General features: G+C 42.1%; 6 protein-coding genes and 8 long non-coding RNA genes across 30 annotated transcripts; 8 read left to right on the top strand and 6 right to left on the bottom strand.

Moving 5' to 3' along the window:
- Positions 1-29,437: 29,437 nt before the first annotated feature.
- Positions 29,438-60,702, bottom strand: LOC142826532 (uncharacterized). Its single transcript, XR_012900728.1, has 4 exons — positions 60,635-60,702; positions 59,942-60,025; positions 34,310-34,388; positions 29,438-29,857 (listed from the first exon to the last, which is right to left on the bottom strand). It is a non-coding gene; the product is annotated as an uncharacterized LOC142826532 (long non-coding RNA).
- A 154,641-nt stretch (positions 60,703-215,343) lies between these two features.
- Positions 215,344-227,653, bottom strand: LOC142829363 (uncharacterized). 4 transcript variants are annotated; one of them, XR_012903749.1, is made up of 3 exons: positions 227,516-227,653; positions 225,014-227,134; positions 215,344-222,514 (listed from the first exon to the last, which is right to left on the bottom strand). It is a non-coding gene; the product is annotated as an uncharacterized LOC142829363 (long non-coding RNA). The 4 variants fall into 4 exon arrangements; XR_012903751.1 differs by having other exon boundaries at positions 215,344-222,492; XR_012903748.1 differs by having other exon boundaries at positions 215,344-225,099; positions 225,757-227,134.
- Positions 227,654-227,952: 299 nt separating this feature from the next.
- KCND2 (potassium voltage-gated channel subfamily D member 2) lies at positions 227,953-623,901 on the top strand. 2 transcript variants are annotated; one of them, XM_006122641.4, is made up of 8 exons: positions 227,953-228,089; positions 229,728-230,907; positions 594,976-595,138; positions 607,958-608,053; positions 609,585-609,680; positions 611,227-611,286; positions 617,419-617,666; positions 623,724-623,901. In XM_006122641.4, the coding sequence occupies exons 2-8, from the start codon at positions 229,793-229,795 to the stop codon at positions 623,899-623,901; spliced, it is 1,956 nt and encodes a 651-aa protein (XP_006122703.4). In that variant the 5' UTR covers positions 227,953-228,089; positions 229,728-229,792. The 2 variants fall into 2 exon arrangements, with proteins under 2 accessions (XP_006122703.4, XP_025040176.2); XM_025184391.2 differs by lacking the exon at positions 611,227-611,286.
- On the top strand, positions 279,833-374,599 carry LOC142829364 (uncharacterized). Of its 2 annotated transcripts, XR_012903752.1 has the most exons (5): positions 279,833-280,056; positions 280,673-280,759; positions 365,985-366,133; positions 373,014-373,130; positions 373,481-374,599. It is a non-coding gene; the product is annotated as an uncharacterized LOC142829364 (long non-coding RNA). The 2 variants fall into 2 exon arrangements; XR_012903753.1 differs by lacking the exon at positions 373,014-373,130 and having other exon boundaries at positions 279,839-280,056.
- Positions 575,107-606,207, bottom strand: LOC142829369 (uncharacterized). Its single transcript, XR_012903756.1, has 3 exons — positions 605,199-606,207; positions 604,199-604,366; positions 575,107-576,559 (listed from the first exon to the last, which is right to left on the bottom strand). It is a non-coding gene; the product is annotated as an uncharacterized LOC142829369 (long non-coding RNA).
- Positions 623,902-635,099: 11,198 nt separating the features above from the next.
- TSPAN12 (tetraspanin 12) lies at positions 635,100-707,200 on the bottom strand. Of its 3 annotated transcripts, none has more exons than XM_075929020.1 (9): positions 706,956-707,200; positions 706,234-706,370; positions 685,856-685,938; positions 685,052-685,187; positions 659,439-659,513; positions 654,238-654,345; positions 647,454-647,597; positions 636,330-636,635; positions 635,100-636,207 (listed from the first exon to the last, which is right to left on the bottom strand). In XM_075929020.1, exons 2-8 carry the CDS (start codon positions 706,297-706,299, stop codon positions 636,330-636,332), a joined length of 918 nt encoding a protein of 305 aa, XP_075785135.1. In that variant the 5' UTR covers positions 706,300-706,370; positions 706,956-707,200; the 3' UTR covers positions 635,100-636,207. The 3 variants fall into 3 exon arrangements, with proteins under 3 accessions (XP_075785135.1, XP_075785143.1, XP_075785154.1); XM_075929039.1 differs by lacking the exons at positions 635,100-636,207; positions 636,330-636,635 and adding exons at positions 641,835-643,332; positions 644,493-644,642; XM_075929028.1 differs by lacking the exon at positions 647,454-647,597 and having other exon boundaries at positions 635,100-636,635.
- LOC142829366 (uncharacterized) lies at positions 645,429-685,108 on the top strand. The gene is made up of 5 exons (XR_012903754.1): positions 645,429-645,503; positions 646,556-646,652; positions 667,014-667,159; positions 684,157-684,220; positions 685,040-685,108. It is a non-coding gene; the product is annotated as an uncharacterized LOC142829366 (long non-coding RNA).
- On the top strand, positions 706,378-730,221 carry LOC142829367 (uncharacterized). Its single transcript, XR_012903755.1, has 2 exons — positions 706,378-706,592; positions 729,961-730,221. It is a non-coding gene; the product is annotated as an uncharacterized LOC142829367 (long non-coding RNA).
- Positions 730,222-781,837: 51,616 nt separating this feature from the next.
- On the top strand, positions 781,838-818,795 carry ING3 (inhibitor of growth family member 3). Of its 4 annotated transcripts, none has more exons than XM_006122560.4 (12): positions 781,838-781,997; positions 782,133-782,204; positions 786,391-786,491; positions 790,072-790,137; positions 791,429-791,525; positions 792,542-792,613; positions 794,073-794,192; positions 804,029-804,186; positions 805,209-805,399; positions 807,405-807,597; positions 816,007-816,045; positions 817,865-818,795. In XM_006122560.4, the coding sequence occupies exons 1-12, from the start codon at positions 781,970-781,972 to the stop codon at positions 817,979-817,981; spliced, it is 1,254 nt and encodes a 417-aa protein (XP_006122622.1). In that variant the 5' UTR covers positions 781,838-781,969; the 3' UTR covers positions 817,982-818,795. The 4 variants fall into 4 exon arrangements, with proteins under 4 accessions (XP_006122622.1, XP_006122623.1, XP_006122624.2 ...); XM_006122561.4 differs by having other exon boundaries at positions 781,909-781,997; positions 782,133-782,197; XM_006122562.4 differs by lacking the exons at positions 781,838-781,997; positions 782,133-782,204 and adding an exon at positions 782,238-782,613.
- Positions 818,796-839,290: 20,495 nt separating this feature from the next.
- Positions 839,291-1,054,006, top strand: CPED1 (cadherin like and PC-esterase domain containing 1). 6 transcript variants are annotated; one of them, XM_075928905.1, is made up of 23 exons: positions 839,291-839,449; positions 839,876-840,357; positions 857,703-857,889; positions 889,280-889,386; positions 892,493-892,568; positions 914,782-914,947; positions 919,702-919,840; positions 937,126-937,268; positions 938,920-938,992; positions 947,016-947,183; positions 950,280-950,384; positions 951,152-951,321; positions 955,853-955,920; positions 957,639-957,683; positions 960,307-960,493; positions 962,864-963,032; positions 1,010,819-1,010,936; positions 1,025,543-1,025,679; positions 1,038,438-1,038,658; positions 1,038,910-1,039,011; positions 1,039,221-1,039,308; positions 1,039,881-1,040,027; positions 1,049,584-1,054,006. In XM_075928905.1, exons 2-23 carry the CDS (start codon positions 840,100-840,102, stop codon positions 1,049,860-1,049,862), a joined length of 3,153 nt encoding a protein of 1,050 aa, XP_075785020.1. In that variant the 5' UTR covers positions 839,291-839,449; positions 839,876-840,099; the 3' UTR covers positions 1,049,863-1,054,006. The 6 variants fall into 6 exon arrangements, 5 of the variants coding, with proteins under 5 accessions (XP_075785020.1, XP_075785044.1, XP_075785040.1 ...); XM_075928929.1 differs by lacking the exon at positions 1,049,584-1,054,006 and adding an exon at positions 1,043,621-1,049,574; XM_075928915.1 differs by lacking the exon at positions 839,291-839,449 and adding an exon at positions 839,504-839,792.
- LOC142829357 (uncharacterized) lies at positions 1,012,814-1,019,244 on the bottom strand. Its single transcript, XR_012903744.1, has 3 exons — positions 1,019,147-1,019,244; positions 1,016,266-1,016,311; positions 1,012,814-1,013,157 (listed from the first exon to the last, which is right to left on the bottom strand). It is a non-coding gene; the product is annotated as an uncharacterized LOC142829357 (long non-coding RNA).
- Positions 1,054,007-1,059,263: 5,257 nt separating the features above from the next.
- On the top strand, positions 1,059,264-1,069,356 carry LOC102452562 (uncharacterized). Its single transcript, XR_332045.4, has 3 exons — positions 1,059,264-1,060,246; positions 1,060,636-1,060,739; positions 1,064,531-1,069,356. It is a non-coding gene; the product is annotated as an uncharacterized LOC102452562 (long non-coding RNA).
- A 15,846-nt stretch (positions 1,069,357-1,085,202) lies between these two features.
- WNT16 (Wnt family member 16) lies at positions 1,085,203-1,099,348 on the top strand. Its single transcript, XM_006122566.4, has 4 exons — positions 1,085,203-1,086,811; positions 1,086,923-1,087,167; positions 1,091,000-1,091,286; positions 1,096,930-1,099,348. Exons 1-4 carry the CDS (start codon positions 1,086,717-1,086,719, stop codon positions 1,097,392-1,097,394), a joined length of 1,092 nt encoding a protein of 363 aa, XP_006122628.2. The 5' UTR covers positions 1,085,203-1,086,716; the 3' UTR covers positions 1,097,395-1,099,348.
- A 13,121-nt stretch (positions 1,099,349-1,112,469) lies between these two features.
- FAM3C (FAM3 metabolism regulating signaling molecule C) lies at positions 1,112,470-1,153,085 on the bottom strand. 2 transcript variants are annotated; one of them, XM_006122567.4, is made up of 10 exons: positions 1,152,893-1,153,085; positions 1,135,664-1,135,725; positions 1,132,975-1,133,079; positions 1,130,959-1,130,988; positions 1,128,979-1,129,102; positions 1,124,117-1,124,175; positions 1,117,934-1,117,984; positions 1,117,183-1,117,267; positions 1,116,589-1,116,715; positions 1,112,470-1,114,288 (listed from the first exon to the last, which is right to left on the bottom strand). In XM_006122567.4, exons 2-10 carry the CDS (start codon positions 1,135,674-1,135,676, stop codon positions 1,114,199-1,114,201), a joined length of 684 nt encoding a protein of 227 aa, XP_006122629.1. In that variant the 5' UTR covers positions 1,135,677-1,135,725; positions 1,152,893-1,153,085; the 3' UTR covers positions 1,112,470-1,114,198. The 2 variants fall into 2 exon arrangements, with proteins under 2 accessions (XP_006122629.1, XP_006122630.1); XM_006122568.4 differs by lacking the exon at positions 1,152,893-1,153,085 and adding an exon at positions 1,152,406-1,152,835.
- Between the last annotated feature and the right edge of the window lie 348 nt (positions 1,153,086-1,153,433).

Raw genomic sequence — 1,153,433 nt, 5'->3', positions numbered from 1 at the left:
CTTTTCCGGAAAGGGATGCCAATGTAGACACAGTGAATAGGGGTCTGCCATATCAGTGCTCTAACCACTGAGCAATGGGATAGTCAGATGCGGGGCTTCCTCCTGTTCTAGTTTGGATAAATAACCAGAGCAGTGGGAGTGGACTTTGCTTTTTCTCCCAGGAGAGTGTACTAGCCAGTAGGATACAAAGTCATTCTCATATTTTGGGTCTCTCTCTGGCCACATGACTGAAGTATCAGAAGCTATTCCGCTATATAGGAGTGGAATGTCATAGTACAAAAGTTCATAGTGTAACTTAAGTTACTGGGAGGTTTCAGAGTGTAAGAAAAGCTTTTTATGATTGGGTTCTGTGGTAGTTTGGCAGATCTCAGCTCTAGTTCTTAGCCGGTTTGGATTGGGAGGAATACAGCAAGCCCCTCTCAAGCCCCTCTTCCTTTTCTCTAAACCCTTTCACTAACATTTTACAACATGAATACCTGTGCTTTGCCTGCCATCCTACCTGCCTTTTTTGGGAGTTAAACTTACCCCATCAGTGACTAATTAGTTGCTTTCCAGGTGATTGGCTTGAGGTCAGGGATCACGTGTTTGCTTCTTGGTCACCTGGTCCTTGGATAAAAGGCCAACAAGCAATTGAAGTAGGAGTGAGGTCCTGTGTCTTTTTATCTCTCTGATGGGAAGGACTACGCATATGTACATGATTATAGAAGGAGGGCACACTGGACCCTAATGTTCAAAGATCTTTTTATAACACAAGAGTATGTGGGACTTTTGTCCTTTGTTGATGTTTCACAAATGCTGCAGTTGGTCAATGTCTGAGTTTTCTTCCAGCAGTGAGGGTTGCCTACTTACCTATCCCTAATTATCTCAGGCACTGAAGCTAATCCTTGTAACAAACCTTTAACGGAAGGAGATTTTTGAACAAATAATAAACATACTGATCCCTCCAGCGGCAAATGCAAAAATCAAATAAAACATACTTAAAGAGTTGTGGGCTCAGTGTGTACCTTGGTGCTTAGGGACACCCATATCACAAGTGGGAACCTGAGGGTTTGGTCCCCTCCCTATTCTAAATTTTCTTTAATTACTTAGTCAAACTAGAATAACTTCAACAGGAGCATCAGAGAGGCAAATATTCCATTGATTGGTGATTAGCACACTCCCTTTTTTTCTCTCAAGTCTTAGGATTTGAAAGGGGGTCTCCTTTCTCCCTGCCTGGTAGAGAGTGAAATTGTGCTCAGGTCTTCCATGATGCCATGTGAATGTTTTAACCATTGGACAAAAAGTTATAAGGTAGACACGCACACTAATTTCTCCTCTAGACAGCTTTTGAGTGGGACCTGATCTGTAGGTAGCCTACTATATTGGGCCCTGCACATGGGATAACTGGCCAAAGATCTATCTTCCCCTGGTTTATCAAGTGCTCTACAGCTTAGCTGGTGGATAGATATTGGATACCTAGGGTGAGGCAGCAGACCATGTGTTCAGAGACAGCAATTTATGCACCTAGGGAATTTTTACCTTGAAAATTTAAGTGCTAAGTGAGTTTATGCCTGTAGTGTTTGATGGGAGTTTTGTAAATCTAAATCTATATCTAGAGCTGGAGCTGGCATCAGCTGAATGTAGGGAGGAAAGGCATCTAAGTAACTTTTGAATCTTGGTTTCTGTGATTATGGGCAAAGAGAAAATGGTTTTACTAGCAAAAAAAAATCCTATATTTTATGCAGAATGCAATGTCTTAAGCTATTCACCCACTGATAGTTCTCAGGGCCTGCTCCCTTAATTTCTTCCAGTGCCTCCTAGAAAGAAATAATCAAACTTATGCTTTTATTAGAACTGATGAGAAGAATAGATCCCTCCATAAATTTAAATTAATCATGTCTTTAATTTTTTGCCTATATGCTTCCATGTTAGGTTGTTATGAAATCCCACATTTCCTTTATGAAGCATCTCTTTCTTTGCTATAGATCTTTTTTAGCCTGACTGCTCTTTGGCACCAGATAGTAATTTATAATACCTAATTTACAACACCTATTGAAAATGAGGCTCACGCTCTTCATAACTGTTTCCATGCCTCTTCATCAGATTTTCTCTCTGCATCGCTTTCCTATATCATCATGAAAGGCAGTTCTTCTGTATTAAATCTTTTCAAAGCTTTTATATGTACCCACATACAAGCATAAAGGAACAGTATCTGCAGCAATGTATTTTTTTCTTCATTATGGGAAGATCTCCATTTACAACCTAGTTGTTTTTGCTTTGGCTGACATTTTTTTTACATTGTAAAATAATGAGTATATTCCAAATCTCAGAAACTATATTTTCACCTTAATCTGTTCCCCAATCCAAATTGCATTCTGAATGTATCATGGAAAGTTAGAAGCACCTTCTTATTTTCCAGACTACAAATTTCCTTTTCAAAAACCTAAGATCAAAAGCCCCCTTTTTATATATTGGTGAAAGAAAAAAATAGTTTCTTTAAGGTGAAATCCTATATTTTTACACTGACCTTATTAGTTGAGTGATGATATAAGGAGACCAGCTTGAATCTTGGCTGTTCTTTATCGTTAAAAGTCAGTGCTCCTCATGATTATTCTATGCCCAACCATAAATTACCTTAAAAGATAGTCTTGTTAATATGAAAATATACCAAGCAAATCAAGAGCACCTAATTCAGCTGGCCTTTAAAGAGTTTTAGCCTGAGATTCAAAGCTATTCTAGTCTACATAGATTTTTATATAGCATCTACCACCACCATAGTATTGCCTTCCAGCAATGCATTAAGCAACATGACTACACATTTGTCACATGTTTGTTCTTTCATCCACTCCCCAGAGAGAGAGAGAGAGATGTACACAGTGGAGTGTCTCCTTTGGTGCGCTGGCTGTACTATAATTACAGAATAGCATGTATATTAAAAACCAAAAGACAAAGAAAAGCTGCTTAGAAGATTTGCCAGCCCCAATCTCCTAAACATATTTGAAACTTTCATCCTTAATACATTATTTAGGCTTCTTGCCTTCCTGTATATATTTAGAAATTGTATTCTGCAGACCTTGTTAAAATAAGTTTTGCATGGTGAGGAAGGAATATCATTTTGATCATTGTTTCCACCTCTTTTCATGGATCAGGTACCTTACTCTAACTATTTAGGTTGGACCATCAGAAGCCTGTCACTCATAATCAGTTTTTGTTCTGTTCATTTTAAAAAGGTTAGACTGGGTCATGTGAAGATAATACTTGCTGTCATGTTTGGATAAAAATGAAGATGAAAATGTTGATGACAAACACATTTAAACAATGAGCACATATAAACAACAAGCCAATGAAATTGTTTTTTATGGGAGAGGATAGGCCAACTTAGTAAAGTGCAAAGGTCGTAATAGTGGATCCTGATTTGACAAACAAAAATCTGTGCAAATCTATGTTGATTATTGCAGAATATCAGAGATGGATTTAAAGAAATGGGATTTGCATATGCATTAAAAGCTCTCCAAACATCAGGGAGGTTTGGATGAAATCTGCTTCAGAATCATGTCTCACAGTTCTGTCCTCTGAATATTCTTTGTAGAGGCATAAATATACAACTGCAGTCATCATCGGTGCAGAATAGATTCTGATGAACAATTTGCTGATTTCCAAATTCATACCTACTTTTCTTGATTCCCACAAATATCAGATCTTGAGTCCAGTTTGGAACAATATTATCTACAGATATGCAAATAAATCATCTAGCCAGATTCAAAGATATTACCCTTGATCAACACCTGACTAGCTGATGTTTTAATCACTTTTGAGGCAGTCAATTTTTATAGTATGGGAATGAAACAAAAAATAGTGAGTTTAGGTTTAATTTTATTTAAAATCACTCTCTGGAAATGAACTACCTTTCTAGCTTAATCAGATAGCTCTGGTCGGAACTAGTGAGTTATTTCAGAATAATGCCCCCTTATTTTGAAATAACAAGCAAAGTGCCCACACTACGCAACCGGTTATTTTGAAATAATGGGCTGGTTATTTCAAAATCTGCACTCTTGCTTTCTTGAGGGAATAATGCTGATTTCAAAATAGTTATTTTGAAATAGCATTAGTGTGGATGACCTGATGCTGCTAATTTGAAATAATTGACCTCCTGAGGCCTCTTGCAGCTGCACTTGTGGCTGTTCTGGCCCTACCTGCCTGCTCTACTACACCCCTTCTCTTGAGGAGCTTAAAATAGCAGGATGCTAGGGAAGGGCTTGTGGCACGTGGCCATCTTGTCAAGCCTTGTGCCACACAGCCTCAGCAGATGGAGCCATGGCAGCCCCTAGTGCTTCCTCTGAACTCCCCACAGCTGCCAGCACTCCTGCAGCACCATTGGCTGCCACTGGCTAGGGACGCAGGAGAGCACCAGCCTGGACTGGTGCAGAGATCCTGGATCTCATCAAGATCTGGGGCAAGGAGACCAACCTCCACACCAAAAAGTGCAATGCAGATGAGTACAGCCTGATGGCCGCCATCCTGGTTGACAAAGGCCACACCTAGATGAAACGAAAAGGTCTGGATGAAAATCAAGAAGCCCTGGCAGGCCCACAACAAGGCCAAGAAACAGAATGGATGCTGTGGGGTGGCACCTCATATGTGATGCTACTATAAGGATCTTGATGCTATCCTGGAAGAGGGACTGGTCACCTCCTCCTACTCATCATTGTCCAGTCCAGCCAGGACACACCTGGCAACAGCAGTGCCGGACCGAGCCATATTTGCACCCCAGGCAGCAGGCGCACGGTGCATGCACGGCCCCGCCCAGGCACGCAGTGCCCCTTATCACTTCAATCAGGCACCCACCATAGGTTGATGCTCCAGGCAGCTGTCCAGCTAACTCCCTCCTTAATCTGGCCCTGGGCAACAGCCTCTATGAGGGTGGGATTGCAAAGGATGATAAGGAGAAGAAGGAGAAAGAGGACGAGGAGGCCGGCCAGGCAAGCATGTCTGCAGGCCAGGACCTGCTCCTCAACCTGAAGTTCTATAACTTTCCCTACACACATGTGGAGGCAGGAAACAGGCTGTGAGGGGTTGTGTGCTCCTCACTTGGCCTACTCTGTGTGAGGGTCACACAACAGCCAGCGCATGTGTATGTACATGGAGCACCAGTCTGGAGCACTCAGCCCCAGGACACTCACACAAGAACACCTTGCTCCTTCTCACAAGGTTCCTGGAGAGGCCTGCCTTACTCCCGACTCCATGGTGGGACACCTTCCTATGACAAGCCACCACTAAGGAGTCTGGAACCACACAGCAGTGCTGCACACATCACAGGCTCATGCCTGCACTCAGGCAGCATCCATTCCCAGTCAAGCACAGCAATGCAGAGGAGATTGATTCCATGCATGGGAACCTGCTGAGGGGAAGAAGTGGAGGGGAACCCAGTAGCATTCTGCAGCAGGCAGGTATAGACGTTCTCTCTCTGTGGGGTGCTGCCAGCACTGGACCTGGGCAGTGTGAGAAACGGAAGGAAGCTGAGCTGCCCCATACCCATCTCCCACCCAGAGGCTCCTGGCCTGGCCAGCACCTTCCCTTGCCTGACTGTCCCTGGGTCATGGTATAGCAATGCTCTCCTGGAACACCCATGCCCCTCAGGAAAGTGCCTGCTATCAAGGCAACATATGGCCTTGCTCAAAGGACATCACCATTGTTTGAACCAAGACCTTTGGTTCAGTTCAGACATTAGGGTTAGGCTTTATATACAGTGTCTCCTGGGATGACTGCCTTGTAACTTTTCTTCACAGCTGAGCTAGCTGCATGTGTGGTGTGTTCACCACTTCCCACACCATCTTCCTGACTCTCTAGGATCTGTAGGAGGAAAGGCATCTAGGAACACCTGATGTGTGAGCAGATGCCCTAGCTCCAGTCCCTCATCCAGGGGCTTGATGAGGAATGCCAGGAGCCTGCAGTTGACCAGGAGGAGCGCTGGACTGACTGAGAGCAACAGAAGGCCACCAACACAAGGCCATGGGCTCCTCGGTGATGGAGCACACGGCTTCATTCATGGAGCAGGCAATCCCCCCCCCCCCCCCCGCTCCTGTGGCTTCTTCTCCTAGCAACCCCAGGGGCTGCCAGGGCCTCAGAATGTAGGGCAGTGGGACCTTGAGAGCAGCCAAAGCCACCTGAGCTGTCCAAGGCAGGCACCACACCCAGCCCCAGCCCTGAGACCCCTTCCCCCCGCCCCATTCCAGGTTTTTTACCCAGTCCCTCCCCTAATGTATATCCCCCAAGTTAACTGTCTTGTTTTTTGTTTTAAGGTTTTTTATATACTCTGCAGGGGTGGGGGAAAGGTGCAAAGGGAGTGGAGAGTAAGGGAAGGGTGGGGAAATAAAGGCACACTGGAGGAATGCAGGGGTCCCTAGTGGAGAGGCACAGGAGATAGTTTCGCAGCTGGCCTTGGCTGAAACTCTTCCTCAAGGCCTCTCAGACTCTTGAGGTGCTCATCAAATGGCACTGGTGTCTGACCGCTTGTATGCCTTGGTCAACCATTCAGCCTTTGTCCTCTACCCTGACAGAAAAGTCTCCCCCTTGCTTTCACATAGGTTTTGGAGCACACAGCAAGCTTCTACCATGAAGATAGGTGAGGAGACTCCGGAACCTTCCCTTTAAGTGGTTCAACACATACTCCACCACCATGTGGCACCTGCTCAGCCTGGTGCTGAAGTGTTCTTTGGTGGGGTCCATGCTGCCCGTTTAGGGTTTCATAAGCCAGGGGAGCAAGGGATAGGCTGCGTTGCCCAGGATGCAAATAGGCATTTTCATGTCTCCGACTCTGATGGTGTGGTCGGGCTAAAAAGTGCCAGTGTGCATCTTTCAGAATAGGCAGGAGTTCCGGAAGATGCAGGTATCGTGCGCCTTCCCCGACCAGCCAACACTGATGTTGTTGAAGTGTTCCCTGTGGTCCACAAGGACCTGCAGCAACATCAAGTAGTATTCCTTCCTGTCATGTAGTCCAAGGCATGGCAATCATGGGCCAGGATGGGGATGTGAGTGCTATCTATCCCCGCCCCCTGGGGAAGCCTATGGCAGTAAGGCCATCAATGATGCTGTCAACTTTCCCCAGAGTGATAACCCTCTATAGCAGCATGTGGTTTATGGCCTTGGCTAATTGCAGGAGCATGGCCCCACCTGTGGATTTCTCCACTCCAAACTGGCTCCAAATGGAGCAGTAGCTGTCCTGTGTGGTGAGCTTCCAGAGGGTGATGGTGACGTGGTTCTGCACAGGTATGGCGGATTGCAGTAGGGTGTTCTGTCATCTGAGGGCAGGGGTGAACCACTCTCAGAGCTCCAGAAAGGTGGCCTTTCACATGGAGATGTTCTGGAGCCACCAGTGGTCATCCCATCACTGCAGGGCAATGTAATCTCCCTCCGCCAGAAAACTCATTCAACGGTGTCCAGAGAATTAAGGAGCATTTGCAGCAGCAGGAGCACCAAGACCTGGGTGAAGAGGTCCTCCGGTTCGGATTGTTTCTGGTCCTGCTGGAGCAGCACATGGGTAGTCTAGACGAACTGTGCCATGAAGCACAGCACAAGGCCGGTGAGCTTGGCACTGCTTTGCAGCAGCTCCGGTTCCATATTGAAAGTGCTGTGGTGTCCACAAGGCCAACCAGAGCACACACAGCATCTGTTTGGTGTCCTGTGAGAGGGGAGGCAGTGGAGGAGTGGAGTGTAAGCTGCAGCCATAGAGAGGAGCCCCCAAAAGCACGTGTCACAGCTTGCTTGACCAAGCAACCACAGGAAGTCTCCGCCTCCCTGGTGCCCTCCTTGGAGTGCTTCTGGGGGCTCTAAATCTGAGGCAGGCTCCAATCAGTGGGGATGCGCTATTTCAAAATAATTCTGACTAATTTCGATGCTTCCCCCCAGCGGGGACACGCTAGCTCGATTTTGTTTTTTCGGGAGTTATTATTTCGATGTTACTTATTTCAAAATTATTTCCTAGTACAGACATGCACATAGCGTTCTGATGATAAGTATGTACAAGAATAACATGCTATAATTTAACTTATTTGTGGTATATATATTAACAGAAGAAACAACACATCTCACTAGGCTATTTGGCAAAGACACCCTAGTTTAATCTTGCAGCATACTTTTTTGTAATTTCTGTTCCATTGTATTCCTGTATAGGGAAACATCCATTATAAACTTTCTCAAACAGCTCCCAACTATTCTCCATGTAATGTCTATGTCTCATCTGAGGTTTCCAAAAAGCAATTTATAGTTGATTAAATCAAAGCCATAGATAAATAGAGAAAAGGACTATATACAAAAACAGACACAAATTTTTCCTTTCATGACCTTATATGTCAGAAGGATGTGTCTATACTCCCAGAATTCTTTGCACTCCATGCTCCAGCCACTCTCTTGAAATTGGCAAGGGTGGTTTTAGGTACATTAGGAAAGAAATGGTGATGCTGGACATGGGGTAGAAGAAAACATAATTTGTGAAAAGGAAAATAAGAAAGATTGGTAATGGTATAGGACAGTGGTCCCCAACCTTTTGAGGTTGTCAGGCGCCAGGGGGCGTGGCCGTTTGCCCACCGGGCGCCAGGGAGAGGGGACACTTGCGCGCCCGGGGGCAGGCCCCCCCCTTGCCGCGCGCCCGGGGGCGGGGCCCCCTCCAAGGGCCGCGCGCCCGGGGCCGGCGCTCCCCCCCTCCCGCCGAGTGCCGCGCGCCCAGGACCGGCGCTCCCCCCCGCCAAGCGCGCTCCCCCGCAAGCGCCCGTGCGCCATGTACCCGGGGCCAGGCCAGCCCCGAGCACCTGGCGGGCGCATTGAAATGCCCCCGCGGGCGCCATGGCGCCCGCGGGCACCGTGTTGGGGACCACGGGTATAGGACAACTACAGAATGGAGATTACATTACAAATATGTAAAAAAAATCAAGGCTGCATATTAAAATGCTGATTTGAAATCTAATATTTTTCTTTTGATAGGAATATTGCCAACTTACTATAGGCTGAAAATGTAAATTTCTGTAATTAAAAAATTCAAAAGCTAATATGAGTAAGAAAAAAAACACATTTTCATAGATCTACACAATCAGATTGCTGTGCTATGACTCCACAGTCAGAAGAATTGGGCTAATGTGTGACAATCCAAAAATGAGGCTGCAAAATAATGAAAATAAGTTGTCCTGCCCCCAAAATAAAGGTGAATAGTGAAGTGGGTTTTTGTTCACTGTAAATTTGTAGTTTTAGGAATCTGAGTTGCTAGAAAAGTAGGCAAGGACACTTAAAATATTTGCACTTCATATTCCTGTATTCTGCGACCCTCCACACTATCCCTCTGTGGCATAACTTTTATCTTCCACAGCCCAAACTCTAATTCTGTTGAATTGCTTTCTCTGGAACCAGTCAATCCATGTCTTGCTTATTGCAACTTGCTCAGCCTTTCTTACAACGTACAGTATATACAATGTACAGTATATGTGCAATCCTACTTTAGCTACTGCAGAATCACTCTTCTAATTTTAACGTCTATGCCTCCATACAGCTTTTCAATCTCCTCTTTTCCTGTACTCACATGGTTTTTCCACTTTTCTAATGTTGGCATTCTGTCAGTCCCTTAGGGTATGTCTACACTAGCTCGTTAGTTTGAGGTAGGTAGGCAAATGAGGGCAACTCCTCGTGAAACAGAGGTTCGAATTAGGATCAAGGAGTAACAGTAGTTCGAATTAGGATCTCTAATTTGAACTACCTACTCTATGCCACGTGTAGCCCTAGGCACGGAATTTGGACTAAGGGGGATTTAAAAATGGCGGCACCCAGGAACATGCAAATGAAGCCCAGGATATTTAAATCCCGGGCTTCATTTGAATCTCTGGTTGCCCTCATTTGCCTACCTACCTCGAACTAACGAGCTAGTGTAGACATACCCTCACAGATTAGGATAAAGTGAAGTAAAGCTTCTGCTGAAACCACACTCACTAGCCTGCATAGTCTTCCCATTCACTTCTACCTTATCAGTTCCCCAGAATATTTTAAAATGTAGTTTAAAACTCCCTTCACTCATTCTCCTTATATACAGGGCTGCCCCAGCAAGCTACACCTTGACTGGCTCTTTAAAGCTTCTCCTGGATTGGCCAGGGCTCCGCACAGGCTCCTTACTGCCTGTTTTAACCCCTTCTGGCCAGTGCGGGGCAGTCGCTGCAACACACTAAGCAGTAATATTTTCAAATATTTAATAAAAATATCAGTGATTATCTGAAGCCACTTAAATGGATTAAATTCACACCCCTTTCTAGTAAAGTAAGGGCTTTTTGAAATTATTTTCCAATTGGAGTTTTAAAGATATTCAACTGATTAATTTCCTTAACTTTATCAACATATCAAAAGTCTAACAATATAGCTAAAAGCTATCCTGCGATATCATCAGATACTGTCTAAATTAGTTACAGCAAATTAAAAGAACCAGATACATTCTAGTGCTGCTGATTCAAAGACTTGAATTTACATTTAGTTATAAAGAAGATCTACAGTCTTTAGTGGTAAATAATGAGGACCCCACATTACAGTAATTGCACTGCATATTTGTTGTATATACCCTGGATGGCCTGTTTGTACAGAAATGTGGTTGTTTTTAATTATCAGGATAACATATTTTTCTTCTCACAATACTGAGCCACTACTGTTCATCTTATTTTCATTACACACACTATTTTTTACAGTCCTGTGGTTATTAAAGGTGCATTTTTATTCATTAGGAAAATTGTAGAATCCCAAAGATCTCATCCATTTTATTTTGAATCAATAGCACTACCAGGACAATTAAAGGAAGGTAAAATTAATTATAATAAACTTATTTTGCACATATAAAACTGAAGGAGCTAAATCCTGAAGTTCTTATTTTAGTCAAACTCCCTTTGATTTCTTTGAGACATTTGCTTGAATAAAAACTGAGTCCAGATCTCAACAAGACAGATACCACATAAAGTTTCAAGTTTAAATTTTAGTTTCTGATTCCCAGAGGTCTTTCCAAGCCCTCCGAAATTATTGGAAGTTTTGTCATTGATATTCAGGCATTTCCTCTGTGTTGATGTCCACCAATTCATTTTGGGGTAGCTTTTATCCCCATTTTTCTAACCACTCTGTGGTCTTGGTTCAGCAAAGCATCTAAGGGTATGTCTACACTACAGCGCTAATTCGAACTAACTTAGTTAATTCGAACTAAGCTAATTCGAACTAACAGATCCAGACTAAAAAACTAGTTCGAATTAGCGTTTTGCTAATTCGAACTACCATGTCCACATTAAGTGGACCCTGAACCGGGCTTAAGGATGGCCGGAAGCAGTGCCGGCAGGGCATCAGATGAGGACTTAGAGCGTGGAGCTGCTGCCTCAGGCTAGCCGAGAGCTGTGCTTAAAGGGACCCGACCCCAACCCCGGACAGACAGTTCTCAGGGGTGCCCCGCTTGCAAAGCAGTCCTGTCTTGGAGTGCCCTGAGTGCCCACACTCAGCACATCACAGCACTTGGCCATCAGCCCGGCTGCACTTGCCACAGGCTGCCATCTGGGGAGACGGGGCAATTGAGGGCTGCAGGAGAGCTTCCACCCCCAGAAGCCTGCAGAGCCAGCCCTATCCTCTCCATCAGGGGCTCGTACCCCATTCCTCCCTCATCTCCTTCCACTTACTCTTCCCTAGCCCCCCTTCCTGATGTAAAAAATAAAGAAAACGTGTGGTCAAAAATAGAATCTCTCTTTATTGAACAAAACTCGGGGAGACTGGGAAAAGGAGGTGGGAGAGGGGAAGAGAGAGGGTGGGAGACGGAAGGGCAACTAAAATGATCAGAGGTTTGGAACAGGTCCCATATGAAGAGAGGCTAAAGAGACTGGGACTTTTCAGTTTAGAAAAGAGAAGACTGAGGGGGGATAGGCTAGAGGTCTATAAAAGCATGAGTGGGGCGGAGAGGGTGCATCAAGAAAAGTTCTTCATTAGTTACCATAATAGAAGGACTAGAGGACACCAAAGGAAAGGAATGGGTAACAGGCTTCAAACTAGTAACGGAAAGTTGCTCTTTACAAAGCAAAGAGTCAACCTGTGGAACTCCTTGCTGCAGGAGGCTGTGAAGGCTAGAAATAGAACAGTGTTTAAAGAGAAGGGAGATCAAGTCATGGAGGTTGGGTCCATGGAGTGGTATTAGCCAAGGGGTAGGAGTGGTGTCCCTGCCCAAAGTTTGTGGAAGGCTGGAGAGGGATGGCACGAGACAAATGGCTTGGTCACTGTCTTCGGTCCATCCCCTCCAGGGTCCCTAGGATTGGCCGCTGTCGGCAGACAGGCTACTGGCCATTGTAAGCTCAGGGCTCAGGGTCGGGGGTCTCAGTGGACCACCTTGATTTTCATGCACACCTGCTCCTGGGTGGCCAGGCTGGCAGCTCTCCTGCTTTAGACGGCCACTTTCCTGTGCCTAGTGCGTAGGTCATGGACAACGTCCACGATGTCCGCACTAGACCAGGCGGATGCCCGCGGCTTGCGGTCCCGGGCAAGCTCGCGGGAGCCACCAGCCTGGTCCCGGGAAGAGGGGGAGGGCTGGGAGGCATTGGGTGGCTGTCTCGAGCCGTGCCAGGTGCAGGGTCTGCTGGCTGGGTGCTGGCAGGATTGCACCTGGCACGGGCACCGTAGCCAGTCCGTGCCCCTTTAAGGGCTCCGGGGCCGGGAGGGGGGCAGAAGAGTTTCCCTGGTGGTGCCCAGAGTGGCCACCAGGGAAAGCTGGGGAGGGCTAGCCTCCCACGAGTTCGAATTAAGGGGCTACACACTCCTTAATTCGAACTAGTAAGTTCAAACTAGGCTTAGTCCTCATAGAATGACGTTTACCTAGTTCGAACTAAGCGCTCTGCTAGTTCGAATTAAGTTCGAATTAAGAACTAGCGGAGCGCTAGTGTAGCGCCTATCAAAGTTAATTAGAACTAACGTCCGTTAGTTCGAATTAACTTAGTAGTGTAGACATACCCTCAGGCTTCCTTTCTCCACAGCTCCTTTGGGGTCAACCCTTCTTCTAGCACTTATTGTCCCTCCTGGATTTTCTTGTCCCTTCCCCTCTTTTCCCTACAAGTAACTGAAGTCTCTGTCCCTAAAGCCTAATTCAGTTACAAATGTCCTGGCTTTATAATCCAGCCTACTCTTGCAGTTCTGAGCCTGTTGTTCTGTTAAACCTGGCTTTCCCTCCAGTATCAGCCAAATACACTAATTACCACCTTACATCAACATTAACCCCTTCAGGACCATTATACGTATCACAGCCCATCCCAGATGGGAAAGATGATTTAATGTTTTTATCCCTATCGCCTTGCCAATGCTGGACTATGCACTGCATTACCTTTGCTAGAGTGTGGCCAGTCTAATTTTAAAGTCTGGGCCATTGGGGTTTCCACCACTACTCTTGGACATTGCATATTTACTGTTGCTGTTGAGAAATGTGTGCATAGTATAGCCTTACATAATATGACTTATGAATTACAACTGAGCAGTCACACTATTCCCCCAGCCTGACAAAGTGAATCTCTGCCAGTTTGAATTATTTTTCCAGTCCCTGCAAAGTGTCCTTGGGTAAAGAGAAGCTTTTTCTCCATAGCAACAGAAAAAAATTGCCAAGCTAAGAAATTAACAGACATTTGAAAGAAACTGTAAATCATATATCATACAAGCCTTGTTATCTGGCACTTGAATATCCAGAAAACTCTGTTAATTGGCATCTCCCTGCAGATGGCAATACAGTTCCCCATTCAGATAACCAGAAAAATTCTGGTAGCCATCCAGCACCATTTTCCAGGGCTTGCGGAAGTCATTTTTGCAAACTTGGGGCAGTAAAGACTGGTCTTGTCCTGCCTTTGAGTACAGACCTGCCTCCAGTCCTGCCTCTGAGTACAGTACAGTACTATGGCTAGCAGGACACCAACAACAGGCAAAGGACAGAAAAGAAAATAGGTTGCGCTCACCATAAAATTAAAGCTAATTAGATACTTGAAACAGAAGAAAACAGGAACTAATTGATGTAAGAGTTTGGTGTTGGCTCATTGACAATCAACAACATTAGGCAGAGAAGGCAGAACTGATGAAATTTGGGTCAAGTGCCGAAATGAGCCGAGCAAGTGAGAAACACCGTACTTTGCACAAACCAAAATTGGAGTAATTAGCTATGAATGGTTTTCCTTGAAGTGTTCTGAGGGAGCCCCAGTTACTGACCCAGTGTTGATGGAAAAGGCCAAGGACCTTTATCAACAGATGGAAATAACTGAGACCTGTATTTTTTCTGATGGTTGGTTCGCATGCTTTAAGATACAACATGGTATCAGAAAACTTGATGTCTCTGGAGAGAAACAGTCTGCTGGTCATGAGGCCACAACGAAACATTGTGGCTATGTCTAGACTGGAATGATTTTCCGGAAATGCTTTTAACAGAAAAGTTTTCCGTTAAAAGCATTTTCAGAACAGAGCGTCTAGATTGGCACGGACGCTTTTCCGCAAAAGCCCCATTTTCGCGATCGGGCCTTTTTTGTGGAAAACAAATCTGAGCTGTCTACACTGGCCCTTTTGAGCAAAAGTTTTGCGCAAAAGGACATTTGCCCGAAAGGGAGCAGCATAGTATTTCTGCAAGAACACTGACAATCTTACATGAGATCGTCAGTGCTTTTGTGGAAATTCAAGCTGCCAGTGTAGACAACTGGCAAGTTTTTCCGAAAAAGTGGCTGATTTTCTGGAAAAACTGGCCAGTCTAGACACAGCCTATGTGTTTTTGAAGAAATTGATTCGGGATTGTTGGGGGGTGTTTACCCCCTTAGAATTGGGACTGCCTCAGCAGTTACTGTCCCCATGAGTTGGCCCCTCCTTCAGGTCTCTATGGCCCTCTATGAGGGTTTCTATGGCCCCTGAGCCCCGACTCCAAAAGTATTTGTCCCTTTATTAGAGCATATACGGACCATGAGGCCCAACTCCAAAGTATGTGTCCCTCTATTAGGCGCCTAGGTGTGTCTCCCAGCCTCTCGCCCTCTGTCTCCAGGACCTGTTCCCAGGCTCGGCTTAGTGTCGGGTCCTCTCTCTGGTCCAGCAAGAAATCCCCACCGGCGACCAGCCACTCTGTTGCTTGCTCTCCCATAGGCTGCTCCAGGGGCCTTGGTTGGCTATAAGTTCCCCTGCATCTGGCTCTGGCTCCTTATCGAGTCCTTGGGAGTTCCCCTGAGCCACCATGACCCGTTTTCCTGTCTCTGGTAGCTCGGGGGAACTGCATCTGGGCTGTCTTCCTGTCTCTGGTGGCTCCTCGTGTGCCCAGTCCATGAGCAACCTGCTGAAGCCCTGCCAATCTCTTCCCAATATCATAGGATACGCCAGTCGGGGGGACAATCCCACCCGACAGACCCTTTCCTTGTAAGAGTCCACTAGCCATACTCAAGCCATCGGATATGACCATGTATCCCCATGCATGCACTGCAACACAATTGGGTGCCCTGCTGGCTCGGGATTTGCCATAAGGCTGGCCTGCACCAAGGTTTGGCTATACCCTTAGTCTATTAAAGTTGTGGCTGGGGTTCCTTCCACCTGTATCTCAGTCACAACTTTGGCCTGCCCACTTCCCTGAGCACAGTGGCCCATGGTCAATACCTTTCCATATCCACATTCCATCACTGCCCATGGCTGCCACCACCAATCCTGCTGGGCTTGCCACACCTCTGCCAGCTTCCGGACCAGCTGCCACTGTTGCTCTGGTTGTTGAGCCGCCGCCTGCAGCATCATCACGCTTAGCTGGTGGCGCTGCTCCTGCTGGCTCTCAGCCAACCATTGGAAGAATTCTGCAGGCTCCATCCCACCCTCCTTAAAATACATTAGCCCCCTAGGTTCAGGGGGTAATTTGTACTCACATACTCCACCAAGTTGTTGGAAGGTGTTTCCCCCTTAGTGTTGGGACTGCCTCAATAGTTACTGTCTCCATGAGTTGGCCCCTCCATCAGGTCTCTATGGCCCTCTATGAGAATCTCTACAGCCCCTGAGGCCTGACTCCAAAAGTACATGTCCCTCTATTAGGGAATATACAGCCCTTGAGGCCTAGTTGCTGGGATGCCTTTCCTGGCCAGGGGGTGATTCGTCCAGGGAAGGAAAAAGAGTGGTAGGGGGACCTGGGCCCTCCCTCTCCACCGGGTCCCAGCCCAAGACCCTATAGGCAGAGACGATTGCTCCTGCCTGTTTGATGGTGATTCCTGCCGCTACACGCCGAGCCCCTTGGTTAGCCCTTTGCCCTGGGCTGCTTCGTACCACACCCTGGCTTCCCTGTGGTCACTTGGCTGAGGCTGGCGCTGGAGTTGTGGATGCTTCTCCCCCAAGCAGTAGTGCCTGCTGGCATTGCTCCTGGGATGGCTGTGGGCTGTGGCTCCGGCTGTGGTGGTGGCTGTGGCTACTGGCAGCATCAGCTGTTGCAGGGATACTGAGGTAGCTGTGGACAGACCTCCTTTTTCCCCCGCTGCCTCCCCTAACCACAGGGCTCCCTCCGCTTTTATGCTCTGGCTCCACTGGAAGCATGCCCAGCAGGGCTGGATAGACGGGGCCTTCTCAGCCAGCTGGGCCTGGGCTACTCTGCCCTCCAGTGTGGGGCTTCTCTGCCCTGTTACAGGGATCATGGCATAACCTCAGAGAAACTCTACAATGCTGGTGAAATGGGACTCTTTTGGCATTGCCTGCCATCTTCAACCTTTGCTGGTGCCGGTGAGGTTGGTGCATCCGGAATCAAGTGGAACAAAGATTGCATCACTCATGTGTGTAAACACTGCTGGCACACACAAAATCAAGTCGCTAGTGGTATCAAAACTCAAGCTGCCAAGACTATTCAAGGGTTTTGTCCATTTGCCAGTGGAGTACAAGGCCCAACTTAATGTATGGCTGGAAAAGGACATATTTTTATTGGTGCTACCATATCTTCTTTTCAGCTATGAAAGACCACCTGAAAGATCTTGGAGTGCCAGAAGGCCCAAAGGTTATTTTGGTTTTAGATAACTCTCATGCTCACCTTCTGAAGCAGAGCTCATGTCTGGAAATATTTTCATGGTCTTCCTGACTAAAAAGGTTACCTCACTTAGCCAATGGATCAGGGAATTATGCAAAATCTAAAAGTCATCTACAGAAGGGATTTTATGAGGAAGCTGCTCAACTTTGAAGGGATAATCCAAGACTTTCAGTCACGGTGCAGTATCAAGAATGCAGTCTTCACTGTGGCATGTATCTGGTTTGCTGTCAAGCCTACAACTTTAAAGAGAGCATGGAGAAAATTTTGGGTGGAAGTGACATTTGTGGAGCGGTCCTCTGATGAAGAAGAATTTCAAGGTTTCATCAAAAGACCAAAAAGGAGAGCATTACAGAAGACACTTGATGTCCTCCAAAATGGTGACCTCACAAATCCAATCACTAAACTGAAGGATAATGAAGTCGAAGATTGGATAAATGTTGATCAAAGCCTAGATGTTACAAAAACCCTGACAGACTCTGAAATTACAGAAATAGTGGTCCACCCAGAAAGAAGTACGTGTACCACAGATGACATAGATTCAAAGAAAGACCATTCTGAAGATACCAAAGTTTCTTGGGTTACTGCCGCACAGTGTCTGGAAACTGGTGAAGTTTGCCAAAGAGCAGCTTTCTAATTCTGCTCAGGAAGGCATGCAGCAGCACATTTTCCTGAACAATTTCCTGAAGAAAAAGCACCTGACTTGCAGGCAGGCAGACATCTGCAAGATGCTTTAAAAAGCTTCTGCAGATTGTGCCACTGTCCAGCACCATCAATACCAACAGCAGAAGATGCTGATATTAATGTCTCTAAGGAGTAGAGGAGCAGTAAATTAAAATACTGGATACAGTAATACTGTATTGTTAAAAGTTCTAGTGTAAAGTATGGTTATTTAACTTCATTCATTTTTACATTCAGTTAAAATGTCAGTATTGTTCAGTATGCAGTAATAGTGTTAACATTTTAGTGTATATAGTAATACACTAATCTTAAAAGTTGTTTTGTTAACTGTGGTTATTTTATTTCTTAAACATTTTTTCATTCAAAAAAGCTTGATTAACCGGTGCATTTACTTAACCGGCAATACCCATTCCCCATGAATGCTGGATAACAAAGTTTGTACTGAATTAAAATGAAGATCTAAGCATTAAGATTTTAAGTTATGCACTGGGTTCATAACTCAGCTGTCCCTTGCTCACATTCATAGAGTTAAACTTGTTACCAAGTTTGGGATCAGAAGGAAATCTTCCTCCAATACATATTAGCGAGGATATTTTGGCATTATTTTGCCTTCTCTGAAGCACTGAGTAGGGGTTATCTGTTAACATCAGTTATGAACCTCCAATAGCACCAATTTCTGTAAATTGCAAGGACTGCACATCATCAGACTGTGGTGCTTCATGACTCCTTCTTATGTCTCCAAGGGTACATCTACACAGTAGCACGTACCTCAAAATAAGCTATGCAATTTGAGCTATGTAAATTGTGTTGCTTATTTCAAAATATCTGATTTCAATATTGAAATAAATCATTACTCCGGCATCTTCCTTAATCCTCGTGCAATGAGGATTACAGGAAGCTGGAATAAGAAGCCAGATATTTCAAATGTATTTTGAAATAATGGGTTTCTTGTGTAGACCGTGTATTTAGAGATAATGGAGGTTATCCCGAATTAGCACTGCTGTATAGATGTACCCCAAGTGTCATAGTAATTCTGTTCCCCTGTTTTCCTGCTGTCAGTGAAATTAAATTCTCTGCAGTAAGAGAGAATAGATCCTTGGCTCTTTTAATATTACCCTCTTCTAAAAAATGTGGGAATTTGGTAGCAGTAAAAACTGCCTTATGCTATGGAAAAATCCTTCAGAGCAAGGAGAGACGAGATAGCAGTTTCTCTGGATGCAAGGCTTAGCAAAATTAAAGATCAAATGAGCTTCATGGGGCCAGACTTTCTTTTCTATGGTTTGAGAGGTTTTACATTCTTTAAATTTCTCTTGTCACACTGTATGTTAACCACAAACTCTTAAACTGATCCTTTGGACTCGGTTTGTTCCAACTGCTGCCATATGCAGAGGGAGGGACAACATAAAATGAAAGGAATTATTTCACAGCCCCACTAAGAGCTTTTTAATTGTAAGTGGGTACATACAACATTTTCCTTTTTAAAAATGATCATTTTTGCTTAGGATTATAATTACTTTGTTCCCAATTTTGCTCATTAAGTCTCTGCTCTTCTTATGAGCTGAACCTCTCTTGGCATCCCATGTTCCTTCATCTTCCATTGATAGGAATAGGATTTTTCAGCAGGTTCAGCATCTCAAAGGATTGAATCCTATATTTTCCTGCACTTTCCTCAGGATTATCAGACGGTGCCAACTTCATTAACTAGATGTCAATTTTGTCTGGGAGAAACGGAGTAAAAATGGATCCACAAAGTTAAATGAAGTGGTTTGCCTTTGAAAGGACTGAACAGGTCTGGGCAAAATGTTTAGATGCAGATGAGCTACGTTAGCAAAGGACCCTGAGTAGATCCGTTGAATCCTTTGAATAAAGGGTAATCTTTTGAATAAAGCAGAAGAGGAGAAGAAAGGTCTAGGCCACCATTTCATTCACCTGATACTTAGTTCAATGGGGATCCGAACTAGCCTCTGGCAACGAGGGCTCATTCTGCCAGCCAGGGATCAGTGGAATATATGGGGCTTGTATTCTGTTATCTCTGGTGCCTGGCCACACCGCCAATGCACTCAAGGCATGAGCAAATGAAGTAGAATGTGATATATTCACTTTACATCATTCATGGATTCCCTCTAACTCAGGGGACCCTTACTTGCCCTGTTATGCCAGCTCTCTGTCCTCTTGGTACTGCTGTCCTCTTCTGTTTATCAGTTGCTTGGCTCTGAATCCAGTGCACTATGGGCCTGGCCTATACTACATGGGAAGGTTGAAGTAAGATATGCAACTCCAGCTATGTAAATTATGTAGCTGGAGTCAATATATGTTAAATCTCTATCCACCATCCACACAATGGGAGGTCTGCTCCTGTTGGCTTCCCTTACTTCTTGCAAGGAGTAGGAGTACCGGTGGCAACCGGGGTGCTCTTTGAGTTCAATCTAACAGGGGTATGCTACACTCACTAAATTGAACCCTGGAAGAACAACCATGACAGTGTTAATCTTCCATGTAGTGTAGACGTGTCCTATGAAAGTAACAGATTAAGAGACCATTCCTGCTCCCATTGTTTCCCCATTGAAAGCAGCACGATGAGCCCTAGAGAAAGAGAACATAAATAAAAGTGATGGAGAATGGCTGAGAATACAGTCCCAGTGTACTGCTCTCTAGACTGTTTCAGGGCCATTTTCATTACAGAAATATTTGCATGTTGACAGTTTGCATGTATGTTTGTCAGATGGCTCCATTTATAATATACTACCACGTTTTCTCAACTCAAGCAAATATCAGGACAAGGCATATAAGGAAGAAATTTATTCTGTTACAAGGAGATTTCTCAAAATACAGACTATTGGATAGATTAACTCTCTGTAAATGGATCAAAGAAAGCTCCGGGTTTACTCTGTCAATCCTGCACTGTTACGTTTGTGAAATATTTTATATTATAAACAGCTGGATTTATCAAGAAGGCTTCACAATATAGTTATGATATATTAAAAGAGCTTTGGGAATTTTCTTATATGCCAGCCATTGGGTATGATAGCCATCTATCTTTCATTAACAAGAAGGAAATATGCTATTCTAGCCAAATTAATGATTTCCACACACAAATTTCATACATGCACGCCTAATCTCTTTTCCATATGCATTTCCATGATAATCCTCAAAATATGTGATGGAATAATGCGAAGCCATGGCAAGGTTCAGTGCCTGATGCTATTTCACATTATCAGTGGAAAAATTAGTTCTGATTAAAAGATCATAGAATCATAGAACTGGAAGAGACCTCAGAAGGTCATCAAGTCCAGCCCCCTGCTCTAGGCAGGACCAATTCCAACTAAATCAACCCGGTGAGGGCTTTGTCAAACCGAGACTTAAACACCTCTAGGGATGGAGACTCCACTACTTCCCTAGGTAACCCATTCCAGTGCTTCACCACCCTCCTAGTGAAATAGTTTTTCCTAATATCCAACCTGGACCTCTCCCACCATCATTTCAACAGCAATGGTAAAAATAAACAAGTACAAAAAGAGGGCTTTCTCTCTGTCTCTCCCGAGCTCCAGTATTTGTTCCTATCTTAAGTGTATGCAAAAAAATGAGCTTACCTGATAACTGTGTTTAATAGAAGCTTAGCAAGGTTGTGCTCCCTCTCCTATTAAAAATGAGGAATAAAAAAGCCAGTGATTTCAATGGTGCAGGTTTGGATGCTTATTCTATACATACTACTTCATTCTCCATTTTTGTTTTGAGTGTTCTGCTTCGGTTGAGTCCTTTCAAATTTGCTCACATGTTTATTTGGTCATGGAGCAAAATCCTGGCTCCACTGAAGTCATTAGGAATTTTGCCGTTGACTCCAATAAGTCCAAGATTTCACCCATGATTCACATTCTTTCTTCCCATTTTAGCAACACAGCTGTGCTGTGTATTAATTCTCAGTTGGTCTTTTCATGATATATACACATACCAATTTTATGGACATTAGCTTTCCCCTTTTAAAATACAATGAGCAGAAAACGATGGAGGTAGGTTTGCCTCCCCCCTCCCCCCCCATTGTGAACTGCTTTTCAAAATGGAGCAAATTGAATTTTTCGTTGTTCTTCTGTTTCTCAATAGAATTAAAAAATCCTATAGAACATAACTCACATTCCAGCCTCTCCGGCTTCTTTTCACTTTTTAGTTCATTATTTATAACTCCCAAAAGTGTCTTTTGGGAACTCAGTCCTTCCTTCCTCCTTTTGTTATTCCTGTTCCAGTCTCTCCCTCTGCCTATTTAACTTTCTCTCAATATATTGGTAGCTCAGTAATTGCATAGTAACAGAACAGTTCCTTTGTATATGTACTGCTATTAACAATGTCAAACTTTCACATATGTGTACAGAGTCTCTCGCTCTCTCCCTTTTCCCTCCCCCTTCTGCTGCACTAGCTGAGGTAGCAGAGCTGTTACTTTATATAAATGGAAAATTTTGAAGAATGGAGGCTTAGTATGGACAAGCATTCAAAGGTTTAGGGGTGAAATCCTGAACCCACTGAAATAATGGCAAAATGCCTATGAACTTCACTTCAGATTCTCATACAAAACTTATCCAGATATTTTAAGACCCCCACCATATTCTTCTGTGACAAACTCCCACTGCCTTCCACTCAGTGACTTTCTCACTAGGCCTTTCATGACTCTTACAAGTGACTGCTCTGTTATTTTAATTAACTCCATCAAGGCCATATCCATCAGCAGTCATCTTTAAGACACAGGCAGGAGGTCTTCCAACCACAGCACCCTACTGTGGTGACTACTAAACAGAGGTAGCAATCTGGGGTGCAGTTTGTACATTGGCTGATCTGTTCCTGATCACACCACAAAAAACATAATTACAATTAGTGCCACTGCTTTCTTGGCAAAGAATCCCAGAATCAAATTGGTTGGGAGACTAAACTTCTCTCTGGAGGTTACAGTTTGAGGCTGATGGCTCAGTGTATTTAGCCTACACTGACTCATGTTGTACTATTCCTGTTCTGTGAGCAATAAATAGTGTTGGTTTTCAATAACTCACTCTTTCAAAACATTAAACATTGAGAGATTTTAAAAATATTTTTAAAGAAAAACCTTTCAGAGCAAGATTTTGATGCAAAAACCTCATTCTTAATTAATTGCATTGCATCAGCTTTGATACTGAGTGCAAAAAATTTAAATTAGATGCTAGTTTGGAAGCTTTAATTTTAACATTTATTTTAATGAAGCCCATTAGGGTCGCAATTCAAATAAATCATTATGAGTTAACCTACCAAACAAATTATGGGAATTGCATGTTTCAATCAACAAGCGATACCAGTTAAACTTTGTAGAGCACTAATTACAATACATATCTGTCATATCATTGACTTCAGTATATCCATTTAAGAACCTTTTAGGCCATATCTACACTAGGAGATTATTGCAGATTTACTAAATTCTACTTTTGGGCACCTGATTTTACAAATTCGAAGTTCTGTGTCCTCACTATGGGGAAGACTAGACTTTAGTCCGAGACAGGCTCCATTAATGTGGATGCACTACCTTGGACTCTCAGCCCCAGGAAGCATTCTGGAGAGCTGTGGGAGGCTTTCTAGAGGCTAATTAGTTCAAATTAGCAGCAGCAGAGCACCCACAATAATGTTATTTCAGACTTTCAAGTTTGGGAATAGAATTATTTCTCATGAAAAGCAGGAGTATAGAATTAGAATTCCATGGCCCCATATCCTGGAATATTGGGCTCGGTAGTGTGGATACATCTGCTTACAAATTTCATCAGGGAGGGGGTGGTAATTCAGACTGAGGTCCTAGTGTAGACCAGGCCTAAGTGAACTATACTGTTTGCTTTTTAGCTAAACCCTGGACTAGATTTACTGCATTTTAATATTTTGTCAGTGATTTCTATGTTGTTTTACTGACTTGTTTTTTCCCCTCACAGTAAGAGGTGAATTAAGAGAGCAGAAGTCACCAGGTGGGTTCTTGATTCAAATTTTAATTATTATTTAATTATTTTAATTATTTCAAATGTACCCATAACATCTGAACACATGATAACACTACATCACTTACATGTAGCTCTTTTTACTGTAAAAAAATCCCAGTAGGAAAATTACTTGATTATAACTCTATATTTATAAATCATTTCTCCCTTATTTAATCTCTTTAATACTTCTACCTTGCTGTTTATTTTCTTTTATTCAATTTAGATATAGGGATTATCACAACCACTGTCAGACATGAAATTGTGGACTCTGTATCAATGATGGATGGACCACGTACAGCTGTGCTTCAAAAGTGATACAAATTCTGCAGATGAGTAAACTGAAACATCACCAGTTCAGGTAGTACAAGCACTACATATGAATTTACTGCTGCAATACCAAAGTATAAGGACAGATTACAGAGTGTCAAAGGAAGAAAGAACAACAGATGAGGCAATATTCTTCTTCTCAAAATTGTTTGAAATAGACATTAGGATAATGAACCCAATAAATTACTTTTCTTAGAGTGATATGAACAAATATGAAGTGAATATAACTTGTCTGTGGGATAAATGTATGAATTTAGAAATAGAACCAAGTGGCTATCAAATCTCTCACCTAAGTTTTTTACTCTCAGAGTTATGGACCCATTTGCAAATCTGAATGAAAAAACTTGCTGTGTATGTTTTGTATGGATTTTATTGTGAATTAATAAACAAGCAAATTTAAAATTACAAACTGCTCAGTAGGGCTAATTACTTATACACTGTTACTCAACTGTGAATTAGATAATATAATTATCAAGTCAAGGTGCTAATTGGATTTGAGTCAATACATCAATAAATTAACAATGATATTAAATTGAGTCAACACATGATCAAGTTCTTTTAGGTCTTGGCACATTTATGGATGTGACTGATTGTAATTTTCTCTTGCTCACAGATATACCTCTATCATCCTCTAAACAGTTCTAAAAACACACTAGGGGCTTCCCAGCAACTGATCCTTTCCCTTCATCAACAAGGAATTGAGGAATCAGCCATTTGAGGCTTATCTGGAGGTCTTGCTCTCAGCAGCAAAGCCAACAGATAGAGCTGGTTTTAATCAGATAACGTATAAGCCACTGAAAATCTTTCTTTTCATTTGAAGGACTTCTGTTAATTGATTCCCAGTGATGATGCTAAATCATGTATCATGCAGAAGAATGTTCTTAAAAACTTTCAAATGGTTGGCTTCTGTGGATCATTTTCAGGATGTCCAACATATAATATTCTAGGGTGATAGTGCAATCAATGGAACTCCTTTTCAAGCATTGCCACAATAGCTAGCATGTTTTTCAGAAGTCAGAAAATTCTCATGAATAGATAAAATGGGGAAAGAATTTCTAGCACCTCAAACAGGAGACTTGGGCTATGCAAGGGAGATCTGTAGATGGTAAAATTTAGACTCAAGGTGGGGAGGTGAGTAAGTTCAAAGGTGAGTAAGTGTGAATTGTTTTTTCTGTCCATAGAGCATTTGTATCTGGTTGATTTTTAAATCTTGGCATTCCTCTTCATGATGAGGCAAGTTTTCAAAACTGGTCATCCATGCACATGAACAAGTGCAACTTGGTTGTACTGAAATCAAGAACGCAGCTTTCTCAAAATTCTTTAAATAGACTATTACAGACTAAGACATTAGGCTCAATTTATGTAAAAGCTTGAATTTATAAGTCTCAGAGGTCTAGTCATGTTAGTCTGTAACTTTAAAAATAACAAGTAATCCTGTGGCACCTTAGAGACTAACAAATATATATGTATATTGATATTTAAATCCTGGCATTCCTTTTTATGAGAGGTAAGTTATATGTATAGAGAGAGACAGAGACAGACAGACAGACAGACAATCATGAGTTTTTGTGGGCAAAACCCACTTCCTCCATTCAGGCTCATCTGAGGAAGGCTATGTCTATGCTATGCATCCAGGGAATGCTTCCGCTTTTTTGGAACAGTTTTCAAAAAAGCGAGCGTGTTCTTTCGGAAGCTCTGTATTCCTCATTTTATGAGGAAAATGTCAGAAAAGCCTCTTCCGGGGAAAAAAGTGGAAAAAGGTACGCGAATTGCAAACCGCAATTTGCGTATCTTTTTCCGGAAAAAGATGCAGTGGAGACATAGCCAAAGTGGGTTTTGCCCACAAAAGTTCATGATTCTCTCTCTCTCTCTCTGACTGTGTCTAGACTGGCCAGTTTTTCCCGGGAAATCAGCAGCTTTTCCGGAAAAACTTGCCAGTTGTCTACACTGGCCGCTTGAATTTCCGCAAAAGCACTGACTTCCTACTGTAAGAAATCAGTGCTTTTTGCGGAAATACTATGCTGCTCCCGTTTGGGCAAAAGTCCCTTTTGCGCAAAACTTTTGCGCAAAAGGGCCAGTGTAGACAGCTGAGATTTGTTTTGCGCAAAAAAGCCCAAATCACGAAAATGGTGAATGGGGCTTTTTTGCGCAAAAGCACGTCTAGATTGGCCACGGACGCTTTTCCGCAAAAAGTGCTTTTGCGGAAAAGCGTCCGTGCCAATCTAGACGCTCTTTTCCGAAAATGCTTTTAACGGAAAACATTTCCATTGAAAGCATTCCCAGAAAATCATGCCAGTCTAGATGTAGCCCCAGTGTGTGTGTGTGTGTGTGTGTGTGTGTGTGTGTGTGTGTGTGTGTGTGTGTATATATATATATATGTATTTGTTAGTTTCTAAGATGCCACAGGTCTACTCATTGTTCTTGAATTTATAGTTCAATGCTGCTGACCTAATGTTGCAATCCTTGCTCACTCAGAAGTCCCATGGACTTCAGTGGCATATTTGCTTTAGTAGAACATATAAAACAAGGCTATATATTTACTATAACGTTTCTGAACTGGAGATGCTTTTAAATAAGTTATTTAATCTCCCCAATATAGATTGTACTGTTAACTGAGAAAATCCCAATTAACCTTTTCTACACTTCAAAACATACATGTGCTTTCAAAAAACGTTATGCAAGTTGATTTTTTCTCTCCACTAAAATTCCAGGGTAGTGACACTTATTCATGTACAAAGAAATAATGCTGTTAGCTAATGCTAAGCATGTGAAATTAGATTGCAATAGTGATTTTTAAAATTACTCAAGGAAACACAGGACAGAATAAAATACACTAATGCCACAGTAACCTGATTAAAATAATTCTGTATGCAGAATGCGTATTTTTCTGGAATTCTCTATGGCTCTTCTTTTGCCCATAAACAAAGTTCCAAAATGAAGTGAGGTCAAGGGAGAGAGAGACTGTTAGCTTTAATGCAGAGAGTACAATATGTAGAATCATAACAATGTACAGCTCAATGGGCCCTCAACAACTCATTTAGTCCATCTCTCTTCACTAAGGTATAATTAAGTATACCTACAGCATCCCAGAGAGGTGTTTATCTAACCTGCTCTTAAAAACCTCCAATGACAGGGATTCTACAACATCCCAAGGTAACCTGCTCCACTGCTGACCTATTCTTTCTAACAGCTAAACTTTACTAATAGCTGACAAACCTCCCTTGCTGCAAACTGAGCTGATTACTTCTTGTTCTACCCTCATGGAGAAAAATTGATCAATTAACATAATCAGATCCCTCTTCCCCACACTCAGTCTTCTTTTCTCAAGAGTAAACATATCGGCTACATCTAGAGTGGCACGATTTTCTGGAAATGCTTTTAACGGAAAACTTTTCTGTTAAAAGCATTTTTGGAACAGAGCGTTTAGATTAGCACGGACGCTTTTCCACAAAAGCACTTTTTGTGGAAAAGTGTCCGTGCCAATCTAGACGTGCTTTTCTGCAAAAAAGCCCCGAACGCCATTTTTGCGATCGGGGCTTTTTTGCGCAGAACACATCTCAGCTGTCTACACTGGCCCTTTTGCGCAAAAGTTTTGCGCAAAAGTACTTTTGCCCGAATGGGAGCTGCATAGTATTTCTGCAAGAACACTGACAATCTTATATGAGATCGTCAGTGCTTTTGCGGAAATTCAAGTGGCCAGTGTAGACAGCTGGCAAGTTTTTCCAGAAAAGCGGCTGATTTTACGGAAAAAACTGGCCAGTCTAGACACAGCCATCCAGTTCCTTCAACCTTTCGTCCTAGGTCATGTTTTCTAAACTTATTATTTTTGTTGCTCTCCACTAGACTCTCCCTAGTTTGTTCACATCTTTCCTGAAGCATGGTACCCTGTACTCCAGCTGAGACCTCACCAATGCCAAGCAAAGTAGAATAATTATATTCCATCTGACATTCTTGTTAATACATTCCAAAATGACACCTGATTTTTTCAAAACAACACTATACTAACTCTTCTGTGATCCCCTATGGACCACATATCTTTTTTCAGCAGTACTACTCCTAGCCAGTTATTCCCAATTTTTTTTCCTTCCTAAATGGACTCTTTGCACTAGAGTTTATTAAATTTCATCTTATTGATTTCAGACAAATTTATCTATCATTTTTGGTCCTAGTCCTACCAGTTAGACAGTGAACTACTGATAACTACACTTCGGCTGTGTCTACACTGGGCCACTTATTCCGGAAAATCAGCCGCTTTTCCGGAATAAGCTGCGAGCTGTCTACACTGGCCCTTGAATTTCCGGAAAAGCAACAACGCTCTACTGTACAAAATCAGCCGCTATTCCGGAAAAACTATTCTGCTCCCGCTCGGGCATAAGTCCTTATTCTGGAACACTGTTCCGGAAAAGGGCCAGTGTAGACAACCAAGTAGTCTTTTCCGGAAAAAAGCCCCAATCGCGAAAATGGTGATCGGGGCTGTTTTCCGAAAAAGCGCGTCTACATTGGCCACAGACGCTTTTCCGGAAAAAGGGCTTTTCCGGAAAAGCAGCCTGCCAATGTAGACGCTCCTTTTCCGGAAAAACTGAAAACGGAATAGTATTCCATTTTAAGCATTTCCAGAAATTCATGCCAGTGTAGACACAGCCTTCGGGTATGGTTTTTCTACCAGTTGTATACCCACCTTATATTTATTTTCTCTAGTTTGCTTAAAAAGTGTCATGTGGGACTGTATCAAAAGCTTTATAAAAGTCCAGGTATATCATGTCTACTATTTTTCTGCTAATCATTAGGCCAGTTATCCTGTCAAACATGAATATTAGACTAATTTGGCATAACTCGTTCTTATTTAAATTGCCTGTTAATCATTTATTTTGAGTGTCATTCTGAGTATCAAAGCTAGTCTGATTGGTTTATAAAACTGCTCGTTCTCATTTTTGAAGATAGGTGTGACATATGCCCTTTACTGTCCCTTGGGACCTCCCCCATCCTCCATAAGTTCTTAAATATGACTGCTAATACTTCAGAGATAGTTCTGACTTTTAAAATGAATGTGAAGAAATATTCATTAATCTGTTCTTTTCTATTCTAACTGTATAGCCTTACCGCTTGTTAATATTAATTGTATTAAGCGTCTGCTCACAATTAACCTTCTAATTAACCTTCTAATGTATTAGAACATCTTCTTATTGTCTTTATTTCCCTTCCTAAGCCTTTCTCATTTTGTCTGGACATGCTTATGCTATTCTTTTATAATCATCCTTACAATTTGTCCTGGTTTCCTACCTCTTGTATAACTTCCTTTTGATTTTCAACTCATTAAAGATTGCCTGATGTAGCCAGACTGGTCCCTTACTGTTCTTCCTTTCTTTCCTCCGCTTCAGGATAGCTTGCTGTTCTACCTTTAATATTGTCAATTATTAAAGGATTTTATTAAGTAAAAAAAGCAAGATTTAAGTCGTTGTAAGTGATAGCACACAGCACAAGGTAAGTTTATAAGCAAAATACACCAGCTAAGTTTAGCACACCTACAAACTGGTTACACTGAATATCTCAACCTCAATTATTCTGATAAGCTTCTTTCACAAACTGGACAGTCTCCCAGTCTGGGCTTCATCCTTTCCCCTGTTCAGTCTTAGATGTTTCCAGAAGTCATCTTGGGTGGTAAGCATGAGTGTGCTAACATCTGGTGGCAGTCCCAGTTGTTTGGTTTCTTACCTTTATATAGATTTTGCCAAAGGCAGCAATCCTTTGTGATCAGTTTAAATTTTTTTCTCATTTTCAGTAGAAAAGTACAATGTCCAAGATGGCTCCCAGCATCAGATGACCTAAATACATATTCTTGTGGGGACTCTGAGCCCCTTTCACTGGCTGGTTACTAGGAAAAACAAACATGTTTACAGGTGATTGCCCTTATGATTGAACCACCAAGTCTCTGAAATGCACTTAATGGCCCACACTTAACATGTCTACATAAGTAACTCCGGTTAATACTTCATATTTCTAACTTCAAATACAGGAATAATATATGCACACACATAGAATATCCACATTAAGTAAATTATAATTTTTCAAATGACACTTTATGTGATGGCGGGGATATCCTTTTCTGAACATTCTAGCCATTCAGTCAACTAAAGTCTTTTCATAGAGGTTAACTCTTTACCCTAATTAGGGTCAACCTATCTCTAATTGCCTTTCCTGTAACCATAGACAGTGGGTCCTCTAGAGAGTCCTCAGGAATGCTAATGAAGCAGGAAGTGAGAGGCCAGGAGAGCCAATGGAAACAAAGTGTGGGCTTTTGAATTGAAATCAGTGGCTCTCCTGTTCCTGCTGTTGTGTAAGCAGAGCAGTCCCTAGAAGGACCACTGTGGAGTTAGGGAGCAAGGCATGGAGAATCCAGTGACATACATGCCTAAGGATGGACTAAATCTTGAAATCACAGATATGTGAGTAGAACAAGAAGGACTTTCCTGTGATGAGCACATGTAATTTCTCTCTTATACTGTAACTGTTAGTACTTTTCAAACTGAGTGCCATAGCGGGAGGGGAATGGGGGCGGTGACATACATGGTCCTGCCCCCTGGATGTGTATGTCACCGCCCCGCCCCCTTCACCTCTCTCCATGGCGGCTCAGCTGAGTGTTGCGCGCTTAGCCGGGCTGCCGCGGGGGAGGACAGGTGGGGCAGTGATATACATGGCCAGGGGGCGGGGCTCTCTATGTCACCCCCCCCCACCGTGGCCTGGCTGAGGGGCACACCACTCAGTGCCACAGCGGGAGGAGGAAGGGGAGGGGAAGTGATATACACGGCCCCGCTCCCTGACCGTGTACATCACCGCCCCCTCCCCTTCCTGTCCCACCGGGCACACCTGAGTGGCGCTCAGCTGGGTCTTGGCAGGGGAGCAAGAAGCAGCAAGCGGCCCATGGCTGCACCCTCCCCCCACGCCAGGTCTGTTTCCCGCCCCCCTCCTCCCGTCCAGCCCCACGGCCACCGATCCCCTTCCCACCCCCTCTTCCTGCTGGCCAGCTCCACAGCCCCCCAGACACTCCCCTGCCAGAGCTGCTTCCCTCCCATCCTCCCCTACAGCCCCCAACGCCCCCCAGCTCTGCTTCGCAACCCCCTTCTGGCCAGCCCTGCCCCCTTCCCCTCCCTGCATGGCACCCTGCCCCGCCCCCGTTCCCTGCCCTCCCCCTCTGTGGTGCACTGCGCTGCTCCCAGCTGAGCGCCGCTCCTGCCAGGCCCCGGCGGGGGAGCAAGTGGTGGCAAGCAGCCCTTTGGGGTTCGCACTCCCCACGCGTGTGGAGCGCGGACCCCAAAAGGCCGCTTGCCACCCTGGGCCCAGCTGACCACCGCTCCCGCAGGGCCCACCTGAGTGGCTCTCAGGCCGGGCCCTGGCGGGGGAGCAAGCGGCAGCAAGCAGTAAATGAGGTTTACTGGATCTTTCGAAAAATCCTGCTGTTTTTGAAAGATCTGCGTCTAGATGGTGGTTTTACTTTCAAAATGGCACTTGTTCGAAAGAGCGCCATGACGCAATTATGCAAATGAAGCACAGGATATTTAAATCCCTGCTTCATTTGCATTTTCGAAGTGCCTCATTTACAACCCTCTGTCGACAGAGGGATGTAAACTAGACACAGCCAAACTGGATCTGTCAAAACTCTTTGCTTCTGTCTATAACTGAAATTATTTTTGCACTCTAGGGCTATGTCCAGACTACATCCCTTTTTCGTAAAAGGGATGTAAGTTAGACATATCGCAATTGCTAATGAAGCAGGGATTTAAATGGAATGTAGTCTAGACATAGCCTAGATGTAAGCTCTAATTGTTCTCAAAGAATTGTACATCTGTTTGGGGGTCTTGTCAGATCTTTTGGATATATTCAAATTCTTAGTTCATTAAGTTTAATTGCAGTGAAACTTTTACTAAAACAAGCGGTTGACATGTACTTTTTTGTAGTGAAACCCTATTTTATTTTCTGTATCTTTTATACTCTCTGAGCTAATGGAATTTAAAGATTGCACTTGTATCTATATCAGTATGATGAATTATATCTTTAGTGCATCTCAGTCCATTAAACACCTTGTGCTTTAGAATATCTTCTCAACTTAAACACTTTACACCTTTTTGATCATTTGCATTTCCAGACCTCTGTTCAGTAGAAGTACAGAGACTTCTAGTTCCTCTGTTTCAAACTCTGCAAAGTGCTATCTAGCTTGTCACAGTATTTCACTGTGGCTGTGTCAAACTGGTTCATTTTATACCCATTTGTGTGTGAAATTTGCTTATTTTTTATTTTTTATTTTAATGTTGAGTGGTCACTAAGCCCTGGTCTAAAGAATGGAGTTATTTTGAAACAACCACCCATATTTGGAAGTAATAAGCAGAGTGTTCCACACTACCAAGCCTCAGCGGGGTAGCCGTGTTAGTCTGAATCTGCAAAAGCGGCGAGGAGTTCTGTAGCACCTTAGGGTATGTCTACACTACCACCCTAGTTCAAACTAGGGTGGTTAATGTAGGCAACCGAAGTTGCAAATGAAGCCCGGGATTTGAATTTCCTGGGCTTCATTTGCATCTTGCCGGGCGCCGCCATTTTTAAAGCCCCGCTAGTTCGGACTCCGTGCCCGCGGCTACACGCGGCACGGAGTAGGTAGTTCGGATTAGGCTTCCTATTCCGAACTACCGTTGCTCCTCGTGGAACTAAAGGACACCAAATGAAATGAATGGGTAGCAGGCTTCAACTAATAACAGAAAGTTTTTCTTCACAAAGCAAATAGTCAACCTTTGGAGCTCCTTGCTGCAGGAGGCTGTGATGGCTAGAACTATAAAAGTGTTTAAAGAGAAGTGAGATAAAGTCATAGAGGTTGGGTCCATGGAGTGGTATTAGCCAGGGGGTAGAAATGGTGTCCCTGGCCTCTGTTTTGGAAGGCTGGAGATGGATGGCACGAGACAAATGGCTTGGTCATTGTCTTCGGTCCATCCCCTCCAGGGTTCCTAGTGTTGGCCGCTGTCGGCAGACAGACTACTGGGACCTTTGGTCTGACCCAGTATGGCCATTCTAAGCTCAGGGCTCAGAGCTTAGGGTCGGGGGTCTCAGTGGACCACCTTGATTTTCATGCAAACCTGCTGGGTGGCCAGGCTGGCAGCTATCCTGCCCTAGACGGCCACTTTCCTGTGCCTAGTGCGGAGGTCGTGGATGAGGTCCACGATGTCTGCACTAGACCAGGCGGGCGCCCACCTCTTGCAGACCTGGGCAGGCTCCCAAGAGCTACCAGCCTGGTCCCGGGAAGAGGCGGAGGGCTGGGTGGCAGCGGGTGGCTGGCTCGAGCCGTGCCAGGTACAGGGTCTGCTGGCTGGATGCTGGCAGGCTTGCACCTGGCACGGGCACCGTAGCCAGCCCGTGCCCCTTTAAGGGCTCCGGGGCTGGGAGGGGGGCAGAAGAGTTTCCCTGGTGTTGGCCAGAGTGGCCACCAGGGAAAGCTGGGGAGGGCTAGCCTCCCACTAGTTTGAATTAAGTGGCTACACAGCCCTTTATTCGAACTAGTTAATTCGAACTAGGCGTTAGTCCTCGTGGAATGAGGTTTACCTAGTTCGAATTAAGTGCTCCGCTAGTTCGAATTAAGTTTAAACTAGCGGTTTGCATGTGTAACGCCTATCCTGCAACGCCTTGCATGTGTAACGTCTGTTAGTTCGAATTAACTTTGTAGTGTAGACATACCCTCACAGAACCCACATCCCATACCCCCTCTCACATCCCAACCCCTACCCCAGTCTTGAGCCTTCTTCTGTACCTAAACTCCTTCCCAGAGCCCGCACTCCAAACCCCTCAGCTCCATCTCTTAAGTCAACATCCTCTCTTGCACCCCAAATCCCCCATCCCTGACACCATCCTACAGCCTGGAATCCCAGCTGGAATCCTCACCTCAACTCTCTATCCACCCTGGAGAAAATAAGTAAGTGCATGAGGATGGGAGGAGAGCAAGTGACAGAGGGAGGAGGGATGGACTGAGCAGGAGTGGAGACTTGGAGAAGAAGCAGGGAAGGGGCAGGTCAGGGATTGAACAAGGTGTTCAATTTTTTTGCAATCAGAAAGCCAGCAACCATAAGCTGTCAGGGTGCATCTACACAGCATCCTAAGCTTGAAATAAGAGACGCAATTTGCGCTATACAAATTGCATATCTTATTTTAAAACTATTTCGGAACTATTTTTATTTAAAACTATTTCGGAAACTATTAGTTTGAAATTTGCCATGCCAAATTACACAGCGCCAAATTTCGAAATAACACTCTATTTCGAGCCATCCCTTAACCCTCCAGAAATGATGCTTACCGGCATGGTGAAATAGTCGCATGAAATCAGACCCAATGTGTTGTCTTGCCATGACTTCAGAGGTACTCAGAAACTACAACTATGTATAAGAGAAAATGGATCAGATTAACTAAAATTCAGTTAGCTAGATAGTGTTATAGGAGTATTAGTATTTGTCTCACATTTCTTCTGCCAACCTTAGCTGCCACAATGGAACACAAAACAGATTCTATATTATTTCTATCTTATTGAGGTCTCATATTTATTTACATAGGTACTAAAATACCATCCTCATGATGAGAAGAGGCAACAGTATATGGTAACATTTAATTAGCATGCTGCTTACCCTTCAAACTTTTCCATTTACTGTAATGCATTTATAGTACATTGTCTTTCAGAAAAGTTAATGGTGCTTCATAATTCAGTTCAACTAAAAGCAATATCAAATACAAACATTTTGCATTTTTAAAATTCTAGTTTCCTAACCTACTGTGGTAAATTGGTTCAAAAACTGTGAGTTGTAAGAAATCACATCCTTTATATCTATGACAGTCCAGTAAATCTGCAGACTGACATTAAATACGCTGTCAACTATATTTAATATACTTTCCATTCACTATTTATAAGACCTGGGAGGGTTCATCTATGTTAGTGAACATATGATGCTGTGGTGAGATGTATTTATGATAACATTTACTATGTAGTAATGTAACCCTTCTATCACAGTCCAGTTTTCTTATAGCTGCTGACAATGATAAGTTGTGCTGTCTTTCATTGAGAGATTACGTATGGGGAACACATTCTATGGGCTTGACCAATGTACTACTGTAAGTTGAGGTGAGAGGCAGGTTAAGGTACTATGTCTACCCAACCTGTAATAACAGAGATGTAGATGCTGTTGTGATCCTTATTTATACTATTCCCACAAGTACTAAGCCTGTAAGTACCACATCCCTTTATTCAGATAACTGTTTTTATAGGATGTATGTTCTTGCTTCCAGAAGTGACACCTCTGTAGTTGGATGGCCCCCATTACTGTAGCATCTGAGTGCTTAATAATTTTTGCTGTATTTATCCTCACAACACTTCTGTGAGATAAGAGAGTGCTATTTTCCCTGTTTTACAGAGAGGCATTGAGACAGAGTGAAGCTAAGAGACTTGCCGATGGCCACCCAGGGCTTCTTCAGAAGGGAAGAGACTTAAATCCAGTATTCCCAAATCCTAAAATAATGCCCAAACTACTGGACCACCCTTGTTCTCTAAGAAGCAAGCACATAATAGATCCCTACTGTAGCTTGATCAGTGGAACTAGCTTCAGAGGGCCCATTTTCCCTAGAACTATTATTAAAAGGTCACCAGGGTGATTTAAGCTGGCTTCAACTCAGCCATTTGGACAGAGCATTTCCCAGGGTTTAATAAAGTTTCACTTTTTCAGGTTAACCCACATTCAGCATCCCTATTTATGAATGCAACAAGGTGGCAGTGTCTGAGCAGCAAATTCTCTGGAATGCAGAAGCCGATAATGGAGCCATGGAACTCAGTCTGGAGCCCTGGGTATTGTAGACACAAGCTTAGCCCAGGGACAAACTGACTGAAAGGAGGCAAGTGAGCTGTACAAAGACTTGCCCATACAGGTGGACAAGAGCAGCTGGAAAGCAAAGCTATTATTTTACCTTGCTGATGAAGAAGGAAGAGAGCTGCAGCATTCTGATGTTCACCACTGCGACAAGCCTTACAGAAGTACTAGGAGCTCTGGGGCATATGGTTCTCCAAAGCACAATGAGACTATGGAGAGATACTGTTTTTTTCATTACAGATTAATCCAAAGGGAGGTTCCCAATGTTAAAAGTCTACACACTATCTGGTACATGCAGTGTGCAGTGGCAGTCAAAAAAGCAAATAGAATGTTAGGAGTCACTAAAAAAGGGATAGAGAATAAGACAAAAAATACCTTAGGGTATGTCTACACTACAAAGTTAATTCGAACTAACGGATGTTAGTTCGAACATTGATAGGCGCTACACTAGCGCTCCGCTAGTTCGAACTTAATTCAAACTAGTGGAGCGCTTAATTCGAACTAGGTAAACCTCATTCTACGAGGACTAAGCCTAGTTCTAATTAGCTAGTTCGAATTAAGGGCTGTGTAGCCACTTAATTCGAACTAGTGGGAGGCTAACCCTTCCCAGCTTGCCTTGGGGGCCACTCTGGCCAAAACCAGGGAACCTCTACTGCCCCCCTCCCGGCCCCGGAGCCCTTAAAGGGCCACGGGCTGGCTACAAAGTTTGTGCCAGTTGCAAGGCTGCCAGCACCCAGCCAGCAGACCCTGCAACTGCCACGCCATGAGCCAGCCACCTGATGCCACCCAGCCCTCCCCCTCTTCCCGGGACGAACCTGGCGGCTCCCAGGAGCCTGCCCGGGGCCGAAAGAGGAAGGCGCCCACTTGGTCTAGTGCGGAGATCGTGGACCTCACCGACGTTTGGAGGGAAGCCTCCAATGTCCACGATCTCTGCACTAGCCACAGGAACGTGGCTGTCTACGGCCGCATGGCTGCCAGCCTGGCCGCCAGAGGCCACCAGCGGACCCGGGAGCAGGTCCGCTGCAAAATAAAGGACCTGCGGCAGTCCTACTCCTGGGCCTGCCTGCCAGGGGCCGAGCCAGAGGCCTGCCCCCACTTTCAGGCTCTGGACCACATCCTGGGGGCTCACGCCGTCCATGCCCCCCGGGTGGTCATCAACCCTGGGGCAGAGGGACCTTTCCTGGACACCGAGGAGGAGGAGCCGGACGCCGCCGCGAACCAGGAGCCTGCCCAGGACCCAGGACCCCCGAGGAACCCCACAGACAACATCTCCTGTGTCGTCCGAGGCCGGGGAGGCCTCCACCTGTGAGTACCATCATGCTCCCCTTATTTGTACGGAGGCGTGGGGGGGAGAGGGAGCCCAGGGACCGTGCGCCTGGGCCTTGCCCACCATGGAGCAGCAGCTGGGTGTCATGCAGGGGCCTTGGCCTTGCAGAGGGGGGCTGGGTTTCATCCACCTTGTCCCCAGGGAGAACTGACCGCTGCTCTTGTTTCACCACAGCCGCAGCACCTGGGACTGCAGGGCGCACCACCCCACCTGCAACAGCCACCCGCTCCCGGGCCAGCTGACATGCCAGAAACCAGGAGGACTACCAGCGGCGGCACCTCTGGTTCATGGAGCAGCTGCTCTGCAACTAGGAGCACTGGGTCCGGGAGGACCTTCGGCTGCGCCAGCAGAGTGTGGATGCGCCGGAGGAGCAGGGCCGTGCCCTCAGAGGCCACCTCCAGACCCTGGTGGACTGGTTCCTGCCTCCTCCTACTCCGGCTCCTGCGGCTGCTACAGCTCTCGCTCCTCTTCCCACCCCTGCTGCCCCTGATCCCTCTGCTGCCCCTGCTTCCTCTCCTGCTTCCTCCGCACCCCCCGTCCCTCCTGCCCCACCCTCCACACCCGCTCCCCCCAGAGGTCCATGCACCCGCAGTGTTGCGAGATGGGAGAGCCAGCCGGACCCCCAAGCCTGAGCTTTCCCTTCCCTTCCTCCCCTTCCACCCCCTTCCTGCATGCATCTGACGAAGTGGGTCTTTGCCTACGAAAGCTTATGATCCTACACTGCAGTTAGTCTATAAGGTGCCACAGGACTCCTTGCCGCCTTTAAATCCTCATCATTCTTAAGCTCAAAGATTACAAATCTATATAGTATTTCCAGGAAACAGATGAAAGGAAATGACAACCCTGCATCCAAAAGAAAGTATCCTTTCCTTCAAATACTGAAAAGGGGAAAAAAGCATACCACTATCTTTTTTTCCCCTATCCTGTCCTCACAGCACTATGATAACAAGGAACATGCATTTTGAAAGAATGATCTAAAAAGACTTCAAGTGGGGTATATTATACCAAACATGCTAATTTCTGTGTAATTCATTCTACTGCATTTCTAATGGTCTCCTGTTTTGAAAAGCTACAAAATTGAAAACAAGATAAATGCTGATGGCTTCCTTAGAAATATAGGCATGGAAGCCAAACATATGCTTACTATTGAAATCAGATTTCATTTTTAGCCATTATAATTTATGACGATAGGGCCAAATTTTTACCATGTTTACCCTAGAGCACGTGAAAGTGGATTATGTTTTACTTTCACAATTTTCTTTAATACTCCTAGAATCATGATTTAGAAATCAACTTTTGAAATGTTCAGTTGGCTAATGTGCTGCAGCATTTATTAGAATAGTTAGCTGCAGTATTACCCAGCGTAATGGGCATGATGGCATTGGCCTGAGTAGATTTTTTGGCTTCTAACACCAGCCCTACTTTTGAAAGAAAGTATATTGGAAATGATGAAATTGCTATAAATTTTATAAACCAGACTTGTGTCTATGCTAATAAAAACCATGAGGAAATCCGGACATCAGTTCAAAATCAGGCCACTATATGTAACTTGGACATCTGGTCATTTCCTATGGAACTTATAGAGAAGGTGCCCGCATACAGGAAATGTGTTTGATATGTCCACTGACTTTTACATAGTAGTACAAAATATATACTATACAGGTACAGTAATCTGACATCAACTTGCCTTTTGAATGAATCACTAGATTTTTTTTCACTCCTTGTTCCGTCTTTAACTTTCACCTAATCAGCCCATCAGTGAAGAGGTAACCAATCCCTAATTTTCAAGGTTGTGTGTGCATTAGGGAATAGATTATTACTGATATGTGATTTACAAAGTAACTGCACTATTACATTTTAAGTCATGATTTTGTAAAGATTTTGAGAATACCTTGAGTATGAGATGTGCAGTCAGACTGCATTCATTTGTATAATACAATGTGATACGGATTTTTCAGAAGGCTTGTTGTCTCTTCCTAGCCTTTCTTCTTGATTTCTTATAACAACAATTGCTGAAGGTCTGAACATGATAGATATATTCCTGGTTTGGAAGTCTTACAACACATTTTTATTGTCATTTAATGTTTCTAATAATCACTTGAATGCAGCAGTGATTCTCAACCAAGGGTACACATGTGCCAAAGTCATTGTAGAGGTTTTTCAGGGGATACATCAACTCATCAACATATTTGCCTTGTTTTAAAACAGGCTGCATAAAAAGCACTAGTGAAGTCAGTACAAACTAAAATTTCATAGAAACAATGACTTGTTTATACTGTTCTATATAATATACACTGAAACTAAAATACAATATTTATATTCCAATTTATTTATTTTATAATGATATGGTAAGAATCAGTAAGTAAACCATTTTTAGTTATAGTGTGTTGTGACAATTTTGCATTATGTCTGATTTTGTGAGCAAGTGTTTTTTTTTTCAACTTGGGGGTACACAAGACAAATCAGATTGCTGGAAAAGTTGAGAACCACTGGCGTGTACAGGTTTTAGCTGTGGCTGCCCAATGATGTGTGTAGGTGATGGATGAGTGTTTTCTTGTACATATCCATATAAAATTAGGAACTCTGTTTTGCTTTGTGAATACCATTTTGTGTCTATACTGCTCTGTATCTTCACTGTTGCCTTTTTTCTTGCTGAAATTCCAATGGACTAACTATGCAGAACAATCAAGTTTTGTTACCTCACACTCCCATTCAGGAAAATGAGTTAGCTGCTGCCTAGATGAAGCAATTATCCATCTGTGGGCTTGTAACCAAGTAACAGAGCATGTGATGAGGGACTTGAAGCCACTGAGGAGTGTCAACTGACAGTGGTACTGGAACTTTATAAGAGAAGGGTTTTTTACTGTTTTTTTTAGAGAAGATAAGGTTGAGTGAAAGAAGGATACTGAGAAGTGCTAGATTAATGAATGAGCTCATGGGACTCATACCCAGGAGACCCAACCAGTTTAGAGGCCTATACAGGAGTACCATAATATCTTAAGAATATAAGAATGTCCATACTTGGTGAGACCAACAGTCCATCTAGTCCAGTATCCTGTCTTCCAACAGTGGCCAAAGCTAGGTGCCCCAGAGGGAATGAACAGAAGACATAATAATCAAGCTCATTCCCTGTTTCTGGCAAACACAGGGTAGGGACATCAACCCTGTCCATCCTGATTCATAGCTACATCTGGAACTATCATCCGTGAATTTGTCTAGTCCTTTTTTAAACCGTTATAGTCCTGGTCTTCACAATATCCTCTGGCAAATTGTTCCATGGGTTGACTGCATTGTGAGAAGAAATACTTCCTTCTGTTTGTTTTAAACTTTCTGCCTACCAATTTCATTTGGTAACCTCATAGTCCTTGTATTATGAGGAGTAAATAGCATGTTTTTATTTACTTTCTCCACACCAGTTATGATTAGTCATCTCTTTTCTGAGCTGAAAAGGCCCAGTTTTATTAATCTCTCTTTATACAGAAGCCACTCCACACTGCTAATAATTTTTGTTGCCCTTTTCTGAACCTTTACCAGTATATCTTTTCTGAGATGGGGCAACTACATGCTATTCAACATATTCACAAATGATCCAACATCTCTTTTTTGAATTGTAATACAGGCAGTCCCCGACTTACGCGGATCCGACTTAGTCGGATCCGCACTTACGAATGGGGCTTTCTCGCCTCGGAGCTCACGGGCGGCGGGTCGCCACCTGTGTCCTCCGGGGTGAGAAAAGCTTCTCCCGGTCTCCCTGGTCTGCTGGGGGGGATCCAGCAAAGTCGCTGGACCCCCCAGCAGACCGGGGACACCCGAGCAAAGCCGCCCAGGCGGCGGGAGTCCCGCTGCCTGGGCGGCTTTGCTCCTGTCCCCCTGGTCTGCTGGGGGGGGCCAGCAAAGCTGCTGTACCCCCCCCCCCCAGCAGACCAGGGACACCCGAGCAAAGCCGCCCAGGTGGCGGGAGTCCCGCTGCCTGGGCGGCTTTGCTCCTGTCCCTCTGGTCTGCTGGGGGGGTCCAGCAAAGCCACTGGACCCCCCCAGCAGACCAGGGACACCCGAGCAAAGCCGCCGCCTGGGCGGCTTTGCTCCTGGGCAAACAAGCAAAGCCGCCCAGGCGGCGGCTTTGCTCAGGTGTCCCTGGTCTGCTGGGGGGGTCCAGCGGCTTTGCTGGACCCCCCTAGCAGACCAGGGGGACAGGAGCAAAGCTGCGGAGCACGCCTGCAGCGGGACAGCCCGGGCGCGCCCGGGCTGTCCCGCTGCAGGCGTGCTCCAAGGCTTTGTTCCCCGTCTCCCTGCAGACCAGGGAGACGGAGAGCAAAGCCTCTGAGCATGCCCGCAGGGGGACAGCCCAAGCGTGCCCGGGCTGTCCCGCTGTGGGTGTGCTCCACGGCTTTGCTTCTGTCCCCCTGGTCTGCTGGGGGGGGGGGGTGCAGCTAATGCCCCCCCCCCAGCAGACCAGGCTTTTCTTGCCTACCCCTGGGGTAGAGCAGCTGGGGGCTGCCGGGTTGGTCCCGCAGTGCCGCTCCGGACCAACCCGGCAGCACCCCAGCTGCTCTGCCCCAGGCGTCCTGATTCAGCCGCTGCTGGTCAGTTTCAGCAGCGGCTGAATCAGGACGCCTGGGGCAGAGCAGCTGGGGTGCTGCTGGGTTGCTCCAGTAGCTCCGAGGAGCCGCGCTACTGGAGCAACCCAGCAGCACCCCAGCTGCTCTGCCCCAGGCGTCCCCAAGTCAGCCGCTGCTGAAACTGACCAACGGCTGACTACAGGAAGCCCGAGGCAGAGTTGCTCTGCCCCAGGCTACCTGGAATCAGCTGCTGATCAGTTTCAGCAGCAACTGACTTGGGGACGCCTGGGTTTCTTAAGTTGAATCTGTATGTAAGTCGGAACTGGCGTCCAGATTCAGCTGCGGTTGAAACTGATCAGTTTCAGCAGCGGCTGACGCCAGTTCCGACTTACATACAGATTCAACTTAAGAACAAACCTACAGTCCCTATCTTGTACGTAACCCGGGGACTGCCTGTAGTTACTTTAGAATCCATCATTTTATATGTAGAGTTGGGATTAAGTTTTCCAATGTGCTTTTATCAACATTAAATTTTATCTTCCATTTTTTTGCCAGTTACCTAGTTCTAAATGATCCTTTTGTAGCTCTTCACTGTTTGCCTGGGATTTAACTATCTTGAGTAGTATTGTATCATCTGCACTTTTGCCACCTCACTCTATACCCCTTTTTGCAGATCATTTATGAATATGTTGAATAGCATTGGTCCCAGTACAGACCTTTTTGGGGATACCACTATTTGCTTCTCTGTATTCAGAAAACTAATCATTTATTCCTACCATTTTTCCTATCTTTTTACCAGTTACCACAACCACAGATAAATTTGTCTTACTTGCAAAAGTTTTACACAGAGAAAGCTCATAAAGTTTGCTCTCTTTATCAGTGTAAGAGAGATGTGCACAGCTATTGTTCCCTCCCCATGTAACAGTTATTCACTATGGCTACGTCTACACTGGCATGATTTTCCGGAAATGCTTTTAACGGAAAAGTTTTCCGTTAAAAGCATTTTTGGAAAAACGTGTCTAGATTGGCAGGATGCTTTTCCGCAAAAGCACTTTTTGCGGAAAAGTGTCTGCGGCAAATCTAGACCCGCTTTTCCGCAAAAAAGCCCCGATCGCCATTTTCGCGATCGGCGCTTTTTTGCGGAAAACAAATCTCTGCTGTTTACACTGGCCCTTTCGGAAAAAGACTTTTGCCCGAGCGGGAGCAGCATAGTATTTCCGCAAAAGCACTGACAATCTTACATGAGATCGTCAGTGCTTTTGCATAAATTCAAGCGGCCAGTGTAGACAGCTGGCAAGTTTTTCTGGAAAAGCAACTACTTTTCCGGAAAAAGTGGCCAGTCTAGACATAGCCTATGGGTATGATAATAAACAGAAGTGATTTTCTTAAGTACAAAATTTAAATGATTGCAAGGAAAATCAGACAGATCAAATGATGTTACTAAGCAAAAAACAAAACAAATCACATCATACCAGCTAAGTGTAGTACACTACGAGAACATGTTGCAATTTATATTTCTCCTTCGAGTTCTCATTTTAGCTGCAGTTCTTCAAAAATAGAGCTGATCTTTTTCTTTGACTTGAGCCCAACAATGCTCCTTCACCTCTCTTATGACAGCTCTTTTTTCCAGGTGTTCTTGTGCATTCTTTTAAGGTGGGGAGGCAGATTCAAAAGCCAGCTGAAGACCCTAATTTTTTTCTCCCTATTCCTTAAAGTTAATTTCCCAGGGGCAGGGGGAGATCCTTTTTTCAGTTCACCTCCCTCCTTGGAAGAGTACAAAATTCAAGGTATATTCCACCACCATTGTCTTTGTAGGCCCAACCACAATCCAGGCTTTCTGGACAAACAAGACCTCATAGATCATTATCTTGAGAACTGGTCCGTTGAGTTCCTTTAGTGCCACCAATGGCTTTCATTAGAAGACCTAGATTAATGAGCAGGTTTTCACATTGTGTTTCTAACTTCACATACAAGAATGATACATGCACACAAATGGAGTATACACATTTAGCAGATTTTTAACAAGAGGTTACATGCAACATTTTTCATAACGCATATTCAAGTTATGCTTATTCATATCCAAAAAGATATTCCCATAAAAATATGGGGACATAGTGTCAAAGTATCTTTAAACAATTTCTATACAGCTTGCAGGGATTTCACTTTTGGCGTTGTACCTTTTAATATCTGTTTAACTAACCTCCTCATTTTTGTGCAGTTTCCCCTTTCTGAAATTAAATGCTGTAGCGTTTTTCGGCGCAGGTGTTTTGCCCACCACAGGGATGTTAAATTCAATTACATTATGGTCACTGTTACCAAGTGGTCCAGCTATATGCTCTTGGACCAGATCCTGTACTCCACTTAGGGCTTAATCAATTGCCTCTCCTGTTGTGGGTTCCAAGATTAGCTGCTCCAAGAAGCAGTCATTTAAGGTATCAAGAAATGTTTTCTGTGCATCCTGTGCTGAGGTGATATGTACCCAATAGGGATAGTTGAAATCACCCATTATTTTTGAGTTTTCCAATCTCCTGGAGCATTTCACAATCACTATCATTATCCTGGTCAGGTAGTCAGTAATATATCCTTACAGCTACAGTCTTATTATTTGAGCATGAAATTACTATCCATAGAGATTCTATGTTATAGTTTGGTTCATTTAAGATTTTACTTAATTTGATTCTATGTTTTCTTTCAAATATAGTGTGACTCCCCCACCATCACGACATTCTTTCCATGTTGTATCCTGGTATTACTGTGTCCCATTGATTATCCTTATTCTGCCAAATTTCTGTGATGCCTATTATATCAATATCCTCATTTAACAGAAGGCACCCTACTAACTGTTTAGACTTCTAGCACTGGTATAGAAGCACTTTAAAAATTTGTCACTTTTTATCTGTCTGCCACTACATGATGTTATTGAATTGGGACTCTTTCATTAGAATGTTACTGATCAGATTTTATTTGTATTTTTTCATCTTCTCCTCCCAACTAGGACATAGAGAATCTTCAGTAATAGACCTTCCCCTTAGGGATGTCTCTGTCCATTCCGTGTACTCTTCCACACCTGTTGGCTTCCCTCCAGCCATTAGTTTAAAAACTGTTCTATGACTTTTTAATTTTAAGTGCCATCACTTGGGTTCCATTTTGGCTTAGGTGGAGCCCATGCTTCCTGCATAAGCTCCCTCTTTCCCAAAAGTTCCCCAAGTTCCTAATAAATCTAAATCATTCCTTCCTACAACATCATATCATCCACACATTAACACCCTGCAGTCCTGCCTATCTAATTGGTCCTGTGCATGAAACTGAAAGCATCTCAGAGAATGGTACCATGGAGGTCCTGGACTTCAATCTCTTACCTAGTGGCCTAAATTTGGCCTTCAGGACTTCTCTTCTATCTTTTTCTATGTCATTGGTACCTATATGTACCAGCAGCTCTTCCCCAGCACTACATGTAAATCTCTCTATGTGTCTTGAGAGAGCCACAACTTTCACATCAGGCAAGCCAGTCACCATACCAATCTCACGGTCATCACAAACTGAGATATTTATGATTCTAACATTTGAATCCTCCACAACTATTACCTGTCTCTTCCTAATAACTGGATTTCCCTGCCCAAGAGAGGTATCCTCAGGTCTAGAGGACACCACAGCATCATCTGGAAGAAGGGTTCCATTTGTGGGAAGAGTTCTGCAGCAATGGGGGCTAAGGCTCACCTCAGCCCTCACTCACTGGGTAGAAACTGGAGCCAATAGCAGGGAGTGTGCTTTACAGTGGTCCTTCTCACAAGGTTCCTGAAGAGGCCTGTCTTACTCTGGCCTCCGTGGTGGGACACCTTCCTATGACAAGCCACTACTATGGAGTCTGGAGTCTTGGAAGCACACAGCAGTGCCACACACAACCCAGTGTCATGCCTGCACTCGGGCAGCATGCACACATCAAGCACAGTGAGACTGATCTTGTGCATGGGGGAAGGATGAGAAGGGGACCCCAGTAGCACTCTCCAGCAAGTGGCCTCTGCTGCTCACACACATTTCCCTCAATAGGTCCCCCATCTCCAGCAGGCAGGGATAGAAGTTCTCTCTCTGTAGGATGTCGCCAGTACTGGACCCGGCGTGTGTGGAGCATGGAAAGAAGCCTAGTTGCCCCGTCGCCTCCCCTGCCTGTAGGCTCCTGGTCTGGCCAGCACCTTACCAGGCCTGCTTGTCCCCAGGCCATGGGTGTAGCGAGGCTCCCCTGGGACATCTGTGCCCCTGCAGGAAAGTGCACGCTGTCAAGGTAACATATGGCCTTACTCGAAGCACATCACCATCGTCTGAACCAAGACCATCAGTGTCAGCTCAGAGATTAGGGCTAGGCTTCATATACAATGTTTCCTGGGATGACTGCCCTTGTAACTTTTCTTCACAGCTGGACCACCTGCAAGCATGGCATATCTACCACCTCCCACATCATCTTCCAGATGCCATGGGACACCCGGGAAGACCTCATGAGGGAGCAGATGGCCTACCTCTAGTCCCTCATCTGGAGGCTCAATGAGGAGTGCTGAGAGCAGGCCACTGACCAGGAAGAGCACCAGGCTGACTGGGAGCAGAGGAAGGCTGCCTGGGACCAGGTGGAATGCCAGCATGAAGCCATGTGCTCCTTCCTCACCTTAGTCATGGAGCTCATGGCCTTGTGCATGGAGCAGGCCACCACCTCCTTGCCTCCTATGGCTTCCCCTTTTAACTCCCAACTCTGATGGTGTATTTGGGGGAAAAAGTACCGGCGTGCATCTTTTGGAAGAGACATAAATTCCAGACGATGTGGGCATCATGTGCGTTCCCCAGCTGATGTTAATGTTGATGAAGTGTCCCTTGTGATCTAGAAGGACTGCAGCACCGTGGAGAAGTACCCCTTCCTCTTTATGTATTTCAAGGCATGGTGGTCAGCTACTGGCATGGGGATGTGGTTACTGGCTATGCCCACTCCCCACAATTGGAGGAGCTCATGGCAGCAAATCTATTGATGATGTTGTTGACATTCCCCAGAGTGATGACCATGACTGTAGATTTCCCCATGCTAACTGGCTCCAGATGGAGAGGTACCTGTCTGGCGTGGTGAGCTTCCACAGGGCAATGGCGACGCTCTTCTATATGGGTATGGTGGTTAACAATAGGGTGTTCTGTCACCTGAGGGCAGGTGCAAGCCAGTCAGGGTATATCTACACTACCCTCCTAATTCGAACTAGGAGGGTAATATAGGCATACCGCACTTGCAAATGAAACCTGGGATTTGAATTTCCCGAGCTTCATTTGCATAAGCTGGGCGCTGCCATTTTTAAATTCCGGCTAGTTCGAACCCCGTGCCGTGCGGCTACACGCAGCACGGAGTAGCTAGTTCGGATTAGGCTTCCACATGGGGGCAGGGTGTTGGCGGGGAATGGCGCGGTGAGGGGTGAACCCTCCGCCATTTCGCAGGCAGGTGGGGAAAGCCCCGCACAGCTGCAGATGACAGGCCGGCTGCGGCTGCAAGCAGCAGCGGCGGACTTGGGGAAGTGACGGGGCAAAGCAGCTGGGGTGCTGCCAGGTTGGCCCCGCAGCGCCGCTCAGGTGAGGGTGCTGCCGGACCAACCCAGCAGAACCCCAGCTGCTCTGCCCCACTGCTTCCCCAAGTCTGCTGCTGCTGCTTGCAGCCCTAGCTGGCTTGCAGCAGGCGGCTGCGCGGGGCTTCCCCTGCCTCCCTGCAAAATGGTGGAGGGTTCGCCCCTTGCCGTGCAGTTTCCCACCGACCCCGACCCCCTGGCCAGACACAGTGCTATCCCAGCAGACCCGTCACAGAGGTATAATCCCCTTCCCATCTCCTCTCCTTCCCTTTCCTGGCCCGTGAGCGTGTGTGGGGCTCACAGGAGCTCCAATTGTCTGGCTGCCTGGAGCACTTCCGGGTTCCAATTGGTGCTGGACTATCAGGAGTGTCGGACCACTGGATGCTGGACAATTGGAGTTTTGCTGTATTTGAAATAATTCTGACAAATGTCAATCCTTTCCCATAGTGGGGAAATGCTATTTTAATTTTATTATTTCCAGGTGTTCTTACTTTGATTTTAGACATTTCAAAATTATTTTCTAGTGTAGACAGGCACTTAGAGTGCTGAGAAAACTGAAGTAGAATATTGTGCTTAGGTGTTTGTTTCTTTCTATAGATCTACATATCTCTTCTTCTTGGCTTTGTTCTATGAATAATGTGCGATTTGTTTAGAAATTTCTTTTGAGAGTCTATGTGACAGTGCTCTCACACAAAATACCCACCATAATCCTCATCTTTCCTTCCCCCAAAACATGAGCATATTTCTTCTCTTACCAATATTCTGTTAATTTCATACTCTCCTCCAACCTATATCCCAGAGAGCATCCATGCATGTAAGTACTGTCATTGTCGTTGACCTTTTTATTAGTGTGAATTTAAACCTTTATTAATATATTTTATGAATTTTAGCGAAACAGATTTACCCCCATGTTTTGAAGTTCATCATTCCAGTTTTCATTGACACGGGTGGCTTCTATAAGATGTACCTCCCCTTTAAAACAATTGGAGTCACTGATTTATGGTTGCAGCTTTGTATATAATCTCATTGCAGTGTGTCATGTTTTTACATATCAGCTAGTAGCTTCAATGGCAAATATTAAAAACAACATTTCTTTAAACTAGCAGTACATCTGGCTATGCTTATTCTTTAACATCTTGCTGGATAACTAGATCATAATTTCCCTCTGGGTATAAAATAAGTGCACCCTGTGTAGGCACTGGCTGAACTGGTTAATCATCCTACCTACCGCTTATATATGACTCCTAATTCAGAAGACATTAATCTCTGTTTTTAATATCCAAAAAGTTACAGCACACATTCTTCTGCATTGGATACAAGACCAAGACACATGAGAACCTGAAGGAAGGTGGAGAGTAATGAAACTGAAGTGGTGATTGTCACCAGAGAGATATAAATGCCACTTGCAAATGAAGGTGTCCAACAAAATGGAATTATTTGGTATTAGGGGGATGCTTCCTCCTCAGTGTTTGCCATGTGTGTTTGGGTGTGTGTGTTTACGTGTTGAAGGTGACTGTGTGGATGTGCCTATGTTTAGTTAAAGATATGCAGTGGTGAATGCTGAGTGTAGGGGGCAGGTGCCCCCATCTGGTCCAAAGACAGATGTCTAGTGCCCTTACGGCATGTCTACACTGGGAAGTAGGGCTTTGGGAGGGCCTCCTCCCCCTCTGGATCAGTGAACGGCCACTTCGCCCCACTACATGCCCGCTCAATTTCTCTGGGGAATCAACTGCTCTGGATTTTGGCTTTAGGTCAGTCCACAGCCACAGACAGCAGGCCCATGTCTGGGTTCAGCAAGGGGCAGCACACAAAACAGTCGAGAATTAGAATTCCAGCCTATATCTAGACTGCAGGCTTTTTGCACAAGAAGGTTTTTGCAGAAGAGATGTTCTGCAAAAACTTCTTGCACAAGAGAGCGTCCACACCGCAAAAGTACATGAAAAAAGCGATGTGCTTTTGTGCAAGACAGCATCCAGAACACCAAGGCACCTGTGCTTTTTTCGATAGGGTTTTTTTGCGCAGAAAGAGACAGTTCCCCATCCACACACAACTTTTTGCACAAGAGCTCTTGTGCAAAAAGGAGGTGTTCCTCATAGAAAGAGGAATAACTCTTGCACAAAAACCCCTCCATTCTGTTGATTTACTTGCGCAGAACCACGCTTGAGGTGTGGACACTCTGCAAGTTTTTGCTCAAAAACTCCTGGTTTTGTACAAAAGCTCTGCAGTCTAGATGTAGCCCCAGAGGCCCAGGTGGGGCAACAATAAACAAATAGTTCTCTGGCCCAAGCCTTGGTTCAAGGCGCAGTAGCCAAAAACAGTCCTTAGGACTCGGCCCTGGTTCATGTCAAGGCAGGAAATAAACTGCTCTCAGCAGCAGTCACTAGGCCTAGTTTCAGGGTGGGGGCAGTAAATAAATAGTCACAAATCCAAATTGCAGCAACCACAGTTGAGTCTCCTAGCTCATGCTGGGGGACGTCCAACAAATGCAGGCTGTTGTTTGGGAACAGTCGAGGGGAGAGGCTGACACACAGGAGTGGAGTAGCTGGGGGGGGACGCAGGCCCACTCACTCCACTGTATCCCAGCTCAGGGACCTAACAGCAGCAGAGCAGTGTAGGCCTGCTGTGCTCTCCAGGGCTGGAACTTCTGGCCAGGTTATCAGTTTCTGCAGGCCATAGTCCAACTGGGGGCCTGCCAGTCCTCAGCTTCCCTGCAGGTCCAGCTTCCAGCTTGGGATTGCATGGGAGGCCTCTGATTCCTCTGATGGCTGAGGGCTAAGTGGCTTTTCAGGCTGGTCTTTTATAGTCCTAGCTCTGCCTCCTGGCTTCTGGTCAGGTGGTGTGCTGGGGCCAGGCTCTGGGAGGAGCTCCTCCCACTGAGTCAATGGGCAGCCACTTCACCCTGCTACACTCCCCTTAGTTTGAAATAACAAGGCAAGCAACCACACTACCAAGCCTGTTATTTTGAAATAACAATTCCTGCTTGTGAAGAGGAATAAGCTTACCTCAAAATAGTTATTTTGGGAGTTATAATTTCGAAATAACTTATTTTCAAATAACCTGGTAATATAGATATAGCCTTAGGCTGCGTCTAGACTGGCAAGTGCTTTTGCGGAAAAACTTGCCAGCTGTCTACACTGGTCGCTTGAATTTCTGCAAGAACACTGATGATCTCATGTAAGATTGTCAGTGTTCTTGCAGAAATGCTATGCTGCTCCCGTTAGGTATGCTTTTGCGCAAGAGGGCCAGTGTAGACAACGCGGTATTGTTTTGCGCAAAAAAGGCGATCGGGGCTTTCTTGTGCAAAACCGCATCTAGATTGGCATGGACACTTTTCCGCATAAAGTGCTTTTGCAGAAAAGCATCCGTGCCAATCTAGACACTCTTTTCCGCAAAAGCTTTTAACGGAAAAACTTTTCCGTTAAAAGCATTTGCAAAAATCATGCCAGTCTAGACGTAGCCTTAGAGGAACGGAGGTTGGGTCACATCCTCTCTCCTATCAACCTTTTAAAGCAACTCCTTGCTTAGCACCCTGGGAAAGACAAATCCCATTCTCAGGCATCTAACACCACATGCATTGTAGAGGGAACCTAAGTGCCTAATTTGGGATTACGGATTCCGCTAGGCAGCAGAGCAGCTAAATATCAAACAAAGTTTCTTTTTATGGATTTAATGGTCCTAAAAGGTGTCAAATTAACAGCACTGGTATCAGAATTCTTTGTTTATGCCCCATGGGTATAACAAACAGCAGTGTCCACCTAAGATCAGTGTGCCTTATCTCTTTTCTGAGTTGATCATTGGTTGTTATCTTGACATAAAGCCCATTTAAATAAAAGAGGAACTTCCCACTGAGTTCAGAGGACTTTGATTCTAGCCCTAGAACTCAGAGTCTCCATGCAAGAAAATTCTTGGCTTCAGTCAATAGAATGGTGGAGGTTTTTCAGTGCGGACACTGGATGAAAATTATAAGAGTAAGAAGAAAAAAAGTTAGATGCTGTATCTCCCTATCACACAAATACTAACATTGAAAACCATGAAAATGTAGAGTATGACTGTGATGGGGTGAGGTCACAGAAGACTCCTTGGGGGAAATTCCTGTGGTGGGGACAAGGCCACTGCCACGCTCCTTTTTGCTCTCTGGGGCTTCTCACCACCCTGTCCTACTAAGGCAGCTCCCTGATCTCCCCGGGCCAAGGCACAGAGCTGAGAATCATTCCTCACTCCCCCCGCCCTGAGGAGCAGTACAGACACGGAGCCTCTTCAGGTCCAAAAGGAATGTAGTTTGAGGCCCAGCCTCCTGGGATACCACTCCCCAAATGGGATCAACCCCCACAATGAATTATTTAGGTAAACCTCCTTTAACAATGAAAGAGGGAATGTACACACTGGTTGCCCCTCCCCCAAGGTAACAATTATTTACACTGGGTTTGATAGAAAATAAAAGTGATTTTATTAAGTACAAGCTAACTAACACTGAAACCTCAGTACTCAAATTCATTACAAACTCACCCTAGAACTGTCTCTTTTCCAGCAAATCCTTCCAAACCAGGGCTGTCCTTTACCCTGGGGTCTTTGGTTCCTTCCCTTCAGTGTGCCAGGCAAAGACAAAAGACTTCTACTTTCCTATTGTTTTTAAAGTTTCCCTTATTGTATGGGAAGTCACCTGGCCCGTCCCTACCAACCACTGCTAAGACTTAAGGACAAAAGTCTATTTGAATGTTTGCCCAGACACTGAGGCCTCCGTTGATGACTTTCATTCACTCATTTAAAACCCATAGGCTACATCTACACTGCAGGCTTTTTGTGAAAGAAAAGCTGTGAAGGTTTACAGGATCGGTCAGCAAAGGCTTCCCCAGCTGACAGATCCGTGTCTAGACTGCCCCGCTGTGCCAGATCAGCTGATTGTCAGCACAGTGCGGCGGCCATGTTTATTTTAATGAAGCCGGGATTACTTAAATCCCTGCTTCTTTGCCTATGCTGGGTAAACTAGTTTACATGGCTCCATCGATGGAGCCATGTAGTCTAGACATACCCACAGTGTCTACATGGTAAATTCATGCATGGCAAGCCAAGGTATGTCTCTGTAGCACACCATCTCTGTTACGGTGCAGTGGAAGTCCTGAAGAGCACAGCAATAAGCTAATCTGCAGATTTCTCCTGCCTTCCTCATCCTTCTGGTCTGTATAAAGTAAATGCTGGTCTTGCCCATATAGTTCAACAGAGTACGTGCTACACTGTTTTTTCTAAATCACCATTTCGGTTGCTCAGAAATAAAGATGAAATGACAACAGTGTTTTCAGAAAGACTAATCAGCTCCAATAGTTTGCAGTCAGCATGAACTTCTCTCAGACCAAAGAGGACATAGCGAACAAATTGTCCTGCTTGCATTTAAGGCAGAATTTGATTCGAGACAGCCTTTCTGCAGCTTCCAGTAATTCTTCATTGATTATAATGTTTTTTGCTTTTCCTGTTGATAGGATTGGAAAGTTAGAAGACAAATACTAATAGAAGTAAACATGAAAATTATATGTACAGGTGCTATACAGTTTGTGTTTATTTTCAACTGATTTAGTACCTTGATGAGCACTGGGCTGGGCTCCAAAGCAGCCAATGTACATATCACAGTTGAATATAAGCTTTCACCTAAGTTTCTAGTCTTGATAATATTCCAAGAGAGAAACTAATTTGAAAAAGCTATCCTGTAGCAGCACATTGATTGAACAAAGTCCTTTTCCTTCCCTAGGCTGCTCAGTGGGATGTAGCATTCCAGTAAGACTCCCCAGAGAGAGACTGGCAGACAGCAAGATAAAAGTGGGACTGTCTCTATTAATCAGAAGCATGTCAAAACCAAAAGCTAGTTCCAAAATCCATTGAAGATACTGGAAAAACTTCCATTAGCTTCAATGGACTTTGGATCAGGCACCAAATATTTGCAGAGAAACATGACTAAAAGCTAATTGTGGGCGTAATTCTACTCTTGGGGGTAAATGAGGAATAGTTCAACTGAAGTCAACTGTTATATTGGATGTTAATATCCTGATCAAGCCTGGTATGTTAATTTTACTAGAAAAATTAAAAAGGAACTAATGACTCACCTAGAAATGTGGTAAATGATAATTATTCATTAAAAATTGATTTGAATTATATCAGTTGGCCAGTTTTAATCTATTTAATATTTGCTATATTGATTTTATAGTGCTAATGTTTTAAAATCAGAATGGCATACACTACTAAGTCAACATACTTCTATCAGCTAAATTTGTGATCTCATCTCAGAATGCAACATTGGGTATGTTTGGCCTATTTTACATTAAACCACATTGATTGGAATTCATTTTATTTTCATCCTTTAATTCTTTATTTACAACATCCCACATCAGCAAATCCACTAATTTGCTTCTGACCAATGTCAGCTAACCATCCTGAAATTAACCAGGTCAGCACTTTTACTCGTTTAAAATAAGGCAAAAATTTGTCTTCAATCCTGTAGAACTTCCTTAGTTCAATACTTATTCAAAGTTAGCACTGATGCTCCATAGGGTTTCTTGGTCAAATATGTCATAACTCTTGTATGTAAGTTATCCAGACCAATGGAATTTTTGTGGGGTTGTATGTGTGTACTTTAAAGTTTCAGTTCAGCAGATGATAATTCTAATACATCGGGTGCATCTAGACTGGCAAGATTTTTGCGCAAAAGTGTCCGCTTTTGTGCAAAAAACTTGCCAGCTGTCTACACTGGCTGCTTGAATTTGCGCAAGAACGCTGACGTTCCAATGTAAGAATTCAGTGCTTCTTGCACAAATACTTTGACGCGCCCACTCAGGGATAAACCCTCTTGCACAAGAATACTTGCGCAAGAGGGCCAGTGTAAACAAACACCTTAATTTTTTGCGCAAGAAAGCCCGATAGCTAAAATGGCCATCGGAGCTTTCTTGCGCAAAAGCGCTTCTATACTGAGCACAGATGCTTTTGTGCAAAAGCACTTTTTGTGCAAAAGCATCCGTGCCAATCTAGATGCTCTTTCGCAAAATCATGCCAGTCTAGACGCAGCCAGAATGTATACCATACGTATGTATCATCTAGCATGATTCCAAATACAGGAAATAAATATTTATGTCTGTTTTCTGAATCACTGTAAATGTTACCATTTGCATCTAGTAAATAGACTAATATTTGGGGGAGTGTCTAGGATGGATATTAGGAAAAACCTATTTCACTAGGAGGATCGTGAAGTACTGGAATGGGTTACCTAGGGAGGTAGTGGAATCTCCATCCCTAGAAGTTTTTAAGTCTCAGCTTGATAAAGCCCTGGCTGGGTTGATTTATTTGGAATTGGTCTTGCTTTGGGAAAGGGGCTGGACTTGATGACCTCCTGAGGTCTCTTCCAGCTCTATGATTCTATCACAATATTGTAGGTAATACTTTGGTTTAAAACACTAGTTATTATATCCTTAATCTATTGAACACAGATTTTTTAAATTTTAGTTTTCTTTATCAATTGTGTGCATTTTTCTAATTTATATCTGTAGGCATCAACATCCACATTTCCTACTTTCTACATAATGGTAATTTTTATTTTTATTGCTGTTTTTACGTTATATTTTAGCTAGGTTTTAAAAATAAAACCAGAGGCAGTCTTTTTGGCAAGTGAATAATTTAGACTTGAGCATTTAGCAAACTGCTCTTAAACTCTGAATATTTGTCCTCACTTTTATGTTTCAATGTTTGTCATAATCAATTTTACTTCAGTTCAATTATTAATTTAACAATCAACCTCAAGGAAAATTGCTCTTCCCTATTCTCCACACAAAAAAAGGGACAGATTTCCCAACTACGCAATGAAAGACAACGTCAAAATCTAACAGATAGTTTAACTTACATCAACACTGCCTGAACCTGAGTCTGTTCATAAGCATGAGGAATTTCCATTGAAATTTCATATGTACAAATAACACTGAATTTGTTGCCCAGAGAATACTAAACTGCTTTGTATTACACTGGTTTTTAACATTCGTTAAGGGCATGTCTGCACTGGGGAGTTATTCTGAAATAACTCCCCTTATTTCAAAATAACAAGGCGAACATGCACACTACCTAGCCTGTTGTTTCAAAACAATAGGCTTGTTATTTTGAAATAGTAACTTCTGCTTGTGAAGAGGAATAAGCTTGTTTTGAAATAGTTATTTCAGGAGTTATTATTTTTAAGTAACATTTTTATATAACCTGGTAGTATATACATAGCCTCAGATCAGGATGGTGCAATTTATATTCTTGCATGACATTATGATACCAATGTACTAGATCCTGTGTGCAGCGTCTGTGTTTTTATACAGATTCCAAAAAGATTCTTTTAAATGTTTATAAAGTCAACATTAGATTAACTGAAAGCTTAGTCAAACCATAAACCAATATATAACAAACCTTGTAGCTCTTTGAAGCTCTAAATTCCATCATTGTCAAACCCCAAACCAAAACAACCTCCCAATGTGGTTTTACATGTACGCTTGAAGAATTTTGGCATTACATAGCAAAATACAATTTATGTTCAGACTCAAAGATAGAAGTAATGTGTCTCAAAGACTGTGATAAGTGTAAATATTGGCTCAAATTGATCTCTTCAGTCTTCCAAAGATGACTTTCATAGAATCATACAATACCAGAACTGGAAGGGACCTTGAGAGGTCATCAAGTCCAGTCTCCTGCTCTCAGGGCAGGACCAAATACCATCTAGATCATCCCTGAAAGATGTTTATCTAACCTACTCTTAAACATCTCGGCTGAGTCTACACTTACATCCAGAAAAGGGATGCAGATGAGACAAGTCGGAATTGCAAATTCCGCGGGGGATTTAAATATCCCCCGCTTCATTTGTATAAACATGGCTGCCGCTTTTTTCTGGCTCAGGGCTTTGCCGGAGAAAAGCGCCGGTCTAGACGGGATCTTTCAGAAAATAAAGCCTTTTCTGAAAGATCCCTTATTCCCTTTATTTTCCAAAAGATTCCGTCTAGACTGGCGCTTTTCTCCGGCAAAGCCCCGAGCCGGAAAAAAGCAGCAGCCATGTTTATACAAATGAAGCGGGGGATATTTAAATCCCTCCTTCATTTTCAATTCCGACTTGTCTCATCTGCATCCCTCTTCCGGAAAAGGGGGGCAGTGTAGACACAGCCCTCCAGTATTGGAGATTCCACAACCTCCCTAGGCAATTTATTCCAGTGTTTAACCAGTCCGACAGTTAGGAAGTTTTTCCTAATGCCCAAGCTAAACTTCCCTTACTACAATTTAGCCAATTTAACTTTGAACCAATGAGCCCAATTTTCAGTTACACTAAGGACCTTCTGATAACCCCCCTTCTCCAGGGAGCACAAAGCTATTCCTGTGTGAGTCCCAGGAATAGAGAAACTTGGAATCAGTGCCACTGTGTTTTAAAAGGCTTGGATAGTGTAGTCTGTAACAAGGTAGCAGCTCTGTTTGATCCTCTGTCCCTAAAACTCAAATATGAAAGTGGTCTTAAATCTGATTATCTGTTATGGGAAACTGGTGATAACATAATATAAACCTGCTCTCTCCAGCTGTGACAGAAAAATAAGTTGACTGTCGAGACAATGCTTGATACTGTTAATGAAACTAGACAATATATACAAGACAGTCAAAAATAGAGAAGAAATATATAGTTTCTTTCAAATAGCTTTCCAGATTCTCTGCGAATAAATATGTATAAAGACCACTCTCAAACTTTTGTAATTGTACCAATCAACTAGGAATGTAGAGATAATATCCAAAGTAACAAAATATGTTTTGAAGTGGGAGAGCTAAACAAAACACAAAAGGTGGATATCACTAGGTATCTTTGGTCAAAGACAACACCAGAAAATGACTTGAAAAATGAGGCAATTAGGTTTTATATAAGAAGAATAAACTGCTAGACAATGAGATCCTGGTACCTGCTCAGAAGAGCCAAAAATAAATTAGGTCCATACATACAGTGTGTAGGAAAGAACATATTTTACTGAAATGAAAAATGAGCAGAATAATTCTTGTTGCAAGCTGTGTAGAAAGGAGAGCATCAAGTTGTCAAGTACCCAGTAATTTCTTTCTAAAAATTACTAATATTTACAGTTTAAAGCAGCAGGAGTTGGTAGAGTCAAACGTTAAAAATTATATACATCTTAATTAGGGATGTGATAATGTAAACACATAAATGGTTAACCAGTGAGCCTGGGCTCCTTGGTTAACCTTCATGATTACACACAACCGCCCCCAACCTCCTAGTTCTGCATGGAGGGAGGGGGCATTGAAGGGAGCAGGAGGAGACTTAGGTGGAGTTATTTCCATGCCCTAAAGGATACTGTGATTAAAGACAAGCAAAATAATCATGGTTATTAACTATAACTATTATAATTTAAGGACAGAAAAAACAAACAAGCAAATAGCTACTTCAGTTACAAACGTGTTTCTCTGTGAAGAGCTTTTAACAGAGACTGCACCTCTGAGAGTTGTCCTACTCTTGGAGGGCAAATAAGAGTAATATAATTAATGTCAATCAACATAGCCTGTTTTAGTATATTCTACATAAGTGCTTTGTTTTAAATGTGCAAAGGTGAGCTGAGTTGCTGAAGAGGCCGTTGGCATTGACAGAGAGACAGAGTGCAGGCAGCCACACTCAGCAAATGGGTGCACTCATGGGAGGTGAATGTGACCCCATTGTAGGGCTCTACCAAATTCATGGTCATGAAAAATGCATCCCAGACTGTGAAGTCTGGTCCTTTGTGTGCTTTTCCCCTATTAATTAAATGAAAATGCTAAGTATTCAATCCACATTTCACAGAGAGACGGATACTACTCAAAGGGGGGGGGGGGGGCTGACCAAAAAGGGAGTTGCAGGAGGGTCACGGTTTTGCCATGTTTGCTTCTGTTCTGCCTTCAGAGCTGGGCAGCTGGAGAGCAGTCAGTGACTGTTGGCTGGGTGTCCAGCTCTGAAGGCTGGGTCCTGCCATTAGCAGTGCAGAAGCAGGGGTGCCAATACTATACCATACTATCCTTCTGCACTGTTGACAGCTGCAGCTCTGCCTTCAACAGTTCATCCCAGACTGTGAAATCTGGTCATTTGTGCAAGGGCTGAGGTACTGTAACCCCATACAGTAATCTTGCAACCCTTTCAACTCCTTTTGGGGTCAGAACTTCTACAATTACAACACTGGGAAATTTCTGATTTAAATAGCAAAAATCAGGAAATGTATTATTTAAAAAATTCTATGACCTGTAAATTGACCAAAATGGGTTATAGATTTGATAGGACCCTAGTGATTTTGAGTTTCTTGCCCAAGACTGATCCATGATTTTTACTACAAATACCTGTGATTAAACCATAGCACTACATATAATTAATACCTTAAACTCCATTGGATTTCAGTATCCTGTTACACTCAAAACAAATCAAATTAATTCCTTGGCTTTGCTTTTTGCAATTTTTTTCTTTCCTATCACGCAAAAGCTTCAGTGGTGCCATGTTGCTGTTTGGTTGCAGAAGGCAGCTGGCATAAAGAAGAATGCTGTGAGTCCCTGCTGAAATTGAGAGATGGCCACAGAGCTTTGCTGTTTGCTTTCCCAATTCAAAGCGAGTTATGCTTTTCTATTCCCATGATCTCCCTGCAGGAGGAAGAGACACCTCTTCCTTGGGCTCTGCTGGATATAAGATCAGGTGCCATCACCTTTGCATTGGCTCAACCTCCCTGGAAGACTGTACTTTCATGAAATAAAAATACTAAGTAGACAATCTGCCAATTTGTATGTAGCAGGGTTCTAATTACCTCTGTCCTTGTGGTACAAATCTTCCCAGAACCTCTTTAGAGTTTTAACTTTCTTCTATTGAGACTGTTTTCTGAGGGCCCTTTAGTTCAATCATGGTTTATAATAAGAGTTGGAACTATGTTTCAGGTGTGTCCAAACACTCTTATTTCCCATTTAAAGGTTTTTCAGCTTACAATATAGTCTTTTTATACTGTATTAATGCTTATAGAAAGGTTTTAAACTAGAAACAACATTGAAGAAGTTATTGTCCTTTCTCCTTACCAATCCTTGGAGAGATGACTCTTTTCTTTCTGGGTGTGGTAAGAAGTTCCTTAAGCCTTGCTCAATATCTAATAATTTCTTACTTAATATAAATAATTTTATAATAAAAATCTCACATTAATAACCAGTCATATCATCAAATAAATTAGCACATAAAATGTCTTACTAGTCAAATAATGGAGGTAACAGTTATTATATGATGTTTGCATTTAGATATAGAATATTTGCAAATATCCATTGCAAAAGATACATGTACCATGATAAACATGAAAAAACGTGTTTGTTCTTTAAATGCTTAAATGGAAACATTGGGTTAGATGTAACACTCCCCAACTGTACATGCCTTCCTTAAGGTTAAATGAATTAAGGCTTTTTCGAGTGACTACAAAATAAATCATTTTCAGTAAGAACAGTCTTACAGTCCTTTGTGTGAGTTTGAATTGGTTCTTTCTTTACAAAGGAGGAAGTAAAAAAGCCCAGCTTTATGACTTAGGCCAAGTCTACACTGGCAAAGAAATAGTGTAGATCGAGTCAACATACCGTAAGTTGAAATTCTGCAGCATCTGCATCGCGGGAGGTCCACGGGAGAAAGTCTGCCATTGACTTCCCTTACTCCTCAAAACCCTATGGAGTAATGAGGTTGATGGGAGCACTGTCAGCAGTCAATTTAGCAGGACTTTAGTAGACCCTCTACACCCAACTCAGAAGATCAATGTCCAAAGCATCACTCTCTGAATAAGTATAGATGAGGCCACAGTTTAGGATATATTAACAGAAGCAATAAATAGTTATTCCTTTTTTTTTTAAATGCTGCCACTTAACAATTGCATTTACAGCACACAATTAAAAACATCTAGCAAGTGTGTTTTACAAATATCACAATAATATATATACACCTTTCAAAACATAGCACAAAAGAAAATAGTATAAAATGTTAAAGCAAAACAGAAGTTATAAACCTGCTTTTAAGAGTCTTTGTAAATACCATTAAGGATAATGAGCATAGTATTACCTTCTTCAACATTTTGGGAAGCTGACAGAAAGCACAAGTCTCCAGGAATTTCCTTCATTAATTTGACATTTCATATAAAAAGCAATTAAAATAAGCATTTCAACTAGTTTATTCACCAAGCATCAGGATTATGAATAGAATTGTAAGTATATCTCAAAAAATCAATAAAAGCAAAAGCCAATTTGTAATAATATAAGAATAAATGATACTAGTTTTATTACCCAGTTTTTCATCTGTACTGAGGTCTACCCAGTAGAGGTGTATCAAGTTATGTGCCACATTCCAGGACTCAGCAATGAGCTATCAGGTTCCCCAGATTAAAGTTAGAAGCGCTAGCCTTACCATTTGTTATGTAAATGCTTATCACATTTCCTGATTTACTGTTCCCTGATTTAACAAGCATTTTGTAAAAAAGATAGTTAAACTCATTACCTGAAAAACACTAGTTTTATTTGGCATATGGGAAGTATGGGATAAACCACCTTCTTTGTGAAAGCTGTATGTAATAAACAAAACATCTCACTAGTCACCTGCCCCTCAGTTTAATTAGTAAACACCTTGTGTCAATTAGTTGCACAAGAAAACACTTGGAACTGAACTGCCTCTCATTTATGCTGGAATAAATTAAGTGTTATCCAACTGAAGTCAGTGGAGCTATATCCTTGTAAAACAAGTATAAAGAAAATTTGCCCCCCATAATAATGCAATCAGATGGAATATTAAATTGAAAGGGTGCAGTCTTAATTGCTGATGAACCTTGAAAGGCCTTAGGCCCAGATCCACAAAGTTATTTAATTGTCTAAGTCTCAACTTTAGGCACCTGAGTCCCATTTTTGTTTCCAGTGAAAGCCTCAACATTCTGTTGGTTCTTAAGTTTTCAAAGTAAAAGTTCCCTAGACACCTATGTTTCAGTCTCTAGACATGCGCACTGCTGCCTTTCTCTAGTAATCTGGACTCCTAACTCCTCCCTAGGGCTTCTGGGGTTAGGGGCTAGAGGGGCGAGAGGTAGCCATTTCATTTGTGAGGATATTTTTGGCAATTTTTGAATTTTATGTAGATGTCCAAAACCAGAGGGCTTGGAGTTGTGGCTTTCTCTTTGTCTATTGCATTTTCATTAGAGTAGCATATATTGTTTCTAAGAGCACCTTGTTAAAGTTCACTAGGGGTCCTTTCGTGCACATAAGTGGAGATGACACAGATCAATTCATGTGTAGTGTGTTATCGTGGTTTGCAAATCTCGCCTGCATACTTTGCTGTGTAGATGAGCTGTTTTCTAGTGTTTTTGCATAAATACCTATTTCAATTTTTTTATGGGGGTTTCATTTGTATTTTTTGGCTAGAAGTAAAAATAGAAGCCCTATTCCAGCCTAAGCCTCACAAACTTGGAAAGGTAGGAGTTCGGCTGCCTAAACTCCATGTGGGACCCATTCCAATACATGTACTCAGGTACAACTCCCTCCTCTCTGCCAGAGAGAGAGAAAGCATTCAAACAGGGGTTATCCCACCTCTCAGGTAGGTGCCCTCACCTCTACAGAGTCAGTCTCTATCTTGTCCAGTGACTGTTCCACTGTGGAAAATTGAATAATTATTGGGGCAGATTGATTCTGTAATCCACTAGCTAAGGCACACACCTGGGAGGTGGGAAACCTCACATTCAGTCCTCCAATCACTCTTTCATTATTTTACCTATAGCCCCTCTCCTGGGTGTGACTTAAGACTGCTCCTTGGTTGCTGGTACTGCAAATAGCTTTTCCCATTTTTTCACACAGGTTAGATACTAGAAGTATCAAACCCAGTACACAAGAAATATCAAAGTACATCAACACAAACTCCAGCAAAGAATTAACACCCTAAAGTAATCATTTAACAAAGGGGGACTTTACTGGGATCTGGGAAAGGAAGGGGTAGGGTTAACTAATATGTTCAATATTAGCAAACCAATGCACTCTACACTTCCCAATATTCTCAGTTCTTCCCAGCCCCCAGCTCACTTCATGGCACTTTCCCAGGCAGGGGGTATGGTAAGGGTGAGCCCTGAGATGAGAGCTGCAACACTGTGAATGTTGGATGGTTTAAACAAAAAAGCATCTTCACTCCTGTCCTGGGTTGAGCAGAATCCCCTCCTGGCTCCTACCAGACTTGCTAGCTCCTTAGCCTGGACTCCAGTGGAGGTCTCAGATGGGCTTTTAGGATCCAGCAGCAGGTCAAATCTTTGTCACTCTGACTCCGGTCTCTACAAGTCTGGCACTGCACTAGACATCACAGCATTTAAAAAACTCCTCTAACGGAAAGTGGGAGTTAAGTCAATCAGACTCCCTGAGCTGTTCTGTTTCTCCTACAACTTCATTACTCAAAGTTCAGAACTGAAGCTAAACCTTGTTTCTTTGGGAGAAGACAGACTGACAGTGTCTGTCTGCTTTGTACATTGGACAAACGTCTCAGAAACTTCGCCAAAGAATCAATGCACACAAAACAGATATCAGACAGTTTCACAAAGAAAAAACAGTGTCATGCCATTTCAACCAGAAAGGGCATTGTCTCAATGACTTGATTACCTGCATCCTGCTTCAAAGACATTTTAACACAAGACTTGAAATAGAACCCTCTGAACTGTCATTCATGCTTAGATTTGACACTTTACGCCTGTGTCTCAACAAAGATGCTAATTACCTTACCCATTACAAAGATAGCTTCCCCAATTATCACCTCTAATATCATTAGCTCACAGACATTAACCACCCTCTTTTGTCGCCTCTCTGTTCAGAAATTTGCTTTGTCCTTTTTATATGTGTTCACTTTTTTTGATTGTATCCTTTGGTATATATAGTCATGCCAATTTTCTTCCACAATTTGATCTGAGGAAGTGGGTCTGGCCCATGAAAGCTCATCATCTAATAAACCATCTTGTTAGTCTTTAAAGTGCTACATGTCTTTTGTTTCAGCTGTCTCAACGACAGCGAGCGGCTGAGTAACTCTCGCTCATCATTGACCTAGAAAGTTGTCCATATCACCTCATACAGAAGCCTCCTTATTGGCCTCTCCAGAAGTTTCCAGTGCACTCTGTTCCCAACCCTAACTCCAACTCCAAGCATGTCGGGAAATGGTTTCAGAGTACTCGGGTACTTTGTCATAATCCATGGTGTAGGACCACCTATAGCCTCAGGTCAGAATTCCAGGACCTGGCATACTCCCAAGTGCAGGTTACTCATTAAAAGTGGAACAGCTTCCTCAGGAGATATCAAGGGACTCCATATAAGACTATCCGGTATCCCAATGAAGAAAGCATTCTCCTGAGACATGGGAGATCGTGTTCAAATCCTTTCTCTCTCCTATGCCAGGGAGGAGAAAATCGAACCTGGGTATCCCACACTACAGATATTATGGGGCTAAAAGTTATACTGTGGGCTTCATCAGCACCATCAGCTTTTGTGGATTGCATTTTTAGGCACCTGTCTCTCTCTGTTAATTCTGTAGGCAGCCTAGGTTAACAAATAATCCTCATTTATCTGCAAAAAACATTTATTATGGATCACAGTGTTGTTCCTGTGATTTGCTAGGTGCTTAAAAGTTAGGTACTATGATCAACTTTACAACTCCAAATCCTTTTGTGAATCCCACCCTATCATCTTGAAAAAAATAGTGGGATTCTCAAAAAAAAGTTTAGACCCTCCCCAACAGAAGTTGGTCCAATAAAAGATATTACCTCACCCACTTTGTATCTCTAAGGAAAAAGATATTGAGTCAACAGAAATGGATGATTCTAGTGACCTACAGAGTATCTAAGCAGAATTTAAGCACACCAACAGAGTGGATCTCGGATGTTTCTATGCACTGATTACACAGATTGAAGGACTAGAACAAGAACAATTTTGCAAATAAATCAGTATAGTTAAAATAAAATGCATAATTTAATTATAAATGCAATTGTTATACTTAGGTTTAACTAGGTGTAAAAAGTAGACAAACTACAGTGAATTTATTACGGACTGTATTGTTTCCACTGAAATTTATCTGCAATATCTAATGTTTGTCTAAAATGCTTATCACTGTGGCACAATTGTATTGCATTTCTGAGAATTTAGTGATTGTAATATTATGTTTGAACTGATTATGGGGGGTCTGTATAGAGGGTTAGAATATAAAGATGTGAACTTCAATAAATCAGTCTTTCAAAGAATATGAAAGTTAAAGGAAACCAGCAGGTATTCAATAATATATGTGAAATCAAAAATAAAAATTGGGAAACACCTTGAAGGCAACCAACAAAATTAGTCAGTAATCACAAGCAAAACAAAAGAGAAAAGTATCACAAAATCTTCTGGGGCTAAATAGGAAGATAAATAATACCACATAGAAAAGGCACTTAAATAATAGAAACAAAGTGAGAAGAAAATAGATTAGAGGAAGATTGTAACAAGCAAAGAAGATACAGAAAAACAATATGAATTGAACTATAAAAAAATGAAAAAATCCAGCAGTTTCTAGAAAATAGATCAAATATACCCATTAGAGCCACAAGTAAAAGCAATCATAGGGCCAATTAAAATGATGATGGTTTATAGTAGCACCTAGAGACCTAATTCAGGAATTAGAGCTCCATTATGCTAGACACCTTACAGATGTAAAATAGAAAGACAGTGCTTGACTCAAAAAATGTATCTTCTTCATTTACATCAAGATGCAACAAAATAAAAGAAATAGTAGTGGGAAAATAAAGGATGAGCATAACTGAAATGAACATATTTTGCATGGCAAATAGTAGACACAGAGGCTATGTCTAGACTATAGAGTTTTTTTAAAAAGTAGCCTTTTTTCAAAAAAACTTCACCTGCATCTAAATTGCCTCCATGTTCTTTTGAAATTAAATCGAAAGAACGTGGCAGTTTTTTCGACAGCGATAAACCTCATTTTATGAGGAAGAATGTCTTTTTTCAAAAGAACTCTTTTGAAAAAAAAGCATTCTTGACTGCAAACACGGCTTTTTCGAAAGAAGGTATCCATATAGCTTGGGTGCTCTCTTTCAAAAAAGCGGATCGCTTTTTTCAAAAAGTTGTGGCTGTCTAGATGATCTCTTTCAAAAGAAGCGTGTAGTCTAGACATACCCAGAATGTCTCCTGCCTAGTAGTGGTGAACTGGGTAGTTTCAAAGGCATTACGGGAGAGGTGAGATTTAGCTAAAGAATATAAAAATAGCTGAGTTGTTAAATAGTTATTATCAGCCATATCCTGAAGGCTTTCCTTTGATATCATGGGAATTTGCCCAGAGAACTGCGCTGCAAAGCCCAGAAGGAAGTGGAGAGATGCCACACGTTCTGCACTATCTAGTGGCATTCTTTGGTTTGCTGGGACACTTCTTGCTGGGATATGCAAGGAAACCCAGGACAAGACAGTTGCAGACTACAGCTACACAAGCTAGTAGAAAGTCTTGTTACCTCATTTCTGTACCTAGTTTCTTTCCATTCATAATAAAGTACTTACCTTGATACTGGTTGGCTCATCAGTAAGGTGCTTCATGTGCAGCCTACATGTGTAGGTAGGTAAGACATAGGAATATGTTAAGGCAGTGACACACAGAGGCTACAAGTCTCAAGGACTGTAAGATACTAGCTTATCAAGACATAAGGCACCAAAAGCCTTACCATAAGCCACTAATCAGGAGTAACACTAGTTCATAAAATATCTCAAGATAGAATGCTGTAATAAACTACTGATAACCACAAGAGGCCAGCTGATATCAGTGTTAGCTATTTTAAGCTAAGAACATCAACAGATGTCCAACCACAAGAATGGTAACTCACTGATTATATGCTACAGAATGTGAAAGTCAGAGCCCAAGACTGCCTTTCAAAATATGTTTGTCTCCAGAAGTATTTCACTGTACATTGGACCAGTTGTGACAGTGTCTAGCTGGTGTGAAAGTGTACACTGGTACACTTGCCATTGAACATCAGGAATGACTGAAGAGAGTACTGGAAATTGTGGGAGCTAATAACCAAATGTCAACGTCAAAGAACAGAAATAATGTGCTTGGGACAGAGACTAATCTCCGAGGGTATGTCTACACTACCCCGCTAGTTGGAACTAGAGGGGTAATGTAGGCATACCGCACTTGAAAATGAAGCCCGGGATTTGAATTTCCCAGGCTTCACTTGCATAAACTGGGCGCCGCCATTTTAAAATCCCTGCTCGTTCGAACCCCGTGCTGCGCGGCTACACGAGGAGTAACGGTAGTTCGGACTAGGAAACCTAGTCCGAACTACCTAGTTCGTGCCGTGTGTAGACGCGCGGCACGGGGTTCGAACGAGCAGGGATTTAAAAATGGCGGCACCCAGTTTATGCAAATGAAGCCCGGGAAATTCAAATCCCAGGCTTCATTTGCAAGTGCAGTATGACTACATTACCCTCCTAGTTCGAACTAGGAGGGTAGTGTAGACATAACCCCAAGGGAATCTTGCTCGGTGTGATGAAGATTCAAGTAATATTGGATATGCTGAAACCTGAAGATAAAAAGAGAATTCAAAGGCTGCTAGGAATGTTGAATTATGTCAGCAAATTCATGCCTAACTGTGTTTCCACAACTGACCCAAGACATCTCCTCTGCAGCACCATAAAAGGGGCATGGAAACCATAACATAAAAGACAGGTCAGTGATTTAAGGCACATTCTGATATCATAAGAATATAAGAACATAAGAGCGGCCATACTGGGTCAGACCAATGGTCCATCTAGCCCAGTATCCTGTCTGTCAACAGTGGCCAATACCAGATGCCCCAGAGGGAGGGATCACAACAGGTAATCCTCATCTGATCCCTCCCCCTGTCATCCACCTCCTGAGAAACAGAAGCTAGGGATACCATTCCTAACCATGCTGGCTAATAGCCATTGATGGACCTAACTTCTATGAATCTATTTAGCTCTTTTTTGAACTCTGTTAAAGTTCTAGCCTTCACCATATCCTCTGGCAAGGAGTTCCAGAAGTTGTTTGTGCTGAGTGAAGAAAAACTTCCTTTTGTTTGTTTTAAACCAGCTACCTATTAATTTCATTTGGTGACCTCTAGTTCTTATATTGTGGGAATAAGTAAATAACTTTTCCTTATTCATCTTTTCCATACCAGTCATGATTTTATAGACCTCTATCATATCCCCCCTTTGTCTCCTCTTTTCGAAGCTGAAAAGTCCAAGTCTTTTTAATTTCCCTTCCTATGGGACCTGTGCCAAACCCCTAATCATTTTTGTTGCTCTTTTCTGAACCTTTTCTAATATCAATGTATCTTTTTTGAGATGAGGCAACCACATCTGTATGCAGTATTCAAGATGTGGGCATACCATTTTATATAAAGGCAATATTGTATTTTCAGATTTATTCTCTATCTCTTTTTTAATGACTCCTAATATTCTATTTGCTTTTTTTGATTGCCGCTGCACATTGAGGGTACGTCTAGACTACATGGATCCGTCGATAGAGCCATGTAGATTTGTTTGTTCGGCAAAGGGAAATGAAGCCATGATTTAAATAATTGCGGCTTCATTTAAATTTAAATGGCTGCCGCGCTGAGCTGACAAACAGCTGATCGGGTGTTTGTCAGCTCAGCGCGCTAGTCTAGACGATCCCCGGTCAACATGAAAGCCCTTTATCGACCTCCCCGGTAAATCTCATCCTACAAGGCATAACGGCTAGGTCGATAAAGGGCTTTCAGGTCAGCGCGGGAGCGTCCAGACTAGCGTGCTGAGCCGACAAACAGCTGATCAGCTGTTTGTCGGCTCAGCGCGGCAGCCATTTAAATTTAAATGAAGCCGCGATTATTTAAATCGCAGCTTCATTTCCCTTTGCCAATCAGCCTAATCTACATGGCTCCATTATTTTAGGTATTTTAGACACAGGTATTTTAGACACACCCTGAGTGGATGTTTTCAGAGAACTATCCACAATGACTCTAAGATCTCTCTCTTGAGTAATTGTAATTAAATTAGTCCCCATCATATTGTGTGTATAGTTGGGATTATTTTTTCTAATGTGCATTACTTTACATTTATCAACATTAAACTTCATTTGCCATTTTGTTGCCCAATCACTTAGTTTGGTGAAATCTTTTTGAAGCTCTTCACAGTCTGCTTTGGTCTTAACTGTATTGAGCAGTTTGGTATCATCTGCAAATTTTGCCACCTCACTGTTTACCCCTTTCTCTAGATCATTTATAAATAAGTTGAATAGGATGAGTCCCAGGACAGACCCTTGGAGGACCCCACTAGTTACCTCTCTCCACTCGGAAAACTTACCTTTACAGAAACCATGTTGACTTTCCCCCAACAAATTATATTCATCCATGTGTCTGACAATTTTATTCTGTACTGTAGTTTCAACTAATTTACCCGGTACTGACGTTAGACTTACTGGTCTGTAATTGCCAGGATCACCTCTAGAGCCCTTTTTCAATATTGTTGTCATGTTAGCTATCTTCCAATCATTAGGTAAGGAAGCTGATAAAAAGGATAGGCTACAAACCACAATTAATAGTTCCACAATTTCCCATTTGAGTTATTTTAGAACTCTTGAGTGAATGCCAGCTGATCTCGGTGACCTGTTACTGTTAAGTTTATCAATTTGTTCCAAAACCTCCTCTAATGACATCTGGGACACTTCCTCAGATTTGTCACCTAAAAAGAATGGTTCATATTTGGGAATCTCCCCAATATCCTCAGCTGTGAAGACTGATGCAAAGAATTCATTTAGCTTCTCTGCTATGACTTTATCATCTTTGAGTGCTCCTTTAGCATCTCGAGCATACAAGGTGCCACTGGATCTTTAGCCAGCTTCCTGCTTCTGATGTACTTAACAAATAGTTTGCTATTTCCTTTTGAGTTTTTGGCTAGCTGTTATTCAAACTCCTTTTTGGCTTTTCTTATTATATTTTTACACTTAATTTGACAAAGTTTAGGGTCCTTTTTGTTTTCCTCACTAGGATCTGACTTCTACTTTTTGAAAGATAACTTTTTATCCATCACTGCCCCCCAGCCCTCCCACTCTTCCTGGGACCAGGCTGGCAGCTCCCAGGAGCTTGCCCGGGACCGGAAGAGGCGGGCAACTGCCTAGTCTAGTGTGGACATCGTGGACCTCGTCCACGACCTCCGCACTAGGCACAGGAAAGTGGCCGTCTAGGGCAAGAGAGCTGCCAGCCTGGCCGCCCAGGAGCAGGTGTGCATGAAAATCAAGGTGGTCCAATGAGACCCCCGACCCTGAGCCCCGAGCTTACAATGTCCGTACTGGGTCAGACCAAAGGTCCATCTAGCCCAGCAGCCTGTCTGCCGACAGTGGCCAACCCTAGGAACCCTGGAGGGGATGGACCGAAGACAGTGACCAAGCCATTTGTCTCATGCCATCCCTCTCCAGCCTTCCACAAACTTTGGGCAGGGACACCACTCCTACCCCGTGGCTAATACCACTCCATGGACCCAACCTCCATCACTTTATCTCACTTCTCTTTAAACTCTGTTCTAGTTCTAGCCTTCACAGCCTCCTGCAGCAAGGAGTTCCACAGGTTGACTCTTTGCTTTGTGAAGAAGAACTTTCTGTTACTAGTTTGAAGCCTGTTACCCATTCCTTCCCTTTGGTGTCCTCTAGTCCTTATATTATGGGAACTAATGAAGAACTTTTCTTGATGCACCCTCTCCACCCCACTCATGCTTTTATAGACCTCTATCCTATCCCCCCTCAGTCTCCTCTTTTCTAAACTGAAAAGTCCCAGTCTCTTTAAACTTTCTTCATATAGGACCTGTTCCAAACCTCTGATCATTGTAGTTGCCCTCCCCTCTCTCACCCTCTCTCGTCCCCTCTCCCACCTCCTTTTCCCAGTCTCCCCCAGTTTTGTTCAATAAAAAGAGATTTTATTTTTGACCACACGTTTTCTTTATTTTGTACATCAGAAATGGGGGCTAGGGAAGAGTAAGTGGAAGGAGGTGAGGGAGGAATGGGGTACGAGCCCCCGATGGGGAGGACTGGGCTGGCTCTGTGGGCTTCTGGGGGTGGAAGCTCTCCTGCAGCCCCCCAATTACCCCCTCTCCCCAGATGGCAGCCTGCGGCAAGTGCAGCCGGGCTGATGGCCGAGTGCTGTGATGTGCCCAGTGTGGGCACTCAGGGCACTCCAAGCCAGGACTGCTTTGCAAGCGGGGCACCCCTGAGAACTGTCTGTCCGGGGTGGGGGTCGGGTCTCTTTAAGCACAGCCCTCGGCTAGCCTGAGGCAGCAGCTCCACGCTCTAAGTCCTCATCTGATGCCCTGCCGGCACTGCTTCTGGCCATCCTTAACTCCGGTTCAGGGTCCACTTAATGTGGACATGCTAGTTCGAATTAGCAAAACACTAATTTGAACTAGTTTTTTAGTCTGGATGTGTTAGTTCGAATTAGCGCTGTAGTGTAGACATACCCTTTCTCATTTGTGGGTAGTTCCTCTTCCTGAAATTAAATACCATAGCTTTGGGGTTGCAATATTTTGACTCTTTAAAAGGCAACAAACTTTCCACAGATTCCTTGAAAGGAGGATGGTGAGCTGTACTATTATAGAGTCATGGAACTGACTGGTTGCTACTTTCATATGTATCTAGGGCCGTGGTCTCCAACAGGTCAATCGCGAGCTACTGGTCGATCTCGAGGCCTCGACCAGTCACTCGCGATGCGTCCTGTCCGCCCCGCCCCCATTTCCCTCCCACCCCCCAGAAACTCCACTACTTACCTCAAGAGAAAACGAGGGTAGTGTCGGCTTCAGAAGTCCCGCAGCTTAGCGCCACTTCCGGCAATTCCAGAAGTGCGCTAGCTGCTCTGCCGGCCCCCTACACCGCACAGGAGGGGTGAGTTAACCCCGGGGAAGGCGCACGCAGAGGCTTTCCTGCATGGGGGGAGGTGCTGGCCCTGGGGAAAGCGCATGCGTGCGGGGCTTCCCTGCACGGGTGGGATGGCACATGTGTGGGGCTTCCCTGCTTGGGGGGAGTGCTGGCCCCGGGGCAGGCACGCGCTGGTTTCCCTGGGGAGGGGGGGGAATGCTGGGAGGAGGGAGATGCAGGGGACTCTCTGCCTCCACTGGCACCCCACTCCCCAGCCCACTCCCGAGCCACAGAACACTGTCCCCACTCCCCTGTCCCCAGCTACAGAACTCTGTCCCCATTCTCCTCCCCACTCTCCTGTCCCCAGCTACAGAACGCTGTCCCCACTCTCCTGTCCCCACTCCCCTGTTGCCAGCTACAGAACGCTGTCCCCACTCCCCTGTCCTCAATTACAGAATGCTGTCCCCACTCCCGTCCCCACTCCCCTGTCCCCAGCTACAGGCTACAGAACGCTGTCCCCACTCTCCTGTCCCCACTCCCCTGTCCCCAGCTACAGAACGCTGTCCCCACTCCCTTGGCCCCACTCTCCTGTCCCCAGCTACAGAACTCTGTCCCCACTCCCCTCCCCACTCCCCTGTCCCCAGCTACAGAATGCTGTCCCCACTCCCCTGTCCCCACTCCCCTGTCGCCAGCTACAGAACGCTGTCCCCACTCCCCTGTCCTCAACTACAGAATGCTGTCCCCACTCCCTCGGCCCCTCTCCCCTGTCCCCAGCTACAGAATGCTGTCCCCACTCCTCTGGCCCCAGCCACAGAACTCGGTCCCCATTCCTGTTCCCACTCCCTGAACTCTGTCCCCACTCTCCTGTCCCCAGCTACAGAACTCTGTCCCTATTCCCGTCCCCACTCCCCGAACTCAGTCCCCACTGGCACTCTGTCCCCTGCTGCAGAACCCTGTCCTCTGCCCTCCCAGCACCCTGTTTCCTCTCCCTTGCCCCCAGCCACAGAACTCTGTCCCCACAAAATGTATAATTATAAATGCTTCATTTTAGATTTAAATAGCATGAATAAAAACCAGACCATTTATTTCATTACTGTAAACATGTGATTTTAATCGTATGTATCTCATAATTTAAAAATAAACTGTTTATCAGAGTGTGTAAGTAAGGGCTGGGGATAGCAAGTGATGGACAGGAGGAGAATAGAGAGGGCAGGGCTTCAAGGAAGGGATGGGGCTTCAAGGAAGGGGTGGGGCTTCAAGGAAGGGGCGGGGCGTTAGATCTTCGCCTGTTCTGAGATTTAAAAAGTGATCTTGGGTGTAAAAAGGCCACTGATCTAGGGCTATGAGAGCTGCAGGAAAAGATGTGAGATGGGGTGGAGTAGGAGCAAGAAGAGACAGGATGCCTTAGGGAAAGGGGTGGATTGTGGTCAGGGCCTGGTCAGAGTTGAGGGAGCACCCCTTTAGCAGATTAGAAAGGCATCACTTTTGTCCTGTGCCTTGCACTCTCCTTAGGGACTGCCCTGACTACAAAGAAAATGTAAATGCAGACACACATCCTCCAACTATAGAAGCAAGTATTGTTCTGGCACTGTGGGTGTTCCTTTCCTCCTGTGGATTCTTAAATCTGATTTCCTGGCTTCTTCAGTTGTGTGTGTTTGGGGGGGGGGGAGGTGTTAGGGAATTAATATGAAATACCTTACAATATAAATCATATTTTCTTCTCTCTTATTACCTCAGGATGTAACAGAAACTGGTTATATAAAGATTAGATGCACTTACTATATTCAAAGTTGCAGGACCAGATAACAATGTATATGAAAAATAATATAAGTGAGTATGGAAAGAGTGAAGTTTACAGTTTTGCTCTATATTGTTTTATAATGTAATTTGCTAAAGAATATTTTAGTAAGAGAAAGATAGTAGTAGAAAGATAAAAATATTGAAACAGAAATAAACTAATTATTAATTTGCAATACAGAGACAGCATATTTAGTCTTTGAGGAACCTAAATACCTTGTAGATCTCTGCCATTCTATATGGTGGACACCAGAGTAGAAGTGGTATGCTTCAAAAGGGATGTTGGAGAAAAAATTGAATCAGTCCAACTCAGACCTCTGAGAGGATGGGGTAAAGAGTAAATGATAACTTGCATAGTAAAATCAATCCAGAATTATTCCACACATTACTCTATGAATCACTTATGGTACAAGTGGGTTCTCTATCCAGGGTCACTGGAAAATACCATATCTTTTAAGAAAAATCTTACACAATCTTTATTTTCTATGCAGTGTAGACAACATCCTAGATTTTAAGTTTAAGACCCACCCACAGAAAACTTCATGGAACTGAATGCATGAACTTTTGAGGGATGGGAAGCTACCCTATCCCTATTTTAATCTGTGTTCCCAGGGAGCACATATTTCACATCTCATGTAGTGATCAAGAAAGATCAAGTTAGTATACCTCTTCATACACAAGAATTCAACCAATGAATATGGGGCTAAATGCAGGATTAGTGGGAGCAGGTGCAAATCTATTCAAAGTCAACAGAGCTTCACAAACCTATATCAGGTCTCAATATACTATATACATGATTAACAGGCTTGTACTATATCCAGTAGAGGTAGGTGGAGAAAACTGATCTAGACACCTTTAAATAAATAATAGAGATATGAGATATACCTGCAGGAAGATTCCAGTGTGGAATAGACTTGCTAAACTAGATTTATAAATGTCAGGTAAAAGAGAAACTAAGCTAAGCAAAATTAGGTTGCTTGCAGAACTGAGTGAAATTTGCGTTTGTTATAGAAACGTTTTAAATATGGTATAGGAGAGCAGCAACTGATAGCACCTTCAAGTTCAAAGACTGTCACCATATTCATTATTAAACCTGTATTTTAAAATTCTTTAATGTTTCTGCGGCTTCAGACTTCATCAGGTTGAAATGTAGCCTGTCAGCAGAGAAGCCTAAAATACCTATATTTAACTGTAGGTCACTTTTGATTTAGAAATTGGTAAAACACTAAATTCTTGGGATTTCAGGAACTTATTTGACTATGTCTAGACCAAAAGCATCTCAGTTTTGAAAGCTGAAATTTAATAATCTTCCATTATTTCTTTTAAACTGTTCAGATAATTAAGAAGTTTATATAATGACTCCAAACAATCAATGAAATTACTTTGCATAACACTTTTCCGTGCATTATTTCTATGTTAAAACCTTTATAGGCCAAGTATTTATTCCTATCTCTTCTGTTTCCATTTCTTGGGTGTTCCTAATGGCCTGGGTCTAAAAATAAATGTCATGACGACATAAGACAAGACCTGGGCCGTGTCCAGACTCAGGGGTTTTTTCGGGAAAAGTAGCCTTTTCCCGAAAAAACTTCCCCTGCGTCCAGACTCAAGCTGCGTTCTTTCGAAATTAAATCGAAAGAACGCGGCTTTTCTTTCGATGGCGGTAAACCTCATTTCACGAGGAAGAACGCCTTCTTTCGAAAATTCCTCTTTCGAAAGAAGGCGTTCTTCAATGTAAATAGGGCTTCTTCGAAAGAGAGCATCCAGACTCACTGGATGCTTTCTTTCGAAAAAGCAAGCCGCTTTTTCGAAAGTTCAACGTGCAGTCTAGACGCTCTCTTTCGAAAGAGGCTTGCAGTCTAGACATAGCCCTGGGTTGGAATATGGCCATTGTGCAACAGGCCCATATAGAGAGTGGTGGGGAACTCCCTTACCATACAGCTATGTCTATACTGCCCCCTCTTGCACAAAAAAATGCAAATGAGGCAAAGCATGGAATATCACTGTGCCTCGTTTGCATAATTAATTAGGCTCTGTTTTTACACAAGAGGCTTTTGCTCATAAAGGAGCCATCTACATGGCTCCTTTTTGCGTAAAACCCCCCTCCTGAGCAAGAACTGTTCTTCCTGAAAAAAAGGAAGCCATCTACACGGCTCCTTTCTGTGCAAAAGCCTCTTGTGCAAAAAAAGAGCCTCATTAAGTATGCAAATGCAGTGCAGCGATATGCCACGCTTTGCCTCATTTGCATAATTTTTTTCACAAGAGGGGGCAGTGTAGACATAGCTGCCAAGGAGCACTGAAGAGATTTTTCCTCGGAAGCACAATCTCTCCCAGAGCTTTTCCTTCTGCATAGTTTCATACATTTCAATGCCAGAAGGAACTACTGCAAATATCTAGTTCATAGGTACTCAAACTGTGGGGTGTCCCAACAGGGGACAAAATGTATCTGGGGGGCATGAGAGGAAAATGTACTGCACACAGTTTACTCACAGCAATGAATAACTAGCAAAACTGATTCCTCTGGACATATCAGGATTTCACACAATGCTGTGCATTTAATCTAAATGACACTATGTACATTGATGGCTTTCTGATAAGACTGAATAGCATTATATAAGGGTATGTCTACACTACAAAGTTAATTCGAACTAACGGATGTTAGTTCGAATTAACTTTCATAGGCGCTACACTAGCGCTCCGCTAGTTCGAACTTAATTCGAACTAGCGGAGCGCTTAGTTCAAACTAGGTAAACCCCATTCTACGAGGACTAAGCATAGTTCGAACTTACTAGTTTGAATTAAGGGCTGTGTAGCCCCTTAATTCGAACTAGTGGGAGGCTAGCGCTCCCCAGCTTTCCCTGGTGGCCACTCTGCCCAACACCAGGGAAACTCGTATGCCCCCCTCCTGGCCCCGGAGCCCTTAAAGGGGCACGGGCTGGCTACGGTGCCCGTGCCAGGTGCAAGCCTGCCAGCAACCAGCCAGCAGACCCTTCACCTGGCACACCATGAGCCAGCCACCCGATGCCCCCCAGCCCTCTGCCTCTTTCCGGGACCACGCTGGCGGCTCTCGGGAGCCTGGCCAGGACCGCAAGAGACGGGCACCCGCCTGGTCTACTGCAGACATCGTGGACCTCGTCCACGAACTCCGCACTAGGCACAGGAAAGTGGCCGTCTAGGGCAGGAGAGCTGCCAGCCTCGCCATCCAGGAGCAGGTTTGCATGAAAATCATTTCTGTTACTAGTTTGAAGCCTGCTACCCATTCCTTTCCTTTGGAGTCCTCTAGTCCTTCTATTATGGGAACAAACGGAGAACTTTTCTTTATGCACCCTCTCCACACCACTCTTGCTTTTATAGACCTCTATCATATCCCCCCTCCATCTCCTCTTCTCTAAGCTGAAAAGTCTCAGTCTCTTTAGCCTCTCTTCATATGGGACCTGTTCCAAACCCCTGATCATTTTAGTTGCCCTCCCCTCTCCCAGCCTCTCTCTTTCCCTCTCCCACCTCTTTTTCCCAGTCTCCCCCAGTTTTGTTCAATAAAGAAAGATTCTATTTCTGAACACACGTGTCCTTTATTTTGTACATCAGGAAGGGGGGCTAGGGAAGGGTAAGTGGAAGGAGGTGAGGGAGGAATGGGGTACGCGCCCCCGATGGGGAGGACTGGGCTGGCTCTGCGGGCTTCTCGGGGTGGAAGCTCTCCTGCAGCCTCCCAATTGCCCCCTCCCCCGGATGGCAGCCTGTGGCAAGTGCAGCCGGGGTGATGGCCGAGTGCTGTGATGTTCCGCTTGTGGGCACTCAGGGCACTTCAAGCCAGGACTGCTTTGCAAGCGGGGAACCCTGAGAACTGTCTGTCCGGGGTGGGGGTCGGGTTTCTTTAAGCACAGCCATTGGCTAGCCTGAGACAGCAGCTCCATGCTCTAAGTCCTCATCTGATGCCCTGCTGGCACTGCTTCCGGCCATCCTTAACCTCTGTTCGGGGTCCACTCTGTGTGGACATGCTAGTTCGAATTAGCAAAACGCTAATTCGAACTAGTTTTTAAGTCTAGCTGCGCTAATTCGAATTAGCTTAGTTCAAATTAACTAATTCGAACTAAGTTAGTTCTAATTAGCGCTGTAGTGTAGACATACCCTAATAGAGTTGCTGTCTATATATTAATTCCTTTGCTACAACAGGGTCCACACATTTAATTGTAAGCATCCACCACAACTGCAGTTTTGCTTTTGCTCTTAGTACAATGGACCATTGGCTTGGTCATGCCAAAATAAAAAAGGGGAGGAGGGTTGGAAAAAGAACTTGAAACTGATTCAAACAAAGCCCCACTGTTGCATCTAATGGTGTATGTATTTGTGTGTCAGGGGAGAGGAGGCATAAATACTACAGACACAAATAAGGGGGAGGGCAAACAAAAATGTCTGAAAATCACTGATCTAATCCAACTGTTACAGCAGAGGACACAGAACTTCCCCAAAATAATTCCCAGAGAAGATCTTTTATAGAATCAGCCAATGTTTTTTAACTGTCAGCAAATCCACCATGACCCTCAGTAAATTTTTCCAATGTTTAAATACTCTGACCTTTAAAAATGTATGCCTTATTTCCAGTCTATATATACAGGCAGTCCCCTACATTCGAACGGGGCTTTTTTCGCAGCGGAGGATGCGGGCAGCGGGACTGCGGTGCATCTGGGTGGTCCCACCGCCCGTGTCCTCCGCGGCGAGAAAAGCCGCTCCGCGTCTCCCTGGTCTGCTGGGGGGGGGGGGGGGCGCAGCTAGGTGCGGCCGAGGTGCGGCGCTGCAGGGACCTACCCAGCAGCACCCCAGCTTCTCTCTCCCAGGCGTCCAGATTCAGCCGCTGTTGAAACTGATCAGCAGCTGATTCCAGGAAGCCCGGGGCAGAGCAGCTCTGCCTCGGGCTTCCTGTAGTCAGCCGCTGGTCAGTTTCAACAGCGGCTGAATCTGGGCGCCAGTTCTGACTTACATACAAATTCAACTTAAGAACAAACCTACAGTCCCTATCTTGTACATAATCCGGGGACTGCCTGTATTTATATAGTTTAACATGGATGCAATAACATGCGTACATAGGCACGGCTGACTGCAGAAGACTTAGGACAGATGTATCCACTGTTCCACAAATCCACCAATTATTCTACTTCATTGAAAGGAAGCCAGAGATGCTACTCCAGCTCTGAAGAAAGAATAGAAGCTATAGAGTTGATTTGCTGCTATTCCATGGTATGTGAGGAAATGTTTCTTTGTCTACAGATCTTGAGAAATTCTCTAGTATAGTTTCCTCACTCTTTATACACTAAGCAGGATTTTGGCCAAGGGAATAGTAATATATCACCTCATCTGCCCTTCCTAATCTTTGTATTGGCTTCCATTCCTCTTCCATATACTGTTCCACATCCCCTCCTTGCTTTCAGAGGATTTTATAACTCTGCCTATGTCCTCATTTCCTTCTAAATTCATTCGTACTGCCTATGTGCTGCCCAACCACCTATGCTGCTTTAAGTGCTCTTTATCTCCTTCATGTACATCCAACCATATGCCTTCATGCTGGATAGACTCCTAATTAATTTACGCCAGGCTCCATTGGTCTGCTTTTTTAAAATACCTTCTGAAATCCACCTGTGCTATAAATGCTCCAGCTACAGAGAGCACATGCTCTGTTGGATAGATTCAGAAAGCTGCGCTGTTATGTGGTATATGGGGCTAACAGCCAAGGTCTTAGCCAAGAGACTCCTATTGTTTGAAAACCTTGACTGCACAGATACTTTTTTGTCAATGTCATTCAACCAAATATGGGTCTCTGTGGACCAGATTGGGGAACAATAAGGAGGCCCCACACAGTCTACAGACATTTCTAGGAATTAATTAAAACACATGGAAACATTTTTTTTTCTCTTAAGTTTTCTGCCCAGAACCAGAAGTATCAGAACAATTACCATGAGAAAAAGTTGTTCTCGTGGTACAGTATTTCCACCGGGGACCTGAAGCAAAAGTGCCGAAACTTCTCTTTTGGGGACTTATAGTCCAATGTGGAAGGCTCTAGAAGTTTAAATAACTTTATCCAGATATTCAGAGTGCTTGGTGACCAACTGTGATGATTTTGAATGGCATTTGAGAAATGAATCTGTATTTCTGAGCAATGGTATTAATGACAATTTCAAGGAGCTTCAAACATAAAAATTCCAATTCAAAAGTTCCATATCAAACCTGCTTAGTGGAAGTGACTTCAAAATGTATTTGAGCATCTTTTCATCCATGTTGGCAATTGCCTTACTGGTGCCATTTTACTTTTGGATTATGAGATATTTTAATAGTGCTTGTAATGCTGCAAAATCATATTGACTCTTATTTCACTACCGAAGTTGTAATTTTCTGCCATTATTCAGTGGTTCAATTAGATCTCCATTATACATAATAACTGTATCTATGCACCTGAGAAACATCAGGGAAACTAAGCGTAGATACCATATTCTTTGATAGTTGCTTTCCAATTTACTGATTGTTGAGCAGGGTTTAGTCTAACACTTAGCTTTGTGGAATTATATTCAGCAAGTGAAGGGAAATTGAGTCTGTTATGCTTGGTGAATCCGGGAGAAGCAGCAGCAATCAGACATGTTTTAATTTGACATAAAATAGAAAGACACTGTTATAGTTCTCAAAATAAAACAAAAATAATAATGAGCCAAATGCAGAAGATTTGCCCATGTAAGAGCTATATGCAGCAGAAAGACCTGCATGAGCTGGCCAGGCACTAGTGGACATATCATGCAGAGGCATTCTGCACTAATCAGCAAGGGTATGTCTACACTACCCTCCTAGTTCGAACTAGGAGGGTAATGTATGCATACCGCACTTGCTAATGAAGCCCGGGATTTGAATTTCCCGGGCTTCATTAGCATAAGCGGGGAGCCGCCATTTTTAAATCCCCGCTGCTTCGAACCCCGTGTAGCGCGGCTACACGGGGCTCGAACTAGGTAGTTCGGACTAGGGTGCCTATTCCGAACTACCGGTACTCCTCGTTTCACGAGGAGTAACGGTAGTTCGGACTAGGACCCTAGTCCGAACTACCTAGTTCGAGCCCCGTGTAGCCGCGCTACACGGGGTTCGAAGCAGCGGGGATTTAAAAATGGCGGCTCCCCGCTTATGCTAATGAAGCCCGGGAAATTCAAATCCCGGGCTTCATTAGCAAGTGCGGTATGCATACATTACCCCGCTAGTTCGAACTAGCGGGGTAGTGTAGACATACCCCAAGTTATTAAAGGGTGGGGAATGAGGAATTTTCTGATGGACACATTTCATGTCAAAGAGGAGCATGCATAACATCAGCTATACCTAGTACACTGAATGCAATAGCTGGTTATGAACCATCCCAGGCAGGAGAGTGTCAGTGGGAGGTCTTGGTGGCCCTCCTTCCCTGCTCAGACTTAGGCCTGGAGAGTGCCAGCAGGAGGCCTGAACATCCCCAGGCAATGCTGGGTAAGTCTTCTTTTAAGTAAATAATACAATTAACCTGTTTTTTAAAAAAATGCTCTGGATTCACTCCCTCTCTTATTTTATATTATCCCTGCTGCCACCTGCCCAGTTTATGCAAATGAAGCCCGGGAAATTCAAATCCCGGGCTTCATTTGCAAGTGCGGTATGCCTACATTACCCCGCTAGTTCGAACTAGGAGGGTAGTGTAGACATACCCTTACTGAGCTAGGATTGCTCTCATTTACTTCATCTTTGTGTGTCTCATTTTAGATTCCCCTGATGCTGAATTCTAAATAAAAGCTTTTTTCTGTCCCCGGTATGAAAAAAGCACTAAGTGAAAAATGGTGTCTATTAAAATAACTGCTACATTTAAAATGATGTTTTGTTCTCCCTTGATATATTTTTGAAGCTTTGGTTTTAAAGTACTACCTACAGTAAAATAATTTAATGTAATAATTTTTGTCATGAGACAAAGATTCTATTATCTTAATCCTTTGAGAAAAAATTCAGAGAAGGTGAGATGAATTTGAAAGAATTTCCACTCCAAAAGTGTGAATTTCTTTTCTCTTCCCTATTTTTCATTGAAATCTTAAACTTTTCAGAATTTTCCAACCAGCTCTATGGTTCATCTCTGGAATCTTGCATTCAGGTGAATAGATCTGACAGTGTGCGGTGTATCCCAAATTCACTTTAGATCTTTCAAGATAAAACCTGTCAGGTGAGAAAGGAAATAATCAAAATGGAGTCTTACCCCTAGGTCAATGAGCCGGTGAATTTCTGGAACCCTAGGGAGTTCCATTGTATTCATAATCCTTCACGCAATGAATTGCAGTACCAAATGTAGGGTAGTGAGTTGATTGTGACAGTGGTGATAGGGTGTCATGAATTCCATAATTTTGCTATTTTTAAGAAGAAACATAGCTCACTGAGGATTAGTCTGGGTCATGGTCTGTGGGGAAGAATACATATCAGCTCTCTCATATCTGCCTTCATCTATGGTTGCTTGACTGAGCCGGGAGCACTGGGAGAGTGGTAGAAAGTGTAGTAACCTGCATGGAACTTTAGGGAAAAGACTAGATTTTTACAACATCCCCTAGCAATGAGCCCAAAAGGAGAATCATGCATTGTGTGAAGCACTCATTTTTGTTTGTTTGTTTTAAAAGTGCTGCCTACTATTTCATTCTCGAGTTATGTGAAGGAGTAAATTATATTTCCTTATTCACTTTTACCAAACCTGTCAAGATTGCACAGGCCTCTCTGATATCTTGTATTAGTCAACTCTTTTTCAAGCTGAAAAGTCCCAGTCTTCATTAACCTGTCCTCATACAGAAACTATTCCATACCCATAATCATTTTGGTCTCCATTTTCTATTCTCTTCCCACTTTGTTGAGATGGGGCGACCACATCTGTATGAAATATTCAAGATGTGGGTATACCAAGGATTTATATAAAGACAATACGATATTTTATGTCTTGTTATCCATCCCCTTCTTAGTGATTCATTATAATATGAGCTCTTTTTGACTGCCTCTGCATACTGAGTAGATGTTTTCAGCCCACCACAATTTTTGCATTCCTGTGTATATAACATCCCTACAAACAATTCTGATAAACTTAGATATATTCTTGGGCTGTTCAAATGTATTATCAAGGATGCTCCTGTCTTCTGGTCCAGCCCCAGGAGGCATGTCATTGAGATTTCTTTTTTATTCTTTAAGCTCTGCAATTCCCCCAGTTCAATCCTTGCTGTGTCAATGAGAATGGTGGCTGTTGCACTTTCTCTCTAAACAACCAGATACATGTGGGCTTTCTAGACATGAAAAAAGACCAACAATATTCTCCAATTGTTTAATTGTAACCACTAATTGATTTGCCTTAATTAGATTATGGATTCTTCCAGACAGTGTCTGTCTTAGAATCAAAGAATCACAGGGTTATAAGGAACTGGAAAGGTCCTCTAGTCAAGTGTTTCTCAACCATTTTTTAGAAAGTAAAAAATGTCCCTTTTATAATTCCCTTTAAATAAAATTATAAGTACCCCCAATACCTACAGTTTTCAGACACACACATTTTTTTCTACCATTGCAACACATTTGTTTAAACAACTTAATTGTACCCAGGCAGGCAATGAAATTTTTGGGTGTAAAAAGTACAAAAATAATAAAGCACTGTAAAAATTAAAACAAAAATTCAGTTTTCTCCAAATGTCAGTTGTGTTGACCTACCCCCCAGATTTCTCTCAAGCACCTTTAAGGATACTCATACCACTGGTTGAGAAATGCTAGTCTAACCCCTGTCGAGGTTCAGAATTTCTTGTAACTGTAGTAAACCTGTGTGTGAGGCCTGAGGCCTAGCTAAAAGTGATCATGACTTTGCTAATATAAAGTAAAGTTAAATTGTGAACAATAGGCAGGCCCTACTTGCTGTATGTGGTGGGAACAGGGCTGATATTTCAGAAACATTCACACCTAAGAGGTATTAGGCATAGGCCATTAATGCATACCAGAACACCTCGTTAGAGGACATCTTCGTACCAACACACTTCCCCCAGATAACAAGAACATACTGACCCAGTTCTGGGATAGAGTATAGGATGACAGCATGATGGATAGTGATGTTTGATTAAACCAACATGTACAAAGTAATGGGTGGCACCCAAAGACGTCAAAGGGCGGCATCCTGATACAGCAGAACTGATGTGTAACTTGTTTGTATCTGTGTATAAAGATGTATCCCAGGGTATGTCTACACTACCCCGCTAGTTCGAACTAGCGGGGTAATGTAGGCATACCGCACTTGCAAATGAAGCCCGGGATTTGAATTTCCCGGGCTTCATTTGCATAAGCCGGCCGGCACCATTTTTAAATGCCGGCTTGTTCGAACCCCGTGCCGCGCGGCTACACGCGACACGGGCTAGATAGTTCGAACTAGCAAGCCATTCCGCACTATCTGTACACCTCGTTCTCTTATTTGGTTTTATGGTCCTTGGGAGTTCTCTCAGAGTCTGCTGAGGGCTATCTGCACAGAGTCAGGGCACCACACAGGGGGAGTAGCCAAATGGTTATCAACACTGGAAAGAACAAGATATCTATCAGGACACCACACTGATGACTTCTAAGACAGTGGTTTTCAAACTAGGGTACCTCCACCATCTAAGTCAGTGGTTTTCAAACTATGGGTCATGACTCAGTGCTGGGTCGCATAATGCCAGGCACTAGGTCCTCTTGCAGTAGGATGACTTAGTGGGGATGATAAGGCAGGCCTCCTGCCTCAGCTGGCACTGTAGACCACAATGCATCCTAGAAATGGCCAGCAGCAGGTCTGGCTCCTATGTTGGAGGGTCTGTGCCTGAAGGTGAGAGCAGCAGGCACAATTGCTTCTATGCCTACTCCTGGGAGCCAGACCTGACGCTGACCTCTTTGGGGCACAGCTGGGTACATGGTGCCAGAAGAGGCAGGAAGCCTGCCTTAGCACCCCCACTGCACCACTGATCAGGAGCCCAACCACAAGCACCCTACCTCCAATCTTAGCCCCCCAATCCAGACCACCCTTCTGCACCCCAGATCCCGTCATTCCTGGCCCCTCCACACTCCAGATCCCAAAAGATGCAATTATGTTGGGTTGTGAGCATCTCTAGTCAAAAGACACAATTAAGTTGGGTTGTGAGCATCAGCAATTTTCTTCACCAGGGTCATGAAAAAAAAAGTTTGAAAATCATGGATCTAAGACACATGGCTACGCATGCTTGTAACGCGTCGGGCTCCCCCTCAGGCTATCATCATCCAATTTGCCTTCCCCTAGCCAACCCAATAACACCTGTGTTCCCACCACCGTCAGTCAAGACCTGGATGGACCTGTGGTTACCCATAAGGGTTCCAACCATTCGCCCAGGGTTCGGGCCAGCGCCCCACTGCTGGACACCGAGACTCCTCCCAGGGGTGCCTCCAGTCACGGGGCTTTCCCCCCGCCACTCACCCATTCGGCCCTTGCTCCACTCTCTGCCCAACCAACCTCCTTTGAGCTGGCCATCCAGCCCTTTTGAATCTCCTGCCGGTTCACTTCCTGTCGAGGGGTGATGATGTCACCCCGCATCTCGTCCTGGTTGGCTCCCTCCCGAGGCCGCCTCGCTCCACCTCCCCTCTGCCCCAGAGCCTCCGACCCCCCCTTAGGGTGATCGGGCACTTCAGCATCCCTCTGCCCATCCGCCACTGCAGTGGGGATGAATCCCCACTGCCCCCCACAAACGGGCGGAGTGCGGGGAGGTGGGGTCTCTGCGTCTGTGGAGCCCCACGCCCCATCACAATGCTCCATTTGCAAACCTCCAGTGATGTTGCTACCACAACTTCCCTAAGCAGTTTCTTCTATTCCCTTAATGGCTTTTATTTTTACTCCCTTTAGACAACACCTAGCACAATGAGCCACTAATACTTTGGGGGGACCTACAGCTTACTCCAGTATATTTCATTAATAAAAATTATTTCAGAAGCTCAAATGAGCTAAACAGCTAGGGAGAGCTTTTCTCCTATAGTCCCATGCTGCAGAATTTCTGCCAGAGAGGCAGTCTGAGTCTGCATTAGACTTATACACAAATGCACACAAGCAATATTTAATAATGCTGAGGAAATAAACAAAGTATATTTAGAATTTAACTTCCATTCTTCAAATCAAACATTTATAGAATCCGTATTTAAAAGAATTTGTGAAAAAAGTATCTGCTTTCTGAAATTAGTCACAATCAGCAAGTCACTGAATTTTAAAAATAGCCTAAAATGTAATTTAACCTCTAATAGTATGATGTGCTAATGAAAGTTCATCAGCTTAACTGATATTCAATGAAGGCAAGAAATACTGTTACAGTAAATGTAATAAAAGACTAATTTAGCTAAAATATACCTTTTAAGACATAATTAGAAAATGGATATGCCATGTTGAAGGCACTTAGACAGCTCCTAACAACATTTTACCTATTTACAGAACATAAATTACAGCACATGCTAAAATGATGAATTTGGACTTTAGGGGGAAGGTTGAATAAATAATTAGTAAATGTTAAAAATAAACACTTTTAAAATATGGGCAAACTCCCAATAAAGATACCTTCCACAGATAGAACAAAAAGTTGTGAAAAAAAGTACAACTGCAACATTTGCAAAATGATGATCAAATCTAACAAAAAATAGCTAATAAGTATTCAAACAATAGCAAGATTTGCATAATTTAATGATTTTCAAAATCAGGCCTGAGTGAAATTTATCCCTGTTCATTTTTTTTTTGATAGTGCTATTGTTGCAATGGATAGCTCAGTGGTTTGAGCATTGTCTTGCTAAATCTAGGGTTATGAGCCTAATCCTTGAGAGGGACATTTAGGGATATGGGGCAAATCTACCAGGGATGGTATTTGGTCTTGCCATGAGGATAGGGGATTGGACTCAGTGACTTCCCTTCTAGTTCTATGAGATAGGTGCATTTCCATATATAATATAAAGTAAATATTGGGAAAATCTTCATTACAAAATTGATTTGTCTAACCCTAGCTTGGGTGTAGTAGAGGAACAGTTGTGAGAGGCAATAGAGCCAAAAAGCCTCAAAACATTTCATTCTGACACTTTAAGTGAAACATTTTGACCTTTTTTTGTTTGAACAACATTACTTGAATTTTCTTTTTCAGAAAGTAAAAAAGTTTTTAAATGGTCATGATTGAAGCTAAATTTGTCAGTACTGTGAAAACAAATTGTTTTATTTTTCCCTAAGCTATTTTGTTGACTTTTTATTTGCCAGAAATGTTCATTTTTGCTCTGATCCAAAACTTTGTGTTTTGTTTGTTTACTTATTGAAATTGCCAACAAATTGAAAAAAATCCATTTTACCCCTCACTCTATTTTTTACTTACATTAGCAATACAGGTCAGTTCCAGAATTAAATCTGCAGGTAAACACCAGGAACCCAGTAGGTAACTTTTTTTTTTAATGAGAAAATGTCAACGTTTGGTTTTATTCATATCTACCACTAATTTCTTAGAATTTTATGAATTGCTGAAAAGTGTATAGGGAGCAGGGAGAGGAAATTGCTTATTGTTTTGCTAAAAGTTCTAAATTCAAAGTCTCAAAAATGCCTTACACCCCACTATAGTAAATGTTTGACTCTAGTTTAGTATAATTGTGATGCTGTTTTCCAAGCATTTCAATCTTCTAGTTAGTTTTTAATTTATTAAATATATGTTGCTTTGAAATTCATCTTCTCATTACAGCTGGCTGGCTCTAAAAATGATGTGGTAATAGACAAATGATGTGGTAATAGAAAAAACTGCTTTCCTATTATTAAGAATTTACCACATTTGCATTCCAAACTTTCCTTACAATAAGTAAGTGCTAAAAACAGTATGCGAGGTCAAAAATTTCTCTTGTATTCAGCAACATCAAAAAGTTACAGAATCTTCCTCTGAGAAATTAGTGTGGACTAGTAAGGATAAGGTATGTTTGTATAAACAATTGGATGTTTGGGGAAGAAATCTCAAGTAACAGACACCAAAGTAGCAAACTGTAATATTTTTATTTAAACAAGTACTCTTTATAGTAGCAATATTTTTTTGTTTTGTTTTTACTATTCTCTACATTTTACAGACAAAGAAACTGAGGCAAAAAGAGATTATGGGTTCAATGCACATCTATTGTAAATCCATTGTAGTCAGTTGATTTATAGTATGGAGTACTTTTTTTTTCTGAGTGAGCGAAAGTAGCTTTCTTGAATCTCAAAAGTTCTTTAAACCACAAGGTCATCTTATCTGCCACTGCAGAGTTTTTCCAATCCCTTTTATATTTCTGTTCTTTTATTCTATAAGAAGCTGCTGACCTGTGACTTTCAGGAATGCATCATGGACAACCATTCCAAAAATATATAAAAAAGCCATTACTTCAGTCACCTAACCACCAAAAAATGACATGAGCTTTTTTTCAGACACTAAAACTACTCACTGATTAATTGCAGAAAAATATTGTACTTCTGTTAAGGCTTTTTAACTAATTAACATTGTTATTCTCTTGTAGAAATGTTTTTATATTATAAAAATAGTAGCAACTCTATAGTTGTAGGCTGAATTGAAAACTGCACTAAATGTTATAATCACTCTGTTTCATACTGATGCTTGAATTGGGTGAAATATCTCAGGCTATGTCTACACTGCATGATTCTTTTGAGAGAGGATTGCAAATGCAGCTGAGCGAAATTGCAAATGAAGCACGGATTTGAATTTCTTGTGCTTCATTTGCATAATCGTGTCTGGCAGCTATTTCAAAATACCCTATTTAGAGATAAAAACCACTGTGTAGTCATGGTTATTTTGAAATAAACCCCTTCTTTCAAAATAACCGTTAAAACCTCATTTTTTAGGAGTAAGGGTTATTTCGAAAGAAGGGGTTTATTTTAAAATAACCATGTATACACAGAGTTTTTTATCTCGAAATAGGGTATTTCGAAATAGAGGTTGGACGTGATTATGCAAATGAAGCACAGAAAATTCAAATCCGCGCTTCATTTGCAATTTCGCTTGGCTGCATTTGCATTCCTCCCTCGAAAGAGGAATGCAGTGTAGACATACCCTCAGAGGGCAATCACTTTTTCGAAGTATTTATTTCAGTAAAATGTTTGCTAACTTTTGTGGAGGATATTTTTTGAAATGCTCTGTTTTAGAGACTCTGCCCTGTGTCTTTTACATTTCTTTGGATTCTTCCAGCTAAACAACCATAATTCTCACAAATGCCAAACTGCAAAAGCATACATACATTCTAATAACATCATGGTCAGAGATCATTACCAGTTAAACACTATGCATGGATGGTGGGGAGAGGGATTTATCCTTTTGCCAGTGTTTGGACTGGTACAAGGACGGAGTGAAGGTGGTTTGCATTTCCTCTATTTGGAATCTGCATTGGTTTTGAGTTTGGAGAGCCCAGTGTATCTGTACTAAGCCAGCTCCACCAGGGGGAGCCTTCTAATGCTGTTGCCTTGGATTAGTGGCAAGGAAACCATATCTCTGTGTCAAGGAATCAGTGCATTCAGAGATCCCCAATGTAATGAGCCTTGCTGGAGATTTTGATGTGGTGATACCTGAGCATAAAGGCAATGAATTTCCCATTGGCACAGATTCCTGCCCATCCCCTGATTTCCTCACCCGTTCAAAGTGCCCCAACTAGAGCTTTACCACAGCCGTCTGCCTTCCTTGATTCACTCCTCTCCTTCTCTCCAATAGGGTCATTTATTGCCTCCTTCCCCTTCCCACAAATTAAAGTAGTAGAATGTATACATATTATTCATTTAAGTATAAAATAGGCACATAATTATGTTGATTGATAAAAAATAAGTTCATGCAGAACTACTTGCTCAGGAAACCATATTACAATTTGAAACGTTGCACCGTGACACCTCAGAGAAAGAATTTGTGTATATGTTCAAGTTCCACCTTGACTGTCTATATAAAAGGTCTTTGAAAAGCCTCGGCTGTGAGTAGAGTGAAAGAAATGTGTGTGACGGTTGTAGATGGGCAAGAGGAAATTATGGACATTCTTGACATTTCTTTTGGTGTCAACACTGAGAGAAAGAGAGGAAACTTGACTGTTGCATCACCTCTCCATTTAACTGATTTATGATGGAAGATCAGATGAAGTAGTTACATAATTACAGTTTCTATTTCCTGTGGGTCATTCTTCTTCTTGTAAGAATGCATTGTGGTTTAGCAGAATAGTGGTAGTTCTCCATTCCAGCTGCATCTGTCTGTTTCTTTTAGAAAAATACTTTAGTAGGTTCTGTATAACACACCCTAAAACATTAGGGAAAGTGTTAGTATAATCAGCAGGAATCCATATTAAAACTCAGGCTACGTCTACACTGAACAGTTATTTCAGAATAAGTTATTCCAGAATAGTTATTCCGAAATAGCTTATTTCGAAATAGCACGTCTACACTGTAGGGAAGCCTCAAAATTAGTCCAAGGCAGGCTCCCCTAATGTAGACATGCTATCCCAATTTAGAGCCCCAGGAGGAATTTAGAGGCCCTAGTGAGGGGTTATTTCGAAATAGCAGAAGTGGAGCATCTACATACACCTTATTTCAAAATAGCTATTTTGGAATAGGCATTATTCTTTGTAGAATCAGGTTAACAGAAGTCAGGATTAGCTGTCTGTTATTTCAAAATTATTTCAAAATAACGGACTTACTGTGTAGACGCTTGCATAGTTATAGTTAAAATAACTTTGCTGTGTAGACACACCCTCAGTACTTCTACACTTAGAAGTAGAAATGAAAGTGGTTCCAATGTTTTATTTTCATAATTTTTCAAATACAAATATTTTATACCTCAAATAATGAATTAGAGAGAAAAAGCTTATATGAATAGCTTATATGAATTAGAGAAAAAAAATGAAGAGCTAGTGGGAGGATAGAGGGGAGGATAGATATGTTATTTACCACTGCCCATATCTCAAAAACTAGGAGTTTCTCAATGAAATACAAAAGTATGGAATTACTTCTTCATACTACATACAGTCAATTTGTGTGGATCATTGGTCTTACCCTGTATAGTCATTCTTATGTTATTGTGCCAAATGTAGGGCAAATTATTTGTGAATAGAATAAAAGAAGTAAATACTATTAGTAAAATATATGAGGCTAGGGTAGCAAAAAACAATTCTTTCAGGAAACTGGCAAACTGGTGAACAATATTGAAAGAAAATTTAAAGAAAGTACTGTTAGTAAAATATATAGGGTAACACAAGAAGATTCCTCTTGCAAGAAATTGGCAAATGGGTTAATAATATTCTACCCCAGGCTTAAACATACACCTAATTCCACTTTGAAACTGCTTTCTAGAGGGAATGTGCATACTGTAGCAAGATAAGGTAACCTTAATCTTGTTAGTCAATCTTTTAAAAATGAAAATAAGTTTACTTATTCTGAGCTGTTTCTAGCTCTTTGTATGGATACAAAGCACCAGTAGAATCATTGCCAGTAACTTGTTTTCCCGGTACACTTATCAGCATTGTGCTAACTTTTGCCACCCTACAAAAACTTAATAAATGCATTGCTACTAAATAAAGGTTAAAAATAAACACCAGTAATTTTAGCTATCAACATTTGAACCTATGGGTCTCATCATAAGTATGTGCTTTGTTCCTTTTGCTGGGATTGCCTACCGTGCAAGTACTAATTTACCGAAGATTCAATCTGGCTGAAAAATAAGAACAAAAAAAGAGCATTTCTGTAGGAAATATTGACACAGCAAGACACCAAATAAAAAATCTATTTTCTTTTGAGTGCTGAGTAATGCACATTCACAATAGTTTATATCTTGGTTCAAAATAACATTCAAGTCCAATCCAGAAAAGAGAGAACAATAGATTTGTTTGGTGCTTAGACTACAACAATAAAAATAGACTCAGCATATCATATATAAACACTAAAGTGCATAAAAGAAAAACTGTTTGATAATATGCAACTTATAGAGTTAAAACAAAGGTATTCATAATGTGCTTTGAGCTATTTGCCATAACCCAATATTCCCTGACTTGGCAGACTGTTCTCTAGCTTGATGAGATGTGTAATAAGGCAGTTGTCTATAGTTAGGCTATGAGGCCCCACCTGGGATTTGCACTGCCCCATGTGAAGGAACATATGTTTGGGGGTACAGATTGACTTCCATGTGTAGGGCTGGTTTGTTTGATGGAGAGAGGGCTTTCAAGATGGACAACAGAGTATTGGAGTATTGGAGACCAATAGTGCTGTTAGAGTACATCTACACTGCGGAGCTATTTTGGGATACCGGAAGTTTCCCCAAATAGCTGTTCCACATCTACTGAAGCAGCCCATTATTTCAAAATAGATTTTGAAATAATGGACAGCTTATTCCAAAATCCCAGTAATCATAAAAGCTGGCCACTTTTGTTCCACGAGGGTTAAGAGGAATTTTGGAATAGTGAGTTATTCCAAAATTTGGCACTGTGTAGACAGAACTAAATTACAAAATAAGTTATTTTGTGCTAAGGGTGCTGTGTAGATGCACTCTTGGGGTGTGTCTAGACTACATGGCTCTGTCAATGGACCTATGTAGATGAGTGTACTTGGCAAAGGGAAATGAAGCGGCAATTTAAATAATTGCCACTTCATTTACATCAAAATGGCCATGGCGCTGTGCCAATCAGCTGTTTGTCAGCACAGCGCGGTAGTCTAGACGGGGATCAGCTGACCGCAGAACCCTTTGTCATCAGAGCCTGTAAGCCTCATCGATGGAGCCATGTAGTCTAGACACACCCTTGGAAGCCTCCTGAGAGTTTGGTCGCCTAAATGGTGTTTGGTGCACTAAGTGCTTCAAAAGGGCAGGAAGAATTGAGTAGCCAAGTTATTCCTATCATAGTTGAAAAGGCATTGCATTTATAACTAGGCATCAATTCGTGAAGTCATCAGTCGGTGCTAGGTGGTATTTTTATCAGTAAAACAGCATCTCATATGTACCGAAAGTTCATAATCCTTTATAACTTCACAGTTGGCACTAGTTTAGCATTGGCCTTATGTACATGCATTAATGAATACCAGTTTAATGTAAAGGTTTAGCATCTTTTTTTGGAACACACTAATATAAAATAGTAGGATGATTCTTTAAACTCATTCTCATATACCACCTGTAATTCTGAGCCAGTGATTTAGATATAAATATAAATATAGATATAAGTGCCCATCGTGGAGAAAGTCATACAACAGTGTGTTTTAGTGGTAAATAGCATGCTTTCATATAGTTAGCAAATGATAATTCAAAGTAGATAAGAATATAGAACAGAGAATAAAACTCATTCCTTGAGTGATTGTCTGTTCAATGCTATAGCACAGATGGGCTAGAAAAGGGAAGATTTTTCTGCCTTCCACAACCCTGTAAAGAAATCACAGTTCTGAATGATCCAACATTTGTTTACCAAATGAGAAATATATCAGTATATGAACCCACTCCTGCTCCTACTAAAGTCAAGAGGAGCAAGATCAGCTCTTAAAAGAAAATATTTTTAAAATATTTACAATATTGCAATCCCAAGCTGTCAAAAATCATAACTCAGGCTCCAAATTAACACAAGGCTTTTTTTTAAATAATAAATTGTGAGTGCTTTTGATTTGCCTTTTGATTTTGGAGCCTATCAGATGGTCACCTTTTCAATCTTTTGCCCACAACCAAGAGGCTAGAAACTCACTTTCATTGTGAATTTAAGAAGGATGATAGTCATAAAAGATATGCTATCCCAAGAACAGTACGGGGGAGCATTGTAGCTCATGGACTTCACTAATCCTGATAGTTTGGGCTATAATAATATACTGCTAATCGATGCACCTGCTGGAATGTTAGAAGGAAGGAGCCAACAGCTCTGCCAATTCTTCATTCCTCCTCACCCACACCCTGTCTACCTATTTGAGATCAGGGGAAATAAGACCCAACGCTATGTCTACACTGGAAGATGTAAATTCCAGCTGGAGTAAACAGACCTGTGCTAGCTCTGATGGAGCTAGTATGCTAAAAATAGAAGTGTAGCCATAGTAGTCTGAGCAGTAGGAAAGGCTATAAGGCACCTGGGCACATAGCCAGGTGCCAAATGTGATCACCCTTGAATAACAAGTCTGTCCCAGCACTCACATAGCCATGGCTAGACTTATATTAGAAATCTAGCTTAATCAAAACTAGTACATGTATATTTGCTCAAATTGGAGTAAATATACATGTACATATTACAGATTCAGTATACAAATGCCTCACAATCCAGGTACCAGTGCAGAGAAACAAAGATGGCTTCGTCTGGGCATTGAGCCAATATAACTCTGTGGGACAAATTCAATGGGAAAAGAGTTAGAAAACAATACCTACAGCTCTCTTATATTTTCCCAAACACTGAGCAGAGGGCAAAATTGTCTCTACCATCATCCATATAGGAGAAGAAATACTGTTGGACAAATCAGGAAAAAAAAAGTACTGGCTTTTTGCTGTAGAGAAACTTTATACTACAATTAACTGATGTAACAACTCATTCCGTTTTTCTTTAAAATAATGTAATAAATAATTGAAGCAATGGCTGCAACTCCATCCCCTGAAAGTGTTTTTTCCCCCACATCATAAGACTTTATACAGAACTGCTAGTGAAGAATTGTCAGATTGTGAAATTAGCCTTTGAAATGTGTTTTACAATGAATGATTTGCCAAACTCTGTTAAAGGTTATAACTTTCCAAGTTTGGGGACTCACAAAATCCACACGGTTCTAAAAACAATTCCAAATGTCTCTAACCACTTGGAACTTTTTTATGGCTTCTGGAAAAATATGAGTTCAAAACTTGACTTTGATAATAAATTAAAATAATGCTGGTGGTCCCAAACTGGTTCTTTTCACATTTGTCCACATCAGAAACCCCCTGTGGAATTTGACATGATTTAATGTTACCTCCTCAGATGTCTAGCAAGGGAATTGCAAGGCAGAGTTGAAGTGTGGGGTGAGTTTTGCTGGGGAAGCCTAAATAGCACCTTTGTGCTCTACTGCAACATCCATAATAATAAATATTTCTTTGCACTTATATAGCACCTTGCATCCAAGGATCACAGATTTCGGAAATTGGGTAAGTTTTACTCAGTGCTACCAGTCTTTTTACAAGCCTTGGATTCACACACCATTTGTTAGAAAGGAATTATTTAGAAGAGAATATATGTGTTTCACTAAATAGATGAGTTTACACGATAGCATGAAATATTAACCACAGCTTGAGATCTCTCAGCTCACTAACTCACACATATAGTGCTTTTACTGATGTTTATTGCTTTATTTTCTACCAAAAGACTTACACAATGTTGTCAAAGCCAGTGCTGGCTGCTGTCAACTGTGTGTGTGGGGTTGGGGGAAGACGCAACCCACGTGCTGGCTTCTCCTTGGGGTGGCCTTGGTTGGGAGGGACATGCAGGTTTCTCTCCAGGGTGGGGTGGCATGGCATGGCATGGTGGGCCTTAGCGTGCAGCTGCTCTCTGGGGGTAGCCTAGGATGGAGGGGACTGTGCTGCAAGCCAGCAGCTGTTCCCCAGAACTGTGGTCATTCATGAATATGATTATCTCTATCTCACCCCTCCCTTTCTGATGGATGTGAAACAATCACATTCCACACACATCCCATTGTCCTGGCACAACCAAACCCTGACCTTGCTTTAAGGTATAAGAGAAAGCTACATACTAAATTTGGTGGTCCTAGCTCTTACCATTTAGGAGGAGTTCTTGAACAAACAGACTCACAAACAGATGGATGGACACACAGATGAACAGACAGAAGAACAGACAGATGTCTCTGAAAACACATCTGCACAGCAGGGCAAAACTTGAATTAAGCTACATAACTTCAGCTTCATCAATTGCGTAGCTGAAGTCAAAATAGTTTAATTCAGCTTTTGGTACTGTCTACACAGAAGGAAGTTGAAAGAAGAACACTCTTCCTTCGACTTCCCTTACTCCTCATAAAATGAGGGTTACAGGAGTTAGAGTAAGATGTGTTCGAACTCACCATTGTTTCAAAATAATAGCTTTCTGGGTAGAAACAGTCTTTATTATTTCAGAATGATGTCAGTTATTCTGAAATAACGCTGCTGTGTTGACATACCCTAATGCATTGCTATTCCCTAGTGGATTTCAGTGCTGTTCTCCTGAATGCCAGAGTCCTGTGCCTATTACAGTAGCACCTGAGAGTTCCAAACACCTCGGGAATGGAGATATGTTCATAACTCTTAAATGTTTGCAACTCTGAAAAAAAAATATGGTTCTTTCAAAAGTTTGTAAATGAACATTGACTTAAGGCAATATTGAAATGTACTATGCAGAAGAAAATTATGGTTAACCACCCCAATTTAAATTAAACAAGCACAGAAACATTTTCTTTACTATGTCAAATCTTTTTTTAAAACTTGTCCCTTAATATTTTGGTAATTTACGGTTAATACAGTACTATATATTATTTGCTGCCTCTCTTTCTTTGTTTTTTTTTCTTTTTGGCTTATGCCTGAATGCATTCTTCCATTTCTAACTGAGGAGTATGGTTCACCAGTTAGTTCGTAAGTCTGGTGCTCATAATTCTAAGGTTTTAATTTATGTCTTTTTTTCTGTGGTTATAGATGCCCATTTTTTTACTTTTTCTCCTTCCATACTGCTATCCCAATCCTTCCGTTTCTGAAGCATACCCTGTCTTTTAGTCCCTGATTTCAGCATCTCACCCTGGGCTGCAAACACAGCTCCCTGTCTCTGTGTTCTTAATTTCAAACACATAGACCACCTCTTCATCTGTACATCCCCACTGCAAAACCATTGTGTCTCCTGGACTTCTCTATATTATTAATGCTTTCATTCTGTAACATGTCTTCCCTTTTCTAACAGAACTCGATCATTAAAGAACTGGTTCTGGTGGAAAGTTTCAGGCATATACTGCTCCCCCAAAATGAAATTGTGTGGATACACATGCCTCTGCTATTTTTAGAAAGAACTAATCCAAAATTATCAATATAATTATAGTAATGGTTCCCGCCCCATACCTTATGAAATTGGCCTATGAATATAAATATGCATAGTTCAAAGATGTTTTAGACAAAATGACTCATCTAAACTATCAGTTTTAAAGTTACAATCTGCAATCTGGATCTGAACATCTTATTTGGGTGTGTGTATTATTATTGTATGTAAATTTAGAAATATGAGGCATGAGATTGTTTATGTTTTCAAATGTGCAACTGTGAGCCATCAGTGGGGATCCTCCCCCTCCAAAGCTTTAATGACTAGGTGAGCAACTTCACAACTTGAGAATAGCCTTGTTTTTTCTTTAAGCGTAAGCAGTGGTTGGTCCTAGGAAAACATGTGACCATACTACCTAGTAGTGGGATACCAGTTTGACCAGAACAACTAGAAGTCCTGTTGCACCTTGTAGACTAACAGATATATTGGAGCATAAGCTTTCTTGGGCAAAAACCCACTTCATCAGTTCGACCAGGTAATTTTCCATGAAAGGTGGAGATAGAGAACAAAAGATTACCACCCAGGAAGAATCTACAAAAACAATGGGAAGCTACCTGTCCCTTTGTCTTCGGTTGGACTGGGGAAGACCTGGCACACTAAGAGTATGTCTACACAGCAACATTATTTGGAAATAACCTAGTGTTATTTCAAAATAACTTAGTCCCCGTCAACACAGCAGGAAGTTATTTTGAAACACTGTCGAAGTACTATCGAGCTGGAGAACTTCTTATTCCAACTCCTGTAACCTTCATTGTACGAGGAGTAAGGGAAGTCAGAGGAAGAGTGGTCAATTTTGAAATAAATGCTGTATAGACACTTCCAATTTCGAAATAAGCTATTTCGATATAAGCTACCCAATTGATGTAGCTTAATTGGCATAGCTTATTTTGAATTAATCATAGAATCATAGAACACTAGAACTAGAAGGGACCTTGAACAGTCATCAAGTCCAGTACCCTGTCCTCATGGCAGGACCCAATAAGCCCTGCTGTGTAGATGCACCAAATACAAAGAAACAAAGAAAAGTGGAGACCTAGTCAGAGTCAATGATCATTGACTTGAAGACGTGTTTGAAATAAGGACAAGGTTTTTAGGATAAGGAACTGCTTGTAATAAGTTTTTACTGAATTATAACTATGCATTTACTTTTCATTTTAATTCTGTAATTTAATTTGGTCTGTCCATTGTCACTTGCAAACCACTTACATTCTACTGTATGTACTTCATAAAGTCAATGTTGTTTACTCTCAAGCCCAGTGTAAATAATTGTTACCTGGGGGAGCAATCAGTATTCATATTATCTCTTTCTTAAATAAAGAGGGTAATCATCCTCATGAGCTTTCTTTGTGTAAAACTTTTACACACAGAAAGATGGGACTTCGATCTGAGGTTGGTTTCTGGGGTTCTGTGACCTCGAATAGGATTCTCCCAGAGCTCAGCTGGTTCAATGTCTGCATTGCTCTTCGGGGGGCAGTTACCCTGACTTGGTGCCTTGTCTGGGGGAGACCTGAGAATCTGGCCCAGCAGGACAGGGTGGTGGGGAGTCCCAGAGAGCAAGAAGGCAAGTGTCAGTGGAATAATCAGCATGCCAGGAAATAGCCCCAAAGGATCATTTATAACCACACCCCATCATAATTATAAGCAACAGGAATAAGGTAGTTAAGTTCTCTGCCATAAATTTCCTATGTAACCTTGTGAAAATCATTTAACTTCTATGTGTCTTAGTAACATGGGATTAATACTTAATAATACTTATTTTTTCTACCCATTAACATCTGCCTTGCACATGTAGATTGTAAACTCTTTAAGGAAGACACTGTCTCTTGCTGTCTATATTCACAGTACCTGTCAAAATGGGGTCCTGATTTCAGTTGGTACTCCTAGTATAGCAGTGTTACTAAAACTAATAATTGCTAAAAATTACAAAACTTTTAAAAAACAGAAAAATTGATAGAAAATAGAGAAAAATCTAGGATGCTACATAGCTGGTTGCTAATACAGGTTTTCAGACCAGGAGAGGAATCTTCCTGATGTGATAAAATTGATCATTTTTATTGGAAAGAATGGCTACTAAATAGAGTTATGTGTCCTCAAATGTCCTTTTATAAGTTGAACTCCAGCTTACAGCGACAATATACTGAAACGGATTGGACTAAACTGAATAGGAAAAAAAATAAGCATTCAGCCCAGGAATACTATATAATCACTTCTTAGTCAAGAACTCCTGAGGAATTCTCCTTGCCTCAGAGAGAGCAGCTTCTCTAATGAGCCACCTCTTCATGTCTGTGGAAAATGTGGAAATCTTGTGACTACTGATGCAATTAATTACTTCTTTCATTAATGAAGAAATCATCAAATCCCAGCCATTTTCTGTAAAATACCGCTTCCTCACAACCACCTTCATCTTCCCATCATGTATTATATTTTATTATTTAAAAGCATCAGATTTGTTCCACTGTACCAGAATGAAACTGAAATGGATAGAATCATTTAATTCTTCCCCTCACTGATGTTTTCAGCAAAAGAACAAATGAAATCCAGTAGAGAAGTAGCAGTTTCCTAAATGAATGGCAATGTGAGAATCACTGAACGCTTCTTCCATCAGAGAAATCACTCTTCCACACAGCAGAAAACATCTTTGAAGGATTAGAACTCCTTGTTAATGAATTTTCCAGTTCAATGTTTTATGCCCCATACAGAAAGAAGACAGCTAATATGATTATATGCATGCACATCCTAGAGATGAAGCATGGCTAACAGGAATTGCTTTCATAAAGCTGCAATTGGAAGCTTTCTGTGAAGATAGCTCTGATATGAATGTGCTGAAATTCTGACATGGTACTGTGGAAAACTGTTTTCATTCATAATTCAAACATGGAGACAACAAATTATTAAGAAATCAATGCAATTGTTTAGAAAGGATTTTTATGTATTATACATAGTCCCAACCTTGAACTACATGAATAAAAATACAGGGTTAGGGACATTTCATTTCTTCCAGCATGAATCCAGTTTAGCTGATACTTGACTGCTACAAAACTGCAAGTACATTTTCTCATTTTAAATATTGATAAAATTCCATATGGGGGAGAGAACTAAAACTGAAATATTAGGAAGCACACAACATAATATGCTTTATAGTAACAGTGCAACTTGTAAGAGGCAACATTCCATTTTAATACACTACCACACTTTCAATACCACAAGGTGGGCTGAGGTGCTTTTGGCTTCTGATGAAATTCACACACATACCTTACTATTTATTGAATGCCAGATATTTGTTTGCTACATTTGTCCATCCCTCATTGACTGAAATGAGGTACCAAAGGGGAAAAGTAGGGCACTGTCTATTTAACTATGGCATTAATAAATAATCCATCACTAATAAGTCTAAATATTAACATGATTGCCAGAGATTACTTTTACCCTGAGATTCATAAAAGGGTAGATACTTTAAAATGTACCCAAATGCAACCATTGTATGGAATTGTCTTCCTATTTGCTGAAGTAAGATACCTTCAAGTTCTCTACTCGTTATTCACCTTCACCATCCACCCATTCAAAGTGCATAGGCTGAACACTCTGCTATGGTGTCTAGAGACAGAGTCATAGGCACTGGCTTTGTGGATACTCTTGTAACTGCCACCAGGCAGATTGAACCTGGGATCGCTGAAGTGGAGTGTAGGAGCCTCTACCCTCTGAGTTAAACATCAGCTGGCTCCTAGCCCATGCTGTAGAGGTCGCTCGATCTTAACTGTTTCTGTGGTCTAGGTACCACTTGCATGCTCAGTAACCACACTAGGGGTGTGCCTAGACTACATGGCTCCGTCGACGGAGCCATGTAGATCAGTTTACTAGACATAGAAAAATAAAGCGGTGATTTAAATAATCGCCGCTTCATTTACATCAAAATGGCTGCCGCACTGTGCCGATCAGCTGATTGTCAGGACAGTGCGGTAGTTTAGACGGGGATCAGCCAAACCCAGAACCTTTGTCGTCAGATCCTTTATGCCTCGTGAAACACAGCTTACAGGATCTGACAACAAAGGGTTCTGGGATCGGCTGATCCCCGTCTAGACTACCGCGCTGTGCTGACAATCAGCTGATCGGCACAGCGCGGCGGTCATTTTGATGTAAATGAAGTGGTGATTATTTAAATCGCCGCTTCATTTTGCTATGTCTAGTAAACTCATCTACATGGCTCTGTCGACAAAGCCATGTAGTCTAGACACATCCTAAGTGTGCGGGTTACACTCTGTGACTGGAACACTCATGGAGAAAAATTAATAGGTGCTGAGCACTCACCAGCAGCCAAGCTCCTCTCCACACTGCTCACATGCCTGTGGCCCTGCAGACTGTTTCCCAACCTGCACCACCCACCCAATGCTTCTGGAGTGAACAGCTGATTCGTGGCATTCAGTAAACTCCAGGAGGGATGGGAGGGGTAGGTATGGGGCATGCTCAAGGGAAGAGTCAGGAAAGAAGCAGGGTAGGAAGAGGTGGAGTAGGAACAGGGGTTTGGGGAGGAGTGTGGTCAAGGTTTGGACAGGGGAAGGGTAGAGTAGGGAAGGAGCCTGGGCTTTGTCTACTGTAATACACCCCACTTAGAACTTCATTTGATGTCCATCTAGGAACTGCAGTTAATGCAGAATACAGATGCCCATCTTCTGAAGGGGGTGAATTACCATGAATACATGTGTCTAAATCTATGAACTGGCTTCTTGATCATTTCATGTTGGAGTTGTAGGTGCTCGTGGTGAAATATCCATTTATGAATAGTCTGGGACTCAGGCAGGTGAGAACTACTGAGATATATTTTCTGACAGGCATTAGGGCTATGTCTAGACTGCAAGCCTCTTTCGAAAGAGGCTCTTTCGAAAGATACTTTCGAAAGAGCCTCTTTCGAAAGAGAGCGTCTAGACTGCACGTTGAACTTTCGAAAAAGCGGCTTGCTTTTTCGAAAGAAAGCATCCAGTGAGTCTGGTTGCTCTCTTTCGAAGAAGCCCTATTTACATTGAAGAACGCCTTCTTTCGAAAGAGGAACTTTCGAAAGAAGGCGTTCTTCCTCGTGAAATGAGGTTTACCGCCATCGAAAGAAAAGCCGCGTTCTTTCGATTTAATTTCGAAAGAACGCGGCTTGAGTCTGGACGCAGGGGAAGTTTTTTCGGAAAAAGGCTACTTTTCCCGAAAAAACCCCTGAGTCTGGACACAGCCTAGGTGAACACTTTGGGCCAAATGGGCCAAACAACTGTGCCCCCAGAGCTTTCATGACACTGAGTTTTCTCATTGTAACCTCCTGTTTCTGGAATTCACTCCCCTTGGTAATCCATAAGACTAGGTCTAGACTACGCTGAAGTGTCGAAAGGGGATCTGCAAATTCTGTGAGAATTTGCATATCTTCTTCTGATCTCACTTTCAAAAGCTCCACTATTTCGAAAAGGGAACCCCCCCCCCTTTTTTTGAAAAGCCACGTAAACCTCATTTTTCAGGAAAAGCGGATTTTCGAAAAAGGGGGGCGGGTTCAAAAGTGAGATCAAAGGAAGAAGAGATCCCATGGAATTTGCATATCTCCTTTTGACACGTCAGCGTAATCTAGATGAGGCCTAAGAGTCCAAATGTAACACTCTTGTGGAAACAATACAAAGCTCATTTGTTTTGTTAAGTTTGAAATTAACTATTTGGTCATTGATTTAATCATTGCAGTGGAATTAGATGACTTCCTTGCAATGGGTGCTATAAAAAATAGTAAACAAAAATACATTACTATGTGTCTTGCACATGATCTAGGGTATGGCATGAACAGACTGTTTGGTATAAATTAGCAACTGACAGCTGTCTACTTAAAGTCTATTTTGAAGCCGTCTTGGGCGTTTAATGATTTTTCTGGCTTACAGATTATTTCATTGCACCTCCTCAAGGGAGTGTGCTGACAGTATGCCGCACACCAAAAAAACTTCAATCACTGCTGACAGGAAAAATATAGGAAGGCTGCTCATTGTATCTCTTCAGAAATATTATGCACTTGAAATTTCTAAATGACATAATTTAATTTAAACTTTCATAGTGTTTTCAAAAGTGTATTTAATATTAGTTGAATAGGGAAAGAAATAAGATCTGTGACAACATTTCCAAAAGCACCAAAATGTACTTAAATGTGTTTAAAATGGAGACTTGAGCTCCTATGTATATGAGGTGCTTCTGAAATTGGACACCCTCCCCCGCCGCCCCTCCCCGTAGACACTGAAAAATTGAAGTCAGAAGATATCAGACATGAACTGTAAATGAAATCATGCTGGTTTAGCATGGCAAAATGACTTAGAAGCTACCTTTTATGGAGTCTAATTCTCGTGTCTCAAAACTCCATTTGGTGCAGTAGGAGTAAAAATTGAGCAGAGCCAGTTTAGTAGAGCCTGGGACAGCTACAGTGCTATCAGGAAGCCATGCAGAAGTATTCCCATGTAACACTGTGGACAGTAGATACTACAGGAAGTACAGCCCAAAAGACCCAGTGTGATGATACTTCGTGGAACGAGGTGTACCAGTAGTTCAGAATAGGAAGCCTAATCCGAACTACCTAGTTCGTGTCGCATGTAGCCGCGGGCACAGAGTCTGACCTAGCGGACATTTAAAAATGGCGGCGCCCTGCAACATACAAATGAAACCCAGGATATTCAAATCCCAGGCTTCATTTGCAACTCCGGTTGCCTACATTAACCACCCTAATTCGAACTAGGGTGGTAGTGTAGACATACTCTTACAGAAAAAAACAACAAATGGTCTGGTAGCACTTTATAAGCTAACAGCTTTCTGAATGATATCCTTCCTACCTTAGCAATCTATCTACTGACTTTAATTTTTATCTGCTCAGATTTAGCATCCTTTCTCCAGATACTTTAAGAAAAGAGAGCATCTTTCTCTCCCCCACCCCCTTCTCCTATTTATTTCGAGTTTTCATTTCCCCTACTCATAACTCCGGTCATCTGAAGAAGTGGGCTGTGCCCACAAAAGCTCATAATACCAGCTACATGTTTTGTTAGTCTATAAAGTGCTACTAGACCATTTGTTGTTTTGATCCCAGGTTGATTTTGACCTTGATTCCTCAGCTCTCCGGTCCCTAAGTCTGAACCTTACTGTTGCGATTCTTCCAACCAGCTGTTTAGAAACTACTGCCCCCGACATGCAGTCCTCAACACTGCAGCCATTTTTAGACCAGAGTGTGTACGTCCTGGTCCCTTACAGTAGGTTCCATTAGCTGATCACAGTGTGGTAATGGAAAGAATCAGCACAGCCCACAGAACTTATGCCACTTGAAAATAGTCCTTTGGGACTTTATACCTGTTGAGGTGGGTTGGTGTGAGGAATAAGTTACCCAGGGTGGTTGCGGAATCTCCATCTCTGGAGATATTTAAGAGCAGGTTAGACAGACATCTATCAGGAATGGTCTAAACAGTACTGGGTCCTGCCATGAGGGCAGGAGACTGGACTCAATGACCTCTTGAAGTCCCTTCCAGTTCTAGTGTTCTATGATTCTATGATTGTGCCTCCACCAATCCCTGACATGCCATTCCTTGCCCCAGGATATCAGTGAAGCTGGCTATATGACAGCATGGGGTTCCTTCCACCAGGAAAATTCTCTGTAGAGACCTGCGCCGATTCAAAATTTATACCCACTGAGCAGCAGGGCTGTAAAGGGAACTTCAATGAAAAAAGCAGCAGCATGTTGAGCTGCCACTTGCAGAAACCAGAGCCCAGCATGGGCAGCTCTTTCATTGTGGCTCTACCTCCCCAACCCCGCTCAATGAGGTGGACATCAGTTTCACTGGCAGCTATCCCTGGTCCTGTTAGTGTGTGAAAGAAGCTCACATGTTCCTGGACAGAAGTCACTTTCACATAGTGGTCTGTATCTTATGTCCGAGAGCATGTGAGTTGCTGGTTGAACCATTTCAGCCAGAAACTAGCCAATTTGAACCACCTGAGCAGTGCAAAAGTTCTGAGCATTGAACAAAAATTGGTCCTATGTGTATGATTTTGAATCAAATCAGTTAATGCAGCCAGCAGCTCAGAAAATGGAGCACTGGAAAAGGATAAGGCAGCAATGTACAATAAATGCCAAAGCTTTCTATCTAAACTTACCAGTTGAAAATAAGCATAGCTTATCACCAGGTGATGTCTGACTGAGATATTACTGTTTTATAGCCCTTCAAAACTCTTTTCTTATAGGGAACTTGGTCAACATAAAGCCTTCAGTAGAATGCTGGTGATATGGGTTCCAGTCCCAGCTCTGTTACTGTCCTGCTGAATACCCTTGAATAAGACACTTCACTTCTGTTTCCCTATCTGCAAAATGGCTATAATTATAGCTATAATGATAGTTGCTTTCTTTGTAGAGTACTTTGAGCTCTGTGGATAAAAAACACTATATAAGAACCAGGTGGTTACTAACGGCAAAAAGTCAGCTAAAAATTTCTCTTAGGTTTTCTATACATTTTTTCCCCCAAATAGCCTTACTCTACCAGAAGGTTTTAGAAATATCCTTCAAGATAAAACACTTTACATATATGTATAGTCTTCAGTCCCTAAGAAGACTGTAATATTTGGATTAAAGGGAACAGAGACTTACTGAGGTTAATGATCTTGCTCTCTATCAGCTGAAGGACATTAGTGCTACTGCTATACACTCATTCAAAGAGCCCCTTGGGCTACAGGTTAGAAGTTGTAACTTCTGAGGGCTAATGAGTGTCTACAGCCATTCATCTCTGCCACCTCTCCTTTCTGTAAGTAGGAGGCAGTTCTGAGATGGGGCAATCCAACCCCACACTAGCCAAAGGGAGAGCAAACTGGCCTGCCTAGCCTACAGTGCTGGGCATGCTCCAACTGTGGTCCAGGTATGAAGGCCAGGGAGACAGCTCAGTCAGGACAGCCTTCCAGAGGGGAAGGAGCTCCTGCCCGAGCACAGGCGCAGCTGCCATGCTACTGCCACCTGAGCCAGAGCCGCAGGCCCAGCCAACACCGCAGCTACAGATACCACAGGGTATGTCTACACTACCACCCTAGTTCGAACTAGGGTGGTAATGTAGGCAACCGGAGTTGCAAATGAAGCCCGGGATTTGAATTTCCCAGGCTTCATTTGCATAAAGCCGGGCGCCGCCATTTTTAAATGTCCGCTAGTGCGGACTAGGAAGCACAGAGTCCGCACTAGCAGACATTTAAAAATGGCGGCGCCCAGCTTTATGCAAATGAAGCCCGGGAAATTCAAATCCCGGGCTTCATTTGCAACTCTTGTTGCCAACTTTACCACCCTAGTTCGAACTAAGGTGGTAGTGTAGACATACCCCCAGCTGCCACGGCACCCATGGCTTGCAGACACCCTAACCGCCCAGGGCCGGATTAAGGGAAGGACTAGCCAGGCAGCTGCCCGGGGCGCCAACCTATGGGGGGCACCTAAAGGCAGCTGTAAGGGGCACTGCGCACCCAGCCACGTGGCGCCCCTTAGAACTGCAATCAGGCACCGCGCGCCCGGGGCTGGTGGCCGTGCAGCGCCCCTTAGAGCTGCCATCAGGCACCGCACACCTTGGGCCGGGGGCTGCTCCGCACCTGATGGCAGCTCTAAGGGGCGCTGTGTGGCTCCTGGCCCCAGGCGCACGGTGTCTGATGGCAACTCTAAGGGGCGCTGTGTGCTGCGGGGGCTGGGACATGCATGCGCCATGCGCCTGGGGGTGGAGCCGTGCATGTGTTGTGCACCCGCTCCCCGGGGCACAGGAATGGCTTGAGCCAGCCCTGTAACCACCATCACCACACCAACTGCCACCGTGCCAACGGCCAACCCCAAACCCGACACCACCATTGCACCAGACACCATGCCCGCCAGCGCCGCTGCTGCTCCTGCCAATGCTACTGCCACAGCCAGACCTGCATATACAGGTGGGACCTACCGCCGGACAGGGAAATGGGGTAGGAAGTAGCCCAGGGCGGGGAGCAGAAACAGCCCCCAGTGGGCTCGGCACGTTTTGGGGAGAACTCCCACCACTGATAGGAACCTGAGCTGGGGCCCGGTGGAGAGGGAGGGCCCGGGCCCCCCTACCTCTTCATCCCAGATTCCAGACTAGGAGCAGACGCTGTAAGACTCGGCCTCTGGGCCTGTGTGAGAGAGCCTCAACCTCCAGGCTGGACTGCGTGGGGATAGACACCCCGCCACAAGTTCATAGAGCATATATTATGTTATGTGTGGAACACTCTTGCATCTCCTGAAGTTTGAGGTGCACCTCAGCCTTCTCCTACTCTTTTGGAGGCCCCCTCCAGGCTCCAATAATCCTCAGCATTTCATAATTTCAGAAGCTAGAAAAAGGTGAATGCAAGGAAGCAAGAAGGGGGAAAAATCAATGCTGAAAGGCTACAATGAAATATTATGGGGGAAGCAAGTGATAATTTCCCAGTTTTAGATACCTGTGAATAAAAATCCCATCAAGACTGCTCAGAGAACGTCAGACTTCCATTCCATGTAATACCTCCTCTCTGGTTTCTTTTATTTTATTTCTGTCTTGCAGATTTGAGCTGTACTATTGCACAATTACATTATTCTGCTTGAGATTCTACAGAAAGTGTGGCTTTCAGGAAATACGTATGTAAGCTGTAATGGGGTAATGTAGGCATACCGCACTTGCAAATGAAGCCCGGGATTTGAATTTCCCGGGCTTCATTTGCATAAGTGGGGAGCCGCCATTTTTAAAACCCCACTGGTTCGAACCCCATGCAGCGCGGCTACATGGGGCTCGAACTAGGTAGTTCGAACTAGGATTCCTATTTCGGTACCGGTAGTTCGGAATAGGAATCCTAATTCGAACTACCTAGTTCGAGCCCTGTGTAGCCGCGCTGCACGGGGTTCGAACCAGCGGGGTTTTAAAAATGGCGGCTCCCCGCTTATGCAAATGAAGCCCGGGAAATTCAAATCCCGGGCTTCATTTGCAAGTGCGGTATGCCTACATTACCCTCCTAGTTCGAACTAGGAGGGTAGTGTAGACATACCCTAAGTCTTTACTTCTTTGTACCTTTCATTGTGTGTTTAAACAAAACAATAAAAAAAATCACAAAAACTCTACACTAATTTTGTGTACCCAATATAATACATCTAGGGCCTGATTCTAGAGCAGGGGTCAGAGGAGTAGAGCAGGGGTCGACAACCTACAGTGCACATACTATAAGTGACCCATGAGCCAATTTTCAGTGGCACGTGCAGCAGGAGCTCAGCCCCGCCCATCTTCCCCTGTGCAGCCGCTAGAGCCCTTCCTCTTCCCTTGCAGCATATTAGGCTGTGGTGGGAAGAGGCAGCGCTATGGCTGAGGCTCCTCAGCAGTGCCTCCGAGGCCAGTCTAGGACCAGCCTGGAACCGTGTGGCCACAGTAGTGGTGCACCCAGCCTCCAGGGATAGCTAAAAGACTTGTGGCCATGGTAGTGGTGCATTCAGCCTCCAGGGCTGTCTCAGGACTGCATGCCTGTGGAAGTTGCTGCAAGGGGGCATGAAGCCAGGTAAGCATCTCCCCTCACACCCAAACCCCACACCCTAGTCCCCCTCACTCACTCCCCTCCCTCCACTAAGACCCTCCTCACACCAAGATCCTCCCCCAACCAAGACCCTGCACCTCTTCTTCCCCCCAGCATGCAGATCCAGAAATAGAAATGAATAAGTTAAATCTTGGCACCCCACTTCTAAAAGTTTGTTGTCCCCTGCTGTAGAGCAAACTCACTCTTTCTCTTTGTCTAAGTACCACTACATAGAACAGTCCATCAGACCCAGAAGGTGTGTGGGTTACATGTGTACCAATGATAGAATTTACTCCTGCAAAGGCTGTCTTTGCTCAATTCGTGTATGCAAAGAAAGTTTGCATGTGTAAAGTCTGTTTGCACACACAAGTGACTTTGTGAAGAACTGAATGTAGATAACATATCATATAAATGATCCGTATAAATAGAGGAAACGGGCCCATTTTAAATTCACTTATATAGTGGTTTATACCAGAGTAATTCTACTGACTTCAGTAGTTTTAGTTCAGATTTATGCCAGTTTAACACAAAATGATCAAGTGCAATGTTTTTCTAACATATGGCTGAAAGCGCTCTGGTCTTCTTTAATTCTGATCTTCATTTCAATAAGTGGACCTGAATGGTAAGTAGGTGGGACTATTACAGAGAAAGTGGAATTATTCATTTTACAAAATGACACTTGTAACCAGTAAAAACCAAAAATCTATAAAGTACAATATCCTCAGCCTAGGTGCACAGCTCTCATTGTTTACATCTACATGATGTGATAAAAAAATATTTGCAGCAGCAATTCTCAGAGCCTGGGTCAACTGATTTTGGCTTGTGGGGTTCACATTACAGAATTAAAATACAAGTATAAATGTTCTTACTTGGGCAGAAGCTCAGACTCTGAGACTCATCAGTAATGGCTACAATGCTATTTTTATCCCTAAAGCATGATCCTGAGTCAGTTGATCCAGGCTCTGGTGCTTGCTGCCACAATTTTTTCTTTTTTTTTCTTTTCAGTGTAGACATATCTTAAAAAATAATAGCTGTTGTGCACACTAATTGAGTACTGGACAGACCTGCTACATCAGTGTGAGGAAAAATAGAAAGTAATGGCAGATGACATTAAACAAATGCATAGGAGTAAATTTTCTAAGTTGTGAATGGGAGGAAGGCACACATAGTTGTTATTAATGGACTTTTCACAGATAATTCCTACACACTGTTTTTTGAAATTGTACCCCTGAGAAACAGTATTAAATAGTTTAAAACTGACATTTGATATCTTCAGAAATAGTAATAAATGCATTATTAATTCCAGGGTCAGATTTTGTTATTTGTTATGTTTTACAAATCCAGATTATCATATTCTCACCTTTTGGTTTGACCTGTCATTGTAATATTTATATCATTTGAATTTTGCAATTTGTTTAATATTAACTGTTCTGTCCTTTTTCTCTTGTACACTGCTTTTTGTCAGGTTTTAGCTTTACATATATAACAGGGAACAGAAACGTGAAATAGGGAAATGAAATGGGAGTTATTAAGGGATTCCATGTGAAAGGATGCACAACATGGATGAAATAAGACCTTTTTTGGTGCCTGTACCCCAAATTTGAGCTGGATCCAAGCAATGTTTTCGGAGTTTCAAAAAATTATGATCAACTTCTATTATGTACTGCTTCCATATTTTTAATGTCTCTACTCTTCTGGGTTTTTGCATGGTTTAGAACAGAAATCTTGAAATATTTTGCTTGTCGGGAAGCAGATAACACTCAAAGCTTCTGAAGTAACTTGCTGTTTTAAGATTTCCAGCCCAATTTTGCAGACTGAAAGTATGCACTGTTAAGAAAAGCTCTGGACAAACAGCTAAACTGAGCTTGAACTCTAAACCCTTGGAAGGTCTATGCCTGAGAGAAGCTCAGAGATGTCCCTTGATAAAATTCTAACACCATACAGAAAAGAAGTTAGGGTGAGTCCCATGTGTCTGAGGGTACATCTTCAATGCACTACATAAATATATTTAAAAATAAGTGTGTTTTTAACTTCAGTTAGCTAACTCAGGTTGAATAGCAGAGAAGACATTGCAGCTTGCCTATTAACTCAGCAGCTCTAGTTCAACCCCAGCTCCCAGGTAGGTTTTAAGTGGAAAGTTGAATGGCTGTGTCTTTGCTGATATTTTAACCTGATTAAGAATGTTAAATATCGGTTGATTTACTACTCGACTAGTTAATTGGCACTTCCACATTCCTTTTTTGAAATGCACAAGAGCTCCCAGTGGGGCTCGTGTACATTTCAAAGGAGGAATGCAGAACTCCGCGTGCAGCCGGGGGCCAGCAGGAAATCCCTCTGACTCTGGGCTGCACATGGGCAAGCCAGCTTTGAAATATACATGATTCCCCAGAGGGGGCTCTTGTGAATTTCAAAGCAGAAGCACACTCATGGAGCCCAGGATCAGCAGGGACTCAGAGTCCCCTGCTGACCCCAGGCTCCATGCTGCGCTGCCGCTTTGAAATGCCACGCGGAGCCTGGGATTAGTTGGGTAGTCCAGCTGACCACAGGCTCCATGCAGTGCTGCCATTTTAAAACACTGTGGCGGCATTTCAAAGGGGCAGTGCTGCACAGCTGAGCCAGAGATCATGTCTGCACAGCAGGGCTAAATTTGAAATAAACTATGCAACATGAGCTATGCTAATTGTGTAGCTTAAGTTGAAATAGCTCATTTCAAATTTGGGCATGTCTACACAGCACTTATTTTGAAATAGAACACTCTTCTTCTGACTTCCCTAACTCCTCATTCAATGAGGGTTACAGAAGTTGGAGTAAGAAGCCCGTTATTTCAAATTTATTTCAAAATAATAGACTTGCTGTGTAGACGCACAATTTGTTATTTCAGAATAACGTCAGTGTTCACTGCTGTGTAGACATGCTATTAGGGACCAAACACATTCCTGGTTAGCCTTGGAACTGAATGCTCTTGAAGGTGTCCTCCCCTCCACTGCTTGCTTCAGTTGTTCAAGCAGAACTTGACCAGACTGTATGATCTATTGAGTCCAATCAGTGGAGAAAACATAAGCAAGGAAAGGAAAGCATGTCTAATACCACCACTGAAACTCTGCCCTAAAGTTTAGTCTACTGTTCTTTTCAAAATAGCTGTGTATTGCTAAGAATATTTGCTACTCTATCAATCAATACTGCTATAGGAAAATGTTATTTTTCACAATTGCTTACATGGAAAACTATTGGCATCCTGCAGTGACTGAAGATCACTGGAACAGTCTATTATGTTTTTCCATCAACAGTTGACCTTAGACACAACTGAAAGAAAACAGACTGTCTTGCTTGACAGATAATCTGGGATGATTATTGCTTATGTAGAGCATTGGATATTATGCAATACATGATCTTATATAAAGATGCTGCTTATTTCTTTTATGAGTCACACATCATTAATTTGGTAGAGGGTTGCATGAAATAAGTTATAGTTTTATTCCCCTTCTTTGCTGTGTAGATCTGCTAGTGAATGTTGATTAGACAATGACTGTTCCATCTCTAATTAGTCAGTTAGTATAAAACACCAGATCTACTATTTTCAACATAGGTTAGTCTGATTGCCAACTGGCATTTATGGCTAGCTACAGAAGGAAGCTATTTTGACTTGATTCCATGTCTTAGAAGGTTTAAAAATTTCTTAAATACTTAAAACGTCTAAATTCAGGGATTTCTCATGAACCAGAAAAAATTGTCAGTTGGATTTTCATGGAAATATGACAATTTTATTTTAGAAATACTAGCAAATGTACCCTGTGTTGCTCAGGTCTTTAACTGATGTTGACTCCTTTAAAAAGATAAATGAAAAATGTACATGCTTTATTTCAATGATTGCATTATTTAAGATGAAGAAAAATTGCCAGGTGTATGGTATTCACCCAGACAGTCTGGTATTTGCAGGCTCCGTCTGGTAAAAAAAAAAAATGTAAAATGTCCGGTATTTTCTGTTTCCCTCGAATGGAAGCCCGGTGGGGACAATTTTCCCCTGCTGCATCTCGTGGGGGCGGGGAAGTGAGGAGCGCAGCAGAGTCATAGTGAAGGGGGGCAGGAGGGGACACTTGCCGGGTGCCACGCTAGGAGGATACTGGGCTGGGATGGGAGTGGAGTACATGCTGCTTTGGCTCACATGACCAGCAGAGACCCGGGAGCTGGCCAAATGATGCCTCTGTATACACACTGTGAGCAGAGACAGCCGGGCCAGGCAGCAGAAGCAGCCACCTTAAAACTCAGATTAACTTACCCGGCCATCCCGTTCCTCCCATGCCTGTCTCTGTGGGGAGGGAAAGGGGAGTGTTGATTGGGGCACAGCGCTCCCAGCGCTGGGGATGCCTGGCTCAGGGGGATGAGTGAGTGCACTGGGATGGAGGGGTCCTAGGAGGGACTGGCTCTGTGGGAGGGTGAATGCAGTGGAATGTGGGAACTGGGGGGGTATGGCTCAGGGGTGGGTGCATTGGGGGTTAGTGTATGGCCCCAAACTGGAGAGAGTGGTACAACTTTTGCTTAACAACTTTGGTTTCCCCCCTTTTTTTTCTCAACAGAATTTTTCCCCAGTGGTTTTTTTTGCGGGGGTGGGGAGGAGGGCGGTGTTCAGTATTTTTTGTTAAACCATCTGGCAACCCTAAAAATGAGCATTGGAGCTAGAGGTTGGGAGTAAGGAGAGACAGGGGGTGGGTGTCTTAGGGCACAAGGTTGGGAGTTGTGGGTGAATCCAGGCAGGGGGTGGAGGGCTCAGAGCACGGGGAAGGAGGTGAGGGTGCAGAAGTCAAGGCAGGTGGGAGGTACCGGTCTCAGGACAGGGGGCTCACGACAGGGAGCTGGGAGATGGGTGAGGGGGCTTTTCAGGGCTTAGGTGGTGAGGGTGATACTGCTCCAGTGCTTCCCTGCCAGTGTCTCCTCCCAAGAGGCTGGGGCTGTGCTCCCTGCACGGTGACTTCTCCAGGGAGGGGGATAGGATCCAGGTCTGCATTCTTGTTGGGTGGGGGGTTGGGACTCTACAGTTTGATCCTGGCTTCCAGCTGCCTTCCCGGTCTGCAGCCCCTTGGTCTGCAGCCTGTGGGTGGGGAGGCTTGTTGCTTTGGGCAGTGTCCTGCAGCCGGTTCAGGGAGGGCATAACTCTGCAGCTGAGCTGGGTCGAGCAGTGCTTCAGGGGCTGCCCCCAGCTTCCATTGGCCTCCTCCATCCTGCTGCCTGTTTCAGGGACAATTAGGGGGGGGGGGGCTGGTCAGGCTCTACAGGACACCCCTCATCATCAGGGCCTCCCTGCAGGCTGTCTAAGGAGTAGGCGCTGGGGGTGATCTCGGGCTCCAGTGGCCCCCCTGCAGCCTGCAGGCTGTTGTGGTGAAGGCAAGGTTCTGGGAACTTCTCTCCCTATAATACCCCCCCTCCAGTTTCAGGCTGTTACGGGAGCCAGGCTCCAGGGACTGTCCAGGGACACCAGCAGCTCCTACTCCCCACAGCCTGTAGGCTCTCTGGGGGAGGGGGAGTTCTGGAGGCTGACCCCCCTCCAGTAGGCTCCCCATGGCCTGCAAGCTGTCTGGGATGGAGACAAGGCTCCAGGGGACTACCTCCTTCTCTAGGGCCCCCTCAGCAGCCTGAAGGCTTTCCATGACGGATGGGGGGCAGACTCCAGGTTAGGGGTAGGGGATTCCTTACCAGTCTTGTGGCAAGCAAGATGGTGGAGCCCCAGCCCTGTTGGCCATTTTCTTTGTGCTGCAGCTGCCCCCAGAAGCCACTCTCAGTATGTCTACACTGCCACCCTAGTTTGAACTAGGGTGGCTAATGTCGGCATTCGAAGTTGCAAATGAAGCCCGGGATTTAAATATCCCGGGCTTCATTTGCATCTTGCTGGGCGTCGCCATTTTTAAATCCCCCTTAGTGTGGACTCCGTGCCAGCGGCTACACGTGGCACGGAGTAGGTAGTTCGAATTAGGATCTCTAATTCGAACTACCGGTACACCTCGTTCCACGAGGAGTAATGGTAGTTCGAATTGGAGAGCTTAATTCGAACTACCTACTCTGTGCCACGTGTAGCCGCTGGCATGGAGTCCACACTAAGGGGGATTTAAAAATGGTGGCACCCAGCAAGATGCAAATGAAGCCCGGGATATTTAAATCCCGGGCTTCATTTGCAACTTCGAATGCCTACATTAGCCACCCTAGTTCAAACTAGGGTGGCAGGGTAGACATACCCTCAGTATCATGTCCCTCCTCTATGTCCCTCCTTTCTATTCCTCCTATAGCACCTTAGAGTATGTCTATACTACCCCGCTAGTTGGAATGAGGAGTAACGGTAGTTCGAACTAGGAAGCCTAGTTCGAACTACCTAGTTCGTGCCCCGTGTAGCTGCGCTGCATGGGGTTCGAACCAGCGGGGTTTTAAAAATGGCGGCTCCCCGCTTATGCAAATGAAGCCCGGGAAATTCAAATCCCGGGCTTCATTTGCAAGTGTGGTATGCCTACATTACCCTCCTAGTTCGAACTAGCGTGGTAGTGTAGACATACCCTAAGAGACTAAGAAAAATATATATAGTATCAACAGCTTTCATGGGCAAAACCTACTTCTTCAGTTTCCAGCTTCCAACTCATATTTTTGTTAACCTGTAAGGTGCCACAGGACTACTTCTTGTTTTTAAGTTACAGACTAACTTGTCTACTCTTCTGAGACTTTTTAACATGTTATGAAAAACATGGTACTTCCCATTTTCCAGACACCTAACCTTGGATTAAGTTAGAGCAGCGGTTCCCAAACTTTTTCAGATGGGGACCCATTTTTACAATTCAGGAAGACTTGGTGACCCAGGGCAATTCAAAAAAATGTGTGAATGGCTCCTTAAGAGCCACTGGGGGAGACACCTGGCAATCCTTTTGAAATGTAATGGCAAACCATTTTTGGGTCCAAACCCATAGGTTGGGAAACCCTGAGTGAGAGTAAGATGAATCTGCATAATGAATTTGGTGATCGCAGCTCTTACAGTTCAGGAGGAGTTCATGAATAAATGGACTCACAGATGCACAGATTGACAGACTCACAAACAGACAGACACACTCTAAAATATACAGAGAGAGATGGTGTCAGATCTGCTGCAGGTGTAAAACTGTGTAGCACAATTGATTTAAATGGAACTACATCAACCTGGTCCAGTGCCTTTATGTGGTACTAGGACTACTAGGGTTTATTGTTCAGTTAGATTTTCTTCCCGTTTATAGTGTAACACTATATAGCTCTGGGTCTAAAAACATAGAAAGTAGTAGTACCAACAATTGATTAGGGAAGGGAAATAAAAAGTTATGATGAAGATATTGTTTCTTTTCATTCTGTGAAAGTTCATAAGGCCTGGTTGCTACCTTCACTCCTCCAAACAGCATGCAATACAGTAATCTTCATTTATTGTTGTGCCTTATTGTTGTGCCTTTTGGGTGACTATTATTATATAATCCATATTTGTTTGCCCCCTTTGGATATTTTTTTCCTGACTCTGAAGCTAAGCAAGAAGTTAAAAAAATCTATCCTGACCCTGCTGTCAAACATTCCCTGAACTTTTCAGAAGGTTCTGCTTTAGCCCTCTTCATTGCTCATGCTGCCCTGACTTCTGGTTATGCTGCCCTATGTGTTATTGGTTCTTCTTTACTACTTAGCTTTTTATTTGGGGAGAAACAGACGGAAACAATAATTCTGTTCTTCCCTTTTGAATATACAATTCAATAATAGTTGGCCAATGCCACATATTGTGTTAATTTCTCATTAAGAATATAGTTGTAAAATCAAAACAAACAAACAAAACCTAGACTGTAATTAAGCATTAGTGAGCAGAAAGGAGGGTTACACAGGGGAAAGTAGAGAGTAAGGTGATGGTCTTGGGATGATTCGATTTTAATGTTTTCCATTGTCTCTAACGAACAAGTCCCTTTGCTATAAGATAAATCAGATAAATCAGTGTCCAGATTAGATTTTTTTATATACTGCATTATCAAACTGTTGTTGAATAAATCCATAAATGTGTTCTTCACTGTCTCACAGTACTTTTCCTATAGCGTACCAAGCTTTATAATGTTTGCAATGTGACACACTTTTGTTACTGAATTGTATTCATTTTTCATGTACTTTTGAGTCAATCACTGAAGATGGTGATAGATATTTGCCTACCTCTGTTAACTGATCTGAATTATTTTTGCCTACTAGGATGCACAGTGACTTTAAAAAAAATTATCTGCTGCAGAGTGCTTGGTTATAATACAGACACATATGCTTGTTATCATCACTCTTTATCTATCTTATGTTTATGGACATGTTTTCCTTATGTCCCCACTGCCTCCATTCACTTTTTCCAGAATGTATTTGTCCTTTTGATATCACTCCCAGCGTATTAAATGTTGCTGCATTTATTAGGATTCAGCAGTGCATACATGCATTTCTCATTGTGAAGTGTTTTATTATATTACTGCACCAATTAATTTTAGATGAGCATGATAAATGGCAACATATTGGCACTGTTAAGGTTAATGGCCCAATGATTTACATGTAAAGACACATTTAAAGTCAAAATGATTGTATTAATTGTTTCATTGGACAACACAAACTTTGAATATATTGTTCAGAAATGCTTTACAGAGATATCATTGCTATTATATTACTTGGGATATAGTGGTTGAGCTGGTAACATGGCAAAATTAAGTACTTCCATGTAAGGCCACCCTGTATCTTCTGGTGCAGCTATTTCTATGGTCAGCCATTAAAGGCCAACAGTGAAGAGAAAATTACCTCAAACAGCAAATAGTAGAGCAATAACCAAGCAATCTTTTCAATTAACTGCAGGTAATAGCCCGTATGCTTACAGTCACTTCTCCATGGAGATCAATAGAGTTGCACCCATTTCCACCAGAACTCAATTTTGCCAAATTCGGTCCATAGACTCATAGAATCATAGAGCTGGAAGAGACCTCAGGAGGTCATCAAGTCCAGCTCCCTGCCCAAGGCAGGACCAATCCTAACTAAATCAACCCAGCCAGGGCCCTGTCAAGCAGAGACTTAAAAACCTCAAGGGATGGAGATTCTACCACCTCCCTAGGGAACCCATTCCAGTACTTCTCCACCCTGGTTCCATATTAATAATAAAAAAGATTTGCAAATGATCTTGCTTAGTGTTTTCCACGTAGTCTAGAAGAAAATTGACTGACAAGACTAAAGCAAGGTAAGAAGTCTTGGGGCTGAGTCTACACTGGCATGATTGTGCACAAATACTTTTAACGGAAGAATTTTTCCTTTAAAAGTATTTGCACAAGAGAGCATCTATACTGGCATGTGCCTTTGAGCAAAAGATTTGCTTTTGCGCAAAAGCATCCGTGCCAGTGTAGACACTCTCTTGAGCAAGAAAGCTCTGATGGCCCTTTTAGCCACTCTTGGGGGCAGCGCCACGCTCCCGGGGCCCAGGGCGCACAAAAGGATCAGGTCAACCCCGGTAGCAGCATTGGACTCTGTGTTGTGCATCTGGTGGCTCCTCTCATCTTTGCTTTTCAGCCTCCAGCTTCCAGTCAGGGCTCCTCAGCAGGCCAGAGGGTGCAGAGGTTGCATAAGCTTCAGGTTTATGGTACAACAGGGTGAGCAATGTCCATTGCCATCTGCACAGGAGCAGTTTGGCAGGGTAGTTTGGGATGGTTACCACAGGTAGGCAGGTTGTAGCCTTTACATTAACTATGTTAGGGTGTCCGTTATTCATTGTTTCCATTACCCAATTAAGTAGGGCCACTTAGCAAAACAGTTCTCTAAGTCAGTGTCTCTCAACCTTTCCAGACTATTGTACCCCTTTCAAGAGTCTGATTCATCTAACCTAAACCCAAATTTGACCTCATTTTAAAACTGCTTGCTTACAAAATCAGTCATAAAAATACAAAGCAAAACTGTTTACACTTGCTTTCTGTTTTTAGCCATATAATTACATAAAAATCAATTGGAGTATAAATATTCTACTTACATTTTAGTGGAACGGATGTAGAGCAGTATAAACAAGTCATTATGTGAATGAAATTTTAGTTTGCATGGGCTTCATTAGCCCATATTATGTAGCCTGTTGTAAAACTAGGCAAATATCTAGATGAGCTGATGTACACTCCTGAAAGACCTCTGCATGCCTAAAGGGTACACAAATCCCTGGTTGAGAACCACTGCCTTCAGTGGCAAACTAGCGGCGGGGGCATGATATACAAACATGCAGCCAGTCTATTCCTTTTTCTTTTATCAGTGCAATTTATTTAATTTGCTTGTTTATAATTATGGATCCATGAGAACTAATGGGTTTGATACTGCTTTTATTCAAGTTAAAGAATTATTTCACATATGCCATATAGAGCAGGATCAAGCTTAATGGACTTACCCCATCTTGGAAATAAAGGAAGCAGGCTCAGATCCAGTTTATTCGGTCTGCGCACAGATAGATGAATAGACAGATATATACCCCATTGTACTGGCATGTACAGCACCCTCTGATTTTATTGTGAAGGATGCCACATGAGCAAATGTTGCTGCTATCTATTAGCAAAATACAGTCTCTGAGGTCAATGACAGTCAGACACAGCAGCTAAAATGTAACACACTCCATTTTTCCATAATCTAATATTTTGATAACAGAACCACAAACTGAAATAAAAAAAGACTAGGAAACATTCCTCCTGTCAGCAACATATGTTCCTTTTACATTAACTGAAAGCTTTTGCAAATGTGAGAGCAGAAGCATATGTAGAAATGGCTGAATTTAGAAGTTGGGGTAAAAGTGTTTTGCTAAGAATAAAGTTGCCAAAGTGTATACATGAAATGTTGAAAATTGCAGATTAAATTGGTGCACTTTAGTTTTCAGGATCACAGAGGAAATGCAAAGCAGAGTCAAGCTGAGCATTTGGGTTTTACTGTGCTACAACAGCACCCTGCTCTGTCTGTAGTCACCAATGCCAGCATCATTACAAGTGGAGAAAATCCTAAAATTGCAGATACATATAAACCTCTTCAGATACTCCTTTCACGTGCATTGAGTTAAATGAATTAATGATTATATTGAACCATGGCTCTTAACATCCGCCAAGGAAAATACTGTATGAAAGGACCCAGTTTTTTATTAAGGTGATGGTTTAATAATTACTGGAAATTACTTGCATTTCATTAGGCATGCTGAAATTTTATTCATATGCATTGTGGAAAAGCCTGAGAGGGACATTTCTTCATTCACAGAACACCACAAATAAATTCACCAGGACAAGGAGAGGAGACAATGATCTTGCTTAGTGTTTTCCAGGTTAAAATAAAGAATGACAATTATTGCATATAAGATGCCTTTTAAAGAAGAAAGAAGAGAGAAAAAAGACAAAAAGCTGTAAAGGCAAGGCAAGTTCTGACATTGTGGAAGTAAGAGCAAGGATTTTAATTGGGAATGAAAGCTACAGTGAGATTGATTGAATGTATCTATAAATAAATACAGTTAAGGAAAGGAAAATGTCGAGCTTGTGAAAGTTTAAAACCAAAAAGGGACAAGCTAAAGTAAATGATTAGATAGTATCTAATGCTCTCCCTTCCATTCTTAGACTTCTCTTTTCCTTTCTGCTATTTAGTTAGTCTTAAAATTAGGGTGCACTTTGCATATACAGTAGAACCTCAGAGGTGAGACTACCTCTGAAATGGAAGTTGATAATTCTGAAATGATCATAACTCTGATAACAATATTGTGATTGCTCTTTCAAAAATTTGCAACTGAATAGTGACTTGGGCTATGTCTAGACTGCTTTGCTTTTCCAGGATACCTCCAGTGTCCTGGAAAAGCAACATTGCATGCAAGGAATGTGTCCCCTTTTTCGAAAAAAAAATTCAAAAAAGTGGACACACTCTTTCACTACCCCTGTAAACGTCGTTCTATGAGGAGTAAGGGATGTGTTGAAAAAGCACTATTTTCTGAAATTTGGTGCCATGTAGAAAGTTAATCAGAAAAAGAAATGCAATGTGTATACCACAAATTGTATTTCTTTTTCTATTTTAACATTACAGTGTTCATATAACTTATAAAGCCTTAATATAACTTTGAAACTTTACTATGCATTAAAACTTTAAAATGCTATTTTTAATCATCTTAATTTAAATGAAATGAGCACAGAAACTTTGTCAACGCTTTTTTTTTTTTTAATTCCCTTTAGTTTTTTAGTAGTATAAATTTAACACCGTATTGGACTGTATTTGTTGTTGTTGTGTTTTTTCTTCTTTCTTTGCTGCTACCTGATTGCTAGCTTCCAGTTCAAATTGAGATGTGTGGTTGACTAGTCAGTTCATAAGCTGAGGTTCTCTTGTACATCCACAAATTCAACTGCTTCACTTCTGGCTTTTCATACTTTTTTTGATTCTGAACAAAAAAATGGCTGAGAAATCTCCTGAGAAAAGGCTTTTTCATGATGTTTCCAGAATTCAGGCTTTCAAATACTTCAACCACAGCATTTCTAGTGTTATTCCACAATTTATTATTTCAGTCCCAACTGGAAACTCCTCACAGACATGGATACCCCCTTGGATAATCAGGCATTTAAGGTTCCAAAAAGATAAACTACACATCTATTACTCAGGTTGAATAGAACTTTATTGCACAAGTGCTCTTACTGGTTTCAAGGAGACTATTGTACTTTAAGGGACAGTATCAGTATTTTATCCTTATTTCTGATATTATATAAGGGGACTTTCACTAAACAGAGAGGGCAAAATTCTTCCCCCATTAAATTTTCATTGACTTTAGTGAAGCAAAGATTCAGTGCATCAGGAGTCTATCCTCACCAGTGTCTATTCTGGTCATTCTAGAAAAACCCATAACGTAGAATTGTATATTAAAACTCATGTCAATACATACATGCATGTCACTTTTTTCTATTCACAATGTTAAAAATATTGCTCAGTCAGCCCACAGAAAGTCATTGCCAGTGAATATGTTTTGTCTTTGTAAGCTTAGTGAGATGAACATCCTGGGTTTCTTGTTCATTACATAAATTGAAAAACTATTATATTTCATCTCTTTTTACTAGCTGCAATGAATCATTCAATCTGAAATAATATAGAGTGCATGCAGCTCCTATCACCTGTTTGTTTATTCCAAATATTTCTAGGGTTAATTTTAGAAATCAAGAACAAAACTCAGATGAGACACCAGCATCAACAGCTTGCGGCTTTCATGAGCATCTGTCATCTTCCCTTTGAAAGGTATATTCAACCTCCCCAAATTTTTTCTGTTCAAAGACAGAACCATGTTTTTTTAACTCCCCCATTCAAACACATCACATAAATAAGATCTTTAAATAGCCTTGGGTCTTAATAGAGTTGAGTGAAAAGTACTTTTCTAGTGCAGGAGGTGGGTTGGGCACATTAGCTTATCCATTGTTTTCCTGGGTATTTAGGCAATACAGTGAGGGTTAGGCAGAGGTGACACATGGAAGGGCAAGTGGGAACATATTTCCTCTCCTTCCCCCCGGTTGCCTATGCTGTGGCCCAGCTCCCTCCCTGTGGGGCAACTGGCTGAGCTGGTGTGCTGTAAGCTGCACCAGGCAGGGAGAGGCAGAGGCAGAAATCCACAGCTTTAGCTCTTCTGGGAGAGGCAGGAGAATCAGTTGGGAGCTGCAAAGAGGGTCCAGTGCGGACCGCTCCTGAGGGGAGCGCACTGGAGAGGTCATGATGTGAGCTGTTCGGGAGTTTCCTCCCCCCTACTATCAACAGGCACCAGATTATATTTGACAGTTTGTCTCTGGTATCAGAGGGGTAGCCGTGTTAGTCTGAATCTGCAAAAGCGACGAGGAGTCCTGTGGCACCTTATAGACTAACTGAAGTGTAGGAGCATAAGCTTTCGTGGGCAAAGACCCACTTCGTCAGATGCAGCCACACCGATTTGCATCTGACGAAGTGGGTCTTTGCCCACGAAAGCTTATGCTCCTACACTTCAGTTAGTCTATAAGGTGCCACAGGACTCCTCGTCGCTTTTGTCTCTGGGTGTTTCTTATCAAAGCTCTTTATGTCCATATGGTTTAGGGGCAGCTGCAGGGGTTAGATGGAGCTATTTATTGTTTGCAGTTTTATTGTATCCATGTTGACCCCAGGATATGAGTGTGAAATAGTTTAGGTAATATCTTTATTGGATCAATTTCTGTGGATGGAGGGAACAGGCTTTTGAGCTTTATGGAGTTCCTTCTTAGGTTTGGAAAAGATATTACAGAATTCACAGCTAAATACGAGGTGGGGCAGATTGTTTACACATGTTTTAGGACTTCACTTACTGTCCTTTGCCCTATGACTGGAGGGTAATTAATACCTTCACGGTCATAGGACAAAGAAGGGTTAAAAGACAGCAGGGTGTTTTACAAATTGTTGTAATTAGCCACCAGATCACTGTCTGTTAAGTACATGGTTTTAGGTGTCCAGAAGAGTTGTGAATTTAAGTTCCCAGGCTCATCTTTTAAAAAATGTGTACATTTTTTATGATGAGCACTGCAAAGTCAGATATGGAGTGATTGCTTTACAAAAAGTGTTCACCCATGGGTGACAAGGTGTTTTTATCTTTTATCATTTTTTTTCTCAGTTCATTCAGAAGGGTGGCAATTGTCTGGTTCACCAAAATAGTCATTGGGCCATTTGTTGGACTGGGTGAGGTGCATAACATGTTGTGATAGGCCTGTGTAGGATGCATGGATCTTGAAAGATGTATTGAAGGAGATAGTGATAATTGTAACCAAGGATATGTCTGCAAGTTTTAGCTTCTGTTATTTTGGCTGGGCTTGGTACCACTTTGAGTTGGTGTGTCTTGGTCTGTGGGGAACTTGCTTCTGTTGAAGATCTTGGTGAAGCTAAGGAGTTATTTGAAGACCAGTTGTGGAGGGTTGGGAATGATTTATTTCAGGATATGATCCCCATCAAGTATGGATTGTAATTGTTTCATAATGCCCTGTTTGGTTTACAGAGTGCTGTGGTAGGCAACTATTAAGGACATGCAGGCATTAATTTATGTGTTGAAGAAGTTTCTCTAGGGTTACTTAAATAGCCCATTCCATGATGCAACCTACTTCTCTGAAGAAGTGCCATTGTTTGGTGAGGGGAGTGTTAAGTTGTACATCCTGGACTTTCTCGATGGAGCATATTCTGTGTAAATCAGCAGTTAACAGATTTCTTGGTGTGTCTTGGGTGGTTACTCAAATTGTGAATTTAGGTATAGTGATTCATGAGTTTCCTGCACATATGTCATTAGAGTTCCATTTGTGAAGCTGGTCATGGTGTCCAGGTAGATGCTGCTAATGCAGGAGTGTTCTAGAGAGTTTGAGGCATGGATGGTGGCAGTTTAAGTTGAGGTGGAAATCGACGAGGGAGTCTCTCAGAGGATGAAAATATTATCAATGTCTCTCAGGTATATAATAGGTTTTGTGCATTTTTCCAGAATGTCTTCCTCAAGATGATCCATGAAGATGTTGATATAATGGAAAAATATCCCAGTACACATCCATTCCATGATTTGGACGAAGTCTTTGTTGTTAAATATAGAGTTATTATGGATGTGGATGAAATGGATGAATTTAACAATTTGTGCAGGGTGGGTGTATATCTGAGCATTGTCTGTTGTCTTGTAGATATTTGAGACAGGCAGAAATGCTGGACTTATGAGAATTGTTGCAAGTAATTGGAAGTGATATCAATGATGGCAAGGGTGGTGTTCTGAGGGAGATTGTTAAAGTTGCAGAAGGAAATCTGTTGTGGTCTGGAGGAAACTCCATGTGCTGCGTAGTCTGAGGATGGATTCTCTAAGTCTTGCTATTCCTGCAAAAAGGGTGTGATGGATACTATGATGGGTTTGCCTGGGTTCCCTCCTCTGTGCGTCTTGGGAACCACGTAGAACGTCCACAGATGGATTTGTGTCAGATGAGGTTATCGAGATTCTCTTGGAGATGTTTGGGGAACAATTTACTAATACCCTAAAGCCCTGTGAGAAGTCTGCTGGTTTGATCATAGCTTGGTAGTTGAATTTCAGGGACTATATAGCTACCTTTTCTGTATTGAAGAAATTGTGGTGGATATAATTTTTGTTAAGGATTTCACAGTGTATTTTTTCCTCGTGAAGCTTGGGGAAATTAGGTTTTGAAGCAGGGTGTGATGAAGACTGTCTGAATAGTGAGAGTGGATTTAAGTGGTTTAATTTGATTTTTGTGATTACTGTAAATGTTACATTTTGTAAAGGACTCCTAAATGTATGCTTTTATTATCTGTGGTTTATAAATCTAAAGGAACTCCCTCTTTTGATTGTCAGCCGTGTATCAAATTGCTTGCCTACCATCATGAAACTATACATCTGAATAAAATCTGAGATTTTCTTTATAAAGATGAAATGAATATTCCATTTCTGTTGCATGCTCATTCTTCACCAGGATTGAGAAACTATTAGACAGTTCTCTAGAAAGAAAGTAGATGTAAGCTTGAATTATGGGGAAATTTGGATACTGACTGAAGCTCAGGATCCCTAGATAGAAAGTTCTTTGGTACCTTCATAAATCCCTCATATCCACTTTTTTTAACATACACTTTTTATCACCTTTGCTGTAAATATCAACTTTACAATTTTTATTCACAAGTTATACAGTGTCATATACAAAATGTCAGTGGTAAAATTACACTATATGAATGTAGATTAAGTTGCTTGATGGAATATCAACCCCTTGCAGAATGAAGTTCAGCAAAACTTTAACTTCTGAAAATGATCATCTACTTTCTTTTTCTTAATGATATAAAAGAAAATACAGTGGTGGTGATCTAAGGAACAGATAGAGAAAAGGGCATAGAAGCAAGGACCGCAGACAAGTCCCATTAAACTGTTCCTGTTACCCAACAGGTGCCAAGTGCCCCTAAATCTCTTGTGGTATAAGACCCTGCTATTGTCGATGCAACCCCTATGATTCTTTATAAAAAAGCCTGAATCGTGAAACACTTAGGCTACATCTGCACTGGCAGCTTCTTGCGCAAGAAGCTCCCAGTGCAGATGTAGCCTCTGTGTTTGGCATATAGATTACTTCTAGGAGATGTCCTCTTGGACTCATTGAATGACCTACTGCAGTAAGCACTATTCCCAGTAGTAGTAGATATTTGCACACTCAGTCCATACATTTATCCCTTCAATATATGACTCAGAGCTTTATAGGTTCTCAGGACTGACATCCTCTAGCAAGTTGGCCTGAGTAGTCACCACAGGGCCAGACACATGATGACTAGTATAAGTGTCACAACCTAAATTTAATTTAGCATAATATTTTTGGATCTCTCAATTCACACTTGTTCCTCTAAAACAGATTTTAAAAAGCTTTGATTTTTTTTCTGTCTTAATCATAAAGTTCGTGTGCAGAATAAAGAAATGTGTTCCATAGCACACAGCATATTGTGTGAAAGTTCTGTACAATACAATCTGTTCTCTGTGTAGTGGCTGCTATAATCTTTCATATCAGATGCTGTCGAAAATAAAATAGATAATATTGCATTTCACAAAACATCTTCTCCAAAGTACACAAAGAATGAGCAGCTAAAGTTAATGTAAATGAGCTTTGGAGAAGCAACACTTCCTGACTGTGATATGAAGAAATCAGTGTTTTGATACTTTTCTTTTTTGCCTTGAAGTCTGAAATTCAGGGCATGAGAGCTCAACCACACCAAAGTAGCATTAACAAAGGAGAGCTATACATTTGAGTGAATGAACAGAAATGCATAAAAACAACATTGCACAAGAAAATCAGGTCCAAGTATAGGTGAAATTTTAAATTATTTTAGACAAGGTGGGAAAGCAGACAGGATAGCAGTGTAACTGGAGTATAATATGCATGATTTACTTGTTATGGGGTCAGGTCCCTGCCAGCAGAGTTTTCCACTGGCAGCAACTGAGAAATAAATAGTAGCTGAAAGAATATGTGACCTGGAAAATGCAGAGGCCTATAGAAATTAAAAAATCATCTTTGATAAAGGTAAACAAGCAATGATTTAATGTCCTACTAACAGGTCTCAGCAATGGACTCTGTAGCATCCTTTTGTATTTTAACTTGTGATTATGGATCTGTATTGTGTGTTGATTAAAAACAGTAACAGAGCTGAAATTTCCCTGGACATTCTGGTTAAAAAAGTCTTTCTACTTCTAGGGGCAATACATTTTTTTAGGCTATGTCTACACTACAGAGTGTTTTTTCGAAAAAACGGCCATTTTTCGAAAAAAAATTAATTACGTCCACACTGCAATCATATTATTTCAAAAGAAAATCAAAAGAACAGAAGGGTTTTTTCCCGACAGTGGTAATCCTCTTTCTATGAGGAAGAAGCCTTTTTCCAAAAGAGCTCTTCTGGAAAAAGGTGTGTGTGGATGAGGGGACTGAGGGGTGAACCACGCCACCCGAGCCAGCCACCAGGAGACCCAAAAGCATGCCAGGGTCCATGAAGACCTGATGCAGCAGCATGTCATCTTCCTGTGCAACATGCAGCAGACCCTGGCACAGAAGATTCGGGAGGATGCAGGGTGGTGGAACCACGTGTGGAACCAGCTCGTGCAGTGGTGCAATAGCATGTGTACCATCATGCATGACATGATGACACACCCGGCTGCTGTTGCTGCTCCTGCCTACCACCCTCCTGCCCCCCCACTATGCCCATTCCTCCTCCTCCTTCCCCCTAAGCAATGCCCATGCTCCCTCCCCCTTAACCTTTGCCAAACCTGAACCCACTCCAGCCTCCTCTCCTGCCCACCTCCCTGTGGTCCCAGGACCCACCCAACCTCCACTCTGACAATGTCCCCACACCTGAGAGGGCACCACACTGCTCCAACCCCCCTTCAAATCCAAACAGGTGTAATTATTCTGAGGTCAGGGAAGGGGCGAAGGGAGGGGTAGTGGTGGTGGGGGGGTAGTGAAGCAAGCTAGAGACCCCTAGTGGGGAAGTTCTGAGGAGAGTTACTGGAGTCCTTGAGAGAAACTCTCCGTTGGGGCCTCCCGGATGTGCACCTCAGCCTGATGGGCCTGGGGGATGGCAGGTGTCTGCTGCTGTTCAAAGGGTCTCTCCTCGCGGCCGGCCCATGCTCCCCACCCCGGGAGGAAAGTCTCCCCCTTTCTCTCCACAATGTTGTAGAGGACAAAACATGCTGATACCACCTCAGGGATGTTGTGCTCCCCCACATCCAGGCCGGTCAGGAGGCACCTGAAACACGCCTTGAAGTGCCCGAAGGCACACTCCACCTGAATCCTGGCCCAGTTGAGGTGGGCATTAAATTGGTCCCTGCTGGGGTCCAAGTGACCAGTATAAGTCTTCATCAGCCATGGCATGAGGAAGTAGGCCGTGTCCTCCATGATACATAGTGGGATCTGCACGTCCCCAACCGCAAAGTCACGGTGAGGGAAGAATGTGCCGGGCTCCAGCTTCCCACGGAGGCTGGAGTTTCTGAAAATGAGGGCCTGCCCAACCACCTGACAAAAATGTCTGTGAACTGTTCACGGTGGTCAACCACAGCATGCAGCACCATTGAGAAGTAGCCCTTGCAGTTGATATACTGGGCCACTCAATGTTGCGGTGTGCAGATCTGGGTTCCATCAATCACTCCACAATGGTTTAGGAACCCCAGGGCAGCAAATCTAGCCATGATGGGGTCCAGGTCTCCCAGGCAGATGACCATACACAGCCGGATGGAGTTGATGGCCCTCCCAACCTGCAGAAGGAGACAAACACACACACAAAACAGAGAATGAGAGAGGGAGTGCCTGAGCCCTTGGGAGGTGCCCGCCCCCCTTTTCTCCCCGAGCCACCCCCCATGAGGCTGCCCCCCCAGAAGCAGGGCTGTGTGAGGACGGGATGGCACAAACCCCTGTAGACAGGGCTTCCCCCAACACCCACTACATGCCCTCCCTTCCCAACCCCCCTTCCCCAAAGGTCCCCCTTTTCTGGGACTCTCACCACCCCATGCAGGGACTGCAGCCCCAGAGTGCCTTATCTCCATAAGAAGGGCCCTGATGGTGGACTTCCCCATGCCAAACTGGTTGCTCACTGACCGCGAGATTCCAGATGGCGATTGTGACCCACTTCTCCAGGGGGATGGTGAGCCACAGGTGGGTGTGGCATCATCGGAGGGCAGGGGTGATCTAGGCACACAGCTCCAAAAAGGTGGCCTTTCATATGCAGAAATTTTGGAGCCACTGGTGGTCATCCCTCTGCTCCATGACCAGCCAGTCCCACCAGAACAAACAGGTGTCCAGCCTCCAGAAATGCCTCTACACGCTGGCTGTGTCTACATTGGCACCCTTTTCTGGAAAAGGGATGCTAATGAGACAAGTCGGAATTGCAAATGTCGCAGGGGATTTAAATATCCCCCGCGGCATTTGCATGAACATGGCTGTCGCTTTTTTCCTGCTCAGGGTTTTGCCGGAGAAAAGCGCCAGTCTAGACGGGATCTTGCGGAAAATAAGCCCTTTTCCGGAAGATCCCTTATTCCTCTTAAAATCAGAAATAAGGGATCTTCCGAAAAAGGCTTTATTTTCCGAAAGATCCCGTCTAGACTGGCGCTTTTCTCCGGCAAAGCCCTGAGCCGGAAAAAAGTGGCAGCCATGTTCATGCAAATGCCGCGGGGGATATTTAAATCCCCCACGGCATGTGCAATTCCAACTTGTCTCATTAGCATCCCTTTTCCGGAAAAGGGTGCCAATGTAGACACAGCCCGTGGATTGTGGTTGCAAGGGTGTTGCTCCCACACACACAGGGAGAGGGTCCCAAGAATGAACTGTGAGTCGAGCTCATGCAGGGCCTGGAAGGCAGCCTGCACAAAGTGGCCAGCACCAGGTGCCCCAGAGGGGATGGACTGAAGACAATGATCAAACAATTTGTCCCTTGCCATCCTTCTCCAGCCTCTGACAAACAGAGGCCAGGGACACCATTTCTATCCCCTGGCTAATAGCCTTTTATGGACCTAACCTCCATGAAATTATCTAGCTTCTCTTTAAACTCTATTATAGTCCTAGCCTTCACAGTCTCCTCTGGCAAGGAGTTCCACAGGTTGACTACGCGCTGTGTAAGACGAACTTTCTTTTATTAGTTTTAAACCTGTTACCCATTAATTTCATTTGGTGTCCTCTAGTTCTTCTATTGTGGGAACTAATAAATAACTTTTCTTTATTCACCCACTTATGATTTTATATACCTCTATCATATCCCTCCTTAGTCTCCTCTTTTCTAAACTGAAAAGTCCCAGTTGCTTTAACCTCTCTTCATATGGTACCCATTCCAAACCCCTAATCATTTTAGTTGCCCTTTTCTGAACCCTTTCTAAGTCCAAAATATCTTTTTTGAGGTGAGGAGACCACATCTGTACACAGTACTCAAGATGTGGGCGTACCATAGTGTTATACAGGGGCAGTAAGATATTCAGGGTCTTATTTTCCATCCCTTTCTTAATAATAGCTAACATCCTATTTGCCTTTTTGACCCCACTGCACACTGGGTGGAAGTTGTCAGAGAACTATCCACAATAACTCCAAGATCTCTTTCCTGATTTGTCGTAGCCAAATTAGCCCCCATCATACTATACATATAGTTGGGGTTATTTTTTCCAGCGTGCATTACTTTACACTTATCCACATTAAATTTCATTTGCCATTTTGTTGCCCAATCATTCAGTTTGGTGAGATCTCTTTGAAGTTCTTCACAGTCTGCTTCTATCTTGACTATCTTAAACAGTTTAGTATCATCCGCAAACTTTACCACCTCACTGCTTACCCGTTTCTCCAGATCTTTTATGAATAAGTGGCCACTGTTGGCAGACAGGCTACTGGGATAGATTGACCTTTAGTCTGACCCAGTAAGGCCATTCTTATGTTCTTATGCTAGAAATTGCAGCCTAGCTATGTGGAGCCATTGCATGCCCAGAGGCAGCTCCAGCTCCATGGCCCAAAGACAAAAGCTGTGGCGTCCAAAAAAGGGCAACCACAAAACGCACTGCAAGAGCTTTGCTGTCCCTCGAAGAGGTATCAAGCACTCAGCAGAAGCAGAGAAACAGTTGTCCGGGGGGGTTCCTTTAAGCACGTCTCAGCTAGGCTCCGGCACCAGCACTCGGAACCAACGGATGACCTAAAGCCCTGCCTCACCTGGTTCCGGGTGGCCTTATCTGTGAGATAGTGTCCAATCAGTCTGGATGCTATCTTTCAAAAAACCAGATTGCTTTTTCGATGCGCTTGGCCTGTGTAGACACTCTTTCAGAAGAAGGGTTTTTTTAAGATCTCTTCTGGAAAAACTTCTTCCGAAAGAAGCCTGCAGTCTAGATGTAGCTTTAGACATTTAACAAAACATAAGACACATCACAAACCTGCCCATCTAGGTTCCCAGGTTAGGTACTATGTTCCTAATCCTTAAACAGCATATTTATTTTGAAAAACACTAGAAATAGGCTAAATCAGAGCAATCACCCTCCTAGCTGTCTGGGCCAGATTCCCTCACCAAGCTCATTGGCTAGTTTCTAAACTTCCAAGAGTCTCTTCTAAGCTAGGCCAACAGCTGGTACGATATTTGTTGGGTTAATTGACAGGGGAAGCAGGATTATCAAAGGTAAAGTAAACCCACTTGTTAACACCTACTGGCTCTTTGAAGTAGCTACGATTCTCTTCCCGTGCCCACATTGGAGCAGGATGTTGCCAGTAAAGGGCATCCTTACAGAGAAGTCACTGCAACATGAGGAAGCCCACATAGAATTTCTTACATATTCTTGGGTCAGAGAAGAGACTCACTTCACATAAGACATGCAGAACTCTCCTCCCTCATCCCGCCCCCCCCCCCTCCCACCCAAATGCTTCAGTTACCTGACATATCTTCAGAGGCACAGATCATCTCTGTGGAGACCCCTATGACTTTGCATTGTTCCTTGGCTCCCACTGGCTCCCTGTTAGGATGATTAATAGAGGCAACCTCAACAGTCAGTGAGTGGGCCTGGAGTCCCTCTAACTGTAGAGGAAGGAGAAAGCAAATGCTAACCTTGTGAACTTTATTAGCACCAACCTACCCATTACAATTCCATGAGAATGCAAGGGTTATCTCTGCAGCATTCCTGCAGCTTGTCTCTCCTCTGCCTTCCCTCTCCCAGTGCTTAATGTCTTGGGGCTTCTGATGAGTCACGAGAAGTGAGGGTAGGATGCTACGGACATGACCCTTTCTTTTAGTCCTATACTTAGAAGCTACTTTCTTGGTTTTCTTTTTTCATTTAAAAAACACACTGAGTTTTTATTAAAGCTGCCTGAATTTTAATTGCAAATGAATTCTCTGAATTTTTTTCTTATTTCTTCAAAAAACAATCCTGCATTCTGCAAAAGTGTATGGGTTTTTTTTTCGTATCATAAATAGTCACTATGTAACTTTGTAGCATTTGGACAAATATGTTTCAGTTCTTGGGTTACTTATCAGTGTACCACCCTGAGCATTTATTATTTAATCCATCTAATTGGTCACATAAATCATGTTGTGGTATTTCTGCTCCTTAATAACATGAGAAAAAAATTTAAAACAGGAGGATAATAAACAGTAAATAGTAAAAAGGGACTAGCAAATAGGAACAGTTTTAATTTGTATGAAGAATAGTTATTTCCCAGGTATATTAAAAACTATTTGTGTGAATATTCATCAGTAGCAAAAAACAAAAAAAAAAAGGCAGTATGAACATGGTTGAAGTAAACAGCCATTTTGAAGTCAAGGAAATGTTTGCAAACATTTATTTTTCTTTCTTTTTTTGCCAAGATTTGACCAGCTCAGTTTTATTGAAGTGTGTTTTAGGAGAGACTTGTGTTTTTAGAAGAAGGAGTAAAGACATAAAGCCCACAGTAAAAGCTAATCAAAAGCTCTGTATAACAAATCAAGGATATTTAGCCAGATTTTTAATCATCTAAGTGTTTAAGCATGAATTCCCTCAAGAGCATTCAGAGTAAAAGGCCTCTCTGAAAATCATGTCTAGAGGCGTTAAGGGCTCTAAGTCTAAAAATGTTTATTTAGATGTTCTAATTACCCCGTTTATGAAAACTTTAGTGTAATCTGTCCCAAACCAGCTTCTAGGTCAGTTGTGAAGCATTACGAAAACTTTCACAGTCATCTTCAGATGATGAGAACAAGTTCTGGGCTACTGTTTGGTTTTGATTTTCTTTCACTTCCTTGATAATCATGCTCATTCAAGAGGCAAGCATAGTAGCTCCACTAAAGCAGCTTTCCCTACTATGCAATGGCCTGTGCTCTACATCAGGGCTGTGTCTACATTGGCACCCCTTTCCGGAAAAGGGATGCTAATGAGACCAGTCGAAATTGCAAATGCCGCGGGGGATTTAAATATCCCCCGCGGCATTTGCATGAACATGGCTGCCGCCTTTTTCCGGCTCGGGATTTTGCCGGAGAAAAGCGCCAGTCTAGACGGGATCTTGCGGAAAATAAGCCGTTTTCCGGAAGATCCCTTATTTCTTATTCCTTATAAGGGATCTTCCGGAAAAGGGCTTATTTTCCGCAAGATCCCGTCTAGACTGGCGCTTTTCTCCGGCAAAACCCTGAGCAGGAAAAAAGCGACAGCCATGTTCATGCAAATGCCGCGGGGGATATTTAAATCCCCCGCGGAATTTGCAATTCCGACTTGTCTCATTAGCATCCCTTTTCCGGAAAGGGGTGCCAATGTAGACACAGCCCAGTGGTTTTCACAGTATGGATCATGATCCAGTACTGGGTTGTGGAATGTCAGGCACAGGGTCTCATTGCTGCAGAAGGATCAGGGTGCTAAGGCAGGTAAGTACCTGCCTGTTCTGTACCACACTCTGCACTTTGCCCTAGAAGCAGCTGGCAGCAGACCCAACCCCTAGGTTGTGGTAGGCAGGGAGAGCACATGGGGCTCCCTGAACTGCCCCTGCTCTGAGCACTTGCTTCACACTCCTATTGGCTGGGAACCCACTGCTGGCTGTTTCTGGGATACAGCATGGGCTGCAGTGCCAGGACTTAGCACCCTTGCTGCACCACTGACTGGGAACAGCTGGGCTACGTCTAGACTGGCATGATTTTCCGGAAATGCTTTTAACAAAGGATGCACATACACATAAAAGACAGAGAGCGGATTTCACATTGGATGCACATAGTTTCCAGCAGATTTGGATCGGCTACAGATACATATTTTTATATCTGCACAGAGCTCTACAGCGAAGACTGGGCAGTTTTCACTGATTTCTGAGAGACATGAGAGACAACTCACCTTTAGCTTGCAGAGTAGAAGTATGATCAAAAGAAATAACAGATACAGATGTGCAATCAGCATTAGGTTTCTTACATGCCTATTGTGTATTTCATGAAGTTTATCATTAGTCATAGGTGGTAGGCGTGACTTTTTATTGTCAGTGTTCTAGTAGCTAAACATCACAATCTAGTCCTGAACCAGAATGCCCAATTCAAGGGTACGTCTAGACTACATGCCTCTGTCGCCAGAGGCATGTAGATTAGGCTACCAGACATAGGAAAATGAAGCGGCGATTTAAATAATCGCCGCTTCATTTAAATTTACATGGATGCTGCGCTGTGCCGATCAGCTGTTTGTCAGCACAGCACAGTAGTCTGGACATGCGGGGGTCGACATCAAAGGCATTTGTCGACCTCCCAGGTAAACCTCGTCCCAGGAGGCATACCTGGGAGGTCGACAAATGCCTTTGATGTCAACTCCCGCGCGTCCAGACTATCGTGCTGTGCTGACAAACAGCTGATTGGCACAGCGCGGCAGCCATGTAAATTTAAATGAAGCGGCGATTATTTAAATCGATGCTTCATTTTCCTATGTCTGGTAGCCTAATCTACATGCCTCTGGCGACAGAGGCATGTAGTATAGACGTACCCCAAGTGTCTTCTTTCATTTTCCGTAAAATGAACACAGTGCCAAGGGTAAACAATGAGTTATGTTTAAAATGTTTGCAATGAAATAGGTGGGACTCCTCATAAGAATAAGGGTTGCAGGATACAAACACATTTTCAAATGAGTCCTATGGTATTTCTTTGGTAAATTTTAGATCACTTGATTACCTGTTCTGTTCATTCCTTTTGAAGCCAGTTTTCATTCCCACAAATGCACATTTTTCAGGTGCAATTTCAGAGAATTTGGCCCAATTATATTAGCCTAAAACTACATAGTCTTAGTTTCTAAGCAAACTATTTCAAAGCAAACTGCTTCACATACTAACCAGAGACACAATAGCTTTTACTGGACCAACATCGATCCTAAGACCAGCACAGCTAGAGCAACACTGCATACACACAGTAATTTAGATTCTAAAAAGCTAAGTAAGTTATATGACAACTTTTATTTTTCTGGTCCTGCTGTGCTAACCACATTAATTTTAATAAACTCACTTTTTAAAAAGGGGCCTAATAAAACTTTTAGCAAAGTATATTACTGTAAACTAGAGCCAGCATATAAGAGTCAGAGACAGTAGGCTCCCATGGTCTTACTTGCATTTAAGTCATCTCCTTAAAATTTGTAGGAAAATGTGCTAATATGCAACTTCTGTATTGTACACTGAGCTTGTGAGACCATATGCTGCAAATCTGAATACCTGTGGTGACTGGGAGCTTAGGCTATGAACGTCAAGGTTCTTGCAAAGCCATCCTTTTTCTCTAAAACTCTGGGAAAGGAGTAGTCTGCAAGTTGGAGGTCAGTGGATCTTTAATTACATGACTCTAATCTTATACATTGCCTTTCAATTGATGATATGGCACCCAGAGCATAGGAGTATTTTTAGGATTTTATTAATTGAAAGAAATAAAATTGAGAAAATGAAAAAGAGGTTGTAGACAAAAAAGAAAATCTGAGAATTATTCTTCAGGTATGTGTGGAAAGAAAAGACTTATAAGAACTATTGGCCCAGTGCTCAGTGCTCTTACTTTCGATAGGACTATTATTCTGAGTAATGTTTTCAAGATAAGGCTTAATAACGTCACCTATTCTGTAGACTTATGTTACTGTGGTACATGTTGTATTTCAAAACACTGTAAAGTGCGTCACTCCTGCATTGGTTTATAGTAATGAAATCTGTTTTAACCATTTCATCTAAAGACACATGGCTTTAACGTATTATGATATAACAATGTGCTATTATTTCATTTATGACATTTTATTGTGCTGTTGAAAATATACTAGCCTGAAAAAAACCCCTCAGTTATTTCTTTTTATCTCTACTGGAAGTCTGCATAAACATCAAAGGGCCTCTATTTGCCCCTGAGCCTGTACTGAAATAGTCTTCAAGAGCTGTTGCCTTGCAGCATGCAGTTAAGTTCCAGAGATACCACTTAAAACATCCTGACTTCAAGCTGGTGGAATATACAGTAAAAGCTACGGTACGCTGCACTTTACCATCCAGAAAGATTTATAAATGGGCATTTCTGATCTTCAGTAAGGTCTGGTTGGCAGAGGGCCAGCAGAAAAAAAGTGGTAACATGTCTCTGCTGATTGTAGATGGAGAAATGGTCACAAAGGGTCTGTGCCCCCCCACCTCACCCCCACAGCTCCCATTGGCTGGGAATCATGGCCAATAGGAGCTGTGGCTGTGGTGCCTTCAGGTGGAGGTAGCATGCAGAGCCCCTGGTTGTGCCCCCACCTAGAAGCAGCAAGGATATATCACCACTTGCATGTCCCAACCTCTACCCCAAAACCCCTCTTGCTCCCAAACTCCCTCCCAGAGTCCATGCCATTCATCTCTTTCCAAATCCAATCCTCAGTCCTGACCCTCTTTCTCCACTTCTTTCCCTCTGAGTTAACAGGAATTTTTGACTTACCAGCATCCCCATTCCCCTAGCATGTCATATAACAAAGTTTGTAAGTATTCGCTTTATTGAGTAAAGCCCTTCCTTAGGGCCCTACTTAGTTGTCTTGAAGTGTGTGTTACTGAACACAGGAAGATTTGCACATCTATTAGTAATTTGAATATTTACAGATCTGGCTTGCCTCTATGCATATATGAACTGTTAACTGTGTTGCCACTGTTGAAAGAGTTACTTTTACAAATGCCACCCATGCAATAATTGGCCATAGAACAATTGGCTAATAACAGGTTAATATCCACAATAAAAACAAACACACTTTGAAATGACACTGCAATAAGCTTCGTTTAATTCTCATTGTTTATGCTTATGAGAAATGTATCCATGCCAGTTAGCCATTTCACAGTTCTCCATTATGACACATGCTAAACAGGCCACCTAGCCTTCTCTTTTGGGAAATGACCTGGATTCATCTAATTTTGATAATCTTCCATTGGGATTAGAGCAGTGTTTCTTAAACTTTTTAAGACCGAGGAACATTTTTTTATGGGGAACACCAAGGATTTTTGTTGAGAAAAAAAAACCCCTCTGTTTACTATGCCCCTGACTCTCGGGATAAAGATGGACACATGACCAGAAGTAAAAGTAACCCCCTCTAAGAACTTTCCCCACCATCCTCCTACCCATAGGGGATGAGTTTGGCCCCGTCTGAACCATTGTTCATTATCTTCACTTGGCCCCCTGGCATTTGTCTCTCCTCCACCCTGTCCCTTGATGTCTTCCCCATAGTTCTCTCCAAGCCCCTCCCCCACATTTGCTTTCCAGTTTGCGGGGCTGGAGTCTGTGGTCAGACCCCAGAAGTCCCTGCAGCTCTGGCCCCAGATGCTTCCAAGGCAGGACCGCTTGCTGGGCCTGGAGCTGGGCTGCCCGTGGTGCTGTTAGTGCTGCATTCCAGTCCCCACACCAGTTTTGTCTCCCATTAGGAAGGGGGCGGGGAGGAGAAAGCCCCCACCCTCCCAGATCTGGCTTGCGGAGCGCAGCAGAGCGAGCGGGTCTGTGAACTGCCACACCCCCAGTGGAGTGGGAAGAGGTGGGGGGGAAAAGGGATGTGCACAGAGTGCACCGGCAGAGCCCGAATGTATCCCGCTCTGCAGTACTCCAGCCAATCTATTCGCGGTCTCTGCCAGGACTCTGGTGGCAGCTCCCAGGAGCAGTTCACGGGCTCCAACCAGCGCCCCTCCCCCTCTGTCAGTGGCGGTGGCTGCCCGTGGATGAAGGAGGCCAGGCTGGCGGTGCATGGCAGAGGCAGTCCTGCAGTGGGATGGAAGGGCTACTCAGTGGGAGGGAAGGGCCACACAGTGGGGGGAGGGGCTTTCCAGACAGCGGTGTGTGCTGGAAGTGAGCTCGGAGCTGTGGACACTGTTCGCCATTGGCAGTGGCCCTGGCTGCCCGCGTAAAGCACCAAGGGAACCACTTACATGCTGGGTGGAAGCGGGGAGTTGCCGCTGTGCTGTGCTAGTGCTGCGTGTCTTTAAATCCATGACTATCCTGGAAAAAAAGGGACATATGGTCACCATATCTCCATGGCACACCTCTGTGCCATGGAACGCAGTTTAAGAAATGCTGGATTAGAGACTCTCGTTCTTCTCTGGAATACCAGCCCATGGAGTTGAGTGACTATGACTTTGATAGTCCACAGAATGGACATGGAACCTGAGATGGAATAAGTCAGCACTTCTTGTACAGTTGAACTGGTTTTCTGTTTTTATTAGATCATCCAAACATGAGTTTGGAGTGGGGGGAGGGGTTGTAAGATAATAATATTTAGCCTTTAGACAGCACTTTTTACCTGTGGATCAAAAAATACTTGACAAAGGAGGGCAACATCATTATCACCATTTTACAGATGGGGAAACTGAAGCAGAAAACAGTGGTGCAATTTGCCTAAGTTCTTCTAGAAGGCAGAATATCAGAGCCAGAAATAGAACAAAGGTTTCCTGAGTCTTTGGCCAGTCCTGGTTCCACTAGGGCACACTGCCTCCCGTAGCCAATACAGAACTAGTATATGCATTGTAAAACTTGGGATCAGTAAAACTTGGGATAAGAATTAAGACGGGAGATTTTGAATTTTTTGTACCCAATTGGTATTCAAAATAAAGAACTCTATAATAATGGGGGATGTTAATTACCCCCCATATTGACTGGATACATGTCACCTCAGGAAGAGAAGCGGAGATAAAATTTCTCAATGGCTTAAATGACTGCTTCTTGGAGCAGCTCGTGCAGGAACCCACAAGGGGAGAGGCAATTCTCGATTTAGTCCTGAGTGGAGTGCAGGATCAGGTCCAGGATATAACCATTACCGGACCGCTTGGGAATAGTGACCATAATATAATAACATTCAACATTCCTGTGGTGGGAAGAACACCTCAGCAATCCAGCACCCTGGCATTTAATTTCAAAAAGGGGAATTACACAAAAATGAGGAGGTTAGTTAAACAGAAATTAAAAGGCACAGTAACTAGAGCCAAATCCCTCAAAGCTGCATGGAAACTTTTTAAAGACACCATAATAGAGGCCCAACTTAAATGTATACCCCAAATTAAAAAACATAGCAAGAGACCTAAAAAAGAGTCACTGTGGCTTAACCACGATGTAAAAGAAGCAGTGAGGGACAAAAAGGTATCTTTTAAGAAGTGGAAGTCCAATCCTAGTGAGATAAATAGAAAGGAACATAAACACTGTCAAATCAAGTGTAAAAATGTAATAAAAAAAGCAAAAAAAGATTTTGAGGAACAGCTAGCCAAAAACTCAAAAAGAAATAACAAAATGTTTTTTAAGTACATTAGAAGCAGGAAGCCTGCTAAAAAACCTGTGGGTCCCCTAGATGATCGAGCTATAAAAGGAGCAATCAAGGACGATAAAGCCATTGTGGAGAAACTAAATGATTTCTTTGCTTCAGTCTTCACGGCTGAGGACGTTGGGGAGATTCCTGAATCTGCACCGTCCTTTTTGGGTGATGAATCTGAGGAACTGTCCCGGATTGAAGTGTCATTAGAGGAGGTTTTGGAACAAATAGAAAAACTTAATGTTAACAAATCTCCAGGACCGGATGGCATTCATCCAAGGGTTCTAAAAGAACTAAAATGGGAAATTGCTGAGCTATTATCTGTGGTTTGTAACCTATCCTTTAAATCGGCTTCCGTAGCTGATGACTGGAAGGTAGCCAACATGACACCAATATTTAAAAAGGGCTCTAGAGGCGATCCTGGCAATTACAGACCGGTAAGTCTAACTTCAGTACCGGGCAAATTAGTCGAAACAATAGTGAAGAATAAAATTGTGAAGCATGTAGAAGAACATAATTTATTGGACAAAAGTCAACATGGTTTCTGTAAAGGGTAATCCTGTCTTACTAATCTGTTAGAGTTCTTTGCAGGGGTTAACAAACATGCGGTCAAGGGGGATCCAGTAGATATAGTATACTTGGATTTTCAGAAAGCCTTTGACAAGGTTCCTCACCAAAGGCTCTTGTGTAAATTACATGGCCATGGGATAAGAGGGAAGGTCCTTTCTTGGATTGAGAACTGGTTAAAAGACAGGAAACAAAGGGTAGGAATAAATGGTAAATTTTCAGATTGGAGAGGGGTAACTAGTGGTGTACCCCAAGGGTCAGTCCTGGGACCAATCCTTTTCAACTTATTCATAAATGATTTCGTGGAATATCGCTGAGCCTCATTTGCATACCTAATGAGCCACCATTTTTTTCAGAAGAGGCTCTTGCATAAGAAAAACCCTCTTGCGCAATGCCGTTCTTCCTGTCACGTAATAGGTGTAACGGCATTGCGCAAAAGGGTTTTTCTTATGCAAGAGCCTCTTCTGAAAAAATGGTGGCTCATTAGGTATGCAAATGAGGCTCGGCGATATTCCATGCTTAGCCTCATTTGCATATTACTCGCACAAGAAGCCGCGAGTGTGTACATAGGCCTAGAGTTTTCTTGTTGCAGTCAATTCTTTGCAGCATATTAAATGCTGTATAACTGTGCTTTTCCAGTGTTTGTACAGATGCATATTTAGCAACAGATGCGTATTTTTTATCTTTCAAATGATTGTTAAACTATAGCACAATTGCAAGAGGCCTGATCAAAACAGAGCTTGTATCTACAAAGGAAGAGAGATCAATGGTGAAATTTTCAAAGCCTTGTAAGATATTTCCATTGTATTATCCCCATTACAATTAATTTTAATTAAATAATATTAATAGGAATTAAGTATCCAAATCCCTTAAGAGTGATAGAGAGGTAGCCATGTTAGTCTGGTGTAGCTGAAACAAAATACAGGACTATGTAGCACTTTAAAGACTAACAAGATGGTTTATTAGATGATGAGCTTTCGTGGGCCAGACCCACTTCCTCAGATCAAATAGTGGAAGAAAATAGTCACAACCATATATACCAAAGGATACAATTTAAAAAAATGAACACACATGAAAAGGACAAATCACATTACAGAACAGAAGGGGGATTGGGGGGGGGGGGGGAAGGAAGGTGAATGCCAGTGAGTTAATGATATTAGAGGTGGGGAAGAGGAAATGTCTGTGAGTTAATAGAATTAGAGGTGATAATTGGGGAAGCTATCTTTGTAATGTGTAAGATAGCCGGGGTCTTTGTTAAGTCCGGTGCGGAGAGTGTCGAATTTTAGCATGAATGCCAGTTCAGAGGATTCCCTTTCAAGTGCAGATTTGAATGTCTTCTGAAGTAGGATGCATGTTAGCAGGTCATTGAGACTGTGTCCTTTCTGGTTGAAATGACAAGCAACTGTTTTTTCTTTGTGATCCTGTCTAATGTCTGTTTTGTGGGCATTGATTCTTTGGCGAAGTGTCTGAGACGTTTGTCCAATGTACGGACACTTTCGGCACATGATAGCATAGATTATATTTCTGGAGGCGCAGGAATATGTATTCTTGATCTTGTAACTCACTTGGTTAGGCCCAATAATGGTGTCAGCAGAGTGAATATGTGGACAAAGCTGGCAGCGAGGTTTGTTGCAAGGGAAAGTACCAGGGTTGGTATTAGTGTGGTATGTCCTGTGGTTGTTGGTAAGAATCATCTTGAGATTAGGTGGTTGTCTATAGGAGACTATGGGTCTGTCTCCCAGAGCTTCTTGGAGTTTAGTGTCCTGTTCCAGTATAGGCTGTAATCTATTGATAATGTGTTGGACAGGTATAAGTTGGGAGCTGTAGGTAATGACAAGTGGTGTTCTATTGTTGGTTTTCTTGGGTCTGTCTTGTAGTAGATGGTTTCTAGGTATTCGTTTGGCTCTTTCAATTTGCTTTTTTATTTCTCCAGGTGGGTAGTTGAGGTTTATAAATGCTTGGTAGAGATCCTGAAGTTTCTGGTCTCTGTCTGTGGGATTAGAGCAGATGCGGTTGTATCGAAGGGCTTGGCTATAGATGATGGATCGTATGGTGTGTGCTGGATGGGAGCTGGAAGCATGTAGGTAACTGTATGAGTCAGTGGGTTTTCTGTAGAGGGTGGTGTCTAATTTTCCATTGTTGATTTGTACTGTGGTGTCCAGGAAATGGATCTCTCGTGTGGAATGGTTCAGGCTGAGGTTAATGGTGGGGTGTAGGTTGTTGAAATCTCTGTGGAACGTCTCCAGTGTTTCTTGGCCATGCATCCAGATCATAAAGATGTCATCGATGTAGCGTAAGTAGAGAAGGGGTAAAAGGGGACGGGAGTTGAGGAAACGTTGTTCTAGGTCAGCCATAAAGATATTAGCATACTGTGGGGCCATGTGTGTACCCATGGCTGTGCCGCTGATCTGGAGGTATAAATTGTTCTCAAACTGGAAATAATTGTGGGTGAGAACGAAGTTACATAGGCCTGCTACCAGGTTGGCAGTGGTGTCCTCTGGGATAGTGTTTCTAATAGCTTGTAATCCGTCTTCATGTGGGATGTTGGTGTATAGTGCTTCTACATCCATGGTGGCAAGGATGGTGTTATTGATACAAATCCCTTAAGTAGCTTTGAAAATTGTACACTATATGTAAACAAAGAAAATCAATTTCTGCATAAAGGGCTCACGTTATTTCCCCATAGTTTGCATACAATTAATTCTAAAGATTGCAGCTACAAACAGTAAGTGGGCAAGAAAAAGATGTTGGTATCATCTTGGACAGTTATCTGAAAACATCCACTCAGTGTGCAGTGGCAATCAAAAAGCCAATAATGTTGGGACTCCTTTTATGTCTTATTGTCTCTCCCTTTCCTAGTTATACTACCTCTATATAAATCCTTGCTACACCCACATCTTGAACACTGTGTACACATCTGGTCACCCCATGTCATGCAGCTCAGCTGGGCTGTGGGGGAGCCAGCACTTGGCTCAGCTGGGCTGGGGGAGCAGGGAGGAGAGGAGGCAGGAAGCCAATCCTGTGTTCCATCTGGGCTGCAGGGAGTGGGGGAGCCAGGAAGCCTGGAGGGGCAGCAGGGCAGAGCATGGGGCCAGCAGCAGGGGTCTCCAGAAGTGACCTCCCCTGGTCCAGAAAAATCCTTCATCCAGGACCAGTTAGGGTATGTCTACATTACCACCCTAGTTTGAACTAGGGTGGTAGTGTAGACAAACCCTGAGGTACTGAGGGTGCCAAACTAGGGAGGTCCAACCTGCACATGCTTTGAAGTGTCCCTAGCCTCTGTCTGCCAGAGGCTGGTAATGGGCAACAGGTGAGGAATCATTTGATGATTATCTGTTCTATTCATTCCTTCTGAAGCATCTGGCATTGGGCACTGCAGAAGACAGGGCTAGATGAACAATTGATCTGAGCTAGTATGGCCATTCTTGTGTTCAATACACAAGTTTTCATAATAGTATTTTATTTTCTATACTTTGTAATGATGGACAGTAAATTAAGCTAGTTAACAAGATTAAGGGTGGATTTTAAGACCTACTTTAATGTATGTAAAATATGTTTTGTAGACTATACTTCTCAGAATAGCTTTTCCAAACATTCAAAGGCTACGTCTACACTGGCCCCTTTTCCGGAAAGGGCATGTAAATTTCACTAGTCGTCGTAGGAAAATCCGTGGGGGATTTAAATATGCCCCGCGGCATTTAAATAAAAATGTCCGCCGCTTTTTTCCAGCTTTTAAAAAAGCCGGAAAAGAGCGTCTAGACTGGCCCCGATCCTCCTTCAAAGTAGGAATAAGACCCTCCGGAAAAGGGCACTTTTTCCGGAGGATCGGGGCCAGTCTAGACACTCTTTTCCGGCTTTTTTAAAAGCCGGAAAAAAGCGGCGGACATTTTTATTTAAATGCCGCGGGGGATATTTAAATCCCCCGCGGATTTCCCTACGACGACTAGTGAAATTTACATGCCCCTTCCGGAAAAGGGGCCAGTGTAGACGTAGCCATTAGGTTAAAAGAAAATAATTATTTTTCCTCCTTTTTTTAAAATTAGCCAGCAAGCACTTTAAGAATAGATTTCAGTTGTGGAATTTGCTGCCCTAATATAACTATATCTTTCCTTTGAATGAACTATCTTTGTGCCTGTTTGTATTTTCATTGCACTGTGAATGAAGAGAATAGGGCACCAGTCTCAAAGCCTAAATGAAAAATCAATGAGACATAGGCTCCTAAATCATTTTGGCACTGTAACAACTTTATCCCTGGTGTTTCTGGAAATTTCAACACTCTTCTACCCCCCCCCCCCCCAAAAAAAGTTTACATCTTATGTATTCTGTGATATTACTAATGTGGCATACTGCATTGACCTTTCCACTATGATATATTGATTAGCTAGGCTTTTTGTTCCTCTGAGAGTTTACTGTCTTCATGGTCTATGAGCAAAAGGGCAAGATGATCAGTCAATCAAGTTCCCAAATCTTAGTGGTATTAGTTCCTAGTAAAATGTCAGTAGCAGATTAACTGCATTTGGCATTCATTTTCTGAAAACAAAATATTTGTATGGAATATAAATGAGATATTCTAGTTCAGTTAAAGATTTCTTTAAAATCTTTATTCTTTGTTTGCCATTTGCTCTCATTCCATCAGTGCTTCTGCAGACTCCTCATCTTGCATTTTTGCTAGTGATTCAAGATTTCATCCTATGATCCTTACTTGCAATATTCCAATGCTAAATAAGGGAGACTCTATTATCACACCTCTTCAGCAGCAGCCCTGGTTCACAACACTTTTCAAGTAGTAATAGCTGCTTCTATCATCTTGTAAATTGTAATGTCTCTCAGTCCATAAAGAAGTGTTTCACAAAGGTGCACTGATTCAAAGGCCTTTGATTTTCTGTGAATAAGTCTTTTTTAGCTAGACCTCCTTCAAATATTAATAATGCAAAAAGAGAGAGAATATAAACATCTTGAGCTTTACTTTATTCTCTGAATCTGTACTTCTTAGTGTTTTAAATGGCGAGTATCCACTTTGCTGCCATTGGAGCTAATAATCATTATATATTCAAGACCTCTTTCTCTTGTGCCTCTGTGCTTAGTTCCTGTTTTACTTGTCATCCTCATCAATGAGCTCTGTGAGATGGTAAACACATTAATAATATCCAGTTCTATCAGTAACGTTTTCAAAGCTCCTACTGACTTTCAATTACTTAGCTACCTAAGTCACTCAGGCACTTTTGAAAATGTTACCCTAAGTCTAACTTGAAGTCAATGGGATTTAGACTCATAGGTGCTTAAAATCCATCCTTTTCTATTCTATAAAGGTTTTAATACCATGCTTATCACCGTAGTAGCTCAATGCCCAGTACTAATGCATTAAGTGACATGACTATCACTTGATAAAGAAAGAAACAACCTCTTGCCAGGAGAAATGTGTGTAGTGGAGTGTCTTGTTATGGTAGGTGGTAGTTGTTGCTTTCCAATATACATGTTTCTCTATACATGTTTATGTCAGAGAAGGCAAATGAAAGAATTATGCTTTGCACTTGGAGCAGAAGGTGGTGAAGTTTGTTCTGGTCCTCACTACCTGGGGAGTTGATTTCACTCTTGGACTGGTCCCTATGAAAGTTCTGTCTCCCACACAAATGAGCTTTAACCTTGTAGAGTTCCACTGTGTCAGAGACATGAAGCTGTCTATCATTTAGAAAAGCTGGAACATAAATGAATAAGTGCCCATATAGAAGATTACAGGATATGGGCGAAATTTATATTAAGAAATAATATTAGAAATGGGCCTTGTAACACTACCAGTTATGGTTGGCAAATGCTTCCCATTATAAGATCCTGTTCTCACTTGCTTATAAGTTGCTTAAACTGCAGCAAGGGATGTTTAGGCTGGACATGGAGGTTTAGGCGGTTAAACACTGGAATAAATTGTCTACTGAGGTTGTGGAATCTCCATCTCTAGAGATATTTAAGAGTAGGTTAGATAAACATCTATCAGGGATGGTCTAGACAGTGCTAGGTCCTGCTGTGAGGGCAGGGGACTGAACTCAATGACCTCTGAAGGTCCCTTCCAGTTCTAGTGTTCTCTGATTCTCTAATGTTGCCAACTTTTGGGGTTAATTTTTTCCATGACAGATGTCTTTCACAGACTGAATTATTTTGGAAAAGTTCATTTCCCAAGAATGAGGTTAAGAAAAAATAAGTTGTTTCACATTTAAAAAAATTCTGATGACCTTTTCTTTGAGAAGTTCTAGTACTTCCATGTTTCAAACATGACTCAAAATTTGCAGGAGGTTGGCCTTTTATTCATGGACATACCTTTCACTGGTCTCATGCAGATCTGCTCAATTTTGGCAAGTTATGACTTTGAAAAGTCTGACATTGCACATGCTCTGCAGCAATTTCTTAAAATTTAGCAACTAACATCTCCATTTTTTTCAGTTTGCTTTAATAAAAACTTGTGAAATTACATACAAAAACATGAATGTAACCTGATATTACAGTTACAAAGACAAGGGCTGGAAAACTAGGAAATGGCAGAATTACATCTGCCTGTGCAATTTTAATTTGGCCATCTTGCGCATATGCATTTTGATGTATTCTTTAACTACATGATCAGAAATGTTTTTCATAGAAGGCATCTCAATTTTTTTCCCAAAAAGGCTGAACTGCGCTCACTGAATGACTGAATACTTATTTCTGTCCTAATCATTTCATGTGTGGGGCCCCTGTATTATGTAGTGCACATCATCCAAGTCCTGCACTGTCTACGTAATTATTAATATATTCAGGGTTTTTATAACTCTAATTGCTGTAGTGCAAATGAAACTGAAGCAAAGGGAGATTAAGATAAAAACTGTTGCGCGTCCACTAATTTTTGTCTCTAGTTAAAAAAAAATGCAACTTGATTTTCACAGTACTTGGCATTTTCTTAGTATTGTATATTTTCACACTACTACTCCCACTGATTTCAGCTGCAGCTGAGAGTGTTCAACACTTCAGCTAATCTGGACCCAGTACCTCAAAGTAGGCATCCAGAAAACAAGAAACATACAGTCACTGTTTTCCTGTAATCTGAGCACTTGAGAGGCTGCCCAGGAGAGATTCAGCCTCTCAAGTGATTAGCAGAGTGCCCAATGCTCCCAGTTCTGGTGGTGCACATCCACACATGCCTTGGTGAACATATCAAAATTTATTACACACAGGGATGGAAAAACATTGTGGGAACACTGCACACAATAGTGACTAAGTGTTAAGTTTGTTTTAAGTGACCTGTCCAGTCTTAGACAGGATTTATGTGACAGAAGGAGGGATCAAATTCAATTCTGTGACAATATTCTTAACTACCTTTTCTCTTCCTACAATCTTCATTCATTAGATGTCTTCTAACTTCTGCAGCAAATGAGGCAGAGGTCCTACAAACAACCATATTCATTATTTATCCACACTGCATCATTCCTAGAGCACCATTAATGTCGTGAATTGAGAAGGGCAGTGTTCCTGTGTGAAAAATGTGTGATCATGTAACTAGAGATATTGCACAGACATCCCTGATTTTGGTATTTCCTATTTTTGATTATTTGACTTGGCAATCTTAACATTCTTTTAACACAGGATTTAACACATTCTCCTCCTCAATGTCCACACCCCCCACCTCATCCTCCACACCCTCTTCCCCATCCCCCAGGGGACACCGAAGCCCCCTCCACCGTTGTGCTGGGAGGCGGTTGGCCTGGCGAGACCCCCACCCCTGAGCCCTGAGCTTCCCCTCCCCCTTATTCCCCCTGCTTCCTCCTTCTAGCTCCCTCCTCCCAGTTTTCTCCCTCCCCTCTCCCACCCTCTTTCCTGCCCTCTCCCGCCTCCTTTCCTCCATCTCCCCAGAGTTTCATTCCCCCTCCCCAGTTGTGTTAAATAAATCCAGTTTCTATTTTTTAAAATATGTGTCTTTTATTTGACATCAGGAAGGGGGGGGCTAGGGAAGGGTAAGTGGAAGGATGAGAGGGAGGAATGGGGCACAGAAGACCGGTGTGGCTCTGAGGGCTCCTCGGGGTGGACGCTCTCCTGCAGGGCCTCCTGGATCCTGACAGCCCCTCGATGGTCCTCCCAGATGGCAGCCTGCAGACAAGGCAGCCAGGCTGCTGGCAACGTGTCCACAAGATACAGCAAAGTCCCCGGGGGCAGGTCTGGTTCCATGTTGCAGAGTGCCGTGGTGCCCCGAGTGAGGGCAAGCAGAGCACTCCGAGACACAAATGCTTTGCTGTCCCTCAGCGAGGTAGACCAGCAAGCAGAGAAACCTGAGAACTGTCTGTCCGGGATAGGAGGTCGGGTTCCTTTAAGCACAGACCTCAACTAGCCTGAGGCTGCAGCCCCACACACTAAGTCCAACTCTGTTGCCCTTTTGGCACTGGTTTCTGCCAGCCTTACCTTCAATTCAGGATCCACTCAACGTGGATGCGTTATTTCGAATTAGAAAAACGCTCTTTCGAATTAGTTTTTGGGTCTAGATGCATTATTTTGAATTAATTAATTCGAAATAAGTTCATTCAAAATAACGCGGTAGTGTAGACATACCCTTTGTGACAAAAGCCATGCACATACTACACCGTACATCACTTATTCAGAATAAGGTTGATAGTCAAGGAACCTGGATGAAGATTCTGATGTGCTGGTTGAGGAACCCTCTTCCTCTGAGTATATAAAATAGGTGATTACAATTCTAAATAGCCCTTCTTTTTGCCACTTCTCTTCTGTACACACTTGATATGAAAGCTTTTCCATTGCAAGGAAAGTTCATGTCTTTTATGATACCAACTCTCTAGTACAAGAAGTCACATTTTTCCAGTAACATGCAATAAAAAGTCTTTCAGCTACCAATAAAAAAGAAAATAATTGTATTCTGTTTAAAATGTCAATCCTTTACTGCAGCATTAAGTAAGCAGGTCAAAAGATATCTAAAAATCTGGCATTTTGACATACAAAGAGTCTCTTTAATAATTTCCTCCCAAACCCATCAAATTCCTGAACACCACTATTGATGCAGAATCTAAAATAATGAAAGAATTACACATCAATTCTGAAGGTGATAAATAAATTAATGAATGCTTCTTAATCCTTACCTCCCCTGTGTATATCTGAATCTTCCTGGTTAAAGTCTATAAGTGGCAGGCCTTCTTGACATGCGACTGTGGACATGGAGGCTGCTGTCTTTCTACATTTTGCAGACTCTGATCAGATGCATGATAGTCGTTGTTACATTTCAAATTACAATGACAATGTGTAGAGTAAGGGCTAGAAATTTGACATCCCTCTCCTCTATTATTTTGACATGAAGCAGGACCAGCTCAGTGATCACAGTATGGCATATAACAATGAGCATATTTCCCCCCTGCATATCTGGAAGTTCTGCAAGATCTCTGAGGGCATGTCTACACTAGGAAATTATTTTGAAATAACTAAATTAAAAATAACTCCCAAAATAATTGTTTTGAAATAAGCTTATTCCCAGAGAAGAGCAGTGGTACAGATTTCAAAATAAGTGGTCCCTTATTTTGTAATAACAGGCGTTGTAGTATGGACGGTAGGCTTATTATTTCAAAAGAAGGGGGGTTATTTTGAACTAACTCCCTAGTATAGACCTGAGCTGAGGTAGAATGTCCCACTATACACACCACCTCAATACAGAACTTTGCCTTGAGGCTTGACTTCTTGATGTTTTAGTCTACACTACAGTGGTGCAAATTCTAGTGCACACTAATGTATTGCACACTAAGGCTGTGTCTACACTGGCATGAATTTCTGGAACTGCTTAAAACGGAATACTATTCCGTTTTCAGTTTTTCCGGAAAAGGAGCGTCTACATTGGCAGGCTGCTTTTCCAGAAAAGCCCTTTTCCCGGAAAAGCGTCTGTGGCCAATGTAGACGCGCTTTTCCAGAAAAGACTACTGGGCTGTCTACACTGGCCCTATTCCGGAACAGTGTTCCAGAATAAGGACTTATGCCCGAGCGGGAGCAGAATAGTTTTTCCGGAATAGCGGCTGATTTTGTACAGTAGAGCATCGTTGCTTTTCCAGAAATTCAAGGGCCAGTGTAGACAGCTCGCAGCTTATTCCAGAAAAGCGGCTGATTTTCTGGAATAAGTGGCCCAGTGTAGACACAGCCTAACTGGTCAGTGTAGACTCTGCTGGCACACCCAGGAAGGATCTTAGAGCATATTAATGTAGTGCTGTTTGAAATGGCACCCTTTTTTTCTACCTGTTCAGTGCACAGCACAATGGGGTCCCAGTCCCTACTGGGGCATTTGGGTGCTGCTACAATATAAATATAATAATAGTAATCAGGAAGCATCAAAACCAAAAGCATAATGTGCAACTGTCTGAATGAATAAAAGATGTGTTTATACCTTACTCATGGGGGGGGAGGGTTGTTGTTTTTCATTGTTTAACTTCACTTAAAAATGTTCATTGATTTAAATCAATCTGATTACTGTATTAACACAGCCACCCAACAGCCTATGATCTCCTGCAATGCAAAAGGGTGATCTGTTTCGCTATTAGCAGGTATACCTTACTGAGAAAGTATCAGTTTGTTACAAATATTCTAATAAAGACAATGTTGACATACATTGAATAAATTGGCAGTAGTACTTCAATCTCTATACTTATTTTATATATGCATGTAATTGTACATCATTAAAATGACTTTTTATATTTCTGTCTGCGATGCTTTTATATGAAATGCTTATACAAAGCAAACAAGAGAGAAAAGATGATGACCAATTGAGAAGAATGTGCCTCTAAAACATAATTTCTTTCAGGCTTGCTCCAGGATGGTAAATATGGGAGTTTTATATAAAGCACACATACTCACACATACGCAGCTATGAGTGTACAGAAAGTTGATATAAAGAGAACCAGCTACTGACAGATAAAAATATATGAGATAGGTCATGAGAGTCTTGTACCAATAAAAGTATCGTTGCCATTGCAAATGACTTCTGGATTACACAGGTTATTCCTAATAATTTGCTGCTGGGCTACACCAACAACAAACTGATGCCAGCCACAATGGACAAATTTATTTATCATGATCAGACAGGAGAAGATGCAGTCATAGCTCTGCCCATTTCCTGCCTCTCCCTACACACTGGACCTATCTCCCAATTCATCTATTCAGAGGCATCAGGGAGGTTCTTTTCCAATGGTGTGGGTATGTGGTCAAAACTATAATCTAGCCCACTGTTACTAATTAAAAAATCAACACATGTGAAATTACTCCCTCCCCTTCAACCCCCCATTTGCAGTGTTGTCAACTCTTGTGATTTGATCGTAATTATTACAATTTGGGGTGTTTTTCTTAAATGCCCAACTTCTGGAGTCAGGATATTACATGAAAATCTCAGTTTTCATTTTAAGTAAAAAGAAAGTTTCTAACTCTCAAGTTTGTGGAGAAAAGCTTTAATTTGTTATTCAAACAGACTCTAAACACACAGACACAGCAGGCAAAGTAAAAGACCCCCAAATGTATTACTTTCTAAAATCTCAAGGTGAAGTGATTTGGCCAAGGTCACATAGCAAGTGAATGGTGGAGCTGGGAAATGGAAACCAATCTTTTCTAATCTCTCACCATGACAAGGATTATATTTTCTTGCATGTCTGCAAAGAGCCTACTTCAATCTAAATTCTAACAGCAAGTAAACAAATGCTCAGCCATCTCATACAGTATAAATGTGAGAAGGTAAATGCTCAGAAAATGGTATACAACATATAAAATGCAAATGCCATACATAATATCCTATGTGCAGAATTAAAGTGTTGAGCTCTTCTCTTGTCCTTTCCTTTTATTATTGGCTGCTATTGCTGGAGCAACTAAGCCATAAATTTGTTCTAAATCTCATCTAAACTTTGCAGTACAGCTAGAAATGAAGTGCTGAGATAGCTGGCATCTTTCTAAATGAGAATAAAAGTACACCTTTGAAACAGCATGTTTTATCAGGCCCACCTGTATTGTACAAATGCTGGCCTTAGGTAGTAAAGAATGTGCATCTTTCAGCCTTCTTCCATCATTAATTTCCCCTGACTCTATCTGCTCCCACTCTTGCATCTGGGCATTTAAAAAAAATGAAGGAAACCTGCATATACAGTTTGATTTCCTTATACAAAATGAGCAGACTCCTCTTCCCATTGTTCACTATTGTCAGTCTTCCTTCCTTTCTTCTTTGGCCATTATCTTTATTAGTTTTATTATTTGTCTAATTATAGCCATCGCTGATAGTGCTGGCTGTTATTACAGTTGCCTGACACTTGCTATTAGAAGCTCCTATTTTCAGTTGCTTATATCTTCACTGGCCTTTACCCATTTAGGCTGAATTTTTATATAGTGAGTGTCTGCCTCGGGATGCTTTTCTTTTTTTTTTTTTTTTTTTAATTTCAGTCAACATGGTTCAATACTTTAAAAAATGGGGGGAAAATATATTGTGGAGGGGAAAATTGTGGAGACCTTTGATTTTAACAGTTCAAGTGACACGCATGTTTGGAGTAGGACTTGAAAATACGGCTGAGAAATATCATCTTTCTATCTTTGCCACACTTATGAAAATGCACCAAAAGTTGGCCAAGTTATCAGCCTTTGGAAAATTATTCTTCATCTCATTTGAAAATTTGATTTTAGCAGCTAAAATCTCCAAAGACTGCATCCTCACTAAGCTAGCTTGGGCCTTACACATGTCCTACAGATGTCCAGACTGTGAATAAACCATCACCCAGAGCAGTTATAATAATGGTTCTACTGTAAGTATTCTGACAGCAAAGACAATCCAGGTACATACATGCCAAATTCTGCTCATTGTTAAATCAAGTGGCCTTTCTGATATTGACTTCAGTGGGAGTATGATTGCACTCTCAAACTGCAGTTTCTCAGCAATTGGGGGTCTGCTTACTCTAGACACTGGCTTTTATTATAGGGCAGGAGTGGCCAATCATTTTTGAATGGGGGCTCACTTCAAAAAATGTTTGAAGTGGTCGCAGGTCACTCCTGAAGGGGCGGAGCCTTGGATAGAAGGGTCAGAGTCTTGGGAGTTTTGGGTGGAAGGGGCAGAGCCTTTTCATCACAGGAGTTGAAAGGGCTCATGCCTCCTCCATGGCTCCCAGGCATCACATTAGTGGAGGACAGGAGCTATAAGACCTTTCAGTTCCTGCTATTTAAAAGGGCTTGCTGCTCCCAGTCTCTTTTCCAGGGATGCTAGAGTGTTCTCTCCAAGATTTTCCATTCTTGGGTGGATTAAATTTACTTTTGGGCAGGTTGAAATTTTTATGTGCAACATAAATACTGAGGTAGTGCGTGGATGTGCACCCACCAGTACAAACAAAAACCCTAGATATAAATATATATTTTAAATACTCCATAGATGTGGAAGAAAATCTATTAAAACAAGGGATAATTAACAAGGAGCAATGCTTATGATTATTTAATATGACATCAAATTTAAAGAAAATTAACACTACCAATGGCAGAAGAAGTGGACTGTGCCCAGGAAAGGTCATGATACTATTTATATATTTTTGTTAGTCTTTAAGATGCTACAGGACCATTGTTGTTGTTTTTAGTTACAGACTAACAGGGCTATCCCCTCTGAGACTTTGGAGTATGTGTACGTGTATCCTCATCCTTTCTAACAGACAGATGCATGTTTCAAAGAGCTTGCAAATAAGATTTTATCCTACAAAACAGCATCACTTGCAGGCCTGTATCTTATCCAGGTTTTTACATGTGGCTGGTTGCAGGCAATGAAGCAAAGTTCCTCCCTCCCCTTCAGCAGCAGCTTCAGCATGATCTCGGTCACGTGATCCTCCTGTGGGTACAGATCCTCCTAAGGGGCGAGGAAGGGAGGGAGAGGACTGCAGTAGAGGCTGGAGCCAATACAGGAGGCAGCTGCTGCTGCTGCTTCTGCTCCTCCACCAGGAGGAAGCATGTGTCTGCCACCCCCCCTTCCTCAACCTAAGCTGGGTGCCTGCGCAGGGAGCTCTAAACCTCTGTTGGGGCTTAGAAAAGGGCTAGGTGTCCCCGCCAGTGCACATCTTACAGGAGCCTTGAGCTAGAGCCCTTTCAACTGCTTCTACTTAAAGGGCTCATGAGAGTCTAAACAGAAACAGTTCAATGAGCTTACCCCTCCCCCTGCTAGCATTGCCTAGGAGCCAGAGACATGCGAGCCCTTTAAACGGAAGCAGTTAAAAGGACTCACGGGGCTCAAGCTCCCAAGCAACACACTAGGGGGCAGACCCTGGAACAGCCACGCGGACAGAATCTGGCCCTCTGAGAGGCTTTTACCCATCCCTGTGATAGGGTCATGATAATTTTAGGGTCAGAGATCATTTTAATCATTAACACATAAATCCACTCCACACTCCTAGCATGTGGGATGTTTGTGTGCACTTTTGAAAAGAAAGTAAAGAAGAATACAACTTGATGGTTTTCTATAAGTGTTTGCACTTATCCTTATTGGGGATTATAAACCTGATAGAGCTCTCATTGAAGTTAATCTCTGATCAGAGAACCCATCCTCTCTTACTATGCCTTTTCCCTCCAGAATACAAAGTAAGATCCTCCTCTGCTCTTTCTACCAATGCAACTGTCTATTTTCCTCTTCCACTTTTTCATCCGTCGCACATCAGTATAACCCGCTGGTGATCTGGAGAGACTATGCCAGGAAATTTGAATTGAAGGAGTGATCATATATTGAAGAAAACACTGTTTTGTGTGATAATAAGGGATGTGAGTGAACAGATAAAGCTATTTCTACCAATTTATGACTATAATTGTGCTGATCAGGACATTTAACAAAATGTCAACATTTGCAATGGTCATAACTACAGTGGGTTGTATCACAACCTATTTTATTTTTCTTTTCAAGACCAGCAAAGGTATAATCATCATTACCCTATTATCATTATAATCACCCTATTGAGAATTATGTGGACTATCAGAGTAAATTCCTACTTTTAAACTTTAGAAGCTTTTGAAGAGGGCTTTCATTTTCTTTAAAGTACAGTTAGTATTTCTTGAAATGAGAAAAGGGTATTTTTCTATCCACTCAACTAGAAACAACTGACTAAAAGTAAATATTTAGACAAAGAGTAATACAGAACATTTCCACAAAAAGGGAGAATTTTAAAGACAATTATGAGGGCATGAAAATTGCAGAGTTTCATTCCCAAATCATTTTGCATCCATAAATATTGTGGTGTGTTTTTTTTCTAATTTGGCACTTTTTTATTAAACCATAAATGGTATTTCAGATGATCACTGCTCTTTTTCTTTGTAATGTGAATAATCCACATAAAAAGGAAATAGGCTGAGTATTTAGACATATTTTCCTCTTCCTTTTAATTCTAATCCATTTTATGACTGCAATGCTATTCCTAGTCATTTCTATTATAATGAAGTTGAAAGTAATCATTGCAAACTATGGGAAACTTCTTTCAAATGCATTTTTAGCAGAAACTTGATTTATGTAAAAAATCGAATGGGAGGAGTAATTATCTTCTTACGGATGTATGTTTCAAGATCCTCAGAACTTTAAAAGCAAATAATCAATAACGATTCAACCCAAGGCATTCTCAGCTGAATACCAGCTGATACAACAGTTTCTAACAATAGCACAAGTGAAAATTGTTGATTTAAAGAAATCCAGATTGGTTCTGATTAGTATTTGTCTCTTATTTCTAATTCATAGACATTTCCTGGTAATATGTGATCAAAATTTGAAGACTTGCTAAATCTCAAAAGTCTGCCTGAAATATTATACAGTTTATCTAATAAAAGGTATTGACAGAAAGATTGCAATGTGCCTCATGATTAGATCTATACAGCTTGCATCTAGACCTCTTCCTTATTCTGAGCTGTAAGTTTCTCCCTAGAGTAGTCTCCTAGTTTCAGAACCATAACTATAAATAATATATTTGAAAACTTCGAAAGTTATGTTTGTTTTAATATTCTGCTGATAAGAAGTCATTATACTACTATGACATACAGTGTACTCTGAATAACTTTGTTTTTGTAGTTTTGGTTGTTGCTATAGAAACAAATGCAGACTGCCTACTGCTTTACTATAACACAATTAGGAGTATTATGGAGTCTTTAATTGTATTCCATAGAAACAACCACAATCAGAGAGAAGATATCTGTCTAGGGTGACTATTGTTTTGTTTTGATATGGCAGTTTTGACGTAATGCTGCAGGAAACCCTTCCTAATGATTTATGTAATTAACTGTTTCTCTGTCCTTTAATCTACCCTTTCCTCCCACCACACACACACACACAAAATCCATATGCTGAATGTCTGCTCTACATTTAGTATATTCAAAGAAAGAAAGAACTCCAGCTCAAGAACAGAGGAAGGACTGCAGCCCAGCTGAATATCTCCAGCAGAAAGGGGAATGTGGAAGGGTTGTTCCAGGAACAAATCATATGAAGCTCAGCACTTTGTTATGACTTTAGTTCAGTCTCAGCCCAGACAGAATTACTTTTAGTTTTAGGGGATGGAGTTACCAATTGGAGTGATGACCATGGATTATCAGTGACCCTAATGCAGATCCTGCATTACTGTGGCACGAGAATGTGAAGAACCATCATCTGGACAGTGTTGAAGTTGAATGAGGAGAGTTGAATGATCTGGATGGCTGCCATATGTAGCAACTTGCTATGGATGGTACATATAGGAGTGCATTCTCACAGCTATAATATGGCTCACTCAGGGTACGTCTAGACTACAGGCTTCTGTCGACAGAAGTTTTGTCAACGGGTACTGTCGACAAAACTTCTGTAGACAAAGAGCGTCTAGACTACATTGAGTTCTGTCGACAAAGCTAGCTGCTTTGTTGACATGGTAGTGTAGACGCAAAGGACAGTTTACATTCAATAACACCTTCTGTCGACAGAAGGTGTTATGCCTCGTAAAATAAGGTTTACCAGCGTCGACAAAACTGCTGAGTTCTGTCGACGTTATGTCGACAGAACTCAGCGGTAGTGTAGACGCAGGTATAGTTTTGTCGACAAAAGTCCACTTTTGTCAACAAAACTCTGTAGTCTAGACACACCCTCAGAGTTTTCTAGATAATCATCATGACCTTCTGTCATCCTCTGCAGACATACATAGCAACAGTGAATTGACACATATCTCACACAATAGGAGCACAGAAAGCAAGCTCATATGCTATTAGTTATGTAGTTAGTAGCATAGACCACTCATATGCTAACAACAGATGTGACAAGTGATCTTCATGTTCACAGTACTGCGGTCTTCATGTAAACAGCTTATGAGGATGGTGTTCATTACTGAAGTTTGTGGCATGATTTTAGATTCCATATAGGAACAATAAAGAACTAAATGGATACTTAGGAAGCTTGCAGTATATAGTATGCAAATAAAAACATTTAACTTGGCTTTTTCCACTGGAATGGCTATATAAATTCATTTCTGTGCATTTATTGTTAAGAGAAAATAAAACCCAGAAGTGAAACTATGAGAGTTGTTAGCATGAAAACAAATAAAAACACAAAGAGATGATTGTGTTGAGAATTTTACACCAGCGTTAGTAGGTAGTTAGGTTGGACGATAGGTAGGTAATTAGGAAAACAACCTGGGCAACTTGGATAAATGCCATTGTTTTACTTTACATCAGCATTAGTTGTCCGCTTTACCTGAAATATCAGTGCATGCCCCTCGGTGGCATGGAGTGGGCAGGGAAAAGGATGAGGGGGAAAAGCCAGAGGGGAAGGGGAATGGGAGGACTTGGGAAGGAGCAGATGCAGAGGGTAGGTGCCAGATCACTCAGTGGCGGCAACCAGGCAGTCGATGGTAGCAGTTTATGCTGAACACATGGTCTCATTCTGCTGGACAGCTGCTGTCAGATGGTGCACAGTAGCTCCTGGTCAGCACGGTGCTCCTCCAAGTCTGTTTCCTGTCCCTGCTACTCCCACTCATGACACCACAGTTACGGAATGTTTTCCTGCTCCAGATCCACACAGGGTCATCTGAGTGGGCGGCCCTCACAGGGTCAGGAGAATGGTGCATGAGGTATTGAATGCACTCTGCTCACAGCTGAACCAGCTCTGAAGAGCAGAAAGAAGGGCAGTTATCCCAGCAGTCACTGTGCATGAAGCCTAGCCCTCATCTCCTGAGCTGACACTTAAAGGTCTCGGTTCAGATGATAGTCATGTGCTTCAAGCAAGACCATCTGAGGTCTAGACAAAGGACATTTTCCTGCAGGGGCATGGATGTCCTGGGGAGCCTTGATACCTCCACTTCCTGTGGACTAGCAGCCATGAGAAGGTGCTCACCAGGCCAGGAGCCTGTGGGCAGGAGGGTGGGATGGGGTGACTCACCTTCCCTATGAGCCATGCACATGCCGGGTCCAACACTGGCAGCATTCTGTAGAGAGAGAACTTCTATCCCTGCCTGCTAGAGGAGGGGGGGGAGGATGTTAGGGGAGGTGTGTGTGAACATCAGACACAATTTGCTTGGGAGGGTGTTATTGGGGTCCCCTCCACTTCCTTCCTCCTGGCAGGTTCCCATGCAGGGGCTCATCATCTAGCTCGCCACACTTGACAGGGAATGAATGCTGACCTGAGAGTGTGGGCCCAACCATGTGCTGTGTGCTGCACTGCTGTGTGTGTCCATGACCCCAGCCTCCTTAGAAGGTGTCCCACCACAGAGTCTGGAGTAAAGTAGGCCTGTGCAGGAACCTTGTGAGAAGGAGTGACAGGTTCCTATGTGACAGCGTCATGGGGCTCTCTGCTCTGGACTGGTGCTCCACGTGCACCCACATCAGAATGTTGTGTGAGGAGAAGGCCAAGCAAGGAGTGTGCAACCCCAACTGCCACCTCCTCCTGCGTGTAGATAGGGAAAGGTAGAGGAGTCCCCTAATGTGACTTACCCAGCTTCATTTGAACACTGGGAGTCATCTTGGGACGGGGATACTGGCTTCAGGGAAATGATGACCTCTTGGCTGGTGGGCATCATATCCTGGCTGGCCTGCTACTCCTCCTCCACAGCCCCATCCCTCCTGGAGGCTGACGATGGGTGTCTCCAGGCCGGAATCAATGACAAGGTGTAGGGGAAAGGACCAACCCCCCTCCTCCATATGTGATCCCCTCCCAGGATGAGATCCAGCTGCTCATGAAAGTCTGGTGTGGAGATCCTGGAAGTTAGCCTCCTCTCCTCACACCTCTGTGAGATTCTGGATCTCCACAACAGTCCTAGAAGGGGATCTCTTCCACTCCTGTCCAGGGGCTTCAGAGCTGGCTGCCGGTATGCTTGCAGCCGTGGGGGAGTTGGAGGAAGTGCTGGGGTCACTGATTGCAGCAGGGAAAAGTAGTGCAGGGTCATGCTACATGGCATGCTGTGAGCAGGGACTGCATTGTGCCACAAGCCCTTTCTCTTCTGCCTGCACCTTTAAAGGCTGCAGGAGAAGGGAAGCTATAGAGTTCTGAGGTGTAGACAGAGTGGCCACCAGGGCAACTGTGAGAATCCCCGGAGGCTAATTATTTCAATATATGCAGAATTGCACCATCCACAAACATTCTATTTCAAAATTGCTATTTTGAAATAGGAGTTATTCCTCATGAAATGAGGGTTTATTATTTTGAAATAAGAAGCCAGTTATTTTGAAATACTTTCAAATAACGGGCTTGCTGTGTGGATGCTCGCCTTGTTATTTCAAAATATCCCTGTAGACATGCCTCTTTAACATATTAATCACCAAGGTAACAAGAGACCCCACTTTATACTGGTTAGCCTATGTAAATGGTTTTACTAAGAATGGCTTTTGTAGTTTCCTTTTATAACTAATGAATTGGTATCACCATCCTGCCAAAGTATTTACACATAAGAAATATAAGATTGTAAAGTCTAACAACAAAATACATATGCATAAAATGAGTGGCTATAAGCACTGAGTCTTGAATCCCAGAAGAAAGACCTATATAATAGCATCTTCATATCTGAAAGATGCATGGTATGGTCTCCTGAGCTTGGGGCTACATTCTGCAGCTGTTTACAGTTCACTGTTTTTGTTCCAAAGGAGAGTAAATGGTTTAGCTCTGTGCACACTGCATTTCTGGCAAATGAGCTAGTCTTGGGCACTGAATTATGTCACTTATCCCCAAAATTCACATTTATTATCACTTATGCTCCCTTTGATAGATTTGGTAATAACTTGATCTCTTTGGGTCACTACACAACATAATCCAGAAGAGAGAAATTGGATCCAGTAGAAAGAGCAATACACAATTAATTTCCCCAAGACAGGGATAAGCATATAACATCTGTTGGATAAAAATGAACCATGAATCAGTTATGAATATTCAGGACAAATGAATATAATCAATGTATTCCATTTTTCCTCTCATCTCCCGATTTTATTTAGTTTCTGTTGTCTCATCAGAGGGGCTAAAGAGGTGGAATAATTCCAGTCAAACCCAAAAAGGATCAGTACTGCACAATTTGCATTAGTGATGTGAACTGAGGACTGGTATATTGAAGCATGAGAGACCCAGAATGAAATATATACCTATCCTCACCTTAGATTTAAACTGTTTGATGTTTCCTTTCTTTCAGATGTTTCAGTCAGCATTTCTGACCAGTATCAGAAGTTAAATCAACTCTCAGCAATTCTGATCAGCTATTTAACTCCCAGCACAGGCCCGAACAATTTAATGAAGAACAAAAGAGTAATGAGGGTGTTATGCACCCCCTGCTGCCGCCACTGCATGGTGGGGCCCTGAACCTGATGCACAGCTTAGCCCAAACCTCAGAGGAGCAGGAGAAGGGGGAGCTTGTACCACATCTTCTCCCTCCCTCTCTAGTTTGGGGCAAGCCCCTGCACTCACTAACCCCCTGGCAGAGATGGAGGAAGGTCGGGCTGGGAATGAAGAGGCAGGGAGGAGGCTCCAGCTGGCAGTGACAGGCAGAGGAGGAGTAGGCAATCCAAGGGATGACAGGGGGAGTAGAGAGGGACTAAACTGGTGCCCCCCAGTGTGGCACCTGGGGGCATCTGCCCCACCTCCCACCCCTTACTACACCAGTGATGAAGAAACATTAAAAGAAAAAAGTGGGGTATGTGAAAGGCACAAAGTTTGGGGATTTTTAAAAACCTGAGGCACTGAATTCTTTGGTTCTTATGGTATCAGAATACTGTCTTCACTAATCAAACATATTCCCACACTTAGATTGCAATATACAGAAGTTAATCTTATTATAATGGCAGGAAACACTGTGCCTTTAGCTTGCAAGTAGTTAATAAAAGTTTTAAACCACTTGCAATTCATGGGAGTTCATAAAGTTCATGTTCTTCAATTTTCGACTGGGATTTGGGTTCAAATGAAGCAATAAACTCAGAAGGAAAACTCACCAAAGAAATAAAGTAATTTTGTCTGGTTTGAGGTTGATCTGAAACCATAACAAAGTGCTGACATTCGTATGATTTCTTCCTGGAACAACTGAGCTTCTCCCTTCCATATCCCCCTTTCTGCTGGAGATATATGACTGGGCTGCAATCCTTCCTCTGCTCTTGAGTTGGAATAACTTGTGTGGCTTTGAGAGCAGAGTGAAGCTAGAAGGAAGGGACAGAGCGATAAGACATTGTAGAGAATAGTGTGCATTCATCTTCTCCTTTGGGAGCCTTGCAACCAACTTTCTTTTCCTTTTCCTTTTCCTTTTCCTTTTCCTTTTCCTTTTCCTTTTCCTTTTCCTTTTCCTTTTTCTCCCAAAGAGGAAAACTATTTTTTTCAAAGAATGTACCTTGGAAGATTATGGAATAATGGGCAATTTGGGATGGACAGGACCAAATATTAGGAAAAAATTGAGAACAGGTGAACCATGAACCAAGCTGAGTAGGGAGACTATGGAATCATCATCAATGACTGTATTTAAGACCAGACCCAACAGTTTATCAAAGTTATTTCTGAAAAGATACCAAAATCAATGTTTCTATGTTTCAGAGGGATGCCCATGTTAGTCTGTTTGAGCAAAAACAGCAAGTGCCACAGGATTCCTAAATGTTTTCATGATGAAAGAGGAGTCAGTATGGGCACATTAACACTACACAGAAGATTAATGTTTCCGCAATCAATCTTCTGGGGTTCAATTTAGTGGATGTAGTATAGGCGCCCCCATTGGTGTCAGTACTCCTACTCCTCGTAAAGAGTAAGAGAAGCCTCTGTCATCTCCAACTAATAAATCCTGATCTTTAAAATTAAAATGTTCCCCAACAGGCTGTCAGGAACACCATCCCCGATGACACCATTGCACACCTGGTTACAGAACTCTGTGACTTTGTCCTCACCCACAACTATTTCCAATTTGGAGACAATTTATATCTTCAAGTCAGTGGCACAGTCATGGGCAGTCGCATGGCCCCTCAATATGTCAACATCTTTATGGCTGACTTTAAACAATATTTCAGTTCTTGCTCCTAGCACCCTTACTCTACTTACACTACATTAATGACATCTTCATTATATGGACCTATGGGAAAGTGATCCTTGAAGAATTTCAACAACTTCCACCCCACCATCATCTGCCTGGACCAGTCCACAAAACAGATCCACTTACTTGACACTATAGTACAATTACATAACGGACACATTTCCAACATCTTATATTGGAAACCTACCAACCGTTACATTTACCTTCGTGCCTCTAACTTCCATCTAAGACACATTGCTCAATCAATTGTTTACATCCAGACCCTAAGACACAACCAGATTTGCTCCAGTTCCACAGACAGAGACAAACACCTACAGGATTTATATAAAGCATTCTTAAAACTGAAATGCCCACCCGGAGATATGAAAAAAACAGATCAAGAGAGCCAGAAGAGTCCCCAGACATGAGTTATTTCAAGAAAGGCCAAGAAAAGAAAACAACATCATACTACTTGTCATCATCCACAGCCCACAACTTAAACCCCTCCAACACATTATCAGTAATCTACAACCCATCCTGGAAAATGAACCCTCACTCACACAGGCCTTGAGTGACAAGCCAGTCCTCGCTTACAGACAATCATCCAGGAATCTACCCCTGTAATCAACCCCAGTGCCAACTCTGTCCACATATCTGTATAAGTGATATCATCATATGACCTAACCACGTCAGCCACCATATCAGAGGCTCACTTAATATCCACTAATGTGATCTATGTCATCAAATGCCAGCAATGCCCCTCTGCCATGTACATTGGCCAACTCTACTCTGACACCAAACATACCATCTCTGAATTCACGTTTCCCACTTCTATCTTCCCTGACACTAAGTATCCTGACTGTATATGCAAGTGGGCTGAACACTCTTTAATATTCAGACAAATCCAACCATTGTGGCTCCATCCTATCCTTAATCATGACAATTTACTTGCCTTGCCAGTATCTTTTTCTTGAGTGGAAACCAAGAAGTTGAAAGTAAATACATAGAAATCATGAGGAAAAAAAGGAGGAAACTATGAGCTGGATTTCCAACTCTGTAATACCACAGTGATTCCAAGTTACACTGGTGTGAAAATAGTGTAATCTTTTTTCCTTAATATATTTTCAGTATCCTCAATGTTATTAATAGTAACACCAATAAATATAATCATCATACTCATACGATAATATATTATTTTAACCTTACAGTGTCCCTTTAAAATTTTGTAGCAAAAAATATGCTCCTGAGCACAGAGTTTTTATGCCAGTTTTCAGCCTGGAGCAAAGTTTTAATGCTGAGTTATAAACTCCTAAAAACAGAGAATTAAAATGAAAATGCTGACAAGACCCTTAACTACTGTGGCACAAATGACAGCACTGTAATAAGTAGTCTAGTGCATTTTGCTATACCAGTAAATATGCACATGATAAATTTTGTCATTCTAATATGCTAAACTAATATAATAAATATGCTAATATAACATATTACAATACACTTTTCTGATATTGGAAATGCATATACTAATTTAATTCACTATGCAATATTCCAGATAACCAGAAATAAAAAAGAATATCACTAATATCTATATACTTGCCTTCATATAACAGATTGTATATCACAGCAGCTATATTCTTTTCACTTCGGGGTGTTATTTTATTAAAACTATGCTCTTTTTTTTTTTTTTTTTACAATTATAGTACAGAAACAAATGTCAGAACCACATTTGCAGCAATAATTTATTATTTTAAAACATTGTTAAGACTTGCTCTTGATCACATTGAAACTTTAGAACATAACAGATGTGATCTGGGTGTCTTTTGCAAGCAATTAAATACAAAACCAAAATTAATAGTACTTTACAATTGTTGCCTAACTAAACCAAGAAGAAATTGTTCTGATTTATCAGGACTGATAAAAATTCATTTAAAGGCAGATCAGATAGCAGGCATTGTCTACAATGTAAAATAAGGTTTCCTAAAGCTGTGATATGAATTAAAGGGTCACAAATTAAAATTATAAGATACTACACCTCAAAGGGTTTGATCTCATTTAATTTAAGATTCAGAACTAAAGCCAACCTATGATTGTATTCTGACATATGGCTTAGCATAAAGAAGTCATCATGACCTCGGGCAGAATGCCTGTTCCAGTAATTCAGGACCTTAATTTTTTACTTGAAGATGGTTGCTTTTCTTTCTACCATAACCCCACATCCCAAAAATGTTCTGGTTTATCTAAGAAATGTTGGTACTTATTGCTTATCTCTTAGGATAGATTAAGGCTTAACAGTGATGATACAGATTAAGTGTATTTTGTGCTCCTGAAAGCATAGACATTGAAAACCCTGTTAATGAAAGTAATTCAGTTTAGGTTCCTGGACAGCTGTTTAAAAATACTATTCAATTATAATTGCTGAACAAAGATTTTGGCTTTCCCTTTTTAACCACTTTCTTATTTAAGTGCATAAAAGGTATGTAATCCATGATATATTTCATATCATTACACTCAATGTTTTAATTTGTAGTATGATGACTAGTATTTTTAAATGGAAAACTCTGGATTGTCAAAGCACATCTACCCTACAGCATTATTTTGAAATAACGTTACTTTGAAATAACAAGGTGATAATCCACACATTATTTTAAAATGAGGCTTCTTATTCCAGAATAATAAACCCTCATTTCACAAGGAATAATGCCTATTTTGAAATTGCTATTTTGAAATAGCAGTAGTGTAGACACTTCACTGCTGCTATTTCACAATAGCTCCTCCCCAAGGCCATTCAAAATAATTACTCCCCAATGCCGCCTGGGGTTCTAAATCAAGGTAACCCATCCACATTAGGGGAGCCCGTCTTGGACTAATTTTGAGGCTTTCCTGTAGTGTGGACATGGTATTTTGAAATAGTTATTTTGGGAGTTATTATTATTGACAAACTAGAGAAGCACTCCACTTAGGAAGAAACAATCAGCTTCACACGTACAGCTTTTTTCACAACAGTGTCACACTGTTGACTCATATTTAGCTTGTGGTCCACTATGACCCTTACGTCCCTTTCTGCAGTACTCCTTCCTAGGCAATCACTTCCCATTCTGTATGTGTGAAGCTGATTGTTCCTTCCTAAGTGGAGTACAGGCAGTCCCCGGGTTACGTACAAGATAGGGACTGTAGGTTTGTTCTTAAGTTGAATCTGTATGTAAGTCGGAACTGGCGTCCAGATTCAGACACTGCTGAAACTGACTGCCAGTTCTGACTTACATACAGAATCAACTTAAGAACCCCAGGCGTCCCCAAGTCAGCTGCTGCTGAAACTGATCAGCAGCTGATTCCAGGAAGCCCGGGGCAGAGCAACTCTGCCTGGGGCTTCCTGTAGTCAGCGCTGGTCAGTTTCAGCAGAAGCTGACTTGGGGACACCTGGGGCAGAGCAGCTGGGGTGCTGCTGGGTTGCTCCAGTAACCCGCTCCTGGGTGCTACTGGACCAACCAAGCAGCACCCCATCTGCTCTGCCCCAGGCGTCCTGATTCAGCCGCTGCTGAAACTGACCAGCAGCGGCTGAATCAGGACCTGGGGCAGAGCAGCTGGGGTGCTGCCGGGTTGGTCCAGTAGTGCCCAGAGCGGGCGCTGCAGGACCAATCGGCAGCGCCCCAGCCTCAGAGGCGCGGGACCCCCCCGCGGCTGCGGCTTCAGTCCGGGAGCCTGTGGTCTGCTGGGGACGGTCCCCAGCAGACCACAGGCACCCGGATTGAAGCGGCAGCAGCGGCGGTTCCCCGCGCCTCTGAGGCTTTGCTCTGGCAAAGCCTCAGAAGCGCGGGAACCCGCCCGGTGCCCCTGGTCTGCTGGAGACGGTCTCCAGCAGACCAGGGGCACCGGAGCAGCTTACCAACGGGGCTTTCTCGCCCCGTTTGTAAGTGCGGATCCGACATAAGTCGGATCCGCGTAAGTCGGGGACTGCCTGTACTTTGCATTTCTCCTGATTAAACTTCATCCTATTTACTTCAGACCATTTGTCTAGATCATTTTGAATTTGTCTAGATCATTTTGAATTTTGACCCTATCCTCCAAAGCACTTGCAACCCCTCCCAGCTTGGTATCACCTGCAAATTTAATAATCATACTCTCTATCCATTATCTAAATCGTTGATGAAAATATTGAACAGAACTGGTCCCAAAACAGACCCCCTCTTGTTATGCCATTCCAGCATGATTGTGAACCGTTAACTACTCTCTGAGAATGGTTAACTAGCCAGCTTTGCACCCACCTTATAGTAGCCCCATCTAGATTGTATTTCCCTAGTTTATTGATAAGAAGGTTATGCAAGAGAGTATCAAATGCCTTACTAAAGTCTAGGTATACCACTATTCTCCCTATTTCTCCCTTATCCTCAAGGCTTGATATCCTATCAAAGAAAGCTATCAGATTGGTTTCATAGACACTTTCCTTGGCACACGTTATATAAGATTTGTTGCAAATATGTAACAGTGGTTGAAACAGTGATCTATATGGTCATATTTTAATCAGATAATGTTACATAGGCACTCTGATTTTTCCTGAATGGAAGAGTGGGACTGCTTTCCAACATCTTTTGGTCCTTGAAAAGAACTAGGAGCAAAAAGCAACTTTATTAGAATGGGATTGTAACTGACTAGCTCCATCATGGCTTGTATAAGATACTTGGTCAGAATACATCATAATATCTGTGGTTATCCTTGTCCCATCTGCTACAAGTGTCAGTGACAACAGAAGGAAATGTAGATGTACCAAGTCTAGCAGTATCTGAAGTAGCAGAATCAGAAGAATTATCTTGAGCAGAATATTGAAGCAGTCTTTGCCACCTATTTAACATGAATCCAAGAATTTAGTGCAGCATGATTCCTCTGTGGAAGAAGATTATATAGATAGAGATATAGATATGGCTTGCTAAGAATTTTGCTGTTTGAGAGATTGTATGATTAGGGGGCAGGTAAGAGAAGACAGAGCTTTTCACCTTTAGATGATTGCTTTGAATCCAAGTAGATTGGTCATAATTTAGTCAATACCATTTGTCAGTTTTTCATTAGCTTATTTGAAATTGCTTCCTAGTACTGGTCTCAGTTAGGTATCTGAAGGACAAATGTCCATGTCAAGAATTCCTCAGGCTAGGTGACGTCCTTATTCACTGATTGAACACAGACAAGAAGGACTGAGTTGGCATGGAAACAGAACTATGCTTCTCCAGGTCACAAATAAGGCACATAGCTTGGACAGGAGGAGGAAACTTATATTACCACTGCCATTCTGCACATAATCTGTGGATTATAAGGGATTTCCCATTCTCTGGGGCTGTGTCTACATTGGCATGATATTGTGCAAATACTCTTTAATGCAAGAGTTCTTGCGTTAAAGTATTTGTGCAAGAGAGCGTTTACACTGGCATGTGCCTTTGCGCAAGAGATGTGCTTTTGCACAAGAGCATCCATGCCAGTGTAGACGCTCTCTTGCGCAGGAAAGCTCTGATGGCCATTTTAGCCATCGGGCTTTCTTGTGCAAGAAATTCATGTTGCCTATCTACACTGGCCTTTTGCACAAGAACAGTTGCGGCAAGAGGGCTTATTCCTGAGCAGAAGCATCATAGTTCTTGCGCAAGAAGCACTGATTTCACATATTAGAACATCAGTGTTCTTGTGCAAGAACTCCCTGCCAGTGTAGACAGGCAGCATGTTTTTGCACAAAAGCAGCTGCTTTGGCACAAGATCATGCCAATGTAGGCACAGCCTGGAAGTAAATCCAGCACTTTTTATACTTACTAAATTTATTTTTAAAAGCGATTGTTCTTTTGTGGGACTAGAAAGTTAATCTTTATTCTAGAATTTTAAATCCTCACTGAAACACACTATTCCTCAAGCATTTCACAAATACTGCCCTCTTTTGTAAAGCTATCATTTAGGAAGAATAATGCATTGTCTTTATACTGTATACCGACAGAATATTTATTTGTATATAAATATTTTGAAGCATTTAAACCCACAGTAAAATTAGCTGTGATGCGAACATGGTCTGGGGACAAATATGCAATTGTTACATTGACTTCTTATGCACATCTAATCCTTTGCTCCATCAATCATGTCTCATTTGTGGTTTTGATTTTTTTGTTGCTGGATGCATGGGCTACAGTAAAATACAACAATTTCTAGAAAAGGTAATATTTTAAAATGAGAAGGCTATACACAAGCCTATAATCAACCAATCAATAAATATGTTTCTTGCATTTCCTTGAGATTTCAACACAAAATTGTAGTGAAAGCAAAGGACAAATCCATTTCCTTCCCGCCAATCAATAGCTAATCTTGCTAAGAAGAGCAAACAGTGACCTGGCACCTATATGTCTGAGTGATATGCTTACTTTCACAAAACCACTATGATGAGAATGTTCATATGCTTGAGTATAACATAGTAGGAACCAAAGTATGTGGGAGAATTTATTTCAGTTAGATCTGAGAGCCTGCAATCAGCTGCCACCAAGAAACATGTAAATAGCATAATCATCTTATATTTAGAGAAGCTTAAAATACAGTGAAAGAAATATATGCCAGAGGAAAATTATGAGTGAGCTGAAAGCAGCTGCCAGGTGTGAGTGGAAAAGAAAGAAATGAATGAGTGTAATTTCTTCCTTAAACAGGCTCTAAGTTGGTGCATGTATATGATTAATCATTTTCACTGTAAACCAAATAAGAATGCTAGTTGCAAAGGAATAAACAGAAGAGGCTATTTCTAGTTCAGAATAATGAGTCTGAGTAACCATTCCCTTTTATTAATTTGCGCCTTATAAAACTACTTATAACCTGGTAGTGAAGCTCAAAACTACCACAATTCCTCACTCGCTTTTTATTAATCTCAAATGCTGTAGAAATGCTATTTCATTAGAACAAGAATACTTTACTTCCCAGGCATATATTTTTACACTGTGTGTTCTTATTACAAGTGTGGTTGTGCTCGAAAAGGTACTTCAAATAGCAAATGAGGTCAAAGCCTAGTGTAACAGCCTCAAAATATGAGAGGTAGAAATTCAAGACATTCCAAACCCAGAGGTTGATTCTCCTCCAAATCCACTTTTGAATATAAATTGCAACCAAAATACAATAGAAGATTGCCAATCAGTCATGCAAAATCTAGGGACAATTAAAAATAAATAGCTTTCACCTTAGTTCAGGAGCTAGCAATCCAGTTCAGTCTCAAACTCAGCTAGCCCACTTCCCCAAATAAAAGCTTTCCCAAAGAATATTTGTTCACAATTCAGTTTCCTGAAGTAACTGGGAATTGTCATTCATTTTCAACAGACTGAGATGTGCTCATAAATTCATTGAGCTTCATTATATCCACTCGGCAGTTCAAGTGTTTTTGACAAATTAAATAAGAGTGGGGATTTTTATCCTTTCTGTCACACCAATTTTCCATGTCATTTCACAATATACCCCATAATACTCTATGTATATTTGCCACTGAAAAAAAGATACTAAAATGTAAATAAATCCCTAATGTGCATAAAGGGATGTGCTGACCAGTGAGCTTTCATAGCATTCTGAAACTAAACTTTTCAGTCAGATGTATGTCAATAAAAAGAGTCACTTTGGATAAATTATGCTTTGGGGACCAGTAGTTTGTGGAGTACAAGAAGTATATAATCAGGACTTTGATGTTGCAAACAAATTGCCCTGCTTGATATTTAGATCATATTCATATTAGGTGAAATTTATCAGTGATGTGCCAGTTAAATCCCACATAGGAACTGCAACATTATTTTTTTCTTGTTTTCACTTGTTTAGGTGATAAAAAGGAATCCTCCTCTCATCTCCCTTGCTGAATTTCAGAATGGAGTTTTTTAGTTCGGAAACTGCCTTTGTGTTATTTGACACCTTTAATATTCTCCTCTGGATAAGCATCTTTCTGACGGGTATGCCCACAAGGATCATTTTTGTGAGCATCTTTTTTGTACGAGAGTCACAGTGCTCCAAAACCAAATCACTGAGGAGTGGACTGGAGATATAAAATCATGTCAGAGTAAGGGGCAAAGCATAGAGTCACATTCTCTTTTTATTTCTTCCCATGTGCAGGCTCCAGCATACCAGACAAAGGTCCACCTAACTCCTTCCACTACTTATCTATTTGCTGTTCAACTTCACAGAGTCATAGGGTACGTCTAGACTACAGGGTTTTGTCGACAGAAGTTTTGTCGACAGTATCTGTCGACAAAACTTCTGTCGACAAAGAGCGTCTAGACACATTCAGTTCTGTCGACAAAGCAGCTTGCTTTGTCGACAAAACCCTGTAGTCTAGACACAACCCTACATGCAATAACACCTTCTGTCGACAGGACTCTGTCGACAGAAGGTGTTATGCCTCGTAAAATGAGGTTTACCAGCGTCGACAAAACTGCTGAGTTCTGTCGACGTTATGTCGACAGAACTCAGTGGTAGAGTAGACACAGGTATAGTTTTGTCGACAAAAGTCCACTTTTGTCGACAAAACTCTGTAGTCTAGACACACCCATAGAAGCATAAGGCTCAAAGGGAACTCAGGAAGTCATTGAGTCCAGCCCTTCTGCTGAAGCAGGACCTAGTAAATGTAGATCACCCATCTTTAAATCTTATTTTTGAAGTATATTTGCCTTATTCTGCTCTTTCCTTTCAATCATAAAGTCTATAATTTCATGATCACTTTAATCCAAATGACCTTACACTTTCAGATTCACACCCCATTCCTTCCTTTTGGTCAGAATGAAGTTTAAAATGGCTGCCCCCTTGGTTAATTCCTCCAATTCCTAAAACAAAAATAATTTTTCTCAATACATCATCAGAACTGACTGGAAATTGTGTGGGGGAAATGAGCTTACTGGAAACTAGGAAGAAGAGAGAAGTTCACTAGCAGCTGTTTCCCTCTAATCTAATCTGCTAAATTGGATTGGTTGCATAAAGGGGACTCTTATGCCCAGTTATGCAGTATATGCAGTAGGTCTCGTGAATGAGATGAGAAAATAATAAAAGCATGTGTTGCTTGGAATGTGATCTGAGTTTAAATGAGTGTTTACTTTTCCTTATGCACAGAAATCAAATATGAAAACCTTTTTTGTTTCCCCATCAGCTAGTCAGATGAGTCTTTTGCAGCTAGAAGTGGCATGGGACATTATCCAATAAAACATGAGCAGTCTTTTCTTTCCTACATGAAAGTAGCAATATTATGAGCCAAAAAAAATATAAAATCATCACAGGAAACATGGGCACACTTATCCTCTTTCCAATGTGTCCCATCCTAGCTTTTTTGGGAAGTCCTTATCTAAAGCCTATTGCAATCAATAAAATTGAATTCAGTAGTCACTGGATTGGGCCCCTATTGAGAATGACACAATTCAGTCTTAGAGATGTTCAAAGTACCAATTCTATCTGTTATAAAATTTCTAAATAGTCTTTTCTTCATTTTTATCTAAATTTCCCATATTTCTTCTGTGTAGGAGGGGTTCACAATTAAAACCTGGGGGAAGAGGGAGAGTTTTTTGAAAACTGGTTTTGATTTTAACAAGAAAATCTCCCCTGGCTTTTGGTAAATAAATACAATCAGATTTTGGTATTTCTTGAAAATCAAAGTCCAACATTTTGAACCAAAATTGACCCTCCAGAAAAGTTGCCTTTTAGTTCTGATTTTCCTTCAAAAAAGCTAATCAACATGAATTTTTTCCAGAGAAAATTACTTTTTCACTATAATTATTTTTTTTAATTATTTTTCAATGACATTCTTGGACTCTTTCTGTTCAGGCGTCTGAATATGTAAGACCATCAGTTATTACCAATTTGAGAAATCTACAGATGCTGTATTTTAACTGATGTTGATATTTGGTAGGTTATTCAGTCTTTCTCAGAGTACAGTACTCTAGACCAGTGAGAGTTGATTGATTACAAATCTGATATAAGTGCAGAGAATTAATTATAAATATTTGAATGAATATTATTATGCCATCAGAAATATACCATGTGCTAGTCCCATTTGCTTCATGGATAGGTGTCAGAAGAAATTAGCTTCTCTTCAGGATTCTCATAGATATTATTCATAGATAACTGCTTTATACAATAAAGGTCACAGACAATTGGATGTATTAATTTATATTGGACTAATTACAAAAAAGGTAATAAGGTAGGCAAACTTTCTAAAGGCACAGATTCTCATTATCAGTTTAGTGAAATGATTCACATAGAACAACTGACATAGTGGTGAGATGTTGACTGAGATCTTATAATTTAATTAAGAGACAGACCGTGATTGAAGCAAGATTTTTTTTTAAAAGGTGTAGGTCTGAACCTCTTCCTTAATTATTCTATTTAATTTACCATGACAAAACAATGAATCTCAAAAGCTGGCCTATTCTATCATTTCTACAAATTACTCCAGTGAAAGGTATCATCTAGAAATATCTGTGATGCCAGAATACCAGAAACAAGGATAAAGAATGTAGCTTTTATAACAGCTGGTCCTGGTCTTGCTGAATGTTGCAAATATGCAGCTGTAGAAGAACCAATGAGAGAAAGATATAAAGGGAGTACCAGTTCATCAGAACAAAGACTATAGCTCAAATCAGACTGCATGAAATCATAAAGTAGTAGTAATGTTATTTATACATCAGAAACAGAGACATCATATCAGATGGCACTGATATAATCACAACAACAACAAAAGAAATCTGAAAGGAGAAAAGAGAGCAAGCACACAACAAAAATAGTGTTCAGCTAGAGAATAGGAGATCAATATCTCCTTGCAAGACAGAGTGACAGAAAAGCAGTGGAAGAGGTAACAAGGTACCAAGTTACAACTGGAATCTATGTACAGCACACAACATGGAGCATAGGAAACTCCAGAAAACATGGAGGTTGCTCAGAAAAATGAGAAACAACCCATGTGGAACTGTTGTCATCAAATGATGATGCCATATTCCTATGGGAAATATCCTTCACAATAAAGAAAACAGATTGGTACATAGAGATTAATCTAAACAGACAAAATCTTAAATTTAAAGATGACATTGGCTCAACAGTTGATGCAGTTCAAAAACAAACAAAAAGAGATCCAAGCAGGGAAAGCTGAAAAGACTTGACAAGATTCTATGTGGGCTCAGCTATATTATGTTGGACTTTTGTGTCCAGTTCCTATGGAATGTGAAGGAGAAAACCATGTTTAAACAAACAGAATGCATAACACAAAGACAGATAGCAACTCACTAGGTTTTGTAATGGTGCATAGCAGAGAAGCTTGTTTGTGTAACCAGCCAGACATGACCACTCCACATACCCCCTTCCCTAGGTTCTGGCTCTCTCATTATAATTTATATTAGGCTTCCTGTTATGTTAAAAGTAGCTTCCTGTTATGTTAAACCTGATAAGGCCAGGTTTTGCTTAGAAACTACACTGCTTATCTACATCCAGGCTTATGAATTTATATAGAGTGAAGAAGTGTGAATGAGAAACACCCAATCAAAAGGCAGTTCAACATCTGTAACCTTCAAGACAAGAAAGGACCCTAAAAAGTATATAAATTAACTAATGAGCGGCGAGAAAAAGATCTCCTCTTGGAAAGGATATAAAAGCATGTCAAATTTGGGATTGAATCAAATCAGCACTCCCATGGATTGGAAGGGACTTCAGGGACTTCAGGGATTGTTGTGGCCTCCCAAGCTGACACCTGGCCATCTCCAGCTGCCTGTGAAATCGGAAGTAATCTATGTCACACCTACACCCTGCCTCCAAACTGCCAGCATGAATGTGATGTGTGTGTGAGAGAGTATTATCAGACCCTTTAGAATCAGTATTAATTAAAAAGCTTCAGCACTGTTCTAGCTCACCCTTTGTTTGGGTTTTTCCCTTGGCTGGTCCAAAGACAGGTAACATTAATTTAGTGTATTGGCCGAGAAACAAAGGGTCAATTGGAACCTGAGCAGTGTTCTGACAGCGGGTGATGTTCCTATTTTCAAATGCCACATGGATAGACTAGTGAGCCCAGGTAATGTCAGGAGCCCTTTATTTTCTGGCTGTCCTAGTGGGTTGGTCAATGTACCCAGGTAATGCCAGACACAAGAGGGGATAGGATAAACACCATGTCCCTGTTTGGAAAAGGTAAGGATGGATGGGAAGAGACAGAAAAGAGGGAAGGGGGTTCCGTGAATCGCCCCTCATCCTTTCTGGCATGGCTGCAGAATTTAGGTACAGATCCCTGAAGTCGCAGGGAGATCTTGTGGAGTAAGAAATGAAATGTCATTTAGATCCCTGTGAATGGTAACAGTTTGGCATGATAACGGTTTGAGCTAGTAAAAGAGACATTTTTGAAGGATGAGCAAGTTAGCTAAGGAAAAAAGAGTAAAAAAGTTAACTGCAGAGTGAAGGCAATTGAGCAGTTAAAATGTAAAAATACTAAAAGGAAAGGTGTTATTGGGAAAAAAAAATCTTGGTTTCTTTGCAGCTTTTCAGAGGGAAAAATTGGCCCCTTTTCCAAAGGAATGTCTGTAAATAATCCAGGCAAAGAGACAATCTGATTTAAACATTTGACTATGGACACTTCAGTTAAATTTGCTAAAAGCACATAAGGAGTTTCTATTAAAACTTAACTGCCCAAGTGTATAAAGGAAATGCAATCCATGTACATCTGTGTAAAAATAATTAGTGTAAGACATGTTAAGTAAAAGAGAATCTATGTATGAATGCATCTTTATGTGTGCATATATACATATATATGTTGTGTAAATATGTTACGTTTTTAAAGACCTAACTAGCACTCCTATTTTGTAGATTTGTGAATCTCTGATTTACAGGCTACAGATTAATTAATTTTGTTTTGGTTTTAATAATTCTATTTCATTCGAAGTTGCAAAACTGACAAGACATCTTTTGCCAGACACAGGTAATCAGTGCAGATTGGTGTTTGGTATTTAGCATTTAACCCATAAGAATCCATTCCAATAAATCAGCTCCAGTGCTGCTTGAGTTGACCCTTTGTCTGGGTTATTTCTTCGTTGAATCCAAAACAGGTAACAGTTTCACTGATGACAAAAAAAAAAAAAAAAACCTGTAGTAGAGTTAAAGCCACAAGTAGAAAGCTGATGTTTGGGAATACAAAATAAGCAAGTACCATTAGCAATTCCTTTTATTCATACAGCACTATGTTGGGGAAAATTCGAAGAACTAAAAAGAATGAATACATTGAGGTCATTTTCTGTATAAAGGGATCCAGCAATAGATGGGTCAGAATAGTAAAATCCTCATTTGCATATACTTCACAGTACATAATAGCAGAGTATTCAGAGAAAGAAACATACCCTGCAGTTGACCAGACACTAATTTTGTTATCAGAAACCAAGATATTTTTAAAGCTAGAAAAATCAGGAGTGTTCTGGCAAACTTCTCTTGCAGTATTCATCCCGATAGTTGGAAGGTACTATATTAATTGGTTCTTATTTACCATGTTTTCAGCATTTCCACATTTTTTAAATCAAATTTCTCAGATCATTTGGGCTTCTTTACAATATAGCTATGTGTAGAATCCTGCAGATAAAAATTGGTATTTGTATCAGTATATGCAAAAATGATCCATGGATCTTGACCTCTGCGAATGTGGGTATCCTTGGATAGAAAGTGGATATTCACAGATTTGCAGGAGTCTAGATACCAAATTGTTCTCCACACTTGTATCTGTAAAAGTGAGTAACGGATACCCATGGATTTGCCGGCTTGAGCTATGTGGGAACCAGGAGGAACCAAGAGTTCACTTAATAGATAATTATGAGCAACACAAGAATGCTCCCAGCAGACCATGCTCATTCTCAAAGGGAAATATCAGTATGGGAAGCAGCAGGTAAAATCTGTGGCACATTTAATTAATAATCATGGATTCAGCTGGATCCAGACAAACAGTAGGCATTATTTACACTATTGTAATTATAAACCATTTGCAATGTAAGAAAACTCATAAGAATTACAAATCACTTTAGGAAAATTTTACCCAATATATCAAAGCTTAAAAAATATTGAGAAGTGTTCTTTGTGGTTGTTATATTTGTATGTTGAGGAATCCAAAACAAATCACACAGAATAACTGGCATCTCCATCTGCTTTGGCACAATATAAAATTCACTCTCCAGCAACTGTGGCAAACGCACAACTTTAGATAATTTACAAGCAGTGGCAGTTAGAGGCAATCTAGAGGTCTTGTTACTTTTGTTCATGATGCTTCATAGAAGCACACCAGCACTACACTCATGATAAAGGAAGCTTTAGCCATCCAGATCTGTTAATGATATACCATATATCTTTTCAGACTGGATTTTACAAGAAATACAGATCACAAGTCCTTAAGTGACAGTGGATTCACAAGCACTAGCTGACTTCTACTCAATATACTGAAGTTCTGACTGCAGTATCTTTCTTTCAAAATTGAAGTTTCAATTTTTTTCTTTCAAAATTGGATACATCCCAGGGAAGGGATGTGCAGCAGCAGACCCTGTTATGAAGAGCATCAGTTAAACAGCTACTTGATGGAAGATGAAAGGACATTGGAACCTTGATCTATATCCACTTTGTGAAAGGAGTAATTCCAGCAGCAGTCGTCTGATGCCAGTAAATTAGACCTACACAACTAAGGCAATGACTACACTGGAGCTATTACAGCATCACAGCTTCACTGTTGCTGCTGAGCCACCATAAACTCTTTTTTATGTAGCTGCTCTAAACCAAAGGCAAAGAGTTCTTCAGTCATCTTAAGTACTCCCGCCCCTGAGGAACACAGTGCTTAAATCTGCATAATCAATACACTTACAAAGTCTGCGGATGATACCACAGTGAGAGGAGCTGCAAGTGCTTTGGAGAATAGGATTAACATTCAAAATGATCTGGGCAAACTGGAGAAATGGTGTGAAGTAAATAGGTTGAAATTCAATATGGCCAAATGCATAGTACTCCACTTAGGCAAAAACCCTCAATAGTACACATAGAAAATAGGAAATTACTGCCCAGGAAGGAGTACTGCATAAAGGGATCTGGAGGCCAGAGTGGCTGAAAAGCTAAGCATGGGTCAAGAGTGTAGTACTGTTGCAAAAAATAAAAAACCCAAACACAACCATCATTCTGAGATGTATTGGCAGGAGTGTTGTTAGCAGGACATGCGAAGTAACTCTTCCACTCTATTCCATGCTGATAAGGCCTCAACTGGAGTACTGAGTCCAGTTCTGGATGGCAGTTTTCAGGAAAAATATGGACAAATTGGAAAAAGTCCAGAGAATAACAAAAATGATGGTCTAGAAAACATGATCTATGAGAGAAGATGGAAAAAATGGGTTTGTTTAGTCTGGAGAAGAGAAGTCAGAGAGGGAACATAACACTTTCAAGTACATAAAAGGCTGTTACAAGAAGGAGGGAGAAAAAATAGTTCTTCTTACCTCTGATGATAGGACAAGAAGCAATGGATTTAAAATGCAGTAGGAGAGGTCTAGATTAAATGTTAGGAAAAACTTCCTGTCAGGGAAATTAAGCAGTGGAATAAATTGTCCAAGGAAGCTGTGGAATTTCCATCACTGGAAATTTATAAAGGCAGATTAGGCAAACATTATCAGGGTTAGTCTAGATAATACTTTGTCATGAGTACAGGAGACTGGACTAACACTTGATGACCTCTAAAGGTCACTTCCACTGCTAAAATGCTACAATTCTATAATAATAAGGATTATGGGCCGGCTAGAGTAAATACATTTAGACTAGTCTAGAGCTGTGAAGTATGTCATATGAAGAACTCAGTAATGTTATCTGACAAATATTGGCTGTGAGTAACAAAGTAATTGTTTTCTTTTGGAATGGGCTTATGGTTATTTCTCCGTATATATTTAGCTGGTAATACTTACAGAGAGTTCATCTGTACAAGCTATACAACATTGAAAAAGCAATATTTACAAAACACAGTATTCGTCAAATCTTTATTTCTAGTAATGGTTTTCAAGTGATAGCATCAATGTTTATGTCCACGGGACATGATTTCGATTTTAAGTATCATACTAGAAATTTACATTGTCTCCCCAGTTAGTCCTTTGCACAGAGAAGTGTGGAGAAGGTTTTCAGAAATACCAACACAGTATGGAAGACCAATAATCTCTCATAAAAATCTTTGGACCAGATTTTCAGTTGATGCAAGTTGGCATAACTCCTTGGACTATATGTCTGGCCCTTAATTTTTACAATAAAGAGACTATTTCTATTGAAGGCCCTAGTTTAAATAGTTTTGAAAGGAATATATTTGTGTTGAAAAATTAAATCTTAAAATTTTTGCTTTGCTGATTTGTGTCCTTATATAAAAAGAGATTAGGTTTAAAGAAAGGAGATATGGAACTAAGTGAAAATTATGAAGGTCTCAATCCTCTAGTTGTCAGAGAGGATCAAAAATACCATAAAGCAGATTTTACTAAAGTCTTGGGGGAATTTCTGGCTCATGGAGCTTTATTCCTAGAAGAAGGGTGCCTACTTCAATGACAGAAACAAAGGCTATGTCTACACTACAGAGAAAACCCGCTACATGGAGCCAAATTTTGGAAAAACCTCCTCTTTCGACACATCCCTTCTTCCTTGTAAAACAAGGAAGAGCATGTCTGCTTTTTTGATTTTTTTTTTTGAAAAAGCAGATGCATTCCATAGCTTTCCTAGGATACCTCTGGTATCCCAGAAAAGTGCTGTAGTGTAGACATAGCCAAAATGACAGGAGATAAAGGTAGAGATATAGGCCAAGCTATATAGAGCTTTGAGTGGCATAACAAAAAAACCTACTTTATAAGCAGGGTAATGCAGAAAAAGTAATTATTTTATTCTCTTTTTAATACTTTCATGGTTAATAATAGCAATATTGACCTGTGTGTCAGAGATTTCTTGGCAATTAATGGTGGGTGAAGTTAAGAGCCCTCAGCTTTGCCCTTGGCCCTCAAAAGCAATGGCTAGACATTAACTGCCAGGAAATGCCTGACCCCAAAGTCCATTTATTACTTAATTAGTATCTTTACATTTTCTGAAATTATAAGTATATTAAATAACAAGTAGATCACGGTCTGTTTGCTGGCTCTTGGTGCTCTGCAGCTAATCACTGATCCTCTTTGCTTATTTTCTTTTTTGTTCTTTTTCATAATAATACTGGGATTGAAAACTTTTGGTTTATTCTGTCTCTTTTCATGGCAGCCCTATTTCATTGTAAATGCAGATTGGCAGCTCTGCAAGAAAAAGTGCCCAAAGGAAGAGGGGACTTCCAAAGAATGGTTCCTGGTGCAAAAAGGGGGCAGCCATGGATCTAGAACAGAAAAGCACAAACCGTCTTTTGATGTGTAACTTTGTTAGCTATGCAGCAGTTTGCACATGAACAGAACCCTACAAGGCATGAGTAGTAAATCAAAGGGAGGGACAGAAGTAGGGGTGGAAGTTTTCCTGCTAATCATATCTGTCCTGGAAGAGAGTTGAGGAGACTATTCTGGTTGCAATAGCCTCTGTGGATCTGCTCCGCAATCTGGAGATGATTCCTTCCCTTTTTCATGAACACACATTTTCCCAGAGCCTAATTTGTTTATTCGAGTCATGAGCTGAGTTCAAGAGTTGGTTTTTGTGGGAAGTAAATGAGCCTATGTATACATTAGTACTTTTGTTGGTAAAACTTTTATCAGGATGTGAAAAAAACACACCTCTGACTATCAAAACTTTTACCAACAGACACACCATTGTGGACTGTGCTACACCAGCAGAAGATGGTCTCTCGCCAATATAGCTACTACCCTTGTTGAAAGTGGTTTAATTACACTGACAAGAGAGCTCTCTCCTGCTAGCATGGAGATACTACATAAGGATATGTCTACACTACAGTGTTAATTCGAGTTAACTTAATTAGAAATAGTTCATTCGAATTAAGCTCATTCGAATTAACGCATCTACACACAAAACTTATTTCAAAATAGCGTTTTGCTATTTCGAAATAGTGCGTCCACACTGAGTGGATCCTGAACCGAAGTTAAGGCTGGCCGGAACCAGTACCGGCAGGGCATCAGGTTAGAACTTAGTCTGTGGGGCTGCTGCCTGAGGCTAACTGAGCTCTGTGCTTAAAGAGACCCTACCCCCACCCCGGACAGACAATTCACAGGGTTTCCCACTTGCTTGTCTACCTCAATGAGGAACAGCAAAGCAGTCCTGTCTTGGAGTGCCCTGAGTGCCCACACTTGGGACACCACAGCACTCGGCTACATGGAGCCAGAGCTGCCCCTGGGCACACCGGTGCATCTCATGGATGCGTTGCCATCAGCCCGGCTGCACTTGCTGCAGGCTGCCATCTGGGGGCTGTCAGGATCCAGGAGGCCCTGTGGGAGAGCGTCCACCCCGGTCCTCCCCACTGGGGCTCGTGCCCCATTCCTCCCTCACGTCCTTCAACTTACCCCTCCCTAGCCCCCCTTCCTGATGCCAAACAAAAGACACATATGTTCAAAAATAGAAACTGGGTTTATTGAACAAAACGGGAGGGATGAACCTCTGGGGAGACTGGGAAAAGGAGGTGGAAGAGGGGAAGAGAGAGGGTGGGAGAGGGGAGGGGGAAACCTGGGAGGAGGGAGCTGGAAGGGGGAAGCAAGGGGAAGAAGCGGGAGGGGAAGTTCAGGACCCAGGGCTGGGGGTCTCGCCAGGCCAACTTGATTTTCATGCAAACCTGCTCCTGGGTTTGCATGTAGCCTTTCGTGGCCAGGCTGGCAGCTATCCTACCAGAGATGGCCACATTCCTCCACATAGTGTGGAGATCATGGATGTTGGGGGGAATCTCCCCAAACCAGAATAAGATCCATGCTCTCTACCCTGGACCAGGAAGGTGCCCGCCTTCTCCAGCCCATGTCAGGCTCCTGGGAGCTGGCAGACTGCTCCTGGGGAGCGGTGGAGGACTGGCTGCCAGTGGCTTGCTGGATCATGTTTTGGGGCCCCTAGTTCAGGGGCCCCAGTGGACACTGCTGGCTCTGGGCTGGCAGGCTTGGAGCTGGCACAGGCACTGTGGCCAGGGTCTACTGCTTTAATGGCTCCGGGGCTGGAGGAGAGGAGAGGAAGTTTTCTTGGTTGTGCCCAAAGTGGCCATCAGGGCTCCCTGGGATGGGCTGGAGGCCCCCTATTTTGAATGATGTGTCTGCACAGCACTTTATTCAAAATAGCTATTTCGAATTTGGCATTTCTCCTCATAGAATGAGGTTTACCAAATTTGAATTAAGCGCTCTGCTATTTTGAATTAAATTCGAAATAGCGGTTTGCATGTATAGACTCTATTAAAGTTCATTCGAAATAATGGCTGTTATTAAGAAACTGCAGGATCTCATAACAATGGAAACATATTCAGACTGGAGAAAAAGAGGTAAATTTCACCTCAGCTCTGGTCTACACTAAGGAGTTATTTAGAAATAGGGAGTTATTTTGAAATAACTCCCCTTATTTCAAAATAACATGCAGAACATCTATGCTACCAAGCCCGTTATTTCAAAATAATGGCTGGTTATTTCAGAATAATAACTCCTGCTTTCCATGAGGAATAACACTAATCTCTAAATAGCTATTTCAAAATAGTGGTAGTGTGGATGCTCTACTCCTGCTATTTTGAAATACATCCCAGAGTTCTTCAAAGTAATTACTCCCAATACTTCCTGGGGCTCTAAGTCAAGGTGGCATGTCCACATCAAGGGTAAGTCTAAACTATATTCCTCTTTTGACACAGGGATGTAAATTAGACACTTCAAAGTTGCAAATGAAGCCGGGATTTGAATTTCCCATGCTTCATTTGCATAATCATATCATGGCGCTCTTTCGAAAATGCGCTATTTTGAAAGTGAAACCACAGTATAGATGCAGTTGTTTAGAAAATAGAAAGAAGACTTTTTCAAAAGATCCTGTAAACCTCAGTTTCACTTTTGAAACCTTGGTTTCACTTTCGAAATAGTGCTTTTTCAAAAGAGCGCCAGGATGCGATTATGGAAATGAAGTGCGGGAAATTCAAATCCCAGCTTCATTTGCAATTTCAGAGTGTCTAATTTACATCCTTCTGTCAAAAGAGGGATGTAGTCTAGACACACCTTAAGGGAGCCTGCTTCGGACTATTTTCAAGGCTTCCCTGTAGTGTGGACATGCTATTTCAAAATAGTTATTTCAGAAGTTATTATTTTGAAATAATTTCCTAGTGTAAACACCCCCTTATCTCACTGTAGTTCCTGGAATATCAATGTACTTGGTATAGATTTACACTAACGTGTATGGGAGCAGAATTAGGCCCAAAACCTTAAATGAAATTTTTACTTGTACTAAAGCATAAAATAAACTTTAAAAATACAACTGTCTTACTGACATTATGAAATTGTGTGGTAGAGGCCATTTCTAAACCTGACTCTGAGCATACTTGTAATGTATCTCTTATTCTTGCTTGTAAAAAACTCTAAAAACATGCCACATATTTGGGGAGGGCTCCAAGAGCCAGGCATTTGGGGGGTTAGTTCCCAGCTAGGATAAAGAAGTTGTTCAGGGAAACGCTGACAAGCTGGGAGCTAATTAAGTGCAACTAAATATATTTAGACTTGGCACTTAAAAGAGGGATGTTATTTTCACAGAGGAGAAAGGCAAAGGAGATAATGCTGACCAAAATGCTGCTTATTACATAGGAACTACCATGAATGGCTTGTCATTGTTAGGTTTGTTGAGATAAGTGTTTGTCAAACTGCAGGAATGAGCATAGCTGGAGATTCTTGTGTGTTTGTGATCAATTGGAACAAAACTAGAACTTCTGCAATATGCCCCTGGCTGTGGAATAAGCTCAAACCGAGCATCCTAGTAAATTTTTCTTCATTCTTATTCTGCTCCTGGTACAGTTTCTGAATGTAGAAGGGACCAGGAACAAAAGGAGCTGATCTTGAAAGCCTCTTCAGGGAACAGAATGTTCTTAGCACCATACTGTGCTTTTTTTGCTTCCTTTCCTTTCCCTCTCTCCGTGTTCTTATCTGAGACCTTAGTACTTTGTGTTCATGGAATGGATGGTATATTGCTGCCTGCCTCAGCCAGGAGCCTGGGCAATACACTGTGTGATGATCTGCCCTGATCAATGGGTCAGAGCCCAGCCTGCTAAGTAACTGCTTACTGTATGTGATGTGGTGAGGTAGAGCGGCCTTCCTTCAAGCCTGATGTGAGGGGCAACCACACAGCCACTACAGGTACACACTAAAATAACATACACTAAGCTGACTCTGACATTTTGACTATAAATTATAGCCAACACTTGGAAAAATAAAACAGGTTTTTTCCTATCACACTTTAAGTTCAATGCAAATACATTTATCCAACCATATATATATATTTAAGAGTGAACATCTTTTCTTCTAAATTGTCATTGTCTCTTGTCCACCACCAATGACAAAGTGCTCTTCGCTTATTTATAACGAAGGCTTTCTAGTGATTTCCTTTCCAGTGACTAGATTACATCTGTCTCCACTGTATCTGGACGTTGATTAAATTAGTTAATAAAATGTTTTCTTCTATTTTACTTTGTGAGGTAATAAAGTAGTAGTAATAAGAAGAAGTTGGCTTGTCCTGCCAAACTGATATCATAAGTGATTGAGGTCCAGAGACATTTAAGAGTCAATCACGGTATGAAGTTTAATCACAGTATGAAGTTTAGCAAAGTCTTACATAGCCAGCTAACTCTATGCACATGAGTAATCTCATTACATTCAATAAGTACTCTGTTGGTTATGTGTTTTCATGCTCAGGATCATAGTGTGTCATTCATTAGAACTTTTAAGTCTAGTGACTTAGCTCCACTGAGTATATAGATTTTACCCGCTGTTCATTTTAGACCTGCAATGAAAAAAATCATACAACTGACTCATTAAAAATATCAAACTGTTTCAAGTGGAGAGCCAATAGCACTGCTGAACCTTAATATTCAACCTGACATTACTGTGCTATGAACTATCACAATCTAAATGTTTACTTGCTGATCTTTTTGTATAAATAGAGCTTGAGATGTCAGAGCCTGAAGACTCATATCTACTCTTCTTCAAATCAGTGGCAAATCACACATTCAATTCAACAGGAATCTAAGCAGACCGGAAGAGAAGAAAGGAGGAACTACAAATATCTAACAGGCAGGGCCACATTATGACTTTTGTGGGCCCTAACCACTTTTTCCTTCATGGGCCCCTTCCTCCATAAAAAAAAATATTCAAAATTATTTTTGATATAACTTTAAATACTTCAACATTTTATTCTTTTTCTGGTTTAGGCAAAATTTAATAGATTTTCGTGGGTCCTAAAAGTTTCATTTTTTTCTGATGTGAGAAAAAAATTAAAACATTTTCTTCGACTCTAAAAGTTCATTTTTTTTCTTCTGATTGTAAAAGAAATTAAAACATTTTTGTGGGCCCCGAAAAGTATCGTGGGCCCTAGGCACTGTGCCTACTGTGCCTAATGGATAAGTCGGCCCTGCTAACAGGGCTCGTTGGCCACTTCACATCAGTAAGAGCTCTGAAGATTGGGATAACACTTTTATTCTTCACATGCAAGATACAAACAGAAACTGGGGCAGCAACAACCAAGCCATTGAACTGAGAATTGTTGTACAGACATTCTCTGCTCCTGACTAGTAGCCAGCGGGTGGTATGGAGCCTATTGTTGCCGCTCACTCTATCCTCCCCACCCCTTCTGGATCTTTACTAGCCACCAGAGCAGCAGGTTACTGTTTGCTATCAGTAAAAAAGATGAAACCAGAGAATTTACCCATGTTGGCCTGGCAAGTTTATTGAGAAGGAATTATACCAAACTACACATTCACTTAAACAAGCCTCTTTTCTTACAAACTTAAACAGACAGTTCCTTTGCTGGCCCCACACAGTGCCTGTCTGGCAAATAGGGAAGGTGTTTACCAATCCATAGACAATTCTTCTTCTCCTTGTCTGTTTCCCTCTCATCTGGCTTTGGTCTGTTCCACCAGAGTAAGGCTGTGGATGCCTTGAAAGATCACTGGTTCACAGTCCTATAATCCCCACTGAGCGTCACTGGCTTCTTCAGGTGTTCAGACTAATCCCCACCACCAAGCAAACTAATATATTTGATTCTCTAGTTTTATACTACCTGTTTTACCCAGAGGAGTCACAGCCTTAAAAGCAAGCCCATGGGTGAACTAATACTAATTTTTACCTAATTAGTATTTTTGGAAGGGGCTAGGAGTGGTGGTATCCAAAATCACCCCATTTTTATTCACTCGTCAACCATTCACTCTCATCTTTGTGTGACCTTCTGCTGTTAGATTATGATGATCAAGTCATCTTGTGCTCTGTGCTGGAACTTCATTTACATTATATTTATTTTTGCATTGGCCCATATTGACTGACCAATAAGTCCAGTATTGATTGTACATGCAATCCAGTTCACAATCTTTGTCAGTGTGACTCACCAGAAGTTTACTTTAGTTCACTTCTGTTCAGAGAAGCCCTGGTCTCATAGCCCTTTGTTATTCAATCACGTTTAAGTCATGTCAAGTCACATTCTCAACTCTTCATTATAATCACTCCAATTTGGCACCATTCCAACAACTATCATTCAGAGTGAATCATTCATTCAGTGAATGCAGCCTCTTTTTTCCCCATTTATGAACAGTCCATGAACAAGTGTAAGGTTGCTATAAATTTCCAATGTATAATTATTTTCAAATATTTTCTTTGAATGAATCTTGATTTGAATGAACTTCATGAGCAGTTTGCTGTCCATATTGAACAGTCAAAAATATAAGCTATTTGGGGCAGGGATCATTTCATTATATGTAAAGCACCTAGCATAATGGGACCTCAGTTCCTGAATTTCTTGCCATAGTACAAATAAATAAACAAGTGATTAATAAAATGAATCAACACTTCCAACGTCCCAATCTGCAAACATTTCTACCAATGTAGCTTTATTGGTTTTAATTAGATTATTCATGTGCATAAGATATAAGCAGGTGTGTAAGTGATAGCAAGGTCACGGCCTAAGTATATGATGAGAAAACAGATGGATATAATGTTAGGAGGAGTAAAAGGTTACAGCAAGACTATTTTAATGAGTATAACAAGCATCAATCACACTTAAGTAATTTTCCTCTTCTCTGCCTGAATGATCATAAATCTTAGAACCAGGTGTCAAGTGTCATTGCTCAAATGCACAAATCCAAAATATGATTTTTACAAATATAATACTGTCGGAATTTATTTTTCAACAACTTGTCAGAAAATTCATTCAACAAAATATTCTTAGAAAGGGAACAAAAAAAAAAAAAAAAAAAAAAAGGAGACCATCACCATAGTGAATTCATTGTTTTATCTGGCTGAATGTTTTCAGATCTTTTTTCCCCATAGGTATCTGTCCAGCTCTACTGAGCCACAAAAGAACAGGACCAAGTAATTATTTTCCTGAGCATTAGAGACAGAAATTTGAATTAACATTTTGTTAATCCTGCAATCTTTTCAGGTGGGAGGGGGAAAGGAACAAAGATGAGATTTTTTTAACGGTGGATTTTCAGAAATTCATATAGCTAGAAAAATAAATAATACTTATATGGTTTTGTAATTTCTAAACAATAAAGCAATAATAATTAATGCAAATAAAGATAATTAATTATGGATATATGTTTAAACAATAATTTTTGGATTCTGTTTTCTTGAGATTCATGATTACATTACAGTTTCTGTCAGTACAAAGCTATTGTTCAGCCCTTAAAAATAAAGACATAATAAGGTCACACTGAGCTCAGTAGCAGCACATTATAAAAGAGATACACTGTCAAACATTTATGGTAATAGTATGCATACTGTTGTTTAGGCAATGAGGCTCAGTAATAGCAACACCAAAAGGTTCCAACTAAGAGCTTCATGTTTCATCTCATCACTGAGGCATGGCTGTTTGTTTCAGCTTCAGACTATATCTGCATACTGATTTGCATAGCAACTCACAAGCCTAAATAGAATGAGCAATGTGTCTGATTGCTAGTTCATCCTTCAGGTAACCAGTATGAACACCATTAGGTGACATTTCATGTTACTGCTAAAATGGAGTTTGCATGCCCGATTAGGTAAGTTAGGTGAGGATTTTGATTTTACAGTTATAGTTCTTTATTAAATAGCTCCTTTCTGATGTGCTTTGCAGTTACATCTTTTCTTATGACAGGACGTGACAGCTTTTTCCAAGATAGGATATTCTACAGTTTATGATGGGGTGAGCACTAATTTTTGATGGGGGGCTACTCAAAGATATTGCTAAGTGGTCAAGAGCTGCACTTTTCTACGGAGGGAGTCTGGGATGGAGGTTGGATGCAGAAGGGAGCTTGAGGAAGGGGACTGGGGTGGAGGAGAGGGTGTGGGGTCTAAGAGGGAGTTTGGGTGAAGTAGGGGGTTAAGATCTGGGTCAGGGACTTGGGGGGACAGGATCTGGGAGGGGGGGTAGTGGAGAGGATTTTCAGCTGAGGGAGTCTGTAGAAGGAAGTGCAGGGTCTGGGACAGAGTTGTGACCAGTGTTCCCTTCAGTCAGTTGGAGCCCTGAGCCTCTGACTGGGCAGGGCTGATTAATCATCTGTGAAGCTGTGCTGTCCCGTAGCTTAGAGGGAACACTGGTTTTGACCAAGGGCAGGGGGTGCAGAGAGTTTTGGTGGTGATCTAGGGTAGGAGGGGGTAGTGACCTGAGGCCTGGAGTTGGGATGCAGAAATGGGGTGGGATGCCAGAGAATAGGCTCTGGCCAGGAGGTGCTTACCTAAGTGGCTCCTGACCAGCAGCCCTGCAGGACCCTGAGGCAGGCTTCCTGCCTGCTGCAGTCTCAGGCTGCTCAAAACAGCTGGCTGCTCCATGTGACTCCATGTGTCCAGAAACTAGCCAATAGGAACTGAGAGATTTTGCTGGGGGACAGGAGCAGTGAGCAGTCTCTCCTCTTTCCCCCAGTCCCAGCACCCAGAGCATCACTATAGGGAGCAGTCAGTCACTTAAAGTGGAATGGGGCTGCTCTGTGCCTGAGGGTCCCAGCAGGCCAGATCCAGTGGCTTGGCAGGCCCATTCTGGCTTACATGTCTTGCCCGCCCCTGGTTTATGATGATGTTGCCTCCTGGCACTACAAAACAGAAGGGAAAGGTTTCAGAGACATTTTTTTCTTTAAGGTTTCCAGAAACTGTGGGAAACAATATTCCCCCAGTTAACTGTATTAACATACATGCTAAGGTTGGAAAGGGAACAATTTTAATGAGAAACTAGGACTGGATTTATTAGAAACCAACTGTGAACGATATGATACAGCTACAAATCAAAGGAAGGGCAGGCTTCCACAATTCTGGGGGCAACAAGTAAAATATTCTTGAACCATCCCCCCTAATATTTAACAGACGAATTTTCATTAAAAGGGCCAGTTACAGAAAGCTCAGTGACTGCAGGTTAACAAATGTCTTCCTATGACCCAAGACCTCAACCATGCTCCCCACCCACTAATGTCTTTACCTCCTACAAGTCTTGCTGGGAACATTCAATTGACCTTATGACTCACGCTATGAGACTTGGTAAGCCAAATTTCCAATCAAGACAAAAATAATCACCTTTTCCTGGATCTGCCACTGAAGGTTCCTGGGTTTGATATTTCATGGACGTCTTGGTCATATTTGAACCAAATTCAAACTAACTATGGCAGATGCAGAACTGTAATTGCACCAATAGAAAATCAAGGATTCCCTTGCATGTGAATGTAGCTCCTCACTGCAGAGTTCTCAATGGCCCATCACGACCCACTGAACAATTTTTAAATGTGAAAGAGGTGTCATTGCAATAAATTCTGCCATTCCTGATGTAGCCATCTGGCTTGATCAAAATCAGTTGAAATGGTAGTTGCTGCTCTAAACCAACCATATAAAAGATTAAAAGAGCCAGCTCCACAGTACACCAATTAAGTTAACCTTATAACAGACCTGGCTTCCTTCTCTGTGCCCCTTTTCTCCCAGGACATTCTCTTTCTCCACTCAGTTTCTGCTTCCCTCCATCAACATCAACTTACTCCTCTGTTCCCTTACACTGTCTCTCTCTTACCCAATTGCTCAAAACCCATTCTCCTCCTTTTTCCTCTATAGGTCCCTCTATTTTCCTAATTACCCATGAATTAGTGGCATGTGGTTGATTTTTTCAGAAGGCCTGTGTTATGGATGCTGTCTAGCAGTGGGGCAGGGTACAGAAAAACAACCATTGGCTGGAAATATTGGTTGTCACCAGCATTCTTTACTCTTGCTGCTTCTCCAAGTACCGAAGGAATCATCATGCCAGACAACCTCTCCTTCAGCTGCTGAACCCCAGCTGGCCTGGATGGCTGCACCTAGTCAGTTCCTCAAACAAGTGTCCCCCTTTTATTTGCAAGGAAAGACCACATTGCCAGCTCACCAGTGGAGGGGTCTCAATTGTAGGCAGCCACCTGGTGGTCAAAAGTGAGTTTGTATGTAGCACCTTAGAACACTCAACTAGCGTTGTACAAATGACCAATTTTTCAGTTTGGTGGCTGAAATAAATCATAGGCAAGAAGATTGTTTGCAGTTGACCTGAAAAAATTGAATATGTTGGCAAACCAAAATAAAGTTAACTAAAATACCTCCCAATCCTTTTTTGAGTCAAATGAAACAATTAGCTCAATCTGAAACTAAATGTTTCATGTTCTTTTTAAGGTTTTTAATCTCTTTTTATAAAATTTGAAAGGCATTTACATTTGAAAACTATAATTTTTAATATAAAAAAATCAAAATAATTCAAAAAAGCTGGAAGTAAACATTTTGGGGTTTTATGTTGTTGTTTTTTCAGACCCAAACAATAATTTCATGACTTTGACACAAATTCACAAAATACAAATATGTATTTTCAGAAAAAAAAGAGTCATCTGAAAAATGTCACCCATTCCCACTCTGGCTTCCCTTGCAATTGACAGTTCACTGAGGGGGACCTCCAAAAGATCAGGACACAAGGGGGTCTAAAAGTTGGATAGCAGAGCTCCATTATGACAAATTAAATCAGGAAACCACACAATCACTTTCGAGAACATGCAGCCTATCCACTTCGGAATTTCTGATCTTGTAAATTGCTCCTAGGCATTTTGTTCTGAGTTAAAACATAGAAGAATATCTTTGATGGGTTTTTAAGTCCTGCTGATACATTCACAACACCTAATCACCAATTTGGTCTTTTTGCTACTTTAGCAAGAGCATTGTTTTCTGCTATTTTCAATGGAGCGCAAATTTAACATAACTTTTTCAGTTTTGTTTTGTGCATTAGATTTGCTGTTGATTTCATTAATGTCAGCACAATTCACAAATGAGTTTTAGATTACTTGGGCTCCCTTTGCTGACTTAATTTGCAGTAGCAAAGCAAAAAGAATTGTAAGCTTTTCATAAACCTTATCACTTTTGGTTTGTTTTTCCTTTATTGTTGAGAGAATAATAGCTTTAAAAACAAATACAAACCTAGAGTTATATATGCTTCTTTTATAATTTCAATGCAACATGTCACTGGATTTTGTGCACTTCAAATACAGCAAACAATATATTTCCCTATTATAACAATATTATATATATATATATATAGAGAGAGAGAGAGAGAGAACTGTGCCCCCATTTATAATTTTTAATATGACAATATACTGTAGATATAATCCATCAATGCAATATACTCAAACAAGCAACATATTGCTATTTTGAAGTAGGAATTAAAGTATTTCATAGAATAAAATTCACGTGTCACACTTGGTCTTTTTAGCTGTTTCATGTTGCCTACTTTTGCCTCCCTCCCTGTCTCCATTGACAAGCCTGCTGAAAAGGATTGGACTAGGAGAGGGAAATAATTTTTGATGTGGAGACACTCTAAGATTTTGGTAAGTGGTCAAAGACTGCACTATTCTATGGAGTGAGTACGGAGTCTGGGATGGAGGTTGGGTGCAGAAGCTTGAGGCAAGGGACCAGTATGCAGGAAAGGGTATGGGGTCTGAAAGGGAGGGGCGTGTGATCTGAGCAGAGACTTGGGATGTAGGGTCTAGGAGAGGTATGGGTGTAGGGAGAGGATACTGGCCTGGAGGAGGTGTGTAGGAAAGGGTGTAGAGTCCAAGAGGGAGTTGTTACTTGAGGTAGGGGGGAACAGGGAAATGCCAGAAGTAGGTTCTGACTGGCAGGTGCTTACCTAAGTGGCTTCCAGCCAGCAGCTCTGCAGGACTCAGAGGTAGGCTCCCTGGCTATTGCAGTCCCAGGCTCATCAAAATGGATGGTTGCACCATATGGCTATCTGCTACAGGAGCCAAGGAAATGGGGATACTTTGTGTGCTGACCTCCCCCACCCTTCCCAGCAAAACCTTCTAGCTCTTATTGGCTAGAAACCGGCCAACAGGAGCTGAGAGAGGCAGTGTATAAATCCTCCCCACTTCCTCTGGTACCTGGAGCAGAGCCCCAGGGAGCAGCCAGTCGCTTAAAATGTCATGGGGCTGCTCTGTGCCTCAGGATCCCAGCAGGCTGGATCCAGTGGCTTGATGGGATGGATCCAGCCTGTAGGCCATATTGTGCCCGCCCCTGTATTAAGCAGTTTAAAAGGGTGTAAGACAGTTGAAACTTGCCTTTTCCAAAGTGGATCAAGTCATGGTGCACAAAATGAATTATTTTATTAATTAAAAATTTGTATTAATTTACATGAGCTACATTTTTCTTTTGAAAAACAAATTTCTTTTCAATTAAATTATAAATGACAATTTATGCTAAGGCCTAAAAATATGGAAATTTATTTAAATAATTTAATTTTAAAAAATTAAGCAGTGCATATTTACTACTTAAGCTTTAAAGAAAGTCAAACTACTGAAATACTGGAAGTCACTGGCTAAGCACCTGGAACCAGAGTTTGTTTAATTGTTAAACCTTAAAGGTTTAGGACTCTTTTCAGATATGGGGAGAATATTTCCTTTTCAGTTTCTTTAGCTAATTCAGCTCAATGACTAAGGGTACGTCTACACTAGACCCCTAGTTCAATCTAAGGAGGCTAATGAGGGTGACCAAATTGCTAATGAGGTACAGGATTTAAATATCCCGTGCTTCACTAGCATGTTCCCGGGCAGTCGCCATTTTAGAAATTGACTAGCCCGAAGTAACTGCCCGCATCTACACACGGCAGTGAAATGGGATTCCAAATTAAAGCCCTTAATTTGAATTAGCTGGTAAACCTATTCCAGGAGGAATACAGCTAATTCGATTTAGATCTTTAATTTGGAATCCCGTTTCACTGCCGCATGTAGACACGGACAGTTACTTGGGGCTAGTCAATTTCTAAAATGGCGACCCCCATAAACATGCTAATGAAGCACGGGATATTTAAACCCCGTGCTTCATTAGCAATTTTGGTCACCCTCATTAGATTGAACTAGGGGGCTAGTGTAGACGTACCCTAATTCATCTTTCATATATAAATAAAAAGTAGGAATTGAGATGAGGAGATGAGGTTCTAAAATCTTGAAAAATGTGGGCCAAATCTTCAATGGTATTTAGCTTCCTTATTTTAATTGAGACCTTTGCTTAATAATCAGTTTTAAATTAAAAACATGTTTTGATATACTTATTTTTCTTATGTAAACTGTGTGTTTAAGGTATTTTTATTTAACCAATATAAATTTTAAAATGTTGTTTTTGTGCATTTAATCAAATTCCAATTTCCATCCAAATGCAGCTTAACACAAATCATGAGTAAAACGAAAATATCATTCATCATTTTCAGAAAATTTAAAAATCTGAGTGAATATGTATTTATCACAAATGATTCTTTATATAAATATTATCAATTCAACAAAAATAGGAAGAGTAAATTGAAAGGCAGCGTAACTTAGCTGATTCAGCGTAGGGGTAGGTTCTTGATTCTAGTCATAGATATACTCCTGACTCAATGGGAGGTCTTTGATAAGCCTTTCAGGGCATGTCTACACAGCAGGGCTAATGCTGGAATAAGATACGCAACTTGAGCTATGTCAATTGTGTAGCTTAAGTCGAAATAGCTTATTTCAGCTTTTGGTGCTGTGTACACAGCAGGAACTCTTCCTCCAACTTCTCTTACTCTTCATAAAATGAAGGTTACAGGAATTGGAGTAACAAGTCCTCCAGCTTGACATTATTTTGACATCATGTCAAAATAACTGCATGTAGTGTAGATGCGGATTATATTATTTTGGAATAACATTAATTATTCTGAAATAACACTGCTGTGTAGATGTACCCACAGCTTCTTTGGGCCTGATTCTGTTCTCCCCATACTGGGTAATACTTTACAAACAATTTCCGTGTAAAGTTAGAAGAATCTGGCCCAAATTGTATAAGTCTCCGTTGATCAAATAAAACATAGCAAGACACACTGTAAAGATTACATTTTTCATACTTGCTATGTCTTATTGTCACTAATAATGTTATTCAGATATACTGTTGGTTTCACAATACTGTCTCAGATATCATATTTTTCACTGAACAATAACATAATCCAATCGTTGATATTCAATATAGCATGTGGGTAAAGATGTTTAACTTACAAAGACATTTTACACTTGACTATGCAAATCGAGCTTCAAAGTATCCAAGGTTAGAAACTGGGCCCTTGCTAGGACAATAGGAATATGGTGAAAAGAAGTAACAATTACAGAAGTATACTCAATATTAACCAACCTTACATTATTATATTTATTATTTATGTCATAGTAGGCCTTAAGTGGCTAGTCAGGATCATGCCACAGTGTAGAAGTCACTCTAAAACAGTGGTCTCCAACCTTTTTACACCCTAGATCACTTTTTAAGTCTCAGAACAGGCGAAGATCTACCGCCCCGCCCCTTCCTCAAAGCCATGCCCTCTCTATTCTCCTGTCCATCACTTGCTATCCCCAGCCCTTATACACTCTGTTAAACAGTTTATTTTTAAATTATGCAATATATAAAATTAAAATCACATGTTTATAGTTATGAAATAAATGGTCTGTTTTTAATTCATGCTATTTAAATGTCAAATGAAGCATTTACAATTATACATTTTGTTCTCTGCTATTTTGTAAATCTAAAATCAAGTATTGATAATTATATATTTTTTCTTCCAATAACAAAGTCTCAGTGTGACACCTGTTACTGAACAGTATCTGCCAGTGTCTTGAAGTCTGGGTTGTAGTCTGAGATTGCTAGTCATATACAGTCCATTAGATGGGCATCTGTGATCCTGCGCTCAGCCTGGGAAGCTTGCTCCAGCACAGCTGGAGATAGACGCAGCCTCCCTGGGCTGAGTGCAGGGCAGCCGGGCTGGAGGGAAGAGAAGTGGCTGCCCGGCCAGCAGGCCATGGCGCTCAGCCAGGGTGCACCAAGCTCCACGTGGGCAGGTGCAGAGGAGAAGCTGCCAATCAGCTGGAGCGCGGGGCAGCTGCTTTCAGCTGAAAGTCACAGTCAGCTTGCTGGGGTGTTTCAGCCCTCCCAACCTCCCAGCTCCCACCATTCCTTGCAGCTACTCATCTGTGTTGTTGCTCGGTGAGTAGCTGCTCCTCAAATGAGGAAATCTAATGTAAATGTACTGCGCAGGCGTGCAGTTCTGAGAGGGCTCAAGAGCTACTCTTAGAGCCCCTGAGATCTACCGGTAGATCGCGATCTACTGTTTTGTGACCACGGCTCTAAAAACACAGAGAGAGACCAGAGCTATGAGTTGGGATGTTAGTTATGAACAGGGCTTGACAAATCAGTGTATCTACTTGCCCATAGTGAGTAGATTCCAGCTGGTCGCCCCGTTCACCAGTAGAGCGCGCACGCGCAATGCGTGTCTGGCGCATGCACAGTGCAGGGCTGTCGAGTGGATTTCTCCACGGTTTGTCAAGCCCTGGTTATAAAATATCATGCAATAGTGTGGAAGTATTTTGAATTATTTTATTTGTGAGGTTATTGGCTTTTCAGCTATCTATAAAAGTCAAAAAGTACAAGCAATGTAAAAAACAAAGTGAAACAAAACAGAGCTGCATAATTGCATGAGTGACTGCACTTTGGCAGTCTTCCTATGTAAAAATGTATTTGCATTCATATTTAAAAAGATATCAATAGAAAACATTTACATTTCTTTCTTTTGTGATTGTGTGAAAAAAATCATAAATAATTTTCCTTCTTCTTGTAATGCTTAAATGTTGGAGAACCAGGTAGCATAATCTCTTATAATTCAAAGATAAACATTGGATTTGTGTTGTTTTCTGAATGAATTCATGGATCTAAACAAATATTGCATAATTTGGACTTTTCATATTTGAGAAAACAAATAATATGGGGTTATAAGAGTTCAAACGATATAAAAAGATATTTTATTTGAATTCATACTGTTGAAAGTCAAAGTGTATTCTGTATTACAGTGCTACCTTTTTATTATTTACTGATTAACAATGAAGACCATTACATAAAAGATTTTTTTAGTAGAAAAAATGATTCTTTAAGGAAACATTTAACATTTATCAGTTTTCTGAATGGACTAAACTTTTCTCTCATACTATAGATTAAATCCTAGAAACAGTTCACTTCAGTGGACTTACTCAGGGTATGTCTACACAGCAAAGTTATTTCGAAATAAGAGCCGTTATTTCGGAATAACTTTACTAGCGTCTACACAACCAAACCGCTATTTCAACATTAATTTGAAATAGTGGAGCGCTTATTTTGAATTTGGTAAACCTCATTCCATAAGGAATAATGCCAAATTTGAAATAGCTATTTCAAAATAAGTGCTGTGTAGACACTTATTTCAAAATAGGGGGCCTCCAGCCCTTCCCAGGGAGCCCTGGTGGCCACTACAGCCTCAACCAAGAACACTCCTCTCCCTATCCCCTCCCCAGAGCCCTTAAAGGGGTTGACTCTGGCCACAGTGCCTGTGCCAGCTCCAAGCCTGCCAGCCCAGAGCCAGCAGTCACTGCCCCGACCCAGTGGCCCCAAAACATGATACAGCAAGCCACTGGCAGCCAGCACTTCACCGCTCCCCAGGCCCAGTCTGACAGCTCCCAGGAGCCTGCCAGGGCCTGGAGAAAGCGGGTGCCTTCTTGGTCCAGGGTGGAGATCATAGACCTTAGTCAGGTTTGGGAGGGATGCGCCCAATGTCCATGATTTCTGCACTAGATGGAGGAACGTGGCCGTCTATCGCAAGATAGCTGCCAGCCTGTCCACCAAAGGCCACATGCAAAGCCAGGAGCAGGTTTGCATGAAAATCAAGTTGGTCCGGTGAGACCCCCAACCCTGAGCTTCCCCTCCCCCTTCTTCCCCTTGCTTTCCCCCTTACAGCTCCCTCCTCCCAGGTTTCCCCCTCCCCTCTCCCACCCTCTCTCTCTTCCCCTCTCCTGCCTCTTTTCCCCAGTCTCACCAGAGTTTTATTTCCCCCCTCCCAGTTTTGTTAAATAAAGAGAGTTTGTGTTCATGAAAATACATGTATTTTATTTGACATCAGGAAGGGGGGATTAGGGAGGGGTAAGTGAATGGATGTGAGGGAGAAATGAGGCACAAGCCTTCAGTGGGGCAGTCCAGGGTGGGTCCTAGTGCTCCTCAAGGTGGAAGCTCTCCCGCAGGGCCTCCTCGATACTAACAGCTCCCCAATGGACCTCCCGGATAGCAGCCTGCAGAAAGTGCAGCCAGGCTCACAGCAAAGCATCCATGAGAAGCACCAGAGTGCCCAGGGACAGCTCTGGCTCCATGTTGCAGAGTGCTCTAGTGTCATGAGTGAGGGCAACCAGAGCACACAGAGACAAATTGCTTTGCTGTCCCCCATCGAGGTAGGCAAGCAAGCAAGCAGGGAAATCTGAAAACCAGCTGTCCGATGGCAGGGGGGGGGGGGGTGAAAGGGTGTCCCTTTAAGCACAGGCCTCAGATAGCCTCAGGCAGCAGCCCACAAGGTAACTCCTGACCTGATGCCCTGCCGGACCTGGTTCTGACTGGCCTTAAACGCGATTCAGAATCCACTCAGTGTAGATGCATTATTTCGAAATAGCAAAAAGCTATTTCAAAATGCATTATGTGTGTAGACATGTTATTTCAAAATAAATGTAGTATAGTGTAGACATATCCTGACTGATTTCCTTACTTCAATGTAATTGAGGGCATATCTATACTGGGGAGTTATTTTGAAATAACTCCTCTTATTTCAAAATAATAAGGTGACCATTCACACTACCAAGCCTGTTATTTTGAAATAATAACTCTTGCTTGTGAAGAGGAATAAGCTTATTTTGAAATAATTATTTCGGGAGTTATTATTTCAAAATAACTTGGTAGTCTAGACATAGATTACTACACTATCAATTTTTGCCAGAAGAAGCAATGCAAATGAAGCACTGATTAGCATATTGTTGTGCTTCATTTGCATAATCTCTTCTGGTCCGTTTCTGCACAAGTAGTTTTTGCGCAAAATCTTTTTGTGCAAGATCATTATCCCTCTATGATCTTGTGCAAAAAGGGGTTTTTGCGCAAAAAGGAAATGCCCTCACTGCTTGTTTTTGAGCAAAAAACCTTTGCACAAAACCGGCTTGGAATAGGTTATGCAAATGAAGCATGACAATATGCTAATCAGTGCTTCATTTGCATTGCGTCTTCCGGCAAAAGCCATAGTGTAGACAAGGCCTAAAAGTGAACATGGCCTGTAACTGTAACATCTCTGCTTGTTGATACTTTCCTGCTTAAACAAAATACAGAAAGTTATGCCTATTCATTTTCAAATGTTTCATTTTTGCCAAACTTATTCCTGTAAGATTGGTAAAATTAGATTTATATGCAACTAATACATGTATAGAAATGTATCTATAAGTATCGCTTTCTAGGGTTGCCTTTTTTATTGTTCTACTTGTTCATTTGCATTTTTGCTTTTGTGACATGTGTTTTCAGTTCATATAAAAATTTAGTGATGAAAGATATTAATTCAGTGCCTTGGAGTCAATAAATCTTTCTATTGAAAAGCTATTTGCCCGTATGTGATTGAATACTGACTTAGAATTTTGAAACTAGGCAATACATAAGGAAATATACAACTCATACTACTGCTAAAGTAAATGGTGATAATCAGCTTAGGGATTTAATTAATAAGGACTCTATCAGTCAAGGCATTGAACATCCTCAGATCTCATTATCTTCAATGGGAGTTGAAAGTGCTCAGAGAGGCCACTGATGTTCATCATAATCTCAAGGGAAACCAGTTCCTGCAGAAGGGAAGAAGAAATGATGGAGGTAACCAGGTACCAGAGCCTAAAGAAAGATAAGAATGATATACAGAGGACTGTAAGGGTATATCTACACATCACTGTAACTCAAAATAAGATATGTAATTTGAGCTATGCAAATTGCATATCTTATTTCAATGCTGTTTAGAAACAGCTTATTTCATCATTTGGCACACTCTACAGAGTGCCAAATTTTGAAATAAATCGCCCTACAAAATATGCAACCAATGGGACACTAATTTTTATGTTAGGTAGATCAGGTTGGTCATGTGACAAGGGGAATCCATGGGCATTTTTGGAATTGATACTACTGATTCTTTATGTAGAATTTTGGCCAATTATGTTATATTTACCTCCAATTTAATATAATTACTGTGTTAGATATATTGTGTGTGTTTGTGTTATTCCTGGGGAGTATCCAACAATCTGACAAGTGGGGTTACCCTGTGGTTACACTTTTTCTTCCCAGCTGTCCTTGTGCTCCTTCCAAGGAGCAGTGAGGGAGTGCAGGAACCACCAAAAAATGTTTGGGAAGAAAATAAGGAAGGTATCCCCTGATGAGCTGGCAATGGGATCCAGAAGAACCCAGGCTTGTCCATCAAAACACAAAAAGAGATAGACACCAAAAGAGGAAAACAGGAGAATGGAATAGCTACATAGAAATGAAAAAAAAATGAGGAAGGATGAGGCTAGGCCATTATGCAGTGTAGATGGTGAGGAAATCAAATAATCCAGTTATGGCCCAAAATGACTGACTGGAACGTGTGAATAAAGTACAGCTAGTGGAAATGAATATCTAAAAATTGAAATTACCACCTCAGAGACAGAAGAAAAACTAAGAGCTTAGGCTATGTCTACACTATGAGTTTTGCCAGAAGAAGTAATGCAAATGAAATGTGTATTAGCATTTTCTTGTGCTTCATTTGCATACCTCTCTTCTAATTTGTTTTTACGCTGGGGGGGGGGGGGGGGGTTGCGCAAAAACAAGCAGTTTGGACATTTCCTTTTTGTGCAAAAACCCCTTTTTGTGCAAAATCAGAATACCTCCTTTTTTGAGGCATAAGGATCTTACGCAAAAAGGGGTTTTTTCGTAGAAAGGAAATGTAAACACTGCTTGTTTTTGCACAAAACTCCCTAGCACAAAAACGGATTAGAACAGAGTATGCAAATGAAGCACAAGAAAATGCTAATCCGCACTTCATTTGCATTGCCTCTTTTGGCAAAACTCATAGTGTAGACGTAGTCTTAATGTGCTCAAACTGGGGGGACCAGATAATTTCCATCCCAGAATACTGAAAAAACTGGGACATGAGATTACTAGTCCAGTAGCAAACATTTGTAATAAATTATTAATTTGGGTGAGGTAAAGTGGAGAATAGCTAAAACCATACCTATATTTAAGAAAAGAAGAACAAAAGTGTTCTGGGCGCAAAAGTGCTGCAGATTTGTTAGTCTGACCACAATAGCATGCAAGACTTTAGGACAAATTATGAAGGCAAGAATAATTAAATTAATGAAAGTACACAAAGGGGTTGTAATGTAACATGGGTTTACCAAAGGTAGAACATTCTAGACTGAACTTATTTCCATCTCTGAGAAAATAACTGTTGTATTTGTTTTTGTGGTTGTTGTTGTTTTGTTTTTATTTAAGGGCAGTGCAGTGGATCCGGTGCACTAAGATTTCAGTAAAGCATTTGACATGGTACCACATGGGAAATTATTAGTTAAATTAGAGAGGATAGGGATCAATAAAAACATTGCAAGGTGGATAAGGAACTGGTTAAAGGAGAGAAAGTAATGGATTATGCTGAAAGGTAAATTATTGGACTACAGAAAGGTTAGTAGTGAAGTTCCTCAAGGGTTGGCTTGGGGACCACTTTTATTAAATATTTGAATTCACAACTTTGACACACGAAGTAGGAGTGTGTTAATGAAATTTGCTGATGATGCAAAGTTGGGAAGCATTATCAATACAGAGGAGGACTGGAATATTGTACAAGAAGATCTGGATGGCCATGAAGATGCAAGTGCAAGATGGTATAATAATAACAACTTCTACTACAAGCTGGGGGCTCATCAGCTGGAATCAACAGAAGAAGAGAGAGATCTGGGTGTATGGATCTATTACAGCTGTGGTTTCCAACCTTTTTGATACCAGGGACCAAAAAACCCATTCACAGACTGTTGGCAGACCGGTAACATTTTATTGGATATTTATGCAAATGGTGAATATACAAAAATGCTAATAAAATTTTGCCAGTCCACCACTCCAAAATCTCAGACCCCAGAATCCTCAGTGCCAGCCGTAACTCTCAAGCCCCCCACCCCTCCACTACCCCCCAGCGTCAGCCACTGACCCGAGTCCCTTGCACCCAAGCCCCCTCCCCCCATGCCAGCCTCCCACCCTCACAGCATCCCAGCGTGAACCCCCATCCCAACTGCCTCATTGCCAGCCCCCAACCCCTTAGTGTCTGGGAGGAATTCTACCCCTATCTGGCACTGGTTGGCTGAAAGGGGGGACGGGACGCATCTTTCCCAAAACCTGCCATGAGAGCAATGTAGCCCAGCCCCGACCCCTGGAGCTGCTGAGGCCTGGCAGCTGGGAACTGCTGAATTACAGGATGACTATCAGCAACCAATGTGATGTGGCTGTGAAAAAGCATATGAAATCCTAGGATGTATCAGGAGAGGCATTTCTAATAAAGAGAGAGAAATATTAATGCCATTATACAAGGCATTCATAAGACCTCGTTTGCCTTATTATCTACGGTTCTGATCATCCATGTTCCAGAAAGATTACTTCAAACTAGAAGAGATCCAATGAGAGCTACTAGGACAATTGGGGAATAGAGGGTGTCGGAGCTTTTTCCCACTCTGACAGTCCAAGTGCAGAAGATGGGGGCCCACAAGAGACCTTAAATACCTTACATCTGTAGGCTCTGTTTACAAAAACTCCCGAGGCACAGATTCACTGTTTTTTGGGGGAGTAGCTGCCAGCACCAAGTGAAATAAAAGAAAACCCCTATCATCTTGAACCCAGGAAGGAAGCACTTGGACTTCTTGCATAGGGGTACCCCCAACCCATTTACCATAAGAGAGCTTGAAAAAACAAAGAGAAAACAAACAGGTTTCTGGTACCTGACCTCTTAGTCTTAGGTATGCATACATACAAACAGACCTGTTTCTTTCCAGGACACAAGGATCAAATCAGTAACTGGCAGGAATCAGGAAAAGATTTCCCTGCACCCCCAATGTATTCTGGGACTTCCTTTTTAGTTTTATTTATTTGAAGCATCAGGAACAGCCATGGCTGGAGATTGTACATTAGGCAGTGTGGGCCAGGAATCTAAGAAAGCCCCAAGTATTCTCACTCATAGGTGCTTGGCCGGCTAATTCTTGAGCACATACTCAGGGATCAAGTGATCACTAAGTGTGTAACGGAGAAGGAAATTTTCCCCTCATAGGAAATTGGCAGTGACCTTGCAGCAAGTTTGTCTTCTTCTGCAGAGTATGGACGTGAACTGCTTGCCAGAAGTATCAATATATCTCAGTGAATTGTTTCTCTACCATTTCAGGGTGCACCTAGGTCACTCATATTCTCTATATTTGGCACCTAATAGGCTAGTCTCCTGTGGGTTGTTAATTTCAGATGTTGGGTTCAGTGTGCAGGTGCTGGGTGGCACTGGTGGCCTATGATTTATGGGAGGTCAGACTAGATGATCTAGTGGTCTTTTCTGGCTTTAAATTCTATGAATTTATGAAAATGGTTTTGCCACAGGACCCTTCACATAGCAGCACCTGCAGGAGCAGGAGTCCCTTGACTGGTTCCTTTAAAGATGCATGTTAGCTCCTGTTGGGGACACCCAGATAAAGGTAATAATGCCCTGACCTAATCCATTACACCTTATACTGTACATTTATTTCTTGAAGTCCTGAAGTAGGACAGGAGACAGTGTGACAGTGAGCTTCTCCTTGCTTTACTCCCCACAACTCTGAGAGCTGCACAGATGAACACTGAACAGGTGTGCAGAGGTCACCAACAAGACACGAGAGGAAGACTTTTGTCATCCATGTATAGGTGTCACACAGAACAAACTGCCTCTAAATGTGTCAAAGTATGGTGAGCCAAGCAGACATGAAAAATTTGACACTGTTACACTGTCTTTTACCATTATTTATGTTTTTGGGACTTAAACCTCTCCCATATAGAGAAAATTCCACTAAAATTAACAGATATTTAACCACGTAGAATTTCAAGATCAAACTCATTGAAACAGCCTGTTTTTGAATACGCAATTCAAGTTAGTTGCAGAGAAATAGAGAGAGTAAGGACTACATAGTGACCTGAATCAGAGACACAACTCATACTGATCCTAAATCCTTGAATTAGATTTTTTTAATTGATCCGTATTTACACAGGTGTCTCTCTTGGCTGATCTTTCATTCCTCTGGTTTCTATTGTTTATATTTGGATTAAGTTGAGCACAAGCTCAGGAGTTGTCAAATTTCCAGACCATAACTGCTGTAATCTCAAGGTCGTTTTGTGTTTCATTGTGGAACTGTTCTTTCAAGTGACAAAGTAATGCTGCATGCACATTGAGAAGGAAAATAATACACCTGACATTGTGATATCTTTGTTCCTTACTTTAAGAAAGCAATGATTCAGTGAGATATTTTCTTTGCCATTGTGCTTTATTGGCAGTGTTGATAAGGGAAAAAACATCTATTTAATTGGTAAGCAAAGCTTTAATCTCTTTGAGGTGAATCTAATTCTGAAGTTAATTGTGAAACAGTATATAAAGAAGAAAGCCTAACACTTGTAACCTTAGACTAATGAGGAAGATGCTGTCCTGCCTGAGGGCTGAACAAAATAAACAGGAACAGAACTAGTGGAACACAGAGAGAGAATAGAAATCAAGTCAGCTGCATTGTGTGACAGAGATTAGGCAACAACTCTAACAAAACCTACTGATATGGGTGCGGACTCTAAGCTTGGGAGAAACCTGGGGCTTGATGATCTGTTTGTTGTAAGGATGCCTGGCTTGAAACCAGATTAAAAAGAGATGGTATTTTGTTAATATGTATTGGCTCCTCCTTACTCCTGAGCTGTTAAACTGATATCTATTGCTGTCCCATTTGGGGAAACATATAGGCTACGTCTAGACTGGCCCCTTCTCCGGAAGAGGCATGCAAAGCAGGCAAGTCAGAATAGGGAAATCCGCGGGGGATTTAAATATCCCCCGCGGGATTTAAATAAACATGGCCGCCACTTTTTTTCCGGCTTGGGGAAAAGCCGGAAAAGAGCGTCTAGACTGGCGCAATCCTCCGGAATAAAGCCCTTTTCTGGAGGATCTCTTGCAAGTAGGAATAAGAGATCCTCCGCAAAAGGGCTTTATTCCGGAGGATCACGCCAGTCTAGACGCTCTTTTCCGGCTTTTCCCCAAGCCGGAAAAAAAGCGGCGGCCATGTTTATTTAAATCCCGCGGGGGATATTTAAATCCCCCGCGGATTTCCCTATTCTGACTTGCCTGCTTTGCATGCCTCTTCTGGAGAAGGGGCCAGTCTAGACGTAGCCATATGCTACAGACTCCTTTTTGCAGTATGTAGACTACCTGTACTGTGCTCCCACCTCCGGCAAAGATATAGATAGCGTAGAGGGTGAGGCTCTGCTTATTATAGTAAAGTCAAGTCAGTTGTGAACCTTGTGGGTGTGGACCCAACTACATAGCCTACAGGGCTCTCTACTCACCCAAGCAGGGATGCCCTGTCTACACTTTTATTTTTAGCTGTGGAGTGTCACACTCCCTCCCCACTGCTGGAGTCTTTCCCCACTGCAGGGAAAGGTGCAACTACTGGGGAAAGCTTCTGGAAATGTATTCACTGCAAGAGTCTTTCCCTATGATGGGGAACAACAGTCAGCTCCCTACTGCTGGAGACTTTCCTTGCCACAGGAAAAGCCTCTGGCAGGGAGGATGCGCAAAAAGGGGAAAGCCTCTGGTGACTCCCTGATGCTGAGCCCTTCACTGTTGTATGTAGCTATACACCACAGTGTGGACACAGCCTGCTTTTCACTGTGTCATGTAGCTACACATATCTTAAACACAGCCACAACAAGTGTAGACATGGTCTTGAGGAAATTAAGGTGGGACATCTCTGCAGTGCTGCGAAGGGGGTACAGGGACTATCCACACTTTTACAGCAATAATTTCATTCATGGCTATAGACTGTCCTCAGGATAGTTTATAAGTTGGACATCCTCCACTGAAAATTGCCCTTGAGGTAAAGTATTGTTTATCAGAATGTGACAGAAGATTTGTACTGCCATTTCTGAACCATGGGGCAGGAACTACTCTTAGAGTTGTTGGAAAAGTTCCCTCCACAGACAGTTCTCCAGTTTTCCACAGGGATACAAAAAGTACCAACTCCATGTCTTCACCTTCCATCTGTGGCCCACATGAATGATTTGTTAGGACATGGACTAAAGATGCTGTCATAATCAGGAGTGCTGACCAGCACCCGGTGACTAAGGGGTTAACTAATGCCTCCTGGAGCTAGCCAGGTATTGGGCGGTTAGGCAATAACAATGCAGGTAGGAATTTCAAACTGGAAGAGTGGGGTTATTCTCTCTTCTGGGTTTAAGATGCAGAGCTGTTTCTTCCAAGACTGAGGGAGATAGGAGACACCTCTCTCCAAGAACCGACTTATTAAAATGTGTAAGTAGGGAAAAGTTTTCCTTGAATGGGGATTTGGAAATAATGTCTGAGCTGTTAACTGTGTTTTTTTTCTTTGTAAATAAGTTTTAGCCTAGGGGGTTTCCCTGAGTATCTATCATCAATTGGTGGCTCTTCCCATCTAGCCACTTTAGTAAGCTTGCAACTGTAGTTTTATTTTGATAATAAAAGTTTGTTTTCTTTTGTTGTGTATTAGTTGATTGTTGTGTGACTAGTTACAAGGGCAGAGTCCAGTGTGGTCTGTGAATTCCCTCTGTGTTTCCCAAATCCAGGAAAAGTGGAGGTTGAGGGAAAGGGAGAATTTTACCTTAGAGAGGAGATTTCCCAAGGATGTCTTCCCTGGTATTCTTGGAATTACTTGGGTGGTGGCAGCGGATTCCCCCAAATCTGGGTATTAGGATTTTGGAGGGAAGTTTTTTCTTACCAGAGCCTGTAGAGGCAAGGTTTTGGAGTGCTCTTGCAGGTCCCCACGTCTGCATTCATTGAGCCAGAGTGGGGAATAATCTTGACAGATGCCATTTGCATTATTGAATCTACTAACTATAACCAGTTAAATATTCTTACATGCCACTAGATGGTATTGTTTCTCTCTCTCTCACACACACACACACACACACACACACAGAAAGAGAGAGAGAGAGAGCTCTTCTATATAAAACTCCAGTAACAAATGAAGAGATTAAGAACAGCAAGATGAGATGGATCAGGGAACATACAAAAATTTGGTGGACTACTCAAGTAGTAATTAATTCTCTTTGGATCCCCTCAACAGATGGATCTTAGCATCCAGAATGGAACCAAGTAGTAGAGCGGCTCAAAAAGGAGCCACACTGAAAGAAAGTGTTATTTGGGCAAGAAGTCACACAGCATTCTCAGGACAGAGAGGCTATCATTTGAAACCTGCAGCTGCTGAATCCCATAGAGATATGGCTAAGTGATAGAGGTTTGAATTGAGCTTGCAAATTACTCAGTTGCACTAAAGGATGGATCTAAATGCACTACAGAGTGAAGATGAAAAACTTTGTGCAATAAAAGAAAATTGTTTGAAGTCATACCTTTGGGATTTTGGAACTGATAATTAAATTGGCCTAAAAATCAGCCCAATAATTCCAGAAGTATAGCATGAAAGGCCCTATTCAAAAATAAACAAACAAAAAGGAAATCTTCCTAAATCTCAAATGGATATAAACAAAATCAGCATAAGACTTATTATAATTAGTGCTTCTGATTACTGGTGAAAACCAATAAAAAGCAATATAAACAGTTGTGAAGGCAGATAAAGTTTGCAGCGGTCAGGAGACACTCAATCGTCATGGATTCCATGCCATTGGACCCAGGCCTTCTATCTGTCAGCAATCACATGGTGGCTGCAGTATAACAGTTCCCCCACAGGCGTCTTCCTATGTACAATGCTCTCCTAAGCTTAAGCCCTACAGCGACTGGCGAATGGCAACAGGAGCAGGATTGTGAAATTCAGAAGCTTTTAGGCATGGACCAGAATGTAGGTGGTAGATGTGTGTATCAGTCATTCCGTTTTGAGGACCGAGGTGATAGAACAGTCCAGCATCTGCATCCATGACTGAGCAGCCTTATTTAGGATCTGCTCTGCTTACCCCATATGGGTAGCGGGCTAGAAAAGGTGCACTGAACATAGTCCACCTCGACCTCCCTGACTGGATAACAGTGTCCAGTGGGTTCGCCACTGCAGTCAAAATCAAAGGTTAAATTTTGAAAAATGGAATATTCAGACTTCAATTGACAGTGGACAACCTGAAAGATGCATGGCAATTATTGCCTGTGAGCTCCAACAATTTAACATCGACACAGCTGCTCTGGCAGAAATGCATAGACCAAAAGAAGCACAGCTAAGAGAAGAAGGTGGAGAGTACACCTTTTTTCTAGAAAGGAACCCCAAAGGAAGAAAAACAAATCCATGGAGTAGCATTTGCCATCAAGAACAAACTGACAAAGATCCTATTTGAAGACCCTGTTGGCATCAATGAGCATCTCATGACTCTCCCCTTGAACCTTGCCAAAAATCAACAGGGAACTGTCATGAGTGCTTACGCACCAATTTTAGATGCTGAAGATGACACGAAGGAGTTTTACACCCAATACACAGTCTTGAAAGACAACCCCAAAGAATACAAGATTATTCTTTTGGGAGATTTCAATACCAGGGTCAGAATTGACGCAAACCTCTGGCAGACCACCATTGGAAAAGGAGTTGGCAATAGCAACTCCAATGGAGTGCTCCTCCGTATGAAAAGCATGGAAAATGAGCTTGTCATCATGAACACTCTCTTCCGCCAGAAGAACAAATTTAAGACCTCATGGCAACATCCTTGATCGAAGCACTGGCACCTTATAGATGTTACCGTCTGCTCTTGGGATACGAGCGATGTCCCTCTCGCACGTGCAATGACTAGCTCTGATGATTGCGAGGCCGATCACTACCTCACCCAATCTGGATTGTCACCAAACAAAGAACTCAGAAGAAACTGGTCCAATGAAAGATCAACATGCAAGACTTGAAGGACCCAACCATATGAAGTTACTTCCAGATAGCGCTCCAAACGAAGCTGCCAACAGTACCCCCTGAAGACATGGAAGATCACTGGTGTCAATTGAAAAATGCCATCATTGGAGCTTGTGGAGAAATGACTGGCTACCAGTCCAGGAAGCATCAGAACTGGTTTGATGAGAATGATGTGGAAATTGAATGTCTTATTAAGGTAAAAAGGAAAGCCTTCAGGTCCTGGCAAAGCGACATCAATTGCACAACAAAGAAAGAAGCGTATGCCAAGGCCAAGGCAGAAGTCCAATGCACAACAAGGACTCTGAAAAATCAATGGTGGACCGAGAAAGCACAAGAGCTCCAGCATCTCGCAAATATCAACAATATGAGACGTTTCCCCCATGCCGGCAAACCTGTTTATGGACTGAGAAACCATGGAATTAATCCCCTGAGATCAAAGGAGATCAAGGGTACCCAACCCTTGAAAAACAATGAAGCCATTGCTTTTCACTGAAGGGTGCACTTTTATGAGCTCCTGAACAACCCCTCCTCCATAGATCCAGAATCCCTTGACCGAATCCCTCAGCAACGGCCTAGGGATGATCTTACAATACTTCCTACCCTGAATGAGGTCCAAACTGCCATCAAAGCAATGAAGAGCAGCAAGGCAAATGGATTAGTCAGAATCCCCACTGAAGTCTTCAAAGAAGGTGGGCCAGAGCTCCACAAACAACTCCATTTCCTGATTCTGAAGATCTGGAATAGGGAGCAGATACTGTGAGAATTCAGAGACACATTGATTGTCAGTCTTTTCAAAAAGGCTGACAAATTGGACTGTGGAAACTATTGTGGCATCTCCATCCTGGCAATGGGAGGGAAAATCTTAGCTCGAATCATTGCTAATCAACTACTGCCACTCTCAGAAGAAATTCTTCCAGAGTCCCAGTATGGCTTCCGATGATTTTAAGGAATAGTGGACGTATTTGTCAATGCTCAGCAACTGCAAGAAAAATGTCACAAACAAAATCAAGCCTTATACATGAGTTTCATCGACCTGACCAAGGTGTTCAATTCAGTCAGCTGTAGTGCCCTGTGGACCATCGTCTCAAAGATCAGTTGTCCCAAAAAATTCATCAGCATCCTGGGACTGCTTCATGACAACATGACTGCCACAGTGCTGAATAACAATGGATCATCTGGAGATCAAAATGGGAGTCAAACAAGACTGTGTCATTGCTCCAGCACTGTTCTGCATCTTCATCACCATTACCCTCCATCTCATTGATGGCAAGCTCCCAGATGGTGTGAAGATTGAAAAGCTTCCCATTCATTCTGTAGACAATCTCAGGAGACTGAAGGTCAAAAGCAAGACCTCCATAACTTCGATCATGGAACTCCTGTGCGCGGATGACAATATGGTTGCTGCTCTTTCCCCCATAGCTCTTCAGACCATCTTAAGCACTTTCGCTAAAGTGTATGAGAATCTCAGCCTCACACTGAACATCAAAAAAACCAAGGTGCTCCATCAACCCTTGCTGACGGGACAATCTCATGTTCCATCTATTAAAGTCAATGGAGAATTGCTGTAAGACATGGAGTATTTCCCATGCCCTGGAAGTCATCACTTCACCAAAGTCGACATTGACTCAGAAATCCAGCAACGCCTGAGCTGCACAAGCTCTGCTTTTGCCCGCCAGAGATGAAGAGTTTTTGAGAACCAGGACATCAGTGTCAAGACAAAGCTCCTTGTGTACTGCACAGTGATTCTTCAAACACTGCTGTACGCATATGAAACCTGGACAACATATAAGCATCACCTGAAGGCACTTGAACGATATAGTGCTGCCTCAGGAGAATCCTAAAAATCCCTTAGGAGGACGGGCACACAAACACTAGCATCCTGGAAGAGTCGAACATGACCAGCATTAAAGCTATTATCATCTACCAACAACTTCGCTGGACTGGTCACATGGTCTGGATGCCTGATCAGTGCCTCCCACAAACAGATTCTGTTTCCAGAGCTGAAGGAAGGATGGAGAAGTGCTGGGGACCAGAGGAAGTGATTTAAGGACATGTTGAAAGCAAACATGAAAAAGTGCGACATCGGTGTCGACACTTGGCAGAACCTTGCCCAGGACCATCCCCTGTGGAGAGTGGTAATCCATGAAGAGGTGGCACAATTTGAGAGGTCCCACCATAGCACAGATGAGAAGAGGCAGAGAAGGAGAAAAGAGCAGTAAAAACTGCCCCGCATCCCTCCACCAGCACTTGCCCCCTCCAAGACACGCAGTTCCAGAATTGGGCTGGTCAGCCATGAACTGATCTGCAAATAGGAGGGTGACAGGAAGACATCCTACTCATTATCGAGTGACCGCCAAGACTCCTAATACAAAAATTAATTAATTCACAAGAAATTGGTGTTTATCTAAAAATACACCAATTTTTACTCGGTTTGTGCTGAATTTGCCCCTTGTCTATGAAGTTTGTTTACCTAGGTAATCTCCCTAATCCATGGCTTGTATTTAACATTATTTTATGCTGGGTATTTATATATGCTACAATTATTGAGTGGAAGCAAATTCTTAAATTTCTATTGGCCACTCCATAGCCAGAAAGGTTTGTACATCCCTCTAGGATTTAAAAAAAATATATTGTATTACAGATTATGAATGCAATTTTTTTAAAAAATACTTACCATGTAAAAGTCCCAGAAGAATCGGTCTCTGGTAATCAGTATTTCATTACAGAAGACAGAAAAGGAAGGAAGGTACCAGTGTTCGAGTACTGTAGGCTTACAATATGCATTGTGTCAGGAAAAACGCTTAACACACGTAAACCTGAAAAATTCGTAAGGTATTGCTAGTGCTATAATCGATTCATTAATTAATAAAACCATGAGAAGATTTAAATGGGAAAAGAGAGATGAGCTGCCAGTGGTATGTGAATTTACAGAAACTTTGGCTCAATTCATTGTAAGCCTTTCCCAAGCATATGGGCCAATAGGTTTACTTGTTTAGAAGGGTATGTCTACACTAGCCCCTTAGTTCAAACTAGGGAGGCTAATGTAGGCATTTGAAGTTGCAAATCAAGCCCGGGATTTAAATATCCTGCACTTAATTTGCATCTTCCTGGCCGGTCGCCATTTTTGAAATTTACAAGTCCAGACTAACTGCCCGTGTCTACACATGGCAGGGACCCGGTATTTCGAATTAAAGCCCTAAATCATACTACCTATTATTCTTCCTGCAAGGAGGTTTACAAGTCTGGACTAACTGCCCACATCTACATGCAGCAGGGACCCGGTGTTTTGAATTAAAGCCCTAAATTGAACTACCTGTTGTTCCTCCTGCAAGGAGGTTTAACAGGTAGTTCGATTTAGGGGGTTTAATTCAAAATACCAGGTCTCTGCTGCATGTAGACGTGGGCAGTTAGTCCGTACTTGTAAATTTCAAAAATGGCAACCGGCCGGGAAGATGAAAATCAAGCATGGAATATTTAAATCCCAGGTTTGATTTGCAACTTCGAATGCCTACATTTGCCTCCCTAGTTCGAACTAGGGGGCTAGTGTAGACATATCCTAAGATAGTGCCAAAAGCAACTTAGCTGTACTATAAACATCGGCCAGAATTATTTGACTAAGACCTGACCCACAATAAAGGAATTTGTGAGGCATGTACAACTTTCAGTTACTATTGATAAGACGTGGTCGACAAGACAGACTCGAACGTCCATGTCAGAAGACACGTCAGCCACGCACAGGCAATTTAAAGGTGCACAGAACATTTAAAAGGGACATAGGGGTGAGGGAAAGGGGTTCTTCACCCTATGTGACATTGCCCCTATGTGACACCTCCCATATTGTTTCCCCTTAGAGGGAGAGAGAAAAAAACTCTTTATATAGAAAAAAAAAAGCCTTTTCCCATCACTCCCCATAACGTTCTACTGACTGCATCTTATTTCTTCATCTCTTTTCTCTCTCAGATGGAGAGATTTTTAAAGGTCACAGGCTGCCCTTAATTAGAATCAAGTGTCCATAATTAACCTGAGGTAACCTCTTTCAGTTCTTAGGGAAAAAGGGCTTTAATCCTAATGTACCTTCCTTCAGCCATCCTTTCAGGTCTGTCAAATCTGACTCTGTCTCTCTATGTACATCACGTTTTCTGTAATTTAGGAGTCAAAGCAAAGGTTCTCTTTGAAAGCAAAATCACAAAAGAATTTTCTAAATTTGGAGAAGCAATGTGTACTTTGCTGAATCAAGAGCAACAAGATACAGAATTAAACTGCTATTTGTTTTTAGAAGATCTTGTATGATGATAGCATTCTTCCATGGCCAGAAATATTTCATTTTTTGATACTTGAGAACACTTCTACTACAGTGTGGTATATAGCACAAATAATTGATCCATTTTGAAATATACATTTTTCTCAGAACTTTTCAAACTATAATTTCCTGTCTGATCAGTTCTCGAGACATGAAAAATACCAGCACAATGCGCTGAATACTATTCAGAAGGAATTCTGAACAGCAGCCATTTAAGCATTCATAATTTCTGGAAAGCAACAGAGATGTAGTGGCCTGAGTTGACTCTCTCTCTATTGCTTTACCTGTGCCCAGTGCAAATGCTTTGCAAGCATTTTAAATACCATTGTGAATGAAAGCAAGGAGCATGCTACTATTACTGAAGATGTATTCAATGCTTTATTATAGCAAAAGTTAATTATTTCACTTTTTATTTTTGATATGTATGTGACAGATACTTTTATGTGGTACTGAAAACTCAGCAATTTTCTCTCTTCTGTCAGTGGAAACTACATTCTCCACATAAACTTCCACTTTCCTTTAAGATGGAAATTACATTCTTTTCCATCACATTAATATACCAATATAGTTTAAAAAAGCACATTTATGAAGGAATGTAATCTCCTTAGATAAGTGCATTCCTGTAACATTATTTGGTAATTAATATTAGTGCCATTTTTATGACAAACGTGTCATCAAAAATGTTTAGCTAAACCCAGGGTAAGGTACACTAAAATGAAATGCACTACATATTAGATGTGATACTCAACAAAAAGACACAGATCTTACACTACATGTTAGTTTAAGCCACACTGAAGACATCCTTTGGGGCTGTAAAAGAGAGACTGGAATGGGGGTCTTTTTTAAAAACAAAAGATCTATTTGTTTGTTTTTGGTTTTGCAGCCCATAAAAAAGCACCAGACTGTCATCAATTTCAGGGTTATGAGGCCTGACAGCTGCAGTCAGCAAAGTCATCCTTGTCCTGGCAGCTGATCAGGTAAGTGCAGGGACAGATGAGAGTTTTGTGGGGCCCAGAGCGCGGGGCCTATTGAAGCACGGGGCCCAGGGCAGCCACCCCGCTTGCCCTGTTCTATATCCGCTGCTAGGTAAGTGGGCCACCACTTAGGTTTGGGTGACAGCAGGAGTAGAGGGGTCCTGGGCCCTATCTGCTTCATTAGGGCTATGTCTAGACTATGGATTTTTTTCCGGGATACCGGAGGTCTGCTGTGTCCAGAGAATGTGTCCAGAGAACGCGTCTGCTCTTCTGCTTTGTTTTTTTTTTTTTTGAGGAAAAACAGATGTGCTCTTTCAGAAGCCCTGTCTTCTTCCTCCCATGAGGAAGAAGGGCTAGTCCAAAAGAGGGATTTTTTTCCAAAATTTGGCCCTGTGTAGATGGGCCAAATTTTAGAAAATCCTCTTCCAAAAAATTTGTGCACATTTTGTGTACATTTTTCTGATAAAGCCCCTTAGTATAGACATAGCGGCTACGTCTACACTGGCCCCTTTTCCGGAAGGGGCATGTAAATTTCACTAGTCGTCGTAGGGAAATCCGCGGGGGATTTAAATATCCCCCGCGGCATTTAAATAAAAATGTCCGCCGCTTTTTTCCGGCTTTTAAAAAAGCCGGAAAAGAGCGTCTAGACTGGCCCCGATCCTCCGGAAAAAGTGCCCTTTTCCGGAGGCTCTTATTCCTACTTCGAAGTAGGAATAAGAGCCTCCGGAAAAGGGCACTTTTTCCGGAGGATCGGGGCCAGTCTAGACGCTCTTTTCCGGCTTTTTTAAAAGCCGGAAAAAAGCGGCGGACATTTTTATTTAAATGCCGCGGGGGATATTTAAATCCCCCGCGGATTTCCCTACGACGACTAGTGAAATTTACATGCCCCTTCCGGAAAAGGGGCCAGTGTAGACGTAGCCAGCCTGAGTCCTATCCCACGACTCTAGAAATGGCAGCAGCTGGGCTGTAATGGAAAGATGCTGGTTTTGAGCAGGACAATAGCTAGTCCCCTCAAGCCACTTACTACCATGTGTCTTGCAGCTGCCATCGAAGCACTGTCAGGATCCCTGGGCTTCTTGGCACACGAGGTTCCTAGTGACTCTGATCCCTCTCAGGCACACATGCACACACACAAACACTCTCTCTCTGGGTTTCAGAATTTCTGGTTTCCATCGTCAGTAGTTCCAGCTGCTCCCAAGCTGCAGCCAGTAAGAAGAATCCTCGTTCTGCAGCAATCAGCACAGACTGAGCTTGGCTACCCCCTTTTATCCCAGTGGTGCACTTAGATCATGCCCTGAAGGGACATGGGGGTGTGGCTTGCTCAGCCCACAGCACAGAATTAACATTCCCCATCCAGTGCAAGGTGCACATACCCTGTTACACACAATCTTTATTCTTTGCCTTAAGGGAGGCATGTCCAAAGTCCAGCCCGTGGGCCAGTTGCGGCCCGTGTTCTGCTTTAATACAGCCCCCCAGGTAATTTGGCAATATCTATCTTTTATGGCCCCCAACGAATCCATATGTATTGAGATGAATACATTGTAAAATCTCAGTTAATGTCAGTTGGTCTAAATCAGTTATAAATATATTTGGACACAACATGTATACTTGGTGTTATGTTCCTGTTCATATTTTTTTAACTTAAAAGTTGACAGACAACCTTTATTACCAATAATATGTAATGTACTTTACAATGTTCCTGACATATATTTCAGCTTCCTGGATTTTTTTTTCATCTGGCCTTCAGAGATGAAAGGCAGAGTGATTTAACACCTGTTTAGATTTGTCATCCATGTGACGAAATGAAAAGTATGCCGTTTGCAATAAACTTTGCATAAAATAGTTAATTTGCATTTAATTTTAATGGTTCAAAGAATGTCAGGCAAAATGGTCGGCCCTCACTTCATCAAATCTAGCCCTCTTTGAAAAAAGTTTGGACACCCCTGCCTTAAGGAAATAAAGAAATACACAATTTAATCTCTGTGAGGGTTCTAGTCAGGTTAGCCATTAAAAAGGTGGAAAAGGGACCCTGGGTATGAGAAACCATCTTGAACAAAGACTGTGTCTTGCTAAGTGTTCGATTTTTAAATACTGTATATGTTTTCATTTTGATTTGCTTATAATTGTCTCTGCCTTTCTTTTACTTGGCATCACTTAATTGATGCTCTTTTGCTAATAACTTATTTTTCCTGTACATTGTAGAGAAATATCTTAGAGGAGCTATGGGGCTGGAGGTCACTGATCGTTAGATACCAGGCAATGTTGAGGCCAGGAGATCCTTGAGAAATTTGCTGGTGAGGAAGAGAGACTGCTGTGGCAGGGAGATGATTCAATCTAATTACCAATAAAACCCATTCTTGTTGAGCCAGGTTCACATCTGTGGGTATCCCCAGCATGCTATACAAGGCTATGAAAATGGATTTCAAACCAACTTCATACCTTTTTTATGAGATTACAAAATGTGGTTGATAAAAGTAATAGTGATAACATAATATATGGTAGATGTCTGTAAGGCATTTGAGTTAGTATCATACTAAATTTTGATTAAAAAACTAGAGTGATTTGAAATTAACACAGCACACATTAAATGGATTAAAAACTGGCTAACTGATAGGTCTCAAAACTTAACTATAAACCAGGAATCATCACTAAGTGGGGTCTCAAAGAGATCAGTTGTTGGCCATATACTATTTAAGGTTTTTGTCAAATGACCAGGAAGAAAACTTAAAATCATCAGTAGATGATCTGTAGATTATATACATGGAAGAGTGGCAGATAATGAGTTAGGCATGTTACAGATTCAAAGAAATCTATATAGCTTTGTAAAATGGCAGCAAGAAATCAATATGGCTATGTCTACAGTAGTGGCTTCTTGCATGAGAAATATGCAAGTGAGGCTAAAAGTAGAATATCTCTGAGCCTTATTTGCATTCCTAATGAGCTGCCATTTTTTGGAAAAGAGGCTCTTGCTCCCGAAGAAGCTGTCTACACTGCCCCTTCTTGTGCAAGAAAAGCCCTCTTGCGCAATGCCATTATTCCTGAAAATAATCAGCATAGCGGCATTGCGCAAGAGGGTTTTTCTTGCACAAGAAGGGGCAGTGTAGATAGTTCCTTCTGGTGCAAGAGCTTCTTTTACAAAAATGGCAGCTCATTAGGTATGCAAATGAGGCTCGGCGATATTCCACGCTTAGCTTCATTTGCATATTTCTTGCGCAAGAAGCCGCAAGTGTAGACATAGCCTATGTGTTTTAATATGGGTTCTGTTTAATATATTCATAAATATATGAATCAAAGCACTTGATAGTGGCAGCAAAATCCCCCAAATCTGGATTTTAGGATTTTTGGGGGAAGTTTTTGTAACCAGTGCCCTTAGAAGCAAGGTTTTGGAGCTCTCTTTCAGGTCCCCAACTTCTGCATTCATAGTTCCAGAGTGGGGAACAGCCTTGACACTGGATGACCGGGCAACAAAATGGCCGATTAAATTCAAGTTGATAAATGCAAAGTACTGCACAGAATCCCAACTATAAATACAAAATGATGTGTTCTAAGTTAGCTGTTGCCACTCAAGAAAGCTACTGGACTTATTGTTGCTAGTTCTCTGAAAACATCTGTGCTGTGTGCAATTGCGGTCAAAAAAGACAAGGACAATAAAAATGATTAGTGTTATGTAATAGCTTCTGTATACGGAGAGATTTAAAAGACTGGGAATTGTAGTTTAGAAAAGAGACTGAGGAGATATAATAGAGGTCTATAAAATAAAAAATGGCAAATTAAGTCAATAAGGAAGTGTTATTTACCCCAACATATAACAAGAACCAGGTCTTACCCAATGAAATTAATAGGCAGCAGGTTTAAAAGAAACACAAGGAAGTACTTCACACAACACACAGAGAACCTGTGGAATTTATGCCAAGTGATGTTGTGAAGGCCAAAGTATAACTGGGCTAAAAAATAGACAAGTTCCTGGAGGATAGTTCAATCAATGTCTATTAGCCAAGATGGCCAGGGATGCAACCCAATGCTCTGGGAATTCCTAAACCTCCAACTGTCAGAAGCCAGGATTGAAAAGGGGTGTGAGTTATGCAACAACTGCCCGGTTCTTATCTTCTGAAGCATCTCGTAGTAGTCACTGTTGGGTGATCAGGCTAGATGAATCATTGGTCTGATCCAGTGTGGCTAGTATCATGTTCTTGTGAAAAAGGCTTGGAGGTTGTAGTGGATAATCAGCTGAATGTGAGCTCAAGGACTGACAATGTAGCCAAAAAAGCAAATGTGATCCTGGGATGTATAAACCAGGAAATATCAAGCAATAGAGCAATTACTTCACCACTGGTGTAACCACTGTTGGGATACTATGTCCATTTCTCCTGTCCACTACCAGTAAGCATCCTTCAATCTAGAGAGACCATGGATATGTGCACCTGAGAGGTAAAGAATTTACTCAGTTGGTTTTATGGAAGCCATGAATGTGGCTGAAAAGATGCATCGGTGATGGTCTCTTACATGTGGGTCTGATGCATTTTAAAGTTGGTGTTTTGACCTTTTGGGCTCTGCTTATAGCAAGCTCTTTTCTCCTCTGATAAGCTGTTATGCTTCCTCTCAAAACTCTGCAGACCTTTGTTAAGCTCTTGTTTCCAAAGGCTGTTGTACTGAGATTGAGCTTCCTAGTTCTCCATTTCTTTGAGGTCTTGCTTCCACATATACTTGAAATGCAATTTTGGGCAACCTTTGGGTCTTTTTCCAGAAGCTGATTTGCTGTAGTAGATGTCCTTTGAGGCGTGCCTATCATTCATTCAGCACACATGGCCAAGACAGAAGAGGTGTCTCTGAGTAGTACAGGTTGATCCCCATTATGAATCAGGAAAGCCTTGGAATCTGAGCTATACTACTGGACAGTGTAGTACATGATTTCATGAAAGGACTGAATCATACTTAAGACCATAAATGGACATCCAATTTTTTCTAGAAGTACAAATAGTCTGCTTCTACTGACAGGATCAGAAGTAGAGCTCTTGATTAATCACACATAACTTACACAATTAAAAAATTAATTCTGAATTTAAAATTGTGATTAATTAGTTTTAATCACACTGTTAAACAATAACAGAATACCAGCAGAAATTTATTAAATAATGTGCATTTTTGTAAAGGAAAATTATGCCTCACCAATCTACTAGAATTCTTTGAGAGGGTCAACAAGCATGTGGATCAGGGGAATCCAGTGGATATAACGTACTTAGACTTTCAGAAGGCCTTTGACGAGGTCTCTGATCAAAGATTCTTAAGCAAAGTAAGCTGTCATGAGAAAACAGGGAAGGTCCTCTCATAGATAGGTAACTGGTTAAAAAAAATAGGAAACAAAGGGTAGGAAAATAGGAGAGGTAAATAGTAGTGTCTCTAAGGTTAAAGGCAGTAGTGAAGATAGTAGGGTAGACACATGGAAGCCCTGGAAGAACACACCCAGTCACACAGTGAGCAATAAGCTGGACACCACCCAGCACAGGTGCAACACTTTCCAGTGAGGCTCGTATGTACTTAGGTGGCCATTGATTGTTCTGTACTGAAGTCAGGAATTGCTGTCAGTGGGCCTGGATATGTTTGAGGTCCATACAATCATGACTGGTGTGGAGAAAGTAAATAAGGAAGTTCTATTTGCTCCTAATAGTACAAAAACTAGGAGTCACTCAAAATTAATGAACAAAAAGTATGTTTATATATATGTCTGAATTTTATTCTTTAGTTTCAACAAGTCTGCCTGGTACTCAAGTCAGGCTTACCAGCCTCTAAATGCCACAGTCACTGCCAGGGCCCTTTTTAAAAATTGGCATTACATTAGCTATCTTCCAGTCGTTTATTATAGAAGTTGATTTGAGTTACTTCAGAAATTGTATGTGAATGCCATCTGCTCCTAGTGACTTATAACTATTTAATTTATCAGTTTGTTCCAAAACCTCAGTGTGGGACAGTCTCTCCGATTTGTCACCTAAAAAGAATGGTACAGGTTTGGGACTTTCCCTCAGTTCCTCAGCAAAGAAAGCATTTAGTTTCTCTGTAATCGCCTTATCATCCCTGAGTGCTTCTTTACTATCTCAATCGTCCAATAGCCCTACTGGTTGTTTAGCAGGCTTCCTGCTTCTGATGTACTTAAAAATGTTTTGAGTCTTTGGACAGCAGATCTTTTTTTGTCCTTGCTAATGATATTTTTACATTTCCCTTGCCAGAGTTTCTGCTCATTTCATTTTCCTCATTAGGATTTAACCTCCACTTTTTAATGGATGCCTTTTAACCTGTAGCTTACAAACCGTTATTTGCTTTATTTCAGACTATCAAAATGATATTTGCTTTAGTTAAGTAATAGTTTATTATTTTATCCTTATTTTCCTTTTTATAGATTTTAAATATGCTGGTAATTCAAGGGGTTTACAGAATTCAGGTTCTGTAAGATGGCTGATGGCAAAAGACATAAGTGGTGAAATATATGCCCTGTTTGTGTAATTTTCCATAAAGGGGTGAAGCAAGAATTTGCGGTCAGCACATGTTTATTTTTTGAATCCTACCCAGAATTTATGGCATAAATCTGCTAACCTGACAGTTATGAACATTTCAATCTCTTTGTGCAATAGCAACAGATGGAGACTTATAGACCGCAGCTTCCCGCGCTTTCTTTGTGGTATAAGAACATAAGAACGGCCGTACTGGGTCAGACCAAAGGTCCATCTAGCCCAGTATCCTGTCTACCGACAGTGGCCAGCACCAGGTGCCCCAGAGAGGGTGGACCGAAGACAACGATCAAGCGATTTTGTCTCCTGCCATCCCTCTCCAGCCTCTGACAGACAGAGGCCAAGGACACCATTTTATCCCCTGGCTAATAGCCTTTTATGGACCTAACCTCCATGAAATTATCTAGCTTCTCTTTAGACTCTATTATAGTCCTAGCCTTCACAGCCTCCTCTGGCAACGAGTTCCATAGGTTGACTACACGCAGTGTGAAAAAGAACTTTCTTTTATTAGTTTTAAACCTGCTCCCCATTATAGGGGCAGCATCCAAGAAAGATCAGTCACCCATAATAAATATTCATAAGATTACCCAAAGATCTCTTCCAATCAATGACGGTACCATCAGAAATCTTGGGGTATTAGGCCCAGTTATGGAAAAGGGGTGGTATATCTAGAACACTTTGGCACCAAAAGGGGAATTTAGGCCTAGTGATTCAGGGGATCTGGGCTACGAAATCAGCGCACAGCTGAGAAGCAGTCCGCCTTGAGATGTTTTCTTATAAGGTCAGAGAAACTAAGAACTTAGATCTATTTTCTCCCTCTTGTAACAGCTTTCTTCCTTCCTTTAATCTTGCTTAAGCCTGCTTTTAGGAATCTTACTAACACTTGCTCCCAGGTCTTCCAGGGGAAGGGAAGCCACTCTTCTCCATCCAGCCTTGGGATCCTTGTGTGTATAGGAATTGTTATTACTCTTTGTAGATAAGTTTTAAGTTGACTGTGCTAATGACATCTGGGGAAGGAATTCACGTGATCTGTGTTCTTACTATTGTTTTTGCTGTGGTGATCATAATCATTATCCCATTATCAATAAAGCTGTTTTCTATTTCATTCTCGGAGTTAAGGTGTGATTGCTGTCCATCACCTGTTGACCCTCAAGAGAGAGAGCTTTGTGGTTCCACTGAACTGGGTCCACTGAACCTGGGATAGAGGACGAACTTAGATCTTTTCCTGATCAGATTGGTGAGTCTTAGCCATCCACATTTTACTAAACTCATTCCCAGGCTACAAGCCTCTGACTGTTTCTTTTACTTTGTTATGTAGCCACTGTGGCACTTTTTTGGTTTTCTTTTTATGATTTTTTAAAATTTGGGTTATACAGATAAATGAACAACATGTGTTTGAGGCTTAAGAACGCTTTCACTTCAGATCTGATGAAATGCAAAGAAGTTACCAATATGAAATGTCTAAAGATAGAACTCTCCACCCAAAGTTTTAGAAACTAAAGTGCCTTCCAAAATCCGAGAGACGCGATGTGTGGCATGCTTTCATAAGTCTTAAAAAAGCAACGCTGTGATGTGGAAAATTATAGAATCAAACCCACCAACACAGAAAATCAATCTTCTGTGGATAGCATCTGATTCAAATGATGAAAATGAAAATCTGTCATGTCAGTTCATACTGCTCTGGATCATTGAGCAGAACCTGTCATGAACATGGACCGAGGTCCTCTAAAATGGTGACTGAAGCATGAATGAATATTTGCATCTTTAAAGGCATCTAGAATTCAAATATCTTGCAACTCTGGCTACAAGAGTCCCATGCAAATGCTTTTCAGGTGACATTGTAAATAACACATGGGCAATAGAATCTCCAATAAGTTCAACTTTCATGATAAAGAGATTGCACTATAGTAATTGTAAGGGGAAAATGGAAAAATACTATTTCTTTTGTTTTTCAGAGTACAAGTATTTGTAATAAAAATAAATATAAAGTGAGCACTGTACACTTCATAATCTGCATTGCAATTGAAATCAATGTATTTGAAAATGTAAAAAACAACAAAATATTTAAATCAAATGGTATTCTGTTATTTAACAATGATTAATTGTGAAATTAATCATGATTTTTTTAATAACTTGATAGCTCTTGAGATAAATGAAGCCTATGTAAATGGCTTTTTTTTACATTCTTTGTATTACTCTTGTAGTTGTGTCAGTGAGAAGATCATGTTGATAGTGCACCTTTTTGCTCTGAAACCACTCTTTGTTTCAGGATAGATTCTGTCTGCAAGGGTCTGAAATCTGTTCAGGAAAACTCGGGCAATGTGGCTGCTGTCCACAATTCAGGTATTATGCTGATGTAAGAGAACAATCTGTACTAACAGTCACTTCTCTGCTGGGATCTGTGCATCAGGAACTAATCACAGAACAAGAGTTAAATGGCTCACATAAGCCAAGTTCAATAAATAAGAGGGTCAGAGTGAGAGACAAAGGCCAGAGACCAGAGATAGTACCAAACTAGAATTAGGAAGCAGCAGCAGAGTCAGAGAACAGAAATAATACCAGGCCAGAATCAGGAGGAAAAAGTCAGGATCAGAGTCAGGATGGGATCAAAAGACCAGGTGAAATCTGGGGTCACAACAGCCAAAGTCTGAGGTTTCCCAGACAACTTTCTGGGCCAACTCCTTAGGTTAGACAGAGCAGTTGGCAAATCAGAGAGTAACAGGGTACTGTCATTCCGTCTCACTTGGGTGGCACTTACTGAGGCAGCTACTTTCCACAGTGGTTCCTGGCTGGGGCTCTGCATGGTCTCCTAATGGCATTGTGGGAACATCAGACTCTGTAGACTCCGGTTTTAGTCCATAGACCCTTGCAGCTGATAAACGGAATAAAGTTTGGAGAAGAAACATGAGAAGGATTAAAAGATTAGAAAACCGGTTTTATAGTGAGAGACTCAAGGAGCTTAATCTGCATAGTTTAAAAAGAGAAGGTTAAATAGTGACTTAATTACAGTATATATGCATCTACACGGGGAAAAAATATTTAATAATGGTCTCTCTGATCTAGCAGGGAAAGTTATAAACACAGTCCAACAGTTAGAAGTTGAAGCTAGACATATTCAGTCTGCAAGGAGGCATTTTTTAACAGTCAGGGTATTTAACCATTGTAACAATTTACCATCGGTTATGATAGATTCTCCATCACGGACCATATTTAAATCACTATTGGATGTTTTTAAAATATATGTTGTAGGAAATTATAACTTTTGGGGGAAGTTCTGTAGCCTATGATAAACTGCAGGTCACATTTTATTATTATAATAGTCCCTTCTGGCTTTGGAGTTTATGAAACTTAATGGCATGCTTGCCCTTCAGGGGATCAGACCCTCCAGTCTTTACAAAAATGAGCCTAATGTATCATTTTAAAGATATGATGTCAAGTAAATAATGTGTGTTTAAAATTAGAACTCTCTCATATATCATTGTATACAGTAGGTTAAGTTTAAAATTTGCTTTTACCTTTTCACTGGTAGGTAAAATATTATTAGTTCCAACTGACATTTCCTTTGCAATTAAGTGTAATATTTATTCTGGTTTTCAAAAAGATCTAGAGCCTATGATACATAACAAACATTATAGAAAACTGATTAAATAAGTATTTTTTAGTTGAGAAAGCTGCAGGAAAATATTTGGGACTAAATGATGTCTTCTCATGGAAAAACATAAAGACAATCTTTGAAGTTATCCTCAGTAAATTTTCCTTCAGATTACTCCATCCATAGACAAATGGGGATTTTCCTTCCTCCTTGTTCAGAAACAGTTCCCTGGAACCTACAGATTCTCCAGGTTCATCTGTACCTCCGAGGCTTCTGGTTCACTCCACTGTCCTGCACAGGGAAAGGGATGTTTCTATATCAGGGAAAGAGAGCATAGCTCTATTTAAAATTAATTGTGGCTGTATTCAAGTATTCTTCTTGAGGAATTAGTGGTGAAACAGTGCATGTAGTGGATTTTTCCTTATCCATGCCATGCCTTCTCACCACACACCAACCCCTGATTTCACAGAAAGCCATTTACAAGATCCAGGGATAGTGCTGAAAAGTCAGTCATTCTTTTTTCCATATGGAAAGTAAGAAATCTATGCATATAGATTATCTTTCCCACACAGATCTCTGGGGAGTGACCTGTGTGCTGTTTAATAATTTTCTGTTATTGCCCCCCCCCCCCATATACAAATGATAGTCCAATCCAAAATATTTTGCTGATCTTGCTGTCTAGGCCACAGACTAAAGACAAACTAGATTTTAATAAGGTCATAACATTGCAGATTGTGCTGATTATATAACCATAATTATCTGTATTAATCACAGTTGCCAACTTCCATTTTTCTGGGTGGGTGCTCCATGCTAAGATCTTGCTCTGCTCTTTTCCCCAAAGCCCTACTCAGGCTCAGCCTCTTTCTGCCCCTGCTCTGCCTCCTCCCTGGAGTCCCAACCCTTGTTTTGCCTCTTCCCACCAGAGTGCTTCCAGCCCACTGCCAAACAGCTGGTGTGTGTGAATAGTGGCTATTTTTTTCCAGTAGAGTTAGTATCTATGATATTAAATAGTAAATTTTAATCCTTTTCCCAAAACTTGATTTATGTGCTTTACTTCAAGTCAGATAGTTTCAATGCCCTCACATAAAGGAGAGTCACAGTCATGAAGTGGGTGGTTAGAACTCATTGAGACTAAATAGGTCTAGCTGCCCAATCAATGGAACAGATTAGAAGGGCATTCTCTGGATAGACCCTAATGAATGCACCTGCTCACTGGGGGGAAGGGAGGGAGACCACAAAAAACACAGACCCAGATGAAAGGACTCTCTTTATCACAGACAAGCAAAGGAGAAGAACAGTAGTAGGTCATACTGTGAATAGTGATTAAGGTGGCTACTGAAACTCTGGGCTTTCTAGGGCTATGTCTACACTGCAATGCTATTTAGGGATACTGGAGTATCCTGAAATAACTAACGCACATCATCACAACAAGCCCATTATTTCAGGCTGGCTCTTCCAACATCCCTGTAAACATCATTCCATGAAGTGTAAGGGACCTAAAGAATCAGTAGTATCAATTCCAAAAATGCCCATGGATTCCCCTTGTCACATGACCAACCTGATCTACCTAACATAAAAATTAGTGTCCCATTGGTTGCATATTTTGTAGGGCAATTTATTTCAAAATGTAGATCGTGCCAAATTATGAAATAAGCTATTTTGAAATAAGATCAAAATAAGATACTCAATTTGCATAGCTCAAATTGCATATCTTATTTCGAACTATGGTGCAGTGAAGAAGTAGGCTAGGAGAATGTAAGTCAGATCACTTCAGTTTCTGTAATTTAGGATGAAAACACATGTAATGTAGCTTGAAATGAAGAGTCACATTAGATGAGGCTGCTTTCTGTATAGGTTTTTAAAAATATATATCCTTTGATTATATAACATTTAATCCAAATGCTAAATAAAAATCCTTTTTATTAAAGAAAGCTATTGGTCTGTCTCATCTGTCACAAGATCCTGAAGGAGAAAAATGCAGGTACCTTGCAGGGTGATAAATAGTTGGTATACACCGGGCATTATGCAAATCCTTGTGTAAGACTGTAAGAATCACAAGACTCCATTTCAAGGTAAGCCACACCTTAAGGCGTGCCAGAGAGATCAGAAAGGAGGTACTGGTGCTGCTAGCCCCATAATCTTATCACAAGAAATCCAACAATATAGATTTAAATCATTCCATTACTGAAATCATAATATTGAAAGTTAAGGATGGAGTATTATCTTAATACCAAATTATTAATACAGAGACTATATGATTCTGTGTACCAGACAAAGTTTATGGTTTCAAAACTCTAAATATATCAAGAATGCATTACAGAAAATGAACAAGGAAATGCAATAACTCTTTGGCATTGTAGGCTTTAATTTGCTTAATCCATACAGACCTCTTGGCACCTCATAGGAGAATTCTGAAAAACTGTTTAGAAGCAATTTATTTTATATTATATTGTTATAGTCTCCAACATCATTTTCTTCCATCATTTCAATTATTGGTGATTTTCTGTTTCTTTAGTGCTTCTCCTGCTTCATTCTTATTTGAAGTTATAATCCTCTATCACATCATGCCAATTTCCCAGTAGCTGATAGTGATAATACAGAGGATTTTGACTTCAGGAAACACACTGATTATATACTTATATGAAATTAGTCTTCCAAAAATGTGTGGGATTAATTATATTGGAGACTGAAAATTCTCTGTGCACAGAACAGGTAGAACACAAATTTGTTGTTCAAACTTCTCTAGAAATGCATCTCAGTAATATTTTAATATATTTTATACTGGAATGAGAAAGGAGTATAATGTGCTTACCTGCATAATCCTGACCTTCTCTTCTGAAGGTACTATGTTTGAAAGGTACCACTGTTTCTGTAATTTGGACACCTATTTCATAGGAACTAGACATAAAACATTTAACATAGAGTTCTCTGAAAGACATTACTTTCAATCACTTTTGACCTCAAACTTAGAACTTAAAAAGTGGAAGTTCAAGATGTAATTATCTAAATATTGTGACCTATGCTGTCTTCCAATTTAGCAGCTTTTAATAGATTTCTTGTTTCATATTTAAAGCAATGTCAAAATTTCAGTGAGGTCTTTATGGGAACCTATCCTCATTTATGCAAGTGGGGAAGCTCAGGAGAATGAGTTCTGACTGCACAATTTAATTCTGTAAAAATGAATAGATAGATAGATAGATAGATAGATAGATAGATAGATAGATAGATAGATAGATAGATAGATAGATAGATAGATAGATAGATAGATAGATAGATAGATAGATAGATAGAAATCCAAAGCAAAAATACACGTAAAGATTACAAAAAAGAGATAATCACTTTATAGGCAAAGGCTGTTCACAAAAAAAGGGGGGTTAGAAGGAGAGCTTACTATCATATGTCTCACTGCTGAACTAATGAAAACATCAATCAGATGTTTTGTTAGTGGTCATACTATCTTTTGACATCACTACGTCAGAGACCAGCCCTTTCATTTAGCATTTGGAAATGGTATCCCTGATATTTAAAGCCCCTTACATATTTATTTTTACCAACCTGTTGGAAACTGGAGAGCAAGTCTCTTTATAAGAATAATCAATAACATTATGTAAGAACATCCATACTGGGTCAGACCAAAGGTCAATCCGTCTTCCAACAATGGCCAATGCCAGGTGCTCCAGAAGGAATAAACAAAACTGGTAATCATCAAATAAATCTATTCGGTGTCACTCATTCCCATTTTCTGGCAAACGGAGGAGTAGGGACTAAATTCCTTCCCCTTACTACCTTTTTATAATTAATATGGTGTTAAAGCATTGTCTTATAGATACTTAAAATGACAGCCAATCTAAAAAGCAAAATATAAAGATTCTTAAAGCTTTCTCCAATAATAAAAGTCATTTTTTTAGAAAAAATAGCACTTTACTTATGCTTACATGTTTCCAACAATATAAAAATGGAGGAATAATATTGTGAGCATTTAGATTTGAATCATAACACTTCTAATAAAATAATGCAAGGGCTCCATTTCCTTTAACGTTATTTTAGTATGCTTGATTATGCCCCGATCCAAAGTTCTCCTAATTCAGAAATTGGATGGATTGTATTCTTCATTATCTTTACCTCTTTAATTTATATAGATAACTCACTTTTTAGAAAAATCTCATTGGAAGTACAGATGTTTTTTCTTGCTAGAGCACTGTCACTCAATAGAAATCCACCAAAAATATAGTTGTGTGTGTTAAAAGTCAACCCTACTATTTTAATAACATCCAAGTCCACTTAAAAGTACAGTTTTAGACTTTGCTATACTTCCTAGTTTTCAATGATTTGCCAGATGCAGTGATTTGTCTCTTCTTATAAGTCAGACTTCTAAGATTGAGTCCAGAGATACAAGGATGAAAGAATTTGCTAAAACTGCAAAAAACTGAAGGAAGAAAATTACTATAGGATAGATTTGTAGTTCTCTATGTTATTACTATGTCAAATCAAACATTAGTGAAGCAGAGAGAGCTTTTTGCAAGTTCAGTGAAAAAGACTGATTGTTTTCAGTATTTTAACAATTTCATTTTGCTTACCAGATACTAGTAAAACAGCATTTTAAAACTGGGGATTTATATCACTAACCTCTGTACTTTTTACTCATCTAGGCAGAATTTGCCTAAATTTACAATCTATTTTTTTAAATACACCCTTAAACATTACTGTAGATATTACCAAATAAAAATCTGATGCATTTTATAATCACTACACAATTCTTTACCCAATTTCTCTTTCTTTCTTTCTTTCTTTCTTTCTTTAATTTTGGTTCTACTTCGATCTTCTAAAAGGAACAATTAGTTGGGCTCAGGCAGATTGCTTCTCTCCCTCGATCTCTGCAAAAGGACAGTTTTAGGAGAGCTGAGGAATTAACTTCTTGTCATCCACACGCCACCTAGTGATGGGAAAAGGAGGGATTGTTTTAAAAGGGAACAGAAAGGACAGAAGGATGAAAATGCTCAGAGCACCCGTCCCACCCGACCGCCTTTCTTGAAGGCTGGAAAAGCAATTTGGAGAAGGGATGCGATGGGAACTAGAAAGAGGAAGGACGCTGCAATTAAAAAGTCTCGCAATACTTCATTTCCAGCTTGACATTTGATTTTTTGCCTTTTTACTTTAAGCAACTCATTTTCCCCCTTTGTTACAGAGAACTAGCACTTCACAGAGATCTCCCTAATCGCTTCTTCGAAGCCGTATCCAGAGCCTGACCTCCGCCCTCGGCAGCGGGCAACTAACCACGCCGCCAAGGACTGAGCACACGGACACGCACACACACCCGCGTCCCCGCCGGCACCGCAATCCGGCGTGTAGCGGTTTGCAATTCTCTTTGTTCCTCCCGCGGATCGATGTCACCTCTCCCGGCTGCTTCCTTCGGGGGCATTTGTAGGAGCGGAAAGGAGAAGAAGCCGCCTGGAACATAAGAACCTGACGCCGCAGCTCCTGTCCCCGCGCGGCGAGGCATGGCCCACCCACTGGAGGGGCAGGAGAGAGAAGCCCCGCGGTGCCCTCTGTCTCCCCAGCGCCTCTTCCCCACCCAGTTCGCGTCCATCTGCAGCCCCGCAGCAGCCCGGCGGCATGGGCAGCGGCACGACTCCCTCCTGACAGGGGCCAGCCCGCCGCCCGCTCTGCTCCTCGCCACAGCCGCGCTGCATTAACTTGCCGGGCGTGATTACGTTGCTTCCTCCCCCCCAGCCTGGAACTTGTTGCTGGCGGCGGCTGCGGAGGGGGAAACCCGGCTAACACTGGCCCCTTGGCTCAGGACTCGGGCTCAGGCGCTGCAGTCTCCCCGCCAAGGCCCGCGGAGGCAAAAAGTCTCCATGCAAGTGAGCGCTCTGGACGGACTTTGCCAGGTACGTGCCGCGGGAGGGAGGAGAGAGCCGAGCCGAGGCGAGCCTGGGCGGGGGTCCCTGCCTCTTGTCCCCAAACTGTACCTGCCAGGGCAAACAGGGAGGCTCCCTCCTCCTCGGCTCCCCCTATCTAAGCCCTCCCTGGTCCCTTCTCTGCCACGAGCCCCCGCCCCTAATCCCACACCAGGCTCACGGACCCCTTCCCTAGCACCCCTGCACTGTGGAGACCCCCTAATAGCCCTGCCTAGAAAGGGGCCTTATAACCCCACCCCACCCCTCCCTGACACTGCCTCGTCCTTCTCCCTGCCCCCCCCCCCCGCCCTGTGGAGACCCTCTCCCTAATGCCCCTGCTTCCCTAGGCTCAGCAAGGGGACCCATAACCCCACCCCTCCGTGACCCTTCTCTTCCTGCCTGGCACCCCCTGTATTAGTGTGGAGTCGCCTCGTGTTTCCCTGCGCTCAGCATGGATCCCCATAACCCCATCCCTACCTGGCCCCCTGCAGTGTGCAGACCCCCTAATCCTCTATCCCCACCAGACCTCCCTTCACTCCAGGCGCCACAAGCCATTCCTCCCCTCCCAGCCCCGCGGACACTGATGCTCCCTCACGACTCTCCCATCCCGACACAGCCCCCCACTTTCCTCAAACTTCTCTTGCCCCAGCCCCCCATTCACTAGCTGGCTCCTCCCGCCCACCCCAGCAGCCCCTGGTTGCTGCAATCCCCTCACACACACACACCATCCCCGTCTGTTTCCTTGTGCCTGGACACTCTGCCCCCCCCCCCCCCCCCCCCCCGGCTCTGCGCTGCTCTCCTCCCGGCTCTGAACCCCGCCCCCTCCCGGCATCAGCTCCCGAGTCCCGCTTTCCCCCAGCCAGGAGGCAGCCGCCCCCTCCGTCGGGGTTTCCCCCGCGCGTCACTATCTACTCCAGCGTGTTTTCTTCGAGGAAAACTTGCCGGGAAGTTTAATGTTGCCGCCCTGAGCTCGTGCCCCAGGCCGCGGGCTCCTCTGCCCCTTCTCGGGGGCCGCAGTCCCGGGCCAGCCATGCGGGAGTCAGGAGGGAATCTCACAAGTCGTCTCGCTGGGGCTCTGAATAGGGAGGGGGCGGCCGCCTGCGCCTGCCCACTCCCCTTCCAGCCCGGCCACTTGGCGTTGTGCAGGGCGAGAGGGGCTGTGGAGAGATTCTGCGCTAGCCCCCGGCAGGGATCTGCGCTGCCGCTACCAGCGCCTCTCTGCTGCGCCCATCCCGCCAGAGGCAGCTGCCTGGCTCACTGTGGTAGGAACAGGTGGGAGGAGAGTCAGGGTGGGCGCACATCGCTAGGGCAGAAAGATATTTCTTTCGCTCCAAGCGCCTGGCCCTAGCTGGCTGCTGGAGCACAGCCTTCCCAGGCAGCCGCTTGTGTTTGTATGCAACAGACAGACCTTTTCTCCATAGGAACCAGCTGGTAAGGAGGATGAGGTTTTTTTGAACACTAGTACACCATGACTTTGCCTGTACCCTGGTTTCTTATGTCAAGCTACTGGGAGAGGAAAGGGAGGAGACAAGAAGGCATGTCTTTTAAATAATACTAATTAATGCACAATAATGTTTGCTAAATTTGATAATTGAATATTTTTATTCATTTTTAAAAATTATATTTTAGTGGCCAAGCTGAAATTGCTCTGAAGTGATTCCTTAGCAACAGCTGCAGCAGTAGCAGGTTGGACCATGGCAGCAGGAGTAGCAGCTTGGTTGCCATTTGCACGGGCTGCAGCCATAGGATGGATGCCAGTGGCCACGAATCCCATGCCGGCTGCTCCCCGGCAGGAGAGAAAGCGAAGCCAGGACTCCCTTATTGTGCTGAATGTCAGTGGTACCCAGTTCCAGACGTGGCAGGACACTTTGGAGCGTTATCCTGATACACTGCTGGGCAGCTCAGAGCGAGACTTCTTCTACCACCCAGAGACACAGCAGTACTTTTTTGATCGGGATCCTGACATCTTCCGTCACATCCTCAACTTCTATCGTACAGGGAAGCTGCACTACCCTCGACAAGAATGTATATCTGCTTATGATGAGGAGCTGGCCTTCTTTGGCATAATCCCTGAGATCATTGGTGACTGCTGCTATGAGGAGTATAAGGATCGCCGGCGTGAGAATACTGAGCGCCTTCAGGATGATGCAGATCAGGATCGTGCGGCTGAGTGTTCCCTGCCCTCCATGACAACACGGGAGAGAATGTGGCGGGCCTTTGAAAATCCACATACAAGTACGCTTGCACTGGTCTTCTACTATGTCACTGGCTTCTTCATTGCTATCTCTGTCATTGCCAATGTGGTGGAGACAGTACCCTGTGGGGTAAACCCTGGTCGCATCAAGGAACTGCCCTGTGGAGAGCGCTATGCTGTGGCTTTCTTCTGCCTGGATACTGCCTGTGTCATGATCTTCACTGTTGAGTATCTTCTGCGTCTTGTGGCAGCCCCCAACCGCTACAAGTTTGTACGCAGTGTTATGAGCATTATTGATGTAGTGGCCATCATGCCCTATTACATTGGTCTGGTGATGACAGATAATGAGGATGTTAGTGGGGCCTTTGTGACACTGCGTGTCTTCCGTGTCTTCCGGATCTTTAAGTTTTCCCGCCACTCACAGGGGCTGCGCATCCTAGGGTACACACTGAAAAGCTGTGCCTCGGAGTTGGGCTTTCTCCTCTTCTCATTAACCATGGCCATCATCATCTTCGCCACGGTCATGTTCTATGCAGAGAAAGGTTCATCGGCCAGCAAGTTCACCAGCATACCTGCTGCTTTTTGGTACACCATTGTCACTATGACAACATTGGGGTAAGTGCAGATTTGCTTTGGCCATGACCAACATTTTAACAAATTTGCTTCACAAATAAGAAATTAGAAAAAGTGGGAGTGTCAATATTTTTATGGAAACTTCATAGACATGAGTGGGTTCTTTATACGTTCTATTTTAAATATAGGTAGGTATAAAAGTGTTACCATTATTTTTTTGTTTTCAAAATTATATGCAGTTTCTTTACTGTTAGCTTTTGCAATTGGGACAGTAGGAGTATTTCTTTTGTAGTCTCCATGAGGTGTCAGTGAGTCTTTAATAATGTCATCTAATGCCTAGGAGAATCCTTTACAATATTGCAAATGTAGCAGTAATTAATAAAAAAGGTCAGCTGTAAAGTTTTAATCTTACCATGTAGCTCTGCCATTTTGTTTGAACCAAAGTGATATATAGAAATTGATTTGGATAGTGCAAAGTCATTTGTATTGCAAAAGCATAAGTACAACTTTAAACTTCACAAAGACCAATCTCTAACCCCATTAAGTCACTGGAAAAATTTCCTTTGATTTGATTGGGGTCAGGATTTGGCCAAAAATGAATGACTTGTGTCAGCTACATACATTTATGAAAACCTCTATGAAGCTGACTGAGAAAGTATGACTAATGTGTGACAGATTTAATTCCAGTGTATGTGTTAAAAGTTGTTCTCGTTATAAAGTTCCTGATAATATGGAATTAAAATATACCATAGGTGACATTTAAGATCCAATGAGTTTTAGTAGTTAGCTAAGAAATTTCGGGACATCGATATCCTGATAAAATGATACTGATGTCACTATGGCTGCATATTCTCTAAAGAAAGTTGTGGAAATATATTTCTCTGTAATGCTAAAAGGTTGGTTAATTTGAGGAGGCAATTTGTCATTCTATTCTTAGTCGTGATGTATAGTATCTTGTAATAACTATTATATCGAATCTGAATAGGAGTTTGTTCATTTTAAATTCTAGTTCTTTTATGACTGCATATTAAAAGACAAAACTTTTTACTGTCGCTAGGACCATCATTTCATTAATCAAACATCACATCTAGTTTACATTGTCTGGGTTTATGAAACTTGCATTTTTTTAACTTTATCTAAATTAATGTATAATGAAATAGTTGATTTACTTCCTATAATCAAAATCTAGATTGGAAAATGATGTACAAAACTTTAAAAGAAGATAAAAGGGCTGTATTCTGCCATCAGTTTTTATACAGGGCTTTTACGTTTTGCACAATGGAGGAAATGATGATAAACACTGTAAGGTGGAAATATTTCATGTGTCTTCTGGTAAAGCTGTATAATGCCAAATATGTGTTACAAGCTGTCATTGGTGACAAATTAAGGTTTTGTTATATATAGTAACTTTTTATGCTATTACCATACAGTATTAATGATTACCTAAGTTATAGTAATTTCAGCAAAATCGGTCATGATCAGTTAACAACACTGAGAACATTTGCCACTGGAGAGGAAATAACAAAATCAGGAGCTGATGTGTATTGTTTTTAATAATGGATATCTCTCTTCCATAATTAAGGTAGATAGTATTTGTAGGCTGGACTTGTCCAAGGTACTGAACAGTTTATAGTGGTTAAATACTTTCATTCCACATTGTAATCGTCTATGGTTCTGATATAGGAAATTGATTGATTGGCATTGGTAGCAAAAAAAAATAAAAAGGGCATTATGTTATGGTTCCAGATCTTAAAATTATTTGAAACTATAGGTAAAATTGTTTGACGCACCTGAGTGATTTAGGAATCAAAGTCTTACTGGAAATCAGTGTTATTTCAGAGCCTGTCATTTTTGAAAATGTCACTTAGGTTCCTAAGTCACTTAGGACTAGATCTTTACATGGATTTAGATGCCTGAGGATGCAGGTAGAAATGTAGTAGGATTTTTCAAAGGGTACTTAAGTCCTTTTGGTTTCAAGAGGTCACTTAAAAGGTGCTTTGACAATCTGTAAAGAGACATTCTGGTGACAGACTTATAAATTAGAGGAAATAATTCTCATGTGTAAACTCCATGACCAGTAACAAGACCTGTGCATGCTATGTGCTACTGAAATGCAAAAGTTTCATAGACCACTGTTGCACGGAATTTATGTCCCAAATATACATGTATAGGGGCTAGATTCTGTTTAGGCACTTAAATCCCAGAATCAGTCCCCACTGGGATTTACATAATCCTCACTCAGTCACTGCTGAATTCCATAGGTACCTAAACTCTGTGTAGTAAAAGTTCCATAGACATCTGTATTTCTGCCTTTGAGTGTGTATATATATTGAAGTGCCATGCTTACACCTTGTGCAATGTACAATGTGGGGGAAATTACACATTCCTCTGCCTAACTTGCCTGCAGATCCAAATCAAGTAAACATGCCCTAGCCTCACTTATCAGACTGGGCTCCAGTAGGCAAGCTTAGACACCATGGCAGGTGGGGGAGTGCCATGGGGTTTAGCCCCGTGATAAGGTACTCACCTGGGAGACTTCTGGTTCATCTTCCCTCCACATGCGGGGCTGAGAAGATTTGAATAGGGATCTGCTCTCTCTCAGATGGGCTAATCTAATGTGGGTTCTCTCAGAGTACATCACAGAATGGACACCCACAGCGGGCCAGAGCCAACTGAATCTGGTTCGTTGGGCTCAGTCTGTGGGGCTGATTAATTTCAGTGTACACTTCTGTGCTTGGGCTGGATCCTCGGCTTCAGATCCCACTACCTTGCAGGGTTCTAGCCTGAAGTCTACACTGAAGCCATCTCCAAGTTTTTAATTACAGATTAGACATACCCTTAGTCTCTATTGTTGAAACTGGTCAACTGTGGAGCAATCACTGAAAAAGTCATTGGAGCAAGAGCCTGTATCCTGGGTCTTCCACATGATTGACTCTATAGCCCAGTGGTTAGATTATTCTCATGCTTGCTTTTTTTCCCCTCACTCTGGCTTAATGGTGCTCTCATTATTTATTTCCTCCTCTCTTCTCCCTCCTACCTGCCAGCATCTTGAAAAAATAGAATAGATGCATAAATCCAAGAGAAAGTTGACAGCTGAGAATACCAAGCAGAGGGAAGTACTTCCCTGCAGACTGGTCATAAGCGTCTATCTTTGAGAGAAAGAAGGCTTAGCATGCACCTCAGGTTGGTACCTCCCACCAGGCTAGTTTAGGTAGGAAGCCTCCTAGCATGATGGCTTGTGTGAATCTCCTTCTGAGGTGTGTCTCTCCATTCATTGTATAGGGAGTAGAGCTGCTGAACTCAGGCTTTGCGAATTCCAGTGATTTTTCTAGGTGCGTAAAGGTTAGGCATGGTGATAATTATGCATTATCTGCATATCTATGTTCCTTCATGAATCTAGCCCTTATGCCATGTGGAGACAGCTGCATAGTCATCCTGAATTTGGCCATTAACATTTACAATAACACATAATTCTGGAGAAGTTTTAAGCAGTATGTTAACTGAATAATGTTGTCCTTTTAATAATATCTTGTTAGCTACGTAAAGATTGTGATTAAATGTTAAATAGTGATGAATAACTTCATTAGCATTAAACTTCAGAATTCTTATTAGTTTCATGGAGTAAGTGGGAAAAGGGAAAAATTACAAGGGGGGGGGGAAGTAAAGGTCAATGAAAGTTGACTGTTGTTATTACTAGTAACTTGGATTAGGGATCAGATCCTGTCATCTTTACTTAGGCTATGCCCTTATTAATTTAAATTAAAGTTTGTATGAATAAGGACTGCAGATGCTGGCCATTACTGAACCTAGTTCTTCACCTCAGAACAAAAATTATATTTTAGGTGATCATTGTGCCCAACAAATGAAATTTTATAAAATTGTATGAAAGATGATACAAAATGATAAACTCACTTTGAGTTTAGAAGACGATATTGTTTTTAGCATCTGTGAGATAGCAAGGGTATAGAATGGCAACCTTACTAACTTGGGGATTTATCTTGGAAGCAGAGCTGTATTTCTCAGTTCTGCATGATTGCTAAGCAATTAAAGTGTCTTTTTAAAACATTGATTACATTTTCCTTTGTAGAATGCCAGTGACTTCAATTATTGCTACAGTTTTTAAACTGCAAGTACATCACAATTATTAACTGTCCTCATCTCCAAATACCAAAGTGGAAAGGGTTGTACATGAGGCCCCAAAGAAAAATGAAAGGAGAAATGTGGCTTTAGGAGTACAGCATAGACTATGAGAAATTTCAAAAACAGGATTTTAGTTTTTAACTATATTACTGCTCCCTGGCTCTCTAAACCATGGAGGACATTCTCACACTTTGCGCCTGCCTCTTTCTGTTTGTTTCTTCTGAATCGGTTTTATTTATAGGAAGAGGTTACAAATGAGAGAGGGGAGAGGAAACAAGCACAGATAAAACATAAAGAAGCAATAGAGAAGGGGGAGGGAAGTACAAGCTGACAATAAGCAGAGCCCTGCAAGGATACAAAATTTGTATCTGCATCTTCAAAAATGTTCCATGGATATCTGTATTCACATCCATGAATATAAAGTAGTTATCTGCAAATTAGGAGGGTTTAATCCAAAATTTGTACCGCATCTGTATCCACCAAAATGAGCTGTGGATATCCATAGATGTCCATAGATTTGTGGACTCTGACAATAAGGATCAGAGAAGCTTGTCGCCAGAAGCAAAAGGAGGCACAAAACACAAGCAACGGCAGGATAGGAATGTAGATGGAGGCAGAGCAAGTATGCAGGTCAACTGAAACTGTGGCTGACAGACTTACATGGGTGCTTATCAGACACCCACAATTATAGCGACTGCATTTTGCAACTTTCTGCTGCAATTCCCTAACTTGATGGTTTTCTTCCTGACACTGGTATAGCCAACAAATGAGCTGTGGAAGCATAGGCCATGTTTTGGTGGAATGGGATGCGTTTGTAGACCATACAACAGTATTTGTATAAATATATATCTGCTGATATATATTGTGCATTAAATAAAGAATGCATTAAAAAACCACTGACTCCAGTATATGAAATAATACCTTTATATTTATAGGCCTAACATTGTATTGTTTTGTCAGATTATATAATACATCTATAGGTGAAATACAGACTTTATGGAGAGTTATTTAAAAGTAAGCAAATTAATTTTTGCATTCATAATGTAAACTAGATGTATTGAAAAAAGAAAGCATCAAGCAGTTCCATTAATTAATTATTAATTATAGTAGCATTCATGTGCCAAGCATCTTACAACAGATAGACTGTAAGTTCACCAGGGCAGGGATTCTATGCAAACTGCGTATCTTTTTCTGATTTACTTTCAAAAGAAGCTTTTTCTGAAATTTGGTGCATCTACATGGTACCACATTTTGGGGGAAAAAGTGCTTTTTCAACACATCCCTTATTCCTTGTAGAATGAGGTTAACAGGGATGGCAAAAGAACGTATCCGCTTTTTCAAACATTATTTACATGGCATTGCTTTTCTGGGATATCTCCAGTATCCCAAAAAAGCAGTGTAGTCTAGACGTAGCCCAATAGATGACATAATGATGTAACATGAGAGAACTACAAATAACAGATCAGGAAATAGGATAATGGCTCTACTGCTTTCCTGCTCTTGGTACTTCAGTTCTCGCTTTCTATCATTTACCCCCCATTCCTTTCAGGTCTTTGAAGTACACTTCTTTTAGTTCTTCCCTTTTTTCCCCCTCCCAATACTGTTATCTATAGTTCAAAAATTCTGTAAGTCAAGAATAACAATACTTGGGTTCAAGCTGAGGAGGTGGCAAAAACAAAATAATATGCCAGCACCCTGTAGATGCAGAACAAACCCCACTGACATTAGATTTATCGTATGAAAGTCCTCAGCTAGAAATGTGAATATGAAATATATGAAGTGTTTGACTTAAGTGGTAAAAATCCAGAAAGTTCAGATTGAATGGTTCATGTCAGTTAACTCCAACCATTGTGAACTCTGCACCCCTGCCCAGCAAGACATGTTCACAATGGAAAAGCTGAAAATAATATAAATATAGCAGTAGAGATATTACTCCCAAATAGGAAGCTGCTTGGAAAAGGAAATTAAATATTGAATATGGAAATGTGAAAAAGTTGAATATTTATCTAAAATTATGTTGATATACAAAACATCTCAAACACAAGAAAAGACCCTCAATTTACTGTAGTTATTTTCTAGAATAAACAGTTGAAACTGTGAAAGTTTATTGGTCTGTTTCTCATCTTACTGAAATTTTACTCCAGTATAATTTCCTGATTTCTGTGGTGTTGCTTCTAATTTACACCAATGTAATTGAAAGAAAAACTGGATTTTGTAAATCATAAACTGACACTATTTTTAAAAAAAGGCATATAAAATACAAACCCAGAGACAGTTTAAATTCAGGTGCAGATTCAAGTTTCATCAGCTATCTGACAGCAAAGTTGACACAATGCTAGAAATGATCTTGTATGTTTCTGTGCCTATCATTATGAGGCAGTGAATGAGAACACTGATTTTTATTTAAGACATAGTCTGTAAAACAATTTTCCTCCACATCTCATGAAGTGATGGAAATATTTTTAAATCCATACAGTGTGCATTAGAATGATAGCTCTATGTTCTGTTACATTTATCTGAAACAGTAATAATTACCATACTTGGACTATCACCTGTAACACATTACTGGTCAAATTCTATCCCTGGATCCAAAGTACATGGGCTAACTAAGAGTTTTTGATTCTAATATATAAATGAGACTCTCCTATAATCCAAATCATCTTGTTTTTAGATACATTCATGTAATATCAAAGTGTATGGCTTTTGATATAAAACGAGGATTTTTACCACAGTGCATCAAGAAGTTGAACTCCCCCCCCCCCCCCCCCCCCAAAAAAAAAACTGGCTTAAATAAGGGTCAGCTAAGGTGACAAATGTTGTGTACATATGTCTGCTGACCTAATGTTAAAATAAAAAAATTAGCGCATATAAAATTTTGTGGCGTTTAGAACATTCCCTGAAAAACTGTAGCTCCATTTTATCAATAATAATAATAACAAATATTAAGTAATGAAGTGTCTTGATGCTGAGATAATTTAGAGTCTTCAAATGTAAAACTTGCTAAAGGAAAACCATATTTTTTTCTTCACACCAACACTACAGCATTTCAAGTGACAAGAAGCATTTTATAGCAGAGATCCCCAGATCTCTGGAAGGGAATACCTTAATGCCGTAAATATCCAGGTCTAAAGTTCATCAGTACCTTACAACTAAGTAATCAAATATCAAGAGTAATTAACACATTCTATTTCTAAAGGCTATATTTTACTGTGCACTTGTAAGAGATCATAAAAGCCAAGTTCTCTCTGTGAGACCATTAAAAATCCTGTGGCAACTTTCATTAGTGCAATGGATTGCTCTGAGGTGCTTGCTAAAACGTTTCCTTACTTGCATTGCTGTGTAGCATACTATACATTGGTTGGCTACAAAGCTTTGTTCTTGAGGTGTGAGAACTTCAAGGGTGCTGTGTGCATGCACTTAATTTGAACCTGATCCTGCACCACTGAAGTAAATGGGCAATTTTTCATTGTCTTTAATGAGAGAAGGATCTAGGCCACTGTGAAGATGGAAGATGCCGTAAAAATATTAGTATGAATATCATCTCATATTTATGTAATTTATAATATATAAGGCCCACATATAGGTGAGTAGTCCCTGGTTCTGAGTGGATTCCCACTGGAGTCAGTGAAGCAGTGTGTGAGCACAGAAATCCTCCTACATGGATCAGATTTCAAGATCAGAGTTCTGTGAGCCAGATTTTAAAGGTACTTCGGTACCTAAAGATGAAGGGAGACAATTGGGAGTTTTCAAAAGTTCCCAATTCTTTTCATTTCAATGGCAACGTGTGTCTAGGAAGCTAGCTGCATTGAAGTGTCTGAATGCTTTCAAAAATCTTACCCTTCATGCCTAAGGTTAAGCATCTAAACCCATACTTAAGTACCTAAATAAATGGCCTGATTTTCAGAGGTACTGAGCATGGTATTGTCAACCCTCCTGAACTGGGTATGAATCTCCTAGTGGCTATTGAAACCTATCCATAAGATTTTAATAGGGTGCTAATTGGCACTGTAACAGACTAAGGCTCCCTACCTCCCCTGGCTCTGCGCAGCTCCCAAAAGCGACCAGCATGTCCCTCTGACTTTTAGGCACAGAGATGGCCAGGGGGTCTTTGAACATTGCCCCTGCCCTGAGCCCCATCTCCACAGCTGTCATTGGCCTGGAACTGCAGCCCAGGGGAGCAGGTGATAGTGCTGCCCCTAGACAGGGGCAGCACACAGGATATCGTGGCCTCTCAACTTAAGAGCAATATATGCTGGTCTCTTCTTGAAACTAGGGATACAAATGGTTAACCAGTTAACTGGTAAGCATCATGAATTAACTGGAGGCCTGGATTAGAACAGCTCCCTGCCCCCCCATGGTGCCGCGTGGTGGGCCTTGACTGACCAGAGCAGACTGAAGCACAATGAATCCTGCTGGGCTACAGTATAGGGATTGCTTGAGCCTGGCTGGAGCATCCTCCATGCACAGAAGGCTTGGCCTGCCTGGATCAGCCTGTTGCACTGGGTTGGGGAGAGGGGGGGCACTTCAGCCCAGCCAAAGCAGCCTCCGCCAACGGTTAACTGGTGAAACATAACATTTGACTACTGTAGTTAATTGATTACAGGTTAATTTGACTAGTTAATGGATTACAGGTTATTTTATATCCCTACTGGGAAATGTCTGAGGTAAGGGCTGCCTGGCTGAAGCCTGCACCCCATGCCCCTCCCTCACACTAACACTCGCCCCAGCCCTAAGACACATCCTGCAACTGGACATCTCATTCCTGGCCCTACCCTAGAGACCACACTTGCAGCTGGAGCTCTCACTCTCTCCTGCACCCTGACTCCCTGCCCCTGCCTAGACCTGCCTCCTGTACCCAAACTCCCTCCCAGAGTCCACCCCATACATCCTCCTGCACTCCATCTCCCTACCCCCAGGATTAGCCCAGAGTTCCCTCCCACATTCTAAACCCCTCAATTGTACCCTGAGCCCAGAGCTTGCACTCCGTCCTGCAACCCAACTCTCTGCTGCAGAATGGTGACAGAGAATGAGGGTGGGGGAAAGAGAATGATGGGGACAGGGAGTGAATGCAGCAGGGTTGTAGCTTCAGGGAAGGGGCAGAGCAAGATGTTGGGGTTTACGCAATTAGTCAGATGGCAACCCTAAAGTTCCAGTTTCTGATATAGAAGAAAAAAATGGGATTTATGGGTGATCAGCATTTGTAAAAAAAATAATATTTCTTATGTTACTGTCACAATAGGAAAGCAGATAAGTATATGTGTGTGTTTAAGGAAAGGGAGACAGATAGTTTAACAGTTAACTCTCACCAAGTTATTTCCCCTCTTTTCTAAAGTGCTTAAGGCAAAATCTTCTCTTTGGTTTTCAATGTTACTGTTATTTCTGTAAGTGATAATGTATCTGGAAGAGAATTGTAAGAAATATTAATTTTGTTATTCGGGTTTTACAAATGTCTTGTTTTTTGTTGTTCAACTAATTAAAATGTTTTCTGGTAACTAATTGCAAAGTTAGGGGGACGAGTCTCAAGGATTCCCAATTTTGGTTGGATGTATTCCTGGAGATTTCATCACTTGACATAATCTTTAATTAAAGATTAATCTTTTGTGTTTAGAAACTCCAGACCAATCCTTAAGTGCTGGCAACCCTAGTCTCAACACATCCTAATTGTGCCAGCCTATAACATTAGCTAATAATTTACCCACTACAGGTTGAACCTCTCTAGTTTGACATGCTTAGAACCTGACCTGTGCTAAATCAGAGAATTTGCCAAACCACAGGAGGTCAACATTGTCTAGCAGTATTACCAATAATTCCCTTGCTTACTGGGCACTTAAAAGATATTTAGAGGTAAATTAGAGCTAAATAACAACACAGAACACAGAGCCAGGACTGGTGGCTATAAACAAACTTTATGGGATGGTGGGAAACTTGGCTACACCCATTATAAGTAGACCTCTGGCTAACTAAAATCTTACCAGACCATGGATGTTGCTGGACCAGAGAGTGCCAGATTAGAGAGGTTCAACCTGTGCTATCTTTTCCCCTTAATCTTTATCCAATTAGCTTCCTTCAGTAAGCCAAATCTGAGTTTCTTAATAAGACCAAGTGAGAGTATGTCTACACTGCACGGCTATTTCGGGGTACCTGAGATATCCCAAAATAGCTACCCCGCGTCTACACAAGGTGCTCATTATTTCAAAATATTTTTTTGAAATAATGGGCACATTATTTTGGCATATTGGTAACCCTCATTCCACAAAGGTTAAGGAATACCTTAAAAAAGCATGTTATTTCAAAATTTGGCACTGTGTAGTCGTGCCAAATTTCAGAACAAGCTATATTGAAGTAGATTCCAAATAAGATACACAAGCTGCATGTCTTATTTAGTGTTTAGGGTGCTGTGTAGATGCACCCTGAGATGTAGAAATGACACTTGAGATTTATTTTTGCCAATCTATTTTCCCTAAAAGAAGGAATCTTATTATCATATTTGAAACTAGTTTCCATTTCTGTAATCTGTATCTCTACTATTTGTAACTGGTTAACAATTTATTGACCTTCCTTATCTGTTATGGACAGCAACTATTGCACTGTGGTTGTCTATTTAGGAATAAAGTGGATGGAAGGATTACATGGTGGATTACAGTGGCCACAGTTGTGCTTCTAACTTCTTCTGGTCCCCATAGTGATCAGACAGGCTGAAGATGGGGCTATACTTTCTTTGTGTTTTATAAAGTCTGATTTTAAATTGAGATGAAAAATAAGAGGTTTAAAATGAATCTCTTTGTATTGAAGGTACAGAAAAATTGAGAAATCCCTGTGTGCTTTCAGATAAGTTCCCTTGTTAATTTACACAGTGTTGTTCTACATTAATTTCAGTTTTTATAAGCTTTTTGGAGTGGATTTGACTAGATTGATTATTCGTTTACATAACTAAATTTGATTTAAGACAAAGTTAGTAGAAGTGAGTACAAAGTAGAGTAGCCAAGCAGATGTTTTTATATATATATATATATATATATATATACACACACCAGATGGTAGATACACAAGTTAGGGAGTTTTAAATAATTCAGATAATGAAATCAAACAAGTCATGTTATAATATTTTTAGATACATTGCAGTGAACTAATTCTTATGTCTTAACTAAATTCTCCATTGCAGTTGTTTAAGCTGTAATGAATAACAATCAATTGTTCTCTCTTACTTTTGGATAGTAAACCTCACAAATACAAACAATGTATAGACGGAAAATTAAGAATAAACGGGTTTACAAATAGACTTATTTGTTAAGACTAGATTTTTCATTACCTAACACAGGAACATGAAGTCTTAGAGGAATAGCCATGTTACTCTGTAACATTTAAAAAAAATGAGTATTCCTGTGCACCTTAGAGACTAACAAAAAACATATATAGAGGTTGAACCTCCCAAGTCCGGGACACTCTGGTCCAGGAACATCCATGGTCTGGCAAAGTTGCAGATGTTGCTGGACCAAAGAGACCCAGGAGTGGGAGTCAGCGTGGAGAACTTAGGGTCTGCAGAATCTCGTCTGGGCCAGCAATGGCTGGGTAGGGGAACCCTAGTGTCAGTGGGGATAGGTGGCATCAGGGAGCCCCTGCCCCAGCTGGGGATCATCCAGTGTCAGTGGGGTCATGTGGGCAGAGAGGCCCTAGCAGTGGGGTTAGGTGGCAGCTAGGGACTGGTACCGGGGCTGGTCTAGTGGCCCTGGCTGGGGAACCCCAATAAACCCCCATTGGCTGTGGGCCTGGACTGCCACAGCAGAACTGCTGGCAGAGGGGTGGCCTAGGGCTGGGGCTGGGGAACCTCAAGGAACCCCCAGAGGTAGCAGGGTTGGGGGTGGATGGGCAGTGGTGGCCCGGCAGCCCCAGCTGGGAACTCCCAAAGGCAGCAGGGCTGGTGGTGGCTGGGCAGCTCTGCCTGGGGAACCCCTGGCACAGTGGGCAGGAAGCAAGGTAAGAAGCCTCAACCTTGGGAGCCCCAGAGAGAAGAGTTGGCAGTGGGGCAGCCAGCAGTGGAACTCTGACCTTACCTCATTCAGCAAACTCCCTGGTCGGGATGACTCAACTCCCTAGGGTGCTGGATAAGGGTGGTCCAACCTGTAGTATCACGAGCCTTTGTCAACAAAACCCACTTCATCAGGTTATGCCTATGAAAGCTCATAATACTATATTTTTGATAGTCTCTAAAGTGCCACAGGACTACTTCTTGTACCTGACAATTAAGTAAAGGCAGAAAATGCCCTTGATGTGTGTTGATAATGGAAGCAGCAAAAATGCCAATAAGATGTCGGCTTATGTCAAAGGGGGCATAACTCTAGAGACAGGATGTTATCAATAAAGCTTTCAGTACTAATATTACACTCATGCTGAAGTACAATTCCCCAGCTTTGGCTACTACATTTGAAGAAAAGTATAGTCAACTAATAGAAGATTATGGCATACTATGGAGTACTGGATAGGACACAAAATAAATTAATTTGAGAGCTTTTTATATGAAGAGAGAGGAAGCACCTCCTTATGATTACAAGCTTCCACAACTTCAGTTTCTTGTCTGACAAGTGGTTTTCTGCTTAATGGCCACTCTGAAAAGATCCTCTTTCACTGAAGTCCAGACACAGCAAAAAGGCTTCCAAACAAGTCCTTCCCTTTGGTTGCAAAAATACAGTCTCACGATCCTTAGGTAGTATATTAGGACCATAGGAGAGACCATGCCTGTCCTCTGCCTTGGACTTCTGTCTGAGGACCATAAAAAGTGAGGTAGCTATTGACTCCAAGTTCAACCACCCTTGATTCATTTTTACACAATGTCCTCCTTCTATGTTTGTGTAAGGGGACTGTTACTCCTTACTAAAACTCTGTGGGAGTTTTTTGGTTTGCCAGCTCCCAGCTTCAGAAGGGGAAGGGTTCATGAGACTGACAGACCCCAGAGACAATGGAAAGCAGTCAACACTTCAGCTCAGTCTGACTGACAGGTTGGACAGGCCACTGAGGAAGGGGACGGGCCAGGCCCCATCCTCCCTGTAAGCTGGGATTGTTCTGGCTCTCTCTGAGCAAACAGAGCTGAGACACAGCCCAAGGAGTGCAAGCTGTATGCAGAAGTCGTCCTGCAAAAACAGAGAGCTGAAAGAGTGGTGCAAGCTGTGTGAAGAAGTCCTGCAGCGACAGAACCAGACACAGACAGCCCAAGGAGTGCAAGCTGTGTGGAGAGAGAGTCTTGCAACAGCAGAGCCAGGCATACACATCTCAAGGAGTGCAGACCCTGTGTTGAGCAGCAGACTGGCAGTGCTCAGAGCCAAAAGGAACAGAGAAGCAACACAAGGAGCTGGAACTGGCCAAGCAGCACAGCCTGCAGCTGGATGTGGTGAGCACCTGGGACCAGCAAAGTGTGGGGAAAGGCTCTGGACTGGGAGAGGGGTCTGGCCACTTCGAGCTTGAGACTGTGTGGTCACTGCCAGAGCTAGCATGTCCAGCCTGTAGCCCCCCCCCTGCAGCATATCCAGGGCCTCTAAGAAAGAGACTGTGGACTGTCCTTACACTCTGCAGGCTGCTGTTTTGATGTCCCTGTGCTACAGAGCAGGGCTGTGTGTTCTCATTTAACCATTCTCATTTTTTCTTATTCTTTTCTCTTTAACCAGTTGATGTTTAATAAATTGTATTTACTTTGAACCTTATGAAGTGATCACTGGGCCAAGAAGGCCTGCAGTGTAAAGAGAGCACCTCGGAGTGGGGACACCCTAACTCCTGCCCCCAGTGACTACAAGGTCAGGGGTTTAGCCCCAGGAAACCTGGGCCCAGCCTTGTTGGGGTTTCAAGGGCTCTGCTACTCAGGAGAGGGGAGGGGGAGCCCTCAGGATCAGGGAGGCCGTGGGGTAAAGGAAGTGGGAGCGGGGACTCAGATTCTTTCGCTGGTCCATCTCACCAGGGTGGTATAGAAACCAGGAAAGTTCCCCACAATAGCGGGACCATTTCCCCGCTTACATTTGCCTGCTCTTTAGCCCTTTCTCTGTGAATACACACAGAAGACCCAGTTAAAATCAGTTTTCAGGCTTATGGGTGTGTTTTTTTTTTTTTTTTTTTTTTTTTTTGAAGAAAACCACAAACCTTTAGAAGACAACTATAAATAAAATGTGTTGAAACTTTTTATGGGGGTGTGGGGGGGGGGAGGGGAGAAGGAATTCTTAGCAGTTCCACTGAGTAAGCAAATGGAGACCCTATGGCAACAACTCTAAAAGAAACATGAATTCTTCTCATTTCATATCACTGGGAAGCCTGCTGATTATTTAAATGTCAACATTGTAGCTTTTTAACCACTGGCTATTTTTGAAGAATCACCAAACTAATGTTCTTATCCAACTCTCCAAACTTACCTTCCACAACAGTAGTGCCACTGGTTTTGAATCTAAACCTGATTCCCAGATCTCCATCTTCTACTATTCAGTTGTGCATCACTAATACAAAATTATGCAACAGACTAGAAATTTATAGACAGAATAAAATTGAATTTAGTATTAGATGAGATTACACCATACACTGTACTGATGGCATTATTTGTTTTCATACTTCATTCAATAGAAACATACCATTTTAACATTTACTTAAAACTGCTGCAGAAATTCCAATCTGCAGCACTGGAGAACTGCAGAATCCTGAGTTCCTTGCCAAAGAACTGAAGATAAGTTCACTGCAGAGTACATGAAGCTTTGCTGATGTTTTTCTCTTCTGATTTGCCTGCTTCTCTACAAAGTATGTGATCCTCCCTGGTAGGTGAACTTTTGTAATTTGATTTGAGTCCTGTTATTGATGAAAGCCTGTTATTACAGGTTGGACCTGCCTGTTTTGTACTGAACGAGAGAATTTGCTGGATCAATGGAGTCTCCTGCCCCAAGCCAGCTGGCCTCCTGCCTCTGGCCCCCTTTACTCCCTCCCCAGCTGGGCTGTCTGTTGTGCTGCTGCTGCCTCCCTTCTCCCTCCCCTGGATCTGGGCTGCCATGGATGTTTTGGGTTCTCTGGCCCCAGCAGTGACCTCGCGCTGCTGCAGACGGCCAGGTTTCCCCAGCCACTTCTCTGGCCCCTAACCCAGTGCTGCTGTGGGCAGCCAAGGTTCCCTGGACCTGCCGCAGGCTACTGGGATTCTAGGGCTCTGACCCCAGCACTGCTGTTGGGCTCCTCCAGCCCCGCTGATCCCAGCTGGGGTAGGGCTGCTAGCCTTCCTGCCAGACCACAGATGTTGCCAGACCAGAGAGTGCCAGATTTCAGAGGTGCAACCTGTATTCCTTGGAAAAGTTGAAACATCCTCTCCATGTTTTGCTTCTTTAGACAAAGAATTAGAATCTAATCCAAACATTGCCAGCTGACATAGTTTTACCATAATTCTGTTTTTGATAGGTCACCTGAAATTACCATGTTTCCCTCAAAATGCCTCTCTTTCTTTTTGTTGGACTTCATCAGTTGAAAATATATTTGTGTCTGTTTGCTCTGTTTGTTAAATGGTATTTTATTTTTCCATCTCTTACTTCAAAGAACTGGAAGAATACTTCCTTTAACTTTTGTTAGTTTACCCTTTTGGCTAAAGGGTAGGAATGAAATTTGAAATATCTCTTCCTTTGGTGAATGTGGAAAATGGCTAGTTCATGACCTCTGGGAAAATACCGTAGAATTTCAGAGTTACAAACATGAGAGTTACAAACTGACCAATCAGGCAGCAACAAAAGACCAAAACAAACAAACAAATCCCAAATACAGTGCAGCACTGGGATAAACATAAACTACTAAAAACAAAGGGAAAGCATTATTTTTCTTTTTTACCTAGTAATGTTTCAATGCTGTGTTAAAACAATGTTTAGCTCTAAGCTATTGAAAGAACAATGGTAACATTTTGTTCAAAGTTACAAACAATGTCCATTTCTGAGTTTGTAACTCTGAGGTTCTATAGTACTGGGAGCCTGCATGAACTTTGACACACACACACACACACACACACACACACACACACACACACACACACACACACACACACAAAAGAGATAGTAACAATATCAACATATATCACTCTTGCTGCTTTTTCGATTCATATTGTTAAAACCCTGTCAAACAAAAGTTCATGATAGCATCTACATTTTTTGTTAGTTTCTAAGGGCTCATTTAGACTACGCGGAACAGTCAAAAGAGTAGCTCATTTTTTGAGGAAGAGCGGCTTTTCAACAAAGGGGGGTGGGGTTCGCCAAAAAAGCCGCCTCTAAACTACTTTCACTTTCGAAAGCTCTGCTTTCCAAAGTGCAATTGAAAGAAGATATGCAAATTCCCACAGAATTTGCATAACCTCTTTCTACTGTTCCATGTAGTCTAGATGAGCCAAGTGCTGCAAGACTATTTATTATTATTGTTTTTTCAGTTAGGGTATGTCTACACTAGCTCAGTAGTTCAAGCTAGGTAGGCAAATGAGGGCAACCGGAGTTGCAAATGAAGCCTGGGATTTAAATATCTCGGGCTTCATTTGCATCTTCCCGGGCACTGCCATTTTTAAGTCCCCCTTTGTCCGAACTCCATGCCCGCAGCTACACACGGCACAAAGTAGGTAGTTCAAATTAGGATCTCTAATTCGAACTACCGTTACTCCTTGTGGAAAACTCGTGGAAAGTATTTGCACAAATCATGCCAGTCTAGACAAAGCCCACATGAATAGAAGGACTGTGTAGATACTTTCTGAGTTTGGAGGGATATTTTTAGCACTTGTGTTATACTTACCAAAACGAAGTGTGTGTGTGTGTGTGTGTGTGTGTGTGTGTGTGTGTGTGTGTGTGTGTGTGTGTGTGTGTTGGGGAGGGGGGGTAGTTGGAACCATGTAACGTTGCCACAGAAAAATTATTTTAGATAACCACTTTGTTAGAATCAAATAAAGAAAAACAGTGCTGTAAATCTGAACTGCCTGTTTTACAAGCAAACAACCTGCTAGTGACAGATTGATATGATGTGGAAGAGAAATATATCAAGAGGTTTGGGGGAAAAAAGGTTCTGCTTTCTAGATTTCCTGCTGGCCAAGGAGCTGTTTTAAATTAGCAGCTAGGATTTCGTCCAAGCTTAACCTCTTATGTATGTGTTTCATCAAAAACTCTATGAATTTACATGCATGTCAATAGTAGACCTGGTCAGGAATTTTAGACAGAATGTTTTTTCATTGGAAAATAAATGCCTGCCGAATGAAATCCTATTTGTTCACAAGAAATAAGCAATTTCAAAGAATTCCTTATTTTGAAAAGTTTGACAAATTTCAACTCTTTCTAAAATGTTGTATTGTAACTTTTGGAAAATGAAAGTATTAATTTTTTTGATTGAAATGACTTGTTGTAGTAAAAAGATTTTATAGTAAAACAATGTAATAAACAAAATATCAAAACCAAACAATTCATTTGAGCTAATTCAAACTTTTTTGAGTTTTGGTTTGTGAATATTTTTTGAAATGTTGACTTTGGTCATGGTATGGGACAAAAGCAAATTTTGAAATCTTGAAAATTCTCACAAAATGGGAAAACCACTTTCTGCTCAACTCTAGACAATAGAGAGCGTCTCACTGACATCCGTGGGGTTTGGCTCAAATCCAAACTGAGGAAACAGACAATCTAAAATAAACATGTTTTATAAGTCTGTGAACAAAATTGTTTTTGAAGAACTCATAACTTCAGTGAAAAGGGTTTCTATTATCTATTGTATCATAGATTAGAGGAATTAAGAATGATGTTAGGTCTTCAGAAATCTGACAAGTGCATCAGGAAAATCTTGGTGAAAAAATTGCTTTTAATTATAGCTTTAATTTGTGCATATAGTTTGCAAAAATTATCTGGCTATACTGGTATGCTTGTGAGCCTTAATCTGCAAGGTGCTGAGAATCTGTGGGGTTCTGAGCATCCACAACTCATTGGGTTTTCAGTGGGAGTTGAAGACATTCAGTGTCTCCTGGTAGTCCTCTGGAGTCTTTGCAGAACCGAATACTATCGCCTTGATCCAACGTCCCTTGAAGTAAGCCAGAGTTTTTCCTGGGCCTCCATTGCGCTTTGCTATATGAATATGGCTGTAGGGTAGTAACTAGTACAAAAATGAAGCCCAAGAATATTTAAATCAAACTCCTCAAAATAGCTGTAGTGTCATGATCTCTATTGATAATATGGACTTTGTCAATTTAGGTGACAGCATCATTCACAGATTTAACACTGAGGGCAACCAACAAAGCTCTATTATTTCTGGTGAAGCATAGATTCATCATCAGTAGAAAACACTGATAATTGATTCCAATTCACAATACTGTCTCTGGGAATTATGAAGAAGAGGTGGTTCATTGTGGCCAGTAAATACAGTCTCTCCTCTGGTAGTTTTCATCATACATGGGACTCTTTGAGGCAATATCACACAAACTGAATACTAGATGGGAAGCTTATTCAGACTTCATAACTGCATGAAAATGCTGGATTGAGGAAGAGAAAAATATCAAAATCAATCCTTCCCTAAGCTTTTAGAAGTCTAGTTAACTCACAACTTTCATGGATTCTTGAAAGGACATCATAAGTTAACAATATCAGACAACATCACAGCCATTAGCATGGTCTGTACAATTTTTTTTTTAACTGTTGTGACAGTGTCAGTTGGGTATGATTTTTTTTTTTAAACCAAAATAGTTATACTGTTACAACACCTGCGTGAAAGCAGTTATATCAATATAAAGATGACTTGTACTGGTATAGTTTATTTTCCTTCCCATATGGGATTAGGTATAAAGCATTTTTATACTGACAAGTAATTGTACCACTTTAAATATACCAGTATACTGTACTTTTATGTGTAGGCAGGCCTATAGGTTATATACAAAGATACATTTTCTTAACAATAGTTTCACAAGTAGCAAATCTGCCAACAGACTATCCATATTGTAGCATCTATGAAAGAGTTAATCTATACTTCTTATTTTCCTTTTTTTCAATGCCAAGGATACAGAAATGTGCATGCACCCTCCCCCTCCCCCCCCCCCACACACATATGCAGATACATTTTCTTTCATCATTCTTCCTGAATTACACACTTTAGAAAGAAAAGATGTGGTATTGTGTATATTCTAGGAAAGTATGACAGATTTACCCTCAAATGAAAGCAGGATACTTTAAATCCATATTTACTTGTATTTCTTCAAATTTTTTTTAGTTTAAAGATCTGAGTCCAGCCTGGATACAAATGTAATGCAGCTTAATTATTGCTAACTATTCCTTATTTTCCATTTTAAAATGTCTTGCATAAGATTATTTCTTCTAACCATAATGCTGATCAACAAGACAAAAGGCCTCTCTGCTAAGGAAGATATCATCTGCTGAGGAGGTTGCCTGAGAACTTGAGTAGTCATACATGTGTTCATTGATACTCACAGGACATTATGCATTAGATCTACAATAGTACATCTACTGAAGGAGAAAGGCACTCCCTGCAGTGATCTCTCTAATTTTTTTGTGATGTTAGTGTAAGATTATTTATTCTACTGAAAGAATACTAAGTGAAAAAACATACACAGGAGTCAAATTACCTATTACTTGCATTTAAAAAATAAAGAGTACAAGTGAACTGATATAGTAGGAAGTGAAATTATATAGAGATAAAAATATTCCAAAGGATCCTGTAAGCCTAATAAATGAATCAAGAGGACCTATATAATTTAAAGATAAGACATCATACAGTGAACAAGATAACATATTATGGTGAAAAACTGCACACAACTTCAAAATGAGTGATACTTACTGCAAGTGAGAAACATTCATGTGAATTTGGTTATCTTTCTCCCTTTCTAATTTTACAAATAAATCCATGCTAATTACTTGTGACTGTCTTAATTTTTTGGCAGAAAAAATGTGAAAAGAGTAAAGAAGTCAATTTCAACCATTATTTATGAGTCTGATAGTCACTGCAATCATGGATTTAAAAGTTGCCATTCTTTTACAAAGGACTTTCGCTAACCAGTAAGAGAGTCTACAGAACTGGAATGTATCTACAGATTCGACACTGTTACTCTCGGTCTAAACAAATTGGTTTGGGGCATTACAAACCCAATTTATCCTGACAATAACATCAGTATTTCCACGCAAAAACTATGTACGGGACACCTCCAACTTGCTTAATTAGCCTCATTAACATGGGTCCTACAATTGACAGGTACTTCTGTGTGTCTCTTGGTTTCTGTGATTGCCACTCCAATTCATCTGATGAAGTGAGTGTTGCCCATGAAAGCTCATGATTCTTTATGGCAACGTCTATACTGCTGGTTTTGCTGGCAGCAAGTATGCAAATGAGGTATGGATTAGCATATTGTCACTCATCATTTGCATAATTTATGCACACCATTTTTGCGCACAGGGTTTTTGCAAGGGGGAAAAAGGTAGTGTAGATGGGGTTTTTTTGCACAAAAACACCATTTTGTGCAAGATCCTTATGCTTCTCATGGGAAAATGAGGTTTTTGTGCAAAAAAAAGTCCACACTTTTTTCCTGCAAAACTGGCATGCATAAATTATGCAAATGAAGTTAGAGGATAGTCTAATCCACTCCTAATTTGCATACTCACTGGTGGCAAAACCAACAGTGTAGACAAAGCCTATATGTTTTGGCTAGTCTGCAAGGTGCCACGGGACCACTCATTGTTGTTTAGTCTGAGGCAAAGTCCACTGGAATCAATGGAAAGAGTCATTTACTGGTTTTGGATTAGGCTTCTAGTTTTAATTTAGAATACAAACTAAAATTATGTCATTAGTTCATGGCTTTGAAAGAAACCATTCTAATGGAAATGTGGGGTGTTGTGTTTTTTTACAAAAGTCAAATTTTGAACTGCCTTCCTTATCATAGAAGAAGGCAACCTGCTTGAGATTGATTGGTAGACATGTTAATCAGAGAAAATAAAAAGAGCTAAGAATCTTTCTTTTGATCAATATTAAGTGCATTAAGGAAAGCTTTATCTGGTTTATGTAATCCACTTCAAAACATATGTCTTGTCCATCAGATCAGAACATATCAATGTTTAAAAAATGCAATTACTTTTCAGGATTGAGGCAAGCTCTAATAGTTTGATGCTGTGCAGGTTTATGAGACTAGATACCATGACGATTTCATAGGCCATCTCATTAACAAATTGCAGCTCTTCAGCATACATTGCTTTACTTATTTATTGAAGAGATAATAGGAAATAACTGGTTTCTTTGTGAAGTCATAAATAATATGACAGACTGATATTAAGTGCACTGAAATGTGACAGAAAAGCTAAAAACTTGTCAGGTTTAGCATTTTACAGTGCCAGTTCTTTTTCACCAGTATATGAAAAACAAACGGATATGTTCTGGCTGTTTTTGTGAGAAATTATCAATTTAGTGTAGTATCTACTGAAATATGGATGTCTTAAACCATTAATTAAACTCAGTCTTGGTACATATTTTGTTAAATTTTAACCAAAAGGGATTTTTTTCTTCTGCTCTTTGCCATACACAGAAACTTTTTGTCTACATTTATACTCTTTTATATGTTCACTCTGTAATTATTCATTTTCAGTGTAAGTTTTCCCTCTCTCACTCACTCACTCACTCCTCATCATGTTATTTCAGTGTCTTACGAATTTAGTTAAAATTTATCTTTTTTTTTTCTTTTTTATTCAGGAAAGCCAAAGGTGGCTGTTCTGAGGATTTTTTTACTGAAATCTCTTGTGAGTTTCACAATGTTGGGCTATTTTCTAAGAGAGCACTGTATCTCATGATCACAAGTCTTATCCTTCTAGCTGGGTAACAGATCCATTTTTCCTGATAATGTAGATATCTTGGAGATCATGATCACAAATGAAGTACTTGGCTGTCAGGTTGCGTGGGTCAGTCCTATTCAGACATTGAAAATCATGACTGAAACCTAGATTTGATTTTGGATTCTGTGCTTAAAGTAGAGCTCCAGAATTATGCATTGTATTCAGGTTTTATATACTACTATTATCACCGTGGCGTCTGTCTGCTTGATTTGTTGGCATACTGCTAAACATGGAGCCAATTATTTACTTCCTGAAGGGGAGTTTTGTGAGGACTGGCAACTTCAGCCCTAACTAAAGAATGGTATCCTGGTCGCAAATGTGTTTTCTGTGGTTATGCAATTGTGAATTCAGTGTTCACTTTTGTTACAGTTTTTATAGTAACCACTACCAAAGTAGCTAAGGACTAGGGTCCTGGTTTTACTTTTATTATTTGTATTGAAGTAGTTCCAAGCATTAGATGACAAGCCTATTGCTGAACCAACTTACATCAGTTTTATAGCAATGTACAGCCATTGATCTCAGTAGCCACTTGCTTTATACCAATACTAGAATAGAAAAAGGCCTCATGTTGTGATTTTAAGTGCTATCGGCAAGGAGTCATTCCTGATTTTTTTTTTTAAAGTTATTGGGTGTGGGTACAGGGGTCCCAATTATTTCTCTATATACATTAAAAAAAATGTTCCTGTGAGATGACAGTGACATCATCACATCATCTGTGTCCCCGCCTCCACATGCATTCTCAGTTGCACGGCCTCCCCTTTTACTGGTGCTCCAGGGAGGTGGGAGCCACACGGCCTCCTACCTCCCCCACTCCCTCCAATGCTCTGGGGAGGTGGGAGCCACATGCCCCCCCCTCCACAGTGGACCCCCACCTCCTCCCTTGCCAGCATAGCTTTATGCCTGAATGGGGTTGTCATTCTGAGCATGGGGCACTGAGAAAGTTGTCCTGAGCCCCCGACCTACCTTCTCCGGGCCATGGACTGTCACCAGAGCCTTCTCCTGGTGTGACTGCATGCAGGGCCAGGGACTTGTGGCACAGACTCTGGGGCCACAAATGAGAGAGCGGGGGTGTGCCGGGGAGTTGAGCGAGGAGAATGCATGTGCATGGATGGAGAAGGTGGTGGGGAGTCCAGGAGGGTGTGCGCAGTGTTTCTGCCTGAGACAAGAGGTGAGTCCCTGAGATAGGTGAGGAACCAGGGGAAGCTGGGGCGGGGGCTGACAGGACTGGGGACACTGGGCATTCAATGGGCATTGTGCACAGGGACATGGGAAGGGGAAGAATTGAAGGAATATGAGGCAGGGAGGGGGCTCTGGGATTAGAAGGGGACATGGGGAGACACTTAGGAATGTCAGGAGAATGATAGAGGTCTGTTAGTCTGTACCTCATCTCTCTCTCGCTATAAAACCAGGTTTCCTGTGGGATGACAGAGTAATGTCATCTGTGTCCCATCACCCACTTCTGCCTCCATCCTCAGCTGCATGGCTTCCTCCCCCTCCCCAGTGCTCTGGGGAAGTGGAAGCTGTGCGGCCTCATCCTATCCCCTTCCCACATGCACCCCCCTATTGTCTCTGCCGGTGAAATAGGGATGGGGGTGCATGATCTGCGTGGGAAGTGCATTGCAGGAATGGTGAGGGTGCAACGTCTGGGTGAGAGATAGGGTGCAGGAGAAGGCTGGTGTAGGGTGTGGGCCAAGGGGAGGGTGCAGGAGCAGGCTGGTGGCTAGGGAAGGGGGTGGTTGGTGCATGTAGCAGCCAGAGGGGGATTGGCAAGTTCCTGCACCCTCCCTTGCTCCTGCACCTCTCCCCTAGCCAGACACTTTCCTTCTCCCTGCTCCTGCAGTCTCCATTGTTCCTTCACTCTCTCTCCTGGCTACAAAGCCAACCCCCAACCTGCTCCTGCACCCTATCTCCCACCCAGACCTCACACCCTCACCCCTCCTGCACCCCATCTCCTGCCCAGATTCTGTACCCCCATCCCTATTGCACTCACTGGTAGCCCTGTCCCACACACAAAATCCACTTACCTTGGAACCTCAGTCCTCCTTCCCCCAACCATGGGGATGGAACACCAGAGGAGTGAGATGTTTCAGTTGGGGGCCACATCAGTGAGGTTTGGGGGGCTTAGATGGGGCTTATTTTCTTCACTTGTGTGGTCCCCAATTGACTTTTCTGTGGGTCAGTGCCCTCCCCTTCCCCTCCTCCCGGCCAAAAAAAGGTTCCCCACCCAGCCAAAGATGAAGACCATGTTGAAACCTTTTTTGTTGGACATAATGTTTTACTTTATTTAAAATGAAGCCTGGCCAACAAGGCTCCAGTCAGGGCCTATTCCCCATCTGGCCTCGGTGTCCTGTTCCTGGTCCCGATTCTGGGGCAGGTCCCACAGGCCAGCGCCCATCTGGCCACAGGAAGGGCTGGTTGTGGTCCTTTCCTGCTGTGGCAGAGGTAGGTGAGGAGGCCATGATCCAGCTGCAGTGGACAGGGGGGATGGTGAATGTAATGAGCAGGGGCACAGCCCCCCTAGATCAACACTATTCACTTTTTACTATAGTTAAAGTATGTGTCAAACATCACATTGTTTGTGATGCTGCTTACTTTGTAATTTAAAATTTCTGTTAGGATCTAATCTTGCAACCCTGACTCAAATAGTTTGTCTACTGATGATCAGAATTTTGGCCGTGTCAGAAATGTAGGGCTTTGTTTAGGCAAAACAGCAAATAGCTTCTTATTATTGTGGGTTACAGTTCAGAATTCCAGTGTTATAGATTGTATTGATGTCAGAAAAAATTGTATGAATGCCTTCCTTGTTGGATCCTAGAGATGTGTAACTCATGAAACAACCCCATTGAGCAAAAGTGTTTGTTTAAATTCTTGGCGTGCTAAAAGACTATTCACAAACATTAGCTGATTTTTTTTTTGTTTGAGGAAAATGAGCAGTCTCGCTTCTGAAAGGTTTTTCATCTGAAAATACAAACTAAATAAAAGTACCATCTAAAATCTGTAGGTATAAAAGAGGAGCAGAAATGATGTATATTATTTAAACATATTTTATAACTATCAAACTTCTAAAGAAGAAAACAATGCCTGTAGTTAGGCTTCAAAATCCTTTATTGAAGCACCTAAGGGTGTGACTACACTGCACCATTGTTTCAAGATAACTAGCATTATTTCGAAATAACAATGCAAGCATCTACTCAGCCATTCCATTATTTTGAAATAATTTCAAAATAACAGACTGCTTGTTCTGAAATCTGTAAACCTCATTCTATGAGGCATAATGCCTATTCCAAAATGGCTGTTTTGCAATAAGGTGTGTGTAGATGCTCCACTATTGCTATTTTGAAATAGCCCCTCATCAGGGCCATTCTAAGTTACTCCTCCCCAATGCCTCAGAGTCCAAATTGAGACAGCACATTTACATTAGGGAAGCCTGCCTCGGGCTAATTTTGAGGCTTCTTTGAAGTGTAGACGTGCTATTTCAGAATAACTATTCCGGAATAACTTATTTTGAAATAGCGTATGTCCACACTGCACACTTAAGTGACCTCATTTTCAAAAATGCTAAGCACCAAGCAACTCCCATTAAAGCCTACCTTTGAAAAAGCTGGCCAAGCTAAAAGTGACTACTTATTGTACTAGTTTGTAGTAAGAAAACTGCATCATTTCCTAGGTGGTTCTGCTTTTTTCTTGAAACAAATCACGAAGAACTGGGGTTCACAGGATGCAATCCTGGACTAAGTACACTAAATCAAGGGAATGAATTTGAAAGCTGAAGTTTCACTGTCAATCAATCCTAAATGTGTCAAGCCACTGGACAACTCATTACTTTTGTGAAAAACAAATTGTGGATACCTTTTTCATCCATTTCAGGGGGGTCTCGAAAATACCTGGATGAAATTAAAGAATTTCAATCTAACTTGTGGTTACCATGTCAACGGGCACGATATCAGGAATGTAGAGAGAGGTTCCATTTGTTTTCATTCATAGGCATGTACAGCTTGTCATTCTTTTCTTGGTTGTAAGCTTCATTGTTTTGAAGCGAAGAGGTAGTAGCATAGCTTCTTGGATAGCTCTGTTGTTCTCCTTTTAACTTTTTCCTGCCTGTGTCTCGTGCACTGGTTCTTTAGATGACATGCATGAGAAGAGTCAATATTTCAAAGTAGAGCTCCGTTGTGCCTTGTAGTCCCAGTCCTAAATTTGGGGGGCTATAGAGCTATGCTGTCTGTGTAGAATACCTCTTGGAGCTCTGAAAGTGAAGAAGCAACACAGTGACTGCTACCATACTTATATAAGATACAGTTCTGAACCTCTAAAACAGGGCTGGTCCCAGACCAAATTGCGCTCCTCTCCATTTTGTTAAAATTTTGAATACCTTGTTTTATTGCATTTGTAGTCCATTTCACAACTTTGATGTGTAATTTGCAAACATGATTTATTCCTATAAGACAATAAATTTGCATGCTAGGCTCTGTAAATGTGTAATTATTTATGGCATACACAAAAATATATATAAAAAATTTCTCTAAGCTTATTAAATTAATGAGATGTAGGAATATCAAGAAATTCAAGCTGCACGAACAGCGGGTGGACCAGTATTAAATAGTGCTATAGTAGGTAACAGCCTAAACCCTAGTCCTTTAGTTCAAAAGATTGTTCTTCTTGCTTTTACCTTTTTGAATTGAAGAACAGCATCAGAGAGATTCAAAAACTAGCCAGTGGCATTTTCAAGCTGGATAATATGAAGCAATTTCATTCTCTCATTGACTATCATTGAATTAGACATAGAGGTCTTTATTATTGATGTCTGAACATTTCCTGTATGTCAGCATCCAGTGAAGACACACACAATTATTCAAGAGTGCTTTCCTGTCCACTGGCTGCATAAGGTCATATAAGACCCTCCAGGTTTTGTTGTGGTGCTTGTTTTGTCAAAAGTTTTCTGTCATGGACACTTAAGCAGTGTCTACTAGCAAGCAAAAAAAATCCCTCTTGAAATTTTTTTCTGAGCTTACCATCATCTCTGCCCTTGTAACCAAACTATTTATTCTGATGAATACACGTTTCCTTGAAGACAGGTTTAACTCCTAAGTTTTCAGCCATTTCTTTGTTTCTTCAAATCCATTGTGTAGGCCACAAGAAGATCAAGGCAGCTCCTCCTCAAAGTAATAGTAGTTACAATGTCCATTACCTGAGTTTGTAATGCCTTGTTTATAACATTTACTTGGAACAGATACACTGAGCCAAACCACAGTTGAGATCAGAAATTTGAAGTCAGTGTTCTTGTTCGCCAGGCTTTTTGGACCTTTTGTCAGATGCCAACTCAGCTTTACTCAACTGCCCCAATTCCATTAGGGCATCTTAAATGTCATTCGGTGCTTTGGGTGTGTCTACACAGCAGGGCTTAACTTGAAATAAGCTACTCAAATTGAGCTATGTTAATTGCGTAGTTTATTTTGAAATTGAAATTGGAAGCATCTACACAACACTTATTTCAAAATCGAGCATTCCTCTGACTTCCCTTACTCCTTGTACTATGAGGGTTACAGGAGTCAGAGTAATTTCAAAATAATGTTGCTGTGTAGACATAGCCTCACTGGCCTTATGCTGCCAATGCAGCATTCCTAATGAGTGTCACTTAACAGTTCTCTACTGGCAGTCCCCGGGTTATGTACAAGATAGGGACTGTAGGTTTGTTCTTAAGTTGAATCTGTATGTAAGTCGGAACTGGCATCAGCCGCTGCTGAAACTGATCAGTTTCAACCGCGGCTGAATCTGGATGCCAGTTCTGACTTACAAACAGATTCAACTTAAGAACCCCAGGCGTCCCCAAGTCAGCTGCTGCTGAAACTGATCAGCGGCTGATTCCAGGAAGCCTGGCGGCGGCTTTGCTCGGGTGTCCCTGGTCTGCTGGGGAGACCCGGAGAAGCTTTTCTCGCCCCGGAGGACACGGGTGGCGACCCGCTGCCCGTGAGCTCCGGGGCGAGAAAAGCCCCGTTTGTAAGTGCGGATCCGACATAAGTTGGATCCGCATAAGTCGGGGACTGCCTGTAGTTAGATTTTTAACATTGTTCATGAGGATCTTCCACTTGATAGTAGATGCTAAAAAAAGCAAGATGTATATCCTTCGAAGTACTCTGAAAAGAGATACTTAATCTAAAGGAAATGGCATTGCAACTTACACCACCACCTTGAGGGAAGGGCAACTAAAAAGCATGAAGAAAGTACTTGGATTCAGTGCAAGGATTTTTGCCTGGATGCCACTGTTTCTTCCCTTTATGTTTGGACTATTGTCATAGCTTTGCCTGCAGCAGTCCTGAAGTTTTATTCTCATTCAGAACATTCATAGTCAGCTATCTTAGGCCTATTGCAGTAGAGTTATCCAGGGACCAGAAACCAATAAAGTATTCCTTTACTTAGATACAATCATCCTCATAGTCAACAAGTCTTACTATAAATTACCTCTTTTCACTGTGACTATCAGGATAGCAGTCCACTGATATGGCATATTATTTTTTTTCTGTGCCCCATCAATATGTTATCAAGCACCTTCTTTGCCCTAATGTCAATCAATTCATTTTTAATGGCTGCAGTAATGGTCCATAGCTTTTTTTTGAACTACTCAATGTCTGTTATCATGCATGACATCATTTCATTTCCAAAAAGAACTGTACCAAACGGGAAAGATTTTTGGAATGTTCAGTGAATAAATTATCTGACGCACCCTCGAAAGCCAAATTATTTTTTGCAAGGTAATTGAGATCAGATGCTCAACCATGTTCCTCCAATGCTGGGTTGCTACATTCATGACACATTGGTTTTCTGCATCTGTGCATTTATTCAACTTGAGCTTGGACTCGCCCTTTGTCCACCTGGATTAGGCTAAAAAGGGCCAGGTGACTTTTCATGCTGCTTCAGAATATCAGCTCTGCTAATGCCAGTAATTGTACCCAGTAATTGTCAAATATTTTGCAACAAAAATAGAACACTTTATCAGTTGACTTTGGGTACGCTAACCAACACCTATTTAGTTTCTCACCATTCTTAAGCACATTTTCACTTTGAGAAATGTTTCTCTGATCGTTAACTGGAAACATCATATCCTTGATTTTTGTCCAGCCCATTCAAAATTGTACAATAAATACAGACAGAGTTTAGGATCACCAGCTATAAAGCAGGACCCAATGTATCAATTTGTGGTTTGCAGTTTTTCTCACTGCTGTTTCTGTCATCATGCAAGGCTTTAGTTCTTTGTCATTTCTCTCCTATTCATGTAAACCAGATTTTTCTTTGTCATTATTCTCTTTTTCATGTGAGCTACATTCCTTATCTTCAGGTAAATCTAATTCTTTTATAATAGGTGTCCATTAGTTACATTGCACTCCTCGATTTGGTCTGTACTGAGACAATTCTACTGACTTAGGTATGGTCTACAACAGGTATGTTGTTCTGTTTCAGATATTTTCCTTTCAAATTTGTCCCTTGCTGCAAACTAGATCTCCGTTGAGCTTTTCATTTCCTATACTGATCTCCTGAAGGCTTTTTCAGGGATTTCTTTTGTTTTCTATATTAGATAGAACATAGACCTATGTTCCACAGTCTTAAAAAGTCACCTAACATTATATGTTAAGAATGACAAAAGAAATAAAAGTATTTATTATATATTGTTACATAGATAGGAGTTCAATAGATACCTGTGGCATCTCATTAAATATACCCTTTTATTATTTGCTACTTTCTCTTCAAGTCTTAAAACACAAGTACACTTTCACAATGATATTGTAAAACAAGATTCACAATATAGCAGTTGGTCTCTCACTTCACTTCGTTCTTATACCTTGCTGATTGCTGATACTCTGCCTGTTATAAACATGCAAGAGCATGGCTGACAACATTCTAGGAGGTTCAAGGAATACGTAGGCCTCAGATTATCTAGAAGAGTCTATGAGATTCTACAAAGGTCCAGAACACTCTAGAAAGTTAATGAAAAACAAAACCATATACAGGCAGTCCCCGACTTACGCGGATCCGACTTATGTTGGATCTGCACTTAAGAACGGGGCGAGAAAAGCTTCTCCCGGTCTCCCAGGTCTGCTGGAGGGGGGTCCAGCAAAGCCGCTGGACCCCCCCCCAGCAGACCAGGGACACCCGAGCAAAGCCGCCGCCCAGGCGTGCTTGAGCTGTCCCCCTGCGGGCGTGCTCCATGGCTTTGCTCTCCATCTCCCTGGTCTGCATGGAGACAGGGAGCAAAGCCTTGGAGCATGCCCGCAGCGGGACAGCCCAAGCGCGCCCGGGCTGTCTCGCTGCGGGCGTGCTCCGCGGCTTTGCTCTCCGTCTCCCTGGTCTGACCAGCAGACCAGGAAGATGGGGAACAAAGCCTCGGAGCATGCCAGCAGTGGGACAGCCGCGGTGCGCCTGGACTGTCCCGCTGCCCGCGTGCTCTGCGGCTTTGCTCCGGGTCTCCCAGGTCAGCAGACCAGGGAGACGGAGCAAAGCCGTGGAGGACTTGCGCGGTCCTGCCACCCCCGTCTCCCTGGTCTGCTGGGGGGGGGGGGTGCAGCTAGTGCCCCCCCCAGCAGACCAGGCTTTTCTTGCCTACCCCTGGGGTAGAGCAGCTGGGGGCTGCCGGGTTGGTCCCGCAGTGCCGCTCCGGACCAACCGGGCAGCACCCCAGCTGCTCTGCCCCAGGCGTCCCCAAGTCAGCCGCTGCTGACACTGACCAGTGGCTGACTACAGGAAGCCCGAGGCAGAGTTGCTCTGCCCCAGGCTTCCTGGAATCAGCCACTGATCAGTTTCAGCAGCAGCTGACTTGGGGACGCCTGGGTTTCTTAAGTTGAATCTGTATGTCAGAACTGGCATCCAGATTCAACCATGGTTGAAACTGATCAGTTTCAGCAGCGGCTGACGCCAGTTCCGACTTGCATACAGATTCAACTTAAGAACAAACCTACAGTCCCTATCTTGTACCTAACCTGGGGACTGCCTGTATGGAATACCTGAAACATTTTACTTCAAACTTTCTATTTGCTCTTTTTTTGTTGTAGCTATAAGTTGTTTCTAACTTTCCCTTACTGCACTGAGCTTGGGTTCAACCTGGCTCTTTTAGGGTTATTGTGCCCTTTCTTTCCTCAGCATTGAGCACTTACATAAGCACCAGGTAGGATATCTGGCATAAAATGATTGCAACTCATCTCAATTTCCATAACTATTTTACATTTCTCAGTAATCACAGAATCTGAGGAGTTTTCCAGAGCTACTGAGGTCAACATTTCAGACTACTTCTGCTTGTAATATTGGCAAAATAAATAACTCAGTATTATGTCTTAGAAAATAGGTAGAAGACGTTCTCAAGAGTTTGTAGGGTATCTGTTGAGTGTTGTTCTGAAATAGGTAGCTTTTTAAAGAGTTGTCAGTAAGTTACATCCTTGAATTCATTACATTCTATTGTAAATTACATTATCAAGGATGCTTTGTAGAACGTATGTCTGATGCTTGATATACTCAGTACCTTCCTTTTGAAACTCCATAGGAGATCTCTGAGACATTTCTAACTTTAAACATAGTATTTCTATCATCAGTGAATTCTTAGAGCTGCATATGTGCTGGGGTCCTTCTTTGGTGTTTCAACAAGATAAGGTGATAGTTAAAATTACTTCCTCCCCCACAAGTAGCCTGTGGTGGAATAAAGCTCTCTACTACTTTAATAGACATTCAGGAATATAATGTTCAAGAAAAAACATCCTAACATTTTTGTAAAGGTTAAGCTATTTTTACTGTACATAACATTGAATATCTGTTAAAATGCAGTGTAAATGTTTTAATTATCTAAATTAGTAGATATACTTTTCGTATTACCCCCTTTTGCTCATTTCTCTGTCTTTTGAGATAGCAATAATAAGACTCAGATAGCAGAAAGTTATATTAGATTAAACCAATTTACATTAACTCTCCTCTAAGCAGCTATATTTTGAGTAAAAGGTGATAAGATTTTAATATGGGGGAAGAGAAACATATCTTACAGTTGTTTAGAATGTTTTCATTTTATGGAAGTCCTCAAATATATTTAGTGATTCAAAACAAGTGGTAGACTTCTTTAATTTGGCATACATAGCATACAAAAACACAAACTCTTTTTAAAAATTAATTGCTTGCATTCTGCCTTTATGGGGGATTGATTGTAAACCTGTAGATATTAATATTTAAAACTGTTAAATTAACATTTCCTAAGAGTTATAGTATCTTTCAGAATAAGACTGGGGAAGAGTTAATGTCTAACATGAGAACAAGGATATCTGGACTCTTTTGACCCTCTGTGCTAAGGAAACAAATACACAGCTCTGTTCTTCAAACCTTTCTTCACAAGGCCAGATTTTGATATCCTTACCCATGCTGAGTAATGCTCATTGAAATTTAAAAGTAAGGTCCTACTTTATGTAAAGGTTCTGGCTCATGACTAGTCTTATCTCTGTTGTAAGTAAATTGGCTGTTCACATAAGACTTTGCTGGATCAAGTCCTGTATTTATCTTTTGCTTGGGTGGCTGAGTTAATTTCCATAAGACTTTTTCCATGACTAAGGGTCACTCATGTGGATGATAAAGGTTTGGGTTACCAGGATAAGGCCCAAAAGATACTATTTGAATAGTATCTTCTTTACATTGAGTCTATTTTTTTTCCATTCAACGTTAGCACAAAGCCCAATATTTTTTCTAGATACAAAGCTTGTTCATAGTTTTTAGCCAACTTTTGGTGCTACCTAATCCAAAGTTAATCAAAAACTCTCCAAGTTCTGATCCAAAGTCTATTCAGGTGATGGAAAAACTCCTGTTGACTTTAATGAGTGATGTATCACTCCTTTATCCTTAGTGATATTTTTGCTGTATTAGCTACATCAAAATTACGTCTTCAACCATTAGTTGTAATTAGAATTGGACAAAATATATTTTAAGAATGTGTAATATCTGGGCATTTTTACATTTCATTGTGAATTCAGAATTACCCTGATGTTTATAACCTTGTCATAATAAATGTGTCTATTTTCCAGCAGTTATTTTTGTGAAACATTCACAATTTGCTATTCCTCAGTTTTGCAGCCAATTTACTGCTTTCGTGACATTTTATAAAAATAAGACATTAAAGACAGTATTAAATTAATGCAATATAGTTGCAGAAAAGTTCAGAAGTGAGAGGGGAAGACTGAGAAACTTCACAAAGGAGGTTAAACACCTCGGAGTAGGCAAGGAAGAGGAGATGTCTAAGGAGACTTAATTTCCATTTGATTGCTGAACACCCTGAAGTGATACAGCAGACTACTGGGCCTTTTTCCTCAAGAACATAACTGATTAGGGAAGAGTAAAGGAGCACTGCGTGGAAGGATGTTGCAGTCATGTTGGTATGGTAAATGTCAGCAGATGGTGCTATTGCCCATAGTCTTCCAAGTACTTTTTCTTCATTGGAAAGCAAATGTTCAGTCTTGGGAACACATACTGTGTCATTGTTAGTTTTGGGTTATGTTTGGATTGTAGAGTAGCTAGAGCTAAGTGAGCAGCAAGAGAGTTTGTTCTCTGTCTTTCTGTTTCATTAGAGACCATCCTTGAGACGCAGGAATGGGTCATTTGTGTTGGGCTAAGATTCCTAAAACAAAGAATCTGCCATGCTATTTTATTTTCTCTGTTTTAAAAGGTGACTATCCCTTCTGATAACAGCATTGTCCCTCTGCTGAGTGACAGATGTCATAACAGGATCCTGGGTGTCAGAAGAATCAATTGTAATGTTTGTAAAAGTAGCCAGAAAGTGGCCTCAGAATTGCATCAGTTTTAAAGTCCAGATCACTACGATATATTAAAAATAAAAATCTAAAATTCTCTCATACATGCCATCCTCTGGCACACGATGCCTGGAGCATCGTCCCTTGAACACTTTTTCACATGCTGACTTATTTGTAGATAATATGACTTTCACAGGCACTGTCAGTCAAGCTCATGATGTGAAATCTTTTATAGTAATTAGAAATAGTATTGCCAAAACTGGTCTTAAATACAAAAAGAAATGTGACAAATGTCATACTTGTACTGTAAGAGTAAATTTGATATGGTATGATTAGAATATACTTCAAATCCATTGGAATTTGTTTATTTCTGTCATTCATTTACAATAACTGTCAGAATTTTGCATCTAAATTTTACCCATATCTGTAGGTATGTACACGTTAATAAATTCTATGGGAAAGAACAGAGCTGTTTCACAATGATTTCTGTCAATTTTAGGTTCTGTGACTATGTATGTTTTAGTGCTTCATTAACCCTTATATTTATAATTCATTATAGGGATTGGTAGTCTTTATAGCTATGTAACACATTACAGCATACTGTGCTAAAATGTAATTATATCCCTCTTGGGTGAATATTTTTATACTCTCTAGTTTCATTATCTTTTAGCAGTATACATACTACATTTTGTACTGATTTTAAAGAACATTTTGCTGTAATTAAAAATAACAATATACTGTGTTCTATCATAGCTTCAAGTTAAAAGGTATACAGAATGTAAAGATTGGTTAAGAGGAAGTAAAAATGAAACAAATTGTCATTCCAAATAAATTTATGTGAAAATGTGATTGATTTCTAAGATTACAAAACATGTTTTTCAAAATTAAATTGTCTTCAGAAGGTAATGCTATTGTAAAAGTGTGATCTAATATAGTATACAATAATTGTATGATTGTAAAGCCAATGATTTTTATAAGTTCAGAAAGAGTTTTAAAAAATTAAGCCATTAGTTTAACACACTTTGGCATGTTGCTTTATCTTAATATTGTTGACACATCTGACAAAGAAAAATAAAACAACTTTTGGGGACTTGGTTAAACCAATATAATTTCTAACAGGTAGCAGTGTTTTATTTAGTGCCACATTATAGAGCTTCTAATTAGTATATCTCAAGCTTCAGTATAATAAAAAGCATAGTTTTAACTGTAAAATAATTAGAATGTTACATTAAAATATAATATGCAAAACTTAAATTTTTATTTAAAATCAATATGTATTTATGCCCTCCCTCAGGTCCCTTTACACACCCAGAGCAATGTAGATGGGCTTTAGTATAACCAAAAATCAAACCCATTAGTAAATAAAAAGTTATAATATTGAGAGAATCTTAGGAATTATCCATGTGCAACTGAACATATCTAAACTACAGTACTAATTTTTCAGTGCATAGTGGTTCCATGTAAGCAGTGTTTTTTGGAAAATGTTCAAAGCTGTGAAACATTCTTTCTATTCCTTGAATATCAGTGACATTTGATTGCATTGGCATATGACATTTTTAGATTTTGAACATTGCTGATGAAGGATTCCTCACATGGTATTACTTCAGGCTTCCTGATTAGCTGAACCTAAGTGCTTAGGAGATCATCATATTCAAACATGCATAGCCTTCTAATGACTATTTTGGCAGCAAGAGTGACCATGGTTGACATTGCACCAGGCATTGCATAGGCTATTACAACAACAACAATAATAATAATAATAATAATAATCAATAATAATGGGGATTTCAAATATCCTTATATTTGATTGGGTACTGTCGCCTAAAGACTGGATGGGGAGAGAAAATTTCTTGACACCTTAAATGGCTACTTCTTGGAGCAGCAGGACGTGGAACTCACAAGAAGTGAGGAAATTCTTGCTTTAGTTGTAAGTGTAGCACAGGATCTGATCCAAGAAGTGAATATAGCTGGACTATATACATAACATAATAGTGACAAATATATAATTAAATTTAACATGTCTGTAGCAGGAAGAACACCACAGTAGCACATTATCATTTAATTTCAGAAGGGGCAACTACACAAAACGGGGAGGTTAGTTAAACAGATATTAAAAGGTACAGTGTTAAAAGTAAAATTCCTGCAAGCTGCATGGAAAAATTTTCAAGACAGCATAATAGAGGTTCAACTTAAATGTATGCCGTTCCCTTACTATAGGAGCCTCTAACTTTTACTGGGAGAATCCTTTGTGATGCAATCTAGCCCTAGAGACTACAACACCTGTGAGTCCTCTTTTTTTCCTTTTTTGGGAAAAAGGAGGGAAATGGTGGCTCTTCCACTCAGGGAAAGAGAGAGTTAGGGGAGGCTCCATTTTGGAAAGAGGAGCCAGGCTGCTGGTGGGGAGCCTTTTCAGGCCAAGAGCTGTTGTATTGAAGCTAGAGCCTGTTACTGAGAGCTTGCTGGGCTTGGATCTAACAGGCTGCTTCGGGGCTGTTGGTGATAGTCCCTGGAGGGGAGAGACCCTGGCTATGCCTGTGGCTGAGAATGGCCTATACCACCCTGCATGGAAGGTAACTGTGTGTAACTGTGGCTCTTTGGGAAAGTGCTGCCTGGGATAGAGTACAGAAGACAACCTGGCTCTGGGTCCAAAGAGAGCCAGAGTTATCTGCCCAGTGAATCAGAGCTGCTGGCATTTAGTGGGGCCTGCTCCAGTGGCAGAGGGATTTTGCAGCTGGCTTCCTGCTCGGACTGGCACACACAACCTGCACAGAGCTGTCTCCACTCCAGCTGCAGATCTTCAAGCATGCCCATGCAAGCCAGTGAATCCAGAGGAGTGAACACTCTGGGATGGGATAAACTGTGGCAGTATAAATGCCAGTTAGATACATTTCCTTTATTTCTGTGTACTTTGCTAATTGATTTTATTCAGTTTTAGTCTGTTAAAACTGTTTCTTTAAGTTGTTAAGTAAAGGTGTGTTAATTCTAATTTAATCAATTATATGCATATGATTTATAATTGTTGTTTGGGCATTAGATCCAAATTATTACTGGAATAATTTTATTCCTGGAGCTCCCAAGGCACACCATTAAGTGTGTACAGAGCCAGACAGGTGGAGGCACTGCCCTGGTATATTCCTTTAGGAGCAAGGGACTGAAGCAAGGGGATGGATAGGGAATCCCTAACTATACAATATCACCACTGGGGTACTCAGGATCTCCTTTTACGTTAAAAACATCAGGCACCCAAGCACACAGGTGAATATGGCCTGCTCCTGAGTAACCCAGGGAGGAAAGATGAGTTTACATGTATATTTCAAATTTAAAAAACATAAAAATAAAACAAAAAAACCCACTGTGGCTAAACCATGAAGTAAAAGAAGCAGTGAGAGGCAAAAAAGGCATCCTTTAAAAAGTGGAAGTTAAACCCTGTAAAATAAACTCTGGCAAATTAAGTGTAAAAATATAATTAAATGGCCAAAAAAGATTTTGAAGGCTAGTTAGCCAAAGACTCAAAAACTAATAGCAATTTTTGTAAAGTACATAGGTAGGAAACCTGCTAACATCGAGTAGGGCAGTGGACAATCAAGATGCTAAAGGACCAATCAAGCATGATAAGGTCATTGAACAGAAGCTAAATGATTTATTTGCATTGGTATTCACATCTGAGGATATGAGGAAGATTCCCAAATTCAAATGAGAAAATACAGAACTACTAACTGGTCTATAACACATAAATCAGCTTCTGTATCAAATGACTGGAAGATAGCTTATGTGATGCCAATTTTTAAAAAGAGGTCCAGAGGTGATTGCGGCAATTAAAATCTAGTAAACCTGATTTCAGTATCATACAAACTGGTTGAAACTATAGTAAATAACAATATTATCAGACACATAGATTAATTAACATGATCTTTTTTTTGTGAAGAGTCAACATGATTTTTGTAAAGGGAAACCATGCTTCATCAATCTGCTAGAATGCTTTGAGGAGATCGAGAATGTGCACAAGGGGGAATCCGGTGCATATACTGTACTTAGATTTTCAGAAAGTCATTTACCAGGTCCCTCTCCAAAAGCTCTTAAGTGGAGTAAGTTGTTATGGAATAAGAAGGATGGTCCTCTCATTGATTGATAACTGGTTAAAAGATAGGAAGCGAAGGATAGAAGTAAATGGTCATTTTTTGGAATGAAGAAATGTAATTAGTGGTGTCCAGTGGGAGTCTGCTCGGAGACCAGTCTTTTTCAACATATTCATAAATGATCAGGAAGAAGGGTTAAACAGTGAGGTGGCAAAAATTGCATATTGAGAACACTATCTCCGCTACACACAAAAAGTTGGGGTCTAAATTAGTTGTTGCAATTCATGAAATGGATCTTGGAGTCATTGTGGACAGTTCTCTGAAAACATTCACTCAATGTGCATTGGCAGGCAAAAATGCAAACAATATTGGGAATCATTAAGAAAGAGATTGTAGTGAGTCATCATGGCCTCTCGCTGACTCTGAGGAGGAAACTCCCACAAAAAACCCTTGGTGGGCAGTGCCAGAGTCATCCAGCCCCACCCACAGGAAACAGGAAGTGAGAGCTAGGGGTATAAGAAGGGAAGCTCCCAGCTCAGTCAGGGTCCAGCTGCCAAGCAGGGCAGGCGCTCTTTCCCAGCCTCTGTGTAGAAAGCCCCCCCCCCCCCCCCCCAACGGTGAATGACAGGGTTGGGCTGCCACCAGGCCCTGAGCCCAGGCTGCTGCTGGACCTAGATCCCAGGATACACTGGTGGAAGCTGCCACCCAGGCCCACCGATCTGCCAGGACCCTCAGGACTTGCATGACACCCCGCTGAGTGGGCCGGACTGCCTGGACCCTTGCCTACCCTGGATCCTGAGCTGATGGACACCCTACCAACATCCCCATTCCTAGCTGATGAGGACTGACAACCAACCCAGGTAGGACCCCAGGGGGAGCAGGGAAGTGACTCTGGGACAGCTGAAGAAATGGAGGTCTGGTGGGCAGCGTGCTGCGGGTTGGACCCCCGCTGACCCACTGACCCGGATGGTACTTCATGGCCTGGAGCCCCACCGGTCCAGTGGCTGCTGCATTGCCACTTTTAGGGTCCTGGGCTGGGACACGGTGGAGTAGGGAGGGCTTGCGTCCCCCCTGCCATCCCTTCCCAAGGGTGGCAGGTTTCCCCCTGTACGGCAAAAACCCCTGCATTTGTTGACTCTCTGCCAGTGAGTAGTACTGACCCCTGGTTCAGCCTGCAAACAGGCCTGTACCAACGAACCACCCTCCTGTTTCTGTGTGTGGTTGCCCCCTTACCCTGACTCTGGACCTGGACTCAAATACTATTGTGCAGCCCTGTGATGGACCGGGCCGGGTCTGGGCACAGTTGAGGGTGTCCGCTCAGGGCGAATTTCTCAAATTTGGGTCTCCTTACAGCCCCTCGACTGGAGACCTTTCCAAACAGGTCACAAACCAGTCAGAGTGCTTCAGCTGCCTGCCTGAAGCCTCACGAGCAAAACCCCTCCGACACCCCAGCAATACCTGTGCTCCAGATGGCCCCTGACCTCTTACACAGGTGAGGGATCTTAAACCCAATCTCACCTACCCCGAACAAGTTCTGTCTGGTTCCAAGAAACCAGAGACCTATCCCAGGCCAATTTACTCTCTGGATCTTACCCACAAATCACGTTGAGCCAATCCTTTAGAATCTACAATTTAAAGGTTTATTACTACAAGAAAGAAAAGCATGAGAGTAAGGTTGTTAAAGTATCATACATTACATGCATCGAATCTCCCAGTTCTCAATGCAGGCTCTAGCAGAGATGTTATAGCTGCTGGCTTAAAAGTCCTTGATGAACATCCTATGGCAGGATGGGTCCACAGTTCTTCCCGGTTCGTGATTCCCTGCGAGGCCGCAACTGGGGTCAGAAGCAGATCTGAAGACCAACATGGAGTCTGCCACATGGCATACTTATACCCCCTTCTGGCTTCTTCCAAGCTGGAGGGAGTCACATGACCAGTGGCCAGGTGTGTCTTTGGCCTTCAGAGGACCATTGTTCCCTGGAGCTTCGCTCATTAGCATGTCCATAGGCAAACATTCCTAGCCCATTATTCGAGCACATTCAGAGAGACTTCCAGTCTCCATACAGAGTACAAATTCCTAACTACACACACAGACATTATACAGATATATGAAGAGCAGATACAGAATCAGAAGAAAGTAAGCTTTTGTCTGACCCCTCACATGGCCCCCTTTGTACCACTTTTGGGGCGAACATCCCCCCATGGGTGCAGCAGTGACCCGGCTGCTCCCCTCACAATCCAATAATGTGACAAGCCCCTAAGACAACTATATAAGCAATTATTTGTATTTTTGCTCTGTCCCAGGGCCTGGGTTCCCAAACTGTGGGGTAGCCTGCCAGAACCTTGTTGTTGTGTACTGCCTGGCCCTGAACCAGCGGGCCTTTAAAACTGCTAATTAGCAGCTGCCCAGCCATTAAGGCTCTGGACTTGGGGCTTGCCATGAGTCAGCGTGGCCTCTCGCTGCCTCAAACAGTTACAGAGATTGATAATAAGACAGAAAATATCATATCGCATCTATAGAAATCAATAGTATGACCACCTCATGGACACTGCATGCAGATGTGTTTGCCCCATCTGAAATAAGATATAGTGGAATTGTAAAGGTTCAGAAAAGAGCAACAAAAATGATTAGAGATATGAAATGGCTTCTGTATGAGGAGAGATTAATAAGTCTGTGATGTTTTTTTCAGCTTGGAAAAGAGATGACTGAGGGGGGGATATAATTGAGGTCTATAAATTCTGTTTAGAGAAAATAGATAAGGAACTACTATTAACTCATTGTCATGACACAAGAACTAGAGGTCACCAAATAAAATTGATAGGTGGTAGGATAAAACAAATAAAAGGAAGTATTTCTTCATAGAATTCATAACTAATCTGGGGAACTCTTTGCCAGAGGTAATTGTAAAGATTTAGACTATAGCAGGGTTCAAAAAGGTAATACAGGTTGAAACCCTCCTAGCCAGGATTCTCTGGTCCAGCAACATCTGTGGTCCAGGAGGATCACGGATGTTCCAGAACTAGAGAGTCCTGGTGAAGAGCTAGTACTGGGAGCCCTGTAGGCTGGCATGGGCTGTGGGAACTCAATATGCACCAGCAGGGTGCACCAGCAGGGCAGTGGGAGTCCCATGTGATAGTGGTCAGTGGGAGTTGGGTGCGCGCAGGGTTGCTTGGTGCAGGATTGCCCGGGCCAACAGCTGGAGCCAGGTGCTGCAGCGAGAGTCCAGTGTGGCAGCAAGAACTGGGGGCCAGTGAGAGGGGAAGCTGTCTAGGAGGCTGGTGCTCAGGCCAGGGCTGGAGGGAGCAGGTGGCAGGGGGCCCAGAAATTACTTATCCTGGTCCAGCAAAATCCCTCATCCGGGACTGGTCAAGTACCAAAGGTGCCAGACCAGGGAGGTCCAACCTGCAGATAAATTCACTGATGATAGGTCCGTCAGTGGCTTCTAGTCAGGATGGGTGGGGATGGCTTCCCTAGTCTCTGTTTGTCAGAATCTGGGAATGAATAACAGGCATTGTATCTCTTGATGATTACCTGTTCTGTTCAGTCTCTCTGGAACAGGCACTGGCCATTGTCAGAAGACAAGATACTGGGCTAGATGGATCTTTGGTCTGACCCAGTATGGCCATTCTTATATGAAGTTCCTGGATCTGGCTCAATCCTGCAAATCCAGGAATTTAGGGAAGTCCTTCAGTAGACCCAACATAGGTTCAATGTATGCATATTAATAAAGACTTTGAGATCATTCTGTGTTGTTTCCTGGAAATGTGGACAAAATGTATGCACAATTGAAGGAAGGCCAGATCTTTGAGAGAGAATGACATTTTGAAGAAAGATAAACCACTTTATATAGGTATTTGGCAGTGACACTGCATACAGAATTCCTCTAAAGCCACTCCAACTCTACCTATGAGACAACAAGTTTCTGATCCTTATAGCAATAGAGGCACCATACAGGTCTGACAGATACTGAATATTGTCTAAGACCAAAGACATGTGCAAGATATGGATTTCATGCAGAAAGTGGCAAGACTTATCAAAAACAGCAACCATTTTGCTGCAACGACTTGAACTCTGCTTGCAATATAGGTGGATAAACGCTTCACAGTACAAAAGCTTCAGAGGAGTAGCCAAGTTAGTCTGTACCAGGAAAAGCTTAATAAAACAACAATTAGTCTAGTAGCACCTTAAAGACTAACAAAACACACAGATGGTATCATGAGCTTTTGTGGGCACAACCCACTTCTTCAGGGATGACAGGAGTATTAGAAGTCCAGATCCAAGAATAAATAAGGGTGGTGAGGGGCAGGGAAGGAGAGGAAAAAAATAGAGATATAGTGAGTAGAGTGTTCAATTACAAGAGGCTGATAAGAACAATTAGCTCCTCCATTGTTTGCTTGGTTGGTTAAGTCATAGGATGTGGAAGGTGGTGTGCGAGCCAGCCGATGTCTCTGTTTAAACCATTCGCATAAGAATTAAACTTGTGAATGAAGTTAAGTTCCAATCCTGCTCTGTGTATTTGGCTTGTGGAATTGGCCTGAAACAAAATGGTGACTTGGAGATCTATTAATGAGTGTCCAGGCAGATTAAAGTGTTTTCCAACTGGTTTGTGTGTTGCCTTTTGGAATATCTGATTTGTGTCCATTAATTCTTTCCCGTAGAGACTGTCCAGTTTGGACAATATACATGGCCATGGGGCACTGCTGGCATTTGATGGCCTAGATCACATTAGTGGATGTGCAGTTAAATGAGACCCTGATGTAGTGGTTGATATTGTTGGGACCAGTAATGAAATGGCTTGTGTAGATATGTGGACAGAGTTGGCATTGGGGCTGATTGCAGGGGTTGGTTCCTGGATGATTATGATGGAGGTGTGTTGCGTGGTTACTGGAAAGAATTTGTTTGAAGTTAGGGGGTTGTCTGTAGGCAAGGATTGCCCTGTTCCCCAAGGCCTATGAGAGTGAGGAGTCATTTTCCAGGATAGGTTATAGATTGTTGATAATGCATTGGAGGGGTTTAAGTTATGGGCTGTAAGTGAAGACGAGCGAAATTCTGTTTTCCCTTTTGGGCCTGCTGTGAAGGGACCCTGTCCTAGCAGTTGAAGACTCGGGTTTTTAATAGGGCTCACAGACCACACAGTACCACGGCCACCGGCTGACAAGGATTTCCAGGTTTGTGCATCTTGAGTAGCAGATAGAAAACTCCTGGTCGGGGATTAGGGTGGGTGTTAGTGTAAATTTGGTCCTGAGTAGCATGAGGGAGCTTCATGAGCAGTTTTGAGGGTTTTTTTTTTTTTAGCATTCTTCAGCTGGATCACAGGAGAGAGGCTTTTTGTTGGTGAGTTGTCTGGTCGCCTCCTGCTCATAACCTGTTCTGTTCATGACTGCAGTGCTCCCTTTGTCAGCCTCTTTGATGATGTTAAAGCGACGAGGAGTCCTGTGGCACCTTATAGACTAACTGAAGTGTAGGAGCATAAGCTTTCGTGGGCAAAGACCCACTTCGTCAGATGCATCTGACGAAGTGGGTCTTTGCCCACGAAAGCTTATGCTCCTACACTTCAGTTAGTCTATAAGGTGCCATAGGACTCCTCGTCGCTTTTGCAGATTCAGACTAACACGGCTACCCCTCTGATATTTGATGATGTTGTTAGAATTGTTTTTGAGGCTGTGTATAGCATTTTGTTTTGCATAATTGAGGTTATATGTTCTATGATGTTGTTTGCTGACAATGTCAGCCCAAGTACATTTGCAGAAGCCATCAATGTAGAAGTCCAGGCTCTCGTTACAACTCTTAGTAGGGGTCCACCTAGCAGACTTCCTCTTGTGGATTGGTGGGGGGGAGCAGCAAGGTCAGTGTGTTGTACATTGGTGTGTTGGAAATAGTCCTTTAGGTGGAGGTGGCAAAAATAGGCTTCCAGATCTTCACAGAACTGAATCATATTCGTAGCAGTGGTAGGGCAGAAGGAGAGTCCTCAAGATAGGATAGCTTCTGGACTAAGTGTGTGGTTGCATAGGTTGACAGTTTTGCTAGGTTAGTTGAAAGTATTGGGAATGAAAGATCCTGAGGCATGTAGGAGTTTGGATAAGTTTATTATTCTTTTTCTTCTTAAGGAAAATAAAATGATCCTTGTAGGTGGTTTGTTGAATTTTAATAAGGTCTGGAGAAGATGAAGTGTGTGTGGAAGCTTGGTTTTTTTTATGACAGTTTCTAATATTGAGAGCTCTTCCTTGATTTTCTTCTGTTTTTTGTATAGAATACTGATAAGATGGGTCCTGAGTTTCTTTGCGAGAATGTGGCGTAATCTCTGACTGTAGTCTTTGGGATACATAGATTGCAGTGGGTTTTTTACCCTCAGTCCCTTAGGTATGATGTTCATCTGTTTGAACTTGGAAAGGAAGATGATGTCCACTGTACTTGAATCCTACATTGCAGGATCTTGTGGCCCAGCTTTGTCATTTTCGACTTTGGTCTTTTGCCATAAGATGTGCAGTGCCATTCTGAGGATTCAGCTGAAATGGTCTGTGCATTAAAGTGTGTCTTTCCCTTTTCAGAGTCTGCTACATTCTGTTTTCAAGCAGATACAGTTTTAGGTTTGAGTTAGTGGAAATTTAATTCACAGGTTCAATAAACCTTCCTGAAAGTTGAGACCAAGTGTAGTTAGGAAGTTGAGGAAGTAGTTCCCAAAACAATTCATTTCCTGTTTCAGAGTCTTTAATGGACACGAATTTTCTGAGACACTTTTAGACAAAATCATGAAATATGTATTGAATAATCTCCTCTCTACCATCAGGGAGAGACCCACTACTCTGTCCCCATCAAGGAGCTGCTGCTGTCACTGTGGGAGAAGTACCCCCCTCCACACCAGTCAGCTCCATGTCAGAATCCTGAGCCACTGGCTGGGCAGGGCTCATTAAGTAGCTTCAGAGCTGTGCTGCCATGTAGCTTAGAGGAAACACTGGGGATCACCACTTTTCATTGCCATATAGATGACCATTCTGTTTTCACATACCTGCTCACTAAACACTTTCCAAAGTCTGCAAAAACTTTGTCCTGGCATTGGCCACTGTCAGAAGACAGGAGACTGGGCTAGATGGACCTTTGGCCTCACCCAGTATGGCCGTTCTTATGTTCTCACATACAGGATCTGACCCCCATTCTGGGACACCAACGTCATCCTATGCTCTCTTGCTAGACCATCATTCAATCCAGTGACATGTTCCCACTTTTGCTTCTCAACAAAAACAGTCTTTCTTGTAGATATCACTTCTGCCCAGTGGGTTATCAAAATTGGGATCCTTGGGGCATATCCCTTTACACACTTTTTTTTCGTAAAGATGATGTTACATTGCATCCACATCCCAACATTTTGTCAAGCTTTCTATAATCTTTTCATCTGTCTTTCCACCTATTCAGTTTCCTTGCTTATTCCCGAAGACTCACATTAACCAATGGGAGGCAGCAATTCATATATTGGACATCAGCCCTCCTCCCCTCTGCTTTGGATCTGACATATTAGTAGTTCAGCAGAGAAGGAACTGAAGAGCCACTGGATTGCATGGTGCTATATATACATCCTGTTTGTGGCACAAGAGAGAGGAGGGGAGCTTGTGTCTTCCGATGGACTCTTCTGATGAACATCCCTAATCCCAAATTCAGGGGCACTGATGCACTGACACTGCAACACCAATAGCGACACACGTCCTGAAGAACCTCAGGATGTGTAACCTCTTTCAATGCAAAAGAGACAAGTGCAGTAAAATAATTTTATAGTTTCCTTTCATTTGATCAAACTTCTTCAGTTTTAAAGTTCTCTGAAACTGTTTTAATCTTTTACTATATAGAGAAAATAGGTTATGGAAAGAAATAGGAACTTCTCATATGCCAAATATAGGTTACATACTGAAATGTGCCCAGAGCTAAACACATAGCTATAAGTAGTAGTTTATATTACTACTTTGAAGTTAAGAGTAGTGGGTATGTAAAGCACCTCTGGACCTGCTTAGCACTTATAAGCTTAATCAGACACTCTTAAGCAACTACAAAAGAGTGGATTGGATCTTCAGTTTACTGTATATAATTTAAAATATATGGATTGAGATATAACTATTTGCACTCAAAGTCTAAAATAAATAAACCATCTGAAAAACTGGGTTAATTCAAAATTTTATGAAAGTTTTTAGAGACTCTTGAATTTAAAAGTAGGGCTCCAAATATTTGCAACTAGTAATTGAATTAGCAACTTCAATGTTCAATATATGAGGTATTCTCTTGAATTTATAATTGTGTGGTTATGAGCTGAAAACTGGTTCAGGAGAGAGGATTTTTATGTTCTATGTTAAAGCTGCTTTGGCAGAAGCACAACTTGTACTGCAGCGTTACATAGAATGAATGATTTCAGCATGGACTATCTAGTTCATAAGTATATAATAAAGGTTACTTAAACAGACTAAGAAATTGAGAGCGAAAGCCAAGAAAGTTTTATTTTGAATTAAGGTAATGTGTGAAGAGGGTATTGCAGGTCTCAGTTATGATTACATCTGGCTGTTATATTATACTTCATAATTGGTTTTCTAAAACAGAAGTTAGAAACTTGTGTTTTGGATAGATTAATAAATAACACAATCAAAGCCATGAGTCTTATGACAAGCAGTTCTTTCACTTGGTAGATAAAATGCTAAGGCATGTATGAAATGCAGAAACATTAGGAATTGTAAAAAATGAAGGCTTGATGTAACATTGTTATTTATAACAGATTTGCTGTTTGCAGAAGACCCAATTCATGTAGTTTTTGGATAAGAGTGAGCACTTAATTGATAGTTCAGAGTTTTGCCTCAGCAAGGACTCCAGATAAATCCTAAATGCTTTGTAGGTTCTCTTAGGCTACATCTACACTGCAAGTTTTTGCACTAAAGCCTGCAGAGCATCTGCACCTGAAATGTACTTTTGTGCAAGCAAATCGGCAGTAAGGCGACAGAACAGAGGGTTTTTTCCGGTGTAGGTAAACCTCCTTTTATAAGGCATGACTCCTTTTTGTGCTTCAGCTATTGTGAAAAAAGGCATGCTTGGACACTCCACATGGGGTTTCTTGAGCAAATAGAGCCTAACCGAAAAAGCACAGGTGCTCTGATGGCCATTCTGCGAATGGCCATCAGAGCTTTCTTACGTGGGAGCATCCATGCAGTGTGGATGCTCTCTTACACAAAAGAGGTGTGGATGTGCTTTTGCCCAGGAAGTTTTTGTGCAAGAACTCTTCTGCAAAAGACTTCTTACACAAAAACCTTGTTGTGTAGATGTAGCCTTACATTTTGTGTAAACTAGATTTAAGTAGGTTTAGCTTAAGTAGATTGAAGGAGGTTTAAAGTAAAATAAAATGAGTTTCCACATAACATTTATACACTTAAACTAAATTGGTTTAATTGAACTGGTACAAATGTGTGTGTACTCTTAGTAGGCTTTTAAAGGTACAGAGGGCAGTTTAAGCACTCAGGCAATGGCAGTTGTTCATTGTGCCAATGAAAATCTTCTCCTACTGGCCTAAAGATGTCTGATGGGAGTTTGAAGTGATAAAAGCTAAGGGTGTCAAATTGCTCAAGTTAAGCCACCAGTACTAATGAAAAGAAAATATCTTTCTAAACCATCATTCATAGGGGATAACTTTACAACAAAATGGGAGGACACTATATGTAGGCCTGAACAAACCAGACAATCCTTATTAATTTTTTTTTTTACTTGAACAAAACATCTCTGAATACACATTTTTATGAGCAGGGAAGTCAGAAACGAGTCAAGAGAAAGGGTAATATGTAGCAAATTCAGAACAAAGGACTTTTTCTTTTCCCCAGATTAGACATGTTGAGCAAAACTTGATCCTACAGCCTGAAAATTACAATTCCGATTGAATGAAATTAATTCTTTCAAGTCGAAGTAGATGCATAATCATAAAGAAACAGAGTGAGGAAAAATAGATTATTATTTTATGAAGCAATAGTGAAATACCAATTAATGTTATATGAATAAAGATATGAAACAGAGTTGCTAATGCATGACAAACTGTGAAAAAGGTTTCACTATTCTGCATGAATAGTTCCAGGATTCTGGCTGGATTTATGCAAATGAGTAAACAGTTTGCTTTCTTCTAAACCCATTGAAGTTGATGGCAAAATTCCATTGATTTCCGTGAAAGAAGGCCTAGGGCCAATATCTGTTCCACTTGGGAGAGACTGATAATGGGACCTCTGTCTATCTTAACTGAAGGACTAATCCAATGTGGAAGTACTAGCAGGAATGGTAGACCCTTCTGATTGTTTCCTATAGAGTAGAGGCAATTAAATCTGCTGTCTCTAGGACAGACCTTATTTTAATTAGTGATTTTGATTTTTATCTCAGTTATGCATTTTCCTAATTCACAAATGTTTGGCCCCTCCTCTCAAGCCCTAGCCACATCCCAAGTTTCATTCCAACTGCCACAGCTCAGTTCCCAGTACAATCTTCTTAGTCACTTCTTTTCAGTCAAAAAGGAGCTCTTTGCAGAGCTGTGCTCTAGATTTTTTTTTCAGTGGTTTCCTCAGGCCTTAGGAGGACTCAGACTTATATTAGTTGGGGTATAAAGTTTTATGCCTTGGGCAGATATTTTGGAAATCATCCTATTTGGAGTCATGTAGGCAAGGCCTGGATAGTGGATTTGGTATTGCCCTGATAAAAACTATTTGCTTAAGATTGGGTTTGAGGCTCTGAACAGAGCCAAAGAATAGGATAAAAGCTGTCTGCTATTGATTTCTTACTGAGATCATCTCTCACTACTCACTAGGAATGATAAGCTCACAAAAGTCCCAGCTTGCTGCCAGAAGATAATTGGAATTCAGTCCTTCTAAAAAAAAGGCTTAACTTAACTCTTAACAGCAGCTACAGATGAAATGTGATCTCTTCTTGGTAAAGAATTGTATTCAAGACCCAAAGTAGGAAATTATAAAATTATTATATTCCCCTCCCTAGTGATCTGATCTTGCTATTCCTCTTCAGGCAAACTTCAGAAGACAATTACACAATAACTGTTTTCTGATGTGGTAATCAGTTCAAGGCAAGAGGGAGAATATTGTCTGCAGTGTGAGCCATTAAAATTAACATGTGACTTCATTCTGGATGCTAGAGATCTTCAACAGAGAGACATTGACACAGTTTGTTTGTCTTTAATCACGTGGCATCCTTGCACTTTGTTTCATATAGTAGTATAGCTGTTCATGCATAGCTGCAGTGCAACAAAAGAGTGGAGGAGTGGTACTGTTACTTCTCTGATGAAATTAGATAGTTCCTGCTTTCCAATGGCCTAAAGCTACAGTTTTTAAAAGATACTGTTTTGTGGATGATACACGGTTCATTAAAGATTTAACTGGGTAAGTGGCTTTTCCAAGCACACATGCAGTTATTCTTCCTCTTTTGCTGCCTTTTAATGAATGTACTCATCTGTACTGAATAACCTTTTAAATGTAGTATCATTAATTAAGGTTTCATTGCTTTGTTAGAGAACAGTTCAGAAAGGGGAGGTGTTTGTTTTTTGGGGGTGTTTTGTGTGTGTGTGTGTGTGTGTGTGTGTGTGTGTGTGTGTGTGTGTGTGTGTGTGTTCATTGACATCTGGTCAAACAAAGCAAAGTGGAACCTTCTGACATTACCTTTCCACGGATCTGAAAGGAACGGCTGTTTCACACAATAGGCCCCATCATGTATTTCTGCAACTTACTATTCTGGATTGTCTCAAAATAAATAGCCTGTAGTGATTAATTATCATCTTAAAAATAAACTGTAATTATAGTGTGTGAGTCATATTCAATGTTGTTGTTATACTGCTGACTGTAATTCACCTGTGTGTATATGTTCTCTTTCTCTGTTACATTCTAAACCAAACTTATCTCCCTTGACTGTGGGTTACCTTGCTAGCAAAGTGGACACATTTAAGAATGTGTACTTTATGAACTCCATCACTCTGAATCGTCATCTCTCTATATATATTAGTGGCATCTGTCTGAGAGTCCATCTGTCTGCAAGTCTATTTGTTCAAGATCTCCTCCTGTATGATAACATCTAGGACCACCAAATTTGGTATGTAGCATCCTCTTATCCTAACTTAAAGCAAGGTCAGGGTTTGGTTGTGCCATAACACAGAAAAGGAGAGTGCGGATCAGAGGGATGTGATACTGCACAGTCAACACCGAGGGCAGGGAGCGCAGGGGACAGCTGTATTACTGAGTGACCACTGGGGACAAATTCACCAGGAAGAGAGTGGCCAAGGGAGACAGGGCTTGCCATGCTGCTAGCTATAGGCCCAAATAAGTGACCCCCACATGGCAAAGCCTTCACCCCTGGCCCTCGCCCCCCAGTACCACACCGGGGGATGCAATCCACTGGCCCCAATGCTTACCCCCCCCCGGAGCACCACCAGGGCCACGCAGTGCAGCCCCACCTCCCAGGACCCATAGGAAATGCACACACTCTGGCACCGCCGGGCTGCCCAGCATGGCCACACTGGCAGGCCTCTGCAATCTCCCCTTCCCACCCTCAAGTATGTTAAGTAAAGGTGAATTGACTAGTTGAGTAGTCTAAGGAATTTCCATCAATTATTCAACTAGTCGATAGGCACTTCTGCATTCCTCCTTTGAAATGTACAACTCCACATGCAGCTGGGGAAGTCCCACTGACTCCAGGCTGCACATGGTGTGCTAGCTTTGAAATGTACAAGAGTGCCCAGAGGGGGCTCTTGTGTATTTCAAAGTGGCAATGAAGCATGGAGCCCAGGTTCAGTGGGGGACTCTGAGTCCCGGCTGATCCCAGGTTTCACTGAAATGCCATGCGGAGTGGAGCCAGGGATCAGCTGGGGAGTCCACCGCTGACTCTGGAGCCATTGGAGAGAGGTCTCCGTTGCCTCATCCTGCCCTGAGCTGTAACCCCATCCCCAGGCCATTCCCCACCCCCAAGCCAACCTCTCATCCCAGCACTGGGCTGCCTCGCCACCCCAGGTAAGTCTTCTAGTTTCCTAGATAGAAGCCTTGTTATACCTAGGGATGTTAGATATCATTTAATTTAATAATCACGTTGCCACAACGAGTGTTAAGAATTACATGATTATTCAATGGTCCTGGAGAGTGGGGCCAGCAGCCTCTGTATCAGAAGCAGCAGCCTCTGTCCATGGGTGTCTCAAGCCTCCCACAGACAGAAGCTACTCCGCCATCCCTCAGAGCAGCCTCTGTTCACGGCGAGCCCATACCTACCACAGACAGAGGCGGCTCTGGCAACCCACCTGCCCCACTCCCGCTGCCTCTGTGGGAGGCAGCTGGCTCTGCACAGCTGGCATGCATGAAGAGCCAGCTTAAAAGACAGGTCCTGCATGTCTCTTCTCCCACCTACCCCTTCTCCCTCTTCCTCTTCTCCCCCCACACTGCTGCTTCTAGAGAGGCTTGAAAACCAGCTTCCCTCACCCTCCATCCTGCTAGCAGCAGCACGGAGGGAGGGGCAGGTGACTCCACAGGATCCAGTGTTTGAGGGGAGCCAATTAAAAGCCAGCTCCACACAGGCCTCCCTCCCACTGCTGCCTCTAATACAGAGACAGCAAGGGGTGGTAGCATGTGTAGTCATTTGGATTAACCAATAAGCCCATGCTTATTGGTTAATCAGTTAATCGACTATACAGTAACATCCCTAGGTATACCATGGCGAATCTGCCAATAAGCTGAAAAACGTGTTCTTATGTGTTTTCTGTACTACTGTTTTTAATAAAGGGTTCTGTAATCTACCATATATGAAATAGTATGCTATTCAGATTTGGAATACTTCAGGGTCGTTGGGAACTCGGAGGTAAGTGTTTTTGTCTCAAGTTGTAAGGACTTCTTTGTGTAAGAAGTGTACTCTGCATGCTTTTGTCACCTAGCATATGCCTGAATATTCAGCAGCTGATACTATAACCCTGTTTCTGTGTGATATCAGGCAATTTCAGGAGTGGCAGTCATGATAAGATGTTCAGAAAAGACCAGGAGCTAGATCCTGCCATATAGTAAAACTGTTGTGTCCAATTATACTTTTTATGTAAATACACTAAATTTTATTAAAGTTGAAAAATACATTGCACTATAAAATGCAGAAATCATATACCTATTTTTACCTATGATTACTTCTGTAATCTCAGAACTTTCTCATTGAACAACATGGCTATATTTTAAGTAAACAATACATCTCCGTTTAGTCATATTGATACTGATCAGAGTAAATTAAATAAGGAAATATTAACACCTATTCTAAGGCAAATTATTTGTAGATAAAAATGTATTTCTCTATTTAGAAATTACTTTGATGTCAGTTACTAAAGGTCTGGATAGTTTTTATCAGTAAAAATAATCAGTTATAATTAACCAGATGTAACAAAGCAAAATCTCCTGCAGGTTAACAAAAGGTCAGTCAAAAAGTTGGACAAATACAAGTCTTAAACTACAATCAAAAGACCACAAAACTCAGGCTCTGGTCTTGAAAACAGTTTTGCACAGATTTAGCTTTTTGCACAAGTGTTCCTGTGAAGTCAATGGCAAGTTCCGCTGAAGTCCTATATAGTTGTGTGCATAAAGTTAATCATGGCTTGCAGAATTGTAGCTTTGGGCTCTTGCAAATCACAGAAGAGTACAGGTTGCAGAGGTGCTGGCCTTGCACTGACAACTATGGCTAGCTGTTAGAATACAACTCTATGGATGATTTATGCCTGGTTTAGTGCATTCCAATATTTGTTTCTGCTCTTTTTGTTAATGTTAATTAGTGGTTTGGTTTCTGACGTTACTTTATTCATTTTGTTAAATGTTACTGTACTTTCAATATTCAGTCAGTGAATTAATTTTGTATAAATTCTATATTAGGTTAAATATTTGAGCAGCCATAATTTTATTATGAACTCTGTTTATCTGCAGATATATCAGTTATTAGATAAATACCAATCTATTATTGTGTAAATAAAAATAACACTGTCAAAAATTAAGCAAATAGGATGAGGAAATTACAGCTAAGTCATTTTATAAATGATTTCTTTCATAATTAAATTCCCTGACTATTCTTCTTTATCAACCTAGACATTTGACTATAGTTTTCTTATGACAACAAATGGAGCCTGTGGAGGTATGATTTTTAAATGACATACTTTCTCAAAATAAAGAGAGCTTGCTAGTCCATAGGCCATTTCTGTCTGTGTTTTGAATTTCCATTAGCTTGCATCTGGTGCAGTCATTTACAGCTGTGTAAAGTAATTGCAAATTTGGTGTACAGTATTACCAATCTTCTTTACTCACAATGGTTATAGTGTTTAATGTCCACGTTTCCCTCATAAATTTTAAGGGACCACAACAATCAGCTTCTCTGATCTCTTGTGTAGAATTTCACTCATTTTCTAACCATTCCTAGTTATCAGTGTATCACACTGATACACTGTGGCAGACACATCAGTGCAAACTATGCTGATATGATATAAATTGTAGTAGTCTATTTTGAGGCATCTTTCCTTGTAATGTAATTCAACAGCATACATGTTTGTTGATTCCGGTGGAATAACTCTCCCTTTTTCTGCTGTAGGAGACTAGAAGTCTTAGTGACTGGTACAAAAACAAAAACAAAAAAAAGCAAAAATGCATAAACCATAAAAATCAGCAGCCAATACTGAACGAACAGGTGACATCAGGGAAAAGTAATTCACAGATCTGCTGTCAGCAATTCTGGGCAGAACAGTCATTGGCTCCCATGCATGCACGAGCCGTGCCTGCACAGATATGGTGATGTTTGGATGGTACTGCATCTGTGCTGGCTGGTGCCCCATGAGCTGCCAGCACAGCTAAGGGCTTCCTCATGCCTGCCAGTAGACCTGCAAACTGTATGATCACGCAAACCCAAAGACCCTTGCCTTGCCCTTTCTCTAAGTCCATGCCCCCGTTCACTCCATCCCCTGTCCCTATGTCACTCACTCTCTCCCATCCTCAGTTTCATCATCTTGGACAGGAGGTTGGAGTGGGAGTGGGTGTTGGAGGCAGGCTCTGGGAGGGCGTTTGGGTGAAGGAAGGGTTTGGGCTCTGGGAGAGAAATTGGGTTCATGGTGCAGGCTCTAGACTGGGATGGGAGTTGGGGTGCAGAAATTGGTTTTGGGCAGCACTTACTTTGGCAGGTTCTCAAAAGTGACAGGCACATCCCTCTGCCAACATCTCCTAGGTTGGGAATATGGGAATGGGAGGGTCTCTGCAGTGTTGCCCAGAGGTACTACTCCTGCAACTCATGTTAGTTTAAGTGGGTATTTTTACTAGGATAGAAATACTTTCAACAATAGAAAAATTGATTCTAGAGTACTTTATTAGTGTGATGTATTCAGCAATGTGCTATGACCCAATGACTATTAATTGTCATCATAAAAGACTATGGTTTGCCACTATGAATGACAGTGATTAGTCCTCCTCTTCCTCTCTCCATTTTGTGAATCTATTCCTGCATTCCATTGCTTTTCTCACAATGATTGAAAACTTACATGATTTATTTTGGTTGAAAAAAAGATGTTTGGTTTTGACATTACCAAAACTTTGAGACTTTTGTGTTCAGTTGATGCTATTTGACAAACTCAGCACAAATTTGTGAATGGTTTTGGTCAACCTGAAACTGCGTTTTTCAGCAAATATACTATTATTCCAAAAAATTCTCACACAGCTGCTAGTTTGACATGTTTGTGTTTAAGTCTCAACTTAAAATTTGTGTTAACGTTTTTCTCTACAGGAAATCATTTATTTGAATTATTCTTATGTTATGGTTGTGTTCTTTCCATCTGCTACATAGTGTGTATCTAAATTGGCTTGATTTCAGTTTTCAAAGTCCAAAATTAGAAGCAAAACCATTTGTGATACAGTGCTTCATAAGCTTATTTTCCATGATGATATCTCCTCTGAAACAGACATTTCCTGACATTATTTGCTGCTTGTTTCTAATGGGATATCTGGACTGGCGGTAATGATAGATCATCACTTTCCTTTGACTAACAAGTAATGTGCATTTTATTCTAGCTGCTCAAACTCAGAAATAATTTATGTACTTATACACAATTTAGTTATATGGTGAGATAGTGTTATGAACCAGTTTCTATGCTGATATTAATTTTTGCATGTGAAGTTGTTTGGACTTAGTTTTCAAAGGTTTTTGTGGAAAGCTGGAATCAAATTTCAAGATTCATAAAAGAAAGACTTACACTGGATGAAACCCTGGCCCCACTGAAATCAATGTGAGTTTTGCACTATTCAGGCTAGGACTTCATCCACTGTGTGTAAATATTCATGATCATTAACATTTTATTTATATAGTTGTCTATGGGGGTGGGAGGAATCCTCTCTTTCAGCTAAGCAGTAAAAAGTAAAGTTTCATAGATATGAAGTTGAGCAATTGAATACTTAAAGGAATTGAAACACCAGTGGGCTACGTCTAGACTGGCATGATTTTCCCAAAATGCTTTTAATGGAAAAGTTTTCCATTAAAAGCATTTTCGGAACAGAGCGTCTAGATTGGCACTGACGCTTTTCCGCAGAAGCACTTTTGCGGAAAAACGTCCGTGCCAATCTAGACGCGCTTTTCCGCAAAAAAGCCCCTATTGCCATTTTCGCGATCGGGGCTTTTTTGCGGAAAACAAATCTGGGCTGTCTACACTGGCCCTTTTGTGCAAAAGTTTTGTGCAAAAGGACTTTTGCCTGAATGGGAGCAGCATAGTATTTCTGCAAAAACGCTGACAATCTTACATGAGATTCAGTGCTTTTGCGGAAATTCAAGTGGCCAGTGTAGACAGCTGGCAAGTTTTTCCGGAAAAACTGGCCAGTCTAGACACAGCCCAGTGGTAATTTTATTGTGAAATAGCACTTTCAGATCAATTAAAAAATGTGGTGCTCTCACAGCTTCCATTACACATTTCATGGCTACCATCTTGGATCTATGTATTTCTGTCCATAAGTTTTATACTACACTGGTCATATGCTCTGACTTTTACAGCCACACAGTAATAGGCAATCCTTGCTTCAAAGAGTTTATAGTCAAAATATAAAAGATAGACAAATGGTAGGAAGTCAGGAATATTAACTCCCCATTGTAGAATGAGGAACAGAGGTTCAGAGAGATTAAGTGGCTTGCCTAAGTTCACACAGAATTTGTGGCATAGCTGTGAATTAAACCCAGTCTTATAAACTACATTCCAGTTCCTACCATCTTTTGTGTCATAGATGTAACTAATCCCAAAAGGAGTTTTCTTTGAGCCTTTGGAAAGTTTTACGAATACAAATGTTGATCACATGATATTTCATGTTTTTACAATATGTTTGAACAATTTGTTCTTCTTAGTTTAATTATAAAGAACACACCTCAGAACAATTTTCATAAGAAGCATGCAAAAAATGGAGACTGATTTGGTTTTTGCTTTCATGGAAAAAGGAAATAAAAATGAGTCTGTGCAACTGTTCCTAACCACAGAACTCAGAGTGTCTATGTAAGGGGACTGTTACCCCTTACTAAAACTCTGTGGGAGTTTTTTGGTTTGCCAGCTCCCAGCTTCAGAAGGGGAAGGGTTCATGAGACTGACAGACCCCAGAGACAATGGAAAGCAGCCAACACTCCAGCTCAGCCTGATTGACAGGTTGGACAGGTCAGTGAGGAAGGGGAGAGGCCAGGCCCCGTTCTCCCTGTGAGCTGGGATTGTTCTGGCTCTCTCTGAGCAAACAGAGAGCTGAGACAGCCCAAGGAGTACAGACTGTGTGCAGAAGAAGTCCTGCAAAAACAGGGAGCTGAGAGACAGCCCAAGCAGTGCTAGCTGTGTGCTGAGGGGCAGTTTTTGCAGCAGCTGAGCCAGACACACACAGCTCAAGGAGCGCAGACCCTGTGTTGAGCAGCAGACTGGCAGTGCTCAGAGAGCCAAAAGGAACAGAGAAGCACCCAAGAAGCTAGAGACTGGCCAAGCAATACCCTGCAGCTGGATGTGGTGAGCAGCTGGGAACTGCAAAGTGTGGGGAGAGGCTCTGGACTGGGAGAGGGGTCTGGCCACTTAGAGCTTGAGGCTGTGTGGTCACTGTCAGAGCAAGCGTGTCCAGCCTGCAGCCCCCCCTGCAGCACATCCAAGGCCTCTAAGGGGCCTCTAAGGAAGAGACTGTGGACTGTCCTTACACTCTGCAGGCTGCTGTTTTGATGTCCCTGTGCTACAGAGCAGGGCTGTATGTTCTCATTTAACCATTCTCATTTTTTCTTATTCTTTTCTCTTTAATCAGTTGATGTTTAATAAATTGTATTTGCTTTGAACCTTATAAAGTGATCATTGGGCCATGAAGGCCTGCAGTGTAAAGAGAGCACCTCGGAGTGGGGACACCCTATCTTCTGCCCCTAGTGACTACAAGGTCAGGGATTAAGCCCCAGGAAACCTGGGCCCAGCCTTGTTGGGGTTTCGAGGGCTCTGGTACTCAGGAGAGTGGAGGGGGAGCCCTCAGGATCAGGGAGGCCGTGGGATAAAGGAAGTGGGAGCGGGGACTCAGATCCTTTTCCTGGTCCATTTCACCGGGGTGATATAGAAGCCAGGAAAGTTCCCCACAATAGCGGGACCATTCCCCCGCTTACATCTATCCTAGTACATGTAGATATTAGTGATTGAGGAAGCCTGATAAACTCAATCCTGGAGTAAGTTCAAGAATTTTTCCCTCCAATCACTGCAATCTATGAAATCCAGCAAGAATATCATGTTGAGCTGCTCAAAATAACTAATTGCTGAACAAGGGCCAGATTTTACATGTTCAGAACCTCCCACAAACTTCTATTTGGCCTCAATTCCTTGACTTCAGTAGACATTGAGAATGATCAATTTTGCATTACTGATCCTTAAAAGGGGCTATGTGAACCTTCTCTGGGTCTTTTGCCAACATTTCCCTAATTTCAGTGCACCAATTTTCACAGAGAGATATTTTTATCTTTGCTAATATTTGCCAGTATTGGACAGTATGCTTCTGCAAACCTTACAGTAAGTAGCACGCACTTACACAAGAAATATCACTGAAGTCAAAGGAGAAACTCACATGAGTATGTGCTATGCAACATGAGCAAGGATTGCAAATAAGACATGCTTTTAAAAAAAAAACTTCCATCTTTTCAACTGAAGCATAAAACACTTTTTCTGTGGAAATTTTAACTCGTCAAAATTGATAAATGAAATACAAGTTGAACCTTTCTAGTCTGTCACTCTCTGCTCTAGACACACATGTGGTTTGCCATAATTTTAGTTAGATGAATGTCCACTTATCATGAGCGTGACCAAGTTTCCCGTCATCCCATAAAGTTTGTTTATAGCCAAAGGGAAATTTGTCCCAAAATAGTTAAATTTGAGGATTGATTGAATTTTACTCCTCTGAAAAAGGCACATGAATAAACTGTGTGGAAGGTCTGTAATCATGTTGTTCTGTTAATAACAGACAGATAATTTAGGCATTCTGACTCCCCTTCATTATGTATTTTCTTACTCTGCTAAGTGTGCTAAGTCTGCTAAGTGTGTGTGCACGCATGTATTCTGTTATAAAATACATTCTTCTGAAGGAAAATTTTGAAACCGCAATGACAATCTTTTCTTACTAAAGTACACTTGCCCTTTCTTCCTCTCCCCATTGTTTGTAGATTATCTTTAGTATGACTCTATTCACTTCTCTGAGCCTTGAACAGCTGTGTTCTTCTTGCAAGAATATCTGTTTTTTTTCCTTTTTTATCACGTTTGGTGCAGCTCTGAGTAGGAGGTGTAGTCTATTTTTCACAGTTTGTTTTGAAATGCACATCTTGTTTTTTGTCATCTTTGAAATTCCCATGCATGCTTATCTGTAGATAAAAGAAATCTGTTCATTTAAACAATAAGACATGAAATGCAGTGTATTTCTGGGTGATAATTGCATGCTTTGTAGGGTATTGAAAGGCAAGAGACAAAAGGCCAATAAACTAATAACCCGAAAGTGAAATCATATACTAGAAATACATTTCCTGTGGTGTCTAATGGCCACTATGAAGTAATAAGGATATATTTCATTCAGATTGTTTATAGAGATTTACTTTCTGCAATTCCCATAAGAACTGAGTGAATGGTAATGTTAATAATAATTCATAACTACAATCCAAATAATTCTGTCTTTGGGCTCTTCTCTTACTCTATAGCATAGTCCTCCTCTGGAGATTTCAGCCATTGGTGACCCGCTACTGTTATATCTGTACAAACCATAAGGGTAGACAGAGAAATCCCAATAAAGTTGTCATTTGCATCAGTACATTTTACCCTGTCTTGAAATAGGGGTAAGTTGCACCAGGCTAAATTGTATCTTCTGATGACCTTCTGTATAAACACTATGGCTACGTCTACACTGGCCCCTAATTCCGGAAAAGTCATGCAAAGCAGGTAAGTCAGAATAGGGAAATCCGCAGGGGATATTTAAATATCCCCGCGGATTTAAATAAACCTGTCCGCCGCTTTTTTTCCGGCTTAGGGAAAAGCCAGAAAAAAGCGTCTAGACTGGCGCGATCCTCCGGAATAAAGCCCTTTTCCGGAGGATCTCTTATTCCTACCTGAAGGAATAAGACGTAGCCTATAACTTCGCTAGTTTCTGCCACCCACCTGGCTCAAGGGGGAAGCTGGCCTCTCAGGCCGGTGTACTTTCCATCCCTCGGCAGAGAATCAGGAGAAGTGAGACAAGTTCCAGGCCCTCAATGACCATCAAGCCCAGAATGCCTTTGTTTGATCCTGCAGACAGCTCATTTGAGAGATCAATCATAGGTCCCACTTCCACCTTGTGGGGGAAAAAGAGGAATGCCAAAAACCATGTCATGTGCCTTCTGGAATGTGATTCTTAAGGATCTGATGGAGATGCACAGAAAGTCTCCACCCTTCTGTTCTAGTCTCTTCTTCACAGATTTGACTAAGGTCCTGGGGTATGAATTCCTCACTATCAGGCTAACTGTGAAGTTCTACCATGGATTTCAGGATATCAGGAGCCCAGACCTTACAACCATTTCTTATGAGTGCTTGAGAAGTGAGGTGTTCTGCAAGTAGGCCATGCTTGCCCTTCTCCCTTAAAAGGGGGGCTTCTGTAACTTCAGGAAATTGAGCCTAGTTAGCAGTGAAAGTCAATGTTAGAAGCAACTGAAAATAGGGTCTTTTAATGGGAAAGGTCTATCAAAATGAATAATAGGTAGGACTACTAGCCCTGCATATAATGCTGTATGTAATCAACTCTGTGTAGTTTTCATTGAAGTCTGTAGGAACTGAACCCATTTATACACAATATGAATTAGGTCCCCAAAGTTAAAGCAGTAATTAACACCTTTTCCACTCAGCCCCAAGAAAATATCCTACAAAATAATGCTGACTGTGACAGAATAAAATAAAAGCAAAGATATTCAGAGTTAAGAGTAAAAATGTGCTGTTACATTAAAAGAGTGCCTAAGCCACAAAAATAATTGAAATTCATGTCACAGAACAGTTCCTTGTATCTATGAAGCCATGAATAATCCAGCAAATAAGCGTAAAAACCCCAGCAGGATTCAGTGCTCTATACCATGAAAACTCGTGCTTTAGTTGACCACATACTGTTTTGCATCTAAACACTACAAAGTGCATTAGAAAAACAACTTATATGGGATCTCCTCTTTCTTCTGACACACAGTATTTGACACATTTCACTTTCAGTGGAAATGAACTTGCCTTTATTGCTTTCTATGGAAACAATAACATTCTTAGACGTACATTTTTCTATTCTCGCTATTCACCAGGAAATCTAAGTTTGTCTACCAGTTAATGGAAGAAATTTAGGGGAGGGCTATATCCACTCCTCCCCTAAAGTTATTAGTGTCCATTTGAAAATGAAGGTGGAGATGACAGAATAAGCCTTTTATGCGTACCTTGGGGAAGGGTGAGAGGCTTATTTTCCCCTCTGCATCTGTTTAAATTTCTGTTGTTTTGGATCCCAGAAAGCTAAGCAACTCCCACAGGTTTCAGTCTGCAAATGCAGGCCAGGCAATAGCTGTAAATTATCAAATAAATTAAAATTGACCTTTTTACAAGTATTTTTCTTAAATTGAGTCTCTCTCTTAGTCCATTTATGTTTGATTGTCTTCTCTTGCACTATTATTTTTTTCTTACTAAATGTGATAGAAGGCATTCAGGATTTATGCACTGGATTCCTCCCTACTGTGTTTTACACCTGCTACCTATAACTTCACTGGCAGAAGCAATTCTACCAAAGCTGGACTAATTTACACTTTATTTTGTATTTTGTTATTTTTTTCAGTGAAGGACCCAGATTGCTGTGAGCAGTTGACATCCATAAACATGTTTAATTACCATAGTGTTAAATTCTCCCTTTTTATTTAATAGCTAAATTTAGAATGATCAAAAATTACCAAAATGTTTCCTTCAGGAAGCTTTCAGTAATTTCGGTAACTCATGTACAACACTTTTTAAGTACAAAAAAAATCTGCAATTTGAATATGTTTCACCATGTCCAGAGACTGCCAAGAAAAAGACACAAGTATAATCAAGGAAAAGGACTTTGTTCAAAATACAGAAGCTAATTTTGTTGGTGGAAATTTTTTGAGAAATGTATACTATGCATTCCAATTTAATATTGAGATTATGGCAATGGTTAACTTTTCAATTTTGCTTTTTCCAATAATTTAGAAAAGGTTAAAGAAAAATACAACTTTTTGTTTAGGGATTTATACTGGAGTTTATTTGCTTCATTTGTATGATATTGAAGATAAATAATTACATATAAAGATCATATATATAGTAGCCCAATGTCTGAGACTCTGTAATGCTGAAATGCTGGCTGTTCCCTCTGGGTGGCGCTGTTGCCTGAGTCACGTCCTTTGCCTCCCACCGTGGCGCTCAGCTGACTTCTGCGCTGCTCAGCCAGGCTGCCTTGGGGGAGCCCAAATGGATGCTTGTGCTGCTTGCTCCCCCACGGCGGCCCGGCTGAGCAGCGCAGAAGTCAGCTGAGTGCCACGGCGGGAGGTAAAGGGGGTAGGGTGGTGACACGTGGTGTGACAGCAGCTTCAGGCCCCACCCCCTGGCCATGAACGTTACTGCCCCGCCCCCTTTTGCCTCCCACAGTGCCGCTCAGCTGACTTCTGCGCTGCTTAGCTGGGCCACCGCGTGGGAGCAAGTGGTGCAAGCGACCGTTTGGGCTCCACGCTCCCCAGGCAGCACTGGGAGCATGGAGCCCAAACCGCTGTTTGGGCTCCACGGTCACCCGAGTGAGAGGCAGGAGGGGGAGGAGAAGAGAGAGACAGACAGAGAAAAAGGCAGGAGGCAGAGGAGAGCTGAGGGAGAGAGGGGGGGAGAGGCAGGAGGAGAGAGAGAGAGAGCGAGCCATGGAGCAAGAGACCGGAGGCTCAGGAGAGAAGACCAATGTGGAGAAGAGACCTGAAAATCCCATCTTATGACGAGCTAATTGGCTAGTATATATTTATTTGCTATTTGTTGATTAACATAATTTAGACTCTCATCGTGTGAACAGCACCATGCTAGAAGACTCATGCCTTATAAGCCTGCTTACATGGAACATACTGCAAGATTGGGATCATGGGGTAGAAATAGTTTAATTTGTGGAAAACCATTTAAGATATAAATGAATGGCTCTCAAATTGCTTCTAAATATTCTTCAGCAATTTTAGCATGTCTTAAGTTTAAGTTTTAAATTCAATTAATGTTTCTAAGATTGAAATTACTTTGTTCTGTTTCTTGAAGACCAAAATTGCTAACCGTTGTAAAAATTTAATTTACCTTCTTTCCCCCAAAATCTGATGAGAAATCTTTTCTATTTCCATAAATCAAAACCCTTGTTGAGAATGAGACTATTCTCCAAGTCAAGGGATGTGGACATTTAGTGCTATTGTTCTATTTATTCCATGGAGATTTAAAATGTTCATCCTACTGGCTGAGCTATTGAAACAGATTAAGGAAGGAGTGACAAAAGGGTTAGGACAGGTTATTATAGCAGCCATCTAATTTTATGACCACAGATTCTAGTGGAGCTTTACATTTATAGTGTAGATTGGAAAGAAGAGAAACATTAGTTAAATTTCTGGAGAGGTTATAGAGAACACAATTTAAACAACACAAGAAGACTTTTAATGCCAAGCAATTAGTAAAAATAACAGTAAGTGGAATATGCTTTAATGAGTTTATTGATGAGGAAAGAGCTGTAACCCAGAGGAGAGAGGGCTATGATTAAGCAATAAGATGACAAAATGTGTCATTGTGCTAATTAATATATTCCTCCGATGCAAAGTGAGGCATTGGCAATGCAGAGTTCCCAACTCATCCAAAGTACCATTAATCAGTTTGACTGAGATCACTCCTGGCATTTTTAAATCAAGGGATAATATTTGTTACTCTTTAAAAAAAATTCTAAAGTAATAACTGGTTCCAAGAGAAGGTTTTGTAAATTTTAAATGCTTTGCAAGAATAATTAGTTTAAATGCTTTATATGATACAATTAATTGTTTTAAAGGATCTTGTTCTATCCCCGGCTTATGGTTATGATTTTTTTTCAGTTTAGACACATCTTCTAGTCCACCTAGACTTCCGTGTGGTATCTGTTATGTTAAATTAATTTATATAGGTGAGGTAATATATTTTATTGGACCAACTTCTGTTGGTGAAAAAGATAAGCTTGCACTTCTTTTCACAGACCCCTGATCTACACTAGGGGATAAGTTAGAATTAAGATAAACAACTTCAGCTACGTTGAGAAGCTTATGTCAAAGTATCTTAACTCGAATTTTAGCTCTGTCCACACTGAGGGAAGTCGAAGGGGCTACACTCTTCCTTTGACTTCCCTTGCTCCTCTTAGAAGCAGCAAACCTGGGTGCATCCTCTTGGTTTGAATTAGCATGTCTTTACTAGACTCACTAATTTGAACCCTTGAAGATTGCCTGCGGCTGCTTTGAACTTATCTGTAGTATAGACATGGCCCAAGAGAGATTGTTTCAGTAAAAGGTATTAACTCACCCACTTTGTCTATCTAATATCTTGTAACCTACATGACTACAACTATGCTGCAAACAAAAACATTTATGCTGACAAAATTCAACAAGGATTTTTACTTGGTTTATTTCAAACAGAAATCAAGCAATTGATAAGTCTATGGGAGTTTAGCTAGGTGTGATCTCTAATTTCCACGGGGGTGGGGAAGCTGTACTTTATCTGCCTCACAGGGTAAGGCTGAAGTGTGTTTATAAAGCACTTTGGGAATTCTTCTCTCCTTAAAGTTTTGTTTCTGAAATAAAAAATTGTGCCTCTAATTTATGAATATCCGGTCATCTGATGACTCTGCTTTTCTGGTACAAAACACCTTTTTAGGGCTAGAATCAGGCACATGATTACAATTGCCAATTTCCCATTGTTATACATGCACAACCTTAAATTACAGCTGGTAGAAAATTTTTCCACTAAAAATTTCTGCCAGAAAATATTGTTATAATCAGAATTAGTATTTTGCATGAGATATACGTTCAATGTGCTTTCTAGTAATTGTATATTTTACATTTTAATAATATTTCGGTGCCCATGCATGAAGGCCTTCCCCCAGCTATGCCCCAGGGGAGCTAGGAATATTCGGGAAGATTTTTTTTAATCAATGTGGCCATTTTTGTGTTTCTAGTAAAACTACACAATTGAACTATTCAATTAGGCTTAAAATCACCTTTGTCTTATCGATGGTTCTGTGTCTGATGCTGCTTCTGCAGCAGCTACAATTGCCAGGTGTTGGAGCTTTCTGGGTACAATTATGCTGCAGTTAGACATGCTAGGTGACTTGTGTTTGTGGGACTTGGGCTAAGGTTCTATTTAATTGTGATGTAGATGTTCAGATCATGCTACAGCTTGAGCTCTGGGACCCTTCCACTTTGTAAGTCCCAGCTCAAGCCCAAATATCTACACTGGAATTTACAACCCATCGGCCTACGTAAGTGTGGGAATCAGTAGTGTGGGGGTACTGCAGGACCCCAGACTTCATGAGGTGTCCCAGCTGCTGACCTGTGCCTGGCACTCCTCTATCAGCTCCACATGAGAGACTCCACTTTTGGACCTTCTGCCACCCCCAGCTGTGGCCCTAACTTCAATCCCCTTAGCCTGTCTGTCTCCTTCCCTTCCAGATACATGGCCTCCCTCCCAGCCTCTGTGCCTGGGGCAGGGAGGAAGGCACAGACATGGATAAGGGGGGCATGTGGTAAAAAGTTTGGAGACTGTTTAGCTGACTTTCAGCATCCACATTTTAAAAAACATTCCAGGACACTGTTAGCTGGAGTCCCACAACCTTGAGTCAGCTGGCATGGGCCAGCCACAGGTTTGTAGTTGCAATGTAGATATACTCTCTACACTCTCTGGTAAAATTGGGCAGTCTGGGAGCAATGTTACTGTTCCCCTGCCCAAAGAGCAGTGTTCCCTCTAATTTTTTATGTGCGCCAATATGGAGATGATGTGTGATACATAGCATCCATATTGGTGCACATCACAAAACTCATTTGGCACATAGATTGTGTGTGGTGGGGGTCAGCAGAGGGGGCTTGGGGCTCAGGGCTCGGGTGGGTGGTGCAGGTTTTAGGGTACAGGAGGGGGCTCAGGTCTGGAAAGTAAGGGGGAGTGAGTGCTCTGATGGGGGTGCAAACACTAGAGTGCAGCTGAGGGAAGAAGGATTTGGAGGGGATGCAGGCTGCTCCAGGGACAGAGAACTACCCTGCAACTGTCTCACCCCAGCAACTCTGGGCCAGGTGAAAATTGCCTCTTCATAGCCATAGCAGCTCCAGCAGGTCCTGACTCGGGAGGAGTGCCACTCCATGGCCCTGGTATGTCTGAGCTAGGCTGGGCTGAGGCCAAGAGAGGGCCGCCTCTCCACTCCACCATAGCAAGTCTGGGGCATCTCTGTGCTGGGGCTGGCAGGCTAAGACACCACTCCCCCAGCCATGGCTACTCTGTATTGGAGCTTCTGGGCTGAGGTGCCTTTCTCCTGTCTGTGGCAGCTCTGCACTGTGGGTGCTTCTTCCTGCTGTAGCTGGTCTGCGGCTTGGGAAGAGGCTCTTGCACGGGGCTTAATAGGCTGCGCAGCTTTGAAGGAACTTAGCTGAGAAGATGTGAGGTGTGTGTATGTGTTTATACAAATATATATGAATAATATCTCCAAGCAGCTACTTGATATGGATGTTAATCAGGCTGAAACTTTATTATATAGAGGTCTAGGAGTAACTGAAAGATAAAATGTACAGGCAAATCCATGTTTCTTCAAATCATTACCTGGGGCTCCACATGTCCCCTCCTCCTTTAATTTCCATTCAGGTCTCCAGCCAACCCATGGATTGGACCGTACCATCCACCACCCTTGTAGGAGGGTTAAGGTGGGTTATGAGAACAGAGGGTAGGGGGGTTGGTGGGTTGGCTCCCCTCCATACCAATCAGAGGAATTCCCAAACTTCCTCTCCTGTTCTGTTCTTTTATCCAGTAGTTTCTTTTAAGTGCTTTACCAGGCCATTTATATGGTCCCTGGATGTTTTCTCCTATGGCAAACCTGCACTGGACACTCACCCAGCCTTACAAAGTAAGTGTGATATGTGGGCTACCACCTTTTTTCTTATCGGATAGTGTCCATCCTGACACTCATTCTGGGGAAGGCAAAAAACTTCACTCCACCAAAGCAAATCTGATGGAGCAGGAAAACTCCTTCCCAGCCCCTTTAAAAAAGAGTGACTAGCATGATGCCCACAGCATGTCCTAACTCAATCTGATGTTCCCCTCCACTAAAGGAAAGAGAGTAGGTGCTGGCTTTTCTTGCTGTGGGAAACAAAAAGCTTCCCATTCCCACGGCTTTTACCTTTTCAGACCTTGCATTCCTAAGGCAGCTGGAAAGTTGCCTACCATCTATTTCTTTGCAGCAGGTTCTGACCTCATTTTCCTCCCTCCGTTCCAGGCCATAAAGCAGAGCTGTCTTTCTGTGGTAAGCCCAGGCAACCACTCCCCCACTTAATTGTGGTGCAGTCACTTGCATCCAGTTTACCAAACAGTCCAGATCTCTCTGAATTAATGACCTGAACTGTTCATTATTTACCATTCTCACCTATTTTGTGTCATCTGCAAACTTTATCAGTGGTGATTTTATGTTTTCTTCGAGGACATCAATAAAAATGCTAAATAGTTTAGAACCAAGATCCCCACTGGAAACAGGTGTGCTAGATGATGATTCCCTGTCTACAGTTACATTTGAGACCTATCTCTTAGTCAGTTTTCAATCCATTTAATATATGCCATGTTCATTTTATATAGTTCTAGTTTTTTAATTGAAATGTCGTGCTGTACCAAGTCAAACACCTTAGAGAAGTTTTAATATATTATCACTATTACCTTTATTAAACAAATTTGCAATCTCATCAAATGAAGATATCAAGTCAGTTTGACAGCATCTGTTTTCCATTAACACATGGTGCTTTGCATTAATTACCATTAATTCTTTGTTAATTGATTTCCATATCAACTGCACCATTATTTTTCCTAGGATTGATGTCAGGCTGACAAGCCTATGATTAGGTCACTCCATTTATCCTTTTTAAAATTGACACAATTTTAGCTTTCTTCCAAACTTCTGCAACTTCCCCACTGCTCCAAGACTTATTGAAAATCAATGTCAATGGTCCAGCAAGTTCCTCAGCCAGCTTATTTAAATTTCCTGGATGCAAGTTATCTGGACTTACTGTTTTAAAAATGTCTGCTTTTAGCACCTTCTCTTTAACATCCCCCAGAAATGCAAGTGGAATGGAAAAAAAAGTTATAATCATCATATGATGAGACTTATTGAATATCATCTATATTTTCCCTAATTACAGCTCAGAAATATTTATTGAATAATGTCTTTTCTACATTATTACTGATAATTCTCTCCTTTCCAGTGAGTAATGAACCAATACCATTATCAGGATTATATTTGGTTATAATACATTTTTAAAAACCCTTCTATATTTTCCTTAATTTTTCTGGCTGTAGATTTACCCTGATTTCCTTGGCTTCCCTTATCAATTTTCTATCATTCCCAACTTCTGAATTATACTAATTGTTAAACATACTCATAAATGATCTGGAAAAGGGGATAAACAGTGATGTGGCAAATTTGCAGATAATACAAAATTATTCTAGATGGTTAAGCCCAAAGCACACTATAAAGAGTTAAAGGAGCTCACAACATTGGGTGACTGAGCAACAAAAAGATAGATTAAATGCAGGGTTGATACATTACTTTTCATTTGTTAAAAAACATAATCCCAACTATGCATACAAAATAATGGATCTAAATTAGCTGTTACCACTCAAGAAAAAAGATATCAGTGTACAGCAGTCAAAAAATTTACAGAATGTAAGGGTTCATTTACACTGCACCGTTATTTTGAAATAACTTGCTTTATTTTGAAATAATAATGCAAGCATCTACACAGCCATTCCATTATTTTGAAATAATTTCAAAATAACGGACGACTTATTCCAAAATCTGTAAACATCATTATACAAAGAGTAATAATACCTATTCCGAAATAGCTATTTCAAAATAAGGCATGTTTAGACGCTCCATTGCTGCTATTTCAAAATAGCCACCAGGGCCATTCTAAGTTATTCTTCTCCAGTGCCTCCTGGGGCTCTAAATTGAGATAGCACATCTAAATTAAGGAAGCCTGCCTCGGACTAATTTTGAGGCTTCCCTGAAGTGTAGACATGCTATTTTGAAATAAGATGTTTTGGAATAACTATTCCAGAATAGCTTATTTTGAAATAAGTGTGCAGTGTAGACATACCCTTAGGAGCCATTAAGAAAGAGAGAGAGAGAATATCATAATGCTTCTATGTAAATCTCTGGTACGCCCACATCTTGACTACTACATGCAGATCTTGTTGCCCCTCCCCCCTGGAAAAGGTACAGAAAGGGGCAACATCAATTATTAGAAGTATGGGACAGCTTTCCATATGAGGAGAGATTAAAAATACTGGGACTTTTCAACATGAAAAAGGGACAAATAAGAGGATATGATGACTCTCTGGAAAAAATTAATTAGGAAATGTTCTTTACTCCTTCACATATCACAAGAGTCATTTTACTCAATGAAATTCAGAAGGTTTAAAACAAAACAAGGGAAGTACTTTTTCCACACTACTCACAGTGAAGTTGTGGAACTTTTTGCCAGGAAATGTTGTGACTGCGAAAACTGTAATGAAATTCAATAAAAAACTAGATCTACCCAATTATAGTAGGAGAGACTGGGAGCAATTCAGTGAGATTCTGGCAGAGCTAGCAAACATACAACCAGCAAATCTAATTCACTCTGCTATAGATCCTGTTTGACTAGGGGTTAGTGAATTTGATGACCCTTGAGAGCGAACATCAAACCAAAGGACTCAAAACAAGCCCTCCTCCCAAAGCTAAGATCCATAATGCCACACAGATATCCTCACCTCTAAGACACCAACTTTTTTCAAGAATAATAAGTAGATCTCATCCTCTCCCAATCGTATGTCCAATTAGCCATGATAAATGAGAGCAACAATAGCTCTAGTTCAAATTACATGAAGAATGGCTTTATTTCATTAAGTGAGCAAGGCAAACCTTGGGAACTAGGGCACAACTGTTACTCTCCAAAATATATAGACTGGAAATACTCTGCTTGGCCCATGAGGTTCCCCTCCACAGGACATCTGGGGAAAGAAAAAAACACTTTGATCATCTTGTGGACCACTCTTACTGGCCTGGGATGTTCTGGGGTATTGCAAACTATTACACTTTCTGTCCAGACTGCCAGCTGTCAGGAGCTAAGTGTGTCAAACAGGCACCTCTTGCCCCTCTGTCCCTAGTAGAAATCACTACTTGTGTCACCATAGACACTTAACACTATTGCCTCCATTAGTATTTGCTGTTTGGGCTTTTCCATATTATTCCACATTGCGTGGAAATGATATAGTAAATATAAAGCTTTAACTGGGTCAGCCATCTATACCATGTCAGTGCAGTAGTAAAGTTAGTGATCAAATATGGCCTTTGTGCCAAACTAACTACTACATATCTGGGATGCTTTGTGTACTTTATATGTAGGTGAACACATCCACGTCCAGCCACAAAGCCTGGGAGACATTGGAGTATGTGATAGGAGGTAGGCATATACACCCACTTGTGGACAAGGTACAGATAAGTGCAGTGGTCAGACAAGTGCAATATGGCTTTTGTAACATTGAAGGGGGCATAATGCCATCATATGGTGCTCTTTAATCCAGATTTCTCAAAATAATTTATACACCAGACACATTGGATATAGGACTTGAGTCAGTGCTCTCCCAGACCTTTGAGTGAAAGGCGTGCCCCATATTCTGTTGAAGCTGAAAGCTGTTCCTGTGTGAAAAAAGCAATAGAATGATAGAAAGGAAGCCCTAGTCATTGACATCTTGTGTTACTAGATGCTGGTGAATCTCTTTTTGCTCTCTGATGTATGTGAAATGAAGGATGCAATTGCAGGATCATGCATGGGCAGCTGGCTCTCCAGCCTTACCAATTTACTTGTGACACATTGGGTTGGCAGTGCTCATGCTCAAGCTTGTTTCTTTTTGTGGAATATGAATACTGGCCTAGAAAAAAGGATGGACCCATTGTGAGGAGCAATACCCTTGTGTCATTTTTATGGGGATGGGATATAAAGACTCTGCACAGACAGGCAAGGTGCCAGAGAAGTTCTGGCAGCAAGGCTAGCCCCACTCCTCCAGCTGTCAGTCATGCTTCACAGTGAGAGAAATGCTGTCTGTGGGGATGAAGAGGAGCCCAATTGCTCTAAGCTGGAGTAACTCCTGAAGACATAGATAGAACCCCTATCCAGGAGACTTTCACTCTAGCCCTGAGGAGAATACAGCAGGTTCCACGGGTAAGATGGACAAGCTGAGCCCAACTCAGTGGTCCACCCAGAACAGTTTCCCCAAAACGTGCTATGTTGGTGCTGGATCGCTAGCAGTTCTGTAGACTTGGCACTCTCCTCCTCTTCTCCACTCTGAAAATTGAAAATGTCATAAACCTTATTCACTCTGACATGTAGATACAATTTTCTAAGCATATTCCTCATCTTCACACTGTGCACCAACTCTCATTTTAGGAATTTACCAGTTCTTTGCTTTTTAATACAATGAATCAGAATAGTACTATAGATAGAAACTGTTCCAGAAATTTTGTTTCCAATTTCTCTGACAGGTGCCTTCATTTTCTCTCCCATTTATCCTGTAAAAAACAACAACACAACATAACCACTAAACTTAGCTCTGTCAAATATCCCAAGATCAGAGAGATATGCTGTGTGCAAGAATTGGAGCTGCTGTCAAAGATCTTTTAACTAATTCACTGTCTCCAAAAAATTGAATCTTCTTATTTCTCATTTTTTAAAGATGCTGTTAGCTGACTAGGCATTAAATTCTTCATTATAAAGTTTTATTTCAGGACACAGTGTTTGGTTTCAGTCATTCTGGTCTTTCCCTCTAGGGCGTCCTTAAATTCACTAGATCATGATGGTGTATGTTATTTTTAGTGGCATATTGGGAAGTCCTATTGGAATTGTCAAGTTATTAGCCAGTATTCCTTTGGGCATTTACGGGAGTGCTCATAACTTTTCTTGCCTGCATGTCTAATGTGTTATTCACATTCCAAATGTACTTTTACTTATTTGCTTGACAATTTTTTCTTCTCTGCCTGCAATCTTCCATTCTCTTACTCTTGTTCATTTCTCCAATTCTACTGAATGGTCACAAGGGAGGCAGCAGCTATGTTGAGGATAGCACTGGAAAACATATCAATAGTCACATTTCCCCACTAATCAAGAGGAGGAAACACCCAAAGAAAACAATAACATGACTTCTTGTTCTCACACTGCCCTATATTGAAGCATCTCAACATTCCTGTTCACAGTATACACACAAGAATTTTAATGTGAATGATATCACCTTCAGGATTGCTTCCAAGGGCAATTATAAATGCCATGGTTCTCTTCAATTCCCTGCGGTACAGGTAGGATTAGAACAACATAATTTCCAAAAGCAAAACCTTTAGGATGATTCAGTGTGAGTCCTTCTGAGGTCAACTGGCAAACATAATTTCTTAGTTGTAACACAGCATAAAAACCTTTTCAACATTTGGAAAAAATTAATCCAAGAAATTTCTTACTGGAGCTAGTTAAAGCTCAAGTGTAATAGAAAGATTATTGGAAGTTTAACTACAACTATAGGAATGTCAGTAGAGCTACACCACTGTAAATCTGCTTTAAGTGAGAGGAGAATCAGGCCCAAATGCTGGCCAAAGTTTAATAATTCCAGATTTTGCACTCTAGGGATTTCCTTTTACATGAATAGAAAAGAAGACCCTATTATTTCCTTTTGTAAGTATTCTGCGGATGGAATTTGTATGTATTTCTTTCATCTACCTGAACATCATTTACCCACCTAATCACTTAACTCAAATACTTTAAAAGTTGAAGTAATTTTTACATGAACTCAGTATTTTCATATTCACATCTTGTGTATAGTCATTTTGCTGTTGTTTGATTCTAGCTAACAAATGAAAGGCAGCACAAGAAAACATTTTCTTAAGCATTAAGGCTGATGTTTTCAAGGCTTTGTGGGGGATTTGGATGCCAGGTTACCATTAGAAATTAATGGGAATTGGGTATTCATATCCTCCTGAAGGTTTTGGAAATTCCACCCTCCACGCTGAGATTAAGGAACTCTGCATGGATTAAGACTAGTTTACATTTGTCATTTCAAAGATCAAATGATGTTTTAACTTTCCTACTGAGTTAAAGGAAAACAGGCCATAAAGTAAGATCTTGAGAGCTAAGAATAACAGGATTTTGTCAATTTAATGTTTGACATTTCCTTTTTTCACTGGGTTCCTCGTAGCGTCTTCAGCCCTTTGGTGTCTTTTAATAAGATTTTTTTCAACACTAAAACACATCCTAAGATTTTGCCTAGATTATAACAAAGATTTGGTTACGTTCTCTCAGGAAATCTTATTTACAACATTGGTTCAAAATTAGTGGAAAGGTTTGCTTATATGCCCTTTCACCAAGGGGAAAATATCTAAGGATGTATTGAGTTGTACATAATGCAGTGCTGTGGATGTTAGTTTTTGGTTCAATTTTATTTCTCATCTTTGTTAATGATCTGGAACATCAGGCTAATGATACTTGCCAGTGAGACTGTATTTGTGGTGTTGCAAACACCCGTGAGGATAAACATACAGTAGAAGTTTACTAATTCCCACTGTGTTAATGTTGATATGCAGTAATTCTCACAAAAGAGCCTACAGTTTCACCTCATTTCATATCTAGACTACCTGGCTCTATCGACAGAGCCATGTAGATTTGTTTACTCAGCAAAGGGAAATGAAGCAGTGATTTAAATAATCGCCACTTCATTTAAATTAAAATGGTTGCTGCGCCAATCAGCTGTTTGGCGGCACAGCGCTGTAGTCTGGATGCTCCGCGGTCGACATCAAAGGCATTCGTCGACCTCCCTGGTAAACCTTATCCCACGAGGCATAACAGGGAGGTCAATGCTTTTGATGTCGACCGTGGAGTGTCCAGACTACAGTGCTGTGCCACCAAACAGCTGATTGGCACAGCGCAGCAGCCATTTTAATTTAAATGAAGCAGTGATTATTTAAATAACCGCTTCATTTCCCTTTGCCTACAACCCTAATCTACATGGCTCCATCAATGGAGCCATGTAGTCTAGACGTGCCCTGTGGGTGCTGGGTTGCCACTGCCTCTCATTTGAAATGGTTTTCTTCATAAATAGGGTTTGCGATTTGGTTCAATTGCACTCAGAACCCTCACTATACATTTTTTTCAAGTGCTCCTGGCTCACATTTCAGCAATATTTAGACATAGCTGGACTAGCTTTAATCTAGCTAGACTCGGTATGGGAGCAGTAAAACTATGGTAGCACAGGCTTCAGTGTAAGCTAGCTTCGCTAGCAATTGGATAACATTCTCTGTGTAGCTTAAACACTTGTCTCACTCACTAACATTTGTTGCTTCATCCATCTTGTGTCTCTACTCTCCTAGGACCAACATGGCTACAACAGTGCTGCAAACACACTGTAATAAATTTATACATGTGTTTTCATGGTTTTCTACTTATTTCACTATAAGTAAGCACTAGTATTTGATCAAAAAGTGCATTTTTTTGCACAGCTTTAATTCTAAATATTTCTTGGAGGCGGAAAATTACAATTTGTAAAACAGGCAAATTAGACTTTGACATTTGACTTAAGATGAACAGCACTTACAACATTTCTGAATTGAAACACTAATTTGGCTTTCTACAGTAGGTTTCCACTTTATGACCCTTGGTCCCACAATGGAGTCCATTGCATTTGCAAGTTACGATATTTTGACAAAGAGCAGTCCTGTGGCACCTGAGCCCTGGTCTACAATAGCGAGTTATTTTAGAAATAAACCCCCTTATTTCAAAATAATAAGTGGAGCATCCACACTACCATACCCATTATTTTGAAGTCACGGACTGGTTATTTCAAAATCTGTATTCCTGTTTTCTAGGGGAATAAGATTATTTCAAAATAGTTATTGCAGGAGTTATTTTTTAAAATTTAATTATTTCAAAATAATTTCCTAGTGTAGACATGCCCATGGAAACTAACAATTATATCATGAGCTTTTGTGGGTAACTGCATCAAATGAGTTAGTGGAAATCACAGAAACCAGGGTATAACAGCAAAATCAGTTATGTCAATTGTAGGACCAGTGTTAATGAAGCTAATTGAGTCAGGATGGATGTATGCCATTCATAACTTTAAATGTGTAAATGCAAATATCAAAGATGGGAGAAATTCCTTTTGTATCGTGTTAACCGGTTAATATTTTTATTCGAGTCCAAATTGATAGTGCTGAACTTCTAAATGAATTTTCACATAACATTTTGATTTGACACACAATTTTCTGGAACCAATTGTGTTATAAGTCTGAGGACTACCTGTATTTTGAAATAAAAATGATAGTTCCTTTGATCCAAGAACATTGGAAAAAATAATCCCAACTATACATACAAAATAATGGGGACTAATTTAGCTATTACCACTCGAGAGAGATCTTGGAGTCATTGTGATTAGTTCTCTGAAAACAGCCACTCAATGTGAAGCAGCAGTCAAAAAAAAGCCATCAGAATGTTTGGAATTATTAAAAAAGGGATCGAGAATATGACAGAAAACTGCCTCTATATAAATCCATGGTACACCCACATTTTGAATACTGCATGCTGTGGTCACCTCCTCTCAAAAAAGATATCTTGGCATTGGAAAAGGTTGGGAAAAGGGTAACAAAAATGATTAGGTGTTTAGAGCAGGTGCTATATGATGAGAGATTAAAAAGACTGGGACTTTTGACCTTAGTCTCTTCTTTTCTAAAGGGGGGATATGATAGAGATCTGTAATACCATGACAGGGGTGGTGAAAGTGGATAAGGAAAAGTTATTTACTTGTTACCATAACATAAGAATGAGGGGTTACCAAATGAAATTAATAGGTAGCAAAAGGAAGTAATTCTTTATGCAGTGCACAGTCAGCCTGTGGGACTCCTTGCCAGAATATGTTGTGAAGACCAGGACTTTAAAGGGTTTCAAAAAATAACTGGATAAATTGTAGCCAGGATTGGTAGGAATGGTGTCCCTAGACTTTGTTTGTCAGAGGCTGGAAATGGGTCAGAAGAGAGGGATCTCTTGATGATTACCTATTCTGTTTACTCCCACTTGTGGCATCTGGCATGTATCTACTGTTGGAAGACAGGATACTGGGCTAGATGGACCTTTCGTCTGACCCAGTGTGGCCGTTCTTATGATGCCATAGTTTGGATGCACCAAGAACTTGAGGAAATTAAGCCAATTCAAGATCTTCCTTTTGTTTCCTAGTGAGCAAGTCAAAGTTGAAGAGATAGTAGCCTTCTAAAAGTTGTATCGCATCTAGGTATAGCATCTAGCATCTAGAAGCACTTTGATATCTTTGCTTGCCTTATTAGCTCAATATTTGTGAGAAGCTAAACATTCTGGCTGTATAGTCTACTGAGCTACCAAAACACATTTTGTAACTCACCTATAAACCACAAAACATTATTGGTGCAGCCTTTATGAAATGTGAAAGTCAGAACTTTCATTGTGAGTTTTGAGATTTCGTGGGCAAAACCCACTTCTTCAGATGACTGGAGTATAATAAGTCCAGATCCACGAATAAATAAGGGAAGGAGAGGGGGGGATGTGCAGTTATGCAGATTATTTATGTATTTATTTAAATATTTTTACCCCGCCTTTCTATTTAAAATATTCAAGGTGGCTTACAAGAACAAACAAAAAAAATACAAATATATATAAAAATTTAAAAAATGAGAATTTAAAATATGAGACCTCAGAGGGACATAACCAGATAAAAACATATAGGCTACGTCTACATTGGCAAGATTTTGTGCAAATACTCTTTAACACAAGAGTTTTTGCGTTAGAGTATTTGCGCAAGAGATCATCTACACTGGCATGTATCTTTGCACAAGAGCATCCATGCCAGTGTAGATGCTCTCTTGTGCAAGAAAGCTCCACCATTTTAACCATCTACACTGGCCTCTTGCGCAAGAACCGTTGCGCAAGAGGGCTTATTCCTGAGTGGGAGCGTCATAGTTCTTATGCAAGAACCACTGATTTCACACATTAGAACGTGAGTGTTCTTTCACAAGAACTCTCCGCCATTGTAGACAGGCAGCAAGTTTTTGTGCAAAAGCACTACTTTTGCGCAAAATCATGCCAATGTAGACAGAGCCATAGAGAGGAGGAACACACACATAAAGACTCAAACATTAATAAAAGCACGAGTAAAAAGGGTGGCTTTAGCCTGATGCTGAAACAACGCTAGCGTTGGCGCCATGCGAATATCCCGAGGAAGAGAATTCCACAGCCTGGGAGCAAAAGCTGAGAATGCCCTGTTCCACGTAGATGTTAATCTTATCTCCACAAGTGGGGGAACACGAAGCAAAGCCTCCCCAGCTGACCTCAATTCCCGGGCAGGTTCATATGGGAGAAAACAGTCCTTCAGATAACCTGAACCCAACTCATTTAAGGCTTTATAGCTCATAACTAAAACCTTAGATTGTGCCTGGAAACATACCAGAAGCCAATAAAGCTGCCGAAGCACTGACATAATATGCTCCGTATAACTAGTGTTAGTTAAAACTCGAACAGCCGCATTCTGGACCAGTTGAAGTTTCCGAAGGCTCTTTAAAGGCAGCCCCATATAAATTGCATTACAGTAATCCAGTCAGGATGTAACAAGAGCATGGATCACTGTGGCCAATTCATGTTTGTTCAGTAAGGGTCACAGCTGGTGGATCAAACGAAGTTGCCCAAAGGCACTCCTGGCCACTGAAGAAATCTGTTTTTCAAATGTTAAAAAAGGGTCCAGGAGGACTCCCAAGCTGAGTTCCTATTCTTTTAGGGGGAGAGTAACCCGATCTAGAACCGGTGCCATGCCACATTCACGAACAGATGTCCATGTCTATTATGATAGACATGTGTTGCATGGGATCAGAGAGAGGTCTGTAAAATGTGGTGTTAGAGAGTTGTCTAGTTGCCTCCTGGAGATTTCTCTCCTCTCATCCCACTTCAGAATACCGAAAGAAACTACACTGTCTCCTTAAGGAACTTCCTAGCTCTACTCGGGACCAAATTCACACAGAAACAGCCTCTGAATCCCAACCAGGATTGTTCTATTTGCTTCCCAAAATCCATAAACCTGGACAGCCCGGACGTCCCATCATTTCGGGTATTGGCACACTCACTACTGAATTATCCAGCTATGTAGACTCACTCCTCAAACCGTATGTAACCAACACTTCCAACTATCTCTGGAGAGATACCACTGACTTCCTGAGAAAACTACAAAACATCGATAACCTCTCTGGTAACACCATCCTTGCCACCATGGATATAGAAGCTCTCTACACCAATACTCTACATGAAGATGGATTATGAGCAATTAGAAACACTATCCCAGAGGATACCACAGCCAATCTGGTAGCAGACCTATGTAACTTTGTTCTTACCCACAATTATTTCCAATTTGGGGATAACTTATACCTTCCGATCAGCAGCACAGCCTTGGGTATCCGCATGGCCCCACAGTGTACTTACAAAGTTTCCTCAGATCCCATTCCCTTTTAACTCTCCTTTACTTACGCTACATCGATGACATCTTTATGATCTGGACCCATAGCCAAGAAACACTGGACGCATTCCACAGAGACTTTAACAACCTACACCCCACCATCAATCTCCGCCTGGACCATTCAACACGAGAGATCTGTTTCCTGGACACCACAGTACAAATCACTATTGGAAAATTAAATACCACTCTCTACAGAAAACCCACTGACTGCTACACTTACCTATATGCCTCCAGCTTCCATCCAGGACACACCATATGATCCATCATCTATAGTCAAGCCCTTAGGTACAACCACATCTGCCCTAATCCCACTGACAGACTGGAAACGTCAAGCTCTCTACTAAGCATTTGTAAATCTCAATTACCCACCGGGGGAAATAAAAAAACAAATTGAAAGAGCCAGACGAATACCCAGAAACCATCTACTTCAAGACAGGCCCAAGAAAACCAACAATAGAACACCACTTGTCATCACCTATAGCCCCCAACTTAAACCTCTCCAACGCATTATCAATAACCTACAATCTGTCCTGGAACAGGATTCTGAGAGGCTCTGGGGGACAGACCCATAGTCTCCTATAGACAACCGCCTAACCTCAGGAGGAGTCTTACCAATAACCACAGGACATACCACTTAAATACCATCCCTGGAACTTTCCCTTGCAACAAACCCCGTTGCCAACTTTGTCCACGTATTTACTCGGGTGACTCCATAACTGGACCTAACAATGTCAGTTATATGATCAAGAACATATATTCCTGTTCATCCAGAAATATAATTTATGCCATCATGTGCCAATAGTGTCCTTAGGCTCTGTGTATTGGACAGACTTCTCAGACACTTTGCCAAAGAATTAATGCCCACAAATCAGACATCAGACATCTTCACACGGAAAAAACAGTTGCTTTTCATTTCAACCTACCTAGACATAATCTTAACTACTTTACTACATGCATCTTACTTCAAAGAGACTTTAATACCAGGTTACAGAGGGAAACTTCAGAACTTTCTTTCATGCTTAAATTTGACACTTTACGAATGGGCCTTAACAAAGATGCTAATTACCTTAACCATTACAAAGATAGCTTCCCCATTTATCACCCCTGATTAGCCATTCAGTGACTCACAAATAGCTATTTCCTCTCTCCCTCTCCCTCACCCCACCTTCTGTACTAAATCTGATTTGTCAGTTTAATAATGTGTTCAGTTTTTTCATTGTATTCCTTTGGTGTATATATAATCATGCTAATTCTCTTCCAGAATATGATCTGAGGAAGTGAGTCTGGCTCACAAAAGCTCATCACCTATTAAACCATCTTGTTAGTCTTTAAAGTGCTACATAGTTTTTCCCTCTGAACATTGTGAGTTTTGTCATTTCTGCATCTGCCTTCTCATACCTCTTAGCCTTCTTTCTGTCATTATTCTTTCCTTCATTCTCTGTTAGGGTATGTCTAGACTACAAGAGAGCATCTAGACAGCAACCAGTATTTTTGAAAAAGAGAGCCACTTTTTCGAAAGAGAACACCCAGGCAGTCCGGGTGTTCTCTTTTAAAAAAGCACTGTTTGCATTCAATAACGCCTTTTTTTGAAAGAGCACTTTCAAAAAAAGGTATTATTCCTTGAAAAATGAGGTTTTCTGCAGTCAAAAAAACTGCCACCTTCTTTCGACTTAATTTCAAAAGAACGTGGCAGCAGTCTAGACGCATGTGAAGTTTTTTTTAAAAAAAGGCCAATTAAAAAAAAAAACCCTGTAGTGTAGGGTTTTTTTTCTCTCTCCCTAGCATAGCCTTTTGGCTGAGATCAAGAGTATTCTCTTGTTTCTTCCCCCTCTCTCTCCTGTCTCTGCTCTTGTCATTGTGGGAACTACCTAGAATTTTTACAAAAATTACTATTTTCATAAATTAGTACAGCTCCCATAAAATATGTCATAGATATGGGAAACATTAATAAAACAAATAATAAAGGACCAGATCTCTTGCCCACGCTGTGGGATACTTTTCTCTGCCAGCAGGTGCATCAAAATCTGTGAGAGCAGGTCTGGGCCCTTATGCTATCATTTTTAAACATTTACTATGCATGTAAAAGGTGCAATTTCAGTAGGTTATTAAGCTGCTAAATCAAAACCAGTTTTGAATAAGGTAGACTTTACTGTCAAATTTAAACTTTTTGTCCCCGGCCGTTTCAGTCCTAGCACTGTTAAAATCATAAGAGGTTTTTTTTTTTTTCAATGGGAAATGTTTGTTACAATTGAACTAACAACATTGAATTCTGTTCAGTTTTTCTAAAGAAGGGCAGTTTAAATGGGGCCTGATTCTGCTCTTCTTTGCACTTTCTATGAGTATATACTCTGTATTCCATCCTATACAAAACGTTACTGTGACCGCACTAGGCTAGAAGGGGTTAACATCTCTCGGTGGACAGAGAAAGCCCCACACTTCTGTACATACTGAATATTCTCCAGGTGCTGGGTCAGAATAAAATGTAGCAGCTCAGCTCAGTCTGAGAGGGACGCTGGTGAGGAAAGTAGTGTGGTGGGACCCCCCCCCCCCTCTGAGAACCAGCTGCAGACCCTCCCAGCAAGAGCTGGGGTGCCAGAGGACCTCATTAAATTTCTACACCTGAGGGGGCAACAGGAAGGAACCTGGAAATCCTGAGACTTCCTGGACTGACACATCACCAACTATGGTAGGAAATGACCCAGGGTGGTGAGGTCCATATGTTTTGGTAGTATTCCACACTGAGCCCGTATTAAAAAGCTCTGTCTCTGCCAGCCACTTCATTATACAGGTTGAACCTCTGTGGTCCGTGACATTCTGGTATGGTAACATCCTGCTGGACCACAGATGTCGCTGGGCCAGAGAGCCCCAGCCACAGAGGTTGCAAGAAGCTAGGAGCTCAACCAGGTAGGCAGCCTGGAGGGCCAGTGACTTGGGGGCAGGAAGCCCAGCCAACAGCTGGAGCATGACTTGCTGGGGAACCCTGCCAGCCAAGAGGGGAGCCTCACCCGTCTGGCAGGGTAGCCTCTGCAGCCAGGGGCATGGAGGCACTATTGGCTGGGCTCTGTTGGCTCGGGGTGCGGATCCACAGCCCACCGGGTACAGGTAAGTCCCATGTGGCCAGGGGCGTGGAGGTGCTGCCAGCCTGGGACAGGGAAGCCCCTGCAGCCCAGGACATGGAGCCCTTGTCTGCTGAGAGCACAGCCTACTGCCGTACAGAGATAGGGAGTCCCACAGGCTGGTGTGGGGTGGCAGCCAGGAGTGGAGCACCAAAAATGGCTGGGGGCAGCACACTTCTCAGTCCGATGGGTAGGAGGGGCACCCCAGGAAAGCCCGAGGCTTGACCTCCCCTTGTCTGGCAAGCTCCCTCCTTTGGGACCACTCAGACCCTGTGGGTGCCAGGCCAGGGAGGGCCAGCCTGTACTTCTGTACTGACTCTGGCTAGTAGGCCGTACCACCTTGTAGTGAAGGGTTGTTGTACTGACTCTGGCTATTAAGCCATGCTGCCCTGGAGCAATGAGGCAAGTGATTTCACCTTAGGCCTTGGCTGTGGAGGTTGTGAGGCCTCCCTGGAGGCCACACTCTAGAGTTAACCCCAGTGTCCATGCATCATCCCCCCACCCACTCCCATCATGCCCATACAGGAGTAGGTATGTGTGAATTCAAGCTCCAAGTCTGGAAAAGTTAATTTTGAAGGGTGAAAGTTTTAGATTTTACTGTGTGAAAAAGGTTGGTGGAAACTTTATGATGTTTTAACTAATGGTGGGAGAAGCTACTGCTGCTTGTCTAAAAGTTACAGCCAGAGCCTCAGATGATATACATTAAAATAGCTCCTTCCCAACCCACAGGTTTACACAACCAAAGCATCTAGGCCATTATCTGTTAAGATATAATGTTTTAAGATTGTATATAGTTTCAGAAATTTGAAGATAAAGTATCAGCTGTGTAGTTTTAACAAAGATAACAAATAACCACTACCCTGTGAAAGACACTATCAAGCTGATATGCCAAACCAAACTATAATGAACCATTTAGAAATTACATTGAATGAACAGCATGTGCCAGACAATACAAATGAAAGCAACCCAATGCATTTTCACCTTGACATAATGCAGCAAGAGAAAGAAAACAAAGTTAATCTCAAAATGAGTTCAACATAAAGTACCAATTAATCAAATGTAACATCTAATTTGCTTTTGGTTTCACACATCCAGTTTCTTCCTCAGTTTTTAAAATGTTCAAATCTAAAAAGTGGGTTAAGGAGAAGATATCCCAATGGTTAGAGCCTTGCACAGATACAAATTTCGTAGCCACATCTCCATCCATATCTGCAAAAATGAGCCACAGAGGTCCACAGTCACATGTGATGGTGAAGATACCCGTGTACATAAAGTGGATATCCACGTATTTGCAGGGTTCTAGATACAAAATTTATATCCACATCTGCACCCATATCCACAAAAAAGATCTCCTGATGTCTGCATCTATATCCGCAGACACGGATACCCGTGGATATAAAGCAGATATCCGTGGATTTGCAGTGCTCTACCGATGGTAGCTAAAGATCTCCTTTTCTATTCTCTCCCCTTCCTATTCTCTCAAGTCAGCCAGGGTTGGTAACCTCACCACACATTTCGTCTCCTCTCCCAACTCAGTGCCTCCCTACATCCCCTTTCCTTGGATTCAGGTGCTCTCTGATCCTCTCCACTTTTCTCATTTAGATTTCTTTGTCAAGATTCACTTCTTTCATCTACTCTGAGAAGTGAGGGATATGGTAAATATGGCAATTGCACCATCAAGATATTCACGTGCCCTATAGAATAATCACAAGTCTAATTACTGTTATCCTCTTCTGTCCTTTTGCTATGGCCTCATGTTATATTTAGATTCAAAACTCTTTGAAGCAGATACTATGAATAAAATGTTCAGAAGTGAGTAAGTGATTTTGGATCCTAAATTCCATTTTTCAAAAGTGAATTAGACTAAGACCCTCAAAGATATTTAAGTGCCTAACTCACACTGAAATTAATATGATTTAGGTTCATAAATACCTATGGCCCTTAGAATCTCATTTATTTTCAATGAAATTTCAGCTCTGAAGTGCCTGCATAATTTTTTGAAAAAGGGATTTTGATGCCTAAGTCATTTAGGAACTTTTGAAACTTTACCAGATATTTCTACTTGATTTGTGAAGTCCCTAACACAGATTTGGATACTCAAAGAATCGTAACACTGAGCTCAATCACAAGCCACCAAGGCTGGGAGATGTAGGGCAGAATGTACAACCATCTGCCAGATCCTCTGCTCTGCAGCTACTTGATACAGGGAGCATAGCTATATTGCAGCAGCCCAGTAGCTGCTCTAAAATTACACGCCAGGGCTGATTTAGCTCCCAACTAGTGCAGAATTGGAGAAGTAGAAATGTGGTGTACGGCTGCTTTTCCTCACCCTCACTTCACAGGGCACCGGGGTAAAAATAGCAGAAGTGAGGAACATTACTGATAATCTACTCCCACAAAGCTGATTGTGATGAAATATTTTAGACACTCCTCCCCATCCATGGTTTTACATGTACAATTGCTGCTGGTGGACTAGCAAATTGGAATTCTTTAGAAGCCCAGAAGTGTGCATACAAATGCAGGAAATGGAGAGTTGTAGTATTCTGAGAGTGCAAGATAGTTAAGGCCAAAGCAGACTGTGAAGAACTTCAAAAAGGTCTCACCAAACTAAGTGACTGGGCGACACAACGGCAAATGAAATTTAATGTGGATAAATGTAAAGTAATACACATTGGAAAGAATAATCCCAGCTATACATACAATATGTTGGGGGGCTAATTTAGCTACAACTTATCAGGAAAGAGATCTTGAAGTCATCGTGGATAGTTCTCTGAAGACATCCACGCAGTGTGCAGCAGCAGTCAAAAAAGCAAACAATGTTAGGAATCCTTTAAAAAAGGGATAGAGAATTAGACGGAGAATATCTTATTTCCCTTATCTAAATCCATGGTATGCTCACATCTTGAATACTGCATACAGATGTGATCTCATCTCAAAAAAGATATACTGGCATTAGAAAAGTTCAACTAAAATGATTAGGCGGTTGGAACAGGTCCCATATGAAGGGATTTAAAAGAGTAGGACTTTTCAGCTCAGAAAAGAGGAGACTAAGGGGGGATATGATAGAGGTAAATAAAATCATGACTGGTATGAAGAAAATGAATAAGGAAAAGTTATATACTTGTTCCCATAATATAAGAACTAGGGGCCACCATATTAAATTAATGGACAACAGGTTTAAAACATATAAAAGGAAGTTCTTCTTCACACAGCGCACAGTCAATTTGTGGAACTCCTTGCCTGAAGAGGTTGTGAAGACTGGGACTATAACAGGGTTTAAAAAAGAGCTAGATAAATTCATGGAGGTTAAGCCTATCAATGGCTATTAGCCAGGATGGGTAAGGAATGGTGTCCCTAGCCTCTGTTTGTCAGAGAGTGGAGATAGAGATTGCTTGATCATTACCTGTTCGGTTCACTCCCTCTGGGGCCCCTAGCATTGGCTACTGTGGGCAGATAGGATACTGGACTAAATGGATGTTTGGTCTGACTCAGTATGGCCGTTCTTATGAGATGAGTAGAACGAGTATGCTGCCATGCTCTGGCATCATTACAGTACAGGCACATAGTTCACAGGCTTAGTGCAAAATCTCAGAATAAGTAACATCAGTTTTCTGTAATCTCTTTATATTTAATTTTTATATCTGAATTCACCAAAGCCCTCAATTTAAAATGTATTTGCTGCATAATTTCCAGACTTGTTACCAGAGTATCACAGAATACAGGGAACTTGCTGCAGAATTTATTTTCAGCTGACCACCAAGTCATAGGCACTGTTTAAAAGTGCAAGCCACTGCTATGTGAACCAAAGAAAGAGGACTTTCTTCGTTAATATTGTATCCTTATGTAACCACCTGTAGGCAAATCTGAATCTGGGACCTCTAGAGCTTAGTGTAGGAGCCTAGACTGCTCCAGCTATAAAGCCAGCTGGCTCTCAGCTTAGGCTGTAGAGCTCACTCATTCTTATCTCTCGCAGGTAAGTGGTCTGAGTGCCACTGTAAGGGATAATGAACCACACCCAATAGGCCTAAGTGGGTTACACTTAGATGACTCTCCTTACTGGGAACCTATGAAAAATTCTGAGCATAGTTTATAAAAGATATTTGTCTCCAAGTCAGGGAACAGTATGTTCCCTTTTGTTTAAAAAAAAAAAATTGTTGATCTTCATGTAATATTAATTATAATAATAATTTGTCTGTAAAAATGCTCTATCCTGGAGTCCTCAGAGTACTGTGCAAATATAAGGTTAGGACAAAAATGTTGTTAAGAAACCAATAAAAATGCCAAACAAACTGGCCATTACAGATGAAGGGCACAACCAAAAATGACATGCTTTTAGCTAACCGTCTCTTTACTACAAAATCTGTGGTTACACTGCTTGATGGGCCTGCTTAAACTTTTATAGATCTTTCACAAAAAGCCATAACATCTTCTGAAAGGAAATCTAAATTCTCAGGCTCTACCTGACCCAGAAAGTTTAGGTGAGGGGTTTTTTTTTTCTTATTAAAGATAATCTGAGTATAAATAAATTATGAGTTTGGAAGCAATTACCCATGAACTCCCATCAGGTAAGACATCACTTTGGGGTTATTTTAACTATCTTAAATCAAAAGTAAGTAAAATGTTCTTGTGACTTGTGCTGCTGTTCTCCTCTACTTGAGGAATCTTGTTTTCAATGATGTTTACATAAATCTCTAGGTTTAACTTAGGCTAATAGATGATCAACTTAAGTTTCTGGTTTACTTTTGCTCACATGTACTATGTCTGATTTCTTATTTAGTCTTCAACTGTGGCCTGAACTGATTATGAATATTTCTCCTTGAGGCTGAACTTCAGCGTTCATTTTGCTTATTTGGGTTCATATTTTTTCCTGTTACTATTCTGCATTTCTAATTAACCCATTGTATGTGGCTGCGTCCTTTGGGGAAAAGGTGGATAAGGCAATGGGATGGGTTGCATTCCAGTCTTTGCTATACACTTTTTGCATTATTTTAGGCAAATCTTTCAATAGTAAAATTTTCAAAAGTGACTTAGTTATTTATGAACCATTTTCAAAATGATCTTTAGCACTTAGGGCGAGATATGTACAGGTATTTAGGAACCTAAAGAAAGAAATGTGTACTTTTCAAAAGCGCCTACATGCATAACTCCCCTGCTTTTGAAAATCCCATGAGTTGTGGCAAGAAGGTAACTATATTAATGTTTCTAAGACCTTCTGTTCTGATGGGAGCCATATGGTGTTCAACTAAAGGCAAACATGTAGCTTGGCTAAAGTCTTATTGAACTGCTTTGCTTTTATTTTGCAGCAGCATCACAATATAATTAACAGAATGTAGTTTCTCAGAGTTTATTTAAGGTAAATTTTTGTTTCAAGTTTAGAAAAAAAGGGTAAAAACTTTCCACGGTCATTACTTATAAACATGCAGCTAGCTCTACATACCTAGAGATTCCTCTGAAGTATTAAATAAATTACTAGTCTGATACAATTTTTCAGAAGAATTAGGATGTTTTTACTAACTCTGTCTTATAAACTATCTCACCAAAGAGGTGGAATTTATCAGGTGGTGGTCTTTTAACTTCCTAAATGTATGTACATACCTTCATACTTTGTAATTCAGATTACTCACATTTTTGTAAATTTGGCTGATTTCAAAGCATTATGGCCACTGATAAATCTTTAAAGATCGAACAATTATTAATAGAGGATTCATTATTGTACATTTAAACAATAGTAATAATATGTCTTGGTAATGCTACGAGACCAACCTGGCAGCACCCCAGCTGCTCTGCTCCCGGCTTCCCCAATTCAGCTGCTGGTCAGTTTCAGCAGCAGCTGAATGGGGGAAGCCTGTCCGGCTGCCCCAGCACTTCTGGGTTCCTGATGGTGCCAGACCATCAGGAGTCCCGGAGCATTGGATGCCGGACTAATGGAGTTTTACTGTATATTGATGAAAGAAATGCATCATATTCATTGCATTAAAATAAGACACATGTCCTTTTGAAATATTGTATTTTTGTGGGTTAGAGTTTCCCATGACATATATTTCATATTAAGAAATTCAATTTCAGTTAGATACCGGTATTTTTTCAAAATTATTTCCCAATAAATTGTTCTGTGGTACTTGGCAATGTTACAATGGTTTTGAGTGGATCTTTGCTTCTTTTTTAAAAAAAAGAATGTACAATTCTAGTGCTATTCTGTTTTGTATAGATTCTTATACTACCTTCATGATCAAATTATCTTGAGCTTCTAAGTAGCACATTAAATAATGTGACTAACAGCCCATACATGGTTTGTTTTGTTCCTCATGTTTTTCCCAGGAAAAGAATTGTGTATGTTTTAAAGTGTTATCTGTGGCAGTGGGTAGTAGGTATGCATTAGTATGTATTTATGTCAGAGAAGGTAGAATGACGAAATGTGACTTGCATCTGGAGTGGAAAGTAGTGTAATTTGTGATTTTTTTTTTTTTTAAGTTTCTTGAGGAGTATGGGTTCTTTCGAAAAAGGGTTTTTTTCCCTCAAAGAACCACATCTAAATTGCGGTTTCACTTTCGAAATACCCTTTTTTGAAACCGTGATCGGTCGTGAATATGCAAATAAAGCATGGGATATTTAAATCCATGCTTCATTTGCACTTTTGATCTGCCTAATTAACATACGTCTTTCAAAAGAGGGATGTAGTCTAGTTGAGCCCTCAGACCAGTCATCAAAAAAGTTGGCTTCTGTATGATAAGGCTTCTCTCTGGTTAAAAAGGTTCTTTTTGTCTGAGAAACTATACCACAGTCCTCATCCCAGGTTAATTTACATCTTCTGTTTTTTAACTTTTGATAAGTAACAACAAACTCATAGCAGAGAATGAACAACTAAAGGAAGACAAAAACTTTGCAAATGCTGTTAATAACTTTCCCCACCCTTTATTGTATATGCTTACTAAACATAGGTAGCTAGCTAGTAAATAACAATGGTATCTGCATTGGTCTGAGTTATATCAAAGAAGGGTGAAAAGGATAATGAAATAGATACCCAACACAGGATGTGGCCTAAATATTGTGAGAGACCCTCCTCACTACCTTCATTTTCTATGAGAAATTATAAAATATTGATTTTCATCTCATGAAGTATAAAGAATGTAAATACTGAACAGTTTCATTCATATGACAGTACACCTATATGATTTAGACTATGACCTTAAAATAAGCCATCAGGCTATATGTAATTTACAAAATACCCAGTGTGCCTAGGTACATATGTCAGCTGTGTGTGTAAATCCTGAGTGCACCTGTGCATGGTTCTGGATTTCTGTGTGTCTGGAAATCAGGTCCTCCTGCATAGCTATTTACAATATGCAAGAGAATCATGTTTCTTTCAGCAAGAACATGCAAATTAGATTAAGGATTTACAATATCCTTTTAGTAGTCAGCATAATACTATGTTGAAACCATGTTGTGATCTAATATCAAAATAGAATGATAAACAAAACAAAAACACATAAATCATGCAAAGATCATAATTTTCAACTGACTAAATGAAGCAATATTTATTTTTAACATATTTAGTAGATCTAAAATCAGATTTCCCTTCCTGTTCACAACAGTTCAGTTCATAGTAAAACAAAGAACACAGCAAACTCCTAAACAGATTAATTAGACAATGTCTCCTTGTCACTCTCAAGATCAAATCAAGTTTCAACCTTCCTTCCCTAGCAACCTTGCAATAAATTCCATATCCCCCAAAATGGAAATTACATTTTTTTCATGTAGCTTTTTATCAAAGTCCTTTTGATTCGTCTTTTATAAATCTACATAGTAATACATATTTCCAAGATCTATTCAACTTGAGCATTAATCTCAAACTCCTAGGGCCTATTTCTCTGTTGCTCTGCACTTTCAGTGGTTATTTGCATTGCTGCAACGTGGATATAAAATGCTAGTACTCTCATTTGGTGTTGAACAGGGATTTCTTCTTTTTCCTTCTGTCTTAAAATCCTTGTTTTGTACTTCTCAAAAATGATGGGGATTTAATCTTGAGTGTTGGATTTAATCTTTTTTTTTTTTTTTTTTTTAAATCAAAGGACTCTAAAGCTCTGTGGACTGGAAATGTAAGCAACTAGTTGACTATCCGATAAGCAAATACTTATCGGGTAGTTGAGTAGTGACTCAACTAGTCTCTTCCCTCCCCCTTGCCACCACGATCAGGGGGAGAGGGGGGAGCAGGAGCCAGTGCTGGGAGGATCCGGTAAAGCCAATTTCCCCAGAACCATCTCTGTGGCAGGCAGGGGAAGCAGAGGCAGAGCAGAGAAACAGCGCACCAGTTCCTACTGTGGGTGCTTCTGGTTTTGAAATGTACAAGAGCCCCGTGGGCTTAAAGAAGCAGGGATTCAAGTAGTCCCACTCGTTGCTCTTGTTTCTCCGCCTCTCCCTCCCCCCCCCCCCTTACTGCCTCTGAGAGGCAGCAGGGAGGGAGATAGGGGATGCGAAGCAGCCCCTGTCTGCAGGAGTGGTAGCGGGGAGTCGGGGGTGTCTGCCACAAATGGGCTGCTGGACCCAGAGGCTCTTACTATATTTAAAATGCAGAGCTGCAGCATGGGTGGCTCCAGAGCCAGCACGAGCCAGGACTGCTCAGTCCCAGCTTGAGTCAGCTCCTGGAGATACCCCCGCTGCAGTTCAGCAGAGAGGTGCTTATCAACTAATTGTATAGTTGATACAAATTGTATCGACTATACAATTGGCTAAATAATTGGATTTTAACATCCTTAGTGTAGACTTCTTTCTCTAATTACATGAGAGAACATCCATAAGCTTTGTAGAAGAGCAAAGGATGAAATGCAGTATCCTTACTGGAAATTCTAACATGAAAAGTAAGAACTTTAAGTCTGGTGTGAAATGATACTTCAAGTGCAATGGCTTCATATCAAAGGTTTTGGACTTGACAAAACAATTTACTAGTACATGTAGCTTTAAGATTTCTCTCTGGAGCCCATAAAATGTCAGTACTATTTATAATCTTTAAATTTCATCCCTCTCAAAAATCTAGTTCTTTTAGACCCTATCCCTCTCTTTCTCTCTCTTGATCACTCACATACTCCAAACAGGTAACTGGGGTTGAATATGGAACATAGTAATTGTTCAGCCTGATTCCTAGACAAAGTGGTGCTGTGATCCTGGAAAATACCACAGAATTAATGCTGAACTAATCAAAAATTAACTTGCCCTACAGACCTGGTGAGCCCTACTAAAGGGCACTGATGAATGTAAGGAAGTACACTAGGAAACACCTGCTCCCTAACTTAGGACTCAGATATGCAGTCTGTGTAAGGAGGAACCAGAAGATTTGAAGGATGGTCATTCAGAGTCTGATATTTGTGGGTTTCCAATTTGTTTCATCTATGGATACTTGGTTTCCAGATGGTGTTTTGATCCCCTATACTGCCCTTTCCATATGGCTGCCCATCCTGTGGAGAAAGGAGATAAAACAGTGCCACAACAGTTCTTCACAAGTCAAAAATTTCTTCTCACAGAGCTCATTGTGTTGCTGTAGCTGACTGATGTTAGTTGACTTGTATTTTGATAAACGTGAACTTTTTAATAACTCAGGAATATTTAAAGGATTTTTAGAGACTGAGAGGGTGATATAATCATAGTTATAATATTATATTTCTCTGTAGTAAATTGCTCATGTCTTCCACTTTAATCTGTGCAGAAAATGTATATGCCAGTTTAAATGAACAGCTCATTTGTAGCTATGAATAAAATAAAGATGAAATAAATGGCCAGTAAATCGTAAAAGTCACTTAAATAAAGTAAGACAAACTTCTTACATGCAAAATGTTTTGTTTCAGTAATATTCATTGAGTTTAGTACAATAGGGAGAACTGTTCTACCTGAGTTAAACTCAAGTCAAGCTTGTTTCATGTTCGTGTTCTATGCAGTGATTCAGATTGTGGACATAGCAGAATATTCAAGACTACTATGCACTGAAATCCTGTTGAAGTCATTGACAATACTGTATAGTATCCATCGAAGAATGTGGTCAGAAAGAATGAAAGTATTAATCTGAATGAAAATACAGAAAATGGAAGTTAACTCAAGAATTAGCTAATATAACTCGCAGATTCTACACTTTTTACAAACCCCACCCCCCACTCCGCAGGGTATACATGTACGCCTCTTATACAAGCTGATTTTTACTCAAATTAAAAGAAAAGACCAACACAATACTGCATGTTGGCTATATCTCTGTGCAAGAATCCACTTCACCAGGTTTTCTTCTAGTTTTGGCCACTTGGCTTTCTTTCCTCGGTGAGGATTTAATTTCTCCATCTCCGCTTCTTCTTTTCTCCACTCCCGAAAAGACTTTTCGATGACGGAAAATTTTCTCCCCGCTGCTCTATTGACATTTTCTTTTGCATATGTCAGAACAGATAGTTTAAGATCAGATGTATATGATTTGCGCTTAGGCATCCTTACAAATACTTTGTTATAAACTGAAGAGGTTTTAAAACGGTGTGGTTCGTAGGGCTTATATACCGGTAATAGGGTAATACTTATTGCTCAGCGGCCTTAGCTGCGGTTCATTACCAGTTCATTACCCGTGGATTATATACATCTGCGGGTAATCTATGATTTTTTTTTACACATGAAAGAAAAACTGCGGGTAATACATGAGTGTGTGTTATACAGGGACGTGGGTTATATATGCTAATTAATGGTATTTTTTATTAAATCTATCCTGGTAGTAGAATTGTGATATTAAACCTGGTGCTGCTGTGCAGAAGAATATGATATAGAAGCAATATCACAATTTCCTTTCCCGTGGTACAAAAATCCCTTCTACTCACTTTGATATTTACAAACACATTTTTCTGAAGCTGGCAAATCCATGCTACTCCTGCATCTTGAATACTGCATTCACGTATGGTCACCTCATCTCAAAAAAAAAAAAAAGGGAATTGGAAAAAGTTCAGAAAAGGGCAGCAAATATGATTAGGGGTGTATGAAACAGATTCCATATGAGGCAAAATTAATAAGACTGGGACTTTTCAGCTTGGAAAAGAGATGACTAAGGGGAAATATGATAGGGATGTATAAAATCACAAGTGGTATGCAGAAAATAAATAAGGAGAAGTTAATTACTCCTTCCTATAGCACAAGAACTAGGGATTACCAAATGAAGTTAATAGGCAGCAGGTTCAAAACAAATAAAAGGAAGTATTTCTTCAGACAACATACAGTCAACTTGTGGTCTTCCCTTCCAGAGGATGTTGTGAATGCCAAGACTTTAACAAGGGTTTAAGAAGAATTAGATATATTCATGGAGGATAAGTCCATCAATAGCTGGATAGGGATGGTGCCCCTACCCTGTTTGTCAGGACTGGGAATGGGCAACAAGGTGTGAATTACTTGAAGATTACCTGTTCTGTTCATTTCCCCTGGGACACCACACACTAGCCACAGTTGAAAGACAGGATACTGGGCTACATGGCACTTTAGTCTGACCTAGTATGGCCATTCTTATGTTCTTAGGATTGGGCCGAAGAATAGTCCAGTAAATAAAATACTTTCTATTTGGTCCTTTACCCATTTATAAATGTAAATGTTAAACTAGTTACAACAATTAACATAAAATACTTCAACAAAAATAGGTTCTTTATTTTTTTTAAAAAAAGCTAAAATATTAAACAGTAAACCAGTGATGTGAAACAACTAGCTGATGCTTTTCTCTTGCCTGCTTTCCACATACCAGTTTTTCTGAATGCAAACATTTCTGTTGAAACATAATTTTTATCCCTAATGGCTGCAGGAATAGCTTTCTAAAAGTGACTCAGTATAGCCCTATTTGAGAGAACCTGAAATTACAACTTAAAGAAGCGGATGAACTGACCTATTCATCTCAATGGAAAAAATCTCAGTCTGACATCTAACAACGACAAAAAAGCCTTGATTTTTAAAAAAAATAGATAAGATGTTTTTTCTATTCTATTTTGGTCCATAGTACTAGAGAAGACTTTCTTTTTACTGAGAGATTAAAATGAATTATTTGCATAAGCAGTGGCATTGCTAGAAAGTACTTTCTAGTCTGGGATCTGCCTTCAACAGTTGTGAGTAAAAATACGTAAAAGAGTAACGCAGTATTCAATGCTTGTTTATACTGGAAATAGTTAGTTAGGGTCAGCTTCTGATACATTTACTAACACTGACTAATCCTTAAACTATCCTTACGGAAATCAATGTAACCATTTTGAAAAGTGGAAATTATTAGCTGTGGGCCAGAATGTGATCCATTCTGTCCCCGAGTTAATTACAGGCAGTCCCCGAGTTACGTGGATCCGACTTATGTCGGATCCGCAGTTACGAACGGGGTTTGCTGCCCATCTCCCTGGTCTGCTGGAGACCAGCAGACCAGGGAGACGGGAAGCAAAGCCTCTAAGAACGCCGGCAGCGGGACAGCCGCGGCGCGTCTGGGCTGTCCGCTGCCCACGTGCTCCGCGGCTTTCCTCCATGTCTCCCCAGACCAGGGAGACGGGGAGCAAAGCTGGGGAGCATGCGGGCAGCGGACAGCCCAGACACGCCGCGGCTGTCCTGCTGCCGGCGTGCTCCGCGGCTTTGCTACCCGTATTCCCTGGTCTGCTGGTCTCCATAGACCAGCAGACCAGGGAGACACGGAGCAAAGCCGTGGAGGACCCGGGCGGCGGGACCGCAGTGCGTCTCAGTCCCCCGCCCGCGTCTCCCTGGTCTTCTGGGGGGGGGGCGCAGCTAGTATGACCCCCCCCCCCCGCCAGCAGTCCAGGCTTTTCTCGGGATGCCTGTGGTAGAGCAGCTGGGGTGCTGCCGGTTGGTCCCACAGCGCCGCTCTGGGCGCTACTGGACCAACCCGGCAGCACCCCAGCTGCTCTGCCCCAGGCATCCTGATTCAGCCGCTGCTGGTCAGTTTCAGCAGCAGCTGAATCAGGGTGCCTGGGGCAGAGTAGCTGGGGTGCTGGTGGATTGGTCCAGTAGCGCCGAGGAGCGGCGCTACTGGAGCAACCCAGCAGCACCCCAGCTGCTCTGCCCCAGGCTTCCCCAAGTCAGCCGCTGCTGAAACTGATCAGCGCTGACTACAGGAAGCCCGAGGCAGAGTTGCTCTGCCCCGGGCTTCCTGGAATCAGCTGCTGATCAGTTTCAGCAGCAGCTGACTTGGGGACTCCTGGGGTTCTTAAGTTGAATCTGTATGTAAGTCGGAACTGGCGTCCAGATTCAGCCTGTTGAAACTGATCAGAGGCTGATTCCAGGAAGCCCGGGGCAGGGCAACTCTGCCTCGGGCTTCCTGTAGTCAGCCGCTGGTCAGTTTCAGCAGCGGCTGAATCTGGATGCCAGTTCCGACTTACATACGGATTCAACTTAAGAACAAACCTACAGTCCCTATCTTGTACGTAACCCGGGGACTGCCTGTACTTTTGACATGTTTCAGTGTATCCCAAATTTGAGCTAATCGCTTTCTAAATAGTTTGCAACTGGCTTCATGAGGCAGATATTATTTTCATTTGTGTCAGAAGATAGTTTATATACATTTGTTTTATGTCTCACTAAAACTTGAAATTAACAATATGTGAAAGAGAGTCCAAAAATCTATTATTCTTTGAGGCAAAAACCGAAATCTTCCCTTTTTAAAGGAAAAAATTAACACAGTTACTGGTACAGTATAGGTTTCATTTAAAATCTAATTAGCATCATATCATTTGTCCATCTCTCAATTTAATGTTTGCAAAATATACAGAAATATAATTCTGGCTTTAACTTTAGTTTAAATAGCGTAAATTATTTTTCTCTCGTGAATTATTTTCCATATTTATTTAAAAGTTTTCAAATGTAAAAAGAAAACAATTCAAGAAGAGATTGTTTCATAATGTTTGTATATGTTTCCTATATGCTTATGAAGGGCAGAGGTAGTCAGAATTGACCTTTGCTGGTTCTCCTAATAGCAAATATAAGTTTGAAGAAACTATCTGTTTAAAAAGGTAATTACTTTTGGAAACTCTGGTTAAAGAGCTGGTATCAATAAATGCTAATAAAAATAGTGACAACTGAAAGATTCATAAACATAAGAAATATATTAAAGTAATATATTGTGCACTTTGCAATAATTAAGATTCACTGATGTAGATTAGATAGTACAGGTCAAACCCCTCTACTTTGGCAGCCTCAGGACCTGACCAGTACGAAACCACAGAATTTGTTGAACCATGGGAGTTTAATATTGTCTAGCAGTAGCATTACCTACATTTCCACTGTTACACTGGCTGTAAACAAAATTTATGGGACTGCAGGAAATTTGGCCACACCCATGATAAGTGGACATCTGGTTAACTAAAATCATGCCAGACTGTGGATGTTGCCAGATCAGAGAGTGCTGGACTAGAGAGGTTCAACCTGTAATTCTGTTCTATCTTGGAATTAATTTGGTCTTCATCAGCCTAGTATCTCAGCACTTCACAAGCATTCCTTGATTTTATATTCACAACACAAAATGTTTTACTTCCTTTTTACAGTTGGGGACTGAGGCATACAGTACTTTAAGTGTCTTGGCCGAGCTCATACAACAAGTTTTAAGTTATCTGGTAATTAAATCCAAAAGCTCTTCATCCTGTTCCAATACCCTAGCTTGCAGAATATCTTTTGTAAGATGTTAATATTTATAGAACAGAAATACGAATCCTAATGTCTTATTCTTTATTGGCCAAAATTAGGTGAGATGTATTGGCATAAGAGAGAAATATGCACACTTAAGCAACTGGCAACTCTTCTCTCCAACCTTATCAATGCCAGCTGCTTGAAGTGTATGTCTTCAGTGGTTCATGCAGTAGAACAGGAATGACTATGTCTATGGAAAATGAGCCCTTTGGGATATTAAGATTAAGGTGGGTTGTCTATAGGTACTTCCTCTTACTCTGTGCTTTATTTGGATCTGTGCCAGTGAACAAGCAAACTTGGGCTGTGTCTAGACTGCAGGCGTCTTTTGGAAGAAGCTTTTCTGGAAGAGATCTTCGGAAAAACATCTTCTGAAAAAGAGCATCCAGACTGCCAAAGTGCATCGAAAAAGCGATCCGCTTTTAAACTCTGATTACTATGGATGGCATGGCCACCAGGGCACCTGTGCTTTTTCCTCTTTCCTCTTCTTTCGAAAGAACTCCCTCTTCCCCATCCACACATGCCTTTTTCCAAAAGAGCTCTTTCGGAAAAAGGATTCTTCCTTGTAGTATGAGGATTACCAATGTCAGAAAAACCTCTCTGTTCTTTCAATTTTCTTTTGAAAGAATGTAATTGCAGTGTGGACATAACTCAAGTTTTTTTAAAAAAAAACAGCTGTTTTTCCAAAAAATCTCTGTAATGTAGACATACTCTTGGAGTGCCTAGTGACCAGGCAAGGATTTTTTCATCTTGTATGGAGAATTGTGCAAGTGACAAGCTATACCTGTTGGCCCTTATACACCTGCTGAACTAAGTACCTCCTGACTTTGCAGGTTGATGCAGGATCAGCCAATTATTGTAAGTATATGCCCCTTCTTGGGACTACCAAAATGAATTTTTGACAAATGCACACATGAACTTCATTAAAACCTCCTTTATTCATGTCTCAATCTTCTGATTCTTGTCTCTGTTACACTGATGTAAATTGAAATTCATTTCATTGATGTCATTGGCTACGTACTGATGTAAAACTGAAGAAAATCAGACCCATATTTTTATGTATTTTATCAGTGAAAATTCACTAGCATTTTCTCACAATGTACAGGTGATTTCTTACAGAGATACAGATATTACAAGTCAGTCTTTCATTAAAATTATAGGCTCTAGCAATAGCAGTCTTCACTGCATTATGATCCACACCCAGTACATGAGCATCTTCTCGTACTTTTGGTGATTTTGACATTGTCAGTTGGGTTATTCATGTGAATAAGGTGAGATAGCTCTGATGTTAAATTGATTAGTTTGCACCTCCAAAATAATTAGTTCCTTGTGTTCCTTTCCTAAAGACAATTGATGTTATATTCCAAACAGCCACACAGTTCTTAGTCACCTCCAAGGTACTGTCCAAAGTAAATTCAACTAGAGAATGTTTGTATTCCTGCACTATACCAAAATACGTTAAGAAAATATACTCTTAGAAGAAGAAAAAAAAGAGCAAACATCTAAAGTACACCCAAGAGCAGTAATGAATGTTTTTACTATTGCCTCTGTTATTCAAATCTTTTTGTTCTACTGCTTAATAGTAGTTCAGATTATTATCTGCTCAGACCAAATTCCTGTGTAGCCAGTAGTGGGCTGGGCATAATACAAATACTTGGATAGACAGTTGGACTTAATATGTTAGGGCCACACTTCTGCTGGCTTTTTACTTCTGAAATTAAAACATGGTGAACGCCAATATACAGCTGTGCATTTATTCTGTGAAGGAGACTTGGACACTGGGTACTTACAGAGGATAGCTATACTGGTTGTACCTTCCTGGGCCAGCACCTTCATGACCTGGCTGTTCCCAAACCAAGAAATCTGCTGGACCTAGAGTGGTCAGTGCCAGCCCCTCTGCTGTCGCTGGCTGTGGGATTCCTCTATGGCAGCAGCAGAGGGGCCAGCATTGACCAAGAGGGGACTGGGAAGGGGGTGCTCAGGGAAAGAGCCAAGATGGATGTGGAGCCCCATGGCTGGGGGCAAGAGTTCAGGCCCACAGAAGTGCGCCGAGACCTGTGACCACTGGGCTGCACAACTGTTCCCTGCCACTGACCATGGGGCCACCCTACCTCTTCTGCTAAGCACCCTCGCCCCCCCCCCCATTCCTGCTTTTCTCCTCCCACCCCGAGCACGAGCACTTCAAATGAACTATTTGCAGCACTAAGAAAGCTCTGGGAGGGCAGAAGTGGAGTTGGTGAGTGTGGGCTCCAGCTTTTCCTTATGAGTGCTCCTGCCTGGGAGCCTCCATAGAGAGACTGGACCACAGATGTTGCTGAATTATGGAAGTCTGGACTATAGAGGTCCAACCAATATTAGTAACAAAGATTAATTCACTACTATGGCTGCTTGAAATAGTTTTGCTGGATTGGTATGACAGAGGAGACTGAAAACTGTATTACAAAGTGTAATTCTACAGGAAAGGCAACTATATTGAGGCAGCTTTTGTGGTAAATGGTACGATGAGGTCACCTAAAGATACATAAAGCAAGCTTTAAATGTAGACATTATTCTGTAATAATGTAACAGTTACTGATTTACAGTTTCTCAAAAATTACAGTAAGAATCAAATTAAGTCTGTCTCTTAAATTACTGAGGCTTAATAAGATAAGAAATCTCAAAATGAGGTCATCTTTACTGGGAATGGTAATACCTGTACATTAAAAGAGAAGGTCACTTTTATGTAATGATAATCACATAAATCCCTCAAATATGACTGTTACAGTAAGTAAGGCACTTTATGGATCTTAGCATTTTAGGAGCATTCATTCTTATATGACCTTTATTTGTATTAGTATTAAAACTAAAAATCCATTAAAACATGTGACCATAAAAAGGTCATATTTTAGTCTGAGATATTGGATTAGAAGATTTATTTTCATCATATATTGCATATCCTAAAAATCATTGCAAAATAAGCCTGGTAGAATACTTACCTTGTGATATTGAATCTGATAAGTCTCATAAATAGACTTCCTAGATTTAGTTTTGAAGTAAATTATCATTCCATTTATTCATGTTTTCACATCTAAATTACCCTAAAAGGAAGATAACCAACATGATGGCTCCATAAAATCTGTTAGTGAACAGATAAACTTTACCTCGCGATTAATTTACTCATTTTCCCCCCATCGTATGTTGAAAAAGGCTGGTTATTCTCTTTAAACTGTAACACATATTATGCCACATGAGCATAATGTACATAATTCCACAAACCATTCTAAAAAGACCTTCAATTCTTGTGGAGATATTTCTGTGGATTTTTATGATGGACGCTATTATGAGACCAGCAGGAAATCATAACAGTGTTTTGTAGAATGATTACAGAATACTTTTCCCCAAGATTACTTCTGTGACATGGCTAACGCAACTACAGATGTTTTCAGTTGCACTGTAAAACAGGGTGGGGAACTTCACGCTCGATGTTCTGATTCACCTCTCAGCTTGCCTGGATCCAGCCCCCAAGGCTCAGAATGGGGAGCCCACTCCGGTGCTCCAGCCCCTCTGCCACATTACTTCAGGGCTGGAGCATACAAAATCTACTAGCCTGACCCCTTCCTAGGTTCTGGTGTGCAAGGAGAATGTGGGGAGTGTCTTTCTCCTTCTCAGTCAGGGGCTTCTCACTTGTGTGTGACTCCCCGACTGATTTTTCTGTGTCTCAGAGGCCTCTGACCCAAAAAAGTTTCCTTACCCCTGCTGTAAGAAAAAGGGAAGAGATGGAACAGATTTTGAATCAAGACATTTGTTGAAAATTACAAAAGTTTTCTTTGGGTAGTGGCTCCAAAGTTTTTTTACAAAGAAAATCCTAGGAACATCATGAAATATTTTGACAACAGGTGTGGGTTTTTTTCTAATCTTTTATGAAATAATGTAAAACACATTCCTACACATTTGTCTAATTTGATACAAGAGTCCAGTATAGCATGTTTTTGTATTGTATCTTTCATTAAAAAGGATCATAAAATTCTTGACAACTAATTAGTCTGTCAGATTCATCTCAGAAATGTTTCTGAATGGGTCAATGTCTTATTAGTCATAAATATGCAGTTAAAGTAGTAAAGAAAGTAAGAACCATTGTTGATTATTATTTTTAGTGCTCAGATGTGTGCTAGACAGCAAATAAAAACTGATTCTCAGTTGGTGAAAATCACAGGGTTGCCAATTTTTAAACAGGTGACAACCAAACCCCCTACCCTACCTCTGTCCCTCAAAGCCCATCCCTGCCCCACCTCTTCCCCTAAGACATGCCCCTGCTCTGCCTTTTCTCCCAACCCAAGCTCCACCTCCTGAGGCCCTGCCCTGCTTGTTCTTTTCTTCCCCTTTCCACTTGTCATTTACTTCTGTGCACCTTCCTACCTACTTCCTAGTTCCTTCCCCCACCGGCTCCCTGTGCTCCAGAGCGGCAGTCTGACATGGATCCTACATGCCTGCCTACAAGATGAGAATAGGAGGCAGTCCAGCTGAGCAGTGTCTGGCATTGATTGTTAACTTGGTGCTTCCCTGCAAACCTACAGTAATTGGACTTTTGGTATACGGTGAGTAGATCTGATTGAACAATGTCAAGTCCTTTTTTTGACTGGACATTTCAGCCAAACACTGCACACCTGGCAACTGTAGGAAATCAACCCAACAATGTTAAAGCAAATGTTGCTATGATAATTTTACTCCTGATGAAAATCTGGCCCTAAAGTCCAGCCCCAAAGAGCTGGCAGTATGTAACTGACAGGATGGAACAAATGAGGTTTATAAATGTATCAAAACAGATAGGAAATAAAGGATTACAATAAGCAGGTGACACAGTTTAAATAGCATGATGCAAACCTGGGGTGGGGAACCTAATGCGCGCTGCCCTCTGACTGATTTTTCTGTGGGCCAATGGCCCTGACTCTAAATGGTTTCTCATCCCTGATATAAACCCATTTTGGTGACTTTGCTATTGTTTTGTTTTATTTTATTTTATTTTTTTAGTTTAATTTGATATTGCATAGCTGTGGGGGGGAGGGATCAGACATGGTGAGGCTGGATTTCAAACATTGTGTTTGATATTTCTAGATGCTTTAATCTAATTTCCAGCAGGCATTTCTATTGTCTATGAGTCTTAGGAGCTCTTGTTTCTGACTGGATTAATTTGTTTTTGTTTGTGTGTCTGTTTCTTCTGTTGTTCTCTCTCCTTCCATTTTTCTTTCCTGTCACGATGTCATCTTCAATTGATACCTCTTCTACCTACCCTTCATCATATTCTGGGCTAACCAGCAAGTGTCAGACAGAGCAGAGAGGATTGTTCAAATGTGGAATCCAGAAGCAGTATGAGGTATGGAGCAAAGTAATTACTGAAGGAGCATTTCAGTAGCTGAATATTTGTAGTGCCTTTTGCTAGTCATCGGTCTATAATGCATCCGCTTTCTCCTCTGTTTTCAGCAAGATATTGTTTTTTTATTTAGTGTTATACCCAGACCTCCATGTCTCCTTTCCTATATCAGCTATCACTATTTCCAATCTCTTTATCTATACACTACACCCAGGCTTTAAACTGGGTGGCTTTTTCCTCCTTTGCATGCAGAGTAGAATCAGGAGGGCTAAAGGTCATGGACTTCTGACTTTGTAATTCACCCAAATCTTAAACTTGGATTGCATTATTTTACTAATTTATTGTAATGCTAGTGGCTATTGATTTCCTCCTTCCACACAACTTTATCCTACATTGCAACTTGCTGAGCTGCCCAGCCTTATTCTTCTTGTCCATTATGCATGATACCCTCCCCCTTAACGTCTTCTCTCACTCATCCATTTTAAGTCATAATTTTCATAGACTTTAAGTCCAGAAGAGACCATTGTGATTATCTAGTCTGACCTCTTGCTCATTATTGGACACAGAACCTCATGCATCTCCTCCTGCAATTGGCCCATAAACTCTGGCTAAGTTACTGAAGTTCATACATCATGATTAAAGATTTCAAGTTACAGAGAATTCACCATTTACTCTAATTTAAAGCAGCAAGTGATTCAGGCCTCTTGCTGCAGAGGAAGGTGAAAAACCTGCCAACCTGACCCAAGGAAATATTCCTTTCCAACCCCAAATGTGGTGATCAGTTGAACTCTGACCATGTTGGCAAGAACCACGAGATAGATATCTGTGAAATAATTCTTTATGATAACTACTCAGAGCCCGCCTCCTCTAGTGCCCCAGCTCTGGCTGCTGGAGATTTTTGCTTTTAGCACTGGCAGATGGGCCACATGCCATTATAGGCCATCTCATCATACTATTCCCATCATAAATACAGTCTTGAAACTACTCCAAAACTTCACTTCTCTGATGGTAAGAAACTTTTGTCTAATTTCAAGCCTAACCCTGTGATGGCAGTTTATATCAATTTGTTCTTACATCATCATTGTCACTTGTCTTTAATAACTCGTCTCCCTTCTGATTTTATTTATAGAGAGCAATCCTATCTTCCTTCAGCCTTATTTTCATTAGGCTAAACAGGTCAAGGTCCTTGAGTCTCCTCTTGTAAGGTTGGTTTTCCATTCCGCTGATCATCCTAGTAGCCTTTCTCTGCACCTGTTCCAGTTTGAATTAATCTTTCTTAAGGATGGGAGACCAGAATTGCTCACAGTATTCCTGATGAGGTCTTACCAATGCCTTGTATGGTGGCAATAACACTTCTCTATGACTACTGGAAATACATTGCCTGATACATTCAAAGATTGCAATAGCCTTTTTCCCAGTTGTATTACATTGGTAACTCGTAATCATCCTTGTGATCAGCCAGTATTTCCAAATCTTCCTACTCCTCTATTGTTTCCAACAGATACACCCACGGATTATAGCAAAAATGTTTGTTGTTAGTCCATAAGTGCATATTGCATTATTGAATGTCCTGCTATTTTTATTACTCTAGCTTTAAAGGTCATTAAGATCTTCTTGCATGATATTCTGATCCTCTTCCATATTGGCAATACTTCCCAACTTTGTGTCATCCACTAATTTTATTAGCACACTTCCACTTTTTGTGCCAAAGTCATGAATGGAAATGTTAAATAAGATCATTCCCAAGATGTACTACTGTGGAACTCCACTAGTAAACTCCCTCAATCCTGATAATTTAATTTGCAGTATAACCCAGTATAGTCTCCCCATAGTTCCTTATTCACATTTCAATTCTTATATTAATCTCCATCTCTAATTTAATAATTTCCCATCTGCAACTATATCAAATGCCTTCTTGAAATCAAGATAAATCATGTTACTGCATTTCCTTTCTCTTTAAGAAAAAAAAATCTATCTTCTCAAAGAAAGAGATCAAGTTGGTCTGGCATGGTTTACCTTTTGTAAAACCATATTGTATTTTATCCCAATTCTTCCTGGATATCAGTAGAGATTTCTGCTTAAAATTTACTGTAATTTTTTGTTTGGTAGTTTCAGAAATAGATTGGGTCACTTTTTTCATAGTAGACGTGATATAGAAAACAAAAGAAATTAATGGGTTTTATATTTCGACGGCAGTTACTAAGAGGCTATAGAAAATTCATTAATTTTTCTGCTTTCAGAATGATAATGGTCATTATTAAGCAAAAGAGGAAAACGTATGATTTTTAGTTAAAATGTAACTTCCCAAAACTGATAAATATTATTTCATCATAAAACCTCTTAGCAGTAATTAACAGTAACAATGATTTGACTGGCAGAAATGGGTTCCAAACCATTTTTTCCAGTGAATGCCCATTCTGGGAAGCTAAAACTGCTTTTGACAATCAATGCTCACCTTGAGAATATGCCATAAAAAGTCCCATTGGATAAAAGTATTTTAATGTAAAAATACTCTGCATTGAAATATGTGGAAAGTTCTTCACAGAGCATTACACAACATGGGAACCCTAGTTATTTTTTGTTTTGATGTAAACAAAAATAAAGGAGTATTGAAGTGGATCTATAGATAGTGAGCACATGTGGTGAAGTAATTCTGAACCAAAAGGTGGATGAAAGAACTAAAAGGTGGCTCTGTAGTGGCTCATGGCCTCTGCTGCTTCCTCTTAAAATGCTCACTGCCTGCTCAATCTCTCTGGCTTCTCTTTTCAAGTCCCCCTGCATACTACCTGTTCTCCAAGACTTTCCTCCAGTCTCCCTGTAATTTATTTCTTCCCCTCCTCCCCACATGCTCATCATCTCTCATTCCTAGTTTCCCTTCCCTCCACTTCAGTAAAGTAGCTTTTCTCCTTTTATTTTGAGAAGAGCCCAGTTATCTTTTTTTTTTTAATCCTTCCAATGTGTTGGAAGATGAAATGGAGTCTTTCCCCAACTGTAGCAGCCAGGTTAAAAAAGCATCCTCATGGACCACCCCTTTGGTCTCAAGTAGCGCTCCAGGACAACCCCTCAGTGTCCATCTACACTGCAGCCAGTGATTGCTGCATTTTGCAGACAACACCCACAGAAGGATGCTCAAAGAGAGGAAATAGCCTCAAATTTTCCCTTGAATGGTTTCTCCAAAGTGTTTTTCATAAGGGACATCAGGCTTTGCTCTCATAATAGAACCAGTGCCTGTCCATTCCCACTCCCAGACTTCCTGGATCCCCTCATTTTTGGAGCAGTCTGCCCCGGCAATGAACTTTACACTTCTCCAGCCATTACTGCTCTAAGGAAACAACTGTTCTTAGTGAATTTAGGGTTTATTGACTAGCATTTTCCAAACATTCATCTGCTAATGTATATGAAAATGATAATCCTATTATATAGGTGAGGATATTCAAGCAGATAGGATAAGTGATTTGATTAAAGTGATACATGAAGGCAAGGTGAGGGCCAGGATTCAGATGTAGGAACCTTTATTTCTCAGTCCTATCTTACATCTTCTAATGTTCAAAAGATGATTAATGTTAGGAGCTGTTATATTTTTCACTTATTATGGCCAAAAGCCCCATTCATTGCTTAGGACAGAATTCTGCTCAGGTGCTGGTAGCCTGGCAGTGGCTGGCAGGGAGATTATAGGTATTCTGGTGGAATCACTGGTAGCTCGATGTTTTGTGGTGTTGCCTGCTTCCAATAGACAAAGATTTTTTTTTGGGGGGGGGGGTTCCTGCTTGCCTTATCATCATCTTTGGAATAGACTGTCTGGATACAATTGTACAGCAAAAAATCAGCATAGACTTCCTATAGTTCTTTGTGTGGTGCCATGGAAAGAGCCAAATTCTGTGCTCACTTAAATCAGTGTACATTTCAAGTCTGTTGGATTAAATTAGTTAGTGTCTTAGTGTGACTGACAATAAGGACAGAATTTCAGTTCAATTAATTCCGAAATTTAGGCTCATTTTGACAGCCTGATTGATCATGGTAATATACTGTAGACAAAGTGAATTTCATACCTGCAGTCATTCTCAGTGTATGTCCAGTTCAACACTATAAGGCAGAGAGACAGCAAATATATTGAATAACAAAATGTGTCTCAGATTAATGAGTGTAGTTGTAGTTATGTTTCAGTATATTGGAATATTATTCAGTAATTTTCAAAGCATTCTGTAATATTTTGCTGGTGGGTTTTGTTGTTTGTTAGACATGCTCCCTGATTTGACTTGATCTTTTCCTTATAGTATGCTGAATGCAATTGGTATGCTACAGCTGAAGCATGACCTTGACTTCTCATGTGCTTTGATTCAGCCAGCAAAGATCTCCTAGTGCTTGAGCTTTTGTTAGTCATTTCAGCATTATGTTCATTTCAAACAGATTTAATTTGGTGGTTTAGAAAGTCACAATCTATTTTAATGGTCTGCAATTCAGTTTTGTCAGACGGGGACAGTTGGCAATTAGCCCTCATTCAGGTGTGCAGTTCCAGGAGTTGAGAAGATGTGTGCAAGAAATCTCCATGCCCCTGACATAAAAGCTATAGCCCATCTGCTCTTCATTAGCCCTCTCCCATGGGAGCAGCTGTAGCTCAGCCTCCCCATGCACCAGGTTGCACTACTGGCTGGGTACCATTTAGGAAATAAAGTGGCACTCTATGAAAAGTTATGGCAACAGAGTGCCTGGGAGCTCTTGGTGGCATTCTGCTTCTCTAAAGCAGAACATGCCCCAGGGCTTCCCCTTGCGAGGGTACACTTCTGCACTTCCCTACACAAAGGACTGTGCTGTACAGACACAATTAAGCCCACAGTGAATATTTGTGTTTTATGATTCATTCACGTTCATGTATTGTTCGCCCTGTATTTTTAGCTGTTTCTTATCATTATCATTCAGCATGCTGGAGAGAATTAATTTTTAAAAGGGCATCTGTGTGTGAACATGGACTGAATATCCAGCCAGACCATCTTAAGGACCTAGCCAGATGTTGATCCTGGTTTGATCTGAAGGGAATCTACATTCCTTTGGGACTTGCCAAGATGATGATAACTTTATCTGTTTTCTCAATGTTTTCTTCTCTACTTACTACCACTAAAAGCAACCTAATGTGCACATGCAGGCAACATCCTGGTTTGTCTTGCTTGGAGGTTTTGAGGGGGTGAGAGTACTGGGAGCCTCGTTCCTCTTTGCAGAACACCTGTGTAGGAATAGGGCAAGATGGTCTCTAGTTAGGGATGACATTTAGGCTTTTAGGGGAGCAACTTTAACCTTGATTCCAGAAAATAATAAGGCACCTAAAAACTCTTGGTTTTTTTTTTTTTCAGATGGTAACTTAGAAATTACAGTGCTCCTGTCAAGTATCTAATTCCTATAGAAAGAAAGAAAAAGAGCGAGAGAGAAAAATACACAGACACACAAACACCAATTAAAGCCATATTTAATTTTATATGTAAGTATAGAACAATCAGGAGAAAATACAGAGACATTTCCATTCCCCATGTAGGTTCAGAACTGTTCAGTTGTGTGCTGTCATTAAACATTCATGGCCTTATTGAGCTCAGTCACTTGTGGGGAGAAGCCTGTGTTTTGAGAATGGGTGGAGTCCATTTATATCCCCATACAGGATAATGTCCCATATTAGGAGCAGATGCACAGATATTGAGGGACCTGTTGCTCTTGGAGAGAATTCTGGATTTGAAAGTGACAGGACCCAAGATCGGATCTCAGACAAGACCAAGCAATGATGGTGAAAGTTACAGGCTGGGAGCACTTGGCGTACAGAGATTTCTTATGCTCGTGTCAGAAGTGAGATCTGAACAACTGATTCTGAGTGTGAGCTTTGTCTGCCTAGGCAAGTGTATAATGAATTGGCTAGTGCACCCTGCATTTTTGTAGTTCCCCTGACTGTCCTGGACCCTATACTGCTAATAAAGATTAAGCGTGTCTGCTTTTTCAAAAATTTTTCCACAAAAGCAGATGCGTTGCGGTGTTGCTTTTCTGGGATACCTCTAGACCTAGCCTTTGCTTTAGAGACATCAATTTTGCCTCTCTTTCTCATCCTGAATTTGACATATGCCTAAGATTACACTTCCTTGATAACCACTCTGACCATCTGGTGCTGGAATCTTCTGTCTCCTGTCTCCCCACATTCACACAATCCTCACTTAATAAAAGGACAGTTAATCTCAGAGGAAAAAAAATCTCTTACAAAGGAACAGGCAGGATTTCTTACAGACTGAACAAATTTAAAAAATAATTTTAAACAATTTCTTAATAACTTAGAATACCTAATGCAAAGTATATTTTAATACTTAGCAGCTGCTATACAACAAAGCTTATAAAACAAAATCTACATAACTACATAAAACAAAGCTATAAAATGAAGCCTAAATAATTACTACTGTGTGTCAGGCCTACAGCTGTGGAACTGTCCGAACACAGCAGTACCTCTTGGAGTTACTCCTTTGCCATTCCGGTGCCCACTGAGCTGTTCAATTCAGCAAAAAGGCTATTACAGAATAGAATAGGGTCAAATAAAAGCTGGCCACTGTAATTTGAAATCCATGTGTAACCGGGACCATAAATTTATCAACATTTTTTAAAAACTCAAGTATTCAGACCCACACAGCTGAGTGCATGTGAGTGCCAGGGGGCGCTCACTCCTATGTGGGGCTCTAGGATGCCCTTGCCATGCAGTTATGTCAGGTTCAAATGCTTGTCACCAATCAAGGGACAGAATTCAGATCTGTGTGCAGCAAAAGTCCCAAAATGATACTGAGCCTATGAGTAGCCTGAGCATTTCCCGGTGGGGGTGTGTCAGCGCTATGTTAGGCCAGGCCTCTCAAGAGGTACATCTGTGCAGCTCAGTATGTTAGCTTCTCAGTGGAGAAACTGACCAAGGAGGAGTCAGATTCTGTTAAAATTCCACACACCTGGCTGTGACACTGTATGGAATTTGGGGATGTGTTAGGATACTCTGAATATAGAATGGCAATGAGTTATGCCAGGTAAGATATCTGCAGAAATGCTATACTCTGCCAAGTATGATGATCTCATTTATATGATTGTATCACCTTTTGGGTTATACATATATATGTATATGTGTATTATACAACTTGTGCTATGCTGCTGGGTGACACCCACAGACAATTTGGCATCAGCACTGCCTAGGCTGCTTCACATCCCATCAAGAGCCATCAGCTGCAATTGATCCATTGTGGTTCAGCCAGATGGACAGAATTCTAAGGCTTTCAGGCCATGTACTCGGCAGCTTGTGTTTGGGACAAAAGAACTATAAGCCACATGGCAAAAGGAATATGAAAGAGGTAGCTGCATCTTCTCCATCATGTCTTCATTCCTTCTTACCTCTAGAGTAGTGTTCTCTCTAATTTTCCCACCCCTGAGCACAATTAACTTTATGTGCACCAGTATGAAAGTGAAGTTCAATACATCATCTTCATATTGGTAGACATAACAAAATTAATGTGGTGGGAGTAGGGAAAAGGGGCTCTGAGTGTGGGAGGAGGCTCAAGCCTGAAACCGAGAGTTGAGGTGCAGGGATGGAAGGGCTCTGGCTGGGGTTGAGGTTTGGGGTGGGGATGAGGCTCTCTGGGTTGGAATAGAAGGTTGGGGGTGTGAGCTAGGGATGAGGGGTTTGGGCTGCAGAAGGAGGCTCCAGTCTGAGGCTGAGGGATTTGGAACACAGAAGGGGGCTGTGGGTTAAGGCACGGGAGGACGGGAGAAGGGCTCTGGGGTGGGCCTAGGTATCAGGTATTTGGGATGCAAGAGAGGGCTCCAGGTTTCAGAGCCAGGGGGTTCGTGTGCAGGAGGGCTATAGGCTCTGTGCTGGAGGCTGGAGTGCAGGAGGGGGAAAGGCTCTGGACTGGTGGTGTAGGCTTTATGGTAAACCCAGGAATGAAGGGTTTGGGGCACAGGAATTGGGGTGTAGGAGGTTATAGAGGTTGAGGGTGGGGCAGGGGGTAGGAGCTTGGGTTTATCTGGGGGACACTAAGCCCTGCCTGTCCTGGGGCACCACACTATACCCCAGAAGTGGCCAGCGGGTCCAGCTCCTGAGGCATGGGTGGGGGGGATGAGGTGCTGCAAATGCTGCTCTCTGCCACAGGGCAAAAGGTACGTGTGGCTCTCCAAGGAACCAAACCGACTGAGCTGGCTGCTTCCCTGTCGGCCCCAACACATAGCTGCCCTGGCAGTTTGCTGAGAAAGGGGCCATCTCCTCTAGCTGTGACTGCTCTGTGCTGGAGCTGGCGGGAAGAGGCACCTCCCTCCTGCATGTGGCACCTTAGGGAATTAGGGAGAGGTGTATCTCTCTACTGCACCCCTGAATCCCTGCACAGGACTTAATGAAAAGCTGTGCAGCTGCATGGCTGGCAACACTGGTCTCATCTCACGGACTCCACTGGGAGCACTTGATGCTCATTTGCTCTGCTGGATCAGGACCTTTAGGAGTAAGAGTAAGAAATACAGCTCCAGGTGGGTGCTGTGCTCACTCTTCTCTGTCACAGTGTGTCTCATGACAGTGAGGCTAAAATGTTCTTCAACTTTTGTGTAAACTGAAGTAATAATGTAATTCAGCCTCATGACAAATACTTAAAAATCAGCACCATCGCAACCATTTTGCATCACAAAATGGATTGATTTATATATTAAATGTGAGTTGTTTACAAACAACCATATCCATCAGCACTGTAACACTCATTCACACTACACTGTAGCAGCAGCAGTGATTTTTGAGCTTTAAAAATTAGCTTAAAAGTTGCTATGTCACATCATTAGTGTCAAATTATCACTAACATCATTTATTTTAATGAATATGTACTGTAAAGATAGCAAGAGTGAGAAAACAGTGAACATTGAGATTAATAAAAGGATTTAAAAATCCACAGAGAAGAAGAAAGGATTATCCAGGTAAGTCATAAATGTACACTGACTTAGCTTTACATCTACAATGTGGACCTGCTAGCAAGAGACTGGATTCAGTCCTTTGTGGCATTTAGCACAGCTGGTACAAAGGAGCTGGTTGCAGCTCCCGGATCCTGGTGTCAGGAGGGGACTGTCTGCTTCATAGGGGTTGCCAGCATGCAGAGTTTTAGTCACACCCTCCTGTGCTTTGGTTCCATCTCTAACATAATTCCTTGGTTTGCTATTAGGAGGGAATTTCCAGCTGGCTATTTCAAGCCAGCTAATTGGCTCCTCTGCACCTCATTAGCCATACAAAGAGGCCATAGTGGGCCTCAGGATCCAGCTCTTTATCCTTCTCTAGAAGGACTTTACTTGTAAATTGGAGCTGTGAGAATAACTGGTAGGGAGGGGAGTAGGGGTTTCCTGGCAGGTCCAAAAAGATTGGAAAAAATTCACTTCATGTTGAATTAAATGTTTTGTTTAACCACAAAAGAAACATTTTGTTGAGTTTTTTATCTTTTTGAACCCTTGTAAATAAAAGCAAAGCAAGTTTGGGAAAAGGGGCAATTTTACAAGGAAACAATGCCTTGCTCTGAACTACAGAATTACCTTGGTACAATTTCATTTCTCATGGGTGTGAATAATCCCCTTCCTGAGTGACATAGCCATACTGACCTAAGCAACAGCATATACAATGCTGTGTTTGTGAGAGAGCTTCTCTCACCAAGATAGCTACCACTTCTCAGAGAGATGGATTAACAGAAGCCAATGGTGAGTTCTCTCCCATCAGCTTAGATTGTCTTCATTAAAGCAGGATGGCTGCACAGCTGCACTGATGCAGCGTTTTAAGTGTAGACCTGCTCTTAGATGCTAACGTCCAACTTTTAGGAATCTTTCACAAAGCAAAGAAGTGCATGTGCCCCACCATGAGTGCAGCAGTTAGGGCATTACCAGGGATGAGGAAGACCTAAATTTAAATCTCTGCATAGGAACAGAGACTTGAATCCTTGTCTCCTTCTAAATTATGCACGCTAGCCATCAGGCTTTATGGGGGTGATATGACTGAGGGGGATTTACACTCTGTCTCTTCTGTTGCCGTTGTTCCACTTTGTATAAATAATTAAATATTTATTGGAGCAGGGACTGGGACCCAGATGTCCCCTCTCTCAGGTGTGTGCTCTAATCATCAGGCAATAGAATCATTCCCTCATTTTCTGGCCCAACAAACAACAATTATACAAAGTACACCAACTTCAACAGAAGACGTTCTGTCCCAAATGCAGCCAGTTCCCTGGTGATTGGGACATGCACTGGGAGGATTTGAGTTTAAGTGCATGTTCTAGAGCAAGGAGACAAACCTGGGTCTCCCACATCATAGATAAGTGTGCTGGTTATTGGTCTTGGGTGCTGCGCTATGTCAGTCTTCTTAATTTTTTGAACCTTCTTGTGACTCTAGCCTGAAATATCAAAACAGTTTATTCTGAAAATATCAAAGTAAATTTGGACATTTGAATTTTTGAATGAAACAATTAGTCAAAAGTGACATACATTTGCAAAATATTTTAGTTGACTCAAAACTGCATATTTGTGTCCACAGAATGTTTCAGCTGAAACAATTTGCCCACCTGTGTTGTAAATATCATGCTCACTAGTAATATTGCATACATTTTTAAATAACTTAGGAAAAAAGAAACTTAGATATTGACTATTATTCCAATAGTTTAGAAAATTCCCTATGTCCGGCAGAGCTAATACCACATGCCAAACAGTTAATCAAAAATGCCCTGGAGCAGCAAAACTGCTTTTTTATGTACTGTTCTACTCAGAGTTCTGGTGTCACCCAACTGTATGAGATTGGACCCTCTAGTTGAGTCTTTGACAGAGTCTCCAAATGCTGTAGGGAACAGACTGGTTTTGCTCCATCTTTTCAGAGGTGAAAATTTTGATTTATGTCTCTTCAGAAAAAAGCTTTTGCAGGAATTGCCCCAAAATAGCTGAAGACCTTTGTCATAAAATATACAAATTTGTGAGAAAATTGTATCAAACCTAAAAGAAAAAGCTTAAAGTTGTATCTGACATAAGCCTGGGCAATCAGCTTACCTAGAGAAAGTAAAACATTTGTTTCAGTATAAATGCACAAAATAAAAGTATCCAGACAGAATCTTCCTCATGCTGTCAAAGTTGCTGCCTTTTAGCAGCTTTGCAGGCAGACAGTAATTTATCTCTGTGTCAAGACTTACACATGCTCATGCACTCTGTAATCTTCTCCAGCCCCCACTCTTCTCTTTCTCTCTTCCTATTTATACCTCTGAGAGTCTTTGAAGTAAAAGGTCTCATCTTTCATTATATCAGGCATGAATGCATCATCTATATTTAGCATCCTGAAAAAGCTATTTGCACAAGTGTGTCTAAGAACAATGGGATTTTGTTATCTGTTCAAGTTTCATCTAATATTATATGACACTATGTTTACCATAGTAAATTTGGAATCCTCTGTTTCTTGTCAATTTCCAGGTGAATTTCATAAAGTTCTTTGGATTTATAGAGGTGTTAAATAATCATAGATATCCTGATTAGATAAGGTGTTTTTGTATACCATAGGACTTATTGTCCATAGCATTGTGCTTTGTGTAATCCTTTGCACATGTGCACAGTGGTTGTAAAATGCTACTAGATCAGCATACACATGGGTTAATGTGATTACACCACGTTCAGTGGTGAATCAGACCCTAATGGTTCACATCCTTTCAATTGGGGGTTTCTTAAGTGCTGAATGTGCGGGACTGGGAGATGGGTTGGAAATGGGGGGGAATACGGCCTATAATGGCAAGGAGAAAGGAGGGTCCGGGCACAACAGGGAGGCAAGATCAAATCAGTATCTTAGATGCCTATATACAAATGCGAGAAGTATGGGTAATAAGCAGGAAGAACTGGAATTGCTAACCAATAAATACAACTATGATATCATTGGTATTACAGAAACCTGGTGGGATGGGACGCATGATTGGAATATTGGTATGGAAGGGTACGGCTTGCTCAGGAAGGACAGACAGGGAAAAAAGGGAGGAGGGGTTGCCTTGTATATTAAAAATGTACACACTTGGACTGAAGTGGAGATGAACGTAGGAGATAGCTGTGTAGAGAGTCTCTGGGTTATGCTAAAAGGGGTAAAAAACAAGGGTGATATCATGCTAGGAGTCTACTACAGGCCACCTAGCCAGGTGGAAGAGGTGGATGAGGCCTTTTTTAAACAATTAACAAAACTATCCAAAGCCCAAGATTTGGTGGTGATGGGGGACTTCAACTATCCAGACATATGTTGGGAAACTAACACAGCGAGGCACAGGCTATCCAATAAGTTTCTGGACTGCATTGGAGACAACTTTCTGTTTCAGAAGGTTGAAAAAGCTACCAGAGGAGAAGCTGTTCTGGATTTGGTTTTAACAAATAGGGAGGAACTAGTTGAGAACTTGAAAGTGGAAGACAGTATAGGGGACAGTGATCACAAAATAATAGAGTTCATGATCTTAAGGAAAGGTAGAAGGGAGACCAGCACAATTGAGGTTATGGATTTCAGGAAGGCAGATTTTGATAAGCTCAGAGAACTTGTAGGTAAGGTCCCATGGGAAGCAAGACTAAAGGGAAAAACAACTGAGGAGAGTTGGAAGTATTTCAAAGGGACGTTGTTAAGGGCCCAAAAGCAAACAATTCCGCTGTGTAGGAAAGATAGAAAATATGGCAAAGGACCAGCTTGGCTTAACAAGGAGATCTTGCATGATCTCAAAATAAAAAAGGAGTCATATAAAAAATGGAAACTAGGACAACTAACAAAGGATGAATATAGGCAAGCAACACGGGAATGCAGGGGCAAGATTAGAAAGGCAAAGGCACAAAATGAGATCAAACTAGCTACAGGCATAAAGGGAAACAAGAAGACCTTTTATAAATACATTAAAAGGAAGAGGAAGACCAAGGACAGGGTAGGCCCACTGCTTAGCGAGGAGGGAGAAGCAGTAACAGGAAACTTGGAAATGGCGGAGATGCTCAATGACTTCTTTGTTTCGGTCTTCACCGAGAAGTCTGGAGGTGTGCCTAACGTAGTGAATACAAGCAGAGAGAGGGTAAGTTTAGAAGATAGGATACACAAAGAACAAGTTAAAAATCACTTAGGAAAGTTAGATGTCAGCAAGTCACCAGGTCCTGATGAAATGCATCCCAGGATACTCAAGGAGCTGATAGAGGAGGTATCTGAGCCTTTAGCTATGATCTTTGAAAAATCATGGCAGACAGGGGAGATTCCAGAAGACTGGAAAAGGGCAAATATTGTGCCCATCTATAAAAAGGGGAATAAGAACAACCCAGGAAACTACAGACCGGTCAGTTTAACGTCTGTCCCAGGGAAGATAATGGAGCAGGTAATTAAGGAAATCCTATGCAAACACTTGGAAGGTAATAAAGTGATAGGGAATAGCCAGCATGGGTTTGTGAAGAACAAGTCATGCCAAACTAATCTGATAGCTTTCTTTGATAAGATAACGAGCCTTGTGGATAAGGGAGAAGCGGTGGATGTCATATACCTAGACTTTAGTAAGGCATTTGATACGGTCTCGCATGATATCCTTATTGATAAACTAGGCAAATATAACTTCGATAGGGCCACGATAAGGTGGGTGCATAATTGGCTGGATAACCGTAGTCAGAGAGTTGTTGTTAATGGTTCTAAATCCTGCTGGAAAGGGATAACAAGTGGAGTTCCTCAAGGGTCTGTTTTGGGATCCGTACTGTTCAATATCTTCATCAATGATGTAGATATTGGGATAGAGAGTACGCTTATTAAGTTTGCAGATGATACCAAACTGGGTGGGGTTGCAACTTCTTTGGAGGATAGGGACATAATTCAAAATGACCTTAGCAAGTTAGAGAAATGGTCAGAGGTAAACAGGATGAGGTTTAATAAAGAGAAATGCAAAGTGCTCCACTTAGGAAGGAACAATCAGTTCCATACATACAAGATGGGAAGCGACTGTCTAGGAAGGAGCATGGCGGAAAGGGATCTAGGGGTCATAGTGGACCACAAGTTGAATATGAGCCAACAGTGTGATGCTGTTGCAAAAAAAGCAAATATGATTCTAGGTTGTATCAACAGGTGTGTTGTAAGCAAAACTCGTGAAGTCATTCTGCCGCTCTACTCTGCACTAGTTAGGCCTCAGCTGGAGTACTGTGTCCAGTTCTGGGCGCCACATTTCAAGAAAGATGTGGAGAAATTGGAAAGGGTACAGAGAAGAGCGACAAGAATGATTAAAGGTTTAGAGAACATGACCTATGAAGCCAGGCTTCATGAACTGGGCTTGTTTAGTTTGGAAAAAAGAAGATTAAGGGGGGACATGATAGCGGTTTTCAAATATCTAAAAGGGTGTCACAAGGAGGAAGGCGAAAATTTGTTCCTCTTGGTTTCTGAGGACAGGACAAGGAGTAATGGGCTTAAAGTGCAGCAGGGGAGGTTTAGATTGGACATTAGGAAAAAATTCCTAACTGTCAGGGTGGTCAAATATTGGAATAAATTGCCAAGGGAGGTGGTGGAATCTCCATCTCTGGAGATATTTAAGAACAGGTTAGATAGACATCTGTCAGGGATGGTGTAGACGGAGCTTGATCCTGCCTTGAGGGCGGGGGGCTGGACTCGATGACCTCTTGAGGTCCCTTCCAGTCCTATTATTCTATGATTAACTTTTTTTTAACAGAATCCAGGCTAAACTCATTGATATCCATGGAGAGGCCAATGTTTTATTTTTAGGTATTAGGTAGAGATCATTCAGTCATGGTTAAAAATGACAATGACCATGTTTTTGTTTTTCTAATAATTCTATATTTCTCATCACTACAGGAAGTAAGACATATCCAGTAGGATTCTTAATAAACAACACTCAAATCTATAGAAATCTGTTCTCTTAATACTCAAAGGGGTCCAAGAGTAATTTCTATTTCCATTGAAGGGCAATACATTGGTAAATCAACTTCACAGTGCTAGGTGAATAGTTAATTCAGAAAAAATCCGTATCAGCAGTTTAGATATCATAGTGCATTCCTCTCTTAGGCATAATCCTGTAAAGACAATGAGAGACTGGCATACATATGATTTAATAAAACTGAGATTCAAAGCGCATTAAAACCAAACCCTTATTAATGCCCTCAAAAGTAAACCCTTTGTAACTGACTGCATTTTCAGCTGATGCAAATCAGTATAGTTTTATTGACTTTAATGTAGTTGTGTTGATTTGTACTAGCTGAAAATCAGATGGTTATTGTCTGATGAGTCTGAATCAAATGTTACCATATTGAGAATTTGCTTCTAAGCGTGGAACCTACACTGGAAACCAGCAAATAAAACTAAAGAGTAACTATGGAATATTTCAAAAAAATAAAATAATATTACTTATTCTATAGGTGTTAATAGGTTTGAATACTTCATCTTCAAATATCAGGAAGTCAGCAAAGATGTCAAACAGCATCAGAGATTTATCCAAAGAAGTCCTGAGGTAAATAGTGTGTCCTGTACTTCTTAAACAGGTTATAAATACTATCTGTACTTACCCAATGGAAAACAATTACTTAAACTACTAAATCAGTGTGCCAATTTAAATGTAAAACATTTTTAAATGGCCTGATATGATTTTAAATAATTCTTACACAAGAGGCTTTTCTTAAACTAATACATGAATATTATGCTAACATTATTCCATGGATACTAAGTGTCTCAGACTAGAAAATTCAGAATCATTGCTTTCCTGTTGACAACAGTGTAGCGATTGTGCAGATACTCTGAAAATACAATAACTAAAATAGTTTGTTATAATATTTTTCAGATAGCCACTGAATAGCTGAAACAGTTGAATAACTGTACAATATTAGTACTGATGACAAGAGACAGCAGCGGCACTGAAAATAAATTCTGGAATTTTTCTGCTTGTCTACCAAGGCTGTTTTGTGTTTTGTTCTATGACAGTTTAACTGAAAGTGCTATGGTGTCGGCTGTAGCAACGTCGTCACTTAGTGTACCTCTTAGAGGGAAGTGAGATATTCAAAAATTTACTAACAGTGGCATGATCAACATGACACTGTAATGAAACTTCAGAGACTGATATTGATATAATATATCAGACCAGAAACAATCATTAGTGCTGAAGCTCTTACTGATGTATATAATTTTTTCTAAACCTTCAAACATTTCAAATAGAATATAGCAAGGTGCTTTGTTCCTCTAAGGACTGCTAGTATAACAAGGCAATCTTTTGATTTAAGCCTTTACAAGTCTGGCTAGAATGGCTTGCAGAAGAAAGCACATTGGTTAAATAATTCAAAGTACTATAGTAGGAAATATGTGATCCCCATTCTCATAATGCTATTTCAAATGAACCCAGATAGAGCAGAGAGTGGATAGAAGTGCTGGATCATTTAAGATCTAATCTTGTGAAGTTCTGAGTGGAGGTGCTGAGCACCTCCAGATCTTCTCTCAGGAATGAGCGTTTACTTTCCAAATACAGAGTTTTATAGCATTGTTTTGTTCAGGAGTGTCATATTGTATTTTTTGGCTAATATGGGTTTAGGCACAAACCTTCTGGTAGGCAACTTTCAGAATATAGGCCTTTAAATACATTTATACTTTATACAGAAAAAAGCTATAGGAACAAATATTAAGGTTGCATAATTAAGAATTCAAAAGTTACGAAATGCCAGAAGTGTGGTTGCATGTGCACCATTAATTCAGCCCTTTATGCTTATGAATTTTGATATAGTCTTATTATGTGATCACACCCCATTTTCCCAGGACTGTTGCCCCATTCAGTAAATGGACAGTAAGTCACTACTTCGTTGTGTCCTCATCAATGAATGTGTGGCCCAAGGCCTTATTTACTGTTTAAAACCTTCTCTGAGGACAAATCATTCTTTCTCTCATTGGGTTTCCATGGCATTCACCATTATAGTATTTGAGGGCATCACAAAACATTATCTTCAAAACAAAATTTAAAGGTAAAGTGTTGATTTTACTGAACAAGAATTGAGGCACAGTGACTCAAATCTCCACTAATTTTTATACCAAATTTGAGACACGTAAGTTATGATTTTTCAGTGTACTTTGCATTATGTAGTACTTTTGATATTCAAAGAATGTAGTGTGAGGAGAAGTATTTTCCAGTGGGTAGGACATTTGCCTCAAATTTAAGAGACCCAGGTTCAATTCCTTACTGTCTTCCAGACTGCTTGTGTCACCGTAGACCTGAATGCACAACTTGAATTAGATGTTGTGATGTTGGACATTCCTGTGCCTGGCTTTTAGGTGCCTAGAAAATCACTGAGATTCACAAGCCTGAGTTAGGTTCTTAAACTCCTACACAATGAATACGGAGGGCAGGGAGACATCTATGCTAGCCAGAGGAAGATGCCAATGACAGCGCTGGATTCTAATCCCCGTCATCTTTCCGATACAAGCACCTAAGTATGAACTGGAGGAAGCATCTGTGCTTTAGTTACTTAGATGAAGACAATCTTTTGGCATTAGGCACCTATGCTACACAAGAATCTAGTGGGAAGGAGGACGACCTGTCATATTTTTAGCACAGTAGTTAGGCTACTTGAGATGTAGGACACCCACACACAGTCAATTCCCCATCCTCTTTCAAGTCTTGCTTCCACCTGAAGGGAAGAAGGGATTTGAACCGCGATCCACAACTCTCAAGTGAGTTCTCTAACTATTGGGCTATAGGATGCTCTGATGAGGAGGATCCCTCCTTCTCTCCTGTTGAAACTGTTGCACTCTGAATAAATAAGTAGAGTCACTGGCAGAAAGGGACAGTGTCCTGATTCTCTCACTTCCCAGGTGAGTCCCTTACTAGAATGGCTGCTGTTGTGGCGTTTGGGACAAGCTGCTTGGGGATGCCAGTGCAGCTTTCCTCAGAGGCAGTCCCAGGTGCGCAGGGCTGCCCACTGCCTGCGGAAGTCATAGAGGTCCTGACAGTTTTGGGATCAGTGACTTCTGTGCCATATTTGCAATCGCAGTTATAAAGAATGGTGATGTTCAGGAGCGGTTATTAAAGGATCTGTGCACAGTGGATTCCCAAACTCTATAGGGGCAGTCAGTGTTCTTCTCAATGCAGGAATGGAACTAGGGATGTTAAATATTGGTTAATTGAATAGTTGAGTAACCTCACAAATTCTTATCTGTTACTTGACTAGTCTGTAGTCCCTGGGGGTGGGCTCGACAGCTAGTGAGGAGCCAGCCTGCCGCTGAGGAGTCCCCTGTCACTCGCGCTGCTGCCTCTGTATCAGAGGCAGCAGCCCAGGAAGCCAGATGGGAGCTGATCCAAAAGGGGAGCCAGTTTAAAAACCAGCTCCTTTCACAGACTAGCTGCCTGTCACCCCACACTGAAGCCTCTGATACCGGAACTGAGCCAGGCTGCCAGCCTGTCTGGCTCCTAATACACTTTAAATGCAAAGCCACAGTGGGGGTAGGTCCCCGACCCAGCACGAGCCAAGACTGAGCCAGGCTGCTGGCTAGCCTACTAGAAAAACTTTACTGGCAAGGAGGTAGAAAATGCGTGTAGTCCATAGCATTAACTTATTTGCATATCGATTAATCAACTACACTATTACATCCCTTCAAGGGACTAGTGAGTGGTACCAGTGGAGAATGGCTATGCAACTATTCCTTATAATCCCCAAATAAAAATGTGAGCAATTTCTCAGGTTTAGATTTTGTTTTCTCCTCTGCAGACATGTTGAAAGTGCAGAGAAAAATGGATAGGCTTCTGAAATGATTGCCTTAAGCATTCACTGTTAGAATGTGTGTCATTGGGGAATTTGTATTCTTTGTAGCTTTTTATGAGAATGCAGTGTTGATTTCTACCTCATGTAAATTGTGAACACTAACCAAACTACTTTTCCTATCAGACTTTTGCACTTCACATAAAAATGTGTCTTCCTTGTTCCAATCTGTTGTAGAGTGGATAAGGTGGAGCAGAGACATGGCTTTGCCTTCTGCCAGCAGACATTTTGAGGTGGAGAACAGAGTTCGGGGATGGGGAAGCAAAACAGCTGAGAGCAGGATAGGAAAATAGGTAAATGTGCATGTGCTTTCCACAGTACGATCCTGAAAAAGTCAGGAATAGGAACTTTAGGGAGCAACTGGAGCAAGTGCCATTTTGGGAAGATGTATGGGGCAGGAGGTGAATAGCAGCATGACCAAGTTGGGAATGCAAGAGACAGGAACCTCAGAAATGCCTTTAACTCATAGGACAGAAGTTAGCATGGCAGTGTAGAGTAATAATCATGCAATAAAACTTAAATAGCAAATTGTTTTAAATTTACTGAGGTTCCTTCCATATTTGGTTGCCTGGGAATTAGGATTGGTTGCTACAGTGCATGATTCAGGCTCATCCTCCACCTGGCTGGCATCAGGGCTCCGAGTTCTGAACATCCTGAGAGATGTCTTGACGGTCTACCTGCTCATGTCTCAATGGGTCATCCTTGGTGGGGAAGGTTTCCAGCAGGCTCACAAGCTTCCTGGTTTGGTTGGCTATGTAGTTATGTAAATTCCAGTCCCACACCTCAAAAAAATAGTAGATTACATAGAATCATAGGACTGGAAGAGACCTCAGGAGATCATAGAGTCCAACCCCTTGCCCAAAGCAGGATTAACGCTAACTAAATCATCCTAATGAAATCCTCCCCCACCTCTTCCCTTATTTATTCTTGAATCTGGACTTCTAATACTCTGGTCATCTGAAGAAGTGGGTTGTGCCCCCAAAAGCTCATGATACCATCTACATGTTTTGCTAGTGTTTAAGGTGCTACTAGACTATTTGTTGTTTTTTAAGTTTTTCCTGTTACAGACTAACTTGGCTACCCTGCTAAGCTTTTAAATCATCCCATCCAGGGCTTTGCAAGCTGGGACTTAAAAATCTCTAGGGATAGTGATTCCACCACCTCCATAGGTAACTCATTCCAATGTTTCACCACTTTCCTCGTAAAGTAGGATATTTTTCCTAATATCCAACCTGGACCTCCCCCAGATAGGGAGGATATTTTCCCTGATCTCCCTCATTTTAATGTAAGTACACATGAGCTGTTTTCTCTTTGATGCTGTTCAGCATGCCGGCTGTGGCCCCTCATGGGCATCTTTCTAGCAATAAAGTTTTAATTGTGGTACAGGCTGAATCTACCAAGTCCGGGATACTATGGCCCAGCATAGGGATGTTACATTTAGGTTATTTTAGTAATCAAGTAGTCCATAAAATTTTTATTGACTATTCAATTGTTTGATGGGGGAAGGCAACCCCAACCAAACCCCACTGCAGCTCTGCAATTTAAAAGGCAGTAGGAGCTGGCAGTTAGTCTAGACATAGCCCAACTGAAAACAGGGCTAGTAGAAAGTGACAGGCAATACTAACTATTAGTAGCACCAGTAATACTTTCTCAGGCTTATGTAAAGCAGTGTGATACATACATACATACATTTGATTAATATAAATGATTGTTAATTGCTTTTGTATTTGATAAATGTTTTAGTCTGAATTAATAAAATTGCTATATGTTTTGATTTTTCAATCTATAATCTTGTGTACTCTGAATTACTAGGAGCCTTAATTTAGAAACTTGTTTCTCTAAATGGATCTCACTTGACTTTTAATGGCTCTTTTGACCCTTCAGCAATGGTGAGTTGTTAATTTTGTAGGTCAAACTGCAGTGGATGAGGTAGTGAATATTTTAAGTGTCAGTAGTAGAAGGAGTAAAGGAAACATTATAGGAATATTACAATTATTTTAGTCTTTAGACTTTATTAAAAAATGCACATGTTCATAAGTTTGAAAAATCAAGGTTACCATTGTTTTAAAGATAGACCAGGCATACCAAAATGTAAAGTAATTTAAATCAGACAGATATTATGGAAAACTGTTGTAGTTTTTCACTGCATCTCCAGTTAGTACTTATTTTATGGCTCTATAAGGTTCTTCTTTTAATCCTAAATTTAATTTAACCAATTTTTAAAATCTAGCTGCATTGCAGCTATATAGAACAGCTTAGACTCATCTGACTTCATCAGGCAGTTATCAAAAATACTCATCTTTGCTTGACTATTTTGTCTTCTGAAGATAGGATCATGACAGATATGAAATGTAGAATGGAACTGGAGTATACAATACATTTTCACAGAAACATTTTAGATATCAGAAAACAATCTCCCAAGGAAACACTGTATGACAGAAAGAATATAAATTGCATTGAACTTTTATTGCATTTTGTCATGGCTTTTTAGTTATTGGCTAGCAATCCACAGGACACTGATCAATTTATTTGTATTCATTTTTCAATTACGTGTTTATTCTTGTGTAACTTTATCTTCTAAAATATAAAAATATTAGGCTAAGTCTTATTTGTATCCCAGGCAGATCTTCCCTTAATCAGAGAAAGAGGAAAGCCAAAAGCCCCATTAAATCCACTTTGAATGATATGAGTATAATTAACTTTGGAAGTGTTCAGATTTAACAGAGATGGATGTTAGTATAAAGCCCTAATTCATATATATACCCTGCCGAACTTGTGTTTGCAAAAGTTTCCTGAGAAAGGTTGAGTAAATACTTAAAGATCTAGCCCTGTGGCTGGTGGTTCATAGGGCAGAATCCTGACCTTATTGAGATCAATGGGAATTTTGCATAGATTGCAAAGGAATCAGAATTTCACCTATGGATTTTAAGGTAAGCACCATTATGATACTCAAGTTTGAGATCCCCTCTAACATGTGCCAGAACATTTCCTCCAGTATTTCTTTCATCAAGCTCACATCTGGAGGTTGACCTAGAACACATATGGTAGCTGAAAATAATACTTTATTTACTATTTGTATTTTTATTTTGTTAGTTTGGGACAAGGGGGTATATAGGTTAATTAGAAGAACTGATAGAAGATACAGTTAGTTAATTTTCTCCTATTACTTCCTCAGTATAAAATTTTAGTTTTTTATATTAGTGATGTCAAAGTGGTTATTTTTAGAAGGAACATCTTCAAAATTTTAAGATTTCCATTGCATATATTTAGAATTTATCCAGTCCAAATTTCCTTTGATGATCAGTAATTCTAGAGATTGATCCTGATTTTAAGGCAGGAACTAGCTGGTACATAAATTTCCCTTGTTATTTACCAAACAATTCCCTGTCTTTGACCAGCTCTATTCCCATTTATGACAATTAATGTCAGTGACAATGGCAGGAATTAGAGAATATATTCTGAGAGGAGTCTTCCTATGTCTGAACGGAAGGAGTATGGAATGGTCTCTTTCTGACTGAATATTAGTTTGCCTCAGAAGAAATATAAAGAAGCCAGAGCTTTAAGCAGGTTCTTCTTGGCTGAGCTTTAATATGGAGCTATTAATGTAAGAAGAAAAGAAGCCAGAGGGACAAAAGATTGCTTTAAACTAATAGCCCACAAAAATGGTGATTAAAGAAGACCAAGTTTCTAGCTATTTGAGAGACTTCCTTTATCTTTCCTCCTCGTTCCCAAAGCAGAAGTATTTATGTAATACACTATTCAAGGCTTCTCTGCTTTGGGAGTGCATGGACGAGCAATTCAGTTTTGCACACCATACCAGTTAAAACACTCGCAGCTGCTCTACATCAGCATTCCTGCTATTGCTACCTCACAGTAGAGCTGAATGAGATGTAACAACTGTGGATGGGAAATTACAATTATATTGTATACAATATCTTAATGATTAAGGGACTATGGATAAGAAAAAAGAAAATATTTACCAGCTGAGGTAATAAACAAATCAATAGAAAAATAATAGAAAAAGAAAACTGTACAATAAAAAAGGAAAGAGAAAGGAAGAATACCATGAACACAACAGCAGCAAGGCAAAATGGACAGACAGTGGAGAGGGTCATGGTTGTGTTAAGGCTTGTCAAAAGAAGATTTGATTGAAAGTGGAGGTGTCCGTCCCCCAGTCAATTGCAAGGAGGTATCCAAAAGGAAGAGGTTATGAACACAGGCCTGAACTGATATTTTGTTTTGTTTAAAGGAAGAGCTAAATCATCAATGTTTATATAGCATGTAAAATTCATATGAGGCAGGCTGGATGCCATCTGTCACAACCAGCTTTCCTCAAGATGACTGAAATAGATGTTGGCAGACTCCTGGTTAAAAATATCTGTTTAAATATTCACAAGAACTGCATCTGTAGTGTCACAGTCATCACTTTGGTTTAGATTTTTTTAATCTAGACAATAGAAATTTATCGGTAGATCTTAAGAAGGTTTGTGGCATAATAATAAATGATTCTGTTTTATTCTTGGAAACTGATTTATTATGTTCCAAATCATTCCTAGAACAATTTTCTTTTCCTGAACATGCAGTACATTAATCTAATAGACTAAAGTCCTGTTTCTTTCTCTCTATACTGAATCTGATGATGGGATTATAATTCTCTTCTGTTTCCAGGAGAAACAAAACTTTCAATAAAAAGTGGTTGTTACAGGAAACCTCCTCACCCATTATTCAGAGAAACAGAAAAAAAAAGTATACAAAAACAGTACAATGTGTTATATAAATTATACAGAAAAAATATATGGTAAAACAGGACAGTGGACTGATTCTCACAAATTTTTTTAAAAAATCATGGACACCTACAACAAACATAATTGTTGTAAGCTTCATGGATTCTGGATGTACAAATTGAAAAGGTAGCAGTTATATTACTATAATTATGTATGTAGCAAAGTCTCATTCTTTAACAAACCAACCATCAGAATTGCTTGTTTGCTCACTAAGTCTGTGAATGAGCAGATGTGAATGCTCACAGGTTCACTTATGTATTGCATCAGTTGTTTCTGGTCACTTTTGGCTCAATCCTGCACCACTAATCTCACTGCACTTGCACTTGATTTCAATAAGAGCAGAAAGCAACTAGTTACAATGAAGAAGAGTCAGTTTATTTTATAATATAAATACGTTAAACATCAGCCAATCCATAACCCACATATATTGCAGTGTGCTGGTGCCTTACATACCAACAAAAGTATTATGGTATTAATTTTACTATTTAATCCACCAAAAAGTATGTGCCATGACACCGATCCTAATACAATGGACTATAAGATTTTCACTGATAATAGTAATCACAGGACAAGTTGTGCAGTGTTTAATTTAAAACTGTGTATCTCAAAAAAAGAAAAGGTATTGGCAGTAGGTAATAGAAAAATTTCAAATAAATATGAAGTCACATATTGTTTTTCTCAAACTGTTTGAGTAAATCTGAGCTTACTACACTGTGTTAAACATTACAAATGTATCTTAGGGCCTTAGGGCTATTCGCCTCTTAATAAAGTTCCCCCTCGGTCATCCTGGTAATTTGATTTCCTGATCTATTTTTTAAAATTTACCTTTATACATAGTGGTTTTTTGAAACAGCCTCTCATATTGTGACTATGAGAGCAACAGTAGCATTTGTAGGAGCCCTGTGAGCAAATAGGAGAAAGTGATTACAGTGAGCCCTCGCTACTTCGCGGTTCGACCATCGCGGATTCACGACTTCGCGGACTTTTTTCATTACGTATGTTCTGTACATTAAAGGGTGGTTTGTTAACAGTACTACGTAAAGGGAGGGTTTTAAAAGTCTGAATATACATGTTAAATAAATACATAAATATGGTGTCCCTACTTCGCGGATTTTCAGCTATCGCGGTCGGGTTTGGAACCTATCTACCGCGATAAACGAGGGTTCACTGTATTCCCTTCTATTCAGCACTGGTAAGGCCACATCTGGAGTTTTGCTTCCAATTTTGGGAGCTCCCCCCACTACAGAAAAGAAGAGGACAAACTGAAGAGAGTCCAGCGGTGGACAATGAAACAAGAAGCAATGGTCTCAGGTTGCAGTGGAGAAGGTTTAGGTTAGATATTAGGAAAAACTACTTTCTTCGAGTGATGTTCCCAGGGGTGCTCCACTCTGGTGCTGATGCATCCTCAGACCGGCAACCAGAGATTTTTCTAGCAGTACCCTGCCACGGCGCACATGCACAGTAGTGTCTCCTCATGCCATTGGTGTTCGTTAGACACGCACATTGTGTGGCTCCTCAGTTCCTTCTCTACCGTCTTTGGCAGCAGATGGAGCTCCCCTTGCTCATCCTTTCTTCACCTGAAACAACATTAAAATCCATTAAATCTCCCCAGTTTTTCCACAGATCCAAGTTTTTTACTACTACCCTTCCCATTAATTAAAAACCTGGTTCTTTGCCATTCCTGATCGATATGCCAGGTTTCTCAGGCTTTAAGTGTTGTGACTCCTGGGCTGATGGCATCCTTAGGACACTTGGTCCTCTCACAGGAGCCGCCACACTGCTTCTTCTACAGTGGCTAGGAGATCACCACATTCTCCTCAGCCTACAACCAGGGTTTGTCTACATTGCAGAGTTTTTCTGGAAAAACTACACTTACATTCACTCCGCAGTTGTGTTCTTTAAACAGAACTGTCCCTCTTCAGGAACCCCTCTCACAGGTCCTTATGCAACAGGCAGTCCAACACCTCCTGCAAATAGGAGAGATATAGCCAGTGCCATCGGCTTCCCAGGGAAGGCACTTCTATTCAAAGTATTTCTTAACAGAGAAGAATACCAGAAGATGGAGGCCCATTTTAGACCTAAAGAAACTCAGCAAGTATGTAACGTACACAAGGTTCAAGATGGTGATACCACCCACAATTATACCTGCATTGAATTACGGGGATTGGCTCTCGGCCCTTCAGGATGCGTATTTCCACATAACAGTCCATCCTGCACACAGATGCTTTTACATTTTATAGTGGGTAACCAGCACTATAAGTACCGCATTCTCCCATTTGGCCTTTTGACAACTCCCAGCGGTTGTGGGTTTTTGTTTTTTTTTAAAGACCCTTGCAGTAGTAATGGCAGCCACTGTTGGCAAACAGGATACTTGGCTCAGTCTGACTCAGTATGACTGTTCTTATGAAACTCAGGACATGGTCAACATAACCATTTCTCTCTTACTCGGCCTCAGGTTTCTCACAGACTATGAAAAATCCACACTCCAGCCTACACAAACTATGGAATTTATAAGAGGACACCTCGATTCAACATTAACTACGGCAATGTTGCCCAGACACAGATTTGAGGCAATCCAAGGCCTAACAAAATGCCTCAAAATTCTTGGTCATATGGTGGCAACCATGTATGTGGTCAAACTCGGCAGTCTGCATATGAGGTGCTTACAAGCATATCTATACCCCCTCTAGAGACTCGTGCCCCAAAATCGTCACCATGCCACCAAGTGTCCTCAGTTCCCTACATTGGTGGACACAGCCTCACAATATGTTACAGGGGGTGCCCTTTCAGCAACCTGCTCCCACTGTTACACTAATGACAGATGAATCTCTCATGGGATGGGGACCCCATACAGTGCAAGGCAAGTGATCTTACAATGAACAAATGCTCCACATCAACCTGATCAATTTGAGGGTGGTCCGTTATGCATGCCGTCACTTCCTCTCCTACATAGCGCACACAACGGTCACTATCATGACAGACAATACGTTGTGTGTCTACTACATCAATTGGCAGGGCGAAGCCCCGTCCACCTCCTTCTATTTAGAAGCATTTAGACTATGAAACTGGTAAATGACAACCATGTCATCTCCATTGCCATGTACCTCCCAGGGACACTCAACGTGACAGTGGACAACCTCAGCTGCATTTTCTCCAACCACCATGATCAATCAAATCCAGATGAAACTACCTTTGTTTGCGGAGGCAAACAGTATGTGGTAGGAATACATGCTAGGCCTTCTCTGCTTGTGTCATTCAAGGAGGTTCTAGCCGCGTTAGTTACTTTGCTGGTAGAAACTGACATGGTGTTTTTTAAGAAGGACAAGGTGCTCACTATTTAAAAGAAGCATTATTTCAGTCTCTGGACATCTTTTGATACTGATACTGAATAGTCTATTGACCAGTTTCTTCTCTTCACTTCTGGTTAAGTTTGTTCAGGACAATCCTTTCAGTATGTTGAGGTCTCAGTCTTCCTTGAACATCCTCATTGGGGTTCCAACTTGGGTATGTAACATACACACTTTTATCATGGATAGATTATCTCCTCTTGGTGTTGTATAAAGATCTATGTTGATTTCAGTATTAAAAGCTCTATCATCTGCCTAAATACAGATCATGGTATGTTATAGGTTCACATGCAGACTCTAAAGTGTATAGACAGCATTGCCTTCAGCTCCCTTCCTCTGACATTCTTTTAATGCAGAAGAATAACAGAATTTCATTATTTTATTAGCAGATCAGAAGATTCTGTCATATATAACAAAGATATATATACCTTTTAGAAAGAATATTTTTTCAGTGTAACAAAGGGAATGTATCAGGGTAAGAAACCAGATCTTCAAACCACCAGTTCTCCTCCCTTGCAACTCATCTTATGTAATGGATATAAAAAATTGATGTTTTTCAGTAGACGATATCCCAGGTGTATCCCATTGTCAGTTGATGCACAGCTATGAAGGCATCACAAGACCCTAGCTGTCCAATCAGAATGTGGTCATACAGAAAGCAAATATCTACTGAGGACTAGAGCTCAAGAAAGATGGGCTGAATTTGAACATTCATAACTACAATACCCAATCATGTCTTTACAAACAAGATGTGCATTAATTCTGATTCTATAAATACCATGGGAAACTGTATTACTCATTTTTAATTAACTGAACCAAAACTCCAAATATAGGCTTCTGTAGGCATGTTGCTAAAATGAACAAATAGTCATACTTCTATAATTCTGAGCCAGCTTACTAAATGGCTAATGACAAATTCTAATAAACTAAAGCTGTTAAGCATTAGCTATTCACTTTTTCCATAAAAATTATAGCCACCATTTGCCAACACATCACACACTACCAGAAACCTAAATAGCATTAGAGACCTGTAATTTCCAGCAACTATAATCTGCTACACACCACTAACCATACCACACTGTAGTGTAATCCTGACACATTGCCAGATCTCTTTAGCACTCAACAATACTTTATCTTCAGCTCATAACTCAGTGTACCACCATCAGGATGCCATAATGGACCTCATTGTGTGAAAAAGGCTTTAGCACAGCTGTCAAATGATGCAGCTGGCACTCATGTTGTGACACTCTACCTTATAAAAGCAGTAATACACACAAGAGGGAAAATGGAATCAGCTGACCAGATCAGTGTAGAAAAATGAACCTCTACAATTGTCCACAATGATAACTTTGTATCAAATTAACATAAAACAGTTCAATCTGTTTTTTGGAAGCTGAAAATTCAATAAAACATGTCATATGTAAAACCAGCATACATTTCTCAAGACAAATATTGTCCTGACTTCTACCTGAGTAGTACTACTGAGTTCCATGTGTAAAATTAATGCCGATAGATGTGTCAGTCTCCCCTAAAGAGTCTGGGTTATGGTTGTACCTCCTTTCACACTAACAGCACAATAGGTCCTGTGGAAAGGAGGGTGCATGCTGCACCTCTTCAAAGTGTTGCAGTGATTTCAATGTAGCCCCTGCAGCCTCAAAAGCTTGTTCTGGGCCTGTTGGACAAAATGGTAGTGGGTTCTTAAGATCTCTTCATGGGAGTTGGGACAGAAGGGGGTGGAGGAAGAAGTATCACCTGACTAGGTGGACAGGCTAGTGGAATTCAGGTAAAAAACTGGCCCCAGTACACTCATGGGAATGTATTTCAATCATGTCCTTCCAATCTGAGCTCCCTCTTATACATAGATTAGCAGCCTCCACCCCAAGGATGAGCACAGGATTGTATTCTTTGGCCTTGTTTCACATATGTACACCCTGTTCTATTTCAAGGTGAGGTGGGATTTCAATTTCCAGCCATTCAATTGTTATATTTTTTATTGGTAGATTGAATAGCTTATTGCCAAGTATTTGTTTCCAGCATAGGTACTTAAAACTGATCGTCACTCCTTAACTTTCTCTTTGTTAAGATAAATGTATTGTGCTTCATGAGTCTATGACTATAAGGAATGCTTTCTAATCCTTTAATCTTTTCTGTGGCTCTTCTCTGAATTCTTTCCAAGTTATTAGCATGTTTCTTGAATTGTGGATGCCGAATGGGATTCAGTATTCCAGCAGCAATAGCACCAAATAGAGAGGTAAATAAACCTTTGCACTTCTACTTGAGCCTGCTGATACTTATGCGTCCAAGATCACATTAGCTCTTCTAGCCACTGTGTCTCACTTAGACCTTATGTTCAATTGATCCCCAAATCTTTTTCAGAGTCACTGCCTTCCAAGATAGATTCACCATTTTTTAAGAATTGCCTGATCTTTGTGCCTAGATCAGTATTTCCCAATTGGTGTTCCATGGAACACTGGGGTTCCGCAAAGCGAAAGTAAGGGTTCCGTGAGAACCGGGCAGAGACAGAGACAAATTGCAGCAGGACTTGGACTTGGCAGTGTTTTGTTTGGGGTTTTTTGGGGTTTTTTTTGTTTGTTTGTTTTTTTCCCCCCTTGCTCAACAAACTGCTGCAGGCCAAGGAACTCTAGGGTTCCTTGAAAATTCTTTCAAGCTGAAAAGGGTTCTGTGGCCAAACAAAATTGGGAAACACTGGCCTAGATGTATATGCTTATATTTAACTGTATTAAAATTGTTTGCTTGTGCCCAGCCTACCAAGATATTCAAATTGCTCTGTCACTGTTCTATCCTCTGTTATTTACCACTCCCTCAATTTTTGTGTCATCTGCAATTATATTATGTTTTCTTCTGAGTCATGAACAAAAATGTAGGATCCTAGAAACACACATCCATGAAGTTTCACTGGATACATTTACTTTTTGAGACCTACCAGTCATTTTTAAATCATTTAATGATGTGCTGTATTCAGGGGCGGATATAGGGCAGGGCGAGCAGGGTGGCTGCCCCGGGACCCGTGCTTCAAGAAGCCCCGCACATGCGCTGTGGCGGCAGCGTGCATGCACCGTGGCAAAGGGGGGCCCCGTGAAATGGTGCTGTCCTGGGCCCCAGGAAATGGTCATCTGCCCCTGTCTGTATTAATCAAAATATCATGCTATGCCCAAGTCCAGGACAGGGTTTGCCAAGAGTTTACATTAACACCTATCCTAGCACTGTCCCTTTTGCTACGATTTTGGGAGTGTGAGTAGGGTGGTCAATTTTGGTTGGGGGGGTATTCCTGGAGATATAATCACATGACATAATAGTAAATTAAAGATTATAATTCCTGGAGATTCCAGGTCAATCCTGGAAGGCTAGAAATACAATGTATATGAGTAGGAAGAAATGTGTTTATTAAAGAGTCATGAAAAGGATCATTTTGAGGGCAGAAGTGGTCTACACAAAGCTCAACTCCAGATTTCTACACCAATTGCCTTCTGATTTGGTCCCTGCACTTAAAAGCCTATGGGAAACTGTTTCTGTGTCATATCTGGTGGCATGAAATCACATTGTTGGGTAGGGCAGGATAGTTGCTACTAGGCAGAGGGAGCAGATCTCTGACAACAGGAGCACACCTAGCTCTCCCCTATTGAGAAGGAAGCCCCAGCTTCTCAAAGGTGATTAGCAGTGTTTAATTTGGAACAAAAAAGGTCCTGGGGGCTCTAACTAGAAAGCAGTGGCTTCTAGCCAGGTACCCTGCTTTGAAGGCAGTGCCACTGCCAGCAGCAGTACAGAAGTAAGGGTGGCATGGTATGAGTTATTGCCACTCTTCTGTGCTGCTGCTGGCAACAGCGCTGCCTCCAGTGCTGGGTAGCCAGAGCGTGGTGACTGCTGGCCAGGAACCCACAGATGCTGGGGCTATGAACTGCTGAGCCTAGAGGTGAGAGGGCTCAGGCCCAGGAAGCAATGGCACAAATTAAGGACTGATGATTGAGAACCTAAAATGGAGGTCAGGTGCCTAAGTACCTTTGAAGATCTGGGCTGCAGTACTCCTGGAATTAACACTCAAGCTGACTAGCAAAGGTCTTTGAAAATAAATAGCATGAATGAAAGCAAAGTCAAAGATAGACAAATTCTGACTAGAATAAGATGCAGATTTTTAACAGGGAGAGCAATTATCTGAATATGGAAGATTCTTCATCAAATGAAATCTTTAAATAAAGACTGTCTTTCTAAAAGATATACTTTAAGCCACAAGAAACTATGAGTTCAATGCAAGAATCACTTAGAGAAATTCTATAGTCTGCCTTATAAAGGAGGTCAAACTAACTGATCATAATGGTCCCTTTTGGCCTTAAAACAGATAAAACAATGAACAAGATCTAAAAAATATAGTTAGGCTGTGGTATGAGTTGCTAATGTAGCATACCTGAGAGCAGAATTTCATCAGATTTCTTCTCAGATCTATGTGGGTATGTCTACACAGCAAAGTTATTTCAAAATAACAGCCCTTATTTCTAAATGACTTTCCTAGCATCTACACAGCAAAACTGCTATTTCGAAATAAATTCGAAATAGCAGAGCGCTTATTTAGAATTTGGTAAACCTCATTCTACGAGGAATAACGCCAAATTCAAAATAGCTATTTCGAAATAAGTGCTGTGTAGACACCTATTTCGAAATAAGGGTGCCCTGGTGGCCACTCCAGCCTCAACCAAAAACACTTCTCTCCCTCCCCCCATCCTTGGAGCCTTTAAAGGGGTAGACTCTGGCCACAGTGCCTGTATCAGCTCCAACCCTGCCAGCCCAGAGCCAGCAGCCCCTGACCCAGTGGCCCCAAAAACATGAGCCAGCAAGCCACTGGCAGCCAGCCCTCCACCACTCCAAGGAGCAGTCTGCCAGCGCCCAGGAGCCTGCCAGGGCCCGGAGAAGGCACCTTCCTGGTCCAGGGTAGAGATCATGGACTTTATTCAGCTTTGGGGGGGATGCCCCCAACGTCCATGATCTTTGCACTAGACAGAGGAACGTGGCCGTCTATTGCAGGATAGCTGCTAGCCTGGCCACCAAAGGCCACATGCAAACCCAGGAGCAGGTTTGAATGACAATCAAGTTGGTCCAGTAAGACCCCCAACTCTGAACCCTGATCTTCCCTTCCCTCTTCTTTCCCTTGCTTCCCCCTTCCAGTTCCCTCCTCCCAGGTTTCCCCTTCCCCTCTTCCACCCTCGCTTCTCCCCTCTCCCACCTAGTTTCTCCAGTCTCATCAGAGTTTCATTACCTGCCCCCACCCGAGTTTTGTTAAATAAAGAGAGTTTGTGTTCATAAAAATACGTGTATTTTATTTGACATCAGGAGGGGGTGTTAGGGAGGGGCAAGTGGAAGGATATGAGAGAGGAATGAGGCACAAGCCCCTAGGGGGGCAGACCAGAGAGGCTCTGAGTGCTCCTCAGGGTGGAAGCTCTCCCACAGGGCCTCCTGGATACTGACAGCCCCCCGATGGACCTCCCAGATGGCAGCCTGCAGAAAGTGCAGCCAGTCTCGCAGCAACGCGTCCAAGAGAAGCACCAGAGTGCCCAGGGGCAGCTCTGACTCCATGTTGCAGAGCGCTGTGGTGTCCCGAATGATGGCAACCAGAGAACGCAGAGACAAAATGCTTCGCTGTCCCTCACTGAGGTAGACAAGCAAGCAGGGAAACCTGAGAACTGGCTGCCTGGGGGTGGGGTCCCTTTAAGCACAGACCTCAGATAGCCTCATGTAGCAGCCCCATAAAGTAAGTCCTGACCTGGTGCCCTTCTGGAACTGGTTCTGGCCAGCCTTTAATGCAATTCAGAGTCCACTCAGTGTGGACGTGCTATTTCAAAATAGCCAAATGCTATTTCAAAATGCATTTTGTGTGTAGACACTTTATTTTGAAATAAGTTATTTCGAAATAAGCTATTTCGAAATAACACTGTAATGTAGACACCCTATGTGACATTCTCCAGCGTAATCTTGTAATACTGAAATATTATAACACACATAGGTTAGACTCAGCTACATTTTCTTAATGCAACTCCAGAAAAGCTTTGATTTTTGGTAACTATGTCTGGCTGTTAAATATTACTTCAGGCTATTTAAATTAGACAACATGAAACATCTTTCTACCATTATATTCTCTCACACAGTTGCAGTGGTTGCATTATTTGAGAATGTGTTGATTTGTAATATTGAATATTTGATACACACATTTCAGCTTATCATCTGTATTAGTCTGTCAGAACAATAATTTAAATATGAATTACAGAATATCAGTAAAACAAAATTATTTTCCCCATGTTTTTTTATCTTATTTTTTTAATATTATGGCTATTCATATTTTTATTCATAAAATATGAATAACAATAACCATGATCCACAGCCGACTGAATTCACCTCTTATAGGATTGGGCCCATATGAACATATGTTTTATTGCATGTTATCTTTGTAAAGTTAGATCTGGTTTCCTTAGAATGGTGCCTTCAGAATACTTTACCACTCTTTGACAGACCATAGTTGTTATTTCCAAAATCCTTACCAGCTCTACCATATGTAAAGGACAGACATTGCCTAGGGTAGCTAAATAATAGTGAGGGCATTTTTTTCATAATTAAAATGTGTTGGTGACTGCAGCGTGTTGAAAGATGCAATTTTCAATTTGCTTTGAGTGTTAAAAGCTTTATTGGAATTGTCCATGTACTTGTGGGTCACTATTCTGATTGACTTCTACCTGTTTGGAATAAGTATATAAAAATTCATTCTTATGCTGGCTGTGTTCAATGAAATATACTTTATAGTTTTCATGTTGGTATGTTTTGAAACATGTTGGGTCAATTTGATTCTAGGTCCTGTTCTGATTTAGTGGAAAATGATAAAGTTTTGTAAGAAAAGATTTTTTTTTCTCCTTGAATTTGACCCCATTCTGCAGTCTCCTTCATTCTAGCTGAGAACTGAATTCAGAGCTCACCTGTGCTGCTCTTTAATTATCCAGAGAAGTTGCTGCTGAGCACTGCAAGAACTTCCTTTGTCAGCCCCAAGGATGAAGCATACTTCCTTAGCTGAGTTACATGAGTTGGTTGCCCCAAGAGGACGATATTGAGAATGGGAATAAAAATTCAGTCTCCTGCAAAACACTGCCAAGTGAGTAGAAGCAATTTAATCCCATAAAAAAGGATTTAATTAAGAACCACATATTTCATTATTAATTAATGCTGTGGGAAAAGTGTTAACTTGACCAAAATAAACATAGTTTTGTCCCAGAATTAAAACATTTCAGACTAAAGTGATTAAGATTATCAATACAATTTGAGATTACAAATTACTTCCTTAGACATGTTTGTATTTGCTTAATATTTTCCAGGCAATTAAAATACTAGTAAAAAATTCACAGATAGATGACTGTTGCCTAGATATACTGAGAGACCAATTTGGGGGAGAGGGGTACAGGAGTGTGAACATACTGGGTAATGAAAGATTAGTATATTGAGATGGCTGAAAAACTGTCAGAATTAATGGTAGATTGATTGGCATTTGATTAATTGTAGTTAGAGTATGTGCGCTTCATTAAAGAGAAAATTTACACTGCAGGTGTGGGTAATTTAGTTTTTCTTCAGTAATGAGGGGAAGCAGAGCATTCTAGTTTGTTGTGGGGCTGAGTTTAAGGATGTATTTACTATTTGTGTAACTTTCTATCTTGAAAATGTCTATATATGGTTGCTGGGACTTTTTAGGTGTATTTTATTATTAGAAGTGAGATCTGTGAAATATGAGTTCTGAGACCTCTTCATGACTCTGCCAAGTTACTTGCTGTGTAATGTTGGAAAAATGGACAAGGATTAGATTCTGATACTACTACTCACATTTAATAGCAATTTATCCTATTCTATTTTATTCTATTCTTAATAGTCTTATAAGCGCTCATCACTTTAGTACTAGTGCCTGAGTACCTTCCAAAAGAACAGTGAGGCTCTAGCGAATACTTTGCCCCGTGGATGTTTGGTGAAGGCATGGGTGGGGGATGCAAGCCCCCAATCCCATGTGGAGCCCTGCCCATTCTGAGGCCTTGCCTCTTTCCCACCGCCATGGGGAGTCAGGGCAGCATGCCATGCATGTGCTTCCCCTCCCAACCACGGAGAGGGAGGAAGGCAGAGGGTGTGTGACATGGCCCCAGCCTCCCCAGCTCTGGAGGAGGTTGGAGGATGTGTGACCTGGCCCCAGCCCTGGAGGAGGGCATGCCACATGCCTGGTTTACCCCTGCCTCTCCAGCCCAAGAGCACAGGGAGGGTGGACTCTGAGGGCAGCAACACTCCACTCCAGAATGCCTGCTGCAGGTATTCTGGGAGTGGAGTATGGGCAGGGCTATGCCTGGCAGTTTGGGAAGGCAGAATCTTCCCCCACCTTACATACCAGATGCCCATGCTGCACCTCCCTGGCTTGCAGCTGTAATAACAAAACATAACAAAAATGAATATGTAGTTTCCATGGCTTCCTTCATCATCACCCCCACTATAAAAATTGTTTCAACACCTTGGTTGAGGGCCTTTGTGCATTCGCACTTAAGGAACATGGAACTTTTGATATGGCTACAAAGCAGCTTTGAAATATTTTGTCCTTTAGGGACATGGGAGATGTACAAGGATCATGTCATCTGCTTATGTTATTGAAAGATGTGCCTGCTCAAGCTGCCTCACTTCTCAGGCAAGATCTTTCATTAATCTAGTGTTTTTTCATTAGCACTTAGTTTTGGCATAGTAGTATAAGATAGGTTAGTCAAGTGCAGATAGACTATTGTTGTCTTGGGTGCTTGCTGCCCCTGGCTGGGACTGTTTTGGGCTCAGCTCTGTAGAGGTTTAAAGAAGGGCACTTTGTGGCCAATAATAATACTGAAGAATATTTGCAAAATATTTCAGTTATGTTGCTTTAGCATTTTCTGATTTGACAGAATCTATACATTTCACTGGAATGTGTTGAGTTTGTCAAAACTTTCAGCAAAAATCAGGTAAGCAGTCAGACTGGGTCTACTGCCAGCCTAGCAATCTCCCCAGGCTGCACAGCTCCCTAGCATTCTGCCTGGTGGGTTGCCCAGGATACCCAGCTTCCAGGATGACTCTTCAGCTTCCGCAGCTTCCCTTCTCCAGAGGGCTGCTGGGTTCATCAACTGACTATCTTCTAGAGCTGCCCTCTTGTCCACCTGTCACAATATATACCGCTCTCTGTGTTCTTCCTCTGATCCTACTCACACCAAGAGGAAACTTGTCACTATAACCTCAAGGTAAAGGGAGCAACATCACGTTATTTGGAAGAATTCAAGGCTTTCCGAAAATTACCAGCAACTTCCACACTGGTTTAGAAGATGGCTATAACATTGTTTCATCTTAGCTAGGAAAACAGTAGCTCTGGGTTTAAAATCCTATTCCACAAGAGCTACTCCAGTGTCAGTAGCATGACTTATGCAAGTTCATCTGATTAAGATCTGCAGTGCAACAACTTGGATTTTGGTAAATACATGTACCAGATTCCTCTCCTTAATTCAGCTTTATGTTCACAAGTGGGAATGCACATAGATTATTCTTGAACATCAACAGTTACTGGTGATTGATGTATCTTTATAAACTTTACCTTATTAGTAAGACAATGAGATAAACTGGTTAATATTCGTAAAGGGATTTTAGATTTGAAAAGCAAAAATAAATTATGTTATTAAAGATGTAAAGTTATTGCAGGAATGTCAGACTTCACTATATACACATATCCCTAGTTTACATGGACAGATGTTGTAAGTGGGAAAGACCCACTTGTGCTTTTAATTGAATTGTTTTCATTGTTGACGAGTTTAGTTTATATATTAGTTTTGTGCATCTTGGTTTAGGGTCTTAATTTTTAGTGTTACTTATTTAAATTTAATGTGCGCTAACCTTATGATTATGTTTAAATACCTTTGTGTTGAATGCCTACAACATATCTCCTTTCAGTCCCTCAAACTTGTCAGTCTACTTATGGGCACAGAAGCTCTGCTATGTGCTTTGTGGTTGAATCCCTGAGTAATTCACTATACAGGCAGTCCCCGGGTTACGTACAAGATAGGGACTGTAGGTTTGTTCTTAAGTTGAATTTGTATGCAAGTCGGAACTGGTACATATTGTAGGGGAAACTCTTGCCAAACATTTCTCCAGAGCTCAGTTTTATTCTTCCACACCTCACTTCCCTCAGTCCTTTATTCTCAAGCTGAGGTGTCTGCTGAGAAAAGCCGTTCTGCGTCTCCCTGGTCTGCTGGGGGGGGGGGGGGGGGGCGGGCCTAGCTTCACGTCTCCCTGGTCTGCTGGGGGGAAGCAGCTAGTGCGGGGTTGCCTCACCCCGTTTGTAAGTAGGGATCCGATGTAAGTCGGATCCATGTAACCCGGGGACTGCCTGTACTCACCTCTGGCTTTGAATGTAGTGTTTCTTCCCATTCATGTGGTTATTTGCAGTATAATGCTCAGGCTGAAATTTGGTCACTAGTGAAGTCAGTGAAATTATATCTTTAACTTTAAAGGAGTCAAGATTTCATCTTTGAGGCTTATATGTACTAGAGATGGTATATATAGCATTTGCAATAGTGGTAGATGTAAGCAGTATATGGGATGATATTTTTAATGTTAATATCCATTCTCTATCCCTGTTTTGTTGGAACTTGGATGAACCGTTTTTAAAGAGCTAGGTTTAAATGTATACATGGAAATTGGCAGAGCAAATATTTGTAAACTCAAACCAAGGATAAAATCTTGCATGCCTTACTCTTACACATATTCTTGTTCAATCTGAAATAAGGAACTATAAAGTAACATTGATTTCACATTTTTATGACTGACCTTAAATACATGAAAGTAAACTTGAGAACATAAAATCTCAAATAGTGAAACTAGGGACCATTAATGTGTCTATCACTTGTGATTTAAGATATCATCTTTACATAATGTTTACATACTAAATCTTCTGAAAAGTAAGTTACACAAAGACTCATAGATGCAGACAGTTAACTAACATACGTTTGAGGAAATACCAATACAAATGTCAGTTTATTTATTTGTGAGATTCAGTATCTCTAGTACCCCTGTAAGTTGACACTGATGCAGCTACTACTGGAATACTGTGTCCAATTCTGGTATCCACACTTCAAAAAGGTTGTTGGTAAATTGGAGTTGGCAAAAGCCATGAGAATCATTAAAAAATTGGAAAACAGCATAATAACAAAAGACAGTCTATTTAGTGGGTTTGAGATTGAGGAGTGATTTAATTACAGTTTGTAAGTATTTACATGAAGAATAGAAATTTGATAATAATAGAGACATTTTCAGTCTAGCAAAGTTATAACAAAATCTAGTGTTTGGAAGCTAGACAAATTAAGACTAGAAATAAGTTAAGTGCTTTTTACAATGAAGGCAATTAATGATTGTAACAATTTATGAAGAGTTGGGTGGACTCTGGAAATGTTTAAATCAAAATAAGATTGTTTTTCTACATGATATGCTCTAGTTCAACCACAACTGCTAGACTAGAAGTAGGAATTAATTCAGGGAAGTCTTAAGGCCTGAGTTATGCAGGAGATTCAAACTAGATGTTCACATGGTTCCTTTCTCCTGGAATCTATGAATCTATGGATATCAGGAATTTTTAAAATTAAAGGTTTATTTTATGATTCAAAACTATTACAGTAGTCAAAATAAACCAAGCTAGAAATGCAAGTTCAAATACTTTTGAGAATTCCAACGCAAACAAACTCATTGACTGTAGCAGGAATGTTAGCATTGGAAGTCAATATAGGATTTATTTCAAAATATATGTATCCTCGAATTTTGTTTCTTTTCCACATCCTTTTATTTTGGACATAGAATTTTGATACTCCATTAACATTCAAATTTAAGTAAATGTCATAATCATGTAATGCCAAATAAGATTGCACTATAGTAGCACCACTCACACCATTGCTGAATCTTTGCTTTGCATCTAGCTAATGCCTTTACCTTTGTTTTCTTTGCCACTGATGTAGTTTTTACAGCTTTGTGTAGGTATCATGAAGAAAAAGGTTAATTGTATTGCTCACATGATTCAAATATTAGGCCATCAATTTCTATTTGGAACTTACAATCTGAAATAAGGAACTATAAAGAAACATGGATTTCACATTTTTATGACTGTCCTTGAATACGTGAAAGTAAACTTGAGAACATTAAATCTCAAATAGTGAAACCTCTAAAAGATACTGCAAAAATTTTGCCTCAGAAATCCACTTTATACACTCTTTCCAGGGGCCTTTGCTGATTTACCACTTCATTATGAATGTGAAGCACATGGTAGTGGTGACAAGTTTTACTAAGGATAGTCACAGAAATCATAAAAGTTTAGAGTTACCTTGTTCAAAAGTGCCAATATAATTTAGAAACCTAAGTATCATTTTCAAAAGTGACTTAGATGGTTATTTAAGATTGGTTCCACAAAGGGACTTAGGCACCTAAAACATTATTGTACAGCACTCAGAAGTGTGGTACCCACCTTTTATAGTACAGATAAATAGCTCATGATACCTGCCAGAGTAAACCAGTTACCCAGAATTTATAATCTAATTTCATACATGTTGCAGTGAAAAAGCCACAAAATAGTGGGTTGATTATTATTTATTTATTATTATTATAGTGGCTTCAGGATCAACCCATGGATCACTCTGCTAGATGCTGTTCAGTAATATAGTACTTCCCCCAAAGAGCTTACTGTTTGGTCCATAATACAGACAACAAACAAAGCCTAAGAATAAAAATGAATTATATTTGGTATGAGACCAAGGAAATAGCCTGAATCTCTTGCTCTCTAACATAGATGACAAGTTCTGTCCTTTTTTCTGGTATCTGTGGAGGAAAAGATGTTAATGTAGTGATGAGAAATGGGATGTTGTGTTGCTGATCCATTTTATGCATAATGATTTCAGTATTTTGCTAGGGAGTGAGACAGATTAGGAAGTCTCATTATACTTTGTGGAATAGAAAGGCTTTTATATAGTTATTTTATGTGTTGACAGGGTGCCCAGAGCTGCTGGATGGGTGCCTTTCTTGGTAGTTTAGAAATCAAATTAAATAATTAATTTAAAGAACTGTGTCAAATGAGGAGGAGGATGGGCTAATGAACGAGGTCAGTACTTTGTGGCCAAAACACTGTACTACTTTGAATAACTATGTGTATGGAGTTAGTTGCTGTTTGAATCCTTAGAATGTTCAAAGGAATGCAGCTCTTGGAAAGCCCTCAGCCAGGCAGAGTTGGATTCAAAATTGCTTCTGTAACTTTGCTGATAGGCTGTGCTCTGCAGTTCTAAAATGATCTATCGGCATATCCCTAGCAAATTTACTGAAGATTTACTAAACTTTGACCCATTCTACACTTTGCTGTGTAAATTCCTTAGGTGTTGAGCTTGAGTAGAGGACAAAACTTAGATGAATTACATTTGCTCATGTGTGAAGCTTAGCACTTCATCTTTGTCTTGCTGCTGTTATGAAATGGATATAGTTATTAATCTTTAAGCAATTTACAAGATGTATATTTCACACTAGAATATTTAACATCATTATGTAATTGTATTGTGCTTTCATTATTGCATTGGCAAGAAACATTTTAATTGAATTCTGTTAAGAACCCCAATAAAATCATGTACCACAGATAATTTTTAAGTATGTCACTTACAGTAGATTAAAGGTCTGTTACCGTACAATTCCATAGCTAAGTGAGGAACGTGGTCCGTGAATTCAGAGCCTAAATTGATTTCAGATGATTTCTGGATTCTATGTGAATTGTTCACATAACTCTAATACTTATATACAAAATTTTACTTCTTTGTGGAATAGAAAGGCAAAAAGCACTAAGTAGTAATACCAAAAAGCAGTAATAATAACATGCATTTTTGCTTGTATTTGCACTTGAAAAACAAAAGTTGATCTCCTTTAATGGTTTTATTCTGGTATTTCATCACAGCATATGCTAATTTTTTCTCCCTAATTAGTATTGTTCAAGGATCAATACACACTTCAGTTCGCTATAGTTTGTCAGCCACCTGTCTTGCTGGTGAAGAAAGACATCATTAGTTTCCTCTTACATTGTGATCCACAACAAGATAAAGGTATTTGAATTTGGCAGATGGACAGTTAGTACTTAATAGTTTACTTGACTGGAATAAGAATGATAGGAAATGAGAAAAAGGTTTTAAATTTGTAAAAAAATCTGCTATATAGAAAACTCATTTTGATACAATATTACATTAATCATTTATATTGCCTATTATCTTTAATATGAAAACAATATATATATATATAAATAGTATCACAAAATTTCAGTCCTTTTCATGTAAAATATAGCAAGAGAGTTCTTTAAGGAGATGAAAACACATATTTTTGTGAGACTTAAGGAACATTATTTTTTTATCTCTGATAATCCTGTCTAAAATCTTTATTTCTGTGTTCTGTATAACAGGGGTAGTCAATAAGCAGCCTGTGGACCGGACACACTTCGCCAAGATTATCCGCAGCCAGATGCCAGCACTTTATTTACCACAGATATAGTTGCTTGCATTGCAGCTCCCATTGGCCAGGCACAGTGATTCGTGGCCAACAAGAGTTGCTAGCAGCTGTACCTGCATACATGCAAATAAATGGCATGTCTGACAGCCCTCTGGGGGCTAACTCTGGTCAATCATGTCTGGCCTGAGGGCCACTTATTGCCCAGATATCTAATGTTATCTGAAAATTAAGACTGAAAATAACTTCACCATCACTGACTTAAAAGTGCACTGAAAAGAAATGTGGTTTTTGCTGTGTTTGTTTAGTGGTAGCCTAGCCTTAAGATTTTTTAAAATAATAGGAATCTTTCCTTTCATGTCAATGGACTTTGGATCAGGCTTTTCATATACTTCCCATGGTTTAAATATACTGATATTTTAATAATTTCCTAGAAGTTTATATAATAAATATTGACCCTGACAGTCTCCTGACAACCCAAAAAAGAAGGGGACATGTATGTATGGATCACTCTATTTTCATTAGTAGATCCCTGCAAATCTGTAGTTATATGCATCTGCGGAAGTGTATGCAGCTATAGCAGCTCATTGTTGTACATATGGATGCAGATGCGGATAAAAATGTTGTATCCATGCAGGGCTCTATTCATTTGGAAGAAGTGATATGCCATCAGGCTGTTCCAACAGGCTGTTTGAACTGATTGCAAAGGACTCCAGCTTTTCTGTTGTGGGGATAGGAACTGTAAGCAGAAAGATATAGAACACTCCCCACAGAATTGTACATTTCTCTGTGCTAAATATCTCCTGAAGATTGTACCATAGAAGGGAGCAAAATCACTCATTTTGGATCCCTTTTACAATTAAAAGCCAAAAACAATCTATTGATATTCATGATTTACACTTGAGCACATGCTATTTTAATTTAAAATTTGTGCTTGCAATTTTGCAGATGTATTGTTTTGTAAAAACAATTACCTTGAAATAATTTGTTTTTCTTTTTGTTTTTTCACATTGTGTGTGTAATGTCATAATTATATGAAATTTAATATCAATTTCTTGTAGGTTCCTCTTATATTTGTCTGCCATTTCATCTAGGTACATGTAAATTGAATACATGTACATCAAAACATTCTTCTCTAGTTCTGTATTATAAAATCAACCTATCATAAAGTAGCATTTTGTTTTCTGGGATTTGAAATGTTGAGTGGTGGTTTGACCATGTAATGTTTACCTTGTTCTTTCCTTAGGATTTCTGGAAATATAGAGTGGAAATCTATAGTGTACAAAAGGTCTTCCACAAATCTAGGCAGACTCTGCCTGCAGTGTGATGTGAAGATATTTAGGAGAATGAAGGATGGTAAGAGAGGTAGTACAGTATGCTAGCAGATAACAGAAATCTACTGCACGCTGAACAATCAGCAAACATTAATCTTCCAATAATAGGAGAAAGGTTTGAACACGTGCAGTGTGTGTCAGTATGTGAAACCTAATCTATAGACACCTATAGACCCATTGATCTGATGACACTTCTTGAGATGCTTATTCTGTTTCTGGAGTGGAAGAAGTTGGGCACATGATGTGGCAGCCTGAAAGCAGGGGGCTGCAGAAGCCTGGTGGAGGGCAGGTACACAGGGAATTGGGTATGTGGGTTTTTGTTCCCTGAAGAGGCTGCCAGGGAACAGCCATTAGGTCAGGCAGGCACCGGAATGCCATCTGGAGTCAGCCTGGAGTGAAGCCTAATTAGAATACTTGCTGCCAGTTAAGGCCTATGGGCACACAATAAAAAAAACCTTCCCTCTGGCAAGGCAAGGGGGAAGGAGAAAAGGGAGTGACCAGAGGAGAGGAGAGAAGAGGAGAGGTTGAGCAAAGGCAATCCTTGAAGGAAGCAAGCTAAAGGGGCTTGTTCCAAGATGCCAGGGAGAGGATGGGGAAGTGGCCCAGAGAGGGGCTGCTATTCAGTGGGGCAAGGGACAGGTCTCACAGCTCCACTTGGGGCTACTGAATAGGGCTGTGGGCCAGAACCTGGAACAATTGGTTGGGAATGGGTTCCCCCCAACCCTTCGCCTAGCTGGTGGGCTGCCAGCAAGGAAAGAAGGACCATTGGACTATTGGACCAAATCTCTCACTGGCTGCTGATGAAAAGGACTCTTGGAGCACAGTACCACAGTGGTAGGGATACTGCAAGCCTCTGAGGCACACAAAAGAACCCTACCAGATGTGTAGGATGCAGAGACATAGCCCAAACCCATCACAATGGGAACACAGCGGCTATGTCTACACTTGCAGCTTCTTGCGCAAGAATCTGCAGAGCGTCCACACTGCCCGTCCGCTCTTGTGCAAGTAAATTTACAGTACGGCGTGGTAAGAGAGGGCTCCTTGCGCAAGAGCAGCACTTTGTTTTAACAGGTGTAAGCCCTCTTCCACAGGAGCTCTTGTGCAAGAGGGCAGTGTGGACGCTCAGCAGGGATTGTGCAAGAAAGCCCTATGGCTAAAATGGCCATCAGAGCTTTCTTGTGCAAGAGAGCATCCACACTGCCATGGGTGCTCTTGCACAAAAGCACAGCTCACACATGGCAGCGTGGACGTTTTCTTGCGCAAGACTTCTTGCACAAGAACACTTGCGCAAGATGTTCTTGCGCAAGAAGCCGCCAGTGTAGACAAAGCCAGCATGTTTATAAGAGAATAGTTACACAATATTGTTAAAACACTGATTTTCAAGTAAAACAAAATCTGTTTATGCCTAAAAAGATTTTTCCATGTGAATAGCCAGTCTGATTCTCATTCTAAGGTAAGAGAAAATAAATGTAATTCTCTCTATTACTTTTAAAAATGTAACTTAGCATAAAGAGTACAAGGTACAATTGAGGGGTGAAATCCTGCTCTGCTGAAGACAATCAGAGTGTTGCCATTGACTTCAATACAGACATGATTTTTCCTGCGGTCTTACGGAGAACAGGAGTATAATATCATGGACCACATCTTAAGAGAAAGTGTCTTATGAACATTAAATACAGAACTATAGATGCTAAAGGAACATTAAAAATGATAAGGTCATTGTAGAGAAGCTAAATGAATTCTTTGCTTCTGTCTTCACGGCTGAGGATGTTAGGTAGATTTCCAAACCTGAGTCGTATATAGCTGACAAATCTGAGGAATTGTCACAGATTGAGGTGTCATTAGAGGAGGTTCAGGAACAAATTGACAAACTTAATAGTAACAACTCACCAGGACCAGATGGTGTTCACCCAAGAGATCTGAAAGAACTCAAAAATGAAATTGCAGAATTATTAACTGTGGTTTGTAATCTATCCTTTAAATCAGCTTCTGTAACCTAATGACTGGAAGATAGCTAATGTGAGACCAATATTTAAAAATGGCTCTAGAGGTGATCCTGGCAATTACAGACAGGTAAGTCTAACATCAGCACAGGGCAAATTAGTTGAAACTATAATTGAGAATAGAATTGTCAGACACATAGATGAACATAATTTGTTGGGGAAAAGTCAACATGGATTCTGTAAAGGGAAATCATACCTTACTAATCTACTAGGCTACGTCTACACTGGCTCCAAATTCCGGAAAAGTCATGCAAAGCAGGTAAGTCAGACTAGGGAAATCCGTGGGGGATTTAAATATCCCCCGCGGATTTAAATAAACATGTCCGCCGCTTTTTTTCCGGCTTGGGGAAAAGCCGGAAAAAAGCATCTAGACTGGCGCGATCCTCCGGAATAAAGCCCTTGAAAGTAGGAATAAGAGATCCTCCGGAAAAGGGCTTTATTCCGGAGGATCGCGCCAGTCTAGACGCTTTTTTCCGGCTTTTCCCGAAGCCGGAAAAAAAGCGGCGGACATGTTTATTTAAATCCGCAGGGGATATTTAAATCCCCTGCGGATTTCCCTATTCTGACTTACCTGCTTTGCATGACTTTTCCGGAATTTGGGGCCAGTGTAGACATAGCCCTAGAGTTCTTTGAGGGAGTCAAAAAGTATGGGGACAAATGAGATCCAGTTTATATAGTATACTTAGATTTCTAGAAAGCCTTTAACAATGTCCCTCACCAAAGGCAATCAAGAAAAGTAGTTGTCTTGGGATAAGAGGGAAGGTCTTCTCATGGATTTATAACCGACAGGAAGAAAAGAAACAAAGGGTAGAAATAAATGGTTAGTTTTCAAAATGGAGAGGAATAACTAGTAGTGTCTCACAAGGGTCTGTACTGGGACCAATCCTATTTAACCTATTTATAAATGATCTGGAGAAAGGGGTAAATGGTGAGGTGACAAAATTTGCAGATGATACTAAACTGCTCAACATAAGTAAGAATGAAGCAGACTGTGAAGAGCTTCAAAAGGATCTCAAAAAACTAGCTGATTGGGCAATAAAATAGCAAATTAATTTTAATGTTGATAAATGCGAAGTAATGCACAGTAGAAAAATAATATAAAATGATGGGGACTACTTTAGCTATAACCACTCGAGAGAGATCTTGGTGTCACTGTGGTTAGTTCTCTAAAAACATCCACTCAACGTGCAGCAGCAGTCAAAAAAGCAAACAGAACTCTAGGAATCATTAAAAAAGGGATAGAGAATAAGACAGAGAATATCTTACTGCCTCTATATAAAACCATGGTACGACCACATCTTGAATACTGTGTATAGCTATGTGGTTGCCTCATCTCAAAAAAGTTATTTTGGCATTGGAAAAGATTCAGAAAAGGGTTTGGAACAGGTGCCATATGAAAAGAGAGAAAAATTACTGGGATTTTTCAGCTTAGAAAAGAGGAGACTAAGGAAGGATATGATAAAGGTCTATAAAATCATGACTGGTATGGAGAAAGTAAATATGGAAAAGTTATTTACATGTTCCCACAATATAAGAACTAGGGGTCACCAAATGAAATTAATAGGTTACAAGTTTAAAACAAACCAAAGCAAGTTTTTTTTCTTCATGTAGTGAACAGTCAACCTGTGGAAGTCCTTGCCAGAGGATGTTGCGAAGACCAGGATTTTAACAGGGTTCATAAAAAGAACTAGATAAATTCATGGAGGTTAGGTCCATCAGTACTTATTAGCCAGAATGGGTAGGAATGGTGTCCCGAGCCTTTGTTTGTCAGGGTCTGGAAGTGGATGACAGGAGAAGGATCAGTTGATGATTACCTGTTTCTATTCACTACCTCTGGAGCATCTAGCATTGGACACTGTCAGAAGACAGGATACTGGGCTTGATGGACTTTTGGCCTGATCCAATATGGCTTTTCTTACATTCTTATGAACCACTTCCTTTTCCATTTATATTTGCATGGACAACCTCCTCTTTCATTCACAATTGTAAGGCAGCAATTGCAAGAATTAATAGGAACAAATAATGTCAGTCAAGTTAGTTTTTAGTCAAATTTAACTATCTGGGTGGTGGCTTATGTCCTTGAATGGATTCAATTTCCTACTTATTATTTATCATTATTTATTTGTGCTTGTGTAGCTCTTTGGATCCCTCTCCTGTTGGTTTCCTCCTCCTTGATTCCAGTGTCTTTTACAGGCATCTATGCACTCTTTAATAGTTAAGAACTTGGATATCACTAAAAACAGTTGAAATGTTCAGGTAATACCCACACCCCCTGACCTGCCACATCATGTGGGAGCCACTAAAGGAAAGTAATTGGATAGGAGCTATGGCAACACGGCTCCACACTGTTGTGTGATAAAGCCCTTTTATTGATTGTAGTTATACATGGAGAGTAGGAGTATAAAAATAGACTTGAATTTCATCATTAACATAAAGTTGTTTTCAATAATATACACAATGCAATCAATACAATAATGTTTTTATATCCTGGACATATTAGGTAGTCACCACTTCTTGGGCTATCCCTCTATGCTATCTGAGAGTGCCATCTGGTCAATCAGTAACATTCCTGCAACAACAACAAGGAGTCCTGACACTAAGCCTATACTGACACTTTACAGTACTGTAACTTTTTTGGCTTGGGGGTGTGAAAAAACCCACCTCTCTGAGCTCCGCAAGTTACCATCTTATAGCTCTGGGAGATAGTTCCCAGGGCTCCCAATGTGGCCACAGTTTCAGTTTAAATTGCTGCAGTGCTGCCATGGCTGTACTTGAAACTTTGAAGTATAGACAAAGGTAGTGATAAGAAATGTAGTCGTGTTCGTCTGGTGTAGCTGAATCAAAAACAGGATTAGGTAGCACTTTAAAGACTTAACAAGATGGTTTATTAGGTGATGAGCTTTCGTGGCAATTTTCTTCCACTATTTGATCTGAGTAAGTGGGTCTGGCCCACGAAACCTCATCACCTAATAAACCATCTTGTTAGTCTTTTAAAGTGCTACCTAGTCCTGTTTTTAGATGAAGGGTATGTCTACACTACCCTCCTAATTCAAACTACGAGGGTAATGTAGGCATACCGCACTTGCAAATGAAGCCCGGGATTTGAATTTCCCGGGCTTCATTTGCATATAGCCGGCTGGCGCCATTTTTAAATGCCGGCAGTTCGAACCCCGTGCCGCTTGACTAAACGCGGCATGGAGTAGCTAGTTCGGATTAAGCTTCCTAATCCGAACTAGCTGTACTCCTTGTGGAATGAGGAGTACAGCTAGTTCGGATTAGGAAGCTTAATCCGAACTAGCTACTCCGTGCCGCGTGTAGCCGCACGGCACGGGGTTCGAACTGCCGGCATTTAAAAATGGCGCCGGCCGGCTTTATGCAAATGAAGCCCGGGAAATTCAAATCCCGGGCTTCATTTGCAAGTGCGGTATGCCTACATTACCCTCCTAGTTCGAATTAGGAGGGTAGTGTAGACATACCCAAAGGTAGTAACTGGTTAAAGTGTTCCTCCACTAGAGTAACCAGTGGGGTGCACTTTAACATCCTGGACACATAGTTACTGATTTGCAAGTTGCCATTCTTAAGCAAAAAAATCCTGAAAAAGAGCCTGCAGTGCAAAACTGGTGAGCTGGAATTCATATGCAAATTTGATGCCATCAGAAAGAGTCTGAACAAAGACATGTAATGTCTCTGTGATTACAATAAGTAATTTCCTTTTCAGATTCTCTCACCTTCTTATCCCTGTTGAAAGTGAGCCACATCCACCCTGATGTTACAATCCTATTTCTGTATCCCTACCTTGCTTTCACTTGAAGCATCAGAGGAAATGAGTTGTATCTCAAAAAATCTTATACCCTAATACATTTCTTAGTCTTTAAGATGTCACTGGACTCCTTTTTGTATTTGCTGAAACAGACTAACACTACTACCTCTCTGAAACCAGTACTGCAACTCATTCACATGCAAGAGCTGTAACCAGTCATTAAGGATACTTGCCATGACACAGCTACTGCAGTGGCTGCAAGTTAGCTTTATGCAGAGGGTTAAAAAAAGTCTATTTGCACTCCAGCACTCACCTGTATTTCCCTACTACCACATTTCCTATAACAACTCAAAAAATAGGCTGTGCTCTCAACCATTCTTCAGTTTAGAGCTTCTTAATACTTTATTGTTCTATGCTCTACTGCTTCTGTGTCTTTCATTCAGAAGCTATTCCTATTTTTCACCTTGTGCATCTAAGTAAACCTTTCTCCTTGAGGTAATCAGAGGGCTAGATTAATTATGCTAGTCATCCAAGCATCTGACACAATTCGCTCTAATTAGTGGATTTGTTTACTGATAAACCATAGTAGCCAGGTATTGCATAAGTGGTATAACCAGCAGGCACGTACCATTAGATGCATCAGAGCTGCCAACAGGGGAGACAAAGAAGGCAATTGCCCCAGGGTCCAGTGAGTCTAAAGGGCCCAGCCACCACTGGTACATGCCCGGACCCTTTAAATCACTACCAAAGCACCATGAACACTGAGAGCTCCCTTGCGAAGACGTGCCGCACTGTGGGCAGTACTGAGGGATGCCTAGCCCCAGCCCCCCCTTCTGCCTGAGGTCCTGGCCCTTCCAGAGGTGCAGAGCAGGGACACACACACACACACCTTGCCCAGAGGCCCAACCAGGCTGTCAGCCCTGCTGGAAGACATAAAAATTTTAACTTTACCAGCTAATGTCTAAATCATGGGTTCCCAAACTGGGGGGAGGGGGGACGCAAGTTTTGCTACCCCGGTCAGTGGTTTTGTTTTGTTTGTTTGTTTTGTTCAACAAGTTTTGCTATTTTTGCAGGGGGAGAGGGAGAGGGTTTTTCCAAAATCAAAAAGGGGCATGATGCTGAAAAGTTTGGGATCCTCTGGTCTAAATACTTAAAGATCAATGAAGAGTAAATCATTCTTCTCACACTACAGTCCCTTCTAAGAGACTACAGTCTTGAATCCTTAAAACACTAGAAACAATAATGTATCCAATAGTTATTCTTTAATTCAGTGATTGGCCTGTTTGGTATTAAATTAATGACCGCTTCTGAGTCTTCTGTCCCATTATTCAGATTGTTCCACAAAGACTGCTAAACACTTGTTACATCTTTCATAGAACATCTTAAAAACCACAATTCCAATGCTGATTAATGTGTTTGTTAAACAATCAATACATTATAGACAGAATAGGCAGAGAATAACTAGTCTCTGTAGGTATCATAGTAATTAGAAGTTAGTGTACAGTTCACTGTATATAAATTCAGTACAAACATATTTTATTTTCTCCAGGCAAAGCTGTCTCAATTATAAGAGCTAGATCCTCTGTGAATAACCTGGCTTGTGGGTATGCAAGAAATTCCTTTTCATGAGTGGAGAATCCCAAACTTTAAAATATGCAGAACAACCCAACCTCCTCCTCCTCTCGTTGAGAGGAGGATGTTTTTGTGGTTAAGATGGGATGTCAGGAGATCTGGGATTTATTCCTGATTCTTCTACAGATTTCCTTCATGACCCTGGGCAAATAACATAGGACCAGTATAGGAAGAGACACACCGCTGCCAAGGGGAGCATTGGAAAAATGTCTTAGAGCAGAGGTTTTCAGACTTTGTATCATGATCCAGTACTGGGTCATGAAATGTAAGATTTGGTTGTATTGCTTAGCACCCAAGGACCCTGACAGCTGGCTAAAGCAAGGTCACAATTCACACTGAAAACCACTGCTAGTTCTGACACCACACTACTACACCCCAGGAAGTAGCCAGCAGCAGGTCTGGGAGACGATCTACATGCTACCTCTGACCCTAGCACAAGCGCCGCATTCCCATTGGCTGGTTCTTGGCCAATGGGAGCACAGTGGCAGTTTCTAGGAGCTGGACCTGCTGCTGGATACAACACAGTCCATGGTGCCAAGACAGGCAGGATGCCTGCTTTTGCACCCCCAATGCACCAGTGACCAGGAGCCTGCACCCCAAACCTTTGCCCCAGCTTTTAGCCCCCCCACGCTCCTTCCCCAAATCCCAAACCTTTCATCCCCAGCCCCTCCCACACTCCAATCCACTGCTCCAACCTAGAGACCCCTCATTACTGGCCCCACTTTGCAGCCTTTATGCCTGAACCCCAAACCTTTGTCCCAGCCCAGAATCCCCTCCCACACTCCAAGCCCCTCATCCATAGCTTCATTAGGTCATGGTCATCAACAGTTTTCTTCAACTGGGTCACCAGAAAAAAAATTGAAGGCCACTGCTATAGAACTACTAAGTACACCAAATCGGTATACCTTCTGTGGAGTCTATTCTAGTCCTGCACACTTAGCCTGCCACCTTTGAAAGCAGATTCTGCGGCTGAAATTCTCCCAAATTGGATGTTTTTTCATAAATTTTTCAGCAAAATTTTGATTATTGACCAAAAGCTTTATGATGTATCATTTTCAAATGGCTCTGCTAGCTTGTGCCTAATGAGTCACAGAGCCATGGCCTTGTCTTCTTCCCTCTTTCCCAACCCCTTTCAGGTACCCTACTCCCCTGGGTGTCTGGTAGAGAGCAGTCCTTAAGCACAAGGCAGAACTGGTGACTATATGTGAGCCTCATTAGTGGGGCAACCCTTCCTGTCATTGTACAGCCATGTCAGAGATAGGCAGAATATCATCTTATGTGACTATAGTGATGACAAAAACTCACAGATTGACAATAATGGAAAGTAAAGTTCTCTGATTAGCTACCAAATAGAAAAAGCCCAATCAGCTACAATTTAAGTTTAATCACACACTTCAGTGTTGGTGTGCCTCATCCCTGTCTTGGCAAGGACACCATAAAAAAATAAGCCATCATTTAGTTTCTGAGACTCAGAAATCATTACCTTTTTTGCTCAGGCTCACCATGGCAGCTGCAGTTCCAGCTGTGATATTTGTGAAGATTTTTAATTACAGGAGACCCAGCCATATCTGTCCCATTGACCATAATAGCATCACACCATTGCATAGCTTCCAGTCAATAACTACTATTACTTGTCATGGCTAAATCTATACTGCAGTCCTCTTCTGCAAGAGGAAATGCAAATGGAGTGCTCATTTGGATATGTAGCACTCGCATTTGCATTTCCTCCTCGGATCCCTTTTGTTAACAAAAAAACCCCTTTTGCGCAAGAGCTGCTTTTTGAGGAAAAAAAAGCCTGTGCAAAAATGAGCCTTCTATACAGCTCTTTTTTGCACAATAACCTCTTGCGCAAAAGGGATCTGAGGAGGAAATGCCAATGCAAGCATGGCATATGCAAATGAGCACTCCATTTGCATTTCCTCTTGCAGAATTGGATTTCAGTATAGACATAGCCTATTTGCATTACTGTACTAAGCCCTAGTCCGGGACTAGGATGCCGCTGTGATAGGAGCTATGAAAACACAATACAAAAAGACAGTCCCTGACTGAAAGGACTTGCAATCTAAGTATAGAACAGTGACCACCGATGAATATAGCCAAAAGGGTGAGTACAAGTATTGTTGGGATTTTTGTGGTACCCGATGGCAACCATATGGGTCAGGTGTTTGGCAGAATCAAGAGCCTTCGATGCACCATTCAATTTAAAGCTTTACACAAAGGGAGAGCACCCCAGTACAAAATCAGCCAGGCTTTCTCAGAGAGTCAAGCCCCCTCCTCAGTATTTTATAGCATAGAGTGGTTGCTTCACATGAACCTTTGTCCAGTCTTGTCACATTCTTTACACTCAGTGTAACCGATCATGTTTAACATTCCCATAGATAAACCTGTTTACCACAGACCTGTACCTTGACCCACCAACTGCTGAGTTCACCCTCCCCTCAGTCACTCTCCGAGAACAAAGAAAAGAAGTTCAAGAAACTAACTACCCAAGGGGGAGTGAGCTCAACAACTTTCTCTGCACATACAATCCTGCTAAATTATTCTTTGCATAAAACACATACGTTCCTAAGCATAGGCACAATATACAATACCCTTCAGTGTAAATAATGAGGTGGTCTTGGTCAACATGACAGATAGTGGTCTCTGAACTCTAACCATTCTCAAGTTTGATGTAGGCATTGTGTCAAGAAGAGTTTTGAGAGAGCTCTCCAGATGATTACAGGGAATTTCTGCGGTAGAATAAGAGAAAACATCGAAGAGTGTATTTGAAAATTTAACAAATGGCAAGGTAGGTTGGCTTCACAGATATCCTGGAAGCAACTGCATCTACATCTCTATAATAAATGAGAAGTAACATGGAGACAAAGTTTAGATACAACGTAGATGTGAGGACCTAGAGAGAAGTCCACGTCAAAGATAACAGGCCTGAGTGACAGGCAGATGATGATGGTGCCTTCAGTAATGGCCTTCATAACCATCAATATGGTCTGGATTCAAGCCAGTAATTTAAATGTTAAGATGTCACATCCTTTCTCCAACCCCATGACTGATCAACTTCCGTCTTCTTTTGTTTAGTTTTTATGTAATTCTTTCTATTTAACACTGATGTAAGATGGGAAAAGAAATGAAGAAACTAGCAAATACTGCAATACATTAGTTTGAATACTGACTAAATGGATTGTCCAGGTTTGTTAGGAGTGTATCTTTGCTGCAGGTTTGGAACTGTACAAATATTTATTTTGTTCCCATTTCAATCACTTGAAATTACTGTCTACAGCTGCTGGCCTCTGGAAATTCCATTTGCATGCCCTACTCTTTGTAGTACTAGAACTACATTTTTATCTTAGTCTTCAGCAACTTTCTCTACTTCCCCAGTCCAATAAGGCAGTCAGACCTGATGGAAATGCGAGGAGGATGAGTTCACCAGATGCCCTAGTATAAAGCAGATTCTTTCCCAGCTGGCTAACATCTGCTAGAGAGAGCTTTATTTTTGTTTATTTTGTGTTAGGAGAGACTACAGCCAGAAGTTTATTGGAAAGTTTATAACTTCATTGAAACATCTGTTCCTGAGGTCACCCTGAAAGAGCTATGTATATCAGCCTTTTGCATTTAACTCCCCTGTTATTGATGGTGAGACCAGCTGGCAGAAATTACTCTCTGTTGAAGAGCTGGGCAAATGCTGTAAAAAACTATTCATGAACATTTTTCAAAAACTTTAAACGAACTCAGTTTGACTTTTCTGTATCACTTGTGAACTTGGTTTGACTGTTTCTGTGTTCCTTGTGAATTCACTTTCCACAAATATTCTGGTAAATTAGTATAATAGCAGACATGTTCAGTAAGGCCTCAATTGGGCAGGTCATCCATATTTAAGCATGTGCTTAACTTTAATCACATGCTTACACTCTTTTGGCCTCAGTGAGACTTAAACCTATTCATAGTTTATCTTGTGATTGTTTTGCTGACTAGGGATTGATTTAAGCGCATACTTAAATTTTACTGCATTGGAGTTTAAAACAGCTAATTTTAAGTGAATATTGGAGACTGTTCACAGAATGAAATTTATCCCCTGTTCAGGAGGGCTTAACTGATCCTGTATCTAAGGCTGAATTTCATAAAGAAAATAAATGTCTATGTCAGTTACATTTGTTGTTACTGAGAGCCCAGTCTGGCTTCACTGGAGAGTCTTTAGTCATCACATGATAAAGATGAAGCATGGAGTATGGCATGTAAAAGCCTTCATGGCATTTTTTTATTTTGAAAAGAACACCAGTTTTCCCTGATTTACAGCCTAGTTAAGTATCCAGAAAGGGGTTTGTGACACTTAAAATGGTACTCATCTCCACAGGAATAGATAAAGAAGTTTTAGTTTCCGTTCAATTATACATATTTACAAATAGGCCATTTTTCAGATTTGATAATGTCCATGAGATTTAAGTTCGTATTTCCCAAAAGAAAGTGACCAAAACACATTGTGCAGTTTTGTCCACCTAGCATGAGGAGTTGATTAATTTTTCTATTCCTGATTTTTGCTAGTGTTTGTGTTATCAACCCTAATATACTGTTCTATATAGATTTTGATGACATGTTGTAATAGGGAGTTGTCATCAGTCCTTTACATCTCTTTAGAGTTTTTTGACATCTTAGTTTATCTTTAGTTGTCATCGTTAGGGTTGCCAATTTTGGTTGGATGTATTCCTGGAGGTTTCATCACATGACATAATCTTTAATTTAAAATTCAACTTTAATGCCTGAAGGCTCCAGAACAATCTTGCAGGGTTAACAACCCTGCTGTTACAATAAAGAGATGATAAACATTGTTTCTTAATTGGCCAACTTGTAGTCATGCTCCCCCATTTTGAATACCCATCTTGTAATAATCTGTTTTTCACTCAGAAGAGGTTAGAGAAAACTGAGGGGGGGAAATGGATCCCTCCTTCCAAGTAGGCACTTAATAATAATATTATGATATGTGTTTCTAGTTTTGACCATTAATATACCTCTATTCAAATAATACAGTCTTAGAGCTACTCTACTCTGCACCACAGTTCAGTCTATGGATGGGAGGGTGAATAGCAGTGTCTACCTAAGTTGTGCTCTGATGCCCCCAAGTGGATGCTGCAATGAAGGAATTAACTGAAAGGTTCCTAGTTCACATTAATGTCATCCAGTTTGAAGAGAGTAATATTAATCTGCGCTAGGAGCCTTTTAATTAGTATCCGTGGCATCCACAAGGGGGAGTTACAGTACAGCACTTTAGTGTACCCTGCTGTTCACTCCTTCATACTTGGAACTATGGGGCAGTGTAAGACATAGCCTTGGACTATAGTACAGTGTCTCATATAATAGGGACCTTATTCTGATTACAGCTTCTTGATACTGCAATCAAATAATAATACTAATAACTGCAAGAATGCAAATGTATTTAATATATATCAGTTGCATTATTACAACTATTATTATTTTATTATAATAAGATCTGAAAAGATCATGCATCATATTAATCAGAAGACTTACATTCTTTTTTACCATTTTTTTTAAAATGTTCAATGTTATACAGAGAGCAGGAAAAAAGAAACTTATGCATACTTTGAAATCTGGAAAGCCCTTCTCCCTGGTTAAATATCTAAATTGGGTTCTATATTCTATAAAAAACTCAAAGGGAACTAAAAATTCTAGCTGATCATAACATTCATTTCTTCAAATGCATAAATGAACAGCAAATCCTTTTGTAATGTCTGCACTTCTTTCTTCTATAGTCATTTGAAAGTAGCAAATGTTAGATCGTGTTGACAAGTTGTCGATTACAGTTAAATGTTGCCAGCAAGTACCACAGAGTGCCCTAATTAAAACTACCACAACTCTTTTAAAAGTTAACGGTCTCTATCTTTAGCAGCACATAAGCTTGTTACAGAAAAAAGAAAGACAAAATGTAGTATTGTGTACCATATATTTCAATATGTGCCTGAGAGTGTGGCATATCATATGCAGGAAATACAATAAGATTAAAAGCCCAGGCCTCCCAAAAATATTATCATTGTGAAAAACCCAGTATATTGAGGTAGCTTTAAAGGAAAGGGTTTAGAGAATATCATTATATAACTTACTCTCTCTTTAACATCTGAACAAAAATTGGAGCTTACACAAAACACCAGCTGCTTTAATATTCAAGTGAGTGCGTTGGCATGAAAACTTGCAGAGTCAGCCATAGTATTTTGAGGTTGTCTTCTGAAACAGATTTTCTGCCCCAAAACTCCCTTAACTGATTTTATCGACCATGATCACGTACATCTATCAGAAGATTTTCTTTGGAACTCTTTTCCCAGATCACCTTCTTGACCTTTCCAAAATCCTAAGGAAACTGAGGGAAGTTAGTGAGAGATTTTTCTCCCTTTTATGGTCCCTAAAGTCAGAGGCATAATTTTTGTTTGAAAAGGGAGGAATATGGATCTTTGAGCCACCACAACCCTTTTCTGCAGTAGGATAGTTGGGCCCGGCTACTAGTGTATGGGTATTGGATTCTATCAATAATTGACTTGATTTTTTTTCATGAGCATGATGAAAGTCTCCAAATAATTCTGGGTTCTAGGGCCACTAAATGTTCAGACAGAAGGTTTTCTGAGCTTTCTGATGATTTGTAGCCTATTTTTCTGTTTTTTCTCACCAACTCTTTAATTATCAAATTGAGATATTAATATCACATATATACACACAATACATCAATTTTTGCTGAAAATAAGAGATGTAAGAGGTCTGGCATAGAAACAGAGCCAAATAAAGGGGCATACATTAATTAACTGTATCTAGAAGATTAATGTAGCTTTGTGATTCTGATTGTAATATGGGAAGTGTGCTGCTGTATGCTGTTTTGGGCAATGGATGAAGGTGAAATTAATTTTGAAAAGTTTGTTGTTTATGTCTTCACCAAGGTAGGATTTTGTGAGGTAAAGCAAGGAAGTTCAAAGAAGGATCAATTCTTCAGTAATTTGACATAAAAAGGTACTGCAAAATAACATTAAGAATGATATATTGCTATATCTAGATATGTAAATTTAGGCCCTGATTCATGAAACTGCTTGAGTGTATTAAGTCCAGATGACCTCAGTGGAACTAAGAAAATGTATTTAAAGTTAAGACTGTGCTTTGATACTTAGATATCTATTCAGGGAGGAGAGGTAGAAAGATTTGCACAAGTCAGTCCCATGTGCTTGGAGAGATGAATGGATCTGTATGTGACTCTCAGATTTATTGCTCATTTCATATAGTTTTTGTTATGTTAATTAGTTGTTGATTTCAGTAAGCTTTGTATATTACCATCTATTTGTATAATTGGTATAATTATGTAATTAGTGTTAATAGATATAATCATCATTTAGAATGTTTTGGATTTGATAAAAATCTTTGCAAAACATTATGGAAATCATGTAGAGCTAGTGTAACTTAGATGTTTGTATTGTATCAGTTAGCAGAGTAAATAAGGGTATGTCTACACATCAAAGTTAATTCAAAATAACAACCGTTATTTCAAATTAACTTTAATAGCGTCTACCCAGGCAAACTACTATTTCGAAATAAATTCGAAATAGCAGAACGCTTATTTCAAATTTGATAAACCTCATTCTACGAGGAATAATGCGAAATTCGAAATAGCTAATTCAAAATAAGTGCTGTGTAATTCGAAATAGGGGGCCTCCAGACCGTCTCAGTTTCCCTGGTGGCCACTCTGGGCCAAACCAGGAAAACTCCTCTCCTCTCCCCCAGCCCCGGAGCCCTTAAAGGGGTAGACTCTGGCCACAGTCCATGTGCTAGAGCCAGGCCTGTCAGCAGTTGCTTCCCCTGACCCAGTGGACGCACAATGAGCCAGGCAGCCAGTGCCAGCCAGCCATCCATCACCCAGTCCCCCAGCTCTAGGAGCCAGCTAGGGGCCAGAGACAGCAGGCGCCCTCCTGGACTAGTGCGGAGATCATGGACCTCATTGAGGTAAGGAGGGAGGCCTCCAATATCCATGATCTCCACACTAGATGAGACTGCTGCCATGTATGGCCACATAGCTGCCACCAAAGACCACATGCGCACCCAGGAGCAAGTACGCATGAAAATTAAAGAGCCGCGTCAGGCATACGCCAAGGCCACAAGGGGCAGCTTCCCAACAGGGGCAGACACCTGTCCCTATTTTGACAACCTGGACCGCAGGATCCAGCTCATGGAGCCCAGGCAGGCTCCCTTCTTGCCCTGCAGCCTACACGCTGCTCAGAAATGCAGCTGCGGGGCACTTTCTCATTAAGTCCAGAGCGAAGGGGGTAAGATTCAGATGCTGCTCCCACCCTCAGCACAATCCCATTGGCTGGTTTCTGGACAGACACTGGCCAATGGGAGCTGCCTGTTTGAATAGCAGGTAGCCACAAAGCACAGCCCTCCTGCTCTCTTACTCAAGCACATGGCCGAGCAGGCAGAAACATTTTAAGCTTCTCAAGCCTTTAGCTCTGCAGGCAGGCAGGTTGGTATGTCTCCTGGCGAGAACCTGCCTCTGGCACCTCAGCCCCTCTCTTCTTCTTCGAGTGGTTGCTTGTGTCCATTCGAATTAGGTGTGCGCACCGCGTGCACCACGTCTTCCAGAGCGTTTTCCCTAGCCGTACCTGTAGCGCTGACAGGGCGCCCCCTGGAGTGGCACCGCCATGGCGGGGCATAAGTACCCCTGCCGACACTCCTCCCACCTCAGGTCCTTCTTACCGCCCATGACGGTCGTTGGATTGTGTCTCTCTGTTAGAGCAGTTAATGGTTCCCATTTCTCTTAGTGTTATAAATAGTTCCAAATAGTTCAATTAGTTAGATAGTTAGTGTCTCTTTGTTTTTCCTTCTCCCCCTTCGGGAGTGAGGAATGCCAGGGCCACAAGGCTTTAAGGCATGCGCTGTCCGCATGAAGTTTATGCCCAAAGGAGACTCTCACAATAGTTGTCTGAAGTGTCTGGGTGAGGGCCACCTTACAGATGCCTGTAAGATCTGCAAGTCGTTTAAGCCGCACACTAAGAGGGAGAGAGACTCTCATTTAAAACTTCTCCTCCTGGAGATGGCTTTACAGCCGACACTGACTGGACACTCTGCGGTGCACAGTGCACCGGCGTCCATGCGCGATGCTCCATCTCGAGAGCAGGCCTCAGTATCGAGGGCTCAACACCCTTCTCACTCCCTGTCACTGAAGAAATCAAGAACGTTCCGTGGTAGGTCTCCGAGCCGGAAGTCCGAGTCGGGCCTACACCGCAGTGCTGAGTCTCTGGTGCGCACTTCCTCATCTACCACTGTGCAGCATAAGCGAGCGGGACGCCCATCCAGCCCAGGGCAGCTACCCTCACACCGCCCCTCCACGACAGACACTTTTGAGGCGGCGCATAATCTTATTAGCCTCGCTACCTCCCCTCCATCATCGGTTGAAGCGGAGAGATCGAGGTCGCCTACGCTGGAGGCCATGTTGGCACCTGCTTCACCTCCGCACCGGCATGACCAGACGGCACCGGTAGCTTATGCAGTGGGACCATCCCCTGTGGGACCAGTACTGCTTGCCTCCACATCGGTTCCAGCCTCGATGCAGGCCGCCAGGCTTCACTCGGCGCTTTACTGGGCTCAACCTTCCTCGGTGCTGGGACCTCTTCCAGACCCCATCTTGGCTGCACCGGTCCCGTATCACCCAGGCCTTGCGGCACCATCTACGGCATCATCATCGGTACCACCACTGAGCAGCTTTCCCGGGGTGCTGCTACAGTCTTTGGCACCGGGCCCTTCAGCATCAGCCTCTTTGGCACTGGTGCCGCCATTGCCGGTTACGTCGGTCTCTTTGAGGTTCATCTCACAACCGATACCGACTTCGATGGCACAGCCATGCACTGTGTCAGCACCACAACCGGCACCGGGACCTGTCTTCCTGGCACTGGCTCAACTCCTGGCACCGGGACCTGTTCTCCTGGTGCCGCAACCGGCTCCACTCCGGGCACCGGGACCTGTCCTCCCAGTGCTGCAACAGGCACCACAACCAGCACTGGGACCTGTCTTCCCAGCGCCAGCACGCCCTCATTACACGCACGCGGGCAAACCTGAGTCTATGGCCAGGTTTGCCCCCTCCTTGGTGGCTGGGAATTCGTCATCTTCACCTCCCTGGCTTGAGTCTGACTACTCATCAGATTCTGATGCAGCCTCATTCAGGTCGGAGTCCTCGGGAGCTTCCTCGAGTCATAGATCCTGTTCCCGGCACCGGCGTGATCGTTCACTTGTGCAGCAGACTTGGCCACCTCAACCGCAATGGCCCTTCTGGATGCCGTGGGCTTACCACCAGTGGCAGAGGCCTGTGCCCTCCTCTTTGGTGTCCGGTGTCTCGGGGCACCAAGAACAACTGACGTTGTTGCTGTCACGACCCCTTCCTTTCCCCCCAGAGGTCGGTTATTACAGATGCCACTGCTGAGCCACAAGCCTTGGTGCCGGAGCCGCTTCCGCAAACGGTGCCACTTGCCCACCCGGCTCCTCAACCGGGCCCTGCGTTGGATCCGGTACTGATCCAGGAGTCGTTGTCATCTTCGTCTCCTGATGAAGCCTTGGCAGATCCCGCACCGGCATTGCCTACTATGAATGCTCGAGCGCATCAGGATCTGCTTAGGCATCTGGCCTCCAATCTGGGTGTCCCAGTGGAGCCAGTAGTGGAGGACACGGACCCCATGGTTGACATCCTCTCTGACGATGCCCCCGCTCGCTTGGGTTTGCCACTTAATTAAACCGTGGCCAAGATTACTAATGCCCTGTGTCAGACCCCGGTGACCCTGACCCCTACCTTAAAGGGAGTCGAGAGGTGCTATTACATTCCCCAGTTGGGGCATGAATACTTGTACTCCCAACCTGTTCCAGGGTCCTTGGTCGTTCAGGCTTCAGCTCAAAAGGAGAGGCTTCCCCAGTCGGGGCCATTCTCGAAGGCTAGGGAGCCCAAACGCCTTGACCTGATGGGCCGTAAGGTGTATACCACTGATGGGGTGCAACTCCGCATTGCTAACCGGCAAGCGATGCTGAGTCGTAAGGATAAGCTCCCCGCCCAGGTCTGTCAGGAGATTGCAGCTATGACTTTGGCGGGCAGAACCATCACTCGCACGGCCCTTTAGGCTTTCCTGGATGCTGTTGACTCTGCAGCCCGCACCATGGCGTCAGGTGTAGTTATGCGCTGTGGTGCCTGGCTGCAGGTGTCTGGAATACCTCCGGATGTCCAAACTACGATCCAGGACCTGCCTTTTGACGGCAAAATGTTGTTTTTGGAGCACACGGACTCCAGGATCCATACGCTTAAGGACACGAGGTCTACTCTCTGGTCCTTGGGGATTCACACACCAGCCCCTCAGCATCGTCAGCTGCCCTACAGACAGCAGGGGAGAATGCAGTCCCAGGTCCCCCGTGGGTGATTACTGGTGATGCCATCCTCATGCCCCCAGTGGGGGCCCGGGGTCGGCTGCGGGACCCTCATCTGCAAGGGGTTGTTGACGTCATCCGAGAGGGGACAACCCCCATGGGGTTGGTCAAGGCTCCTCCCAGCAGCCTTAAGCACCAGTTTTGACGGGCTGCTACAGAGTCATGCACTGGCCTCCCACCCTGGCCCCCCGTTTGGGGCCAGGCTATCTCGATTTGCCCATGCCTGGGCAGAAATCACCAATGATGCCTGGGTTCTAAAAATAGTCAGAAATGGCTATACCATCCCCTTACTGGGCTCGCCCGCTTCCAACCCGCCAGCCCTGTCCCTTTTCAGGGACACCTCTCGTGAAGGCATCCTCCGTCAGGAGGTGTTAGTGCTCCTCGAAAAGGGAGCCGTGGAGAGGGTCCCCTCGCATCTGAAGGGCAAGGGGTTTTACTCCCGGTATTTCGTTGTCTCAAAACCCAAGGGTGGGGTTTGTCCCATCTTAGATATCAGGGACCTCAACAGACGGTGGTGAAATCCAAGTTCAGAATGGTAACCCTGGCCTCGGTTATCCCGGTTTTACAGCTAGGAGACTGGTACGCAACTCTCAATCTTAAGGACGCTTACTTCTATGTGGCAATAAGACCCTGCCACAGGAGGTTTCTCTGTTTTATTGTTTCCCATTGTTACTTCCAATTTACAGTGCTCCCATTTGGCCTTTCAACAGCACCCAGGGTCTTTACAAAATGCATGGTGGTCGTAGCGGCATTCCTCCACAAAAAAGGAGTACACGTCTTTCTGTACCTAGATGACTGGCTGATTTGTGGTCATTCCTACGGTCAAGTGGAGAACCGGGTTTCCCTCACAGGGGCCCTGTTCGTAAGGCTGGGACTCATGCTAAACGAGGAAAAGTCATCGTTGACTCCCTCCCAGCACCAGGGTGGCGAGAGCACTCCTCCCCAGATCCAGGTTTCTGTCCATAGTGGAGCAGGTCTCCAACTTAACCCAATGCCCCATCACGACTGCCCGGGTCTGCTCGAGGCTGCTGAGACACATGGCGGCATGTATGTATGTGGTACACCATGCTTGAATGAGGCTCAGGCCTCTGCAAGCCTGGTTGGCAAGGGCATTCAACCAGTCCAGGGGTCTCTGGGACACGGTTCTCACAGTGCCTCCGGAGGTGATAGCCTCCTTACAATGGTGGACCCAAGAGGCGGTGGTGTGCAGTGGGGTTCCGTTCACTGCACCTCCTTCCTCGCTTATAGCTCTCTTGCTGCTTTGTCCTGGTCTGCCTGGACAGCACAGCAGCTGTGTTTTGCTTTAACAGGCAGGGGGAAGCCCAGTCACTTCCCCTCTGCCATGAGGCTTTGTGGCTCTGGGACCTGTGCGTAGCGCACAACATAGCTTTGCAGGCAGAGTACCTGCCGGGGTGCAAAAACTTGCTGACTGATGCTCTGAGCAGGTCCTTCGGAGCCTACGAATGGTCTCTCATGTCAGAAATGGCTATATCATCCTCTATACTTTCCCTCTATTTCCCCTGACAAACAGAGGCCAAGGACACCATTTTATCCCATGGCTAATATGGACCTAACCTCCATGAAATTATCTAGCTTCTCTTTAAACTCTATTATAGTCCTAGCCTTCACAGCCTCCTCTGGCAAGGAGTTCCACAGGTTGACTACATGCTGTGTGAAGAAGAACTTTCTTTTATTCGTTTTAAACCTGCTACCTATTAATTTCATTTGGTGTCCTTTAGTTCTTCTATTTAGGAAACTAATAAATAACTTTTCTTTATCAGCCCTCTCCACAACACTCATGATTTTATAGACCTTTATCATATCCCCCCTCAGTCTCCTCTTTTCTAAACTGAAAAGTCCCAGTCGCTTTAACCTCTCCTCATATGGGACCCATTCCAAACCCCTAAACATTTTAGTTGACCTTTTCTGAACCCTTTCCAAGGCCAAAATATATTTTCTGAGGTGAAGTCCATATGGCATCTCTCTCCGCCTTCCATGTTGGTTCGGCAGGAGTCTCTCTGTTTTCTGACCCTGTGGTCAAAAGGTTCCTTAAGGGTATGGACAAGTTGTACCCCTCGGTTAGAGCCCCTCTTCCCGCTTGGGACCTTAACCTCGTGTTGTCTAGATTTGTATCACCCCCCCCCCCCCGTTTTGAGCCTCTGGCCACGTGTTCTTTGAAGCACCTCTCTATGAAGGTTGCATTCATTGTGGCCATTACATCGGCTTGCAGGGTCTCCAAGCTGAGGGCATTAATTGTAAACCCGCCCTACCTAGTGTTTTCTGACAATAATGTGAGGCTCCGCCCTCATCCGGCCTTTCTCCCCATGGTGGTGTCACCATTCCATTTGTCCCAAGAAATTTACCTCCCGGTTTTCTTTCCAAAGCCCCATGCCTCCCCTAAGGAGCAAGTGCTCCATTCCCTGGATGCTAGACGTGCGCTAGCTTTTTATATTGATAGGACTAAACCCTTTCGCAAATCCACACAATTGTTTATTGCTGTCACTGACAGAATGAAAGGGCTCCCCATATCGACCCAGAGGCTGTCCAATTGGGTCGCAGGGTGTATCAGGGAGTGTTATGCCTTGGCCGGGAAGGTCCCACCCCAGGTTACAGCACATTCCACCAGGGCGCAGGCATCCTCTGTAGCTTTTGGGGCGCAGGTTCCAATCACTGAAATCTGCAGGGCAGCCACGTGGTCGTCACTCCATACCTTTATGGCGCACTATGCGCTGGCACAGCAGGCTAAGGAGGACTCAGGGTTGGGCTTTGTGGTCCTCAGCTCTGTATTGTAAATATGTTTATTTATCTGTACCACATTGCACTTTCTACAGTTCTTCTGTGTTTGCTTAGTTAAATAAATTTGTTTGGATTGTTCAACTTTCGTGGATTTCTCTTTGAGTGCTCCGACCCCTCCTCCTTGAAGTGGGGTTGGCTTGGAAGTCACCTAATTCGAATGGACATAAGCTACCACTCAAAGAAGAAAAGAACGGTTACTTACCTGTAACTGTTTTTCTTCGAGATGTGTTGCTCATGTCCATTCGATTCCCCCCCCTACATCTCCTTCGTCGGAGCGTCCGGCAAGAAGAAACTGAGGTGGAGGAGTGCCGGCAGGGGTACTTATGCCCCGCCATGGTGGTGCCACTCCAGGGGGTGCCCTGCCAGCACTACGGGTACCGCTAGGGAAAACGCTCTGGAAGACGCGGTGCACGCGGTACACATACCTAATTGGAATGGACATGAGCAACACATCTTGAAGAACAACAGTTACAGGTAAGTAACAGTTCTTTTCCTCAACCCTCTGCCCCACACTTCTGCCGCACTACTCCACTTGTATCCATACCCCCTCCCATATCTGGCACCCCAGTCTCCTACCTGAGATCACAGTCGCATCCTACCCTAGGTCACATCCCAAAACCCTGCACTCCCTGCCCTCGGTGACAGCTGCCACCTTCACCCAAATTCCCTCGCAGACCCCATTCACCCTCCTGCACCCAGTCCCTTACCCCAAGCTCTTTTCTGTGCCAACCTCCATACCAGACCCCCATATCTTCTCCATTAATACCATGGAAAAGTACAGTTCTTGACCACTTTCCAAAATCTTCGTAGTGACCCTCCATCAAAAAGTATTGCCCACCCCTAGGCTACATGAAGACTGGCAGTGGGTCACTGAGGCAAGGTGGGTGAGTACAGGGGAATTGGGGTTCCCTGGGAGGGGAGGACCCATAGTACAGAGACTGATAAACACTCCCCTGGAAGGGGCTCAAGAAACACTGGAGTGAACACTACTGGAGCACCCCTTAGGACACTGTTGTCTGGGAGCGACATGGGTCTGTAATGGAAAGTGTGGAGTAAAGACACAGGAAGATGCCAGCCAAAGAGAGGCACCCACAGGCTAACGAGCTAATTCTGAGGGCTAACAGCAGGAGGCGCAGTGGCGGAGAGTGTCTGCCCCATGACAACAATAAATAGGGGAATTTGGAGACCGCTTGGGGGAACTCAGCTGCTGAACCATGCAAAGATCAGGGGTGTTCCCTAAGAGGTCTGTATCTCAAAAACTGTGCCAATCCATTTGGATCCAGACAGTGCATTCCCTATCTCATGAGGACCCAGAGAGGCTAATTGATATTTGTGAAGAGTTTCACTGTTTTTGCTGAAGATATGGAGAAGGGTTGAAAGGAAACTATAGAACTACTACCTTGTGCTAACTATAAGAAACTCAGGGGACATGCATGTTCACATATTTATTTTTTGAATAGCACATATTTCAAGAAGGACTAAGGATTTACCCTGTGAGAAAGCTGAAGGAAAATATATATATGTGTGTGTGTGTGTGTGTGTGTGTGTGAATACAAGGTATACATTTCTCAATATTTTGTAACAGTAATAAGTGTCTAAGTTTGGGTAAAAACAGCAAAGGACTGTCTCATACCAATTTCTTATGATAAATATTTGCAGCCCACTCAAATGTTGACTGTAGTTTATTTATACTTGTTAAAAATAACATATAATACATGGTGTCATTCTTTTTCTCTGAGAAATGTAACTGTACAATTTTTAAACTTGTATCTTGAAGGGGCTGAGTTCTGGCTTGTGAGTCAGCAGGAGAGTCATCTGACAAGTAGATAAAGGGAAGTTATCACATATAATAATATGTAATTCTCTTTACCCATTGCATGAGCAAGATGACTAAAATACAACAACTTCAAACCATTTTCTCTCAGAATTCCACAGTGAATTAATCAACATTACAGACAACCTGTATGTCTGTATTGTCCGTTGCATTACAATGAGTAATTACACTTTGGCGAAGTGTCTGAGACGTTTGTCCAATGTCCAACCTGTCCAACATTATCAATAAACTACAGCCTATCCTGGAACAGGATACTAAACTTCAAGAGGCTCTGGGAGACAGACCCATAGTCTCCTATAGACAACCACCTAACCTCAAGATGATTCTTACCAACAACCACAGGACATACCACACTAATACCAACTCTGGTACCTTCCCTTGCAACAAACCCCGTTGCCAGCTTTGTCCACATATTCACTCTGCCGATAACATTATTGGACCTAACCAAGTGAGTTATAAGATCAAGAACACATATTCCTGCTCATCCAGAAATATAATTTATGCTATCATGTACCGAAAGTGTCCGTCTTCTATGTACATTGGACAAACATCTAGACACTTCACCAAAGAATCAATGCCCACAAAACAGATACTACACAGGATCACAAAGAAAAAACAGTTTCTTGCCATTTCAACCAGAAAGGGCATTGACTCAATGACTTGATTACCTGCATCCTGCTTCAAAGACTTTTTCAGACCACACTTGAAAGAGAATCCTCTGAACTGTCATTCATGCTTAAATTCGACACTTTACGCCTAAGTTTAAACAAAGACATTAATTATCTTACCCATTACAAAGATAGCTTCCCCAATTATCACCTCTAATATCATTAGCTCACAGACATTTACCTCCCCCCCCACAACCCCCTTCTGGTCTGAAATTTGATTTGTCCTTTTTATATGTGTTCATTTTGTTTTAATTGTATCCTTTGGTATATATGGTTGTGACAATTTTCTTCCACTATTTGATCTGAGGAAGTGGGTCTGGCCCACGAAAGCTCATCACCTAATAAACCATCTTGTTAGTCTTTAAAGTGCTACATAGTCCTGTTTTTTGTTTCACTTTCTACTATGGCATTGATCACCAGAATAAAAATTTTTCTGCCACCACAGGAATCTGGATACCAGATCTCACATGTGGATCAACAAAACAGAATTTGTAAGTGTTTAGCTATCAGGCAATCACTTGTTGAAATGTAGAGGGTTTTTTCTCTTTTAATAGTAGACAAGTGATATTTTTTAAAGGGGCTGTCTTGAAAATCCCAGAGATTAAAGTCCTCTGCATGCCAATAGAGAAGTTACAGTGTGAGCAAGGTAGTGCAGGTAGGTTTCCACAGACTACTCTAATAAAGTGTCTGAACCCCATCTCATTCAGCCCTTACTACATTTCCAACAAAGATGTCATTTGTGCTAATAGCTTTGTGATGTGGACTCTTGTCTACAATGACCAGACCAAGATCACAAATCTCATTTCATATACACCACGGAATAGCTAATAAGTGGTAATGACTTTCTTTCATTTTCTGTCTAGCCTGGATTTGAGACAGTCATCTAAAGGTGAAAAACTCTGGATCCTAGTAACAACTCTATGAAATAAATGTAAACTTTTTAAAGATTTTCTCCTGCTCTCCCACTCACCCATATAAGTTCCTTAGGGCATGTCTATTCTAGGAAATTATTTCAAAATTACTAAAATCAGCATAATAACTCTTGATTTAACAAAATCAAAACAGCATGCCCCCACTACAGAGAAGCATCAAAATTAGCTAGAATTATTCCAAGATAGCATATTCACATTGTTCGGAGCCTACCTTGGATGTAGAGCCCTGAAAGTACTCTGGGGAGGCAAATACCTCCTATGGCTGCTTGGTCAAGCGAGCTGTGATGTGTGCTTACAGGGACTCCTCTCTATGGCTGGGTCTCACAAGCTGTTCCTCCATTGCCTCCCCCCTTGCGAGACGCAAAAAGGATGCAGTGAGTATGTGCAGTGAGATGTTGCTGCAAAGCAGTTCTAGGCTCATGGGCCTCCTGCTGTGCTTCATGGCATAATACTTCCAGACTGCTCACATGTTGCTCCAGGAGAACGAGGACCTGCAGGCTGAACCCCAGCATGGACTGCAGGCCCTGCTCACCCAGGTCCTGGTGCTCCTGATTTACATATGCCCCTTAATTGCTTAGGCACCATGGAACACCGTTTCTGGTGGTGGGAGACGAGCTCAGACTGATGGGATTCCATTGTCCTGAAAGTATGGGACGACCAGCAGTGACTACAGAATTTTCATAAGTGAAAGGTTACCTTCCTCGAGCTCTGTGAGTGGCTCGCCCCTGCCCTTACATGACAGGATACACACATGTGACACGCCATCCCCATGCAGAAGTTTTGCAGGCCCTTGTGAATCACAAGGGATGCTTCACTGACATCGTCAGGCGGTCGGGAAAGATTCATAATGCCCACATCTTCTAGAACTCCTGCCTGTTCTGAAAGATAGACTTAGGGACTTTTTTTCTTGACTGCACCATCAGAGTCAATCCCGGACAATACAGCCTACCCCTTGCTCTCTTGGCTCATGAAGCCCTAAATGGACAGCCTGGACCCCAACAGGGAGCCCTGAAAATCATAGTCTTAATAAAGACACTAGATTTATGGTTCATTACAACAGTCTTTAACCTAATAATGCCTCCCCCCATTCTTCTTGAATGGTCCATTAAAATGTGTTAATTATTTATGCTAAACAATCTGTTTGTCTTATATTTAGCTGTGATACTCTGAATACCTTCCTCAGACTTGAAGTAGAGCTGTGTTGCTTGAAAGCTTATTTCTTTCACTATCAGAAGTTAGTTCAAGAAATGATATTCTCCCGCTGAATTTGTCTCTCAAGTATATACTGTCTGTTGAGAACAACGGGAGCTGCTTGGCATTTTTGAAAATCTGACCACCTCATTTACACATTTAAATGAGAGTTGAGCCATTTTCAAAATACGTTTTGCTGTACTGAGGGCCAAATACAACAACTTTAATTACATTGAGCAGTATTTATTCACTTGAAAAATCCCACTGAGTTTTACTTAGTTATACAAAAAATCCATTAAATGTAGTGCTATTTCTCGCTTGAGTAAGTGTTATTCATCACATGTAATCATTGCAGACTCAGCCACAGGAAAATAGGAACCACAGCCAGTGGGAGATACAAGCAGCTGTATCTCTGGGCACTGAGCTATATTAAGTATCTAGTGGCGTGCCAGGGTTTTATCTATGTGAGCAACATCTGGCCCATGGGATGCTTATTGCCCATCCTTGCTATATAAGCTTTACCAGTGGGTTCAATGGCTCTCAGCTCACCTGCTATACAAATTGTTTCAGTGTCCCTGCTAGCAATTGGCTAATAATAATGTTGCTACAAAGGCCATGTATCCATGTTTTATTACTTTTCTTTAACATTTAAAAAAGAAGAAAAAAACAAATATTTAGATTTTTCCCCCTGTTCCTGGAGAAAACTGTAGGGAACACTGATGTGAAAGAGCAGTAGGCACAATTCCTATGAATACATAAGTACAGAAAACAGCTTAAAAGCTGTGTTTTGGTCACATGATAATGCTATGGGAATACCTTGCAGGGTTTCTTTACCACTTAGAGCTCTGCAGCTCTCCTCAGAAATGAAAAGATGACAAAGGTATGATTATACTCACAGCACAGATCCATGCAAATACTTACACTGAGTTATGACCTCTATCCCAACCCCCACTACTGGCTGAGCAGATACCCCATACCTAACATTTAGGTGGGAGGTGAGGATTCTTCCCCAGGTTCCCTTTGTAATTTCTATGAGCAAAACCCAGTTACTCAGGTTTAGTTCATAAGGTAAGTTTGGTCTCAATGCAAATCCAATCATGGAATCCTTATTCAGGCAAAATTAACATCAACTTCAAATCATGAGAACAGCTGTAAGGAGAAGTTCTTAATTTGTATCTATTAGTATCTATGGTGTTGTATCTGTGTTAAATAGCATTTCAAACTGAATAGCAGCATGTAACTTTTTAAGGTTATTTCACAAATATTGCTTTGCAAGATTCACCTAATAAATTATATGTATGACACCTCCGTCAACACAGCTTAGTTTTTTCTTCCATTCTTGGTTTTAAATTTTAAACCTTATTCCATGGTTATAGTGAGAAACAAAGAGTAATTCCTGCATGATATTCTAAACCAGAATTTATGATTTATTCTGTGTATCAGAAACAAAATGTTAGTTCTATGAGGTATCATCAGCAATTGTCAAACTTTTCTTCATTTTCAAAAAAATATGGTTTGATTTATTGTTTTTTAAAGATGTAAGATTGCTTACTCTGTTTTTTTTTTATGCTGCAGTCTCCTTTTTATCCAATTCATCCATCTCTCTATTTTGACATATGGTATCTTGCTGTAGAGGCTCACAGAGCCAAGATGACCTTGCCAAAGATCAAGAGGTGTGTCTGGAAGAATTATAATTTCTTGGAGCACGATTTATGTGATTACTGCATAAAACAGTACTTGTTCTGCAGTGATTGATGAGAATGCTGGCAGTATTGACTGATCATTAGAAATATTTATATGGTAGGTCCTTTAAGGTGGTAGTAGCCTTGTAGTGTAGGTTAACTTTACACTAAAAGGAAAATAATTTTTATGAGTACTCAATGAGGAAATATAGTTCTTTTGTAATAACTTTAATTACTTTTTCATCTTTGCCTTACATGGGAGCCACAAATTTACCAAATGATTGACTCCAAAAAGACACACAGAGCCGACAAAATTAATTATGCAGAAGATGTCTTCATATATTTCAAAAGCAATTAAATTTTATTAGTATAATTAACATTACTAAACATGTTAAAAATCTTCTTTGGCAATTGAGCACAATATGTAAAGTAGACTGTAGAAACATAAACAAATATACAGAACCTGCCTATCTCTTTCAATGTTCTTAACAGGAACTCTAAGAGAAAATAACATATATGCACATTTTGCAGCTTGTGCCTCTGATATATTTTTAGAGGTTAATTATCTACTATATTTAAAAGATTAGTGTTTTGTTGACACATTAATGACTGACCTTTAGTAAGTGTATGCATGTATTTTTAGCTATTTATAATGATTAAAAATAGTCTATTTTGATGGTGATATAAAATACAAATGGGTTGGGTTCTGCTCTCTTTTACATCATGAAAATCCAGAGTTAATTCCATTAAAGTAACTGAATTGATGGAGTTACTCCACATTAACACTGGTGTAAATGAAAGCAAAATCTGTTGATCTGTGCATTTATATATAGATATATACAGAGAAAGTGAGAGAGCATTAATATATAGCATGCTAAAACTGTATTGTCTTGTCACTGTCACATTACATTTCTGTACATTTCTATGATTCTTTTAAGTTGGTCTAATACATATATAGCAATTACTTCCCCCTCCATGTTGCCATCCTATGATGTACAAGAAAATGATTGCACTTCCTTAAGAATTGAATTTTTTGAAACATTTAATACCAAAGAGATCATTTTAGTGTTGCTAATAAATTGCATTCAGCACAAAATATGAAATTACACCCCTTTTAGGTATTAATAATTATATTATTTTACTTAAACTAAAATAGAGTCTTGAAGTATCTTAGTTTATATCTTAGCAATTTTACCCACGCTTTTATGATGATAATCACATAAATATTTAGCCATTTTAATTTTTAATTTAAAAGAGTTTTTAAAGATGCTTATGGTATATAACTAAATTTATCATGCTAGCCCTTCATGTTTCATTTGATGGGAGTTAATTGTTAGTTGTTTTTAATTATACATCATGGTTTTTGTCCTGGAGACAATCCAAAGAGTAGATCATCTTGGTGTATAATTTACTGAAACAGTTTCCAGGCATCATGCCAGCCCAAAACCATGTGACACAATTGTCATTAAAATTAGGGAAATATTAGCATACATATCTGAATTAAGAATAAAGGAAGAGAAATGTTTCATAATGTTCTGCAAAGTGCTACTAATCTGATAAAAGTTTTTTTTTAAATAAATGGCCTAATTTCTGAGTGTCTTTAGAACAGGATTGCATGTTTTAAAATAGTCATGAGTCTTTGATATTTGCCTCCTGAGCTGACAGAAAGTACGACATCTCATGGATATCTATGAATCTCTTTAGCAGGTGCATAGATATTTAAGGACTTTTAGCAACTGTTTTGCGGATTGTCATGAAACAAAGATGGCCCTGTTAAATTGTAAGCCACATTTCTTTTCATCTGATATATTCAGACCTTCATGATACAATTCAGTAAAACTATTTTTGTCTAGGTGTGCTGTGCAAAGATGTGAGGGACAAAGCCTAACCTCCAAATCAAGGATCGTCTACATCTTACAGGTTGTAATAGTAGCTGTAGCTCCCATTCATGTCCTCTAAAGGATTCCTAGCTACTATATCTGCATAAGCACAGATACAATCCCTCTGCCTTCTTATAATATCATTCAAAGCAGACATGGAGGCCACCTCATTGGTGCAGTGAGCATAAATACTTCAGCTGCTGTACAACTACGATGAAATTCTTTCACAGTAGATTTTCTCTCTGCAGAACACCTCTGCCACAGGATTTATTTCATTCACAAAGTCCCTAATTCTTTAAGCACATAATAAGTAGAAAGATTTATTTAGTATAATTAATTTGTAATTTTGATTGGGGAAATACATCAATATATTAAAAATCTTAAAATGTTTCTAGTTGAAACTTTTGACTGATCTTCAAAGAACTGATCCTGTAAAGATTAAAGCTCCCAATCTTCCAAATACTGTAAAGCTATTTGCATGAGTTAAGTCCTCCTGGTACTATGTACAGAATCAGAGGGACCTTAAAAACACTTAGAACTGTTTTTTCTTGTTCTACTAAATTTGTAAAATATTTGTAAAATATTTAAAAACTTCTAACACTGTTTTTATATATAAATAAAATATATATCAAACAAAATAATCCTTTGGAAGTTAAAGAAAATCATGGAAATATTTCATAGGTTTAACAAAAATTATTTTTAAAAATTGTAGTACTCCCTTTCAATTGTGGGTTTTTTTTTTTTTTTTTTTTGGTCCAATGATGGTTCCTTTTTAAGAATTTTTACCTCAAGTTCCATAATAAATATTCTATAATTATTGTGCATCTCATTTACATGCCACATATTTTTAGTAGTATATTCTATTGTACTGTAAAAGTTTTGTACATTTTCATTGTTGTTTTCTCTACTGCTTTTCAGTCTACAGCTCTAAAACATTCTGGGCAATTTTTGCCAATTTAGGGCAGCTCTCAATCTCTTTTATGTCAACAGGAGATAGATCAGCCAGTAGGTTTCAGTGTTAAAGCCTGGGTTGCGTCCATCCCAGTTCAACCAAGCACTCACACGTGTGTTTAAGTCCTATTTCTTCTACAGACATTCTTTGCCAAATCAAGGTTTTAACAAATCATGTGATGTAGAGACTGATGATTGTATATTAAAGATATATGCCTCTCTGCTTTTATTAAGATCCATGTAGCAGAAAGTAACTTTGCACTTTTGATTTTGTAAGCCCAGTATATTGTGTGTCACTTATATGGTTGCCCATAAATTGTCTTCTGCTTCACCTTTACTGAGGCTACATGTGTTGTTTGGGCTGTTCAGTATGGGCTGAGTTTACCAGTATTTTTACTTGGTTTTATACTGAACTTATTGAAACAATTGAGTCACACTTTTAAAATAATATTAGTAAAGGTTTGTAAAGATAATCTATGACTCTCTCTATTATGTTTCCCAGTCACTTATATGTTGAGTTATCCAGCTGTTTTGACCCTGAGTGTGGAATCATGAAAAATTGCTAATCCACATTAGTCTTTGTAGTTTCTGGATTACCAGGAAGTGCCTTCCCACACTCAAGGGTGGGCATTGTCCTAAGATTTCATGCTAGTTTAAGTAATAGTTTTGCCTAATTGTAATTAGCATTTCATGAGATGGAGCTCATTGTGTTCTCAGTCAAACATTTATTTTAATTTGGATAGTATTTTGCAAATAATTTGTCTTGCTTGATTTAGGTAATTATGTTAATGACATGGGCTGTTCAGGCTTTTAAAAACATTCTAGCTCTCTGTAGAACAGTTAAGAGGAGTGGGGAATATGTAGTTCTCTTTGATCACTTTAATGAACATCAATGTTTTTATTGTCTGTTAACTTACATGCAAACTGTGGCATGTCTGTCTATAAGCTACTAATTAGAGTTTTATTCCAAAAAGATAAAAGCAACCAATGCTATGATTAAGATTATTTTTTAAGTATTTCCTAATGATTATCAAAGACGAGAGCAAATCCTCGTTAATTACTTTAAAAGTGCACCATATTTATTATGGAAATTTCATCTTTGATCGCTTTCAATGTTGTATTAGTTCATGTTTTGTGAAGTAGATGCTTCATCTTAATTACAATATAATATGAATGTTGGTCTATATTATCTAGGATTTACGTGATTTTTTTTAAGATTGTACATTACAACTTTTGCTCTTTTGCTGAGGGCAGTTCGTGGAGCATTCTATTCATGAGTAACATGCTTGTACACTTGCCCTTTTCTATTTGAAGGAAGTTCTTGAAATACCTTTACCATTGTTCTAATACCAGTGCAGCTCCGTAACATCGTAATGGTGTGTCACTAGCCTGTTAGTCAGAAGCTGGGTATGGGTGACAGGGGATGGATCACTTTGTGATTGCTTGATCAGTTCATTCTCTCTGCAGTACCTGACATTGCCCATTGTCAGCAGACAGGGTCCTGAGTTAGATGGTCCTCTGGTCTGACCCAGTATGGCTGTTCTTCAGTTGTTATGTTCTTAAGTGACAGTGTAGAGAAGATGTTGTTTTTTACCACCATTGTAATTAGGCTAATATTTCTATGCCTCTGTTCCTATGTGTAAAATGGGGAAAAGAATACTGACCTACCTAACAGAAGTGTGTTGAGAATAAATTCATTTTACATTTGTGAGTCATTCAGTATGAGAGTTACGCTAAGTCATGGAAATGATAGAGATCTAGAGAGAGGTCTTTTTCCTCAAACTAAAAAAGGTATGAATGTAGCCATAGAAAAAACAAAAGGAACATGCTGTGAAATGGCCTCATATTCTAAGGAAAAAATGCACGTAAAGTGCATTAGGAAGTTTTCAGCAGCCTTATGAAATATCATAGGACATGGACTGTGTAAACACAAAAACAACAAAAAATACCTCAGGACATCCATTAGGTGATGCAGAAATCTTAGCTTTGGACATTTACCATACTTTACATAGTAAAGTGTGAGGTGGGAAAAATATAACGCTGACAGTTCGGAAATCACTTTTGCAGCACTAAAAATTGCAGTTTCTTTGTGAATCTAGAGCTAAATGCTCCCATTCTGTCAATAAACCTGTAGACACCAAAAAATTATCTTCCATAGGGCAGAGGTACCGAACCTACAGCCCTGGTCCATACACATTCCAGCAGAGCATTGCCTGCTTCAGCACAATATACTAATGGCCGATTCTTTAGCATTTTGTTGTCATGTTTACATAATTTTAGTTTTCACAAGTGTTACTAGATTTTCTGTGTATAGTATTGTATATCTAAATGCATCTGAAACAAGCTGAACATTAAATATAAATCAGTGCAGGTAATTAATTAAAATATATGGAATGTGTTTGGCCCACACAAGGTTGTGGATAGGTTTGTGTAGCTTTCCAGTATAATAAGGATGGTCACCATTGCCATATAGGCAGGTGTTTGCAGCTGTTAGGAAGGGTTATTGAGAGAGCTTTCCAACATCAAGAAGAAAAGATGTACAGTATAAGGAAATGAGGTCCCAGTCCTCTGGCCCAGTCTTCATGGGAGGCTGAGGGAGAGCCCCTCCATTCTATGGAATGTTTTTTCTTTCTGTAATGCTATTGCCCCTGAAAGCAGTTAGAAATTGCCTCCTACTCTTATGTTGGTAGTGGTGGCAATAAAAGTTGTAATAAACAAGCTGATTGAAGCTATTTGATACTTCCCTCCCTTTCAGAGCACTTGAGGTCTACTGATGAAAAGTGTTATATAACAACTGGATATTATTATATTTGGAGTAGTATTTGGAGAAGTATTGTATTTGCAGTAGTACTCCAATGCTATTTGGAGTAATATTAATTTCAGCCCAGATTTCCCTTTGGACTTGTTGAGGGAAGCATGCTGCTCTCCAGCTCCAATCCATGCATCCCCACAAAACTAGTATATCCAAAAATGTGTTAGAAGAATTACCCCCTCTCAAAGATGGCTGATGGTCTCCCCATAAATAATTTAATTTCCAAGTACTTAAAAGAATACAGATGAGTGTTGTCCACTCTGCAAACTCTGTGTTATTTATTGTTGTTGTTTTTTCTGCTCCACACTTGTCCATTGATAATTTCAGCACATCTCCAGCAAATGATCTACATTAAAAGAGGGCACAGATGTTAATTAGATGTATTAATTTGAGATGCAGTTGCTTTGGTCCCTTCACTGACATTACTGAGAAATGTGCTCTGACATATCTGCTACAATACAAGCATCTATTAATGTTTTGTGTGGTTTTAACAAATATATGCACGTAATTTATTTGCACTTGTATGTAGCCACATTAATAGAAACATCCAAAGAAATAATTTTATTAATTGAATCATTGTGAAACCTGCTAATACTAAATACACTTCTTCCACCCAATGCCTGTGTGATTGGGCTTTGTGGCAGGGCCACTAAACAGTTGTTGGAAGTGAGGGAATTCACTCTTCCACTCCGTAAAAGGTCACTGAATGACAAAGAAGACTATACTCTAACCATGCTGCACCACCTGAGTTAGGGCTCCCAGATGCACATAGTCATAGATTTTGTATTCTTTTCACTTAGGGTTTCCAACATTATGTTTTAAAAATGAGATGGGACTCTGATGCCCATAGCAATTCAAGTCAAGATTGGGGGCAAGCCCCTTCTATCCTCCCAGTATTCCTGCCAGATGCTCGCTTGACTCTTTGTCTGCCTGCAGTGGGTTTCAGATGTGGCTCCCACATGGGGGCCATCAACCCTTCTTCCCCACAGAATGGCTCCCTGAGAGTCCCAATGCCAGCTCCATCCCCATCTCTAAGGATTCTCCTGAAGAGATGGGCTAGGGAGCCATAGCAACACTGAACAAGCATGGACAGACCTGGGGAGCTGTGTGGCATTACTCCATAGATGGTGGTGAAATATTCTAGTGCTTTCTATTCTCTGTCCATTCCAAGGTTGGATGTTTTTACTTGCAAAACTTCTCCAAAATTCACCCAGATATTTTGAATATAATCTGAAGAACCCATAACCAAAACATATATTCCTTATAATACAGTCAGTTCTGTGGAACTACCTCCCAGCATTTAGTGCATTGTTGATAAACAAAAGATATTACTATATAAGTACTAATAGTCCCACATGGCGTGAATTCTGTCTAACCTTCAGAAATTAGAAAAGATAGCAATTATACCCTTAAAAAGTCACTTTTGAATTGACTAATTAATCATTCACTGCCCTTGGCTCTAATAAGTCATTAGACTTGTAGTGGCTCATTATAAGGTGCAATATGTGGTCTGGCTCATTTATACAATTCCAGGATGAATGTTGATTAGGTTATTTATAGATAATACGTGCAGGGTAAGATTAATACTGACTTACATGAGTAAAGATTTTTTCTATTAAAAAGCAACAAAATTAAGGCATAGTTAAATATAGGTTTGTAAAAGACTATTACTGTCTTATTTCTTTCAGTAATGATGGTCTTTACCCTTCATAGAAAAGAATCTAGCAGTCTGCATTTCTTAAATTAGTTTTCTGTCACTCTTTAGTTTGTTTTTTCAATTGTTGGTCTGTATTATGGTTGCTCATGATGCCCGCAGAATTCAGGAATATAGGAATTGAAGTAAAATATATCTTGCAAATGGACTTAAATGTAGAGAGGCTGTTAAGTTGTATTGTTCTTTTTTGTATGATAAATTCCAAAGCCTTCCAAAAAGTTGCCATATGGAGTCATAGCTACTAGGTATATTAAGCAGTGTTTCAAAAATACTGTCTGATTTTAAAAGATACATAATTACCAAATCAAAAAAAAGATAATGGCTGCCATATTAAATATCTGCTAATGCCAACATTGCTTTGTAATTTATTTATTTTTACATCAAGAAAAGAATTTGCACTCAAACAATTAAATAGCATGATTTCCCCTAAAGAGACATAAGTGAAATATAAAAAACATGTAATGGGTTATTTAAAAATTCAGGGCCAAATTCTACCTCAAAATGATACATGCACAGGAATCCATATGTTCCTATAAGAATTGTGACCATGTATAAGTCGCCTGTGAGGATCAAACTCAGTATTTCTGGACTGAAAGAATAAACTTCTCCTGCTTGAGCTTAAAGACCTACATTGACCTGGTCGACACTGAGAGTTTAGTTCAAACGTAGGTCATTAGGTAGAATTTCTAAACAATATCCACACCACCAAGCCCACTCCATTTACTTTACAGGCTGTTAAAGTCAATTTCAGCATTCCTGCTTTTCATGAGGAGTAATGCCAGTCTGTAATGCCAGAAGATCGAATGTCAATGGCATTTGCCAGTTGCTCAACTCAAGTGCTTTGCTAAAGATCATGTTCATCACTTCCCAAGGTTCTTCCTCAATCTGGTGGATCTGGAAACGCTCTGTATGTACTCCATCACAGGACACACCACAGCTTATATGACAGCCATACTGCTTTGAAGCTCAGTGGGTTCCATATTATGCTGCTATGTCATCTGCATGGATAACCAGGGTTAAAAAGGCACAAAAAGACTGTTTGCCATTGCTTTCAAATGGGGGGCAGGAGGGGGGAGAAAGAGGAAGGAGATAAGTGTATTATGAGAAGCTGGTTACAAGTACCCAGAACTACCCGATGCATAGTTTTGATCCCAGCTTGCACTGGGAATATAACCCAGAATGCAAATGGGCACAAGAACTGAGTGATAGCTACTAACAGTGCATTACCATCAAAGTCAATGGTTGCCACTCTACTGGAGGAGGGGGCTCTTTGAACTGAGTTGAATTCTTGTGCATGGTGGGGATGTGCAACTTTGACTTTATAAAATTGGGTGCTAAAAAAAATTGACCTTAATATATTCATCCTTATCTCTTTGTAGACAAAGTCTCTGTTAGCTTGTAGGCAGTAGCAGACTCATAAACTTCTTTGCATGAGAGAGCCTCTAGGTGGGGCACAAAACTCACACTGGTATTAATGCAGGTTACAGATGCATATTTGAATTCAGAATTTGACAAATGTGTAAAATGTTGTGCTACTTTACATTTAGTGCAACTATAAACATAGTAAACACATACTTAATGAAGTTTTGTCAATGAAGTGGGATAGTAGAAAGTTATTTCTCCACACTAACAACAGGAAGAGTCTTTTCAAATTACATCATTTTGCTGATTAGTTTTAAAAAATAATTTTAGAAGTGTGCAAAATGCATAACAAAACATACTTAGAAGTGTTTGGTAAAGGAAGGATGCTGATAATTGAAGCAGAGCCTGCAGAAAACCTAGAATGAGCATCTATTGTCTCCTAATGGGACTAGGATTAAGATTTTCAGAATAAAGAGGAAGGAAGTCTGTCTTCATTCAGTCCTCAAGATTGATAGGCAAGATAGATAGGTAGAACTAGCTGATTTAGAACCCTGAAACTAAAGGAAGAATGATCTTCTGGAACCAAAGCAACTAAGATGAGAAGCCTGCACAGGCTAGGAAAGGAGTCTGAGATGCCCAGGCATGGCAGAAGACTGTTTTGTTTTGGTTGTTTGTTACCTCAGAATAGGTAGATTTAAAAAATTTGACCAAAAGGCTAAACTAAGCAAGTAAGAAAGGGCTCTCTGCTTCCACAAATGGGAGGATAGGTAAATCAGGACCCCATGAGACCAGTTTAAGAGACACAGATGCTCACTCTGTGAGCATACTACTTCTTCACTGACACCACAGATATCAAAATATGGATGCTTTGCAGAATGCAATGTCAAGGGATGGGGAAGGGACCTATGACTGTGACTTGGTCTCCTATGATTTATAGTCAACCATTCTACTATGGAGAGAAAGAATTAGAAGGAAATTTTATGAGCACAAACTTGCGGAGGCCCTTATGCAACAAGGTACTTAAAACATGCTTATATGTGACCCTATTCAATACATATTGAAATGTATGCAGGACCAAAGCTCTTAAATAATTCAGTTAAAACGAATAGTAATAGAGGTGTGTTAGGTTATGCTCCTTTCTGGACATTGATGTGAGATTCCAGTCTTTCATGTGGAGACGGAAAATGGGAACATGGAACTATGGTAAGTAAGGGTATGTCTACGCAGCAAAGTTATTTCAAAATAACAGCCCTTATTTCAAAATAACTTTCCTAGAATCTACACAACCAAACCGCTATTTTGAAATAAATTCGAAATAGTGGAGCACTTATTTTGAATTTGGTAAACCTCATTCTACTAGGAATAACGCCAAATTCAAAATAGCTATTTCAAAATAAGTGCTGTGTAGACACTTATTTCGAAATAGGGGGCCTCCAGGCTTCCCAGCGTGCCATGGTGGCCACTCCAGCATCAATCAAGAACACTTCTCTCCCTCTCCCCCAGCCCTGGAGTCCTTAAGGGGTAGACTCTGGACACAGTACCTGTGCCAGCTCCAAGCCTCCAACGCAGAGCCAGCAGTCACTGCCCCTGACCCAGTGGCCCCAAAACATGAGCCAGCAAGCCACTGGCAGCCAGCCCTCCACCACTCCCCAGGAGCAGTCTGCCAGCTCCCAGGAGCCTGCCAGGGCCTGGAGAAGGTGGGCGCCTTCCTGGTTCAGGGTGGAGATCATGAACCTTATTCAGGTTTGGGGTGGATGACCCCAATGTCCATGATCTCCGCACTAGATGAAGGAACGTGGACGTCTATTGCAGGATAGGTGCCAGCCCGGCCACCAAAGACCACATGCAAACCCAGGAGCAGGTTTGCATGACAATCAAGTTGGTCTGGTGAGATCCCCAACCCTAAACTTCCCCTCCCCCTTCTTCTCCTTTCTTTCCCCCTTACAGCTCCCTCCTCCCAGGTTTTCCCCTCTCCACTCCCACCCTCTTTTCTCCCCTCTCCCACCTCCTTTCCCCAGTCTCATCAGAGTTTCATTCCTCCCCCGCCAGTTTTGTTAAATAAAGAGAGTTTGTGTTCATGAAAATACGTATATTTTATTTGACATCAGAAAGGGAGGTGTAAGGGAGGTGTAAGTGTAAGGACGTGAGGGAGGAATGAGGCACAAGTCCCCAGTGGGGCAGGCCAGTGAGGCTCTCAGTGCTCCTCACAGTGGAAGCTCTCCCACAGGGCCTGCTTGATACTGACAGCCCGGATGGCAGCCTGCAGAAAGTGCAGCCAGGCTCACAGCAACACATCCAAGAGAAGCATCAGAGTGCCCAAGGGCAGCTCTTACTCCATGTTTCAGAGTGCTGGGGTGTCCCGAGTGAGGGCAACCAGAACACACAGATACAAAATGCTTTGCTGTCCCTCATTGAGGTAGACAAGCAAGCAGGGAAACCTGAGAACTGGCTGTCCGGGGGGGGGTCCCTTTAAGCACAGACTTCAGATAACCTCAAGTAGCAGCCCCATAAAGTAAGTCCTGACCTGGTGCCCTGCTGGAACTGGTTCCAGCCAGCCTTAAATGTGATTCAGAGTCCACTCAGTGAAATGCATTTTGTGTGTAGACCCGTTATTTCAAAATAAGTTATTTTGAAACAAGTATTTCAAAATAAGATATTTTGAAATAACACTGTAGTGTAGACATACCCTAATGTACCATATATAATCAAATAATTTATTGACATAAAAATAAGTTTTGTATTATGCAAGAAAAGTTGTGTAGTCTCATTTCAGACTTTTCTTATGTAGCTTAACATCTTGTTAAAGCCATCCAATGAACTATAAACAAAAATAACAAAATCAAAAGTATAACTAATAATCAAAGTTAAACCTTTCCTAATCCAGTTAAATTAAATTGTTAGAACCTGTTCTGTCACCTTCATTACTATTCAGAATAGTGATTGTGCAATACTTGAGTGATCAATTTTAATGTCATATTTATGCAATCAAAGTTCATGGAAAGACATACAGGAGACCCCCACTATTCACAGAATCACTATTCATGGTTTCGCATAGTCATGGCTCTGTATATTCACAGGGGTCTCCTGTCCTGGCCTGGGAAGGTGGCAGGGGCTAGAGCCACTGGAAGCTTACTGCAGCTCCTGGCCCCCATAGTGAGTTCCCTGTGGCTCCTAGCTGCTGTGGAGAGTTCCCTCTGGCCCCGGAGTGAGTTCAGGAGCCACAGAGAACTCACTCTGGGGGGCAGAAGCCGTGACTCCTAGTATTTGTGAATTTTGGCATTCACGGTGGTGCCCAAAACACATCTACTGTGAATGGCAAGGGTTTCCTGTATAATAATTGTATTATCTATATATCGATATCTGTATCTATATTATAAGTCACATAATTATTAAAGATCATAATATTTGCTTGGAAAAGAAATATTTTTGCAGAAGTAATGGTTTGTCTCATTATCTCTAAAGAGGGCTCCCTGTACTATTTATTTTAGCAGAAGCGTCCATGTGTCTGCTGATGATTTGACATTTTTGGGTGATTTTAAATATCACATTTGGAGAATCACTTTCAATTGAATGAAAGTTTCATACATGGACAATACAACCAACTTCTCTTTTTACTGTGCATAGCTGAAACTAAATCCACATGTGCCATTGATGTCAATGGAAATACATATTAGTCCCTTAAAGAGGTCTATCTCTTTGAAATTCCACACTGACCCATGCTGTGAAGCTACTCTACTTCAGGGAAACAATTCTGTCCCCTCAAGCTGCTTGATGAGAGTTGCATCATTTCAGGGAAAGCAGTGTGAACACCTCTTTACATATTATACAGTGTGAGGATGGAGCTGGGACCATTGCTCTGCTTCTTTTTGCTTCTTTCTTCTCACTTTGTGATTTCTTTTATCTGAGAGTCTTCAGAAAAAATCTATCCCAGCATTTAAAGAAATACAGGAACTGTTGCAACTTTGCCCACCCTCTGTGCCTAGGCTTAAAGCGTGAGAAGCTTCTTATGAGACACTATGGGTATGTCTAGACTACATGCCTCTGTCGCCAGAGACATGTAAATTAGACTACCTGACATAGTCAATGAAGCTGGGATTTAAATATTAAAATAAAAACGGCTGCCACGTTGTGCCGGCTCAGCTGATCATCGGCACAGCGCAGCAGTCAAGACGCGGATCGGTCGACAGGGAACGCCTTTGTCGACTGCTCTAGTAAACCTTGTTTCACGAGGCATAAGGGAGCAGTCGACAAAGGCGTTCCCTGTTGACCGATCCATGTCTTGACTGCTGCACTATCCTGACAATCATCTGAACCAGCACAGAGTGGCAGCCATTTTTATTTTAATAAAGCCAGAGATATTTAAATCCCAGCTTCATTGACTACATCGGATAGTCTAATTTACATGCCTCTATCTGCTCTTTCTTATTTTTTGACAAATAAATACATAAGTGAAAGCTAATCAAATCCTAAATTTCTCATGTCTTCATTTTAAAAATGTTAATAATAGAAAATAGGTTAAAATATTTTTTTAAAGTAAGAAACTGTCTTTCTTTGTAAAACTCCTCCACATTAGTCATCTCTGCTGACTATGCTGCACTATTTGTAGTTCTCTTCCTAATTCTTCAATATCCATTACTTCCTCCCTTGGTGTTTTAGATTGCCCCCAGAGGCTCAATCTAGGAAGGCCTAATGTAAACTGATGTTACCTAAAATCACGAGAGGCTTTCTACACTAGGTAGGATCTGGTCATGCTTCTCAACCAGCTAAGGTACAAATGTAGGAGCCAATGTATATGTGTGTCCATCATTTTGTTTTGTTATTTAAGCAAGAAACTTAAATTGCTGTGGGATTCATCCTTTCAAGCTAAACAGGTCCTCTGTTTCATAATTCGGAGTCTCTGATGGCAATAATTCTCAGCTATAAACATGAGGGGAATTAGATTTATGTGAAATGGGATTAATTTTGGTACAACCCTCAAAATGGACAACAGTTGAGAGATATTCATGATTTACCTTCAAAGTAATGATTCCATAACAGCTGAGATTTGATTAACATAGGCACATAGAATTTGTTATATTTAAAAACACATCGTGTGCAGCCTATTGACAAGGCTGAAACAAGCAACCTTCAATTATACAAAGTTTATTAATCTGTTTTATAAATAAACATGCAGAGAAAAACAATACAATTAGTGTCTTGCCATTTCATGCTGATGATAATGCCACTAGGCCTAGTTGTGCATGCATTTATAACACTACAGTGTATGTGTTACAGCATAATGCCCATACCAACTTTACTATGGTCCAGCGAATCAAACCTAATGAAGTTCTATACTATAACTGCATAATTTTTTGATGGCATAATTATTTCAGGAGATTTTGTCCTCTTTCAAAGTAGTTATATGAAGTCTAATCATAGTACACTCTTTGTAACTAAACTGAATTCATGGAATACTGTAAAACCTGCATATCCTGTCCCAGCTGTCCCATCTGGCAGTCAACACAAACTACAAATCACAATTCTATTTGACACTCATTTCAGGACCCATGTCAGTAAAATGAAATTATTGTAGCAAAAGGATCTCATCCTTTGTAATTGGTATAACATGGGCTAAAAAAAAAAATCATAACGGCAAAATTTTAATGCCTTCAGTTTTTAAAAAAATGTATGGTAGCCAAAAGCTTTTTAACAGCCCCACAAAGCAAGCTTCTGTTCCTGTTTTTCTCTCCAAATCTCCTCTCCTGTTGTTTTTCTCCTTCTCCTTTCCCCACTCTGTTGCCCTGTTTCTTTCTCCTCTGCCCTCTAACATAGCTTCTCTTTCCTCCTGCTGTCTTGAATTTGCTGATGGTCAGGCATGAGCTTATGTCATGCTTGCAGGGCACAGCTCTAGCTTTTAAACTCACTCTCTGTGTTTGTTCATTCATTATTTTGTTTGTTGACTGGAAGATTTGGATGGATTATCATTTTTAAGTTTTTGAATCAGCGAGGCCTGGACTGGGCTGCTGTTGCATTTTAAATCATTGTCAAAACCTTCACACCACAATCTTTGAGTAATGTTTTTATTTTTTATTTACTTAATAAAATATACTCAGAAACATGTTTATTATTGAATATGTCTTTCATCAGGGACTTCTACCCTGGTCACACTGCAGACTGTGCTGCGGAAATGTTCTTGTTTTTCAAAGGTGGATATCTCAACATTGTTGGTATTTTACTGTTTCTGCTCTGGTTACTGTCAAGTGATTTCTGTCGTTAATACTTCATTGTAAGTTAGGTATTATTAAAACAACACAGCTTTACTTTATACTCAGTTTATTTTTCTTCTGTCCTTAAGAATCACATTTTACCTCTAAAGAAAGACAGAACTATTTGCTTTTGTGCCTCTCTCTCTCTCTCTCTCTCTCCCTCCCTCCCTCCCCCTTCCCCAATTCAGAATTTTCCGGTAATTATCCGCCATACAATATAATGTTTCCTGTAGTCTGTACGTGCATTTTCCTTGAAACTGTCAGTATTCACAGGTGCAAGGGCATTTGTGTTTTTCTCTTCAAGAATATCCTATACTGAACCTCTGTTCCACGTCTCTCTCCAAAACCTGTTTGTAAATGTCAGTGACCTAAGCTGCTCTTCTGTTGCTGAACTTGAAATGCTTTCTCAACTTGGCAACATTTCAGCTATGTCAGTTAAATCACAAAGAGGGACACTCAGGCAAAGAGTAAAAACACCTTTCCTAGAGAGATATGATGCTGACCCAGAAATAACACAGAAGTAGCCAAAGCATCATTGCACCGTTCAATACAGTTTTGATAGCAGAGGAATGATCTACTGTACCCTTGCATATTCATTCATTGCTGTGCTGTGTTGTGTCACTGTGTGCGCTTTCTAGTAAGATTTAAACTTATAGGAGAGGGAAGATATTGTATGTTATACTAAATGTTCTGTTTGCTACTCTGGATGCAGTGAAGTACAATACTTAATCATTAACAAAGACCAATCATTAACTAGTAGTAATTGCTTCATGTGGAAAGTGTGCTTGTTAGCAGCAGCAATTTTACTTGGTGAATTATTTTAACCATGTTATTATTATGCCCAAATGCATTAAATTATAACTTCTATATCACCATTCATTCAAAGATCTCAAAGCACTTCATAAACATACTCTCCTGTTCTTTGTTCTAAGTTTAAATTAATTATAGGAAGACTCTTAAAACAAAAATCTCTTTGAATGCAGTATTTCTCAATGCATATTTCATATTGTCCTTGTCTGTTAATACTTGGATATGCACAACATTCTAGTAGCTTTATCAAAAGTGCCTTTTAATTTGTATAATATCTTTATGTTGTACTGCGTGCCAACAGGCCTTTATGATTCTAGGTTTGGGGATAACGATGGAAAATGAGCTAACTATGAGCTCCAAGCATGATGCCTTGGCCAAAAGGGCTGTTATAATCATTGGGTACATAAACAGGGGAATCTTGTATAGAATCAAGATATCATTTTACTGTTGTATTTGGTACTGATGCAGCCATTTCTGGAATACTGTGTCCAGTTCTATTGTCCGCAATTCAAGGAGGATGCTGCTAAATTGGAGAGAGTTCAGAGAATAATTAAAGGATTAGAAAATATGCCTTATAAACTCAGCCTACACATCCATTAGAAGCAAGCCACTAAGGCAGGGTCTATATATTCAGGATAGCAGGGTTGCTCTCTCTCTAAAAAATAGCTGTGAAGACAGCACTTTAAAGTTGTGACTTGGGATTGAGCTCAGGATTTGCCACTGAAGTCTAAGCAGAGGGATGAACTTCAGTGAGATGACAGCTATATACCCTGATCATGGAGGTAGCACTCACTGCCATGGGACGTGCCTCCTGCTGGTAGCACTAGGAATTAGCTCTTGTCAGCAGGTCACCTCCCTCTGGCTAGTGTCTCCCGCATCATATTGCTCTGTTAACGGTCAGATTCTGGACCCATGTTGCTCCCAGACCACGGTGTCCTCTTCAGAACACTGTCCTCTAGCAGTGCCCGCTGCAGTTGTTCCTCATTCCCTTTCTGGGAGTATGGGGCAGTTGCCTCACCACAACCCCAAAAAAGACAAAGAGGATAAATCATCAGAAAAAAGTAAGTACAACATGAGTTCTCATGGAACCAGTTTGTATCAAGAGTGAATTTTTTAAATATGCTCAGAATGGGACTAACTGATCTCACTGAAGCCAGGTTTGCCATTGACTTCAGTGGGAGCAGAGTAAGGCCATTGCTCAGTACTTTTGAACACGCCACCCTAAATTAAAAAGGAGGAGAAGCAATAATAGCAAATCAAAAATCAACATGTAGTGCTGATTAGCCCTTTAGAAACCTGAAAGTCAAATCTTTTTACAAATCAGAGGTATTTTGCAAATTATTATCCAATACTTATTTTATATGAATTCAATACAAATCATGTCACAGCATGATTACATGTCTGTCCCCACCATAGCATTAATGTTGTCCACGACAATAAGAATATCATGTTCTGACACCTTGTTGATGAGGTTCTGCACAAGGTTATAAAAAAGTATCTTCCTTATCAAATGCATTTGTTAGGTTGGAGCACTGAGTGATGGTCTTTTCATGTAACAGTTCTGAAAACTTGCTCACATTAAGCTGTGTTTGACCGGTTCCCAGTCTAAATGACTCTTTATGCTATGTCATTTAAGATCAATGCACCTCCTTCTTTTCCATCTGGAGTCCCTAAGTCAATCATCATTTACTATTGTTTTCACTGTAATTATATCTGTGCATAGCCATCTTTGTTCATTTCTTCAATGACTTAGGTTAACTTTCCTGTCTATAGCACCATCTACACATTTGAGCAATCAACCTAAAGTTTCAAACCAGCCTGGAACAGTGAGTTCTTCCAGGAGACATCACCCACCAAAGCAAGGTTTGGCTGATATCCATCACCCTAAAAGATATCCACTGATCGAACGAACTATATTTGGTGTCTTACTTGTTCTGATGTTTCCATAATAAAAGTGCTTTATTGAGCTAGGTTGTTCATCTCACACCAATCCCCAAATAGTGGCTGTTCTTATATGGGCAGGGATACAAGATGTTCCTTCACTCTCAGCACAAACATGCAAGAGCACCATTTCTTTTGGGGCTGTGTTATTGTGGAGGTAGCCAGAGATCATTCTTCTGAATGAACCAGTTAATACCTATAGAAAGATCTGGATGAGAGAAGTGGGTGAAAACATAGTTACTTTTTTAAAGGTCTTCCAGATGACTTATCAATGAGCATTTCTGTGCTAGTAGTCTGCTTATGGCTCCAGACACTTCTCAAGTACTGTATGTTTTGCATGCTCCAGAGAACAGCTTTTTTTCTAAGAACCTTAATTTGTCCCAACATTTGCTGAATGTGTTATCACTCAATAAGAATGACTGTTCTTACACTAAAGACTGTCTACACTTGAAACACTACATCAGCATAACTGCAACTGCACCACTGTTGCACTTCACTGTAGACATTACCAACTCCAATGGCAGAAGTTCTCCTGTCAGTATTGGTCATCCACCTCCCCGAGAAGCAGTAGCTATGTCAATAGAAGAATTCTTCTGTTGACCTAGTGTTGTCTACTGTGGGGACTAGGTTGGCATAACTTACATACCTTACTAGTGTAAATTCCAAAGGTAGACCAGTCCTAATTCACAGCTGTGCTATATATACACCACAACCACAGTACCCTCCATTAATCCAAAAACACTCACCTCATACCTAACAAAACATCAAAGCAGATTTTCAACAGGTGTAATTTGGTATAGGACAGGTACTCATAATCTTCTCCCAAGATTTCTGCTTGATTGCCTACTTTTCAGGTTTTCTGTTTTCTGTTTACATGTTTTTTCCCATCCTTCATCTGTTCCTTACCCATTTAATATTTAAGATTTATGGGGCAAGAGCTGCATTGACTGCTATGTCTGTAAATTAATTATTAGCATACTTTCGGCAAGATGCAGGACCTTTCATATCGACTTTGACTTTTTTAACTTCCTTGTTCCAATTCAATATTTTAAATTTGTGGTCTGTAAGGTGATTTTGTTGCAGATGTAGTTGATCTGTTCATTGCATGAGAGAGAAGATGTTTCGCACTAACAGTCATAAGTTTAGCCAAAAACACTTAGATTGTTTTAAATTACTCTTTTACAATTAAATATTCATGCATAAAACAGCGCATTACTTCCATGTAGTTTATCTGGACATATACCAAAAAGAATCCCTTTTGTTTAGAACCCCAAACCTGACTAGAATGGAGGAATGGAAAGACATTTCTGAAGGTGCTGTTGTTATCTCGCAGCTAATTAGCTGTCTGTGGATATTAATATGGTGGTATGGCTCATGCTATCTTCATTACCAACACCACATTACATCCATTAACACCTAGGGTTCTCTAGATTGTCTCCATTTGGTGGAGAGGATTCCTCTGAAATCCAGATCTCCTATAGGGCAATGTAACATGGTGTTATCTCATTGGCAACCTGGTTCCCATATTCACTGGATACGTACATTTCTTGTGGGAGATCCATTACCAAAGATAAAATGAGATGTGTACATGCTGTGTATATTTATGTACTGTAATCTCAACCTGGATTCAATATTCTGCTTCAACCATTCCATTAACAAAGATCTAAGTATTTGTCAAACATACTATTTAGACTTCACACTCACGAGGACAGATTAGGGGTTTTTTCTTGTCCCAGTTGCCCATTGGGAACAATGTATTATATGGTGAATTTTCCCTGATGAGGTGATAATGATCTTGAGCTATTTTAAAATATCTTTCCTATTTTTCTGGAAAGCACTGGAATGATGACATAACAATACAAGAGCTACATTACACAGAGGAGGTGAGGTTTGAATTAGAAAAAAATTACTGACTTGGTATTGTAAGCAACATAAATTGAAAAGTCATTAAGAGATTTGACTCAAAATGTCTCTGATTAAAATATATCAGTTGACCATGCTTATAACTAAGTGCTTTATTGTGACATCACTAAGCTTTGCAGTTAACATTTCCAATAACATTTTTCATTGTATCTGAGCAAAACAATGACCAGAAATGTCAATGTTTGTTCAGGATATTGTTGAAATATTTAAATTCACATCAGGCTGAACAGATATACTTATATCATATTATATACCTTACTATTTTACATATTTTGTCATAATGTTCTTGTGTGATAGGATTACAATTATTGTTCACAAGTTCTAAGTTTTGAATTGTGTAATAATTTCACTGATCATAATAGTCATCAGACAAACAGATTGGTTCATTATTATGTTGAATCAAACATGACATTTTATGTGTTGTGCTGGGATATATTTACATATATGTTGTGATAATGGGCATTCAGATATTGTAATTATTGTGATGTACAAACTTGAGTACCTTATTGGGGTTATATAATGGCTTCTAAGTAACAAGGACAGCTTCATGGCATACAGAGCAAAAATAATCTTGTACAGGCAGTCCCTGAATTCTGCGGATCCGACTTACGTTGGATCCGCACTTACGAACGGGGGCTTTCTCGCCCCGGAGCTCGCAGGCAGCGGTCCCGCCACCTCGACCTCTGGGGCGAGAAAAGCTGCTCCCGGTGCCCCTGGTCTGCTTTGCTCCCGGTACCCCTGGTCTGCTGGGGACCGTCTCCAGCAGACCAGGGACACCAGGAGCAAAGCCGCAGCCGCGGCAGGGTCCCGCGCCTCTGAGGCTTTGCCAGAGCAAAGCCTCTGAGGCGCAGCACCCAGCTGCCACTGCGACTTTGCACCCCATGTCCCTGGTCTGCTGGGGGGGGGCGGGCGCAGCTAGTGTGCCCCCCCCCCCAGCAGACCAGGCTTTTGTTGTGGACCCTGGGGCAGAGCAGCTGGGGCGCTGCCGGTTGGTCCCGCAGTGCCGCTCTGGTCACTACTGGACCAACCCAGCAGCACCCCAGCTGCTCTGCCCCAGGTGTCCTGATTCAGCCGCTGCTGGTCAGTTTCAGCAGCGGCTGAATCAGGACGCCTGGGGCAGAGCAGCTGGGGTGCTGCTGGGTTGGTCCAGTAGCACCGCTGGAGCAACCCAGCAGCACCCCAGCTGCTCTGCCCCAGGCGTCCCCAAGTCAGCCGCTGCTGAAACTGACCAGGGGCTGACTACAGGAAGCCCGAGGCAGAGTTGCTCTGCCCCGGGCTTCCTGGAATCAGCCACTGATCAGTTTCAGCAGCAGCTGACTTGGGGACGCTTGGCGTTCTTAAGTTGAATCTGTATGTAAGTCAGAACTGGCGGTCAGTTTCAGCAGCGGCTGAATCTGGATGCCAGTTCCGACTTACATGCAGATTCAACTTAAGAACAAACCTACAGTCCCTATCTTGTACGTAACCCGGGGACTGCCTGTATATTGAAGTTAACAATGACACTTTCATTTTGGGACTTTATGTAGGAGCGATCCAGGGAAAGCAAGTGAGAGAAGTAGGCAGCAATTAAAACAAGAAAAATATTAAGGAGGAAGCAGGTGGGGATATTTTTCCATATTAGTGTCCCCCCAGAATCTGTGCTAAGATGCCAGACTGGATTTTGGAGTAGCCCTATGTTTGTTAAACAAGACAAACAAGTTTCAATATGTTAGGCAGAATACCTCAATTATATTAAAAGGCAACATAGCATTTTAAACATATTAGCTTATCAGGAGAACCTGTTTCTGATTTTTGAGAACCTTGAATCCTTGCAACAATAGCCAAATAATTTAGGGGCATCTTTACTCCAAGAATCATTCAAAGAGTACTTTTTGGATAGTTTAACAAAACACGCTAGATTTTATGGCTCATCCTATCACACAAGAATTTCTTAATTACACAGGAAAAACTAATTATTGATAACCAATTATAATAATCAGGCACTGTATTAATTAATTTAACTTCCTTTCCCATGGCAATTTCTCCAAAATCATTTATATGTTATTTATATGAATTGTTGGGCCTTAAGGGCTATTTTAATTAGACAATAAGAATACATTCAAAAATTCAGAATTAATTAAACAATTTTATTAACTACCAATGAGATGTGATAACCAGCACATTATTATTTTGGTTATGTGCATAATAGTTGGCATTCTAATATTAGTTTTCAGTATGCTTTATCTCTCTGTATCTCCGTTTAAAAAAAAAAGAGCTCTAGCCTTAAATGTGAATTCTGTATGCTGAATAAAGAATAGGGACCCAACTTTCTTGAGTAATTCCTTACCATGAGTAGGCTGTTAGTTGGCCAATAAAGAACTTTATGTAAGTGTCACTATTCTAAAGTCTTGTTTATGCACTTTAAAGTCAATTAAACTCTGTTAAAGATCAGCTGTCATTAAAGCTATTCAGTCAATCAATCAATATTGTTTCTTGTCTTATCAAAGTCAGAATGCCTGTTCTCTCTGGATTCAGGTGTTTATGGTTAGACAAAATGGGAACTTTCTCCCACTAACTGATCCATTTGCAGGGCATTATGTAATTCATTTCTCACCTTGAACATCTCAGTGTCTTGGCTGTTGCCTTCTTGGGGCTGAGAGTATGGCATGAATTTTTTTTCCAGAAAGTGTTTTCACTTCTCCCGTGAAGACAATGAAGCTTTTAGGAGTTTCATGGAAGTCCTGGAAGATCTTGACTGTAGACTCAGCATCGTTTTCATTACTTGTGTTCTATTAGCCTTTTATTGCAGAACTCATGCTGCTGGCCCCCAGCAGATCTCTAAGGCACCACTGCCAGTTCTTCAACACACTGAGGCTATGTCTACACTGCCGGCTTTTGCTGGCAGAGAGTATGCTAATGAAGCTCTCATTAGTAACTTCTCACATTTCATTTGTATATTCTCTGCCCGAGGCTTTTTGCACAAGAGGTTTTTGTGCAAAAACAAGCAGTGTAGACAGATCTGTTTTGCACAAAACTTCTCTTTTGCACACGATCTGTATACCTCCTGGCTTTGTCTATACTGCAGGGTTTTTGCAGAAGATATCTTCCGCAAAAGCTTCTTACGCAAAAGCACATCCACACCTCAAAAGCGCATCGCAAAAGCGATGTGCTTTTGCACAAATAAGCGTCCACATTTCATGGACACTCTTGTGCAAGAAAACGCTGATTGCCATTAATAGAATGGCCATCAAAGCACCTGTACTTTTTCTGATAGGCTCTTTTTGCACAAAAAGCCCTCTGTTCTGCCATTTTATTGTAAATTTTCTTACTCAAAAACGTGCTTGAGGTGTGGACGCTCTACCAGTTTTTGCACAAAAACCTTGTAGTGTAGACATAACTCCTTTTTTGAGGCATAAGGATCTTGCGCAAAAGGGGGGGTTGTGCAAAATGGATCCATCTACACTGCTTGTTTTTTTACAAAAACCTCTTGCACAAAAAAACTCGGGCAGAGAATATGCAAATGAAGCACAAGAAGTTGCTAATGAGTGCTACATTAGCATACTCTGCCAGCAAAAGCTGGCAGAGTAGACATAGCCAGATCTCTGTAGTCAGAGGGCCCGTGTTCCCTGGAAGGACTGATATTGATAGGACATCAGGGGAACAGGGCACCAGGAGTTAGGCTAGAAGGAAGTCAGACACAAGGACAAAGCTCTTTAAAAAATGTAGTGAAGTTCCTCTTGTTCAACTTACCCTGCATTCAGCTTTATTCTTTGCAAATGAAACCCTGTAGTTGTCTTCTAAGATGTCTGTGGTCATTGGAATTGTATTTAATATGATGTGAATGGTTGATGGCGAATGTAGAAGAGGTAACATGGATTGAGGAGGAGAAACTTAAAATAGTCAGTTTCTAAATTTTTTTAGCTATTAAGTTATTGAGGTTTGTACTTAAGCAAACTTACTGTCTTTTTTGTGTGGAGGCACACACATACACATGATTATGGGGTATTTTATATATTGGCTTTTAAGTTACAATTTCTAAAATAGAAGTTCAGTGTAGAAAAACAGTAAATCCTGGTGTCCTAATAAAACAGGAAATCCTAGTAGCTTGTACAAAAGCCAGAAAACAAAAACCTGCAGAAGAGATAAAATAGCAGTTTTCCAATATTTTTTAAAGAACTCCATTGACTAAAAGAAAATGGAAATTGAGTTAAATAATTTGTTAGAACCCAATGAATAAATATCATAAAACCGAGAGAAATATGAATTAGTTCATTAAACTAACACTATGCATTATTTCTACCCATTTTACACCACTCTAATGCAATTATAATTAAACATCACTGTGAAATTCTGCCCCCAATGATCTCTATGGGAATTTTGCCATTGACTTCATTAGGGCCAAGATTTAATCTCAGACAAAGATGGTTCTTCAATCTCATTGCTAGACAACAACACCTTATGTGAGACAGAAGCAGTAGGCAGCTTAACTTTTTAGGAAAGAAATGTAAGAATCGTAGGCCTGCTTCTCCATTGCACTGCACCTTGGAGTAATAATCTGGTTCCTGGTTTCCCTCCTTGTTCCGGGGAACGTGGGAAGACTCTAAGCAAGACCTATAGCTAGATGCGGTGGACAGCATAAGCCAAGTCTTTGCCCACTCGTGCTTTCCACAACCATAGAGAAGAGGCAATAGTGACCCTGTGCAGGCTACTCACAATAAGTGTAGCCTATAAAACACGGGACGATGAGGGACCTTACACCTGCTCATCTTCTCCACGCAGTCTTGATCTATATTTGTTTGACAATGTGGAGTTTTTCAGGCTTGGTTCTTATTATAACCAGAATAAGAACTATTAGATCAGGCCTGTGTTTCTTTAGGTTAAACCAAGTGAGCTTTAAACATTAACTGCTGTCATTTAATCTCATAAACTCCCACTTCAGAGGCACTTCATTAAGCTATTGTTTTGTGGCACCCCAGATGAAAACTAAACAATAATTGTTCTTCTAAAAAGCCCTTTTAAACCCATTATAAATACAGTAGACTTCCGATAATCCGGAACCAATGGGACCTACGTGGTACCGGATTATCAGATATGCCAGACTATCAGGAGGTACTATAAACTGGTTTTATATATATACTATATACATTATATACTGCATATAAAGTGTTCTTAACCCTTTTTATTGTACATACTGTATACAGTATATTGTAATATTTTAGGGTTTTTTAAGCCTTTTTTACCCTTTTTGCTCAGTTCAGCTGCTGCCGCTGTTACCTTGTGACTCATTTTTTGCTGAAGCTCACTCACTAGGCTCTTGCCATTTTGATGCCAGACTAACAGGAGTGCCGGATTATTGGATGCAGGACTATTGGAGTTTTACTGTACTGGGACTGCTGTGCAAATGAATAGCTGAGCTTTCAAAGAAGAATTCTGTCCTAAGGAAAGGCAATACTATGGTGAAATATCCCATGCCACAGTGGGTTTAAATTATTTTTTCATACACAGGGTTGGCTTTGGCTATCTGACCTTTTATTAGTGAACTCCAAATATGACTGTCTTTGATCAAAGGCTAACATTTAAAAAACATGTTTAACATTTCAAAAAAGGAATCTTAGTTGGATATCTTTTTGGGTTCTTAGAATTTATCTTCCATTCCAAAGTGAGCTCCTAAATAATTCAATGTTGATATCAACACTGCTACTTTCTACAGAAAATCTTGTTCCCAGGATCCTTAAAATGTTTTCTGTAGAGGGTTTTACTGCATAAAAGCTTGCTTCAGATTAATAAACAAATCAGAATTTAGGAATTTAGTTTAGCAATAGTGCTTAAACTGCTTACTGGTTTGTTGTTTGTGCACTGTATGTGGATTGTACAAGTGAAATGGTAAAGAACTGGAATGTTTTAAAGTATTATGTTTATTTGAACATCTCTATTCAAATGGTGAGCTACAAATTTAATAAGAGTCTACAAAAGAAAGTTATTGTAATCTCTCTGCAAACAGTTAGAATTTTAGCTTAGCAATAGTATCATTCACAGCTCAGAATAGGTACTTGAAAGTGGTTTCAAATATAAATTAAAACGTCTTGTGGTTGAAGGGGTATAAGCATCAGCAGGTATTTTTGTTTAAGAAATAGGAAGTGAGTTAGATATGTTGAAAACTAGGAAGTATGTGACTGCTTTATATTTAGAACAAATTATTATTGTATTATATAAAAAACCTAGGTTAAAAGGAAATTATCTGGGTGCACAGTCAAACATTCCAGTGCTAGGAATGTTAATTTTAGTATTACCCGTGCAACCTTATTTCTGCTCCCTCATGCATCCAAACTGTCCAATGAGGCAGGAATCCTGTGGAAAAAAGAGTAGGTGATCATGTGCTTAAATACTGTGCTGTTATGTATGTGTACAAGGCAGCAGAATTTCACAGGGCTATTGCAAACAAGGGAAGTGTTATAACTTCTCAGAAAAATCTTAAGATGTTTGATGATGTAAAGTGTTAGGCAACCTAAGTATAGAGATAATCCATCTCCACCTCCCCCTTTAGCTTAGAATAGTAATAATTAATAATGTGTGGCATTCAACACAAATATAAACAAGTTTCTCTTTTTGAGAGTGTAGGGAAGGAGTGATATGCTAACTGGTACACCTGTATATATAGCCTCTATATCTCTCTACACGTTCCTACTGGTTTGTTCCTTTCCGTCATGTCACTATTAGTAGTTTTTTCAAAAATAATTCTGGATAAAAAGAATTCTCTACCAGCACCGATGTCATTCCCATACAGCTCACCAGTCACGATACTTTTCACTCCTTGTTTTTATTTCACATCTTCTTCTTCTTTCCTAGTGGTTGCAAAGTTGCACAGAGCAGTTTTAAAATGATAGCATGCTGTCAGCTGAAGAGTATCGTAAATTAGTTTAAATTGCAGTGTTTGTCAAAGCATTTAGCAAAGTAAGTTCTAAAAAAAAAACTGAATTCCATAGTACCACCACAAATCTCTTTGTAGAGATAAGGTAAGATTACATCCTAGAAGCAGGAGGAGACATTAAAGGCCAAATTCCATTCTCTTGTACATCCTGTACAATGTCACTGAGGTCAAAGGATTTTGAAGTATTTTTTAAATAGCCCAGAATTACGAAAATTACAAGGAGAAAGTGGTGTGGGGAATAGATGGACCGGGGGAAAGGGAAGAATAGGAAAAAGAAAGTGTAAGAATAGAGGACAGTGTGAAAGAAGAATAGCAAAGGGACATAGTGGGAAGGAATGTGTAGACCAGAATAGAGCAAAAAGAGGGCAAGAGAAACCAAAGACAACAGAGGAGAAAATGAAAACAGACAATGAAAAATACAGAAGAAGAGTGAAAAATATATTCTACCAATAAGCACTTATTTTGCTTCTCCAAAGCAGTTGACAACACCGGTGAACTTGTATAATCGAGAGGTAGTGTTGCAACTATATTTTTTCCTCTTTAAATTATCACAGAAAATGAAATGACAGTAATTTGGGGAGGGGGCGGTTATTTTATCCATAAATATCTCATACTTTCTGAAATAACTCCAGACATCAGTTTAAAGGTCTAGAGCTACAAAAGGAATTAGGTGTGTCAACACTGAGCATTGTAATGTCTAACGTATAGGTACCTAGCCAATCATGGGAGCAACACTGTGAACCACAAAATCCTGAGTTAGATGTGTTGGTTCCCTATACAATTAATGGGAAAAAAATAGCTGCCTTAGGTGTTAGACAAGGCACCATCTAATATAGCCAATTGGAGATACTGACAATAGTGGTGTATGCTAAGCTCTCCCTCTTTTTCAGATAGGTATCTAAGGGTATGTCTACACTACAGAGCTATTTTGAATTAACTTATTTCAAATTAGTTCATTCGAAATAAGCTAATTCGAAATAATGCATCTAGACACAAAATCTAATTCAAAATAGCATTCGAAATAGCGCATCCACACTGACTGGACGCTGGATCGCATTTAAGGGCAGCTGAAACTGATTCCAGCAGGGCATCAGGTCAGTAGTTGCTTTGTGTGGCTGCTGTCTGAGGCTATCTGAGGTTCGTGCTTAAAGGGACCCCCCGGACAGCCAGTTCTCAGCTTTCCTGCTTGCTTGCCTACCTCGCCGAGTGACACCAAAGCGTTTTCCTCTCCATCTGCTTTGGTTGCTCTCGTTTGGAACGCTGCAGCACTCAGCACCATGGAGCCAGAGCCACCCCTGGGCACTCTGGTGCTCATGTTGAACATCTTGCTGCAAGCCTGGCAGCAATTGCTGGAGGCTGCCTAACACCTTCTGTTGCAGGCCAGCCCCTTGGCCCTCCCCTTGCCCCCCTGGGGGCCCTGGAGGAGTGGTGCCCGGACGCCAGCATGCCCCACCACATCTGTTGTCTGGACACCAGCAGTGGGACTGGTGGGACCACATCGTCCTGGAGTGCTGGGGAGACCAACAGTGGACCCAGAACTTCAGGATGAAGAAGGACACCTTCCTGGAGCTCTGTGAGTGGCTCACCCTGCTCTGCAGCGACGGGACACATGCATGAGCCCCGCCATTCCCCTCCACAAGCAGGTGGCCATCGCCCTCTGGAAGCTCTCCACGCCGGCTAGCTACCGATCCGTTGGCAACCAGTTCAGCATGGGGAGATCCACTGTCGGAGCGGTGCTCATGCAGCAGACTATCTCACACTTCAGAGAGATGGGCGATCCTGACTTAAAATCTCTCTCCTCCTCTCGCAGAAATGATCCTGGAACTCCCACATCCCAGAGGTGTGCTCTACCTACTAACCTAAAAATGATAAGATTGGCACCACTTCCTCCTCCTCCAACCAGATTTTTGAGCCTGCTTCTGAGTCTGCCTACCAGATCAGGCCCTGCATGCTACTTACGTGGGTAAATACCTATCTTCCCCCTTTTTGCAACTCTCTGTGGCTTAAGTGGCAGATACTCTGTGCATCTGCATATGTAAAGCAGTGGTGCACATGCTCAGAGACGGAATCTAAGATGTGAAGGAAATTTTTACCCTTACGTTTTAGGTGCACAGTCAGTTTAGCCACATACAGGATTTGATGGGAATTCTGTGTGTTGCGGTAGAGCAGTGGTTCTCAAACTTTTTGGCCCACAGCCCAACCTGCTCAATGTAGACCTTTCCACAGGCAACCAGCCAACTACCCATAATTTCAAAATGGATGCAGGAGGGGGCAGGAGTGCGCGGTGTGGCCAAGAGGTAGGGTGCAGGAGTCGGCTGGGGCTGGAGAGTCTGGGTAGGAGGTAGGGAAGAGGGGAGGGTGTAGAAGCAGGGCAAGAGTAGGGGGGCTGAAAGGGAGGGAGAGTGCAGGTGAGGGTCTTGGTGTAAGGGGTATGAGTGGGAGGGATAGGATGTGGAGTCTAGGCAGGAGGGATGTGAGTGAGGGGGATAGGGTACGGGTTCTGAGTGGGTACTATGCGGGGAATGGGGGTGCAAGATCTCAGTATGAGGGTGATTGGGGCACTTACCTGGCTCCATACCTCCTGACACTCCTGGGCACCACCCCATGCTGCTCTCATTGGCTGTGATCTGGCCAATGGGAGCAGTGGGGAAAGCCTCCATATTTTCTGTTTCCCCAGCGGTGTGTGGAACTGCTTCCTTGCCCCAAAAGCTAAATCTGGGTCATCCCGTGACCCTCTCCTCCCACAGTGGGAAGTTGGGGCTGGTGCTCCAACCTCACCGGGGCACCTCCAAGCTCACCACTGCAGTGGCGAAAAGCCCAAGCCTGCAGCCTACCTGCAAGATAGTCTGCGAACCACACTTTGAGAACCACTGCATTAGAATCAAAACTGTGACTTAAGCACATTAACCCAAACTTAGCTACCAAAGTACCTTTGTGGATCTGGATTTAAATGGTGATATTTAAATGTATAATGGTCTCTTCTGTATCATGCTGTTGGCAAACCACCCATCTTCAGGACCATATTTGTGATTTGGAGCCATATTTAATTCAGCAGTCAGCCAAAGAATTTGACAAAAATATAACAGTTTGATTTTGTGATATAATGTTCAATTAACACAAGTTGGATGCATTGTATAAGAATAATTCATAGAATTTGGTATTTATAACCCTCAAAGTATCCCCAAAACTTGTATCAAATAGTTATTTAGATAATAGTGATAGTACAGGCCACTGAACAATAGCGAAATATGACTCTTCAGCAATAGCTCATGCAAAATCTTGCTCATTATTAGAACCTATAGGTCAAATTCTGTGACAGAAAGCTCAAAATATAATGGAAATGCTGCATTTATGATGTCTGGAGGACTAGCAAGTGGAAAGGATCCACAGAATGACTCTGTAGCTCCCTAAACACTTGAAACCAAATTACCCTTCATTGCAATGTAGAAGAGATTGCTGGAGAGCTGGGAAAGGAGTGAAGACTTGGCCTCTACATGTAAACATTGCACAAATCCATAACACTTCATAATGGGCTTGTAGTCCACTGTCTCTATAATCTACAAGGGATGCTAGCAATGGGTTTCTATTCTCTTGGCTGGAGGAAAATTCCACTATTCCCCAATACCCACATAGTTCCCAGATTTTAAGCCATTTTATCTGGGTTTTGCACAAGGGACTAGAATTTCAAACTATGTTACTGATATGGGATTTTGTCCAAGAATCCAGGGTGATTTCCTATTCTTTTCCAAAGTACAATTGGTTTTTTTACCAGGACAGTCACTAGACACATGCAGAAGAAATTTCACTTTAATAATTCCTTATGTAATTCCTATAACAACTTTAACAACATCGCTTTGCCAATACCGGCTATGACCACATATCCAACAAGATAAAAACCAACATCTTTCCTGATATGGGGACAAAAGTTCTATCATCTAAGAGATCAGCCCTATATTTTTATCTTGCAAAAGTCTGTTCAAAGGCTTTGTTGCTCCTGATACGCACAGGGCTAAGTTGCTGCACAGAGGAACAAGGCAGCATCTTGCCAAAGGAAGGTTGTAGAGAAAGTTAGTGGCAGTGCCAGGAATACAAATAAAATCCCCCAGCTCCTGGAGCAATGCCCACTACACATGTTCAAATGTTCTTTTCCTGTGTGATTAATGGACTGAGCATGAAACAGGAAGCTAAGAGTTCTGAATTATAATTCTGGATCTAACACTGAAACCCATTGTACCATTGTTGGGAGTATCATTTAATCTCTCTGGGTCTGATTTTTCAAAATCTGAGAAGACCTAAACCATTTGAAAGCCAAATGAAAGACAAGTTGGCAAATACTTCACACAGATTGTTTTGATAATTGTGTGTGCCATGAAGTTGCACAGGGGGTTTTGTGCACAGACTTGATCTCAGGTTTTGAAATAAAGGCCTCTGCTTCTCAATTTTTTATAAAATAGGATGAGCCTACAGAAATGTTTCTAGGTGAACAGGAGGCCCAAGTGGAAGGACAGAGTGTTAATTCTCAGGTGAAGGAGATCTGTACCCTTAAATCCCCTGTGACTGGATATACCAGGCATGTGAGGCCCCTTTTTGGAACCGTTGCTGCCTTGGAGTATGGAACTGCACCCATCAAAGGTGTCCTTTGGGCAGAAAGATCACTGACTTTAGACCTCAAAGAGTTGCCTGAAAAGATCACTCAGGATCAACAATTGTTCAATGGCAGAATCAACAATTGTTCCTTCAACATCTAGAAAGTCCAGGAGCACTCAGAAACCAATCAGGGCCCAGCTGAATTGCAATTCATGTTTATGTCATTAAAAATTAAAAGCAAACTCCAGTGAGGAAGCAAGTTGGTGCTATGTTGAGAACAGGGTGAATAATCTGCCCATTTATAACGTGACATAAGGATTTAACCTAATTTAAATGCCTTTATTACTCACAAGCTTCCAAAGCCATTAATGAGTTGTGCAGATCATCTCAAAGGTTTTGTTGTATCACTCCATACCAATAGATAATCTGTATATGCCTTTTTTTCAGGAAAAACATTTCTCCAATCTCTATATTTTTAAATTACTATTTTTGTATTTGTACTCTTGGAAAGCCAGCAGCTGAAATTACTATGAGAACTGCAAAGTGCTCAGAGGGAGTCATTAAATCCTCTTACAATGACCTAAAATTTTTTTCTAAACATAAAAATATCACTCTTTGAAGTCTGGTACCTCAGGAATTATCAGAGTTACCAACAAGTACTGGCTCTCTTTGGAAAGTGGTATTACCCCCTTTCTGTCAGCAGGACTGAACACTTGTTCATACTGGTTCTGGGTATGTAAGGTTAGCTCACATAAATGAGGAATCCCCTTCAAATAAACTGATTGTCTTTTCATCTACAAAATCTTGGTGTCTATGTCACACTTTTTCTACATATGTCGTGATAGCTTATCTATAAATATAATTATTATTCACACTGTCAGAGGCTGGGACTGGACTACAGGCGATGGATTACTTGATGATTGTCCTGTGCTGTTCATTCCCTTTGAAGTACCTGACATTGACTGCTGTCAGAAGACAGGCTACTGGACTGAATGGAGCATTTGTCTGACCCGGTTTGGCCATTCTTATGTTTTATATAGGGATACTGGCAGGGCCCAGAGTAGCTTGGGTCTCATTATGCTAAGTGCTCTACAAATACATAATAAAATATTATCTTTCCTGTTTTACAGATAGGCAACTGAGACTCTACGAGATTAAATTATTTAAATTATAAATTCTTCTGGGAAGGGACTTTCTTTTTATTAGGTGTTTCTACAGTTTCTGCATCTCTGATTAGGTCCCTTCCGTAGTGTCACATTAGGAATAAAAGTAATAATTATTCATCCAAAAAGACAAGAAGCTTCTAGTAGAACCTGGAATTGAACCTAGCTCTCCCAATGCTCATACTAGGGCCTTGGCCACAAAGCCTTCCTTCCTCTCATATGTTCTTTTTCTAAGAAAGTCTCTCTGTTTTACAGTGCTTAGCACATGGAATCCTTATCCATTACTGGAGCTCCTTGTGCTATGGTAATAATTAATAATAACAATAATAATGTAAGACAGTGAAACATTTATGATCCTTTGACTTCCTGTTTCCTGAGTCTATGAACCCATTTCCCAAACAAAGCAGGAAATTATACCTGTTATTTCACAGTCTGAAGAAATAACACCCCAGAATTCCTTTTTCCTCCCCAGTCTTGTTAAGACTTATACACATACTTCATGCTTAATTCATATTGTAGTGAATTACCACTAGGATTGCCAGGTGACTGGGTTTTTACCAGAATGCCCAGTCAAGAAGGGACCCAGGTGGCTCCAATCAGTCCCACCAAGTGGGCTGTTAGAAGTCCAGTCGGTGGTGCAGCTGGGACTTGGTGCTAAGGCAGGTTCCTTTCCTGCACTGGATCCACACTGCTCTCAGAAGCAGCTTCCATATATCTGCATCTGCTAAACACTGGTGGCCAGGAACTGGGAGGCTCTGCATGCTAGCCCTGCCTCAAGAGCCAGCTCTGTAACTCCCATTGATGAGGACCCAATTGGAACTGTACCTCGAGGCTTCAGGGACTTGGTGGTCACTTCCTGGTAGCCACGGTAAGTACAATTGGGACCCTGCACCTCAACCCCCAGCCACAGCCTGGAGCTCTCTCCTGCACCCCAAATCCCTCATCTCCACCCCCAACTGGAGACAGCATCACCCCAGCACTCCAAGCCCTTTCTCCAGCCCAGAGTTTACTCCTTCGCTCCAAGCCCCTCATTTCTGGTCCTACACAGAGCCTGCACCCCCCAGCTAGAGCCCACACTCTCTCCCACTCCTCAACTCCGTGCCCCAGCATGGTGAATGTGTGTGAGGGTGGGGAAGAGTGAGTGATGGAGGGAGGGGGTGAAGCCTTAAAGAATAGGGAGTGCAAGGACCTCAAGGAGGGGGAGGAGCAGAGGCAGAGCAGAGATATTCAGTTGTCTCTGATTAGAAAGTTGGCAACCCTAATTCCCACCCCACAAAAGTGTTCAACAGATTATCTACAGTCTTGTAGCAGAGATAATAAGAACACCGATTACTTGATGATATTGCAGTTAGTCATAAATATTCTATAGAAAAAGCAACAAGCTAGTTGAACTGGACAATTTTTGCATTCCCATTACACATTTTCCTTTAGATTCATTTCAATGAATGAAGTTATGCCAAGAAAATATTTGTAGCATAAAACAAATAATAATTAAAATATTTTAGCATAGTAATAGTATATATTATCTGATTAACAAAAAAAAGAAGGCAGAGAACTTCCATCCCTGGAATGTCATTATTCAAGTATGGCATAAATGATCTTTAATTGTTCTCCCTAAAGACTGTTTATTTAATTTGTTCATGATTGTCTCTTCCTATTTACAACAGTATCCAACTATCAGTAGTGTTCTCTTTTCCTCTGTATATAGCCTCAGTTGTACAGACCAAAACACTGGATTTTATAGCAACATCTAATATTATTTTTTATACAAATTTTGAAGTTTTCAATTCTATTTAGCACTTTAAAAAAAAGCATTGCAAATGACATTTCCTTTTTATAAAAATCGATTGTGAGTGCCATATTTCCTGAGGAAACATTTTTAATATTCTTGCAGTAGTTACCATTTCAAAAAAAAAGCAAAACTTTGATTCCCCACCTTCCTCCTCTGCTTTGCTTGCAGTGTTCAACAGAAAACAGAGCAGAATATTTAATCAGGAGGAATTTCTTCAGCACAGTATAGTTTCTGTTGTGAATGCTGTTACAATGTCCTATAGAAATGCTGATATTAAAATGTAAAGGGAATGAAACTTATCCAAAGCTGCAAAAAGAGGTGCCATTGAACAGAATCCCCAACAATACATAAATTTATTAGGAAGTAACAAAGGTGAGGAGGCCATTTAGACAAATGCTGATCTGCATAGAAAGAATGTTGATGAACTCAAATTCCTGTATCTTTTTGTCTAACAGGATATCCTCAAGGATAATTTATATTGCTAGTTATTTATGACTGTTGTTTTGGCCTTCTTTCCCTCTATCCTACTATAATATTTTAAATAACATTTGAAATAATTTCACATTGCCATAGTAGTGTTTTCCTTGGAAGAGCCATAGATATGAAGACACCTGGGACTACGTTAAAAGCAGGGCAGTATAATAGTAAATAAATCACTGCATCTGAGACTCTCTGAAAGAGCACTAAATACCGTAAAGTACAGAGAAGAATCTTCAGACATTCTGTCTTCTGCTTTGAGTCAGACATAGGGAGCATAGTATTAGTTTGTGTATGCAGATATTTTCATTTTTATTCAAGTTTCAATATTTTGATAAAACCTCTTTAGGGAAAGTCCAAAGTTTAGCTGACGTGCTGGAGCCAACCTGTTTATCCATTTTTGGCCAGATTTTTCTATGGCTTTTGGCTGTACTGCACTGAAGACTATTAGCAAGACTTAGCTTGTATCCTGCGGCTGTGCAGGAAATCCAAGACTGCTGCATTGCTTTTCATTGTTTCAGAGAAGAAATGCAACACTACAGGAAAACAACCAATTTGAAACAGTCCCCACTTCCAATAGCAAAACATTTAATTGCTGTTTGCCCTACATTTATTCATTGCATGTATCTGATCAGAGATGTATAAGAATAAGTGTGTCTTGTAGCTTTTAGATGCTCTTGACAAAATACAGCAACAGAATACCAACAAACTCCAAAGCCAAAAAAAGGTTGGTAAATTTAAAAATTAAAGTAACACCTGACAATACTCCACGTTCACATGTTCTGGATTGGCTGATGCCCAAGAGTGCCAATCTCAGAGCAGACTGTGAAAAAAGCAGTGCAGACACCCCAACTGGTGGTATGTTCTATAATTAGATTTCACCAACCCCAGACGATGACAGGCTTGCTGAGCCCTTGGGCAATGTGGGAGATAAGGGTGGCTTCAGTCTCCCAGAAGGAGTAGGGCCTCATTAGGGCTTGCAGCACAGGCCTCTGGAGTAGCATTCCCTCTAACATTTTCTATCCTTGAGCAGGTTGAATTTTCTTTTGGGCAGGTTGAAATTTCTTATGTGCAACACCAATGTTGAGGTAGAGTGTAGATTTAGGATAGGGTAGGATAGGGAGTAGATGTAAGTTGCATTGAATATAATAATTCCTAAGTACTTTACAAACAAATTACTGTATTAAGCCTCCCAGCATCCAAATAAAGTAGGTAACTGCTATTATCCCTTTTGGCTGGAGAGAGAAACTGATACAAAGTAAAGATGTTTATCCAACATCAACATAGCAGTCTTAATGGCAAAGCCAGGAATGCTATCCTGATCTGCAGTCCTGGCCCCTCATATTTTGACCTGCAACAGAGAGAGGGATGGGTTCCTACACTGGTTTTATTGCAGAGATCAGGAGGTTGTTTAAAACTATTTATAAATATTTCCTTCTATGATTTCCCATGACAGCAAATTACCGGGTAACTGATTTTGCTGCCTCCTCTATAGCTTAATGCAGCTGCATAAAATTTAACTATAGTAAATCCAGTACTTCATTTAGTAGTTTGGACTTTTGAGAGCACAATACAGATTTGTACATCATCTCTCTCTCTGAGCTCTGTGTGTGTGTGTATTCAAACAATCTTGTTTGTTATACTTGATTATTGAGGCATATAAATAGTTGAAAATTGTTTTTCAAATAGATATATAAGGTATGAGTACTCCACTCACGGTTCCTATCTAGCTGTGATTAGCAATGCTAGAATGACTATCAGAGCATGCCTCCAGTCCCAATTATTTTCAGTGGCAGTGCTATTTTTTATAGTCCTGCCCTCTTAGACCCCTTTTGTAACACAGAAGTATAAAGGAAATGCTAACTGCACTCTTGCTATGTGATATACACAGAATACATAATTTGTCACATACCAATGAATTTGGCACTCATAGCATCACTTTCTAACTTGTGGTAATTAATTTTGACCTAATTCTCAGTTGCATTGTGACTACCTAGCTGCAGCTTGTCTGTCATCTTCTATCCCCTACTTTTCTTGTGTTTGTATTAATGGAAGTCAGGGATATTACTATTGGCCTTCTATAAAATACCCCTTGCAATGCTGTCAGTTAAGTGTACTGGCTCGTATTATCTAACAGCTCTGACAGCAATATTCCCACTCCTGAACAGAGAATTGTACACAGAGTGACTGCGTGCATATACGGCAAGGCAGTCATTCTGTGTATATATCTGTAAAAAGAAAAATGATTATTTTACAGGATTAGAATTTTTCTTCCATGGAGGTGCATCAGAAATCAAGATGCATTTTGCTATTAGCTTTTTGGACACTGTTCTTGTTCTGTCCTTGCTCAAATAACAGCCTTCTCTGAGAGCAAAGTCACAATAGCCAGTTTATAAACTGGAGCTTAATATCTTGTGCATTGTGCTGTGATTTCTAATCTGTCCAGGACTAGTTTAATTTTATGAATATATAAAAAAGTAAATTACAATAACAGTCCCAGGAACATTTTTTGCAGCTGGCTGCACTTTCAACATCCTACTATGGGACTTACCTATTGCTCAGGTTAAAAGCTTTTAATTGGCCTCAAAATTCTGTTGACATAAAAGTATTCAATTCAGTGTGCATCCTCTCACAATTTACTTTAAAGTACCTTTACAGTTAAGTATAGTACTTTATATAGAAAGGATTTAAAGTACCTTTACGTTTAATAGGCAGGTACACAGTAGTACTAACACACACTGCGTGCTCATGCAAAGTGCATCGTGAATAATTTGAGAATGGTAAATACAGCTTTTGTATTGAAATTCTGAGAAATTTATGGTAGGCTATAAAATGTGAAGCAAAACCTATAATGAGAGATCTAGTCTAACCACACTTACATCCTGTGCAATTCGAATTGTTGCATAATTTAAGCAGAAAACTGATGGGATGCATTCTATCAAATTTACATTAAATCAGTATTAGGTCATTAAATGCCTGTCTGGTATGTAAACCTGCATAGCAGTCCCTTCTGGAATGGAGACCCAGGGTAAGATTTACTATATCATTGAAGAGATTCTCATTTGTACTGGACATAAATATATCTGGAAGATAGTAAGGCTGGCAAAATTCTGATAAATTTTTGCATCCCTAATCAGACTCCTAAAATGCTACTATGACTTTCATTCCAACTGGTTCTAAAAAGGGACCTTTCCGACTTGCAGATTTTAATGCACCTAAATACAATGTCATAATAGAAGTGAGTAAAATATTGATATAAAGATGCAAATCTACTTAAAATTCAAGGGCTTTTTTTGCAATTCATGAGTTTGCAAACTGTCCCTTTAGCAAAAAATGTTCCTAAAGTATGTGCATTTTCAGCAAAAAGGGGATTTTGAATAAAAAAATCTCATTTTTGAGCAAAAATTGTCTTGTTTTTCAAGAAAATATTGGTATGACGAAAGATTTTCAACATGAAAGCTGAATAGGTAAGGGTAAAGGGAACAAGGGAGAGAGGAATTTGAATTCAAAATTCAGTGAAATACATACTATCCTAATTAACAGCCACTTGTGAAGCACCAGTCCTTTGGTAGCCAGAACCACAAGGTAATACTCTTATGATAAGACCATCCTGTTGTTGTAGATCAAAAGTGGAAGTACTGATTTTGGATGAAGGGGACTGATCCAATGAAAGGATGCTCACTGACTTCAACTGACATTGATCAGTCTCGTAAATACTTCAGACCTTTTTTCCTTCTTGAACTTGAATCATATTGTTAATAGACTGCAATTTTTAACATGGCTTTTATTTAATATTTCTTTAAAGGGAGGACCTCAAAATTTGAGGGAAATTGTTTAAAAGAAAAGCTTTCTTGTAATCCCTTTATTTTAATGTACTGCCTCTGTCTCCTTTCTTTTCCTACTCCTGAGGAATTCTTCTACGGTCCCTGCAATTTTCAGTGATAAAGGACTTCTCCACAGTCTTTGCCTTTTCTATCAACTGCAACCCTAGAGACAGATACAACCAGAAAAATCCGCACCTATCATGGATATAGAGTCCTGAGTTCCGCAGTCCCTGAGAGTAGGAAAGCTGTCTACAGCCAAAGGGTGGAGTCTGAGGAAGGCCACTGACTTTGCATTCTGAGAGGTTAAACATAAATAGAGGAAAGGATCTTTGAAATTCAAGTGTAATCGCCACATTACAAGCTTAACACATGAAGTCTGAAGAGAAAATGCAGAACATCTTGTTTATTACATAAGGGAAGATGGACTTATAGAGATACTTGAAATAATTCTCATAATGACTACATGGAGCTACAGCAGTGCTGTGAGAACACTGATTGGTACTTCAGAAACTGTAGTTGCCTTCTACATTCATTAAAATACTTTGAACTAGGATGACTGCATGTAGAGGAACTCTGGTAATTTCAAAGGGACTAATTATTGAACATCCTTTTCCCCTTGGAGTCTGTCAGTCCAGAGCTTCTTCAGAGACTCAGGAGAACTTAAATGCAGGTTTTAAATTTCATTACAATTGTGTACCTGGGAGAAATGAAGTTCTGTTAGTACATCCAGTAAGTTTGGAGTCAGGTCTCTGACCGGGAGTCGTAGAGGACTTAAGGTAAACTGTGGGGTATGAATCCACAGAACCTTAGTGGTGGTCACTAAATATTAATGCCATGGTGAACTGTTGCATAGTTGCCAACTTTCCAATCACAGAAAACTGAATATCTTTGTCTTGCCCTACCCCTCCCTTCCCTGAGGCCCCACCCCTGCTCTGCCACTTTTCTGGGGATTACCCCCCTACTCCTTTCATCTCCTCTCCATCAAGGCTGTTCCCCACTCTGTCACTTCGAGTGCAGATGGAGGGGGGCCTGCAAGAGACCTTAAAAATATCTTACCTCTAGAGGCTTCTGTTTTAAACATTCCTGAAGGTCACAGATTCTCTGGCCTTAGGAGATAGGCTACCACCACCCAAATGACAAAACAACAACAACTCTTTCTTCAAAGAGTTCGGGTCCAGCGCCCTGCTGGTCCCATCCACCGGGGTGGGGCCCTCCCTCCTCTTTCCAGGCAGGGAGTCCTCTTTTAAAGCCGGCGCCCTTTCCCTGCCTGCACCTTGGGCCACTCGCAGCCCCTCCCTCGGGCGGCTGACTCCGGGGCCGGCCGCGCCTGCGCGGGCGGCTGCCACCGAACAGGCACGGCAGAACCCCATGGGGCACGAATCACAGAAGTCCTGAACGGCTCGGTATATTCCCGGCCAGAAGAAGCGTTGTATAATTCGTTGTGGGGTCTTCTCCCTGCCCAGATGCCCGGACCAGGGGTTCGCATGGGCCAGCTCCAGTACCTTATGCTGGTAGCAGCGTGGTACTAGCAACTGCCAGACCATCCCCAACCCCTCAGTTTCTCGGGCCACATGATACAGGCGGTCCCCCCGTACCTTGAAGTATGCCCCTTGTGGGCTCAGTGTGCCGTCTTCCTCCTCTCCTTGGGCCTGCTCCCAGGCATCAGCCAGCATCGGGTCATTTCTTTGCTCATAGAGGAAGTCGTGCTCGGTGACCCAGTCGGGCTCGATTTCACTGGCCTCCAGCCCTTCCCTCTGGGGTTCCGGGTCGGGTTGGTTCTGTGCCTGTAACATCTGCCAGAAACCTGGCCAATCCCGTCCCAGTACCACTGGGTAGGTGAGCTGAGGTGCCAAGGCTACTTGGCAAATGCCCTCTTCGCCCTCACATTGTAGCCGCACCCAAGCGGTAGCATAGGGCCGTATGTCTCCATGAATACACCTCACCCACACTGTGGTCCTGGCAGGCTTGGGACTCGGGACCAAATCCTCACGGACCATCGTCTGCCCACAACCCGAGTCCACCAATGCCTGAACCAGGACCCCCTCCACCAACACTTGGGCGGTTACTGTAGCTCCTTGATTAAGGCGAGAGGACACCCCCAGGGGTACCCCTTGCCCAAAGGAGCAGTTCATAAAGGGGCACTCCCACTTAAAGTGCCCCTCCTGTCCACACTCATAGCAGCGGTTACAGGAGGACCCCCCTTCGGCCTGTCCTTCCCCGGGCATTTCCTCCCGGGTCCCTCCTATCCCGGGGGGGCCTTCCCGCTCGGCCTCGGGCTGTCTCCTCACCCATCCGCGGCTCAGACCCCAGCGAGCCTCAGTTCCCTGGCCTCCCATTTCTGGCTTCCCGCGGCCTTTTAAGGGTCGCTCCCCCCGAGTCTCTCTATCCCCCTTTCCCATTCCTCCCGGGGTTTCAGCTGCCATATAATTTTCCATGACTGTGATGGCATCGGCCAGCGTTTGGGGGCAATGACGACGTACCCATTGCTGGGTCCCTGGGGGGAGGATTTGGAGGAACTGTTCCAGTACTACAACGTTCGCCAACTGGGGACTGTCCCGCTTGTCAGGTTCTAGCCATCCCCAGGCCAGTTCCCTTAGCTTCTGGGCCACCGCTCTTGGTCGCGCCCCATGCGGATATCGCTCGCTTCAGAACCTCTGCCTATAGGTCTCCGGGGTCACGCCTATCTGGTCCAATATTGCCTCTCTAACTTTATAGTATTTTAGGGCATCCTGGGATGCCAAGCTCCTATAGGCGAGCTGCGCTGGCCCTGTGAGATAGGGTGCCAGGAGGGTGGCCCAATATTCCTCGGGCCAACGGGCAGCTTGCGCTACCCGCTCGAAAGTGACCAGGTACGCTTCCAGGTCATCCAGAGGCCCCATCTTCGTTAGCCGTCTGGGTAACTGCGGGGGGCCTACCAGTCCCTCGCTTCCCTCTCCCACCGGCCCAACGTTGGCACCTCGTCCTATTCCGTGTTGCACCCATCTTTCCTGTTGTTGCGTTATTTCCCTAACCAGCTGTCTTTGTTGTTCCTGGCCTTGAGCGGCCAGCTGCTGCAACAACTGCACTTGATGTTGCTGCTGTTGTTTTTGTTGCTCAGTGAGCCAATCAAATATCTGGGCGGGGTCTATTGTCCTGGGCGTCCTCCCCTGCACCCCTGGGAGGCGCCTTCCGCCCTTCTTGGGGTTCACCGCCGTTTTGGGTGGGTTGCTCCCCCCCCTTTTTTTTTGTGTGTACCCCCTTTTAGCCTAGGGGTTCGGGGCTATGCCCACATTCTCCACCATCTGTGAGGGGGGCTCCCACCGCTCTGATCTGCTGCGGGGGCCTGCGTGGCTCTACCGGCATGGGTCCAAGTCCAGGTTCGGGTCCGGCGCCCTGCTGGTCCCGTCCACCAAGGTGGGGCCCTCCCTCCTCTTTCCAGGCAGGGAGTCCTCTTTTAAAGCTGGCGCCCTTTCCAGGGATGCCGGCGCCTGCACCTTGGGCCACTCGTGGCCCTGCCCTCGGGCGTCTGACTCCGGGGCCGGCAGCGCCTGTGCGGGCGGCCGCCGCTGAACAGGCATGGCAGAGCCGTCCCAATCCTCCGGCAGCTACACCCCCCGGCACTTGAGTGTGGGGTGCGGGGTTAGTGTCCACTGCCCCGGCCGCCCCATCACACCTTGTTACTCAATAGAAGCACTAGTTCTCCTAGTACCAAGAGTCCTGTTGTACAGAACTCCCAGAATTCCAGAAGAAGAGGTTCTTCTCATCATACCCATGACAAGGCCTAATCTGGTCCAGACTGAATGTAATACAGAAGTCTGTAATAGCTGCATTACAGTGAAGAAGTCTCACACGGCAGGGTCTTCATGCTATTGATTATGCCTCAAATCCTAGGTTCCTGAGTACTGTTGTAACCTCCACTGCGACCAGGTGGATTCGAATCTGGGACCTCTGGAACTTAGTGTAGGAGCCTTTACAGCTTGAGCTACAAAGCTACCTCGAGCTGTAGAGCTCACTCATTCTTATTCTCTTACTGTAAGTTGTCTAAGTGCATGCCACTACATGGGACAGTGAACCACACTAGGTGTGAGTTATACTGGCATTAAGGGTTATAGCGTGCAGCCAGAAAATGGTGCATATAGAATAGGGGTGGGCAAAAGGGCCTCCGCGGGCTGGATTCAGCCCGTCAAGTGTGTGGATCTGGCCTGCGGAGGCCCTGCTGCTCTCCCACCTCCAGGCCAATTAAGGCTTGGGGGCGGGGAGAGTGCACAAAGCCTTCTCTGTTTTGCCCCTGCCCTGGGAGTAGTGCACGGCGATTAAGGGCCTGGGGACGGGGGAGCACACGAAGCCTCCTCTCACCTTGCCGGGAGCATGTGGCACTTTGAAGCACCTTGCACTGCTTGCAGGGTCAGGGGAGAGTGGAGGAGGCTTCACCCGCTCCTCCACCCCCAGGCCAATCAGGGCCTGGGGGCAGGGGAGTTGCGTGAAGTTTCCTTCGTCCCGCCCCAGCCCTGCGAGCAAAGTACTTCAAGGACCATGTGCTCCTCGCAAGGCGGGAGGAGGCTTCCCATGCTCCTCCGCCCCCAGGCCCTGATTGGACTGGGGGTGGGGAAGCATGCCAAGCCTCTTCCAGGTCATGGGTGCCTAGTGGGAAGGGGGGCAAAGGGGCTTCCCCACTCCCAGACCAATTATGTTCTAATTATAGGAAGCCTAATCCGAACTAGCTCCTCCGTGCCCCGTGTAGCCGCACGGCACAGGGTTCGAACTGCCGGCATTTAAAAATTGCGCCGGCCGGCTTCATGCAAATGAAACCCGGGAAATTCAAATCCCGGGCTTCATTTGCAAGTGCGGTATGCCTACATTACCCTCCTAGTTCGAATTAGGAGGGTAGTGTAGACATACCCAGGGTGGGGTAGCTCTGCCCCCTCTTATTTAGGCCCTCCCCCTTCAATTTAGGCCCCGCCCATTCCAGGGTGGCCTGGGGCTTCTTGAAAAAATTTTACCCGGCAAAAATTATTGCCCACCCCTAATGTAGAATCATATACTAAAGGCTTCACCTACCTTTATTGTTTGGGCATTCAGTACATATGCCTATAATTAACTAATTTAAAATATATTGGAAGGTCACCTTTAATAACAAAATAGAATAGCTAATGCATATAGGTTTAAGGTATTTCCAAGAGTCTGTAATAAAAGTTGAGTAATATAATGATATAATGTATAACATGTATAATGATAAAACTTAATGTGCCTGATGAAAAGACAGTTTTCAAGCTTCAACTTCTTAGTCATTTTTCTCCTCTCTTCTTTTAAATATCAAAACCCATTAGACCCTATTTTGTGCTTTTTAAATCAAAGTATTTTATGTGATACAGCATATTAACAGAAAAAGCATGTCAGACTGTTAAATGACTTGTTTTTAACATTTACAATGTAAACAACTGAACTGGGTTTTATTAAATATTAAATAAAGCAATTTTGGTCCTAGGCAGAGAACTTCTTGAAAAAAAATGTAGAGCACAAAACTCCACTAAAATGATATAATGGTGTGAAGTGAAATTAATAGTATAATGGAGAAAATGAATGCACTACACCTCGGAAAGATAAAATACCATCCCATAGGAAGCTAAAGCACAAAGGGGAATGATATTATAAGAAGTAAGAAATGTAGAATCAGTAGACCTTTATTAACAGTAGACTGTTAGAGAAATAGAAGTATAACTACAAAATATTATGGCACTGAGGGTAAGAAGAGCTGTTATACAGTATGGAAATGGAAAGGTTGACTTTACTCATATAGCTGGTTTAAAAAGAGCAATGTTATATTGCTGACATCTCTGAACAAAAATGTACAGAGCGGTAGAAAAATGTATAATTGAATCTTTGATATCAGAATCTTTTTTTGAATTTTTTGCAATAGTTATACATTCATAGCTTTATTCTCTAAGGGCACATCTACACAGAGGACTATAGTCAAATTAAGCTATGAAACTTCATTTACGTCAATTGCTGAAGTCAAAATAGCTTAATTTGGCTTTTGGAGCTGTTTATACAGCAGGAAATGGAAAAAAGAACATGCTTCCTCCAGCTTCCTTTACTCGATGGCTGTGCCTAGACTGGCAAGTTTTTCCGCAAAATCATCTGCTTTTGCGGAAAAACTTGCCAGCTGTCTATACTGGCCGCTTGAATTTCTGCAAAAGCACTGACGATCTCATGTAAGAAATCAGTGCTTTTTGCGGAAATACTATGCTGCTCCCGTTCGGGCAAAAGTCTTTTTCCGAAAGACTTTTGAGCAAAAGGGCCAATGTAGACAGCAGAAAATTGTTTTCCGCAAAAAAGCCCTGATCGCGAAAATGGTGATCGGGGCTTTTTTGCGGAAAAGCGCATCTAGATTGGCCACGGATGCTTTTCTGCAAAAAGTGCTTTGTGGAAAAGCGTCCTGCCAATCTAGACGCGCTTTTCCGAAAATGCTTTTAACAGAAAACTTTTCCGTTAAAAGTATTTCCAGAAAATCATGCCAGTGTAGACGTAGCCCTTGTGTAAAGAGGGTTACCATGAGTCAGAGTAAGACGTCTTCCCTTTCAACTTTATTTCGAAATAAAGGCTTGTAATGTGGATGTGCTCTTTGTTATTTTGGAATAACAAGTTATTCCAAAATAACACTGTTGTGTAGAAATAGGCTTATGCATTAACAGCCTATAACAGAGTACTGGCCATTGGGCATATGTGCACATCACCAATGTATATATTAAAACCTTTGGGCCTTTTAAGAACAAATGTTTCGGGAAAGTTGGACCCCTAGGAAGGACAGAATTCCAGAGGTCACAGCTGACTGATTTGGAAACTACATAAAGGATAGCCTTAGCTCAGTAGGAAGAAATAGGAGAGAAGATGAGGATTAAAGTAAGGCCCTCAGAAAGTTCCTTCCTGGGGACTTGTCAGGAGGAATGAGAAATATCCAGGAAAAGTTACTTTGGGAAAGGGATGCTTCTCCTGTTTCTAGCTTGCTGAAAGCACAAAAGACCCCTTCTGGCAATGAGTGGCTTTACTCTTGGGTTGAATCCTTTTATGATAATAAAGCCGTGGGGGGGGAAAGCCTTGAGTTGAACTATAGTTATTTTATAGTTTGGTATTTTATTTTGCGTTCCCTATCTTGTGCACCAGCTTACTGGGCCAGATATTTCCCTTGATCTGTAACAACTCATTGGCATAAACTGGAGTTATGCATCAGGACTGGTGATAACCTTAAAGAAGAAAAATTGCTTCTGAGCTATTGCTTTGGAAAGAATGATATAGTAAAACAAAATCAGCTCATAGCTAAGAAACCACTGAAAGCAAGAGCAAAAGAGCAACTTTTTCTATGTTTAGTAACATAAGGAACGATTCTGTTCTTATTTATACTGGTGTAAATTCAGAGCAGCTTCATTGACAATGGAGTTATGCCACTCTAGAGTAGGACTGCCAGTTGTCTGTTTTTGATCGGAACATCTGGTCAAAAAAGAACCCTGGTGGTTCTGATCAGCAGTGCTGATTGAGCTATTAAAAGTTCAGCTGGCAGGGCTGGCATGGCAGGCTCCCTACATGGCTCTGCATGGCTCTCGGAAGTGTCAGCATGTCTGTCTGGCTCCAAGGTGCAGGGGCACCTGGGGAGCTCTGCATACTGCCCCCACTCCATGCGCTGTGGTCCACAGCTCCCATTGGCTGGGAACCATACCCAGTGGGATCTGTGGGTGCAAGGCCTGCATGCAGAGGCAGTGCACACCTCGCAAAACCACCTAGCTGCCCCTACGTGTAAGAGCCAAGGGCCATGCCACTGCTTCTAAGGCACCCCCCGAGGTAAGTACTGCCCGAAGCCTGCACTCCAACCCACTACCCCTGTTTGGAGCCACATCCCATGTCCAAATTCCCTCCTAGCCAGCATCGCACACTACCACGCACACTCCTGACCAAGCCATGAGACCCCCCTCCTACACCCAATCTCCCTCCCAGAGCCTACACAACACTTCCCTCCCCCTGGAGCCTCCTCCTGCACCCTGAAGCCATCATTTTGACCCCCCCCCCTCGCAGAACCTGTACCCCCCAGCCCCAAGCTTGTATCCCCTCCCACGCCCGAACTTCCTTGTCTCAGCTCAGAGCTGGCTCACAGACTCCAAACCCCTCATCTCTACCCCGCATCCCAGAGCCCCCTTTTACCCCAAAGCCCTCATCCCCAGATCCACTCCAAACTCTGTACCCCAACCTCCTCCCACACCCAGAATCCTTCATTTCCGGCCCCACTCCAGACCCTGAACCCCCAACTGAAGCTTTTTATGCCCTCCTTTAGCCCAACCCTCTGCCTCAGCTTGGTAAAAAGGAGAAAGTAAGTGTGAGGGACAGCGAATGACAGAGGGAGAGAGATGAAGTGAGCAGGCAGAGCCTAAGAGAAGGGGTGGGGAAAGAGCAGGGCCTTGGAGTAGGAGCAGGGCAAGTGTGTTCATTTTTATACAATTAGAAAGTTGGCAGAGATACACTAAAATTGTTATAAGTTTGCATCAACGTCACAAACAGTAACACATTAAAGTTAATGATGATATTTTATTTGACATTTGGTAGTTTACAGGCTCTCATTTGGGTTTCCCAGATAGACTATAATAATGGATGTGGTAAAGGGTAAGAGAGAGTCTAGAACTAGCAATACTTAAAAAGGCCATTATGATTTCTCTTGCTTGTCTCCTCCACGTACATTCATTTAGATTAAATGGACATGTTTTAAAGTAGATGCTATTAGAATATACATCATCTGTAATATGCTGTTTATAGAATCCTTTTCAATAGGAGTTGGTATTTAAACAAAATAATTTTCTTGCTATGCCTGACAGAGTAGATGTTTTCTGTCTACACATCTTGCACTTTTAGCTGTCTTTATATAGGCCATCACTTGCAATGTCAAGCCTCATCAAATGAACCCTAAAATTTAAGGAGTGAGAACAATATTTCCTTCTTTTTTTTCCAAGCTAATTTACAAGGTCTCAAATGAGTGAGTGATCATAAAAACAAATGATAAACATTTTCATCTTTAGAACCTGGCTGATATTTAGGGATTGTAAAACATTAACATTCAGCACAGGGTTATATTAAGAGAAAGGCATGAAGGAGATGTGAATCTGCTCTCCTGTCCTGATACTGGGTGACTTGTGATGGTGACTTGAGTTTTATAACTCAGACAAGCACAGAGGGGTGGGACTGCATAGCTATGCAGGTATGGGATGATCAGCAGTGGCTGTAAAACTTTCGCATGCATAAAGCCACTTTCATGGAAATTTAGGAATTGCTTTCCCACACCCTGAAGTGCAAGAATACCTGAATGCATCCCACTCTGACAATGGAGAAGTGAGTGGCAATTGCCCTGTGGAAGTTTGCAATAGCAGACTGCTATCCATCAGTTGGGAATCAATTTAGAGTGGGTAAATCTACTGTGGGGGCTGTTGTGATCCAAGTAGCCAAGGCACCAATACCCTTCTGCTATGGAGGGTAGTGACTCTGAAAATGTGAGGAGAAGCGAGTGGGTTCTAGTGTGCCAGCAGGATAGGGGGTTCATGCGGCACCCATATGTTTGGCACCACTAGTGTGCTGGAAGAGTGCAACTTTCCCTTCTTGTGAGGCAGTGAGAGTGGGAGGAGGGAGAGAGGTGGGTGTGGCAGCAGGCCAAAGCAGGGGCTCAAGCCCCTTCATTAGGGAGGAGCAAAAAAGTGTACTGCAGGAGAATCAGCTGACAGCTTCCCCAGCTCCATCCAGGTTGCCTTGCAAGATATCAGTCTTCTCCAAATCACACTGAGTAATTGTAGCCAGAAACTTGGATCTTATGCTTCAATTCTTTGTGCTACAATGATGTCAGACCACTTACAGCTGACATGGCATGGAAAGGTGTCCTATCGTGGAGGGCAGAATAACATAGGCCTCCCCAGAAACCTCATGGTAAGGATCACAGAGTTCCTATATCTGAGGGATGATTCCTGCTTCATCTCCAGACATGTTAACAAGCTGTTCCAGGGACACCCTCCCAACAAACTGTATAGCACAGTGGCCACCACAGATACAGTCATAGAATCATAGAGCTGGAAGAGATCTCAGGAAGTCATCAGGTCCAGCACCCTGCCCAAAGCAGGACCAATCCCAGCTAAATCAACACAGCCAGGGCTTTGTCAAGCCGAGACATAAAAACCTCTAGGGATGGAGATTCCACCACCTACCTAGGTAACCCATTCCAGTGCTTCACCACACTCCTAGAGAAAGTTTTTTCTAATATTCAACCTAGACCTCCCTTGCTGTAACTTGAGCCCATTGCTCCTTGTTCTGCCATCCATCACTACTGAGAACAGCCTTTCTCCATCCTCTCTGGAACCTCCCTTCAGGAAGTTGAAGGCTGCTATCAAATCCCCCCTCATTCTTCTCTGCTGCAGACTAACAAACCCAAATCCCTCAACCTCTCCTAATAGGTCATGTGGTCCAGCCCCCTAATCATTTTGGTTGCCCTCCACTGTACCCTCTCCAGTGCATCCACATCCTTTCTATGGGGGGGGGGGGGCAGAAACTGGACACAATACTCCAGATATGGCCTCACCAGAGCCGAATAAAGGGGAATAATCACTTCTCTAGATCTTCTGGCAGAGCTCCTCCTAATGCAACCTGATATGACATTAGCCTTCTTGACTACAAGGGCACACTGTTGACTCATGTCCAGCTTCTCATCGACTGTAATCCCCAGGTCCTTTTCTGCCGAACTGCTACTTAGCCAGTTGGTCCCCAGCCTGTAACAATGCTTAGGATTCTTCCGTCCCAAGTGCAGGACTCTGCACTTGTCCTTGTTGAACCTCATCAGATTTCTTTTAGCCCAATCCTCTCATCTGTCTAGGTCACTCTGGACCCTATCCCTGCCCTCTAGTATATCTACCTCTCCCACTAGCTTAATGTCATCCACAAACATGCTGAGGGTGCACTCCATCCCCTCATCCAGGTTAATAAAGCTGTTGAACAAAACCGTTCCTAGAACTGATCCTTGGGGCAGTCCACTAGAAACTGACCACCAACCTGACAGTGAGCCATTAATCACTACCCATTGGGCCCGACATTCTAGCCAGCTTTCTATCCATCTTACATTCCATTTATCTAATCCATACTTCCTTAACTTTCTGGCAAGAATATTGTGGGAGACCATATCAAAAGCTTTGCTAAAGTCAAGATATATCACATCCACTGACTTTCCCATATCCACAGAGCCAGTTACCTCATCATAGAAGCTAATCAGATTGGTCAGGCTTGACTTACCCTTGGTGAATCCATGTTGACTATTCCTGATCACTTTCCTCTCTTTGAAGTGCTTCAAAATGGATATCTTGAGGATCCCCTCCATTATTTTTCTGGAGACTGAGGTAAGGCTGACTGGTCTGTAGTTCCCAGGATTGTCCTTCTTCCCTTTTTTAAAGATGGGCACTACATTTGCCTTTTTCCAGTCATCCAGGACCTCTCCTGATCTTTGTGAGTTTTCAAAGATAATGCCCAAAGGCTCTGCAATGATATTTGCCAACTCCCTCAGTGCCCTCAGATGCATTAAATCTGGACTATTGGATGTGTGTATGTCTAGCTTTTCTAAATAGTTCCTAACCTGTTCTTTCTCTACCGAGGGCTGCCTACCTCCTACCCATACTACATTGCCTAGTGCAGTAGTCTGGGAGCTCACGTTGTCTGTGAAGACAGAGGCAAAGAAAGCAAAGTCAATTGCCTTAACCAACTTGTAAATGATAAAAAAAAAATGTGAACTCACCTGAAGTGCCCTCACCAGGATCAGAACCCAACTATGACACATCCTGAAAGGAGGGGATTGTCTTAACATTTATTTACATGTTAATATAAATGGGGTTTCATATAAGACACATGGAATTCAGCATGGGTGGGAGGTATGAAAATACTGGGGTGGGGGACTTAGGGACACAGTGAACTTTTATTTTAATGCCTATTACTTTATGAACAAAACATAGTTTGAAAGTTTATCCTAAAATTTACACTTTTATTTGAATCAATGAAAACAATAAACACTTTAACTTCTAAAAAATTATGAGGCATTTGATAAAGACATGAAGATTTTCCTGATTATGCCAATCCTAAATGATAAAACAGATCAGAACATTCTTGACACCTAGCAGGACATGGAGTATGTATGTTGGGGGGTCATTGGTGATGGAAGAGTGGTGTGTTAATGGGCAGGATCCACTGTCACTGAATGTTGGAGAAGGGGGAAGGGTTGGATTAACGAGGCTAGGTTGGTTTTCTATAAACTTTTAGAAGATAGGCTCCTGATAATGGTGATATGGTTTCTGTAGAAAGCTGGATTGCTTTGGTTTATTTTTCAGCCTTAACCTTGGTGATTTCCCTAGGCTGTTGTTCCTCCTAATAAATCTGAACATAAAATCTTCTGATCAATACTTGATGATTTAGTTTCTAGTGATTGCTAAACTTCAGTGAATGCATTATTCTTATTTTAGGGACTGAACTGGTCTCCAAAATAATATCTGATCTCCTTCCTTGTTGACTAGATTGACAAGAGTGAAGTTCCTAATTTAGCAGTCTCTTGCTTCTCTCCCGTTTTCAGCTACAGAAAGCTGTGTAAACTGTAGAGGTTTGGTTTGGGGTTGGTGTTTAATCAACACGCCTGAAGTTGAAGGACACTGTACAAAACAAGTAATTGATGTACTGACTGCAGCAATGGGAAGGCGAGTGTGAGATGGTACTCCTGGGGCCAGCGCTTTGAGGCCATCAGATCAAAGAAGTGCATCTTTCTGGGGGCTGGCAATGCTTAGGAGTCTCTCGTTCTGTTTCTGGCAGGGATTGAAGAGAACAGCACAGTTCCTTTGGGTGCTTCTCATATTTGGTAGGAATTATCAGCAACATAGGAGATACACAGAAGCTTTTCAGAGATCCTCAGGTTGCAGCAACTTTTTCATCCAGTTTTGTAGATGGATTGTTGAGGTTTTTTTCTTCTTCTTTTTCCCTGTATGCTGTTCCTGCTACAGGGAAAGAAAAGAGACATTAACCCACAGTGTCTTAACACAGCCTTTTAAATTCTCCTCATCCTGCTACAGATGATTTTTATAATTCCCTGATAGGGATATGTGGTGGTGGTGGGTGCTCAATTCCTTTGGGCTGACTGTTTCTGCTAGAAGGAAGAGAGAAACGAAACTACTGAGGATGCTCTGAGACTTTTACATTCTTCACTCTCATGTCAGCAGCTTGAGTTTAGTTTTTCGGACACACATATCTCCAGCCACATATCAGCAATACTTTTCTAGGTTGTTTACATGCAGACTGCTCATGACCATTTATTTTTATGTTTCTACAAGTAATTCCCTTATTCAGAGTATCTCTCAGCAAGTGGTTATTTTCCTTAGAATGGCAGAAGTTTAGTTTTGGTGTAATTCCGCTTCAGCCAGTTTTGACACAGATTACAGGACCTGCAGTTGTCTGTCCTAAAGCTTGTTGGAAGGGATGATTTTATCATTAGCTTTTGCTTCCTAGTGTACTTGTATTCATAGGTACTGGGGATTCTGCCACACTCTGGCTAAAAGTAGTTTCCATTTTATATATATGGGTCACTGGCTCTCAGCGCTACAGCTATAAAAATTTCAACCCTTCTTCTATTTCAGCTACAGAAAACCTTGGCCCTCACCCCCACCATTGTTCTGCTAATAATACTATTCCTCTTTTTGTTTTCATATTTTTTGTTTATAAAGGACTAACTCAAACTGAATACAGGTTAAAAGTCTCGAAACTGGGACTCTAGTCTGGCAACATCCATGATCTGGCACAGATGTTGCCAGACCAGAGAGTCCCAGTGGAGGGCCAGCAGCAGGGAGTCCTGCAGGACCCAGTGCGTTGCTTTCTGGTGGGGTTGCAAGTCACCACAGCAGTGGCAGTAGCCTGATGGGGCCTAGACCTATGGTGCATGGCTGCTCAGTGGGGTGAGAAGCCCCAGCATACAGCTGCCTGGCAGGGCCAGGAACCTTAGAGCTGGAAAAGACCTCAGAAGGTCATCAAGTCCAGCCCCCTGCTTTAGGCAGGACCAATCCCAACAAAAATCAACCCAGCCAGTGCTTTGTCAAGCCGAGACTTAAACACCGCTAGGGATGGAGACTCCATTACTTTCCTAAGTAACCCATTCCAGTGCTTCACCACTCTCCTAGTGAAATAGTTTTTCCTAATATCTAAACTGGACCTCTCCCATCACAACTTGAGACCATTGCTCCTCGTTCTGCCATCTGTCACTACCGAGAACAGGCTTTCTCCATCCTCTTTGGAACCTCCCTTCAGGAAGTTGATGGCTGCTATCAAATCCCCCCTCACTCTTCGCTTCTGCAGACTAAACAGACCCAACTCCATCAGCCTCTCCTCATAGATCATATGCTCTAGCCCCCTAATCATTTTGGTTGCCCTGCAGTGGACCCTCTCCAATGTGTCCACATCCTTTTTGTAGTGGGGCGGTCCAGAACTGGACATAAAACTCTAGATGTGGTCTCACCAGAGCTGAATAAAGGGGAATTATGACATCTCTGGATCTGCTGGTAATGCTCCTCTTAATGCAACCTATTATGCCCTTAGCCTTCTTGGCTACAAGGGCACACTGTTGACTCATATCCAGCTTCTCATCCTCTGTAAGCCCCAGGTCTTTTTCTGCTGAACTACTACTTAGCTGGTTGGTCCCCAGCCTGTAACAATGCTTGGGATTCTTCCGTCCCAAGTGCAGAACTCTGCACTTGTCCTTGTTGAACCTCATCAGATTTCTTTTCACCCAATCCTCCAATTTGTCTAAGTCACTCTGGACCGTATCTCTGCCCTCAAGTGTATCTACCTCTCCCACTAGCTTAGTGTCATCTGCAAACATGCTGAGGGTGCAATCCATCCCCTCATCTAGGTCATTAATAAAGATATTGAACAAAACCGGTCCTAGAACCGAACTTTGGGGCACTCCACTAAAAACTGACCGCCATCCTGTCTTCGAGCCATTGATCACTATCCGCTGGGCCTGGCCTTCTAGCCAGCTTTCTATCCATCTTACATTCCATTTATCCAATCCACATTCCGTTAACTTTCTGGAAAGAATATTGTGGGAGACTATATCAAAAGCCTTGCTAAAGTCAAGGTAAATCACATCTGCTGACTTTCCCATGTCCACAGAGCTAGTTACCTCATCATAGAAGCTAATCAGATTGGTCAGGCACAACTTGCCCTTTGTGAATCCATTTTGACTATTCCTAATCACTTTCCTCTCTTCCAAGTGCCTCAAAATAGATTCCTTAAGGATCCCTTCCATTATTTTTCTGAGGACTGAGGTAAGGCTGACTGGTCTGTAGTTCCCTGGATCGTCCTTCTTCCCTTTTTTGAAGATGGGCACTACATTTGCCTTTTTGCAATCATCCAGGATCTCTCCCAATCTCCATGACTTTTCAAAGATAATGGCCAAAGGCTCCTTAATGACATTTGCCAACTCCCTTAGTACGCTCGGATGCATTAAGTCCGGACTCATGGATTTGTGTATGTTTAGCTTTTCTAAATAGTTCCTGACCTGTTCTTTACTCACCAAGGGCTGTCCATCTTCATCCCATCTTGCATCACTTAGCTCATTAGTCCGGGAGCCGACCTTTCCTGTGAATACAGAGGCAAAGAAAGCATTGAGTACTTCAGCTTTCCCATATCATCTGTCATTAGGTTACCTCCTTCATCCAGTAGGGGCCCAAGGTGTGTATTTTACTACTCTCTTTTCTTCCTTTGGTTAGGATCCTGAAATTTACCATTGCATGATCACTGCTTCCCAGGTTGTCACCCACCTCTGCTTCCCCTGTTAGTTCCTCCCTGTTTGTGAGCAGAAGGTGAAGCTGCACACGGCCCCTGGTCAGATCCCTTAGCACTTGTACCAAGAAGTTATCCCCAACATTCTCCAAAAACTTCCTGGATTGCTTGTGTACGGCCATATTGGTTTCCCAACAGATGTCAGGGTGATTAAAGTCCCCCACGAGAACCAGGAGGAAGACAAACATGGCACACGCTGTGCAGGTAACAACAGCAGACCTATCACCATCCATCCCTGCTGTCCTAGAGAAAGGATTTAAAAGAAAGGCAAGAGAATCTCACACCCTTCCTAACTCCCTCTCTAAACTCCCTGTTAGCACTCACCTGTTTACAAGCTCTTTGGTTGCTTGCTCACTGATTTATAAAGCCCTGGACTGCCTGAAAGTCCCTCCCCCTACCAAGGCTCAGCCAATCAGCAGAGGCTTCTAGAATTCCAACTTTAATTAGAAGCCAACACTTTCCACCTGCCACTAACAGCACACACTTCATGAAGGAGAGGGGGAGGGGAAAGGGGAAGTGGGAAAAAAAAAGCCTCACTCACAAACACAAGGGAAAAAACAAACAAATCGCAAACACAAGCTCAACACAGCAAGAAAACCAGCCACACCCTTCCCTCAAGAGTCCTGTATCTACTTCTCCTGTACCTGGAGAACTCCCTCTCTAAAGCCTCACTCACAAACATGGGGGGACAAAACAAAAAAAAACTCCACCGCACACCAACCCTCACTCACAAACACGAACACAAGCTCAACACACAGTAAGAAAGCCCCGAACACAACACACACTTCCCTCAAGAGTCCTGCATCTGCTTCTCCTTTACCTAGAGAACTCCCTGTTAGCACTCACCTGTTTGCAAACTCCTTGGTCGCTTGCTCACTAGTAGTGCACAGCTGCCAGGCAGGGTTAGAAGTCCCAGCACATGGCTTCCCAGCATGGTTGAGAGCCCTAGTTCATGGCTGCTTGGAGCCACATTAGCAGAAGCTGCCCGGTTGGGTCAGCAGTGCAGTGGGGTTATCAGCAGCAGGTGGTGAGTGAGATGGGAGGACAGCAGGCCAGGCTAGGGCCAGAAGCAACCTCTTCTGGTCCAGCAAAATCCCTCATCCAGGACCAATCAGATCCCAAGGGAACCAGACCAGGGAGGTCCAACCTGTAGTTTGTCCATTTCTTATGTTACTGTGATAGGTTTGGTCACAGAAATCACATTAAGACACCACTGAGCCCGCCAACCTGTCCCTGGGGGACCCCACCATTCTGTTCTGCTGAGCCAGAACCTCTGGTCTCCCCCAGCAAAGGCACAGAGTTGGGGTCACAACCCACAGCAGAGCAACAGACACTGAGATCCACTCAGCTCTGGGAAGGCTCAGTTAAAGGGACTTGACTCAGCACCCAGGTGTGCAGTCCGAATGGGACCAGAACTCCAGATAAATCTGTCTCATTCTGCATAAAGTTTTATGCAGAGCAAACTCGTAAGTTATTTGCCACCATTCTCAATGAAAGAGATATATGCACAATTGTTGTCCCTGCCCCCTCGCCCAGGTAACAATTATTTACATTGGGTTTATTAATAAACAGAAGTGGTTTTATTAAGTATAAAAAGTAGGATTTATGTGGTTGCAAGTAGTGGCAGACATTGTTCAGTGGTTTGAGCATTGGCCTGCTAAACCTGGGGTTGTGAGTTCAGTCCTAGAAGGGGCCTTTAAGGGATCTGGGGCAAATCTGACAGGGATAGTAGTTGGTCCTTTCTTTAGGAAAGGGGACTGGCCTTGATGACCTTGCAAGGTCCTTTCTAGTTCTATGAAATGGTATATCTTTATATATTATTATTAAGTATAAGTTACTAAGCAAAGCAAAACAAAACAAAACATGACAGCTAAGCCTAATATTCTAAGAAATGTGTTACATGTATTTTTTTATCCTAGCAGTAGTTCTAATCATCTTTTCTCACAAGCTGGGTAGCCTCCCAACTTGGGCCTGATTCTTCTTAATCTTCAGTTCCAGGTGGTTTCAGCAGACATCTTAGGTGATAAAGAGGGGTATCCTGGAGTCTGGCCTCCCCTATTGTTTAGTTCCTCACCTATATATAGATTTTTCCCAAGGTGAGCATCCTTTGTGTTCAGTTTAAACTTTTTCACACTTCCTATAGAAAAGTACACTGTCCAAGATGAGTTCCAGCATCAAGTGACCTAGCCATAAGTCTTTTCCAGGCTTATAGGAAAAGCAAGACTATTCACAGATCATTGTCTTGAGTACAGGATCACTAAACTCCTTGAGTACTACTAGTAGCCCTCACTTAGCATGTCTAAATTAGTAAACATGTTTATACTTCATATTTCTAGATTCAAAAACAGGATTGATACATGCACACAAATATAATGTACACATTCAGTAGATTACAAGCTTTCTAATGATACCATTCAAGAATTATTTTGCATATGCAAGTTATTCATATTCCTATTCATGAGCATATTTCTATAAAAATATGGGGTGCAATGTTACACTTCCATATAGGGTATTAATTATTTGTGGCCTTGTAACTGTATAACATTGCAACAGATAACCTCTTAATATCTTGAATTGTTACCATTCTCCTAATATACATCAGACATTAGCCTCTGTTTTGACCTTTAAGATAAAACATTGCCCTACTGATCTATTGATCTGATGTTATGGATATTTTTATTCTGGGCTGTCTATTTTAGATAGCAGCAAGAACATTCTTCAGACATACTTGCTACTGGAAGAATTACACGGATGGAAACAAAGAGAGGACTAGAAAAAGACCCAAAATTTGAGTACATTTGGAGTTTCTGAAAGATGCTGTACAGGCATGTCTAGGATGAAGTCCATTCTTTACCCACAATTTGGGTGTAGCACAGTGCCAGGAAATATACACTTTTCTATTGTTTGTTGAGACTACCAGCCAGCTGCTAATTTTGATCATTTGTTTTGTGACATCCATTTGCAAGTAACTGTACTAATTCCTCCAATTTTTTAAACAACCATCAGTTAATAATGGTTTTCACCACTGTCAAAGGAGATAGTGTTTGAAGAAGTGACTTCAGAAGGAATCCTTGAAACCATTCACACTAGGAGAAATGGATTCTTTATTTTTTTTACCATGAAACTATTGATAGACTCCAGTTTCAGAGAGCTTTCTTGAAACCGCTTTCTCTCCCACTGGCTTTAATACTGGAGACTAACAACTTTTTCAGTTTAATCCCTTTTTTTGCCAGAAGTAATAGCTAAAAAATACTGTGTTTAAGAAATCAGCATGGTAACCATTTTAGTCTGTTTCAGAAAAAAAAATGAGGAGTCCTGTGGCTCCTTAAAGAATTACAAATTGATATGAAAAACAACAAATAGTCTTTAAGGTGATGCAAGACTAACAGAACATGTAGATGGTATCATGAGTTTTCGTGGGCACAACCCACTTCATCTGAAGAAGATTTGTAAGTTTTTCCAGTTACTGACTAACTTAGCTACCCCTCTGAAATGTATATGCATGCAAGCTTTTATGGGCTGAAACCCACTTTGTCACATGCATGAAGTGGAAACTTCAGCTAAACAAGTATATATATATACAGTACATGCAAAGATGGATGTGTTATATTACTATGTGGAGGACCAGTGCTAAAGACATCAAGTCAGTCAGAGTGGATATTGCCCATTCACACATGATGAGAAGGTGTGAATACCAAAAGGGGGGAAATTACTTTTTGTACTGAGCTGGGCACTTCCAGTCCTCACTTACAGTCCCTAACCTGAAGCAAATACTCATAAGAAACTACACACCTCCCAACAGAAACACAGTCCTAGAAACCAATCCCTTCAACAAACCCCATTGCCAACTCTGTTCACATATCTAACCACATCAACCAAACCATCAGAGCTCATTCACCTGCACATCTACAAACATGATATATGGCAGCATGCACCACCAGTGCCCCTCTGCCATGTACCAAATTGGATTGTCTCTATTAAAAAGAATAAATGGACACAAATCAGACATCAAGGATGGTAACATTTGAAAACCAAGAGGAGAGCTCCTCAGTCTCCCTGAACAATTGGTTAAAACCGTGATTCTCAAACTTTTTAGCCCATGGCCCACCAGGTTCAATGCAAACTTTTCTGAGGTCCACCAGTTGCTAATGGAAACTCACTGTTAATTACATAATTAAGCCCAAACCATTTTGATAGTGCTGCAGCTAGGGAGAATGGTTTAGTTTAAATTATTAAACAGATTAAGTGTTTTAACTTTCTCATATTCATTTATCAAACTTCATTTTAAATAAAGTAAAATATTAATTTATGTCCAACACAAAAGGTTCCCATGTTTTCTTTATTTTTGGCAGGACTAGGGTACTTTTTCTGGGTGGGAGGCCACTAACCCACAGAAAAATCTGTTGGGGACCACACAAATGAGAAGTAAAAAAACTCCAAACACCCCAAACTGCACTGATGTGGCCCCCAACAGAGACACTTTTCTCCTCTGGTGCTCCAGTCCCATGGGGCAAAGGGAAGGCACAGGAAGGATTGAGATTCAGGTCTTCCCATAGGCCATATTTACTTTTCTGGGGTTCCAGAGTTAGTGGATTTTGTGGACCCCCTTTAGACTCTGGGGTGGGGACAAAAATGAGGGGTTCAGTGTATGGGACAGGACTGCCAGCGAGTGGGATAGGGATGGGATGCAGGATCTGGGCAGGAAGTGGGGTGCTGGAGGGGATTAGGGAGTGAGATCTGGGTGGGAGGTAGGGTGCACAGTCAGGCTGGGAGTAGGGTGTCTGGACAGTGGAAGGTGACAGGAGCAAGGGATGGTGCAGTGTTTGGCCAGGAGGGGAGGGGCAGGAGAAAGGGAGGATTCAGAGTCTGGCCAGGAGGAAGGATGTAGGAGCAAGGGTAGGTGCAGGAGCAAGCTAGGGGTGTGAGGTCTTGGCAAGGGGCTGAGTGAAGGGATTTGGAGTGAGGGGGTCTACGCATAAAAGGGGGCATTTACCTGGCTTCACACCACTGTTGCTCTCAAGCATGGCCTCACACGAGCCAATGGGAACAGCTGGGAAAGCCTCCAGACAGTATGTCACTGTGCTGCCATTTCCCCAGCAGGGTGGGGAAAAGGGGGGCAGAGTGGCAGGAGGTGGAGCCGCTTGCTCCATAAGCTGGATCTGGCGAGGAAGGTCGGAGCTTCCTTCAAACCCCAAGTGGAAGCCAGAGCTGGTGCTCCAGCCTTGCAGAGGCTGCGGGAGTAGAGCAGCAGCATGGGCTCCCCACTGCATAGGGAGCCAAGCTGGAGCTATAGGCCACCTGGCCGGCACTTGGAGATCCACGAGTTAAAGATTGGAAAGTTGCCCTTCTTTTCAGAAACAGACTTGAGCATGACACTGAAGGGCTGGAATTCATATGCAAATATGCCACTATCAGAATGTGTCTGGGAGTGGCTATCTTACTACAAAAAGTTATTTTCTCTCTTTTGGTATTCACACAACAGCTGTTGAAAAAGTAGGACACCTCTACCTTGATTGAATTGATTGACCTTGTTAGTACTGATCCTCTGAATAGTAATGTAACACATCCATCTTTGCATGTGTATATATTCCTACCTAATTGAAGTTTCCACTTCATGCATCTGAAAAAGAGAGTTCCAGCCCACAAAAGTATATACCCAAGTAAATGTGTTAGTCTTTAACATGCCACAGAAGTTGTGTTTAAAAAGTTATGGATCAGAGAATCCTACATGGCAAATATGGTAAGATTTTCAAATGAAAAAGTAGCAAAAATACACTGCACATTGTACCTTTTGGATCAATTTTATGTACTTTTAATTTAATTAAAAGGGAATTAATTTTGTGATTTTAGATTTATAAACTTTAAAACAAATCAAGAATAAGATATATATTTCTTGCCTCATTTTACTTGCACCTTGGCTTTTTATTTTTTTAAAAGTATGCAAATAATGTAGTACATATGCTATATTCATTCTTCTAATGCACAAAGAAGAAGTTTCTCTTCATGTGTATCATTCACCAAAAACATTCATTCACTATTGGGTGTGTGTGCTACCGAGTAAGTAGAGAAACATCATAAACTACACCTTCACTAGGAATCATCAGGTCAATATTGGGACCATCCTGTCATAAATTAAAACCAGCAATTTATTATGTCGCTTTTGCATTATACTGTTCTGTATACTTATGTTTTTGGTATGCAAACTATCAAATATCAAAAGTAAAGTTACTATTGATTCATAATGTTGTTAATGTTTCTAATGCTTAATACTAGCATTAAGATCAGTTTTTCTCACAGGTTTCCTGTCTTTAAAAGGTGTGGGTTTTCCTCCATTTTCTACTTGAGCAGAATTTTAAGTTGCTGTTACAAATCTTTGCCAGGAAACATTCATAACCCCAGCTGAATTCTCTTTTTGATCCAGTTAGCCTAGCACAGTTGTTAGTTTAAGTCTCTAAGATTTATTTTGTGTAAATCCTTCTTAACTGGAAAATTCTATGTTTTAATATTATTGAATTGTGAAAGATCACTTTTTTATCTAAACAAAGTCCTCAAGGTAAAGTAATTGCTTGATTAGTATTGAAGGCTAGAGCAGAACCTTTCTACGGAAGGTTTCTGGCTTAAATGCAAATATATCATTACAGAAATAGGGGGGTCTTTTATTTAGGAGGCAAAGTCACTCAGGTTCTATTTTCTTTTTTAAACGAGTCTATAAAAGCAATTATATTGTAATGTCTGCTCTAGAAATATTACCTAAAAATATCAGATCTAAACTGTATACAAGCATTTTACTGCCGTGTAATTTGTACATGTAAACTGTTCTGTTTGAGCACTGATTCCATCTAGTGACAGGTTAGATAATTATAGGTGTATATTACCAAAAATATCCATGTTAAAAAATATCTGACCAGGTAGAAAGTATAAAAAATTATTTTAATTTCAGTATCCTATCGTATTTCTTGGAATTTGAGCCTCAATGCAGATAAATACCTTTCTACTGGATGTGTGTTAAGATCAGCAAGAGTAGTTTATCCTTGTGAGTATTGTAAAGGATTGCCTGTAAGCTGTAATGACTTTGGGGTTTTTTTTTTAGATACAGATAGATTCTTTTACATACAAAGCCTTTAGGGCAAAGAAGACCCATGGAAATCTTAGTGAGGGGACCATTTTTCTTTTCAAAGTTTCTCCTGTAACAGGAGTGTTCATTTTTCAAACACAAAATAAGTAATGAACACTTTTATAGTTAGCAAAGAGATATTTTTCTTGACAGTTGCCCTAAAACATAGATGCTGTTGTAACTGAAACTCAAACAACTTAGCTCTGCATGCCCTTCTAGTGGCTATGTCATGTGTAGACTTTGCTACTGCACTTCAGCTACTGCAGCTATTCTTTAGCTTGGGTCTTTTTCTAGACTTTGAGGTACTGGGTTCATTTCCTGCAGGCAGCCCCACCAGGGGCATCATGACAAGTGCACACCATTTGAAATTGCTGCATAAGTAACTTCTTGTAATGATGCCCATGGTTATAACTGCCTGCAGAGATTTTAGTGGCCCTAACTTTGTCTTTGTCTTGCAGTGTATGCCAGATTGAAAGGTATGATTTTGCAGTATAAATATGCTGTAGATTGCACTGCATTGCTTCAGTTGCAACACTCCATTGCTTTATCTTCCTTGTTATACAAATTTAAAATTCAGCAGATACGCTTTATAATTAAATTAGCGTGAGTCTAATATGAAAATTCTGTTGAAGCTTGATTTTCTACCTTTCAGCAAACACATCTTACTCATTTAGTAGAAATGACTGGAATGTTAATAAGAATAGATCTTGTGCTAGATCATTAGATTTGTTATTATGTCTAGTCCAACAAGTCCATGAGTCATGCAAACACTTGTTTTCGTCTTAGAATTAAACCTTCCTTTCTTCATAGCAGCTGATTAATCAATTATCATAGCAGGATTGACCGAAAAATGTTTATTTTTTCAGTTTCTTTAAGCACTTATTCAGAGCTCTAGGTGCATTTACTGAAACATAGAAAGTCAGAAGAGAAATTCACAAACTGCATAATGAAGTGCTTCTCCCCCTCCCTGGAATATTTGCACACCGTGGTTAATGATGATGCTTGCCCCCACAGAACTTCATCATGGAACTAACATGATTCTCTTTCTATTTAATGTAAAGACTGTTGATTACAATGGGAACTGGATCTGGCCACAGATCCACCCAGTCCAGTACCACATAGGGAAAGACAATGTCCCAGCTCATACATTGTACTTTATTTGTTGGAAAAATAACTGAAATCACATCCTATAACTTGTGCATCACATTTATGTTACAATTTTATATTTAAACTTTAAACCTCTCTGAACAAAAGGGTCTGAAAAACTTTGTCTTTTTTGATAGCATAACTATATTTAGTGAAAGAGAGCATTTGGAAATGTCTTCATGAGTATATCATGTTCACCCTACACCACACCCCATTCTGATCCTCATGTGAAAGGTATCCCATTCTTCTACTTGATGGCATTTGTAACCTGTAAAGCACTAGTTAGAAAATCTCCATAAAAGCTAGGCACATTCTCCTGCAAATCAAGGGTCAAAATGAAGAAAATATTAGTGCATTTTTGTGATCAGATTATAATTTCAGTACTAAATTTATTGTTTAAGTGGTAAAACTCATGTCTCCCTTTAGAACACAAGAAATTTAAACCAAGAGAGTTAATTGGAAGCATCATAATGTATATAAGGCAAACTAAAGAGCTAAGGAGATGAAATACATTTTTTTTTATAAAACACAAGTTTTGTACTATATAGGACATTACATAACCTTAAGATCAAAACTTGAGGTTTTAATAATCTGTTTTGAATAAAATCTATACCTAATTTTGATCTAAACATTTTTATTAACTGCATTTGAACCATAGAGAACTTTTGTAGAATATAAGGGATTTATTACAAAATACTGAATAATTCAATCCCAAAAGAAATTCATCCTATTTATAAGAAAGGTAAGCATATCACAGGATCAGTATCTGCACTGGAAAAACATAAGGACCTGCTCTTGTAGTGTCTTCTGTGCAAACATAAGGATCTAAACTAGATCTAGACAGATTGCAAGAAACAAATTATCAATAATAAACTCTCATTTCCAATCCCAGATACTGAATGCCATGAGGAGTCCTTCCTTCCACAAAAAATCATGAGATTAAAATGTTAAGGGTCAAGTTTTCACATTTTTTTTTCTCTGCAACCATACTCATTAAAAACTCTTTATTTTTTCTTTTTCTTTTTCTTTTCTTTAAAGAAAACTGAGATTCAAAAAAGGAAGGAAGACAATATTTTACATATTCCAATTTGGCATCCAGAAACTTACCCATTTACACTTTCAAGTAAAACCAAAAGATCTAATAATTAAATTTTGTCTGTGTGTGGATGAGTGAGTAGCACATATATCCATAAATACAATTAAGGTTGCTTAACACTTTCTATTATAAGATCCTGTTCTCAGCTTTCTATGTATCTTTGCTAAAATTCAACCATTCAGGCTGAAATTTTCCATGTGTGGGCTTGTGGGATCTACTTCAAGCTGAATTTTTTGTGAAGATTCAACTAAAAGAGTTTAGCTCTAGTGCCTTTATGCTTTGGATAAGGGACTTGAAATTTGCCAAGATGGTTGCTTGGCATCAAGGGTTTGCCTTTAGCTGCCGTTATGAAAATCCTCTCAAATTTGGCCATACTGCAAGCCTCTGAAAGCCACAATTAGCATATGTTCAGTGGAGTTTTGTTAAAATTTGACAGACAAATTCTTTTAAGATTCTTTCTGCACTGAGTAGGTTTGATCCTTTTGTAGTTCCTATACAATGACTGGATTCTCTATACACTATCTCACAGACAGACTTGATCATGCTCCAGCCCAGGGCTGCAGGGGCTGGAACTGGACTTTCTCTGCAATTGCTCCCCTCGTGGCAGGTTGGAGCTATGTATGTCAGGCACAGGAATTATGTTAATAGAGATATAAGAGTGTCCATTGCATAATAAGGAGAGTAGCTGCATCAGCTGTTCTATTATCATGTCCAGGACTAATGTCAGACTGATCTACTATATCTTTGAGAGAGTTTGTTTGTCTATGATTGATTGAGCGAGTCTGTCTATCTGACTGTTTAAGAACTCCTCCTAAACGATCAGAGCTAGGATCACAAAATTTGGTATGCCACCTCTTAACCTAACATAAAGGGAGGTAAGGGTTTGGTTATGCCAGGACAATGGGTTGTGCTTGGAATGGGATTGTTTTCCATAACACAGAAAGGGAGGTGAGTGCTAGCAGGGACAGTTACGCTGTGTAGAGACCACAGGGAACAGCAAGAGATGGGGATAGAAACAGCTATGAACCCACTGGGGAAGCAGGCAGCAGGTTTCCCACCACCCTGGCAGTAGGGTCCCTACTGTGGCTAATCCTGTGGATGTATTGCCTGGCCAGTCCTGGGGAACTGCCACCCAACCAGCATGGACCCTGCCATGGCCAGCCCCAGGGAGTCACTGCACATGATGTGTGGCCTGCAATGCGACCAGCCCCAGGGAGCCACTGCCCAGGAAGCATGGCCTCTGCTGTGACCAGCCCCAAGAAACTGCTGCTTGGCCAGTGCAGCCCCCACCATGGCCAGCCCCAGGGTTCCCCTACCTGGCCAGCATCACCTGCACTGGTTCCTGCACCCCCACACTCCTGACTTCTGCCCTGAGCACCTTCTCACCCCCAAACCCTGCACCCCCTAGATATCTCCAGCCCCCTGCCCTGAGCACCACCTCAGCTAGTACCCCTGACTCCTGTACTCCCCACTCCTCCAGCTCCCTGCCCTGAGCCCCCAACATAACTAAGCCCCAGCCCTGAATCCTGTACTCCCCAAACCCCCAGCCCTCTACCCTGAAGAACCCAAGCAATGCTGAGTACATCTCCTAGCAGACCAATAATTACCTGGATCATTCCATTTATCTTTTTTAAATATTGGCACAACATTAATTTTCTTCCATTTTCTGGAACATCCCCGTGTTCCAAGACTTACTGAAAATCACCATTAATGGTCTAATGAGCTACTCTGCCAACTCTTCTAAAAGTCTTAGATACAAGTTATCTAGACCTGATTTTAAAATGTCTAAGTCAGGAGTCTCAAACTCCCCGGGTCTCAGCTAATGGGAGGGGTGTATACCCAGGCCCCAAGACTTGCCACTTCCTTCCCTGTACTCTCGCCCATTGCACGCATTCCCCTAACTCTTCTCCCCTACAGGGCATGGCCTTGAAGATTCTGGGGGCTTCGTGTGGGGCAGCACTCCCACGGTCTCCTGCACTCACCATGGTGGCGGGATCTGTGGCAAAGTGGACTAATTGTGCTCACTAAGTACAGGGACAGGGCTTGGGGGATGGGGATTGGGCACACAGGCTGTAGTGACTTTTGGGCCAGATTGCAAAATTCCCGGGTCATAGATGGCCTGTGGACCATGAGTTAGAAACCCCTGGTCTAAGTTAAGTAGCTTCAGTTTTGAAATTAATAATTGTGTTCCACTAAAGCATCTTCATCTTCTCTAAAAACTTCAAGAGATGGAGAATCTTTAGTAATTGCTTACATTTTGCCCCCCTGTTAATAATCCATTCCCTGTGACTATTGGCGACTCCAAGGCACAGACTTAAGGTTGTGTTTTGGGGATGAATTGTACCTTAGATTTGAATTTCTTCGTTTCCAGAAATTTAAATTTTCTTTGCCTTAATTGCATTTCCTGGTTTTCAGAGATTTTAAAATTGGCCACTATCTACATTCTGAAAAGGCAAAAGATAACCATAATGAAATTCTGAGGTATATAATTCCATGGTGGACTTTTTTTTTCATGATTTTTTGGAGTGACAGTTGTGGAAATCTTTCTGTGCAACTTATGAGTTCTAGTTGATTTCTATATCACAAGAAGCTGCCTTGTGGATGTGCATCTACCCACTCTCACAGGCCCTGCAACATATGCGCATCACTCAGAGGTTCTTGAGGAGTACTTAACTTTAAAGGCTGTGCTTTGACTGGACAATATATATGCTAAGGTGGTTTGCTTGAAGTGGGAGAAGGTACTTCCTCCTCCTGCTTAAGGAGAGGGGGGAAATAGGAGAGTGAAAAAGTCCCAAACACGGAAAAGGTAGGTGACCAAATGCGAGTCAATGAAAGGATTAACTGGTTGGGGAGGAGGCACCAGGAGAGACATAGGAAGTTTAAGCAAAAGGAATGAAGGGCATGGACTAGCCAAGTTATCAAAAAGTAAGCTGGCTGGGGCCAGGTTTAATATCTAGGGATTCTTCTCCATCCATCTAACATAAAACTGGCTAGAGCCCCCATCCAGTAACCTGGGAAATTCACACACTACACCTTGGCACCTGTGGAAGTTCCACCCCGTCTTTCATGTCTCTATGAAGCTTTTCCTTGATAATCCATTCCCTGGGCAACATACACCATCTCCTCCTCTGGTTCAAATAACAATTGATGAGGAGTACCACGTCATGGACTCTCAGGATACGTCTACACAGCAGACAGTTATTCCAAAAATAATGTTGAAATACTGTCAAGCTGGAGGTCTTCTTACTCTGACTCCTGTAACCCTCATTGTATGAGGAGTAAGGGAAGTCAGAGGAAGAGTGCTCTATTTTGAAATAAGTGCTGTGCAGATGCTCCCAATTTTGAAATAAGCTATTTCAAAATAAGCTACACAATTGACGTAGCTCAATTTGCATAGTTTATTTCAAGTTAAGCCCTGCTGTGTAAACGCACCCTCAGAGGCACACCTGGACTCTGTACATACTATCTGATCAATGGAAGGCTTATGTGCCTGAAGAATGCCCTGAAGAGCCAGCTCATCATATGTATGCCCCTGCAAAAATGTGGGCCTTCCACAGGAATCATTCTGAAAAACCAAGCCCTCTAGCATCCTGAGATTGCCCTGTAAGAAGCAGTACTGTCAGGCACCGCAGGTTTTGATCCGAGGGCCACCATGCAGCAGCCTAATCTGCTATGTCACCAAGTTGCAAAGGCTGATGAAGAAGCTATTGCTAATACCTCACAATCAGAAGCTATGTCTACTGAGCAGTCAGATGACTAACATTGCTGGTGGGAAACCACAGGCTATAAAGCTTCCTGTTACTGTCCCACTTGTCTGAACAGCTAGTTGTTAGACTGTTGGTGAGACAAAGTGCTTGGTTCCTTGTCTGGTTCCAGCTACCGTACCATGTTTCTATTCCTGTTAGTATACTTGGTTCTTGCTTCCTTGCCCTAATCCCTGTTGCTGACTTCATTTTAATCCTTGGTGTGATCATGATTCCAATCACTAGGAAGTAAGCTCATATTATGAGCCCTGACAAGAGTCAGGAAGAGGAGGTCATACTCCTGTTTCAGAGGGGCAGAGCCCCCAGATCCATGTTCACATGGTGGAGCAGAGAGAGGAGCTTGGATATTACGAGCATCTCAGAATGTTACAAGCAACTAGGAGAGTTGTGTATTGAAAGCTCTTGAGCAAATGATCCTGAAACTTGCTTTCCTTTGATTACATTCGCTTCCTCTATTCAGAAAACATAATTATGATATGCTGTCTTCCATTTCTTTAATCAATGTTAATTTCCTTGACAAATACTTCCAAAGAAAAATCACTTCATGTAGAGTGCTCTAAAATATCACTCTTAAACCAAAAATGTTAATCTGAAGGCAAATTTACAGAAGGAGCAAGCAGAGGCAAGAACATGCACAACACACATTCACTGAAACTGCCAGGATAGCATACAGAGCAGTAATGTAGTTAAAAATAATTATAGATCCTTCTAAATTAACTGTGTTACTCGAGGCTCCTTTTCTAACAGTGTAAAACATTTCTGGTTTTGGAACAAGATATCACCCCCAGCAGTCATTTTCATTTATCTACATAGACTGCATGTAATTTATTATCTTTCAAAAAATAGAGCTCTTTCTAAATTAGCTGTATTACTCAGCGCATCTGTTTCAAAGTGTGAAACTACCTTGAGAGAGGTAGATAAAAGCAGTATGCCCACAATATTCTGAGTTTTCTGCTGAAGGCAAGACTTGAGTTTAGTGCACAGGTATAGCTCATCTTGAGCCATCCAGTCACTGTGACACCAGGATGTCTGGAATCCTCCCTCCTGCTTTCATAGAAGTCTTGCTGCACATGCTCATTTCATTCTCTTTACCCCAGGTGGTGACAGTCTGAATAATTTCTTCAGTAAGACCTACCAAAGTCTCAGCTGGAGGCATGTACTAGCTGAAAAAAATCCCAAGACTGAAATCAGTTTGCAGAGGATCTGAACTATAGTTGGAACTCCAGCTGTGGCCAAAAAACGTTAGGTCATGTCTACACTACAGATAAGATCAAAGCAGCTGCCGTTGATCTTCTGGAGTTTGAATTTGCAGGTCTAGTGAAGACACATTAAGTCGATCTGAGGGGGTGTTCCCATCGATGCTGGTAGTCTTGCTTCTATGAGGAGTAAGGGAAGTTGAAGGCAGTGTTTGCTCCCTTTGCCTTCCCAAAGTATGGACAACACCAAAAGTTTACTTAAGTTACTTTGACTTAAGTTACACAATTAATGTGGCTGAAGTTGCGTATCTTAATTTAAACTTATCCCCTTGTGTAGACCAGGGATTAGAGGAATGAGTTGACTTTGTAAAATGCTGGGAGTGGGGAGAAGTGCTAATAGAGCTATGTCTTGGTAATGCTTTGTTCAGATGACAATCTTGGCAAGTCTGTGATCTTGAGAGCACTTAAGAAAAATAATCTTTGAACATAAATCAATGCTGAACCCAAAGTACACTGGAGTTCACACCCTGCTGTCATATACACCAATGAAGTTCTCTCAAACATTTTAAATATAAAATGTAGAATTTTTAGATGTGGCTACTAAAAGAAGCAAAATTAAGGGTAAAGTACATTTTTATATTTTAATTAATGACAATATTATTGTGTCCCAATTCTGTGTTTCTTATGGACCCAAAACTTTAATTAAAAATAAACGGGAGTTGTGCATGTTCAAGGTATCCAGAGTGAAGTCCTCTCCAAGGTATTTATGCATATACCAAATCAAAGCACAACTATCTTATTTTTAATTTTATTTTGATTGTAATGCATATTTTAAAGTGCCAATTGTAAGCTCTAGGTGCACTTGCCATAATTCATACAACCACAGTAAAATTTGAACAGCTGCTCCTCATCCCAAAACCATAAAATAATTAAACAGAAATAAAATCAAAACCTAAACAAGTTCTTTTCCCATTAAAATGTAATGATACCCCAAGATCTGATTCTGCAAAGCGTTGAATGTGTCCTATATGAATAATCAGCACACATAGTACCTCCATTTTATTTCATTCTGCAATGTCAAATCCACCTCCTATAGACAGGGTGTCTTTCCATTGACTTAATTCAGGGAAAGTTGAACCAGACAGTTAATTCTTTCTGATTTAGGAAACTGAGGGAATACAGCATCTCACTTGATTGGGCCCTTAATTTTTATACAGCTCTTTGAAAATGAAGTGCTGTTTATCCCAAGGGCTAATGTAGTATACTCAGCATTTATAAAATACTTTACATTCAGAGATATAGTAACTATTTTCTGTTGTGTGAACCCAATTGGTCTACTTATCTAACTATGTTTTTGTGTACTTAAGCATAGATTTAGTTGATATATTTGATATATTTTTTGGTTAAAAAAGTTTTTTTAAACAAAAAGTCATTTTTTTAAAATCGATGCCACTTTAAAATTTTAACTATTTTTACTTGGGACCATTTTGAAATGTGCAAACAGAAACCACTTCCAAATTTTGAAATTTTTCATTATTTTTTTTAACCAGCTCTATTTAAGTTTATGGAAAACTAGACCCTAAGACAGCTTTCTATTTCTGAAAGCTATTTGGGAATACCTGTAAAAGTAAGATCTCAAAAAGGAGATAAGAGATTATTTTAAACGTAACATTGCAACAATAAGATTAAATTACGTGTTCTGTTAAATGGAGAATTCCAATAGCATCTCCCTTTGATGGTTCTGACATTCAGGGCAATAAAAGTTAAACCATTGCATTTTAATGATTTATTCTCAAGTTGATATTCACAGCTTTAGCCACAACGCTGCCATTAATGTTAATAGAGGTGAGACACCTAAAGCCAGTTTCATCAAGTTAAGAAGATATTACTAAATGTACTACATGTCATATGACAGGACATGGATGTCCGCAAGCCTGTCTTTTGAAGTAGGTGTGCAAAAAAGGTATCTTCGTGAATATCCTTTGAAGCACAGCCTTCATACGAGGCTGCTAGATACGAAAGACCTGTCTCTTGTTTCTCCATGGTGAGAGCCTGAAAATTTAAGAGAAAATTTCACAGTAAGTAGCTTTCTGGCTACGCCCCATATACCTTTAGTCTTTTATTTTGTAATGCTCTTTTAGGGTGCTTTAGTTATTTTGTCATGCCTGTCCAAGGATGATTACAGACATGATCAACCTCCAAAGGTTCAGTGCGGTATAGGAAAGAGTGGTGAGATGTGAATCAAGTTTGTGGCTTATAGGTGGTGGGCCACATGCATCAAATTTTTATTTGCAACAAGGTTGGATTTGATAGGATATACGTTTTTTGTCTTCTTGTCAGGTTGGCTGGTGCATTAGAAGTACCACTAGCAAAATAAAAACAGAGGGCTAACCCCATTCTCCAGTGAAAGGTGAAAGCAAATGGATGGTGCCTCCTAGTGTTAGGTTCCCAGTGCAGATCATCATTGAATAGGGGCTTTGGTTCCCTGATGGAAGCACATTATGAGAAGGCATTTCCTGAAGAAGCTGGGGAATCAGATTGAGGCACCTAATGTTTGGCTGGTACAGAAAGAGAGTTAAATCCCCTCTTCCCCATCCCCTCATATGAGAGGGGGAACATTGGGGTCCGAGTAATAGTACTGGGGGCCAGGTTAACAGAGATGGGAGGCTGATGGCAGCCCTCTACCCCAGTAGAAGAGATTATAAAGGAAGGGTAACCTACAGTTGTTGCCAACTAGTTCCCCCCATGAGTTAATTGATAATCTTTAACAAAATTCTTGGTGTTGCGCCTACAGTGTCTGAGACAAAGGTACATTTGTAACAAATGTACACTCTGCAAAAGCCTCTTGCAAAACCTTAACATCCATTTTGTAAAAAAGGTGCAGCCCTGTAGTGAAGACTCTGGGTGACTTCAGTGTGAACCATAGGATCAGCCTCAAAGTGAGGCTATTGAAGGGTGTAGCTTTTAAAAGCTTAATGCGATGAACTGTACAATTCTCCACAGGAGAACAAGACACACAAAATAGCATGACTCCAAGCCAAGTACCCTAACCATAATAGAAGAGGTTCCTGTAGTTTAACACAATAGTGTTCCTTTTACTTACATAAAAAAGTAAATGAAATGTAATGTTCCATTAACTTACCTTGGGTATAATAAAAAGTGAAATTAACAGGAAAAATGGAGAATTTTCTTGTAAAGTCTATGAGAGCTGCTTATAGCATTAATCATCCCTTAATTCATAAATCCCTTTACTACTTCTTACAGCTGGTTGAAAGTATTCACATGAATTTTAAGGAATAGTAGGTATTAACCTTCCAGATTCACCTCCGTCTGTAGGAGATTAAAATGCAAGCTCATTTGAGACTGATAGCTCTACTCTAAATCTGTTCCCCATTTACAAAAAAAAAAGCAGTTTACAGAGGCTTAAGAGCTTTTCTGACTAATTAAAAAAAAGAAGGAAAACTTTCAATGGGGTCACAAAATGTCCCTAGGGACACCCTTAAAATAATGAGAGTTTGTGTTTTCTAAGGAAATTTGGCAGTTTTTGCTTTCACAGAAGTGATCATTCAGACACATAAGCAAACACATTTTTGGTGCTGCTAGTATTTATTGTTGCTATCTCAAATGTTGATTAAATGCTTGAATACACTGGAAATACCAGTCTGGTTGCAATAGCTGAGCAGAATTTCTCAAAAACCATCTCAGAAAAGCATTGTAATAAGGATGTTTCAAAGCAAATCATTTCATTTTAATTTCACCGGACATCTTTCACCCTTCAGCATGTCAGTTTGGGCCAAACGACCAGATGCAGCTATCAACTTCATCCCCTTATTCTGCCAAACAAATGAGATCTTTTGTGGCATTCTGCAGATGTTTTAAACTGAGGTTTCATTAACATCACAGGATTGCAGTACAAGAAAAATTAGCACCCCTTATACAGAGACATTAAAATAGTTTGTATTTCATTGCCTAAAACTACACTGCCTCATGATTACAAGTTTTGCTTGTACTCCATCTCATCACATAAGAGTTCAACTAATACATAATGGTGCCTCTACTGATCAGTGAATTCGGTGTAGTTGTTAAACGGTAAGGGGACTCACCCTTGTTGTCTATAATAAGGATTCATGCTGATATATGTCACTGATCCAATCATTAGAATCATGTAGTTGTAGGATGCCATTTGTAACTTCTTCTTATGAAAACTTTTTTTTGAAGATGTGTGTATGTTGGGTGTCATTAGATAGTCAAAATTAGAGCTGGATCTCTGAGAAGTCACTCTGAATGGCTGAATGGCCACCTTTCACCAGGTATAGAAGCGGAAACAGTAGTTGGACTTATTGTGCCTTTCTTCTCTGATCTCGCCAAAAGATAGAAGAGGCAAGTGTGGGTGAGTCATGGAGTGGAGCTGGGGAGGAACCCCCCCCCCTCCCAATGCTGTCCTTAGGATTTATGGGATACTATAAACTGGTTCCCATATGCCTATGCTGACCGTATGTCCTGGATTTTCTGAGACAGTCCTGATTTTAAATACTCTGTCCCATTGCCCCCATAAAGCACTGAAATGTCCTTTGTCCTTTTCATATGTGTTCATTTTTTTTTAATTGTATCCTTTGGTATATATGGTTGTGACTATTTTCTTCCTCTATTTGATCTGAGGAAGTGGGTCTGGCCCACGAAAGCTCATCATCTAATAAACCATCTTGTTAGTCTTTAAAGTGCTACATTGTCCTGCATTTTGCTGGAAATTCCAATATTTCGGCAGGGTGGTTGGGGTGAGAGAACCCTGAGGTTCCATGAACAGCCATTTCCTTCCCCCAGCTGGGGAAACAGCTTCACAGAATCTGACAAATGTCAGCAAAGCAGAAATCCTCCAGGAAGTGTGTCCCTGTGAAGCTGGGGGAAGGGAAAGGGCAGTGCACAAATCCGGCCAGTGGGGGCAGTGGGAAGTCATGCATGCCTGAAAGTGGCATGAAAACAAGTGTCCCCCTCCCCCGCCACACACACACCGAGACCCTATGCCCCAGTTTGCTCACTCACTACCTTGCTGACATCCTGCAGCCCAGCCCGTTCACTCACTGCCTCCACTGAGACCCCCACACTTCCAGCTCGCTCGCTCACTGCCCTGCTGACACCCTGATGGTCTCTTTTGTGCGGTAATGAGCCGATTCTCTGCGGCCCAAACTCCTCCTGATTGGTATATGGCAGTGGCAGGAGGTGCTAGAGGGGGTCACATGACACCTTTTACTTCCAGTCATGTGTCCATCTTGACTCCAAAAGTACTTCCCCGGGGATGGGACTTCCTGTGGCAGGTGGTCAGGGCCTAAGGGATTGGGGCATGGCTAACGAGGTCAGAGGGCATGGCTAATGCTTGATTAATGGTAGGGCCCTTATATCATGCGTCCCCATTTTTGGTTAGGAAAATATGGTCACCATACATATGTCCAACAGCAGCTGGGGGGGGGGGGTGACATTTTAGAGATGTGATTTAAAAAATGTCACTACTGTGTTGCTGAAAATTATAAAGCAAATTTTAAACTAAATTCCTGTAGACTATTACAGTAAATTCAGAAATTGACAGTATATACGTGGGTTTGGTAAATTCCTGTTAAATGGCTTCATTATCACTTGTCTGGCTCTTTCATGGGTTCAATGTTTCGCTAATTTTTCACTTTTAAGCCAAGTGGATCCTCTTGGGAGAAAGCAGACTCACAGAACAGGGACAGAAGAAAGTGTATGGATGGACATTAAAACCCAATGGTGCCCCAAATTTTCAGGCACCCCACACAACTGAGTATTCTGATATGAGTAAGGACAGCCCTGTACCCCCAATACATTGGAAACTTGGTGCATATGCCTGCTATTACTAGTCTGTCCGTCTGGGTTGCTTGGCTCATTCCCAGCTACAGTATGGCATATCCATTGACTCAGAGAACAAGTCCTCCTGGTTAAAATTCTTTTACATTTCTGAGAGCTAGCCTGTTCCCTTTGATGATAGATTCACCCCCATTTGAAATGCAGAGAAGCATTCATGTTAAATGCGTATATATTCTTTATCATTTGTGTTGCAGGAGCACCTCCATGCTGTACACAAATGTAATGAAAAGTTAACTTTTGTCCCAAAGATCTATCAAGAGCTTAGCAGAAACCTATTCATCCCAGTCAGCTATGAAGCTTGTCAAATAGAATTGTCTTATGCAAAGTGTAACACCATCCCAACTTCATTTCCTGGATACATGAAGACTATGGATGCTGCATGTAGTTCTGTTACCTCATTTACAATCAGGTACATTAAAACTGGAAAAGATACAGAAAAGACAAAAAAATTAAGGGTATGGAACAGCTTCCATACAATAAGAAATTAAAAGGAATTGGACTGTTCATCTTAGAAAAGAAATGACTAAGGGGAGATATGATAGAAATCTGTAAAATCATGACTGGTGGGGAGAAAGCAAATATAGAAGTGTTATTTACTCCTTCACATAACCCAAGTTCTGAGTGGTCACCTGAATAAATGAATATACAGCAGGTTTAAAACATACAAAAGAAATAATTCAAAATCAACCTATGGAACTAATTGTCAGGGATGTTGTGAAAATCAAAAGTGCAACTGGGTTCAAAAAAGAATTAAGACATATTCATGGATGATAGGTCCATCAATGACTGTTGTCCAACAGGGTCAGTGACCTAACCCCTGATCCAGGTGTCCCTAAACCTCAGACTGCCTGAGCCTGGATGACAGCAGATGGATCACTTGGTATTTGCCATGTTCTGATCATTTTCATGTGGAACACCTGGCATTGGCCACTGTCAGAAGACAGAATACTGGCCTGATGGACCATTGATCTGGCTCAGTGTGGCTTCTCTTATGAGAATAAGAAATTCACTTTAACTTTTTCAATCTTATTGAAGCTCCAGGAATGAAAAAATGGCTCACATATAGCATTTAACATAGCAGCTTTTAATGTATTGAAACAGCATGTTGGTGTAAGTGCAGTTCTAGTGTAACAGAGTACTTTTAAAAAAGTCTTCATTTGTAACCCAGGGTATGTCTACACTACCCCGCTAGTTCGAACTAGCGGGGTAATGTATGCATACCGCACTTGCTAATGAAGCCCGGGATTTGAATTTCCCGGGCTTCATTAGCATAAGCGGGGAGCCGCCATTTTTAAATCCCCGCTGCTTCGAACCCCGTGTAGCGCGGCTACACGGGGCTCGAACTAGGTAGTTCGGACTAGGGTCCTATTCCGAACTACCGTTACTCCTCGTGAAACGAGGTGTACCGGTAGTTCGGAATAGGCACCCTAGTCCGAACTACCTAGTTCGAGCCCCGTGTAGCCGCGCTACACGGGGTTCGAAGCAGCGGGGATTTAAAAATGGCGGCTCCCCGCTTATGCTAATGAAGCCCGGGAAATTCAAATCCCGGGCTTCATTAGCAAGTGCGGTATGCATACATTACCCTCCTAGTTCGAACTAGGAGGGTAGTGTAGACATACCCCCAGTCATTGATTTTAACCATTTTGGTAGTGTTCTTCATTTTGGAATCTTCTTCAGATTTCCTTTCAAGCTCCTTGTACATACCTGGAATATAGTTATAGAATATAGTGCTTCTTTAACTTTTTTTCTGGGGCAACCCAATTGTCACTGGAAAGACTGGAGAGAGTACAGAACATCTGATAATGCCAGACATTTTCAAGGGAACAGCAACTATCAAAGGGTATGTCTACACTACAGTGTTATTTCAAAATATCTTATTTCAAAACAGTTATTTCGAAATAGCTTATTTTGAAATAATGCATCTAGACACAAAATGCAATTCGAAATAGCGTTTTCCTATTTTGAAATAGTGCGTCCACACTGATAGGATGCTGAATCACATTTAAGGCTGGTTGGAACCAGTTCTGGCAGGGCATCAGGGCAGGAGTTACCTTGTGTGGCTGTTGCCTGAGGCTATCTGAGAACTGTGCTTAAAGGTTTACCCCCTTCCCCCCGCACCTTAGACAGCTAGTTCTAAGGTTTCCGTGCTTGTTTGCCTACCTCACTGAGGGACAGTGAAGCATTTTTTTTCTCTGTGTGCCTGGTTGCCCTCACTGAGGACACCATAGCACTCTGCAGCATGGAGCCAGAGTCACCCCTGGGCACTCTGGTGCTTCTCCTGGATGTGTTGTTGCGAGCCTTGCAACACGTTCTGAAGGCAGTAACAGTCTCCCTGGTGTGCCCCAATGGGGGCTGGTGCCTCATTCCTCCCTCATGTCCTTCCACTTACCCCTCCCTAACCCCCCTTCCTGCTGTACAATAATAGACACATGTTCATTGCAACAAAGCCTCTTTATTGAACAAAACTGGGGTGGAGGGGGGAATGAAACTGAGGTGGGACTGAGGAAAGAAGGTGGGAGAGGGGAGGAGGGAAGGTGGGAGAGGGGAGGGGGAACCTGGGAGGAGGGAGCTGGAAGGGGGAGGAAGGGGGAAGAAAATCTCAGGGCTCGGGGTTGGGAGTCCTGCCAGCCCAACTGTCTCTCAGCATCCCTGGGAGGGTGGGGAGGAAGAAGCGGGAGGGGGAGTAGGAGTGGGAGGAAGAGCAGCAGCTTGGGAGGCAGCAGGGGCTGGAGCAGCAGGAGACAGCAAGGTCTTCCCCAGGGTCAATATCCACCTGGGGGGCACGAACCATCCTGCCCCCCCAGGATGTGGTCCACAGCATCAAAATAGGGTCTGGGGTCTGGGTCTGCCCCTGATTGGGAGCTGTCTCCTGTGGCCCTGGCATACGCCTGCTGCAGCTCCTTTATTTTCATGCAAACCTGCTCCTGGGTTCACATGAGGCCTTTGGTGGCCAGGCTGGCAGCCATCCGCCTGTGGACGGTTGCGTTCCTCTGTTTAGTGCGGAGATTATGGACATTGGAGGCATCCCCCCCAAACCTGAATTAGGACCAGGCAAGTGCCCACCTTTTCCAGCCCCTGGCAGGCTCCTGGGAGCTGGCAGACTGGTCCTGAGGAGCAGTGGAGGGCTGGCTGGCACTGGCTTCCTGGCTCATGCTGGGGCTACTCGGTCAGGGGCAGTGACTGCTGGCTTTGGACTGGCAGGGTTGAAGCTGGCACAGGCACTGTGGCCAGAGTCTATCCCTTTAAGGGCTCTGGGGAGGTGGGGAAGGAGAGGAGTTTTCTTGGTTGTGCCCAGAGTGGCCACCAGGCTACCCTGGGAAGGGCTGGAGGCCCCCTATTTCAAAATAAGCATCTACACAATGCTTATTTCAAAATAGCAATTTTGAAATTGGCGCTATTCCTCGTGGAATGAGGTTTAACAATTTTGAAATAAGCCCTCCACTATTTTGATTTAATTTCAAAATAGCGGTTTGGCTGTGTCATGCTAGGATAGTTATTTCGAAATAATGGCTGTTATTTCTAAATAACTTTGCTGTGTAGACATACCCAAAGGGAATATCCTTTCAAAGGGAAACAAGTATATGGAAGTAAGTTGTTAATTGATTTTTAAAAACAGAGTGAGGAAGATTAAAATTATGTTGCAAAAGTAACTAATCTGCAGACAAGCAACTGTTACATTCCAAAAAAAAAAAAAAAAAAAAAAAAAAACCCCAAGAAATGGTCTGGTAGCACTTTATAGACTAAAAAAAACATGTAGATATTATCATGAGCTTTCATGGGCACAGCCCACATCTTCAGATGACCAGAGTTTTGAGCTTTAGAATGTGCAGACCCAAAATAAATATGAGAGAAGCAGGGACAGGGAGAGGAAAAAAAGAACAGGGGAGGGTGAGGGGGGGAGACAGGGAGTTAGAGGGAATCAGTGTTAGAAAATAGACTATTTTCTTCCACTATTTGATCTGAGGAAGTGGGTCTGGCCCACGAAAGCTCATCATCTAATAAACCATCTTGTTAGTCTTTAAAGTGCTACATAGTCCTGCATTTGGAATCAGTAAGTATCTGAAAATTGGGTAGGTAAAATGAAGCAGATAAGAATCAAAGCTAATTGATAGTATCCTTCCTGATACAAGAGTCTATACAAAGAGTTGTTTGCACCTTCAACAACTGTTAAGTTGATAATGGGGCAACCATCCTTCATCACAATTGAGTCCATTAGCATGTGAATTGAATTTGCAGATGAACTCTAATTCCAATGTTTCTCTGTGTATCTGGCTAGTAGAACTGGTTTGTGATAAGACAGCCACTTGAAGATCTTTTAAACAGTGATTAGGAAGATTAAAGTGTTTCCCAATAGGTTTCTGTATGTTTCCTTTACATATATCTGATTTGTGTCCATTGATTCTTTCCCGCAGAGACTGTCCAGTTTGTCCAATATATATAGCAGTGGGGCATTGCTGGTATTTGATGACATAGATCACATTACTAGATGTGTAGTTAAATGGTCTTTTGATTTGGTAGCTTATGTTATTGGCTCCAGTGATGAATTCACTAGTATAGATATGTGGGCAGAGTTGGCATCGTGTTTGGTTGCAGGGCTGGGTTCCTGCATGCTTATGATGTGGCTGTGTGGCATAGTTACCGGAAAGAATTCGGGGGCTGTCTGTAAGAGAGAACAGGCTTTTCTCCAAGGCCTCTGAGAGTAAGCAATCATTTTCCAAGATGGGTTGTAGATTGTGTATAATGCACTGGAGGGGTCTGAGTTGTGGACTATTGTTAAGAACAAGTGGAATTCTGTTATTTTCTCTTTTGGGTCTGTCTTGAAGTAGTTAATGTCTGGGTACTTTTTTGGCTCTGTCAATTTGTTTTTTTCACTTCTCCAGGTGAGTATTTCAGTTTTAGGAATGCTCTATAAAGATCCTGTAGGTGAAAGGTTGTCTATGTCGGTGAGGTAATGCAGAACGCAATGCTATTCACAGCCTCAAAACCAATCTTAATATCATAATCAAAGAGGCCAACAAAGGAGGCGCTGCAGTCATCATGAACAGGACAGATTATGAACAGGAGGCGAACAGAGAACTCACCAATACCAGATTCTAGAGGCCTCTCTCCTGTGGACCCACTAAGGAATACCAAAAAAAACATGAAAAAAGTGCTCATGAAGCTCCCTGATGCTGCTCAGGAACAAATTTACACTAACACCCCCTCCCCCCCACAATCCTCCACCAGAAACTTTCTATCTGCTACCCAAAATACATAAACCTGGTAATCCTGGATGGCCCATCATCTCAAGCACTGGCACTTTTATTCTTATCTGCTTCGTGTTAACTACCCAATATTCAGATACTTACTGGTTCCCTCTAGTTCCCTGTCTCCCACCCCCTTCCTTTTTTCCTCTCTGCCCTCCCCCCTTCTCTCCTATTTATTTTGGGTCTGCACATCCTAAACTCAAAACTCCTGTCATCTGAAGAAGTGGGCTATGCCCATGAAAGCTCATGATACCATCTACATGTTTTTTAGTCTATAAAGTACTACCAGACCGTTTGTTGTTTTTTCTGTACAGACTAACTCACCTACCCCCTGAAGCTTACCTTCCAGTGAGATGTTGGTGTGAAATTACCACCATTTATTCTAAATTTAGGGGTCTTTATTTGTTTGGTCTCTTGTTCTCGCCTTCTTTTCTTCAGGATCATCAATGTGACTTTCTCAGGCACATTGTGCATGACTTTTACTTCTACCTTTCTTACAAAATATATATGAACACATTAAATATAGGTCTCTAGGCTGTGATGTACTTATTATTGGATTATATTATTGGTACTTTATAGCTTACCTTGTATAAAGATTTAGTGATGTACCCTTTTAAAAACTTTATTTAGTCAAGCTGAAAATGCAATCACTCTGGACTCTACCCATCACCATGAGAATAAAGACAAAAAATCAGCAAGGAAACATGAAAAGTCTCTTCCCTCAAAAATTCTGTCCCCAGAAGCAAAAACACCTTGTGAGTCAGTCTATAAACTATGGGATGATGCTGTAGCAAGTATTTTAACAAACACTTTGTGGAATCAGAAGCGCTATCAGCCATCCTCCTCTTGGCAGTGATGCCTTAATCTGATGCCTTAACCAGTGTTCTTTATCACTTAAAAACGTAGACTTGAGGTAGAGCAAGAAAACTATTAACACCAAATGGGTGGAGGAAGGAATAAGGAACAGCACAGTACAAACTATTTCACTTTTACCTTGTAGGTGTACTTAGCAGAACTACCTAGTTAGTCTTTGCCCTTAGAAAGGCAGCGGCGGTCCAAAAAAATAGCATTGCTATATTTTAAGAGAACAATCCCTGAGAGAAGACCCGTACTCTGAGTTGTTTTCTTCTAGAAAATAAGATGGAGACAAGAGCTAAAAGGAAGCTTTAATTGAAGGAAAAAATCACCCACGACTATAAAAATTGCAATCACACCTTTTTGATCTGTGTCCTATGTCTGCCCATTGTAATACTATATCATGCATGATGGCAATGTCATTTAATAAGCCACATGTCATGAACACATGTCGCTAAAGCGATTGGGACTTTTCAGTTTAGAAAAGAGGAAACTGAGGGGGGATATGATAGAGGTCTATAAAATCATGAGTGGTGTGGAGAGGGTGAATAAAGAAAAGTTATTTATTACTTCCCACAATAGAAGAACTAGAGGACACCAAATGAAAATAATGGGTAGCAGGTTTAAAACTAATAAAAGAAAGTTCTTCACACAGTGCATAGTCATCCTGTGGAACTCCTTGTCAGAGGAGGCTGTGAAGGCTAGGACTATAACAGAGTTTAAAGAGAAGCTAGATAATTTCATGGAGTTTAGGTCCATAAAAGGCTATTAGCCAGGGGATAGAAATGGTGTCCCTGGCCTCTGTTTGTCTGAAGATGGATGGAACAAGACAAATCGCTTGATCATTGTCTTCAATCCACCCCCTCTGGGGCACCTGGCACTGGCCATTGTAGGCAGATAGGCTGCTGGGCTTGATGGACCTTTGGTCTGACCCAGTACAGCCATTCTTATGTTCTTAATATGTTGGAAGGATAGTAAAATGTATCATCAAATTTATTTACATTTAGATATTTATTTAGATTTAATAAATTTACAGCTCAATTTTAAAATGTCATAGTTTCTTTCAGTAACCAGTCTGGTGAGCCTTAATAATAAAGTGTTATCATTTTCTACTTGTGGGTGTTAGAATAGGAGTGAGAAGCCATGTTTTTGTAAGGGTAACCAATATCACCTGAACAAATAAATGAAGAGAGCAAAACATTAGAAACAGATCAAATAAATGGAGAAAACAAAACAAAAAAGGAATAGTTTTATCCATTAACCAAGCACCTGCAATCTCACCAGACTCCATTTCAGGCGGATTATTTATTTCAAAGAAAAGAAAGGCAAAGTTAAAAGAACACAGAAAAGAATATCAGTAACCAATCCAGTCTATGAAAATGATCACAGGAACAAGAAATGGAAAAGACCAATGAGGTCATCTAGTCTCTCTCCCTCTCTCTACTGTTACTGAATTTTTTGTACTATACATTTTCTTGTGATTCTAGTCCAATTTATATTTACATTTTAGAGATTTAAATATCCACCACTTTCCTCAGGAAGCTAGACAGGTGCCAAATAGATTTCATTATACAAGTCTTTAGTAATATATAGTCTAAGTCAGGTTAGTCAATAGGCAAACCACCTGCAAAATATGGACCACCAGACGCTTTTGAGTGGACTCTGAAGTCTTTTTATTACTTATTATTATCATTTTTGTTATCTGGAGTCTGCATCTTGACTGTACCCTGACCAAGAATTTTGGACCTTGACAAAAAAATGACTACCCTGGTCTAAGTCATTCCACTGTTTACACATTCAATAGCCAGGAGTCCTCACATAAGAGTGGTGGGACAGTATTTATTTTTTTCAGCCCAGAGTGAGTCGCAGTCCTAGAGGGTGTTTGTCGAACTGTGCTATTGCTTTGTGATCTTTTCCAGGTTTCCCTCTACCCATTCAACCTCTAATGTCTAATTAGGAATGCATCATTATTTTTGTTAGAAATATTCAAGGAAAAATAGGATTAAATATTTTTATTCGTGTTCACATCAGCCACAAGCATTAAACTATAAATACTATTCCACCACTACATGCACTTTTTTCATTTACCTGTTGTATTTATATGTATTATCTTAACATTAAAGGGGTGAATTATAGACAGTATACTGTAAAAATTCACCTGTTAAATGGTAAAGGTCAAATTGGTTCTATTTATTTTAGGACTATGAGCACAATTTGTCTAATTTAAATTCTTGGGGTTGGGCTGTTGTGCTTTTCAGTCATCTGTTTTTGTTTATGTTTTCAACATTAGCCCAAAGGCTGATGGAGCTCAGCAATGTTCTGGTATGATGTGGGAGAGTTGTGAGAGAGGTGAAATGATAGTCACTTGGTACATCATTAGCAAGCTTGAAGCAGCTGCTGAAGAGTCTGCACCCTTTTTCTTCAAATCTTTCATACTGGTGCCAAGGTGACTTTTAGCTGCTCTCTAAACTCTGTCCATGGCATGGTGGAGAGAACAGCTGGAAAGGGCTGCTACTCCTTTTCCTGAAAAATGTAGGCCAGAAGTATGCAGATAAAGGCTGGGAATCAGCAGAATATTGGCTCAGCTATTTTATTCTCTCAGCATACTAGCTAGCTGAGCTGAACCAATATCAAGTGAGAGGTAAAATGCTTCTGGCATGGAGCAATAGTATATTACTTCCTTCATTCATTTCCCCCTTTCTCCAGTGTGGAATTGTGACTGGGGACCACAATTTGTCCCATTGTCTACTCCTAAGACTATTCACTGCTTTTGCTCAGAGCATATTATAATATCACAATCTAGCAATAAATCATAAATACCCATTCTTATAACTTTATTGGGAGATGGACTGAATATTTTAAACCAGACTTTTTTTACATTGTTTAAATATCTAAATCTGTGATTCCTCTTTAAGGACATTAAATGACCCAAGATTTTAGACCAAATGTCATTAAAACTATTTATTCCATACGAGAGCCATAATCTCCAAAGAAAAGAGATTTCCAAGTCCAGAAATGGGAATTTAGCTAGAGAGAGATTTGTGAAAACCAAAAAAGATCAGCCTTCATGCTAACGAATGCTTAAACTCAGACTTCTACAGCTTCAGGTAATAGGTGTTAGTACTTTATTTCACTGGAAGATGAGAAACGATGATGGACAAGGGATGGATTACATCAAAAAATCTTGTTTCTAGGAAGATGCAAGAATCAAAAGATTCTAATTCCAGTCTTGTAACCAGTCATAGAATCAACACAATAGTATATAAAGAAAACAAGGGTGGTTATTTTAAAGATTTTTCACAACCCAGAAAAATGATTCAGAACTGTCTGTTAGTTTGTAAAGATACCATCAGGAATCATTTGTGTTAGAGTATAAGAATGTAATTTCAGCATAGTGTTCCTCTCAATAGTGTTCCAAATACTGTTACAAATACTTTCATCTGTCTATAGCCATTTAATTTTAGATGAAAAGAAAATATTGAAAAAGCAGCTCAAATCACATAATTAGTCAAATTTCAGAAAATGTATTCTGGTAAAATGCTTGGAAATTCAGTTTATTCCAAATGCAAAAGTATGCCTTTAAAATAAGTGAATTTTTTAAAAGTTTTTATATATATTCATTTTACAATGAGAGCTTGGTTAACAATATTACTGGATGCAAATATTTATTTTCATAAACATAATCAGTAAATGAAAAGAAAAATAGCTAAGTTTATTTAAGGAAAGCATAGATGTCTGTGTAATTCCTGAATGTGAAACTTTCCAGTGTAGTGCCATCAACAGAAAAGTATTGCAAATTTGTTTCTGTTAAGTAGTTTAAACACAGCTCTGCAGTGCAAACCAGCAAAGTTCCATGGGACTCTATAAAAGACACCAAAATGTAGCACTCCTTGTGTCTTTCCACAGCAATCATTATTTTTTCCAGAGTTAGATACATATTATGGTCCAGACTGTAGCCCTGGCATGGAATATTGTTCCTTCAGGAACTGAAAGACCAAAAGATGTTCCATTGTTTATATTTCACCATTGTCAGATGTGTCCAGATTGCTGGAATAGCCCCACTTCTCCCTGTTGACTTTTGACTGCCAACTCTTGTTGGGAGGTGATTTAAACATTTCTGGGTGGAACAATCCTCCACCCTTACGGGAAGGTGTTGATCAATATCAGTGCATATTTTCACATCTTTATCAAGTGTTTCAATCTGTGTGCACCACATATCTAGTTGTGTTGTCATTGATGATTTTTTAAGCAGTTCCATTTAACTAGGAAGCCTTTCTGTGATTTCAAGTGGCTGAAATCTTCTGTGGTGTGGCTATGCAGAAGATGTTTGATATCTTCAGCTTGTAATTCTTCCATTTTTGCTTCCATTCTTTCTTAATAGGCAATGGAGAAATTCCAGCAAGCAGCTAAAGGTTGTCCATATTTGTTGGTTTCGGACATCCTGTGATGTAGCAGCTTGTGCGGCTGTCATTTAGCACAAGGTCCAGCTTCTTTATGTGTGCTGATCTTTCCCACACTGGACATGTGTGTTTGGCCATCAAATAGCAAAATGCAAGTGTAGTAAAATTCTCGTTTTTACCCCTTTTATCCTTACCCAGAAAATGTCAACAAGTCTGTCTCTTATTGCCATCTCAACCTCCATCCACGTATATACATTTTTATATTTAAGGCAACACTTCCTCCCTTTTTTCCCAGCTGTCTTTCCTGGGTTGTGTTTATTTAACTAGCATTTGTAGTTCTTCCTGCTTATTCCCCATACTTCTCACATTAATCTACAGGCGTCTAAAATATTGATTTAATTTTCCTTCCGTGTTCTCTCTTCTCTCCCTTATCCCTGCAATAACTGCCCATGTTCCCCCAAGAATCTGATCCTTCTCTCAGATATTTTACTTATCTCTGGGATTTTGTCTCCTACCTCATCAAATGTACTTTATAGCCCTCCTCACTAGGTTTGCCAATCTGTATGAAAATATACTCTCCCCTTCTATGATAGATGGACCCTATTTCTGCTTAGCAGTCCTTCATGGAACAACCTGTGGTCAAGGAAGCCAAACTCCTCCTGGTGACATCAACCTCGCAGCCATGCATTCAATTCCAGGATGCATATGTCTCTGTCTTGGTGTTGGCCTTACTCTTGACTGGAAGAATCAAATAGAGCACCATCTGCATTCCCAGTTCCTTCACCCTTACTCCCAGAGCCTTATAATCACTTCTGATCTGTTTAGGGTAATACCTCGCAATGTCATTTATTAGCTTCAGAGGGGTAGCTGAGTTAGTCTGTAAGAGGAAAAACTTAAAAAACAACAAATAGTTTAGTAGCAACTTAAAGACTAACAAAACATGTAGATGGTATCATGAGCTTTTGTGGGCACAACCCACTTCTTCAGATGACTGGAATGTTGGAAGTCCAGATCCAAGCATAAATAAGGAAAGGGGGGGGGGGGGAGAAGGAAAAAAATGGAGGAGAGGAAGAAAAAAGAGACAGTAGATAAGCTTCAGAGGGATAGCCAGGTTAGTCTGTAACAGGAAAGAATTTAAAAATAACAAATAGTCTAGTAGCACCTTAAAGACTGAATAGTTACAGGAGGCTGATAAGAACCATTAGTTTACACTTTGAAAGGAAGATGACCAACACCAGATTCTACACAGACATCAAGAACCATTCGCACCTTCATTGTTTGGTTGGTTGATAATGTGTGAGCCATCCGATATCAGGATTCATACCATTTGCATAAGAATTAAACTTGCTAATGAAGTTAAGTTCCAATCCTTCTCTGTGTATTTGGCTTTGGAATTGGTCTGAAACAGAACAGCCACATGGAGATACATTGATGAGTGTCCAGGCAGGTTAAAGTGTTCTCCAACAGGTTTCTGTGTGTTGCCTTTTTGGAAATCTTATTTGTGTCCATTAATTCTTTCCCATAGAGACTGTCCAGTTTGGCCAATATACACTGCAGTGGAGCATTGCTAGCATTTAATGGCATAGATCGTATTAGTGGATGTGCAATTAAATGAGCCTCCGATTTGGTGGCTGATGTGGTTGCTCAATAGATTTGCTCAGTAGATTTGCTGCCCATGTGCAGTCAGTCATACCTGCTTCTTTTAGTGCCAAATATTCTTTGTATTTCCTTTTTTTCCTATTATAACTGCAGAGACAACTCATCTATGGGAGAATGAGATTAATTCCATTCTGGCTAACACATCATCAACAGAACTGTTAATTAAGCCCCAAACTGCAAATTCTTAATTACTGCTTGCATGTGAGCAAGGAAGTAAGCAGTTTGAGTTTCAGAATCCAGACTAAGTTTAGCAATTAAAGAACCAGAATTTTTTCTTTGTAAAATTAGGATATGCATTCAGACAGCCTATAAATATAGAATGCTGTGATGCCATTAGATGGTCACTTTTCAGATTATAAATGCACTTTCAGTAATTAATATTTTAAAAATCCTATATGCCCTACAGCAATCTCTCCATAATCATTCAGCTGTGAGTATCACTCTTGTTTTAATCCATTCCCATTGTACTAGAACTTGGAAAACTCCCAAAGTTTTGAAACCATGTGTGTAGCAAACACTTCTGAGACATTTTGTAGAACTTGCATAATTTTTAAAGCAAATTCCACAGTAGACATAATGCACAGATTTAACCATACAAAAAAGTGTAGAAAGTACAAACAGATTCCACTGTACGTGAAAATTTAGAACTTAAATTCAATTAATGAAAAATAAACTATTTGAGGTTATGCTGATTTAAATAAAAGCAAATTCATCATTTTCTGCTTTATCAGCCTAAATGATAAACCTATTTTTACAAATATTTTAATTTGGACATTTAGAAATATTCATTAAAGGTAACAGTCACACAACCATGGTGACTGGAATCAGTAATTTATCCATATAACAGCTGTAATGCAGAAAGCAGTAGTATATATTGCTCTGACAATATGCCTCAATGCGTTCTCTGAGGGACGTTGAGGCTATGTCTACACTGGCATGATTTTGTGCAAATAATTTTAACGGAAGAGTTTTTCCATTAATAGTATTTATGCAAGAGAGCATCTATACTGGCATGTGCCTTTGCGCAAAAGATTTGCTTTTGCGCAAAAGCATCCGTGCCAGTGTAAAAGCTCTCTTCCACAAGAAAGCTCCGATGGCCATTTTAGCCATCAGGCTTTCTTGCACAAGAAATTAATCTTACCTGTCAACACTGGCCTCTTGCGCAAGAATACTTGCGCAAGAGGACTTATCCCTGAGTGGGAGTGTCAGAGTATTTGCGCGAGAAGCATTGATTTTGTACTTTACAACATCAGTGTTCTTGCGCAAATACTCGCGGCCAGTGTAGACAGGCGGCGAGATTTTGCGCAAAATCTTGCCAATGTAGACACAGCCTGAATGTTTCTATAGCTATTCTATCTTTGGCCTTTCTGAGACCCTATAATAAGTTCAGGAAAGGGCAACAAAAATGATTAGATGTTTGGAATGGCTGCAATATGAGGAAAGATTAAAAAGACTGGGGTATTTCAGTTTCGAAAAAGGGAGTCTAAGGGGGGATATGATAGAGGTCTATAAAATCAAGACTGGTGTGGAGAAAGTGAATAAGGAAAATTGTTTACTTGTTCCCATAATACGAGAACTAGGGGTCACCAAATGAAGGTGTTTTAGCAGGAGGTTGACTATGATAAGGCAAGCTGGACAGCAACCTTAAAATCTGAACCACTTCTAATTCCCCTACTTCAAACAGGAGAGGGAGGTAAACCCAGTGTTTCGTAAAAGAGACTGAGAATCTCTATGCAAAACAAAATATTTTAAAATCTTAAGAGTTAGATTTTGATTCCTTTCTATATCACCCTACAGAGTTTGAGAGTACAGTGCTCCGACCCACCTCTTCTGAAGCCATGTAGGGTTTGATTCTTGGTGTGTGAGAGAACTCAGGCATTTCTCCTACAGAGGGGATGAGGTAAGAACAGAGAGTAGGTATTGCCAGAGTTTCAACCGTACCGAACCCCACTGATAGCTGTAGCATATAAAGCATGTGGGTGACATGCCGAGGGATAAGGTATAGCTGGAGCCTGATGTGCTCCAGTGGTCTCCCATATCAGTGCAATCCCATGATATCTGTTACTAGGACTCATATACAGCAACGTTTTGATACTTCTCTTAATTACACAAGGCTGGCAGCCCCAGGGGTACACAGTCTGTAGGTGATTAGGATTAGAAGGAGCTAAGCCCCTTCAAATCCATCTTTGCTTTTTCATTTTCTGAACCACCCTGCTGCTCGTGTGTATGCACAGCTCAGCAGGGAAAGCCCTGTATCTGCCAGCATCAGAGACAGGAAAAGGGTCCACAGAATTATTGTGTTATTTGTTTATGTTCATCCTTTGTAGTTTGACCTCTGTTCAGTATCTTCATCAGTGATTTAGATAATGACAGAGAGTTTGTGGATGATACCAAGCTGGGAGGAGTTGTGAGTGTTGTGGGGGATAGGATTAAAGTTCAAAATAATTTAGAAAAACTGGAGAAATGGTCTGAAGTAAGTAGAATGAAATTCAAAAAGGACAAATGCAAAGTACTCCACTTAGGCAGGAACAATTAGTAGCATGCATACAAAATGGGAAATGAATATCAAGGAAGAAGTACTGCAGAAAGAGATTTGAGGTTCAGAGTGGATTAGAAGTGAAATATGAGTCAACAATGTTACATTGTTGCAAAAAAACCAAACATAATTCTGAGATGTATTAGTGTTCTAAGCAAGACCTCACACGTAATAATTCTTGTACGCTACTCCATACGTATTAAGCGTCAGCTAGAGTATTGGGTCTAATTCTGGGATCCACATTTCAGGAAAGGTGCAGAGACATTAGAGAAAGTCCAGAGAAGACCAACAAAAATGATTTTAAAGAACTAGAAAACATTACAGATGAGGGAAGAGAGAAAACATTGGATTTGCTTAGTCTGGAGAAGACTTAGAGGGGGCATGATAACAGTTTTCAAGTACATATAAGGTTGTTACAAGGAGGAGGGGAAACTATTACTCTCCTTTACCTCTGAGGATAGGACAAGAAGCAATGGGATTAAATTGCAGCAAGGGCAGCTTCCTATGAAGGTGGTTAAGCACCTGGAGCTGTGGGGGCATTGTCTGTGGGCATGAGCAGCATAAGGACCCTGTCTGGTGTCCTCTGGCTCCAAGGCACATGGACATGTTGCTGCACCTCAAACTCCCTGCCTTGGGTCTATGCCCCCTCCTGAATCTAACTCCTCCTGGAGCTCACAACCCCTCTTGCACTCCAACCCCCTGCCTCAGCTCTGAGCCCCTTCCTACATCCCAAATCCCTCATCTCTGGCCAAACCCCAGGGCCTACATCCCTAGCCAGAGCCCTCGCCTCCTCCTGCACCCCAACCCATTGCCCTAGCCCAGTGAAAATGAGCAAGTGAGTGTGGATAGGAGAGAGCATGCAATAGAGGGGGGATGAAATGAGGGAGGTGGGGCCTTGGAGAAGGAACAGAATCTCAGGAAGGGACCTGGCAGGGGAGAGAGCAAGGGTATTTGTTTTTTTGCAAGCAGAAAGATGGCAACCTTAGTTCTATTCATGATATCTCAAACAATTATTTGTAAAATAAATTCACTAAAAATATCCGTTCTTTTCCCTGCATTTTCCCTGGGCAGTATAAAATGAATTACATCTGACCTTTCCTGTATAAAAGTACTTCATCCATATACCAGATGATGTTGAGGACTTAATATTTCCTGACTTCTGTCAAGCAGCTTCATGTTGTCCTTCAGAAACATTCCCATAAATAAAATAACCTGCTGCACTACTTATAATGCTGTTTACACTAACAGTTTTACAATTACTTATAAGCAAGTACCTCCAGATGAGGAGGGAAAAAAACTTTTACCAGAAACCCACCTCGCGCACTCATATATTCTGCACTATGAAGTTGACCTAACAAAATATATTTCTTTGGTACACACTAGATTTTAGATGCACAAATTATGCTGATTTGAGCTGTCATTTTTCTTTTATAAAGAACAGACATTCAAAGTTGACCACTATGTACATATGAATGACCTCATGGTAGGAGAGGCAGCAAGGAAGTGGGGGAGGGTTGGAAGGCAGCACAGCAAATAAAAATGATATATGTTTTAACGTAGACAAATCAATATACTGTGTGATATGAAGTAAAGTATGCAGATGTGGTAGTAGCACGCATATAATTGAATGTTTCTGAGTCAATAGTCGGGAAATGTGGGCTTTTTTTTACTTGTGCTAGATTAACCTATAAATTCAGAAGGCATGTGGTATTGTCAGAGATAGTACCCTGAGCTTTGCACTTCTAGTCACAGAACCACCACATAAACCAGTTAATGACAAGTGGAGAATATTGAGTAAGCAATTTTGAAAATGTCCTTCAATGAGTTATTATTTACTTTAAGAGTGTCAAGCCATGCTCCTCATATGAGCATAAATTTACTAGTCTACTTATATTAAATACTATGGAGTGTTAATTCCTGGGTTGCACAAGCTTTTTTTTTTTTCTTTTCTTTTTTCATTTAAGGTCAATAGCCATCAATACATCCTTATTTAGTTACTTTTGAAGTAAACATATTTTGATAGATTAATTTCACATAAAAACTTAGCAAAACTTGCAGCTGTTTATAAACATATTGTATGGTGGTTGATTTGATTGTCATTTAGGCACTGTGTAGCTGCCACTTTCTATTAAAATCCATTTGCCGAGTACTATTGTAGAGGCATTTCCTGTTTTCACACAATACACACTATACAGAAATAATTGATAGAACAGTAGGTGAAGATTAATTCTTTATACAACAAAGAGTATTAGTAAGAATATATTGTACTGCGAGAGTAGAGTTAGAACATCATGCACATCATGTTATTTAAGATGAAAAAAGTAAAAATATAACAAAACCAGAATTGATCCTCCATTGTCTCCCTTACTTGCAAATCACAGAGTGAAAAGCAGGCAGGGATGAAGAATGGTTGAGGAAACATTGCCATAACCCTTCCTTTAAATGAAGTTCAAGGGATGAGACAATCATCTGTGAAGATAACATTGCATCTTTTCCAGCTGTGGAATTCCTCCCTTTGGAGCCATTCAGGTTACCCTACACAATAACGAGAAACTGAGACAAGGGCTTCTCTGGAGACCAACTGTGAAAAAACAAATAAGCCTTTATATAATCCTCTGAATGTTTATTTAACTAATACTATTTCTTAAACCAGAGAACTTGAACCTACTTCCTTTATAATGTTATGTAGGGACACTTATGGAGTTTTATATTAACAAAGTTTAATTAATTCCTGCATTCTCAATGTAAAGAAAAGTTTTAATTCCTTAAACATTAGATATTTCTGGATATATCACACATTGACAATCAGAAGCTTCATCTCCAACAGAGCTGTCCATAGTATTGGCTTTGTTTATAATTGTCTGGGCAGCAATCCAGGCACTGAGGGAAATTCATGTGGGCCAGTCTATGGCATCACACAGCATCTATGGATTAGTTATCAATTCAAATGATATGATCCTAAAGGGAGCACAATTTACCAACAGAGTCTGGAAACTTTTAGCTCTGCTCAGAAAGACCAAGAACTAAGCAATTTCAAAGGAACGTGACGCAGCATTACAATAACAGCATTGCATTAAATCTGCAGCACACATTGCCTTCTTTGGGGCTGGGCTCCATGAAACTGATCATTGAGGAACCCTAGACAATACAGATGAAAAAAACCTACTAGGTCTTGTTCAGTCCACTGTCATCACTGCAGGATTGTTCCCTATGTTACACTGTCTGGAGTGGCTCATGGCAAGGAATGTCTATCTCATTGCAGACTGTCAAATTTAGGGTAGACACCCCAAACTGGCAGAATGTTCTATAATTATATTTCACCAACCCAATAACAAATGTGAGCTCCCCAAGAATTATCTAATAATGAAATCACAGACAATCCCTTTAGATATTCCAGTCTATCTTGTCACCCAGACAAGCTGGACTATGTGATAGACACTTTCACCAAAAATTACAAGGTATTTGGGTCACTCACAGTCTCAAAAAACCAGTCACTCACTTGCATCCCAGATCTCACGTCAAAGACACATGCTGGTAGCCAGTTCTATAGTAAAAGAACTAAATATTTACTATCTAAGAAATAGAAACATAAGTTACTGAGAGGTTACAGTATACACAGCTGAATCACAGTCTATAATTTCAAAAGGCAGCGGGGATATAGTAAACTGCCAGTTCCCCAAAAGTCTTTTTGAATCACTCAGAGTAAATCTGGGGATCTTCACTTTCTTGTTCAGTTATTCTGCCCTGTTAGAAACCAAACAGTCCAGAGATGAATTATTTCTATGTCCATGTTTATAGCTTCTTTTCACAGAAAGCAAGCTGACAGCAACAGTTCCTATACATGTCCTTTCTTCATGAGAGTGAGGCGGTGGGAAGTACCACTTTTAATAAAGTCTTTGATGTTTGATCTTACATTGTGGGTCATTTGTGTTTAATGGACAGGATTTAATTATATTCTTGTTAGAGACTGTCATTTGCATTACATAAAGCTTTTTCCCTCTTTGATAAGATACTTAGTTACTGAGACTTAGAATGCAAATACTTGCTATTACTTTATAATATGTGGTGTAGTAGAGAGAGAACAACACATGCAACAACACATCCTATAAGCATTTAAAAAACACTAAACAAATTCTTAACATCTAATATTTATTTTGATAAGACAACACTGGTAAGCAAAACTGTATTTGTGAGTGTATACTGAGACTTGGGGCTTTGGCTTGAGCTGGAATGTGATCTGCTAATGTCACACCCTACTTATACACTCTCAAGGGGCAGATATTAGGTCAAGAAGCTTGAAAACTGCATCCCTGGTTCACTGCTATGCCCTAATGGTCCTTTAAGCTGAACTTAGTTGGGTCCCTTGGTATGTGTTAAATAAGAACATAACATAAGAATGGCCATACTGGGTCAGACCAAAGGACCATCTAGCCCAATATCCTCTCTGGCAACAGTGACCAATGCCCGGTACTTCAGAGGGAATGAACAGAATGGGTAATCATCATGTGATCCACTTGCTATCACCTATTCCTAGCTTCTGACAAACAAAGGCTAGGGACACCATTCCTTCCCATCCTGGTTAATAGCTATTCATAAGCCTATCATAAAAAGAAATTACAGTGACTCTGAAGTGACTAACCAGTCTTGACTGTACTGAAAGAATATGTTTTTTTCATCAGTGTTCACCTGGTCAGAATCTAAAACAATAATACTTAATATTTTGTGTTCAGTTGTTTTTGTCTGTTTTGAACTGAATCTCAGTGGAGGACTAGGTATAATAAATAAACTAAAATTACGAAGAAAAGTGGTAAACACACCTTTGAAACAAGGGCAAAGTGGATTGCACACTTGGGTGGTTTTCAGTCATTGCTGCCCTTATACAAGAACTATCAGCAGAAACAGTCTGCACCTGAAGGAAACAGATTCATACATGGAGACTAGCATTGTAAAGGCACAAGTGGCTGCTCCACTAGGTTTGCCAATAAAAGAAAGCCACACTTTAGTGATTTGAACCCAGAGCAGGAAGTCAAGAACTTCTGAATTCTAACACTGGTTCTGACTCCTTGGTGCCCTGTGTAACCTTTGGAATTTCCTGACATAAGGTTGCTAGTTAGGTTTCACCGTCTGTAAAAGGAAAATACTAATAACATGTGCATATGTATATCTATTTGATCACTTATTAATGGTTGAAAAGTGTTTTGAAGATGCAAAGTGCTAAGTGGTATTGTCATTATCAGCAGGAGTGCATTTCAACACAGATATTTTGTATTGGTGGCTCAGCTCATTTGATTCAATAGTGGAATCACTAACCCTTGGAAAAAATGTATTGATACTCCATTTTTATTTTTATTAGGTTACTGTGTGAGAGCAACAGTGTTCTCCTTCTAGCTGCTCTCTTAGCAAAAAGCAAATTATATCAGTCACAGAATCAGTCACATTGATCAATATTGATCATTATACCATCCTTTTCAAGTACAGAAAGAAAACAATTGAAATATCCTGGTTATTTCTTACTAGTCCTTCCATTTAGGGTGGGGAAGCACAGGAATATAAACTCAAGAGCATATATAAAATTCTTTAAATATTATGCAATAAACAGTATTTTTGTTGGAGGCATTATGAAAGCTTCTGTTTGAACCTTTCTACATTATGTCTCTAAAATCAAAAGTGGAAATGTTTGGTAGAAATTCTATTTTTGGTGGAAATTCTTAATACAGGTTGCATCTCTAAAATCCAGGATTCTCTGGTCCATCAACATCCGTGGTCTGGCATGACCGTGGATGTTCTAGAATCAGAGAGTCCAAGCACAGGCGATGGAATTCCGGGAGCCAGCACATTGCTCAGTTGGGCTGTGAGGGGGAGAGCTAGTAGCTGGCACACAGCCCATCTGGGCTGCGGGTGGAGAGGTGGGAGCCGGTACAAGGCTCGGCTGTGCTATAAGAGCCAGTGTGTGACTTAGCCGGGCTTTCAGGGAGGGGGAGCACCAGGAGCTGGTGCATGGTTCAGATGGGCTGTGGGGGGAATCAGGAAACCTGGTTGGGGAGCAGTAGGGGCAGTGGCAGCAGGGGGCCTGAAATGAACTCTGCTGTTCTGGAAAAATCCTTCATCCAGGACCAGTCAGGTCCCGAGGGTGCAGGACAGGGTGGTCCAACCTAAACTTTCATCAGTGAGGGCAAAGTGCCATCAGCTTTTATGAACGTGATTCTAAGGTCCATTCTCAAGAAACCTTAACCTGTCATGGACATTATCATTGATAGCATAAAACTGCTCTGTCCTGCTTTTATATAGAGAAGTTTGGTGAGATAGTGATTGTGACACAGCTCTGCCATTATCTGGAGTTCTCAGACAGGTAACTTGGTTTTAGCCTGGGGTATGGAATGGAGAATGTGCAGATCTTATATTTCAGTTATCATCTCTGGCAATATAGATTATGTGATTAGGTTGATTCTTTTGAATCTTTGACACCATTGGTGATAAGGTTGAACTAACCTGATTTCAAACCCTGGCAAATATAGTTGGAGATGAGATGGTAGTGTAAGAGAAGAAGTACAGAGGATGTGGCCACAATGCCAATATTTCTGCTCATGTAACATGTTAGGCCATTAATGACTTATCAACAGCCCAGGGATTGCTCTAATTTATGGCCTGGAAGTAGCCCTTCATAGAGTGATGCCAGGATTAGGGGCCTACAGACATGAAATTTAGATTGTTTTCTCTCCCCTTGTCTCCAAGTTTTGCTGCATGTTCCCCATCTGTAGGTGAGTTTTTGGCTCTAAGTCTCCACTTCATCAGACTCCAAAAGTGCAATTGTTTAATTTACCCAATTTGACTAGATCCTGGGCATCTGGCTCAGAGCTGGATGGCTGAATTTCAACTACAACAGAGGCACTGCTGGTATGCTGGGGGAAGCAAGTCGAGGAAATAGCAAATGTTACAGCAGTTTTCTTGAGTGACCTGCCTTGTGTCATGCTAGTTCACAGTCTAATGGAATTTGGCTGCTGTTGGATGGCTAGAATCCTGATAACAGAGGTGGCTGAGAGGTTTTTTTTTTAAATCTGCACTTGACAAAGAGGCTGCAGTTGTTCCTTTCAGATACAAACCTTGCTACTGTTATTTATGCCTTTGCCATCTCCAGATTGGATTGTTGTTATGTGCTGCACATGAGGCTATATCTACAATCCATGTGGAGACTTCAGCTGGTGTAGAATACAGCTGCCTTTTAATTTAGTAGACTTTCTCCCTGATGGCGCATTGTAACTTTGTTCAGTAGTCTGGACTGACTTCTAAGTTGTTGTTTTTAACCTATTATGCACAGCCCTAAATGGTTTGGGTCCTGGTTACATTACAGATTGCTTCACTCGCATGTGCTGCTTCATCAGCCAAGCTCAAATAAGGGACTCCAAATGATGCCCTCCTGGTTTAAACAATAGAGGCCTGAGAACAGAGCCTTGAAAGATTTTCAAAGAGAAGTTGGTTGCCAGACTCTCCTTTAAAACAAATGGCATTTCTCTTTGTGCCTGCAAAGTTCTCTCTCATGCATGCTTGATTTTTGAATTTGCTTCATATTTTCATGTGGCGAAGCTCAAAATTGTAAACCTTCAGTCCCCAAAAAGGCTTGTCTTTTTTTCTTATTTCTGCTCTCTATTTCCTGAGGCATTTTCCTGAGGTGGAGTGAAATGGTGGCCAAAGGGACTGAGCAGTGGAAAAAATGGAGTTTGAGGATTTTGCATCGGTATAAGTTTTTGTGGGCCCATTTTTTATTGTTACTCTAATTTCAGTTGTGATTTGTGTTAATTGAATATGCTCCCAAAGCAATAGATGGATACATTGTTAAAAAAACCTGATGAAATCATATGAAGTATTTAAATATCCTCTCTATAAGGAGATAAATCAGTTTGAGTGTTGTAAAAATTAAAGCACCTCTCTTCTTTTAGATTTTATAAGGGAGCACACTTCCAATGAGAGAGCAGTTTACACCTGATTACATAGTGTTATGTAGCATTAACATGTACTGTTGCAGATAACAAATATAGAATTAATGATGGTGTTTCATCAGTAGCCTTAATACCCAGTGCCCAGCATCAAGTGATTTACCACATCTCATCTCTTAGAACCAATGAAGCAAATTAAGTAATTGAAGAAACACTAGCAAAAAAGCAAAGCAAAGCAATAGCTATTAATAGCACAATTTAATTGTCCCATTAAACATGTCCAAGCAAAAATTACAGTCTCACATTCAGTTCTAATCCAAATTTTCTGACTTCATCCACGGTCTCTCCTGAATCTCAGTAGTAGCAGCATAACAAATGCACACGTCCCAAAACAAAAATGGATCAGTATAAATCAGAAGTATGAAACCAGTCTGTGATCCCTCCTCAATAAAGGTAAGGCAAAATGCTCTGTCCCAGGCATCTGAAATAATCAGAATTACAACTCTTGCTACTCTATCCACAGCCATATTCCTTCTCTCTAGCTCCCTTTTGCTATTTCTCATCATGCCCAATATCCACTATGCAATATAAAAGAGTCTTCCTTTATCTTCAAATCCAGCTGACCTCAGGGTTCAGATTTTGTAAGTGCTTCCAGAGCAGAATTTTTTTTACTTAACTCTCTTGGGATATGTAGGCCAAAATGTTGAAAAAGTGGCCTCTAATTTTGAATTTCTCCATTTTAGAGTCCTCAACTTGAGACATCTTGGACTTGATTTTCCAATACTGATTACCTCAAAGGAAGCTCCAGATGTCCAGGATCTCTGAAAATCAAAGCCATGGGTTCTGATCTCCAGAAACCACTCCATGCTGCAAAATTATTAGCACTGAACCAAGCAACCTAGAGTGGGCACACTTTAACAGTTCATTCCAGTTCTGGAAATATTACACAAATTCCCCATTGTAAGTGTGGGAACAATGTTATCTCTAAACCAAGAATAAACTTTATCAGATTGTACATATTTTTTTTCTGAGGCATGTTCTTATTTTGACAACGCAGGACAAAGCAATGCTTAGTTACTGCATGTTGACCCTCTGCCTAGATTCACTGCAGGGATTGTAAGTTGTTGAACAGTTATTCTGTTGTTCCTTTTGTTTATGTTATTTGCAGGATTCAACAAACTGCTGATTCTACTCGCCCGTGGCAAATAGATTTCAGCCGGTTGTTCCGTGCACCCCATTCACCGGTGCTGCAGGCATGTGCAGTGCCGAGCTGGTGCAACCGCGGTGCGGGACTGGCGAGTAGCTCTCACCGCAGTTTGTCAAGCCGCGAGTAATTCTCATCGCATTTGTATGTTTATTTGTTACTAGATTCTAGTAGGCAGAAAGTCAGCATGCAGTAACTACATGCTGACTGTGGCACTGGAGTTCATTGTATAATTCTTAATGTTCTCTATGGCCATCTTGATAGGTTTACAAATGCTTTCTTATTTAGCAACAAATATATGTATAAATAAACAAAAGAAACAACAGAGTAACTGAACAACAATTTACAATACCTGCAGTGACTGAAAATTAATTAATGCTTATTGCAAAAAGTCTTGTTATTCGCACCCCTACCATCATTTCATAGTTGTCTTTGACTTTAAGATTTTAAGGAAGCATCATTTATACATCCAGTTTTACAATACTCTCTCTCTCTCTCTCTTTTCTCTGTGTCCATCAAAACTTATCTTTTTGGGTGGTGATATCTTCTATGAGGAGAACTTCTGAGCTACAAGTTCTGTCAGTGTGGGTACTTTTTGCTTCACTGCCACAAAGACAGGGTAGTTTCTTAATATTAACTTTCTGACACAAAGCGATTGCACTTCCATCCTTTGGCCCTAAACTACCAAATATAAAAGCAAAGTCTCTTCAACACTAAATGTCAAGAGAGTTCTAACATTTTTTTGAAAGAGTTTCTTCTCAGTTGGATAGACTCTTTGTTCTTTTCAGATTCTCTAAAAATATTTTTTTTCACCTGCTCCCAAAGCTTCAGTTGCCAAGTAAATGGTTTTGTACATTAAAGCAGCACATTAAGGTAAGGGTTGTCAATTGACTTCATAAATCAGAGTTCACTCCAAGAGGTAATTGGATACATACTGGGCTTTTCATGGTAAGTTTTAATACAAGACCTATGTAATGCTTCCATCCAAGCTCTCTTGTTACTTTACAATGGGTGTTTGATCTTTGACCAAGGTGACTTTTGACAAAAGTGTCCTTTAAGTTGTAGGGCAATGGAGGATTTACCCCTCTAAGATACTCCTTTGTAGACATTAGAGCCTTCAGGTTGTTACAAGAAATACTATAGAAAGTAAAAATAAACAGTAGGAAAAGTATTTTCTTTGTATCTCTCTGTTTTGAGTCTCCTCATTTTTCTTAGTTTGCTTCTCTCACAGAGAGGAGATTTAGATTATCATTCTACATCTTCTTTTAGAACTACTATATTATCTTTTCTTTCCTCATTAGGAGGAGTATAGTTTTGCATGTTTGCTACTACACAAGAGATCAACTGAAGATTTTGGCTGCCAGGAGATAGAGCTTCATGTTTGCTTCAGGGTTTGTCTCCTTTTTTTGATAAACCTTGAAGACTTCAGACTGATAAACAAACCTTGATGTTCACCTTTGAAACAAATACATTTCCAGATTTAACATGGTCAGTTTTCTTGAAAAAGAGTTGGCATTCATGAGGTTGCAATGTTTCATGCTAAAAAAGCAATTTAGTAGAATGTAGCAATCCATTTAATTTATTTATATATAGTTCACCATGTTAGATTTATATGGGAACATACAAAAATAAACCACATTAGTTGCATTAGTTGTTCTGTATGTCCTGTGTTCCAAACTATTGTCTTATGTATGAGTTGAACTCCTGTGTCAATGCAGAGCCCCACTGAATGGAGCCCCACCCAAACATAGTGGTCGTAATGCAAGTTTGAGGGCTAGCTATTATTACATATCTACAAAGACCACTCATCCCCTCCAAAGCCTCCACTACTTCTTCTCCAAAGGCATCATAACATTCCTTCAAGGTTAGTAAACTTGATTTCTGTTGCATCAACAAGGGAAGTGAGTTCCAAAGTAAAGGGTATTTCAATGTGGACATCTTACCACCAATCCCCAGACATTTAAATGAACAGAGTTTTATCTTGTATGTTTCATATGATCTCTACTGCCCTGAAAGGATGAAAGAAGAGAAGTGGTCTCTTAGGCCAGGTCTACACTAGACCTGGAAGGTCAGCTTAAGGTATGCAACTCCAGCTGCATATTCTATGTAGCTAGAGTTGGCTTATTTTAAGCTGAGCTTGGCAATGTCCAAACAGGGAGAGGTTGATGGGAGCAAACGCTAGCTGGAGCTGCCCTCACTATTCAGTTTGCGGGTCTAAATCGAAACCACTACATCGAATACTAAAATGCCGACCTCTGGCATGGCAAGCATAGACACGTCTTTAGATAAATAGGACCCACAATATAAGAGACTTTATGTGGCAAAAGCAACATTTTAAACTGTGCTGATTATATTATTTTTCCTAAAGTAAATCCAATATGTTCAGACAATTTCAAAGTACATTTTACATCTCCTTTTCATATTTTGTATATTAATATGTAAATGATATTTTAATATAATCTCATATGGCAGAAGTTGAAATTAGGGATATATGACTTAATTTTATGAGCGTGCTACTAACTACATCTGCTAACTAAATCTATAAATTAGAAAATCTTTTAGTTTAGCACATCAGCCTTAAGGAGTAGCCATTTAAAAGAGATTATATGTATTTTTAACAACTGTTTCTAAAGCTGTTGAAAGAAAGGTAATGAATGTGTAATATCTTCAGGTACATCTGAAAATAAGATGAAGGTAACATTTTGATTCATTTTCATTTAGACGGTGTTAAATCAAATGTAGAACCTCATAAAATATTGTTTGTGTAAGTTTAAATAATGTTTTTATGAACTTTATCTACTGAGTCATTCCCATACAGGGCAATTTACAGGGATGCTAATCCTTTTCTAATGCCGTTAAGCATATTATCTGTTTCTAAACACAAGAGCTGATCCAGCTTTAAGTAGACAGAAGTAGTATTTGAGTATGGAACTCACTGACATTTAAAACAAAGAGATGAGATGGTACTTGAGAAAATTATTATCTGCATTGTGGAATATAAAATGTGGTATAATGCACAGATGAACAGGGATTTTTTAATATTTGCACCAGCATTTTAGGAATATGTGCAGAGAATACTAACCAAATGCCTGAAAGCACTGGTGTTGAAGCCACCCAAATCCAGTGTGGATTGTTCTGTTGTGCAAAGTGAGTCCTATTGAAACAACAAAAAGGGGGCATTGCTACAGTGACTGTATCTAAATAACTGAATGCTTGGTCCTGGTGTCAGTGAAGTGAAAACTCCCCTTGATTTCAGTTGGGCTTCAAGTGAGAGGCTACAAATCTTTGTGAGATAAAAATATTTTAGGCTTTATATGAAGTAACACTGGGCCAGATCCTAGCTCTGTTAAGACTGTGTTTCACTGCTCAGATGGTCAAAGCACCTTTTAAGCTCACTGATCTAGCTACTTGTAGAGAATCAACTGATGAGATACAGCCCGTGCATGACCAATGGAAAAAGGGCACAGCCAATTTGCTACTGCATTTCAACTACAAAATTGGCCTCCTGGGCACTATTGCAGCCATTGTAATTCAGAGCAGATCTAAGACTGTCCTAAGTTGTGCCTAGGGACCAATCTGATGCCCAGTGACCTGAGGATCATGATAAGGGCAAAGGTGAAATGTCCTATATAAACAGCAGATGGCATTTGTTCAGTTTGTTTTGTAATTTTTTAAAATGTGCCTTGAAGACTGTAGTTACAGTATTTTCTAAAAGGAAGGCCATGTCCCAGAGCTGGGAGACAGAACTAAAACCATACTGTCAGATGGTAAGTAAGGGTATGTCTACACTACAAAGTTAGTTCGAACTAACGGACGTTAGTTCGAACTAACTTTAATAGGCGCTACACTAGCGCTCTGCTAGTTCGAATTTGAATCGAACTAGCGGAGCGCTTAGTTCGAACTAGGTAAACCTCATTTTACGAGGATTAAGCCTAGTTCGAACTAGCTAGTTCGAATTAAGGGGTGTGTAGCCCCTTAATTCGAACTAGTGGGAGGCTAGCCCTCCCCAGCTTTCCCTGGTGGCCACTCTGGCCAACACCAGGGAAACTCTATGCCCCCTTCCCAGCCCCAGACCCCTTAAAGGGGCACAGGCTGGCTACGGTGCCCGTGCCAGGTGCAAGCCTGCCAGCACCCAGCCAGCAGACCCTGCACCTGGCACGGCTCAAGCCACCCACCCATGTCCCCCAGCCCACCCCCTCTTCCCGGGACCAGGCTGGCGGCTCCCGGGAGCTTGCCCTGGACTGCAAGAGGCGGGCACCTGCCTGGGCTAGTGTGGACATCGTGGACCTCGTCCACGATCTCCGCACTAGGCACAGGAAAGTGGCCGTCTAGGGCAGGAGAGCTGCCAGCCTGGCCACCCAGGAGCAGGTGTGCATGAAAATCAAGGGGGTCCACTGAGACCCCCGACCCTGAGCTTACAATGGCCGTCCTGGGTCAGACCAAAGGTCCATCTAGCCCAGTAGCCTGTCTGCCGACAGCGGCCAACCCTAGGGACCCTGGAGGGGATGGACCGAAGACAGTGAACAAGCCATTTGTCTCGTGCCATCCCTCTCCAGCCTTCCACAAACTTTGGGCAGGGACACCACTCCTACCCCCTGGCTAAGACTACTCCATGGACCCAACCTCCATGACTTGATCTCACTTCCCTTTAAACTCTGTTCTAGTTGTAGCCTTCACAGCCTCCTGCAGCAAGGAGTTCCGCAGGTTAACTATTTGCTTTGTCAAGAACAACTGTCTCCTACTAGTTTCAAGCCTGCTACCCATTCCTTTCCTTTGGTGTCCTCTAGTCCTTCTTTATGGGAACTCATGAAGAACTTTTATGAATGCACCCTCTCCACCCAACCCCTGCTTTTAGAGACCTCTATCCTGTCCCCGCTCCATCTCCTCTTTTCTAAGCTGAACAGTCCCAGTCTCTGTAGCCTCTCTTCATCTGGGACCTGTTCCCAACCCCTGATCATGTTAGTTGCCCTCCCCTCTCCCAGCCTTTCTCTTCCCCTCTCCCACCTCCTTTTCCCAGTCTCCCCCAGTTTTGTTCAATAAAGACAGAGTCAATGTTGGAAGAAACGTTATCTTTATTTTGTACATCAATAAGAAGGGGGGCTAGGGAAGGGTAAGTGGAAGGAGGTGAGGGAGCAATGGGGTACGAGCCCCCGATGGGGAGGACTGGGCTGGCTCTGCGGGCTTCTGGGGGTGGAAGCTCTCCTGCAGCCCCCCAATTGCCGCCTCTCCCCAGATGGCAGCCTGCGGCAAGTGCAGCCGGGCTTATGGCCGAGTGGTGTGATGTGCCCAGTGTGGGTACTCTGGGCACTCCAAGCCAGAACTTCTTTGCAAGCGGGGCACCCCTTAGAACTGTGTGTCCGGGGTGGGGGTCGGGACCCTTTAAGCGCAGCCCTCGGCTAGCCTGAAACAGCATCTTCATGCTCTAAGTCCTCCTCTTATGCCCTGCCGGCACTGCTTCCGGCCATCCTTAAGCCCTGTTCAGAGTCCACTCAATGTGGACTTGCTAGTTCGAATTAGCAAAACGCTAATTCGAGCTAGTTTTTAGTTCTAGACGCATTAGTTCGAATTAGCTTAGTTCGAATTAACTAATTCGAACTAAGTTAGTTCGAACTAGCGCTGTAGTGTAGACGTACCCTAAGTTACTGAAACATAGAGAGCTTTGAAGACATAACGTCAGCTACCCCATTTTTGTTCACTTTTTAATTTTTATTCTCAATCAGCACACAGTGCCCTTTCAGACACATGAAGCTAGGTTGTTGTATAAATGATTGGTAGAGAAGGGGGAGGCCAGGCCCAAGGGGCTATATGGACTAGATCTGTCATTTTGTGTTGGACTGGAAAGTACTGCACCTGCCATTTCCTATATACTGGCATTTTATCCCCACTCAGCATCTGTACTTTCCCTCATCATGTGTCCCTGAGCCCACCATGCATTATGTAATTGATTTTTATTATTAGGACTCTCATTCCTGATGTTAGTTATGAGGCCTGAGAGGTTAGGAGTCATGGGTGACTCGATAAGTGTCTTGACTTTCAAAGTGTTGAGCATCCAGCAGCTTCCACTGACTTCTGTGTTAAGAATGCTCTGCTCCTACACAGGGATTGTATGAATTTAGGAACCCTGGAAAGAGTTTAACAGACAATCTGAATTGAAAATATTGTTCCTTCTGCAAGATTTCACAGGGCTGAGAAAGAGGTGGTCTGAATGTCTTAGCGGGACAAGTCAGTTAAGTCAAGCTGGATTTACAAGTGCTTTGAATACCAGTGAACCATTACATAAATTTCTCCTATGGTGGTATTGGTTCAAAATGGCCACATAGCTCTCTTCTGCTTACATGAAATATTATTAAGACAAGTTCTATCTTCTCTACTCTTAAAAGATAAACAAGGCCTTGACAATGGAAGCCATTAGTCTAAGTCTGACGTGTACAAAAGTTCATTCACAACACAAAAAACTGAAATTTCTGAAAATAAATTATGAGGATTTAAACCTAAAGGTTAATCAGATAGTTTAGTTCCTTATAAAATGTTCCTTTGAGGTTAGCTTTGTGATGGCTATGGTCAACTCTGATTTAATCTGAACCAGTTTGCTCATCTCTCTAAAGCCAGTCAACAGAATTCATCTCTGTTCAGTCAGTAGAGTTACAGCAGGGGAGTATTTATGTTTCTGTCTTGCTCAGTTGCATCATGTGCTTATTGCCGATACATGGATGGACTTATTTTTAACTAGCTAACAGTAGGTAGAAACTGGCAAACAATTAATTCAAAGGAGTTGTCTTTGCTTGTGTCAGGCTATAATCCAACCTTATCATTGTTCTATGAAACCGTTCTACACACAAAATACTTGGTACACAATACTCTTTCATTGTTATGCTCATGAAGCAAATGATCTCTCTGTCAGAAAATTTAAAAAAACCCATACTTGTGTCTAACTTAAAACTCTAGCATATGCACCATTTCATTTTTCACAAATCAAATTTGAAATTATGGTAGTTTAAATGTGTTTTTTAAAAAACATTCACTGCTTTCAAAGATTGATTATTCAAGAGTATTTCTGTTTTTCCCTTTTGGCACTTTGAGCCTACCCTGTGGAGTTTGTTGATAGAACTCTAGTAATATAGTGAGCCTTCAGTGAAATTTATTATCCTTTTTAGGCGACATATAAATATCTTAAATAAAACTTTGGCATCAACATCAAAGAACTAAAATATGTCTTCTGTTCTCTCCAGCTATTTCATATTTTATGTGTGTTTGATGTTAATGTGAATGTGATATTCAAGATTAATAAATGTGTGGTAAAGGGAAAAGTAAATGTCAATAAGCTTCACTGAACACTTTCATTAAATGCTTGTGTTGTGTGAAAAGACATCTTGAAGTTAAGAGATGCTGTAAATCCTCTATGCCACCATTCCTTGGTTCTGTGTATACTAAGATTTATAGCACACTGTAGAAATTGCCAAAGTAGTAAGTTGTTTTGATATTTTAATATAAAAGCATTAATGTATTAATATTGTTCTTTATCAATGAAATGGTTTCAGCTACCTGCTTTTGGATGCCTTATTCTCATATTATGATAATAGATTTTCTTATTAAAAAGAAAATACATTAATTAACACTTTTCTGCATCTTTTTTACCATTTGCCATGTATTACATTTGTAATAATAAATGATCAACATATTCTGTGAATTAACAATATTCTGTACTTAATTTTTTTTACACACTCTGTAGAAAGAAAAGCTGATACTCATTCCGGCCAGTTACTGGCTTCTGCCAACATAAACCTTAGCACAAGTCTGTAGGCTCAGCAAGTCTGCCAAGGAAGGAGGGTACAGCAAGATACAATCTTCCTTCCTACATACTTAGTGTTCAGCGCAGTCCAAAGAGTGTGTAGTAATGGCTGAGAAATTGGCATGACCAGGGCAGCAGGGGAATGCACTGGTTCACATTAGGGAAAATGTTCATCATCATCATCCAGTGACTCTCACAAACGTCTGTGAAGCCCTCAGCGGAATTCAAAGATTTCCCCTCAACCTAAAGGGAAGGCATCATGGGCAACTTCATAATAATGAATCTCGCTGAGTGCAAGGCACCTTTGTATTGGTCTTCTGTAGCCTGCACTGTCTTTGGTGCATCTGGCCTAACATGTAGAGAAGACCACTGCATTATGGGATGCTGATGACATATACCCAGAACCACCCACTTTATAGTTTTGGTCTCAGCATGCACTGGGAAAAAAACCAGAATACAAAGGGGCACAGGAATTGTGGGATAGTTATGCACAGTGCACCACTCTTAAAGTCAATGGTAGCCACTTCACTGGGAATGCACTATGTTGAACAATGCCAAATTCTTGAGCACAGTGGGGATATGTAACAGGGACTTTACAAATCAGGTGCTAAAAAAATCAAACTTAATTAATTAAATCTTATCTCTCAGTGTAGACATGGTGGGTGTGTCTAGACTACATGCCTCCTTCGACGGAGGCATGTAGATTAGCCAGATCGGAAGAGGGAAATGAAGCCGCGATTAAAATAATCGCGGCTTCATTTAAATTTAAATGGCTGCCCCGATCTGCCGATCAGCTGTTTGTCGGCAGATCGGGGGAGTCTGGACGCGATGCCCCGACAAAGAAGCCTTTCTTCATCAACACAGGTAAGCCTCGTGAAACCAGGTTTACCTGTGTCGATGAAGAAAGGCTTCTTTGTCGAGGCATCGCGTCCAGACTCCCCCGATCTGCCGAAAAACAGCTGATCGGCAGATCGGGGCAGCCATTTAAATTTAAATGAAGCCGCGATTATTTTAATCGCGGCTTCATTTCCCTCTTCCGATCTGGCTAATCTACATGCCTCCGTCGAAGGAGGCATGTAGTCTAGACACACCCGGTTAGACATCAAAAAAGGTGAGAAGTTTGTCCTTGGTTATTAACTTTCAGATCTTTTTGAATCAAAGTAGAGCAGAGAGATGTCTTTGCACCATTAGGAACACTTGAATAGGCCACAAAACCTCCACTGCTTTATGTATGGTTGGGTTGTTATGATTAACTCCTCTTATTAATCGCCAAAAAGAGAGAGAGGAGTCTCCAGGCTAACTTCTGAATGAGCAGCAATACAAATATTAGATTTTTGCCCCTCTGAATTTTAATGGTTAGAAATATGACATTGTGTTTTAAAATTTTATCTTAGTTGATTACATTTTGCAGTATTTATCTCTGCTTCCTGACCTCTCCTTCACCATCCTCTGGTGATAACTCCCCACAGCGAATTTCAATGGGAATAATATGGCATAGCATTAACATAAAGATCTGAGCCACATTTTCAAAAGTGAGTAGCAATTAACTCATCACTTTTAAGGTGTGAAACCTGATATACATTAATGGGGCTTGTTTTTCAGAAACTGGAGTCTGAAAATCAGACCACTTTGTGGAGTGTCAGAATGGACTGCCTAAAATTTTTAAACTTTCAGGATACATCCTGGTCCCTCTGAAGGGAGTTTTCCCATTGACTTCAATGTCAATCCTGTAATTCTTTGTATTATGCTTAATTTTTGATCTATTACTGCTAAAGACCAGTAGGAGAGGTTGAAAAATGGCAGCTGCTTAGCCAAAATTCTCAGCCTAACTGTTCTTGCAGCATAAACCAAAGTCTGATTTCAGTTTGAGTTTTAACTCAGACCAAAGGGAATTATTATGTAATTAAAATTACTGAACAAAACAGAATAAGGAAGAATAAGCCACACAGTATCAGAAGTGTTAGAAGCAAAGTGATGTAGTCTGCCTATTTTCTCAAATAAAACTTGCACAGTCTGTTATTTATGATGTTTACCTATCATATTATGATGCATTTAAACTAGCCCACTTTCTGACTCAATAGAAGACCCCAAAGCCTGCCACTAGCTTGCTGGTAATTCTCAACTTTTATTAGCTATTGGGCTTTGTGAGAAGCATTAGACATTCATTAAAATGTACATTTTTAGCTTTTAGAAGTAAATGTTTATTCATTATCTTTTGTAACTAGCAGCATAGGAGAATAATTAAGACAGCATATTTGATCTTATTAACGAAATTCCTGTTGGCATGTGGAGTCAAAGCTAATGAAAAAATAAGCAGTGATAAAGAACAGCAAAATGTTATTCTCTTTGTATGATCAAAATATTTAGCTCAGTACATATTTTTATATTGCTTCAAGCTTATTATACTAGAAATGCATCATTACCTGAATATTCATGCTAAAGTACTTTTGTAGTCTTTGGGAGAGAACAGGAATATGAATGCACTCTAAATCAGAATTGATTCCATGAACATAAAAGTGGCCAGATAAGCAATAGAATTATGTTCTAAAGCTAAAGAACAAAAGCTTCCTTTCTGTCTGCTAGGTCACAGCATAGGGCTAAATTCTGTTCACATTTATACCTGTTAAATCCTACTGAAAGGAAGAGACCAAATTTGTCCAACAAAGAACAAGGCAAATATAATGAGTAGTAGCCGTTCCTGATGCTGAAGTCAATTTATTATCAGAGTTGAATGTGGTACCTTTTACATATAGGTATCGTTCATAAAGGAACCCAAGTAAACAATACTCAGTTTACACAGGTTGTTTGCATGTGTCCACAAAAACAAATAAAGAAATTGGCAATCATCATACTGCTACATGTTTTGAGATAAGATTTCATACATGGGTACTGGAAATCCATATTCTGGTAAGGCAGTTGACCTATGTTACAAGCAGACTCTGCAAGAGGATGAATGCAAGTTTTGATGCTCACATATTTAATGTTCTTCTCAAATCTCTACTATAAGTGACATTATGCATTCTCAGATAGACTGGCAATAACAAACTCTGACTTTTGGGTTTTAAAAACGAGGGTATTAAGGGCAGTTGTTTGTGAGTTCATACATTCTCTACACACTACCAATTTTAAGAACCACCTGAGGGGCATTGTTCCCCTTAGAAATACATGTAGCTGATTAATAGATATTTCAATAATGTGGGTGGTCAAACTAGGACTTGATATTCTAGAGCTATTTGGAGGGATACAGAGTGAAGAGCACCACAGCTGATTTGAAAAATGATTCTCAGAAGTATTAGATTGAATGCTGAAGCTAGTCCTTTGTGCATGGCAGTTGCAGACAGTATATAACAACTAGTATAGCTAATCAAACCTGTGAGGAAAGAGAATCAAAATTTTCTGTTTGTACTTGAATAATAAAGGATTTTTGCAAGAAAGAAAGTTCTGAACTTTATTGAGCACGATAGTTTGATGTTAGCTTCCCTAGACACAAGCAGGGAGGCAAGTCAGTTTCTTCTGCACAAAAACACCATGTGAAATCTTAATTAGAATTCCAAGGTAAAAGTTATAAATTTAGTGATTTGGACTCAGCTGATAAACCATTAGACATATTATATACAACTAAAATGCCTGATATCTGGCTGATATCTGATTAAGGTTTACTGGCCTCGTATTGAGTTTTCTATGTGACAGGCCCTGTTAAAACAAAGCTTCATATACATGTAATGTACAGTGCTATGCTTAAAAACAACTAGTGGTCCTGTGTCACCTTAGGGTACAACCAGGGTGCGTCTTCATTGCACTGTTATTCCGGAATAACAGCAGTTATTCTGGAAAAACAATACTAGCATCCACACAACAATTGTGCTTTTTCTAAAGAAAATCGAAATAATGGAGGGCTTTTTGTGACATTGGTAAACCTCATTACATGAGGAATAATGCCTCTTCTGAAAAAAAGCTCTTTTGGAAGAGCGTGTGTGTGGATACTCCACTATTGCTATGTCAAAATAGCTCCTCACCAGGACCATTCTAAGTTATTCCTCCCCAGTCCCTCCTGGGACTCTAAATTGAGATATCACATCCACATTAGGGGAGCCTGCCTCAGACTAATTTTGAGGCTTTCCTGAAGTGTGGACGCCCTATTTCAAAATAAGCTATTCCAGAAAATATCTTCCGGGATAGCTTTTTCCTAAATAAGCTTGCAGTGTAGACATATCACAGCAGGGCCAAAGCCAAAATAAACTATGCAACTTGAGCTATGTCAATTGTGTAGCTTAAGTTGAAATAGCTTATTTTGGCATTCGGCGCTGTCTACAAGCAGGAAGTCCAAGAAAGAGCACTCTTCCTCTGACTTCCCATACTCCTCATAAAATGAGGGTTACAGGAGTCTGAGTCCTCCAGCTCAACATTATTTCAACATTATGTTGAAATAACTGCTTGTAGTGTAGACACAGACTATGTTATTTCAAAATAACTTCAGTTATTCCAAAATAACACTGCTGTGTAGATGTACCCTTAGAGACTAATCAAAATATATAGACTCATGAGCTTTTTTGAGTAAAACCCACTTCATCAGATGAACTGGAGTGGAGATAACAGAAACCAAAAAATATATATAACAGGAAAAGTACCTGTCAATTGTAGGACCTGTGTTAATGAGGCTAATTAAGTGGGCTGGATGTGTCCCATACATAGCTTTTAATGTAGAATTGCAGATGTTCAAAGGAAGAGAAATTGGCTTTGTAATGCACCAAAAAGTTAATATCTTTGTTCAAGGCAAGGATAATGTTATCCTATCTGTAGATGAATTCCAGTTCTGCAGATACTCTCTGTAATTGGTTAGTAACATTCTTTTGAAGAAGAATGGCTACTTTTAAATCCATGATTGAGTGACCAAGGAGGTTAAGATGTTCCCCTTCAGGTTTATGTGTGTTACCATTTCTGTTGTTTGATTTGTGTCCATTTATCCTTTGTCACAGAGACTGTCCAGTTGACCAATATACATGACAGAGGGGCATTGCAGGCACTTGATGGCACATGTCAAATTAGAGGATGTGCACTTGTATGAGCCCTTGATATTGTGGCTTATGTGGTTAGGTCCTGTGATGGTGTCTATATAAGCAAGGGAGTTTGGGTAGAGAGGGGGTTCTGACCTGGGGCAGGGTGTTGAAATATGGGAATTTTTTGGGGTGCAGACTCCATCTGGGGTGGCACTTACCACAGGTGACTCCTGGTTCACAGTACAGCAGGACTAACCAGACTCCCTGCCTGCCCTGGTTCTGCTCAGCTCCTGGAACTGGCCAGTATGTTCAGCTTCTAGACAGAGAAGCCAAAAGGTTCTATGTATTGCCCATGTCTGCAGACTTTGCCCCCACTGCTGCAATTGGCCACAGTTTCTGGCCAATGGGAGCTGTGGGGCCATCCTTAGACTGGGGCAGTGCATGGAGCCTCCATCTGCCCCTGTGCCTAGGAGGTGAACATGCTGCTTCCAAGAGCCTGCATTAGCCCCAATGCACAGTTGATCAGGCTTTCCCATTTTGACTGGGTGTTCCAATTGAAAACCACACATGGGACAACCCTTCTGAGTAACCAGAAGCCTAGCAGCTGCTGCTAGCATTTACAATTGTCAACACTCCCCTCAAAACATTCCTTCTACCTTAGCACGGCTAATTGGCAGCAGACACTTGATTCAATTTGACATTATAGACATATAAACCAACAGGGAGAGTATGAACTATGAAAGAATGTGTTGGGAATTTGAGTTTTCTAAATGAATGTGTCTCATTTTATTCTCATGTTTGACTCCAGGTAGTAGACGCCTTTATTTGAACCTCGAGTGAAGGAAGCCTTAGCTTTATACTGAAACTAAGCCTAGTTACTTAGCTAACTGCTTCACTGAACAGACTGTCACACTGATATTGAAAAAATAAGTACATTATGGCCATAATTAAATGTTGGAGAATGATTCATCTCAGGGAAACATTACCTCTGTTTTCTGTTCCATTAAACACCCCATTGTTATGCCACAGGGCATTTTCCAGTCATTAAAAGACAACTGAATAGATATGTTTTTTGATTGTATCTGTTTTTTTAAAATACTTTTTCAATTCAACTGCTTGTCAAGACTTGAAATTTATTTGGCTATCATTATAGAAAGCATACTGCTGGAGTAGGTGGTTTTACATGTTTCACTATCATATGTTAGGATATTTCTCAGTTTGGATATGTCAGTTTAGTCAGATCATAGATGTACTTCTAGGAAGTTAAGCATACTTATTTTTGTGGCTAAAAAAACTTCATTTTACTAAAATGTTATTTCAGTTTCATAAGTCATAGTATGTATGAATATATTATTTACTTATTCATTTAGGCTATGTCTACACAGCAGCATTACTTCAATATAACTGATATTATTCCAAAATAATGAAGAGCACATCTACACTGCAAGCCATTATTTTGAAATAATGGTGAGCAGTAGGACCTCTTACTCCAACTCCTGTAACCCTCATATTACAAGAACTACGGGAAGTCGAAGAAAGACTGTTCTTCCTTCGACTTCCTGCTGCATAGACAGTGCTAAAAGCTGAATTAAGTTATTTCAGTTTAAGCCACACAGTTGATGTAGCTCAAGTTGCTTAGCTTAATTCAACTTTTGCCCTGCTGTTTAGATGTGCCCCTTGTGACTGGAAATGAAATCTGAAAGCATGTTAGTAGTGTCCTATCTAAATGTAATTTCAGTAACTGACATTGTAGATATATTTTCCTCTTTCTAAGTATCATTAGTGAAAAGGATAGATGAGACATTTTCACACCATTTCATATGGAAAAAATGGAATTTTTCCCCACAGCAACAATATTTCTGAGGGTACGTCTACACTAGCCCCCAGATCGATGTAGGGAGGCTAATGAGGGTGACCGGAATTGCAAATCAAGCCTGGGATTTAAATATCCCTTGCTTGATTTGCATGTTCCCGGCCGGTCACCATTTTAGAAATTGACTAGCCCAAAGTAACTGCCCACGTCTACATACGGCAGTGAAACAGGATTCCGATTTAAAGCCCTAACTCGAACTAGCTGGTATTCCTCCTGCAATGAGGATTACCAGCTAATTCAAATTAGGGGCTTTAAATTGGAATCCCGTTTCACTGCCGTCTGTAGACGTGGGCAGTTACTTCGGGCTAGTCAATTTCTAAAATAGCGACCGGCTGGGAACATGCAAATCAAGCACGGGATATTTAAATCCTGGGCTTGATTTGCAATTCTGGTCGCCCTCATTAGCCTCCCTAGATCAATCTAGGGGGCTAGTGTAGACATACCCTGAAATTCTTTACATTCCTTTTTTCTCTCCAGCATGTCAGTGAACTGCAGTTGCTTTACTCTAAAAATACAGAATCAGCTGTTGGGAGAAGGAATAAAGGATGATTCATATTTTTGATATCATGAATGAAATCTACTAATCAAAATGAAAACTTTTCAAAAAGGAGGATGTGTGTAAGCCACTGGGTCCATAGGACAGTTGTAATTTATATATCTTGACTTACTTTGTCAGGGCTGCATTGCCTTAGAAAAAGATAATTATTATACTGCAGTGATTATTCATATTATCACATGGTAAAATAGTAATAGTACAAGATTCTTTCTTAAGGACACACAAGCCTTTTAGAGGTAAGGTTTTACATTTTGCAATGCCCGAAAGAAAAGGAATATGATTAATAGTAGGGAGTCATGTGGTTTCCTACTTTGTGGTTTGTGTTCCATATTGATCTATAATTGGAAATAATATTCAATTTCTGTAAAACAAACAAATCCTGGGTTGTAATTTTCTGTCGTTGAAATGACACATTGTTATCTAGAGAAAGGATAAGTGTATTATATCAATGTTTATATATGTACAACTGTGATCTAAATGCAGCTCAAACTGTTCCAAGATTTATTCAGTTCCTATCACTGGGGTGATCATAGCTGCCAGCTGGAAATCATTGCATTTACCCAAATCAAGTGGATGGTTTAGAGAGGAAAAAGAGACAATGTATATGTTACGGGAAAAAATTACTCCCGTCAGAAAGAAGTGACTTGGCAGCTAACATGAGACTGCACTGAAAGAGACCCAGAAACCCACTTTCTCCCTTCTTTCAGAATCGTATCTCTGAGAACTTCCTATGCCTATTTTGCTAATAGCCATTATTACTCTTCTCAGTTGGTTCTTTCCCTGTCTATTCTGATGACCAGATTCAGCCAGGTATCTGCTGGCTTCTATTCGCAGAAATCAAGGAGAAGATTTCAAATTCCAGATGGATGTTACAGCAACATAATGTGGCTACTGCTTCCCTTCCAAAAAAGTACCTGAAGGAGGCCAGGATGATTTGGATCATCAAAGTGATTTAGATGTTGCAATGCTGAGTATTACAAATCCAAACTGTTACGTCCCTTGAAAATCACTGGAATCTGCAAATCTCAGGTTAGGTGTCTAGGCTCCCTGTACAATGCATGGGGACAGACATGTGCCTGATAATGGGATCCATAAACGCCAGCTCACTAGGCAGGGATTTGCCGACTCTAGCCAGTAGGAGAAGCCTAAATCCAGGCTGCAGGGAATCTCTGGTTGCAACCCACAACTGGGAACCCTCTCCTGAAGTTAGTCAGGCATTGAAACCAATCTTTCAAAAACAGCTTTGGCTCCTCACATAACAGGTGTGAGGTGCAGGGGTAAGATTCCTACTCATAACCTGTTAGCCATTGGTTGGGGCACTTATCTGGGATGTAAGAAACCCTGGTTCAATTCTCCCCTTTGCCTGATGAGGAAATGGCATTGGAACAGGGGTTTCCAGCTTGTCAGGTGAGGCAATGTGGTCAAGGGATTGTGCTGTGTCAGTGTGTACCTTCAGCAACTTTTCCTATAGAACCTTTCAAGCTAGCCTCTCCTGGTGTAAGGCCTGAAGAAGGGCAGGCTGCATTATCCTCATCTGAGCCCCGTAAGTGCTCAGGTAAAAGCTCAAATGCACCTAGATATCCAGATTTAGTTTTTTAATCCAATAAATGTTCATTCCCATTCCGTGTAATTTGCATAGACACAATTCATTGTTGGGTCTTGTTGGCATTTCCATACTTCATTTTTGCATTTGGCAGTTTTTGTTCCCTGCTTTTCTTGTGCTTATAATGTTTGCATCAAACTACCATCTGTGCCTTTCTCCTCAGTATTATCTTGTATTGTCTACAGTATATTAAATTTAGCCTATCACTTACCCTTACATAAAGGATATGTGGTGTTTAAAATATAGCTCTATGAGCTTTCAATGTTTTCAGATATCCAAATCAAATAAAAGTTCAAATAAAAACCATAAAAATTATTCAAGCTTTTATTCCAAGAAAAGCCAGTAACTACTTCAAAAATATTTATCTCCTATCAGGTTCTTGACAAAGTTTATTTTAGATAAGTGCCTCCAATTCAGGTTGGCATTTTTGGTTCAGACTGTATCTGAAACAGAAATTCTCATTCTATTAATGTTATCAGTTAAATACCAACAATTATTATTGGTAGGTTTGTATTAGGGTAGCACCTAGAAGGTCCTATCCAATGCACCAACAGCTGTGCAGAAACACAGAAAATGAGAGTCCTTGCCTCAAAAAAATCTCCTGCATCAGGAAAGCATTAAACACATACATAAGTCTATCCATAGTCAGAAAAATACTTACATCAGTGCTTAAAGCTAAGCACATACATAAATGCTTTCCTGGGGAAACTTGATTTCCTGATTTGAGGCATATGGCCTGGATTCTGCAAAGACCCATTCTTAATTTTTTTCATGGTATCTGTGTCTACAGGTGTACATTATGTACACACTTGAGTCGTTTGTAAGGAGTGTCATACCATATTTATCATACTCTCTGATGTTGTGAAAATAAAAATCTGTAATTAATAATTCCATACGTACTACTAAAAACTGATAATGTGTTATGATTCATATCTTGATGATTGAAGATTTAAGATGACACAATTTTCAGGACTATATGCTGAGCCCAGAGGCCTGTGAGGCTAGGCTGAGAGAATGTAGACTGATGGATCCTTTGATGCCTAACCCATTAAGAATTCCTTGGTGAGAGGTGGGGACTAACTCAGGGAGAACTGAGGTTTAAAAAGTCAGCTATTAGATGACCAGAGGTGCTGCAAAGAGTGGGGTTATGTGAGACAGAGTACAGAGCCGGAATATGAGAAGCAGATATACCTAACAAATACACTAAAATTAGACCAATAACACCCTTCCTTCCAAAATAAATGAATAAACCCCTGCAAGAGTAAAAGTAGTTCACGAGAAGTCCAATAATAAAGTGGTGTTAGCCGGTTTACTGAACAAACACAGCATGTACAATTACCTGAATCATTGGCAGGTGATATATATGTTCATGTAGTGCAAGCAGCTCTTCGCCTCAGAGAAACAATATGGGATTTGGCAACCAGAGTAACTGAACTGGAAAATCGAAGGGGGACAAACAGGTACACAGATGACACTTCTAGGGGCACTGTTGAATGGCTGCACCCCCAGCATGACAGCCTCTTTGCTTTCAAGAAGGATGGTTTTATTGTGGAAGAATGAAAACTCTATATCCTAATAAATAGACTAGGAAAGATGGTAAAATACAGGCAGGAGTTAGTATGGAACACTCATATGTAAAAGAATCCCAATGAATTATAACACAGGAATATTGTGTTATAAGCAAGCAACTAAATATTGGCAACATGTTCAACTGCTTATATACAAATGCTAAAAGTGTAAATACTAACTAAGATGGGTGAACAAGAGTGCCTGGCGTTAAATGAGAATATTGATATAATAGGCATTGCGGAAAGTTGGTGGAATGAGGATAATCAATGGAACATGGTAATAACAGGGTACAAAATATATAAGAATGACAGAGTAGGTTGTGGCAGTAGGGGAATGGCACTATATGTGAAAGAAAGTAGAGATTCAAATATAGTAAAAATCTATCAAAGTGTACCATAGATCTCTACAAATAGAAATTCCATGCTTGAACAAAAAGGGTAGAGCAGTTGGAATATATCCTGACCAGGATGATAGGGAAATACTCAAGTAGATAGAGAAGCTGAAAAGGCAGAAAACACAGTAATAATGGGAGATTTCAGTTATCCTCACATTGACTGGTTATGTCTCACCTCAGGAAAAGGTTCAGAGACAAAATTTTTAGACCATTAATGGCAGCTGCTTGGAGCAGATAATACTGGAACCCACAAAGAGAGAGGCAATCCCTGATTTAGTTACAAGTGAAGCATAGAATCTGATCAAGAACCTGAATAACTGAACTACTCAGTAATAGCTACCATATATGGCTACGTCTAGACTGCAAGCCTCTTTCGAAAGAGGCTTTTTTGAAAGATACTTGGCAACATGTTCAACTGCTTCTAGACTGCAAGCAGTACTTTCGAAAAAGCAAGCCGCTTTTTCGAAAGAGAGCACCCAGGCAGTCTGGATGCTCTCTTTTGAAAAAGCCCTGTTTCCATTCAAGAATGCCTTTTTTCAAAAGAGCACTTTCGAAAAAAGGCGTTCTTCCTCGTGAAATGAGGAGTACTGCCGTCGAAAGAAAAACTGCATTCTTTCAATTTAATTTCGAAAGAATGTGGCTGTAGTCTAGACACAGGTGAAGTTTTTTTGGAAAAAAGACCACTTTTTTCGAAAAAACCCTTCAGTCTAGACACAGCCATAATGTAATTAAATATAACATCCCTTTAGGAGGAAAAGTGCCAAAGAAACCCACCACAGTAGCACTTCATTTCTAAAGGGGAAACTACACAAAATGGAGGAAACTATTTAAATGTAACTTAAGAGGAACAGTCACAAGCAGGGCCAGATGATCTTGTCTCAGGACATAGGGCTATTAGATTTTGTGGGGCCCCAGGCTCTGGGGCAAAAATTAGGCATTCCACATGTGAGAGAGGGCTGTGGATTGAGACAGGTGGATAGGACCGGAGGGAAGTGAGGGCTCCACCTGGGGGCGTGGGCTCTGAGGTGGAGTTGTGAATGAGATGTTTGGGTCTAGAAAGGGGGCACCAGGCTATGGCCAAGGGGTTTGGAGTGTGGGATGGAGCTCAGGACAGGAGCAATGTTCCTGCTAAGCTTTTCCGTCTATGTGCAGAATAACATTTATGTGTGTGCACCAAGGCATGTCTGAATGTGTGCCAGCAGTAGACACAAAAATCCTTAGCACTCTGCTAATCAGCTGGGCAGCATTTGAATCTCTCCTGAGCAGCTGCACAAGCGCACAGCTTACAGGCAACACTAGAAAGGAGGATGGGGTAGGAGAGTAGTCTTTGGGTGGGAGTTAGGGTGTTGGAGTGGGTTTAGGACTGGATTCTAGGTTGGAACGCCAGGTCTGGGAGAGAGTTAAGGACTTAGTGTGTGGGAGGCTCAGGACTGGGACTGTGTGGTCTGGGGAGGGAGCTTGGGGGTGGGTGGGATTGCTCAGGGTTGGAGCTGGGAATTGGAGTGCAGGGCTTACCTGGAACAGCTCTGCTTTGGTGATGGTGGAGGGAACAGGTGACACCACATGGTCTGCACTGCCCCATGGTTGCCTCCAGGCACTGACTTTCCCTCTCCCTCCCCAAAGCTCCCATAGGTCGTGATTTTTGGCCAATGAGAGCCGCAAATGTGGAGCTTCCCCAGCACTATCTGTGATGCGGCTCCAGCCCCAGGAGAGAAAGAGGAATGACAGTACATGGAGCCACCTTTCCTTTCCCCCCTCCCCTCTGGAAAGGCTAGCTCAGAACACAGGGACTTTAGCAGCTGCAACCCAGGACCCTGGGCTAAGGGGGGCCCATTTAGCCTGGGTCTGCCTAGACTGCAGTCCCTAAAACCACTGTCTTAATCTGGCCCTGATCACAAGGGAGAATGCCTACAAAATGCATAGAGACTACTTAAAAACACCATGCTGGAGGCTCAAACTAAATGTATACCCCAAATAATAATACTAATATGGCTAAACAAGAGAGGTAAGGAGATGGTTAGTAGCAAAAAAGAGATATGGCAAAAATTAGAAGTGAGATCCTACTGTGAGAAGTCAAAGGAAGAATTTGAAGAGCAACTCGTTAAGGACACAAAGACTATAATAAACATTTTCAGATATATTAGAAGTAGAAAGCCCACAAAACAGTCAGAATTCAAGGAAAAGAAGGCTGGAGAAGTTAAATTAATTCTTTACATTCGTCTTCAGTCAGTGAATATGAAGGTGATCAGGGGGCTGAGAGACCAGACTCTGTAGGCTTCTGGGCAAGGGAGGGGGATCCTGGCTCCACAGTCCCAGAAGGGGCAGGGCCTCGGATGGAAGGGGCAAGGCTGGGGCAGCCAGCCCTCAGTGACACCGTGTCTGCACTGTGCCCCTCTTCTCCCAGCCATCCCTCAGAGCCACATGGAGTGCGCCACATGGTGCTCTGATAGAAATTTAAAGGGCTCAGGGCCCCAGCCGTTACTGCTGCCCTATTCAACATATTCATAAATGATCTGGAAAAGCAAGTTGACAGAGAGGAAACAAAACTTGCAGATGACACAAAATTACTCAAGACAGTTGAATCCAAGACTAATTTACAATGCGATCTCACTAAACTCAATGAATACATAACAAAATGGTAAATAAAATTCAATGTTGATAAGTGCACAGTAACGCACATTTGAAAAAAAATATATAATTACAATTATACATACCAAATGATGGGTTCTAAATTAGCTGTTAACATTCAAGAAAAAGATGTGGGAATCATTGCGCATAGTTCTCTGAAAACATCCCCTCAGTGTGCAGCAGCAGTCAAAACAGCTAACAAAACAAGAAAAATAATTAGGATAGATAATAAAACAAAAAATAAATCATATTGCCACTATCCAAATCCATTGCACGACCACACCCAGAATACTGCCTACAGTGCTGGGCACCTCATCTCAAAAAGATGTATCAGAATTGTAAAAGGTGAAGAGAAGGCCAATAAAGATTATTAAGAGTATGGAACAGCTCCCATACAAGAAATGATTTAAAAAATGGGACTGTTCAGCTGAGGTGCGATATAAGAGAGGTCTACAAAATTATAAATGCTATAAAGAAAGTGAATAGAGAAGTTTTATTCAACTCTTCACATAAGTACTAGAAATCACCCATAAAATTAATAGTCACTAGGATTTAAAAAACCAAAAAGAAGTACTTGTTAATGCAAAGTGGACAACCGTAGAACTTATGTTGCTGAGATATTGTGAAGGCTTAAAGTGTAACTTGTTTCCAAAAAGAATTAGATAAATTCATGGAGAATAATTCCATCTATGGCCATAAGCCCAGATGGTCTAGGACACAGTGCTACTACTCTGGGTATCCCTAAACCTTGTAATGGCAGAAGCATCGGGCTGCAGCCACTGTCAGAGACAGGACACTGTCTAAGATGGACCATTGGTCTAATTCAGTAAGGCTATTCTGATGTTCTTATAATAACTACAAGGGCTTGTTTTAGCATGATTTGACCAACACAGCACTTTGAAGTTGTTACATTATTATCCTTTGAGTTAGGTTCATCATTTGAGAAATTGTACTCCGTTCATTAAAGATTTAATTACTTTATATTAAACTCATAGTGGCTTTAGTGTGCTGGAGCACTTCATTCTGTACTTATATTTTTATGTGATGATACATTTGCATTTAATAGCTTTTTGAAGCCAAGTTGGTGGCTATCCTAATTAATAATAATGATATAGTTTGTATTTTATAGCAAATTAACTAACCAAAAACAAGATTGAATGACAATAACTTAAAAATTATGGCTTGTGCTACATTCTAAATCTAACTTACAGGGAAGAAATAGTAGACCACATTTCTACAGAACATAAAATAATGAATTAATGTATCAAGGTTCCTCTTGATTTCCAACTTTATAGTAGACCAGAGAATCTTCCTCAGAAAATATTCCATTAATTAGTTAGTGTGTTTTTACTATCACTTATGCAAATGTTCTATTTTTAAGCAATATATAAACATAAATATTAAGTTTGTTCACTTTCATCGAAGGATCTCAAAGCACTGTACAAACAGTTCATTAGCTTCACAACAGTCCAGTGACATGGATAAGTATTATATGCTATACAGGAAGCTCTATTGAAGCCCAGAACAGTGGGATCCGGGAGTCCTGACAATCAGCTCCATTCCCCAGACTATTAGAGTACTCTCTTTTTCACACAGCTACCCATGACCAAATCAGAAGCTTTCTTAAATATTTTGTGATACTCAAAATGTGTACCATAGACACATGATATATAAGTAACCAGGTGCACAAAATGATTTGTGGGGTCCTAAAAAAAAAAAGAGAAAGATTATTTTCCAAAGTTCATACAAGAGTGCCCAGGCAACAATGCTCAATGGAACCAGTACATGACAAAAACTGGTGGAAGGTGCAACAGTGCTAAGGACCTAGAATTTACATTTTTCTATTAAATGTAATGTATGTAATGGCCATTCTGCTTAATGTTATTTATTCTTGGTTGGGCAACACTAGAGGACAGAAATGTACAGTATAACTGAAAATAGCTTTGGCAAAAAATAATAGAATAAGTGACTTAATTTTCGCTGAATTAGTGCCAAAAATCTTCAAGAATATTGGATTAATGGGGCAGGGGAGAACTCTCCTGATATTCCAAGGACAGGCAAATCTATCTGTAACAATACTGTAGCTACTCAGGCTTGGGACATTGGAAAGACACATGCAAAGTAGGAAACAGAACTAGGCCACAGTGGTTTTCAGTAAGGTGACTTAAGATGTCAGAGATAAGTCAGCTGCCATACTGTGACTCTAATGAAAAAATACATCAGTCATAGCACTTCATGTAATAGCTTACTGAATACAAAACCAACATTGTTACTCTTTCCAGGAGAATTAGCCAGCATAGGTGTAAACTTTCTGCTATACAGCTGCTACTAGGAGCCCTACATGACAAAATTATATTCTGTCACTTCTGTAAACTGTAGATTAACTGACGAAGATAACTGGCTCCGTCTCCCCACTCTGAACACTGCATTACAGTCTGTGTGTCCTTTCTAAAGCAGGAAATGAAGATGTGATTTCACATATGATTTTAGTGCCTGTACAATACAGTGCACATTATTAGTCACCCTCAGGACACTATATCACCACGGAATCCTAGTGAGCAGGGCAGAGAAAGAACACTTAGTTTATCCAGTCCAATCTCCTGTACTTTACTGGACAATTGCATAGGGCATATTGTGCCATTTGGACACAGACCTCCTTGTGGAGGGTATGAACCTGTACAATCCCCTGGGGAACACTCTGACCCAGAGCTTCTCTGTGTGCAGGGGTAGTGTGCTCATTGATGCAGTGTATTCCCCCTGTGTCACTGGCCAGCTCCCCTGAGCGGTTCCTGGGATGCAGGCAGAACTATGCTTTGCCCTTTCATGTGTCCACTGAATAGTTACGAAGCCTTCCCTGTACTCCTCTGAGCAAAGGGACTGCAATTCTGTTCACCTCTGACATGAGCAGCAACAAGGAGGTTCCTTACTCACTCCCTCCAGCCACGCATCCTTTTGAGAGTTAGGCAATATCTAACCCTAAGGACCGGATCTCTTCTTGTGTCAAGATGCAAGAGAAAGTTTGGTTACAAAAGATCTTGCAAACTGGGATTTTGCTTGAGAAGTGCCACATTCCTCCTACGTGGACTTAACTGTGACATTCAAGTACCAAGAGATGGGCCATGAATTTGACAGAGGAGGTGAAATGATTTAAATCAGTGGTAAAACCCCTATGACAGCAGTGGGGATAGCCTCAGACCCCAATCAAAAGTAATAAAACTGGCCACTTGCCCTACTGCCATTGCCTGACAGCTGTGCTCTGTAACCCTGTCAATGGGGGATCACAGAGGGGCAGTTAATATTACTCGGGCAGCATTAATTAATCCCTCATGTATCACATGGCTCTTAGTCCCAGAGGAATGATCATCCTGCCACCTCCGCTATGTCTATGCTACATGCTAGCAGTGTGATTCTCCTGCTTGTGTACACATACTCGCTCTAGCTCTCACTGAGCTAGCCCAGTGTTTCTGAACCTCAGTGGATTATTGGGGATCACAGGCTCATGTTGTCAGCCCTCGTGCAGCCAGATTCCAGCAGCTTTAGCCCCCTATTTTTTCAAGTCTCAGTCAGAGAGGCACAGTTTAATTTTTAAGTCCAAACGGGGTTGCCAGCACAAAAAGTTTGAAAAACACTGAGCTAGCCTGCATGTAAATAGCAGTGCAGCCACAGTGGCACTGGTGCTGAGCCATGCCCTCCAGCAATCCAACCCCTGTTGCCCATTCCTAGCCCTGACAAACAGAGGCTAAGAGTACCATCCCTGCCCGTCCTGGTTAATCGCCATTGGATCTATCCTCCATGAATTTATCTAGCTCTTTTTTGAACTCTGATATAATCACATGACATAATCTTTAATTAATGATTAATCTTTAATTCCTGGAGACTCCAGGACGAGGGGCGGGCAATAATTTTTGATGGGGAGGAACTCCAAGAATGTGGTATGTGGTCAAGGGCTGCAGTCTTCCGTGATATTAATGAAGGAGGTGCATGGTCTGGGATGAAGGTTGGGTGCAGAAGGGAGCTTGGGGTAAAGGATTGGGGTGCAGGAGAGGGTGTAGGGTCTAGGATGTATTTTGGGTGAAGGATGGGTTATGGTGTGGGGTGGGGACTGAGGTGCAGTGTCTTGGAGAGGGTATGGTTGCAGAGGGTTTAGGTTATATGGGATAGAGGTGCAGAAAAGGGGCAGAGGTTTGGGGGAGGGAGGGATTGGAGTGCCAGAGGCAGGCTCTAGCAGGGAGGTGCTTACCTGGGTGGCTCCTAGCCAGCAGCCCAGCAGCTTTCTCAGGCAGGATCCCTGCCTTCCATGCTCCCCTCCTTCCCCACACTGCAGTTCTGAGCAGTTGGCTGCAGGAGGCAGGTGCTTCTCTTAATGCTGCGAGCCAAGGGGAAGGGGGGAAGGGATACTTCATGTATTGCCTGTCCTGTAAATAGGCAGCTCCTAAGATTCTGCTGGGGGCAAAGGCCGCGCACAAACATCTCCCCCTTCTCTCCTCGCTCCAGGCTCACAGCGCTCACAGAAGCACATGAGCCACGCAGCTGGTTTCTTTGAGCAGCATGCAGGTGCAGGGCGGGCTGGATGTGGTGGCTTAGTGGGTCAGATGCATCCTATCAACCACATTTTGCCTTCCCCTGCTCAAGGACAATCCTGGAGGGTTAGCAACTCCAAGAGAATTGCCTCCCTAGCTTGAGGTGTAGACATAGCCTTAGAGCAGCTGTTCCCAAACTGTTCCTCTGCCCTTGGCCACTTTTCCCCCACCTCCTACACCTTGTAGCCTATGAATGAGCAGCAGAATTTGTGTGTAAGAAGGAAAATATCTTGTGTAGTGATCTTCTCCCCTCCACCTTCCCAGCTCTCTGAAGTTTTTACAACCCCACGTCATTTGCAGCATTTTTCTTCAACACATAGGGTATGTCTACCCCTAGTTCGAACTTGGGTGGCTAATGTAGGCATTCGAACTTGCAAATAAAACCCAGGATTTAAATATCCCTGGCTTCATTTGCATGTTCCCGGGCAGGTGCCATTTTTAAATCCCCTTAGTTCTAACTGACTGCCCGCGGCTACACGCGGCAGTCAGAAGTTAATCCGAACTAAATCCTTAGTTCGGATTAACTGTTACTCCTCCTGCAATGAGGTGTAACAGTTAATCTGAACTAAGGACTTAGTTCGGATTAATTTCTGACAGACGCGTGTAGCCGCGGGCAGTCAGTTCGAACTAAGGGGATTTAAAAACGACGCCTACCCTGGAACATGCAAATGAAGCCCAGGATATTTAAATCCCTGGCTTCATTTGCAAGTTCGAATGCCTACATTAGCCACCCTAGTTCAAACTAGGGGGCTAGTGTAGACATACCCATAATGAGCACTTATTGCCACTAATATCTTGTACAACAATATTAAATATCTGCAATCATGGTGCTTTATCCAGTACTTTGGATATGGGATGCACTGCTCAGTTGTTCATAGCATATGCTTTCCCTTCCTTAGCAAGAAAGACATAGCCCTTTACACTGGTGCTCATATAGACATAGATCTAGTTGTGTTTAAACATGCAGGTTGGAATTCTCAAAGGAACCTAAAGGAGTTAGGTGTCTTGCTTCCATTGGGAGTTAGGTGCATAACTTCCTAATTAGGTTCTTTTGAAATTCCCAGTCTCAGTGATGAATGTTCATTGTTAACTCCAGTTACACTATATCTTTTTCTATGTAGTTTATAGATGCCTATGTTTAATCATGAGGTCAAATGATGGCAGTAAAGTAACATGATTAGCAATACCAGCAAACAGCATTTGAAAAGAAGCAACAGGAAAGCCGCTCTGTGTCAGAGAAAATAACTGTTCAGTATGTTTATATTTATGATCAGTTATTTATATAATAGTCACACCTAGGGCTAGATTGATAAACAGGCCTTGGCCATCTAATTGCCACTTTAGATGTTAAGTTTAACAGGTCGGTGCCACTGGCATTCACAAAACCACCAATCAGCTGCCACCTACCCCGTAGATTCTATAAGTCCCCCAGACCATATGTTTCCATCAATAAAGCCCCCGTGGCACTTACCTTTCTAACTCCTTACATGAACCCATCACAGCAGGATTCTTAAACCAAGCATGGTGACTCAGTCTGTAGGAGGTTAATTCTTGGATGGGTCTTTCTCAGTTTCTCCTACTGAATCCAGTCCAGTTTATATGAAATATTGAAATGACATTAGTCTAGAGAGTGTGCAGCTGGCCCTACAGTCATGTTGTTAGGGCATGCATCTGCATTCTAATCCCTGCTCTGAATTAGACAGTGGAGGGATTTCAACCCAGATCCGCTTCACAGTGGGTGAATGCTTTAGCCACTAGTAATAGGTATAGGGGGGCACCTCTTTCTTCTGCTTGGTTTCTCTTGAAAAAGAGCTGACCAGACTTGGGCTCTAGCCCCTTTAAGGGGCAATTTTGAGGCCACACCTTTTTCCTCAGCATTTCCTACAGCTCCTAGTTCATCTTGTTGGCTTTGGCTAATACCTTTTTAAGGTGTTGAACCCTTCCCATGCATTACATAGAGAGCCTGTGCATCTAACTTGAAATTGTGAATTCTACTCCCAATGGCCCTTTGTGCTAGATGCTCTACATACACCTGCTCAACAGTTCGTGCCCTCAAGAGTTTACAGTCTACGTAGTCAAAAAAGTTAAATGTGTTTATAATTTAGATAATTTCTACTCAAACCCTACGGTGCTTGTTGCTTTCACTCTTGCTACAAATAGATTTAAACTGTGATTATTTCACCTCTGCAGTTCCTGTAGGTGTCGTCTTGAAATCTGAAAAGATTCTGGCTCAACATGTTCTTAGAAACTCTGCTTTGCTTTCTGTGTCATGCTGAATCCTGTTTATTTGACATATCTGTGCAATTTTCTCTATTTTAAATTGATATAACTCCTCTTTGTCTAATTTTATTATTATAGAATTATTTGCCAGTGTAGCACTAAGAACAGATTTAAATTATAAAGCTGGTTTCCCTAATGTTTTTCACATATTTGGTTCCTTTAGGGCAAGAGCAAAAGGTGTTGCATATGAATGTAACCTTGTTGCCAATAAGGCCCAAAGCAAAATGAGTTAACAAAATCTCAGGAAATGCAGAGATTTTAATGGCATCTTTATAATGCCAAAAAATACTATTGTTGTATTAATTCCCTTCGGTGCCTCAATATTCTGTCTGGTGGATCTTTACCTGATTTATTTATTTAAAAATCTTGCAAAGTCAAGAGGAAGGCAGATGGAATATACTCTACCTATGTGCTGCTCTAGAGTTGTAATAAATTATGTGGTCAGAAAGTTCAAAGGAATAGCACGACTCCAAAATACTATTGGGCCCCATAGTGTTAAGCCCTGTACAGCTGCATGTGGGTATGGAAAGGTATGTGGACTTGTGTTTAAGGTACTGGCTAAAGATTAGGACATCTGATTGCAATTCCCAGCTCTGCCACGGAAATATTGAATGATCTTAGGCAAATCATTCAGTTTCTTTCTGCCACACACCTTTCTCTGCAAGATGGGGATAACAATATTTTCCTGCCTCAGAGGAATATTATGAGGCTGAATTCATCCTTGAATCTGTATGGTGCTCAGATACTATGGTGATGATGGCCATGAAAACAACTAGACAGAGTCCTTGCTCATAGTAGTCCTTGATCCTGAAAAGACTTATGCACTATGAATATGCCTGTTGATGTCAATGGAAATATTCACACTGTGCAAAACTGGCCATGTATGTAAGACTTTGTTAGTTCAGGGCTTAAGAACACACATTATATATGCAGAGCAATATGGAGGGACATAACGAAATATATTCTGAAAAGTGAGCTAACTCTATCTGCCACCCAACCTTAAACATCCTTAATTTATGTGATGGCAGAAGCGAGTCTGAAGGAGGGGTTTGAAAGCAAATGAGGTTATGACCTTACACATCAGTTCAGGGAGTGCACAACATGCATACTGGGGAGGTTGGAAGAATGCATGGAAAACTGACATACTTGGTGCCACTGACGACAAAGAGGCAGCAAGAGGCGACATGACAAGAGAGGCCAATTATGGATGAGCAGGGGTGAGGGCAAGAAGTTTGAACTTGGTTCAAATGAAATCATTATAAAAGGGTGCCGCTCATTTAGTTCTAGGTCATGAAAGATACATGATAACTCCATTAACTCTTTTCTTGCAAATCAGTGTGGTGTACAATTCTTAATTTTAATTTTGTACAGAATTTTTCATAATTGTACTCAATGTCTCACCCCCAATTGTGCTTTCACTATAAAATGGCTTCACTGCAATAGCTATGGATTTTTATCCACTTAACGTGCAAAAGCCATCTTCACTTGAAAATGGACTTTGAGATAAGTTATTTGTTCTTGAAAACTGCTCCCATTGTTCACGGGATAATAATGGGAGGGGATTTTGCTTGAAAAATGGGCATACCTAAATGAAATTTGTTTCAAAGATGGACCCATTTTTTAGTGTGTAATGATGTGAAAAACTTAGAATTTCAAGTAGTTTTGCACATGACTGCAAATGCTTCACACATACATATTCTCATGCAATGAAGTTCTCTTAATTATATACTTAAGGAAATGAAATGTGTTTTCTTGGCTAACATATATTAGCATATGTTAGCACCTTTATACCAATAATCGCTCAAGGAGTACACTTATTTAAAAATTCCATTTACCAACATGTTAATTTAAACACTAGGTTAACCTGTTTGCAGTCTACCAGTTAAAAGAATATCCTTGGTCTGGAAAAAAAGTCATAATACAAAAGAAGCACACTCAGTTGAATACCTGGTAGAGAAATAAACGTGTTCAGAATCTATTCTTATTGTATCAAGGTTATCCATTTAACTGCTGTCTCCATTACTATCTAGTAGCATGCATTTTCAAGCTTAGAAGATTTCACACATGAGTGGTAGCAACACATTCTGTAATTATCTTTCATCTTATGTCTTTGTCATATTGTAATACAGCAGTTTTTCAACATAAAAAATGTGGGATTAAAACCCTTGAAACATATTTTGCCTGTTTTTTTCTAGAATTCATACATGTACATATGCAAAGCATTTTTAAATTAAATGAACAACTCTTTAGAAAAAGAGGGAAGAAGCAAAAGTGTCAATACCTTACCAAGTATTTGTATTAAAAAGATTTGTTTTAAATCCTGTATTTTAGGATTATTTTGATTGTTTCCAGAACTATTTTAATGATCTTTTCAAGACAAAAAGGATTCAGTGGTTGAGTGGATAAAATTAAGCCCTTATAATTCCAAAAATTGGTTCAGGTATACCAGAGTTTTAATTGAAATGACTACCATGATCTTGGTTCATTTTGAGTGGTTAGCAGTATGCAAAATTTGATAACATATAACTTCAGTCATAACAGATAAGCACATATAAAAAGATATTTTCAACAAGCTATTAGAAACTGAATAGGTACAGCAAATCAATAAAACTACAGTGCCAGTTTCATCAACTTTAAAATGATGGTGCTTTTTAGGAATATGATATGGGTGCCACATTATTTCATTTTATTTTCTATTTATAGTCATTTCTCTATTATCTAGAATCTGTTGTTAAGCATGCTCATTTTCTTGTAGAAATACTTTACGGCAGCTCAGCATTTTAAACCATACACTCAAATGGAAGATTTTTAACTTTTTCTTCTCATTCTTTACAGATGATGTACAAAATTATTGGTAAAGCTATTCTTGCAAGGACGTAGAGTCATTGAAAAATATAATAGCAAGATGTTAGAAAGGCAGTAGAATTTCTAATTCGATATTGGATTATGTTTTCTGAAAGCTTACAGTTTTATCATTTTTTTCTTTTCCCCACTATTCAGAATTTAAGATGCATTGAAAGTTTTAATTTATTTGAATCATATAGGCCTGATTCTGATCTCATGTGCAGTGGCATTATTCTACTTTATCTGTTGACTTAAACAGAATCGTTCCAGATGGAGGCACATCACATTTCCAACATTTAACATTTTCTATTGTTCTTAGATTGGCTAATGTAGGTTGTATGCTTTAAGTTATCCATCCCACAAAAAAGGCAAGAGGTTTGATTTACAGAGCTTCAGCATATCCTCCTTCTGAAGTTATTGTAGTTATGGTACAGTGCTCTTCTAGCTTGCCTGTAACATTTGCTTTTCCAGTAAAGGGGAATGTAATATAGAAACAGAAGATAAAAAGACTAACAGAGCAGGATTTTTAGTAATATCCTCTTAGGTTGCTTCCCTTTGAAACAAAGGAAAAAATAATAGCTTTAGCTAGGAAAGATCTACAAGAAGTGCCTGTAGATAAAACTGCCCAGCAATGGAAGTTCCTGCCATTTACCAGGGACCTCAGGACAGGTTTGTGGTGTGTTCAAATATATTGTCACAGCAAATTGAAAGCTACATAAAGGAGCTTAATTACTCCCAGGATACCACCTTTATTTTGGCGTGGTACGCTATGATACGCTGTGATAGAAGCTTCTAGAGACAAATTTAGTTCACTGACAGTATCGCATAAAGATAAATAAAAATTACAAAGGTAAAGTTTGAAACAGAATAAAAGAGCTAGAAAAAGCTTGGAAGGCAGCTGTGCTCACCTAATCAATATTAAAGTGTCTTCAGATTCTGAGACAATTGACCAATAAGAAAGAACAATTATTTATTAGTTGCTGAAAAACCAAACATTTGTGCAGCCTGAAGTCAGATTTTGAAGAAAAGATCACCAGGTTAAATAGGCTTTTGATTTGCCAAATTGAAAAATATAATTTCAGGGGCCATGGATGCTTCATGGACCTAGATAATGAGATAAACTTGTAACCTAAAGTCAGAAATTAAATTCAATTTAGTTTAGTAGTGATCAAGTATCCTTGCCGTGTGATTGCTATTTGGTGGCCTGTTCATCTCAGTGTAGCTCCTGATGGATAGGTTTATATGTCATAATTGTCTCTCATTGCCAGAGACAGCAAATATAATTGACTGGATATGGTGGCTGAGCTATCATAACCAGACATATTGCTGAGGTTTAGAACATTGGGAAAAATTGTATTACATATCTTAAGTCTCTTTGTTTTCAGTTAAAACTGATTTTTACTGAAAAAATCTGGGTTTTGCAAAAAGTATTATTTCCATTCTTTTCTAATTTTCAACTTCCTTTTGTATCATTTAAATATATAAAAATAACCTGTTTTATTAGGAAAATAAAATACATTTCATGAGACATGTATTATGATAATACTTTAGTCTGTGTGTGTATGCAAAGCTGCTCCTTGAGGTAAGGCTATGTATTAGCCTATATTAGAAGATACACACAAGCTCTTAAGTGCATATGCATCTGAACGTACTGATGAATCTCATACATACCATGTATATATTTCAAGCTGTTCACAGATAATGATTTAAAGATTTGACACCCTAAAATGGAAAGAAAATGAAAATCTGTATCAGAATACATTTCAGAATATACAGAAGTATTTGGATGTTTAAAAAAACAAAAACAGGAGAAAAGAATGAAGCTGAATGTATGCCTATGTCTAGACTGCAGAGTTTCCAAAAAAGCGGGCACGTTCTTTCAGCATCCCTGTATTTCTCATTTTATGAGGAATAAAGTCTCTTCTGAAAGAAGAGGTTTTTCCAACATTTGGTCCTGTATAGACAGGCCAAATGTCGGAAAAGCCTCTTCTGAAAGAACAAGCGGAAAAAGATATGCAAATTGCAGTTCTGAACAATAACCGCAGTGTAGACATAGCCTATGTACTGCAAATGGTGAGGCCCAGGTATGAAATGTAAATAATGATGGGTTAGTAGTTCTACATATACACCAGCAAACTCTTTATTCAAATGTTTATTTGGGGATTAAAGATACATTGTTTTTTTTTTAAACTCAGGGGTGATATTGAATTTTAAGTTCTACTTTAGTTCTGCAGCAAGCCAGATTGATAAACGAAATTCAAAGTATAAATCTACTGAATATTTTCTGCTATCTTTCAAAAATATCCAGAGGTCTAAAGGAATTCTACAGTTAACATTTTATATAGATCTCAGGATTGGCTAACAGAAGCTAATCTTCAGTTCAACTGTACTTTGAAGAAACCTAAAAAATTGAGTCATCAGTGGATCCAAAGCTAAGTGCATGTACAACAGGCTCTCAGGTCTTCATCAGCATAGGTACATTTACAGTTGAAAAGGGCTAGCCCATGGAATTATTTTACAAACTGTATTACATTCAATAATATGGCAAAAAGAAAAGCACTTCTGTCGGGGCCATTTGGCTATATTGTGCTCTTCTTTTTACTTACATAACCCATGCAACCTCCGTGAAGTAGAAGAGTTGCATGGGTATAAATTAGAGCAGGACATTTGGCCCACTGGTTCAATAACCTGACTATTCCTAAGAAATCTGTAGTTTTCCACAAATATCAAAAAAGGAGAAAGCAGTTATTTTTCTCCAAAATCATTCATCTTTGTTGAAATAGGAAGTGTAAAACAGCATTACTACTACTGCCACTACTAAAACATTATTACCTCTTGCATCGTGTTGCACTTACTTAGAAAGTTCCTTTTTTCTTCCCCTTAGGTTGTTGCTGTAATCAGTATGGGTATGTCTACATTACAAAGTTAGTTCGAACTAACGGACGTTAGTTCGAACTAACTTTCATAGGCGCTACATTAGCGCTCCGCTAGTTCGAACTTAATTCGAACTAGCAGAGTGCTTAGTTCAAACTAGGTAAACCTCATTTTATGAGGATTAAGCCTAGTTCGAACTAGCTAGTTTGAATTAAGGGGTGTGTAGCCCCTTAATTCGAACTAGTGGGAGGCTAGCCCTCCCCAGGTTTCCCAGGTGGCCACTCTGGCCAACACCAGGGAAACTCGTCTGCCCCCCTCCTGGCCCCGGACCCCTTAAAGGGGCACGGGCTGGCTACGGTGCCCGTGCCAGGTGCAAGCCTGCCAGCACCCAGCCAGCAGACCCTGCACCTGGCACAGCTCGAGCCAGCCACCCGATGCCCCCCAGCCCTCCCCCTCTTCCCGGGACCAGGCTGGCGGCTCCCGGGAGCTTGCCCGGGACCGCAAGAGGCGGGCACCCACCTGGGCTAGTGCGGACATCGTGGACCTCGTCCACGATCTCCGCACTAGGCACAGGAAAGTGGCCGTCTAGGGCAGGAGAGCTGCCAGCCTGGCCACCCAGGAGCAGGTGTGCATGAAAATCAAGGGGGTCCACTGAGACCCCCGACCCTGAGCCCTGAGCTTACAATGGCCGTCCTGGGTCAGACCAAAGGTCCATCTAGCCCAGTAGCCTGTCTGCCGACAGCGGCCAACCCTAGGAACCTTGGAGGGGATGGACCAAAGACAGTGACCAAGCCATTTGTCTCGTGCCATCCCTCTCCAGCCTTCCACAAACCTTGGGCAGGGACACCACTCCTACCCCCTGGCTAATAGCACTCCATGGACCCAACCTCCATGACTTGATCTCACTTCCCTTTAAACTCTGTTCCAGTTCTAGCCTTCACAGCCTCCTGCAGCAAGGAGTTCCACAGGTTGACTCTTTGCTTTGTGAAGAACAACTTTCTGCTTCTAGTTTGAAGCCTGCTACCCATTCCTTTCCTTTGGTGTCCTCTAGTCCTTCTTTATGGGAACTAATGAAGAACTTTTCTGTATGCACCCTCTCCACCCAACTCCTGCTTTTAGAGACCTCTATCCTGTCCCCCCTCCGTCTCCTCTTTTCTAACCTGAAAAGTCCCAGTCCCTTTGTCTCTCTTCATATGGGACCTGTTCCCAACCCCTGATCATTGTAGTTGCCCTCCCCTCTCCCAGCCTCTCTCTTCCCCTCTTCCACCTCCTTTTCCCAGTCTCCCCCAGTTTTGTTCAATAAAGACAGATTCCATTTTTGAACACAATTGTCCTTTATTTTGTACATCAAGAAAAGGGGCTAGGGAAGGGTAAGTGGAAGGAGGTGAGGGAGGAATGGGGTACGAGCCCCCGATGGGGAGGACTGGGCTGGCTCTGCGGGCTTCTGGGGGTGGAAGCTCTCCTGCAGCCCCCCAATTGCTCCCTCTCTCCAGATGGCAGCCTGCGGCAAGTGCAGCCGGTCTGATGGCCGAGTGCTGTGATGTGCCCAGTGTGGGCACTCAGGGCACTCCAAGCCAGGACTGGTTTGCAAGCGGGGCACCCCTGAGAACTGTTTGTCCGGAGTGGGGGTCGGATCCCTTTAAGCGCAGCCCTCGGCTAGCCTGAGACAGCATCTCCACGCTCTAAGTCCTCCTCTGATGCCCTGCCGGCACTGCTTCCGGCCATCCTTAACCCCGCTTCAGGGTCCACTTAATGTGGACGTGCTAGTTCGAATTAGCAAAACGCTAATTCAAACTAGTTTTTAGTTCTAGCTACGTTAGTTCGAATTAGCTTAGTTCGAATTAACTAATTCGAACTAAATTAGTTCGAATTAGCGCTGTAGTGTAGACATACCCTATTATTGTAATTCATGAAGCAAAGCAAACAAAAAAATCAGCTGGGATATGTTACACAGGCCCATAAGGATATTTCTCTTCCCTTTCTCTTCCTCATTTTCTTGTTGCCTGACCATTATGATGGTACTTCCAGAAATGATGATTTAACAATGAATTGGGAATTTCTGGAACTGTATATATATGCACTTTAAGAAGTAGCATGTACAATAAATAGTACCTAAGAACTTTTAGTTCATCTAGTACATCACCATCATCTGCATGGAAATCAGTGGAATTATGCCAGCATAAAACTGGTGAATCAGGCACATGGTCTGTTAACGTTATTGAGTGCCCTCTTTTTCTTATGTTATGGGAAACAGTAAGAAAGAGCCACTTGGCCTTTTCTGTACCAGTTTTTTACATATTCTTTACACCATATTCATTTATCTGAGTGTTCATATGGGCATGCTTTGTAGTGCTTAATTGTACTTAGTCTATGTCACTTCAAAATACCATGGTTCACAGCACAATTTGTAGTTTCACTGCAGCACTAAACAAACTCCCCTAGATTTCCATAGATTTTATGGGGTCTAGATTCTTTCCATAGATTCTTTCTCTTAAATGGAGAAGTACTGGAAAATACTGTATATTTCTTTCAAAGTAAGTATTTATATTTTTTTATAAAATACTTTGCTCATAACACGATTTTATGTTATGTTTTATGTATATGTTTATGAGCTTAATTTACTTGATTTGAAGACTGACATGTGCCAAAACATCATAAATGAGTTAGAAATTAAAAAAAAATAATAATCCTGATCACTGGCTTACAATTCTCCCAGGAATGCTAGTGCACATATTTGCCATGGTAACCAGACCTTTTTCGTGTTTCTCATGCTACACTTTCCTCTCTTTCTCTCTGTCCAGCAAAAAATATAATGAATCACAAGTCTCAGATGCTGGTGCCTGATAACAAGTGACTTGTAAAACTCATGTACTTTAGAATGGTCACAACCTGAAACCTCTGTAGAAGGGAAAATGTATACCAACAATTAGTCTAACATAGGCAATCACTCCAAAATGTTAAATGACAAAAGTTTAAACCTTGTAGAAAATCGAGATTCATTTTGTTCCACCTCTGCTGCTAATGGCATCAGTCTTCTGCAGCTGTAAGTGTTGACCGGGTAATAAGCAGCTGTTCTATGACTGTACAGCTACAAAAAAGGGAAATAAGAACAACCCAGGAAACTACTGACCAGTCAGTTTAATTTCTGTGCCAGGGAAGATGATGGAGCAGGGAATTAAGGAATTCATCTGCAAACATCCTGAAAAATATAAGGTGATAGGTAACAGCCAGCATGGATTTATAAAGAACAAATCACGTCAAACCAATCTGATAGCTTTCTTTGGTAGGATAATGTTTCTTGTGGATAAGGGAGAAGTGTGGACATGGTATACCTAGACTTTAGTAAGGCATTTGATAGTCTTGCATGACTTTCTTATCAATAAACTAGGCAAATACAACTTAGATGGGGCTACTATAAGGTGGGTGCATAACTAGTGGGCTAACCATTCTTAGACAGTAGTTCTTAATGGTTCAGTCATGCTGGAAAGGCATAATAAGAGGGACTCTGCAGGGGTCTGTTTTGGGACCAGTTCTGTTCAATATCTTCATCAACTATTTAGATAATGGCATAGAGAATACACTTATTAAGTTTGTAGAAGATACCAAGCTGGGAGGAGTTGCAACTGCTTTAGAGGATAGGGTCATAATTCAAAATAATCTGGACAAACTGAAGAAATGGTCTGAGGTAAATAAGATGAAGTTTAATAAAGACAAATGCAAAGTGCTCCACTTAGGAAGAAACAATCTGTTTCACACATACAGAATGGGAAGTGACTCTCTAGGAAGGAGTACTGCAGAAAGGGATGTTGGGGTCATACTGGACCACAAGCTAAATATGAGAAAAGCAAACATGATTCTGGGATGCATTAACAGGAGTGTTGTGAGCAAGACATGAGAAGTGATTTTTCCACTCTACTCTGCACTGATTAGGCCTCAACTGGAGTATAGTGTCCAGTTCTGAGCACCACATTTCAAGAAAGATGTGGAGGAAATGGAAAAGGTCCAGTGAAGAGCAACAAGAATGATTAAACGTCTAGAGAACACGACTTATGAAGGAAGACTGAAAGGACTGGGATTGTTTAGTTTGGAAAGAAAACTGAGAGGGGACATGATAGCGGTTTTCAGGTATCTAAAAGGGTATCACAAGGAGGAGGGAGAAAAATTGTTCTCCTTGGCCTCAGAGGATAGGACAAGAAGCAATGGACTTAAACTGAAGCAGGGGAGGTTTAGGTTGGACATTAGGAAAAACTTCCTAACTGTCAGAGTGGTTAAACACTAGAATAAATTACCTCGGGAGGTTGTGCAATCTTCATCTCCAGAGATACTTAAGACCGACATCTATCAGGGATGATTTAGATAGTGCTTGGTCCTGCCATGAGGGCAGGGGATTGGACTTGATGATCTCTCAAGGTCCCTTCCAGTTCTAGTATTCTATGAGTCTATGATTCTATTCAGTGATTACCATTCTGTAAGAAGCACATTGTCTAAAAACGGTTTAAGATTGTCATTACTGAAATGATGGCAAAGTTTTTGATCATGTAACTTCAGATGAAAAGCACAATATGAAATGTATCCCTGTTGCCTCTGTAGTACTCTGTATATTACCAAGATAATAAGGAATATCTGCCAATTTACTGGATTCTTCAGAAATATTTTTAGTGAGCACTATTTCTGGATGCGTGAAACATGAATCAGCATTCCACATACTTTAATCAGATTTCCATCTGTATCCTTTACTGAAAGCATATGCATTAATTTGTGAGCCATTTTTGTTGAACTGTCAGTGCAATAGATGGCTTTTAGTGAACTGCTGCTGAGTCTCTTCCTCAGCTCCATTTATTGAAATAAACCTTATCTGTGCAGCACACATGCACTCTGTTAGTGTGCACTACATTTAAATTTCATTGTAATTCTTGCATATTAACTCTGAGACTGTTACCATGATAGCCAAGACATCATTGACATTTACATTAATGTTTAAATAAATGCAATTTGTTTGCATATAACATGTGGCTCTACTTTGTAGGCTGTTATAAGATTTGTCAATATTATCTGTTTCCATAATTTTTCAGCCAACTATTTCTTATTAAAAATGTGGTTACATTATAGTTTCATAAGAATGAGAGCATGCTGAAAAAATAGAATTTTAACTTGCTTAATTGTATTTATGTCTAAGAGGAATGAGACACAAACATGTTTCCAATTCATTCTGTTCTGTTTGGGGTCCTGTAACAGGGTACACTGACTGGTGCAGTGCCTCCTACTGGTTACACTGGGAATTAGCTCTGTCCTTTGAAGTGCACTGCCTTTTGGCTGGCATCTCTCCCGTTGTTGTTAGTAAAGACCAACCCAGGGTTACACTGATGTTGTTTTTATTAAATGCTGCTATTGAATTAAATGGAAAAGGGATTGAATTTAATCTTATACATACATTTGCATACTCATATGCTCATACGCTTACACAAAAGAAGAGTTGCACAGAGGCAGTGAAAGAAGCCAAAGCACAAACCTAGGCCGGCAAGCTAATTGTACGACCCATTGTTTGCATGCTCTCTTCTTTTTAGCAAACTATCCAGATGGCTCCTGTCACGTACACAGAGTTCCTTTTCCATGTCCATCACCGAGAAGCCTGCCCTGGTTTAGTTTCTTTCATGTATATCAAGTTCTTCTTTCACCTGCTTGGCACCTCCACGTTTGCTCTTCTCATGCTTAGGGCAGCTTCTATCAGACATCCTCAGGCTTTTGTGTCCATCTGGCCTTTGTCTCTGGTTTAAGGGCCTGGCAGTTTTTTTATCACCCACACACACGCACTCTCTTTCCCACATGATAGAATGTTACAGAACTCAAGGGTTACACCATCAATAAAAGTTACCAGACTTAAAAGGACATAGTGGAATGTTACAGAACTCAAAAAGTTACAAAACTTACATTCACATTATGCTGAAACTTACATTTAAATTATACTGTGATGAGCAGTTGTGACCTTGCGCTACTGACTCCACCATGTCTCTGTGATTCTGTGTCACACCCTGGACTGCGGCATCCTTTTCAAGACACTGTCCTCCAGCAGTGCCACCACTTGGTTCTTGCCCTCTTCCAGGGTTCTCAGCTATCCTCAATCAATACATCTGCTACGATGGCACTTGCAGCCCCGAAGTCTAGCCCCTTGCCTCAGGGCAAGCTACCATCTGTAAAGACCATGCTTGTTGATGGCCAGTTGTGGTGCAAAAGAGGGCACCCGGGCCTGCTCACTACACTGAGTACTGACCCAGGGACCCTCTGGTGGCAGTCTTGTCCTGCCCATGACCCTTGCACCTTCTCAGCCTTGCATCAATGGTGCAGCCTGACAGGTATCAGGCTAGAGTTTCTCTGCTCTCCTGAGCCTGCCCAGGACTGCTCTGCCCAAGATGTTTCTCCCTGGGAACCAATCTTTCACCCCATCTGGTCAGGACTCAGCTTCCCTCTGCCCGGCTGAGCAGCTCTTTATATCAGAAATATCCCCAGCAAGATACCTTTAATTGGCTCCCTATCAGCCTCTCTCTGATTGGAAGGGTTTGTGCAGACTCCTTCTGGCCTGCTTTTAACATCTCTCTTGCCAGGATGGGGTCATCACAACACTATAGGCCATTACAAAAAAAATCCTATTGAAGGAGAAATCAGAGATGCAGGGACTGAGTATTTTCTAAGAGTAAATTGTTTTATTTATCCTGTATACAACAGTCCTTAAAAAGAGGTGATCACAAATGGCAGACAGGATGATCTTTTTCAGAAATCTCAGCTCCAGCACCAATGCTCAATGCTGATTCTGATTAGAGAGGCTAAGGCAGAAAGCATAGTACAGGGGTGGCCAACCCATTTAAAAAAGAGAGCCAAAACAGCGGTGGAAAAAAATGCGAAGAGCCACACCAGAATTTTTAAGCAAAAAAAAAATATTATTTTTTAAATTAAAAAAGAAGGCTGCCCCTTTAAAATGGCTGCCATCTTGGGTGCCATTTTTAAAACCCTGCAGCTCCAAACCCGTAAGCACAGGGAAGCCAGGAGCCAGCGGGGGGGGGGGACCATTGGGGGGCGCAGGAGCGGCTTCATGAGCCACACTTTTCGGGGTCAAAAGCTGCATGCGGCTCACGAGCCACGTGTTGGACACGGCTGGCATAGTCAGTTGATGCTTGCCACAGCTTCACCGTAAAAGAAAGTGCATCACAAAGCTAAGAATCCCATATTTCTTCAAAGACTATATGCTGCTTTCATGACAAGAAAAACATTTGTAAAAATGTCTGCCACAGTGCTACCTTATGACTTTCACCATAATTATATTTTACATATGTATGTAAAATATGTGTTCTTATGTATTAATCCGCATGCATTTATCTGTCTTTATATAAGTGTGTATGTATATAGATGTATATATTATATTCTTTTTTCCTTCAGTGATATGAGGTTCATTTTCCTTCTGGAAATGTTTCACTGTCTGCCACCTTATCAGCTTCCTTACTGATTTTCAGTCTGCCTATTTACTTTTGAAGACCCTTGCAATGTGCGTTTCAGTATTATGATAACTGTTATCTGGTTGTGAGTTTCTTTTGCTGGAGTACAGCATGTTTTTAAATAGTCCAGTTTCTCAGGATTGCTTTCACTTTCTGACCTTCAGGGATTTCCATCTGCTCTTTGGGGATTTTTTATTGACCTTCTATTCTGCTTAGATGATCCTCTCAATATTTTTAGCTAATTCTTTGCTACTCAGCTCATTTAGTTTTCTATTTTGAATGCATTCCTGCCTATGTTCTTTTTTTTTTTTTTTTTTTTTTGCTATATATACTAGGATCCCTTCATCCTTCAATATGCCTGTTACTGGGCCAAATACAGCTGCAGTAAATGTGTCCCATTGAATTCTCTGAACCAAATTAACAGGTATTTAAATACTAATGTCGGGGGCTGACTCTGATTTCATGCAAAATCCAGATAACTCTCATTCTTTCCTTTCTTCTTTTTCCCTAAGATTGTAGTGAGAGGTTGGATTTGACTTGTGATTTCCATGGCAATCTCTGTATATGTAATCTTCAGACAGACAAGCTGTGGTTGTTTTTGTACTTTTGCTGGAGTTTTTTTAATTTACAAAGATGTACTCAATTTCGGGCGCTCAATAACCCATAAGCTGTAACTTATTTTCACTGACTACACACATTCCTTCTATTGCTCAATATCAGCAATTCTATTCTTTTATCATTCCTGACATTCTGTACTTAAAATTAAATGGCAAAAAAACTGTGTTAATGCAGAGCCAAGATTCCTATTGCAGAATGCTATGTTGAGAAAAACTCAAGCTTTTCAAGGACTAGAAATATACATTTAAGATTGCCCAGGCAGCCTTAATCTGTCCACTTTTAGCAATCCCTAATATGTCCCATTTAAATAATATGGGACCCTACTTTTGCCACTCAACTGTTGCAAAATCTCATCACATTTTTCTACAACCCAGTCACTGTCACCCATAGGTAAAGGACAGAAAGATGGGGATGGAGGTTGTTCATACATACTTCCCTCTGTTGCTCTGGGCTTGGCCTGCTCTGGTTCACAGACTTTGGTTCACTTTAGTGAGTTTTGCCTAAGCTCCATCAAGACCTACACTGCTGTGTTCACAGAAAACCTCCCCTACAATAAAAGTACATAATAATATAGAAGAGATAACTTGTAGCAAGCAACATGAGTTACTAAATCTTTATTGCACCAGTGAAATAAAGATTCAGAGTAGAAATGTGAGTGGTGTGGAAATGTGATCAGCAGGACAATGGCATTAGTGCATTCTCTTGAGACTGACAAGAATATTGTGGTGGCATACAAACCCTCTCATGGTATTTTTAGTTTACAGATAGATAGGAATTGTAATTCTTCTAGACTACACAAGCAAAGACATGAACAGCTTAAATGCCATTCTCAGTTTGGATCTCCTCTAACATTTAGTGGGTTTCAGGCATTATCTTAGATAAAATTTGACAGATTGAGGCTATTTTGATCCACATCACAGCCATTGTTTGATCACCAGGTCTGACAAAACAACCAGAATTAGAAATATTATGAAAATGGTCATTAGTGGCAGGTCCTCAAACCCCTGACTTCAATGACCTGCCCCCATTTGGGTCACTAACTTTAGTCTTCAGCCTCATGAGGCAGACCACATTTCAAAGGAATCCCTGCAAACATATCCTTTTTAGACAGAAGTCGTGATGCAACCTTAATTAACATGGCACTGCTGCACCACCAGAGTCACGGAGATAGTCCATGCCTAGAAGAACTCCCAGCCTAAGTGAAAAGAGCATTGTGTGCAGAGATTACTAGAATACTCAAGGAGCTGATAGAGGAGGTATCTGAGCCTTTAGCTATCATGTTTGGAAAATCATGGAAGACAGGAGAAATTCCAGAAGATTGGAAAAGGGCAAATATAGTGCCTATCTATAAAAAGGGAAATAAAAACAATCTAGGAAACTACAGACCAGTCAGTTTAACCTCTGTGCCAGGAAAGATAATGGAGCAAGTAATTAAGGAAATCATCTCCAAACACTTGGAAGATAATAAGGTGATAAGGAACAGCCAGCATGGATTTGTAAAGAACAAATCATGTCAAACCAATCTGATAGCTTTCTTTGATTGGATAACAAGTCTTATGGATAAGGGAGAAGCGGTGGACGTGGTATACCTAGACTTTAGTACGGCATTTGATATGGTCTTGAATGATATTCTTATCAATAAACTAGGCAAATACAACTTAGATGGGGTACTATAAGGTGGGTGCATAACTGGCTGGATAACCATTCCCAGAGAGTAGTTATTAATGGTTCACAATCCTGCTGGAAAGGAGTAACAAATGGGGTTCTGCAGGGGTCTGTCTTGGGACCAGTTCTGTTCAATATCTTCATCAACTATTTAAATATAGGCATAGAGAGTACGCTTATTAAGTCTGCAGATGATACCAAGTTTGGAGGGGTTGCAACTGCTTTGGAGGATAGAGTCATAATTCAAATGATCTGGACAAATTGGAGAAATGGTCTGAGGTAAACAGGATGAAATTTAATAAGGACAAATGCAAAGTGCTCCTCTTAGGAAGGAACAATCAGTTTCACACATACAGAATGGGAAGAGACTGTCTAGGAAGGAGTACTTCTTTGGTGTTAGATGAAGGCTTGTGTTTAATTTATCCTGCGTTCTTTTAATTGAAGGGTGAGTTCATGGCCATCCATCATAGTCAGATAAGTCATTCATCTACTCATTACTATCTCTTAGTTTAGTAGAAAAAAGGTAACAGAAGGAACCTGGGGGTTTTGGTGAGAAAGAGATAACTTAGGAAATCCTTTGCCAAATTACCATAAAGTCATATCCTATGGCCTCCAAAGTCACACCAAATTTTCAAAGAAATTCAACCAACCATTTGAATGTTAGAGTACTTTAAGAGTTGAGCTTTAAAGCATACAAAATGATGTTTGGAACACAATGTCTGTTTTTCTAAATTGGTGCATTAAAAAGTATACATTTTCTTAAATTCTTTCTGAGTTAGAGTCCTCCAGAGATTTGTAGCACGTATTATGTTGAGTAAAACTAAACAAATTGAGACCATTTTGGTCTGCATCGCATTAGTAACTTGTTCACTAAGGCTAGGTCTACACTATAGACTTTTTCGGAAAAAGCTACGCAAATTGCACTTTGCAATTTGCATAGCTTTTTCCAATTGCTTTTCTGGAAGAGGCTTTTCTGCCATTGGGCCCCATCTAGATGGGGCCCAATGGCAGAAAAGCCTCCTCTTTCAGAGGAGCCCTTTTTCCTCATAGAATGAGGTATACTTCCCCAAAAGAGCACGTTTGCTTTTCTGAAAAAAAAACAACAGAAGAGCAGATGCATTCCCTGGAATGCATTTTTCTGGGATACCAGAGGTCTAGACATACCCTAACATAGGCACCTGGTGTCTGTGGGGGGAAAGGGTGCAGGGAAGACCATCCAGAGGAACAGGGAGGGGCTATAGAAGGCACCCATGTAGCGTTAGAGTTTTGGTAAGAATGTGGGGGGAAGGTGCACCCTACCACAAATCGCCTCTGATCCCCAGTTCTGTGTAAAATAAAGCCATGTAGAAACTTTTTGAAAAATGGTTATTTTGAGGTGAGCTTGTATCTCTACAACCCTTAGTTATAATGGCCCCCAAATTGAAGTCACTAACTTCCCTGGTCTCTCCTGAGGCACACCACATTTCAAAGGAATTTGAAAATGCCAGGTTTAAGAGGACTTAGAAAGGATGACCTTTAAACAGGTGTCATGACACAAGCTTAACTATGGTGGTGCTGCCATGACACTATAACATTTAGACCTTGCTCTTGCAATAGCATTTATGTAAGTGCAACCCTTCCTCCCTATGGCACTCATTGCACCATCGGGGCCCTGGTTATTAAGTATATAAAACATGTAAAATTCTCCCTAATGATCCCAATGAAAAGTATGAATGCTGTTGAAGGGGAAATGCACTGCCAATATAAACTGAATAGTCTCTACTTCAGAACAAGCAAACAAAGCCAAAATAAATAAACAAAACTGCTAGTCACAGGCTTGGAGGGATAAGTCCCTCACAAACCCAATAAAATACACCAATAAAAAAAAAGAGGGTCTTTAAAATCATGTTTCCTTCTGCCACAGTAAACCCTGTAGGAAGCCCCTGGGGCTGAAAGTATTCCAGGGAGGTTGTAGTGGTGGAAAGCTGCCATAATCTCCTCTTCTTCAAGGGTATGGCTATAATGCGGGGAGGGGGTTAGGATACTAGAGGTATCCCGAAAAAACTCCACCGTGTCTAGGGACCCCGTTTGCTCTTCTGCTTTTTTTTTTTTTTTTTTGCGGAAGAGCAAGCTCGCTCTTTTGGAAGCCCCTGTATTCCTCATTTTACAGGGAAGAAGGGGGCTTCCAAAAGAAGGAGGGGTTCTGACATTTGGACCAGTCTAGATGGGCCAAATGTCAGAAAAGCTTCTTCCAACAAAAAAATCAGAAAAAGGTACACAAAATGCGGAGCACATTTTGCGTACCTTTTTCTGACAAAAACTTGCAGTCTAGCTGTCCCCCAATAATCCCTTCTTTACCAATGCGGCTAAAAAAGGAACTCATTCATTCAAAGGAGTGTGGTAATGCACCAAATCGGTAGATTCCCCTCAGTTGTCAGGATCTTCTGTAACAATACAAATGCAAAACCATCAAGGACAGAATTTAAAGACTAACAGATTTATTTGGGCATGAGCTGTCATGGGTAAAAACCACTTCATCAGATGCATGGAGCAGAAGTCACAGAGGTAGGGAGATATCTATATTGAGTGATCAATCGATAGTTGAATATATGATATATATATGCATATCAAAAGAAGGGAATTACTTGTCAAGTGTAGGACCATTGTTAACAAGGCCAATTCAGTCAGGGAGGATGTGGCTCACTGAATACCAAGAGAGAAAAAATGTCCTATGTAGTGAGATAACAATTCTAAGTCCTTATTCAGTCATAATTTGATCATGTTAAATTTGCACATGCATTGCAGCTCTGCTGTTTCTCTTTGTATTCTGGTTTTGAAGGTTTTGTTTTGTTTTGTTTTTTGTTTTGTTTTGTAAAAGGATGATTACTTTTATATCTATTCCTGAGTGTCCGGGAAGGTTAAAGTGTGCTCCTTCTGGTTTTTATATGTTACTTTTCTTGATGTCTGCTTTGTGTCCATTTATCCTTTGGCACAGAGACTGACTGGTTTGACCAATATACATGGCAGTGGGGCATTGCTGGCACTTGATAGCATATATCACTTTAATAGATGTGCACGTAGATGAGCTTCTGATGGTATGGCTGATGTGTTTAGGTGCTGTGATGGTGTCACTTGTATAGATATGTGGACAGAGCTAGCAACAGGGCTTGTTTCAGAGATAGGTTTGTGGGTTAGTGGTTTTGTGGCTTGGTGTGTGGCTACTGGTGAGTATTTGCTTCAGGTTGAGGGTCTGTCTGTAGGTGAGATCTAGCCTGCCTTTCAAGCTTTGTGAGATTGAGGGAACATTTTCCAGGATAGGTTGTAGATTCAATGATGTGTCAATGATGCACCCATTTTAGTCATAACTCCAATTTGACTTGTTTAATTGTCCACGCACGCCAAAGTAATTTAGTGTCACTTTGTTGGTGTCCTTAGATATTTGAGTCAGTCAACCCTAACATAACTTAGAATTTCTTGAAGTTGTCTGTGTAGAATCTGGTGTTGGCCATCTTCCTTTCCAAGTGCAAACTAATGGTTCTTATCAGCCTCTTGTAACTATTTAGACTATTTGTTGTTTTTTAAGTTTTTCCTGTTACAGACTAACTCAGCTATCCCTCTGAAGCTTATCTACTCACTCTCTTTTTTTCTTCCTCCCCTCCATTTTTTTCTTTCTGTCCCCTTCCCCCTTTCCCCTTCCCTTATTTATTCTTGAATCTGGACTTCCAACACTCCTGTCATCTGAAGAAGTGGGCTGTGCCCACAAAAGCTCATGATACCATCTACATGTTTTGTTAGTCTTTAAGGTGCTACTAGACTGTTGTTTTTTAAGTTTTTCTTGTTACAGAATAACTCAGCTACACCTCTGAAGCTTTTGAATTTGTATGTCTATTGAGATTGCTTTTTCTAGATGAACTAGTCTCTTGTCTGACACTAGTATATATGTGTCCACAGCATCCACATATGCCTTTATGTCATCTTTGAGTTCATGGATAGTTGAGAGCTGATGGGCTTCATGACAGAATGTCTTGCTCCTACTAGATTTTTCCTAGGAAAATATGTAGCAATTGTGTTAAATCACATTTATCTTACCAATAGACTCATCCTAGAGGTGCTTGAATCCAATAAATTAATCCAATCCACACAGATATCTGTAAAAGATTTGCACATGCCTGTATGCTTGCCAGACACTTCTTTTCAATCTGTGCATATTATTTTTCAGGTTCTGTAGATGTGTGAGACCAAGATACATCTGACTTCCAATGAGAGCCATGTTGTTGCACCAATACATGACAAATGATAGCTGCTTGAGTCTACACTGAATTTTGTGGGTTTGTTCACGTTATGGTACTCGAGAACTGTAGCTGTTGAGATCATTTATTTAACTCTTTAATATAATTTTGTGCATATGTAACTCATTTGCCTCTGGCTCAACATAGTCAAGATGTGTTGGACTTTAGCAACTCTGTCAAAGGTTTTTTTCTATATAGAATGTTCTTGTAGGTATCAACCAAGGTAATTTACCATCCCCAGTTGGTGTCTCAGTTCTGGTATGTTATTTTTGAATTGCTTATACTTTCTCAGGATGGGGATTGAGTCCTTCTTTTTTCATTGTCTGTTACAAAAACTCATTTTGTGGTAGATGGGAAATGCATTTTTCCATGTTTAGCACCCGTGAGGACTGATTATGCTTAGGAATTTGTTGAGGGTTTGTTGTGTTCTTCTATCAAATAGCCATATATCAGAATATTGTCTGTGAAAACTACAACTCCATTTGTATTTGTTAATAGTTTTGACAATTTTCTTTGGGAAATTTCAGGGGAACTGCTAATCCCAAAAGGTAACATTCTATAGCAAAAGCTCCCAAGTGGGGTAATAAATGTAGTCATTTTAGCATTTTCTTTGGCTAACGGAATTTGTCAAAATCCAATCAACGCATCCAGCTTGGAGAATTCCATACCTCCTTTCACTTTGGGAATAAGGGATCTTCCAGAAAAGGGCTTATTTTCCGCAAGATCCCGTCTAGACTGGTGCTTTTCTCCGGCAAAACCCCGAGCCGGAAAAAAGCGGCAGCCATGTTCATGCAAATTCCACGGGGGATATTTAAATCCCCCACGGTATTTGCAATTCCAAAGTGTCTCATTAGCATCCCTTTTCCGGAAAAGGGTGCCAATGTAGACACAGCCATGCAGAGTACATAACAGAGAACATAATATTGAAAGATTCTATTCAGTCTTATTCATCATGAAAAAAATTGTCAGGTACATCACGGCTCAAATAATATTTCTGAATCATTATCCTCTTTGTTAACCTTGTCTGACTCCACTCTTTCCCAGAACAAAGCACAGAGAAGATCACCCACCTCTGGGGTAGCCTTGAAGGCCACCATGAAAAAAAAACAAGAGTAGGGCCAGAAATACAATGCCCACTTTCCAAGAATTCAACTCATACAAAAAATGAGTTCCGAAAGCAATGCCAGCCATCAGTGCCACTTGCTGTGGTTCTGACCCCTGCTTTTCCTGGGTGGCAAATGAGCACAGAGAATATCTGGGCCCTCTCCCAAGTGTCAGCATCTCGTTTGATAAGGGGACTCCACCACATACCATAAAACATGCAGTAGTTTGACCAGTACTGAATACCCCATTTCTAGAGAGTGGCAGGTCTGCTGACAGTGGGGGAACAAAGGGAGCAACTGCACCAGAACCTGACAATACAAAAGAGCCTGGAGCCCTGGGCCCTTTAAATCTCTGCTGGAGCACTGCAATCCAGACAGCACTGAGGGCTGCCTAGCTCAAGCCCCACTCCTTCCACCCAACACCCTGCTCTTTCCAGGGGCACAGAGCAGGGTCCTCTCACTTTGCCCAGGGCCCTGGCGAGGCCGTCAGCCCCGCTGGATATTGGAGACCTCTTAAATATCATCCAGTGTTTCATCTCCATTTTCTAAGTTTCTTATTAAGAAACCAGCAAAAACAGTTTCTTGTACCAACTACTAGTTGCCTGTATCTTCAATTTCCCTCTGTCAGACTTCAGGTCAGAGTATGATAAAGAATCAGCAGTTCTTGTTTCCCTGTTTTTTTAACCCATGACCTTGCTGTCATGCTCTGCTTTCTGGCTCCCCACTGATTACAAAGCTCAGTTCCATGTCTCTCCCTTGATATTCAAAAGTCCTCCATTGGATTTAGCTCTTGCTAGCTGACATATGTCTTCTCCCTAGATAGTCATCACCTCCTAGGACAGTTCTGTTCCACTGTGACAATGAAACTGTTGACCAACATCAGGAGGATTGTGAGCACAGGAGACAAATCTTCCATAGCAGCCTGGATTAGGATGCTCATTTTTTCAGAAGGTGAAAATAACCACAGTGCTAAAACTTTCAGAACTAAATGTAAAATTAAAGCTAGCTTCCCCTCAATCTTTCATTCAGCCATGCACAATACTCACCTCCCTCTGCCATCTAAACAAACAAGCAAGCAACCAGAAACAAGTTCTTTCTCCTACACTCTTGGGAGGAAAAGAAGAGATTGTTATAATTATTCCTATTTCATAATACGTTGGAAATAGTCGGACACTATGGATGGGATCATATCCATACCAACATATAATAGACACAGTGACAGAGAAAGTTATATAGGAAGCAGAAATAATTCAGTTTCAGTTTTGGATCCTAGGAGTATTTATAGGTCTGCCAGACAGAAAAAATACCTTCTTTTGATTTACATACTGAGCAAATTTCGTATGCAATCTAATGAAAGAGGAATAAGTATGGAGCCACATGTTGACATTTGACAGAAAACCTTTCCTAACTATACCCATATCTTAACATGTTGAGTTTGCAATTTACTGCTAAATATAGTCATTTAAAATATTTCATAGGTTCATAGATTCTAAGCCCAGAAGGGTCCATTGTGACCATCTCATGTTATGACTCCTCAATAATTTCATATAGTTACTTTCATATCTTATTTCAGTCACTGGTTAAAGCTTACTCTGCCAGGATGACTACAAAATCCTTACTGCTACACATGGCTAAGCAGATGATGTGCTGTGACCATCTCTCCTCCCCTTCCTTGATACTCCTATTCTTAAACATTTATTAACTCCCACATTCCAGATATTCCCTCACCTTGCCAGTTAAAAAAATTATCCCATTATTCCTTTTTTAATGTGCTCTAGGAATGATAAAGATGCACTCAATAACACTAGTATAATGCATCCCAAATTCAAAATAGATTCAGTTCAATAAATATCCTACACTATTCCAAATTCCACAAGCAAGATACACAATTTTCCTGTGAGGAATGGTGATAAAGTGTGATCAGATGTTACATGTCAATGAGATTACTTCCATCTGGGATAATAAGGCTGCAGATCATTCTTGAATAGTTTAAAAATTATATTCCTACTTTTGATGGAAACAGTTTTGAATGTGTAACAAATAGGGAGAGTTGAGGTAAGGTGTGAAGCTTCTCCCAAACCCTTTATCTCTTTTCAGGAACTGAAGATTGTTTTTGCCTGCACTTGTTTTGTCTGTGCTTGAAGGCTTTTAGTTTCATACCCTAAGAGGAAAAATAATCATCGTTGTAGTACATGCATGGAGCCTTTGTTCATTTGTCTTTAACACAATTGATAAGATATATTGAAGCAGAAGAAGAAAAGCGTCCTTCTCTGCCCAGTGGGCAACTCTATGCTCCTGTGGAGGGATGGAGTCCAGGCAATCAGGAGATTGGCTAACCGCTCCCCTCATTTGGAGTTTCCAACCAGAGGGAGAAGCACTAAATTAAAATTAGGGCTACTGATATAATGCATTGCTAAATGTTATTATACTGTTCAGCCACAACGTGGCACTGTATGCAAATACCTTATTTACATGACCCTCAGCCATTCATGGCAAACCATTAAAGAATCTTTAACTCATCTGGTATATATAAACAAGCTCTGTGAACAGGCTATATCTACTACAGAAGAACTTAACATGGTGCCAGGAATAAAATAAAGACAGAAATAGAAGAAAAATAGCAGTAAATTTTTCAAAGAGAAGGAACAAAACTACAAATTTTTCAGGATCTCATCAACTTAACCACTCTTCAAATACCCCAGAGAACTTCAACTTTTGAGAAACTTTCAGAACAGACAGACTGAACACACTATTTTGCAAGATTTTTGCATTGCAGTCAAGCTGCACCAAGAAACAAAAAGGTTCAGATACCCTCTTTAATTATGCTATTGGGAAGCAAGCAGAGCTTAACTTTAAATATTTTGACTTTACTGAAGACAGTAACAGAAATGACTATAGGAGGGTTTTGGCTATGTTTGGCACATATTTTATATACCGGAGAAACATGGTTTATGAAAGAACATGTTTTCACCAGAGAATGTAAGAACAAGGAGAAAATGTTGTATAAAGTGCTTTGCATGCACTGGCTAAAAACTCTGATTTTGGGAACGCAAAACATGAAAATATCAGAGACAGAATGGTTACCAGATTAACCGATACAAGCCTTTCACAGCAGTTACAACTGGTGATAAATTTAACTCTAGCCTCAGCAATACAGTTAGCAAAGCAGTCAGAATCAGTCAACAGAACAAAAGTCAGAAGCAACTTGAAAAACTATAGACATGTGAGAATTCTCAGACTAAGAGGGACACATTCCAACCTACATACCTTAGGTATGGAAAACATCATAACCCAAGAGATGATGCATGCTGAGCTAGAGGCAAATGATGTAATACATTCACAAAATATAGACATTTTGCACATATGGTCTACAACACCAAAGCAATTAGGGTATTCACTTGAATTATAGACAATCAAGATACATTGTTTCTGGTGTCTATCACTATCACACAGAGCCTTCTGGAGCATGAAAATGAATATTCATGGCAAGATTATTGACTTTAAAATTGACTCTGGAGTTGATGTCAGTTACTTCAGAAGTGACTTACATAAACCTTCAGCCCCTCTATGAGCTGAAGCCACCTGACATGACTCAGATTATCCCTAGAGTCATTCTGAACTGCATGGACCAGTTTTGCACAGAAACAACTTGTGATGAGAAAAGCTATTCATTCAGCCCTGGTCTACACTAGAGCATCCACACTACCAAGCCTGTTATTTTCAAATAAGGGGCTGGTTATTTTGAAATAATAGCTACCACTTTCCACAAGGAATAATGCTTATTTTGAAATAGTTATTTCAGAAATTATTATTTTGAAATAAGTTATTTCAAAATAATTTCCTAGTGTAGACATGCCCGTAGTATGTCTACACTGCATGCTTATTTTGGAATAAGCTATTACGGAAGATATAGTTTGAAATAGCTTATTTCAAAATAGAGCATCCACACTACAGGGAAGCTTCAAAATTAGACTGAGGCAAGCTCCCCTCAGTTTAGAGCTCCAGGAAACACTGGGGAGAAATTACTTAGAATGGCCGTAGGGAGGAGCTATTACAAAATAGCAGCCAGTGGAGCATCCACACTGCAGCTATTTCAAAATACCTATTTCGGAAGAATAGTTCTTCCTTCTGGAATGAGGTTTACAGAAGTCGGAATAAGCCACCTGTTATTTCGATATTATTTCAAAATAACGGAATTGCTGTGTAGACACTCACATTGTTATTTCAGAGTAACACTAGTTATTCCAAAATAACGGTGCAGTGTAGATGCACCCATAGTGACTAGTCTCAGGTCACACTGGAAGTCAATTAGGGCAAGTCTGCACTGGGGAGTTATTTTGAAATAATCCCCTTATTTCAAAATAACAAGGTGAGCATCCACACAACAAAGCCTGTTACTTTGAAATAACGGGCTTGTTATTTCAAAATAATAACCCCTGCTTGTGAAGAGGAATAAGCTTATTTCAAAATAGTTATTTCAGGAGTTATTATTTTGAAATAACTTATTTAGAAATAACCAAGTAATGTAGACATATCCTTACAGAGTCTTGTAACTCACAGAGTGTGTCTACACAGTACCTTAAACTCGAAAAAAAAGATACAATTTGTGCTACACAATGTATTTCATATGTATTTCAAAATAGCTTACTTTGAAATTTGGCACATCTACATAGCACCAAATTTTGAAATAATACGCTATTTTGAGCCATCCCTTAACCCTCATGCAATGAGGTTTACCGGGATGGTGAAATAGCACACCCGTTATTTTGAAAAATATTTTGAAATAACAGGCAGTTATTGTGTAGATGCAGGGTAGCTATTTCGGGATACCTCTGGTATCCCAAAATAGCTGTGCAGTGTAGCTGTACCTATAGATACTGCAGTTCCCAGTAGTGGGTGCTCAGTTCCTTAGATCAAGCTAGGCAGCAGCTCTGTATTCAAGTTGAAGATGACTATAAGCCATGTCATGGAACTCCACGAGGTGAGTTTGGAACAATCAGAGAACCCGCTGCACACACACTGATGTCAATTTCCCAAGGATTGACTTTGGGTTTTGTGTGTAAAACAAGCAGCAGTTACAGAAACTGGCATCTCAGGTCATAAGAGAAATAATTGCTTCCAAGTGAAACTTCATAATCTTTTTTGTGAATGATTCACTAAAGCAGTGATTCATTTCACTAAGGAAGTATTGTTTGTTGGAGAAGGTTATGTTTAACAAAACATCGATGAAATTATGGGCTGCCATTGTAATTGAAGTTGTGTTTTATTATGCATTTAAATGTGGTTATTGGCAAATGGGAGAATAACAAAATAGCATTTTATTTCAACCTTTGGTCAACACATTTCTGACATCTATTTTCCATTGAATTCACTATCACCTATTTTAAGAAATGTTTATATTTTTTCTGCCTCGGTAAGATGCCTCACAATAAAGAGCATATGGTATGTTAAACAGGTCTGAACAGTTTCTGTGCAGTGCAAATTTTAGTGCATGATACTATCAAATTTGAGCATAATCTGATTTACAGGTAATCTTTAGGAGTGGTATCAAAAATGTATGAGTATGGAAAATGAGAAGGAAATGGGGAAAGCAAGTGTCTCTTAATAGATCAAGTTCAAAACAAATTAAGTTATATACTCAATTGCATAATCAGAGTAAAATAAAAATTGAAATTAATAAAGCACCAGAATATATTTAAAGTAGAAATGGCTTTTAAATTTGAATAGTAAAACAAAAATAATCACAAATGAAAAATTATTTCAAAATTCATATGTCATTTTCTCCCAATTGCAGATACTACTCATTTTAATAAATAATAAAGTAATTGTTTATTAATTTCATTGCTAGGAACACTAATAATAATTAGCTGTTCTACCAATTTAGTGATAGATAGATAGATAGATAGATAGATAGATAGATAGATAGATAGATAGATAGATACTTATTTTTATGTATGTGTAAATAGATACATATACATAGATAAAAATAACCTTAAAAAATAAGGCACCTTTAAAATGTCTTCATTTCTATCTGTAGATGAATACTATTTGTGTTCATCTTCTCCAACATTTGGCAGTTTATTTCCTATCTCTTTCCAAAGAGAGATGATGCATTTTAGATGACTGAGGTAAATTAGAGAAGAATTTAGCCAGTTGTGTGTAGTTAAGCTTGCTTTGTGAGGCTTTATTTCTCTATAGTTAAGATTGCAACTAGCTTCCATTATAAAAACATATTTAACTCCACTGTAACTTTGACTTGGAAACTTGGTTTGACCTAATAAGTGCCAGATTTTTATTCTGTAGTCAATGAAGAATATTTCTGTAGAAATTGAAGAAAATTCATCAAACAGAAAATTTTGAGTTTTGAAATTCTGAATTTTGACAAAACAGTTTCTTACTACACTTTCAAATATTTTCTACAGTTAAATGTCCTTGAAAACTTAATTGCTGATTATTTTTGAAGAAAATTGATTGGTAGAGTTAGTTTTAGACCTAATCCTCCCCCTCCTGATTTCAAAGAGTGTTATAGGTCCAATGTGTTCTCAGTAATGTCACTGAGCAGAATCAGACACTATACCTGTGATCATGCTGACTGTATGTGAGTGAGTTATTGAAGTATCCTTGAATTCATCTTAAACTGCTTTTGTAGTCTTTCAGTTACTCCAGATAGGTTGTGGAAGTAAGGTCTGAGGCCACGTCTCATTGAAGTTTAATGGAAAAGGTTCTTCTAGATTTGTTTACATCACTTTAACCCCAACCGAGAGCTTTAAAAACTGAAAATTTAAAAATAACCTTGATAGCAGCTATAACAGCAGGAATTTTTTCTAAGTGAGATGATTAATCTGCAGGAGGAAGACACAAATATTATAATGAAATCTCCACCTCTAAAGTCATTTATTTATAATGCATCTATGGCCCTTAGCAAATGGTACTGTACAGCCCTGCTGCCTTTCTCGTTTAACAGCTCAGCAAAATGAAAGAACTAGCTATAGTATACTATTCACTATACTCTAATTTCTCACAACATCAATTCTTTTATGAAAATAGTTAATAGTAAATCTAAAATAATTATTTTCGACAAGTCCAAAATATCTTAGAAAGAAAAACAGCATTTTATAACACCTGTTATTTTATGTCACATTCTAATTTATTTTCAGAGGATACATTATATGACTTTGTAAACTTCTTAAAGTTTTTTTTCCAGAGGATTAAATAAATCCACTAAATCCTTTAGCTACGAGCTAAAATGCATAAATTACTTTGTCTGTCATAAAGTTTTGATTGTCTTCACTGTTTCTCCAATACAAGTCAGGATTCCTGAACTGCAGCAAACACCTGTATAGCAGATGTTTCATTCCAAGTTATATTTTAATAGGCCCCCTCTTTCAGCACATCAGCATAAGTCAATTGTTCATAAAATAAATATGTGATTATGTCAGAAGGAGAAACAATCTCCCCATAAAACATCTGACACACAGAGTATTCCATTTTATATAATTGTAATAGTCTGTCTCAGTGTCATGTACTTAAAAAATCAAAGAATTTCTCTTTATATTCTCTCCCCCCCCAGTTGCTGTTCTTCAGCATTATAAATAGGATTAATCTCTAAGTTTAAGTAGTGTTGGCTCCTTACCAGTAATACTAGAGAAAGCAGAAAACATGCTTACTCACACTAAGATTTCTTTCTTGCTTCTTTATTCCCTCTATTTTTTATTCTCTACCATTTGTGAGTAGAGTTGTATCTAGGTCTATGGAGATGTACCTATCTCATAGAGCTGGAAGGAACCTTGAAAGGTCATTGAATCAAGTCCAGTCCCCTGCCTTCAGAGCAGAACTAAATACCATCCCTGACAGATTTGACCCAGATCCTTAAATGGCCCCCTCAAGGGCTGAACTCACAACCCTCAGTTTAGCAAGCTAATGCTCAAACCAGTAAGCTATCCCTCCCTCTCTCAGTACCACATCATGCATGTGTCTATGACAGTATCCTGAAGATTGGGGCTGGGCAAAAAATATACCACAAATCAGATCAGGTCTGCCAAGTCACTGTATCTGGCCTGCAGGAGCCTCTACCAGGCTCCCTGCCTGCCACACCCCTGCACACTGTTCAGAGTAGCTCACTGAACACTGTGAACCAAGGAAATGGTGACAGAGGCTTCGTGTACTGCTAGTGTGCTACTGCCCCAGCACAATTTTGCAGCTCCCATTGGCTGGTTTCTGGCTGAGGAACCAGTTGGGCTGCTGCCTGGAAACAGCCTAGATAAGTACTTCCTGGCCCTCCTTCCCCCAAACCTCCCCCTACCCCTACCCCATATAACCTTTATACTCTGCTCCTATACCCCTCATAGATCCTGCACCCACTCCTATATCCCTTCTCCAGGTCACAAACACCTCCCAGACCTTGCACCCCAATTTCGTACCCCTGGTCACAACCTAAACCCCTATACCTACTCCTGCACTCCTGCCCCAGGTCACAACCCCCTCCCAGATGCTCCTCCAGGTCAAAATCCTCTTTTGTATCCATACTCTCTCCTGGACCCTGCACCTCCTCCTGCATCCCTCTCTACTGGCCCAGGTCACAACCCCCTCCTTCACCCAAACTCCCTCCCAGATCTCTCCCCCACCCCCAGATCCCAATTTCTTACCCTAAGCTCCCTTCTGCACCCAGCTTCCATCCCAGACCCTGCACCATTCCATTAATATCATGGAAGAGTGCAGTCCTTGACCACTTAGAAAATTCTTGGAGTAGCACCCCCATCAAAAATTATTGTCCATCCCTGTGCCAGAAGGCCATTAGCCTATTAGCCAAATCTTGAGAGTGAACAAATGGCTGGAGGGTGGGTTGTTGCTTTCATATGTCAGAAGATTTTGGACTATCAGACAGTTAGAGCTATTTTAGGTTTTGGGTACAACAAAGTAGAAGAGTATAAAGTAAGAAAAGGGTGAGAAAAAAACCTGTGCTCCTGCTCTGGAATCAGAATTATATTGCCTCAGACAGGAGTTGCTGTTTCATTACTTAAGTAGCTGCCATTAATAGCTACTTATGTTTTCTTTCCTGGGGAAATCCATCTCCCAGGGAAATCCCAATGGATTTTTCTTCTGTTCAAGTCCATCTTCCGTTTACTGGAGCAACATATCCACCCCCTCTCCAGGTCATTAAATAAGTAATTATTAGAGTTTATTAGGGAGAATTAAAACCTCGTCCCTAACACAAATGTACCTGCTGCTTAATATTGATAAGCATGTTCAAGAAAGGAAAACTCAGAGAAAGGATTTAAACAGTTACTTTACAGATGAACATGTAATAGTGTAGCCTTGCTTAAAAGGAAGGGAATCTTTCAAAAACTGAATATCACAATTTTGTCTAATTTAAATGTTTTGGAATTGTAACACTCAAAAGTGAGGTAAGCACTTTGCATTACATTAGGAAACAAGCTTCTTGCCTTGAAAATCTTACAGTCTACATATAGGTGCGGGATAGAAAGTTTAAGTAACAGTTTAAGTAACAGTAGAGTCGGAATGGGGAAGTAAGACAAGGACTATAGTAATAAGACCACATAGCTACTCCATTTAGGCACGTGTCCAGCTGGGTAGGTTGTTATCACTGTTGTTGGTAGGAGTCTTTACACAGGATATGAAAAAGGAGAGGATAGTGGGTGGGCCCAGTAGAAGTGGGATAGCATTCTGTGAGTAAAGAATGTGATGGTAAAAGTCAATGGGAATCCAGGAATACAATTATTCCTCCAGCAACCAGCTCCACTTTTCTCTTTTAGCAGCCCAAGAAAGGAAGCAAGTCAGTGGTGACAGTTGGCTGGGAGCAGCCGGGGATCAGAGTGGGTGACTGAGAAGGGTCAGGCAGAAAGCGGAACTGCCTAAGGGGATGAGAAGGTGGGGAGAGACTAGGACAGGAGCTGAGAGAGGAGGATGGAATAGGGCAGGGTCTGAATGGAGTGGGGTAGTTGATGGGAAGGGAAGTAGTTTGAATTTTTGCAAATAATCTCACTAAATCCTATTGAAATCACAAATCTTGACATCTGTGAATGTAGAATGTAGTCCTGTCCAATTAGAATGTAATCCTGTCCTCTGAGCCAGACTTTGAACCCCAAATACTCACAACTGGGAAATACTAACAGAAGGAGCCCTGTTACTGTCACTGAGCCCATGGGTGTGAATAGAGGGTCACAGTCTGGTCCTAAATATTCATTTATTGTGAACAATCCTACTCTGTAAGGAAATAAGCATTTGAAAAAACAGAGCTTCTGACAGGTATGTGAAACTTCTTCATCTCACCTTGGGGTTGGGATTGCAGCAACAGTGAACATTTTGCTGGGCCAACACTTGCAATTAATTAACTAACTCTGTCCCCAGAGCTATGCTAACATTGTATGTGGGCACAAATGAGAAGTATTCAAAATTAAAAACCAGTCACTGGGGGAGGAGAGGAAATCAATGTGTAACAAAACAGAAAAGGACAAACCTGGCAACAGAGAAGGACAGAGAACATGTTATTTTAAGGTTCTAAATAAACTGTTTTAATGGAATAGAAAAAGAAAATAAAATTAAAACATGTAAAATGGAGGGGGCTTGCCACCCTTGATTTCATTGACACGGTCTTGCAAAGAGAGCATGTTTTCACTGAGGCTAGGTCCACACTACGAATTTTCTCAGCAAAAAATATGTTAATGAGGGATCATTTGCATGAGTCACGGTCTCATTTGCATATTTTTTGCCAATCTGTTTTTGCACTAGGGTTTTTGCACAAAAACAAGCAGTGTGGACATTTTCTTTTTGCTCAAAACCCCCTTTTTGGGGGGCATCAGTATACCTCCTTTTTTGGGGCATAAGGATTTTGCAGAAAAAGGGGTTTTTGCGCAAAAAGAAAATGTCCACACTGCTTGGTTTTGCACAAAAACCCCTAACACAAAGACTGGCAGAAAATATGCAAATGAGATAACCAGTCATGCAAATGAGTCCCTCATTAGCATATTTTTTGCAAAGAAAACTTGTAGTGTAGACGTAGCCTGAGATTAAAAAAATCATGGTTTGAACTATAATAGTGAGCAGAAATGTAAAACACTAAGGCAGAGTGTATACAGAATGGAGTAGGCAAAACAAGGAGGAGGGCTTTCAAGTATTGAAGAGGGCTACTGAATAATTCTGACAAATGGAAAGATCAATACTTTGGCCAATAGGGCTGAGGCTTAGGCAGGTAATGGTTGTCAGAATATTCATGCATGTTGCTACATTCCAGAGCAACTAGCGAACATAGTGCAGGAGGTATTCCTTCAGAGGTTTCACTTGAGCTAGTTATTACTTGGGTTAGTGATTTCTCAATAATTAAGGAAGAGAGAACACATTTTGGAAATGGCAACTAGTGAAAAGTCAACATCTACCAAGTTATCACATTATAATATCTGACGTACCACAGTATGACACTATTTTTGCTATAATTCTTGTTATAAAAGGGGGGTTATTTTAATTATCCGGAAAACTACATCTTACAATAGTGATGCTGTAATATTTAAGGTGATTATTGTAGCATACTGCGGTTTTTTTTTTTACTGGAGGAAATGGCTGTGGTCTCACAGGGTATGTCTACACTGCAATTAAACACTCACAACTGGTCTGTATCAGATAATTCAGAGTTGGGCTGCAGGGCTGTTAAACCATAGTGTGGAAGTTTGGGCTCACGGACACTACTTCTCATGGGAGTTAAATATCCCTATAGCCCAAGTGCTGCGAGCCTGACTCGGCAGACATAAGTCAACAGCTAAACAGCAGGGCAAAAGTCAAATTAAGCTATGCGACTTCATCTACATCAATTGCATAACTTAAGTCAAAATAGTTTAATTTAGCTTTTGGTGCTGTCTACATAGAGGGAAATCAAAGGAAGAACACTCCTTGTGAAATGAGGGTTACCGTCAGTCAGAGTAAGAAGTTCTACAGCTCGACTTTGTTTCAGAGTAAAGGCTTGTAGTGTAGATGTACACTGTGTTATTTCGAAATAATGTCAGTTATTCCAAAATAATGCTGCTGTGTAGACGTACCCTATTGGCGCATCTGCACTGCAGTGCTAGCTTGAAATAAGCTATGCAATTTGAGCTATGCAAATTGCATAGCTTATTTGGAGCTTATTTCAAGATAGTCTATTTTTAAATTTGGCGCTGTGTAGACAGCATGAAATTTCAAAATAGAACGCTATTTCAACAAGTCCCTTAATCCTCACTGGAATGAGATTTACCAAGATGTCAGAATAGCACACCCGTTATTTAGATTGCATTTCAAATTAATGTGCATGCTGTAAAGATGCGGAAAATACTATTTTGGGATACTGGATGTATCCCAAAATAGTGCCGAAATCTAGACATATCCTGTGTGTATGTATAGTGTAGTTTTTCCCCCAATTTATTTAATGGGCTGCATGGTCAGAGGTGTTAGTGATCAATAAGAATTAAAACTGTCAGGACAGAAAAGTAGAAGTTGGGGATTATATAGGGCTTTGAGGAATAATTACCCAGGGGCAAACCTCAGAACATCTATCCTGAGGAACATCCATTTATTTGGGAGCTAAATACTCAGCTGGAGTAAATCACCATTAACTTTAATAGACAGTTATGCAAGCCACTAGTGTGTTACAAGTCCTTCTCCTATGGTGATCCCAAGAAAATGAGCATTGTTAGAGGGGTTTTTTAGCTCAAACTGCAGCATTTTTAGGTTTGAAGGTCTCTAGCTCAAAACCTTCACTAGTCCAACCAAGGGAGAGGTCAGAAGTGAGGGCTCATTTGTGTTTCATACTGCAAGAGGCCTCAGATGCTTGGAAAAGTTTCCTTTGACCCGGGGTAGTATGTAACCCACTGGTGAGGTGTGTTACAGAGGCCTCTCTGTGCAGATCTACAGAGGAGATGAGGTATTGCAGCCCCCAAACTAGAGACTGTCATCTTTAGCTCAAGCTGCAGCAGTTTCTGAGTTTAGTTGTAGAAGTGTGTCAGCCATCAGGATGGCTGTCACATTTATACACAAGTGTGTCAGCCATCAGGATGACTGTCACATTCGTCCATAAGAGCCCTTAGGGTACAAAACTCCCTACCATGCTCTGAGTTCTGTCTGTCTCTATGCAGCCCAGAGAGCAACATCCCTCCATCTGCCACAAAATGGGATGGATGTGAGCTGGGGGTGGCAATGAGGGTCCAGGACAATGGAGGGGTGGATGTAGAGCCAGAAGGCAGTGGGACCTATGGGTGATGGGAAGGAGACCATGGATGTGGGGTCCAGAGAGAGGAGGGAAGGTGGTAAGCCCCGCAGCTGCACAGTTGGATCCAGGGGTTGGTGCCCTTGTGTGGTTGAGGATCAGTGCCTGTGGCCAGAGCCTGAAGCTGCAGGCAGGAGTTGCACAGATCCATGCCTGCACCTGCAGAGGAGCTGCACGATCTGGTCAAGGAGATTGGAGCCCAGGGCCAAAGCCCACTGCTACTCAGTCATAGCCCGAAGCTAGGTGCTGGAGCCAAGGGGCCACGTGGCTTGATCCAGGGATCAGTGCCTGCTACCATTAGGCTAAAGCCAACATCTGCTGCCACAGTTTCAAGGATCAGCACCTGCTGCCATGTGCCCAGGGCCGGGATCAGCATCCACTGCCATTCATGTAGGACAGAGAATTGGCACCCAGTGCTGCAAGGAAGAGGAGTGGGGGTGGAGCCAATGCTTTCAGCCCCTCCCTCACTATCACTGCTCAGGAAGCTGTCATGACAGCAGGGAAACCCTCTAGAGGTCACATGGGGCCATGGTTGCTGCATATGATAAGTACTGGTCTATGCAGTAAAGGGTGGGGTGACTGCCTGCTTCGTAAGTGTGGGTGCTTCTGTGCAATCCCAGGTTTCCTCAAAACTGTCCCATCTGCAGTGTTCAGTCCCTTTGACTGTAGCACTCACAAAACTTGATCAACTTTATTGATTCTTTAAAAAGACACTTCACCGCACTAAGTTGTTAGTTTGGCTGACAATTCTACTTTTGTTTGTAATGCTATCCTGAGATTAAGTTTATTACAGAGAACAGATATTTAAATGACAACAAGTAGAAGGATTTGGGACAGAAATGACTGCAGAGGAAAGTAAAACTGTGTATTTAAGACTAAAATCTCTCTTAACTAGAATCTTTTGTTCAAAGTAAATTTGTTACCACAGTCAATCTTCTGGCATGATTGGCTAGACTTTAGCCAGAAACAGTCACAGCAGAGCTCAAAGCACTGGGTTTCCTTGTCTTCTCAGTGAAAGATAACTTAAGGATTCTCACCATCTCTCACCAAAACTGGGGCTCTGAGAAGCATCTGTGTTCCTAGACTCAGCAGCGAAGTAACCCTACATTTCTCAAGGTATTCCATTAAGAACATAATCCAAGGGCACCGAAGGAAAGCTTTCATTAGCAATGCCCATGTTACATTGATTTTGTAGGACTTAGGCCAGGATTGGGGAACCTCTAGTCTGCGCACCACACACAGTTCATCAGGGTTAGCTGCTGGCAGGTTGCCAGATGGTTTATTTACCTGAGCATCTGCAGGAATGGCTGCTTGCTGCTCTCATTTTTTCCCAGGTGTCTGATTGGTGGATCTTGCCCTCATGCTCCTGGTCTGACTACCATGTCTGGGGTTAGGAAGGAATTTTCCTCCAGGTCAAGTTGGCAGAGATCCTTGAGAGTGTGGGGTCCTTCCTTTGCAACATGTAGCATGGGCCACTTGCAGGTTTAAACTAGTATAAATAGTGGAGTCTCTGTAACTTGAAGATTTTCTATCATGATTTGAGGACTTTGGTGGCTCAGCGGGCAGGTGTCTATTTCAGGAGTGGGTGGGTAAGATTTATGGCCTGCAGTGCACATTAGATGATTATGATGGTCCCTTAAAGTCTGTGAGTCAGCAACACAGTGAATAGGGAGAGAAAGACACCTAAAATGTGAATAATAAAAAGCCAGCATGCTATTCAGGCAGCCACCTGAATTAGCCAGTGGGAGATGCCAATGGAAGGAATGTGTCCTAAGTCTCCCCTTTCTCATGGAGTTGGATGCCTAAGTCCAGGTTTCAGGGAGGATCTCTCACCTCTGCCAATACACAGCTGGAAACTCTTATCTTGGAATCAGGTGGCTTGGATGCTTGCACCTGCTTCATTCCACACAAAACACCCGGTGGTGATGGAAGCAGCTACCTTCTGACTTTCAGTTCCCTGGTTGGAATACTCACCTGGGATATAGGAGACCCCAGATTCTATCTCGCTCTGCTTGATGGGGAGAAAGGATTCCAGAAGTGGAACTAAATTCTGGATGTCCTGTTGTGCTGGTCAGGTCCCTAAAGACAAAGCTATAGACTTACTCTTGTGTGTTCACTTTGGTCCAGTGGCTTTGTAAGTATTTATTCAAAGTAGATCAGTTTCAACTGGAAATAATGAGGAAGACTCACACCACACTATCCCACCATTCAGGTACATGCTTTAACCACTGGTCTAAGAAGTCATTAGGTGGGCACCATCTGCTCCTCTGCCAGATTTTGAATGGCACCTCATCTGGTAGGCAGCCTCTGAGCACACCTCCGGAACTGGGCCTTACAGCTGAGAAAGCAGATCTTTTAGAAAAACATTCACTCTTGACTTCTCTGCCAGCTTGCCTGCTGTTTGTGGATTGCACTGGGGCATAAGTGGGAGATGGGCATCCAGATACCTAGAGTGAGACTGAAAGTTAAGGAACTTTTACCGCAAAACATTAGGCACCAAATAAATTTGTGTGTGCAGGGTTAGCAGCAGCCACACAGGAATTTTGTGGATTGCAGTGACACCTAAAAATGGGACTTTCATTTCTAAATACTTTTGTGGATCTGAGCCTTAGTCTCCCAACTCATCATCCAAACCTGTTTGTGAGTTCATAAATGTCTTTATCCAAAATTACCAATTTAAAATATATAAATTATTGCAAGGTGCACTAGTTTTCACAGGCTATATATACCCTATCCAGCAGCTGGCAGGGAGAGGGTTAACTCTCTTTCCATAAGCAGAATAGCTCTCACAAGTGTCTGCTTTCATTACAAGGAAGGGAATGTGGCTGGGCTCAGCTGGGGTGAATGTCAGGAGAGACATTCCTCTTATAAGAGGCCTGAGCACTGTAGCATTCAGCCTCCTTCTTCCCTGGTTAGGGAGTTGTCCTAGGATGAGAGGGGAGTTTGGTTCATCAGAGCCCTAGTTTGTTTTTTATTGTGTGAACTCTGGCTGTGAGCAAATTTTTGCTTTCATTTTGCTAAGAATGAAACACGTGGGTTGTTTCTTCTTTCTTTGGCCCTTGGCTTATCTGACCTGGCATAGAGATCTATGGAAATAAAGAGGGAAAAAATGAACTAGATAAAGAGGAAGGTTTAAAAAACACCACTGAACTTTGAATTGCATTTTAGCTCATAATGAAAGTTTTGTCAAATATACTCTCCCTAGAAAGAAACACAAAGGAGACAATAAGCAAACCATTGAGGCTATGAGGCAAAACAACAATAGTCATTCTCAGAAGAAATACTGTAGTGACTGTGTCAGGAATGGAAACAAAAATAGTAGACTTTTAATGAAGTTTTACATCTGAACATAGCAAAGGGAGACAGCTTGTGCACAGCATTTTATGAAAAAAGGAACCATTGGCTTTAAGGGGACATTCTCCATTGTTATCTAGATTATAACACCTGGACTGAGTGATTCCAGGGAGTAGAGTAGTTTATTATTTTAATTCCCTTGAATATAATGGACTTAGTATTACAGTTAGGGAACATTTTGTTTCCTGAAAAGTTTCATGCCAGCATAAATCTCACATTGGCACAAACCATATTGTGTTTTTCCTGGGTTTGCCTGGAGGAGGAAGAGGGAAAAACATCCTGGAAATACTGTTTTCCATTGAGAGTAGTGTCAGTAAGTGACATCTTAGAGTATTTTAATATGCCAGCTGCTCAGCTTGAACTAATATTCCATTTCAAATCATATGAAAATCTTTAAAACAAGAACACAACAAACAAGGAAAAAGTCAGTTTGTGTTTGTTGATACTTGATTGTATCTTAAAAGGTGAGGAAATTCTGATTACGATTTCAAGATTATTGAAATACTATAATTAGAAGCTAACATAATAAGAAAGTACAATGATTCATAACAGATGTATTTATGGCAATTTGAACATGATTGTTTATAAGAAGAGACACTGAAATGTGATTGCAATAGAACACAACCCCATAGTGGAATTAGGTGCATATTTTAGCAGTTTACCCTTTTGTAGACGGCAAAATGAATACAGTAGTAACAAAACTGCATGAAATCCTAAATAGTTCCAGTTCCAGCCATTACAGCACTGAAATGCCCTATTGCAAGTACAGGCAAAAGCAATTTCATGGCCTTCAAAGTCTCTCACAGCTTTATGAAGACTTGAGATCAGTTGGATTTGGGTCAGAATTGGATTTGGGTCAGTAACTGTGGCAATCTCAGTTCAGTTTCCAAGAGGTATTGGTTTATATATAATAAAACAACACATCTATATTTGTAAACAGCTGTGGACATGCAAAATAGTAATGTATGTGGCTTGTGATTTTTTTTAAACATAATTTGACCTATTTGGCAGTTTGTAGTCAGGAGAACTTTAGAAGAGGAGGAAATGTGTTGATCAGGTTAGAACAGAGTAGTTTTAGCCTTACTACTCCATGTATTGAATGTAGTCTAATATACCATACTCTAAATCTGAGGGATCGGTTTATTAAGAAATAGGGTATACATGAAATTCCCACGAATCTGAAATACACACACCTTCTCTCTCTCTCTCCAACTATGGGGATGGTCTCCTAACTGTACTGAATAAGCACAGCACAGAACTCAGGAACTTAGAAAAGATTGCCCACAAACTTTGGAGAAATTCAGTTTGGATCTGAGTTAGGATTTGAACTTCATAGATCAGGCCCATTCTTAGTTATTATACTGGGGAGTTGGTGTACACAATGCATTTGACATATATGAGAATAGATATGTGGATGTAAATTTTTAAGGTGAACAAACAGCATATAAATAAAAACAAAATCAGTCTAGGGAAAGGTCTGTTTTTAGCTGTTGTAACCTGCATATGGAGTCAGCTAAAGTATGTAACAAGTCTTATCCCACAATGGAGAGACTTAGTAAAGCCTGGAACTGGCTTCTCTTGCTATATGACAAGTCAATTAATATTGACTAGTACCCTATACAAGACCCCACTTAGATACATCCTCTCCATTTATCTGCAAATCATAGATAGCTACTCTATACTCTATAAGAATGTTTTTTCAACCATTTTTGCACCCGCTTTATAGTACAGTAATTTCATCTGGATCATGTTTCACTACTTTTTATGAGAATACATTATGTGGCAAAGTGAAAGCCTTTAGTAAAGTTGAAGTGAATCACGTTTACCCCCCCCCCCCCCCCCCCACCCACCCACCCACTAGGCCAGGAACTCTGTCAAAGAAGGAACTAAGTTTGGTTTGTCATGATTTGTTCTTGACAACTCAATGCTGGCTATTACTTACCGATTTTAAGGTCAGAAAGGATCATCTAGTTTGACCTTCTGCACACTGGAGAATGCAGAACCTCGCCCACCCACTCCCATAATGGACTTCTAACATCTGCAGAAAATTCCTCCCTGACCCCAAATATGGCAGTTAGTTAGACCCTAAGCATGTGGGCACATGTCAGACACCTGGGAAAGAATTCTTAGTTATGACACAGAGCCGGAGGCTTCCTATGTAGTGTCCCAGGTGCTTAGAAAATGATTGTTTAATAATTTATTCCAGTATCTTTCCAGGTAACAGAGTTAGGGTCACTTGTCTATAATTTCTGAGTCCTCTTTGTTTCTTTTTAACAGCTAAGTGCTATGGTAGCCCTTCTCCAGTCCTCTCAGACCTCACCTATCCTTCATGAATACCGATAGGCACTAATGAGTTTAGAATGAATGAATTTTGTCAGGTCCTGCTGACTTGAATACAGCTATTCTTTCAATATTCTTTCATCTGTTCTTTCCCTTTCTGGCTTGTGGACAATTAATTTCTGGCAATTAATTATTTTAGTGAAAACTGAAGTAAAATAGACATTAAACACCTCAGTCTTCTTTGTGTATCTTTTATCAACTCTCCTTCCCTGTTAAGTAGTGAACCTACATTTTTCTTTGCCTTTTTCTTGCTCCCATGTATTTATGGAACTACTTCTTGCCTTTTAAGTCCCTTGCTAGATGACTGTGCTAGTCTTTTATACCGATCCTTAGCAATTCATCCATGTTTCTACTTTTGTAGGATTTTCTTTTTGATTTTCTGGTCACTAAAGAGCAAGAAATTAAAAGTCTACCTCTATTTCCTTTAAATCTGGATAGTTAGCTGTTTACCTTTGAGAAACTGCCAGCTCTCCAAAACTCCCTTATCCTTCCTTTCCCCCTCTGAGACCTTACTTACTAATTCTCTCAGTATGTTAAAGTCTGCTTTTTAAAATTTAACCACCTGAATAGCTCCACTGAAGTCCCTGTTTTCCTCTTGAAGTCAATGCTGCTGTTCCATGCATAAAGTTAAAATACTGTATGCTTAAATGCTTTCAGGATCAGGGCCATTAAGAAATATATGTTTTATTATTTTCTATTATTATTTAAACTGTGATGCATTCTAAAATATACCAGGAGCTTTCAATGCACAAAGGAAAAAAAGCAGATCCTGGCCCAAGGAACTTACAATTTAATGTATAGACCTTGCAATTAGATCTCTCTGGATGGATCCCTGCATTGAGCCCAATTAATTTTATGGTTTCTTGGATCACTTACAGGAAACAGCTTATACACATCCCCACAACTGTATTGTAAGAATAAAGTCCATCATTGACTATAAAGCACTGAAATATAATGGGCATTACTGTAACTATGGCCAGAAGTACCAGGTAGATAGCTATCTTGTAGGACATGGGGCATAACTTAGAAAGTGGATATAAATGATCAAAGCATATTAGTCGTCATGTAGCACTTCCAGAATGCATTTATATTAGAAAGCTAAGCAACAATGTCCATTTCTTTCTTTCATCCTAATTGTTGTTTCCCTATATAATGTGAAATGTTACCTCCTTTTCTCTTTGTTCAATTTGTCTGAGAAGGAAATTTTTAAAAAGGAACAACCAACCAAATACTTAGTTTTCAAAGAACCCAAACTATGCAGTAATTTTATTCCCCTTCCTCCTCATAAAAAAATGGTTACAATGATATTAAGTAGGAAAGCCCTTTTTTTGGTGAGGTGACTCTGTTCCACGAGAGTCCTATAGCATATTTTACAGAGTTACAGCATTGTAAATACTGATTTATTATCAAATGCCACAGGAGTCAAAACAAAATGTGCGCCCTGGTCCACACATTTTGAAATAACAAGCAGAGCGTCCACACTACCAAGACCTTTATTTTGAAATAACATCTCCTGTTTTCCACTCGGAATAATGCTTGTTTCAAAATTGTTTTTTTGAAATAGCATGAGTGCGGATACTCTGCTGCTATTTCAAAATAATTGGCCTCCAAAGGCCTTTCACAGCTGCACTTGTGGCCGCTGTGGCCACAGCTGACATCTCCAACGGTCCCCTTCTCCTGTGGAGTCTTTAAAGCAGCAGTCAGATGGAAAAGGGCTTGTGGCATGAGGAGAGCTTTGCCAGCCCTGTGCCACACAGTACCCATCACAGGAGCCTGTTGGACCAAAGTGCTCTTTCTGCACCCCCCACTGCTGCCAGCACTCCTGCAGAACCTTCGGATGCCCCTGTCCAGGGACGAAAGAGGGCACCACTCTGGACTGGTGCAGGGATCCTGAATCTGATCGAGGTCTGGGGCAAGGAGACCAACCTCCAAGATCTCCGCACAAGGAGGAACAGTTGGGGAAGCTGATGTCCACAGCCGGAGGGCTGCCAACCTGGCAGAAAAAGGACACATGCTGACCCTGTCCCTTTGGGGAATGTCGACCCCATCATAAATGGCTTTGCTGCCATGGGCTTCCCTAACTGTGGGGGGATCATAGACAGCATACACATCCTCATCCTGCCGCCCCAGCCACCGTGCCTCAGACTATATGAACAGGAAGGGTACTTCACCATGCTGCTGCAGGCCCTGCTGGACCACACGGGGCAGTTTACGGACATTAATGTCAGCTCGTTGGGGAAGGTGCATGACACCTGCATCTTCCTGAACTCAAACCTGTTCCAGAAGATGCACACCGGCACTTTTTTCCTTGACCATCCCACAGGGTCAGGGACATGGACATTCCCATGTGCATCCTAGGCGACACAGCCTACACCTTGCTCCCCTGGCTGATGAAGCCCTACACAGACTGTCTGGATCCCACCAAGGAGAACTTCAACTCCAGGCTCAGCAGGTGCCGTATGTTGTGGAGCGTGCGTTCAGCCACCTGAAGAGGGTGATTCAGGAGTCTCCTCACCTGCCTGGACCTCAGCAAGTGCAACATATTCTACATGGTGGCAGTCTGCTGTGTGCTCCACAATTTATGTGAGAACATGGTGAAGACTTTCCTGCCAGGGTGAAGGAAGAGGCTGATCAGCTGGCCAGAGCATAGGAGCAGTTGGACACCAGCACCATACAGAGAGCACATCAGGGTGCTGTACTATTCTGGGAGGCCTTGAGGGAGAGTTTCAGCCAAGGCCACCTGTGAGACTCTCCCCCAGACCTCTCTACTAGGGCCCCCTGCATTGCCTCTGTTTGTGCCTTTCCTCTCCCACCTCTCCCTTCCCCTTCCCTCCCTTCCCACCTTCCTCCCCTCCCCTACAGAGCAAATAAAAAAGCCTTTTTGTTTGGAAAACACAACTCGGTTTGTTTGTTTGGGGGATATACAACAGGGGAGGCACTGGGGAAAATATCTGGATAGGGAAAGGAGAGGAGTGGGGAGGGGGCTCAGGGATGGTGCTGGGACTGGTGCATGCCTCAGGTAGCTCGGGAGGCTTCAGCTCCACCACCACATGTTCTGGGACCCCATCGGTCCTTTGGGGGGGGCTAGGAGAAGTCAGGGGGGCAGGTGTAGGAGCTAGTTTGGGTGTGGGAGTTGGGGGGGCAGGAAGGGGAGATGGCTAGTGGTCTGCTCCATGCACGTGGCCATGCGCTCCATCACAGAGGAGTGCATGGCCTCGTGCTGGTGCACCAGCTGGTCCCACAGGGCCTTCCACTGCTCTTGGTCAGCCCAGTGCTTCTCTCAGTCGGTGGCCCATACTTGGCACTCCTTGTTGAGCCCCTGGATAAGATTAGAGGCAGGCCTGCTGGTCTTCACCTGGTCATTTCCTCCAGAAGTTCCCACAGAGTCAGGAAGATTGCATGGGAGTACGCTAACAGCTGGACCAGCTGTGAAGGAAAATGACAAGGGCAGGCATCTCAGGAGACACTGTGCACTGGCACTGGAGGTCTCAGTTCAGATGATGGCGATGCGCTGCAAGCTAGGCCATCTGTTCCCTAGATAGTGGGCACTTTCCTTTAGGGGCATAGACATCCCAGGGAAGTCTCACTAGCCCCATGGCCTGGGGACAAGTAGGCATGAAGAGCCTGCAGCTGGGAGTGGGGGACAGGGTGGCTCAGCTTCCTTCTGGGTCCCACTCATGCCAGATTGGCACTGGCAGCAACCTCACAGGGAGAGAAGTTCTATCCCTGCCTGTTGTGGCAGGGTGTTGGGGGAGATATCTGTGAGTGGCAGAAGCTGCTTGCTGGAGAGAGTGCTACTGTGGTCTCTTCCTGTTCCTCCACCTAGCAAGTTCCCATGAAGAGGATCAGTCTCCTCTGAATCACTACGCTTGACTAGGAGCAGATGCTACCTGAGTGCGTCATGAGCCTCTGTCATGTGTGGTCCCATGACCTCAGCCTCTTTAGTGGTGGCTTGTCATGGGAAGGTGTCCCATCACAGAGGCTGGAGTATGGCAGGACTCTCCAGGAACCTTGTGAGAAAGATGGAGGGGTTCCTGTGTGAGAATGTTATGGGGCTGAGTGCTCCTGACTGGTGCTTTATGTGCTCCCATGTGCACAGGCTGTTGTGCGACTCCCCCAGACTGAGAAGGCCAAGAGAAGAACAGGCTGCCCCACACAGCCTGCCATCTGCCCCGCATGTGTATAGGGTAAGTTATGAAATTCATCTGAAGTGCCTTCGCCGGGATTGTCTGAAGCCTGGGAGGCATCCTAGGAGGGAGGACTGGCTCCAGGGTGAGAAGCAACTCCTAGCTGGTGCGTATGGTATCCTGGCTGGCCTGCTCATCCTCCTCTTCCTTCTGCTCTTTGTCTTCCACAACCCTGCCCTCATGGAGGCTGATGCCAGACATGCCCTAGCTAGTCTCAATGATGATAGTGGAGAGGTGACCAGCTCTCCTCCCAGGATGGCATCCAGCTGTTCATAGTAGCAGCAGGTGTGAGGAACTGCACCCGAGTGTCCACTTTCCTCCCTGGCCTTATTGTAGGCCTACCTGAGCTCTTTTATTTTCATGCAGATCTGGTCGAGGGTCCGCATGTGTCCTTTTTCTACCAGGCTGGCAGCCATCTGGCCATACACATCTGCATTTCTCCTCTTGGTGTGGAGATCCTGAAAGCCCAGAATCTCCATACCAGTCCAGGCCAGTGCCCTCTTTTGTTCTTGCCAGTGGCAGCCAAGGGTGCCGTGGGTGTGCTGGCAGCTCTGGGGTGCTCAGAGGAAGCTCTGGGGTCTGACCTGGCTCCTGTAATGGATGTTGTGTGGCATGGGCTGGCAAAGCTCTTCTCATGCCACAAGCCCTTTTCCTTTTGCCTGCAACTTTAAACTCTGCAGGAGAAGGGGAGCAGTGGAGTTCTTGGGTGTGGCCAGAGAGGCCACAGGTGCAACTGTGAGAGGCTTCTGAAATCCAATTATTCTGAAATAGCAGCAGCTGAGCCTCCACTGACACTATTTCAAAATAGTAATTTTGAAATAAGTATTATTCCTCATGAAAACCTGTAGTTATTAGTTTGTAATAATTAGCCCGTCGTTTCGAAATAAAGATCTTGGTAGTGTGGATGCTATGCTTGTTATTTCAGAACCAAGGGAGTTATTTCAAAGTAATAACTTTAGACCAAGGCTAACAGATTTATTTGGGCATGAGCTTTCATGGGTAAAGAACCATTTCAAAGCTTATGCCCAAATTAATCTGTTAGTTTTAAAAGTGCCACAGGACTCAGAGACTACGACCACATCTGTGGATCAACTCTCCAGAGGTCGATCTTCTGGTGTTTGATTTAGCAGGTCTGGTAAGAACCCACTAAATTGAACACTGAGGCGCCACTTTTAACACCGGTCCTCTTACTCCTCACGAGGAATAAGGGAAGTCGATGGGATTGTTTCTGACATTGACCTCCCACTGTAGGTACAGCTCCAAAGTTCCAATTAAGGTATGTCCTCTCCAGCTATGCATTCAAAGTAGTTTAAGTTATGTATCTTAATTCGTACTTATCCCCTAGTGTAGACCTGGCCTCAGACACAGCTACCCCTCTGATATTTATTCTCATTGTCACCTACTTGCTAATGATGAGAATCCTTGAACTGCCAGTAAGTGAAAGATCTGTATTTCCAGTTCCAACAAGTACAATGCTGAAAATATAAGAAGAATGTTGGTGGGAAATAAGACTATGTTATTTTGAATATATCTTGCTGCACCAATGTTGTTAATGCGCCTCATGACATGTTGTGGTTTCTTATAGAAACAGTAGCTGTCTGTTGCAGATTGCCTTAAGAAAAATATACTATCTCAAACTTTGTCCACATCTCCCTTTTCCTTTCAATTCTGTATCTTGAAAGAGCTAGATAATCTAACCTCTCTGTGCATACATGTATGTGTATGTGTATGTGTATGTGTATGTGTGGTGACCATGTACGTAATATATACATAGTATTGTGACCACATAAGTAATAACTATTATGAGCAGAGCCCTTTGAACATTTTCTTTTAAGGTCGTAAGTAAGTTAGAGTTGCCATGGAAAAGATCCAACTTGTCCTCTGACATCTTATGTCATTTTTTATTTTGTTTATTGTTTGCTTAATATAACAAAGTGAAAAATTAATTTCCACCACATAGCATTGAACATCTGAGCTACAAGAGAAAAATTTATTGGAAAGATCATTAACTTTTGTACATGTTATGTATGTTCTATCAATAAATATCTAATCAAGCATTTATCCAGTGTTCATTACCATGGCATCAGAAATCCTGAAAGTAAATGTGACAAAGGATCTAGTTTTTAAAGTTAAAAATATATTTCACAACCATCATTTTCTTAGAACTAATAATGATTTTTTTCAAAAACACTTTTCCCTATCCTTCATTTTGAAATAGAATGAAAAGCACTTTAATTTTTGTCTTTAATTTCCAAATACCGTAGTCCAAAATCATGCCACATTAATATAGGGTATCTTTTTTTAAAATAAAATGTAAATAGTCCCCAAATGAAAACTTGGTGAATTTTAAAGGGTAAACTCAAACTATTTACCAGTCCTCAAGGCGACACAGTTGAAAGACATATTTAGTCTTAAAAATGCGTCTTAAACTTATCACCCACGGCATTTTAAATTATCTGCAATGTTGAGATAGATGACTAATTAGTGTCCACTTGCCAGTATTTAGTCATCAGGCAGCTTGGAAGCTCTAGGGAACAACTTTATAACAATTTACTGCATCCTCCTCAGACACGGAAACCATTTTGCAATTGTCAAATATAATTTGACGTCTCTATAATACTACTTCATGTTTGACATTTTCGTTCTGCTGTCAAAACAGTTTCTGTACTTCTCTAACGGATTTTTCTTAGCTAATCTCAAAAGGAAAGTATTAAACAATGCATCTTGCTAACACTAGAGAACTATGCTCATCTACTATATTAATTGGGCTGCTTATAACTTATTTGTGAATAAATAGTATCTAGGCAGCATGAGAGTTAAGACAAATGGGGAGTTCACAGTTCAGGACAGGCAGACATTCTTGGGTTATGATTCCAAGTTTGCTTTTAACATGCATAAGAGCTAGAAACATGGGGGGATTTTAATAAAATGTGGGATTCTGATCCATTATCTGCCTCCAGAAGCTGGCACATCTAGCATGGACCATTAGCATCTCTGCCTAACCTAGCCCCATATGTAAATATACTGATAATATTGCTATTCCTGAGGGTCTGGAAGCATTGCCAGAATTATGATTTTTAATTATCAGAACAGTACCCTGGTAAATGCACTTTAGAAATAAAATTAATAATAAACAAGCCAGGATTATGCATTCTTTGATGCTGACTGTACAAGCCACTCCTTCCAGATAGTCCATGTCAGTGTCTGTGATTTCACATAGGTACAGGACTCCATTCTTATGAAGCAGCCTGCAGGAATGAGAAAGTAGATCAGTGGTTTCCAATCTTTTTAACCCCAAGATCACTTTTTCAATTTAAGTGCAATGTAAGATCTACCTCAAACCCTAATTCCCTTGCTCCACTTCCTTCCTGCCCATTCTTTGAGGCCCTACCCCTGCTATACCCCTTCTCTGAGACCTCACTCTGCTCACTCCATCCTCCTCCCTCCCCCATCCTCACTCACTTGCACCAGGCTGGAGTAGGGGGTTGGGGTTCAGGTTCTGGTCTTGGGCCAATAAGTTGGGAGTGTGGGAGGGGCTCCAGGCTGAGCCCAGGGTGGGGATTTGAGGTCCAAGAGGGGGTTCAGGGTGCAAGTTCTGGGAAGGAGTTTGGGTTCAGGGGGTTCACATCTGAGGCAGGAGGTTGGGTGCAGGAGAAGGTTCAGAGCTGGGATGGGAGTTCAGGAAGCAGGCTCTGGCTGGGCACCGTTTAACTGACACAGCTTCTGGGTGGTGAAGCAGTGGGGCTAAGGCAGGCTTACTCCTGCCCTGGCCCTGCACCATTCCTGAAAGCAGCTGGCACGTACAGCAATGGCTCCATGGCACCATGTGCTGCCCCTCATCTGCAGGTACTGAGCCCACAGCTTCTACTGGCCACTGTTCCCCATTATTGATCAATGGGAATTACAGGAGTGGTGTTGGCAGGCAAGGACAGTATGTGGAGACCCCCTGCTCTGCCTTTCACAGGGGCTGCAGGGACATGCCAGCCATTTCCAGGAGCAGCAATTACCATAGGAATAATTACTCAAGTCATGACAGGCTAGGTATTTTAGAACTCACTATTCAAAGAATTAATTTTAAGCATAAGAGAGAAATGAAAATGATGACATGCACAGACCAGCAATAAACCAAAAGTAACACACTTTGCAAGCAGTAAAAGTAGTAACAACGACCCCCACATATGTGTTGGGTCAGGAGATGAGAGTGAAGGACAGTTTGGGTGTTTGTGGAAAGGACAGAGACACACACAGTGAGTGAGAGTGACAGAGATTTGCATTGCCAAACTTCATCTATCCCCTTCTGTGTGGAGATAAGATATAGAAGTGGGGGGAGGAGGGACACCCTGACATCAGCGCCCCAGCTCTTCTCCCTCCCACACCCTGCACAGCAAGCAGGAGGCTCCAAGGCAGAGGGCAGGAGCAGCATGACAGTGGGTGAAGGGGCAACTGAAGTGCCAGCAGTTGATAGCTTCCCAGCCAAACTGATCAGGATCACCTGTCAGAGGCTCCAAAATCTACTGATAGATACCAAACTACTGGTTGGTGACCACTGAAGTAGATCATAAACTCTTCAGGAAAGGTCTACATTACTCAGATGTGTAAGGCCTAGCGTGCTGTGCACATTCCTGTACTATATGTCAAAATGCTGATAAGGAAGTCCAGTAAATATTTTTCTATCAAAGCTGGTTTTTTATGTGCAAAATTGTCTTTTTGACTAAACACATTTATTTTGTGAAAATTTGCGTGAAAACTGCCCACTTTCCACAGGAAAAAATAGACTTTTCATCAAAACACAAAACTGACACTTTAGGGGTTGTCAGATGAAAACTGAAAAATTTCAGTTGAGAAATGCAGCCATAGTGCAATGGAGTAGTTGTTGTTTGATTTGTCATACCCCGATCTTTTCTATCAGCTGGGTTCCCCGATGAACCACTCCTCCCATGATGCACATGGCCTGGGACTCCCATGATGCATCACAGGAGCTCAGCAAGTTCCAAAAAAAAGTCAAAATTTTCCATAGGGACCAGAGGAAGAAAGGCCATTTCAATCAGTTGTAACAGTGGTAGTTAATTAGAGGACAACAAATCAGGCAAGTTATGTTTTTTTCCTGAATGTGTCACAGATTCATTCTATAATATTGTCAAATCTTTTAGCCTTTCTGTGCACAATTTTCCATCTGCAAAATCAGAATACAAATAGATACTTTTACAAGTCATGCTAAGTGTCTAGGCTGAAAGGTCTTGTATAAGTGTAAAGAATTATAATTTTAGTAGAAACTTTGTACCTTAGGGACAACAAAGCACACTACTCTATGGATATGCAAGTGTGTGTCACTTGCATTTTAGATTAGGAAGGCTTGAAAACACCCGCCATTGAAAGGGTGGGGAGTGCTTTCATTATTTATGAATGATCGCTGGCCAATGCTTGGAGCAGCATTCATGGGCTCTGGAGGAACCATGTCCATCATATGTAGCAGGGAAACTGGTTCTTGCAAGATAGGGCCTCTGAAAACAGTCAAAACATGGGAGGGAAATGGTTTATAACTCCATACAGAAACCCTCTAGGTTGAATAAAATTTGAAATGATGCATATAATGCACTGGCTCTCACTCCAACAGCATCTATTGTACTATTAGAAATTACTTTTTCAAAATCATTTCACTCTTTTTAAGGTCTAGGTAAGGCTACAGATTTATCATAGCAATTGCCAGTGTCATAGGCCGTGTCCACACTCAGGGGTTCTTTCGAAAAAAAGTAGCCTTTTTTCGAAAGAACTTCCCCTGCGTCCAGACTCAAGCCGCGTTCTTTCGAAATTAAATCGAAAGAACGCGGCTTTTCTTTCGACGGCGGTAAACCTCGTTTCACGAGGAAGAACGCCTTTTTCGAGGGAGATCCGTCGAAAGAACGTGAGTCTGGACGGGGGGAGCCCTTTCTTTCGAAATTATTGGCCTCCAGGAACAAGCCCTGGTGGACAATCTGGGCCATGGGTTGCACGTCTGTGTTTCCTGGCTGCAGCCATTCCTTAAAGGGACAGGCGCACCCTCACAGCCACTTGTTGCAGACAAGGAGCCAGAGCACACGGCGACCTTGCTGCAGCATGTCACAGCCCCAAGAGCGTCCTGGCCCTTCCTCCGAGCCTTCTCGGGACCCAGCCAAGGGCTCCAAGCGCCGGGCACCATCCTGGTCCGGCGCAGAGATAAAGAGCCTGCTGGAGCTGTGGGGAGAGGAGGAGGCCTTACAGGCTCTCAAAAGCCGGCGGCGAAACTCCGACATTTATGGCCACATGGCTGAAGCCCTGGCCCAGAAGGGCCACTACCCCCGCACACAGGACCAGGTGCGCTCCAAAATGAAGGAGCTGCGGCAGGGCTACGCCAAAGCCAGGGAGGAGAGCTCCCGTTCTGGGGCAGCCCCCCACTACTGCCCCTACTACTCAGAGCTGGACCAGATCCTGGGTGGCAGTGCAGAAGCACGCACACCACGGAGGTTCGTGCAGTCCGGACTGGCAGACCAGGTGGTGGACGCTCCAGAGCGGGAGCTACAGCACTCTGGAGACGGGGACATGGGCCCAGAGGAGGAGGACACCGAGGAGACGGCAACCCTCACCCTGGAGCCAGTCACCCAGACCTCTGAGGCCTCCCAGGCGTCATCTGGCGCGGGAGAGGAAGCAGCAGGTGAGTACAGTGAGTTTGTGTCACACCCGGGGGGGGGGGGAGGTAGGTGGGTGGGTGCACAGTGGGTGATGCACAAGGGAAACCTGTCATGCTCAGGCTGATGCCCAGGTCACGCGCGCACACACACACACACACACACACACACACACACACACACACACACACAGTGTGACCTTCAGAATGTCTGCTTCCCCTGTCTCAAGGGAGAGGGCATGCCCTTTTGGACAGCTGTTGCACACATGACTGATTGTGATAGAAATGTAGCCGTGTTACTCTGATCTGAGGAAGTGGGTCTGGCCCTGGAAAGCTCATCCCCTAATAAACCATCCTGTTAGTATTGTAAGTGCTACAGAGTCCAGTTTATAGGACTGATTGTGTCTTCTTCTTTTCCTCCACAGCCGGACCAGCCGTGGAAGAGGGCCGCAGCACCCCAGCCCCACCTCCATCTCCATCTCCACCTCGGAGACATGGGAGCCGCAGACACAGGCGTGTCTACGCCGACATCCTCCGGCAGCACGTCGAGGCTGTGCAGGAGCAGAACGCCATCCTGCTCCAGAGGGCGGAGGCAGAGGAGCGGTGGCGTGATCGGCTCATGAATGAGCTGGTCCTGCAGCGCACGGTGCTGTACGCCACCCTGAGGGAGGTCAGCGGCTTGCCTGCTGCTGTGCCTGGTCCTGCTCCTCCAGCACCCCATGACCCCACCCCACCAAACCCCCCTTCCACAACAGCAGCCCTTTCCCCCCTTGGACCTCCCTCTCCCCCAGCCCCCCCAGCTCCCCAGCCCCTCTCTCCCCCTGGCCCTCCTCTCCCCCAGGCTTCCACGTCCCAAGAGCCCCCCAGCAGCCAGCCAACCGACAGGTGCATCACCTGATCCCGTAGCCGGGGAGCACCCCAAACATGAGGCCCAGCCAGGAAAGGGAAATCTGCCAAGCCCCGTTCAACCTGATCCCCTTCCCCCCTCCAGGTTTCCAGTCCCCTTCCCCCCTCCAGGTTTCAATCTCCCCCATCACCCCACTTATTAAGCACAAACAAAGGGTTAAAGGAACTGTTTGTTTATTGTATATAGTTTGGCAACAACAAAAATGAAATTTTTTTTTGTTATTTTGCCACATTGTTTGATAATATGTACAAAATTATAAATAAGTAAAGAGAACATTTTATTTTGAAACACACCCTGGTGTAAGTGATGTGTCCAAACTGGGTCAGGAGATGGGTTGTGGAGGGAAGCTTCTATTGGGGGCCAGGGCCCAGTCCCCAGGCAGAAGCCCCTCAGTGCACTCAGTGGCCTCCACTGGAGAATTGCTCCCGGAGGGCCTCCCGGATGCCAACTGCAGACCGGTGAGCCTGGCGGATGGCAGCTGTCCGGGGCTGGGCAAAGAGCCTCTCCTGGGCATCAGCAGCTCTCCCCCACCCTGGTAGGAAGGCCTCCCCTTTCCTCTCCACGAGGTTATGGAGGACGCAACACGCGGCCACCACCTCGGGGATGTTGGTCTCCCCCATGTCGAGGCGTGTGAGCAAGCACCGGAATCTGCCCTTTAAACGGCCAAACGCTCATTCAACCTGGTTGCGAGCCCGGTTAAGGCGAGCATTAAACTGCTCCTTGCTCGCATCCAGCTGGCCGGTGTAGGGCTTCATCAGCCACGGCATCAGGGGTTAGGCGGCATCAGCCACTATGCACACCGGCATGTGCACATCCCCAACCGCAAACTGGCGATGGGGGAAAAATGTTCCTGCCTGAAGCCTCCGGTACAGGTACGAGTTCCTGAAGATGCGGGCATTGTGTGCCCGCCCTGACCACCCAACACAAATGTCCGAAAACTGGCCACGATGGTCGACCAGGGCCTGGAGGACCATAGAAAAGTAGCCCTTTCGATTGATGAATTGGGCTGCTCGATGGGGCGGTGCACGGATGGCAATGTGTGTCCCATCGAGCGCTCCTCCGCAATTGGGGAAGCCGAGGGCAGCAAAGCCGGCCATGACGCTGGCCAGATCCGGTAGACAGATGAGCCTGTTGAGCAGCTCCGAATTGATGGCCCTCACCACCTGCAGAACGAGACAGACAACAAAGTGTTAGAAGGGGTGCCTTATGTCTTAGGAGGAGAACCCACCGCCCACCTTCCCTCTCAAACAAACAGCCCGGGAATCCCCTCCTCAGAACCCCCCCCCCAATTCAGGGTGACTGGAGGAGCTCCCTCCCACTCCCACTCCACTTGGCCCTTCCTGACAGTCTCCCTTCCCCCCACCCCAAACTGTGACTGTCCCCAGACAATGACTTACCTCCATCAAGACGGCCCCGACAGTAGATCTCCTCACTCCAAATTGGTGTCCCACGGAGCGGTAGCTGTCGGGGGTTGCCAGCTTCCAGAGGGCAATGGCGACCCTCTTTTCCAGGGGGATGGCGGGCCGCAGGTGGGTGTCTTGCCGTTGCAGAGCAGGGGCGAGCCAGGTACACAGCTCCTGGAAAGTGGTCTTTCTCATGCGGAAGTTCCGTAGCCAGTCTTGGTCATCCCAGATCTCCATCACGAGCCGGTCCCACCAGTCAGAGCTGGTGTCAAACCTCCAAACACGCCTGTCCACGAAAAAGTTCGGAGGCAAGGGCAGTGTGGCTGCCGGACGGGGGAACCCCTCGTCCCTCTGGTCTGGGTCCAGCTCGGGAAGGAGCCTCATGATTGTCTCACGAAGATGTAGCAACAGCTGCAGTCTGGTGGTGTGGGGCCCTCGCCTGCCCAGGGGCAGCTCTGGCTCCATGCCACAAATAAGGGTCTGCAAGCAGAAAAACCTCAAAAGAAAAAAGCTGCTGGGGTGTCCCAGGAAGCTGAGCACTCCAAAGCAGCACTGCAATGCCTTGCAAAATTCCTCAAGGGACAGCAAAGGCAGCTGCAGGAGCAGAGCAACGGGTGTTCAGGAGTGTCCCTCTCACCACGCGTCTCTGCAAAGGGCAGGCAGGCAGCACCCGGAAGGAAATGCTGCCCCCATGCCCTGGCAGAAGCAGTTCCGGGTGGCTTTCAATTTCGAAAGAGCGTCCGGCAGTCTGGACGCTCTTTTTCGAAATAGCGGATCGATCTTTCGATCCGCGCATTGTAGTCTAGACGCGCTCTTTCGAAAGAGCCTCTTTCGAAAGATGCTTTCGAAAGAGGCTCTTTCGAAAGAAGCCTGCAGTCTAGACACAGCCATAGAGTCTAAGACCTGCTTTTCTTGCTTCTCCCGTCTGCAAATACAGGTTGAACCTTTCTAATCCAGAACTCTCTTGTCCAACAACATCCATCATCCAGAATGAATTTACTTATCTAGATGTCCTGTATTCATGGGTGTGGCCAAGTTTCCCCGCGATCCCATAAAGTTTGTTTTCAGCCATGAGTCCCAGCTCTCAGGGTTCTGTGCTGTTATTTAGCTCTAATTTACCCCTAAAAGTCCTCTAACAGCACAGTAAGCAGTGGAAGTGTTGGTAATGCTGCTAGACAGTACTGACCTCCCGTGGGCCAGAAAATTTTTTCATTCAGAACTAGTCAGGTCGTGAGTGTTCCGGATTAGAGAGGTTCCACCTGTACAAGTAAGTGCATATTTGACTGGCTGGCTGGCTGTCTAAATGAATGGTCAGATGAATAGCTGTATACACTTCACTGAGAACGGCCTTTGGGACTGTGCATACATGAAGCTTCTATTGAGCGGAAAATTGGCGTTAATTATGATGATCTCACCATGCAGATTGGGGGAGGAGAATCATTAAACCAATTTGGCAGCTTAGGCAAACCAAATAAAGACCAAGAACATCCCTTATCCACTAACATTTAGGACTGCATTTATGAAAACTAGAGATGATTTTTCAGGTATATAAAGGGTATCACAAGGAGGAGCAAGAAAAATTGTTCTCCTTAGCCTCTGAGGATAGGACAAGAAGCAATGGGCTTAAAGTGCAGCAAGGGAGGTTTAGGTTGGATGTTAGGAAAAACTTCCTGTCAGGGTGGTGAAACAAGTTGCCTAAGGAGGTTGTGGAATCTCAATCTCTGGAGAAATTTAAGAACAGGTTAGATAGACATCTATTAGGGGTGGTCTAGGCAGTACTGGGTACTGCCATGAGGGCAGGGGACTGAACTCGATGACCTCTTGAGGTCCCTTCCAATTCTAGTGTTCTATGTTTCTTTGGTCTAATTCAAAAACTTAGTCTGAAACTTTGCAGATATGTTTAACAATCCCTAGTGAAAGAGTATCTTGTTGGTTTGTTTTGTTTGGTTGTTTGTTGCCAATCAGAAATCACCTTGCTTTTTAAAAGCAAGATGATCAAGTTCATATTAATGGCCATTTTACCTCATTCTTTTTAATGCCTTTTTATGAGTTTTAAAAAAGAAACACTACTATTTTTTTTTCAGAAAACAAGGAGGAAGTTAGACAACAAAACCCACACAGTATAGGACTTAAAGAGGAAGTATAAGTGAATTGGAACCTTGTGTTTTGTGTGCAACATATGTATAGCAATATAAAAATGACAGATTTTAGTGGTGTTTTATGCCCTCTAGTGGTGTTTGAGTTTATTGTGGTTATGCCTGGAATGCTGGGAGTGTTTGCTTTAACATTGTTTAATCTGTGTAAAATACATACACTAGATTTATTCCTAAATATTATACCCTATAAATGTAGAAGGATGCTTATTATAACCTGATTAATCCTTCTGGAAGTTCTCTATCACAGCCTAACCGTTGTTTTAACATTTCCTTCTGTAGCAACTTCATGTTCATAACACATATTTAGTATTAAGCAACCACAAAAAAGATTGTTGAGTTATTGAACCAAAATAGAAAATGACATTTCAGTTCCACTTTAAAAATAAAAGACTCATTTGATTTGATAAATAATTATAAATGGAATATGTAGATGTGTCTCTATTCTCCATTTAAAATTTTGAGCATTACCGTCACATCATGGAAAATGGCAAAAATGATTTGTTTTGTTTGCAATGCAGAACTAAGACTTCTCCATAGTGGTTTCAGGGATTTTGGCTATGTCTACACGGCATGCTTATTTTGAAATTACTCATATTATTTCGAAATAAAATAGTGCGCATCTACACAGCAAGTCCATTATTTCAAAATAATTTCAAAATAACAGACTTCTTACTCCAACTTCTGTAACCCTTATTTTATGAGGCAGAAGGGAAGTCAAAAGAAGAGTGTTTTTCTTTCATCTTCTTGCTATGTAGACAGCACCTAAAGCATAATTAAGATATTTCAACTTAAGTGATACAATTGACATAGCTGAAGTTCGGTAGCTTAATTCGACTTTAGCCCTGCTGTGTAGACATGCCTTCCAGAGCTTCTGCCTTAGACCCAGCAGAGGGACAGGCTGAGAAAAAAAAATTAAATATATCTAAGAATGGTAATGTTAGCTCATGAAACCACAAATATGGACAATATTGTCTGCTCTTTCTTGAACTAAGGCCATGTCAGCAGAAAATGTGGTCCACCCATTAGGAAAAGTAATTGATGTGAAATGAACACTCCTGACAGAGTTAATAGGTATTGTAGATTGATGGATACACAGATAGACAAATATTGATCTATGAATGCACATGTTGCAGAACACAGATTAATAATCCTATGTGTAACACCAATTGTGGGAATTCCCTAATGTCCATATTATCTAATATCCCACAAATTTAGTTGTTAGCTTTTAAAAGATCTCACTCATACTCCTCAGACTACCACTTAGAAAGGTCCAGTTTTCCATCAGCATAAGAGAAAATCCATTCATTTGATGATATATATCTCTTACAGTGAGGAGTCAGATATAATCTGTTAGTTGTAGAACACAAGACTGGAGCCAAATTTCATCGATTTCCCAATAGGCATTCATTTGATACCGCAGTTTTGTCTTTTGGTGGAATATAATTTAATGGACATACCACAAGTGCACATCTAGTTTGTCCTAACATTTTGCTTCCCTTTCTCGGATAATACAGCAGAATATTTGTGATTAACACAGGAATCAGTGGTCCTATTTTTGTTCAGTCAGCTAGAGTGTGTCTAAACTACACCTCTCTGCCGACAGAGGGACATAGATTAGGCACATCACTATTGCAAAGTAAGCAGGGATTTAAATATCCCACGCTTCATTTGAATAGAAATGTCCACCGGTTTTTGCTGACGTGGCACTTTGCCGGCAAAAAGCAGCAGTCTAGATGGGAATCTGTCAACAAGGAAAGCCTTTTCCGACTGACCCTGTAAACCTTGTTGCATGAGGCAAGAGAGATTGGTCGGAAAAGGCTTTCCTTGTCAACCGATCACCGTCTAGACTGCTGCTTTTTGCCGGCAAAGTGCTGTGTCGGCAAAAAGCGATGGACATTTCTATTAAAATGAAGTATGGGATATTTAAATCCCCACTTCATTTGCAATAGCGATGTGCCTACATCCCTCTGTCAGCAGAGGGGTGAAATTTAGACACACCCCGACAGTATACAATCTTGTGATGTCCTTTTATTATGTTACAAAATTAGCTAGAAAGTTAGCACAAATAATGAGGACCACAGCATTCACTAAAGTATGTTCCACAATACTAGCTTCATATGTGGTATAATCAGTTTTGATACAGAGACTTGCAGAAAATTGCAACTGGAAAAGGTACTCACTGTTATAATTTATCTGACAATAAAAGGAGAAAAGTAGTAGCTAAAACTTTAAAGTGTGGTTCTATTTTGAAGTCACTGTGTAAATGGCTTTATGGGATTCCATTTTTGTTGTGTTTCAGTGATTTCAAGATCAAATTTGTTCAGTTTTTAAGTAACAAGAAAATTTCCCAATTTATAATACAAATTTCACAAAACTCAACCTCCCTTCTTTTCACTTCACTTGTGTTTTTAGGTCGAGACAACTTATGTCTGTAGATGGGGGGAAAGGCAGAATGAGGACAGCTGGCCTCAGCAGTGCTATTGAGCATGCTCAGTCTATTCAGTGCAATAAATCTGAGGGGGTGTTTGACCTCATATGCCCTTCACATGTCAGCTCAGCAAGGTGCCCATAATTATTTACTTCTTCCAATCCTTTGCACAGCACACCCCTGGGGGGAATCATTGCACAGCCTGCACCACAAGCTCAGGCAGATCCCATTGGGTAGATCCTGGTCAATGGGAGTTCTGAGATTGTGCTGGGAGCAGAGGCAGCACATGAAGTCCCCTCCACCCCCACCCAAGGGGGCATGGTGTACAGAGATGCACATGGGCCTCACAGCTGACTGACTTAAGCAGCTGTGAGGGAGCACAGGACAGGGAGCACCTCCTGGGCTATGAGATGGTGGCAGGCCAGATCTTTTGGCTTGGCTGGCCATATTTTCCCCACCCCAGCATTATGCTGTTAGTCTTTTTCTTTTTTTCTCCAGTTTAAAGCTATCTTTCAAGAGTTGACTTTTGCCTCCACATGACCTTGTTTCCTGCAGATATGATCTTTGGATTGTCTTTCTAACCATTGCCTCAACAACTTATCCTGACCAACCTATATATTCCAGGTCACAATTCCCAGGTCTTTGCCAATTTGTCACTGTTGCCCAGAAGACAGTACATTGGTTGCACCGAATACAGTAGCATGTTTTAAATTATTAGAGTGTGAAGCATTCACACAAGGAACCTCAGTAGCATTGGCACTATCCCACTTTGCTTGTTCTGCAACATACAGACTCACGTTGATATTTGAAAAATCAAGCTGTACTTTTTCTGGTTCATACCTCATTGCTAGTAATAAAGAAGATTTATTTGGACCAAATTATACCTTCATGTGCAACTCCATGGTCTAAGTGATGTATTACAGATATAGCAACAGAGCATCAGTACATTCACAGAGCTATGATGTGGCTACAGTGGTTCATAGAATGGACTTCCCTCTTGAATAGTCACTTGCAAGTCTCCTTCCTTCGCTAAGCATCAGTATGGGAGGATCTAGACATTGGAAAGCTCTCAGAATTGCATCTTCCATCCTCATCTGTGGTTGGCCTCATGTTCTACTTCCAATGGATGTTAAGATCAAGCATATAATGGAGCATGACTCACCACCATGGTGTAACGCACACACCTAGACTATGTTTACACTGCAGGCTTCTTGCGCAAGAACTTTTTGTGGAAGAGCTCTTCCGCAAAAAGTTCTTGCACAAGGGCACGTCCACACTGCCATGTGTTTTTGCGCAAGAGAGTGTCCACATTGCCACGGTAGCGCTTGTGCAAGAAAGCACTGATGGCCATTCTGTGAATGGCCATCAGAGCACCTGTGCTTTTTCCAATCGGGGGCTCTTGCACAAGAAACCCCTGTTGTCCGTCCACACACGCAAGAGTTCTTGCGTAAAAATGCTTATTGCTCGTAGAAAGAGGAATAACTCTTGCGCAAAAAGCCCTGTCTTCTGACGATCTACTGTACTTTTTTTTGTGCTAAAACGTGCTTGTAGTGTGGATGCTCCATGAGTTTTTGTGCAAAAACTCTGCAGTGTAGATGTATCCCTAGTGTGTGTGGTTCACCGTCCTGTATAGTGGCACTTAGACCACTTATAGTAGTCTTACAGAGATAAGAATGAGTGAGCTTTACAACCTAAGCTGAGAGCAGCTGGCTTTATCGCTCAAGCTGTAGAGGCTCCTACACTAAGCTCCAGAGCTCCCGGGTTTGAATCTGCCTGGTGGCAGTTAAAAGGGGACATCATTTTGTCCATTCCAGGAATCAGCTCTTGGCCCCTCCAGTTTACTGGCAGTTTGTGGTGTCGTACCTGCCAACACTGCTGTCTCCACTGTTTGGATCCATGTCGCTTCTCAAACTTCACTGTCCTCTTTTGGGCATGGTCCTCTGGCTGTGCCCTATTTGATTCTTCCTGCCATTCTAGGGAACAGTCCTCAGTTCAGTCACTTGCCTCAGTGGCAAGGAGCCATCCTTGCTCTGTCTACTCCCCTTGCTCTGTCTACTCCACGCAATGGCAAGTTGGGGGAAAGGAGCAAAGGATCACCCACTACTCTGGGTCCTGAGCTTTTTAGCTGCCCCTCCTCTGACTTCTATGGTCTGTTTCACTGGGCCACTAGCCTCAGCATCTTCTTTATCCTTCTTATCAGGGCCTCAGTCTGGCAGCCAGTCAGTATGGAGCTTGCTGTTGCTCCCTCACCCTGCCCAGCACTGGTCAGTCAAAGATATTCTCCCCGGGTGGCCAATTCCTCCTCCCTTGCACTCCAGGGAGACACTACCTCTTTTCTGCTAAGCAACCTCTTCTGTATGGCTCTCTCTGGCCCTGATTGGCTGCTTCAACAAGCCTCCTCCCTACTGACTGTCTCAATAATCCCTCTTCCTATTGGTTAGGGTTCTGTACAATTCCTCTGAGGGTTGCTTTAAACTCCATTTACCCCTGTGGGCAGCTACCCCATCACAACACCTAACTTTCAATATTTCAAACGGTTTAGTTTCCTTTCCTCAACTGTTTTTAAAGGTTGTGTTTCTGTTCTGTGTAACAGAGTTAGTTTTACTACTGCACTTGGACACTTGTACCAATCGTCACACAAAATCCCACCACCCACCCAGAGTGCTTTGAAAATACATATATGCCATTCACGCAAGACTGATCCGATGTGTGACTTTTTCAGATATACAGTAGAGTCCCTATCATCCGACCTAAACAGGACTGACACATGGTCGGATTACCAAATATGTCGGATGATACGGACTCTACTGTAGAGAGTAACGGAACAGCTGATGCCATCCTGCCGGGACGAAGCGTCCCCGGCAGAGCAGCATCAGCTGTTCCCTTGTTCTCTAGGAGAAGCTGCTGCTGCTTCCACTGCTGCCTGGATGCTTCCAGGCAGGAGCAGCAAGTGGGGCTTTGTCCCTGGGAGCTGCAGGGTCGGCTAAAGCGGAGTGTCAGATTACCGGGTGTCGGTTAATCCAGACTCCCCTGTAGAATCCTCTGCAGTCAACTGACTACCCAATAGATAAAACTATCTACCTATTTAGTGTAATTGCCATCTATTTGCCATCACCAGTTCATTTCCATTGTACAAGTGGCATATATAGCTTTTGTTAATCACCATTGATCTTAAGTCCCATAGGGTCTTTCGCACAGATGAGGAACCTCCAGCATGCCAGCTACATTCAGTTCATCAGGGTTAGCCAGTGGTGGACCACCAGATATTTTTTTTACCTGGGTGTCCATAGGCACAGAGTCCTACAGATCCCAGTGGCTGTGATTCACAGTTCCTGGACAATGTGAGCTATGGGGATCCATGCCTGCAAACACTCAGGTAAACAAACCATCTGGCAGCCCTCCAGCAACTATTCCTGATGAACCACAAATGGCCCATGGGCTAAATATTCCCCACCCCTACCAGACATTCTGCAGTTTTTGCAGCTCTCTAGTATTGGCTATAGATCATGAATTGTTGATCATGAGTCAGACCAAATAAGGCAATATCATTCACATACTCAAGATCGTCTAAAGATGATCTTTGTATTTCCCACCTCCTACTTTGGCAACAATCATCTTTGTCATCTAATAGTCTATAATGTAGATGACAGAATGCATCCCTGGCATACTCCTGAGTCTACTGAAAACCAGTCTGCAATACAATTATTTACCTTCACACAGATACGTGTACTATGGTACAATTCCTCTGTTAGGCACACTAAGACCTCGGGCACAACATACAGAAATAGCAGTGTCCACTAATTCAAAAGTGGCTAGTAATCAATTTATAAACATGATGTTAACTTCCTTTTCTTATTCTAGTCATTTTTCAGTAACATTGCACAGAATATATAGAGATCATGGATTATAAATTGACCTTGACAGAAATCACACTCGATGTACAAATAGGAACTTCACAGTGTCAAATACACATTTCTGGTTTTGTCTTGCAAAGGTTTTCTCCATTCATTTACTCGATTGAGCCTCCAGCACATCCATTCTGCATCATGCCTATTTTTTTACCCATGTTTGAAAGTGTCACCCATATTCCCAAATTACTTTTTCATTCTCTTGAGTCCCCATTTTTCTCTGACAGTCACTATGATAGAATCCCAAAATAAAGCCCCTACTTCCTGTGTATTAGACAGTTGGTCATCTAATATAGGATATTTGTCAGAAATTGCTGTCCTTGTAAATATTAGCAATTGCTTCATCATGAAGATTATCAATGTTTAAGTGTTCAGTGCAGTACATACCTGCATCAGGAACTTTATTAAATGGAACATCATTGGTACTGTTAGGAGTTGACAATTGGACTCCAGAGCAAGAGATCAACATTCCTAAATGCACTTGCAACCTGTTTCCAAACTAGTATGACATCCAAGGTTGTATTGTCACCAAATGATCATTGAAATGTATACTTTCAGCGGTTCTTATGCTGAAACTAGGTAGCCATTAAAAAATCATTCATGTTGAGAAGCAAATTCTAATACATAAAAACAATTTTATGATCTCTTCTCCAGGAAGCCATATGGTCTGGTACTGGTTCAAATCTAGTTCTATCATGGCCAGTTCTCATGCTCAGATCTTGTGTGATGACAATATGAAGTCAGGGGGGCATCCTAGAGACAACATTCTCGAACGTGGTATAAAAAGCATCTTTTCCAGCACCATGTTGAGCATAATCACTAATAACTACCACTCAGCCTGCCTTCAAACTGAAAAGAGGACACAACATTTTTTATGTCTGATCCTTCCCTTCTATTTCCGGTGTATGGAGGAAATCTCATCATACAGTGTGACTCCTCTGCATGTAGGAGAAGAGTTAGATCAGGGGTAGGCAATAATTTTTTGCCAGGGATCACTTCAAACATTTTTTAAGTGGCCCTGTGCCGCACCAGAAGGGGCAGAGCCATGATGCTTCTGAGCTTCCTCACCCACAGATCATAATTGGTCTGGGGGTGGGGAAGCCCCTTTGTCCCCCCCTTCCCACTAAGCATCCATGTCCCTGGTGGTGGGAGGAGATTTCCCAGGTTCCCCCAGCTCCAGGCCAATCAGAGCCTGGGGCCAGAGAGCACGTGAAGTCTTCTCCCATCCTGCCAGGAGAGTGCAGTGCTTCTAAAGCGACGAGGAGTCCTGTGGCACCTTATAGACTAACTGAAGTGTAGGAGCATAAGCTTTCGTGGGCAAAGACCCACTTCGTCAGATGCATGCATCTGACGAAGTGGGTCTTTGCCCACGAAAGCTTATGCTCCTACACTTCAGTTAGTCTATAAGGTGCCACAGGACTCCTCATCGCTTTTGCAGATTCAGACTAACACGGCTACCCCTCTGATGCTTGACAGTGCTTCTAAGTGCCACATGCTTCTCGCAGGGTGGGGGCAGGGCTGAAGAAACTTTGCACGCTCCCCCTGCTGCCAGGTTTCAAAGCTCCATGTGCTCCTGGCAGGGCAGAGGAAACTTCGTGAGCTTCCCCCAGCCAGCAGGCCTTAATTGGCCCGGGGGCAGGGGAGCAGCAGGGCCTCCCCGGGCTGGATCAATCCACTTGGTGGGCCAGATCCGGCCTGGGCAGGCCCTTTTGTCCAACCCTGAGTTAGATGAATCCTGAATCTTGGTTCCATTGCAAGTAATAGATGAAACTGCCAATGCGGCTAAAACAGATGAAACAGCTAAAGTTGCCTGTGCTTTTCTTCTGCATGTCAATGTTAGAGGTGTTTTACAGGAATGGCTTGTCAAGCCATTGCCTAGCCCTGTCACTTTAGGCAGGCTTGGGACCAGCACTAGGGACAAAGACAATGTAGTGTGGTTATTACAGGTATAATTGAATGTAAAATGTGACCCTCCAGCTGGACCGTAGTTAACTATTTTGTTGATGCATGTACCAGAATAGAAACCCGGTGCAATAGAATAGTAGGCCTAAATGGAATATATGTAGCAAAAACTTAGTTTTGTCACAAAAGTAAGCCGTTATGCTTCTGACTACCCACAGGGTTGATTAAGAAGCTGTCATTTCTACATAGTCACTCTTCTGAACATAAGTACACTACAACGTCTTCAGTACAGTGTTTGTCAGCGGGAGAAAACTTCAATTAAACAAATTACTGCTATGCACAAATTAGAGCCATCAATAAGGTGAAGGATATTATTAACACTAACCAACGGACAAATGAGATTATAGTTGGAAAATATTGTGTTGTTTAACCTTACTCACTAGAAAGAGGAAAGGTAATGGGATACTTTATTACTGAAGCTAAATCCAGCTTTTTACCATCATTTAATACTACAGAGAAACATCTTCACTGTTAAAACTACCCTAAGCATTTTATTTTCAAATGTTCCCCAATCTTTGAAATGCTGTGGGAAAATATCATGCTCTGTCACAGTCCTGAAATATATACATGGATGTCTACTGAAATATTGGAGGCTGATTGGCCTAGAGTTCTTGCTTCTGTTAACACCAAACTACAATAGACTTGCACAAACATACTATTCTAATAGTGCCAATAGGGTGTTTTATTCTCCAACAAATGCAGATAAAAACAGAGCCAGAACTGCCTTCTAACTGTCCAGAATGCTCCATTAATGACAATGCGAGCATCTAGGTGCTTTGCACTTTTGAAAATGAGGCTGTTTGTGTAGGTACCTAAATGTGGATTTAGAAACCTAACTTTGAGAATTATCTTGATATTTTACATTGTGTGTCAGTATAAATGATTGTTTCTGAATATATACATGTATAGTCTACCTGATGTGTTTGGATTGTGTTGTATTTGGGGGGAATATAAAGCTTATACCAAACAAAGTATAAGGTAGAAGCTAGAGACACCTATGTTGTGAGATACAGCTGGTAACTTATTGGAATGTATGGATCTTTCTGGTCTCTTTCCAATCCTAAGATAGCCTGCTCCTTACACCATCCACATTTAGTCTTTTGAAAATGGAGCTCTTTCTATACTGCTCTTTCTAGCTGATCAGTATTGGTGTCACTAGTCTTTAGCAAATGTGATTACCAAAACTAAAACTACTGCAGGCGTTTTAGTGTCCATCAGTATATGACACCATTTTAAATGTAGTTCTGGCCAAGTCTGGTAAAGTCTCTAAACAGTGCTTTTGAATAAAAGAAGTATAGTCATTACCATCATTACACAGGTTATCCCAGGCTATAATATCACTTGGTTCCTTGCTTCCCCCCATTAGCACTTCCTTTCTTACCCCATAAAGGTCAAGCCACTGAATCTTGCCCTGACACATACTTCTGCTCTCATTTCTGCTGATATCCTCTCCTGATCCCAATGCCCTGCCCCAAATCTCTGTGTTACTCATCCCTTCATCTCTTTCTCTCATTCTAAGAAGAGTCTCCCTGTTTTCAGCCACGTCCCTCTTATCCTTCAAATCCCTGCATAAAACATGTTTTATTCTCATCATAGCAGCTTCCAAACATTGCCTCTCCTGCAGTGTTATCCTACATCTTGCTTTTCTTTTTGGTCTTGTCCTATGTAGACTATAAGATCTTTGGGACTGGATATGTGTTTTACCTATGTTCTGTAACATACAATGCAAATTTACAGTCCTAGGTAAATGTTTAGTAGTAATTAATAACCCAGCCAAATTAAAAAGCAAATGTACCTTTCAAAAGCAAAGGGTATTTAGCTTATTCTTAAGCTCAGTTGCATCCAGTTATGTATTTTGCCATACAGTACAACAAACTACTGAGCATAGAGAACAGAGTCCTCTTTGTAAGCTGTTATTTGAAGTTCCTCTAGATAATTCTTAGTGTCGCTATATTCCTCCTTTACTAGACAAGGATCTATCATCAAAAGATGTGTCTGCACGTCCCAGCAAGTCTATGGATTTCCATGAGGTTTGAAAGAATGAAAAAGAAATGTAGAGCCAAATCTAGAAACTGTTGACATAAGCACTAAATGAAAATGAAAATGATATGTGCACATGCAGCACATAGACATAAAGACAAATGTGTATGAAATGTTCTTGCAAATTATATTGAAAAATAATTTCTAGTTAGTTTGACTTTAAATCTGATACTTAAGAATAGCTAATGTTTTAAAAAAGATTTTGTTTTCTTTAACCCAGGTATGGTGACATGGTGCCGAAGACAATAGCTGGGAAGATTTTTGGTTCAATATGTTCCCTGAGTGGGGTCTTAGTCATTGCTCTGCCTGTTCCTGTAATTGTCTCCAACTTCAGTCGTATCTACCACCAGAACCAACGAGCAGACAAGCGCAGGGCACAAAAGGTGCGCTCTCACTTCCATCCCACACTCGTGATTTGGTGCGGAGAAGATAACAGATGGCTTTTTATATGCTGTGTGTCATCCAATGGAACATAATTTATTAATAGGAGGGCTGTTGTACATTCATGACAGCAGGGGCCCGAAGGCAAATTTATTAATTTAAAAGTACATTTCAGAAGGGTTTTATGCAGAAATTGCTCCTTTCTTCTTCTTAGTAACATCCACAGATGCACAACAATGGGTACTTTAGCCTGCTTGCAGCTTGGAGACCCAACCAGTCCTGTCAGGCACTGGAGGAAAGGAAGTGCCTTGCCTCCTGATCTTCCTTCCAGTTTTCTCTGCATCTACACTGACCAGCACTTCAGTCACATTTCCCTGCTCATCTCTCAGGACAATTCTAAATGTATTTCAAATATTTAGACTCACAATTTGGTTCTGATTCCTAGCCATGTCTCATGTGTGTTTGCTTTTGGAGACGTTGTCCTGTCAGCTCCCCTTCCCTTTCAGAGGTGTTTTCTGCTCCAGAAAGGGCAGAGGCAAAAAAGAGGGCTATGTCTCCTGCTCTTTCTCATTAAGAGTCTCATTAAGGAATTCTGTGGAAAGAGAGACATTTCTCTGATAGTCCTGTCTGAGCAAGATCACCTTGTCCCACCCTTCCCTGGGTAGGATAGAAGCCAGGCAGGAAAGGAGATACTTACTGATAGGTATACTGGGTCAGACCAGTCCATCTAGGCCAATATTCTATCTTCCAATAGTGGCCAGGCCAGATGCTTCAGAAGGAATTAACAGAACAGGACAATCAGGACAACTGATGTATCCCACATTATCCAATCCCAACTTCTGGAAGTCAAAAGTTTAGGGACACACAGAGCATAGGATTGTATTCCTGACCACCTTGGCTAATAGCCATTGATGGACCTACCCTCCATGAACTTACCTAATTCTTTGTAGAACACAGTTATCCTTTTGGTCTTGACAACATCTGGCAATGAACTCCACAGACTGTGTGTTGTGTGAAGAAGTACTTCATTATGTTTGTTTCAAACTTCTTGCCTATTAATTTCATTGGGTGACCCTTGATTCTTGTGTTTTATGAACAGGTAAACAACACTTCCCACTAATTTCTCTATACCATTCATGACTTTATAGGTCTCTATCAAATCCCCGCTTAGTTATCTTCTTTCTAAACTGAATAATCCCCGTGTTTTTAATCTCTCCTCATATAAAAGCTATTCCAAATACCCAGTATTTTTGTTGCCCTTCTTTATACCTCTTCTGTTTTTAATATTTCTTTTTATAAATGGGGCTACCAGAATTGAATGCAATATTCAAGATGTGGGTATATCTTGGATTTATATAGTGGCACTATTATATTTTCTGTCTTATTATTTATCCCTTTCCTAATGGTTTCTAACGTTTTCTTTACTTCTGTGACTGCTGCTGAGCATTGAGTGGATGTTTTCAGAGAACTATCAACAGTGACTCCAAGTCTCTTTCTTGAGTGGTAATAACTAATTTAGACTTTGCCACACACACACATGTTATATGTATAGTTGGGATTATGTTCTCCAATATGCATTACTTTGCATTTATTATCATTGACTTTCATCTGCCATTTTGTTCCCTGTTCACCCTGTTTTGTAAGAATTTTATAATTCTCTGCAGTCAGTTTAGACTTAATTGACTTGAGTAATTTAGTATCATCTACAAACTTTTCCAAATCATTTATCAATATTTTGACCAGCACAAGTTCCTGCACAGACTTTGGGAGACACTAATATTTATCACTTGACATTGTGAAAACAGGTCATTTTGTTTCTTTTCTTTTAACTTACACATGAAAGGAATTTGCTTAAGATCCTGTGGTGAGAGAGCTTGTCAAAGGCTTGTGGAAGTCCAACCTCTGGTGAGGAAGCTTGTCAAAGGCTTTGTTAACACTATAACAACTGGATCACTTTTGTCCACATGCTTATTGTGACAACTCACAGGGGCAGGACCCAACAGGGTTGTCGATTTGCTTTGAGAAAGAGTCGATTAGGGATAGTTGCTTTTATTAATTACTCTAAGTCACTACTATTTCAGGCTTAATACTAACAAATAATTACACAGCTACTGTAAAATAATACAAATAAGCATAGGTAGAGTAGCAGACACTCAGAAATGTTTACAACCATTTAGTCTGCGGGGTGCTCCATTCCAGTCTCCTCGCACCAGGCTTCAGTGGATGTGGCTCCAGCTGGGGGATCCAGGACAATCTCCGAGGTTGAGGTCCCTGGTGGAACTCCCAGAGGGGTGAGACTCCCAGGGTGTGTCTAGACTACAGGGTTTTGTCGACAAAAGTGGACTTTTGTCGACAAAACTATACCTGCGTCCACACTACCTCTGAGTTCTGTCGACATAACGTCGACAGAACTCAGCAGTTTTGTCTACGCTGGTAAACCTCATTTTACGAGGCATAACGCCTTCTGTCGACAGAGTTTCTGTTGACCGAAGGTGTTATTGCATGTAAACTATCCTTTGCGTCCACACTACCATGTCGACAAAGCACCTTGCTTTGTCGACAGAACTCAATGTAGTCTAGACGCTCTTTGTCGACAGAAGTTTTGTCGACAGTATCTGTCGACAAAACTTCTGTCGACAGAAGCCTGTAGTCTAGATGTACCCCCCAGTGATCTTAAACCTTAGCTGTTTATCAAGTGTGTGTGAGTCGGTCCAATGCCACTCTCAACGTTCCCATGGGGCACCAAGGTCATATTCTTCATCCCATACTTGTCTCTCAGCTAGCAAACAAGGGGAGTTGGAGCTGTTGAAAGCCATCTGATAAAGAACACCTCATGTTTTCACCAGCAGGGCTTATAGCTGGCCTAGAGGAATACAAGTTTAACCCCTGCAGGCCTACATATGGCTTTTATGTGACATTGATACCCTCAAAGAATTCTAATAGATTGGTGAGGCATGATTTCCTTTTACAAAAAACATGTTAACTCTTCCCCAACATATTAGAATCATAGAATCATAGAATAATAGGACTGGAAGGGACCTCGAGAGGTCATCGAGTCCAGCCCCCCGCCCTCAAGGCAGGATCAAGCTCCGTCTACACCATCCCTGACAGATGTCTATCTAACCTGTTCTTAAATATCTCCAGAGAGGGAGATTCTACCACCTCCCTTGGCAATTTATTCCAATATTTGACCACCCTGACAGTTAGGAATTTTTTCCTAATGTCCAATCTAAACCTCCCCTGCTGCACTTTAAGCCCATTACTCCTTGTCCTGTCCTCAGAAACCAAGAGGAACAAATTTTCGCCTTCCTCCTTGTGACACCCTTTTAGATATTTGAAAACCGCTATCATGTCCCCCCTTAATCTTCTTTTTTCCAAACTATTGTCTTCATGTAGCTATTCATGTTGATAATTCTGTTCTTTACCATAATTTCAAACCTGTTTTCCTGTTTCTGAAGTTAGACTTGCCAGCCTGTAATTGTCAAGATTGCCTCTTAAACCTTTTTTTAAAATCAACATTACATTAGCTGGTCTTCAGTCATCTGGTGTAGAGATTGATTTAAGTGATGCATTACAATTTGTTCTAAAATCGCCCCTGCTGACATCTCAGTCTGGGACAGGTCCTCAAATGTATCATTTTAAAAAAATGTCTCTCATTTGGGAATCTCCCTCCCATGATCCGCAGTGAAGATGAATATAAAGAATTCATGTAAATACCCCACAGCAGGCTTGTCTTCCTTTACTGCTCCTTTATCACTTTGACTATCCAGTGACCCAACTGATTGTTTGGCAGGCTTTAATTTAAAAATGCTGCGGTTAGTTTTTGTGTCTTCTGCTCATGGCTCTTCAAATTCTCTTTTAGTCTGCCTTCCAGAATTTATGTTCCTTTCTCTTTTCCTCAATAGGATTTTTCTTTCAGTTTTTATAGGATACCATTTGTTACCTCTTTTACTTTGCTTTTAGCCATAATGACTTTTTTTTGTCCTCTTAGCATTTTTTTGATTGGGGTGTCTACGCATTTCCTTGGAGTCTCATTCTGCTCCTTATAGCACTATCCAGACTGAACATCTATAGGAATAGTCTATGGGCAGTGGATGAGTGCCCTTCTGGAAAAGGCAAGCCCTAGCCCCACCCTTCCACCTGAGGCCCTGCCCATCTTCAACCCTCTCTGGAGTTAAGACCACTCTAGTGCAGCAGCTGTTCCCCATCCCAGGCTACTGCTCCAAGTTCCAAGGAACCACCCACGCTTCCAAGCCTTCCCCTTTCAACAGGTGTCATGGTACATTCCTTCCTGTCCAGCCAGAGCACTGATCAATCAGGCATCCATTCCATGGCCCCAGCCTTCCCAGACAGCTGGGGTGTTAGCAGTTTGGGAAGGCAATGCCTTTCCTTGCCTATGTTACCCACTGCCCATGGAGGAATCACTATAATTCCTATCCATTAAGGTATGTTTCTCAGTGGCTCTGTTCTCCAATCAGATGAGATTATTTTAAATGGGAGCTTTCTCTAACATGATCTATTACTGTACTTTTTGGTAATCCTCTCGTGACTGTCATAACATTCACTCCAGACATAAATTCAGTAGCTTTTCTTCCTTTTGGTTTAGCATCAAAATCCAGTCCTGAAGATCACTGACAGGCTGAGGGTGCAGCACCCATATTTCCTGCACTGAGATATATTACATGTCTACCTGGCCATCAATACCTAAATTCTCCAAATTCTGTGTATTGGTCATCCAATCATAATCAATGCTATTTCCTTATTTTGGGCAGTAGTTTCTTCCATGTTTTAGAATGGAAAGGTGGAAGAGATATTTATATATAATCTATTCCATTGTTATGTGTGCTTTAAAAAATTATCCTGGTTCCCTCCCTGAATGCACTCTGCTATTAAAATCCCATTGTTCTAGATCTATGGACCACAGTATGAATAAAAACAGTAAAATGTATCCGTGCCTATGTGAAAATGTTCTGTCTTCAAGTAATAAGGACCATGGCTATGACCCATCCTTGAGACAAATGTATCATTTAGAATACAGCTGAATATTGACATCCAAAGACTTGGGCAGAATCTATCATTTTCTGCAGGAGAAGAAATTGTTTTGCTTTTTCTTCAGAGTGTATTTACCACACTCTGCAATTTAGGAAAGTAGTTTGGAATTATCCTGGCTGGGAAATGTAACTGGAGGGAACTTCATCAGCTGGGACATTCCTCTGCTACCCAGGTGTGGTTCTACCCCCGAGCTGAAAGCAAGCTGAAGTATCCATTGTACCCCATCTGTAGACTTTATTACCTAAAGCCTTTTAGCCTTTTAGTTAGGCTCAAGTTTACCTGTTCTGTATTTTCGTGGTATCCTGGGTTGAATGTTAACCTTCTTTTATAATAATCTTATACACTTCTTTTTTCAGTAGACTCAGTGTTTCTCCCTATATGCCCTCTCCACTTCCCATCTTCCCCTTGCTTCACCTTTTGTACAGCTATTCATGAGTCCCTATGGTATGTTTAATGTCCTGTCAGCCCAGGAAACCAGAGAGAAGCTCCTTCACAGTCTATCAAGACTGGTCCCTAGATATCCAGAGGAGTCCTTAATTGCCAGTCTCAATGAGCACTTTCTCCCCAAAAGGGCTGTTCACATTTCCTTAATAACATATGCAAAGAATTATCTGGTGCCATAAATTAAGCCTGGAGTCTGACATAGGATTATGATCTGATAAAGCTTTTGCACTTTAATTTAGCAACTTTTATCCTGAAGGTGGGCTGATCTCTTATTTTACTTACTGATTGTATTCATTATGTATCTATCTGTCAAGCTATGAATAATGTTAGAGACCACTAAAGTATAACTAGTTCTGTACAGTGCAACAACTACTAAATATGTATGAATTCAGCCCAGATTTTTGAATGCAGTACTAAAGCATGTTGAGCTTGTGCTCAGAGAGCAATCATGTATAGAAATGCCATCTTTTAAATGCAGGATAAATCTATTTGAATATATTATTGAAAAAGAAAGATGGCAGGACTGAAGCAATCTCTGAATTTCATTTAATTCCAAATCCACTAACTGTACAAACAATTCTTCCTTTTTCACTGAGTGTTGATGTCATTTAAATTATTGTCACTCATCTAAAGTAAATTATGTGCAATTATTGGAAAACAGTAAAGCAAACCAAGAAATATTGGCCTGAATTCTCAGTTAGATGTAAGTGTAAATTACTATTACACCAATTTTAAGGCTCTTTTACACTACCAGAATGATACAAAGGGGCCTTAGTGGAACTGACCATTCAGGCCATTTTATCCATTGTTCCTGAATCCACAAGACACATGAAGGCAGTGATACTCACGCCTCATCGTTCAGGAGTCAAATTAGCAATCAACATTATCCAAAAGAGTCATAGTAGTATGAATTCATTGTTTCCTTTGCTGTTTAATATATATAATTCTCACAGGAAAATGACTGACCAAGTATTATTATTTTACCAACTGCAATTGATGCTAACAACACAGTAAAAGTATCCTGATTAATAATTAAATCACAGTGTTTTAATAGAATGTGCTGCAAAGAGCCACAGGAGATACATTAAAGAGACACATGCAGTGTCTGAGTCTCAGTCTGACTATCAAGTTTTTATCAATGTAAAGACTATTTTTCTTACCTTTACATTAGCAGATCATGACGATACAGACTAAACACTAACTAAAGAATTTGTAGTTTCAGAAACAATAGAAAGAGTGTTAATTATCTTGGCAGCCAGCAAAATGGACATATCACTATTTACATTGCATTTTGTGCTAAATCTTATTACAATGAACTAATTGTATCCCTTAGTAAATCTGATTGAGCTAATTTCCAGAGAAGCATTAAAAGCTTCCTTTTTGCAGACTTCCTATCATGGGATAACATTAATATTATTAAGTTTTGTGCTGGTGCTATATCTAAACATTTATGGAATTCAAGGGACTAATCTATAAATTCAGATGACAGGAAAAAAGCAGAGAGCTCAAAAGAGATGTATGGAATCTTTATCATTATAGAAAAAGAAGTCTGAAGACTCATAGGAATGTGAGTTGATGGCCCATTTGCTGGGACATTCAAGATAGAAAACTGATGGGATTTTTCCAAAACAGCTAACAGCCTTTCTATTTCACATATTTTCTCGTCTTTCTCCAAAAACTGCAAAAATTCACAGAGCACTTCTACTGCTGCAGATGTATTTACAAATGTCAGCGTTTCAGTCACTAAAGGAAGAAATGGAAAGCTTCATGATATGGAGGATGACTTTCTATGGAAGAGTTTAGTCCTTGTTCTTTTTCCAGGAACTGCTGCTCAACAGAAGAGTTAGAAGTGGTTTATGTTGGCTGAAAAAAAAGGAGTATCTGACCAAACACTCTGGTGGCAGGCACTAATGGAAAAATGCTGTCTTATGACATATGGAAACCATCCATTATCCACCTCGCACTTCTCAGGGACTAAGCTAATATTGTACTTCTATTCATTCACATCAGAGAATTCTGTCAAAAACAGGAACATATAAACATCTTGGAAAAGTTCCATTTTTTGCTGAATGTTATATGATCATTGGTGCTGTGACAATTTTAAAAAGAAGCAGTAGAAATAATTACTGGAATAACCAGCAGTATTTACTGGACACACATTTGTGTGGAAATCCACCTGAAAATGAGGGCAGCAAAGTAGGAAACAAAGCTGCTCTCCTGTTCCTTCAGACTAAAACCCAGTTCCAGGGATGCTCTAATACATAGAGTGCCAGCACTAATGCTCTTTCAGTCTCGGAGTGGCATGGGGAAAATACAGAGGAGCCATCACACTGAGAGACATTTCAGGCATATCCTGCTTCCCTCCTCACTCTGTAGTAGATGGCAGTGTATGATCCCTTCTTTTTTGTGTGTGACCCACTCATTTATATGGCAGTCACCTCTTACTTCTCTCAGTTCCTTCATCATACAGAATACATGCTGTGAACCGCTGTGCTCCAAATCTTTTCACACAGGCTTTCACTTGCCAATCCCATACCACTTAAAAATGTTCTCAAATACTGCTTGGCAAACAATATATATTTTGCTTCATGTCTCCCAGACAGATTGAGTTTGGCAGCAGGAAGTCCATTGCCCTGACGAAGAATGGGAACACAGATGAAGGATTAGTTTTTAATGTTTTAGCCTGCTATTCTCCTTCAAAGATCGAAAAGATCTGGTATTTTAAAAGGTGCCTTTACACGGGATCTGGGTGATTTAAACAAGCAGTTCTCTCAGAGTACATTGTAATAGAGGTGAAGTCTAGAAGCTATGAAATATTATTATTATTGTTGTTATTATTAATACTATTGTTATTGTTGTTATTATATTATTTTATTTTACACATAGGAGTGCTAGTTACCAAATCCCTCCTGCAGAATGCAAAACTACCAAAAGTGGGCATTCCCCTGCCATAATCCCTTTACCCATAAACACCTGTGAATACATCTCTGTTATAAAAAGCAAAACCCTATCATCACAAATGTATGTAATTTTTATGTCCTTGGTTGTAGGTTTTTTGTTTTGGTTTAATAACAAGGACACTCTCCCCTATTTTTTCCCAAGACACACAAGTGTGGAAGAAATAAGGGCATCGGGTTTTGGAGTGAAACTTTGATTTTATTTTGGATTTTATCTACACTAGTAACAAGCAATTTATAGATCTGATCTTGAATAAGCATATCTTCCATTCTCATAATTTTGCAGCTTTATTTTAGACAATGCAAATTTCCAGCCTCCTCCATGAAAATGTTTTGCCTAATGTACCTTGCTTACAATTCTTTCGCTCACCTGAGCCTTATTCAGTTGTGGGGAGCATATGAAGACACCAGGAGCAGTGAGCTAGTTATCTTTTAGGGCCTGATCTGAAACCCATTAAACACAATGAACAGACTTATGTTCACTTCAGGCCCCCTGAAAGGAGCCTTTTCTAGAGGTTAAAATGTTAGACTGAAAGACAGGATATCTGGTTCCTGGTTCTGTCACAGAGTAAGCTCACCAGTAAAATGGAAACCATACCACTTACCTACCTCGCAGCAGTGCTCTAAGGTTTAAATAATCTAACTCAAGCTGGACTCCCGCAGCAGGGTTCCCAGGCATTGGTCTCCCTGCAGCAAGCCTGGCTGGGTTCACAGCCCCCACAGGGCTCCTTCCTACATGTTGCCGGACCAGGGAGTCCTAGTTCAGAGAGGTTCAACCTGTAAAAATTTGAACCCATAATTTTACTCTGTAGTATTGGTACAGATCCTCTTTAAGCCTAAATAGCCATAATATGATTGTTCCATGCAGGGTACATTTGAATAATTTCCTCTTTCTCCGGCTGCAAGAAATAATTTTTAATTTGTGGTATTGAGAAAATCATGCACCCTGCTCTAACTTCTCTCCTCCCAAATATAAGGACACTAGATTCCAGGGGAATTACGATGTGGTATGCCCCTGGAGGGGACCAGAGTATGGAAAGGAATATGTTGCAAACCATTTCTTCTCTTCCCCTCTGCATGGCCAGGTTCCACCAGATTTTACTCCCCCCCCCCTGCTCATATTGCGTGGAGTTTAGATTCCTACGTAAGTCTCTCTTGAAAACTGATTTCTGGGTGCTATAAATGGTACGACAAAACAGTATTCCAAAAAGGCAGCAACATTGTAATAAAAGATAGGACACAGCCTTTTCATATGTCCTAAGGAATTTTTTGAGATTTTGATAAAAAAAATGGAATAGGAACACAAAAAGTCTATGAATCTGTTGTTACACTGTCTACAATGGTAGATAAGTGAGACTACAGATTGTCAAAATCAGAGCAGACATCCAAGGCTGGTGTTATGTTCTATCATTTGATTTCACTAACCCAGTAACAAATGTGAACACCCAGATCACTGTAACAGTCTTGCCATAGAGTCACAGACAGTCCCAATTGGAACTCCAGTCTCTCTTGCTACTCAGGAAAGCTGGGTATAGTAATAAATGGTAACTTACACTAAAAATCACAAAATATTCAGGTTGCTTTCCATACCCAGAGACCAGTCACTCACCCCAGATCAATATATATCTTAGATCTCACTCCAAAGACAATGCATGTAGCCAGTGATGTAATTAATGAAATGTTGATTAACTAGGAAAAAGAAAAAAATATTTATCTACAAATTAAAGAAAGCATTCATATATGTAATCTGTGATTCAAAAGATGACAGATATGTATTGATCTGTCAGCACCGAAAACATTTTAAGGCTTAACCCAGGTCAACCCTGGGGATCTCTGCTTCCTATTTCTCAGTGCTAGCCCTTGGAAGAATGCAAACAGCAAAGAGATGATAAATCTTCATGTTAACTATTTTTATTTCCCTCTTCCACATTCAAAGCAATGGGATCAGGCCTTCTGCACATACTTCTCCATAGATGTATGGGGACAATCAATAAAGCTTTTGTCCTACAATAGCCCACTTAATTTTTGATAGTCCTCCCGGATGCGCCAGCAGAGCAAATCTTCCTGTCCCAGTTCACAGGTTCAGAGCAGGCTTTTTTACAATTGTAATACAAACATATATTCAACTGAGTAATTATTAAGAAGGAAAAAGTCTTATTGCCTCAAAACAAAACATAGAACTTGACTCTCCTTTCTTCTGCAATAGCTCAGAGCTCTTTACTTGAGCTTGTATCCTGCTACTGAAGTTTAAATTTGCTAAATCATTGCTCTGCACTTGGCTTTAGGGAACCAGGAATTTGTGGATTAAGCATGAGGACAGGGTAACGCTTTCTATGATATACAGGGAATCAGCCTTAAAAATTCCTGAAGGAATTGTACTGATTGACCCCACACTTTCCAGGAAGTCAACAAAAGCCTCTTCTGCAACTTCTGTTTCCTATTATTATTGATCTCCAAAGTCTTTTCTTTACACACAGGGGGCTATGTCTAGACTGGCATGATTTTCTGCAAATGCTTTTAATGGAAAAGTTTTTCCATTAAAAGCATTTGAGGAAAAGAGCATCTAGATTGGCACGGACGCTTTTCCGCAAAAGCACTTTTTTGCACAAGAAAGCCCCGATCGCCATTTTCGCCATCGGGGCTTTTTTGCACAAAACAGTTTTCAGCTGTCTACTCTGGCCCTTTTGTGCAAAAGCATTTCCAGAAAAGGGCAAAGCATTTGCGCAAGAAGCACTGATTTCGGACAGTAGAACGTCAGTGCTTTTGCGCAAAATCAAGCGGCCAGTGTAGACAGCTGGCAAGTTTTTCCACAAAAGCGGCCACTTTTTCGGAAAAACTTGCCAGTCTAGACGCAGCCAGGGTGTCACCTCTGTTATGGTTTCCCATTGTTCAGTCTACATTATGTGACTTGAGTTGAAGCTGACAATTTTACCAGAAATTTCTTTGAGCTTCCCTATCATCTTCCATCCATCATTCTCTACCCACAGAGCAGCACTTCCTCTGGACACTTACCAGAGAATGGTGGAAGGCAAATACATCTGCCATAGAATTATGAAGGCCCTTTTCTGCATGAACTGAAAACAGTTTCTCTCAGGTCAACAAGTATGTCCTGAGGCCAATTAAGGGTCTTTAAACCCCAACTTTCCTAGTGAGAGAGAATGAGGAGAGATGGAGGATAAATTGCAACAGGAAGAAAAGAATTCATACATAAAAATGAATCATGGATATCTGCATGCACATCCATGGATGTGGATACCCATGGATATACAGTGGATATCCATGGATTTGCAGGGCTCTAATCCAGAGGCCAGCATAATGAAGCAATATCCCAGTATGGGGGAAGGGAGGGAAAGGTATTCTCTTTCTGTTTGGCTTAAGACTATTTCTTAGGCCACTCAGAGGCCCATCTTGTAAATACTTAAGAATAAAAAGTCAAGTAAGGAATACAAACTCTTCAGAGTGAGACTGATTTACTCCAGGTGGCCCTCCTCTCTCCCCCTCTCCCACCTCCACCTCCCACTGCTCAGAAAGGAAATTGCTGAGCCTGCTGAGACAAAAGAGGTGCCCTGCCATCTACACAAATTAACTAATCTGGACATCCTCTCTCAACAATTTGTTGTTTAAAATTTCTAGAGAATACTTCAGTTGGAACAAGTGGTGATTCGTATTAAGTATCTTTATATAAATCTCTCTCTAAATTTAAAAAAGTTTTTCCTGATGGCAGGTTGGCAAGCATAGTGAACTATGGGCACAGCCCCCATAGTAAGCAAACAAGATTTAACAAATGCTTTGCAGCCAGTAGAAGGCTTTAGAAACGTGTATAAGGAACTCAGAAATTGAACTTCCTTGTGTACCGAGGCCTCTCTATCTCATGCTGTTTATGTGTGTTTCTCTGAGAGTCAGAATGCTCTGAGGAACCATGGAGGTACTTCATAGCTCATAGCAGTTGAAATATAATGTTCCTTTGGACCATTAACATTTCTTTTGAGGAATTTATAACTGAAGGATTAGAAATTACATGCAATGAGATGGAAGCAATATTCCTGAGGGGTAAGACAGATATAAAGGTGACATAATCACTACCACAGAAAAATACTACTTGCCTAATATTGTTAGTCTATGTAGAAATGTTTATCCAAACTATTGTTCTAATTAGCAGCTTTTGTTTCTTTCTCTAATTCAGCCAACGAATTTGCTGTTTAACTGGGAAAACGCTCCTTTGATTTGTTGCACTTGAATGACCATCTCTTTGGTGATTCTGACATCAGTATTCGTAAACAGCAGATTCTAATTAGCTGCTTTCTATAAACAGACTAATGGATACAAGTAGAAGTGCCACCATTTCTTTTTGTTTCCTTCTTTGCACAGAAAGCCAGACTTGCTAGAATTCGAGCAGCAAAGAGCGGGACTGCTAATGCTTACATGCAGAGCAAACGAAATGGCTTATTGAGTAACCAGCTTCAGGTAATATATTTATGTAATCCAGCTCCAGAATAACTGCTTAATAATAGCACAGCTGCTATTTATTCTGCTTAGCATCAGGACTAATCAATCTGACTCTGTAAGTAACTACCAATAGAAGTAGGTTAAAGAAGGATAAATTGAACAACAATTGTTAAGAAATATTACAAGTTTGAATGACAGAGTATAAAATAACTTTTGGTACACAAAATCTGGATTCAAATACATTCCAAACTTAAACTGAAGATTGGTTCAAATAAAAAATCCATAGTTATCACTATCTTTCTGAACCAAACCAAAACCCCGCATCTCAGCATTCTCAAATTTTGCAAAAATGTGGACCTGGATCTGATCTTTTTTATGGTCTGAGAAATAACATTTCAACTATAAATTGGCTCAAGCAACTTAAATATAAATCTGGATTTTATACGAAATCTAGAGCGTTAGGGCCTAGAGGATGTTTTATGCCCATCTCCATTTCTGACCTTTCATCCCAATTTAGTTTACTTTCCTCTAATGAATAATGATGAAACCATTTACTAATCCAGGAGATATTTTCTACATAATTCTTCATTTTATGTCTGTAACATCTGCTGTACATTTTTTAAACTCTGCAAGTTGGGATTATTCAGTGACATGAATTTGTTTATAAAGAGCAATACCACAAATTCTTCAGCAATATTAAACAATATTAAGAAGAAACAAGACAGCTATTTGCGATTTCTTTTTTAAAAGACCCATTCACAGGGGAAATTTTTCGCCATGAGTTAGATTTATGACTGTTTAAGAATGTGTTGATTTTACTCTCAGCATCTTTATGTGATGTTTCCATTTATAAGAAGCATTGTTTTAACTATACACAAAAGGCCTAAGCTAGTTCTGTGTCCAGCTCTGTGCACCACACTTTAGCGATGATGTGGATAAATTCGAGAGAGTCTAGAGGACAGCAACAAAAATGACAAAAATATTAGCAAGCATGATCTATGGGGAAAGGTTAAAAAACTGGGAATTTTTAGGCTTGAGAATAAAAGACTGAAAAGGAACCTGATAGCAGTCTTCAAATATGTTAAGGACTATTATAAAGACAATGATCAATTGTTCTCCACGTCCACTGAAGACAGAACAAAGAAGTAATGGGCTTAATCTGCATCAAGGTAGATTTAGGTTAGACATTAGGAAAAACTTTCTAAGGCTAGTTAACCACTGGAATAGACCCCCAAGAATGGGAGTGGAGGCCCTGTCACCGGAGGTTTTAATGAACAAATTGGACAAATGTATGCCAGCGACGGTCTAGATTTACTTGATCCTACCTGAGCGCAAGGGGCTGGACTTGATGATTTCTTGAAGCCCATTCCAGCTATACATTTTTATGCTCAAGTGGAAATGCTAAGTTTTGAGATACAAAAGAAGGGTTGCAAAGAAAGAAGAAAAAATATTTTGTTTAATAAACAAAAAAGTCATCATGCTCATGCTAAATTATTGCCCTGATAAAGCTCTGAAAGTGAAAATAATATAGAATTCTATGTATTTACAGTCTACCAATGAGGAAAAACAGACCTTTCTTAGTAAATCTGGCTCCTCCTTTGAAACACAGCACCACCACCTGCTTCACTGTCTGGAAAAAACCACGGTAAGGAAATGAAACCATTGTCTCTTTTTAAACCTAATTTTGGTTTTGTAGTAGCTTATTTCTCCAATTCTTCATTTTATAGTCCTTACCTCAGATCAAATGCTATTTTATAGATTGGGATTATGTAGAAATTTTCTAGTTCATTTTTATGCAATGTACATAGTAGTGTTTAAAGACCATAGTTCAGATCCTCAGCTCACATCAGGACATTAACCTTAATGGAGCATCCCAAAAGGCACCAGCTGAGACTCTGGATTGATATATATATACAGGGAGAGAGAGTTTATTATTTGCATGTTTATACACTTTGCTACAGTAAAGTTTCTAGGACTCCATCTCATGAGAAATTCCAAATTCAGGCAATGCAAGTTTTCTCCTGAGCAAGGGTTGATGCTCTGGGTCCTCAGGCTCGACCTTACAAATTGCTGAGTACTTCCTGCAATGTGGCCACTCACCTCCAATTTAAGCAAGTGCAAGTGGAGAGCATGCAGAATTTATTCCACAACTTCATCCTCTGATTTAAGCTACAGGCGCCATGCTACAGAATTGTTTAGCCTCATTTCTGACAGTTAGCCCCTTACAGGCATAAGTGATATAATTCACAATCACCAAAGCACACCTGCTTTGATTAAAAATTTCCAAGCAGTCAGAAATGGATGACTGAGCACATGTGTTTGCTGCTTAATATTTGGTAACTATACAGCCATTTGGTAACTATACAGCCATTATGAATGTTAAATGAAAACAAAATTACAATTCAGTAGTATTAATAACAATGAGGTGTGGATTATGGTGGTTATGGTGCTTGACTACAATCCTGAAATTGTAAGTCTGAGTCTCATTCAATCTCACACGGAGGCTACCGCATTAAATTGACCTCAGTTATGCAACTCCAGCTATGTGAATAACATAGCTGGAGTTGACATATCTTATATCGACTGTCTGCAGTGTCTACATTGCAATGGGGATGGGAGACATTCTCCCGTTGACTTCCCTTACTCTTCTCATTCAGGCCAGGGTTGGTTGAGAGATATCTGCAGTCAATTTGGCGTGTTTTCCCTAGACCTGTTAAATTGACCCCAAGTACATCGATCATCAGAGCGTCGATCCCGGCTATAGTTTAGTTGTAGACTTTGAGACCACCTCTGGTTCATCTACCTGCAAAATGTGTACCTGACCCATAGGGTTACGGAAGTCCAATGCTTTTGGATGTGATGCTAGCCACACCACTCCCTTGTTTATCTTAAAGTTGTGTCAGCCTGATGACCCATCTTGACTTTGAATATTAGCAAGCTATAAGTCTCATTCACAGTTAAAAAATATTTCTAACCAGATAATGTCACAAAGGCATTTCTGTTATCCTGTTCATTATTGCTTTATTTTTACATTTTTCCTGTTTATTATTTCCTCTAAGGAAACTAAAGACATGAAAAAATAATTATATTGAGTTTCACCTTTGTACATTTAATAATTTCGCATTGAGAAATGTTAACATAATCTATATTTGTCCTTGTATTTTCTCTCCCATCACCATATTGGCATGAAGGGTTTATCTTATGTTGTGGATGATCCCATCTTATCAATAAGCTGTTCAACACCATTTAAGGTACAATTTACAAATTTAGCTCTGATTTTATAAAATGTAGATGCACCTAACAAATTCTCTGGTAATGGCCATCACTATATACAATATTTTGCCATTTCCTGACAAAGAGTTTAGATCATGTTGACCAGACATGGGCCTGAATTCCAGATTAAAATATCCCAATTTTAGCTGCTGAAAATCAGAATCAAAATCTGAATTATGTGGCTGGTGCCCATCTCTGCATTTGACATGTTACAAACTAAATGTATGAAGGTGCATTCGAACAGAAAAAAATCAGAGATTTTCTACACATGCATAGGCACTATTTCTAATCATCTGGAAATTTAGCAAATGATGTTAAATTTCTCTCATACATTGCTCAATGTTCATCATATTCATGGAATCACAAGGTTAGAGAATCATGTATTTGATTTTTATGAAACAAAGATTTCCAAAAAAAGCGGGGTCCATTTCCCCACCCCAAATTTAACATGCTATGAAATATGTGACTGACTTTCAAGATAAAAAATTGCCACATGGCATTTTCTAGTCATTGTGTAACTTCTCTGTGAGGAATGGACACATTGCGCAAAGTTTTGTCTTAGTTTTATTGTTTAATGTTGGACTTTTATTAAAAGACACAGTGCTGCATCTGCTGTGTTCAAAACAAAATATATTTAGAAATGTTTTATTGCTCTTGTTTGAGAGAGAGCACAATAATTTCTCATTACAAATGTTATTAAATTAAATACAATTTATGCCCATGTATAACTTCATATTTTTATCTTCACAGCCTTGCCTTGTAATTAACATGGTCCAGTTGTTGTATGTCATGTAGTTACTTATGTGTCATGCGTTACGTGTTTCAGGTGCTTTTGCTTTTTACATGCTGTCTTTTTTAATATTCATTTCTGATTTAAAGTATAGCACAAATTGTCTGGCTTTAAATGTATATTACAAAGGACTCACCTGACCATCTATGTCCCCTACTACAGTTTTATCCTTTTGGAATGCTTCTGAGGCATACCATAGTAGAACTGGGGGCATTTCTACACTACAACCTACGTCAATTTAATTTACATTGTTCAAGGGTGTGAAAAAGCTCCCTCATTCCCAAGCAAGACAAGTTTCAAGCTGTCCACACTAAGGATGTTAAGTATCAATTAATTTACTAGTCAAATAGTCAATAGAATTTCCATCAACTACTCAACTAGTCATTAAGGAAGGGCACTTTAAGCGCTCACTTCCAGCTTAAGCAGCATCTGAACACAACTCCTGGCTGCCACTCTGCACTCTTAAAGGGACAGAGAGGAATCGGCCTACCCTCTACATTTTCAAAAGGGACTCAGCAGCCGACCCCTCCCCCATCCCCAACCTCCCTCATGCTGTGCCTCTGCATTTTTAAAAGGGATGCAGCAGTGGCAGCTGGCTTGTGCTGAGACAGACAAGTGGACAGGCTGACACTTTTAAAAATGCAGAGGGGCAGCATGAGGGAGGTCGGGGGGGGGGCGGCTGCTGCTGCTGAGTCCCTTTAAAAAATGCAGAATGGCAGTGTGAGGGTTGTCCTGAGACCCGATGGGGGTCCAGAGAATAAGCCAGTGTCTTTGCACACCATCTTCTCTCTGTCCCTTTAAGAGTGCAGGGGAGAGGGAGGAGTGACTGAGTAGTCAATAGTGCTACCCGATAAGCTCCTGCTTATCAGGTAGTCAACTACTTGACTACTCCTTCACATCCCTAGTCCACACCAACCCGATGAGAGCTGACACTTCTCACTGAAATGGAGTAATTATGCTGACAAGAAAGCGCTCTCCCACAGACCCAACACACCTTCATATGATGCACTACAGCAGCAAAGTTTCATTAGTGCAGCTGCACCAATGTAGCATTGTGTTGTAGACTAGCCTTCCTCATAGATATCTGCTTTGGACTTTGCTTTCCACTTGAACTTTACAGTTGAATTGGCAAACTTAGCAAAAGTCCTGATCCAACTCTCAGAAGACTGAATAGGAAGACTCCTATTTACTTGGATGAGACTTAGATCAGGCCCGGAAGCTTTTCCATCTCCCCAGGATATTAATGATGGAAAAGATTATCCTTTTTTTCTTTTTTAACAGTGACTCTTCAAAAAATATATAGTACAAGCCTACTCTTGTTTTATGAAATATACATAACATTTATTTGCTTTTCAATGGCTTTGCTTGAGAGATTAGGTGGGTGAGGTAATACCTTTTATTGAACCAACTTCTGTTGTGAGATAGACAAACTTTTGAGCTACCCAGAGTTTTTCTTCAGCTCTGGGTAACTAAATCAGTCTCATTACTAAATACAAAGTTTGAATAGATACATTAAACAAGCTTTTCAAACCTTGTATTTATCAATCAGGTTTTTTTCCCTATACCTGAAGAAGAGGTCTGTGTAAGCTCAAAAGCTTGTCTTTCACCAACAGAAATGGGTCCAATCACCCGCCTTGTCTCACTAATATCCAGTGTGGGATCAATATGGCTGCAATAACACTGCCTACAACAGGTTTCTTGGCTGTTGAGCCTGACTTCCTGGATATGTGCACACCCACCACACACACACGTAATTGCTTAGGAGCAGAAGTATATATTCAATTTGTCATGACTTCCCAAAAATTAAATGAGAAAATGTAAGTTTGGATATCTTCATCTCACAGAGTGAGGAGTGCTGTTAATTCACTCTGGAGATGGAACTAGCTACATATTGTCTAAGCCTTTCTTCCTCCTTTGAAGGCAGTGAACAATAGTCACAAAAGAGTTTATGCAAAAGGATTTTGTCAGCAACCAACAGAGGCGTCTTTGGCTCCTCTAGCCTCCATCTAACATTTTTAGGCCATTCCTCTCTTTTCATCTTTTCTGAGAAGTGCAGTGGATGGTATGTTATGGCCTGTAGCTTTCTTTGAAATTACTTTTGTAATGGCAACACTGGTATTCAGAGAAGTACTTTAGAGAATATCTTTTCAACTTATACACAACAGTGAATTTACAGCTCACAGGAGAAATCTAGAGTACTTAAGTTTTAATTATTTTAGGCTTGAAGTCCTAACCTAAATTAATATCTTAAAACCAATATGTCGAAGTTCATTGTATGACAGTACATTAATATATCCCATGTACTAGAAGCTTGACATGCATAATTTAATTTATTCGTTTAGGCAATTATATGATTTCAAAATATCTCCAGTCCATATTAAAAGTGTATCCCTCTATTAGGGTATGTCTACACTACCCCGCTAGTTCGAACTAGCGGGGTAATGTAGGCATACCGCACTTGCAAATGAAGCCCGGGATTTGAATGCAAATGAAGCCCAGGTGGAACGAGGTGTACCGGTAGTTCGGAATAGGAAGCCTAGTCCGAACTACCTAGTTCGAGCCCCGTGTAGCCGCGCTGCACGGGGTTCGAACCAGCGGGGTTTTAAAAATGGCGGCTCCCCGCTTATGCAAATGAAGCCCGGGAAATTCAAATCCCGGGCTTCATTTGCAAGTGCGGTATGCCTACATTACCCTCCTAGTTCGAGCTAGCGGGGTAGTGTAGACATACCCTAATAGAGTATGCTAACTTATAGCTCCATAATAGCTTTAGGACAAAACTGTTTTTTATTGGAAAACTACCAGAGATCTTGGCAAGCATACTGGAATACCCTATTCATTCCTATAGTATATATGATCTAAAGACAGCTATTAAGTAATTTCTCTGTCTGCCTCCCATATCCAGGTTCTAACTGCATTTGGAGTCTTGTTTATGAATGATGTATGCCCTGTGTACAGTCAGATTTTAAGGAAGTTATACCAAGACTTATCTCCTTGAGTCACTTGAAATCATTCTTCTTATTCACCATTTTTCTCCTCAGAAGATGGCAGTTGGGTATAATGAGAGTCAAGGAAGGTTATGAAGGAGAGCAAATAGAAATAGTACTCTGTCCAAATTATTTCCATTTGTTCCAAACATTCATCTTCCTTAGAAAATTACTGTACTGGTGCTCACCTTACTGATGAATCATACTTAGTTTATTCCGCTTATTTTATGTTTCTTTTTGGAAAACATAAATGTATTCTTAGAGTACCTATTGGCATCTGAACAACATTGCATGTTAGTAGACTCTTCTTTCAGGAAGGAAATAATTTTCCTTATCCTCAGGCTTGTACACATTATAATTTACTTGGGCATAGTTTAAGCCACATGGGCTGTGTCTAGACTGGCAAGTTTTTCCGCAAAATCAGCTGCTTTTGCGGAAAAACTTGCCAGCTGTCTACACTGGCCGCTTGAATTTCTGCAAAAGCACTGACGATCTCATGTAAGAAATCAGTGCTTTTTGCGGAAATACTATGCTGCTCCTGTTCGGGCAAAAGTCTTTTTCCGAAAGACTTTTGCGCAAAAGGGCCAATGTAGACACTGACTTCCTACTGTAAGAAATCAGTGCTTGTTGTGGAAATACTATGCTGCTCCCATTTGGGCAAAAGCCCTCTTGTGCAAATCATTTGCGCAAGAGGGCCAGTGTATACAGCACAGTACTGTTTTGCACAAAAAAGCCCCGATGGCTAAAATGGCGATCGGGGATTTTTTGCGCAAAAGCGCGTCTAGATTGGCACGGACGCTTTTCCACAAAAAGTCCATGCCAATCTAGATGCTCTTTTCCGCAAATGCTTTTACTGGAAAACTTTTCCATTAAAGGAATTGTGGAAAATCATGCCATTCTAGATGTAGCCATCGAGTATGGATAAGCCACCCCCTGACCAACATACACTACGACGATCTAAATACTGGTATAGACTGCATGGTGTAGCAGGGGATATGCTCCTGATGACATAGCTATCACCTCTCAGAAAGGTAGAGTAATTATGCTGATGGAAGAGCATGCTCTGATTGGCACAGAGTGTCTGCCCAAGCAGTACTACAGCAGCGCAGCTACATTGGGACAGTTTCACTGTGGTAGCAATTCTAGTGTAGGCTAGCTACTAGTGAATGAAAATGCAACGAACCAACCAGTTTGAAGTAAATGGAGTTATGTGGCCTGTAAGCCAGTGTTTCCTAACCCAATGTCAAAGCATCCACAGTTGGAAATGTGGAAACAGAAGTTGTCTCAATCCAAAATGATGGGATTATGAGCATCAACATCCATTTCATCCTGGGATTCTACCTTAAGACTATTGCATATAATTTTACAGTGTATGATTCCTTTTATTGAACACTACACCACTACTTTACCCTTCTTGATGCACAGAGAAATTGTACTAATCACAATTTTGTGAGTCGTGCTTCATAATCACAAATTAAAGCATCGAAGTATAATGACTATCAGTTGGACTTGCCATAGGTCACTCACTATGTTGTGCCTACAAGATTTCTGTCTATGTGGGGCTCAAGGAAAGATCCTATGAATAAATACTATTTAATTGCTGAATTAAAGACATTATCATATTAATCCATTTGGATATATTAAGCTTTTATATGTAGCAAATAGTAACCTCTGGAGAGAATGTTTGGTATTTATTTCAGCTTCCTCTCTAATGGAAACTGAAATTAAGGCTACATGTTATTTTTTGATAAGTACTTTTTGATAAGTACCTTATTCCTGGATTGTGAAATGTATTGTTTCAAGTCATTGTTTCACACCTTTGTTTTAAGATGACATTTCACAGACTGATACAAAAATTAAAGTCAGTACTATTTTACTATATTTAAACATAATCATGGGTGCGCTTACTCCCATTTAGAGCATTTATATAAGCAGAATTAAAAGAGCCTGAAAAATGTTTCTGAATTTTTTTATTAATGAAAATAATTCTTTACTGAGAGAAATTTTACAGATTACACAGTAACCCTTAATATAACTATCTGAGTTATGTTTTGCCATCCTACAAAATATTTTGCATTAGCTTTTGAAAATTAAAGTTAATGGTTTGATCATTTTGAATCTGTATGGACACTTTTAATATATTCTAGCTATCCTGATGTGGGTTGAAAATTGCAATCCTTGTCATTTTTCCAGATTCTGGTTGTGTAAAATTAAGTTATTAAACAGGCCCTAACACAGTGGATTTTGACAATCAGCATCATGAACATTTTCTTTCAACTATAATCATATCTTTTTGTGTGTGTGCTTTTACCATGCATTGAATTGCTCTGGACCAGAATCACGAGTTTGTGGATGAACATGTTTATGAAGACAGCTGCATGGAGGTCTCCACAGTCAATCGATCCTCAAGCCACAGCCCCTCTCTCTCTTCCCAACAAGGTGTTACCAGCACTTGTTGTTCACGACGACATAAAAAGACTTTCCGCATCCCAAACACCAATATAAATGGCAGCCGCACAGGCAGCATACAAGAACTTAGCACCATTCAAATCAGATGTATGGAGAGGACATCTCTATCTAACAGGTATTTTAGTTTTAACTGCCATCTCAGATGCAATGCTATGGCAAACCATTGTTTGGTAAGGAAGAGGTGGTCTAAGTGACAAGGTATTATTTTGAATTTGTGTCAAATAAGTAAGTTGCATTCCTTAAAATTAATGGGTAACTGTCCATTCTAAGAAGCACTTTTTTTCAGTTTATTAGGAAGTCTCTAAGTCTTGAAGTGGCAGATGGAAATAAATAATTTGTCCTAATACTGGCCCAGAGCCTGAGAAGCTTTGCCTCTCAACTGCCATTTGGATTTGGTCCTTCTTTATCAAATGCTTACACGAACCACTGGAATCCCAGTCCAGTTCCCTAGTCTTAAAAACCATCCCTCCTCTCTATAAATATACAATGAACGAGAAAAATATAATCCCTAAGGGAGTTATTGGGAAAATTAGAAAAAATGAAGCACCAGAGGATACAGAGCAAAACTCACTGCCAGGAGCAGCTCCTTGACTTGTAGCTGAGATCATTTTTTCTGCTATTCCTCAAAGGAGTTGGAGAGGGACATATTTCTGGAGGTCTCAGCACATGACCTACTCTTTCATTAAAGATTAATCTTCAATTCTTGGAGATTCCAGGACAATCCTGGATGGTTGGGGACCAAATGTGGAACCAGTCAGGTGTTCATGCGTAATTCTGCCTGGTTCTAACCTGTTGTCTACCAGGTAGCTTTCCAGCACACCCTTCTAGCCACAGCACAAACATGCAAGAATTAAAAGCAGCAGAATACACATACAAGGAGGAGCACATCTCCCACTTCAATGAATTTCATTTTTAAGTGTCTCTTATCCTGGGAACCACCCCTGCAATCGATATACATTCCTCTCAACAGCTCTGTGTACACATGAACCCACCCTCAGGTTCATGTCTCAACTGACTGATAATTATAACTACAGGCAGTCCCCAACTTACGCGGATCCGACTTATGTCGGATCCGCACTTACGAATGGGGCTCTCTCGCCCCGGAGCTCGCAGGCAGCGGTCAGCCACCTCGACCTCCGGGGCGAGAAAAGCTGCTCCCGGTGCCCCTGGTCTGCTGGGAAAGTCTCCAGCAGACCAGGGGCATCGGGAGCAAAGCCGCAACCCCGGCGGGTTTGCTCGCGGTGCCCCTTCTCTGCTGGGGACCGTCTCCAGCAGACCAGGGGCACCGGGAGCAAAGCCACAGCGGCGGCGGGTCCCGCGTCAGAGCAAAGCAGCGGCTGAATCAGGACGCCTGGGGCAGAGCAGCTGGGGTGCTGCCGGGTTGGTCCAGTAGTGCCCAGAGTGGCGCTGCGGGACCAACCGGCAGCACCCCAGCTGCTCTGCCCCAGGGTCCACAACAAAAGCCTGGTCTGCTGGGGGGGGGCACACTAGTTGCGCCCCCCCCCGCACTAGACCAGGGACACGGGGAGCAAAGCTGCAGCGGCGGGGTGCCTCACCTCTGAGGCTTTGCTCTGGCGCGGGACCCGCCGCTGCTGCGGCTTTGCTCCCGGTGCCCCTGGTCTGCTGGAGACGGTCCCCAGCAGACCAGGGGCACCGGGAGCAAATCCGCAGCCGCGGCGGGGTCCCGCGCTTCTGAGGCTTTGCTAGAGCGGGACCCCGCCACGGCTGCGGCTTTGCTCGCGGTGCCCCTGGTCTGCTGGGGACCGTCTCCAGCAGACCAAGGACACCGCGAGCAAAGCCGCAGCAGCGGCGTGTTCCCCCGAGGAGCAGCGCTACTGGAGCAACCCAGCAGCACCCCAGCTGCTCTGCCCCAGGCGTCCCCAAGTCAGCCATTGCTGAAACTGACCAGCGCTGACTACAGGAAGCCCGAGGCACAGTTGCTCTGCCCCGGGCTTCCTGGAATCAGCGGCTGATCAGTTTCAGCAGCAGCTGACTTGGGGTTCTTAAGTTGAATCTGTATGTAAGTCAGAACTGGCGGTCAGTTTCAGCAGCGGCTGAATCTGGACGCCAGTTCCGACTTACATACAGATTCAACTTAAGAAGAAACCTACAGTCCCTATCTTGTACGTAACCCGGGGACTGCCTGTACCACATACTATGAGTCACTGCTCATCTGATCATATAAATAATGCTCAACAGCCCACAAAGTCTGGAGCCAAGAGTGAGGGACAGAAACTTCTGCTCTGTTACTGACTTGCTGTGCAGTTTTAGCTGTCACTGAACCTTACCAGGTGTGAATTTCCCTCAGCTGTGGCCCCAATATACTTCCACCTGACCTCCTTAATGGCCAAAGAAAGCTCTACATGCACTGGAACCCCACTTTCTAGTATGCAAGAGAAGGGAGGAAGGAAGCAGGGGCCTGCACAAAGATTATGGTGGGGAAGATGGCTCTGTTCCCTTGTGCATTGCAAACTTGAGGAGGCGGGGCTGGAGCAAGGAGAGGAAGGCCAATAGAGCAACTACTACACAGCTAGTGAGCACTAAGTTAGAGGGTGTGCAGGACCCTAACTGTTATTACCTACCATGGGGATGAATAGGTGTCTTTGCAGCTGCTCTGCATGAGGTCTCCGAGTTGGACAGATTCTTCACCCCACTCCTTCCTCATCATCCATTTTTGTGAGCTAGCTATTGTTAGTTGGCCCATATTGTTCCAGTCAAGTGATCAGCTACTGGCTGCCATTGTGAGGTGCCAACTGAGCTAATGGATGTCACCTCCTCTGCTTCTCCCAGCCAGGGCAAAACATTTGCATTCCCCATCCCTACCCAAAGCTGATTTCCTCCCATCCTCACCGCACTGCCTTAGACACAGAGCTGGTAAGTCACACGTATGCCCATCAGCATGAAAGCAATGCTGGTTGTTCTTTTTGTAGCAACAATATGTGGTGTTATTTGGGACATAGGCACCAGAAACAGTGAAGGGAGAGGTTCAAAGGGCACTTGCTCTCTCTTACATTTCAAGAGCTCTCTGAGGCTACGTCTAGACCAGCGGAGGTCGTGGATGTGTTCCTGAGCGGGTTTCAGCACCAGGCCAGTTGCTTTTGTTTTCACAGCTTGGTGTCTGATGTCCCTGTGGCAGGGGAGCGGACCAGTGCTTGAAATTACAGAGGCTGAAACAAAATGTTCCAGACAGCGTTTTTTGTTTTGTTTTTTTTTTTTTGGCTCAACCAAAATTTTCCCGGCCCTGGAGGTCGCGAATTAAAAAAGGTTGAGCAAAACTGGTCTAGACTGCAGGCTTCTTGTGCAAGAAGCTTTTTCAGAAGAGATCTTCCACAAAAACTTCTTGCACAAGAGAGCGTCCACACTGCAAAAGTGCATTGAAAAAGAGATGCATTTTTGCGCAAGAGAGCATCCAGACTGCCTGGCTGCTCTCTCGCAAGTAAGCAGTGATTGCTATGGACAGAATAGCCACCAGGGCACCTGTGCATTTTCCTCTTCCCTCTGCTTGCACAAACAAAATAAAACAAAACAAAACAAAACAACCCACCCTTCCCAACCACACACGCCTTTTTGTGCAAGAGCTCTTGTACAAAACGGCATTCTGCCTTGTAGAATGAGGATTACCAATTGTTCAAATACCCCTCTGATCTATTTACTTGCGCAAAAATGCGCTTGAGGTGTGGATGCTCCATGAGTTTTTGTGGAAAAATGGCAATTTTTCCACAAAAACTTGGTAGTGTAGACATAGCCTGAGAGGACACATGCTGGACCCTGGCCCAGCTGGCCAGACAACACCAAGGCCCTCTCTGTGTCATACTAGCAACTGAGCTCTCACCCACTAAAACTGCAGTTCCTCTTGGTGCCAGGGGCTGGCTGGATTCAGGCAGCAGGATCAGCAGAGAGGGTAAGTTAAGGAAAGGGGTAGTGAGGGGCTCCAGAAGGAAGGGCTGGTGGAGGGAGAGCTCTTGGGGGAGTCTGATTAGTGGGGCAGAGACTTGCCCCCCTCCGCTTTTGCAATCTTTCCAGCACCCATCGGTTGGTGCAACAAACTGGAACAGTAATCTACACTACAAAGCAAAACTCACAGCTGGTCCCTGCCATCTGACGCAAGCTCACGGGGCTTGAGCTGCTGGACTCTTTCATTGTGGTGTTAACTTCTGGGCTTAGCTTGCAGCCCGAGCTCTGGGACCCTCCTAGCTCACAGGGCCCTAGAGCCTGGGCTGCAGCACAGCCTAGAAATCTACCCTGCAATGAAACAGTCCCACATGTCAAGGCCTTGCAGGTCAGTGTGCCTGGCAATATTAATGCTCTTGGGAACACCTAAGGTGTATCACATTCGTAAAGGTGTGGAGGGCATAAGGCCACTGTTCTTTTGGCAGCATAGGAAGGCAAGTGAGGAAGGGTGTGTGTGAGGGATAGAGGATTTGTGTGGTAATGGGGAACTGAGTTGGATTCCTCCTTACCCATTCACTTTCTGTGACTCTCCCACCTATTGTTGAAAGGGGTAAAATGTGTGTGAGGATAGTGACCACATTGTAGCCAGGGTACAGGTTGGTTTCAATTTGCTTCTTTAGGCTCTGGCCCTTTTAATGCCTTAATGTCCAACTCCCCCCTAAAAATAGTGTGCAGGTCATTCTCTCACATTTCTATGACTACATTCCATTTAAAAGCTGCACCACAAATCCACCCTTGGATAAGAGTTAAGGTTTTGTCCTTTACTCTGTCCTAGGGCTGTGCCGTCCTAACACTTTCAGCCCCAGATTCCTTATCACCAGGACTCCTGCTCTCTGTCACAAATTGTTGCTGGGCAAACGATTGGGCAAATTATAAGAAGCAAGAGTTCCTCAGCAGTTTAGTCTTTATTCATCCTGTAATCCACTTAGACCAGCTCTTGTCCCTTTGTACCGTTCAAGATTTTCCTGAATTGCACACACATAAAAGGGGGCCTTGGTTTCAAAGAGCTAAAAATCCAAATAAAACCTCATAATTGTTAGACACAAACTACCAGGAGTTTAACTTCACTGATGATTTTAGAACCCATTAGTGTTGGCAAAACTACAGAGAAGAAAATAATACAATACAATAACAAAAAAGAAAGTGGATAATTGTATGTATGAATATTTATGACCAGGTATACATGATGCTGTTGCCTTACAGGGCCGGACCGAGCCATTCCGGCGCCCAGGGCAGACTGTTTAATTGCACCCCAGGTTGGGGAAGGGCGCATGCATGGCCCCGCCCCCGTGCCGGTGCATGGGGGAGGGCACGCGGAGCTGGCGGCGGCAGGACGCATGTGCCTGGCCCGGCATAGCCTGGCTACCGCTGCTGGTGTGCAGCCCGGGCCGGGCCGGGCCTGGCCTGGCTGTTCAGGGCCAAGCGGCTACGGGAGAAAGGGCGCTGCTAGCCGGCGCTGCAGGGGTTAACGCAGTCCCCGCCCCAGGCGACCGCTGCAGGGTGGCCACTGGGAGCTGCTGCAGTCCGTGATCCGGGAGCGCAGTGCCTGATGGCAGTTATAAGGGGCGCTGCACACCCCTTACAGCTGCCATCAGGCGCCCCCCCCCCCCCATAGGGTGGCACCCCGGGCAGCTGCCCGGCTAGCCCATGTCTTAATCTGGCCCTGCCTAAGACAGCTGAAGACTGGACTTGATGACCCAGGAAATCCCTTTCAGTCCTGTGTACATCACCAAGGCTATGTCTACACTACAAATAAGATTGAAGTAACCACAGTCAATCTTCCAGAGTTCTATTTAGCAGGTCTAGTGAAGACATGCTAATTTTAACTGAATGGGCACTCCCATCTATGTCAGTAGTCCTGCTTCCCTGAGGAGTAAGACTAGTCAAAAGAGTGGATGGCACCAAAATTCAACTTAAGATACTTTGACTTAAACTATGCAATTAACGTAGCTGAAGTTGCATATCTTAATTCAAAATTATTCCCTAGTGTAGATCAGGAGCTAGAGAGCTAAGTTTTATGAGTCACAAATCTTTCCTCCTCAGCCACATAGTACATGTCCAGTGACCAAAGGAGCAGAGGCTGTGTTTGCAATGTATTTGTGGTTATCCTACCTGATAAGAAACCAGACTTTAAGGTGGATGGCTGGCATAATGGAATTGAGTAAGCAGAGAAGTTTATAACATTGTAAACAGTTACCTCATTGATGTGTTTCCCCTTTAGCCGATCCAGTTTAAATGCCAAAATGGAAGAGTGTGTAAAACTAAACTGTGAGCAGCCTTACGTCACAACAGCAATAATCAGCATCCCAACTCCCCCAGTGACCACGCCCGAAGGGAATGACAGGCCAGAATCTTCTGCATATTCAGGAGGAAATATTGTCAGAGTATCTGCTTTATAAAACAATTGGAACAAAGACATTTGCCAGCTGAGATCTAGCAACGAGAAGAGTTCTGAAGGAGAAAGCCGGAAAAGACAATACCCCCTTGGTCAGTGTTACAGCAGCCACAGATTGAAGGGGTCCAGAAAACTAAACCATTTGGGTTTCAGTAATGTAGCGCGTGAAGCAGTCAACCAAATGGAGTTTCTACACAGAGTCTGAACGGTTAAACAGAACACTCTTCTTTGATCATTTTGACTTATTCTATGAGCACAATGAAATGTCCCCCATTGATGCTTCTTCTTACCATGGGAATTTTTTTAAAAAAATAAACAAAAAAAACCTCCCCATGTTTGGACAGTATGTTCCGGCAGAATGCAAAACAACAATGAAAAACATTTTGATAATGTCATTTTTTCCTGTTGGTAAATCATGAACTTGTTGACAAATTCCCTATTAAAAAAAGGGGAAAACAAAATGCTCATATGAAATGTTTGTACTGACTGGCAGAAATACAACCATAGTGCATGCTGAAATTCTTTGGAGCTGTGATCTCGATTTACTTCTGTTGTTTTTCAGATTAGGCATGTTAAAATATTACTGTAGAAAGGGGCATTTCTGTGCACTTACTGCTGATTGTTAATGTTCCATGGTAGTTGTACAAATAACTTACCTTTGGAAAATGCAGTATTCCTTACTCAAACTCATTAGCAAACTCAAGGTGTTCAGTTAGTTCAGCATTTATTATTGTTTTATCTTGCTTCCTTGGTACTTCTACAACTGCAATAATTCATTGTATACCTGTTGTATCAGGAATCAGGATTAATTTGTTTAAATATTTTGCACAACTTCATCTACACCATGAACCCAGTGGATGGAAAATGTTTTCTCTAATGTGGAGAAGTTTTAAATAACCATGTAATCAAGACTGTTTCCCACAAATGTACTTTTCAGTCAAACTTCTTTTTGTCCAATATAAATTTTATTTCCATGATGCAGTACATTTACCTGGTCTAACACACCTTTCTTCTTTGAGATTTCAAGACTGCAAAAATTGGCTTAAACTTTTGTGCTTACTTTTGTATTTCCTGAACCAGCCTTTTAGTGTAAAGTTACAGTGTCAATCCCATTTGAAAGGAAATTAAAACAAAGGGGTTTTGTGACAAATAGCACTTAGCTTTAAACCTCTTTGTTTTTCTGCAGTATCTAGAAGATCCAGTCCACCAGGCTTAGCCCCTGGCAGGCCCCCATACGCCCATATTTACCTATGCCTCCACAGGTACAGGCAATCACAGCTCCTGCTGGCTGCAGATCACCCCTCCTGGCCAAAGGGAGCTGCAATCACCTGTATCTGTGGAGGTGTAGATAAATACAGTATAGTGGCAGGGGCCCAATAGGGACTAAACCTTGTGACCCATCACTGTTTTACTGCCCACCCCTGATCTAGAATATTGGCTATGTTGCACAATGGAGGAAATTTAGTGAAAACAGTTTGCTAAAACTCTCCTTTTAGTTGTCTGTAAAACCTGCATCCAAAAATGTTTGTGGAAATTCATATTTTGCAAGGCTATACCTAAGATACACTGATAAACTCAAGATTTTAGATTTTTCTGCAAAATTATGATTTACTTCATTGGAAATTTAGCAGTGGGATCAGACCCATAAATGGATATAAGGACTTTACTATTTTAAAATGCCTTTTTGCTTCAGTGTCTCATAGAACTCAGTTTTCTTACCAAAAGGTTTCTGCGAATTGCAGTTTTCTTTACTATAGAACATGAGAATGTTAAGAGATTTGTCATCTTGAAAATGCTATACACATGAAATAGTGTTTATAGTAGAAATACTGTATCAGCAGAAATTACTGCATAGCTCCATATATATATCTATATATATATATATCTATATATATATATATATATATATATACACACATACACACACACACAGGGCTTGACAAACCGCGGCGAGAGCTACTCACCAGCCCCGCACCACGCATGCGCCAGACCGGCAGTGCACATGCACGCAGTACTGGTGAATGGGGCGCACGGAGAGACCGGCTGAAATCTACACGGGCGAGTAGAATCAGCGGTTTGTCGAGCCCTGTATATATATATATATATATATATATATACCAATAAAAGTCTCTATGCATTAGAAGACATTACCACATGTAATAAACAATAAATTATTTAATAGTTTGAATATTCTATGTTTCAAACTTTCTGGTACCAATTACTGACTACTCTCTTGACTGAACTTAACATTTATATTAAGAGGAAATATAGCATGAAAGTAGAACCTTACTAATCTACACTCTCTTGACGCCCCACAATCAGTTGGTAGTCTCCCCTATAAGCAAAAGATTTAAGAACAAATGCTATAATTACAGCTGAAATTTTATTTTTACAAAATATGCTACAGAATAGTCATTAGTATGCTATTTTTCATAAATTAAAACTAAATTGCACACGACAAAATAAGAGTCTATTTGCAATCGGTGATATTTGTTTTCTTAATATTTGTTCACTTATTCACAAACTTGTTTAATTTTCAGTGCAGTTCCCATTCTTTTGTGCAAATTGGCAAGTTTCTATCATGTTTATAAATGGAATCAAAATTTGAATTCTCTTTTAAGAAGTCAACACAGTGATTATTCCCTGACTTACAGTGAACATATCAAGTAATTCCACTGAAATCGATTATTTTCATTTCCTCTCTCTTACATGTTGTAAAGCTGGGTTCAGTACATTAGTTTTTACTTGCTTCTTAAGTCTATACTCATAATTACCCATAAAAAACTGGCTTTGTTCCTAGTGTTTGCTGAAGCAATTACTGATATGAAAATTGCCCTCATATTAACAATCTATTATAGCTTCTTCTTAGTCACATGATGCTTCTTGTTAATTACATCTGGAAACTAATATAAAATGGCAGTTGCTGAAAACCATTTGGGACAAACCCTGAACCAAGTTAGATCTCCTGCAATCCCACTGACTCCACTGAGATCACACCGGGTTTAAGAATTTGGCCTTTCAATTTTATTTTTCATATGGACGAAAAAAACTGCAACACAGCAATATTTGCATAGCAGTTACATCCCCAATTACAAATTTTTATTTTCATTTTTAAAGTACAGGTTAAGAAATAATTTGGCAAGATTTTTTCAGAAGGCTATTCTTGTCTCCTATTTCCATATATCACTTATGCAAAATGATTAATTAATTTTGAATTTGGAAAATAAACATTCTTTTGGTGTTTTAGGTGATTTAAATGCTGTTTGGTAGTGAATGACTGTTGATGACTGTGTAAAATGCATCTGTGCTGTAAATGAAATGTAATTATTTCTGTGTATCATACAAAGAAACCAAGGTTGTTGTTTTTGACAATTTTGTTTGAAATTCATTGAACGTATTTCAGAGAACAGCATAATACATGGGTTATGCTGAGTGAATAGACCGCAAAGGAATATTTAAATAAAAGATCTGCATGTTTGAACAGGACAACCTGATTTTTCTGTATTTTATTATTCATGGAGCACATTTTCCTACACAGATTCAAAGAACCACCACCTGACTGCAACAACAAACCTCTATGATTCTACTGACATGCATGATGTACACACATTTACACCATTACAAAGATAATGGGCCCTGTGATTCTTCGGTGCAAAGATCTACCCATAGACACTTGCCACCTCTTTTGCCAGCCAGCCAGCCGCCAGCATAGGGGAGTAGCAGGTGGAAAGGGCTATGTAGTATTCCTTGAGTGCTGATATGGTCATGTGGAAGGTCACTGGCAGCTGGTACAGGTTACAGCAACCTGTTTGCTGCTCCAATTTATAGCTGACAGAGCTCATGCACAGCTGGTCAGATAGTCACGTGGACCATAGAATTAGGGCCATTCAATTACTGCCGATAATGAGAAAATATCTAATGCCTCTATATAAAACCATGGTATGCCCACATCTTGAATACTGGATACAGATGTGTTCGCCTCATCTCAAAAAGATATCTTGGCATTGGAAAAATATTCAGAAAAGGGCAACAAAATTATTAGGGGTTTGGAATGGCTGCTATATGAGGAGAGATGAAAAAGTCTGGGATTTTTCAGCTTAAAAAAGAAGAGACTAAGGGTACGTCTAGCTACAGAGTTTTGTCGACAGATGCTGTCGACAAAGCTTCTGTCGACAAAGAGCGTCTACACTACATTCAGTTCTGTCGACAAAACCCTGTAGTCTAGACACAACCCTACATGGAATAACACCTTCTGTCGACAGAACTCTGTCGACAGAAGGCGTTATGCCTCGTAAAATGAGGTTTACCAGCGTAGACAAAACTGCTGAGTTCTGTTATGTCTGAGTTCTGTTATGTCGACGGAACTCAGCGGTAGTGTAGACGCAGGTATACTTTTGTCGACAAAAGTCCACTTTTGTCGACAAAACTTTGTAGTCTAGACACACCCTTTGAGGGGATATAATCGAAGTCTATAATATCATGGCTGGTGTAAAAAAAGTGAATAAGGAAAAGTTATTTACTTATTCCCACAATATAAGAACTAGTGGTCACCAAATGAAATTACTAGGCAGCGGGTTTAAAACAAACAAAAGGAAGTTTTTCTTTACTCAGTACACAGTCAACCTGTGGAACTCCTTGCCAGAGGATGTGGTGAAGGCTAGGAGTTAAACAGGGTTCAAAAAAGAGATAGATAAATTCATGGAGATTAGGTCCATCAATGGCTATTAGCTAGGATGGGTAGGAATGGTGTCCCTAGCCTCTGTTTCTCTGGAGGTGGGTGACAGGGGAAGGATTATGTGAGGATTACCTGTTATGTTCCCTCCCTCTGGGGCATCTAGTATTGGCCACTGTCAGCAAAACAGGATATTGGGCTGGATGGACCATTGGTCTAACCCAGTATGGCTGTTATGTTCTTATGCTTAAAACCACCCTTTAAAATGACAATTTTTGAAAACATCTTGTCAAGAATAGTTCTACTAAATCTGCCCAGATGCTGCATTATTTCAGTGCTGGCATCAGGTTCTATTCTTACAATCTTCTTGCTAAGATGGTCAAATTCTTTTTTTGTGTAATAGCAAATGACAGACTGTACAGTTCTTTTAGCAAATAACCCAATGCAAATAGTTCCCTCTTATTAACCATATATATGGTACTATTGTCGTGTATGCCATTTTACTGGTCCCAAGAATTTAACAGTCTCATCTAGACTGCTCCCCTATTGAAAAGCCCTTAGAATCTAAGAGCATTCTTTTTGTAAGTTTTTTAAAACCATCATATAGAATTTAATAGACTGATGGCCTACTATTAACAAAAAAATTATTGAAAGCATAGCACACTCTCAGCATCTATGCATTTGTAGAGTCATTTCTACAGAAATATATTAAATTCCTGAGGACTTTCCCACACACAATACCATGACAAGGAAACGGGGGGGGGGGGGGGGAATCTTGTAGATAGGTGAGTCGGGGGAAAGAGTAAATAGCAAATATATGTTTCTTGGGCCTGAAATTCTGTGTTTTTCCATGTCATGTAGACTATTTTCCAGAACACATGCATCTATTTGCCTGCAACAATATACATTTTGTGTAGAGAAACCATAGTTACTGAAGCAAACTTCTACTCATACAATTGATCAGATAGAATCATTGGCATCATATTTTGCATCATTTCTCCTGGAGCAGCAATCAAATGCAACTACTAAATGGAAATGACACTGGGTCCATAAATGTAGCGATTGGACATGAAGAGATGAGAGAAGTGAGTGGGCAATACAAGTGCCTACATATCTAGTCTTTAATTTAAATGACAAGGTCTGCCTGGTTATCTATCTAGCTTACATAGTCACTAGCTGCCTGTTTTGGTTATTTATGTATTGCTAAAGCAGCCATTTTTGTGCCATCTAAGCTCTGATATCAAAAGAAGATACAGGAATTGTGTCCAAAGTGAATAGATGGGGGTGAAATGTTTGAAGTAGTTAAAGACATTCCAAATCAGCCAATGAAACTCACTTAGGATTTGCAATGCAATATTAAATATCTAATTTTGTCAACACAAGTAAAAGTACTTGTGTTGACAAGTATGGTCAAAACATCAAAAGTGATACCAAGGTTCTGGTCTGTAAAAGACATTTAATTGTGTAGAGACCTATGATCAAGGGTCTCTATTATTGGTACCGGTTATTACTACTCATATATTGCCTAAAATATATGTGGCACTTTACAAAATGAGTTGTTTACTGAAGACAGAATTTATAGTTATCGTCCATGCAGCAAAGAGGCTAAATAAATACTTAAACTTGGCCAATAAATGTAAAGCTTTATCAGAGCCCCGAGGAAAGTATCCAGAGTCAGAAGCTGTGTCATAACTGCCTTTATCACTATTTATATTCCAGTAGAACCCAGATACAACAACTGGGATTAGGTTACCATTATGCAACATGCTGTACAAATCCAGGGCCTGATCCTGCCCATGTATAAAATTTACCCATGTGAATGGTTTTTCAAAGTGTGCCATTTGAAGCATCTCTACAACTTAATCATCACTGCATGTCAGACATTCATGCACTACTGTCACATTAAAACACAAGTAGTCCTGTGGCACCTTAGAGACTAACAAATATATATATATTTGCTTTCATGGGCAAAACCCCGCATCCTCACGAGTAGTCCCATTGACTTGCCACGTAGGTATGTGTGTGTGTGTTGCTTGCATAGGCAGGGGTTAAGGAATTTTGGAGAGAAGCATGGCACTGGGCAGATGTGGATGGAAAAACAATTCAATACCAGTCAATATTTGCTGAAAGTCCAAAAACTGAAGGTAGAAAGTTTAAAGGGTACCAAATTCTGGCTCTGACATCAGGAGTCACTTAAAGTGCATTTACCAAATCCCTTCCCTTCCCTTCCCACCACTATTTGGCTTCCTGGAGGGGTTGGGATGTTAAAGTATCATTCTTGGAAGTGTAATGCAGGGGCCAGTAGTGGCTGCATGGCTGTGCAATGCAGGAAGGGCCCAGTGCTGCTGAATGGGTTCCCTGATGCTCTGACAAGAGAGCAGCCAGAGTAGGACACAGATGGCCAGACACACTCCCCCCTTCCAAACACACACACGTTTCCCTCTAACACTATTATTGTCAACAGAGGGAAACATCCCTCCCAGCCACTTTCAAATGTAGCAGGGATGGACAGCTCATCTCTGTTGGCAGACAGTGCCGTACATGGAAAGAGATGGTCACTCCATTAGCATGGATTTGTACGGTTTTGATCTAGATCAGTGGTCCCCAACCATTTGGGGTTGCCGGGCGCCAGGGGGTGTGGCCGTTCGCCCACCGGGCGCCCAGGGGGCGGGGCCCCCCTGAGCGGGGCCCCCCCCATAGCCGCATTCCCGGGGCCGGCGCTGGCGCTCTCTCCCCCTTCTCCCCCAAGCGCCACGCGCCCGGGGCCAGCACTGGCGCTCTCTCCCAAGCGCCGCGCGCCCGGGGCCGGCGCTGGCGCTCTCTCCTCCCCCTCCCCCATGCACCACGGGGGGGGGGGTCAAACTGCGGCGCCCCCGGGGCCGGCGCTCACCGTGCGCCACGCGCCCGGGGCCGGCTCCGGCACCGCGCATGTGCCACGTGCCCGGGGCCAGGCCAGCCCTGAGCACTTGGCGAGCGCAGACAAATGCCATGGCGCCCGCGGGCACCGTGTTGGGGACCACGGATCTAGATCAAACACCCTACCCCAGTAATTAGGATAAGGAATCATTAAAGTCTATGAAGCATAGGTGTAAACTCCTACACATAGAAAGATTCTGCAGCACAGGGGTGGGCAATAATTTTTGCCCAGGGACCACTTCAAAAATGTTTGAAGTAGCCCCAGGCTGCCCTGGAAGGGCCGGGGTCTAAACAGGAAGGGGCAGGGCTACTCTACCCCCAACCATGATTAGTCTGGGCATGCAGGGCGGGGGCAGAGCGGAGAAGGTTTTGGGCACTCCCTTGCTCCCAAGCCCTAATTGACCTGGGGGGTGGGAGAGCAGCAGGGCCTCCAAGGGCCGGATCCACCCACTTGGCAGGCCAGATCCAGCCCGCAGACGCCCTTTTGCCCACCCCTGCTATAGCCGATGGCCATGATGTGCACTTAGTTCATGCTTCTAGGAAGCTGCTGAGGGTAATTCACCTGCCACTGCACAATCTGCAGGCCATGAGGAAATGAGTAATTACAGCAAAGTCCACACCTGAGAAGAAAAAAATCACAATCCTAAGCCCCCGTGACTAATGTTGCCACTTCAAGATGGAGAAGCTAGTGATCTAAAAGAACTTCCAAGAATGTGACCCTCACCTCAGCAAACTTCTTTGAACACTTCCCTTGAAAATAGGTCTCTCCTCCACCATATTTATTTATTACATACACGCACAAAATGTGTTAGAAGAGCATTATTAAGGCTTCGGAGTCAAGAAGAAATTTAAGAACTGCCCCTTTGTGGGTGTACATTACGATTCAGACTTCACATGATAGCTTTTCCACAGGTGCCAAAGCCAACTGACAAACAGAACCCTCACTGACGAGGGCCCAATCTGGTTATGGAAGAGATCTCCTTTGGTTCTATTAGCAACGATCCACCCATATGGAATGAAGATGAGGTGTTCTTCATGCCAAAAGTAGCTCTTCTACCTGCCTGGGAGCTACAGCTACACTGCAATAAAAAACCCACAGCACCACACCTTTTATCAACTGACTTGAGCTCACAGGGCTCAACTTTAGTAGAGTTAAAAAAGAAGCAGTCTAGATGCTTGATTGTGAACCAGAGCCCCAACTTTCAGACTCACCCCCCATCATGGCATTTCAGATCTCTGACTCCAGCTTCAGCCCACTTTTCTACACTGCAGTTTTTAGCACCACAGCCTGAGTCCCAGGAATCCAGTTCAGATGACCTGTGCTAGCTGTGGCAATATAAAGGTATGTCTACACTATGGAGCTATTTTGGGATTCCGGAAGTATACTGAAATAGCTTTCTGCATCTACTGAAGCAGCCCGTTATTTTGAAATAGAATCCAGCTTATTCTGACATCTTGGTTAAGGGCAGGGCTGGTCTTAACCAACTGGCAGGTCCAGGTGAGGAAAATTTGTTGCGCAAACAAAAGGGGGGGGAGGAGCCAAAATGCGGTTGTGGCCCCTTTAATTGCTGCACATCCCGAGCAGGCTTCCATCTGTCAGCGGCCCCTTGAAAATAGCGGCCCTAAGACTGGCTCTGGCTAAGGAGCATTTTGGACTAGCAAGTTATTTTGAAATTTGGCACTGTGTAGACAGCACCAAATTACAAAATAAGCTATTTCAAAATACACTCAAAATAAGCTGCACAAATTGCGTAGCTTATTTCGAGCTAAGGGTGCTGTGTAGGTACCTTTAGATATAATCACCATCACCCAAGAGCCATTCTTTTGTGTTAGAAACAACACAGAGGGCATTTTCTGGCAGTTCTTCAGTCCTGCATATGCACCTGTGTGGGGTATCACTGGGTGTCACTTTTCTTATACTCTTGTTCAATGTGTGTATTAGATTACTAGGAGAGTTAGACACACTAACTAAAAGATGTATGTGGATTTTCCTCCTCTTCAAAAGCATGTATTTATTCTACTTTCAGATTTCCCTAAGGAGTCCATCCCCTTGTCTTAAACATTAATAAGAAACTCCTCATAATGCACCTGGAAAGGAGAGTATTAACTTAAGTGGAACTAAGTCAGGTAGAAAGTGTTTCCAGGATTGGGTTCTAAAACAGGGATGGGCAAGATACCTCTCGCAGGCCAGATCCAGCCCACCAAGCCATCGGATCTGGCCCACACACCACCCTGCTGGGACCCTGAGGCACGCAGCAGCCGCTGTTTTGGCAGCTCCGTGTGGCGCTCTACTCGGGAAGGAGCGGGAGGCTTCGGGTGATCTCACCCCAGCTCAATCCTCGGCTCCTATTGGCCGGAAACAACCAGCCAACAGAAACTGAGAGATTGGCCTGGGGAATGGGGACAGTGCAAGCCGCTCCCCCTTCGCGGAGCTGAGAGCCATATGGATGATCAGCCTGCAGTTTTAAGCAGTCTGAGTCTACAGCAGGCAGGGAGCCCAGCCTGCCTTGGAGGGTGCTGCAGAGCTGCTGGCCGGGAGATGCTTAGGTAAGCACCTACCAGCCAAAGCCTGCCTCTGGCACCCCTGCCCCTCTTACATCCCAACTCCCTCCCCCTGGTGACCCTCCAAACCCTCTGCCCCTCCCCCCCAGGTCACAACTTCCTCCCAGACTCTGTACCCCCTTTACAACCCTCCCCTAGTGCAGAATCCTCTCCTGCACCCATACTCCTGCCCAGACTCTGCACCCCATTCCCTTGACCCAGGTCACAATCCTCTCTTTCAGGCAAACTCCGTCTTAGACCTCACATCATCTCCCGCAGCCCAGTTTCTTACTCTATGAGCCCTTCTGCACCAGCCTCCATCCTGGACCCTGCACTTCCTCCACAGAAAAGTGTGGCCCTTGCCCACTTTCCAAAATCTTGGAGTGGCCCCTGTTATAAAGTAACAGGACATGACAGAGGGTATGGTGGCAAGAGAAGCAGGGAATAAAAGACTGAGTAAAAGGGAGAACTATTCTTAGAGCATCATTTCTTGGACAACTGATCTGACATCCTCTTTCCAGGAGCGCACAACAGTCTTCCACCGCCCTTAGTAATGACAGATTTGTCCATAGGAAACCTTTACTGATGCAGTGGGACAAGTGGGAGTGGGCTTGCATCACAGTGACATTCCCAAACCACTAAATTCCCCTTCCCCAGCAATATCTTCCCATGGGCTTGCATCACAGTGACATTCCCAAACCACTAAATTCCCCTTCCCCAGCAATATCTTCCCATATAAACATGATCACTCTGAAAGTAGAGTCCAAAAGCTACAATGTAATTTGGTTTGGGAGAGCCAACAGCAGGAGCTTCAGCACAGAGTGATGCCTGCAGGGGAATTAAGTATGCACACAGATCACTAAAGAAAGGTTAAACTCTGAACTAGCTCCCTAGCTTCATAGTCACCTGAAACTTTAATTAAAAGGTTAAAAACCAGTGAAATTCACAGCTAATTCCTACATTTAAAAAATATACAATAGTGACAATTTGACAGAAGTAAGGACGTTTCACATGGAGTCTTTTAAATGTTGAATTACATCCATTCTTTTCACCCTTAAAAACACACCACAAAATTCTGGACAGTAGTGATTTTATTGGCTGCCATTGGACAACTGATTTTTTTTCTACACAGTTCCAAACCAGGAGGAAATACTGTGTAAAAACCCCACATGTGGCAAACGACTATTATTGAAATAAAACATTTTTCAAAAAATTGTATGACTGTAAAAAATAATCTTTTGAAATAAAAATTTACATAAAAATACAGTAAAATGCACTTTTCCCACCTCAATAAATACATTTTAACTCTATTGCCATGTGGCAATTTGAGTCACCAGAGGCCTTTCAATGAAAAAAAAGGCTAGAGTTAAATTTCTTCTTCTGTTCTCTGACATTTCAAATTTATTGCAGTTGCATCCAGAACAATAAACCAGTAGGTATTTGTTTTCCTTATAGACTTTCATTTTTATCTGGAGTGGAGAAAGAAGTAGGAGAAAGAGCAGTAATCTATAAAGATTTGCTACTCTCACACTGATCCCTCGTTTGGAAAGAAAGTATGTTTTATTTATACTAAATAAGTCCAGTTCAAAGAACATACAGTTTACAATTTTTTTTCTAGAAGTTAGGTCACATTTAGACTAATAAATGATCAGTATACTGATCATATTCATGGTTTTTAAAACCTCCATTTAATTTGTTTTTAATTTAAAAATTAAACAATCCTCTGGATAAAAATAGAGGTTTTTAGAAAAATCTTTAAATGAAAAACATAAACATGCTATTAAAAATAGGCAAAAGGAAAAGATAATTTTACTTTTTACAGATGCTGCAATTTTTAAACCCAAGCATTTACTTGAATTGTAGTTCTACTACATATATATTACACACACACACACACACACACACACACACACACACACACACACACTTATATCCACATATATCCCTGAACATTTTTCCAATGGCTTAGTAGATATGTGTTCAAAAATCAATTTTGTTTGCCTCTCAAATGCAGGCACTTTTATGGAAGACCATTATCTTTCTACTCTCTATGATGCTTTCTTTTTTTAAAGTGTCATTAGAAGTGTCTATCTACCTGTGTAGTAGATATCAGTGTCTTCTATGCTGTGCATTAACTGTCCTTCCACGGAGGTATCTCCATTTCTGTTCATTAGAGATTTTCTGAAATAGAACAGTGTACTCAGAAATGAAGGAGACAGCGTGGGGGGAGAAGAGGGGAAGGGGAAACAAAAAAAAACCAAAAGCCCTGGAACTTAGCAACTTCCCACATTCATTTATATCACCTATAATTCCTCCATTTCAAAACGTGTGTTAAAGCTGTCTGTCATGGAAGTATGTTCAAAGATCCTTGTCAGGCTTGGTTTCAGCAGCTCCACTGAATGACATGACAGATGTTGGGAGGTGTCATTCTTCAAGGACATCATTTGATCTGTCCCAGGATCCCTTCTGTCATAATATAGCGCCCACAGCAAAGTAACAGTGAGGATCATAGCTAGAATCTGTGTAACTCCAATAGAAATTCCTAGAAATCGCAGCACTTGCAATTGTTTCGTTCCTCTTAAGAAAGTGTACATTTTTTTACCACAACCCTATAGAACAAAACAGATAACAAGAAAGTCAGTCAGCATTATATGAATCTGACTCAAGTTCCAAATGCTTATTTCTAAACAGATATAATATCTACTATTGGCCTTTTGACATTTCCATTCTTCAAACCATGCTTTGTATAACCACTTTGCTTGCTTCTTTACCCTTTCCACAATCCTGTCTCAAAATCCTTTTATGGATTTAGACCACATAACCTCTCAAAGATCTTCATGTTCAATACTCCATTCGTTACCTCTGCTCAGCTTATTTATGATCCTATCAACTTTGTTGATTTTGGAAAAAACCTCAAGTAATTATTTTCCCCAATATGTAAATCTTTTCTCTCATCTTTTTTCTAAACTATAAACTTTAGAATTACAAGCCTGTTGCTATATTTATACCTTTTAGTCATGAGATCAACTTTAAGTCCCTTTTGCTTTTGCAAAAACAGAACATTTTTATGATACCATAAACAGAAATTAAACCAATATCCTAAGAAAGGATTTGCCAAATTGTATAATCTCATCATGGCTTTCCCCAGGCTCTGCAAGTGCTTTAGCTACAAACATTGTGTATCATCATCTCATTCTGAGCTCCTGACTTTCAGAGAAAAAGCCTAGCCTGCTGCCATGCCAATGCTCCTGGCCCCACTGGCAGCCCTCTGCTGTGCCTTGGCCCACTGGCGGTCCAGCCACACTGCTGCCAGCTCATCTGGACTCCTGATGCTGTGCTTCTGGACACCGGCCTCCTTGCAGCCAGCCTGGCTGGGTTCCCAGCTCCTGCAGGGCTACTGCCACTGGCCTTCAATTGTGAGTATCTGCCAGACCAGGGATATTCTCAGACCAGAGAGTCCTGGTTTAAAGATGTTCAACCCGTAGTTACATTAATGTTTATCGGTGGCAGTACAAAGCCAAATGGCCTTTCTGACTTTGGAAGAACTGAAAGGATGTCACATTTACATAAGTACAGTAGTTTTTCTTACTCACAAAGTACATTTTTACTATTTCAGTTCTTTCTTCTTCAACTAAAAAGCCCTGGTCATTTGAAAAACCCCACCCATGTATGTTTATACTTAAGAGAATTCACCAGGGCTACACTCTCTAAAATTAACCAGATTTTTTTTAGCCTTCACTTCCCCATCCTGGTCATGTATCTCATGAATCTATGCGAAAGGAAGTTGTCCTGTAAGGATAACCCCTTCACCCTAGCAGGATGTATGCAGGAAGAGCTACAGGCAGGGCCTCTCTGCAGCTGTTCAGTAACAGCTGGACATGGGGAACCAGTAGGAGGTAATACAACTCTGAAGTATATTTTATTCCCACCCAGATTTCCATATTAAAATAAATCCTTTGATTTCCAAGGAAAAGTGCTGTGGAGAATAGCTTTATCCCACACCAAACTCTACAGAGATTTCAATGAGGATCTTCTGCATATAGCAAGCAAGGAGAAATTAAGAGAGACAGGACTGCACAGGACAATGCAATGGTAACAATAGGACACTTTTAAAAACCAGCAGGTTGGCTGTGTTATTTAAAAAAAATGTTATTTCTGTGATTTTAACCCTACTAATCACATCCATATCGTCTATGACAAATAAATAACTGGCCAAATTAACAGGCTTGTAACACTGTGCATGACCATGTTAGTATTCCAGTCATGTTAAAAGCTTCCAGAAACCAATATTTATTTCAAATGTCACAGTCATAGATGCCTGTTTACATGACTAACAGCCTGCTTCTACAAGTGCTTCACACACAAACTCCCACTGAAGCCAACAGGTCCCTTACTTAGGATTTGAATTGAATAAACTATTCCCATGTATTTTGAAAACATTATGCCAGAGTACTTCAAATGACTTTGACATCTTTCCAGTATTACCCACAGTAATAGAACACAGGCTTTCAATAGTTTTATTCTGTCAATGTGCTAACACATGCAAGACTCAGGGCGGAACAAAAAAAGCAAATTTGGGCTTCTATGAAATTTTAAAACAAAATCTTTGCCAAAGAAGACCTTTACTTCAAATGGATACATAACAAGAAAGTCATTTGGGTATTTTTTCCTAAGTAAAATACATTGTTCAATTATGCTGTTCCAAAATGGATTTTAACTCAGAAGAAACTGGCTGCATTCAATATTTGATAATGTATAAGGAACTAAAGTCCATGCTGACTGCAGTTAAAAATGCTTACCCACTGCAGTACTCAAATTCAGTTCATCTGCTGCCTAGAGGAAACATCAGCATCAGAAAGCAATGGCATTAATCTCTACAGCTGCTGCAGTACAGACATGTAACTAAGACAAATTATACCAGATCTGTCTAGGCTGCCTCCTTCAACTTAATGATGCTCTTTTATTTCTGCTCTGATTCCCATTCAAAATCAATTTCCAAAACCAGTACTATTCAGCCATTCCCATTATAAATTTAGGGTCTTACTCTCATTTACATTATGGACATTTTATAGGGCCTTACAGTAGGCAGAAAACACTCAGTGTTGCAAAGTGGCCATAGTGTAAATGAAAATCAGATTCTAAAATTCTATAGAAAGGGCATCAACTTAAGGAACACATCTGCTTGTGTGTGTAATCAGGCTATAAAATAGAAAGATACTTACCTGTAGTTTTGCTTTTCTGAGGATAACATCATTCAGGAATCTTAAGCTTGGGCCTTAGCTTCTTACCTTTAGAACAGTTGAAGCCACTTACTTCTAAAGATTAAAAAATATAATCTATTGAAGGCAGATAGGTAGGACAACAATAGTGCTGTGCGCTCTAACTCTCTGATGACTGCTGTTCTTCAAATGTTCCAATCTATTCTTTCAAATGGGAAGCAAAGCTTCCAAAAAGAAAACCAATTCACAAAGATCAACATATGCAAAAAAGAACAGCTCAGAAGACAAAGGTCAAAAGAAAAAATCAGGAAAAAGGTTACTTTCAAAATCTGCTGAGCAATGAGTAGGGCAATGAAATTCCAGCAAGACAATAACTCCTGTGAAGCAGCGTTACAGGTAACTCATCTTTCTTTTGTTAATGGTATCATCTGCACAGGATTCTGAGTCTTCAAGAGTAAGATGCTCAAGAGATATCCCAAAAGAATGATATCCCCCAGTCACAATGAGCAGCAATTATGGCAACGCCCACCATGAATCCAATCACAGACTTTCTTCAAAATTAAAAAAAAGACTTAAAAATTACCTCATCAAACACAGTATCAGGTGTAAAATACAAATCTGTTGAATGAACCTACTACTCGAAAATATTTTGCCAACTGCAAATATGGTGATATTCAACATGAGCCAAAAAATATTTTTTATGGTGGAAGAGAAGCAGCATGGCCTGCCTTGACTTGGAACCAATTCTGCAGCAAATAATCCAAATAGGACTTCTTCCTGGAAGTTAATCCATCCAATAATTCTTTGGGGGCCAGGGGATGCATAGAGGGAGGGAGAACCAATGTAGCTGCCTTTCAAATGTCTGTGATGGTGACATTCACAGGCCAAGCAGCCTTGCTTTGGCATATTATGTAAGGTTCATACACAAAGATCATTATAATTGAAAATTAAGTGCCATATCTAAGGATGTTAGTCTGCTCCAAGTGAAACTAACAAGACTGTGCACATCAAGCACAGGGAGAAAGGACTCATCAGAATGAGGGCACTGAAGTAGAAAGAATGTTGACAGAATAGGCCACGGATGTTGACTTCTGATGCTACGTAGGAGGAGTCTTGGACGAATCCTTAGCACTATCTGATTCTTTTAAATTGGATATAAAAAAAGAGGATCAGGCAGTAGGCCCTCAAGCACTCTTGTTTTGAGACAAGCTAGTCCATTGCACAGGTCACTGGGTCAAGAGTCAGATGACCTGAGTTATCACTTGTTTCTGTCTAGCTTTCCTTTCTAAAAGGATGTGAGATACACAGTTGAAAATCTCCGCATGATAGCTATGTATTGATTCTTTAAATTAAGATTGGTTTTAAAGAGGTAGTTGTGTTAGTTTGTTTCAGCAAAAAACAACAAGGAGTCTGGTGGCACTTTAAAGACTAACATAATAATTAGAGTATTAGAGCATAACCTTTTGTGAGCTACAACTTACTTCTTTAGATGATGATAAATTTGTTAGTCGAAGTGCCACTGGACTCCTTGGTTTTTTTGTAAATCAAGACTGAGTGTCTGCCTTCCTAAAAACGCATCTAGTTCAACCATCAGTTATTGTGCTCAATGTCGAATGACATTCTTTGCCTTGTGCGATGCAGAAGCTTGGACTAATAATTATTATGCTCCCTTCTGGCCCTCCATCAAGGAATTTGAGAATTGAACTCACTATCTCCAGGAAAAAGACCTTCCATACTATGTTCCCTAGAATTGAGTAGTTCAGAAGAAGATTTCAACAGCGTTGCATTAAAAATATCAAACTCCAAATAAACCCAAAAGGCCAAAGCATACTGCAATGAAAAAAATGTAGTCAGAGAAAAGGTGGTACTCAAATAGTTCTTGTACAAGGCAGATAAAGGGATCTGTTGAGATCTGATTCCATCACGACAAACTTTTTCCATTCAATAAAGGAGATCCTCTGAGATGGCTGGCTCTTGTCCTTCAGGCATCTATTCAAAGACACTGTAATTAAAGACTCAACTTTATCAGGATCCAATCTGTCATACATTGGGATGGGGAGATGTATCCTGATTCTGAGTGATGATCCCATCATGCTGAACATCAGGCTTCAGATCAGCATGAAAGGTAAATATCATACCTCTCTGGGCAATGGCACTTTTAGCATCAATATAAGTTTTGGCTCATTAGCTTTGTTCAGAACTGCTGGTATTAGCAGGACTCATGGAAAAGCACACTGGAGAGTCTTTCCCCGCTGAATGAAGAGCGCTCCTCCTGGCTAATGTGGTCTTTCTTCAGTAACATGAGGCTACTCTAACTTGCACAAGTTATACCTGACCATCCTACACCACTCCCATTTCTGAATTGAGTGTAACTTAGGAGGTATGGAGAACATAACAATAGATACTTTCAGTTCACCGATATCACTAAATTAAACCAACCAAAGAGGCAATTCATTATGTAGACCAGACCATGATTTGTAGTCTGCTCTGCTCTAGTCAACAAAGGAAACCTAAGTTAACTAATTAATTCTGACCTCAAAATAATATTAAAAGTATTTGTTGTTGTTGATGATGATGATGATGATGATGATGATGAAGAAGAAGAAGAAAAAGAAGAAGAGAAGAACATAGCCAAAACAAAGATCAAACAGCTTCAGTCCAACTGAAACACTGCATACATATTGAAGGAAGACTGTTGGTAGAAAAGGTACAGTGTTTGCCAAATGGCAAAAACTGCACTTTTAAATTTCTAAAAAAGTTTATCATAAAAAAAGGATTTAAAAAAAACCCATGCTGTTAAAAAGCACTTGACACTAAGGATGTTAAAATGAGTATACTTGACTAACCATGTAACTGCTCAGCAGTTACACATGGGATAGCAGCCAGCTCTATAGGAGCTTCCGCCTGCCACCCCACTCCCAGGGAGCCAGCTGCTGACCCATGCTGCTGCCTCTGATACACAGCTCTCACCTCACACTGCTGGCTCTGTAATAGTCCCCAGAAGATGGACTGGGATCTGTGAGTAACCATTTGGGTAACCAATAGGCTTGTGCTTATTGGTAATTTGTTTAAATGGCTACACTCTTACCTCCCTACTTGACATATATTTCTTCAACATCCTTAAAGTAGCAAGAATGTGATTTCACACCTCTTTCAACAAGAGGACACCTTTAACTACCCATTTAGTCAATTTAAAAGTGCTTTAATGTCAACATCCTGGCCAATAAATATATTCACTTTACAGGTCCTCCCCTACCCCTGGTTCCACTCACAAAAGTAGGGAAACACCTCTTAAAAGATGACTAAAGGGCTGTCAAATTATTTTTAAAAATGAATCGAGATTAATGGTGTGATTAATCACACTGTTAAATAGAATATAATTTATATGAATATTTTGCATATTTTCTACCTTTTCAAATATTTTTATTTGAATTACAGCACAGAATGCAAAGTATACAATGCCTACTTTGACTACAAATATTTGCACTGTAAAAAACACAAAATAGCATTTTTCAATTCCCCTATTTCAAGTACTGTCGTGCAATTATGAAAGTTTAACTTATGCACAAAAAATAACTGCAACCAAAAATAAAATATAAAACTTCAGAGCCTACAAGTCCACTCAGTCCTACTTATTGTCCACTGATACAAACAAGTTTGTTTACATTTGCAGGAAATAATGCTTCCCACTGCTTTATAAGGTGCTTGCATGGCATTGTTATCACCAGCATCACAAAATATTTATGTGCCAAATGCACTAAAGATTCGTATCTCCTTCACACTTCAACTACCATTCCAGAGTGCCATGATACTAACAGATTCTGCTCAATAATGATCAGAAGCAGTGCAGACCAACACACATGTTTATTTTCATCATCTGAGACAGTGGGCATCAGCAGAAGCTTGATTTTCTTTTTTTCTAGCTCAGATTCTGTAGTCTCCACATCAGCATGTTGTTCTTTTCAAATTTCTAAAAGCATATTCCACATCTTGTCCCTCGAATTTTGAAAGGCACTTCAGATTCTTAAACCTTGGGTCAAGTGCTTTAGAAATGTCACATTGGTACCTTCTTTGTGTTCCGTCAAATCTGCAGTGAAAGTTTTGTTAAAACAAACACCAAGTGATGAACCATCCTCCAAGACTGCTATAACATGAAATATATGGCAGAATTCAGGTCAAACATAGAGCAGGAGACATAAATGTCACCCAAGAACTTGAGTCACAAGTGTAATTAATGCATTTTTAAAAATCAGAATCATCCCCTCCTCCGGCCATTGGGATGTTGGGCCAGACAGAGACTGCTGTTGTCCTGCTTCTCACACCTCTGGCCACAGTGGGGGAGGGAGTTGGGTCAGACCGAGGCAGGCCCAGCTCCCTCCCTCTGGCTGATGGGAGGGCGGGGTTGGGCCCAACAGAGGCTGTGGCTGGCCTGGCCCTCTCCCCCTGGTTGGAAAGGGGAAGGGAACACGGTGGCCGCCCTCTTCCTTTGGCCACAAGGAGGAAGGCTGAGCGGCTCCTGAGAACCGTCACCCCTGGACCACCAGGGATGCCACGCATGTCCTGCATTATCCTTTCCCAAAGCCACTGCAAAGCTCTGCTGCTCCCACGGGCCCCTTTCTGCTCCCCACCCGAGCACCCGAGGCCTGAAGTGGGGAGGCACAGGGCCCGACTACAGAGGCCCAATGCGGGGGCTGGGAGTGGACTGGGGATCATGCTGCAGGAGGCATCCCGGCCCCTGGACCAGGGCTGGATCTCCCTTCAGCATCTGCCAAGTGGATGGGAGGCTACTGGAAGAACATCCAGCCCTGGCTCAGGGGCTGGGGTACTTCCTGGCCCCAATTTAGGGGCCAGGGTGACCCCCACTCTGGCCCTCCCTGTGCATTGGGCCTCTACAGTGGGGCCCGCTGACCCGTGCCATGGGCCTTGTCACCTGCCCCTCCATCCCCATGCCACAGACAGAAATTGCAACTCCTATCAGCCTGCCACATGGCAGCTGCCAGAGATACATCTAGCCCCAGCTCAGGGGCTGGGCTGCCTCCCAGCCCGGTTCAGAGGCTTGAGTGGCCCCCAGTCCAGCATGCCCCCCACCCAATGGGCCTCTCCAGCAGCCCTCCCACCCCAGGCCTTGCCGATCTTCCTCTCCCGGTTGCTGGAACTTTTTTAGCCCCCCCTACAGTGGGCTTCTCTGCCTGCCAACCACCATTTACCTCCTTTTCCCCCAGAAGCCCACAAGCAGCAGACATTTACCTTCACTGCTTCTGCTGCTGCTCAGGAACCATGGGTAGCTGATCCCTGCTGGGGTAGCAGCAGGGAGAAGGTGGGGAAAGGGTGGAGGAAGGGTGGCTGATTGGGGAGGGACTGTGGGATGCTGAGTGATGAGACCATGTCACTGTCATCCTGCAGGAAAAATATTTTAAATAATATAGACAGATAACTCTTGAAAGAACTATTATGAAATAGCACGTCCACACTACACAGAAGCCTCAAAATTAGCCCGAGGCAGGCTCTCTTAACATGGATGTGCTACTTCAACTTAGAGCCCCAGGAAGAACCAAGGAATAATTACTTTGAATGACTCTGGGGAGAAGTTATTTCAAAATAGTAATAATGGAATGTCTACACTACTGCAATTTTGAAATAAGTGTTATTCTTCATGGAAAGCAGAAGTTATTATTTCAAAATAACAGGCTCGGTAGTTATAAACAAAGTAACAGGCTTGGTAGGCTCCACTTGTTATTTCAAAATAAGGGAAGTTATTTTGAAATAACTCCCTAGTGTAGACTAGGGCTTTAAGAACGCTTTCATAGCAGAGTTGGCAAAACCCAAAGAAGGTACTAATGTGAGATTTCTAAAAATAGCAATAGCACTTAAGAATCTGAAGTGTCTTCCAAAATCTGAGGAACAAGATGTGGAACATGTTTCAGAAGTATTAAAAGGGCAACTCTCTAATGCAGAAACTATAAAATTCAACCCCCCAAAAACCTTCTGTGGTAGCATATGACTCAGATGATGAAAATGAACATGTGTTGTTGGTCCTCTCTGCTTTGGATTGTTATCAAGCAGAACCCAACACCAGCATGTACCCATGTCCTCTGGAATGGTCGTTGAAGCATGAAGGACATATGAATTTTTAGTACATCTGGCACATAAATATCTTGTGACCATGACTATAACAGTGCCTGTTCTCACTTTCAGATGACATTGTAAACTTGCTTGTTTGAGCAACAGGCTGAACAAGAAGTAGAACTGATTCAACTTGTAAGTTCTAAAGTTTGACATTGGTTTGAGTGCAATTATTCTTTATATGCAATTCTATATTTGTAAGTTAAACTTTCATGAATGACAGAGATTGCACTAGAGAAGTAGTAATTAAGTGAATTGAAAAATATTATTTTGTTTTTTATGGTGCAGATATTTGTAATAAAAAATAAATATAAAGTGAGCACTGTACACTGTCTTCTGAGTTGTAACTGAAATCAATATATATGAAAATAAAACACACCCAAAATATTAAAATAAATGGTATTTTATTATTGTTGAACTGTGTGATTAGCTGTGTGTTTAATCAGGATTAATTTTTAATTGCTTGACAGCCCTACTTTTAAAGCAACAAAAAACCACCAACAATACTTTTACTTATTTCTAATATTTGGTTGTTATGCCACATGGACTATGATTGTTGTGTTCAAGTAGAAACCATAACCATTCCAAGGTACAATTCAAATGATATAAGTCTTGAAATAGGATCAAATACTATTTCTTTATTACAAACTCAAGCTTATTTCACACACCTAACCATACACATGAAGGCAAATGCCATTTGTTCTCCTCTCAAAGCCTTTTTTCACATTTTATATTCCCAATGCCTCCATTTTGGAGACAATCAATCATAGTACTATTGAAAGCACAACTAATGATTTTCAGCTTTCTGTCAGCATAAGTGATAATGCCTACAAAAACAGCACACTTTGATGAAGCAGGCTCAAGAGCAAGTCTGCATGAGAAGAGATAAGAGCATCATTAATGAAAGTGTTTTCTTAGCTTTGACATATTTTGATCCTACATACAATGATGTGTTTGTTCAAATGATACTATCAGTCTCTCCAGGCTCAAATGCATTCCCCCTCATCATGTTTTTTAATTTTTTGTTTTAATATTATTCACAACACAGCAATAATAGTGCAGACCGTAGAAAATGATTGCTTTGGCATAAGGTATCCATGTATGTTCACAATGGAATGACTATGTTACTTCTCTGTGTGCATGATCCCTGCTGGCTAAAGTTTAACAGAGTTCTTTGATTTTCAAAGGACTTGCCAGAGGCATCTTCCTGTCTAGGTGCTTATGGGGCCTTCATCACCATTGAACCTGAAGGCCAGAACAATCCTGAAATCTCTCTCCACCCTGGTGAGTTGAGAAATGGAATTTATGAATTAGCATGTAGTATTTTATGTCCACAGCCATGAAGACATAATCAGCTTGCCAGAACTGGAAGACTCATGTGACTATATTATTGAATGTAAAATAGCTATTTCAGGGCTTAGACACATGAGATATTGACTGGATTGGTAATCCTTTATCACATTTCTAGGTGAACAGATTTTTGAAAGCTTCAGCTGAAGGCAAGCCATAAATCTATCCCCTCTGTTCTGGGCATAGCTCCCTTTAACAATGCAAGATTTCTCTATTACTCGATAACCAAGAAGAAGAAGAAACCAAATCCTTAATCTTTAAAATGATGATACTGCCCTGTAGTTTCAATGGAGTTACACACAGGAATGAATATGGATCACTATTATTAAAATCTCCCCCTCCATTTCCACCTACCAACTGAACCTTTCTGCTTACTACAGCATTTCTTGAGAAGCATGACACAGATTCATCAGAGTCCATTTGTCAAGACATGCTCATATATTTGTAACACACACCTCCATTGCTGGAGTAGTTTCCAACATATGCAGAATTGGGGATGGGGTGAATGTCTGAAGGCAGGAAAGATACACAAGCTTTGGAAAGACATCTCTCCCAATGGTGGGAAAGCCTTGCCAAAAATAGAAGGGAAAATTCCAAGGAAAACTTTAGTAAAGATGAGCTGCTCCCCAAAGCCTTTTGCTGACTTGCATGTTATAGTGCGGAAGTCACAGGAACATTTCCAGACACACCCTTCTGAAATAATACGAAATGTAAAAACTACTTTTTCCTCCCTACCTCTTGATAAAGATCACTAAGGTCTTCATGATGTGCCTGCTTGGAGCATCCTGGGAACTCTCTAACACAACAGGAATCAGGAGGCCAGTCCATTTCTGTCATTTCCAGCCAATCTGTAAAATATACCACTCCACAGCACTTAAACTGCAAAGGAAAGATTAGCCAGGATTAGTGATTGCAGTGTGCTGCTCCTTGGTCATAAAAGCTAAAAACTGGACAAACTTTTAAAAATGTATATATGGAGACATTCATGGGCTTTTTTTTTTTTTAGATTTTTTTTTCTAGCAGTTCCTGTACAAAGCCTCATTTTATGGATGCCCCTGTTGTGCTTGTATATAATCCAAACCAAAAATCAGCCAATCAGATTGACCTGTGGTCTGTCCTTTCCTTCCTCACCAATCCCCTAGTTCAGTGGTTTTCAGACTTTGTTTCATTTGCAGACACCTAGAAAATTTTGAATGGAGGGTGCAGTCCTCTTTGGATATTTTGCCGAGGTATCTGTGGATCATAGGTTGCAAACCACTGTTTTATGGTGACAACCACCTTTTTATGGACCATTTGTTGAAAACCACTGCACTACTTGGTGCTTAACAGGAATAATCCTGGCCTGTAGTGCTACTGTTCTTATAATGCAGGTGAGCCAGAAGAGGCATTAATAAGAGGAGGCACTAGTAGAATAGGGAATCCCTGCAACACTAGATTAGGTTAGGAGCAAATGGGGAAGGTGGTAGGAATTGCAGAGGAAGAGATGTGTCCAAGTAGAGAAAGGGGCAAAAATGAGGGAAAGGAAAGAAAGAGTAAAAAGTGAAAACATTAAAAAGTACTAAGAAAAATACTGAAACGGAAAAGGAAAATAGAAGGAAGGAAACCTGGGGAGGAGTATCACAGGAGAATAAAATCTGTATTAGAATCATAACAGTAGGAACTCTGACCACATGATGGGCCATAATAGATCATAAAAATCACAGTAACATGCTTATAACCAAGTGATGGGATTTCATTTTCTAAGCTGCACTAACAACAAAGAGAGCTGATATAGTGGCTGCAAATTTTTACTTGGTGTAATCCTTTGTCCATTGCCTGGGCACCAACCCACAGCTTCCCTCTCACCATACTTTGGCACAGCTCCCAACCATCTCATCTCTTTTCCATTCATTTTAAAATCTACCTCTCCTCAGAGACCCAATAACTCAATTCTTACTTGGCTTTAACCTGCATTTGCATTCAGGCCTAAGGCTTAATGAATTCTTGGGGAGTTTTTCCTTACTGAAGACTTCAAGCTCTGGCCCCTTGTTCTCTGCTGTGGGCTCCCCCCCCCCCCCTTTGTTTTCACTTGTGTTATTGTTCTTCCCCAGTTCTCTCCCTTTCTAGTCCCAATTTCAACCTTTCTGGTTATTAGAACAGCAATTTGCTGTTAAACATAACAAGTTAGGAAAAAACAAATTTCATATCTCTCCCAAAAGTTATAAAACACGGAAAACAAACCTCACAGCTAATAAAAAAAACCTGACCCTTTATAAACTAAGAAGTTTGTGCTGCAACTTCATAAAAATGGGTTTATACACCAGTATTCATTCATAAGTATGATACTCAAACATTTCATATTTGAGATGAGAGAAGACCAAAATAATTAGCATAGATACTGCTTTTTAAAGCTATTTAGGTGCTTAACTTCCATTGGTTTCCTTTCTTTTAAAATCTGGCCCATAAATCTCAAAAAAAAAAAATCCATAAATTAGCGTGGCACTGTGCTGAAATAGTTTATCCAATTAATCTCAAACTTCCCAAAAATCATTTCCTCTGGATATGGAATAAACATGAGAAATTTCTATTATAAATGCCCCACTGCCCGGCCAGGCAGTTGTTCTTTGGCAGGGAAGTCGATTTTTTATTTATGTAAAAATCATCCTTTTTGAAGGAAAAGTCATGTAAGACTTACAGGGTCATTGTTGTGACACATAATAACCAATACATAAAGATTTTTTTACATCTAGCCAACACATAGATTTAAACCAAAATATTATAAAGCAGTGTGCATGGAAATCAGGAATTGTTTATATTAGTGCAGGTAGCTAATAGACAAATTCTCACAATCTATCTAAACATGAAGAACTACTGTGTTTCTAGGAGAATTTGAATAGCTTTAGCAGAAAATATTGTAAACTCTTCTAACCTTTTATTCTTACTTTCACGTTCTAACACAAATATAGACTAATCAAGTGTAGGCAGGAAATGTTTAAATAAACAGGAAATCTGTAACAATGATAGATTTCAGCATTTTAACAAAGGCAACAATGACAAGCATTTAAAGAGTTCTTTTCCTGAATGTGAACATGTATCTGGAGCTAATTAATATTTACATTGTGCACATCCCTGTTTCTGTGACAAAATAGTTCTTTCTTTGAAAAGTTATGCATTTCAGAAGGCTATAGGATGTTCAAACCATTTTTTTCCTGGTGACGGGATGTAAAACTGTCCACTATAATGAAACTGCAACCCAAGACACAGTATTGGCAACTGCTTGGAAACAGCTTTTTTGTATTGTTTTCCAGCCAATATGACAACTTAAATATAGCAAATCCATAGAAGAGATGTGATAAATGAGAGCATGATAGAACAGATGACAATAATACTAAAATACCACACAGGACATTCAATTTATTTTACTTTAGTGAGTTAATATTTAATTCATCATACTTGTATTCTTCACTGGGATAAAAATAAAGGCTTGGGTATTTCCTCTTTGACAGAGGAGAAGTTCCTTGAAGGTATTTATTTAAATTCAGGAACATTCTTATTTTGTATTATTAGTGGCTTGTACTTGTAGTAAAGTTTTAACACATGCTGACACGGAGGGTATGTCTACACTACAAAGTTAGTTCAAACTAACGGATGTTAGTTCGAACTAACATTCATAGGCGCTACACTAGCGCTCCGTTAGTTCGAATTTAATTCGAACTAACAGAGCGCTTAGTTCGAACTAGGTAATCCTCATTCCACGAGGATTAAGCCTAGTTCGAACTAGCTAGTTCGAATTAAGGGGTGTGTAGACCCTTAATTCGAACTAGTGGGAGGCTAGCCCTCCCCAGGTTTCCCTGGTGGCCACTCTGGCCAACACCAGGGAAACTCGTCTGCCCCCCTCCCGGCCCCGGACCCCTTAAAGGGGCACGGGCTGGCTACAGTGCCCGTGCCAGGTGCAAGCCTGCCAGCACCCAGCCAGCAGACCCTGCACCTGGCACGGATCGAGCCAGCCACCGATGCCCCCAGCCCTCCCCCTCTTCCCAGGACCAGGCTGGTGGCTCCCGGGAGCTTGCCCGGGACCGCAAGAGGCGGGCACCCGCCTGGGCTAGTGCAGACATCGAGGACCTCGTCTACGATCTCCGCACTAGGCACAGGAAAGTGGCCGTCTAGGGCAGGAGAGCTGCCAGCCTGGTCACCCAGGAGCAGGTGTGCAAGAGAATCAAGGGGGTCCACTGAGACCCCCGACCCTGAGCCCTGAGCTTACAATGGCCATCCTGGGTCAGACCAAAGGTCCATCTAGCCCAGTAGCCTGTCTGCCAACAGCGGCCAACCCTAAGGACCCTGGAGGGGATGGACCGAAGACAGTGACCAAGCCATTTGTCTCGTGCCATCCCTCTCCAGCCTTCCACAAACCTTGGGCAGGGACACCACTCCTACCCCCTGGCTAATACCACTCCATGGACCCAACCTCCATAACTTGATCTCACTTCCCTTTAAACTCTGTTCCAGTTCTAGCCTTCACAGCCTCCTGCAGCAAGGAGTTCCACAGGCTGACTCTTTGCTTTGTGAAGAAGAACTTTCTGTTATTAGTTTGAAGCCTGCTACCCATTCCTTTCCTTTGGTGTCCTCTAGTCCTTCTTTATGGGAACTAATGAAGAACTTTTCTGTATGCACCCTCTCCACCCAACTCCTGCTTTTAGAGACCTCTATCCTGTCCCCCCTCCGTCTCCTCTTTTCTAAGCTGAAAAGTCCCAGTCTCTTTAGCCTCTCTTCATATGGGACCTGTTCCCAACCCCTGATCATTTTAGTTGCCCTCCCCTCTCCCAGCCTCTCTCTTCCCCTATCCCACCTCCTTTTCCCAGTCTCCCCCAGTTTTGTTCAATAAAGACAGATTCCATTTTGGAAGACACGTTATCTTTATTTTGTACATCAAGAAGAGGGGCTAGGGAAGGGTAAGTGGAAGGAGGTGAGGGAGGAATGGGGCATGAGCCCCCGATGGGAAGGACTGGGCTGGCTCTGTGGGCTTCTGGGGGTGGAAGCTCTCCTGCAGACTCCCAATTGCCCCCTCTCCTCAGATGGCAGCCTGCGGCAAGTGCAGCTGGGCTGATGGCCGAGTGCTGTGATGTGCCCAGTGTGGGTAGTCCGGGCACTCCAAGCCAGGACTGCTTTGCAAGCGGGGCACCCCTGAGAACTGTCTGTCCGGGGTGGGGGTCGGGACCCTTTAAGAACAGCCCTCGGCTAGCCTGAGACAGCATCTCCACGCTCTAAGTCCTCCTCTGATGCCCTGCTGGCACTGCTTCCGGCCATCCTTAACCCCGCTTCAGGGTCCACTTAATGTGGACGCGCTAGTTCGAATTAGCAAAACGCTAATTAGAACTAGTTTTTAGTTCTAGATGTGTTAGTTCGAATTAGCTTAGTTCGAATAAACTAATTCGAACTAAGTTAGTTCGAATTAGCGCTGTAGTGTAGACATACCCTGATTTTTAATTAAGCCTCAAATATTGCATCCACAATTAAAGGAGGCTGCAATTAATCTTTTTTCGACACCTATCTGACCTGCAGATGCAATTGGCTTGTGAGGTTTATAAATCAACGGTACTGCATTCACAATTCTAGAGGTGGTTTTTTTTATATTGCGAGTGAGTGGTTTTTATCATTTTTTTCATTTGTGGACCTCTAAAAATGTTCACATGAAATGCAGATCCCCATCTGAAATTTCACACAGAATGCAGAAGTCTGTGGACTCCAGGGATCTGTAGAACACAGGCTGAAAATCACTGTTTGATAGTAGACTTTTCATGGATCCCTTAGATATAGTCTGCAGTCACCAGAGGACTGCAGATTACAGGGTGAAAACCAGTTAGGGCACATCTAGACTACAAGCCTCTTTCAAAAGAGCGCATCTAGATAGAAGCCAGTACTTTTGAAAAAGTGAGCTGCTTTTTCGAAAGAGAGCACCTAGGCAGTCTGGATGTTCTCTTTCAAAAAGTGATAGAAATGTAGCCGTGTTAGTCTGGTGTAGCTGAAAGAAAAAACAGGACTATGTAGCACTTTAAAGACTAACAAGATGGTTTATTAGGTGATGAGCTTTCATGAGCCAGACCCACTTCCTCAGATCAAATAGTGGAAGAAAATTGTCACAACCATATACACCAAAGGATACAATTAAAAAATGAACACATATGAAAAGGACAAATCAAATTTCAGAACAGAAGAGGGATGGGGGTGGGAAGGTAAATGTCTGTGAGCTAATGATATTAGAGGTGATAATTGGAGAAGCTATCTTTGTAATGGGTAAGATAATTGATGTCTTTGTTTAAGTTTAGGTGTAAAGTGTCGAATTTAAGCATGAATGACAGTTCAGAGGATTCTCTTTCAAGTGTAGTCTTAAAAGGTCTTTGAAGCAGGATGCAGGTAATCAAGTCGTTGAGACAATGTCCTTTCTGGTTGAAATGACAAGAAACTGTTTTTTCTTTGTGATCCTGTCTAATATCTGTTTTGTGGGCATTGATTCTTTGGCGAAGTGTCTGAGACGTTTGTCCAATGTACATAGCAGAAGGACACTTTTGGCACATAATGGCATAAATTATATTTCTGGATGAGCAGGAATATGTGTTCTCAAGAGAATCCTCTGAACTGTCATTCATGCTTAAATTCGACACTTTACACCTAAGCTTAAACAAAGACATCAATTATCTTACCCATTACAAAGATAGCTTCCCCAATTATCACCTCTAATATCATTAGCTCACAGACATTTACCTTCCCCCCCCATCTCTCTTCTGTTCTGAAATCTGATTTGTCCTTTTCATATGTGTTCATTTTTTTAATTATATCCTTTGGTATATATAGTTGTGACAATTTTCTTCCACTATTTGATCTGAGGAAGTGGGTCTGGCCCACGAAAGCTCATCACCTAATAAACCATCTTGTTAGTCTTTAAAGTGCTACATAGTCCTGTTTTTTCTTTCAAAAAAGCACAGTTTGTGTTCAATAACGCCTTTTTTCAAAAGAGCACTTTCGAAAAAGGTGTTATTCCTCATAAAAGGAGGTTTTCCATGATCGAAAAAACTGCCGCGTTCTTTCAATTTACTTTCTAAAGAACGCAGCAGCAGTCTAGGCACAGAGGAAGTTTTTTCAAAAAAAGGCAATTTTTTTTTCGAAAGAACCCTGTAATCTAGACACACCCTTATAAACCTTTGTCACTCAATTTCATTAAATTGGCATATAAAACTAATACAATTGTTATATAGAACTAATGCAGGTATATCACATCCTTGGAATTATATATAATGTAACTTACAAAAAAAAGGGTGGTGAAATTATAAAAATATACAAATGCTGTTTATTTGTCTAGAACTTATAAGAATGAGAACTTATATGCCAATAGTTCTCAAGGACAGCACTAAAATATAAGTCCTCAGCTTGCATATAAAAAAAAAAAGTCTCATCTTTTTATTTCTAATTAAACCTTTTCCCAAACATGTAAGTAACACTTTGTGCATATGCAGCCTTATATTTCATGAACAGACTGTCTTCTTACCTCCCTCTGAAAAAAATTCCAAGCATGGGTAAGCCACTGGTATCTAGGTACGCCATAGTTGGTCATTCTGGCTTTTAAAGTGACCATATCTGACCATTGTACTGGGATCTGAAAAGAAGACACAAAGTGTTTTAAATAACTGGAGAGACTGAATTCCTAATAAATCAATCAACTTGTACTCATAGAACCAATGCTTTCACCGATCCTGAGGTTCTAAAAATAAGTTACTTTGGATTTGCCGTCTCAGTAAAAAAAAGGAAAATAAATATCTTAATTTAAAATGAACACAGCTTTATTTGTATTAATAAAAATGTTGAGAAAAATATTGTTTTGTCATTTGCTTGTTAATAGATAGAATAGCAATAGAGGATCTACATATCAGTAAAATAGAAATAATATGTTAGAACGTTTCCAAGCGTTGTGTAAATTCAATTAAATGATTATCGACTTGTATCTCACAAAAGTCTAGTGCAGTCAGTGGAGCCCAATGAAATCAACAGGCAAGATTTAAAACAAACATAAGGAAGTAATTCTTCACACAATGCACAGACAACTTGTGAAACTCAATGCTGCTAAAGCCAAACATATAATCGGGTACAAAAGTGAGTTAGACTTATCATCCATGAATTTACCTAGCAAAGACTCATAGGGTGCATCTTCACAGCAGGGCTTAACTTGTCAATTGCATAACTTATTTTGAAATAGCTTGTTTCTAAATTGGGAGTGTTTCGACAGCACTTATTTAGAAATAGAGCACTCTTCCTCCAACTTCCCTTACTCCTTGTATAATGAGGGTTACAGGAGTCAGAGTAAGAAGGCCTTGTCGAGCTTGACAATATTTCAACATTATTTCAAAATAACTGCCTGCTATGTAGACGCAGACTAAGTTATTTCAAAATAATGCTAATTATTTCAAAAAAAATGTGGTGTGTAGATGTACCCTTAGTCAAGATGGTCTAAATCTCTGACGGCCAAAAATTGGGACTGGACAACAGGCAATGAATCACTCAGTAAATTACCCTATTCTATTAGTTCCCTTTGAATTATCTAGCACCATTGTAGAAGACAGGATACTAGGCTAGATGGAGTATTGATTTCACACAATATGGCCACTTTAATGTTCTTATTCCATTGACTTTAAAGACTGAATCAAGTCCATAAGGTAGAAGTTTGAGTGCATTTCACTTCAAGACCATTAACTTTATACATGATAAACGTCTCAGAGGGGGAGCCATGTTAGTGTGTTACGGAAGTAGCCATTGTTCAGAAAGCCTTTTTTTCCATTTTTTTGGAAATGCTTTATTTTCAAACAGTTATTGGGAAAGCACGTTTTTAAAAAAAAACTAAAAAATGGAATATTATAATTGCACGTCTTGCTTTCTCTTCTATTTCACACCCAGACACTCGGGGTGTGTCTAGACTACAGGCCTCCGTCGATATATATATCTTCACATATTATTTTACAAAATCAAATGTCTCAGAAATACAACAATGCCTTTGATATACTGAGGATTCTATTAGCTGTTATTTTGTTGTTGTTCTCAGAGGCTATGATTTCAAGAGGTTTGCAAATGTCAATATTAAAAATACATCCCAGTAGCAGTGTGCTAAAACAGCTACTTACAAAAGCAGGAATGTCCCAGGGACACAGCTCATACTTCAAACATTTATGCTGGTCACTAGAATAAATAATTCACTTTTGCACTCAACACAGTTTTCTTTGGATAATACTTAATACAACTGCAGCTCAGATCACCCTTAATAGACTTTTTTTTTTAAGGGTCGTAAGCGACTAGTTGAATAGTCGACTGCATGATAAGCCTACTCAACTACTCACTTCCTCCCACCCCTTGCTGTCTCTGTATCAGTCTGTCATCCAGTCCCAATTTTTGGTCGTCAGAGATTTAGACCATCTTGACTAAGGGTACATCTACACAGCAACATTATTTTGTATCAAAGGCAGCAAAGGGGAAGGAGGAGGAGCCAGTGCTGAAGCCAGCTTCCCCTACCACTGTCTCTACAGTGAGGGGGAGTGCAGGCAGAGGTGCAGCGGTCTGGGACCTGGCCTCTCTGCTTTTAAAATGTAGTAAAAGCCGACTGGCTCATACTACATTTTAAAGGCAGAGCCACAGCAGGGAACCCTGGCTCTTACTATTACTCAGCAGTCCCAGCTTGTGCCATGTCCCCTGCTGCAACTCTGCCTTTTAAATATAGCATTAGCTCCCACTCCCTCCTTGCTGCCTCTGATACAGAGGTGGGGGGGAAGCCCCTTATCAACTAATCATGTACTCAATACAAATTGTATTGAGTACATGATTAGTTGATAATTACTCACTTCTTAACATCTTTACTTATTTTTACTATCTTATTTTAGTTGAATGTAGTCCAAGGTTATGCACACAATACAAGTCCTCTAACTTTTTTGATGACAATGACAAGCAGATACAAATTAATGCAAAAGTGTTTGACAGGAGGAAATTAAAAAGTAAAACAAAATCAACTTATAAGGCAGTTATTAATGAACTAAGAAGGGATTTTAGAATCTATACCTTTGTCACTTGACATTCCAGAGATCAAACTAAGCATTTGAACATATATATTAACTAATATCCCTTATAACCAAATCATTTAGTAGTACATATTACCATCTGTTCATGAAAATCTTTTGCCTGGCTTCATTCCTTGAGACACCCTTCAGAGATGATGTAGGTAAACTAAGTGTATGGTTTGATTTCTGAGCATGAACGTTCTCTATGGTCCTCCTGTCTGCTGTTTAGTTTTTACTTGCATTAATATGTTACTATTTTTCTAATGAGTATCAAGCTTTGACTGAGGTTCAAGTACACTGAGAACCTGTTCTGGCTTTTTAATCTTGTGAATGGAAGAAATTAGTCATACAGCACTTTATACAGGGACCCTCATGGCAGACATTTGAGCCCTGTTCAGCACATATTGGAATAGTATAGAGGCTGTGCTTGACACCTTTTAACAGTAGCACACACAGCCCTATATTAATTCTAACTAATTTTCTAAAACTCATCAAAGGCTCCTATGATTTCATTATAAACTGAAGTCCATGTGGTAGGCAGGGCTCCCCAGGAAGTTCTAGGGAGTCTCTGAACCTAGTGTGAAAGCTGAAGGGCCTGGATACTCTGCATTCTTTGCATGGGCCAGCCACTGGTAGTGACCTATAGGTACTGTAGAACCATTCTGAAGAACTTTCTGGGTTCTGAAGTGCTGTACTTCACTGGACTTAAGTCTCAGAGCTTGACAGTTAGTAGCAGGACTTGGGAGCAGAGGGCCTAGAAGACTGGTGTTCCTAGCCAATCCCAGTATGAGTAACAACAGAATGATGATAAATGGAGGTCCTCTTCCATATTGGCAATCCCTCCCAAATTTCTGTTATCTGCAAATTTTAGTAGCCTCGTACTCACTTTTTCTGTCAAGGTCAGTAATAAAAATGTTGAATACAACTGGTTCAAAGACATCTCTCCAGCCTGATACTTCACCTTTCTGTAAGACATGCTGTAGTTTCCCCTTTAACCATTTCCAACATTCAACATTCAGATTATATATTTATTTCTATTTATTCATATGCTAACCATCTACATTACAGAATTTCCCTGGCAGCTGTGGAAGATCTTGGAGTGGGGAAATCTTTCGATTCATTCTGGCCTGGTCAGGGCAGGGGACAAGGCACATTGTCAAAATTCCCTACAAGCTGATAGATCTCATTTTTATTTTTTAAGTCACTGATGCCATAAGATAGGTTAGAGTGAGGTCTAGCTCCAGGCAATGCTAATTTCTGCTAATGTCTCTCAGTGTTATGTGTCCCACTAGTAGAATATCTACCTGGAGGGATAGAAATGTAGCCGTGTTAGTCTGGGGTAGTTGAAGCAAAATGCAGGACAATGTAGCACTTTGAGGGATGAAGTCACAATGGACCAAGGTGCCTAAAACCCCAATCCATCATGGGGGATTGCCCATTTAAGGAATCCTGAAAGATGGATGGTTTTGGCTGGGGGGAAGTGTGTAGCTTGTGAACTTGAAGAATGCTCCCTTTCAATACCTCCTACAGGCAGCTTCTACTGGTAAGGCTCCTATTGAGCCTTGAATGTTAGTTATAACTGTTGCCCCCGACAGATCCCCTGAAGAGAGTGGGCTGTGCCCAGGGGATGAGTCACACCTATCATCTCCTTTCCCAATTTAAAAATGTACCATACCAATGCAACTTGACATTTATGCAAAGTGATATCTTTAAATGTGTTATATTAGGAGCATAACACCACTCTGGAATCTGTATAGCAAGGGAATGAGTTCTGATACAAAATGCTGCCACATAATTTCAGAGTGCAGATCTGCCAGAAATTCCTTTCGTCCCAGTATTGTACAAATACCAAATGAGCTCCCTCCCTTTTTACTGCAGCATAAATGCTACATACTGGCTGCTGTTGAAAAGACCGATGTCATGGGCATATCTTGGCAGCCTGAAAGAAATATTTGTCACTCTGCTCATAAATAGGTACCAAACTCAAAATAAAAAGATATAGGAGCAAGTAGGATAAATGTGTTAGTTTGTTTTCTGTTCAGTACTAGAAATTTTCCTTCATAATAGATACAAGTCTTCAGTTTGAAAATTAAAGGCTTGTATAGTTATAAATACTAGTTGGAGATAAAACCTCCTTAGCAGTTTACGGAAATCTGATTTATAGCTGAGACATGTTTCATGTAAAACACTTGCATTTATAGTTTAAATACTAATGACACTGGCAAGCAGTAAGTCATTTATGGAATGAATACACCGTTTAAAATATAGCACAGCAAGATTTGGCCAAAGTGAAAGAGTCTTGAATGACACACATACCCCAAAAGCCCCTCAAAACAGAACCCAAACCTGCAATACTTACGGAGTAAAAACTCCCACTTGACTTCAGCGGGAACTTGCCTAAGTATTAAATTAAATAGGACCTAAGGGTAATTTTCTCCTCAAAAGGAAGAAAAATTCAGAGTGGATCTTTTTAGAAAGAACTATTTCCCCAGAATTTCCCATGTTAACACACATCAAAAACCTGAAGTTAATACTAGACTGACAGAAAGCCATAACTAACAAAGATGCACATGACAGCAGTTAAAAAGTAGTTAGCTAATGAAAAACTTTTGTTTTCTTCTATTTAATAATGTAGCCTCCTTTTCTGACTCACCGTAATTTCCTGCTCATAGGTCCAAACTCCACAGGCCAATTCAACACAGAATATCACAAGCAAACTTCCAAAATACTGTAGAACACAGAAACATCTTAGTTATATTGTTACACTGAAGTTACCATTGTGAAAAAACTATTAAGTATTTTAAAAACATTTCAAACACCATTAATTTTTCATACAACAAAGACAGTAAAAACCAAAACATTAAGGCATGAAGATTAAACCCTGAAGTTTACCTTTGGCTTATAAACATGTTTATATAATGTGACATGATGAAATAAATGTGGTTTATTTCTAACTTACTTAATATGAAATATGTTGAGCGTTGTTATGATGATATGAATTAATTTCCAAGTTATCTCATGGAACTGAGTTGTTATGACATTTTACACACAAACAGTTCCAAAGAGGCTATTTCCCTTCCCCCCTCCCCAAACACACTCCCCAAAATTCAGCATTTTCCACTGTTCCTTATTTATAACAACTACAGGAGCTGAAACCAACTAATGCTAATAATATGAACACAACAGATGCTGCAAACATTTTGAAGACTTTTCCCAAACAGGAAATTCTATAGTTAATAAAATATTTAAGAGAAACTGTGTGCAATATCAAATAAACCAGTTTGAACTTGTGGGATGCATTAGCATAGAAGGAAAAACTCATGTAATTGCTGTAATTCCAGAAGTTAGTTCAGTTTGTTTTTATTTGAAATATACCTTTCATCCAACCTTGTGTGGTACCACCCTCTTTCATATAGATGACCTGAATCCCTTCCTGTCCTAAACAGAGCATAGGCTCCATTTCCAAACGCACACTTTGCTAGGAGTTGGCTAGTTAGTTGTCAAAAACAATTAACACAAGAGAAACCTTCCACTACATTTCCCCCCAGAGCTTGAGTGTTCTTAAGACTTCCTTCCCTTTCTACCCTCCTAGCTCCCTGTCTAGATCTCTGTCTCTCAAGGGCCATTCTCACCTGCCTGTTTTCAAGGGCAGAGTTAAAAATTCATTGCTTTGTGACACAATGATGTAGAAAACCATGCCCACATCACACCAATTCCTCCTCCTCTTTCCATTAGGTCTACTCATTCTATTTCCTTCTCAGAAGGATAGTGATCTGATATAAGGGTTGTCTACATGCAGAGCTGTTCTTAATTAATGGTTCCTGATTAACTCCATCTCTGGACACCCTTACAGAAAATAAGGAGTGGAAGGGACCACCTGGGTCATCGAGTCCCAACCCCTGCTAACACAGGCAACTTTGTTATATAATTTGTTTGTAAATCACCATGCTCCATCTTAAAACTATTTTTTTCTTTTATCCCTACCATTCTGGAACTATTGCAAGGCTGTTCCAGAATCTCATTCTTCTAATTTCCAACCTAAATTTATTCATACCTTTTTGTTGTTCTTTACACTGTAACTTAAATTGCTCTTCTCCCTCCCTTCTGTTTACCCCCCAATGTATTTATAGAGAGAAATCCTATCCCTTCTTAGCCTTCATTTTCCTAGGCTAAACATGCCAAGCTTTTTCCAGAATAAGAATGCTTTGACTATCCACTTTGAAAGCAGGTTAAACTAAACAGAAACATGACACACTCCTGTTCTGGCATAAGTGAGTCTGCACCTAGTGTTTATCAGCAACAACAATGTAGCGGAGCTCTAAAAAACAGAATAAAAATACCACGGAATTAATAAGACATATGCCAAATGCCACCACACCATCATCTCACTTTTCTTATGTCCCAATCCCTGCTTGTTTTCATATCTGATCTGCTTGGATTGTAAACACACTTTGCAGGGAACCATTTCTCCTTACCTTCTCTGCACAGTGTTAAAAACTTCAGCTGAGAGACATGTTCTCTCGTGTGCAGACATAAAGCCAAGGAAATAAATAAAATTTAAAAAGATGAGACGTTCATACAGTGTATAGTTGGTTATCAAGTTGTCTCACAACTAGTAGGAAAGTAGGGGAAGAAAAGTGGGTGCTCAAACAGGGGTGTTGGATTTTACACTCGTGATCATGATTTAGGAGAGGTGTTGGAGAGGATTTGCAACCTACATGCCAAAATTCCAGTAAATAAAGTATCAGAAGCCAGAAGCTAGAACTGATACATTGGGATCAAGATTAACTGCAGGCACTCCACGTTTTTCAGAATCAATTCTTTTGACTCTCTCTTAAGAAGTCCATCCTCAAAGTGAGAGAAAAGGAGACATAGGCAGACTCAATTCAAAAAAACTACCGGTACTACAATCATTATTGCAATGATGTTAAAGAATATGTATAACCACAGATCTGCTTCAATTTTTTTCCACCTGTTTTGGGGAAATCTTATAAACCTCCCTGCATTCAACTTTGAGCTCTGAAACAAAAAATTCTTACAAAAGTTGTGTAAAAAACTCAACAATTATTTCAATTTATTTCCCCTAATCTTCATTTTCCAAGCCACATAGATCATAGCTGGCTGTAATTCCTACTCCTCCACTCCCAGATAAATTCCCAGTAGAGTGTGAATTTCAAAATAAATACAGCTTCTCACAACAGCAAACTCTTGCTTTTGTCAGTTATACAAATTCGGTTTCCACAGCAAAGGTTTAATTAATTCTTCCCTCCTATTGTGGGTTGAGTGGCTGGGTTCTGGGGGAAAAAACCCTCTTATTCCCCTGATGGAAAAGATCATGCTCTCTCTGCCACTCTCAAACCTTCGTGACAATTGCTTGCATATAGCATTACCACAATTCTAGTTCTGGCATTGTTCTCTATAATATTTGATTCCTTTCAAGGTTTTTCCTGCTATTCTGCAAAGAATGTCCTCTATATCGATAATCAATAATGTAAAAAATCCTATACGCAAAAAATCAGAAGCCTCTGAACTAGCAGATCTTCAAAACTCTGACACCTCTCTATGTGGTTGATAAATAGTTTTCTATTAGAGCTGTGTGAAATTGTCATAAAGTTCAAATGATTCATAAACTTGAATATGACCCAAAAGTTGTATTTATAAGGTTTCCGTCATCAGGCTGGGAAAATAAGCTCTCTTTCCCAGAGAGAGGCGCAGAATTACTAAAATTCTAGAAGAAAGTATTTTGTTTAAGGTAATATGCCATTAAGACAGAGATACAATGTATGCTGCTGTGCCATGTATCTGAGTGCCTAAACCTCAGCCCCCACATACAGCCCCATGTAAACGCTAACAAGCAGAAGTACTTTGGTTTTCTGTTATTCTTGTCCTGAGCTGTTAATGCATAAAGGCCATAAGCAGATGCAGCAGCTAAGCAGAGAAGTTGCCTCTGAACAGAAGGCAGCCCTTACAATACCTGGACCCAGCACATGCAGCTGAGCAATCTGTGCAGCAATGGATGTGTGCATTCCTCCTATGCACCCAAAATACACAACTGCAGTGAAAGGGGTCTGTGGAGCTTTAAAGAAATCCCACCTTTCCTCTGCAGCCCTGGGAAGGGAAAGAACTGACGACTCTAAGAGTTTTGAAGATCCCTCTTTCTACTCTATTTCAGTGCACAAAACAAGTCTGGGTGAGGGGAAGAAATAAAAAAGAGCACTGCATCTGAGGGGACAGTCATGATTGGGAGCTCTAGGCTATCGGAGAAGGGGAGAGATACAAAGAGAGAAGATGTTAGGAAATATCTTCTGGATGCAGTGAAGCAACAGAAATTTCCTGCACTACCCTGCTGAGAATAAGCCCCAAGGTGGGGGTGTCTCCTGCAGATTTAAAAATCAGCATAGCACACTCTTACACACTTTCTAAACCCAAGATTGTGGGGAGGAAGGTGTGCCAGGGAAGAGGTCATAGCACAATGCACTACATCTATCCCAAGTGTTTAGAAGACCATACTTAGCTGGTGCAAGTATGCCCTCAAGCTAAACCCCTACATTTGCCCAAGGCCAAAGCACGGAATTAAAGAGCATTAAACAAAAACTCAGCTCAGCTGAGAAACTGTCTGGTATAATATATAAGGCCAGACAAAATATGGACTGAAGATATGACAATGAAGTTTGCTTATAGAGGAGAAAAAGGGAATAAATAATAGACAAAGAAAAAATAAGCAAAGCATGAAAGGAGGTAATGCACGTACTTTGTTTGTGCTAATTCAGATGTCCTACATTTTGTTTTTATGCTGTAAGGCTAGCGGAGTATCCAGGAGATTAGGAATCAGTGTAAATATCTCAAACTTTCACTGTGCACACATAGTGACCATTGAAATTAATTGAAAACTATTGCTAGGAAGTACCTCGCAATATAAAATCATTCTCCCACTGCTTTTGGTCCCACAGAGATAGCATTTTTTTCATGCTGTAATTGAGCACAAAAGCAGAAGAGGATATAAAGTACTGATACAAATAAGAAACAATAAAAATGTTTTATTCAGAAGAGGCATTCTAGAAAATATCCTTTATATTTCTACAGATTTCTACATGTCTTGGACATTCTCCATGATGCTTGTGTAACTCTTCTGCAGGGTAGGCCTGGCAGTAACCAGGACTGGGTTCAATATCTTGGGGTCCATCTCACACAGAACTGGCTCAAGCCTTCACCCAGTAATCTGGGAAATTCACACATCCCTGGGTGCCTCTGAGAGGCAATGCTTCCCCACTCACAAGCACTAAGTCTGAGTGTAGGAAAGAAACATTTAATGAAAGAGAGAGAGAAGTCATATGGCATTAACTTGGGGGAAACACCACAAACAGAGTTCATAACCCAAACATGAGCTAAGCCCCTCTCCCCCCAGCTAAGAATCACCTGAAGTCCAAAGAGTCCGACACCACAAAAGTCTCTGTCCCTGGTCTGTGCCACCCAGAGTCCCAAAGTTCACCCACAGGGTTTCACCTCCCAACCTGGGTAGATATGGGGGTACGGGGATAGATGAGGGCCCCTTATGACACTCCCCCACGCTTCACCAGCTGTCTCGTCCCAAGATCTCACCAAACTGAGCGATTGGGCAACAAAATGGCAAATGAAATGTAATGTGGATAAATGTAAAGTAATGCACATCGGGAAAAATAACCCCAACTATACGTATAGTATGATGGGGGCTAATTTGGCTACGACAAATCAGAAAAGAGATCTTGGAGTTATCATGGATAGTTCTCTGAAAACTTCCACACAGTGTGCAGTGGCGGTCAAAAAGGCAAATAGGATGCCAGGAATTATTAAGAAAGGGATAGAAAATAAGACACAGAATATCTTACTGCCCCTGTATAAAACTATGGTACGCCCACATCTTGAATACTGTGTACACATGTGGTCTCCTCACTTCAAAAAAGATATTTTGGCCTTGGAAAGGGTTCAGAAAAGGGCAACTAAAATGATTAGGGGTTTGGAACAGGTCCCATATGAAGAGAGGTTAAAGTGACTGGGACTTTTCAGTTTAGAAAAGAGGAGACTGAGGGGGATATGATAGAGGTATATAAAATCATGAGTCATGTGGAGAGGGCCGATAAAGAAAAGTTATTTATTAGTTCCCATAATAGAAGAACTAGAGGACACCAAATGAAATTAATGGGTAGCATGTTTAAAACTAATAAAAGAAAGTTCTTTTTCACACAGCGTGTAGTCAACCTGTGGAACTCCTTGCCAGAGGAGGCTCTGAAGGCTAGGACTATAACAGAGTTTAAAGAGAAGCTAGATAATTTCATGGAGGTTAGGTCCATAAAAGGCTATTAGCCAGGGGATAGAAATGGTGTCCCTGGCTTCTGTTTGTCAGAGGTTGGAGAAGGATGGCAGGAGACAAATCGCTTGATCATTGTCTTCGGTCCACCCTCTCTGGGGCACCTGGTGCTGGCCATTGTCGGCAGACAGGCTACTGGGCTAGATGGACCTTTGGTCTGACCCAGTACGGCCGTTCTTATGTCCCACGCCACTGGACGCTCCACTGGTTGCCTGCCGCCGCTCCTTGCCTGCTGCCGCTGCTGGTCACCACTCCTCACCTGCCACCGCTCCACGCCACACCGCTGGTCGCCGCTCCACACCTGCCGTCGCTGGGCACCACGCCACACCGCGCTGCTGGTCGCCGCTCCTACCGGCCATGTTACGTCACCAACCAGTGATTCCCACCAGCCACTCTGCTGGTCGCCACCACTTCACTGGCTGCAATGGGTCTGGCTCTCAGCCAAACCAGCGATTTCAGCTCTCAGTGATTTCAACTCTTTAGCCACCAGCTGGACTGGCAAATGAATCCAGCTTTCACTGGACTAGCAAAAGAAAGGACTCCTCAGGGAGTCTGCTTTAGGTCTGTCCTTATAACAAAGGAGGAAAGGGGCAGGTTGGGCCAGTCTTATAGCTCATACCTGGCAGTTGTGAAGCAGGCTGACTCAAGCCCTTTAATCCTTCCCCCCGCTCAGTTCACTCAACTCTGGAAAGGGGGAGGCTTGTTCCTCCGAGACCTCTTACCAGCTGTATGATGGTGTCTCTCCTGCAAGCACTGGTGGCATGTTTTACAGTTCCCACATTTAGGGGTAGCATGATTAGTGACCCCCACCACAGTCCCAAATTATTTACAATTCTCCACATTCAATTCCAACACTGACCTTACATCAGCCCTGGCTGAATGGGATTTACATAGCCACACCTCCATATTCTCTCCTGAGCTGTATTTACATATCAACAGTTAACAGCTAATTACCTTGCAGAGCTAAACAATTGTAGTGGGCACACCTACCCCTCCTTTTAGCTGGCTGATAGCAAGCAGCAATTCAGCCCCTGCTTATACTTGTAGGCTGTGTCTAGACTGGCCAGTTTTTCTGGAAAATCAGCCGCTTTTCCAGAAAAACTTGCCAGCTGTCTACGCTGGCTGCTTAAATTTCCTCAAAAGCACTGACTTCCTACTGTAAGAAATCAGTGCTTCTTGCGGAAATACTATTCTGCTCCCGTTCAGGCAAAAGTCCCTTTTGCGCAAAGCTTTTGTACAAAAGGGCCAGTGTAGACAGCTCGGATTTGTTTTCCGCAAAAAAGCCCCGATCGCGAAAATGGCAATTGGGGCCTTTTTACGGAAAAGCGCATCTAGAGTGGCACGGACACTTTTCCACAAAAAGTGCTTTTGCGGAAAAGCGTCCATGCCAATCTAGACGCTCTGTTCCGAAAATGCTTTTAACGGAAAACTTTTCTGTTAAAAGCATTTACGGAAAATCATGCCAATCTAGACGCAGCCGTAATGAACAGCATCTTAAATACCAGGACTTTTGTTTATTCTCTTCATGCAACAGGTAACAACATCAGTGAATAAATTCCTCTCTTCTTTTCTGAAATATGGCTGATAGGACTGAGGAGAGGAGTGGAGAGAAATACTTCATTTTATTTAAAAAACCCAAACCCACACACAATTGAATAAGTATTTGTTGAACTGCTGCAGATTTTCCTTATTTTGAACCATGTCCTACAATCATTTTCATGAATATAATATATTTGAAAGATATTTCTATTACAATTTTAGGATCTAATATCAATTGGTGAATAAAAATCTAAAGAGAGTTTAAAGGGAAGTTCAATATGTTAGTATCCCTCAGGAAAAAGAGCCTGAACCATGTAAAGAGCTTCTCAAATCCTTTTCTTCCAGAGTTGTCATCCCCCATTACAGACACTGAACAAGACAGCATCAGGCTGAAGTCTGAGGATCCCTTACCCTACAAAGCAAGAAGATGGGGTAGTGCCAGGTTGGGCTAGAATGAGAACAACATCCCAAAGTGTCTGCCATTATTAAGGGTATGTATTTATTGTAGAGTTAGCCTGTGTGTTTGGCACCTGGTTCTGTGCAGTGGGGTTATCCTAACCTGGGTGTTAGAAATCACACTGCTCACGAGGGATGTAAAATCTACAGATATTAAAAATGGTTAATGTAACTGTTAAAAATCTTAGCGGTTACACTCACTGCGGTCTCTGCAGTGTAAAACTTTTACTGCAAAGCCAACAGTACAGCTGGTTTCCCAGGATTGGGGCTAGCACATAATCTTAATAGAATCCATTCAGCTGATGCTTATCAGTTAATTGTTTAAACAATTACACTCTTATATCCCTAGTAAAATCCTGTTTAATTAGTAAACTGATTAACATTAGGTTTAACCAGTTAACCAATTAAATGGGGGCAGGCAGGGGGTTAACCATAACTGGTAGGCATCGCCTGATAAAGGGCGATGCTTACTGGTTAGCTGGTTAACCATTCACATTCTTACTGCTCACATGGTTTCCTTCTCGCTGTTGCTAAAGTCTAGTGTTGCTATATCCCATGGTTCTTTCTGCTGCAATAAACTGAGCCAATCTATGATTATTTCCCAATGAATCATGGGGCATTTGTGAAAAGGGCTTGTAGAACTACCAGCACTCTAGTGACATATCTTATGCAAAGTGGGCATATTTCCAGCCTAAAGGATGTGTCTAGACTACATGGCTCCGTCGATGGAGCCATGTAAAGTAGTTTATTTGACATAGTCAATGAAGCGGGGATTTAAACAATCCCCACTTCATTAAAATAAAAACGCTCACCGTGCTGTGCCGACAATCAGCTGATCCAGCACAGCGTGGCAGTCTAGACGCGGCGCGGTTGACCAGGGAAGTCTTTGTCAACTGCTCCTGTAAGCCTCCGTCGACGGAGCCATGTAGTCTAGACATACCCCAACTGAAAACAGAACCTGTGTTTCTAGATTGTACCTCCAGCTTGACAGGTTGAATGCACCTCCCAACTTGAGTGATAGCCTTTTGTATGTGGAAGAGGAGGCATTAATGAAAATAGTTGTAAGTGTCAAGGCTAATTTTATGGTGAAAACACACCCTTATAGGGCTGTCTAAATCATACCAGGAGCCACAGAACAGCTCAAGACAAAATGGGCACATTCAGATGGCTTCAATTCATCTGCCTTCCCACTTTAGGTCTGTGCCTGTTGCAGGTCCAAGTCAGAATCTTACCTCATTTCCAATCTTAACCCCCTGCCTTCTAAAACAAAATCACCAGGCTTGTAATCTGCCCCCCTGCACAAATGATCAGTGTATCCCATCACATAAAATGATGAGAACAAGAATGTGGTCCATTGGCAAACTGTAAGAAAGCTGGAAAACTATCTAGATTCCTAGAAGTAATAGGGAATTGATGGAATAATGGGTGATTGAAGAGGGAATGTGCTAATGAATGGAGTCAGCTGTCACTGGGTGTTGAAGAGAGTAAAGAACAGGTGGTATCTTGAAAAAGCTTTCCAATTTTGGATAATAGGTGACTTTTTATTTGAGGAATAAGTATGTTTGTTAGTTACTCACACTTCATTTTAACATTTCATTTAATAAAATATGTTTCCTTTATAAAAAAAATTCCCGAGTGGTTTTCTTTCCCAATAAAAGAGACAGGCCAGATTTTCTAACCTCAGAAAAATCACAACCCTAACACTAAGATGGCTGAAGAAGCTAATCAGCATATCTGATCTCCCCAGATATGCTTGTTTACAGCAGATTTTTGGGCAATATGTTCCACATATAAAGCAATGACAGGAAGGCACAGAGAAAGAAGGGCAAGAACTGAGAGGAGATTCCAAGGGTAAGCAGCTGCAGAATGAAACCTTAAGGAAAACTCTCAAAGACTGGCGTACATGGTATGTGAAAGAGATGCCAACACATTCTAAAAGGTTGTGTGTAGTATTTCCCAATGGCTAGCAGCCTGAAAGCATCAGCCTCATTCTGCAAGCCATCCAGACATCTGTCTGCACCCTAAGAAGTGTCACTTGACCACCAATAAAATGTCTGATTACCAATGGGAACCAGATCCCTTCCATGAAAAGTCTAGTAAAAAACCTTGCAGCCACTGTCACTTTGTTATAGTTCAGAACTAATTAATCATGGAGGCTATTGCAAGGATTCACCCAGGTACAATTTTCAGACATTGATTTATTACTTGTAAAAGAGTCAAACTAACAGCTAAGGAAACTGAAGTGCTCTGTTTATCCAATCCTGCAAGGAAAGCTTTTCCCATGCTGTCTCAGCCATGCCTTAACCCTGTTCTTAGGAGGATTAATGGTTAATATATCATTTCAATTCAAACCTTAGTTTATTTGCTGAGTGACAATGTCAATGTTTGTATACATGATGTGGACATATATCGACAAGAAAATGGACTGAAACCATTCTAATTCATAGGACACTGAATGCCATCCTATCCTTCAAAATAATTTGGCTGTGGAAAATATCTCCTGTCTCCAGTGTTTAGATGACTCAGTTTACCAAGTATGTATAAATAATCATTCAAAGATTGTGTCCTCTCTCAAAATCATGTGATTCTATAAGTTATGGGGGGGTTCCGCTCAATTTTTCACAACTCCATTACACTACCATTTGTTTTCTTATAGCCTATAACTAGTTTTCTGTAGTTAGAAGAGTATCTTTCTGGTTTTAATTGTCAAAAACATTTGTCCTATTTTTTTTCTAACTAGTTCTTTTGCCATTGTTAGTCTCTTTTCAAATTAGACCAACAAAAAATTCATTATGAAGAGAAAACAGCTTCCTCCCTTCATATTGTCCTATGATGAGACATCAGTTTGTTCAGTTACCAACATGTACTTTATTGCTCTCACTTAGGTTAAGGAATAAATTAATAAACACTTAGAAATTAGATTAATTCACCCTTCAAACAACTATTACTCATTAGCGAAGGCTCAGATTCTGTAAGTAAATGGGGCTTCATGCAGGCTCAAGAGTCGCTGCAAGATCAGAGTTAAGCATTTAACAAGACAGTAGGAGACAATCCTGACAAAAGTCTTCTGAAGTCTACTGATGAAATTACGATGTCTCTTGTTCCTTCAGTATCATAGATTCTGTATTAAAAACAAAAAAAAATTTGCACAACAAAACAAAATGAGTCAAAATCCTTTTCAATAAGTTTTTCATTTTTTCCACATAAAGGCAATACATACACAAATTGGTGGAAAAGGCAAAGCAAGGCAAGAAAAAAAAAGATGTGGTCAGCCTGAGGGAACATCACTGCACATTCCATAACTGCTAAAAGGAATGCATTGTTGGAGCAGTGAAGCTAACTTCACTTAAGCCTCAGAACTGTACTAACAGTAGAGCTGGGTGAAGTTTTTAGATCAAAATTTTTTTGGCATAAAATACTGATTCAGTGATACAAAACCACTAAATTGAGTTCATATGGTTTTGGTTGGAAAAAAAATAAATTTTTTCCAAATATTATGTGTTCCAAGTTTTCAATTTGAAACAGCTTTAATTTAAATTCCTTCATTTTTTAAGTTTAAAAATATTCAAAAACAAAACAAAAATGTTTTGCTTGGGATTAAACTAAGGCTTTGTCTAGACTGGCAAGTTTTTCTGGAAAATCAGCCACTTTTCCAGAAAAACTTGCCAGCTGTCTACACTGGCCGCTTAAATTTCCACAAAAGCACTGACTTCCTACTGTAAGAAATCAGTGCTTCTTGCGGAAATACTATTCTGCTCCCGTTCAGGCAAAAGTCCCTTTTGCGCAAAGCTTTTGCACAAAAGGGCCAGTGTAGACAGCTCAGATTTGTTTTCCGCAAAAAAGCCCCAATTGCAAAAATGGCAATCGGGGCTTTTTTGTGGAAAAGCGCGTCTAGATTGGCACGGATGCTTTTCCGCAAAAAGTGCTTTTGCGGAAAAGTGTCCGTGCCAATCTAGACGCTCTGTTCCGAAAATGCTTTTAATAGAAAACTTTTCTGTTAAAAGCATTTCTGGAAAATCATGCCAATCTAGACGTAACCAATATGTTTAATTTGTCCTGAAACTTTTTTCAGACTTACTCATGCACCAAAATTTTTGAACATTTTTGTTTTCAGATTAGGGATGTAAGCAACTAGTTGAGTAGTCAACTATTCGATAAGCCTAGGCTTATCAGGTAGGCGACTGTCTACTCTACTACTTGCTTCTCCTCCCACCCCCCCACACTGCCTCTGTATCAGAGGCAACAAGGGGTAGGGGCAGGAGCCGGTGCGGGGGAGAGTGGATTAAAAGCTGGTTCCCCCCAGCAGTATCTCCGTGGTGTGGGGAGGCAGAGCTGCAGTGATCCAGGAGCTGGCATAAGCGTGAACTGCTCAGTACTGGCTTGCACGGGCACCAGGAGCTGGCTCTGCACTACTACATCCTGGCAGCTCTTACTACGTTTAAAATATAGAGCCACAATGATGGTAGTGAGTGCCCCCCCTTATTGACTAATCGAGTAGTAGAAATTTCACCAACTACTTGATTAGTCAGTTAACCGTTACTTAACATCCCTATTTCAGATCAACTCCAAATATATATATATTTTAATTTTCAGAATGGCCAGTGAGCAATCCCCCCAGCTCCCTCAAAAAATCATCTGTTACTCACTCCACTCTGGTTATCAAACTATACAAAGACCTAACCCTTGAGTTCTTCTAAATCTGCTGTTACAGGAAATAAGGATATCACATGGGACAGACAAGATATCCCCATTCACCTACCTTTTATGGGACCAAGACCACAATTTACAAACAGTTGTCACAGTGTGTAAACATTCTGGAAACACAATATACATCTAACACCAACGGACAGGTGTGTGGCTCTTTGTTTCCGTACAGGAGCACTGAGAAGTCCAGTGCGATGTACAATAACCACCACTATGGTGGTGGCCGTATCACAGTCATCCCTGCTGTCAAAGTTAGGAGCCATTTTCCTGCATAGTCTTCTGTTTACAAGTAGCTGCTGGACAGCTCTTTGATCTGACATCCTGGGCAAGAGTCCTGGAGCACTAGCTCTTCCCATGCACTATATAACAGTGATTAAGATGGATATTAGTTGCAAGAGTGGTAGCAGACTATCAGCATGAAGAGAACATATGCACTGCACTTGCATAATTTAGGGATACCAATGTGTAGATGACTGCAGGCACTGCAGTGCGGGGGAAGGGAGGGGCAGGAGAGGATGCCACGGACCAGTCATTTCCATGGTGGGCCAAAGCTCCCTGTGGACAAAGTCTGTTACCCCCCTGCACTGCGGTTATTTTTAAACCAGCTCCCCTCATGGACCAGATCCCCACCTGCCACCCTGTGAGTGGTGTAGGACCGTACTGGCTGCCAGCTCTGGCTCTGGGAGCTATGAAATAGATGTGTAACCGCTAAACTTTGATGCAATTACACAACTATTCAATTACATGCTAAGATCCCTAGCATAAATCCCCATTACTTGCAGAAGGATTTGGGTATTCCCACCGTCATGGGCCCGCTCCATGCTTTATGATAATTGGTTTATGAGTATGAATGTGCATAACTCAAAGATGCTTTATGCAAAACAGACCAAGTAGCCTATAAATTTTATAGTTTACATCTGCTGAATTTGTACATCCTATTTTTGTGTATGAATCAGTCTTGAATGTGAAGTTAGAAATATGAAATGTGAATCTGTTTATAGTTCTAAATGTGCTAATTAGGGCCGTTAGTGATACTTCAGGTACCTAACGACTCAGTATTCAAACCAAAGAGCTGTGGGTGGTCATGTTTGCCCTGTAAACACAAACTGTGGTTAGTCCTAAGAAGTCATAGGACCATGCTAGCTGGTCCTGGAATCCATTTTGAATCTGGCATTTTTCCATGGGAATGGGAGGTGCCAAACAAAAGATTTGCGTTATGAGGGGGAAAAATTTTTTTTTTAAGCAATCAGTCTTTGTGTTCAGCTAGATTTTGAAACTGCATAGCCCACCCAATGGGGATACAAAGAATTTTGAAGAAGCTGTAGACCCAGAAAGAGTAAAGATCACCTCTGACTTGCTCTTTGAGATAAGAACAGCTGTTTAGGGTAAGAATGTGCACATAGGTTTCTTAGTAGATAGAACTAAGTGTTTTTGTTCATTTTAATTTAGTGACTTATTTTGATCTGCTTTCACTTGCAACCTCTTAAACCCTACTTTTTTTACTCAATAAAACACTTTTGTTTATTATCAAGTCCAGTATAATTGTTACTTGAGGGAAGGGGGGAAAAAGGAGAGAAACAATTGTGCATACCTCTCTTTCATTAATAAAGTGAACGGACCTTATAAGCAGCATTCCCTCTAAGCTGTGAGCCCGTGCAGAAGAAATTTTGGGCCCACCCACCACTTTTGCTGAGCCGTGCAGCTGCACTCACCACCACTCACTTTCCTGCTGAAATGGAAAGTAAGTGTTGGCGGCGGCGGCTGCCTGGTGGGTTCTGGCCAGCCATGTGGCAGCATGCAGCTACTTCCTTTGCGCTGGCTGGATCCAGGGCGTGCACGGTGAAGCTGTACTTGCTGTCCTGGGGCAGCCTCACCAGCCCCAGTTCCAGCTCTGGCGGGTGGAATGTGGAAGCTGGCAACTGCCCCATTTGCTCCAGCTGGGGCATTGTCAACTGGCCTCAGCAGGTGGGTCATCACTTGCACTTCAACAAGGACATCACTCGCATTCAAAGTCACTGTGGTTTGAGTTGCCCTGTTTTCTTTGCCTTAATTAACCATTTTTAATTCATGAACTGGTTCTATTAAAATGGCTGAATTTCTTCAATTATGTCAAACTCAAACTCAGTATGCTCACTCATTTTAATTAGATTGCCTGCCTTTACCATTTTAAAAATTCATATTTAATCTAAACACTTTCAATGCAACATTTTCAAAATAGCCAGAAGTTACAAAGATCTAAAACAAATATTATATTTTCTGAATATACTTTTACCTCATAATCTACTGACTCATCACAACATGATGCATAGAGCAAGGCAATTATAATTGATATCAGGGCTATCAATTATCAGGGGGCGTATGGAGGCAGACAGATACTTAAGGGCAGTAAAACACGCATGTCAAGCAATGAACTGATCGGGAGAACAATAGTTGGAGTATCTCCCTTTATTCATAATTATAGCTTCTTTGATGCTGAAAGTGAAGTGTTTCCAGTTGTAGGATTTGAGTCACATTATCAGGAAACTCAATATAATTGACACTTCAGACAGAACACATTTGTAATTCCCATTGTTTGGCAGACATCTAGTTTCCTTCATAGGAAATGAAAATTTTGCAGTATTAACTTTATTTATTTGATTTCATATTATTTAAAGTTGTTAATCATCCCTAGTTTTTCTTCAGATCATATAATTCTTTCTTCCATAACATTTACAAATATATAAAAGATATGTGTTAGTAGTTGACAGGTACCATAGTTGCACACATCTGAAGAAGCACACAGGACCCCAATATTGATGCAAAAGACAAAACTCACTCCACTCACAGATCGAAAATCTTAGAGGGTAGACTGCTTATAAACTTTCTCTTGTAAAACTTTTAGAGACTAAGATGGGTGCTGAGTCATTAGAGCTGATTCCTCTCAGGCTGTGTCTAGACTACAGGCTTCTTTCGGAAGAAGCTTTTCCAGAAGAAAACTTCCGAAAAAACTTCTTCCAAAAGCGAGCGTCCACACTGCCAAAGCACATTGAAAAAGCGATCTGCTTTTTCGAAAGATAGTATCTACACTGAATAGACACTCTCTCGCATATAAGCTCTGATTACTAGAAACGGAGTGGCCATCAGGGCACCTGTGCTTTTTCTTCTTTCCTCTTCTTGAAAAAGAACTCCCTCTTCCCCGTCCACACATGCCTTTTTCCGAAAGAGCTCATTCAGAAAAAGGCTTCTTCCTCATAGAAAGAGATTTACCAATGTCAGAAAAACCCCTCTGTTCTTTCAATTTTCTTTCAAAAGAACGCAAATTGCAGTGTGGATGTAATTGACATTTTTTCAGTAAAACAGCCTTTTTCTGAAAAAAAACCCTCTGAAGTAGTGTAGACAGTAGAACCAGTGTAGAACCAGTAGAGTGGAACTGGTTCAGTGTCTGTGTTGCTCTGCAGGGGAGCAATAAACCCAATTCTGTGCCTTGTCGGAAGAAGGGGAGGATGGAGACCAAAGGAAAGGGTGGTGGGAATCCCCAAAGAGCAAACAAATGGGCATCAGTAGCATAATCAGCACATCAGGGGATAACCCCAGGAGGATATCTGTGATTCAATCCATCACTGCACATCTTCCCTTCTGGAGTGGTGGAAAACATAAGGAACTGCATACTTTAATGGCCTATGTTAGGTACCTATTATTACTCACTGAGGAGAAAGAATTATACCAGCTGCACTGCACAGACAGAGCTCTGTAGAGAAAAACAATCCCTATTTCTTACTACAGTTACCTACCCAGTGCCACAGGATACTTAACACCCCTCAGTTCTCTTCTTGAATGTGTATTAAGGAGGAGGTGCTGAGCACCCTTTCAGGTTTGGGTCTCACTGCATATATTATTTTTCAGGTCTTTAAGTAAATCTATCCAGATATTTCCATTGTTGGCACCCTAATGTCGCCCTCTGGTTTAGCCACCCTTCTTGGGTGGTTCTGGCAATAAAGCTTCTGTGGCTGCCCTGATGATCCAGTTGAAGTTCTCTTTGGTTGGTTCTATCTGGGTGACTGAAACTGCTCTAGTGTATCACCATCCTTACCCTATATACTTGCAGTTACTGGGATTGTCAGCAGCTCCACAAGTTGCTCCTCACTATCTACCATGTGACATGCACATGCATGCTTATACACACATGCATGTTATATGTTCATGAAGGCAACGTGCCCTGCATTTAAAGCACAGGGTAGTGACATTTGTAATGGTCCTTGGTTCCCATGGGAATTCCTAACCGTCTCTGGTCAGCTCCAAGAATGCTTCACCTCTTGGAAAGGTGCACTTTACACTGTAGTGAAGTTGTGCAATGAAGCCACCTTATTGTTGCTGCTTAGCTTTTCAAAACCCACTCATGTGAAAGAAAGGCAGTGGTTAGAACAGGAAATAGATTAACTTTCCACCTTATTCTAATACAAAAATATCTGAACTCTATTCACTCAAATATCACCTCAAAACCTTCATTTTAGGGATGAGGCCTCCTATGGAAAATGTTAGCCCCAAAACAATTGTTATAGAAAGTATCAAGTATCTAACACAAAAGGGGTTTAAAAAATTATGTTGGAAAATTTGAAAGGAAAAAAATAGTAAAAGAAAAATAGCACAAAATTTTCTCGTGGGTTTTGGATTTGTATGTAGATTTTAAATACAATTAATCCTTATTTTAATCACAATTTAAATTTAGATGCAGATCAGGCTTTCCATTAATATTATATTATAGCATTTACAAATACTTAAATTCATCTTTCAATAAGATAAGCGTACCTGCTGAGAAATTTAGAGTGCATTTAGCCACAAAAGTAATTTTATAGTTTAAATACTGAAAAATACATTTGAAAGGACCTTCACAAAATTGTGTGCCACTTATTTCCCCAGTTACACATCAGACACCAGGACTTTTAATAAACAACAAGCTGATGAAAAACATAGACTCAGAAAATGATGAACTCCAGTCTTTGTCCTGTCTAATGCTAAAATCTACAGACCCAATACTAAGTACCTCTGTCAGTTATTTTTTCTCTTTCACTGGTTGGTTAATAATTATGAAATACTCAGACTTAGTAAATAACAAAATTCCTGTGCCAAATATTTGTACAAGGTAATGGAGCAGCTGCGATTTTGTTAATACTATACTTTGGACACAATGGATTCTTCTATAATCATAGCAATACCTGCTGCTACAAGACAGACTCTAGTTCAATTATCAAGAGGCTGACTCTTTCACTAACCCATGTTGGAGCAAGGAGAGTTGCAAAAAGGCAGGTGTTGCTATAGATTTCTGTAACAGTATTCCACAGAGAACAAGATTTCCTTCCACAGAAACCACATATGTCATTACAGTAGACCTCCTGCATTATAATAAACAGCCAAATTCAATCCTTTATAACATCCAGGCGCCCCAACTGACTTAAATGGAATTGTATGGATGTAAAAGAATCTGTTCCAAAGTAAGCAACATAAAATACTGATTCATACTCCGGTTTGTGTTTGTCAGGTCAAATCTACAGTTTCTCTTAAGTTGCTAGGTATTCAGATACTACAGTGATAAATATGGCATAAAAATTGATATGGAACAGAACTCTATTAAGAAACACAAAGCCTTTGAGTTTATCTGCTATTGTGGCACATTTGGCTGTATATACACTACAGGCAGTCCCCGGGTTACATGGATCCGACTTACATCGGATCTCTACTTACAAACGGGGTGAGGCAATCCCGCACTAACTGCTTCTCCCCAGCAGACCAGGGAGACGCGAAGCTAGCGCCCTCCCCCCCCCCCCGCCAGCAGACCAGGGAGATGCGGAGCGGCTTTTCTCAGCAGACACCTCAGCTTGAGAATAAAGGACTGAGGGAAGTGAGGTGTGGGAGAATAAAACTGAGCTCTGGAGAAATGTTTGGCTAGAGTTTCCCCTACAATATGTACCAGTTCCGACTTACATACAAATTCAACTTAAGAACAAACCTACAGTCCATATCTTGTACGTAACCCGGGGACTGCCTGTACTTAGTTTAACCATTGTTAAACACATTTGTGGTTGAGCCCAGTTCTTACACAGATTGTTCTGGCTGAGCAAAACTGATTGTGTCCTGGTTCTGTCATAACCAAGTTAAAACAGATGCTGTTAAACAACTGTTTTGTCTGCAGAGAAAATGACTTATTATGTTTATCCTCCAAACAATATTTATTTTCTCACCATTTCTGTGACAAATGCTATCAAACAGATTGACTTTAATACCTATGAAAATTAGGATTGCTAGATGGTTTAACCAAAAATATCGAACATCCCTCCACCCCCCTCCCCCAAAAAATTGGGGAAAACATTCTGCTGGAGGGGGAAAAAAAGGGGGGAGACCAAAGTTGTTAAGCAAAATAACAAAAAACAAAAAACAAAAAAAAAGCCTGAGAGTTGTTAAGCAAAAAAGACTGAGAATTGTTAAGCAGCTGTTTGCCATCTTGTCTCCTTGCTCCAGGCTGGACAGCTCCCCTGCAGAAACAGGTAAGCACCAGGGATTTTCGCTTCCTGGGGGAGAGATCAGAAAATACCGGACACTTTTTTTTTTTTTTTTTTTTTTTTTACTGGACAAGAGGCAAAAATACCAAACTGTCGGGGTCAATACCAGACACCTCGCAACCCTAATCAAAATGTTTCCAACAGCTTTCCCTTTTACTAATTTAGTAAGACTTTTGACACAGTCCCCCCTGACATTCTCAAATAAATTTGGGAAAAGTGGTCTAGATGAAATTACTATCTGCTGGGTGCACAATTGGTAGAAAGACTCAAACAGTAATTATCAATGGTTTGCTGTCAAACTGGGAGCGCTTATCAAGAGTGATCCTGCAGGAGTTCATTCTGGGGCTAGTACTATTCAATATTTTCACTAATGACTTGGTTAATGGAGTAGAGAATAAATTTATAAAATTTTCAGATGACACCAAGCTGCGAGGGACTACAAAGTACTTTGCAGGACAGGATTAGAATTCAAAACAACTTTGACAAATTGGAGAACCAGTCTGAAATCAACAAGATGAAACTACTGATAAATTCAAAGTATTTCCTTTAGAAAAGACAAATTAGAGAGAGTCCACAGCTGAACAAAAATGGGCAAGGGATTGAACCAGATCTCCAGAGCCTTAGGCCAGGTCACTAACCATGGGACCTTTCTGCAAAATAATCAAATGGAAATGTGAATCTGTTTTCAATATAATCTCACCAGTAATCTAGAATGCTGTTAAAGGGACATCATAGTACAAACAATAAGAAATGGAGAGTGTCGTTTTCTTATACTCAAGAAAAAATATAAGAGATCGTGTGCATGCTTTACATTAGTGAGAAATCCATGTATCCTGTTTCAGCTAAAACATAAACAAGTTTTTATATGAAAAATTGTGTCACAAATACTATCCAAATTGATACGACCTGAATGTTAAGTGTCACAGGCATTAATTTAATTTCCCTTTTAAGAAGTTCTCCCAGTTATAAATCTAGTTACTTATTTGCAGTATTCCTTTACTTTATCCCCCTCCCCATTTTTTAAACACAATTCAGACTCTTTCATCAGTCAGAAGGTGAATTTCCAGGTACAAAGAACAGTTAGGTGAAAGTCAGGCATCTAAGCGCTTTTTTCCCTTTGAAAATCACCTTCTCAGTGTAGAAAATATGGAAGAGAAATAGACAATTTTCAATTTTAACTTAAACATAAATGTAATTCTTACATGGGATATAAATTAGTTTAGAGGATAAGAACATAAGAACAGCCATATTGGGTCAGGCCAAAGGTCCATCATCCTGTCTGCCGACAGTGGCCAATACCAGATGCTCCAGAGGAAGGGAACACAAGTAATACTCACGTGATCCCTCTCCTGTCACCCATTTCCAGACAAACAAAGGCTAGGGACACTATTCCTACCCATCCTGGCTAATGGCCATATAGGGACCTAACCTCCATGAATTTATCTAGCTCTTTTTTGAGCCCTGTTCAAGTCCTAGTCTTCACCACATCCTCTGGCAAGGAGTTCCACAGGTTGACTGTGTGCTGAGTGAAGAAAAATTTCCTTTTGTTTGTTTTAAACCTGCTGCCTAGTAATTTCATTTGGTGACCCCTAGTACTTATATTGTGGGAATAAGTAGATAACTCTTCCTTATTCACTTTTTCCACACCAGTCATCATTTTATAGACCTCTATCATCTCTCTCCTTAGTGTCCTCTTTTCTAAGCTGAAAAGTCCAAGTCTTTTAAATCTCTCTTCACGTGGAACCCATTCCAAACTCCTAATGATTTTTGTTGCCCTTTCCTGAACCTTTTCAATGCCAATATATCTTTTTTTTTTTTAAGATGAGGCGACCACATCTGTATGCAGTATTTAAGATGTGGGCATGCCATTGTTTTATATAGAGGCAATAAGATATTCTCTGTCTTATTCTCTATACCTTTTTTAATAATTCCTAACATTCTATTTGCTTTTTTGACTGCTGCTGCACACTGAGTGGATGTTTTCAGAGAACTAGCCACAATGACTCCAAGATCTCTCTGGAGTAGTTGTAGTAAAATTTCATATTGTATGTATAGTTAGGATTATTTTTTCCAATATGCATTATTTAATTTCATTTGCCATTTTGTTGTCTAATCACTTAGTTTGGTGAGATCTTTTTTTAAGCTCCTCAGTCTGCTTTGGTCTTAACTATCTTGAGCAGTTTGGTATCATCTGCAAAACTGCTCAAAATAGTTAAAACCAAAGCAGATTGTGAAGAGCTTCAAAAAGATCTCAGCCAAGCTAAGTAATTGGGCAACAGAAGTGTAAAAAATGAAAAATTAGTGAAATCTATGTCCCTTACACATACTATAGCATCCTGATGTTCCCCCCTCGAATTTATCAACTTGAGTATTTTTTTTAAAATCATATGCCTTCCAAGAGTTTTTTTTTTTTTAAAAAAAACCTGATCCAGCAACAGCATAATGTAATTCAGACCTAAATCTCTGAATGCCAGCATCTTTCATTCTACATTATACAGGAAATGATTGCTCTCGAGGGCCACTGTAGTAAGCAATCAGTGCTCCAATACCCACGGGCATCAATAAAAGTTAGGCACACAGTATCATTCAGGACTGGGCCCTAAACTGTCAACACTGTTTCTCATTTGCTCTTACTTTTTACGTTCACTCCTTTACCAAAATTGCTAAAAAAAAAAAAAAAGGCTATACTACAAAGTCATATTACATTAAATTTGAATGACTGGACTTACTTGATTAGTTATAAACTTAAATAACAACAAATGGTCTGGTAGCACTTTATAGATTAACAAAACATGTAGATGGTATCATGAGCTAAAAGATTGTTCTTTCATTGTACCAAAGCTTACATTATAGGACTAAGTACTGCTAAACTGCATCAGCTGAGTGTTATGGGTAAACAACTGAATGTTTCATCTCCTGGGTTGCAATCAAACCTAACCGAAATTAATTTAGTAATCTCATCTCACTGCCTACTGGTAAACATGCCATTCTACAGAAACCACACAGATACTATTACAACAGGTAATTTCTGCTTTGGAGAAACCCTCAAGAGAGGTGACAAAAGCCTGGATGACTAAAGAATTCATCTCGACTTCAGGGCTTTGGTCATTATTAATAGAGAACAAAGAAATTCACATTACAGCTGCTCATAATGCACGCTGTCTTTATAACTTACATCTTCAGTCACACAATCCACTAACCTTCCTGAATATAAATACTTAAGACAATTTAAATTTAAAAAATCAATACATAACAGAGCTACAAGAGATAACAGGAATAAAGTTTCAGAGTTAAATACAGCAACTGTATGTAGTATACACAGAAAGAGAGCAGAGGTTGCCATATGCATATGTAAACATATAAACTCTTAATAGATCAAATCTACATAAACAAACCAAACCTCTGTTTTACCCAACTTAAAGTTTTCACAGTTTAGATCACTATCAAGTGACCATATGTAAGCAACAGAAGATGATAAATTATAATCTTGTGGTTACATTCGGTCATTAAGCAAGGTAAACATGTCACTTCAGTTTATGTGTGTCTCTGATACTAAGCTGAAAAGCTTTCAAATATTTAACTACCAGTAGAATTTCAAGAACAAATTATGGCAATTATAGTTTATGGCAAAAAGCTCAGAGTGGTAAGAGTTTTCTAATGATTGCTAGATTCGTTTTTCCTTTAAAAGTTTCACTTATTCAGATGTATTATTGTATATATGTTTTAAGGAATCTGTTTTTAAGATTCTTAAATGTTATTTGATTTTTTTAAAATTAAACATGTTGCCTAAGAATTTCAGGCCTTGGTTCCTTGGTTTTGGGTTTAGCTAGTTTACCAATTTGTAAGCATGACAAAGAAGGCAGGTATGTTTACACCTGGTTTCTTTCCTTATCTTTCAGTTAATCTGGTTTTACAAAAGCTTGTTCTGTTGATACATCACTTTCCTGATTAGTCTGATGAATGGAATATTGACTTATGGCTGTACATCTCTGCAGTATAACCGTACTCTGCTTATTTAACAATTAGTCAAATCATGTGGCATACTTAAGAAGATATTTATTTTTTGCTTAATCAGTCTGATCAGCAAGAGCTAGTTCTCAAGGTCTTGGGAGTAAAATATTTCAAGTCAAACTCTAGGATTGTTTTGTTTTGTTCTGATTTAATGTGATGTGACTGCTTAATACACATTAATTTATTTCCCAATTGCGTTAAAAACAATAGCTATTTCTTCTTCTCAGCTGGCATTTTAAGAAGATGGACTTTTTAAGCTATGTTGCCAGGTTTTTTATTTAATTTTGAGAAAAATAAAAAGGTTTTTATTCATAGTTGAAGCCAAATATAAAATGTATTGTTATGACAGAATTCACAGGCTTCATAGTGTACTTACCTTCATTTTTGTCTTAAATCATTGCAATTAGTGGGGGGGGGGGGAGGGTTCCACAAAATAAAAGTGTTTTATTAAAAAAAACCTTAAATTCTCACAAAAGCGTAGTGTGACAATGTAATAAAAGTCTAAATGGTCTAATGTCAACAGCTATTCTGTTTATATAAAAAATGCTTTATCCCTTTACAGTATTTTAAAAATTCACTGAATTCAGTGACTAATTCTTGAGAGTCAGTCTTTTTTAGCTTTTCTAGGCCAAGCTATCTCTCCTCATGTAAATAATATAATTCAGAAAGTAATTATGCAGTCAGGAATTACAGAAATCTTTTTATCATTTTTCCTGCCAGTAAACCTGCAATATGTTTGGAAACTGTTCCCACTGACTTGAATGGTGCAGGATCAAGCCTGGAAACAAGTTTTTTTTTAAAAAAATGTATTCCTATTCTATTGCTATAGGCTAAAATTAACATAAAAATACAGAATTGTGATATAACAATATGGAGATTTTAAGAAATACACCAGATAACATGCACACTGTTGTTGCAATAGCAGAACAAAGTAATAATTAGTGCTACAGAACTTTTCATGACAAGGTCAAATAAAACTCTAAAAGCCAACCCTCCCTCTTAAACAAGTCTCTCTGATATTAAGCCCTCAAAACCCTTTGACTGTATTGCATACAATTATAGTATTTTATATTAAATGATGTAGGGTGAATCTCATGTTCTTTCATCTTCCTTGTTTTGCACCAAAAATTGAGAAAATTAGGCTGGAAGAGACCTATGCATAAAATATAGCAGTAGAAACCTTTGGGGATACTTGACATACCCTCGGGTTAGAAATTACTATATGGATGCTGCTGGGTAGCTCCTACGTGCTAAAGAATTTTACTTTTCTACTTACTTCCATTGGCATTAGAGTGATCACCACAAGTGGCATAAATCTGTCTTATTCCAGTACAGTAGTCCCAAAGTTGTAGATGGCTTAGTAACTACATAACCCCCACATTAAAGGATTAAAGCCAAATCCCCAAAACAATTGCGTCAAAGCTGGAGCTGAAAAAACTTGGCATGTTGCAGGGTCAAGTCCTCATTAGGCTTAAAATTCTGCCTATAGCCTTGCACGAGGGAAAATTTCACCATTCCAATCTGTTGCTTGCTCAAAGTTTCATAGCCTCCAAAGCAAGGAGAAAGCTGGCAATTTGAAACTGAGTTAATTGCTGAGGACAAACTGCAAAAATTCCAGATGCAAACAGAATTCAAACCTCACAACTGCAAATCACCTAGTCAGACACATAAATGCTGTTTGTACCTACAGTTGATTGTGGGTATAGAAGCACTGTAGAAGCCAGGTTAATTAACAAGTTAGTTACTAAAAGTCAGACCCATAATACAAGTTTTTTTTTTTTCAGATCATTCAGACTGATCCATACTGACATTTTTCTGAATGACTCCTCCACTATTAACATCAACTAGGTTTGTGCAATTCACATTGTTTGCCTTTCAATCATAACTTTAAAAAAAACAGCAAACGGTCTGGTAGCACTTTACAGGCAGTCCCCGGGTTACGTACAAAGATAGGGACTGTAGATTTGTTCTTAAGTTGAATTTGTATGTAAGTCGGAACTGGTACATATTGTAGGGAAAACTCTAGCCAAACATTTCTCCAGAGCTCAGTTTTATTCTCCCACACCTCACTTCCCTCAGTCCTTTATTCTCAAGCTGAGGTGTCTGCTGAGAAAAGCTGCTCTGCGTCTCCCTGGTCTGCTGGGAGGGGGGGCACTAGCTTCGCATCTCCCCGGTCTGCTGGGGGGAAGCAGCTAGTGCGGGGTTGCCTCACCCCGTTTGTAAGTAGGGATCCGATGTAAGTCGGATCCATGTAACCCGGGAACTGCCTGTATAGACTAACAAAACATGTACATGGTATCATGAGCTTATCATGAGCTCTGCTACCCCCTGAAGCTCCTAATCATAACTTAGTTCACCCTAGTAATAGTTAATCTGATCCTGCTAAAACAAAAGGAAAAACTATGTAGCACTTTAAAGACTAACAAGATGGTTTAATAGGTGATGAGCTTTCGTGGGCCAGATCCACTTCCTCAGATTTAGTTTTAGTTCATCCTAGTATGATGAATTCTTTCCTACGGTGTGTTTTACAATTATAATATAATACCAATGTCAAAACTAGACCATGATAAAAAAAATAATCACACGATAGAATGTTCATCTAGAGGAAGGGATTGTGAATATTTTTCTTCCTTGCTTAAATAAAACAGAAGTTAACTGTTTTTGCAGGTGAAAACATACCCATACAAGAAGCAAGAGGTTTCTTTTCACTGTTCCACAATACCCCAACATCCCAACAATGATAAGGAAACAGCAGACAGCAATCATGACTGGATGCACCACGGGAAAATAAGTCAAAATGACAGCCTCCTCCACCCTGAAAATCAAAACCAGAATTGAAATAATAAAGTACTACCCTAAAAATCAAAGCACCTCATTGTAAAATAATATTACAGTCTAAAGAGCCAATAGTGTTTACTGTATGTTATATTATTTAAAACTCAAGAGACAACTGGCTGAGAAAGAAGAGGAACTACAAGGAGTCCTAAATAAGGTGGCAGAAGGAGCAGTCCAGAAAAAACACAAGCCAGCAGGAAATCACAAGCTGGAATCTCAGGTCACTGGAGTCAGAGCAAGTAGCCAAAAATAAAACAAACCCAGAAGCAGGTCCTGAGGGAGGAGCTGGAGACACTGAAAATGGAGCTACAAGACATTTCATGTTAACAGACTTGCTTCTTTATTTATTAGTTTATTGTTAGACATAAGTCTACATGGATAATGGCCTGAGAAACTGTGAAGGAAAAGTGGAGAGAGGCTGACAGAGAATTTGGCCAGAAAGGGGCTCCACAGGCAAATACGTGAGTTGACACCATGTCTGATTCCAACGATTGAAAGAAAAAAAGTCAGATACACATTTTAGCACACAGAATAACTGAGAGTTTCCTTTCCCATAGAAAATTTAATTAGGATGTCCTGCTATATTTGATAAACTGTGTAGCCCCATCATTCAACTAGGGGGATTATTAGGGTTAAGGAAAAGCTTACCTTGTTTCTGCAGTTAAAGTAAGGACATTGTTTAGGTAGTCCCTCATCCAAGCAGAAACACCCAACACACTGATGGACATCAGCTAAAAGAAAACAAAAACAATGTTATTTATCAAGCATTTAAAAAATAATGAAGGATCAACTCTCAAAAATATCCATTTTGTCATTTATTCAAACAACATTTTCCCATGTTGTGAGCTGGTTACCTAAGTTAATTAGAGAGGCAGTTATACTGATTATCTTCCTTCCAGTTTGTGCAGCTGTTACCTAGGAAGGCCTGCTCCTTGCTCTTCTACACAAAAGAGCAATTCTAATATTGGCTGCCTCCCCTCAAACATCCCCATAGAGGGAATTTACTACTGTTTTTAGCATCAATAACTCTTTCACAGAAACGCATAAAGCCAGCAACCTGTGAAGCATAATCCCAGACTTCACTAAAGGGAACATTAGGGATTTAAAGGGTTAACCAGTCACTGGGTAAGCATCAACCTTATTGGCATGCTTACCCAGTAACCAGTTAACAAGCAGCTTGGTCCAGCTGGAGCAACACCCCTGCTTGTAGTGTGGTGGGTCACCCATGCCTGTGGCGTGACACAGCAGGCTCAACCACAGGCAGGGGCTGCTCTAGAGTTAACTTGTAAAACATAACATTTAACTAGTTAACTTTTCATCAGGAATTGACACCCCAAGGGAACATAAGTACTAATCAAATCAACTTATTATGATTAGTAAAGAAGGATTGTGTCTTGCGGTTAAACTCAGAAGATGTGGGTTATATTTCTCACTTGGATACAAACTCATTGTGTTGCCTTGGGCAAGTCATTTAATCTCCACACCCGATTCCTCATCTGTCAAATGGGGCTAATAATCCTTTGTTTAGATTGTGAACTTTAGACCTTTTTGCCACTTACTCTATTTTGCTATTGATAACCACAGCAGATCTCAGATGCAGCCATTATCCACTACTCTAAAGCAAATAATTAATTTTGCATTATAGCAAAATAGCTCACCAATCATCATTGATCCCCTGCAAGCACAGTAACTGGGGTGCCACACATTGAGAGGGGGACTGTCAAGGCTAGAGTGATGGAACAGCCATTGACCTGCATCACAGGTTCTCAAACTTCACCGAATGATGACCCCTTTTGACACCAAAAATTACCACACAACCCAGGTGGGAAGACTGATCCCTGAGAGCACCTGACACTCCCACTACCCAAAGTGGGGGTTTAAAGTTCAAGCCTCACTGCTCAAAGTGTGGGAGCCAAAGCTGAAGCTCAAGGGCTTCAGCCCCAAGCAAGGGGGCGTGTAATCTGAGTCCCATCCCAGCAAGTCTAACCCAGCCCTGGAAACTCCATTAAAAGGGTCCACGACCCACAGTTTGAGAACTACTGCTTTACAGCATGCTGTGTTCGTAGCCAGTGAGTATGTGAGGATATCTCTGCAGTAAGCCAGCCAGTGAGCTGCCATGGCTCTCCACCCCAGCTTTCTCTGTACATAGGTTCAGAGAGTACCAGCCCAAGCAATGGGTCTTCTACTTAGCAATGCATCGATGATGCTTTCGTTAGTAATAGTGTCTTTTGAGGAGTCAGATTTTCCCATATCTAGTTCAGTCCTGGCTTCATGACTGTCCTGACAGTGAACAAAAATACTTGTGAGGAACTAGTCAACTGGTACAAAACTAATGCATTTGAATGGTTTCTCTGTGTCCTCATTACATTCTTGGGATTCTTTGCCTGCAACACACTTATAGTAGGCAATTTCTCCCTTAAAAATTTCAAGAGAAGTCCCAGTGGTTACTTCATCTCTTCTCTTCAAAATCACTGCACACAACAGAGAACACAATCCTGCTTTAAAGCAACATCAGCAGGAACTTTTGTGTTTAGTAGGCTGTGCGCATATTCCTTAAAAAGTCAGTGCAAGTTAAAATTCTATCACATGTCACTGCACGTTTTCTTTCGTTTGCTATGTGGGATCTATTTTGGTTGGGAAATTAGAAAAAGTAAAGAGCATTTTCTTCTACTGTTTAGACCTGCTGTTCAGGAAGCTATTAACAGAGTAAAAAGAAGAGAAGAATTGGGCTCATTCCTAAACCAGACCCCAGGAAATCCTGCCTGGGAAGATGAGACGAGGGACATAAGATGTTGAAAAAACAATGGATCTCTTGTTTCTAGCACTGACTACAGATATTTACAAAAGATACAAGATTACTGTACAAGCAAGTGTCCCTGGCATTTCTGACTTATGAATGAACCATTTTCCTATGGCATAATCAACAGGCAAATGAAATTAGTTTTAAAGCCCTCTTGATAAACATGTGAACTACGAAAATTGTAAACATTACTGTCTGGTTTAAAGTACAGTAGAAATTTTGAGATGGGGCTGTATTAGGCTCATTCTGTATTACTGGAAAGGCCTACACAAGTATGCAATAGAGGGGCAAAATCCATCAGATCCTGACTCCTCAATATTTTCCAGAAAATGTACAGCAAGTACTGCAGAGTAAACAGCAACAGAGAAAATATCATTTGTTAAACAATGCAGTGCTTTCTTCAGCACTAGACTAAGGAAGTATTTGGTTTTATACCATGCAGACATTTACTAAGCACTGGAAGATAAATACCAATTTTTTTCCACTTACAACTGACAACCCATCCAACAACTTTGTCACTGTTAATACTAACCAGACTCATAAGAACAACCTACATGTGAAAAGTTTAAGATCTCATTCATAATCCCATGAGCCATCCAGTTCCCCTTTGCTGCTCTCATTTAATATAGGAATATTAGATAGCATGTAATTAAATAGTCATGTAACCACATCAAATTTTAGCGGTTACATGATTATTCAATAGTCCCTGGGGAGTGGGGCCAGCAGCCAGTGCGCTCCCAGCCCCACTCCTGGGGAGGCCCCTGGCACCAAGGATGTTAACTAATGATTAATTTACTAGTCCAGTAGTTGATGGAGCCTGGGGTCAAAGTCCCCTGCTGACCCCAGGCTCCATGCTGTGCTGCCACTTTGAAGTACCCTCCCCCCCCCTTTGCTGCCTCTATTTGTTAACAGCAGGAGGGGGGGGGGGAATTGACTAGTTGACAAATCCTTAACACAATTACCTGGCACCCCACACCGCTGACTCCTTATAACAGGCAGCAGCGTGGGATGGAAGGTAGGAGCCAGTCTGTGAGGGGAGCTGGTTTAAAAATCGGCTTCCCACACAGACCGGCTCCCACCTGCCACCCCATGCTGCTGCCTCTGATACAGAAGTAGGAGCATGGGGCAGCAGCAGCCCCTGTCCACAGGGGGTCTGAGCTCCAACAGAGGCTGCTCTGCAGCAGCAGCCCCTGTCTGCAAGGAGCTCGGACCTCTCACAGATGGGGGCTGCTGTCACGGAGCAGCCTCTGTCCATGACAAGCCCAGGCGAACCGCGAACAGAGGCTGCTTCACAGCAGCCTCCCGTGCTCCCCACAAGACAGCTTATAGAGGCAGCTGGCGGTATTGGCTCCTGCCTGCCCTCTCCTATTGCCTCTGTTGGGGGAGGGAAAGGCAGGTCGTTGGAGTGGCACACACAGTGAGCTGGCTTAAAAGCTGCCTCCCTGTGCGTATTGGCTCCCGACTATCCCACTCACCCTCTGCACTGCTGCTTCTCTAGCAGAGGCAGCAGCATGTGAATGGAGGGGCAGTTGGATCTAGTGCTCATGGGGAGCCTCCTATACAGAGGCAGCAGGGGAGGGCAGAACGCGTGTAGTTGACAGGATTAACCGATAAACCCAGTTTTATCTATATGTTGACATCCCTACTTCAATGTATATGTTTAATGACAAAACTAACATACTTTTTGCATGGCATACTAGAGAAATGCCTCTTACATTTGCATCAAACAGTGGATACGGCACACAGAAGTAATACCCTTTTTTTAGGAAGGCATTTTATTAAGAGCTGAACAGATTCTTTTCTCTCATTCCTCTTATGGTGAAGTGTGAACACAGACACATTCCCCATTTAAAGAATAGCCATCATGAAAGGAATTCTTCTAGCTTAATTTTCCCACTCCAAAGTCTAATACCAATTTATCATAATTCTGTGATAACTCTGACAATGATGGTGCCTTGAATCAGCACATTCACCTATCCAGAATAAAACATCCCCTGTAGATTTCATTTGTCAAATAAACTTAACTCACACATCTCCAGCTTTTTTGTAGAAAGGAACTGCAAGAAGGCACAGTCAATGTCAAACCTAGAAATGTACTAATTTCTCCTCCATCTCTAGCCACCCACAAAGAATATTTCAAAGATTCACTAAAAACACAAATACTCTTAAAACACAAAATGCTTTAATGATAATAATTATGGATGGCCAAAGCTATATGAGTAAACAATACTTCACACATTGACTCCCATCCGGAAACAAAAACCCTGTCTATTTCCCTATCAAAAAAAGGGAAAGTGTGTGTGTTGGGGGGGGAGGGAGAGAAGCAGGGGGATTATAAGTGGAAGCCATCTGGCAGCTAGATTATGTATATAAATATAATGTGAACTTTTGGCTTTTTGACTCTAGGAAAAAAACGCATCAACCCACACAGCATCTGTGCTTATAATATAATTTGTTCTCCTCTGCACCTCCTCCTCTTCCTCCTCCTCTGAATTTGAAGATTTCCAGATCAACTTTCTTTGTATCTATTGACTTGAATATGGTGCACTCTACTGTTACACAGAAGTTATTTTAATTTAGTACGTTAAAAAATTCTCAGTCATGCTTCTTCCTGCTCATCAAAACAACATGCAAATTTTAAATCTATGCCCCAAAGAAAAAAAAATTATCAATTTTTCTACTATTTTATACGCACAGGCTATGTTTATTCTATTAGCTAGGGCTGTGATTCCCTTCTCCATGTATACAGCTGGCTCAAGCCCTTATAGTAGTGTAGCTTTTATGGCATAAGTAGCAAAGATACAGCTGAGCCTTACCAAGTACAAACCCACCTGAAATCAGAGGGTCTGTATACAGCATGGCTCAGTCACCCATGCTGCCACAGATGCACTGCTTATAACCACACTAGCTGGTTAAAAGCAGCGTTAGTAAGTGTACACAAGTTGGGGAGCGGGGGGGGAGGGGGGGCGGGAGGAAATCACACCTCTAGTTTGCAGTGTAGGCATAGTCAGCAACAGACTCCATAAACATTCTGACTTGGAAGGAGGTGGCTGTTAAGGAGAGGCCTGCTCCTGAAAAGTTCCCTGAAGTCAGTGGACTAGAGAGCACTTGGCATCACTCAGCATCAAATCCTGGGCCAGCTCCTGCATTGATGTAAATTGGCATCAGTGGTGTTATACCAATTGACACCAGCTGAGGAATTGATCTCATTTGTTTGCAAGTCATCTTGGAAAGGAGCCACAGCAGCAACCAATAAAAAAAATCTTAGGGCACAAGTGAGCCTTATGGGGCAAGCCATGGCAGTCATATCTCAACAGCCCTCTACAATCTAGTTTCCAAGGAGAGCTCGTAAGAGGCAAGGGTTTTATTTTGTTACTGAAGAGAGGCCAAACGGAATTAAAACTGGTAGATCCTATTTCAGCCAATTGTTTTATTCGTTATGCATTACTAATTTAGCACTGACATAGCAATTGAAGCTATACCAGATAGTCAAATACTATCAAAGGGTCTAGGGTAATGGAAATAAAACCATCAAAAATACTTTCCACTGTATTTGTTACAATATCAGCACATCAGTTCGTTTTTATTCACCGTTTGTCTGAAGGCACCCATTCTGTATTGTAAGCATAAGAGTAAGCATTTTAATATTTGTTACAGATGGCTGCATCATCACAATGCATTATATATTCATTAGGTATGTAAAATTGCAGTTTTTTAGTTAACTGATTAAACCTTATGTTTAATTGATTAACCAGGATCCTTCTCCTAGCCACATCTCTACACGTGGGGAGTCTGGGTTCTGACACCCATGGCTCTAGACCAGTCCTCCACCTGCAGGGGGTGAAGGGCTACTCCCGAGTACCAGTTAACTGGTTATTGCGTTATATTTCTAAAATTTCCTATCATATTAAATTTATTTTCACCTTGATTAAAGAAATTATGCTGTTTACAAATATGATCAAAATAAATTTTAAATCAAATACTGACATTCAACTTTCAAACTAGTTTTACCCATTTTGAAGTCTGATTGTATCCCATTCAAATAACTAAGATATTGGATGTACAAGAACATTCAGAGAGCTACGAATGGCCAGGAACATCTTAAACTATTGTTGAGAGTTTTTTTATAAATGGATATTACATGACTTAAATGAAAATATCAAGAGTATTTTTATTCGTTAGGCATGTCTTGCAGAACATCATTCAAGACTCTGCTTCCTATGATGTCTTAAAGGTCATAGCTAAATTGGAAAAATTTAATACATATTCATTGTAATACATATGTTTATAGAAAGAGAAGGGGAAGAGCGTTGACCGTTTTCACTAAGGTTGCAAAGGTTTCCATTCTTAGCACTTTTTTTAGTCATTCAATTTAAAAATTACTTGTTAGGATGAAATTTGCCATGCTTACAATTATTAATTAATTAATGTTCTGAAAATTTGAGCAAAACATTTAATCCATTTGGAGGTATGTGAAGAAGGTAGAAAACATGTTGTGCTTTACTAAAAAGCCATCAGATTGTCATTAAAAAAAATAAAAAAACCTCTTGCATCAAAATGGATGGAGGTAAAAACCTTAGTGTGAGATTCTGATTATCTTAGTTATGTTGAGTAGCGTTTTACAGAACACAAAAAGAAAAAAAGAAACTCACTAACTTCAGAGTAAGATACCACTAAGCCTGATCAAAGGTATCAGAATAGGGACTTTAATTTTAGCATAAAAATAACCCTCACTATGCTTCTTGAGTGAGCCAATGAAAATTGGCCTGGGTTTAACTAAGCTGCAACCTGGAGAAAAATTGCTTAGGGCACACACAAAACATGCTGCATGGGCTTTCACCACTAAACTCATAGCTCAAAGTCACAGCATGACTGTAGCCAACTTAGCTACTTTTTGTTCTTCATTTCCTGAAACATTCAGGGACAAATTTCCCTCTCACATTCCAACACTTTTGTCCTTAACGTATGAGAACGTGAAAAGAAGGGTGAGTGCTCAGTTTTGTCTCCTCTGAGACTTCGCTAACCTCTTTTCTCTCTTATTAAATACAGCCTCATACTGCTCCCCCAGGAAGCAAGAAAATATTATTTACATTATACAACACATGTAACTGAGATCCAGAGATGTTAAGTGACTTGCTCGAGGCCACATAAGGAACTTTGTAGAAAAGCACAAATCTATTTTTGACCTTCATTACTAGGGATGTAAAATCCTATTTAATTCAACAGTTAAACATTGTTTAACCAGTTAACCGATTAAACAGTGACGAGCAGACTGAAGCACCTCCCCCCATCACAGGCGGGAGCTGCTCTGGCTGGGCTGGAGCACTCCCCATCCAGTGCAGGCCCCATGGAGCTGGAGCAGCCCTCTGCCCACTGGAGACAGGGAGCTGCTCCGGCCCCCTCCAGTTAACCGTATCAGGTAAACATCACCCATAAAGGGTTAACCATTCACATCCCTATTCGTTACATTAGTTAACCTTCCTGTTTTTCACCTGTAAAATGAGTTCATCAATAATTCCATATGCCACTTGGTAAAGTCTAAAAAAAAATAAATGTTGTGCAATTTTTTAAATAATAATAAATATTTACACGGAGATGTATTATCTGTCTCCTGCAGCTTGGAAAAGTACTAAGCTACATAACAGAAATACAAGTATTCTTCTTTATAGCCTACTAGATTTATATGCCATTGTTTAGAATCCTGAACTCATTTTTTGTTTTTCTTCATTTAAATCATTGTTCTGAGGGGCTGGGGATGAAGGGTCCAGTATGCAAGCTGCCCCAAGGAGAGAGGACTACCCCACCCCTCTCTCACCACGGAATCTTGGGGGGCAGGTGAGAAGATGGTGGAGGGGTGTATGTCCCCCAGCTGGGGTAGGTCCAGGTTAGTCTATCCCCTGTGCTCCCCAGCCAGACTGAGGAATGCAATACACGGCACACTTTCCCCTCACTCCCTGACAAAGGGGAACGGCTGGCAATGCTCCTGAACACATCAAGGGAGGAGCTCTTCATGCCCCCACCCTCTCTAAATGGAGGCTCAATCTGGGGCAGTCCCAGGGGAGGGCGGCGCCTGCCTTGTGATTCTCTCTTTTCTGTATGGTTTTATCATAGAATATTAGAACTGGAAGGGACCTCAAGAAATCAAGTCCAGTCCCCTGCCCTCATGACGAAGCACTGTCTAGAGCAGTGGTCTCCAACCTTTTTACACCCAAGATCACTTTTTAAATGACAGAACAAGCCAAGATCTACCCCATCTTTCCCCCAAGATGCCACCCCTTCCCTGAAGCCCCGCCCTCTCTGTTCTCCTCTCCACACTTGCTATACTCAGCCCTTATACACTCTCAGGCTGCTCTGCCATTCCCCCCCCCCCCTCCCCCCCATTCTTCTGTAGGAACAAGTCTTTCCAACATTTGGCCTGTCTAGAGTGGGCCAAATGTCAGAAAAACCTCCTCCTTTTGGAAAGCCCCTTATTCTTCATAGAACGTAGAATACAGGGGTTGCTAAAAGAGCACGTTTGCTCTTCCGCTAAAGAAAGCGAAAGAACAAACACATCCCTCAATGCGGAAGAGTTTTTCCCGGATACCTTGGATGCAGGAAGATGTGGAGAAGGGGATGCTGGCTCGAGGAGGGGGCTCCAGGCTGGGGAGTGTTGGGGTCAGATGGAGAGTTGGGGTGCTGAGCAAACCAAAGGCTTGTGGATGTGAGGGTGCAAGAGTTTGGGGATGTGAGAGGCTCAGGACAGGGGGTTCCAGTGTATGATAGGCTCAGATTTGGGGTCAGGGGGCATTATGATGCTGCAGCCAGATGGGGGCTTGGCCCCAATTGGGGGTTTGTTGGCCAGGCTTCATTTTTAAATAAAATATGTCAAACACAAAAGTTTCAGCATTGTCTTTATTTAGGAGAAGGGCGGGGAACCTGTTTTGAGTCAGGGGTCACTGACCCACAGAAAAGTCAGCTGGGGCCACAAGTGAGATGCAAAAAAAACATAATAATAATAATAACTCCTCCTCCAAAATCCCCCAAGCTTCACTAATGTGGCCCCAATTGTGCTGATGGGAGCAGAGAACACAGTACTGGGGAAGGGTGCTAGTGGGTGCTGGGGCAGAGGCAGGGGCAGGGTGCTAGTGGGGGCAGGGAACAGGGTGTCAGTGGGTGCTGTGGCAGGGTGCAGAAGCAAGGGACAGGGTGATGGGGCAGGTGGCAGGCTGCCGGTGGTTGCTGGGGAAGGAAACATGGTATTGGTGGGTCCAGGAAACAGGAGTCCCCAGCACGTGCCTCCTTCGGGAACTCCATACCCCTCCCCCACTGCAAGAGAAGGAGGTCCCAGCCTGTGCCTCCTCCAGAGGAGGGAAATCTGTGTGCACCTCCTCCGGGGACTCCTACCCCCTCCTCCGTCCCCCTCCCCCAGAGGAGGGAAGTAGGTGCACACCTCCCCGGGGACTCCTACTCCCTCCTCCCCAGCAGTGGAAGGATGTCCCAGCACGTGCCTCCTCCGGTAACTCCTCTCCCTTCCCCCCTCGCCCCAGCGAGAACGTCCCCAGCCCACCACAGACCTGGCCTTTCAGGTACTGCGCCAGCTGCTTGGGGAGGGGGGATTAAGGAAGGGGGGGAAGCAGTCAGCACGCTTCCTGAAATCCCAGAAGTGGCGTGCAACTGCGGGACTTCCATCCACCACAGGAAGCACTTCCATCCATTGTCGCAGGAGGTAGGTAGTGGGGCTTCTTGGGGATGGGAGAAAACAGGCAGGCCCCAAACGCCTCACGATCGACTGGTCGGGCGCTCCTGATCAAGCGGTCGATTGCGATCGACAGGTTGGTGACCACGGGTCTAGAGCACCCCGATAGATGTCTATCCAAACTGCTCTTAAATATCTCCAGTGATGGAAATTCAACAACCTCCCTACGCAATTTATTCCAGTGTTTAACCACCCTGACAGTTAAGAAGTTTTCCTAATGTCCAGTGGCCAACCCATGGCTCACGAGCCACATGCGGCTCTTCACCCCCTGAAAGTGCAACTCACGAAGCCTTCCCCATGGCTAGCGAAGCTGTCCCATGTGCCCCTACAAACGGGGCTCAACAATTCTGGTGTGGCTGTTCACAGTTTTTCCACTTCTGTTTCATCTCTCTTTGTACTGGGCTAGATGGACCTTTGGTCTGACCCAGTACGGCCGTTCTTATAGATAATTTTTAGAACATAAGACACTTATATTGTGTCTGCAAACACAGAACTAATGATTACCTGTTCATGGCGACAATCTTTTAACCAAGGAAGAAAATGCCATTGTGAGGTTTGAAAAACGAACAGCTACCAGAGTCTTATGTTGGAATTGGAGGTACTACTCTATGGTAAAAACTTTTTGCCGTGTGTGTAAGTTCTTCCACTGTTTTATTTGCTATTCTATTTACTTTAAGAATAAATGTACCTTATTATGTGATGGCTGGTTGGTGAGTACAGGTAGTTCCCGGGTTACGTACAAGATAGGGACTGTAGGTTTGTTCTTAAGTTGAATCTGTATGTAAGTCAGAACTGGCGTCCAGATTCAGCCGCTGCTGAAACTGACCGCCAGTTCTGACTTACATACAGAATCAACTTAAGAACCCCAGGCGTCCCCAAGTCAGCTGCTGCTGAAACTGATCAGCAGCTGATTCCAGGAAGCCCGGGGCAGAGCAATTCTGCCTCGGGCTTCCTGCAGTCAGCGCTGGTCAGTTTCAGAAGAAGCTGACTTGGGGACGCCTGGGGCAGAGCAGCTGGGGTGCTGCTGGGTTGCTCCAGTAGCACCGCTCCTCGGTGCTACTGGACCAACCCAGCAGCACCCCATCTGCTCTGCCCCAGGGTCCAAAACAAAAGCCTGGTCTTCTAGGGGGGAGGCACACTAGCTGCGCCCCCCCCCCAGCAGACCAGGGACACGGGGAGCAGAGCTGCAGCGGCAGCCGGGTGCCGCGTCTCTGAGGCTTTGCTCTGGCAAAGCCTCAGAGGCGGGGGGAACCGCCGCTGCTGCCGCTTCAGTCCCGGTGCCTGTGGTCTGCTGGGGACGGTCCCCAGCAGACCACAGGCACCGGGACTGAAGCGGCAGCAGCGGCGGTTCCCCGCGCTTCTGAGGCTTTGCTCTGGCAAAGCCTCAGAAGCACGGGAACCCGCCCGGTGCCCCTGGTCTGCTGGAGACGGTCTCCAGCAGACCAGGGGCACCGGAGCAGCTTACGAACGGGGCTCTCTCGCCCCGGAGCTCGCAGGTAGCAATCCACCACCTCGACCTCCGGGGCAAGAAAGCCCCGTTCGTAAGTGTGGATCCGACATAAGTCGGATCCGCGTAAGTCGGGGACTACCTGTAGTATACACTGTATAGCCCCTGTGGAGAAATCAAACACAGATAGTAGACCTCCATCAGACTTGCTTGGGAAAGCACAATAAGATACAGAGGGACATGTGAGGCTAAATTTGCAGTCTGGAAAAAGAGAGATGTGGGTCTCCACTCAGGAGTGCTGCAGGGTGCCAGAAATCTTAAGAGGGTAACCTCAAGGAAGAGAAGGAAGTTTCAAAGGTACAGTTAATATTGAAACTGCAACACTATGACATGGACAAACTGAATGAGCCAGGTAGCATGAAAATACACAATGAAGTTGTGAGGGAAAAATATCATGTCTCTGGTGAATGAAAAAAAAAAATGAACACTGAAGAGACATGGAATAGTATAAAAGATAAGATTACAAACATGACTGAATGCCAAAACAAAGAAGTCTAGGCTGACCAGAGTGATAAAACAAGATGAGAAGAAAGACAAATGTCTGGATAAGTGAAAACTGGAAAGAAACATAAGCATGTGCAAAAAAAATGACAGGGATTATATTGTAAGGTAAAGGAACTGGGAGGGACATACAAGTTGAAGATGTCAGCTGTAAAGAAAAGCAAAGGCAAATAACTGAGGACAAACAACAATAAGTGATGGAAAGAATGTTTTGAAGAGCTGTACAGTGTGCAGAACACAGATGAAATGGTCTTTGAGAAGCTTTTCCATCAAAGAAGGGAGAGCAGATACTAGAATTCTTACAAATAGTAAAGATGCTGATAGGAAGTTTGGAAAAGATGCTGGGTAGTAACAACATAACCATAAAGCTGCTGCAGGCAGGCAAGGATCACATGGTACAGAGAATTCATGGGCTAGTCAGTGAGATTTACAAACAAAATCAAGTGCCAAAAAAATGAGGGAAAGGAATCAGAAATAGAAAGGAAACAGCTTATTGAGAATGCTGGGAAAAACATTCACCAAAAGGAGAAATGAACCAGTATGGGGAAATAGCACTTGCAAAGGAACATACCAAATTTAGATACAAGTGAAGAACAACAAATCACCAGTGTGTGATAAGACAGACACTAGAGAAACACACAGAACACAACGGAATCTGCTACCACAATTTTATAGACTTCAAAGAGGCTTGTGGTAGCATTTGGCAGGAAGGGTTATGGTAAGTTTTGAGAATGTATGGGATTCTCAAGACACTGATCAAGTTGCTAGAACATACCTATATCAAATTGATGAGTACAGAGTACACAAAAAGAAGGTGGAATAATTCAAGATAACCATGGGAGTCAGACAAGAATGAACATTATCACTAGATTTGTTCACCTTGGCACTGGAAGTAGTCATGGCTGAAACCCTGAGGGTATGTCTAGACTTCATCCCTCTATCAGCAGATGGATGCAGATTAGGTAGGTCGACATTGCAAATGAGGCAGGGATTTAAATATCCCATGTCTAATTTGCATAAAAATAGCCGCCACGTTTTGCCAACTCAGCACTTTGTTGGCAAAAAGCAGCAGTCTAGAAGGGGATCTGTCGAGAAAGGAAGCCTTTTTCAACAGATACCTTATGCCATAAAAATGGCTGCTGCATAGTGCAAATTGCATGGCTTATTTCTAGGTAAGGGTGCTGTGTAGAAGCACCCTTACAAATTGCATAGGTGTTAATGGCCAGTAGATCAGCAACGGCAGAAACAGCTACTTCTATCAACATTCCTCAACACTGCTCATAAACTAAAGCCAATAATAGGTATTTTTCAAGCACAAAGTATTAAGTTATACACTATGGAAAAGTTACATGTGATCCTAGCAAATTGGCTGACAATCTCTTTTCTCTTCCCCACATTTGGGTTCCTTGACACCAGCCAAAATGTGGAGATGATAGTGTCCACAGGCAGTTTTCTATATTTGCAGTTTCCTAGTAAGACCTGTGGTTACTTTAGACTTTCTACTAGGCATGGTATCTTCTTAAAGACCTCCACATCAGTGTTTCCTGTAAGCTGAGTGCATGGACAGTCGCTCAGGATAGATTCAAGTACCAGCCAGCTAACTGGCAGAGCGCCCTCAGTGAGAAGCATTAGTTTCTATTGGTAGTGCACATCTACACATGGCTCAATGCACGTAAAATTTATTTCACATTTGTATGGCAAATATTAGAAAGATTATTGTTCCACATGCACAGTTGTCTTCCCTATGAGCAGATACAGCTGCTGATGGCAATATGGTACAGTCCCATCCTGCACATTCCAGAATAGCACTGTAACATTTGTGTGTGTGCTTCTCCCAGCCTCAGGCCAGCAGCCTGTAACTGCCTGCATGCTCCATTCTAATCTCAGAGACATTCAACGATGCCCCAAAAGTAGAGTTCAGGAATGATAATAATATCCTCCTTTAGAAGGAAAAAAAAAAAAAAAGGCCTACCTCCATATAATCTGCCTGCTCAAACAGATATAAGCCTACAGCCATATAGCAACTCAAGGATATAGGATAGATCCCTCAAGCCTTCATTTAAAAAAAATACAGCAATTGTATTTCTTAGTTATTACAAGCAAACCTCGACAGACCTTATAATTGGGCACATTAAGAACAGGCTGACAAGGGACTCTCAACCTTTTTCCTTCAGAGCTCCTCCCGCTCCCTCCCCCCCAAACATGCTATAAAAACTCCACGGCCCACCTGTGCCACAACAACTGTTTATAGTAGACGAAAAGCCAGGGTCAGCATTACAGGATAACAAACAAGGCAACTGCCTGGAGCTCTACTCTACAGAGGGCTCATGAAGCTAAATTACTCAGGCTTCAGCTATAATCCCAATGGTGGGGCTCAGGCTTTGGCTTTATGCCCTGGGCCCAGGTGAATCTAATGCTAGCCCTGCTTTCAGGTTTCAGAGGGGCCTTCAAAATAAACCAGATTTCAGGCCTTCTGCGGGAACCAGACCCCTGAATGATAACCACTGTCCTAGACCACTAACCATGAAGCTGTTTGGTGTCAGCATCAACATTTGGAAGGGATACAAGTTCCATAGCAGCCATGGAATGAAAATCCCCTTTAGGATTGCTTGTAGGAATTCAGATCCATACTTTTCAGAGCTTAAGCTTAATGCTATACAGATGGCATAAAATTAGATTTTAGATTTTCAGAAAGCCTTTGACAAGGTCCCTCACCAAAGACTCTTGTGTAAATTACATGGCCATGGGATAAGAGAGAAGGTCCTTTCTTGGATTGAGAACTGGTTAAAAGACAGGAACCAAAGGGTAGGAATAAATGGTAAATTTTCAGAATGGAGAGGGGTAGCTAGTGGTGTCCCCAAGGGTCAGTCCTGGGACCAATCCTTTTCAACTTATTCATAAATGATCTGGAGAAAGGGGTAAACAGTGAGGTGGTAAAGTTTGAGGATGATACCAAACTGTTTAGGATAGTCAAGACAGAAGCAGACTGTGAGGGACTCCAAAAAGATCTCACTAAACTGAGCAATTGGGCAACAAAATGGCAAATGAAATTTAATGTGGATAAGTGTAAAGTAATGCACATCGGGAAAAATAACCCCAACTATACGTACAGTATGATGGGGGCTAATTTGGCTATGACAAATCAGGAAAGAGATCTTGGAGTTATCATGGATAGATTGCTGAAAACTTTTACACAGTGTGCAGCGGCAGTCAAAAAGGCAAATAGGATGCTAGGAATTATTAAGAAAGGGATAGAAAATAAGACACCGAATATCTTACTACCCCTGTATAAAACTATGGTACACCCACATCGTGAATACTAAATTAAGTTTTAACAAAGTGTCCTTTGAAGGTGAGTTTCTTGGTGATGTTTGGTACAGTGCATGCAGTGGATAAGTTACTGTTCTGTGAGATTTCTCCATGTCCTTTTCTCTAAGTGGTTGAACCCACTCTCACTGACGTTAGTGTTCACTTGAATAAAGACTGGGTGAGAGCATCTCTTGTTTGTGGAGGATCTTGTTTGCTGGATGGTAACTGTACAGATGTGGTCTCCTCACCTCAAAAAAGATATTTTGGCCTTGGAAAGGGTTAAGAAAAGGGCAACTAAAATGATTAGGGGTTTGGAATGGGTCCCATATGAAGAGAGGTTAAAGCAACTGGGACTTTTCAGTTTAGAAAAGAGGCGACTGAGGGGGGATATGATAGAGGTATATAAAATCATGAGTCGTGTGGAGAGGGCGGATAAAGAAAAGTTATTAGTTCCCATAATAGAAGAACTAGAGGACACTAAATGAAACTAATGGGTAGCAGGTTTAAAACTAATAAAAGAAAGTTCTTCTTCACACAGCATGCAGTCAACCTATGGAACTTTTTGCCAGAGGAGTCTGTGAAGGCTAGGACTATAACAGAGTTTAAAGAGAAGCTAGATAATTTCATGGAGGTTAGGTCCATACAAGGCTATTAGCCAGGGGATAGAAATGGTGTCCCTGGCCTCTGTTTGTCAGAGGCTGGAGAAGGATGGCAGGAGACAAATCGCTTGATCATTGTCTTCAGTCCACCCTCTCTGGGGCACCTGGTACTGGCCACTGTCAGCAGACAGGCTACTGGGCTAGATGGACCTTTGGTCTGACCCAGTACAGCCGTTCTTATGTTCTAAAATTATCTATAAGACACTTATATTGTGTCTGCGAACACAGAACTGCTCCTGTATTAACAATTCAAAAGTAATGCATGCCCTACACATTTTCAATAAACTGATCTTAACTAAGCTCGCTACCATCCCATGCTTACTCTGAGCTGGTGTTTATTATAAAAAGAACAGTTACCATCCAGCAAACAAGATCCTCCACAAACAAGAGATGCTCTCACCCAGTCTTTATTCAAGTGAACACTAACTTCAGTGAGAGTGCGTTCAACCACTTATAGAAAAGGATATGGAGAAATCTCACAGAACAGTAACTTATCCACTGAATGCACTGTACCAAACATCACCAAGAAACTCACCTTCAAAGGACACTTTGTTAAAACTTAATTTAGTTATTAAACGTACATGTGGCCTGGACAGAGAGGGGAGCAGAGATTGGCTGTCCATAAAAAAAAAAGTCAGTATAGTTTTAATGCAGTCTTTTTACCATCTACCCTGCCTTCAGTCATATAACTCTGACTCTCTCATTCTTTTCACTTTGAGTTGCTGAATAGCTGTATTTATCAGCTTCTTTATATGTGAAAAATCACCATCACCAAATGGGCTGGACAATTTTTCATTTTAGTTCCAACTATTTTAATTTTATATATGGGTACATATGATTAGTAGAAAACTGCTTCAGCCTCAAACTTCTGGGTACATCCCTGCAACTCATCTGCTGATTCTGGCAAGGTCTATTATTTGATTACACATTCACATGCTATTATTTTATCATGTGACTGCTTGAGTGCAGAGCCCAGACCTCATTCAGCAAGCTCTGGTAATAATACACACTATTTATTATTAACAGTGGGAAGGATTCTTGTTCTCAGGATCAGGCTGAACAATTTGTTTCTAGAGCTCATTGTTACATCAAAACTATCTTCAAAAAGCCCACTTACCTGAGCTGAGCAGAAAGATGTCCAGAACAAGTCTGGCTGACATCATCAATTCCCCAAAAAACTAAACTTGTTTCCCCCCCCCCCCCAAATCTAGCCCTTAATATTGTGAAGAAAATCTTAAACTGAAAGAATGGAGTGTAAAAGAGTGCTGGTGTTACACTGCCAAACCTACAGAGTACTACCTCAATTCAGCAGTAGAGCCAGTAAAAAAACCTGCAGCAAAAAGAGCTACAGTGGCTCCCAATTAAACTTCTAGATTTCAGGATAACCAACCTCAAGCATTCAAAATTAATGAGTCAGGCCCCCCAAAATCTTGAGATTGACTTCCCAATTAGAAATGTTAAGAAAAATACTGCTCTCTTTTCACTCTTGGTGTTGGAGACTTAAGAGTTGACATTTTCAAGCTACAGATGGGGATAAAAATGTTCTTGGGGGGTATAAATATGATAATGGAGATTCTCAGGTGATAAGACGTCATCCGCTAGGCCTTTAAAAACAGACCCAAAGCACTAAGACTAATGCATCTTGGTTCCACTTAGTCTCTGCCTGTGGCATGTAATAGTCTGAACTCCTGAGAGCTACAACAGTTTGGTTTAATTTTAGTTAATGTGCAGATGCTGGGTAGTGCTGGTAGCCTGTGATTTATAGGTCAAATCAGATGATCTGGTGCCTCTTCTAGCCTTTAAACTGCATAACTGTAAGACTCATTACAAAAAAATCATGAGTTGATTCCCTTATTGACCTGTGGAAAGAGAACATGAAGATCAGCTGCTTCTCCCCTCCTGGACCAGGCCTGCTTCCTGTCTACTACTCAGGACACTCAGGCTCAGCTACCCTGTGGCTTTCTCATTTGAACAGTCCCAACCTCCATTGAATGTCTCTTGGGAATTCTCCACGCCCACGGTCCAGAAAAAAATGACACCAGCTCATTAGCTGCCTCCATGGATACCAGCAGGATTTCATAATCAAGCAAAGAAGCACAGGACTGAGGCAGATGAATTATGAGTACAACAGTCAACATGAGAGGCAAGATGTCCCCCATTAGGAAAAGATTCACAGCCAAATGTGAGATATGGGCAGTACCTAGGTGACTGCTGCAGCTTTCAAAAACTGTTGCTCAGGTAATATATTCAGTGAGAGAATGGACACTTTGGGGGATTAGGTCACGAGCAAGCATGGACGAGAAGGGAGAAGTGATGAGCTGAGGTGTGAATGGGGACTCAGTGGGCAGGGAGATGATAAATCAGGTGATGAACCAGTAGGTATAGAGTGTAAAGTATGAGTAGCAAGTAAATGGTGGAATGGGGCCACATCCAAGTATGTGTGTGTCCATGTAAGAGCTGTCCATTCACTCAAGGGTGATGCTGAATGCAGAAAAGGGCTTCTTGTACTTCAGACTAATTCCTTTAAAGTCCTAGAAAGTAACACATCATATTGTAGCAAGCTCAATACCACCGTGCTCTAGAAATCTCACTATTTTCAATAAATAAATAACCAACCAACAAACATTCTGTGAAACTGGAATCTTTCAAATGTGTCTAAATAAATTTTTGGGGGCATATATATTGTTTAATGCCTATTAGTTAGAAAAAGACATATCATAAACACCTAAGTAGGTGTTTGTGGACATGGTTCTCAACACCAAGGTATCCAAGGAACTCTCAAATATTAAACTTATTTTCACAACATTGTTGTGAGTTAGGTACTTACCATCAATTTACAAATGGAGCAGAAATGAAGCACCAAAGTTTAAGTGACTTCCTTAATGTCACATGAGAAGTTTAGGCTAGAGCTAGGACTGAATCTAGAAATTCCAGGACTATCCTACCTTTTGACCATGAGGGTTTTTGTTTGTTATAGTGATAGAAATGTAGCCGTGTTAGTCTGGTGTAGCTGAAACAAAAAACAGGATTATGTAGCACTTTAAAGACTAACAAGATGGTTTATTGGGTGATGAACTTTCGCGGGCCAGACCCACTTCCTCAGATCAAATAGTGGAAGAAAATTGTCACAACCATATATAACTTAATATATGGTTGTGACAATTTTCTTCCACTATTTGATCTGAGGAAGTGGGTCTAGCCCGCGAAAGCTCATCACCCAATAAACCATCTTGTTAGTCTTTAAAGTGCTACATAGTCCTGTTTTGTTTGTTATACATTCTCTCTCATTGAGATTTTGAGCAATGTGCTCATGATATAGAAGAAACAAAGTAAGGTGCCAGAAGTAATGTGTGTATGCTTAAAAAAACCTTAAGTTTACTCATCAGTCACAAGTTGGCTTTTTTAATACAGACTGCATGAAATGGTGCAGAACTAATTATTAAACAAAACTGATATCAACTGATAAAAGTTTGGCTAGCATCACACTCAGACCCCCTGGATTGCTCTTAATCGTGTCAAAGAACATACTACTTTGCACCAAATACTGCCTAACAATTTCCCCTCTCACTCCAAACCCAGTATGGCTCCCAGCTTAACTGTCAGCCATCTCTGGACTGCTCTAAGTTATGTCCTTTAGTTTGTGCATACTTCCCACATGCCTGTTGAGTTTCCACATCAACTTCTCACAGGCCAGCACAATGGGCATGAATGAGGCTGGGATGAGCTTGTAACACAATCATGCTGTTTCTGTAGATCCAGTTGGTGCATTTTGTTTTTAATCCAATCCTTCTATACTTAACCCTCAAAGCCAAATTACAGGGATGAGGTGCATTAAAATCGGTGAGAATTACTAAAGACTGAGGAATCTACATTATGCCCTTTGTATGGAGCAGCAAAAGCTTCTGGAACCAATGCTGATCACTCTCACTTGGGGAAGGGAGTTCAGAAACCATGCCACTATAAATAAAACTTGACTGAAAATCAGAACACAAAAACAAAAAAGTCAGCCTCCTTAGGGGATAATAAGGTAATGCAATAGATTGCCTGAGCTATAGCCCATTGAAGAGAAGTGAAATACTCCCAGGATTTTGGCTTAAGACCTCACAAAGTAAATAACACCAGTGAATAAAGGGGTAGTCAGCTCATTCATGGATTATGAAACCTAACATTAGCCGTCACTGGATATTTTCTCTCTCTGTCTATAGACATATATGCACACACCTGCACTTATTTATATCCCCAAGTTACAATGAAATCTAGTTATACTTGCAAGTAGTTTCCAGCTCCTTTTTTGATTGTTTTGCCTTTAATCACCATACTTCCAGGATGAGAGGTGACTGGCAGGTGGCCCCTAGGCTACAGGAACCCAGGACAACTTGTACCCTGCTTTGACCTGGGGTGCACAGCCCTTCAGGTAATGCATGCTTAGCTGTGCCCCCAGGTGCACTAGCGGTGGCCTCCTGAGGCCGTTGGCACCCGCTCGTCTGGGCCGGAGCCCGGCTCAGCCCGACTCACCCAGAAGAGCAGGTTGAGGGCATAAAGCAGGCAGCGCAGGCACCTCACCGAGTCCTCCCTGGCCATAGTGAGCCGCCCGCGGCAGGACGCCCCATCCTCTCACCACATGCTCCCAGCGAGGCGAGGCCACCAGCCACCTGCAGGAGAAGGGAGAGAAGAGCAGGGCGGTCCGTGGGCGGCCGAGACAAGTGCTGGCAGCCGGAGGGAGAGAGGAGCGGGAACGCCCAGGTGCGCTACAGGCGGCTCTCGCTCCCCAGTCCCCGGCCAGCCTCACAGGGTTTGCCGAGGGGTCCGTCCCTCGCTCGCTGCCGGTTGTCAGGGCTGGAGGCGGCCCCGACGGGAGGCAGCCAAAGTACCAGGTAAGTCCCCGGGCTGCCTCGCCCCAGCCCTGCCCAGGTCCTCTGCGCTGGGCCACTCCCGAGGCTCTCAGCCCGCAGCCGGAGCCGCGCCGCCGGTACAGGGCAGAGTCCCTCACCTCCCCGCCCCCTCCGGAGATGCTGCTGTGCGCGCCCCGCTTGCCTGCTCCCAGAGGGGTGGCCCCAGCTCCCCACCCCGCCGCCTGTGCGGGGCTGCGGCCGAGACCGGGGCTCTCGGGAGGCACAGGCTGGGGCACGACCCGCTGGCTGCTGCGAGGAAGTTAGCGCGCGGCGAGGAAGCGCCCTCAGCCCTCTCCCGGGGCAAGCGGCGCTCGCCGTGCGGAGGGGGCGCGGCGGGGAACTTACCGCGTGGGCTGGGGTCAGCCCTGTGCTTCCCCCTCGCTGGCTGGCGCGGCGGGCACTTAACAGCGCAGGGGAGAGCGGCACCACGTCGAGACCTTCATCTCCGGAGCGCCAGACGCCGCCTGCGAGTGGAGAAAGTGCGGGGCACTTACTGGAAACTCTCGTCCGCTCCCTCCCCCTTTCTCAGCCCGCAGCGGCTCCGCCGGAGGACAAGGCAGCAACAGCAGCCGCCAGCTGCACACACGCTGCCACGCATGCTCCAGAGCCTGCTCCGGCCGCTTGTTGGGTCCTAGAGGCCACTCAGCTGCGCTTCCCTCCCTTCCACCCCCGGCTCCTTACTGGGACCCTGGGGTGATGAAACTTATTAGCCACCGGCACCGCTGTGCAGAAAGGACCGTTTTCATGGTGAATTCAGTAGAGCTGGGAATTCAGCACCCCTGTCACCACTCCCTGCAAACACAATGAAAATACAGTGCGCTCCATTGCTGGGCCAGCATGCAGGTACTAAGGACCCGATCCTGCAAAATTATCCGCTTAATTTATGCGCTGCGGCTTGGAGATCAAATGGGGAAAGTTGCTTCAAATATGTCCCTGAGATGCCCTCTGCGGGATGCAGGCTATGTATAAGGAAGGGAGTAATGGATATCTGAAATAATGATGTATGTAAAAGTGAGATATGGGCCAAAAATGGGAAACCCTCATTTTGAAACCTACAAATTTCAGTGTCTCATATGAGTAGCCCTGTTAGTATGTAACAAAACAAAAATTAAACAAGGAATGGTCCTGAAGCACCTTCGAGTTTAACACAAAATGTAGATGGTGTCATGAGCTTTTGTGGGCAAAATCCACTTCTTCAGATGAATGGAACAAGGGGGTCTAGAGTTGCAAATAAATAAAATAAATTCCACAAACCTGGAAATCCTGGACATCCCATCATTTCAGGCATTGGCACACTTACTACAGGGTTATCTGGCTATGTTGACTCTCTCTTCAGACCCTATGATACCAGCACTAACTTTCAGAAATTGCCTTCATCTGCAAAAGTGACACCTTTTATAAAAGTATGAACAAAGAAAGACCTTACTTAGATTGGGCACTACATTCAACAGCCTAATGACATTACGAGGTAAGTATTGTGCATTTATAGCCCACACAATTAGCCTCATTTACTGCAGACACTCTGTCACATTTTTTCCCTTCCCTTTCCCTCTCCATCCCCTCTTTTTATGCTATTTATTTGCAACTCTGGACCCCTTGCTCCATTCATCTGAAGAATTGGGTTATGCCCATGAAAGCTCATGATACCATCTACATTTTTGTTAGTCTCTAAGGTGCTGCAGGACCATTCATTGTTTTTTTAAAATTTCAGTGTGTAAGAGTTTTGAATCTACTCTGCAGATCTAAATCTGCCTGTCTGGCTTTGGTTCTAAGTCAGATCCCAAACCAAAAGTTCTCGTTCTCAATGGTTCTGCCTTGGAGCAGTTGAAATCTCAGGCGAAAAGTTGTTTTGTGACATTGTGGCCCAGAGTGGCAAAAATCTCACAAGAATAGATGTTCTTGAAAGATTTGACTGAAATGTCACAAGATTTCGTCATTATTGACTCTGAACATGAAGCTAGTCTAAACCTAATCCTGATCTTGTTTCAAAGGACCTATCACCACTTCTTACACCCATCTCTAATTAATAGAAAGGAAGCTCTTAAAAATTCAGAAATGAAATTCCTTCTTTGAGTCAGCAGTAAGACAGTCCAAAATCCTCAGACAATGAAGGGGAAATTATTTTGGGTGAGTTGGCTCAGTTACTGCCAATTAAGTCTGAATGCAGAAGACCTATCTTTTGTGGTGAAAGGGGAAAATAGCAACTTAGGCTATGTCTACACTGCAAAAGTTTTCCAGGATACCTCTGGTAAAAGCTCTGCTGCGTCCAAGGAACGCGTCTGCTTTTCTGAAGAAAAAAAAATCAGAAAAGCAGATGCGTTTTCGGCATCCCTGTAAACCTCTTTCTACAAGGAAGAAAGGATGTTCCAGAAGAGGGTTTTTTTCTGACATTTGGCCCCGTTAGCCAAATGTCGGAAAAAGCCTCTTTCAGAAGAAAAGCAGAAAAGCATACGGGAATTGTGTGTCTTTTTCTGTCTGTTCCCTGCAGTGTAGACATAGCCTTAGAACAGTGGTCTCCAACCTTTTTAAGTGCAAGACACTTTTTGAATTTAAATGCAATCCAGGATCTATCTCATACCCAAATAGCCTTGCCCCTCCTCCTGCGTGCCCCTTCTGTGAGGCCCTGCCTCTGTTCACTCAGTCCTCCCTCCCTCATTCTCCTTCCCTTTCATCAGGTAGTGGAAGAGGGTTGTGACACAGACTCTGATTTTGGGCTAAAGGATTTGGGGCATGAGGGGCTCTGAGCTGAGCCTGGGGCAGAGGGGTGGGGTGTAGCAAGGGGTTCAGGGTCCAGGCTCTGTAAGGGAGTTTGGGTCCAGAGAGCTCAGGGCTCGGGCAGGGGCTTGGGGTGCAGGAGTGGGTGTTTGACTGGGGCAGGAGTTTGGGATTCTGGCTCCAGCTGGACACCGCTTACCACAGGTGGCTCCTGGGTGGTGGTGCAGTGGGCCTAAGGCAGACTCACCCCAGCCCTGGCCCTGCACCACTCTCAAAAGCAGTCAACAAACTCTCTCCATCCCAAGCCCTGTTGTGCCCTCCCCCCGTTCTGTGGAGATAGAATACAGGGTGGGAGGGGGGCACCCTGACATCAGTGCCCTCTCCTCTCCTGTCCCTGTCCCTGTGGGAAGGGCAGCTCCAAGGCAAGGGCAGCTCCAAGGCAAAGAGCAGAAGATGTGCAGCTTAAGTGCTGCGCTGGATAGTCTGTTGGCCAAACCAGTCAGGATCACCTGTCAGAGGCTCCAAGCTCTACCAGTAGATCCCGATCGACTGGTTGGTGACCGGTGCCTTAGAAACTGGACATTTATTCAAGAAATGGACCAAATCATGCAGTCAGTACTCAACTAAAGTCTTATTGACTTGGCCTATAACAGTTAAGTGTACTTTTGAACTCCACAATGGAGTAACAATCTCACAAAATATATATTGTAGTTGTCAAAAAGGTAAGGCTCTGTGCCCAATCTAGCACCCCAAGTACAGACAAACCTTCCATTAGTGTCAATGGAGTTTTTCAACACTTATATATTAATTTTCATATTTCAGAAATGAAGAATTATATGAAAGTAGTATTTGGGATAACCAAGAATTGTTCACTAAACACTTCTAAAGATGTTCAGATGCTATAGTGATAATTGCAATATAAAAATATGAATGCCATAAAACAGAATAAAAAAGAACAATAAAGTAAAGTTTCCAGGCAAAAAAGATAAGAAAAGATACTTATGACATTTATTTTACTATAAGAAGATGTATTATGCAAAAATACAAATGTTTGCTGCTGTTTATACAACTGCTAGTGAAAGACTACAGAAAAAAAGACAATATGTAATGAGTTGAATCCCAGCTCTAATGAGGACCTTAATGAGGTGTCTACTCCCCACAAAGTTTGACTAGGTAAAAAGGGCCAATTAACCTTTTGACAGGCAGCACCCTGAGAGAGTCAGGGCAGATAAGGCCTAATGGCTGATGAAGTTCAGCTGGAGAGGAGCCACGCTAGGCATAAAAAGAGGAAGTTAAGGGCTAAGACTGGGTTGTAGGGAAGAACTTTATAGCCATTCCCTAGAGAGGAAGGATATTGGAAGAGATAATAATTAGTGATGTCCCCAGGAACCAGACCTATTCAATATATTCATAAAGGATCAGGAAAAAGGGGTAAATCACGAGGTGGCAAAATTTGCAGATGACACAAAACTACTCAACATAAGTCCCAAGCAGACTGTGAAGAACTACAAAAGGATCACACAAAACTGGGTGGCTGGTTTAAAAAAAATGGCAGATGAAATTTAATGTTGATAAATGCAAAGGAATGCACATTAGAAAACATAATCCCAAGTGTATGTGTGTGTGTGTGTGTGTGTATATATATATATATATATATATGTATATGTGTGTGTATATATATATATATATGTGTGTATATATATATATAAAATGAAGGGAATTCTAAATTAGCTGTTACCGGAGCTATCCTGTCCATAGGATGAATTAGGGCAGCCACTCCAAGCCTTGTGCTTTTGAGGTCCCTGTGGCTACCCCAAACATCCTGTGGATGGGAAGGACCCAGTGGATTATAGGGCCTGGTGTAGGGTGGCAGCAGGGATTGCTCCCTCCCATACTCACCACATGGGTGGCAGGAGCCGGAGCGACCCAGCCACTCTGCTGTGCCATCCCCTTCCAGCTCGCTGCACTCAGCTTCTCAGCGGTGGCACTCCACTTCCCACCACCACGGAGAAGTGGGTAACAGGGAATAGATCACTTCACGGTTACCTATTCTATACATTCTTTCTGAGACACCTGACATTGGCCACTGTGAGAAAGCTAGATGGAACTTTGGTCTGACTTAGCATGAATGTTCATATGTTCAATGAGGAGCCCTCCCAAGTGGAAAGTAACCCTGGGATCCTTGGAATACAGACTCTAGCAAGAACCTGAGGAGGTGAAGTAGCCACAGAAAGCAAAGAAAGTTTCAGTGGTACCTCAGATGGGCGCTAGTAGATGGGGGGAAAGGATAAGAAGGAACCCCTAGGATCTGAGATAGTTTTGAGGTCGGGACTCAACAAATAATGCAATCTACTCACCTGTGGTGAGTAGATTGCAACCCGGAAGAGCCGAGTTCGGGCGATCTGCGCATGCGCAGATCGCCAGACAGCACAGCTGGTGAGCAGGGCTCGCCGCGGTTCGGCGAGCCCTGCCCATGGTCACCAACAGGTCGATTGCGATCAACTCGTCTATTGCAAGGCCTCGACCAGTTGATTGCGAGGCATCTGGTCCCCCCCCATTTTCCCTCCACCCCCGAGAAGCCCCACTACCTACCTCCAGCAAAAATGGAGGTAGTGCTGGCTTCCCGTGGGTGGACAGAAGTCCCGCAGCTTAGCACCACTTCCAGGGGTTCTGGAAGTGTGCTGGCTGCTCTGCCGGGCACGCTGCAGGAGGGGGCGTTGACCCCGGAGGAGGAGCACGGCAACTTCCCTGCACTGGCACAGGAGGGATGAGTCGGGCTTGGAGGAAGCATGCGCCGACTTCCCTCGGGGGGGAGGGGTGGAATCCTGGGAGGAGGCAGATGCACTCCTGCCCCCTGTTCCCACTCCCCAGTTCCCTCTCCCCTGCCCCTACTCCCTAGTTCCCTCTCCCCAGCCACAGAACTCTGTCCCCACTCCCCTGTCCCGAGCCACAGAACTCTGTCCCCACTGGCACCCTGTCCCCAGCTGCAGAAACCTGTCCCCACTGGCACTCTGTCCTCTGCTCCAGAACCCTGTCCTCTGCCCTCGCAGCACCCTGTTCCCTCTCCTCTGCCCCCGGCCTCAGAACTCTGTCCCCACTGGTACCCTGTCCCCTGGCAAAGCACCCACGAGCACCCTTCCCCAGTACTATGTCCCATGTTCCCACCAACACAGCTGGGGCCACATTAGTGAAGCTTGCGGGGGGGGGGGGGGTTGGAGGAGGGTTTTTTTGTATCTCACTTGTGTGACCCCCAACAGACATTTCTTGGGTCAGTGACCCCTGACTCAAAACAGGTTCCCTGCCCTTCTCAGAAATAAAGACAATGCAGAAACTTTGTTGCCTGGCCAACAAACCCCAAATTAGAACCAATCCCCCATCTGGCCACAGCATCATAACACTCCTGCACTCCCCTTTCCCCCAGACCCTACATCTGAGCCCATCATACACTGGAACCCCCTGCCCTGAGCCCCTCACATATCCCAACCCAAATTCCTGAACCCTCACATCCAGAAGTCTGTGGCTTGCTTAGTACCCTAACCCTACATCTGACCCCAACACTGCCTGGCCTGGTCCCTCCTCCCCGAGGCAGCGTCCCCTTATCCACCTTCTCCTGCATCCAGATTTTCTCCCAGAGCTTGCACCTCTGACCCCTTCCCACACCCAAGTCCCTCATTCCCACCCCAGAGCCTACACATCCTGTCTCAACCCAGCGAGGTTACGGCTAGACTGTAGGACATTTTCAGGATTCTGGAGATCTCTCAGAAAAACACTTCTGCATCCAGGGATGTATTTGTTCTTCCACTTCTTTTAGTGGAAAAGCAAACATGATCTTTCGGTCATCCTTTCCACGAGGAATAAGGGGGCTTCCAAAAGAAGGGTTTTTTTCTGACATTTGGTCCAGTCTAGACAGGCCAAATGTTGGAAAAACCTTTTCTTATAGAAGAATTGGGGGGGGAAAGCAGCAGTATAAGGATTGGGGATAGCAAGTGATGGAGAGGAGGAGAATAGAGAGGGCAAGGCTTCAAGAAAGGGGCAGGGTGGTAGATCTTGGCTTGTTCTGTCATTTAAAAAATGATCTTGGGTGTAAAAAGGTTGGAGACCACTGGTGTAGACCGTGATTGTTAGACACAGGGTCCTTGGGCTGAAACCTGGAGTAGAGGGCAGGTCTAGTTTCTCCTACGGGGAAGTGGTATAGTCTGGGCAGTGGACTGGAAGACTGCCTGGGATAGTTTGTCCAGAGAAACTTTGATGCCCTCAAGCACCAATGGGCCATCTATGCTAGTGAACGGGCCACATGAGTGGCCCTCCTTCACAGGGGCAGATGACCGTTTTGCGGGGCCCCGGGCAGCATAATTCCGCGGGGCCCCCCTTTGCCACGGCGCATTCGCAATGACGCCATGCGCATGCACAGCGGCACCACGGCACATGTGCGGGGCTTTCTGAAGCACGGGGCCTGGGGCGGCCGCCCTGTTCGCCCTGCCGTATATCCGCCCCTGCTCCTTCATCTCAGTGGGACGCAAGATTGTTGTAAACAAGATGGTTTCCCAGGATAGGGTAGTTTTTGCTAACTGCTCTTGCATGTCTAAAATTTGTGGAATGTGCTGAATGAACCAAAGCAGCACTTGGATATGATGCAGAGGGAAGTACATAACTCTCTCTGTCAATGTTGTGTGCAACCAGCATCCACTTCACTTTACATGCCCTTGCTTTACATGCATTTCACCTCTAATACCATCAGGGAAAAAAAAACTTTGTGGATGAAAACCAGTGGAATCTGGCAAAAGGTAAACAAATTGTCTTGCAGGCAATACATAGAACCCCGATGGGCCGCATATGATTTGTGGGACTCAAGTTGTCCACTGTTGCACTGGAAGAGAAAGGTGCAGTGAGTTGGCTAGAGGGCATGAAGAAGAAGCACCACTGAGTCACGAGGAGAGAGTAATCTGACTCCAGAGATAGAGACTACAGCAGGAGCAATTAAAAGAGGGGCTGTGTCTACATTGGAATCCCTTTCCGGAAAAGGGATGCTAATGAGACACTTCGGAATTGCAAATCCGCGGAGGATTTAAATATTTCAAATAGGAATAAGGGATCTTCCGGAAAAGGGCTTATTTTCCGGAAAATCGCGTCTAGACTGGCGCTTTTCTCCGGCAAAAACCCCGAGCTGGAAAAAAGCGGCAGCCATGTAAATGCAAATGCCGCGGGGGATATTTAAATCCCCTGCGGATTTGCAATTCCGAAGTGTCTCATTAGCATCCCTTTTCCGGAAAGGGATTCCAATGTAGACACAGCCAGGGTGTTTTAGACTGGTGAAAAGCTAATCCCCACTAAGTCCCTGAGGAGGTCCACCAACAATAAATAAACACTGTGGCAGGGGCCACAGAGAAGTCTACCGCTGGCTGGACTGGAAGCATGACCTGAACAAAGTTACAAACCCCAGTTGTTCAAATGCCAGCTATTGTGGCTGCCGCTATGATCCTCATTAAGCTGTCCACGCTTCCACAGTTTCACCTGATGAGAAGCAGCAGTGAAGGTACAGGGTATAATTCTTCATACTCTCTTATGCCTATGCAGATTGCAGAATGGCTCTAGGCTTCCAGAAGGGCAGGGCATTAGTGAATTGGGCACATTGCATTCTAGGAATAGAAGGGATACTTTATTGCAAGTGTAACTGCCACCAGGTGGATTTGAATCTGAGATCTCGGGAGCTTAGTATAGGAGCCTCTACCCTTTGAGCTAAAAGCCAGCTGGCTCTCAGCCTATGCTGTAGAGAAGTCTCTTGTTCTTATCTGTTTCAGTGGTCTAGGTGCCACTGCATGATACAGAGAACCACACTAGGACTACATCTATACTGCAGAGTTTTTGCGCAACTCGTGGGGCATCCACGCTGCAAGTACATTTTTGCGCAAGTAAATTTACAGCAAATCAGAAGAAAAGAGGAGTTTTTCGCAATAGTTATTCCTCTTTCTACGACGAATAAGCCTTTTTGTGCAAGAGTTCTTGCAGAAAAAGGTGGGTGTGGACAGGAAACGGGTTTTTTGTGCAAAAACAACCTATCAAAAGAAACACAGGTGCCCTGGTGGCCATTCCGTTAATGTCAATCAGAGCTTTCTTGCAAGACAGCATCCATGCGGTCTGGATGCTCTCTTGCGCACAAGCGCATCGCTTTTGCGATGCGCTTTTGTAGTGTGGATGCACTCTTGCACAAGAAGTTTTGTGGAAGATCTCTTCCACAAAAAGCTTCTTGTGCAAGAAGCCTGTAGTGTAGATGTAGCCTAGGTGTGTGGGTTACACAAGGACTTTTGGGAACCAAGGGCCTCCCCTTACAAGGATGAGTGTGCCTTCAGGAAGGTGCTGCAAGCTTTTAATTTGCATCTTCAGTTAATGTTTCTGGTAGTATACCATATACAGTAAAACTCCAATAGTCCGGCATCCAATAATCTGGCACTCCTGATAGTCCGGCATCAAAATGGCAAGAGCCTAGTGAGTGAGCTTCAGCAAAAAATGAGTCACAAGGTAACAGTGGCAGCAGCTGAACTGAGCAAAAAGGGTAAAAAAGGCTTAAAAAAACTAAAATATTACAATATACTGTATACAGTATGTACAATAAAAAGGGTTAAGAACACTTTATATACAGTATATAATGTATATAGTATATATATAACCAGTTTATAGTACCTCCTGATAGTCCGGCATATCTGATAATCCGGCACCACCTAGGTCCCATAGGTTCCGGATTATCGGAAGTCTACTGAATTGAGAAGAAAAACTGTAGGAATGATATTCTTTAAAGAGAGGATTGTGTGTCCCTTATGTTAGTGACTGTTTACCCACACCAGTAGTCCACCATAGACAATGGGTCATACCCTCAGTTGGTGTAAATTATCAAAAGTCTATTGTTTTCAATGGTGCTATACCAAGTTATAGTAGGGGATCTGGGCCGGGACTTTTATACAGATACTCACCAATTCAACCTTAAAAGCACACACTTTTGTTCTTAATGTCTCTGCCAGATTGACTTTCTTATAGAAACTAACTTGAATGGATTTACTTTTTCTTTTTTGGTTCTGACTCTGCACAAAGTAGAGTAAGTGAAATGATCTGAGTTGCATACAGGAATTCTTGCTACTTGCTGATGGAAAAACTTTATGTATAAAAAGCATAAGTGAATCCTCTGAACATTTTCAGATGTATGTTCACATTTAAATAAGCAAATACTTGAAATGTTTAGTTGACAGCTAGCCTCCTGATATATTTTAATCTTTGCACTGACGCAGACTAGAACAAAGTTAAAAGGTGAACCAAGAACATTCAAATAAAATGTTACACATGGGAAATTTCAAAGGAAATAAGAATTAAAAGCAATAATAGTTCACAATGGAGCCCTGATCTTGGAGGGATCTACAGACCCTACTGTAATACAAATTAATAATGTTGTGTTTTGATTGTACATGCAAAAAGGACAAGCCTCTTTAGGCCTGGGATATTTTTAGAAAAAGTGTTTCTAAATTATTCCAGGTACCTTATACTTGTTGATAATCCTCTAAACATTTACTAAAATACAAAGTTCCTGGTTCTCTGCTTACTTATACTAGATTTAAATGGCCTAAATTAATTGAATTTTGAGTCATTCCTGATTAGTCACAGACTACAGGAAAACAAAATCAGGCTCATAGTTTTCATATTTTTTCTTACTAAAAATGATACTTTTGAAACCCTCCTTTTTCTGAGATATTGCCTTTTGAAATATTTGGTGATGAGGCCATCAGGCAAATCATGATTGATTTGTTTATTTATTTATTTTTGAAATTGTGTTAAATGAACTGATCATTTAATTCTAGCTGATAAAGAACAATAACTTCTATTTTCTGTTCTGATTCTAAGTTATATTGAGAAAGAGGATAAACAATCTGCTTTAAGACATTTTACATCATTTCTCTCCTATTTGAATAGTAAAACTATCTAGAAGAGATTTGTTACAAATCATACAGGAACTCTTCAAGTAAAGAAAACAGGTTTCATTTATGAATGCCTGCCAGATTCTTCAGTCTCAAGGTCCCCTAGGAACACGTCTTTATACCAGAACGTCAGCCTTTGCAAAATTTCCATGATACCAAAACTGGACAAGCAATATGGAAAAGTTCCCACACTTAAAGCAGTTTAGCTAAGCTGGAATGCTAGTTGATCATTCCATCCCTGTACTTCCCCTGCCCTCTCCCAAAAAAACCCTCAGGCACAGTGTCATTTAAAAAAAATTGTTTTACTTCTGGTCAATTGCAATGGACATCAATCTGTATTCCAGCAGGATGGGGGGATTTATTTATTTTGATTTCATCCAAAAATCTCTCTGTGCGGGTACCCATTTACTTTAATTGCTTTTAAATTTGTTTAAATAAAACTTTTTTATTGCAAGTGACAACTCTTTCATTTACAAAAAACAAATATAGTTTCACTAGATTGAGAGGACAAAAGAAAGGATCAGCCTAAATCCTGCTAAAAATTTATAGCACTAGAAGATTTACCCAGGATTGCTCGAGTACTTAACTCAATTATTTTTTGTTTTTCTTCACTTAAAATCATTTTTCTGGGTATGGCCAGGGATGAAGGGTTCAGCATGCAGGCTTCCCCAGGGAGCTAGGATACCCCCAGCCCTCTCTCATTGTAGCATCTTGGGTCCAGGTAAGAAGCACCTCTCCATGTCCACTGCAGCTCCAGCAAGCACAGACAGGGTAGGGATGCAGGGGCCCCCAGCTTGGACAGGTCCAGGTTCATTTGCCTTATGTACTTCCCAGCCAGATTGAGAAATGTAGCAAATTATGCACTTTCCCTTCACTCCCTGACAAAGGGAAACAGCCAACAATATTCCCATATGAATGAGGGAAGGAGCTGCAGGCCTTCCCCAAAGGGCACCTGAGGGAGTGGGAAGCTTGGGGCTGGGGCAGTCCCAGACGAGGGAAGGGTGCCCCCAGCAAGTCCCTTTTACTTGCCTAGTGATTCTCTTTTTTCTGTATAGTTTTGTGTGTTCCCGGGGTTATGGGAGATGGGGGAAACTTCACGCTCACCACCACCCCTGCAAAACCAGACCCTTGCCTTACTTGAAGTTAAAACTGCATACCAAATTTGGTGATCCTAGCTCTTAACCATTTAGGAGGAGCTCTTGAACAAACAGATGGTCAGACAGACAGATTCACTTGCTCACTGACAGACTCTCTCAAATATGTAGTAGATATGCGTAACTTCCCTCACCTGAGTAGCACCACTATGTTAAATGAAATTATTCATATGTGTAAGTTTGTGTATAGGTCTCTGTAGGATGAGTCCCTAACCTTATAAAGCAAGAGACATTGCCTCTTGAATGTCAAACACAATATACACTGATGTGCTTACAAAACCAATGAATAATACTCATTTTACTTGCTGCTTAGCACTTATGCATATGAATAAACTTAATCACATGAGTATTTGTGCTCATGCACATACTTGCATACAGTATATATAATCTTAAGCACATGAGATGTCCCATGGGTCTTTGAGGTTGCTTGGTTTGAGTTGCTTATGTATATATATTTGCAGGCTTCTAATATATCAGAGACATGTTTTTAATAGCTGGATCTGTGCCTCATGAGGCAACTCTTAAGTAGTTAATTATAATACGTTACACTACCACCATCCACACTTTTAGTTTTGTATCTGTTCCAAGCAGAATGGAAACTCCCTGCTTCCTTTTATCTATACTAGATTCCAGGGTTGTCACTTTGAAGCCTAGAATGTCTGGGCAATGAAAACAGAGACAAGTATGGCTGAGAGCTCTTCTTATTTAGAAGGTTCAATCCTCAATGGAATTCATACAGACCAATTCTTAAAATTCTAAGAAATTTGACTTTTTTTGTGTTTTATAAATTACACCCATACAATAGCATTGGCTACACAAATATAGTGAAAATTTTGAGAATAAAATTAAAACATTCATAAGTGACTGTTATCATAGACTGGATGAATTCGTGCATACTAACAATAAAAACTCAATTCAGCAAACAATTCAGCAGGCCCAGATCCTGCAAACAATTACACAAATGATTAACTTTAAGTACAGGAGTAACTTCACTGGTACATCAGAGTGGATTACTAATATGTTTAAAAATGAGCACAGAATTAAGTGTTTGCTGGATTAGGGCCTCGCTTTGTTTAATGGGACAGTGACATGGGTAACTATGTTTGCACAATCAAGGCCTATAGTATGAAGGAAAATCCTTAGCAACAAAAAGAAAGATATAGGGACAATATAAAGATAAATTAGGAAAATAAAAACAATAAACACAAATTTGCCCTTAATCCCACTTACCTAAATGAAGAAATAACCTATTGGTTTTTATTACTTTTTTAATCAAAGGGATGAATTACAATCTGAGCTCCTTAACTCCCATAAACTTAAAGCCAGCCAGAAATAAATGTCTTTGACCCCCAAATTAAGATGTCAACATTAAATATTCCACATCCAAAAGCCAGAAAAAAGATAGATTTCACACTAAGCTCTGAAGTTTCCCAATGTCTAAACAGAAGAGCCAAAATCCAGAAACATTGTTTTGCCCACATTAAAGAAATTTTGGCAAACTTTACTTTAGAACATTCAAGTGCCCCTATGCTTTTGAGCAGGGACTTGAAATCTGCTCAGAGAATTGTGTGGCCATTGTACCAGAAATGTGCCTTTTGAAATCCCTGTGAAAGCCTATTGTTTTTGCCAAATTACAAACTTTTGATTAATCAGTTTTCAAATGTTCAGTATAGATTTCTTTAGAGTATAACAGACTGTGAACAGAGAAGAGGAGAATGAAAAAGGGAATGTAGTCATCCCATGAGCCACGGCCTATTTGCAACTCTGCTAGTCTGGCCAGTCCTGCCAGGTGAGCACAGACGAGCTTGATGAAGGATCAGTATCTGCAGGCATTTTCCCATAGAGTACATCTACGCTACAGAGTAAGATCAAAGCTGCTGCTGTCAATCTTCCAGGGTTTGAATTAGCTGTCTAGCTGGAACAGCTAATTCAAAGTAAGAGGGGCACTCCAGTTGATGCCGGTAACCCTGCTTTCACAAGGAGTAAGGGAAATCAAAGGAAGAGTGTTCTTCCTTCGACTTTCTGCAGAGTAGACAGCGTCAAAAGCCAAGTTAAGCTATTTCAACTTCAGCTATGCAATTAACATATCTTAATTCGACTTTGTGTTGTAGTGTAAACATACCCTAAGGGTGCATCTAGATAACGGCACTATTTCGGGATACCTCCAATACCCTGAAATAGTGTTTTCCGCATCTTGACAATGCACCCTGTCGAAATAGATTTCTAATAATGGGCACGCTATTCCAATATCCCTGTAAACCTCATTCCATGAGGATTAAGGGACGTTTCGAAATAAGCTATTTCGAAATTAACTCAAAATAAGCTACACAATTTGTGTAGCTCAAATTGTGCAGCTTATTTCAAATGAGGTGCAGTCTAGATGCACCCTTAGGGTACGTCTGGACTACATGCCTCTGTCGCCAGAGGCATGTAGATTAGGCTACCAGGCATAGGAAAATGAAGCGGCGATTTAAATAATCACCGCTTCATTTAAATTTACATGGCTGCCGCGCTGAGCTGATCAGCTGTTTGTCGGCTCAGCGCGATAGTCTGGACGCGCGGATGTCGACATCAAAGGTATTTGTCGACCACCCAGGTATGCCTCCTGGGATGAGGTATACCTGGGTGGTCGACAAATACCTTTGATGTCGACACCCGTGCGTCCAGACTATCGCGCTGAGCCGACAAACAGCTGATCAGCTGTTTGTCGGCTTAGTGCGGCAGCCATGTAAATTTAAATGAAGCGGCGATTATTTAAATCGCTGCTTCATTTTCCTATGTCTGGTAGCCTATGTCCGAGTCAGAACTACAACAATGGCTGCCCGTCGCAGGGAGCCATAGCCTGTAATACCTCTAAGGCTGGTATAGGGGGCTCTGTCTGTGAGGTGGAGTGTTTTCCATATAAGGGCATGTAAATTAATAATCTTCCCCTGCTCGCTTCACCCATTGCAGTGAAAGATCAGCCAATGGGCTGACTTGTGCTCAGGCCTGCTACTCCACCCACTGCAGCAAAAACCAACCTATGGGGTGATAAGTTCACAGGCAATAAAACAGGCAGGCAGCCCCTCTCTCACTGGGTATTCGCATCGAGTGAACTCCTGGCCTGATCACCCAGACGCCTTGCACCCCCCGCTCTCGAGTCTTACTGAGTGTACTCCGAGTTGGTCGACCCGAGTGGAGACAGTTTATGAGCATGCGACCGGTACTTGTGTTCCTGCTGTCTCCAGAACTGGTATAACCTCCCCCCCCCCCCCCCCGCCATCATCCCTATCCTAATTGATTTCTTAGTTGTCCTTATTGCTTGTCAAGTGACAGTGGTTAAAAAGTTACTAAGTTAGTTTATAAATAGTTGTGGTTTAGGGTTTTTACTGTTTCCTTGTATAAAGTTGTGTAAATAATCAGCCCTATGGACAAGACCAGTGTTAATTCAACTGTTCCTAACCCCTGGGCAGTTATTGGGAATTATTGTGATTTAGAAAAGCCTCAGGGAATTGTTTTGTGTTGTCTGGCAATCTGTTTAATTTTTGTTCTGATGATTGTCTGGCATCATCAAAATAAAATCAGTTTGTGCTTTTTAAAGCCCCCAGTTGTAGTCTCATCCTTTCCGGCATCCCTTCAAACCTCATGTATTACGGGGACTGACAGCCTAATCTACATGCCTCTGGCGACAGAGGCATGTAGTCTAGACGTACCCTTATTAGTTGTGAGATACCAGCCAAAACCACCATCTGTAGAAAATAGTGTCAGTGCTTGATACTCATCTCTGTGGAAATTATCTTTGTGTCACAGAGATCCACTCCACATCACCCTTGCACCTGGTGGACCATATTTACTAAGACTGTTTCTGGAGAGCAATGCTTTGCCGAGGCTTGCCAAATGTGAGGGATCAATAAGCATTTCTCCTAAGAGACACTGCGGCCAATAGAGAGGAGTATGGGGCCGTTGCTCCTGGGAGCCAGCAACCCGTGCCATTTACACAGCTGTATTTTCCCCAGCCCCGTCCCCAGTGGCGGCGTCTCCTGGCTGGGGTCTGACAACTCAGCTAGGGGCAGGGCTGGGGGCAGTACAGCCACATTGCTGAGAGGAACTGCTGGAGTGGGGTGCTGGCTCTCAGGAGACACAGGGCCATGCTCCTCTCCATTGACCAGTGTCTCTGGGAGTAGAGCCCTGCAGATCAGCAGATACCGATGTGTATCTGTGGATATCTGTATCCACGCTAGACAATTGTACCTACACAGAGTTCTACTTATTTAGTGTTAATGGGAACAAGAGAAGGCACTTTCCTTTCCACTCTGACTGAAAACCTAGGCGCGCACCTGCCTCTTTTTATTAGTAGCTTCTGATGTGGTGGCTTTGAGGGGTGCCCTTTCACCCAAAATACCTATTCCTGACAAGTAAGAAAAAGTAAGGATCATTGTCATGTTCAGTGAAATCCTGGAAAGCCAGTGCTGTATTGGACCATGAAGAAAGGGCTTGGAGAACTACTATGGCAGACAGCATGGAGAAGGAAAGAGAGGCCAGGAGACAGGTCCAGAATACCTAGAAGGACAAGGAAAGGGAAACACATCAGGACATAATGGGTATTCTCAAGTAGCAAATTCAAATGCTGAAGCCCTTAGTAGACATATAGATTAAAAAATCCTAGACTCTCTACACTTTGAGAACTCTGTAATTGCTGTTTTCTGCATCCCACAATATACCATATGGCAACATGGACTGCATCCTTCTCCCCACCACTCCACACTAGATGACAGCAGGAAAACCATATGGAAGTATAGCATCACATATGCTGATCTGTGAGAACATCTATGTAGCCACAATTGACTATATTTGTGTCTTGAAATGGACAAAAATGTTTACTGCCTTTTCAATTTTGAAGTTCCACTCTGTTAATTTATGTTTAATTTTATTGCCCGTGAATTTTTCACAGTGATTTTTGCACTGTTTATTTTTTATTCTCATTCTATTGTTGAAAAATAAAATTATTTTTATTAGTTCACGCTACATATTGAAGAATGTATCATAGTCCTCAAAGCAAACAGTACTTATAAATATACACCAAGAATCACATAATTCATAGGTTCAGGCAGAGACACCCATTCTTGGTAGTGAGGGGGCACAATTTAAAGTTTGTAGGGAGGTATATGAGTGCCCCCTGCATCACTTCTGGGCTGAGGGAGAGAAAGTGCCTCAGGGAACATCTCATGGCAGAGAAACACTATGGGGCAGGGAAATTCCCTGCGTGCAGCTTTCTGAACAGTCCTGTGTTCTTAAAGATGCACCTTCCCTCAGTAGCCCACACTGAGGATACGTCTACATAGCAAGCTTATTTCAGAAAAAGCTATTCTGGAAGATACCTTCTGGAATAGCTTATTTTGAAATAGAGCATCCACACTACAGGGAAGCTTCAAAATTAGTCCGAGGCAGGCTCCCCTAATGTGGATGTGCTATCTTGATTTAGAGCCCCAGGAGGCACTGGGGAGGAATAACTTTAGAAAGGCCCTCGTGAGGAGCTATTTTGACATAGCAGCATTGGAGCGTCCACATACACCCTCTCCCTAAAGAACTTTTTCAGAAGAGGCATTATTTCTCGTGGAATGAGGTTTAACAGCATTGGAAAAAGCCCTCCATTATTTCAATTTTCTTTTGAAATAATGCAATTGCTGTGTGGATGCCAGTATTGTTTTTCCAGAATAACAGCTATTATTCCAGAAAACGGTTCAGTGTAGATGCACCCTGATATTTGTGAAGTGTCCTGGTTATCCACCAGTGCTTAAAACTAGCCCGGCCTGTTGATATATACTGTGGACAAGGTGGACTGCTGTCAATATAGGGGATGTATGTACCACCTGTTGCTCCACCACAGTTCAGGAACCCCACTGACAGCTCAGGAGCCCCATTGCTGTAAATCCATCCACTAAGTTTTGCAGATAGCCTTGGAATCACCATCCTATGTAGTAAGATATGATCAATAGCCCTACTCACTTCCACGACAATAACATCCCCTATGAATTTTCCAATTCCAAAATGATTTTGCACTGACTGGTAGCAGTCTGGCATTGCAAGTTTCCATATACAATCACTGTTCACTTCTCTACTATTAATGCAGCTCTGATTCTAGTGGTTGTGGGATCGAGGACTGGGGCAAGGTTTTCACAGAACTAAAACAAATAAATGTCATTTCTTTATTTACTGAGGGAGAAGAAAACCTGACCTCCGTCCTTTCTCCCTGCCCCCACATGCACACACTCATTTTTCTATTTGTTTTCTATGGATTACTATATTGAGGTCATGGGCTCTGTGGATGGAACTACCTCAGTGTTATCTTTGTGTGTAGTACTTATTGCACTGGGTCTCTGATCCTTGTTTGAGATATTTTAGTTGTACTGCAAAAGAAATTGTAATATTTCATAACAATATACTGCAATATCTATTTTAGCAGTTTCCTATGAACACAAAATATCACTTATCACAAGTGCTATCATTTAAAATTCTGAAAGCTGATAAATGACTCTGAATGGCATTTATTTGCAATAATATTAACATCAAAAGTCTCTTTATTATAATGTTCGTAAAAGTGGCCCAGTTTTTGAGTTGATGAATTGGCTGGTCACTTGGTAAACAATATGTTATTGAAGCCCTTACAGTTGCTCCTAAGGAGTGAAAACAGTATAGTGGGGAGTATTGGATTCACATCCTGGATTGTTGCTTTGTGGTGATGGTGGTTGTCACGTGTCACTGTCTATTGCCACTGGTTCTACAAAGTAGTACCGCACTGGCAAACAGCACAAGAAAACTGCAGATGACTAGGAGTCTGATACACCATTCAGCTTTAGTAAAACAGTAAGGCTGTGTCTAGACTGGCAAGTTTTTCCGCAAAAGCAGTTGCTTTTGAGGAAAAACTTGCCAGCTGTTTACACTGGTCGCTTGAATTTCCGCAAGAACACTGACGATCTCATGTAAGATTGTCAGTGTTCTTGAGGAAATACTGTGCTGCTTCCATTCGGGCAAAAGCCCTCTTGCACAAATCATTTGTGCAAGAGGGCCAGTGTAGACAGCACAGTACTGTTTTGCGCAAAAAAGCCCCCATGGCTAAAATGGCGATCGGGGCTTTTTTGCGCAAAAGCACGTCTTGATTGGCACGGACGCTTTTCCGCAAAAAGTGCTTTTGCGGAAAAGCGTTCGTGCCAATCTAGATGCTCTTTTCCGAAAATGCTTTTAACGGAAAACTTTTCCGTTAAAAGCATTTCAGACAATCATGCCAGTGTAGACGTAGCCCAAATGATTTACCTGGTCCCTAACTCCTTAATGCTCCAGTCCTTAATTCAAAGAAGTGTTTTTCTTCATTTAAATCATTGTTCTGGGGTGAGGGGTTCAGTATGCAGGCTGCCGTGGTTAGAGAGGACAACCTCAGACCTCTCTTATTGCAGCAGCTTGGGGACAGATGAGAAGCATCTATCCATGGCCATTGCAGCTGCAATAGGCACAGCTGGGGGCAAGGGTGCATGTCCCCCAGCAAGGAGACAGACAGACACACTGCCCGGGTCTACTCTAGAACTTTATTTTGAATTAACCCCCCTTTAGGTCGAATTTATAAGCAAAGCATCTACACTACCAATCCCGTTATTTCAAATAAGGGGCTTCTTATTTAAAAATCTGTATGCCTGCTTTTCTTGGAGAATAACACTAAATTTAAATAGTTATTTGGAAATAGTAGGAGTGTGGATGCTCTGGTGCTGCTATTTTGAAATAACTACTCAACAGAGTAATTTGAATTAATTATTCCCCAGCACTTCCTGGGGCTCTAAGTCAAGGTAGCGTGTTCACATTAACAGAGCCTGCCTCAGACTAATTTCAAAGCTTATATATACAGGCAGTCCCCGGATTACGTACAAGATAGGGACTGTAGGTTTGTTCTTAAATTGAATCTGTATGTAAGTCGGAACTGGCGTCCAGATTCAGCCGCTGCTGAAACTGACCAGCGGCTGACTACAGGAAGCCCGAGGCAAAGTTGCTCTGCCCCGGGCTTCCTGGAATCAGCCTCTGATCAGTTTCAACAGGCTGAATCTGGACGCCAGTTCCAACTTACATACAGATTCAACTTAAGAACCCCAGGTATCCCCAAGTCAGCTGCTGCTGAAACTGATCAGTGGCTGATTCCAGGAAGCCCAGGGCAGAGCAACTCTGCCTCGGGCTTCCTGTAGTCAGCGCTGGTCAGTTTCATCAGCGGCTGACTTGGGGACGCCTGGGGCAGAGCAGCTGGGGTGCTCCTGGGTTGCTCCAGTAGCGCCCCTCCTTGGCGCTACTGGACCAATCCACCAGCACCCCAGCTGCTCTGCCCCAGGCGTCCTGATTCAGCCACTGCTGAAACTGACCAGCAGTGGCTGAATCAGGACACCTGGGGCAGAGCAGCTGGGGTGCTGCCGGGTTGGTCCAGTAGCGCCCAGAGCGTACTAGCTGCGCCCCCCCCCCCCCCCCAGCAGACCAGGGAGACGCAGGCGGGGGACCGAGACGCACCACCGCGGTCCCGCCGCCCGGGTCCTCCGTGGCTTTGCTCTGCGTCTCCCTGGTCTGCTGGTCTGTTGGAGACCAGCAGACCAGGGAGACGGGGAGCAAAGCCCCGGAGCACGCCAGCAGCAGGACAGCCGCGGCGCGTCTGGGCTGTCCGCTGCCCGCGTGCTCCACGGCTTTGCTCCCCGTCTCCCTGGTCTGCTGGAGACGGTCCCCAGCAGACCAGGGACACCCGGAGCAAAGCTGGGGAGGCGGAGGGGTCCTGTGCCTCTGAGGCTTTGCTCCCGGTGCCTCTGGTCTGCTGGGGACCGTCTCCAGCAGACCAGGGACACCGGGAGCAAAGCCGGGGAGGCGGAGGGGTCCTGCGCCTCTGAGGCTTTGCTCTGGCAAAGCCGGGGAGGTGCGGGTCTCTGCCGCCGCTGCGGCTTTGCTCCTGGTGTCCCTTGTCTGCTGGAGACGGTCCCCAGCAGACCAGAGGCACCGGAAGCAAAGCCTCAGAGGCGCGGGACCCCTCCACCTCCCCGGCTTTGCTCTAGGTGTCCCTGGTCTGCTGGAGACGGTCCCCAGCAGACTAGGGGCACTCGGAGCAGCTTTTCTCACCCCGGAGGTCGAGGTGGCAGGACCGCTGCGCTCTGGGCGGTCCCGCTGCCTGCGAGCTCCGGAGTGAGAAAGCCCCGTTCATAAGTGCGGATCCGACGTAAGTCAGATCCGCGTAACTCGGGGACTGCCTGTAGTAAAAAGAAGACAATAAAAAAAATCAGATTCCTGGGATTGTAAGGAAACGTAACTTTTTTTGAAAAAGAATAGGAACCTATATGCCATAAATCTCAACTGTATTTTAAAATAAAACATTTTTCAGTATAGGATTTGGTCATGGACAAGATTTTCTTCGTGCTTTGGGCCCTAATTTCTGTGGTTTGGACACTTTTTATTGTTATGCTTTATCCATGATTTTCTCTGAAATATACCAAAATAAAATTACTTTCCTGGGATATTGTTTATCAAAGGGCTTTGATTTCAGTGCTATGCTGTTAGGATGCTTTAAATAACTCTATGCATGCCTCAATGTTTGAACAGCCTCCTCTACTTGCATCACAGTACTATGTATAGAATCTTGGACTCTCCTTTTTTAGGATCAAAGGAAAGCGCACTGTCATTTAATTACAAAGACAGATTTAATGGGTGTCTAAAGTACTTGGTACGCTGCACAGGCAGGTGTCTTTGAACTACTACTATGAACAGCTCAGCAGGACGTGTCTTAAATGTACTGAAGGCTCAGCTGAATCAGGAGAATGCGACTTGTTTAGTGTCCTTGGAAAAACTTGCTATAATTTACAGAGCTATACCTAAAGTGCACTCAGTGATATTTCCAGGATAAGCACATGAATCTAATCCTACTTCCATCAAATGGTTTATTTTAGACTCTCTGAAAAATATTATTCCTAGATTAATATACAGATAGTTCAGTGTATTACCCATTGTTGTCTTTGTGTCTAAATGCTTTCTATTCATTAATGTACTGTTTTCTTATTCAGAGTAATAATTGAATAGGTATCTGTGTAATGCATACTTATATTGTAGCAGGAGTTTCTACTACTTTTTGCAGTTTATGACTATTTTGGAATGAATAAATAAAATCTTCCTTCCCCAAGAATGGGCATACACCTAGATTTATCAGATACTGAATACCAGCCCTGATACTGACACTTCACAATTATTGAAAGCATCTAATTTATTCGAGTAACACTTGAAAAGTGAAATCAGTACAAACTGTTTACACAGTAGTAATTTATAAGCTAAATAAAATAAACTACAACACTAATAAACTTCCTAAAACTTCCTCATAGAGACTCTGTATGCTAAACTTAAAAGAAGCTATGCAATCTATAGGTATGTCTACACTACAACGTTAGTTCGAACTAACGGATGTTAGTTCGAACTAACTTTCCTAGGCGCTACACTAGCGCTCCGTTAGTTCGAACTTAATTCGAACTAACGGAGCGCTTAGTTCGAACTAGGTAAACCTCATTTTACGAGGATTAAGCCTAGTTCGAACTAGCTAGTTCGAATTAAGGGCTGTGTAGCCCCTTAATTCGAACTAGTGGGAGGCTAAGGCTTCCCAGGTTTCCCTGGTGGCCACTCTGGCCAACACCAGGGAAACTCTATTGCCCCCCTCCCGGCCCCGGAGCCCTTAAAGGGCCACGGGCTGGCTACACAGTTTGTGCCGGTTGCAAGGCTGCAAGCACCCGTGCCAGCAGACCCTGCACCTGCCACACGATGAGCCAGCCACCCGAGGACTCCCAGCCCTCCACTGCTCCTCAGGACCAGCCTGGCGGCTCCCAGGAGCCTGCCCGGGGGCGCAAAAGGCGGGCGCCCACTTGGTCAAGTGCGGAGATCGTGGACCTCATCGAGGTTTGGGGGGAAGCCTCCAATGTCCACGATCTCTGCACTAGCCACAGGAACGCGGCCGTCTATGGCCGCATGGCTGCCAGCCTGGCCGCCAGGGGCCACCAGCGCAGCCGGGAGCAGGTCCGCTGCAAGGTCAAAGACCTGCGGCAGTCCTACTCCCGGGCCTGCCAGCCAGGGGCCAACCCAGAGGCCTGCCCCCACTTCCATGCCTCCTGGGGGCTCATGCCATCCCTGCCCCCCGGGACGTGATTGACCCCGGGGCAGAGGGCCCGTTCCTGGAGACGGAGGAGGAGGAGGAGGGCTCTGAGAGCCAGGAGCCTGCCGCCAGCCTGCCCGGGACCCGGGACCCCCGAGGCACCCCACAGAGCCGCTTGCCTGTGTCGTCCGAGGCCGGGGAGGCATCCACCTGTGAGTACCATCGTGTTCCCCTTATGTGTACGGGGGGCTGGGGCGAGAGGGAGCCCCGGGACCGTGCGCCTGGGCCTTGCCCACCACAGAGCAGCAGCTGGGGATCCTGCAGGGGCCCTGGCCTTGCAGAGGGGAGCTGGGTTTCACACACCTGGACCCCTGGGGTAATTGACCGCTGGTCTTGTTGCACCACAGCTGCAGCACCTGGGCCTGCAGGGCACACCACACCGCCTGCAGAAGCTGCCCGTGCCCGGGCAAGCAGGAGAGCCAGGAACGAGGAGGAGTACCAAAGGCAGCACCTCCGGTTCATGGACCACCAGCTCCGCACCCAGGACCACTGGGTCCAGGAGGACCTGAGGCTGCGCCAGAGGAGTCTGGAGGCCCTGGAGGAGCAGGGCCGTGCCCTGCGAGGCCACCTCCAGAGCCTGCTCGACCGCTTCCCATTTCCTCCTCCCCCTGCTCCCCCTGCTCCTCCTGCTCCTCCTGTTCCCCCTGCTCCTCCTGCTCCCGCTCCTGCTTCCGCTCCTGCTTCCTCCACACCCCCTGTCCCTCCTGCCCCCCCCTCCACAACCATTTCCCACCGACACCCCCGGACCCGCAGTATGGCGAGACGGGAGAGGCAGCCGGACACCCACCCCTGAGCTTTCCTTTCCCTTCCTCCCTTCCCTCCCCTTCCAGCTCCCTCGTCCCAGGTTTCCCCCTCCCCTCTCCCACCCTCATTCCTCCCTTCCACCACCCACTTATGTGAAATAAACAGACATTTTGGTTTCAAAAACAGGTGTCTTTATTTGACAGTAGGTAGGGAGGGGAAAGGGGAAGGGGGGTAGGGTGGAAGAAGCCCCAGTGGGGCATGCAGGGAGAGGTCAGTCCTCCTCCTCCACCAGGAAGCTCTCCCGCAGGGCTTCCCGGATCCGGACGGCCCCCTGCTGGGCTTCCCGGATGGCGGCGGTGCGGGGCTGACCGTAGTGTCCAGCCATGCGGTCAGCCTCAGCCATCCAGGCTGGCAGGAAAGCCTCCCCCTTCCGCTCACACAAATTGTGGAGCACACAACATGCTGCCACCATGGGAGGGATGATGTGCTCGGCCAGGTCCAGACGGGTGAGGAGGCATCGAAAGCGGGCTTTCAGTCGCCCAAAGGCCCCCTCTACCACGATGCGGGCCCTGGTCAGCCTGGCATTGAAGGCCTGCCGGGAGGGATTGAGGTGCCCCGTGTAGGGCTTCATCAGCCACGGCTGCAGTGGGTAGGCGGCATCCCCCACCAGGCACACGGGCATGTCCACGTCCCCGACCCTGATGTGGCAGTCGGGGAAGAAGGTCCCGTCCTGCAGCCGCTGGCACACGGAGGAGTTGCGGTACACCCGGGCATCGTGTGCTTTGCCGGACCAGCCCACATTAATGTCCGTGAACTGGCCCCGGTGGTCACACACGGCCTGCAGGATCACGGAGAAGTACCCCTTGCGGTTGACGTACCGGGACGCCTGGTGTTCCAGGGCACGGATGGGGATGTGCGTCCCGTCGATGGCCCCACTGCAGTTGGGGAAGCCGAGGGCGCCGAAGCCCCAGATGACGGCATCCGGGTCGGCGAGGCGGACCACCCTGCGGAGCAGCACCCAGTTGATGGCCTTGACCACCTGCGGAGAGAGACACAGCAAAGCGCCAATCAGTGGGGCGCCCGGGTGGCTGGGAGCGTTCGTGCCCTGGCAGTGCCCCGCGCCCCACTCCCGGTAGCAACCCCCCTGGTGGCGTGTAGTACGGCCGGGACAGACCGACCCCTCCGGTGCGGGGCGCTTTCGCCTCCTCCCGCCCCCCCCTTTGTCCCTGGGGCGGCCCATCCCCTCCTCGCAGCCCCCCTCCCCCCGGCTTGGTGGCCAACGAGTGCCATACCTGCATGAGCACCGCTCCGACAGTGGATCTCCCCACGCCGAACTGGTTCCCGACAGATCGGTAGCTGTCTGGTGTGGAGAGCTTCCAGAGGGCGATGGCCACCCGCTTCTGGAGGGGGATGGCGGGCCTCATGCGAGTGTCCCTTCTGCGCAGGGCAGGGGCGAGCCACTTGCAGAGCTCCAGGAAGGTGTCCCTCCTCATCCTGAAGTTCTGGGTCCACTGTCGGTCCTCCCAGCGCTCCAGGACAATGCAGTCCCACCAGTCGGTGCTGGTGTCCAGACGCCAGACGCGGCGGGGCACGCCGGTGCCGGGGCGCCGCCGCGGCTCCTCCACGGCCCCCAGGGCGGCCAGGCGGAGAGGCAGGGGGCTGACGTTCACCAGGTGGTGCCAGGCAGCCTCGAGCCATTGGTGGCAGGCTTGCAGCAGCAAGTCCAGAAAGTGCACCAGAAGGTGCAGGGCGAGCTGTGGCTCCATGTTGCCACCTGCGGCGGCCCCCCCGAAGGGAAGCACCGACACAGACGGGCACAGAGACTGACGCTTTGCTGTCCCTCGGCGAGGTTGGCAAGCAAGCAGGAAAAGCTGAGAACCGGCTGTCCAGGGGGGTCCCTTTAAGCTCGAGCCTCAGATAGCCTCAGACAGCAGCCACACAAAGCAACTACTGACCTGATGCCCTGCCAGAACCGGTTTTAGCTGCCCTTAAATGCCCCCCTGCGTCCAATCAGTGTGGACGTGCTAGTTCAAATTAGCAAAACGCTAATTCGAACTAGTTTTTAGTTCTAGACGCGTTAGTTCGAATTAGCTTAGTTCGAATTAACTAATTCGAACTAAGTTAGTTCGAATTAGCGCTGTAGTGTAGACGTACCCTATGAAATTAGTGAAAGGGTCTGTTGTACGGCTAGGCAAGATGCAGCCTGTGGGCCAGATCCAGCCTACTAAGCCACCAGATCTGGTCTGGGGGTTCCTCTGCTGGGACCCTCAGGCACAGAGGAGCCCCATGCCATGTTAAGCGTCTGGGTGCTCCCTGTGTCTCTGTGCTTTGAACACTGGGAGGGAAGGGGAGGCCTCACACTCTGATCCTTGACTCTTGGTTTCTTGTCAATAGGAACTGAGAAATGGTGTGGGGGGGGCAAAGGCAGCACACAAAGCCTCTTCCTGCTCCCTGCCCACCCTGAAGCAGAGAGCCACAGAGAGCAGCCAGTCATTTTGAGCAGTCTAGAGCTTCAGCAGGCATGGAGCTTCAGCAGGCATGGAGCTTCAGCAGGCATGGAGCTTGCCTTGGGGGCCTGCGTGGCTGCTGGCCGGGAGCTGCGTAGGTAGGCACCTCCTAGCCAGAGCCTGCCTCTGGCACCCCAGCTCCTCCTGCACTCCTACTCCCTGCCCCAGGTCACCACCTCCTTTTCCCAAGGTCATCACCCAACCCTCTGCACCCCCCACGCACATCACAATTCCCTTCGGGTATGTCTACACTACTCTCCTAGTTCGTGGAACGAGGTGTACCGGTAGTTCGGAATAGGAATCCTAGTCCGAACTACCTAGTTCGAGCCCTGTGTAGCCGCGCTGCACGGGGTTCGAACCAGCGGGGTTTTAAAAATGGCGGCTCCCCGCTTATGCAAATGAAGCCCGGGAAATTCAAATCTCGGGCTTCATTTGCAAGTGCGGTATGCCTACATTACCCCGCTAGTTTGAACTAGCGGGGTAGTGTAGACATACCCTCCCAGACTCTGTACTCCCTATTATATCCCTTCCATAGGCCAGAATCCTCTCCTGCACCTATACTCCCTCCCAGACCCTTCACCCCAATCCCATTGTTACCCATACATAATTCTTTGTTACTCACACACTCTAAGGACACAAGGTTACCCAATGCTAGGACTCAAGGTGTAACTCTATTAATCTAAATATCTCTGGGTATGTCTACACTACCCCGCTAGTTCGAACTAGCGGGGGTAATGTAGTCATCCGCAGTTGCAAATGAAGCCCGGGATTTGAATTTCCCGGGCTTCTTTTGCATGAAGCCGGCCGGCACCGTTTTTAAATGCCGGCTAGTTCGAACCCCGTGCCACACGGCTACAGGTGGCACGGAGTAGCTAGTTCGGATTAGGCTTCCTAATCCGAACTAGCTGTACTTCTCATTCCACGTTCCACGAGGAGTACAGCTAGTTCGGATTAGAAGCCTAATCCGAACTAGCTACTCCATGCCGCGTGTAGCCGCGCGGCACGGGGTTCGAACTAGCCGGCATTTAAAAATGGCGCCGGCCGGCTTCATGCAAAAGAAGCCCGGGAAATTCAAATCCCGGGCTTCATTTGCAACTGCGGATGACTACATTACCCCCGCTAGTTCGAACTAGCAGGGTAGTGTAGACATACCCTCCCTTACCCAGTTCCTAGGGCTCAGAGCATATATTCCTGTGGGTTTGCAGAATCTTTTACCAGTGAAAGAGCCTTAAACAGTAATAACCTTGTTCTGTATAAATGAGCAATTACTAGACGAGCAGAATATACATGCTAAGCATACAGTGACATGCTCACCAATCTTAATCAAGACAGATGAACTTCTCCTGTTGACCAGTGTACAAGTGGGGCACCAGCCCTGCCCAGTCAGATGCATGCTTAGCTGCCCCCACTCGCGGGTGGGGTAGGTCCTCAGTACCCTTCGTTGACTCTCCCCCGACGTCGGACGCTTGGTTCGACCGTTGTTGCCGGGAAGTGGGGGTAGGGGAACCCAGGCCCTCCCTTTCTCACGGGCCCCAGCCCAGGGCCCTAAGGACAGGTTCGCTGGAAGCTGCCCAGCCAGTGGGGCTAATGCCCGCAACTCACCGGCTCACCGGCTCCAAGCCCCACCCTCGACTACTTCCTACCCCACAGTCTCTCTCTGGTCCTACTGCCGTCCCCATGGGACCGGCTCCCACCGTATGACTCCCTTCCTGGGTGTTTCCCCTCCCGGGCGTCCTTCCTACTGCCTCCCTCCCAGGCGTCCTCCTTCCCCCAGGCGTCCTCTTCCCTGCCTCCCCTGGCTGGCTCCCCTCCGGGTTTAAATGCCGTGCTGGCATCCTCTCAGCGAGATGTCACCTGCCGCGCACGTCGCGGCCGACATGTAGCTCCGCCCGGCCTTGGTGCGCCGGCTGGCGCTCCGTTCTGGCCCCTCCCCCGCCTCTCAGCTGAGCGGTGGCGGCGGTACAGGGACCGCACGCTACCCGCATTTCCCGGGCCACCCCCAGGAGCGCGAGCACAACCGCGGGGTTAGTGCGGGGCGGGTCTGCCTCCACGGGGTGGAGGCCTCCTGTCTCGTCACACGCCTCCCCCCCTAAGTTCCCTGCTTCCCCTGTTTGGTCTTCACCCTCCTTTTCCGTGATTCTCGAAAAAAAGTCCGCATTCCCGTGGGCCCTTCCGGCCCGATGGCTGACCTCAAAGCGATATGGTTGTAACGCCAGGTACCACCTCATGTTTCATGCGTTGGAGTCTTTCATGGCTAGGAGCCCCCGGAGGGGGGCTGCCTAGGAGATAATATCGTAACATATCAATCGCCCACTTCACTGCCAACACCTCCTTCTCTATTGTAGAGTACTTCTGTTCTCGGGGCAGCAATTTACGGCTAACATATACGATCGGGTGTTCCTCCCCACCTTCCACCTGGGAGAGAACGGCCCCGAGCCCCAGCTCAGAAGCGTCCGTCTGCAGAACGAACAGCTTGGTAAAGTCTGGCTGAGCTAGCACTGGTGCCTGTGTCAGGCGCTGCTTCAATGCCCTAAAGGCCTCTTTGCACCCCTGGTCCTACCGTACCTTCTTTGGGGCTGTATTCTGTGTTAGATCCGTCAACGGGGCGGCCAGGGTCACAAGTCCGGGACAAACCGCCGATACTAGCTGGCGAGCCCCAGAAACTGTCAGACCTGCCGCTTTATTGTTGGGGCTGGGTAGTCTCACAAGGCCTCAATTTTGCCTGTCTGGAGCCGGATCTTACCTCCTCCCACTGTGTAACCCAAGTAGGACACTTCCCGCTCGCCAAAGTGACATTGAGCAGGGTTGGCGGTTAGCCCAGCCTCTTGCAGTGAGGATAACACGGCTTCCACCCATTGCAGGTGCTCATGCCACGTCATGCTATAGATAATTATATCGTCTATGTACGCGGCCACGTAGTGTTCATGAGGTTGTAGTACCCGATCCATCAGCCGCTGGAACGTTCGGCTGCCCCATGGAGCCCGAACAGCATCCTTACAAATTGGTACAGCCCGAAAGGAGTTGAAAATGCGGTTTTCTCGCGGGATTCCACCGTTAATGGAATCTGCCAATACCCTTTTGACAGATCGATTGTGGACAAATAACGGGTGGCCCCCAACCTCTCTAATAACCCTCGGCATCGGCTATGCGTCTAACCACGACAGTGCGTTAACTTTTCGGAAGTCAATGCAGAACCGGATTGTTCCATCGGTCTTGGGGATCAATACGATGGGGCTTCTCCATGCACTGCATGACTCTTCAATCATCCCCCAGCGCAGCATCTTTTCTACTTCATCTTGCACCATTCCCCATAGCTTTTGCGGGAGAGGTCTGACTTGGTCGTGGATTTTACTCCCTGGTTCCGTCGCAATGTGGTGGCTCATCACGCTAGTCCAACCCAGGGCCACCATCAAAACCTGCGGGAATTTGCCCAGGACATCCAGGAGCTCGTCCCGTTGTTCCGGGGCTAGGTCCTGCCCTACCTGTAGATCCCGGGTTACCCCTTCCTCTCTTTGCCCCTCCACGTATCCGGTTAACCCTTCCCTTGGCCGCCATGCCTTTAGGAGGTTAACATGGTAAATGTTCGTGGATTTCCTCCTATCGAGCATCCAAATCTCGTAATTCACCTCCCCCACCCGACGAGTTACTTCGAATGGGCCCTGCCAATGGGCTAGCAGCTTGGATGACTGTTCGGGTAGTAGCAAAAGGACCCTATCCCCCAGCTGGAAGGTTCGTACCCGGGCATTCCGGTTGTAATATTGTGCTTGGTGCTCCTGTGCTTCCACTAGATTCTGCTTAGCAAACTCCCCGACCTGATGTAACCTTTCCCTCAACTTGAGGATGTACAGCACGGCCCCTTGGACCCTGGTCGACTGCTCCTCCCAGGACTCCCTAATAATGTCCAGGATCCCCTGGGGTTGCCTTCCATACAGCAATTCAAAGAGTGAGAAGCCCGTTGAAGCTTGCGGTACTTCTCTCATTGCAAACAGCAGCGCGGGTAGGGCCCAATCCCACTCCTTGGGCTCCTCTACAAACTTTTTAAGCATACCTTTACGGGTCCGAGTAAACCTTTTGACGAGCCCGGCTGTTTGTGGATGATAAACTGAGGTTCTTAGTGTCTTTACCTGGAGTAGGCGGCATAATTCCTTCATCAACGTCAATGTAACATTCGTCCCTTGATCTGTGAGGATCTCTTTCAGCAGGCCCACCCTCGAAAAGATCTTGACTAGTTCCCCTGCCAATGTGGGGGCCATGGTGTTCCACAAGGATACGGCCTCCGGGTAACGGGTCGCGTAATCAATCACCACGAGAATATACTGGTACCAGTTACGGGTCCGCTCTAAAGGGCTGACCAGGTCCATCACTATCCTTTGGAATGGGACGTCTATCACCGGCAATGGCACGAGCGGAGCCTTGGGCACCCGCTCTGGTCCAGTCTTCTGGCACTCCGGGCACGAGTCGCAGAAGTCTCTTATAGTGTGGTAAATACCCGGCCAGTAAAACCTTTGAAGCAGGCGACGTATGGTCTTTTCGTACCCCAGGTGCCCCGCCCAGGGATTACTATGTGCTAGCTCCAACAATCTCCGGCGATACCTGCCTGGTACCAACAGTTGGGAGGTCACTTCCCCTTCCTCTCTCCCCTCGTTGACCCTGTAGAGTCGCCCCCCTTGGATCTTGAAATGCGGGTAGGCCAGTGCCGTTTTTGGGGTGTCTTCTGCTTCTATGTTTGCGGCGGCGCTCTCCCAGGCCTGGTGGAGGAGGGGGTCTTCTCTCTGTTCCCTCACGAAGTCTGCGGACCACTCTTCTTCTCCTGCGTCCATGCCTGGCTCCTCCGCTCTTTCGGCTCTCTCTCGCCGGGGCTCTACGGACAGCGGGCCCCGTGGTCCCGGGTTTTCCGCGGGGTCTGTGGCCAGGGCTGGTTCCCCCTCCTCTGGCTCCCACCCGGGACATTCTCAGAGGGCCTGCTCAAACCCTTCCAATCCCGGCCAAGGAGGACCGGACAGACCAGTCCCGGGACAAGGGCTACATAACACCACCCCTTCTGGTCCCCTTCCCTAATGCGTACCCAGGCCATGGGATATGATTCCACCCACCCGTGCATGCACTGGACGAGCACCGGGGCCCTCGGGGACCTCCCGCTCCTACTAACTCGGCCTGTACCAGTGTCTGACCACACCCCGAGTCTACTAGGGCAGTGACCACCCAGCCTTCCACCTCCACTTCCCTTAATATCCTCCCCGATCCCGTGTCCCCGGCGTGCATCGTCTGGCCATTACCTGTCCATACGAGCAGTCCATGTATGGGCAGTCTCATTTAAAGTGTCCTTCCTGGCCACATTGGTAGCACCCTCCGGTCGACGGCCGTGGCGGGTGTGAACTTTCCCTCGGGGCTTCTTGGGGCAGCTCCTGTGGTGCGGGTCCTTCTCTCATGGGCCCGCTCCACACGGGGGGCAACCTCCTCCCTACCCCTTTTCCGGGGCTACAAGGACCTCCCGTTTCCCTACTCTCCCCAGGATGTGCTGGGCGAACCCCCCTACCCACACCGGGGACGCTTTCCCTCCGACCTGCGCTTCCCTCTTCCACCATCTCGTCCGCCAGGCAGTCCTCCATCAGCATCACCGCCTCGCTAAGCGTCAAAGGGTGGTACCGTCAGACCCAGCGCTGCCCTTCCCCTAGCAGAATGTGGATGAATTGCTCCAACACCACTTTCTCCACCATCTGTGGCCCCGTTTGCTGATCTGACTCAAGCCAGTGCCACCCGGCCTCCCTAAGTTGTTGGGCAACCACCCGGGGTCGCGCCCCAGTAGGATACTTTTCCTGCCGGAACCATTGCCGGTATGTCTCTGGGGTAATTCCCAGTTAGTCCAATATGGCCTCTTTTACTTTGAAATAATGTAGGGCATCGTGCGGATCTAAGCTCTGATAGGCCAACTGATCTGGGCCCGTAAGATATGGAGCCAGAAGCGTGGCCCAGTGTTGTTCTGGCCACCTTGCTGCGGTGGCCACCCTTTCAAAGGTGATCAAAAATGCCTTGGGGTCATCTGAGGGCCCCCTCTTGGCTAGTCTCACCGGCAATTTAGCCAGGGTCCCCCCCTTCAGCCGTCTCCCCTCCCAGCATCAGGGGCTCACCCACTGTCTCACCCATCATTTCTGCTGCGCCTGGTACTGCTCCGATAGGTCCTTTAGGAGCTGCCTCTGCTGGTCTTGCTGCTGGGCAGACAGCTGCTGCAGGAGGGCCGTTTGCTGCTGCTGCTGCTGCCATTGGTTCTCAGGGTATGTCTACACTACCCTCCTAGTTCGAACTAGGAGGGTAATGTAGGCATACCGCACTTGCAAATGAAGCCCGGGATTTGAATTTCCCGGACTTCATTTGCATAAGCGGGGAGCCGCCATTTTTAAAACCCTGCTGGTTCGAACCCCGTGCAGCGCGGCTACACGGGGCACGAACTAGGTAGTTCGAACTAGGCTTCCTCGTGAAATGAGGAGTAACGGTAGTTCGAACTAGGAAGCCTAGTTCGAACTACCTAGTTCGTGCCCCGTGTAGTTCGAACTAGCGGGGTAGTGTAGACATACCCTCAGTTAGCCACTTGAACACGTCCGCGACCTCCATCATCCGGCGTGCTCGCTCCTCGCACCCTACTAGGGTATCGGCCCTGTCCGGCTCCCCCTTTATGAGCCTCCTTTTCCTCCTCTTTTCCAGTTTTTTTAAAGCCCCCCCTTTTTTTAGTTTGTAGGTGTCTTGGGTAGTACCACGTTCTCCACCACGTGTATGAGTGGGGCGCTAGCCCTGTCCAGTCAGACGTGTGCTTAGCTGCCCCCACTCTCGTTCCTCCACCCGGGGTAGGTCCTTAGTACCCTTCGTTGACTCTCCCCCGCTGTTTGACGCTTGGTTCAACCATTGTTTCTAGGACGTGGGAGTAGGGGGGCCCGGGCCCGGGCCCTAAGGACAGGTTCGCTGGAAACTGCCCAGCCAGCAGGGCTAATGCCCGCAACTCACCGGCTCACTGGCTCCAAGCCCCGCCCTGGGCTACTTCCTACCCCACAGTTTCTCTCTGGTCCTACTGACATCCCCGTGGGACTGGCTCCCGCCGTGTGACTCCCTTCCCGGGTGTTTCCCCTCCTGGGTGTCCTTCCTCCCATGCCCTGCCCTCCCAGGCGTCCTTCCTCCTACCTCCCTCCCGGGCGTCCTCGTCCCTGCCTCCCCCTGGCTGGCTCCCTTCCGGGTTTAAATGCTGCGCCGGCATCCTCTCGGCATGACGTCACCTTCCGTGCACGTCGTGGCCGATGTGTAGCTCCGCTCGGCCTCGGCGCACCAACTGGTGCACCGCTCTAGCCCCTCCCCCGCCTCTCAGCTGAGAGGCGGCGGCAGTACAGGGGCTGCACGCTACCCGCGCTTTCCAGGCCACCCCCAGGAGCACGAGCACGACCGCGGGGCCAGTGTGAGGCGGGTCTGCCTCCGCAGGGTGAAGGCCCCCGTCCCGTCACAGCCAGGCCAGGTCAATTTCATCTGGATTCTGGTTGCTACATGTAGCAATCATGCATCAGATTCTTGGCAGCTCTGGTCTTAGGCTGTGTCTTGGAGGTGAGTTCTTCTTCCAGGTCTCTCCTTCTTCTTTCTGGGCCTTCTATTCCTTTCTTCCTTTCCCTCTTGTCTCCTTCGTGGAACCCAGTTTATATAGTGAAACTTGAGTCCGGCTTAGCTATATCGTAACCAATTATTTTAATAACATTTTACTAACAACTCATAACAAACTGCAACAGAATTACCTAACCAATCATACCCAACACCTTTAATTGATTTACACATAGCAAAATTAATTATACAGCATAGAGATATAATTAAAAAGAGAGATGATACAGGCAAACAATAGGAAAGTGAGGACCATAATAATAGACTGAGGATTCCACGACCCCAACTATTGATAAGAAGCTTCTTGCCAGATGAAATGCTATTAAACTAAGTGTTTTTTTATGCATCTTGAGATCTGTTTCTTTATCTGGTGATCGTAAGTGCCATTAGGATGGAATCTCCTTCTAAACAGCCTGGTAAGACACTATTTTAATGCAATTTAGATGGAATGTGAGTATGTGACTCCCTGCTTTACAATTAATGGCTGCTTCAGTCTGCCTGCAGACAAAAAAGCTCTATGCTTTAGGCCTTCTAGTGTGGCTACAGGTCTTCCAATATGGGTGCAGAAAAAAGCCATGTTGTTACACCCTGCCCCAGATAAAAATCACCTCCATCACCCAAACTCCCTCTCAGGCCCCATACTCTTTCCTGTAGCCCAGTTCCCTACCCCAAGCTCCCTTCTGCACTCAACCTCCATCCCAGACTCTGCATCCCCTCCATAGAAAAGTGCAGCCCTTGACCATTTATCAAAATCTTGGAGTGGCTCCCAATCAAAAATTGTTGCCCATCCCTGTTCTGTTGTCTATTCTGTAACTTGATATACAGTTTCTTAATAATAACAATACTAAATTGGAATATTCTAAGCCTGTTCCTACAAAATCAGGACATCTGGTCACTCTAAGGCCAATAACAGTATAGAATGTATACAGTAAATGTCCAACAACTGTAAACTTGGTTCTGTCACCAATTTCCTATACTCCGGGTGTGGGATTCTAATTTACATAAAAATCTATGGTAATGTCTCAATAACTATAATATGCAAATCTCTGTCCTAATTGCTTTAGGGACATTATTAGCCAATGAGCCCACAAGGTTTTGCATAATCTCTGAGTAAATATTGCTTAATAAATGATACAGTAGTCATGCTGTCTTCTGATTTCTACAAATCCTTCTGTTGAACTTTTTTTACATAACCACCTCAACTAATGACCTCACACCCTTGTCACACTCCAAGCCCAGATATTAAAACATTCGTTTTTAAAGTGATTGTTTCCAGCTAGGGAAGTTTGGAGTTAAAATTTCCTCAGGGAACAAGATGAAACAGACCATGCATGTTGAGGAGATTAGAGTTAGGTGGAAGTGAATGGATGAGGAAGGGATCAGAATTTGAGCAAGTTGCCTTCCATGTACAGAAAAAACACTATTATTTCTGATTATAGAATCATAGGAGATTAGGGTTGGAAGAGGCCTCAGGATGTCATCTAGTCCAAACCTCTGCTCAGAACAGGAACAGAACCAACCCCAACTAAATCATCCCAGCCAGGGCTTTGTCAAGCTTCGTCCTTATAAACCTCTAAGAATGGAGATTCCATCACTCTCCTAGGTAACCCCTTCCAGTGCTTCACCGTCCTCCTAGTGAAATAATTTTTCCTAATATCCAACTTAAACCTCTCCCACTGCAACCTGAGACCATTGCTCCTTGTTCTTTCATCTGTCATCACTGAGAATAACCTAGCTCCATCCTCTTTGGAACCTCCCTTCAGGTATTTGAAGGCTGCTATCAATTCCCCCCTCATTCTTCTCTTCTGCAGACTAAGGGTACATCTAGACTACATGCCTCTGATGACAGAGGCATGTAGATTAGGCTACCGGACATAGTAAAATGAAGCGGCGATTTAAATAATCGCCGCTTCATTTAAATTTACATGGCTGCCGCGCTGAGCCGATCAGCTGTTTGTCGGCTCAGTGTGATAGTCTGGATGCTCCCCTGCCGACATCAAAGGTATTTGTCAACCACCCAGGTATGCCTCATCCCAGGAGGCATACCTGGGTGGTCGACAAATACCTTTGATGTCGGCAGGGGAGCGTCCAGACTATCGCGCTGAGCTGACAAACAGCTGATCAGCTGTTTGTCGGCTCAGCGCAGCAGCCATGTAAATTTAAATGAAGCGGCGATTATTTAAATCGCCGCTTCATTTTACTATGTCCGGTAGCCTAATCTACATGCCTCTGTCGCCAGAGGCATGTAATCTAGATGTACCCTCAATAAGCTCAGTTCCTTCAGCCTCTCATTGGAAATCATGAACCCAGTTCCCTGGTCATTTTTGTGGTTTTCTGATGGACTCATTCTAATTTTTCCACATTCTTTCTATAGCGACGGACCCAAAACTGGGGCAATAATCCAAATATGGCCTCACTAGTGCCAAATAGAGAGGAATAATCACCTCCCTCGATCAGCTGGCAATGCTACTAGTAATGCAGCCCAAAATGTCGTTAACTTTCTTGGCAACAAGGGCACACTATTGACTCATATCTAGCTTCTCATTTACTGTAATCCCGAGGTCCTTTTCTGCAGGATTGGCACTTAGCCAATCGGTCCCATAGAAGTGCATGGGATTCTTCCATCCTAAGTGCATGACCCCTAGTTACACTTGTCATTGTTGAATCTCATCAGATTTCTTTTAGTCCAATCCTCCAACTTGTCTAGGTCACTCTCGACTCTCCCTACCAGCATATCTACTTCTCCCCCCAGTGTTGTGTTATCTGCAAACTTGCTGACGATGCAATCCATCCCATCATCCAAATCATTAATGAAGATTGCAGCAGTCTGGGAGCTGACCTTTGTGTGAGGACCAAAACCAAAAAAGCTTGAGTACTTCAGCTTTTTCCACAGCATCTTTTTTAGGTTCCCTTCACCATTCAGTAAGAGTCCCACACTGTTTTTTACTTTCTTCTTGTTCCTAGCATACCTATAGAAACCTTTCTTGTTATCCTTCAAATCCCGTGCTAGTTGCAACTCCAATTGTGCTTTGGCCTTCCTGATTATATTCTTGCATGCTCAAGTAATATTTTTATATTCCTCCCTCTTCAGCTGTCTAAGTTTCCACTTTCTGTAAGCTTCCTTTTTATGTTAAACTCACCAGAGATTTCTCTGTTAATCCAAGCCATATTTGTTATTTCTTCTGCACATTGGGATGGTTTGTCCCTGTGCACTCAGTAAGGCTTCTTTAAAATGCAACCAGCTCTCCTGGACTTCTTATGCCCTCATATTAGCCTCCCAGGGGCTCTTGCCCATCAGTTCCAGAAGGAGTCAAATCCTGCTTCTCTGAAGTACAGAGTCCATATTCTGTTGCTCTCCTTTCTTCCCTTTGTCAGGAGCCTGAATTCAAACATCTCAAAGTCACTGCTGCCCAGGTTGCTACCTACTTCTACTTACCCTACCAATTCTTCCTTATTTATGAGCAGCAAGTCAAGAGGCGCATGATTCCTTGTTGGTTCCTTCAGCATTTGCACCAGGAAGTTGTCCTCAATTGTCTCCAAAAACTTCCTGAATTGTCTGTGCACTGCTATATTGCTCTTGCAGAATATATCAGGGTAATTAAAGTTCCCCCATGAGAACCAGGACCTGTGATCTGGAAATTTGTGTTAGTTGTCTGAAAAAAGCCCCATCTACTTCATCCTCCTAGTCTGGTGGTCTATAGCAAAAACTCACTACAACATCACCTTGTTGCTCTGATCTCCGATCTTAACCCAAAGACTCTCAACAGGCTTTTCTTTAGTTTTATAGTGGAGATCTGAGCACTCATACTGCTCTCTTACATACAGTGGAACTCCACCTTTTCTCTTCCACCTGTTCTTCCAGAACAATTTATACCCATCCATGATAGTGCTCCAGTCATGTGTGTTACCCCACCAAATCTGTTATTCCATCACATCATAGTTCCTTGATGGTTCCAATTCTTCCTGTTTGTTTCCTTGTCTTGTATTCATGTACAGGCCCCTAAAAAAAACTAGTTGATTGCCCTACTTCTTAATATGAATCAGGGGCTTCCCCTGTTGAATTCTCCTCTTATTCCTTCCTGATATCCCATTTCCCCATTTACCACAGGGCTTAGGTCACCAATTCCTCCCTTCCCCTCCCTGGTGAACCTCATTTCAAGCCTTCCTCACTAGGTTAGCAAGCCAGCCTGAAAAGATGCTCTTCCCTCTCTTCATTGGGTGGATTCCATCTCTTCCGAGCAATCTTTCTCGATGGAACAATATCCAGTGGCTGAAGAATCCAAAGCTCTCTCTTCAACACCAACTGCGCAATCATGCATTGCCTCCACAATTTGATGGTCCCTACCTAGGACAGTTCCTTCTACAGGGAGGATGGATGAGAACTTGACTTGTGCTTCAAACTCCTTGAGCCTTCTTTTCAGAGCCACATAGTCTGCAGTGATCCACTCAAGGTCGTTCCTGGAAGTATTATTGGTACCCACTGGGAGAAGTAAGAAGGAGTACTGATCCAATGGCTTTATCAGCCTCTTAATCAAACACACTCCATCATATCCCGAATCCTAAATCCTGGCAAGCAACACTCTCCTGATTCAGATGCCTGGCTCTACCTCTTCTTCTCATCCTGGGTTCAGATAACTTCCATGTGGATATCTGGTCCAGCCATCCTGCCTCCTAACCTTTATGTCTCTTGTTTGATTTTCAGTTCTGAATTCATTCCTCCACATATCAAAATAGCTATTCACTAATCCTTGTCTTCACTTAAGTGCTGTCTTCACTAATCTCTCAATATCCAAGTTTCCTCTCACCAGTCACTATTTTCTCTCTTCCACCAAGACCCCCTATGTCACTCTACCTGGCCCTCAAAGAACTCTAACCTAATAATGCCCAAGACTTCTCTGCCACTTTCAGTCTTCTCCTTCATACTCTTCTCTCACTTCTACTGAGACAGTAATTAATTACCTCCATTTCCCTCTCTCCTTAAACCCTTTCTCTCTCCTACTGCTAACTCCCAAGCCTAGCTTGGCACCAACAGCAACGTCCTTTGGTTCTTTGCCATTTCAATGCTTAAGACAAATCCCATAATCATATGCTTTACTGTATTTTTTTCTTTATTCCTTCATTTCTGCCATTGAGACTTCTTCTGGGTTCTCTCTCTAGATCCTTCAAGTGCCCTAATGCCACCATCTCCTCACACTTTAACTTTTCAATGGCCAATACTTTTTTGCAAAAGCAGTCAAATTTTAAACATCAATTAAAAATTAATTAAGGCTACTGAATGACAACAGGGCATTTACCCAGCACACCATTATTTACAAAACCCAAGCATTTACAAGCAAGAAAATAAACAGTTTAAGGATACGCAAGTCTTACACTGCCCTGTAAATATTATTTTCCAGTGGAAAGTGTATTTTATTACAACACAGCAACATGAACTCTGTCCCCAAATGCATTCTAGTGAAAGAACTAGTTATCTCAATATATAAACACAGCTCTTTTGTAAAATATACAAATTAGGGACAGTAAAAGGAAACATACATGAATGTGTTTCACAAATGATGTGATAAGCTGGTCCTCAACAACCTTATTTTTTAACCAAAGGATTTTGGGACTATATGGCTACGTCTAGACTGGCATGATTTTCCACAAATGCTTTTAGCGGAAAAGTTTTTCCATTAAAAGCATTTGCGGAAAAGAGCATCTAGATTGGCACAGACGCTTTTCCGCAAAAGCACTTTTTGCGGAAAAGTGTCTGTGCCAATCTATATGCGGTTTTGCGCAAGAAAGCCCCGATCGCCATTTTCGCGATCGGGGCTATTTTGCACAAAACAATACCACATTGTCTACACTGGCCCTCTTGCGCAAAAGCATTTGCGCAAGAGGGCTTTTGCCCGAATGGGAGCAGCATAGTATTTCCGCAAGAACACTGACAATCTTACATGAGATCATCAGTGTTCTTGCGGAAATTCAAGCGGCCAGTGTAGACAGCTGGCAAGTTTTTCCGCAAAGGAAAAACTTGCCAGTTTAGATGCAGCCTATGTGTACACACTTATTTGTATGCTCTCATATACTCCAATGTCACCACCAAAATTTTCAAAAAATGCCTATGATATATATATAGCAAACTAAACATGCAGCCTTATTCTTGTCATTTTGTGCCAAAGTTTCCCTATTGCTTGTTGTTCTTTTCTAAATTAAAGAATATAAATTCTTTAGGGATAAGTGTCTTTTTATTAGTACTGTTAGGTGCCTAATAGGCCTAAGGGCTGTAATAAATAACAAATGAAATATTAATCCTAATTATATTAGACAAGCAAATTTGGGACATTTGCACTAAACATTAGCATTGTTAGGAAAATCTTGTCTTCACACCTAATATTAAGTTGTTCTTAATTTCTTCACACGTACCTTCAATATAATACCCATGCATCTGCTCTGTGAAAGTCTTTGAATGAAAAATTTTGCATGAGACAATAAAATTTTTTGGAGTCCAGCCATAAAGAAGGAGGTATAATTTCACAAAGAACCTAATCTGACAGAATGGGACCATCCACAACTGACAAACATTCTCAGGATTTCTGGAATCTTCAACTGTCCAAATGAGTCTCTGTCAGATTTTAGATCTATAAAGACACAGTGCAGCATCAAACTACGGTCAATCTCTCTTTTTATGATCACTATTGTTTACATAGTGCCTAAAATATGCAAGTCTGTGGTCATGCATGACTCTATGCAGATGTCGTACATGGATATTTGCACACACTTTTTCTTAAGTAAATAAATGTTTTACACATCAGCTGCTTCTTATTTCGTGCACACATTTACATGAACACAAGGGATTTCCCTCCCAAATAGACAGGTGAAGACTGCTAAGCTGTGTAAATGGAGTTTGCCATCTTTCAACTGTCAAAATCGTTATGTTCCATCTTACTGCAAGTCCAATACGAAAAAAATACTTGAAACTTATGGAAAATGGAAGATGATTAAGATAAAGCTGTTTTGGTGCTTGATTTTGCTATTCAATAGTGTTGTTTCCATGGTAACTCTTGCATCACATGACACCTGTTATACCAGGCAAAGCAATTTCTTAAAGTCCACACTTGGCAATATACCGTGAACTTTTGTGTTTCTCTGAATGATATAAAGTGAAATATTTCATTTCTATTACAAACAAGGAAAGAGTTCCCCATAATTCAATGATCACTGATAATGTGATTCTTGACAAACTAATATCTATAAAAGGAAAGAACATCTTTTTAAGGGAGAAAAAGACTAAAGATTGCATTTGTAAAGTAAGGGAATAGTGAATAAAAGGGACAGCTGGTGTGTGTATATTTGTCATCTGATATGGGAGTTCTGTTCTGTGTTACTATTTTGTTGCTGCTGTGGCAAAGCAGAAAATGATAGCTACTAGTAATTTATTGAATAAGGCACGTGTGTTGTCCAGCTGTGTCCATGCTGCCATTCCTTTTGTGAATAGAGTCCCTTATAGAAAAGTCCTATAGAACCTAACAGGAATGAAGCCAATTGGGAACTATAAAATTTCCTGCACAATATATAGTATTTAACTGATATTGTTGTTCTATTTGTTTAACTATTCAATATGATTCGTAATAGAGATATCACTGTCTTTTAAAATGTATCAGATAGATAAAAAAAGAGAACTGTAGCAAGGTCATATGTCTCTATTTAATTTCTATAGGATTTTCATATATGTGATGATGTTTCACAGTGCCCACTTTTAAATTCAGCTTCCTGTCTAAGGCTATGTCTAGACTGCAGGCTTCTTTCGAAAGAGGCTCTTTCGAAAGCATCTTTCGAAAGAGCCTCTTTCGAAAGAGAGCGTCTAGACTGCACGGAGAAATTTCGAAAAAGCGGCTTGCTTTTTCGAAAGAAAGCATCCAGTGAGTCTGGATGCTCTCTTTCAAAGACGCCCTATTTACATTGAAGAACGCCTTCTTTCGAAAGAGGAACTTTCGAAAGAAGGCGTTCTTCCTCGTAAATTGAGGTTTACCGCCATCGAAAGAAAAGCCGCGTTCTTTCGAATTAATTTCGAAAGAACGCGGCTTGAGTCTGGACGCAGGGGAAGTTTTTTCGGGAAAAGGCTACTTTTCCTGAAAAAACCCCTGAGTCTGGACACAGCCTAAAAGTCTTACAGAAACTTGAACCATATGCTTATATGTATATATTGTAATTATTTTTTTCTTTTGAACCCACTTTCAAACTCTGAATCAGGATTGTAATCTCCATTAGTTTATTAAATTCCTCTCAAGCCAAAGTATTTTATAAAATAATATAATGGCTTTGCACTTGTTTAATATATTACTTTTTTTCTGGTGCATAGACGCCAATGACACAGACACAAAGTGCACAAACAGAACATCTCCAGACTGTGCTTTGGCCATAGAGGGTGCATCTACACAGCACCCTTACCTCAAAATAAGTTATGCAATTTGCACTACACAAATTGCGTAACTTATTTCAAGATAATTTCAAAATAGCTTATTTTGAATTTTGGCACTGTCTACACAGCACCAAATTTAAAAATAAAATGCTATTCAGAAACGTTCCTTAATCCTCATACAATGAGGTTTACAGGGACATCAGAATAGTGAGCTCATTATATTTTAATATAACAGGCTTGCTTTTAAGATGTGGAATAGCTATTTCGAGATACCTCTGGTATTCCGAAATAGCTCTGCAGTGTAGACGTAGCCATACGGAGCTATGTAGTGAGGCATTCATTTCAGGACTAGTTCTAGATTATAGTGAGGATTTGTGAAGTGATACCTCTAGAGACTTTTACCTTCCCCCTAAATCCTCTTCATACCCAGGTCACCTTCTGGCTATCCCATACTGAAAATCTTGTTGAAATATTTTGTAATGCAAATACAGCTTATTTCTTAATTTCTCTGTAAGCAAAGAAAAGAAAAAATAATATTCACCAGGCACAAATATCTGCTTAGATAGTTTTTATGTTATCATAAATCATGATAATTTATTTTTCTTCCCATTCTATTCCACATTGTTCAAAACACTGTGCCACTTGATATAAAAGTCTCCAATTTTCTGCTAGAACCTTAATATCATTCTTTCCAGAGGCAGGCATTCTTCAGTCAAGTTCAACTAAATTGGTCCATAAGGAAGCTGCCTCTGTTGTCCAAACTATCAGGAGACATTTATGAGTCTGCATCAGTAAATAAAGCAGACATGCTACACCTGTCCTCCAACACATCGGTCACTAAGCAATTCCAGCACCATAAGTCACAGATCAAATGGAATTTCCTATCAAAAGTCTCAGGAAGACTAGACTGTATCACAAGTGGAGGCTGGATTTTAGTGCTGTACCACAAAGAATGTCACAAGACAGGTTTTTTCCCTCTCTGATCTCTCTTACATACTAGGCTCAGAAGCCCCTGCTGGAGACTTCTGGGTTCTGCCACACCCTTCCAGAAAGGAACATTGGAGTTAAGTCCTCTCAGTGGCCTATAGAGTCTGTCTGGAAAACAGCCAATAAGGAGAAGGCTAGCCCCTTGCAAGCTAGTACAAAAGGTGCTGCAGTCAGTTCCTTGCTGGAGCCAGAGGAATTTAGCTAGTGTTCCTGGCTAGCCAAAGGGACCTGCAGCAACATGGACAATTCAGTGTTGGTGGGACTGAGAGAGCAAGGAAGAGCTGTTGTCTTGCTCCTGGGCCTGAACACAGAAGAGGCCTGAGATAAGGTGCAACTTTGCTGAAAGCTGAGGTTGTGGGGAAGTGGCCCAGGAACTGGATGCAGCTTTGGGTGGTGGTATATAGCTGCCTTCTCATGAACATCTTCAGCCTTTGGTGAGCTATCTACAGTAGAACCTGAGAGATATGAACACCAGAGCTATGGACTGACAGGTCCACAGGATACCATGTGGAACTGCAAGTAAGCAATCAGGCAGCAATGGAAACAAAAAAAATCAGCTATGCTTGTATTGCCTTTCATAATCTGTACACAACACATAACAAGGAAAATAACAAGGAAATAGAATAAATAAATCTTAACCCTAGCACACTACTTTTGCTGAAGCTGGGTTATACAAGACAAGTTTGAACCTGTAGGCCTCTTGCATTACTAGTATACTATTACAAATATATCAAGAAAAGGATAGGATAGAAAATATCTATCTGAGGGGGTTTTGGTGAATCATAGAATACTAGGACTGGAAGGGACTTCGAGAGGTCATCGAGTCCAGTCCCCTGCCCTCATGGCAGGATCACATACTGTCTAGACCATCCCTGATAGACATTTATCTAACCTACTCTTATATATCTCCACAGATAGAGATTCCAAAACCTCCCTGGGCAATTTATTACAGTGTTTGACTACCCTGACAGTTAGGAACTTTTTCCTAATGTCCAACCTAAACCTCCCTTGCTGCAGTTTTAGCCCATTGCTTTTTGTTCTATCCCTGGAGACCAAGATGAACAAGTTTTCTCCCTCCTCCTTATGACACCCTTTTAGATATCTGAAAACTGCTATCATGTCCCCCCTCAATCTTCTCTTTTCTAAATTAAACAAACCTAATTCCTTCAGCCTTCCCTCACAGGTCATGTTCTCTAGACCTTTAATCATTCTCGTTGCTCTTCTCTGGACCCTCTCCAATTTCTCCACATCTTTCTTGAAATGCGGTGCCCGGAACTGAACACAATACTCCAACTGAGGCCTAACCAGCGCAGAGTAGAGCAGAAGAATGACTTCTCATGTCTTGCTCACAACACACCTGTTAATGCATCCCAGAATCATGTTTGCTTTCTTTGCAACAGAATCACATTGCTGATTCATATTCAACTTGTGGTCCACTATAACCCCTAGATCCCTTCCAGCTGTACTCCTTCCCAGACAGTCGCTTCCCATTCTGTATGTGTGAAACTGATTGTTCCTTCCTAAGTGGAGCACTTTGCATTTGTCTTTATTAAACTTCATCCTATGTACCTCAGACCATTTCTCCAACTTGTCCAGGTCATTTTGAATTATGACCCTATCCTTCAGATTAGTCGCAACCCCTCCCAGCTTGGTATCATCTGCAAACTTAATAAGCGTACTTTCTATACCAATATCTAAATTGTTGATGAAGATATTGAACAGAGCTGGTCCCAAAACAGACCCCTGAATGGCTGTGAAGGAGGGCTACAGAAATGCAGGGCCATTTGGGGATACAGGCCAGTCCTTCTGCAAGGAGAAGTAACCCCTTGTGGCAAGGTAAAGGGTTTTGATGTGCCCTGTGCATGAGGGGTTAACCCAGACCCATCTCTGTCACATGGATGAATGGGAGTGAAGACGTAAAGGTAGAGTGTCAGTGGCTACTTTGGGTGAAGAGTATTTCCCTTTTCCTTCCCAGATAACTTGGAAACTGGAAATATCTCAGGAAATTAGACTCCACAGTTCTGAGTGGCTTGTTCTTCTCTGGAATCCTCTGTTTGTGAATCAATAAAAGAAAGCCCTGAAGAAAGGATTTGAAATTCTGCCACTGGGGACAATTAGGATTTCTAGATGGTTTCAACAAAAATACTGGACACACTTGACAATACATTACAATCTACATTACATCTTATTTAGAAAATACTGGACATTTCTATTTCTTAAATTGTTTCTCGAACAGAAAGCTCAAATCCTGGACTGTCCGGTTCAAAACCGGACACCTGGCAACCCTAGGGACAATGTTAGTCATCAACCTCAGCTGGTGGCTCTGCCCACCACCAGAGTTCCTGAAAGTTGTGTGTTTATGCAGCCACTCAGGAGTGATTCAAATGCTGCCCAGCTGATTAGCAGAGCACCCACATCATCAAGATAGGCTACTACAAATTCTCCAAATGCAGCTAGATTATCTACAATGGGCACTCTCTAGGAATCTCTATGGTTTTAACCCTTACAGGCAAGGCAAATCGGATCAAGTCTAAAGAGTTAGCAACTACTGAGAAATGGCTAATTAAATGGTTGGAACAGCCAGAAAATGGTATCCCCCAACTCACATTCACCACAAGCCCTATGGAGAGGGCGGAATGGGGGAGTTGTCAAACCACTTTCTTCAGAAGCAAAGAGTATGGACATAGAAATTCTTCTCACACATCCCCTTAGGATAATGGCTACTCAGAGCCAGGTTCTTCTTCAATTGGTTTACTCACAGGGTAAACTAATACCATGAGAAATGTTGGCAGAATCTCGCATTCAAGATGATTTTATCTAACCAAAAGGTGTAATTTACCATATAGCCACGAGATGGCACTACAAACAATTCACATATTGCTCTGAGCTTTTACATTTGATTAATAGCTTCAGATTAATAGTCTGTAAGTCTATGTTTAGACTGCAGAGTTTTTCTGGGATGCCTCTGGTATCCCAGAAAAGCCCTTCCACGGCCTGGGAATGCATCTGCTTTTTTGGAACAATTTCCGAAAAAGCAGGCGCATTCTTTCGGCATCCCTGTATTCTCCTCGGTGAGAGGAATAGGGGATGTTCCGAAAGAGGAGTTTTTTTCTGAAATATAGCCCTGTGTATATGGGTCAAATTTCAGAAAAGACTCTTCCGAAAAAAAAAATCATTTTCTGATAAAACTCTGCAGTCTAGATGTAGACTAACAGGAAAAGCTTAAAACACAAGAAATAGTCTATTAGCACCTTAAAGACTAACAAAACATGTAGATGGTATCATGAGCTTTCATGAAGAAGTGGATTTTGCCTTCCACATGTTTTATTTGTTTAGTAGGAAGCTCAAATATGTGAATTTAGAAGAAGTTAGAAGATAAAGCCAATTGTAAGATACTGCAGTTTTTGTAAATTGTTATAATTTTAGCACTAGCCAGTAATGGCAAATCACAGAGTTCATTCCAAGAGTCATATTCTTTTTGGCACAATTGCTTATGTTATTATGTTATCCTGTGTATTATTATAGACCTGCTAAGATACTATTCAAAGGTTGTCTTGTTCAAGCATTCGTTTTGTTAAAATATTCAGGAACTCATTTTCTTTTTTTTAATTAATTCATATTGGTTTTTACCTTAATTGCCACTTTAATGTTCTAAAATTTCAACAAAATGGTGTTAGCTGGGAATACAGATTTCAGGATTCTATAGAAAAAAAAATTTAAGAGTAAGTGAATTGCTCTTTCAAGACTTTAAAATGACATTGAAGATAAACTGAAAAAATAAAATCTTAAACATTTTCCTTTCTTACAATGAAAACTTCGGGTATGTCTACACTACAACGTTAATTCGAACTAACTTAGTTCGAATTAGTTAATTCGAACTAAGCTAATTCGAACTAACGGATCCAGACTAAAAAACTAGTTCGAATTAGCGTTTTGCTAATTCGAACTAGCATGTCCACATTAAGTGGACCCTGAACCAGGGTTAAGGATGGCTGGAAGCAGTGTCGGCAGGGCATCAGAGGAGGACTTAGAGCGTGGAGATGCTGTCTCAGGCTAGCCGAGGGCTGTGCTTAAAGGGCCCCAACCCCGGACAGACAGTTCTCAGGGGTGCCCCGCTTGCAAAGCAGTCCTGGCTTGGAGTGCCCAGACTACCCACACTGGGCACATCACAGCACTCGGCCATCAGCCCGGCTGCACTTGCCGCAGGCTGCCATCTGGGGAGAGGGGGCAATTGGGGGGCTGCAGGAGAGCTTCCACCCCCAGAAGCCCGCAGAGCCAGCCCAGTCCTCCCCATCGGGGGCTCATGCCCCATTCCTCCCTCACCTCCTTCCACTTACCCTTCCCTAGCCCCTCTTCTTGATGTGCAAAATAAAGATAACGTGTCTTCCAAAATGGAATCTGTCTTTATTGAACAAAACTGGGGGAGACTGGGAAAAGCAGGTGGGAGAGGGGAAGAGAGAGGCTGGGAGAGGGGAGGGCAACTAAAATGATCAGGGGTTGGGAACAGGTCCCATATGAAGAGAGGCTAAAGAGACTGGGACTTTTCAGCTTAGAAAAGAGGAGATGGAGGGGGGACAGGATAGAGGTCTCTAAAAGCAGGGGTTGGGTGGAGAGGGTGCATACAGAAAAGTTCTTCATTAGTTCCCATAGAGGACACCAAAGGAAAGGAATGGGTAGCAGGCTTCAAACTAGTAACAAAAAGTTCTTCTTCACAAAGCAAAGAGTCAACCCGTGGAACTCCTTGCTGCAGGAGGCTGTGAAGGCTAGAACTAGAACAGAGTTTAAAGGGAAGTGAGATAAAGTGATGGAGGTTGGGTCCATGGAGTGGTATTAGCCAGGGGGTAGGAGTGGTGTCCCTGCCCAAGGTTTGTGGAAGGCTGAAGAGGGATGGCACGAGACAAATGGCTTGGTCACTGTCTTCGGTCCATCCCCTCCAGGGTCCCTAGGGTTGGCCGCTGTCGGCAGACAGGCTACTGGGCTAGATGGACCTTTGGTCTGACCCAGGATGGCCATTGTAAGCTCAGGGCTCAGGGTCGGGGGTCTCAGTGGACCCCCTTGATTTTCATGCACACCTGCTCCTGGGTGGCCAGGCTGGCAGCTCTCCTGCCCTAGACGGCCACTTTCCTGTGCCTAGTGCGGAGATCGTGGACAAGGTCCACGATGTCTGCACTAGCCCAGGCAGGTGCCCGCCTCTTGCGGTCCCGGGCAAGCTCCCGGGAGCCGCCAGCCTGGTCCCGGGAAGAGCGGGAGGGCTGGGGGGCATCGGGTGGGTGGCTCGTTCCGTGCCAGGTGCAGGGTCTGCTGGCTGGGTGCTGGCAGGCTTGCACCTGGCACGGGCACCGTAGCCAGCCCATGCCCCTTTAAGGGGTCCTGGGCCGGGAGGGGGGCAGACGAGTTTCCCTGGTGTTGGCCAGTATGGCCACCGGGGAAACCTGGGGAGGGCTAGCCTCCTACTAGTTCGAATTAAGGGGCTACACACCCCTTAATTCGAACTAGCTAGTTCGAACTAGGCTTAATCCTCGTAAAATGAGGTTTTCCTAGTTCGAACTAAGCGCTCCGCTAGTTCGAATTAAGTTCAAACTAGCGGAGCGCTAGTGTAGCGCCTATCAAAGTTAATTCGAACTAATGTCCGTTAGTTCGAATTAACTTTGTAGTGTAGACATACCCTTCCTTAGCAGCATCCTAATGCTCTTTAAAGAGGATGTCCATTGTCATCCATAAAATCAGGCTTCACTAAGGCAGGGTCTGCCAGGATACCTTGAAAAAAGAAAACCCTCTCTGGGCAGGCTACCAGCTAGATTTAGTCCGCCAGACACCTTGAAAAGCAAGGACATAACACAAACCAATAGGAAATCAGCAGTCCAATTAAGAAGTCTTCCCTGCTGCCTCTGGGCATAGTGCTAGGCCTCCCTGGTCCCTTGATACCTGAGTGGTCCTGAACCAAGGAGTTTGCCAGACCAGGGGAGGTCAATGCTCCCCTGCTGTCCACCAGCCCCACTCCGAGGCTCCCCTCTGGGCTGTAGGGCTCCCCAGGCTGCTCTACATTGTGGGGCTCTTTGCCCTGCCACTAACCCGGCTGGGGTTCCCTGGGGCCAAAGCTCCCCACCTTGCTGCCAGTCCCACTGCTGACTGCCACCGGCCCTGCTGCCACCGGTCCTCCCCAAGGCAGCGCTTCCACATCGCTGCTGGCCTCACTGCCACCAGGGCTCCCCAGAGCTAGGGTTCCCCAACCGCCAAGGGAGAAGTTTCGGGAGGGTAAGAGGGGCAGAAGCCATGCACTCTGGGACGCAGCTTGCTTTTCATCCTATTCCCCGGACTATGCAGGAGCAAGGGGAAAGCAGTTGCATTCTGCTCCCTCCCTTCCCCAGCCAGGTGTGAGAGGCATGCACAGAATCCAAGTACTTTCCCCTTACTCCCTTACAGTCTGGGGAACAGAATGAAAAGCAAGCCTCATCCCGGAACACATGGCTGCTACACCCCCTACCCTCCCATAATTCCACACTTGCCAGCTGCTGCTGGCCTCGCTACCATAGGGGCTTCCCAGGGCTGGGCCTCCCCAGGCACAAGTGGGCCATCCATCACTGGCCCACACAGGGCTTTCCAGATGCCACGGGGGCTTCTTGGCAGCTGGACTCCCGGCTCGCTCCAGCTCCCAGTCTCTGAGGCTATTTGGTTCAGGAACATCTGTGCTCCCAATGGAACACAAATGTTGCCAGACCAGAGAGTCCTGGATTTAAGAGTTTTCTACTAGTATTGGGTTAGAAGAGGAGTTTTCCACTGCTAACCCAGAATATCAGGGCCAGGTTAAGTCCTGGCTTGAAGGGCAGCAACTGAATGCCTGCCTTTACATTTGTTTGGTTGTTACAATTTGGCACTCTTCAAAGTTGGTTATTTAGCTGTTTAAAAATGATATGCTAAAGCTTACTGCACAGGATGGCCTCCTTGAACCAGTTGCCACACCTTGTAAACTGAGGCAGGGAGCAACTGCAACACTATTCCTTGAAGCTAGTATTCACCATTGACAGAAAAATATCAACAAAATTATGTCTTACTCTGACATTTTCAATCTATGACTTTGCCGATGGTATAACAATGGTAAATAATTTTAGTTGGTGCTGCCCTGTATTGAAACAAGATGATCAAAATCAGGAGCACAGCAGAGTAGTTCAGACCTACAATCAATCATTACTGGGCCAAAAGGGCATTTAATACAGATTGAATCCAGACCTCAGGATTTTTTCCAGAAAAGGGATGTAAATTAGACGTATCGCAATTGCTAATGAAGCGGGAATTTAAATCTCCCCTGCTTCATCAGCATAAAAATGGCTGCCGCTTTTTTTCGGCACGGAGCTTTGTCAGAGAAAAGCGCCAGTCTAGACACTGATCTTTCGAAAAATGAAGCCTTTTCCGAAAGATCCCTTATCCCTAGGGGTTAGGGATAAGGGATCTTTCAGAAAAGACTTTATTTTTCGAAAGATCAGCTCCGTGCCGAAAAAAAGCGGCAGCCATTTTTATGCTGATGAAGTGTGGGAGATTTAAATCCCCGCTTCATTAGCAATTGTGATATGTCTAATTTACATCCCTTTTACGGAAAAGGGATGTAGTCTAGACGTAGCCTGGATGTTTCTGGACCAGATTGTTCTGGACTAGAGAGGTTCAACCTGTAGTACTAAAAATAATAGCATTAACAACCAATAATAAAAAGATCTAAACTTTGACAGAACTTTTCATATTCAAAACACATCAGATCACGCTTTATAGTAAGGTTCCATTTCTAAAGGGTAAATGAATGACTAATATAGATTATAAGCAACATTACAGGCATAAAGAGTATTTTTTGGTGATAAGCAAAGCTTATCAGCTGAAGATGGCTGTTAGCAATTTTATAAATTAACAGATTTTTATTTAAATGATTAATGATTAGTCTTACAGGATCTTTATAAGTGGTACCTGAAAATATAGTGTGATTATATTGGGAAATATTGCTTAATCAATCAACTAATCCACACAGCATTTCCGTATCACAGGCAGATTTAAAGGACAAATCCTTGAATAACAAAAAAAATAAGTCATGGGTGAGGAAAAGTCTTCTATAGAACTTGATAGCATTCCAGAAGTTTTGAATAATGTCTCCCACATGCTCTACAAAAGGATATGCTTGAACTGCTGCTACCTCTTACCGCATATGAAATCTGTTATTCATAGGGGCTACGTCTACACTGGCCCCTTTTCCGGAAGGGGCATGTAAATTTCACTAGTCGTCGTAGGGAAATCCGCGGGGGATTTAAATATCCCCCGCGGCATTTAAATAAAAATGTCCGCCGCTTTTTTCCGGCTTTTAAAAAAGCCGGAAAAGAGCGTCTAGACTGGCCCCGATCCTCCGGAAAAAGTGCCCTTTTCCGGAGGGTCTTATTCCTACTTTGAAGTAGGAATAAGAGCCTCCGGAAAAGGGCACTTTTTCCGGAGGATCGGGGCCAGTCTAGACGCTCTTTTCCGGCTTTTTTAAAAGCCGGAAAAAAGCGGCGGACATTTTTATTTAAATGCCGCGGGGGATATTTAAATCCCCCGCGGATTTCCCTACGACGACTAGTGAAATTTACATGCCCCTTCCGGAAAAGGGGCCAGTGTAGACGTAGCCAGGGGGTATGTCTACACTTGCACCCTCTTTTGAGAGAGGGATGCAAATGAAGACATTTGAAATTGCAAATGAAGCCGTGATTTAAATATCCTGCACTTTATTTGCATATTCGTGTTATGGCGCTACTTCAAAATAACAGACGCTGTTAAGACATGGTTATTTTGAGAGAAAACCCTTCTCTCGAAATAATGGGTAAACCTCATTGTATGAGGAATAAGGGTTATTTTGAGGGAAGGGTTTTCTCTCGCAATAACCACGTCTTAACAGTGTCTGTTATTTCGAAATAGCGCTATTTCGAAATAGTGCCATAATATAAATATGCAAATGAAGTGCAAGATATTTAAATCACGGCTTCATTTGCAATTTTGAATGTCTTCATTTGCATTCCTCTCTCAAAAGAGGGTACAAGTGTACCCATGGATGAATTCCAATCAACCTTACTCCAATGTGACAACTCTTCAGTGTGACAACACGACTCCCACTTCAACTCTGCTTAAATGGCAGGTGGTTACTGCATCAGTGAAGCAAAGTGAAAGTCCACCAAGTAAAACTTCCCACAGGCAATGAAACCAAAACACTGTTTAGCTAAAGATTTAAATAATCCATTTGGTAAGAATGGACTGTGGGAATGATCAGAGCTATGGATCAGACACATACAAGATGATGTTTCTAATACGAAAGCACTGGACTTGAAAAAAAACTTCATTCTTTCCTCTTAAATACTTCAGATAAAGGCATGGGCCTGGTTTTCTATTACGCTTTGGTAATGCAGTTTCAGATGATTACTTGAGACTTGCCTATATTAGGATTTTTTGCAGTGGTGGAAATCCAGTGTAGATTCCTGCATCGTTATGACATACACTGATGCATAATCCCTGATGTAAGAAAACCCCAAATCACCTAGAGCTACTGCTACTTGAACCAACGAGGAGTAACGGTAGTTCGGATTAGAGAGCCTAATCCGAACTACCTACTCCGTGCCGCATGTAGCCGCGGGCATGGAGTCCGAACTACCGGGGCTTTAAAAATGGCGGTGCCCGGCAAGATGCAAATGAAGCCCGGGATATTTAAATCCCGGGCTTCATTTGCAACTTCGGTTGCCTACATTAACCACCCTAGTTCAAACTAGGGTGGTAGCGTAGACATACCCTCAGGAACTAATTCAGAGTGGGGAAATTCACAGTCAAGGATGTGCTTGTGCAAGTAGTCAAGGCCATCAACCATGTGTTGGTACAGAGGGCTGTCACTCAGGGCAATGTAGACAGCATCATCAACAACTTTGCTGACATGGACTTCCTCAACTGCGGAGGGGGCCATAGATGGAACTCAGATCCCCATCCTGGCCCACAACCAGTGTGCAAGGCCTCAGAGTCCGTCAACTGCAAGGGGTACTTCTCCATGCGCTCATCATCGTCGGATGGTCAGGAAAGGCACATGGTGCTTCTATTGTTCAGAACTCCTACCTCTTCCAAAAGACACCTGCTGGAACTTTCCCCCCCCAGACTGGACAATCAGAGTCAGAGGTGGACATGCCCATCATGATTCTGGGTGACACAGCCTACTCCTTGCTCCCCTGATTAATGAAGCCCCAGGCAGGCGGCCTGGTCCACAGGCTGGAGGAGGAGTTCAATGACAGGCTGAGCAGGTGCATAAAGGTGGCAGAATGTGCATTTGGGCATTTAAAGGGGAGCTTCAGGAGTCTCCACACCCGCCTGGACCCCAGCAAGCGCAACATCCCCTTCGTGGTGTGCTCCACAAGCTGTGCGAAAGCATGGGGGAGACTTTTCTGCCAGGGTAGGGGACTGAGGCAGAATGTGTGGCCAGGGAGTTTAAGCAACCAGACATAACTGCATTAAGGAGAGCAAGGGGCAGTGCTCAGAGAGGCCTTGAAGGACAGTTTCATGCAAGGTCAGTTCTGAGACTCTCCCCCATAACTCTTCACAAGGGCCCCCTGCATTCCCTGTGTGTAACTTTCATCCCCTCCCTCTCTTCCTGTCCTCCCCTCCCCAGCTCCCTCTCCCCTGCAGAGCAAACAATAAATTGATTGTTCATGAACAAACAGGAGTCTTTATTCGTGGGACATACAACAGGAGAGGGAATGGGGAAAGAACCAGGAATGGGGGAGGTCAACTCAGGGATGTGGCTGGGACTAACGTCTCCTTCCAGATGGCCTGGAGACTCTGGCTGACCTAGAGGCACCCCTGCACCTCCCCCCCCCCCCCCCAGTGTTCTGACAGCCCCTGGGAACCCTTGCAGCCATCAGGTGGGTAGAGAAGTGGATGGTGGCCCCCTTCATGCACGCCATCATATGCTCCATCACTGAGGTGAGGGTGGAGAACATGTCCTCATGCTGGCATGACAGCTCTTCCCAGGCACTCTCCTGGTCAGCCCACAGTTCCTCCTGGTGAGCCCACTGCTCCTCTCTCTCAGTGACCCACTCTTGGTGCTCTGCCTTGACTCCCTGCACGAAAGACCGCAGGCAGACCATATGCTCCCTCATTAGCTCGTCCCAGGTTCTTTTCAGCCTGTGGATCCCACTCAGGTGGGTAGATGCAGTGGGAGGTAGGGGAATGCACCCTGCTCACAGCTATCCCAGCTGTGAAAAAAAGATACAAGGGCAGTCATGAAGAAGACATTGTGCATGAAGCCTCATCCTAATCTCTGAGCGAACACCAAAGGTTTCAGTTCAGACAATGGTGATGTGTTTCGAGCAAGGCCATCTGTTGCATATGACGGAGAATTTAATCCGAGGGTTCGAATGGGGGCCCAAAACCCCTACCAAATCAATTCCAGACACCCTTCTTAAGCAACCAGCTTTATTCAGGAATGCATTCCAGGGCAAAAACCTCCAGGATACTCAGGAGAAAAAAAAAGTTTCTGCAAAGTTTCTGCAAATGCCCAAACAAAAGGCAAGGTCTTTTGTACTTTCTTACATGGTAATTACCCCCCTTTTACTGACCACTTACAATTGCATGCATATACAGGTCATGCCCCTTTGCACCAAATTCCCTCCAATCATCATTTGTCCCCCCACTGTCATTTTGCAGGCCTTACAACAGGTTCAAACCAGTTTCACCTGTCCCCTCCTTTTGTATACCTGTGTTCAAGCACGTACCTCTTTACAAAGACCAGACTTTAACAGCAGGGGTCATATTGACAAAAGTTAAGTTTATCCTTCACATAAAAGCGGGTACTTTCCAGCAGGTGCACAGATGGGATCATCACAACACCAACGACCTGGGAACAAGCAGGTATGGGAAGGTGCCAGCCAGGCCATGAGCCTGTGGGTGGGATTGAGTGGACAGGGTAGCTCAGCTTCCTTCTGTGTCCCACACACGCCAGGTCCAGCTTTGGTGGTGTCCCACAGAGAGAGAACTTCTATCCTTGCACACTGGAGGAGTGGGGAGTTGGGGGAGGTGTGAGTGAGCGGCAGACACTGCTTGCAGGAGAGAGTGCTACTGGGTTCCCCTCCTCTTGCTCCCCCTGGCAGGTTTGCCTGCGCAAGATCAGTGTTCTTCACATCACTGCGCCTGATCGGGAGTGGATGCTGCCTGAGTGCAGGCATGACTCTGTGCCGTGTGTACCACTGTTGTGTGGTTCCAGGACCTCAGACTCCTTAGTGGTGGCTTAGTGTGAAAAGGTGTCCCACCACGTAGGCCGGAGTAAGGCAAGCCTCTCCAGGACCTTGTGAGAAGGATCAAGGGGTTCTGTGTAAGAGTGTCACGGAGCTGAGTGCTCCAGAATGGCACTCCAGCTACAGACACATGAACAAGCTGTTCTCCAACCCCCACACCGAGTAGGTCAAGAAAGGAGCATGCAGCACCTCACAGCCCATCACGTGATCCTGCTTATAGACAGAGAAAGTTAGAGAAATCACCAGAAGTGCCTTCCCAGGGGTCTTTGGAAGTCTGAGAGATGTTGTCAGCCTGGGGTGGGGGTGGCTGGCTCCAAAGTGAGGAGCAGCTTCTGGCTGTCGTGCATTGTCACATGGCTGGCTTCCTCCTCTTCCACCACCTTGCCCATTTGCAGCCTCATGCCAGGTGTGTCTTGTCTGGACTCAATGACCATGGCGGGGTGGTTTCCAGCCCCCCTCACAGAATGGCATCCAGCTGGTTGTAATAGTGGTAGGTGTGCAGGTCTGCTCTTTGGACTTCTGGTAGGCCTGATGCAGCTCTATTATTTTGAGCCTGCACTGCTGTAGGTTTCTGCTGTGTCCTTTCTCTGCCAGGTGAAGGGCAATCCAGCTGTAGATATCTGCGTTCCTTTTCCTGGTGCAGAGATCTTGGAGGTTGGACTCCTCCCCCCACACTTCTATGAGGTCCAGGACTTCCCTAACAGTCCAGGCTGGAGTTCTTTTGTGTCCCTGGGCAGTGAAGGCTGTGGAAGCCGAAGTGCTGGCAGCAGTCAGAGTATCCAAGGGGACACTGGGAATGCTCATATCTCTGCTGCCTGCTCAATCACACAGGGCTCGTGAAGCTGGCCACATGGGACAGGCCCTTCTCTGGGATGTTTAGTGCTCCATGGGAAGAGGAGAGCAGCGGAGATGCCAGGTGTGGCCAAAGTGGTCAGAGCTGACAGGTATGGAAGGCCTCCGGAGATCAATTAGTTCAAATTAGCAGCACCAGAGCATCCACATTAATGTTATTTTGGACTTACAAGTTTAAAGTTAGTGTTATTCCTCATGAAAAAGCAGGAATACAGAATTTGAATTCCTCAGCCCCTTATCTCAGAATAATGGGCTTGGTAGTGTGGACACGCCACTTACAAACTTAGGAGTGGTTATTTTGGACTAATGTCCTAGGGTAGACCAGGCTATGTGTAGTTGAGGGGAAGAAAGGTGACGACACCAAGGTAGCACTTTGCTTCTACTGTGTCCTTCTAGTAGTGAGCTACTACTTCTTCCAGGGGAAGAGCTGGTCCCAAACAAATAGGTATGAATATGAATTTTGGTAACTCAGATGATAAGAAGCACTTTCACTTCTGGAGATTCCCATGTCTGTATCCATCTTGCTGAAAAAGTGACATTCAATTTTACACCGGACTGTCATGCTAAGAAAGTAACTGATTTTTAAACCAGGTTCCAAATTGTCATGCTGCTTGAACAACCATTAGAAAAAAAACCTAAATGGTTAATATATAAATAGTGACCACTTATATCCTACAAATGTGCAGTAAATAGCTGAAATCTGAAAGGAGATTCAACCGACTAGTGGCAGATGAAATTAGCTAACAGATGAAGATGTAATTGCCTGAGTCAGTACACAAAGTTGAACTTAAAGATAAGCGGCAGTTCCATTTTCCTGTTGACTGTTAGTAAATTATCTGAAGCTCTGTATTCATTTCCAGAAATAGCAATGTGAAATAAATGATGTGCACAGTTTATAATATTCAGAAAAGAGTGAATTTTTAAAGCTGATTACTAGGTAACCATAGTACTAATGGCTCAATTTTATCCTTTTGAGGAACATTTCACAGAGATGTGAAATATCTGCAGATTTCTGTACCAACAAGGGCATCAGTATCTGATATTCTCCCCTTTCTTTTTTGAAGTCTGGCTTTGGATGGGATTTTCATTACACAAAATGGACTGCCCAGAGCAAGAATGATTATGCTGTGATCCTTGCATGCTGCAGTCACAAGATAATCAGATTTTTTTAATATATGTCCTTCAATAGTCCTGTAGTGAGGTACTTATTTTCTCTAAGAAGCTTTGGGTGATGTCCTAAGTTCATTGTAAGCTACATGGCAGTGCAGCCACACAGCTGCTAATTGAACCCCACTCAGAGGTTTAGGGCTATCAGGCAGAGAGCTTTCTGGCTGGAGAGGGGCACTCCCTCAGCAGCAGAAGCTACTTGCTCTAGATAACCAGAGTGCAGGTAGGGAAGGGGGTATAAACAGGAGGGAGGGAAGAAGTATGTGGCTGGGAAGGAAGGGGGCTAAAGGGCAGGGGAGTTTGGAGCATGCAGTAAGTACAGTACAGGAGAGGTTAGGTTAGGTTAGGTTACAGCAATCTGATTACAGCAGCTGGGTTTGCCTGCACTTTCCTGTGAGGAAACCCTTCACTCTCCTTTAGCTTCCTGGTCTGGGAGAGAAGGAGCAAACTGCATGCAGTTGGTAGGGATAATGGGGGGCAGTGCCAGTATCAATGCAGTGAGGTGGGGATAGAAGGGAGTTTGTTTAGGTGTCTTAACTTGTTTCCATCTGGACTGCAGGTAGCAAGAGTCAAACCCTGTCTGTCTCAGCACAGCAGCCTTAGTGTTGGGACTCTCTCCTGGGCTGGGGAGGGGGAGCAGATTATATGGGGTAAGGTGGGAAAAAGAGTGGATGCATGGGTGCTGGTGTTTGTGCAGTGAGGTGGGGACAGAGGGGAGTTTGTTTGGGGCATCTTAACTTGCTCCCATCTGGGCTGCAGGCAGCAAGAGCCAGATTGTTGGTCTCAGTACTGCAGCCTTAATTGGGGGTGCCAACATTTCAGGTGTATTAAAAGCTTTTAGGCTGCTTTAGAATACTGGAACTAAAGGCCTAGCTCATGACATTTGCATGATTACATTTCAAACAATGTTTATATAGGTGTTAATGGCTTAAGGTAAGAAAGGAAAGGATTCTTTTAACAGAATTTGTTTCAGTGTTGTAGATATCTGCAAACTCCGATCTTAATGATTTTTTTAAAAATCCTGTGACACTAGTTAATACATGGTAAATTGTTAAACTGGAAAAACTTTACCATGGATCCTGTTTAATTTTTTTGGCATTTCAATTGGAGTTGGATTCTAGACAAGTGCTCTGGGGACTCCTGCTCTTTGTGTTAGTGACATACATGAGGTGAAAGTTTCAAACCAGAATTCTTATCTGTTTTACAGATCTGTTTCATTTGCATAGCATGGATCCTAATACATTCCCCAGAGAAAGTGTATAAGTTTGAGTGAATTCCTTTCACACTCCTTTCCAGTGTCAGTAAATATTATATTAATATTTTCAAGGGGAGCATGACTGTTTCTAGTTGACTCAGATTTATTTAGCATCTTAAAGCTGTGCATATTTTTTAGACTTTTTTTTTACCTAAAGCCATGTCTTTGATATATATAGCCAGGGCTTGACAAGCAGCGGTGAGCCCTGCTCACCAGCTGTGCGGTTTGGCACGCTGAGCATGTGCAAAACATGCTGCGCATGCGCTGATTGCGCTGCAGCGCCATGCCGGGCTAAAATCTACTCGCCACGGGTGAGTAGATTGCCCTAATTGTCAAGCCCTGTATATCGCTATTTGCAGTTTGCTCCATTTTGGTATGTTTACTAACTTGAATTGTTAGAAGGACAATAATACACATAATCAAAGGGTAGTGATAGTTTTCTTTATTTGATTCAATAATAAATAAACATCTTAAGCATTACTCCTTGTTAATTATCCCTTATTTTAATATACTGTATTGTCTTCCACACTTAGGGACTGTTTAAAATATATATTTATACCTAAATTTTTTGTCTGTATTGGGACATACTGCACATCCACATATAACCTATTGGTAGTGCACATAAGAAATGTCAACCCGCCCAAAAGAAAATTCAACCCAACCAAAAATGAAAAATGTTAGAGGGAACAGTGGTAATGTCCTTATACTAGAGAAAGGGATGGAGTGGTATAAATGAAAAGATCTATAGCAGCTGGATGACTATTGAATGCGGAGACCCGAAAGAGTGAAGTGTCAACAGCAGCAGTAAGACCCCGAGGTAGGAAATAGGAGGGAATAGGAAGTGAAGGAGAATCAAAATAAAGTAATAGAAAGAGTGTGAAAAACCATGGGCCTGATTCAGAGGTTCTTATTCAGGTAGAACTCCCAGAAAACTAGGGGGAATTCTACCATTAGCAACACGTGCTCACTGGAACTGAGAGTCAATGCTCTACAGTGCTGTGATAGACCCTTTCTTATCTTATGGAATTCCTGTGTATACTAGCTGTAAAGTTACTCGGAGGTAACTCATACGCATACTGAAAAATATGCTAATAGGTAGTAATACAGTTATTAGTAGACCAATAAAATCTCTTGTAATCTAAATATTACAGGTGAAAATATATTAATTATGTAGAATTTTCATAGGACAAGTGCCATCCTCTTTAGTAATTTTGCAGTTTAAATTATTGGTAGGAAACAGCAAGATACCAGAAACCAACTGGCAGTTATACACACCTGCATGTCTTCAGGTTTCATCTAAAATACATCACATAATCCACTGTCTACAGCCAATCCCTAAGATACAATCACACATGGGCAGTTGGTGAAGGCAGGGCTGGGGGAGGCAAGCCACCAGCCCCACCTCTAGCTCTGTCCCTTCTTCTGAGGCTCTGCACTCACGATTGGGCAGGGCAGAGCACTATTCGCACTATCCCCCTCCCAACCATGGGGTGAGTTCACCCCAACCTTGGGAGGGAGGAGGGTAGAGAGTGCATAGCATGGCTACAGACTCCCCAGCCCTGGAGCAGGTCGGAGGGCATATGGCATACTAGCCCTGGAGGAAGTCAGAGGGTGCGTGGCATGGCCCTAGCCTCCCCAGCCCCAGAGGAGAGCATACCATATGGCTTGGCCTAGCCTTGCCTCTCTAGCCTTTGAGCACGGGGAGGGTGGGTCCAGGGGACAGCAATACTCTACCCTGGAATGCCTACAGCAGGCTTTCTGGGGTTGGAATGTGGGTGGGGTTATACCTGTCGGTATGGGAAGGCAGAGTCTTCCCCCACTTTACATACCGGACGCCTATGCAACCACATTTGGTCCAATTCCTCAGACAGAGATACACAGTTACACAACAGGATCTCTATCAAGAATTCTTAAAACTATAATATTCACCTGATGAAGTGAAGAAACAGATTGACAGAACCTGATGGGTAACCAGAAGTCACTTATGACAAGACAGGCCCAACAAGGAAAGTAACAGAATGCCACTGGCCATCACCTACTGCTACCAGCTAAGGTCTCTTTGCACATCATCAAGGATCTATCCTTGAAGACAATCCCTCACTCTCACAAAACTTGGGAGTTTGGTCAGTCCACTTACAGATAGCCCACAAAGCTGAAGCAAATACTCACCAGCAACTATACACCTCACAACAGAAACACTAACCCAGGAATCTATTTCTACAACAAACCGAGTTGCCAACTCTGTCTGCATATCTACTCAAGTGACACCATCATAGTGTTGTGCTTAAAAGAAGCACCCGGGATCTTTTTTGGGGATAAGGCAACATGCCACATTTATTGAACATACATAGATCAATCCTTATCATATGCATATGATACATTACACTCATGCACTTTCACACACACACAAGCACACTCCATCTTGTTGTAACCAAAAGTTGCTCCCCTAACTGCACTGGCCAGGTGAGTTAGATGGGGGAGGGGTGGAGCCGAGCTTCTGCCGATCCGGATCGATGCTCCCATGTTGATAAGACGAACACCTGGACTCCCTCTGCAAGATGCCTCATATTTATCCCTCTTATGCAGCCAATTAGACATCACCTTGCTTTTCTAAATGCTGCTTCAAAGAGAGTTCTTCCAAGGGCAGGCACTTGCTGCTTGACTCCAAGGCCTCTGTATGTCCAGTCTTCTTAATGAGCTCACTTTAGAGGTATTGTCTGGAGGTGTTCACCTTTCATTCTCCATTCACACCTCATTCATTTCAACAGGACAATCAAGGAAAGGGGGGAGCTCAAAAGATATTTTTTTCTTGGAAGATCTATATATATAAAGAGGAAAGTTTCTCTTAATACAAAGTTATAGGAGAAATGTTACAGAGATTCTATAAGAACACTTAACAAAGATATATCTAAAAGGACAAGATCTTGATACAAAGTTATATGAGAATGATAATATTACAGGGATTTATCCACAATAGGACATAACCATATCAGCCACACCATAAGGGGTTTGTTCACTTGAACATCTACTGCTGTCATATGCCAGCAATGCCCTCAGCCATTGGTCAAACGAAACTGTCTCTACACAAAAGAATAAATGGACACAAATCAGACAACAAGAATGGTAACATTAAAAAACTAGTAGGAGAGCATTTCAGTCTCCTTGATATAACAGACCTGAAAGTTGTCATACTTCAGTAAAAAAGTTTCAAAAACTGACTGAAGGGTAAAATTACAGATCTGGAATTTATGTAAAATTGACATTATCAGACTGAATCTGAATAGAGAATAGGAATGGCTATTTCACAACAAAAGTACTTTTCCTTCTTTTGGTATTCACATATTCTTATCAGCTGTTGGGAATGGACTGCATCTACCCTAATTGATTTGACCTCATTAACACTGGTCTTCCGCAGAGTAATGTACCCCCACTCAATCTTTGCATGTGCATATGTACCTGCCAAACTGAAGCTTCCACTTCATGCATCTGATGAAGTAGTCTCTGCTCAAATCAATATGTTAGTTTTTAAGATGCCACAAGACTCCTAGTTGTTTTTGCTGAAACAGGCTAATACTGCTACACCTCTAAAAGTTCATGAATAGAATTAAATTTGAAACTTGTTTGGACCCTAATAAACTGTCACTAGTCCTTGTTTCTGTGATTGGAGGGAATTACAATGCTACAAAGCCAGGTTAGTCAATATCGTTATTTTATGCTATATAATTTTCTACGCAACAGATAGTATTTAATCTTTAAAAAAATATAATTTTTATGACTTTTTATAAATGGAGATTAGTTAAGACTAATAAAAAGACAGTCAGGTTAGTTCATGTCTTCACTATAAGCTTTCATCGAGCATGAATAATGGTTTGAGAGCAACAGAGACACAGATGAGCTATGCCAAGTACAAACCCACCTGAAACTAGTGGGTATGTGCTCAGTTCAGCTTGTCTGTGCCAGTACTATATAGGCTACTTTAGACAAATTGATTGTAACTACAGCAGTTAAAAAGAAAAAATCACACACCCAATATATTGGGAAAGAGTCAATGCGGCTTATGAAGGGATATCATATCTCCTCCTTGTATTAGATTTCTTTGATGGTGTCAACAAGCATATGGATATGGATGATCTACCTGGACTTTCAGAAAGCCTTTGGTAATGTCTCACACTGAAGGCTCTTTTAAGCAAAGTATGTTGTCAGGGGATAAGAAGGAAGATCCTCTCAAAGACAGGAAGCAAAGGATAGGAATAAATAGTTTCCACAATGTTAAGAGGTAAATAGTGGGGTCCTCTAAGGATCCATACTAAGACCCATGCTATTCAACATATTAAAGATCTAGAAAAGAAGATAAAACAAAATTCACAGATGAAACAAAATCACTCAAGGTAAGTCCAGAACTGACTGCAAAGGGATAAACTGGGTAACAAAATAGCAGGTGAAATTCAGTGTAAAGTAATGCACATTGCAAAAATAATCCCAACTATATACAAAACAAGAGGGCCTAAAATAGCTGCTATCACTTAAGAAAACAGTCTTAGAGTCAAGATAATGCTCTGAAAACGGCTTTTTTTACTGTTACTGAGCAGATAGCAGTGTTATTAACCATTAGGAAAGGGATAGATAATAGGAAAATACCATAATGCCACTCCATACATCTTTTGGTATGCCCATGCTTTGAATACTGCCTGCAGTTCTGGTCACCTCACCTAAATATATATATATATATATATTAGAATTAGAAAAAATACAGAGATGGGTAACAAAATGATTAGGGGTATGGATAGCTTCCAAACAAGGAAAGACTAAAAATAATGGGACCAAAGGAGGGCTATGATGATAAAATCATGACTAGTTTGGAGAAAGTGAAGAGACAATTGTTATTTGCTCTTTCACATAACAGAAGAACCAGGTATCCTTGAATGAAATTAATAGGGAACATGTTTGAGGAAATACTATTTCAAACACACAGTCAACCTGCAGAACTTGTTGCCAGGAGTTATTATAAAAACCACAAATATAAACAAGTTAAAAAAGGAATTAGGTAAATTAATGTGTAGGTCTGACACAGAGTAGTAATTATATAAGCTTTATTTTATTGCTTTGTTTTATGTAGTTATATGGATTCCATAATCTTTGTTCTATAGCAGCTGCTAGGTATTAAAATATATTTTGTGTTAAGTATTATAAGTTAGTAAGAAATTGTTTATAGAATACATTGTTTTTCAATTTGGTAAACCTGTAAGAAGTCCTGCCTGTTCCTTTGTAGAGTAATTGCCTTTTCTGAAATGAATTGTCCTTTGTTTAAGTGAGGATTGAGTGAATATGTGAAGATAAGACACAGAAGACAAGCACCAGATGATCAGAATGGTTTACAAGGAGGTGTGAACTCAGGCCTTGGTCAAATTCAGGATGGCTGAACAGGTAGAATTGCTGACCCTTAAAGCAAAGATATACACCTGTGATCAAGATCTGCGAACAAGATAAACCAGCTGCAGTCACCCTCAAGATATTCATCAAAATACTGAGGGAGTATGACAATGGAAGCAATCTTGAGGAAACACCAATTAACAATTGGATTACTCCAGCATGACACAAAACCCACAGACTAAAGTTAGGATTTACAACTATAAAAGTGGGGTGTTTAGCCATGGAGCTTTGGGTTTATCCTGTGAAGATAACTTTGGTGCATCAGATTGTGATTGATAGAACCCAGCTCCTTCCTTGTGTCCAGCCTAACTGGCCATTAGGATGGCAGAAACACCAATAAGATTGGTAATTGTGACACCAGATACAGGACTTGTGTGTGTGAACAAATGCATATGCTGATTTCTATGCTGTATTTGCCAGAAACATGGGTATTACCTCCCCCCCCCCCCAAAAAAAAAAATCCTGTGCACTTTTTATAAGCAAAACACATGGCGAATAGTTCCATCAATAGCTATTAGACAAAATGGTCAGGGTCACAAACTCATGCTTGGGTACCACTACACCTCTGACTGCCAAAGTTGAAATTTGACAAGGGGTGGATGACTCGATAATTTCTCTATTCTATTAATTTCCTCTGAAGAGTCTAATATAGGCCACTGTTGGAAGACAGGATACTGGGCTAGATGGATTATTGGTCTGACCCTCCATGACTGTTCTTATGTACATGAGCAGGGGAATCACATCCCTAGTTCACAGTGTAGATATAGCCACAGAGCTGAGTTCTGCCATTTTTACCCGCACTGAGTAGTATTTATCTACAAAATTAATCTTCCAGTGTGATAATTTTTTTTACATTTACAGATTAAATTTGTGCTGAAGAAGGCTCAGGGTTGATATAGTATTTCCTATGTGCATTTTAATAGATTCCAAACAAGGCTAAATTCCACTTTTGGCTACATTTTTGCAACCACATTTTTGAATGTATTTAAGGAGAGTTTGATCTAAACTAAGGGTATGTCTACACAACAGCATTATTTTGAAATATCTTACTTCAAAATAGTTATTTCTAAATAGCTTATTTCGAAATAACGCATCTACACACAAAATGCATTTCAAAATATCATTTTGAAATAGCGCATCCACACTGAATGGACGCTGAATCGCATTTAAGGCTGGCTGGAACCAGGTCCAGCAAGGCATCAGATCAGGAGTTACTTTGTGTGGCTGCTGCCTGAGGCTATCTGAGGCCTGTGCTTAAAGGGACCCTCCCCCCTTCCCCCCCCAGACAGCGGGTTCTCAGCTTTCCCTGCTTGCTTGCCTACCTCAGTGAGCATTTTGTGAGCAAAGCATTTTGTCTCTGAGTGCTCTGGTTGCTCTCACTTGGGACACCACAGCACTCTGCAACATGGAGCCAGAGCTGCCCCTGGGCACTCTGGTGCTTCTCATTGACGCGTTGCTGTGATACTGGCTGCACTTTCTGCAGGCTGCCATCCAGGAGGTCCATCGAGGAGCTGTTAGTATCCAGGAGTACCTGCGGGAGAGCTTCCACCTTGAGGAGCACTAAGAGCCTCCCTGGTCTGCCTCACTGGAGGCTTGTGCCTCATTCCTCCCTCATATCCTTCCACTTACCCCTCCCTAACCCCCCTTCCTGATGTCAAATAAAATACATGTATTTTCATGAACACAAACTCTTTATTTAACAAAACTGGGCAAGGGGGAATGAAACTCTGGTGAGACTGGGAAAAGGAGGTGGGAGAGGGGAGAAGAGAGGCTGGGGGAGGGGAGGGGGAAACCTGGGAGGAGGGAGCTGGAAGGGGAAGAAGGGGGAGGGGAAGCTGAGGGCTTAGGGTTCCCTGGACCAACTTGATTTTCATGCAAACCTGCTCCTGGGTTCACATGCGGCCTTTGGTGGCCAGGCTGACAGCTATCCTGCCATAGACAGCCATGTTCCTCCATCTAATGCGGAGATCATGGACATTGGGGGAATCCCCCCCCAAACCTGAATAAGGTCCATGATCTCCACCCTGGAGCAGGAAGGCACCTGCCTTCTCCGGGCCCTGGCAGGCTCCTGGGAGCTGGCAGACTGCTCCTGGGGAGCGGTGGAGGGCTGGCTGCCAGTGGCTTGCTGGCTCATGTTTTGGGGCCACTGGGTCAGGGGCAGTGACTGCTGGCTCTGGGCTGGCAGGCTTGGAGCTGGCACAGGCACTGTGGCCAGAGTCTACCCCTTTAAGGGCTCCGGGGAGGGGGCAAGGAGAGGAGTGTTCTTAGTTGAGGCTGGAGACCCCCTATTTCGATGTAAGTGTCTACACAGCACTTATTCCGAAATAGCTATTTTGAATTTGGCATTATTCCTTGTGGAATGAGGTTTGCCAAATTTGAAATAAGAGCTCTGCTATTTCGAATTAATTTCAAAATAGCGGTTTGGCTGTGTAGATGCTAGGAAAGTTATTTCAAAATAACGGCTGTTATTTCAAAATAATTTTGCTGTATAGACATACCCTAACTGTTTCTGTAACAATAGCATTGTCCATTTGGATTGCCTGTTCCAAAATCACAACACTACATTCTTCTTTTTAAGGAGCAAAACAAGGTGGAATCTTAATTTCATAATATAATTTTATATTAGTACCATAAAGCATGGTATGCAAAACATCTAAATGAGAATGACCCCAACAGTTCAGATTTTCCCTGAGATTGTGAATGGGTAGGGTCCTCTACCCTTTGACTTCAATGTGAGAGTGGGTGGCCATATATCCTCCTGATGTGCAAGGAGGACTGAAGTCTTAGTTGTACACTCAACAAAATAGGTAGAAACTTCAAATTGCTTCATGATGATGATAGCTCAAAATTGTCATTGTGTTCCTAACCCTGCATATCAGAAGTTGCACTTGGAAGGCTAGGTAGCTCAAGGAAATGGGGTATGGTTCCTTTTACCTCTAAGTCTTCAGATTAATAGGTACTGAACTAATTACCATATAACACATGATTCTGCATCTACATGGAATTAGTTGATGATCTTAGCCAAATATAAAACACCACAAAAATCATAGTCACAGGTGGCACTGCTACTTGTTCTCAAACTAACTAAAGACAGAATCGACAAGGAGTCCTGTGGCACCTTATAGGCTAACAAATGTATTGGAGCATAAGCTTTCGTGGGCAAAGACCCATTTCATCAGATGCATGTAGTGGAAATTTCCAGAGGCAGGAATAAATATGCAGGCTAGAGATAACGAGGTTAATTCAGTCAGAGAGGGTGAGGCCCACTTCTAGCAGCTGATGTGGAGATGTGAACACCAAGAGAGGAGAAACTGCTTTTGTATTTGGCTAGCCATTCACAGTCTTTGCTTAATCCTGAACCGATAGTGTCAAATTTGCAGATGAATTGTAGCTCTTTGAAGTCTGGTCTTGAATTTTTTTTGCTGCAGGATTGCTACCTTTAAATCTGCTGCTGTGTGTCCAGGAGATTGAAGTGTTCTCCTACAGGTTTTCGTATATTGCCATTCCTCATATCTGACTTGTGTCCGTTTATTCTTTTACAAAGGGACTGTCCAGTTTGGCTGATGTATATAGCAGAGGGGCATTGCTGGCACATGATGGCATATATCATATTCAGGGCTTGACAAACCACGGCGAAATTTACTCTCCAGCCCCGGACTGCGCATGTGCAAGACCCGCATTGCGCATGCGTGCACTGCCAGTAAAGGGGCGACTGGCTGAAATCTACTCACCACGGGCAAGTAGATTCACTGATTTGTCGAGCCCTGATTATATTGGTAGATGTGCAGGTGAATGAACCAGTGATGGTGTGGCTGATCTGGTTAGGTCCTGTGATGGTGTGAAAAACCTGTAGGAGAACACTTCAATCTCCCTGGACGCAGGGAGCACAGAAAAGCTTCTATGGCCCATGGTCAGTGTTCCCTCTAAGCAGAGGCTCAGGGCTCCATCCAAGCAGCTGACTGACTGGGTGGGGCTGATTAATCACCTGTGAAGCTGTGCAGCATCCTAATTTAGAGGGAACACTGCCCATGGTGATAAAGAATTCTGCAAATTTGCATAGCTTCTTATGTATTGGTTTGGTAAATGACCTTTTTCCCCTGATAAATGTCAATTTTTGCATACACAATAAACTGAGGGGAAAATATATCCATTGTTAATAACTGAAATTTACAGATAGACAATATAAGAAAATAATGGTTGAGAACTTATTAGGTAATGATTTAAAGATATTAAGTTTGTATATTTTTTTCTGTATTTTAAGTTATAAAGTTTTAACTTTTTGAATCTTGGTCTGCCATTAAATTATTATTGTTTGACCCCTCTTATTGTCTGATTCCTTCATAATTCCCTGTAACTGTGAACTGTAAATAAAAATTAAAACTTGCTTAAAATAAATACAGAAATCATAAAAAAATAAAACAAGTTCTTCCAAGCCTAGTTCTGTACCATTTTTGTTCAAACTTAACTAAGATAGTATTATCCTATCCAATAAATACCAAGACACAATATACAGTCTGCGGTTTTAAAATTAAACTATATTTTAGCTAACTATATATAAAACATGTTTTAAATTGAGAAAAGTATATTTACATCTTCATGTAACTGATGATGATGATGGTGATCACTCGTTGCCGAGTATGATCGTCTTCCATGGGAGTTATGTGGCTGATCCTTGAACAACAAGTTCTATTACAGTGAGGACAGATGTTTCCAGGTACAGCAAGAGGCTGCTGACCATGACTAGAAACCAGTCTCCTCTTCCTCCTGTGCCTCTTTTCCTCTACAGAATGTTGGCAGGCAAATTCAAAATGCAGGAAGCCATTGCATAGGACTTGTCCCCATTTTGAGAGATCCTGGGTGTCTCTCAAGTGTAAATGTTTCACTTCTTAAACTTATCCTTTAGCAAGTACTTATAACACTTCCATTGTCCTTCTATGTAATGGTATCCTGTTTTCAGCTGAGAAAACAGGACCTGTTCTGGGAGGCGATGGTCTGGCATCCGAACAATCTGACCAGTCCAGCGAAGTTGCTGACGGATTATCATTGTCTCAATACTGGTGGTCTTTGCCTCTTCCAGAACACTGATGATAGTGTGCCTGTCTTCCCATTTGATCATCAAGATCTTGCGGAGGCAGCATTGGTGATATTGCTCAAGGACTTTCAAGTGATGTCTGCAGGTTGTCCAGGTTTAAGACCCAAACAATAGTGTTGGAAGAATGATGGCTTGATAGACAAGAAGTTTGGTAGCTTCAGGGGGTGGCCGAGTTAGTCTGTACAGGATAAACTTAAAAAACAACAAATGGTCTGGTAGCACTTTATAGCCTAACAAAACATGTGGATGGTATCATGAGCTTTCGTGGGCCCAGCATCAGCAAACACATTCAAGATAGCCTGAAGGTCTTTCTCAGAGTGGGCAAAAACTGCATTGTCACCAGCATAATGAAGTTCTGAGATAGATATGGTGGAAATCTTACTCTTAGCTTTCAGCCTGCTAAGCCTAAACAGCTTTCTTTCCATTCTGTCGATGATTTCAATGCAAGCTGGGAGCTTTCCAGCAATTAGGTTGAAAATGACAGCAATAAAGACTACAAACATAGTTGGGGTGATGATACAGCCCTGTTTGACTCCTGTTTGCACTTGGAAAGATTCACTCTGGGAACCAGTGCTGCTCAGAACAGTCACTTTCATATTGTCATGAAGCAACTTTAGGACATTTGATGTATTTATGAGGACATCCAATCTTTGAAAGTACAGTCCAAAGGGCATGGCAATTCACAGTGTCAAAGGTTTTAGTTAGATCAATAAAAGCCATGTACAGTGGTTGGTTTTCCTTCTGACACTTCTCTTGCAGCTGCCCTACAATGAAGATCATATTCACAATTCTGCAACATGGTTGGAAGCCGCTCTGTGACTCTGGTAAAATTTCTTCTCACAGGGGCAGAAGATGGGTTGCAAGGACCCATGCCAGAACTTTGCTTGCAACAGCAAGGAGAAAGATACCATGATAGTTTCCACAGTCCACTTTATCCCCTTTTCAAAAAGAGGGTAACAACCAAGGCATCCCTCATTTCACTGAATATCTCCTTGTTCATCCAGATTTTAAGGATAAGCAGGCTATGCTGCTGAATTAACTCTGGTCCACCATCTTTAATGACATATACAATGCTTGATGGCATTGTATATCTCATACAAATTGGGAGGGTCTCTGAGCTCACCCCTAGAAGGTCATTGGGGGATTTGCTCAAGAACTTCATCTGCAATCATGGAATTATGATTAAGAAGATCTTCAAAATTTTCTTTACAGCAAAAATTAATGGCTTCATTGTTTTTCAAAAGTGTGGTTCCATCCTTTGAGCGAAGGGAGTTCATGCCTTGATAAGCTGGCCCATAAACAGCCTTAATAGCATAAAGAAACCATGTGTACTCTGGGTTTCCATAAAATGTTGGAGTTCTTGCACTTTCTCAGTCCACCATTTATTCTTGAGTTCTCTGGTCTTACATTGGACTTCTGCCCTCACCTTAGCATGGGCTTCTCTCTTTGTCTTGCAATTTATATCATTCTACCAAGCATAAAATGTCATTCTCTTCTCATTAATGAGCTGCTCAATTTCAACATCATTTTCATCAAACCAGTCCTGATGATGTCTGGTGTGGTAGCCAATGGTTTCTTCACAAGTATTGATGATTACTGCTTTCAGCAGTAACTGATAAACAGCGCTAAAAGATTTCCACTCAAACTTTTATTATAGAGATCCTTGTCCCTTCCTTTGATACAAGTCACTAGATAGAATCAGGATGAAGTACTGGCTGGACCACTGGTCCTGCACTGGTATGGTAATTCTTATGCTGCTGACAAATCAACCCCATTTACAACTCTCTACCCATCACCCATCAAACTCCATTTACAATGCAAGCTGTTTGGGGGCAGAGATCATCTTTTCATTCTGTTAGTACAGTGCCTAGTATAATGGGGTCCTGGTACATGACTAGGGTTCCTAAATTCTCTGGAAATACTACTACTAAAACAGCCAAACCCTGTCCTTATTGGACTGAGATGAAACATGAAAACTTCATTCCGAAATGGCATTTTTTTAGTAAATGATGAAAGACTAGAGGAATTCAACCACAAGTCTAATTACCTCTGAGAGGGCCATGGTTTCCTATATTTTGGACTAGGGGTGTTAGATACCATGTATTTCAGTAACTGTACAGTTGGAACAGTTTTAAGCAGTTATATGGTTACTAAAAATAGTCTGGGGCCAGGGCTGGCAGCCAGTGTGCTCCCAGCCCCACTCCCAGGGAATGCCCCCTGCTACCCTATGCTGCTGCCTCTCCACAAGGAAAAATGGCTTAAAAATTGGCACCCTATGCAGACCACCTCCCACTTGCCACCCCACGCTGCTGCCTCTGATACAGAGGCAGCAGGGTGGGGTGGCAGCAGCCCCTTTTTGCAGGGGGTCTGAGCTCCCCATGAACAGAAGCTGCACCAGCATCCCACTTGCCCCCCATATAGAGGCAGCAGCACAGAGGGATGAGGGGGTAGGGGGCTCTGTGGAGTTGGCATACATGCACAAATGGCTTAAAAGCCGGCTTCCTCTGGGCACCGGTTCCTGCCTCACATCCCCTTTGCTGCCTGATAAAGGGGCAGGGGAGGTTGAGTGTAGCTATTTTAGTTAACCCATAAGTCTAGGCTTATGGGTTAATCATTTAAATGGCTATACGTTAATATCCCTATTTTGGCCCTGACCCAGAGTCGAGTGCATTCAATGGAAATATTCTCAAGTCAGTGGGTTTAAGATTAGGCCCACATCATATTTTATATAATAACTGAATATGGACAGTGGCAGCCTCTATTAGTGATTCATGTGATAATATATGGAGTTAGTTGCATAATACACTTGGTACATATGTAACCCACAAACCTTATGGATGTGATGTACTGTCTCATGTAGTGGCACTGATACCACTTACAGCGAGAAGAATGCATTTGCTCTACAGGCTCAACTGAGAACCAGCTAGCTTTTAGCTCAAGCTCTAGAGGCTCATGCACTAAACTCCAGAGGACCCAGGTTCAGTTCCACCCATTGACAATACATATACATTATATTAGTTACATACATATTGTTGACCCATGTGCAGTATTCCTAACTTCAGGGGTTCAGAAATGAAAAGTCAGGCTCCAAAATACAGAGCCAAAATTAGTTTAGTTTCAACACCAAAATACATTTTTATTTGAGGTTTTCTGGGGCCTTTTTAAAGACTTGCTATATTTTCAACCTTTTTTCTGACTGGAATCCTGGGCTGTGTCTAGACTGGCCAGTTTTTCCGGAAAATCAGCCGCTTTTCCAGAAAAACTTGCCAGCTGTCTACACTGGCCGCTTGAATTTCTGCAGAAGCACTGACTTTCTACTGTAAGAAATCAGTGGTTCTTGCGGAAATACTATTCTGCTCCCGTTCGCGCAAAAGTCCCTTTTGTGCAAAACTTTTGTGCAAAAGTGCCAGTGTAGACAGCTCAGATTTGTTTTCCGCAAAAAAGCCCCGATCATGAAAATGGCGATCGGGGCTTTTTTTGCGGAAAAGCACGTCTAGATTGGCACAGACGCTTTTCTGCCAAAAGTGCTTTTGCGGAAAATCGTCCGTGCCAATCTAGACGCTCTGTTCCGAAAATGCTTTTAACTGAAAACTTTTCCGTTAAAAGCATTTCCGGAAAATCATGCCAATCTAGATGCAGCCCTGATGTCTAGTACTATACATTTTAAAATCAGTGATGCTGCTTCCCCTGCATGATACAGAGGATATGCAGTTGGAAGTGGCAAGGAGGATCAGCAGTGCTAGTCTCCCACTGCCTGTTCAGGTTTGGGCCATGACTCTCCAGAAAGGCCTACGGACAAGATGCCAAAACAGAGTGAGTGACATTGCAACCTGGTGCAGTAGGATCACTTGTCACACAAGGGAAGGAGTGCAGGGTCATCGGTGCAGCTTTCCTTCACTGCCACAGAATGTGCTCCTGCTCCAGGCCACCAGCCTTGCAGACCATGTACTCACTGAATGATGGGATGTGACATTTCCAAGATTGCCAATCATCAGTAAATTCATGAACAGTCCATAAAGAAGAGCTAAAATTGGACCTGTTTGTAAAATCCATAAAAAAAATCTAGGTATCACTAAAAAACACTGAGCTTTGGAGCACAGCTGAGGAATCCCTCCCACTTGGTGCCAAGGCAAGCTCTAAGCTAGGGGAGAGATAGATACGTTGAAGGGTAGGGATAGGGTCCAGAGTGACCCAGACAAATTGGAGGATTAGGACAAAAGAAATCTGGTGAGGTTCAACAAGGACAAGTTCAGAGTCCTGTTCTTGGGACAGAAGAATCCCAAGCACTGTTACAGGCTGGGGACTGACTGGGTAAGCAGCAGTTCAGTAGAAAAGACCTGGGGATTACAGTGGACGAGAAGCTGAATATGAGTCAACAGTGTGCCCTTGTAGCCAAAAAGTCTAAGGGCATATTAGGGTGCAGTAGTAGAAACATTGCCAGCAAATGTAGGGAAGTGATTATTCCCCTGTATTCGGCACCGGTGAGGCTGCATCTGGAGTATTATGTCCAATTCTGGGCCACACATTACAGAAAGGATGTGGATACATTGGAGAAAGTCCAGCAAAGGGCAATAAACATTGTTAGGGGGCTGGAGCACATGATTTACAAGGAGAGGCTGAGGGATTTGGGCTTATTTAGTCTACAGAAAAGTGTGTGTGGAGGGGGAGTGGGGGGGGATTTGATAGCAGCCTTCAGCTACTTGAAAGGGGCTCCAAAGAGGCTGGAGTCAGGCTGTTCTCAATAGTGACAGATGACAGAATGAGGAGCAATGGTCTCAAGTTGCAGTGTGGGAGGTCTAGGTTGGATATTAGGAAAATCTATATTACTAGGAGGATGGTGAAGCAGTGGAATGGGTTACATAGGGAGGTGGTGAAATCTCCATCCCTAGAGGCTTTTTAATTACAGCTTGACAAAGCTGGGATGATTTAGTTGGGGTTGATCCTGCTTTGGGCAGGGGGTTGGACTGGATGATATCTTGAGGTCTCTTCCAACCTCCATGATTCTGTGATTCACTGGGCAGCTCCAGGGACTCTACAATTTCCATGGCAGGGGCAGAGAGGGGAATTCTCCTGGTGAAGATGGCTTCAGTCTCTGATGGTTGGAGGATGCTGCCTCCAGTTTTGAACTCTGTTTCGGTATCCTTAAAGTCAGCACAGCAGCAACTTTTGGTGAGTGTGTGTGCAGCACACACTTCTGCCTGGCTCCCTTGGACTGGGAGAGATGAGTACAATGTGCTGGGCATCAATCACCAACTGCCTGCTGGTAAATCACAGGACTGGTGGCAGCCCCCAGTCCCAGCTCCTCCCCCTCTCCCCCCAGTCACTTCATCACACACTGGAGAACTTGGAGGGCTCTGATGTGACTAATAAGTAGGTGCAACTAGCATAATAACTTTGCTGTGTGACCTATGAATTAAAACAAAGAATATTGTTCACTTTGATCCTTTTGAGCCATTTTCATGTTACATAAGAATGTGTCCGAACACAAGCCGGGGGGGGGGGGGGGTCTGTATTTTTTTTTTCTAAACGGTCCATAAAAATCACTTTCAGAAGCTGGCTAGCCTGGATGCCGCCCTTCGGCAGCGGCTGAGCACAGCGCACGGTGCCTTGGCCAGCGCCGGCCCGTGGAGATCGCGCTGGGGCTTGGCAGCACCCCGCCACGCGCTCCACACCCCGCCTGCTTCTGCCTCGTGGATTAGCCCCGCCCCTCAACTCCGGGGCGAGTCCGTCTCTACTGGGAGGAGGGCAGCCGCCGCTGGGCGGTGCATTGTGGGACATGTAGTCCCGGCTCCCGCCTTCACACGGCTACTACGTTTCCCAGGACCTTGCGGGCGGGCGCGAGCCATGGCGTACGTCAGAGGCGCAGGCAGCCAATCGGCGCAGGGCCGGAACGAGCCCCGTCCGCCGCCAATGTTGTTTTCGCCGAGTCGAGGTGCTGGTGTTGTTGGCGGCGGCGCCATATTGGAAGGGACGATCCCCGCGTTAGCGAGAAGCCCCTTCGCGCTGGCCTCGCCGCCGCCATGCTGTACCTGGAGGACTATCTGGAGAGTGAGTGCGCGCGGGGCGGGGGTCCCAGCCGGCCGGGTGGCCGAGCGGGACGGGGGCGGCAGCGAGGGGGCTCCCCCTCCCCCTCCCATGGCGGTGATTGACTGCTCCCTCCCCCTCCCCTCTGTGTCCCCGCAGTGATCGAGCAGCTACCCATGGATCTGCGCGACAGGTTCACCGAGATGCGCGAGATGGACCTACAGGTGCAGAGTACGTGAGTCCCGCCCACCTCCCGCCCACGCGCCCAGCCCGCCGGCGGGGGCGGGCGCGGACCCAGCGCTCTCAGTCAGGCGTTGGCCGGCGGCGGTAGCGCGGCTCGTAGCCGCTGCTCCCGGGCTGAGCGGGCCCGGCACGAGGGGACGCTCCTGCCCAGCGAGCGGTCCGTGCGGGTGCCGGGGGTAGCCGCGGCGCCTCACGCAGCGAGGGGCGGAGCGCGCTGGGCGGAAACGTGCCGAGCTGTTTCCCTTCTGCCACCGGCTGCCTCGTGACCTCGAGCAGCCATGGGCGAGCGGCGCCGGGTGTGTTGACATGACACCGAGCCGAATTCGGGTCTGCAGATGCCCTGCGGCAACGCCAGGGGGAAGGAGTTTCACTGCTGGGGCTTGTGCGGCGCCCCAGGGCAAGTCAAGGTGGCACTTACCAAGCGGTGGGGTGCTGGCTCTCAAGTCCCTGGCAACGGGCTGGAGCTTCACTTGCCCCCTTCTATCAGCCGGAGGCTGTGCACTGTGTCTGAACCATCCCTGCCTAGGCATGCTGGATGAAGGAGTTCCCTACACATCCTTTTCCGGTTGCTGGCACCCTAGCTGTGCTTGTCAGGAATCCAGTCTTCTTGGGTATCTTTGTGGTATTCCTTTTTGCCATCCACTTATGGCTCATTTTCTATTTTTACTTTTGTTTTTGGGAGTCCTGCCTTTTGACTTCCTTTGACCACTTGTTCCTGTAGGGATTCAGTGACAGGATACCACAGAGGATGTCTACCTGGGATTAGGTTTTTGCTTTGATATGATTCTTCACGAAATCTCCGCTCTTTGTGAATCTGAGGTGTTGAAACATCATGCTTTAAATAATTTCTTTGATTTCCATATGTTGTCTTGATTTCTCAGACAGGTAGGAAGGCAACTCAGCAGCATCATACTATATCCTGGAGATGATCTTTAATGGATGAGCAAATTAACAGGTTTGGGCCTACAGTAGTGCCTTGGATCCTCTTGCAGATGTAACCCAATTAACTTAAGTATGGTGGAGAATGCCACCTTGAGGCACAATCCTGAAGACTTTCATCCATCTAGCAATAGATCAATCCATAGGTTTCTGAAATAAAAGCCTTAACCAGTCTTGATCTCTGAACATTGAAATTTCTTGTTGTCCCAGTGGGTCTGGTTCATCAGTCTCACCATCTCTGTTGAAGCATTCTGCACCTGCCCTCTATATCCAAGGACTCCGACGTGTCTCAGCCTTTGTGTACTTTAGGCTTCAGGGCTTGGAGTCATTGATATTGAATTATGACTTAAAAGGTGTTGCTAGTTCTTACAATGTAAGTAGGTGATACCAAGAGAAAACCTGCAGCCCTTTGATTTTTGGCAGCCTCTAACTGAGACCACAAATATATCTCTTTGACTCATGATTTGGTGCTTCTTTGGACGGGGGTGAATCTTTTCACACACAGTATTTTTTTTTTTAACCAAGATTACCCTAATGTCATGGGAGTCAATAGAAAAACTTTTTTCCCAGACCTTTGTAACTCCAGTGTTTCTTGTGCTTCACAAAGTAGTGTAGAGCTTTCCAAAGTAGTGTAGAAATTCCAGGCACTCTTCTTATCTCTTCCAATCCAGCTGTTTGTGATCATGACTGCTGGTTGGACATTACATATGAATCAGAGAACTCTTGGGGTGCAGCAAGACTGTGATCAATGCAAGGATCCCATCTTCCCAAAATTTTTAAAACAGCTGTGTAAGTCAACTGACTTGAGTGGGTGTTGGTTTAGAAACTTAGAAGTGACATCTGGGCCAGGAATCCCTCTCTGTTAGAATTAAAATTACTCTTGCACCATGTTTTAGACCATCTGGGGGACTGGGAACCTCTCATTACTAAATAGTCATAGAAAAAGTATATAACTTCAAGTGATGTGTTGAAAGTTTTTAAGATCAAGTTGTAGATTACCAAGCTTATGTAGCCTAAGGCCAATCTCTGGAAAATGCCTTCACCCTGGTAGAACATTTTGGCAAGAGAAATGCCAAGGTCTTTAGAAAATTGGCTCATAAGGGCTGCTATTCAATGATTAAGAAAAAGTTGTGGGTTGTGTCCTGTACCAGACCTCTTTGAGGACCTAAAAAATAAAGAATGGAAAGGCTGCCCTTCATTCTTTTGGCCCTCCTCCCGCAAAGGAGGGGAGGGAAGACCTTTTTTTCCCAAAAGCTGCCTCTTATTAACCATAGTGGATTTCAAAGGAACTTGGCTGAACAAGCTATTAAACCAGCAAAAAAACCTTGCTTTTAAAAAAATTGTTCTGAAGTATTTAGATATCTGGTCACTATTCCTGTGAGTACCTTTTATTGTCTTGGTGAAAAGGGGAGAATAAGAGCTCTTTGGGCATATTGGTCATATGCCATTGTTCTATGTGCTGTAAGATTAGGTTTTAAAATGGTGTAACAGAGCAGCTGAATTTCTCCCTGACTTCTTGAAAGCCATTTACCCAAAGGACTTAAAAAAGCAAGTGGACATTGTTTGGTATGTACATAGGCTTGCATAGATACCTTGATTTGCCCTGCACAGAAACTAGCTGGCTATGTTTTTCTTCTATTTGAGTTCTATTAAAGGCTTAGTCTGATGTGGTAGCTTTTTCAGCCTGTGATAAATTGTTGTCTCTTGCAGCCCCTTGTGAGGTTCTAGCAGGGCTTGATACTCATAGGAACCTTCTTAAGATGAAAAAGCAGATGAACTTTCTTTTAAACCATTCAGTACATGTGAGTACAGGTTAATTACATGAAATCTAACTTTCATTATAGTGGTGACTTCAGTCCAGAAAGTGAGCAAGTTTCAGGCTCTAGTGACTAAATATCTTACCCAAAATTTCATAAACTTGTGTTATAGTCTTCTGAGACTTTGTGTGAGATGTTGTCAGATTTCTACATTGATGAACTTCTACTCTTTCCAGCACTATTTCCAGGGCTTCTGCCCATCTTAGTGAGGCTCTTCTCTTTATACTGAATCCAAAAGATCTCTTGGGTTTTACATGGGGTGACTAAATCCCTTGCAAAGCTAGTTCTCCTCTTTTTTTTATTTCACGCCATTTACTGCTTAATACAAACACTCAGAGGAATGCTGTCAAGTAACTGGCGTGAAACTGAAAATGTGTGGCCAAGTTTCATGTTACTGAGGCAGAGTGGCCTCCCTGTTGTACATGCAAATGTTTCTATCTAATATCCTGTATTAAATGGTTACATTGTCCTTGTTCCATACATTTTACCAAATACTGTATCTTGGATTTGCCCTTTCAGTCTCTGGGTCTTGCAGAATGTAATTCCAAAGTAAGGAAACAAACTTTTCTTGTCCTCTTGGCTTTTTTTCCCGTAGGGAGAATGGGGGAGAGGTTGTCTCCTATTTCAGTTGATCATATGCTTTTGAAAGTTTAAAAACAAAACACTATCTCAGGCTGAAGTATTAAGCTTGATGTTTTTGGGAGATCTCCATTTCTTGTTTTAACAAATGAAGCAAACAACAAGGCATTTACTTTCATAATCTTGATGGCTGTGACATTCACAACTTTAGTTTTTCCTTTTGTGATAGCTTTCAAACCATAGATTTTGCTTAAGTCTGAAACCTTGCTTGGTGGTATCTGGTGAGAATAGTGACTTACTTTGTAATTCAACTTCATTGATAATACCATTCTGGCAGGACTTTCACATACTTTCCCACTTCTCCACAGAGTTTGGAGGAGAACTTGATCTAAAAGTTGTGGTTTTTCTCTTAACTTAGAGCCTCAAAAAGGCAGAGAAATATTCAGTTATTCAGTATTTGTATTTGAGTTTTTCTTAGAACACTTTGCTTCCTGCTCAAATTGTATTTGGCTGGGAAGATCCAAGGTCATCAGTTTAAAATCTGGTTGAGGAGATGGGGATTTGCTTGGTTTTACTACTACTCGTCTTAAGAACTTGGAGCCCTTTTTTTTTTTTTAATGCTTTAGAGCACAATATCCTGATGTCAGAGTGCTATCCAAATGACAAGAGGCAGAATTTTGAGCTAAATAATTCTCTCTCTGACACTTGTTTTTTCTCCAGTAGTTTTGAGAAGACATGCCAATTCTTGGTTTAAGGAAAACCCATCATCACCCTGTACAAAATATGTAGCATTTCTATATTTGAGATGGTAACACTATTTTGCCTTCTGTGTGCGGCAGATGCAATGGATCAACTAGAACAAAGAGTAAATGAATTTTTTATGAATGCAAAGAAGAACAAACCTGAATGGAGAGATGAGCAAATGACATCAATCAAAAAGGTAAGGGCACTCAAGGAGCAGGCCATGTTTAAAATATAGACATTAGACATTGGTAATTCATTGTGAATTTCCATAATTTTTAACTGTCAGGTGTTGAGAACTGTGGCCCGATTTAGGCTTTGAGTGCGGCAGATTGGACTTGTTAAGGAAAGCTGGCACTAATCAAAAAACTTTACTCCAATTTTTTGTTTTTTGCTTTTGTTAGCACAGACTTGTATTTGTTTGAAGTGCTAGGAATATGAAGTGACAAGAGCCAGTCAGGTCAGTGATACAGTGATCACTAATCACAAGAGTTATATATTCCCCCCCCCTCCCCCCTTCTGCTATCCATGTAAGAAATGAAACACCATAAATGGGTTGGCTTTCTTTGGAGGGAATTGTGCTGACCTTTAGTAAAAACATCTTCCCTTAGATTCTTCAGAAACCTTTATGGTGGCGAATGGATGCTTTTCAGCACCTTTACTCCACCCCTAAACGTCATCAGTGTCAATATTACATCCAGTGTGTTGATCCTCTGTATCTTCATATAGGAGGGGGATCATGATCTAGGATAGGGGGCTGGAGTGTAGGGTTTTGGGTTGTGACTTAGGGCAGGAGATGGTTGTGATCTGGGATAGAGGATTGGGGTGTAGGATCTGGGAGGGGGTATGGGCTTAGGAAGGGAATACAGAGTTTGGGTTATGTGCGATAGGGAGGGGAGGGCTATGGGGGAGGGCGGGGCTGGGGTGCCAGAGACAAGCTGTGGCTGGGAGACTTACCAGTAAGACTCCTGGCCAGCAGCCCAGCTTGTTTCTCAGGCAGGCGACTACCTCACCCCCTCACAGGATGCAGGGCCATGTGCTCTGTGAATAAGAACCTGAAGGGAGGGGGGAGAGGTGCTTCCCGTTTTTCAAATGGGAAGCTTCCATTGGCCAGAAACTGGCAATGGGATTGTGCTGGGGGTAGGATCAGCCATGAAGCACCATTCTCCGCTCCCTTCTGAGCTCACAGTTTGTAGAACACAAACAGCCCAGCAGCCGCTTTTCTGACAGGTGTACAGGGCAAGGCAAGCAGGGGAGTCTGCCTAAGACTCCCTGCTACATCCACAGGCCAGATCTGGTGGCTTGGCAGGCTGAATCCAGCTCATGGAGGGTATTTTCCCCCGGCCTGCTCTAGTTGGAGCTGAATTACTATGGAGTGATGCTTTACCCCAAAAATAGCTGGAAGAGACATTTGGTGAGGACCAGACCCAGGGCCAGTGAGAGAAGAAGTTTTATGGGCCTCAGGATGTCTTGGGCTCTGGGCTATGCTTTCATGGGAGTCAAATCACCTGGAGCCCAAAATGAGTGCAGAGTAATCGAGTTCCAGCTTTTGGAGTTCTTTAGCTCTGCTTCAAACACTTTGGCAATGTTTGTACTGTCTGTGAAGCAGAGGGGGAAAAATTTCTGTTTAGTTAAGTGGCTGTCTGCTGATTTTTGAGCAGCTAGATACTATGAGTATCAACAGGTAGGAACAGTCATTTTCATTTTACAAACACATACAGTGACCTTGACCACACACAGTTAGTATATGTGCAGCTGTGATGATCTGTGATTTCTCCTGGGGTGCAGAGGGAGTGATTATGCTGTTTCCACAGATGCTATGTAGAATTAGGGGGTGGAGGGATAGAGAGATTTTGGAGTGCAAAGGGAAGCATAGGTCTGGGAAGATCAACAAGAAGCTCCAGCATGCTTGAGAAGCTCCAGCATCTCCTACTGCACGTCTCTCTCCTTTTTCTGGACTTTTTTACTCTCCACTCTGTCCATGCTGTCCTCAAGGGTGATTCTCCAAGCTTTGTGGTAGAAATCAAAAGCACCAGAGGCTTGCAGGTTCTCTTGGATTATATCCTCCCATGTCCTCTTCTTTCTCCTCCTTATCTGGCTGAGCCACTGCATTGGTATGGATGGAGAGAACAAGAAGACCACGTTTTTAGATAATCTTATGAGTGTATTCACAAGATGAATAGAAATATGGTGTACTGAACTCTCCTTGCTCCTGGCTGTAAGTGTACTCAGACATGACAATTGAACCATTTTCCATGGGCAGTTGTTGTTTTTCCTGATACTGCACTTCTGAGAGTAATGGAGGTTCCTGCATGTATCCAGTTGCAAACTAGATCTGTATGCCTCAAGTCTGTGTGCTGCAATGATTCCTGCTAAAAATTGCTGAGTGGTGTGAGAAACTATCCTAATGAAGTGGAAAAAAATAAGGGAGCCATTCCCAGAAATCTTCATAAGGGGATTAGAGACAACCTCCAGGAAAGTTTCCTCAAGATCTCTGAAAGATTCATGGGGCATCCCAGTGCACATAAATAGTTTTGCAGGGTTCCCTCTGTCTTACTGGAGAGGGGAATGAGAAGCAGTGAGTCTGCATCTATTGGATTATTTACCACGTAGAAAAGAGAAAATGGACAGCTGTGTCCCTTCATTATTAAAGCAAATGGCACACTTATCAAAGACTCCTGCCCCTGCATCAGGCATATCGATGCTGGACTAGGGATTGTTTCAACTGTTTTGGAGTCAAAAACAGGTCCTGGCTTATTGTACTATCAGCTCCCCCAGTTGACTGTCCAACCTCCTTCTCATCCAACATCACCTCCTGATTGTTCCCTTCAGAGGTCTCTGATGCCATTTCTCCTGAAGTATCTACTGGGACCTTAGGGGTGATGTTGAGGTCTGCACTGAAGATGACATGCAGCTCCGTAAAAGTGGCATATCTGAGGCTCCACACTGGAACAACATAGTCTTCCTTGTCTTCTGGTGGCCTACCTCCTTGGTTTTCATGCAGTACCTGCTGCAGGGTCCTCTTGTAGCTCTTTTTGTAGTTATTTGTTTGTAGGTATTGATATTTCTGTGGCTGGATTGGAGATCCAAAGATCAAGTAATCCACCATTTCCTGTGTACTCCAGACAGGAGTGTGCAGTGTGTAGTCAGCATGTTCAACTGGGCGGCTTCTAGATGAGCTCTCCATATAGAGCAAACAGGAAACACAAATTCCTTTAAAAGGGGAGATCTTGAGAGGCATTTACCTCTGTACCTGGCCTCTGGGCAGCAGAGTTCAAAACATGGTCATGGTGGAGCATTATAGAACACTTCCTGGAACCCTCCGCAGTCAATGTAAATAATGCAGTGTCTGCCCTGACACTGTGTTGGCCTAATTGTCTGCTTAATTACATTGACCGAAGTGTGGGGATGTAAAAGTGTAACCTATTAATGGTTAATTGATAAGCATGAGCTTATTGGCTACTGAAATGGTTACACATTGGCTTCCAGCTTGTCACATTGGCTTCCAGCTGTCACATTGCACTGCTGGTTTTGTATCAGAGCCTGTAGCATGGAGTGGCAGCCAGCACTCTGGGAGCGAAGCTGGCAGTCAGGAGCTGGCATCACTTAAAAATATAGGTCAGTTAATTGTTGACTTACCTTAGTATAATATTTTAAAGGCTAAGCAGTAAATTATATTGGACATGTAATTCACTATGAAGTATAAATCAAAGAGGAATTCAATAATATACATAATATAACCACCCATTTTTATCTTTTTACTAAAAATCTCTCAACAGGATTACTATAAAGCTTTGGAAGATGCAGATGAGAAGGTACAACTGGCAAATCAGATTTATGACTTGGTAAGTAACTAAAGTGATTAAAGTGAATAACATAGTTATCTTAAAGAATTCTAAACTTTATTATATGGGGAGCCTTTTTTAGCTTACCTGAACATTATAGAAGTATTAACAAAAAGGTTGTTACTATATCAGTGTATGAAAGGTAAACACAACTCATTTTAAAAAGTGAGTTAGTTACAGCTTAAACATCCATGTTTTCACTTCATTTAAAACATTTTGTTCTGTTTTCACACAGGTACATTGGCTTGGGTGAACAATGGACTGTCTTATCTCTCTTTTTCTATTTTTTGAAATGCATTTATGTATTTTCAGTGCATGTGTGCACAAGTCAAATATTTAATTATTGCTGTAATATTGAACTTAAACTATTTGGACATAAAATAATTAAGATCCTAGCTCCATTAACAAAATTATCTGGGGAAGATGAGAATAAAGCAAGTAAGTGCCTTTCAACTACAGTAGATTTCCGATAATCCGGCACCTTTGGGACCTAGGTGGTGCCGGATTATCAGATAAGCTGGAGTATCGGAGGTACTCCGGCAGGGGGCTGTGACGGGTCTGCGGGACCAGCACGGCGTCCGGGAGGTGGGCGGGAAATAGCGCGGTGAGGGGCAAATGGTTCGCCCCTCGCTGTGCCGTTCACCGCACTGTGTCCGGCTGGGGGATAGGCAAATCCCGGCAGACCTGTCACAGGGGTATAATCCCCTTCCCCTCTTCTCCCCTTTCCTTTATCAGCCGCAAGTGCCCATGGGGCTCACAGCAGCTCCAATTGTCCATCTGTCCGGAGCACTTCCGGTTTCCAGTTGATGCCGGACAGTCGGGAGTGCCAGACCACTGGATGCCGGACAATTGGAGTTTGTATACTGTGGGTCGGATGGCAGAGTGTTAAATATCCTTAGTATATAGTTCATGGGATACAAAATAAGCAAACTGAAAACCGATACATGTTACAAGGCACTTAATGATTTCTTGTCTTTCCTCTCTTTGCTGTTAATGGATTTATGATCTTAAACTGTATTAGTGAGTTGGTAATTGCTAAAATGGCTAATACAGTGATATACATTGTTTGTTCTGTATGATTACAGGTGGAACAGATTTTAAGTGCAGTGACTTTTTTTAAGTAATTGTATTACGCAGATTTCTATTGTAAGTCTCAACATCACTGAAGTCTATCAAACTTCATGCATCTAATGCATCTCATTAAATACTCAGAATTCTTAAATTCTCTGAAGGGTTGAGAATTTAAACAATTTTAAGTTTTGGCATTCATCACTGATCTGCTTTAAAACAGGTAGACCGACACTTAAGAAAGTTGGACCAAGAACTAGCTAAATTTAAAATGGAACTTGAGGCAGATAATGCTGGAATTACAGAAATACTAGAAAGACGTAAGTGTACTTCGTTATCTTTTGAAGAAATAACATTTTGTTTGTCAAAAGAAAATCTTGCTGAATAGTTAAGCAGTTTATTTCTGCTTTTTTCCAAGATCTGTTTGAATTTAAAATTAAATACTTTGTTTCTTGGGGCATTGAAACTTTTCTTTTAATCTTTTTGGTTTTTTTTTAAACAAATATCTTTAAATGCTTAGACATTACATCCTATATTAATGTATTACTTATCCGAGAACTGGAAAATGCTTGGTTTCTTATATAACGAAGTCCAAATCGAGTTAAACTAAGACATTATCTATGAAATATATCACGTTTGTCTCGATCATCTGTGCACTGCTGTGTACATTCCCAAATACCTACATTTTTGAAAAAAGGTGGGGTAGTAGGATAATTTTTTAACTACACATTCTGAAAAGTGAATAATCCAAGAAAAGAACTAATCTGTTGCACTGTAGTTAAATAAGTTAAAATAATAACTAATAGTGATAGATGAATGAATAGGTTACAGCCAGTCCAAAATGATGTTCCACAAATTGTGCACAGTATTTTTTTGTTTTGTGTTTTATCTTAATTGCATTGTCATAAAACTTCCCCCTAGTACTCAGTCATATGGCTTCCTTGAAATTTAGTGCTGCAGTAAACGTTGACTCTTAAATATAAGTCCTTGCAGTTAGTGGAAATGCTCCCTTTGGTTTCAGTGAGCTTAGATCTTTCCCTTTGTGTTTTGAATTTCCATTGACACAGAGGATTGTCTACACATGGTTTTGGAAAAAATGAAAACAAGCTTTCTAGTTTGGAGCAACAGATTTGGGCTGGTGCTTTAAAAATAGCTGCTTTGAAGTCCATGTCCTTCTCTAGGATCTTGACTAAAATGAGTAAAACTGTTTTTGGAATTATTCTTTGTTTTGTATTTTCATATCTAAAAGTGAGGATAACTTGAAAGATCAAAGTTTGCTAAATTGCATTATTTCAAAGTTGGCATTTAAATCGTACTACTTTAAACTGTATTTTAGGCTCTCTGGAATTGGATACACCTTCACAACCAGTGAATAACCATCATGCCCATTCACACACTCCAGTAGAAAGTAAGTTTCTGAACATTTCGTCTTCAGCTTTGCTATATGTACTGATCAAATACAGGCAGTCCCCGACTTACGCGGATCCGACTTACGTCGGATTGGCAGTTACGAACGGGGCTCGCCCCGGAGGACACGGACTGCGGGACCTCGCAGTCCTACCGCCCATGTACTCCGGGGCTTTCTCCACGTCTCCCTGGTCTGCAGACCAGGAAGACGTGGAGCAAAGCCGCGGAGGGGCTCGTGCAGCCCAGGCGTGCCTGGGCTGCCCTGCTGCCCGAGCCCCTCCGCGGCTTTGCAAAGCCTCGGGGATGCCGGCAGAGGAGCAGCCCAGGCGCGCCTGGGCTGCCCCGCTGCCCAAGCCCCTCCACGGCTTTGCAAAGCCTCGGGGAAGCCGGCAGTGGAGCAGCCCAGACGCCCTGCGGCTGTCCCGCTGCTGGCGTCCTCAGAGGCTTTGCTCCCCGTCTCCCTGGTCTGCTGGTCTCCCAGGGAGACGGGGAGCAAAGCTGCGGAGGACCCAGGCGGCGGGACCGCGGTGCGTCTTGGTCCGCCGCTCGCATCTTCCTGGTCTGCTGGGATGGGGGGCGCAGGTAGTACACCCCCCCCCCCCCCAGCAGACTAGGCTTTTCTCCAGACGCCTGTGGCAGAGCAGCTGGGGCGCTGCCGGTTGGTCCCGCAGCGCCGCTCTGGGCGCTACTAGACAAACCCGGCAGCACCCCAGCTGCTCTGCCCCAGGTGTCCTGATTCAGCCACTGCTGGTCAGTTTCAGCAGTGGCTGAATCAGGACACCTGGGGCAGAGCAGATGGGGTGCTGCTGGGTTGGTCCAGTAGCGCCGAGGAGCGGCGCTACTGGACCAACCCAGCAGCACTCCAGCTGCTCTGCCCCAGGCGTCCCCAAGTCAGCTGCTGCTGAAACTGAGCAGCGCTGACTACAGGGAGTCCAAGGCAGAGTTGCTCTGCCCTGGGCTTCCTGGAATCAGCTGCTGATCAGTTTCAGCAGCAGTTGACTTGGGGACGCTTGGGGTTCTTAAGTTGATTCTGTATGTAAGTCGGAACTGGCGGTCACTTTCAGCAGCTGCTGAATCTGGACGCCAGTTCCGATTTACATACAGATTCAACTTAAAAACAAACCTACAGTTCCTATGTTGTACGTAACCCGGGGACTGCCTGTATTTGGAATGTATAAAATTGTGTATGTTCAAAATGAGTTATTTTCTGAGTTCTCCTCATAATCTTTCTTAGTCTACATTTCAAAAATCCCACCAGAATTTGGCATAACTAAATTGCATTAGTATTTGTTCAAGAGAAGCTAAAGAATGAAATGTCAGGGTTTTTCTGTTAGGAATGAAATCAATTCATAGAGCTGTGTGGTTATAGTGTCTGTTTATTCTTTCTTAGATTATACTCTAGGCTATTGAGCTCAACGTCTTGAGTACAACACTAAACATTGTTTGTTTCTTTCATACAGAAAGAAAACATAATCCTTCTTCTCACCATGGTACATCAGATCATGTTCCTGAAAAGAAGTTTAAATCTGAAGCTCTTTTGTCTACTCTTACTTCAGATGCCTCTAAAGAAAACACACCAGGTAATCTAAATGTCAAATTCTATTTTATTATACCTCTTGGAGGAGGGACAATAAAAATTCAAATCGCAATTGTGCATTGACAAATTCATTTTTTCTCACTGGGGGAGGAGGGAATGGATGTTTATTTTTTTTACTTTCAGTGATGGGGAGGAGGTTGGACCATAGCTGTTAAGAAGCAGGTCAAACCTGCCATTTATTTGCATTGAGAAAACAGCCTATTTGTTGGATTGCAAGATCCTTTAATGTAGAGGAAAGGAAGCATATACTTCATAATTTTTTCCGAATTTCTGTTCATTATCATATAAGTACATTCACAGTCATCGTCTCTCCTCCCCCCCCCTTTTTTTGGTATAACCTTTTATTCTATTTATAATCATATTTTCTTGGGTTCAACTCTGGCAGCTATAGTCTCAAGTTCAGCAAGGCTGTCTCTAGTTATTCTATACCTGGAGTCCATGGGAACATAAGCAAATGTAGGCAAGTAACATACAAAAGTACAAGAGCATCTATCACTACTTTATTGAAATTACATATGCTATAACTTTTATAAACTTGGGGAAATACAACCGAGATGGGGCTATTATAAGATAGATGCATAACTGGCTGGATAACCATTTTTGGAGAGTAGTTATTAACGGTTCACAGTCTTGCTGGAAGGGCATAGCAAGTGCGGTTCTGCCAGGGTCTGTTTTGGGTCCGATTCTGTTGAATATCTTCATCAGTGATTTAGATGATGGCATAGGGAGTACAATTATTAAGTTTGCAGATAATACCAAGCTGGAAGGGGTTGCAGCTGTTTTGGAGGATAGGATCATAATTCAAAATGATCTGGACAAACTAGAGAAAAGGTCTGAGGTAAATAGGATCAAGTTTAAATAAAGACAAATGCAAAGTACTTTACTTAAGAAGGAACAGTCAGTTTCACGTATACAGAATGAGAAGTGACTGTCTAGGAAGGAGTACTGCTGAAAGGGATCTAGGGGTCACAGTGGACCACAATCTAAATGTGAGTCAACAGTGTGATGTTGCAAGAAAGCAAACATGATTCTGGGATGCATTAACAGGAGTGTTGTGAGCATGATATGAGAAGTCATTCTTCCGCTCTACTTTGTGCTGATTGGGTCTCAGTTGAAGTATTGTGTCCAGTTCTGGATACCAGATTTCAAGAAAGATGAAGAGAAATTGGAAAAGGTCCAGAGAAGAGCAACAAGAATGATTAAAGGTCTAGAAAACATGACCTATGAGGGAAGACTGAAAGAATTGGGCTCGTTTAGAAAAGAGAAGACTGACGGGACATGATAGCAGTTTTCAAGTGTCTAAAAGAGTGTTACAAGGAGGAGGGAGAAAAATTGTTCTCTTTAGTCTCTGAGGATAGGACAAGAAGCAATGGGCTTAAATTGCAGCAAAGGAGGTTTAGGTTGGACACTAAGAAAAACTTCCTAAATGTCAGAGTAGTTAAACACTGGAATAAATTGTCTAGGGATGTTGTGGAATCTCCATCATTGGAGATATTCAAGAGCAGGTTGGATAGACATCAATCAAGGATGATCTCTAGACGATATTTGGTCCTGGCATGAGGGCTTGATGATCTCTCGAGGTTCCTTTCAGTTCTAGTGTTCTATGGTTTTATGATTCCAATCAAGATATATACTATAACTACAGGCATATTTGCATCTTTCTATGTGGTGTTAGTCTGTTAGCCCCCTCAAAGTTTGCTGGTGCTCCAATGGATTGATTGTCAATATAGAAGGGGTCTCTTGCTGGAGTCTCCCATAGGAAGCTCAATTTGCCTGTTCTAGGAACCCTTTTATTATACAATGATTTTGTCTATATCTACATTCTGTGTGTGTACATGACAGTATTATCCCTCTCTTTCTTATTGATCTGTGTTCCGTAGAGACACAAGGGACCCCAAATTCCATAGTCTCTGTATGCTGATGTACCCACCTTTGCCTTATAGTTAAGGCATGTGTTATAAGCACACTTTGTTGTTACAGTGTAACCCATTTTTACAATTTAACTTTCCTGAATCTATTTTTGCATATTACCAGTTTCTGCCTTTTCCCCCCAGAATTTTAGGTCTCCAGGTAATTTTTGGTCATTTATTTCTTTTATCCAAGGCCTAAAATAGCTAAGTTAGAACCTGCATGCCTCAGCCTACAGTTTTCTTGTATTTCAGTTTGTCTAACTAATTCTTCTAAATGTTGCTTATAATTACACTTTGTTCAATCTTGTATTTCTAGAGTTTTATAAATCAATTTTGATTAAATCTTCTAGTACACATATCTTATCTGGCATTGCTCAAGTTCTTAACTCATAAGTTTTGCTTTTCTTCTTTTAAATTGCTCTGGAGCAAAGATGAGGATAGAAGTGTAAAATCCAGTTTAACCAGTTAAGTGGTTAAACATTACATTTAACTGATTAATCACTTAATCAGGATCCTATGGGCAGCAGGCAGCTCCAGCCTCACCTGTGACGGGCCCAGGCAGGCTGGAGCAGCCCCCTTCCCAACCCATGGCACCATTTAACTGGTTACCAGGTTTGCCAGATAACCACTTAAATCCCTAGAAGAGGGGTTGAGCATGTGGACTGCCTAGGGAGAGAGGATAACCCCAGCCCCCTCTCACCACAGCAGCTTGGAGCCAGGTGAGAAATACCTGTCCTTGGCTACTGCAGCTCCTGAGGTATAGTCCTTCAGTTGAGAAGACAGATGGACATGCAGGCAAACAGACACAATAACAGACAAACTGAAATATCATTGATAGCTGTTCTCCACCTCTGCCCCTTGATGGCCCAGTGGGATTATAGCTGTTCCAGTCCCTGGCTACCCCTATCTGACCGTCCTCCCAGACGCTTCCCTTTCCATTTTGTGAGAAACAATCAAATTCCAGGCACATACCATTGTCCTGGAACAAGGAAACCCTTACCTTGCTTTTAAGTTATGTTAAAAAGAAGTGGCATACCAAATTTGGTTCTTAGCTCTTACATTTTAGGAGTTCTTGAACAAACTTTCTCACAGATGGATGGACACTTGTATACACGTTTCTAAATTATATAGCAAGATACAGAATATAACACATTCATCATAACATCGCAATAAACAGAGACAAAACTAATCATTGGCTACATTCTGGTATAGGAATCAGCACAGTAATCAAATTAAGCTCTGACTAGACAGTTTTTAGTTGTATACAAAACATCAGATCAGTTTAATTGCTGCTTCTGCATTTTATACCCTTTGATTTGATCTGTGCAGTCTTGTAAACTAATGCTGGTTTTGGGAATAATACTTCAAGTGGTGTTCCTGTGGGTGCTGCACTCAGGTCTCAGTGTGTCCTTGTGCCTCTGATCAGAGATTTTTGGTGAGCAGTGCCCCTCTCGCTGTGCCTGCGCAACCAGCATCTTGCGCCCTTGCCATTTGTCAAGTGCACGTACAGTGTGAGCCCCTTCAGTTTCTTTTCTACCATCCTTGGCTGAAGATGGAGTCAGAGCAGTGCTCTTCTTTCCAACAGGAAAAACAAAATTACTGTACTCTGTAAGACTTTCCCTCATAGTTTAGTTAGTTAAGGCTAGTTTTCAACGTTCATTTAAAAAAGAGAGAGACACAAGCGCCGCCACCGGGGCTTTCTTTTTTCTTCAACATGCCGGGTTCTCCAGGCTTTAAAAGATGCGACTCTTGCTGAAACTTGATGCCCATTTCTGATGGCCAGGTCTCCTACGTTAAATGCCTGGGAAAGACTCATGCGGTACATAAGTGTCCGCACTGTCAGGACATGACAGCCAGAGCCAGAAAAGACCGCGAAATGCAGCTCAAAAACCTCCTCTGGAAGAAGTGCCTACAGTCTCCATGGGACAAACCTGAAGACACACGGGGACAGCAGAAATCCAATGACAGGGCTGCTTTATTGCCCCGCAAAGGCTCACAAGCTTCCCAGGCACGCTCATTACCAGTGCTGCCCAGAGCCTCGCATTCCGTGGTGCCGTCCAGGCACTGTGGAGAAATGAAAGTCTGCATCAGCCAGGACTGCTGAGTCAGAATCTAAGCGCACAGCACCGGTCGGTGCTGTTGAGGCAACGGCATCCACGCAGCTGCATAAGCCACCACCACCACCTCCTACAAGTGCCCCTAAGGTGCCTGAACCAACTAGTCAGACCGAACCTGACCGCGCTCCAGCACCTCAGCATAAGAAAGGACTGCGCAAGACAGTGCTTACAAAAGTCTCCCCAGCCAGGCACACTGCTCAGATCATGAGCTTGCTTACTGCACTCTTCAGTGGTGTCTTTTACCCAGCGGCACGCTAATAATGCCAGAAAGGGCTCCCCACTCTCCTATGCTGCTCGCACTATGGCAGCGGGCATAGGAGAAGTTTTTCATCATGCCATTCATCTCCATTGGGGTCAATGGCTTCCTGGCATTCATATCGGGATCATTCCCTACAACAACATCCCACATGGCCCAACCAACTGTGGATGTATCCTCTACAACAGTTTCAGTATCAGTGGGCTCCCTGAGAACCATGGCAAGGGTACCGACCACGTTCCTCCTGTGCCTACCACTCAAGAGATACAGCTCCTACGTCACAACAGCACATGTCTGTGTGCTCCCCGACCATATCCATGCATTCCTCACCATCTCGCCTGCTCTTAGTAACAACACAAGCCAGTTCCAATGATAATGATAACTTACCTCATTCGGACTCAGAGTTCTTCACACGACCCCAGATCCACTAGACTAGACGAGGCAGTCTTCCAGATATCACCCTCTCCACTGGCAGATGATCTAAAACAATTTCAAGAACAATTTAAGCGGATAGCTCAATTGCAAAACATTACATTCCAAGAGGTACAAGACAAGCAATACAAATTACTGGCGATACTACAACTTACAGCATCCTCGAAGATAGCTCTACCCATCAACAAAGCTATCCTGGAACCGTCAGACGCTCGGTGGCAAATTTAGCTTCTTTTGCCCCCCAACAAACGACCGGGGGGATAGAAAACATTTTGTCCCTGCAAAAGATATAGACTTTCTCTTCACACATCCCCAGCTGAATTCACTGGTCGTAGACTCAGTTAATCACAAGGCTAAGAACCCACAATTTAAGTCTGCACCCTGCAACAAAGAGCATAAGCGGCTAGATATCTTTGGCTGCAAGGTGTTAGTCTTCTGCCACCCTCCAATTCAGGTTATTAAATTATACAGCTCTCCTGGCCAATTATGATCATGCCAACTATGCTAAACTACAGGACCTGCTGCGGGACCTTCCTGATAAGACCGCACCTCCAGTCCATCTTTAAGGAGGGTTTATCTATAGCAAAAATGGCCCTTCAGGCCGCAATGGATATTGCTGTCACTGCGGCTAGAGCCACAGCCATCATAATGCATAGGGCCTCGTGGCTGCAGTCATCAGGGTCCCAAAAGAATTGCAATCAAAGGTGGAGGACCTCTCCTTTGATAGAAAACAGCTATTTGCCACTAAGACTGATGAGGTCCTACACTCAGTGAAGGACTCCCGCACCACACTCTGCACTCTGGGGATGTGCACCCCACTTAATAAGAAATAAAAGTATACCCTCTACCAAAGGCCAAGGGACTATAATTATAACTATTACAGACAACACCAGAGGCCATATGACAACAGGCCTAAGCAACACCCTAACAGGAGGAGGACGTAGCATCCACCACTCAATCAACCTGATACAGTGAATTTGAAGTCTTGGTTGGCGGTCTGAGTGACCGCCCCACAGTTCCAGTGCATTCCAATGCCACCTCCTTCACCACCTGAGACCCTTCTACCAACCGTGGGCCCAAATCATTGCAGACAAATGGGTCCTGGAAATGATCAAATTGGGTTACACAGTCCCCTTCATGTCCATGCCCCCTACCCTGTCCCTCTTCAGTGACCCATCTCACAAGCCTCTATTACGAACAGAGGTGCAAAAGTTACACTGGGGGCAATAGAACCTGTTACCACAAAAAAACAGGAAGATGTAGACCAATCCTAGATTTCAGGAAACCCAACAAGTTCATCCTCAGCACAAAATTCAGGATGGTGATCCTGTCAGTTATCATACCTGCACTGGACAAAGGGAACTGGTTTTCAGCTCTCGACTTTCAAGACACATATTTTCATGTAACCATCCACCTGGCCCACAGGAGATTTTGCAGTTTTGTCATAGGTCAAGACCATTACCAATACAGGGTCCTCGCCTTTGGTCTTTGTACGGCCTCTCAAGGGTTCTCGAAGACGCTAGCCATAGTCACAGCCTTCCTCAGAAGACAGAACGTCATCATCTTCCCATACCTTGACGATTGTCTTATCAAGAGCACCACTTATCAACAAACGATAATGATGACAACCGCTACTAGGGAATGTTTTTCCCGACTTGGCCTGCTTATCAATATACAAAAGTCCACCATAGAGCCCACACAAAAGATAAACTTTATTGGAGCACTTCTAGACTCAATGACAGCAAGAGCCTATCTGCCACCACAAAGATTCAAGGCAATCTGTGGTCTCATTCGGGGCGGGGAGAGGGAGTCAAGCATATTTCCTTTTCCATGGTCCGGACGTGCCTCCAATTGTTGGGATACGTGGCAGCCACAACCTTCGTGGTCCTATTTGCAAAGCTACACATGCGCTGCCTACAGCATTGTCTCGCAGCCACCTACATTCCAATTCAACACAGTCTTACAAAGTACCTCATGCTTCCTCTCCCAGTACTGCAGTCTCTCAACTGGTGGACTTCTCCAACCAACCTACTTGCTGGTATACCCTTTCACCACCCAGATCAGTCAGTAACTATAACTAAAGACACATCACTTATGGACTGGGGCACCCATTGTGGTGCAAGGTCAATACAGGGCACATGGTCCTAACAGGAAAGACACTTCCATATCAACATCCTGGAGCTCAGGGCCATTTGCAATTCATGAACCCATTTCCTTCCCCTGATAAAGGGCAGAACCATTTGAGTCCTCACAGACAACACACCCTCTATGTTCTATGTCAACCGACGGGAGTGCCTGATCACACTCACTGTGTGCAGAAGCAATCAGATTTTGGAGCTGGTATATCAGGAACCACATAACTCCCAACTGCCATATATATACCGGGAAAGCAGAATGCGAGGACCAACAAACCGAGCAGACGCTTCTCAGACCAACGTGAGTGGGAGAGCAATACCAATATTCTCCTCTCTGTTTTTCAAAAATGGGGTTTCCCAACTATCGATCTTTTTGCAACACCACTTAACCACAAATGCCTCAAATTCCACTTCCATGCAGGATTGGGCAAGAGGTCAGAGGGGGATGCCTTCACTATCCACTGGAAGGCTCCCCTACACTACGCTTTTCCACCAATTCCTCTTCTTGCCAGGATGATCAAGATCTGAGCTGACCAGCCACAGTAATTTTAATAGCCCCTGCTTAGCCCTGGTTCCCTTACCTACACTACCTATCAACCCATAGATCAACCCATTCCTCTCCCCGCAATGCCGAACCTCTTGATGTGGCACCACGGCAGAACATGCCATCTGAACATCAAAACTCTGAAACTTGTGGCATGGCTTCTCCATGGTTCCAGAATGAAGAACTTATCTGTTCAGTTAAGGTCAAACACATCCTACTGAACAGTGAATGGTCCTCCAGAGAAGCACCTACCAAAACAAATGGACATGCTTTCAACAATGCTGCTTGACACGCAGTTTACATCCCAGTACCGCCCATTTACCTACCATACTGGAGTATCTCATGAACCTCAGCGACTCGGGTCTCACCATCAGCTCTATTCCGGTCCATCTGGTGGTGGTCACGGCATTCCACAAACCTGTGGGTAACTTCTCTCTCTTTGCACATCCGATGGTGAAGCAATTTCTCACAGGCGTGCAGAAAACATGCCCAAACTTGTGCCCTCTGGTGCCACCGTGGGACTTGAGTTTGGTTCTCAACATTCTCATCAGGCCACCCTTTGAGCCACTACATCATCATAATACTTATCCATGAAGGTGGCCTTCATAGTGGTAATAACATCAGTAAGACGGGTAGGCAAAGTTACAGCCCTCATGGCGCACTCACTTTTTGCTACCTTTAGCAAGGATAAAGTTATACTCAGGCCTCACCCGCAGTTCCTCCTGAGGGTCATATCTGATTTCCACTTAAATTAACCCTTTTACTTACCTGCTTACTTTCCTAAACCTCATGCCTCTTCCAAGGAGGCCATATTGCACACCTTAGATGCAAGGCGGGCGATTGTGTTCTACCTGGAGAGAACTAGGGGAACCAGAAAATCAGAAACTCTTTTAGCATGGTCTGGACCACATACAGAAACAGCTGTCTCGTCACATCGTCTATCTTAATGGATTGCTAGCTGCATACATACAACTTATGAACTTAGTGACAGGCAGCCACCACAGATTATCAGGGCTTGCTTCACGCGTGTGATGGCCACAACATCGGCCTTCCTAAACAATGTACCATTGGTGGACATTTGTAGAGCAGCCTCGTGGTCTTCGCATTGCACTTTCACACAGCATTATGCCCTGCAGAAAGGGCCAATACTCTCCACATCTCTGGCAGATGTGGTCCTTCCTTCCTCCACATAAATGACTCCAATTCCCACCACCATCTGGCGGGTACAGCTACTGAGTCACCTGAGTGGAGCACCCACAGGGACACCACTCGATGAAGAAGTTATTACTCACCCGGTGCAGTAACGATGGTTCTTCGAGATGTGTCCCTGTGGGTGCTCTACTGCCCTCCTGTCCTCCCCTTGCTTTGGGTTCTTTAGGGGGACTTCAAGTATAAAAGGAACAGACAGGGCTCGTGCCGCATGCGCACTCAACAAACAGCAAGGGTGTGAGACGCTGGGTGCACAGGCACGGTTCGAGGGGCACTGCTCACCAAAAATCTCTAATCAGGAGAGCGAAGACGCACCGAGACCTGAGGTGTGTCCCTGTGGGTGCTCCAATCTCGAAGAATCATCGTTACTATACCGGGTGAGTAACTTCTTATCCAGCCTACTGATGGGCTGAAGGAAAAACTATATGGTTTTGGTGACATTGTTTCAAGGAAAAGGGACCGATTTATAAATATTAATTGCTTTACTATTACCATTCAAGAGAGAGATCGTTGAGTTATTGGCCATTGTTAGTAGACCGGATACTGGCCTAGATGGACATTTGGTCTCACTCAGTATGTCCATTCTTATGTTCTTATGATTTATGTATTTGTAAGTGAGGTTTGAAGTGTCTCTAATTTCCGGTAATGTTTGAGCATTTAGTCTTACTATTTTTAAGTCCACTATTCATACTCAATATTTTTAAATACCCTTCTATTTTACCTAAACTGTATGCTAACTATATGCTAGGAAAATGCACTTTTTTTGCTGTTGTGAATTAATCACTTTGTAGTAATGTATTGGGTTAAAATAAAGTTTAAGTGCTTAGCTTCTTGGATATATGATTTATGGTATGGTTGTTACAGTAGTATTAAATTGCACTTCTTTGAGGATGTGCATTGTACCCATCAATTACAACGAAAAACTGGATTGAGCTCAGATTAAAGAGCAGCTGCAGCTACTTAATTAACTAGATGGATTAGTGAGGATTGACATGAGGCACAATCCCTTCCACAGGACTATATTGTCCTGATGTGCAGTGAGAGTAAACAAAGACGACAAATCAAACTGGCTGTTATGCATGATAGTAATAAGCAATGTGCCCTGACTAGCCCTTCCTGTAGCATTGTTATAAATTAAGATAAGTTTCTAATCTTTGATTTTTTTATATGTAACTTGTTTTGCTTTAAATTTTATAAACATGTTTTATTCACCTAGGGTGTCGAAACAGTAATTCCTCATCATCTTCCAACAATGCATACAATGCAAACTCCTCTCAGCCACTGGCATCATATAACCTGGGTTCATTATCTTCAGGCTCTGGAGCTGGTGCTATTACCATGGCAGCAGCTCAAGCAGTACAAGCCACAGCACAGGTAAATATTCCTCCACATCCATAAAATATCTTTAAGAAAGCTGCCCTTCAGTGTCAGTCATGGAGAAAGACTTATGCTTTTATTTAATTTGAATTCTTTATGATCACTTTTTTCAATTAATTTGTCATAATATTATGTTACCCTTTATGTTGTGTTTTTGTGATGTGAGAAGGAAAGGAGGGTTTAGTGTGGACTTTTGTTCCATTAAGATGTTTCAACTATGATGTAAACTGGATAATACAGGGTGTACTTCCAAAAATGGGCACTCTCTGGTCCAGCAACATTCCTCACCTGGCAGGACCAGAGAGCCTGTGAGTCTAAGGGCAGGAGGGACAGCCAGACCAGGGCAACAGGGTTGGCAGCCTGTCTGGGTGCAGTTTGAGACCAGGGCTAAAGCTCCGCAGCAGCCTTTAGCAACCTGCAGTAGTGCGGGTTCAGGTTGCAGTCCCCTAGCAGCATGGGTCAGCATGGGGCCAGAGTTTCTTGGTGCACCGTCCCCCACTTCCCACAGTGCACAGGGCCAGGGAACCACAGCAGCCCCTGGGAGCATAGGGCTGGAGTTGAGCTCTGCAGCAGCCCGGGGCCAGGGTCAGAGCCTTGCCACAACCCGCTAGAGCCTGGGGCCAGGACCGGAGACTCACCGCAGCCTACTGGAGCCCGGGGCCAGATCTTGGCAACAGGGGCCAGAGCCTTTGCTGCGCAGGGAGCCAGCAGTAGCTGGGCAAGCAGCCCAACGAAGTTGCGGGGGGAGGAGGGAGGGATGAGGCAGGGTGCTAGCTGGAGCAGCCTGCTAATGGCAAGTGATGGAGCTTGGGGCCCGTTGCAGGAGACTGTCCCTGGTCCTACAAATTCTCTTGTTCGGGACCAGTCAAGTCCTGACAGTGCTGGACCCAGGAAGTCCAACTTGTAGCAGCCACTTAAATAAAATACTTTCATAGCAGGGTGACTTCTATAGGTCTGTAGGAACTGTATAATGTGTTTTATTCTGTATAGTGTGGTTTATATCTGTGTTTTTCCTTTAGATGAAGGAAGGAAGAAGAACATCCAGCTTAAAAGCCAGCTACGAAGCCTTTAAGAACAATGACTTTCAACTTGGGAGAGAGTTTTCATTATCCAGAGACTCAACTGGATATTCATCATCAGCTCTGGCATCTACATTAACACAAACATTAAGTTCATCAACCACAGATTCACGGAGTGGTCGAAAAAGCAAGTATGTTCTTTTGCTTAAGTATATTCATATTTTGTTTAGCTATCTTTAGCATTTTAACTGTCCATACAAACAGTGGGCACAGAATACTAAAATGTAGGTCCCAGATCCAATGAGGACTTAAATATCTAAATGTTGGGTTCTTGGCACCTCCGAGATTCCCTCCCTCTCTCCCCCAAATCACTGTTCTGCTGCTGCCTAGCTCTGGTGATGCCTACATTTTTCATTGTAAATGTTCTCTAGTGCCTAGTTACTGCTACTGGGCATGTTCACAGTGCCTGTCTTAAATCAGATGAAGAAGATCGTTCCTTAGAGATCTTGCCTGTGGGGCATTCTCAGAGTGCATCAACTCCACATAAAATGATCAGGGGACATCAGGGACAAAAGGAGCAGCACCTTCCTTTTATAATATTAAGCCTAGTGGTTTGAGAATTCGCCTGAGATTTGGGAAACCCTGTTTTGTTCCTCCCTGTCTTGATGAGAATGAATTTGAACATGAGTTTGCCATCTGTCAAGTGAATATCCTATTCACTGGACTATGGGACATTCAGATGTGGGCCTTTCTCAGTCGCCCCTGTTGGAACTCTTCTACTACAGGCAGTCCCCGGGTTATGTGGATCCGACTTATGTCGGATCCCTACTTAAGAATAGGGTGAGGGAACCCTGAACTAGCTGCGCGCCCCACCCCAGCAGACCAGAGAGACACGGAGCAAAGCTGCGGAGGACGCGGGCGGCGGGACCGTGGCGTGTCTCGGCAGTCCCGCCGCCCCCGTCCTCCGCGGCGAGAAAAGCCTGGTCTGCTGGGGGGAGGGGGGGGGGGGAGGAGGTGCAGCTAGTGGCCCCTCTCCCCTCCCCCAGCAGACCAGGCTTTTCTCGCCGCTGGTCAGTTTCAGCAGTGGCTGAATCAGGATGCCTGGGGTAGAGCAGCTGGGGGGCTGCCGGGTTGGTCCCACGGCACCGAGGGAGCCTGTAGTCAGCTGCTGGTCAGTTTCAGCAGCGGCTGAATCGGGGACACCTGGGGTACAATATGTACCAGTTCCGACTTACATACAAATTCAACTTAAGAACAAACCTACAGTCCCTATCTTGTACGTAACCCTGGGACTGCCTGTATTTATAAATATTTAAATAAGTATTGGGCCAGTGAGAGCGTGAGCATGGTTCTGTAGTCTAGTGGTTTGGGCATTTACCTAAGAGATGTGAAGCCCATGTTCATATCCCTCTCGTCATCCAGGAGCTGTGGGGAGTTGAACCAGGGTGTCATGAGTGGTGAGAGAAAATAAGATGTTGGCTGGTATTTGAGGCTATTTTGTTAACTTGTTTTTAAACATGATCTCTGCTATACTTGTGTTCTTTTGACATAGCATACATCAGAAAAAGAGAATTGCAATCTCATTCCAAGGCACAAATACTGCTCAATTTACAATTCTCAGTTTAAGTAACAGTATTTCTTATATTCAAAGAGCTTACAAAAACACTTTTCTTGTTGTAGTGTGTTAGTGTTTGAGGGGACTGGATGTAAAGATGACTATTCAAAATGCAGCTGTCTGTTACATATTATATATGCAACATAGATTAGTTTATATACAAATTCCCAATTATTACATTGGTTACTTGTGTATTAACAAGATCTATTGTTTACATTGATCTATGAACACCATTGGTGCAACAATTGTGAAGTATGTGTCAGTTGCCTTTGGCAGCTTTATCACATTCAATTCCATCAATTGGAATAATAGACTCTCCTCTTGTAAGGATACCAGAATACAAAGTCATTCTTAATCTCTGGCAAAGAGATGAAACATGCCCATCTGAATTCATGCTGCTTGCTGAATACAGTCTGTTTCAGAATGACACTTGATTACTGTAGCATGTGAAACCTCATCTAAGATTCTTTCCGGCACTCTCCTGAGCCTGGCTTCCTCATATTTCATTGAGTTCGCAGTAGAACGAACAGGTCTTACTAAATTCTTTCTGAAGTATATTTATTCTTTTTTTTTTTTTCCAGAAACAATAATAAGTCTTCGAGCCAGCAGTCCTCATCGTCATCGTCATCTTCATCTCTGTCATCATGTTCTTCATCATCTGCTCTCGCACAAGAACTATCTCAGCAAACAGCAGCAATACCAGAGTCTGATTCTAACAACCAAGTTGATTGGACCTATGATCCAAATGAGCCACGTTACTGCATTTGTAATCAGGTAAGTGCTCTCTCTATTGAGTTCTAACTCAGCAACACTACAGTGCTGCTTCACTATAATTTCACCCTTTCAGCCCATAAGTTTTGGTTTGTATAGTGTGAAACTCAGATGGTTGAAATTAATTGATAGATCTCAGCTCAGTTCAAACCCTTGTAGGGATGTAAGAGTTTAACCGGTTAAGTGTTAGCCTCTTGGTAAATCCCAACAGTTACACTCTTCATGTGGCTGCTGGCAGTCGTGGGAGCTGTGGTGGCCCTGGCAGGCCTGGGAGTACTGGCAGCCCTGTGTAGCTTATATTGCAGAGCCCCCAACACAACCAGCCCCCTGAAAGCAGGGCTGGTAACAAGAAGCTAGCTCAAAGTCGGCACCTGGCATGTACTGGCTCCCAGCTGCTAGCCCTGCTCCAAGAAGCTGGCTGTCGCCCTGCACCACAGGCTCTGCAACAGAGCCTGAAGCGCAGATAACCACTAGGATTTTTAACGGTTACATAGTTACATTTTTAACTTTTTTTACATCCCTTGTATTACTTTGTATGTTTGGTTGTTATTTTTAAAAGTACAATGAATATATTTTAGTTGTATTTGCCCCAAATCATACTGTATACTACAATTAAATCAAAACCACTGTGAAGCTGAGTATATGTATTACTTGCAATAGCCAATACTAGTTTACCTCCCCCTTAAGTTTTTTAGGAAAAAATAATAACATAATGATGGTAGATAGTAATGGCCTTGTAGTACAGGCATTCCCTGGGTTATGTACAAGATAGGGACTATAGGTTTGTTCTTAAGTTGAATTTGTATGTAAGTCGGAACTGGCTCCAGCTTCAGCTGCTGCCACTGAAACTGACCAGGGGCTGACTACAGGAAGCAGGAGGCAGAGTTGCTCTGCCTCCAGCTTCCTGGAATCAGCCTGATCAGTTTCAACAGCTGCTGAATCTGGAGTCTGGGACAGAACAGCTGGGGCGCTGCCCGGTAGGTTCCCACAGGACCAACCCGGCAGCACCCCAGCTGCTCTACCTGAGGCGTCCCGCAACAAAAGCCTGGTCTGCTGGGGGGGGGGGGGGGGGCACTAGCTGCGCCCCCTCCCCCCCCAGCACACCAGGGAGACCCGAGCAAAGCCGCACAGGCGGAGGGACCCCGCCGCCCGTGTGGCTTTGCTCCTGTCTCCCTGGTCTGCTGGGGGGGTCCAGCAAAGCCGCTGGACCCCCCCCCCAGCAGACCAGGGGGACAGGAGCAAAGCCGCCCAGGCGGCAGGGGTCCCGCTGCCTGGGCTGCTTTGCTTCTGGACAAACGAGCAAAGCTGCCCAGGTGGCGGCTTTGCTCGGGTGTCCCTGGTCTGCTGGGGGGGTCCAGCGGCTTTGCTGGACCCCCCCAGCAGACCAGGGAGACCGGGAGAAGCTTTTCTCGCCCCGGAGGACACGGGTGGCGACCCGTTCGTAAGCGCGGATCCGACGTAAGCGCGGATCCGACGTAAGCGCGGATCCGACGTAAGCGCGGATCCGACGTAAGCGCGGATCCGACGTAAGCGCGGATCCGACGTAAGTCGGGGACTGCCTGTACTTGGAAATGGCAGATATAGTCAAGCATACAAGGACTATATTTCAAAACATTCTCCTTTTTCAGTTGTTTTTAGTTATCCCCATAACCTCTATAGGCAACTACTTTGCGGTTGTGAAGACTCTGGATATTTTTGGGTGTTTGTATGCTATACTTCTCCTTCGAGTGGTCCCCGTGGGTGCTCCACTCTGGGTGCTGGTGCGTCCTCGCGCCGGCGACCGGAGACTTTTCTAGCTGTTTCTGCCGCGGCGCGCAGGCGCCGTGGCGCCCTCTAGTGTTGTTCGAACTGAAGGGCGCCTGCGCGCGCGCGGCTCCTCAGTTCCTTCTCTACCGTCCTCGGCAGCAGACGGAGCTCTCTCTCTGCCAATTCTGTCAGAGAAAAACAGTTAAAATTATCGTTTTTACCCCCCTCTTTCCTCACTATCCAAGTTCTTAGACCCCCCCTAACCAGTTAAACCAAAAAAAAAAAAAAAAAAAAAAAAAAAAAAAAGTTTTTCCCCGGTTGCGGTTCGCCGCTTGTTCCCCAGCCCTTCATGCCCGGCTCGCCGGGCTTTAAGCGCTGCGAATCATGTCGGGACGCCATGCCGGCGTCCGACGGACACTCTGCGTGCATTAAGTGTCTCGGGGAGGCACACCAGACGCAGAAGTGCCAGCACTGCTCTAAGCTAACAGCCAGAGCGCGACGTGACAGAGCCAACAGACTCACGACTCTCTTATACGAGAAGTCGCTCCGTCCCTCCTCAGACGACTCGCCTCAGCAAGCTAAGGGTATGGAGAAAGATCAGCCTCCTACCCATTCTTCCTCCGCGACACCAAAGTCCGCTCTCCCTCCGGCCTCAGCTATGTCCTCAGGATCGCCGGTGAGCACTGTGGACATGCCGGGAACCTCCGGTGCGCCGCGGTCTAAGACGCAGGCACCGCATAAGAGAGCTCATTCTGAGCCGAATCAAAAGGCAACGGCACCGGCCGCTTCGGCACCTAAGCCGTCATCGGCTCCGACGGCACCGTCTATGGAGCGCTCGGTACCGAAACAACACCTAACGGCACCGGGCCCTGCACCGAAGAAAGCCCGCACCGAAAGCCTATCCAGTAAAACCTCGGTGCAGAGAGGTACGTCGGCACCGACATCACCGCCGAAACCGCACCGTTCGGCACCCTCTCAAAGCCGAAGCCGGTACCGATCCCCGGTGCGGAGTCACACCCCGTCGGCACCGCCATCCCCGGCTTCCTCCATCCATTCTACCAGATCACACCATTCTTCAGCTAGTGGCATCGGAACCGAACCTAGAAGCAGATTCTCATCACAACATTCCAGCCCTTCTCAAAGACTTCCATCCTGGCAAATGCCTGCGGTTCAGTACGCATACCCTCCCCCCCCGCACCAATGGTATCCACACCAATACCCATATCCACCACCGCCATACGCCACACAATGGCAACCGTGGAGTCCACACCCAAAGAGGTCTCATCACCGACCCTCATCTACAGTCTCTAGGCCACCTCCAGCCTCTCCTCCTGCTACCACATCCGCTACAGAGCCAAACTCTCCTGCTCCTTCAGATGGCCATGATTCACTTTCTGACGGCGAGACCAGATCTCCGATGCATAACTCTTCTTCCTCCCCAGACGAAGCGGTCACCACTGATGCCCCACCGTCGGGAGATGACACTAAAAAGTTTCAAGAGCTCTTTAAACGAGTAGCACTAGCTCAAGAAAAAGATCTTCAGGAGGTCCAGGTCAAACAATATCGACTTCTCCGCTCACTTCAACCCCCAACAGCTACCAGAATCGCCATCCCGATGGATGAGGCTATTATGGACCCAGCCAACAACATTTGGCAAACGCCAGCGTCCATTACACCAACAAACAAGAGAATAGACCGCAAATATTTTATCGCTCCCAAGGATATGGACTTTCTGTTCACCCATCCACCCCCTAACTCCCTGGTAGTAGATTCGGTCCGACACAAGGGTAAACAGCCTAATTTAAGATCAACCCCACAAGACAGGGATCACAAAAAGGTGGACATTATGGGCCGAAAGGTCTATTCTTCTTCCACACTACTCCTTAGAGCGGCCAATTATACCGCTATGCTGGCAGACTATGATAATGCCAATTATGCGAAGCTCCAGGACCTTCTTCAACATCTCCCGGAGCATAAACGCCCAACCCTCCGTAGCATTATGCAGGAGGGCCTGGCCATTTCACGCACAGCTTTACAGTCAGCCATGGACGTGGCAGACACTGCGGCTCGAATTACAGCCTCCGCAATAGTCCTACGCCGAATGTCATGGCTACAACCCTCTGGCGTCCCTAGGGACCTTCAACAAAAGGTCGAGGATTTACCCTTTGATCGCACCAATCTATTTGCATCCAAGACCGATGAGGTGCTACATTCTATGAAGGACTCCCGTACAACCCTTAGAACTCTAGGAATGTACACTCCTCCCTTTAGGAGGAATAGATACCAGCCTTACCAACGACCCAGGGAACCATTCCGTCAACAGCCCAAATACGATTTCCGTAAACAAAGACCACTTCGCCGTAGACCTCAGCGTCAACAGCAACATGCCACACCTCATCCCCCGGCTGGCAAGCAGCAGGTTTGAAGGCCTGGTCGAGAGCCAGGAGGCCAATCCGTCGACCCTCCCGATAGCTACCCTACAATTTCATTACCCCCTCCGAGCCTTTTTCCACCAATGGTCCCTCATTACCTCGGACAAGTGGGTTTTGAATCTAGTTCAGTCTGGCTACGTCATCCCCTTTACCTCTACCCCGCCCAACCACCCTCCTACCCTTCCCTCTTTCAGGGACCCCTCTCACGAAACCGCACTCCTACAGGAAGTCTCACGCCTCATTCAACTGGGCGCAGTAGAACACGTACCAACACAATTCCGCGGCCGGGGATTCTACTCGACGTACTTCTTAACCCAGAAGAAGACAGGAGGCTGGCGTCCCATTTTAGATCTCAGGCGCCTCAACAAATACATCGCATACCACCGTTTCAAGATGGTTACCCTTTCAACTATCATTCCCTCTCTCGACCAACACGATTGGCTTTCGGCTCTCGACCTTCAAGACGCGTACTTCCATATTACAATTCATCCTGCTCACAGACGCTTTCTACGATTTATAGTGGGTACCCAACATTACCAATACAGAGTACTCCCGTTTGGCCTTTCTACGGCTCCCAGGGTATTCTCCAAGACTCTATCAGTCGTAATGGCCTTCCTCCGACGCCAAGGCATCATAATATTTCCATACCTGGACGATTGCCTCATAAAAGCTGCGTCTTTCCAAGAGGCAAAGGCCATGACAGACACCACAATAGACCTCCTACTCAGTCTCGGATTCCACATAAATTACGCAAAATCCACTTTGCGTCCCACACAGAAACTGGAATTCATAGGCGCCCTCCTCGATACAATCACAGCAAGGGCCACTCTTCCCGATCACAGGTTCGCAACGATATGCGACCTTGTCCGAGCAACACAGGCGGCACCTACTGTCACGATCCGCCATTGCCTCAAAATCCTAGGGCACATGGCCTCTACGACTTACGTCGTCAATCTCGCCAGACTCCACATGAGGCCCCTTCAGTCCTGGCTCGCTACGGTATACAAACCTTTCAGAGACCAAATGAGCAAGCATGTTGCGATCCCACCTCGCGTTATCAACTCCATGCTCTGGTGGACAACCCCTCAAAACATGCTACACGGTGTCCCCTTTCAACGTCCAGCGCCTACTCTAACACTCATAACGGACGCATCACTCATGGGATGGGGGGCTCATCTGGGAACCATCACAGCCCAAGGCAAATGGTCGTTCGTAGAGCAAGCACTCCACATCAACATTCTCGAGCTACGGGCAGTCAGATACGCATGCCAGCATTTCACTCAGCACATAGCTCACAAGACCATCACCATTATGACGGACAATACCACATGCATGTATTACATCAACCGTCAGGGTGGCGCTCGCTCCCCTTCTCTATGCTCGGAAGCCACCAAATTTTGGACCTGGTGCCTATCCCATGGGGTCACCCCCTCTGCAGTATACCTTCCCGGAATACTCAATGTCACAGCAGACACCTTAAGTCGCACATTCATGGACCAGCACGAGTGGGAGATCGACAAACGCGCCCTCACACCGATCTTCCGTCTTTGGGGCCATCCAGAAGTGGACCTTTTCGCTACAAAGAACAATCGCAAGTGCCACCTCTACTGCTCCAGGGGAGCCCTGGGCAGGAATTCCCTCGGAGATGCCCTTTCCATCGCATGGAACGCCTCCCTTCTCTACGCCTTTCCCCCCCTCCCACTCCTGCACAGAGTCCTAGACAAGATCAGATTGAGTCAGGCACGCGTGATTTTGGTGGCACCTGCTTGGCCCAGACGAACATGGTATCCTTACCTCCTCAAAATGATGATAGCAGAACCGTATCCCTTCCCTCCACGCTGCGACCTCCTCTCACAAGATCACGGTCAAACCCTTCACCCGGACATCACCAGGCTGAAGCTCCACGCTTGGCTCCTTCATGGCTCCATGATGCCGAAACTGCCTGCTCAGAACAAGTAAGGCACATATTAATTAATAGTCGCAGATGCTCTACTAGGAAGACCTACCGCTACAAGTGGACGCGTTTTTCCCTATGGTATGCTCAGACTCATGCAGACCCACCACACCTTGCTCCAATACATGACTTATTGGACTACTTACTCTCTCTGAAACATTCCGGTCTAGCACTTAGTACTATCAAGGTCCATGCCGCAGCCATAGCAGCTTTCCACCATCACCCTCCAAGCTCTTCTTTCCTCGCTGACCCAATAACCAAGCGCTTCTTCAAAGGCCTGCAGAACACCTTTCCTCCGGTTCGTCCACCAGTCCCCATTTGGGACCTGAACCATGTCCTCAAAAGCCTCACAAAACCCCCGTTCGAGCCGATAGCAACCTGCTCGTTCTCTCATTTGTCGATGAAGGTGGCTTTCCTAGTCGCCATCACCTCCAGTCGGAGGGTGAGTGAGCTTGCAGCTCTGATGGCTGACCCCCCATATACTGTGTTTTTACAGGACAGGGTGGTACTTAGACCCCACCCTAAGTTCCTACCCAAAGTACTCTCTCCCTTCCACGTGAATGAACCCATACACTTACCTGCATTCTTTCCTAAACCACACACTGAACCGTCCCACGCCGTGTGGCACACTCTCGACGTCCGACGAGCTTTGGCGTTTTACATAGATCGCACGAGACCATGGCGGGCCTCGCCTAGACTCTTCATCTCATACGCGAATAGATCTAAGGGACAAGCAGTCTCATCTCAAAGAATCTCTAAATGGATTACATCCTGCATCAAGACCTCTTATACTTTATATAACAAAGATTTACCTGGACTTATCACAGCTCATTCCACTAGAGCAGTGGCTGCCACGACCGCTTTTCTCCATAATGTACCATTACAAGACATTTGCAACGCCGCTACCTGGTCATCCGACCATTCCTTTGCACAACACTATGCTCTCTCCACCTCGATAGCATCTTCTATGGCGGTTGGACAAGCAGTGCTGTCTACAGTTACTACCACACGGCTCCAAACCCACCTCCGCGAGCCGACAACTGCTGTGTAGTCACCCAGAGTGGAGCACCCACGGGGACCACTCGAAGGAGAAGAAAGAGTTACTCACCTTGTGCAGTAACGGTTGTTCTTCGAGATGTGTCCCCGTGGGTGCTCCACTACCCTCCCTCCTTCCCCTGCTTGGAGCCTGATGCTCTGGTGGGTAGAGAAGGAACGGAGGAGCCGCGCGCGCGCAGGCGCCCTTCAGTTCGAACAACACTAGAGGGCGCCACGGCGCCTGCGCGCCGCGGCAGAAACAGCTAGAAAAGTCTCCGGTCGCCGGCGCGAGGACGCACCAGCACCCAGAGTGGAGCACCCACGGGGACACATCTCGAAGAACAACCGTTACTGCACAAGGTGAGTAACTCTTTCTTCTGAAACAGTTAAGAATTCCAGTTCTAAAATGCTATCAGTATACACTTGTAAGTGACAAGACTAATGGGTTGACTGCTGAATCACTAGTATTATTCTGTAGCTGTTCCCATGTGTGGAGTTCTCTTGATTCTTTGCTAATGGTTACATCAAAACTTTGTCAAGCTGCCTTTTTACTAGGCACACATTCCCCTTTTTTATACAGGTGCACTTAATTTTATATGCAGGATTTGTTTAATCATAGTTTATTAGTTAATCTTAAGCAGTTTTTGTAGGTAAATTTTCCCTTGTATTTGATCAGTTTTACTTTAGGTTTTTGGATGATTTCAACAAGATTGCCAAGTCCATTTTTAGTTAAAATAGGAGGGGCAAGTTAGGAAGGTAGAGCTGGGGAAAAAGGTCCAAGCATGTCTGTATTTCAGAAAAGCAAGTTTTTATACAACCTAAAATGAATAGTTGTATCTAAAAACATAAAAAATTCCAGTGGAAACTTTTTTTTTGTATTTGTGTGTGTGTTTTTTAAACAAGTGTGCAATTTGATAGTGTTTGCAATTTTTGAATCTGAAAATGTAGAATGGTTGTTATTGAGGTATCAGGCAGATATTAGAAGTACTCAGACTGAGTGCTGGCTCTCCTATGTCCAACCTCAGATATGTATGACTTTCACTTTTTTTTTTGCATAAGTGCAAGCCATTTGTACTTTAATATTAATTCCTCTCTTAAATCTAGTGTTGAAAATGTCACTGAAACATGTAGGTTGGCAGTATCCTGATTATTACAGAATTTATACAGGAAAACGACTAGTTTTATGGTAATTAAAAATGCTGATTCTTCACTATATTAATAGCTTGAATTTCCTCCTTGAACTAGGTGTCCTATGGTGAAATGGTGGGCTGCGATAACCAAGATGTAAGTAGCAAAATGCTAAAGACATGGGGAATGATAATTGTTTTGTTAACTACTGTGCACATGCACTGGAAGTAGTTTTTATTAGTGTTTTCATCTGGCTAAAATAGCTTGTATATTCCAGTTTTCAGTTTAAAATAAAAAAACTGATAAAACTTCCAGTATTTTTTCAAGAATCTGTTTTACAAAAGCAAAAAAAAAAAAAAAAAAGGAAGGGCAAGAGGAAGGACAAGGAAAAAGGGACTTATAGCAACTAGTAACCAGAATGCAACTTCTAGTCTGTATTCCTTCTTGCTTATGGTCTGTGGTTCACTTCTGGGTCAGCAGAAGTTTGATAAGCAGCTTTGTGTGTGTATTCATGGAGAGATTGCATACTTTGCTACTTCACTCTTGCTACCATTGTATTTCCTACTGCTTCACTGTGTGTCATTGAGTGTTCTAACACTTAACATAAGTGACAACCAGGGCAACTATTCCAGAGAGCTCAGCTGTTCAACAATATATAAAGCAAAATTAAGGGATTAGCACAATAGAAATTGGTGCAGTTTATAGTGCAGATTCACAGGTAATATAAACACATTGTGAACTAGATGTTCGATCACAATGTGTAAAGGTTAGTCTACAGTTTGGTCTTCAAGGTTGTTAATTGCAGCCTGTACTAGCATGCTGTAATGTAACACCCACGTGTGGATGCTGTAAGCATGAAATAAGAGGTATCTAGTTCATGTTAATTTAGTACTGTTAAAAGAGGGCTACATGTAATTCAAAGTAAGTATCTTCTTTTTTTACCCACAGCATACACCTATTGGAGTTACAGCACAGCATGCTAGTTTACACTGCAGCTTACATCCCCATAGTCCGAACTGCACAACTACATTGTAGGGATGTAAGCAACTAGTTGACTATTCACTTATTGGATAGTCGACTGGTGATGCAACTAGTTGCTTCTCCCCCCCTTGCTGCCTTTTGTATATTTCAAAAACAGAAGCCCTGCAGCACTCCCTGTGGCCCTGTGCTACCCCTACTTTCAGGGCTCTTGTACATTTCAAAGGTACAGGTGCTGCAGGAAGTGCAGAGCCAATCCCCTGCTGGCCCAGCACTCCCTGCTAGGCTTCCACTTTTGAACGGTAGCAAGAGCCCACACCTATATGCTCTTGCTACAGTTCCAAGGCGGAGGCGCCCTTATAGTCTAATTGAATAGTTGATGGAAATCCCATCGACTATTTGATTAGTTTATTAATCTAAATTTAACATCCCTACTATGTTGGGCATAGCCTCAGACATGAGTAGAAGTTAAATGTGCTTGTGGTTTTAAGTGTATAATGAGAATAAGTGTGCATGCTAGTTCAATTGCTGTTTAGGAAGCTTATTCCTTTTTTTCCTGTGTTTGTTGGTTCCTCTTAATATTCCTCATATTTAAACAACACCTGACAATTCACCTTATGTAATTCTAACTTAGTGCTGTTTTGTTTGTTGATGTCATGTGGGTTATCCAAATTTAACTTTTTAAAGCTCGTCTGTTGTCCAGACCTTTATAAAAGGTGATTAATTGTATTATTTTAATCCTATAACTTGATTGTTTAAAACACACTTTCTAAGCATGATTTAAACATTTACATATTTCTTGGTGCATGGTTTCCACGTGTTATGGTTCAAATTTTATATCATCGGTACTTATTGTTGGAAGTGCACATTAGGAAATGTAACTTTGTGTAGAGGATGCCTCTCATTTTGCTGACTCTGATTCTTATTCTTCATAATATCCATTTCTTGCCACAGATGCAATACGACTTTCTCTGTTTTGTTTTGTTTTTGTTAATAGTGCCCAATAGAGTGGTTCCATTATGGCTGTGTTGGATTGACGGAGGCACCAAAAGGAAAATGGTATTGTCCACAGTGTACTGCTGCAATGAAGAGAAGAGGCAGTCGACATAAATAAGTTTCTTCATTTGGAAAACAAATGATATCCCACAAATTTTATAGAGGACTTTAAAAAAAATTACATTTTGCAACCACTTAAAGAAGGATTAATATAGCAATCATAAAATCTTGAACTATTAGTTTTGCTAGTTGTGTTTTAATATTGTAAGTAAATTATTTATGCACTACTGATGTGCTATAAATATTATTCCAGTTAGCCTTGGATTGTTCCAGTGGCCAACATATGCAGACATTTGTACTCTCAAACCATTTTCTCAGAGCAGTGGGCATTCAACAATAATTCAGTCTTCAAATAATTCTAACAAGAAGATTTTAATGTATGTTTTATATTCAACAGACATATTCTGCTGCATGTACTGTACTCAAGAGCTGTTATATAACAGTATGTATATAAATGGTGCAAAAAGTCAGTGTATCTAAAAAGAATATAAGGCAGTTGTTTTTAAAATGCCTTTATAGCTTTGTTTCTTTGTGAAACTAAATTCAGCAGGCTGAAGAAAATGGTTCTTGTATAAAACGGGCTGGTGTCCTCTAGAGTACTTGGGTACATAAAAACAAACTCCTGTAGAGTAAAAGCAAATTTGTGCCATTAGTCTTTATATGTCTCTGCACCAAACATGGTGCAGATCATAAGAAAAAGGGTGTTAAAGTGATAAATTTTTTATACCAAATGTGTTTATTTTTTTGTGCAAGTAATCCTTTAAATTGGAATTGTATTAGGTGTTAAAAATAAAAAAAATACAAATTCAGATGTTGATATTGATGCTTTGCATACTTTGTTGGAAAAGAATAAAACCTCAGAATTAATCTGTCACTGGAAATTTGTCTTTGAAGACTATAGTTTTATATAATGCCTAAAAAGCCTAGGTGAAGGCGTTAGACTTCAGAGGAAGGGTATCGTATGTATGATGAGCTTATAAAAAGGACTTTTCCCCATAGATTCTAATGTAAGCAGGCCATATGACTTAAGCATTTGAGGTGAGTGTGTTGAGGATATGGCTGGATGCAGGAAGGAGTTATCAGGAGCAGAGACAAAGCACACAGCACTGTGGAGATTCCAGTCCAGGCAGCAGTTCAACATCATAGAGAAGCCTGATGGAGGTCTATCGAGGTTAGGGCACCTATTGATTGCATCAGTTCAGGATTGAGAGGACACAAATGTGGCTTAAAACAACTTAAGTCCTTCTTCCTCTGGGCTAGTAGTTCTGTCTCTTGAAGTAGCACAAACTCATTGCTGTATTAAATCATACTGTGTCAAAGTTCCTTACCTATAATTGAAAGAGAAAACATCTGTATTTCTGTCCATTTGTTTACTTTGAATAGTGTGCGTATTTCCTTCTACTAGCCAGTTTCTCTTGTCCTTTCATGCAGCAGCAAGGAATAGAAAAACACAAAAATAGAAAATGTTAAAAACCCTTCAAAATTCTCATCTCCAAAAGTTTTATATTGGGGATAAATTGCATGGGACTTTGTGGGGCTTTAATAATGTTTTTTCAGACTGAATTTGTAGGATGATTGATTTGTAGTACAGTAGCAACTAAGGATGTTAAAATGCATTTAATTAAGTAATCATGTACACCACACCGCTGTCTTTATCAGTGGAGGACCCCATTGCCCTCCTGCTTGTCCCAGACCTGGTGACACGAGCTCAGCCAGGGCCTTCTGTGTCATCCAAACCTACAGTCCGTCCACCTCACGGCTTGGAGAATCCATGACTGCATGTGGGAGAGCTTCTCTGTTCAGACCCAGTGAGGCAGGTGCTGATGGAAAGTAGGAAGCCCTTCACCAGGGTGACCTATCAGGCCAAATGGAGGAGGTTCTCTGCTTGGGTCGTTGAAATGTGGGGACCCTATGCAAGCCCTCATCCCCCTAATTTTAGACTGCCTCCTCGGCCTCAGGCAACAGGGGTTGTCCACCTCCTCAGTGAGGGTACACCTGGTGGCCATGGTGGCCTTTCACCAGGGAGAAGGAGGGAACTCTCTTCACCCACACCATGGTCAAGCATTTTCTGAAGGGTTTGGATAGGCTCTACCCCAGATTAGGCAGCCCATTCCCCAGTGGAACCTAAACTTGGTGCTCCAGGGACTCACGGAGGCCTTATTTGAGCCATTGGCTACATGTTCTCTCTCACCTATCCTGGAAGGTGGCCTTTTTAGTGGCTATCACCTCAGCTAGGAGGGTATCTGAGTTGTAAGAGAGGATGAAACCGTTTTGTAGATCCACTCAGCTCTTTGTCTCTACCAGATAGAATGAAAGGCTTTCTGGTGTCAGCTCAGTGCCTGTCCTCATGGATCACGGCATGCATCAGGGCATACTATGACCTAAAGGGAAAATGGGCGCCATCTCTCACAGGCCACTCAACCAGAGCCCAGGCCTCCTCGGTGGCATTCCTGACGTGAGTGCCGATCATAGACATTTGTAGAGTGGCCACATGGTTTTCGGTCCATACTTTCACCAACCATTACACAACAGGCTAGACAGGCCGCTGCTGTTGGTAGGGCAGTGCTGCACTCTGTTTCCTCTTAGGATTCCCTCCCCGCTCGGTGGGTATGGCTTGGGAGTCACCTAAGTGGAATAGACATAAGCAAATACTCGAAGAAGAAAAGACAGTTACTTACCTTGTAACTTGTTCTTTGAGATGTGTTGCTTATGTCCATTCCAGTCCTGCTCACCTCCCCTTCGTCGGAATATTTGGCAAGAAGGAACTGAGCGGATGAGGGGCCAGCTGGAGTATATATGCGCGATTATACTGGTGTCACTCCAGGGTGCTCCCTATCTGGCCCAACGGGTACTGGGAAGAGTAAAAAGCTTCTGGAACTTGTGCACACGGCACACGCACACCTAAGTGGAATGGACATAAGCAACACATCTTGAAGAACAACAGTTACGAGGTAAGTAACAGTCTTTTACCTTTTTGAGATTTTTCTCCTCACACCTTTTTTTTCATTTTTCAAGGAGGTAATTGTTCATGTTGTGTTACATTGTTTATAACTTGGCTTCTCTGTTTGGAATCCTCACTTACTGCTTAATTTGAGAAAGCTGCCTGTCTGGAGCAGTTAAGGGTGATAATGATTCTCAATAGAGGATTGGTGTGTGGCAGGAGAATCAGAGATTCTAATCCTCCCTCCTTTTGATGATCATCCTAATTTTAACATGAAATTACTAATTTAGGCTTTAATTTACTAATTTTGCAAGCACTCATATGTATGCATGTCATTCACTGCCATTCGGGGTCTTATGAAAACTGCAAACTGCTATACACAAGAAACCCATGAATCACCACAACTACCTTGATAAATTCAGTAACCACCCTAAGAAATCTGTTCTCCACAGCCTGATGCTCGATGCCATAAAATATGCTCTCAGGAGAGAGCCTGGGATACACACCTTAACACTCAAAACTACCTTCACCAAACAAGGTTGCTCCATCACAGAGGGAGAGCACATCATGGAATGGGCCGCCCAATGACCAGCAAAGAATCTGTTTCAATGCAGAAATAAACTCCCCTCCCCTGACTGCACATCCCTAGTTGTCAATTTCCCACATCTGAACCCATATGGGGTATCATCAATCAATTACAACCTATACTTGAGGGGGACCCTATCCTAAAATAAATCTTCCCTGAAAACCCTCTTCTGGAATTCAAACAACCCTTCAACCATATCATCTGAAATAAACTCCTCACTGACCAGGACACAGCAACTCAGAGCAATACTAATACATTGTCTATCTTTCCCCTTCAGATGTTAGATTTGAGCTCTTCGTTGCGAACAGATTGCTTTAACAGTTTAGTAATATTGGATTAGGTTTATTTTTTTTTAAATTCCTGTGTCGCTCACACATTAAAACTAAATCAAATGTATTAAAAAGGTATTGCAATGGTTTATGCACTTGTGCAATACAAGTACATAATAGACTGCAAACTATAGGGGCAGTGTTTAAACCAGCAGCTGTTTTTTAATAAAATTCCTCCTTTCATACAATCTTTGAGAGATCCAACTATTTGGCCCTTACACTCTTAAGTTCTGAGTGCTGGGAACTCTTCAATAAAAAAAACTTCCAACAAAGTAATACATATTTCACAAAGTACACATTCCTATCAATATAGTATTAAAGATAGCCAGTCAGATTAATTGGCAGAAATAAAACATGCTTCATTAAAAGAAGTGTATGCTAAAGAATACAGTTATGGAGTTCTTAAGAAAAATATGAATGGCAATAGATCTAATTATTATTGAAATACCTCTACCCTTATACATTTAAATTCTTGCTTATTTTTGGGGAATATATTTTATATTACTTACACCCCTTTTTTATGTTCCCATACAGATGTTTATTGAAAAATGCTATTACAGGTTGAACCTCTCTAATCCGGCAGTCTCTGGTCCAGCAACATCCATGGTGATTTTAGTTAGCCAGATGTCTACTTACCATGGGTGTGCCAAGCTTCAAGTGTCTCAAAGTTTGTTTATAGCCACCAGTCCTGGCTTGCAGTGTTCTGTGCAGATATTTAGCTCTAATTTACCCCTAAATGTGTTCTAAAAGCCCAGTAAGCGATGGAAGTGTTGGTGATGCTGCTAGGCAATATTGACTTTCTTTGGTCTGGCAAATTCTCTGATTTGATGGCACCAGTCAGATCCCAAGGGTGCTGGATTAGAGAGGTTCAACCTTTATTTTGTGATATCACCAGAAAACATTTCTTTCCTTGGCAGCACTCAACTTTCTTCTGTAGAAACGTGCATAACTATTGTGACCTCTTCAAACACATGCAGATGAGGTACAATGTAAAGGCAACTTCAAAGGTGAAATTGTGAGCCTATGATCACAATAAGAATGTTGCCATTATTTTAATGCAATATCACCAAGCCTTGATATGTATATAATTGAGAATTTAATTCCCTTTTAATAAATGCTAATCATATAAATTTAATGCGTAACTCATATATAATTAAACCAAGGTATTCAATGATTATTCTGTCTGGTAAAAGTGAGGCGGAGTTAGTGCCATCTATTTGCGGTGATTAATTTATCTGCATGGGGTATTCTTAACTAAATTTTTCCTAAATAATTTATTGAATTACTCAAGTGGATGGCTGAATAATATTCTATAGCTTTTTAAGAGAATGCACTCTATAATATTGACTATTATTTACAGTTAGACCCAGTCTAGAGAGAGTAGATTTTTTCACCTGGCAATATGAGCTATTTGTTACCTATAAGTGGTAGTGTGTTCTCTGAATTTCACATGGATTTTTCTTACCACATAATGCACAGAGTGAGGAATCAGGAGAAATCTCAGGTTAATAAAAGAGGTATTTATGTTTAAAGGGAAATTTAAAATTACTCTTGAGCCTGACTTGCTTTTTGTGATACCCAGTGTAGGCATTTCCATAAAATACTTCCAGATGTGGATTTTTTTTTGTATATTTGAAAGTACTTATTCCCAAAGTACTGATTATCTTTGAGATTAATTTATTCATTCAGTGCTATCTAGCTTCTGCTATGTAAAGCTTTAAAACAATCATGTAAAATATGGTCTGTAAAAGTGTGTAAGTGGTATTTTACCTAAGGAATCTCCACGTTAAAGAGACTCTCTCAGTACACACAAATTTGGTAAAAACTTGAAAAATGTTATGTTGGGCTCTCCCACATATATGTAACATTTAGCACGTATATCGTGCTATCCATCTTCAAAACCACTTTCCAAACACTCATCTGTTTACTACTCTTTAACATTTCTACTAAGTGGCTGAAAGGAATGTGATGGAAATTTTTCTTGAGAGAGAAGGAGTTGAGGAGCAGAATAATGAACCAAGAAAGGATTCTAAATGTTAGGTTTTTCTGTTGTCTGTTAAATTTTAAGCCTGCATATTTTATGCTGGTGAGGGGAAATGTATTCTGGTTGTTTAACTATAGCTGATCATTCTATCTAAAACATACCATGGAACAGATTTCATACCTTGCTGGAGAATTTTAAAGGGGCTCTAAACTCTTAAAAATTTAAACCCCAAAACGTCCACCTACCACATGTGAGTAAAACTACTTGTGTGGTTGTTAGCATCTGGTTTCATTTGTTTTACTCTCTGCTTCAATGTGTCTTTAAATTTAAATTTTTAAATGCTTTAATATGAAATCAGATTTGTCAAGATTAGTACCAAATCACAACCAATATAAATCTGTTCATCTAATTTGTGAAGAAAAATTCAACATATTAAATTTTAAAGGGATCCTTTAAAGGTCACCTTTGCCCATATTTTAGTATTTTGCCAAAGCTTACTTTTGCAAAACATATGACTGTTTGTTCAATAAATAGTTTAGTGGGGTCCTAATCCATGTCTGTGAAGCCCTTGAATGTTCCCATGGTAGAAATAATAGTAATGCAACCCATAAAATGGTTCTATTTTCATTTTCATTGTACATTATAAGTAGGTATTAAGTGGAGAGAAAAAGAAGGCAAACTGTGTTGTAGGCCCACCAACCATAATATATGTATCTTAAACATTGATTAATCAAAAGCCTCTTGCCTTGAATGACAACTTTACACATGACCCGTTCAGTCAAACTGGGTAAGATCACCCAATGACAACTTAATGTTCAACTTCCTTGCAAGTATTATCTCTGCAGACAGTTCAGCATGACATCCCTCCCTTAATTTCAGCTTTCAATCTATTTTTTCCTCAGCCAGTTTCAATAGCTGGGAAGTCAGGCATGTTGAAGGTAGCACTCTGTATAATTCAACATACCATCATTGAGAAGGCGTGTAGTGATTCACTATGGGATTAGAAAGCAGAAACTTCTGCATTTTATTGCCAGCTGTGTTAGTAACGTGCTGTGTGGCCATTGATAATTTACTTAATCTAGCTGCTTCAGTTTTCAATAATCAATCCTTACAATTACCCATCTTACAGGAATAGTTCATTTTATTGTCTAAATTTTATAGATAAAGAAACGCAAGTGTTTTATAAATGTAAGATACCTTAGACTAGAGAATTATTTCTCTCCCAATAACCTCTTATCAAATACGGAGTTCTCCTGTAATAATAGTAGGATGAAACCAGACTCTAGAAAGAAACTGTATAGCTGTACAGAATGTTCTGATCCTTGAATCAGAACTCATTTTAAACTGATTACAAAACTACCTACTAAATGTGGAAACAGTTTTATCTTCCTTTGCTTGATCATTTAAGATAACACAGTGGCATACCCGGCATAATGATCTGTATGTCTAACTTGTTTCTTTGTATTTTAACTTTTTTCCAGTTCTTAGCTTCCTATATTTATGAAGACCTCTGCACTTTTTCCCCCAAAGAAATTGGCCGTGTTTGTGGTTTATGCTTAAGGCAGGCTTCTTAAATGTCTAACATATCAGAACACAAATTTTAACTATTAAGCTATGTGTACCGTTTCTTCTTATAATATAATTAGATACTATAGATATGCTTCAGATATGTTGGTTTATATTGTAATGTGAAAAGCATTTTTTCATAAAGTTGGATGTGCAGGTATGGTGAGAGCTGGAAATGGACTGCAGGAAGATATGGCCACATTTAATCCGAGTACAATTGAGGTGAGCAGTGTGAAAACAAACATTGCATGACAGGAGAAAAAATCCCAACCTTGAAGACTCTGCCAAATTGATAATGAACTGTGTGAAGGAGAACATCATCAGTTCAGATAATGCAGGCCCTTGTCCTACAAACACATATATGAGTAGTCTTGTTATAGGCAATGGGACTACTGACGTGTTTAAAGATACTTATTTGTGTGTTTACTGGATTGAGGCTTAGAGCATGGGATGGAAGATGCCCTTGAAAATAATTGAATCTAATGAAGCACAAAAAGTTTTAAAATGGGAGCCAGAATACTAAGTAGTATAAAATCATTCAATTTTGAGATGTTAAGTTGTAAATTATCTTCTTTGTAACAAATAAAAAGGTGATTAGGAAATCTAAAATCTTTTTTCTGCCTCTGGATTCTATGGCGATTTTTGTTTTTATGGGAGAAAGTAAATGGGTGACACATAGTATCAGCCATGATTTGAACTATAAGAACTGTTCATGTTGGGATTATTTTTTTCCTGGAAATGGTGTTGGAAGAACTACAAAAATGCAGCATATCTGGATTAGAGAGGCAAATAATTCCATACTATCATAACTTCTGAAAAAAAATTCTATAACATGGATTAACTCAGCAGGAGGAGAATAGAGAAATAGATGGTATTTCATACAAAAGTGTCCCAAGTAGTTGTATAGCCATTACTTCTTATATATACAAACAAAGTGGGCAACCCAGACTGAATCAGTCTTTTGTTTGTACCATGCTTCCGCCCTCCCATCCACTAAATAGAGCAAAGAATTACTGAACCTGGAGTAGCTGGGATACTCATTCGAGAGTTTGATGCTTTTATTTGGAAACACAGTCTGTTAAAGATGTGGAGGATGTCCCTGGTCGTGGGAGCAGTGAAGAAGAGGAAACAGGATAGTATAGGTAGATGGGTCCGAAAGGAATATATTCAGGGTATATAGGGAATAAGCTAGTGAACAAGAAGAGAAGATCAGAAAGGAGGATTCAAGATAATCTAATTTTTCTGCTTCAGTGTCTGATATTCTTGAAGCAAAGCTATGCCCAGTTCTGGAGGTCCCTCAGGGTATTTATTATGTGGAAAGTTCAGAGACCGACTGGATGGCATGGATTTTCTAGGATAGCCTGGTTTTGCTTCATTTTTCTAAACTCTTGGCGGGGAGGCTGCCTTAGTCTGTCTCTCAAACTGCTTAGCAGAACAAGGGAAACAACAGCTTGTCTGCCACATTATTGTCCCCAGAGACTGACTGAGAGTAAATGGGGCTCCATGCCTGTGAAAAGTATTTCAATAAGGGAGCTTAGCACTGGAGGAGAGAAGACACAGGTTGTGCAGCCTCCCCTTTGACCAAAAGGGGAAAGAGATCATCAACCTACGGAGCTTGTGTGTCATTGCTTTCCACTAAACCCTGGCAATCGCCTATCTAATTCTAGCCTTATAGAAAAGAATTCCTTTCCAAGCAGCCAGGACTCTACTCAAGGGTCCTCCATGCCCTTCACTGTGGCAGACAATGTAGAGTGAGGCTGCAAGGGGATTGTCTATATGTCCTACTTCCCTTCTCTCCTCCTTCATTAACAGAATGCTTCACAAGTGGTATTCCCTTGGCTGTACCTTCTCATCCATCCATCAGACCCCACTCCTGGTTTGTAGCAGTGAGTAGAAGTCAGCCAAGTACCTCTTGGCAGATCTGTCCAGGCCCAAGGGAGCTGTTTGCTTGGACTTCTCTCGAGGCACCACCACTTATCCCAGCTTTGTGATTCAGCTATATTAAGGTATCACAAAGGTGGGTATCCCCCAGAGGTCACTCAGCTCTGTTCCAGTCTGTGTTGTCCCTTGCCACAAAACCCTTTATGACAATTACTGCTGTGAAGTCCTCAGTCAACAAGTGTCATTAGAGGAATTCTGGGTAGGCAGCCTATGCAAATGATGCTCTTCATAGCAAATCTTTTCCCTTTTTTGCCAGTAAAGGATATGGAGAGTTCTTTCTTGTCTGAAATATCAGCCCATAGCACTTTCAGTAGTACAAACTCTGCATAATGTAACTGCGTAGTCTTAGGTCATTTCCATTTGTTACATAAAGGAGTTTGCACTTGTGTACGTTAGTGGGTTCACCACTTTTAAGCACTTTTGAAAGGGAGTAGGTATAGCTGAACTTCCCTTCTGCATGTTTGAAATAAACTGTCCGTTACTGTCTAGTGTGCTAACAATCCAGGTTCAAAAGTGTATGGACAAGTAGGGAGGAGTTTTTGTCCCAGGTGTGTACCAAATAAATCAAGTTGTGGGATTGGTGCGTCTAGCATGACGTTCATATAGTAGGTCTTCAACTGTCAGAAAGGACAATTACCAGATGGACAAGCTGAGCAGAGATGACAGTTACATGAGTAGTTGAGAGAGGATGAAGTAATACTCAGTATCTTCAACTGTTGGGGATTTCTAAAAATAGACTTAATTGCCACAGTCCCAACACAAACTGTTGCAAATTCTGTTTGAGAGAAGGAAAGGACACTCAATCTGCATTGGATGTGTTCCTACTGAATTGGGGTAAAAGCTGGTTGTATGCTTTCTTCCTCGTTTCACTGATAGAAAAGATAGTGAGAAAATTAAAGCGGGATGGAATCAGAGTGATTTTAGTTACTCTGATGTGACTGACATAAGAGTTGCACACCGTCGTACTTCAGTTGCTGAAGGGAATTTATGGGATGCTTCCAATATTACAGGATCGACTATTGCATCAGCAGTGCAAGAATTATTATCCAAATCCCCTATTTCCACATCTGGCAATGTGGGCGAGAGAACCTGAACAAGCCTTGAAAGGGAGGAGGCTAGGAAAATATGCTGAAGCAGTGGTGGAAGGAACTGTTATGTCAAAGGATGCCATGTCTCCATTTAGAGCCTTGTTCTCAGAACATTCAGGAACACTGAGGAGAGAGGCAAGAGGGGAGTGTGTGAGCTCTCTGAGGAGCACTGCTTGGAGAAGATTCCACTGCCTATGCCCACACAACCCATGAGTCTGTATATGCAGAGTCCATTTCAAGACTGCAGTTACAGGTAAATAACCTTAATTTTTCTAGCCATATGTCAAATCTTTCTGCAGGCAGGGAAGTAATGAAATGTGTTGCTCATATTGTCTTAAATGAATTGCTTTAAATGGGTGCCAGCCTAAGTCAAAGGCCCAATCCTGCACCCATAAGCTACCATGTATTGTCCTGAACACTGTGCACAATGGGGCTATACAAGGGAATAAAACCAACATGCAAGTGTTGCTTTTGCAGGAATTGGTGTATGGTCAAAGGGAATATTGCAGCAAGGGAGGTTTAGATTGGACATCAGGAAAAACTTCCTGTCATGGTGGTAAAGCAGTGGAATAAATTGCATAGGAAGGTTGTGGAATCTCCATAATAGGTGATATTTAAGAACAGCTTAGACAGGGGTGTCCAAACTTTTTTCAAAGAGGGCCAGATTTGAAGAAGTGAACATGCGTGAGGTCCGTCCCCGCACTCTCAGCCCCAAGGCGGAGGGCCCGGTCGGAGGCGGGCAGAGAGCGCAGGACACGCCGGCCTCACGGCGGCCCGGGGGCAGGGCGAACCCGCAGCCGAGCGGGGGAGCGGGGCTGCGGACGTGCCCTACAGGGAAGGCTCTAGGACCACGGAGGCCATGGGCGGCGGCGGCGGTGGCGCAGCCGGAGGCGGTGTGCTGGGCGCGCCAGTTCAAAAGAGCACTGGGGAGCCAGGAGAGGGGGAGGAAGCGGGGGCCGTATTAAATCGGAACACGGGCCGCAATTGGCCCGCGGGCCGGACTTTGGACATGCCTGGCTTAGACAAACATGTATTTGGCATGCTCTAGATGGTGCTTGACTCTGCCTTCAAGGCAGGGGACTAGACTTGATGACCTCTCAAGGTCCCTTGCAGTTCTAGTAATCTATGATTCTATGATATTGAGTATGCAGCTTGACAGCTGTCTTCAAAATATTTATTATTTGATGCTGCCTAAATTATACAGTATTGCTAATGTTCTGTTGTATACAAACCTTTTGTGCTGTATATATGGATTTATGGCCCAGTCCTGTTCTTGTTGAAGTTAATGGGAATATTGTCAATGATTTCAATAGAAAAAGGTTCTGATCCTTAGAATTACTTGTGTTATATTCTTAAATAAGAGAATAAATCCAATAATTGATATATACAATTGCTTTTTAAAAATCTTCTGTTTATTATGTTTAAAATGAAAGTGGTTTATAAGTTTCTCATTCTAATGAATTACGAGCATATTAACTTTTTGTAAAATAACTCTTGATGCTTCTCATATATTTATTTGCTGGTATTTTTAGTAACTACAGCCCTTTTTCTTTTAAATGATTGCTAACCTTGTTGTTCTGGAAAAGAGCTGTTGCGATCATGTCTTCAATTCTATTATATTCCTGGCAGTTTTGGCATGTAGATCTATTCAGTGCTGCAAAGGAGCTGTTACTAGTGACTCTGACCCAATCCTGTGGGCAATTGTGCATGTGCTTATCTTGTTTCATATGAAGTTAGATTACTTACATGAATAAAAATTAAGTAAATACTTTAACATCCGAGCCTGCAAGAGCCAATATATGGAGATGCCCATGCCCATCTGGGACTCCAACTAAGTTCTTTTCAGAATCCCAACCACTGCTGCCAGTTCTTGTGAATTGTTTTTGTCCTGTGGTTTTCCCTTAATTATTATCAGTTACTGTGGGCAACCCTCAATTTAAAAATTTTGGACTGTATTAGATGTGGGTGTTCCTGGGGTGGCCACCAGAGGCCACTGCTGGCAGATTTTGGCAAGGGCCCTACAGAGCCTGAGCTCAGCTGCCCACTCAGTGCAGAGGAGGAAAATAGATTGCTGCTGGGGGGAGCAAACATCAGGAAATCCCACGTGGAAGGAGAGAGGAAGGGAGCCAGCTCAGAGAGTATCAAGTAAGTGCTGTGGGAGCTGTTACAAGAAGGAGCAGCCCATGGTACTAATTGTAACAGCAGTTCCAGCTTCTACCTTTGATCATATTTTCAACCTCAAAATTGCAAGGGGTAGGGTTAGTTTCTTGCTAAGAGTTTGAAAATAGGCTGATATTACATATGCATGCATGCACATATAATTTCTTCTAATTTCTGATTTATAGGATTTTATTTATACATTATATTGTAAAGCCATGGGCAACTTCTGTGAGGTGCTGTGATTGGGATCCACCTTAATTCCCCCCTCCTTGGAATAGCAGTAGGTTCTTGTTAATAGCCCAGTGCAAGAAGAAGCCAACAAACACTAATAAACAGCACACATTCCCTTTTGATTGAGTTTCAGGACAGAAGCAACTATAATATGCAGTTCATAAGAATCTCACTTCAGCTCCCAGACATGAAGTTCACAGTCTTTAGTTAAGCTGCATACAGGGTCACTGACAGGAGGTGGGGGGGGGGGGAGACAGGGGAGAAGGCATTTGCCCTGTGGGTCCAACTATTTAACCGCCTGGGGCTCTGAGCCATCACTGCTGCTACAGTGGCAGCCACAGCAGCAGCTAAAGCCCTGTGTGGCATGCTCTGGACTACACTGAGGGCTGGGTGGGGGTGGTGTGGTGTAATCTGAGTGTCACTGAGGTCTGGGTACCACTAACCCTACTCCTTTTGAGCTCCCTTGTAGCTGAGCTCCATCCTTACACATTGCTCACGGCAAAGTCTGTCACCAGCCCTGGCTGTAGGAAACAAGCCTGAGAGGAAACAATGACCTCCTCTATGCTTCTATTCCCCTCTCTCTTGCTCAGAGAAAGTCTTCTTTTATTACAGCCCAGATTGCCCCTGTACCCTTCAGGGGCAGGTAGTAGACTCCATATATATATATATATATATATATATATATATATATATATATATATAAACAAAATGCGATTTTTTTTTTTTAATCCTCCAAAGCCTGATTCTGATAACTTATCCCTGTTACTTGGTCCCCTCTATGACTCCAGTGGAATTACCTCTCATGTACACTTGTGGCAGTGTGGTATCTGAAGTGCAAAATGTCAAAGAAATAAACAAGATGAGAACCAGGCCCATGGTGTTGCAGAGCAGCTGAAAAATTACAAGAATCGTAAGTTTTGTTCTGCTGCTGGTTGAGACTGTCCTGAGCAGCACAAAAGGAAGGTAGCGGAGCTCTTCACTGGGAAGGAAACTACCAAAACGTAAGAGACAGAGAGAGAGATAGGGGAGATGCTAGGTGCACCTTGCTGCAACTGGTCAGAGCAGGTTAGCAGAGAATGGCTCCATCACAGAATCCAGGAAGTGGAGTGGTTCAAATCCATTCTCTACTCCTCCCCCAAGGGAGTGAGCAACCTCTGGGAAGTGGGGGACACAACATTAATTTATTAGAGTTTTGGGGTGGAGCTGGAAGATCTGCACTAGCATTTTATACAGATCGTTGTTGTTTGATCTCAGGCTCTCCCATAAGAAAACCTGCAGAAGGAGCTGATATCACTTTATTCCATACATTTGGGGAGTGTTGGCAACACTGTTAAACTACCACATGCACATTAGAAGTGGATAAGGGGAGTTCAGAAAATCAAAAGGGAGACCAAAATGAGACTAAGAAACATCTCATGATTAGTAGGGCCTGACTCGTGATGGTTGAACTTTTGGGGGTGGCAATATTACTAACCAGGATTCTGTACACAGAGGCAATGAGGAAAAAAAGGTAGAGAGATGGGAATGGGAGAAAAAAATCGAACAGGGCATCGAGAGCGGCATTGCTGTCTCTCTGTCAGGGACAGCCTGATCATATAGGTGAATTAAGCGGCCGTGTAAGGATCCAGGTTTTAAGGGGCACTAAGTTAAACAGAAGTGAATTGTTTTCTCTGCTTAAAAATATACTAATGCTATCTCTTATAAATGAAAGTATCCAATATTATAAAACAGTGCATTGTTGCCATGTCTGAAGTTGATTTATATTATTTATCTCACATTGGGGAGCATGGGTGTATATGTAAATACAGTTAAAATGTGTGACAGCATAGTTTCAAAAGTGTGCAACCTGGGTTTGCTGTCTCAGGGTGGAGTTTGGCAGTTCAGTCATTCCCAATGGCCTACTGTTGGCAAGACATACGGTTGAGTCAGTTTTGCTCGCCACTTGGACTGAAGTTTATTTCTGAACACAAACTCACAGACTGCCTCCCCAACATCTTCATTGCTCTGCGAATTCTCTTGACTCTTCCAGATTCTGTTGCTCATTGGGAATGTAGCTTTTTAAAGTTAAAATTAACCAAAATGTACCTTTGTTCTTCCATGCTGAAAGAGAGACTTGTTAGACTCAATAGATCACAAAATAGCTTCAAAACTTTGTCTCAAACAACTTATTGTCCAATTTGCAAAAGCACAATTAGCAAGTTTTAAATGTTTATACAAAGTGATGGCCCAGTGCAAAGGGGTTACAACTCAAAAACAGACCTCATTCAATACCAAGGACTAAATATTTTCATAGCTTCTCAAAAATCAGTTCCTGTGGAAGGAGGACAGTTGCAACTTGAAATGCAACTGTTTGCAGCACTGACCAAAAACAGTGTCTACAATTCAAAATGGTTAAAACTTTAAAGTGTCAGCTACTGGGCGGTGTGCCCTATACAAAATAATTGTGTTAGGGGTTCATGAAAAGTAGAAGAAAGGCAGTAAAATATTTTACTTTTATTTTTGCTCTTTTTGAATGCCAAATAAATAAAGATAACATTTCATTTTAGACTTCTAATTTTTCTCTCTATTGAATGGGGAGGAGGGTGACCAAGCCACAGCTTGCCTAGGGCTCCAAAAATCATAGGGTTGGTCATGCACTGCTGCTAGGGTCTTATAACTAGTGTGAAATCTAGTGATCCTGCAGTATTTTCTGGAAATGCTGCAAGAAGGAAAACATCCAGATTCTTAGCCTGCAATCCACTATGTGCTGAGTGCAGCTGGAAGGAGGCACAGAAGAAAGTTGATATCCTGAGGCTAGATCTAGGGCATTCAGGGACATCTACACTACAGGACAAAGTCGAATTAAGATATGCAACTTCTGCTACATTAATTGCATAGCTGAAGTCAAAGTAGCTTAACTCAGTTTTTGGTGCTGTCTACACTGCAGGAAGTTGAAGGGAGAACACAGGATTACCAGCATTGACCAGAGCACCCCTCCCACTTTGAATTAGCTGTCTTAATTCGAACCCCGGAAGATCGACCGCGGCAGCTTTGATCTTCCTCTGTAGTGTAGACATACCCTACAGGTTTCTCCCATCCAAAAACTATCCTGAGATAGATTCATTGGTTTTCCAACTGTTCTGCTGTAGTGACATAACACAGCTGGAGAAGTGTCTGAGGACCTGAGGCTGTAGTGACATACTGTGGCAATATACTGGAATGGCATTAGGAACTTTGAGTTACCCCTTTGTTTCCCTGGAGAATGGAAGGGTGTTCTTTATAGAGGGGAAAACTTTCTCCAGTGGAGAGTGGATGACCATTAGAATCCTTTTCTTGTTCCCTGTAACCTGGGAGTCAATTGAAGACAATCTGGATATAATAAGCAGGATCTAAATGAATGCTTCCATGACAGTTAGCTGGAAGTGGGGAGAGACCTTGTGAGGGTTTACGTAAATACTGTTAGTTCCTGCTTTGCTTAGATTTGGTAGATATTCAGCAGACATAGTGGTGTTTTCCTCACTGTAATCGACTTAGCTGGGACTGGGTCACAAATTATGTTTGTATTAAATGCAAGGATAGTGAGAAATGCTTATCAATGTTTGTAATTGTTGTGAGGATACAAAAAAACAGAACAGTGCTTAATCTGTTCCAAAGGAAAAAGCTATGTAGCAGAAAAAAACCTTGCTAAGCAAAGGCTCAACTGTCTCAGCATTATGAGAGTAAGAAGGGGAAGGAAGGTATTCTGGTCAAGAGGCTACATGCCTTCCCCTGGACTACCACCTGGACTGGTTTGACCTATCCCCCTTACATACCCTGTTCAGAAAATAGCGCTAAATAGGCTTCATTAGGAGTCTATTTCTTATTTTAATTATGGTAGAGCTCTGTTTCTTACTGGTAAGAGTTGAAACTAATCGGAGCTGAAATCACTTGAGATGCGGTAGTGGTTTTGTCCGGCCTGTCAAAGAACTGACAGTTACTGAGACTGATGTGCAGAGGTTAGAGCCAAGCAATGGATGGCGGTGGATAGTGACTGACAGCCAGCAGAGTGGTGATGGACAGGCATGACAAGCGTCCAGCGGGGCAGTAGTAGAGAGTAGTGAGCAGGCAGATGGCGAGCAGCCAATACAGCAAGTAAGATACTGTGATGGACCCGGCGGGCTCCACACTAGCCGCGGTGGAGAGGCCTCCCCCCCCGCCCAACCGGGGAAGCGATGACCGCGGGCGGCGGCAGGGCCGCCCCTGAGCCACAGGAACCCAGGTGCCGGGCAGCGCGGACGAGCGCACGCCGAGTGAGGCGGGGGAGGGCACAAGCCGCGGAGCCGCATCCGGCCGGGGCGCCATGTCTCGCCCAGAGGGGCGGAGCCTCGGGTACTCCTCCAGGGAAGCCCGGGGGGGGTTAACCCCCCTGATGTCACTCCCAGGGGACTTTAACTGCGGCAGTCCGATGCCGAGCGGGGGGGAGTAAGGAAGCGTCCACCCTGGCGTCCCGAGGTGCCAAGCCCCCGGGGCCCCGCACCAACAAGGAGGACAGCGTCGGCAGCTGGAGGGCCGCGTTGGGACGGACCCGACACCTCCAACGGGGTAAGTGACTGGGAATGCGCTCGGCTGGGGGAGTGGAAGGAGCCCGGGGCGAGGCCATTCTGGCGCCTGTGGGCAGACAAGTTTAGGGGGCCGGCCCCGTCTGCTGTGGAGGGCCGCCCTTAGGCGCCGCACTCCACTTAGGGCCCTGGGCTGGGACCCGGAGGAGAGGGTGGGCCCGGGTCCCCAACTCCCCACACCCCCCCAAACCCTGAAAACAACCCCCCCCCCGAAACCCCAACACCCACGCGACGTGGGCATTGCAAGGACTGGGTTACAACCCCGCCCTGCGGACGCGTGCCCTGTGAGGGTGAGACTAGGGGCAGGGACCCCAAGGCCTGCGTTCGGGCCGAACCCCTCCCAGCCCACTGGGAAAGGGGTGGGACGTGGCCGCGGGTTCGCTGAAAGCCCCCCCCCCCCGCCGCCTAGGGCAGGGAGGTGATCGCACCCAGCCTTCGCACCACGTACAGACCCGGCTAGGGACGAACAGGACAGACTTGAGGCAGAGGGTTCGCGGAGCCCCCCCCCCCCCGCTCCCTGGGGGAAAAGGGGCAGGGGAGTGGTGCTCGCACCTGGCACCCCGCTACAGGTACCTCTTTACCTCCCTTCACCCAGAGTGGGAAGTGAATTCTGTGGATGCCTCTCTGAATTCTGGGTCTGTACTGATCAAGTGCAGCAACTGTGAATGGGGTGCAGAGAAGGGTTGGGCAAGTAAAAGTTTGGACTTTTGGGTGGCTGAACTTAGAAACTTGATGGGAAAAGGACATTGCCCAACCTACTTTGGGTGGGTCTTTTCCTCAGGGATTATGTCTGTGAACTCTGTTTCTGGTATTTTTCCAAATCCATGCCAAGCTACTTCCCTCCTTTCATTAAAAGTTTCTTTTCTACACTCAGACTTGGTGTTTATGAGTGGGGAAATATTGCCTCTGAGAAGCACCCAGGAGTGGTATGACAGTGTCTGGATGGGATTTCAAGCCCGTTCTGTTATATCGATGAAAAAGATCCTCTAGATCAATGGCTCTCAAACTTTTTGGCTGACAGCCCACCACGCGCAACACAGACTTTCTGCAGACCACCAGCCAACCACCCATAATGACAAAATGGATGCAGAAGGGGGGGGGGGGTGCAGGGTCTGGGTGGGAGGTTGGGTGTAGTAACAGGTTGGGTCTGTGGGGTCTCAATGGGAGGGGGTGTATGAGGGGAATGGGAGTGTGGAGTCTGGGTGGCATAAAGGGCATGGGGGCACTTACCTGGCTCTGCCTTCTGCTGCTCCTAAGCTCTGCTCCCTCATTACTCCCATGCTTCCGGCCAATGGGAGCAGCAGGGAAAGCCTCCAGGTTAGTGCTTTCCTGTGCTGTTGTTCTCCTAGATAAGGAGGGGGAGTGGCAGCATGTGGAGTCACTTCCTTCCCCCACAACCCAGACCTGGCTCACTCTCCCTCCCTGCTCCCACAGCAGGAAGCTGGCGCTGGCTCTCCAACCTTGTGGAGGGAGTCATGGGGTCAAGGAGAGAGCAAGTCACAAGCAAGTCACTGCTGGAGGAAGGGGGGGGGAGAGGGGAGGTGGCAAGTCCCAAGCCTGCGGCCCACCTGCAAGACTGTTGAGAATCACAAGTGGTTTGTGGGCCACACTTTTAAAACTACTGCCCTAGATGTTGAACCAGGTCCTGGCTGCTGCTGGCTCCAGCAGGCAGAAGGTATAGTTATGCCAGAAATTAGACGAAAAATTAACACGCCATGCAGCATATATGACAGGAATTGGTGTGAATAAGAGCTTGTCTCCTCTATTTTAGGGATTGACACTGCACTGATCGATCCACCAGACGTCAATTTATCGTGTCTGCTTAGATATGACAAATTGATCTCCAAGAGTTCTTTCTTTGACACCGGTACTTCCCTGGGATCAGAAGGGTAGCTGGCATTGACGGGAGAGCAGCCCCTACCAACCTTGCAATACGTAAGATGCCACAGTAAGTACATCAACTTCAGCTATGTTAGGGTATGTCTACACTACCCCGCTAGTTCGAACTAGCGGGGTAATGTAGGCATACCGCACTTGCAAATGAAGCCCGGGATTTGAATTTCCTGGGCTTCATTTGCATAAGCGGGGAGCCGCCATTTTTAAAACCCCGCTGGTTCGAACCCCGTGCAGCGCGGCTACACGGGGCTCGAACTAGGTAGTTCGGACTAGGCTTCCTATTCCGAACTACTGGTACACCTCGTCCGAAGCCTAGTCCGAACTACCTAGTTCGAGCCCCGTGTAGCCGCGCTGCACGGGGTTCGAACCAGCGGGGTTTTAAAAATGGCGGCTCCCCGCTTATGCAAATGAAGCCCGGGAAATTCAAATCCAGGGCTTCATTTGCAAGTGCGGTATGCCTACATTACCCCCCTAGTTCGAACTAGGAGGGTAGTGTAGACATACCCTTATTTAGTTGCAATATTGAGAGACTTGGCCCCAGCACGCTTTGCTTCCCTGGCTCCCAGCCGTGATGCTCATGGGAGGGAGCTTCGGGAATAGGTGGAACTGCTCCCCACATTCAGAAGTGGAGGGAAATGGAGCAACACAGCTGGGAACCAGGGGAGCAAAGCTGTCTGAGGCCGAATTGCTTCAATTCCTTCCACTGCCACTGGTGAGTGTGGGGAGGCCAGACCCCTGCTGCCAGCACCAGGCACCTCGCTAGTCCTCTGGGCTTTGTCACTCAGGAGAGTGGGCTCAGGGGAAGATGTGGGATGGGAGTGAAGCAGGGCCAGGGTCGGGGAGGGGTCGGTACAGGGATAAGGGCAGTGGTGGAGGCTTGGAAGAAGGGGTGGAATTGGGGGCAGGGTGGATGTGGGAAGAGGTGGGTCCTTCCCCCAGGCTCAGGGTGGCATGAAGAGGAGTCACGGAGGGGGGGGGGGGGGGGTCAGCAAGATGCCTGCCTTGTGTCCCTCCCCAAAAGTGGTCATGGGTGATTGCTTTAACTCAGATATTGGAAATAAACACAACTCCTTCAGACCCACCTATAAACATGAGTTTCCACAGCTGCGCGCAGTGCTCATCTTGGTGAGGCATTAGAGTGGTGGGATTGGAGTTCTGTGTAATAGACGAGGAGTCCTGTGACACCTTATAAACTAACGGATTTATTGGAGTATTTGCTTTCGTAGGCAAAGACCCACTTCATCAGATGCATTTGACAAAGTGGGTCTTTGCCCACGAAAGCAAATGCTCTGTTAGTCTATAAGGTGCCACAGGACTCCTCGTTGCTTTTGCAGATTCAGACTAACATGGCTACCCCTCTGATACTGTATAATAGATTGACTTTCATTTTTCATCTATATGAGAGAGTTTGGGCCTTGGGAATGTCCCCCCCCCTCCATAGTTAGGAATACAGAACAAAGTGCATAGGATATGTGTATGTGTATACACGCACTCACACTCACTCTTACTTTAGCAATTTGGATGTTATCATATAAGCAATGTTGGTTTGTTATGTTAATGCTGAGCCCCTAAACTGGGTCTGTCCAGCACTTTTCTTGTCAGCAAGGGAAAGTACTAACTTGGCACTTTTGTAGTTGAGATACTGAATGTTTTAGTTGGATTCTTTCTGACAGTCTTGCTTTTTTTTCTTCTTCACTATTAAATAGGAGACTTTTTCATGCAGTGATATTAAACCACTGAGGTTTACCATGTATTGCCATGGCAGTGCACAAGTAAGTCTGGTTCATGGAAATGTTAAACAATATTTTTTATAAATTTGGATTTAAATGCTGCACGTGGTGGTCAGATTCCCCACTACCTGCAAGATTTATTTTTTCCATCTGAGATATTACTGTAACAGAAGAATTTTAGTAACTGCTTTGACTATAGTTTGCAAATTCACTTTTTATATGAGCAAGGACACTTCTTGTTTCTGATCCAGATCTAGTATTGCTTCTCCAGTTCCCAATCTGTGCCTCTTCAGAGCCGAGTGACGTTAACCCCACCCCCTGTGCAGTCCAGCCTTTCTTTATATGTCTGTGGCCCAACTGAGTTCAGATGGTTTGTCTGCAAGACTGCGTGGATGTCTGTCTGTCTCTGTATGAGATGAGCTGGAGCCATGAGGCTGGGTGGTTCCAAGTGGCTTTAATCAGGGAGAATGGAAAACTTCTGGCAGGATAAGAACTGAGTAAGTAAACATAACTTTGAACTCAAGTCGGAACAAAACCTAAAGGAAAGTCTTCAGAGTCTGTCAGATTCCAGATAAATGCACCCTGAGAGCTGTGCATGCTGACAGGAAAAAGGCAATTTTAAAAGGACTGGAATGAAGGAAACAGTAAAAACAAAGTGGGGGTTGAAAATGTGATAGAAACAAAAATCAAATGACTGCTAGCAAAGCCTGGACAGTCTCTTCTGCCATGCAAGGCACATGTTAAGTTTTACTTATTGCTTCCTTGGATGCTATTGTCTGCCTGCAGTTTTTTCGGCAGAGCTGGCATAAAGATTTCTGCTCCTCAGCTGTTTGCATGCAGGTCTGTTCTGCTAGCTAGGCATTGGGGAAAGGTTAAGTCTGGCTCATTCGTGTGCCGATTATTGCTGTGTGTTTGTTTTGCAGTGGTTGGACTCCATTCCTTTATGAAGAGCTCTTCGCAGCACACTCTGCCTTTCAGACCCATGACTTCTTGCTGGGCATCACGGGGGAGTTCAGCAGCAGAAATGGGAAGAACTTAAATCGGTTGTGACAAAACACTCCCGTGTCCTTTTTATGCTGATGGAAAGTGGCTGCTGCGAATGTTCCTGTGATGTGGAAAAGGGCAAAGTGAGAGGGGTGAAGCGGTCATGGTGTGTAGGCAGGTTCCCTCTTGCCATAGGCTCTGTCGCCCTCGGCCCTTCCTTGTGGTGCTGGTGGTGGCTGTCTATTACTACCTTTTCTACCAGACACTGACACCTATTGGGACCAAAAGATTCTTTTTGGCAGTTGTTAATGGGATTTCCCCAAACAAACTAGCAGAGCCGCAACCAGGGAGATATAAGGAGGTCTCTTCAAGGAACACTCGCTGCTTCCTTCTCTCCAGTAATTCACAAACCGTGAAAAAGGTAAGATGTGCTGCAGTAATGGGCTTGGGACGAGTCCAGCAAGACCCGTTTTATGTTCAGCTAAAATTAACATTGTGTTTGGAGTGTGTACAAATAAGCATGTGAGTGACCTAGTGACAATGAAATACTTGTAAACACATCCCGTTAACTAGTTCCTCATCACGCTTTTATTGCCAGATAAATCCCTAATGCTTTGATTAAAGCATTGCATTATTTTTTGACTCCATGGAAATGAAAGTCCCTTTCTATGTGCTATGCAGCACTTATTTTGTTTAGTCTTTAGACATAGTCAGGAACTTTACGGTACAGACACACAAATTAAATGCCAGCGGGACTTCATAAAAATGACTGAGATTGTTAATTAGCACGGACTCTTTACCTCAGACATTTGTTAGCACTGAGAACATAGCTTTACTGTTTTGAAGTTATCTACTGGTGCTTTTTCAACCTTGCTGGAATTCCACTGAAAAGCTAAAAAAAATTGCATTACTAAAACTTCTTGCTTTCACATCACATGGGTATTGTTTACTGTGAAGTCTTTTGAACAGCAGATTTCTCCTTGGTCTTATGTTACCTGATCACATGTTTATTTTGTATTGGGTGGCTGAGCTACATATTAGAACATTAGACAAATGCAGGCCCTGTTTGTTTGTTTGCTTTGTTTTGGGTATTTTTGGCCACTATTAAAAGTGGCTTGTCAAGTGGTCCAGACTATGCTAGTTGTATGTATTTTGGAATCTGTGATCAGCACTAGCACAATTGCATCAGGTTTTGTTGAATCCTGGAAGTTGTTGGTAATAATTTAAGGTGGATTTTGCAGTGAAAATATCATTGTGGCAGCATTCCGAATACAAATAGAAACTATTAATGACTGGAAATATTACTTTGTGATGTATTTGTTGGGTGCCATCTGCATAAATCAGCTGAGTTCAGATCTTTAAAAATAAAAGGCATTATTTAGATGCGCTGTCACTGGTTTGCTTGCTTAGACTTCACTCTGAAAGGTCAAAATAATTGATTTTATGACAGCAATTGTAAAGTGCATCTGTTGTGACAATTAAAAACAGAGATGGCCCAATAACTTTTGTCTGAACCTTTAACTCACGTGCATGGAAGAATCTTCAGAATTATTTTTCAGTTGTGACTTCAGATTCTTCTTGTGGTTTCCAGAAATCTAGCCAAGTACTGAACTGCCATCATTTTATATTTTAATTGAATTTTAACTTCTTACCCTAGGTTTTCTTCAAATATGTTACAAATACAATTAAACTTACAAAGGAAATGAGTATATTTTATAATGTAATTGTGTCATCTTCTATTTTGTGACTTTTCATGATTGTGTCCATTTTCTTTGATCACTTTATATATAAACACTAAAGAACATTTTATATTAAAAAGCTTAATGAATGTAAGAACTGGCAGGGCAACTATGAAGCTTGGTTAACATGTTTAATATTTCCTTTCCTATTTTCGTTTAACAAACATGCAGACTTAGTAGAGATTTCTGTGCCTGAGCTGTTTGGGTTGAAGGAAAAGTTTGTTGTGACAATATGCTGCATCTTCCCATATGCATAGATATGAATACTGCATGCATATACTAAATCTGTCATATTTGTTTAAGTGCATCTATTAGCCCTCATAGAAATGTTTTTCAGACATGTGCTGTTTTAACATATGTTCTTATTATTCAGAGGACCTCCCACAGCTTATTGGCTACACATCTAAATTCCCTTGTGAGCTCTTTGGAACTAAATGTCTTACATATGTGGTGGATGGTCTCAGTCTTTCTATAGAATATCTTTACATTGAATGACTGTTCTCAGAGACTGGGATCAATGAAATCAGTCTTCCCCAAAAAATCTGCCATTTTCTTTCTGTGGTGATTTCTCAAACTATGGACACACTTTTAGACTAGAGCAAGTTGGGATGGAAGAACTTTTATATTGCTGATACCTAATGCTGATTTGTTATGCTTGAAATGCTACACTGGTTTATTAAACAATAGTATGTGCATCCAGGTTAGTTAAGGTTACAAAACAATTTCAGTTAAATCCTCCCAGGTGCCCTAGATGAAATGTACAGAACAGGTATTTATAAAGTGATCCCACCTCTGTCATCCATTCCTAATTTCTGACACAGTGGCTAGGAGCACCATTCCTACCAATCTTGCTTAATAGTCATTGATGGACCTAACCACCATGAATTTATCTATTTCTTTTTAAAACCCTGTTAAAATCCTGGTCTTCACAACATCTTCTGGCAAGGAGTTCCACAGGTTGACTGTGTTATGAGAAGAAATACTTCCTTTTATTTGTTTTAAATCTGCTACCTACTAATTTTATTTGGCGAGCTTTAGTTCTTATGTTATGGGAACAAGTAAATAACTTTTCCTTATTTACTTTCTTCATACCGGTCATGATTTTATAGACCTCTATCATATTCTTCCTTAGTCTCCTCTTTTCTAAGCTGAAAAATCCCAGTCTTTTTCATCTCTCTTCATATAGCAGCCGTTCCAAACTCCTAATAATTTTTGTTGCCCTTTTCTGAATATTTTTCCAATGCCAAGATATCTTTTTTGAGATCAAGCGACCTCATCTTCATGCAGTATTCAAGATGTGGCCATACTATGGATTTATATAGAAGCAATAAGATAGAGAATATCTTATTTTCTATCCTTTTTAATGATTCCTTACATTCTGTTTGCTGTTTTGACTACTGCAGTACATTAAGTGGGTGTTTTCAGAGAATTCTCCACAATGACTCCATGATCTCTCTCTTGAGTGGTAAATAGCTAATTTTAAACATATAATTGGGATTATGTTTTCCAATATGCATTACTTTGCATTTATCAATATTAAAATTTATCAACAACATAAAGAGTAGCGGCAACAATTCTGCTTGGCTACTACACATGCAATGAAATATTACTTGATTTTTGGAGATGGCTTTAAGATGAAACCTGGTATTTTTATGAGCAAACCAGGGAGGGCATTTGCAGATTTCTGGAGATGTGCAGTTTTCCAGACTCAGACTGGAATCTCTCTCATTGTTTAAAGCTATCAATGTCAAAGATGTGGCTCAAAATGATGCTAGACAGTTGATATGTCCATTTAATATGTAAATGTCTTTAAGCCCATACAGGAGTTGCTGTTTTGGAGTTACTACTGCCTGCATGTGCCTAATACAAAATATTTTTAGTTGATAAGCATGATTAGGAAAGCATGCCAAAGCTCAAAGGCTCATTCTGCAGATCCATTTTTACAAACAAACAGGCAAAATGCAGTGCCAAAAATTAGGCACTAACATCGGTAGCCAGGTTTTTAAAGGTGATGAGCACCCAGAGATATCATGCCATAAATTTATGTGTTTACCAGTGGATGTAGGAGACTAATTTTAGGGACTCATTTCTGAACTTCTTGCCCAATCATACTTAGCAGTTTTTATTTTCAAAACCACCTAGACCACAAAGATCAAAATGTTCAACATGGGTGCCTAAAATTAGGTTCTTTATGCAACTTCCCGATTTTCTGAATTATTGAGCACTCCTGACTTTAGGCTACTATTTTGGAATATCTAGTTAGTTATTTAATTCCATCTCACAACATGCCTCTAAAGAACCACCTGTCTATGTAAGGTACATAGATGGCCCTCAGTATTATAGTATGCGAGCACTTTGAAATGTTTAGTGACTTTATCCTCATAAGGCCCCTATGAAGTAGGAAACCGAGGCACAGAAAGATTAAGTGACTTTCCCATTGTCACCTAGGAAGCCTGTAGTAGAGCAGGGAATTCAACCCAGGTCTTCCCAGTTCCCAACTAGTGCCCTAACCACTGGACCATCCTACTTCTAAAATATCTTATTTTTTTTACAGGTGAAATAATGAAGGCAGTATAAATGGTCAGACCAAACACACCTTCCATGAGAAGTAAATATACAGCACAGTGTGTATGAAATAGCTGTGCAGTATATGAATAAGTCAACAGGGGTTTAGGTGTCAAGAGACTGAGGTAAAACTGACCTTAGTACACATGGTCTGCCAAGAGCCCGTATTTCAGTTAAACTCAGTATCAAGGACTTAAGAAGGATTCAGGATGCAAATAAGACCTTTTGTGGAGTGAATTTTGTCCTATACTGAATTAGTCTCAAGGAACAAAGTTCAGAGCTTTACCTTAACATAATTAGACAGAGGGTCTTTTCACCAAAAAGCGTAAAAAACAATGCAGGAGAATGGAATTTATCCAGCATGGAATCCAGGCTTAACCACAGTGTCACTACTAATGATGTGATTTAGCCAATTAAATTTACAGCTGTGAGGTAGGAGATGAAACCAATTCAACCAAGTAGAGCAGCAAAACTTTTCCCTGCAATGGCGAATACAGAAATATTGGGGTAGTTTTTGATCTCTCCTCAGTTGCATTGAGTTTATCACACAGGAAGAGGAGAAACTGTAGGGTGGGACATCCACAGCTGGATAGAGAGGGAGTAAGTGTGTCTGATCTTGTTTGCTTCACTCATGTGAAGCTGTGTCTACACTACAAAGAAAAGTCACTTTTCTTTCGGAAGAGGTTTTCCCGAAATTTGGTGCCAAATTTCAGAAAAACCTACTCTTTTGGCACATCCCTTCTTCTTCCTACAATGAGGTTTACAGGGATGATGAAAGAACATGTCCGCTTTTCTGAATTTTTTTTTCCGGAAAAGTGGACGTGTTCCTTGGACACTGCATAGCTTTCCTGGGATACTTCTGCTATCCTGGAAAGGAGCTGCAGTGTAGATGTAGCCTGAAAAGTTCCATTAAAATCCATGAAACAACTCTTGAGATTGGAATTTGTGATTTGGCCCATGGTCTGTCTGCAGTATAGCACTAGAATTGGGTTCCAAGAACTGTATACATTTATGAAGCAAGGGAGTTTTGAATGATAGACTGTGCCTCCATCTTGGTGATCAACTGTGCCAACAACTCAGTCTTCATTTTTGTGGCTTATGATATCATCTGCAACCAACTATCCAAGTAGATCCCCATAATTTACTTGCCTGTTCTATATTTATTCAGCAAACAATGGGAAGCTGAACCACATTGCAGCCATTTCAATCCAAACCCCACTCCTTCCTGAATGGGAAATCTCATAGCATGTAAGCCAAAATATTTGAAATAGCTTCCAGAAAGTGAAACAGGAAATTTACTTCTCCCTAGCAATGCAGGAAATGCTTGAACTTAAAAGTAAAATAAAACAGTAACAACAACACCTTAGTATTTGTATGAACTTTGGGGCAAATCAACAAAATGCACAGAAGATTCCTTTGGAATTAAGGAAGACTTTCACCATCCTGTTGGCATTTGGGGCATGAGAAACTAATTTTGATATTTTTGTTTGTTTGTTTGTTTATTATTTGTATTGCAGTGATACTTAGGGTCACCAGGCATGAACCAAAATGCTGTTATATTTAGTGCTGTCTAAAAATATAGATAGATCCATACTTTCACTGCTGCTTCTCTGCTAACTGAAAACAATGCATTTTAGTTCTATGACTTCCTGTCTGTGGCATTGAAAACTGTCACTGTTCACATAGGCCCTGAAACTCTTTCTTTTAAACTGTTTCAAGGGAGTAGAGGACCCATAAAGAGGACATACAGCTAGCACAAAGGATCCCAGCCCTCCCTTTTTGGTGTCCAATGCTGGCAGCATATCAAAGGGAGAATGTGCCCAGGGTGTTACTGCACTCAAGCTATTCCTAGTCACAGGAATAGTTCTTGGAGGTTGCGGGCAACTGGATGTCAGAGAGCAAGCCTGAGACTTTCTGTAATTTACACTGTGGGGGAAAATGGCCAAAATCAGATAGTTGGAAAGGAGATGGGCTGCCTTTTGGTCCTGCCTTGAGAGCAGTTCAGCCAAATCTGAGAATTGGGGCCATTGTCTTCGGAACAGATGTTTAATTTGTTAATTTGAAGTGATGATCAGATCTGTAGTAACCATTCAGACTGTTGTTGCTTGCCTGCCAGACATGGACACTGCCTCGATATTTATTACACAATAAGTCAAGAATCTCAAAACCCCCCAAGGAACACATTTCTCTTATAAACTTTAAATATCTCAGTTAATTTGCTTTTGGCCAGAACAATGACAATATTTATACAGTGTGTGAGCTAATTGCTCATAAGATTACATATTTTAAACTGGAACAGCTTTGGGATTATATAAGCAAAAGAAAGCATCAGAGACCAGCACAATCTATTATATTTTTATACTAGCATCACTTAAAAGTAGCCAAGCCAGTTTCAGAGGAAAAAAGACACAGGATTTTCTCCTAGACAAACAATTTCCCCAGCCATTTTACAATACATATAAAGCAGTTCATTTTACAATAGAAAAATATTTGTATCATTTAGAGCTTTAGTATTATGTAAACTTAGTTGTTTTGTTTTGTTTGGATGGGGGGCGAGGGGAGAAGGGGAATCCAGTGGATATAATGCACTTAGATTGCAGAAAGCCTTTTTGATAAGATCTTTTACTGAAGTCTCTTATGCAAAATAAGTTGTCATGGGAGAAGAGGGAAGATCCTCTCATGGACTAGAAACTGGTTAAAAGATAGGAAATTAAGGGTAGGTATAAATGGCCAATTTTCAGAATGGAGAGAGATAAATAGTGGCATCCACCGGGGTCTGTTCTGTTCCAGTGCTTTTCAACATATACAAAAGTTATCGGGGAAAAAGAAGTAAACAGTGAAGCAGCATAATTTTCAGATGATACAAAACTACATAATTAAGGCAGACTGTGAAGAGATACAAAAGGATCTCTCAAAACTATGTGACTGGGCAACAAAATAGCAGATGAAATTTAATGTTGATAAACGTAAAGTAATGCACAATGGAAAATGTAGTCCCAACTATACATACAAAAAGATAGGGTCTAAATTGCTGAGACTACTCAAGAAACAGACCTGGAGTCATTGTGGATAGTTCTCTGAAAACATGCACTCAATGCTTAGTGATAATCAAAAAAGCAAACAAAATGCTGTGAATCATTAAGAAAGTGATGGAAAATAAGACAGAAAAGATCATAATGCCACTATAAATCCATAGTATGTCCACATCTTGAATGCTACATGCATATGTGGTTGTCCCATCTCAAAAAAATATATAGTGGAATTGGAAAAGGTTCATAAAAGAGTGAAAAAATGATTAGGGGTATGCAGTGGCTTCTGTTTGAGGAGATCTTAATTAGGCTGGGGCTTTTCATCCTGGAAATGAGATGAGTAAAGAGGAATATGAGTGAGGACTATAAAATCATGACTGGTGTGAAGAAAGTAGATAAGGAAGTGCTGTTTACTCCTTGTCATAACACAAGAACTGAATAAACACCACATGAAATTAATAGGCAGCAAAGTTAAAACAAAGAAGAAGTATTTTTCATACAACACACAGTCAACCTGTAGAACTCCTTGTCAGAGGACATTGTAAAGGCCAAGACTATAACAGGATTAAAAAAAGAACTAAATACTATACATTCATGGAGAATAGCCATGGCTATTAGCAAGAAAAGGCAGGAATGGTGTCCCTAGCCTCTCTGTCAGAAGCTCGGAATGAGCAACAGGAAATTGATCACTTGATAACCTGTTCTGTTCATTCCCTCTTGGGCACCTGGCACTGGCCAATATTAGAAGACAGGATACATGGCTTGATGGACCTTTCATTTTATTCAGTATGGCAGTTCTTAAGTTTGGTTTTAAAACAAGCATAATTTGTTTTTAGGGTTGACTGAACAGGACATAATATTTTCTTTCATTTTTCCCTCTAGTCCATAATGTACATTTGAGACATAATTTCAAACTCTTCTTTTACATGCATTTTATTTACTGGATAGCATATCATGGTTTCTTTAGAGATCATGTCACAGATCCTCTAAAACAGCCAAATTAGGTGTCAGTGATTCAGCAGAATGTAACCGCTTTGTATGCTGGGATACCAAATATATTATGGCAAAGCTGACTTTACTCTTATCCTTAATCACATGGGCAGACTTATGAGCCAATGCAGAGCCTCCTTACTTTCAATTAGTCCATTCACATTCTGTTTTTTGTGGAACTTGGTCCAGAGATGCTGTTCATTGGTTCCTTATACATGGGGCCATGTGTGTGTAGTAAATCCACTTGATAACAAAAAGCCTGAAATTTCTAATCTGGGAAGAAAAACTTCTATTAAGATAGCTTTAAAACATAAACTTGTGTCCATTTCAAAATAATTTGTGACTTCAGTATTCTGAAGGCAGTTATTTCACCTTCTGGACTAATCCCCCTGCTGACTCATGCTACTGAAGTATCAGAGTCAAAATAATAAAATGCTCTAGTACAGTAGTGGGTAGCTTACAGCCCACAGACTCCCTGTCTGCCCCACTTCCATACGTGCCCCTCGCAAACTAGGACCCCAGAGCCCTGCACTTCCTATGCCTTCCCCTCCCTCCTAGAACTTTCGGAGCACCACGAATCACCTGAATCATGCTCTGTCTCTGCACCTCCCCTTCTCTTGCAGAGCTGGAACACCACAAATCAGCTGTTTGTGACTGTTCAAGCTCTGGGAGGGAGAGGCGGAGCGGGGACGAAGCGCAAATCAGCAGTTTCATGGCGTTCCAGGGCTATGTCTACACTGGTGGGTTCTTGGGCAAGAACATCTTGCGCAAGGATTCTTGCACAAGAACACGTCCACACTGCTATGTGCTTTTGCGCAAGAGCATCAATGGCAGTGTGGACGCTCTCTTGCACAAGAAAGCTCTGATGGCCATTTTAGCCATAGGGCTTTCTTGTGCAAGAAACCCCTGCTGCGTGTCCACACTGCTCTCTTGCGTAAGAGAGCTTACACTTGTTAGAAAAGAGCACAGCTCTTGCGCAAGAAACCCTTTCTTACCACGCTTTACTGTAAATCTTCTTGCTCAAGAGCAGTCAGGCAGTCTGGATGCTCTGTGGAAGAATGGCGGTTCTTGCGCAAGAACCCGTCAGTGTAGACATAGCCAAGAAGTGCTGGAAGGGAGGAGGAGGAGCAGGAAGTGCAGGATTCTGATGACCCAGTGCACAATAGGCACATGAGGGAGGGAGGCAGGCAGATAGTGGATGCACGGGCTGCAGATGGAACCACAGGGTGCTGCGGCCTACCGAGATGGAGGACAACTCACTATTCTTGGTTGCACATTACTGCTGTAGTAGTTGAACAGATTATTTTCATCTGTTGAGTTCTGTTCCTTTTATGCCAAATCTCAGCCCAGAGTGAATTGTAATGGCTGAGCACAAGGGGTTATAAAAGCAAAACTGGCAAACCAACTAGAAACATGAATGTTGTTGCTATAATATTGGAAATTCTGACAGACTCCTGCTGGTAACTAGATCAACATGGATAGTGATGTAATGTATTTCATATAGAGTACTGGAAAAAATATAGAATCCCTTGCTGCATATGGGAAATGTTATTTAATTTGACTATATTTAAAATACAAAAAATATTTTTTTAAAACCCTCCACCCTCACATGGTAAGAAAACAGAGGAAATTGTACATGTTTGTAGGAATGCAGAGTGCTCTAAAAATACAGGGGCGAGGAAATACATTTTAGATCACTGCACATGGGTCTTAAAAAGGGGTGAGAAATAGTGTTGAGCTTTCTCTTATTATTTTACAGTAGTAGCATCAAATTAATCAGGTGATGCTGTTAAATTTAGAAGCCCCAAAATCTGTCTTCCACAGATCCCATTGTCCTAAACAGAATTTTTGTAAAAGTCGGTTGATAACAATGTATTTTATTAAATACTTAAAGAACAGGCGTTGGGGAGGGCTTCACTTGAGAGTGCATGATTAGCTAGATTGACCTGGTTCTTGTTGCTTCAGTTTTGGCTGTTCAATGTGCACAGATCTCCAAGGCAACTGGACATAGCTGTGGTGGATTGTGTTTGTGTGGAAGATCTATGTCAGATCTCTTTGGATCTTTGATTCCCAGATACAGCAATGAGTATGGACGATTTCTGACTGGGTACTTTGGAAAAGCAGTGCTGAATGTTCCCCCAAAAGTGCCTTATTTGTGTAATGGCTGTTGTTTGAACTGTTTTTGATGAGTATCAATGTCCCTAGAGAGCAATAGGAACAGTGTCTGGCCATCTTCCAGTTACAGCATTTTTAAAAACACGTGCCTAAGAACTGAAGCCTGCCCTATTGCTGTGCTGTAACCGCATTTTCTCTCTCTCTCACACACTACATTGTGTTTAATTGGTGTATTTGCATACTTATAAGGTTAGGGGGTTATAAATATTCCTGCTAATCCATTGCCCAGGGAAGATTCCATGTGCATTACAGCTGAAGTCCAAGAGGGAGGTAAGGAGTAGAACTTGGACAATGCTAGGAGCCATCTTGTTCCCATGGGAGCATATCATCATGAGGAAGGTGTAGGATGACAGCAGAGTTAGCATGGGCTGAGGTCTCTCAAGAGGTTTGCCAACTTGCAGAAAATCAAACACCGCTGCTCTGCCTCTGCCCCAAGACCGTGCCCCGATTCACCTGTACTCAGAGCCCTGCCCCCAGCCACTCCATTTCCCCCTGCCACTGTGACTTAATTTCCCTCATGCTCACTCACTTCCACTGGGCTGGGGCAGAGGGCTGAGGGGCAGGCTCCAGGCCGGGGCTAGAAAGGAGGGGTTCCATAGGACAGTTCAGGGTGGCTGTTCCAGGTTCCGTCCTTTGGGGACCCCCACGGCAGCCACCTCAACCATACTCTGGATGGCCCAGGCGCAGAGTGCCAGTAGGAGTCATTTCCCCCCATTCACCGGGGTGGCAAGAGTGCTCCGTTCTGCTCTGCCACCCTCCCAGCCTTCTCCGTGTGGCTTCTCAGCATGATGAGAAGCAAAGCACTCTGGCCCCAGGGCACTCAGCTTCCTGTCACCACAGAGAAGTGGGGTGCAGTGGGCTGGAAGTGTGGTGGGGTGCGATGCAGCAGAGCTCAGCAGGTCACCAAGCCACTCTGCTCCCACTGCCCTAGCGAACAGGTGGGCGGGGGAGGAAGGAGAGGAGAAATGCTGCTGCTGCCTAACCACCAGTAATCCCCTGGCTTGGGGGAGGGGAGGGGATGCAAAGGGGTGTTGTGGGAGCTTCAGGGGGGAGGGATCTGTCCCAGAGGGCCCCATATCCAGGGTTGCCTCAGGCCCTGCACTCCTTCAGGGTGGCCCTGGGTTCAGGGTACAGGAGGGGACTCGGGGATCAGTCAGAGGGCTGTGGGAAGGGGTGTGGGTGCAGGCTTTTGGGAACAGGCTCAGAGCTGCAGCAGGGGTGCAGGCTCTGGGAATGAGTTAGGGTGCTGGAGAGGGTCCAGGGTGTGGGTTCCAGGTGGGAGTTTGAGTGTGGGAGTCTCAAGGCTGAGACAGGGGGCTGGAGTGGGTAGAGAGCTGGGGAGCTAGATAAGTGGTGCTTAACTAAGGCAGCTCCCAATCAGCAGTGCAATGGGGCTAAGGCAGGCTCCCTGCCTGTTCTGGGTCCGTGCTGCTCCTGGAAGTGGCCAGCGTCTCTCTGCTTCAATAGGAGGTGTGAAGCTGGTGGGGGCGGATACAGCTGCTCTGTTCCCCTCTCCTCCTAGGGCCACAGGGACATGCTGGCCAGTTCTGACCAGACTTTTAATGGCCCAATCCAGGGGCATAGCCATATGGGGGCTTGAGTGGGCCGTGGCCTACCCAATTGCATCTCCCACCCAACGCTCCAGTCAGAGAGTGATAGTGGAGCATGGGGGCTTATCGCACTCTGCATGAGGAGCCAGATGAGGAAAGGGGATGGGCTTACCCCGCTCCACTTAGAGAGCCAGCTGGAGAGCAGGGCTGGGGCTTACCCTGCTCTACCCCAGCTCTTTGGCTGGGGAGTGGGGTTGGGGCTTACCCTCCGTACCCCTCTTGTCCTGCCCCTGCCTCTCATTCTTGCCCACCCAACCCCCCAAAGTTGGGCCCACCCTTGTCTGGCTATGCCACTGGCCGTGTCAGCAATGCTGATCAGAGCCAGGAGTATCCCTTTTCAACCAGTCATTTTAGCTGAAAACCAAATGCCAGGCAACCCTACTCCAAGACCGGGGACCAGGGAATTCACTGGAAAGGGACTCCTAGATCTGTATAGGCAGAAGACAGCCTATCTGTGATTACCACACTGGGGACTTTTTGCCCCTGGAAGCATAGCTCCTTCAGGAGCCATGTGGCAGACCTCTTTTGTATTTGCTTCATAGAGTGGAATCTGCAGAAGGGTAATACAGTACTTCAATGGGATTTTCAAACAGCTCTGTTGATGGAACAGGGAATGATGTCACACAGATTCTAGTCCCATTCTGACTGAGCAATGTTTGACACAGGCCTGGCACAGGTATCAATGATTACAGAAGGTGTAAAGCTGTGGAGAATCTGGTAATAAGTCTCTTCCTGGCCTTTGCAGACATAATAGCTACCCAGCCTATGAATTGCACCTCCTCCCTTTGCCTTCTTTCTTCCCCTGAAGCAGCATTCCTGAGGACGTGTTATAATTTGCTGGGATATGGTCCTCAGGAGGTAGCCAGTAAAGATATTGTCAGAAGCTGTGAATCCTTCAGCAGTGTATGTTTCTTTTGTTTTTTTCCACTGTTTGAATTTTTGGACTCCTTAATTCAACCATGATTTTAACGTCCCTTTTATAGGTGACTGCAAATGAAGAGGAAAATTGTGTATCTTTTTGTCTTACTTACGTTAAGGCCTGATTTTGTATCAGTAGAAGGGCATGAAAGGTTTGTAACATAGGAAAGTGTGCCAATCATATCACAAATTCTGATTCATACGTCTCCACAGGTATCCACCATGAGGTGGCATCACTCAACATGAAACTCACACGGCAGGGGGCATAAAATAAAAGAAAGTTTTACAATTGGTGCAGCAGATAGAGAGTAACATTTTTGTGCTTGCTACACAGTAATGTTGGCCAGTAGGACTTAAATTAAACAGCATTAAATAGCATTAAAAGAGAATACAGTGATCAAAACCACAAGCTAACAACAGTTGGGTTTCTGGTTTGCAAACTCAAGTGGGTCAGAATCTTATATGACCACCTTACCATTCAGAAAGTGTCAATGATTTAATAATGGGTGGCATTTAAACATCTTTGTCAAGTGTTTAGCATACTAGACTCTGAAAACCTGAGTTCTATTCCTGTCTCTATCACTAAGCTGCTGGGTGACCAGAATAAGTCATTCACTTCAGCGTGCAGCAGTTTTCAACTCTGTAAAAATGGGGATTATGATATACATTCTTATTTGTCAAATTCTTTGAGAGCTCTGGAGGAGAGGTCTATAAGGAGCTAAATTTTATCATCACCACATTAAAAAGTCTTTCTTAAGCAAGGTTTCTGACGTGTAAGGGCTCAAATTTCCACTAAGGAACTCCTGAAATATTGTTGGCTGGGGCATCAGAGGGAAGGGTGCAGCAGAGATATGCAGTGTGAGCTCCGTGTCTGCTGTTATCTGTGGATGTGGTTGAGGGACAGGAATAAATGGGCCATAAGGAGATAGTGGAGTCAGACACTGAAGGGAGGAGGCGGGTACTGACTTTGAAAGAAGACACAGGCTTTTTAATAAAAAGCAGGGGGCAATACCAAATGTATGGAGTTGGAAGGAATGGTAGTGCTTCTGAGGACAAGAGACAGCTCAAAGTGAAGAGTTCCCTGGTCCATTAGTGGAGGCAGGGATGGGCTGTGAGGAGGCATGCAGTGTATCCGTAGTACTTCTGAATTTCAGTGTAAACTGTAGTTAGGTATGTGGGAAAACAATTAAAGCCTGCTTTAAACAAAATACTAAAGGCATCTGCCAGTGCTGCTGCAGGGAAATTACCTTCCATTGCAAGAGAGAGATTTTACAGGAGGGATCTGTTTAGAATGTCCTCTGATGGTAAGCACACAAGAACATTAAATACATCGTTATTGCTTGAGCACTGGGAGTGTGTGAAATGGTGTCCAGTCAGAGGAAGACATAATCCTTACCCAGAACCACTAAAAATCTATATTAGAAAGGAATGGACACAAACTGAAAGGAGACAGTGATTCCAAATTAAGGCTCAGATCCTGAGTGTAGCTCTGGATCTGGTCCAAAAGCTTTCTGTCTGTCTGTCCTTAATTCACCCTGATGGGTTTACAGCATATTGGAAGATCACGTGTCCTTGTGCAAGGCTGATAGAAGAGTAGCTCCCATGCTGATTCCTTTGCATTACGTACATAACATGGAAAAGAGTAGGGGATGATTGGCTCAGTTACCTCTGATGTTATCACATACTAGGCAGGAGAGTAGGAGAGAGACCCAGTGTTCAAAGCAAGAGCCATATGTGGGGTGGATTGGAGGAGGAGGGTGGGGGAGTGAGAAGTAGAGCAGCCACAAAGAGCAATCTGAGGAGAGATGATGTCTAATAGTTACTGTTTATTTCATAGGAAGTGTAGCTGAGAAAAGGAAAGATGGAAGAAAAAAACAGAATCGGGGAGAGAGGAAGGGCTATTATTAAGGCAATGTTTCACAGATCATGTCAGACTCACTGTGCTAGACTAATATGCTATAAAAATACTACAAGGACAGGAGGAGGATCTATTACACGTTTATGTAACATAATTCCTCTGACCTGATCATTTCCTGTTTATTCTTGTTCCTTTATGCATGTGATCGCAATTTATCATTTGAATATTCTAACATCTAAAATATATTAAAGATATCTGGAAGACTTATGTAGTATTGTACACATATTTTAGCATATCTCATTATCAGTTAGGCTTAGTCCACTCATTAGGATGTGTCTTCTGTAATAAAAACAGAAGAGTGACAGTGATCTAAAATAGTTTATACTTGTCACTGCTGCAAAGAATTTTACACTTGAGCCAAGTGTAACATAAAGCTACATCCTGTGATTGGGGAAGAGACTGCAGTGAGAGTAACTTTCCAAATCTATAAACAACTTGAAGCATCTTGAATGGTATTTCTTAATACCAGAAATCTGTCCTTTTTTCAGCATAGCTTCTTAATAAAGACTGATGACACTTCATTTGTATAGCACTTCCAGTAAACTTACAAAACTAGACAAAATGTAGTCTCCAAAATAGAATGTTTTCAAATGTCAACTTAAATTTCATGTACTTGCCAAAAGATAATAACCCTGATTTAAAGCCCTCTAAATAGAAATAGTTCTCACAGGGAGAAAATCCAGTTTAATAAAGTAACTTTCCTTATCCTTTTGCAAAACAGCAGCTAAGAAATTCTAGATACAGTCACTGTTTTTCCATGCAGAACATGCTATTTTTATGTACCCGTGTGACTCTCACAGCATTTGTAGTCCTCCCTCCCCCAGCATATTGCTGAACATACAGAGCATGTTACTCAAAACTCCATAGACTCCCATTGGTATTGACATTCTGACATATCTGGGTCTCATGAACAGTGAAACTGTCAGCCAATAGGGGAGGTTAACGAGTAGGGGAAACAGAACTTTCATAGGCGCAGGCTCTAGATTAATGGACAGCCAACAGGTGTGAGGGAGAGGGGACCAATGAAGGGGGCAATTGCTCTGGGGCCCTGCAATTCAAAAGGGCCCTGTTCACCACTGCTGCTACACTCAGTGACTGGAGCCCTGGGCCCTTTAAATCACCACCAAAGCACCATGTGGTGCTCTTTGGGTGGCACTGAGGGCTGTGTGGGGTGGGGGGAAGGGCAGTGCTGGCCACCCCAGCTTATTTGCCCCTTCTATCCAAGGACCTGCCCTTTCTGGGACTGCAGAGTCGAGCCCCTATCCCCACACCTTGCCCAGGGGCCCTGCAATTCTGTTGCCTCTCCTTACCTGCAAGGTGTTAGAGTGAGCACAGAATGAATTCCTTCCAAAACAAAATGCTGGACTCACCATATAAGTGTAAAAACTTAAAAAACAACCAATAGTCTTAAATAGCACCTTAAAGACTAACAAAACATATAGATGGTGGTTTGAGCTTTCGTGGACACAGCCCACTTCTTCAGATGACAGGAATGTTGGAAGTCCAGATACAAGAATAAATAAGGGAAAGGGGAAGAGGGAGAGGAGGAAAAAAAGAGAAAAATGGAGGGAAGGAAAAAGAGGCAGTGAGTAGATGGTTCAAATATAGCTACAAGAGGCTGATAAGAATTGTTCTTAACAGTCCCTTGTAACTATTTGAACTATCTTCTCACTATCTCTCTTTTTCTTCCTCCTCTTCCCTTTTTTCTTCTCCCTCCCCCTCCTGTATCCTGTCTTCTGACGAAGGCCAATGCCAGCTGCCCCAAAAGGAATGAACAGAGCAGGTAATCATCAAGTGATCCATCCCTGTCACTGATTCCCAGCTTCTGGGCTTGAGACACCATCACTGCCATCTTGGCTAATAGCTATTGATTGACTATACCTCATGAATGTATCTAGTTCTTTTTTGAATCTCTGTGATAGTCTTGGCCTTCCCAGCATCCTCTGGCAAGGAGTTCCACAAGGTGACTGGTTCATATTCTGGCATGTCTGGCTGCTTGCAGAATAGAGTTGCTGCCTAATGTCCACCTGCATCCTCTTCCAGCTCAGCAGCCTCCTCCCCTGAACCATCCTGAGTATCACTCTCCTATTGTACCACCTGGGAAGACTCCAGTCCCAACCTCTCTTTTCATCTGAGCATCCACATCCCCATCAGGCTGCTCTCTCTCCTTCTGCATGCTGCCTGTCAGACTTGACATCCGTGGTAGTGGGTAAAAGAGCCTTTCCTGGCTCCTCCTTCTGCCCTCTGAGCTTCACTTCCCTGCCCTATAAAAGTTACATATAATGTTATTGTTTAAGCGCTGGCCATATGCTTGTGCAAAACATGAATAGGGACATTGACCTTGCCTTGAGAAGCTCAATCTACAAAGATAAAACATGAGGCTTTTAAGAGCCTCTTGAGTTCTGAGAGATTGCTTGTCTAAATCTTAGCAAACCAGGACCCAGAGGCAGCTGCCACTCTTTCCCTCCTCTCATCTCCATACCAGCAGACGAGGACAGAATTATTTTACTGCATGGCTCTCAGGCTGTTTATACATAGTGAAATGCGGAGCAGTTGTAGAAAACTTTGCATGGCATCTCACGCTCTTGCTTCTGCTCCTTTGGTCTAGTTCTAAGTGAAGATCTTGGGTCCAAAAAGCATTTAACTCTTAAGAACCATCATTTAAGAATTAGATAATTAAATACCTCAATGACCACTTCCATATTCTGGAAAATCTCCATTTGGTTTAGTATCTAAAACAATTACATGGATTTGTAAAAAATAACAACCATGTCCGTAATCCTATCTTATGGGTGTTGTCTTTGCATTGTGTTTTCTATTAGATTGAAGACTCCATTCTTAAGTACTTTGGGAGTCATACAAGAAGAGCAATTGTGTACATTCCTCCTTCCCGAGGTAAAAAAGAACTTCAGCTTTATCAGCGCATCCTAGCTCAATACGGTTATACAGTGGGAGTCCTTGAAGACCGAAAACTGAATATAGGCCTTGGACACGAGGACCACTACCAAGGTAAGAACAATGAGAAATACATTCTTATTGCAGTTTTTTCAGTAATCCACAATTCATTCAAAATATCCACCACTGAATCTAATTTATAAACTTTATAAACCACGTTGACTAGGGACTTTTGACTAGGGGTTCAGAGTCACAATCTAACCTTATCCAGTCACACAGCAGCTTACTTTTCCACACACAGAGACACTCCTTGTATCCAGTGCTTGATTTTTTAACCCCAGCTCTGTTATTCATACTAGCTCAGGAAGTCACTTCTTCTCTGTTCTTGATAGATTCTTGTACCTCCGTCATCACTATAGTATCTGAACCCTTATCTACATTAGGGAATTACTGTGTTTCAGAATAACCCCTCTTATTTAGAAATAATAAGCAGAGAGTCCACACTACTAAGCCCACTATTTTGAAATCGTTACTCCTGCTTTCATTGGGGAATAACGCTTATTTCAAAATAGTTATTTTGAAATAGCATTAATGTTGAAATAGCATTAATGTGAAAGCTTTTAAATTATTTCAGAATAACTACTGCCCAGAATTACTTGAAGCATTTACTCCCCAGAGTTTTCTGGGGCACTAAGTTGAGGTAGCACATCCATAATAACGGAGCCTGCCTTCGACTAATTTCGAGGCTCTCCCATAGCGGGGACACATTATTTCGATTTTGTTATTTTGGGAGTTATTTCAAATTTAGTTGTTTTGAAATAATATCCTAGTGTAGGCATGCCCATAGTGCTTTCCATTGCAACAATAAGTGTCAAAACTAACCTCTGTCAGGTGTGGTTATCACCTCTTATCACCTCCCCAGGAGAACTGTGTGTGCAGTGTAGTTTTTCTCTTTTGGTAGGATTTTTTGTTTGGTTTTTAAATGTGCATGCTGGTCATGTGTGTTAGAGATTGCAAGATCGAAGAAATGTGAATTGCATGTGGCGTGAATGGTGGGCGGTTTTGTGCCTGAGGGGTTGACAGTCAAAGTCTTCAGCCTGGACATTTCTATGGTCTTTTAGGTGTGTGGGACCCAGGCCATTGATGGCCTTCAAGATAAGGATCAAGATTTTAGTCTTCAATCTATATTTTGTAGGAAGCCAGAGTAGCAGCTGGAGAAAATTGATAAAAAGAGACAGCCCAGCACTTTGTCAATGGAAGAAAATGACAGTTCTGATATTTTTTTATTATGTGGCTTGTTGTTCCTTATTGTAAAGAATAATTATATTCATGTCATTCATACTTGCTGAAACTTCCTGTGGTTATTAAATCCCTCAGTGTTACTTTATTATTTAATGAATCTCAATTGTGTTTGTTTAAACTTTCATAACATGAAAATTATTCTGTATGTTGTGTGGGGCTTCTCAAAACTCACTGTATTTAACACAGGAAATTTCCTCTTTTTTTAGTTTTAGTGAGAAGTTTTAAAGCTGTTTTTAGAAAGCAAGGTGTGTACATTTTCCCTGGTGAGTCACCTCATGCATCAAAATATGAAGCACTGTCCATGCTTCTCTTTAAAAAAAAACAAAAAAACTGTTTTCTCATCTGTCATCTCCCACTCACTATCTGCCATCAATACACATCACTTCAGTGACAAGACACAACCCTTCTGCAGCCCGCACTGATGCCAGATGGATTTAGCTACAATGAGATGTGCAGTACAGCCAACATGCCATTCTCTGGGGATCATGTACAGCACATCTATGACATACTTTTTTTGGCTTAACTGGCAGAGGGAGCGCAGGATTCACTTAAAACATCTCACTTTGCCAAATTGTGCTGTGGTGGCCACTAGTTAATTCAGGGTTAAATTTCTGCAGTTGAGGTTTGTAACTGGTAAACAGATTGTCTGCAGATTTCAGATTTCTGTAGAGATTTATATTTTTACAGCCTTTGCCAATAATCCCTTCACTATTTTTTCCAGTAATGGGAATAAAAATAGCAAAAGCATTTTATACACTTCTATCACCATCTAGACTTACCTGCTAGCTGTATAGAATAAAAGGAACAAACCACAGTTTAATATAAACATCCTTCTAATTCCATTACAGAACACCATAGATTGTTTTAACTGCTTCCAGGATTGAATACATTCCTAGCTTTAAGGTAATGGTATTTTTTTTTTAAAAAAAAAAAAAAAGGAAAATAATGTATTTGCATTCCAAACAGATGACCTTTTGCTCAAGCCGATGAAATTATAATTGGAATTATTTTTCTCTTGCTTATGTTTTCTAGTATTTTGTGTTGTGTAGTACTGTACACTGTATTCTGGAGAAGGCTATTTTGAATTATATTGTGTCGTAACATTTTCTTAACCAGACTGCTATACTTTATTAAAATATGTTCCTTGGAGGCACTATTAAAAAGATACAGATAATAGACTGAGAAATATATATCACAAATACTGTGGAAAAAATCTGTAAAACGAATTACTCCTCATTGCCTGTAATAATTTAGTACCTTAGTCTGGTGTTTTTAATTTTGTGCAGCTTCAGATTTTAAAAGTCTGTCTTGTTCATGTATCTTTCAAAGTTCAGACTGATTTCTTAAGGATTTGTTTATGCTGGCTGTGAGCCAAAGGGCCTAGCTGAAGTCATATGGAGAAAAATTACTACAAAACATTCTTACCTTTCTGTGTGGATTAATAATTAATTTTGGGGCAGATTATATTCCCATGTGAAGTTCAAGTACCGCTGACAAACTGGAACTCCATAAGGGCCAGAGTTCTTTTCACTAACCAAGTGGCAGTCACCACTCCAGCTCCCTGTCTACTTCCTATAAAAGATAGCAAAACGGATTCTTTTTGTGGAAATTGTTGGCTTTTTGTCAAAAAGTCAAAATGTCTTTGGCAATTATACAATATCTGAGTTTTGGACAACATTTTTCAGGTTTGAAATGATTTCAGATGAAAAATCTGTCAGATACTGCTTTCCGCAAAAAATGCTCATTTAGTCAAACCCCCACATTTCTATTGAAAAAAAATTTTATGTCAGAATTTTTCAGTCAGCCCTGCTTCTCTAGCTTCATGGAGAGTGAATAGCCAGTGATCCATGAAGTTAGGAGTCCACCATTTTGTTCCTGCCCGTGAACTGCTTAAAATCTTTCTGTACCAGCCCAGCATGAGCCCCTACAAACGTAAAGGATACACATTTTCTGAGTAAGCTCCTGCCTTATTGCTGCTCTCGTTCCATATGGCTCTGTGGCTGCTGAGGAGGGACAGAATTTGCCATCTGATTTCCAATGGTATGTTAGAGTTTTGTTCAATGTGTCTAACACAATGGGCTTCCCCTTCCTGGCCTGTCAATCGGGCACATGGTAGTCTCTGTACTGAACTTTTCATTGTAACCAGATCTCCTCCCTTAGGCAAGTTACCTCAGTTACTAATTGACTCACGCTGGAGAAGCAGACTCTGACTGCAGTGTCACTTTTGACATAGCCTCAAATTGTGTTTAGAACCGGCATCTCACAGCAGCAGGTCTGTAATTTTAAAAACAATGAGCAGTTATGTGGCACCTTCGAGACCAAAAAATATATAATATCATAAACTTTCCTGGGTAAAACCCATTTCATCAGATGAGTTGGAATAGAAATAACAGAATCCAGAGTATATATAACATCAAAATCAGTTACATGCAGTTACCTGTCAATTGTAGGACCAGTGCTAATGATGCTAATTGAGTAAGGATGGATGTGTCCCATTCATAGCTTTTGATATGCAAATATGAATATCAAAGGCAGGGAAAATTGCCTTTATAGTACATTAGCCAGTTAATATCTTTATTGAAGCCCAAATTGATTGTCAACCTCCAGTTCAGCAGTCTACCTCTGTAAGTGGGTGATAAAATTCCTTTGTAGATGAATGGCTACTTTTAAACTCATTATTGAATGATCTCCTACAGGTTTATATGTGTTACTATTCCTGATGTCTGATTTGTGTCCATTAAGCCTTTTTCACAGACAGTCTAATTTGGTCAATATACATCGAAAAGGGGCATTGCTGATATTTAATGGCATATGTTACCTTAGAGGATGAGCCCCTGATGTTATGACTTATGTGGTTAGGTCCTGCAATGGTGGACAAAGTTGGCAATGGGATTTGTCACATTCCTGGGTGAGTATATCTATGGTGTGGTGTGTGGCTGCTATAAAGTATTTGCTTAGGGTTGGGGGGCTGTATGCAGGAGAGGATTGGACTGTCTCCCAAGGTCTATGAAAGTGGGAGAACAGGTGAGTGCTAACAGGGAGTTTAGAGAGGGAGTTCTCCAGCTAAAGGACAAGCAGATACAGGACTCTTTAGGGAAGCGTGTGTTGTTAATGGGGCTTTCTTACTGTATGCTGAGCTTGTATTTGTGAGTGACGGTTGGTGTGTGGTGGTTTTCTAATTCCTCTGTTTGTGAGTGAGGCTTTAGAGAGAGAGTTCTCCAGGTAGAGGAGAAGCAGATACAGGACTCTTGAGGGAAGGGTGTGTTGTGGTTGGGGCTTTCTTGTTGTGTGCTGAGCTTGTGTTTGTGAGTGAGGGTTGGTGTGTGTTTTTGTTGTTGTTGTTTGTTTTTTCCCCTGTGCTTGTGAGTGAGGTTTTTTTTTCACTTCCCCTTTTCCCTCCCCCTCTCCTTTGTGGAGTATGTGCTGTGAGTGGCAGGTGGAAACTGTTGGCTTCTAATTAAAGTTTGAATTCTAGAAGCCTCTGCTGATTGGCTGAGCCTTGGTAGGGGGAAGGACTTTCAGGCAGTCCAGGGGCTTTATAAAACAGTGAGCAAGTGACCAAGTAAGTGCTAACAGAGAGTTTAGAGAGGGAGTTTGGAAGGGTATGAGGTTCTCTTGCCTTTCTTTTTAAATCCTTTCTCCAGGACAGCAGGGATGGATGGTGATAGGTCTGCTGTTGTTACCTGCACAGCATGTGCCATGTTTGTCTTCCTCCTGGAAGAAAGAACGGATTTCATCTGCACTAAGTGCAAGCTGGTTGCCATTTTGGAAGAAAAAATTAGAGGACTGGAGGCCCAAGTGTCGACCCTACGCCCGATCAGAGAGGATGAAGACTTCCTCGATAGAAGGCAGCGTTTTATCCTGCAAGCACGGCAGGTGGAAGAGCCAGAGAGGACAGTATGGGACCAGGAAGAGAACTGGCATCATGTAACTTCTAGAAGGGGAAAAGGCCAGCACAGGAATCCCCCAGTGCTATAGAGGTAAGTAATTGCTTTCAGGCTCTCTGCACAGGCTCTGCAGTGGTGAATTCTTTGGAAGAGACCTCACAAGGAAGAAACCGCAAGGGAACACCATCTACTGGAAGGCATGGGATGCGTAATCCTAGAGAGGGGTGTTCCACGACCACCACCCCCAAAAGAAGATGACAGGTGGTGGTGGTCGGGGACTCCTTCCTAAGAGGGACTAAGCCATCAATCTGCCATCCGGACATGGAATCTCGAGAGGTGTGCTGCTTACTGGGATCTCGAATTCAGGATGTGACTGAGAGACTTACCAAACTGATCAAACCTTCGGATCGCTACCCCTTCCTGCTTCTCTACATGGGAAATAACGATACGGCCAAGAATGACCTTGAGCAGGTTATTGTGGATTATGTAGCACTGGGAAGAATGATCCAAGAATTCAGAGAACAAGTGGTGTTCTTGTCCATCCTCCCTGTTGAAGGGAAATGACTGGGCAGGGATCGTTGAATTGAGGAAGTAAATGCGTGGTTGCGCAGGTGGTGTTGCAGAGAGGGCTTTGGTTTCTTCAACCATGGGACACTGTTCCGGGCACAAGGATTGTCAGGAAGAGATAGGATCCACCTAACCCACAGAGGAAGGAGCATCTTGGCAGGCAGGCTTGCAAACCTAGTGAGGAGGGCTTTAAACTAGGTTTGTCAGGGGACAGTGACCAAAAGCCTGAGGGCAGTGTGAAAGTTGGATACTGGAAAGAAATGCAAAGAGGAACGAGCCAGGAATGAGGAGCCCTGATTGGAATGGAGAAGATAGGGCGATCAATTGGTTATCTGAGATGTTTGTACACTAATGCGAGAAGCCTGGCCAACAAACAGGGAGAACTGGAGGCCCTGGCCCAGTCCAAGAAATATGATTTAATTGGGATAACAGAGACTTGGTGGGATGACTCGCATGACTGGAGCGCTGTCATGGAAGGGTATAGACTGTTCAGGAAGAACAGGCAGGGGAGAAAAGTAGGAGGAGTTGCACTATACATAAGAAAGCGCTATGATTGCTCTGAACTCAAGTATATAGAGGGAGAAAAACCTGTTGAGAGTCTATGGGTTAAGTTTAGAGGTGCAAACAACAGCAGTGATGCGGTGGTTGGTATCTACTATAGGCCACCAAATCAGGTGGATGAGGTAGATGAGGCTTTCTTTGGACACCCGAGAGAAGCTTCCAGATAGCAGGCCCTGGTTCTGGTGGGGGACTTTAATCACCCTGTTGGGAGACCAATTCGGCAATCCAGGAAGTTTTTGGAGAATGTTGAGGATAACTTCTTGGTACAAGTGCTGAAGGATCTAACCAGGGGCTGTGCGCAGCTTGACCTTCTGCTCACAAACAGGGAGGAACTAATAGGGGAAGCAGAGGTGGGTGACAATCTGGGAAGCAGTGATCATGAGATGGTAGATTTCAGGATCCTGACCAAAGGAAGAAAAGAGAGTAATAAAATACACACCTTGGACTTCAGAAAAGCAGATTTTGACTCCCTCAGACACCTGGGATGCTAACATGAAGGGAAAAGGAGTCCAGGACAGCTGGCAGTATTTTAAAGAAGCCTTATTGAAGGCATAGAAAGAAACCATCCTGATGCGTAGCAAGAGAGGCAAACATGGTAGGAGACCGGATTGGCTTATGGGGAAATTCTTGGTGAACTTAAGCACAAAAAGAAAGCTTACAAAAAATGGAAACTTGGACAAATGACCAGGGAGGGGTTTAAATGTATAGCTCGAGAATGCTGGGGGGTTATCAGGAAGGTGAAAACGCAATTGGAATTGTGACTGGCCAAGGATGTAAAGGATAACAAGAAAGGTTTCTACAGGCATGTTAACAAGAAAGTGATTAGAGAGGGTGTGGGGCCCCTACTAGATGGAGGTAACCTAATGACAGATGATGCGGGGAAAACTGAAGTACTCAATGCATTCTTCGCCTCTGTATTCACGGACAAGGTCGGCTCCCAGACTAATGTGCTAAGTGATACAAGATGGGATGAAGATGGACAGCCATTGGTGGGTAAAGAACAGGTTAGGAACTATTTAGAAAAGCTATATGTACAAAAATCCATAGGTCTGGACTTAATGCATCAGAGAGTACTGAGGGAGTTGGCAAATGTCATTGAGGAGCCTTTGGCCATTATCTTTGAAAAATCGTGGAGATTGGGAAAGATCCCAGATGACTGGAAAAAGGCAAATGTAGTGCCCATATTCAAAAAAGGGAAGAAGGACAATCCAGGGAACTATAGGCCGGTCAGTCTTACCTCGGTTCCTGGAAAAATAATGGAAGGGATCCTTAAGGAATCTATTTTGAGGCACTTGGAAGAGAGGAAAGTGATTAGGAATAGTCAGCATGGATTCACAAAGGGCAAGTCACGCCTGACCAATCTGATTAGCTTCTATGATGAGGTAACTGGCTCTGTGGACATGGGTAAGTCAGTGGATGTGATATACCTTGACTTTAGCAAGGCTTTTGATATAGTCTCCCACAATATTCTTGCCAGCAAGTTAAGGGAATGTGGATTGGATAAATGGACGGTAGGATGGATAGAAAGCTGGCTAGAAGGCCAGGCCCAGCGGGTAGTGATCAATAGCTCAATGTCAGGATGGTGGTCGGTTTCTAGTGGAGTGCCCCAAGGTTCGGTTCTAGAAACGGTTTTGTTCAATATCTTTATTAATGACCTGGATGAAGGGATGGACTGCATCCTCAGCAAGTTTGCAGATGACACTAAGCTAGGGGGAGAGGTAGATACACTTGAGGGCAAAGATAGGGTACAGAGTGACTTAGACAAATTGGAGGATTGGGCCACAAGAAATCTGATGAGGTTCAACAAGGACAAGTGCAGAGTCCTGCACTTGGGATGGAAGAATCCCAAGCATTGTTACAGGCTGGGGACTGAATGGCTAAGCAGCAGTTCTGCAGAAAAGGACCTGGGGGTTACAGTGGATGAGAAGCTGGAGATGAGTCAGTGTGCCCTTGTAGCCAAGAAGGCTAATGGCATATTAGGTTGCATTAAGAGGAGCATTGCCAGCAGATCCGGAGATGTCATTATTCTCCTTTATTTGGCTCTGGTGAAGCCACATGTGGAGTATTGTGTCCAGTTTTGGACCCCCCACTACAAAAAAGAAGTGGAAGCATTGGAGAGGGTCCAGCGGAGGGTGACAAAAATAATTAGGGGTCTGGAGCATATGACTTGTGAGGAGAGGCTGAGGGAGTTGGGTCTGTTTAGTTAAGAGTGGGGGGGGGGTATTTGAGAGCAGCTTTCAACTCTCTGAAGGAAGGTTACAAAGAGGATGGAGAAGGGCTGTTCTCAGTAGTGACGGATGGCAGAACAAGGAGCAATGGTCTCAAGTTGGGGTGGGAGAGATCCAAGTTGGATATTAGGAAAAACTATTTCACTAGGAGAGTGGTGAAGCACTGGAATGGGTTACCTAGAGAGGTGGTGGAGTCTCCATCCCTAGCGGTGTTTAAGTCTCAGTTTGACAAAGCCCTGGCTAGGTTGATTTAGTTGGGATTGGTCCTGCCTAGAGCAGAGAGCTGGACTTGATGACCTTGATGACCTTTTCTGAGGTCTTTTCCAGTTCTACAGTTCTATGATTTTCAGGACAGGTTGTAGATTGTCAATGGTGCACTGGAGAGATTTAAGTTGGGGGCTATAGGTGATGACCAGTGGTATTCTTTTGTTTTCCTTGTTGGGCCTGCCTTGAAGTAGGTGACTTCTGGGTAGTTGCCTGGCTCTGTCAATCTGTTTCCTCACTTCCTGAAGTGGATATTTAAGTTTTAAGAATGCTTGATAAAGCTCTTGTAAGTGCTTGACTCTGTCTGTGGGACTGGAGGAGATCCGGTTGTATCTTTGGGCTTGGCTGTAGACGATTGTGTGATGTGTCCTGTATGCAAGCTAGTGGCATATAGGTAAGAATAGTGGTCAGTAAGTTTTTGGTATAGGGTTGGGGTTGTGCTTATGTGACCATCATTTATTTATACTGTAGTGTCCAGGAAGTGGATCTCTTGTATGGACTGGTCCAGGCTGAGGCTGTGGAAATTTTTGAAATCCCTGTAGAATTCTTCAAGGGTTTCCTCCCTGTGGGGCCATATGATGATATCATCACTGTAGTGTAAATAGAGGAGGAGTGCTAGGGGATGGGAGCTGAAGAAATGTTGTTCCAGGTCAATAAAAATGTTGGCATATTGTGGGGCCATGTGGCTATCCATAACTGTGCTGCTGACTTGAAGGTATAAATTGTCCCCAAATTGGAAATGGTTATGGTGAGGACAAATTCACATAGCTCAGCCATCAGAAATAGTGTTCCTGGCAGCTTGTTGTCCATCCTAATGTGGAATGTTGGTGTAAAGGGCTTCTGCATCCATGGTGGCCAGGATGGTGTTTTCAGTAGGATTTCTGATGTTCTGTAGTTTCCTCAGGAAGTCAGTGGTGTCTTGAAGATATCTAGGAGTACTGGTAGCATAGGGTCTGAGGAGAGACTCAACGGAGCTGGATAATGTAAGAGTGCCAATGCCTGAGATGATGGGACAACTAGGATTTCCAGGTTTATGGATCTCGTGCAGCAGATAGAATACTCCTGGACCAGGCTCTGGGGGTGTATGTGTGTAGATATAGTCTTGAAATTTAGCAGGGAGTTTCTCGAGCAGATGGTGATGTTTCTTCTGGTATTCCTCAATAGGATCAGACGCCTGTAAAATATTATCTGGATACTCGCTTTACAATACCAAGACAATTAACTGTGGATGCCCCTCACAAAGTAAACCTAAGCTATGGCTTAGTGTAAATACGTTTCCGTGGAATGCTACGGCAAGGTGTTTACACTATAGTCATGGCTTCAGGTTACTTTTCACCTGTCCATAGCAGGTGAAATTCTAGCCATTTTTGGAATGATTGCTATAGTTCATATATTGACTTTCTTTTTTGTTTATTTATTGCCCTGAAAGACAAATATTAACTTGAGCTTTGCTTTGATAGATATTTACCTCTTGGGTCAATGAATCTTGATTTTCATTGCAAACAAAATCAATTTTTGCTTTATATTTTATTTATTCATTTGGGGTAATTCAGTGGAGATTCTACACCGTATATATTGTCACAATTTCCATGTTGCAAATTGTGTTAGGTCTGCAGTGTTTCTTCTTTTCTAGCTTTGGCTTTCCAATGAACTTGTAGTTCTTCCTTGTATTTTCTTCCATTTCAAGAAAACCCTCAGGGGCCACGTAGAGCAACTTTGTACACAAACTCTGCTGCTAGCAGTCCACGCTGTGGAAGATCAGGCTTGGTGCTGATGGTGGAAGTGATGAAATTGTGAAATTTCCACAATTTTGGTCTGCCCCCTTTCTTATCTGAAGCCATGGAGGTCATTGTGGCTATGGAGGTAGCAGTAATTCCCCATCTCTCTTTATTATATTATTTATCCCGCTATCAACATTATTACCATTGTGTGGTTGGCAAATGTTATTGTTTCCATTATACAAATGGAGACTCTAGGACAAAAGCTAAAACTTGACTGATGCCACAGAAGTCGTTGTGAGAACTGGGATTAAAATTCATGTTCTTTCTCTACATCTCGATCTTAGTCTTCTAGATTGCTTCTCATGCTACTGAGCTTTGCTTACTTGGGATCTTGGGCCACCTAACTGCTCAGCAGAGGAACCAGCTTATGTAAACATCTGGCCAGCAGCAGGGAGAAATCTTGTAAAAGCACTAGCTTCATCAGCATGACCAGTGCAGTACAGGTTGAACTTCTCTCGTCCCAGACTCCCTAGTCCGGCAACATCTATAGTCTAGCAGGACCACAGATGTTGCTAGAACAGAAAGCTCCAGCCGCAGAGATTGGGAGTGGCTGAGATGGAGGATCAGTAACCTGGGGATAGAGAGCCGCAGGAGCAGCTCCCCAACCCCGCTCTATGGGCAACAGCAGATCCTGGTGTTCCCTGTTCCCTCCTCCATGGGGAACCCCAGGAGCAACAGCTGCTATCATATTCCCTGAGCCGGGGGCAGGGAGCAGAGCCCTGGGAGCAAACTGGGGGCAGCAGACCCAGGCATGTGAGCCAGAGGAGGTTTGGCCTTTTGGTTTTCCCAGGGCATCATCCAGGAAGGGAGCCCTAGGAGAGCCCAGATGCCTCATCTCCCCTAGTCCGGCAAATTTCTTTGCTTGGGATCACTCTGGTCCCAAGGGTGCCAGACCAGGGAGGGTCAACTTGTACTTCCTTTGCAGCAGCTGCTGAGTCTGGCAAGAGAAATATAGCTGTGGGTTTCACAAGCCCCCAAGACCATCCCATGGTGGCTATCAGTGAACCACGAATAACCCATATCCAGTTCCCTACCATAGTACTCACTTTACATTTTCAAGGCTGTGTCAACAGCAAGAGAGCTAGGAATTTAATTTCTTAAGCAGAAACTGACATTAGAACTGAGGAGGGTAGGGAAAACACAGTGGTTTCTAAAAGAGATACAGCTGATTTCTAGGACTGTGAATGAACTAGCTATGATTTAGTACTTGGTATATAGACAAAAAAGGACCAATATACAGCTTTCTTCTAAAGCCAAATACATTAAGGGATCAAATCCAAAGGCAAGTGGTTCTGGAGGCCATATGGAAAGCTCCTCCACATGCTCCCATCCTTTTCCCAAATTGGCAACAGTTTCCACACATTAACAATGCATTTTGGTACTGCAACTGCAGATTGGGTGTAGCTGGCCAGAATGGAAGTAGCCAGAATGCAAATGGTTTGTGAATGTTTTTCTGAAACAGGAACCATTTCAGCATGAAAACAGGCCTAAAATAGTACCAAGAGTAGAAGAAACATGGGCATAGAATAGATTAAAAGGATTTGAATTACCTCGTGGGCTCAGAATACATCACTGTCAGTAGGCAGGATTGACTGAAATCTTCACTTTTTATTTAAATTGTTCATAGTATTGTTCAGAATAACGTTTTACTAATGAACAATCCAGCCACCAATCCGTTTTTGTGAAATCTGATTAATTTTAGCAAACAATTGTAAAGAAAAGGTCCATTGGAAAATGACTGTAAACATCTGGTTGCCATTTACAAAGACTAACCCACTTAAGGAAGTAGTTTAGTTTTTTTGGAACAGGAATGAGAGACTGGATTTTTTTGTTCTTTTGGTATAGTGGAGGGTAAAGGAAACATCAGAGCTAAAGAGGTCACTAGAAGCTCAACTTTTATAAATAAGAAAATATCTGAGAGAATTAAAGTGAATTGAACTCAAGTTCTAGCAATGTAAACAACCTTGTTGAGGTAAGGTTAAATAAACATGCCAAACATGCCAATAAAAGCACACACTCTCTTCTATCATACAAGAATGAGTCATTTTAATATTGTGCAAAATAATGACAATGAAGTTAGCCACAAAGTGACTCTATGTGTGTGCATGATTGTCTAAATAAATAAAAATCTCATAAGGTTTCTGGGAAAATATTTTTTTCTCAAAAGCATTGCAGGTTCAGTTAACTAATGGCTTAAAAGCGTATCTGCTAGTGTACAAAATACATTAGTTTCTTAAAGCAAAATATCCGTTGTGCATTCCTGACAAAGATTTGTCAAATAAAAACATACATTTCAAATGTATAATCTTCTTCTGTCTTTCAGAAAAGGCTCATGGAGCTATAATAACATCCATCAGATCTTACCAAATTACGAACATATTTAAGGGTTTGGTACATTTGCTTCACTTCATTATAATGAAAGCTCAGTATTATTTGAGGACAAATGTAATTAAAACCATAAAATAATGTTTTGTCACTTTTAAGTCACTTTTAATATTGCTGCTGGTCTGTTTGATGCTCTCCTGTTCGCTGCTTGTCTGTTCGCTAACTACTATTAAGTGTGAGTCTGATCCCACACTACTTATGCTAGTGTAAGTATTGCCACTGAGTTTAGTAGGAGACAGGTAAGTCCCTAAAATACCAATATAAAAACTGTCTGATGGGATTCTGCAGTATCATGCTATTTATACTAGCATACTGTGTACTTTTCAAAAGCACATTCATTTTCCTTGCTTATTATGAACAGAACATGCTGTCCTTTCTTTAACCACACTGAAAACATTTCTGTAGATCATTGTTGAAATAGGGTGAAAAAAACCCTCTGTAAAATAGTAATTTTTAAAAAAATAAGATGAGACAGTGGCCATAAAAAAGGCTTGATTTTGGAAGTATGAGAATATTGCATTTTACCAGTGAAAAATAACATAGTTACAATAACAATGTATATTTCCTGGAATATAAATTCCAAAGTTAATCACATGCATGAGTGCATCCCGGAGCTGATACTGTAATAATTTCTATGATGAGTTATAGCTTAAAAACAATTACAGTTTTTTATCTGTGTGAATATTCCACCTAAAATTAATACTTAAATAAATTAGGCCATGTTAGCAGAATATGAAAAACAACATTGTCCAGGCTGTAAAGCAAGTAAACATATGGGGGCCATGTTGTGTGACTCCCTTGAAATTAATTGAATTATACTAGGGATAAATTAGGCCCAGATGGTGTAAATACATGTGACCTACAATGTGCTATTTATGTGAAAGCCTTGTAAAGGGAGTAAAGATGAATTTAATAAATGTAGCAATATGGTAAGAAAGTTGCAACAAAACATAACCTACTAAAATAGCACAGGGCTTCAGTGACATGTGTTGGGATACATGCTGTTCAACATAGTTATAAATGATCTGGAAAAAGGGGAGCACAGCGAGGTGGTAAAATTTGCAGATAGTACAAAATTATTCAAGCTAGATCCAATGCTGATTGTGAAGAGTTACAAAAGGAATTTATTAAATTTGATGACTGGATGACAAAGTGGAAGGTGAAATTAAATGCTAATAAATGCAAAGTAATGCACATTGGAAAAAATAATCCCACTTATATATACAAAATGATTTGGTCACAATTAGTGATTACCATTCAAGAAAGAGAGTTATTTTATATAGTTCTCCGAAAACATTGGTTCAATGTGCAATGGCAGTCAAAAAGCTAACAGAATATTAGAAGCCATGTGGAAAGGGATAGATAATAAAAAAAGAAAACATCATAATGCCATTCTATACATTCATGGTACATCCCCACCTTGAATACTGCATGCAGTGCTGGTCACCCCATCTCAAAGAAAGATGTATTAGAAAAGGAGTAGAGAAGAGCAACAAAAACGATTAGAGGTATGAAACAGCTTCAATACAAAAGGAAATCAAAAAGACTGGGGACTGTTAATCTTAGAAATGAGATAGCTTAAGTGGAAATATGATAAATGCATATAAAATTATTAATGATGTGGAGAAAATGAATAGGGAGATGTTAGTTACTCTTGCAATTAACATAAGGAACATTAATAGGAAGCAGGTTGAAAGCAAGAAAGAAAGAACTTCACACGACACACAATCCGACAAACTCTTTGACAGAGATGTTGTGAAGATCAAAAGTACAGGACACCCTCATGATTTCTGTAATTGCTATTTGTAGTTCCACATATTCATGTATGTTTCCCATCCTGACCTGAGGGGAGTGTCAGTGAGTTCCCCCTGGCTTCTGGCAGCTGCAGTGAATTTCCTAGCTTCTGGGCCCCATGATGAGTTCCTCATGGCTCCTGGCCCTTGTGGTGAGTTCAGGAATTGCGGGAATTAAAACAAGTAGTATATAGATTCATGGAGACTAGTTCCACCTATGGCTATTAGCCAAGGTGGCGAGGGTCATAGCTCCATGTTCTGGGTATCCCGAAACGGTAAACCTCCAACTGCCCAAAAGCATCTGACATTGGCCACTGTCAGAGACAGGCTACTGGGCTAAATGGACCATTTGGTGTTTTAAGGTTCTTTTGTAAGAGTATTTTTCAACATTAACCTTATCTTCTATATATTTGAGGGAGTTGGTCTGTCTTTCAGTTTGTCTGTCTGTCTGTTCAAGAACTCCTCCAAACTGTAAGAGCTAGGACCACCAAATTTATATGGCAATGATTAGTAAGCCTTTTAAAACTATCTAAATAACTATATACAAAAGATATTTTATGTTTAATTAACTACAACTTTCACAAACATTTGTTTAAATGAAATGTTCTTTTTTCCCTGTGTTACATAAAGTTGTGGATGAATCTGGCAGATATGTAGCCGTCATTGTTCTGACAGTTAAACTACAGTTCTGTGAATTCTGTTTGGAAAACAAGATATTTGTGTATAATGGGAATGAAAGACAGCATGTTCTTTTCTTAGGAACAAATCACGATGTTTGCTGAATCTCATGTTTCTTTAAAATCTAGGAGATTGATTTGACATGCTTCTAATTGTTAGTACTGCAACATAAAATAAGCAAAAATTAGTCAGATTTCTAGATATTTTGCATCTTATTTGAAAGCATCTCAACCCACTCTTCAATTTTACAAGCACAATTAAGCTATCACTTGGGCCTTTTCAGAAAGTCAGTCCTTCAATATAAAACGAAATGTTCCATCTGCCTTTATAAATCTAGGAGTTATTCTTCCAGAAATGACTGAAAGTTGAGAATGAAAACACATCTCTTTCATCTGGCACTGAAGTGGAAAAGAGAATCAGTGTCTGGAAATTCTGCAGTTGTCCAAATATGAAGAAAATCCACAACAAATAGTAAACATAGATTTGGGTGGTGACCCAAACAGCAGGAGCTAGCAGTCTGACTTGTTGCCTGCACACATCTAGTGAGTTTGAAGATCACCTGATTTACAACATAAATATTATAACCCAGATGAGATATTATAAAGGAAATATTGGCAAAGTCAGTTGTTCCTAGCACCATTTGAATCATTGGCAGTTTTCTTATTTATCTTCATAGGAGAAAGATCAATATCTAAGTTTCATTAAAAATTCTTCTAGGATAATTTTACTATAAATACAGAATTCATAGTCTATGGAAAAAGGGTATGTGGAAATAACATTCATACTGCATAACTTTTGCACAGCCCCCTTCCCTGAAAAGAATTCAGAATGACAAGGAGGGGAGAAAAAATGTATCTAAAAGTATAACTGGGTCATGTAAAAAAAAAGTAATATAAAAACTGGGGAGTTATCCTTATATTAGCTTACACCTGCTGTTAACACTTTTATGTAGCCTGGGTCTAATAATTTGGCTTAGCTGGGCCTGACTTATCTGTAAAATGGTGCTAGGGAGCGTGGCTGTTACTGCCATGTGGGCAGGGGGAGTGGTTGTTGACAGTGTGCACGCTCCCTCCTCCGTTGGGCTGCCATCTTACCTGTGTGGGAGGGTGGGGGAAGAGGCAGCGAGGAACCTCCTGCTCTGCCTCTTCCTACCTCAGCACTGCTGCCAGGCAAAATCGGCCACCATAGTTGCCAGAGCTGAGCCGCTGCATATAGCTGGCTTCAGCTTGCGCAGCTGCTGCGGCCCAGCAACCAGTGGTTCATGGACTGGCACCAATCCGTAGACTGGCATCGGTCCATGCACTGGCGGTTGAGAACCGCTGATGTGACTTACATAATTTTGTAATATTTATACATTGTTTGTTTATATATAAACAAACAATATTTACACAATCATAACCTAGGGTTGCCACAAACCATTTTATACTATCTTGGCTTCTTGTAAAATGGATAAAGTAGCCAGCTGTTTGTTTTGAAGCAAATCAAAATTAAGAGAATATATATGAATAACCTCCTCCCTTCCCCCCACATCCCGCAAACTGTGGATGTTCCTTATCACTGAAGCAGCTGCTGTACTGTCGGGGAGGTGCAGTTTTCTCATCTCATCTTTCTCTTCTATTTACCATAGAAGTCAGGTGCAAATCATTACCATCACTGACACTAAGATCTAGTGACACGGGGAACATTTTTTAAGAGTGGGGGATGCTGAAATTCAGCCCCCTTAAGCCCTCCCCCAGCTGAGGCCAGGAGCAGAGCCCCAGCAGAAGGGTGTCAGATGGGACCTTGTGGGTGGATGGTTGGCAGCCAGGACCCCATCATGCAAGGATGACAACAGAGCCCTTCCTTGCGTGGGCGAGGGGGGGGGGGCTGGCAGCAGAGCCAGCTGGTGGTGGAGCCAGCAGATGGCTACTTCAGGTGGGAAGGCAAAAGCTGGAAGCCCAGGGGTGCTGAAGCACTGTCTCCCCCTGCCCCCTACACCACTAATTCCCTCACCTAAGCTAAGATCAAGCCTTTTAATGGCTTGTCTACAGTTAAAATGCTACAGCTGCATTACTTCAGTGTAGACACTCCCTATGCCAATGGGAGGGATTCTCCTGTCAGTGTAGATAATTCATCTCCCCAAGAGGTGCTAGTTAAGTTGACGGAATAACTTTTCTGTCAACCTAGTGCAGTTCTAGGGAACTTAGGTCAGTTTAACTATGCCACTTCGGCAAGTGGATATTCATGAGTAGACTGGGCCTCAGTTCTTCAGATTCCTGTTGTAAGGAAAACTGGAGGGACTCATTTCAGTGCCACTCAAGTAAGTTAATTAATTATTAATTATGGAGATTGCCTATCTCCTAGAACTGGAAGGGACCTTGAAAGGTCATTGAGTCCAGTCCCCTGCCTTCACAGCAGGACCAAGTACCATCCCTGACCAATTTTTTTGCCCCAAATGGCCTCTGCAAGGATTGAACTCACAACCCCGGAGTTTAGCAGGCCAATGCTCAAACCACTGAGCTATCCCTCCCGGCCTTACCAGAGGGATCACAGCACAGGGATGGATGGTAGTGCTCTACCTGCCCTGTTGGTTTAGCAAGTTCCAAGCCCTATTGGTTTAGCAACAGAGGAGACTGATAATCGTATCAAGTCTCTGGAAAAGCAGTCTGGAGCACTAATCAGGGATCATCAAAGCTAACCTTATAGCTTGAAAGTGACTACCTGACCTAGAGGTTATCTGCTCAAATGGTTAAAACTTGGCAAAGATTTAAGCAACTGAAAACAAGGTACTGCCAGGAAACTGTCAGGCAGCCTTAACTGTGTTGCTTGTGCGTTATCTCTCAAAAGACAGATGGAATTTGTGTCCTGAAGAAGAAGGCCAAGGGCATGATCCTGCAACATTTCTGCACATGAGTAATCCTTACATGACTTCTGTGGTCTTACTTAGTGAATTATAAGGTGAGCATGTGTTGCAGCATCTGGGTTTAAATCCTAAAATGAAGCATTTTATACCTAGATGGATGAAGAGTTTGGGGTGGAAAGCCACCTTTTTAGCTACAGTATAGCATGCTGAATCACTAGTTTCTTTCTGGAGAATAGTGTTTTATTGATAAATGCCATGCAGAAAGTATACTGGGAATGTCAATAAACTAAGAGCATACCATAGTAATCTGAAGGTGCTTAGTGTCGGGACAGAAGTGGAATAGCAGAACTGAGTGTTTCTCTTGCCCTGATGTCTTTGCCAGTGGTGCAGTGTTGTATATTTGCCTTTTATTTGTGATTAAATTCCTCTACAGCTCTCAAAATATTTTTGCATCATCTTAATGTGTCACGGTGAATTCACAGATTAGTCCATGCTAGAAGTTACAGCTCAGAAGAATCATTTGCTAAATATGAAAATTCATGGGTCATGATAACGGTAATGGTTTGGGACAGAGAAGAACTAGGGTCCAAGCCTGAGTCCCTCAGTTGGACTCAGCTGTGGCTTTGCCAGAAGTCCAGAGCAAGAGTCACTATAGAGATGTTCTGCAGCAGGTCAGCTACTGACCTGTGAATCCCCTTGCTCTGGGGGAGTAAGTAATCTGTGCTAGTCCTATACTAAGCGCAGTACGACCTCCTAACACCAGATCAGGTGGGCGGGGGGAACAGGGAGATGTTGGAACCAAGCACCACTCATGATAATCCACAAGTGCAGGAAGAGTTACAGTGAGGGCTTGGCAGAAACCATGCTCCCTGGGAAGTAAGAAGACTCTTTATGCCCTCTTTCTCCATTCCAGGGTGTGCAAAGCAGTTTAGTCTGCAGCATCCAGGTACTTTAGCCTCTTCTAAAGGGTGCTCTCTTTCCAGTAAGAACACTTCAGCCTCGGTTAACAGGTACATAGATGGCGTTTAGAGCTGAGTTAGCTATTTCAGTTGTACTAGAACATTGCCTTATAGAAGGCCATGATGAGTATCAACAAATCAGATGTGAAATCATGAAAGAGAATTGAGCATGATTAAAGTCTCAGCTGGCACCTGGAATGCTAACAACAATAACTAAAAAACTCATAGTGTTCCCTCAGGCTAATTTCCTAGTTGCCACAACTGAAATAACAACAATCATTTCTTTATGGTCACTGTAGTGAAATTTGAGTTAAAAATGCTGCAGACATCTAATTGCAGGTATCAAATTTAAAGATATTCATTTGGAAAGAAGTTAGAACTTATTCAAGGGGACAGTTCACCTAGGTGTGAAAAAGCTTTTAGGAGGAAATTCTTCAGAAGGAAGATCAAGGACAGAAAACAAAATAAAAAGACTAGGCCAGCAACAGTGGGAAAATCTGCAATTCAACAAACGGCTTTAAAAGTCTTTGTAAAAAAGATTCAGGCAGGCTACCCAAACCAGAAATGGATAATTTTCACTGTACTGAATTCAGTAGAAACTACACTGCGTATTTCTTCAAACTAGGGCTGCCAGGAGTCTGGTTTTTTATAGAAATGTCTGATTGCCAACTTAATTATCCAAGTATGGGAGATTAAGGCAAACAGTTTTTTTATTTATAAAGCACTTCATTTCTTCACTGTATACTGTTATTTTTTGGTGTGTTTGTGGTATAATATCTTCTGATGTTTTTGGTTTGTAGGATGAAAACTTAAACAATTTCAGTTAGTTAACATTATAAAAGTTTTGTTTGTTTTACATTTATTTTGTTTTTAGTAACCCAAATTTAGTAAACAGGTTAGTTTAGTTTGTTTATAATATAATAGGGACCAACTCTTTTATAATACAAACTAAACTTTTGCAATTGTTATATTTACATTCATTTTTACTTGAAGTATATTATTAATATTTTATAGTAAATATAATGCTTAACTGCTAAAATAGATACTTGCAATGTTTCATGAGAAGGTGTGTTGCTTTTCCCTGCTAAACACTTTGAGCAAAAGTGTTAGTAACTTAATTTTTACCAACCTTTTTAAGGCTAACTTGCTTGTGATGCCAATTTCAATTTTGTTAACTGTTTAAAAGCACAAAAGTTAATAATTACTACTTTCCTTTAAAATAATATAAAAGAAAACAGAATTTAAATTAAAATTAATTTTTAAAACAGGTGTACATAAGTACTTTGAGGGTATTAAACATGATGCTTTATTATGTCTGGGAGTCCAAGGTAGAAACCTGCTGAAAAAGTTTGGTTAGCTTCATACATTATTGCTATGTCATTTTTACAATTGCATTTAAAAGTAAGTTTATAAAAATGCATACAAAAATTGACATTTTGTTAATATTACCTTAACCTTAATGTTGAAGTTTTCTCTTACATTTTTGTTTGAATTAAAACATAGAAAAAATTATTTTTTTTATTAATAAAAAGAAATGTTTTTGTTTGCAATTGCATTATTTGTTGAGACAGAAATATATGTACTGTACATATATTTGTAACTGAAACCTTTTTGAACTTTGCAAAAAAAATAGCAGTTGGGGTCACCAGTTTCGTCAGTCAGGATTCAGAGTGTGTCCCGATGGGTTTCTGTCAGGTCCCCTATTCTATCAATGATGATAAACTTTTGGCCTCAAGCATGCATGCATTTGCTTCTCTGTTTAGTGCATTAACTATGTGCAATTAATTAACACAACAGGCTTCCCCCAGAAACATCAAATTAGATAAGGATTGAAATTACCTAAGCAGGTTTATTGCAAAATAACATTCAATAATAGTTGTTAGTGAACAGACTCACCTTTGCACTACTGCACCTTATGTAAGCCGTGGCAATGGATTAACACCCACTAAGCACCCCGGATTTTCAGCCCTCCCTTTCTCCCCAAGGTCAGTCAGCAATTACCATTTGGGCTGCATTTTTATACACAGATACAAACAAGTTACACATTACTTCTAACATATTAGGTTGCCACCCTCTGTTGCCTGGTTACCTCCCCATCCCTTGCAGAAGGGTGGTTTGGTTTACTATTCATCATGCTGTTAGGGTTGCCAGGTGTTTGGTATTGACCCGGACAGTCTGGTATTTTAGCCTCCTGTCTGGTAAAAAAATTCAGAAATACCGGACACCTAAAATGTCTGGTATTTTCTGATTTTTTTTCCCAGACAGGAGGCAAAAATACCGGACACCTGGCAACCCTACGACCCACTCAGCAACTGGGCTCAGCCCCCGGCTACCGCCTTCTGCACCAGATCCCCTGCTTACCTGGTTCCACAGGGAAGCTGTGTTTTGGCTTGATCAAGAAAACAAAATGGCCACCAGCAAAAAGCCTAAAGACCAAGGGGAAGCAATGCTTTCCCTGGGTCTTAGTGCTCAACCGTTCCCCTGTTCCTATCCCGATTCTGACTCTGCACGCACTCTGACAGGGGCCATGCTGTTTTAAAGATGTTTTATTATTTAATTTAATTTAATTTTTTTTTGCTCAACAACTTTGGTCTCCCTCCTTCCCCCCTCCCCCCCCAGAATGTTTTCCCTGGTGTGTTTTTTTTGGGGGGGGAGGGGGCAGGTGTCTGGTATTTTTGGTTAAACAATCTGGCAACCCTACATGCCTTTAACTTCGACTCAGTCCTGAACCTAAGTTAGTATGAACTTTATTTTTGGGGAGGCAGTTCATACCAAGATGTTTTTAGCAAGGTGTTTTGTTATAACCACTCTGAAATGTGCCTATAGCCTATGCTTGGTACCTTTTGGCATTCTTTATGGTTGACCTGGCTTATACTATTTCTCTTTAGCCAAGGCTTTTTTTCCACTTGCAGTTCTACTGAGCCAAAGTTTTGTTTACTAGATTTCAGACCTGGGCTACATCTAGACTGGCGTGATTTTCCGCAAATGCTTTAACGGAAAATTTTTCCGTTGAAAGGATTTGCAGAAAAGAGCGTCTGGATTGGCATGGACGCTTTTCCACAAAAGCACTTTTTGTGGAAAAGCGTCCATGCCAATCTAGACGTGCTTTTGCGCAAAAAAGCCCCAATTGCCATTTTCGCGATCGGGGCTTTTTGCGCAAAACAAATCTGAGCTGTCTACACTGGCCCTTTTGCGCAAAAGCTTTTGTGCAAAAGGACTTTTGCCCGAATGGGAGCAGCATAGTATTTCTGCAAGAAGCACTGATTTCTTACTTGAGATCGTCAGTGTTCTTGTGGAAATTCAAGCGACCAGTGTAGACAGCTGTCAAGTTTTTCTGCAAAAGCAGTTGCTTTTACGGAAAAACTTGCCAATCCAGACACAGCCCTGCTGTTTTTATATTGCTGAGCCTTTAACTTATTACAGTCAAAAAAGGACCCTGGTGGCTCCAGGAAGCACCACTGACCAGGCCCTTCAAGATTGGTTAGCATCACAGTGAGGCTAAGTCAGTCTCTCTGCCTGTCTTGGTGACATATGTTCCTAGAAGCAGCAGCACATCCCCCCTCCAGATCCAGTATGTAGGAGCAGCTGGGGACTCCACACACTGCCCCCACCCCATGCACCACTATGCAGCTTCCATTGACTGGGAATTGCAGCCAATGGGAGCTTCAGGAGCAGTACCTGCTGACGGGGCAGCACACACAGCTGTCTGCTTATGCCTCTGCCTAGGAGTTAGATGGGGGACATGCAGCTGCTTCCAGGAACTGCTTAAGGTAAACACCATCTGGAGAAGCCTTGACCTCCCTCCTGCACCACAACCTCCTGCCTTCTGAATCCTTCAATCCCAGCCCAGAGCCACCTCCTGCACCCCCAAATCCCTCATTCCTGTCCTCATACCAGATCCCGCATCCCCAGCCAGAATCTTAACACCCCTGCACCGCAACTTCCTGACCCAGCTCCCCTTCCCATCTTCCAAACCCCATAATCCCAACCTGGAACACCCTCCTACACCCCAAAACCCTTATCTCCAGCCCAACCCCAGAACCTGAACCCCCAGCAAGAGCCCTCACACCCTCCAAATGTGAGCCTCCTGCCCCAGCCTGGTGAAAATGAGTGATGGCAGGTGTGAGCAGATGGCAGGACCTCAAAGAATGGACAGAGGAGGGGCAGGATTGTTCATTTTTGTGAGAGTAGAAAGTGGGCAACACTACTTCAAACATGGACAGTCCTGTAGCCCAGAGAAATTCTTCACTTGAATCCCATAAACAAAGCCCTACCCCAGAAGAGAAAAACTTTTAGGTGCTTAGATTCTAGCAACCTCCAGAAGAATGTATCTATGCACGAAGTTATTGTGAGCCAGCTCAGTTCAGCCCCTGCCATGCACACAGATAACGGATTTTGATTCAAATAATCTATAGTTTTTAGGGCGTTATTATGCATTAGTCTTAAAAAAAAAGTTATTTACAGAGAGAGTGTCAAATATGTATGGAAACATCCAATAGGGTTTTAATATGTCACAAATTACATAGAATTTTTTTTCTGAAAAGCACTGACTTCTCAAGTCTTATGAAGTTCAGATTTGCTTGGAAAATTACCTAAAAATAATAATATGATTATGTTCTCACAGGACAGAATCTGATATTCTTGTTTACTTAGACCTATGATACCAGAAATCAAAACTCTCTAGAAGTCTTTTAAAGCAAATGTTAATGTTTTTATTGGTGTCTGCCTGGCTGTTTCCACTAGCTGGGTAATATTTCTTCCACTCTAGAGGCCCTTTTGATCAAAGATTGTTAATTTTTCTACTTAGATTAGTTCTTTTTATATCTGTGCTTAATGACCATCTTAGCAGTTCCAAGTGGTCATTTCTAAGTACAACGCTCCAGAGAACAATATTATCTTACTACTACCTACTCTGTGGCTGAAAATTGGGATCTGTATACTATGTCAACAACAGATTCTTTGGAAAGCAGGTACAGGATGGACCTCCCTTAACCGGGACACTCTGGTCCAGTAACATCAGTGGTTTGGCAGTTATAGGGAGGTCGGGCCATGGGGCAGGAGAGTTGGGGGGGGGGCAGGAAGGAGCAGTGACTCAGCTGGGAGCCCCATGTGGAGGGGTGGGCAACACAGTGGAGAGTTCTGTCCCCTGTAACTGGGAAGTAGCACAGGTCGGCAGCAACCACAGAGCTCTGGCTGGAGCCAGGGAGCTCCAGCACCAGCCATGGAGCTCAAGTCTGGCAGAGGCTGCGGAGCGCTAGCCCTGATCATGGAGCTTAGGGTCTGGCAGCTGCAGCTAGGGAGCACCAGCCTGGAGAGCCACGGCCGGGCAGGCAGCAGCGGTGCCAGGCTGGAATCAATCCTAGCAGGGGGCAGGAGTTCAGCATAGACCATGTTGGGAGGTCCAACTGTGTTGACTTATGCTTTTATACAGCAGGCACCCTGTCTCAGCAAGAATGAGACCAGTTAAAGGGCAGCACTCACTGTAAGGTGTAAATATTTAAAACCTGTGCTGATTTCAACATGTGCTGAACATCTTTAACTCCCACTAATTGAGAGTTATGGGAACTGGGGGTATTTAACACCTTGTTAGATTTGGGGCTGAATTAATAAGACCTTCTGAGCCAGCTCTGTGCACAAACTTGTGCTGGTTGAACTAAAAGTGATGCTGCAGCAGTGTAATTAAACTTGTGCAACTGTGTGTGGGGGGGGCACTTTTACAGCTATTTAAAATTGACTTAGAGCAGTTTAACTTGTCCTTGTTAAACAGAGTCAAGCTACACAGCCATAAGCCAGACTGTGAAAGTGATGGAGAATGTCCATTCACAGTTGCACTAGTTTAAGTGGGTGCTACATCACACCTCTAGCTAAAATGGTGCAACTTCTGTGATTAGACGAGCCCTTCTGTGATGAGACAAGCCTATACTGATATAAATGCAGTGCAAGCTTTGCTGCCCCCCGTCAATGCAGTCACGCTTACAGATGCATGATGCATTCCATTATTAGTTAACATGCCAGAGGCTGCTCATCCTATGCAAGTAGCCCAATTGAAATCAGTTTAATGAGGCAAGCAGGATTTGTCCAAAAATACATAAAGAAGAAGAAGAAAAGCTTTATACAACTCATCAGTAGCTTTGTTGTTGTTCAGTCTTACATAGATTTTAAATGATTAAAAAGTTAAATATCTTTTTGAATCCTCTCCTTTGAGTCCCTCAGAACCACTGAAACTGTGATGCCTGCAGGAAATTGCCACAGGATAGTGGTTAGAAAGAGGGCTATTGTGTGGGTTGTTAATATTCATTTGTTTAAACAATTGGGAAATATCAAGGTTATGCACAAAGTTGGCCTCTGTGTAACATGGGATCTCATTTTCTTGCTAAAAGACAGGAAACAAAGGGTAGGAATAAATGGTAAATTTTCAGATTGGAGAGGGGTAACTAGTGGTGTACCCCAAGGGTTAGTCCTGGGACCAATCCTTTTCAACTTATTCATAAATGATCTGGAGAAAGGGGTAAGCAGTGAGGTAGTAAAGTTTGCAGATGATACCAAACTGTTTAGGATAGTCAAGACAGAAGCAGACTGTGAGGGACTCCAAGAAGATCTCACCAAACTGAATGATTGGGCAACAAAATGGCAAATGAAATTTAATGTGGATAAGTGTAAAGTAATGCACATCGGGAAAAATAACCCCAACTATACGTACAGTATGATGGGGGCTAATTTGGCTATGACAAATCAGGAAAGAGATCTTGGAGTTATCGTGGACAGTTCTCTGAAAACTTCCACACAGTGTGCAGCGGCAGTCAAAAAGGCAAATAGGATGCTAGGAATTATTAGGAAAGGGATAGAAAATAAGACCCAGAACATCTTACTGCCCCTGTATAAAACTATGGTACGCCCACATCTTGAATACTGTGTACAGATGTGGTCTCCTCACCTCAAAAAAGATATTTTGGCCTTGGAAAGGGTTCAGAAAAGGGCAACTAGAATGATTAGGGGTTTGGAACGGGTCCCATATGAGGAGAGGCTAAAGAGACTGGGACTTTTCAGTTTAGAAGAGAGGAGACTGAGGGGGGTATGATAGAGGTCTATAAAATCATGAGTGGTGTGGAGAAGGCTGATAAAGAAAAGTTATTTATTAGTTCCCATAATAGAAGAACTAGAGGACACCAAATGAAATTAATGGATAGCAGGTTTAAAACTAATAAAAGGAAGTTCTTCTTCACACAGCGTGTTGTCAACCTGTGGAACTCCTTGCCAGAGGAGGCGGTGAAGGCTAGGACTATAATAGAGTTTAAAGAGAAGCTGGATAAATTCATGGAGGTTAGGTCCATAAAAGGCTATTAGCCGGGGGATAAAATGGTGTCCTTGGCCTCTGTTTGTCAGAGGCTGGAGAGAGATGGCAGGAGACAAATCGCTTGATCATTGTCTTCGGTCCACCCTCTCTGGGGCACCTGGTGCTGGCCACTGTCGGTAGACAGGATACTGGGCTAGATGGACCTTTGGTCTGACCCAGTACGGCCGTTCTTATGTTCTTATGTTCATTACTGTTACATTTCACATTCCTTCCTTCTTTCCCTGGGGTTATGTCTACACTGCTATTGCCTTCTTTCAACAGAAAGTCGAAAGAACAGAGGGGTTTTTCCGACAGCGGTAAACCTCTTTCTATAAGAAAGAAGTCTTTTTCTGAAAAAGTTTTTTTTTTTAAAGGTGTGCGTGGACGCAGAAGAGAGTGTTTTTTCGGAAAAAGAGGCTTCCAAGAAAAAACACAGGTGGTGTTTTTTCAAAAAAAGAGGCCTCCAGGAAAAAACACAGGTGCCCTGATGGACACTCCATCCACAGTAATTCCAACTGAAATGCGAGCTAGCGTCCAATGAATGTGAGCGCTATCTTTCGAAAAAGGAAATCGCTTTTTCATTGCCTTTTTGCTGTGTGGATGCGCTCTTCCGAAAAATGTTTTTCTGGAAGATCTCTTCTGCAAAAGCTTCTTCCAGAAGAAGCTTACAGTCTAGATGTAGCCTGGGTTGCTTATTACACTTACACATTATCTTGCTTTAAATTACATTGCAATTTCTGAGGCAGGTTCTGTGTCTTCCTGTGTGTTTGTACAATTCTTACCATGTTGGGGTTCCATACTGAATGAGACACTTGAATGTTACTGTAATAAAAATTATCATAATAACCCCTTACAACATTGGAGCGAATCTATGGTTTTGAACTACACTGTACATCTTGTTTGCATTCATTAGGGGTGACACAGGACAATTTGTAACCAATGAGTATTCATATTGGATTCTGGTCTGGGGTGAAGCAACTCAAAATCAAACAAAAATTCCTTGATAAACTGTAGCTGATTCGATTTATTGGTGTATATCTAGGGTGGGGAACTTCAGGCCTGAGCTCTGGAAACAGCCCCTGGCTTGCCTGGATGCAGCCCCCGAAGCTCAGGGCAACCCCTCCCAGCATTGGCGCTGGGACTCCAGGCCCCTCGCCACCTCCCCGTGGCTCCGGTGTGCAAGGGGAATGTGGGGAGTGTCCTCCTTCTTCTCAGTCAGGGGCCACATCAGTGAGGGTTTTTTGTTTTGTTGTTGTTTGCTTCTCATTTGTGTGTGGCCCCAGACTGATTTTTCTGTGGGTCAGCAGCTCCTGACTCAGAAAAGGTTCTCAACCTCTGGGCTATGTCGAAACTGGCATGATTTTCCGCAAATGCTTTTAACGGAAAACTTTTCCGTTAAAAACATTTGCGGAAAAGAGCGTCTAGATTGGCACGGACGCTTTTCCGCAAAAGCATTTTTTGCGGAAAAGCATCCATGCCAATCTAGACGCGTTTTTGTGTAAAAAAGCCCCGATTGCCATTTTCGCGATCGGGGCTTTTTTGCGCAAAACAAATCTCAGCTGTCTACACTGGCCCTTTTGCGCAAAAACTTTACGCAAAAGGACTTTTGCCTGAACGGGAGCAGCATAGTATTTCCACAAGAAGCACTGATTTCAGACAGTAGGAAGTCAGTGTTCTTGTGGAAATTCAAGCGGCCAGTGTAGACAGCTGTCAAGTTTTTCCGCCAAAGCAGGTGCTTTTGCGGAAAAACTTGCCAGTCTAGACACAGCCCTGGTGTATATGAAGGGCCAATATCACCATCACCTTTTGGTCTGAAGCTGAGATGCAGTATTAAATAGCCACCCTTTTGGGGGAGTACTGTGTACTCCTATAGGTAGGTCCTTTTCCAGTGCTGATTGCTTTGAATCAATGTGTGCTTAGATGTCTAATTATTCTCACTGCAAACATAAATAATGGCAGGAATACAAAGCAGAAGCCCAGCTGAGCCTGAAGTATTGTCCTTACACGTCAAAACTCTGTTCCTAGGCAGCAGGGTTAGAAATGAGTATGGTTGGGGATATCTTCGTCTGAATCGTTTTTGTTTGTTTGTAAATATATGTCGCTCAGTCTGATGTGTCGTAAAGGCAAACACTTTGCACAATAGTACCCTTTTGAGCCAGGGATCAAACTCACCTCTGGCCAGGAAAGGTAAATAATATTCAGAGAAGAGGAGATGAACTCCATCAGAGATATGGTAACTCCTGCTCCATCCTTCTCAGTTCTCATACATCCAGACATTATGCTTTCTATTCACTTATAATGCATTAAAATGTGTTTATCAGTCAGGGTATGTCTACACTACCCCCCTAGTTCGAACTAGGGGGGTAATGTATGCATACCGAACTTGCTAATGAAGCCCGGGATTTGAATTTCCCGGGCTTCATTAGCATAAAGCCGGCGCCGCCATTTTTAAAAGCCGGCTAGTGCGAACCCCGTGCCGCGTGTAGCCGCGCGGCACGGGGTTCGCACTAGCCGGCTTTTAAAAATGGCGGCGCCGGCTTTATGCTAATGAAGCCCGGGAAATTCAAATCCCGGGCTTCATTAGCAAGTTCGGTATGCATACATTACCCCCCTAGTCGAACTAGGGGGGTAGTGTAGACATACCCTCAGAGATTTAACACTGGGCTTATCTGATAATTATGACAGGTGAACACCACAGTATTGGTTATGAATGCTGTCAATGTTTTGCTCTAAATCAAAGTATTTCTTAGCAAATTTTTCATTCTCTGAGATTTTGTGTGTTATATATGTCCCTAGTGTATCTATTTAATGTTTTTTGTTTCATAAAGGGGCGCTATTAAGTCTGTTATATCATTTCATTTACCTTTAATGCATTTTAGTATAGCATTATTTGTTTACCTGATGTAGATATAGTGTCATTCTCCAATATGCGTTCTCCAACATGTTGATGCAACGTCAGTAAAACCAGAGCTCTTCAGCTTTGTAGCCCATTCGCAAAAAATAAAAGATACTTGTTGCTTTACAATCATAGATGCACATTCTACACACTTTCTTTATGCTAAATTTGGGCCATCTCATTAACTTTTTCCCAAATCCTCCAAACAGTCCTACAGACTGGGAAGCATGAAATCAAATATACTTCATCTTTCCAGCTGTGAAGGTAGGAACAAAAACTAACCAGCAACACAGTAGTTACCAAGAGTTCAATCCCAAATGGAATTAAGCCAACTCTGACTTTAATTTCTACCTTCTGACTTCCCCGGCTAGTCTGCCCTTCTTAGATTCTTGTTTCTGTCTGGCTTCCAGTACATCAGGTTCTTATCCATTTACGAATTCTCTGCTCCTGGGCATTCAGCAGGGCTTGGCTAATATGGTTGTTTTAAAGAGACTGGGCCAGTATAAATTACTCACAATATCTGTGAGCGAAAACATGCCAAAACCTGAGCTGCATATCTAACAATACTCAAAGGACCAAATGCAGAGATGATGCATATGGTGGCATAAGTTAGACAACTTTCACTTAGGGCAGGTCTACACTAGAAGAGCTAAATTAGTGCAGCTGCACTTATGCTTTATGCCAATGGAAGAATGCTCTCTCCTCGGTGTAATTATTCTACCACTGTGAAAGGTGGAAGCTATGTAGGTAGAAGTTCATAGCAACAGTATAGATAGTGCTTAGATCACTGTAATTTGTGTCTTTCATGGTGGTGTCTTTTTCACACCCCTAAGCAACATAAGCTAGATCGACATAAGTGGTACTGTAGAACTGCCCTTAGATGTACTCTTCCATTATGTTAGGGAGTGTGAGTTGATGTAACTTACTGCTTTATCTTCTTCTAAAACTAGTATTCCACCTCTGACACCAGTGTTGCTCTCCTGCTGAGTGGTAACAAAATTCTGGAGTCATCTGGCTCAGCCTCCCAGTGGAGAAGGAAATCAATTATGCACAGTCAAGGTATATTCTAAACGAAACTTGCTTGATTTTATACACCAGTTCTGGAACAGAGATGGTGACAAATGGTATCCTGGCACTCCATTGCTCAGTTTCCAGAACTTTAGTCTAGCAAACCATCTTGCTGCTTCCAACAGCTTTCCTTACAGCCAAATCAAAAACAGTAGAAGCATTATTTGTAACACTTAAAATTAGCTAACGGTCAAATAAAATGAATTTGGGGAGATTATGTGTAGACTGCCATAAAATTATACATGCAGGGAAGCTGGACCTGCAAAAGGAGCAGATTAAAACAGGAGGGGGACTACTCAATTTAAAACCTTCCTCATCCTTAACATATAAATTTCACCATCTTAGACAAATATTTCAGGGCTGTGAGAAATCTTATGTAAACCTCCAAATACATCAACTCTGAATTTGGTTCAAATCCTGCAATTAACTAACCCCCCCCTCCCCCCAAAAAATTGTGGTGCTGGATAGAAAAGCAAAGCTCCCCACCTTTGCTACCACACTTGGGGTATGGCTACACTGGTGTGGGGGCTTTTTTCGAAGAAGGTATGCAAATTGCACTCGCATTTGCATATATTCTTCCGTTTTTTTTCAGGAAGAGGATTTTCTGATATTTGGCTTGTCTACATGGGGCCAAATGTTCTGAAAAAACCCTCTTTCAGAAGCCCCCTTATACCTCGTAAAACAAGGTATATAGGGGGCTTCTGAAAGGTTTTTTTTTCCCAAACATTTGGCCCCATGTAGACAAGCCAAATATCAGAAAATCCTTTTCCAGAAAAAACGGAAAATGATAGGCAAATGCGAGTGACATTTGCATACCTTTTTTGGAAAAAAGCACACAGCGTAGCCGTACCCACTATAATACGTTTACTACTCTAACAAGTCTGTTAGTCCTCGTGATTTGGCCATTGAGACTGGAATGGTATAATATTTTTCTCACTATGTTTCTGTTCCTTTTGATAGGCAAATTAAGCTCTTGGGACCTTCTGATTTGCTTATCTTCCAGCAAAACTGATGACACAGATTGTATTCCAATAGATGGCTTCAATCAGTTAGAATTGTTCCAAAAGGTAAAGTATTGACATGTCATCTTTTGTTTAGCACAAACTAACAAAAATTGTATTCAGTTATCAATGTATGGCCTAAAACTGTGGTTCATTAAACTATAAAGCAAGTCTGTGTTTCCAAGTTCACTGCCCACTCCAGTATATTTATCTTATACTGTATTTGCATTCTTGTAGATGTTCTATCCAGAGATCAACAGCAAAGTCTTAATGCTTTGAATTTGCATGTGGGTTAATATTTTGATATTCATAGGAAATGAAAATTGTTGTAGCTGGTTGTCATGTTTTGCTTTTTGTCTAATCTGAATGTATGGACTTGATACCACAATCAGAATTCTACTGTCATGCATCACAAGGAATATAGAAGTAAAAGCAAATTGCAGCAAATGCTTCTCTGAGAGAAGAAACTTTAGGAATGTAAAAAAACAGCTAGAAAATACATTCAGTGTTTCAGAATGATTGGATCTATTCAGTCAAATACAAATGGAGATTGTGCCACTTATGCATGGGCTGCATTGGCTCTAGGAAATGTATATAAACATTGTCATTTTACATACATTAATACAAGCATCTCTCCAAACAATGACTTTGGCTCTGCAGCTGACAGAATGTGGATGGACTGTTGCACCATGTGGAGCCTGCTCTGGAGTCCTTTTGAATTTGCACATGAACAGCAGCCGACACGCATACTGTCAATTGCAGCATCAAAGCCAAAATTAGCTAGTCTTCTAAAGAGGTCCATAATTGGCCCTCAATTTTTCACCTGAATTTTGCAAATTGCAGGCATAAGTTAGGTTATATAGTCATCAAGGTTCCTGATTCAATATTTAATTTGCAGGTGCAGACATGTTAGTGACTGAAATTGCACAGTTATTTGCATCTGCAAAAGTGTGGAAATAAAAGTATAGGCCTATATTGAGTCATAATTTCAAAAGAATTGCACAAATAATAATTGCAGGCACAACATTGCATTCTCCAAACTAAGGGTGCACAACAATAAAAGGATCTTCTAGAAAGCTGGATTTCTTCCATGAATCTTATTAGTAATGATCAAATCAAGACTGGATTTTTTTAAATTTATGGCTTATTAATTATTTTGTAGTGCCTGTATTATTGAAGAGGTCAGACTAGATGATAACAGTGGTCCATTCTGGCCTTGAAATATATAAATAAATTCACTGTTTCAAGAATAGTTCTTCATCTGGCATATTACCCCAGTACATATGTATATTATGTTGACTGTCTGATTGGGATCTTCATCCTGCAACATGTGTAACTTTACACCTGGGCATTGGCCTACTCTGAGGGTCAAGGGCCAGATTTGTAAAAGTATTTATATGCCTAGAGATGCAGTTAAGTGCCTAATGCAATTTTCAAAAACATCTAGGTGCCTAACTCTCAGGAATTTCTGCACTATAGGGTTTTGCCATGGCAGTTAAGAACCTTGATACTTTTAAAAATCCCAGTAGGTGCCCATTTGCTTAAATACCGAGGTGCCTAAATACCTTACAAAATCTGGGCTCAGGCCATTTGATTGTAAATTCCTTGAAGTGGGGACTGTATCTCCCTTTATGTCTACACAGCACAGTGAACAGTTTGGCACTGTTTATTTAGATTTGCAATATATACGTACAGAAATCCCTTACATTTGCGAAATTTTAAAAATATGACCATATACAAAATAATGTAAAAAATGACTGTGGGAGGCCAATCCATTCTACAACAGCGAGGCAGGAAAACGAGCTCAGAATTAACCTGTCACGGGAGGTGAAAGATGTACTAGCCACCTCTGCATGATAGGTTTTGCCCTGCTTTTGCCTAATGGGGTTCTAAGCTGCCTACTGTGTGGTTCTATGACAGCTGAAGATGATGGAAACAGTTGCTTGGTTTACTCAGGAGATCTTTGGGAAAAGAGCCCTCTCCCATGCCTTGGGTCAACGGAGCTAAGTGGCTTGTGTACGTAAATTAATGGGAATTATGCACATGGTTATATAATAATTTGACCACTTTTCAAAGTTGAGTACCACAGTTAGATTGCTAAATCGATATTTAGGGAATTAATGTACTGACCTGGATTTCAAGGGACTGAACTTCTGTTCTGTTGCAGCGCATGTTCTTCGAGAACAGTGCTTTCTGGCGCACCTAGGAAAGAAGCCAAGTGCCAGCAAGAGTCAGTTGCCTTTTGCCAAGGGCAGCGTTTCTCTATCAAAATTGTTTTGATGCTTAATTGAACAGGAGTGGTCCCCACTATCATTCATTTGAACCTATAATTGGCTTTATTGAAAGCCATTAGCTTACTAGTGGTAGCGATACTGACTGGAATATTATATATGTCAGGGCGCTTTAATGCACCACTTGAAACAAAGTAGTTTACAATAGGGGGAAGCATGAGTAGTGTTACTGATAAATCAATAGCCACATAAAATCACACTGGAATCCAGTATCATGACTATGGTTTCGTTCCTCTGTGAGCCAGGTGTAACATCAGGATGCCGTATGCCAACAATTGTTTAGCGATAGGATGATTACCCCACAGAATATGCTTTCTGTGCTACGTTATTACCGATTCTTAGGGCCATCAGCCTGCATAACAGAATAATTAGCAATCAGAGCACTAGAGACGAATATACCTAAAGCCTTTGAAACTAAGGCACAAAGAAACTAAGTGCTTGCCCTAGGTCACAAGGGAAATCTGTGGCAGAGCAGCAACTTAGCATAGGTCTTCCACATCCCAGGCTAAGATCCTAAACATTAGATCATCATTTCTCTCTATGTGCTCTTCCAGTGCTATGAATGAGGATGATTGACAGGCACACAGAGGAGCAAGAAGCTTTGGAGGTGAAAACTGTGGGGGTGACAGAATCATAGTATCCAGAAGAGGAAAAAAAGTCTGAAACTTGCTTTGTGGTAGCTATGTAGGAGAAGCTTCCACCTCAGAATTCTATTTTCACACTCACAGTGAGCAGCAAAAGGGAACATAAATCAATGTTGACATCAGTAGGAATTTCACACATGAGGTGGCCCTGGCAAATGCTATGTGAAAACATGCAGGGTTCGTGAGACATAGTGCATCTTCTGGTGAAGTCATAGAGCATCTCTGTATTATTTTCAGGTAAATACACTCCCAGAGATTCAGCACTTGCTTTGCAGAAGAGAAGGATTATGCCAGATAATTAGAGCTTTTCCAGGTAATCCTTTAATTTGTTTCAGTTTGCATAAATGTTGAAGATCCTTTGACCTGCTTAATAGAGAGGCTAATTCTCTCTGTGTTGGAATGTGTGGTTTCATATTTGTATATTCTTTATTTAGCAGAATTTAAAAACAAAATAGAATAGAAACAATTAGTCCATTTCAGACATCTCTTGAAAGTAATTTGTAGTAATAAAGGATCCTTTACACTAAACTTACTCCATCATTTAGCTAGTGGAGACTGGCAAAATCAATTTATTTTAGAATACAAACATCCTATATGTCAGACTATATTGTTGTTATTCCATGTATTTATGTTTATCCTTCAAAGCCCTTGGTTCAATGAATTACGTTTATTCAGCTTAACAAAAATATTGAGGCATGAAGAAGGAATAGGAGTTGGAGCTTGGTTTCCAGCCCAAGAGAGTTTACTTATTAAAAAAAAAAAGTCTTGTGCATTAAATTCATCAACCAGAAAAGTTTAAAGGTTATAGGCCAGCTGCCAGAGAATCCTAATTTACTCTGGGTAAAATCCAGCCCAGAGCAGGGGTCTGGCTCAAAGCCCTATGCTCCATGTTAATCCCTAGTTAAATTCTATGGAGATAAATTCTGATCTCATTTACACCAGTGAATATCCGGTGTCTGGATTTACACCATATAACTGACATCACATCACGCTGGCCCCATGCTGAGTGTATAACTATGTCTTAAGTCCACTATGTCCACTGTGTGACCCTTTTGCTTTGGGATGTGTAGTAGAAGCTAGTCTGATACAATACTGATTTTGGACAAATTAGAGTTGATCTGTCAAAGTTCCAAGGATTTCAGAAATTGCTTTGATTTTGTAACAGTCTGGATTTGAAACATTTTGGTTAGCTCTGTTGCACTGTTTGGACAACAGCCAATTAAAAGAGTTTTATTATTGTGCTACCACAAAACCATGGACATAAGAGGCCCTCACCACAGGGAGAGATTTCCCCTCCAAGTCATACTTTCATTTGTGTCCATAAATTGTAATAGTCATCTCTTGCTCGCTTGCTCACACACGCACACACACTGACTAGTGTCCTGCTTCTCTAAGCGCTGCTTTTAAATATCTGATTAATTCCTTTCTATCTTCCTTTCTATCCTTATTCACTAGATAAATGGGCCTAGTCTTGAGAGGTGCTGATGTCCCACTGAAGGTGCTGGGAGTTGAGTACTCAGCATTTCTCAGGACTTAGGCCCTTTCTCACACAGACTGTGTGTGAGACTGCAGCACAGATAGGCATAGTCACACTAACCTTAGCCTCACCAGCATGGCTAAAAGTAGCAGTTTAGACATGATGTACAGGCCTCAGTGTGGGCTGTTAATGTGGGTATGTACACAGAGTTCCGTGTAGGCTTGTTCAGCTTGTGCTGAAGCCTGTGCCACATCTTCCCTGCTATTTTTGACTATTCTAGCTTATCCAAGCTGCAGTCATGCTTGCAGTTGCATCGTACACAGACTCTGTGTCTGATGATGATTTTGACGGTTTATAAGACAAGCTCCTCAAGTAATGTAGGCTTCTAATTTTAGCTTCTAAGCAAAGATTTTTAGCAAGTCTAATACAAATAGACATATCTTTAAGATTTTTTTAAAATCTGTTTTTAATCTTAATGTTCCCTGGTGGTTTGAGAAACCAAACAGAATAGGTTTGTCCTACTGCATGAGATCTAGAGAGTGAAACCATCTAGTGTGGATTCCCTGTCCAGGAGGAATGACGGACACAAAATAAACCAATAGTTTAAAAGTGAAAAGAGGATGGGGGCTGTTGATCTCCCAAAATGTGTGATCCCTCCCTGCTATCACAGATCTCTTTTTCCTCTTTCCTTTTCTTGTCAGCACTTCCTGACAGACTTTTCATTTCAGTCCAGACAGCAGCATTGCCAAGAGTCTGGATTTGGCTGAGTAGTTTCCTGGATTTTGAAATGATCCCAGGAGAAACTAATCTCTCCTCTTGCAGTAGCACATGGGAATTTGTTTCTTTTAAAGCCAGAATTGGCTTGTTGATCCTGTGTCTCTGCCTGTGGGGGAAAGGAAACTCACCTGATCCTATTGGAGATGGCTTGTCAGCTTGTATTTCCCATCCATGCAGCATGTAACGGGTGTTCGCTATGTAAGAGAACAAGTAATAAACATGGTTGCTTACCCAGAAGAGCTTACAATCTACTAAAAGACAAGATGAGACAGGACAAGGGGTGACAATAAGGCAGAGGGATGGATTCACAACTGTAAGATTGTGTTTCCATTGATAGGTTATGCCACTTCATAATGCTTATAGACTAACTGAAGCGTAGGAGCATAAGTTTTCGTGGGCAAAGACCCACTTTGTCAGATGCATGTAGTGGAAATTTCCAGAGGCAGGTATAAATATGCAGGCCAGGATCAGGCTGGAGATGACGAGGTGGATCCAATCAAGGAGGATGAGGCCCACCTCTAGCAGCTGATCTGGAGGTGTGAATTCCAAGAGAGCAGAAGCTGCTTTTGTAGTTAGCGAGCCATTCACAGTCTTTGTTTAATCCAGAGTTGATTGTGTCAAACTTAAAGATGAACTGTAGCTCAGCAGTTTCTCTTTGAAGTCTGGTCCTGAAGTTTTTTTGCTGCAGGATGGCTACTTTTAGATCTGCAATTGTGTGTCCAGGAAGATTGAAGTGTTCCCCTACAGGTTTTTGTATGTTGCCATTCCTAATATCAGATTTGTGTCCATTGATTCTTTTACGTAGGGACTGTCCAGTTTGGCCGATGTATATAGCAGTGGGGCATTGTTGGCACATGATGGCATATATTATGAAATGACAGTCTGGACCTCTACATAGAATGCTTCCGCCGACGTGCACAGGCAGAAATTGTGGAAAAACAGCATCGCTTGCCTGGTAACCTCAGTCGTGCAGAACGCAATGCCATCCACAGCCTCCGGAACAACTCTGACATTATAATCAAAGAGGCTGACAAAGGAGGTGCTGTTGTCATCATGAACAGGTCTGACTACCTAAAGGAGGCTGCCAGACAACTCTCCAATACCAAATTCTACAGGCCTCTTTCCTCAGATCCCACTAAGGAATACACTAAAAGTAGCCATCCTCGTCATCTCCAGCCTGATCCTGGCCTGCATATTTATACCTGCCTCTGGAAATTTCCACTACATGCATCTGACGAAGTGGGTCTTTGCCCACGAAAGCTTATGCTCCTATGCTTCAGTTAGTCTATAAGGTGCCACAGGACTCCTCGTCGCTTTTGCAGATTCTGACTAACATGGCTACCCCTCTGATACTTCATAATGCTTGTTTCCTTTTAAAATTGATGTATTTTCCCTAAAGCTGTGTGGAGCAGAGGTGTAATTATGTAAGGGGAAGGTTGTTTGCTGTGCCTTTAAGTGTAAAATGGGTGCTGTAGCTTGCCTACAAGGAAAGACGCACTCTGTTTGTTCAAAACTATATACACATAGTTTTGTTGCTCTCTAAGGTGCCATAGGACTACTTGTTTTTAAAGTCACAGACTAACACAGCTACCCCTCTAGGACAAGACATTGTAGTTCTTGTTTCTTTGTTTTTCCCCTTCACTGTAAAATAGTGTAACCAGACTGAAAACTCATTTGTTTTTTGTGTATGAAGAACCAGCCTGGGAGAGCTCTGGAGCAGTTCTGTGAGTGGTGGGAAAAAGGAAGCTGTGGAGGGAGAGGCAGAGAGAAGTGATCTGGCAATGAGGAGGAAAAGGTCACAGGTGTATATGAGGATGTGGTCATAGAGGGTGGGTAGGACAGAGCTATAGTGAGAGGGAAGGGTTGGGATGCAGCAAGATGAGAGACAAAGAGAGCTGCTAGATGCTGGGCTGATAGGGCAGTGGGAAGAGAGGGTTCTGTATAATAATGGAACATGTTGGTTAATATCAGGAGGCTTGAACCTGGGAAGGCTGGACCATTCTGCTTCTTGAGATAGTGGTGGCTGGCTGGAGGGGCATCCGGGGAGAGAGCTTTTCAACCTGCCTGCCCCCTGCCTGCCCCGTGTGGAGGAGATGGGCTGAACCAACACAGTAGTCTGGGCTTGGCTGCTGCATGGTCTGGTAGGGGTTCAGGAGAAGACCCTAATGCTCATCCCTCTATTCCATGGTTCTCCTGTTGCTGGATGTTGTGTGCAGCTACAAGACTCTCTGAGAGAGATTTCTATAGGCGTATTAGCAATAAGAAGGTGATCAGAGAGGGTGTGGGATCCTTACTGAAAGAGGGTGGTAACTTAGTGACAGATGATGTGGGAAAAGCTGAAGTATTCAATACTATTTTTGCCTCTGTCTTTACAGACAAGGTCAACTCCAAAACTGCTAGGCAGCACAGTATAGGAAGGAGGTGGGCAGCCCTCGGTGGGGAAAAAATAGGTTAAGAAATATTTAGAAAAGTTGGATATACACAAATGCATGGGGCCAGACCTAATGCATCTAAGGATACTGAAGGAGCTTGCTGATGTAATTGGAGAGCCATTGGCCATAATCTCTGTAAACTTGTGGAAATCAGGGCAGGTCCTGAGCAATTGTAAAAAGGCAAATGTAGTGCCCATCTCTAAAAAAGGGAAGAAGGAGAATACAAGGAAATACAGATTAGTCAGCCTCACACCAGTCCCCAGAAAAATCATGGAGAGGATCTTCAAGGAATCCATTTTGAAGCACTTGCAAAAGGAAAGTGATCAGAAAGAGTCAACATGGATTCACCAAGGGCAAGTCATGTCTGATCAACCTGATTGCCTTCTGTGATGAGGTAACTGGCTCTGTGGACATGGAGAAGGTGGTGGACATGATAGACCTTGACTTTAGCATAACTTTTTATGCAGTCTCCCACAGTATTTTTGCCAGCAAGTTAAGGAAGTATGAATGGGATAAATGAACTGAAAGGTGGATAGAAAGCTGGCTAGATTGTCAGGATCAACAGGTAGTGATCAATATCTCAGTGTCTCGTTGGCAGTTGGTAAAATGTGGACGCATTGGAGAAAGCCCAGCAGAGGGCAACAAAATGATTAGGGGGCTGGAGCACATGACCTATAGGAAGAGGCTGAGGAATTTGGGCTTTTTTAGTCTTCAGTAGAGAAGAGTGAGGGGGGATTTGATAGCAGCCTTCAGCTTCTTGAAGGAGGTTCCAAAGAGGCTGGAAAAGAGGCTGTTCTCAGTGCTGACAGATAACAGAATGGGGAGCAATGGTCTCAAGTTGCAGTGGGGGAGGTCTAGATTGGATATTAGGAACAGGGCTGGATTAAGGGTGGGGGCTAGCTGGGCAGTGCCCTGGGGCGCCAACCTATGGGGGAGTGCCTGATTGAAGTGGTAAGGGGCGCCATGCGCCTGGGGGTGGGGTCGCGCATGCACTGTGTGCCTGCTGCCCAGGGCACAAGTATGGCTCAGTCCAGCACTGATTAGGAAAAGCTATTTCACTAGGAGGGTGATGAAGCACTGGAACGGGTTGCCTAGGGAGGTGGTGGAATCTCCATCCCTAGAAGTTTTTAAATCCCAGTTTGACAAGGCCCTGGCTGGGATGATTTAGATGGGATTGGCCCTGCTTTTAGCATGGGGTTGGACAGTGACCTCCTTTCAACCCTATGATTCTAGGTGCCTTTACAGACCACCAAAGAAGCTACTCCTGGCTGCTTCTGGCTTCAAGTTTGAGGATGCCTAGGGTGGGGATTTAGAAGGCTTGGGCCCCGTGCTCCAGAGCAGCTGCTGTGTGGTCAGAACCAGCCTGGATGCCATGGAACTTTCTTTCCCTACAAAAAGCTAGGCAGATAGAAGAGGAGAAGAGAGCCAGAGAAGCCCTATGTTCCACCCTGATGGTGGGCCAAAGCGGACCCATAATGCACGATCAACCTTCTGTCTCAGAGTTTTCCCTCGGAAAGTATTGGGATTGTTGGCAGAGAAGACGACTCCTTGACATTCCTCTTACCTAAGCAGTCCAGTCCAGCCCTTTACAAACACACATTAAATTCTTTCCCCAGGGTCTAGCCTGTGTTGTTCCCATCTCAGCCAAGCCAGCAGTGGCATTTAAGGGATATCTTTGCTGCATGCAGGCTTCCCTCCCTGGCAGTGTGCAGCGTGCTCAAGATACTCATTCACTCACATGGCACGCTCTCTGAATACCAGCTAGCTGCCACAGCTTGTCTGCCTTCCTCTCTCTCTTTGGTGACCCAATGACCAAACTGTGATATAGTGACATGACCAAAGGGTGGGGTGGTATGTACAGCAATCGTGAAGTCCTTTGCTATTCTCTAGTGCTAGCTTCTCCTCCAATTCCATTACTGTAGCAAGCAGGTGGCTAGTAAAAATTAATTGTGGGGTGCTTGGTGTTGTTTTTCACTTCCCTTTCCTTTGCCTTGGGAGATGCCACCTGATGTGAGTTGCTGAGGGTGGGGGGCAAGGTGACATTCCTTGCCTTCTGCTATCCTGTTGGCCACAGTTGTAGGTTTGTAGCAGCAGGTGGTTGGCTTGCTGCAATCGTCTGTGAGGCAAGCTGCTTACTGCCGCTCTGCTCTGACTCACTACCAGCTGCTGTGACTCTATGTGTGTTAGGTCCCCTCTAATTACTGGGCCTGAATCCAAAGATCTGCCGTAAATCCACCCTTGGGAGCTTTAAATTATAGATTAAACATTCTTTCCATTTTAATAATCTAAAATGTTAGTGACGGGAGTGTACATTTTCAAAAATAGATTTACTTGTGATTGCCAAAGTGCTTTAAAAATGTCTCCATACAAGTAAGCATCACAGTGTTGTGGCTGAGGGCTGTGTGCAGTGAAGCTCAAGAATGCTAAACCTGATCTATTTGTTTCTATTTTTATCTTATTTAGATTATAAACTCTCAGGGACATGGATTCTCTCTTATTATGTAGCTGTACAGTGCCTAGCACTGATCTCAATTGGCTCATTGAAGCACTTCTGTAGTAATAGCAAATAAATGCAATGTGTTTTGAAAGAAAAAATTAAAAAGATAAATGAGTTTAACTACTTGGTCTTTGCTTACATACCATCTTCTCCTGGATTATTAGGGTATCATTATGCATGTGGCTCTTAACGCTGTGCCAACTTTTTCGTTATAAGTCATTTTTTCCAGAGTTTAATAACTGGTCTGTAAACATTGGTTTTGGTTTATAGCATGGCTCACATAATTCTAACCCAGAAGCAAGTTGTTTTGGAAAATATCAAGCCAATCAATCTTTTTCATTGTAGTTATAAGTGTGTTACAGGAAAGAGAAGAAGCAGAAGTTTGAATTTAAAGACTCATTTTTCTGCACATCACTTAAAAGAAATTTAAAAACAACAGCAAACAGGGCAGGTGTCAAGGCTGTTCACCACTTTGGCATGATAAATGCAGAAGTGGGGGCTTGAAAAAGCACCCCAAAACCTTATCTCTACAGGCTTTGGTACAAAAACTTCCCCCCAAAATCCTAATGCCTGGACTTTGGCAAATATCTGCTGCCACTATCAAGTGCTTTTGAACCCACAAATGGGGTGGATACTTGAAACCAAACCCTAAGGCACCCCAAGCTCTTTTCCCCAAAGAGCTTGAAAAAGAAGAGAGAAAACAAGTCACAGTCTGAGGTAGCTGACTCCTAGTCAGAGGGTACGTCTAGACTACATGCCTCTGTCGCCAGAGGCATGTAGATTAGGCTACCAGGCATAGGAAATTGAAGCGGCGATTTAAATAATCGCCGCTTCATTTAAATTTACATGGCTGCTGCGCTGAGCCGACAAACAGCTGATCAGCTGTTTGTTGGCTCAGCGCGGTAGTCTGGACGTGCGGGGGTTGACATCAAAGGCATTTGTCGACCACCCAGGTATGCCTCCTGGGATGAGGTTTACCTGGGTGGTCGACAAATGCCTTTGATGTCGACCCCCGCGTGTCCAGACTACCGCGCTGAGCCGACAAACAGCTGATCAGCTGTTTGCCGGCTCAGCGCGGCAGCCATGTAAATTTAAATGAAGCGGCAATTATTTAAATCGCCGCTTCATTTTTCTATGCCTGGTAGCCTAATCTACATGCCTCTGATGACAGAGGCATGTAGTCTAGACGTACCCAGACAGACAGACCTCCCAGGACACACAAATGAACCAATACTGGTTAATAAGAAAAAGAAAACAAACTTTTATTACCAAAACAAAAATACCATTGCAAGCATAGTTGAGGTGGCTAGATGGTAAGAGCCAACAATTGATATACTCAGAGAAAATTCCCTGGGTTAGAAAGCTTCATTACAAAAGAGAGAGAAAATACTTTTAAAGAAAGAAAAGACATTTTTAACAGCACAGACCTCAATTCCAGATTCCCAAACCAGAAAATAAAACCTGATGGGCTAACTAAACTTTGCCCTACTTACGTATTGTGAGAAGACTTTTCTTGGAGAGAGAGAGAGAGAGAGAGAGAGAGAGAGAGAGACGGCCTCCCATCTCCTTGTTACCTGGAAGGAACTGCTTTGACTCGGACAAAGGAGGGAAAAGATAAAAATTCCCTTGTCCCAGTTTGAAATCGCTACCTGCATTGTTATTGGCTGACTAGATACCTGGCGAAGATAGGAGACATAGTTAACCCCTTAGTCCTCAGGTGCTGGTCAGCCCTCCTGGTTATGACAGCAGGTTATTAGTCCCTAAAGCCAATTCATTTGATAATGACTTTAGGAGGAAAGTTAAACAAAGTAATGTGTTTTGAAATAATAAAGTAGTGGATAGTCATGGCTGTCTTTCTCACTCTGAAAGTTCACAAATATTGTTTAGATTGGGCTTCAGTAAGCTTTAATGCATGGGTTAAATTCTTTTCTGTCTAGGTCTGATTGACTGCAAACTGGGTTTTATTTCAGTCACATTTAGATAACGATTTCCTACATTTTCAATAGTGAAGTGTCATTTGAAGTGGCTCAGTTTTTGGGAGCTCAGCCTGAGATACTTAAATGAGGGCAGATTTTCAGAGGATGGGAGCTCTATGCTTTTTGAAGATCACATTGGAGTCAACATCACCAGTCACTTTTGAAAATTTAGGCTGATGTCTTTAAAATAAACATCTTTTCCCCCACTTGGCCTAAACCACAGAAATGTGCACATCACACAAAAGCTAATAGCATGACAAAATAGCAACAAAAACAGTAAACACTGGATTCACTGACGTTAAGTGGAGTTTTTCGCTTGGCTTCATTGGGGCCCAGATTTGTCATATGATGTTTTACATTGTTTTGCATATTCAGTATCACCTCAGTTTTGGAGGCACCCATTCTCATTGGATGTTTCAAGACATATGACATGTTATTTCAGCCTTAATTATAGATTTTCTGGTTTTCTTTCCCCACTTTAGGGGGGGACCAAAGAAAATCATGGATCTTTGCTTCAGAACAGTTGTCCTCTTCATCAGATAGAATTGCCTTGTGGAAGCCATTTGAACGGAATGAGCTGTTTTTGCTTGATGAGCACAGCCAGCCTAAATCCATTTTATTCCTAGTAATTCAACACTTAATGGTCTCTGTAATGACCACTACTTTTTAATTTTTTTCACCGGAACAATACTTGTGCTACCCTAGTAGAAAACTGGGGAGTAAACTGCCACTCTAGGTTACTTTCCCACACCCACTACATCATCATTTTAATATTATCCAGACTAAGTTGCAGATAATTTACACTAATCCATGCTTTAATCTTGCTAAGATGTTGGTTAAAACAGTTGGCTGCACTCTCTAGGCTGCATGAAATACAGGTATAAGGCTGAGTATCCTACACATACTGAAAGCATTTAAGTCCATATATCTTCACCTAGGGTACATCTACACCTCATTCTTATTTAAATAAGCTATTTAGGAATAAAAACTGAAATAGCTATTTTGAAATAGTGCATCCACACTGCAAATGATCATCGAAATAGCGCAGAGTTATTTTGAAATAAAACATCCACACTGATTGGAGCCTGAATCACATTTAAGGCCCTCCAGAAGCACTCTGGGTAGGGCATCAGGACAGTGATCATTTCCTAGAGCTGCTTCCTGAGGCTATCTGAGGCTTCTGCCCTGTTCAATTGTCTGTCGCCTCTCCTCAAGGGACAGCAAACTCTTCACACTGCGTGCTCTGGTTGCACTTGTGGACACCACAGCACTTCTGCCATTGAGCCAGACTTGCTGGAAAGTAGTCACCGGCTCTTAGACCTGCGCCACACCTGCTGGTGCAGTTACTGCAGACTGGCTTAGTCTCTGCAGGAACAGGACCCTCCACTCCCTGTAGGGCATCTCCTCATCTCTCTCTACATGCTGCTTGTGCAGCACAGTCCCTCCTGCCCTCCCCTGCAAACCGTGCTTCTGTTGATGGGATGCCAGTTCTGACCAGTGGAACTGCATCATCTTGGAGCGGTGGGACGACCAGCAGTGCCTCCAGAATTTCTGCATGCAAAAGGCCATCTTCCTGGAGCTATGTGAATGGCTCACCCCTGCCCTCTGGCAGGGACACCAATATGTGACCCGGCGTCCCAGAATTGTGTTGCCATCGCCCTGTGGAAGCTCGCCTCGCCAGACAACTACCACTCCATTGGGAACTAGTTCAGTGTGGGGAGGTTGACCACTGGGGCCATGCTTATGAAGGTATGACTTCCTTGCCATTATCCCAGGAGAGTGATGAACTTCTGGAATGGGGTTCCCTACAGGGGGTGGGGAAAAGAAGCTCCCTCTCCGAAAGGTCTTTCAGTCCCACCTTCATGAAGCCCTGCTGGGGGATGGGGAAGCCAGAGGTTGGTCCTGGTGTGTGGCAAGGGCGAGGGGGTGGACTCAGGAACCTTCTGAGGGCTCTAGCAATCCTGCGATTCCCTGTTTGTCTCCTTCTACAGGTGGTGAGGGCCATCAACACCATCCTGCTGCACAGGGTCATCATTCTGGGCGATGTGGACCCCATCATCATTGGCTTTGCCGCCATGAGCTTCCCCGGCTGTGGAGGGCCATTGACAGCACCCACATCCCCATCCAGTGCCCTGACCACCAGGCCTCCAATTATATCAGCCAGAAGGGGTACATTTCCATGGTCTTGCAGGCTCTTGTGGACCACCGAGTGTCCTCTACCCCACTGCACTTGCCCAGGGCAGATGCTGCCCCGAGAGAGCATCCAGACCCTCTCCACTCACCACCTCCAACCGTGTGTGTCTAGGGAAAGTAATAGAACTCATCTGATGGACCTTCCCTGGCTTCGTCCAAGCCCTGGGTGACATCCTCGGAGAGGGGTACTGGCTCCAGGGCCAGGATGACTTCTTGGCTGACAGGCATCATGTCTAGATGTTCATCTTCCTCCTCCTCCTCCACGGCCATGCCCTCCGGGAAGCTGATGAAAGGCGTCTCCAGCCCAGAGGATGTACTGGAGCTGGTCGAAATATGGGCAGTTCTGGGGTGCCACACCCTGTCCTTCATGTAGGTCTGCCTCACCTCCTTGACCTTCATGTGCGCCTGCTGCTGGGTGTGGCTGTGTCCCTTCTAGTGCAGGCTGTCAGCCATCCAGCCATAAATGTCCGCATTCCTACATCTGGTGCAGAGATCCCAGACCTCAGTGAGATCCAGGATCTCCACACTACACCAGGACAGTGCCCTCCCATTTTGCCCCGGCCAGGGGCTTGGGAGCTGGCTGCTGGCTCCCTTGCAGCCATGGAGGGCTGAGTGGGAGCATGTGGCTCGCTCATGGTGGCAACAAAAGCAGTGAAGGCTGCTGCTGTGTGGCACAGGGCTGGCAGGGCTTTCCTTGTACCACAAGCCTTTTCCCCTGCAGTTGCAACTTTAAAAGCTTCAGGGGAAAGGGAACTATAGAGTTCTGATGAGTGTGGGCAGAGTGGCCACCAGGGCACCTGTGGGAAGCCCTGGAGGCCACTTATTTCAAAATAACCACAGCTGTGCTATTTTGAAATAACTATTTTGAAATAGGTGTTATTCCACATGAAACGAGGGCTACAGATTTCGGAATAAGATGCCCATTATTTTGAAATAACACTACAGTGTAGATACACCTCTACTGGCCTAATAATCTCACATACTCAAAGAGTAAGATGGTTGACAGCCAATCTTGCAATAATTCACATTTCCTTCAGGTAGGAAAGCAATTATCTGACACTAACATCTGGGAACTCTGTGTGACAAGAATGAAACCAAGGAAGAGGAGTTTTGATGGGCACTGTAGTTGCATCATCCATGGAATCACGGAGAGCTGAAGCATCTAATCAATATGGGCACCTGATCTTTATCCCTCACCAGGAGAAGACCATCAGCTAAAGCTATTTGTGGCTGGAACCCTGATAACAGCGTCAGGGAAGTCGCTGGTATACAAATATTCTGAGAGTTGTACCATTCAACCTTTTCCATAGGCTTAACCAGAACTAGAAGCTTAGATGCTGCTTGATAGTGTCAAGAGACAGATGTTTGAAGAAAGGTGAAACGTGCTTCCTTTAAAGTGTTTGGCTCTTTGCTCTCCTTAAAGGAGGCACTGGCAGTCTCTACCAGCGAAGAAATGGATCTTATCAGCCATGGAATCCAAAGCACACTTTATGGCATGAAGTTGTCCCAACACATCTAGCACCACTGTGAATAACACTAGCTGACCATCAGGCAGGGAAGATCTATCATTAGACCACTCCAGATATTGCTGCATAAATGCAGACAGATCATTTGGGATTATTAGTTTGCTCTATCTCTCTGTGCTCTGCATATAGATCCTGCTAGACCCAGGCTGCCATGGATCCTGGTGAAGATAGACCAGGAAACAGTGCACAAGGTCTCTGCACAGTTGACCTTAGACTCCAATGAGTCTCCTAATAATAAGAGTCTACTGGAGGCTCAAGTCCCTTCTTGCTCTGTAGAGGCCTCCTTCCTGCCCCAAGATAAAATCAGACAGAAACTCTGCCATATTTGATGTGCTGAGTTTACAGTATCCTATGTGGGAAAACCAATATATGAGATATTGTGGCCAGAAAAAAATGCAGCATCTCCAGTTCAGTTTCATTCTCCCTGCCTCTGATTTGTGTTTCATTAAACAATCAGGAGCTCCTGAGGTGACTCACTGGGTTTTGAAATGTTTTTAGCAAACCTGGCAGGTGATGGACAGCAAATAAATAAGAAGACTCTCTTCTGTGATGGTAAAAGCCTTAATCATTTTTTGCCTTGTGTTTCAGATCTGTCAGTTGTAGATTATTATGCCTTGAACATGGTAAAAAACACAAAACAAAACAAAACAAAAGCTTTGTCTCACAAGATAAGGATAAAAAGAAAAGGATAAGGGACAGTACACAATTATGTGGTCTGTACAGTGCCTCTTGTATCTCCTGCAGTTTGTATTTTTAAATGTGTGGTCTGGTGCCAGTTCTCACTTTAATATGTGGGCTTCCTACAACCAATTATTTACACTTACATATTATCTGAGGGAGGTCACTGCAAACTTTATTCATTGTTATCTATAATAGGCAGAGTTACTACACATGCATATGCAGCTCTGTGTTACAAGCATCACGCAACATACTGGCCATGGTAACAGACATGCAAATAATGCTCCAGATGTAAATAATGCCTGAGGTATGGCTGGGGAGTCTTAATTAATCTAAAACCAGTTTTACTTATTGGAGCAGGTTATCGTCAACTCTTGTGTTGTTCATACTTCTTAACTCAGCAGTTCTTTAAATTATTTGTGGCTAAGCCTCTCCTTGGACCTATGAACTCCAAACTATTAGGACAAGCAAAAAATGGGTAAAAAGCATAGTCAGATTTTTTTTTTGAAAGTTCACCATAAGCAAGTCATGGTATTAATTGCCTCATTTGTATGTCTGGTTATATTAATGGATTCCACATTTGCTGGGCTAAATCCCAGTTTCAGTTTATGTGGAAACTGGAGCAGCCTAATCTGATTGATCCAGAAGTGTGGACCTGCTTAGGTAAGCCTGATATGTTCTCATGTCATCCATAAGCATAGTCACCACATTATCTTCCTGCCTCAGGAAGAGAGAGACTTATTGGTTCTGACCACAGTGAGAGCTCCCTGTCTCCGTAAGTTAGCCACACCAGATAAACTTCTCAGGCCTCTGCCAGTCCTTACTTTGCCTTGATGATTAACACTTGGTATACCCCAGTTCCCGAACTTCCCAGAAGCATCCCTGTGCAGTGTCCACCTCCTGTCACTGGACACTCAACTAATTATCAATTCCTCTGTCTCCAAAGAGATTGCAAACTCATGAGCTTATTTGATTTAGCCAAGCAGGTACTCTCTACCATACTGCCACAGTGAGATGACTGGAGAATAAGTTTATTAATAAAGAACAAAGGTTCACACATTCAAGTGAGTACTCAGTAAGAATAATGGAAAGTGATGGTTTCCAATAAAAGACATCTATAGCACACTTTTAAGAAACTATTCATAACTTAAAATGTTTGTCCAAGAAAAGTTTCTCACTTAACGTGACCACTCAGCATCATCATGGCCTGAATCCAACTTTCCTGGATGCAAAGAACACTGTTCTTTTTACTCTTTCAGAGATTGATAGAAAAGGGGATCTTTACCCTTCTTCCGATAGTCCAGCAAACCTTTGACATGTATCCTCTGAAGTGTATTTCCAGATAAGATCCTTCTTGCCTGCTGCTTTGTGCTTACTGCTTTTTCACCCTCCTGTCAACTTGCTCTTCCTGTTTACTTCAGATGCAAACAAACTCCTATAGTACTGTAATTGACTTATCCAGCTTAATTTACATGAGAGGTAGAAGCAGAACAAATAAATAAACATTCCTGTGTCTGGGAAAAACTTTTTGCTTTCAACTCTGACTGATTACATAGTTTAAACATATTTTTAGTACCAGCCTGCAACTTCTTGCATGATACCAGTATGTTTATCTCACAGTACTTGTGATAACCAGTATGATATAAGCTTTCATTTGATACTACATACATCATTCTTTATAGATAAATACTACGACAGCAATATGCTAGATATAGTGAGTTTGTCAGGTCTGATAGGCGTTACATGAAAGAGAATCCTTTTTTGGTTGGCACCGAGGAGCTGCTAGGGCCATGGGAAGCCTATCTCCACAAGCCAGCCTCTGTGGGTCTGAGGTCTGTCTATTTTATGGGTGTGAGGGCAGTTATGTGACTTCAGCACTGAGAGAGGAGGTCTGGGGATATGACACTTACCCAGTATAATATTTACTGTGCAGGCACTGTGCATTTCACAATGGGAGTGGCAGTAGAGAGTTGTCTAGTCCTCCTCTTTGCTCATGTATTGGATCTTCAACCACAGAATTTCAGAGCGCTCAGCCAGAGAAACCTGCTCAAACTTGGGAGTTGAAGGAGAGACTGAACACATCCATTGTCTTTTCTTATGTCATTTCCCAACACCAGATGATCACATTGGTGGTCAGCTGGTCTAGCTTAAGTCCCTGACTTGTCCCTTAGGATGGGAGAGAGAGATTGATCAGCTACAAAAGCACTATCCAGCCATTGTACAGGGGAACAAGCATTATTTTAGTTTATACACTTTTTTCATTGTCTACAGGGTTCAGACTCATGAAAGTTCTATGCCACAAACAAGTAACACCAATGTCAGGCCCTGCAAGAGAAAGAAAAATGATCCTAGTGGTCTAGATGTTAGACTGGGAGCCAGAAACTCCTGGGTTGCTACCATAGATCTGACAATGACTCACTCTGCCCTTGATCCAGCCAACTAATGTGCTTGCCTCACATTCCCCGTTGCAAATTGTTGACAATATTTCCCTACTTCGTAAGGATTGTGCTTTGAAAGTAGGGGGAAAAAAGACCACCTATAATGCCAAGTGTTACTAACAGTGAAGAAACTGCATGCTAATTTTAACTGGTAACAATGTTGATTATTAAATGTTCAGCTCTAATAAACACAATTTTTGTCTTCCAGTGAAAGATTAGGTGAACAGTTCCCATTAGAACTGATATGTCAAAGGTGCTTCTAGAATCTGTTAATAGAGACTGCTTCCTACTCTTAGCTCTAATTTAGTTGTATTATGGTAACAGCTAGAGACTAGGTTGTGCTAGGCATTATAAATATTGGATGAGATCATCATGCCTTGAAGAACTTAATCTATAAATGATTCCAAGTTGGTTTTTGTTTGTTTTCTACACCCAAGTACTGATAAATGAGGGCTAGGTGTTTACTGTGTTTATTTAATTTCCTCTGCTCGCAGGGATACTAAGGTCCTGATCTCATTTACAGTAGGGTCACTTTACGCCACTTTGGCAGTGAAAAGAGGCCTTACAGTGAACGTATATCCCAGCAGTCTTAAGGATTTGAGGGCAGTCCTGATTTTCAAACAGTCCTGTGGCATTTTTTTAGTTAGGCTGATCCAATAAATGTAAATAAATGATTACATCCGGTAATTAAAGTAAAATATAAGAGATTAATTTTTATCTCAAAATAATTAACCCCTTGGTATTTAAGGGGAGAATTATAGGCACACACACAATCCTCTTGTTCTTTTAAAACTGAACACAGTGAACTAATACTGTGCCTTGGTTAGATTAGGTGTTACCCTAGCAACACAATTAAAACCACATTTTAGAAGAGAAAAAGCATTATCCGGTTTTGCCTAGGGGAACATGAATAAAGGGAACATCCCTTCCCTCTGGTCCTTTCCTTGTTCACTTTGAAATGTAAACTTTACTATTATCATGTTTTTCAAGTCCTCCCCCACTTCAGTATGAGTCATGAATATAACTGTTGTGAACCCAACCTAACATTGCATGATACTGAGTATTTGCATTAGCAACATTAATGCTTTTAATGGTTTATTTAAAACAGATCTTCAACATGAAAATAATATTTTCCAGATCTGTAGACTTAGGCCCATAGTAGTCAATGGAGATTTTGACATTGACATTGTAGATACAAGATCAAGCCCTAAGTTGTAAGTGTGACTCAAGAACCATTTAATGCCAGCTGACAAAGGGACCCAGGAGGAGTGCATGGAGGTTACAAGATTATCCGGAACATACATTAAAGACAGTCATGCAAAGTATCAAAGGAAAGCCAGTGTGTCACTGATTATGAAAATAATCATATAATGTATGTACAATGTATAAGGAGTTATGTATATACAATAGAAATGTGTTCTTATAGTTTGTATCAAAGTATTAATCCCTAGAAGAGGTGAAAAATTTGCTATCAGACCAAAGATGTTTAGGCATGTTGAAAAGTAAATTGAGTATTGTCTCATTCTCAATTACCAGTCGGAACTAAAAGCAGATGAAGAATTGTGAGATTTTACAGGAAGAGTAGAACAGCAGGGGGGGGGAAGGGCCTTAGCTGTTGGTGCACTTCAAAGGTTTATTGGACTATAAGTGGGGTACAAGAAAAGCACCTTGTTGTCTTCACAGAGGAAGGAAATGGGCAGTGAGTGCATTTATATTTATGAAAATGGGATCAGAACGAGCCTTGATCAAAAATGCAACAAAAGGTTTTGGGTAAGACAAGACTGCTCTAGACAGGGTAAGTTTAGTCTCTAGAAAGCGTGTTATGGTTTTGGTTTATATGTGAATCTCCCTTCCCACCCGATCCTTGTTAAGTATTTCTTGAATTTTAGTAATAAACTTGTTGACACTATAAATATATCTCAGTGCTGTGATATTAAGCAAGGTGCTGATACTAAGCTGAAGCATACAAGCTGGTATTTGTACTGTTCCCTGGAGGACAGCAGACCTGGTATTTCTGTGAGTTTGCAGTGGATAATGCTGGACGCTACAGGCGAACACTTAAGAGAGATTCAGGGACTGGGGAGAACTGACTGATAACCTGCAAAGCAAAGTTAGGCTGGCACCAGCCAGAGGGGATTGTTTGGGTGTCTAACAGGCTGATGGTTTCAAGAAACTGACACCCAGTTAAGCAGAACAAGCCTCCCTCTCTCAGGAGGGGTGTAACAAGGTGACTCACAATCCTGGACAGCCTGAGAACATCACAGGAAGCATTCATTCACAAGTGGTATTTGGCAAAATTATGTGCACAGCACATCTATTGTAATCTCATGTTCCATGCTCCATTCAATGACTTGTTGATAATAATCATAAATGTTCATAAGCAAGGATATTCCATTTTAGAAGATAACTCTGCTCATTTATCACCAATATCATTTTCCTTTAGGCCATAGCGATAGGTAAGCACTGCTGTGAGCCTTTTATAGTGGGATATTCATGCAAGAAGCAAAATACAATGAAAAACAAAAGCTCAGAAGGAAATAAAAAAAATGCTTTAGTTTATGTTGCCAGTCCACTGTAGCAGAGTAACTGGGGAGAAGGTTTGCAGAGGGATAAGAAAACTGGCATAGTTTTGTTATCAAAAGCAATGGGTGACCAAGATCATAACCAAAAAAGGTCAGAGAAGAAAGGGAAAGTCTTTTCTCTAAATTCCTCTGTTTTTATACTTCTATCTGATCAAACCCAAAAGCAACGTAATTTATTTGTGTGTGCTGCTCTGTCTATAGCATAACTTTGATTATCCAAGCTTCAGTCATCTCAAACTCCATCTTGCTAAGCAGTCTCATGTGCCTTGATTTGAATTGTTACATGGAAAATTGAAATTCCCTCAAGTATTTGAAACTCGAATTTCAAAATCTATTAATTGAACCCCATGATATTTAGATTAGGATGCACAACTTATACAAATGTCTGATTCTTCATAAGAATGACTCCTTTATAGAAAACAATATCATATGTGTGTATAGGGTGGCTCTGAACCAAACCCCTTGCTATGAACCTCTAGGCAGTTTAGATGTGTTGAAGAATCCAGCTTAGGATATGAACATAGCAGGACAAGTCCATTTCTAATTTGTATCTAACTGACACCAAACCCATAGGGAAGAGCTTCTAAACAGTTGAATGAGTAGTGTTACCATCGCTCACAATCATATCACAAAACATGTGACATCTAGTGTTTTCTTACAGCCATAGTTCTTAGTGTTATGCTGTTTTGTAAGAATTTCAACTTGTATTTTAAAAAGTATTCTAGCCTTCATGGAGAAAAGCTTTAAAACAGAGATCTCAAAAGTCAGAAACAATAAAAAGACCCCAAATTATTTTTTTTTTAAATCTCATGATTTTTACGCAAATCTGTTGGCAATTTGGGATTGGACTCATGATTTTTATATGTTGCTGCTTGCGTTACTGATTGACACATAGCATGAGTGCAACAGCATCAATATATAATGGGGCAGGGCCTGATTCCTCTTTTTCACCAGTTTTACGCTGTTATAATTCCAGTGAGTTACTCCTAATTTTCACCACTGTAAAGGTAAATTGGAAATAGGTTCTGAAATCACCTTTGCATTTTGGATTCTTTGGACCAGTAGTGATGCTACAAAGTGACCGTGAAGCAGCCATAAAGATTCTACAGCAGGCTCGCAGTTGGCTATGTGCCACCCTTTGGCTTCCTGTCAGCATGAGGCATGCAGGTGGTGCTGGGAGCAGGTCTGGAGAAAGAGAGGGCACAAATGGGGCATTCCTACATTCCAGAATGCCTTGCTGCTGTAAATAGTGGGATGTTGGAGGCATATTTTTACTCCTCTTGATTCCTGTGCTGTGCTTAGCACTGGCCCAGGGATGTATTGATCCTCAGTGTTATTTTTAACTTTAAAAGAACACTGTTAAGGCTAGGGGTCTAAAATTTATGCTTTCCTCTTTGGTTTGGAGATTTCTGCACGATCTTGGTTATCCTGATCTTGTAAACATTGAAATACAGCCTCACATACAATTACAAATAAGTTGCTTTTTAAAGTGCATTGTCTCTGGTATAATGAAAAGTGTGTAAAATGATTATCCATCTGTATGCATTCTTAGTGGGCGGGCACAGCTTTTTGACATAGGTTCTTTTCTCCGGACTTCTCTATGCACAGTTGTAACACTTTAACTTTTTCTGTTTGAAATGGGGATTGCTAAAGTAGTACAATCCCCTACTGTGGATGCAGTTCTACTGGGTTTATACTGGTATAGCTTATTCCTGTAATTGTTGAGGATTAAGCTATATTTGCATATGGCTCCTTTATATGAATGTAACTATGCCTCCCAAATGACATAGTTAGATTGGAACATATATTGTGCATAGACCAGGCTTCTGAAAGAACAGTGTGCACAGAGGAGTCAGTGGATTATGCTGACATCTTGAATAAGGAGCTGAAGACAGACTGACAGCTGCATCTTTCAGGGATAGTGAGATTTGAGCATGATATTACTTGAGCATAGGTTATCTTGGCTTAGTGCATAAACCACCGCAATACTAGAGCACCATCCACAGACTGCCTTTATACTTACACTCTGTGCCTGGATACCAAGAGCTCAATTCCTGTGAATGGTCTGGTGTCACAGTGTCTGGCAGTCACCCTGCCTAGTGGTTGCTGTTGAAAGGCCAGGGGAAATAGGTCCCTCTTCCTCCACCAGGTACCGACTCAGGGTTCTGTGAGGCCTGCCCAGAACCTTTCATCTGGGTGCCTTAAATCGGACTCCATCTGTCACTTCCTACCTATCTCTTGTCTATGGTGTGCTGCAATTTCTTCTGGCCAGCACTTCTGTGCAGCTTGTCTGCCTGTCTCCAGCCCATAAGATTTGCTGCTCACCAAGACTTTTCCTCCTCATCTGACTCTGGCTGCATCCTCTGCTGTAGCTCCCAGAGCCAGCCCTTCTCCCTATCCTGTCTGAGCTGATTGGCTCCCTTTTTAAGCTTTGCCTCAAGGAGAGCACACTCAGCATGGATGGAGAGGCAGGCCCTTCTGAGCGCAGAGCTGCTCTTTCACCCTTTGCTGTCCAGTGTGGGGACTGTACACCTATCACACATTCCAAGACTTACCCTAAGAGAGACCCTAGGAAAATTACCCTGTTCTTTGAAGAGTGTATGTGGAAAAATGATCCCTTCTTTAAGGATCAAATTTGCTCTCTGTGCATATTGAAAGTAAAGTGAGTTTCAGTTAAGTGACTAAAGTAAGAATTTATTGGGTTTTACCCTGGTTAGTGCTGCAGAGCTCATACAGACGGGGGACTGTTCCTCCCTGTGCAGCATGGACATACTAGTAATGGCTTATGAAGCTCAAATCAGTTACACCTGTGCAACATGGTTGCAAGATAACATTAAAGTTATAACCTGAAGAGGAAGGGTGAACACAGGAGGCCCTGGTTTTGATCTGCGAAACCTTTATTCCTGGGGAATGATGTATGTGAAACAAAGAACCCAGACTGACTTTTGGAGCCTAGGTGGAGCTTGCAAGACTGTAAACTAACCATGTTAATAAGCAGTCATTGAGAGGCAATCAGCATGGACCCTCACAATGCTGTTTTAACAGAGACACTTTTTAGAGATGAGCTCTGTGCTCATTGAAGGACTGTGCATATCAACCCACTAGCAATTACACCACTTTGGATTTGTTTTAAAATTGATATATTGAAATGGAGTGAGTCTGCATTAAAAGGGAAGTTATGCAGATATCTTAATAAGCTTAGCACAGTGTGGTTTGACACTAAAATGAGGTATGGAAATAATACGAACAGCTTGACTTTTCCCTGAGTATTACTTAAGAGTTTGAAAGCCTAAAAGTGAAGTATGTTGGAGTTAATGAAAACTACAGAGAAAAAAATAAAGGTGCAGTGCAATTTAAGGCTGGCTTCTGCTCCCATTGGAGTCAAGGGCAACGCGCCTACAGATTTCAGCAGATACAAAATCGAGCCTTAAGCTCTGCTCAGAGAAAGAATATGTTGTTTGTTGTGCTCTGTGTGTAATTAGTGAGAGCAGAGTTCTGCAGTCCTCATTCGGACACAGTTCCAATCAACCTCAATTGTAGTTTTAACCTTGTAAAGCCCGCAGCAATGGGCCCGATTACATCTGAGTTAATTTTTGCTGAGAAATGAGGGATTTCTTTTCATTGAAGTGAAGGGAGTTGTGTAACACAGTCCTACATCAGCGCAGACATTGGGAATGAACAAAATAACCAATCCACATGTATAGCAAGAACAGTGACCACGGCTACGGCTCTGATCATGCAGTTGGATGGGGACTCCTTATGGGCATAAGGGTCTCTGCCAGCAGATCTCAATGCATCAATGGAGCCTAAGAATTTATCATTTTACTGAATGAGCCAAGGACTGTAGCTTGTTTTTTCATTTTTTATTTTATATTTCATTTAACAGGAGGCAACTGCTCCTTTTCATACTATATTGATTGTATTTTTTTATTTACTTGGACTGTTTTCAGGACTGCACCTTCCAATTGCTTTCCCTGGATGTCTGGATCAGCATGTGTTGTCCAAGTCAAACATAGCAAGCCACCCTTCTCAGCCTGCCAAGCGACTTGAAGGTGACGAAAGGACAGGTTTTGCGCATCTGTGGTACCTTTGGAACCGGACCAATGGCACAGAGCTGTAAGATAATGATTTTGTACCATCAAGTTCTGGATGTCTGTAATGCATCATAGTGGCTACTTCTAGACTGGCATGATTTTCCGCAAATGCTTTTAACGGAAAAGTTTTCGATTAAAAGCATTTGCGGAAAAGAGGATCTAGATTGGCATGGATGCTTTTCCGCAAAAGCACTTTTTGCGAAAAAGGGTCCGTGCCAATCTAGACGCGCTTTTGTGCAAAAAAGCCCCAATCGCCATTTTTTCGCGATCAGGGCTTTTTTGCACAAAACAAATCTGAGCTGTCTACACTGGCCCTTTTGCGCAAAAGGTTTGCGCAAAAGAACTTTTGCCCGAATGGGAGCAGCATAGCAATTCCGCAAGAAGCACTGATTTCTTACATGAGATTGTCAATGTTCTTGTGGAAATTCAAGCGGCCAGTGTAGACAACTGGCAAGTTTTTCCGCAAAAGCAGTTGCTTTTGCGGAAAAATTTGCCAGTCTAGATGCAGCCAGTGTGTTTGTGTGAGAAGCATGTAGAAAGAATCATAAACCTGGCAGCATTCTGTCTATACAGGTATATACATGACCATCCTGGTAGTATCTTAGGGCTTGTCCACACATACAGCACTGCAGTGGCACAGCTGTCTACCCTGGCACCTAGAGTGATGTAACTTACTTTGCTCAGGTGGTGGGTAGTATAGTCACTCCCTGCCAAGGATATAAGTTATACCATCATAACCTGTAGTGAAGACATAGTCTTAGTGTATACACACACACACACACACACCTTCATACACTGCGATTATTAGGATAATTTAATTGCTTAGGTAGATACAGAGATATATATACACACACTCCTGAATAATGTATAAGTCTGTACAGTGGCAGATCTATCAACCCGTGCCCTCTGTTTATACTCTGGCCTACCCCTCCCATAACCCACAAGCTCTTCTGTGCAGAAGCTCCATAAAACTGGGCTCTGTGCAGAAACTCCATAAAGCTGGGCTCCATAAAGCTGGGCTATGGCCTCCCAGCACAGATTCTCCAAACTCTGCCTCTGTTTGAGCAGAACCATAGAGATTCTGCTGCCTGGGACCCTGTGAGACAGATCCTGACCACTCCACTAGGACTGCTGTGTAGGGAAACCAAGCTTCTGTGCTTTGCATATCCTTAGGTAGTTTAAGCTTCTGGAGCAGGCTGTAGCCCTGATTCCACTCGGGCTCTCTGGCATATTCCCTGAGCACTCTTCCTGGGAAGGGATCTCCTCTGCCCACATGCCTCAGGCCTCAAGGACCAGCACTAACACCAGATATAAACCACCTGCTTAAACACGGCTTGTCCCAGAACTCCCCCTACAAAGGTTTGGTTCCATTTTAACACATTCAGGGTGACACAGTAGTTATAAAGCTGTTACAACATGCTTATTATAGAGTCTAACCCATTTCTGCTTTTACTTATCACGTAAAGCATAAGACAGCACAGCTGATACAAAGCAATATACATTCCAGCCAAGTTGCCCCTCCCTAGCTCGCCCTTCCTCTGTGAGTACTTGGGGGACCATCTGGGTTTAGGGAAGCAAGCAGGGAGTCCCATATGTCATGAGGTATCACATGGTCGTGGGTTGCTTCTTCCTCAGAGTTTGGAGAAAATAGTCCTGCCAAGCTGTACAATTTCTGCCCTTTTCAAAACCTAAGCCCCTGTGTTGGGGACACCCTTGCCAACTTCCACACATGAGCACAAACCCTAGGCCAATGACTTGGTTGCCAAGAAGGTGAGTTCCTCTCTGCTAACCCAGTTCTTTGTCTTCTGTCTAGAATGGATAGCTTTTTAAAGACAGGGTATTTAGAATCAACTACCTTCTGTTGTGCTTTGCCCCCAGCCTTTGGACTTTCAACCCAACATAGGGGCAAACAGACCATGGAGGAGGCAAAAGGTTTCACACTCAAAACAGAATCTGTAGCCTGACACAGACACAAAGGGTTGTGTACAATGTACAGCCATATTCCCAAATTGTTACACTCCCCACTGCTGCAGAGGAGAGAAAAAAATTGTTTCTTCAGTATTAAGCCTCACAGCACTTCTTAAGGTAGGCAAGTATGATTAATCCCAATCTACCTGTGAATAAACTGAGGCCTGAAAAGGTTTCATGCCCTGCTGAAAGTCACCTAGAGCTGGAAGCAGAATGCACAAGCCCTGTGTCATTGATCTCTGAATCACAGGCTAAACTATCGATCATTTTATAGTACCGGTATTTTGTTTATGTAGTTCACTGAAATAACATTAAGATTCATAGTACTCATTAGATGTGATAATGACTGAAATCAGTGAATTTGCCCAAATGTAATGCTATCTAGCTTTTACATAATAATTTCCCTCAGTTTGAGTGCTTTGTCCCAGATATGCAAATTCTCAAGAATTGGTTGCAAGAGTCACAATTTCTGAGTAAAATTAAGTCTCAGGATCTCACAATATAATTCTCAAATGTCAGGGTTTTGGGTTTTTTTCAGCCATGACTGACAACAAAATCCTTACCTTTCAGAGTTCTAAAAGCGAGGCTTAATTTTACTTAGAAATCTTTTCAGCTGCCGTGGGTGCATCAGGGACTCCTGCTGTCAGCTACCCTCGGTGTGGGATGGCGGGGCCAGGCTCCCGTTGTCAACCCTGAGTGGCTGCTCCTAGCCAGCCTAGGAAATGAGAGGGGAAGCCCTAAGAAGCAGAGATGAGCCTGCAAGGGCTAAACTATGGCCTGAGGGTGCGTGGGGGGAGGGGGGCTGATGGGATGGGAGAGCTGTGTTGATGGTGGGTTTTATGCAGAAGGGGTGAGGGCTGGGAAAGTGAAATGAGGGCAGTGGAGTTTATGGGGCAGGAGGCTAAACTGAAGTGGTGATGATGTGGATTAGGGGTCTGAACCAAGCGGGACCTCAATTGAGGGGGGGTTGGGTGGGGCAGAACTGATGAGGGACTGAGGGACAGGATTAAGTGCTATGCAGGAGAGGGGCAGATGTGGTGGTGAGAACTGCTGCAAAAGGGACCAAATCACCTTATTTGTGGGAGAGTAGGCAGCACGAACTGTCACTTGCATATACCCTGAGGATTGACCTGGTGTGGGGGAGGGAGTTCAAACATCAAGAGATGGACCTAAACAAATACAATATGATCTTTTTGAATGATTGCTCCCAAAATCATGAAATCTTATGATTTAGGGGGTTCCAACTCATGATTTTTGAGGGGGGAGGGATAGCTCAGTGGTTTGAGCATTGGCCTGCTAAACCCAGCGTTGTGAGTTCAATCCTTGTGAAGGCCATTTGGGGCAAAAATTTGTCAGGGATGGTACTTGGTCCTGCTGTGAAGGCAGGGGACTGGACTCAATGACCTTTCAAGGTCCCTTCTAGTTCTAGGAGATAGGCAATCTCCATTAATTTAATTTATTTAAAAATCTCTTGAATTTGACAGTTCAATTGTACATCTAATTCCTTGCTGTCAAAGCTAGCAATAGATCAATAGCTGGACATCCCTATAGGGGGACTACTGATGCTTTACTGGAACACTGGAATTTCTGGTATTTCCAAGAACGGCATGAGCCTACCCCTTCTGAGCCTGATCACAAATGCTCAGTGGGTGTAAGCTCATGCGATGGAAGGGAGGTGTCATTTTTAAGAGCGTGTTGTTTGACCTCCAGCAACGTGACCTTGCATGTGTGAGCTCAGGCCAGTGGGGCTAGAACAATGCATTCTTCAGAAGGGCACCCCCATCCGATCCTAGCCAAACCACCTCTGATTTTGCCTGAGTACTGGACTGGGGGCAGATTCTAGAAAAACAGGCCTGTCCAGTTAAATCCTGGACAAGAGGCCTGCCTGCATCCCTATTATTTCCAAATCAAAGTCTGTCAGATTATTATTCACTAGTTTATAGGCCCTTGCCACGTGTCAGTCTTTTACAGTATTTTATGGAGACACTAGTCTTGATTCTCTCTCTTTGCCAACTCTCCAGGACTGTGCTAGAGTTTCCAGGAATTAGAGAGCAATCTTAAATTAAAGATTAATTATGTCATGTGATGAAACTTTCAGGAATGTGCCCAACCAAATCTCTCTTCAGTGATGTCATGCAATAACCATAATGAGCATGACAATGGTGTTTTAGTGTATAGTGTACCACTTAAATATAATGGATCAGCATTCACATTGCACTCCCTGTCAGCACCAGGATGGGGATGGGGAAGGGGAACCAGTGATCCAGCCAGTGTACCCAATTTGGTGTTGAATCCCTGGTCACATGTCATCTGAGGTATACATATGCTAAGAAGACTTAAATAAATACTTATTTTTTTATTCATTTTAGTGTTTTATTCATTTAGGTTTTCTCTTTTTTATTTCTTCCTGATGCCACCGCAGGGAAAAGTTTAAGTTGTTTGGGTGCCTTAACTTTGTTATTTCCATTCCTTGACACATTCGGATTGCTTTAAAAATGGATTTCTCTGTTTGGTTATGCCTGTTTTTGCAATAATTACAACATTTGTTTATTTATAAGTCCCTGATATGTACTCTCAACTGTGACCTCATCTTGCATAGGTGTTTGTCTGCGAATTACAATCAAATAAACCCTCCAGTTAGTAAAAAGACTCCATGCAAAGCCTTTTTCCAACCAACTTGGTTTAATCTCTTGAGTTATTTCATTGGGGGAAAACAGGCTTCTGTTTTCAGTATACTTATATCTCAGTTTCCTTTTGATAGGGGGGAAGCAAGCACTTTCCTAACACTGGAATATTCTTATTGTCCAGGAATTCTATTTCAACTCAAGACCTTTCTGTCATCATCAAAGCGTATGTGCTAGTGACATCCATAACACCTTTGCGAGCATTCCTTCATTCGACTGCCATTGTCTGGCATCCTCCCAAAAAGAAGCACTTTTCTGTAAAGGTAAAAACTCTTTGTTTTTAACTGGTTCATTCACTCAAAGTGCAGTGGTAGAACGGTAAAAAATCGGTTTCTTCTTCCTTCATTATTAGCCATTCCTACTGAACACAAAATATATTTTTCATGTATAGCTTTCATGAGTCAACCAAGACCCGAGTTTGCCTTGCAAAGGTTAAGGCAATATAGTCATGCACAGAAAGATTATCAGGACATGTGTGTTTTGGCTTGACTGTGTGAGAGCAGATGCAGAGCTGTTGTTTATGTTCTCAAACACAACTGTGCATAAACTGCAGTGCTGAAGCTTTTTCAAGCATGGTATTAATCCACTATAGAAGAAAGTAAAATCAGTATCTAAAATAAGGGCCAATTAAGGTGGAGGCATGGGCCTCGAGTGCACCACTTTTAGGGTCCTAGGATTTAAGAAGATTAATGCTTTATAAATAGGCCAGAAAGGGTTTGATTTTAATTGGTAAATGCCAGGAAAAGTTGCTTTCACTGCACACACACACATTGTTGGGGAAATATTTCCATCAATAATAATAGAAATTTACAGCTAGGCGAAGTAAAGAAAAAAAGCAGCTTGAAAACTTACTAAAATCTAACTTAAAAGATATTCACTCTGTATATTTTGACATGTGGTGTTGACAATGTGTTTTAATGGTTATAAAGCTTTTAAGGTTTTGAATCTCAGCGTCATTACATAATTGTCTGGCACTCCCACGCACACAATTTCTTGCCATTCTGGAACCTTAAATTGATAAAAACTTTAAAAATGCATAAAGAAATAAAACATTTAATCCTGCCAAGCCTATTTATAAGTGTGTAAAATAGACTAGATCTTGCCATGTCCAAGTGGCTGGGGAGAGAGCGCCACCATCTGCTTCCCCCATCTGGCTCACCCAGTGGCACATGCCTCCTCCTGGGTATCCTGTTTCTCCTTTGTTCCACTTAGTGAGGACCTGTGCTTGCAACATAGCAACTCTTCATGCAGTGCCCATGGATCCCTTGTAGCTCATTCCATTTTTCCTTCTGCAGGACAGACAGAAACACTAGGGCAGGGGTGGCCAACCCATTTAACAAAGAAAGCCAAAACAGTGGCAGAAAAAATGCGAAGAGCTGCACCAGAGTTGTCACAAAAAAAGCCCCCCCAGAACAGAATTGTTGAGCAAAAACAAAAAAAAATAATAAAAAAAAAAATTAAAAGGAGGTTGCCCCTTTAAGACAGCTGCCATCTTGGGCGCCATTTTTAAACCCTTGCAGCTCTGACCTGGTAAGCACAAGGAAGCTGGAGGCCGGGGGAGGAGAAGCTGGCGAAGGCTGTTTGGGTGGAGTGAGGGTGCAGGAGCGGCTTTACAAGCTGCTTTTTTGGGGGGGCATGCTCATGAGCCGCGGGTTGGCCACGGCCGCACTAGGGCAATAGAATCTTCTCTAGGTCTTAGAGCAGCTTAACTCCTGTACCATTGCTTGAGGCTGTGGGAAGCTGCTTCTTCTCTTGCTCACAAGAAGATCCCCAGATGCCAACTGAGTCACTTGGGTAGGGAGCCCAATTTGGGTCTAAGTCAGAATGAGCACTGGCCTTAAGTTACAATGCCAGCATCTGACTTCATGCTAAAATGTTGGGCATGTAGTGAAGCCTATGAAGTGGCGATGCAACTCATTTTTACCATCTCTGCTTGTGGAAACTCATTGGTCTTCCTCACTTAAGTCACCCACTGAACAGACCCCTGCTTCCTCTGAGTTTAATTTAATTTTAAGTTAATTGAAAATATTACATGCGTCCAGTAGCATCATTATAATCTTGTAACTAGGAACTAGCTTGAAAGAAAATAATAATTAGTAACTGGGGAATTGCACTCTGGAAAATAATCAGCATTGAGGCAGGACAGCAGAAAGGAGCATCAGCCACCATTCACAGAACATTCTGGCAGCTGAAGAAGAAATGGAAGTGATAGATCGAAGTAGCAGCTCATTCACAGTTGTTCCAGTCTAGTTACTGTGGTCCTATATCTTTCTTGGCTTTAGACAGAGTTCTTATAACAGCAAGAGCTATATAAAAAGTAGTATCAGAGAAAGCACTTCTATAGTGATGTACACTTAAAGGCAAATTAATACAACGATGGAGAAGAGAATATATTAGGCTGCCTCTAACTATAAACAGTATATCCTGTATAGAGTTTGAGAGAAGTCAGAGAGTCTCCAAGAAATAATCAAAGGCAAGGCCCTATATAATCTAACAATAGAAATTTCCTAGGTGTGAGCAATATATCAAGGATTTCTGTGCTTGATAAATTGCAGCATCAGATGCACTGTGCAGGAGAGACAAAAAATGGCATCTCCTTCTGGAAATGATGGTGTTTTTCTCCCTGTCTATAGGTCAGCTATATAACATTTTGGAATGATCTTAGAGCATGTTGTCAATAAACTTCACAGAGTATTCAGCCAAGCCTACGATGTCAGTTACCTGCCTACAGCACAGCAGTCACAGTGAGCCAGGAGCTCTGAATGAAGCCAGTGGGGCTATGCCAGTTGATGAAGGCTGAGGAATTTGACCCATATTAACTGGAAATGGTCAATCTCAGCCACAGGGTTTGAAATGAGAATTTCTTTGTGAAGTATCTCTCACATGTGTGAAGGGGAAATTGGCTCATTACTTATTGTGTAGCTCAGTAGTTTACAACAGCAGTAAGGGTGTTTTGGGGTCTATTGCTTCACTTATTGACAAAACGGCCATAAAGGTTTTTGGGAATTGAGCATGCATACAAAAGAGACACAGACTTGGAAAAAAATTGCTGCTAATGTTGTTGACAGTGTGTCCCCCCTGCACCTTCCTCCCAAATATCTGTCTATTCATTTAAAAAAAGTATGGCATGGACATGACTGAAGTTAGTCCCATGGGTTGTCAGTATGTATCTTTCTTTCCTATTCTCCTACACTCTCAGGTGCATAGGTTATTCACCAGTTTCCACCATATTATAATGGTCTGTTCAGGTTTCTGTCATGGTGATGAATTGTCAAGGTGTATGAATTGCCTGAATAATGTTGTACACCATAACTCACATACCTGTCAGATATGAAACTAACTAATATTTGCAAAAGCATATATAAAGTTGCTGTGCACTGCTGGTTTTTATTTATAGTAAGATATTAACCTGGCACTGGAGCTGACCTGCTAAATATTGAGTACTGCAGACAAAATATGTTTACTGTAGCATCTGGCCTAATAGGCATAAAAGTCTCATAATAGATGTAGTAAGAATGTTGCTGATAATATGTTGTTGAAAATGTCAAAAAGAACTGCGACTTATTACATATGAAATAGTTGGATCAAAGAATAAACATAAAAATTGAAGTTTAGTAAATTAAGCATGTATGGCTTTGTGGAATATTCCATCATTTAAAAAAAATTTAAACTATTATAAGAAATTCTTACAAATCACTTTTACTCATCCTGTTTATAGTGACTGAGATTTACAATGACTTTATCCACCATCTGTGCACTTAAAAATAGAAACTTTGTAAAATAATTGCATAAGATACAAACCAAGGGATTTGTGTTCAGTGTGTATAATTATTCCTGTTCTTGTTAGGGTGTTATGCACTTTCATGGGCAAAGAATTGACAAACAATATTTTCCTGTATATTGGCTGTGCTAATGGACGGCAGGTATAAGAGGCAAGGGGAGGCAGTGCCTTCCCTGGTCTTAGTGCTCAACCTCTCCATTCTTCCGACCCCTATTCTGATTCTGCAGTTTCCCCACAGTAGGCTCTTGCAACCTGCTGAGAATCTTCCCCTGAAGTCAGAGAGGTAGAGTTAGTCCATTTCTGCAAAAACAATACGGAATCCAGTGGCACCTTAAAAACTAATACATGTATTAGGGCATAAGCTTTAATAAGATACAGCTCACTTCCTCACATGCGGAAGAAAGGGAGGAGTACAGAGATGGGAGTGTAACACGTGTGCTAATGAAATCAGGGTGGATGTGGTTCACCTCCAACAGTGATGAGAAGGTGGGAGCACCTGAAGGAGAAATTACTTATTGTAATGAGAGAGTGATGAGGAGTCCTGAGGCACCTTATAGACTAGCAGATTTATTGGAGCATAAGCTTTCGTGGGCAAACACCCACTTTGTCAGATGCATGTCTGTACTTACCCATGAAAGCTTATGCTCCAATAAATCTGTTAGTGTCTAAGGTGCTACAGGACTTCTCGTCGCTTTTGCAGATTCAGACTAACACAGCTACCCCTCTGATACTTGATTGTAATGAGAGAGCCATTCTATGTCTCTATTCAGACCCTTTCTGACAGAGTCAAAACTGCATATGAATTCCAGATGAGCAGTTTCACATTGCAATCTTTTTGAAGTGTTTTTGCCTAAGAGTGACAGCTTGCTTTGTACTGTATTGTACCGCGTTTTACTGCCCGTTACAATAAGTAATTTTCTCTTTGGATACTCTCACCTTCTTATCACTGTCGGAGGTGAACCAGATCCATCCTTTGTTTCTTTGCTTCAGTGAGATAAATATGTAATAATCTGGAATGATTATTTTATGAAGACTTAAGAGAACATTTAAAATATGAAATCAGCTTAGAAATACTGACTAAGAAAATGTAAAAGCAGAAGAACTGCATGATATATTGCATAATATTTAATGTTGTATTCAACAAGACAGTAGCTGACTTGCACTTACTATAACGTTTTTGAAAATAAATTTCTGATCAACTTAGGATATATCAAAAAACCTGTGTTTGACATTTTTTATTCCCAAATTTAGTGTTTTTAATTGGGTATCTTCTGCACAATCCAGCATGCAGAGGAAAACATGCTCCATCTTCTTTAGAAAGAAATTTTAGAAGAGTGTAGGTTTTTTTCAAATATAATTTGCTATATTTGGGTTCGGGTATTTGTCTGGAAGGGTGAGGAGGAAAGGGAGGAAAGAGAAGAGAGCCAGATAATGAGGAGGGGCAGGGCCTGGGCAAATTGGGGGCAGGGTTTCGATGGAATAGAGGTAGTGTATGAGTGGAGCCATGAGCTGGGGAGCTTGTCACCCCAAGTAGCAGCTTCACCCACAGCCCATGGCTATGCTTGATTATGACATGCTCGTCACTCATTAATTTGATTCAACATTCAACATGCAGTCATTACCAAAAAGGAGGACTCTTATTTCTATCAGTTGCTTTGCACTATCTTTTGTAGTATTTGGGGACTTGTGTTTATGTGTGCACATTACAGGTTGAACCTCTCTAGTCTGGCACCCTCGGGACCTGACTGGTGCTGAATCAGAGAATTTGCTGGACCGTGGGAAGTCAATATTGTCTAGCAGTATTACCAACACATCCACTGCTTACTGGGCTCTTAGAAGACATTTAGGGGTAAATTAGGGCTAAATAACAGCACAGAACACAGGGAGTCAGGACTGGTGGCTGTAAGCAAACTTTATGGGACGGTAGGAAACTTGGACATCCGGCTAAGTCTTGGACATTACGCTGGACCATGGATGTTGCCAGACCAGAGAGTGACAGACTAGACAGATCCAACCTGTAGCACTTTAATTCTCTGGAGCAGTATTCTCTTAACTACTCTCCAAAATCCTGTTGTGACTGAATGGTAACCAAGGCTTCTGTCTTTTTATATTTTGACTTGTACAGCTTGTCATGTTATACAAAATGGGCAATGACTGCCTGGGAAAGGGTATTGTGGAAAAGAATCTTGGGGTCATAGTGGACCATGAGCTTAATATGATTCAACAGTGTAACACAAAAGGCTTAATATCATTCTGGGATGTATTAGCAGGAGTGTTGTAAACAAGACATAAGAAGTAATTGTTCCTCTCTACTCTGCACTGATTAGGCTTCAAATATGTGTCCACTTCTGGGTGCTACATTTCAGGAAAGTTGTGGACTAATTGGGGGAGGGTGAGTCCAAAGAAGAGCAAAAAAATGATTAAAGGTCTAGAAAATATGGCCTTAGAAAACGTGGTCTAGAAATTATGGAAAATAGAGGAAAGATTAAAAGAATTGGGGTTGTTTAGTCTGGAAAAGAGAAGACTGAGAGGGGACATAACAGTTATCAAGTACCAAAAAGATTGTTAGAAATAGGAGGGAAAACATTTTCCTTAACTGCTGATAATAGCACAAGAAGCAATGAGCTGAAATTGCAGTAATGGAGGTTTAGGTTGGCCATTAGGAAAAAAGTCCTAACTGTCAGGGTGGTTAAACAGTGGAATAAATTGCATAGGGGGGTTGTGAAATCACCATTTATAACAGCAAGTTAGACAAACATCTGTCAGGGATGGTCTCCATGGTGGTTGGTCCTGCCGTGAGTCCAGAGTACCGGACTTCGATGCCTTCTTGAGGTTCCTCCCAGTCCTATAATTCTATTTTTCTGTGTCAGTATAAAATTTTTAAAATAATATTGACAGGTTTTGAGAAAAGAGATTATCTGATATTGGTGCTTTAGAGTCTTAGAAAGTGGTTTAATTACTCAGTTAACTATTCTGATCTAAAAAGGCCAAGGGGTATCCTGGTTAGTCTGTATCTGCAAAAACAATGAGGAGTCCTGTTGCACTTTAGAGACTTTCAGATTTATTAGGGCATAAGCGTTTGTGCCATAGGACTCCTCGTTATTCTGATCTATTCACTCTCCCATCTGTCATCTTTTAGGGAAGGCATTTGCTTTCACCTAACTCCCGCCATATCTCATGTGCAGGTAGTTGGCTCAGAGCTGTGGATCATCTGGCATTTTTCCGTACATAGTAGGTAGTATTTTGCACTGCCACAGAAGAGGTTAAAAATTTGACTCCAAATACGTGCACATACAAAAGGGGCTGGCCCTCTCAGAGAATGACAGAGGCCCAGGCCACTTGGAGTTTTGAGGCTCCAGCCCATCCCCAGGCCCAGGCTCCAGACGTATCAAACTTCTCATCCACGAAGTCATACTAAAATCAAAGGAATATATGAATATGAACACTTGAGACATTTATTTATTAATAATTAAGACATTATACCAATAGCATGTATATTAGAAATGCAACTTTAATTGTGCGTTTCCACTGCAAGGAAAACTCTTAATTTGAGGAATGCTTTTCTGGCTTTGTTGTGTGCAAACTTCGTTTATAATTGAAAAAAAATCTAATTCTCATGCAACATCATTATTAATGTTGAGCATTGTGAGCCCTTTCAAATGCTCTTGTCCTATTGTAGATGATGATAGTTCTTTACTTGTTTTAACATGTTGAATGTTCATTCATCTGAAGCCACTGATGCAGAGACTGACAAAATACGTAATGCAATTGTGATATTAGGAAATGCAGTTGACAGACAGAGATCGACTATTTCTTGAAACAGTTCTTTTCACTTGCAGTCCAATTTAAAGTTGGTGGAATGTATACATTTCAGGAAGACGGTCTTGTCACAGAGATCTCTTGAAGTTTTTTTGTACCTTTGAAACTGGTCAGCTGCTGAATTTAGATCTTCATCTCTTAGTTCTCTGAACTCCCAAAGGAATCCAAAAAGGGTACAAATTTGTCACAATGACTCAAATCAACATGTAAGACCAGGTTAGTCAATAATAACAAAAAAAATTGACTCAATAGTGCCTTTATGCATCAGCTTGAGATGTTAGGCTGTGATTGGTGGAAACCACAGATGAAATGTCAATACCTTGTGCTACTTATTTGTACTTTGAAAGGATTGCATCCTTTTGATCACAAATCTTTTGAATATCTTTAAGTCATTCAGTGATATGCCTCTCAACAGTGCTAATGTAGCACTGTGTGCTTCAATTACAAGGTTAGTTTTGTGGATCATTTTTAGCAGCTTCATCCACATCAATGCCATTAAAATGCATTCAAATTTGGATGCATACTTCTGAATTGACTTAAGCTTAGTGCGAACCTGTGCCATGACAGTAAGAGATTCAAGCTCACTTAAAGCCTTTCTCACAGAGTCCAACTGCTGCTCAACTGGTTTAATTTATGCTAACCATCTCATTGTCGATGTACTCTGAAGAGAAACAGGTGGATGCTGCTTCAGAATTTCCCACTCTTTAGGACTGCTACTCAAGAGGTTGTACAATTTCTGGATTGTTCCAAAGTATGTGATTGCTTCCTTGCATGATTCAGTGCAATCAGTGCCAACAAGATTTAGTGTCTGGGTGCCATAACTGGTGATAATACAGTTTGGATTTTGCTCAAGAAGGACTGCTTGTACACTGTTGTACTTCCTAGTCATATTGGATCCATTGTCATAGGCTTGGCCAATGCAGACTTGAAAATTTAATGTGAAGCCTTCCAGAATTTCTAATTTTGAGGCAGTGGCATTGAAATGTCATTTTGAGTACAAAGTTTTCACCATCAGAAATGGAAGTGTCACTGTCAATATGGTCACCATCTAATGGCTGAGGCATCTTTTCTACGAGAAGTGATGTTATTGGCTTTAAACTCTTAATTGCTGCTTCACTCCATTGCTTTCACCATCTCTTACTTGTACCACTTTCAAGTCTTCACTTTATTTTTATAAAGGGGTTCTTTTAAAACACAGTAACACGCAGTAAATGAATTTGCTAAAGGCTATTGGTTATACAATGTTTTAATTATATGTACTTTGCTATGAATATTACATAATAACAGTTTGGGGATGTTATTTACTACAGCCCTTAGAGCCTTATTTCAAAGACTTGAAATTTCATCTGCTAACATGTTCCTGTTTTTAAATTCTTCTAATAACTAGTATGTTAATATGAATGTGAACACAGAGTGGTTGCCAGATTAGATATAAAATTTATTAAACAACTAAAATTAAAAATTTATTATTACAAAACAGCCTTTAAAGGAGAATCTAAAACTGGACAAAGAGGTGGCTTACAACTGAGTCTGATATGGTCTTAAATGAAGACACATAAGAAAAAACAGGAATACAAAAGTCTCCTATGCAGAGATAAATATCTAATTTAAAGGTTAAACTCACCCTCAGACCAAGAAAGAATACTCTATATTAATACAACTTTCAAAACATTTAAACTATGCAAAGACTGTAAACAGCATTTCATAATGTAGAATCACTAATCACAGATGCTACTCCAGTCTCCAGTCATGCAGAAGAAAACTCAGATGTGACTGAAAAATTGGTGAAGGCCCGAGGTCCCACAATGGTTTAAATCGATTTTTTGCAGGTGTTTATATCTTCTTTTGTCATCTGTCATAACTGCAAGATGTATAATAAATGGAAATGACTTGGTAGGAAAATGTCAACATTTGAGGTCCCCTTATCTCCTGAGGCCCATGCCGAATGGCTCTCCTGCCTCCCACACCCGCACATCCCATAGGGCCTGAAAATAAGTAGTTGGGTGCATAACGGTTTTCTGGATCTAATTACCCATTTTGTGAACTCATGCAACATTATGTGCTCACCTTAAAATATTGCTCATAAGTAACTTTCAAGGCATGTGGCGCACCAAAAGGAACTTATTAAAGTTAGTTGGTGTTGTATAACAGTTCCTTGATGTAAGCCAAAATTACCAACCATTGAAATTGTCTCTTGTGTATTGTGCATTTGAAAATTTTAATAAACAAGATGTTTTTTCCAAGTTAACATATGTGCAAACAAAACCAGAACAGTATGCTCTTAGGAAATATGCCTTCTAATATGATTTGGGGAATCTCATGAGTGGCACAATGTGAAAATCAGGTTGCAATATTGCCCTCGTGTGGCCTCTTTTGATATTGTCTCAGGATCTTCCAAAAATGTTAATGTAAAATAAAATTAAAATATACATCTAAATAAAGAAAATAATTTCTGATACAACAGAGACCTTCAATATTTTCCCTCGTTTTATTTTGTAAGGGTTTTTAATTACCCAATTTTAGCTTTATTTCTTTGGCAGAAGCAAGATTTGTAAGGTCTTTACATATCTTTAACTGTTAGTTGAGTTTTGGAGTAAGCTTGCAAATGAAATTAGGCCTCAATCTTGCAAACACTTATCCTGGGCTTAACTGGACTACTGCATGTAGTTAAGTATTTTCATATGTGTTTGCAGGATCAGGGCCTTGTTTGCAATGTTGCCATGATTGTTTGGTTCTAAAGTAAAAAAAACAAAACAAAAAAAAACCCACCTCTCTCTTCCCGCCAACTACCTCCAAACCCTGCCCCTCACATTTTCAGTGCGAGTGTATTTTATATCGGGAAATAAAATACTATCATCTGACCCTCCTAACTTATTTCATTATGCTCTTTTCCCTCTTTTATATACACTATGAGATGTACTTTTAATGGTGGTAGCCCAGGCCATCCACAATCCTAGGGAGAAGCTGCTGCTAATTATTGAGAATAGCCACTTGTGACATATTTTGCCTTCCAGAAACAGAGTCTTTGAAAGTCTACTCCCCATCCTTATTCAATAACAAGGTATTTTGGGAAGGCCCACATCTTCCCCCAGCAGCAAGAGGGCCCAGGAGGAATGCTGATGGTTGATTCCAGTTCATCATTTCCAAAAGCCAGGACTATGGTAGGAGGCCACAGTTATTCTAGTCCCCATTCAAAAGACCTGATCCAAAGTACATTAAAATCAGTGAAAGTCTTTTCATTGACTTCACTGGGCTTTGGACTTGACCTTCACATCAGAGATCATTAGAGGAAAGGTTGTTAAAGGATTTATTTTCGTTTCCTCCCCACCAGCACAGATTTGAAAACAACATTCTCAGGGATTACCAATAACCAATGAAGTGAGTGGATAGTTTAAAATAAAATGATACCCAGAGAACATTTTCCATTTCAATGAATTAAAATACATTTTATGTAGATTGAATTGGTTGTTTAGTCTATTAACAGTTTTCTTTTAAAACTAGATCGTGTAAGAAAAAATATGCACAAATAGGAAATTTATTACACAAAATAGTTGAATAATGTCTTGGTTTCTACCTTCATCAAGTGCTGTGTCAAAGGTACAGGGAAATGGCATCACATAATAATAAATCTGGGACAGAATAAATAGACATATTTAACAGCTAGCACTATAAAGTAATGATAAATAACTATACTTTTTTTCTCTGTGATGTTTTCTGGAACCATTGTTTTTTATTACAGGCACGTTTTTATCCCATTAGACATTACAACTTTTTCCATCAACAGTGATCCCTCAATTTCTATAAGTAGAAGACCCAATATAGATCTGTGTCCTGATCTGCACTAGGACTTTATTTCAAAATAACCCTTGTAAGGCTGAATTTATAAGCAAAGCATCCTCATTATGAAGCCCGTTATTTCTAAATGATGGGCTGCGTAATTAGAAGTCTGTACTCCTGCTTTTCATGGGGGCTGTGTCTACACTGGGCCACTTATTCCGGAAAATCAGCCGCTTTTCCGGAATAAGCTGCGAGCTGTCTACACTGGCCCTTGAATTTCCGGAAAAGCAACGATGATCTACTGTACAAAATCAGCCGATATTCCAGAAAAACTATTCTGCTCCCGCTCAGGCATAAGTCCTTATTCCGGAACACTGTTCTGGAAAAGGGCCAGTGGAGACAGCCCAGTAGTCTTTTCCGGAAAAAAGCCCCGATTGCAAAAATGGCGATCGGGGCTCTTTTCCGGGAAAGCGCGTCTACATTGGCCACAGACGCTTTTCTGAAAAAAGGGCTTTTCCGGAAAAGCAGCCTGCCAATGTAGACGCTCCTTTTCCGGAAAAACTGAAAACAGAATAGTATTCCATTTTAAGCAGTTCCGGAAATTTGTGCCAGTGTAGACACAGCCCCGGGACTAACACTAACTCTGAAATAGTTATTTAGAAATGATATTATTGTGGATGTGCTAATGCTGCTATTTTGAAATAATTGGCCTCTAAAGGCCTCTTGCAGCTGCAGCTCTGACTGCTTTGGCCACACGCCAGTAGGAATAAGATCCTCCGGAAAAGGGCTTTTTTTCCGGAGGATCGGGGCCAGTGTAGACGCTCTTTTCCGGCTTTTCTAAAAGCCGGAAAAAAGCGACGGACATTTTTATTTAAATGCCGCGGGGGATATTTAAATCCTCCGCGGATTTCCCTATTACGACTTGTGAAATTAACATGCCTCTTCCGGAAAAGGGGCCAATGTAGATGAGCCCCAAGTGTCTCCACTGCTCTCCTCCTCCTGTGGAGCTCTCAAAGTCCTGGGAAGAGGAAAGGGCTTCTTGCATGTGGCCAGCTTCGTGAGAGACCAGGACGCAAGGCAAGTATGAGTGACCCCAATGTTCCCTCGGACCCTCCAACGGCTGCCATCACTTCTGTTGTTCCCATGGCCTCCACTTCCCAGGGATGCAGGAGAGCTCCTCCCTAGACTGGTGCAGAGATCCTAGACTTCATTGAGGTGTGGGTGGTGAAGTCCAATCTTCAGGATCTCTGCAGCAGGAAAAAGAATGCAGATATCTATGGCAGGATGGCTGCCAGCTTTGCTGAGAGAGGGCACACCAGGACTCTAGACCAGTGCCGCATGAAAATAAAAGAGCAGCAGCAGGCCTACCACCAGATCAGGAAGCAGACCAGATACTCTGGGGCAGCACCGCATATCCATCACTACTATGAGCAGCTGGATGCCATCCTGGTAGGGAATCCGGTTACCTCCCCTGATGTTGCCATTGAGTCAGGCCAGGACACGCCTGGCATCATCCTGCAGGAGGGCAGAGTGGCGGAGGAGGACAAGGAGCAGGAGGAGAAAGAGAAGGCCAGCCAGACAACCATGCCTTCCAGCCAGGAGCTGCTCCTCACTTTAGAGCCGTACCCCCTATTCTAGGACATCTCTTAGGCTTCCAAGGAGCGTAGGAAGGGCACTTCAGGTGAATTCTCTACCTTTCCCTATCTACAACCAGGGGCAGGTGCTCTCCTGATGGCACTGGTGTGTATCTGCTCAAACTCTCTGGCCAGACATTCTGCCTCAGCCCCACACCCTGGCAGAAGAGTCTCCCCCTTGCTTTCACACAGATTGTGGAGCACACAATAAGCTGCCACCACCAAGGGGATGTTGCACTCTCTGAGGTACAGGTGGGTGAGGAGACTCCTGAACCTTCCCTTTAAATGGCCAAACACACATTCCACGACAATTTGGCCCCTGCCCAGCCTGGTGCTGAACTCCTCCTTGCTGGGGTCCAGGCTGCCCACATAGGGCTTCATGAGCCAGGAGAGCAAGAGGTAGGCTGAGTTGCCCAGGATCACTATGGGCATGTCCATCTCGCCGACTCTGATGAAGCAGTCAGGGGAAAAAAGTGCAGGTGTGCATCTTTGAGAAGAGACAGGAGTTCAGGATGATGTGGGCATCGTGTGCCTTTCCAGACCATTGGACATTGATGTCAGTGAATCATCCCTTCTCCATGGTGCTTCAGGCCCTCATGCATTAGAAGTACCCCTTCCTGTTGATAAAGTTGGGGGATAGTATGGGGATGTGCATGCCATCTATTCCCCCCTCCCTCCACAGTTGGGGAAGCCATGGCAGCAAAGGCATTCACAGTGGTGTCCCCATTTCTCAGAGTGATGACCCTCCGTAGCATCATGTGGTTTATAGCCTTGGTTACCTACAGGAGCATGGCCCTGACTGTGGATTTCCCCAAGCCAAACTGGTTCCCAATGGAGCTGTAGCTGTCCGGTGTGGTGAGCTTCAACAGAGTGACAGCCAAACTGCTTCTGCATGGAGATGGCAGATCTCAATCGGGTGTCCTGTCACCTGAGGGTAGGAATGAGCCATTTACAGAGCTCCAGGAGGAGGGTCTTTCTCATGCGGAAGTTGCGCAACCACTATTGATTGTCCGATCCATGCAGGATGATGCAGTCCCAGCTTGTCTCCCTTCCCTGGACACCACACAATGCCACCTCTGGCAGACTGAGGGGCATGTGCAACAGCAGGAGCACCAGGACCTGGGTGAGCAGGGCCTCCAAGCCATGCTGGGGTTTGTCTTGCTGGTCCTCATCCTGCGGGAGCAACATGCAGGCAGTTTAGAAGAACTGCACCATGAGGCACAGCACGAGGCCCACGAGGGCAGTCTCTATTCAGTATGGATGCGCTATTTCAGACTCATTTGAACTAATGTCATTGCTTCCCCATAGTGAGGACACCCTAGTTTGAATTTGTTACATCAGGAGTCATTAAGTCAAATTTATTAATTTTGAAATAATTTCCTAGTGTGTACATGGCTTACGTGTGGTGGGGTGCAGTACTGTGAACAGAATTATTGTGATATAAACTTCTCTGGCCTTTTTGCACAGAACCAGTCTTTATGTTGGGAGGTGCATTCGTTATTGTGGTTTCTCCAAATGTATACATAAAGGGGCTTGTGTGTCTGTCTGTCAGTGTAAGTGTGTAGACATAAATACACACATTGAATGGGCTTGGTGAAGAAATATCAAATACAGCTATTTTCCATGTGATGCAAAATAAAAGGAATGAATGCAGGAAAGCTCAAGAGAGAGAGGAGATTTATATGAAAGAAAATGTTTCCTACTAGGAAGGATTTATTCTTCACTACAATAAAACACTCTGACCTCTTTTTTTCCAAAGAAAAAATAAAATCCCATAATAAAACCTCTGCTGCTATGCATATCCCCTTAGCAGTGACATTAAAATGGGAGCACCACACAGTGGAGTGCAGTGATCTTGGAGCTCTGGTTTGCCAAGCTGTCTCCATATCCCAGCACATTATTGCTTAATGTGAAGCCAACACAATGAAAAGGAGACATATATGACCCCTGCTTCAGAAAGCAATTCTTATCTGTCATTACACAAAAGGGGTGCTTCAACATCCAGCCTCCCAAACAACTTATTTATTGCAGGGATGCTTACAAGTTAGAAAGTACTTTTTACCTCACCTAAGATCCAGCCCACCAGTTGTTATTTCTGCTTAGTGCCACATGCAAACCAGTTGCCCATGAAGATTCCTGTACTCGGATATTGAGGCAGGCTTGCGATTTGCTAATGCCATGCAGAAAACCCCACCTGCCTTTCACTGAATTCCAGGCTGTTGGTTTCTTTCCAAAAGATAAGTCAAGTCAGGAATTTAATCAGATGTAAACACTGCACCCATGTTCAGCACCAGTGATCTGCTACCTAGCCAGGAAGGACACACCCATAATTAGTAAAAGGAACTAGCAAAGAGCTGCTATGACTGAAATCACAGGTGTAACGCTGACCCTAATACGAGTTCTAGACACTTAAATAACAAAATAGCCTTAACTTAACCAATAGTCCAAATGGTCCTCTAGGCTCCATCCTAGACAGAGTGCCTCTTGCCTCTAGCTCTGTAGTGTGAGCTTGCAGTGGTGAGTCCCAATTTCGGGTGCCTCTCAAGGAATCTGTCCCCATGGTCACCGTTATGATCAGGGCTACTTCTGCTGGGTCTGGACTGCTTTACAGGTTGGCTGTATCTTTGTGCACCTGATTTGCTGTCTGGGTCAATTTCTTAATGCTGGGCTCTGTCTGGGATGAAGCTTGTTCCCTCTCACAGCAGCTAAGAATGTCATCTGTTCATGTTGTGTAGCCTTTTCTCAGAGCCAGTGTGGTGGCCTGCACACTCATTCCCAGTCCTCGCTTGGGCAGGGGTGAGCTCTTGCTCTGTTGCAGTTCTGCTTCTCCAGTGGGAGGCAGGCTGGCAGCAAGAAGTCTGAGTGGCATTTCCTCCTACTCTTCTAGGAAAGGAAGGTTCTGGGGACAGAGGAACCAGCTCTTGTCTCACGCTGCTGCCTAATCAACAGGCTGGCCCCTTCACACTGCTGACAGGTCAAGTGGAGGCTCCCAAAGAGCCTCCAATAGAGAGCCTTCTGGCAGGGCTGCTACAATTTGTACCAGCTGCAATAAGCCCCAGTTAAACCAACCAGTGATCTCCTTAGTACAGCACCCTCTGGCCACTTTGTCTCCTCAACACACCCCGATGTGCCCCCTATACTGAGGGTATAGATAGAAGAGAGCAGTGTAAAAATGACTAGAACAGTTCTACCTATGCCATTTAAATCCTTGGCTATAGCAGCTTTATGGGCCTTTGGGTTGTATTGGTGCACAAGCCAGCACCCCAGAATCTGTCCCCAAAAATGCATTCATAAAATCATAGAATACTAGGAATTATAGAATACTACGACTGGAAGGGACCTCGAGAGATCGAGTCCAGACCCCTCCTGACATGGCAGAAGACTGTCTAGGGGCAGAAGCTAGCTGAAGGGAGTAACTACATGTAAGCAATCCAAAGCCCTAGGTGTGCCACACTTTGGACCTATCCATGAGCACGCACACATGCGATTGCATAGGGGAATATTTGATTAAATCATATGTGCTCTGCTTTTCAGGCCTTTCATTGAGTATTCAAAACACTGAGTGTTTCTGAGAAGTACAGTAGAGTGAAATAATTCATGTCACTGAGCCCAAGCTTGGTTGGTTTGTTTAATTTAACAGCAAAGAAGAACAAGAAAAAGCATGTTGTTGGTTTAGCCAATTTGTTCATTTTTTCATGGCTTATTCTGAAGAAAAAGGCAATATATTATCACTGCACTGCAACTATGGACCAAATACAACTCCTTCCTCTATACGCTCAGACAGCCCTAAAATTAACAAGAAGCTGTGTGTGGGAACTGTGCAACTTTTGTGTTCTGGTTCCATTAGCTATCTTCTAGCTTTGGTGGGAAGAGTGCATTTGGGTGAGTGGTGGGAGTAAATTGAGGGGTCAATGATGTACAGGCCAGTGTATCTGACAATATAGAGATCAGTGGGCTAAAATACTTACTCATGTGCAGGAGCATCCTATCACAAGGGTTGCCGTATTAGTAATGATGGTGCTGCCAGATGATGGGTTAGGCTAAGGAGACGATTGCTTTTACCCTGACTGCTCTTCCATCTTCTGCATAAAGATTATTTACTCAAGCTTAGAGCACATAGCCAAAGGGGAAGGACATCAGCATTTGGCCCAACGTGTTAGCAAGAAGAAAGGATTTAGCTTAGAATATGTTGCTTCCGTCAGGTTCTTCTACTACACTAGAATTAAGCATGAGTATTGTTAATAGCAAAATGTTTTATGAAAGAAAATTTAGGCTGTGGAACTTCTGTGTCTAAATGCAGTGCCTTCTCATACCAAATAATGTAGTTTATTTCAGCTTTGCTTCTTTATAAATGTAAATAACTTATCTGATAGATTCCTGAGGGAACATTTAATGTCATTCTTCACTTAATTTTGGGTACTATTAGCAAATAAAGCTGGCATTCTTAACAATTTTGACATTTGTCAACCTTTTAATAGTTGTTCCTTAAAAAGATAGTAGGATAAGTGTTTAAGAAGTTGTGCAATATCTTTTACAGCTACAAAGATTTTTTGAGACATTCTTCAAATCAAGTTCCCCTCAGCAAGCCTTCGATAATATGAAAGCATCTATAAGCAAACTCTTACTAGTAGCTGAGATATTTAGTGAATCACCCGACATGGGACCAAAGAACTTCAGTAGGTACGTAGCTTCCAATAAATAAATGCAAAGTTATTCTCAGGTTAAGAATATTATGGAAAGTATTAAAGTACATAGATTCTGCTGTAACAAACAAACTGATATTTCATATTTGATATTAGAGTGAAATAATGTGTTTGGTTAATAGAGATCTTCAACTGCAGTAGCATCCACCTTCTCAACTTGAGGGCCAAATATACTATTTCAAAAAAAAATCAAGGAGTTATAATCAAAACCCAGGGTCAGATTCTATGTATTGCTCAGGCAGTACAAAGTGAGCAGAAACCTCCCGAAAATGAGGAGTTCCCAATGGGTGTTAATCTGACGTAGCTGTTTCCTATGCTTCCCTGCTTTGAGCCTCTAGGGTTGGAAGAGTGATTGGTGTAGCCTGTTTGCTCCAGCTGTCTCCATTTGGTAATATGGTCCTTTAGTGCCTGTAGCTGACTGTTGCAAATTACAGAGGCCTCTGACTCTGTGTGCAAGCATGCTTTGAAAATAACACTAATCTCTCTCTTCTCACACACCCCCCAAATATATATATTTTGTGTGTGTGTGTGTGTGTGTGTGTGTGCCAGAGAGAAAGAGATTATGAATGTAAATATAGTTATTTTTAAGAGCTGTGCAGCTAGTTTTGGTTCACATGGTTTCACCAAACCAAATTGATGAGTTGGCTGTTTCTCAGGCATGGGATATCTAAGTTTGCTTGTAGTTCCAGGCTCATATGAATGCAAAATCCCATCATGCAATTGCAGCAAAGACCTTTCAGGTCACAATGGAATCCATGAGCTTCGCTATCCACTCACCCTCATATCACATCTGTTTCCCTCAAAATGTCACCCATGCAGTTGCAGAACCCCATACCCTCCAGCAAGTGTTTCCTTCCCCAACACATCCCAAAACCTAAAGTACCACAGAATGTACTGAACACTAACAGAGGAATGCCTAAACTGAAAAAAACCCAAAAACAACAACAACAACAAAACCCTTACAGTTAGAAATGCCCATTCCATCCTCTGTCTGTGCTTGGCGCATTTGGTGGTATTTTAGGCTTCAGAGTAAAATAATGAAGCAGCAACCATGGCTTAGAGTAGCATTTCTCAGTGCAGCTACTGCTGAATAGGTTAGGGAATGAGTGATGGGCAACACTGTGCTTATCTATATCTTTATGGTTAAGAACTGACCAATGGGGGTGTGTGCAACTCCTCTCTACTGGGTCGGTTTAGCATTGTTAATTTGTGTTTTAGAAGTACTAGGGTGCTTAAAGTCACGGGGATGCTCCATTACCTCAGTGCTGGAGGAATGGGGTTCTGTCCTCCCAAACCTTGTCTGGTCCTAGGTGGTCATGGATTTGTTACAACATTTTTAACACAAAACCTATTTTACTTGGCTTGCTAAAAGAAACAACAGTGAAAAACACTATAGTGGCTTGAGGTCTCTAGGTCAGCTTCCCAGCTGGTGTAAACTAGTATCACTCCATTTATGCCAATGAAACTTTGCTAATTTTCATGAGCTGAGGATTTGAACCTATTTGAATGTAAGTGTATCAACTGCTTCCGCCTGTTTTTACTTATTTCACATGCCATATTTAAACGTTTGCATATTTATTTTATACTTATAATCTAACAAGTGCTATTTTTGTCTTATTTAATTTCAGATGCAGTCTGTGTTTTCAAATGTTAACCTTTGACATTGGCTTCAACACCTCCATACATCCAGTAGTTCTTGAGGTAAGCATGTGCCAATCATATTTTTAAAAAAATGTTTTACTGTAAGTAATCGATGAGATGATGGGGAGGGAAGTGTTATTTTCAGTACTTTTGCAGTTATCTTCCCTGGTGATAGGAGCTCTAGAAAACCAAATGGAGAAACTGGCCCTTCTGAAAAGAGCATACACTAAAAGAAAAGCATAGTGGAGAACTGCCATTGATGGTTGCCCCCCTAACCATTAGGCAATTATACACAAATCTTGGACTTGGAATAATTGCTTATGGACTAAAGAATAATACTAATATGTCCAGTTCTAAGATCTCTACAACATCTGAACAGAATCTAAACAACCTGGCTAGAAGGCATTGTGGGCTAGTGGAGTAGGCATTGGCTGTGGAATGAAACTTCTCATAGCTGAATGGGGGAGACCAAGGACTTCAGGCCGGCTAAAAGTCTCCCAGTGCAATCTAGAGCAATCTAAGTGCTGCACTAAATTGTGTTGGCTTGTCCTACTCCTCTAGAGGCCATTATGCCTGCAAAGCACTGTGGAGCACAACATACTCTGACTTAGAGATGGGCAATCTGTGACCCGTGAGCTGCACACGGTTCATCAGAGTTGGCAGCTGATGAGTCACCAGACAAGATGTTTACTTTGTGTCCAATCAGTGGGAGCTGTGGAAAGTGGTAGCCAGTAAGTGGTGGCCTTACTCTAGTCTATCTTGCTTATCGCCTACGTGATTGCCAAAGCAAACTTCTCACAGAAATGAGATTTCTGCAGGCCCCTTGCATTACTGCTACAACCGAGTAAAACAGTTACAAGTTTTTGGGAAGTGAATATGCTGCAGGCAAGGTTTAGGAGAAGATCAAGGGTTACAGCCTGCACTACTTTCTACAGCTTCCACTAGCCAGGAAGGGCAAACCATGGCCAATAGGAGTTGTGGGCTTTGTGACTGTGGACACTCAGGTAAATAACCTGACTTCGACCTGCCAGTGGCCTATCCTGACAAACTGTGCGCAGCCCATGGGCCCATTACTTTGACCATCATGCTGCTTTCCACTTCCCAGACCACCTCAACATTCCCTTTACACCATGAGGGAGAAGAGTGTAGTGTAGAACTGTACGCCAGCTTTGTACCACCCACTATACCCCTACATCAGAGGAATTCTCAGCTGCCCTTTTAGGGCCACTTTCCAGCAGTTTTGAACCGCTTCAGGGAATTTAAAAATCCTCCGTACAAAAGAAAAAAAGGAAAAATATATTTTAAAAATACCCACGAAGGTTCCAAAAACAAAAATTAAAAAGCAATTCTTGGTTTAAAAAAAAATCAATTTAGGTTGCTAAACAATAACTCTGTAGTTTCCTATTACATTATCTACAAACTGCAAAGACATGAGTTGACATAGTAAATCTTGCACTGACCACAGAATAAATATAGATACTTGGTTCTTATCAAGTATAAGGAAATGCAAATTTCATCACAGCTTACTAACCCAGTAAGTAACCCGGTGAGCAATAATTTTTGATCGGGGGGGAGGGGTGCCCCAAGATTTTGGTAAATGGTCAAGGGTTGCACTTTTCCTTGGAGGGGGGTGCAGGATCTGTGATGGAGGTTGAGTGCAGGAAGAGGCTTGTGGTAGGGGATTGAGATGTGAGGAAGGGCGTTTGAGGGTGTGAGGGGGTTATGACCTGGGGCAGGAGATTGAGGTGCAAAGAGGGACTACAGGTTCTGGGAGGGAGTTGTAACCAGGAAGAGGGCTGCAGGAAGGGGGATAAAGGGTTTGGGTTGTGACCTGGGGCAGGGGGATAGAGTGCAGGAGGTGGTAGGTTGCCAGCTGCAGGCTGTGGCCGAGAGGTGCTTACCATTCTGGCCAGCAGCCTAGCAGGACCCTGGTGCAGTCTTACTGCCTGCTATACTCTACATGCCACTCAAAGCAGCTGGCTGCTGGGGCCATGTGCTTTTCTGTGCTGTGTGCCATGTGGGGAGGGGAGGTCTGTGGGCTGCAGGCATGGCCCAGGCAGTTCCCATTTCCCATCTCTAAGGGGATATGGAAGGACAGTGCTGGGGGCAGGGGCAGCATACAGAGCCTGCCCTCCCTCCCTTATGGGGCACGTGCCTTGCAGAGATGAAAAGGCTGACCCCAGTAGCTGGCCACTTCAAGCAGCTTGTGGACAAAGCAAGCAGGGAGTCTGCCCTAGCTTCTTTCTGGGCAATTGGCAATGGGCCATTGGTGCGGATCATTGGCATCCTAGGTGATGGTGACAAAATTGATTCAAAGCTTTGGTGGGCTGAATCTGGTCCACAGGTCTTATTTTGTCCACCTTACTACTAACTTCAACTCAGATCCTAAATAAATACAGTTCTTTCATGAGTAATCCTCAAAGGTAAACCGAGTACAAAATCCTTTTGAAAACAAAAGCTCTCTATGTGCTAATGACACCTATTGATGAGCCTCAAATGCAAGTCAAAATGCATATTGTAGCTACTTTCTGGTGCTAATGTTAAATGCTTTCCTATGACAGCACATGTTCATTATTCTAAAAAAGCAATTCTAAGTACTTCTGAAAAGATATCTACTGTCAGCTACTAAATATTAACAGATATTAATACTGTAACAGTATGTCTTAAACATATTTAGATACAGAAGCAAAGAAAATAAGAATATTAATTACTCCTGGGGGAACTCTGCACCACAAGAATTAAAAATTTTGTGCCAAAAAATTAAAAATGATGGGCACAATATTTTAAAATTTTGCTAAATTCTGCATATTTTATTTGTCAATGTAATTGCTCTGATTTCAATTATTTCAGTAATTTATTTAAACTACAATACAATGTGTGGAGAATAGGAAAGGGGAACAATGGGGAAATCCCCAAAACTTCTTGCCTAATAGTAATATACTTAGGTTTGAGCCTTTATTTCTAGTTATTAGTCAACAAATATAGGCAGCCATATGGTCAGTGTTACAACGCAGGCAACTGAAGAGCAAGTTATGGCTGAGGAATCAAACTCACAATTTGTATTGGCTTCTGACCAACTCCGGTAACGTCAGTAGCAAACAGTTCACGGAGCACATTTTGAGAGGAAATGTTTTCAGTACAAAAATTTAGACCCGTTCTAATCACTTAGGGTACATCTTCACAGCAACATTATTTTGGAATAACTGATGGTATTCCGAAATAACATGGTGCATGTCTACACTACAAGTCTTTATTTCAAAATAATGTTGAGCTGGAGGACTTCTTACTCCAACTTATGGTAACCTTCATTTAATGAGGAATAATGGAAGTCAAAGGAAGAGTGTTTTTCCTGGGGCTTCCTGCTGTGTAGACAGCACCAAAAGCCAAATCAAGTTATTTTGACTTAAGCCACACAATTGATGGTGCTGAAGTTGCATAGCTTAATATGACTTTAGCGCTGCTGTGCAGACGTACCCTAAAGCTCCATGAACATTTATAAACCCATAGAGTCTTTTACACCACTCTGGCAAAGTAAAGGAGCCTTAAAATATTTACACCTGTTTTATACTCTTTGGGGAATTCACTAAGCAGGCAGGTGGCAATGTTCTGCTCTGCTTGAGGGGGTAGAGGATGTCCCTCACCTACCTCCTCAGAAATCCCTACAGACTTGCCCCTCCACACTGAGGGTATGTCTACACTACAGCGCTAATTTGAACTTATTTCGAATTAGTTAATTCAAAATAAGCTAATTCTAAGTAGCGCATATAGACAAAAAAATTAAGTCGAATTAGCGTTTTGCTAATTCGAAATAGTGCGTCCACACTGATTGGAAGCTGGGTCGCATTTAAGGGCAGCTGAAACTGGTTCCAGCAGGGCATCAGGTCAGTAGTTGCTTTGTGTGGCTGCTGTCTGAGGCTATCTGAGGCTCATGCTTAAAGGGACTTCCCCCCCCTCCAGACAGCCAGTTCTCAGCTTTTCCGCTTGCTTGTCTACCTCGCCGAGGGACAGCAAAGCGTTTTCCTCTCTGCCTGCCTGTGTCGGTGGCTCCCATTGGAGGAGCCGCAGCAGTGCCCGGACACCAGCGTGCCCCACCTCATCTGTGTCTGGACACCAGCAATGACTGGTGGGACTGCATCATCCTGGAGTGCTGGGGAGACCAATAGTGGACCCAGAACTTCAGAATGAAGGAGGACACCTTCCTGGAGCTCTGCGAGTGGCTCGCCCCTGCTCTGAGGCAACGGGACACACGCATGAGGCCTGCCATCCCCCTCCAGAAGCTTGTGGCCATTGCCCTGTGGAAGCTCTCCACGCTGGATAGCTACAGATCCGTCGGGAACCAGTTCGGCATGGGGAAATCCACCGTCGGAGCAGTGCTCATGCAGGTACGGCACTCACCGGCAACTGGGCCGGGGGGCAGGGGGGCTGCAAGGAGGGGATGGGCCGTTCCAGGGAAAACGGGGGGGAGGAGGCAAAAGTGCCCCGCACGGGAGGGTTCGGTCTGTCCCAGCTGGACTACACGCAGCCACAGCGGTCAGGATCGCAGCAGGGGTCGCTTCCGGGAGTGAGACGCGGGGCAGTGCCAGGGAACGAACACTCCCAGCCACCCGGGCACCCCAGTGATTCATGGTTTGGTGTGTCTTTCTGCAGGTGGTCAAGGCCATCAACAGGGTGCTGCTCCGTAGGGTGGTTCGCCTCGCCAACCTGGATGTGGTCATACAGGGGTTCGGTGCCCTTGGCTTCCCCAACTGCGGGGGGGGGGGGGGGGCGGGTGATTGACGGGACGCACATCCCCATCTGTGCCCCGGAACACCAGACCTCCCAGTACATCAACCACAAGGGGTACTTCTCCGTGCTCCTACAGACCGTGTCTGACCACTGGGGCCAGTTCACGGACATTAATGTGGGCTGGTCAGGCAAGGCACACAATGCCAGGGTGTTCTGGAACTCCTCCGTGTGCCAGAGGCTGCATGCCGGGACCTTCTTCCCCGATGGCCACATCAGGGTCGGAGACATGGACATGCCCGTCTGCCTGGTGGGGGATGCAGTCTACCCCCTTCAGCCCTGGATGATGAAGCCATACACGGGGCACCTCAACCTCTCCCGGCAGGCCTTCAATGACAGGCTCACCAGGGCCTGCATTGTGTTCGAGGGGGCCTTCAGATGCCTGAAAGCCCAATTTAGAAGCCTTCTCACCCGCCTCGACCTCGCTGAACACAATATCCCTCCCATAGTGGCAGCATGTTGTGTGCTGCACAATGTATGTGAGCAGAAGGGGGAGGCTTTCCTGCCAGCCTGGATGGCTGAGGCTGAGCGCATGGCTGGCCAGTATGCACAGCCCCGCACTGCCGCCATCTGGGAGGCCCAGCGAGGGGCCGTCCAGATCCAGGAAGCCCTGTGGGAGAGCTTCCAGGTGGAGGACTGAAGTCTCCCTGCATGCCCCACTGGGGCTTTCTTGCACCCTCCCCTCTTTTCCCTTTCCCCTCTCTAACCCTCCTTCCTAATGTAAAATAAAGACACCTGTTTTGCCAAAAAAACCTCTCTTTATTGTACATAACTGAGGTGGGGGGAGGGAGGAATGAGGGTGGGAGAAGGAAGGGGGAAACCTGGGAGGAGGGAGCTGGAAGGGAGAGGAAGGGGAGGAAGGGAAGGGAAAGCTCAGGGTTGGGGGTCCTGCTGGCTCTCCCATCTCGCAGCACTGCAGGTGCGGGGGCGTTGAGGGGGAGTGGGTGTGGAGGGTGTGGCAGGAGGGACGGGGTATGCGGAGGAAGCGGGAGAGGGAGGAGGAGTAAGAGCTGGGGCGGCCGCCGGGGCTGGAGCAGGAGGAGGCAGGAAACTGTCCACCAAGGTCTGGAGGTGACCTCTGAGGGCACGGCCCTGCTCCTCCAGCGCCTCCAAGCTCTGCTGCTGCAGCCGCAAGTCCTCCTGGACCCAGTGGTCCTGGGTGCGGAGTTGGTGCTCCAGTAGCCGCAGGTGCCACCGCTGGTAGTACTCCAGATTGCAGGTACGCCTGCTGGCCCGGGTGCGGGTGTCTGTTGCAGGTGGGGTGGTGCGCCCTGCAGTCCCAGGTGTTGCAGCTGTGGTGAAACAAGAGCAGTGGTCAGTTCTCCCTGGGGACACATTGGGTGAAACCCAGCCCCGCTCTGCAAGGCGAGGTCGGCATGTAGGGAATGGGCCAGGGCCCCTGCATGACACCCAGCTGCTGCTCCATGGTGGGCAAGGCCCAGGCGCACGGTTCCTGGGCTCCCTCTCCGACCCCCGCCCCATACACATAAGGGGAGCATGATGGCACTCACATGTGGAGCCCTCCCCGGCCTCGGACGAAACAGCCAATGTGCTCCGTGGGATGCCTCAGGGGTCGTGGGTCCTGGGTAGGCTCTCTGCAGGCCCCTGGCTCTCGGCATCCTCATCCTCCTCCTCTGTGTCAGAGACAGGGCCTTCTGCCCCGGGGTCAATCACCACCTGGGGGGCACGGACTGCGTAAGCCCCCAGGATGAGATCCAGGGCCTCATCATGAGGGCATGCCTCCGGGTCGGCCCCTGGCTGGGAGGCCCTGGAGTAGGCCTGCCGCAGGTCCTTGATTTTGCAGCAGACCTGCTCCTGGGACCGCATGTGGCCTCTGGTGGCCAGGCTAGCAGCCATGCGGCTGTAGACAGCTGTGTTCCTGTGCCTAGTGCGGTGATCGTGGACATTGGAGGCCTCCCCCAAAACCTCAATGAGATCCACAATGTCCGCACTAGACCAGGTGGGCGCCCGCCTCTTGCAGTCCCGGGCAGGCTCCTGGGAGCCGCCAGCCTGGTCCCGGGAAGAGGTGGAGGGCTGGGTGGCAGCGGGTGGCTGGCTCATGCTGTGCCAGGTGCAGGGTCTGCTGGCTGGGTGCTGGCAGGCTTGCAACTGGCACCAGCACTGTAACCAGACAGTGCCCTTTAAGGGCTCCGGGGCCAGGAGGGAGGCAGAAGAGTTTCCCTGGTTTGGCCCAGAGTGGCCACCAGGGCAAGCTGGGAAGGGCTAGCCTCCACCTAGTTCGAATTAAGTGGCTACACAGCCCTTAATTCGAACTACTTAATTTGAACTAGGCGTTAGTCCTCGTAGAATGAGGTTTACCTAGTTTGAATTAAGCGCTCCGCTAGTTCGCTTTAAATTCGAACTAGAGTTTTGTATGTGTAGCCCCTATGAAAGTTAATTTGAATTAATGGCTGTTAGTTCGAATTAACTTTGTAGTGTAGACATACCCTCAGTGTGCTGCAAGAGGAAGCGAAGGGGACAGAGAGTCTCTTTTTCTCACACGAATGAGTGCCCAGCCCTCCACTCCCTAGCAGTGACACATATCTGTATGGGCCGTTCTGGATGTTCTCACCAACTGGGTGTGCGACTGGAGAGAGGTTCATCGCCACTCTGGCATCTTCCCTTTTCTTCCACATCAGAAGTCATTTTTCTGTGGGGAAGCAAAGCAATCTGTGGGGTAAATGAATTCTGTGCATGCATAATGAGGCAGAATTCCCCCACGAGTGATATTATATATAAACCCCAATAGATGTAAGTTGCTGTTGTATTGGGTCATAAAAAAGAATTTATTTATGATTAATAGAAATTATGTGATTGTACTATGTGTCTAGTGTAAAATGTATATCCTTAACTATTGAAAGCCTACCCGAAATGCTCTTAACTAAGCATTACAATTTAAATTTTGTGAATGACATTATCCCTTAGCAGTTTTCACTTTTTAATTTTTTAACATATAAAAAGACTGAGCATTTTAAAAAATAGGCTGCAAAAACACACATTACTATATATGATAATGCTATGCTCGTCTCAGTGCACTAGGGGTCAGCAAACACTGTGATGTGTAATTATTACAGAAAATGAAGTATAACTGCTGTGTTACAGTTCTGTTTATTGTATAAGTAGTACATGTAAGTAAAATACTACTGCTTTATTTGTTTATCATCTGCAGGAATTTTATTCCTTTTTTATTCATACCCTTTATGATTCCTTTGAATAAATAAATCCAACCTGTATGTATCTGGGAGCACTGGGTTTTACATAAAAGCTGTACGTTAATTCTTTGCTTTTTTTTTCTTTCAAGGTGCATGAACACTTTGACTTTCAAGTTGATGATGACTTGAATCTTGAGGACCAAACTGTAAAACGATTCCTTCTGGAGGATACTTTCAAGTTTCTCTTATCTAATACATCTTCAACTTCCAGTTTCTTTGAGGCTTTACAGAACATTTACAGATTAGCTGTGATTAAGGTGAGAGTGGGTTTCATAAACATTTTTCTTATTACAAATTAACTGAAAATATTTAATTCTAAATTATGACCTTTTATTTGTGAGGGTCTTTTTATAATACACCATGAAATATTTGTTCAATAGAACTGGTTGCTGCAAGTCAGAGTTGTATGCAACTGTTAAAAATATATGACGAATTTCCCTTTTTTTTTTCTTCCATTTTCTATCTTCAACTGTTCATTTTCAAAACTGCAGTTTTGTGACATTCTGTGAATTTTCAAATATAACCAGTTTAGCTTAATGTTGGGACCAGTTTCCCTGAAAAAGTCAGTTTTCATTATACAGTTTCTGTGAAATGTTTATGAATACAGAACTGATTTCAGATTACCTATATAACGCAAAAATTGCCACATTTCAGTGCATCATATTTCTCCGCAAATATTTCACTTGCCCCTTTGTACTAATTATCTCTCACCAGATCCAGTCTTACACCAAACATTGAACACAGCAAACCTGGAAGAAGGAAGAACTGCCAGGGAGCTTGTTTGGTCTCCCATATTCCCTGCCCCACCCCTGGATCAGGTTAGAGTAGCTAGGGGACTGCTCTAACTTTCACCAGCTGAATATGGTGCCCAAAGGACTACGTACCAGCTGAATATAGCCAAGCCACATTGGTCTCCATCTATGGTATACAGTAGCAGCATAGTCACATGACTATGATATAATTGTGATGGGATGTGGGTGTGTAGCATAGACTACCATGTTGAAGGATCCCTTGGGAGTCAAGTTCTTTCAGAAAGAATTAGTATAGGAGGATTCTGATTTCTTAAATTCCTCAAAATTGCATCTTTCAACATGATTCACTGTTGACTGCATGCTCAGCTTCCTTCAGCCTTAGCTTTTTAAATCTTCCATAAAAGTTTACCTTCTTCTCTACACTGGTCATTACGCCAACACTGCAGTTGTTTTGTTCTCAACTGGTGCAAGACTACAATTTATCAGGATTATCTAAGTATCTCCTTATTTATGATAAATTCAAACCACCAGATGTTAAAAATATACCTTAAGTTTTGATGCTGAAAACTCTTCTTCTCTCTCCTGAGAGGGCTTTATTGGCCATGTTTCTGCTCCATATAAAAAAAAATTGTTCATCACTTCTACATTGAATACTCTTGTTTTAGTTGTCACACAGGCATCCCACTACCTAAAAGATAAGGTGCTGCTGGTGCAAGATTGAGCTGACATGTGACTTGAGATTTAGAACCTTCTGCTGTCAACCAGCTACCCAGATAAATGATACTATTCACCCATTCAGTGTCAGTGCCATATACATACAATGTTAAGAGGTTATTTGTTTCCATTTTATAGAAGGCTTACCTAGCTTTGGTTTCATCATCATTGATCTTATGGCAGATGAAGGTAGGCCTGGGGGAGGCAAACCTCCATTCCCACCCCTTCTGCTGAGGCCCCTTCCCCACACCACAGGGAGGCAGGGCAGTGTGCCACCCTCTGCCCCCAGCATGGGGAGGGAGGAGAGCACACAGCCCCATCCTCTCCAGCCCTGGAGCACAAGGAGGCTGGGCAGCTTGTGGCCCCAGTCTCCCCAGAGCACAGAGAGCGCCGGTGCTGGGGGGCAGCAACACTCCGCCCCCAGTATGCATACAGTAGGTGTCCTGGGGGCAGAGTGTGGGTGCAGCCATGCTGGCAGTTTGGGAAGGCAATGCCTTCCCCCCACCTAGCATACCAGCCGCACATGGATCTTACATCTCATAGATGTCAGAGTTCTTTCAGCATCAGTAGTAGTTGGTCAATAGTTCCTCCAAGTAAGGCAATATCATCCACATAATCAAGATAGTCTAAAGACAAATCTTTAAACCTCTCACCTCCTACTTTGATCTCAATCAGTTTATCAGATCATCCATTAGAACATTAAATAATATAAGCAAGAGAATTCATCCTTGACTTACACCTGAATCCATTGGAAGCCATCTGTAATTGGAAGCCATTGACCCACAGCTAAATGTATAGCCTCGTGCACACCCTACTGCTGTAGCAGTATCCACAGTGCTGATGGCTGCACTGTGGCAAAAATAGCTATAAAGTCTGTACATTGGCTGTTAACTTAAGAACAACAAAAGGAAGTTTCAGAGGGGTAGCCATGTTAGTCTGTAACTGGAAACATTTAAAAAACAACAAATAGTCTCGCAGCACCTTAGAGACAAACAAAACATATAGATGGTATCATGAGCTCTCATGGGCACAACCCACTTCTTCAGATTGTGCCCACGAAAGCCCATGATGCCATCAATATTTTGTCAGTCTCTATGGTGCTGCAAGACTATTTATTGTTATTGGTTGTTCTAGTCAGAGAATGCGTGGCATAGACTGTAGATTGAGCTATACAGAAACCACAGAAGTTGTCTCAAGCCATATTTCAGGCATTTCAGTAGAATGATCAGAAACACCTTCCCTGTTATGACAGCAATCTTATTCTCCTATGTTTTGAACAAGCGGATATCACTCATTCTCAGGGTTAGGTCTGCACTGCAATTGGATATGTGATTGCTGCTCATATAGGAATACCCTTCCTAAAATTAGTCTAGCTGGAACCTCTAAAAATTGCAATGAAGATGTGTGGCATAGATGGTAGGGACACATACTCAGATTCCCAGGTGGACTTTTAGGGTACGTCTAGACTACATGCCTCTGTCGCCATGCCTCCTGGGATGAGGTATACCCGGGTGGTCGACAGATGCCTTTGATGTCGACACCCGCGCGTCCAGACTACAGCGCTGAGCCGACAAACAGCTGATCAGCTGTTTGTCGGCTCAGCGCGGCAGCCATGTAAATTTAAATGAAGCGGCGATTATTTAAATCGCCACTTCGTTTTCCTATGCCTGGTAGCCTAATTTGCATGCCTCTGGCGACAGAGGCATGTAGTCTAGACGTACCCTTAGATTTTGCACTGAATGTCATTGTGTCTTCACTACTATTTGTAGCTGCACTAGCTAGATCAAAGCTAGCTTGGGTTTGCCCATATGAGCTGCAATCACTCATCCAGTTGCAGTGTAGACATAAGTTACTAGGCACCAGCTACTGCAGTTCTTTCTTTTGCAGGATGAAAATGACAAGAAGGAATATGAGCAATGCCTGTCTTTAGAAGAGATCAATTCAATGATTAATTTTATAAAAGAACTGAAGAATATGGGACAATATGAGCTGGTAATGTAAACACTACTATTGTGTTTGTTTCGGTACTGTGCAATTTCCTTTCGTGTGATGTCATTAGGGTGGATATAGTGGGTCAACTGTAAGCCAGTGCTGCTGAAGTTATTTAAGAGGAAAGTGTTTCTACTTTTTAAATCTTTAAAATTATTATGGCTTTATGTTCTTATTTGAAATATATATAAAATGGTCAGAACCCAGGTACTTTTTCTTTAAGACATCATAAATCATAATTTATTTAATAAAGATATGACAGAACAGAATTGTAGTATACCACAAGTTTTTAATTTTTAAGAAGGATGCTGTCAGGTGCCTAAAAATTAGTACATGTGTAACTGCAGTATCAAAGCCTACGCTTTAGATATTCTGCAATGATGTGATGCAGTGGGGTAGGAAACAGTGAAAGAGGATGGGATGGGAAAGGATGAAGTTTATAGAAATAACATCATGAACTTAACAAATGATCCATGCAGGTTGAGGGGTAAGCATGGTTTTGTAAGACTGGGCCCATGATAATTACCATATCTTTAGGAATGTATCTTAATATGAATGCTAGGAGACTCTATTAAACAGGCATAATCTGTTCCTAATATTTCTTATCTTCCTTGTTATTTTTTACAAATAAAACATGCGTTTTGCCTATTGGAACAGTTTGCAGGACCAGATGCTACTTTGTGATTTAATCAAAGAGGCATACAGAAAAAATCTGAGAGAATCTTTTTGTCTTTAATAAACTGATCTTAATTGACTTTCTCTCTTCTCAGCTTTTCCCATCTTCTGCACCCAAGATCCAAACTTTGTTGCATGATGTTTATCACCTGGTAGACCCAATGGGAAAGCTTGGGTCATTCCTGACAGTACATCGGTTTCTTTCCAATTTACTTGAGCAGTTCCAGTTCATGAATAAAGAGGCACATCCAAATCTCTCAGGATGGTAAGATGATTATTAGATAATCCTTCTAGGGCCAGATCCTCGTCTGGTGGAAACTGGTCTAGCTCCATTGACTTCAGAAAGGGGCTATGCCAATTAATACCAGCCAAGGCACTAACCCAACATTTCTTCTTATGGTGTGTTGGGAGGTATTCCATTGTTACAGTTGAACTGAATTTCCAGATAAATCTAGTTTTGGACCCTGTTTTCCCCCTTCTTACACACACAAGATTATTGGTGGCAAAGTTAATGTGGGGTGAGAGAATTTTTCGAGCAGTTTTGACATAATTTAGACAAGTATTTTCTGGATTACTATGCTTTGAAAATAGGGATGTTTACTTGAGCTCAAAAAATCTCCCTCTCCTTGCTCTCAACTTTGAACCCAACGAAGAAGGCAGGAGATAAAAACTTGAGCCAAGATTTTCAGAGGTGATTTTGATTTGTCACAGTTTTTGCATGCCCCGCTTGAGACCCCTTAATTGGCACCCAGCCTTGGAAAATCTAATTCTAAAAGCAACTCTCACTTTTAAAGTTATTAAGATTTGAAATAATATTATCAGAATAGCACATCAGCTGTGAAGGGTTTAAATTAAGGGCAGTGGTCATGACTGTTGCAGACTTAAGCTTTCACTTGAAATAAATAAATAAAGATAAGACTTCAATCTTTCCCATATGGTGGAAACAGACTTTAAAATGTAAGCCAATTGTTTGTCAATGGAAAAAGGATAATTTTTTCAATCAAAATTGAAACCAATTATTTATAGACAAGGTTTGGTGAACTAAGATTCATTAAAAAATAGAGATGTACATCACATTTAGAAAATGTATCAAAGGCTTGGGGATTTGTATGGCTGTCAAGCAATTTTAAAAATTAACCATAATTAATTGACATTTTAATTGTACTGTTAAACAGTATTATAATACCCTTCATTTAAATATTTTGGGGGTTTCTAGATTACAAGGCTGGGGGTTCTGGGCTTCAACTCTGCTTGGTGTGTGAGACTTCAGCCCCTCTCTGGGTTTGGGGCTTCAGTGGGGCCTGGCGGAGCATGATGTGGGCCTCAGGGCTCCAGGCACTCTTGGGGTTTGAGCCATGAGGTGCCAGCCTCCCCCAACTTCCTGCCACCTGGGAAGCCACAATCTGGGGCTTCTTCACTTTCCCTCCCCATCCTCACCTGCCTAAGCTAGGTGATTAACACATTAAAATATTGTATTAATTTTACTTTGTTTATGACAGGTATTAACTATGATTAATTGACAGATGTAGGCTTTTGTATGGATCCTTCTTTGGATTCCTACCACTCTCCTTAGTTGATGATGTCTAATTTCCAGTTTAACATCACTTTAACAAAGTTTTCTGGCTGGAAAGATCAATAGTATTATTATTGTAATTTTGGTCCTATATAGACTTCCTCTAAAGTTGAAGAAAATCGTATTTATTTTCCATACTCAATTTTTCCTTGCTAATGACATTGAATGCAAGTATACAACTCTCCTCCTGGTGAGGTGCGTGCATTGTATCCATTGTGAATTAGTTAGAAGCCCCATTTCAGTTTTATTTCATCCAACAAGTTTTCAGGGTAATTGTGCAAACAAAACTAGTATGATATTTCTGCCTAGTTGGGAAATTTTGTCTGCAGAGGTGTCATATTGTAGGGATTCCTAAATTCTAATTCTGATTCTGCAACTGATTCATTCAAGTCATCCATGACTAGCTTTCTGCAAGTCTATTACATTCTGGGTCTCAAATTGCTCCTCTGTAAAATGGGGATTAATTCTTCCCTACCATATGGGGTAATTAATGCTTTCATGGTGCTTTGACATAGTACAGTACTATATAAATGCTAAGGATTACTGTTATTGCTAGCTAATTCATGGACTGCAATTCAAAGATGCAGCTGCTTACATTCAGAAATAATCTCTTGCCAGTTTGCCCAAATATTTATCCTTGCATATCAAAGAACAACAACCTTAAATGCTTACAGTTCTAGTCCAGGTTGTACCATTCACTTGCACTGAGCAAATCCCCTAATTAATTTTTTTCTTCTAGTTGGACATTTTTGTAAGTATGCTGTTACCTGCTATTATGTGGCATGGGTCAGCCTGCCTATTCCTACAGTTGTAAACTCTAATGCCTAATCTTATAGAGCTATTTCTTTAGCTCATTGAATCCAGGTTGGTATTTTAGAAGTGGCAAAAAGAGTTGGTCAGTAAAGATTTCTGTTTCACAATCAATCAATCAATTGAAGCTTCAACATTTGGTTCCATTCGGATGTGGAACAAAACCAACTTTTTTCAAAAATGTTCATCAAAAATCAGAAAGAGAAAGAGAGAGACAGACAGATGAACCAAATCTGGTAGAGACTTGATTTAGGAACAGTTGTATTGGAGACTTGATTTAGGACCTCCTGCCTTCCAAGGAGTGCCCTCATGCTGAGGCAATGTACCAGGGCTCTTTCTCTTAACAGAAATTCTATCTTCACCCTGAGAAACCATCCCAATGAAATTTTATTTGAAACCAGTTTGTTTCCATGCCATGTTTCAGTTATGACAATTTTCCATTTTCTAATGAAAAAAATGTTTTCACAATAACCATGGATTTTGTCCCTCATTGTTGGACTTACTCAACTGTCCAACACCCGTGCGATCTGTGGGTATGTCTACCTTGTAAAAAAAAAAAAAGAGTTCTTAACTATGTTTAAAATAGCAGAGAGGACATGGCAGCTTGGTTTTTAACTTGGGTTAGCATCTTCAGTTCAATCCCAGACTCCCGTACACATTAGATTAAGGAACACACTTTTTTTTTGTCAGTGTAAATATACTTGCTATATGTGTGGTTATGGATGTTAGTAAACTGAAAAAAAGTGAGGAAAGCTTCATCCCAAGACAGCCTCCTTAAGCTCTTTGTTTAAATGTTAAGCTTTTGTGAGGTTCATAGATTTGATTATTTGTATTTATCAAGACTGTTATCCTGACTTTTGCAGATTTTGGCCTGAGTTTAATGGGTCTTCTTTCCTTAACTGTTCCCACTTATTGGCATATGCAAGATCTGTTATTTCATGTACAAAATGGCAGTTGCGTGACTTTATATTCCTCATGGATGTATAAATGGGTAGTTAAAAAGGCCCACTGAAAAATTTCCATTTGATTTAGACTTGCTGCTTATGAACTCGGAGGATGGAGACCCTACTCAAAGGAGTTTACTGGTCAACATTACTCATCCACATTTCCAGCTAAATTGTTATTTACAGTTTTAACATCCCTAGTGAATTCTCTGCACTTTTTCCACGGGAAAATCAAGAAGAGTTCCAGAAACTCATCTAGGCCCATTATGAAATGGTCAAAGGTTAGGTGAGAATGAGCAAATAGTGAACTTGTAATGCCTATCATTACATCTGTAAACAGCATCTCTGAAGAAGCCTATGAATGTACACAACTGTAGAGCAGTTTCTGGAGAAGAGACACACACACATGCCATGCAGCCTTGCTAAGTGCCAGCAGTAGGGAAATTAGTTGCCACTTTTCTGTTCACACTGGTATAATCTTGAATTCTCTGTTCTAGTGTGGGAGTGGCTATGATTCATTTTAAAGGTCCTTTTTGCAAGTTTCATTAAAACATTTGTGGTGGTTGGCCACAAAGTACGATTTTACTGCTCCCCTCATACACACAGGATATGGATTTATGCCTTTTAAAATCATAAACTGATTAACAATAGGTTTCTCTGAGAATGTAATTCTTCAAGAGGATTTAAAGGGAATGTTTGGAGGGAAAACCTGAGTCCTCCAAGGAGCCCTTTTGGAGCTCTGCATCTGTCATTTCTCACTGTCAGTCTAATACAGTGTTTATAGGGAAGAGCCTGTACTACTTTGTCAGCCTCCAGTAGTGTCCAAAAATGGATTTGAGTTAGTGTAGGAGGAAATCTGCTGAATTAACTAATTTGGAGTTTGACACATTCCTGAGTAGTTGCAGCTAGCTAGTCTTCATTTGATGAAAGAAGATGATGTATGAATCCCAGTTTTAGGTGTATTATTTGGATTTGGATTAGCAAGTACATAATTTAATATTACTTTTGTCTACTTAATTCCAATATAGAGAGCCATACTAACCTAAATCCAGCATGTGCCACTTAACTCAAGTCTTCACTTGCTTTTAAGAAATTGTTTTTGTACATATTGTAACCTGAATTGCACATTAAAAATGGATAAAAATGTGATGTGTGAGCAATTTGAAGTCTTTTGTTCTGGGGAACCCCCTCCTGTCCCAGATTTCCCTCCTTCTTAAGCTACTTTCCTGATTTTCTTTTCTACTTTTCTCCTATGAGCTATTGCTTACTATGGGCTGTGAATTTTCCATTATGCTCATTATAGGTAAGATTGCTGGTATTGGGAATGAGAGTGCAAAAGGTGCATCTTTCTGGTAAAAAAAAACAAAACTCCAATACCATGCCAAGGAGACAGGAATTTTTAAAAGGTGTTTTCTATGGATTCTGTTCCTCTCATTGATTTGGAAACATCTCTACTATTGCATTGATAGGAATTCTTTCCCAGAAAAAGAAGGTGTTAAACAAAGAGCTCCTTTCAACGTAGTGAAAAACCAGAAAGGTAGGACATCAGACTGGTTTTCTTGTTACATACCACATGCTTTTCTTGTTTGTTCCAAAAATCTGGGAATGTCTGTGGTTCTGATGAACTGATGTATTTCTCATATTCATGCTTTCCAGTTAGAAAGTTGTGGCTCATTTACTAAACATAAAAAGCCAAATTCTGTCTGACTAACTCACACAAAGTTATTTCATGGGCTCCAGTGGGAGTAGAGCAGGCAGCGTATGACCCAAATTGAAATGAATACAAGTGTCACCTTTTATTTGTATAATTCTGTTGGGGTAGTTGGGGGAGGGAGTTGTTTTCTTTCTGGTCTGCAAATAAGAATGGCAATGTAATGTGTACAGCAGAACTTAGGGTATGTCTACGCAGCCAAACTATTATTTTGAAATTAATTAGAAATAGTGGAGCACTTATTTCAAATTTGGTAAACTTCATTCCATGAGGAATAACGCCAAATTCAAAATAGCTATTTCAAAATAAGTGCTGTGTAGACACTTATTTTGAAATAGGGGGCCTCCAGCCTTCCCAGGGTGCTCTGGTGGCTACTCCAGCCTCAACCAAGAACACTCCTCTCGCTCCCTCCTCCACGGAGCCCTTAAAGGGGTTGACTCTGGCCACAGTGCTTGTGCCAGCTCCAAGCCTGCCAGCCCAGAGCCAGCAATCACTGCCCCTGACCCAGTGGCCCCAAAAACATGAGCCAGCGGACACCTTCCTGGTCCAGGGTGGAGATCATGGACCTTATTCAGGTTTGGGGGGATGCCCTCAACATCCATGATCTGCGCACTAGACAGAGGACACAGCCGTCTATGGCAGGATAGCTGCCAGCCTGGCCACCAAAGGCCACATGCGAACCCAGGAGCAGGTTTGCATGAAAATCAAGTTGGTTTGGCGAGACCCGCAACCCTGATCCCTGAGCTTCCCCTCCCACTTCTTCCCCTTGCTTCCCCCTTCCAGCTCCCTCCTCCCAGGTTTCCCCCTCTCCTCTCCTACCCCTTTCCCCAGTCTCACCAGAGTTTCATTCCCTCCCCCCAGTTTTGTTAAATAAAGAGAGTTTGTGTTCATGAAAATATGTGTATTTTATTTGACATAAGGAATGGGGGTTAGGGAGGGGTAAGTGGAAGGATGTGAGGGAGGAATGAGGCACAAGCCCTCAGTGGGGCAAACCAGGGAGGCTCTTAGTGCTCCTCAGGGTGGAAGCTCTCCCACAGGGCCTCCTGGAGACTGACAGCCCCCCTCCCCCGATGGACCTCCCGGATGGCAGCCTGCAGAAAGTGCAGCCAGGCTCACAGCAACATGTCCAAGAGAAGCACCAGAGTGCCAAGGGGCAGCTCCGGCTCCATGTTGCAGAGTGCTGTGGTCTCCTGAGTGAGGGCAACTAGAGCACACAAAGAAAAAAATGCTTTGCTGTCCCTCATCAAGGTAGACAAGCAAGCAGGGAAACCTTAGAAGCAGCTATCCAGGGTGGTCAGGCTGCTGCCTGAGGCTAACTCCTGACCTGATGTCCTGCCGGACCTGGTTCCGGCCAGCCTTAAATGCGATTTCAGTGTGGATGCGCTATTTCGAAATAGCAAAACTCTATTTTGAAATTCATTTTGTGTGTAGACGCATTATTTTGAAATAACTTATTTTGAATTAACTATTTTAAAATAAGATATTTCGAAATAACGCTGTAGTGTAGACATACCCTTAGTTATTTGTTTCTGTTTGTCCTTTAGAGTTGCATTTTTCCAATGAGATTAAAGAAAGGGAATGCAGTCAAGGTAAGTTAAGATCTATTTCTTTGTACTGAACTGATAGAATATGTGAACTTTATACAAAAGGTGGCACTACTTTAATACATTTTATATAGTGTCTGTGCAGCTGTCTGTAGGAAATGGAGTGCATTTAGGCCGTTAATAATGAAACAAGGTTTATTAGGTAGCCATAATGTTTATGAATCCATCAATAGTGAGTTGGCTATGCATAGTAAGCCTCAAGTACAAAGTTAGACATTGTTATGTTTACATTCTAATGTTAATATTCTAACATTCATTTAACTGAAAATTCTTTTGGTTTTCCTTTTGATTATATCACTGAATGTCATGTCGGCAGTTTTTCAAGGACAGTTATAGTGTCTCCTTTTGCATACAGTTGTTCTTATGAAATGGCCTTTTAAGCTTTATAGTAGATTACATACTTCTGCATACAGAACAGCAGTGATATGAATATCTCTTTTATTAGGCTTTAAGCCTATGGGTGCAGCCAACACCCAAAATGGCATAGAAAGATAAGCTTATGTTCAGAGAATGCTTGGGTGCTCAGCTATAATGTAGGATGTTAGACCAGTGCTGAACCCTTCCTGATCAAGTTAAGTAATATAATATTTGTGGTTCTTTTGTGATTGGGAATGAGATTCTTAAATATAAAGTTAGATAGAAGCTCAAGAGTTTTCTTTCTTTAAACCTGAATTTGTACTTGTTTCATATCCCTCACTGCCATTAGCCATCCAGAATTCCATTCAAACTACAAATATATCATTGTACAGGTGGACCTCTTCACGGGTATATCCAAGTGAAATTGTATGAGGCCCAGCACAGTGCACACAAGGCTGCAAGGACATTTGACTTATTCAGAGATACAGTCTGCTGAATATCAGGTCAAAACAAAAGAAAGCCTTAGGGTGCCGTAGAGCTGCTCAGGGGATGGAGAGCTCATTTTGAGCAGTGGGCCTTCCACATATGAGAACATTACTACCATCTTTACAGTGTTCAGTTCTCTTTTCCCTTCTCCCTAATTGAGGCTTTGTTGTCTATGGAAGCTATTCTGGGAGAGGGAGACAAAATGCCACTTCGCAATTTGCGTACCTTTTTCCTATAGTTTTGTTGGAAGAGGCTTGTCCAAAATTTGTCCCGTCTACACTGGGCCAAATTTTGGAAAAACCTCCTCTTTCGGAAGAGCCCTTCTTCCTCATGGCAAGAGGAAGACAGGGCTTCCAAAAGAGTGCGTCTGCTCTTCCACAAAAAATGTTGGAAGAATAGATGCATTCCCTGGATGCGGTGGAGTTTTTCCGGATACCTTTAGTATCCAGGAAAAACTCTGTTATCTAGACATAGTCTAAGCTTGGAGCTCAGTCAGGGAGATGTCAAAGTTCCAAGCCAAGAACATAGCTATCCTGGCTGACTGACATAATGATTCTGTTCTCTTGCAAGATTTTTCTTTGAAAGGAACTCCTCCCTCCCAGCTGCTTTAATTCATAAAGATACTAGTGGCTTCCCAAGGAATAAGCATACATCCTGAAAGTATCTGTGCTTTACATAGGGCACAAAGCATCAGGTGTGCTTCTTGTATCCTTTCAACACTTTCTCTCAACCCTCTATTCTGTATGCTCTGAATACAACCTGTTCTCTGGAGAATTTGGCCATTTTCTGCTCTCAGTTAAACCAGTGTTACTCTGGGGTAACAGCATAACTATGTTTACAACAATGTACCTGACAGATAAATTTGGCCTTTTTGTGTTACTCTCGAGTTAAATTCACCCTCGTGAACAGGGCCCACACAGGATCCGATGAACTGTTTAAGACCCACTTTGAATCATGTATTGAGATTCCAAATTTGCTCCGCTACTTTAGGAAAAGAGTTTACTAGCTGGAATGCTTGCTGACATAGCTAATTATTATTGAATATCAGAGAATATTCAGAAAAAGAAAACTTTGAATTTGTAAACATGCCAGAAATCTGATTGTAACCGATCAGATTAAAATAGTTGCAAAAAACTGGTCAGAGGCACACTACAGGCAAATAATATTTTACAGAACCATTTAGCAGATAATGCAGAATAATGAGTATGTTAGAAAATAATGAGCTTAATGGATTGTCTATAGACTGAAAAAGAAATGCAGTTTGTTGAACGAGGATTCTTTATAAATTATTTACCCTGCTGAGAGTCTATATGTTACCCACATAATCAGTTCTTATGAGCAATAAGGGTGTTTCCAACAGATTGATTTTTTTTCCCTGGCATCTATACATATACATATACATAAGCCCAGCACACAGGCTGGTACATAGCAAAATTGGTTCTGAATTTCTGTCATTAAACTCAGTTTCAGTGAATCCACTGGAGACTGGATTTTCTGACCTTAATCCTTAAACTTTCAATGCCTTATTCAGTCTATTAGTTTTGAGACTTTTACTAAAATTGTGCAGAGAATGATTAAAACCCTGAACAGGTCTGAAAATTTACCCCATGTGCCAAAACCAAATCCATTTGTGTTTTAAGGCAACGGATTTAACATGGCTAATGAATCTCACCAATGATCATTTAACAGGCTGCCAGCAGTTACTTGTTATTTTAAAATGTCCATATGTTTCACGTTTTTTTTCTTTGATGCCTTCTTGGAACAGATAAAGATACCCTGTCTCATATCAGGCAGATCTTCACTAGCCCGCTTTTGGACTTGAACCCTACATTTAATCCAAAGATCAAAGAGTACTACACTGAAGTGCCATTTGATGTTGTGACAGTGAAGATTGGAGCAGAACCCTCTAACTGTCAATGCCATGTGCACCTTGATGAGAGCAAAGGACCAAGGTATGTGAAGGGGAAGAAGGGAATGAGCTTGTAAGCACAGAGCTGTTTTTTAATATTGGAAAAACAGTAGAGGATTGATAGCTTCCTCTGCATTTCCAAGAGAACAGAATGCCTAGGAATTAAGATTACAAAAAGAGATTTGAATGCCCAGGCATTTACTCCTTTAGATTTGTATTTATTTTCCAGTGTGTTAAAGATGTACCCCGTTATTCAGTTACTATTAAAATCCCATTAACAAAACTCTGAAACCTTAAACTCTCCTGCCAGCTGCTACATAAAACTACTCATGCCATTAATGGTCCGAGCAGACAGGTAACCCATACACTAAAGGGTAAGTAACCACGGCCCGGATTCTGCACTGTCATCCATGCTAGGTACTACAGATATCCACTGACATGCGTGGCACTCCATTCAAGGCAGCAATCTGCCTGTATGGATCACAGCGTTGTATTAGGGGGGCAAAGTAGGGAGTGAATTCCAGGCTCTTCAAAGATAATGTCCTTTTTTCATCCCCACATGTCAGATCTGGAGGAGAATGTTACTGAGATTCTCCTGTTTGATCTCAGCCTTTGGAAAGGTGCAGAAGGAAAGCACAATTGGTAAAGTATTTAGGGCCCAATAATGCAGAGATGTATATAAGCTATGCAGGGCTGGGTCACATCAATAATCAAACAAAAGATTTTCATGGTATACCCAGAAGCTGTGAGAAGCAGCAACAATGAGTGGTTTGCTTGGTACAGTCCTTCTGTCCTATTCATTATAAAGCCAGCATTCTATCATAGCATGAGGGGCCTACTGGAGATGCTGTCCCAGACCAGTTGTGGTCATTGGGGGTGTGTCTAGATTACATGGCTCCATCGACAGAGCCATGTAGATGAGTGTACTCAGCAAAGGGAAATGAAGCGGTGATTTAAATAATTACCGCTTCATTTACATCAAAATGGCTGCCGCGCTGTTCCGATCAGCTGATTGTCAGCATAGCGCATGAAACAAGGCTTACAGGATCTGACGACAAAGGGATCTGGGGTTGGCTGATCCCCGTCTAGACTACTGTACTGTGCCAACAATCAGCTGATTGGCACAGCGTGACAGCCATTTTGATGTAAATGAAGCGGCGATTATTTAAATCGCCGCTTCATTTCCCTTTGCTGAGTACACTCATCTACATGGCTCTGTCAACAGAGCCATGTAGTCTAGACACGCCCTGAGAGTGCTATGGATGAGTGTCTGCTGTCCTAGCCAATATTTTCTATTATTAAGCTAATATTCTTCCTGGGTTTCTATTAGAGAAGTTACTCTTGATTTCTCATTAAAATAAAAAAGCCAACACAAACCCCACTCACTTTACATTGTGGCTAGATGGCACAATACAACCCAGAGTTGTGTGCAGGGAGTGATTGAGACACACAATAATGTGTATGCTATACAAAGAGGCTGTGTCTACACTGGCCCCTTCTTCGTAATAGCCATGCTAATTTAGAACTTTGGAATAGGGAAATGCGCGGGGGATTTAAATATCCCCCGCGGGATCTAAATAAACATGGCTGCTGCTTTTTTTCCAGCTTGGGGAAAAGTCAGAAAAGAGCGTCCAGACAGGCGCGATCCTCCGGAATAAAGCCCTATTCCGGAGGATCTCTTATTCCTACTTTCAAAGAAACACTTTATTCCGGAGGATCGTGCCAGTCTGGACGCTCTTTTCCGGCTTTTCCGCAAGCCGGAAAAAAAGCGGCGGCCATGTTTATTTAGATCCCGCGGGGGATATTTAAATCCCCCGCGCATTTCCCTATTCCAAAGTTCTAAATTAGCATGGCTATTCCGAAGAAGGGGCCAGTGTAGACGTAGCCCAAAAGTCCAACTTCTGTCAGTTCCAGACATTTGCAGTTCACTGCAGAGCAAACGCCTGTCCAGCGTTGCTCTTGTCTATCATGTTGAATGCCTTATTTGGGGCTTCATCATGTTTCAACGCAATTTTAACGGCTAACTAAAATGTCCAATCTCTTTTGTCTCCCTCCTCACTTTGTTACTGATTTGAAACTGTCAGAAACTATTGGCCCTAGTTGCATCAGTCACAATTTTCTTATCATTACTGCTAGGGAGTTCCCAACTCTGAAGCTCTCCTGTTGAAGTTGCAAGCTAAAGTAACATCACATTTTTAGATGGCTTCTGGCATAGTTTTGCTTTATTGCAAGAATTTTTTAAATGCCTTTGCAAGACATATTTTACACTATAATTCATCTGAAACATGGACAAAAAACATTACTAATAAAAACCTTAGAGGCTGAGGTCCATTTAAATTACAGTGGAAAGTGCTTTTCAAATCTTGTCTGATTTAACATTGGGCCTATCACTTTCTTTTGTTTTCTTTTGCAGTGTTGCTAACTACCCCCTGGGCCTGGGAATTAATAAAATCACTATTCTAGTAACTGATAAATCTCAAACTGACCCCGAGGTTGTGAGCAGCTATAAAATTACTGTCTATCGAGAAGACCGCCCGAGTCTGCCTTTGTTTGAAGACTATATGATGTGTGGTTTTGTGCAGGTACTGTTTGTTTTTTCTTTGAATATACACTTTACTTACGTATATAGTCTGGGTCTGGTCTCACTTACACTGGTGTAAATCCAAAGTAAATGAACTAGAGCCAATATGGAACCTGTTTCAGTGAGATTAGAAGGAGGCCCCCAACTCTGTCTTTTTTGTTTCCTCTTGACTTACACCAATTAGGAGCAGCCCTAGATGAGCTGTTGGCAACTGGTGCCCTCGGCGAAATGTGCGATTGGCGCCCCTGCCTCCAAACCCCTCAACGGCCATTTAAATTGGCGCCCCTGCCTCCAAACCCCTCGACCGCCTAGTTCACGCCTATGGACGGGCCGCCACTGACACCAATATTTGTACACCTGATTCTTTTTCTCCAGTTTTTCTCAACATAGTACATTACAGTAATCAAAGTGGGAGCTGACATGTTTTAGATTTTGGGGCAGAGAAGGAAGTTACTAAAAGTAAATATTGTGAAGAAATAAACAGCAAGGGCTGCAACAATAGCAGGGAGAGGTTATCAGTGTTGCTGGGAAATTATGTAATTGGCAGTAACTAACTCAGTCCATGGGGTCATTAAAAACAAAATAATCAGTGGAAATGAGGAAAAATTATCTTCTCCTAGTCTTATATTTAACAAATGCAAGATCTTCTAGAAACACTTCAGGTTGAAGAGGAGCATTTGAAATCAAATCTAGGCCTATGGGAGAGTTTCTGATATGAAACCAGAGTTCAACTTGGCATGGTTAGAGATTCAAAAACCAAATATTCACTGAATTAAACATCTATGTGTCTAATTTAATCCATTGCTTTACATCATGTACCTGCAGCGTGATACCCATGCAGTGTTTCCATGAAGGTAAATTATGCTGGCCAGTGTTTTACACAGTTTGAATTCATATGTTGTTGGAGCTTTTATGTAATCCAGTGAGGCTTTAGGAATGAGCAATTGGTGGCAGAATATAAATAATCTTTTTTCATATTGCCTGCTGAAGCCTTTTTCTTTGTAGCTAGTCTGTTCTACAGTTAGGGATTGTTCCTAATATTCCTTTTTGGAGATGTGTTATTTTCCTAATCTTTCCTGAAAAGGGACCCAGAATTGATTCTGGCAAGGTTGTCTTTTCAGTAGTTACTCTTTAGTTCAGGAACTAAAACCACGTATGTGGTCTTTTAATGAGTCGAAATGCACAAGGGCTATGAAAAGTGTGAAAGTTTTCTTGATGTGTAATAGTGCCAATTTTCATAAATCCTACTTGCTTGAATTAAAGAACTTTTGTACGTGATAAAGGTAGGTAGCAAATTACTGTCAGGAGAGGATTAAGAATTGTGTCATTAGCTATAAGGCCACACAACATTTGAAGGTGGCCTGATGTAGTGAATCAGAATAAAACAGAAGAGCAGGAGTAGGAGGGGTATATCGTATAATATTTGGAAACGAGAATTGGCTGTGAAGATGAGAAAAGCCACTTATGTGTCCCAATCTTGAGCATATATCTTGTTCCAGGCTGGGGATTTGTGCTATTGTATGTTCTCCCATTTTACAGTTTATGCTATTGTTAAGATTTTATTTTAGTATGCATGTGCCTTTGTGCTATACCATTGAAGCACTGTTGAGAGTTCTGGAGTGCTTAAAATGAAGAGTGCTATTTAAGTTCCTTTTGCATGAACTGCATTTGTATGGTTATATGTGAAAAGCTTTTTTTCCCCCTAATTAAATTCAGAATGTAATTGTTCAGAGCTAGGGAGGGCTTTAATAGCTAAAAGTTAAAATGAGATTAAAAGCATTTTTGAGGTTCTAATGTGGATTGTGAAGATGCAGCATGTGATTTTAAAGTAGCCTTTCTGTTCAGGCATGTTGAAAGCAAACATTTCAGATACAAAGTAATTAAGGAGAAGTAGAGGTAAAAATGGTGCCCTAAGGTATTGCCATGGTATTGCATTTCTTTTTTGCTTCATCCATATTTGCTTGAATAAACACTTGTCTTTTCTTTATGATAATTTATTGATTGGAGACATATTTTAAGAGCTCTAAATATTGTAATTACATTACACTTTCTGTATCGGAGCACATTACACATTCTGGCAGAGGTTGTTAATAGTCATTGTTCAATGGCTTCCATGCTTGTTCTCTTAGTAACCAGACACTTGCTCCAGAAGCAAAAGGATAAAGACAGCGTGAACTGATGGGTTCTCCTTTGGATACTCAACTATGCACAACTGGGATCATGTGTAGGAAGAGAAAGGTCAATGACAGTGGTGTGGTCTTTCTCACAGTAGGCTTCTGTTAAAATTCTAATCCAGAGACTTTTAAAAAAAACTTTCTTTTATGTTTAATCCCGTTAGGATATTCAAGTTTCACTGCAAGCTGATACCAGGATAGTTACAATACAAAGGCAGAGCTAGGGAAGTTGTTTCCAGTCTTCTAACAACTCTCATGCATTTGAGTAATCCTGGATTACTTTCAAGGCTATTCATTTAAGAAATGGTGTGGTTCTGAGCCTCACACTCCCTCAAAGTACCAAATTATTGTCCTTCCTCCTTATTGATAGCAGCCATAATAACCTCATTAAAACCAAATTAGTAGGGGATAAACTGTGGAGTCACTGCTGTACATTAAGAGGCTTTGCTTCCCTTCCATTTGTATTCTGTTCTTTTGCAACACTACTTAGCCTGTAAATGATAGGTTTGTTGGTTTGTTTTAGTTTGTAATTTCATTTATTGCTGACAACATTCAAAATATTTTAATTTAGTTGCAGTGGCACCATTGCTGTATTCCTAGTGGCATTGTAATCTCTATGTAGGCAATATACAAAAAGAGGAAGTGGAAGCAAGAGGTTGTTTCCATGAGACAGGGATACTGCTGTAACTCCAGGTGTCAGAACCCAAAATCAATGTTGTGCATTATCTGTATGTATTAGAGTAAAATGGTTCTTTAACTTAATTATCTCTTTCATTTTAATACCACTGCCTCATGTTAATATTTTTGTGCACATTCATTTCTTTGATAGCATTAGCTGTTCTCTTTTGGCTTTATGTTGTGAGTAATGGATACCCAATACACTGTTTACTAATTACAATGTATCATTACCCTTGTCTCTGCTTTTCTGTGAAACATAATAATAATGACATAAAAAGCAACAGATTGGACATCCTTGGTCCAGCACCTTAGGGACCTAACCAGGCCTGAGCAAGGGGATTTCCCAGACCAGGAGAGGTTCCCTGACAACAGCACCCCCAGCCCAGTGCTGGCTCCACTTCTGACCCCAGCAGGTCACCCTGCTGCTGGCCCTGACCAGGTTGCCTGCTGCTGGCTCCAGCTCAGCTAGATGCTGGGCTGCCATGGCCCCAGGCCTGGCTCTCCTACCAGTCTCCTCTGGCCCTGTCTCTCTTGCTGGGCTTCTGAAGCCTCGGCTTTCCCGTCAAGCTGCCGTGGCCCTGGATTCCCTGCCGGGCTGCACTGGCCCTACCCCGGCTCTGCTGCCAGGCTGCTGCCAGCCCTGCCAGGTTCCCAGCCAAGCAAGGCTCCCAGTTGCCAGCCTTTCATCTGCCTGACTCCTGGACACCAGGTCTCTCTGATCTGAGAACATGCACGGACCTGCTGGACCACAGATGTTGATGGATCAGTGCCCTGGTTTAGGGAGGTGGAACCTGTAGTTGGTTGTGATCATATGGTATGATACAGTCATTATAACTGTAGTGATTATATGATACTAGACACTTTCAGAAACACACTAGAGGAGTTAGACCTTCCTATACAAATAATCTGAAAAACTCCCATTGATTTGACCATGGTGCACTAACAAGGGGTGAATACATCCCATTACCGTTCCATTGAGATTTTTAGCTATTTTTGAGAAACAAAATAAGCAAAAGTTTTTAAAAAATGTTGTTTCAAATTGAAAATCAAATCATTTTCTTTTGAAAACGTTGAAAGAAAACATTTTGATTAAAAAAAATTATTTAGGCATGAAACAATTTGGCAAATTCAGCACAAATTTCTTAAATGCTTCATTGACCCAAATCTGCATTTTTGGGTGAAATAGTTGTTTGATAAAAATCACTCAGTTGTAGTTATAATGTTTCTAAAGAACACATATTGGATATATGTGCTGTTAGTAAAGAAAAGTGGTCAATGATGAATGGACTAAAATAGGTTGTGGCTGATTAAGGGTTAATTTTTTGTCCTGGTTTCAGATATAAACATTTCCTCAAGACAACATGGGTACGTCTAAACTACATGCCTCCGTCGACGGAGGCATGTAGATTAGACAGATCGGCAGAGGAAAATGAAGCCGCGATTAAAATAATCGCGGCTTCATTTAAATTTAAATGGCTGCCCCGCTCTGGCGATCAGCTGTTTGTCGGCAGATCGGGGCAGTCTGGACGCACCGTGTCGACAAAGAAGCCTTTCTTGATCGGCACAGGTAAACCTGGTTTCACGAGGCATACCTCACGAGAAGGGAGAGGGAAATGGAGTGGGGGTGGGGGTGTGTATATGTGCACAAACGTACCCAGCTGAAGTGCAGCAAGCTTCTGTGGTGGGCCCCTGGAAGAAGAGGGATAGGCTTAGGGAACCAGCTCTACAATTTCTTCTCTAGTAGGGGAGCAGCACTGACTGACGCTGGGAGTCTGCTAGGAGCCGAGGTTCCACAAACTCCTATGAGGGGGCGTGAAACCTGAGGCCAAAGATTGAGTTAAGGCTGTTTCCTGTTTGTTTTGTTAATCTCCATGAAAAAAATAAACCTTGTTGATTGAGACAGTGCACGGCAGTGCATGCTTTGGAGCCAAGGAGAAGCGACAGCCCTGATGGCCGTGCTAAATTCTATTTGGAACATAGGAATTGCTGCCAGACCCACAATCCTTCTAGTCAGGTATCCTCTCTGCAACAGTGGCCAATAGCTGTTTCAGAGGAAGGGCCCCCAAAGCCCTGCATTTATAGAATCATGTGCCTCTATTTTGCATCAGTGTAATGGTTGTCTTCATTTTGATAAAAAGCAAATGACTATTTTTCACACTCAGACAGTTCTCTTTGTGCATAAGGTAATACCGTGTTTTAGAATCATGGCTGGACCTTTGTGTTATGCAGGATTCAGTGGGCTCTGAAGTGTCCAGTGGGGCAGATTCATCCACAGGACTGAAATCTAAAATAAAAGAAACTAGCATAAGAGATGGGAATTGATTATTGTGTGCTTCCATTCATGGCTATATCTGCTCTACAAACTAGGTGTGTGACTCTTCTGCTTGGGTACCCATACTCTCACTAGCGCCCATTGAGAGAGTGTGAGTAAACAGTTTTGTAGCCATGGTAGCATGGGTAGGAGGAGCAGAGGCACAACTCAGTTGTGCCGAGTACAAACCCACATGAAACTGGTAGGTATGTGCTTGACATGGCTTAGTCTTCCCTCTGATGTTGCTGCCGCCACCGCTACAGCACTGCTTACTTACACTCTCTCAATAAGAGGAGGAGGAAGTCTAGACGGGGTTCTTACGAACCCCCCCCCCCATCATTTTTTGAAAAAACCCGTACACTTCATTTTTTCAGGAGTACGGGTTCTTTTGAAAAAAGGGTTTGTTTGTTTGTTTTTTTCCGAAAGAACCTGGTTTAGACGGCATTTTCTTTTTTGAAAAACCCTTTCTCGAAAACGTGCTCTCATGCGATTATGCAAATGAAGTATGAGATTTGTAAATCCGCTCTTCATTTGCATTTTTGATTGGCAAATCCTCTTTCAAAAGAAGAATGTAGTTTAGACATAGCCAAAGGTAGGTAGAGATACTGTAAAATAAGGATTTTCAAATGTGTATATACTCACACTATGCCTTGCCATTGCCTTCCTCATCACCTTCCTCCTCACCAGTGGCCATCATTTCCATGGGCTACATCTTTCTCTTTCTCTTACTGCCTACAGGCTGTGATGTAATTTTATAATATGTTAGACTGAGGCCCCTATATCTAATGCATAATCAGTAAGGGTTTCCCACCTTTTCCTTATTTGTATTTCCTCATCCTACTATCATTATTCAACAAACTGAAATCCAATAAAGACAAATGCAAAGTACTGTATGTCATTTAGGAAGGCAAAATCTAATGCATAACTTCAAAATGGGGAATAATGGGGTAAATGGTAGTACTGCTGAATTGCATCTGGATGTTTCAGTGGATTAGGCCTCAGCCGGATTACTATATCCAGTTCTAGGCCTCCCCACTTTAGGAAAGATGTGGATAAATTGGAGAGAGTCCAAAGCAGAGTAAAAATGAAAAGTTATACAAAACCTGACCTCCAAGGAAAGGTTAAAAAAACTTGGCATATTTAGCCTTGAGAAAAGAAGACTGAGGGGAGGCCTGGTAACAGTCTTCAAATATGTTGAAAGCTGTTATAAACATTCATCAATTGTTCTCTATGTCCTTTGAAGGTAGGAGAGGTAATCGGCTTAATCTGCATCAAGGGAGGGAGGTTCAGGTTAGATATCAGAAAGTTTTTCCTAATTTTACAGGTTGTTAAACTCTGGAATAAGTTCCAAAGGAAGTTGTTGAAATCCCCATCACTGATGGTTTTTAAAAACAGATTGGACAAATACTTGTCAGGGTTAGTCTAGATTTACTTTGCCCTGCTACATCATAGGAGGTAGATTTTATGGCTCCTTGAGGTCCCACATAGCCCTGCATTTCTATGATTCTGCATCAGTGGTTCTCAACAAGTGGTATGTGTAACTCTGGGATGTACCTGGAGATCTTCCAGGGGGTACATCAACTCATCTAGTTTTGCAAAAGGCTACATAAAAGGCTCTAGGTAAGTCAGTGCGAACTAAAATTTCATACAGAAAATAACTTGTTTATATTGCTCTAAATACTATACATTGAAATGTAAGCACAATATTAATATAAATTGATTTATTTTATACAATAAAAATGAAAAACAGAATTTTGAAAGGGGTGCTGTCATCTGGAAAGATTGAGAGTCACTGTTCTATACAACTACCCAATTTGCAAGACAGAGGAGAATTAGTACATAGTGTCTAAAGTCATTATTTCAGTGGCTGTATTTTTGTCTGGATCATTAGGAAAATAGAGGGATCTCATGTTCTCTTTACTTGCCAACCTGAAGATATTAGAACTTTTGACTCTGAAGATGAAATCCAGGGCATTAACTATGGGTTGAACCTCTCTAGTTCGGCGCCCTTGGGACCTGACTGGTGTTGAACCAGAGAATGTGCTGAACCGCAGGTGGTCAGTATTGTCTATCAGCATTACCAATATTTCCACTGTTTACTGGGCTATAGAAGACAGTTAGGGGTAAATAAGAGTTAAAATACAGCATAGAACAGTGACAGCCAGGACTGGTGACTGTAAACAAACTTTATGGGACCACAGGAAACTTGGTCACACCCATGATAAGTGGACATCCAGTTAACTAAAATCATGCCAGACTATGGACGTTGCACAGCGGAGTGCGTTGGATTAGAGAGGTTCAACCTGTATTGACTGTGAAAATGCTTGTGACTCTTTCAATCCACGTAAAGTCATTGCTCTTGAACTCATTGGAGAATGTAGAACAGTATGTTGCATTCTTCCATTGATGATACATACAATAAATGTGAAAGAAGATCTTGTAGTATGAGACTTCCTAAGTGTTAACAGATCATGAAAATTGGCAACAACTGTTGTGCTGAGTATCATAATCTGCAAGCAGAGGGTGGATAATTCCACAATGATGAGAAGAGAGTGTCTGGTGTTTGAGCTGTGGTCACATTTGCCTTTCATGTCATTTGGGCCTCCACAACACACTTTGTGGAAGAAGAAAGCTAATGCAGCTGCCTTTACTAATCAGTCAGTATGACCCAACCCCCCAGGGAGGCAAGCAAAGGCAGATATGTACTGACACACACAATCCTTGCTGATTAATAGTGAAAGCTGGTAAAGTTACTCTCTAAGCCTGTCTGGTCCATCAGCCCCAGAAATGTAATTTAGATGATTATCTGTGTGCCCATTAAACCTTGTGACCCATTGCTAGTCTGTTTGAAGTTTGCCTGCTTAAACTTGCTAATAGAAAGAATAGAAGGATTAACTCAGAGGTCATGAAATAAGAGAGCAACAAAGATGATGACAAAAGAGCAGAGGAAAACTTCCTATTGAACGTGTTTGGCATAGGAAAAAAGCTACGCGAACCACCAGGTAAATAGATACAGTTGCTTAATGAAGAAAACGAGTCATTCACAATTCAACCAACACTCCAGTACATAATGTTGTTTCAACCTATTTTGTCAGGCTATATAAACATATTCTGTCTCTCTACTGAATCATGCCATGTTTGGTGTTTATGAAAGACAAATGCAAATGTAAATAACCATGGAAAATCTGGAGCAAGATATACAGGGCCTGATTTTGCTCTGGGTTGCAATGTACCAGTATAAATCAGGAATCACTTTGTTTGAATCAGAGGAATTACAGTGATGAAAGTAAGAACAGAATCAAGCCCCATGCTGTGCTATTTGCAGGTCCTACTTCTAGGGCAGTGTTTCTCAACCAGTGGTATGAGTACCGTTAAGGGTACTCAAGAGAAGTTTGGGGGGTACTTCAACACAACTGAAATTTGGAGAAAACTGAATTTTTGTTGTAAGTTTTACAGTGCTTTATTATTTTCGTATTTTTTATACCCAAAAATTTAATCACCTGCCCAGCTATGATTAAGTTGTTTAAACGAATGTGTTGCAATGATAGAAAAAAAATTGTGTGTGTCTGAAAACTGTAGGTACTAGGGGTACTTCTAATTTTATTTTTTTAAAGGGGTACTTAATAAAAAAAAGTTGAGAAACACTGTTTTAGGGTAAGCGTGCACAGACATTACATTGACTCTCCAACCTAAAGAAATGGTAAAACTACAGACGAGATATTTTTGAATTAACTAATTTGAATGAACATAAAAAAGTATAAGCATCTGCAGAAAACACTTGCAAGATGTAGCAATAAAACTGGTTACCAGTTTAAACTAGATTTATAGAGAAAAGGTGGAATTCATTATATAGAATGGATTGGAATGCATAAGTACATAAGTAAGCACAAGTAGGGGGTATGACTAGCTATTGGGAGAAGGCTATATTGACCTCTTAATGGAACTAGAAAGCTATTTACATACTTTTGCATAACTTTCAAATATATGCCAACATCCTTGAAATGAACTCTTACCCTTTTGCTGTCTGAGCCCTGAAAGGGCTGATGAACTTGGTTGTTGAATATCAAAGGATTTGGATATATATTTAATTAGACTTCAGTGAAGAATAAAACATTTTATTAGGCTTATCTCCATTTCTCTAGGTTTTATAGCTTGATGTCTCCCCAGTTCAGAGCTACTGTATTGTATTTTTACATATTTTTAGCAGATCCTTCTTTTTCACTTTCTTAATGTTATTTATTGTTACATTTATGATAAATTTAGGTCTGTTTCTCATTTTATTTTATTGAACAAAGTATATTTTAAATTCTGAATCTGTTTCCCTCTTAGTTGTTGTAAGTTTTCTTCCCCTTCGCACAGAGTTATCCAAGTGAGCAAAGTATTGTAATAATCAGAGAATCTACAACACTATAGATCTTAGGCAATTTTTAAAATTTTATATTTGTAATTTGTTTGTACAGTATGTTGGAAGTTATTGATGGGAGAGAGCTTAGGAACCCAGACAGTTCCTACTCTAGTGCTGACGTCATTACACTGAATTAATGAATTTCAGAACTTTCACCTTCTATCATCTTATTTTGCTGGAGACCTATAGTTGTATTTCCCACTGGTCTAGAGCGGTGGTCCCCAACTGCCCGTTCGTGGACAGGTGCTGGGCCTTAAACTGCTGGCTGCCGAGCTATGGCACACTCCTGGTCACACCCCCATAGCTTGATGATTGGCTCGGTGGGGTTCCCTATAAGCTGTGCGGCAGTGTGGCTGCGCAGCTGCTAATTGAGCAATTGTGCTGCTGTAGTGAAGCTGGCCCTACTAGGGCAGCCTCATCGTGGCTCTAGTTCCATCTCTGGTGGCTGCTACGCATCCCGGCTGGTGATGCCGTGTGGAGGCCAGCTGCTCTGGTGGTCAGGGCCAGGGCTGCATGGAGGGTGGCTGCTGCAAGAGAAGAAGCTGCTGGGCACCCCCAGGCCAGTTTTACACCCACTTCTCATGCGGGAGGAGAGTCCAAGGAACCAGCTGCCCCGCAAGACAGTCCTCCTTCCTCCCCATTTGGCGGAAGCTTTTGGCCTCCTGCTGCTTCCAGCCCAGCCAGCATGCACTCCCAGGGACCTGCCACTGTCTGGCCACACTGAGCACTGAGGCTTGGCCTGGGGAACCTTGGTGGAGCAGTTGGGGCTGAGCAGGGGCCACCACTACCCAGGCAGCTGGGGTGTAGTGAGGGGATAAGTTGAGAGAAGCCCTCCAAGCTGGAGTCAGCAGCCCACTACTTTCAACCCGGCCTCTCCCTGGCTTGGTCCCCTCTTTTGCTCATGCCTCTCACCCCCTTTCCCTTCTTCACCATCTTCCCCTGCTTCCCTTACTGTGCGCGCACAGATGCAATGTAGAATCACATGTGACTGCTTAAAAATAATCCCCATAACGAATAAGCAAATACGCAAATATACTAATTACCTCAAAGAATATACAAATGTTTGCCAAAAGTTTTTGAATGAGTTTACTGGTCCATGGTATAAAAAAGGTTGGGAACCACTGGTCGAGAGCATCAAGCTGATTGCAGCATTAGGGTTTCCAACAATGTTCCCATTAATCTTTTCCATCCATTAGTTGATATTTCTCATCCATGAGTGGAATACATTTTTATGTATGCTAAGGCATGTGCAAATGTGCACCACCAGTAGAACAAAAACCTAGCTGGAGCTGCTCTGCTATTGAGTTGGGTGTCATATGAATCTCTCCTGAGTGGCTGCACAAGCACACAACTTACAGAGAACACTAGTCTCCAGTCAGGAAACATATTTCTACATGCCAGGAAATCAGAAGTGGTTCTAAGCCTGGGTAATTTCCATTCTTTAAGGACATTTAGAGCCCCTGGAAGCACTCTGGGGAGGGCCATGTCTCCTTCCTTCCTGGGGCTGCTTGGTCCTGCAAACTGAGACACGTGCTTACCTGGGACTCCTCTCTTCATCCAGGTTTCAAAAGACACTCCTCCCTTGCCTCCCCCCTTGCCGGACTCAAAAGGGAGCCAGTGGGCATGTGCTTTCTAGTGGTCTGGTTGCCCTTGTGAACACCACAGAGGCCAGAATAAGGCAGGCCTTTCCAGAAACCTTGTGAGAAGGAATGAGCGGGTCCTGTGTGAGAGCATCATGGAGCTGAGTGCTCCAGACTGACGCTCCATGTATACCCATGTGAACAGGCAGTTGTGTGCCCCCTATGCCAAATTGGCAAGAGAGGAGCGTGCTGCCCATAGCAGCCCATTGCCGGCCCCCCTTGTAGATAGGGAACTCACCTGAAGTGCCCTCCCCGGGTTCCCTGGAAGCCTGGGAGACGTCCTGGGAGGTGTGGGGACTGGTTCTAAAGTGAGGAGCAGCTCTTGGCTGGTGGGCATGGTCACCTGGCTGGACTCCTCCTTCTCTAGGTCCTCCTCCATCACCCTGCCCTCCTGCAGGCTGATGCAGGGTGTGTCTTGGCCAGACTCAACGATGATGGCATGGGAGGTTACTTGTCCCTCTCCCAGGATGGCATCATACTGCTCATAGTATCGGCAGGTGTGTGGTGCTGTCCCAGAGCATCCATTCTGCCCCTTGGCCTTGTGGTAGGCCTGCCACAGCTCTTTAATTTTCATGCAGAACTGGTCAAGGGTCCTTAGTATGCCCTTTCTTGGCCTGGCTGGTGGTGATCTAGCCATAGGTGTTCATGTTCCTTTTCCTGGTGCAGAGATCCTGGAGGGTTGGACTCCTCCTCCCACACCTCAATAAGGTCCATAATTTCCATACCAGTCCAAGCTGGAGCAATCCTGCATCGCTGGGCAGTGGCAGCTATGGAAGCAGCAGAACTTCCTTCAGTCATTGGATGGTCTGAGGGAGCATTGAGGTTGCCTTGGGTCCTGGTCCGTCACACAGGGCTTGCAAAGCTGGCCACATGCAAGAAACCCTTCTCTCGCTTCCAGGACTTTTAGAGCTCTGCAGGAGGAGGAGAGCAGTGGAGATACTTGGTGTGGCCGGAGCAGTCAAAGCTGCAGCTGCGAGAGACCTCCAGAAGCCAATTACTTTGAAATAGTGGCACCAGTGGGTCTACACTACCATTATTTTGAAATAACTATTTCAGAAATAGCATTATTCCTGATGAAAAGCAGAAGTGCAGATTTTGAATTAAGCAGCCCATTATTTCGAAATAACGGGCTAGGTAATGTGGATGCTCCACTTATAAATTTGACCTTAAGGGGGTTATTTTGAAATAAAGTCCTAGTGTATACCAGGGCTAAGAGTTTAGGGAGAAGGAGCCCTGAGCAAGTGTGCATTTCCTATCTGCAGTCTACCTCTGAATTGAATTTGTTCCGTCACTTGCAATTGGTCTTCCTCAGGTGTCAGAGAATTCCATAAATCTGAATGCAGCAGTGCTTTCTGCAAAACAATCATTTGTGAAAGCCTTGTGGAAACCAGATAAAGGGATGGGGGAGCAGATTTGAAGAAGACCAGTTGTGAGTGGCTGAAAGCACAGGCATTCAGTCACTCACAGCTAAGTGGCTGAGTGATGGTGTGAAAAGTTAAACACCACCAATATGGTGCCAAACACATGCAGAACTCTCCTTGCTTTGGTAGGTATATTAATAGAATGTGGTAAACATGGAATAAAGTTTTACCCAGCAATTCTGTGGTTTCTTTACCTGTGAATGAGCATTGCAACCTTAATAATCTATCTCTTTATCATCAGTGGAAGATTTCTTGTCAGCCATATTGTGGCAATGGGCCTTCCTAGTTTACAAAATGTGATGCTAACCTAAAAGGTTTCATCCTCTTGGGTTTGAGTCATTTAAAGGGGAATTTGTTTCCATTAATCTATGCAACCTGTTTACTGTCTGTTTGGGCATGACATCCACACCATCACAGTTAGCAGTTATTGGCACTCTCCTTGTCTTGGTGGAGAGGCCAAGAATAAAAAGAATACATACTTGTATTATGTGAGGGGCCAGACCAGCTAGCACCTGCTGTTGGCCTAGTTCCTTACTAACTTTGCTGCTAGGCAACCAGTGAGCCCTAGCATTGACAGAATAGTCACAGCACCTGATTGGTTGCTGGTTTAGCAGCCCTACTTATAAGCCTGAGATCTGTAGCAGATTAACAGTTGCTCAACTTGCACTACACTTGCAATTGTGCTTGCCATTGCTCCTGCCTCCAGCCCTTGCTCCACTTTGCTTCCTGTCCTTAGTCCCATCCTGCTCCAGCCCTCTTTCAGAACCTGTTGCTGCTATGCTATGTTGTCTTTTGAATTCATAAAAAAGAGGCACAGTCTGAGCTCCTATAAATAAAGCTTTATTACAACTAAAACAGAGTTATGAGAGACAAAGGAGAACCATGTGCTCCTCGCTATTCATGAAACTGCCACTAGACTGCTTCCAGCTGGTTCTCCTTAGCATGACTCTACTCTTAAATGCCAAGTACATGCTCCAACATCTCCCTTTTCCAGCAAAAGCATTCTAAACAATTTAACACACAAACCAATTGTCTGTCTACAAATGCCGTAACATTCACTGTTAGTGCTCAGTGGGTCTTTTGGGCACTCCGTGCAGTGTGTTAGATTTATGAGGCACCATTTCAATACTTGCACTAGCTGAATCAGCATACCGCTCTGCTTGCTGATATGAAAGAGCCTCGGTGATTTTCTCAGAGTGTTGTCCTGTAGCTGTCAGTGTAATATTTGCCTCCTTATCCTACTCTTCTTCAGGAAGATGTTGTAGATGTTGCCTGTTCCTCAGAAATGTATTTCTGTAGTTCAAGAGATCACCCTGCGGTGTCACTCATGTATCATTACTGTCCTCTGTGCACAGGAAGTACCATCATGAATTCACAGAGCGATCTGGACTTCATAGGCTCTAACACATTGAAGACTCTGCCGTAATACATCTTTTGTTTACATAAGTAACATACATAAGTCAGTACTGTAATTAGGGATTACTACTCAAGTAGGAAGTCTTGGTCTCAACTTCCTGCCAAATATCTCTATGGATGACAGTCCATGATGCACTGGTGCTGCCCTATCGTACAATATAGCCACATATGAATCAATATCTAAGTCAGTGGCTTTTTTCAAAAGTTTGTTTTAACAATTTTCACACTATTCTTTACAAAACTGTTGGTTGAAGGATACCTGGGAATCAAAATTACATGCTTAAACCCATATTCTCTAGCAAATTTTTAAAATTTGTGTCCATCAAACTGTGGGCCATTATAGATATGATCGTTTCACGGATTCCATGCCTGAAAATTATGGATTTCATATGCATTATAACATGTTTTGATGCAAAATTTTCTAATAAAACAACCTCTGCATAATGAGAATAAAAATCCAAAATTTAAAAAAAAAATGAATTTGTAAATATATCCACAACTTTAGACCACAGCCTTGACTATTCGTTGTTTATCAACACAGGCTTTTTTTCCTATTTTAGTAGGTATTTTTGACGTTTCACAGATTTTAACGGGTTCTCCCCTCCCCCTCATTGTTCACTTGTGGCCAATACAACAATACAGTATTTCTCTGGCTCTGCATTTACATTTTTCTTTGCCCAAATGTTCTTCATTTATTCTTGTGAACATGTCAGCTTGTAATAGCTTAGGCATAACTATTGTTTTCTCTAAACAATACACCATCAATAACAGACAACTGCTTTGAATTGGAAACATGGGTATAGTATTTAGTGTCCTTGCCATTCTGTGTTAATAACTTTAATTACCATCTGTAGCATCTCATCATTAGCTGTAGCCCTAGTATATTCATTCCTCTTCCTTTTTGAAACAGGACAATTATTTTGTATCAGGCTGACAAGCACTAAATCTGACTCAGTTTTGGTTTCTTACAACCGTTTTATCAAATGCATTGAAAATGTGTCCACCACAAACTTTTCCCCTGATTTATATATTATTGTTTATATCATACAATTGGACCTGAAAAAGTCATATTCTGGGCACAATGTCAGCAACAATTTATCTTCTGGAAATGAACATGTGGAATTTTTTTACAACCATGTTCCAAGAGCAAAAGCTTCTTTTTCTATTTGGGCATAGTCGCATTTTGTTTCTCTAAGGCTATGTCTACACTACCAGGTTATTTCAAAATAAGATATTTTGAAATTAAAACTCCCAAAATAACTATTTCAAAATAAGCTTATTCCTCTACATAATAATCCAACATTTAAAAAAAATGAATTTGTAAATATATCCACAACTTTAGACCCATGTAGTGGCACCTAGTCAACTTATGGAGAGAAAGATGTGTTACCTCTATAGCCCTTGCTGAGAGGCAGCTGGCTTTATAGATCAAGCTGTAGAGGCTCATACATTAAATTCCAGAAGTCCCAAGTTCTGTTGTGCCTGTTGGTGTTACTCATAAACCACTCTCCCATGGTCATCATGCAGTGTTGCCTTTATCCCTTGCTCGGAGCCATCAGTGGGCAACGTGGTCTGTCTCCTGCTTTCAAAATACCTTAGGGACAGGGGCTTTCTGAATCAATTAAGTTACCAAAATCTGTGTGCAGGTTAGCATCCCTACATTTTTGCATGAGTGGGTAGAGGCTGCTGGTTTATTCAGGTATAAATTTTCCAAGAAAGTAACCAGTTCTGTGAATCTCTGAATTCCTTCCTTATGTTCTTGCATAGTTCTTACAGCATGTATTCTGCTAGGATCGATACATGCCACTCGTCTATTTAATCTTTCTCCGAAATAAGTAACTTTTCTGAGCCTGAATTTATATTTTTTATATTTATCTTCAGGCCTACTGCTCTAGCTCTATGCAATGTTCTCTTTAACCTATTCTTCTGTTGTGCTACCCCCAGATGGGAATGTCATCCATCTTGCTAGGCTTTTCTGCCTTTTATTCCCTTAGGGTGTGTCTACACAGCATGGCTTAACTCAAAATAATCTACACAAATTGAGATATGTCAATAACACTAGTTATTTCAAAATAATGTTACAGTGTAGACATACCCTTAGATATTTGCTGCAGTATTCTATGAAAGACTTCTGGAGTAGATTTTAGACTACATGATAATATGAAAAAGCAATATCTTCTATCGTGTAATATAAGTACATATTTGAAGGACATTTTTTCTCTAAGGGCATGTCTACACTGCAAGGCAAAAGTCAAATTAATATACGTAACTTCAGCTACGTTAATTGTGTAGATGAAGTTGAAGTAGCTTAAATCAGCTTTTGGTACTGTCTACACAACTGGAAGCTGTTGAGGGAGAACTCTTCCTTTGACTTTCTTTATTCCTCATGAAATGAGGGTTACAGAAGTCAGAGTAAGAAGCCCATTATTTTGAAATTATTTTGAAATAGCAAGCTTGCTGTGTAGATGCGCACACTGTTACTTCAAAATAACATGTTATTTTGAGATAAGCATGCAGTGAAGACATGGCCTAAGGTATTCTGCCAGATGATGCATCTAAAGTAGTAAAATACTTTGCACCAGGCATATCTCCAAAAAACAAAAAACAAACAAAAAGGTATTTTCTGGTAGGTAAAGGAAAGTGTTCCTTCTTGCTATGTTTAACAACTTTAGACCCTCTAGGTATAATTTCAGTGTTCCGTTCTCTTTTTCCCCATTATTAGTATGAGTGGCACCCATTATGTAGGCTCTTCTACTCTCCTGTTGTTACTAAATGACCCGATTCTTGAGTATTCCACTCCCCCACCCCCATACTTACAAAAATATTTCTAGGTGGATCAATTTTGATCTTAGTTTAATTATTTGTTCAATTACCATGCCCTCAAAAAACTTCCTGGTGTTACTCCTCTGTATTCATAGTGATTTTTGCTATCTAACACAGTCTTAATGCTTTTTTCCAAACTGAGATTCATAACTTCCAATAGTCTGTTGTTGCTGAAGCTGTGAATCTCTGATTCTAATTACAGTTTGATCCCTTATAATTGAACATAGTTACAAATTTGGTTCATTAGCTTCAACTTTGCTAGGAATTCTTCTTCTTCTTTGAAACTTTTACCCTTCAAATGTTTCAATCTCTAGATCTGGAATACTTTTCAAATGTCTCAAAAATTGAATCATAACTTGCTTTCTCTGCCTGGCTTAGTTGTGTACAATTAAAGATGCCTCAAGTCCTGCAACTTTTAAGAAGGCTGCTATTTTCCATAGGCCTTTCTCACTAGTCAGCTTTTTGCATGTCACTATCTATCTAATCTATGTCAAAATGCTGTTTGAATTTCTTCCATCTGCTGGATCCATTATCTGAGAGTTTAAATTCCTTAGGGGCATTTATTTATTCTATCTCCAAGATGACTTCTTCACTTCTTCTGTTTTCTCTATCTTCACTCTACTTCCCTCTGGTACCAAGCATTGTATGCTAGTTTCACAAGAAGAATGCACAGACTTGACTCTTAGAAGTAAGGCTCTAAGACTAAAATAGGTATATAACCCCTGGTACCATGTGCTCCTAGCTGTGTACCTGGTGAAGCTGCCAATAGACTGCTTCTAGTTGGTTGTTCCAAGCATGTGCTCTTCTTTTAAAGGCCCAGTAAATACTCCTCACAATACCTACCTCCCACTTAGTTCCAGCCTTTGTTCCCCTCCAGCTTTTGATTTCTGTCTTCCATCCTCAGCTCTCGATGCCTCCACCTCTGTCTTCTGACTCTGAATTACCCTTTGGTTCTGGGATTTGGCTTCTGTCGCTTTAGTGTTGCTCCTGTGCCCCACTTGGAGGACAAACCAGAGTAATGCCAGTTTGACTGGCACATGGAGTTTCTTGGTTACATCATCTCTCCTGAAGGACTGGCAGTGGACCCACACACAGTGACATTATCACGGACATCTATGGAGTGCAATCCTTTTTGGGCTTCACCAATTTCTATAAACAGTCCATCAAGGGTGTTGCTCATGGATGGATGCCACATTCACACCCCTCCTGTGGAATGTTGTTCATTTTTCTTGGTTCTTAGAAGCACAGATGGATTTTGAGTGCCTAAATAAGAAATTTATCATAGTATCCATTTATCATAGTCTCCATTTTAGTTCTATTTATGACTGAAGTGGAAGCCTCAATCTCCATGCTGGGAACAGTCCTCTCCCAAACAGCAGCCGGTGATGGTCAGCTTTTCCCATGTGCTGTCAACTCATTCATGTTCACCTCAGTGAAACAAAATTTTGACATGCTCAATAAAATGCTACTGGCTATCAAAGCAGCCTCTGAGGAATGGTAATAACTGCTTCAGGATTACAGGTTCCCAGTCCATGTCCACATCAACCATAAGAACCTGAAATATCTGATGACAATTCAGCACCTAAATCAGCGACAGGCACACTGGTTCCTTTCTTTAAACAATTTGATTTTGTAGTGACCTACCATCCCGGAGTGGAAGAATTGTGGAACTGACCAAAAGGTTCCCTCCACAATAGTTAAACAGCCACATTTCTTTATGACCTCTCCTATTCTTGACCTACTATCCTCCATATGTTCCCTCCTGCCCCTTCACAATTCTGTGCAGGGAGCCCTGAGCCTCTGACTGGGTGGGGCTGATTAATCACTTATGAACCTCTGATGCAACTCAGCTTAGAGGGAACACTGGTCCAGACTGCCTCAACTGTTATCCTTCCTGATGGAATTCTGGGTCATAAGTGGCACATCTGCCTGCCCAATGGCAGACCCAGTCTGTAAATCATACAAATTTGCTACAATGCTCTACTTCTGGGTCACATTGGTCAATTCAGGTGTTGGAGTTTCTGGTGGCTGTCCTGCGCTTTGGTAGCAATTTACATTCAATCCTCTGATCTCTGTGCTCAGAGCAAATTCCCCCACCCCCAACCCATGTAAAACCACTTGGTTTCCTTCAGCCTTGGCCCAGTTCACCTCAGCCTTTAGGGCATTATCTCAATAGGCTTCAATGAAGGGTACACCATGATTCTAGTGGTAGTTGACCTCCTGATGAAGATGGCACATTTTATAGAGTTGCAAGCACTCTGTCACCCAAGAGACAGCCTATTTGTTTAAAGAAAACATCATTCATCTTCATGGTTTTTCTTCCAGCATAGTATTCAACCTGGGTTTGGCAGGAATTTCTGGGCCCTGGGGCATCAAACTTCATACTTTGACTACTTGCCATTGTAACCCCCCTTTTTCCTCCCCGGGTTACTGGGGAGCAGGTCACACTCATAGGTGTGCCTGGGCGCCTGGTGTTTTAACCCAAAAGAGATTCTGAGTACCCCAGTGGTGATGGTGTTTAACTGGGGAAAGCCCTATCCACCCCCTTGCTGCAGTCCCTTTCTGGCAAGGAATGTAAAGTGGCGGTGCCTCCACCTGGCTGGCCTTGTACACACACTGGTGCCTTGAGAGCCTCCAGGAATATACTCATTCCAACATAAAGCTGGATCTAATTCCAGAACAACTACAAATCCTATACATCTAATAGAATACTTTAAAATAAACCATCTTTACTTAACTAAACAGGGATTAACAGATTAGCAAGGAATAGCATTAACAAAACACATAACAATAACTGAAGCTTATATAGCTAGACAACAGTGACCCCACCCCAGAGCGTGCACACCCTTAGGCTCAGTTCCAGACACTTGCTTGTGTTGGCGCGCTGATGTTGCAGCTGTAGTGAGGATTTGGTCCAGGCTAAACAGCAGCTCTGCCCCAGGCAGCCTCTTCCAGCAAGGCCCAAACTTACTGCCTCATGCTGTGCCTATAGGAAGCAGCCTGCTAACTCCCAGTTCCAACAGGCATGTAGTAGCTGCACACCAACAGCCCCTGCACTGGGTCAATGTCCTTGGCAGCAGCCTGGCTCCCCCTTTGGTTCCAAACTGCAAGGCACAGTCCCAGACTGCTAGGCCTCTTTCTTCAAGCACATGGAGAGAGCCTCCTCTCTCTCACAAGGGTCCCTCCTCCCTCTTTTGTTCCAAGGGCTCATGGGAATTGTAGTCTGGATTGCAGCACAGGGTCTTTTTAGAATAAAACAGAGGTCCCTTTAGTAAGGGGACTACACCATCCTAGTACCAATGATCAGGTGGAGAGAGCCAGTAAATTCCTGCCACAAAACGTACTCTGCTTCCTAAATTATCACCAGATATTTGGTGATTGATGATTGGCTAGCACTCTTCCTCCACATTGAATTTGCTGATAACTCAATGCACACTGCAACCCAGCAAATTTCTTTCTTTTCAAATTATGGGTTCAGCCATCAGTATCATCTTTGATTTCCCACTTAACTCAGCAGTGCTCTTCATGGCTGACTTTGCTGCACATACCCACCAAGTACATCAAGAATTCAGACTCCAGTAGAAGAAGAGGCTAAAGCCACATACAAGCACAGCACTAACTGAGAGCATCCGCTGAACTCAACTGTATAGTAGGGGATAAGGTTTGGACTGTCTGCTCAAATCCTCCAATCCATGAATCCATCCCTGAAGCTGGCCCAGGATCTGGACTAGGGCTGGACTTGGGCTGCTTGCAATCATGGAACAATTTAACTTATTCAGATCTGTCCACTGCTATCACTGGTCAAACACAATTCTAGTTACTGCCATTACAACAGGAAAATGTTGGTAGTGCAAAACAAGGCTTGGGACATTTGTCACCTGATTTTTTAAAAATTACAGTTCTATGGCTGCTCCCAATTTCACTACGAGACTCTGAGTTTCCCTAAAAATTATCTTGGGAAAAAAAGTGTAGTGTTTGTTTATGGTAGACAAATCAGAAGCTAATTTGAAGATAATTGGGTAAAACATAGATTCACTGGAGACACATAGAAGCCATAAAGCTGGCTTTTCTGGTCCTAAAAGCTTTTTGTAATAAGTCTCCTTGCGACAGCACCAATATTACTATTGATGTAGTCTTTACACTGAGGTCTGTATGAAGCCCTGGGTTAATTCATTCTACTATGCTAGCACATGTAAGGATATTTGTGCAGCAGAGTTACTATCACCAGGTATTGCTGCTGAATTTAGAAAAAAAAGTACAGAATTCCTGTACACAATGCAGAATCTGGCTTTAAATCTTCACTTTATAATGCAAATATAAAAGTTGGAGGTAGTGAGATGTAGAGTTTTGGTTGAAGCCCCAAACTTCGGGGAATTCAAATTATTATTATTCAGATTATCTCATAGCTTCTCTATGGACAAGAATGCTATATTGGGTCAGCCATAAACATTGGATCTGGATTCTGGTTTGGAATCTGCATTCCCCTCCTCCAAAGTTAGCGACAAGTTTGAATCAGTGCTTTGTTGAGGTATCACACCACTTTTAAATGCAATATAATTTCACTGTGGTCCAGCATTTAAACATGTTTTTTCTGATGCCTGTTTTCAAAAAGCATGCTTTCCTGGAGCATCCTTCTAAAATGTCCAGAGTCTGCCTGAGCTGTTGTAAAGAACTAAAATCATCATGTTGAAGGTATTATCATGCAATGAGGATTTCCCTCCTTTCTTTAGGCATCTCCACTAAAGCAATACTTAAACGCTAGAACGAAAAATTTACTGGAAAGCATCCAGGTACCATAAGGTAAAGGAACATATGATAAGAAGGTATACTAGAAATCCATGCAGAATTTGTGTACTTACAAAGAATCTTACAGGACTGTCAGATTTCATTTTAATCATAGAAAAATACAGATTTTTACAGAGTTTTTTAAATCTTATAATGTTGTGCTTTCCTCATGGAAAACTAGGATCCCTGATGATAACATCAGTGAAGTATTTTAATACAAGCTGTGTGCAGCATGGCTAGAATGATTATTCATATTCCTGTTCTCAGAAACAACAGTGACCCTGGTGCCTCAAGGTGGAAAGTTTCTGAAGACTGTCTCTTCAATTTTATAAAATTAAACCTAAATTCATTCATTTAACCTTAAAATTGTTCCTGTGAGGCAGCACCAAAATATCCCCTCTGCTTACCTCTAATGGATTCATGTAATGGCTTACACAGGTGGTTTTGCTTATAGGCATGTAATGCTGGATTTGTCTCTTGGGTTGATAGGAAAGGCACGGTGCTCGCTAGCAAGACGCTGCTGTAAAAATTGGTCTTGTACCACAGATTTCAGATTCTTTTATTTTGTAACCAGTATAACATTAACCAGAATAAACCCCAAGTCCAGGATTCTCCTAGCACTGTAAATATACATGTTGTCTCTTCAGTGCACATACTGTGTGCCATAAGCAAATGCTAGGAACACATGACTGAAGCATTTAGTTATATTTCTTGAGGCAGGTTTCTGCGTAAAACATGAGCAGAATAATGAGGTTTGTAACATTAGCCTGTTCCCAACCTGGTCAGAAGTATTATTTTTAAGATTTAGGTAAAGAATTAATTTTTAGACTTTGAGACTATTGCTCATATAATTAAGTATGACCGACTTTTAACATATTACACAGCAGTTCAGGCATGCAGGGCAGCTTCCAAGAAAAGGTCCGAGGGCATTTGAACACACCTGACCTTGAATGATAAAAGACAGTCAGAAAAATCCACTAAGGGCTGAGCCTGTCCTGACTCAGTCATTCATTTTCTGAAAGATTGAAAGCTACTCCCTTAAATATAATTTGTCCAGCAACTTTGGAATCCCTGTTTGAAACTAACTCAACTGCAAAATGAATAAAGCAAGATGAATCACTTTTTTGTTTTGCTGATTTTCTTTAGGAGTACTGATAAATGTAATAGATCTTTGCTGGTTTTATTAATGTTTGTGGTGCTCACTCTAGTTTGGCTATTTAGTCAGGTATAATTTTTAAGATATTTAAAATATCTGGATTTTCAGAAGGCTGTTCACCAAATGTCACTTGATGGATTGTTCTATACATTTTCCAAAAAGGGGTGATAATACTTTGCTTTCTACAGAAATTAATCCTATCCATCAAACCTTATTAGGAAATGTCACCCAGTAGATTCTTTCTTTCAAACTGGACTACAGGATTATGTGCTCAATGCCCATGGAACCCCAGTACGTCTTCAAATTAAGCCACTTAGTGTCCAGAGATGGTGGCTAACTTTAGGCTCCCTGGTTTGAAAATTTTGGCCTCGGTGCTTTGGCTCACTAGGGCTCAACGTATCTTTTATGTAGGGAAGGGTAAGGTTTGGAGCCTTTAGGTACAATTACACTGCAAAAATAAAACCTGTGATAGGGAGTCTCAGAGCCCAGGTTAACTGATGTAGGCTGGTGGAACTTGTTCTGTGGAGCTAAAAATAACAGGATAGACTCTCCCCTTCAGGCAGGAGACCGAGCTTTGAGACCCAGCTCCCACATCAGATTTCAGAACTAGGAGTTCCAGCCTAAGGAGGAACACCTAAATGCTGTTTTTAGCCCAAGATCAGGTGTTCCACAAGCTTAAGTCAGTTGACCAGGGCTCAGAGACTTGTTTGCAGGTGTTTTTCACAGTGCAGATGTACCCTTTGTGTTTTTCATTGTGTTTTTTGTTTAAATGACTCCGAAAACTTAAGGAGACAAAAATATCCCTGCAGTGAAAGGAGCAGTAACTCCATGACCAGGGCTGGATTAAGACATGCTGAGGCCCTAAACTGTCATATTTAAGAGGCCCCATAGCATTGCCAAAAATGTGTTTTATTCTAGCAGAATAGACAATAAAATTGAAATCACAACATTTTATATTTGCATATATACCAGTACATAGGTGAGGATACAACTAAAAACTAATAATTTTTTTTATTTAGAGGCCGCTCATAATCTGAGGCCCTAAACTGTAATTTACTTATTTTATGCATAAAACCAACAATGTCCATGGCCTCTCTGCTCCCTTTTTCCAGAGCAGTGGCTTCTCAGCACCTCTGTTCTTTGACTGACTCCTCCCAAGGTGCTTTTCAACCCTTCTACTCCCCAACTTTCCTCTTGATGTGCTTGCAAGAAGCTCATTCACTCCTCATCTTCCCTTTTCCTCTCATGAGGAAAACAGCAGTGGCTTCTTGCTTTGTGCCGAGTGCTTCACCAGCAGCATGGATGGCAACAAAAGCCATGGATTTACTCTGCAGTCCAAGTGGCCCGACAACTGTGTAAATGGTAGTAGCTTATCCAGTGTGGTTCACCTAAATATACTACTGCGCTTTATGGATAATGGGCCTTTTTTTATAGGAATTCTAGTAAATGCCCCCTACAGGCCTGTAATGCTCCTGCTGATTGATAATCTTTGAATGGTCGTGGATGCATGTGTCACACATGACAAAATGATCTAGTAATTATTTGCTAATCAGTCACTCGTTCATGAATGCCAAGTCCTATAAATAGAGAGTGTGTGAGAAAGCCACATGAGTATGTAAAAGCACTGTTATTTGCATTTGCCTATCAGGATAAGATGGGTGTTTGGTGCAGTTATATGCAGACAGATCCTTATTGCCTGAACATTTTGAATTTCTACTTTCCTAATCAAGCAAAATTTAAATTTGTAGACCTTAAGGTTAAAGGGACTATCATGATCTAACCTTCGTTCCCAGGTGGGAGTTGAACTCACACAGATTCACTTCTGAAACCTGGGTCCTCTCTGATCAATGACAGTCACTATGGATGGAGCATAATGAGGAAGCAGAGAGAGACACTGAAAAGGCACTTTTGGTAGTAAAACTGAAGAACATGAGGGAGCAGATTATGCTCCACACACTCTGGGGTAGGTGTCCAGTTCTAGGATTATGTATCCCACTTACAGGATTTTCCCTAATTCATGTTGAGTGGCTTCCCCCCTGTTACTAATAGGTTTTTTTTTCTATGTGCAGACTCTGTGTTTGTGAATGGGCAAGCATTGCCGATCTGAGGCACCCAGCTTACTGGGTAGGCCTCGAGCTGATCCTGTGTTGTATAGATATAAAAGAGCCCCTAGATATTGAACCCAGCCCTAACTGCTGTCAGTACCACTGGGCAGAAGGTGTCACACTCACTGTGTAGAGGCCAGAAATATTCTGGTGAAACTAGAGTTAGGGGCAGAGGTTAGTGAGGTTTCTTCCGAGGCCTGGATTATTCTAGTCTGTGGCAAAGTGTTCATATCTTAGGCTAGAACTGGTACCTTTGTTTTACTTTTTCCATTGCAAAATCAATGAGGAGTCCTATGGCACTTTACAGACTAACAGATTTCTTTGGGCATAAGCTTTCATGGGCAAAAACCCACTTGTCCTTGAATTCGCTATTAGTCAACTGACCACAATGGATGTGACCAAACACATCACTGCTTCTGCCTTCCTGTTATCCCTCTGAATGCAGTTTTACAAGTCCCCTAGCTTCTTTTGTATTTTTATACCACATGTGTTTGTAATTGAACAAATAGCACTGCTCACTTCTACAACATCTGGCAAAACTTTGCCTGTCTTCAGAGGTTTGAAGCTGATCGTAACATTATCACTTTACTAAATGTTACACTAATGCATGTTGTAGCTGCTGATGACCAGATGTAACCAATTAGTAGAGACCCCCATCTGATGGCTGGGCATGCTGTGTGCACATCCTGCACCTTACAGCAGCTGAGTTTTAAACTAGGCCTCTTATGATCTGTAAGGTAACTGTGTCACCAGCTGAGCCTGAGTGGGAACTCTTTGGAACTAGAATATGCTGTGCTAAACTTGCCTCAGTAGAAATTGCTCTTTGTATGTCTTACAGTGCACCGCTCTGCATAGCATTAATACATTTTATGTTAGTTTATCTGGGAATCAAGAATATTTTCACTCAGGTGATGATTCCTTTTCTATCTTAATATGTAAGGGCTGGTCTACGCTACATCAGAAGGTCAAAGTAAGATACACAACTCCAGCTATGTAAATTACATAGCTGGAGTCAATATTTCTTACATTGTGTTTATGTGCCATTCAAACATTCCCATTGGCTTCCCTTACTCCTTGTGAGGAGCAGGAGTACTGGCACTGATGGGGGCATCCTCTGAGTAGAGACTATACTACAACCGCTAGATTGACCATGGCAGCATCAATCTTCCGCATAATGTAGATGTGCACTAATAGAGCGACAAAATACGTGAGGTATTATATTTTATTGGACTGACTTCTGTTGGAAAGAGAGATAAGCTTTCAAGCCACACAGAACTCTTACAGTTTTCTACTGTGCTTATTTATTCCTGTAAACTTACTCTACTTTCATTCAGAAATGTACTGTTTTTGTTCCCAAATGAGCTTCTGAAGTAAAATAAAGCTTATGTTCCAATTCTGCTCTGTTTAGGATCCTCATGGATCTATCTAAAAATTTTGTGGGTGTCCAATTAAGCACAAAGATTCGTGAATCTTATATAGTACTGTACTTGATCTATGCTAGAGAATCTGACTGAGTGGAATTTTTCTGCCTAGGAATTTATTTATGAGGTTAAATAAGATCATAGTTTAATCCATATTTTTAAAATGATTTCTGCTGTATCAAGCTAAGACCTCTGTTTTACAAACATAGGAAGTATAATTAAATGAAATACCTGTTTACAAATACCTGTGTTACTGATCAGTATATAAACTTCTTCATAGTTTGCACACAGTGAAATTTCTGAAATCCATTTATATACAGTGGGTACTTCGTTAGATTTCCATTGCTGAGCAGTATATATAGTACTCCACAAGAAAAAACTAAAATGTTTGGCTTTGAAGAGAATTACTAAGAGATAGGCCATCAAGAACCATCCTTAGACTCTGAATCCAGAGGAAATTTTTCTTTCAGTTCCAACAATTCACCTACTATGTTTGTGTATTTTCCCAGTATTTTTACAATTTTACACATTTGATCTACACTGTGGCTTCTATTTTCTTTGTATTTACTTATTTATGTTGTTCCTAAAATATGCCTCTTGTTATGGCTTTCAATCATAAAAGAATTTTCTTTACCACTTCTTTACCTGCAATATACCACATTGCTGATCATAGTAAGAATGATTTGTCTCTCTGTTTTAATGGTTAGACTTTTGTAGTTGCTGTTCTTCTGAAACTCCAAGGTACCAACAATTAATCTCAAGTCATGTTACTCCTTGGAGAAACTTTGATATAGAATGATTGTCATTTTCAAAAAATGTGGTAATGATTAGGTAAATCTACTATGGTTGTCTGCTGAGTAATGTGTTTTAGGCTTAACACTCGGGGCACATTTTTATCAGTGAATATTTGATATATAATCTTAGGCAAAAGTCTAAGGTAGAAACATAAGTATGCCATTGCAGGTAATTAATGTATATTCCCAACAATCTTATGGAAATCTATATATTCCTTATTGTTGTCTCTAGTGTATTGCTGTTAAACTAATCTTATAATGATGTATCTGGGGGTGAATCCAACATTTTAGTCTTGTGTTTCATTTACTATTATTTGAAATGTTTATTAGATAAGTCAGTGAAGCAACAGAAAGTCTATGAGAAGAAAGAGAACAATTAGAAGTAGATGTTTTACAAAGAGCCTTTGTAAATATTAATTGCCTTTCATATATCATTCTTCTTTACACTTCCATAAGCAATAGATTATGGGGCTTCCTTTTGTTCACGTTTTGCAAACAATTGAGTCCCATCCTCAGCTGGTGTAAATTGGACTTGAAATCAATGAAGCTTTGCTGATTTTAGATCAGCTAAGGACATGGCCTACTTGTCTCTGACCTTTCATTGGACACAAAAAACTAGTCTGAGTCTAGGAGGTTATATATCCTTCCTGATTAGTTTTACAACAGTGAACCAGAGTGACAGATTTCACTATGAGCCTCATTACAAAAAAAATCTCCTCTGCACATTTTCTGCTTTGTAGGGGAAAAGGTTAAGAGGGTTTTAAAACACAATTGCCCTCAATCACTTTTTGTTGGTAAAGCATCTTAGGAGACAATGTATGCAACATAAATTGGATCTGAGGCTGGTTTTAGAAAGATGCTAGGGACAAAGAATGTTGACATTTTGGCAGCTTCCCCTTTTCTTGTCCAATAGGCATAAATGTGGACAAGGTCATGAAAAGACTAAGGTGAAAGCATTCTGAAAGATGGCAACATTTGAGGGACACATGAAAAAGCTACCATCATACATCAGTCACTGAACTTATCACGGGTTCTTGGTTCAGATCCGATGGCAGAATCTTCAAGCTCCAAGCTTGAGAATAAAGGTTTTATACAGTACAACTAACAAACTAGGAAATTGTGACAAGACACTAAATGAACAATGTTGTGATTTACATAAAAGGAATTAGAAGCACCAGACCAATTATCTTAATCCTTCTAAACGAGCCTGTTATCTCTGGCCATTTAAACTAACAGGGCCCTGCTGTAGCAGAAATAGAAGGAAGAGAAATTGTCAGATTGGGTTTTATACTTACTAATACAGTTAACTCAAAGTAAATATTGCTGCCCTAATTCTTGCCCAGGAAATCAGTCACAGAACATTAAATATCCATATTTAATCAATTAATGGTACAAATGTGAGAAATTTCAGTTTGCCAGAAAATATTGGTCTAATTAATCTGTTAGACGTAATATTGAATTAACTGGATTGCCATATGGTTTTGTTAAAAATACTCCTTTTTAAGAACTGTAAAAAATGCTGTATACAAGCACATTAAGTCTTCATTATTTTTGCAGGGTATTAGTCTGTTCTTAGCCAACAAAGTGCCATTTGTATGGTACGAGTCCCCTTTGTTTATAGGGAAAATGGAACACACATCTGCTTTATCTCTGGTCAAATCTTTGTAAAATTAAAGAATGTGATAATAGTTTTTCTTCAATAATTGTTAAATGTAATTCCTTTTTCTGTTTGAGCAGTATTGGGTGGTGGTTCTGGCAAAAGGAAGATGCATTTGTTGCACAGAATATGATTTAGACATGCTGCCGTTATTATATTCCTAAGCTGGATTTCTATGGAAATGGCCAGTGTCCAGGGACACACAAATGGGTAAAACATCTGTTCTAAAATAAATTTGGAAATCTGCTTTAGGGTACATTTCTGTCTATCAACATCAGCTGAGTCACATGTTAACTCTAAATGAATCTCCACTGTGCCAGAGTATGTAACAGTTTCAGAGCATGTAACAAATCCAGAGCATGTAATGATTTCTGTTCTTATGATACAATTGAAGTGATAAAAATTCCCTGTTAAAAACTAGAGGGGAAACAAGAGAACCTGGTGGTCCCATGTGAATACATATATGATCAGTATTTTTTAATTTTAATGACACTGCACTTCCTTACTTGATAAATATGTATTAACATATTTCTATCAGAAAAACTGAATAGATCAGATCATATTTGCTAATTTTATTGACTGCAGGGCAAATTTGAGTTTGAAAATTATATTAGCCTTCAGTTACCCTTAAATCAAATGTATGTCTTGGGGGGAGGGGGAGAGAAGAGTATTCCAAGCTGCCTTTATTTCTGTTTGAGAGCTTTTTGTTTTATTTTGTTTTAGTGATTGTTCCCAAGTCTGGCTGTACATATTCTGTTTTGACTCAGCTGGCATTAAATCAATCCAACAATCAAGGTGTATTAGGAAAACATTCTGAAAACTGAGAGAGCATTTTGACTTACTTATTAACGAATAATATATCTCCATTTGGCACATCTCCAACTACATGTAGAATGCTCAACAAAAAATAGGTTTAATAAACGAATGAACGATTGTTCTCTTAATTTCTTTTATGTTATAGTACCTGGTGAAACATTTCCAAGTCTCTAGATATGGATGTTTGATCACAATAATTTACTTAATTTTCCCTTAGTGTGCACTTCTTGGCACTCAATGTGCATGGGAGTATTTATACATCCACCTCAAAAGGGTTGGCATTTGAGTCAGGATAAGCATTCAGAAATGTCCATAGATATCCCATCTGTCCTTCTGTCTGATGAGGTAAAGTGTTCTGGGAAGAATGCTTGTGTAAACCATGAAACCCAAAGGTTGTCTGAGACAGGCTGGGACAAATCCATGCTTATTTACAGAGAGCCCTCTGTGGAGGAACCTGGGCAATGGAACATAACTGCAATCTCCATTTTACTGATTGAACCTCTATAGTCCGACACTCTCTGGTCTGGTAACATCCATGGTGTGACATGATTTTAGTTAGCTGGATGTCTACTTATTGATGTGGCCAAGTTTCCCATGGTTCAGCAAATTCTCTGGTTCGGCACTGGTCAAGTCCCAAGGGTGCTGTACTAGAAAGGTTCGACCAGTACATAGATAGGACTGGGTCTTAGAATCTCAGTACAATCCTGAAAGGCAGTGTGGCCACAGACATAGCATGCCAACACAGTATCCATTGTCAGTGGTGCATTTATGGAGCCATGGCCATGAGCTAAATCTGCCCCCTCCTCTGTCATGAACATGAAGGAAAGGCCGTGGTGATCTGCTCACCTTTGGGAAGATTATCAGTATGTTTGACTCTTTACAGTGAGGCTTAAGTTCAGGGTGCAATGCTCAACTCTGTTGTTGAAGTTGTCAGAGTCTGGTCAACTACAAAATGAGGGATTATGGGATATGTACTGTGCTGGAAGACCGAGATCATAGAATCGTAGAATCATAGAGCTGGAAGAGACCTCAGGAGGTCATCAACTCCAGCCCTCTGCCTAAGGCAGGAGCAATCCCAACTAAATCAACCTAACCAGGGCTTCGTTGTTTTCAGCCCAGATCACTGCTGGCCAGAAAATGGTTTAGGAAAGAGAATGAAAAATGATAATTGTTTTCATTCCCCTTGGAGAATTCTGTACTTTGTTGCTGCTTTCACTGAAGAATCAAATGAGAGTTAAATCACAGATTAAAGATATGTCAGGCTTTGTAGGGATTTGATTATTCCTTTAATAATAAAATTAATAACAAGTCTTAGAAGAAAATACAAATCTACATGAAAAATGTGGAAGGGTATCATCTGTTAAAATTCATTTTGTTAAAGTCCTATTCCAGTTCCTTACCAAAACAACAAATCTAAAATGTTACAATTTTCAAGTTTCATCTCAAGGATATGTTTTTCATTATGGCTCTTTATTTCTCTCATTAACTGTTTGTAAGCTTCAAAGCTCATACAGTCATTGACTGCTTGTGCTACAGATATTTTTAGAGAAACTGCTGTATATTACTTATCAGTTCAGTTATTTGTTTAGTTTCCTGTTTGATAGTAGCTTGGATTCCTTCTTATGCTTTGCAGCAAACTTAAAAGAAATAAATATCATGATGAGGTGCCAGAGAACAGAGATGGCATCCTAAAGACTAGTGTGCATACATTTATCTATGATCCTGGTGTTCACTCTGTGCATATGCTCATCCTCATCAGAGTTGTCATTGTAACATGGTTTGAATCTTAATTCTGACTCTTACTAAAGGAAAAAGATGAAAAGAGAATGGATTAGAATAAAAATATATTCTCCATACACTGTATAGTTTTCCCAGTTTGCACACACTAACTTTTGCACCTCGGTATTGAAGTCACTGAGTCTGCTCATGTGCGTACAGTAACACATGTGCTTAAGTTAAGATTGTGAGACAACAAAAGCTCTGAGTGGAATTTGGGGTTATCCATTGAAATGCAAATATTTAGTGTGTTATATTTCTTATCAAAACCCCATCCTCAGACCAGTATGTCCTTGGGCTGTTTAACATCGGAAGGACAAAATACGCAGCACAATACAAATCCCATGAGACACACAAGATGATTTGTAGGATATACAGTATATATGAGTGAGATGGATAAGACCCTAAGTGGTTCAACTCTCTTAAAATCTGATCCTTTTTCCACGGATGTCAATGTCAGAACTCCCACTGACTTGAATGGTGAAGGATGAAGCCCTTAGAGGGGTTAGTGCTTTTTCCACATGAAGGTTAGTTTTGGAAAATAAAGTGGAAGAAGAAAGAAGAGACTCAGTAAAGACAACAGTAAAGAAGCTGAAATACATTGTTATATAGTTGACATTTTCAGCTTTTTTTTATATTTAATATGGTATGTTGGGGATCAACCTTTGGGTTTTGTCTTTAGTCCAGGATTTTATCATCTTTTACCAGGCCTGTCCTTAGGTATACACAACATATGTGGCTGTGTAGGGCACCAGAAAATTTGGGGCACCACATACAAGTATGGCATTGAGATGCTCTGGCCTGGCCCAATGCTTCATGCACACTGCAGCCAAACAGTTTCTCTCTGGCTCAGCTCCTTCCCCTGGCAGCTTTTATTGTGTAGGCATGAAGGGCTGCAGGGATTAGGGTATGGGGGAGGGGGCCAAACAGCAAAGGGAGGGTGGGGCGCTACTGTGGGCACCATGCCCTGACTGGGACACCAGGTAATAGCAGGTCAGCTCCTGCACACCCAGTGTATGCTGCAATTGCCTTATGCAGGGGCCGTATTCTCCAAGTTTAATGTGCCAAAGTGGCGTATTCTGCATAAGGGAGTGGGTACAGGGAAATCAACTCTCCACGGCTGTGAGGCAGTCTGGGCCAGGTGCTTAGTATCCTTTGCTGCCTTGTCCCTCCTATGCCTGAGTTGTCGCAGCATCTGCTTCATACAAAGCCTGGTGTGTGTCAGCAATGAGGGGCGGCATAGCCCATCAACATTATAGCTTAATTTGTTTAAACTGGTTTTAATAACGTACACGTTTTCTACTACTGTAACCTTATGTTTGTGTTGCTAAGAGCAAGTTGGGCATAGGGGGCACCAGTTTAATAACGTTGCATGGGGCCCCATAAATTCTAAGACACTTTTTTTTTAAGGAATTTTATTTTTAATTTAAAGAAAGGAAATAAATTCAGATAAGATTTCTTGGTACAGTAATTCCTCATTTAACACTATAGATACTCTTCAGAAAATGATCCTGTTAAGTGAAAACATGTTATGCGAGGTCAATTTTCCCATTGAAAATACTGGAAAAGGTGGGGGTTGCGTTTCATGCAGTGGTGTCTGATGGGATCGGGACATAAGGTTGGGGGAGAAAGGGGACTGGGTTACAGCAGGGAGGGGAGGTGTTTGACTCTGGGGAAGGGAAAGGGAAGAGAGGGAAGGGGGATTGGGTTGGGAGTATGCCCCTGTGATGGGTCTGCTGGGACCTGCACTGCATCTGGCGAGGGGGGCGGGGGGTCGCAGGGGAACGGCGTGGCAAGTGGCGAACTCTTCACTGCTTTTCAGGGAGGCGGGGGAATCCCGCGCAGCCACCAGCAACAGGCCAGTGGGAGAAACCCATCCACTGGCCTGCAAGCGGGGGTGGAGGAGAGGGGACAAGGCATCCGGCAAGGGGGAGTCAGCGGGGAATGGCGCAGCGAGAGGCGTACCCTCCGCCACTTTGTAGGGAGGCAGAGGAAGCCCCGCGCAGCCGCTGGCAATGGGCTGGCTGGGGAAATCGTGTTATTCCAGGGATGGTCATGTAATTCAAAAAACATTCCCTAAAAAAAAAAAATCGTGCTATTGCGAAAACGTGTAAAGCGGCCACATGTTAAATGAGGAATTATTGTACTCGGTGAGATGATGGCTTCTCAAGTGATTGTCCTTTGTTTTCTAAAGTTTTAGAACTTCTCTAAAGTCACAAACTTGTGTCTCTTGTTGTACAATGAGATGCAGAACAGACTTTGACTTGGTCGCAACAATTAAAACAAAGAGTCTGTTATGATGTGCTTTTATTCTTACCTTCCTTTTGCTAGCTAAGAATTATTTGTATAGTTGGTTCTGTCCAATGACTTGAATACAATTTTACATTAGACTGAATCGTACATTGGTTTATACTTGTAGCTGTTTGATGATACTCTAATTTTGGGGGCAGTTTCAAAATGCTTTGAGTTCAGTTCAGAGAAGCACCTCAGAATTTATACTCATTCAGATGTAGCGACTTTGTGCCTTTAAAATTGGTCAGGAAATCTCATGAGCACAATGTTTGCTGTAGAATTTCTTATGCTGCTCGCTTACAGTCAAGCCAGAAATGCTTCAAGATTCGTCTTTCACTGGGTATTACAGCTTTCCTGCTTCTGGTCTCAAAGAAAACCCAAAAGCACAGAGGGAAATGAAAAATAAGTTGAAAAGTTAATCAACCATTTCAGGAAAGATTTGATTTAGCTTTTGGGTGGTTAGGAACAAAAAAAATATTTATCTGAACCAGTTACTACTCCAGGTCCCTACAGTGGCAAACCCCTGAGAAGTCATCATCAGCCCATACCCTTCCAAAAGGTCAGAGAACACAGCCACCTTTAAAACCATCTGTCTTATATAGCAAGTAGGTAATTAGTCAGAAGCGGTACTGTGCATGTATTTCCAACAGCTCTGCTTACTGACTTGTAGCTTCAGAAAAAATTGATGCAGCTTGAGGCAAGATTTCCTAGCTGATAGCTCTGAAATGGAGCTGTCATCTAGCGAGAGAGAAGCTAGAGAGAAAACACTACTCCTGGGGATGAAGAATCCCCTTTCCTCACACCAGCAGCAGGAGGATGGCTTGATCCTGCAATGTGCTTAGTGCTATGACCCCAATTCAGCAAAGTGCACTTACGCAAATTCTCAGCCATAAGCATAGAAGTAGTCACATTGATTTCAAATAGGATTGATTTAAGAGAGCCCTCACTTGCTTAAAGTGCACGGAATTAAGGGCACTTTGGAGACTCAACACCCACAGTAGCTCAGTCTCTCTCAAAAAGAATTTAAGAACCTTTGTCCCATTTCAATTCTTCTTCCTGCTGGAGACACATTAAGTGTTACTGCATTAACAGAGTTGAAATAAGTCCCACCGTGAGAAAAAAAATAGACATAAAATCACATATGGTTGGTTGGGGCAGGAAGTCCTTCTACGTAAGTTCCCTCCTTCCCCAACAGCTGCACACATACCACCTGAAGCTTCCCTCTACCAGTCCAATAGGTTGGCCCAGTGAGCTGTGCTTTAAAGATGAATAATGCCATGTTATTATACTAGGGCCACTTGACTGGATGTTACTGTTTTGCTGTTTCTTTTAGTGTTTCATTTGTGAGCACACTTAACTCCACTCTAAATAAGAATTTAGTTTTGGTGGATGTTGCTGTTGATACATTTGATTTCAAAAAGTGAATGTAAATGAATATACATTTTCATTCTATTGATGATAAAATTATCATGTTTTCACATACCAAAACTGAGGCTAAAAAACACACAAAATAGTAAGCTGAAAATGCTAAATTGTGGCTATTTATTCAATTGAAGTTACCAAGTTATTTAGGCATATCTTATTTTGTTTGAAAAATTTAAATACTCATAGCATCAAATAGCAGATTTGACAAACCTGCAATTATTTAAAAAAGCAAATCCCAAACCCTGAGTTTATTTTAACATTTGTGTTATAGAGTAGTGATGACATGACATTCCTTTGCAGTCTGTAGTGACTGGAATATTTTAAAAAACATAGGAAGCATTTGCCTAAAATTGATTAAGGTTTTTAGGTAAGCTGTTTGATTATTTACTCTTAGTAAGACAGTTTGACAGTTTGCCTTTTGGTTAAATTTATAGTACGTGAGAGAAACGTTTCAAAGTCAATTTTTCACCAGATCTCTGCTCATCAAGCTGCAATGACTGCTCAAATATTCCAGATTCAGCCCTTTCACAAATGTGGATCTCACTCTATGGACCTACTCTTCAGAGAGACTTATAGAACTAATCTTTGGAAGCTCTTGGTCATTGAGAGGACATTTGGTATCCCAATATATGCAACTGGATTTAAGGTTTTTTTATTTTTGTCCCAAAACCTTCATTCCCATCCCAGAGAACATAATGTCCTCTCCAATAATTTTCTTATCTTCAAGTCATGTGCAGTGATCACTTATCAAGAAATTGAATTATCTGCAGCAGATTAGTGGGTACTTAAAAAACAAACAGAACTTTATTGTATAATCTGGACCATGGTTACCTTTCAAAGTATGAATACAGTTGTGTAATATCAGGGATTTTTCTCTGTATTTTGGACCTCCAACTGTTATAGGCTCATACCATCTTCGTCACAGTTTCCAGCCATTGTACCGTAAACATTTCCATTATCTGATAATTGGGATGCTTCTAAATTTTATAGGTCAGCAACATAATGTACTGGACTGACTGGAATATTATGCCTATACAATAGGTTTTGTTGTATATGCCATGCATTTCAGTAAGATATAAAGCAAATCAGATATGCTTTTTTGGCTATGGAAATCATTGTAATGTGAAGGACTAAAAGATACCTATTTGTCAGATTGTCTACATTTGCAGTCGTTTTTTTGCAAACAGTTTTGTCAGTGATAGAAAAGCACTAAAAGAAAAATGCTGGTTTGTGTTCACATTGTTTTCCAGAAGCATCAGAGCGTGTTTACACGTACATCATTTGCATCGCCAATGAGGGGAGTGCATTGTGGTAGCTATCCCACTATGTACAACTCTAGGACACAAAGCAAATCGTTACTGTGGCAGGGATGGATATATGTGTGTGGCAGCTGATAGAAGCAACCCGGTACTGAAGCAGGAGGAGATGGAAACCCTGACCTCAACCCCAGCCACCCTCCCTGACTCTACCCAGCACATTCTGTCTGCCTGCCACTGTTTGCATTGTGAGAGTCAACAGGGGTATTCCATAGTAGTGATTTGTTTTGTGTCCAAGAGCAGTGACAGCACCAGCTGTCAGAATGGAGCTAAAAGGGAGGAGTGCATACCTGCAGCCAGGGCTGTTGAATTTCAAAGAACCTACTGCATTGTGGGACCACTCAACTGTTTCAGTACAAAATGTGGATTTCCAATGAAGACGCTAATGTGATTTTGGGACAAACCCTTGAGTTTTTGCCCTGGCAAGTGTAGACATACCATTAGTGTGGTCATATTTAGATTTGCCTTTCATTTATGTTGAAATTCTATAATTCTGGTCTGAAATAACTAGTATGACTCTCTTTACATAATATGAACAGTATCAGAGCAATAGCATATAAGACATTGTTGAACAAACTCCAGTCTCAAGGTAAATTGTTCCTTGCTTTATGGGCCCAAAATGTTCTCGGGAGTGACAGAAATCCACACAATGTTATAGGGTGCTGCATTTTGCAGCCAGGTCTCTGCTTTAATTGACAGATGTGGAGCAAAACACATGTGGCCAGACAACTCCCCAGTGACTATGTGTGGATACTGAAGGACAGCAAGTGATAAAAATCAGTATAAAGTTATGCTCAACCTTTTCCTTCGTGGTCTGCTTTTTTCTTTAATAGCTTAAAATGGTTTAGCATTGTGCTTTTATTACCCCATCTGCTTTGGGTGAGACTACACCTTAATTTGAGTGTCATGCTGAAAACTCAGGTAAAGCTGGAGAGCTGACCTTGTTACAAGAAGACTTCATGACAATGCAGTTTGCTGATAATACTATTAAATGAATTAATGACATTACCCTTAAAACAGTTCAAGATAAATGTGGCATTTAGCATTCAATTGCAAGTTTAATATTAAGATCACAATAAAAATGAATATTGGAACTTGCTGTATATGTTTTGCTGAGGTGCATACTAAGCTTGCAGAGGCTCAGTTCTGGACTATTGTGTATGCCCATATGCTCCTTCTGAGGTCAATGAAAGTACAGGACATTCGGTACCTTTTTGGAAGGGATTCACACTTTCCAGGATCTGACTGTACGGCAGTGCCAAGCCAATTGCCAGCATGCAACAAATGATGACAATGGATTTTATTTAGCTTTGATTTATCTGGGATTCGTGCCAATGAAACAACTTGAGCCCATTACCCAGAGCATCAGTTAGCACATAATAAGGCCACAGCTGATTTTGTCTTGCAAGAAGCACTTTACAATAGGCCTGATTCTTATTTACACTGAAGACTCCTTTTACACAACTCAAGTAGCATAAAGGAGCCTCAGAGTGAAAGCAGATTTTATTGCAAGAGCACTGAAGAGCCAGTTGTGGTCCATAACTGAGATATATGACTCAGCACCAATGTAAAGTACTCAAGGACAATAGCTCTCAATCTTTTCAGGCTACTACACCCCTTTCAGTAGCCAGATTTATTCTGCATATCCTTAAGATTCATCTTATTTAAAAACTGCTTGCTTATAAAATCAGACCTAAAAATGTGAAAAGTGTCACAGCACACTATTATAAATAAATCTACTGGAATATAAATGTACTACATTTCAGTGTACAATATAGAGAACAAAAACAAGTCATTGTCTGTATGAAATTGTCGTTTGTACTGCCTTCAGTAGTGCTTTTTATGTAGCCCATTGTAAAACTAGATGACTTGATGATGTATCCTCTGGAAGACCTCCGGGTACCCACAAGGGTAGGGGTACGCTGTTAGGAAAATAATGTGGCTTCTTGGAGAAGAGGTTTGCTTAGTCATGTGAGGGACAGTCTACTCCTGTGAGGTGCTGAGAGTCCCAGTTGCTCATCACCTTGCAGAGCCAGACCTCATTTGGTGATTATTGTGGAAATGGAGAGAGCATTTTAAGTAATAGTGCTTTTTAAAATGTCCTTTTTCGACAGTACTGTGGGTTTGCTCTTCTGATCTCAGTGGACAGTGAATTCGTAATTCAATCTCATTGATTAGGGTCTTGTGCAGTAGTCTAAGTGCTGCCACTGAGCACATTATTCCATTTTCAGAACTAATTAGATACCTTTGTGGTGACGGGCTAGTTCATCTAACAGCTGCTTGATTACTCTGGGTGAATAAAATGGCTAGGAAGGAGTTAGATTGCTGTGAGCTGCCTGCCATGGAGCACAGGGTGAATTGTAACGTCAGTCTGCTCAATCGGCACTAACTGCATGCAATCTGTTTCTGTCCATATGTGAAAGCTACCTGCATGCTGTCTGCTGTTCAGAAAGCCATCAAGCTCTAAGGACACTGTATTTTCTGTCTGCTCTGCACCATAAGGCAAACCTTTAAGCAGTATCTTTTGAAAGAGATGATGATTAATAAAAATCCATGAAATCAGCTTCTGTGATTAAAACAGCAAGTATGCTGCAAATCTAATAGGGTCAATTTAGACACCATTATAGTTTTTAAATATAAAGCACTAAAAGGTTAGATTCCAAGGTGCACTAGGAAAACAGATTTGTCTGTTTTATTCCTGTTTCCCAGCTGTTTCTGTTAAATGACAGTTGGTCTGGGAATATGGTAAATTTAGTTCAGGACGTAGTTCAAAGATATAAGGGGAAAATATTCTAAATGAAAGTCTGCAGTTCTCTTGTACAAAATACATAATGTCTTCCAAAGGCAAAAAAGTCAATCACTTGAAACTTTTCATGCTATCCTACAAAGGCTGCTGCATATTGAAAGGAAAGTATGTGTGTTAATCAGACATCATCTGTAAGCATCAATATACAGTATTTATTTTCACTTATGTTACAGACTTTGCTTGCGTTCACCACAGCCTTTAATTTTAGAATATGATCATTGCCAAATATTCTTTCAAAGTATCTTGTTTTCAGTGGTGTTTTCATTAGATAAGAAGAGATGGGGGGAAAGTGTTCTGTTCTTAAAGCTTTATCGTTTATATACACACTCACAGCTAGGGTGAAGGTCTTCTTCCCCTCTCAAAGGCTGAGGTCTTATGCAAGTCCTTCCGTGCCATTTATTGTAACATAATCCAATGATGAAGCTAGATAAATTCAGACTGGACATACGGCATAACATTTTAATGGTGAGAGTAACTGACCACAGGAACAATTTACCCAGTATCATGATGGATTCTCTATCACTCCCAGTTCTTAAATCAAGATTGGATATTTTTCTAAGAGATGTGTGCTGAGAATTATTTTGAAGAAATTCCATGATCTGTGCTACCCAGAATCTCAGACTAGATCTTCATATTGATCTCTTTTGGCTTTGCAATCCAAGGCTCATGTTGTCAAATGAAGAAACAGAGCATCTTTTTTTTTTTTTTTTAGTTATGCTTAAGTATTTTAAAATAACTTGATTTAGCATTAATTGTAAAGAAAATATGAATACTTTTTCTTAATGATTCAAAAAACACCTCATTTTGCTTGTTTTATTTTTATTTGGTGTAACTTTTAAATCCTATAAAAATGACTACAATTATTTCTTTTTCCTATGACTATGTAAAAAGAATATGTTGTTACAAATGCAATTTTTCAATATTGGTTTTGAAAAGTATTGCTTATAGCTAGCACTCCATTTTGCAAAAACAGACATTTTTCATTTCATGGATCAAATACTTTTGGCTTATTGTTAAAATGGTAATTTGCAATGATTATATGGCAAGAGGAATAACCAGTAAATGACTGGAAGTTAAAGCACATTCAGATTAGAAATAAGGCACAAATTGTTACCAGTGAGAGTGATTAACCAGTGGAGCAAACTAGGTAGGGAGATAATGACTTTGCCATTTCCTGAAGTCTTCAAATCAATACTGAAAACCTTTCTATAAGGTATAGGAGGCTTACTGCTTGATTTGCTGGCTTCTGAGAATCCCTTTTCTAGGGAACTAGTTCTCCCCATATATTGTAAAGGGAGTCTGGATGCCTAACTTGGATCTGAGAATGCCGCTCAGCTGTAGGGCATCTAGGGGGAGCTATATGATATGGTCCCTTTGTAAATCTAGCCCATGGTGAGCAATTTTTAAATAGGAAAAATGAAACTTATTGAATTAGAAATGCATGTTTACTTAGAAAATGTCATAGAAAATCCATGGGAATGTTCAAGTTTTATCTGAAGAAAAAAGTCCTGTGACTAATTACTTTTATTTTTACAAGAAATGTGGACAGCTTGAAATATTTTGCAAAACACATATTTATAATAAGTTGATTTTAATGAACTGGGGTTGATTGTTTACATTCATCAAAGCTATTTTCAGTGTTTTAGTTACTACTGAGACATCTCTGAGCTTTTCAGATTCTTAGAATTCTCCTGGTGTAAGAGTGAGGCCTTCGTGATCCCTACCTGAATTCTTTTTACTTATTCTACTTTTCATAAATGTAGTACAGTGAATGTTCCTAATTCATACAGTATCTACCTATGGACAAAAAGCATTTACACTGTCAAAATGACATATTACTTCCTTGGAATGAAGGAGGTCTAAGGACTGTCAGGGGCTGGATGAGTTTGGACCGGATCCTGGCCTGCTCCCTGACTAGCTTCACAGCTAGACAACCAATGAGCCCAGCTGTACTGACAGATTAATCATTGGCTCTGACTGGCTGCTGATTTACTAGCCTTACTTATAAGCCTGGTCCCCACAGCAGGTCAGAGGCTTCTTGATGCATCTGGTGCCTGCACTTGTACTCTCCCTTTTTCCAGTTTCTGTTTCCAGTCCCTGCTCCTGCTCTACTCCGGTCTCTGTTTCCGTCTGGTGTTAGAATTCCAGCTCTGATCCCCAGATCTGTCTCTGGCTTACATTTCTGGTCGAGCCTCCAGCTCTGGCATTCAGCTTTTGTCCCTCCACTACTCACCCTCTGCTCATTTCCTGGACTCTGTCCAACCTGGAGCCAGCTCTAACCAGTAGGAAAAACTCTCATTTCCACCCTGTGCCTGACCACCCATAGTCTAGTCAGCTAGTACAAAGGTTGGGGCCCACCACTCTACAATGGACTCCACTCATGCCAGTTTTTTCCTGGCAGAGCTAGTGGGGCTCATACAGAACTAGCAGACATCCACCTTGCAGGCACAGAATCCAGCCATATAAGCCCATATAGCTTCACTAGAACCCTTGGCTCTTGCTCCCCACAACCAAAGTCCTATTGCCAGACAAATTTGATGGTGATTGTGGTCAGCTTGAGGTTTCCTAAGGCAGTGCCAGCTCCTCTTGCTACATTCCCAATCATTGCCCACAGATCAAGGCAGGGCTCATTATTAGTCTGTTCATGGGGGAGGCCTTGGCCCAGTCCTCCCCACACTTGGATCAGTCCAGCCCTATCCTGGGACAGTTGGAGCAGTTCATTCAGGACCTGTTGGTTATCACATGTACCCAAACTACTGAAGCTGTGCTGCAAGTTCTACAGCAAAGGCATCAGCTAGCTGTCCAGTCACTGCCAACCCCATTGCCTCTCCACAGACGCCGATTGGAATGAGGCCACACAATGTCATCAGTTTTGGATTGGCACAGACTGCACTGCTGTCCTCTCCCAACAATCAGATCGACCCATGTATCAGAATTGGCAACCACCTTGCTGAGAGGCATCATGAACTTAGCCCAGCATCTTGAGCCCTGACAATGCCCTAGCCCCCTGTCTCAATTGCTCTCCCCACTCCAGGACCTGGAAGCCATGTATGCTGACCTAACCATCCCCGAGGCTGAGTAAAAACAATGCTAAACGTTGGGCTGGTATCTGTATCATGAGAGTTGCAGATCCTTCGCCTTGAGATGGACTGCAAAGATCAGATCAATAATAGTCCTACTTACATATGAGCAGCTTTATTAATAAATAAATGAATAAAGATGCAAATCCTACTGCTTAGTGTGATCCTTGGCCTTGCTTTCCCTTTCTGAGTTCTCCGATCTCAGGCTTGTTGTTTGATACTTTAATCATCACACAAGCCTCTGTCTCCAGAACCTCTCTGCTAGTAATGATTACAGAAAGAACGGCAGCCTGATCCCCTGCCACAGCAGCAGCCAGCACCATAGCATCTCCCTGGCACTCCCATGCCACACCGCTACCCCAGGTCCAGCCTTTCCCAGGGTGGAAGCTGGGGCCAGGACTTCCCAGCTGTCCTCCCAGAGGCTAGAGGCACCATTGTCTCGTCCACACAGTTCCTGGGCCAACCCCAGAGCCCGGAGGTGCTGCTGCCATGCCCATGCAGTTCCTGGGCCATCCCCAGAGGCTGGAGGCGTTATACCATGGCCACGCAGTTCCTGGGCCAACCCCGGACACCAGAGAAGCCGCTGCCTCAGCCCCAGTGCCGCCTCCCCCCACCACTGCTGGGCGCATTGAAAGGGGGAAGACTCCAGAAGCAGGCAGGCTTCCTGCTGTATGCAGGAGGAGGTGGGGTTGTGTTCCCGCAGCATGCCGCTCAGAATCAGCTTGTGTGCCACTTATGGCGCACATGCTGTAGATTGCCCATCACTTTTTTAGTCTTATTTAGCTACGGCACTTTTATGGCCCTCTATTACTGCAGAAGCTGTTTTCCTGGGAATATTTTAATATATTTGTTGTCACAACACTCCCAGCCTATTACTCCAATATTGCACATGGGGAACTGGGGCACAGGGAAAATAAGGCTCAGATCCACAGAGGTATTTAGGTTCCTAACGCCCAATGCAATTTCTCAAGAGCTACTTGAATGAGTTTTCTATTTTTGCAAGCCTTAAAGGTTTTCATTTAAACCAGGGTTGGGAACCTCAGGCCTGGGTCTGGATGTGGCCCCCAGCTTGCCTGGATCTGGCCCCTGAGGCTCAGCACTGGGGAGCCTGTGCTGGTGCTCCAGCCCCCCAGACATCCACCCGCAGTGCTGGAGCAAAGAAAATATACTAACCTGGGTTCCCCTAGCCTCTGGTGTGCAAGGGGAATGTGGGGAGTGTCTTTCTCCTCAGTCAAGGGCTTCTCACTTTGCTTCTCACTTGAGTGCAGCCCCCAACTAATTTTTCTGTGGGTCAGTGGCTCCACCTCCACCCACAAAAGGTTCCCCACCCCTGATTTAAGGCACTATGTTTTTGGATACTGACTTGAATTAAACTGAACATCTGAATCTTTGGTGGTTCATCTATCACTGATTAATTCAACCAGATATAGAGAGCAAATTAAATAGAAGTTAGCATGCTGACTGGCCTCTCATTTGTTACTGCAATATTAATAAACTTGATAGAGTGGAACTAATCCATCTGTTCACAATTTGTTTCCTCCCATGAGCTATAATTTCACTTTTTTATTAACGCATTCTTTGACTAATTTTATTAGCATTCCTTTCATAGTACCATTTTAATCACTTTTCATCAAGCTCTAGTGATGTATAAAAAGTAGAACTAGATAGACTAAAAAGAGACAGATGAAAGGACTTACTGAGCAATATGCATTAGTTTAAATAGAACCAGATTAAATAGTCCCGGAAATCCTAAAAAGATTTCAAGAGAGTTCAAAATAGCCTGCTTCACAAGATGTTTGAGTCTGTTGTTTCTAAAATTTAAAGAGTTAAATGAAGTAGGGCAGCAATGTGAATGTTGTGAAGAGAGGGCTGCATGCTACCTAAAGGAGATCTGATCAGCACCAGTCAGCCAATGACTGCATGGTTTGTAAGGAGGAAGAGCAAACACTGGGCAAGATAGTACTGGAAGTTCAAGAGTCAAGTCGAAGTCATGAAAAGCCTCTTCTGCTCCATTTTGATGAACAAAGGTTTATCTCTTCCACCATTCTGGACAAGCTTGGGTTTGTGGTGGTATAAAGAGATGTGATTACTATCCATATTCATGATATTTAAGAGAAGAAATCAGTTGCCCATGAGCTTAGTTATTTATTTCTCATTATTTCATGATAAGCTCTGATACACTGCTCCTTTATTTGTTCAGTAGGACTGGTAAGGAACACTGTCAGTGTTTCTTGGCTCTCACCATAAGAGAGAGGCTATTGCCTTGGATATTTTCTGTAAAGATAAAAGTGAAGTTTTCTGATACTGGTTAGATGAAAAATCAATTCTAATTATGTGTTGAAATACATATTTCAGGGGAGCTTTATTTTGATTTCAGTCCAGGCGTGCAAAGCTCTTTTTTCTTCTGCCTTTTAAAAATGAGTATTCACAGGCATAAACACAAAGGGGAAAATATCATTTAAGTTTGCTTAGCTGCCTCTCATCTTTGAAGTGAGTGATAGTTTGTAAATATACTTAAGATCACAAGACGTTTCATCTTAGGGCATGGCGAGAGGGGTGTCATGGCACTGCAGTACCTATAGGGAACTTGACAAATCCACATGCTGTTAATAAAGCTCTTAATGTACCATACATGGAGCTACAGTAAATGTTAGTTCCTGACCTCTGGCTGCCTCAGCTCCATTTTTATATAGCAATATTAAACATGTCTTTGATCATAAAAGATTAGCCTGCTCTGAGCTGGGAATTTTGCTATTAAACAAAAATAGTGACCTCCAAGTTTTGTATTCTGAATAGTTTAAAGATTTTTAATCGTATATGAAAGGTGGTGTACTATTGCAGACCGCATGCCTTTTAACAAATGAAACCGTCCAGGTGAATATAAGCAACCAGACAAAATTTGCTCTTGATGGTATCTCCCAATGAATGCAGTTGAAAAATCAAAGAATATGGTTTTTGTTTAAAAACCTACATTGTGCACAAGTCTAAACAAGAAAAACCTTGTTAAGTTATCTTATGGCAGTGTCTTGAGAGCAAAGAGCAGGCTATTCAGGAATTTAGGCCTTCCTTGTGAAGCCTTGTACAAATTGTTGTGCTGCATGGTAGAAACTTTCTGATGTTAATGTTAGTTTAAGTAATACTGTCAAATATCTGTGCAGTCTGTCCAGACCCTGAGACTCCAAGAGGACATCAAGTGTTGACACTTGAAAAACTCAGTGTCATGCATTTGGTTATATCAGCCTTCTTTAACTGTGAAATGCAAAACAGGGAATAAGTTGGTAATGTAAAGAAACCCCAGACATACATCTGTCTCCCGCTACAGTTAGCCTTGTGCATTTAGATGATCCAAACTCTAAAGTCAATGATAGTCTTTCCACTGACTGGAAGGGGCTTTGAATCGGGCCTTATATGAAAGAGCACTTTGCTTTTGTGTTTTAGATATATCTGCTAAACTACCCTAAAAATCAAGGAACATTAGTATTTAATAGTTCAAGGGTTACTGCATAGCTCCATTCAAGTCAGTGGCAAAAATCCTGTTGACTTAAATGCAGCTAGGATTTCAGACCAATGCTCTAAACACCTAACTGATTGTCACTCATTCATTATTCTAATTAGAAGGTGGAGGCAAGTATAGTATATTAAAAACATTGTTCTAAATATTACTGTGCATTTTAGAAGCAGTTGTGAATATTTTAAATACACTGTCAGCAGATGTATTTATTTTAATATCATTTAAGCAAAATTAAAAAGAATCAAACACAAATCAATATAATTCCATGAATAGGTGAACTATAAATTCACTACCTTCTTCTAAACCTGCCATTTTGTTCTTCTTTCAGTATGACAAACCTTTTTATATAATGCTCATTCTTTATATGGTTTATTTTGTCTATTTAAACTGTTTGCCACTGTATATTATGTATATAATTATTTAAAAGTAATACTCTAATGCTATGTAAAATTAAAAATCAAATTAGAGAATTGAAATTGCAATAGAATAATATTTAATTTAACCAGTGTATTTAAATATGTGACTTAATATATGTCGCAGTCAGATTTTTGTATTTTTCATGTAATAGAAACAAAATTATTTTTTATCTCTGTCTCATGCCATATTTTCATTTTCACAGTTATAATACCAAAAACATTTAAATGTATCATGGAAGCGTGTGTCGCATTGTCATAGTTACATTTAAGCTAAGCACTTAAAGCAGGAATTAATCCACCTTTTTATACATGAAGAAAATCATAATATAGTAATCTATCACAAAAAGCACAGTGCAGATTATACCAGTTATACCATAGCACAGACGGTTGTTTATTATATATGCAAGAACCATACATTATTTAAAATGCAATGGCTCAAGCCTGCTAAGTCTTAGAAGTGCTAATAATTGTTGTGCACCTGAATAGTCCCACTGAAGGCATTGGAAGTTGGCGATGCCTCACAGAATCAGACCCCTAAAGCAATTTTCAGACAGACTCATTTCCTTGAAGCCAATGAAATTCATTCACCCACAAACTTTAAAACTTCTAATGTTAACATGATTGCGATGCCAAATTGTTACTGCCAGATTTCTAAAGTGCCAAATATTAATTAAATTCCATTATACAGTTTCTGAAGTCCATAACATTTAGTAGAAAGGATCAAATTGCAGGAAACCAGGCTATTCCATAAAATGCGTTTACAGTGTACACCCTTCCATCAGTGTAATTTAATATTTCAGTATTCTCTGTGGATTGAATAATTTATCTCTGTTTCTAGATACAAAGACATCGTATTTGTATTAATTGTAGATCTAAGTTCACACATGCACAGTTACTGTAAATATGAAAAGAAAAATGCTATGTATAAGAAAAAGATTTCAATTATAAGCATTATTTGACATAGAGTATTATTTATATGTATCATTCAGTACAGCTATTAGTATAGCTATGGATAGATATTGGGTCTTTCTTTTGTCTGTAGTATGCATAACACACACTGTTGCAGCAAAATATATTTCATTACATCTATCTCCCACACCAGCTAATAATCTTTCCAAGCTAACCACTCTGGCAGCTCAATCATTTGTTACTCTCCAAGTTCCTTTTTTCTCTTCCTCTCTTTTTTCCCTTGCACATGAGATTGAAGATGTACATCTATTTCTTCAAGCTATTTGAGCACATATCAAGTAAACATTTTGTGTGAGTGTAGGTTTTCCATATGAAATTAATGTGGGCAACAAGTACAAATTACATGGCTATTAAAATTTAAAGTATATTTATTTTATACAAAAATGAGGCACAGGGAACTGCTTAGTGTACTCACTAGTAAGTACATTTGAAGATGTATTGAATGTAAAAGGACAAATAGATTTCAGAGTCAGCCCCAGTAATTTTTTTCTTCCATTAATTGTCCTTGAAAATAGTTGTTTTTTTTATACTATACGTATTGTCTAATGCTTTGGATAAGGTACGGTGATTTTAATTAATTTCTGTTTAATTCAGGACTGTGGTTCACTAATTCAGCCGGAGGAATCTTGTGGATTACAGCCTCTCTCCCCTGCGTACCTTTCAGCAATTTCACAGACACAGTTTAAAACTTGTAAAGCTGGAGACACAAAAGGTTAGTTCTTGATATATTCTCTCCCTATACCACAAATACCTGCACCACACTAAAATAAAGCACAAAAATCTCTGTCCTTTTTCTGTGCAGACACAAGCAAAACTGATTTTGTTTCTATACAGACTGTTTTACATACATATCTTACTGATATAATTAAGACAGGCAGTTTACTTTTATGAGACACTCTTTTTCTGAGTTTCCGCAAAATTGATAGTTTGCCTATAGTTACTATTTGAAGGGCTCACTGACAAATTTTCATCAGAAACATACATTTTAAATGGAATTACTTTGTGATGTTTTTTCAAGTTTTTGAAGAAAAACCCCAAATTGGGGTGGGTTGAAAAAAAATTGGCATTTTTACCAGCTGTAGTTTCATGTTTCCTATTCGTGTTTGGAATACACAAAAAGAATAACCATTTTTTAAACAAACAAATGAACCAAAATATCCCTCTTTTATATAAACTAATACAGAGATTTAAACATCACTATGGATAAGCCAAAGAGCACAATTTAAATATATTTTCTAATAAGTAAGATATATACAGCAGATAGATATTAAGCAGATTAAGATCTATACGACATTTCTTCCGTTACTAATAAAAGGAACATATTTTTGAATGGGAAATATATTGGACCCCATTCCGCAAACATTTAAGCTTATATATTTTTACAAATCAAAATATTAATATGCATAAAATTAGGCACATGTTGAAGTCTTTGCAGGATAAGTCCCTAATTATGTCTGTATCTTCCTTTATTAGACAAATGTGTTAAAATCACATTAACAAGAGAAACATAGGGTATGTCTATACTACAGTGTCTACACTGTGCCAGCTGTCTTGGCCTTGCAGAGATTGAGCTAAGGGGCTGTTTAATTGCAATGGAGACATTCTGGCTTGGGCTGCAGCCTGAGATCTGGGTCTCTTCTGGCCTCTCAAAGTCTTAGAGTCCAGGTTGCTCTGAATGCTGCATATGGCTATATGAAATAAACTACATTACACTCTTCTGGTGGAACTTATCTGCCTTGCAAATGTTCCAAATTGAACCAACATTCAATATATGAAGTTGTGTCAAGGGGCACAGCTAACAGAAATGGGAGAATTATTTCTTGAGAAAGTGAAGATAGCTAATAGCACCTAAATGACAACGTCCAGTGCAAGTGTGGAATGTGCAGTCCTTAGTATTTATACATTATGGTGCAGCTTTCCTGTGGTTTACAAATGTTAACTGTAAGCCAAACAGCTTGTCAATTCGTTCTCAGTTTGTAACTACTGACAGACCCTGGCAGTGAGAGCTGTACGGGTGCCCTGAAGAGCCAGCCTGAAGTCCTAAGACACAGCTTCCCTTGCCTCCCCTTTGATTTTTAAATATATTAAACACTCAAAGAAACATAAAAATCCTAGCTCTTCCAAACCCCTGAAAAGTCAGGAGGATAGGGAGTCAGAGACCTGGGGCAACATCCTAGCCACATTAACACTGATGGTAAAACTTGTAAGTTTTTCATTAACTGCAGTAAGTCCAGGATTTCGCCCCCGGTTTCTATTCTCTTGGGCTATGTCTAGACTGCAAGCCTCTTTTGAAAGAGGCTCTTTCGAAAGCATCTTTCGAAAGAGCCTCTTTCGAAAGAGAGCGTCTAGACTGCACGGAGAAATTTCGAAAAAGCGGCTTGCTTTTTCGAAAGAAAGCATCCAGTGAGTCTGGATGCTCTCTTTTGAAGAAGCCCTATTTACAGTGAAGAACGCCTTCTTTCGAAAGAGGAACTTTCGAAAGAAGGCGTTCTTCATCGTGAAATGAGGTTTACTGCCATCGAAAGAAAAGCCGCGTTCTTTCGAATTAATTTCGAAAGAACGCGGCTTGAGTCTGGACGCAGGGGAAGTTTTTTCGAAAAAAGGCTACTTTTTTCGAAAAAACCCCTGAGTCTGGACACAGCCTTGGTCTGAGCTTAGGAAATGTCCTCTAGGATCTGAACAGGAGAGTTAAGGTGGCTCAGCACCACTCAGGAGGCACTTGGCATCTTGCAGGACCCTTTTCATCAGTAAATGCAGAGTATTAATGTCAAACCAAGGTAGTTGCCTGCAGTCTGTCTCAGTTTGGAACTACAGGATGGACAAATGATAGAGTGATCATCAGAAAAATCAACATACATAATTAAGGGTTTGATCCAATGCCTTCTGAAGCAACTGGTAAATTTCCCATTGACTTCGCTGGGCTGTGAACCAGGCTGAAACATAAAATATAGTTAATGTTCCGTATGATTTTAGTACTACTTATTATTTTTAAAAGCTGACCTTGTGCTTGGCACTTTGCAAAACATAAAAGAGACACAGCGGCTGTCCAAGGGAGTTTAAAAACAAGGGAACCAAATCTGCAAAGCTTCTACATATGAATCGGGTCACTGTAATCTATGGAAAGTCTGCATGGATTTGTGTGAACAAAGGTAAAATGGGGACCTAACAAATCATAGCTTAATAAATAATATTACAGCAGTGCTTCATAATATCTGTTCAAAGGTCAACTGTTCAGTGTCCTCTAAAACTGGCATGTGTTAACTGGGTATCTTTGAAATTTGGTGTGCCTTCGGAGGAGGGCTCAGGATGGAGCTATTGACAAAAAAATTGAGTCATTTGAGCTGAGGGTTGCAAAGATAGAAGGCCTGAAAAATGCCATTTAAAAATGGTTTTAGTTGGTTTGGGGGAGGGGTGGACCTAGAAATCAAACTTAATATGATGTGGGTCAATCTGTCTGATTTTACCCAATGTGTAGTATTGGTTTCCCACTAAATCTTTTGGTGACCCAAAATGAGAACAGAATTTAATATGATGTTTATTTTTACACTGCACATGCACCAATACAGCAAACTTTAAACTTGATATTTGTAAGTGCTCTACAATACAAATGGGTGACGAGATCACTTTGAAATTTGGTGCACTTCATGGGGATGTAGAGTCACATTAAGGACCCAAGTTTCTAGTTGTACCATGGAGGGACTCCTGGATTACAGCCATGGTAAAGAAACTGGTTCCCTTCTGCTGCCCTGTACTGTTAAACTGAAAGGTAGTAATCATGCAGATTGATGGCTGGAAGCTCACCCTTCAATGAACAGAGAACTCAGAACAAAAGGAGCTTTGGACTGAGTGACTGGAGGTTGTTGCAATCTGTGAATCATGGGTGACAATTTGGGGGTGGAGAAGATAATTGAAGTCTTTGGGGGAAAATAGACATGTGAACACCTTCTAGGAGGGGAAGAGAGGTATAGCAGGGAAGAAGGAGGAGAGAAATAAGGAGAGAAGGATTTGGGGCTGCAGCAAGGGTAGGAGGACTGGCCAGTTGGTGATAGATGTGGATGGATCATAAGGGAGGAGAGAGAGGTTGGGGGCTCAGGAGTGGAAGACCCCAGCACTGTGAATGCACCCAACTTCTGCACTCCACGGCTCTGCCAGTGCATCCCAACTCCCTGCACCTCATCTCCTGCATACCACAGCTCTGCCAATGTACCCCAATTCGTGATCCCCTGAACTTCACAGCTCAGTCTGTGCACCCCACCTCACTGCACTCCTCAGCTCTGCCAATGCACCTCAACACTGTGGAAACTATTAATAGAGTTGGAAGAACATTTAATAGAAAAGCGTTGGTTTCCTGTCCGGTTGGAAAACGTGTACTGTATGGCATTGAACCATTTCAAATTCTGATTCCTCAGTGTTTTTCAAACTTGGGTACATCTATTGAACATCCTCTGACCCCTGTTCAATAGATGCACCCAAGTCCGAGAAACACTGGGGTATCAGAGCTTGGAATAGTTTGATGCCTTACAATACATTTTCCTAGATGCTTGGCACTAAAAGATTCAGAAGGTTCCTGAACTCCAGTAAGAATGCCACACAAATGCAGTTGGAGAACTCTCCCATAGCCTGAGGATGTGTCTACATGCGTGTGGTTACTAGCTCATGTAGAAGTACCTGTCCTGGTGTGAGTAGAGCCAGTGCGCTGAAAATAGTAGTGTAGCACAGACAACAGCAGCAGCAAACTACCCTTGTACACACCTGGGAATCTAATGGGTTTGTACTCTGTCAGCTAGCCTGAGCTGCTGCCCACGCTACCTTGTCTACACTGCTATTTTTAGTTCACTAGACTGACTGTGGGTACATCTACGTAAACTGGGAATCACACCTTCAAGCTCATATGCTGACATACCCTTACGCACAGGCTACCATCTCAACTTGCACTTTAATTAGAGCATTAGCATCCTTTCATATTCCACCTCACTGCTGGCAGTGTCCTTTGTAATAACAGTCTCATACCTGGCCACTGACATAGCGTACACAATCTTCAGAGAAATGAAGATTCCCTTTCTTCACTTGCCTGGGAGTGGGAGACACATATCACAATCTGTCACGCACCTCCAAGTATTCTGCTGATCTCACAAACACACCCTACCACGCACAGCCACATTCTGCGTGGCTATACTGACACCACACATATTCACTCTGCCAAGAGAGCATGAGAGAATCAGTACTTACACTACTGTTATACCCCAGCTTGCTGCCGTAACACTCTTTGTACTAAAACCTCTGTACCCAGCTAATTTATCCAATGTTTACAATTTGGCTTGGAAATACTCTACTGCCTACGAGATGCTGAAGGTACACTTGCAGCTCTTCCCTTTGCATATGAACATCAGAAGGTGCAGAACATAGATCTCCCCACATCGCAATCACAGTTCTGTCATACACGCCACCTTAACCCAGATGTGTCCTCATATCACAAACACACCTTTACCAAACAAGCCCAGTTACTGCCTCCACCATTTAATGAGGGTACACCTAACACTTAACTGCACCTGGAGTGTATGCAAATAATCCCTCGGGCTACTGTCACTTCCAAAGGGAAATCAACTTTCAGCAACCTTTATTTTATGTATTTAATTTTTTGTCCTTTAATAGTATTAGATGAAATCCTGTGAGTGAGCGTGATCAAGTTGTAAAAAGAAGTGAAGAGATTGTACATTTCAGCAACTTTAGCATTGACATTGTATGGGGGAGGGGCTAACCTGATCTACTGCTGAAAGAGGGTGGAATTTAAGGTTTCATAGATAACCTTAACTGATCATTTCTTAGTTTCCAGTACTTTGAATTTGCTCAGCATCCTGCTGAGGCACAAAATACCATCATGCAATCTTAATGTAGTTTTTTGCTATTGAATATTTCTGTCAGTACATGCACATTTGAATTGTATTTCATTTTCCACAACTCCATATTGCATAATTCTTTATGGGCTCTATATTTGCTTATACATTTGTTTTGATTTCAGTCCCAGGCCTGCAAACACTTACACAGGTGTTCAACTTCACGTGCTGTGAGTGGTACATTGATTTCCGTCTGTAAAGTTAAGCATGTGAATAAATCTTTTGTCAGATGCCGTTTTTTAAATATATTTGTTTATAATTTCTAATTACTAGACGAAAGGGGGAAATCCCCTAAAAGCATAATACTTTCAAATCTTGTTCAAAGACAAAAAGGACCCAGCTCCTCAAAGGTGTTTAGGCATCTAACTCCACTGTAACTTTGAGGATTTGTACTGATGTGCTCACAGAATCCTGAGAGAGCTCAAATAGACACCCAGTATAAAAATAATTTAGACATAAATCAACAAATTGTAGTCTGTATAATTTTAGATTAAATATTCACTTCAATGTCAAAATTAAAATAATGTTTTCTTAAGTATACATGGATGATTTTTTTCTAATTATGGTTTCTTTCCAAAGGTAGAAACAATAGCTGCTTTTAAAATGGTCTCTTTTGTTTGCTTGCTTTTGCAAGTTAACATGTACATTTTTAAAGTTACTTTAAATCATAATATTTAGAATGCTGAGTAAAACAGTCAGTTTTAGAGGGTTAACTACAAAAAAAATAAAAACAGGCCCCACACAATTATATTTGCGATCTTTGCAGGAGCCGACCATTTGTATCTGGATCCAGACTTTTAAATGTTAGGTCTCAATCCTGTAAATACTAATACACTTGTTTTGTCCTAATATGTGAATATTTTAACTGGCTTTCTTAAATCATATTTATGCTAATGTCATTTCAAAGCAATAGTTTATAAGAACCCTGTTAACTGCAACAATTTACCAAGCATCATGATTGATTCCCCATCTCTAGTGATTTTAAAATCAAGCTTAGATTTTCTTTGTAAAATATAGACTCTAGTTCAAAGGAATTAATTCACAAAGTTCCCTGGCCTGTGTTATGCAAGAGATTGGACTAGATGATCACAGCAGTCTTTTCTGTCCTTAGAATCTCTTAATCTGTAATTTCATACGTTTAGTAACATTATTAGTAACACCTTTTATTGGATATAAGAGCCTTTTACAATTCCAGTTTACTTGGCACTATTTATGCTTGTTTACTTATATATTTTTCTTAGCTTAGACAATTAAATCAATGAAGTCATTTGCACTTTAAGGTACTAAACCTCTTATGCAGCCATGCTCTTTTTACATGCGTGGCTGAATGCCAGCTTTAGAGCTTGAGACTCGCTGAAGTCAATGGCAAAGCTCCAATGTACATTAATGGTGCAGAGTCAGAGCTGTAATGCCATTGTGTCTTGGTTTCAGACATATCCGTGATTTCATAAGTTTTTTTTTATGTGGAAACATTTAGTTTTACAAAAACCTTGTTTTAATAAAATGTTAAATTTGGAGCCAAATTTAAATTGACAGCAACACTTTAATTCTACACTTCCCACCCCCCTTTTTATTTCATAGTGACGTCTAGGCATGGCTTTTTCTTGAATGTTATACTCAGTAGCATCTTTTTGCCGCAATGTCCCAAATACAGATATAATTGACTGAAACTGTGCTGAAAGCTGCAGTGAGTATTACTGTACTCAAAACAAATATATATATATATATATATAATTACACAAGAAAATAAACTGAATTTCCTAGATAATGCCAATAATTCTTATCTGTGCAATACCTTTTTAAAAGTTGTTTATTCTCAGGCTCCTCTGTAACAAAAGTTTATTTATGGTTGGTACATTTAGATGTCAAGAAGCCAAGATCTATAGCTATTTTGTGTGATGCCCTTTTCATTCAGTACCCATTTCATCCGACATTATTAGCTCATGGTTGGTAAGGGGCATTATATTCAAACATATGAAATTTCAGCTTTTTAACAATACATCTGTGTAGAACTACTCTTAATTCTACAGGTATCCTGTTGGCATTCAGTGTTTCCTATAGACAACATTTGTTTTAAAATATATCATTATTAATTCATCTTTTTTACATTTACTGCAAATCTTTAGCATATGCTATAAAATCAATCTAGTTATTAATTAAATATATGAATAGCACTAGTAATTATAAATCATGCAAAATATGTGAAGAATATATTTCATATAATAACTTAGCTTTTTCAGTCACCAAAGTTTACATGTTTTTGTTTAGACAGTTTAGTTCCTTAATATTTTGTTGTTCCAATTTGTAATTTAAAAATAGAACAGTTTATAAATATGTGTAATATTAAGAAGAAACTTGTGTAATTCAAGAGAGATCTCAGAAGTTACAGTTTGCCAGAATATTCATGTATGTGATTTGCAAGAAGAAAATTGCAATGTCAGGAAATAGAATGCCCAGTTTTTATATGATTGCTAAATTTAAACCACTCCTTCCCCCAAAGAACTTAACATTAGAGATACTCTTTAGTAACTTTTTACATTGGGGAAGTCTGTGGCGCAGCAAGGACTTGAAACTTACTCTCCCAAATCCTAGGCTAGTTCCCTAACCCACTGAACCTTCCCACTGTATGCTGCATGGTGGCAAGTCATCTGCATAATAGACATCCCCACCTGCTTGAACAGCTAAAGTTAGAACTTTAGGGCCTGATCCATAGCCCACTGAAGTCAAAGGAAACACTCTTGCTTGCTTCAGTGGACTTTGAATATGGCCATTTGTGCAGCATTCACTCTAGGCGCGCGCGTGTGTGTGTGTGTGTGTGTGTGTGTGTGTGTGTGTGTGTGTACAGTACATAAGAATGTGAGCTGGGTAGTGCATTATCTTGCACAGTGGCAGGACTATAGGACAAATTCTGCCCTTTCCATGATCTTGCAAGAACTTTGCAAGGGCTGACAGGAAAGATATATGCTAGTTTTATGTAGGAGAACTCTATATTTATCTGTCTGATAAGCCAAAACACCCTGCCACTTACCAAATATCTTTGCTTCAGGTTTCCCCTCTATACAGTTAAGGCCACCTCTCTGCAAATCCTTGTCCTCATCAAGGTGGCAGGAAGAAGCTCTCAAGGTATCTAGGACCCAGCAGTCTTGTTTTTTGCAGTTGCATTCTCAGCCTCTACTATATTTTTACAGATTAAAATTAAACATGTCCATAGCAGTGTCAAAATGTTCCTAATCCTGCACAGGTGCTTGGCACATGAGGCAAACAGGGCTTAGGCTGCCTGAATAAACTTGTGCTTCCAAAAGCTAGGCTAGTGTAACCAGAGACAGAAAGTGACAGTCGTCTCTTTAGAAGCCTCATTCCTGTTGTTTTGCCTTCTCTGCTCCTGACCACAGCCTCACACCCTTGCATGATAAGTGAGACCAGGCAGGTCAAGCAGCCAACCATTTACCACAACTCCTTTGATCTACTCCCACAAGTTGCAAAGCACACAGTGACAGTTGCAATCTCTGATATAAAAAGTTATCAGCGGTAGCATTTAGCAAAAAAATGAGAAGTCAAGTAAGAGACTCACATCTGAAAGTGGGTTGACAGCAACAGAGACTGAACTAATGTTTCTCCTCAGAAAGTTACCGCAAGTTACATACCTTCAACTGGTTTGACTTACAGCTCCTATGCACTCACTTATCAGCATGAAGTTGCCAATGTGTCTTCCGGATAACGTGGCCCAGATTTGTTCAGTTGTGGAAGGTAGTGAGTGAATCTGAGCCGTTATAACTATTGTAACCTGCCCCACTGCAAAGAGTGGGTTTGGGTATGTGCCAGCTGATTCAGGCTTGCTGTGTGGTTTTCTTTGCTATGTTGTACACTTACTCTCTGAGGTTGTGTCTAGACTACAGGGTTTTGTTGACAAAACTGGACTTTTGTCGACAAAACTATACCTGCATCTACACTGCTGCTGAGTTCTGTCGACATAACGTCGACAGAACTCAGCTGTTTTGTCGACGGCTGTAAACCTCATTCTACGAGGAATAATGCCTTTTGTCGACAGAATTCTGTTGACAGAAGGCGTTATTGCATCTACATTGTGCTTTGCGTCTACACTGTCATGTCGACAAAGCAGCTTGCTTTGTCGACAGAACTGGCTGTAGTCTAGATGCTCTTTGTCGACAGAAGCTTTGTTGACAGTATCTGTCAACAAAACTTCTGTTGACAAAAGCCTGTAGTCTAGATGTACCCTGAGTGTTGTGGAACAGCAGTACCCTAGCTGGTTGGTAGTGTGCAGAGTGTACCAGAAGTTCAGAGACATGCTGGAGGAGCTCCAAGCACTAGGCCCTTCAGTCCAGTAGCAGGGGTAGAGAAGTGGTGGCCCTACAGATGGGTGCCAAAGGTACTTACTCCAGGCCACTGCTCTCCTATAGGCAGGCACACATTGACCTGCAGATCTCCCAGACAGAGTCCAGTCCTCTTGTCTAGCACCAACACTCCTCAGTGAGTCCATATGCTTATCTGCCATATACAGGATACTTCTGGGTTTCTGCCTGATGTGACTGCCACTGGGCCTTTTGCCACAAACAGGCTGGCTCCCAGATCTTAAGTTGTCCAGCCTTTGCTTTGCCACCAGCTCCCAAGCTGCTGACTCCAGCATGTTGCTCTATCCAGATCCCTCCTGGCCTCTTGCACTACTTCCCTTTCATGTGCTGGAGAAGTTATGGATCCCTCTTTTGGCTGAATGTTGCAGTGAGGAAGTAACGCTGCCCAGTAAGAAGCCCATAGGTTCAGACAGATCTCAGAAAGACATGCTCATCATATAGGGATGTTCTAATGGGGTTCTGCAGGTACTAGGCCCACTGTTCTTCAACATTTTCATCAGTAGTCTGGAGGTAAATATAAAATCACTGATGATAGCTTTTAAGGCAGAGACTGGCAGGATGGTACATAATGTGAGGGCAGGGCAGTTATCCAGGGCAATCTGAGTTGCTTGGTAAGATAGACCCATTCAGCAAACTGTATTTTAATATGGTTGAATGCAAAGTCAGACCTCTAGGATCAAAGAATGCCATCCATATCTCCAGAAGGGAAGACTGTATTCTGAAAGCAGTGACTCTGAAAAGGATTCAGGATGTATAGTGGGCAGACAGCTCAACATGCAGTGCTGTGGCAAAGGCTAATGGGTTCTATAGATGTATAAACAGGGGAGCACTGAGTGGGACTAGAATGCCAATTTTACCTGTGTACACAGAGTTAGGGAGGCCAATATTGGAACACTGTGTACAGTTCTGGTGTCCATATTTACCATGGGACTTGAAAAATTAGAGAGTGCAGAAAAGAATCACAGAAATTGAGGGCTTGGAAAAAGTGCCTCACAGAGAAAAAGTAAAGATTAAAGAAGTTAAAGTAGAAAGAAGACAACCCATCCAGCGGTGAAAGTAATTCACCATTGGAACAAATTGCTAAGGAAAGTAGTGGATTCGCCATCTCTAATGTCTTCAGAACAAGACTGGATGCCTTTCTAGAAGAAGTGCCTGAGTTAAATATAAGCTATTGAGCTCAATAGAGAAGTAACTGGATGGAGTTCTTTGGTCTGTACAAGAAGGTGGACTAGATGATCTAATGATCCCTTCTGGCCCTAAAAGTATATGAAGATGATTTTGTGTGTCCATTGCATCCAACTAAAAATGTAGAAGGGCTAATATCAGCCTTAAAGGAATATAATGGGAAAGTCCTAAAAATTCTAAATTATAGTTTTTCCTGTTACTGAGAGATTCAAATAAATAAGTCCCATCTTAAATCCCGGCTTGACAAAGCCCTGACTGGGATGATTTAGTTGGGGTTGGTCCTGCTTTGGGTAGGGGGCTGGACTCAATGACCTCCTGAGGTCTCTTCCAGCCCTAGGATTCTAAGATTGTATGAGTCTATGAAATAAATAACCACTCACAAGACTCTGTTTAATATTCTAATTTTGGCACTGCAGAAGCAGCTTCCAGCACCACCTGCAGGGAGGAGGATAAAGTAAGAGAAACTACCCTTGTGGAAAAGAGGATGTCAGATACAGAGGCCAAATTTTGGCTGGCTGGCAACGTTGGTTTGCATGTGCAGAGCTGTGATCTGTTCCCAACACAGTTCTGCCAGGAAAAGCCCTCCACAGTACATACTGCTAAACTGGCAAAGGTGCACTTCTACTAACAGAGCTAGTTTCCCCAGAGTGGGGATGAGTGGGTTGCAGTTGACACCAGTGAAATCTTCCTAGAACTGGCCCCATGGGGCCTGAGCATGTTCAGGTCTCTTCAACACCTTTCAGAGCCCGAGGGCTTTTCTGTGTGGCGAGCTAGTGTGGAGCAAGCCAGGGTGTGATTCTGTGGAACACTTGCTGGCCATACACTAAGTCACCCTCTAGATCCTGCTACTAGCCACTACAGTTTTCTAGTGCATTTTGACACAGAGCGTTTGAAACAGGAGTATGTCAAAGTGCAGTAGGGACTGTTATGTGCATGGTGCCAGAGGTTCCCTAAATAGAAGAACTAGAGGTCACCAAATGAAATTAATGGGTAGCAGGTTTAAAACAAATAAAAGAAAGTTCTTCTTCACACAGCGTGTAGTCAACCTGTGGAACTCCTTGCCAGAGGAGGCTGTGAAGGCTAGGACTATAATAGAGTTTAAAGAGAAGCTAGATAATTTCATGGAGGTAGGTCCATAAAAGGCTATTAGCCAGGGGATAAAATGGTGTCCTTGGCCTCTGTTTGTCAGAGGCTGGAGAGAGATGGCAGGAGACAAATCGCTTGATCATTGTCTTCGGTCCACCCTCTCTGGGGCACCTGGTGCTGGCCACTGTCGGTAGACAGGATACTGGGCTAGAAGGACCTTTGGTCTGACCCAGTACGGCTGTTCTTATGTTCTTATGTTCAGAGAGAGAGTTAGCACATAGCAAGTTGGTGTCCTGTAATGTCTGCACCCCAGCCTGCTGCCCATTAACTCAGTGTGAAGATAGGCCCTTAGTTCCATTAATTTTCACTAATAGATTAGGATAAAATTTTCAAAAGCATGTAAGTTAGTTAGGGCACTTACACTTAAAATGCCGCATCAGTGTGGCTGTGCAAGTGAGATGCTTTAATGCAGACATTTTAAACTATTAGGTGATAGTTCTCTCATTGGCTTAGTTTATCCACTTACCCTAGTGGATGTGATATTCCTTGACTTTAGCAAAGCCTTTGATACGGTCTCCCACAATATTCTTGCCAGCAAGTTAAGGAAGTATGGATTGGATAAATGGACTGGAAAGTGGATAAAAAACAGGCTAGATTGTCGGGCCCAGCAGGGAGTCATCAATGGCTCAATGTCAGGTTGGAGGTCGGTTTCAAGTGGAGTGCCCCAAGGTTCGGTTCTAGGACCGGTTTTGTTCAACATCTTCATTAATGACCTGGATGAGGGGATGGATTGCACCCTCAGCAAATTGGTGGAGGACACTAAGCTGAGGGAGAGGTAGATACATTGGAGGGTAAGTATAGGGTTCAGAGAGACCTAGACAGAATAGAGGATTGGGCCAAAAGAAATCAGATGAGGTTCAACAAGGACATGTGTAGAGACCTGCACTTGGGACGGAAGAATCCCAAGCATTGTTACAGGCTGGGGACCCACTTGCTAGGTAGAGGTTCAGCAGAAAAGGACCTGGGGACTACAGTGGATGAGAAGCTGGATATAAGCCAACACTGTGCCCTTGTTGCCAAAAAGGCTAATGGCATATTAGGGTGCATTAGGAAGAGCATTGCCTGCAGATATAGAGAAGTGATTATTTCCCTTATTCGGCACTGGTGAGACCACATCTGGAGTATTGTGTCCAGATCTGGGCCCCCACTGCAAAAAGGATGTGGACTCATTGAAAAGGATCCAGTGGAGGGCAACCAAAATGATTAGGGGGCTGGAGCACATGACCTATGAGGACAGGCTGAGGGATTTGGGCTTATTTAGTCTGCAGAAGAGAAGAGTGAGGGGGAATTTGATAGCAGCCTTCAACTTCCTGAATGGAGGTTCCATAGAAGATGGAGAGACATTGTTCTCAGTAGTGATGGATGGCAGAACAAGCAGCAATAGTCTCAAGTTACAATGGGGGAGGTCTAGATTGGGTATTAGGAAAAACTGTTTCACTAGGAGAGTGGTGAAGCACGGGAATGGGTTACCTAGGGAGGTAGTGGAATCTCCGTCCCTAGAGGTTTTTAAGTCTCAGCTTGACAAAGTTCTGGCTGGGATAAATTTAGTTGGGGTTGGTCCTGCTTTGGGCAGGGGGCTAGATTCGATGACCTCCTGAGGACTCTTCCAGCCCTATAATTCTATGATTCTATATCAGCACCTATAGCTATAAGCTCTCCCATTGACATAGCACTGTCTAGGGAGGAGGATAGGTTGGTATAACTATGTCACTTGGAGGAGTGATTTTTCACACCTTTGTGTGATGTATTTATACTGCTAGGCTACGTCTACACTGGCCCCTTTTCCGGAAGGGGCATGTAAATTTCACTAGTCGTCGTAGGGAAATCCGCGGGGGATTTAAATATCCCCCGCGGCATTTAAATAAAAATGTCCGCCGCTTTTTTCCGGCTTTTAAAAAAGCCGGAAAAGAGCGTCTAGACTGGCCCCGATCCTCCGGAAAAAGCACCCTTTTCCAGAGGGTTTTATTCCTACTTCAAAGTAGGAATAAGACCCTCTGGAAAAGGGCACTTTTTCCGGAGGATCGGGGCCAGTCTAGACGCTCTTTTCCGGCTTTTTTAAAAGCCGGAAAAAAGCGGCGGACATTTTTATTTAAATGCCGCGGGGGATATTTAAATCCCCCGCGGATTTCCCTACGACGACTAGTGAAATTTACATGCCCCTTCCGGAAAAGGGGCCAGTGTAGACGTAGCCCTAAAGATCTGTAGTGTAAACTACATCTGAGGAGCCACAGTCGTATTTTTAAAAAATGGAATGGGCATTTAGGAATCTAAATCTCATTGACTGTCTATGAGACCTTAGCACCAAAGTCACTTTTGAAAAAGGGACTTAGGCACCTGAGTCACTTAAGCACTTTTGAAAATTCTACTTCTCATCTTCTCTGTCTCATTTTTGTGCCTTACCCACTTGAATCATGCTTCCATTCCTAGCAAGGATTGGCTGGCACAAGGGAGGAAAACTAGGAATGAGCCCAAATTAAAACAATGGATCTGGACATTCCCAACTTTTTCAGGTGAAGCAAGAATACCAGTGTTTGCTAACTGGGAAAGGAACTAGTACAAGAGCTAGAAATACTATTTTAAAGCTTCCAAGATGACAGAAAATTAAAAATTATTAAAACCTTCATGAGCAAGAACTAGAGTGTCTCATTAATTATGCTGTAAGAGTACCTTAGCCAATGACAAATATATATAGGAGAGTCTAAATACATTTTGCTTTTTTCCAGGGCAGTGGATTGTGCCTTGCCTCAGCTGTTCTGACAACAGAACCTGTGACTGGCGAGAAATAACATGGCAGCCACACAACTGTCAGTATTCGGTCCTGACTAAGCCAGAGCTCCAGCAATGTGTAGAAGGCAGAAAGGTATGCAACCAATTTAGCTTTTTCACCAGCTGTTTCTGTAACAGAAGATAAATCATCCACGCCTATTCACACTGAACTTCATTGTCCTGAAGTTCTTTACAAATGGGAAGAAAAATGCATTGTGATTCGTATATAAGAAAAATCACTCTTTATTACATTGCTAGAGGAATGCTGAAGAGGTTCAAATCATAGTGACAAACAATGGTTTTGTAGACTTGAACTGCTTATAATGTATACTTTTATACCGCCATTTGATGTAGACTTTCAGTTGATAACAATGACATTTCCAGACATAACAGAAAAACTTTGTATGAAAAACCTGTAGTGCATTTGGCAGTAGTAAGCATGTAAGTCTCACAAGTGAAAAATAATATGCACTGTTTTAGAGACTGACACATTGCATGCAAGCTTTGTTTCCTCTGCTGTATACCTAATGCATGGCACTGCTTGTGCATACTAATCTTACAAAGTCTTCTTGCACATTCTTTTCTTATAGTGAAGCTTCTAAGGTGATTGCTTGGAAATACAGTGTCTTCTTAATAGGCATGCTATGACTGTGTGACATTTGAAAGAGATCTCTGAGCTGAGACTCAGGTACAGTTACTGGGAATACGAGAAAGTAAGTAATGGCTATGAAGATTTTTGACAATATATTTCGTAGGTAGAAAAAATGTCTTTTGGATTAAGCGAGAGACCTGATCTTTGCAGAAAAAAAATTGTAATCACTCTTGTGAATTTTAATTCCTTCCTTTCTTCTTGACTGACCACTTCTCAGCAAGCACAAGGTCCTTCAATCTGACTTCTTTCTCCCTTTGTTTTTTATGGTATAAATCTAGCTGCAAGACAGGTTCTACTGTCAGTTACACCCACATAAATTGGCTGCACTAAAGCCATTTCACCTGGGCCAGGTACTGTGGAGCAGTGTTACTGGAAGTATTCTGTGGAAACACATTAACTGGCCGCCACGGTTTGTTTATTTACTGGCGCCATGGCCACGGAGCCTTGCGGTTCCTATTGGCTCCATTTCATCCTTTCTAGCCAAGGGGAGCAGTGGGAAATGGTGTGGGCCAGGCCACCACTTCCTGCAGCTCCCCTTGGCTAGAAAGGACAAAATGGAGCCTATGGGAACCGCAAGGCTCTGTGGCCATGGCGCCGGTAAATCAACAAACCGGAGTGGCCAGTTAATGTGTTTCTGAGAGTGATTCTGTAGAGCACTTTCAGAAACACTGCTGTGGAGAATACTTGTTCATAATTTTATGGTGCTTGTAGCTCCAAATGTCCCCTTTCATAGAAGAAAAGAGGGTTTCGGACAACTCCCAACAGAATTACTCTGACGTTAACTTGGAGCAATTACTGCTGAATGATCTAGGACAGGCTGAGGATCCTCTCAGCTGGAGCAATGTTATGGTAATACATGGACAGTTTGCAAGGAAATGGGGTTTTTAAAGTTAAAATACACTTTTATACAAGTGTAAATACATATTTGCCATATTGTTGCTGAGTCCTGCGCTACTGGGCCCAATTCCAATCTGAGTAAGGGTATGTCTACACTACCCCGCTAGTTCGAACTAGCGGGGTAATGAAGGCATACTGCACTTGCAAATGAAGCCCGGGATTTGAATTTCCCGGGCTTCATTTGCATAAGCGGGGAGCCGCCATTTTTAAAACCCCGCTGGTTCGAACCCCGTGCAGCGCGGCTACACGGGGCTCGAACTAGGTAGTTCGGACTAGGCTTCCTATTCCGAACTACCGGTACACCTCGTGGAACACAGTCACCTTTGGAATGGTTGATGTCACAAGGTAGACAAGGTAGATGGCTATTTGTTCACATCAATAGCCCACCACAAGTTGGCAAGAAAAACAAAGGTTGTAGATGCCAAGGGAGTAGCATGTTCCAAGGAAGATGCATTCCTAGAACTCAGTTGAGAAGTGTACAGAGTGCCCAGTCACCCAGCATCTGACTGACCAGTGCAACATCAGATATACATTGTAAGATCATTACTGTGGCTTCTTCATGTTCCACAGGGAATGCAATTTTTAAAATGCAATAGAAAGCTGCTTAACATTTTATTCACATTTCTAAAATACAGTTCTATTGTATTGTGCCCATCCTATAACTTTGCTATAAATAAAACCTAGAAAAGAAATGGGTTTTAGTTTGTTTTTTCTTACTTCAACCTAGTTTTATTTCTTGTATTAAATTCTGTGTGTATTTCAGAGGTAATTTTTAAAATCTAATTCACTATGTTTTCCAACGATCTTTTTTTTTCTTTTTCTTGTCATTGACTATTTTTAACATTTGTACCTGTGAGTTGGCTTGGTTACATGCAAACTTGAGACTGCCTGTAGTGAAAGAACAAGATACAAATTTCATTGTAATATGAAAGAGGATATAAATTCCCCCAGACAGGTTATAGTGAGTTTTATTTGGTTAATGGTGTGTTAGCAGCACTAATCTATCACATGTTTGCATTTCAACACACAACAAACAGGAAACTGATCTAAATTTTTGAAACCAAGGAAGATTTCTTCAGGGAGGGTTTCTCATTCAGCCAACTTCTAGTACGGTGGTGGGCAACCTGCAACCTTAAGGCCACATCAGTGTTCTGTGTGTGGCCCACGAGACATTTTGTGTGCTGTAGTCCACAATTACACTGGTTTCCATCTGCATAGTTTTTTCCTACTAGTGTTACTAAAGTGACATAGATTTAAAGTAAGGGCCCGTGAAGTGAGGTGTGTGCTGATTGTACACAACATTGAATATGAGAGCCGTGCATTTCTGTGAATTGAAAGCACTGCTGTGGTTCAGTCAGCACATCCTGCAAATGCTAGGTATACAAATGCAATTAGCAAAACTACCCTATCTAGGAGACCATCTTGATTGCAAAAATCTTGAAGTCACTGAGACCAATTCACTAACTTAGGTTATCCATTTCCAGTACTGTACCTGTAATCTCTTCACCTTTGAACTCCTGGTTCGGGCAAATTGAATGCAGGCTACATTACACAGTAGATTCGAAGTGCTTGGGGAATTACGTGTGCATAACCTAATTATATCAAAGAAGTGTGCAATCAAAACAGAGGATAAATTTGTATTACATCTATGTGACATATCCCCATATAACTGTGTGGTTAATGAGCTTTCTCTATAAGATTTATGAGATTTATTGAAGCATAACAGTAATTATTGTACAAGGTAACTTTTAAAAGATGTCTTGAGAAAGAGATTCTAAGAGGTAACTAGCCATTCAATTAGCAAAGCATAGCAATCTGTCCTAAATAACCAGGAAAAAATGTTTATTTTGTTTATCATTCAAAAATACTATTCTGAGTTTAGCCCTGTAATAAAATACCTGAGAGCCATGTGTAATTCAGAACAGGAAATATGAAAAGGCAATATTTGTTGAAGTACTTGAAATTCAGCTGTTAAAACAGGGACTCTAGCTTATGTTTTCTGAATAATGTCTTAGGGTTAAGTGGTGTTTTGGACTTAAAGCTGTTTAAATTTCTCAAGTGTGGTTAATTTATGATAGGTCTGGCTAAGAAGTAGAATTCCACTATTCTTACACAATTTTTTGAAGTATGTTTGGTCATAATGGGAATTTTTCACACTAAACCTTTGCAACAGAAAATACTGAAACACATCTGTCTCTGCAGAAATATTGCACTATATGAAGTAAAAATATGATCCTGTAGTCCTCATTCAGACTAAATTCCCATTTGCTTGAAGACTACAGGGCACAATTGTAAAGAAAATGAGATACAGCACACTGTAAACACTGAATGATTCATTCATTAATGTCACACAGCTAAGCATACAATCTTATACATAGACCTTCTGCTAAGGTACTTCCATTATATGCTTCAGGTCAGGTGCAGAACTTGGGTCAGCTGATGCAAGTGAAATGAAGTAAATGATGCTATGTCTCACACTCTCTCTCTCTCTCTTGGATCCCTCAAATCGAGAATGATTTCCTCTTGGACACCTATAGCAGCTGAGTACATAAATGAGAAATCAGGCCGCAATGAACACCTCAGGCAGTGAGTACATGTGAGGTCTCTACCTCTGTCGGCGCCAACACCAATGGCCCTGATGCAGGCCCAGTCACGCTCCTTGTATCAAGCTCTCTGATCTTCATGGAGATGTCGCTTGATCTCAAAGTGTCAGGCACAGTTCTTGAAGCCCTCCAGGTTACCTGATCCTTCACCTGCCTCTCCCAGGTGTCAACGTCAATGCCACCCTTTACCAAGGTCGTATTAAGGACGTGCTATTCTGTGGCTGCTGCACACTTGATTACATGTGGGGCTTACATTCTGCCAGAGCTGTGTGCAGTCCAGCTCTGGTAAATATATTCACAGCTCTGGGGACCCACAAACCAGTTTCAGGAGTCCACAAGACCCTGCAGCTGAAGCTGAGTGCACCTCCCACAGGCTAAAGATCTGAGCCCCGGCAAGCCTGCCACAGGGCTGAAGCCCCCAACGCCAGTGCCTCTTGCAGTACTGAAGCCTTGACCCATGGGCTTCCCTACCCCTATTCCCCATGAAGCTAAAACCCTGAGATCTCTGCCTTTCAGCTGAAGCCCAGAGCCCTGCCACACCCCAGGACAGAAGCACATACACCCTCAGAGAAGAAGTCTGAATAAAAATAATTATGCAATTTATTTTTGAGAGGTCCATGCAATTTATTTTCATGGTAATTATGATAAATTAACACATGGAGAGCAGCAGGAGCCCTTTGTAGGCTGAAAGACGACGGATATGGGCAGCTGACACAGACTGTTAAGCCAGTGCATCTTTCTGGAGTAATCAACAAGGGTAGCAATTGCTAGGTAATCACACCTGATATATGTGTATGGTTAAGTTCTGCATACAATGCTCAATTTCCCTCTCGTGCGTCAGAAAATTAAAATCACAATTTTTTCCAAAGAAAGAGGAAACTCTCTAATTGAGAGGCCAGTGGGGAAGTTAGTGACACTGCTGTTGTTCATTAGGACAAAGACATGGTGCAGAGCATCTCTGATGAGCAAGAACATGACGGTAAACCAGAATGTGGCAGGAGAGACCTATCTCCATGTTAGTCAAAAATCGGGGGGGCAAAAAAGATTTTTGTAAAATAGTTAGCTACAAGGTTTGTTTTTATTAGGAAAGGTAAACTGGGTTGCAGCATCTGTGCAAATGTAGTCTTTAGGAGTTATAAGCAGAGGTTAAAGCTTGGGCTAATTCTGATGTTTCAAGCCATGAGGACTGCAAATTAAACAAATGAAGTCTCTGAGGGAAAAGATCTGTGAGCACAAAGTCTCAGAGAATCACAAAGCTGTAGAAAATAACCAGTATGGGATAGAGAAAGTACAAAGGCCATTGCAGCAAGGGCATGGGGAGTATTCCATGTTGCATACAAACTGGTGAAACAAAATCATTCCTCCTACAGTTTTGATACAGAAATTGACCTGCAGAAGTTAAATGAACTAAATATTGAGTGAATTCTGCACTCCAAGGTCATTTGCATTTTCATACACTAGCACATTGTGGAAGAAATGAAGAAAACTATTTTAAAAATATAAGATCTCATACGTGCATAATCATAGTAATAGGGATGAGTTAACTACTTGGAGCCAGGCTTCCACTTTTATCACCTACATACAATTTTCAGCAGGGGAGATGAAGAAACCTACAATCATGTTTGTTGACCTAATTGAGCTCCCAGCCACTGATGCCTCAACCATTGCCAGAGACTTGCTGTGAAAATTGGTTGTACTGGGATTCACGAAAGCTTACTTGAAGGAACACTTGGTGCCTGTGTTGGAGCGGCAGTTGTGCTAGGTCAGAAATATGAAGTGGTTTCTCTGATACAGCTGAGTTTTCCAAAGGTACTCTCTGTACCATGCCTCCCCAAAAGCACAAGGGAACTCTAAGAATGTGTGGCATCTTTGCATGTAGAAATCATGACAACTGGGTGCTTTCTGGAAACACGATGGTTCTCAACAAGAAGCTGTGCAGTGAAAGGGGTCAGCAGAGCCATCCCTAGGGAAGTGCAGGGCCCAGGGTACCCCTCCTCCCTCCTGTGGGCCCTTCCCTGCCAGTGCTTAAAGCCCTTCTCTCTTCCCCAAGCCCCGCCACTGCTTCATCCCCTTGCCAAAATCTCCCTCCCCAAGCAACATGAGCTGGGGGATTACACAGGGCTCTGATGCAGAGGGAAAGCAGGGGTCACCCTCCCCACACACTCACTGCAGTAGTGGAGTGAACTAGCAGCCTGCTCCAACCTGTCATGCTGCCCTCTCCCACCCCGCTGTGCTCCACTTCACTGTGGTGACAGGAAGCAGAGTGCCTAAGGCCAGGATGCTTTACTTCCTGCTGCCCTGATGAAGGAGAGCACAGTGGGCTGGGAGAAGGAGGTGGGACAGAACGGAGAAGGCCGCCAGGTGCTTTGGCTCCCACCACTGCTGCCACCCCATGCTGGGCTCCCTACGTAATCTCATGGGTTTTGTCATTGGATGGTTGAGATGGTCACCTCAAGGCCCCCCAAAGTGCAGGGTCTGGGGTGGCTGCCCCAAACTGTCCTGTGGACAAGATGGTTCTAGTAGTCAAAAGAATTGCCATGCTCTCTTTCTTTACTTCCAACAGTCAGTGGAAGCACAAGGTTAAAAAAAAAGACATTTTCTGCAGACTCCAGACGCACCTGCCATCTACGTCATTTGTGCCTAAGCTGGGCATACTTTCTGATGCTCTACAAAAGTTAACAGAATTCTCCATGGAGCTAGAGTCCAGAGAAATCAATATCCAAAGTGCAAAAGACAAAAGTTTGAGGCAGATTTGTGTGTTTGAGCAGAGAGTGCAAGAACCAGGGGAATAAGAGAGGCTTTTGCAAGAAGCCAACGTTGTGCTGGAATTTCACTGAATTTAATGTGAACAGGTTTCTCACCCAAGAACATAATCCTGATCCCTTTGTGATCATCTCCAAAAGTGCAGATGATAGCAATGCAGCTTTCCATTAGCTTGGCAGGACAGCCTCTCATAATGTTCAGTGCTGTGTCGTGTGAGATCCTCAGTCAGGAAATGAAGACATGTTGCAGCTGATCTCAGGAGCAAAGACAGAGGGAAAAAGTATGAAAACAACATGATATAGCTGCGGAGTCTCCTCAAGTAGCTTTTTGTTTGCCTACTACGCAAAGGTGGGGCACTGGGGAGTCTAGGAAATACTCTGAGAATGTATGCCCTGATTGTGTTGATTTACTGAATGCTGGTTAATTGAAACTCCTGGTTAACTGAGGCTCATGAGTGTTTCTAAGGATCATATTCCACTCTTCACTAGCCTCCTCTTCCCCCAAAGCTTCAGCTAAAAGAACGCCAACTTACCAAAGAGTGGCTGCTTTGAATATTGTGCTCTGAGAGTCCCATGTTCAGAACATAATAAAGCTTGACAAGCTTTACAGAATGGGGATTTCAAAAGGTTGTGCTAGTTGGTGATAGGTCCTTTAAACCCTGTAGTGCACATTAACCTTCATTTCATTGTTCTAAGTTCAGGATCTTCATAATGTGACTGCTTGCACTGTCTACAGAAATCATCCAGCAAGCTTTAAAGTCTCTGCCCCAAGGTGGTAGTCCTGTAAGATTTCACATTCTGCTGGAGCAAATGCTTCACAAAACCCGTTTCCAAAAGATTTCAGTTGTTCTGTGAAATGATTAGCTAGAATCAGAACAGCAAAACAAGGACACTGGACTTCAGAAAGACAGGGAAATTGTAGGGAAGATCCCATGAAAAGACCAGATAGGAAGAACAGGAATTGGCAGTTCTTAAAAGATGTAGCACTAGAGACTCAGCGTCAACTTATACCGACATATTGGGTATGTCTAGACTACAGGATTTTGTCGACAGAGGCTTTGTTGACAGATACTGTCGACAAAGCTTCTGTCGACAAAGAGTATCTAGACTACATCCAGTTCTGTCAACAAAGCAAGCTGCTTTGTCGACATGAGAGTGTAGACGCAAAGGACAGTGTATATGCAATAACGCCTTCTGTCGACAGAACTTTGTTGACAAAAGGTATTATCCCTCATAGAATGAGGTTTACAGCCGTCGACAAAACTGCCGAGTTCTGTTGACGTTATGTATAGTTTTGACGCAGGTATAGTTTTGGCGACAAAACCCTGTAGACTAGACACACCCATAGAAAGATAAGAGGAATCACAGAGGACAAATGTGGCTGCACAAGGAGCCTTTTATCTATCTAAAAACCAAAAGGAGTACATACAGGAAATGGAAGGAGAGACATGTCACCAAGGAAGCATATACAGGAATAGCAAGAGCATGGAGGGGCAAAATCAGGAAAGCCAAGGCAAAGAGTAACTTGCAGCTGGCAAGAAATGCTAATAGGAAGGGGTTCTTCAAATATGTCAGACAAAAAGGAAAAATCAAGGATAATGTGGGATTGCTGCTCAATGGAGAAAATGATCTGGTAATAGAAGATGAGAGGAAGGCAGACCTGGTCAGTGCCTACTTTGTTTCAATCTGCGTTAAAAAATAACATGTGACCAGATGACTAGCAAAGTTATCATAAAGGGGAAAGGGTGCAGATTGGGGTAAGTAAAGAAGACATCAGAGATCTTCTGACCAATGTAAATGAATTCATATTAGCAGAGTGGTCAGTGAGGATACTGACAGAATTAGCTGAAGAAATCTTGGAGCCACTGGCAACAAAAATTACAAACTTACGGATCAGAGGAGAGGTCTCATGAGTCTGGAGAAGGGCTAGTGTAATGCCTAACTTAAAAGGGGGCAAACGAGGAGAACAGAAACTGCCAACCATTCAGCCTGACTTCTATTCCTGATAAGCTACTAGAGCAATTATAAAACATTCCGCTTGCTAATACCTGGAGGATGAAGAGGTCATTTCTAGCAACCAGCATGAGTTTCCTTCTTTGACAGGGTAACTGATTTGGTGGACTGGGAATACAGCGGAAATAATATACCTGGACTTCAGCAAGGCTTTCAACACAGTCCCATGTGCTGTTCTCATAGCTAAGCTGGAGAAACTCCGGCTCAACAGAACTGCCATTAAATGGATACATAATTGGTTAAATAACCAAACAAAGAGTAACTATCAATGTAAGGATGCCAGATTGGAGCAAAGTCTCAAGTGAGGTTCCACAGAGATCTCTTTTGGCTCCCGTGTTTTTACATCTTTATTAATTAACTTGATATAGGAAGAGAGAGCACATACTGGTCAAGTTTGCTGATGACACAAAGCGAGGTGTCAAGTTGCTAATGCTTTGGAGGAAAGAACTAAAATTCAGAGGGTTCTTAATAAATTGAACTGGGCTATTGACAACAAAATGAAATTCAACGAAGACAAATGTAAGTTGCTACACTTAGGCTGTGTCTACACTGGGCCATTTATTCTGGAAAAGCAGCCGCTTTTCCGGAATAACTTGCCAGCTGTCTACACTGGCCTCTTGCTTTTCCGGAAAAGCAATGACGATCTACTGTAAAATTGTCAGTGTTTTTCCGGAAAAACTATGCTGCTCCCATTCAGGCAAAAGTCCTTTTCCGGAAAAACTGTTCCAGAAAAGGGCCAGTGTAGACAGTACAGTAGTCTTTTCCACAAAAAAGCCCCAATCGCGAAAATGACGATGGTAGGTACTTCTCTACTCATCTGGAGTACTGTGTCCAGCTTTGGTCACCAATGTATAGAAAGAATGTTGGGAAACATCCAGAGGTGAGCAAAAAAGATGATCAAAGGGAAGGATGCATACCATATGAGCAAAGGCTGAAGGATCTGGGTATGTTTAGTTTGGAAAAGAGAAGATTAAGGGGGCATATTGATAGCTGTCTTCAGTTACTTGAAAGGCTGCCATAAAAAAGGATGGAGAAAAGCTGTTCTCTCTTGCCACAGAGGGCAGGACAAGAGGTAATGGATTCAAATGGCATAGCTGATTTATTGCCCCCCTGAGAATCATAGAATCAAGAATGGTCTTTTCTGGCGGCCTCTCAATACTGTTTTTTTCAGAAGACTGTTCCTGGTATCTGCCCACTCAAAGGCAGCTTTTCCAGAGCTGTGAGCATCTCTAATGCTTTGTCTCAAGCACTTTCAATTCTGGAGCTCAGTGGAGATTTCTTCAAGGCTCAGCTTCAGCTCTGCTGCTTAGAAGGGTGGGAGAGGGGATAACACTTTTTAAAGCTCTAAGACTATGAAATGTTTAACCAGTTAAATTTCTTTTTCTTTTGTTAGCACAAATGACACTTGCAAAGGAAATGGTCACATTTCAGTCTGCAGTGGCTGAGATACTGAACTCTGAACATCTTTAGAGTAACAAACTCTAGTCAGCGATGCAAGCCCTGCAGTGTCAGTAAAACTGTGGGATTTGACTATATTTTCACTCTGTTTTTTCCACTGAGTGTCTTGTTCTGTTATTTCAAGCCATCAGTAGGTGGGAATGGCACAACACTGTTACAAGGAGATAAGAAGCTGCTCACAATCGTAATAGAATTAGAAATGAAATAAAAACTCCACATCTGGCAAATCAGAGAAATGGCTTGACGGGTGTATTAGGCTACGGTTAGGGAAGGGGCAGTTCCTGTCAATGAGAGGAAAACTCATTGGTCCTCACAATGGTTTTATAGTATTAATGGGTAAGATAGAAACCATTTGACCTCTGGGCTACCAATGCCCAGTGCCAGTTAGGGCCTATTTCTAATCATACAAATAAGAACCTAATATCTTTGTTTTAATAGAAAATTTGACACTCTTCCTGCTGTTTTAATGGTCTTTCCTTGCTTTTTGTTATCACCCAGAAAAAAAGTTTCAAATTCAATGTCCTATAGCTGGATATTACAGTGATGGACACAAGAGACCGGAGAGCAACAGATTAAAGAGAAATAAGAGAGTGGGTGGGTAATGTGTTGTGGATTGAAGAAGTATGTCAGGAGCTATGATGGACAACACTTGCAATCCCCTTCACATGAAATAAATGCCTGTGTAATCTGTGTGCTGCAATGAGTGGATAGACTCCTGACAGATAGCAGCTATACTATACATATTCTGCACTGCACTGCTGACAAACACAGGGGAGTGAATGACAAAGGTAGCTTTTAATGTATGGAACCCTTATGCAGCTGCTTGTGGGCTGCTCTGTAGCCCAGCATCACTGACACACAGAATGTTCCAGTCAATAGCTTGGATCTCCTTCTGGCCCAGTCCCTGCCTACAGCATGCTCCTACATCAGGGGCTGAGGGACAGGCAGGGTCATCTTAGCACCACATGCCTTCACCCTCAGCTGTTTTAATAGCAGGGGATTTCAGGATCCATTGGCCATCACTGCTCCTTTTCACTGTTCAAACATAGTGGGAGCTGTTGTCTCTTGCAGAAGGCTAAGAACAAGGGGGTAGTCATGTGCAAGGTGAGAGGAGTTATTCGAAATCTGACATTAATTTCCACTAAGACAAGGAGCATCATTACCATTAATTCCCACAGTTTGTCAGAGTTCTCCTATGAGAACAGATGCTCAAGCTAGAGCTGCCTTGAGTGGTCTGAACAGTCACTGCACTTCCAACTGTATATGGGAGATGGAATGAAGCATCAGTAACTACTGCTGGGTGCCAGGTACCTACACAAAGGATCCAGATTCAGTGGCAATGCAGCGGGAGGCACACTGCAGAGCAGAGGTGGAAAGACATGCTTAGTATGCCATTGTGATTGAGGCTATCTGATTCCTGCATTTACACTACTGCTGATGTGTGTGTGTTTCTAACCATGCTCACTGTGACACAGTAACAAGTGACAGGTGCATTTCTAATGGCATAAACTTATTTTCCTTAAACTAATTTTCCCTTTTCTTTGTGTTCTTTGGCATAACATTCTGCCTTGCATTCTCTTTTATTTGGGAGGGGACCATACAATCACCGCAAAGGGTTGGTGCCCAGCTGCCCTAGTGAGATGATTCACTAGGGATGGATGAGATTAATATAAACACACACACAAACCCAATAGCCTCCGTATATAAAGGAGCTCAAGTGCTCTGTAGGTTGATGCTGCAAAATAAGTATAGGGGAGACCATTAGTCACATAAAAAGTCCTAATGCCAATCTCTGCAGAGGACACCACTGATCCTTGAAATGGCTTCTCTGTCAATGTGAAGCCTCTCTATCATTAAATAATGATGCTTCCTGCTTGTTGTGTCATACTCCAAGATACTTTGAGTTTTCAGAAGCTTTTTTAACCTTCCTTTTTGGCTCAAAACCCTCCCTCCAAACATTCAAAAAAATCCCTTTAGAGCTAATGCCCCTATTTTATTTCTTCACTGGGTTTTTCTTTGGTGTAAATTCAAGTGTGATCAGATTTAAGGATGACACCAAAACGGGTATGAAACACAGAGCATGGGGGAAGGGAGAAGATCTGAAAAATGACTACAGCATGAAGCTGCAAATCACAGAGGGATTTATAAATGTAAAGTTCTACATCTAGGGAGAAGAAACAAGCAGGCAGGATGAAAAATGCAGGGATGTATCCAAGAAGCTACAGCTGTCACAGTAAGCCAAGCTTACCGTGTCCATAATACTATGCTAACATTACTTTTTACTTAATAATAATCAATAGATTTTGATGGAGAAAAGTAGTTGTATTGGAAGTAGGAGGCTGAGGGGTGGTATTCCATAGCCTGAAAGAGGTTAAAATGTAGTTTATTGCATATAATGTTCTATCAAGATTAGTGATTCTTAACCTGTCTAATGTACGGTATCCTTTTTTTCTTTTTACATTTAAAGGTTCTTTTCATTGGAGATTCAACTAATAGAGGGATAATGTATTATCTGATAGAAAGAGTGAATGAGACCCTTCAGGAATGGCAAAAGACTCATGATGTTAAATTTTATCGTAACATAAATCATGGGAAAACATTTATCAGTTACTCCTACTACCCACAATTTTGGATCAATGTAAAGAAGAGGCCAACATTCGAAAAAGCACTAGAACAGCTGTTACAGAGGTACAATATAACTTATATTGCTGGGTTGTTTGTATTCCTCTTCCATTCACAAATGTGTTTAACAGACTTGCTCCATTAAAATCAGTAAAGAATTAAGCACAAGGTGTACAGGCCATATTGTGTGGTTGAGACTAAATGACATCACACGTTCTATCAGGGTGCCATATACAGTTCATTGCAATGTAATGTGATGCTGTTAAAATGTTTTCCATCTGTTGTAAGGCTGCGTGTGTTTTCTTTCTGGATTTCAGATCACAACCCCTTGAGAACACAGACCAGACTGTATTAGTTGTGGGTGGTGTTCAGTGGCTTAATTCCAATCACCTGCAAATTATTCAAACAGTGCTGAAGAGGTAAAGTTTAGTGCTATATATTTCTATTATCCCATATAAAACATTAATATGATGAAAAATTACAGCCACCAAACTTAACCAGTTTCAGATACAAACATTTCATGGTTTTTTCATCATTGTTCATTTAAATCTGATCTTAAAAAATAATTGTGTAATGTCTTTTCATAGATCTGTAAATAAAATGCTTGTGCTTCATTTCACTCAAACAGGGAAAACCTATCAAATATCCTGGTAGTAATAAAATCCATAGGAATGGGCTTTCATCTGCCAGTGGATGGAATACATTCTTTATCGCAGGTGGGTCAGATTTTGACTGCATTACCATGCGATGCTTATTGTCTACCTGGTGATTTTGCTGTCTCTCTAAAACAATAGTTTTCAAACTAGTCACGACCCAGTACTGGGTCTCCTTGCTGCAGGGTGATCAACAGGGCTGCTAAGGCAAGCTACTTACCTATCCCGGCGCTGCAGACTGCACTGCACCCAAAAGTGGCTAGGAGCAGGTCTGGCTTTTAGGTCTCCTCAGTCTCCCTTTCTACTGAGAGGGGCGACTATTGTGGCAGGTATCCCATTGACTACTCTGCATGAGTCCTGCTTGAGCAGCCAATACAGCGTAGGCTGCTTTGCATCATCAGAATACTGCAAGGCCATTGGAATGTGCTACAGAACCTGCCCCTTTAATTATGTATTAATCATGTCAGATGGTTATTCTAAATAAGGTCAATGGCATTCACAGTACCAGATGGATACAGTTTTTACTCTGTTGTTATAAGCTGCCATAGAAAATAAAGTGTGGCCATTACTTTAGGATCAGATCCTGCTATCATTGAAATCAGAATACTACTGATAAACAATGATATTTTTTGTAGGCTGAAGTGCAAAATTTATGGAATGAAAATGTAGTTATTCTGGAGACTGCAAAAAAGTATGGCTATGAAGTGGTTGATACTTTCATCATTACAATGGGACGTTACAAAGAATTTCTGCAAGGGAAGTGTGGATGTCATTTCCATGAGGTAATCATTTATTGTTTATACTGATCTCATTTAAATATTTAAAAGGGGTCTAAACAGTCAGATGCTATAGTGAAAATATGTACAGCACAGTATGCAGTAGTAGATCAAGGGTACATAAGAGTGTCCTTAGTGGGTAAGACCAAAGGTCCATCTAGCCCACTAGCCTGTCTGCCAACAGTGGCCAACGCCAAGTACCCCGGAGGAGGTGGACTGAAGACAATGACCAAGTGATTTGTCTTGTGCCATCCATCTCGAGCCTCTGACAAACAGAGGCCAGGGATACCATTCCTACCCCCTGACTAATAGCCTTTTATTGGCCTAACCTCCATGAATTTATCTAGTTTCTCTTTAAACTCTGTTATACAGTAGACTTCCGATAATCCAGAACCTATGGGACCTAGGTGGTGCTGGATTATCAGATATGCCGGACTATCAGGAGGTACTATAAGATGGTTTTATATATATACTGTATACATTATATACTGTATATAAAGTGTTCTTAACCCTTTTTATTGTACATACTGTATACAGTATACTGTAATGTTTTATTTTTTTCAGCCTTTTTTTTACCCTTTTTGCTCAGTTCAGCTGCTGCCGCTGTTACCTTGTGACTCATTTTTTGCAGAAGCTCACTCACTAGGCTCTTGCCATTTTGATGTCGGACTATCAGGAGTGCCGGACTATTGGATGCCGGACTATTAGAGTTTTACTGTAGTTCTAGCCTTCACAGTCTCCTCTGGCAAGAAGTTCCACAGGTTGACTATGTGCTGTGTGAAGAAGAACTTTCGCTTATTAGTTTTAAACCTGCTACCCATTAATGTCATTTTGTGTCCTCTAGTCCTTGTATTATGGGAACTAATGAATAATTTTTATTTATTCACCCTCTCCACACCACTCATGATTTTATATGTTATTTTTCTATCATATCCCCCCTCAGTTTCCTCTTTTCCAAACTGAAAAGTCCTAGTTGCTTTAGCGTCTCTTCATATGGGACCTGTTCCAAACCCCCTAATCATTTTAGCTGCCCTTTTCTGAACCCTTTCCAAGGCCAAAATACCTTTTTTGGGGTGAGGAGACCACACAGTACTCAAGATGTGGGTGTACCATAGTTTTATACAGGAGTAGTAAGATATTCTGTGTCTTATTTTCTATCCCTTTCTTAATAATTTCTAACATTCTATTTGCCTTTTTGACTGCTGCAGCACAGTGTGTGGACGTTTTCAGAGAACTATCCACGATAACTCCAAGATCTCTTTCCTGATTTGTCGTAGCCAAATTAGCCCCCATCATACTATATGTATAGTTGGGGATTTTTTTTCCTACATGCATTATTTTACACTTATCCACATTAAATTTCATTTGCCATTTTGTTGCCCAATCACTTAGTTTTGTGAGATCTTTTTTAAGTTCTTCACAGTCTGCTTCTGTCTTGACTATCTTGAACAGTTTAGTATCATCCACAAACTTTACTACTTCACTGCTTGCCCCTTTCTCTAGATTATTTATGAATAAATTGAACAGGATTGGTCCTAGGACTGACCCTTAAGGGACACCACTAGTTACCCCTCTCCATTCTGAAAATTTATCATTTATTTCTGCCTTGTGTTTCCTGTCTTTTAACCAGTTCTCAATCCATGAAAGGACCTTCCCTCTTATCCCATGACAATGTAATTTACACAAGAGCCTTTGGTGATGGACTTTGTCAAAGGATTTCTGAAAATCTAAGTATACTATATCTACTGGATCCCCCTTGTCCTCATGTTTGTAAACCCCTTCAAAGAACTCTAATAGATTAGTAAGACATGATTTCCCTTTACAGAAACCATGTTGACTTTTGCTCAACAAATTATGTTCTTCTACGTGCCTAACAATTTTATTCTTAATTATTGTTTCGACTAAACAATAGACCCAAATTAAACTTGAAAAGGCTTCTTAGCATGTGAAGGTACATTTAGCTCACCAGGAGGGGAACAGAAGATGTATAGTGGTCAAAGTTCAGAGCCTCAAAGGTATTTAGGCACTTAACTCCCAATGGATTAGGCACCCATACACCTTTAAGAATCTAGGTCCAAATATGAAACAGAAATACCCTAAAAATGGAGGTCCTACCTATGTAAACACAGTGGAAGTACAAAAGCACTGTTCTGAAAACACACTTCTAACTAATGGAAAGAGGTTTCTCTGGGCGGGGAGCTTTGTTCTCAGGCTCTTGAGATTTTCTCCTGTGCATTGTATTATCTTGTTACTTCTGGACCTGTTCAGTCTACCTACTATCACCATGCTCATCCACAACTATCAGTTATTTATCTCAGGTCTTCCTTAACTGGTTTATTAACTTCACACATTCTGAATCTGCTGCACATTCTTATTTGAGGGAGTGGTGGTTCTGAGTATGTAGTTTGATTAGAACTTTCCTGTAGCAAGCAGAGAAATTGCACTGGCAGATGGTCGTGAAGAGGTATCATAATTGTGCTCCTGTTTGTAAATAGTCTTATTTCTGGCCCTAGTTTTCTCCTTTGGTTGTATACTTGAAGAGATTCCCTATTATATTTTACACTGACTGGGCTAAATTCCATTTTATGATGGCAACAGGCACAAGGCCCTGGAAAGCCCACCAGATGGGTAGCTGCAGTTGAACAAAGGGTCTGTAGCCTCTCCTCCACCAAAGCTCTTCCAGTCTGCTCAAAGAGTGAATGGTGCAAGCTGAGGAGGGTACCTAGCCAGATAGTTCATATTCTAAACAGATGTTCTTGGCAGAAAACTAAACTGGCCCCCTGGAAAACTTGGGGGATCTGTAGCATAACACCACCTGCCCTGCTGAAAGAATCCACAGAGAAGTGTAATTAGTTATTTTTCCCAGCATCATCTGTACTGACTCCAGATGCAAGTGAATTAGCATCATTTTAGTGTGGCACAGCTGACCGTATGCCTTGGGGTAGAGTTTGTGTCAGGATATGTTCAAAGTGCACTGTGTTCCAATCCCCCAAAGGGACCATTAGAATCTGGGGCAATGTGGAGCAGCCAGAAGTTGCTCCAAGTTCCTTCCACCTTCCCCCCAGGTTCAAACCAGCAAACCCCAGAACTGGAAGAGAGAATTGCATAAAGTTCTCTGCAGTTTAGTACACTTAAGGGATTGTTATCTCCAAGGCACGATACTGATTCTTGTTGTTTGAATTAATACACTAAGGCTCAGCATTAAATAATTATTGAACATGCTTATCCTGAACGGGATCTCCAAATAAACAGCTAGACTCTTGACCTAGCACGAACTACACATCTTATAAAATGAGATGGGGGCAGCTGAGGTCAGTTTCTTCATTTGTTCCAGAGTTCTGGCTAGGAATTTGAAGGGAATCTTCTAAAAAAAAACTACAGAGACAACAGCCTGAGACTTAAATACAAAAAGAACAAGGAAGCACACTATTGAAACTAGGCACACAACCAACTGGAGGCTGCTGCCTACCCAGAGAAAGCAGGGGATTTGAAAAACAAGATATTTATAAAGTTGTTCTGGTTTCCTTGTAGATATATTTGAGTGTCTGCTGTGTCTTTTCACATTTTGCACTGATAGAGTTTTGTATTTGCATTTTTAGTGTTATAAATATATCAAATGGAGAAGTGCTTCTTTGATGTCAAGCATTGCTCTAAGTGAAACCAGAAGACATTCTTCCTGATGATCATATAAAGGTGCATCCTCTGCCTCACAACTAAGCGTGTTAGTTCTGAGTATGAGACTTGACTTAAGTATGTTCACTTGTGTCATCAGGAGAGTACCTTAGAATTCCATTAATGTCCCACCAAAGTTTCTGTGAAGCCAGTTTGCTGGTATGAGAGGTCTGTGCCAGGATTCCAGAGTTGAATTATTAATCTGCTGAGAGTCTGAACATTCCATCAAGGCATTTAGTGTTAAAGGCGTTTCAGTGAATGTCTATGTGCTACTTCAAAGCATTTCACCCTGCTACTCTTGGGAATTTAGGAAACACATTGAGCAATAAAAGGAGCTTTGGGTCATCGACTCATTTCCCTGAATGTGCTAGACCCTTACTCGAAATCAAAATTATTTCCACTGTGAAAATCAGGACTGTTAATTCAGAGATGATCAGTAACCCCTTGGCTCCAATCACTTCTTTATTCCACTAAAATCGCACACGGGGGAAAAAACTTTCCATTTGAAAATTGTGAACTTTCATAAATCAAGAGTCAACTTTGTTTGATCTATTTATATTGCACAATTAAAAAGGAGATTAAAGATGTAGTAGGTCCACAATAATATAAGTAAACAAAGACGGAACAGAGGTGGGTATAAAAAAAGTCAAATATGTAGAAAAATAGGATGCAACAAAAGATGTGATTTGTTTTTTAAACCAAGAGTCAAATTAATTTACACAGCTTCATGGATTTCAAGGAAAGCCATTACAAAATGCTAAGGGCATTCAGGGACTTTATAGAAAGAAACTGCTGGTTTCTTTCTGACCTAACCACTCCTGATGCAACATTTAGATGCAGGAATCTACAAGATGTTTCATTTGGAGAAAATCCTAGGTAAGTTTTAAAGCTCACCTCCCATCCCAAGCCCAGGCACACACTTGACAAGATTTCTGGAATTTGTCCGCCATCAATAGCAGTGGCTCCAAATTTCAGGGGTTCCTGAACACCTTCTGAATGTCTCGAGAGAAGAATAAATGCAACTGGCCTTTAGTTAAAGTGACACCTGTTTGAATGTGATCCTCACCCAGGGGTCAAACTTTCTCTGCAGATCAGGTGTGTGCCTAGGGCTCCCATTACAGTGGAAGACCAGACAAAGCCACAAGTGAAAGTGCTGATTTCTGCTGTGTGGAAATACTGGAAAAGTTATGATTTCTCCTCCAACCCCAAAGTCCCACAGAAAACAACTCAAAAAATAAGGTTTCTTTCATTGTACTTGCTTCCTGCTCTGGGTGGGGGGGGGGACAGTAGCTAATGAAACCTAAGAATAGCTTAAAAATAAGCAGGAGTATAATGTCACAATGGTTGAAAAACAAAGATTAAAGATCCTTTATATGGTATCAGTCTACCTCCTTTGCTTTTTGCTGAGTGACTCTGACCATTTCTTGGTGGCCAATGAAGTCTATTTAATCCTCCCATCAGTAGCATCATAAAAATTCTGTCACCTTTTAAACCACAAGCTCTTATTTTTCTGCTCAGGCTACACTGAGGCAGATGCTGTCTCTGAAGTACAACAGCCTATAGGCCCTTCAATGTGCTTCTGAAGGAGAAAGATGCTGGGATCATTTTGGTCTCTGATACTTTTCTGAGGTGACTGGGACTCATGCTAGAAAATACTGATATTGGACCTTAATTTCATGGAAATCCATGAGTGCTGCACCCAGCAGAGGACACTCCGGCTAGCAATCCCTTGGTTTAAATGAGAGCGGGCTGCTATCAAGGTACTCTTGGAAAGGAGTCACTATCTTAAGAACACAGTCTCCTCCCTTATGGCTCCGTCATGGCAAGGGAGGTGCATAACTGCATTGGCCCAGGGGCAGCCAGGGAATCAGACAGTGATTCCAGATCACAATCTGCCTTCCAATTCCACCCCTTCTTCCAGGAGTGATGTGTTCAGCACCAGTCCTATATCCAGTATAGCACATACCCCTGTGAAGCCAGTGTGACAAGGATGATGTTGTGTGGTTGGAGCCAAGAATCTACCCATTCCCCACTTTTTCTGCCCAGATGATAGGGGGAAAACAGAGAAACCTCATAGAGCAGTGGTCCCCAACCATTTGAAGCTGACAGGTACCAGGGGGTGTGGCCATTTGCCTGCTGGGCGCCAGAAGGCGGGGACACTCGCGCACCCAGGGTCGGGGCCGCGCATATGCCACACTCCCATGAGCCACGTGCCTGAGGCCAGCAACCCTATGTGCCGCAGGGCCGCCCATTTGCAGCAAGCCCAGGGCCAGTGTCCTCCAGAGCCATGTGCCCAGGGCCGGCACCCGCCCCATAGCCGTGCGCCCAAAGCCAGCACCCCTCCTCCCCATAGCTGCGTGCCCGGGGGCAAGGCTGCCAATTCGCCGTGCTCCCGGGGCCGGTGCTCCCGGGGAGCGGGTGGCCAATTCGCCGCGCTCCCAGGACCGGCGCCCCCCATAGCTGAGTGCCCAGGGCCGGTGCCCCCTATAGCCACGCACCCAGGGCGTAGTCAGCCAATTTGCCGCGCTCCCGGGGCTGGCATGTGCCATGGCGCCTGCAGGCACCGTGTTGGAGACCACTGTAATAGAGGCTTATTCTCCTTCCTACCTGCCCCATAAATAGTAGGAGCTAGAACAACCAAATTCATATATAGCTTCCTCTTATCAGAACTTAAAGCCAGGGAAGGGTTTGGTTGTGCTAAGAAAATGGGATGCACCTGGAATGGGATTGCTGTTCATAAAACCATACAGAAAAGAGACAGAATCAGCAGGCAGGTGAAAGTGGCTGGCTTGGGGTGCCCCCACTCCTTGTCCAGGACTGCCCCAGGCCCAAACTTCCCTTCCCACAGTGCCCTGTAGAGAGAGAGGGTGACTGAAGTTGCCCCCCCCCCCCCCAGATTCATATGAGGACATTGCTGCCTGTTCCCCCTCATCAGAGAATGAGGAGAAGAACGCAGTTTGTTACATTTCTCACTCGGGCTGGGGAGTGCACATGACCCGAGCAACGCCGGCTAAATAACCTGGAACGGGGAATATCTGGATGAAATACTTGGTCTGCTTGGTGCAGTATGCGGTGGAAGATGTGAGGGGTTGGTTTGTTTGTTGTTTGTAAATACATGGGTGAGCTCAAATGCAAATTAGCATTATGGATTAAATTCAGCCATGATTTTCATCTGGAAACTCTAATGAACTGCATAGCTGAATTAGGTGTAAATCAAGGTGGAATTTGGCTTTGTTTTTATTTTAAAAATCTTGTTATTGATGCTAAGGGGCCTTTATGACTGGAACAGGAGAAGTATACCCAGGAGGTGCATGATATGTAGTCCACTAGCCACCAAGAAATAGTCTAGATCACTGAGTAAAGTCCACAGAGACCTTCTGAATAATTTTGTACCTCATTAGTTTTAACAATCTTGGCCTCTGTTCATTTTTGCATAATGGCAATGGGATAGGGAGGAGGGAGTATCAGGAAGTTCATAAGCAGATTGCACTATGAAAATGGCATTTTCCCTTGGAGGACCGACACAACCTTGTCCAGACTTTTCCATACTGTAGGAAACCATCCGAGGGATTATTCCACTGCTTGGTACTTTCATTTTGTCACTTCACATGACTCCTAAACCTCATGTCCACACCCCATGACTCCCAATTCTTAACTCTACTAAGGCTCTAGTAAGCTGAGAATAGAAGGCTGCCCACTTTGTGAATTTTGAGTAAGAGAAATGGCTTATATTTCACCTTTAATCCCTATTTACACCTGCTGGGCAAACCAAGGACCTAATCCTTGGATTTGCAGTGCACCTAGAATTCCTGTTAACATCGCTGATCCTTCCAAGAAGCCACAGCGCAGAGATATGGCCCGAAAACCTATTGCATCATGGCTACAAGCCCTGCTGTGACTTGGGAGGAAGCTGGGAACAACTGGAAAAAAAGAATCTGTCCATGTGATTAGTTTGGTCTTCTGCAATGAGGGCTCTGAATCTTGCACCTCTTGTCCCTGCCAGTCTATAGCCACTGTTAATTTCAGGGGCCCAAGGCATATCTGCAAACTGAGCTTTAACTACCTTGTTCCTTTCAACATGCTTAGGAAGGGAGCAGATGGTCCGAACACAAAAATACACCTTCATGACAGCTAGGACTGATGTAGATTTATTCCATAACTTAGTGGTAGTGGAATAATGTATACTACATAGAAACTGGCAGCAGTTGTATTTTGGTATCTTAATCAGTGACTAACTGCAAGATGAACACTAAATTGCATTCCTTGGAAATTGCTCTCATCTGGAATGCAGTTTGGGTGCTTGGTTCAAGGTAACATAATTTCAGAATACTTACTTGATCTAAGGCACTAATTTAGAAAAATGAATTTCTACAGGAATAGCATAAAACAAATTGCTTCTGTTGGCTTTGCTGTGTCAAATAGGTCTTAGAATATATTAGTGTCCTAAATGCATGCTCCTTGCTCTTTTACAAACTAAGCCACTGACCTTGCTCAGCCTTTACAATTTAAACATGTTCTCTCTCTCTTCACATTTTGTTTTGTGAACGTTGCTGCTATACATGTATTATGACCTTGGTTAATTACAAACATTGGTTGCAAGTGTCTAATACATGATTCTAAGCATATTTCATTTTACAGAACTGCATGAATCACATATATAAGCATGAATATTGTCCCTAGCCAAGTGTGTATATTGTTGCATACAACAGTAAGGCTGTGGATCATTAAAACGACACCACGTGTGATTTCTTCTTTATTTTTAAGCAGATTAGCAACTCGGGGCTCTCTTCTATCAAATCACACCATTAAATCTTTCATTTCTAGAACTAAACTCAGTGAAAGGGCTAGTAATTATTTCAGATGAATACTGTTTTGCCCGAGAACCCTTTTCTGACACTTGTTTACTTTTTCTTTTCTAAGTAACATAATGTAGGCCCAGAAATTCTGCAGCATAGCTCTGTGTCACTTTGGGAATGCAGAAACCCTCTTGAATCCTGTCAATTTTCTGCTTTTTTTCCCCCTGCTGGATCTTGCTTTAAGATGACCTATCTTGCCAATGAAGGAACCAGCCCCCTACCTTAACGTTTAAGCTAGCTTGTCTGCAGCTGTGGAGTGCTGGCGGTAGTGGTTGTCATGGTGATGGTTGTTTATTTGTATTACCATTGCACCTAGAAGCACTAGCTATGGACTGAAGTTCCATTGTGTTCGGTGCTAAACAAACCCAGGACAAATAGATGGTCTTTGCACCAAAGAGCTTCCATTCTAAGCTATTTAGATCTCTCATCCTGACACAGGCTAAACACGCCAGTTCCAGAGCAATCCCAGACTATTCTAATCCAAAGAGCAAGGAGTCTGATCTGGGATCTACTGGGCCAGCCTACAAAGAAGATCTGTGCCTCAAGTACTAGGATTGGAGATGGACCTGAGCTATGTAGTTCAGATACTGATCTGGATCTGAATTACCCACAGTTTAAGGGTATTCAATGATTAATCTGGCCCACTGTAGATGGGCTGTGAAGTTTGAATTTGGAGGTCTAAGTTTGGCTATCTCTGGTTAAGAGAATCTAAAATGTACTGTGTTGAAAGGGCTACCAGCATCAACAAGATGAATTCAGTTTGTTTAAGCATTTTGGATTCCTTAATCAGCAAGGGCCAGATTGACTAGTACCTGATCTGCTGATTGTACCACATCTAGGCTCACTATAGGGAATTTGGCCAGCTGCAGGGTAAGGTCCCCCTCACTGTGAGTTATGATATCAGAGTCTGGTCTTTAAAGAATCACGGTCTGATTACCCCATAAGTTGCACACATGCAGCTGACAGGATAATCAGACTCATGTCCTTTTAGGTGCACAGAGAAGACATTCATAAATGTCACTCTTCCTTTGCAGGTGGTGAAATCCAAAACGACCAATGAAAGTCCTCCCTTAACAATGAAGCTATCAAGGCCCTATGCTCGGGGGAAATATTTCAACAGCCAAAGCAAACTCTCACAGCTGCAAGACAATGCAATGAATTCTCAGTCACCGTATCATGTCAGAGGTCCAATAAATCAAGTCTATTCTGAAATCCTTCTCAGCAGGATCTGTGCAAGTAAAAGCAAGGCTACTGACTCAAAGCCTGTATCAGATGAAGTTTTCGAATGGGAGACTTCCCATTTTCTTGAATGACAATCCAAGGACCATATTATATATATTTATATACTTCTCTGAATAGTTGCACACACATCAATGCCACTTAAGACACGTGACACATTTCCTGAAGCTTTATGACATCAAGATCTGACCCTTTGGATCATAGGTTTTAGAAAGGAAAGATGGATGGATGCAAACAAAAACAAAAAAACAAAAAAAGGAGGGGGATTACTTGAAGTATTGCTGACAAGAACAATTTTAGGTCAAATAACTGTGTATTGTGACAGTAAAAAGAGAAAGATATACACTTGGGCTGTGTCTACATTGACACCCTTTTCCGGAAAAGGGATGCTAATGAGACACTTCGGAATTGCAAATGCCGCGGGGGATTTAAATATCCCCCGCGGCATTTGCATTAACATAGATGCCGCTTTTTTCTGGCTCGGGGTTTTGCCGCAGAAAAGAGCCAGTCTATTTATATAAATAAAGGCTTTATTTTCCGCAAGATCCTGTCTAGACTGGCACTTTTCTCCGGCAAAACCCCGAGCCGGAAAAAAGCGGCAGCCATGTTCATACAAATTCTGCGGGGGATATTTAAATCCCCTGCGGCATTTGCAATTCTGAAGAGTCTCATTAGCATCCCTTTTCCGGAAAAGGGTGCCAATGTAGACACAGCCTTGAAGTGTTCGAAGAGGGCTGCTTTATTTTTTTAAGCAATAAATAGATGTATCTGTTTATAGCAGTATTTCTCAAAGTGGTCCATGGACCCACTCTGACAGAGCTGCTACTGGACCGTTCCTGTTTGTTTACTTACTGGCTCCGCAGCCACAGAACTTCATGGCTTCCATTGGATGCAGTTTGCTGTTTGTAGTCTCAGGGAGCTGCAGGAAGCAGCGGTCCGGGTCACACTGCTTCACATGGTTCCCCTTGGCTGCAAACAGTGAACTGCAACCAATGGGAGTCATGAGGCTCCGTGGCTGTGGATCCAAGAAGTAAACAAACTAGAGTAGCCCGGTAGCAGCTTTCTCAGAGTGGGTATATGGACCACTTTAAGAAACACTGATTTATAGATATGCGCTATAAAAGTATTATATAAAGAGACATTCCATTCCATTGTATAGAGTTTTGTTACATACTGAGGTGTTCCCCTTCCTTAGCAATATAGGAATATTTCTATTTCAATGCTTGTCTCTCGTGTTGCAAAGGCAACTATTACCATTTTATCTGTAGTACCAACTCTTAATTGTAGTGTTTACAGCTAGTGCACACAGTTTCATCCATGTCTGACTGCAGAAGATAATGTTTTAACTTATAATGAAAAGGAGAGTTTGCATTATTTTTCTTCATGTTCTAAATCATAGAATCATACAACACCAGAACTGAAGGGACCTTGAGAGGTCATCAAGTCCAGTCCCCTTAACTCATGGCAGGAATAAGCCCCATCTGGATCAAGATCATTGTTGATAGATGGTTGTCTAATCTGTCCTATGAAATCTCCCAGAAAAATCCAAGAGACAGTTAGAAGAGAGGCTGAATATAACTATCCTGTCCAACATGGATAGATGAGTATCTTAGCATGTATTTATTTATTAACATGATTCAGGAAAATATTTGTATTGATAAACTGTGTTAGCTATGTTTAAGTGCTTTTTTGACTGAGGGCCAATAAGTCTAGCAAGTACTTTCCCCATATATGAATTCCCCTCTTTCTGAATTTACATAAGATGTCTGATGCCTAAGAGGCCAATCCTGAAATAATTGTTCAGAAAAAATTCCCACTGCATGGATACAAGGACTGAAAGATTGACTGTAAAACTGTGACTATTAACCAATATTTTTTAAAAAAAAAACTAGTGCCTGATATCTTTGGTCACAATTGCACATGATTTAAGAGAATGTGATGCAGGTTTATATGGCTAAAAGCACCATGCGATGTAAGGCATTTTTTTTTTAAATTAGATTCCAATGTCAGGATGCTCTGCTCCTTCATAATGTATGTTGTATAAGGAAGCAAAAGTATGGGAGCAACCAGAGTCATGCTCCCCTCTATGCTCCTTTTGTGCAGGGAGGTGGGCCAGTGCAGCTCCCCCAGTGTAGCTCCCACTCTCCTCAGAATAGGTTGGCCATGCTGCTGCAGTGGAGAGTTTGTAAATCAAACAGAGGAGTTGCCACTATTCACAGGTGGCCCTAAACTAGAGATTCATGAGACTAAATCTGGGATTACCTATGAATTTTTGAGCTCCACATATCTGGCATCACATATTCCTAGCTACTTACATATTGTGATACATCCTTCCCACAAGAAGGAAATATGTATTAGGTTGTCTGTGAAGACATATCGGAATTTATACATCAGCTTTTTCCTGCCATGATCCTTCATATGAAGAGAGGCTATAGGCTTCCTTTGTATCTCTGGTAGATTTCTCAGGGCACATCTGTCTACACAGAAGGGCTGAAGATGAATTAAGCAACACAACTTCAGCTACCTCAATTGCGTAGCTTAAGTCAGAATAGCTTAATTCAGCTTTTGGTGCTGTCTACACTGAAGGAAGTTGAAGGAAGAACACTCTTCCTTTGACTTCTCTTACTCCTCATGAAATGAGCATTATAGGAGGCGGAATAAGAAGTCCTCCATCTCAACATTATTTTGAAATAAAGGCTTGTAGTATAGATGCACACTATGTTATTTTGGAATAAGGCTGCTGTGTAGATGTACCCTCAGTGAAGTGACAGAAGCGTTTGCATTTTAAGCCAGGGACATTTTGCAAATGTTGAGAGTATCCAGATTTGGTTATCTACTATGTATTAGAGAGTTTGTCTGTTTGTGTTTTCAGTTTATCTGTCTATTTGTTCAAGAACTCCTCCTAAATGGTAAGAGCTAGGAACACTAAATTCGATATACAGCTTCCTCTTATCATATCTTAAAACAAGGTAAGGGTTTGGTTGTACCAGAAAACCATACAGAAAAGGGACAGAATCACCAGGCAGATGAAAGGGGCTGGCTGGGGACACTTTGTTCTCCCATCTAGGACTATCCCAACCCTGAGCCCTTTAGGGAGTACAGAGAGCCTGAATCTTTCCCTCCCCCCAGTTCATACAGAAATGTTGCTAGCTGTTCCCCTTCATCAGGAAATTATGGGAAAGAGCACCGTTTTCTGTATTCCTCACTCTGGCTGGGGAGAAGAGGCAGCAGACAAACCTGGACCTGATCCAGCTTGGGGATATGCACCCCTCCCCTGGCTGTGTCTACTGTACCTGCAGCAGCCATGAAGAGGTGCTCCTCCCCGGCCCCAAGCTGCTGCAATGAGAAAGAGCTGCTGGGGTAGTCCCCTCTCTCTGGGACAGTCTGCATACTGAACCCTTCATCCCTAGCTCCTCCCCCCTCCCCCGAATCTCCCTCTGCACCCTTTAGGGAGGGTGGATGACTGAAGCTCACCCTCCCCCCCACCCCAATATGGAGACATTGCTGACCCAGATAAATTTTCTAGTGTCCAATATTTTGCAGGATCCTGTTGTATACACATCATGTAATTTATGCTCTGCACAACATCAGAGCACTAGTGAAACACAGCCTTAAAATGCAGTAAATTAATTTTCCACTACAGAAGCCAAAGGAAACTATTTCAATTTGTAGGATCAAGCATCATGTCTTGTATTACAAGAATTGTATACTTATGTATTATACATTTGCTTGTGATGTTTGGGTATCACTTGAATCCACATGCTGGTGGGGTTTCTTTTGTTTTTTGTTTGTTGGTTGTACATATCTGGAAACTAATTTAGAAGTATGTGTGAGTTTTAACTCAAAAACCATCATCTAGAATGATGAAAAACCCAAAGTTAATTCTAGTGTGCTGCAACTGATATTGGCAAATGTACAATTCATCACCTGTAGGTTCACCACTAGATCATTTTCTATTCTTTGTGTCTCAGTTTGTGTTTTCATAGTCTTTGTGTTTCATTTCTTTGTCTCAATATTTATCATGTGTAGAAAGTTCAAAATATCCTTTTTTATATTATATTTATATATTTGTAAAAAACTGTTGGAATGGATTGCAAAGTGACCTTTATTTAAATAGTTCCTTCAGGTCACCTGTGGCCAATAAAAATGTGTCCAGTATTTGTCTGAGTTCAAGATATACAAAGAAAAGCACAATAAAGAACAAGGGTGCAGAGTTAAGTTTTTCTTTATTGCAGATAGCTACAGGGATGTGGGGAAAAAAAGACCTGGGATGAGGCAGAGCGAGCCATCACTCGTCATACACCTTCAGCATTTGCAAATTGGAACCATTAAAGCCAATGAAGATGCATCTTTGTCATTACTGTATTTCAGAATTAACACTGATTGTGAATGATCTCCTGCTCTAGAATGTGCACAGTACAACATACGTCTTTCATTGTTCAGTTATTTTTTTCTGAATATTTAACATTTCTACTTATTCTGGAGAGTTAACAAACATAGAGCCCATTGCTGAAAAGCTCATTCAGGGTCAAATTCTTCCCTCCAGGACAACTATGGAAGCTCAGTAAAAGTATGGGGTGGAACAAGGGGAGTGGTTTGGCCAACAGATCTGCAACTATGCGCACATATAAATACATGTGGCACAGGGACCAGTGCTCATGGCCCCTACTGCATCACTGCGAGTTTAGCTAGAGCTATGAAATAATGCACTGGAATCCCACAAACTAGAAGGAGAAGATTCTTTCTCCCACATAAGCTTGTATAATACCAAGTTATCTAGATTTCATGCAGAAGTTCAGAATTTTGCCTTTGGACCTTGGGATTTTCTGATTAGGCCCATTCAAATTACTGTCTTAAGAATGATGTGACATCACAAAGTATTATTTTACTTATTCAGTATTGTCAAGCCCATTACTAGAGGGGTGCAGGGCCTGGGCCAACCTCTCCAGTGCCCCAGGCACGGGGCCCAGGGCAACCCTCCTGCCACAGAACCTGCCCCCACCCTGCCTCTGCTCCATCCTGCCCCACCTCTGCTCTACCCCTTTCCCAAGCCCCACCTCTGCTGCTTCTACCTCTCACCCCTGCTCCACCCTCTTGCCCCTTACCCTGAGCGATGTGAGCCAGGGGATTATGGGGCCAGGAGCTGGAACATCTGGGCAGCCTATTCCTCTCTCAGCCAGCTGCACCCCACTTTTCTGTGGCAGCAGAAAGCCAAGTACCCTGGGGCTGGAGTGCCCCACTGCCCAAGCAGAGTGTTTCTGGTTGGAAGAGGGCAGCAGGGTGGGCTGGGGTGGCTGCTCCTGCTCCTGCTGCCACAGTGAGTGTGGGAGGGGAGGAAGATCCCTGCGACTGCCCCAAGTCAGGCCCTGTAATCCCTCTGGACCCTCCCATCCACAGAATGGTTGAGATGGCCACCACAAACCGCCCCAAAAGCACAGAGTCTGGGGAGGCCTTTCTGAATCATCTTATGAACAGGATGGCTCTGAGGATTGTCTTGTAAGAGTCCTCTTCCATCAGAGAGGATGTATCTCAAATAGCTGCGTACAAAATTAAAACAGGCAACCAACACCATTTCTTTATAACTTGATAGCCTTTTAAACATGTTAATTTTCAAGATAATTTCTTTCACTCCATTACCTATAAGCCTGTTGCATTTCTCCAGTTATATATTCTGTGAGAAGATATATAATAAAATCAGAGCAAAATAGATTTACTCATTTACTGAGGCTATGTCTAGACCATGGGGGTTTTCTGGGATACCAGAAAAACTCTGCCGCATCCAGGGAACGTGTCTGATCTTCCGCTTTTTTTTTTTTGCGGAAGAATAGACGTGCTCTTTCGGAAGCCCTGTATTTTCCCTCCTACAGGGAAGAAGGTTCTTCCAAAAGAGGTTTTTTTCTGAAATTTGGCCTAGTGTAGACGGAAAAGTGCAATTTGTGTATCTTTTTCCAATAAAGCCCTGTAGTGTAGACATAGCCTGGATGGGAAGTGATGGACATGCAGTTACCTTTAGGGTAAAAAAAGCCAGTTTGTATTCTTCTACTTTACATTGAGCTAAAGAGAATGCTTTGAAGGAGCAGATACAGATGACGTTAAGTTGACTGCCGTCCAGAGGTCTTTAGAGTAAGGCAATTTTTTATGAGGTGCAGCATACTTTGGCAGAGAATCAGACTGTTGAAGGCTTACATGAGATATCTAGTCTTACCTTTACTTTGTTTGCCCATGAGGCTTGCATCTGGCTCCTTTCATCTCATTGACATATTTAAATATACCTTCTCTGAGTGTAACACAGTCTTTGGTCCATACTAGACATCACTCAGCCTTGGGATGCTTCTGCTTTGCCTTGAGGATATAGTTGGAGTCAGAGAGATTTTTTTGTAAATATCGGATGAGCTCAGCTTCCAAACATCATTTTCTTGGGGAATGATCCTGCTTCCACTGATACCAACAGCAGAAGTTTGGCCGATATTTAAAGGAGCAGTACCATTGTCTGGAACATGGAGCTGCTTTAATTAATTTAAAGTAGTGATATTGCCACAAACAGTCAAATGTATTTAAGCTCTCTATAGGCTTGAAGACATAGAGCTAAATTCTACTGCCACTTTTACCAGTGTAGTCTGGAGTAACTCTAGTGAATTCAGTGCATAAGGCAAGTGTTCGTATTATCTATCTATCTATCCATTAAAATATATATGCTCAATTCCAAACCCCCACCTAGCCTCTATTCCAGAAAGCATTAAAGCTTAAGCTTAGGCATTTCCTTAACTCCCATTGGATTTAAAATCAAGTGCATGCTGATCTGTGGTTCCTATGGGTATGTCTTCCTATAGCAGGGAAGCTCAAAGCCTGTGTCTATAGATTCAGGTTTGCAGGACTCTCACTATAGCACTTAAAATAGCTATGGAGATACAGGCAGTCCCCGACTTACGCGGATCCGACTTACATCGAGTCCACACTTACGAACGGGGCTTTCTCGCCCCGGAAGTCGGGGCAAGAAAGCCCCGTTCGTAAGCTGCTCCGGTGCCCCTGGTCTGCTGGAGACCGTCTCCAGCAGACCAGGGGCACCGGGCGGGTTCCCGCGCTTCTGAGGCTTTGCCAGAGCAAAGCCTCAGAGGTGCGGGGAACCGCCGCTGCTACCGCTTCAATCTGGGTGCCTGTGGTCTGCTGGGGACCGTCCCCAGCAGACCACAGGCTCCCGGACTGAAGCCGCAGCCGCGGCGGGGTCCCGCGCCTCTGAGGCTTTGCCAGAGCAAAGCCTCAGAGACGCGGCACCCCGCTGCCGCTGCGGCTCTGCTCCCCGTGTCCCTGGTCTGCTGGGGGGGGGGGAGGAGCGCAGCTAGTGTGCTCCCCCCCCCCCCCAGCAGACCAGGCTTTTGTTTTGGACTCTGGGGCAGAGCAGCTGGGGCGCTGCTGATTGGTCCTGCAGCGCCCGCTCTGGGCACTACTGGACCAACCCGGCAGCACCCCAGCTGCTCTGCCCCGGCTGAATCAGCAGCGGCTGAATCAGGACGCCTGGGGCAGAGCAGATGGGGTGCTGCTGGGTTGGTCCAGTAGCACCAGGAGCGGCGCTACTGGAGCAACCCAGCAGCACCCCAGCTGCTCTGCCCCAGGCGTCCCCAAGTCAGCTTCTGCTGAAACTGACCAGCGCTGACTACAGGAAGCCCCAGGCAGAGTTGCTCTGCCCCGGGCTTCCTGGAATCAGCTGCTGATCAGTTTCAGCAGCAGCTGACTTGGGGACGCCTGGGGTTCTTAAGTTGATTCTGTATGTAAGTCAGAACTGGCGGTCAGTTTCAGCAGTGTCTGAATCTGGACGCCAGTTCCGACTTACATACAGATTCAACTTAAGAACAAACCTACAGTCCCTATCTTGTACGTAACCCGGGGACTGCCTGTATTCAGGCTTGGGCTCTAGCAATGTATCTACACTGCACCATAACTTGAAATAAGATATGCAAATTTAAGCTATGCAAATTACATATCTTATTTTGATGCTATTTCGAAATAGCTCATTTCATCATTTGGTGCTGATTATAGAACACCAAATTTGAAACAAAGTGCTATTCCAAAATGTCCCTAACTCCTCGTGGCATGAGGTTTACAGGGATGTTGGAATAGTGAGCCTGAAACAATGGGCATGCTATGAAGAGGTGGGATAGCTATTTCAGGATACTCCGGTATCCTAAAATAGTGTTGCAATGTAGACATACCCCTAGGGCAGCCATGAGCCCAAGTCTGTAGAGCTGGGTACTGAGACTCACTGTGCCAGCGGTAGAGGGGATTTGCCATGGAAACATACCCTGTGAAATTCCCAGCACAGAATTCTATTGATTTACCACAGATTTACGCTGATGTCATCAACAAAATGTGGTCCCTATCATGTCACATTGTGTCATCCTGATATGTACAATTGTTTTTTTCCAAGCTTTGACAGGTTTTTTTTCACTTCATGTTTAAGTGCAACATTATAATGTCTCCTTCTCTGCATGTTCCTGCTGAGACCCTCCATGCAGATTGTCTGGGAAAACTTTCCCTTATTGCTAATGCTCACATAGAGCTACCAGTGCTACTGCTAGCATAGATGCAGCTTCCACAACCACTGGCTGGTTTAAACTTATGCCTATTAGATCTGTCGTAAGCAGGCCTAAAGATCACTTCTAAAAATGCCAGTGTCTGTAGTCCTTGTCTGCCCTACTGCTCCTTCAAGGATGGGGAATTATGCCCCCAAAGAACTATTACCACTGTGCTCTAAATCTGGGCTAGGAGGTCAAATACTTTTTATGCATTGTGGCAAAGTAAAAACAGGAGAAGAGCTCAATGTGGAGCAAATGGGTGAAATGCTGAAACCATTTAAAGTCATTAAGTATTGTGGGCGATTGCCAGAATTTGAAGATCAGTTCTAATTTTGGCACAGCATTTCGCTTATGTTGTGTGAGAGTGCCTTTTATCTTGTCATTGCTTTGTCATTATCAACTTCCGTGTTTCCCTTGTGATTCATTAGGCTAAAGAATCTATAGCAATATTTCTGCTCTGGCTGATAATGGCTAGGCAGCCTCCCCAGACGGTAGTCACATTGTCTTATAGTCACTAGGTCAGAGTGGCTTTAGTATTTTTACAAAATATTTTTTGCTTTATTGTCATATGTTATGCCATATCTAAAGAGTATAGATATTTACAGTGCATCATGTCTGTAGAAGACCTAACATAATTACAATAGTTTGAATTAGGGCTGTCAAGCAATTAAAAAAAATAGTGATTGTGTGATTAAAAAAAGTAATCGCAATTAATCATGTAATTAATTGTGTGTGCTGTTCCTTTGTCAAAGGGGCAGTGCTGCAGAAGCCCAGGATCAGCTGGAGTCCTCAGCTGACCCCAGGCTTAGTGCAGCTGCTTCTTTGAAATGCAGTGGCGGCGTTTCAAAGGGGCAGCACTGTAGGAGCCCAAGATCAGCTGGAGTCCCCAGCTGACCCTGGCTTCGTGCAGTTCTGCCCCTTGGAAAGGCCGCTCTGGTATTTCCAAGGGGCAGCACTGTGGAAGCCCGGGGTCAGCTGGAGTCCCCAGCTGACCCCGGGATCCGTGCAGCATTGCCCCTTTGAAGCGCCAGAACATCACTTCAAACGGGCAGTGGAATGCAGAACTGGGGATCAGCTGGGACCTACAGCTGATCACAGGCTTCTAATGCGCTGCTCCTTTGAAGTGCCAAAGTGGCACTTCAAGGGAGCAGTGCAGCATTAACGCCTGCGATTAACACTGTAATTTCTTTAACGTGTTAATCGTGCCCTGCATTAATCGCAGGTGTTAATGCAGATAAATTGACAGCCCTAGTTTGAATATATTCAAATTAACCCCCTGGGTCATATCAATTGATATGACAGCAAACATTTAAAATCTGCAAAATCTGATTCTTCAAAGTCTGTGCAGCACAGGAATCATGCAGCACCTAACAGGATCAGGCCCAGAAAATTTCCTCAAAACAAAAACAAAAAAAGTCCTGCATTAGTGAAAGCGACATAGCCTGTTCCTCATGGAAGCTGCACTAGATTGATTACAGGTTTGTATGTAATTTGTGGTGACTGTTTTCTTTTCCATAATAAGGCCAAATCTTTTCCAACTTAGTTTGCTGCAAAAATAGTTCTTCAGTTTCCATTTACTTATATAAAACCCTATTTTGTGTAATTCATCTTGCCAGATTATTGTAAAATACATGCTCTTGAGAGTGCTTGTGAGGGAGGATAGATACTGAATTCTTGTAACAAAGGCTTTTCTCTGGTGGTTTATATGGAGCACCACATAATCCTGCTATTAAATATATTTTTAAAAAGGAAAGCTTAATTATTACCCCTAACAAATGTTCTTCTTTGAGAGATTGTCCACAGAGATTTAGAAGAGCATGGAGTGAATGTGCACTAAGCTTGGTATCTGTGGGGACAACATATCTTGAAGAACCACAGTTACTGTAAGGTAAGCACCTAGTCATTCTCTTTAAATGATCTAAAAATAGTGTAACCGATGTTGTAATGGGTTTATTATGGAGTCTTATTTTAGTAGTAAATATCTATTTCTATAGAAAGGATACACATTAAATAAGTTCTTAGATTATCCTGTCTCTTTTTTTCATGATTATTTCACAATTGTCCACTAAATATCATTTGGCAAATGTTGGCCCCAATCTTGCAGTCCTTACACAGCCAAATTCCTTCTGTTTGTATAAAGCTCAGAACCACTGAATATACTCGATAGAGCTTTAAAGTAATATGTTGAGTCTGTGCTTTTGTTTTGTGCTGCATATTGCTGAGTATAATACAATAAAATAATAATACTTTTCCCTTCTATGATGATTTTTTCCCAAGAAACACAATGATCTCTACAAACATTCGTTAAGTTAACATGCACAGCAGCCCTGGGAGGAAGGTGTTATCATCCCATTTTGCAAAAGGGAAAACTGAAGTAGAAGGTAAGTGATAAGTGACTTGCACCAAGATCGCATGACGAGGCAGGGTTGGAGCCAGGAGCTGCTGTTTTTCAGTTCTTTGCTCTTATTACTAGAACAGGTGCTCATATATTGATGATGACTGGGCCAATATGGAAAACGCACACTATCTTATTTGAAGATATTTATTGCTTTACATGTTTTCCTTGTTTGCTATTAGCAAGTGCACCTGACTCCTTCGAGAACAAATGTGCTGTGTACATTTTTATCTGGATACGTGGGAGGAATAACATGTGAAAATCCCATCTGTTGCACTGTGAATATTTCCTGAGGTTATTTCAATATAAGATATGTACATACAGATAAATTACATCTTTGTACTCATTTACGTCTAAGCAGTGTAGTTACATCTTAATTACATAATTATATTCAGAAAGTATATTACAGCGTTTCAAATTTTTGATAAACATCGTTGTAGAGATAAGCACTATTCCTGATAGCTTTGTGCAACCATGTTAGATTCAACTTTCTCTCAAGCTGCAGAATACATAAAAAATGATTCATTACTGTGTGCAGCTGAAAACTGGATCACAACGAGGGTAGATACTTTCAAAAACGACAAAATATGAGGACCTAAAGAAAAAGTACTAGAATTATAATAATTAAACCTACATTGCTAAGAAGTTATGTCCTTATCTAGGAACAAAAAAGTAGAAGAGTCCTTGAACATGTGAGTGATCAAGTTAAGCTAGTTTCAAGACAGGATTATCCTATTCTACTTGGAGTCTAAGAACCAATTCTTCATGATGATAATTGCTTTTATTTCACATCAATGGCAGCTGAAAACAACATCACAGAGTAGGTTGGAATGGCATGCTAAGGCAGGAAATTGTCCTAGATGTAAGAAACATCTAGAAGGGTAACTGACCAGTGTCCTCATTGACTGCAGATGTAACTTTATAATTTTTAGATGATTTTCCTTATCTGGGCATAGGAAGAACAAGAGGTGAAGTATGCATGTTGCCCATACAATGGCAGAAACGTAGCGAGGTGTGTACGGGGGGGCAGTTGTCCGTGGGTGCCACGCTAGAGGGTGCTGGGCTGGGGTGGGAGCAGAGCGCACGCGTTGTGGCGAGTGTATGGAACTGCTCCCTGTAGGATTATTCTACTTCTGGTAGCAGTTTCCTATACGAGCATTTCCTTATGATCATACAAATAAGAAAATGCTACCAGTAGCACAATCCTATAAGGTAGCAGCTTTCTACATTACACTGGCACTGTTGGGCCACGTGCTTCCTGTGCAATCTAGCCTCCGAGGCAGGGCCAGGCAGCGGGAGCAGCCACTTTAAAGGTAGGGTTACCCATACCTCCAGTGATTGGCTCAGCGGAAGGGGGAGAAGGATTAGGTTAGAGTGTGGGAAGGGCAGAGGGGGCTGGAGGTGCCTGGCTCTGGGGGACGGGCATTGGGTTAGAGCAGGAGGAGGGTTCCAGGGGAGGAGGGGCATTACGTTGGAGCAGAGGGGCTAGGGATGTCTGGCTCTGGGGAAGGGATGGGTGCATTGGGGTACTTATAATTTTTTAAAGGGCTACTTTATAAAAAAAAAGTTGAGGAACACTGTTCTAAACCAGTATTTCTCAACTAGTGGTACGAGTACCCTTAGGGGTACTCAAGAGAAGTCTGGGGGGGTACGTCAACACAGCTGACATTTGGAGAAAACTGAATTTTTGTGTTAAGTTTTACAGCACTTTATTATTTTCGTACTTTTTTACACCCAAAAATTTCATCGCCCGTCTTGCTATGATTAAGTTGTTTAAACAAATGTATTGCACTGGTAGAAAAAAAAAATTGTGTCACAAACTGCTCTCAACCATTCCTTTTGGCCTCCCTGTTTCCTTTCTCCTTTGGCAAGTTGGACAGGTAAAAATATATTAAACATGCACACAGTGCTCAGTCTATCTCAGCTCGTGCTGGATAATCTGGGCCTCAATTCTAAAGGAGTTAGCATTACTGAGGTGATTGATTCCCTCCATGTTTTGTTGTGGATTTTCCAAAGAAAATGCTGGTATATTCTATAGGTCATCCACATTTCCAAGTCCTAGCAGAGACTTGGGATTAACATGGCTTTCTCAACTAAAAGTCTTATACGTGTTCAGAAGTTTTGATTGTAAACACCTGGCAAGGCAGTCTGCCAAAGGCAAGGCTGGCCTTGAATCTTGACATCTATGAATGGCTTCACTTGAATGGCTTATGTGAAATTTGGAAGAGCAGCTCAGAGAGACATCTCTCCTTTACTTAAGGATAGAATCTCACGGCAGCCTGAAGGAAAAAGTTCTCGTGGCAGACAGAAAGCCTCGCTTGCAGTGTATCCTCAGCATTAGGCTACTTATTGCTTCAAGTGCCTTCAAGAAAGTGAGGGTGATTCTCGTGTTGTGTGTTAGTTTTATTTTAAAGTTTTTCTTAGTGTTATTTTAACAGGTAAGTTCATCTCTTACATTCACTGATGTAGCAAAGAGAATGTGGGGGAATAGTTGCTCCCGGGCACCCCAGTAGGGGGGCACTAATTTAGTCCCCTTCCACTTCCCCTGTCATCCCTTGGCTTGCCTGCTCCTCTCCAACCCCAGCCCAACCCTCCTTCATCTTAGACAGCGGGATAGTGTGCGCAGGGGCCTTCCCCAAACTGGAGGGGTGGGGGGTTAGGGTCAGGGTTGGGGTTCAACCATGCACCAGGTTCAGGGTACTGCCATGTGGCGGCGAGGGGAGAGGGCACAAATTTTGCTTTTGTCCTCAGGCAGATAACACCCTCGCTACGCCTCTGTACAATGGCATCAGTGGAAGGCAATATTATGGCAATAGCTGTAGAACACTAGAAGAGTCAGCAGAACAGAATGAGCAGGGCAGCTTACAATGTTTGTCCTGCCCTCTTCTGTCACTCTTTCTCCCCTCCAGTCCTGTTCCTTTCTCTCTGCACTGATGAAGGCAGTGCTAGGGATGTAAGTGACTAGTCCCTAGTGGGAGCAGGAGCCAGTGCTGGGCGGAGCTGGCTTAAAATCTGCGGGGGCAGAGGAGGCAGGGAGGTAGTGGGGACCACGTGCAAACTGGGAATCAGCTTATTCCTGGCTCACACCCAGTCCTGGGGTGGGAGCTAACCCTGTTGAGGCTCCCCCACTTATCGACTAGTCGGAAAATCCATCAACTAGTTGATTAGTTGATTAAACTAAATGTAACATTCCTAGTAGGTATCACACAGGTTCATATGTTTATGAACATGGAGTATCACTCTACTCTCCACAGCAGCCTGAAGTGCTTGGTAAATCTGCTCAGGTTTACGAAGATTGGTGTATATCCATTTTCCATTGATGTCCTGTAACCTGCACAGTCATCATTTATATATAATTGAGATATTTCATATAGAGCATGCCATGTGAGGTATCGGGGAAAAGGATTGCATCTGCTGAAACTCACTGTTCTATCTAAATATGTGCATCATGCATGTATATGAAGATATGAGAATTGCGTTGTATGGTTGTCACTAAAAATATGCTGTAGGCTTGGGAAGAACCCAGATACTAGCTCCCCAAAGATGGGGAGGTATCAAAACACCATCAACAGCCATTGTCTAGCAAGGGAGCTACAACACCATGGCTCCCTTGCACAAGGCCAAACCAGGAGAATTGCTCAGCCTTGCCTGGTGACCCAGCAGTGTCCACCAGACATGCCTGGCCTTGTGTTTTTCAAGAATTTGAACTAAGGGTATAAAACAGAAAACAGTGGCCCTATGTTTCACCTTTTCTCCTTTCCTTACATATGCTACAAGGAACCAGAACATAGAAGAATTCAAGAGAGGAGACTGGCTCAGATTTAAGAGAAAAACAAAAGATTGTAACGTCCAGTGGGGTGAGAACATTGTTTGTTCTAAATACTGACTAATGTATGTGCTTATATTTTCTTTTTTTTTTAGTAACGTCTCTGAATTTTTGCCTATCACTTATATACACTTAAAATCTATCTTTTCTAATCAATAAACTTGATTTACTGCTTACTTGCTTTGCCAGTGAGTTGGCCTGCAGTGATTGGTAAATACGTTCAGGTTTACAAAGGCTAGTGTATGTCCATTTCTCATTGATGAAGTATTGAATCTAATAAACTTGCAGTATTCAGAGGAACTTGAGCAGTGCAAGACATTATATTCCTGAGGTACAAAGCTGGGAGTTGGGGGATTTGGCTGATGCTTTTCTCTGTGTTATTCATGAATGGCTCTGGGAACATTCATGCAATCTATCTTGGTGCGGGGCTCCACAGGTGATTGTGTTGAGTGATAACAGTGCCTGGTGATGTTCACTGTTTGTCAATAGTAAAGCATCGTGAGAGAGCTCAGGCCACAGAGTGAATGGGGAACAACAGTATCAGAGTCCCGGGCTCAACCCTGGAGATCCTGTAACACATGGCTTAAGCTATGTGGAAGAAGGGTAGATGTATTTACTTTGATGGAGTCTACAAAGAAATAAAAATGGAACCCAAGGACCATAACTGCATGTTTCCTTTATTTGTGCTGACAGAAGCAATGGACTGAATTTTGCTCTGTCTGTGCAAAATGTACAACCCCATATGGACCTCAAGAATGACATAACACTAAATGTATGTGGACATGAATCATTGATACTGGAGATCCTTAACTCCAACTCTCTCCCTTGCTGTGGTCACAGAGACAACCACTACTAATGTTTTATTGGTCATATTTAATGACAGATCAGCCAAACTCTACAGTGTATTGAATTCACACTTCCCTGGGCTTAAAGCATGTGATTTCAAAGAGATAGCCTTAATTTAGTCTGAACAAAGTCCTGTTAAAAACACAGAGACACATTCCCTCCTGAATGCACAGTGGTTTGGTTTGATAGGCCAAACATTGAACATTGTGCTACTGAAACAGCTGGTGAGAATTAAGGATTTGCTTTGAAAAACAAATTTTCCTTGTAAACTCTTTGCTTAGGTCGGTCACATGTGCTTAGATATTCTTCCTTTAATCCATGTATCTTTAAGCTAATTATTTTTTAGTCAGTCTTTGTTGAGTTTGGTGAATTATGTTTATCCAAAGAAGAGTTTGATTCTTCGTGGTAGCTTACATTCCGGAAGTCAGAAATTCACCCCAAGTGACTTTCACTGTCATGTGGAAGGACTTTAACACCTTATAAATGCCATGAATCAGCTGTTCGCAGGGGTGCTGGGAGGGATGGGGAGGAGTTGCTATGTGTGGGGCTGCTGGCTCATGACAGTCAGAGGGGGAGGGAACAGAAAGGGGAGCTTGGTGCCAGTGGGTGCTCTGCTCCCACTAATTTTTCCCCATGATGCTCTAGGCCTGGAGCCAGTTTCTATAATTGCATTTGAGATTCAGACAGTCTTAAGTTCATACTTCACTGCCTTGTTTGAACTGTACAATAGGCCAGTCTGATGGCAGCTACTAAAGACTCTGGCTTGCACGTCCATGAAAATATTTTTCTCTTAATCCTATTTCTGTGCCATTCATATTACATTCATCTGGGGGAATCTGCAGTGATGCCTTTTTCTCTTCCAGAGAGACAAGGTAACTGAGGTAATATCTTTTATTGGACCAATTTCTGTTGGTGAGACAGGTTTTCAAGCCACACAGAGCTCTTCTTCAGGTCAGAGAAAAGCTCTGATGCTGGAGTGCCTGTGTGGCTCTAATTAAAGCTTGTCACTCAGAAGTTGGTCCAATAAAAGAATTATTGCCTCACCCACCTTGTCTCTTTAATATGTTAGGCCTGACATGCCTATGACTAGACTGCATGCATTTTTCTCTCCAAGTCACACAATGTTTGTAGTTTAATGAAGCATAAAAGTAAATGTCTGGAAGATACAGAAATCTCACAAGCAGTTTAAGTTAATAATTAGTTCTATGTAATTATTCTATTTATATTATGTACATGGGAATGTATTGATTGGAGCTCATGTGTATTGTGGAAAATTATTGCCCCATGGGTTTAAAAAAAGTGACTGATAGACTGGTGTAATACAGGTGATGTATGAAACAAAGTGGATATGGGCAGATCATGTAGGTGGACACCCCACATTAGTGATTGGATCCCATGAGACCACAAACAACTTCTGGGTAGACTGAAAATGTTGGGTTGATCCCATGACAAGACTGTTTGGCCAGAAATGGAAAGAATGTGCTCTCAACAAAATGGAATGGGTGTGATGTCGACTTGTATTCATGGAAGAACAGACAAGGAAGAGCCAGCCAAAGAGGGCAACAGTGGCTGAAAGAGGCATATACAACCTCTAAGCCAAAGTTATTTTGCACAGGTTAGATTAATTTTGTTAATCCAAATAGGGAAAGCTACTTACTACAACCAAGTCCCACATTTTCAAACTTGGATGCTTAAAGTTAGATTCGTACATAGGTGACCAGATTTTCAGAAGTTTTAAGCTCCCACAAATCCCAATGAGGGTCTTGGCAGTTTCAAAAATTAGACCACATTTAATTATGCTGCAAACACACTTATGATTGTATTTACTTTATACACTGTGACTAGTTCCATTTACCTTACCAGAGCTCATTACATATGCATAGTTTTAACTTTACCCAAGGTTTTGTAGGATAGGCCCGTATGAACTACATTTAAACTTTCTCACAGAATTTAAATACAGAAGGGACCATCATGATTATCTAGTCTGACCTACAGCACATTCCAAGTCATAGAATCTTACCCACCCATTCCTGTAGTAGGCCCCTAATCTCTGAGTTACTGAAGACCTCAAATCTTGATTTAAAGACTTCATGTTATAGAGAATCCACTATTTACTCTAGTTCAAATAGCAAGTGACCCAGGACCCACACTTCAGAGGAAATTAAAATTCCCCAGGGTTCCTGCCAATCTGATCTGAGGAAAATTCCTTCCCAACCCAAACTATGCCTCTTAGTAAGCTCCTGAGCATGTGGGCAAGACCCGCCAACCAGACTCCTGAGAAAAAATTGTTTCCTGATGCTTGGGATGGGCCACACTAAGAATGTCACACTCACTGCAGACAGCAAGAAACAGAGCAGGCAATCCCCAAAACTTATTTTACAATTAGATTAATCAAACCAAATAGCTTCTATAACACCACAGTGGTTAACAAGAAGCCAAATAATGTCCCCCTTAGGCAGAGTAGTCCATAGGATGGTTCTGTGTGGCTGCCTCAGGCCCTGTGATTTTGGGGGGTCCATGGCAGCCACCCCAACCATTCTATGGATAGGACTGTCCTCCATACTGAGTTTAGCCCACGGGGCTCAGGAAGGCCTGGGGGATTTCCTGGAATGCCTAGTGCAGGTCAGCAAGAGGGGTTGGACACCTACACACTTCCATGGCAACAGTAGTTGTGAGAAGCAGAAAGAAGTAGCAAACTGCTCTGCTCTGCCACCATCTCCCAGCCGGGTCACACTGGGGGCAGAGAAGACTTGGGGTAGGGGTGGGGTATGGGAAATGAGTGGAGTGGAGCAGGGATGGGAAGAAGCACAGTAGAAGCAAGAAGTGGCAGGGTTGGGAGTTGGGCCTGGAGAAGAGGGGAATTTCCCCTGGTCTCGCTGTCCCCCTAGGTATTCCAGCTCTTGGTTGCTAGCCAGATACATTGGTTTAATATGGAGAGAGGTTACTAAAAACCCAGTTTACCATAGCTAATTTTCCACCAATTCCAAATGGTTAGACACTCAGGTTACTCCATATTTCAGATTTTACCCAAATATTACACTGTCAGCCAAACCTTAGTAATCTAACTAAAAATTTATTAATACAAGAAAATATTAGATAAATGGTTAAAAAGATCATTTACATAAAAATATTTGTAAAATTTTTATACTAGGTTTGTAGCAGTGATAGCCAGCAAAAGTCTCTCTGGTGACTTCCAAAAGATTTGAAGGTCCTCAGTCTATAGCTCAAAACACTCCTTTTAGTTGTCAATCCACTGTCCAGAAAATTAGAGCAGGAATAAGCCAAAAAGGAGATGTCTCAAGTGTCTTTATATATGTCCTCTACCATGTACATGGAAAGTTACTGTTCCAAACAATGCCTATAGCTGCTATGTACGGAAAATTATTGATCAATATGAAGTCTGTGGTCACATGTCCACATCACATGCCCTTACATGTATAATTAGGATCTGAATGAGTGCTTTCCTGATAGCTAGCTGTGAGGGGGAAAACACCCTGCGTGTGTTTATGTAAATACAGTTTGCTCTTACTTTGCTTCGATTGCTTGATATTCAGCAGATTTTGTGGTGTTTTGTCATTGCAATCAACTTAACTGGTGTTGGGTAACAAACTATGTTAGTACTGAATGCAGAGATAGTGAAATATGGTTTCCAATGTGTAATTATTGTAGAAATGCAAAAAAGGGCTGGTGAGACTGAATGTAAACTACGTTATAGGTGTCATCCTAATAACAAACATATCTGAGATACAAATACATAGCAAATATTTATAACTTCAGACACAGTGATGATACATGACCTATGAGGAGAGACTGCGGGATTTGGGTTTGTTTAGTCTGCAGAAGAGAAGAGAAGAGAAGAGAAGAGAAGAGAAGAGAAGAGAAGAGAAGAGAAGAGAAGAGAAGAGAAGAGAAGAGAAGAGAAGAGAAGAGAAGAGAAAGGGAGGATTGGATAACAGCCTTCAACTTCCTGAAGGGAAGTTCCAAACAGGATGGAGAGAGGCTGTTCACAGTAGTGACGGATAGCAGAACAAGGAGCAATGGTCTCAAGTTACAGTGGGGGGGGAGGTCTAGGTTGGATATGAGGAAAATCTATTTCACTAGGAGAGTGGTGAAGTACTGGAATGGGTTACCTTGGGAGGTGATGGAAAAGCCCTGGTCTGGGTTGATTTAGTTGAGATTGGTCCTGCCTTGGGCAGGGGGCTGGACTTGATGACCTTGTAAGGTCTCTTCCAGCTCTATGATTCTATGATTTAACCAGGATAATCATATTTAACAGCTTGTAACTCTTCCACGGACACCTTACATGATACATCTTATATAAGAATTGTTAAAATTATATATATAACTATATAAATAAATAAAATATATAAATATAAATAAAATATATAAAATTGTATAACGCAATGATACAAATGGACATCTTCAATCATATAGCATCATAAGAATTATCTGTAGAAATTCAGTTTGTCCTCTTTAATGCCCCATCTCCAGCCCCTGGAAATACTGCTAATAGCAGTCATACATGGACAACATGCCTTTGTAGGCAGTCTCATCATGCCATTTCCTCCATAAATTGATAAGTCTTAAAATAAGTTAGGCTTTTTGCCTCCATGACTCCCTTTGGAAGGTTCTTTTTCAGAACTTCACTGCTCTGATGAAATGTATCAAATGTCAGGCCTAAACTTCCTGATGCACAATTTATATCAATTTGTTCTTGTGCAACAACTGGCCCTTTTCTTAAATAATTCTTCTCCCTATCTGGTGTTTATCCCTCTGATAGATTTATACAGAGCAATCATATCTCTCCTCAGCCTAAATCTCCTCTCATAAGGTAGGCTTTCCATTTCACTGATCATCTAGTATCCCTACTCTGTACCTGTTCCAAGTTGAGTTCATCTTTCTTAAAAATGGGAGACAAGAATTGCACACTGTATATCCAATAAGATCTCACCAGTGTCTTATGTAATAGCAATAAAACTTTCCTGTCTCTACTGGAAATATCTCACCTGATGCATCCTAGGACTGCATTAGTCTTTTACATGGCCACATCACACTGGCAGCTTATAGACATCTAGCAATGAACACATACAACCAGATCTTTTGCCTCTTCTGTTGCTCTCAATGAATACATCTCTAGTTTATAGCAAAAATTCCCATAGTTAGTCCCTTTGTAGTATTAAATTTTATCCTATTTCTATTACTGCAGTTTTCAAAGTCATCCATATCTTCTTGTATTATATTATGATTGTCTTCCATATTGACAGTACCTTCCAACTCTGTGTGATTTACAAATTTCATTAGCACATGCACTTTTTTGTGCCAAGGTCACCAATGAAAATGTTAAATGAAATTGGTTCCAAAACTGATCCTCAAGGAACTCCACTAGTAATATCTCGCCAGCCTGACAGCTTGCCTTTCAGCATGTCTGATTTACTCTCCCCTTTAACCAGTTTCTTATACACCCTTTGATTCTTGTATTAATCCCCTTCTTCTCCAATGTACCTAATACTTTGCCATGTGGAATGGTATGAAATGTTTTTTCTGAAAACCAGGTAGATTAGATCTATTGCTTTTCCTTTGTCTAGATTGAATATTGGTTATATTCTGAAAGAAAGACATATCTGTCCTTGCTGATCCATTCCTTCCCCCATTCCTTGTAGGCTTTCTGTTTTCTCTTAATAATCTGATTGAAGTGCTTGTTTATCCAGTTTGTTCTGCAATCCTCCTCACAATCCCCCACCTCCTTGATTAGGATGCAAGTTCAGATAGTTTCTGCAACTTTGACTTAAGTAATTCCATGCCTTCTCCACAGTAAGACCCTTGAGTCTTTCAGTCCAGTTCACTTCCCTAACTAATTTCCTTAATTTGTTAAAATTTGCCCTTTTGGAATCAAGGATCTGAGCTGCAGATCTATTTTCCTGTAACCTTCCATTTAGTATAACCCGCATTTAATTTAGTATCAAGTACATTAACTAAGGTTGGGCCTCACAGCCAGTTCTTCTATGCGGTCCTCACTGTTTACCAACACTAAATCTAAAATGGCATCACCTCTTGTTGTGTGAGGGCCGTTGGTGAAGAAATCTGTCAGTTGCAACATCCCCGGATAGCTGGGCCCTATCATTATTAGTAGCACTTGTCTGTTCAATCTAAAGTCTCCCATAATCACATGGCTCCTAGTAGTATTTATTTCATGAAAATATTGAGGAGGTTTCTATCCATATTCAAATCAGATCCTGGAGGTCTGTAGCAGACCCCAAATACTATCCCCTTGGCATCTCTGTTACCATTTTTCCCCAAAAGTGATTTTGACCAAAACAGATTCCATATAATTCATTCCCTCACTACTGGTTTCTGCCTCTAAGCTCTCAGTTTGCCTGGCTTTTTTAACTCTTTAAATTTGTATGTCCCTCAAAATTGGCTGCAACTATTTTGCTCCAAATTTACTCTCTACCTTGGCAAATCTTAGGACTACACAGATGTAAAGTCTATTTGGTTGCTGTTGTTTGTATCATTCTTATGTATTTTGAAGACACTTGAACTCCTTTGACCGCATGTTGAATTCTGTCAATAGCAGAGCTGCAGCAGAGTAGGAGTCACCATCTTTGATAAAATTAAGCGAAAACATTTATCGTTGTCCCTCATGTTTGTTGTAAACATTGGATTTAGCCTTGACAGTATCGTGTTGCCTCTTGGTTCCCATAGCTGCCAGGAGGAGGAGATTAGTTGGGATCCTATCAATGTTACTCCTTAATCAGTCACTGTTCAGTGAATAAACAATGGCAGGACTCTCAACCCCAATCACTCAAATCTCCTGTGTCAGACCTCCAAAATCATGACTGAGTGTTTTATTTAATGCTGAGTTCTTTTTATGTGTCCTCCAGTTTCGAAGCCTCTATAGTGTCTTAGGTCACATCATGTAAGCTCTTGGTGACAGGGACAGAGTCTGTCTTTCTCTTCTGTGTTCGCACAGGGCCTAGCCTAGTAGAGCCCTGGTCCATGACTAGGGTATGTAAGTGCTGTGGGAATACAAATAATAATAATAATAATCCAGATTTACTCTGCAATGATGAACGCTAGATATTTAGTCTTTTTTTTTTTAATGGGAGCTGAGATCTTCACTACATCACCCTTCTGGGCAGGAGATTTAATTAAAACACAAAGTTTCACAAGACTGATGGTAAAATCATAAGGTGCTCATATTGCAAATTGTCCCTGTGGCCACTTCAGCACTTCCAGCCTCAGTCACAATGATGAAAGATACAATCTGAATAACTAGTACACTGGACAGACTTGTGGATGGAAAGACATAACTTGAGGAGAGTTATTGGAGTTTCACTTTGAGTCAGCAGCAAAGTGAACTTGCCATTCTTATATCTCTCTTCCCAACATGCATGAAATAAATTAATTTAAAAGCCCTGAAACATCTCAGACTGAGTAGGTTGAAGATTTTTGTATTCCTTGTACTTATCACAATAATTCAGCAGAATGCTTTAGATGAGAAAATTAGATACTTGATTTCTCCTGGTTATGTGTACTGATTTTTTTACATAATTTTTTTTCATGGCACTTCTTTCTGCTTTATTTCTAATTAATACTCCTGATAAAGAGAAAATGTTAAAATGAAAGTAAAATATAGTTACTAGAGCATTTTCCATAACCTGGTGATTTTGTTACCAGTTGCTTTAGCTTACCGTCTATGTATTTCTCAGTCATATGTATTGTATATACAAGTCAGTATCAACAAGTCAATATCAACATTGCATTAATAATGCAACTTTGAAATAATTGTTTAGTCTAATAGCATGCAGTGGGGTAGGGTAAAATTCACCCAAATGCAAAGGGCTTTCACAAGATGCTACACAAATTTTTGAATGAAAAACATTTTCAATAAATGTTGCCTTTTTGTTATTAAAAACCTCCAAAAACTTTATGCAAATACATTTAAATGTTATTAACATTTTCCACTTTGCGGTTTATCTGTTTGTGAATTTCTGTTTGGCTGAGGGGATTGTTTTACATTGCCAATTTTGATTGGCTGGGTTTCATCACTTAGTGAAAGGAGGTTCCAAACACATTTCTAAAATGAAAATTTCACTTTCAAAATTCAAAATGTTTCATTTTCAAAGCTCATATTTACAAAATTAAAAAAGAAAAGAAAGTGGCTCAAAAGAATTCCATGGACACGTTTGGAAAAACAAAAACGGTCCCGTTTTTGTACTTTACATTTTGACCAGCTCTAAGGTTGCGATCCCAATGTGTAAAGAATATAAGTATGCAGGGATGAATCCCTACTGAGACCTTTGCTACAGAGTGAATCTGAACATGTATTCTATTAAAGCACTGGTAATGAGATACCTGGCTTTGGTAACCAATTTTGAATGGACTATAGTTCTTTATTTTACTCTGAGATTTCACAATCTGGTTCTCGCTCCTAATCACCTTTATATGTACATCTATGAGAGAAGCTTAACAGCAAAAAACCAAATTAGACTTTCCAATTCTCAAAGTACCAAGCACAACAGAGGAAGAGTGATAAGGAAAAGAATAATTTCTAATAAAACCTGTGTGGGATACTTCTCAAGGGAAAATAAAGCAGCTCAACACTTACAACTGCAAATGAAAGGATTTTTTGGCTCTCTAACTGTAGTCTTCTGCCAGGTAAAGAGCAAGAAAGCTCTGAACCACAAAGTAATTTAATTTGCTGAGCGGTAATGGGGAGTGAAAAGATTTGCTGTGCACATACTGAAGCTATAAAGATCTTTCTAATTTCCAGACAAAATAAATCATTAAACTGGTGTTAAGATTGTAAATATATCATTCATTTAAGGAGGGGGAATTTAATACAGTGTGTGCTATTAAAAACAGATATTTATGACACCACATTTAATTTCACAGTAATGTTTGTGGAGTCTCTTATAGTGTCGTTAGAGTGGAGAAAACTTCACAAACCACAGTAAATGTAGCTATCAAGAATTCTTAAATACCTAGGCCCAGAACGTAACTTTTGGTAGGACAAATCATAGCAGAAGGGAAAATTATCTGGATTCTTTATCGGGGTCAGGATTAGCCATCCTCCTTGGAAGAAGCCAGAGTTCTTTACACAGACTGTATAATATTTGAGGCCATAGCAGGTGAGACCAAGAGTCCATCTAGCCCAATATCCTATCTTGGCAGTGGTCAGTGTCAGAGGGAATGAGCTGGAAAAACAATCTTGAATAATCCATCTCCTATTGTCCAGTCCCAGCTTCTGGCAGTTGGCAGCCAGGGCTTGGCAATTTAAGCTTATCTAATTCTGTTTTGAACCCAGTTATACTTGTGGCAACACAGGTTGACTGTGTAGTGTTTGAAGAAATGCTTCTTTATGTTTGCTTTAAACCTGCTGTCCATTAATTTCATTGTGACCCGCTAATTCTTGTGTTATGTGAATAGATAAATAACCCTTCCCTGTTCACTTTCCCCACACCAGTCATGATTTTATAGACCTCTATCATAGCTCACCTTAGTTGTCTGTTTTCTAAGATGAACAGGCCTAGTCTTTTTAATCTTTCCTGAAATAGAAGCTGTTCTCTCCCCCTACTCATTTCTGCTTCCCTTCACTGTTCATTTTCCAGTTCTAATATATCTTTTTTGAGATGGGGCAATGACAATTGCATGTGTTATTGAAGGTATGGGCATACTATGGATTTATATAGTGGCATTACAATATTTTACTTCTTATTACCTAAGTTTTTCCTATGTAACGTTTCTCACCTTTATTGACTACTGCTGCACATTGAGCAAATGTTTTCAAAGAATTATCCACAATAACGCTAAGATCTTGCTTGAGTAGTAACACTTACTTAGACTCTGTCATTTTGAATTATGACAAAGTCAGACCTGACAGCAATAAAAGAGTGGTCCTATTAGAGTTTGGGACATGGCCAGGCATAAGTCCGCTTACATCTAAAGGATCTCCCCCCAGCCCAGAATACCAAGTAATTTATGGGGGACAAATTAAAGAAAAAGCAGGACGGCTGTGGAAGTCAAAGGGATAGAATGAGGGGCCTGGACAGAGACACTGAGCAGAGAGCCCTGCACAGTACCCACTTCCCCTCCAAGTCAGCAGATGCCACCCAATGGAAGTCTGCCCAGATGTGTGAAGGGATAAAGGAGCAGAAATAACCTCTCTCCCCCTCCCCCCCAGTCACAGGCCCTTCCTTCAGCCAGCCTCTGCTCCCCGGTCTTGTAAATGGCCAAAAGCATGGTGGAAGGCAGGAAAGTTCAGCCCTAGAATGGAAAAGGCTCTTTTCCTTATGAGCTGAAAAAGAGGACACCTCGGGTCAACTAGGAACATGTGTGTCCAATTAAGGGCTTCCTGTGACTTCTTCTGGTGAGAAAGAGAAGGAGAGACAAGCAGCAGCAGGGTTAGTTGCAAGAGGTAAAAAAAGTTTTCTCCTGAGAGGAAAGCTGCACTTCCCCCTGGAGGAAACACAACCAAACTATCTGCTTCTTTGGGGAAGAACTGGCACCTGCATAAGAAGGCAACACACCACAGAGGGGACAGGGCAAGATATTCTCTTTTCATGTTATACATCTGTTTCTTTGGTTTGGATGAAGAGTAATCCTTGAACCTACCCTGAGACATCCCCATCCCCCATATAATATCAAGAAATAAAACCTGACTGAGAAATAAAAACCGTCAAAAGTGAGACTGATTTATTCTAGGCCTCCAAATCTGCCAGAGGGGAAACACTGAACCCAGCTAGGTGAAGGAGATGCATTGCCACTAGATGCACAGTTAGGATTACCTTGCTTTGCACTTATCAACGTTGAATTTCAACCATTATTTTGTTGTCCTGTCACCCAAGTCAGAGAGATCCCTTTGTAATTCTTTGCAGTCTGATTTGGATGTAATTATTGTGAGTACTTTTGTATCATCTGTAAGTGTTACCACCTCACTGTTCATCCCTGTTTCCAGATCATTTATGAATAGGTTGAACAGCACAGGTCCCAGTGTGGATCCTGAGGGTGAGGAACCCCTGATATTTACCTCTCTCCATTGTGAAAATTGACCCTTTGTTCCCTCCCCTTGCTTCCTATCTTTTAACCCATTACTGATCTATGAGAGGACTTTCTCTTTTATCTTTTGACTACTTATGATATACATGGAGCTCTGGAAACACCTGGAAATACAGGACCACCTTCATGAAAGCCATATGCCTCCATAATGGTTCTGAGGCCCCTTACATCTTTCCATGGCTCCAATGAAATGGTGTTGGCAGGGCTTCTCTTAGTAACAGCCCCTAGATATCCTAATTCCTGATATCTCGCAGGGCTGGGATGGAGAATGAGGAACATAATGCCTGGTCCTTCTGGCCACACTGAACTTGCCAGCTGTCCAGGCCAGAGAGCAATAGTGGCAGGGGTGGCTTCCCTCTACCTCCAACTGCATGATTGGAGAAGACACATGCCAGTCTAAAAGCCCCAGTTATTACTGGGCTATGTCTACACTGGCCCCTTTTCCGGAAGGGGCATGTTAATTTCAGCTATCGTAATAGGGAAATCCGCGGGGGATTTAAATATCCCCCGCGGCATTTAAATAAAAATGTCCGCCGTTTTTTTCCGGCTTTTAGAAAAGCCGGAAAAGAGCGTCTACACTGGCCCCGATCCTCCGGAAAAAGCGCCCTTTTCTGGAGGATCTTTTTCCTACTTCTAAAAGCCGGAAAAAAGCGGCGGACATTTTTATTTAAATGCCGCGGGGGATATTTAAATCCCCCGCGGATTTCCCTATTGCGATCGCTGAAATTAACATGCCCCTTCCGGAAAAGGGGCCAGTGTAGACGTAGCCCTGGTGTCTGGTATAGACTGTTATAGTTACAGAACGCAAAATACCTGGAAACTATCAGGTTCAAAATTAAAACTAGTAGTATGAACAATTAATGACTCATACTTATGAGCCAAACAATCACTGGAGGATATACAAGTGCAGAGCCAAGATATCCCAGACAACCTTTACTATGCCCTGCCATCCTCACCAGCCATTTGAGTTAGACATGTACCTAATACAAGCTAGTTTACATGTTGAACTCTGAATCCCTTAATACTATGACAATTCAGCAAGGAGCCCAGTCAGAAGGAGAGACCCTAAAGCCTGTAATTATTATAATTTAAAAGTATTTTAATTTTCCCGTGTCTGCAAACATTTTTAAACCACAGCCACATGGGTTATGTAGCAAAGTATACATAGTCCAGGTGCAGCAACATACCAGTTTTACAAGGCCTGGCCTGAGGAAAGCATATTATGAAGATAGAATGAGAGATGGAAAGGTTTTTGGATTTCAAATGCAACACAATAGGGATAACCTGCTCATTTACACCACTCTGTATCTGAGCAACCACCTGCACATCATGTAATTTTGCCTCATGACACTCCTGGGATGCAGCAGTAATGTTGCTATGCCAGTTCTACCATGGAAGAAACTGAGTCACAGATTGGTTAGCGCCTAAATTTTCACAAACATCCCTATATTTTGGATGTCTCATTTTCTGGGAGTCCAACTTCAGGCATGACTTTCAAAGGTGCTGAACTGATTTAGAGCTGTGGATGCCCAATAGTTCTGAAAATCAGGCCCAACATATCAAATAGGGACCTAAAATTTTGAAGAACCCAAAATCATTACCCACCTTTGATAATGTGGGCCTTGTGACACAATGCCACAGTAACCCATAATAATAAATGTTGATGGGTACACATGAAAGAAAACCAGACAGAAAATATGTATTAGTCCAAATATGAAAGCCTACTGATTATCTCAAAGATGGTGTGTAGGTCATACTTGGTAAACAAGAAAATGTGGATCCAGAAATCAATAAACCAAAACTGGAACACTCGATGTTAGACCTAATTGATGAAAAAAATAATGAAAGATGGGCTATGCCACTAACTACTCCTTCTTGGGTCCTAAAGAAAGAGACTTTATGGGGTAAATGGGGTGAGGAATAAAAAGCTTTTATTTCAAAATAATGTTGAGGTAGAGGACTTTTTACTCTGACTCCTATAACCATCCCTTCTCAGACTTCCTTCTGTGTAGTCAGCCCCAAAAGCCAAAATAAGCTATTTTGATTTACTTACTTGGAATACTTGGAAGATCCATGATTTCATTGATGCAGATAGTCTCGCCACAGATGCAGATCGCAACTTTTTTACCGTCTTGTTTTGTGTGGTTCTTGTCCATGTCCTTCCATGACTCTTCCATAAAGGATCCACCCAACATGCTGAAGGCCTTCCTTTTGTTATTTTTACATCTCATGGATACCAATGGAGTATATGCACTGTCTATCTGTTGTCTTTCAGTCTTGCTACATGGCCAGCCCATCTCCATTTCTGATTATACATAACTTGGATGATATCGTTGAGACCATCCATTTGTATTAATTTATATGTTGGCACACTTAATGTGCAATCCTTCTCAAATGATGAACAGGTCGATATATTGCTGGAAGAATTGCATTGTATTTGCATTGACATTCTTGCCATAACTGAAACCAGAAGAAAAAAAGGAAGTTGTGGCAAAATGGAAGGATGCATCACAAATTCTTCTGGGAGCAGCAGATGGAAAAGTCAGGGGAGTTGGATTTATGGTGCACCCGTAGGTGGCAGGAAACATCATTTCATGAATAATTTTATCATCTTTGGAGTGCGCTTGATGAGTGTAGCAAATGGGCCACCATGAAAATAATTGTAGCCTATGTTCCAACATCCACTGTGGAAGACGAAGTAGTGAAAAGGTTCTATGAAGAACTTGATAGGATTCTTAAGACTAAAACAACATTCATGGTGGTGCTTGGCAACTTCCATGCTAAGGTGGGTATAGGAGAAAATTGAGAAAACTATATCAGACAATATGACTCGGGTGTAAGAAATGAAAGAGGTCAAAAGCTGGCTGACTATGCATAAGCCTCACATCTATATATCATTTTGACTTAAGCAATGCAATTGATGTAGCTCAAGTTGCGTAGCTTATTTTGGCTTTAGCCCTGCTGTGTAGATGTGCCCTTAATGTTTTTAATCAGGAAGAGGTACTGACATAACCTTTAGAGGTGGAGTCACCTCTCATTCCCCTGTACAGTTAGGCAGAGGGGGCTGTGCAGAACAGTTTAAGTGCACCAGGATGTTCCATGAATCCTCCATAAAGAATTCAAGGAAACTTTCTTGAAGATTATCTAATTCTCGGATTAACATTTCTGGGGAGAGCTGGCTGGCTTCTTCCATCCTGGTTGGATCCTTTCTCATGCCACTCACTAATTACTTCAGCTGGCACCATTGCAGTGCAGAGGCTACTTCCATACAAACCCTGTCTGTAACCAGATGCCTTCAGGAGCTGTTCCCTTTCAGCTTCTGTTACCTTCAAGAGTGCAATATTAGGTGAAATCACCACTGTCTGTGAAAAACAGTGTCAGTGTTCAATTCATTTGCCCTGTAACCCTTCTGCCAGGTAGCGCCGGCAGCAGTCGGAGCCAGGTTCAATATCTAGGGGTCCCTTTTCATCCATCTCACACAGAACCAGCTCGAGCCCCCACCCAGTAGCCTGGGAAATTCATACACCCCTGGGTGCCTCTGAGAGGCAATGCTTCCCCACTCACAAGCACAGAGTATGAGTGTAGAAAAGAAACTTTTAATGAAAGAGGGAGAGAGGTCACATGGCATTAGCTTGGGAAAATACCATGAACAGAGTTCATAACCCCCCACGAGTAACCGTCCCAGCTCAAATGGATTGAACAATGTCCTTTGCCTCTTAGGCTCATTAGTCCAACAATGTAAGGGTTCCATTCACTTATCTAAACTTTCTCCATACCCCACTTCAAATGCCCCACTTACAGTTCTGTCCAGTCAGTGCGGACCCTGACACATCACCCTAATAACTCCACACATTGAGCCTGAAGCCATGCCACCTTTGTGTTACTCCTGTAGTCCACTGGCTCCACCAGCCATTTCTTCTGCTGGCCACCTGCCGCTGCTCCTACTGGCCACCCGCCATTCCCACCAGCCACCCTGCTGGCCACCTGCTGCTGCTCCTACCGGCCGCCCGCCAGTCGCCCCTACTGGCCACCCACCGGTCGCAATGGGTTTGGCTCCAGGCCAGACCAGTGACTTCAGCTCTTAGTGATTTCAACTCTTAGCCACCACCAAGGCTGGCCAAATGATTCTAGCTTTCACTGGAATAACAAAAAAACTCCTGATGGATCTGCTTTAAGTCTATCCTTAGAAGAGTGGTGGGGAGAGAAACAGGTTGATCCAGTCTTACAGCTCACACCTAGCAGGCATGAAGCAGGCTGGCTTAAGCCCTTTCCCCCCAACTCAGTCCACTCAACTCTGGAAGGGGAAGGCTTGTTTATCTGAGACCCCTTATAGTGGTGGTGTCTTGCCTGCAAGCACTGGTGTCATGTTTTACAGTTCCTACATTTGGGGTAGCATGGTTTGTGACCCCACAACTGACAAATTAGTTACAATACACCACATTCCATTCTAACAACTGATCCTCCATCAGCCCTGGCTAAATTGGATTTACATAACCACACCCCAGATTCCTTCCCCATTCTGGCATGAGCTGTATTTACATATCAACAGTTAATTGTCTTGCAGGACTAAACAACTTCAGCTAGATGCATTGCAGCAGTCCTTCAGTCCCTGCTTACATTCTATCTGCATGCCTGTGAGCTACCCACACAATATCCTAGCTTGCCCCTACCCCCCAAGATAGACACACAAGGGCTAGGACTGCCACCATGCTCTACGAATCCCAAGGAAAATTGAAAATGTAGTGCTTGCAGCTTGTGTGGATCAAGGGGAGTGAGCTCAATATATCATGTTTCTGTTTATCTTATGAATACACTCATAATAGTATCTCTGTGCATTGTGTCTTTTGCAGCTGGAAATGTAGCCTTGAGGGCCTCTCCATCCGCACAAGCAGAGGATAAGGAAAAGGAAGCAGAATGACATGTTCCAAAAGATCCTGCAAGCCTCTGGTGCACAGGGCTCAGAGGATCACTCTCATGAACAAAACCAACAGGAATAAAGTGAAGGGGAGAAAAGCAAAGGAAAAGAAGAGAGGCATGAAGTAGGAGATTCTAGTGCTTCTCAAGCAGCAAACAGACATGCCGGAGACTTTTGTTGACCTTTAGATTCAGTAATCTCATGCTTGCCACCTTCTGTAGCCCATAGTGAATGGCATTCCAATACCTTCCTATAGCCCCTGCATTCCATGTAGTGTCAGGGGCTATGGCACTACACCCCAAAGGAGAGTACAGAAAATCGCAGCCACACATATATTGATCTGTGAGATACACTGTTGGTGAATGTGTTTGTGAAATGAAAATGACTGTTCTTTCCCTCTATTTATAAAATTTCACTCAGGGAGTTCTTTTCCTACCCATGGTCCAGAATTAGGAAGTTTGTCAGGTATCCAAAATTGAATATAACAGCCAGTGTGGGTAAGACAGTAGCGCATAGGTTTGTCCCCTCATTTCAGAGTGTCTCTAGTGAAAAGCCTATACTGCTGCACACTTGCATTCTGTCCATAGGGTCGCTAGAACTGCTGGGAGGTTTGTGGAAGTGCTTCATTTTAGAATGGTGCAAAGCTCTGCTATGTTCCCCCAACCAAGTGAAAAGTAAGAAAACAGATTTACTGTACTGCTGTTGTCATTCCCCTGTACGTCCAAAGCTGTATAGTGCAAAGTCCTCCTTCCACAGGGTCCTGTTCTGGGCTAGGCTTCCATTTGCAAAGTCCAAGCTTTCCAGGAAGTTTGGGATCAAGTTCCATGAATCATGCTGCCAGCTGCTTCACTTCAGAGAACTTCCAGCTCAGACCATGATGCCATGTTTCATTAGCAAAGAGTAAAGCTGAAGCGAACAAGTGGAACTTTATTGAACCCTGTGGACAGCTCTGTCCATGTGGCTAAGTTGCTTTCAGCCCATCTTCCTGAGTCCCTGGTTTTTCTGATGTCCCCTCAATAACAATAACTATTTGATCTGAGGAAGTGGGTCTGGCCCACGAAAGCTCATCACCTAATAAACCATCTTGTTAGTCTTTAAAGTTCTACATAGTCCTGTTTTTTGTTTCAGCTACACCAGACTAACACGGCTACATTTCTATCCCCAATCCCTCCAAGGAGCACTGATTCTGATTCAAATTCCACAGTTCCCATTTTAAAGATTTCACACCTAATCGGCAAGGTCATCCCTCCCTCTGTGTCTAAAAGCTCGTTAGCTATGTCTCTGATTTTCTTCTGTCTCATAGAAAATGTTTCAGACAATTAGCCTCCCCCTCTCCATAATTTAAACACCTGAGCTGAATTCCTGATCCCAATGGCTGAGGTACAGGAAGAGCTGAGAATATATATTCTCCCCTTTGCACGGTAGCATTCTGTTCCTCCAAGGTGCAGGACTTATTACAGTCTTATAAAGCACCTTACATTTCATAACACATGCTATGAGGCTGAAATGTAACCATATTAGTACTTGTTTATATTGCAGTAGCACTCAGAGGATCCAGTCTGTCTCTGTGCAAACATAAATTCAAAAATAGCCACTCCCCCAAATAGCTTACACAATTTAAGTGGGTGTTAAACACAACAGAGCACTGTACAACCCAACAGAAGAAAATGAATAAATATTATTATTTCCATTTTAGAGAGCAAGACAAAGATTTTCTTTGACGCACATCTCATGTCTAACTCACTAAGATCACAATGCCACTCCACACCCATCTACACATCACCTAACACCACTTTCCCTTGGCAACTCTCCAACACACACACTATCATTGCTCCAGATCTAAGTAACCTCTAGCTTTTGATAACAGACTTCAACTTTCAACAATACTCTCCAGTTCCCAGCATGCTCTTGCTGAATTTCCAGATTTTGCCACCACCTCCCAAGGCGAGAAGGGCCAGTTTCTGAATCTCATTCTTTCCCTTGTTGTGCCATCCAATCAGAGTGCCTCTGTGCCCTGTATCCCTCTCCTCCAATAAGAGACCCTGCTGGTGCAGAAGGAGGAGCCAGAGAAAGGTGTACTGAAAGGGAAACAGTAGGGGTTGGGGAATAAAAAGAGAATTGCTGCAACATGAGGTGAGAACAGAACTAAGTCTGGTATGTGAAGTACTGTGTTTGGGCTGGGGAAGAATGTAGAGATACTGAACAGGGTGGAGGTCGTGGGACTGTGAAGGGGATGACAAAAACTGAAGAGAGGGTGAGCAGTGAGGGAGGACTGAAGTGTGAGGGAGAATGAAGACTGAGAACATAATAAGGTGGAGGACTGAGGGAAGATTAATGGACTTTAGCAAAAGAAAGATCTGGAAATGGAGGAAACTTTGACTAGGGAAGTGGGAGCAAGGAAACTTCGAACATGGGGAATGATGAGTTAGGACATGCAGTGGCACTACAAGGTTAATGGAGTGCAGGAGGAATAGAATTGATGGGGAGAGCATGTTAATGCACTGAGAGGAGAAGAAATGGATTTGCATGTGAGGCTTCTTGCTGGCCAGAGTGGCAGCTGAAGTGCTCTGTGTGACTGATTTGGCACCTTATAGGGAAGGGCCCCAGTCTTGGGCTGTAAGTAGCCTTGGTTCTGAGCAATTCACCCTCTCAGCAGTGCCCAGACCAACCTGTTATATTACACAGCTTCACCTACCCATCTCCTGCCTCTGATAGCAGCAGTGGGGGGGGGGGGGGAGAGCAGGCAGCACTTTGGAGACAGTGCTGACGGGAACCGACTTTTAAGCCAGCTCCTCTCAGCACCGGCTCCTGTCCCCGTCCCCTTCCTCTCCTCCCCGCTGCCTCTCATATAGAGGCAGCAAGGTGGGGAGAAGGTGAGTAGTCGAGTACTCCACTCAATTACCCGATAAGCATAGTTGACTACTCACTTACATCCCTACACAGAACTACTTGTTTTTTAAAAAATTGTTTTTAAAGTTATAGACTAACTTGGCTACCCCTCTGAGCATATGTATATATTGTATGTAATTTGATTACCATTCAGATACTCAATCCTCTGAAATATAAGAGAACACATGCCACCAGCATCCTAAATGAACCATATGCAACAGCCAGTGATATAAATGCAACCTTTACTCTTACCACATAGTTTTGGGGTCCTGCTCAGCATATGGCTTAGCATCTCACTGCTGAGGTATTTTTAAGTATTTTGGATACTATTTCAGAGAGAGAGTTCACGAGACAACCAAGACCTACTAGCTTAAATTACAATGCTTTATAGTGAATTGGCTCCAGTTGACTTCATCAGTGCTCAGACTCAGCCCTTTCAAGTTTGCCATTATTGTACTAACGTCATCATTCCATTTATTATTGAATAGGTTGAACGTGAATTTCACCTCTCTTGTGCTTAGTTACTGAACATTGTAAACTTCATGACCATTCAATTTAAAAGAAGTCAGTTCAACCAGTCCTCATGACCCATCTGGCACTTTTCTTAGAACTGAAAGGTAAAAATTCCAGCTTGAGGAGACATAACCATGCTGTGATTGAGCTAGAGCACTAAAAAGAGGGGAGCCAGGTAAGGAGCCTGCCAGCCCTGTTAACTTCTCCCCCCACCCCAGCACCAGCTGGTGTCCTGGACCATGTGTTGTTACCCCCTGCACCCACCCAGCATCTACTGGAGTTCTAGTCCAGTCCCACCTGAGCACCTGCAGTGCCTCTCCCAAGCACCAGCAGCACCAATGGGCCGCCCCCTCCAAGATTTAGTCAGAAATATATAGCACAAGTCATGGACAGGTCACAGGCCATGAGTTTTTGTTTACTTGTTTATGACTTTAATGAAAAATACCTATGACTTAAGCCTTATTTATCATCTAAAAATCCTGAAAATGCCTCTCCGCTAGTGTCATTGATTCCATAGAAACTATGATATAGCGATCTAATGAAACAATAACTTAACAATTGTCCAATCAGGAAATACTATTCAGCTTTGCTGTCTCTTTCTGAGGAAAATAAATTACTTGTTTTAAATTTGGAAAATGTAAACATTTTAATCCCGCGAAGCTATCCCAGAAGCGCCTGACATGTCCCTGCACCCCTGGCCAGAGGAGGATATCATGGGAGCTCTGCACACTGTCCCTGCCCACTAGTCCTACCTCAGCAAATCCCATTGTCCTGCAGAATCAATGCATGGGGTGGGGACATAGAGCAGAGACTCTCTGACTCTCCCCCACTTCAACCCCTCCAGGGTCTGCAGGGACATACTGGCTGCTTCTAATAGCGGCTCAAGGCCAAAGCAAGAAGGGAGCCTGCTTTAGTCCCAGTGGATTTATACCAATTTAAAATCTCGGAGACTGTCTGTAGTAGCCTCTGGCAGATTAAACCGGATGCTGGGAAACTCCCAGTGAAACCAGGAGGACTGGCAACCCTATCCCCCCTTGCCAAAAGTAAGGCCCTGATACTGTAATGGGATCCACTAATTTAGACCCTTGAGCCTATGGGGAGTCCTACTAGAGTTAAGAGTGTAAAGGGCTCTATTGCTGGACCCTCATACAGGATTTGAGGGTTCGATGAGTTAATGTTTGTGACTCTGAATAAAATGCAAAGTAGCTGCAAATGAGTATTAATATATGTCCGATGCACTTTCTCTTCCCTTTCTCCTTGCTGATTTAAAATACAAGGTGTTGGTAAGTGTCTATTTTCACAAGGGCTCGTGGCACGAGATTCCCCCATCAGAGGGAAACAGCTTCACCAGTCGGAACTGCAGGGGAAGGAAAGCGCATCCAGTGCCGTCTATTCTAAGAAGCCGGGCGCTCCGGGGACACCCGTCGCGCAGCCGAGCCCCTTTGCTTACTTCCACGTGGCGGCCCGGAGACAGCCCAGGGGCCGCTACCCGCACACACAAGTCGCGCGCCCTGCTCTGCGCCCGGAGTGCATTTCAGCCCGGCGTCCTGCGCGGGAGCGCCCCCTGACGGGCGAGCCCTTGCAACCCCCCTGCCCGGCGAGCTCTGCGGACCAATGGGCGCGCTCTCTAATATTCATGAGCTGCCGCGGGCCAATGAGCGGCCGGGCGCGACTGGAGGGCTGAGAAGCCTTGGCATGGGGAAGACCAAGAGGAACCTGCTCGCGTTGAGGCGAAGGACGCGCTGCTCAGTGCCCAGCTCTGCGCTCCAGTGGCTGCTGGTGCCGCCCCCCCGCCAGGCTGCTCTCGGGGCTGGGAGCGAGGGAAGAGGCGGAATAAGGGGAAGCTGCCGGTGCTTGTCACCTGCTGAGCCAGGCTGCGTGGGGCAGGGCCGGCGGGCTGCCTCCATGCGCAGGCCATGGGGAGGGCTGGCTGCGGCTTGCCTCGCCTGTGCGTGCGGTGGGCAGCGCTGCTACTAGCGCTCTGGCCCTGCTGCGCCCACGGGAACTGGATGTGAGTCGGGGGTGGGCGGCGATGGGGCTGGCGGGGCGGCCGGGGCAGGGGGCAGCGTTGTGGCCGAGAGGCTCCGGCTGCTTGGCTCTCACTCCCGGGCTGGTTCCGCAGGTGGCTGGGCATCGCCTCCTTCGGGGTGCCGGAGAAGCTGGGCTGCGCCGGGCTGCCGCTGGGCGGCCGCCAGAAGGAGCTGTGCAAGAGGAAGCCCCACCTGCTGCCCAGCATCCGCGAGGGCGCGCGGCTGGGCATCCAGGAGTGCCGGAGCCAGTTCAGGCACGAGCGCTGGAACTGCCTCCTCCTGCCGCCCGGCTCGCCCGCCGCCGCCTTCTCCGTCTTCGGCGCCGAGCTGAGCAGCGGTGAGTCCGCTCCGCGGGGGTGGGGCGGGAAGCGCCCCAGGTGCCCGCCAGCCTCGAGGGGCGGAGGCGGCCGGGGCAAAGGCGCTGGTGCTTGCCAAGCGTTGGCACCTTGGCCGGGGTTTGGCGGTCGATGAGCCGCTTTCTCCGGGCGCCCGGCTACTCCAGCCCAGCTACACCGGGGCCGCGCTCCGCCCGTGTGCGGCGCCGGGCGGGGCGAGCCAGAGGCTGGGAAGCGGGACGTCGCAGGGCAGAGCAAAGGCTCCTCTTCCTCTCCCCCCGCAACTATCCTCGGTCGGGGAGGGCACCACCGGGGTCGAGTGGGCATCCCGGGGGCCGCCGTGCCAGTGCCCTGCCTCGGGTCCCGTCCCCACCAGCTGCTCTCGAGATACTTCGCCTATAACCAGTATATTGACAAGCTAAAAGCCGCCTCCCGCAACGGCACTGGCAGCAACCTGCCCCCTGCCCGCAGAGCTTTGATCCTGATCTTCAGACTCACTAGGCGGCCGCCTCCAAAGGGGGTGGAGGGGGCACCTGGGTCGCTGTCTTCTGTGGGGAAGAACACATAATTCAATTTACTAAGGGACCTGATTCTGATCTGACTTTGCCAAAGCCTCATTTACATTTGTGCCCCTCCCTTGATTTACATGGAATTATCCTTGGCTGACATCAGTATAAGGAGAAGACAGAATAAGGTATTATTGATTTCTCTTATGCTCTGCCCTCCCTTCCTCCAGCCTACACTGGAGATTTGCCCTGTTTTCAGGCAGAAGTAGCTAACCACCAAAGACTTGATCCAGTTTCTCAAATTAATGGAGAAACTCCTTATTGATTGGTGCAGCATCAAACCCTAAGAGTAATCACATAGGGTGCATCTACACAGCATCCTTAGCTGGAAATAAGCTATGCAGTTTGAGCTATGCAAATTGGGTAGCCTATTTGGAGTGTATTTTTCAATAAACCGCTATTCCAAAATGTCCTTTAATCCTCATGGAATGAGGTTTACATGGACGTCGGAATAACCTGCATGCTGTCAAAACACAGAATAGCTATTTCAGGATATCGGAAGTATCCTGAAATAGTGCTGCAGTGTAGATGTACCCATAGATAGGCACCATGAACACTGAAGTGCAGTTTACTCTGATTTCAAGCAAGGGTCCACTGAACCAGTGTAAATTGAGATTGATGGTAGTGTACTATATCTAGACTAGGGGTTGCAGTTAGGTGGGGGAAGTATGGCTGAAATCTTCAGTGTAGACAAGTCCTAAGTCTAAATTTCCAAAACTGTCATAGCTGATTTTAATCTTTTAATTTTGATCTGCTACATAAGAACATAAGAGCAGCCATACTGGGTCAGATCAAAGGTCCATCTAGACCAGTATCCTGTCTGCCGACAGTGGCCAGTGCCCCAAAGGGTGGGATCACAACAGGTAATCCTCACATGATCCCTCTCCTGTCACCCACCTCCAGAGAAACAGAGGCTACGGACACCATTCCTACCCATCCTGGTTAATAGCCATTGATGGCCCTAACTTCCATGAAACAATCTAGCACTTTATTGAACCCTGTTAAAGTTCTAGCCTTCACCACATCCTCTGGCAAGGAATTCCACAGATTGACTGTGCACTGAGTGAAGAAAAACTTCCTTTTGTTTGTTTTAAACCTGCTGCCTATTAATTTCATTTGGTATCCTCTAGTTCTTATATTATGGGAACAAGTACATAACTTTTCTTTATTCACACTCTCCACACCACTCATGATTTTATATACCTCTATCATATCCCCCCTTTGTTTCCTCTTTTCTAAACTGAAAAGTCCAAGTCTTTTTAATCTTCCTTCAAATGGGAGAGAATATTCTGAGAGAAATGATTGTGCAGTTTGAATCCCTTTGTTCACAATAATGAAATTAACTGTTCAATCATAAACATTATTTCAAGCAAATTATTTGATTGTTTTACTTAAAAATACACACAGTTTTTACAATATCAATGTAAAAATGTACCATGTATACTGCAAATAAGAAAAAAAGAATTCAAATATTATTTTACTTCTTTAAATGTTTCCTATTGCTCTCTTTTGTTTTGTTTTACATTCACAGTACAGTGTATTTTATACATATTTCATTATTAATTGAATACAATAATTAGAATGTAAATCTCAGTTCACCAAGGCATTTAAGCACATGCCAGAGTTAAGCATGTAAGTAGTCTTTGGGAATTGTCTAAATCAAGGCTTAAACTAGGGGTAATTTATCTATATCTGAAAACATCAGGTTCTGCAAAGAAGCTCTCAGTGCTCTCCTGAAACCCTGCTGACTTGTTTCTGTCTTAGTGAAGTAGACAAAGTGTGGGTCTAATTTAACAATTAAACACAATTATTTCCAAATGTGTTTTAACAGAACACATTCTCTTTCAATATAATTATTTTATGCCAAATGTTTATGGGTTTGGACACTGTAAGTTATGACACAGGCATTGATTCCAGAAACATACGCATGAGTAGTCTCATTGAAGTTTTATGCATCAGGATTTCTCATCCATGTCAGTGTTCACAGGATATGGGTCTAATCCCATCTACTTGCCTGAAAGAAGAGTGCACAATTGAGTCCTTATTTGGTAGTTTAAGGTTGTGTTTTGTTGCTGTGTAACAATCATTAAATGCTATGATACAGAACTTAAGAAATAAACCACAAAAATAGTGTGCAGTCTGAAAAGACCATCCCTGCAGTTACCCCTTGTGAATAACTTTATTCCTGTGAATAGTCCTATGGAGATCAGTTGGGCCCAAATTTAGACCCTGTAGATCCTTATGTACAAGTGTCTTTACTAGCATGACTAGTCTTGTTGATGTTTCTTAAGGGAAAACGTTGTTTTGATGTTATAGTGAGCAGTATAGAAACACTAACATTGGGTTTTGTAAAAGTGGAGAAAAATAATTGTTCTTCCACTAATGGCAGGGTGTTTTAGGTGGCCTTTAAAAGTGTGCTGACCCTACCAGATCCTTTAAAGATATCAGGCCCGATTTCCCTGGGACACTTGCTTTGTCATACCTCCAGCAGAATTTGGATCTAAAGCTGGCTTAACAGTAAAGAGTCACCCCACTCGAGGATGATCCATTTATGGCGTAAAGATAGCATTGGAGTTTTCTGCCATTTCCCCTTCTTAATGCCTGCCTACAAGAGAAAAGGGGGTCTGGCTAAAGCACCCTTCTGCCACTGTCACCGCTGTCTGTAGTTTCATCATCTTTTGACTCTTGCACCCTTTATAAACTAAAACAGCCCTGGTATGTGGTCTGACTTTGTACAAAGACAACACTAGAACCATGGGAATGCACAGAACTCCCACAGGAACTTTGAGTCATCTTATGATCAGAACCTTTTTCTTTTTCAGATCAATATTAATGATGGAAAATAGCAGGGCTGGTCAGGTGTTTTCTATTGAAGTGTATTTTTGAAATTCAGTCAAAATTTCATATGGCAAAAAAACCCAGATCCACTTCTGAAAGTGGTGAAAAAAATGACACACATTCAGAATGAAGTAGCATAATTAAAAGAGCAGTCCTGAAAAAATCAAATGCACATGAATAGTCCTCATACATCTGTGAAGCTTGGTTAGGCCAGAGTCTCAATTCCATTATCCTGGTGAAACTCCATGAGTCAGGCACACGAAGTCCCAAGCATGAGTGGGACTTGTTGAAAATAACAACTGTCGAGCCCTCCCATTATTCCCTTTAAATAGTAGTTATTGTGGATTGACTTGCAAGATTAATTTGTGAGAATTAATAGTGGGCAGGTGTGGCTAATCTCTAACATAACATTTCCATTCATTCTTTTTAGGCACCAAGGAATCAGCCTTTATTTATGCAGTGATGGCGGCAGGCCTGGTACATTCAGTGACTCGATCATGCAGTGCAGGAAATATGACCGAGTGCTCCTGTGATACAAACCTGCAGAATGGTGGCTCAGCCACCGAAGGCTGGCACTGGGGTGGCTGCTCTGATGACATCCATTATGGAATGTGGTTTAGCAGAAAGTTTTTAGATGGTCCTGTTAAGAACATTACTGGAAAAGAGGGGAATGGATTGATCGCAATGAACCAGCACAATAACGAGGCTGGAAGGCAGGTATGCATTAGAAGTTAAAAATCTGATCAAATAATCATTCGATGTCACTGCCCAACGTGGCATTAATATAATGAGGCCTGATCCTGACTGCAAGTAAGAATTGGATTAAAAACTCCAGAGCAAAACGTAGGCTAAAAATGTAGGCTATCATCTGTCTTCAATTCACTTGAGTAGTTTTTTTAATAAATTTGTTAAAATAATTTCGAGGCCTAAGATTGAGTTGGAGTGCAGTAGAGACTTTTATCTTTCATGCTCCTTCTTCAGTACAATTTAACCACACCTTTCTCAGAAGAATGCTTGTGGTTTCATTTCCTTTCTGTTATATGCAATGAGCTGTATTTTTGAACCCTTCTAATATTGTGTGAACTGACAGAGTGGACATTAGGTTTCCTAGCTATAGTGTATTTTTTAAAAAATTGCTCTATACTTTGTTCATTGAGCATTACATGCAGAGTGTCTATATAGTTTTTTTCTGAAAGAAGACAGGCACCCACAGCTCTATTAGGGAAGTTACCTTGAGCTTTGAAATCAGTTGCAATTCTCATTGACTTCAGCAGGCTCAAGATTAGGGCCTACAGTGTGCAACCCCTGTTCCTCCAGGCACTGTAGAAACTTCTTCCTGCATGCATCTTGAAAATAAGGTGGGTAGGAGTCTGCTCTTCAAGCCCATAAAAATTCCAATTGTATGCTACTTTTGACCGTTTCATAATGAACGTCCACTGTTCCCTTATTGCTAAGTGGAAGTTGGAGGCAGCCTCAGTGACGACCATTATGAGAATGCTGCCCCTACAGGAGCTGTGGTGCTGGGGAGGAGATATGTGACAGCTTTCATATGGATCTCCTTGGGCTCTGGTGGGTCTCACAGGAAGGAACCTCACACCTTTCTCTTGGGGCTGAGTACAAACCTCTCCTCTGTCAGAGAATGATCAGGCAAAAACATAATCTGAACCTTCATAAAGGAACATTCATAAAGGCCCCCAGCAGACCAGGGAGACACGGAGCAAAGCCGCGGAGGACACGGGCGGCGGCACCGGCGCATCTTGGTCCTGCCGCCCGCGTCTCCATGGTCTGCTAGGGGGACGACGATGCAGCGAGGCCTCCATGGAAGCAGGACCACCAGCAGACCAGGGCCCCCAGCAGACAAGGGAGACGCGGAGCAAAGCCGTGGAGGACCCAGGCGGCGGGACAGCGGCACGTCTGGGCAGTCCCGCTGCCCGCATCCTCTGCGGCTTTGCAGACCAGGAAGACGCGGAGCAAAGCTGCAGAGGACCAGGGCGGCGGGACCGCAGCACGTCTGGGCGCTCCCGCCGCCCGCGTCCTCCGCGGCTTTGCTCCGCGTCTCCCTGGTCTGCTGGGGGAGGCCCCCCCAGGCCTCCCCCAGCAGACCAGGGAGACGCGGAGCAGCTTTTCTCGCCCCGGAGGATGTGGGCGGCAGGACCTCGGCGCGTCTGGGTGGTCCTCCGGGGCGAGAAAAGCCCCGTTCGTAAGTACGGACCCGACATAAGATCCGCATAACTCGGGGACTGCCTGTATTGTAACAAAGGCCCTCTTCCCTCAGAGCCCAGCTTCTGTGCCTTCAGTACAGTGAAGTCTTATTTCCAAAGCTGTGACTACCCAGTCATTTCCTTATCAACCGATTCTAAAGGCAAACACAGGATCATGGCTGTACAAATAAGTAGTGAGGAAGAGAACACAAGTATCTGGAGTAACTGTCATGGTGGATAAGAGGGCTATTGGAAGAATACTGTAAATTGGGGATGCCCAAGTGTGCTCTGGGCACAAGTCCTACCCCCACTCCTGCAGAGGAGCAATTTGGGTATTCCTACTACTTGCTGCCTACACAAACATAGACAGGAGCTTCCAGCTCCAGGTATAGCCCATAGGGTTTTGAAATGTTGCCTACGTCTCCTCCCCAATTCACAACGTTCCATCTGCATTGACTAAGGGTTCTAATAGCCTGCTATTCCTCCTTTAGTGGCCTTATGAATGCCTCACTTGTTAGGTTTAGCAGCGACCTTGCACAACAAGCAATTTCTATTCATGCACCAAGGAAAGTACAAGGAAACATGGTCCAGTGTATTATAATAATGTTTGTAGAGTTGCACATAATTAGGTGTGACCTTCAGGATCCAGGCATGTTGCCAGTACAGCCCTCAGTATCACTCCGGGCTCTATCTTGCGATATGCTGGGAGACCTAAACTGCCACTGAAGTCAATGGGAACTGGCACCTCCCAGGGCTGTCCGCAAAGCTTCGGTCACGCTGATAGAAATGTGTTCATTTTTTGTTCCACATTTACTGTAATGTTAAAACTTGAGACAGGGACAAATAATTTTCTTTGCACTTTATTATAACCACTACTTCATTACATTTTGGTGGGGATCGGTACCAGAAAACACAAGTAAGGACAGTTCTTGGCTCTTTGGAGTTTGCAGCCTAACACCTTGCAATCTGCCCTTTGTGGATGGAGCAGTTGCCCTGTTGTCACCAGGGCTCTGTATAAGGGAGGCAGGGCTCCAGTGGTACTGATATGTCTGCAGGAGCCCGACCTAAAAGCCAGAAAAAGTAAAATTCACTGTAGAACCCTGAGGAAGGTGTTAAACTGGCATTTACTTCCCCTTCCTTTCTTTTCTTCCCTTCTCTCCCACATCGATTACCAGTACATTTATATAAAGTGGAGAGGTTAAAAAAAATTAAAGTTTTACTGTACTTCATCTATTTGCTAAGTCTGTGGATATGATAGTTTTTAAAACTTTTTCCAGCGCTGAGTGTCACGTGTGCCAATAGACACGCCTAGTTGTTTACTTCTACCAGTGATTGTCCAAGTGAGATTGAAGGGGAAGCCATTACATTCACTGTTTGCTAAAAAGTTGAGCTGCAGTCCCAGGCGTAGGAAGGTAGTGCTTTGTTTACCGTCTACAGTTTGTAGAGTCTGGCTTCAATATAAGATCTACTTAGATTTTTGTGCATGCGCTGGAGAAGCCTAATTAAGGCTTCAGACATCCTTTGCCCTGCAGACAACTTTTATTAAATTTAGGTCTTATATCTGAAAAGGATTTCAAACTTATTCTACCAAACAAACACTCTAAAAGAAAAGTATTAGCTCTATTAATACGAATTTCTAAAGTTAGTATAAAAATTGTGGATGATTTACGTTATCAAAATGTTAGCCTGTGTTTGTGTGGAGTGAAAAAAATGCATTGAAAACAAAAGCTGTTAATGGCAAATCTAACTTACCTACGTTGCCTACCTACAATAACAGAGCCTGATTCTGCCTGTGTGACAGCCACCTGTTATGGAGGCAGGCTAAGACCCTGGGTCTAAATGTCCTCGGCTACCATATCCACTCTCATTCTCAAAGTGTGCACAATTAAATATCATTGCTGTGTTCCACTCAAGAGGTGGCTACATTTCAGCAATGAGTGGAATGATTAAGCATGTGTAGTTTGGGGAAAACTTTGAATCCTTCAGAATGAAAAAAGAGGCATAAATGGAAGTTTCATTATTACTACTGCGAAACTGACGACTTTTTTTTTTTGTCTTGCTAAGGTAAGCTGCAGGTGCTCAGCAGTTCTAAAAACTCAGGTCTGGTGCATGTCTCAAGCTAGGCATCCCCGAGCAAGTAGCCACTAAACATTTATCTCTTCTGTGCTCTTGTTTCCCCACCAGTAAAAAGGTTGGACACTAAGTTTATGTCTACACTACAATGTTAGTTCGAACTAACGGACGTTAATTCGAACTAACATTCATAGGCGCTACACTAGCGCTCCGCTGGTTCGAATTTAAATCAAACTAGCGGAGCGCTTAGTTCGAACTAGGAAAACCTCATTTTACGAGGATTAAGCCTAGTTCGAACTTACTAGTTCGAATTAAGGGGTGTGTAGCCCCTTAATTCGAACTAGTGGGAGGTTAGCCCTCCCCAGGTTTCCCTGGTGGCCTCTCTGGCCAACACCAGGGAAACTCTATTGCCCCCCTCCCGGCCCCGGACCCCTTAAAGGGGCACGGGCTGGCTACGGTGCCCGTGCCAGGTGCAAGCCTGCCAGCACCCAGCCAGCAGACCCTGCACCTGGCACGGCACAGAGCCACCCACCCGATGTCCCCCAGCTCACCCCCTCTTCCCGGGACCAGGCTGGCGGCTCCCGAGAGCTAGCCCGGGACCACAAGAGGCGGGCACCTTCCTGGGCTAGTGCAGACATCGTGGACCTCGTCAACGATCTCCGCACTAGGCACAGGAAAGTGGCCGTCTAGGGCAGGAGAGCTGCCAGCCTGGCCACCCAGGAGCAGGTGTGCATGAAAATCAAGGGGGTCCACTGAGACCCCCGACCCTGAGCCCTGAGCTTACAATGGCCGTACTGGGTCAGACCAAAGGTCCATCTAGCCCAGTAGCCTGTCTGCCGACAGCGGCCAACCCTAGGGACCCTGGAGGGGATGGACCAAAGACAGTGACCAAGCCATTTGTCTCGTGCCATCCCTCTCCAGTCTTCCACAAACTTTGGGCAGGGACACCACTCCTACCCCCTGGCTAAGACTACTCCATGGACCCAACCTCCATGACTTGATCTCACTTCCCTTTCAACTCTGTTCTAGTTGTAGCCTTCACAGCCTCCTGCAGCAAGGAGTTCCACAGGTTAACTATTTGCTTTGTCAAGAACAACTTTCTGGTACTAGTTTGAAGCCTGCTACCCATTCCTTTCCTTTGGTGTCCTCTAGTCTTTCTTTATGGGAACTCATGAAGAACTTTTCTGAATGCACCCTCTCCACCCAACCCCTGCTTTTAGAAACCTCTATCCTGTCCCCACTCTATCTCCTCTTTTCTAAGCTGAACAGTCCCAGTCTCTGTAGCCTCTCTTCATCTGGGACCTGTTCCCAACCCCTGATCATGTTAGTTGCCCTCCCCTCTCCCAGCCTTTCTCTTCCTCTCTCCCACCTCCTTTTCCCAGTCTCCCCCAGTTTTGTTCAATAAAGACAGAGTCAATTTTGGAAGAAACGTTATCTTTATTTTGTACATCAATAAGAAGGGGGGCTAGCGAAGGGTAAGTGGAAAGAGGTGAGGGAGGAATGGGGTACGAGCCCCCGATGGGGAGGACTGGGCTGGCTCTGCGGGCTTCTGGGGGTGGAAGCTCTCCTGCAGCCCCCCAATTGCCTCCTCTCCCCAGATGGCAGCCTGCGGCAAGTGCAGCTGGTCTGATGGCCGAGTGCTGTGATATGCCCAGTGTGGGCACTCCGGGCACTCCAAGCCAGGACTGGTTTTCAAGCGGGGCACCCCTGAGAACTGTCTGTCCGGGGTGGGGGTTGGGTCCCTTTAAGCGCAGCCCTCGGCTAGCCTGAGACAGCATCTCCACGCTCTAAGTCCTCCTCTGATGCCCTGCCGGCACTGCTTCCGGCCATCCTTAAGCCCTGTTCAGGGTCCACTCAATGTGGACATGCTAGTTCGAATTAGCAAAACGCTAATTCGAACTAGTTTTTAGTTCTAGACGCGTTAGTTCGAATTAGCTTAGTTCGAATTAACTAATTCGAACTAAGTTAGTTCGAACTAACTCTGTAGTGTAGACATACCCTAACAGACTACCAGCGAATGGGCAGTATTTTTAATGAGGAATATAGAGGAATTAAATTCTGAATATCGGTCTTGATTTATTTTCAGGCAGTAGCAAAACTGCTGTCAGTGGATTGTCGTTGTCATGGTGTTTCCGGATCTTGTGCCGTGAAAACTTGTTGGAAAACTATGTCTTCATTTGAAAAGATTGGCCAGTATTTAAAGGATAAATATGAAAACAGTATACAGATATCTGACAAACTGAAGAAAAAACTACGCAGGAAAGAAAAAACACAACAGAAAATACCAATCCGCAAGGAAGATCTTCTCTACATAAACAAGTCACCCAACTATTGTGTGGAGGATCCCAGACTAGGGATTCCTGGGACACAGGGAAGAGAATGCAACCGCACGTCAGATGGCCCAGATGGCTGCAATCTCCTCTGCTGTGGTCGCGGTTACAACACTCACGTAGTCAGGCATGTGGAGAGGTGCGAATGCAAGTTTGTCTGGTGCTGTTACGTCCGCTGCAGAAGGTGTGAGAGCATGACTGATGTTCATACCTGCAAATGAGAGAATCTGTCTCAGAAAAGAAAACAACTCCTCCTCGTCTAACAGGACTCATTCCTTCTCTGTTAGAATAACAAGAGGATCTGCCTTCATAACAGATGTCCCAGAATGCTTTGGTTTCCAACTGAAAGAGCAACTCACGACAATAATCACCTGCATGTAATGATTGAGTGACAATAAAAAAGGCCAAGCCTTCTGAGGAGCCCAAATGGATAGGTGGCATATTTGAATATTAACACCACAGCTACTATGGAGTATTAAACTTTTCATCAGCAACGGCCATAACATGATGATCAAGAATTGCCTTAAAGTTGTCAATGAGCACAATAGAAAAAAGTCAAAAAGAGATGTTGGCTTTTAGTGGCCAAAAGGATACTGGACACGGAAGAAGTATCATGCAGTTCTCACTTCCCTCTGTTAATAGTGGGAACCATTCAGTGACTCGACTTACCCATGTACAGCTTCTTCCTGCACACTGCGGAAAGAAATGAGGATGCAAAGCTCCACTGTTGAACGTGCGGTGGTTGATTAGCTACTGTACAGGGGGCAGTGTAAATGTGTCAGTGCTCAGCACTGTGGGCTGAGTACTGGGGAGGGAGAGGATATTGGGTAGGTTTGAAGTGGAGCTGGGACATGGCAAGACCATCAGTGCTGCAGTTTGAATGCACATAATGTGCCCAGTAGCAGCCATTTTTAGTATTTTCACAAACCCATCACTCAAATGTGCTTAGAATAACTAAAGGGGCGGGGCAGCTGTGTAGGACGCAAGTATGAAGGAAACAGACTTTGCTACAGTCAGCTCCACCAGATCTCATACATGTGTGTGGCACAGTATTCTTGCCAGCCCACTATCTTTAGACCAGGTGCCTTCCGCTTACTGTACTGTTGGATCATGAGTCACCCTGTTCATCTGTTCTGGTCGTGGCATCTAGCTCAGGTTTTCTTAAACCTCAGCCACATCACTTGCAGGATCAAACCAAAAGTTTATCATAAAGGGAAATAAATGTCAGAAATGGAATATTCCCATCTGCCTTTAGAACATAAGTATGGCCATATTGGGTCAGACCACTTAGCCCAGTATCATGGCCGCCAGATGCTTCAGAGAGAATGAACAGAATAGGGCAAGTTATTGAGTGATCCATTCCCTGTCGTCCAGTCCTGGCTTCTGGCAGTCAGAGGTTTTGGGACCTCACAACATGAATTTGCATCACTGACCTGCCTAGCAACTAGCTGTTGATAGACTTATCCACCATGAATATCTTTGCAGATACAGTAGATCACACCTCAGCCAGTGTTGCTTTTAAAACAAGATCAAATGCATGATGTACTTGATAGAGTGCCTCACACCATTAAAACACCTAAAACCACTGGTATTATTTATTTTTCCATTTTTGGCTCACTGTTATTTACATCTCTGAAAGGAAGGGAACCAGTCAGGAATTAGGCACTACCCAGGCACAGCTTGTTCCTGCACGTTGCTGAAAAATGTGATTCCGGAGCTCTAATTTTGAACATGCAGTGTTTGCTGGCAGAGAGACATCCATGTATTGTATGAAATGTCTAGTGCTCATTGTTTTTGTGTATGTAATTGTGTGTTAAATACTGCTTTAAAAGATTTGTGTGAAAGGGTTTTGGTTGCTGAAATATACAAAGATATATTTTTGATAAAATTTATATTTTGTGAATGTTTAAATTATGCACATTCTAGAAAAGGCTTTAAAGGCATGTGCATTAAGTTCCATGAACTAACATAAGATTACATTGTTTGACATTTGCTGGTTAGATCTCTGTTACTCTTGCAGTAGCTTTTAACTGACTTTTGTTTGCTTGTGTAAGAGGGAAGACACGTATTTGAACTGTTACATAAATGACGTATTTCTCACAAACAGGGCACCATTACAGCTACAATACTCCGATTATGACACACTAAGAATTAAATTTTCTAGTGATCAATTGATTTTTATTCTCTACAATTTCCTTTTTCCTCTTTTACAGCTTATTTGCAGAGTGAAATCCTGGCCTTGTTGAAGTGAATAGCAAAACTCCCATTAACATCAGTAATGCTGGGATTTCACCTTTGTAATATATCATCTGTACTTTTTAAAAACAAACTAGCATAGAGATGTTGGTTGGGAATTTCAGAGTTAATTGGGGCTGGGGTTCCTAATTCTCATGAGTTTTAATTATATTTCTCATTTAATTGGGTATCAAGGTCTCTTATCCAGATTTGAAAATCTCAGCCTTTACTCTCACTTGTTTGAGGAAAACCTAGAGAACAAAACAAACACTTCCATTTGTTTCATACTTGTCTTGTTGTTTTCTTGTGGGTGATGACCTGGATTTGTTTTCATATTTTCAGTTAGAATTTACTGACTTCAGGGCTACTCAAGAAAGATTCCAGCTGGATGAAATTCACCACAGATGCAGCGTCAGCACGAGGCCTAAATCTGTTTTTCAGGCTAAAGTGTGATAAACATGGTTTAGATGATGTCAGTGGCCCTACCTTGTTTTATCATTGTAGCGTAGGACTCGAAAGCACCCCAAGAAGTCAATTTCCTTGGGCTGTTTAATTGTAATCACCACTGGATGTTTATTTTACAAACCACCAATGACAGTGATTCCATAATGGGAATTGTTCCTGTATAATGACTGTGAGCTCAGTTCTGATCATTTATAACATGAGATTGCAGGAGTCTTGAAAGGGCTTCTTACCATACGAAGACTGATATGTAATTTTGAAGATCTTTAATGAATAGTTTCAGAGGAGGTAGCTCTGTTCGTCTGTAACTGAAATGTTTTTTTTTTTTTAATGAATAGTCTTGCAGTACCTAAGAGACTAACAAAAATTTAGATGGTATCATGAGCTTTCATGGGCACAACCCATTTGCATCGGAAGAAGTAGGTTGTGCCCAAGAAAGCTCATGACACTATCTACATTTTTTGTTAGTCTCTAAGGTGCTGCAGGACTATTAGTTGTTTTTTATATTTTTTTAATGAATAGATTCCTCCAAATCTCAATTGGATTAAAGAAGTGAACGTTGAAATATTATATGTCATCTTGTACATTACATAGGAGAAACTGCTTATCTCAGTCATGTTCCTTCACTCTGTCAGCTTTGTAATCATGGAGCAGCAATTTGTAAAAAGTAGCAAAGCTGTAAAAAAACAGCACCAGCCCATTTCCCCCCCCCCCCCCCCCCAAACAAGGAGTAATTACGATCCCTTCTTTAAACTCAAACTCTGTTAATTATTTGTTCTAGTTTGGATTCAGAAAAACTATGGCTGCTCTGTGAGAGAAAAAATTGTAGCATTATTGGGCTAACTTCATCCTGAGAACAATTGTCAAAGTCAGTGAAGTTGCACCTAAGATTAATTTGGCCAGTATTGCTTCCATACAAATGTGTCATTCACCAGTCTCTATGAACAGTGGTAGCTTTAGAAAACTACCTTCTGCAGGAAAACTTTGCTAAAGGAAGCTATATTGCTATGGGAATTCTTTCATTATCCAAATTTCTCTATGCTGGGCAGTACTTTCTAATGTATTGCATATATTGCAGCATACAAAGTGAAAGCAATAGATAACAAAAATGCAGGTGAGGAGCAAAAGTCTATTTGACCAGGCAGAGGAAATAGTCAAAAGGATACGTACTAAGGCTGACAACATATCCAAAGGAACCTGAATAGCAAGAGTCTAGCTCCCATGGATTTTCAGTAGGTCACATGACTTCTTTGAAACTCTTCACCTAGTTGCACTGTTAAACGTTACAAATGTTGCTACAGTGCTCACTGCCATAGAGTCAACATTTGCTGAGAAAGATGGCTGGTACTAATATTAAATACCTAGCTCAGAGATCTATAGATCTCAAAGTGCTTTACGAAGGAATTCAGTCTCATGAATCATTTTATACATAGAGAAGCACAGAGGCGCCAAGTGACTAGCCCCAGGTCATCCAGCAGGGCAGTAACAGTCCTGGGTCTCCTGAGCCCCTTTACAGTGCTCTATCTGGCGGTTGTTTCCTATTCCAGCTTTTGGGGAAATGGAGATGATATATAGGCACTGGGGGTCTTTGAGATGTGCAGTTCCTCTGGGTATTTAAAATGGATTGCATGTACACCTGGGATTGGAAATTCTTCAACAGCAGCACCTCTGCTGAGAACTAATGGCAGAAGTGGGCCAACTACCCACTACTCGACCACAAACCACATGAGGATCCAATGCAGAGGGGAAGGAAGGTGGGTTGTGAACACCCACCGGGAGCACACAGCTGGAAGAATTCCAATTACTATATGGTAAGTAACATTCCTTTCGTCAGGTGCTGGTCCCCATGGTACTCGCTGTGGGGTGTTCCTAGGCACTGCTTATTTAGCAAGAACAGGGCCAGATTATGAAAGCGGTTTTAGGGGCTGCAGCCCAGGGCTAAAGCCCCTATGTTCCAGACCAGCCCTTCCTGGCAGGGCAGGGCACGGGGAAAGTAGCTTGCTCAGCTGCTATTCCTTCCCCTCCCCCACCCTCCTGGAGCCATGTTGCATGAGCACTAGGAAGCTTTTTTCCTGTGTTGCCCTAACCTGGAGGCTCTGCCCCCTGCAGCTCCCATTGGCTGGGAATTGTGGCCAATGGGAGCTGCGGGGGTGGTGCCTCACGTTGAGCACAGGCTATGCAGAGCCACTTGTTCTCCCTCCCCCCACACACCGACAAATGGTAGCTGCTCCAGATAAGTGCCCTGCACTCCAATCCTTTGCCCCCTCCCATACCCTAACTCCCTCCCTGACTCTACACTCTAACCCTGAGCTCCCTCCTGTACCCAAACTCCTGCCCTGAACCTGGCTCACACTTCAAACTCCTTTGGATGCAGCCTGGAGCCTTCTGCACCCCAAATACCTTATCCCTAGCCTCACCTGAGAGCCTGCACCTCAATTAGAGACCTCACCTCCGTCCTGCACCCACCCCCCACTTTAACCCGTATTCCCCCCTCCCACACAATCAGCCCTGGCCCCCATAAGAGTTAATTTAGACCTGAGAGGAGTGTGTGGAGATACAAGGCACCACAATTTGCAGCATTGCTGAACCCAAGGGTGCACTGTTTGCCAAGCTCCAGATGGCTGTTCTGCCAATTTCAGAAAACAGGACAGCTTGCGGTGATGCTTCTGAGGCAACCCATGTCCTAGCTGGAGTAGCAGTTGCTGTGAGCTAGTAGCAGAGGAGGAGGACGCACCCAGAGATCCATTTTGAGAGTCTCTGAGAAGATAGGACCTCACCCTTCATTCTTTTGGCAACTGAAGCAAGCAGTCAAGGTGATTCATAAAAAGGGCTTGGTCCAATCCAAATAGAAAGCCAGGGCCCATAGACCATCTGTTATCTCCTGTTGTCTCAAGTGTGATGGGACTTCGGGTAAAATAGAGGTACGTGAACCATTTGATTCAGATGACGACTGCCAGGACCTTAGGAAGAAAGGGAGGATGTAATCCAAAGGACACTGTGTACAGCAAGTATAAGGTCTGCCATGACAGCACCAAGCTCACCTACTCTCCAAGCTGAAGTGGTGGCTGTCAAAAGAGCTAGTTTCATTGACAGATGCAGGAAGGGGCAGAAAGCCAAGGGCTCAAAGGAAGGGTGCCTAAGTTCTGTTAGTACAGGTGGTGCAGGTGGAGATGCAAGACGAAATACTCTAACAATGCTTTTGTGGAATGAGTGAAAAGTGTCCTAGCTTTGCTCTCTACAGACAGGTGCAAATGTGTTGTGGTTGTGAGATGCACTCTCAGTAAGCTGACGGGAAGTCCTGGTGTCTTTAATGAGAGGAGGTAATCGAGGTAATAGGGACATTCTGTCTCTTCTGGAGAAAGGCTACTCAGTGGAAGCATTTCCCCCTGTCACCGAAGCCACTTGGATGGTTTTGTCCTATTCAGCAAGATGGACTGTGCTACTTTTAAAGAGGTTCATTTTAAGCCTGTTCCCCAACCAAAAACCAGCTGTGAGCTGGAGGGAAGTCAGGTTGGAATGGCTACTTCTGCCACCCATTCTGAGATAGTAATGTGGGAAATGAATGCAGTTGGTCAATTTCGGGGCCATGGTGATCCAGACTGACACTGCCACTATGGGGCTATTAGAATTACTGTCAGTACATGTCTGTCAGAGAACACAAGGTATGAAGGGATTAGAGGCTGGGAAGAAAGAAATATGTTTGTATTTCTGAACATAAGAGTAGGAAGGCATCACCTCGGGAGTCTGGACCCTGACAATTGCTAGAGCAACAAACTTGGCATGTCATGTTTTCTTGGGTAGCAAAGAGGATGGCTGCCCCCATTGTTAAAAGATTCATTGGACCATGAAAGATTAGAAATCCATTTGTTGTCATGGTTGAAATACCTGCTGAGCCTCTCTGCTGGAGAATTCACGACTCACATTTACTGGCAGGGGATGGGGGATGCATGTAGTCAATAGCATTAACTGATAAGCTTTTACTTATCAGTTAATCATTTAATTGTCTTCATTTTTACATCCCTAATCTGCATGCCTCACGGACAGCCTGTAATTCTAGCAGGTTGCCATGAAGAGTGGGCTCCTATGAAATCAATGAGCCTTGGGTTTTGTGATCATCCAGGTGTGGTCCCCACCTCAGGAGATACACTTTGGAAAGGAGTGTCTTGGTGAGAGGAGAGCAAATAAAGGAGGTAGCACTACATGTCATTTTTTTTTCTTCCTACCACCTGAAAGATGCTCAAATTGGAAGTGGGAGGGGCTGTGCTTTTGCACACGAGCATCCATGGCAGCGTGGACACTCTCTTGCGCAAGAAAGCTCCGATGGCCGTTTTAGCCATAGGGCTTTCTTGTGCAAGAAAGCCCTGCTGAGCGTCCACGCTGCCCTCTTGCGCAAGATCACTTCTGCACAAGAGAGCTTACACCTGTTAAAAAAGAGCACAGCTCTTGAGCAAGAAGCCCTCTCTTACCACGCTGTGCTGTAAATTTCCTTGCGCAAGAGCAGGCAGACAGTGTGGACACTCTGCGCATTCTTGTGCAAGAGCAGCCATACTTGCGCAAGAAGCTGCAAGTGTAGACATAGCCCAATGTTTTGATTTTTGATTTACTTCGTAGTCATCCCTGATTACACCAATTATTGCAAATTGAGCAGTTGCCTCTAATTTAGGGCTTGTCTTCATAGCTAAACAAGGGAGCATATTTTATCTTGAAATAGCTCACATGCATTAGTTTCCCTAAGGTAAGAAACTCACCTTTTTCTACCAATGAAGACAAACCCTTAAAGAAAAGAAGTAACTTAGCATAGTGCTAACTAGCTGTGGAGTGTCACAGTCTTTGTATACTTCCTGAGATTCTATTCTATCAAGGGTAAGAAGATCGGTAACCCTATACCATCTGCCATGTTGGCTCAGGAGTCACCACCAATGTTTTTGAATGTATTTTGTGCAAGAACAGACGCTTTGATGCAGAAATTGTAGAGAAAAATAATCTAGTAAAATAATTTGAAGGTCATTTATTAACTGGACACCTGGACTATAATAAAATTAGCAATGAGCTAACACTGATGTTTTTAGGTAGCACCAGTATATTAAAATCATACCATTTCCCAGTACTCTCATCAAGTCAGAGCTGTACTGAGCCCCTACAAGAAGCCAGCTACCACGGAAAGTGTTGTCAGTTCAGTGGCTAGCATTCACTCCTTTTATTCAGCACCCTCTTAAGTGCTTTAGTTTAGTGCTAAAAGGCAATATGATTAGTGTAGAAGTTATAGTCCAATTCTGCCAAATCTCAATGGGATCTGCTATTCATTTCAGTAGGAGCAGGACTGGATCTCAAAGTAACCAAGCTGGTGTCATCCCCAGGGAGAAGGGTGAAATGATAGTGTTGCAAATATTACTCTGAGGCTGTGTCTACATTGGCAAGATTTTGCACAAAAGCGGCTGCTTTTGCACAAAAACTTGCCGCCTATCTACATTGGCCACAAGTTCTTGAGCAAGAACACTGACGTTCTAATGTAAGAAATCAGTGATTCTTGCGCAAGAACGATGATGCTCCCGCTCAGGAAGAAGACCTCTTGCGCAAGTGTTCTTGCGCAGGAGACCAGTGTAGACAGGCAACATGAATTTTTTGCGCAAGAAAGCCTGATCGCTAAAATGGCCATCAGAGCTTTCTTGCGCAAGAGAGTCTACACTGGCACGGATGCTTTTGTGCAAAAGCACATCTCTTGCACAAAAGCACATGCCTGTGTAGACGCTCCCTTCCGCAAATACTTTAACACAATAACTCTTGCGTTAAAAGTATTTGCGCAAAATCTTGCCAATGTAGATGTAGCCTATATGTATTTTGAAATAGCTTATTTCGTAATTTGTCACTGTCTACATAGTGCCAAATTTTGAAATAAACCACTATTCTAAAATGTCCCATAATCCTCGTCGGAATAGGATACCCATTATTTTGACAGATATATCAAAATAACGGGTGCATTGTCAAAATGCAGAATAGCTGTTTTAGGATACTGGCAGTATCCTGAAATGGCACCAGAATGTAGAGGTACCTTTAGAGCCACAGCTGAGACAGACAAGGGGAAAAGTAGCTTTGAAACAGCTATCCCTTCATGCTGGGAACTGCTGCTCATTCTTAGATGTCCCTCCCACAAAGTGTGCATTCCACCAACTAACGGTGATGGCTACAGGGCAGCAACATATCTCTCTACCCCGGTCAGGCTTCCTACACCAGCAATCGGAGTAGAGGAATGGTGTAGAGCCAGCTGAGATTTTCCTCACACCAAGGGAATCCCCAGTGGTTCCTGTCCATGGGTTTTATGGCTGCTTTGTGCTGAGAAAATGGCACTAAACCAGCAGAACAAGGCCCAGGTTCTGGTCTAGGATGTCTATCTCACAGGCTGTGTGTAGACTGGCAAGTTTTTCCGCAAAAGCAGTTGCTTTTGCGGAAAAACTTGCCAGCTGTCTACACTGGCTGCTTGAATTTCCACAAGAACACTGATGATCTCATGGAAGAAATCAGTGCTTCTTGAGGAAATACTATGCTGCTCCCATTCAGGCAAAAATCCTTTGCGCAAAAGGACCAGTGTAGACAGCTCAGATTTGTTTTGCACAAAAAAGCCCCGATCGCAAAAATGTCGATCAGGGCTTTTTTGGTGCAAAAGTGCATCTAGATTGGCCACGGATACTTTTGCGCAAAAGCGCTTTTGCGCAAAAGCATCTGTGCCAATCTAGACGCTCTTTTCCACAAATGCTTTCAATGGAAAAGCTTTTCCGTTAAAAGCATTTGCGGAAAATCATGCCAATCTAGATGTAGCCACAGAGTTTATAGCTAGATTAACTATGCATTGTCTTAACATTAGAAAATTAGAAGAAAACTAAGAAACATTAGTCCAACGGGAGGCTTAGCATCAACAGATTTTGTGGAAGAAGCATGTTTGGGCAAGGGTCTGCAAGAAGGGAAGGGTGTTGGCAAGGAAGACTAGTTCAGGAACAGTACCAGCTGCCAAGTTTCTATTCAAGACAGGCCCAGGATGGAACTAACAAGAATGTTGCAAGTCAGGAATGAGATATGTTGATGGCACTATCACAGCTCTCACTATGCCTGTATTAGGGGCTTGAGTCTAGTCCTCACATTCCTAAATAGTGAAGTTATTATTGTTTCTCTCCTCTTATCCCCTCCCAAAAAGTGCTGGCTTCAGTTTTCACATTAATTTAATTAGTTATTTTAAATGTGTTTCTAACACATACTTCTGGGAAATCACAACCACATTTGCAACCACTATGTGCAAACTAAAACCTAGGGCTGTATGTTTCAGGGTTGACATGCCCAGTTTAAGCTTGGTAATGGTATTAAGTCAGACAACTACTTAGTCGAAGCTTTTGTTCTCAGGAGACAGTAAAGAACACTTTGTCCGGTGAAACACAGCCTTAAGTGGGAAAAGGTACTGGATATAGGCAAAAGGCTCCTACAATCAACCGCTGGCTCCTGTCAGCTTTTCATGCATGTGAAAAACACAGCAACCAGACTAAGTATCATTCACATGGAAAGAAACTAGGAGGGCAAATAGCACTTTGATTTGTGATGCTAGACTCTGTGGTTGGATTAGATATATGCTGGGCTTCTCTTTGGGAAACTTAAACCAGCCACATTCTCCTTTGATGTGTTGAAGATGCTAACATGTGTAGGGCTTTTTCCTGACTGTCCTTGGCTCATCCCCCCACTACCAGCTAGTCCTTCATGCCTCACATTGGGAAATGCTAGCATAGATCTTCTTAAGAGGATATTTATTCTTTCTTTCATGCCTTGGTGCACAATAAAATAGTTCACTGGCATATGAGTCAGCTACCACTAAATGAATGAGACCTAGCAGATGTGTCTGCTTCGGTTACATTTGCTCCACATTTTGTTTTGGTTCTGGTTTGTTTGGCAACCATAGCAGTTAAAAGTTTTAATTTTTAATGAAAGCTGACACATTGAGCCATGGAGGAGGAGATTACACAGCCCTCAGCTAGTCCCATCACTCACGAGCAGAGAAGTGTGCCCCACTCTCTAAGAAACACTGATGTATACAATGACACTGAGAAACCTACCTACACTGATGTAATTCTGTGACAGTCTTGCTCAATGAAGAGTTACTAAAACAACATGCTGGAAATAGTCCAATGACCTTATGCACAGAATTCTAGCAGGGCAGAGCATTTTCACATGCTGAACTGAAACTGCAGGAAATTGTCTCACAATCAGAAATGTAGGACTGGAAAGAACCTTGAGAGGTCAAGTCCAGCCCCCTGTGTTGAGGTAGGAGCAAATAAACTTAGACCATCCCTGACAGGTTTTTATCCAACCTGTTCTTAATCAACTATGGGAATTTCGCAACGTCTATTCCAGTGCTAATTGTCCTCAACGTTAGAAACATTTTCCTACTATTTAACTTTCTCTTGCTGCAGATTAAGGCCATTACTTTTTGTCCTACCTTCAACAGATATGGAGACTAATTGACCACTCTCCTCTTTATAACAGCTCTTGGCACATTTGAAGATTGTTACAGGTCCCCTTTAGTTGTCTTTTCTCAAGATGAATCCTGCTCAGCTTAACTTTGCCTCACAGATCAGGCTTTCTAAAACTTGTATCGGTTTCTTTTCTGCAGTTTCTCTAATTTTCCACATATTTCCAAAAGAATTGGAACCAGTATCTCCAGGTGAAGCCGCTCCAGTGCCAAGAAGAGATGGACAATTGCTTCCCATAACACACAATATATCCCAGCATCATATTAGGCTTCTTTGCTTCTGCATCACACTGTTGACTCTCAACCTGTGCTCTACTATATCCCCCAGATCCTTGTCAGCAGTACTACTAGCGAGCGTGCTGTGTGTTGAATTTTTTTTCCTAAATGTTGTGCTTATCTACATTGTTTCCTCTTGTTGACTTCAGACCAATTCTCTAAGTCTATTTCTGCTTTCCAAAGTGCTAGCAACCAAGTCTTCACTCAGATTTTAGAAGCATACTTTCCAAGTCATTAATGAAAATATTTGTTAGTACTGGATCCAAGCCTGACCCTTGCGGGACCCCACTAGATTCATAGACTTTGTCAAAGGGATCATCATGCTCATCTAGTCCAGAGGCAGCAGTGGGGAACCTATGGCCCGGGTACTGGATCCAGACCCTGGCTTGCCTGGAACCAGACCCTGAGGCTCAGGGCTCACCCCAGTGTTGGGAAACCCATGCTGGTATGGGGGTGGGGTTTTTTTTGTTTCGCACTTGTGTGCATCCCCAACTGATTTTTCTGTGGGTCAGTGGCTCCAACTCAAAAAAGGTTGCGACTCAGAGTCCTTCCCATCTATCGTCCCATTACCAGTCTTTGAGATATTTGCTGCTACCAGTGGCAGGTTTCCTACCAAGGCACATAGCTAATCTTATCAGACCAGCCTTTCCATAAACTTAAGCTCCATCTGAAGGGTGTTTAGCCCTCTGATGGCTGGAAACCTTCATCTAATTTCAGACCTGTTCTGTTCAATCCCCCTGGGGCACCTGGCTTTGGACACTGTCAGAAGACAGGAATTGGGCTAGATGGACCTTTGGTCTGACCCAAATGGCAATTACATTCTTACGCTAAACTTGATATACAATTTATAACTGTTTGTTCTTGTGTCCACAATGGTGCTTAACTTTAACTCTTCCCCCTCCCTGCTACTGATTCTCTGATGTATAGACAGCAATTATATTTCCCCCTCAGTCTTCTTTTAGTTAGGCTAAACCAGCCAAGCTCTTAGAATCTCCTCTCGTAACATATACCGCTTTCCAGTTTAACCACAAGTAACTATTCTGGAGAATGGTTTTTCAAGCAGATATGCACCCACCTTATATTAAGTTCATATAGACACATTCCAGAATTCAGTTAGAATGGGACTGTATCAAAAGACTTAATAAAATCCAAGATTTATCACTTCACTCTATTAAAGGCAATTAGGTTGATTGGAATGATTTGTTCTTGACAAATCATCTAAGCTGGGTATTCTTTATAACCCTTTTATCCTCAGAATTTGTTTCAGTATCTTTCAAGATATACATATTAAGATGGCCTATAAGGCTGTCTTTGTGCTTCTATATTCTATGCTATGTTAGCCATTCACCAGTCTTCTGAGACTTTACAGGTATGTCTACACAGTAGGTCTAAAGCCAAAATAAGCTATACAACTTAAGCTACACAATTGACATAGCTCAAGTCAAAATAGCTTATTCCAGCTTTTGGCGCTCCTTCCTTCAACTTCCCTTACTCCTAGGCTGTGTCTAGACTGGCCAGTTTTTCCGGAAAATCAGCTGCTTTTCCAGAAAAACTTGCCAGCTGTCTACACTGGCTGCTTGAATTTCCGCAAAAGCACTGACTTCCTACTAAGAAATCAGTGCTTCTTGTGGAAATACTATTCTGCTCCCGTTCAGGCAAAAGTCCCTTTTGCGCAAAGCTCTTGCACAAATGGGCCAGTGTAGACAGCTCAGATTTGTTTTCCGCAAAAAACCCCGATTGCAAAAATGGCCATTGGGGCTTTTTTGCGGAAAAGCGCATCTAGATTGGCACGGACGCTTTTCCACAAAAAGTGCTTTGTGGAAAAGCGTCCATGCCAATCTAGACGCTCTGTTCCGAAAATGCTTTTAACGGAAAACTTTTCCATTAAAAGCATTTCCGGAAAATCATGCCAATCTAGACACAGCCCTAGTGAAATGAGGGTTACAGGAGTCAGAGTAAGAAGTTCTCCAGCTCCACATTATTTCTACATTATGTTGAAATAACTGCTTGTAGACACGGACTGTTCTTTTGGAATAACATTAGTTATTCTGAAATAACACTACTGGGTATATAGATCCTACCTGTCCTCCATAGTTCTCAAATATAGTTGCAATGGTTCCAAGACTACCTAGGATGAAATTCATCAGGTTTTGCATACCGGAATACATCTAAATATTATTTCATCTGTTCTTTCCCTAGTTTGGCTTGCATTCACCCTTGTTAATATCATGTTGAGAATCTGGTCACCATTAACCTTTTAAATAGATTGAAACAAAACAGATATTAAACAGCTCAGCTTTTTTGATGTTATCAATTATTAGTTTCCTCCCCAGTTAAGTAGAGGACCCACAATTTCCTTCATCTTGCTCCTAATGAATTTGAAGACCATTTTCATATTGCCTTTTATGTTCCTTTCTAGGTGTAACTCATTTTGTGCCTTAGTCTTTCTGATTTTGTCCCTCCATACTTAAGCTATTCTTTTGTACTCTGTACTTATACTTTTTGTAGAATTTTTTTTAAAGTAATTAAAGAGCTCCTGATGGAGTCATATCAGCCTCTATTTTTACTATCATTCCTTGGCAGTGGAATAATTTGCAGTTGTACCTTTAATACTGTCAAATTGTTTAAAACATGATCTTTAGGAGTCACATGAGGCATTATTCATTACTTCACCAAAGTCAAGCAGCTCTCTACCTTAATCTGTGTGAACTGTCAGGAGATTGTGAAACACTCTTTGCCTTAGGACTAAGTGATAATAGTATTAAAAATGTATGCAGATTGCATTACTTGACTCAAACCACAAAGCACAAATTAGAACACAAACTTCTGCAGTTACTAAAACCTGTTTCTTGTACACCATATTCAGTATATATAATTGTAATATGACAATTTAGTATGAAAATTAGGACTGTTTAAACTACAGCGTTAGATCAATGTTAGGCAGCTTATGTCAACCTGTTTATGTCACTGTACATACTAGAGCCTCATACAGCCAATGTAAGGGCCATATTACACTGACAACTGCACCTCCACAAGAAGCCTAGGGCTTATGTCTGTGTAGTTAGGGTAATGCAATACCTGTGTAGTCACTGTGTTACTTACATTGCATATTAGCTGGAGCCATGAAATTGATAAGAAAGCCCAGGGCTTGTGATGGGCTCCAGGTAGAGTCCGTTTGCCCTTCCCTTTCCCCCTTGACTCCTCACTCCCAGCCAGGTTGCTGGCTGTGCTCCCGGCTGGAAGCCCTGCTGCCCACAGGCTCCCCCCTGGGCTGCTGCCATGACTCCCCCCATCCAGCTCAGCAATAGGAGAAGCATTGGCAGTTGCCCTTCTCCCTCCCTCCTTCCCTCCCACTGGGGAGGTGAGAAGCTAGAGAAGGAAGCCTGGCTCTCATCAGGGAACTGTGAACCCTGGCTCTCAGATTCCTGCACTGCTAGTCTTCAGTAGGTGGAAGCACTCCTGATGAGGAGTAATTACTGTGGTAGCTGTAAGTCAACCTAATGTAGGTCAATTCAAGTCTGTAGTATAGACATGCACCATATGAATATCATATTTAGCTGGCACTCAGATCAGAATAGTATTATACAGGTTAGTAAGACAACAGCCAAGAGAGACTATTCATATACAAACTGTACACCCTTAAGTACTGTGTCTATGATTTTTTTGAAATGTTACAATAAAAAACAATATACTCAATTGTGGCGTATTCAAACTACAAAAATAAATGTTTATGTCATCACCTAAACACTAAGCTTATATATTCCTTTTCTTGATCAATTTCACTTTGTGAAATAAAGTTAATTTCCAGTTTACAGAACTGTGGGATTTTTACTTTATTTAATGAAAAAATATACATGGTATTGACGTGTATGATATAATCTCTCAAATAATTAAAAACCTGCACAACATTTTAGAAATGGTTTCACTGTATAAGGTGCATTTATTGCTGTTCTATATTAAACTTGAGGAAAACATTACATATCAACATAGAAAACAATTCAAATTCCAGTTTTATTCATTTCTGTAGTAGAAGTGGATATTATTGTGAACAAAGTAATCATTCCCTATATTGCTTTAAAGTTATTAGTGCAAACTATTTTAAGTTTGTCTCAGAAGAAACTGATCACATGGCATTCTGAGTTGTACTATTTGTGATTCCTACTGCAGTTCCTGAATCTTCTTTTTCCTTTGCTGGTACTTCTCAAAGATTTTGACCATTTGTACTAGGAACATATAACTCCAAGGGATTATAGAAAATTCTCCTCTAACCTCTGTACTGTGAACACCTGGATACTCAGTTTCATTGTACTCAATTTGTATTCAGAAAAAGTTCTAACCATGCCCTACTAAAAATAAGTAATTTAAAATAAATTTCTACAGAAAGTGATTGATTTTCTATTTACTCTTACATGAGCTATTGTATAAGGTCACTTTAACTTGGTCCAGTTTTTTAAAATCCATTGCCGAAAGGATTAAAGATAACAGTGTGAGCTAATTTTTCAGTACCAACTGATATACATCTCAAAACGTGACACTCTGTAACATCCTATCCTAAGTACTGATTAGGTATCGTGATTCACATAAGAACTAGTACAAGTAATATTAAAGCTGTGCATAATTATGTATATTAAATTAATTCTTATGAGGAAATAGCCCATTTTCTAACATGCTTTCCTCGCCAGAAAATCCTAGGGCTAGTATTAAAACAGGAGGGCAATCCATCATCCATCTCTATCATTCAGTTAGTTAGTACAGCTGAAAAACACTATCTAGACTGCAGGTCAGGCAACTGGTACAAAAATTGTAATAAAAAGAAAACAGTTGTAGAAGTGTTATGAAGCCAAGTATCTTCTACAAAGTAAACACTATTTCCATGTTAAATACAAATAATTTCAAGTTATTTTTTAAATATCAGGTGCAAGTATTTATATATTTACTTTTGTTTTAATATAAAGAATGTTTTAAATTGTGCTTCTTGTGGCGGATCTACATTTTAATATAAAGTATGCTATTTTGTTGATTATTGGGTTTTTGGGGAACTGCAAAACAAAATTCTAAAGCTTTTGTATTAGACTAACCAAGTAGCTCTTTAATAAAAAGTGGTGCTGCCATTAAAAAGGCAGAAGATACAAAAATTAAAGCTCTAATTTTTCACTAAAATCTACATATTCCACAAAGGTTACAGACTCACAGTAACATTTACATTATTAGACGACAGCACAATATGCTTCTGTATGAATTTACTGGATATTTAACTGCTTACTCAGTAGATCTCAATGAATATTTACCCTATGCATAGTAAAGGATGCACCTGTAGGAAAACTATTTAGAAATGATTTCCTGTCTTGTTTCTTTTAGGCCCATTTACAAAATAATTTCTAGATGTGTTAATAAATAATCCTGGTACTCAAAAGGTCGATGCTCACGTGCACACAACAAGATGCATACATGCTTCAAAAGTATTTACATTACACACTTCATAGCCCTCTCCCTTATAATAGCAGAAAGTGCATTTTCTTTCACATTGTTTGTTTTGAATCTTTGTTTTAGTCTTGCTTCTGAGGGATACAGCCTTCCATCTCAACAACTTCTGGCCAGCCTTCATATTTATTTGTATCCTTGTTGTTCTTTATATGCTACAAATAGAGAACATTGATCCATTGTTAAAAATAAAACCATTTGTCCTATTACCATTGCAAATATTGATAGACTTCTATTGATTAATACAAGCCTGAACAACTCGGAAAGCGGCGAGGGCCACATTACTCCAAAGAAAACAGCTGCGGGCTGAAAGGGTAGGTTTGGGCAGGGGGGTGAATACTTAATAGTAAGAATTTTTCAATTAAATCAGGCCTGCACAACATAAGGCTCCCAATGCCCTTACCCTCTCTTCTCCCAGCATCACCCTGTCCCCCCTCCCACTGGCACCTCCCCTCCTGCCCTTTTTTCATTGTCTCCACTTGGCCCCCTGGCATTTGTCTCTCCTTCACCCTGCCCCTTGGTGCCTTCCCCTTTTTCATGACCTTCCCCCCTCCCCTCAGCACAAGCCCCTTTCCTCCCCTACGTGGCTTCTGCCTTCCAGTTTGCAGAGCTGCTGGAGCCTTTTTGAATCTGCCGGTCACCGGCCGTGACGTCACACCACCACGTCACGCCAGCATCCTGGCGTCTGACGGCGTCCCGCCCTCTGGTTCACGCCCCACCTCCTCACGCTGGAGCTGCATGCAGGCAACCCAGCAGCGAGAATCGCTGCACTTCCCCCTCCCAGGCAGCGCTCCGCTCCTCCGCCTGGCCGGTGGATCGGATGGGGCAGTGCTGCCCATAGTCATCACGGGCCGCACAGTGAGCCCCTGCAGGCCACATGTTGTGCAGGCCTGGATTAATAAAAAAAACCATTCCGTCCAGAAATTACATACATCCTTTACCAGAGGCTAGTCTGTAGGTCTGAGATATAACTAGAGATAAAATAAATCATTTCCCCTTACTAATGACACCTATTGCAAACAACCCAGATCTTAACCCAAATCATTAACAATATAAAAGTAATGACCTTAATAGAATATCTGCTAATAGCCATGAATCTGGAAAATTGGATGCTAAATTTAGGCTCCATAGTCTATATACATTCACTGAAACAAGTGTTCTATTTTCAAAAGTAACTTGAAATCAGCGCAGTTGGGTAATCAGTATTTTAGGCTATTTACGTAGGTGCCTAAAATATGAACTTCAAACAGTCATTTTTGAACTTGCCTTGAACTTGAACATGACCATATTATAGCTACTTTAAAAAAAAATAAGAAAAATGTAGTTCACATTACAGAAAAACGTAAACAACAATGCTCATGTAACAGCTTAGGGTACATCCATACAGCAACATTATTTCAAAATAATGTAGTCTGTGTCTACACAGCAGGCAATTATTTTGAAATAATGTTAAAATACCATCAACCTGGAGGACTTCTTACTCCGACGCCTGTAACGCTCATTGTACGAGGAGTAAGGGAAGTCAGAGGAAAAATGCTCTATTTCGAAATAAGTGCTATGGAGATGCTCCCAATTTCAATTTCAAAATAAGCTATGCAATTGACGTAGCTCAATTTGTGTATCTTATTTCGAGTTAAGCTCTGTTGTGTAGATGTACCCTTAGGGTATGTCTACACTACCCCGCTAGTTCGAACTAGCGGGGGTAATGTAGTCATCCGCACTTGCAAATGAAGCCCGGGATTTGAATTTCCCGGGCTTCATTTGCATGAAGCCGGCCGGCACCATTTTTAAATGCCGGCTAGTTCGGACTCCGTGCCGCGCTGCTACACACGGCACGGACTAGCTAGTTCGGATTAGGCTTCCTAATCCGAACTAGCTGTACGTGGAACGAGGTGTACAGCTAGTTCGGATTAGGAAGCCTAATCCGAACTAGCTAGTCTGTGCCGTGTGTAGCCGCGCGGCACGGAGTCCGAACTAACCGGCATTTAAAAATGGCGCCGGCCGGCTTCATACAAATGAAGCCCGGGAAATTCAAATCCCGGGCTTCATTTGCAAATGCGGATGACTACATTACCCCTGCTAGTTCGAACTAGCGGGGTAGTGTAGACATACCCTTAGAGACTAATCAAATATATATAGATCGTATCATGAGCTTTCATGGGCACAACTCTCCTCTTCAGATGACAAATGTTCAGAGTTTTAGTTCATCAGTTTTAATGTAGATCTAAGTACCATTTAAGTATTGTGAGTATCATTTGTCTAAGGTTCATATAATCACAGAATCCTTTTGTATATTTAAAGAAGTAAAATATTCCAAGAATTATTTGTGGAACTTATATGCTAAATATTTACTGTGATATGATTGAGACAGTGATTGGTGTTTAAATAATAGTCTAAGCCCTGGTTAGTATCAACTGACTTACAAGACTCTGAAAAAATTATATTAGCAACAAACCTGCTCAAATGGACTTTTAGTCTTAATTCCTTTTCCACCACAAAAGACCCAGTTGTCTCTAAAACCAAGGTTAGAAATAGACGTGCTTCCAAGTTCAGCAATCAGTTTGCGTGCCTCCTCATTAAGCCTTAAACAAAATGCAAAGTGTGTTAAATGTGAAAAATGTAATACATGTAGCTAGAGCTTTTATTATTCACTTCACCATTCAGCTTCTAAGTCATACAATACAATTTCCACTTAGCATTTGGGAGAGTGTCACAATTAGAATTGGAAATGTCTCTCTTTATGAGGCCAGATGATTTTAGGGATGTAAAATCCTGTTTAATCAGTTAACAAGTGAAACCTTATGCTTAACTAGTTAACTTAAATGGGGGTTGGCAGGGGCTGCTATAGCTGGATTGGAGTGCCCATGCCCACAGCACGCTACTCCGGCTGAGCCAGGCCCTCCATAGGCAGGGGCTGCTCCGGCCAGGTTGGAGTGCTCCTGCCCACAGCCTGTAAGCATCACCCAATAAGCATCCCGGTTAATAGAGGTCCAATCTGCATTTAAAAATGTAAGGTAAGCAAAATTTACTATATTTGGTCAATACATACTTGGTTGCACCATCATCATAGGTTCCCATTAACACTATAGTTCCATCTTGAATGGACTTCAAGAAATCAATAAATGGTGCCACATCTGAATAGAGACAGAATGCACGGATTTACCACAATGCAATTACCCTACCAATAATAATTCTAATTCTACGTTGAGGAATTCCTTATACATATAGTCATAAATGGATTCAAAGAAATGAAATGGGAAAAAGATGATTAAAGCATTAGATAAACTATTCCTTCTTTTAAAGCTGCAGTTTTATCTATTTTGTATAACAAAATAAGTGATGTGTGTTTTCATTAAAATTCAAAATAGCAGCAATAAACGGCAACTACAGTAGCCCACATTGGGAAAGTACTCAAAACCAAATAAATCTAGTGGAGGGAAAAAAACCCCAAAATTATATAACAGAAGAGCTGTGTGTTAGTCATTTAGGAAATAGATTTATTAGAACTACAATAACCTTTACCTACTACAGTTTACATGCCATTTTGGCACAGATGGTCTCTTCTGCCTGCTGTCAGAATTGCCAGTAGGAGAATAATTGTTCAGGAGGGCAAATGCCTTCATGTGCATGTGAAGATAAAAGAAGACATTTGTGCTTCCATTTACCTGTCCTCTCTTTTTCTATACTGCTATAGTCATAAAATGATTACATAACTGCTCAATTCAAACAATTAAAATAGAATCAGAAGCTTTTTTTTGCCACTCAAAATTATTTTTAAACAAGAAACAGTTCACAATTACCTCCTCCCCACATGTCGAAGAACTTGGTGTCCAATGCTTCTCCCGTTTTGCCTAGAAAAAAGTTTATATCATGTCTCACGAATATTTCCAAATTCTTTTAAGAATATAGTCAACATTTCATAACCAATCACAGGTGACCCTGTATTTGTGAGTGAGGCTTTTCCCCCCCCCCCCCCCACTTCCCCTTTGCCCTCCCACTCCCCTTGCTGGAGTTTGTGCTGTGATTGGCTGTGATTGGCAGGTGGAAACTGTTAGCTTCTAATTAAAGTCTGAAGTCTAGAAGCCTCTGCTGATTGGCTGAGTCTTGGTAGGGGGAGGGACTTTCAGGCACTCCAGGGCTTTATAAAGCAGTGGGCAAGCGATCAAGTGAGTGCTAACAGGGAGTTTAGAGAGGGAGTTGGGAAGGGGAGAGAGAAGGGCGTGAGGTTCTCTTGCCTTTCTTTTTAAATCCCTTCTCCAGGACAGCAGCGATGGATGGTGATGGGGCTGCTGCTGTTACCTGCACAGCATGTGCCATGTTTGTCTTCCTCCCAGAAGAAACAACACATTTCATCTGCACGAAGTGCAAGCTGGTCAACATTTTGGAAGAAAAAATTAGAGGACTGGAGGCCCAAGTGTTGACTCTACGCTCGATCAGAGACGATGAAGACTTCATCGATAGAAGGCAGTGTTTAATCCTTCAAGCACAGCAGGCAGAGAAGCCAGAGAGGGCAGTATGTGACCAAGAAGAGAACTGGCAGCATGTAACTTCTAGAAGGGGAAAAAGGCCAACACGGGAATCCGCCAATGCTATAGAGGTAAGTAATCGCTTTCAAGCTCTCTCCACAGGCTCTACAGTGCTAAACGCTTTGGAAGGGACCTCACAAGGAAGAAACCAGAAGGGAACACCATCTACTGGAAGGCATGGGATGCATAGTCCTAGGGATGGGGGTTCCACGGCCACCACCCCCAAAAGAAAACAACAGGTGGTGGTGGTTGGGGACTCCCTCCTAAGAGGGACTGAGCCATCCCTCTGCCGTCTGGACCTGGACTCGAGAGGTGTGCTGCTTACCGGGAGCTCGCATTCAGGATATCACTGAGAGGCTTACCAAGCTGATCAAACCTTCAGATCGCTACCCCTTCCTGCTTCTCCACGTGGGAACTAATGATACAGCCAAGAATGACCTTGAGCGGGTTACTGCAGATTATGTAGTGCTGGGAAGAAGGATCCAAGAATTCGGAGCGCAAGTGGTGTTCTCGTCCATCCTCCCTGCTGAAGGGAAAGGACTGGGCAGGGATCATCGAATTGAGGACGTAAATGCGTGGTTTCACAGGTGGTGTTGCAGAGAGGGCTTTGGTTTCTTCGACCATGGGACTCTGTTCCGGGCACAAGGATTGTTAGGAAGAGATGGGATCCACCCAAGAGAGGAAGGAGCATCTTCACAGGCAGGCTTGCAAACCTAGTGAGGAGGGCTTTAAACTAGGTTAGTCGGGGGACGGTGACCAAAACCCTGAGGGGAGTGGGAAAGTCAGATACCGGGAAGAAATGCAGAGAGGAAGGAACAAGAAAGGAGGACTCCTGTTTCGAATGGAGAAGATAGGGCAATCAACTGAAGTGTTTGTACACTAATGCGAGAAGCCTGGGCAACAAACAGGAAGAACTGGAGGCCCTGGCCCAGTCCAAGTAATATGATTTAATTGGGATAACAGAGACTTGGTGGGATGACTCGCATGACTGGAGCGCTGTCATGGAAGGGTATAGACTGTTCAGGAAGAACAGGCAGGAGAGAAAAGGAGGAGGAGTTGCACTATATGTAAGAGAGCTCTACGATTGCTCTGAACTCCAATATAAAGAGGGAGAAAAACCTGTTGAGAGTCTATGGGTTAAGTTTGAAGGAGCAAACAACAGCAGTGATGTTGTGGTTGGTGTCTGCTACAGGCCACCGAATCAGGTGGATAAGGTAGATGAGGCTTTCTTCGGACAACTGAGCGAAGCTTCCAGATCGCAGGCCCTGGTTCTCGTGGGGGACTTTAATCACCCTGACATCTGTTGGGAAACCAATACGGCAGTACGCTGGCAATCCAAGAAGTTTTTGGAGAATGTTGGGGATAATTTCTTGACACAAGTGCTGAAGGATGCGACCAGGGACCATGCGCAGCTTGACCTTCTGCTCACAAACAGGGAGGAACTAATAGGGGAAGTGGAGGTGGATGACAACCTGGGAAGCAGTGATCATGAGATGGCAGATTTCAGGATCCTGACCAAAGGAAGAAAAGAGTAGTAAAATACACACCTTGGACTTCAAAAAAGCAGATTTTGACTCTCTCAGACACTTGATGGGTAGAATCCCCTGGGATGCGAACATGAAGGGGAAAGGAGTCCAGGACAGCTGGCAGTATTTTAAAGAAGCCATATTGAAGGCACAGAAAAAAAACCATCCCGACGCGTAGCAAGAGAGGCAAACATGGTAGGAGACCGGATTGGCTTACAGGGGAAATCCTTCGTGAACTTAAGCACAAAAAGGAAGCTTACAAAAAGTGGAAACTTGGAAAAATGACCAGGGAGGAGTTTAAATGTATACCTCGAGAATGCCGGGGGGTTATCAGGAAGGCGAAAGCGCAAATGGAATTGCGACTGGCTAAGGATGTGAAGGATAACAAGAAAGGTTTCTACAGGCATGTTAACAAGAAGAAGGTGATCAGAGAGGGTGTGCGGCCCCTAATGGATAAAGGAGGTAACCTAGTGACAGATGATGTGGGGAAAGCTGAAGTACTCAATGCTTTCTTTGCCTCTGTATTCACGGACAAGGTCGGCTCCTGGACTTCTGCGCTAAGTGACGCAATATGGGATGAAGACGGACAGCCCGTGGTGCGTAAAGAACAGGTTAGGAACTATTTAGAAAAGCTAAACGTACACAAATCCATGGGTCCGGACTTAATGCATCCGAAGGGTACTGAGGGAGTTGGAAAATGTCATTGAAGAGCCTTTGGCTATTATCTTTGAAAAGTCATGGAGATCGGGAGAAATCCTGGATGATTGGAAAAAGGCAAATGTAGTGCCCATCTTCAAAAAAGGGAAGGAGGACGATCCAGGGAACTATAGGCCGGTCAGTCTTACCTCGGTTCCTGGAAAAATCATGGAAGGGATCCTTAAGGAATCGACTTTGAGGCACTTGGATGAGAGGAAAGTGATTAGGAATAGTCAGCATGGATTCACAAAGGGCGAGTCATGTCTGACCAATCTGATTAGTTTCTATGATGAGGTAACTGGCTCGGTGGACATGGGAAAGTCAGTGGATGTGATATACCTTGACTTTAGCAAGGCTTTTGATACGGTCTCCCACAATATTCTTGCCAGCAAGTTAAGGGAATGTGGATTGGATAAATGGACGGTAAGATGGCTAGAAGGCCGGGCCCAGCGGGTAGTGATCAATGGCTCGATGTCAGGATGGCGGACGGTTTCTAGCGCAGTGCCCCAAGGTTCCATTCTAGGACCGGTTTTGTTCAATATCTTTATAAATGACCTGGATGAGGGGATGGATTGCTCCCTCAGCAAGTTTGCGGATGACACTAAGCTGGGGGGAGAGGTAGATACGCTTAAGGGCAAAGATAGGGTCCAGAGTGACTTAGACAAATTGGAGGATTGGGCCACAAGAAATCTGATGAGGTTCAACAAGGACAAGTATAGAGTCCTGCACGTGGGACGGAAGAATCCCAAGCACAGTTACAAAGCTGGGGACCAACTAGTTAAGTAGTAGTTCTGCAGAAAAGGACCTGGGGGTTACAGTGGATGAGAAGCTGGATATTAGTCAACAATGTGCCCTTTTAGCCAAGAAGGCTAATGGCATATTAGGGTGCATTAGGAGGAGCATTGCCAGCAGATCCAGAGATGTCATTATTCCCCTTTTTCGGCTTTGGTGAGGCCACATCTGCAGTATTGTGTCCAGTTCTGGGCCCCCCACTACAAAAAGGATGTGGACACATTGGAGAGGGTCCAGCGGAGGGCAAACAAAATGATTAGGGGGCTGGAGCATATGACTTATGAGGAGAGGCTGAGGGACTTGGGTCTGTTTAGTCTGCAGAAGCGAAGAGTGAGGGGGGATTTGATAGCAGCCTTCAACTTCCTGAAGGGAGGTTCCAAAGAGGATGGAGAGAGGCTGTTCTCAGTAGTGACAGATGGCAGAACAAGGAGCAATGGTCTCAAGTTATGGTGGGAGAGGTTCAGGATGGATATTAGGAAAAACTATTTCACAAGGAGGGTGGTGAAGCACTGGAATGGGTTACCTAGGTAAGTAGTGGAGTCTCCATCCCTAGAGGTGTTTAAGTCTCGGCTTGACAAAGCCCTGGCCAGGTTGATTTAGTTGAAATTGGCCTTGCCTAGAGCAGGGGGCTGGACTTGATGACCTTCTGAGGTCTCTTCCAGTTCTCTGGTTCTATGGTTAAAGGATTTGAGAGCCTGCGTAATACAGAATACCAATTCTCAGCTGGTATGGTCTCTTCCATAAAATCAGCACCTTTAACTACCTGTTATAATCCTATGCACAATCATAGATAAGAAAAAGAAGAGCACTACTATCTTAATGAGAGCGCTACTCAGGAAGCAGTAGAAAGAGGAGTGTTTTTTCCCAATTTTGAAGATCAGTATAAAAAGGGTACACTAATGTTTATCAGAACGGCTTCCTGTATCTATTTAAGAAAATAATAGCTTTTACTATTTTTTATCCTATTAGCAATGAAGAATATTTGTAGTGTGTGGAAAACAGGGAACTTTTTGCAGCTGACTGGAAATTCCAGGTGGCTTCATTTAAATTACCTCTTCTCCCCCCCGGATATTAATGAATTAGATACAAAAATGAATACCACAATCAGAGTTGCTGGTTTCATTTTGATGAGTTTACTTTATGCTGTTCTACAATCAGTTTTTGATATGTATGGAAAACACAAAAATCTACATCATAAATACTCTCTCAATATAGCAGGTCATTTCCAGCTGCTCCCCAACTACCAGATTTTGGTCTCTGTTCAAGTGGAGGCAGAAGCACATTAACTGGCTACTTCTGCAAAAAACCTTCATCAGTGAAATAGACAACACAAATGACACAAAAGACAACATATCTTCACAAATGAAACCTTGTGTACACACACGTGTGTATATATGTCAATCACATTATATACACATTTTACAAGCTTATCTCCTTCAAAATCTCATGTGTAGAATTTTTATGTTTAATGAAAGCTTCAATTTTGAAACAATCTTATAACAAGTAACATTTGATGGGAAGTTCTGTGGCTGTGGAATCATGACATATACTGATCCTTAGCTATGAAAGGATGCATGATTATATTCTGGCATTATCAATGGAACTTTTAACAAAGTTCCACTGAAAACAAGTGTAAGAATTTAGCTCTCAGAATCTTTTTTGCTGGTGGTGGCGTATTAATAAAGCACGCCATTTGACTTTCTAAACAAAAGTGTGAACCCAACATACATTGGCTGACATACATTGAGATGAAATGAACACGGAATTCACTTTACAGTAAGGCTGTGTCTACACTGGCATGAATTTCCAGAAATGCTTAAAACGGAATACTATTCCGTTTTCAGTTTTTCCGGAAAAGGAGCGTCTACATTGGCAGGCTGCTTTTCCGGAAAAGCCCTTTTTCCGGAAAAGCGTCTGTGGCCAATGTAGACGTGCTTTTCCGGAAAAGACTACTGGGCTGTCTACACTGGCCCTTTTCCAGAACAGTGTTCCGGAATAAGGACTTATGCCCGAGCGGGAGTAGAATAGTTTTTCCGGAATAGCGGCTGATTTTGTACAGTAGAGCGTCGTTGCTTTTCTGGAAATTCAAGGGCCAGTGTAGACAGCTCGCAGCTTATTCCGGAAAAGCGGCTGATTTTCCGGAATAAGTGGCCCAGTGTAGACACAGCCTAAATGTTTAGAGAATAAATTCACTAAAACTTGAAGCTTTTCACACTGCATTTCTAAACTATCAAAAAGGTAACTACAATTAAGAGATTTTTGCAACATTACTTTCAATATAAATCTGAGGATTTGTTTTCTGTAATTCCCTTCCCTCATTTTTTATTCTCCTTCTCTGCTTGCTGGCTGTCTTCCTCCCTGCCTCCCTCTTTATATGTTCTAAGGACTATTTGAGAAGTGGTCTTTGAATGAAAATATTTTACACATTTAAAATATGACTTACCATTTACCAAAGCTATATTTATTCCTCGGCCAACATTATTCTTAACACCACTCATTAAACTGAAACAAAATTTAAAAAAATACATTATGACAAACTTCTGATACAAGCATTTCACATTTAAAAAAATGCAAGACTTAAAAGTTGGTGATAAGAACAATCAATCAGAAGTTAGGAACTGTAGAAAACTGACTTTTTAAAAACAAGCAGATCCAGATTAAGGATGTTAAATATCGGTTAATTTACAAGTTGAGTAGTGGATGGAATTTCCATTGACTAGTCGATAGGCACTTCCGCATTCCTCCTTTGAAATGTACAAGCGCCCAAATTAGTATAACAGTTCAACTTGTAGATCAGTTAGAAATGCTGGTAGATTAAAATTATCCTGAGATGGGTGAGGTTTTAAGCACAGAGTGCTCTAGATTTCCTGGAATCAGATCATTTGGATAATCTACCTCTAATTATAGCTCTACTGAGAGGCCACGTGGTCTAATGGATAGAGCACTGACTGACTTAAGTAACATGGATTCTATTCCCAACTCTGCCCCTGGCCTTCTGAGTGATGTTGGGCAAGTAATTTCACCTCTGTTCCTCAGTTCCCCATCTTTAAAATAGAGATAATGATGATGACCTCCTTTGTAAAGTGCTTTGAGATCTACTGATGAAAATCACTAAGAAAGAATTATGTAATTCTTAAATTTAGTAAAACCCATCAAGATCCAGAAAGAATATTGTTACAACAAATATGTCCAGACATTTTTCCTAAAAGTGATTTGTAAATCAAGTTGATATTTTAAATATAGGTAGTCCTATTACATTGCAAGAGCAACCTCACTTTTTTTTAATCAAATGTCTGCACAGTTTTGAATTACTATTATGCATATATGACATAGCAATTCAATTTCATCACTTATTTTGCAAACCATACAAAACCATGCGAGCTCCATTGCATGAAGTTGAATTGTTATAGTTTTTGTATAACTATAGTAGTTATAGTTTTTGGTAGAATTGAGTTTGATAATATTAAATCATTCCCAGATTTAGTTGTCTTTGAAGAAACAGTAATAAGTCCAATCACTTGGTCAGAAAGTTCTTGTGCTTTTCTATACAAACTGGTCTGAATAAACAACTGAGCACAAATAATGTAGGGCACTTTAAAGTAACCATAAAACAGCTGTATTATTTAAAATTAATTCCTGAAAAGTGGCCAGATCTTCCTCCTCATCCTCCAGGTGGCAGCAGAAGCCATAAGTATGCACAAGCCTAACACTGAATTTCTCACAGGAAGGCAGCAGCTTGCTGGTTTTAGAATACTAGCCCAAACTTTGAATCAATATACTGTATTATGTGAACTTTTAAAATGGAGTCAAAGGCACCACACAGAAAAATAAAGACCTCTATAAAGCTATAAATGTAGATTCTTAACTGCATATATAAAACTAGGAGATATTAAAAGGCACTCTTATAGGAAGTTAGCACAGAGAGAAAACTTCTTTTTGCCAAAAGTGTAAAGTAAATTGATGCAGAAGACCCTATACATATGATGCAGGATAACAGTATATCATATAAAAATAACTATTAAATTATTTGTTACTAAGAAGTGCCTATTACTTTTTATCACCTGTTCCAGAGGAGAATCTGACACTGCAGAAAAAACTTTCCAAGCCAATCAACACACATACCAATCCTTATTTTAAGTATTTGAGATTTAAATAAAAGTTAACTACTACGATGCACATATATATATAGCATTTCATCTGTGGCTTTCCAAAAATCTTTGCAAATATTTTGCTTCAAACACCTTTAGAAACTGATAGGTTTTACTACCTACCATTGCATACTTGCAAATGGAGGTACAGAGAGGCTCGATGAACTGCTCAAAGTCACCAATAAAATCACTGGCAAGATGCAAAACACAACCAGTAGCCTTTCCTAGTTCTGCGCTATGAGACTACACTCCTTCATAAATGTTACAACTGTGTATTAAGCTTGAAAATATGTAATAAATCACTACATTAACAATCTCAGAGGGGTAGCCATATTAGTCTGTAACTTTAAAAATGAGCAGTCCTGTGGCACCTTAGAGAGTAACCAAAATATATAGTATTTTATGAAAGCTATAGTATATAGCTTTCGTGGGTAAAACCCACTTCACCAGATGAATTGTTATTTTCACTCCAATTTATCTGATGAAGTGGGTTTTACCCATGAAAGCTCATGATTCTGTATATTTGTGTTAGTGCTTAAGGTGCCACAGGACTACATTAACATACTGAGTCTCATCTTGATAGATCTCAAACACTTTAGAAGCTACTTTTTATATGACTCCATATAAAATGGTATTAGAATCACTCTCCCCTTCCCTCACAGGCAAATTAGGGCACCTCTGAGGCAGAACACAGCTTTCACTCACCAGCATTAGATAACAGGGTTGTAGGAGGGGAATAAGGAGTAATTTCCTCAACTGCATGAGGAATTTTAAAAAGGAATTTTAAGCAGGCAGAATATAACCAAGTTAAAGTTTGTTGAAGAATCAGAAGTTAATACCTGAAACTAACATTTGAAAGAACCAAAGTATTCCAGCGCTGCCTAGATAGGAAAGAGGGGGCCATCTCCTAAGGAATCCAGTTCTATCAATAATAATCATTTTCATGTTTTGAAACACTTTTTTTTTCGGAAATACCTATTTGCTGAGTAAGTAAAATGGAAAATTATATTACTGAACTATAATGAATGTGGTTCGCCAGCCACTTATCCAAGGTTGATAGTTGGCTTTTAAAGTCCAATTCAGCACGGCCGTGAAAAATCTAGCCGAAGTAGATTTTAAGCAGTCTAACCAACTAGCTGAGTCAGTTGTGGGTATAGTACTGGCTGTGTGAGGAAGGAACATCTTTCAAGTTAAGTATGTTAACTATTTGTTTATTCTTCAGCATGTTAGCTTAGTATATTCCAGCCTCAGTGGATCTGTGTTACTAGAGTTAAATGATCATGACAGGCTACAGTCTTGAGTCAAATCCAATTCTTTGGCTCAAATGCTTCTAATCTTACTAAAAGTCTCTTTAAACATGGTATACACTGATGAAAATCTAATCCTCTACTTGAAATTACCCTCTAGTTAAATTGTCTTCTGCAGCATAATACAGTAAAACTCCATTGGTCCGGCATCCAATGCTCCGGCACTCCTGATGGTCTGGCACCATCAGGAACCCGGAAGTGCTCTGGCTGCCGGACAATTGGAGCTGCTCTGCGCCCAGCTTCCCTGATTTATATGATATACTGCTGAAACTGACCAGCAGCTGAATCGGGGACACCTGGGGCAGAGCCAGACTATCGGAAGGGGGGGCTATGAGGGGGATGCCACCCCAGACTCCTCATAACCCCCCCTTCCAATAGTCCGGCATATCTGATAATCCAGCACCCCCTAGGTCCTAAAGGTGCCGGATTATTGGAAGTTTACTGTACATTTTGTTATGAAGTTAACTGAAAAACTAACAGTTATTTTGGAACAACTCTGTATAGTCTGACATTTAATGTATTGGAATAACGCAGCACCAGCATAATGTGTGCTCGGAGAAAACTACAATTATACATACTATTTAAAGCAAGCTTTCACATGAATGCTGATAATTGTGATTGAAGTAAACAAAGTTCTTATTAGTTGCAACAACACCAAAAGTCCTTTTGAAATGCAACTTATCCAGAAACAGAGCTGGTAAGCAGTAGCCTATAAAGTCATTAAGGAGTACATGGGGTGAAATCAAGTGTAATCATGATGTAAGAAGTAAGGCTGCCTGGAACAAAATTAGCACACTGATGAAGTAATCCAATTAGGTTAACATTTAAGGAATACAAATAGTTTAAGCATAAAACAAATTTTGTATTTTTAAAAGGACTGTATTAAAAACTACTACAGATTGAACCTCTCAAATCTGGGACTCTCTGGTCTGACAACTGGACCATGTATGCTGCTGAACCAAAGAACTCCAGAGGCTGGGAATGGGAACTAGCTGGGAGTCCTACAATGGCTGGGGAATCCCAGCTGAGCTGGTGGTAGCCGGGGAGCCGCGGGTGGGAGTGGGGCTAGCGGCAGCCAGGCTGGCAGCAGGATGGGGAGCTCTGGCCCAGAGGAGTCCCAGCCAGGTCAGTGGCAGTAGGGCCAACAGGAGCCCCTGGCCAGAGAGTCCTATAGCCTAGAAAGAAGCCTGGGAGTGGGGCTGGTCCAATCCCCTGGTGCGGCAAACTTCCTGTTTTTGGAACAATTCATGTCCCATGGGTTCCGAATGAAGAAGATCCAACCTGTATTATGTTTTCATTCAATTTAATAACCTGAAAGAATAAAATTTTTCAAACATTCCCTGCAGTTCATACAATCCAATCTTTGCAGCAAGGTAGTACTGGACATAAAATGTGAAAGTAACTAGAAACTGAAACAGTCTAATATTATTAATCAAATTAAGTGAATTTACTGCAAATGATGAAAAGTGAATCAGATTTTTAAAATATTTAGGCTTAGTAACCCAAGATATTGGCAAAAAGTAATTTTATTACTAAAATATCTGATTTTTTTACCCTGGCAATGCTCTTTTGAAGAAAGGCTACATATATATTTTATCTGTCATTGGTCTGATGTAGTTTCAAAAATAATTTGCAAACCGTAACAATCCACAATATAAAGGTACTTGAAATTGTGGTTGTACCAGTAATATATTTGTTTGCATATTAAACTATGTATAAACCACAAGATATTTACTTCAGCAAAACAATCAATATATTATCATCTGAATTCAAGAGATTTTGACAGAGCAGTTATCCAAAATAGTGTCTTAAAAGGTACTTAGAGAATCTCCACAGAAGCAAATACTTACACATTATCTTCTACACAAATTTTTGGCCCAACTACGTTTGCTGCTCCACTTGCCATTTTGAAGGCAAAGTGCTTTTCAGGACAAGCTTTTGAAATTCCACATTTATATCTGGGTGGTTTTGTAGCTTTAGAAAAGAAATAAATAGGACTTAGATATAGCAACAGTAAATAAACAAATATAAGTCACATTTATGGAAAAGGAAGAGGCAAGTCACAAATTATCTCAGTCTATACATCAGGGATGGGCAAAAGGGCCTCACCAAACAGGTTTATCTGGCCCACGGACACCCTCCTGCTCCCCACCCTAGGCCAATCAGGGCCTGGGGGCAGGAGGAAGCGTGTGAAGTCTCCTTCTGCCCTGCCCCAACCCTGCAAGGGGGCATGAGGCACTTAGAGCCAACCGCCAGCTAAGGAGTTGGCAGTTGACTGTAAAGGTAGCATGCCCCTTGCAGGTCAGGGGCAGGGCGAGAGGAGACTTTGCATGCTCCCTCACCCCCAGGCCCTGATTTACCTGGGAGTGGAGGGGAATGCATGAAGTCTCCTCCTGCTCTGCAAGGGGCACGCGGTGCTTACAGTCAACCGCCAGCTGCTGCTCACCCCCTTTGCAGGGCGCAACACCCCCTTTGCAGGGCGAAGGCAGGAGCAAAAGACTTCCCATGCTTCCCCCACCCCCAGGTCCTGATTGACTTGGGGGGCAGAGCGAGCACGGATGGCTAGCAGGAACTGCCAGCTTTTCAGAATAGTTGGTTGTTCTCTTGAGGGGGAAGACAAAGAATTCAATCAGAGTCTGTGAGCAGGGAAGCACGGAAGTGACCTGGCCTTGCCTCTTCCGGGGTGGCCCAGGGCCACTTCAAAAATGTCTGAAGTGGCCCCTGGGCTAAAATTATTTCCCACCCCTGCTATATACAAACATAAGGTAGGTAAGGTTATATGCTTTATTGAAGCACTGTTGGTGAGAGGGACAAGCTTTTTAGCTTACACAGAACTCTTCTTGAGGTCCAAGCACTGTGTAAATTGGTCCAATAAAGGATATTACCTCACCAACCTTATCTTCCTTATATTCAGGGCAATATGGTGATGACAACAACAATGCATAACTTAGTCTATACTCTAAATTATGGAAAAAAGTACTTCATAAACATTCATTTTAATCTCACTTGTGAGATATGTACATATCTCCTTTTTTTATAAATGGAGAAACGGATACAGAAAAATTATGCATGTGATCCAAAACCCACTAATGTCAACTGGAATCTTTCCATTACCTAGTGTGGATTTTGGGTCATTCCCCTAGCTAGAAGTCATATCAGAATTTTTTGGCAGAGACAGAAATAGAACTTACATCTCCCATATTGCAGTCCTATGACATGTGAACAAACCCAACTTTTCCCCTTGCTTAAATAATGTAAAAAAGACATCTTGATTCAAGTGTTTAAAAGCTGGGATGCAGGATTTTCAGGATTTTTTTTAAACCTTTTTAAGGACTTAGGGAATCCCTCTTCAAATGTATTAAAACTCAAAAGCTACATCATACAACCTTAATAAGAAACTTCCTTTTACTTCATTAATAAATCAATAATACTAATTAGTATAATCAGTCTTTATCTTGGAATAAAAATAAAAACTTATTTCCCAGATAAGTACAAGATAGCAAATGTAGTTGAGCAAAAGAGCTCAAAGATAATACTGATCAAAATACACATGAAACTGCAGCTTAAATGCTATACATGTAAAAGTAAAATGAATTAGGCAAAATATCACAAACCATTAAAATGTGTACTCTAACGTGCTGATCTATTATGCAATTCTTTGATTAGACATGAAACAATTTTCTACTTCTGAAACTATTCTCGGTGGATTTTTATGTGTAGGTGGCAATTTCTATATCAAAGTGAGTCAGTATTTAAAAGTCATAACAATATTGTATATACAGTAAAAGGTAAATACAACTTGCACTAACTGTGGCATATTAAATACTTACAGCGTGCAGCTGTCTCCATTGCTGATCTAGCTAAAACACAGAAAAAAGTTTTCAAAAAGCTTTAATTAAAATGAAATTTCATAGGTAATAAGTTTATAAGCCTATTAATTTAGTCTTTTGCAGAGCTATAAAAATAAAGTTTACAAAACTCCATTTAATACTTCCCACCATCATATTCAAATATAAGCACAAACATTTACAGTCAGACATACCAAAAAATTAAGGGGACAAATTTTGAACTACAGCCTTTAACATTTTGTGTTTCGAGATCTGGTTGTCAAATTTTAGAGACAGAGTATCTGGCGATAGTAGTTTAGACCCAGGTTTCAAATGTTAGGTTTTATTCAATGTTCCTTCACATAATGTTCAGCTTGTAGATCTTCCCAACAAGCTCAGGGTCCAGCTGAGCACCATATTTGAGGCCCTGAAGGAATGTTCCCCTGGGTCAGACTGACAGAGATACCAGGGATTTTTCACCTTCCTCTGCAGCCTGGGTCACTTGCAGGTTTAAGCAAGAGTAATTGGCAGATTCTCTGTATCATGAAGTCTTTAAATCATGATTTAAGGAGTTCAATAACTCATCCAGCTGGGTATGCTGCAATTGTGGGTAGGTGAGTTCTGTGGTATGAAATGTGCAGGTGAAACTAGATGATCAAGGAAGTCCCTTCTAGCATTAAATTCTATGAATATAGATGGAGACCACAAAAACAATATGCACACTTGACACTGAATACTGTGTGTGTTAGATTATTACACGAAGTATGTGCATTTTATGTTAATAAAAAGGACAAGGAATACAAATAAATAAATTCTGAAATGTCTATACAGAACCTCTCCAATTTATGTTGGATACTGAATTGTTATACAAGGAAGATGAGGTAGCAGGGGTAATATATTTTACTGGATCAACTTCTGTTGGTGACAAAAATAAGCTTTAGAGATTCCTAGACCTGAGGAAGAACTCTGTGCAAGGTACTGAGGCCTTCTCTATACTACATACCTATATCACAGTAACTATGTCAACTCAGAGATGTCAAATCCAGACCACTGAGCGATAGTTATACTGAGCCAAGATCCTGTGTGGACAGCTCTGTATCAGTGGGAGAGCTTCTTTTAGGGAGGTAGACTAAGTGCACTGACAAGAGAAGTTCCTCCACTGGTGTAGGAGCATTTTCACATACAGCACTGAGCGGTCAAGCTGTGCCACTGTAGTGCCATATGTGAAAACTAGCCCTGAGAGTGTCACAGCTGAATACAACATATAACAGACAGTTTAGCACAGGGGTAGTCAACAGGTAGATAGCAGCCCAAATCTGGACCACCAGATGCTTTTGAGCAGATCCTGAATTTTTTATTTGTATTATCATCATCATTATTGTTTGTGATTTTTTAAATATTTTCTTTTAAAATATTTTAAATATGGACCTTGACTATACCTTGACCAAGAAATTTGGACTTGACAAAAATAACTGACTATCCCTGGTTTAGCATAAGTACTTTGCACATATTCTTAGGGACCCTTCAAGGTCAAACTATCTATTAATTCTTGTACTTAGCCATTACACTTTGAGTATCTTTTCCAGGCCTGAACAAGAACTCTGTGTAACATGAAAGTTTGTGTCTCCCATTAACAAAAGTTGGTCCAATAAAAGATATTAACCGTGTCTCCCTAATATCCTGAAACCAGCATAGCTACAACCACACTGCATAATCCTGTGGTACTTACGGTTTCAAGAACATTTGACAAATACTACAAATATTATTAAACATGACCTATACATGGATAAAATCTTGTTATATTTTGAATGTGAACTTTTAAGCTAAAATATTCACATTTGTAAAAATAATATTTTACCTTTTAATACAGAACCTAAAAGTATATTCTTAAAAACATGCATTCTTCTGGAGCATGACTATGTTAGGCTCACAACCGAAAGAGCATGTCTTACTTTGTTAAGCTATAGTCAAAGCCAATTATGATTTGTGTGGGGAGAAGAGTTAAAAGCCATCACTTACCAAACAGGTTTCCTAAGCTGGCATCCATTTTTATTTCAAATACTTGAGTTATGACATAAAATGTCAATAGAAATATTGCCACAGCTACCACAAACTTTGCAGCACCTATTGAAAACCACAGAAAATACAATTTTCAACATCTATTTATATTTTATAATTTGTGTGTTCTAAACACAAAAACTGCATGAGAAATTCAGTGATTTTATAAAGCTAACAATGCTCCCAGAAATATGTTACAATCAAACTCTGGAATAAAGTAAACAAAAGGAACATACATGACAAATAAATCAAAAGTAAAGCTTTGTACTGTCAAGGTAAGAACTTAAATCATTGCAATAGATAATGATACTGTGAGGCGCAGCTGTACATCTGACTGCTGTCTTACACCTGGGGATGGGGAAACAACTCAACAGATGAATAAATGTGAGAAAGAAGAGATATCTAATAGGTGTATGCAGGCCAAATCAGAGCCTCCAAACACTATTCAGTGGACTGCAAAGTTCAAAAAGGCTGAAGTCAAGCTGGCGCTGGAGCCGTGTCCACTCCTCAGCACAAGACCCCTCCCCCCGAGTAGGGAATGGCTGCTGAGCTGGGCTGCAATATGCAGAGTGTCCCCGGGATGGCTGTTTGTGCTCTGTCCTCTGCTGGCCAGCAATACCACAGGGGTGGGATGAGTGAGCCATGTGAGCTAATAAGCAAGTGCTAGCATCCAGGCTCAGTGACTGAGGCAACAGGAGCCTCTCCAGGAGAGATGGATGGGGACTCCAGGCTGAGCTGCCTCCCCAATAGGAAAGCACAGCTGCCAAGTACCTTTTGCCTTGGCTCTGTGCCCTGAGGGTTCAGAGCCCAGCCAACCAGGCCTTGGCTCCCTGCCCTGAGGAGGAAAGGCCTGCATCAGAGGTAATGACTGATGGACTGGCACAGTGTCCCAGTCCTGTGCCAGCTGATTTGCCATGGTGATAAGGAACAAAATTGCCCCCCACTTTGAGAGTGAGACTGCAAGTACCCCTTCCGGTACGTCCAAATATCCCCACTAGCACTCCCCAATGCTCCTTTCCAGTACACACACATCCCTCTGGCACCTCACCCAAATACACCTCCAGCACCTCCCTGCCCAGTACTCCCAGCAGTATCCTCTGTCTGGGAATCTGAAATATGGTAACCCTAAACTGAGTTGGGAACAATCAGGGTATTTAGGGGAGTAAGTGGATGTTGATATACCTACAATAATTTTATAGGCACTGATGGTCTGGAGGGGGAATTCCACGGCAGGGGGCGGCCAGGGACTCCTACTGGTATACAGGTGCCTACCCTCCAGGATTTGCCTGGAGCCTGCAGGACTTAAACCTTTAATTAAAGATTAATCTTACATCATGTGATTAAATCTCCAGGAATACATCCAACCAAAATTGGCAAACCTACGATGGTGCTCCAAGGCAAAGGGTAGCTCAGGGCCTACTCACTGGTGCTCTGGGGCACAAGGCAGCAGCACGTGGCCCAGGACTGCACTGGTGCGAAGTGAATTGGAGGGAAGAGTGGTGGCCCAAGACTTCCCCAGCAGTATAGCAAGAACACTCATAACACTTCCATCAAAGATACATCTTCAAGTCCTGACAAATTTCAATTCTATTATACTAAACTTCACTGTATAGAAAGTCAGAAAATCTAACAAATGTCAAGTGTATAGCACTCCTTGAGTGTTGTTTACTACAATAACTGGTGTTTATTTGGTGTTACTTTGCACTAAAATTAGAGCAACTGATTTTTGTTTAAAAGATTTAAAAAGATATAAAAAAGAGCCATAAGACATCTGATGTGAAAGGTGCTCTATACACTTTTTAAATGTAGTGATTTAGACAGTATTTTTTGCATTCTTTTGAGATGTCTCATATCAAGGGTACTAATAAACAAAGACTGGAATGCAGGAAAGGTTATTTTGGCTGAAAGCAGAAAATAAACATTTGGTTATTTTATTAGACAAAATGTTTTCTTCTAATAAACCTGACTCTCCCCCCTGCAAGACTATTCTCTACAAAGTAATTTCAGGCATCAACTAGATAGTCTGCAGAACTGGCCTTCATATGCAAACTTGACACTATCTCTCATGGCTTGAACAAATACATGAACTGTAAGGGCAGTTATATTCAACACCCAAATGATATCAAAAGCTAAGTATGAGGCACTTGCAACCAACTCTATTAGCCTCTCCCCTCTTTTTCTGGTTTATAGTTGAACCTCTGTGCCTCTTGCTCCATACTGGTCATCTGAAGAAGTGGGTTGTGCCCACAAAAGCTCATAATATTATCTATATATTCTTTGGGTAGTCTCTAATGCTACAGGATCATAGAATCATGGAATCATAGAATAATAGGACTGGAAGGGACCTCGAGAGGTCATCGAGTCCAGCCCCCCGCCCTCAATGTTGTATTTTTAGTTACAAACTAACACAGCTACCCTTTTGAGATGATTTTTCCCCATCATTCATGATTGCTTAATGCCATGCTTTAGACTGCTAAAATGTAGTGAAATAGCAAAGCAATAATGTTTCCATTAAGTTAAAGCAGTAATGCTTCTTTCAAAAGTTTGATATTAATAAACACATCAGTATTATTGTTTACTCATTAATACAGTTCATGGATTATTTTAAAAGTTGCATTTTGATCCTGAAATCTGTGACTGTTTTTCTTACCTGCTACCCTCATGTTTAATATTGTCAATCAGTCCACAGCACTACTGCATTAAACCAAACGCCTAAAAAAAGAAGATAGAAGGCACAATAATTAGAACTCAAAGCAAATAAGCAATTTTATTACTGCTTTGTTAATTCTATCATAGAAACAATCAGGGTTTCCAAGCTACTAGTACTAACTCGCTGATTACTTAATAGTCAACCTGTTATATAGTTACCATCAAGCCTTGATTTCTTAATGCTCACAGTGAAAGAGTAAAAATATTAATTTCTGATGCATTGCCCTGATTTGTCACTCAAGTATAAAGCAAAAAACCTGAATGTTTTGTTATTCTAATCATACATTTCTGAACTTCACTAAAACCTTGATAAACTCACCTACGTTTTAGCCTGTTTTGATAGGACACATTATACTCCCTATCAATTATCAAGGAAATAAGATGATGTCCCTTGTTTTCTTGTAGGTGTTCCATTTGCACGGTAGAAATATAAACATACAGGGGTGGATATAGGGCAGGGCGAGCAGGGCGGGCGCCCCGGGCCCCGCGCTTCAAGAAGCCCCGGACATGAACCGTGGCGCCCCCGCGCATACGCCATGTCAAAGGGGGAGCCCCACGAAATTCTGCTGCCCTGGGCCCCGCAAAATCATCATCTGCCTCTGTAAAATACAACATTATCTGCAACTTTAATTTCTAGTGACCTTTTGTACCATAATTACGTTTAATGAAAATGTGGCATCTCAAACCTGAGAATTTTCTCTCTAGGTTATAGTTGAAAAATAGTCAACAACATGGCAAAGTCTGCACACAAAAAAAACTCCACTTTGCTTCATCATATGGGCTTCAGCAAAATAATGATGTCTGAAATGCAAGGAAGAAGGTGTGGTACCTTAATAAAAATTCACACAAGTGACTAGATTATGAGTTAAATTTACAGATGGTAAGTGCTATGGAATGATGTTACCCAAAAGGGCACACAAAGAACAGTGCTCATAGGGAGATGCAGCTGAGAGAGACTTCTTTCCTGTGAAGCTCAAGAGCTCTACAGGGGGAATAAGAGGAAGGAACAATGAGCCAAACCTTCCCACTCAACCCCTGCAAGTAGTACAAATTGAACCTGAGAGGTCCCAAGCCACAGAGTTTGCTGGACTAGAGGAGGTTAAGGCTCCTTATCTAGTTGTAGGCTCTGCTCCAGGCTGGGGATGCGCTCCCTTCCGCCTGCTGCTGCCTCCAACTCCCCAACATGTCTGCCTTGACTGGGACTACATCCCCCACTGCGCCAACCCCACACAGAAGCTGGGCCCCCTGCCTCTAATCCCAGCTGGAGCTGCACTCTCCATGGCGGCAGTCTGGGTTGTGCACCCAGCTACTAGCCACGCTGACTCCAGCCCTGGCCGGGGCTGTGCTCTCCGCTGCCAGCATCAGCCAGGACTGCACTTCAAATTGCCGACCATGCTGCCTCAAACCCCAGCTGGGGCTATGCTCCCCGCTGCCAGCTCTGAAAGGGCTGCATCTTTCACTTTCAAAGTGCGAAAGTTTTGACTTATGTGACCCTAAATAATTTCCAAAGTGTTTGGCTAGACACTGGAACAAAGGAAACAGTGTTCTCTAATATTTATTGACAATTCCTGAGAGACTCTTAAGAACCACTGTTATATGTACATCAGTGTCTTTGGTGTGAAAAGGTTTTCACATTTTTTGTTGAGCTGGAATTAGATTCTTCCTGGAAGCTTAGCAGGAAAATATTAGGCTATTAAGCTATTTACTGTTTCACTCACTCAATTCTTTCCATTTAATAATGCTTAAGAAACTCAGATTCAAGTTACCAGAACCCAGCAACCTGAGCCTGAGCTTAACAAGTGTCAAGTTCACCTTGGTTTGGAAAACAATTAATCCCTCAGGCACTCATCAGCTCTCCTCCTAGGGCCTGTGGTGATAGTGCTGCTTGCCCTGTTCCTGCAGGGGACAGCCACCACACTGTGCTGTGTTTGCTGGGAAGCATGTACAGAAAACTCTTAACTGTCCAGCATGACATCGAGTGGTCCGGCACTCCCGATAGTCCGGCACCAACTGGAACCCGGAAGTGCTCCGGTCAGCCGGCAGGGCCGTCCTTAGGATATATGGTGCCCTACGCGAAATTATTAAACTGGTGCCCCTATGCCTGACTTGCTCTTCCGCCCCCTACTACCTTTCCTTCCCAGAGACCACAGCAGACAATCTACTCCCTCAGACTGTGCTGCAGGCAGTGCATTCGGCTCTCTCTAGGACCCAGCCCTGCCATTACATGCTCCACTGCTTCCTCTCATAGGCATGCACAGCACATTTCATTAGGGTGTGCACCCAAAGATGGACACATGACCAAAAGTAAAAGGTGTCATGTGACCCCCCCTCCCAAGGACTTTTCCCACCATCCTCCTACCAATAGGGATTAGATTGGCCCCCATCAAACCCCCCTCATGCAACTATCCTACAATTGCATTAACCCAATGTGTTTGACATTAACTCAGGGGCAGAGAGGTTGGGGAAAGTGTTCCCTCAGTTTCCTCCCATGAGCAGAATGAATTTTGCGTTGTGCACCAGTACTGAGTTCATGTGACTTTTTTGGATGTGCCACTGTGGCACCCAAGTTATTAATAAATATCTTATAAACCTCTACCTTTTCCCTTTGCTGCCATGTCTCCTCCCCTTGCTCCATCAGCTCCCCCGGAGCCTGCTGCCCCCAACCCTTCACCCTCCTCTGCTGTCATTGACTGCCGCTCTTCTCACTGCCTTCAGCCCTCCTGAGACCTGCCCCCCTCCACCAGCCCTTCTCTCCCCCGTGCCCACTCCAGTAGTCCCACTCTGATCATGTGAGCTACCCCTCTTCATCCCCTCTCCTAACACCTCCCTCTACACACCAGCCCTGCCTCTCTCTTCTGGTGCTGGTCCCTCCCCTGCAGGTGTCTGCCCTTCTGCTTCACCCCCAGAATTCCCTGGCACCTGCACCCTCCTGTGGTGCCTCCCCCTTCCCTCACTGCTCCTGCCCCCTTTGCCCTCTTTTTCCCTGATGCCCACCCCCTCACCACTCTGCCCCCGTTCCCCTCATGCTCCTCTGTGCCCTCATACATGACTTTCTCCATCCCCACCCCTTCTTTCAAGCCTTCTCCCCATGCCGCGCCATTCCCCACCGACCCCCACCCCCAGACCCGTCACAGCCCCCCTGCTGGAGTACCTCCTGATACTCCGGCATATCCAATAATCCGGCACCCCCTAGGTCCCAAAGGTGCCGGATTATTGGATGTCTGCTGTACAACCAGGAATCACAGAGTCTCATTCCGTGGGGTGTGCATGTGCATACCCAGACTGCGTGCACAACTGCTATTGTACTAACACAAGGAAGGTGAAGAGCAGACCAGAGCCAAAGAGGATCAGTTGATCTTCAACCTGACATCTATAGCCAGAAAATGACTCAACCGTCTTGGGTGTGGATCATGTTGGATCTGGATTAAAAGTCAGGTCTAACTCTACAAGTTACCCTAAAAGGAACAAGATATTCAGTTAAATAACTGTAATATTCAGTCTGTAATAAGGATGTTAAATTGCGTTTAATCAGCTATTCAAGAAGTCGATGGAATTTACACTGACTACTTGATTAGTCGATAAGGGGGGAAACTGCAGAGCCACAGCAAGGTTAGCTTCCCGGGGCCGGGAGCTAACCCCCTGCAGCTCTGCCTTTTAAATATAATAAGAGCCGCATGGCTCTTACTATATTTAAAAGGCAGAGCTGCCACAGGGGACTGGGCACGAGCTGGAACTCAGTTGTCCCAGCTCACAACCGGTCCCCCGCCCACCTCTGCATACCCCTGCCTCCTCCACTGAGATGATGCTGGGGGGGGAAAACCAGCTTTTTAAGCTGGTTCCCCGCCCAGCACTGGGTCCTGCTCCCTTCCTTACTGCCTGTTAGAAGCAGCATGGTGGGGGTAGAAGTGACTATTTGGGTAGTGACTCGACTAGTTGCTTACATCTCTAGTCTGTAACCAATATCCCCTTTTTTGGTTTTACTGGAGGAAAGGTGTTAAGTCCTTTCATGAATTTTTTGGTAGTCAGGTGAGAGAAAAGACTTTGTCCATCCACCATGTCATTCTCACTAGATATGGCTGCAAATGTACCTCAATAGATGTGTTAGACAAGTTGTATGTTTTAAGTGTGAGGAGATACTCTAAGACCATTTGTAAGCAGAGTTGGTTGTGGCTGAAGTGCTCTATAGGTAGCCCACTGGGGAAAAAAGCCACCATTTGTACCAATAGGTTTTCCTTGTGCTCTGTTTGTGGCAATTAAGGATTATGTTTTGTACTTCTTCCATTCAGATGAAGGGTTGCACTGTAAACCGTGAAGGACCCATGCAGTCAGAAGAAACTTGTGAGCCTCAGGATGAAGAACCTGGCCCTGGTACATTATGTTCAGCCATGGAGGAAGAGGAATCGGAGGAGCAACTGACCTCTGCAACAGGTAAGGGAACCATGTCTGTCTGGGCCATGCAGGTGCTATCATGATCAACTTTGCCTGGTCATGCTTTATCTAGTGAATGACCTTCCCTATGAGGGGAGGGAGTGGAAAGGTGTACAATAAGCTCTGAGGCCAGCTGCTGATCATGGCATTACCCATGGAGTTCCTGCCCCAGGCCTACCCTGGAATAGTATTTGGGGCATTTGGAGTTGAGTGATTGCTGCAAATAAGTCTATTTCCTCAAAGCCCCACCTGCGGAAGACAGAATTCAGGGCTTGAGGGTGTATCTCCCATTCATGCTTCTGGTGAAAACAATGACTCCGCTGGTCCGCCATGGCATTTTGTTCGCCTGGGAGATATACCACGGATGTGTTTATTTGATGGAGTTTGCACCATGTCCACAGGGCAACCGCTTTGTTGCCCAGGTGACGTGATCTGGCCCCACCCTATAAGTGAATGCAGAACATGCAGATGATGTTGTCTGTATGTAACCTGACTGTCTTGGCCTGAATTAGAGGAAGAAAGTGTTTGCACACCCTTTTTACAGATTGTAACTCGAGTACTTTGATGTGCATGCTCGACTCCCAGGGAGACCATCTCCCCTGGATAGTTTGATCCTGCATATGGCCTCCCCAACCATCCAGTGAGGCATCGGTCATGATGTGGATTGACAAAACTGGCCAATGGAAAGAAACCCTGAAGCAGAGGTTGTTGTGTTGATGCCACCAGTAGAGGGACTCTTCGAGCCTGTTTGTAGGGCTGAGGATTTTGCACAATGAATGCCTGTGTGGGTGGAAGCAAGTATGCAACCAGATCTGAAGAGTTCTCATGTGTAACCTTGCATGAGGAACTACATAACTGGTTGCTGATACATGACCTAGTAACTGCAGGCACTGCCTAGCTGATACTGACATGGCGAGTACGTGGAATCTTGGAAGAGATAGCCGCACTTGTGCTTGTATACAATCAAGTGTGCCCCTATGAACTCAAGTCCTTGCGATGGGGTCAGGTTGGACTTCTGTGTGTTTATTTGTAGCCTCAGCTCTGTAAAAAGTCTGATTGTGAACTCTGTGGATTGTCTGGCCTTCCACTGTAGCTACTATCAGGCAATCGTCCAGGTAAGGGAAGATTACTATCCCTGATTTTCTTAGGTGTACTACTGCTATGTCCAGAATTTTGAAGTTGGCCCAGGGAGCTGTTGAAAGGCTTAACGGTAGCACTCAGTACTGATAATGTTGATTGGTTAGTGTGAATCTGAGGAAATTCTTGTGAGATGGTTTTATTGCAATATGAAAATATGCATCCTGAAGGTTGAGGGATGACATCCAGTATCCTTTTTCTAATGCAGGAATTATTGTTTGCCAGTGTTACCATAGTAAATCATTGCTTTCTTAAGTACTTGTTCAGCCTGTGTAAGTCCAATGTGGACCTCCACCTTCCTGACTTTTGTAGTGTGAAGAAGTATCTGGAGTAGAACCCTTTTCCCCAGTGATGTTCTGGAACAATTTCTAGTGCTCCCATTTGAGGCAGTTTATTTCTTGCTGTAACAGGGGCTCATGAGAAGGGTTCCTCAACAGGGACAGGGAAGGGGGTTGGTGGCAAATTTCATGAATGGGATAGCTAAGCCTTTGTCCAGGATCTCTAGGGCCACTTGTCCATTGTTACTGCGGCCCAGGCATCGTAAAAAGGTTGTAGGCTGAATATAACTGCTGGCATGAAGAAACAACTTCGAACCCCCGAGCAGAGGTTCAAAATGTCTGCCTGCCATTGGCAGACTGGGGTGTAATTTGCTGATCCTGTGGCTGTCTCTGGCAGCACCTCAGGTCATAGGGTCTCTGGGGTGGATAAGATGCCGCTCTACAACAGGGTGTATACATTCAATGACTTTTTTCTTCTGGGGGGATGTATATACCAAGAATTTTGAGGACTGCCCTCAAGTCATGGAGTGAAGTGTCAGTATTAGCAGAGAATAGTTTCTGGCCCTCAAATGGTAGGTCTTCAATGGTGTTTTGTACTTCTCCAGGAAAGCCTGACAAATGGAGCCAAGAGACTCTGTGCATGACTACTGATGTGGCAAGAGACCACAAAGCTGTGTCAGCCATGTCAAGTGAAGCCTGGAGGGCAGATTTTGCTATCAAGATATCCTTGTTGATACTAGATTTGTAGGCTGCCTTGTCCTCTTCTTGTAGTTTATCAATAAAAAAAGTCTCATCTTCTCAAAATGGTTAAACATATATTTTGCAAGGAGAGCAGAATAATTAGAAAATCTAATTAATAGGGATGAAGAGAAGTATGATTTCCTGATGAGGAGGTCTAGCCTTTTCCAATTTTTGTTGTACGGGGTTGACTTGACTTGAACTGTGTTTGTTTCCCCCTGTTATTTGCTGATTCAACCACCAGAGAGTTTGGGGTGGGATATGAAAAAAGAAACTCGTCTCCTTTCACTAGCACATAATATTTTCTACCCACCCTCTTGGATGTGGGTAGAATAGAAGCAGGAGTTTGCCACAGAATCTTGGCAGGATCAAAGATTGCTTCATTAACCAGCAATGCTGTCTTGCCTGAAGGAGCATCCTGTAATATGTCTGTCAGCTTATGTTGCACATCTGGGACCTCAACCAAAGAAATGTCAAGGGACTCTGTGACTCTCTTGTATAGGTCCTGGAATGATCTGAAATGATCACCCACAGTGGGCATAATAGATTCATGCAGGGAGGATGAAGAGATGAAGGCAGAATCTTGTCCTCCTGGGTCTTGCCCTGGTGCTCAATGTCCTCCTGCGTTATCTCAGATACAGGTGGCAGAAGGAGGTTAGGAGCCACTTGTGGCTGCAGCATCACTGGAAATTGTACCTAGATCTTGACTGTCCCCCATGGATCCCATCCTTACCATGGCTGTGGGAGTGGGGTGAGGGGGAAGGAGGGGAATCCAAGAGAAAGGCTGCCACATCTGTGTCTGGACAATGTGTTGCTGAGCCTGTGCTGTTGGTTTAGGTGAGGAATGGTGTGGAGAGAAAAGGGCATCTTGCTCATCCTCACTGTTGCTAGAGAAGCAAGGTACCAAGCTTGCAGGAATGGCTAATCTGAGGGGCCACACTGATGATAGTGCTGTGTTAGTATCGAAGAGCGGTGTGCCCGGTACTGATATTACCGATAAATCTTGCTGAGACGTCAACTGTCTGGGTGGCAGGAAGACCAGCATGGATGGTGCAGAGGGCTGCGTGTGCTGTGGTACTCGGTCTTCGCTCGTCTTAAATGTTGCTGGTGCTGGGGGGCTCTTGGTATGGAGAGGTAGTACCAACTTCATAGGAGTTAACTATGGATTTGAAGAGGCTAGGGGTAGCTTATTTCCAGATAGTGCTAACTCCATTTCTGCCCTTGGATTAGCCTCCTTTGCTTTGCATATTTTAGTGCCCAAGGATTGTGCCAAGTTCCTTACAGAGCCTCATAAAAGTGGCCTTCCTCATACAGAACTTCTGGAACCACTGGGTGTCATCTCAGGTCTAAATGACAACAAAGTCAGACTGTGCTTGTAGTCCTGCACCAGATATGTTGATCTTCACAAAGGGGAATCTGAAGCAATAACAGCATGCATTAGATGCCTCTATTCTATCTCATTGATCCAGACAGCATGACCTCATGCTGCTGCCTTCTGAGGATCACCAGCCGCTGCTGAAATGACATCAACCATGCTCCACAGCTTCAATCCACATCCTGGTCCAACAGAGAAGCAGAACTCACAGAATGAACGGAAGTGAGAGGTATGCAGAGCTGGAAGTCCCTCAGTTCTAAGTGCTGGAGAGGCAAGAAAACTTGTGCACACATGCTCAAGAAAGATATTTCCTTCCACAACAAGACAAAAAACAATTCCTAGAATAAATCTAGTAAGCAAGGTGCTAAGAACTCTGGAATTTATCATCAGAAACCCTAACTTTTAACCTTGAATTATCTGCAGTACCAGTGTGGATGAGTCTACAAGAGTATGAGTTAGGTGCTGCTCTAAAGAGCAGGTTTTCACAAGCAGACATGGCTAATCCAGGTACCAGGAACCTCGAGGCAGAGAGGATTTTATGTATTTATTTTACTACAGTTGGACCTTCCTGGTCTAGCACTCTTGGGCCTGAACAGTCACGAATCAGGGAATTTGATGTAGCAGGGGAGGTCAATGCTCCCCTGCTGGCTGTCAGCCCCGCTCTTGGGCTCCCCTCCAGATTGTGGGGCTCCCTGTCCTCCTCTGGCCCCACTCCCACCGGGGCTTCCTGGAACCAGTGCTCTCTGGCCACCACCAACCCATCCGCCACCAGCTCAGCCAAGGCTCCCTAACTGCCATGGGACTCTTGGTTGGCTCCCACTCCTGGCCTCCAGGGCTCCTTAATCTATCAATATCTGTGGTCCAATATTGCTGAACCAGAGAGTCCTGGATTTGAGAGGTTTGACCTACACTATGAGAAATGTATTTAGAAATTAAAGCGTAGGTGCCATTACCATCTATTTGACAGACTGACACCACATGCAAAAAAATCATATCACCACCATGATTTGTTAATATATTCTAACATATATAGAGCAACTAATTGCAGTCAAGGTTTGTTCAATCATTCCAGAGTAGCTAAGAACACATAAATGCATTAATTAAAAACAGAAAGCAGGTCCTTGCCAAACCATGATCCCTGTGGGTGAACAGGGGTGACTGAAACATGTATACACTGGGTTGGGAGCTGAAAGCCCTGCACGAGACCAGAAACAGCTGGGATGGAGTAGTTCCTGTATGTGGCATGTGAGCCACGCCAGCCTGCCTCCCCCATTTAATCAGTTAACCGGTTAAACTTAATGTTTAACTGGTTAACTAATTAATTTTACATCCCTACCGTAGGCATGCGCACGGGGTGTGCCCAGGCACACCCTAATGTCTCGGGCCGGCTAGCCCAAGCCATTTTTGTGTCCTGGGCCCCACCTGGCCCAGCAGCACGGCGCAGCAGCCCTAAGGTGCCCGGGAATGCCCCCACCCAGCACGGCACAGTGCCCCTGAGGCGCCCCAGGCTAGGGCCCGGCCGGCCTGTAGCTTGGGCCGGCTCTGACTCCAGCCCCGCAAATAGGAAGGCAGAAGCCAAAGGTAAGGTAAGAGAGGGGATGGGAGGGGAAGGGGGAAAAAAAGAGGAAGGGGTGGGAGAGGAAGGGGCTTGTGCTGAGGGGAGGGGGCAGGTCAGGAGAAGAAAGGGGAAGGCACCAAGGGACAGGGGTGCAAGAAAGACAAATGCCAGAGAGGCCAAGTGCAGACAATGAGGAAAAGGGCAGGAGGGGAGGAGTCAGTGGGAGGGGGGGACAAGGTGATGCTGGGAAAGGAGAGGGTAAGGGCACTGGGGACTATAGGGGGAAGGGAGAGGTGCTGGGAGAAGACTTGAAAGAAGGGGTGGGCATGAGGAAGACAGGGATGGAGCAAAGCATGTGTGAGGGCACGGGCATGAGGAAAATGGGGGCAGAGGGTGGTGAGGAGGTGGGCACCAGGGAAAAAGGGGGCAGGGGCAGTGAGGGAAGGGGGAAGCACCAGGAGGGTTAATGCAATTGCAGGATAGTTGCATGAGGGGGATTTGGTGGGGGCCAAATTAATCCCTGTTGGTAGGAGGATGGTGGGAAAAGTCCTGGAGGGGGGGGGGGGGGGTCACATGACACCTTTTACTTCTGGTTTATGTGCCCATCTTGCCCCAGAGTGTTACCTCCAGAGGTGTGGCCAATGGGAGTCAGGGGCATGGCTAATGGGGGTCAAAGCACATTTTTAAAAAATTCTTTGGGTGCACACCCTAATGAAATGTGCTGCGCACGCCTATGATCCCTACTGGCTTGGAGCGGCAAGTGCAACAGGGCTGTGCTGAAGAGTTATGTTCTGCTTATGGACTGATGGTCAAATTTAATTCCCATCAATGTGTCAAACCTAATCAAATGAGCTATTAGATGAATTAATTTCACATCAAATAAAGTTTCAGTGCTGAACACTCCCTACAAGTACATACGCTCTGACTTCCTTAATATTTAGCTTAACATGTGGTTCTTATACACAGTAGAACCTCAGAGTTTAACTACTCAGGAATGAAGGTTGTTCATAACTCAAAAATGTTCATAACTCTGAATAAAACAGCTTATGGTTGTTCTTTCAAAAGTTTACAACTGAACATTAGCTTAATAGAGTTCTGAAATTTTATTATGAGGATGAAAAAATGCTGCTTTTAAATGAAACAAGCACAGAAACAGTTTATTTAGTTTGTCATTTTTTTTAATTTCCATTTTTATTAGCTTATGTTTAATCCAATATTGTATTTGTTTAGGTTTTTTGGGGGGTGGGAGTGTCTCTGCTGCTGTATGACTGAATACTTCCAGTTCCAATGGAGATGTGTGGTTGACCAATCAGTTCGTAATTATGGGATCGGTAACTCTGGTTCTACTATAGCACTTCTCCTACTCATATCTCAAAGATCTTTACCAGTGCTTCTCAACCAGTGATATGAGTACCCTTAGCGGTATTTGAGAGACGTCTGGGGGGGGTATGTCAACACAACTGAAATTTGAAGAAAACTGAATTTTTGTTTTATGTTTTACGGCACTTTATTATTTTTGTACTTTTTACACCCCAAAATTTAATTGCCTGCCCGGCTACAGTTAAGTTGTTTAAACAAATATGTTGCAATGTAGAAAAAAAATTGTGTGTCTAAAAACTGTAGGTACTGGGGGTACTAACAATTTTTTAAAGGGGTCCTTTATAAAAAGAGTTGAGAAACACTGATATTTACAACAAAAACAAAACAATTACAGGACTGAGCTCTAAATATAAACCCTGCCACACTATTTGTAATGAGAAAAATAAATCCCAGTATGCACATGTAAATCTTTAAAATTAAATCTGACTGAAAAAGTGACACAGACCTGCAGCTCTTATTCACAGAAATCATCCTTTTGAGCCTAATGGGATTATATGTGTAAGGTTTAAATTATCAGAATCTAAATTAATGAGTTCCTCTGAATTAAAATACAACATTCTCTAAATCAACATTTCCCTCTCACCTCCATCTAGCTCTGCCAGTGACTTGTGTCTTAACTGTGACTGATTCAAAGGATCATTCTAGACAGTGAACTGCTTGTGTGTGTGATTATACAATACAAACTCCTCATGATCACTTAAAACGCAGTAAAATCCTCAATGTATTATGCTTTATTATATAAAAAATATAAACCAGAAAATAAGTATCGGTTAGAATGACTGCCACACTCAAATTTCAGAAAATAATTTACAATTACCTATCATTAAACTCCCAAACTTTTTCTGTATTATCCTTCTCATGTTAAAATATATCATTCCAGTATGACAAGCCCCAACTGTGCTGGATGTGGAGATGCTCTGTAATCATCTATGAATACTATGTAATTACCTGGCTATTGGGGCCTTTAGTATATGACTATACCAATAACTCAACAGAGCTGTTGGAAAATGAGCAGGAAGTGAAATAATGTCTTTGAGATAAACCACCCAACCCTTTCTTCCATAGACACTACAAAGTTAATTAGAAAAATGCCCAAGCTATTAACAGTGAACAATCTACCTTCAGGCTCTGTTACAAAACTTGTTTTTATCATATGAAACCAATGCTGGGAGCTAGCCGATAAACTGGACTATAATCAGTTAAAATGACTTTGTCCAGAGGCCAGTAGTATTGCTGGGGAGCCGTTCAAGCTGGCACCTAGTGTTTGCTGAGGTGACTAAAGAAACTAGGACAGCCTGGCCCACCACTGCAGAATGGTAAAGTTTTAAGATGGAGTATCCATATCTTTTTCTGTAAGCAGGGGTGATGCATGGGGGAGAGAAGGCACGTGACCCTCTCCCCACATAGGTGGGAGGGACAATGGGTCAGAGTTCCTGGGCAGCCCAACAGCAGGTGGGGGACCTGCCCCCGCCCTCCCTGATTTCACCAGAAGTGGCAATGGGGCAGCAGACCAACATAGCTAGGAGCCGGGAGAAAAGAGTGAGCTAGGACCACGTCGCTCTGCTTACCCCCACTGTTGTCAGTGAGCATGGGGAGGGCTGATCACAGCTGCCAGCACAGCCCACTAGTCCTGAGTCACTCAGAGGAGGGTGCTTGTGGGAAGAAGCGGGGTGGGGAAAGGCAGGGAAGGGATGGTACTGGTGTAGATGATGCATTGTTCCATCTCCCCTTCCCTGGGCTAGAAGTGGCATGGGGAGGAGTCACCTGGGGGGGGAATCACATGACTGGTGCCCCCCATGTGTCTGTCCTTCCTCATCAGTTACACCTGTTTGTAAGTGCTTTATTCCTGTACTCATGTTTATTGGAAAAAACATGATGGAACGACAGGGCAGTACCTTACCTGGTCTACAATATGGAATAAATACGGAATTCTGGAGGTCAAGATACAAGATCTAACACTTGAAGAGGTACACTCAGAGGCTAGAGATGCAGCTAGCTGTCCAACTATGACCCCATTCATTAAGTTCAGCATAAAGACAAAATTCTCAAGAAATTACATATAATGCTCAAGAAATTACAATAACATGGAGCTGAAAGATATACTTGACTGAAGCCTCCACTTGAGCCTCTGATTTTTAGGTATCACACACAGATATGCTTTTAACTAGTGAGAAATGCCAGCTCATGTCCATTGTATGTAATCTGTGTACCAACAAGTACATGTGTATTTATAGCAGGGGTAGGCAACTTTTTTGGGGTAAGGAGTCACTGACCCACCAAAAAAAAAAAAAAAATTCAGTCAGGAGCCATATGCAAGCGAAAAGAAAAAAAAAAAAGAAAAAAACCTTCTGATCCCCAAATGAAGAGAAAAAGAACAGCTCACTGATGTGAGTATTTCTTTCTTTTCTGCTTGTCATTTGGGGGCCACATCACCCACACAACTCATGGCACCAGGATTTTCCTTGCATTCCAGCCCCAAGAGCAGGAAAGGGCACTGAAGTTCATTCCTTCCCCAACATCCAGATTAACTCTTCTGGTGGCCTGGGGCTAATACATTCTGAGAGAGCTTCCTATACTCTGAAGCAGGAGGTAGGGTGCAGGTAGGGTTGCCAGGTGTCCGGTATTGACCCGAAGAGTCTGGTATTTTCGCCTCCTGTCTGGTAAAAAAAATTCAGAAAATACCGGACACCTAAAATGTCCGGTATTTTCTGATATTTTTTTCCCTTTCCAGGAGGCAAAAATACCAGACACCTGGCAACCCTACAATACACTCAGCAACCGTGCCCAGCCCCCTGCCCGACCACTGCCCCCCCCCCCCCCCCCGAATGTCCCTCACCCCCGCTTACCTGGTTCCGTAGGGGCTTATATTGTCGCTGGATCAGAAAAACAAAATGGCCACCAAAAAAAAAAGCCTCTTAAAGGGGCCATGCTGATTTTTTAATGTTTTAATTTTGTTTGTTTGTTTGCTTAATAACTCCTGTTGGAGTCCTCTTTTTTCTTCCCCCTCAACAACCCTGGTCTCTCCCCCCCCCCCTTTTTTTTTTTTTCCTCTCAACAGAATTTTTTTCCTGGTGTTTTTTTGGGGGAGTGGGATAGGGGTGTTTGGTATTTTGGGTTAAACCATCTGGCAACCGTAGGTGCAGGAGCGGGCTGGGGGTAGGCTGCAAGGTGTGGGGGGATATTAGGTACAAGGGCAGGGGGAATGGGGTATTTACCTGGTGCAGCTCCTATATGGTGAGGGCAGTCACTTGCAAGCACCACCCACACCTCCAACCTCCCTCTATTCTTGGCCAATGGGAACAATGGGGGGAAGTGCCTGCAGGTGACTTCAAGAACTGAGCTTCCCTGCATTAGCTGCCATTTCAGGCAGGCACAGAATGAGCTCAAACTAGCTACGGGAATAAAGGGAAACAAGAAGACTTTTTATAAATACATTAGAAGTAAGAGGAAGACTAAGGAGAGGGTAGGCTCACTGGTCAGTGAGGAGGGAGAAACAGTAACAGGAAACTTGGAAATGGCAGAGATGCTCAATGAAAGGAAGGGGCCAGATGGAAACCAAAAAGCTTTTATTGTCAAAAACTTTGATCCAACTATGAGCTTTGTTTTCTTGCACGTTGGGGGAACAGTGGGTGCTGGTAAATAAAAATTTCCAGTTAACTAAGAGGATGGGAGTTCGGGTGTGGGAGGAGGCTCAGGACTGAGGATTGGGTTGCAAAAAGGTTTGGGGGTGCTGGATTCAGACAGCAATCTCCTGCAGTGGCTCCCTGGAAATGGTGACAAGTCCTGCTGCTCCTAAGTAGAGACATGGCTAGGCTGCTGTGTGTGTTGCCTTTGCCCATATTCACTGCCCCTGCAGCTCCCATTGGCTGCAGTTCCTGGGCAATAGTTCCACCAAGAAATAGTAGAGATTAGGGATGTGAAGGTTTAACCAGATGAACTGGAGCAGTACCAGCCCTGTGAACGGCCTGCCATGAACAGGAGCTGCTCCAGCACAGCTCCTGCCTCTGGCAGGCCTGGCAGGCATTGGCTGTTCTGGCTGGGACTCTGGAGCAGCCCCTGCCTGTGGGTCACCGGGGCCCACCACGGGGAGGGGCTGCTCCGACATCCCATGAAGCAGACTCTGTCCATAGTGGGCCCAGGCACCCTACAGGTAGGGGCTGTTCTGATTGTGATTCTGAAGCAATCCCTGCCAGTGGGGCACCCTGGCCTGCGCAGGCAAGGGCTGCTCTGGTATCCTGGCTGGTGCAACCCCTGCCTGCAGGGGGGCAGGGAAGGGGCAGTTGCATGCAGGAGCAACTCTGGCTGGGTTGGAGCAGCCTCAGCCTATGGCAGAGGGTATGGGGCATTCCTGTAATCCTTGATTTCCCCCCCCCACACACACACACAGTTCAATTGATTAACCAATTAAATGGGATTTTACATCCTCAGTAAAGAGATGTTGCTGCTTCTGGGAAGTAGGGATGTAAAATCTCATTTAGCCGATTAACGGGGGCACCCAGGCTCTGGACACTGGAGCAGCTCCTTCCTGCAGGCGCCCAGTTCCATCACGGATAGAGGCTGCTCTCGGTCCCAAGACAGACAGGACTTTACGCTATCTAGTAGCAGATAGGTATTATAGTGACAGATGCCAAAACAAGATTATCTATATTTACCTTTCTACTTCACAATCACAGATGTAGAAAAACTGAAGAACAAAGAGTTTAGGTCATTTAGACCCAGCTCCTGCAACGAGATCTGTAAGGATATACCAACTGTGAATTGGTTCCTTAGAGCATACCCCTACCAATGCAAGTTTGGTCCCTCCAGTAATGTCTTCAGTGTTTGTTGAATGTCAGGTTAACCATATATAACTATTCCACTGATGATTTCCATGATCAGTTACAGAATGTTTAATACAATGCTACTTTTTCTTCTTTACCTTAGTATTTCCTCCTTTCCAAGAGCACAAGGGTGTGTCTATATTAGAAAGCAGTTAACAGTGCTGTGCCCTTAGTGTGAACACAATTATATTAATATAATGGCACTTTATGTTGGTTTTTGCTATTCCCATACAAGAAAAGAAATAACTATAGTAGTATGATATATTTGTATAACTGCTTCCACAATAGGACTTTTATCAAAGTGACACTGGTTAAAAAAAAGTTAACCCACTAATAGACATAGTTATACTGGTAAAATTAAGTCTTTAAGGGTAACTAAAGCTTTTCACTGTTAGATAATTGAGCGCATCAGACTACAAAGTTATATATGAAGAAAGTTGAGCTGAGAAGAAAAATAATTATGCTTACTTATGTATCTAGGATAAAACGTTAGAAATCCATTTCTATAAATGACAGCACCAAGATGTGAAGAGATAAGCAAAGATACACAATTCGAAACTGAAACTGAAGGGCTAATTATACTTTTTAAGTAGTTTTGTACAAACAACAGCTGCCAGCAAGTAAGGTGAAAATCAGAAAAGCTCATTTCAGTTTACAGCTATAAATACTTAAGACCTAAATCAATGTAAGCATACCCAGTCAAAAGTTACCAGGCATTTGCACACTGTAGATCTTTATCTCCTCTGTAAAGAATTCATCCACAGCTCTAGTTTGAGAGGCATCCAGCTCTTCACACCTGAACTACTTTCTACAATACTTCACCTCTAATGCAGTGGCTTAGAGCCAGCACTGAAACGCTCATTTCCATCCTGTCCCGACTTTTGGTTCTATGCAAGCTTAAAGTTTACAGTCACGTTTAGCCTCTTGGATTCTCCCCCCTCCCCACGATGCGGGTGGGGAGATACAGACCTGGTGCAGAATAGCCCAATTTTTTCCCTTTCAGGTACGTGTATTTTTCTGGCAGCTGCCCCAAGGAGGAAACGAGGGAAGCCGCACAAAGCGCACACAACCCCAGGAGAGGGTCAAAACAGGAATGGTCCGGGGCTGGCGGCTGGAGACTCTAGAAGGGCGGTTTGTGCTGCTGGCCGGAGAGGCAGCCAAGGGGGCAGGAGAAGAGCCGCTGGCTCGGCCACGAAACGCGCGCGAGGAGAGCTCTGCGGGCGGCAGGGGAAGGGAGGCGGCGGTGCAGGGAAGCTCGGGGCTCCCGGCGGGAGGAGCGGAGACCTCAGAGCGCCGGGGTGAGCGAAGGGCGGGGCGCGGGGCACAGCCTGGCCAGGCGCTCCGGGGCACGGGGCCGGGACACGCCGCTGCGCAGCGTCCCTGAGCCGGGTGTGCGACGCGGCGGCGGGGGCCCAGCCCGGAAGGCCCGAGCTGGAGAGAGCCGGGAGCCCCTTACCTGCGCCTCCGCTCCGGCTGCCCGCCCGGCCCCTGCGGACGCGGCTTGACGAGAGCTCAGAGGGCGGCGGTGGAGCAGGAAGCCCAGCGGTTCTGCCGCTGCGGCCGCACGGGCGGGAGGTGCTCGTCCGCCCCCTAGCGCTGGCGGACCCGGGCCGGAGTCTGTGCTAGCGCCGGCCGCCTCCGCTCCACGGCCTGCTCGGGGCCCTCCCCCCGCAGCTCCTGCCCGATCCCCTCCATTGCCCGCCCCGCCCCTCGCCCACCTAGGGTTGCCAGATGGTTTCAATGAAAATACCGGACACACGTGATAAAAATGTGTAGACCAAGAAAAAAAAAAAAAAAAAAAAACCAACCCCCACGATATGGGGAGTTTATTGCTGACAATCCACATTACATGGTATATTTTACATTAGTGCGCAGCTTTTATCCATTTTTTATTTTTCAAAAACTTCATTTTCTGCATTGCTCATTATGGATATCAAGATCCTAAACAAAATTAGAAAATTCTGAATGTAAGGCGGCCAGCCTTTTTTGATAAAGCT

The sequence above is a fragment of the Pelodiscus sinensis genome, chromosome 1 (assembly GCF_049634645.1).
Source record: "Pelodiscus sinensis isolate JC-2024 chromosome 1, ASM4963464v1, whole genome shotgun sequence".
NCBI lineage: Eukaryota > Metazoa > Chordata > Testudines > Trionychidae > Pelodiscus > Pelodiscus sinensis.
Note: the sequence above shows the minus strand (reverse complement) of the source record. Positions and strands in the feature narration are given on the sequence as shown.

Bases quoted from the DNA above. Each gene is read 5' to 3' on its own strand.
- WNT16 (XM_006122566.4), top strand. From the start codon at position 1,086,717: ATGGGGAGGGCTGGCTGCGGCTTGCCTCGCCTGTGCGTGCGGTGGGCA. The intron at 1,086,812-1,086,922 runs GTGAGTCGGGGG...CTGGTTCCGCAG, and splicing joins TGCGCCCACGGGAACTGGAT to GTGGCTGGGCATCGCCTCCT. The intron at 1,087,168-1,090,999 runs GTGAGTCCGCTC...CATTCTTTTTAG, and splicing joins CGGCGCCGAGCTGAGCAGCG to GCACCAAGGAATCAGCCTTT.
- TSPAN12 (XM_075929020.1), bottom strand. From the start codon at position 706,299: ATGGCCAGGGAGGACTCGGTGAGGTGCCTGCGCTGCCTGCTTTATGCC. The intron at 685,939-706,233 runs GTGAGTCGGGCT...GTTTTCTTTTAG, and splicing joins CCCTCAACCTGCTCTTCTGG to CTGATGTCCATCAGTGTGTT. The intron at 659,514-685,051 runs GTATGTTTTCAC...TGTGTTCTACAG, and splicing joins ACCTCTTGCTTCTTGTATGG to TATTTTGGAAGTTTGCTTGT.
- CPED1 (XM_075928905.1), top strand. From the start codon at position 840,100: ATGGTGTGTAGGCAGGTTCCCTCTTGCCATAGGCTCTGTCGCCCTCGG. The intron at 892,569-914,781 runs GTAATCCTTTAA...GACTGTTTTCAG, and splicing joins GATAATTAGAGCTTTTCCAG to GACTGCACCTTCCAATTGCT. The intron at 951,322-955,852 runs GTAAGATGATTA...TTGCATTGATAG, and splicing joins CATCCAAATCTCTCAGGATG to GAATTCTTTCCCAGAAAAAG.
- KCND2 (XM_006122641.4), top strand. From the start codon at position 229,793: ATGGCAGCAGGAGTAGCAGCTTGGTTGCCATTTGCACGGGCTGCAGCC. The intron at 230,908-594,975 runs GTAAGTGCAGAT...TCTTTAACCCAG, and splicing joins GTCACTATGACAACATTGGG to GTATGGTGACATGGTGCCGA. The intron at 608,054-609,584 runs GTAATATATTTA...ATGTATTTACAG, and splicing joins TATTGAGTAACCAGCTTCAG to TCTACCAATGAGGAAAAACA.
- ING3 (XM_006122560.4), top strand. From the start codon at position 781,970: ATGCTGTACCTGGAGGACTATCTGGAGA. The intron at 781,998-782,132 runs GTGAGTGCGCGC...GTGTCCCCGCAG, and splicing joins CCTGGAGGACTATCTGGAGA to TGATCGAGCAGCTACCCATG. The intron at 786,492-790,071 runs GTAAGGGCACTC...ATCTCTCAACAG, and splicing joins AAATGACATCAATCAAAAAG to GATTACTATAAAGCTTTGGA.
- FAM3C (XM_006122567.4), bottom strand. The intron at 1,129,103-1,130,958 runs GTAAGTATTTAA...TCTTTTCTAAAG, and splicing joins AATGGAGACAGCTGCACGCT to CTACAAAACCACCCAGATAT. The intron at 1,114,289-1,116,588 runs GTTTGTTGCTAA...CTCTATTTGTAG, and splicing joins CTAAAAGTCCATTTGAGCAG to CATATAAAGAACAACAAGGA.